At 50.6% G+C, this 1,116,787-nt stretch overlaps 24 protein-coding genes and 1 long non-coding RNA gene across 49 annotated transcripts; 16 read left to right on the top strand and 9 right to left on the bottom strand.

The window, feature by feature from the left end:
• Nucleotides 1-11,067: 11,067 nt before the first annotated feature.
• ITGB3 (integrin subunit beta 3) lies at nucleotides 11,068-37,043 on the bottom strand. The gene is made up of 15 exons (XM_026099464.2): nucleotides 36,755-37,043; nucleotides 31,333-31,418; nucleotides 26,178-26,370; nucleotides 23,692-23,944; nucleotides 22,551-22,713; nucleotides 21,783-21,944; nucleotides 21,307-21,402; nucleotides 20,979-21,068; nucleotides 20,085-20,219; nucleotides 19,216-19,645; nucleotides 16,089-16,311; nucleotides 15,623-15,723; nucleotides 15,321-15,440; nucleotides 13,334-13,500; nucleotides 11,068-12,534 (listed from the first exon to the last, which is right to left on the bottom strand). Exons 1-15 carry the CDS (start codon nucleotides 36,816-36,818, stop codon nucleotides 12,466-12,468), a joined length of 2,352 nt encoding a protein of 783 aa, XP_025955249.2. The 5' UTR covers nucleotides 36,819-37,043; the 3' UTR covers nucleotides 11,068-12,465.
• Nucleotides 37,044-41,068: 4,025 nt separating this feature from the next.
• RPRML (reprimo like) lies at nucleotides 41,069-42,731 on the top strand. The gene has a single exon (XM_026099447.2). The coding sequence runs from the start codon at nucleotides 41,578-41,580 to the stop codon at nucleotides 41,911-41,913; it is 336 nt and encodes a 111-aa protein (XP_025955232.1). The 5' UTR covers nucleotides 41,069-41,577; the 3' UTR covers nucleotides 41,914-42,731.
• Nucleotides 42,732-113,280: 70,549 nt separating this feature from the next.
• CRHR1 (corticotropin releasing hormone receptor 1) lies at nucleotides 113,281-148,011 on the bottom strand. Its single transcript, XM_026099400.2, has 13 exons — nucleotides 147,693-148,011; nucleotides 137,636-137,720; nucleotides 127,521-127,640; nucleotides 125,367-125,452; nucleotides 124,160-124,266; nucleotides 123,645-123,765; nucleotides 123,088-123,241; nucleotides 122,746-122,806; nucleotides 121,821-121,893; nucleotides 120,167-120,252; nucleotides 118,337-118,472; nucleotides 118,079-118,120; nucleotides 113,281-115,776 (listed from the first exon to the last, which is right to left on the bottom strand). The coding sequence occupies exons 1-13, from the start codon at nucleotides 147,738-147,740 to the stop codon at nucleotides 115,636-115,638; spliced, it is 1,260 nt and encodes a 419-aa protein (XP_025955185.1). The 5' UTR covers nucleotides 147,741-148,011; the 3' UTR covers nucleotides 113,281-115,635.
• Nucleotides 148,012-208,272: 60,261 nt separating this feature from the next.
• Nucleotides 208,273-715,999, top strand: ASIC2 (acid sensing ion channel subunit 2). 2 transcript variants are annotated; one of them, XM_026099448.2, is made up of 11 exons: nucleotides 208,273-208,875; nucleotides 664,513-664,663; nucleotides 695,305-695,432; nucleotides 707,952-708,102; nucleotides 708,899-708,955; nucleotides 709,458-709,611; nucleotides 710,008-710,099; nucleotides 712,195-712,274; nucleotides 714,784-714,852; nucleotides 714,961-715,135; nucleotides 715,510-715,999. In XM_026099448.2, the coding sequence occupies exons 1-10, from the start codon at nucleotides 208,312-208,314 to the stop codon at nucleotides 715,060-715,062; spliced, it is 1,548 nt and encodes a 515-aa protein (XP_025955233.1). In that variant the 5' UTR covers nucleotides 208,273-208,311; the 3' UTR covers nucleotides 715,063-715,135; nucleotides 715,510-715,999. The 2 variants fall into 2 exon arrangements, with proteins under 2 accessions (XP_025955233.1, XP_064380579.1); XM_064524509.1 differs by lacking the exon at nucleotides 208,273-208,875 and adding an exon at nucleotides 612,824-613,321.
• LOC135330592 (uncharacterized) lies at nucleotides 604,019-613,206 on the bottom strand. Its single transcript, XR_010392551.1, has 2 exons — nucleotides 613,129-613,206; nucleotides 604,019-609,329 (listed from the first exon to the last, which is right to left on the bottom strand). It is a non-coding gene; the product is annotated as an uncharacterized LOC135330592 (long non-coding RNA).
• An 82,774-nt stretch (nucleotides 716,000-798,773) lies between the features above and the next one.
• On the top strand, nucleotides 798,774-818,868 carry SMARCD2 (SWI/SNF related, matrix associated, actin dependent regulator of chromatin, subfamily d, member 2). 2 transcript variants are annotated; one of them, XM_064524497.1, is made up of 13 exons: nucleotides 798,774-799,062; nucleotides 810,446-810,630; nucleotides 812,905-812,947; nucleotides 813,509-813,631; nucleotides 813,770-813,889; nucleotides 814,083-814,178; nucleotides 814,970-815,071; nucleotides 815,405-815,566; nucleotides 815,937-816,034; nucleotides 816,394-816,529; nucleotides 816,744-816,866; nucleotides 817,058-817,159; nucleotides 817,568-818,868. In XM_064524497.1, the coding sequence occupies exons 1-13, from the start codon at nucleotides 798,892-798,894 to the stop codon at nucleotides 817,619-817,621; spliced, it is 1,515 nt and encodes a 504-aa protein (XP_064380567.1). In that variant the 5' UTR covers nucleotides 798,774-798,891; the 3' UTR covers nucleotides 817,622-818,868. The 2 variants fall into 2 exon arrangements, with proteins under 2 accessions (XP_064380567.1, XP_064380568.1); XM_064524498.1 differs by lacking the exon at nucleotides 798,774-799,062 and adding an exon at nucleotides 808,747-808,767.
• A 121-nt stretch (nucleotides 818,869-818,989) lies between these two features.
• Nucleotides 818,990-823,681, bottom strand: PSMC5 (proteasome 26S subunit, ATPase 5). The gene is made up of 12 exons (XM_026099416.2): nucleotides 823,533-823,681; nucleotides 823,009-823,080; nucleotides 822,428-822,497; nucleotides 821,904-822,001; nucleotides 821,541-821,597; nucleotides 821,153-821,383; nucleotides 820,609-820,735; nucleotides 820,218-820,408; nucleotides 819,997-820,095; nucleotides 819,736-819,846; nucleotides 819,504-819,590; nucleotides 818,990-819,102 (listed from the first exon to the last, which is right to left on the bottom strand). Exons 1-12 carry the CDS (start codon nucleotides 823,569-823,571, stop codon nucleotides 819,049-819,051), a joined length of 1,236 nt encoding a protein of 411 aa, XP_025955201.1. The 5' UTR covers nucleotides 823,572-823,681; the 3' UTR covers nucleotides 818,990-819,048.
• Nucleotides 823,682-823,952: 271 nt separating this feature from the next.
• Nucleotides 823,953-831,790, top strand: FTSJ3 (FtsJ RNA 2'-O-methyltransferase 3). The gene is made up of 22 exons (XM_026099465.2): nucleotides 823,953-824,080; nucleotides 824,392-824,518; nucleotides 824,605-824,710; nucleotides 825,424-825,470; nucleotides 825,697-825,776; nucleotides 826,030-826,129; nucleotides 826,302-826,496; nucleotides 826,590-826,705; nucleotides 827,327-827,431; nucleotides 827,616-827,716; nucleotides 827,797-827,877; nucleotides 827,968-828,114; nucleotides 828,463-828,598; nucleotides 828,707-828,912; nucleotides 829,037-829,160; nucleotides 829,261-829,354; nucleotides 829,566-829,710; nucleotides 829,828-829,904; nucleotides 830,084-830,186; nucleotides 830,332-830,515; nucleotides 830,613-830,707; nucleotides 830,998-831,790. Exons 2-22 carry the CDS (start codon nucleotides 824,452-824,454, stop codon nucleotides 831,185-831,187), a joined length of 2,499 nt encoding a protein of 832 aa, XP_025955250.2. The 5' UTR covers nucleotides 823,953-824,080; nucleotides 824,392-824,451; the 3' UTR covers nucleotides 831,188-831,790.
• A 2,802-nt stretch (nucleotides 831,791-834,592) lies between these two features.
• Nucleotides 834,593-840,113, bottom strand: AGPAT1 (1-acylglycerol-3-phosphate O-acyltransferase 1). Its single transcript, XM_026099455.2, has 6 exons — nucleotides 839,929-840,113; nucleotides 836,721-836,854; nucleotides 836,264-836,439; nucleotides 836,000-836,095; nucleotides 835,681-835,753; nucleotides 834,593-835,487 (listed from the first exon to the last, which is right to left on the bottom strand). The coding sequence occupies exons 1-6, from the start codon at nucleotides 840,111-840,113 to the stop codon at nucleotides 835,348-835,350; spliced, it is 804 nt and encodes a 267-aa protein (XP_025955240.2). The 3' UTR covers nucleotides 834,593-835,347.
• A 3,387-nt stretch (nucleotides 840,114-843,500) lies between these two features.
• Nucleotides 843,501-849,831, bottom strand: PRR29 (proline rich 29). The gene is given in 6 exon segments (XM_026099454.2): nucleotides 843,501-843,936; nucleotides 844,154-844,224; nucleotides 844,366-844,547; nucleotides 846,360-846,493; nucleotides 848,960-849,086; nucleotides 849,754-849,831. Coding segments are annotated over 6 exon segments (624 nt in total). The 3' UTR covers nucleotides 843,501-843,904.
• Nucleotides 849,832-860,785: 10,954 nt separating this feature from the next.
• Nucleotides 860,786-871,211, top strand: LOC112982792 (vasoactive intestinal polypeptide receptor 1-like). The gene is made up of 12 exons (XM_026099440.2): nucleotides 860,786-860,990; nucleotides 864,423-864,530; nucleotides 865,469-865,578; nucleotides 865,853-865,950; nucleotides 866,603-866,735; nucleotides 867,734-867,887; nucleotides 868,865-868,925; nucleotides 869,231-869,297; nucleotides 869,406-869,497; nucleotides 869,844-869,973; nucleotides 870,560-870,601; nucleotides 870,990-871,211. Exons 1-12 carry the CDS (start codon nucleotides 860,786-860,788, stop codon nucleotides 871,080-871,082), a joined length of 1,293 nt encoding a protein of 430 aa, XP_025955225.2. The 3' UTR covers nucleotides 871,083-871,211.
• A 6,141-nt stretch (nucleotides 871,212-877,352) lies between these two features.
• LOC135330590 (sodium channel protein type 4 subunit alpha-like) lies at nucleotides 877,353-890,347 on the top strand. Its single transcript, XM_064524501.1, has 3 exons — nucleotides 877,353-877,469; nucleotides 889,555-889,853; nucleotides 890,216-890,347. The coding sequence occupies exons 2-3, from the start codon at nucleotides 889,590-889,592 to the stop codon at nucleotides 890,345-890,347; spliced, it is 396 nt and encodes a 131-aa protein (XP_064380571.1). The 5' UTR covers nucleotides 877,353-877,469; nucleotides 889,555-889,589.
• Nucleotides 890,348-891,379: 1,032 nt separating this feature from the next.
• On the top strand, nucleotides 891,380-925,376 carry SCN4A (sodium voltage-gated channel alpha subunit 4). 2 transcript variants are annotated; one of them, XM_026099466.2, is made up of 23 exons: nucleotides 891,380-891,463; nucleotides 892,201-892,329; nucleotides 892,490-892,581; nucleotides 894,203-894,481; nucleotides 896,209-896,272; nucleotides 896,588-896,729; nucleotides 897,657-897,869; nucleotides 899,807-899,968; nucleotides 900,239-900,362; nucleotides 901,232-901,470; nucleotides 903,402-903,575; nucleotides 903,890-904,246; nucleotides 907,461-907,889; nucleotides 913,064-913,193; nucleotides 913,515-913,669; nucleotides 914,976-915,149; nucleotides 915,760-915,882; nucleotides 916,189-916,467; nucleotides 917,925-917,978; nucleotides 919,366-919,503; nucleotides 920,550-920,654; nucleotides 921,413-921,683; nucleotides 922,384-925,376. In XM_026099466.2, exons 1-23 carry the CDS (start codon nucleotides 891,384-891,386, stop codon nucleotides 923,574-923,576), a joined length of 5,106 nt encoding a protein of 1,701 aa, XP_025955251.2. In that variant the 5' UTR covers nucleotides 891,380-891,383; the 3' UTR covers nucleotides 923,577-925,376. The 2 variants fall into 2 exon arrangements, with proteins under 2 accessions (XP_025955251.2, XP_064380565.1); XM_064524495.1 differs by lacking the exon at nucleotides 899,807-899,968.
• Nucleotides 925,377-927,651: 2,275 nt separating this feature from the next.
• CD79B (CD79b molecule) lies at nucleotides 927,652-937,367 on the top strand. Of its 2 annotated transcripts, XM_026099425.2 has the most exons (7): nucleotides 927,652-927,945; nucleotides 928,630-928,702; nucleotides 931,746-931,787; nucleotides 933,498-933,812; nucleotides 934,381-934,499; nucleotides 934,738-934,779; nucleotides 935,136-937,367. In XM_026099425.2, exons 2-7 carry the CDS (start codon nucleotides 928,636-928,638, stop codon nucleotides 935,232-935,234), a joined length of 684 nt encoding a protein of 227 aa, XP_025955210.2. In that variant the 5' UTR covers nucleotides 927,652-927,945; nucleotides 928,630-928,635; the 3' UTR covers nucleotides 935,235-937,367. The 2 variants fall into 2 exon arrangements, with proteins under 2 accessions (XP_025955210.2, XP_064380558.1); XM_064524488.1 differs by lacking the exon at nucleotides 927,652-927,945 and having other exon boundaries at nucleotides 928,552-928,702; nucleotides 933,501-933,812.
• Nucleotides 937,368-940,621: 3,254 nt separating this feature from the next.
• Nucleotides 940,622-944,554, top strand: LOC112982791 (somatotropin). The gene is made up of 5 exons (XM_064524500.1): nucleotides 940,622-940,625; nucleotides 941,154-941,317; nucleotides 941,907-942,023; nucleotides 942,423-942,584; nucleotides 944,231-944,554. Exons 1-5 carry the CDS (start codon nucleotides 940,622-940,624, stop codon nucleotides 944,429-944,431), a joined length of 648 nt encoding a protein of 215 aa, XP_064380570.1. The 3' UTR covers nucleotides 944,432-944,554.
• Nucleotides 944,555-944,785: 231 nt separating this feature from the next.
• Nucleotides 944,786-951,736, top strand: RDM1 (RAD52 motif containing 1). The gene is made up of 7 exons (XM_026099424.2): nucleotides 944,786-944,921; nucleotides 945,839-946,018; nucleotides 946,427-946,549; nucleotides 947,073-947,235; nucleotides 947,828-947,926; nucleotides 949,552-949,640; nucleotides 951,036-951,736. The coding sequence occupies exons 1-7, from the start codon at nucleotides 944,835-944,837 to the stop codon at nucleotides 951,138-951,140; spliced, it is 846 nt and encodes a 281-aa protein (XP_025955209.2). The 5' UTR covers nucleotides 944,786-944,834; the 3' UTR covers nucleotides 951,141-951,736.
• A 148-nt stretch (nucleotides 951,737-951,884) lies between these two features.
• Nucleotides 951,885-969,623, top strand: LOC112982790 (leucine-rich repeat-containing protein 37B). 6 transcript variants are annotated; one of them, XM_064524480.1, is made up of 13 exons: nucleotides 951,885-954,188; nucleotides 954,648-954,719; nucleotides 957,517-957,588; nucleotides 958,022-958,102; nucleotides 960,476-960,547; nucleotides 962,381-962,455; nucleotides 963,131-963,249; nucleotides 965,253-966,676; nucleotides 966,783-966,875; nucleotides 967,916-967,980; nucleotides 968,835-968,895; nucleotides 968,997-969,151; nucleotides 969,478-969,623. In XM_064524480.1, the coding sequence occupies exons 1-13, from the start codon at nucleotides 954,091-954,093 to the stop codon at nucleotides 969,515-969,517; spliced, it is 2,427 nt and encodes an 808-aa protein (XP_064380550.1). In that variant the 5' UTR covers nucleotides 951,885-954,090; the 3' UTR covers nucleotides 969,518-969,623. The 6 variants fall into 6 exon arrangements, with proteins under 6 accessions (XP_064380550.1, XP_064380548.1, XP_064380552.1 ...); XM_064524478.1 differs by having other exon boundaries at nucleotides 966,780-966,875; XM_064524482.1 differs by lacking the exons at nucleotides 967,916-967,980; nucleotides 969,478-969,623 and having other exon boundaries at nucleotides 966,780-966,875; nucleotides 968,997-969,121.
• A 745-nt stretch (nucleotides 969,624-970,368) lies between these two features.
• PLEKHM1 (pleckstrin homology and RUN domain containing M1) lies at nucleotides 970,369-997,164 on the top strand. 9 transcript variants are annotated; one of them, XM_064524472.1, is made up of 15 exons: nucleotides 970,369-970,466; nucleotides 971,004-971,119; nucleotides 974,225-974,437; nucleotides 975,834-976,079; nucleotides 977,582-977,670; nucleotides 979,628-979,875; nucleotides 981,548-982,183; nucleotides 983,830-984,277; nucleotides 986,590-986,821; nucleotides 987,354-988,262; nucleotides 990,680-990,825; nucleotides 991,167-991,360; nucleotides 991,896-991,959; nucleotides 992,583-992,740; nucleotides 996,058-997,164. In XM_064524472.1, the coding sequence occupies exons 5-15, from the start codon at nucleotides 977,629-977,631 to the stop codon at nucleotides 996,185-996,187; spliced, it is 3,207 nt and encodes a 1,068-aa protein (XP_064380542.1). In that variant the 5' UTR covers nucleotides 970,369-970,466; nucleotides 971,004-971,119; nucleotides 974,225-974,437; nucleotides 975,834-976,079; nucleotides 977,582-977,628; the 3' UTR covers nucleotides 996,188-997,164. The 9 variants fall into 9 exon arrangements, with proteins under 9 accessions (XP_064380542.1, XP_064380545.1, XP_064380543.1 ...); XM_064524473.1 differs by lacking the exon at nucleotides 971,004-971,119 and adding an exon at nucleotides 971,937-972,102 and having other exon boundaries at nucleotides 970,372-970,466; XM_064524467.1 differs by lacking the exon at nucleotides 971,004-971,119 and having other exon boundaries at nucleotides 970,372-970,466.
• Nucleotides 997,165-998,095: 931 nt separating this feature from the next.
• ARHGAP27 (Rho GTPase activating protein 27) lies at nucleotides 998,096-1,010,149 on the top strand. Of its 3 annotated transcripts, XM_064524485.1 has the most exons (16): nucleotides 998,096-998,226; nucleotides 998,947-999,545; nucleotides 1,003,988-1,004,425; nucleotides 1,004,505-1,004,720; nucleotides 1,004,873-1,004,989; nucleotides 1,005,122-1,005,189; nucleotides 1,005,337-1,005,424; nucleotides 1,006,532-1,006,636; nucleotides 1,007,073-1,007,171; nucleotides 1,007,263-1,007,356; nucleotides 1,007,626-1,007,751; nucleotides 1,007,957-1,008,055; nucleotides 1,008,164-1,008,241; nucleotides 1,008,928-1,009,062; nucleotides 1,009,440-1,009,545; nucleotides 1,009,802-1,010,149. In XM_064524485.1, exons 2-16 carry the CDS (start codon nucleotides 998,967-998,969, stop codon nucleotides 1,009,977-1,009,979), a joined length of 2,526 nt encoding a protein of 841 aa, XP_064380555.1. In that variant the 5' UTR covers nucleotides 998,096-998,226; nucleotides 998,947-998,966; the 3' UTR covers nucleotides 1,009,980-1,010,149. The 3 variants fall into 3 exon arrangements, with proteins under 3 accessions (XP_064380555.1, XP_064380554.1, XP_064380556.1); XM_064524484.1 differs by lacking the exons at nucleotides 998,096-998,226; nucleotides 998,947-999,545 and adding an exon at nucleotides 999,805-1,000,678; XM_064524486.1 differs by lacking the exons at nucleotides 998,096-998,226; nucleotides 998,947-999,545 and adding an exon at nucleotides 1,002,228-1,002,981.
• A 2,439-nt stretch (nucleotides 1,010,150-1,012,588) lies between these two features.
• On the top strand, nucleotides 1,012,589-1,017,235 carry TMEM98 (transmembrane protein 98). The gene is made up of 7 exons (XM_064524465.1): nucleotides 1,012,589-1,012,748; nucleotides 1,015,143-1,015,329; nucleotides 1,015,717-1,015,848; nucleotides 1,016,152-1,016,185; nucleotides 1,016,284-1,016,399; nucleotides 1,016,641-1,016,700; nucleotides 1,016,966-1,017,235. Exons 2-7 carry the CDS (start codon nucleotides 1,015,199-1,015,201, stop codon nucleotides 1,017,171-1,017,173), a joined length of 681 nt encoding a protein of 226 aa, XP_064380535.1. The 5' UTR covers nucleotides 1,012,589-1,012,748; nucleotides 1,015,143-1,015,198; the 3' UTR covers nucleotides 1,017,174-1,017,235.
• Nucleotides 1,017,236-1,017,773: 538 nt separating this feature from the next.
• On the top strand, nucleotides 1,017,774-1,022,590 carry GRN (granulin precursor). Of its 4 annotated transcripts, none has more exons than XM_064524463.1 (12): nucleotides 1,017,774-1,017,933; nucleotides 1,019,170-1,019,323; nucleotides 1,019,401-1,019,504; nucleotides 1,019,612-1,019,711; nucleotides 1,019,809-1,019,915; nucleotides 1,020,024-1,020,153; nucleotides 1,020,240-1,020,337; nucleotides 1,020,531-1,020,755; nucleotides 1,021,243-1,021,467; nucleotides 1,021,719-1,021,943; nucleotides 1,022,040-1,022,288; nucleotides 1,022,372-1,022,590. In XM_064524463.1, exons 2-12 carry the CDS (start codon nucleotides 1,019,191-1,019,193, stop codon nucleotides 1,022,492-1,022,494), a joined length of 1,719 nt encoding a protein of 572 aa, XP_064380533.1. In that variant the 5' UTR covers nucleotides 1,017,774-1,017,933; nucleotides 1,019,170-1,019,190; the 3' UTR covers nucleotides 1,022,495-1,022,590. The 4 variants fall into 4 exon arrangements, with proteins under 4 accessions (XP_064380533.1, XP_064380534.1, XP_064380532.1 ...); XM_064524462.1 differs by having other exon boundaries at nucleotides 1,017,798-1,017,933; nucleotides 1,019,156-1,019,323; nucleotides 1,020,063-1,020,153; XM_064524461.1 differs by having other exon boundaries at nucleotides 1,017,798-1,017,933; nucleotides 1,019,156-1,019,323.
• Nucleotides 1,022,591-1,022,700: 110 nt separating this feature from the next.
• Nucleotides 1,022,701-1,032,493, bottom strand: FAM171A2 (family with sequence similarity 171 member A2). The gene is made up of 9 exons (XM_064524460.1): nucleotides 1,032,299-1,032,493; nucleotides 1,028,824-1,029,051; nucleotides 1,027,262-1,027,354; nucleotides 1,027,010-1,027,168; nucleotides 1,026,739-1,026,915; nucleotides 1,026,526-1,026,642; nucleotides 1,026,200-1,026,326; nucleotides 1,023,906-1,025,414; nucleotides 1,022,701-1,023,025 (listed from the first exon to the last, which is right to left on the bottom strand). Exons 1-9 carry the CDS (start codon nucleotides 1,032,399-1,032,401, stop codon nucleotides 1,022,971-1,022,973), a joined length of 2,568 nt encoding a protein of 855 aa, XP_064380530.1. The 5' UTR covers nucleotides 1,032,402-1,032,493; the 3' UTR covers nucleotides 1,022,701-1,022,970.
• A 2,725-nt stretch (nucleotides 1,032,494-1,035,218) lies between these two features.
• On the bottom strand, nucleotides 1,035,219-1,044,347 carry ITGA2B (integrin subunit alpha 2b). Its single transcript, XM_064524459.1, has 30 exons — nucleotides 1,044,178-1,044,347; nucleotides 1,043,960-1,044,090; nucleotides 1,043,769-1,043,866; nucleotides 1,043,492-1,043,657; nucleotides 1,043,365-1,043,414; nucleotides 1,043,240-1,043,285; nucleotides 1,042,958-1,043,086; nucleotides 1,042,768-1,042,815; nucleotides 1,042,589-1,042,632; nucleotides 1,042,431-1,042,490; nucleotides 1,041,259-1,041,311; nucleotides 1,040,965-1,041,173; nucleotides 1,040,697-1,040,879; nucleotides 1,040,574-1,040,619; nucleotides 1,040,335-1,040,439; nucleotides 1,040,161-1,040,216; nucleotides 1,039,921-1,040,072; nucleotides 1,039,708-1,039,827; nucleotides 1,038,673-1,038,740; nucleotides 1,038,429-1,038,576; nucleotides 1,038,227-1,038,319; nucleotides 1,038,050-1,038,129; nucleotides 1,037,866-1,037,946; nucleotides 1,037,681-1,037,783; nucleotides 1,037,437-1,037,589; nucleotides 1,037,248-1,037,358; nucleotides 1,036,431-1,036,544; nucleotides 1,035,962-1,036,069; nucleotides 1,035,645-1,035,767; nucleotides 1,035,219-1,035,507 (listed from the first exon to the last, which is right to left on the bottom strand). Exons 1-30 carry the CDS (start codon nucleotides 1,044,342-1,044,344, stop codon nucleotides 1,035,412-1,035,414), a joined length of 3,141 nt encoding a protein of 1,046 aa, XP_064380529.1. The 5' UTR covers nucleotides 1,044,345-1,044,347; the 3' UTR covers nucleotides 1,035,219-1,035,411.
• Nucleotides 1,044,348-1,047,036: 2,689 nt separating this feature from the next.
• GPATCH8 (G-patch domain containing 8) lies at nucleotides 1,047,037-1,104,908 on the bottom strand. Of its 3 annotated transcripts, XM_064524458.1 has the most exons (10): nucleotides 1,104,733-1,104,769; nucleotides 1,089,523-1,089,597; nucleotides 1,083,300-1,083,317; nucleotides 1,081,112-1,081,184; nucleotides 1,070,496-1,070,540; nucleotides 1,068,358-1,068,425; nucleotides 1,067,800-1,067,886; nucleotides 1,063,781-1,063,924; nucleotides 1,053,857-1,053,987; nucleotides 1,047,037-1,053,435 (listed from the first exon to the last, which is right to left on the bottom strand). In XM_064524458.1, the coding sequence occupies exons 6-10, from the start codon at nucleotides 1,068,382-1,068,384 to the stop codon at nucleotides 1,049,592-1,049,594; spliced, it is 4,233 nt and encodes a 1,410-aa protein (XP_064380528.1). In that variant the 5' UTR covers nucleotides 1,068,385-1,068,425; nucleotides 1,070,496-1,070,540; nucleotides 1,081,112-1,081,184; nucleotides 1,083,300-1,083,317; nucleotides 1,089,523-1,089,597; nucleotides 1,104,733-1,104,769; the 3' UTR covers nucleotides 1,047,037-1,049,591. The 3 variants fall into 3 exon arrangements, with proteins under 3 accessions (XP_064380528.1, XP_064380527.1, XP_064380526.1); XM_064524457.1 differs by lacking the exon at nucleotides 1,070,496-1,070,540; XM_064524456.1 differs by lacking the exons at nucleotides 1,070,496-1,070,540; nucleotides 1,083,300-1,083,317 and having other exon boundaries at nucleotides 1,104,733-1,104,908.
• Nucleotides 1,104,909-1,113,980: 9,072 nt separating this feature from the next.
• FZD2 (frizzled class receptor 2) lies at nucleotides 1,113,981-1,116,440 on the top strand. Its single transcript, XM_026107912.2, has one exon. It carries the CDS (start codon nucleotides 1,114,607-1,114,609, stop codon nucleotides 1,116,278-1,116,280), a length of 1,674 nt encoding a protein of 557 aa, XP_025963697.2. The 5' UTR covers nucleotides 1,113,981-1,114,606; the 3' UTR covers nucleotides 1,116,281-1,116,440.
• The last annotated feature ends 347 nt before the right edge of the window (nucleotides 1,116,441-1,116,787 follow it).

Genomic DNA, 1,116,787 nt, shown 5'->3' with positions numbered 1-1,116,787 from the left:
GGTGCCCCTGGGAGCTCGGCTGCACAACCCAAGGGCTGTGGTTGTGATACGTGATCACACGTGAATTTTGTTAGCTGTCTGGTTTCGGCATGCTGCGTGGGAGCGCAGGGAAGTGCATGTGGCCATAGCGAGCCCAGCTGTGAGGCGCTGGGAAACACCTTGCAGCTGCCGGTGCATCTCTGACTCCCTGCACAGCTTCATTACCAGGCAGATTTGCGATTTGTTAAATATGCGGCCACAGTTTTCTTCTGAAGGACTCTTGTCTAATCCTGTTTGCTGTCATCTAGCAGCAACTTGCATTACTGAGCTCTAGCTCACCTTCCCCCAGGGGTGGTTTCTGGACTGTCCTCCCTGCCTTCATGCATTCACTCAAATTCACCTTCCCGTGAGCTGCAAGGGGAGAGCGGAGCTCAGCGTCAGTGGAAATAAGACACCAGAGGACAGAGTGGACTAGGTGTCGGTGATGAACCTCATGGCAGCTACTGCACAAGCAAGGGGCTTTCACAAGAGGTTGTTTAGAACTTTCCTCCTTCCAAATGAAGGCAGGATGTAGTCCTTGGCCAGGGTCAGGCACTGGAAAAAGGGAAAGTTGAAAGCAAAAGTGCTGGGACTTGCTTCCATTTACCCTGGTAGGAATCCAGACTGACTTCATTGGGCATGACCCCCCATGACAACTGCTGGAGGTACAAAAATATTGTACTACTCACTGCTGAGACAGGGGAGGAGGATTTTACTACTAGAGAGGAACAATCATTGAGTCCTCACCACCAGCAACTTTCTTCCACATTTACCCCATGTGAGGGGGGGAAATACTGTGTTATTTTAAGGGGATCCATTGTTTCTCATAGCTACTGCTTGCTCATCATGTCCTCATCATCTGACAAACAGCAGGACAGGAACACAGTAGGCTTCTTAATGGTCCCTGTTGATTTCCAGAGATTTCTAGGCTTCTTCCAAGGAAGAGGACCTGAAATACCTACCTCTGCCTGCCACGCGTCCTAAGGCTTCCTGCAGCTCCTTGCTGGTCAGGTGGACCCCCATGGTGCCCAGAATGGAGTTCAGACCCTGGATGCTGACCTTGTCCCCTAGGATAGAGCCCAAGCAATACTTGAATGGAGCAGGTTGTCCCTCTAGCAGCAAGGACTGGCTTCCTGCGGAGTTCCCCGGTCTCAGCAGTGGCAGGGAAAGGGCAGCCAGAGAGATGCTCACCGTCCTCAGAGACACAACTCAGCACCTCCTGCAGCTCCTCTGGGGTTAAGTGGATCCCCATGGTAGCCAGGACAGAGCCCAGATTATCCACAGTGACACTGTCCTCTGTAAGGAGGAAGCTTTGAAAACCTCCTCTCCATGCTGGCAACCAGCGGAGAGAGACTTGGCAAAAAGAGGGTATTAATAATAATAATAACAGAGACTCTTTTGCCTTTCACCTACCCTTTCCATCTCAGGATCTAAAGGTCTGTAGCCACAATAATGCAATGAAACTCCTTCCCCCAAGGCAGGGTGGGATGCTGAGGCCAAAAAAAGATTAAATTCCCTGTCCAAGGCCATTCATCACCCATCACCTCCCTGCACACACAACACTGTGTGTAACATGCTCTAGACACAACCCCCTTCTCCTTTGAGACACTGATGGATGGCATTTATATTGTGCCGAGATGCACCGAGTTCACACTAGGCCACTTGTGCCAAGAAAGCAAAACAAAATTTTAATGCAAGATTAAAGGGAAGGGAGAAATGGAGAGAATTTAACCTCTGCTGAGTGCACAGCATATCTCATCTCAGCAACGGGCCAACTACTCGCTGCAGACACCCAGCAGCCTCCCCGTGCTGCTGTCTGCGGTTGCGAGCTGCAGGGAAGATGCATGAGCAGAGAGCAAGGAGGCAAATACCAGTTCCTACCCGCAGTATGTCCAAAGGCTTCCTGCAGCTCCTCGCTGGATAAGGGTCCCCCCCCGGAGCCCAGGATGGAGTCCAGGTCCTGGATGTCAACCTTGTCTCCTAGGGTAGGGGGGAAGATGGAGCTTGGTTAAGTTTGTTCAAGGAAGGAGAGCCCAAAACATGGACAGAAGCCAGGAGGGAGGCTCTTGGCTGCAGCTTTAAATGCCTCACCTAGACGGGAAAGTTTCTACCATCGGAAACTCTCGTATCCATGGAGGATTTGGGGATTTTAGAGAATCTCACCCCAAAACTGCTTCCCAAACCAGGGCCTTTTTGGCCAGGCAGGCACCTAGGCAATGCACTCTGGCATCCCAGACTAACCCCCGACTCCTTTACAGCCCCGGAGGTTCCATCAATGGCTAAAGCCCTGAGCAACCTGGTCTGATCTCATAGGTGACCCTGCTTTGAGGTTCCTCCCAGCCTGAATTATGCTGTGATTTTGTGTCCCGAGAAGTATCAGCATTTTGGCTTTTTTATTCCAGTTCTTTCTCCTCCTCACCCCCACTTTTTTTCTGCACAACAAATGCTCCAGATCCTGAACAGCCCTGAGGTGCAGATACACCCACCATCCACAGCCACATGCTCCAATTTCTCCTGGAGCCCCTGGTCTGCTATGTGGGTTCCCATCTGGGCTGGATGAGACTTCAGCTCTCCAACATCAGGCTGCTTCCCTAGAATCAATGGAGAGATGTGTTTCATTTTGGAAAATTTCATATGGTTCTGGGTTACAAATGCACCTTAGATTGACGTCTAGCTGTACCAGGAGGAGCTTTGCTCTTTCTTGGATTTATGAACAGCCATCAGTTTGCAAAGGATGTTGGTATGTAAATGCTCTCCACGGAGAGCCCCTATCGCACTCAGGACCATTAATGCAAGAAGGTTTCTTCTTAAGACATAAATGTGATGCCCTTTTGTAAGGTGCAAAGCTGGGCAGAAGGCTAAAGAGCAAAGCTAAAGCCTGCCAGGTTTCTCCACCTTCAGCAATGCTGAAGATGGCAGTGGCTAGCTCTTACGGTTCTGCCATTACCACCACATGTGCAAAGCAGGAGGAAAATGCTCCCAAACCATAAGTTGCCCCAGCTGGCCTCGGGGTGAGAGCTGAGCTGCATGAACCTGGAGCTGAGACTGAGTCCAGGAGCTTCATTTCAAACCAGCCACCAAGGCGGTGCCAGCTGCAGGGTGTCTCTGGGCACTTGGCAGTCCTGCAGAGGACGAGCCCAGTGAGCACCGTTGCCCATGAGTCTCCCCGGGCAGGTTTTCATCGTCACATGTTTAACTTTCCTACGCTGCCAGCCCACGTGGCAGCACAGCAAAGAAATGTCAACATGACCATCAGGCTCCGCAAAGCTCAGCGTGGCCCGGAGGAGTTCACACCGGCTGGGCAGGACCTAGCAGCCCTCGTGAAGGGACAGTCACTGCCAGTATCTTAAGCGACAGACTGCTGCCATACTGACCTGCTCCCCATCTGCCTAAATGCAGGGCTCTGCATAATGTTTTACTGCTTTTCTGCTCCCCTCCTTCCCTCCAGGATGCCTCAGACTTTGCCCAGATGCTCCCTTTCATCACCAATAATTTTGGCCAGCACGTGAAAACCAAACGCAGCTTTAGCAAGAGGTGCCCTGCACGGAGTTCAGCCTACAAGCTCGGGGTGCAAGGATGAAACTGGAAAGGAACCGGTGTCTCCAAGACGCTTTTCTGGGGAGCCCCGCCTGTGCTGGATCAGAGGCAGCCCAGAACGGCGGGGAGCAGCCGAGCAGCGCGTACAGACATCACCATCTAGTGGCCCCGAGCGCCAGCGGCGTTGACACGGCCCGAAACCCGCAGGTTCAGCAGGGTTAGAGTTATTATGCTCTCAAATGGCTTCCCTTGGGGAGCAGCGAGCAGCCGCAACCGCGGTGTCGTCTCCTGCCCCAGGAGCCACCTCCAGCTGCACGCGCTCCTTTACACCTCCCAGCGCATTGACTTGCCCCAATTTTCAGGGGAAAAGAGCCACGCCAGACTGCCGGTTCTCCTGACTGTGGGCCTGATCCTGGCAGCAGCCATGTCCGACGACATTAAGGGCCCAGGAGCTTTGCTGGACGGGGCTTCATCTCATCCTGCAGCCCCACGGGAAATGGCAGAGACCTTCTGCGTTACAGAAGCTTTGTCCATCACATGTACCCGTGCATGGGGACACAGCACTAGGGAGGTGGTACAGAGCAATGCTGTTACTCCTCCTTGCCTCAAAATTAAATTGCTTTAAAACAACGTAAAGATCACTTGGAGGCATTATGCTACCATTAAAAGTTACCAGAAGAAAAGGCTGTAGTAAGGCAGACCCAACGTGAAGACATGACACCAGGCGTCTCAAAACCACCACAACCTCAAAACTCTGGCTCCGAGGGATCGCAGAGATCAATGGTGCTACCCATGGTCACAAACCTCTCACTCACATGCGGTTTCAGAGAGTCTCCCGGTGCTGGTCAAGCTTTTCATAAATTCTTTAAAATTCACCTTCTCGTCTCCTACAGGAAAAGACACAGGTCAGACAGGGCCAAAGAGCCTGGTGGTGACTGGTGGGAGATGGAAAGGTCCTGAGGTGAGTTCAGCCCTCAGTGACCTGGAAAGAGGGAGGCTTGGGGAAAATTAGGCCAGGGGATAACAAGTGTGAGGCCAGCACATCGACGATGCAGCTATTTTCAGGCTGGGCACAGTTCGTGCTGCACCGTGTGGGCAGTGTCACTAACCCAACACCGGAGCGTTGACAAGGGGCAAGGCTGTCCCCCCAGGCCCTAGAGGAACGTGGCTCGTCTGGGTAATTCCCTGAGGTCCTCCTGTGCGGCTCACCGGTGACAGGGACCCTACTGAGCACCTCCCGCAGCTCTTCCTCTGGGAGCACGATGCCCATGTTGACCAGAACTTCTCCCAGCCGAGACACCTCCATTTGGTTGTCCTTGACTTTTCTGATGACTTCTAAGGCTTCCTGCATGGCTGAAAGTGTGCGGAGAAGATACGTGAGTCAAGACCCCTGCAAACAGCGATGCAGGGAGGTGTTTACCCCATCCTTAGGAGATCCTGGCCATACCCAACGTGGAGCTGGGCCTTGCTGCCACCACCGTCTCCTCCTGGAAGCCTCCAAGGGCCGTCTCCACCACCAGAGCCACAATACCCTCCCCAAAAGGCGAATGAAGGTGGGGACGGGCAGAGCATCCCCCAGTTCCTCCCATGACGCACATCTCCAGGGTCCCCCACATCATCGCAGGTACCTTCCCGACAGGTCACACGAGACTGCCCCAGCTACGCGCCACACCGGTACAGCAGCTGGGGCTCATGGCACAGTGGGGGCTGCGAGCGGGACCTGCAGGGTCGGGCTCTCCCCAGGCACACTCACCATCCACAGAAACCTGCTCCAGCCCTTCTTGGATGCCCAGGTGGTTCGCGCAGGCCAGCAGGTCACTCACAGCCAGCTGGTCACTGTCGAAGGCGCTGGTGGCACCGATGGTGTCTTCTGGTGCTGCCAGAGCGGAGAAGGAGCCACACGGAGTCAGAGCATGGGCTCAGCCCCCCTTCGCCACCGGCCGCAGGGCTTTGCAGGAGCGTGCGGACCCGCTGCCAGGCTGGCAACACGTGCACCAGGACACGGACATGCAGCAGGACACGGACATGCACCAGGACACATGACACAGGGAGGATTTTTAAACCATGTCCCAGTCCTGCTACTCACCCGTCCCCACTCACCCAGACGGTCAGACGGATGCTGGGCGCTGCTCAGAGCGGTCATGAAAGCAGCCAGGTTCACCGTCCCGTCTTCTGCACCATCCCAACCAACCCCGGCACAGTGGGAAGGACATGGAGAAAGGGACAGAAAAGCAAACAGATGTTTGAGTCAAACAGTGGCTAGAAAGTGAAATAACGTGCTCTGGAATAGAGCATGAGCTGGCAGAGCGCTGGCTGCACTGATTTTAAATTCACCTTTCTGGACCTTTGAACTGCACGAAATCCTACTTGAACCAGTTACTGAACGGAGCAAAACTGGCTTTAAGCACAGGTTGTCCTAAGCTGGAAACATCTCTATTAGCAGTTGTCATGGGCTTGATTTAGACTAGTCCAGGCTCGTTTAAAGCCAGGTCATAAACCAAGACAACATTTCTGACTTGGCAATATCAGAGCACCCCTGGTCTGCACAAAATGAGGGTCCCCCCATCAATGGGCCCAACTGTGCTGGTGGGAAGGGGGCAGCTCCTGCACCCAGTGGTGCTGCCTCCAGTTTGCACCAGTAGAACCAGTCTGAGACACTGTCACCTCAAAATTAATTGTGCTACGGAGGGACGTTACCCCTCTGCGCAGTTGAACATGGGAGACAAGGACACGTCCCCTCCTGCGGGACCCCAGAGGAGGGCAGGGGCCGTTGCAAGACTCACTTTCTGGAGCCACCTTCTGCAGAGCCTCCTCGAACTCCTGCTCCGTCGGGCGGATGCCCATGCTTTGGAGCATGAAGCGCAGCTTTGCGACCTCGACATTATCTGCTTTGATCCCGTCGATGTGCTCAGAAGTGTCCTGCAAGGCTGCGGAGCCCACAGAGAACATTGAGATGGTTATTGGGTCCCGCTAGCGGGCGTTTATTTATCCACAGCAATGCTTGCAACAGAATTAGATGCTTTTCCAGTGCTGGCACTGGGCTGGATGGAGCATTTTCTGACAAGACACTCTGTGCCGAAGGCCCAGCCTTGGGGATGAAATGGGATGCTAAAGACACCCATATTTTTTGGGTGGTCAGTGAAGTGCCACACAGCAGTCCCGTCTCCATCGCCCACGGCCATGCACAGCTGCCTCTTACCCTCCTTCCCATTGCTGGTCCAGCTGCTGTCGGCCGGCATCTCCCGAGCCCGCGGCCTTGCAGGTCCTGCCGGGGAAAGAGCAGCTCGGTGACAGTGGCACCAAGGCTAAATGGGCCGCGGGGATAACCAGCAGGTGCAAAAATCGTGCTGGACACCACGTCCCCGCTCGCTGCAAGAGGGCCGCGCTCACCCGCATCCTCGCGACGGAGCTCGGACTCGCCCAGTGCCACCACCCAGTCGGAGACGTTCACCTCCCCGCGGGCATTTAGCAGCCCCGCCGGCAGCGTCCCGGGCGGCAGGCGGATGCCCAGGCTGAGCAGAGCGGGCTGCAGGTCCTCGGCGGCGATGGAGCCCTGCTTCATCTTGCCGAAGGCCTCGTAGACGGGCTGGAAAGCTGCAGGCACCAAGAGAGGGAGAGTGGTTCCCGCAAAGCTGCCCAGCCCAGGCAGGGGCTGCTGGCGTGGGCGGCAGCGGAGAACGTCCCGTGGATGTCTTCCCATAAAAAAAAAAAAAACCTCAAGAAAAAACCTCAAGAAAAGAAAAAAAGACCTCAAGAAAAGAAAAGGAAAAACAAAGCATATTTTGCTGTAGCCTCTTTGGGATGAGCCATCTCTGTTCCCCTCGCAGGGCGAGGGAGATTCGTTCCCACGGGGCTGGGAAGGAGCAGCTTGGCTCGGGAGTGGAAAGCCTCGCTTAGCTGAGCTAAGACGGGAGTAAAACTCCGCCGATACCGACTCCCCCGTCCCCGGCTCACCCTCGGAGGCGGCAGCGGTGCTGGTCTGGCTCAGCGCGCCCAGGAAGCCGTGGAAGTCGAGGGTCCCGTGCGCTGCAGGAGGGAGCGGCCGTTGGCACGGGGCCCGGCACGGCAGTGAGTGGCTCCCGGGGCCGGTGCTCACCGTCGACGGGGACGAGCTCGAGGGCCTGCTGCAGCTCCGCACCGCTCGCCGGCAGCCCCAGCGCCCGCAGCACCCGCGGCAGGTCCTCCACGTGGATCTGCCCGTGCTGGATGGCGCGGAAGATGAATTGCGCTCGCGGCAGCCCTGCGGGGATGGCCGAGGGGTTGCGGGGGGCCTCCGAGACCTCTGCCTTGGCCGGGATGTGACGTGCCACCTCCAGACCTGGCTGGGGACCCCAGTCCCTAGCGATGCCCCTCGAGCAGACCCAAAGGTGCATCCTATGCTCCCAGTGCCGGTGGCAGCTGGCTCTTCCCAAACTGGTTTGCAATGGGATGAGCTCACTGGCACCAGGAGTTACCTTCCATCTCCAGCACAGCCTGGTCCTCATCCTCTCCCGCCTTGTCGTACGCGTCCGTATGGAGGTTGCACGAGACTTTCCTCTTCCTACCGAGGGAGCAGATGGACACACCACGAGCGTCAGCACCGAGCACCCGTCCCACCCAACCAGGGGGACCCTGGAGGGCGCTGGCTACCGAACCTGGGTGCCGGCACCGGCTGGTGCCTGTGTTACCTGCCGTGGGGCGCGATGGCCCCCGATGCACCCGGCGCCCCACTGCCGGCCATGTCGGTGGGGCTGGGGCCACCGGGCTGCGGTGCCCGGGGGAGGCTGCCCCCGTCGCAGCCGGCCCGGGAGGTGCGCCGCGGCTGCCGAGCCCGGCCGTAGCTCCCGTCTTTGCTTTTCCCTTTCTTCTTGCCCGCCGGCCACCGTGGCTTCAGGAGCATCTCGATGGACGGGGTGGTCTAGGGCCAGGAGCGTCCACACCATCAAGCTTGGGCCGAGTCCAGGGGAGGGGAGCGGGGGGACGTGGTGCCCCCATCCCCATGAGGGTCTCCAGGAGCCTTCACTGCCCAAATCCATCCGCAGACCAAATCCTCCCCCGTGCTTCCCAGAGGGGATGAAGGTCCCCACGCGCGGCCCCGAGCCTGGTGCATCCCCGGGGTTGTGCATGTCCGAGGGGGTCCAGGCACACGCGGGCCGGCGCTGCCCGCCCTCACCTGCGTCCCTTCCTCCACCTGGGCCACGTTCCTCCTGCACACCATGTGCTGCGCCGGGTACGTCTCGGCCATGAGCGTCAAGCGCCGGGGGACAACCCACCTGCGGCACCGGCGGCCCCGTCACCGCCCGGTGCCTCTCCCTGCCCTCGCTGGAGCCGGGCGGACGCCGGCTTGCCCTGCATTCAAGGAGGAGCCCCCAACCCCTCCCTGCTTACTTGGGGGTCTTGCTGGACGTGGAAGCCCTCCTCGGCGTGGAGGTCCTGCTGGGGGCCGTCACGGCACGGGGACACGAGGACGTCTCCCTGCCCTGCGCCGAGCTGCGCCGCCGCTGCTGCCCGCCTGCCGCGGGGCCATGGGGTTTCGGCAGCGCGCCGGGCTCCATCACCCCCTCGGCTCGTGCCTCCGGCTGCGCCTTGACCCTGCTGGGGACAGGGGGGCACCCGCGTGGCACCCCAGGGCCTTGCACCGAGGCCGGCAAGGGTGCAACGCGGTGCTCTGAGTCGCCCTGCCCCGTGCGTCCTGGCCCCTCGTGCCAGCTGCAAAGCCCCGGGGACGGGGACCCCGATCCCTTCCCGGACCCTCTGGCAGGACGCACGGGCCCCCTGAAGTCAGCACGCTTCCCGCAGAGCCCGGCCCGTGCTTTACGGACGCACACACGCGCTGCTCCGAGACCCGCCTGCCCCTGCCTCAGTTTCCCCATGTGAAAAGTCAGCAACGCTGGCCCTGTTGTCCCCTTCCGTCACCCTCGGGCTGCCGACCCACGGCACCGCGGACACCGGGCAGCACAGACCCGCCGGCGCTGGGGCCACCTTTGCGCTGGGCGCGCGGCCGTCTCACCCTGCAGACGCCGGCTGCCTCGGGTGCCCGTCCTGCCCCGCGCTGGTCCCTGGGGTCCCCGCTCCGCCTGGTTCTGCCCCGTGTCACCGCTTTTTCTGATGTCACAGAGCGCTGAGGAAGGGCCGGTGGCCGCGGGGCATTCCCTGGCGCAGCTCGGGGACGGCGCCGGGTGCCGAGCTGCCCGCAAGCACCGCACTCTGGGGGGGTCCCCCGGGGTCTCCAAGGCACAGGACAGCACAAGGATGGGGACAACAGAGCTCTTGCTCTTCCTCCTCTTCTTCCTCCTCCTGCGTGTTACAGCCCAGCTCTCCCTTGGGCACGTTTTCCTCCCCCTGGGCCAGTCCTGCGTTTGAAACACCACTGCTCAGACCAAACCGAGCTCAGCCAAGCCCAGACTAAGCCTGTGCCCCCGGCGGTGCTGGGGAAATACCAGCGCCGAGCCCCCTCCCCGGCGCAGCTGGGGGCACTGAGGGCTGCCCCAGGTGCCTCCGCTGAACGGCCAACGCACACCGGCTGCGGCCTCGCCGGGGGCCCCGGCCACCCGCGGAGGAAGGCCAAGCCCGCGGCCTTCCCCGTTGGGCGCCGTCTCTGCCCCGTCCGCAGCGCCCGGGCCGGCACCCCCGTGCCGAGGGGCATCGGCCGGCCGGAGAGCGGCCCGTCCCGCTCCGCGCTGCCAGCGCCAGACCAAAGCCCCTGCGAGGGTCTTTTTTCCCTGCCACCTTTTGGGCCCCAAAGCGCTGCTCCGAGAGGTGCCAGCCGTGGCCGCTGGGTGTCCCTGCAGCCCCGCGCGTGGCGGCCTGCGACACGGTGCCCGGTGGGCGCCCGGGCCTGGGTCCCGCTCCCGGGTTCAGCGCCTTCGCTCCGGGGCCAGGCCCTGGCAGTGGCCGCGATGGCCCTGCGGCCGGCTCGGCCCGGCTCCCCTCCTCCGGGGGCTGCTCCAGCGCGCGGAAGGGCTGGCGGGTACCTGGGGGCTGGGGGGGCCAGCTGGGGTTTTCTGAGGTTGCAGGAAAGGGAAGGCAGCTGCCAGGAGAGTGAGCCCGGCTCTGCTCAGTCCCCATCCTGCAGCCCCCTAGGATGAGCTCCTCCATCCCCCTCCTGCCACCCCTCTTGGACCGGCTCCTCCATCCCCATCCTGCAGCCCCCTAGGACCAGCTCCTCCATCCCCATCCTGCAGCCCCCTAGGACCAGCTCCTCCATCCCCATCCTGCAGCCCCCTAGGATGAGCTCCTCCATCCCCCTCCTGCCACCCCCTCTTGGACCAGCTTCTCCATCCCCATCCTGCAGCCCCTAGGACCATCTTCTCCATCCCCATCCTGCCACCCGACTTGGACCAGCTCCTCCATCCCCATCCTGCAGCCCCCTAGGACCAGCTTCTCCATCCCCATCCCTCAACCCCGCTCAGACCAGCATCCTCATCCCCATTCTGCAGCCCCACTTGGACCAGCAACTCCGTCCCCCCATCCCCTCCCCATCCGTAAGGCAGGAGGCTTTGGCACAGCCCGTGAGGATGGACGCAGACACCGTTAGTGGTTTGAGGCTTTTTATTTGGTGCCCTGGGAAGCAGCCGGAGGTGGAACGAGTCACTGCTGCCCTGCTGGATGCCAGGGCGGGCTCTGGAGCACCCCCAGCGCTGGCAATAGGGCTCAGCCCCCACTGCTGCACCAGCTCCCGCAGCCTCTGCCCATGGCCGTCACTCCAGGACACCGGCAGTTCCTGCACTGCTGGAGAAGTCGGGATGCAGAGCAGGGGACACGTGCCCTGCACCAGCTTGGCTCTCCTGGAGGGAGTCCAGGCTCAGGCTGCTTCCAAGCGCAGCAGAGTGTTTGAGAGAAGGGGGAAGAGACCCCCGACAAAACCAGAGCTCGGTCCCCTTGCCCTAGGCCTGAGCCTGGCCAGCGCAGCCCTGGGCATGGTGTGGAGGTAGGCATGGAGGAACAGCCCAGGCAGCTTTTGTGAGGTCTTGGTTGCTATTTGGTGCAACAAATCCACCAGGATCCAGGTACCCAGGGGCTCAGGCAGCAGCACTGCCAGCAGAGCCAAGCTCTGACCAAGGTGGCACCAGGCCCCTTTTTTATTTTCCTGTCATAAAAAAAGCCTGTGGGTGCTGCTCACCAGTGCTGCTCCAGGCAGCAGGACCTGTCCTAAACCAGCCACGTGCTTCCTGGCTTGGGGGAGGTGGACAGCGGGAGCTCAGCGCTGGCTGAGGGCATGTGCCAGGCTGCAGCTGGGACCAGCACAGCTGGTGCTACATGGAGGTGGCTGCTGGTGCAAACTGAGCGCGTGAGGAGGGATTTCGGAAGGTCACTGCAGCGTCAGGGCACTGCTTTTCACTGTCTTGGACCAGTGCAGTGCCAGAAATGTGTTGCTGCAAGAAGCACCGGGCTGCCAGGTTACTCAAGCAGTAACCTCAGCCGGTAAAGCATGGTGATGGCTCCTGCCCCGGGAGGGCCAAGGACCGTCCAGTGCACAAGGGATCCAGCAGATCAATGTGGGGAGTCTCCAGGCAGGCAGAGCTCCTCCAGCACGGGCCACACAGAGCTGCTCGCGGCCTTGGGTTCAAGCGGCCGCTCCTGAAATCCGCTCGGCCCTGATGAGCACCTAACAGAGTTCACAGACTTGGCAGCCAGAGAAAGTCCCCTTTCTCCTTGTTCAGTGCATGGAGGGGCCGCCCGCTTCCGTGGAGTCAGCCCGGAGGTAAAGAAGAGGTTTGCCGTGGAGAGAACATCCCTGCGGTACAGTGGGGTGACGGACAACAGGGTCTTGGAGCCAGTCGAGGGGTTAAGTTACAGACACACTTGCACACCTGTGGACACACTCGCGCAGGGACAACACACGAGCTCTTCTGTAAACCAAACTCCAGAAGGTCCCGCGATCCTCGCTGATCCCACGGCCAGCGCTGGGAAGGGACGGGGCAGGCGTCCTTACATGTTCCCGCGGTAGGTGATGTTAGTGAAGGTCGACGTAGCCTCTTTGTACAAAGGGTTGTTGCCCTGGAGGAAAGAGACATGAGCGTCACCGCTTTGCGCTTGGCAGCGGAGCAGCCTTGCGACGCGGTACGTAGCGTTGGCTCCGCTTTGGGGAAACGGAGGTGCCGTTTCAGCATGGAGTGGTGAATCCGCGGCTCCGCTCAGGGCTTTGGCCCTGGAGCGTGCTGTGCTGTTTAACAGCTCCCCATGAGGTTTCACGGCAGGGAGAGAGCAGGGAAAAGCTGCACCGGAGGAGAGGAGCTGCACCGGGAGCAGGCAAGGAAGCAAACAGGGCTCCTGAAAGAGCCGTGCCACCCCACCTCATCTCTTCCCTTCCCTCTGGCGTGGTGGTGGAGACACGGGAGGAGGCACCGTTGCTGCCACCGCCGCCTTCCTCGTGCGCCGGGTGCCTCAGCCCTTCCAGGCGTCCCGTGGCAGGAGGGACCTTCCGCCTCGCTCACGGGGTGGAAACACTGGTGCGGGCAGTGAGTAAGAGGGTCACACCAGTGCCAAGCGCTCGGGACGCACTGGAGGTGGGGGAAGCATCCAGGACATCTGCTCGTCCCTGTGCACGGCCCCAAGGATGGCAGCAGGCACGGGGAAGGGGTGTCCAGGCTGGCGCTGCCATGCTGAGTCCTGCCCTGTGCTGCACATCAGAGAGGGACGAGGCGAGCTGGTCCCTAACGAATGTCCCCAGGGGACCACGGACAGGGAGCAGGTTCTGTGGCTGGGAGCGCTGGGATCTGAATCTGCTCAGACCTGGTATTAAACTCCTGGCACTGAGGGGCTCCTGCCTGGCCCACGTGACCCCGCTGGCCCTTACCGTGTCCCACTTTGCCCTGGCCTTCTCCTCCTCAAACCTGGCAAACTCCCGACGATCATGGATGGTGATGAGGAGCTTCCAGATGAGCAGGGCAGCGAGGCCGATGAGCAGGATGGCCCCTGTCACCGAGAGCAGGACCACCAGGATATCTGGTCCCTTTGGGCACTCTGTTGGGGCAAGGAGGCGAGGGTTAGATGGGCTCAGCACCCCCAGGGGAATTAAGAGCAGCTCAGGGGCTACCCGATCTCACTGCCTGACCATGGGCACGGAGAGCTCCTCTGGTCTGAGGATGACTTTGTCCTCCACTGTTGGAGGGCAGAAGCCTCCACCCTGGAGCACACCAGTCCCTATAGAAAGGGGACAGGGTGCGTGTGCTGAGCTGCTCAGGCTCCTACCTATAGGGCCCAGACGAGGACATCTGACCAGGGTCTGCACCCAGCTGCCCACCCTAGAGCTGTCTGCTTCTCCCTTGAACCTCGTGCCTGGTGATGGCCCAGGGTTGCTGAGCCAGCAGGAGCCCGTGTCTCTGCGGGTGCTCAGCCTGCGGCTGCAGGCCAGCGGTGCCAGAGATCTCGCCGTGGCGGGGAGATGATGACAGCTCAGGAGACCAAGCTCTTAGCCAGGTGGCAAATCACCCACAAGCAGCCGGGCTGGCCCCCCTCCACCGCCTCCCGCTCGGAGCTGCCAGGCTGCACGTTGACGTAGCGCTCGGCCGATGAGCCAGGAACGGAGACATCTGGCATGGAGACATCTGGCAGGAACCCGGGAACAGCCTGCCCCCGCTTTCCCCCCCCGCACTGGGCACCTCGCACAGCCCCGTGCAACACCCCCCAACCTTGCTGCCTCGTCCCCCTCGCACAGAGGCCAGGGAAGGGGTGGGAGGTGGCGGGCGGCCGTAATTAGAGCTGGCAGCTGCTTTATTGACCCTGCTTTCGAAGGATCTGCAGCCGGCTCAGCTGGAAAGCAGCTCTCTAGGCTGCTGGAGGCCCGGCAGCGCCGGATGCCCCCGGGGCCGCTCTGCGTGGGCGGCAGCCGCATCCCCTCCCGTCGCCGGCTCTGCCCGGCCCCTGCACCCTCCTCCGACGCGAGGGCTGGGTGCATCGCCGGGGAAGAGCGAGGCATTCCTTCCGCATTGCTAACGAAAGCCGGGCCTCTCAGGGCAGCTCAAGAAACTCTGAACCGTGGCGTCGGGAAGGTCGATCTCCCTCCCCGCCAGCAGCTCGGCTTCAACCGGGGGCGAAGCAGCCCCGTGACGCGGTGGGAAACGCGAGACAGAGGCAGGAAATTACGGCCGCGGATGGCGCGGAGCAAGGAACAACGCGGCTCTTTTAACCCCTCTCCAGCCCCGGCTCTCGGCCCCGCTGGGATGGGAGCGGCGCTCCGCTTCCGAAAGCGAGGGGCGCAAAGGGACTCCCAGCCCAGCGGCAGCCCTCGCGGCTCCCCGGGAGGGACGAGAGCAGCTCTGCTCCCCCCGGGAAGAGGGGGCAGGAGGAAGCGGCGGTCCGGACACGGGTCCGGAGAGCCCGGGGGCACGGCACGCGCCGGCTGCCATGGAGCATCGGCTTCCACGGGGCCCTCGGGAGGTGCAAAGGCCCAGCAGCGCCCGAGGCAGCCGGAGGAGGAAGCCGAGCGGGCGGCAGTGCCTTGGGCGGGGGGACGTCTCGAAGCCACGCTGCCAGGTGGATGGATGCCCAGAGGAAGCAGATGTCCGTCCCTCCGGCTCTCCCGAATGGCAACGGGACTGGTTTACGGAAGACGGGGAAGCGGGGAACACCCACACGGGTCCTCGGCACCTCCCGGCCAGACTGCCGCCACCAGCAGCTCCTCTGTACGGACTAAACCCCAAGTGCCTGAGTTTCCTGCTGGCTTTTGGGAGGGAGCAGGATTTTTGGGCTCCCGGAGCGGCTCGCTGGCACCGCCGAAGCCCTGCGTGCCGGAGGGAGGGCCAGGGGACGGGCTCGCGGCAGCCGCTGGGGCACGGGCGTACCTGGCTCCTCTATGACGGAGAGGAAGGATTTCCCGCTGGAGTCCTCGTAGTACTGGAACCTCACCACGCAGTCGTTCTCGTCCTTGTACGTGCAGTTCACGGCGTCTTTGCCATTGTCGCCTGCGGAAGGGGGAGGCTGTCAGAGCCGCCTCGCCAGGCATGGGCGAAGCACACGTGGGGGCAAGGACCTGACCCCAGGCATGGTGGACGCAGCCTCCAATTTCCATGGTTCAGGGCAGGGATTAGTGTCTGGTCCGGCCTGCGGTACGCCCGCCCTGCCAAGTCCCTTGTCCCCCTCTTACCGAGTTCCTGCACTGTCTCGATCTCGTAGCGGCACATGCGGCTGCAGGACTGCTGCTCCACGAGGACGCCCCGCTCAAACTTCTTGCACTCCACACAGTCCCTGAGGAAGAGGAGGGAGGTGCCGTGAGCAGGAGGGAAGCGTCGGGGGCTCCCCATGCTCTCCCTTGGGAGCTGTCACACCTTTCCGTTTGGCATTCCCCGGAGAACCCCGCTCACCCAGGGCACCAGGGATCCTGCAAGTGACAGGGGGGCCACCCAGAACCGCAGACCCCCATTTCTACGCCAAGCCGCCCCGTTGCCATCACTTGCCCTCCCATGGGAGATCTCAGCAAGCCCAGCCTAACCGGGCTGCTGCTGTGGCACAGCTAACGGGCAAAGACCCCACCGCCAGCTCTGGTTCCCGCCGTGTGCTCTGGCCCGGCGTGGCACGTCTCCGGCCTGGTGTGACCCTGTTGCATCACTCACTTTCTGATGGTGCAGGCGTCCGGGCACGTGGGACACTTCTCGCAGGTGTCGCCGTAGGAGCCGGGCTGGGTGCACTCGCACTTGCCGCAGACGCAGGCGCCGTGCCCGCTGCACACCAGCCCGTTGCTGGACATGCAGGTGTCGGTGCGGGTGGTGCAGTTGCAGTAGTCCCCGGTCCAGTCCGAGTCGCACAGGCAGTCCCCGCAGCTGCACTGCCCGTGGCCTGGGGACCACCACGAGGACATCAGCACCTGAGCCCTCGAGGGTCCTCCCAGAGCTCGGGCATGCTCCCTCTGCGCTGGGCTCTGCCTCCTCGCCGCTCCCGCTCCCATCCCTTCGCCTGCCCCGTCCCCCACTCCGTTACACCGCCTCCGCGACACCCTTCTTGTCCCATCCAAATAAGAAACTGTGCCAAGTCTCAGGCCGAGCTGCCTTGGCTCTGGCAGGTCGGTTGGCAGCAACAGCTAGAGATCCCTGATCAGACCCGTCCGAGCTAGTCAAGCTTGGGCTTTTGTCTTCAGTTTCAGATTAAGTTAGGATGATCAGGCAAAACCCAGCAACTGCGGCTCACTTCCCAGCCCTGGACCATCCATGGAAAGCCGACTGCCAGGAAAAGCCCGGGAAGTTCTGTATGCGCTGAGACTGGTTTCATCAAAAAAGCAGAGACAGACAGACAGACACACAGAGCCCTTGCCAGAGCCTGGAGCTATTTGGATTGTGGTTTGATTTTTGACTTGAAAGTTTCCAGCAGAGACAAGACTAACTGGCAGAAACGCCGCAAAGCCAGCACGAGCCAACCCATGCCAAGCCCCAAGCGCACGCTGGGAGCTCTGCTCCCGGCGGGGGCATCGGCCAGACGCCTTGCTCACCCCTGCAGCGGCACCGGCATGAGAAATAAATGCGTAACCTGGTTAATGAGGAACTAGGACTGAGTCACAGGAAAAACAGCGCCGAGCTGGGTGACAGGGCACGGAAATACATGGGCCGAGGAGGAGTGGAGGGAAGCAGCTAAACGTGACGTGATCGATGCTGACGGGTCAGACAGTGCAGAGGGGGCACGGGCAGAGCCGGGCAAGGAGAGACGCGGCTGGGCTTACGCCAAGCCTCGCTTTTGCAGAAGTCGGCTCTGGGGAAGCGTTTACTGTCTCAGCAAAAGCTGTGTTTGCTCTCGCAGCCCTTGGCCTGAGCTGAGGCTGGCCCAGGGACGTGGGCACAGGGCTGTGCCAGAAATAACGAGCTGGTTAATTAGCAGCCCGCTCTGCCCGGGGGCAGCGATCCACCCACACCTCTCCTGGGGCCCAGCCAGACCCCCGCAGAGCTGTTGCACAAGCAGCCCGCGCCGCAGGACCCAGACCGCCGGAGCCAGCGCTGGCCTTGGGTGGCAGGAAGAGGGACAGACACCTGGGCTCCCCGGGGCAGAGGTTGGGCACTGACTGATAGCGGTGAAGAAGAAAAAAAAAGCTATTTCATCACCACCATGCTGTTAAGATAAGGGATCAGTCACAGCAGCGCAGAGACAGGCCGGGGCGGCAGCGTGACCTACGGCTAAAGCTCGCAGTCAGCACCAGGCACGTGCACGTCCTGACGGTTTTTGGCCTCCTGGTCAGGGACAGCGGGGGCTTTTTTGGCCCTCTGTGAGCAGCCACCTCACCTGGGCTCATGGAGGGAGGTTGGGGACTGAGAGCCCCCCTCTCCCCCCGTTGAGGCCAGTCGTTCCTGGGGGTTAAACAAGCCGCTGCACACACCGGGGCAGGCTGGGCAGACAGCTCGGACCCAACGGCTTGCTTTGGCCACACCATCCCACCCATCCCCACTGAGCCGTCGGCAAGCTGGTGGGGAAACAGAACTGGCAAAAACTAACCCAGCTGCAGGGAAAAGAAAAAAAAAAAATTTACACACTGTACTGCTGCTTTCAGGAGCTGAATCAGCTCGGGGCGGGAAGGGAGAGGGCGTCCCGCTTGGCGCCGTCAGCCTCTGAGCTCAGCGGGAGCGTTTTGGAGCGCTCTGCCCTGGGAGGTGACGTGCTGCGAGTTCACGTCCCAGCCCCAGGCGCTCCCGTCCCTCTCCCAGCTTCTGCGAGCCCACGACTCGGCTCCCTGGGCTCGCTGCTCCGAAGTCCTGCTCGTGTGCTCCCCTGCGACGCAGGCAGGGCTCACGGGACGGGGAAAGGGTCCTGGCACATCAGGACACGTGGAACAGCTGCTCCTGGGAGGTGTCTTGCAAGGGGACCCAGGGCGGACCAGACCCTTCCCATTCTTAGTGTAGGAGGAAAGAAAGAGAATCTGGTCCTCTCTCGTATTGAAAACAGCAGGAGCCAAGACTGGAGGCGGGGAGCCCAGTAGCAAATCAAGGAGATGAATATTCTGGAGGGAGGATGCTATCAGGACGATTGCTTCTCCACTACTTTTTCCAACAAAGAGCCTTTAAGAACTGGGTGGAGGAAAAAATTAGCACTTTATCTCCTCCAAAATCCCAACCCTACGCTATCCCTCCCCACCCTTCTCTCCTGCCGCCCCTGGGTTTCCTTTTGCAGAGCATTATCTCAGATTCATCTGGGCCTGTGGAAAGGCTTTGATTCGAGCCTAAGCAGGGGGCGAGGCCTGTTTCTAACCCCAGGAGCCGGTCGCCCGGCTTTGGCTTATAGGCACAGGCAGCGCGGAGGGGAACAAGCTGCCAGAAACAGAGTCATTTCTCCCCACTGCTCCAGATGCTTGGCTGCTCCAGGGAGAGCCAGGGCTGCAGGAAGCTGGTGGTGGGGGCAGCTGCCCTCTGTCTTTGGGGTCCTCTGATGATATTGAGGGGTCCCCAGCCAAAAAAGACCTGCTCAAGCTTGGGTTGGTGTTCCCAGGGTCCTCCTGGAGCAAGTCAAGAGATACCGACACTGCTCAGGGAAAGCTGCCTAGAACAGCCCGTTCATCCCACATCCAAGGGAAAGGGAGGGCAATGCAGCGGCAGAAAGGAGTCACTGCCACGTTCACCCCCAAGGAAACGGGGGAAGCCCCGCAAGATGTGTGGGACAACCCCTAAAATAGCTGGTGCCTCCGTCATTCGTGAGCTTGGGCAGCACAAAATGCCGCAGCCTCTCGAGCTCCCCCGGAGCTGCCTCCCACCGCCGAGCGCCACTCACCCGAGCACATCTGGCCCTTGAAGCGGACGCAGGAGAAGTCGTCGCACTCGCAGTACTTGCCCGTCACCTTGCCGAAGTCGCTGCTGTGGCACACGCACTGCCCGCAGATGCACTCGCCCCGCTGGCTGCAGAGGGGCTGGCCCTCGCGGGGGCTGCAGTTGTCCTGCTGCGAGGGGCTGTACTCCTCCTCGGAGCACTCGCAGTGCGAGCCCAGGCGGCCGGCGTTGCAGCGGCACACGCCGCACTCCAGCGTGCCGTTGCCCTGGCTGCACGAGGGGCTGCCGGCCTCGGCCCGAGCCTCGCAGGAGCAGTTGCAGTTGAAGTTCACCCGCACGGTCAGGCTGTCCTTGAAGCCCACGGGCTTGATGGTGAAGGATTTCTGGGGCTCCTGCGGGCAGCCCCGCACCTTGGCCTCGATGCTGAAGCTCACCTGGGGAGGGGCGTCCGGGCGTCAGCACCCCCAGCGTGGCATCGGGGTACCCGCTCCGGTCTGTGCTCAGCACCGTTGCACCCAGCTGAGCAGACAGGCCAAATCAGCCCAAAACGCAGCCCCGCACCCCGCCTGGCTCCGGCCAGCAGCACACAGAGCTGGAGGACCACGCTCTGCATGCGGCAGACTGCTAATAGCGTTTCCCCCCTTGCATCTGTCTCGGCTGGACCCCTCTCTCTGCTGCAAGGAGCCTGCAAGGTGCTCCGCAGGGCCGTGTCACCGGGAGGTGGAGGGGACGCTGATGGGGAGCAGGCAAGGCCAGGCTCACGGAGGGCATCGCACGAGCTGGCCGTGCCTAGCAGCCCCGTGGGCTGTGCTCCCCTTTCCAAGCAGCTACGTAGAGGTGGAGGGAAACCGAGCATGCCAACGGGAGCCTCACCGTGTCCCCGATCTTGAGCCCCACGCACGACTTGAGTCCGGGGATGACCTCGTCGTTGAGGCAGGTGGCATTGAAGGACAGGGACAGCTCTTCGGGGAGGTCACGCACTTCCAGCTCCACCTTGGAGCGGATTTTCTGCGAGGGGCAAGGAGAAGCGGTGGAGCAGACAGCACGGGTCAGGCAGGGCTTGGCTCCAGCGGGAGGGTGACAGCCAGGACGGGGGCCCTGCAGTACCGCAGCTCTTCCCCGCTACCAGCAGCCAGGACCAGACACCGCAGCACCCGTCACCGCACGCTGGGAAGCGGCAGGCTCTGCGCACCCTCACCGCTGCCTCCGTCCCTCTTCTGCCCGCGCGGTCTCGACGGGGCAGAGGAAAGGACACGGGCAGGAAAGCTCCTCTTCCCACGGCCCCCGAGCAGCCACCACGCTGCAGCAACGCTCCCACGTGCACCAGCGCGAGCGGGAAGGGAGCCAAGCGCCCCGAGGTGTTCTCAGGCCCAGCTGCATCCGGAAAGGCCTTGGAGGACGGGAAGGGACAGAGGTGGCCAGCGCGGTGCTCTCACTTCCCCCGGCCCTCCCTGCACACGCAGGCGGAGGCAGATGCTTCCAGCTGGTCCAGGGAGGCTGCCCAGGGCCAGGGGAGCTGTCAAGTCTGCGTGGGGGGGGTTGCAACGTGATGTCGCGGCTATTTTGGGAGGAAGAGAGCTGACGTGGGGGTCACCACAGTATGCAGCTCTCCTTCAAGCACCCAAGGCAAGGCTCCTTGTATCCTGCAAGCAGGTGCTCTTCTGAAATGCGAAGGCAGCCCCCACGCCCCTCCCCGGCCCCTCGGAGCTGCCTGGGCAGGGCTGGAGCTGCACTGCCCGGGGAGACACGATGGTACTGCACACTCACGCCGTAGGAGTCCACGATGAGCTGCAGGACGTTGCTGGAGTCCCGGGACAAGGTCCCCACAGTCGTGCCTGGGATCAGCTCGCTGTAGTTCTGGTGAGAAAACAGACTGCTTGCAGCAGCTGTGATGTGTGCACCTGGGCCAAGCTGTGCCTGGGCGTGCAAGAGCTTCCCAAGCCAAGCTGGGCTCCTCGCAGAACGTGGGCTTGCCCTCCTCACGCGGCTGCGAGGACGCGGAGCTGCCAGGCAATGCCCGCGACCACCCACGGCCTGCCGGAGCGGCTGCTCCTTGGGACTCCACCAGCCGCCTTGGGAGGGGGGTTTCCATTACCTGGTAGAGGCCGACCACGGTATCGGTCACAGCAAAGATCAAGTTGATGTTCTTCTGTGAGAGTTTCTCCATCATCAGGCCCAGCGAGGGATAGTCCTAGGGAGAGCAGAGAGGCTGTAACCGGGGAACGTGTACCCCGACCTCCCCGATCTCCACCACCCTCCCCCGGCAGGGCAGGTCCGTGTTTCCCATCCCACTGCGATCTTGCGCGGGACTCTGGCCTCCCTAAAGCTGGTGTGTTCGGATCAGGAGGTGCAGTGTCTCGCTGCTCAGAGCCAGGCACTGCTCCTTGTGGGGCAACTCGGAGAGCCTGGACATCCAGGCACCTGCAAGAGTCACACACACACACTTCGCCAGTGCCACGCTCCTGCAAGCTCTCCTGTTTTGTTTCAAAACGAGTAAAACACCCTGATGTGGCTACCTACACCTCCGGCACGGGGAGGTTCCCCCCACCCCACGTGAGGGCCCCGGCTTACCAGCGTGGTGGAGGCCGAGTAGTAGTTATTCTTGTCGATGTGGCACTGGGCGTCGTTGGGCTGCACGATGCCTGCCAACCTCCCGTCCAGCGCGATGTGGGTCTTGGCATCCGTGGTGAAGACCAGCAGATGGGAAGCATCATTTCTCCAGCCGATTTTCTCCTGCAGCAAGGGCACAGGCAGCTCCCAGTCCTGCGGCAGCGTGCGCTGCGGGCAGCCCTGCATGCCAGCACCCCGGCTGCCCCCTTCGCTGCCACCTCAGGTCACAGCCTGGCCCCATGGGCCCCCCAACCTGTGACTACAGAGGGAATCGAAGGCAATTACTCTCCCAGTAAAGGGCTGTGGGGTACATTTGGGCTGGCAAATGAGCTGCTTGTGAAGGTGACAGGAGGTTTTGTGTCCTTGAGTAACTCCCTGGCAAATTAAAAGCTGTCTCCAGCATGAGACACATCAAGGTGTGGGCACGGGAGAAGACTTCCCTTCAGGGCTGGTTACTCTAGGGTTGACATGGGATTGCTGCGTCAGCCTGTGAAGCACCCACTCTGTTCCTCTCCTCCCGGGACCACATCAGGGTCCTGCTCTTCCCTTGCTTTGGCTGTCAGCCTGGAAAAGCCCTTGTTCAACGTTCACCCTGTCTGGTCTTTCAGCCCTGCTGCGGCTCTGGCTTACGGCCCACCGAGACGTTGTCCTGGTAGAGGCAGGGTCAGGTGGTTGATCCATCAGGCCCAGCCCAATTACCCTCTCCCTGCCCTGGCCAGGCGTTCTTACATCGCAGACGGTGGCTTGGATGATGGCATCAAAGCCGCCCTCCGGCGCATCACGGTTCCGTGAGACACGCTGCTTCTGCACCTCCTCGTTGAAGCGGGTCACCTCATCTGTGAGCGCTAGGACGTGTTTGTAGCCGAACATGGGTAGGCAAGTCTCAGCAATCCTGGGGGAGGCGGGGGAAGACAGCAGTCAGGGCCCCGGGCTCAAGTTGCTGGGCATTTCCAGCCCCCACTCCAGCCCTGCAGCCATCTCCCGTCCTACGGTTCTCTCTGGGATGCCTCCTCCCAGTGCAAGCAGCACAGCACCTGCCTATTCTTGTTCACAGCAGGTCCTGGGAATCAGGACATCTACACTGCTGTCAGCTCTTGCTCTGGCCCAGGCCTCAAGCAAACTAACGATGAAGGGAAACTGAGGCATCGGATGAGGGACTGACTCACCCCGAGCTCCATCCATACCCTCTGCAGGCACCCAACCACCCTGACAGCGATGCTGCGCTCACGCCAGCAGCCCCTGCTTCAGCATGATGCCTTGAGGCTCTGGTGTACAAGCTCTGGAGAACCTGGCTGTAGGAGCCTTGCCTCATCCAGCTCCCAGCCTTGTCCTGCTAGGAATTCCAATTCTCATGGCCAGCACAGTGGATATTACGGGATTTTTAGAAGTCCCTTACTGACTCTGAGGCTCAGAGTCTTTCCTGAGGAAGGGTGAAAACTTGTTTGTACCCACAACCTTTCATGATGAATGATACTTCAAAGTTTTAACCGGCTTTTCCTCCCTATGTCAGTCTGTTCCTGTGACTCCAAGGTTTAAGCCCTGCCTGGTCCCAGTAAATCAGGCACCCAACTCCCTGCTGAAATCCATTTCTGCAGAGGAATTTGGACCAAGCTCACACCAGGCCTGGGCAAAGAAAAGACAGAAACAGAACCCAGCAGTCCTACTACATCCTCTTTTGGATGCAAAGGGCCAAATCCTCAGCAGATGTGACCAGCAGTGTTCCACTGCTTCATACCAGCTACGCATGCAGTATCTCTTCATGTGACATAAAGCCCTTTGTCCCAGCCACCGCCCAGTGGTGTCCTATTAACTTCTGGCTCTTACAGACCTCCCCAGCCGTTGATAGCCAATACATCTGGCTGGGACTTACTCATAGCAAGGATTTTTGATGGCTTCTGGAGGTGATATATACATGTAGGGAGAGATGGGCTTGTCTACAAAGGCCCCAAAACCAATGCGTAGGTTGCTGGTTAGCTTGCCCATCTCGCTGGCCAGCTTGGTGCCCAAGTTCTGGATGTTGACTAGATCATCCTTCATGGAGTTGGACAGGTCCATCAGGTAATAGATGTCCACGGGGTAGTCTTCCACCTGGCGTACTTGGACACGAAAGATCTGGGAGTCATCTGTAATGCAACACAGCAGCAGAGTGAGAGATTCTGCCTGGAGAGGAGCAAAGAGGGCTCATCATAGCACTATGGCGCAGCTGAATCTACAGGGTCAACAGGAGCCCAAAGAGATGGTCTAAAGGTGCTGGGAGGAGAACACTGCAGTTAAATAGACATACAAAGGGACAAAAACCCCTACAGCAGGGCGCTTGCAGGGAAGGTATGCTGTGGACCCCTCAGGGATGGCAAGTGTGGCTCAGGGCTCTCTCTTGCTCTCCAACTCATTGTTACTGGATGTGAATAGATCGTTCTGCCCAGAGTTGACACTCCCTGGCTGTCCCACACTAACAAAGTGCACCCAACACGCTGGCTGGCACCAGTGAAACCACCTGCATGTGAGGCAGCAAGTCTTGCCAGGGGACTATCCTGTTGCTTAGGGCTTCTCTGGGCTCCTGAAGCCTCAGAACATCTCTCGGGGCCTCCCATCCCTCCCCTTGTCCCTTCCCACTCCTCTTGGCTCCTCCCAGCCCCTGCTGGGAAATTTTTTGGGAAACCATTTTCCATCGAAACAAAACCCTCCTTAGACAGGACCAACACTTTTCTGGGGAGCAGGCCAGTTTCAATGACTTTTACCCTTTGAAAAAAATGCTGAAAAGACTTAGAGTTGACCTTTTCTTTCTGCTTTTTAAACAAGACAAAGGTTCTTTCTTGCTGTCCTTTGAAACAGCTGCTTTGAAATGTAAGCTAGGGCACAGCTGCAGTCTTCTCAGAAGACCTCAAATTTGGGGATAAAAAGCTTCAGTTGAGCCCTAATTATTACTCCTCCCTCCTCTTCTAAACTCACACATCTGAGATTCTGACTTTCAGGATGGAGAAAGCGTCTTCAGAATCTAGGAGAGACCAAAGAGCTCCATCCCCCATCCAGCTGTCCTAAGGCCAGCTGCATGGCCAGAGTACCACCATGTATCTTCAGGATCTGGACTTATTGCTCAGAAAGCATCTATTTTCCTTGCTGAGCTAAAACCCCAAGGACTCACTGAGGCTGTGGGACATGGGCTGTGACCTGTCCTAGTTATATCCTTCAATATTTTGATTTGCGAGTCCAAGAACATAACTCATGCCAAGCCTTCTTGGTTGGGCAGAGATGGTGTCAAGTCAGGGCTTTTATCTACTGCTTCCCAGGAACAGGTCCTCCGTGTCTCGGTTTCTCTCCAGAGCAATGCATGTACCTGCTTCTTGCCAAACACCTTTTGACCTAAGACAGCAAGGGCTACTTAGAAGCTGTACATCCCCGCTTTGCAGGAAAGGGGATATGCCAGACTGTTGTTTTTCTGACGGGTCAGGACTCCCTGTGGCCAGGCCCAGGGATATGAACAGAGAGCCACATGCTATCAATCACTGAAACCTGGCCCCAAGGTTTTAATGAGCACGCAGAACTGAAATTTGTTCCTGCTGAGACTGGAGGGCACCCAAGGGCCCCACTGGCTACTGAATCATCCCGGGGACAGCATCCAAAGGAGCTACCAGCCACGTCTGGAAACTGTGAGCAAAAGTTCTTGTGAGAGAACAGCTCTGAAGTCCTGAGGAGGAGGAAGAGACTGAATCACGTGTGACAGAGGTTAGTTACATCCTTACTAGGGGCTTGGATACCACACTGATGGAGGCAAAAGGAGACTCACAAGAGATTGTCGTGGCCGTTTCACCTACACCATCCCTAACCTCACTGACTTTCCTCCCTCCAGAGGGGGGTAACGCTTAGGAATTCACACACAGCTGTGCCAGGTTGAACAATTCAAGTTTCTTTGGTCTTCTTGGCCCTTTTACACCACCACCACCAGAGCAGATAACTGTTAACGAGCACGTGTGATGAGTTATGCACTGGGGCAGGGCACGGTGATGGCACTGTTTCCGCTCTGGTCTCCACAAACCGGTTTTACAACCTTGGGCAAGTGACGCCCTTTAGTTTTGCCTCCCGTCTGGTGTCACTTTAAACTCCGTGTTCAAGGAAGTGAGAGGTGGTGGTGGTACAGCGGTGCAGGATTGCAAACAAGCCCTAACAGTTAGTTGGCTCCAGCCTGTATGGCTGAAATGAACCTGGGAAATTATGTTAAAAGGGGACCTGTTGGTAGTCCAGACCTACCAGCCCAGTCTGCAGCTCGTTAGACACGAGCTGACTTTCACTAAAGCTCAAAGAGCCCAAATCTCCTCTTCAAGCAGATCACCTCAACCCCACCAGTGCTGAGGCCCTTACCTGGCCGCAGGTTCAGCTCTATTTCCTGAGGGCTCATCTGGGTGGTGGTGGTGGTCCCCGAGCCCTTGTCGCTGAGAGGTCTGTCCTCCAGGATCTTTACGCTGCTGGTCGGGAACTCGACGTGGTCCCGCCCGCACCCGTTCTGGAGGAGGTTGCTGCGCAGGTCGCAGCGAGGTGATCCCTGGGCCAGGAACTGCGGGAGAGGGGCAGAGTCAGCAGGCAAAGTGGCCAGGAACCAGCCAGCATGATGGTGGGGCAGAGGAGGAGAGGGGCCAGGTTTTCTCCAGAGAGCCGCAGCTGCCTCACGTCTCATGCAAAAAATCAGGATAAGAGGCTGCTTGGGGGCAACGAGGTCTCCCCAGGGGGGAGGAAGCAGACGGGGTATTGTCCAAGCCGCTGCAGAGACTCCTTGTCCTCGGAGCAGGCTTGGGTCCAGCCAGGGTGACCCCCACCCTGCTCCCTGCCTCGTGCACCGGCTGCGTGGAGGGGAGTACGGTAACCCCTGCAAGAAAGGGAGCGATGGATAACTTGTCCCTGACAAATTCCCTCCCGACTCCTAGCAGCAGGAATCTCAGGTGAGGCTTCTGACAAAGGGGAAAGATCACCAGGTCCTATGTGGGGGCTTTGCGTGCCGGACCGTGAGGCAGGACATGAACGCTGGCAGGCTGCGGGTGAGCGGCAAAGCTTGGGACATTTTAGGGCTTTCTAAGCCTCAGGAAAAAAAAAAAGCCAGCATTCCCCTCACTCTTTCTTGACATGCAGTCTTAGGAACCTTGCTGTGAGCAAGGAACAGGCCTGGTAGGGCTGAGCCCATTGCATGAAATGGAGTTTAGTTCCTGTCCGAGAACAGTTCAAGCTTATCTCCAGCTCTCCAGCTTCCTGCCGGATAGAGCCTGATGGGGAAAAGGAGGACCAAAAAAGGAGTGAAAGAGTGAGACAGCAACTGAGCTGCGGGAGAAGCTGTCAAGCGTCCATCAGAGGCAGGAAGCCCAGAGCGTGAAGTCACCGGGAATCTCCAGCCCCTTCCCTCGTTTCCTAGAAAGCCTCCCAGCTCCTTCCCCCTTATCACGGCTCAGGCAGATGGAGCTTGTACCACCCCTGTGCCTGCTCCTGGCGGGTGGCGTTTCTCAAATACGGGAATATTTGACCCGGACGCTGCCAGGATGTGCAGCTGTGCGTCCCAGCTGGGCAACACACATCCTCCGCTCCGACCAAAGCGTTTCTCCAGCCTTCAGCTCCCTTCTCGAACGACAAAGCTCAAATCTTTCTACGCACAAAGCCTCACAGCAGGCAACCCACACAAACCCAAACCCAGCCTTTCCTTGGGCCGGAGGGATGCGACACAACTGGTATGAGCTGGGACCAAGTGGTTCAGCTCCCTGTTTCTGGGGCAGGGAGAAGCAAAATTCCAGTTTTGCAACCTCTCAGCACCCAGGAGAAGGGAGAGATTCTCAGTTTGGGATATCAGCTGCCCTGAGTTCAGGCTGCCTGAGCCCAGGAACTACTTTCCACCTGTTTGCTTAAAACATGCAAAAGTGCAAACAGCATCAGGAGGCCCTTTCTGGCCTACAGCCCTTCTGGAAAGAAGGGGCCTTTATCTGCCTTTTCTCCTCCCTCAGTACAACTGATAGCCAGGAAATACATCAGCAGGCACGTTCCTCCTCTGCGGCCTCCCGTTTGCACCCTACCCGCTTGGACAGCCTGCTGTCAGTCACCAGGACAAGTTGCCTGTCTAAATTAGCTCCCTTGCACCCACCTGCCCACCCCAACTTGCACCACGGGACTCCCTGCCACAGCCTGGGGTTGGGACCAAGGGACTGTGCAAAACCCTTGAGACAGAGGTAGCTCTGGAGCTACATCTATCTGCTACAGCAGAGAGCTGGAAAATATGCCTGGTTTACAACAGACCCCATCATTCACATACATTGCTGTCCCAGGCAGGGAAATCGCTGGAAAGATATCTGGGAGAAAAACCGGCTGAGCAGAAAGGTCTCTCACTGTGGTGCCAGCGTGGTGTGATACCTTCAGGTCCTGGTGGGCTCCCAGAGGACATTTAGCACCTCATAGGATTAGCAGCATCGTTACTGCATGAGACCCAGGGAGGCAGCTCATTAACCCCACCACCACATCCTTCCCTTTTCCCAGAAGGCCTAAACATCGTGATCAGCTCAGGACTCCCAGAAACCTCTTCAGCAAAGTTTGGCTCCAAGATGCCAGGGAAGGACGTGCCATCGATGGGCCATTGGGCTACAGGGCCCTTGCAGATTTCCCCCCCGCCCCTTCTCCACAGCCTCACCAGACCCAAGGATTTGGGGAACCCACCAGCACTGCGACACAGTGAGTTTGCTCACTGCAACGCTCTGTACGGCCCCACGCTCCCATCGGCACAGCCCTGCTTGCCTGGGCAGAGGCACTCCAGGGCAGGGAGGTGGAAGGACACGTGCTCCAACCTCCTCTGCCCAAAGGGATTCTGCAGCCCTCGGCAGAGCTTTCCTGCTCCACTTTCTCTCTGGGCACCTCTGCATCTGCTCGAGCTCACTCCAGCACTGGAAACCCAACGAGTTTACCCCCAGTCACCACCTCTGGACATTGGAAGTGAGGACAGAGTTTGTGCAGGGATGTGGCAAAGCCAGCTGCATCCAAGAGCCCCCTTGGTGCCCACAGCAGTGGGATGCTGCAGGAGTCCTGCATCCCGGGGCATCCCCACTGCCCTCTTGCAAGCAGCCATGCAGGGCCACAGCTTCCCTGCAGGAGAGCTTCTGGGAGGACCTAAAGCACAGAGGCCTCCAAAAATTAAGCTGAAACCTCCAGCTGCTTCACTACATGAAACCCAGGTGAGCCTTGCCTCCACCTTTGCTCTATGGGGACCACAGCAGGTGACATTTTGGCAGGGTAACATGAGATTTTCCAAGATCTCAGCCACCTGAAGTGATTTTAGGGCCACTGCTCAGCTCTAAGGCTTGGCTGACTTTCTAAAAGGAGAAGTGAGTGGATGGGCACATCCATTTGTTGATAAGAGTGGTCAAAGCTTCTGAAAATAAAGAAAATAGAATAATCCCTTGCATCAGCACTTAGTGGGGCCAGTGATCACAGACGACAGCAACTGAATCCTCCTCCCTGGCGCTGTTCAAGCCCAGGGCTGGGCAGGAGCAATCCCTAACCCCTTGCTCAGCAGGGAATTAGCTAGGATGAAGAACAACTACAGTGGGAAAGAAAGGGATACAAATAAGGGCAGTGTCCCTTTAAAAAAAGGGGGGGGTAGGATCAGAGACCTCCCCTACCCTGGGGAAATTAAACAAACCCACAGAAAAAACCCTCACTTTGCTAAATTAAGACAATGCGGTCCAGATGTTGGAGGCAAGAGTTGCTGAGCAGCTTGCAAAGCCTGGTTCTCCGGGGGCCAGTCACTGGCAGCGAGGCGGCTCCCGCACCGCTTGTCACGTCTGTCCATGAGCGTAGCCCTGAGCAGTGCTGAAAATATTTCCTTTTTTGGAAACCTTTGCTGATCCGAGGAGAGGAAAAAAAAGCTACAGCCCCCGCTGCAGCGTCAAGACACCAGCATGGCCTAGGATCGAGGCAGGGAAGGCGCCCGCCTGGCCGGGAAGGCTCTGCTCCTCCCCGCGCAGCGAGGAGAGGCTGAGCAGAGCCCGGCGTCCTCCTGCAAAGTTCAGCTGTTCCTCGCTAGAGAGGAATCCAGTCTCGTGAGGCCAAGCATCCTTACTAACCCCGCACGCCAAGAGCGAGCCACGAAATCCCCCCGTTATCTGATGGGCAGAGCGCGGGGAGGCTTCTCCGGCCAGGCAGGGGAGGCTCTGGCAGAGGCGCAGGTCCAAATCCAGCACACATGTCCCAGCACACACCATCCAGCCCAGCCCAAACTCCCCAGTGCAGCAGGATCTGGCCACACTGGCAGGACCCAGCAGCGTTTTCCAGCATGGACCAGTTCTGCTGGGTCTTTTCTCTCTCCTATGTGGGTCACGGGCACAGCCGCAGCTCGAGGTTGCAGAATTTCAGGTTCGGAGAAGCAAAAAACACTTCTCCTACCTCTACCCCTTGCCAGAAGGGGAAAACCTCCTGGCCGTTTCGACACACCAGCATCACATTTTTAAGGCGATGCCTCACTCAAGCCCTGGAGGGGTTTCTATCACTTCTCCCCTTGCCACCCTCACCTCCCCTTCCTCTCCCCCCCGGGGCTGGTTGCTCACCAGATGCGATCTGCGTCGGGAAACTCCCCCCATATTTTCCCAATCGACAAACGCTACAGGCAGCATTTTTGGAAGGTATCGCGGCAGATTTTTCCAGGGTCTCATCTACCAAGCAAGGGATTTTTAGAGCCACAGCTCAGCTCTAAGGCTGAGATGACTTTCTGGGGAAGGATGAGTGAGCAGAGGGTGGGTAAGTGGTCAAGGCTTCTGAAAATAATGTTTTTTTTTCACATCATCTGTAGTTCAGTAACTAAAACCAGATACTGCCTCTCAGATGTGGGCCTTTGTGAAAGGCTGGCCTTTCCTTTGCCCCCATCCTCCCAGTAAAAGGGGCTTTTTAAACCAACAAATTCCACAGAAACTCTCTTTCTAATCAATATTTTCCTCTTCCTCTCTGCAGGCCCCCCCTTTCCTTTTCCAGCCCTTCCAGGCATTAAATCCCTTTGGGCAGAGCTCTGCAGTGGGCTTTCAAGAAGCCAACCTAAAGGAAAGCAGGCTTTCAAGAGCATGCTTCTAAGGCAAAAAACCCACCTCTTTTTGTATTTTCTTGCATTGTCACCCAGGTGGCACAGCAGGAATTTGGGGGAAAAAAGCAACGCTTTTGAACTCCCAAGGAAAAATAATGAGCCTTTTCCAGCCAGCTCCGTGCAGCTTCCCCTTAAGCCCCCAGATAAGGGGCAGGTTTTCAGGGCAACACAGGGCTCACCAGCCCACGGGACCATGTGTCTCCAGCTGCGACTGGCACCAGATGCAGCCAAGAAATGCATTTAGACACGGTGGGGAAGAGATGCGGAACAGCCTGCATCCTCCCTGCGGGACCGCGAGGCCATAACACAGGCACCAGCACCTGCCCCAGAGCCCGAAGGCTTTTCCCCCTCGCTGCCTCCCTGCTCCAGCTCGGGGACGGGGGCTCAGCCTGCCCCAGGGTCCCCCCCCCCCCCGCCGCTTACCTGCGCAGAGCACCAGGCACACAGGGGGCTCACGGCCAGGCACTGCTTGCAGGAGTTCACCCCCCGCGTGGTGCAGATGTTACCCCCTGCAACAGCAAGACGGAGAGCAGTTAAAACCCACCACACCAACCAGTGCCCACATGTGTGCTGAAATCTCAGTGCTCAGTCACTAGCTTTGAGGGTCAGAGCCTGCAGGAGGCAGAGGCCAAGGTCCTGGGTGCTGCCTCCCTGCCCCTTTTATAACCACCCATTCCCACTCCCCAGAGCCCGGTACCACCTGGGTTTCATCCTGCCCGGGGCTGAGCCTCGTTTCCCACCTGCTCAGCTGCAGCTCCCTTAAGGGGCCGGGGGCTCCAGCACCCCTCAGCCCCCCAGTGACCCCCATCCCTGCAGCCTTGCACCCGTGGGGTACCAAACCCCGCTGCCACCGGCGGATAGGGGACATCTCCGTTCTGCCGGGCTCAGACCGGAGAGGAGACCGACGCACCTGCATCGAGGGCCGGATCCTCAGCTGGTGCAAAGAGATGCACAAGCTCAGACCTCCCCAAATCGGTGCACGCACAGCAATTCGGGCTTGCAGCAATTCGGGCTTGCAGCAATTTGGGCTTGCAACAATTTGGGCTTGCAACAATTTGGGCTTGCAACGTGCCCATTCAGGCAATGCGAACGCAATTCGGGCCTGGCGCCTGGGGCCACGGCAGCGCTGGGGCACGGTATGGCGCTGGTGCTGAGCCCCCGCAGTGCTGCCCAGAGCTCGACCGCTTCTCCCTGCCTGGGGCTGCCGGCACAGCGAGCGCAAGCAGCTCGGGGAAGCCATGGGGTTGCCGAACGGATGGAGGAGCCGAGCACTGCCCGGGCTCATGGGTCTGGGAGGAAGCCATGACCTGTCGGAGCTGCCGGGGCTTTTGGTTTGCCGGCACGGAGCGGTGGGCTCCGGTGTCTCCCCCCTGGGAGGGGGCAGGACGGGGACCCTGCGTCGCCCTGCCCCAGCGGCTTCCCCGCTCCGTGCCCTGCTGCTTGCAGCTCACGGCGGAAAAAGCAGCACTTTCCGCGGCACCGAGAGGAAACGCGCTGCGAAACAGAGAGAGGAAATAGCGAAACAATATTATCAGGTCTTTGGGGTGACCTGTGCCTGGCACAGCACTTTCCCCCGCCCCGGGTCGGGCAGGCGGGGAGGGCGCGCGGCAGCCGGGCGCGAAGACGATGGCCCAGGCCGAAGGGGACAGGCAGCGGCTCCGGCGAGCCTCGCGCTGGAGGGTGCTCGGGGGCTCGGCTCCGGTGCGGAGGGGCCGGTGGTCCACGCCGGGGCTCAGCCACCGCAGCACTTTGGTGCACGGCCCCGGAGCGCTCCGTGCCGGCTCAGCACTGGGGCGCACGTTTTAGTGTTGCATCCCACTGCCCTCATCACCCGCCAAAGAAACACCGAGGAGCCGCGTGCGAGGATGAGCAGGGGACTTCCCTGCATTTAGCACTGCCCAGAAGAGCGGCAGGTTGATCTCCGGTGCTTCCTGCGCCAAGGGCACTTAAAGATGCATTAGCTCCAATATTGCTTCCTCCGGGAGCCGGGGTCGGATAGGCAGGGATGGGAAGGGAAGGACGTGCCGAACGTCTCCAGCAGCAGAGGCGGCGGCGACGCTGGCTCCCGCTTCCCCGTGCCTGTTCTTCCCGTGTCCGTGTGAAATCCCTCCCGGCTTGCCAAACGCCGGCGGGCTGCAGCCCAGCGCCGGGGCGCGTGCCATGGATTTCTGCTCGGCTCGCAGCTGGAAGCGGCTTACGGAGCGGCTCACGCGGGGCAGCTCGGCCCGTTGCAAGCGGCAGGGGAAGCATTAGCGGGGCAGGTGTCCGGGAAGCGGCGAGCGCTGGCAGCTCCGGCGGTCGCGTTAACCCGGGCTGCCAGCGCCGGGGCCGCATGCCCGAAGGCGGGGGACGGCTGGCGGAGCGGCAGGCCTCCGGGGAGCACCGGGCGGGCAGAGGCGGTGACATTCGGGCCTTTCCCGCCCACGACGTGACCCGCGTAGCAGCCCCGTCTGCTCGGACGTGGTCCCGGGGGGGACACGCTTCAATATCCGTCAGCATCGAGCGTTCCTGGCCCCGCGCGGAGCGCAGCCCGGGACGCCTCTTGTGCCAAGTGCCGTGCAAAGAGCATCTGGCCTGGAGCCCGGGCGCTAACAGCATCTGCCGCTCTCCTGTTTCTCGCCGTCTCCGGCAGCTTTGGGGCCTCGGCACCGCAGCTTGCAGGCCTGAGCCACCAGCTCCACGGCCCGCTCGGCGCGGCGAGCGCTCGGGGAAGGGGAGAGAGGTGCCGGGCAGCCGCTGCCCCTTGCCAAGCCCCGTAATTTCTTTCCCGTCTCCCATCCCTGCCCACGACCGCTACGTCCCGCTGCTGACTCGCGGCTTGTGGTCCCCGCTGCTCTTGCTGGGGCAGGACTATGGCACCCCGCATCACCACGAACGCTCCTGGCCCAGGCTGTTATTAACTCCAGTGCAGGGCTTCGGCGGCGTTAGCTCCCGAGGGATGGGTTTCAGCTCGTCGTAGGGTGCTTCGGTCGCCGGGCTCTGCCCCAGCGCCGCGCTGGCTGCAGAAGCGCTGAGCCCCTTGTCACCGCGGGTGCCCGCAGGGACGGCCAGGCTCCCGGTCCTGGGGCAGGGTCACGAGCCCCCTCGCAGGGCCCGCGAACACGAGAGGCACCGCTTCAAATCCCGTCTCTTGCATCTCCTCCCCGTGACTTTAGGCACGTGCCTTACCCGCTGCCTCAGTTTCCCTCCGCACGGGGAGGGGTGCTGGGAGAAACAAGGGCCACGTGGCCGCGGGAGCTCCCTGCAGCGCTGCCCTGTGCTGAGACCTGCCTGGGGAGAGGGCAGGGTCCCCTGGGCCAACAGCTCTGCCCGCGTCGCCGCTGGGATAAACCCCGGAGACCCCCGGCAGCAGCATCAGCCCTGGTCCCCGAGAGACACAACCTGGGCGATTTATAAGCTTGTTCCTGCCAACCAACTCCCAAACTTCCTCCGCTTTGCCTTGTCATGTGCCAAAACCTGAGCTCCAGGGCTAATGAGCCCCAGGAACGTCCCTCTCCTCCAAAGGGCTCATCTGCATTTGGTACAAGTCATCTCCTGCCCGTACAGCACGTCCGCCCCGGGGGTTTCCTCTCCTCTCGCTGCCACCACCAGCCGTGGCGGCTGCTCCAGAGCAACACCAGGTGCCTTCAGGGCTCCCTTTTGCTCCCGTCTCCATCCCGGGCCTTGACCCACCTTCCCTTGGGGATGTAAGTCCCATTTACTGGCTGAACGTGCCATGAACAGTCACCAGAGAGGCTGTCCTGCCCCAGGATGGAGTGGTGCCTTCACCCTGCTCTGCCTGTGGCCCTGCGAGCACCCCAGCACCATCGCCCAGGCTCAGGACCAGGCTGCAAGCAGGTTAATGAGATTCCCGTCCAGCCCCTCTTGGTGCTACGCCAGCTGCGTCGGAGCTGTCCTGATCCCCTTTGGTTTTTCTTTAGGTTACTTGCAAAAACGCCCAGGCCACGGGGCTCCCCGGAGCGCTCAGCACTGCTGGCAGGAGATCCCTAACCCCCGCATTAAGAGATTAGACATAAAATCATAAGACTCCTAAAATAATAATTTCTGTGTTTTCTAGTTCCCATTTTTTTCATTTTTTGGGCTTGTTCTTCCAGCCACAAAAGCTAATAAACCAAAGCACTAAAGCTGCATTTTTTTTTTAGTGCAAAAGCAGCAAGGCTCATAGATCAACCTGATCCCAAGGACTAGGGATTAAAAAAAAGAAAATCTTGGCACATCAAGTACAGTGAGCCTGGAGATAAACTCCGCAGCATGGGAAAGAGCCGCCCATCGCTGGGCCGTGCTGTGGTCCCCGGGGACCGCGGTGCCGAGGGAGGTGAAACGGTGCACCCGAATGCCCCAGACGTCTGCGGCGGAGCATCATTCCTCCCCGCGCCGGGGAAGATTACTCAGGCTCTCAGATCTGTACTCCATTAACCTCCTCCCTGCTCTGTGCACCGCAGAAGCCAGCCACCCACTTTTTTCTTTTTTTTTTTTTGCTGTTTTCTCTGCTAATACGTGCAAGAATGTGCATACAGGAAACTTTATACTGATAAAGATGCACACAAACTATGCTTCCATTTCCCCTGGGCTCTCTGTTTGTCTAAGCAATAAGGACTTGGGTTTTCTTGCTGATCTCCTGCCCATGCCATCCTGGGGCTCTGTCTTTTCCCTGAATCCCTCCTTGTTCTCTGAATCCCAGCATCTTCTTGGAGAGAAGATGCCCCAAACTGAGCTCAGTTGCTGACAGGTACCACCGCACATTACTGTCATGTCGGTGATATTGCCCTAACATTGCTAGTACGTGCCACATGCGCAGAGGTTCACGCAGAAGAGCTGCCATCCCGTCTAACTCCTCTCCTCCGGTCTCAACACACAAACACACACACACAAATTCCTCTGCATCTGACCAGAGAAATCCCTGTCCCACCTTTGCTTACACAGCCCCAAACTGCAGCCCCGGGAACTCAGCTCTTCCTGGGGCTACCTCGTCTCCCATGCTGGCAGCTGACAGATCAGTTGGGCAGCAACTCTAAGGCGCATTTTATTCTTAGGAATTTAGCAAAGTCTGGGATTCTTTAGGGAGAACAATGTTGCCCCCAAATCCCCTCGTCAAGCCTCGAAAACAAAGAGATGTATTTATAAACTGGGAGACGAAAAAACCTGCACCGTTTCGGGATTGCAAGATTTCTTTTCCAGAGTTTTTGAGCATCTGAGAGACACCTGGGTCACTTCTTTAGGTTCCCTTCCACCCCTGAGACACTGGAGATTTTTTTTAAATGCAAGCTCTATTCCTGCTGTAATCGCCCGATGCCAGAAATCAGAGGTTTCAAAGAAAAGCATCAAATTACCAGGAGAAAAATGACGCTGGATAGCAACGCCAGCATCAACACACCCCAAGCCCTTAGAACGACAGGGATACGGTCAGTACCTGCCCCGCAAACTCCCCCAGTGCGGTCGCTGCCTGTTTACTGCGGCGAGAGCCCAAGGCACACCCCACCGCTTCCAGTACAAACCAGCACGCGGAGCCAGACACGGTTTAGCAGAGAATATAAACCTGCCGCACCCAGGGACAGGATACCACGCTGAATCGCAACGTCTCAAACCCACAACAGCTCTGAGGATCCCTCCTGGCCCCAAAGCAGCCGAAGCAAACGGGCTTGAGCGGTGCTCTGTAGCTGGGAAACACGCTGAGGTTTCAGTTTGCCAGCTTCCCCTTTGAGCGATTTTCATGGGAAATCTCGGGCCCTGGGAAAGCATAAACTCCTGGGATTTTGGAAAATAATCGGCAACATAAGCGCTAAACGCCTGACCAGGGCAAATCCGGCTTTAAGCAAGCACCGGCGCTCCGGGCTGGAAAACCTACCCCGGACGGCAGCAGCGCAGAGCACGACCACGGCGATCCCGAGAGCCGGGCAGAGTTTTCCCATCTTCTCCCGCGAGCCCCGAGCGCGGGGGGTTGCTCAGGACGGCCCCAGCGCTGGGGATGGAGAGCAGCTTCGGGGCGGCCGGAGGTTTTGAGCAGCCCAGCAGATGAATCATGAGCTGGGGTGGGTGACACACGTGTGCAGCGGGGCTGGCCGGAGGAAACCACGCTGGCTCGGCGTTCGGTTTTGAGTCAGTGAGTGCCCCCGCCTGTTCTGCCGGCAGCTCCTCAGGCTTTTTCGCTCTCTCAGTGCAGCCAAGGACCTCATAAACCCGGGCAGCGAGTCCAAACACTTGGGATCTATGGCCCTGGCGATGCTGGCAGCTCTTTAGCCTGTGGGTAATTCCCTGATAAATCTTGCTTGCTCACTTTTTTATTAACTCTTGCAAGGAAGGCAACCCGGGTTTTAACCCTGCCAAGTCCGAGCTGCTTCGGAGTTCAAGGAGTGAGGGAGAAAGAGCGTGGCTACGTGTGGATTTGAAAGCGTGGGTTCTCAGCTACCCTCTCCAGAGCACCGGTGGGAATGGGAACAGCTCCACTGAAACTAGAGCCGGGATCTGAGTGAGAGCCAGGGGAGGAACAAAGAATCGGCCTGGCGTCTGAAGTCAGCCGCTCTTCAGGAGTTTGGATTTCAACCCAGACATCCTAAAGGGGAGGGAAATTCAGATTTGGGTCTGACAATTTGGGCCTGATTATCTTCCTGTTCTTCCCCCGTGTCCTCCTAAATTGCTCCCGTACATGCGCACGTGTAGGAAATGAGGTCTGCACGTACAAGCGGCCACTGAAACGCCTAAGCTGCTTTGTGAGCACCCTCCAAAATTCAATCTCGTTTCCCTGCACTACCACGGTCCTACTCAGGGATGGGGAAACTGAGGCACGGGTGTGAGGAGCTCAGTTTCAGATGATGGGCCGTGAGGGAGGCTGTGGGAGGGCTCCCCAGGTCCTTCCAGGGACCCCGGCCCCCAGGAGAAGGCTGAGCTACGCCGCTCCAGCACGGCATGGAGGGAGCTGAACTGCTCCTGGGAGGAAAAACTGGAGCTGCTGCTTGGGCTGATTCAGTCCAGTTCGGTCAAATCACAGCTGGGGGGGTGAAACGGGAGGGCAGGGCTGTTTCCCTGGAGCTCTGGGCTGCTCCTGCTGCCACGCGACCGGGGTTGGGGGCAGCAATGACATAACCCCGGGCTGGGATGATCCTGGAGACCTCACCCGGCCTCTGACGCATGGGAGAGGCCAGCAGTGGAAAATGAGTTTGCGTGGGAGCTGAGCTGGTCAGGCCGTGAGCACGAGACCCGTGGCCTTAACCACAGCCTGACGGTGCAGGAACCTGCAGGGTGATGTTTAAGGTGCTGGGAGAAATGAGAGTAACTGCTCTGATCCTGCTGATGCAGCTCTGGCGGTGTTTGCAAGGCTGAGCTGGAGATGGGGACTCTGCCTCAGGAGCCAGGGACTCTTCTTGGCTTTAAAAGAGGAACTTTGATGCCTCTTTGCTTTCCCCGCTCGGGTCCCGCTTTGCCTGTGGGGTGCTGCTGCCCTGCCGCGGCTGCGTGGGCTCTGCTCCGTGGGGACCAAGCCCCAGGCCATCACGTGCAGGGGAGTCCCATGGGTGCCAGGGGGGGTGGCAGAAGGGGGCTGTGCCCTTGGGAAAGCTGCCCATGGGGTGGTGTCCGGCGGGACAGCCAGGCGAGCCGCAGCTTCCTGCAGCCACATGACTCGGGCACACTAACGTGGTTGTTTTCTGCTTGTGATCCAGCCCCTGTGAGGACAGGTTAAATAGGATTTTGTAAAGGGAGTGCAAAGCAAGGCCATCCGCCCTTGTGCAGTGTCAAAAAAGGGCTGCACCTTGCTTGGGAAATCAAAAACACCCCAAAACTGCTTTGCAGGGGGCTGTAGATCTTGCCCAGCTCTAGTTCCTGCAGCCGTCTCAGACCACAGACCCCGTTAGCCAGTTTTAGGACAAATCTCCCTGCTTTTCCTGCACATCTTCCTTTCCCTGTCTCCAAATGCCACCTGCGTGGCTCTCCGCAGTTCTGCGGGGCTTTCTGCCCATGCGGTAGCTTGTTCCTGCTCCAAAGAGGACCCAGAGCCTGCTGTGTCCTCCTCATCCCTCCCCTGAGGCCAGCATTAGCTGGGAATGTCATGACAGAGCAGTATATCCTAACCCTTGTTTCCAGCATGGAGCAGAAACTAAGAAAAAAAGAGAAAAAGTCACTAGGTGAAGTATTTGGCCCGCCTCGATCCTGCTGGGCTCTCATCCTGCCAGGGTGCAAGGATGGTGCTTGGATATGGCCCGGAGAGTTGGAGAGAAGCTGTGCCTGGGGGAATAAATTGGGAGATGCTCTGGTTTATAAAGCTATCGTGTCATGCAAAGGCTAGGGGCAGGCAAGGGAGTACTGGACAGAGGAGGTGCCCCACGTCCCCGGCTGCCCCACAGCAGCAGGCTGTTAGCCAGGGCCGGAGGAGCGATGGTGCCGTGGGCAGCGCGAATCCGTGCTCAGGTGTGTGGAGAAACAGGCAGGAGAGGCTGAAGCTGAAGCCACCAGAGGGAGCAGAAACTCCTTCAGTCTGGGAGCGTGAGCAGAGAGGAGAGGAGATCCCGCCTGGGCTCTGCACCCCAGCAGTGCACCGGGCATCTGGGATGCTCCGGTTTCCCACAGGGATTTTTTCGGCCATCACGTTAAATATGGGCAGAAGCCCTTATGGGATCAAGGCTTTCGTTTTCCATCCTGCAGTGCTCCTGGCACAAATGCGACCTCACAGTTCAGGCAGCCTTTTGGGGAAATTAGAGCCACAAGCAAAACAAGTGGGAAAAAGCTAGAAGTAAACCCCAAACCGAACAGCTTTTGGGTCCCTAACTGTTACAAAACTGAAGTGGAGAGACAGGTCCAGGCCCCTTGAGAAGAAAGTCCATTGACACCGTGTGCACCAAGCCACCCATCATCCTCTGCTGACCTTCCCCACAGTCCTCCATTCAGCTGCAGTTTATCAGTTCTTTCTTAGGTTGATTAAAATCTCCTTTGAGGGAAGTGCCCTCCAGACATAATTTCTAGGTCCTTTGGGGACACTGTTAGTAGGTGAGTCCAGCAGCCTCTGGGGCAAGCGGTTTCTTCAAAGGAAGCCTTGAATGGGGGGCAATGGGGGAAACGCAATCAGAGAGAGCACATGGGGTGGGTGGTAGGAGCTGGGATGCTGGGAGCCAACGGGATTTTCATGGTCTGAACGATGACATAGGAATGAGGATTGTGGATGGCAAATCCTGCACTGATCTCATGGTCGCTACCGCTAGCCCTCATTTGTGTCTGCAGTGGGGGGATGCAGGATCCTGGTGGACCCAGACCCTCAACCATCCTGGGCGAGACAGCGGCTGAGCAAAGCCGGGACAGCCCAGCCCAGCCCCAGCTCTCTCCAAGGCAAAGGTCCAGGGCAGGCAGGGCAGGGACTGCGCCCGGACATGGCTGGGCACCCTCTGGCTCTCATTCTGCCTCTGGGACCTTACGCAGGCAAGGAGAGGGAAATGGCTGCAAAACTTCCCCTGGGATCGACTTGGTGGGGCTGAGGGGACCCGAGGGAGAAGGCAGGACTGGGATGCTCCAGCCTGGGGCCAGTGGTGATGCTGCTGCAGGACCCAGAGGCGGGACAGGTAAGGGGCACCCAGGGGACACCAGGATGCAGCATCTCAGGGTCCTCTTTGAAGGAATTAAGGGAGCAGGAAAGAGGAGATATCCCCTCTCCTGCCCTGCCCCGGCTCAAAGCGTGGGCAGACGGACGTGGGGAGGAAAGCCCCAGCTAGAGCAGTGAAAGGATGCTAAAAGGGTGTGAGAGAGAGGGACGGATCCAGCTCCCACCCAGAGGGATAGCAGAGGAATTGCTGAGCAGGGCTGGGGGTGGACTGGGCAGGATTAGGCCAGCGCTGCTCAGAGAAAGGAGTGGGTGGCACAGAGCAGCAACCGGCATCGCTGAGAGCAGCACTGACCTGAGGCTCCTGGGAGCGTGCGTGGGGGGGGACAGGGACCTGCCAGCAGTCCAGGGCAAACCTGGACCCTTGCGGGCTGGGGCTGGGAGCAGGTGGAGATGCTGGGAGCAGGGGTGGGTTAGGTGCTGCTCAGCAGGGCCTTAGGGGTCGGCCCCCACTTGGGGGTGGTGCAGGGGTGGGTGAGGGCACCCTTAGGGGGGTGGGTGGGGTGCACGTGTGTGGGGAGGGGGTGGGCAGCCTGGGTGAGCACAGAGGGGGAGGAAGGCGGTCCGGGGGGGAGGCTGGAAGGGGGTGGAGTTGCTGTTTTTCTTTGAACACGGTGAAGACTTTAGCTTGGAACTTGCATTTGTGGAGCTCCCAGCCTGCAGGAATCAGCTCTCCCCTCCTGCGGGAGATTTGCCGCGGGGAAGGCAAATTTGCTGCCCTGCGCTTCAGGGCGGCAGGGTTGGGGAGCACCGAGGGAAGGAGGCATGTGGCCATCTTCGTCTGCCTTCCTCCCCCCGTGCCCCTTTTGCCTTTTCTCTCTCTCTCACTGCTTGTTTGGGGGCTCGTGCTAATGATGCCGGTGCCAGGAGGAATCCGTGAGTGAGCCAGCCCTCGGCTACACAAATTGGTTTCCTACTTGCTCGCAGCCTCGAGGAAGTTTCCCCTCCATCCGAGGCGTCGTGAGAAGAAAGGAGGGGGACTGGAGCCCGCTGGCCCATGGCCCTGACCCCTGGCATGTGAGCGGCGGGCAGGGGCACGGCGGTCTTTCCTCTTGCCTTCCCTGGAGATTTGGGATTGCACGTAGACCATGAACGGGACCTTTTTTAACCAGACTCTCCTAGAGCAGGGAGCTTACCCGAACAGGACCCAGGGCTTGGGGATGCTGATGGCCTGCTGCAACGGGACCGGCTCAGTGCTGGCGACCGACGGGGGCTCCTCTGTCCTCGTGCCTGATGAGAGGAGCCTCTACATCACGCGGGTGGTGCAGATCGCCGTTCTCTGCGTCCTCTCCTTGACTGTGATGTTTGGCATCTTCTTTTTGGGCTGCAACTTGCTCATCAAATCGGAGAGCATGATTAACTTTTTGGTGAAGGACCGAAGACCTTCCAAGGATGTGGGAGCTGCAATCATGGGGCTTTACTGAAGCCGCCGGGCATTTGTAGGCAAGTGAACTGTCTGGACCTGGTGCTGAGCTGTGGATCCCCATGCGCTTGGGGCAGGTGGGGGGACTGGAAAGGAGGGTGGGGGTTCTTTTACTGTGTCTGTGTCCATGGGAAAGCAAACCTTCTGCGCTTCCCAGTGAACAAATTCTGTCGTGGTGAATGGGGAAATCTCCCCAGAGTTGTACGAAGCACAAAAAATGACCAGCCTTGTGTTGCATGCAGCAATGACTTTAAGTTTTGCATGAAACTTGCAGAAACAGTGATAATGTGCAGATTTGGACTCTTTTCTGCTGTTACCTTGGATACCGCTACCTGGGATTTAGGGCTAAAAAGAAAAGGGGGGGGGGGGCGGAGAGGCAACAACTTGCCACAAGAAGAAAACAAAAAATGAAGTAAAGGGAAAGCAAAATGTGTGGCATGGACCACGGCTTTGACCATGGGGCAGGGGAAGGGAAGCGCCGTGTAGATCATACAACAAAGTCTGCATGCTTACGAATGTGTCACTCTGTTTCTATTTCGGACCTCAAGCATGGATCTTCTGGTAGAGTCCTGTAACAGGGAAAGCATGTTCTTACTTATTTTTCTGAGAAATTCTGTTAAATGAACTAGCACTTTCTTCTTTCACACTACACTGAAGGAAGGAAAGAATCCAGTTAAATAAATTTAAAAAAAAGCATGCTTGGTTTTGTATACATTAGCTTTCTTTTCAAGTGCTATATTGTTACAGTCCTTGAGGTTTTTGTAGTTTTTTTGAAAACTAATGAATATTCAGGAAAAAAAAGAACCTGTTTCAAAAGAATTCAGTGTTGTATTCATTTTCTTTGTGTGTGTGTGTGTGTGTGTGTGTGTATATATGTGTGGAGTGCAGGTATTTCAGTCCTAGTTCCAGAGATAAATACAAGCATCGCACCTCCAATGTGAACTTTGATTAAAGATATTTATTTAAAACAGAAAATACCATACCTTTGTGCAGGCAACTATCAGTTTCCACTAGCAAATAAATTAGTCGGGAACTACGTATTTTGGGCTTGTGCTAAATACCTGCACAGTGCTGAAGCGCAGAGCTTCATAAAGATGCAGTGAACGCATCTTGCAAAGCAAGATTTCAGATTCCGAGTTGAAATCTCCAACCCCTCTGATCCTGATGAGCTGTCAAAACTAAATTGCGCGAGAGGAGGAGGGGGAGGACTCCTGACCTTCGTTCTGTGATGGAATTACAGCTCTGCCTGTGGGTGTGAGATAGAAATAATTCGAGTTTTGTTGTGCCAACAATATTCCTGCCGGGTCCACTTCTGTCGTGGGAAAGCATTCTGGATACTGGAGGAGCAGATGATCTGATCTACCTGGCTGCAAATTCGGAAGAACAGCTCTCTGCCTTTCCTAAAGTAGAAACGAGATTAGAGTAGGCTTCATAATTAAGTGTTTACTGAGCATCTTTTTTTCCAAGGTTCCCACAGGATATTGGTAGACTAAGTCTGATGCAGAACAGGATTAGAGCAGTGCTGTCACTGGTTGCTCCCACTAACCTGTTGTCTGTAACCAGTTGAGAGCACAAAGACAAATGGGGCAGCAGGACCAGAATTCGAGATTCAAAGCCCTGAAACTTCCCTTTGGTCCCAGTGAAATGGCTGAAAAGGCAGGGCTCTGATTTTACGTGCAGCTTGTGGCTGCACACACCTGAGTGGAGTTTGCTATTCTGCTGGCAGATGTAAAAGTGGCTTTACCCAGTAGTGCAGGCGGGGATTTTGGACCCTGCTGCTGAAGAAGGGTGTTTTGGTCATTGTCCTCTTTGCCTGTGAGTGGAAACTGCTCCCATTGTGGGGGTGGTCGGTCACTGGCTTGTTCTTGACATCAGGGTGAAATGCAAATAACCCCAATGCATATGATGACCCCAGCTCTGCAAAAACTTAAGACTGTACTTAAATGTATAATTGCACCTTCAGGTCACTGTGGTATCAGAGGACAGCCCAGATGCATTCACCACACTCCCACCCAGCTTCTGCTTTACGCTGGGGTCTGGTTGTTGCCAGTTCATCCAGCCAGTGCCAGGGAGAATTCAGAGATTACAGAAGAAACCTTCCAGTGCTAGAAATGCAAGCAAGGCACAGCAAAAGATGTTAATCGCCCAAAAGGATCAAAATCAGCTTAACTCAGACCTGTAGCATTGCCCTGAGAAAAGGAGCTGGTCGATCACCTCAGCAATCCCTAACTGCTTTGTTCTGCAAGGGGTCATGAGTGCTGGTGTGTGCCAGGGGTAACTGGAAGGGCTCCTATTAGTCCACGTAGGTTAGTCACTGCTGTCGTCCTCTGCAGGCAATGGAGGAAGAGAGGACTTGGACCAGGACGCTGAAGAAGGCTCTGAAGGAGTCTGTCTCTTCCTATTCATCAGCTACCAGGGCAGAAATTGGCCCCACTAAATGCTCTCCTAGCATCTGAATCTCAGCCCTACTGGGCCATTTCAGGCGCAGAGCCCATATAAAGCTGTTCGGCACATCCCTGGTGAAGCAGGCGTGCACCTCAAGCAAGAGCTTTCCTTACCATGTATGGTCCTGCAGCTCAGCATCAGAAACATGACTGTAGGTTTCCACATAGCAACGAACTCACCAAGTATCCTCAGATGCCCCATGCAGAAGTGAGATGTGGGGGTCTTCATCACTTCTGTGCTCTAGAGTCCTCCAGAGGAAAGAAACAAAAGCAACAAGAGTGATGGGGCTCTTACACACATTAGGCACACGCATACATGAGGTAGAGGAGAAACGCAATGCTCCAGAAGGCACGAGATGGGCACTCACTGAGATGGAGTGTAACCAACCGACAGTGGTGACCTGGAGCTTGCTCAGGAGTCAGTTAGGAGAGGGAGGACCTTTGACATGGCAGATTGGAGCAAGAGCCCAACTTTACATTGGCTTATTTATCCTCCAGTCGCAGTGTCTCCTCCCCGGCTATAAAGGCTAAGTGCACATTAGCAGGTGGTGCAGACCAACAGAAGTGGATCTGTAGAGGGAAGCAGGTGAAGGGGCTGGGCTTCTTTCTTGCCTGTAGTGGGTTTAAGGCACTTGCACACTAGTCCTCATCCAGTTAAGTTTCCCAGTAAAAGGCTAACTACCACACTGACAGGAGGAATTTTTTTGGGAAAAGGGGGTCTCTGGAAGCTTGATGCCAGCCCTGAGAGGGCAAGGGGAAACTAGAAGGATGGCAGTAGGGACTGGTATGGCTAGGGATCCGCTTGGGTTAGAGATATGGAGTCTAAAGATGCTCTTGAGGTGAAGTCATGGTTTATCTGCCCTGATTCCTGCCCCATGATGTTATCCACAGAGCAGATGCCAGCACAGACTGTGCCTGGTGCAAGGGAGGGGACTGGGGGCACCACAATACTCCTCCTATCTCAGGGGAAGGGCTGCCATCTCAGACTCCCAAAAGCTTTCTCTGGGAGCTGTCCTGCACCAAGGGGGTAAGTCCTGCAGCCAGAGCCATGAGCTGGTTACCCCAGGGCTTGCATAATGAAAGCAAACAATATTAATGGTTCTTTCTCCTGCCCTTCCCCCCCACCCCCCCAAAGAGCCCTATTTTCTCATCTCACACACACACTCATTTAGTGGTGTGCAAGCTTATTAGCGGGTCCAGTTTCCAAGAAATTTGTAAGCTGTTTTTTCAAAGGATCCCAGTTGTCACTTGTAGCACGTTAGCTCCCAACCTCACTGGGGAGCTAGGAGCTGTACAAGTTTTACTGAGACTGTGCTGGCCATGAAGAACAGCAGAGACACAAGGAGGGAAGGGACGTGCTCAGGGTGATGAGCACATCAGTGGCCGAGTGAAGAACAGAAATTTAATCTAATTTAAACTCATCTAGCAGTGAAAGACAAGATAGCAATGCAGTTGTATTGATTTTGGGGACTGGCTATGCTGGTCTGAGCCACTGGTCTATTTAATCTGCACCCTTTCTCTGAAAACTGTTGTGATTTTAGCCATCAGTAATGTACATGGTCAGTCAAGCAGCCTTACAAATGGGGAACTGTTTCTTGATCCCCACCAGGAGCAATCTGCTCTGGACCTTCAGTGTCCTCCTCCAGCAGGATCTCCTCATCACTGGGCTGCTTCCCCGCTCCCAGGGGCTCTGCTCCAGCTGGGCTTTCTTATTTCTCGACAGACAGCAGGGAAACAGGAGAGGCAGGCAGGTGGGAGAGCCTTCCCCCCTGCCAAGCAGCCTGCCTGCAAAGGGAGACCCTCAACTTCAGTAAGCACATCAGTTTTACAACTGGAGAAATGAAGAGGTGGTTTGATACACCTAAGAAGACCCAGGCATCCTGGACCTACAGTCCTGCAGCAGGGAATGACCCAAACCAAATCTAGGGCAATGAAAGAGTTAAGATGAGACAGATAAACAGATTAGAGGGGAGGGAGGATCCCAACCTGAGCCTGGCACCAGATGTACCGGAGCGCGTGCACCAAACACACACAGTATTTAATAATTCCTGAGAATTGCCATGGTAATGAAGTGCAGAGTCAGGTTGTTATGGTAACAGCCTTTTTTTTAGGCAGGGAGGCATTACCCAGGTTGTAACCTCAATCCAGACTGAACACATTTCTGAGAGTCCAAAAAATAAAAAGTAAAATAAAAAGAAATTAGATAACTAGTGGCTTCCTACCTCTTGTCTGGCTGTTCTGGGCTTGTTCTGTAGGTAGCAGGAGACAGACAGGTTGTTTCAGATGCACAACACCCTACAAAGCCTGGCAAACTGGTGGGATGGATCTCCGAGGTGCGAAGCCAAATGCCGCTGGGGCTGTGGGGCTGGACCCCTCACGTGGGTGGCTCTGGGATGCTGCAGGACAACTCTCTGTCATTGCCTGGTTTGCTGGCATCAGGTGTGTCCCCAGCTGGTCATGGAGAAGGACACATACAGGACTCTGAGTGTCCTGCACAAGAGATGGCCACAAACAAACCCTCTTCCCAGCCTGTGTCCAAAGTGGGGAAGGTCCTAGATGAGTGGGGTCTCCAAGATGAGATAGGCAGTTTGGAGAATGAGGTTCAAGATCTGCTTCCCTAAAGTCACATGGCAGACCCAAAAAGAAAACATGGGTTTTTCCTGAGCTCTGGCAAGGTCTCCAGGCTGCAGTGCTCCCCAAACAGGCAAACCTCAAGCCAGAGGCCAAATCCCTTCCACCCAGCCCACCTCATCAATGGATGGGCAAAAGCCACTTTTTCTCCCCTCCTGAGCTACCCCTCTAGCAGGTGCATCAGGTTTGTCCAGCTGCTCCTCTTACTGAATTTTAATTTAGTGCTGGTTAAATCAGCAGCTTTGTGAGCCCCCACTTCCAATTAGGAAAACTGAGAGAGAGCATGTAGGGGTTCACTTAGCAGAGAGATGGCCTGAAATCTGCAGTGCAATTACTCAGGAACATCACTCCATAAATCCCCACTGCAGCTCAGTGTGGTTTCTCTTGCACTGCCTGTGTGAAAGCCATTAGCCTCCAGATAAAGCTTTTGTAGTCCATTAGCTCTGCCAGAGAGGTACAAGCTGCTGCCATGAGAGTCAGGTACCCAAGGGAGAATGGAGGTCAGACGATGAGAGAATTTAAGAGCCAGCATTGCCTCACAGCTGGGGAGACTCTGCCTACCAGTTTCCCTGTTTAAACAGGGGTCTTCATCTCCAGGTTTCCTCGTCTTCTCAGATAGCTCCAAGCAACCAGCCTTATGGCTGTGACTGCTGACAGCTTTTTGGCTTGGAGTTCCTCAAGATCCCCCCTTCTGCCCTGGCACCATGCTTGAGCCTGCCTGGGATTGCTACCTGGCACAGGGCAAACTCATCCCCCACTGAGGTCTGCACAGCACCTGGCACCAAGAACAAAATCTTGGGCAGAAAGAGCTTTTCACTTCTAAATAAAAGTGGGCAGTCCCTCTTGCTCTTTGCTGAATCAGAAGCGTTACCAGATCATGCAAGCATTTACAGGCCTCAGTCTACAACATGGACCTTACAGCTCCATCTGTACTAGTAAAATAAACAGTTTTTATGGGCACTGGAGCTTGGTTGATGGTACTGTTAAATTGAGAGAATGGTTTTTGGCATGGTTCAGGTCAGTGCCAAATAGCTCTGACCCAGACAGTCCCTGGGCAATGACAAAATTGCAGGCCTAGAAGTGCAGAGTGCATTTGAGAATACTGCTTAGCACTGTGCTGCCTGTGCAGAGTGAGTATCTCATTAGGTTGGATGGGTTTGCAGGGGTTGGATGACAACGTAGATGCCTTTAAAAGATTTTTTGGTTTTCTGAACCCAGCTCACTGTTTTCAAGCATGAATGAGGCTTTGAAATCCCGGTCCTGGAGAATACATCCTTGGAAAAATCGCAAACCCAGGGAAGCACCGAACATCCTCAATATCCCTGACAATTGCCCATCATGGTGTTGGATAAATATTGGGGTTCACATTAGCTTCCCACTGAAATGACTTTGCCAAGCAATTCCTCAGCAGTCTGATCAAGTCTGCACTCCTGTGATTCTACAGACAGGCAATCTGTTGGACTTGTCTGTTACATGAGGACATGATTATGAAAAACTTATTTCAGAGAAAGTCAGAATGTTGTCAACAATTAATGTGGTTTGGCACATCCCCGAAGACGTCACTGTAAAGATGCTGAAAAGTGGTGGAGGCGCTGGCAATGCTCAAAGACATGAGCAAGTATCTAAAGTGACTGTCTCTGATCTGAAAAATGTTGCTCATCAACATATATTTCATTTGTTAAGTATAACAGAAATCTAACTTCAGAGACACCTTTGCAGCTCTCATCCTCCCCAGAAGCTTGTTAGTGTGGAAGATGCTTTCAGATCATTAATTTAAGGCAGGTTAATCAAAAACAAAGCAAAAATCTTCTTAATGACAGATTTTATTACAATAGCGCAAGAAGCTGAGAGGTGACAACTTTGAATGAGGTTTGTTCTTCTGTATTGCCATCTTAGCTTTGGGTCACAGATCACTTTTAAGGTGAATGCAGAGCTTTTGGCATTCTTGTCAATCTACAGTATCCAGCTGGTCAGGAACATGAGTCTTGCATGTGACAGTGCTCTCAGCTGGGGTGCAGTCAGGAACAGCTGCTAAACCAAGCAAGTTTCCTTTTTTTGAGCTAATGAGAACTCTGTGAACAATGCTTCTCAGATGAAAGAGGTTGTCCTGTTCCAGGGACAAACTTTGAAGACACCATCCCTGTAGGTGGTTTTACTCACCTAGCATGGAGCTGTGAGAGAAGAGGACACAGCACCGGAATCTCCTTTCAGATCTGCCTGTCTGTCTTTGTGGGTTCACTGGCCATTTATGATCCACACAGCACCAGTTGCGCTTTGCAGCTACATGTCTTTGGTGAACACTACTTTTGGTTTTGCTTTGAATGACTCCAGGGTGAAGAGAGACCCATCCTGTCTGTGATGTTCCTTTAAAAAAGTGAAACACTACAAGACCAGTTCTCACCTCATTCTGAGAACTTGGCACTTAAATGGAGATGATCAAGGCAATAATCATGATATCATCAACAAACCGCAGGAGAAACATCTTCCTTGCAGCAGTAGGCAACTAGATTGACCTTTCTGGAAAAGGGGCAGGAGCTGCGAAGCTGCAGAGCTCTGCTTCTTCATTAAAGAGACAGTTTTGTCAACCTGCTGTGTCCATGAGTGTTCTGCAGCATGGTACCAAGTGTGGGTGTGGGGATGGACGCATGCACTTGTGCAGAACACTGCACCTTTCAGGAAAATAAAGCATGCATAAAAGCAATCTCAGAGCACTGCTCCCCTTCCACGCCAGCTACCCGGCTGGTGCCAGATGCTGGCTCTCTGCTCTGGCATGGCTCCAGCATTACTGCATGTGGGGTTAAATCCAGAATCATCCTTTCTGGCAGGCCCCACAAGTGTTCACATCCTACAGGTTTCTGTGCAGCTGTGAGTTCTTCCCTCTTGCCTCACTGAGTCCTAGACTGCAGGTTTAATAGAAGAAGACAGCTGAAGAAGCAAGCAAAATGTAATTAGGCTTTAATTAGCTAGGTTCGTTCTTTCAGATAATTGAAAATCGTCCTAATTGGTTGCAATGAATTCTCAGTGCAGCCAGCTAGGCAGCTTGGTGTGTCCTCCTCTGCCAGCTGCCACACACCCCTGCCCAATAATCAGCCTTGAAGCTGAATGCTACCCAGTGACCTCCTGCAATACTCGCCAGGGCCCAGCTTTTCACCACAGAGATGCGAAAACACACAAGCTTCCCAGGCAGCAGCGAGGACTCATATATGCAACAGGGCTCATTCCTCATCCGACATTCACAAACCAGGGAGCTGGTGGGCGACTAAACCCGATACATCCAGGCAGCAGCATACGACAATCCTAGTGTGAAGGAATCTACCACGGGCCATCTGCAGTCTGCCAGGGGATTACAGCTGGCGAGAGCAACATGTTTATTCTCCATTCCCCTCCTCCATGGTTACAGCATGCAGGCAGTTGGCCGGCCTCTGACAGTGGCTGCGTACGGCTAATATTGAGTCAGCTGTGCTGGTTGCTTCTTCTGCCTCTCCTGCTCAGTCCATCTCAGCTGTGGGGTTTCCAGAAGCTCTGTTCCATGATCACAGCTGGCTTGGGCTGACGTAACCCTCTGGGCCAGAAGATAAGAGTTGGCAGCAACACTCCTAGATCTGGCTTACCAATGCTTTCTGGTAGAAAACTGTTAATTTAAAAGCCTCCAGCTCTACTGGAGATCTCTTCTATCTGGACAAAGATGAAGTCTCCACAATGGGCCTGCCTTCGGTTGAATGGAGCAAGACAAAGTGGACCAACCATTCTGGACAAGGAGTTTCAGGAAGTAGGTTGTTCTGCTCAGATAAACACAATTTTTATAATGAGTTCCTTGTGAGGCTCCGCCTCCCTGTGCTATGGAGGAAGGACTTGATATTTGGTATAGATGGCAGCGTTGGTTGGTGCTGTTTGCCCTGCTGGTGAAAATCTGAGCTAATTTGCCCAAATGGTGAAACTCCAAGCACCTCTGCTCACACGTCCTGCAGCAGAAGTTTGCTAGATGCTGGCTGCTAACATGTCTAGCTAGATTACAGGTATCGAAGAGGTAATAACCGTAATTAGAACTTTTGGTAACATTCCTTCTGCATGGAGCAGGCCCAGCCAGGGCTGCAGAGCTGAGATAATCTCTCTTTGGCAGGGATTTCTGCATCTCCAGAGCCCACACCTGAGAGCAGAACTTGCCTCGTGTGTCCAGGTGTCCAGACAGCACACAGGAGGATGTAGAGAGGGAGAGATTGGGAAGAAAGGAGTAGAGCAGTAGCCAAGGATGGTTCAAACAGGCTAGACAGGTAGGGACAAACACAATGCTGCTCCCTTCCTCACAGTGCTGGAAGGATCATGTCTAGCAAAATGCCGGGCTTATTCTGCATCCTTGGCGCAAGGTTCCCTTTTCTCCCACTGCTAGGCAGCGTGCTGTGTGCCAGGTGGCTGCATTTCATTATGGAGTTTATAAAGTGCCTTGGGAAACAAGGCAGGGGGGATGGAAAATTATGCACGTGTTTCACTCAGCACTGACTGTTCATCATCTCATTTTACAGAAATGTAATAATCATTGGGGTGGGCAAGGGGTGCAGAAGGGGATGCTAATCACATTTCTACCATTCTTGAAGTTTGCATCTTTTTCACACTTCCATCTGACCTGGCTGTATCACAAGGGTATTTTGTTTGCTTTTGGGTTAAAATCATTTTCAGCTTCATGTGCTTCCCCCAGTTGAATGGGTCACTCTTTACAAGCAGAAGGAAGGCCGCTCTGCGGTGGCTGTGCGGCCTACAGTTTCAAGTCAAGACTTGACAGCCCATTTTTCCCTTGGTCTGCAAAGCAATTCCAAAACACTCCTCAGCACCGACTGTGTTTCACGGTGGTGCGAGCGGCCCTACCCACAGCCAGCTGCTTGCATCTGAGGGGCTGACTACAAAGCACTCTGCACTAGAGATGAAGTCACCAGTACTGCTGCAAGAACCATGACAGACCTTGGCTCTAGGTAGAACAGCAAAGGCTGACGGGAGACAGAAATTAGTGAGAGCCCTGACTACTTAGGAATTTGCTGCATGCACAATTACTTTAAATTGCTCAGACCTGCTGCCTGCAGGTGTCTTATTCCAGGGCTTTAGGATGACTAATAGTTCCATTATTCTCTGAGATGCATAAACCAGGCAACCCCTTAACAGACAGAAGAGAACAACAACCAGTAACAAAACAGAAAGAAACACAGCTGGCTATTTGGATGCACTGGACCAAAGGCCCTTTTTATAGCACCCTCCTCATGTGCAGGGGGTAATGGGATGGAGAAATTGAAGAACAGCAACCCTAAAGCTCAGTGTCAGCCCTCCCCTCTCTGTTAGGGTGGAAATGCCCAGCTGAGCCTTGGAGTTACAGCCATTTCTGGAGGACGGAATTGTTCATGCTCTAAAGCTGGCAGCTACAGGAGTTTAGAGCATCCCCAGCTCCCTGTACCTTTGCTGACTCTTCACGCCTCCCCACTTCCAGCACATGGAACCAGATCAGAGAACCTGAAAAAAAACATGGTAAACTAATAATAAAATTGGTTTCTATGTTGGTCACTTCATTTTCTGGTTTACCATATGGCCTCCGAGCAACACTGCTGGCAAAACTAATGGGAACAGTGTCCCGCTGCAGGAAAGAGGATGGAAAGGCACCAGTGTCGTTCCTGCAGTGCTACTGAAGCTGTTGCATTCTGAAAGCTCAGTTCCCTGAGCTCCCAAAAACCAGCTTTAAAGGAGTTTTCACAGGCTGGTCTGTTGCCTGATTGGCAGCAGGAGTGCCCTGAATTGGTCAGTGTTGCTTTCACACGTTTGTGCCCCAAACAGCCTCCAGTGAACTGCATTCCTTCAAACAGCCCCCTCTGCAAACAGCATTCCTCTTTGGTTCAGTGTGACTGGCAACCCTTCCCCTCACTGTGCAGGCTGAGATTCAGAGATCACTGTCTCCTGGCCTGCTCCCATTCACGTATCTGACAGCAGCCAGCTTGGATATGAAACTCCCAAGATTCGATTATCTCCCATTTCCCTGCAGAAGTTGCTCCATCACACTGATTTCTGTAGTTTTAGTCCCAGCAATGAGAATTTCTTATTTATCTGCTGGACTGATGGATTTTCTGTTATCACATTCCTTCTCATCTCCTTGTTGGCTTAATTACCTCCAAAATTACATAGCACAGGACACTGGCAGTCTATTTTCTTTTCCTTTCCAGCCTTTCACTGAGACAGGGAATTGATGTCCATGTTTCAGGGTCTCCCATGGTGCAGTGTTGTGTGCTGGAGCTAGCATGGCCAGCCCCACCAACATTTCACCTCACATGGACCATTCCACGGCAGAAGGAGCCCAAAACAGGGGAGCAGAGACACAGTGACCTGTCCTTTGTCAGCAGGAAGACGACACCTCCAGGGACAGTCTGCCTGGAAGACCCCTGAGAAATCTTCCCTATGGCAGATGAAGTCCTGTTTGCCTCACCACTCCCTGAACACTCTGTGTATAATTTATTATATATCTGTTAATCTATTATAATCTACATAACCTAACAAAGGAACTCTGCATTTGTTCCTAGTGAACCACATCATGGGCATTTTCAGCCCATTTCTGTGTTTTACTAAGCTCCTTTCAAACTCTCTACCTGTCTTGAATTACTCACAACACTCCTCCAAGTGCAGGGTGTCCACAAACTTACTACACGTCCTCTCCTCCTCTGTTCAAAGCCGTGGAAGAGTCTTTGTGCAGAGGCCCCTTGTCTTCTGGTAACTTCTCCCTTGCTTTACTTTTCTGGGTGCTAAGAGGCTTGTCTCCGAGACTGCCATCTGCAACAATAATAAAAACTTTGCCCAAAGCATCCTACATGGCACCTGCCACCCACTCCCTTACTCAATGTCAAGTCTTTAGTGTAAATCAGTGCGCTGCAGTGGAGCCAGGAAGTTTTTCTCCCGCTTTGAATTTGGATCACAACTCAGAGACGGGGGGAGTATGTGGCACTGGTTCCCCACCAAATGGTAATTTTGGAACTTGGGAAACAAACAGAAAGATTTTAAGCCCGAATGGAACAAAACTTTGAAATCTTGAGATAGAACTTGGCTTGCTTTGGCTTAGTGCAGCTGCCACATGTCATTTCCATTTCCCAGGGTTTTTTTCCCTTCTTCTAGTCTCCATTTATTGAAATCTGACACCAAAAGTTAGTTTTTTACTGGAAGTGACCCTTGTCACTATGCCTATGTCAATGCATCTAGGCTCCAAATCTCACCCCCCCCCCCTTTTTTTTTTCTTTTACTTCAAATTTGCTCCCTTTGCCCAGTTGGGACAATTTCACTGTGAATCCAGGCTATTCCAAGGAAATGCCTCCATTTAAAAATACTCCCCTAGGTCAACCAATCTGAAGACATTCTTGTTATGGCTTGCTTTACGTGGGTCTCCCACAACTTATTTCCTCCTGAAATCCCAAGCTGAATATAAGAGAATTACCTGTCTTTTTAATCAAGCAGTAATTTCAGCTGGGTAATAAATTGCCTGAGAAATGAATGCGGAAGCTGCTGAAGCCCTCCCACAGAACAGCCTCCAGTTTTGTGCTATTAATGCTCCTTATGAAATGTGTCAAAACTCCGCCAGCCTTCGCTGTGTCTGCTCTGGGGACTCTGTCTCAAGATTAGGAAAATGAGAAGACAGTGGGGGAAGTGTGCCCACAGCAGGATCTGAGGCAAACATCTCCTGGAGATGAGTAAGCTTTAGCATGGCTGCTAGAGCCAAGCTGAACCCAGAGCGCCTGTGGGTCATGCTGCCTTGTGCTGGGGTTGAAACCAACCCTAAGCACCTCATTGCTCCATCTGCAAGCAGCCAGAAACTCGGTGAGCTCCTGAGAGCAGGTTCTGAGAAGGCACATGGCCCCGAAGGCAATGGACCCTCCACTCAAGCAGCCTAAAAATCCCAGCTACCACTCTGGCAGGCAAGGAAAGGCCTCCTAGGATAGTCCCTGGAGCAGTCTGCAGTGCAGTGTCTGGGGGCAGCTCACCCCCTTGCTTCTCAAGAGTCTCAGGCCCATGTATGTTTGCCAAAAAGCAGGGCAGAGGGATCAAAACACCCGACCTTACAACCTCTTGTAAACAGCAGCAGGGAGATAGCTTGTTTCCCACCTTGTCAGCAAGTCAGTGACAATGCTCAGCCTATGGGGACCACCTTTTGTGCGAAGCCCTGTTTAGCTAGTGTAAATCAGTGTCCTGCACTGACTGCACGCCGACTTACACCAGCTGAAGTCACAACCTCATCTTTGCACGAGCTGAAGTGCAGGCAGCTGCCAGAGAAGGTGGTTCCCTCCTCCCATCCCCTCTCATGTTGGTTCCCCATTAATGAGTCAGATCAGGGAGCTGATCTGGCTAAAAATTGTTTTTTTTGTCCTCAGTTCTCCTCTGCTCGGCTCCCTGATCTGGCTCATGGCGAGGATCCATTTGCTGCCAGTGCCATTACAGGAGAGACAGTAGGGACACGGGATTCCTCCATCTGGCAGTAGCCTGTGTTTCCCTGACTGCAGCCTCAGGATCTCAGCCTGGTCTTTGGACCAGTCGGCACTCCATCATGAAGGACCGCTTGCAAGTGAAACAGAGACCCTGCAGCTGTAGACACTTAACATGGAGCAGTAAAGGAGCAGCAAAGGAGCTGCAGCACAATACTGCAGTGACTGAACCTTATCATCCCCAGTGGTGCGGGAAGCACAGGGTGCTGTGTCCCATCCAGCGATGAACCCAGCTGTCCCAACGCTGAACACAGCCCGGCTGCTTGCTGCATGTGACGTATCCCCTTCGTCCTGCTCCTGCTGGATGCTAATGAACCAAAATAACTCCCTGCTCTTCCCAGCCAGCACTGAGCTGGAATCTGTTTGGGAAGGCGACTGCGACACTGTGACAGATGGCCAAGGAAGCAAGTGCTGTTTTTTTATGTCACCTCCGTGTTTCCTCCTCTGCTGTCTCCTGCGCTGGAGGCGGTGTTTGGAGTTGGTGTGTGCTGCCAGAATGCGGCTGGCGCCAGAGCTGAGGAGACAGCAGAAGGCTGGAGCAAGATGCTGGCAGCCTTGCACACACTTCTCCCCCAGCTCTCTGGTGCTTTGTGATCTGCACCGAGGTCTTCTCCTAGGGGAGGGAGTCTGTGCCAAAGAGGTGAGGATGGGCCTTGGGGTGTTTGCTTTTGCAGAGCCACTGAACAGGCCCCCCACGACCCACCTGCACTGACTGCAGGCCCAGTCTGTATTTTCTTTTGCCCTGAAGAGCCAGACAGGGAAAACTAGGCCAGGGTATCCTGCTGCTAGTTGGTGTCTAATACTAGCTCCTCTTCTTACAGATCCAAATCTAACTGCATAAAGACTCAGGGATAATCAAAGCTTTGAAAAAAGCCAGTTTCTGGAAGTCTTTGATCTGCCACTGCCTCTCCTCTGACCTTGCACATGTCAGTTAGTATCTCTGGGCAAGGGACCATGGGCCTTCCCTTCTTGGGCACAAACTTTTTAAAAGGCTGCAGTGTTCAAAGAAGAGGGCTGGGCTAGTGAGAGATGGAGCCCTACTTCCCTGATGTACGCTGGAAATTTAGGAAAACGGTGGAGCTGCCCTGCGGGAAGAGAAGGGGAGCGCAGAAAAGCAGCATCTCCCTGGCAACTGCAAGCGTCTCTCCCTTAGGATGCAGGTACCTTACAGAACAGGAATGGCCCTAGGCAGGCATGTGCCCAAGCTGGGCTGGTGCAGGTGGTTGCTGCTCCACCACAGCAGTCTGTCTCCATGGCAAGAGAGCTGCTCCTACCAGGCTGTTCAGCTGCTGGGATGCCAGCTATTTCTGCAGCCTGCCTGGTGTGGAAGGAGTGACTGACATGCGCTTGGCACAGCACTCATCTTCCTCCTGCTTCTGCCTTGTTGCAATTAGCAGTTCTCCCCTTCTCCTGTCATTTTTCCATTGGGAGATCTCACACTCCTCTGCACTGGCAGTAGGGCAAACACAGGAGTTGGGGTGGACACAGAGATGGACTCACAACAGCTCAGCAACAGTTCTCATGCCCTCTCTGCCAGGGAGGGAAGAAGAGTCTCCCTGAATTTACAGGTCTGGCACTGACTGGTGGGGATCACTGGAGTTTAAGCTAGTCTCTTTCCCTAAGGTAAGCAAACTGAATATAGAAAGGCTAGCAAAAAATTGGTCACACCAAGAAACAGCTATGAACTGAACTCAAGTGTCCCGCCACCATACTGCCACTTCCCTAACCAGACCCTCACTTGTTTCTCAAGAAGTCTGCCTGAGCTGGACAGCCTCCTCTCGGGAGCGGGTAAGACAGTGCAAACAAGCTGAGGCCTAATCAACCTCCCAGTGCCCATCCTGCCCTTAGCTCCTGATCCTCAGCTCACAGAAGACTTGGCCCTCCCAGGATCCTTCCGCTGTGAGCTGCAAGCCTGCCAGGGCTGGGGAGCCCCAAAGGGCTCCTCCGCACAGCAGCTTCCAGCCTCACCAGGCCCTGAGGACCAGGCAGACCATCAGGGATGGGAGAGCAGGAGGCTGCAACTCTGCTTGGGGCTACTGCTGCGCTGCACACTCTGACTTGCTGCCACCTCAAAGCTCTTGGAGGGACAACTCAAGCCCCATCTCAAAAAGTTTAAACAGAGTAAGGCAACAGAGATGGTGGCAGGCAGATATATACGGGAGGGGGTGAGCAGGGCAGATAAAGCAGAAAAGTTCTGTGGAGAAGCACAAGCTAGGGAGATGCAGAAAGAAGAGCTGGAGCAGCCTGCACCCACACATCCAGCCCCAGCCCTTGCCCAAAGCAGAAGCACTGAAATGGAAATGACTTACTATTTAGAGCGCCAGCAGCGCCTTCCAGCTCCCACACAGAGCCAGTCTGGGCACCTCCCTGTCCGCCCCCAGCCAGGCCTATCTGCGCCACAGAGGTCAGGAAAAACAGGGATGTTGCTCGGTGTGAAAATGGTATGGGGAGCAGGCTCAGCTTCCTCATCCTCTCTGGACAGTAGAAAGCCTGTAATGGACAAGAAGAGCAGCATGCTCAGCATTAAACACATTCTGCCCTCCCCATCCCCCTGAGCCCCTCCATAGGCATCCAGGGGCTCAGGATCAAAGCAAGGTGGGAGAAGCATGGGAGAGGGACTGGGCATGGCCACAGTTTCCTCTGACTGGCAGCACAGCCTGGGAGGTATTGCAGATCTCCCTGAAAGGCCCTGGCCATTCTGCTGCAGACCAATGGATGCTATGTGGGAGTGCAGGAGACAGATGTCACAGTTCATGACCCAGCATCTTTATTTACCCATTGGCAGCAGAAAAGAAACTTGATCCCATGCTCCTCCCTGCCATGGCTAAGAGAGACGGTGGGTTTAAGCCCATTTTATAGAGCTCTGGGCTATATAGGTGGGCTTGGCATTTCCTGCTCTTTGCTTTCATCGGGTCTACTCTGAGTACCATTTCTGCAGCACGGATCTCTGATATGGCACTTTGCAGACTGGATTATGAAAGAGTTAACTGTCCCCTGGGAAGGGGCCGAGGCTGGCAGCAAAGCTACTGTGAAGTCAATTAAGCAGAAAGCTTCTTGCTCTGCTCCAGGTCCCTCCCTCTCAGCTCTTTCTCACTAGAAAGTGCAGGAGGATGGAGACAGGGCAAGGCAGGGAGCTAAATTCTAATACTGGCATCTCCTTCCTGGGAAAAGCCTGAGAGCAGCCTCATACAAGTAAATCTGGAAAGACCTAGAGAGAAAGAGATGAAGCTGCAGACCTGGGAAGGGCTTTTTCAGTCAGGTATTTAGTTCCCTGCATGGCCCAGTCCAATAGTCCCCCCCCCCACACTTTTATTCTTCCCTCCCCACACATTCCCCAGCTTTCAGACCAAACCAAATGCCTCATTGCAGCACTTGCGTGGTTCCCTGCCTGCAGACCTGCAGGTTGTTCTCTAATTGGGCTTTCTCAAGCCAGATGGCTGGAGGTCAGAGGCTGGTTAGCAGGCAGTGGGTGCGCTCGGTGGGATAGCCAAAGGGGCTGGCCAGACCGAGCGTGTCAGGGCTCAGAGGCGGGCCGGACAGCGATCCTTTCCACAGCCGCCTCCTGTTTCAGCAGAGCTGGCTCGGTGTTCCCAGTGGGTGACCTCCTGGCTGCCCCAGGAGAGCCAGACCTGCTCATTCCTCCCCTTCCCTCCTGCATGGTGCCCACGTTCATTCAGACACAACAGGCTGCCAGGAGTCAGGCTCAAATAGGATCAGTCAGGTACTTGCCTATTTTCAGTTGCGCTCTCATTGGCTTTTCAGAAAGAGCAGCCTCCTACACGGCTCCCACGCTGCAGCACGGCTCGCTCCACAGAGCTGACCACAAGAGCGCAAGTCTCCGCAGGGAGGAACTGCCAATCACCTGGCCGAGGTCTGCATCCCAAGGGCTGAACCTGCAGCACCCTGCATGGAAGAGAGCAAAGGCAGTCATGCTTTGAAGCAACATAGAGTCTCTCATCCTTGCAGGGTTCTTACATGTTTTCCTGGGGCAGCTGGAGCTGGGTCCTGGTTAGACAATATGGAAATTCAGACAGGGGAGCACTCAGCATCATTTCCACCCAGCCCTGGGCTGCTTCATAACTAAGTCAATTCAGTCATGCAATGTGCCTTGGTTTTCCCATCTATAATGCTGATGATGATCAGCTTCCTTAAAAGTTTGATGTGATATGCATCTGAGGTCTGATCCTGGCTGTTCCTCCACTCCCATCACCTCAGCACTCTCTGGACCTTATCAGACTTCTTTCCCATTTGTACCAGGGCAGCTAAACAAAATAACAGAACCTTTGGGGGAAGGAATACACCCTGCCACTGCCTGTGGCAAAGAAGGGCTGCCTGCTCCCCTCGGAGAGACTCTTGTTGTAAGCCTGCACCAGAAGTCTGTTCAATTGCATTTAGGATAAGGTGCCGCAATTCAGCCACTATCTGCCAGCCAGCAGCTCAGTTAACGTGGGACTCCTTGCAGCAGAGTGAGGGCAGAAAAGGCATCTGATGGTCCATACGTATCTGGATTTCCCACGGGAGAACTTGAGCATATGATGGATGTTGATTTGCCCATCTGCAGGAAACCTGATGCTTTTGGGTTAAAACAGATCTTACCAGGCACACGCAGCCTTGCAGGCACTGTCCTCGGCATGAGTCATCCCAGAAGATACCACACAGTACAGGTGCAGCTCCAATTTAAGATTACTTCTGCCTCTTCTTTCCTTTACTATTTGCTCAGACGGCTGCACCCTGGATTAGACCTGGGGCCTGTAGAACATACTTTGCCACAGCTGGCTCAGGAACACAATGGTTTCAGCCTTTCTCTTCCATGCCAGCGTGGGAAGGAATAGGGGATTAATGTGGTGTCTGTGTTGCAGCTTCTAACAGAGTTAAAAGCAATCAAAGAGCAGAGGTGTGGAACAGCTCCTGTTAGAGGATGGACTACATTAGAAATCTTCAGCCTGGAAGAGAGCTCAGTAACAGGGAAGATATATGACTGAGGCTGGTAAAATCTTCAAATAGTGACCAAGGAGCAAATATTGCTCATTCCTTACTCCCCAAGAACTAGAAAGGCAGAACTTGAAATGAAAAACCAGCAGGTGCAAAAGAAATGTACAGCAGGGCTTTTGCACACTGCACGACTCATTTTTGATTGCAGGAACCAAAACCACCTCCTGGCTCAGGGTGGGGTGTGATGGAGTCAGTGAAGGTTTTGCAGGTCATCATGCCACAAGATGATTCCTAGTCTGCTGGCAGTGAGGGAAGGTGTTTAAACAAAGATGGACCAGTCTAGCTCTGCCCTATTACTCACATTTCTGGAAACAGTTCCCCCAGAGCACTGGTTGCAGGAACCTACCAAGCCAGATGGCCTGTGGTGTGACCCAGAGTGCCTGCTCTTATCCCCTGCATGCCGCTTTGCCCCATAGCCAGGATGAAGAGACAAATCCTGCACGTGCCAGCCTGTTTTGGCTGACGCAGGGCAGGCTCAGTGTTATTTTGGGACAAGATTTCCATGAATAACTCCCCTCATCTGCCAAACCCAAATTAAAATTTGCTTTTTTTTTGTCAAAATTTCCTGCATTAAGATAAACCAGTGATAAATCCAGATTGTGCATTAAACACTGGCCCACGCGGTCTGGGAAACAAAGAGCATGAAGGAACACTGTGATTCAAACTGCTGCTAGCTCATACACATTTGGCATGTCAGCTTTTAGAGGATTTTCTCAGAACAATTCTTTCCGATTTTGTAATGCTCTAGAACATGAGATCGTATTAAAAACCACTACGGTCTGCCACCGTGTGAATCGCAGACCCAGAGACATCCTGGATGTCCCAGAATTGATTCCTTTCCGTGCTCAAAGCAGCAGCATCTAGGTCTGGTTAAGGACTGTGAAAAGCTAAACTGCAAGGTCTGCAGCTCTGCCTGATCCCATGGCAGGACTAAGCTTGACACATGAGCTGAGGCAGTTCACCAGGACGCTGGAAGCAAATGTGTTCTCTGGAGAAGCATCTGCAGTAAGACAGAGTTGCTTAGGCACACAGCTCGCTGGAACAGTAGCCCGAGGGATTCCTGCAGTCCGCACACCAATTTTCTTCCAGCTTTGGGAGAATCCCAATCTACCGAAAAGCACTTGCTTTCTCTAGCCGTAGCTGCAACTTCCTTCAGAGAACTCGAGTGCTTAGGCAGAACATTCCTTGCAAACAATGTCTGTCATTTTATCTGCTGGAGATTTCTCTCTTTTCCTGTTCCCTGAAATCCACTGGCCTCTGAGGATTCCCGGGTGCAGTGGCACTAAACCTTTTTTCTGCTGATGAAAGAAAAGGTCTGCACCCCCACGGAAGTGAAAAGAATGCCTCTCTGGGTGGCTCCCATTGAAGAGTTAAGGTGGGCTCTCTTCCTCCAGCTGTCTGACATGCTCATGACCACATGATGTCCCTGCTCTTCCCCAGGAAAGGAGTCACAAGGCAGATGTGTAGCATGAAACTCCAGAAAGCCCAGTGGCTCACAGGGCTCTCCTATGAGTTGGGAGCACAGTCTTCTCAGTGGGCTCCTCCCAGCCAGAAGGCCAGAAGAGCCGTGCAGCAGAGAGGCAACCAGGGGCAGAGCTCATGCACCATTCTCAAAGAGGCCTTGGTGGAGCTCTGCTCCCTTTTAGATGATTTGCTCTCAATTAGCTTCTCCAAAGTGAAGCCAGTGGCTTCCAGCAAGCGATTTGCCCTCTCAGCTCTGTGTACAAAAGGAGCCTTGCACTATCCCGAGAACAAGCGGAAAGGCAGGATCTGACCCTTTGCACTGAAACATTTCCATCTGAGGTAGCTATAGATGTAGCTGGATTTTTATTAAGATCCATGCTGGACAAACAAAATAGGTCTGAGCTGGGATTTACTTTCCTTTTTGTTCCCAGGCTGTTGCTAGCTGTGTTCAGGCTCCCTTTTGCCCAGAGTTTAAATCCCAGTTTAGTGATACCAGACTTCATCAGGGATGCCCATCTTCTGGAGTTCGATGCACTTCAGGTCAGGTACTTCAAGCTTTTCTCTTGAAAGCTGCGATTGTTAGGGATGATGCCAATCAGAGCAGCTGGGATGTGAACCAAAGCCTCCAAAAGAGCCCGGTTTGTTAACTACGCCAGTTCACATCCGCAGATTACAGCAGCAGGCATGAACCTGCAACACTGGAATCTAACCAATGCGGAGAGCAAGAACAAGGAAAAGGCAGGTATGGGGACTTCTAGTTCCCACTGACACCTGTGCTGTTTTTCACTGTTCCTGGTGTCCAAGCCAGCTTCAGTGTAGCTCAGGCAACCCCTTTACTCGCTGAAGCACTGACAGTGGCTTTCAACGTGAATGGGAGTGCCTGCAAATGAAAGGAGTGAAGGAAAGGTTGTGAGACCATGCAAGGGAGTAAAGAAACCCCTCAGAAGGGATCAGACTCAGACATTTGTGTATGTCATGCACACACTCTAACCCCTGGCAGCTCAGTCTGGAAGGGAGGGCTGACACATCTCCACAGCATTCATTCCCGTTCACCTCTATCCTGTCTATTCTAGGAAAGCTTGCCTTGAATTCATCCACCCAAAGTGTCACACTTCACAGCTCCCTTCCCTTCCCACACAGAGCTCACCCGGCAGCCTGCTTCCTTACTCTGAATTAACACTGCTTCCCTGGAGCCAAGCTGTGTGCAGACAGGCCCTGTCCCAAAGGCAGGCAGGAGCGCCTACTTCCCAATCCCCACACCCACAGGGGAACATGTCAGGCCTAACCCACTGCCCAGTGTTATCTTTGCTTGGTTACACACCAGGATACAGTCAACAACAGTGTATCAGAGCAAGATAACCTGAGCATCATCACTATCAGACTGGCCTCAGACAGCTGTGTCCTGCTTCCCACCGAGGGCAGGAAGGAGGGGTAGCAATAAAAGCTGTATCAGGGCCTTCGCTCCCTCCTGGCCTCTGGCTTCCAAATGGGGCAAGCAGGGACAGACTCTCCCAGGCGTAAGACCAAAGGGTTCAGTGCCCAGGGCCAAACATCGCGAGGGGATCTGGTCCCAGGCAGATCCCAGCCCACCTCTCAGAACCCCTCTGGTGTTAGGCTGTGTGCAAACATCGGTTTTGAGAACAGTGGGTGGCTTGTGGCTCCCTGGAGAGTCCCAACTCATTTCTGGCTCCTTGTTTAAAGATGCCCTTGGTCCCTTGTGGATTATGACCCAGCCCTTCCCACAGTAGAAAACCAATTTTTTCCACTAGATCCCTGTCAGCTCAACAGTTGCAGCACAAAGGTGAGACTCGCTGAACTGCCCCTCTCCAGAGAGATCTCAGGCAACCACAACAATAAGCTGAGAACAAGTTCAGAGCCTCACCTGCTTTTGGGACTCAAGCCAGTGCTCATTAATGAAAGAAATGTACTGATCCAGAACACAGAACCCTGTCCTACCCTGAAAGGACAGATGCAAGTAATCAAATACTTAGCAATGAACATTTCTACTGTGGAATATACAGAATAGAGTTATTCAGGAAACATATCAAGGACTGCTTGGGAGGGCTGGGGGGAACTGATAAAATGTGATGTGGAAATCCAGAGAAAAGGGAAGAGAGTTGGCCATTTGGGGAACACACACAAGGAGAGCCCAACAAGCCAAGAAAAGAAAGTGAACAGACTAGAACAAACTTAATTGGTGAGATTATGACTGCTTCTGTCCCAACCAGCCTCTTGCAGGAGTAGATAGGAATACATGAAAACTCCAAGCTTCATACATGGGATCAGGCAATGCATTTCCTTCTCCCAAAACTTCATTTATACAGAATTCAGATGACCAAGTCCAGCATTTTTATCTGCTCTTAGTGACTGAACTGATGGCAGGGCAGAGGAGGGCCTGCATTTGTAGAAATCCCTGTCATCAAAATGACCAAGCTGAGTGAGATCAAAGACCCATCTGGCCCAGAATCTTGTTTTTGACAGCAGCCACAGGCAGATACCTGAATAACCAAGTAAGTATGCATGACACTTCTCCCAAATATTTTCCCATCTCTCAATTATTTTCAGACTTCCGAAGCTGGATGTGGTTTCATTTAGTAATTCACTGTGGATTTTCCTTCCATGAACATGTCTAGTTTCCTTCTGAACTGATGCAAACTTTTAGCATCCTAACAGCCTGAAAAAGAGCTCCCTGGTCAGCTCTCCTTGCATGCAAAGTGACCCAAAATATAAGTCCACCTGAAAGCCCACTTCAGCTTTGGCCATCAAGAACGGTGCACTCTCACTGTTGTAATTTTAATAAAACACACCGTACTTTGGTGGATGATCTGGGCCAGAGTTTTTGGCAGGTGCTTTGAGGCAGCTGTGATCACTCATTTAAATCTAATTTATTTTTATTTTATAAAGCTTCCTAAGAACACAAAAGACTTCTTTCCCGCATCTCACTGGAATTGTGTGCAGATTGCCATGGCAACCATACGAGAGATTTTGTGGTCCCAAACCCATCTTATTGGTTATTAGATATCTGTGTAATAAATACATATATATAGCTCTGTTTTCCCATCTGTCTGCTCCATCTGCTTATTTCCAAGCGAAATACAACCACTTAGCTCAGGCATGGCTGCCTCCCCTTTCTTGTGGGGAGGGATAAGATAAAGGAAATGGATACACATCTGCTGGTGATCATGGAAGTGGTGAAGGGATGGAAGAGTGCAAGACAGCAGTAGACATGAACCTGACCATCATGCATGGAAAAGTGTACTAACTGCGATGACAACACCTGCAAGGTTAATCCAATTCTTTCTTGCAGCTCAAGCCCCTGCCCATGATGGCTGGATGACCTGCATTGTGGGCTACAACATGCACAGAAAGACTGGAAAAACATCTATCACGCACACAGAGTAAGCCATATGCCTGGTCAGTCTGGTACAGTCAGGGGTACAACCTGGACAGACAGACTCCATGCACATATGCCAGAACATCTACCTGTCCACACCAAAAAACAGTGATGCAGCACAACCCTGGGACCCAGAAGCACTGCCTGGTGGGGATTTGGCAGCGTGCTCCCAAAGACAGGATGGAGATCCTGCCTCCAGAAGAGGCAAGTTTCATCTTACCTGTTTCCTCCTATGTCCCTTTATACCTTCTGTGGAGTGGTGATGTGGTGCTGGTGCTGCCTTCCTGAGGTGTACACAGGGTACCTAGAAAAATTGGGGCTTTGTTTTAGTTAACCCATTTACAATTATCTCTGAGGTGCAAATGGGAACAGAAGCCCAAGGGGACTCTGGCCAACACAAGCCTTATTTGCTCTCGGCCTGGCTGCAGCTTAACCCCAGCAGGCTGGCTTTCCTGCCTAAGGGGCAGGTGGGAAGAAGAGTCAAACTTTACAGCACTGCACAGTGAACAGGAAACTCATCCGGACTTTCAGGACACACCAGACAAGTTGCATCCATTAACAGTCCTTTCCACCTTCCAAAAAGAAAGGGATAAAAGGATCACCACACCCCAAAATACACTGTTCCATGTAATAGGAAGAAAACAGTAGTGAAATCTGTGCTGAACTGACTGTTTCTCCTGACAGTCCGTTGTTCATTTGCCTTAAACTGGAACCTGTGCCAACAGCTATTTGACATCCACCCATAGGAGGGCCTAATTCCTTCTAACAACATGTGCCTTTCCTGCTCACCCCCACAACCTCTGCTGGGAGAAGCATGTATTTCCAGCCTCCCAGCTCCCTTGCATTATTTAAGCTGTCGGTTGTTAATTATAGCGCTGCATTCCAGCTTGATATTTCCTAGGGGTCCAAACCACACTAATAGACACTATAAGCAGCTCCCAACCGAATTCTCTGTGAGCGTAGGCTGGAGATGTGTCTTCATCACCCAGGGCAAGGCATTCCCTATCACTCCGACTGCTCTTGGGAGACTTGAACACCACCTTGCATCATAAGACCTGTATCTGCACTCTTTCCTTAGCTCTTACTCTACTAAACTTTCCCACTCACTGGATGGGAACCACAGCTGTAAGGAACGTTACATTGGTCTCTGGCCTTCTCAGTAGTCTAGACAGGGATAAACATCTCCTTGCCTATCTCCCTGCCAGCTCTGAATCTCTCGGTGAAGGAGGAAAGGGTGGTGGTGGTGGGGTCACACAGCCTCATCTAGCTGGGCATGCCTCAAAGTTAGAGCAGAGAGTAACCCTCCCTGTGGCCTCTGCTGAATCCTGCTTCCAGCTGACCTACAGAGCAAGGCTAGGATGCCTCAGCCCCATCAAACTCCCTATTTCTCCCTGGCTGCAAAAATTCTGCTGCCTTTCTGTTAAGCTTAGCAAATGAAGTTTCTCAGTCACATAACCATGACCACCAAGCTTAGGGGACTTGGTACACCCCTCTCCATGCAGAAGGTGTTGCTAAGCAGTTGCTAAGCAAGTGGTCAAGCCAAGTGAGAATAAGCAAATAAGAAACTGCTGTGATGTCTCTGCTTTCCAGCTTGCAGCAACATCCTCCAGCCAGGCTGCCCCCAGAACAAGCACTGAAGGCTGGTCACCCATTTGCCTCCTGTGACCACAGAAACACCTGCTTCAAAAGCAGAAACAAATGCAGTGACCAAACTGTTTCAATATGCCCAGGGAAACACGGTGGCGGGTGGGGGTGGGGGGAGTAGACAGTAGCATGGGGAAAGGCTTGAGCCATATCCCTCCTGATGCAAGAGCACCTGTTTCACTCAGCTGTGGGTGAAGGGAGATGCCATTTTGTGCAGGTTCATTTCCAGGAGAATCAGATATAACTACTCAAGTGGGCTAGAGGAAACTCCAAACCTAGCTGAAGAGTGCTTCAGAAAGCACCTGCCACTGGGCAGCACCTTCCAGCTACAGTCACTTGAGCTTGTGTCCTGCTAGAGGAGCACCATGAAAGCCAGCATGACCCAGCAGGTCAAACCAAGAGAGGTCTGGCTACATACCCTCTGCCACACTTGACTAGTTGGAAGTGTTTTTCTCAACCCCTACACAGCAAGCACCATAAGAGGGTTCACAGCATGCTTAAAAGGACACAACGCTTATTAAAAAGAAGAAAAAACAAAAACCAGGCAGTAAGTGACAAAGAGGAAATAACAGAGAAAGATGAAAATCAAATTACATTGAGCCGTAAGAGGCTGGTAGCTGAGGACAATCTTTCAGACTAGGAAATTCGGGGCTGCTATTAAGCTCCTAGGTGCTTTGCCACATTTGCATAATAAACCAATGCTAATTATGATTTCATCTTGAATAGGTGCTATTTTAATTGAGACTTCGCCTTTCCTGCTCAGCAGTAATTGGTGACATTACAAAGGAACAGCAGAGCAGGAAGGCTGCTGATGACTCCAGCCTCTCCTTCCTCCAGCCAGGTCGCAGCCCCATAGGAGCCCGACACCAATCCTCTTTTTCTCCTTTCCTCCCTTAACCGGACACAGTGGGGCTTTGTGCAATACAAAGCAAACCACACAGCACTGAAATAATTACCTTCCCCCAGTGGCCACGGCAAAGAAAGCAAGCACCTTCCTGCTCGGAAGGACCGTTGTGCTCAGGGGAAGCGTGCAGGACACTTCCCAACCGCAGAGCTAGCTGGGGACAGAGGAGGGACACGGGCTTCGCTGCTTGCAGATCGGATCCGCAAGCTCGGGGCAACTCCTCCTGCAAACCGGCCGCTCAGACAAACTGCTGCGGCGCTGGCAGAGCTAACGGTGCAGCAACCCCGCTCCGAGCAGCTCCCTGCGGAGCAACCCGCCCTCAGAGCAGCCGCTGCCTCCCTCAAACCGCTGCTCCTGCCCAACGCCTGGCGCCAACGGCCCCAACGGTCGCCGGGTGGGTGGTGGGGGTGCTGCTTATATACCCTCGGTGCGATGCGGCCGAACGGGATTGGCCAGGAGGCCGGGGAGCGGCGCTGGATTGGTCAACACGCAGTCCCGGGCTTCGGTTGTCACGTGGGCCGTGCCCTCACGTGGGGGGGGCTTTGGCGGGGCGGCGAGGGCTGAGGGCGCAGCGTGTCCCCCGGCCGCCCTCAGCGCCCCTCGCAGGCCGCGGGCCTCGGGGCGCCTCCGAGGCGGCGAGCCGTGAGGGAGCTTTGCGAGTGAGGGAGGTGGAAGTTCCTTAGGGATCCTGGAAACACCAGGCGCTGGGTTGAGACACTGGCGGGGACCTGTGTGCGGGGAGGGGGCGGGATGGGTGCCAGGAGCACTCAGCGGGTGAAGTACTTCATGGCTCTGCTGATGGAGATCGGAGCCTGCGGTGGAAATAAGTGGACACATGATCCGGGAATGGGATTCGCAGCCTTGGATAGGGTCCAACCCCCCTCTGTAGCTCGGATCTTTGGCCCCGGTAAAGGAGGTTTTACAAGGGCATTTCTTCAGAGCTGGACTGATTTAGGCTGGCCCGTGGTCTGGCCTGTTGCCTGGATCCCTTCTCCCCCAGCGGATGGAAAGGGAGGGTGTTTGTATGTCCTGTCACTAGTGAAGGAGACTGTACCTCCTACAGTAACTTAGTTCTCTGTGTTAGATGGTCTAATATCCAGCCTAAAGCCCTTAGGCTGCAAATTACGCTGATTTCCTTGCCTTTACTTCAGTGGACATGGACACCCGTTTCTCAACACCACTTCATGGGCTGGTAGCTGTGTCGTACTCCCTGAGCCCCTCAGTTCCTCAGAGGGGTGTTCAGGGCCTTCCAGGTGTCCCTGTTTACTGTCCTCCACCCTCTCTAATGTGTCAAGTCTTCTAAAGCATGATGCTCAAAAGTGGACGCCGTCTCCAGCTGAGGGCTCACGGTCACTGAGCAAAGCACACTGATTATCTCCTCCATCTTGCGTATGATACTCGGTAATTATGTCTCTTCACATGAGGACAAGCAGACCAAGCTGATTGTAGTGGTCTTTTTTGGCTTAAAAAACAAACCATACAGGAACACCATTAAACAGCAGGGTCCTGATGCCAGTGCTGATCCTGAAGCTGAAGGCCTCCAAAGTTCGTCTTCAACACAACAGCATGAGCCACCCCCCTACCCAGCTCCCTTGGGGCTCCCACCTTCTTCTGCACCTAAGCTAATCAAAACGACTATATCCCAAGAGGTTGGCCAAATTTGGCTCTACACGAGGGAGGTTTTATGGGCTGAAGGCTGCTCTGATACGGAACAGCAGGGGTCCGATGGGCTAAGAGCTGCTTCATGTTGGTAAATGCAATCTGTAGGATCTTTGTTATTGATTGTCATGTGAAATTTGCATAAAATTGAATATTTTACAGTTGGAACTGCTTTAATAAAGAGCTGTTAGTGAATAGTCTTACCAGACAACTCTGAAAGGACAGGGATTGATTTGAATTTATGGGTAGGATCTTTAAGGATCAATTGCCAAGAGAGATTTTTATAAGAAGAAGATTTTTAAGGGCTCGGGGGGAATTTGTATCCTAAGCTGACTGCGGTGCAAACATAGTGGATCACATCGCTTCTAATTAGAAAAGCAATCCAAGATTAGAGATATCATTCTGTGAGAGGGCTGTGCCAGATAATATTTCTTTGTCCACTTTTGGAGCTGATTAAACCCCAGACTAAATACAATGGGCATCATATTTCCTAGGACCCTTGAACGGGGGTACTGCTGTGCAGTGGAGAGCTGGATAATCCTGGAGTTGCAGTGAGTTAATATAAGGCTGTTGCCAAGGCATTTATATCTCCATCGGATTTTGCAGTTTTAACTAAAAAGCAAAGAAAGAAACAATCCCAAATGCTCAAAGAGGGGCCTGCTTAAGTCTAAGATTACACAAGCAGGCACGGAAACTGCATATTGTAAACTGAACTTGCAGTTAACTTGAGATAGGAAGTAGAGTATAAACTGTCACAAACAACAGCAGTCATAGTATTTCCCATAATCATTTTGTTTTTTTCATTAAAAAAATCTCTAGTCCAATAGTGTATCAAGTAGTTACAGTGATCAGATATGTTTTAGAAGAAGTGGTTTTATTCAGCAATCCCAGATGAAGTTCTGGAAACACAAGTCAAAAATACGATAACAAAATGGTCAGTAAGTCTGTATAGCTTATTTTACAGGATATAAATAGCAAAAGAAACAGTTCAGGCCTAGTACTAGTACTGTTAAATTCAGCAATGGGCTGTCATCTAAGTGTTTGAGCAGATACATAAATATGCAAGGAGTGAATAAAACAGGAGAAAATAACTTGAAACAGAGGGATTATCGGTACTTAAATAGTAGGAAGAATTGTGATTTAAGTATGTTTATGTGAAAATTTGAGAGGATAATGAGTAATAGAATATTCTAATTAATTTGGGGTGGAGTTATTTCTGAAGACCAAATTAACTCTGTAATGCATGATCGTAAATGATGTGTGTTAATGGTAGAAATCTATACTAGCTGTATCAGAATATGCCCATTAATATTAACTGCTAGTTTAAGTTAAAATAGGTTGTTTGCTTTAAAGAAAATATAGAATCAATGGGTATCAAGTACAAATATGAGATTACAAATTAAATCACAGCAGTATTATTTCAATTTCAATTTCTTGCAACATAGTAGCTTAAGAATATTAGTAAATTTGCTAGAATAAGCGAACAAAAATGCCGTTCATTTCACCCTTAATATAACTGGGAACTCCTACAGAGGGAGATTTTATGTCTTGGATAACTGAAATACATTAGAAGCAATAAGAGATACAGGGAGAAAAAAAGTAGAGCAGGCAGTTAAGCAGGAAAGAGCATAATAAAGCTGCTCCTTTGGATAGGCAGGTAGAAGTAGGGTACTCCATCATGTGTCCAAAATGATGAAGGAATGGGCAAGAGCATCTAGGTCTTTGGGAAGCAGAGGGAGAGAAAGGAGTTGGGAGCAAGGAAGTGAAGAGGAAGAGGTGGAACTGGTTGAGGAATGCCAGGGTGAGAAGACAGACATGGGAGCTGGAGAAAGGATCAACCACAGGCAGAAGAAGGCCCTGTGGAAGATGGGGAGGGAAAGCCTCTAAGGATCTGTGATGGGGAGCTTTGGAGAAGGGGTTTGTGATGTACTCTGTCTCTTGTGGCACCTGGCAGACTTTCAGCGCCGTGTTCACCAGGCATACCCTGCCGCTGGCAGAACGTTTGTTTCAAGGGGCACCAGGAGCAAGCAGCAGCGTAGTCTGAGGAAGAAAGAAAACGAGCACTAAAAAGCCAGAGCTCATCCTCAATAGAGCAAATTCCTCCTTCCTCTCCTACCTCTACCACAACCCCCAGCCTGGCTTGCTAAGGCAGATGGACCCCAGCAGCACAGGGAACCTCACAGGCAAAGGGGACAGTCCCATGGGGCAAACCTTCAGCCCCAGGAGCTTGGAGGTGCTCCCATTTTCCCTCAGAGGTGTCTGCAGGAGGACAGGTGGAGCACAACTCATTGGGGGCAAGTGGGCTTGCTCAGATGTGGATGGACTCAGTGAGGTTTGAAGGCTTTGGAGGGCACGCTTGGAGGCTGTTCCCCTGTTTGTGGCTGCAGGCTGTGTAGCCAGGCCTTCCTCCAGCTCAGGGAGGACTAGAAGGGCAGGAGGAGGTACTTGGGGAGATGCCTGGGTGAAGCTCACCCATTAAGAAGCATTGGCTGCCCCTTCCCCTGCTCCGCCTCTGCCAGGCCCGGGATAGCTCAGCCGGTAGCTCCCAGAAGTGCTGGCTGTGTGGCTGTGGGAGGTGAGGGGCTGGGAGCAGCAATCCCAGCAGTAGCTGTCTTCCCCATGCACAGCGTTAGGAAGAGCAAACTCCAGACGTAGAAGCTCTCATCTCCCTGCCAAGAGGGCATGAATCTGTCCACAGCCTCTCATTCTTTGTGGGGCAGCAAAATACAGTGTTGCCTGTGGGGCTGAAAAGCTCTCAGCTGGCCCCAGGCCATTCCCTAGTTCTGCTGTTTGGTGACAGTCCCTTGCTTGAGCCTGCCAGACTGCAAGAAAGGCCTGAGAAAAGCTGTTTGCAATCCAGTGTAAATCCTTTCTTCTCTTGGGGGTCCTCTGTGCAAAAAGAGAACAGTGAGCTCGTCACCGATGGCTGCAGATACACCAGATACACCGTCCAGCTCTCCTACACCCACCTGCCTTACCTTTGCTTTTCCAGGCAGCACCACATGCTTATCAAAAGCCAGACCTTAGCTTTCCACCTTTAAATCCACCCCATCCTGGGAGAGGGAGGTGGGGGTGAGGGGCCCGTGAGCCAGATGGGGGGGTCTTTCATGCTTCTCAGCCGGCTTGGCCCTACTAGCACAAACGGCAGCCTCAAAGGAGTTTGGGTTGCAATTTGCCTCATTATTGGAGCTGATGTGCCGCCTCCCCAGGACACCTCCTGTGCCCAGGAGAGCCACCTAATGAGGCATCACGTGAGCCCAGTGGTCCTGCTGGCATTGATTGGGGAAGGGAGCTGGGCTTCAAAGGATGTTTCCTTTGTTCCGAGGAAATCTCCCCATGTCATTAAAACCAGCGGGCCTGTGAGTCTCCAGACTGGAGAAAAGCACAGTATGACCGCCGAAGGCAGGGTGGCCCTCCCGAGAAAAATTCACTGCAGGTGGACTCACACTGTTCGACACCGGGGAGGCTTCTGCTGTGCTGGAGAATCACGCTGTGCTTGCAGGAGCAGCTGTGAGCTGCAGCTAGAAGCTATTTACAGTGTCTGGCGGACTTGGCTGCTTGCAGAGGGCACGCTCTCTCCTACCTGGGCACGCTGGCTGCTCTGCACTTTGGGCTCAGCCAGGGGTGGGCAGGGGCAGTGGCAGGTGCCTCCCGAGCCCAAGGCGGACATAGGGATGGAGCAGCTCTCCCTCTGGAGGGGTCTTTCCGTCATGACTCATGTCAGAGAGAGCTGAGGGCGGTGAAACACATGACCTTGGCCCTTCTGTTAGGGCCAGACAGACTTCCTCCCCTAGGAAGTCCCTGGGTGAACAGAGACTTGAATGTTGGTGTCTGCCCAACCATCGGACCACGTACCACCTCCCGAGGGCTGCAGGTAAAGCCTTGCTTCGAACCCCTCGAGACTTCTCAAGTCTGCCGAGGTGAAGCCTGCCGGGCCCGAGGCTGGGTCTGTGCCCTGTCTGTTAGGCAATTACCCATTCCCTGCGGAAAAGAGCAGTCCGGAGTTTTTCATGCACGAATGTATCTCCTACATGGCAGGTTTCCCTTCCTTGTGAGCACCGCACCTCTGTGGTGTTTCCCACTCGCACGCACGTGTACTTACTAAGGACAGGCAGTCTGTGGTCCCCTGGCTCCCTTAGACCCCCAGCAAGGGGTGTCCAGTCCCAGCAAGGGGTGCTCTGGTGCAGGAGGAAGATTTCAGTGATTATCGTGAGCAAGTAGAAATGAAGGGTTACCATGGAAACTGATATGCAAACAAGGGCCCAACTCTGCACTGCTTTATTCGTCTTGTCCTCCCTTGCCCCACTGTGTAGGATCAGTGAAGGCCTTGTTTCGTATCAAGGAGTTAAGGGCAATTAAAAATAAGATCTTCTGCTCTGAATGTGGCTTTGGCTCCTACCCTCACTCACCCAGCTGTCCTTCCCAGATCCCAGCTTTCATTTCACTGGGCTGAGTCTGGATTCAGACAGGTCTGCACGAGAACAAAACAGGCAATGATTTAAGTGCAGAGCCTCCCATCCTCAAGCCAACGTGGCTATTCCAAAATGCACAAAGCCAGGAGGTATTTTGGACTACCCAAGCACTGACAGTGAAAAGGAGGATGAGGGAAGAGGTATGTGTAAGTAAAGGTGCTCGGCAGCCCTGGCAGGGGGGATGAGACAAATGATGACTTGTTCCCAGGGGAGGAAAAACAGCCAGAAGCCAGAATCACCAGTAGAAAAGTCCACCATAATGTAGAAACCCTCACACCTCAGAACTCAGATCTGCCCTTTCCTATACGTTTCCCAAGACTTCCTAGCGTCCATCTCCCATTCATCTCAGAGCAACTCCTCCCTATTCCGCCTTGGAGACCTTCCAGCCCATCTTGGAGAAGGTAACGTCTCTACTTGGCACAACTCTCTGCAAAGCATTTGCTTTGCCTGCTCCTGTGAGTTACTGCTGAAGGGAAGTAACTGAGATGTTCCCATGCTCTCAGCTGTCCCTGTGGCATTGGGAAGTGAGGTTTAGCTTAAAGCACTGTATAAGAATTAAGCCCCTGCAGCATGGTGGTGTTTGATTTTCTGCCCTAATCCTGAATTCAGTGGGGGGATGAAACCTCTGGTGGGCTGAATTCAGGGGCCCAGAGAGAACTTTGCCTTTGTAAGAGTGACTTTGAGATCTCTACAAGTTTTACAAATATAGACCAATTTCACCATATTTTTCATTCTGAGGGGGGAAACATCTCCCCAGATGTAAAACTGAGAGCCTTGATTCTTTTATACTGAAATATTTTGTTTTTCCACTTTGAAATTAATGTTTCTTCTTATCCTATACTTTCTTGTTTTTCATTCTGGCCAATCAAAATTTCCCCTTGCTCTTTCCCATAATCAGAGTTGATCACGTTGTTCTGGTTGGATTTCAGATATTTTGGAGTAAAATTCTTGACCAGAAAATTTTTTTAAAGATAGGAATTACTGAGGGACCTTTGGAAGATGAAGCTTTGGTGCCTTAGTTACTTCTGAAAAGCTTCTCTTAGATGCACACGTATGCACAGAATTGCCCTGATTTCACAGGAGATGCTTTAGGATACAGAAAAACTGAAGTCAAGGTGAATAAGTAAGGCAATATTTGCAAGGTGATTACTCCCAAACATTTCATTTTGCTTAAGTAGCAGTGTGGGCAGATGATTGCAAATGATTGCGTTGCTGCCACTTACTGCGTTACCTCCCCACACCAATAAGCCCTTTGCTGCATCCGGAAACCTGGTCTTTCGCTTAGATCCCAATCCACGAAAGAGCCTAAACACATGCTTATCCTGACACAAACATCCCCAAAGTGCTGAAAATAAAGTCGCTGCTTACAGATTTCAGAATTAAACCTAGAAGAGGAGCATCCTTTTTTTCATGTTCCTGTGAAGCTGCAGCACCAGAAAGGCAGCTGGGCATTAAACTCTGACACATTGCAGAAAATAACCAGAATCTGCAAAATGTAATGAGCTGAAAGAGACTTCTGACTGGCCAGAGAGACGTGTGCTAGACACATCTGCCCATTTGCAGCTTTGTCACTGGCTGGACATCATCTGCTTATCGCCAGGTTATCTGCCCTGCGAAATCTCTATGGCCTGGTTGTTTGAACCCTCCTGGAGAAGACTGGTCCTGCTAGGTCTCTACTGCCAGAGAGGACTGAGTTGGGTATGAGGAGTCCTTCTGCCAGGCCTGTGCTCTGTCCTTGACTGCAGGGGCAAAACAGCCTGGTGCTGGGAGCCAGCTCCCCCCTCACCTTCCCCCATGAACTTGCAGTGCAACCCACACAGCCTGGGATCGGGGACAGCCGTGACTCCTGCCCACAGCCCCCGCTTCAGCCCTGCCAATTACACTTGTCTCAAGATTGTCAGAAGGAATCTGTTCCCTCTGAGCTGGGCTGTGGAGCTGAGCTGGGTGGCAGCTGCTGCTGCCTCCTCATCCTAGCCCATGCCAAGCGGACAATCTCATCACATGTCGCTGGCCTCTCCGGCGTGTATGCGGTCTGCTCAGGGCCAGCGGGTGGGCATCACCTTTGTGTCGTTAGCTTGGTTATGGTTCGGGCTGCAGCCCTGCTGATGGGCAGGTTCATTCAAAAGGGCCTTTTCGTAGCTCTCTTGCCTCAGCTTCCACTCTAAGGCAAGATCAACCGGCCTGCGAAACGGGGGTGTCATGGGGTTGCCTCCCCATGGGTGAGCAGGGATGCTTTTCATCAGCATCCTGCCCTGCTGTCTTTGCAGCCCCTTTTAGGATTTTACGGAGGGGGGAAGCTGAGACTGACTGAGGTGACTGGGCACATCTGGACTCCGAGGGAGAAGGGGAGAGCCCCAGAGCTGCCTGGTGCCCGCACTCGGTCCCTGTGCCTCAGGGAGCTACACACAGCCTTCTACCAGGGACTTTAGATCCAGCCTTGCAGAGCAGCTCTGAGGTGATGGACCCAGAACTGGTCTGCCTGTTCTTCCCTTTAGCTATTTCCTTTAGGTCTCTCCTCTCCCTGTTTCAGAGGACCTGAAAGCCAGCCCTCTCATCACTGTTTTTCCCTTCCCTTCACCTCGCTGATGCCAAAGCTGTGTTTAATCACCTGCTATGGTCCTGTAGAGGATCCCCTCAGTCTGGAGAGGGTCTGAGAAGGAACAGAAGCACCATGGAGCTTTCTAGCAAGCTGATAGCCCTCCTGTCACCTCTTGTACCTCCCACTTGAATATGCTCACACCCCTCTCCCCTAGCCCTAGACTTCACATACACCTGACCCCTTCTCTGCCTCTTCTCCCCCCTCTCCTCAGTGTCCACTGTAGCTCCTAGTATTCCTCTTCATTGACTGGTCATTGTTGAGCCTTCTGGTCTGCAAGCCATTTCTTCCTCCGCTGGGCCTCAGCAAACAGTCGCTAGCCCACGCTTTCTGCTGAAGAAGTTTCTTAGGACCCCATAGTGCTTCTGAGACTCCCAGAGTAAACACAATACCTGGAGCAGAACCGATGCCACTGCACTGAGTGTGCTGCTTTCCCCCCAAGAAGCAGAGCTAGCCCCTTCTCTTACTTGGATCTTGGATCTGGAGCCCATCTCTGCTAAGGCCTGCTAGGAAGCACCCACTCCCTGGACCAGCCTGCTCCGTGCTGGGGCTGCGCCTCTCACACTGCGTTGCTGCCCTCTCCTGGACTTTCCAACAGCCGCTGGGCTCAAAAAAGTTTAAAGATGATAAATCTCTTCTTTGAGGCTACAGAGGTGGGAATCCTTTCCAAAGCACAATGTCCCTCCCATTGCAAAGCCTGGCTCTGAAAACGAAGAGATTTGAGGATGAGTTTTCTCCTTCCTCATCCTGTCTGCTTGACCCCAGCAAATGCTCTGGCTTAAGCTCTCCCCGGGGGCTGTTCTTTCAGGGGTGTATAAAAAAAGTGGTATCAGAAGGGAACTGAGTTGTTCCTTAATGCAAGACTGACTCCCTGCCTGGGGAAAGATGCCTTCCATGACTTACAGAGAAACAGTTGGTTCAACCTGTATGGTGGGTTCCCTCTGTGTAATCCCCAAGTCCCTCTGTGTTTGGTGCTTCCGTGGTTGCAGAGAGATGCAAATAGAAACCAATTTTATAGCAAAAGGAAGTCACATATCTTGGTTGTAGTCAGAGCTATTTGGGAAGGAAAACTGAGAGGTGGAGGAGAAGGGTGTCCCTCTTCTCCATTGCTGGATACTTGAGCCAGTGTGAGGTTGCTTAGGGACACCCACAAAATGGACAGTGGTGGCTGGAGGGATGCTATCCCTCATGCCTGTGCATGTGGGAATCTCAGAAATTATCCTTTGTCTGATACTGTTGGCACAGGAGATGTCTTGTCAGTCACATCAGCAAAATAAGGGATCATTGCAAGGGAGGGAACTTGGTGCATCTGCTCCATTTCAGCCCCCTGAGATGTACTGGCATCCAAGGAGATGGTGGCATTGGCAGTTACAGCATCAGGGCCAGCATGAGGGCTCTGCTTAGAGATCCCAAAGAACTTGGTCACCATCTCCATCATCTTGGTGGTTTCTGTCCTCTTGGAAGCATTTGGAGATGACATCTGTCGCTGTTGATGGGTCCGGTAACAACAGCTGCTACAGAGAGACAGAAGCCCATAGTGAAAAATGGGAGCTGAGTGCTGGGAAGCAGCAGCAGAGCCCAGGAGCTGCCTAGCACCAGCCATCAGGTCCAGGGTTCCCAGGATCATATCTAACAGCTCCCTATATGGCTGCATAAACTATTGCCAAGGGTTATCCCCCCGTTGGTGTGCTGCATTCCTGCTCTGGCATGCCACTTCCTTCTAGTGTCACAGTGTTGGGCTCAGGGTCTCCATCTCCTTTTCCAAGGAGGGTGGCTCCCTATGTGGGGCTGGGGACCAGACACCAACAAACTGCCCTGGGAGTTCCCCATGCTGGGATAAGGAGCCCAAACCCTCCTAGACTCACAGGATGAGGAGAAGGATGATGACTAGTAGTGGTATCACGATGCTGAGAGTCAGGAGTGGGATCCTGCGCATAGTGGAGACAGCTGAGGAGAGAGAAATGGGTGGGGACTTTCTCAGAGAAGTCCCACTGCTACCAACCCTTGAGATAACCCTGGTGCTACTGTTCCCCAGCCCCAGAGCTAGGCAGGGCTGGTGGGGCCAGGGCCTGCATTACACCTGGCACTGAGGTTGTTAGGGCTGAAGGCTAGTCAGGGACACCAAGGTGGAGAGTGATCAGATTCCTCAGCATTGGCCTGGTGTTGAGAACAGAGGGAGCTGTGATCTCTTCAAGGATGGTGATGGAAGAGACAAGAGATACTTGTCTCCAAAGTGACCCCCAAGGGCTCTAGAAGTCACCATAGCCAGCATATGCATAAGATGTGCTTGAGGAAGCTCTTCTGGGGTCCTACTTGGTGCTTACCCTCAGTTCAGAGCCCCTCAATCCCTTCCCTGCCCTGCTCAAATAGCAGATGTTCTGCATACCCTGCTCAGCCTCCTCTTCTTTCACACAGTTCTCCATGGAGCTGCTGCCCGTTGCCCTGGTGATCAGGCCTCCCTTACATGGAGTGCACCATGCCATACCGTAGATCAGGCTGTAGCTTCCAACAGGGCATGGGGAGCACTGGCTGTCCTTAGGAGGGCTGAACATCCCTGGTGGGCATGCGACTGAGGAGAGGACACGTAGAAAGGCCCTTCTGAGCAAAGGCACTGGATGCTTGATAAGAGCGTATCCAACCAAGAGTGAGGGAAATTGAGCCCTGACACTTAAGGGCTCAGAATTACCCATCCACCATATTCCCTGAGCCAGGATGCATGGGGAGGGCAGTGAGCACTGCTGAAGGGACCCAGAAACAGAGCCATGCATGGTTAGGGGAAGAGACAAGCAGGGAGGGAAAGCGGAAGGGGGACAAAAGGGCTCTGGACCCTTGGCTCACTGCAACAGTCAGGACATCTTTGCAGCTGCTTGGTCTGTCCGTAGCCCCCACTGCAGCGTTCGGTCTTCAGGAAGCCGACAAACTTGTTGGTAAAAACGGTGAGGGGGACATCGGCTTCGGTGACGTGGAAGGACTTGTGCTCTTCGAAGAACCTGTTAAAGGCGAGCTGGATCTGGGGAGGGTAGAGCAGGTGATGGTGGGCAGAGGTCAGGAGTGCAATGCCAGGACCCTAGAGGGGAGTTAAGGCTTTGTTGCATGGAAAACGTCCTCCCAGCGCTGTAGCTCTGGGGCCTGTGGAGCGCATCCAGCTCTAGTGTGAAAGGCAGGCACAGGAGTGCAGTGCTCTCACCCGTGCTGGGAGCTGAACCTGGGGAGATGGGCACTGCACACAGCCTGGGTGGGGGGCCCTAGGAAGACTGAGCAGACCCTCAGGCAGACTGTGCTTCTCTTCATGCCGGCGCTGGTGAAGATGCCCGGGCTGCCCACATCCAGGCTGCGAGGAGAGTGCCCCCCGCCCCAGGCAGATGCACGCACAGACACAGACATCCCGTGCCCTGCTCCCTCCTTCTAGAGCATGCTGGCCCTGTGGCTCACCTGCCAGAGGTTTCGCTGGACCGCTTTGTGGTAGCAGTCTGTGACCGTCTCCGGGTCCTGGGAGTTGCAGTGTTCGTCCCAGTGGGGCCCAAACAGGGAGACTGGAGAATGGAGATTGAATAGTGCAGCTCAGGCAGCACCAGCTGCAGCAGGAGATCGGCAGAGCCTCGAACAACTGACAGGCCACATCGGGAAGGACCAACGCCTTGTAAGTGAAGGCGGCAGTGCCAGAGAAGCAGCCAGATCAGACCTTGAGATTTGTGACAGTTATAAAACCTACACTTGGAAAGGGGGAGCAGAATGGAGGAGTCATGGCTCTCCACTGCTGGTTCTAGCCATTTGACACCACTGTCTTCCACAAGTCCCTAATTTCACTACTTCAGCCCTGTGCTGTTGTCTTTCTCCCCCTCTGAGCACAAACCTCAGTGCCTGAGCTCTGCTCACTCCACCCCACTGCCTCTGCCATTCCCTGGGGCCTCTCTGCCATGGTTCTGCTGCCTGCGGCCCTACCTTGTAACTGTACTTGGACGAAGACCTCACGCGAAGGCTCATTCAGCGCGGGGAAGCAGGAGGCCCCTGTGAGCTGGAATCTGCAGTGCTGCTCAGCAGTCAGGTGGCTCAGGCTCTCCTGCAGAAGCCACAGGAACCTCTTTGTCCGCTCTTCCTCACAGAGCTTGCTCTGGAAGAGCAACACGGTCTCCAGGCCTCCAAGCACGTGGTAGCCTGTGGGAGAAAATCCTAAGAGGTGCCTGGTCCTTCCCCTTTGCCAAGGGCAGCAGAGAACTGCCCCATCCAGAGAGCTGAGCGTGGCCCTGCTCCTCCTTTCACCCCGTGGCCTATCCACCCGTTCAGTCCTCATTGGATTGACCCTGCTGCTTGTTAGCATGGAGCCGGACTCACCGAGTACGCTGTAGTGAAATGTTTCGGACACGGGGAGCCCACGTTCCACATAGGAGATGGTGCAGGAGTAGTTCCCGCTGTCAGCTGCTTGGAATTGTTTGAAGAGGAGATGTCCTTGCTCGCTGACTACGAGAAACCTGGAGTCTAGTGCAGGAGACAGGAGGGTTAAGGATGAACTCCAGGAACTGGCTGCCCTGTGCTGAGCTAGCCTGGACCCTGGGGTGGACTGGCCCAGCTCCCATCTCCTCAATCCTCTGGTGAGACTCTACAAGGACTCCAAAAGCTGATCTTCCTCTTCCTTCTCTGAAAAGTCATTAAGGGGTAGGGGGAAGAAGAAATTAAGATCTCTGGCCCCCTCCCCTCTGCCAGAGATTTCCCTGTCTGCCAAAAGAACCATCCAAAAAAATGGAAACTTTCTTAATAAAACCTCTCAGCCCTTGTCAGATCAGAAAATCGGGTAAGTATTATTATTCAGTATTGCCCCATAGTCTCATCTCGTGTTTGTGGTTCAACACCCCTCAACACACACAATCTTTGCGGGCCCCAGGCCCCAGGTACCCCTCACCTGGCCGCACAGGAGGCAGTGCCTGCTGGCAGACCTACTCCTTCCGCGGGTGGATGTTTCTCTCCCTACCCCTCTCTTGCCTTGCAGCTGCAGAGCCCATCGCAGCTGCTTGCATCTAATTGTGCATCCGAGAGGTAAGGAGCCGGCACGGTACCTTCCCTGTCGTGGACCCAGCGGTAGGTGGGATTAGGCACCTCCATCTCTATAGGGCTGCATGGCAGTGAATACAAGCTGCTCTCCGCGTGGATGAAGACGTGACCTAGGCCAGAGACAGAGAGACAAGAGCTGTGCCCATTTCAGGAACTTCAGGGCATTGGGAAAAAACAGGCCTGGAGCTGAGGAGAGGGGAAGGTTTGGGAGCTAGTGGGGCAGGCTGGGATGTCTGGATGGACTCAGCCCCGCTCAGAACCAACCTGTATATGGGCTTAGAGACTAGAGAAATGCCAAGAGCTGTAGGAATGGGCAGCAAGAATTGATGCCATGGTAAGGGGAGCTAGTGGAGACCACAGAGTGCCAGAATAGACCATTTCTGCTTGTGTTGGCTGTGACCAGATTGGGAAGCCACATCCTCTGTCCAGTCCGTTGGCACAGCGGGCAGTAAGGACAGGCTCCCTTCACCAACCCCTAGACACGGGCTGGATGGGGAAACTCCTTAGCTCAGGAAATAGGATAGCCTGGGTCAGGAAGCTGGGCCCTGCAGGGGAGATTAGCAGATCTTTTCTCACCCCCTTGGTGCTCCCAGCTGGAGCTGGTTGGTTGCTGGAGGTCTCTTGCTGGCACCCCGTCTGTTCCGCTCCCTGTGGAGCTGTCCCCAGGAGGAGGAGCTGGCTGTCCTGGAAAGGAAGCAGAGGGGCAGCTCTCAGGTTCGGTGTCAGCAGTATGGGGACAACCTGCTCTAGACAAAATAGCCAAAACAGGGGGTGCTCAAAAACAAAGCCAGAGGGGTGGCACAATAAGGGATTTGTTCTGCCCCTTTGAGGCGACAGAGTGAGCTGGTGAGGGTCTGCCTGGGAAGGATGTTGCTTCTGACCTATCCTCTGCCTTGCCACAGATCTCAGAGCCAAGCTGGGCCATGTTTCCCACCTCTCTTGGCTCTGCCACGTGCCCGATTGCAACAGCTACAGGGTGTGTGGAGTGGCTCATGTCACCGATTCTCCAGCAGCTCAGAGGGTGCCCGCCTCACCCTGGACACCTCGCCAAGGAGGGAGAGTGGCATAAATCAACCTGCATGCTGGTCTTTTACCTGAGCAGCTGCAAAGCACCAAGGTCAGGATGCCCAGGGTCTCCAGCACCCCAGGTCCCCTGAGGTCCAGCCAGATGCGTGGAGCACAGAGCATCCCGCCTCCGCTGCTGCGGTGGGGAGCACCCGGTTACCATGGCAATGAGGAATGTCTTCTGCTTCCTCCTCCTGTCACCTTTGTGATGGTTTACAGGCACTGCAGCCTCACATCTGCCCGCCTCGATCGCACTTGCTCAGCCTGGTCTGTGTGGGAAATGTGGTCCTTCCACTGGGGATCATTGCTGGGTAGGATGTGACACAGCTAGAGACATCCTAGTAGGAGGGACATGAGTTTGCAGGGACATGGTCAAGAGGTGAACAGAGGCAGGGAGGAGGAGATAGGGATGTCACTGATATTGAAGGCTTTCTCAGTGGAAACCCTGCAGGAACAAGAGGCAGGGAAAACCCTGAGAGCCTAGTCTGAGGGTGAATTTGCAACATAACTCAAGAGCAGGAGACCCCAGTGTCTTCGGCTGTGGAGGATATCTAGAATATTGAGCTGTGGAGGATATCTCGAGAATAAGAACATGTTGACAAAAATAGAGAATTGGAGTCTTGAGGGGAAGTCAGGCCCACCAAAAGTCTCAGAGGGAGAAATGACAGAAGCTGCTAGGCAAAGGATGGTGAAATGTGGGTATGTGCCAAGAAGTTTTGGGAGACTGTTTCAAGTTTTTCTGCCAGCTTAGGTGTCTCCAGTAGGAAGTTTGGGTTCAAGCCTGGGACACTTCAGGCAATCTCTTGTTTCAGGTCTGAATCTCATAAAAAGTATATATATATTTTTAAATGGTCCTGTTTGTCCTGGAAATGAGATTTAGGTTCCTGAGTCATTTAGGCATGGGTGACGATTGTTCCCTGAGGACTAAAATTGACCACTTAAAAGATACAGACAGCTGGAAATCAAAGAAGGGGAAGGCTGAAAACTCCTTCACACTTATCACTGGCACCTGGGTTTCTGGAGGGGTATATGTGTGGGGAGTTGTGCTTGGGGGCAAAATATCTACAAAGCATCTTGCTGGCACGTGAAGAAAATGCATACAAGAAAAAACAGCAAGAGTTAAAAAATAAGAGAAATAGGAAAACACCCACCACTTCATTTAAGGTGCAACAGAAATATGGAACACACGACAATTTAAAGACAGTAAAAAAGGATCGATGATTATTTAGGGGGAAAATAATGGCAATGGAAGGCAGCCCTCCCTCCCTCTCCTCCCAGAACAGAGAAACCATGAGAAAACCCCACTGAAAATGCTTAAATATTTCAGTATCATGGTTGTGGGCCTAGGTAGGAATGGAGGTAGTGGCAACATCTACTGAGGGCAGCCTCACGCCGTCCTCCCACCGAGAGCCAAAAGAAAGGGCAGGCTGAGCAAGTGTCTCTGGAGGATGTTCGCTTCCAGACTGTGCCCACAGAGAAAGCTTGGCTGCGATGAATAATGGGATGAATGAATCTTCAGTGTTTCTTTAAAAAGAAAAAATCCCCCTACGCCCCAGATCTCAAGTTTCTCTGACAGTTTTAGCATAAATAAACAATGTCTGGGCTTGAAATCACTTGGGATAAAAACTCATAACTTCTGTGAGCAGCAGAACAAATCAAGGAAAGTTGCCTTTAGATTTACAGTATGGGGCCTCTGTGTTCTCTGATGTCTAATAAAGGTTAGGTCATGACACGGCTATATCTTTTCTCTCTAATCACCTCTTTTCACTAAACTTATAGGAGCTTGGTAGTATCTTTGAGATCTTCACTCTTTGTGAAGTTTAAGTGAAACTGATGTTAAAAAGCGACTGTGAGGAGGGCAGCCAGCCAGTCAGGCCCGCACCTGGAATGACACCATGTATCTCACTTCTTGAGGAAGCCAGGCTAAAAATATATATGATCTGAGACAGGTCTGACATTTCTGAAATTTCCTATTTTTGTATTCATTTTAACTCATCAGCTAATTAAGGGATTTGTTTGTGAGGTCTCAGAAAATGTGCTTAGCAGTCAATGAATGTGTGCTGCAGCTGAAGGAGAAGGGGAACCCTTCTCACATAGCAAAGAGGTTGACTCCCTGCTTCAAATGCAAAATTCAGCTTCAAGCATGAAGCTGCGCCTGGGTCATCCATAATAAAATGCCGTGAATACAGATTCAGTTTCTCACCGTCTTCTAGCATTTGTTATTCATTTGCTTATCTCAGAGAGAACACAACAACTGCTTCAGTGAGTACATGGAAATATCATTCACTGTGTTGTTCTGACTAGAAATTAACCTTTTTCCCTCCCTCCAGAAGGGTGATGCAAGTTACATTTGTGTGCGAACTCCATTTATAAATGAAAATTGATATAGGAGAGTCGCAGTAGTTTCTGCATCCCTCAGTGGCCGAGAGGGAGGGATGCTGGATTTGTGGGCATTTTGTATCAAGTAGGTATCATGTTATTTTTGATTATGCAAACTGCAGCAGTACCCAGTGATGGACAAGCATCCTGTTGTGCTGTGCAGATACAGACTCACCTTCTGTCTCTAGCACTGCTCCCTCTGTCCCTCTCTGGCCCCGCTGGCAGATCTCACAGGATTTCACAGTCAGTATCAGTCTGCTAAAACTGGCATCAGCTCATGAGACCTGGATCCCCAGAAGCTCAGTTAAATCTGGCTGAGGCTGGGGTACATTTAAGTCAAGATTTATGAGACAGAGGCCCCTGAATTTAACCTCAGGTGGAGTCTGCACTCTAAAACCAAAACCCTGAAGCTCCACCACTGCATGGGCACAGGTGGTGCTTATATCTCTGAGCCAATGAACCCAGCACCCACCTCACACCTAATCAAGGCTGGGTGGGATTCAGACAGCTGAGGGAGAAACACCTCAATCTCTCATTTTTTAGGTTGTCTCATTTTTTTAGTACCTTTCCCCTGCATAAAGTTCTGGTGTTGACAGATACCAGCTGCAGCATTTAATGAGAAGGTGCCCAGGTCTCTTGGGGATTCCCCAAAGGGCATCCAGGGAACCTACTGCAGGACCAGGATATGAATCACGACCCCTCTACACTGTGCAGCACAAAGGAAATTTGCCTTTCTGCAGCTCTTGAAGGCCCATGGAAGCCAGAGCTGGATCTCTAGAGGTCGTGAAGCATCCCGGAGAGATCCTTGGTTTGCCACCATCCAGGCCGTGCCAGGCTCTGGGTTCCTGTTGGGCCTGACTCAAGAAGTAGCACTTATTCACCAAACCTTCTACGGCACCTTGCACATGGGGCTCCCGGTCTGAGACCAAGACGTGTAGCAGCTGTGGTTATATGTCCGTCTTCTGCTCCAGGAGCGCTTTCTGCTTGAGAGCGTGATAGTGATTATTGTAGGCAATCAGAAGGCTGAGTTAGCAGTCCTAAAGACAGGTTTGCATTAGCTCCCTGCGAAACTCAGACCCTTGGGAGAGGCAGCGGCGCGTAGCTTCCCCGGGGAGACAGCACAGCTCAGCAACTGTGGTAAACAGCTGATTTCGGAGAAAGGGACTCGGCACTTCAGATCTGATCTGGAGTCAGCTGAACATGGCTCATTAGGAAGGAATTATGCCCTGATCTTTCTTCCTGTGTTAAATAATGTTTGCGTTGATAAATATTCAACATGGGCACCAGAGGAACAAGGCTGGCATATATCTCTTGGCTTGTTTTCCTCCGTGAAGGGTCAAGGGTTGTTGGTAAAGGCAGGAGCTGTATTGATAACACCTCAGAAGTAACCCTGATGATGCCAGGCAGTTTTCAGTGACCTGCAAAAGGCTTTTCAGCATTTGGCAGGTCAGAATCCAGCTCTCCTGTGGGCCGTTTCAGGTAGACATGTGTAATGCAGTGGGAGGAATGGCACAAGCGTAGGATTATGGGAAGAGGAGCCATCTGGAAAGCAGAAAGGACAGTGTGGAAGAGCAGGCTGGGAGATGGAAAGAAGCAGGGCTACTGGCTGCCTATGAAAATGATAATATCTGCAAGGGGGGGTTTCAGTAGTTTTGGGAAGCGGCTGGTTGTGGGGGATAGCAGGCTCAGCCCGAGGGTCCCTGCAAGGGCTCAGTGTCTTCTGATGCAAAGGATGATGATGCCTCACAGACAGGGGACATAGTGACAGGAGGCAAGGGAGAGGAGGGAGTAAAGTAGCACTGGCCTCCTCTGCGAGAGGGAGGCGAAATAGCAGGAGGAAGACAGCAGAGGGTAGCAAATACCTGAATTCCCTTCCTAGCCTCGCAGGAGCAGAGCAGCGCTGGTTTATACCGCAGGCACACGTTTGGTGGTAGAGGCTGGAACAGTTTCACAGCACACGTCTGGGCATATTTTGTTTAAAAATAAAGTAAAGCAGGGAGCAAGGCATTTTGATAAGGTGGAAATGTTCTTACCACAGTATCTTGTTTTGAAAGGCATTTCCTTTAGAAATTTGCCTCTGTGATATCCCCAGTGACCCCATCACCACTAGAGGGAAGGTGAATCAGACTGCCTTGATCGTAATCAGAGCAAAAGGTTTTGAACAAATGAAAGGCGGCTTCACTGTACGAGGATTTTGTGTCCCAAGAACAGCAGCCACACTGCATCTTGGCTGCTATTTGGGCAGATACCCGCTGACTTTTCAGGTCTCAGCTTTGGCCAGCTCTGCTGTTGTGTTGTGCCTACCTCTGCCCCTTCGCCTGGAGGGGGGCCTCAGGATCACAAAGAAGGGTTGGCTTTTTCCTCAGAGATGGAGATCTCCCATTCCCTTGCCCAGGTGTCCTCCAAAGCCTACAGCTAGTCTCACTGGTCCAGAGGGAAAGCAGGATTTCACTGATGCTTATGGAGACAAGTAAAAATCAAAAATGCTGCAGTACTTTGCTCACTGGAAGACCCAAAGTGATCCCCCGTGTCTGAATCCTGCTCACACTCCAGGATCACCCAGGGCCAAGAAATCTGGGGCTACCCCTGTGATTGCTCTGGGCTTCCTGGCTCCTCTGTTGGGATCACGGCCCCAGAGACTGGGGCTAATTATTGGGCAAGCCGTCTCCCTCCTTGCCTGGGAGGTGCAGGTGATACCTTATCCTACGTGTCAGACGAAGTGCTTTGCTTTGCCCTTGAAGCAGCACTGGAGATAGTCCCAGCTACTGGCTTGTGTCATCACATCGAAAAGGATCATTCATCTTCATGAGAGAGCTGTGCTAAGCTGGGCTGTGTGTTTCAGGCCATTCCCAGGCTTCGGCTGTGGAGGGAGTTGTGTTGCTTAGGTGGTGGAGAAGGGCCCAGAGCCCTGGATGCGGGGGAAACGGCTGTAGCAACCGGTCCCAGCATCTGGGGAACCCAGGGCAGAATTAAGGTTGTTCCCTGATCTTCAAAGAAAATCTTTCATTCCTCACTGCATTATTTTTATGATGATTATAGATGACTGTCTTCTGCCAAGTGTAAAGGAATGGAGCTTTCTCACTGAGGCATATTTAGTTCGGTGAAATCAGTTTTCAGGCTCGTATCTTCTGCCAAATGAAGCTCTCACAGAGACACAAGAGCAGATCAGGCTCCAGTATTCACAGGTGGCACTTAATGAGACCTCCACTGGTTACTGCTATGACGAATTCTTGAATGTAGTAAGTGTGTTACCCCATTTGGGAGGAAACCTCTTAGGAGCTGCTAGCGTGACCAGAAGGTTGTGGTTAAATTTTGGCCTGTGTTCCCAGGGTCTGGCACGTCTGGCACATGGAGCACAAGGGAAGGCACAAACCGGAGAGCAGCTAGGAGATGGACTTTGGGCCCACAGGGTCCTGTGAGCTCCATATTCCCTGTTCGGGCTTGAGAATTACCACTCTTCCCTCTCCTAGCACACGAACCCCACAAGCCAAACATGTTCCCTTGCCATTCTGCCCTCCTGGAAAAGTGGCAGCTTGAAACATCACTTGATGCAGGAAAATAACGGTATGCAGGTGATTTCCAGAGTGCATTTTTCTGGCTATTTATTGATTTACACAACACGATTTACGCCCCTCTGTTTTAAGTGTTAACAGTTAGAGTGATTCAGGGATAGAATTGGTACCAGGCACTCAGGAGTATTTTCTCTGAAGTTTTTGCTCTCGGTACTAGCTAATAATGTGGAGCTTTCAGTTCTATTTTAAAGGAGAATACATCTCACTTTCCCCTTGAACGAAGGAGGAGATTTTCCCCTTAGTTGTGTATTTCTGAGTTATTGCACACTACAGCAAATTGTTGGCAAAGTTGCAGTTATGGCTAAATGGTCACTTTATGTCTCTTTTCCAGCTGCTTTATGCCTTTTTTAAGGAAACAATTGCTCTTCTGGGGTGAAAATTTCTCCTCACTTGGTCTCACCCTGGTGTTAAAGTATTCTGGAACATGGGGAGAAAAGTGGTATGAACCCCTCGATGTGTCTGATAGCACCTTTTCCCTGCCAGCTGGTTTTCCCTATGCTGATGGCTGAAGAAGCCACAGTTATTCTAATTTGAGTTGTATTTAGGGGTAATTTAGCCGCTCTCTGAAAGCTAAAGATGAATTGAGACAAAACAAAAGTATAGTGGTTGGCAGACTGGGTGGGATGTTGGATCTGTAGCCTCGGCTGTTTGCTTAGAGCTTGGAAAGATGGTTTAAGTCTGCTCTGCTTGAGACTACCTTGGTGAGCCCAGTCAAGTCCTTTAAGTTTTCTTGCATCTCAGTTCCTCCCCCTGTAAGGTGGGTATAGGAATACCATCCTCTGCCAGAGAGAAGCACCGAACGTTTGCCTAGACTGCGGTACCCTGTGCAGCAATCCCCAGGGGACTTGGAGAGAGGAAGACTTTGGAGGAAGGACCAGGAAACCAGACGGGGTGCAGATGGCTGTGAGCTTGATGCGATTAACTCTCTTAACAGAAAGTGTTAGTTCTAGAAACAGTGTCCTCCCACGTTACCACCCACTAGGCAATGCCCAAAACACTGGGACCATCTAAAGCAGGGGAGTGCTGCAGCCGTCACTGCCACGGGGTAGCACTGGGCTGGCAGCTGTGGTGCAGCACAGGGACGTCGAGTTAGAGGTGGGCAGGAGTCTCGGCAGCAGCAGGGTTTTAGCTCAGGGGTCAAGAATAGTCTTTGCTTTTAGTGAGGGGGAGCAGCTGAGTAGATCTGGAGCAGTCTGACCTCTGTCCATCTCAGCAGTGTTACAGCGAAGCGTTCTTGCTTCTGACACTGAAGGAAGCTGGCACGGAAAGCAAAGAGCACCTTCTTCTCTGCTGCTCACTGCAGATGCATTAGTAAAAAGCTGAGGCTCTAATTTCCTGGATGCTGAGACTCTTCTAGGAAGATTTTTCACATCTGTCAGTGTCCAGCAAGCGCCAGCCTTCCTGCTGCCTACGCCAGGGCAGCTGCTGAAGAGTTTTAGCTGATATAATTATCTGGGAGTGTGCCTTCAATCCTTGAGCTGCTTGGGGAGGGGCTTTGGTTTCATTCTCTGGCTCCTCGCAGGCACGTTGCCAAGCTGTTCTGGGAATCTCGGTATCTCCCTTTCTTCTCCTTCTCTTGTGTTACCCATTCCCTTGATAACAAGGTTTGGATTCCCCTGGTGCCAGGGGAAGGGTGAATCCCAAGTAGTGCCAAACTGCTTCATTCGCCCTCAAATAGTTGGTGCTGGAGCTGGCTGCAGTCACCCTGCAATATCCCTGTCCTGAGTCTAATACTTTCCTGACTGACACCTGCACTTCTACCAGAAAAAAACCGGAGCGAGTGAAATGCAGAGGTGGGGAGGGAGGAAAGATCTGTCTCAGCTGGTGCATGATTGCTCCCTGGAGGGAATTCACTAAGATTTTCTTCAATATAATTGTGAGCATCCCCAGTGATGGAGTTTGTATCTCTTCTATACTCAAGAGACTAATTTCACAGGCTAATACCTTTCCCCGGTGTTCAGCCTGGATCTTCCCATCTCTGTTTTCACACAACCAGCTCTGCCTTGGTGTCTTTGAACTGTGTTCCACCATAAATATTTCTTCTGCTTCCTTGGCACCAATATCCTTAGATATTTGTAGATTGCAATTATCTCCCTGAAGCTGAGTCATCACCAAGCCAGCTGCATCTGCCTTGCTGCAGCTTGCGGTGACTCCCTCCACCTCCTAGATATTTTCACCGCTCTTGGCTTCAAGCTCCCTCCACTGTGTCAACGACTGAAACCAAGATTCTCGTGGTCCCGCAGCAACGCTGCCACGTGTCCGTTTGTTGCCTCCCAAGATGGAGGCATTAAATCGCTCGTGTTTATCGTTGTTCTTTGAGAAGTTCTGGGACCTGCTGGAGTTCCCCCACTGCATAACGGTCCAGTAAGACAATGTAGCAGAAGTAGAAATCACGGAGCATTAGAGCAGCAGACCAACTCCAGGAAATGTTGGAAAACAGCCAATCCTTTCAGCACCTGATTTCAGTGTCCAAAGTGTGTTCATGCTCCAAATTGGGGTGAGAAGTCAGGATTTTTCTCAAACTGGAATAAAAAACTCAAGCCAAGCCAAACAGCTCAGTGACTCATGATGCCTCATTTTGAATTGGACCATTTTTGCCTCTAAATATTTATTTTATTTTACCATTATTAGACTTTAATGTGAAACATCTTTTGAAGCTGAAAACTAGATTTTCACCTCAGGGTAACTGAAACCAAATATTTGAATGTTTTTATAACTTTGCCAAATGTCTCCTCGAGGTAAGAAATTCATGGCAGAGCCATCCACTCCTGTGGAAAGCTTCAATTTAGAGAGAGGAGCATTGCCCAGTGGAAAACCAGGAAATAATAGACTTCCTGAGGAGCCTCTGGGCTGAAGTCAATCACGTCCGTCCTGGCAGGGAAAGCCGGGATGGCAGGCCATTGCTTCTGGGCAATTTGAGAAGGATTTCACTGTGGCTCGGGTGTATGGTCTGTTCTGAGGGGGACATCTTTCAGCAAGGAGTAGCACTGCCCTTAAAGAGACGAAGAGGAAGAGGGGAGGCGTGTGGAACAGTCTCAGCAGGTGATCTGAAACCCTACGTGAGTGCCGTGGTATTTCTCTGGGATTTACTGGCTCTGAGCTCACAGTAGAACTGCTGCTAATTTTCTTTGCTATTTAATTATCGACTTAAGGGATGTTTATTACTGATCCCCAGGAAAGCATAAAGTGCAAGGTGAGTAAGACTTCTGTTTAGAAAAGCCAGATGGGATTGTTCAGTGAGTCAAAGCAAAACAGAGAAGAAAAATGAGCCAAGATACCCAGTCCAGTGCATTCTGGTTTCCAGCCTCTTCCTACTCAAACTTCAAGGCATTTCCGCCAAGCACAATGAATGTGAAAGTTATCTCAGAGGACAGGCTGAGAAGTGGACCTCCAGGTGACAGTGGCAGTGTGGACCTCAGGGCTTTTCTTACATGCTGGGAGATTTGGGACCATGTGAGCACATGGCAGGCTTAAACATAAGAAAAACAGTTGTGTTGCCTTTACTGTGAAGCATGCAGCAGCTTCTCTGTGGCAGAGATTCTTCAGAATCAGGGTATTTCTGTTATATTTTATGGCAAGAGTTTTCAGGTGGCTAACTTCAAGGTTGACAAGATTCAACCCACAGAGATACTCCTAGATGCTAAAGCTTACAAGGGAATCACCGGTTTTTCTGATCGACTTTGTGATGAACGCAGACCAGAGAACGTCAGCTTGTCCCCTGACATAAGCTTGTCGTACATTGCATTAAACCGTCTCTACCAGGACTACTGCTGGTTTTGATTTGACAATAGCAAAAGGTGACGGAACCAGCACTTGTCTGGTCAGCAAGTCCCAATGGCTAACCTCTTGAAGCTCATGCCTAATCGCTAATGTCAGCATGTCTGCCTTATCTTCCAGCCGTTTGATATCTTGCTATGCCTTTCTCTACTGGATGAAAAAGCTTTTCAGAATCTGGTATTTTCACCTTTGAAGATAGTTATCCACTGCATTCAAGTCACCTCTTCATCTTCTGTGACAACTAAATTGTCTAAATGACAATGCCTGGAACCAAAGCACTTATATTCATAACGGTACATACAGATCCATTTCTCTCTAGTACTTGACTAGCTCTTTCAAGGACAATTGCATGACAACAGATTCTTGATGTGCTGGGTCTCGTCTGTAGCTTATTCCACAATGCTGGTTTCATCCTCTTCCTCTGCTGACTCCTCACTGAGTGCTGTGACGTGCATCAGCACAGGCAGAGCTGACAAGGGTAGGGACAGATGGACCCTCTAAGGATTTTCAGGTATTCTGGGCAGTTTAAATGATACCTGTCTGGTAATAAGGTAAAAGCCAGGCAAAACACAGTGTTCTGTGAACTTTGACTGCTTCTGTTGTCAGTAGCTGTTACTGTATTAAGTGTGTGAGAACAGGAATGACCATCACATGGAAACTGGTGGCAGGCCGTCGTTACCCAGTTAGCAATATTGCTTTTGTTGGCTTCTGCAGTTGGCTCCTCTATCTACCCCAGAATGGATTTAAAAGACTCCTATTTTTCCATGAGAGCGAAAAATCCCAGTGGACGACTGCCAGTGCTCCGAGGGGCGAGGTGGGATGGGATTCATCTGGCCCCATGCTGGCATCTGCATAAAACCTGGCGACCTCAAGCTTCTCCAAAGTCAGAGCAAATCCAGTCAATGGAGTGCTCTCATTTCCCCAAGACTTTGCCTCCACCTCAAGTTGCCGCCTCCAATAGGTCAGAGGCATCTCCTCCACCACAGAAGTGCTGGTGTGGACCTGCTGCAAGGGGATCCTGGGGATGTGGGGACACTGCGGTTGCCTTCAGCACTGGCCGCTGTGACTGTCTGGGGCATGGTACGTGCAGGATCTGTGTGGCTCAGAGCCCAAGTCTTCTGAAGGGTAGACAAGGGACCTCTCTGCTTTTCATCTTGCTTGGTAACCTTCAGCATCTGGGTTTGACCATCCTCTGGCAAGATCAATCTTGTATGAGCTGTCCAACATTCCCAGGTCAAACTGGCACATAAAGGCAGTCTGGTTCTGTGATGGGCAGTGAATCCTGCTATTTGGGATTCTGTTTTTCTTGTAGGGAAATGGTCTACCCAGCTGAGATGGGGATATCTCAAGTGTTAAAGAGTCCAGTTTCCTCTGGCAGTGTCAAAAAATGACATGACCTTGAATTCCGTCAGTCACCCTCACTTTGCTTAAAGGACTTTCACCTGCGAAGTCCTCTGTGCTCGCTGGAATGGTCCAAGGACGCCGTGCACACAGCAGAGCTGGCCCTCGGGGTTGAGGAGCAGAAGTAAACCAAGGAGAGCTCAGAACCAGCCGTCTACCAGTGCACCCCTCATTCTGAGTGACATTCCTTCACTTGACATTAACTCTCCAGATGGCTTGAAAGCACTTCCCTGCCCACAGCCGGGGAGTTTTGCAGCACAGCACAGTGAGACATCTCAAATCCCGCTTTTGTTTGTGGAGCTCTCACTCATTTAAATTGTCGCAGCTCGTGAGCACCTGTCAGTCCTGTTGCCGTGGGCTAATGAATGGCAGGTTGGTTGTGAGCAGGGTATTTTTAGCTTTTAGACACCCAGAGGATCCAAGACAGGCAACTGAGCCAGCTTTCAGTGGGATGGGGAGGCAAGCTCGCCTGAAGATATTTTCCTCCGAGAGAACGGTGGCAGAAACAGATTCCCTCCTTGGCGGATTTTCAGCTTATGCTGTTTGCCAAGAAAGTTTAAATAACCTTCAGCTGAAAATTTACACTGAAGATTGCCCCCCGCCCCCCCAACGCTACAATCACTGGGCACGGAGCAGCAGGGCTCCTGGGTTCTCCCGGGCTAGGATCCCGTAGCCAGCCCGTCTCCAATGTCAGTACTGAATACAGAGAAAAAAACATCCTTTAAAATCTTCCTCATACCTGTTGGTTGTGAGAAGATGATCTACCGAGAAACACCACGTGCTCCACAAGGGCTGGTTGAAATTATTTGGCAGAGAGGTCATGGTTGAGTAGGCCGGTGGAAGGGCAGAAGAGCTGCCCAAGCGTGGGACTGCGGGCCATCGTTACGCGGTTGCACTAAGACCCGTACGCAGACTCGTCGGCACTGTTTGTATTTCAAGCTGCTGCTCGCATCTCTTGCCTCCATGGAGCTGAAACTGTGACAAGCTTGAGGGAAAAAAAACAACACAAAACTTTCCTTAAACTTTGTGTTTATTCTTCACTGGGGAATCAACAGAGGCAGAGGAAGAGAGTCCCCATTACCGAAGAAAGCCGCACCTAATCTCAAGTCATTTTCAGTACATTTTTGTAACCACTTCCCGTAAATAATTGAATCATCTTCAATTTAGGAGGCGGGGAAAGGCTATCCCCAGGCAACCTGCTTGTACTGTCAGGATTGCCAATCTGTCGAAAACCTCCTGAATACCCCCTAGGTGATATTAGCGGGGGCGGGGAGGAGGATAGATGTGCATTCATGCTCTTCTGTTGCATAAGACACCTGATCGACAAAAATACCAATTTTGTAACATGATAACAGGAGCGGGGTCTGATTTAAAATCTTGCTTGGAGCTGGGGGAATGACAGGGACGTGGGGAATGACAGGGATGGATGGTCTGGTACCGGTGTCTGGGCGTTGCAAGCCTCTGAGCCACCTCAAACAGGGACATGCTGAGGTGCAGGATCTTTAGCCTTCCTCGTATTGGTGACAATTTCTGACCTCAATCTGAGCTGGTAAGGGGGGGTAATGGGATGGGATTCCTGATTCAATCCAGTCTGGACCAACAGCAATAGAAAATTATTGCTAGCTGGAAATGTCTTCTAACCTGCATGAAATGAGTTTGCTGGAGCTCAGTCCCCTTTCTCTAAGCTTCTGGGCAGTACACAGAGAGCCACTGCAGCACTGAGACTTGCATAGCCCAGGCTGATGGGCAGTGGAGTATCTGGGGTTACCCCAGAGATGCTCAGTGTGCAAGATGTTGTACAAGTGGACCTGGTCCAGAACCACTGAAAATGGTTGAACAAACCATTGGTGAGAGAAAAATCTATCTGCTAACACCAAAGGAGAGAAACGGAAGATCAGAGGGTACAGAGAGCTTATAAATCATCATCATGCGTACGAGTGACCCACCTTAGTGCCACATGCATGGAGATTTCCCAGTCTCGATGGTCCTGATCTCTTAACCCTTCCCTGGGGACACTTCTCCCTTGGGCAGCCTGTGACAGTTCCCTGGGTTTCTCTCTGCCCCGCTCGGTGGCTGCGCAGGATCGTGCCAAACTTTTATTTCTTGCTGCAGCATTTCTAACGAGCGCTGGTTTGCAGATGCTGTGTGTTAGCGGCGGAGGCTTGAAAGCAGCAAGCTGCAAACAGTGGCTCTTTGTGCTGTTTGTGCTTGTGGGTGTTTGGCCACTCATACGAATTGTTCTCCGGTGATGCAGAAGCAGCAAATTCGAGATGAAGGTTTATGATCACAGCATTACTTAGGAGGACTTGATTGCCTCAGCTGATTTGTTACTGAAGAGGTACTATGACTCTGTGTGTGTGTGGTTTTTTTTAATGGAAAGTGATGAATTGAAATGTTCCTGTTAGATGTACACTCCCTTGCTGCATACAACTGCAGAGACCTCTGCAATCAGATGGAAAGGAGAGGAGTGGGAGTGCTCCTCGGCGTGGTATTGATCTGCTGACCTTGACAGTGTTCTTGTATTTAGGAGGTTAGAAGTGTCCATTCTTGACAGGCATCACAAAAATCGCCTTGTTTCACAGCAGATTTTGCTCTGATTTGATAATTGCTCCCTTTGGTAGTTGTAAGTTTTCATGTTTTGTGCCAGTAAGCCAAATGCATAGGACAGGACAGATCCTTAGCTGATGTAAATCAGCCCCGCACTGATGACATCACCTGTGAAACTCTGATTTATTGCAGCTGCAAATCCAGCTTGGCAACTTTAAAGGAGTGCACAGAGCAAAACACACAAAAAATTAATTAAAGGTGAGTGCTGCAGTTTTAACGAGACAGGGCTCTTGCCACTGAACAACCTCCAGACTTTATTGCCCAGGCAGGTAAATAAAACATAGCCTTATGGCATAAAAAGCCCAATCCTGAACAGGGCTCAGCAGCTATGTTGTAAGCAGCTCTGGATCCACAGGAGGGAGTTTCCGTCTAACCGACTGTTAGATGGAGATTGAACGTTCAGCAAGTGCAAGATTTTGGTGATCCCTTGCAGCTTTCTCTCTTGCTAAATCAGAAGGAAGCTATTTGTTTTCAGCAGAGCCTCAAAAGTGGGATTGCAGCTGGATCACAGCATTTCGTCACAGCAAGATTTGGCATTACATGCTGTTACGGCGGTGCTGATAGCAGAACCGGTTACAGAGAGTCGTCACAGGTACATGCTGTAGCACAGACTCTGCGTTAGCCGCTGTGCTGCCCCGCAGTCGGCCCCTTCCCTGCAGCTGCACGTGGGAACAGTCGGAGCCTGGATCCCATCCCCACTCCTGGATTCTGAGCCCTTCTTGGGTGCCTGAGGAAGGAAAGGGGCTCAATTGGTTTCTAGACAGCATTTTAGGCTACAAAATGACTTTCTAAATTATACAGGCTTAAAAATAAGAAAAACACATTCTCTTGCCCCCACAAAGGATCCTGGCGGAGGCTGTTTGCAAGGCAGAGGGATGCTTGTTGCAAGAGAGGCAGGATCGGGGGGAGCTCCCAGATCCCCCTTTGCAGTGGGAGGAGGGATGTCACGGAGGGCACCGGGTGCAAGTCGAGACCTGTGCTGGACCAGACTTGCCACGTAGAGCAGTGCAAAGGGCGGTGGCACAGAGGGCTGAAACTTCTCGGCTGCAGCTGAAAAGCTGTGGCGTGAAACTAATGTGAGAAAAGCTGGGGAGGGCATGGAGGTGATGCACGGCCTGAGATTGATAGCAGAAGCCAGAGCAGGAAAGGCTGGAGGGAGGCATCTCCACGCCAGCCTGGTTTAGTCAACCGGCTGGCACCGGCGGGTATCCCAGCCATTTCCAGTTGGCCCCTCTCAGTTGAAGTGGTGCTACCGGCACCCAGGTACTAGTGAAACAGGTTGCAAGGGAGGAGTATGCATGGGGGTGATCAAGGAGGTCAAAGCTCTTCCCCAGAACGTCAGAGATTGCATCTAGGTGTTTTGTCTGGTTATTTTTATCCTGGCAGCCACCTCAATCCTGCCTTCAGCCCTTCCTGACTACACTAAGGCATTTTCAGGACACTTGTGGGAAGTACCTTCCCAGCCATCTTCTCCCAGGCCATCTCCACTTGCAAGAGATGTTTTAAAGTACCTTTTCCTGGGCACTAACGGGGCCAGAGCAGTCATGAGAGCAGCCTACAAGGACAGCAATAAGGGGAGCAATAAGGGGAGGATGTTTCAGGGTTTACTCACACATGTGTCAGCTGGACCATTGCTCAGCCCCGTCTTGGCCAAGGTGGAGGTGCCTCCTGAGCCGTGGTCATCTCGCGTGGCTGCAATGTTGAAGCAGTGACCCGTCTGGCTGCTGCACCGGGCCTCTTCGAGGGTGGGAGCATTTTGAACCTTTCAGACTGGCACTGCACAGCACTTTCAAACGTTTCTGCTTTTAAAAAGAGTAATTGCGAGTGAAAGCTTTAATTGAAGAGTAAAATGTGATTTTTTTTTTCCTATTTCAGTGAGATGTGGGATGTTTCCAGAGATGCATTTGAACTGTCCCAAACATATCGCTTCTTCCATTGAGTCTGATGACAGTTTGTGTGTGGCCGTTCCCCAGCAGGGAGCTGGGAGGAGAATGAGCGTTAAAAAAACACAGGCAAAACCAGTGAAATCCCCCCTGCGGCACTGCCAGGCTCTGGGGTGCTCCTGTAATGCCTCTCTCATCCCAGGAGGTGTGAAACACGACCCTGGAAAGGCTTAGGACAAGTAGCTGCCAAGACTTGATTATACCTTTCAGGAAATCTCCGCTCTAGCCAGGCTGTTAGCCTGCTGCTGGCTACGATAATGTATTTGCCAGACAAACCATTTTCAGAGGCATCATTTTGAGTGGAACATGTCCAGCAGGCAGTTTCAGGATAATCTGGGACATTTCATTTATTTCCTGCCTTTTTAGAAAGAAAATACATTTTTCTGCCTTGGTTCCTGGTGTCACCCCGTGGTGGCTCCTGAAGTCACCCAGCGCAGAGCATCCTGCGGAGCTGGAGTCTCCGGGAGATGTGGACGGTGCTGCCATGCTCTCCCCGTTCACAGCATCCCTGGAGAAATTCAGGATTAGATCTGGTGCATTTGCTCACTTTGTCTGCAGCATCTGCTGGCTCCCTTGGGCTGGTCGACGCTGTTCCCTCTGAGCTCGCGCACAGCCTGTTAGACGGGATGGAGGAGCTGCTGATTCCGGGCAGTTAGCACAGTGCCTTGCGCTGGGCATCTCACCTTGCTTGCCCAGCACTCGGGCTTAGGCTGACAGAGCAACGCTGGGCAGGAGGACATCTAACCCATCGGCATGAGATGCCAGGTAAAACTGAGATGCCGGGTAAAATGCACCTATGGATACGTGGGTGAATGCACCGTGCCTGGAAACCCACGTGCAGACTGTGCAGAAGAGCGTGGGGTGGTGTGTGGTTTTCCCGGGCTGGCTTAGCAGGGAGGACACGGCTCCTGGACGTTGCACACGGACAGTGGCACCTGATGCAGGCAGCTTTGCTGGGTGCAGATTAGGCAGCTGTGGCTGAAACAAGCCCAAAGCAACAGCAGCAGCAGCAGCACCTCAGAACTGCTGGGAGGGTCACTTGCCCCCTGCTTCCAGCACAGCACGTGGTCTCCGTATGGGCTGGTCTCTGATAATCCAGCCCCGTGCCGAGCTCCAGGGGCCGGAGAGAGGAGGGGGATCCGGATCGTTTCTTCCGACCCCGCACAGCCAGCTTTCCCCCTGTCTGTACGCTGCCGGCGTGATTCACGAGCACCTCCACAGCTCTCCTCCTCCCAGGCTTTGTTGCCGCCACCAAACTATTTTCATGTGTTTTTGACTGATGTCAAATCCAGGCTCAGGATCTTTCTGTTCCTTCTCCTCACCACTTCCAGCAGGAGAAGATTGATCCTCTGTCTGTCTGAGTTATCACCCTGACGGCTGAAGGTCTACTAACGCCAGGAGGGGGTTGCTGCTGTCATCTGCGAGTCTCTACATCGCCGTCGGAGACGCGGCTGCATCGCTTTCATCCGGCTGCCGCGAGCTGGAGCGACTCCAGCTGCCTTGCAGGCAGTTCGGGTTTGGCCCCGGGATTCGGCGGAGGGCTGGGCCGCGGGCTCGGGTCACCACGTCGCGCTCCCGCTCCCGCGGGGCGCACGAAAGCCCTGCTAGTCGGAGGGGAGAGTCCTCTCGCCGTGTAGCCCATCGGCAGCGGCCAAATGCAAATGCAAGGCGAAGAGCAGGACGAGCATACGTCGTGGTTTCCTCGCCTCCAAAATTTGTTGCTTAGGCAGTTTGGGAGACAGAGGGAGCCTCTCTGTGTAACAGCTCTCCGAATTTCTCTTCCATGTGGTTAGCTGGTCTCCCTTCTACTCATGCAACCGTAGCTGTGAAACTCCTTGCTGCAGGCTGTTGCGGAGATCGGGTATGTTCCCGATGCAGGCAGGCTTCCCTAGCGTTGAGACTGCAAAAGTTGGGACATAGCTACTATTAGGTAAGACTGGGCTTAACCTCTGTCAGATCCTTAGTTTTGGCCCCGAGGGGCACAGGTGTCCCTGTTTGCGGTTGAGTACCGGGCTAAGCCGGCACCGCTGCTGACCTCCCCGCTGAGCACACGCGTGCAGGAGGGCCCAGTGCAGTGCTGCCGGGCTGCCACCGTCCCTCCAGCCCTCGAGCAGCGGGCGGGCTGTGCCCATGCAAGTCTTGCATTCTCCTGCTTTCTCACCTTTTCCAAAATCCCTTCTCCGAAAGCAAACTGGGGGGCTGCTAGCTTTCCCCTTCCCAAGGTCTGTCCGCCAGGGATGGCTCTGGGCAACCCTCAGCATCAAGCCCTGCTCGTGACAATATCGCCTGCGTGCCGAAGCTGTGCTCAGTGCTATTCGGATGTGCAACCAACAGCCCCAGCCTGGCAGGATACCTGCTCCTTCGGGCCTTGGATCGGGCAGGCTCAGCCCTACCGGGAGCGAAGCTAAAGGGATGCTCACACAGCCCCGGTGCTCTGCAGCCTCAGCCGAGAGGAGCTCTGCTTTTTTCCGAGTGCCGTTAGTGGTGCTGAGCCGCCTGGCCTGGGGCACAGTCCCTCCTCGCCGTTCTCCGTGTCGGTCCCTCAGCCACAGCTCATCAGGATTCGTTTGCTATCAGACGGCAAAGCGCTCCTGTCGATTAGCCTGCGAGGTAAGAGAACCAGGTAGGAGCTGGGGTAGGCAGAGGTTTAGCAGAGATTAGCTATGTTAACAAAATGCTTAATGCAGCCCCACCGCAAATTCCCTCCGGAGGAGCGAAGGAGCCGGGAGCGCCGGGAGCTGGCTAACGCAGAGCCAATTAACAGGCAATCTGTCGCCCTGGCAGGGCCCCGATCCTGCGTGCGCGCTCCGAGGGACCAGCTCCTGCCTCGCTTGCGGGACCCCTCTGGCAGCTGGAGGGAAGCTTTTGAGCAAAGACACCTCTTGCTTCAGGGCTACTGCACGCTGCAAATGTTGCTTTAGCTAGAGGAGAGTCGAGCCACAGATTAAGCCTTAAGCAGGTTGGACTAACTGTTCCCAGTGCATAAAACGTGGGACTGGAAAAATCCCAGTGCGTCAGAGAAGAAAGCGGCTGCTGGGACTGGCGGGTTCTCCAACCTCAACGCAGCAAATTCCTGCTGACCTGAGGGATGGCGTGGAGAAATGCAGGAGGTTTTCAGGAGCACGTGGCAGATTTTGGAGCTGAGCACTGAGAACTGGAGCCCTTCACATAGGCAGATCCTGCGGCTTTGAAATCAGTTTCCATCGAAATTCCCAGAATATTGGGAAATAAGGCAAGACAGCTGTTTGGAATTGAGCACATTCACACGTGGCTCTTTAAACAGATCTAGTATCTAGGAAGGTATTTTGGAACAATCCTTCCAAAAATGCCTCCGTTCAAGTGTTGGTCTCGGATGCCTCTTCCCGTGGAGCAGGGAATGACTCCGGGCCATTGCACGAGGGTTCAACACCCCACGCTGACTTCAAGCAGCAGCTTACTGCAGCCGTGGAAGAGCTTGAACGGGACAGTACCGGACAAGTATGAATACGGGGCATCACAGGTTGTGCAAAGCATTAGCACAGCTGTGCAACCTTATGCTATGAACTGCTGGGTATTTACTGCCAAAGGATTCCTTGATAACCTTTGGGAATCCCTCATTTCTCTGATTACACATGTAGAATGAATTCCAACTTAATCCCATTTGTTAGCAGCTGGTGGGCTTTTTGTAGCCTCAGTGAAAAACAGCTAAGAGGCCCAAAACAAGGTAGGAGAAGTTATTACTTTAGAGTAGTTAACATATCCAGTGAAGCACACCGGTACCAGAGATATTACGATAGAGGTGAATCAAATCTCTTTGACCTGCTTCTGTCGTGTAAGAGATTGAGCTGGGATGCGTTAGGGCGTCCCAGGGCTCTGCTGACCCTCTGTGCTTTAGGGCTGAGGGTTTCTGATTGTGGTCCTGCTCACTGACCAACAGTTTTCTGTCTCGTTCTGCATTTTTCAAGCCAAGAAACGCCACATTTCTTAGCTTACCTTGGTCCCTGCTCACCTATGGAAGCGGGTGGCTGCCCTGCAGTGCCTTTGCATCCCCGGCGTACTGCTGCGTGAAGGAAGGGAGGAAGCCAACAAAAAAAACCAAGCTGATAATAAACACCGTGTTGTCCCTCTGCAAACAACAGGACAACTGACTGCGGCGGCAATTTCTCTCAGCTGTCAGCGAAGCTGTCACAGTTTCCCTGCTGAACTATTCGTGGGCTGAGTGACAAGGTAATTTCTCTCTCCTCCTCCCTGCTTGCATCCTTGCATCCCAGAGCATCTCCGGCATCCTTGAAATTCAGAGAAGACACAGATGGATATGCATGAACGTACATTTCTGACAGAGAGACGTTCAGCAGCCCCCTGTTTGGGCGCGAGGTGCAAGTTCACGCTCGGTGGTTTGAGCGTGGCACAGCCAGCCGACGCAAGCCGGGAGGGAGCGTTACGGGGCTCTTCCACGGCTCGAAGATGTGTTGCAGCAGCTTCAGGCGGGACGTGTGATCAAACCTGACTGCCAAGACCCTGCTTTTCTTGCAGGTGGAGAGAGTCTGACCCAACGTTGCCACCTGTGCTGGTGAGGACGGTGCCAGGTGCCCGGGGAAGTGGGTGTTGCGGGGGGCAGTGCCTGTGGCCCCTTCCCCAGCCTCCAGCCTGAAGAGCTTTCCACCGGCACGTGCTTCTGGGGAGAAAACCACGCGGCTGAGTAAAAAGGACATGTATGAAGTCTTCAGCACCTTCTCTTGTGAGAGCAAAGCAACGTACCCGCTGTGCGGTGCGGGTGCTCTTACACGGTGTTAGCCTGGTCAAGGGTGCTCGCATCCCCAGGCACCCTGGCACTTGGGACTGAATTAACATCATGCCTTTAATTTAGCAGGTGCACAAGCCCGGCTCCCCCAGGAGCATGCTGCAGAGCAGGAGTGAGCTCGTGGATGCTTGTTGCATGCTAATGAAACTGGAAAACCTGACTATTTTACACGGAGTTAACAGGCTAGCCGGGGAGGCGGGAGGAGCTGGAGAAAATTACGGTTGGTTGCAAACCTAGGAGGAATTTCCATCTGATGCCACCTCCAGCTCTCCACAAGTCTCCTTTCTGGCTCCTTTTCCTATGCAGCGCCTGTCGTCTGCAACCGCCTCTCTGCTTTGCTGATGCCCCTTCTAAGTTTAGATCCCGTCCGCAGGCCTCCCTCTCCTCGCTCTGCTAGTTGCTCTGTTAATCAGCCAGGCATTTCGGAGTGCCACTTGGGGAGGAAAGATGCTTTGCGCAGAAGGCATCTGGCTCAGACAGCAATAAATACTTGGGCGTTTACCTCCAGCCGTGCGCCGATTAATGCTCATGCTGTCTGCAGGATGAAATTACAGCGCGAGGGAGAACCTCCAGGGCCGGCAGCATGCTTTACCTCTGCTCCTCGCTGCCCAACGCACGGAGAGGAGCCCGGGAGCTGTCTGAGCTCGCCGTGACGCGCTGATCTATCTAGCGCTCGGAAAAGCGAGCAGGTCTCGCCGTCCTTTGGCGGGAGCCCAGCTGCTTGTGTTTAGTTGCTGTGGGTCAGCAGCCTGCCTGGCCTCTCGGTTTTCATTTTCTTTGGCTCAGCCGAGGCAACTGCGAGCTTCGTGGCTCCCGGAGCCAAAAGGGTCTCCGTGGGGATGGGGTTCTCTGCGCCGGAGCCATCGCAGGCTTCCTTCCTCCTCCATCCCCAGCTCGAGGGAAATGGGTTGGATGCAGCCTCCTGCCTGCTGGTGCTTCCCAAAAAATTGGATTTTGTAGGAACCGGGTTGGCAGGGGAAGTGAAAAGAAAATAATGCGCTGCAATTTAATAGAAAGAAAGGAGTCGGGGTCACCTTTTAACGCCACCTTTCCAGCATTCAATATTTGCTGCAGACGCCTCTTCCATGGGGAGCGGCGCAGTTAAAAGCAGCCCCTCATATGCTGCTTCCATCAAGAGTTTGCGCACGTGAAGGCTCACCTTGCCTCTGCTTTTCGTTTTGACTAAGTGAGGAGAAAACCTCCCCGGCGCCGAGATACTGCTGTTCAGTCATTAGTTTTCCATTTGAGCGCAATCAGGCTTCTCGGCTCTGCCGTGCCCCGTGGCTTGTGCCGGGCTGCGCGTGCCGAGGCCGCTGCCAGCAGGGCCAGAAACGCAGTTGCAAACCATTTCTTTCTTTCTGGAGGAGAACTGGGGGGGATGGAGGGGATTGGGGGGGGGTGAGGGTGTTTAAATCCCATCCTGGCATCCCTGCTCGGGATTAGGGGATGTTGAATCCACGCAGAGCGCTGAGTTAACGCGGGGGTGACCGACCAGGGAAGGACAAAGCTGGGATAGGGAGGGAAGGGACGTGCCGAGGTAACGCCACAGCTGGCACTGCCATGGCCATGGCGTAGACAGTGGAGATGAATAGGCAGCCCTGCCTCCTGGACCACATCTGTCCCAGATTTGGTTAAAAATCAGATTTTTCTGCTTTGTAAATTTTAACCGAAAACTTACAAAATTAAGATCGGTTTTGAGGTTTTTAAAACGTTCCTCAGAAAGGCTGTCATCCTTTTGGTTCAGGGCCAAAGCATCATAGGTTTTCAGCAACTGAAAGCTGAGCGCTTTGCAAATAAAATAACATTTGGGGTTTTGATCTTCCAGCGGGAAAGGACAAACAAGAAAGAAATGGGGACTTCAGTAAAGAAGAAAATGGTAATCGGTGCCCAAATGCTTATCCAGAAGAAAATACTTTTGACTGAGACCATCTGAGGAGCCCCGACTATTTCTTCCCCTTTGCTGTAGGAAAGAGATGGTGGAGAAAAGCGAGAAACACCATCGACTTGGCCAGGGCAGCAAGGATATTTTATTAATGTACGTGCTACATGAATATTATTGGCCTGCTGACAAAACCCCACTCCTCTGGGTAAGCTAAGCAGCACAGAGGCTTTTTAAGGTGCATCTTTTTGGAAACGGGAGTGACTATTGGTGGGAGTGGGGCGAGCGTATGGAGCAGCGAGTGGTAGGGACAGATACCGAGGACATCAGCCAAACTCCAAAGTCGGCGGTAATAAAAGCTCATACATAAATACAGACGACAGGTATTGATTTTCCTTTGCAAGCTGCGTGGACGAAAATCGCCTCCCTGGCCAGTGAAATGCAGCCCCTTCTTCAGCGCGAGGTCGCAAAGGTTGTAACCAGGAGGGAAAATAAATAACGTTACAAAACAGGGGGGGACATGTCTGGCCTGCCCGGCTCTGCGCTCGTGCCCTGAGCAAAGCCACTTTGCGCCGGGCTGCGGGAGCTGGAAATACAGATTCAGACAAAACTAATTCCCCTTACGAACAGCCCTGGCACAGGCCGGGATGCATCGGGACGCTGGCTGAATTTGTCCAGCTCTTGCAGAAGGCAGGGTGATTTCTTTCTCCTCCTTCAAGCTTGAAATATTTGGCTGTGATATTTTAAAATTATAGGTTGCCTTCTCTCCCAGGATACTGGCTCGGCTGGAAATTTGCTTCCAGAGCAGTCGGTGCCGGGAGGGGGTAAAAGAAATGCTTCCCTTGAACCTCCACTGCCCCACACCCGGAGGTGGCTGCCTTCATGGCTGGTTTAGCCTGTTTTATCTAGGGGAGGGATGTCGGAGATGAAAAATGCTGCCGCAGCGCCCGGCAGCCCATTAGGATTCATCTCACGCTGTGCAATCACGCTCCTGCCGCCGGAGCGGGGCTCCTCGCTGCCTCCGAGTGAGGCAAGAGCCCAGCCGGGGTTTTCCCGCGATTGCTTCGAGACCCCGGGAGCGCGGGCGGCGGGCGATGCCGGAGCACTCTGCCTCGCGGGAAACGCAGTCAGGGCAGGGAGATGCTCTCTCAGCCCCAGCCGTAGAAAGGTCTCAAATAACGATATATGTTTTAAGGCAAACGTGCTGGGCCGTCCCTGCAGAGGTAACTCGTGAGCACCTGCATCGGACGGGCACTGGTGCATGTTTGGCTTTAGGTCTCCAGCTGCGGCTTCGAGGAGTCTCCAGAGCTGACGGGTGGTGGTTTTAAAAACACTTCATTGCAAAAGCAACCACGAGGTCTGAATGCCCAAGTTGCTTGTAGAAGTGGGATTTCAGCCTTTTGCTTACTGCCCAGCATCCCGGGGGCAGAGTTAAGGGTATTTGGAGGCCTGCGGTGTTCTGGCTGGCCAACGACGGTCCCTAACCATGGGACAAACATTCGCCGAGCGACCTGCCTGTCGTTGTAGTGTTACAGGTGGCTAAACAACGTGCAAACTCCTTCAAAACCCTGCGAGGATGACTCACACACTTGAGGCTGCATCCCGAAGGCCGGTGTCCTTGTGCCCAGCTGCTGCTTTGCCTCGGCTGTGCTGCTGCAAAGATCTGCTACCCCGGCAAGTTTATCGCGCTGTCGAGCCGAGAGGCACTAATTACCCTCCAGCGAGAGGGAGAAGGGCACCAAGCCCACGGGGACGGAGCCCGCTTGACCTTCCCGTTCGCTGCGGGTGCAGCGCCGGGCCGTGCTGCTCCCCGGGAAGACGAGATGTTGTCGGGACGGTGCGAAGTTTCCAGCTCCGTTTGCCGGCGCGGCGGCTCGCAGGCTGGGGATTAGCGAGTCTCCGCAAAGCACGGGCAGCGCTGAGTGCGACCGGCTTCGGCAGGGAGCAGCCCCCGGGTGCCCTCGGGGACCGGCGAGGACGTCGGAAATAGGACCGAGGTGCAAAACTCGCTGTTTCACCGCCTGCTCGGCTCCTGAGCCGCCCCTGCTCGGGGATAGGTTTTCCCGGGGGTCTGGGAGCAGCTAATTATATCCCAGGCTCTGAGTTTGCAGGCGGGATATTACCGGGTGTCAACGCGCTTCGGCAAGACGGCCAGCTCTGCCCTGAGCGCTGGTGTCACGTCAGGTAGTTGGCTCCGGTTTGCATCGGTTAGGTGTGCGATTAGTCTCCCGTTAATGCAATTAAGGCTGCGGCGTCGGCTTAGGGACGTAACCGGCACCGAAGGCGGCTGTGGCTCAGCTGCCGAGCGGGAAGCGGCTGCGTGTTTCGGGTCTTTTCCACGCGTGCCAAGAAGGGAAGGGAAGGCTGGTGGTCACATCTCGCATCCAGCTGATGGAGGGGAAGGGATAGGGGGGCGAATTTGGCTTCAGAGGCCAGATCCGACCTGGGGTGGGTGCAAACGGGGCTGGAGGGCAGCAGGGCTAGGAACAGCCCGTTCCTGACCCAGCAGGACGCCTGCGCATGTCATCAGCCCATGCCAAAGCCTGGCTCTGGGTGAGAAGCTCTGACAAAATGCTCCGGCTGCCGTGTGGCACGGACGCGGTTGGCCGTGTGGGATGGCAGGGCTGTGCAAAAAGAAGGTCTGCCCAGGATTAACTCTGTTTTGCAGCAGAAAAAGGGCCACGCGCCGGGCTTGGCAGCCCCCCGGGCGTTCGAGGCGGATGGCCGAGCCGCTGGGGAACGTCGCGGGAGGATCAGCTTCCCAGCCGCCCTCTCCTACATGCATTAAAATCCGTCCCCCTTCTCCAGCCGGCGCTTGTGGGGTTAATACCTGAGCAGCTGCAGCCGAGGAGCAGAGCCCTCGCGCGAGCACAGCGGCTTGGCTTTGGGAAAGCTTCTGACAATCTTGATTAACAGTCTCTTCATCTGTTCACGCCGGCGTTAAGCCATGGGAGCTCTGGGCCGTTGCAGCTCTATAATCAAGAGGGTTTGAAAGAAGCAATTTTCTCCTCTCGCAACCCGGTTAATTCGCATTTAATTGCTACCCATTTTGCATAGATTTTCCTCAATTGCCGTGGCATTGTCTCCTCGCTTCATCCTCTCCAGCGCGACGGCAGTGCTTGACTTGCGTGTTGTTTTGCCAGGCTGGGATTTGTGAGCCTCAGGTTGTGTCCTGGCCTTCACATCTCTCCATGCAATTTAGTCAGAAGATGCCTGAGATGCCGCTTTTATAGGAAAAATCTCTGGGGACTGGACTGTTCTTTGTTCCTTGCTGTCATGCACTGCTTTGGGGAAAAGAAATAGAAAAAAACAGAAAAGCATGGGAATTAAACATAAGTGGGAAGTCTGGGGGGCAGGAAACATGCCTTCCTTTAAAAAAATAAAATACAGAAGGCAACAAACCAGGTATTTCCTCAATTTAGCTTTTAAGCAACAAAACTTTCCTCCCGGGGTCAGAGAGATGGACGGCAGCAGTTTTAGGCAGAGCTGAATTTGAATATCTGGTTTTGACCCAGGTCCAGGTTGGGGTGTGTGTGTTGTGCCGGTGTCTCGGGGGAGCCCTAGCCTGGCTGAGGCACCAGCCGAAACAGCAGAGCCAAAAACCATCTCTGCCGTGCCGGGATGCCGTGGAGGACGGAGCCGGCCCCGGGAATGAGCCACGAGCCCGGGGCTGCAGAACAGGCTCATCACCAGCGCTTGCCGGTCCAACACCTTTTATTTGCCTGGTAGCAATTAGTATATTGCTGCCCAGGAAGAAAATAAGCCCGACTTCATTCCAGGGCCGATAATTGCACTAGGAATATGTAGAAATAACTACTGGGGGTGCAGCAAGCTGGCCTTCCCTGGCGAGTGCCAAGAAGCTGTGCAAGGCTGATGGACCTCTTGGATAACACGGTGTTTGGGAGCTGCTGGCCACCCTGGGTGCACCCCGGAGCCGTGGACTTGCTCTTTGCCGGCCGTCACAGATGACTGCCGAAAAGTGGCCACCGAGGAGGTAGGGGGTTAAATGCATCCCTGCCGCCAAAACAGAGCAGCTAACAAACTTTCGATTTTTCACCGCTGGGGAAAAAAGCACCCAGATTGGATCAATCGCACTGCAAAGCACCTCGTGCTGCACAAAACCAGCGGGCCGGCTCCGAGAAGCGGCTGTGTGTGCTTAAATTCAGAGCGAAACGCTTGTGTCTGATCCCAGCCGGAGGGCAAGATGGACCCGAAACCCTTCAGAAATGCTGGCAGCTGGCTGGTGACAGGGTGTCACCTGGACGCAGCCCCTGCCACCTCCCCGATACCCTGGAGAGCCTGGAAATCCCTGTGGCACCAGCTCAGCGGGGAGCTGGGTATTAGTGGCTGATGCAAGACCACATCCCTTGGAAAGCCCAGGGTGACGGAGCAGCCTCCGGACGCCGGTCTGGAGGGCGTACGGCTGCGGACAGCTTGCCTTCCCCTCTCTGATTAAAAGCTCTGCACGGTGCTTAGTGCATATTTTCATTGCAGGATGAAAACTTGCAACCTCCAAACCTCCTCCTTGCCCTGGAGGTTGTGGCAGGGGCTCCAGGGAGCTGCCCAGGCCCCTCTCCCCTCCCTCAGCATCACCCGGCACGGAGGAAGCAGCCAGGGCCATCCCTGCGCAGAGCGCTGCAGAACAAGCCCTTCTCCCACGGCGCAAGGGGCTGTTTTATCTCCTTATTCAATCTGCAGTCTCTAAGCGCATCTTAATCATATTAATGCATTAAAATATAGCTCCCATTAGCTGCCCAAATCGTTTCCATCAGAATCATAAGCATTTCTATTACCATGGCTTTGGGTTAGTGATGCAGCGCCGGTCAAACTTCAATAAAAACGTAATCATTCTAGCCTGCACTCCGAGGCTTGCCCAAAATATCTCATCTGAATTTCCTTTCTAGACACCACATACGGTCGCAGGGCTTTCTTTCTGACTAGTACTGAGGGCTTAAAGCTGCTCTTGCAGCGGATTGCATTTACACGTGCTGCTCAGGCCTGGCTTTTCCTTGCTCGTGCTCCTGCAGGTTTCTGTCTGACGGCACCCCTGCAAGCGGGAAGGCTGCGGGTGTTGAATCCAGGACTCCCCTTTCTGTCCTGTATCTCAAGGGCTCACAGGTCTCTTCCCAAGCCGTGAGCTGACTGGCAGCTGGTTGGGACTCTCCAACCACCCTGGCTCCCGCAATCCTCCTGCAAAAGGACCTCATCCCGCCTCCGCGCCTCCTGCGACACCCCCAAGCGCGGGACGGTTGCAGCCCTGGAAGGGAAGAGCCTCCTAGTTGCAACACGCTCGGATCATCTGCTCTCCCGAAGGCTGGTTCCATCCCAAGCAAAGCTGAGGTCCCCTCGGAAGCAGAGGTGCTAGTAGTGCCCGACAGCCGGGGACGCTCCCTGGAGACCAAGCCAGCAGCCCCGACCCCTCGCCATCGGAGCTCAGCGAGACGCGGTGCAGAAACCCCGCGGACGTCGCTCGGGCCGAACCTGGGCAGCTTTGTCACAGCCACCATGTGCTGGCAGGGGGGAGAAGCGGGAACCAGTCACCTGCGATTTGCCTCAAAGCCGAAGTTAGGAGGCAGCAAGTGAAGCCGCCAGGTACTAAGAGAGAAGAGGGAGACGTGTCTGCTGCAGGGCACGTTGCTGGGCTGAGCAACCCAGGGCCACGGGGGGATCACTGGCTGGGTCAGGACGGGGTGTCTCCCGCTGTGGCTCTTTGCCCCAGGGCAGAAGGAAGCTCCGGGCTGCCGAGGGGACCATCAAGTCTCCGGTCACACTGACGTCTCTTTTCCAGCTCCTGGAGCAGGCACCAGGCCTGGATAATTGGGGCTGGAAGATGCTCTGCAGCAGATGCGTCTGGCGCGATGGGGCTCGGGAGACGGCCCTGCAGCTGGTTACGCCACGCGGTGCGAATCCGTGCCTCGGTTTCCCCCGCTGCCCAGCCTGCTAGCAGAAGGCTCGGAGGCAGCTCGGAGGAACCAAAAATCCTACTTTCCCACGGAAGCTTGTGCCCAGGAGGAGGAGGAGGGAGCCCTGAGCAGGGGAGCCTGGCCACGGCGCTTGCACCAGCCTGGCCCTGGGAGAAGGGACGCTGCTGAGACGGGAGCAGGGGATGGGGGCTGAAAGGGGCAAAACCATTTCCAAAAAACCTTGAAAATCCCGCAGGGTTTCTCAGCTTGGGCAACGCCACCAAGTCCAGCTAAGTGGGTAGGCTCAGAGCTGGGTAAGCCCAGCAAATAGCCCCGGAGCCACGGGTGAGCTCGTGGCCTGGGGGGGTCTGACCCCTCACTGCTCCCTGAAAATTTCCATTTTTGGGACACCGCGCAATGCAAACCTCTCTACCAGCATTCACCGGTGTTGCAGCCCTGAGGCTCCTCACAGAGCAGCCAGAAAAGCCTTTTCTTGAGTAGCAAACGGATAAGCTCTCCGACGGGATCAGAGGCGGCCCGGCTGGTATCTCGGATCCTTAGATTTCCTCCAAACTGGAAATACACAACCCGCTGAAAATTTCATGAGGGCGGCAGAGAGCTGCCTGTCTCGCCGCCGCTCGCTTTTGAAAGCCATTTAACTGCGACTGCCGTGACAAATGTCAGCGGGAGGCTTGCACCGGGCGGGAGAGCAGCGAGCGAGAGGGCACAGGAATTAAAGGATGAAATATTTATTCGGGGCTTTGGCAGCGCTGGAAAGACAGCGCATCCCAGGCGAGAGGCATCGCGGGGCAAACGGTGCCCAAAGCTGCAAATTAGACAATACGGCTATAAAATGAAATGAGATTTCCTCTCCCTCCCCACCTCCCATGCAGGATCACCAGAGAAGGTGCGAGGAGGGTTAAACAGCCAGGAATGGCCCAGGGCTACTGAAAAAACCTGTAGAAACGTGCTCTCTGATCCAGGCTGAAAGAAGGGGAATAGATACTTCCAGCTTGGCTTTAAATGCAAGCTATAAACCCTCCAACCCTGATGCACAGGTGGGATTCACCTGCGCCCGGCCACCTCGGAGCCAGCTGGCCTCTTCCCAGCTGGTTGCAGCTGCGGGAAATAGGCAGCACCCACAAAATGGGTGATTGCTACAGGTGGACCAACAACAGGTCCTGGCCAGGACCACGGGCTGGAGCCTTTCCCTCCCTCCGGGCTGTGGGTTTGCTCCTTTGCTGGTGCTTGCTCTGCCGGGGAAGGAGAGCTGGGAGGTAAAACCCCCCCTGGGATCCTGCCCCAGATGGCAGGGCTGCGGCCAAGGCGCGATTCCCGGGCTGCAGGCCGCCTCCGGGACGGGCTTCTCATGTTAATTGAATAAATGAGCTAAATTAAATTCCATCAGCCATCTGTGCCTTCCCGCGGTGGCTCGGCGTGGTGCCGGGGCAGCGGCAGGACCTGCTGCCGGCTTTCTCGCTGTCTGGCCCAGGACCCCCCTTAGCCCCTCGAGGGTCCGTCCTCCCCTTCTGGGGCTCTTTCTGGGTCCCGCTTTGCCTCTCTCAGCCCTGAGCCCAGCCTGGACATCGTCGGGAGTGAACGCAGCATTATCTCGAGCAGCTCCCCAAGAGCGCAGGAGACAGCGATTGGCAGGTCATTAATCCTGGAATTACTTGATAACTTTAAATACAATCATGTAATCAGCAGGAACCCGTAATTATTATTTATGTGCATGGTGCTTACCAAATTACAGTGCTCTCCGAGGCTCTGTGCAATGAGCAAATTAATTCTGCGATGGAAGATCTTGACCAGAGAGCGTTGGTGGTGTCTGAATTTCACCAGTTAACATTGATGGGAAAATGAAATTCAGTTTTAATTGGTCCCCCCCAACCCCCAAGCTGGGAAGCACATTATATTTTTTATTCTGTCTCAGCTCAGCTGGTGCGAGAGCGCGTTGGATGCCGCATGGAAAGCTTTAAAGGGCGTTCGGTTTTTCCAGCCTTGGTGGCACTCGCTGCCCGACGTGGGAGACCCCCGTGGGGGCTCATCTCCCCCCCCAACGGCAAGACAAGAAGGTGTTGAGACCTTCGCAGGGAGCCCGGCCCTGCTCTCCAAAAGAAAACCAGGCCTGCAAAGTCCTTGTGGGAGGAATCAAAGTCGTTTTAATCAAAGAAAGCTGAGAACACACACACCTCTCCCTAGCTACAGAAAGCAAAGTCGTGTCGATCTGAGCAGACCTCTGAGAAGGAGAGTGGAAAAACAGCGATGCAAACACGGATGCTTTTGTTTGGGTTTCTTTGTTGGATTTTTAAATTTTCGACTCCCCCCCCCCCCCCCCCCCCAGGTGACTCAGCCTTAGAAAATCCAAACTGAACACACGCTGCATCACTTTTTGGTAACATCTCTTGTAAGTACAACAAAAAAGCTCCCTGGGGCGTTTCCACTTCTCTGTAGCAGCCAGAGCTTGATCCTCTCCTGTTGATGCGCCCAGCAGAGAAATCAAACCGACCCAGGGGGAAACAGAAAAAAGGGAAGATTTTTCAGCTCTTTTTGCTGGGTTTGTACTATTTTGCAAATTACCTTAAAGGAGAATAAAAAAATGGTGTTGCTGCTTTTCCCGTTGCACAGCTCTGGGGCACTTTTTTCTCACCCGCGGATGGTTCTGGGGCAGTTTCTGTGCCAGGGGCTGTCAGTGATGGGTGAACCTGTACAAGGACCAAAACCTGCCCCGCGTGCAGGGCACAGCCCTCGTTCTGGTCGCACGGCAGTACCGAGCCGCTGCTCCGGGCACGTTTTTACAGGCAACGGAGCATTTCTGAGTTTGGCTGCACAACAGACATGCAGGTAGGAAATCTCAGAAAGAAGGTGGGAAATGGGAGGGTTTTGCTTCAAACTATTGAACTTCTTGAACACTTCAATGAAGAAAGTGGAGGTTTTAGTCTGTGCCTCACGTTATAGAAAAAAAAAAGATGATTTTATTCCTTTCTGGCATTTTAACCTGAGGAAGTCAGAGCGGTGCTATTTCGGAGCTGCTTCCAACCTCCCTGGGGCAGGGAATACTGCCGACTTCTTCAGAGTGGGGAAACTGAGGCCCAGGAGCAAGAAGCAGCTTGAAGCCGGGCAGCAGTGACGACAGCCCCGGCCCGTGACCCCGCAGCAGCCTCCCTGGACCGGGGCACCCAGGGACCCTCCAGCTCTGAGGCAGCTGCGGCAAAACTCCCCCGCAATGAGGGTCCAGTTTGCATCCTCCGCCCTGGTGGGACCTTGCTGGGGAGGGAGACCGTGGCTCCTCCAAGGCACTTAACCCCACCCCTGCAAGGGAATTGCTTTTTTGTGCAACGGCTCCGTCCTGTGACTAAGGGCAAGGAACAACTTTGGTGCAGACCCCAGCTTTCAAGGGTAAGAGCAGGGTCCGGCTGGGACCTGCAGCCCTTCTCCCTCCTCCAGCCGTTCCCTGCCCTGCTCCATGACGGAGCAGGAATCGGCCAGCTCTGAGCGATACAAACAGGGTTTCTGCTTCTTTCCAAGCCCACGGTGGAGGGAGGCTGCCCGCCCGCGCTCCTCGCCCCAGCTCTTTCCTTGCAGGAGCAGGAGGCTCAGACACGAACCACGAGCTCGAGGGAGCAGCATGGGGCAGAGAGTGGCTCTGCCCATATCCCTGGGCACCTCCTGGGCGAGGAGTGATGATTAAGCTAAGCTGGGTTTGGACTTGAGAAAATTAATAAACGCACAAGCTTGTTTTTGGCAGAGGAAAGAGGCCCAGGAGAGCCGGGAGGCTTCAGCCCGGTGCAGCCCCGTGTGCTACGCTGGTCACTTCGTGCCCTAAGGGGAAAAATAACCCTTGAGTGTGGGGACCTCAACTTTTTCTCCAGTTGAGGCTCTGCTTTGCATCCTCTGTGCTAAAAGGAGAAATGAAAACAGTCAGATGGGGTTATGGGTACAGGACCCCCATGGGTGTCCCGCTGCCTGGGCAGGAGCAGCCAGCACTGCACGGGCTGCCCAGGGCTGCCAGGGACATGGTGAGGGACAGGGGCACATGGGCGCGAGGAACCCCCGTGGTATAAAAACCCAGCTACGTAAAGCAAAGTCTAGACTCAGCCCAGGGCTCTCTGTTCATTCCTGGTTTTAGGTCACCTGTGCAGCATCCCCAGCGCACGCTGGCTGGCGGGGTGACCGAGCTGTCCCTGCACGCCACGCCAGGGCTAGCGGGGCCAGGCGCCGTGCACCGACTTCCCGAGGGATTGACCCCACAAGCCATCCCGGTGCTGGCTCTGTGTTCCGACCCCCCGGAGCAGTCAGTGAGCCCGCTCCAGGCGAGGAGCTGGGACAAGCCCATGGGAAGCAGCCGTACAACTCAGGGCCATCGTGCCCGGGATGAAGGCCGGTGGGGAGGCTGTGATGGCTGCTAGCGAGGCAGCTGCAACATCTTGGGGCTCCTGCGGCTCCTTTTCCAGCTCCAGCAACAGTCAGGGAGACAAAGAAGCAGTCTTGGCTGTCGCATCCCACGCGGCAGTCCTGGAAAGCTGGACGCAAGCGGCCGTGGGGTTTCCCGTAGCTCTGGCGAGCTCCCCGTCCTCTGCTAGGTGGGAAGGACCCAGCTCCCGCGTCGTGCTCCGCTGCGGGGCGGTGGCCCCGAGGAGACGTGGCTCCCTCGGCCCGGACGGCGGCTGCCCCGCGGCTCACACGGCCGAGGACTGCTTGATGCTGTGGAAGCTGACGCGGGTGGGCGAGGTGGGGATGGACATGGCCCGAGCCACGCGGGCGCGGATGGAGTGCTTGTCCTGCCACCGGTGCCACCGCTTCCGTACGGCTGATCGGACCTGGGGACAGGACACGGGAGGAGGCGTTTAGCAACAGCACGGCTGCCAAGCTGCCTCCTCCGCCCGCAACAGGCCCTGCAGTGATGTTCACTGAGCCTCCGGATGCTGCGAGGGGAAGCAGTAACTGGGATGGTGGCACTGGTTTTCGGGGAGGGGGAATGGGGGACAGGGACTGAGGCACCGAAGTGGCTCACTCGATGTAATAAGTGAAAACTAGTGGGAAGCAAATGCTGCTGTTATAGTGCATTAAGCTATATTGGAGGTCAGATCACACAAATGGTTTGGCCCCTTCCTCCATCAAAACCCCTGGGACTACAGAAAGAGCAGGATGACCTACGTGTGGCAAAGGAGAGCCCAGGACTCCCCACCGGCTCAGGGCACCGTCCCATGGGGACCCAGGCATCCTGCTCCCTGCTCCTCTTCTCTGGTCCCACTTTTCAGGGTCCAGCAACAAAAGGGAGCTCAGATGTTGCTCACGGGCCCCAGCCATCCTTGCCTTCAGCCTTTCAACTAGAAACACCACTAAAACCCTGTTTAGCTTGGGCCTGCAGTCTGGGAAAGGTCCCAGGAGGCCCTGTCAGGTCCTGAGACACCTGGCTTCGTTTGACACGACGCCTGCAAAATCCAGCCCTTGCAGTTCTGCTTCAAAGGGCAAGAGATGAACCTGACTGCCAGTGCCTCCGAGTGTGGAATGGAAAGGAGAGGGAGAGATAAATCTGGCCAGGCACGCACTAAAGAAGAGCAGATATCTCAGACGCTGCATGGGATGCTGGGAGCAGGCTGGAAGGGACGTGAATGACAGCTAGGGATGTTTCATGGCTTTTCTAGTCCATGCTAGTTGCATTTCTTCAACTTTAATTCTGGCCTACGACAGCACAAGTGCTTTGTGCGGCAGGTAAATATCGAAGAAATGCCTTTCCATCGACTGCAATGTGTGATGGCCCCCCAGGAGGTGGGTGCTGGATTGGGGTGGCTGAGACAGCAGGCAGCTCCTAAAAACAGCCAGCTACGGGGGAAATAACTAAGCAGATTTGGGCAAGAAAACACTGACCCTGAAACAGCAGCATTGGGGAGTTCTTAGCACACCTGAGCCCGTTAGGTCACAACACTGCCAGCATCAGATCTGTCTCTTATTGAAGAAAAGCAGTTTGAAATATATAGCAAAGAGGGATCTGTGTCATCTTTGGAGGCTTTAAAGTGCTTTTTACATTGCCTTTCCCTTGGGCTCTGCTTCTACTGATCGTGCTCAGCCACTGAGCCTAATAGCTAGCAAAGGTGTGAGAGCATTTGCAAGGAGGCAGGGGAACAAGCTGCCCAAATGACTGGCCCCAAGGTACAGCATGCCTCCACTCTCACCTCCTTTGCTCTTTTTCTACATGTACTTTGGGTCAGGGCTTGGGAGCTGACCCTATTCCCATGTGCCTGCTACCCATGGGCACACGGGGTTCATGCTAGGGAAGGATTTATACAAAGGACAAAGTGGCCAGGGTAGGGGGACATGGGTGCGTCTCCCAGAGGGACAGTTCTGGGATGTGGGTTTCCCTCCTCCAAACAGAAACTTTCAGGAAGAAACAGAGGGAAACATACTTTCTGTGAGATGTTTCATTTTTGCAGAAATTTCTGCAAAGAGCTGAGCCCCGTTCACTTCATGGGAAAGAGGTAGCAAAAATTCTCCATTTTCTTGGGTTTTGGAGGCTGAGTCTTCTTGTTAAACCAAACCAAGCAACCAAATAAGCCGCAAGAAATAATAAACCTCTGTGAAACAATGTTTAAGAGATAGAGATGGCTTTCCAAATAGTGAAGCCATGGAAGCTGTCAGCTGTGTTTGTTTTGGAAGGGCTTTTCACAGGCAATTCTCACAAAAAGCAAATGAAAGCACAAGGAGCTGCAAAAGCCTCCTAAATTTCCTATGAAAAACAGGAGCCCATTTTCTGCCAGCTCCTACCAGCAGCAGTGTTCATGGTGGGGGGCTCCCCATGGACAAGGGGAGATGGAGATAAAGCTCTGACTTTGATGCTGGAAACACCTTCAGCTGGGGAAACATTTCTCCAAGGCTGAAGAGACCCTGGCTCACCCCAGATGCTAGTCCCTGATGCTGGGCTTGGGTCCCAGCCTCCTTTCTCCACCAGGGGAGTCCAGATGCCACGTGCTCGGGTGCAAGCACCCTCTGAGCCCAGGCACCGGACCCAGTGCAGAGGCAGGAGCCCCTCGAGCTGCCTCCAGCTGAGCTTGTGTCTGCATGCATGGAACCACGTAGATGTGCCTCAAGAGGCTGCCGTGTGTCCCCAGCTCCCGTGCTCACCTCACTGTTCAGGAAGCAGTAGAAGACAGAGACAAAGAAGCCCTGGAAGAGAGAAGAGAGGCAGAGTCACCACCAGCGCAATGGGCTTCGCACCAGCATGGCCACCTTGGAGCAACCCTGGGACTTGGGGAGGTCACTCCTGCTTCCAGGAGGGATGAGGTGGCAGGAGTGGGGCAAGGAAGGGCCTGTTTTCTGGCTGACGCCACATCCCTTGGGGGACTGGGATGGCAACACTACTGCTAATGCCAGGGACCATACCTGGAAAGACTCCAGAAAGGAGTTGAAGTAGATGAAGACGATCCTGGAGATCTCATCCTCACCCGGGTTGACGAAGAACAGCATGTAGGTGATTCCCAGTAAAGGCAGCAGCACCAGAGTGGCCTTGACAGCTTTTCTGAGGAGGAAACAGAGCTGAGCTGCAGCCCCAGCTCTGGGACTGTCCCCATCCCAGGCACGGCTGACTGGTTGGGCTGGTCAAGGCAAGGCAAACCAGTGGCTGGGGAAGGATGGAGTGGAGCTGGGCGCATCTTTGCTGGGAGGGAGCCGATTCCTGATGATGGTTCCTGGATCATGCAAGCTGGAAGCAGCTGTGTGTGTGTGTGTGCAGCACTTCAGAGAGTCCAACCAGCTCTTGCGAGGTAAAATACAGTGGGGTCTGAAGGTGCCTTTGCATTTTGGATCTCATGCTTTGGTTTCTCCATTCAGGAAGGGAGGTGGATAGAGGAGACCTGACCTTGAGCTCTTGTGAAATGACTGCCTGGCTGTTACAGGACTTGATTAAAAAAGAATTAAGGAGGGTAAAATAATTCATAGCCATCAATATGGGTTTATGAAAAACTGATCTCATCTAATTAATTTGATCTCTCTTCTTGATGAGATTACAAGTTTGGTTTGTAAAAGTAATAGTGCTGAGGCAAGAGACTCCTGGAAGGATTTAGGCTTGATATCTCATTCATTTTGATTAGGGAAGAAGAACAATGCAAAGTCAACACTTTTTTCCTTAAAATTCTTGTTAATACACAGATCCCAACCAGAGCTTAGCACAGGGAAAAATCATCTCCCAGTGCTTTGAGGTGGGATCCTACAGGCACCAGTCATGGGGCCCGTGCTGGTCTGTGTCTGTATCGCTGACCTGGAGAAAAGCCGTATTTTCACCAAAACAAACTGGCAGATGGCACAGAGACCTGAGGAGCTGGAAATAATTAGGCCTGAGCTGGCTCTGAAGAGCAGCTCAGAGGCTTGGGCAGCAGCCAGGGCTTGTAACACTGTTGAAAGTCCAGGATCAGTAACTGCCCCCGGACACAGGCTGTTTGGAGGAGCCTCAGAGAGGCTGCTGGAGAGCAGCACCCAGGTCCAGCGAGGAACCAGAGGTCTCAGAGGGGAGATGCAAAGAGCGGGTGGAGAATCCACCTTAAAGGGGGACAGTCGTGACATGCTTAGCTTAACTAAGCTAAGCGGATGACAAAGCTGGGGGACCCTCCACGCCAAATCTGCCTCTCTACCCAATATGCAGCTTAACAGAGACATTCACTGATTCCTGTTTGCAAAACGACCCCAACAGAAGCTCTGCAGAAGACCAAAGCACCTTCCTGTTCTGGGTGCTTCAGAGAGATGCTCTGACCATGCAGCTCCTGAGCTGTCTGCAAAATATTCCCCCAGAGGAAAAGGTTAAACCTTCCTGTCATTTGCTTGTGAGACCACTGCCTTTTCCTCTCAGGTTCACAAGCAGGTGCTTGAGGTGGCATTGATTCATTCTTCCTTCCTTGTTCTTTGCTTTGCTGCCAAGCAGCGATTTAATTCTCACCTCTGTGCCAGGATTTGCAGGTCCTGCTCTGGTGAGCTGATCAGATCCCATCAGGAGAGGCTTTTGCAAAGAGTTCAGCTCCCAATTGCTTCCACCAAAGGCGGATCCAGCTGCTTATGTCCTCTAATGTAAAGCGCTCTCTGGCCACGATTTCCAAACACCCCCAGTTGCAATGGCCAGGTGTCTCCAAGAAGCATTTGAGATGCTTTTAGCTGCCTCTCCCTCCGTGCCCCAGCTCCGAAACCTGCGCGCTGCTAGTCCCCATCTCCTGGCTGTGCTCTTACCTGTACTGGATTGTCTCTGATGTGGTCGAGGCTCGTAGCTTCGTCATGAGGATTCGGACGATGTTGAACAGAAAGATGAAGTTGATCTGGAAGGAAGGGGGAACCCCGTTAGCGTTTGCTGCCTGGATGCTGCCTCTTCCCGTGGCTCCCCTGAGCACCTGCAGCGTTAGCGATCCCTGAAGGGCAGCAGGCCCCTCCGGAGACATCCCCCATCAGACCTCTGCTGCAATTTCAGCTGGCTTACTTTAAACGTCTCCTGAGTGGACTGGGTGGGCTTTGCGCTGGAGCAGATGAGGAGCGCTCGCACTGCGTGCCCTGGCAGAGCTGGCGGGGTTGGGGGGGGGAACAGCCCCAGGGCAGGGCCGGCTGGAGCAGCACTGCCGTCTGCACGGTGCCTTCCTGCCGCCATCCCGAGCGGCAGAGGCAACGGGCTGCACAGCACAGCTGAACTGCTACTTGGAAAAATCTCCTCTTGAACCTGAACTGAGGCTGAGATGAGGCTGGACAGCCGTAAAGGCAAGAAGCAGTTAAATCAGCCCAGAGAGACTCTGCTTCTTGCAGAGGTACCTATTGCCTTCCATGCACCGGGACGGGACATCTGGATTTATTAGTTTTTTAAAATCACTGAAGCAATAGGACTTTGTTCGAGGGACCAGGGACAGCAGAGCAGACAAGGAAAAGGGTGAGACAGAGTGAGAGGCAGAGAAGGGGGTGAGAGAAGAATGGAGGGGGGAAAGAAGGAATAAGAGGCCAAAGGGATTTTGGGAGAGCGGCTGCCAGCGCAGCACGGAGCTGCTGGCCAGGACCTGTGCTTGGCAGCTCTCCTGGCTGCTGCTTGGCTAATGAAGGTGCAGGGAGGCAGCACTGTAAGCCGAGCACCATCGACACAGATTAAAAGCGGCCTGGCTACCTGACGGGCTGGGAAATGAGAAGCAGGTTCCAATTACTCAGAGAGACAGAGGGGATGCTGCCTGGTACCGGTGATTAATACCCCCTTGGCTTTCCTCAGCGCTGGGCAGGGAAGGAAGCAAAGCTGTGGGACCTCTCACACAGCTTTTCCCATGCAAACTCAGGTCAGATCTCTGCCACTGCTGCCAGGACCTGCCACCTCCATCCCCATCTTGCAGCCCCTCCTTGTCCCTCCCAGAAAAGGCAAAGCCCCGGCAAGTTATGCTCTATCTGACCTGTGGTTTATGGATCACTGCTCAGCTGAGGGCCAGGAGCAAAGCAATGGGGAATAGGATTGGGCTCCCTGGGCTGCTGCTGCTTCCCAGCAAAGCACTTGCTCACCTGCACCGGGGTAGAGCTGGGCTGGAGCATCACTTCCCAGCCAGGGCACCAGGGAGGGACTCACCCGGGTACTTGTGGGAGTCTGCAGATGGGATCATCCCCCTCAGAGCAAGGTCTCCAGGCTCTTTCCAGACAGTGGGATGCAGGGCATGCTATTTCTCATCTTGGGGTAGGTGTCCAAATTTGCTCAAGCTTGGCTGAGGGAAGCTGGGCATGCAGGGAAACACTGCTATGATGCGGGAGCATAACCTGCCACAGCAGGGTAACACTAAGGAAAGGGGCAAAACCCTGCTCAGCCACAGTCACATCTCATGTGCAGACAGAAAAGACCCTATTTCGGCCAGCAAGGTATCTTTGCTCTTACCAGAAGCACCAGGATCATGGGGCCTTGGTATATGTAGTCGGTATAAACTCCTGCTCTCTTCCCAAACCAGCACCTGCAAAGCAAGGACAAGTGGTGCTGGGGACAAGCCAGCAGCATGAGAGCTGCTCCCTTCCAGGGCTTTTGTGAGAGCAGGAACTGGAGCAGACCATGCAGGATCCACGCCAGGGCTGATCCTCCTCTCATGCTGGAGAACATTAGGAATAGCACCCTAACACAGTATTAATGAAAACAAGGCACTCAAATGAACTTGCATGCACGTGGGTCTGGGCAGGCACCGTCCCCAGCAAATCCTGCCGGAACTCGTGCAGGTATCTGTGTCCTAAAAGTACTTTTTTTGGATTTTTGCTAAATCGGAGCTGCTCCAGTGTGTGTGTAGCACAGGTTTTTTGAAGTCACTGGGCAAAACTAACACTGAAAAACAAGACAAGCTGCCATTCATCTAAACAGGCTCCTTTTAGCTTCACAATACACATGATGAACTCATCAGGTTCCTGCTAAGTCCTCCATTAGCAAGTCTCTGTGAAAACGGCTCAGGTGGTGGTAGTTTATATCTCTGCTGGTAGATTAAATCCCTGCTCCATTTAACAAACACTTTGTAGGAGTTCTGGCTTAATCTAGCTTTTTCCCCCTAAAATCTCATTTGTCCTTTGAGGAGAAAAAATGCAGGAGCAGGCAGCTGCAACTAGGGCTTGTGCCGCAGAGAGCCTAAAGGTAGAATAAAAGAACGGATGGAAGAATATCGTCTTTTCTCCACCCCTTCTGTGTATCCTGCCTTGTGTCAGCCCTTCCAGGCAGGAACCGAGCCTGCTTCTTGTGTGCTGTGTGTGCAGCTCCTTGCACAACTGATTTCTAGGTAACAGGAATAGAAAAGAGAATGAGAAACAAGAATAGCGGTGGGGCTTACTTCTCGTTGTCGTAGTACAGCTTCCCGATGGCCCAGGCAACGATGATGGGAAAGGGGATACCTGTAAATGAACACAAAGCTGAGCCTTAGGGGTGCAACCCGGTGACCAGGTTATGCCATGATAGGGATTTTCCAGCACAGGGCTCACACGGAGAGAGCCACGGGGTGAGCCGACGTGGCCCTCCAAGTCCCGCGTGTGGACGGCTCCTCCTGCTCCTGGCAGCCCTTTGCAGCGATGCCTGTGCAGGGAGGGCTGGAGGTGGGAGGGGAGGATGAGGACGGGCACCCGCCGTCACTAAAGACTCTGTTGCCCTGTGGATGAAGGGGAGACGCAGTGCTTACACCAGCCAATGCAGATGAACATCCACTTGCGGAGCTTGTCTGTGGAGTAGGTGAGCACGATGGCCGTGTGGAGGTAGCAGCCCTCGCCGAACATCCAGAAAAAGTTGGTGACGTGGAAGTAATTGTAGGCGGCCGTGACCAAGCGGCACCAGACCTGCCGAAGGGGATGGGTGGGTGAGGAGGAGATGTGCAGGGTGAAGAGCAGAGCTGCTCAGGGAGAGAACGAATGGGTGGCCCTCCCCAGAGCATCACTGCTCCCAGGTGGGCCATGTCAAGAAAAGCCCACAGTGTTGTCTTCAGAGGGTCTCTGTTGCTGGTAGGGAGTAAGAGGCAACACTGCCTCTGTGTTAGTGGGGAAACTGAGGCAGCCAGGCACAGACCCCAGCAGAGCAACTGAACCAGGTTTCCCATAAGCATAGGTTGTACTACAGCCACCATGCAGCCCTATTCCAGCTCAAGCTGCTCCTGTGGCCTCATCTATAGGATGCTTGAGCTCCCCCCTACCCAAGCTGACCGGCCCCAGGGTCAAGCCGGCTGCCCAACGGAGCTGCACCTACCACATTGCTCTCGTGCACCTCCGGGTTCATCGTGAGCTGCACCACGAACCACGTGGCATTGCGCAGGATGAAGGCTGTGATCAGGTTCCAGTGGATGATGTTCCTCAGGCACCGGATGCTCCTGCGGAGGGACGAGGGACCATCAGAGCACAGTGTCTGGGAGCCGGCCACGTTTGGGGAACGGGGCTGTTTGTGGAGCTGAATGTCTTTGTAGGGGGGATGCTGGGGCTGTGCCCGTACCCCTGGGGTAGGTGGGCAGGACCAATGCCAGGAGACCATCGGGACCAAGGAGGGCCTCTGTCTCCATAACCCCCAAACAGCAGGAGGAATATAACCCAGAGCTAGGCACAATCCCCCCAGACCAAAGGGCAGCTGGGAAGTGAGAGCCGCAGGGGAGGATATGGCAAAACACAGGGGCTCCAGGTCCCTCCCCAGCCCAAGCGCCTTGGGGTGATCCCTCCAGCCTCCTCCCCTTCTCACGTGGGGGTTGGGTTGCAGCAGGTCGAGGTGCTCACCGCAGGCGCATGAAGAGGACGAAGGCCACGAGCAGGGCCCCCAGCGAGACGCAGTGCCCCAGGTAGTTGATGATGACAGCAATGTGGTAGTGCAGCTTGCTCTTCTTCTGCAGGGGAGGGAAAAGCAATGGGGAAGGGGGTCAGCGCTGGCTCTGGGTACCACCATGCAAACCCACCTCTTCCATCGTGATGTCAGCTCTGAGAGCTGCACTGTGATTTTTAGCGGCCCCACTCAAAAACCACTTGGAGCCCACTGCCCATCTCATGTGGGCCAATTAGGAGATGGCGGAGCAGAAAGGAGAAGCACGAACCAGAGCTGGGCTTGCAAAGGGCTTGTGTCCTACTCATGCCCAGGCAGCTAGCGAGAGGCCCATGGATGCTGCCCCTATAGCAGCCCTGCTCTGTGCAGGGACATCCCTGACCCATGTCTGGGGAAGTCCTGCCTTTAATTCAGCCAAGCTGCCTGGAAACGTGACATTTGATGTCTCAGTTCATTCCACTTTGCCCTGGGGGCAGCTGAGAGACTTGGGTGTATTTGGGCAGAGGGAGCAGGGGATCATGGGAAGGCATGTATGATAATTAAATTAATTGATTGGTCCTGCTGTTAGGCACTCATCCAACCTGCAAATTAGCAATTAACTGAGTGAGAAAACTGTTCCTAGCAAGAGATATCAGCATCTTAAATACCAGAGGTGGCTATTAACTGCAAATGAACAGCCTGTATGTCCTCTCCTCTGCTCTGAGGAGTGGCTTGACTTACTCTGGGTCTTGTAATTCTTGGTCTCCATTCTTTTTTAAATCCCTTTCAGCTTCCTAAACATCTTTATTTCAATGCCATCTGCCAGTAGGCAGGGACAGGGTTTGCACTGAGTGCTTGTGTTGGGAGGGAGCTGGTGAAGCAGAGGATGGGGCTGGGGCTAGAGGGCATGCTTATCCGCATCCAGGGCTATGGGCTCAGGGGACCTCACACTGCAAATCCTCCTGGCTTTTTAACAGGGAAGGAATTGTTTTTTTCCTCCAGGGAGTGAAAATGCAGAGCAGTGAGGGAGGTGCTATATGCTGCATGTGACCCTAAAGACTTGGACAGTGATGCATGCCCAGCCCTGCAGCTCCCTTGAACCATTCCTGGCCTGGACATTGCTGCCTTTCAAACCTGTTTCCTCCCCCTTATCCTCCTGCCACAAGCCCGGCTGAGTCAGCGTCCTACCTCCTCGCTGAGGATCTCCTGGCACTGGGAGTAGTTGACACGCGCTGCCCAGCTCCCGTTGGCGAGGCACTCCCTGTAGCCATTGTCTGCAAGAGAGGATGCACGTTGAAGGGTTAATGGTGTATGGTGCATGGGCTGGACACAGACCTTCAGGGAAAATGAAAAATGCGACCTGATGATCATTAATAATCCAGGGGTCTGACACCAAGCCAGTGGAGTCTTTTTCCTTAAAGCCAACTCAGAGCATGACTTGGTTGCTACTGCAGGACCAAAATCCCCAGCACAGTGTGGGGAGGTGTCATCCCTGCTCTGCAAAGCTCTTGTTTGACAAACAGGAAAGCAAGGGCAGGAGCCTTTTCAGGAAGGCTGCAGGGCCTGGGGAAATGCTTTCAAGCCAAGAGGAGGATCTGCGCCTTGGGATGCTTCCCCACATCTTCCAAAATGCTCACGTTCCCAAAAATTGCCCCACAAAGGTCTGGGAACCCTCCCTGGTGCTTCCAGACCTGGGCTGAACTGCTTTCAGAAAAGCTTCTATGTTGCCTGTGCAATCTGGAAATCAGAGGCAAACACAACCTAAACCTTTCTGTGAATATTTCAGAACCGTCCAAGGCCTTTGTGCTGCTTTTTGGTCTCCAAGCAGCCACAGGTTCAGGCAGATTCACAAGACCAGTCACTGCCTGGAGCTCTTCCCTGTTTGGCTTTTGGGGGGTTTCCCTGAAGTCAATACCCAGATGGGAGAGATTTAAGGACAAGGTCTGCTTCCAAAGGGCAGGGAATGATCCCAAGTTTTTGCCAAAGCAAATGACTCTTTGCAACTCTCCATGGGGACTGACAGCAAATCTGTTTGAATTTCTTAGTCAAGCTGGCAACCATGTAAATGGCCACAGACCAGGTCCAGACTTGGAGTGAGGATAAGCAGGGTTCAGCAGGCTGGAGCCAGAGACCTGGCTTTTCTCCAGAGCACCAGCTCTGGCCCTTAGGAGCCCCAGTGCTCTGAACACTGAGACGTAGCGGGAGAGGCACGAGTCCAAATCGCTTTTTCCCTTCCTCTGCATGGTTTGCTTGAGTGATCATCTGCCATCCAGCGACTGCTATTCCAATGACAGCGTGAAGTTTGCACTTTTCTCCCTGCATTAGTAGCTTTCTCAGCCTCCGGCAAGCTCCGTCTGCCCGGGACAATGAGACACGAGGCTAATTGGGAAGGAGCAGCTGTGACAGGCCCAGAGGAGCTTCCCATTAGCATTAGTACTGGGGGAATGCGAGCGCGTGGGTGACTTTGGGGCTCTGCTATTAACGGAAGAGACCGTGAGCCCCATCAAGGTGATGAGATGGGACAGAGATGGGAACAACTCTTAGGCAGACACAAGTATGGATTAATGCAAAGAGACTCCTACAGTGGCATGAAAGCACCATAAAGCAAAAGCTGTCCGTGTATGATGTGCCAGCGGGGCAAAAAGGTGCAGGACAAACCGTGATGCTTCCTGCAGGAAGCGAGATGTTTCTTTCATAAAAAGCAGCACTTGGTCAGAAACCCAGCCATGTGCTAGGAATGGCTTTGAGGGCTTTCCGAGTGCCTTTGCCTCCCTGGACTTCAACATGTCCTCTGCCACCCAGCCAGGCAGAGCAAGGCAGCTTTCCCTGCAGTGACAACGCAGTCACCGGTGGCAGGCAGGAATGAGCCACAAGCACAAGCTCTTGCAGGACTGGGGCCTAAACTGCAACGGGCTCTGCCATTGGGGACCCCTGATGGGACAAGGTCCTGGTCCTTGCTCAGCTGGCAGTTGCAGCCCTGTGTGTCACCTCCAACAGCAGGGCAAGCATGCTTGTCCTCCCCCATCCCTCAGATAGAGATATCAGCCTTCTCCCCCTTCACTGGGGCTTGCCCAGGAGGACCTGCTTATAAAGGCACTGCTGTGAAATGACCTTGCTTTACACACCAAAGTGCTGGGGGCAAAGGCAGCTCCCAAAGTCTGGATTATGAGGGCTTCTTTTCTGCTTGGTTGTCAGATGACACAGAGCACCCCAAATAGCCCTGTCTCCAGAGACCTGTTGTTGCTCGTGCACCCCTAGCCCCCAATGCACGTGGCTCTTTCTGAACTCCCCTCATCCCTCACCCACCCGCATCCCCATCTCTGCCGATGCTGCTCATCTCACTTGTGGTGTTGTACCGCACGCCGTAGAAATACTCAGGGCAGGGCCGAGCCACCAGCTGTCCCACGGCGCTCCGGGGCCAACACGTGCCAATCAAGTCTACTGAGGCATTGCACTGGGGGCCTGGGGGAGGAGAAAGGCAGAGGGTTAGCAGAGATCTTGGGATCACCTCTGGGCTGTTAAAGGACCCGGGTTTGTCCCGGAAGGGCTGAGGCTGGAGTCCCTGCTGCACTGAGGGGTTGGTGGCTGCTCTTCTCCCAGCAGAGCTTCAAGACAGACACCAAACGGGCTCTGCGCCAACCCTCCCCAAGGGCAGGTTGAGCCAGCCTGGCCCTGCCTAAGACCCTGGTCCTGTCTAAGCACCCAAGAAGCTTGGTCTGGTGCAAATCTGGCACTCTAACTTGGATTCCTGAGCCCGCCTGTGGTCCTGGCTCTGGTCCTCCTGCCCCTGCTGTTCCTTGAGCATGACTTCGTTGTCCAGCTCGGCACCAGCCAGCAATAAGCCAGGCTGTCCTGTTCCCAGGGGTGATGCCAGCCTGGTGCTGGTGGGACGCTTCTCAGGGACCTCTTCCCTTCTGATCCTCTCATACCTCCCCGTTGCAAGGTTTCTTTCCTGACTGTTCATGTTGGTCTCTTCCAGCCTTTGCCAGAAGAAAGCTCTCAGTCTGCTGCTGCTGGAAGAAGGACTTGTGTGCTTTTCCCAGCTATACAAGTGGGCTAACGTGGGCATTAGGTAGGCCAGATTGCAGTCTTTTTTTACATATATTTTGTATAAATTTAGAACAACATGTACCATAGCTAAATATGTCTTAGCTACGTCTCAAAGTGAGGTAGGAAGCACAACAGCTATGTAATATCAACATAATACAGTCATTAAGGGGCTGCAGTCTGAAGACAGATCGGCAGGGGATCTTGGAAGGGGTAGAGTTCAGTGCAAACCCTTTCTGTGTACTGGAGATGTCTGGGCTGCCAGTGCTGAGACAAACATTTCCTAAGGCAAATCACCTCAATTCACAACTCTTCTGGGTGTGAGAACACAGCATTTCCTCTTGACCTGGCCTCTAAGAATGAGCATTAGTTGAAAGCCTTTCCAGAGATCGCCTGTGGATAGAGCTGGCTAAAACCCAGCTAAACAAACAAAAGCAAAATATTGCCTTATTGATATGATGAAGATTTTCACGGGGGGATATTTGTCATCATTGCTGATCTGAAAAATGGCCTCCTTGGTTTGTTGGGAAATTCCTGGAGCAAATTTTCAGTGAAGAGAAAACAAGGTTTTTCTTCAAACGCCCTTGCAAGAAAAACAACTTCCAAGGAGTCCAGCATGTGCGTTGGGGAATTATTCAGAGCGTGGTGAGTGCTACCATCTCCCTCCTATAGCTTATAGTGAGAAACTAATTTTAACAATGACCCTTGCTTTTCGTTTTGCTAATGTGTATGTTGCTGTAGCAACCTTCGCTTTAAGTATTTTGAGGCTATATTTCTTAGAAAACACCATGCATTCAATCACGTGTTGTGTGTATGCCTGCGCTTATCTGTGTCCGTTAGCAATTGTTGAGCCCTTTAGATGTTTTGACCCAAATCTGACACAGAACCAGAGGGTCAGAAAACAAGCTCAGTGTTTAAAATCTTATGGTAATACGTGGCCGAGTAGAGAAGAGAGAACTGGTAATTACTTCCACTAAGGATAAAGTTAAACTGTGAATGCTCTATTAGCCACCTGGGAATCCACTCACACGAGGTGCCACATAAATACCTGGATTAGGAAACACTTCACTTGACCCATGAGACACAGATGTGAGGGAAAACTGGGTCAGTGCAGAGCTGCTGAAAACCTTCACTGTGACCAGCGGGGCTAAGCACAAAGTCCATATTCTCTGGGCTGCCCCACGCCTCCGTTTCCCCACCTGCACCCAAGGGCTGTGCTGCGGCACAGGCGCAGACTGCTCGGTGGGGACAAGCAGGAAGACCAAGCAATTAAAGGTCAGCAGAGCCGGAGACCGGCAGCAATGGTACACTCAACCAGCAGAGAACAAGTGACAGCAACATCACTAATAACCAAACCCGAGATAACTTTGTGGAAATCACGTTGGCAGACAAAGGTGGCAACGTTCTGTTTTACAGCTCCTAAAGGCTGGGTATGATATCTCCACATCACCCCAAGGCACTCGATTTAGTGCTGTGGGCCACGCCGATTAAAGTGCCACGGCCACCCACCAGATTAAAAACAGAGAGGCCAGGTCTCGCAGTCCCGTCGCTGCCAGAGAACCACTGTGGGAAGGGAAGACGGAGCGGGGGACGGGGCAGCAGTGCCACCAGGACCTCGGCCCCCTCCTCATCCCGGGGGTTGAGGTGAGACCCAGGGCTGGAGGCAGCAACGGGGTGAGCAGGCTTTGCCCGGGCACCGCTGGAGACCGATCTGGGGTCTGTCCGACCAATTTCTAATCTGGCGGGTGGCTGTAATGTTTCCCCTGGGCTCACGACTACGAAGAAAAGCCACAGGGCTTGCTGCTCTCTCCAACATGCAGGGAAGGGGGAAGAAAAAAAAAATCAGCTGTTGGGGAAGGGTTAAGTAAAACAGCAGAGGAGAAGAGGGCCATGAGGGCTGTGACATCCCATCTGCCCATCAGGACCGCCTGCTCCAGCTGCTCCCCAGCAGCATGCAGCTTCCAGCATTTAGAGGGCTGTTTAGCATGGAAATGATATGCGTGGATGCTAAATGCATTCATGTCTGCTTCTCAGCCCATCCGTATTTGCGGAGGGATCATTCTCCCAGGTTCTGCAGGCGCCTGCTCTGGCTTTCTCAGCCTCATTTGCTGTACAGACACAGTTATGTTTTTTGTGGCATTACATCCAGAAAGGTCAATGGCTTTCCTTCATGCACCCCATCCGCCAGATCTGGCTCCCTCCCACACAGGGACAGCACATTTGGGGTGGGAGGGAGCTGGTCCTGCTTTGAGACAGGGAGCACAGAACAGAGGAAGTCATTCAATTCCCTTCCCACCCCATTTTCTTCAGTTTTGACTGCTTTAAAGCAATATAAAGTATTTCCTTTACTCTAGAGAAAGGGAACCTGTCCAGGGAATTACACTGACACAACTATAGCGCAATAACTGTATCACAATAACTACAGCAACAGACTGTGTGAGGATACATATTGGGTTTTCTTGTTATCAAGGCAAACTTCCCTCTTGTTTCCACAGGAGAGGCTTCTCCAAGCTGCCTCCACCGCTCATCAAGAGCCATGCAACACGTCCGAGCTAAAGCAACGTGGATGTACAAAGCCTGGCAGGGTACAGCTCACTAGTCCCAGCTAATCTGCCAAAAGGTTTGAGCAAATTTAAAGAGGACCGAGTGTGTTTCTCCTGGGCCAGCACCACCAGACGTGCATCGGCAGTACTCTCCAACTGGGGCCAGGAGGTCTGAAGCTTTTTTTGTGTCATGCCACTGGGATGGTATGAAGAGGACTAAAGCAAAAGTTGCACTAATACAGCTATGCTGGCAAACATATCTGTCTCACACAGATGCAAGGGGCAAGGCTTTGCATGAGCACAGCATCTCAGCACACTGCTGCATCCCCACCGACAGCTGCTCAAACCGTGAAGTATCTCTCCTGGCATGCATTTCAATAGGGGCTAAAAAAGACAATCAAAGTCTGAATCACAGGCTCATTCCCATGGTTGGGAGTGACAGGGTTATTTACCTAAGGCATCTCAGGAGGCTGAGTAACAGCCAAAACACATTAGCTCATATCTCTACCAGGCCTGAGCTCTTACTCAAGTACAATTATCTCCATCCATACCTGATCACCTCTGTGATTGCATTGCTGTTGGTGCACTTCAAGCAGGCTGCAGCAAGGGCCCTTGGCTCCCTGTGGGAGTCACTTCTGGAGCATTTGCATTTGGTAATCAGAGCTTCAGCTCCACATCTAATCAAAATATGCTCCCCACAGCCAGTACCCAGAGGAACAGCTGGAGCTATAAAAGATCATCTCTCTCTCCCTCCTGGGCACCTACTATTGCTCTGGTAGGGCAGAAAGCACCCTTTCACACAGCTCATTGCCCTAGTGAAGGCACCATGGGGTGAGGATGGTCTTATTTAAGGGCTCTGATGCACGGGGGGGGGGGGGGGGGGGGGGGGGGGGTGGCTTATGGGAGTGCAGGTGCAGCAGCTCTGTCCCCAGCTGTGTGGGATCCCCTGCTGTGCTCAGGTGCTAAATGCCTGTGGGTAACAGCCCAAGGTATTAAGGGAAATTGCACTTGGGGAAAATTTATCTTAACAGGGGGCTGAAATTGGGTGGACAAGCTGTTTTGTTTCCCTCTAGAGCTGGACAGCCAGTCTGGCTGAGAGTGGCTGTGGTTGTCTCAGAGTATCTAGATCCTTTCCCACATCCCATCTTCAGTGCAGCTTTGGGTGGTTTTCGATGTTTCTATTGGTCTCTGTAAGTGTCTGGTCCTTAAAAAATCCTCAGATTCTATGTTCCTTGATGAGAAATAATTACACATGCTAATTAAGTGCTCTGTTAGCAAAATGTTTTTGCAATGAATTTGCTATTTGTTGCTATTCACCATCATGGACTGTCTCCTTGGATCTTTGTTGCTATTCTGGAGAAGGATAAATCAGAGACATCAAACCTGTCTTTTGCCATCAGCATTTGATGCATCTGTGCAATGTCATCACTTAAGACTGATCCATGTATGGCTTATGTGCCCCTGGAATATATAACCCTGTGGGTTGGTTTTGTTGTCCTGACACAACACGTCACGTGGTTGGAGTTGTGTTATTGCCAAAGGGAGCAGCCAGTGGCTTATTCCCTGGTGTGGCCTGGGCTTTGCTGGTGGGTGAGTTCACTGCCAGAGATATCCAGGCAGAGACTTTCAGTTCGGCTAAAACTGAGTTTTCCTGAGGTAGCTGGCTATGGTTTAACTGCATCCAGTCCAAAGTGCAGTCTAAGTGCTGTAGCTGCCATTCACACTGAAATGTGCCAGAAGGCTGCTACAGTTTTTCCCACCAGAAAACCTTAAACCATCACCTTCCTCCCTCTTCCAGCTGCAAGAAAGACCTATGAATAGAAGCAAGTTTCTATTGACATCCCTGTTTGCCAGATGATGAACTAAAATGGCTTTATCAATACTTAAAGCCCTATGATTTTGCCATATAGGCAAGTTCAAATTCATCTGTGCCCCAGCACACCCCCGTCTTGCTGTGCCCCCTCGGTGCTGAGTCCCTGCCGGGGTTCGCTGCCCGTCTCTTTACCCCCGCTCAGCTCCTCGCTGGTATTTCTGTGTTGGTGGGAGAGATGCCAGCGAGGCTGAAGGGAAGAGAGACGCTGCTGTTGATAATTTGACCTTTATGAATTTCAATTCCAGTCTCCCCAGGGGAGTCAATGAGTGAATGAAAATGCAGCAGCACAAGAAGGGCCCGCCGGAGTGATGTCAGCGGCTCGGGGAGCTGAGCCGAAGCTGGTGGAAAGGCTCGTGGTCAAACCGTCACGCTGTGTGAAACACGTTTCCGAGACTGCTTGGTAAAGCCCACCCAAAGGAGATGCTGAGACCCTTCACTGTGCTCATATCTTCCTCCACTGAAGCATTTTGTTACAGTCTGCACTGACGCAACTTGCTTGCTTTAAATACAAAAGTACACCCTCCTTCCCCATCAAAACCTCCTCCAGTTAAAAAAAAAAAACAATTCTAACATCACTTTATTGTCATTTTCCTTTGCTTTAGATCAATCTTAGGAGGCCACCCGTGCCGGGGAAATTCACAGCAAACACTGACCCTCGGGTGGGCTGGAGGGGGCAGAGGCAACAAGTGGGGATGCTCTACCACCGCTGTCCCTGGGCAAGGTCCCAGGTCAGTCCTCAAGCTGGACCCATCTCCCAGCACGTTTTGCCAGCAGAGCCTTTTCTGGGCCAAATAGCAATTTCAGTCCTTGCTGGTCTGCCCAGCTGATGAAATGGGAGGAGGCAACAGTTAGGAGGAAGCTGCTTAATCATCCCTTAATTGGCGACTGCTCTCATTAGCATGGCTGTCTCAGTACAAGGGAGGGCCAAAACAGCTCCCCTTTAGGGCTGGCTCTGGTTATGTGACAGCAATAGTCTGTCATGCACATGGGTGGCTTTTTCCTCTCTCTATAGCAGCCCTAATTTTGTTTCCTTCATCCCAGCCACTGCTTTTGGACCTGTATCTGAGCTGGGTGGCCTTGGCTACAGCCGTGAGACCATCGCGAGAAGATGGTCAGGAGCTCGGGAGCACGGAGAGCCCTCCGGTGGCTTCCCAATTGTCCCCTGTGCCTGGAGAGAAGGACCATTCCTTGTCCCTCCGTCTGTTTCGGGGGAAGGAATCAGCAGGACTCCCTCCTCTCTCCTGGGGACACACATGTGATTGAGGACAACAGTTTATTGAGAATAATCACAGGTAAAAAGCAGAACAGCCTAAAGTAGTGAAGAGTGCCAGCCAGGGCTAGTAGTAATTGGGTGCCAATTCCTTGGGCTGATCCAAGCTTGGATGCTATGAAGGGCAAAAGAACCCCATGCATGCTCCGAGCTCACTCCACTTGAGTGGCTTCTGCTGGGCTGCTTGCAAAAGCATCATCTATTAATCAGAAAGAGGCTTTTCCATCTGCTCAGATTTCCCTTTCCTTCCCCAGAAAAGTGCCACGATGGGAAATGGTCGTGCAGCTGCAGTTGGATGCTTTGCCCCAGCAGGCAAAATGACCTTGTCCCTCCCCAAGCAGCTTCCTGGCAGGGCAAGGGGAGAAGCAGCTGCTCCCACATCCCCAGAGAGCATAAATCATCAGCAATACAAATTCACTGTCTTAGGCAGTCTGTAAGCTGGGAGCCCTTGGGACAGGCACTGTTCCACTCTGGACAAGGGATGCTGATCTTTCCTATGTTTCTTTTAAATTAAGCTTAATTAAACCTAATTTATTGGGTTCCAAATGTTTGGTGGTGGTGCAGTTGACCCACTATTGCCAAAGCACCATCCTGACCTCAAGTCCAGCCTGATAGGAATTCTGTCTGGAGGAATAAATATTTAGTGCTACTGAGGACAAGAGCCTTTCTGATGGAGCAGGGCGCCCTGGCTGTGCGCGTGGATGCCCGGATGTCCCAGCACGGGCCGGAATCGGAGGTCCCACCGAGGAGTATTTCTGATACGTACCTGAAATATCAGGTCAGGCCACCAGCCCAGACAGGAAGCCTGGACAAGGCTGAACGCCAAAGGACATAGCCTTGTGTTGGGGACAGTTGGGCGCAGAGGACGACGGGCAAATCTCTGTGGACGAGAGGGCAGCACTGGTGAGCAGTCCTGCCTGGGGCTCAGCTGCTCTGCTTCCACAGAGGAGGGTTAGCATAGGCCTCCGTGCTTGCAGCACCCAGTGAGCGTCACCTTGGGTCTCTCTCCATCACGCTGCTGCAAGCAGAGACCTTACCAGCTCAGTGCATGAGCCATGGGCCGTGCTGGCTCCCTGGTGTGAAGCAGGGCTCCTGCAAAAGGAGCTTTGCACAGACTGCACTCAAATGATGAGGGGACTGGTGATGTGAGAGAGGAAGAGACCCCACGCTGGGTTATTTTTCGAAGGAGGAGTGCTGCGCTCTGCCAAATGGCAGGGCCGCTCGGTGTGCTCAGCTGGTACCTACCGAGATGCTGGCTGGAGGACCGGTGGGCCTCACGTTATTAGCACGTGCCATTTCCCAAGGGTTACGCAGACATTAACAAATTAAGTCTCACAGCCGCACTGCAATTCTCATTAGCGTTATTCTAACAACTCTCCCTTTTAAATAGCCTCAAAACCAAGTTTTCAGTTTTGCCAATGTCCCTCCCTAGGAATCGCTGCCTGAATCAGGCAAGGCTTAAACGGATGTGGACTGACGCTGAACTATACTTACCAAGCAACACACATAAGCCAATTAGTTTCATCTTTGTACCTCTTGCTCTAACCTCCCCAGAGCCAAGGCTGCTTGGAGATGCTCCAGCCTCATCCCAAATTCGTCAGGTTACTCGAGGCTGGCAGGTCAGATGGAGGGTCTCTGAGATGATGCAAATCTGAACCCTGGTGATGTTGTGTTCCCGATGTCCCAGAGTGATGGGAGCTGAGGTGTACCACATTCCCCCTTGGACTGGCATTGGTAAATCCCCACTGACCAAAACCCAACCCTTGCAAATTAACAGCACCCATTGCCTGAGGGCAGCCGTGTTCGCAGGCGCGCATCCATCAGCAAAGCCATGCCACCATCAGAAATCCCCCCTCTCTGCCCTCTCCCCCAGAGCTCAGGAGAGTTTCTCGGGGGTGGCAAAGGCTGTGAGCCAAGCCAGCCTGGCACCGGCTCAGCTGCCACCGGTGCAGCCGAGAAGAGCCTCTGGGAACCGCCTGCTCCCCGCTCCTGTCCATCTACCCCCGGCTCATGCGGGGGGAGGCCCGTGCATCCCGGGAGGGCTGGGCGTTGCTCTCTGCCCTGCTGTGGATCAGGAGCCTGCAAAGCAGAGCACACGTCGCACTGGGGATGGTGAGTAAGGCGATGCCTGGTGCCATTTATCACAGCCTAATGGGGCCAGGGACAAGCAACATCTTGCCGCGCAGAGTAACGAAACCTTCAGGGAGCAAAACAAATGGGGGATGACCAGGCTCCTCGTCTGAACAGTGCCCAGGCCAATGATACGGGGGCATTCCCATGACCAGCCTTCCTCCACCCAGGGCTTTCCACCTCCGGTTTCTGATGATGGTGATGATGCCGATGGTTTCTGGTGTTGCCATGCAATGCTCGGGCTGAGAGCGAGCTTTTTTGGCATTGTCTTGGCAGCCCTCCATCCCCGGGACCGCGTGGCTCCCCCAAGCAGCCTCGGTGGCTGTGGTGGGTCCTGCTGTCTCCGGCCAGGGCTGGAGCGATGGCTCTGAAAACGCAGGTGCCCTCGAGCCGGGCGGACAGGCCTGGGGCTGCCCGTCGCCGGGCTGAGCACCCATCTCCTCCCAGGGCCCACGGCACCCTAGGGGCTCTGCCAGTCGGCAAGGGAGTGAATGAGCTGCCTGCAATCTGTGATTTTTAAGAAAGGAGTTTTTAAAGCTGTTGCTAATGGGAGCTGCGTGGCGGGGAGCCATCCGTCAGCACAGGCCCTCCGAGGCCATCCGTCACCCTGATGGAGTGAGCTGCTCTGATTAGCAGAGACTGGGGCAAGCCGGGCAATTGCTCAGAGGCTGCTCTAGTCTTCATTCAGTTGAGGAAAAACAAATTCTCCAGCATCCCTGCACCGAGGAGGACTTTCCTCCTTGTCCCTGCGAGCTCCTCTCCTCTCCCTCAGCCACCTTCCCCCTCCAAACCTGTCATGAAACCAGACCTGTCGCAGCTGAGGTGACATCTAAATAGCATCTTGAATACAAACCAAAGCCAGTTTTGGCACAAACATGTCTTGAACCTGACCTGGTTGGGTGTAAACCCACGTACAAGTGTCGAATACCAGCAAGCTCCCCACAACCCTGCACGGCCAAGCCAGCCCCCGCCCACCACCACGTCCCCCCAAGCCCCCCATGGCTGGTGATGGGCAGATAAGTGGCAGCTCTCTCCAAACGTGCTCAGCAGCAGCTGGGGTGAAGCTGGGGGATGGAGGGTGGCCGAGCCCTGGGAGCGTCGTGGCTGGTCTCAGGGGCTGGGAAAAGCAGTGACCGAGAGACCCGCAGCCTCCGGCCATCACCGCTGGGAAGGGACACGGTGGAAGGGGGGTGGACGTAGGGGACAGAGGTCCTGGCTTTGCACAGGGAGGTTGGTCCCAAAGACCGTTTTGACTCCTCGCGTCCTGGGCACGGCGCAGAACAGGCAGCACAGGAGCAGGTGGCTGGCAGAGCTCTCCCCCCATCTCCCCCCTCGAGCGCAGCCTGACAGGCATCTATTTTTTGTTATTTTTAGATTTCCCGAGCGTTGCAGCTTTCGCCTGCCTCGACTGTCACCCTGGCACACCCCAACACACAGCACCCCTCAAAAAGGAGCCAGGCAGCCACAGATCAGCCCAGAGGCACCCCCTCACCACCCCCTCCAGCCGGGCCAGGCCGGCCCGTCCCCGCTGGCAGGACCCCCCCGGCACGGCGAGGGACGACGGGGGGACGACGGGGGACAGCAGCGCACTCACCCGTGTGGTTGCTCACGGGAGGCAGGCTCTCGCAGTACTGCTCTTGGATGGAGGCTGCCGCCGGGTCACCCCAGAAGAGAAACGCCTGCACACGGGAGAGAGCAGACCACGGGCAGGGTCACGCGTGCACCACGCAGCTTCCCCGCGCCCCGCTACCGGGACCGATGCTCTCCGCTCTGCTCCCCACCCGCCGGTCCCCTCCTGCCCCGAGCACCCTGCGCCCAGCCCTGCGCGTCCCTGCCTGTCCTCGCAGCTCCTGCTGTTTAGCAGTTTAATCAACACTTTCAGCTTTAGCATCTTTGCATCCCGAGAGCAGGCAGAGGAAACGCGATGAACCTGACACCACGCTTGGATTTTCAATACCTTATTAAAATCACAGCCTCGTAAGCTGTCAAGGGGGAAGATGTTAATATGTATCCTTAAGGAGATCTGATCCGCAGTCAATCGGGTCTGGCTGAAACCTTCTTTCAGAAGGGCTTGTCTATAGGGGAGACACCGAGCAGAGCTCACAGCCCGTCGGTGTGAGCTCCTCCAGAGCAGCTCCTGGATGGCTGCGCAGCTCCTCTGCGACCGAAAGGAATTGACTCTCGCCGTGCAGGGAGCTATTTTGAAACAGCTGCTGCTGAATTATGGTTTCCGGTAGCAATTGCAATAAGTTTTTCAATGCTGGCAAGCCCTGCGTGGAAGGAGCGACCGGCAGGAAAGCTGGAGAAAGCCACGTGGCCTGCAAGTCTCTGCTCAGCCGACTGCGTGGCCTTCACAGGAGCGTGGGGAAACGAAACCCAAGGAAAGCAATTGCAAGTGAAAGGGGGCAGAGGGATGGTGCTGTTAGACCCAAGGCTTGCAAGGGAGGCAGGTGGGGGAAGGAAGGGGTCTGCTGTTTGCATTTTGCCACCAGTTTCAGGGAAACCGCACTTTGCAAAACACACAGGATTCTACCAGAGCAACTACCCACTTTCTCTTCTAGCTGGAAACATCTTTGCAAAAGCCCGTGGCTCAGCAAACCTCTTGGGCTTAGCAGCTCTTTGCATTTACAGGAAGACTTGAGACATCGCACACGACCGAGCACAACCCCTTGCACGGCCAGGCAAGCAGAGCTGCCGCGGCAGGGGCCAGAAGCGCGGTGTGAGCTTCCCACCCGCTGCGTGTGCCGAGGGGGTGGCACTGGGGGTGTGAAAGCAGCAGTGCCAGGAGCAGCACGCTGTCAGGGTGGAGCGGCAACGAGGGTGAGGCGGTGATGTGGGCTCGTCCCTGCTGCCCACGGATGGGTGCTGAGAGTGGATGAGGCCGAAACCCATTTCTCTTGCCCGGGGCTCTGCCCCAGGAGGACGGACCAAGTTGCTTTGAGGAAAGGTCACTGCTCACTGGTTTGAATGGCGCAGCCATGCCCGGGAATACAAACGCTTCCAGTTTCCTTGGGAAAAATCCAACTTGTGCCTGGAGGCAGGAAAAGCTGCCGCCTCCTCTACCTAGGAGAAAGCTCCCGGCTCCCCAGGCTTTCCGGCTAAGATGCCTCTTGTGTTGAGCCAATAAAATGAACAGCTTCCTCCTTCCCCACCAGCCAGGCTAGTCCCCGGTGCCTGATCACCCTTCCCTGGTGCCACTTGCCTTCTAAACCACTCCGAGCAGGGAGGAGATGGTCCTCCCCAAGCCCTTGGGCAGTATAAACACCGGTTCCTCTTATTGGTGCGCATAGCAATCCTCTGGGCCTTACCAAAGCATTAGCAGGATTTATTCAGCCACCGAGACAAGCTTAGCACCCACTTGCTCTTTTCAAAATAACTATTTACTGCCTTGGGAAGCCGGTTTTGACAGCAAGAGAGATGTCAGGCAGACGTATAAATGGAGCTGAGAACAGCTTCCGTGTTGTGACTGCTCCAGATGGCACCCAGGGGATCGAGCAGCAAAGAAACGCTGCTCTGGGTGCGCGTGCTGCACGGGACTTCCCGCCGGGCTGGTCCCACAGAGCCGTGCCGCATCCCGCATGTTTTGTGCCAATGCGCCAGATGAGAGCAGAGACCCGCTAGCCGGGCTCGCAGAAGCGGGAGGAGGATGGGATTTCTAGTGAAGCTGGTGCTGATCAGTGCAGGTGAAGCACAGCCCAAAAGCATGTGCCAGCTGGACCTGCTGGCCCTTTGCAGTGGGCTTTTGGGGCAAAAGGTTTCCTCCCAAGAGGGGCCAAGATGGTTTGCCTACCTGAGCGGGTTTTCAAGCGTTAACTGGATGTGCTTGTCCTAATCACTGCCTGCTCCAGCCTGGCAGAGCCTGTTCTCCTTCCAGACACAGAGAGAGGTCTTGGCACGCAGCAGCAACACAGATCAAGGCAACCACAGCTAGAGAGGGAGTGTGGATGAGTGGAGCCAGTGGCTCTTTGCAGGGTTTGTAAATGAGCTAAAATCACTAAAGAGGAAAAAAAAAAAATCTCCCTCAAGTAAGCAAACAAAAAACGCTAACAGATCCTTTTACTGGGCTCAGCTTTGCCTCATAAAACTACAGTGCAAAGCTACAGCCTTTAAAAATCATCCCTTTCCTCACCCTCACTGAGCAGCCTGACAGCAGCACAGGACAGGGGACCACTCTGCAGCTGCCTCCATGCCTGACCTTGCAGCTTAAATGCCATGGGAGGTGACACGAGCTGCACCTGAGCTTGATGGGGGGGCAAGGGGGGGCAAAAGCCCTGGACAGAGGCAAAGGTTTATTCCCCTCTCGTCTGCATTTTGTCCTTTACAGTTCACTTGAACCTCCCCAAGCTTTGCAGAGAGTACGTGAAAGCCAGCCCTGTCCTTTCACAGCTTTCCCTGCCAGAGACTCGCTGCCCGGGACTGGCGTAAGCTGCCACATGGCACCCAGCAGGTCCCAGCCCTGCCAAGGCTGGAGCGAAGCACGTGCCGATGGGTCTACCACGGCGGTGGGCTGCTTTCCCGGCCAGAGACAGGCCATTTCCCTGTGCCCTCCCAGTCCTGCTTTGACACGCTGTATGCCAAATTATGTCCTGCAGTGAAGGAGACCTCTGCGACCTCTCCCAGACTGCCAAAATCCCAGGGAGTCTCAGCCGAGCGGTCAGCTGTACAGCGAAAGAAAACCGATCTGCTTTTCTAGAAGCAGGCGCTTCCCGCAGGGATCTTTAGCCTCAAGTCTTGCTTCCCTTTGGGAATATGTTTCTGCCGGGAGCTGGACCGGCTGCATGAGGCCCAGCGTTTGCAGCAGCTTCTCCTCCATCCGGATCCAGCAAGTATCTGCCACGGCCATCGCGGCAGAGAGCATCAGCATCCGCCCCCCTCTTGCAGGCAGCGCTAACGTCTCTGTTTTACACTGCCAGAGAGGGACGTTGCAGCAGGAGCTGGTGCCACTGTGTTCACCTTGGACCTCCGAGATCTTCAGCTCCCCAGGCAGCACACATCTTCCTTTGCCCCAGTTTTTCCTCTGGCAGGATCAGCCCCCCTGAGTGATCGTTGCACTACCGAGGAACCAAAATGTGATTTTTCGCCAATATTTTCTGCATGCCACACATGGCAAATGCCAACCACAGTCAGTATCTCACCATCCACCAAGTCAAGATTGTCCCGGAAAGGAAACTGAGGCACTGAATGCCTCTTACCGAGGGTCACTCGGAGGGTGAGGAATAGAGCTGAGATTAGACCGAGATCTCCAGTGTCTCTGGACATTTAGATTTAGCCCAAAGCCCGGCATGTTGCAGCGGAGGACTCTCGCCTGGTCAGCACAAGGGCTGCGCGTGAAGGGCTGCTCACGGCCCCGTTGGGTGTCAGCGTGCCGTGCCGTTGCAGCTCTGGTCTCCCACTTCCATCAGCACCCGCACCGCGAGCTCGGGGGCTGCCGGGGCAATCACGGCTCCCTCGCTCGGAGCACGGTGCACCGGCTCCCTCCCCTGTGTCACGCGAGGCCGGTCGGTCCCGTCCCGCCCCGGCCACCGCTCGTCCAGCCTGCGGTGCCCCAACGGGATGCCACGAACCGCTGGGTTTCTCGTAAACCTTTCCTCTGCCTTGTGCCTCGTCGAGAGCAAGACGGGAGGGGAAAGGGGTGGCTGGTGCCCCCACCCAAGAGAAGTGCGAGGGGCTGAGATGGAGCCAGTGCTCTTCAGCACGGTGAGGCTCAGGCTCTTGCAGGCTCCAGGACAGGGCTGCTGATACGAGTGTGAGCAGCAAACCGATGCACACGCACGCGCGCGCGGTGTCGGCCTCCCTGACCTCCCACTGACCCAGCAGCACAATTCAATTAATAACAATTAGCAATTAATGTTCCCCCGCAGTGCTTTCCTTCTCCAAAGCAATCCACAGATATTAATTAATTAATTACCCTCTAAGGCAGACATCAACCCCCCCTCCCCATACTCCCCAGAGACAGGCTTGGCCCCCGCCTTGGTATTTTATTGCCTCGAACAAGACGTGATCTCCGTGGCAGGGAGGGCTGACAGCTCTGAGCAGTGATAGATGGCTCGTAGCCTAATTAACGATCTAAGATGGGGCTTGGGTTTTCCACTGCCAACAGCCATAATTGGAGAGCAGAGTGATTAGCCGGGTTAAGAAGCGTGATCCAGCGGCTTCGAACAAAGCCGGAGAGGTCGGCGGGATGGAGGGATCGGCTGTGCTGGTGGCTGGGGGTGTTGAGCCCCCTTGGAGGGGGCAGGAGGGAGAAGGGAGGGCCAGAAAAAGCTCAGCTGCGTCTCCGCGCTGTGGAAAGCCATACAGGGGAACTGCCAGGTCCTTGGCCCCTTTTATGCAGTGGTTTTGGTCCATTCCCATTTCTGACTTCTGAATTTGTATCGCATTGGTCCCAGCCTAGGGCAGGGGCTCAGGACACCCTTTGGCAAGCAGCAGAAACCAGCTAGAGTGGCTCAGTCATTCCAGGGAATCCCTCGGGATGGAGACAGCTGGAAGAGGGGCTGCCATACGCTCTGCGCTGCGCTTCGTCCTCCCCAGCTGTCTGCTTGCACTGCTGCTGGAGAGAGGTGCCCAGGTGAGAAGGACCCTTGCTTTGCCACAATATGGCTCTTTTTATGTCCTCTTCTCCTGGTCAGACTCCTGCGGTCTGCAGGAAAAGAGCAAGAAGCTGGAAACACTGGAGGCCTGGTTTCGCATGACTCCAACCTGCTGATGCCTTTTCCCTGCAGCTCCTGAGGACACGTGTCCGTGGTTGCCCACCGCAGGGCAGGCTCAGAAGAGGCAGCACCAAGCCGCCGTGGAGCTGTCCTTGCTGTGGGGACCTTTCTCAGCACTCGCTCCTGTTCCCTGGCCCAGCTGGGCTTGCTGACACCCGGTGACATTGCTTCGCACTTGTACAAAAGTACTTGTGGAGGAAGAAAGACCTCCTGGGACAGTAATGACATACGGGAAGCTGGAGGGCTGAGTACAGAGTCAGTCTGCCCCATCCCTTCTTCCTCACTTGGACTGAGGATCCCTGGGGCATGTAGCTGGGACTGAGCCTACAGTTGGCCATGAGCCTGCGGGAAAAGTCGCCAGACTTTGGGTATTAAACACAGTGAGCTTTAAAGGAGCTAGATGCAAACCTCAGACGGCAGAGCACCATCAGCAGCGCAGCAAGGGAGGGCACAGACTGGCGTGACGAGCCAGCACATCGCAGCCTGCAGCTGGAGGTGGCCTTGCAAAGCTTTACCAAAAGAGCTGACCCCTCCAGTCTGGTTGGCATCAGACACGGTGCCCTTCGCCTGTGCCAGTGTGCCCAATTGCACGTCGTTTGTGACTGGCTCCAACCCCTTGCTCTCGTACTGCTGCCAGCCACCTCTGTGTCCCCTGCCTTTCCTCTGCTCCGGTGTATCCCTTTGCCCCTGTCTCCACTGACTTGTAGGCTGTCTTCTTCAGCCAGTGAGCTTCTTACTGCCTCCACTTCGGCAGCTTTCATAGCTTTAAAAGTCCCCTCCCCAGTCTGAGCAACTAATGAAAATACTAAGGAGCAACCAGCCCAGGAAAGACCCCTTCTACAGCCCCCTCGCCTTAGCCTGGACAGTGACTTGCTTTGTGGTCCCCCGAATTCAAGCCTTCTCCAAGACCCTCAGTTAACTAACAAGCATCTCGTTGTCCCTGCAGTTGCTGGGGAGCATTTTGCACGAAGCCGTGTCGAAAGCCCTACCAGCACCAAGACAAAGCGCAGGCGGGAGATCAAGGCTCAGTGCAAGAATCGCGGGGTGATATTCTGTGGCTGATGTGACTCGGGGGGCAGAGCAGACAGTGATAACAGCTCCATCTGGCATTAAAATCTGTGGATTTATGAATTTACCCATATTAGAGGGCCAGCCCTTGTCACTGTGTAGACAGCATATTTGCTCTGAGTATTTATTCTGTTTGGAGTCTCTCCCTTTTAAATGATGAGCCTGCTGGATGCAGAACCAAACAAAAGAATATCAGTCATGGCTAAATGAATGCCCTGTAAAACCTGATTTATGAGCAATTAAAGGTTTCCTTGGCTTAAGCTCTGGTCTCTCTTGCTTATCATAAATAATTCTGGCTTCATTTATGTATCAAAGGGGGCCTGGATTTTTGGGGACAGCTAAAAAAAGAAGAATGGCATTTGGATACTGGAAGCAAAAACCACAAACAAGGTGGGAAGGGGATACTGCCTGAATCAAAGCAAATCCGATGGAATCTAGATTTGCCAGAGCGAAGGCCACTAAAGAAGAGGTAGAGTGATAGATGCAGTTATAAAGAAAGGACCATTTTTCTAAGGTTGTATTAAACTCTCCTGAAGACCATAAACGTGGGGAACTATGTGCATTCACAGACATTCACATTTTGGGGCTGAAGACTTAGTTTTTTTAGCTGTCTCCCACGGTCCTGTACTTGGCTGCCCCATGTGCCCTCTCTCAACTATCACCTTTTGTAGGCTCATGCTTTGGGCTGTACATCTGCCATTTAATTCACCTATAATTTTCCTCCAGTTTATCTGCATACATAGCTAAGGAAACCTGGGCCACGCTAAAGCACTGGCTGTGTTTGCCGTTGTATTTTCAGGGCAAATAGTGCAGGATTTCAGGGTGGAAGAGGTACTGTGATCTGCAAAAGGCAGGCCAAAAGCCTTTGCCCATTGATTTCTGAATCTTGTTGTTCTGCTTCTTGTTGAGTGACTCACTGATAAAGCAGGGCATCGTCTACAGCGAAGGAGGGTCTCTTTTATTAGCTCAACATACAGTTTGGGGAAAAAAACTCAACAGATGGGCCTCTAGGCGTGTTATCCCGTCTTCAGGAAGAGCCATTTTCTCCTAACTGACAGCTTTCAAGTGTGGAGGAATGGCTCCTGGGCTAAGTTTGTTTAGCGACCCTCTGCTAATGATTTTTTCATTTCTTTTGAGCCTGAAAACTGTTCTCTAACCCCAACCGGCAAAGGCAGAGTGAGATCCAGCCTCTCTAAATCTGGCATCCCGGGGTCGGTGATGGACTCGCACCTCATCTTGAGCTCATCACTCACGACAGACTTCTGGGCCAGGCTGGCAGCAGGCTCTGTGCCGAATTTCCGGGGAGCAGGGCTGTATTTTGGGATGGAGTCAAATGCTCTCTGCAGGCTAGGCTCATTGTATTTCTATACATTCATCCTATGGTGATACGGCAGCTATTCCGGAACAGACTGTGCCATTGCCATTCAGTTCTTCACTGGAGATGTGAAATCACGGGGGTGATCTCATACACCCAGAATTAACTCAGGTTTTTAAGGAAACCTGGGACAGCTAGAGCTCCCCAGGACCAGCACGTCCTGCTGCTGCAGGCTCCGTGTCTCCTGCAGAGATCTGAGCAGGGAAGGGGTGGGGGCCCCGTGTCGTGATTATTGTTGCTGGAGCTGATGGGATGTGGAGGAGGGTGAGGGAGAGGGGAATCCCCCCATCCCCCATCAAACTCGTTTTCATGAGATAATAGGGCTTTTCCAAATGGTTTTATCAGCCCCAGAAATGTCATCAGTCCCTGACAAAACTGCAGGCAAACTGTTTCTTTTTCTCTAATTTGTTTAAATGACTTGTAGGGCGCAAAAAGAGCCTTTTGCAGCATGTTTGGCTGCCTGTCTCTTTGTCTGTCTGTCTGTCCCCCAAGGGATGTCCACCTGGCAAGGCAACAGGGGAGAACCTGTGCTAAACTGGAGCTGACAGCCAGGTGCATCGGAAACACCTTCGTTTTGCCAGCCCAGAGATCCGCAGGCTGCAAAACCTGCCGAAGCAGGACAGATCAGCCCCCGCTGAGCTCGCTCTCAGCACCGGCTTGCTGCAGGTCCCTGCGCTGCCTGGCTGGACGCTGGTTTGGGTCTGCTGGGCTGCAGGGACATGCTCACGTCAGGCTGTAGTTTCGCGGTCACTTTTAGCTGGTGTGGCTGCTAGGAGAGGCTTGGCCTTGCACGGCGTCTGGGGCTGCGCTCCCGACCCCACGCCAGGACCCCCACGATGGCCACATGGGAAAATTGTGGCACTGGGGCTTGGAGGGGCTTGGACTGTGCCAAAAGAGGGGCTGAATTGTGAATGCATATATTTCTCAGGCAAAACAGATTGCACTGGGGTGCTTTTTAGCTTGGGTGTTTCTTTTCAGGGCTGGCCAACGTGGCTGGGGAGTCTCTGGTTCGCCGGGGTGGGCGTTGAGGACCACTGGTGTTACTGGGAGCCCTGTTTCCTCATGGCTGGGGATGGCTGGGGCCTCTTGCAGGACGAAACGCTCGTGGTGGTCAGAGCAAGACTGCCCGCTGCAGACCCTGCCCCTCTTGCACGGGGTTTGTGGCCTTGCCAACGTCCCCACACGTGGGAACGGGCCTGGGGAGAAAAGGTCCTGCTCTCCCTCACCTTTTCTTAAATCAGAGTCAAACAAATCCCACACTGGGGAACACAACCACAAAAGAGCTCTCATAAAACAGAATTAGGGCCGAGCGGTTAAAGAAGAAAGCAGGCTGTTCCAAAGAGGAGCTTTTAAAAGCAACACCAACTTGGCAGCAGGCTTGGCTGGCATGTATTAGCTCTTCGCATCACTTATGTGAGAACTTTCCTGTTCCAAATGTGGAGCTAAATCCTCCTCCCTGGTCTGGCTGCTGGGGGATGCACGGCTCTGAAGCCAGCCCATGGGATACACGCTGCAACTGTGCTAAGGCGGGAGGGCTGACCCGCTGCTTCTTCTGTCCTTCCAGCTCCGCAATTGCAACTGTGCTGTTGAGACAGCGTTTTGCAGAGGGCCAGGCAAATTCTTTTTTACCTTCTTGACACAGAGGTTTAAGCAAAAAAGCTGATTGTTTTGTGTAACTGCATATCCAGTTTTGTTAATGTGATGCTCAGGTTTTCACTGAAAACCCTTTTTTTTTTCCTTGTCATTCCCCCAGGATTTGAGATTTAAACATTCTTTGGGTTGGGAATATTTGCTTTCTCAATGAGCCCTCGGGGAGGAGAAATATTGTTTCTGACAAAGCATTTGCCTTTTGTGCAGAGCTGCAAAATTAGCTGTGGCTACATTTCCTTAGTGAACAATTTAAAGAGGAAAGTCTCGTGCTCAGTGAGGGAAAAAGGAGCAGTTTCTTCAGGAAAACAACCGAAGGGGTAGAATTAGGCTATGCATTTGTGCCGTCCCCATCCATCACACCCCCGGAGCAGCCACCCCCCGCCCCCTCCCAGCACCATAAGGGAAACTGGTGACAGCTGGTGACACTGGAAGGTGCAAGGCAGAGCCGGGCTGCTCTGCAGGGCCGCTTGCCCCAGCTCCTCCAGCGTGCCCAGCCGCCATCCCGGAGCTGGGCTCCCCTGGCCACCGCCAGGGCAGAAGCTGGCCAAGGACCTGCCCCGTCCCTCACCCCCTGCTTCCAGGCTGGAAGTAGCCCCTTTGGAGCGATCCTTTCACTGACACCAGCATCCAATTTTTTTGGGCACCTTGAACTTGCCAAGACCCCGTGCCTCGACTGCAGCAATCCTCCTGGGGGCTCTTGGTGATGGTTTTTCTCATTTTACTTTTCCATTCGTTCAAAGCAATGAAAAAGTCACTCAGGAGAAACCCGGCGGTCCAGGAGGCGAAGGGGTGATGGGGAGGAAGGCAGGAGAGCCCATCCGGGAGAAGAGGGCTTGCAAGCATCTTACCTGCAGGAGGAGGAAGAGGAGAAGGGTAGGACGTATGCTGGGCACCATCCTTAACTCCCGCTATGCCCAGCTCTCCCAGGCATGTTGGGCAGCGGTCCCCACTTCTGCTGGGCTCCTTATGCCGTCTGGGGTAAAATCCTCTGGGCTTTGTGCAAACGAGCTTGTCACCGACACAGACCTGGGCTCCCGGCACTGCGACTCCCACCGCCCCAAGTCCCAGCTGGGCTGCGCGGAGGGAAGCAGGTGCCTTTTGCCCTCCCTCCCCTTTGCTCAGCAACCTGCTCCTGCCTTTTATAATCTTGCTCCGAGCCAGTTGTCCGGGCTTCCCACCTTCCAGCTCCCCGCCTCGGCTGGGGATGGGTTATATCTCTCCTTGCCATCCTCCCACTCCCCCCGTCTTTCCCTCCTCCTCTGCCGCTTCCTCCTCCCCTTTTCCTTCCTCCACAGCCCCGGTCCTTGCAACTCTTTCCCTCTCGCCATCCCCTCCCTCAGCATCTTTTGCAGGCAAAACTTCCCGGCTGCCCAGGGAAGCCTTCTGCTCCCCTTGCCCTGCCAGGGATGCGTCCCCGTGCGGGGTGGGCAAGCCCCTGCCAGCCTGGACCGCGTCTGCCGGCTCTGCCCCTTCGCTTCCCAGCGGGAGACGATTCCTCCGCAAAGGCAGGCGTTCGGCTGCTGCTGCAAGCGCTTTTGCGGAGGCTGTGGACACCTGTGTGTATGCAAAGGGATTTTTGCCTGCAGTTTGCAGGAGGATTTATGTAGTCGCAGATCTTGCTCAAGGCTCTGGCGGGGGGGCTGGGGGAAGGGAAGGCGAGGCTCTGTCCTTGCATTCGAGCATCTCCCTCTGGGCAGGGAGCAGGGGCTCTGGGTGCCTTCTCGCCTCCCCTCGCTCTGCTGGCCCCGGCGGGCCTCCCCTGGGGACGCAGCAGCCCCGTGCCTTGCAGCCCCCCGGCAGGGACGAGCTGCTGCTGCCCCTGCACCCCCCGTCCATCCTTGTGCCTGCAGCATGGACAAGCGTCATCCGCGACCCAGGAGAGCCTGAGCTTCGGAGCTGGAGGAAGCAGACCAGGCTACGACAGGGGAAACTGAGGCACAGAGGAGGTGGGGGGGCTGCTGGGTGGAGAGCAGTTTCCCCAGAAGGGCTCCGGCAATGCGGCAGGAGCAGGAGGGCTTCAGCTGCCCGGGGAGAGGGGCACTGGTTTGGGGCACGTGTCCAGCGGGGACATGTGTCCTGGGGAGGCTGGAGAGCAGCAAGGGATCACACAGGGGAGCCGGCACGAGGCTCCTGGGGTCTCGACTAATTTCTCTCCCACCACCCTAACCGTGAGATGCTCCCGCCGGCTCCAGCGGCGCTCGGGACGTGCCAGCCCGTCTGCGAGCGCGGGACAGGCCTCCCCATGTCCCAGCCGTCGAATCTCTGGGCATGCCCTGTGCTGGGTGAAAGCCGCTCCCTGCACTGGGGCAGAGTTTGGGGCACGCTTTCTGCATCCGACCCGCGGCTCGGGGGGCTGCTGCAAGCGGCCGCTGTGCCAGCCCCAGGGAAAGGCGCCGGGCGCCTACCTGCTCGCGGTGACTCAGCAGCAGGAGAAAAGGACAGTCAGCAAGTTACGGCTTTTTCTTTCCTTGTGGAAATAAGAAGAGTTGAGGTGTGTCCCTGGGAGAATAAAGGGACGACGGGAGATGTCGCCTCGGCATTGACACGGCCCTTCCAGCAGCCTCCTCCAGTCGCGATGCTCCTGCGGGGACCAGAGACATCTCCCCCCTCCTATGTCTAAGTGCCCCACATGCCAGTGGCGAGTGTCTCTCTCCAAACCACGCAGGAGCCAGGGTCGATTCCTGCTCTCTTCCAAGCATCGCTGGCTGACGTGGCTGTACGCGGGATTGCTGGCCTCTGGCTGGACCAGGGCGCGAGCAGCCAGCCCAGGGTTGCACCCAGGTCCTGTGTGGATGGTTCATCCCAGGACCCAAAGGGTAAATGCTCCTGGCCCAGTAATTAAAGGAATAAACAATGCAGACATAAATCTTCCGGCATTAGCTGGATTTAATCAACTGTGTCATTGCTTTGGCAAAGGAATTTGAGAATATGTAAAGCTCTGGTAAATTCAGGAAAGTCGTCGTTTCTTAGGTCTCCAAACATCCCAGCCCTCTGATAAGTGACGGGACAAGACAGGCTCCAGAGCCACCTCTGTATTACCTTGAGCTTCAATCAGCCCAAATTAAAATGCAAAAGTTTCACAAAAAGGCCTCAAGAAAGCTCCCTCACTCCAGAACAGCCTGGAAAGGACAGTGGATAAGAGGCTGAGTTCAAGTCCTCCGGGCAAAGAGGGCTTTGACCTCGTTTTCCCACGCCCCTCTTGAGCAACGGAGGAGTGAGCCGAGGCTGGTCGTGGTGAGAAAAGATGCAAAAGCCTTGGTTTCCCCCCTCCCCAGGCCTTGCAGTTCATCCTCTGGGCAAGATGCACGCAGTGACCATGCTCTTATCGGGTACCAAAACCGTGGGGCGACGGGAGGGAAGCAAAAGTGCACCCAAACTATTTTTAGTCAAGGCAGTGGTTGCCGGGGACATTGAGATAATGCCTTCTCCGTATATCAGGGAAACGACTGCAGTGCTGTTTTAAAGGCCTAATTGAGGGGATTTATAGGAAAATGCAACTTGTCAGATGTGGCAGAGGAAAAATAAAACAGTCCCCTAGACAAGGAAATCAGTCCATTCGTCATGGTTAATCTCAAATTCCTTCGTGCGGCAGAGAGACGAACGTGGGAGAAGGGTATTAGGAATGGGGAAAATGAAGAGAAATATCGGATATCCAGGAAGGAGAGAGAGCAGTGATTTAGCCTGACTTTATCTGCCTTTGGTATATTATTATTTCTTTACATAACTGCACATGGTTTGACAGTTCTGATTCCTAACAGCTCCAGGACGCCGGCTCTTCGGCACGGTGCATGTGACTCACACAACCAGTGCTCCTGGTGTTGTCCCCTTCCTCCCTGCAGCCATCCCTTCACCCCGTGTTCAGTGCGGCTGGAGAACACCAGGGCCCGTTGCTGTGCGTGTCCCTCTCGTGTGACACGGCCAAGGCGGGGGCAATCGGGGCCGCTGCCTGCACGCGCAGGAGCCAAGCGCACGTGTCCTGAATTCCCACGTGGGGCTGGTGCTCTAGCAAAAAAAAAAATCAAAAAAAAAAATCCTGTTTGGACTCTGAGTGTCCAGGACATACAGGCCAGGCTGGTGGAAGTCTAGTGTATAACTTCTTGGTGTGCTTGGCTGCAGAAAACTGCGGCTGAAATCATCAATGTGGGGCTGTGCCTCAGTTTCCCTACTGAGGTGTGGCTCAGATAACTCCAGAAGTGTTCACACTGAGCCTTGGAGGATTTATCTAGTCCATCCTCTTTCCCAAGGCAGGAAGCATGCTGCCTTGACCGGCTGTGATGGATGCCTGCCTACTGGTTCTTAGAGATACTGAGTGGTGGAGAGTCCAGCTAGTCCGGTGCTTCCCTATCCTCACTCCAAGGGATTTTGTGCTAATGCCACTGGTCAGATTTGTGGCAGAATAATTCATCAAGAACTGTTGAGCATTACCACGCTGCCTCTGGCTCAGCCCGTCCCTCAGCCACTGTCCTTGGAAGTTGGACGTGCAATCCGAGGAGCTCTCGCTAAGGATTCCTGTTGCTTTGCTCTTCCCTGAACATCTGTAGTTGACCACTGACCATGACGGTGTGCTGGACTAGATCCACCTGTGAGCTGACCCGGGAGGGCTGCTCTTACATGCTTGCTGGAGGAAGCCTTCATCCTTGGCCGTGCTGCTGTGGCTTGGTTTCTACAACGTGCTCCATGGGGACGAAGCGGCAAAGGGGGGCGATGACCCCCATTCAGTTGCTGACCAGGCTGAGTGCTTCAAGGAGATAAAGCCCCCAGCCAGTTGGAGAGGGGAAGGTGATTCTCTCTGGCATGATGGGTGGAGCAAGGAGCAGGCCAGAGAAGAGGAGCTCATCCGCATCTCATGCATCACACATGAATGTTGTTCTGAGTCAGCAGGGATTTGTCACACATTCATACATCCCAGTTTAATGCTCTGGATAAAAGTCAGACATTGGCACTAGCTTCTGGATGATGCAGGGGCAGGTACCACGTGTTTACATTTATGCATGAGAAGCCGAACTGCGTGTGAGCTGCTCCCTACCCGTTCATGAAGGCTAAACCCAGATCCAGCTTGGGTGGCTGGGCCAGTACTGTGACATGTTGTTAGGGCGCTGAGAACACTAAGTCCCAAAACAGTGTCTGCAAATTAAAAAAAGCAAGCTCAAGGAAGCTGGGAAACCCACAAAGATCTGCAATCTAACTAAACACCTCATTCGATTTCTGAGTGTCTTAAAATAGCCTATCATATTCTTAAAATTTCTTTAGTGAGGAAGTGTCATTTTGAATGGAACAGAAACACAAAAGCTTTTGTTTTACAGCTAATTAAACCTCGAGGAGAATGATAAACTAATCATAGTAGTCATAATTATTATTTTCCCCAATCAAAATGCTTTAGCAAAGTCAATCCAAATCTGCCAAATGTTTCTCCTCATCCCAATTGACATTTCTCATCAAACAAAACTCCATAGTTTGTGGTTGGGAAATGCTCCCCAGCTCTACTCCGGAGACTGATCCCATCAGTTGATGGGATCTCCCTGAAGGTCGCAACAGATGCCTAGTAACAAGGCTTGGTACACCCTTTCTTTGTCCATGAGCACAACCTCATGGACATGGCCACGTCATTGGCAATGAAAATGTCCTACAGAGATCATGGTAAGAATTGCAACTTCCTCAGAAATGGCTTTTGGCAAAAATCCGCCCCCCCCCCCCAACCCCACATTCAGGCCCTTAAATGCCAGTCAAGGGAGGAGAGATTCTGGATGTCTTTCAAATGTGGTTATTTATTCCCCTTACATTTGATGAAATATTAATCTCTTCATCTCCAAAAGGCAATCAAATAAAACCTAGAAGGAATGACGCACAGGGCCTCTATGCAGAGAGCAAAAAGCAGAAAAATAAAAATATGAAAAAAATCCAAACATAAAGGAAAATTCTATAAAAGAGATCTCTGTGGCAGCATGAGGAGCAGAGACGAGATGTCCCCGTGGCCTCGGAGGAAGATGGGCTTGGGAGGTAGCATTAGACCTTGCTGGGAAGGTTACGAGGAGAACTCAGATCAAGGGACATTGCTTAGGCAGGTCTTAGACTTTCCTGTAATGGCTTTTTCTTACAGTCATTTGGTGGGATTTCTTTGAAGGTTTCCCCTTCCTTCTCCTATGCCTTAATTAAATGGCCGGTATGTGCCGAGATGCCAGCCAACTCAGTCCAGAGCGCTTCAGAGATCCGTGAAGGCAGAAGGGTAGATGAGTCGGCGGTGGTGCCGGCTGTTACTGCCTAGCAACCGTGCCGTTTCGCAACGCGGAGACTTTCAGTCTCGCTTGAAAAGAGCTCCTCCAGTAGTCTTTCACTTGGGGATGACTCAGTTCAAAGCTCAAGGCTGATACATGGCCTCTTATTTCCGTCTGCCTTCAGTGTAATGCAACTCGGTAAAAGTGATAACGGATTCCATCATGGAGAACACCTTGAGACAACGCCTAAGTCTTCCAAAGCCATGCTCTGTCTTTCTAAACCCAATGATATCAAGTCTTTTGGAAAATATCCATGGCTATTGTGGATGGTGCTGTTAAAAAATGGTTTGCATGGGCAGCCAAATAAAAGTCTGGCAAAATGTTGTCCAGTTTTGTGTCCTGTCCACCCAGTTTGCGTAATTGGGCATGTTGGTGTATCTTTTCCTCAAAACAACTTTATCGGCAGTCTTCTGACACTTGAGGAGTCCAAAAACTTTCCACCTTCTCTTGTTCTCCAGCCCTAGCCTGTGTACAGATGAGATGGCTACTGAGGAAAGTGGTGGGAAAGCGAGCTTGCTGGCTAGTTGCAGTGATTAAATAATGTAGACACACAAGAAACATCCTCTTTCTACCAAACTTTTTTCTCCAGGCACATGTTAGCTGTGATCCCGTAGCTGCTCTGTTGACACTAGTGCCTTACACCAAGGTGTTGCTGTCGTGATTATTAAGTGACTGTCCCCTCTACAGCTGCACAGAGTCGTTTCCAGAACTGGGGAGTAAATGAACCATTACTGCTAGGCTCTTCGCTGTTGCTTGGACTTATTCTTCACTGTTTCAGTTGGGGAACTATGAGGAAGGCCAGTCATTTACTGGTGACTTCTTTTGGTCAGCTCTCTTGTTTTATATATTAAAGTCCCTTGGTCCATCAGAAGAGGTGATTGATAAGCTTATAATGCTCCATTCCAGAGAGATTAAGGTACCTGGCAGACTCTACTGTGTTTCTCATGCACTTTTTACTCTGCCATTGCTCAACCAGGAGTTTTCCTTCATTAAGACTAATTAACTGCTGAGTAAGAGTCAACCAATGGACTGTGGTTTATTACCGAGGGAGGCAGTCACGAAGCTAGTCAGCAGAAAGAGATCTAGCTTGGAAGGAGGATGCAGTTCCCTCGTTGGCATGTGCTCTTGAGTGTCTTTGTGGTGGGCATCATGTCTGAATGGGAAACTTGTGCGTGGCAGCCTGCTCCTCCCCTTGCACACGCAGAACATTGCTGTGGCAACTGCAGTGTTTGCTTCTGCAGAGCACTTAATAAGAGGGCAGAGCTGCCTTTGGAGCAGTGCATTTCCATTTTCTGGATAAAGGTGAAAAAAACAAAATAAAAAGCAAGAGAAGGGAAGGGAAAGGGAAAGGAAAAGGAAGAGGAAGAGGAAGAGGAAAAGGAAAAAGGAAAAAAGAAGAGGAGAGGAGAGGAGAGGAGAGGAGAGGAGAGAGGAGAATCACAAGCTCTGCTTTTGCCCCTTCCCCAAGTCTCTGCAAAGCAGCAGGTCCCGCTTGCAGTAGGCGCTCTGTTCCTTGCAGCCTGACTCCTGCACCTCCCCTAAGGGCACATTCTGGGCTATTTGAGGGGTGGGACTGGGCCAGCATGTGAAGCTAGATGCATTTTTCACGTCCAGGCTTCTGCAGGGGTAATCTTTGACCTTGGACAACCAGGGGATGCACACTTTTAGACACCCAGGGGCAGGAATGTTGCTCACTAGTGAAAAATCCAGCCTGGATCAGGGTCCGTCTGCTCTGATGCTGGTCTGCAGAAATGTTGAATCTCCCTGATTAACCATGGTCAGCCCCAGACTGTGCAAGGTGAGGCCCAGTCCATGCCCAGGCACTCATGGATGCATTGGCAGGTGTCCACTACAGATCATTCCTCTCTAAGCGTTTTTGCTGCTCTTTCCTGCCTGCTGCTGGGATAACAGCCACTGCGATGCCAGTACCCAAAGCAAGGCTGAGAGAAGTGCAGCTAGCAGCCTCAACATATAATTTGATTCTACAATCAATCCTGTTGCTTGTGTTTTGCCAATTACCTAGAGAAGTGGCTCAGAAACCAGCCGTGATGGCAGTACGGATAACTGCAGTCTTAGATCTGGAGCAGAGAAAGAAAATGGGCAGCAGCTGGAGATGCCTCTTTGTTTGTGCACCAGCATAAGGTGTGTTGGCAGGGCTATTACCTGCGAGCAGATGAAAGCTGCAGTCAGGTCTGCCAAATACAGACAGTCCATAGTCGTGGCTTGGGAGCTTTGTCTGCTTTACAGCAAGGCAATCACATCCACTCCGGGGCAGAGACATGGGTCTCACAGGCCTTTTTCTACTTGGGGTTTTGTTGCTACGCAGGATGACACAAAAAAGCTAAAGTGTCCACGCTTCCACTGACTTGAGCATCTCTTTTTTTTGTGAGCATCTAGATTAAGTAATTTTGCAAGTTTTGGTTCCAGCTTGGCACTTCCATATACTGGTGTACTCAAAGCTACCTCTTGGTGGAAGGTGAGCTCAGCAAGATCACAGGTTATCTTTTGTAAAGAGGAGCCAGAGGACTTCGGGATCAGGCCCAGAGGTTTGCACCCTCTAAACAGCAGCTGCTTAGGTCAGTGGACTGCTCGGACCAACCAATTATCCTAGCTCTGGGGAGCAGAGAGCGGGGTCAGGGTGAACGTGGTGTTGACACCTCGCTTAACAGGAGTCCTGCTGCCTGTCCTGCTCCCTCCAGCTGCCCCCTGCCCCAGGACCACCTGTAGGGTTTGATCCTCTCCCCTCACCCAGGGATGGCATCAGCTGAAGGTGAGAAACCCCAAACTGTATCTGACTTTTTCTCAGGCATGTGAAAGCAGCTGCACTGGTTCAGACTCAGGATCCATCCCGCCGGGGCCCTGGCTCCAGCAGTGGACATGCAAGAGTGACGTCTTGTCTAGCTGCCCAAAACCACCTACATGCTGTGGCGAGGACATCCCAAAGCCAGTATCCACAAACACATTCCCTCCTGGTTGTCACTGCCCGGGGGGAAGCTGGGCTTTTTTAGGTGACTGTGTCTGCAGGGCCACACATCCCTTCCCACCTCCCGAAATACCTTTCCAGGCCTTGGCAAGGGCCTGCTCTGCCTCCCGCTTTGCACCACGCTGAAGGTGGCCCTGGGAGCCCAAATCCCCTCCTGCCAAGCCTTTAAGCAGCTTTCTCTTCATTTTAGCAATGCTTGAAGTTCGTGCGTGCCCTTGGGAGGGGAATGATCATCTCTCGATTCCTGTATCCATCTGGGCTTCCCTATCGGCACAGCAAAGGCGGGTTCCCCTTTAGGAGCTCCCCAGGGCTCCGCTGGCAGCTCAGAGCGACAACTCCCACCTGTCTGACCCAAAGGACAAGGTGCAAACGGGCTGGGTGAGCCCATCCTGGGGGGGACGGGAAGCCTGTGTTCCCTTCTGCCAGGTCTTGGGGCCAAAACGTCCTGCAGAAGGGCTGAGTACAGAGAGGGGAGATGGGTTGTGAAGACCACTACAAGCCCCAATTCTGAGGCAGGAAAGTGCAGCACAGAGGGGCCACAATTTACTAAAGACGATGAAGGGTTTGTAGCTACAAAATCCCTCAGGACACCTGAAGCCACAACGACCATGCTAAAAGCTGTCCCAGCCCCCAGGCATTTTGCAAAGCCTGCTGCAGATTCAAACGGAGCACTGGCTGGGAACAGGAAACATTTGTACATGATGTTTCCTACTTGTGCAGAAATCCGTGCTGCTGGCGTTCCCTCCGGAATAATGGCCTCGTGTGTCAGAGAGTCTGGTAAAAACTATCATTTAGGGGAAAATCCAAGCAGCTGTGGCAGATAGAGAGAGGAAGAAGCAGGGAGGGAATCCTGAGCGTGGCAAGGAGCTGAGGGAACAGCACGTGCCTTTCCTCGCCTGTGCTGTGGTTGGGCTCAGAGCCCCAGGCAGGGCCAGCCACTTTTGGGGCAATTTAGTTTTTATTTTTCGATGGAAATTCAAATCTGTATGCATTCTGCTAAAGGAGTCTTCACTGCATCTTTTGGCCCACCAGCAGCTTGTGTACTACTTTTGGGAGCAAAATGATAAATGGCAAAAATAAAGACATCAGATAGGATGCAAAGGTGTAAAGGCAATAGGCTAAGAAGGAAAGAGAGAAATTCAAGCCTGTGGGTTTCTCACACCCTCCCAGTGACTATGGGAAGGAGATACCTGGGATCATGGTATACAGCTACCTTCGTGACTGCGCTGCCCTTCAAATTGGTGAGAGCTTGGGCATTAAGCCCCTTTGCGGAGCTTGCCTTTCCCTCCCTAGTGCTTAATCTGGCCAGCGAGCCCTGCCATACTCAAGCTAGCTGACCACCTCCAGTGTTCATGCCCCGGGATATGTTCAGGTTTGGACTTGGCCAAATTGGTGGTGGAAGGGGAAAGCTGAGGCTTGCGTGGCTGCAGTGTAGTGTCATGGGGTGTGTAGGGAACAGACGGATATTTACAGCCTGACTTTAAACTACCTGCAAAGACTGAGACTCTGTGAGCAGATGGGAGCCTGGTTCAGCCTCAGCAAGATGCTGTAAGGTCTTGGTGTCCTTAGACATGCAGTAATGAGGACCAAAGGAATGCCTTAGCAAGGTATAATTTTTGAAAGAGCAGGGGACGTGTCCTTCTCCTTGGCCGATATACGTCCAAACGGCTTCCTCCGTGGCTGAGCTTGAGCAGTGCCACGTGCAAGGAGGTCAGAGCTAAATGTGTCGGTGATCTGTCACTGCCTCCAGGCAGAGATCACACATTTATTACGCCATGTGGCCGACCTATGGGGAACACGCATCCTGCACTCTCAGCGGACAGAGCAGAACAGGGGCAGGCAGAGCCGCAGTGATTTATGTCATACCCAGGCTGGAGCGGGCTGCATCCCATCCCTCCCCAGGTGTGCAGGGGTGTGTGTGCGTGTGTGTGTGTGTGTGTGCGTGTGTGTCCCGCCCACGTGCCCGCCTGCCTTCCAGCAATTTCACACGTGCGCATTATAAGCAGCACGTTAGAGGTAACATCCTGCTCTCCGGCAAAGCAATGTAGGTCAAAGTGCTGCTTCTTGGAGGCACTTCCATCCTGTTGACCTGTGGAGTGGAGAGGAGTCACACCCAACAGTGCGAGGCTCATGCTGTGCAGTCGCATTGCTAATCCGTGCAGTCGGATGGAGACCTGCAGGAGACTGGCAGGAGCAGGGAGGGAGAGGTGCTGGAAGCGGAGCAGTCCCACTTGATCTGGGCAGAGATTAAAATTACAGATGTGTCCTGGCAAGGACTGGAGCTGTGCCTGATGGGTGCTGTTTGCCCCAGACTCCCATGCCCATGCACAGGAACGGTGGCTGCTGTGACTTCAGGGGCTGCGCTCAAAGTGCTCCGTCGTGGTGGAGGCTGCCCCAGCGCTTCGGTCACCACCAGTGAGGCTTTGACTTGGGTCTTGTTCTCTGCAGCCTTGACTTGCTTTGCCTCCCTGCACCTCCACATCTCAGTGCTGAGCCCAGGACTGCAGCCTCTCCCTCCGGGGATGTAAGGACAAAGTCCATCACGATTGTAGGTCCTGCCATGCTAGGCACATTTGTCTGTTTAATCCATCACGTTTGCTGCTGGGGGCCTCAGCTTGCCTGGTATTTCCTTAGTTCCTGCCTTTGATATCTGTGATTTCCCAGCGGTTTCCCCTTTGCCTTCCCAGTTTTGTCAGAGCAAACACGGGCAGCTGCTGCCGGCCTGGCAGCACCAAGGCAAATCCCTCAAAGAAGGCCGGAGAGGGCTGGAGGGACGCAGCCCACTGCCATCCCCAGGTGGACACTGGCAATGAAGTCCAGCTCCTAGGAGAGAGGAGCGAAGCAGCCGTAAGGGGAATGCGGGAAGGGAGGAGGGGGAGGCGGAGGAGGGGCTGAAGGAGTGATGGAGGGTGCTGGGAAGGAGAGACGCAGCAACAGCAACAGACTGGCGAGGCTGGTAGAACAGACCGTGGCCAGATGGGAACCTTTGAAAGGAATAAATTAATCAACAGCACAAGTGACTCAGAAGGAGACCCAGTGGGGGAGGAACAAGGAGGGAAGATGCTGCCGAGGGAGACACAGGGCCTGGATCGAAGTGGGCACAAGTCTGGAGCAGGGGAGAAGGACATCAGAGCAGCTTCTGCACAGAAGAAGAGTGGCTGGAAGGGGAAAGAAATGGCATGGCAGAGTCTGCAGCAAACTAGTGTGCTTCGTTATCCTCCAAATGGCACAGGACAACCTGGAGGTCCAAAGGCTTTGGAGGGGAACAGGGAATGAACTGGACCTGGGGCAGGCAGGTGGGTGCAAAGCGTTGACAGTAACCCCTGTGAGTTCGCTCAGACCATCTCCCCGGGTGATTCCCCAGGGCTGGAGCAATCACAGGGCTCAAGCTCTCCCATCCTCCTCCCGTGGCAGCCCAAAGCAGACACCTACGTTTCATCAGACAACTCATGCCTTAAACCCCACTGAACAGATCTCCGCTGTCTTTAAACAACGCTTAGTGGTAGATGCTGCTTGCGGACTCCTACGTTTGGGTGTGCAGAGTATGGGTCTCTGCTTGGGTGGTGCACGCCTACCGGGGAGCCGGGCTGAGTACCTGTGTGGGCAGGAGCCTGCCCTTGGGGCATGGATGGGGACTTCACCTCCCCCATTACGAGAGAGACCTAGTCCGGACTGACCCCATGCAACTTCCTCAGCCCGTGTCTGCTGGGGAGCAGCATCCCTTTGGGAATTGGGGCCCTATTCCCAAGTTTTTCAGCTCTGCAAGCTCACTGCTCAGCTCTGGGACTTTGGGCAAATCACGACTCCCGTTTGTGCTTTCGTTTCCCCTATTGTAAACTAAGATTAAAGTCCGGCTTGCAAAGGATGTTCCAGAGGTGAACCAGAGGGTACAAATGCTTTTAACAGGTTGAATTCTGGAGCAGGATTCCAACGCAATGTGTTTTCGGAAAGTTTACAGGGTCTCACCTCAGGAGATGCGACAAAACAGCTCAGCGCAGCTCCCGGTGACGGCGACGAGGGAGGCGAGGTTTGGCAGCGGCCGTAGCTGCTATTAGACCAGCAGATAAAGCTGGGGAGGGCTGAAGACCTTTCAGGCATGCAGGCCTTTTGCCACGAGCTCCAGCAGCCGTCTTCAAGCTCAGTCCACCGTGAGAAGAGTCGTGCTGAGTTTAAGCAAAGAGGCGTCCCCGAGGGCACGCTGTTGGTGTGGGGCTGAGGGGTGTTGCTGGGGCACTGGGTGACTCTCCGTGGAGGCACCTTCCTGCTCCTTCACGTGGGGCTGTGTCCTGGGGGGGCCGGGGCTGCCGGGGGCCCCGCAGGGACCGGGGCTGGCGTGGGACCGTCACGGCACAGTGTGGAGATGCCACCTAGGGGACACACACACGCAAGACCTCACTTCAGTGCCGTGCCTGCTTGCTCGAGAGCAAACTGCAAAAATCACAGAATGCCCAAAATATGAGGCCCAGAAATAACCTCCTGTTCTCACACGGCCTCCGACCGTGTCCTGGGCTGGCAGGTAAAGCCCGCTGCTGGTCCACGAGGTTTTGATGAATTGTCTGTATTTCAGGCAGCAATGGCACAGGCTGCTGCGATGGGGACACTCTGCTGCATTCGAGGGGTGATGAAGTGCAGGGAGACAGACGAGTGAATAGTCTTCTGGCTGGCTGCTGAGAATGTCTCTGTGCACATCTGTTTTTTTTTTAGCAAGGGAAGAAGAAAAAAATTGCATGAATATAACTAATGCGTGCAGCCATCATGCTTATGCCATGCTGATGTAACAGCATTAATATAATCCTGTGTAAACTGAGGCAATCCAGAACCTGTGTTAACATTTACAAGCTCAAATGGTTGCAGAGGCAAATTGCTTTTTGGTGACAGACGCCAGAAGGTGGAGGTTTGTTCTTGGAGCAAAGTCCATCACTGCAACCAAAAAGGCTCTGTTTTGACTTCTGCCAGGGCATTTGGATGCCCAGCTAAATGCTAATATTGTCAAACTTTTACCTGAATTTAAGCACTGACTGGACCAGAAATAACGTGACAGGCTGCAGTTTCACTTCCAACCTTCAGTGGGCTTTTTTTCCCTGTATCCTCACCCTGTTGTCACTGTTTAGCGCACGTAGTTAGCCAGGGACCAGAAGTGCTTAGCTTAGCTTAGCTTGATGGAGAGAAGCAGCCTGTGCATCTTGTTTGAGACTACTCCTTCTTCCCTGTGATCCCATCAGGTCCTGGGGTTGCTCTGGTCCCTTCCAGCTGCTACGATTTCATGCGAGTCTCTGTGAGTAAGAGCTAGGCTGTGCCTTAGGTTGTTCTCTAACATCAGCTTTTTGGTCCTGCAGTTCCCATCCTGGGATGGGAAGGGAAACCCTGCTGATGAAGATCAGGGTTTGGCAAGGTTTCAATCCCTAAACATGGTGCCTGAAAGCTGAGATCGTCACCAGTCGCTTTTGGCCCTGTTTCCCCATGGTGGGGCGAGTCGAGAGCCTGGATCTCCTCTAAGGCGGCTCCGGCTGCCTCCCCTCTGAGGGTGGGAATACAGCTTCACCCCGAACCCCAGCAGACATCAACGAAACTCAGGCTATTTCTGCTCCTCAGTGCCATCCCTGGTGCTTTCTACTGTGCTTATGTTGCTGTGATGAAGGTGTGCGGAGCTTGAGCAGCAAAAGTAATAGCCGTGGAATGAATCTGTGTGATTAACCTTGTTACTCCAGCCAAAGCTGGATCGGCCCACAGTCAGCTTAACGGCTGCTCTGTGGATATTACCCGGCCGATAGATCTTCCATTTAATCACCGCGCTGTAAGGATGAGGCAGGCTGATCTATGGGCATTTGCCTGCCATTTAACCAGCCCCTCTAATAGTGACTGGGGTTATTTAATGCCAGATCAGTCAGCTGCCGGGAAACACTGTTTGCGTTGTCTTCACTGGGGAAACGGCCTAAGCGCATCCCGGTGTTGGGCCTGGGAGATTTTAAGGCACTGAGCTATTTTGCAAGGCCAGACTGTGCATTTCGACTTTGTCCTTTCTGTTCGTTTCATTTTAACTTTTACATTACTTGGTGGGGGAAGGTGGTCGTCTCACCATGGAGGTCTCCGCACTGGATCCGGTCACCTCAAGCTCCTTTCTTCCCATCCCGAAAGAGACATCTGCCTTAGGTCAGATAAATAAAGCCCTCAGCTCCACTGTGTGCCTTGCGTGCATCTCCTCTAACCTCTGAGGGATCGAGGTAGTGAGCTTGGCTACCCTGGAGACACCAAAAGTTAGGGGAGACTGTTCTCATCCTTCTTGCTGCACCGTGCAGCATGTAGTCGTGCAGTGACACGAAGCTTGCAGGCTGTCCATGAGCCTTTGAGAGCCCCTGGGTTTGAATGCACAAGCATTTTCACACCGGGTACAATTTCAGCACATGGGTCTTTTGTTTTGATCCCGATAGACACAGAAGTAGGAAATGTCAGCGTTTCCCACAGCTGGCGAGACTGCTGGCTGCAGCTCTGAACAGCTGAGACACAGCTGGAGAGGGAATAAAGTCACCAGACTGGGGGGGGAGGAAAGAAACCAACTCAAGGAAAGCAGAAAAGCACCAGGTGAAGGATCAGGCAGGCTGTATTAGGGCCCTGCAAAGCAAGGCAGAGCCATTTTCTGAGCCTGTATAACATGTATAAAAGTTCCCTACAATCTTCCCAGAAAATGAGACATACTTTAGCTGATGGAAGGGAATTATCCAGAGATACCCCGCTAATGTGTTGTGACAAGCTCCCTGCTACAAAGCATTAGGTCTCCACTTAAACGCAGCACCACAGAGAGAGAGCATGAACGAACGAGAGCTTGAGAGAGGTTCCCAGTGCTCAGCTGTGACTTGGAGAAATCTCCAGGACAGAAACAAAAACAACCCCAGTCACTCGCTGCCCGTGGCAAGAGACACAGCCTGGTTGCATCTCTGCTGTGCTGGTAAATACTTTGGATCAGCTGCTTTGAACTGGGGGGTGGTTTTCAAGCTTTGATGCTTCACTGGTATCTGAGGTGAAGGCAAGCGGCCAGCCAGGATCAAACCCTGGTCTTGGTGATGGTGGTGAGTTACAGCATGTTGATGGGCTCTTTGGTATAAACTGGAAGCCAATAATGTTAAGTCAGTTCCTACCAGCAGAAGAGTTGGTCCTAAATAAGTAGAGTAATACGAATTCTCTCCCTGTTCCGATTCTCTCTCTATCTCTGTGCCTGTATATATTTAGGTATGGATGAACTTTTCTCCCCGGCTACACTAATCCAGTGACAGCTGTTCCCAGCGGATGTAAGAACTGGCACCAGCAGGGAAAAAAAAGACTCTCACATTGCACAGTGTGATATGTGAACTGGAAGAAAAATAGGCTTTTGTTCCACTATGATTTGTAGAGTTTTGCTGTTTGTGTTTATGAGCGTTTGAAAGACTATGCTGTGCTCGCAAGGAGCAGTGCTCATAACCAGCAGTTCCTGTGGGCTAATAGAGCAAGGAGTGAGCATCCTTCATCCACCTGGACTGGCTCGCTCACCGGCCGGTTCAGAAGAAATGAAGCCATGTGAAGTGACTCAGAGGGCCCGAGGACCGACTGGGGGAGGCTCCACTCATGACAGGCACAAGCTGCAAGGAGGAGTCCAACCCACTCAAAAAAAGTGCTTTGAAAGCAGAGATGGGCAAGGCTGAGTGTGTCCCCCTCTTGCCCCCCACTACCAGAGCTGCTGGCTCATGGGGTGAGGACAGCATGGGTGCCCACCACCATTTTCAGCATCCAAAGCAGCGGTTGGCATTTCCAAGGACTAGACCTTGTGCAAACCAGCGCACATCACCAAACACCAGACTTTCCACTGATGGCAATGGGGCAGTGTGGGGCTGAGCTTCCCCACACAGGGCTGTGCTTCGAGGAGGGCCAGGGCGGGGAGACTCTTGGAGGCAGCTGCGGTGGAATTTCAGGTAGTGCGGAGACCTCCGCCTGTTTGTGTCAGCCAGACCGGCTGGCAGCACAGCAGCCATTGCGGAGGGAATTGCCCAAGGCAGAGAGCGAATCTAAAGGATCAGCAGGAAAAGACTGAGCAGTGTGAGACAGAGGCAGGCAAAAAGCCTTGGTCCAGCTACAGCGCCCGGGGGAGGCGGATCTGCAAGGAGAGCCCTGCCTGTCTGTAACGCAGGACGAGCTGTGATAACTGCTTTGCTCTGCAGGGAGCTGCCTGGGGGAACCTTTGCTCGGTTAGAAATATTTCTGCACCTAATTGCCTTGACAAAGGAGCAGAGTGCTGGAGGCCCTCCAGGGCTGTGGAGGCTGGTGCCAGGGCACATGAGACGGACCCAGCCACAGGCAGAGCAAATGCCATCATCCTTGTCCTGACTGTGCAGGCTGCCCAGACCTGTTTTTTCTTTTTTTTCTTGCCACTGCTGATATTTTGGTTTGGCCACTGAAACGACAATATACACTGCACACAGCCCCACGTGTAAAGGACTCGACCAGGGGGTTGTGGAGACGTGTGTCCAAGCATCCTATAGACCATTCAACCACTGATTTAAGGAGCTCTGCTGGAGGGACACAAATCTAAGGAGAACATGTGGAAGCCAATGGAGCAGGTTAGTGACCTTGCTCTCATTACAGGAGTGGAAAGCTTTGCTTTTATCAATAGGAAATGGGCACAAACCCAGCGGTCAGGTTTTCTTCTCTCTCAAGTCCTCACCTAGTACCAGTTCACTCACTTCTAGGTGGGGATGAGCTCGTTAAACACTTGGCTACTTAATAAAAAAGTCACTCCTGTAAGAATTTGGCTAAAAACATTAAGATAGGGGAATCATGGAAAAATTTAGGTTGGAAGAGATGTCCAGGTGACTTCTGGGGCACACTGCATCTCATCCTAGGGTTGGAGCCTGAGATAAGCCAGGGGGACCTTCCCTAGGACAGCTCACTCCTCTGCACTGAGGGTAGTGTCTGGGACACCCATGCTCCCCACCTTCTCAGCTCAGATGCAGGTGGGTTTGGGTTCACTGGCTTTGTGCAGAACGTGCTTTTGGGGGACCTGAGCAAGAATGGACCCCCCTTGTCCCTGTGCAAGATCCACCCTTGCCTGAGTCTCCCTATTCCTCCCATTGGAGACAACCTGCAAGGCCTTCGGCTGTGGCTATTTTCTCTATCCAAAGGGTCAATGCTTCTCCAACTGCCCTTGATTTTTTTTTCCCTACACTGTACTTCATCTCCAAAATCTTCAAAATTTGTTTTTAAAATCACTTTGTATCTTTAACCCTCTCTTTGTCGTAGCAGCCTGATCATTTGTCATTCATACTTGGCAAGGATTTAATCTCATTGTCTCTTGACAACTTCCATTTTCACTGATGCAGGGACTGTACTCCTGTGAGGATCACATTTCAGCTTAAAACACATTTCTGAAAAGCTTTTTCAATTTAAGGCAGGTTCCTGGCCTTGTTGCAGTTTAAAAGGTATTTAGATATGAAATAGAAAGGGGTTGTCTGAGGGAGAAGAAGTGCCAAAGGGCTGCAACCATCTAGGGCTGAGTCTTGAAAGACAGGAGCACACCTGTGTTAGGGATGGAAGAAGGAGAAAGGGATGGTGGTGGGGGGGGGATAGAGTGAATGTGAACAAGCAGAGGGGAAGACGGACAAATACAGGAGGGAAAGAGACAGCCATCCCTGAGGCAATCCTCCTCTTCAGTCTCTTGCAGGAGAAGTGCAGATATCTCTCTTCTACAGGAGGGAAGAGACAAACGATAAGGTTGTCCTTCTAGCTGTCACCTGTGTAGCACCTCGAGTACCTTTGGAGAGCCTCAGGGGCTCTAGAGCTCTTCTAGGCGTGCAATAAAACAGCGGATAGGCTCTTCCAAAACCCATGCTATCGCACTGGGGAGGAATCCCGCCACACCAGTGCACCCCCAGCTCCCCTGCCCTTTGCGGTGGACAAGGGCGAAGGCTCTTCTTGGTGGTGGTCTGACTGCAGCAGCCTCATGCCTTCACATAGCCCATGAGCACACAGCCCTGAGCTATCTGGGCCTGCATCCAACCCTGGAGACTCAGCTTTTACCATTTCCCTTGCAGTGACTGCAAACTCACTCAGCTTCCAACTTATTATCCTTTTAAACAGCATCTTCCAAATCAGAGTCAATTGCAACACATCAAGAAGGAATTGAAATGAAAATAACCCTGGACGTGACATTCCTTGGAAGCTGCATGAATTTCTTTGCCCCCACAAAGCCACTAGCCATAATTTGCGCTTCAGAGGGAGGCTCTGATCTCCCATGGTCTAATGACTGTGTGCAGGGGCGCATAGCTAATTGCTGCTTTTGTCTTCTCCACATTTCATGTTCTTTTCCAAAGCAAACTAGGTTTCTAGAGCAGATAGGAGCAGCTGCAAAATAAAAAAAACATAAGGCAATAAATGAAAGTACTAGAGGTAGCCCCAGCACTGTCAAAACCCTACTGGGCTAAAAGTAGGAATTAATTATAAAAGTACACACAAGTGTGTGCGTGTGTATGTGTCAGGCCTGGGCTAGAGGAGAAGGGCATTGTACATTCAAATCCTTGCATCTGGGAATTTGTTTCACCAGAAAAACATGTGGGCTTTAAGCCATGCACACCGAAGGCAAGAAAAAATCTTGGTGACCAAACCCTCAGCCAACACCCATGACCAGTCAGATGGCAGACACTGAACTTGTAAAACATAGGTCTTTTGTGGCATCAGTTTTGAGCCCTTTCTACCCACCCAGGTTGATACCTGCTGACAAGTTCAGTGTAATGTATTGAAATAGTTTTAGCCAAGCTGACCTGTTTGCCCTCCTTGTTTGGGTTTAAGTCCAAACTTGATTTTGTTGATCTCCATATTTCCACTGCCTCTTTCACCATTAGCTTTCCTCTACACATCGGCAAGCCCTCTCTCTGTGTCTCTCCAACGGGCTGTGGTTACCTGCATCTTTTCTCCTTCTTTCTCTTTAAGGCATCTTTCTTCTAAGAGGCTTCCTCTCCCCTAGACAATAGCAGTAAAATGTACTTCTAGGAAGAAAAATCCTATCCTTGCAAAAATCATACCCTTGCAAAAACCCTATGCTTTGCAAAAACCCTACCCTTCCAACCCTAGTTACTCACACCAAACTTTGCCCTTCAGCTTTGTTCTGTTTGCCTTCCCTTTTGCCTAGTCTCTCTTCTAGGAGAGAATTTTTTCAGATAGACCGTTACCCTGGAGATGCTCTGTAAGATGCTCGAGGGTGGCATTGGATAAATAGCATGGTCAGATACAGCTGGAAATTGAAGGTGACTATGAAAACTAGGTACTTTAGAAGACACAGAGGAAAAGGGCTGCTAATTCATCATCACACTTACTGGGGTATTTAGGTCATCTTAAAAAAAACAGCTAGTGGACTAGACATCACATGGTTTTTGAGTGTGTATACAGCTGATCTGCTTCTTGGAAACAGGAAAAAACCCCATCATCTTCCCTTTAAAATCCTTCTCTTTAAGAAAAACATTTTTCCTAACCAAAGACTGTCTTGTAATGGTCTCTGAGCCTTGCTGAAGTCACCTTGTCCTTTGGATTGTGAATCCAGCAGAAAAGGCCATTTCAGGCATCCTGGAACTGCGATCATCGCAGCAAGACAACGCTGAGTTCCCATCATCAGCTTGCCAGTACTTCCAGATTTGTCTCTACTTTCCAAACACCCTGTGTCTGGTTAGAAATGGAAGGGTTGTGATCTGAGGACTGAATTATTTCACCATCTCTTTGTCTCTCCCTCAAGGAGTTTTCATCTCTTCTTGTCCACCCAGATCCCCTGGTAGAGGGTTTCAGCCAAAGTCTCCTGCCAGGACTGCAGGGGCACAGGACTTTTCCAGGCTTCCCCTAATGTCCCCGGTTTTGAGAGCACTTCTCAGCCTAATGTGTGTCTAGGTCAGCTCACCAATACTTCACTCCTTCCCCTGCCTCACTTACTGTGTGTCCCCCACCCCTGGTTACAGCATGTCCCAGCTCCCTGGTTCTCCATCTCAAGGCTGCCATGAAACTTTGCAGAAGCGTAACACTTCTTTCTTTCCCTGACTCTCCTAACTCCTGCTGAACATACCAAGGCTTGCAGATGTTATTTACAGAGTGATAAATGTCCCTTATATGTTCTAGCCAGATCCTTCATAATGATTCTATAGCCTCAGTGAAATCAATACAATTTTCTGCAGCTTTCCAAGCTGAGTGTCACTCAAATACAGGAACGTCCTTTCTTCTGATTCCCCCAAAAGTGTCAGACTAAAATCAGAACTCTGTCTCCTTCCCATGGGAATCTATTAACTCCTAACGTTATCAGCAGCTCTCAGTTAATAATGCTCCTACTTTCTAATTATGTCATATATGCATGGAGGCAAGAGAACGCAAGCACAAAGCTTTTGTTAATGTGACAGAAATATATTGGCTTTCCTCCTTTCTGAAAGTGCTGTGCATGTGTGTTGTGCGTATTGGAGAAAGAATGCACGTGAGTGCCTGATGGAGGATGGGAAAAGAAGCCATCAGCTTTATCAGAGAGATTGTAATTGAAATTAAATTGTATTTGATGTACCATGATTAGCAATTCCAGAGTGAATGTGAGGCAGGCAAAGTGATAGTACCCATGTGAAATGCCTTGTTCAATCACTTCTCAGCACTATTAAAGTCATTTGGAATCATCATTCCTTGCCATTGGCACACACTCTCCCGACCCAGGAAATGTGCACTCGGAAGACGTCGTTCCCGGGCCAAGAAGCCAAGCAGCTGGGAAGCGCCTGGCTCTTTTCCATGAAGAAGCCTGTCTCTTGCTGCACGGCTGGAGCTTTGCCTGACTTGAAGGCCTTGGTTTCTCTGCAAGTGGGTCAAGACCTGCTGAAAGGGTGTCAAAGAGGGACAGGGGAGGAGCGTGCAAAGCATAGATAGCTCCTTTCAGTGGGCTGGGAGTTGAGACGTCAGGGGAGGGACGTGACCGTGACTGATGCCCACTCCTGGTCACAGCGCTGCCAATCCATATTGAGGGACAGGAGACCGGTGGTCAGCTGACAGCCAGGAGGTCAGAAGATCTCCAAGAATGGCTAGCGAGAAGTGGAGCCACAGGTGAAGATATGGCTTAAGCCATAATCTTAGAAGCAGTTATACCCAGCAGGTCCCCTGGGTTGTCTGCGGTCCTGTTAGGTCCTGATGCCACAGCTGTTCCCTTGGTACAGCGTCTAGCTGTTCCTGTTCCTCACTGCCTGTCCTGCATGAGGCTCTCACTTGTGCTGGGACTGCAGTTTCTGGGTCCGCTTAGCAAACTGGAAGGGGGGAACTGATTAAAGTTTGAAGTCTCCATGTTCCCTCATTTTCTTCCGTGTGCTTCTACCAGTGCTCGTGCAGTGAGAGCTGCCCTTGAAGGCACTGCCTTATTGGTTTCCAGGACCAGTGGCAAGTTTCACGGAAGGAATTTGTCCGAATGCAAAGCAAGAGCGTGTCTCTTTATTGGTTTATTTTAAGTTCCTTAGAGGCCAAAGGGTTTTTCACCACACTGAACTCGCAGTAATGCAACACTAAAACAATCATTTTGAATCCTGGGAGAATGAACTTGTAAATAATTCAGGCAGGGAGAAAAATGATTCCAGGATGTTTATGAGATGGATGAAGGGATTTTAATTAGCAGGCAAGATTTCATTTAAACCGTGTGGCACTCTGGAAGGGGGTATATTATCTCCTTTGAGAAGTCTTATGCTATTTCTAGCATGTATCTGATGAACTTGCTTAGGAGTCCTCAGGACTAGGAGAGGTTGCTGGGCAGTTCCCAGTGGGCATCACGCAGCTCTGAGGAAGCGATGTGCCGCAAGGGGCAACGGAGGCTGGTGCTTTTTGGGTGGTCTACGTAGTGGCTGCAGAGATTTCCCACTGCTTGTAAATGCGACTTCCAAAGACATGGAGGGAAATGCCCTCAGCAACAGTGAAGAGTTGAATTGGCTGGAATGAGCTAATAAGCACAACTTTACCTGTTGCATCCCTTAATGAACAGCAAAAGTGATTTTTTTTTTAAAGATTGTAAATACCTGGAAATGGAAGCCCTTCTTGGGCAGGGCTGCCTCAGATGCCTGAGTCATATCATGCTTTCAGCGCTGGGGACTGCATATTCTTTTGCTGCCTTAGGACTTTGAAACACCTCCCTTCTTCCCCGCGCTGTGCCAGCCTCCGTGAGTCATCCCCTCCATGCCATTTACTCAGCACATTCTCCCACTCAGACTGAGTCACTCACAGCCCGTCGGCTGCAATAGTATTCCCCACCAGGACAGCACTTGCTCAGCAGGAGTTAACCTGGTGCATGGATTAATTTTGTATAAACCTGGGAATAACTCAGTGTTTCTGCTAGAAGGAAGCTAAAGGCAGGGGCTCTGCTCCTTCCACTCTATGCAAGTAGAGGCAATTTCTCAGCAGTTTTTGGAGTAGGTGCATATGCCTAAGTCAAGCTCCACATACCCGGACTGTTGCGGCACAGGTCAACAGCCTAATCTGACAATCCCACTTGCCTGGAGAGAAAACCTTTTTCTTTTTATGCAAAAAAGCCTGAGTTTGGATGAAGAGCATGTGCTGAGGACCCTACTTTTCTGCTAGATGAACTCCAGTTCTTGGCTGCTCTAATCGTGGGCTCATTCCCATAGCTATGCCCATGATTTCCAGCCCTACTGCTGTTGTAGAGACTTTTACATGCAGATGGGACTGCAAAGTCACTATTCAATTTTCACATCACTAAGCTCCTGAGTCTGATCGTTTCAGTCAGACAGAGGCTGTCTGCGAGAAAGGCATCCAGCTTTGCTCTGGAAGGAGCAGAAGGATGGCTAGTGGCTTGTTGCATGAATTAGTCATGCTTGCTGTGGAAAAAACCTTGAGCCTCATTTCTGATGCAAAGCTGCTTGGGTTCAGGCTCTCACCACTGATTCTTTCTCCTCTCTATTCAAGAGCCCTGGAGTACCTTGTATTTTCTCTGCAGGGAGACACTTATTCACTGTGATCAAATAACCTCTCAACCTGTTGGATTGGCTTTTTTTCCTTTTCGATCAGCTAACCGGATTGAGCTCTTTAAGTCTCCCACTGTAAGGCATTTTCTCCAGCTCTCCAGTCATGCCTGGCCCCTCCTCTCAATCCCTTCCAGTCTTTCCCCTTCTCTTGCAGACCACCAACCCTGAACGGCCCGTGCAGGCTCACCGAGGCAGGCCCAGGGAAGAACACTTCTTGGCTTTCTTTTTTTGTTGCTATTCACCAGTTCATCGATCTTTGCACCTGCCTTTATTGCCTGTGATTTTATATTTACTTCAAAGGTGATGGTGAAATGGGAGGGAAGCATCTCGGTCTGGTGTCAGTTTGGCAGCACTCCACCAAAAACATCCGCATTCAGAAGCAATTACCCACTGACAGCTCTTTATTCATGTGCAAACCTTGGGGAAGCCCAGGTTTGTCAGGAGAAGTCATATCTTTTCTCAGTCCACTTGAAGAGACAAAGTCATCTTCAGGCTTAGTGCTGGTCTTTTAATCAGTACCAGGCACAGACCTTTCAGAAATCTGAATGTATTGTATCAGGTCAGGTAGTTTTACCAACCATAATTGTGATCTCCTCAGAGACTAAAAGCTTGCTTGACCAGAGATAGCCTTAATCAATCTATGGTGAGACATTTCTAGCCCTTAGTTCCCAATTAACTGACTCTCATCATTAACTTTTCCATTGTTTTGCCCTTGACTGACATCTGTTCAGTTAATGTATTGTCATCTGTGACATCCCGCTTACCCTTTCTGCACAATGCTACATTAACTTCTGGAAGTTCCCCAATAAGGAGAAGGATTTATCACTCATTAGCATTTAATACCAGTATGCTAGAGAGCTCCTTGGCCAGCTCTGTAAGGACTCCTGAACGAAAATTATCTTGCAATATCAATTTGAAATTATCTAAATATAATTTTGTGCCTATTAGACATCACTTAACAGTCTCCTTGTTCACTAACGGATTGAAAAATATTTTATTTCTCTCATGTCATACAAGCATATTTTTCTGCTCCTTTTCAAATACAAAAAATAAATATAGGAGATCTTTTCAAGATTGCCAGCAGGATCTGTTCCTTGGGGTCGTACAGAAGAATGAAGCCTCATCAAAGGATCAGCCTCAAAATAACTAAGTTAGTCTTTTTTGGGGGTGGGGGTGGGGGTGGGGGAATGACCACCATTTTTGTAAGAGAGGAAGCTATTTCTTAAAAGACTTTAAAAGAAAAAACAAAGGCAACCTCTGACTTTTGGTCTGGAACTAACACAATTACACAAAGCACATCAGAGCCCCAAGAGATCATTTATAGCACACAATGTGAGAAACCTAAGCCTCCAGGAAAAACTAAATGAAAAGGAAAAAGGAAACAGGAGCACTGGAGTAACTATGCCAGGAATCACTTATTTCTGCTCAGGGATGTTGCAAATCATAGACACCTGCCAGGTGCACGTGTCCCTTCCTCCCCAGCCAGCAGCCGAATCAGAGAAAGGGATGAGTGTTCCCCATAGCCTGGACCTGCCAAAATAATTCCTGTCACCTAGGCAGTGAGACTTGTTTCTTTCCTGAAACACCTTTCAGCCAGAAAGGCTGTTTGAAACGTGACTCTGAATTTCCCCAGACACCTCGGAGATTTCCTCCCTGCCTCCATCGCTGACTAGACTCAGATTTAAGAGCTAAAGGCACGAGTACAGCTGCAGCTCTTGTAGCCTGGACCTCTGGGTGTCTCTCAGTGGATGTGCTTTGCTGGGAGCTGGCAGAGCCAGGCGAACGGGAACCTGGACTCCAGGAAAAATGTTTACTGGGAAAAACTTATTTTCTCTCATTCCACTGATTGTGCCTTCATAGTTAACAGACCAGAGACTCCCAGAAGAGAGTACAAATATACCTGCTCCCACCCTGTCCTTCTGCAGCCTTTCTCTCCCCTCCTTCCTCTTGCTGACATCCCAGCAAAAAAAGTATATTGTGAAATTTGGTGGCAGGATGGCTCAGGTGTCCAGCTCTGCAAGTTCAGACTGATTTGAGCAAAAAAAGATTTTCCTCTCCCTGTCAACAACCTGCAAATGTAGTCCTGGGAGGCAGAGGGCTCTAGAAATCGTGGGTGATGGGCGCAGGCATGCCTTAACCTCAACCTGAGGAGTCCCCAAGTCTCAAATATTTTTCTGCTAGTGCTGTCTTTCTTGCGAGACTGCTCTGACATATCATACTGCGGCACTGGCTATAGACAATAAAATGAAATCTGCAGTGCTTCCTTCCAAGATTCTTGATGGTCCCATCAAAACCCAATGGGGGATTGTGCTAGAAGCCTGGTTACTGTTTGAAACACAGGGGTCTAGAAGTCATGCTTGCATTTGAGTTTGAAATTTTTACTTTTCTTGGCTCAGAAAATCAAGCAGTAACTTAAAAAACATCCAGATTCGATTATTATTTCTTAAATATTGTGACTTAAATCAGCCTTCCAAATTTGATGGAGAGGGTGGAGAGGGAAAGGCTGAGTATGGATTTCTCAGTTGCGTGTGGAGAGGGGTTCGCCTATGTTCAAGAAAATAGCCATGAGACAAGAAGGCAGGCATTGCATCTTTGCGAGACTCAAAGCTCAGCCAATCCCAGGATGAACTGCATACATACATAATTCTCATCACATATTCCGCAAACAACTTCCACTCCGCTTCCAGACAGCCGCCCACCAGCCATTGAGCAGGATGATGTTGCCAGCATGACAACCACGAAGATGGGCAGCTCGGAAACTGTGGAGTGCAAACAAAAAAGGCAGTCATCCATTCCACTGGTGCCTCAGTCCCTTGGCCTCATCTGAGGCACAGCTGAGTGCGAGGTCAGAGAATCGAACAGAGGTGGCCTGTCCCTGGAAAGCAGGAATACACGACTGGAGCCAGGGCAACTGTTTTCCCATGCCACATTTTGAGATTTAGAGGGTGACCATCCTAGAAATAGAGTATCTGGCAGAAAACGGAAATATTTCAGCAAAACCTCAGACTCTTTTGGTTCAGGAATGCTGCTGTGGTGCCACACAGCTTCAACAGAGGTTGCAAAGAATAGACAGTTTGAGTTCAATTTGTTTGCCTAAACATGGGTGTCTAATGTCATCTAAGATGCTGTAAGCTATCTGAGGTGTCCTTAGGGCTGGCAAATACGACCTAGTACCGGTAGGATTATTACGCCCTTCTGAAGAGACAGCCGGAGGCTGAGGAATTCCCCGTTGCATCTAAAATGGGGCTAGACCTCTCCATTTAGGCAACCGCAATGAGCCCCCATGGCTGACTCGCTCCTTATGCACCACTGACTGCCCTTTCTGCAAGCGAAGCTTGGACACCAGCCACCCATGCTGACACCCATGTAGGCACCTCACTGCAGCCGTCAGGGTGGAATCTCAGCTGAAGGCACACTCTGAAGGAGGCTGACAGAGAGGAAATCACCAGGAGTTTGTAGGAGAAACAACTGGACAAAATCCCACGGCTTGTGTCTGGCAGACAAGACGGGGAGGATGACTCAGCCCTCGCAGCTTTCAAGAGCCTGAGTTTGTGACAGGAGCAAATGCTGCAAAACACAATGGGCTGCAGGTCCTGTTCCTAAGCACACTTCTCATATTTATTCCAGTACGTGGGGGCAAGCCTGGATGCCGCAGAGCTCTCCCACTGAAAGCTGTGCTGCTGAATGTGCCATGAAAGCAAGGGTGGGATTGCACTAGAATAAATAGTATTTCAATAGCAGTTTCTAGTCAGGGCTGTCACAGGTCTTTGCAAGCCTAATTGGGGCAGGGGATACTTCCCTCCACTGATGTATTGTTCAAGCCGTTGGCGGTGGAGGGGATCTGACAGCTGGGGGAGTTGCCATGTGCAAATTAGCAAGGTGTGAATGAGGAAAAATGTTATTCTGGTAGAAATGCACCTGAAATTGAAGTCTGGAGCAAAGGGCTAAGGTACTCTCTGCAAGACGATAATCCAGCTGCTTGGAGCACAGGTAGCGCCTTCATCTGAAGAGCTCCAAACATATGACAAGCATTAATTAACTAACAGCAGCGCTTTGCATGCTCGCAGCACTGGCCAGCATCTCCTTCTGCTGAAGAGAATGGCAAAGCTCCCAGCTCCCAGGCTCAGAGCTGCCCCGTTCTTGTCCGCTTTTGGAAAACCCAGCCTTGAGAATGCATCAGCATGAATCGACATGCATCAGCATGCATCAATATGCATCCCTACGAAGATCAGTGTGTTCCCTCCTGTACGGTGAGGCTAAACAGAAAGACAAGTGGAGTTAAAGCTGCTAAGAGAGCTACTGTAGCGTAACACACAGAGGCACTCCCAGGGATCCAGGGCGTGTGTTTCAGGTTTTGACCCTCTTTGGTGCATTTGTTTTCTCTTTCTGCTTCAGTTTTCCCCACTATAAAAGGAGTGATGACTGGCTTCTCCCGAAATACCTTTGGGACTTCCAGATGAGCCCCCGGCAAATCACCTTTCTGAGCACCTATCAGGTCTCACAAATCAGGGATTGTGGACATGCTGGTCAGAAGTCAAAAGAGGAAACCATCAGTGAGCAGCCAAGTTACAAGCAAATTCCTAGATAACACTCAGGGTTTGCACCTTATCGGGAAGTTCAAAGAGCAGCTGCCACAGCGCCGAGCTCCTGCCTATGGATCTCCTCTGCCTGAGCTGGGCCGGAACCAGCAGCCCTGGACTGTGGGGAGGAAGAGCTTCCTCTGGTTTCCAGGGATTTCCTTGTCCTTAGCGCTATGCAGCCCAGGAGCCTTAATGACCGAGTGACCCGTGGCGTGAGACACCAGCTTGTCCCGGGATGGACGAACAGGAGGCCCTCTCCAAAGCGCTGTGTCCGTCTCCTGGGAGAGCTCGGTGGGCTGCCCTTGTACACGGGCCTCCTGTCAATTCCTGCGACCGGAACAAATTACCCAGGTGCCTGTTGGCAAAAGCACTACGATGGCCTAAGAAATGCCAAGTCTACCAGCTGTAGCTGTGCAGCTGGAATAACCAGGACCCTGAGAGCGAGTAATAAGCAATTAGATAACTAGACTAACAAGCAACACATCTGTAGTCTGTCAAAGGAATAACAGAGGTCTCTGAAAGACACCTGTGCTAGTGCGTGGAGAAGGATGTGGATGCTTGAAAACATCCAAATATAGCTTTTAAAGAAGGCTAGTGAGAATTCAAGGCAAGCCCTATTGCTAGATTATTATATGGACATACGACAGAAGATAACCAGCTTGGTACCATGTCTAAGGGACAGCTTTACTGGGCACATAGGGAAGCTGCTGCTTATGTTCGTGCTGTTGGGTAGTTTATCCTGCCCTGCTGTTGATCAGCTGATGGCAGAGCGGAGTTACATTTACTACTTGCTACCCAGGCCTGGCAGAGAAACCCAAATGATAGACCTGATACTGGGTCCAGGTGTGTGTCTGGCACAGATGGAGCTAGCTGGGAAGAGGTGGGTCAGAGACAGCCTCATCCATGGTCCTCTGTGTGAGCCCAGCTCATCTCATGCCCTTCCAGGGGTAGTGAGAATGTAAGGGGCCCGAAAGGGTGTAGCTGAGCTCCAGTCTTTCCAGCAATGCCGGATAACCCAGGTCTGCAAAACCAGGCTCTAGCACTCGTGTAGTCTGTGACCTTTCCCTTCAGCTAAAGTCAGAAAGAGCCGGAAAGGTCTCCCTTTTCATGTCAGCTCATACGGGTCTCCAGTTTCACATTAGGCCTGTGAGTTTGAGTGCAAGTAAAACTCAATTTGGCTGCTAAATTTTCCTGGGTTTTCCACTGTTGGGGAGAACAAATTGTCTGGCTGACAGAACATCAGTCTTCGGACTGGACCAGGTCTGCCCAGCATCTATCTGTGTCTTGGTTTTGTGAACAAGCTCAGTTCAGCATGGACTGATACATGCATCTTCGGCGTTTGGGATGCCCAGATCCCTGGCTGTGAACCTCAGCAAACTTCCCTAGTTTGTAACAAAACCCAAACCATTTAAATTTTTCCCTGGATTCTATTGCTGTTATTTTCCACTCGCAAACCCCAAACTAAAATCAGAAAAACTTTCGTGCTACCAGTGGCTTTTCAGCATGAATTTAAGCCTGGGCAGCAGATCAGAGGATGTATGTCAGCTCTTGTTTATTGAGCTCCAAGTGAGAGCCCTTCATGTCTTGGAGTGGGCAGAAGAAATAAAACAAGGGCAATAAATATTTGTTCTTTGCCTGCAAAGGAATTTCCCTGTAAGCCTCACCAGTTTCCAAAAATAACCTGACATGTTATTTTCTCCTGTCTCCTATTGATTCTTGAAGCTGTCACTGTGATAGACAGTGGAAAGTGCTCTGCAAACACCCCTCTCAACAGAGAAAGCTTTCAGCTGCCTTTTAATTTTTTGTTTAATTTTTATTTTCATACCTTTACTGTCTTTTGGGTGCCAGGAGTGGGGATCATTTTTTTCAAGCCTGACTAACTCACTGACTGTCTAATTTTCTCATTCTTGTGCATTTCATAATTCCTCACTGATATTACTCTTGATGTAGCTTTCGATCTGAGGATTTGGTATCGGAAGCTAATAAAGGCCTGGTTAAAAATTAATTGTTTTCCTTTGCAAAGAAAATAAATAAATGAATAAGGATTAGCAGCTGTACTAAGAATATGCACAAAATAATAGTGTCTGCCTGAAAGCCTGCCCAGCGAGATAGGTATTATTGTGAGCTGTTTGAGTGATCTGTAGAGATAATTCATCGGATGGATTTGCTCCAAACCTCTGTCTTCACCTAATAAGTGGAGTGTGTTTCCTGTGTATTAGTTAGCCCTCTGAAATTGGCTGAATATATTTATGAACCAATTTCAGTTCAGGCGTCACTGGCAGACTGATTCTTGTTTTTATCTTTTGGTGCTGAAAAGCTGCTTGATGCCTCAGTCTCTGGGTGATAGATGTTACAAAGAGCTTCTGAGATGGCTCCACACCTGGGATGCTTCACTTCACGCCCAGGAGAAATCTCTTCCAGAATGGCAGACTTGTGTAAAAGACAGGAGGAGCAGGGTAAAGAGTAGGAGAGAGGCTGGATGGTAGGGTTTTAGGAACATGATGTGGTGCAAATTTCTTCTCAAAGGCTTGCTCCTATTGGAGTTGACTATGGCTGTTGAGTGGATCTGGATAAACTCGCATGGAAAGCATGAATGAATATCAGAGAGGTCTTGGATGCCCTAGTTAACAGCTCCTATGCCATGTGGACTTGATCCAACATGTGCTACAGAACCAGCTGTCTTTCATTCTGCATACGGTCACAGTCTCAATTTATCAAATTAGCAGCTTTCCTCCTTTTATTAGTAATCAGCCATTTGCCCCCTCTTAACCAGCCGAGTTAAGAAACCCAGGAGGTCGGTTTAACCTGTCTTCACGATTGCACGTGACCAGGTACTGTGGCTCAGCTGATGAGTGGTGACATCCTAATTCAGCCATCACAGTCTTGGCAAGTGGGTCCTCCCCTGTCCCAGTCGGACCCCTTCCCTCCCTGGAGAAGGGCCGACAGCAGGGGACGACTGCTCTGGGAGACGAGGTGGCCTGCAATTTTCCTTTCTACTCCCCACAAAAATATTTGCAACATTGGCCGCTGCCTTGCAGGGACCAAAGCTGTGACAAGCAGGACCGGGGAAGCATCCATTACACAGCAACCACTTCTAGCAAAGAGCGTGAAAAAACCGCAGCAAATGAGCACACCCCTCCGACACGGCGTGTGGCTTTCTGCATGTCACAGCAGAGCTCCTGACAGCTGTGGGGCCCGCGCAGCTGGCAAAGAAATGAAACCTGGGAGGAAGCTTAGCTAGCGCCCGACTCAGCTGCGGAGGGTTTTCTGGATAAAATGGTTTTTTGGTTGGAGAATGATGATTTGTAAGAGTCAAAGTGATCTGGGTAAAAACATAAGAGAAAATGTTCAGCTTCTTTGAAACAAAAAGAAGTTCATCTTACTGAAAGGTGTTGTTAAATTGGCAAGTATAACAATACACGTAAAAGGATTAACTTCAAAGATTAGCTTTGCATGGAAACATTGTGATTGACTCAACCCTTTTTTTTTTTCCTTTGGAGAACTATTTTGGTTTGAAAAAGCTGTGCTGTTCTGATATGAAGAGTTTTCACAGCCTTCCCAGAGAGGTGGGTCTGTTCCTAGAGATGGACTCGCTTGGTTTATGCGAAGGCCTGGTAGTCTTAAGGGCTGCTAGACTAGAGGCTGGCAGGTTTTTCTACTTCTTTCCAGCATGACTGCTGACAGCCATAAATTCCCATCTAGCTCTCAAGCATTGGTGGCTCCTCCATTTCTCTGCCATCAGGAACGAGGGAGGAAATGGCTTATCCCTGTGCTCCTTCAGACCTTCTGCACCTCACATCAACCACAGTACAGGTGGCAGATAAGCAGCCTGTTGAGCAATGGCCAAGCTGGGTAATGACATGAGAGAAAAAATGCAAATAAGACTTCTCTGGAATTTCCCTCCTGTGCGAAATTCCTGTCTTTCAGAGTTTTCTTTTGTTATTGGTTGTGAAAGGGATGTTCTGAGGGACTGAAAAATTAGTGATTTGGGATATGTCAAAATATTTTAACAGTGTTTGATTGACATGAAACATCTCAGCATTGTCAAAATGGAAATGTCTCTTCCCTGTTGATTGCAAGACCATGAAATGCTGCTACACCTCAGCTGGAATGATTAAGAAATAGGAAACAGCTGGTAAACAAAGGAAATGAAAAAAGAAAAATGGCTTATTGCACATGATTTAGAAATCCTATGGAGTATATGGAGGGGGTGCAATGAGGGGCTGAAAGTGTTGCGTCGTTGCAGGAGCCCTTTGGCCAGCTTTACACACGCTGGTCAGGGTGGCCTCCCCATCAGCTGATATCCAACTCATTTTACCTCCCATCATTGTGCAAGATAGGCAAGTTTCAGGAGCAGCGCTTCTGGCCTTTCTGAAGCTCATTTATTTTTTGCAGAGCAAATTGTAGAGCAAATTTGCAAAGCAGGAATTAATGGCGAGACCTTCTGATGAGTTTGGCTGGGTGAGTTTCTTGCAGCAGATACTGCCACGGCATTCAGAAGTGGCTACAAAAAGACTGTAAGGAGACGAGGTGCGAGTGAGTGCCCTCCCTGCTGCCGTGCCCGTCTCTGAGAGTGCCGTTGCCTTCCAGTGTAATAGCCAGCGAATTGCCGTGCAGTGCCGTGGGCAGCGTGGATGTCGTGTCCCGGCTCCAGCCCACGTGCTCAGCCCTGGTCCCAGCCCAGGAGAGAGTCTTGGAGGGTTAGAGGGAAGAACAAGGAAAAATATTTTGCTGCCAGGAGAAGATGCCTATTGCTTGCAAATAAAACCAGGCAGATGGCCTGCTGAATTTCAGTCCTTAATTAAAAGTGCTTTATTCTCTAAGCTAATTATAGAATAATCCCTGCCGTGGGAGGGGCTTCTTTGGCATGGCACGGGTGGTAACGAGCATCTCATTCTGCCTCCTCGTCAGGAGGCTCAGCCCTCCATTCTGCTGCCTTATGAATAAAGATACTCCTGGCTGTTAGCTCTGAAGTAGACCCTGAGGAGGGAAATAAAAGAAAGGAACAAGAGGTTTCAGACAGCCCTGGCACGAAGAAAGAGCACTGAGGTGCAGGGAAGCCAGCCAGCCAGCCAGGTCTGCAGAGCACCGTATTGCTCTGTTGCCTCTCTGTCCGCAGCCTCTGTCGCTGCTGGGTGTCCCGGGGGTCTCCACGCAAGTCTGGACCCCATCCTCCGCTGTGACTATCAGTGGAAGCTCTGCCAAAGCAGATACATTTCTTCCAAGTGTTTTCACTGGGAGAAAAAACTGTCTTTGGACAGTGTTTCACGTGACTAGAAGAGGTTTCAGCCAGTGCTACAAGTCTTCTCTTTTCTTCTGGATTTGTGGTTTAAAATAACTCTAGCCTCATGGCTTTGCCTGAGCCCTGAAGCGCAACCTCACTGCAAGGCCTGGCTGCTCCCTCCGGGAGAGCATTCTAATGCCTGACTTTCATTTCACGAGCACGTAAAGCTCCGAGTGTGCAGCATTGTGGAGAAAAACTCAAAACACAGACATCAAATTAAATCAGAAAGGAAAACTGTGCAAGCTCTACAAGTTTAACAGCTTGAGCAGTGCCGGTGCTATTAGGCAGACCCTGCCCTTGATTCTCGGGGTGGCCTCGCTGTGCCAGCAGTTCTTATCCCAGTGAAATCGCCTTTGCTGATGAAAAGTGCCTCCTATCCCCCAAACTTGTCAAAGGGCACCCATCACTTTGATGGATCTGCTAAGCGGCAAAAGATACGGCAGGCTTTTGCCCTCCTTTCTTGTCTGTCTCCTGCAATCCTTCCTGAATTGAAAAGTAGTGAAGTTCACTCTGTCCCCTCCCATCCCTCGCTGACCCTAATTTTTCTGGATAGCATTTGTGATTTCCCCGGGTCCCTGGATTTATTGTCCTAACTCCAGCCTCGCCTTGCGATTAAAGAAAGAGCAAAGGTTGGCGCCTACGATGAGCTGCTCGACTCCGTGTGAGAGGCTTGGGCTGGCCCTGCCTTATCACGGCAAACCTCGTCTTATCAGGGAGTGTCAGCAGGGGCCCTGTCTTTCAGACAGGGCTTAGAGGGAGAGAAATGCCAGGGAGATAGAGATCAGCACCATTGCCATTCTCTTTCTCCATCAAAACAAACGTGAATGAAAGGGATCTTTTTCAGCCCCTCCGCAGGTTAAGGGAGGTGGGGGTAGAGGGAAAGGATGGAAAAATACTCCGCAGATGAGAAACTTTTCATGCAATTTTTCCTGCCTGCAGATTCTATATATAGGTTTAATTAGAACATGAAAGGCGCCTCAGGATTATGCCGTGAGATTTGTTTCCTTAGCCGTGTAGCTAATGCCCTGTGGTTTCAATAACGCTGCCCTAACTTTGCTAGCCTCCAAGCAAATATCCAGCTATGGAAAGCGCAGAGTTATCCCTCTGCTGTCCTGGGTCAAAGCACCATGTGAGCTCAGGAAAGTAAGAGGCACTGCTTTAAATGCTCTCTAATTATTTCTAGCAAAGGTCACGGAGGAAGTGGCTTGGTGCATGCGAATTGAATTTTTGGGAGAGAGCCCCTTGAAATGAGCTTCTTGCCCTGACACTGGAAAGTTTTGTCTCTTGCTCCCCACAAGCCTTTGAGGTGGAGGCAGATTAACGCTTTCTTGCCTACCTGGCATTTCAGGCCAAACCTGGAAACGGGTGGAAGGTGTTTCCACCAGCCAGATTCATTCTGGCTGCCAGGCTAGCTTGGTTTGCCCATCGTGTCTGCATTAGCTTGGAAAAGGGATTTTGGACTTGGAAAAGGACAGTTGAGAGCTGCTCCTTGGAGGAAAGCTACTCACCATGGATCAAAACACACTGCTCGCAAGATTTTACCGTCCATTTCTGCAGTGCCCTTTTACGAGACACGGACTGGTTTTACACGTCCACCAAGGAGCCCTAAGAGCTGGGTGGCTTGCGTTCCTACCTGAAGCCTCTCCCAATTACTGTCATCAAAACAGGACTTCCGTGGAGAGCGGTTCGGGAGAAAGGCAGAAGGAGCTTCTGGGGCTGCTCCCCGGGTCGGTGGAGATGCACTTAGGAAAGCTTCTTGCTGAGCGGACGAGTGCCGTACCTCACACCCACCTTCCTTCAATTCCCACCGTTTTCTTCTCACACGTTAGCTGAGAAAACTGCTGCAGCGGCTTTTTCTCCCGTCTCCTAGCATCATTATTTTTTTATTGCCATTATTATTGAGGGCAAAACAAGATTTATTTTCCATAAAGCAAGCCATGTTATTGTCAAGACAGATTTCAAGGGCTGGATTAGGAGGTGGCATTACAATACGTTTTGTATGAAAATGAAATATCATGAGCAGTTTCTTGGCAGACCTAATGGCTTTTAGGGCTGTTCTTTGGGAATAGCAATTCCAGGCAGGGACTCTGTGGAGAAAGTACAGTGCGGTGGTCTGAAAGACTAGAATAATGAAAGACTGTATCAGAATGGATATGCACGAGCTGGGAAGATTAATATTTAACGAATGGAGTAAAGTCTGCGCTCCCCTAACCATGGAGTGCCTGGGATGTGCAAAGTGGCTAATTTAAAACTATTTTGTATGGAATTATTCACGCATTAGAAATGGCATCAGTCTCTTGCAGTCCGAGTCACTGAAATGGAATTAAACTCAGTGAAATTTAGTCATCAAAATGTTGGGCATCAGGTCCACCCAAGGCAAAGGCTGTGTGGGAAGGGTGTAGCTTTTATTAAAATACCCAGCAGAGCTAGGAAAGATGAGTTTTGGGTACAGAGCCTTTCTGCAGGGCTCTGATGTGACACAGGACATCACCTCTCTGCCCCAGCCTTGCCTCCCTCATGCCCTCGGATGTGTCCTGAGGCCCTGGATGGAGTGAGAAGTGGCTGAGATTTAGCAGCACATTTAGGGTTGGCAGTGTCAGCGGACAGTAATTCGATATGTCACCACCCCCTGATGAGGATGATTTGTTGGCTTCTCTCCTTGTGAGGAAGAGCCAGCAATGCGTACCAGGGCCACAAAGAGGAGGAAAATCACTTAGAGGGATGAAAACACAGCACAGGGCTACTGGCAGTGGGACAGGCTTCCCTTGAGTGACAGCTCTATCACTGCTGCCGTCATCTTCATTTTTTTAATAGTTTGTCTAGAATGATAAATTTAATAACACTTGTTGATTTGAAGTTTAATGAGACTTTACTTTGGCCTGAGCAAGTGTTTTTTGGACCTCAAATCAGACAATTCTTCTGGCATTTCTTCTAGTCTTTTTCCCAGTGTCTTCTCACAAAAGGAGAATGCTTCAAAGCAAATGTCATTTTAACTGGAAAAATTATTTTTTATTCGGGGGGGAGGATGGCTAAGATTTTGTGCTCTACCATTTTCTCCATCTCGTTTAAAAGGTTTCCGCTCTGTCCCTGTTAGAAAACAGTTTGCTGGAGTTAATGCACCTTCTTGAAAGCCATTGCTCCACCCGAGCCTGTGTTTTGTGCAGAAAGCAAGAGGTAGATGATAACGATTCTTTCTCGCCTCACAATCTATAAATTCAATAAACTCATTGACTTAATGAGAGAAGATAAAAGAAACCAAATTAAAAGTGTTTACAGCTATTCAAATGCTACTTTTACAGCTATTTTCATGCAGCTATTCCAATGCCAAAGAGCATTGCAAGAGAACAGGAGGAGAAAAATATGGAAATAAACCTAAGGGAAAGGCAGGGAATGGAAGGGCAGAACATGTTGAAGATTCATTTTCTTCTTGTGTGCCTGTGTGGTTCCTCGTATAAAGGAGACTCTGTTACCGGCACAAACACTAATGATGATACCAAGTCATTAGGAAGACACGGTGAGTAAACATTGCAGCGAGACACATTGCAGGCAGGAACAAGTCACACCTGCCGACTTCGCTGCGACCTTTGAAGCAAAATGACTTGTGCTAGTAATGAAGGAGGAAAACAAGACGTGCATGCACATGTGTCTATGGCTTCTCGCTGCATTTGCATGGAAGCAGTTAAAGCATTTTATTTTGGTATTTCTGAAACAAAATGAAATCAATTTATTCTTCATCTGAGTAAAGTAGAACAAAAGGTGAGCCTGCAGATGAAGAGAGAATGTTTCACATCAGCTTGAGGAAAATGTTTTAATCAACCCAAGTAAGCAGTTTTCTTTCTTTTTCTTTGTTTTTCGCTTGGAACTTAAGAAGAATTTGACACTGGGCCTGCCCAAAGGGTATTTCTTCTTTCTTCATCTTTTTTCTTTGATCCATTATGTGCACAGCAATTATTGTGAGTACATCCAGAGAAAGCCAGATTAAGTCCCAATTTGAATATTAAACATAATTAAAAGACTTTTCTGCATTGTTCTCTTATCTGCATGCCCATAAATGTCAATGTATTAATGGTTACAGTTTGTCTTAGATGTAGGAAACAGCCCTTCCCTCCCATTCCCTTTTTTAAGCAGTGGGGAAACACAGACAGCACATGATGCCTGCATGACCACGCAAAAAAGTTTCCAAACAGTTCTGCTTCATCCTCAACCAAAAAGACAATCCCTTCTTGCCAACTGATTATTTCTGCTCTTGCATATACTCTTTAAACCAGGCAATGTCATCTAGAGGCAGAAACAGGCATGAGTATATTTTAAAAGTCTTTAGTTTATTAAGCTCCAAGCCAGAAGAAAATTGGAGAATTAATAACTCAGAGTGTGATTAATCGGAATCGTGGGGGGTTTTTTGGATAGCCGGGGCGGCAGGGAAGCAGAAACTCCCTGCTCTCTAATGAAATGAAGAAAAGGTTAAAGTGAGTGTTTGTTCTCTGCCAGGATCTCACATCCTTGCATTTGACCACAGCTTTGGAAAACGCCAACAACCCTCGCCAAGGCTCTCCACCTCCGAGGACTTTTGCTCCCCGTGACTAATTTCCACGGACTTTGGGCATCGTTATTGGGATAACGGCCTTTAGTTCCTTATTTCTTTGGTTTGATTTAAAGCCTGTCTTTGGCTCTGGGCAACTGCATTTCTATTAGCCTATGCACAAAGGGAAACAGCACCACGTGCCAGGTGAACTGTTGCATCTTGATGAATTCATTGGGCAAAGCTGCCTCCAGAAGCTAAATACACACACACACACACACGCACACACGCAGTTTTTAACTCATTCTGTCACCAGCAGCCAGAAAGAACAGTATTAAACACCAAAAGTTAGAGACCAAAAAAAAAAAAAGGAAAAACAGAAAAAAACCATGCAATTTTTCACTCCCTTGGCTGTGGTGACATACAGACCAAAAGATGGTTTAGGGACAAACAAAAACCGATCTCTTTGGGACAATTTGGGGCAAAATATACAAATGGTGGTGTAGAGCAGGCTCAAGAGGATGTGAGTGCAGGTAACCCATGGGTGTACGGGCTCTGCGTGTCGTGCTGGAGTTGCTCATGGAGATAGTTGACCTCTCCCATGGGATCACAGGGCAGCTCCTGTTCACATCACACTCGTGACCATCGACATGAGGTGCCATGCTCATGCTGCCCTGAGCGTGCTGGGTGGCAAGACAAGGGAGAGCCCGTGGTCAAGTGCAGGGAAAAGGGAGGCAGAAGAAGAGCACAGCAATTCCCTGCTTGCTTTTAGTTAAGTCTAGTTGTTAGATGCAGTCCAAAGTCCTGCATTATTTTGGCTGCTCGTAGTTTTAATTCAGGGAGTGAAAGCTTTGTTTTAGAAACACCATGCTCCCCGCCCCCCCCCCCCCCAACAAACCACATTTTCCAGCCTTTCCTCCTAAGAGCAGTCTTTAACTTGCCAGGTACACAGTGGGCAGCTTTCCTCTGCTTTCCAAAGGAGCTTCTTTCTGGTTCATACTGCTTCAGTGTTCCAGCTGAAAATAAGGATTTACAGAAACTAGGATGTGTACCTGAATGGATTGATTTTGTCAAGAGTTTATATGAAAAAGATTGAAGTGGGAATTGAAACCTCTCAATCTGGTTTTATAAAACTCATATGGAGAACTGAAAGGCTGCAGCTGGAACGGACTCAGCTGACCATATCAAAGTGAAGCATTTCAAGCTTTGTCAATACTTGCGACACTTTTCAGAAGGTTCATCTGATGAGAAATGTCAACTTGTCCTCAGTGCTAGAAGGTTATAGGGCATGTTATGGTGCAGAAGGTAATGTTCAGTGGGTCTACACCAGCTCGAGGGGCTGGGAAGAGCCTGAGACCCCCCAAAAAGGCATCACCCAAGCTTTGGGTGAGAAGAGCTGGGATGGCTGATGCTGGATGCTGCATGCCCCACAGCTAAAGGTCTGCCCCAAGATGATGCTGTCTTCCCTTCCCTTTCCTTTCCTTTTCCCCAATTTCTTCTTCATCCATAGTGGGTTCTCCCTCCACCTCCGTATCCATCTACACATGTCCCTGACTCGTTATCTCCAGAAAAGCATGGACAGCCCATTTGTGGATCTGTCGGGAACTGGTTGAGCACAGCCCTCTGAAAACATCCTCAAGGCGAATGAGCCAAAGCCTCGTACTGCCGTTTGAATCCCTTGACCCTTTGCTCCTGCACCTCACAGCAGTGCTGCCCGCTTGCTCCTTCCAGCCTTGGTCCCTCTATCACTGTTAGAGGGAGGCAGAGCAAGGGTGGACACCTCGGCGGAGGTCCAACACGGCCTGGCTGCAAATCAAGGCAGGGTGGAGATGCCCTTCCCATGCTGACGAGCTGTGAGGAGATGGCATGGTGAGACCATGCGCGTAGCACTAGCCTGGCACAGCCCTGCTGCCCTCCTTTCCCACCTGCCAAAGCTTCTCCCTGGGAAGGAGCTTGGTTCTGCAGCGTCTCAGCGCTGCTGTTAGCCTGGCAGCAACAACAAAAGCACCGGGTTAATTAAACACACAAGAACATAATTACAATTAAACCCAAACAAACTGCTGAATCAGAAGAGCAAATTGCCCTGAGACTGGGGGGGGAGGCTGGTTTGCTTTTTTATTTATTTATCATAAGGGCTGATGAGGCACAGAGCGGCCAGGCAAACTCTGCAGCATGAGACATGCCACTGGCAAAAGCGTTTACCCTGCTGAATAAAAGATAAAGGTAAAGCTGGGCGTGGGAACAGCCAGGCTGCTGGAGTCAGTTGAGGTTGGTTTCACTCTAGGGAAATCCCAGGAGTCTGAATTCAGCAAACGTCTTTGCGACTTGGCTGAAAGCCGCCAGGACTGTTTGGAGCTCTTCTCCACTCTCCCCGCTGGGGCCGGCCCCATCAGTGCACCCCGCCGCCGGCTCCCTGCTCCAGCGATGCAAAACCCCGGCGGAGTGGTCTGATGGCCAAAGCCCCCTCTCAGTCCCCCCCAATATCCACCCCGAAGCTGCCTCCCCGGGGCGCGTAGCCACCTCCGACGCACGGGATCTGCAAGGACACGGGATCTGCTCTGCAGTGCGTCCTGTCTTCAAGGAGAGAGGCAGGGACGCGGCACAGCCTGCCTGGAGATGAAACCCGAGGACATCGCTGCCCTGCGCCCAGCCGTCGCAGCTGGGCAGCAATGCTAACGCCAGGACGAGAAAGAGAGAAAGCTTTGGCACCTTCCCGCATCCGCTGGACAATTCCTGCACTACTCGTTTGCAGCAAAGGACCCATTTATTACACTCGCTCTAGGGCTGATTTCTGTCGAGTCGTTTCGGCGTATCCCACTAAGGGCATAAAGTTGAGAGAAGCTGGTGAATTATAAGGTTCCCGTTAGTAGGACTCAGCAAGCAGGCTGCTGTTAATCTTCCCTTCGCTAGTCAGTTTTTGTTCTGCTTGTAATAAATTCCCACACGCTTTGCTGTTGAAACTGCAGCCTTGCTAGTAAAAAAAGGAGAGAAAATCGCTAGATTGCCGTGTGCGGAAATAAAATAAGGGGTTCATGGCCTGGCCTGGCCTATACTTTTGCTTATTGAGGGCTCAGCCCTAGCGTGATCACCTAGTGCTAAATATAAGGCTGCGGTAACTAATGCTGGACCACAACAGATTGGAAAAGCTGTTGGATTCATGCAAGAAATGGGGCGAGTTAACAGTGTACCCGAGGGAAGATGGTTTTGTGCGACCTGTTATAGCAGGTGTGAATGGGCAGCCAGAGACACGATGTGCTGTTGCTTCCAGCTCTGGAGTAATATCTGGCTGGGAATTTGTTGATGAAACTCTTTTCCCCAAATGCCAGCTCAGTGGATTTAAAGCTACTTGTAAGAAAAGGTCAGTTTTGATGAATTACCTATTAATAAAAAAAGCTGGGAAAAAAGAGTTTCTGAGATTATCTGCTTTGATATGATCAAAATAACGATTTCCATTTTGGTTCAAAATTACTTTTAAACCCAGAATTTATATAAAGTGAAAGTTAAAAATATTTGAAAATAATGAAGAGAGAACACATGGTAGCACTCAAATTTCTGCACTTTTACTCAGATTCTTATTTGTGCAAAACATTGGGGTTTAGACTATTCGCTTCCAATGGAAGCAGGATAAAAAGAAAATCAGGGTTTTTTTTCCGCAGCATGAGAAAAATCACTCAAGGGCTTTGCAGACACACGTGTTGCACTGAAGAAAAGGAGGAAGATCTTTTGACAGTGTGAAAAGCTGCAGCTCTGTGAGAATTCAAACCACCTCCATCCCAGTTCCCCAGTGCCTCTGTCCACAAGCTGCTGAGTTTCACTTCAAGTTGCTCAGCAAATCCCTAATCCCAGAGACGATTTCATGGTCGGGGGTTACTTAATGTCTAGGCCTGATTCCTGTTGACAACAAGATAGCTTTATATTTCTTGTCAGGGTTGGAGCATCGAAAAGGGTGCAAATATATATTAACTTCCAGGCAGGAGCTGTGGAAGATTGCCTCTGTGTCACTGCGAATTGCATCTCTGCGCAGGGGAAGCTGGGGCAGGGCTTGTGCTTGATGCTATAATATACGTGGTCCTTCATGGGGAGACCATAAACGCTGTGCGAGAGGTGGAGTTTGCAGAGCGAGGGAATAGCTTTTAGTGGACCGACAGATAGAGTTAGAAAATGGAGAAGCTTTTTGGCACGCCTGCTATTCTTTGGGTCTATAAATGTTATATGGTCCTTTACAGCCACACTAGCAGCTGCATTCCTGGCTGCAAAGCACTGAGGGATACTCCCTGCAGGGATTAAAGTCAAGGGAGGAAAAATGACTGCCAAGCCATAAGCATCCAACAGCGCAGGTAACGAGGCTGTCACCCTCCGGGCAAAGGAGCCGAACTGCATGCAGGGCACTCACCTGGCCTGGGAGATGGTCCTCCCTCCTCCCAGCACGGTTAGCCCAGGAGCAGACCCAGCCTCAAGCTCTCCAACTGCCCGGGACCGGTGGTGTTGCCTGGACGGACTGACAACGCCTCGGACGTGATACAGACCGGGGGAAACCAAACGGAGCTGCCCGCAGGCTCAGTATCTCATGGATCTTGCTTTCATAGAAGCAGCGTCTGAACTGTTTCTATTGGGATCTTGAAAATTCCCACCAGAACTGGTGGAAAAGCAGGTTCTCAACACCGTGGTCTTTCTGTTGCCATGGGGAATACCCAGACCAACAGGTTTTTCCTCCCCTGACCAGTCCCCAAGCAGAGTGTTTGGATGTATTTTTCTGAGGACAGCTCTATTTTTGATGGCTCTGGCCTGAAATTGCTGTTGATTGGTCTGAAAACCACCTGATTTGAAGAAACTAGAGCATGTTCTTTTTGATACAGTTGAACTTTTCTGGAGACAAATAAATTCCTTTTTTGAGCAATTTTACTGTTTAACTTTCTGCAGATGAGAAGTCACAACGAACTAGCCTTGAGTAGGAGTTGAATATGAAAAACAGACTTTTGCAGAGGAAGGAGAGACATGAACTTACTGGCTCAATCATATAAAATTGAGCAAGATAGTAACGTCACTGCTTAGGTGACAGTTGCGTTGCTGTTCCCAAATTTTTCTTCTTTTTCAACTATACTAGCTAGTCTAATAAAAGATGTGACTTTGCTCCCCAGACTTTGCCCACTTGATTATCTACAAATGTCAAATTCTCTATCTTGTCTTGAGTAGACAGAAATTTTAACTGGAACTGCCTTCATCTGCAAATGCAAATCTGTTGGAAATGTTTTATAATAATGTATTGGTTTGGACAATATTGCATGGGGAAAAAGTTGAAAAACATTGTGTAGAATCACTCCTACAAAATGAAAATACTTGCTGTTCTTGTTCCATTTAGATTTTTACACTGTTATATTGATGCTGATATTTTAGATAGATTTTGTAGGATGTACTGAAGTGCTTTTTATATATACTCAGATGTTTAAGAGCACTGGAAGGTTTTTTTTTTAAAGCCAAAACCTTTAGACATTATTAAAACAAAAGATTGCAATATTGCTGAGACAAATGCCAGAAATTTTAACATTCTAGAAATGTAATTTCAATTTAGGATGAAAAGCAAAGGTAGAGATACGAGACTTGCATACTGGAAGACCTGTCTGTTCTGAATGCGACCATGGGAATTGCCCACACCTCTGTTACAAGAGCATTTCTAGTAGATCTATTTGCTGGCCTGCTCAGAAGCAAACATAAGCACTTTTCTTCCATTTCTTCCAAATACCTGCATTCTTCATGCATTTCAACAACTGCTCTTGGGTCATTTGTGTAAAGAGAAAGGAAACAAGATGGGTAAACCCATCAGCTGGGCTGAGATGCTCAAACTCGGACGCTTGTTAATACCCACTCATTGCTCATGAAAGCATCCATTTGATACATGCTCTGGTCTTTTCTGGGCCTTGCCAGGTGACTGTCTCTGGGAACATGGTGACCATGTCCATCCAGGCCCACTGCTGCAGACCAGGAATGACACCAGGGATGAACCCCCCAGTGCCTCCACTTGCTTCTTCCACCACACCTGTGCGGGGCAGCCCACCTGGGCATAGCAGGCCAGGATTAAATGAGGAGCTTTCAAGGAAAAGGAATTGGTTTAGTTATTTTTGCTTTCATTTATGCCATCCCTGGAGGCCTCAGGGCTATGGCTGATGACATAACATAGGATAGAGCTGAGAAGCAGAAAGCTTTTTAACCAAGTTTCGCCATTCACAGAAAAAATAGATGGTAACATCAGGTGACTGTGATGTCTTTGTATGGAAGCATAGGAGAAATTTGGCAAAGTTGACTGTAAAACACTTCTCTGCAGATGAATCATTAATGTTGACATAGAAGGGGACTTTCCTTGGGAACTGAATGTTACCAGAATAAGTCCTACTTCTTCCCCTACCCCATATCACAGCTCTCAGTTGGTGGGTTTTGGCTGAAGGGTAGCAATATTTGATGTTGGGCAGTGGTTCCAGAGAAATGAGCTCACAGTTTACAAGAGAAATTCTCCTTTCATTAACTCCCATCTCTGAAAACTCGACCTGAGCTCCTGGAGTCCAGCTGTTCTCTTCCTCTATGAATCATGAGCAGTGACAGAGGTTCACGGGGTACAGGCTGGCCTCCGTGACAGCGGCAATACCCCTGCGTCTTCAGCAGAGGCTGAATATATGTACCTGGGTCTCCTATAATTGGATTTAGAGCAAACACCAGCACAACAGAGTACCACTAACTAAAGCCAGCCAATTTTTTCCATCTGCAGCTCCATTTTCAGCCCCTTCCCACAGGCAGGTAATGACTCTTTCTATCCAGAAAATCCCAGGCCCCTGCAGCAGCTCAGTGGGAACTCAAAGCAGAGGCACTACGGCTGCTCCAGCAGCCACCACTGCTGTGGAGCCTCGGATGATGAAGAAAACTCCTCTAGATGCAGAGCCAAGCAGCACTGCTCTTCCTGTTCCACCCGAGCTCTGCATTTCATGCTGCCCAGCTACCTGGGCCCGGATACACAGTCTGGAAAGCTGCTGCCAGGCCACTGGTTAGATCTTTGTGCAAAGCCTCTGCAAACTGCAGGAGAAACTGAGCTGAGCAGCCCAGATCCAGCTGTGTGCTTGGCCTCACCAGACTGAGAAACAATCTGTCCAAACAGCCAGTGAGCAGGTCGATTCCTTTCCGCTCAAGGAAGCAGAGTGATCTAATGCTACATTAAGGGCAAAGGCAGCAGCAGCTGGTGTTGCTGGTTTTCGAAGCCACGTGCAATGCCATCTCTGCAATTTATGGATCCACTGCTGCCAAACAGCAGGGGCTGGGACAAGACAGAAGAGCTGAGCAGCACCGTATTCTAGCACACTAAATCATGATCTTAGAAAGTACTTTTTCTAACTGTGTACTCAAACTCAGGGGGGAAAATACTCTCCAAAAGTCAGCTTGAAAGGTGCTGTCTGTTGGGATGAGGAGGAGCAAGCTTCTTCCTGCACTACAGGCACGTGGCACATCATCTCCAGGGCAATGCTTTGCAAAATGAGCTGAGCTCCTGGCCAACTTTCAAACTCATCTCCTTTCCCAGCCCAGCACAGCCAAGCATAGAACTGGTACCTTGTATCTGCTTGGAGAGATAAGATAGCATCCAGACAGGACGAGCAGGGCTTAGCATGGAAGAGCAGAGTGCCATGCTGCACATGAACGCTACGGGGCTGGCAGCAGCCTTCACGTGATGGGCTCACCATTGCGGTGCCCTCTCTGCACGCTCAGCCTGGGCACCATCCCACAGGCTGTATCACTCCCACACCTGGCTGATCCCTGTCAGCTCCTGCTCAGTTACATCCCCACCAGCTATCCTGCCTGCGACTTTGTCACCTGATTTGCCTATCAACACCTTCTCTTTTTCCATTAGCAGCACCTTGCAAAATGCCTGAGCCCAAGGAGCTGGGAGAGGCAGTGTGAGCACCAAGCAGCTCTGAATAAAGGACAGATCCTGCACTACAGCAAAGAGCGAAGAACCCTTCAGACATCAGCAACGCAGCTGCCCGAGTGGGACAGTCGCAGCATCACACGGGCAGGTTTCTCCTCCAGCCTCCCCCAGGGTCCCGGAGGAGATGGGCCGGACCTGACTGTGAAAGATTCATGAATGATCACTTGGCTGGAAAGGCAGAGAGCTAGCGCAGGGAAGGGGGCACAGCAGCCTCAGAAAGGGCACATGATTTGCTGTCTATCACCCAGGCACAAAGCTCTGCAGATGAAGCATTCACCTCTCAAGCAAGGGCAACACTTCTTCCACACCGGGTAGGGTCTGTCTCTCCTTCCCTCTGCAACTCCCTGTCTTCCAGCCCTCTCTGAAGCTGCTCTGCCTGCACGTTTCGCCTATCTGCTGCCTTCTTGCCCTCCTGCAGACAAAGCTTTTCCTTGCTAGAGCGCATATCCTGCTGCAACTAAGGACAAATTATTTCCCTAGAGCCACAGCCCTTAGAAACCAAACAAGAGACCCACATCCACCCTTCCCCAGCCACTAAGAGAAGGAGAAAGGAGTGAGCTGACTCTTTTATGGGCCAGCTGCCCCCCCGCTTCCAGGGAGGGGTTAGGCAATCCGGATCCTGTGATAACCCCTTTCCTCAGCCTGTTTTCTTCATGCCTGTGCCCAGGTGTTGCCAGATGAGCTTTCCACATATGGAGGTCGTTGCTTCAGTTCTCTGCTCCCCAAAAGTGGAGCAGAAGGGTGGTCCTGCCACAGGCTGAGGGGGAGGCTCTGTGCTGCAGTTGCAACGCTTGAGGTTGGGATAGGACCAGTCCCTTTTTCCAGCTAAGGGTGCCAAGCCTCAGCTGCTCCAGGGCAAAGGCTGCCTTTAAATAACACCACTCATAAATCTCCCAGCCGCTCTGCTCTCCCTCTAGGAAGCAGGAAGGAGACTTTGCTCGGAAAGAGCAGGCTGTGAGGGCAGCAGGAGCCATCGCCATGCTGTGCATTTGTGCAGTGCAAATTGGGGTCTTTATTCCTATCTGGTTACTGCAGGACAAGGGAAGCTTCTCTAATAACCACTGAAGTTTACAAAAGGTCCCTTAAGGGAGGGTGGGGGGGAGGCTGCCACTGTGGAGACTGGGGGGAGCTGATGCCTTGCACACCTTGCATTCAGTCCAAATCCCAGTCTAGTGCAGGCTGGTGGCATTAGTGAGCTGGCCACGTCCTCTGCTGGGCCCTGGGCGTTCTGCCGGCGGCAGCCAGAGACGCTGCTTTTTACGTGGAGCTGCTCCGGGATGGCTGGTATATCCTGCCGGTGCTCCCAGGGGAGCGATGGAGCTGGGACGGACGTGGCTGTGAGGGCTCCACAGCAGGGAAGGGCACTGGGTGCCTGCAGGACACAAGGAGGAGGACGGCTGCCAGGCGGGGAGATGATGCCCTCGCTGTTGCAAGGCCGCCTCGCTTCTCTGCACTCTTGGCCAGCAGCTCCAGGCAGCCGGCTCCCCGTGTCCCCCACCACACTGAATTCTGCTTGTCCTCCCTCTCCCCAGCCCAGGCATGAGCTAATTGCGATATCTCTGAGGCTGCCAAACTCTTTGGCCAGCCCAGGGTCAACGCAAGCACCACGGGGCAGCTGGGCTCAGGTGAGACACACAGGACTGGGCTGAGGACCTTGAAGAGCCGCTCACCTGAACTCAGGTCCCAGCTTAGAGAAGTTGCTGGGTGCAGCGGGGCTCTGACTTCTCCATCAATGGGCTTAGGGAGCGTTTCACCGGCTGCACACCCGCTCCCAGCACCTCGGTGGGTTATCCCGCAGCCGGAGGTGTTGTCAGATGGGGAATGTCAAAGCGAAGCTACATTTTAGGAGCTGCATACTTTCAGCTAGAAATGATTATTTCTTAGTGGTTTGTTACTCTGCAGGGGAATGAGTTCATGTTGGCAGGTTTCTTTTGCCTTCTCCCTAGCTGCGCAGTGCTGTTCGCTTTCCGAATGATGCTGGCAAATTTGTCTATAGCAGCAAAGGCCCAGAAAGGACCAAGTTGTCAACTCCTGTCCCCTTCCACACTGGGGGAACTTGCCTCTTGCACACCTCACCTGGGAGTGCTCCGCTAGACACTCTTGAGTCACAGCAGACTGAAAGCTGGTAACCCACATTTCCAGTGCTACTGCGCTGCCCTAAATCTGGGGCAGTGACCTGGAGATGTGCAGATCTGCTGCCCAGTGCTGAGCATCCTACAGAGGACACTCGGTGGCCTTTTCTTTGCATGCACCACCATCTAGTGCGCTGCACTGGAACTTCATGTTTTCCCCTCCGATTTTATTCTGCAGATGCACACTACCATCGGAGCTGGTGGAATAACTGGTACTTAATAAGTTATCCACTCCACGGAGTTGTTTATCCCTCTCAGTTACTGCCAGCAATTTCCCAAACTGGGCGCAATTCTCATCGCCATGAAGAAGATGGGATCACTTGCTGATAGATTCATCTTCTCTATCAGGTGGTTTGCAAAGTGGTCACGGCAGTGGCTCTCAAAGGAAGGTACATTTGCTGGCTTCTGAAGTCGCTGGATGCCAGGGGGTCCCTGGCAGCATGACTCAGTTGGGCCAGAGTAAGAGTGAGCAAGGGAGAGGGAAGGGGAAAATCACTGCCTCTGGGGAGGCTCATGTGCAGCGTGGGCGAACAGCACGCCGAGATGTGGCAAGTGAAGGAGTGAGTTACAGGTGGTGAGGCTATTTCTCAAGAGGGCTGGAAAGAGGTTCTCCAAGCCAGACTCTTCCACTCGGATGAGTCTTCTCCCTCAACGCTTGTTTCCCTATCTGTTTACTATTAAAAGCTCTCTATACTTGTACGATCTAGCTCATTTTTCCTGTGACTTACTAACAAAGGATGCAACACTAGCATGGTAGTGCAGGAGGTCCCTGCTGCTGAGACACCGCTGACTTGTTCTGCCCACAGAGCCCCGTTGCTGGATCAATTGCAGGAAATGAAACTGGAAGGCACAACTGGAGAGGTTCATTAGAGTCAGGCCTGCTTTTCCTTTCCTGAATAGCAGGTGTCCAAGCCGTTGTGTCAATCATGCCACGACTTTAGCTAAGGATCTTCAGAACTAATATCTGCAGGAGCTACTGTCTAAGCTGGAGGGCTTGCCTTTCTTCCCAGTTTGCTGGCACCTTCCCTGAAGTTAGATAGAGGAGGAGGGACATGACTCACACTCACCTGCAGATTAATTAGGTTCATATTTTTGTTTGCCCTGTGATTCAACCTGAAACAATGCTTTTGTGGTGCTTATTTACTGCCCTGGCTTGGATCTGAGAGGTGACTCTAGGGGACAGGTCTCTTCCAATTCTGATTTAAAATGCAAGTGGATTTTCCTGAATAAGAAGATGGAAAGGCCCCCAGCTTGGGAATTTGGGGAGAGCTGCCCACTAAGGCACAGGCTGATGCTGTGGTGCGTGTCCCCATTCCTCCACTTCCCATGGTAGCCCAGGCATGGCAAGGACCTGAGCACCGGGGCAGCAAAGGGCCCTGCGTGTTTGTGTCTGTGGCTAGAGGAAGGCACAGGCAGAGGGATCTGCGCAGGCGTGGGGGGTGTGATCACTCTCCCATGGGGTGTTTGGAGCTGCAAGAGGGTACAGAGTGCTTTTGGGGAGCAAACCACGTGTCAGAGCACGCCAAGCCTGGACACTTGCCTGATGAAACGTCAGTCCTCACCAGCCACTCCTCTGGGGCAGCCCTCCTTCACTGGCTTTTGATCACAATCGAGCAGAAGTTTCAAGGAGTGGAAATAAGATGACATTATTCCAGGGAGAGCTGATTTCATGAAAAATGCATTGTCTTTCCACGGCTTCAGCAAAAATATATTGGTTTCTGCCAGATTTAATTAGAAGCCATCTATTCTCAAAACTTGGGAAGAGCTGGCACGAGAGGGGAGTGAACGCAAAAGGTTTGAGAGACTTCAGGTCTCTTGCAGGGACTGAATTAACTGACTTTAACCCTTTTCTTGCAACTGGAAATAAAGGTATGTTTCCTCCTCCTGAAGATGCATGGGAACACAATCATATAGAAACATTAAAATGTTTATTTTCTTTATGATCTGGGTTCAGGAACAACCACTTTCCTTTGTTTTTATTTCAAAAGCATCATTTTGTCCTAAAACAGAAGATGAACTAAAGCTATTATATTAATAGCATCTATGATTAAAACTACTACCCCAAAACTACTACCCATCTGGCTTCCAAGTGGAGATAAGAGATTGCCAGTTTTTAGCTGATTAGGGGTTCGATGCTAAAGGCTCCCGTCAGCCCTGGAGAGCTGCTTCCTCAGTCCCCTGATTCCTGCTTAACAGGATCTGAGTCCTGGGCCAATTTAGGCCAGTAGCAAACCTCCCTTTACATCCAACCTGACCAAGATCTTGGCCAGACTCTGAGCCACAGCAGTGAAATTAGCAGCAGCTGCTTTGTTGTTCCATTAAAAGTAGATTTGTTGCGGTATTAAAACATGAATAACTGAGAAGCAAAGATAGGGCTTCTTTTCCTCACTCGCTGTTATTAAAACTCTAAATCAGGTTGCCTGCAGAGCCATCTCTATTGCCTTCGTAAATAAAAGCAGGGAATCGGCCTCCTCTGCCTCAGCCCGTGAATACAAGCACTCAGCAATGCTAATAAAGCACCCTGATTTTGCTGAACCTGCAGTTTGCAGCATTATAAGCCTGGGCAGAGGGTTTTGAAGGCTGAGAAGCCCTGGGCTATGCCAGAGCTGTGGCATCTCCTGTGTTGTCTTTTGCAGTCCAGGTCTGGACATATTTTGATTTTCATGCTCATCTGAGCTTTTCTTCCTAGAAATCTCCAAACCGGGATATTGCCCCAGGGTCCTCGTCCCTGAGGCTGACCTGAAGGGAGCGAAGCATCATGTGTTGCAGAGATTTCCATCCAGGCAGAGGACTCTGCCTGGGCTGTGTCCTAGCCTGGAAAGTACCCAGAAACACCCTGGGGAATCAAAGTGATCATGTGAAAGCGATACCAATTTAAGGGCATTTTGAAGATGCTTCTAATCATGTTTTGTCTGACTTGAAACATGCTGGAGGGAGGACAGAAGGCGGCTGTGGGGGAAAGCAGTTCTTAATCTTTTTCTCTTATTATGTTTAGGCTGATCTAATTTTAATTTTTTGTTTCAAAACAACAAAAAAAAAAACAATCCCAATGTTTCATTGTTGTTTGGGCTTTTTTGGGGTGTTGTTAGACAAGATTTAACTTTTCTCTTTTGATTATTCTGGCAGCTCTTTTTTGCCCAGATATCACTCACCAAATTCACTACAAATAATAGCTTTGGCTGACATGAAAATGCTTTTTCACTGCCTGGATAGTTCATCTTAAATGCTGCGCCAAATGATAGCAGTGAGTCATTCCTGTCCCTGCAAATCTGGTAGCAGCCAGCTTCACCAGCCAGGCAAGCAAACCGCACACCCAAAGACACAGGGCTCAGCAGCTTTTCTCTGATGCCATCAACCAGGGAAAAGCGATTTCTCCTTCATCTTCTGGAAGGAACTTTCTCTCCATCCTACAGATACAAGATCAGCAAGGACACCTGACCCAGACAGAGGTTAGAGGAGATTTTGGGGAAGACGGCCATGGTAGAAACTCTTCTCCCTGCCCAGGCTGACTTGCAGTCTCCATCAGCCCAGGGAAACTGTCACCCCGTTGTCCTGCCCAGGTGAGAGAAAATAAAGGGTTCAGTGACGGTTGAAGGTTGGAGGGGACAGTGAGGTGGGATGGCAGTGACTGAGGGAACTTGCCAAGAAAAGGAAAAAAAAAAATCAGGAAAATGGGGCAGATGCCAGAGCACATTAAAATAGCTGCAGACTGAAAAGCATTTGTCTGTAAGGGGACAGTAGGCACAAGAGGAACTGCCAAGGGGTTGTCGGGAGGAAGAGGACGGCTTCATCAGACACATGCAAGAAGAGCTGCTGTGTCCAGATCTTGGCTAAGGATCAGCTGGATTGAAGGGGCAGGATACTTTGATCCATGGATGTGAGTTGAGCAAGGAAGCCCAGTTCTAAGCCCTTTTCCTGGAGTTCCTCAGGAAAGCTGCATGAGGGAGAAATCCCACCCTTATCCCCACCAGCGGGGTCCTTTGATTTGTCTACCCTAAGCAGATCCACAGAGCAACAAGGGAGAACTCTGCCCTATGCAGCTATTACTGTGTCGCTTTGCACTCACTTGAATTATATCCAAAAGGAATGCAGAAGTTTCACGTATTCTCCCCCCCTCAAAAAGGACAAGTATTCAGGAAGAGGCTTGTTCTATCAGTGCAAAAACAGCTCCTCTCTGGAGTGGAAATAATCTTACTGAAAAGTAAATACTATAATCTGGTTTAGTTCCTGTCCCTACTGCTTCTCAGATCATTGAATAAACATTAACTAACCCATCCGGCACCCCCGAGGAGAGGAAAGCGTTAGGTCCATTCGACACGCTGGGGGGTACAAACAAATTAAATGATGTATTTGCACATAGCCAGGGCCTGAGCAGCCCACAGGAGCTGGGAATCCAGCCACCATGCCCCTTGGTGGCAAACTTTGCCTGTTCCTTATCCAGTGCTCCGGCTTATGTAATGACAGGTCTAACAACGTCGTAGGATGCAGCCTTGGCCTAACTCTGTCCCCTAAATACAGTGTTTCTGGGAGGCTTTATAGGATTTCTTCAAGTCAAATCACGTCTCATCAGCTGCATTTCCCCCAGATCCCATTGATGAGGTCTCCACTGAGTTATGGAAATGGAAGTAAACAACCGTAGTCAAATGTAGTTGAAACAGAGTAAAAAAACCTGTGTAAGGTGAGCAATGGAATCAACTGGCCCTGTGTTGCGAGGGATTTTGGCAGCCCTGTGAATCCTCTGCAGTTTTGGCTGACTAAATCTTTTCCCTGTAGGCAGAGCAGAGGATGAACGGAGGAAAGGACTGGCTGCCGAGGCAGAGCGTGCTGTCCCGTGCAGGACCCCGGGGTGCCTGCGCTGCTGGTTAACCCCAGGGCCGGCTTGGGCTCGGGTTCATGCTTCTCCTCCGCTGCACTGGCAGCTAACCTGCCTGCTGGAAGGGCAGAGGCTGAGCACAACTTGTGCCATAACGTTGGCTCAGTTCCCACGTGGGCATCAGTCAGGGCTGAGCACTGCAGCCCAGCCGGCATTGCTGCTGTCACGGCCCAGGCGACGGGGATGGGAAACGATGGGTGTTTTCACCTCCGATCTCTGTCACCTTCTTATTCCAGTGATGGGAAGTCACATCACAGCTGATGGCAGCCTTAGCCCAGCAGAAGATCGCATCTCTGTCCAGTTTGGGGTGGAATGAGGACAAGCTGTGCCAAAACGGGCATCTCGGCGGGTGCTAAGCGGCACCCTTGCTCGTTGCTGTGTGATGGACTTGCTAATCCCACCAGCAGCGGCAGGGCTCTTTCTGCAGCTGTTACGGAGCGGTGAGGATCAGGGGAGCATACCTGCACTGCAACAGCCTCAGGCGCCCTCATTATTTCACTCTAATTAATTCAAGCTGAGATTTGCTCTCAGTACAAACACAAACAAAGCTACCTGCTGGCTTTGCAAAGTCAATTAGGGCTGGGAAATCCTGTTGTGTCCTTGTGGCAGCTCATGAAGTGGGGGCTAGAGTTGGGTTTGGAAGCTGCTTGTTAGAGTGGTGCATCAGGAGTGGAGCCCAGTTCCTCTCTCTCTGCCCAAACTGTCCTGCTTTCAGGTTGGAAATCTCTTAACAGCTAGCTTCTCCCTTAGGATACCAATATCTTCTCTTTTCTTCTGGCAGGAGCATGGTAGTGGCACAGATCTCTCTTTGTCTGACCTGTTCATCATGTCCAAGTTTTGAGTTTCCTGTTAGTAGCACTGCCCTAAGCAAACGTTACAGAGATATAAACCAGCCCCACATCAGGACACCTAAATGTGGATATGTCCATGTGTGCTGGGTCTCAGCTCCCTCTGCAGTCACTGGGGATCTTGTTGAACCAACCAGGAGGGGTGAGAGAGCAAATCAGCTCATCCTAAAGCAGATCCTCCCCAGAGCCTCCGTGGTGCTTGGTTGGAGCTTGGATCCCTGGGCCGCTGGAGACACCCCCATCACATCTCCGTCATGCAAGCAGCACTGCCTGGATGTGGTTATGTGCAGTGTTCATGCTCATGCACCTCAATGGCATTTTTTTCCTGTATAATCTACTGCACGTCCTTCTAATGTGGGTGTACAAACCAGTGGCTTACACCAGGAGTGCATCCCTCACTTGTGGGAGTCGGAAGAAGTGCCTCCCGATGTGCTCGGGTCAAGTGGAAGTGGCACAGAGAGGTCCCCTCCGGTGGAGAGCGGAGGGCTGGCCGTCCCAGCCCACTTCCCAGCTTCGCTCCCTCGGCAGTAGGACAGCAATTACTTTTTAGGTTGTTTTCCTTGTTTCCTGAATGCTGCTGCTTGAGGAAAGACAAGCAGGGTTGCTATAGCAATAAAATGATGGCTCCTTAATTCGCAGGATTCCTTGTCTTAATTATTCCTAGAATCGTAATCCCATGAAAACTACCTTCTTTGGAGAGTTTCAGTTGGGAGCTGCACTGGAACTGAAGTAGAAGTTAAAAAGAAAGAAAAGACGATGAAGACATTTCGAGCAAAAGAATTTGAAAAAAAAGTGTTTCGGTGAGTTTTTTTGGCCTGTTTCGTGTGCCAGCAAGAACAAATGCCTGGTGTTATCCAGAGAGAAGGGCCTGGAATGGTTCCTAAATTTGAAGTATTCATGAATGATTCAAAGTGCTTTTATAGACTTTCTGAGCAATGGGAGTATCAGGCAGAACTAAAGCATATAAGTCAAAATAAAACCATGTAAAGTTTAACAAGGGAACAAGTATAGTTTCAAGGACTAAATTAGCCAGCTATTTAAAAGGGGGCTCACCAGAGGAAAATGTAGTTCTCACATTACATTTTTCATCCCCAAATCTCTAAGCCCAAGGGACCGGATAGAAGTATCATTACTTTCATTTTGTATATAAGCAAATGGAGAGCCGGGAAAACGCTCAGCAAGGCAGTGGCATTATAGCACGTAGCTCTCCGGCCTCTGAAATTCCGGTCCCCTGCTGCGCCGACACGCAAGGGGTGCAGAGCGGGGTGCAGCCGGGTCTGCCGGGGGCACCGGGCAGTCGTGTGAGCTCGGTCCGTGCGCAGAGCAGGGCCCTCACCAGGCAGCACTAATAGGAGCATCTTCAAGCTCCCGCTGGTGCACATGGCCCTGGAGAGAGGGGCCGGTAAATCTAAGTTATTGCAGAGGAGCCGCGAATGTCAGAGTGAGCGGAACAGGCGCCTATTGCTGAAAAACACTGCTGCAAATCCAATATTCCCTTTCGGTAATAAAATCTGTAGCTGTAACTCTGTCGGCCTGCAGACTCAGGCTATTTCAGGCTGTGAGTAATCTCGGTGCCCTGGGGAAGCCGCTGAGCAGTGCCGGCACTCGGCCCTCTCCTCCCGGCTCCGGCTCCCACTGCCGACAAGATTCGGAGGCCGGAGGCTTGGCTTTGCCAGCGCTGAGCTATTAATGTGCATTAGCTTTTCCGCAGGCAGAGGAGGAGGAAGATATCCCAGAGGGTCCTCTTTGCTGCTGGGTGATGCTAGGCACAGCTGGTGGAGCAATCTTCCAAAACAATAGTTCCTCCACCAAAAAAATGCTGCTTTGTCAGCACTGATGCACTCCCTGGGAAAAAGATGTATTTGTGTCAGCACTTTTTTGGGGGGGAGGGTGGGTAGGGATATCAAAATGAAGCATTGCGTTGTCTTCAAACACTTTAATCTAGAGTCTTTCCTAAGTGCAGCCATCTGCATTCTTTGGTTTTCTTTCAAGGAGCCTTTTTTGCCCTCTAATGGCTTTTATTTTATACCTTATTATAAATCCAAGCATAATATTAAATACATTGAAATCCAATAAAAATTTCAATTACATATGTATATATTAAAGAGCCATTTTAATGAGCCAAAGCTACTTTGGAAGGGATCAGATTTAGTATCAGGGGAAACATCAGCAGTCAACATTACCCTCCCATTTGGAAGGAAGACTCATTGAAGTGGCCAAGCTTCCTTTGCTAATGGAGCTATGGGTCCCCGACAGCTTGAGGACTTTGGCAACAAGCAGCTAGGTGGTGAGAGGACCAAAAAAGGCTGGGGTAAGGCTGAGAAGTAGAGCAAGGCCCTTTCTCTCTCTAGAAGAAGTCTCTCCTTTCTCTACCAGATGGGTAGAGAAAGCTCCCTGGCTTTCCTTCCTGATGCCCGTTGTACTTCTCTTTGGTGAAGCCCCCAAAGATGGGGCGAGAGCAGCTTCCCATGAAGCTGTCTCCAGCAGCCATGCGGAAACGAGGATGGAGATCTCCTCACGGAGCTCAGTGTGGATCACGGAGCTGGTCCTGTGCAGCCACAGAAATGAGCTCCCGCCCCAACCTGCAGCTGGGGCAGCAAAGAGGAGCTGCTCTCCCGGACTGCAAGGACCTCCGGGGCTGAGGGGAGGGCTCTGGCCCAGGGCAGTGGTGACCATGTGCTGGACCACGCAGGGCATCAGAGAATTGCTTTTCATTTTTAAAACATCCCATTACTCTGCGTGTAACGCCAGCCCTGCCGCTCCCGGTGCAAACCACCCGTCCAGGACCCGCTTCTGGGGGACAACCCGGGCCAAGGGCTCAGGTGGAGCCGTGGCAGCAGAGGGGCTCACGCAGGCTGGGAGACCCCTCTCTGCCTCCTCCTCTCCCAACCCAAATAAAACCATTTCCCTTGGGTTTTATAGCTGGAAGCCCTCACCCTGAGTATTGTGGCCTGTGCTTCAGACACAAGAGGGCAGGCGCAGGCTGTGCAACGAGAGAGGGATGAGGCTCTGCTCCCTGTGTCCCTCAGCCACCCCTGGCCCTGCTGCTCCCCCCTCCATCCCTGCCTTCTCCACTCTCTACGGGGAAGGAAAAGGGGCTTTTAGGAGGCTCCTGTCTTCTGGCCCTGCCTGGTTCCTCAGCGCGGGGCTGTAGGACCAGCTGTGACAGCGGGGCCAGCTGTGCCTTTCACCGCCGTCCCCTCCAGGTCTCAGGGCCATATCCCGGAGCACCTGGATCCCACCCCTGCCTCCTCCACCTGCCTCACCCCGGCACTCACACCGGCTTTCCAAGCTCCCTCAAGCTACACTGCAAGCTGGTTATCTGGCACTGCTCCCTGCCCTTGTTTCCCAAGGAGAATCGAAGGAAAGGTTCACCAGCACTTCCCTCCGGGATTATGGCGTTGGGTGAATCCCGACAAACTGCCCGGATCGCTAACCAAGCCCATGAGCAGCGGAGAGGAGCCTGGCGAGCCTGCACCGGGGCCGGGGAGCACTGCTGAGTGGGACGCTTTTTCTTGCAGACTATACCCAAAGCACTTCACATAGTTAAATAATAAAAGGCAGCAGATGGTATATGGTATGAATTACAGAAAACAGGATTGTAAAGGCAGCCTGCGTGGTGAATAAATGAAAGCATTAGCGCATCAGGCCAATAACACAGACGGAGGTGGGGGGGGGGGGGGAAGAGACTTGCAGACGGCTTGGTGGCGGGTGGGGAAGTCCATTCTTGCGAGAAAAATGTTGTAGAGGGGGAAATGCTCTCCTCCCTGCCCTGGGGAGACTGTGAGGGCAAGGGGAGACCAGGCAGCCTGGGGAATGGGGGTGCTACGGCCCCTCTGCCCTGAGCTTGTGTAATGCTGGTTCACATGTTGCTTGGGTCTGCTCAGCGCTGCCTTTTCCATCCTTTCTGGAAGGGATGCGATAAAGTGGTCATCCCCTATGGAAAACCACTGCTACCAGCTTATAGGTCCTGAAAGTGCTCGTGAAGCAACCCTGCTCCACAAAGGTCTCCGTACAATGGCACAGGCTCAGACCATGCCGGAGTTAGTGGCGGGGAGGCTGTGCCAGGGCAGAGGACCCTTCTTTGGGTGCTTGCTTAGACTATCGCATCTCCTTGCTTTCTGGAGTACATGCCACAGAAAGATACAGAAGGCGTATAAGGCCTGACCTTCCCAAAGAAGGCTGAATTTGTGCTTAAAAACAGAAGGGGCACAGCCCTGTTTATCCATAAGTGCGCTTGCATCTACATCTTGGCCCTCAGTCATGAGCAGAGGTGCAGGAGGAGGGATCGTCTTTTGCATTTCAAGGTTGTTGGTACGTTCTAGAGGGAGGAAACCAGCTTAGTGTGGCAGCTCCCACCCCCTTTGGACCCTGGCTGTCTGCAAAGGATTGCTGTGGTCTCCGCACAATCCTGAAGACTTCTGTTTATGCAAGGAGGGTTCAGATTTGTGGGCAGTAACCTGGTGCTCTGAAAGACCTACTGGGAAATTCAAATCATCATCACAGTGCAAGCTTTCTGGGTGAGTGCAGCCAAGTCTTTCAGTCTCTTTCTGCCTCAGTTTCCCTAGTGTAAAATGGAGATGATAATGTGCTACGCAGCAGCGCGGGGATGAGCAGCTCAGACCGAGAGACTCTCACATAGGATGCTGTCTGCTGGCAGATGCCACCACCGAGCTTGAGCTTGCCTTCGGCTGCCAGGAGCAAATGCTCTTTCTGAGATAGCAAAAGCAGGAGGTGCCTCATCAATGGTGTGAAAAGGGTGAAAAGCACAGGGAGGGAGGGGAGCAGAGTGACTCACGGCCATGCCAGCTAGTCGGTGGTCCAGGAAAGCCCATCGGAGCAGCTGGCCTTCTGACTGCACACCATCGCCTGTGCTGGCAGGGGAGTCGAGGAGAAACGGGAGCAGAGAACGAACGCAGTTGGCAGACCCGTTCCTGAGGCCACGTACGGCTGCTTCCCGCACCTCCATGGCACGGAGATTTCAGCTCATCTGCTCTGTGAACAGTTCTCACTGGAAGGTGAGGATGGACACGGGGAATCAAGGCACCTCTGTCCTGCTCGTGGCTTTGGGAAGAAATGTGACTTTGTGCAAAGTGCAGAGGCTCTTTCAGGGCCGTAACAACAGCACTTGGGGTTACAAAGTAAAAACTGGGCTCACTTTGCTAATGATGATGATAATCTTTGGGCCTGACCTTGCAGTAACTTAAGGCAGGATTTCCTCAGTGGCTGAGAGCCGCGGTGCGGGGGAGCCGGGCAGCCCACTGCAGACTGTTACAGCCTCTCTCTGTGCTTTGGCCTGCCGGTCCCACCTCATCCAAGCTGCGAAAGTGGCCTGCTGGGTGCTGCATGGCCCCGAGGCCTCCCCTCAGCTGCCCTTGTGCTAAGCGTGCAAAGGCAAAAGCTGCTTTTTCCTTCTAGAGCGGAGCAAAAGCAGGCAGTAGTAATAACACGCACAGAGACAACGCGGAGGGGAGTTACTCCTAGACCCTACTCGAACCCAGACAGCTTGTTGTCTTGGGACTGTATAACGCTGATCCCCGTCTCCTGCAGCTTGCAGTAAGGATGCTGCCAGGTATGGAGACCTCATCAGAGGATTTTGCAGTATCTATTGGACAGGAAACCTTCTGCAATTGCCCCCCCCCGCTCCCCTCCCTCGCCACGAACCTCCCAGCTGAGCTCACGTCTGGGAGCATCTCCCACAAACAAATCCATCACAGCTGCCTTTCAGAGGCAAACAAAACATCTGGATATCCCGCTAGCCCAAAGTCTTTCGAGTCGCCCGCGGGGTGAGCCTGGAGGCTACCAGAGCTGCCGGCCAGAGCCCTCCCCGTGCTCCCGACGTGGCTCGGTTCGCTCCGGACTCCCCGTCCCCGGCATGAGCCGAGGTGTCTCCGGAGAGCGGTCCGGCTCTCCCTGCCCTCCCCGCAGCTTCTCGCCTCTGCCGCGGGGCGCTGGGAAGCCCGGGCGCTCGGCAGGGAGGATCAGCCGCAGCAGATCGATGCGTGACTCACAGCTAGCAGCGTCGCGAGTCCTGAAGTAGAGGGAAGCTCTGGGACCAGGAGAGAAAAGACAGGAGAGATGGTGCAGCCCCTCTGCCCACCCTGCCTCTCCCCTCCGAGTCCTGCCCTCTCTGATCTTGCTGCCTCTGAGCTGCCGCGCGGCAGAGAAGCAGCTTCGTGCTATTGCTTTCTACCCAGCCGGTTGCCTGCTCTGTGCGTGTGTGCATGGAGCTGAGCAGCAATTTTTATTTTCCTCTTTTCTTTTTTTATCCTTTCCCATCCCTCCCCCTTTTCCTCTCTTACTTCTCTTGCATTCTCCTGCTAAATTAGCTGTCCAGCTTTCGCTGAGAGAAGCCCTTGGAAATAACACTGGCAGCACGGGGTGGGTTTTTCTGGTGGTATTTTTTGGAGCCCTGCCCCAAAACAGAGGAGGTCGGAGGGGTAGGAAGGAGGAGAAACGTCTGAATCCAGCCGCTCGCAGCGTCGGAACAAAAGAAGAATCATGCTGTCAGCCTGAAAGCCCCGCTGCTCTGCACTACATCATCTCGGGGAAGCGGCATCCTTGCGCTTTATGCACTAGTTAACAGGCTGCAAGCTGCCTCGACTTGTTTTAAGCTCTCTCTCTCTCAATCTCCTCTCCGTTGGGCGCGTGTGTGTGTGTGCATGTGTGTGTGTGCAGGGGGAGGACTTCATCTCCATTGGCTAAGCTTTCGCTTCCCACCCACATCTCTTCCACATCACCTTGGTGTCTCCCTAAATAAAACCAGCCCTTCTTATCGCGCCGAGGAAATCAAGAGCTAGAGTTTGAATGGATTTTATATAAATATTTACCCCCACGAAGCTACTGCTGAGCTTGTAGGATAAACTCGCAGCAGCTAGCCTAAGACTCGCCTGCTCTCTCCCTCCCCTATAAGGGTTTAATTACTTTCAGGAGGGGAAGGGAGGGGAGGGGAGAGATTTGGACCTCAGTACTTGCTGGAGACTGACCCAAAAAGCCCTGCCAGGATTGAACCAACTATCCCACATGGATCTGAAGGACAGCACCAGCGAGGGCAGCATGGGCAGCCTGCAGCCTTCCAGCATCCAGATTTTTGCCAACACCTCCACGCTCCACGGGATCCGTCACGTCTTCGTCTACGGGCCGGTGACCATTCGGCGCCTGCTCTGGACCTTGGCCTTCGTGGGCTCGCTGGGTCTGCTCCTGGTGGAGAGCTCAGACCGGGTGGCTTTCTACTTCTCCTACCAGCACGTGACCAAAGTGGATGAGGTAGTCGCAAACAGCCTGGTCTTCCCTGCTGTCACCATTTGTAACCTCAACGAGTTTCGCTTCTCCCGGCTCACCACCAACGACCTGTACCACGCTGGAGAGCTCCTGGCTTTGCTTGACGTCAACCTGCAGATCCCCAACCCCCACCTGGCTGACCCGGCTGTCTTAGCCATTCTCCAGGAAAAGGCCAACTTTAAGCAATATAAACCGAAAGTTTTCAACATGCAGGAGTTCCTGGCACGGGTTGGCCATGACCTGAAGGATATGATGCTGTACTGCAAATTCAAAGGCCAGGAGTGTAGCCACGAGGACTTCAAAACTGTGAGTATAAGCAGACATGCTGCTCCTGTTCTCTTCTCCGGGCGTGCAGACAGCGGTGGTGGTGCAGGGCCAAGGCAGCATTTGAGGTCACGGGCAACCTGCACGGGCACGGTGCGATGGGTGAACGGTGTCTGCTAGGCTCTGGCATGGCAGAGGAGGAGGAAGCAGCCTGTTGGGTTGAAGTTTGTTTGCTGGCGTCCTCTACGCGCTGCTCCACGGCCGCGGCCAGGAGCCAGCCCTGCAGCGGGCTCGTCGGCAGGAGCAACCCGCTGCCAGACAGGCCGATGCTTCCGAGGAGGCTGCTCGGTGCCGGACCAGGGTGCCAGACGGGTCCTGCCGACGCGCTGAGTGGAGGAGGGGGTGTGAGGGTCTCTTGCGGTGGTCAGTGAATATTATCCAGCTAAAGAGAGGACTGGAAAGAGGCCAGTGAGAAAGGCAGGTGTTTCGGGGATGTGTTGAGCTCTGTCCATTATGCAGCGGTATTTCCCCGGGTGTTGGTAGCCTTGCTGAAATTGTGGCTTACGATCTAACTGGAAGGGAAATATTTCTGCTTGTTCCTCCCAGTCTGCTGTGCAATGTGGGCAGCAGCTGGGTCCTTTCCTGGTGCTGTGTTACAGTGAGAGCAAAGGAAGAGGAGAAAAGAAATCAGGCTCTGATGTGATCCCAGTCTGTTTTGGGGCTGGCAGGGCGGTGGAGCGAGCCGGTTAGCCGGAGGTCCTGCGGGAAGCAAGCACTGCTCGCAGCACGGATTCTGGGTGACACCCTGACGGCAGCGCGGGCTGGCCTCTGCAGTTTGCCTGGCAAAAAGTATCAGTCTAAAATAAAAATAAAAAGTAGGTTGCCTGGAAGAGTAATGACACGCGCAGACTGCAATACTGGGAGCAGGGTGGCAGCGGGGAGGAGCGGTGGCGTGTCCCCATGGGTGGGAGGTGACAGTGCCGTGCTGGGGAAGGACCGGAGGAGGGGAAGGACCGGAGGGGTCTGCTCTCCCCAGGCGTGTGGTTTGATTCCCGCATCAGCAGAGCTGTCAGTGCGTGCCGGGGTCTGAGCCTGTACTTCGTTCTCAGGCCGTGCTCGCCAGTCCCTTTCCACCGATTCGGCAGGTTGGGGGATTCGGTAACCCAGGAGTCAGTAACGGTGACAGCTTTCCGCCGGGTGTTTCTCTGGGACCGACACTGCTTGTGCTTTTCCCTACTCACTGCTCTGCAAACAGACAGGTGCCGTAGCGGCTTTCGCGATGCTCTAGTTTGTCGTCAGGATTTTTGTCTGTCTCTAGGAGGAGGGAATATTTTGTGTCTCTGCTGCTTCTGGATCTCCCAGCCTATAAGTCCACCTGACTCATGCTACAGAGTCATTGGCACTGCATGGACTGTGCTCTCTGTAAAGGTCGGAGCAGGAACGTTTCTTTTTATGTCTCTGTTACGGTCTGTGCCTGCCTCTGCCACACTATCCATCCTGCCCGTCCAGGCAGACTGCTCCTTCCCTTCTGCTCCTCGGGCAGATCTGAGAAAAGCCTGGGTCACTCAAGTCGTAGAAAGGTATCAAGAAAGACAGTAAGAGAAAAGGTTGCCAAAGAAAAGCCGTGCATGACTAAACCTGGGCAATGGGATAGAACAGGAGACACAGATGCAAGCGTCCAGGGGACAGAAGAGATGGGGGAACAAGGAGAACAGATCCCAGCAGGATGGACGGACCCTCCCCTCACCACAGCAAGGGAGTGGGCAGAGGGGGGAATTCTGCCTGCAGTTTTCTCGGTCTTGTACAGTGCAATAGGTACCAGCCAACAGCAAAAGCCTCAAACCCAGCAAGCAAGCAGCATGTTCAAAACATCTGTGTGACTTAAAAAACAGGTCCTGTTTTCAGCTGAGCTCTTGGCAGCCTCCCTGGGACACGGCGGGGTGTGATCGCCCTGGCCGTGTGGTTGCTGATAGCTGCATTCTGACACAATGACTTTTCCATGGGGGCACTAGTTTCCAGAAAGACAAAACTTTCTCAGGCTGCCTTATAAATCCTTGCTCTGCTAAATCAGGTTGGGGCCAGCTAGGAGAGGATGGGGTGCTATGCGCTGAAAATGCTTGTCCCTGTCAAAGTGCTCCAGTGTTTCAGAAACAAGGCTTGGAGGTTCTTTGCAATGAGCTACGGTGTGTTGGACTGTTTTCAGAAGGGACTTTCTGATCCTTTTTCAGCACTGATATATCTGAAATGCGGTGAAATACTTCAGTCCCTTCCACCAAGCAGCTCCTAGATGATCCAGAACACAGTGGCTTCGTAGCCTTGCTTGCTGTGCCTAACACAGTGATTCAAGGTACATGCAGGTGTTTTGGTCTTACAGACTCCAGGCATTCCCTCAGGTTAGCGAGATCCAGGGAGCAACTCAGCAGTCCTGTTCTCCATCCAGACTTTACCTCTAAGAGACAGCAGGCAGCAAAAAATGTCTGCTTGAAAGCTGAGTAGGTCTTTCCACAGGGAGCATGAGGTAAATGCCTTTGACTTGCCTCCATGCTGAATCAGAGCCTTGAGTTCTGGATGAATTTTGCACTTAAACATCAAGGACTTGTTGCAACTTTGCACACAGACTGCGTGACATCCCGTCACTCTCTCCCACTGCATTGCTAGTTGGCAAAGAGGCGAAGCACCATCACTGAAGTCTGATTTCTTTACCATCCTGTTAGGAAACATGAAGTAAATCTCAGAGCAGTTTTGTAACATGTCATCGTGCTGAAGGACACCAGCTCTCTTTTCATACTCTGCAGATTCAGGCATCTGGGAGCAGAAAAGGCAGGAGCATTGCAGTAGGAAGCTGCATCAAAACACTTAACTCTGCAATGAAATACTACTGAAGAACGTGGTGTAATATTGCCCGCCGGTTAGTTGTCACTCGTGGTGTATGTGTGTGTGTTGTGTGCAGTGTGTCCCCAGCACAGAGCTGTAACAACCTGCACACCGTGTTTGTGCTGCATGGGAAAGTGGGAGCTGCAAGGGCAGTCTGCTGACACACGGGAAAACATGACTTTACCTCCTTCCTCCTCCGCTTCTCCTCTTCTTTTCTCTGTCACTGATTTATTAACAGGATTTGGGCTGTGCTTTCCTTACACACTCTGTTCCTTCCCTTCAGGATAATGTCTCTCCGACAATGGTTACTCATATTACGCTCTGCTTAGAGGAGTAAGTCCCCCCCTGCTTTGCTGCAAAGAGCCATCCAAAGGGAATGGTGAGGACTTAGCGGAGTATGTGCTGATTCCTAAGCTGGCATTGCAATGCATTGAACAGCAGATAAGGTAATGCAAACCTCTGCTGTAGGCAAAGTAACAAACAGCAGATTGGCAGAATACACTTCAGCAAACCCATTCCCTTAGAGTATTTGGAGTAGGGAAGCCTGGTAGCAGCAGCAGCCAAGGAAATCCCCTCCTTTTTTTGTGTGCATTGCTCCTCCCAGGAGGTCTCAGCTGAAAAATGACCTCAGAGATGGCATTTTTCTAGAGGAGCTGTGCTCACGCTGCTCGGGCAGCCTTGTGCCATTAAGGTCTTCCCGTTCTACTGCTGATGTTGAGAATGGCAAAGCTGTGGCTTGTCAGCCCCAGACACACAGCTGTGATTTTGATTTCCCAGTATCTCCATGGATGTGCTGGAGCAAAGCCTCTTTCCTGAGCCTGTTGTCTTGGCTCATGGTCCTTTGCTGGTCCAGCCTGGGATGAACAGAGCAACGGCAAAGGGAGTCTTGCAGGGGATTTCTGTGTGTAGCACAGCAAATGTGTGCAGTAACAGGGCAGACAAGCCTGTCAAAACTCCTTGGCCCCATGGTGCAAAAGGAGGAACGACTAAGTGGATAACCTGAGTGATGGAGACCACGAGCAGCAGGGGCAACGGGATATCTCAGTGCCACCTTGCTGAGGACGTTAGCCCAGCGGCCAAGCCTTGCCGGGTATTTTCAAGAGGATGGCAGCGGGGTGCATTTTGGTGTGTAAGTCCTTTTTTCTGTCATGTCATTTGCTAAAAGGAATGTATAGTGTGTGCTTCCTCACACATCTAATTCATTTCAGCGGTAGCACAATAACTTAGCTTGTGCCTGCTATGCCTTCGTTGCTGGATGTCTATTTTCAGTGGCCATGACAATCTAAGGATACAACTCATTTATTTTCAACACACTTTCTTACTGGTAGACAGTGTCCACATAATGGAGAGCACCTCATGTAAATACATTTATTTTGAGACACAAGTATCTGTCAATCTGTCTTTCCTCATACATTTTTTCCCCGCCTGCTCTCTCTAGTGTGTCCATGAGTGCAGTATTTAGTAAACAGCTGTTGCTTTTTGGTCTGTTTGGTCCATTCTCATCCTCTATTATAGAACTTCCACTTTCCTCAAGAAAAAAACTTTAGAATGGTGGTTCTTTCATTTGGACAAACATTACCTCTTTTTGTATTTTTTCTTTCTATCAATCGTGGCTGTTTTGCAGACTTTGCCTCAGAGTCTGTTACGGATGCCATAACGAGATCTGGGATTTTGTGCTATCTTTCACACAAATAGATGGGTTTTGCCTCTAGAGCAAAGAGCAAATCTTTTGCAGTCTTCAGTTTGCACACACCACTGCATTTTGTTGCACAGGCAAAGAAGGGAGTTTGGGGTTAGACGTTCCCGCTGAAGGTGCCTCAGCTGAGCGTCTAAGGGGATGTGGATTGCACCTGGGTCACAGATGTCTGGTTGATGTATTAACCATGTCCTTGAGAAATGCAGGCCCTTATTCTACCCAAGGTTTGCCTTGACTAAGTTTTTCTGTCTCTCAAATATCTAGCTGTAGAATGATTGGATTTGTATTTCCTTTATTTATTACACAGTAGTAGGATAGTGCTTTAAAATTCACCAAAAATTTTCATGAGAGGATGCCAATTGTGACGAACATCTCTTCATTAAAAAAGCTTCTTGGGTCCAGAAAGGATTTTGGGATTAAAATCAGAAGAAAAGAAGGCCGTAGAACATCAGTGGGATCTTTTTATGGCAAACATAAGTTCAAGTCCTTTAATATTTAAAGCATTTACGCTGGATGAAACAACTCCCACAGGAAAGGCAATTCAGAAATGCGGCAGTCATTTAGTTGGGATGTGGGTGAACCGTGTTTGAGGTATTGGTCTGACTCAAGACCTGAGCAGCACAGTCGTAAACTCTTCCTTGTTTTTCTTTAAAAAGGTCTGTGTTTTTTCCCAGTTTGAGCTGTTTCTTGACTGGGCACACTTCCCTCCCTCACTAGTGGTTTGAAATGGGAAATAATCTAAAGATTTGAGATGCTTCAGAAATGAGCACAGCTGAAGTATCAAATACAGCTGGAGATCGGAGGGTTGCGAGTGCAAAGGGAGATGAGATACAGTGAAGGCTCTGGAGGAGGAAAGTCAAAGCAATTCTCCGTTTAAGAGCCAGCTGTGGGCTCAGCTTTCCCTTGCTTATGGCCTTGGCTTTCACTGCATACCCAGCCACTTAGTTTGAGGGAGAGAAAGAATTGCTCTCGTCTTTTAAGTGATTCCCCTTCACCACAATTATTCATCAGGCTGCTGAAAGAAAGCGCCTCTGCTCCCAGTTCCTACCACACCTGCCAAAGAATTCACACTCAAAATGGCATCCGGAGCTTAAGCAAAATGCAAATGCCAGCCTTGAGACTGGCTAGAGACCGGTGCCCTCAGACGAGGAAGAAAACCTGGGCAAGGAGGATGTCATTAGAGTTGCAAGGACAGAGGATCTGTTTGTGAGGGCTGCAGAGCTTTCATAGACTTTTTTTGGAAATCGCATGGGGATTCCCTATGCGGTGGAAATCCCTCTAAGTCTGGCTTCCTGCACCTCAGCTGTTCTACATGAAAAATGGGGAGAAATTGCCCTTGCCTTTCTCCCAGAGACAGTGAGAACAAAGCCGTTGGAAAGCTGTGAAGAGGCCGGGTTGTGGAAACCATAGAACAAGGATGATAAACATCTTTCAGCTACTGCGTCCTGTTGTCTCCTTAGCCTGTGGCTCTCTGTGACTAACGGAGTTCATCTCACAGGGTCTCCCTGACAACTGGTCTTGGACTGAGGCTTCCTGGGAATAGCTAGCCGTCTGCAGTGGAGGAAGGGTAAAATCAAAGGAAGCATTCAGATGTGCTTGCACTCTTTCTATATGAAGTGGACGTAAATCTAGTCATGCCAGAAACTCTAAGTGAAGGCCAGGAAAGACCAGGAACATACATATGTACATATATATATATGTATATATAAAGGCATGGTTTCCCTATGGAGAGGCCAATAGGAACTACATAGTTTGTCCTGACCTTCTTCCAAACACCTTATGCCAGTCCCTCTTGGAGACTTTGTGACAAATAATAAATAACTTTCCAGATGTTCACGTTCACAGAATCTCTGTGCTTATCTGAGCAAGTGCAGTGGTGCCACATTTGAAAAACACGATGTGACTGCTGCTGTGAAAACATTGTCTGAGTTTACTCTGAATGTTCCTCACAATGACCTGACCATCGTGGTTCAGTTTCCATGACCTCTGTGGAATGCAGTAGTCACAAATCAAAACCAGTGGTCATAAGCTGACACAGGAGAAGTTCTTGCTTGATTAAAGGAAAAAACAGGTCTGATTTCAGTGTTGGCCTGCATGGACCTCCTGAGGTCCCTTCCAGCATGATTTATTCTATGATCCTATAGTAAAAACTGGATGCATTCCTGCTTGCTTCTGTACCCATTTGCTGTTTATTGGGTGTCTCAGTTTTTCATGCTCAACTCACCCTCAGGCTTCACTGAGAGCATCAGGAAAGAGAGGCAATTTTGGAAGGTAGTTACCTTCCCCTCTGTGAGCTTCTATATCCTCGCATATAAGTTAGAGTTCACATTTCTGAAAAGGATTGCCCTAAAAAGCACTGCTGTTGATCACTGTCTCTGCACCAAGCATCTGAGGCGTTCATAGCTCTGATTCCTTAATGAATCTTGTTGTTTCTTTGAGTGAGCCCAGTCTTTTTCCATCTCCTGGTACCATCCCTGTTTGCTTTGGAAGGAGACATCCAAGATTCCCAGAAAAAAACCTCAGATGCAGCATTCAGCTCCTCTTGACTGAGAAAACATGCCTCGCAGCTTCCGAGGAGAGCAGCCGGCTGCACAGCAGCAGGGACAGCGAGGTCGTCTGAGGCATCTAAGGCTGCTCTGGCAGAGCCCGGTGTCTGTGAGCTCTGCATGGCGGGTCCCTCCTACACCTTCGAAAAGTGTTTGTTAAAATAATTTATGCCTGGTGTGCCAGCCAGACTCCGCTTGGCTGCCTCAGCAGAACCAGGCATTATTAGTCCGTCATGGGGGAAGCATGGTCACGGTGCCGGCCTGAGATATGGAAGACCACGGCCTGAATCCTTGATTTACCGGGTTCCTCGGATACCTTTGAGCAATTAGACTCCCTGTCACGTGTCTCTCTGTAGGAAAAGTCCTTTTGGAAAAAGACACCCATGAGAAGCTGCTTCTTGCCTACAAGATTAGCGCAGCTCTGGGAGAGCTGGGTGCGGAGGAGAACGTAGGTGCTCCACTTGCTTCCAGATGCTGGAACACGTGAACTGCGGCTGTATTTGCAGGTTACGAAAGTCAGCAGCAATTTTGCCACCTGCATCTGCTCAGAGGTTAACCGAAAACACCCTCTGAAACCAAGAGCAAATAAAAAAGCCCTCAAATGCTTAAATGTGTATCCTTTATTTAGGGATGAGCATAACTTGAATGTCTTCTAAAAGCTCTTTAGGATTTCCAGACCTGCAAATCTCTGCGGGGAAACTTTTTAACTCTGACCACAGACTCAACAAGCTAAGACTGAAAATGTAGCCAGATGAGGTGGACATGTCTGTCTCCACCTGCCACGGATTAGTCTATGAGACCAGTACCAGGAAGCAAAAGTGCACCTTGGAGGTAAAAAGAGACTGTGAGTCATTTAAACAGATTGACACCAGTACGCTCAGGGCCCATCGAGAGACAATTTCCACCCAACCGTGAATATTTAGAACTGAAGCATATTCCATTATTTGAAGAAAAGCTGAATTGTTTTGATCATTTGTTGTTGTTGTTGTTGCTGAATAAAGGGTTTAGCCTGTGTGTTAAGTCAGGGAGCTGTGAAGTGAAGAAGTGAATGGTAATGGAAAATGTACATACATTTGCTCGCAGTGAAATAGATGAAAGGAAATTTAATCTGTATTCGGTTAGATTTCCAGAGGGGAGCTAGTCACAAAGGGAACCTGGGCTATCCAGGTGTTTTTAAGTACAATACAATTTGCTCAGTTGCTTGCTCCTGTCAGATGAACCAGTTCTTTGCTGACATTTTTTTCTTCCTCTGTTGCACTGGTTCCCAGAGATGGTAATTTGGAAAGAAAATCGGAAGTGACAGAGACCAAGACAAATTCAATCTACTCACCTGGTGCTTCCTTGATCTGAGCCCAAATCAGTTTGACCTGTTCATGAGAAGGTGGTTCCAGGCTTTGCCCAGGCAGGGTGAGCTTCATGACCAGCCCAAGGGCTTTTCTTTCAATCAGTCATGAGTTTGCTCAGATCTCACTTCCAGTGTGAGTTTCTTGGGAAATGGAGTTTGTCCTGAGGGATTCTAAAAGTTCAAAGTTTGTTTTCATTCAATATCTCAGGAAAACATGCTGAAAGTCAAAAATTTTAGTGGGGTGGCATTTTCAATGATGATAAGACTTTGATTTATGAATTAACACAATATAAAAATGGGCATGAAATTAGAAAAGTGATTGCCTTTTCAAAGGTTTTGACATTATTGAAGGAAGAACGTCAAAACAATCCATTTAGACAACTTCTTGTCTCACATTTCACCCAGGTCCTCTTTCCATGCTCTCTGAAATCCTGTGCTCACACAGCGGGGGACAGTCATGCAGGGACTTCACCAGGATTCCTGATCCTCAGCCACATGGCTGAATCCCACGGGAGTAATTCAGATGGTTTGCTCACCTCACTGTCTGAGGGAAGGAGATGAGCATAAATAACCCAAGCAAATGCTCTCTTATGACTTAACTACATGTACTTTTAGGCAGCATAATATTTCCAGGGTCCAAATCTCTGCCAGCATGAAGGGTGACTTACTTCCCCCAGGTCAAGGTGAAAATAATGAGCCGAAGCCCTGGTACAGCACAGAAAGGTGTGTAACTGCCTCCCGTTGAGGAATGCCACTTGACACACGTAATTGCAGTGTGCCATAGGCAGGACAAAAAAGAACTAAATCCATTGAATTGATTGCAGAGAAGAGCTAATGACCAGTGGGAGGAATTAATGTAAGCTTAACCCTTAAGAAGCTAGACTTTCAAGACCACGCTTCACTGCTCCCTGGCACTGAAATGGATGGTCTATAGAGGGACATCCGTTAGAGAGGCTGTGTTCCTTCCACTGCCACCTGCTACTTTGGAAGAGCAGCATGTGTGATCCATCTTTGCCTATGATGCACAAAACAGCAGTGTTAGTCGCACTGTTAACTCCTCCACAGTTTTCCAGCTATTAGAAAGACCTGTGGCAGCTGAACAAGGATATCAGAGAGGGTTCTTTTTTTTTTTTTTCCTGTGAAAATACGAACCAGAAATGTTACTGTGAAGCCTGCGGGGAATTGCCGTTTCGGAGGCTCCCATTTTGTCTGGACATACTGCTTGGGATATGTTCCCCAGAACAGAACATGATCTCCTCTTACACTAATATGTGATGCTGGTTATAGGAATCACATAATTAAACTTCTGCTTTGAAACATCTCAGGTTTGGGGATTCTTCCGTTTTTCAAGACACAAAATCTGCCCACTGTTGTTGCCTCTCAAACAATTTTCCCATCTAAAACAATGTTTATGCAAAAAGGTGGGCCAGTTTTCATAAGTAGCATGACCAGCTAGGGGGTCGATGTCACATGAAGATAAAGAGTCGGTGTGTCCGACGTGAGCCCTATACCTGTTAGCTGACTGCTTCATTTTTCGTACTCCAGCCCTTAATGAATCCCACCACCATCAAACCTTTAATAGATGCTCCAAAAACACTTTAAGTGGCCATTACCTAATGGCAAATTATGATGGAGCATCTCCTGGAATGCGTATGACATCCACACGAATAACAAATGAATTTGTTCCTGTCAAGGCAATGACAACAGATTGCAATTGAATTAGCACAAGTGCTGTTTGCTGCTCTACACTACCTGGAATGAGTCTTTTGCAGGGTGCATGTAATTACAGGAACAAAAACAACATGACAGCAGAGGGATGCTGTCCCTGTGAAGATGGACTAGCATAGACAGCCATTAAGGAAGAGTCGAGGGAGAAAGCGAGTCTCAGGCTGACAAGCCAATCCTATTCCTATTGGATCCCAGCGGAGTCTGCCTGACTAAAGACTTTAATGAGAGCAAGGTCAGGCTATTAGCCCTGATGATTGCATCCTTCCCTGGAAAAAATTCTCTTCTCGTTATCACTTGGTAGTGCAAAAAGATCCTTAGAGGAAATCAGGCCTATGATGTTGTCGTCTTTGTGCATGTGCATCTCTCCAGGGGAAAACAGACTGAGGAGGGAAAGGGTTTTTCTGTGGAGTTTGTGCATGATACTAGAAAACTGCACGATGGTCTTCTTGGTACTGATGCAAAAAGGATTGGAAGTTTCTAAAAAATTACTTCTCTGCTGGCTGTGCTAGTGTTCAAAACCTTGTGTTTCATCTCTGGGTGTGTTGACATGTCGTGTCAGGTTGAGCTGGGGTTGTCAGCTCCCTAATCCCAATCTGTGTGGTGTATCTGGAGGGGTTGTGCACGGCAGGGTTTGAAGTGGCAGGTGAAATGAGGAAAAAAAGGAAAAGGGGAGAGCAATAGGGGAAGAGGGAAGGTGAGACAGAAATGGGAGAAAAATGTGTTTGTGACATGGAAAAGCTGAGCCTCAAGGTTGCCTTAAAGAAAAACAAATTCGCATCAGAAGCAACCATGAGATTTGGAAACATAAACAGATGAGCCTGGAATTGTTCCGAACATTTCCATTGAAAACTTTCCATCAGAAAATGCCATCTGGAAGCAAAAAATTGCTTTCCTAAAGTTACATTGACTGAGATGAGATTTCCCATGAGAAAAATGAAAGCCTTTTGTCTCAAAGCATTTCTATTTTCCGTTAAATTAATTTAAAAAAAAATCTCAGAGCAAAACCAAATGATAAAACCCTGGGATGTCTCATTAAATGGATGTTCTGATTTTCAACTCGTTCTAAATTAAGCAATGGAAAGAGTTACCCAGAGCTGTGGGACTTTCCACCACTTGGAGCCTCTACATGAGGGCTTGTAACTCGTGACTAGTAGGTCAGGTGCATCCCAGGCTCTATTTTACATGGTATTGGGGGGCAAAAGATCACATGAAACTATCAGTAAAGGTGAGCTCTGAGTTATGTGCTTACATGTGGCACATCTCAGATGTCCAAAATGCCTGTGTGGCTTTCTCTGAAGAAGGAAGCATGCTCTGCTTTCAAGCGAGCACACATGTCTATCAAAGGACATCTTTCAGTGCAAGGTGCGTTCTGAAAGACCATCCTCTGAGCTTTCTGGAGATAGTTCATCTTTAGGCTTTTTTCCTGATAATAGAAGGTTTCGGCAATTGCCTTTCATCTATTTCCTTCAAGGACTTTGAAAAGCATTGGCTAATTTTGAGTCAATCTGTAAGAGCCATAGAAGTCTCAAAGACTGAGGTTTCTACAAGTTTCATGAAAACTGGCACCTGAGAGGGACCCAAACTCATGTCCACTGAGGAAAAAGAAGAGATAACACTGATATTACACATTTTGTTTTACAGCGACCAGCTGTCCACCAAACGTGCCCCACTTTCTCCCAAAGCAGCCTGGCAATAACAAGCCAGATTACACTCCCCTGAGAGCACAGACAGCACGATGATGAGAAAGTCAGTATGCAGGGGGGTGTACTACCTGTGGGAAATGGAGAAACAACCCAGAGGTAAATGTATGTGCATGTGGAAGAAGATACATGGCTGTGGATTTAGCTAGTTCTGGCTTATTCTGCTTTTGCCTCATAGGGAGTCCTTAGGGGACCTGGGGCAGAGGGAGAAAACAAAATACCCACATCCTCAGGAAAACCAGCTTCATTAATTCTGCTCTTTCAAGAACAACTGATTCTATTTGCTTCTCATAAATTATGTAAATCATTCATTTTTCTCCCGTGCATTTACAACAATAATCATAGAGGCCAGAGCCTTCAGAGATGAAAGTCACAGCTTCTCGTTCCAGCAACACATAGCGAGATTTAGTGGGTTCATGACGAGTTTTTGCACAAAGCCCTGGATGTGTTACAAAGGCAAAAAAACCCAGCAGCTGCATCCTCGCCGAGCAGGCTCTCCTCTGCTCACTGTGTAGGTAACGAAGCATTCACATGCGTATGTCTACCTATACACACACGACTCAACCTGTTGGGCTATCACTGTAGTTTCTGCTGGGGGTACAGGTACTGCAGGCTGACTTGTTAACCACATGTTGTCCAAGCTCGTGTTGATTTGTTGTAGCATCGCTTTGGAATAGAGTGCTGTATATACAGGTGGACTATAGAGAGGACTTCTTGGGGACCAGAGCCTCATTGCACTGGGTGGTTCATGCAGTACTTGCGTGCACCCCATCCCTTAGAAAGAGGGTGGGAATGCAGAAGAGGGGCTGGGAAAATGGATACATCCTTTTATTTTAAGTTGAGGCCCAAACAGATGGTACGAGTTTGATTCTGCCTTCCTCAACTTGGGGAAAGGGAAGGAAAAATGAGAGTTTAAGCCATTTTAACGCCTTGTGCTGGGCTCTGCAAGCCCAATTAGTGCCTGATCATCCTGGGATGACTTTTTTTACACTTTGCTTCCCATGGCTCTCTGAAAGAAGGGGGAAAAGGCAGACAGCTGCTGAATGGAGCCCCTCAGGCTTGCTCCTGGTGCACCCTCTGCTCCACCTTTCACGCCGGAGGCTGCGAGCAGAAATATTGCTCTCCATCAGCCAGGGATGATCTCTACTCAGAGGATGTCCTCAAGGTGCCCTTTCACTGTGCCGGCAGGACATAAGAAGTAAAAGCAGAGCAGAAGCGTGGGCCCAGGGACTTGTCCCTTGTGGGTGCATCTCTGCGGTCAAACCGGTTCCCTCTTCAGAGCCCTGGTTCCCAGTTTGTTCCTGTTATGTCCATGATAGTTAGCTCTTGGGCTCCCATCTGAAGCGAGCCAGCAGCTAATTTCCCTGGCCGGGAAGCAGAGGCGCTGAGCAGCGGACGTCTCGCACCACGGCACGCGCAGCGCAAGCAGTGTGGCTGAGAGTCGCCCGGCACAGCTCGGTCTGGGGACCAGATCGCTCTCCATGGCACTGATCAGCAAAGACGATGCAAGCATGGCTACGCAAAGCCAGTGGAGGACTGAGAGAGGAGCCAAAAACACATACAGGGATGACTCTGCTTTGTCTCACCAGGGTCCTCTCCCAGCTTAACACTCTCCCTTTCAACTCCAGCTCACGGCTGACCACTTTCCCCCTCCAACAAACTAGCTCAGACCGCGTCCAACAAACTAGCTCAGACCGCGTAATTCCCATGAGCCAGAGCCGGCTTGCGGTGCACTGCAGGACTCGAGATGTATGAGCTGGCTGCAGATTTGTGTTGTGCTCCTCAGGGCACAGGTAGGAAGCATCGCGACAGCCGCCTGCCCATCTGTGAGCCTGCGTAGCATCGCGCCGGTACGCTGTTCGCACGCCTCTGTTTGCATTGGCGATAAAATTTGTCAGCTCCTTGGGGCAAGGACTGTCTCTCTGGTTTGTTTATTATTAAACATTTATTTTTAAAATCGATTAAAAATTAAGTATGGGAGGGGATTCATTTCTATCTGCTTCAGAGAATGATGGGGGTTGTGATTTTGTGCAGAGACGTAAGAATATCCACCATTCTCGTTTGGAAGGTATTAAAACCAGACAGATTTTTCTTCAGATACCTTCACTCAGAAACTGTTTTGATAGCCTTCCTTACTATATTTGCAAGTCAGGTACACAACGGACCTGAGCATCCACAGCTACCCCCAGCTCTGCAAACCCCAGATAGGGACGCTGCTTAGCCTGCAGGCACCTGCAGAAGCTAAGTAAAACGTCTGTCTCCCTTCCATTTTGGAAGGCTGTTAAACGTGGAGCGGTATTTCTAAGCCTTATTCCTCCATTTTATATGCCATTGGCTGTTGGTACAATTAAGTGCAGCGTATTTCCCTCCCATGTTTCAAAATAATCTTACCCCTTGCAAGGCATTAAGAAAAGGTGCAGCCACCTCAGGTAAATTCATGTGGCAAACCATTTCTAGAGATCTAGCAAGGGCAATTTAGTCACCAGGGACAGGGAAATGAGTTGTGCATTTATTTCGTTGTAGATCAGATATGGGCACATTCCCCATTTGCAAAGCAGTCTGGGAACCTGAAGAAGAGATGTCAGTGAACTGTTAAGACCGTTATTGTTAGCCATTTTAGCTTGTATATTCTGGTCCTCCCATGCTTTTTTCTGTCAGGAGGAGAAATACATAGTATGAGTCAGGTATGTTCTCGTAATCACACTTGTCTTTCAACACAGCCTCACCACGCTTTCAAAAAAGCCTCACGCTAAACACAATGAAAACAGAAAACAGCCTCTAAGCTGTTTCGAAGCTAGCTTCTTTGCTAAGAAAACCTTCTGTCTGCCCCTCCTCTAAGCTGGATGCCTAAGAAGATCCATCTCGCTGCAGTATTTCATGGTCCCGCTTGCAATGGTTTCTCCTGGCTTTCCGTTCGGGCACATCCAAGCGTGAGACCTTTTAGCTCTTGGGAGCGCAACCAGGGGCCCCCTCAGGCTACGGCAATGTGATGCGAAGCAAAGATGCTGCCTCTTGTCTCACCAGACTGTAGAGGACTGTGGTGATGTAGTGATGCAGAGGACGATTTTATTGTCGCTGGTATTGTAGCAGTAATGCACCACTGCCCCAGCAAGATGGGTATGATGCTTGCCACTCTGGAGGGAACCCGCATTCCCGGGATTTTCAGCTGGGCTGCTCTGGAGGGGAGCGACTTGCATCCTGCTGCATCAGCAGCTGCATTCCTGAGTTGGGAGACAGTTAGCAGTCCCTTGACGCTGGGTTTTTCTACCTTCCCAGTGCAAGCGGGGAGAGGCAGGGGGAGGAGATGGAGCCTGCTGTGCCCAGGGGTGCCGGGGCCGGCTGTGATCGGGGAAGCTGGTGTCTCTTCTGTTCACTGCAGTTGCTGCAGGAGCCAGATGCAGGCAAAGGACCGCGACAGGAGACGTTCCCTCGGGCCCAGGCTGACATGTTCAGCTCATTTTTCACAAGCAGCAGTGAGCTGGCATATGTGACACACCGGTGAGATGTCATATGTGACACACCGGTGAGATGTCACGTGCCTTTGGTCCTTTGGAACAACTTGCAGCGGGGGTGAGCAGTGTCCTGGTGGCACTGTGAGCTGGGGAGCCTCGCTGCGGGTAGAAGAACTGTGTCAGTCTTCGTGTCAGTCCAAGGAGGAAGAAGATGTGTAAAACAAGACACAGTGTGGCTGTGTCATCATGAAGCTCTTCCTCGAGCTAACATGTTTTCCAGAGATGCACGAACATTACCCCAAGTGCAGCATCACATGGGTGCATCTAAACTGCTCTGGTAACCCAGCCTCTTAGCTTTTCATACTGGTTTATTCTGGGGTCTCTGCAAAATTGTATTGCATAGACGGGCATGGAAGAGTGAGAGGAGAAGCATGCCTAATGGTCTGAGCTGACAACCTCAGGGTGGGGAGGTACAACTTCAGCTGCCTGCTCAGCTTCCCACGTGATCTTCCCCTGGACTGCAAGAAAGTGTTTGAGTTTGAGGGGGTGAGGGACTTTTAACATCTTGAAGGTCGGAGCCTCAGTTGCTGGAAATAACGCTTAGCTCTATTCTTTCTTGATACTTTTCACGCCAGACTGTCATCAAAAAAATACTTCCATGCTGAATTTCACGGGTTTCCTTCTTCCCTAACTAATAGCCTAGAATTATCTTCCTATCTCTTTAAAATTCTGGGATTTAGCAAGTTAAATTACATTTCTTAAAAACGCAAACCCAGCTATGAAACAAATACTCCTCTCCTCTCAGGGATCCATTCCTTCGCCTTGTTATTTTGAGCTCCATCATGGTCATTGCCATGCAGGGGCAACTTTGTGGAAAAGAAGGTTAAGTGCTGAGGTTAAAACAGGTTCAAGCATAATCCAGAGTGCCCTTGGCAAAGACAAAAATGTTTTACTGGGGCTCATTCATCACTGCTTGACTGCTCCAAGCGCTGGAGTGGATCATTATTGTTTTTATACGCCTTTATGAGAGCCGCAAAAGAGCCAAAGGGAAATGTACCACTGTTTTCCTCCCTTAACCTGCATTCAGCAGGGAATAATAATGTTTAAGGCCTCGGAGTGCAGTGTAAAAGTTTTTTTCCCCTCTTCAGAAACCAAATTTGCCTGCACGCGCCCCATGGAGTGGTGCAGGTTCAGCTCCGCAGAGGAGGTTTCTGTTAGCTTGTGCGGTTACGTCTACGACAGCGTTTTGGAGCCTGTGCCAGGGAGCTGTTTTGCTGAACTTGCCTTCACAAAACCGTCTTCAGCCTGTCGGAAGCCTCCAGGCCAGCTGGAGGTAACACCACTGCATGAAGTCAGGGCAAGAAATACAAATGCCTAGAGACAGACACGCAGGGGCCCGAGCACAGAAGCAGCATCCCTCCTCATGCCACCAAAATGCTGTGAAACGTTCTCCACGCTGACTCCAAGAGGAAACGTTTTTCTGTACAGTGAAAAAGGCCAGGACATACGGAGCCATGTCCAGGCTTGGGTCTGCCCCAACAGACAGCTCAGCTTTGTCATCTCAGCAGCTCTTCCCGAGCTCAGTATCCCCTTCCCCGCTCGCCTCCCCTCTCCCCGGCTCAGCGTTTCCTCCCGACTCGGCTGCCCTTGGCTCCAAGGAGCCTCGGCTCCACTTTCGGGTCATTAATCATATCTGTGCCTCCCCAAGCCTTTGGCCTGATGGGATCACAATCCCTGTTTCCACAGCACATATAAATAAAACTCCCTGCCCCCCCGCCACACAAGCTTTGCCTCATTTCAAACCATTTACATTTGCCCAAGGTGGCAGTGAAAAACTGCCAAACCAGGACATTGATGTGGCTTTCTAGAGCAGCACTGGGCACAGAGCAGCATTGATTCCCGGGCTTCAAAGCAGCAGAAAACACTTTTAGAAACCACCACTAAAAGCAATTTAACCAGAACTGGTAAAAGGAGAATTTTGCAAGAACCTGGTCTTTCACAGGGCTGGTGAGATGCAGAGACTGAAGGTGACACAGGTTTGGTCACGAACACATGTCCTCGGACCTGTCTTGTGTCGTACTTCTCCGCACCTGACCAGCCCCATGTTGCCAAATCTCTCCTCTCCTGATCACTCCTGCTAAAACATAGCCCTCCCTGAAGGCTGTATAAACCTGCAACAGGAGCAGTGGACTCCGTGGTGTAGAAAGAGACTGCACAGGTGTGAGATGTAAAAGAAGGAGATTCAGGAGTATCACAGATCTCAAATGTCACTGAACAAAAACCTTCTTGCTGCCACATTCTTGCCTGTTCCTGTTGTTCATGTTGATCCCAGGCGATGCATTCGGTGGCTCCGAGCAGTCCATATTTGAGAAGTTTTGTGGAGACATATAAATTATGAGAATCACAAGGCAGAAGTCCTGACTGTTTTTTTTCTTAAGTGGTTGCTTTAACTTTGTGTACCTTGCCAAGGACCTTTGCCAAGTTATTTCTTGCAGAGATCAGGATATGCTAATGCCATTGGAGAAAGCAGTGGTAAATGCCACTGCAGAACGAACAGCTCCAGTCACGTGTTCAAAAGAAGCTGAATCCAGACTGGAACAGGTACAGAGAGCGACTACGAGGAGGATTAAGGAAAAGTGGAACCTGTTCTAGGAGGGAAGATTATGAGAATTTAGCTTGTTTAAGCTAGCAAAGCAAAGGCTGTGTGAAGGGCTGTGATTATTCTGTGGAAATGCAACCAGGGGATAAGCACTGAGAAGGAAGCGGAGCTATTTAAGCGAAATAATGATGTGGCTTTGGAGCAAATAGGTATAAATTGGTCATAGATAACTTTATGCTGGAAGTTAGAAGTTTTTTTTTTTCCTTAATGCTTGAAGGAATGAAATCCTGAAGTAACTGCTCAGTAGGAATAATGGCAATAAAAAGCCTAGCAAGCTTTAAAATAGGATCATCCCTTGCAGATGGGATTATATGATGTGGCTGCTGGTAACAGAGGAGGCTGCACTCAAGAACCTGTCCAGCTGATGCACACCATAATTTTCCTTTACTGAAGAGCTGGTTTGCATCTATACCCTGATATTTCGGATGCTCTGGAAACCCTGGCCGCCAGCCCGACCTCTTGTGCATTAGGCATGTCCGGTCTGGGTTTGGCAGTGTGGGATACTTGGGAAACCAGGGACACTGCAGCCATGTCCTAGAAGGCTCTTTCCCCTCAGCTCTTGGAGGCACACAGTGCAAATCCTATGTTTCTTGGCCATAGGAGGATTTTAACAGACAACTCATCAGATCAGGAAATATATTTGGTTAATTCAAGCCCTAGCTGTGTCTGAATGGAGCTATTAACATTTAGTCCCTCCTAGTGCAGGTCCATCAGGTGCTAACTCTTGCTGCTCAGCGCCAGAGGAGGATCCCACGTGGAGGCTGAACCAGCTTCTGCGGTTGAAGGTGTTCATGTTGCTGGCAAAGACTACCCAGAATATGAGTGAGACACCTGTACTGCAGAAAATCTCCGTTAAGCCTTGCTCACTTGCATGTTAACGGCACAGCCAAGGGCAGCCCTGAGCACTATTCAATATTTTCACCTTCCAGGGGTGGCAAGAACTTTATGAGGGTTTTGATAACAGCCAGTCTGACTGAAATCAGGACACCAGCTGTGGTGGGATTTTTCTTTATCACTTGTATTGATATAGTATCTATGAGCCCCTGGAATGCTGTTGTACTAGACATGGTACAAATGTGGATCAGAAGAATGGTCTCTGTGCTATATTGCTTAAAAATAATATAATTTTCTGTCTGATTTAAGGGTCTCTGAGCAGCAAGGGAGAGAAGGGGGGGAAGCATCAGCTAGATTGATTCTGACCCATCCAGCTTTCCACTACTCATAATGTAACAGAGATAAAGAATGGAAACCTTGTTTTAAAAGACAATAATACACTGCCTCCACAGAAATGAATTACTTGGTCTTGATTTCATCCACCTGGGAACTCTGATTATTGTCTTGTGAAACAGAGCACCTGGTCTATTATCCCATAAATAAGTGAGAGCAAATGCACTGTGTTTTCATTACAAAGCATGGCTTCCCTGCCGGGCTGCAGAGCAGACTGGAATATACAGCAAAAGAGGGAAGAAATTTGGAAGTTTGCCCTAAGGTTTCCTAGAGAGACAAAGCTGTGGTAACAGATAGAGAATTTCTTGCTCTGCCCACAGGGGTTCCATTCCCAGGGCTAAAAAGTGATTGTTGCTGCTATTAATTAGAGCTGTGTGGAAACATTCACAGGCAAACCTGAAGCCACATCAAACATGCCTGCTCAGGGCTGTGTTACAGCCTTAAATTGCAAACCAGCTTCCTTGAAAGATACACTGAGATGCCTGAAGGGAGAGGGTGGCCTCAGATGACTCAGGTATACACAGAGTTAGGACAAACCAAGGTCCAGATGTGGACTAAACAAGACTCACTTTCTGTTGACTTGGGGGATAATATCTCACAAATCTGGGACTGACATCTTAGCTTCATGCTGAATGTGCAGTTCAACCTCCTCTCTTCTCGATTTCAGTGCCAGCACTGGGATTTTGCTTTGAGTCTGTTTTGCTACAGCAAGTCTCCTTTTGAATCCAGAATGTTGTGCTCAATAGCTCTACTCCAGGCAAGGAAAGCAATGACCTTGCCAACACCACTTTGTGCTACAGTCAGGCCTAGCACCCTGGAAACCCCTTGGTGCTTCGCTAGATTCGCCTAATGCTTCGCTCACCTCCAGTGCGAGACTTTAGAGATCACCTGATATAAAGAAGACTTCACAGACCAGGCCAACGAGATCTCGGTCGGTCCGACTGCAGAAGGAGGGATGCTCTGATTAATCAGTGCAGCCAGGAAGGAGAGAGAGACTAGAAAGTAAAACCAGGCTGGCTGCTTGGTACAGAGTACAAGAATGCTATTTGAAAGGGTGGGGTGGCCTTGCTGGAGCTCACCTGGACACTGAAATCACCTCTCCTGGTCAGCAGTGAAAGGTTCACGCTAGTGAAAATGCAGCAGGACAAAAACATGATGACTCTGCCCTCGCTAACATCTCAGCATCACCGCTGAGATATGTGTCAGACTAGGACGTGACAGAGTTTTCCATCTCTTACTGTTGCGTTCCAGATCATTCGTTTTGACTGTGTGCGTATGTTGTCAATTCACCAGCACCTTTACACAGTCAGTTATAATTCACATTCACTGCTTTTTAATGAACATTTGTTCACTGGAGCATTTTCTAGGGAGTTTGTATGGTGCACAGAGCCTGCCCACATCCCAGCAGCCTCCAATACAATTTAAGGCGAGGAAGCAAACTAGGAAACAAGTATATTAGGTGAGATGCACAGCCTGTGGTGTCAGGAAGAGGGAGTACTCCGAATGGGAGTCTTACAAGAAAGTCCTAGCAGCCACTAGGATTGACCTGTTCTTACCAATAGAGCAGAAAATCCCAGGGAGAAATCATTGCCCAGCTGAATCTCACTTAAAATCCAAACATAATCTCAGCCACCTCTGCCTTGAAGCATTCCACTATATTTTCCCACTGCGAGATTACTGTCCCACAGCCCAGATGGAGAACTGAAGCAAACAGAGGTTTACTGATTGCATGTTGATGAGCAGCCTTGAGACCAGATTCGTTGTCTTTCCAGAGATCAAACCTGGAAATGTGGCCCCCAACATGCCCAGAGGACCTTCAGCAAGCCCTTGGGACAGCCCATGTCATGTTGGCTCCACACGATGCTAACATACCACTGCACACAGGTAAAGAACCAATGCAAAGGCTACCCATGGGTATCCTTTCTACCAGACTTGGAGGTGTTTGGCCTCCCAGTGAAAATCCCAAAAGCCTCAGATCTTCAGGAGGATATTGAGAGACAGAAAGGGTGTAAACAGAACCAGGAATGAACGTGCTACTTCCGAAGATCCAGGACTCATGGACAAATAAAAATGTATCGACTATGTGAATACTTCAGAGATTGCCCAATCTACTTTGCTGATAGGGAGAGCAATGCAAATTCATAATTAGTGTAGATAAACATGTTCGAGTTAATTACTTCTTCCATTTGATGGTTGTGCAAATGATGTGATGACTAATAGAGACTGCTTTCCTTTCTTCTTTGCCAAGAAAGCCAAGGCTACAGCATGGGCTCAGGAAGGACGTGTCAGGAAAGCCAAGGAGCAAACAGAAGAGAAGACTCAAATTTCAAGCAGTTCTGAATCCTTGTGGGCAGGAGCCTTTGACCAATAAACTGGACTCGGATTTCCAAAGCTTCTACTTCCATCCCTTTGCCTTTGTACACAGCTGCTATTTGGACAAAATCAGGTCAGATTTAAAGTAGAGCAAAGTCATCCCAGCGTGCTCCAGGGAGGATGAAATTCATGCCAGTGTGACACTGCTCCATACTTTGGCTTTCAACAGAGTTACTCTCCATTTATTGATCCACGTGACCAGGCAGGGATGAGGGCAGTGCAAGGGAAAAATAGGAGCAGAAGTTCGATGTTGCGAGGTGCTTCCAAAAAAATTGACTTGGAGAAGCATCAGTGGGATCAGAGTCCCAGGCACCTTGTTAGTGGATTTGGGGTCTCAAAGACCTAATTATCCCCTCAGACTTAAATGTCTCATTAAGTAATCCCAAGTTTTTTGGATACTCTGTTAACAATTCACTCTGAATGGTCTTAATAGCATAAAGGCATCCTGGGCACTCCTTGTAGGTCTCACACACCTCATCAGCAGTTTAGGGTTCTGAACAACTCATTAGTATTTTGGGAACCTGAAAGGCCACACTAATGAATTGTGATTTTAGGCACTTGTTTAACAACTGTGAGTTTTGGATTCCCCCTTTTAGCAGCCCCAGGGAGTTTCAAGCCTGCTTTTAGGGAAGCATTTCCATTAACCTGGAGAGAAATCCACATTTTGTCTCCTGTCATTTCCCAGCAGCTGAACGATTCTGCCTCATTTTCCTGGGAGGCGGCAGTCGCAGGCACAGTGGCTGCTGAGCTGCAATTTGCCCTGTTTGCTATGCGCTCTAAAATCTGCATTTAGTTTAACACATTAAGCCAATCTGTTTCCCAAACCCAGCTGCATCTACAAGCCTCCGGGGGACCTTGGCAGCAATGCTGCCTGTCTGATACCACCCGCCTGGCAGCGCTGGAATAGGCAGGCTTTCGAGAAAGGCAGTGAAGAGGAGCAAAGAGGAGGAGGAGGATGTAAAAGCAGATTAGCAGAGCACCTCTGAGTGACTTTCCCTTCTCCCAGAGCTGCCTACCGTTCAATGGAAACACAGAAGAGAACAGAAAAATAGTATTTATTGACTCTCTGAGGAATGCAAGTCTGAGGCGAACTCCGTGTGAGGGACCCATGCATTATTTATGGCTCTACGCTCTGTGCTTTCTCCCACTGGATGAGCAAGTTTTCTTGTTCAGAGATGCTTTCAGCTGACACCCAGGTTTAAACCCAAAGCCTCTCTGCGCTGAGGTGGGACTGTATAGCTGCATTAGCTTAATCTCATCAGGTAACAGCAGCCGTAAGGATGTGTCAGATAGGCTACCCGTGGGATGCGGGCCCGAGATCCCCAGCAAGCCTGTTCCCTGGACCGGGCTGCGCTGTCACGGCCCTTGCCAGCTAGATTAGAGTTCGTACAGCTCTGCTTAGCCAGGCAGCAATTAGCCATTTATTCTCCCTGTCTAGACAGGCCTTGAAAATGGTGCTCTTCTGAGTCAAGATCTTCCAGCTGGGGAGGTCCAACTCAAAGCCTCGCCTGATGTTTCCCCTTGGAAACGCTGCTGCTTTGCGATGGGTCCCTGCCCGCTGGACTGCAGCCCAGTCCGACTTGCTTTTCTCAGCATATCCGGCCCAACTGCTGGTTTTCTGCGCAGTGTCGCAGCCCAGCTTCTTGTACAAGGCAGAAAACGGGGCCGACAGTCAGAGGTGAGGCCCGCTCCACCCGCCCGCGCAGCCCAGCGCCTGGTCCCGCGCTGCCCGCCGGTCTGGGTGCTCCCTCCTGCCGCCAGACAGGGAAAGGCTGAGCATCCTCTGTGCACAGCCGCCCTCACCCACAGCCGCGGCTGACGGGTCCCTGCTGAGGAAGTCTGGACCTCCCTCCCCCTGGTCCCCAGCAAAATAAGTCAGAACAAGTGTATGTAAAAGTAATAACTGCAACATGCATTTCACTGATACGGGCTGGTTTGCATTTTACATCTGTATTATCATAAAATACAAAAATGTGCATATTATAGATCTTGATATTTTGTGTTATATTAGGCTTTATATATTATAATGAATTTTTAATAAATATGATAGTAAATGGATTTATTATGCACATATATAATTAAATGCATATTTAGTGCATGTTATATGTGTTTTGTTATTATCCACTACCATCAATTCAGTACAGTAACCTGTTAAAAATGAAAAGGATTAAAGTGATAAGTTGGAAATGTTTTAGCTATTTAAAATAAAATATTTTTCCGAGAGTAAACAAGCAAGTCAAGGTGATTCATTTAGACTTTTCTCACCAAATGGATTTCATTGAATCACATTGACACTTTGCAGCAAGAAGTTAGAAATGAGATGAAAATGCTTCTCCTGTCAGGCGTTTTCTGGGCCGTGGGCCGTCGAGCAGGCAGTGGCCTCCAGCCCAGGGCCAACGCCGGCTCCAAAGAGCCTGGTGGGCTGCAGGAGCCACCAAAGGGATCTCCACGAGTAGAGAGGTCCTGAACGGCTCCCCACTAGCTCATCGCCACCTGAGCCGCGTGGTGCACAGCAACCTTGAGTGCACGCAGGGGAAAGCCCATGCCAAAAAATACACAAAGGTACACGCAGACCCTGCGGTGTTAGTGACTAAGTCTTTCCTTGTTGGTAGAAACCACTCAGAGTGACAGCGCGGGACAGGAGGAGTTTATCTTGCTTAGCTTCAGGCTCTGGATGTTTGATTTCAGAACAGCTGAGGGATTTTGCTGAACTTTGGAGAGCCAGGGGTAAGTGGAGCAGAAAGAAACTTGAACGAGAGGCAGGCAGCAATCTCGTCTCCCTGAAAAACCTCTGCGAGGCTCATCCAGCCTGGTTCAGCTCTGGCAGAACGCTCTGAAGCAGTTTTGGGTTCAGACGTGGTCACAGACACTGCAGCAGTCAGGGCTGCCCTCTCCAGCTGAACGTGAGAGCCATATGGAGACTCTTGAACAATCTGTTCTGCTGTCCCTTGGTATCTGTGGGGTCGCTGATGATGTCTCTGTTTATTGGGCAAGATGTGGTCCCAGGGGAGACCTAAGGAAAAATTAGCAACAAGGCAAGGAGCTCGAAGTGTTAAGAGACAGCAGATACCTCTTCATGCCGCAGTGGCTTCTAGCAGGAGGAAGAGGAAGGCTGTTTAAGAAACCACAAAGATTTCCCTATCCAAATCACGACAGGTTTGGGCTCAGAAACCCAAGGAGATCTTGCAGACAGCTCCTTCCTGCGATGCAGTAGAAAGGCTCTACAGACCTTTCTAATTTTTTTGGTCCTGGTGCCCATCCTATTGGGCTAGAAACTGTGCCTGGTTCATTGGATAAAGGTGTGGGCTGCAGCTGGGGCTCAGGCCTGCTTGCAGACACCTATGGCCCAGCCGGCAGAACGTAGTGCCCGGAGTTCTCTGCCCCTCCAGGATCCATGCTCTGGGCTCAGAGAACGGGAGATACTGAAGTTTCACAGCCAGCACAGGAGATCGGGCCCTAACTAAGGGAGGAGTGCTGAGAGGGAAGCAAAGCAGGAGGTCTGGGGTGCAAGTTCATGCTCACACAGATGCATCTATGCTGTAATGGCAGTTGAAAGCATTGGTAGCTCTGGTATGTCACCGTCACCTCTCCTTGGCCCTCCCTTTGCACAGAGGAAGGAACATCCTGCATCCTTTCCCTCTTCTTAATTTGCCCTGAGCAGCTCTGAGAGCACAGCATGGGGCTGCAGCAAGATAAGGAGGTTTGAATTTCCTGGTGAGCAGCAGGATGGAACCGTCCATTAAAAGCAAATCCGCGTTGTAAACTGTTCCCTGAGCTGTTAAATGCCAGGATTATTGGGAGAGAAAGAAGCAAAGAGCTGGTTCCACAATGGAAAACTTCCCCTTCTCCTCCCTCACTATGTACCACTTTGCCTGGAAGCAGAAATAAGCTTAAAAAAACCCCTCTCCTGGGAAAATTAATGCCCACATTTCTCAGCATATGTGTGGGAGAAGCAGGCAGTGTCTCTCCCTTCCACCAAGGCACGATGCCTGAAGTGGAAACAAGACTAGGACTCTTGAGATAAAGACCTGGTTGTACTGGATATACTGGTATATATGAGGGGGGCAGGTAGGCCTCAGCGCTCAGTCCAGGCACCTGGAAGGCTTTCCTCGTGAGCCGCTGGTGGCTTCCCAAGCTTTGGCTTTGGAGCTCTTTTACCCTTTCTGCTTTACCCCAGTCCCCTTCCGCAGCCCAGTTTCCCCCCAGGAATGAGAGCCATGGTGGTGCCGGGTGCCTGGGCTGAGGGCAGTGAAAGGCCCACGTGTGGATACCACCGCATCACCCTGTAGAGCGGCAGAGCAGAGCTGAGACGCAGCAGTGAGACCGGGTGTTCAAACTTCTGCTTTAGCTGACACCTGAATTACAGCAGCAAAATGGCAATGCTCCAGCAAAGACTTTTCTCCATTTCAAGAGTAGCAAAATACAAAAAATGAGGTAGATTGGAGCTATCTACTCCTCTGTCAAGAGTTGTTCCCTCAACCTCTTCCTGGCATTACCCATGATACGAGAGACTTGTATCGAAATGATTAGGGAACCTCCAAGGCTCCTCTACTAGAATTTAGTGCTGCTTTTCACCAGGCTGGTGGGGGGAAGTCTGCGAAAGCAGCAGGCTCCATCCCAGGATTGCCAAGTCGTGATGGCCATTTTGTGCATATTACCAAAATCTCACTCTAGCACTGGCTTTGTGAGCAACCTTTGCAAGTCCCTTAAAGTCTGTAGGTCTCAGTTCTTTATGTACAAGAATAGCAATGCCTGTTGTTCTCCAAGGGCAGGTGTTTTCTAGAAAAGATTTTTGGAAGTTTTTTTAGAAGCTGAGATGCTCTCATGACGGTAGCTGGCTAAGCACTGTTAAAGACACATTCTTTTTAGCTCTTGGAAAGTTATATATTAAATAGGCTCTGTCTTAAAAACCTGCATATTAAAAAAATGAAATAACCTACGTTTTGAGTGTGCTTCAGCTAGTATTTTAAAGAGCAATTTGCCATGAGATATAGCATCATATTTCCCAGCTCACAGATGCAAAGACACAGAGAACTGTTTTCCATAAAACAGAAGACAATGCCTGTAAGCTCAACTGTCTTTCAGGTCATATCTCTGTGCAGGAAATAATAGCCTCTTTTTTCCAAAGAGCAGAGTTTTCAGATCCTAACCCCAGATGCATGTGCGTACGGGCTGGACGAGTTTGTTCCTCAACGGAAGGCACTATAGGGAGTGCACAAGGCTTACAAGCCTTTTACGGCCTGGGATCTCTCGTGTTTTAATTAGCTGGGGAGAGATCCTGCATGCAGTTACAAACATACCTGGTGCAAGGAAGAGCCGTGAATGGCAATGCTCTTGAAGGTGCCCAGGCAGAAAGCCCAAGCAGGAACACCCACGAAGGCAAGAGCAATTGCCAAGAACTTCCTTTTTCTTCCACACTAGCACTATTACTCCTGCCCACAGACTGATTCACAAACTTGGGTTCATCTGGTGGTTACTGCGTTTGACGAGGTGTTAGGAAATCCAGGCTCCAACTCTTGGCTCCTCCAGTGACAAGCATTTGTAGAAGCAGACAAGCCATCACGAGAAGCAATTTTTGGCCAGCAAGTCTGAAGCTGCTGCAGGGAAGTGTGTGATTTTAAGCTCACCACCTTAAAGCAGAGGCTCCCCTAAATGAAGAGGCTGTGGTGAAACTGTGAATCCTAATTGTTGTTTTTATTAACACAGGATTGACAGGAATGTGAGTTCTTAGTGGACCACGAGCCTCCCTCCGGCCCCAAGGGAGGATTTCCCTTTTTTATCGGGGGGGGAATTATGACAGAGAAGGGACTTGAGGCTTTGCAAGAGATCTGTGATAGAGCAAACTGTCCCCTGAATCCCAGCCCAAGGGTTTAACCTCAGGGTTTAACCAGCCCCACGTTAGGAGCCACCGCGGGGTACCCGGCCAGAGGAACCGCACAGCCCTGCTCCTTCGTGAAACCCTTGCAGCTCTCCAACTTAGTGCAGAGATAAAGACCTGGTTGTACTGGATATACTGGTATATATGGTATGGGGGGGCAGGTAGGTGTCAGCGCTCAGTCCAGGCACCTGGAAGGCTTTCCTCACGAGCTGCTGGTGGCTTCCTCAGCTTTAGCTTTGGAGCTCTTTTACCCTTTATGCTTTTTTTGCCTCCCAAAGGAATTTACTTTCCTAGGTACATTCATTAGGGCCTTAATGACACCTTGATGAAAAGCAATGTAAATTTGTCCATGTGGCCTTGGGAAGGCATCTCCTGTGAAAACTCATTAGTTTTTCTCTCCCTTCAAGGCTCCCACGCTTTTATTCTTCCCAGATCCACACCAGGCAAGGGTCAGACTTGTGATGGAGAAGAACCACCTTCCCCATCCCTTCTAGGAGACTCTCATCAAGAAAGATGCACTGTAAATAACTCCTGTTTCCACTTGCAGCTGTAGGTTTTATGTTCTGGGCTGAAGAGATAAACTAACTCCCTATCCACAACAGACAGCGTTCGTAGCATTTATTTCCAGTTCTCTCCCCCCACACACCCACCCTGGCATGACAAATAAGAGATTGCAATTCTCTGGGAGGCATGGTTTATGTGAAGCAATGTGTTTTCCTGTCCAAGCAGCTAAATATTATGTAGCGAGGCAGTTGATGCGAGGTTTGGGCAGTATATTCCTTGGCAGACTTGCCACGATTTTCCGATTCACTGAGCTAATATGGGATGATTAAGGCAAGTCTTCCTTACTGGTTACTACTGTATTTTTTTCCCTGCACTGCGTAATCGTTTTCCAATTTACTCTGCACAAATGGGGCTGTTTTCTCCCTTCTCCATTTAGGCCTAAGGTTTAAATTTTGTTTCTTTCGCATGTACCAATGGTGGCCATGTCTCACGGAGAAGGTTCAGGGAGCAGGCCTGCGTGCATGGCTCAGTGATGATCCAGTGCCCTGTTCTTAAAACTGGGAAACTGGACATTACAGCCTCCTTCTGCTGTGAGTTGCAACTGTTTTAAGCCATTTCTGCATTAGAGAACAGACTGTCTGGGAGAGGAGGCTATGCTACAGATGACCCCCAGTGTTTCTGAGTTTGTATTGAGGACCGTTAGCCATGTTCAACTCCCAAGTGATCTGTGTTGCCCAAGCTACACAGCTGTGTGTTTAAAATATACTTGGGTCCCATTGGCACTAAGGCTCTGTAATTGTTCACTGTGTTTCAAAGGGATTTATTGGCATCTTTAGCTCTTCCTGCATCCTCATGCAATCTGTGTTGCGGATATTAGCATTTAACTAGCTAACAACATTGTCTTGACATATTCTGGAAGCTGTCCTGTAGTTAACAAGTCATAATAGGCTTATTTTGTGGTGCAGATACAGTCCTCTACTTGGCCCTGGGAAATTACATTTGCCAGATCCTACAGATGTTGCATAGCAGTCCGTCTCAAAGTACATTGATGCTGGCTCTGCTCTTCATCTGTGTCTTCATGCTATCTGTCTCGTTGGTGGTACTGGTGACACCGACCCAGCATGAACTAGTCACAGTCTTGCTTCTAGTCTCAGCAGGGTGTAAGGGATGCGACAGAAGTGTAAGGACATCAACGAACAGAGAGTCTGTTAATGGTTTTTTGCTTGCGGCAGAGGCAGTGTTAAGGACACAGAAATCACACTGAGCTCCAGAACAGTTAACAGATTTACAGGATTACATTCTGCTTTATTTTGGGGTGAAGCATAGCTACATCATGTAGGGCAATCAGCTACATGGATTCTTCTGTTCTTTATTCACTCTCTAAATTTATTGGAGGATGCAGAGTGCAAGTATCTCAAGGGCAGGCTATATACACACCATAAATTGATATGATAGCATAGCTCTAGATATAAATTCCCTCCTGTACTACAGGAGTGGGTTAATATTCCACATCAGTGATAATGGTAGCTACATAACAACTGAGATAGAGAACACTAATATTACCAATATAGTCCTGATGACTATCACTGAATTTAGAAATCACATTATCCTCTTCATTTGTATTTTACGACTGTGCTCATGTTTATTTTATTTCCACTGTGTGATGAGAGAACACTGGTTAGAAAAGACAGAGGAGAACCAGGCTTATCATTGGCCTGGGAACAAGTGTAGGCCACAACCTGCGATTGAACCAGGATAAGGGCAAAGGTAGAACAAGGTAAAGCATTTCAAATAGGGATGGAAGAATATTAATGCACCTGCACACAGAAGAATTCTGGTCACACATACAAGAAACCATACAAAAAGTGGGTTTCCCTCGACCTTCTTTAGTTTAGAGAAGATAGAATTGAGAGGAGAGGATAAGGCTCTGAATACAGATAAAGAAGCCACTGCAGAGAGGGAAGGGGTGGTAGGTACTCCATAGCTGCAGTGGTAGAAATCATGATGGGAGCAAGGAAGATTCAGACTTGGCATTAGGCAAATTATGGTAATACCTTAATGAAGCACTTCAGTGAGGTATTTCAGACCCCGGGAATAATCTGTCACCAGCAGCCTTTAAGAACAGGTGAGATAAGTGTGCAAGAATGACATTGGCAGAACTGACTCTATCTGGGACACAAAACTGGTCTAAATCTCTTTTGATTCCCTCCCATTATGACTGTGCCAGAAGTGTGAAGTTTCCACCAGGTCCTTGCAATAGCAGGGTTTGAGACTTGACATTCTTCCATTCCTGTGTCACTTCTTTCCTCTGCGGAGTGCAAGAGGAGTGCTCCTACTCAGTATGTCTGAGAACACCCACAATACACTGCCCTAACACTAGCAATAAATTTTTATCAACAGCAATATAACAAGCAGTGAGCAAAGTGACCGTTGACTTTTCCTGGCAGGGATTGTTTGCCAGTGAAATCAATAATTACCAATCCGGCAGTTCCTCTGCACATAGCTGGCTTCTGCTAAAGGACCAAAGACAAACTGGCTAAGGCCACAGTTGACGGGGGGAAGGGGATAATACGTGGGAAAATAAGCACATACATCACTCGAAACTGTGTTCCACCGAAGTTACTGGGATGAACGTACAAGTGGAGGTGAAGCCTGAAGAGCTAGAACAGCTACAAGAGACCTGTTACATGGACGCCTCTGATGCTCACGCACAGCTTGGAAGGGACCCAGTGACCAAGAAGAAGGGAGTAATCCCAGCAGAGGATGAACTTCAGCATGGGCAGAGTGAAGATGGACAAAAGGGGTCAAATTGCAATGGAAGCAGCAAGGTCCCATTTGGGGAGCTCTCGGCAGCGCTCACAAGTCATTCCCGGGCAGAGATGCTCCATCCTGTGTGGGACCTCAGGTGATGGATGGCATCTAACACAGGTCCAGAAGTGACAGTACTCGTGGGACCTTGATCAGGGCCCTGGCAGCTGTCCCATGCAATAAGTGGCCATGACAGCCTCTTATCCAGTGATTTTACTTCAAGGCTTAACTAATACAGAAGCAATTTATCTGCAATTCATTCTGTCCTCGTAAATATAGGTCAGCAGCCCCTGTTATAAACATCAGAGTGGAGACAGGGTCTCCTCACTCAAGGCTTTACATCCAGAGAGAAACCACAACATATCCCTGCTTGTCCCAGGAGAGGCCCTGGGAATTTGGTAGTCATTAATTTTGTTGTAGGCTGTTTCATGTACTTGGCTCTGGGGATGCAAACTGCACCTGTTCATTGAATTTGTAGATGTATCTCCCTGCTAGCCCCCGGATACAATCATAAGTCATTGTTATTTATTAGTGCGCAGCATCTTTCTCCTCTCCAAAGGCATTTCACCAGCTAGACAGACTCTGGCTCTGTAATCACAGCAATTTATGCTAAGAGATGAAAGCTGGGCTGAAGCTGCAGGCACCATGGAGGAAGGCTCAATGCGTGTTCTCCATTTAGAGTTAATCCTCTGCTCTCACCGCAGAGTGCCAGAGGCCTTTAATTGCTGAATATAGTCAGAAGTGATAGCTTGAAAGATGACCCAGGTGGCACCTGGTGAACCAGCACAAATCAGCTACAGCAGCATAACCCAGCCTGGGCTTCATGAGTTTGTGAAATGCATTACCTTCATCTGGTGAAGCTGGAAGGCTACAAACATAAAAGATGGGGTCTACAAAGGACTTTGTATTCCACTGCAAAAAGGAATAGGTTTTCTATGATACAAAATTTGCCCAGCTTCCGCTAGAATAAGGAGAGTGCTGCATTTTACCAGTATCCTGACTGGTGAGCTGGGCAACTCATTCCTATCAGCCTTAAACAACAAGAAGGCAGAGGGAAGAGGAAGGAAAGAAACAACAAACCAGTTGTAGGTTAAAAAAAGGGGGGAGAAAAGTGTTTTCTGTCCTTGATGTTGTGCCATATGAGCTGTATCTTAGCTCTACTGGGATTCAGGAAGGTATGAGATAAAGACAGCAGAAGAAATGAATCTCGGTCAAGACAGGGCTACGATCATTAGGGGAATTTTAACCTAGCCTGAAGCTGTTTACTGCAAACATCTTAAAACATAACCTCCCTGCGACCTTGGAAAAGATTTCTCCCAGTTTGAAAATAAAATTCAGAAGGGGAGAATGGAGAAAATTGATAGAATAATAAGCACTCCAGAGTTTAAACACAGACATTATTGGACCCAGCCTCTGCAAAGCCTTCCCAATCCCTGATGCATGCTCTCCTGAAAAAACTCACATGCTGTTCCAGCTTATTTGCATTTGGGAGAATGGCTAGGTGATTAGGGCACTAGATTAAGCACCAAGGTCTGCAACCCTTGGTATAGGCAAAATGCAACGAAGGCCCACGACTGGGGACTGCTATTACCTGACTGTTTGTAATGCAGAGACACACACCGCACTGCTTGCCAACATCTCAAAGCTAAATATAGAGAAGTTTCTTTCACACTTGGCATACAGGAAGAACCCAAGGCCGAGGACTGAGGACAGTATTAAGTTTCATGGGAAAATCTCTCACATGCTTCCTGTACACGACCAACTAGCGTCACTGACAGAAGCAATGAGCAGAGTCAGCTACTTTGGGGCAGTATGAGGAGCAGAGCTGGCTGAGTGCCTAGGGATACCTTATGCAAGATCCAGCAGGATGAACTGAACCTCAGAGTTGCTCCTGATATGAGCATAAACATTAGGGAGGAAGCACATGGCCTGTGTGCCCCACAGGGAAATAAGCATCTTACCTACCTCTGCCATCCCTTCTGATTCACCTGAGTACCATGAGGCAGCCAAACAAACGAACCATGCCACACAGTTTCAACTGTAATTAAATTTTGAAGCAGGTTCCCTGTAGTATCTTAGGCTGGGGAGCTCTGTGGTAACCACAGCTGGTCTGGCTGGGTGGGCTATAGCTGCCTTGCATTACTGCTGGTGACAATTCATTGAGCGTGCTGTCTGTAGGGTGAGTGCCAGAAGATAATCACTGACCCATGTCACTAGCTATGACCAAATTCCAGGAAAGAACATATTTGTTTTAGGGTAAGTACCTGACAAATCTGCCCACACAGGTATTTTGGGGAGAGCAATGTGATTCACACCTGGCTGTACTGGTTACAGGAAGGGAAGGTGACAAACATGCCATCCTAAAGCTGACTTTTATAACCTATTCCAAGACCAGCTCATTCAGCTGGGTCAAATCACCACTTCCAGCTCTTCGGCCTGTGATCCATCTGGGTTGCCACCAATGTGTTTCCAGGCAACGTGACAGATGGAGCATTATGTTCTTGAGACAAGACTCTGCTTCTTGCAGTGATAGCTACTGACATCTTGACTGCCTTCCCATCTCCTCCATCTCACTGTCCATGGCCATATCAACATCTGGATTACTTGATTCACAGCAGAAAAGGATGCCTCAGGGCTCTGGACATGCTCTGGAGTCTTTCACCCTCCTTGTGACCTCTGCCATATAACAACACATTGGATGGTGTCAGCAGCTCGGCAAGAAGAGCAGCAGGCAACTTCACATCTTCAGAAGCTAATGAGCTATAGAAAAACCACGCATCCCCTTCAGCCTTGTTTCAGCTGGTCACCAACACTGATTGCAGCTGACAATCTGAGAGAGTTCTTACTGCTCTCCCCTCTGCTGTCGTAGGGACCACAAGGACAGGCAGTGGGAACCTTTCAAAGGGTGTGACAACATGTCTTCCTCAGCACTGTGGAAGTAACTACAACAGCCGACTACGTAATCCTCTGCCTCAAAGGTGGTTGGCAGGCTCTACTCTTGAGCTGTGTTGGTATGACCTTCTCACTTAAGTAACACTGTTTTGGATTGCTCTAGATGTGGTACATGCTGTTACAGCTTCACTATCCTGTTGTGTTCATTTGGGGCAAATAATTTATTGGGAATAAGTTTTATCCTCTTTGGTTTTACATTAGAATAGCTCTCTTCTTTCTGCATGTTTGTTGGCAAGAAGTCAGCTCTCCTCAATTTCATTTGTAAGCAGTACGATCATGGTGAAATGCCTATTTACAGCCAGACTTACTCTTTTTCAACAGGTCCATGCAGAGCACCTTTTGCTTCTGGCAGCAACAGCCAAACACCCCCTCAGCAAATGCTAGAGCCAGTAGGCAGTCCATCTCTTCACTTCCTTCTGAAGGTTCAGCTATTCTGCAGCTTGAGGTCCATAAGTGAGGTCCTGACGCCCACTGAGGAGGTGAAAGGCAGAGTGCGTGCGGTAATGTATATCCTAGGAGAAGTTAAGTCTTGATGTGTTTGACATTCTCTCCATGGAGTATCTCAGGGACGCAGTTGCAGTCTGTCCTGTGTTAGCCCAGAGCGCTGTGGTAGTGTCTAAGCATTAATAAGGTCATCCTGAATCTTTTGAATGTTGTTTGACCTGGAGGGAAAGGGGGCGGTGAGGTAGAAGAGATGGAAGGGAAGAATGCTAAAGCTCTTTTGCCACAGGGAAAGGAGATCATGACCCGTTAAGTATGGATATCCCCCAAGCCAGGCAGAATGGGATGTTGGCATGGGAGGAGCAAGGATTATGTCAGTGTCATGTGTTTCCTTTCTCCACAGCTGCCACTGGATGGGAGTAACATGAATCATCAAACACCACAGCTATGTGGTGTGGCCATGCAGGGAGAAGGAGAAGCACTGAACACGATACTTGTCACCATCCAGAGCTTGGACCAGCCATCCCAGGGAGGGATGTCAGTATGGCTATTCCTGCCATAGGCATTGCCCAGGAAGTGCCACCTACTCAGTCATTGCCCATGGGAAGAGGACAAAGGTTCAGGAATGACTGCATGAGAAGGAGAGCACACACAACACTCAATGCCTCGTGGTCTCATCAAGAATCATTTCACAGTGTGTGTTTCAGGGACAGAACTTTAGATCCAAATCTGGATTTCAGACAGCCTTTGGATGTCTTCTTTCCCTATTCCCTGAAACAGATGCCATCTTAGGTTCTTTAAGAAAAGTACAATGCCAAAAGCAAGACCTCCTCCAACTGCTTCCAGAAACTCTGGCCACTGCACAACAGACTTAAATCTTCATTTGAAAGCTTTCTCCAAGGTGTTAGACAGACAGACAAACACACCTCCTCAGCATGACTTTTTCTGGCCCAGGTGGCCACCAAACTGCAAGCACTGAAATACTCCTGAATGCATCCCTCTGTTCCTCATTTCAGTGATTGTAGCAGGACCTCTTGCATGGCTGTTGTGCATGGTGATGATGGGGTCATAGCGTGTGTGCTTCGGTGGCAGTATCCGTAAGAGAAACTGGTTTCCCATAAAACGTCTCCTGTGTCACTCCCAGGTTGTGATATTTGACTGATGGTTGCAGGCATATCTGGTTCTTTTTCAGGTTTTCCCATTCAGACTGTCCTCTTACTCCTGTAGCACTGTTTTCCTGTCGGGGCTGAGCATGTAGCCTGCAGAATTAGCTAGTATAGGTGGCTGAGAATCCTCTTTAAAGATGTTGTAGTGCAATCTGCTTTTCATTTCTGCTCAGATGTCTGCTGTGTATGTTAGAAAGGAGCAATTTAGTTTCCCCTGGTTCAGTACAAAATGGGCTGGAAGCACAGGCTATTTATCTAGGTCTTTTGCAAACAATATTTGCTGTGAATGAACATTAATGATAACTACAGAGGACTTCATAAAAGAGTTCTCTCTCCTGGATGCTGCTTTGTTTCTGCCTACCACATGTAAGCTGCCTTCTCCCCGTGAATGATCAATTGATTCCTGCAGTCTGCTGTCATTTGCAGCATCACTTAGAAGCTGGGAGCACAATGCGTCTTTGGCTGCGTAGGTGTATTTATTACCTGTCCTTCACAGGTCTTTGGGAATGTCCTTCCTCACTCATGGACAGAGACCAGAGTTATCACTTGTTTTCTTTCCTAGCAAGAAAACAAACAAACAAACAATGGCCAAACAAGAACCAAAGGAGGATACATCTTTAATACCAGGGTGGGGCAAAACTGAGGACAGTCATTTCCAGAGCTTCCTAAAATATTAGGTAGTAATCAGGAGCTTGGTTCTGTTGTCCCATGATCATCTGGAAGGATTCTGCTGTAAAGAATTTGTCAATGCGGTATTGGAGGAGACAGTGCAGGCTGTGAAGCTCATCGCAGTCTCTCCTAGAAGATACATATCTCTCAGGCAGCTGGTTGCCTTCTAGAGTTACTTCATATAGATCTAACCAGCCAGGCCAACCTCTGCAAGAACGAGGCCAAGGACGACACTTCCTAGAAGGTGCTGCAGAGGTTTCACATTGCCACAGAAAGGAAGGCATCATCTGAGTACTCTGTGCCTGGCTTTGGAAAAGAAAGATATTATTCTGCTTTACATTCCAATTATTTTACTGATTACATAAAAACCCATATAAAAAGGAATGTCCTGTCATGGAAACAGCTTCTGTGTTTGTTGGACCAGATCTGGGAAGTAACCCAAGGAGCCACAAGCTCTTACTACCAACTCCTGGTTCCACAGTACCCACAGCCAGCACGGTCAGAAGTTCTGAACATCACAAATTGTTATGCTTGGTGGGACTCTGAGCTATCACTCAGTCATTAAAATGCGCTACCCTGATCCCAGTCCTTGGCAATCTTCCCAGTTAAGCAGGTCCGCTGGGTAACAAGGGCCCATTAAGTGGGTTTGCAAGCTGCCATGCTAAACCAGATTTGTTTGGTCCTTGAAACATTGCGCGACTTCCTATGCAATGGCCAGGAGACTTGGAGAGGCACATTAGCAGATGGAGGCAAGCGTTAACATCCTACGGCACCAGCAAATGCGTGCGGATCTCCTCCTGCGTCAGCTTGCCAGTCAGAGACAACACAGCACGGGCAGCCCTGGCAAGACTCTGGGGAAGGGATACAGCACCGCTGTCAGACAAGGGCCATATTAACATTGCATAGCGAAAGCCAGTGCTCCCAGGACTCGCAGGAGATTAGCGTGTGCCAAAGAAGAGAGAAAACCATAAGAGCTATTAGGGCTCTGGAGTTGTCATCCTGCACAGCCTTTGTTGGCAAAGGTCCTCCAGTTCACAAGCAGAGCTGGCTCAGAGTCTTCCAACTCTATTAATTTTTGTCTGTTTTATTGGGGTTTTGGGCTAAACTGAAGTGTGTTGTGGAATATGTTGATTCTGAGAAAAGTCTTGAGGAAATAAATTAAATTTGAGTGGGGATATTCTGTTCTGCCATTATGACAGCAAAACTTTGGTTGTTTTGGTTTAAGATGACTTTTTCCTTTTTTAATCTCCTTTTTATTTGAAAAAAGGCCCTCAGACTCAGAATAAAGTATCTCAAAAAATATTGCATATCAAAGAATTTTTCCTTCTCTCCCCCTCCCTCCTACAGTTAAAAAACCCCCTGCGTTTGGTTTTCCTCTGTTCAAGTTGGAAAAAGAGCAATTGGTCAAAATCTGGGATTTTTGAGAGGGAACTGTAAGTGTCACTCAGTCAAACCAGTGCAATTCCCTGCGAGCCCAGGCAGGAGGTCGGCCCTGCTCGGCCCCTGCTCCTCTTTGCCAGGCAGCTGGAATTCCTTTTGCAGCTGCTCAACGCGCACCTGCGTGGAGCTGAGCAAAGTGATTGCATGGGGGGCTGCTGATTGTGGGGAAAGAGAAGAAAACTTGATCTTCAGAGTGCTAATGAATTGAAAAAATAAAAAAAACCCATCGTTCAGAAATGAGCTGAATACATCTTTTACAATTCTAGCATTTCTTGAATGATTTTCAGTTAATAAAGTGTTCAGTTGAAGGAAGCTTTGAAATGAGACGTCACTTCAAATGAAAAAATCAAAGCCTGTTTTTCTGAAAGTGTCAGACTGACACAAACACTACAAAGACTGAAATGTTTGTGTTGTCATTTTTTTCAAATTAACTACTTGAATTTGCAACATGTATTAGTATCATCAAAACTACTTTTTTTTAACTGGGAAAAAATGATTATGTATCTCCTCCTCTAAACAAACTCAGCTTTATCTCCTATTCATTATACTCTCTCGCCCCTGCCAAAATTCAAACATAACGCAAATGTAGTGTTTAAAAAAAAATCAAAAGGAAGGAACAACTAATATGTGCTGTTTGCTCTGATGAAATGAGACAGTCACTTTGCTAATGAAATAGTTTTATAAGTGAAATTTGCATTTCTTCCTGAGAAAACTCCTCCAAATCGATATTTCACCCAAAGACCCCCTTTTCCACCCCCATTAGTGGTGATGGGTGCCTGGGGTTACAGAGACTGAGACGTGTTTTGCAAAGAAGCATCCTGCATTTGCTTCATCCTATCTTGAAGCAATAAGTTCTGTGATTGGGAAGCAAAAGATCACAGTGCTACAGCAGCGGTATGAAGGAGTGTTCGTGGGAAGCCTTTCTAGCTAGTCTTTCTGCTGCGTGGTTTAGGACAGACACGCAGAGACAGAAAGTGGGACGGCTAGGGTTGCCCACGTGGAAAACTGCGTACTAGGTACAACAGTGAGCAGACGGGATCCCAGACGAGTGGTGTTTGGTGCGACACACTTGGAGCACTGAACCTGCTTGCATTTATAGTTTAAAAAAGAATCAATTTACAGAAATTCTTGAAGGAAGGAGATATTTTTTACGAGGATGTCTCAGCTGAGAGGTTGAGCTGGTGCCAAGCTCAGCTCTTGCTATCTTCAAGGAGAGTGTTTTCCTCTGCAGCCCTGTGAGCCTTCACTGTGGGTCCCATGCAACACTGCAAACATGGAGACAGTAGAAGGACTATTGTAAATGAGTCCCAAAATTAGTGTCCCCAACTCTATGAGCTTCTGCAGAGATGACAGAGACAGCTGACCTCCAGCTCTGCCCTTGCAGCAGGAAAGGGAGTCAAGGTGACTGAGCCAAGCCCAGACAGCCATTTTATGGAAGAAGTATCTCTCCAAGGACTGCATCACACAGGCAGTTTAGATTTCTAACTTTCAGGCATTTAAAATTAAGGTAGAAACACCACCCTTAGCTTCTCTGCTCTCATCTGTTTGCTAGAGATAATGGCAATGTTCTGTCTTCCAGAAACATTGTAAGGATAAATATAGCCTTCAAATACATGAGGCAGAATTGCAAAGAGAAAGGCAACAAAATGTTCTCCTTGTCCATGGGGGATAACACAAGAAATAATGGGCTTAAGTTGCAGGAAGAAAAATTTAAGTTAGACATTAGGAAAAGCTTCCTAGTGGAAAGGAGAATGAAACCCTGTGACAGGTTGCTTGGGAAGTAGAATCTGCATCACTGCAGGTTTTTAGACAACACGTTAGACAAACATCTGAAGTGTTTCTGGGGAGAGCTGAGCTTGCCAGGGGGGATGAGATTGCCTAGATGACCTCAGGGATCCTACTGGCTCTACTCTCACAGCTCTGCAGGAAAGACAGAGGGACTCAGTAACAGGCACCTGGTAATTGCCTTCAACTGAGTCTTGCTTTGAAGTAGCTGAGGATGAAGCTGGCATGCAGGCAGAGCTGAGCCTCTGTACGGTGGGTTTTGTGCTCAGAACAAAGCAGCGAGCTGTGCTTATGATGCTACTGCATCCCACCATCCTCTTCCTATGTCTCTTCCCACTCTTTCACCAAAAAACACAAAAAGGAAGGCATTAGAAATAAGTGGCAGTGCAGAGAAACTGTACATGCTCTTTCATCCCTGCTTTGAAGGCGTTGTGTCAAGAGAAGGAGAATGAGATGGGGGAACCAGGCAAATTCCAGCTGAGGATAAGGCGTAATTTTAACAAGAGACACCCTGGTTGGTAAGAGGTGGATTCTTTGCCACAGGGAATGCTTAATACCTTTTTTTTTTGGAAAGGGTTGGTTAGGTTGACAGGAGAGTGCTGGTTTCGCCTTCTCACAACCCAGCCATGCAGCAGCTTCGAGAGAGACCAGAAGAGATATGGAAATTTCCGCAGGAACGCAGGAGACAGCGTGCACGTGAGACTTCAGCAAGGCTCATGCAAAACCAGTACTTGCAGTCTGGATGTGGAGCAGTTTGTCATTCACTCCCAGTTAATGCTTGCCTGGAAGTCAGTTTTTCAAAGCTATTGAAGTCTGAGTTCCTCTGAATTCACTGGGATTTTGACATTAAATCCCTTCAGAAATACCAGCTGTCTTTGAGAAGCACCACAGCCCAGAGGCCGGGATTGGAGCAGATGTTGGCAATCAGAATGCCCTGTCTGTCCTGCACCAGGGAGATCAGACTGCATCCTGATGGCTCACAGATGCCTTCTGAGCAAGGCTCAGGCAAGTAGGTGCGTGTGGGGGACACCAGTCACCCTTTTCCCCAGCTTCACATGGGGAAGGGGCAAAAATCCAGAGCAGAAAGGTGTTTTTACAGTAGCTCCTTAAGGGCGAGTGGCACAGGAGAGAAGACAGCCAGAGCAGGGAGAGAAAGCGATAACCCTCTATGTTGCAGAGGCTGAAGAGTGAAGGAACACATCCAAAAACATCTAGTAACCTTTCATAGGCAATTTGAGCCCGAGCGAACACACTGAACACACACACGGGATCGATCACAGGGTCCCACATGAGCACCCAGCCATTCCCTCCACCTACAGGCATTATAACACGCACGTTTGCACACCAGCGAGCACCTTCACGTGAGCTTCTGGAGAGCTCAGAGCTGGCTCTGCCAAATTTCAGCATCCGGCCGAAGGTGCTCAGCAGCTAGAGGCAGCTTGTTTGTTTTCAACCTACAGAGATGTTTCCCAGAAATGCTTCCACCTCTGGAGGTACAGAGGAGCTGCTTAGCTCTTCACAACAGAAACCTCCTTTTTGCTTGAAGCAAAACTATAAGGAGGACACTTTTTTTAGGTGTGAGAAATAGGACAGGTCGCCTGGGCCAGGAAGCAGCCCCAAGGAAGCAGACCATGCTCCCTAGTGCCCTACAGGCCAGATATTCCCAATTGCTCTGTCCTGCCGCGGGATCTGTGCTGTTGCCCAACGTGCTGCAATTGCATGGACCAAGTTTATCCTCAACCCCCCTGTGCCCTGAGTCCCATCCATACAGAGAGGGAGATGGCTTTTATGACCAAGAGGTGCTGAGCTGCTCTGGGCGTACACAAGGATGTTTCTGATAGCAGCTGAACAGTCCAGCTCTGAAGGAGTTAAAGGTTTGATACTCAAATCCTGGGCTGCTGTATTTTAATTCTGTTTCCCTCCAGTGGAAAGCTTGTCTCTCAAATCATTTATTGGATATTGAAAGACATTTCTTTTTTCTCGTGAACATGAAAAGATTTGGGAGGTAGGGATTAATCTCACATATAAGTCACAGGTTTGCCACCAAAGCTATCAAGCTAACTTTGTGCACAAAGTGCCTTTCTCAGCATTAGCCCTTGAGCTGGAAAGCAGAACGCGGGAAGCAGTGCCAGCTTTGAGCAAATGCACTAGAAAACTCTCTGAGCCTGATCCCTCTCTTTCTCTTTCCATTGAGAATGGGGAAAAAGAGTGTTGGACTCCCCAGTTTGATGACTTTGGAAAACCTGAAAGAGGAAGGACTGTTTTGGGAAGCGAAACACTTGATATCTCAGGGTTACGGGACTCTGGTCTCTGTTGGATTTCCTTAGTCATCTTGGTGCAATGGGGTTTCTGCCAGCTAAAGAAGAACTCAGAGAACTCAGCGAATTCAGAGATTTAAAAGACTCGGAGTCTTTTAAATGCTTGCCAAAGAAAAGAACGCAAGCGGGTGCCTCCAGGGATGCTGGAAAGGGAAACTGCCTCTGGTCCCATCCCGGGCACCTCTGCACTCTTGTCACCCATTAACCTGCAGCAGAACCAGAGCAGTTTGCAGCCTTTAATGGCTTTAACCCTCTGCTTGCCACCTCCTCTCCATGGCAGCACAGTGTTCACATCCCCGTTTTACAGAAGAGGTAATCAGGCACAAAAGAGCATTGGCTGAGCTTACAGGGCCTTGCTCCCATCCCAGGTCCACTTTTAAGCATCATTAGTCATTGCATGAGCAACGCAACTGCCCTTAGCTGTACTAATTTGCACAGCTATGCCAGTTGCTGTGGCTATTTGTTAAGCCAAGCACTAAGTCTGTAGGGGAGTTAGTCTTCCTTCTGGAGACATCTTAGAGGTAGCAGAGAAACTTTGTGCTCGAAAAGCCAGGACTAAGGAATTATGAGCATGAGACCAAGAGGAAGGAGGGAAAGGTGAGTGCTGACAAGGACCAACAACACAGCCCCCAGCCTGGGGTGTGCATGGCCCCTGCCATGCTTCAGGGCTTGTGGTCAAGACGGTGAGTGGGTCTGGAGCTAAAGGTGACCTTAAGGTCTCTTGGTGCAGCCATAGCCTTGAACTGGCCACTGCCAGGCCAGGCCAGAGCTGCCACAGGAGGACAGCAGTGGCAGGGAGGTGCTGAGCTCCTGCAGCAAATCCAAGCGCCGCTGCTAGTGCTGTGTAAAGCAGAATGGCTTCACCTGTTAAGCGGGGAGTTGTGCCTCACTGAGGCCCAAATATACCAGGAGAGTTTTTAATTAAGAGGTTGCTGAATTGCTAAATATATAGACACTGCCCTGAAGGCTTATGAATTTAACAGGCTGCTTCATCAGCGATCCCCATGTTGATGTAGCATGAGGATATCTTAATGCAGGTGAGGGCTCCCTGCTTCGGAGATCAACGCACAGGGAAACAGAGGCCTCCCTCTCCCAGGGCCAGCATTGAGTCATCGCTTTCCGTGGCGCCTGGCATTTAAAGGACAAAGTAAACACTCCAAGGCCTCGCTCACTGCCTGCCCTGCAGCACGTGAGCTCACTTACACTCCCAGAGTAAAATACCAGCTATTTGAGCTTGGCAGCCTTTCACACTCCGTGTCTTGGAGAGAGTGGTTTATCCCAGTGGTTTGGCTAATAACTGTCAGCACAAATTAGCACTGGACCTGTCAGAGCCAGGAGATAGATAAAGAAAGGGGAGAGACTTCCATCCATTTGGCTCTCCTCCTAGGAGCCAACAGGAGCAACGGTGAATGGAGAAATGAGTAAGGAGAGAAGGAGCAGAGGGGTGTTTTTTCTCTTCCTAAAGCCCCAGTTTCTCTGCTAGCACTCCTTGTTGGAAGGAAGGCAGTGCAGCAAGAGAAGAGCTGGTGAAAAAGGCTGAGCTACTGACCTAGCCCATTTAGCTTAAAACTGCATCATGGAAGCACAATACCCCCAAACTGCTTCCTACCTTTGTACTGCCACAGGGTGCAACAGCCAGGACTTCAGGCTCTGTAAGGTCTCTCTTTCAGCCCTTACCTAGGCTCCATTTCTAGAAGAACTGCCCAGGGCAGCCTCTCAGGTGAGGCCCCTAGGCAGAGAGACAATTTGCCTCTTTTAGGTGTGCTCTCCCAGACAAGCCTGTTGCCTCACTGAACCCTTTAAAGATAAAGCCTAAGCTACAGAGAGCCAGCAAGACCCTTTCATTCCTGAGGGAAGCAGAAGGAAAGAGTTTAATTATCAGCCCAGTCCAACAAAGCAAATACATCTAGGCTAATGAGCATCCCACTGGCAAACACCTTATCTAAGTAGGTGGATATATTACCCTTAATTGAAAAGAAAAGCTATTCACTAGGCAGAAGTTATTTTATTAAGCCTAAGAACTTCCTCCACCTCATTAGGCTGTTGGCTGACTCTCCTAATTTTCACCCAACATTTAGGCTAGGAGGCCCCACAGCCCAGCCTGCCTGACCCAAACCAGCCCCAACACAAAGACCCCATGCCACAGGGTATATAAACCTTGATTAGTCCCAGCTGTGAGGTTTTGTGGCTCTGGTCTAGTGCAAGTGGCTTCTCCTGAAAGGAGCTGGGGCTTGTGTGGCTATGACTGGGCTTGCAAGTATTTAAGTTCTTTAGGGAAATTGCCTGTCATACTTGCCTGGCTTACAGCTGCAAGCATCAGAAGGAAGATGAAATGCCTTAGTGCTGTACCTGATGGTTGCTGGTCATACTAGCATTTAAGAGCAGGTGGGCTGCAGAAGAAATAAAAGCAGGGCTCACTTGCTGTTATCTTCTTTTTCTTACCTTTGGTTGATAGAGAAGGCTTTGCCATCAGCTACACCCATTATTTTCGGTCAGATGCTAAACCCTGCAACAAGTGACAGAAATACAAAATAGCATTTATGAGCCAGGACTAGGAATGATTGCGAGCCCTAACCATAGATTCCCTGACATTTGCATCAAAGTGCTCTGAAGCCCTGATGAATGGCAGAACACAGCTGTACAAAATATGGACTGTGGCAGCCTCTTGCCACAGTCTAATGAGACAAGGCAAGCAAAAGATGAGGATTGATTAGCTGCTGCCAGCCATGTGTTGCAGAAGGAGAATGGAGACGAGGCAAGTTCAAACAAGCTGTGAGGCTCTAATAGGGGTCTGTGATACAGCCAAGAGACCCAGCTGGAAGGCTTAAGTGGATTGCTCTAGCTAATCATTTGGTATCACATGCCTTGCAGCATCCCTCACCTGTCAAGAGGAAGGAATTTAAGCTTAAAGACAGTAGAAAGCATGTTGGTGTTAGCTGTTGAAGTACATAATTTTTAACTCCCTTTTTCCTATGCAGAATACTTAATATTCTTCTTCTCTGAAGGCTGCGTAGAATCAGGAGCTGCCCTAGGGTGAGACAAAGACTAGCAAAGTAATGAGCAACTTCGAAGCTTGTAGGCAAGCTCTCGTACAGCTCCCCTAGAAGTGCTTGGGTCTTTGCCTGGTTGGAAGCATGATAAGCTCCTGAAAATCTGCCTGTGATATTTCTAGGTGGGGATCATACTGTTCTAGGCTATCTTATTTGCCTTGTAGGAGCTGAAAATCTGCCCAGATATAGCCATATTTATTTTGCAAGGTAACTGCTTCCCAGTGATTGCAGAGCCTCTGTAGAGGTATTGTTTATGTATGTGAATGAATATGTACATATGATAATGAGCATGTGCATATGCTAATAGTCTCCATTTAGGAATTAGAGGACTACTTAACATCAACCAGCTGTGGAGCTCCATGTTGCAGTAAATTATTGACATTGCTTTATTCATGAGAAAAACCGTTTCTAGGGGAGCCTGTTAGATCTGCTTTATCATGGCTGTAGCTGCAGCCCATTAAGCAACTTTGTAATCTTGAATCATTCATGGTCTGGGATTCTTCACCTCCCTCTGAAATATTAGCAGTCAACAGAGAAACGTGTCCTTGTCACTCTAGTATGGAGACGTGTGTCGTGTAAGGGGGAAGCTCCGAATTAGGGTTAGTGACTCTTGCTCTGGAGGAGGACAATCCTGGGTGCCAGAGAGTGCTGCTTGAAGGGATGTAAAAAGCTCCCCCAGGGAGTAGTAAGGAATGAATTCCCTGAAAAAGTTCATGGATCGGGGAAACAATAAATGCTAGGTCTGGGAAGCAACTTCAACTGAGTGGGGTGAAACTTGGTGGAGCATCCCAAATAACAAGGAACAGGAATCCTAAGTAGTTTACAATGGACTTGGTCAGTTTGTTTTCCTCCTGGGATCCCACTTCTTCATGCAAATTTTATATCCATATCAATTTTCAGTGGGAAAAGGAAAAATGGGACCTTTTCAGGAGCACCTACCCCTTCTCTGTTCTCTGTTGGGCTCTCTAAATATCCTAAATACCTAGGCACTATGTCCTGGAGCTTGGGAGATGTGCGAGAGGGGGAAAAAGGGAACGACATTTGGTATTGACCCGAGGAAGATGAAGGCAGAAGATGGATGAGCAATAGAGGGGCCAGACAGGCGGGTGCTAAAGGAATCCTTTCTGCTAAAAATTGGCAGATATTCAGCAAGTCTAATCACGTGTGATGGGCTCCTATCTCCTTGGCACTTCAGAGCCAGCAAGTCTGTGCATTCCTGCTATTGATTTTCTGTCTGGCTCCTCAGGGGATGGTGCTCACTGGAGATAAGGGCTTCCCTCCTCCTCCGCGTGTCAAAGCCGACGGGCTCCTTGGGATGCGCGCTGAGCAATGCAGGGCTTTAGCAACCGGAGCAGAAGCAACCCCTGCTCAGAGCTCAGTTAGAGAAAAGAGAATCGGGTGCAAAAGTCTCCCCGTTGGCTGACATCTGGGGATTTTGTTTCTACCAAGAGGTGGAGTAGAGAAGACTAGTCCTGGTCCTGAGCTGTGATATTGCAGGGAGAGCCTGCCCCTGGGTATTGACAGGAGAGGCCTTTGCAAAACTTTATTGAGCTAGCTGGGTTGGGTTTGCAGGTGTTACTATTACATCTTTATAATAATTCACTTTTGGGAAATAAAAAGTCACTTTGATGCAAGAGAAAAAAAATATGGTTTTTGTTTCCAAAGCTTGAAAAAACTATGATTTCTTTGAATCGAAAAAGCCTTCCCCTGTGCATTGGATGCTGCCCTTCCACTGCAAAAAAAGCTAGTTTTTGATGACTTGACATTTTTTAATGGAAAAAAAGTATTGTCAAAAGAATTGCACTGAATTTTACTTCCCTTCAGCGAGTCCTTGTCACTCCCTGTGAGTTTGTTTTACACTTGGCAGGAGAGGGAGTCCCACATGCCCAGAGTGCTGCCCATTAGCCACTCTCGCTCTCCCCTTCCCTTGGCTTTGCCCCGTTGGGGCAGGAAGATTTGCAGGAGCCAGCAAACAAGCTGCTGTTAAGCTGCCTGTCAAACTGTCAGGCGAAATCTCGGAGCAGGCGTCGGCACCAGGAGCCATGTCTGCGGAAAGTGCTCTCTGCCCTGAGCTGTCGGGAGAGCAGGCAAGGGCACTGTTACACACTCCCACCCAGAGCCGCTCGCACCCGGGTGCTTTGGGGTCCTTCCCAGCGCGCCCCGAGGCTTGAATCTGAGCTGTGAGCAGATACTCAAGTCCCTCAGGGAATTTCTTTGGTTTCTGTCGCTGTGTCTAAGCAGAAAATTCCTGCGCTCTGTTCCTTCCAGGATAGCTGGAGGCAAAGACAACATATAATATTTGTGATTAGTGGAAATTGCTTTCTCTTTAATCTTGCACCAGAAAATGCAGGAATGCCTTGGGGAGGTGCATATTAATGACGTGTTAAAGCAATATATAATGGGCCATGCAACAGGTATTCCACATCAGCCCCCCTCCCTGGGCTCCCCTGTGATGCAGCTCATCAGAACTTATTTACAACAGCTTCTTGTCCTATTATGCAAATAGCCTTTTTCCCTGCCATTTGGATATATGCAATGTTCCTGCAGTTCAGGGGGTTGTCAGAAAGCAATAAAGGCTGCTGCACACTGAAAGAGTCAGGGTAAAACATTAGACGAAAGTGCTTTGCTATTAAAATGGAAAGAAAACCTAAGTCATGTTGCTCTTATAGATCCAGTATTCTTCGGATCACGTGACTGAAAGCACATATTGTGTTTAATCCTACTGCTAGCATTACTGGTGTCTATATGCCCTAGGCATGCTAAGAACAACCAGCTTCCAGTCACCCTCCTGAATTTAGCTTTTCTGGATTAGTGATTTGTTTGTGGATGCTTTCCTGGCATACTTCTGCGTATTTGCTAAATAATCTGGACAAACTTTAGCTTTGGCGGTGAGTTATCACTTTGACAGCTGTCTTTGCCAGGGAGAAAAACTGGAAATTTACACTTCAGATTACACAGTTGCCAGCTCTAGTGATTTTATTATGAGTCTTGCAAAACTGAATGTTTTCCTTAAAGCTCCAGCTCTTCTGATGAAACACAGACTTGAGCTCAGATGTCATTACAAAGCGTGGCTCTGGGCTCCAGGTTGTAGAGGAAAGGCTGCAAGTGTAACTGAAAACCCTGAAAAGTCAGAGAGTAAATGAAAGGTATTCATGTTCTTTTATTTATATCTCCTTACTTTAAAGCAAAATCTCATTATTTTGTGGGTAACTAGCTAGCAGTAGGTAGGCAGTTTTCTCCCCCTGCTCCTCTGAGGCTGGTTAATGCCCTTGCTTGAGAGCTGCTTGCCCGTCTGTTCCCTGCCAGGAGCTCGCTGCGGTGCTGACACTGCTTCTCCGAGCAAGAACCTCCCTGCAATGTTTCTGGCTCCTGTTCTCCTAATCTTTAAATGATGCAAAACCTGATGTAAAGTTCTAGAGATCTTGCTCTCTCGGGGTTCTATTTTCACTCTGTCCCAGCAATGTAGAGAGCTCGACAGAACAAACATTTGATGATATAAGATGCAAACACCTGCAAGACAAACTACCCGCGACCTCTGCCAAGCAATCAAGCCCTCTCTAAGTCATCTGTGGTGCTATTTAGAGGAACCATGAGGAGGCTTGTGTGAGAAGATGATGAGGATAAGTAACAATTTGTGCTTTAATGCAGACTAGTAATCACTGGATGTCTTCTGAATGTGCATTGTATGGCAGCCGAGCCAGGCTCCCCTGCCTTGCGCTTCTTTAAGCTGCCTCCCCGTCCCCTCAGAATGAGCTTTTGCAAGCAGGGAAAATGTATAAGTGCTGTGTTTTTGATGTGTCACATCCATCACTGGTTCAATCAGGAGAGATTGTGTAGATGCTGACAAGATGTTTTGTCTGTGAAACTGTTTAGACTGATTTAAAGTGCTGGGGACTTGTGCTTCCAGGATGCACAACTGCCTGGAAACGGTTGTTATGGCAAACATGGGCAGAGAGCGTTTTGTGTCAGAACTAATGAGCGTCAGGAAGCCAGTGGGCTTGCATTGGTTTTCCTTCCCAGTGCCAAATTCAACAGGGTCTGAGCCTGCTGTGGCCTGGGAGAGGTGGCCCATGGGGGATACTGCCTCTCCAGTGGCTGCTCATCCTGGTCCAAGACCCATGCCACAGGCATGGACACGTCTTGTTGGCTTTCATAACGACACAACTCGTTTCCTGGGCCGGACAGCAAAGTCCTTCAGACTGTGCAAAGTTCCTGGATTGAACGACGAGTGAAGATGGAGCTGGCGATGGGTGGCAGGACTGGCTGCAGCATGGCGTCTTCAGCACTTCGGCCAAAATTTATGAAAGTGGCTCCTCTTTTTGACTCCTGGCAAAATAAGTTTCCAGTGCTTGTGTCTTGTGAATTTTGAATTTAGCTGCTGTCTTAACCTGTAGAAAAGCAAGTGCTAAGCTGGAGCAAGGAGGAGCCCCTGATCTGATGGATGAATGAGCATACAGCCCATCCAAAGGGAAAAACTGGTCAGGAGGCAATTAGCTGTTTGAGCCTCTTCCACTGGATGAAGGAGGAGATATTTTTAAAAGCAGCTGGGTTTCCATAGAAACTTCAGCAAGGGTCCTGTAATCATATGGGGGAAGGGTGGTTTCTTTATTCAAACAGCTGCCAAGAAGTTCAAAGCTGAAGGTGATGCAACAACCCCTCTTCTCCACAGCTGAGCTGGGAAGGGGGAGCTACATTTCTCATTTACACTTTTACAGCTGCATTTGCATTGCTGCATTTTTCCTTGGCAGTTTTAGATGGTTTCCCTTGCCCAATTCCCTCCTCAAAAGCAAAGATCTCCCAAATGTGCTGCCCTGCCTGGAGAACTGGAGCCTCTCTGCACATGAGAGTCCAGCACGTGACCTGGGTTGGGGTAGATGGTGCTTCATCTCCAAGGCATCTGCATATTTCTGTGTCTGTAACTGCAGTGAAGTATCAGGTATGTCCCTGGAAAGCAGTGTGAAGAGCGGATGGAAAGCCAGGGCAGGGAAGGGAGTGCGCAGACCATGAGGGAGCATTGACAGTGAAGATGGTATGCAGAGTTGAAGGGTTTTCCTCCATGCAACATGCTTCAGGCAATGTTGTGCCAACACAGTGTCCATGTACTATTTTGTGAGCAGAGGCGAGCTCAGTCTGGCTGTGCCCTGAACTCATGCAAGCCCCCTCTGCCGATCCTCTGAACCGAGCAGTGAGTTAGGGCCAAGAAGTGTCCCATAGCTGCCGGGGCTAAAATTTCCAGGCTTGTTATGGGCAGAAGATCTGCCCCATCCTAGCTGAGAAGCGCTCCTCAGGATGTAAGCATGTCTGTGCAGGATCAGATCTTAGGTCTATCTTGATTGCTGTCTTCCACACTGACGACCAGTCCTTCACTTTGTGCTTTGACCCCTTGATCCTCATGCACTTCTCCCTTTGTCTGCGTGTTGTCATCCATAGTTATCTGCATTCCTCTTGTTACGGTTAGGTTTCACTAGGGGCCGTCGCCAGTGGAGGCAGCACCAGTAAGAAGGCTGGTTTTGGGGGGAAGAGTAAAAGGAGCTTGGTGGGCACAGACTGATGCCCTGGACTATGGCCCTCCTGGCTCCCCAGCTCATACAGACTCGCTGGATCTGTCGCTGGACTATTGCTTAGCTCTAACCAGGAGCGTCTGAGCCTCTCTATTCCCCTCTTGAGCCAGCTTTGGACCCTCAAAATCCTGTGGCAATGAGTGTTGCAACTTGATTATATACTGGGTGAAAGGGTTACCACTGTCTTAAAAATGTCTCTGGGGGCTGTCCCTGGCCCCTTTGACCTTGCATTTAGCAAACAAGTGCCCTGTTCATCTCTGTTTTATAGGTTTTACCATGTTGCTTCTAAGTTTCTCTTCTGATGCTCGTCTCCATGCTCTCCTGAGCGGACGGCAAGCCCCGGGCTTCACTGAGCGTTTCCTTTCTGGTGTTTGCTGTCCCTTGTGCGAGAGAGCATGCTCGCCTTTCATCTCCAGCTCTAAGCCTTTTAAGCCATGATTACCAGAAGAATTTGATGCATACTGCATACGGGAACGTGAATCAAAGCGTTCACTTAGCCAGGCTGAGAGCAGGTAAGGACAGAGAGGGGAGCTCTGTATTTTCCACCAGCTCCAGCTGCACAGAGGTAAGCTGACTGCTAGAAACACCTGGGGGGCTTAATTACCAGAAAGGGAGAGAGATCTGAGGATAGTGCACAGAAAGGGTATGGGTCTTCAACTTTGGCTGCCAAGTGAGGTAGATCCAGATGGTATTTACGGATAATTGCTTTTAGATCTTTGTCCATTGGTGTTATATCCTCCAGGCACTGCATTTTCAAGCTGTCTTTAGCAACTAGATTTGGAAAGAGATTCAATAATCCTGTGATTCCAAGGTTAAGAAAAATCAGAAACCACAACCTAAGTATAAGAGTTGCCAAAACACTCTGGAAACATTCACTTTCAAGGACTTTAACATTTTTTGTGATGCGTTTTATGACATAAATGAAAATATCAGAACATTCCATTTTTGGTAAGCTTGAAGCAGAATATTTCACCCTTACTGAAATATACTATACTGAAATGCTAGCTGCAGTCTTTTCCCCCTGCTACGCTAAATGAAATAACCAAACTGACACACTTCCAAGGAATACTTTGACTTAAAAGAAAAAAAAATAAGCATGGCAAAGGATTTGCTCTTGGTAGCAGTGGGAGAAATACTTGCCTCTCCCCAACCACGGCAATAGTTTGAGGATCACCAGGAGCCATTACACCTCAGTGTTTCTCATCTGTTTAACAGAGGAGATTACCACCAGCTATCCTTGTGCTGTTATAGGCCTCTGCACCTTCACTAGCTCCCTAGAGCTCAAAAATAACAAATGTCTAGTCTGGGTGCCTTTGTCTCCGCTAGCTAACCAACACTTTAAAGACCTCATACTGTTGCTAAATGTGCACATAGTCTCCTTTAAATATGGGTCTGGAAATACATGCTACAGACAAAAGGCAACAGGCGCTTCTGCTCTTCCTTGGCCAGACCACAAGAACAAGGGGACGTTCTGCAGATTAAAGGAGGGCACTTAAAACCCCCACCACAGCTCTATGTATCACTGGGTTCTCAGGCCTTGTGAAGAACAGCTATGTGCTAGCACTGGAGATGAGGTATAGATAGGACTAGAAGAATTTGTCAAGTTTAGGTAATTCCTCAGTTTCTAGAAACACTTTAGCTGAAAATTAGATAGTAAATAACTTGCCTGCAGACAAACCCAGTCGGTGACAGTATGGGAAATTCGTATCTTCTAAAATCAGATGAAGTACTCCCCATGCTTCTTCTGCTTGGGGGCCATAGCTAATAGTGCTGCTTTCCAATCATGCCAGGCAATCATTTCAGGCTCAAGTGGAAAATGTCATCAGCCCTAAAGTCAGCAACACATTTATTGCTTTAAATCTGTTGCAAGCCCAATCCATTCTTGCTATCACTCTTTAGCATCGCTAAGGCAGTATCAGGGCAGGGATGGATAATGCACTTCACTGTGCTTGACCCTAATAACTCAGTTTTCTGCCTTAGTGAAGCACAAGAGCCATATATTGAACAAGTCATTATAGCTAGGCTACCTGTGGTTTGTGAGGCCAGGATTAGATACGCAGAAGTGGAACTGCCCTAGGAAGGTAATATCCATTGGCATTACCTGACTCTTCATGGAACGTAAAGCTGCCTTACACCCAAAATCCTTGCTGGATGTAGAAACAGGTCTTTTTTAAAGATTTCAAATACTTGCCCCATTCAAAGCAGGCCAGAAAACATGGAAATCAACACTGTTCATGAAATTTCTCTTCACTTGGAATGAAGAAACTTTTTGTTTAAATCACTGAAGCATTTAGTTTAAACTAGAATTGCATTTCGGCAATGAAATATAATTACAAACCCAGACCTAGGTGCCCTCAGTGCTGAGGCATGTGAACCAAATCCTTTCTGTTCTTCACAGAAAAGTCATTTTGAGTCCAAAATGAAGTATTTTCATTTAAAAGGAAATGTTGCAAATATTCTGTTTCAGCAGTTCCAGCATCCCCACTTTGTTTTCACCAGCGCTACTTCACGCATGAGAGTAGTTTGAGTTCTGAGCTTAACCGCTTTCTGACCAAGTACTTCATTAAAGTCCTGCACAGTGCTCATAATCGTAAAATGGCTTTACAGGAAAGGTACATTTGCATTGCAGCACATTTCACAGATTTAACACTGGCAGTGGTGAATAAAATGCTTTAAACACTTTTTAACTCTGGGCAAAGAAACGAGTTAAGCTCATTTGTCTCTTTCGCTAGATGAATTTTTCATTCTCTTTTAAGCCCATTGATGTTTGCAAAATGATTTTCTGGCATATGTTCAGTCAATAGAAACTATTGCTGTATTTCACATCGCCACCAAGTAAAGGCTGACATTAGACACAGAGGAGTATGTGCCTATATAGAGAGAAGACAAAAATATCCTTGATTTTTTATCTCATTTGGATATACTTTGGGTATTGGCTTTTTGCGTCTGTCAGCTTCAGAACTGTCAGTGTGGTTAGGAACTGTGGTTGCTAAACTCCACTTGTTACCCCCTCTGGAAAATGCAATTGAGATCACCTTTAGAGATATAATGAAATCATCATTGTCCTATTGAAAAAAAATAAAAACTCAGTTTAAACTCACAGGCACTAATTTATGCAAAACTCGCATCTTGCACAGTTTGAAATCACAGCCTGAGGCACCATGTTCCAGAAAATGTTTGGGCTGACTGGCTTCCTGATACTTTTTAAGATTTCAAAGTTCAGTTTCCACTTTGTAAAAAGGAAAAGAAAAGTGTGCTGGAATGGGGAAGGCATTTCTTTCCTCTCTGTGCATCTCTGTCTGTCCAACAGCATGCTGCCTGAGGTGACCACTGCTTTTTTCCACAAGCCTGGTCTTCTCCTATAAATAGAGCAAGACAGTTATTAGTGCAAGAAAGCTTTTTATTGGCTTGTCCTGCCAAATATTTGGATAAATTAAAGTGAAATATGTTGCTTTAAACAGTCAGGGGCTGAGAAAATGTGGTATTTGCCACTGTGGACTTTGAATGGGGAAGAGAGGGAGGCAAAGGAGATTCTCCTAATGACCAGCTAAACACTGTAAGAGTTGATAAATACGTATCTTTTTTTTTCCTGGCCTGACCCAAAGTGCCATGGAAGTCACTGTGAGTCTCATCACTGATTTCAGAGCCTGTCAGGTTAGGAGGCACAAACTGACATTGCAAAGTCAATGGGGATATATCAACCTGCACCACGAAATACCTGGCTCTATCTTCTTTACTGCTTCAGGATCATGACGCTGTGAAGTGAGCAATTTTTAATTAAAAAGTTTGGAACTCTGCACTTCTATCTCCCTCCTAATTAGTCCCCAGATTAATTTTAAAGCTTATTTCCCTGTTTCTGAAAGTTTTATTCCAGAGATGCCCTACACTCCAGCCAAGGACATCCATATAACATGCTGACTGTAAAGGCTGTTTGGAGAAATATAGCAGGCAGCAAAAAAAACTGAAATGAAATTTTCATTTAAAAAAATTTTCAATAACTCAACTTTACTTCAAATTGTCAGCCTGTAAAGTGATGTTTCAATGTTTATGTGGAGAGTGTTCAGGTGTTTGGGGACATATCTGTAATTAGAATAAGTAAAGCTTGCCATCTGGAGAGAAAATCTGCTTCCTTCTTGATATGGCTGGGGTCACAGGCAGTTCCACATACGCTATCAACAGAGAGTTTTAATCCAGTGTTACCACCTGCTTGGTTATCTGTGTTTATCAATGAATAAGGGTTTAATTTGTGTCCTGGGTATCAAACTCATACAGTTTACATAAGGGGCTTGCTTTTGACAGAGGGAAAAATCATGGTCATTGAAAACAGTACCCAGTGACCTGTTCCAGGCTATCTGTCCCTTGTTGGCTGTCATGGCTTTAGTTGGCCTTGTGATAATTGGTGATTTTCTTAATGCTTTTGTGAAGCAGTGAGAAATACTGCAATATTCCAATAGTGAGTTTTTCGCTGCCTTGGTTGCTAGGGAAAGTTTGAAAACGAGACCCAAGGGTGACCTGAAAGTTCAAGTACCAGCAAACAAATAAGAAAACCCAAAGGTTATTGAACAGTCAAATGTTTAGGGAACATTGCTGGAGGCTTGCTGGGTTTGCTGAGAAACTTGCACTGGGAGGTTGCATATGATTCTGGTCAACAAGAGCTCTCACCAGAACTAATTCACTGAGGGGAAAAACCTATATAGAATGATATATAGTAAGGGGCTTTCACACTCTGGTCTTGCAAGTATTATAGATATTATAATGTGATATCCATCTCCTTGCCAAGTTTCAGGATTTGGCATCATCTCCTGCCATCAATATGCAACTAATGACTCAAGCCATTAAATTATCCCTAGTGCCTTTCCCCGTTGAGTAGGAGGAAAATACTTGAAATTGCGATTTTGTGTGTCTGTCTGAAAGATAGCTTTGAGCTTGGAGACATTAATGTTTCCAATTAAATTACACTTGAAATTTTCTGGGTGAGTTGGTGGATGTTTTCCTTCCCTTTAATTTTGTCCTTAGGGCTGAGGTAAGCTGGTTCCCTGATTATAGTCCTTCTCCTGACCTCACTGCCATGTCCCAGCTCTGACCTGCTCTTGGTGTCTCCAGTGAGTCTCTTATTGGAGATGCTAGTTGGAGATTGCCATGCTTGTGTCTGCAACATGGACACCTGCCCACCAGAGCTGAGATCCCAGAATTACTTGACAAAGACTCAAACACAGCCAGGAAATGGCAAAAGCTCTCAGAAGTTGCCATTCAGCAGAGCGATGTGTTGACAATGCTGTCAGTAGCAAAAATTGCCATATTTTTGTCAGCTGAGTTCTCCAAATGCTTGCCTTGACTTAGGGCTGCATTCTCTCTTGTGTAGGAGAGACGCTTACCTTGCGAATCAGATTATACTGAGTCTCTTGTCTTCCCTTAGTTTTGGACCCAATGATTCACCTTTCAAGTGAGAAGGTTCATCTTGGTGAGACTGAGCTTAGGTCTCTGGCACTGAGATTTCTGATGGTGTTGCATAGTGCATAGTGTGAATATACCTATATGAATGCATATGTGTGAGTCCATCCATGTTCATACATTCACAGCTGCATGAATATTCACAGCAAATGCAGGTTTTCCATCACCATTTATCTAGGCAGGACACTCCTGGATTTTGCTGAAGGTCTCACTGAGTGATCTTTAAGGAGGAATTTGAAGATGCAGCTCAATGGCAGTGCTACTGCTCATTTCTTCCACTTCTGCCATCTGTCTTGAATACTGGTTTATTCATACAATTTTGGGCCTTGGGATATGTTGCATTGCTTCAGACAGCACAGAGTTGGAAGCAAGCACCATTCAGACTCTGTAAAGGTTTAAAAACATTTTTTTACTCAGTGCAACAAGCCAGAATTCAAAACTAATAATACATTTCTCTAATCATAAACTGTATCAACTCTTTCCTTCCAGCAGCAGTATCAAAAGAATAAGTCACCATACCTGCACTTGTGGCACAACTGGTTATCCTTCTGACACCATCTACAAAAGACAAGGAAAAGCTGCTTTAAAGTGGAATTTTCAGAAGATGCTTTAGTTTTAAAAATCACTTCATGAGTGTCTTTCTATCCTGATCTTATGACAGTCTCACCTTTCCGTATCTCTTGTATCTAAATATCACGCTTCATCTGGTCAAAATCATTAGGGTGTTCTTTTTTCTGAAAATAAGCAACGAACCTTTAAGTGTCTGTTCCCTAGTTCTGCACACAGGCTTTTAGAGAACAAGGCAGAAATTCTGAAGAAGAACATTACTTACCTGCTTCCTTCATGTCTTCAGGAATAGCGTTTGTGTTAATGTTGGCATTCCTTTGAAAGCTTCACCGAGAGACTCGTTTTCTTTCTGAGACTGCCTCTAATGTCTTTCTTATGAAGCACCCAAATAGCTAAAGAATAATCCAAATTTCACTGAAGCATTCCAAATAGGCTCTTTTAGAAAAGGAGACAAGGATTTATGGCTGGCGAGTACTTGTTGCAGTGAGCGTGGAGAACTGTGGCTCTAATAACAGTAAGATTTATGGCTTCCAATCCATCAGTGCTGAAGTTGCATGAGCGATTTTGACTGGAATTTTGTCAAGACAATGGAGGCACCTGAAGGTTATGTCTCCATATTCTTGAATAAAAGTTACAACTGGAGGGTTTCGGTTATCATAAAAGATTCCTGAATCATCTGAATCGTCATTAAAAGGAAAAAAATAGCTCTTACAAGGGGATTTATCGGGAGGGAAGGACGGCTGAGGACAGCAAGGCTAGTAGGCCAGAATGAAATCGAAGGGTGTTATCATGCTGCTGCTTGCAGAAAGTTCTCCCTCACATTTCACATTCTTGCAGTGATTGCAAGGAAAGTTGGTGAAAGTGCTGTGGTAGATTGCATGCTTTAATGCTTTGACTGTCACGGTAAGCCTGACGCAGCTACCGTTGGGTGTGACAGCTGACAGCTTCACCCACTACAACTGAGTCTTTTCTCAATTACTGTCATGATCACTTGCAGTGGTTATTAGTAATAAATGTCATGGGTGCTAAAGATCTATGCCGCTGGCTATCTGCTAGTAAATCTATCTAAGTTTTGAGAACTCTGCCTTTGCACAATGACGAGTTTTGTTTCTGAGCCTCCTTGGTCTGTCCAGATTGGACCAGCCCGGTGCTGCGATCAGCTTGGTTATAGCTGAGAACAACAGTGGTTGTTAAAATGTACTGCTTTTTAATATAGTCATTCCTACAATGAACTCGCTCCCTTTTGCCCTCTCTTCCAGTTGTGCCTCTGCCTTTCATGGAACCGTGTAGCCTGCTGAAATGTTGCCTTTCCAACGGGATCTTCAGAGCTGCTCAGGGCTTATGCAATGCAGAGGCTGGTGTATAGAGAAGCTCTCAGATGGAGGATGGAAATGTCTTAGATTAAATGTCTCGATTCCTAGCTATTGCTGTTTAACCACTATATATCCAACAGTTCAAGCCCTTTTCTTCCTCCAAGAAATGGTATGCTCCCCAGGAGAATGACACTGCTGCTAACAGCCATGACTCATGACTTGCATTGAAGTGCAGCTCCTTCCGAGTTCTGGCTGCCTGGGCTAACAGGGGAACCAGCCTTTTTACTTTGTAGAGGCACAATTATGAGACAAAAGACCAACAGGACTGCTGAAAAATGCCTTCAAAATATTGTTGCTTGAATGAATTTTATTTGCATTTTCTTGGCTGAGGTTTTATTTTTTTGCAAAGATCTTTTGCAATATTCTCTTTGCAATGGCCCGACTTTATGGGCTCTCTGTGTGATGCTGCCATTTCTGTTCCCTGTGAACATGCTTGGACAGCAATCAAACCTTATGTGCCACTCTCCTATTATGCAGCTCCCTCATGCTCCATGCATAGGGTTTGGAGAGACTTTTCCTGTGCTGGAAAAAAGCTGTGGCACAAATTTAATGGTTATCTGTTCTGTTTGCCAGTTGGCCAAAAAGCATGAGCGTACCAGATGGCCATAGCACAGGTTAATGTCTCCTGCCCAGCCTGCACTTCATTTGAGGAGGCTGTAACACAAGATCTAGAAGGGCAGGAATGCAGGCTTTACCTCTTGTGCTCATAGAGATAGGTGGTTCCTAATGGTAAGAAAAATAACTAATTTCAAAACCGTTTACAAGCAGGAATCCATGCGCTTTGTCAGGTTCACAAGACCTACTGTCTCTCTTGAGTGCATGCGCCGTTTAATCATGTTAGATCTCTTCTGCAGTTCTGTATTTTGCAGGTCTTCTCCCTTCCTCCTCAAAACAAACCTGTTCATGGCCGGAGGCAAAATCTTCAAAGCTGATGGCTGTTCAGGTTTTGTCTCTTTAATATGTTAACTGTTTGAGTGAGATCTTCACTTTTATCTCGATCAGAAGACACTCCAAGAAGCAAGGCCGGCATGCGCTTCTCAAAAATACCACAGCATACCGCCTTTGCCAGTGTTTTCTGCTTTTGCACCAGCTCAAAGGCACTGGTGTTACTTTAGAAGCAGACTATCCAGTCGTGCTGTTGCCGCCCTGGTTTGATCCTGCCTTGCCTTCACTCACGCAGACCCTTATTTTGTTGAGTATAGGATTCATCTCATCTAGATTCAGACGTGTGTCTGAACTAGTCATTCTGGGCTCCATTTTTACAGTTAATGAGGAGAGAGATGCTCCTAGAGGGCAAGTCATCTGCCCTGTCCTCCATCCGCATCCCAAGAGAGGCATCTGCTGTCCTGCAGGGCTGCCTCCTTCTCTCTGTCAACTAGAAACGTGGCTAGCTCCGGTCTGGATGTTTTTTGCTTGGCTAAGTCAGTGCAGATGAATGCCCCCACCTGTGTAATTAGCCAGAAAGCCCCAAACCCACACATGACACTGAGTAAAGGGGCTAAACCTGTACCAGTGAATTCCCAGAGGTCCAGTTTAAAAGTGCACTACACTCTACTTAAAAGCCTGTAAAGTTATCCTAAATAATTCCTCCTGGCAGTTTGACGGTGCATATTTTGCTGTAATGCTTCTTCTGTGACATTTCGAATGGCCTAGTTTACTACTTTTGCAAATAATAATTTGTCTTAATTTTCTCTTTGAAGTAGAAAGCAAAAGAATAAATGAGTGAAATCTAAACCTGGTACCCTTGCTAGATATTTTACGTCAATAAATTATCTTCATGCATAGCTTAGTATTCCAGCTTTCCACTCCAGTGGCTGAGGGCTCTCTAATGCTTGTTAGAATAGCAGAGATAAGTGATTGCAGTCTGAAGATAGAAAACATTGAATAATGCAAAGATCTTTGGATTTTGTGGTTTTACTCGGCTGGGGGAGAAAATCCTTTGATTCCTTCAGAACCAGAACTAAGAGAAGCTGTCTTTTCAGTTACTAGTATCCACACTTTTGAGCCAAAAGCAGTTTTGAAAAAGTAAATATGTATTACTGCTGAGAGTGCTTTGGTTAGGCTGTGCCAGGGCTGGACCTTTTTGTCCTTTTTCAGTTTAAAAATTCAGGGCAGACTGAAGATTTTTTAAGTTTACCTCATCAGGAAGCCAGGAAGCCTTATCAGAAACACAAAATAGCACTACCGATTGGGCTGATGGACTTTCGAGCTATTCCTACAGACCATGTGCAGGCCAACTCTAAGATGTCCATGAGAAAATCCAGCACGTTCCCACATGTGCACTATACAGTGCTTCGCAAAAGAGCCAACCTTACCGTGCAGGAACGTATTTCTATTTGCAAAACCTTATGTATGTGGAAGCTTACATATAGTTTCCTCTGCAATACAAACTCTATATGCAGGCTGGACTCCCCAAAGTCATCTGCAAGCTTTTCTAGAGAACCCAGAAGAGTTTTCCCTAGGGTAAAGCCTTGCCTGCTGGGTGTGGTAATTTCCAATGCCCAGGAGAAACTGGAGAACAGGTTCTGGGTGTTCTGGTGGCCACAGGGGTGGGTCCAGATTGATTTATTTTACTAGATGGAAACCTGGTTTTAAGAAGTCTTTCCAACCAGCATTACTTCAAAGCAGTATGATATTTCTCAAGAGAAGACCAGAGCTCTAATGAAGTAGAAATGTTCATGGAACATGCCCGACTTCCTTCATTATATTTTCTCCAGACAAAAAAAAATCCCCAAGGCTACAGACTTCTAACAAGACATCAAAAAGTTCTGACTTTTAATGAAATAGTTTTCTGTTTCTGGTGTTTACATTGTTCTCTACAGTCATTCTGATACACTGTAAATCAGATTCTCCAGGGTCCATTTCAGCTCAGCTAGGGCGGGATTCTCCTATTTCCTGATGAAGACTTTTGCTTTTCCATTTGGAGAGTGAGGAATGGGTCTAATTCTGTGACAAAGCTCAAGAATAGCCGAGAATCAGCCCACGACAGGGATTCATAGCATTTTTGGTCATTCTTTCTATAAACTATAAATTTCTATAAATTTCTACTATCACTTTTGATCCAAAACTACCCTTGGACAGAACTGAATTTTGACATGTTTTTGGAGTTTGTGGGTCCCAGTTGCAAGGTTATGGACATCATATCATTTTACTCTTGCATTTCATATTTAATGGAAAACAAATTTTTCAAAACACCAGCTTCAGTTCTCCTTTATGGTGACCATTTTCTGGGTCTCAGAAGGCTCGCTACATATGGCCATCCATGCAAGCCTGCTGTCTCAGCTGTTGCCTCCTGGAAGTGTCATCTTAAATGAAATCTCGATATCTTGCAACCAGCTTCCAGCATCTTACTGACAATCTTGGTACTGAGGACTTGCACCATTTTTCCTTTCTGCTAAGCAGAGATGTGTTCTACATTTCTATAATATTTTATTCCCCTGTCAACACATGAGAAAATAATAATTACACCCTGCTCTGCAGGACCGGGAGTTATAATCAACACCAGAGCAGGATCTGTACATAATTAGAAGCTTGTTTTCTATGCTTTTTTAGAATTTATTGCACAAGAAATTGCCTGTGTCAGCTAGCGTGATTTTAACCAGTAAATCTTTAAGTGACTTATCATTTTCTCCAAAACAGCAAAGACCAAAGATTGCTGGACAAAGTCCACAAATCAATCAGAGGCACTACACTGTTATCCAGAAAGGTTTTGTTTCTCAGCCTAGTTGCAAGGGACTTCTCTGCACCATGCTATCATAAGGTTTAATTTCTCCAACTGCTACTGTAGGGCTCTTCAAGCCCCTGTAGAGTGCTAGGGAAGCATACGAGCCCCATTTTAGGTTGGATAACTGAGGCATGAAGAGGCACTAAAAGGCAGATTTCTCAGAAGGTGATTTGGGAGCCTACTCATAAAAGGGACTTTTAGAAAGTGAACCAAAGAACTCCAGAGAACTTGCATTTCCCAGAGAGACTTGAGCCAGTCTAGAGTTGAGAGCCAAACTTGTAAGATTTTTTTTTCAAATTACTTGACCATAGTTCCAATGTTCCTCTTTCAGTTTGCATGTTTCACAGAGACAGATAGCCTACGTCATCTTCTGAAAGATCTGCCCCTCTGCTTCATTTACCCTGTAGCTCTCACCTAAGCAATGTTCAGATGTCTGCCTGGCACGTGGCATAGGGACATTGGCCATGTCTGGTTGGGCTCCTGCATGCTCTACATCTTCATTCATCTAAAGCCTCAGGAGTGCCATAAATCAGTGCTAGGAGAGGTCCATGTTCTGCAGCTGTAGTTGTGCTGAGGTAGCAAGGACCATTTCTATGCAAGTCATTGCACACAACAGTGGCAGCCTTGGGATCCCCCTAACTACAGAGATTTGTTCCTTCCTAAAGTGGTCAGAGAGGGAAGGATTGGAAGAACCGAGATCAGGGACCCTGTCCTGCTGGTTAAGCAGCTGATGGAAACTGGTGCTTATGTACTTGCAAAGTGAAGAGAAATTTGAACAGGCTCCCCTCTGTGCCCAGGTGTTAAGAAAAGATATGAACCAGGAGTCCTCTGCAGCTGTACCAGCTTCTCCATGTCCATAGTAGAATACTATGAATGACTGTAGGAGTTGTACTCTGCAATGGGGTGGGAAACTTGAAAGGTTTCCCAGGCACTTGCCATCTCTGGTCATGAGAACTGCTCTTGCCCACACAGTGACTCGTGTTGAGTCTTTCATCTAGGCAAGTCTTCAGGAGAAAGACTCTGGCAGCTGGTGGGAAAGGATGATCTTTGAATACAAATGTTGTCCTGGACTGCTTCCCCTCTTGCACTGTGTGATTCCTCAAGACCCTGGCATTGCGAGTTCCTGCTCCAGCTGCCTCATGGCTGTAGCCACAGAAGGGACCAACGGTTTTGTACTCCAACCCCATCCCCTTAAGGTAAACTCATTTGTCCTTTGAGATAGATCTTCTTAATTTGTGAAATCCCTTAATTTGGAGGTAACGACACCAATTTTGAGCAGAAAAATGATTGCTGCAAAATGACATTTGATTCACACGAAAAAGGCTAATCTCACTGTAAAGGAGACTTGAAATTCTGTAACTTCATACCATCTTCTGAATATTTCCGCTACCTCCAAGGAGAAACTTCTTGAAGCTTTGTCCTGAGCCAGCAGGGCAGTTTCTATTGTGTGTTCCTCACTGCACTGTAAAACGTTGGGTGTATGTTTACACTTCCACAATGCATATAGCTGGTGAGTTGAAATAAATGCAACGGAGATCAAATGTTTGGAAGCTTACAGTAGCTAGAGGCAGAAAAGTAGCTGAGGCAAACACTTAATCCCATGCAATTTATTTGCAAACTGATTACATGATGGTGCCTGAGCAGCCTTCTGCTAGCTGGATGCAGTATTACGGCGCTGTGGTATTTTCTGCTTTGGCATGTCATATATTCTCTCATTGACTTTCAGTCTTAAGCTATTGTTAATTTTAAAAGCTCCCTTGTTCACCTCTGAAATAAACTCACAAGCTTTTCAGGCTAAGATAAGTTGGAATCCATGTAAAAGCAATAAACTGCCTTGTAAGGCAGTGTTTTAACCGGTTTCTCTGAATCTTTTTTTTCTAGCAGCATGTTACTCTGCAGCTATGATGCAGGGGATCCAGATCCTCACAGTGCTCCTCGTGTGGCTGGGCTCATTAAATATACACACACATTAAGTTGCCTTGATTGCTGATTTTTCTTCAAGCACCTGACAAGAAGTCTGGATAAGTGTGAGAAAGCAGGGAAAGACCTAAATGCATTATAAACTCCCTGTTTTTCTGAATGCTAGCAATTAGAACTATGGCAGAATACAAATAGTGTCTTAAGGAAAAAAAATCCTGCCAAACTTAAATCTGTCGTGTATTAGGCCCACCGGCATATTGCCATCTGCAGGCTTCTGAATTGCTAAACCTTTGCACCTCAAAGCACAAGGCTCTACAGTCTCTTTTGCCAGAAACACTGACCCTGCTAAGCATACCGGTCAGGCTTGCTGGCCCCCGTTCAGAATGAGAGGGATACATCTCTTGCTGGTATAAACTTCCTCCCGCTCCCTTTCTTGAAAGTGAGAATAAACACCTTTAAATGCTGGCACTTATAAATCAAAATGTCACATCAAAATAAAAATCCTTGTTAAATCAAAATTCTCATTTCATATTGACTGGAAAGTTCCAGCAGGGAAAATGAAAAATGTTGACTTGATTTCATGAGCAAAGCCTTTTTTTCAATTACAAGCAGCAAAACAAGCCATTACGCCTGCAAAACAAAAGCAACAATTTTCTGACCAGCTCTAAGTTAGTAATTTCAAGAGCAATGAATTTACTGGAGAAGAAAACATTACACTGAATCTTCATCAGTCATGGAAAAGCACCATATATGCCAATGAAAGTTTTAGATAATATAACCAAAACTTTACATATATATAATGTTGTAAATATCCTCGCGCAAGCCGATCAAATTCTTTCAGCATCTTTCAATATTCGTTGAGTTAGCCTGCTTAATGACATGGTATACTCTTATTGCAGAAAATAAAGGGAAGGATGGATGTTTCTGCCTGTCTCTAGCTGAAGCAGAAATTACAAAGCAGAGCACAAATTACAGGGTGAGTTTCTATGGCCTATGTTATGCTGAAGATCAGGTTAGACGGTGATGGTAATAGTTCCTTCTGGCCTTAAAAAAATTTCTCTGTGAAAATACAATCAGAGCTTATGGGCCATTGAATCCATGTGCTCGGAAATTATTTTTTTAACAGTATAAATGACATTATCTGCAAGAACAAATAAGCTGCATCTACTGGAGTCAGCAGTCGAGCCTGAAAATGGGAAAAGTATGAGGAGAGAATCCCAACCTGCTTAATTGCCTCACAAATCAAACGTATGAGCAATAACTCCTGTTTAGGGGAAATTCAGACGAGAAATATGATTACTGCTCTCTGCAGGGGAAAGACGGTACTTTGACAAAAAAGAGTGATTTTTTTTCCCCCAAGTTATCTAAATGCCAGGACCTGACTTGCCAGAATTGCTTTAGGAAGGTCAAAGCTTTCTCACAGCTGAGGTTTGCATATGCCAGGGCAGGTAGATTCACCAAGGAGGACCTGAACTGGTGCAACCTCTCTCATGGGACGGCTATGTCCTTTCATGAGCTCTGGGCAAAGCTGACCAAAATATAGGGCTGTTCGTGAGTCATCTCATGGAAATTAAAATATATATGTATAGAATTGTTTTCTCATAAATAAAACTTAAGTTTCTTTCCAGGGAAAGCAACTTCAGATTTATAAATGGGGCAGCTGATGAAACGTTTATGTATCACCCAACACCTCAGTGAAAGGTTTGTGCCTGTGTTTACATGCAGTTCAACTTCTACAATGTCGCGCATGAAGTATCTTCCCCCCAAATATTTTTTCAATAGGAGAAAAAGCAACTTTTGCAATTGAAACCTTTCTAGTGCATTTTGGGGAAAAAAACCTCTGCCTTTTCTTCCAGGTGGCTCTGCCTGTACATCTCATAGGGAACAAGGCTTTGATAACTGCGTAAGTCTCTGACATGTTTTAGCTAAAACTCAAATTCCAGCATGGCCACAGGGCTGTGCTCTAGGTGTGGACGCCCAGTATTTCAGTTCTCCGAGTCCACAGAAGAAATTTCTTATGTTTAAAATGAAGGGAGCCTGGTGCTCACCACACACCTCCCTTGAGGTTTTGCTCAATGTGGATATAATAAGACTCGCATATAACTGGTACCAGCATTCACAGGCAGATCCAGGCACTGGAGTAACACTGGGGACAACATCGTGTCAAGAGGACTGGGCTTCACAGAAAGGATCTTGAAGGGTTAACAGTGGTTCCATGTATCAAAACTACTCAATATAAGATATAAAATATTTGGATGCTTGTGTTTTTGTATGTCTCTACATAGACACTGGGGGTTGGGTTTGGCTGTTCTCTGCTTGTTTCAGAGTCCGTTTGCATCTGTTCAATGCATCCTTATGCGTAAGGTCCCACCATGATGGAAATCCAAACGCTGCACATGCAATAATAGGTCCGCAGCTGCGGCTGGAAGCAGGTGCTGTACAGCTTGCGTGCATGTGCCAGCTCGCAGACCATTTTGCTCTGACTCATGTCTTTTCCCTTTCATTCTGAGCCCCAGTGTTACTTTCCTCCTTCTGGAGAGAGAAAAATCTGTATAGCTGGCAGCAGACGTGTGTCAATAAGCTTGCCCAACGGGCAGGGGAGTCTCTCCATGTGGCTGGGCTCAGCCTGAGCCACAAAGGGGTCTGTCCCTGCAGAAATCCCCAAGTCTGGGCCGGCCTGGCCTCGTCATCAGAGTCGGAGAGCGACTGGAAGAGACTGCCGTGCTCACATTAAAAAGCACAGTGGCTATTTCTGCATCTCAATTTCCTAATCGATGGGTCTGTTCCAGCCAAACAACATGAGCAGAGGTGGAGCGGCAGTGGCTGGGAGGCGGGCGTGGGAGGCTAAAAAGTGATAGATAGCTGCAGAGCGTGAGGGACTGGGGTTAAACTCCCCCAAGGTGGCATGTGATGCAGGGGTTGAGGCTATTTAGATTTTTTCATATTATTATTAGAGGGATTAAGTGGAATTTAATTGCTGCTTTAGCCTTTAGCTGCCCTCAGTGTAGGAGCTGCAGAGCAGACACAGCCAGCACCGACTGCAAAGCTGGTGAACTCCAGCCTTTCACCTCCCCTGTCCTCTCGAAAGCAAACAAACAAACACTCAGTTAATTAACTGCAGACATCCTGCCTATGATGGGCAGTGCTGGGAAACATCACCCAGCAGAGAGAAAAGCCAGTAAAGGAAGAAGGCTGAAAAAGTCAATCCACTAGAATGAATAAACTCCTCCTAGGCAGGAGGATGCAAAATGAATCTGGACCATAAGTTCCTTGTCCATCATCTGCCAGGCACTGATGAGCATGGCAAGCTGGCAGGAATTCCTCCTGCTCTGATTACCCATGTGATGAGGGCTTTCTTGCACTTTTCTATGAAGCTTCTGGTAATGTCTGAATTAGTGGATTCGTGTCAAGGAACAATCCTGGGCAAAGGCACTCAAATATATACCCCATGTTAGATTTAGACTGGTCCCCCACCTGGTTGTAGACCAGTCCCGACGGTGTTTTCTCATACAAATCCCTAGCGCAGTTCAGGGAGCAACTTCCACCTTGCTGCTGAGGGTAAGAGCTTAACTGTACAGATCTGGGCTGTTTCTTGTCATCTGCTGTCAGTGCCATCGCTCCCTGTGGGTGCCATTGCTCCATCTGTGAAATGGAGAAAAGTGTTATGTTCCTCTACAACCTCCCATGAGATCTAGCCATGCGAAGTGTTACATGAGCATTGCTTTCTTGTTCAGGCACAGAAAGGTTGGGGGCCTGTTAGTTCCCTGCTCCTAGGGCTTGAACCATCTGAAAACACAGCCAAAAAAAGCTCTCCTAACAAAATAAATGCATAAAAACTTCTTTGCTCTCTGCTCGAGGGAATTTAGCAGATTTTATGCTTTGGTAAATCTTCTGCATACTCTGATGGATCTGGAATACATGAGAGATGCTGTACTCAACTACAACCTATAGGTTAACATATAGGTTATGCTGGGTTCTTCCCATGGTGGGGGGGAAACACCTCAAGGTGCCTGTGGGCATGAGCTGCCCAGTTAATGTGTAGAGGCAAGATCTCTGACTACGCTTTTTCACTAAGGTCTGGGTATACCAGGCTATATTTTGAGACCTAGAAATGAAATGGCTCTTGAGCCCTATGCCAGATCTGTGTAAGTAAAGCCTGAAGTGGCCAAGGTTTGTCCTTGGCTGCTTTTCTAAAGCTTCTACAATTACATCCTTTCTGCCACTCAAATATGTCAGTTATATACATCCATTCAACCAGACTTTTATGGAATAACCTGATTATCAAAGTTATTATTTTTATTCCCAACTTTGCCTTCATGAAATCAATTTCAAGGCCAGCAGGAGCTGATGAGAAATATCAGCTGCCATTATACCCCTCTGGGCTTATTTTCATGCTGAGACTTCCATGCTGTAATATTATTCAAGGAAAACCCCCAAAAGCACAGAAAAAAAAAGATGCATTTAAGAGTGTGGGGAAATGTAGGAGCTTTGTGCTATAACAGGCTTAGAAACAGACAGTGCAAGAGCCCAGGTACCCGCAGTATCCCACCAGTCCTAGCTTTGCTTAAGCCTCTTCCAAACTTCAAGTCTGTCCTACGGCATTGCCTCAGACACAGCATGAGGGAAGTGCGTCTTGTCTGAGCTGCACTGGTTCTCTCCTCCTAGGAAAGCTCGCAGCTTTCTCTTCCCCTAAGAAACAGAGCCTACAAACCAAGCTACACCCACGGGGATATGTGTCTGACCCCATGGCTTCTAGCATGCACCAGACACCTTGTTCCTCATCTGAAGATGTACAGCCCACACTCATCTTCCACAGCCTTTGACAGGTTTGCAGTTTTGCAACTAGGAGCAAATTAGTTCTCCTGCTGATGCCTAACACAGGCCAGCTTCCAGGGAGATCCCTCTCCCGGAGCTGTGCTGGGCATTGGGGGTTGGCAAGCGGCAGTAAATCTTGCTTGATTTAATTGCACCGGTAGCTCTGATTCTGTTCCCAGCAGGGCGCTGCTGTGCTGAATCAGAAGAGTTTTCCGCAATTATGTGTTAGCTCAGGATAGTATCTGAGGGAGGGTCCCCATTTTTTTGCACCGTCCCAGCACTGAGTTTGCAAATCAGATAGCTTTCTATCTCACAGAAATGGCTCAGGGTAATAAATGTTTATACTCTGTTTCTCTCCAGACCAAGTCTGAGTTGGCCAAACTTTGCCAAGTGTTAATGGAGCTGGAGAGGGTTAAAAGCCAAGGAGTGACTCTGCAGAGAAACACTCACTGCCCTCTGCTCCAGGAGTGATTCCGGCACTCACCAGAGTGTCTCCTGAATAAAGTGCTGTAATTGGGCTGGCGCTGAGTGTGTATCTGTCTGTACATATGTTGGCTGCCTCGTTGTTAGGATAAAGGAGCAAAACATCTCCATACAGCCAGTTCTAACAGACTGCCTTTCAGTTTCTTAAAGCCCTCCCTGTAAAAATATATTATGCTCATTACCACTTTTGAGTCCACTCCAGATCCACTCTCTTAATATTAGCTATAAATATGTTCCAACAGATAATGTCAAAGTAACAGCCACTGTAAGAGGAAGTAAATAAATGAAGGCTAGTGGTTCATGAACACTTCAAAGAAGTTCTGTCTCACATCCCTCGAGTGATTCTGCTGAGGGCTTTCATCACCAGGAAAGACCTGGAAATTGCTGATTGTTCCCTAAGGAGCAATGGAGAAATGACATTGAGCTATGAGCAGCCAGTAAAACATTGCCTGGCTGAAACATATTACTGGCCACAGGCTTTGGAAGGTGGGTCTGGGATTTGCACAAATAGAGAAAAGAACCCAAGACTTTTCTTTCTGCTGGTTGCACCTCTTCTATCTTTATACCAGCAGTTAACCTTTAGCTCAGGCACCTCTGTTTTGCTTGGAGTGATTTCACCCCTTTTCACCATCTTTGCAGAAGATGAATTATTACATCAGTCTTCCTCCAAGAAGGAGCCTCCAGAGTTAGCAGGATGCCTGATTGTTTAGATGGCTCACAGGGGAGTGTGATGTCTTTAGCACTGAAGCTGTAAAAATAACACAAGAAAATATGAAGAGCCTATTGCTCTGGGCCCAGAGTGCAGTGGGGTGCCTAGCTATACACATGATGGGTCTACCAAGGATCTCCCTCTCCTGACAAGGACCTTTGACAGTGGAAATAGTTTAGCCTACAGCTGTCACTATGAAGACTGTAGAGCCCCTGAACTTGGTCTGTTCTGAGGGAACGGAGGAGCAACAGCTTTGCTAGAAAGGGACAATGGTGGCAGGTTGAAGTGAGGACAGATATGATGGAGATCTTATCCTGCTGATAAATGGCCTGCAGTTGAAGCCAGTAACCCCTGAATCAGATGTTTCCTATTGCTGCTTCTGGCAAACAGTCACAGTCACAGTCACAGGGTGGTTGAGGCTGGAAGGGACCTCTGGAGATTATCTAGTCCAACCCCCCTGCACAAGCAGGGTCACCTAGAGCACGTTGCACAGGGTCGCGTCCAGGCAGGTTTTGAATATCTCCAGAGAAGGAGACTCCACAACATCTCAATCTTGTCTTCTGGCGAATGAAGCAACACATTCATTCTGCACTCCCGTATCATGGGATAAAGAAAGCTCAGAGAGAGAGAAACTTCACCCAGGGTTTATCAAGATAAGTCAGTTGTGTTGTGGAGTTCATAAAGAGCTCTGGATAGACTGAAGTAGTTTTGCCAAGGTAGCAATAATCTTTTTCCAAAAGACATGTCAGTGGGCTATTGTAAATGCCATAGGTGAATTGTGGTGCATAAGGTCAAGGGACAATTACTTTCCTCTGTCTGAAATATACTCTGAAAGCCTATTAGTACATCGTGTTTAGTATTATCCTGGCTGAGTTAATTCAGTCCAGCTCTGGCCAAGTGTCACTATATAAACCTCTCTGACATTTTCATTTCCATTTCCAGCAGCCTTTGCTGGCAGCAGACCCTCTGATTCCCCAACGCTCAAGTTTTAAAAGTTTTGGAAGAATCTTTTCTTTGTGCAAAACAATTTCATCTTTCACCTCCCAGAGAAATACATTGTGGCAGGAACATCATTGAAAGAACTGATGCATCCAAGTCTAACTGTGTTTTGGTTGTTTATTCTGTGTCCTCAACTGGCACCTCATCCAGACGGAGACCAAACCAAGCGGGAAAGGAAACTGAGTTGGTAGAGGCCTCTTCTTCTCTGTATCACCTCCAATGATCGGTCACCCACAGTTGTAGGAAGGATCCCTGAATGTCTGTGGGAGCTGCTGTAACAGAGGGGAACGTCTCTCTCTTACAGGTTGACTGTCAGCCTCCACTCCTGTGTCTCATACTGTTGCAGACCACGTTCCTCTGAAATCCAACCCTTTCTCTCCAATCATTACTTCACTACATTTCCCCTCCAAACTATTATGGATGACAAGAGAAGAACACCTATATCAGCTGGTTTTGGCTCCTATCACTGTCCTGTCTTTATCTCCTATACAAGCTCTAGTCTTATCCTCCTTTTACAGTGGGAACTGAGGCACAGAGTGGAATTTATCTCCATTAACCTCAGGCATTTGTGATGCAGATGTCTCCATCTGAGAGGGCTGTCTAGACTCTTTATGCTCTATGGAGAGAGGCAAGCATTTCTTGTTTGCTTCGTCTAACCTATTTTTATACATCTCCCTTGCAATATGACGAATTGTGTCCTGTGAGCGCCTGTTTTTCTCTATTAATTGTAAAAAGAGTCTAGACAACTTGTTCAGATGGAGATGTCAACACTGAAGACATCTACATTTGGACAAAGAGTATCAGTTCGGAGAGTCTAAGGGGTGAGATTCATCTCATCGTGCTTTAGGTGCACAGAATGTGGATGTGAACAGCTGAGCCATGGCATCTAGACTTTTTTTTCCCCTCAAGAGAGAGAACTCATTCTCAGATGTCAGAAATTGAGGATGACTAATTTCTCCTTTGGCTATGAAGAGAGTCAACATGGCTAGCTCAGATGTCAATACATATTTTGCAGATGACTCAGGGCAGGATTTCTGACTTAACTGAAGTGCCTCACACAGTCACAGAGCCATGTCTGAGCCCAGGTCTATGGTCACACACCATTTGTCAGCAGTGGGTCCAGCTCTGCTGTGCTAATGATGGTTTACAAAAAAAAGGTCACCTAAGCCTGATCTCTGTAAACTTGATGACTAACTTTCCCTAGACTTTAGCAATGGTAAGAACAAATCCACTTTTGACTCTGAAGTCCCGCCACAACAGTTTAGCAGCAAATATATCACTTGAACCAGGCAGCCGTATCTGTAGTCTTCTCTAAACATGTGAAACCCATGAAATACAGGAAATTCCATTTGAACTTAAGAAAACACTTCTTCACTGTGAGGGTGGTTGAACACTGGAACAGGTTGTCCAGAGAGGTTGTGGAGTCTTTGTCCTTGGAGATATTCAAAATTCAACCGGACACCGTGCTGGGCTGCCTGCTCTAGCTGACCCTGCTTGAGCAGAGGGGCTGGACCAGCTGTCTGCAGAGGTCCCTTCCAACCCTCTCTATTCCGTGATTTTGCGAATAGCTTAGAAAGAAATAAACCTTCAAGTACTCCGCTGGGGGGAAAACGCTGATACAGAGGGAACTGATGTTAGCTGTTACCATAGCAACAATCTCCATCTGGTAGGAATCTGAAGCAGGCAGTCTGACCCCTGGCAAAAATGTCTGCAGGTTTAATGACTTAAATAACCTAATAATTCTAGACTGTTACGAAAGGGGGTAACATGGTAGCCCAGGCTCAACACCACTTGTAACCATAATGAGTAAAATAAACATGGTCTCCTGTTTCACACACTTAGACTTTGGCAAACTAAGTGATCCGAATGTACATGCGAGATACTGTGTTTGAAAGAAAATGGGCCTGATTTTCCACTTACACCAGATTTATGTTTTTGTAACTCCATGGCGAATTGAGTCAGTATTTCTTGCTAAAAGGAGACAAGGCGGTTTCAGGGACTGGTAATAAAATAATGCCAAGCTGTTATACAGCAATTCTAATCCATAGATTTCAAACCCCATTAATATCACAGAAGGGGAGGGCACAACTCCACTTGCATTGCACCTGATAATTTATTTTAAATCATGTTCTTTTTTTTTTCTTCTTTTATTGTGTGTTTTGGTGTGGCTGAATAATTCTCAATTGATCCCCCGGAGAGTCTGGCTCAGCCTTGTGCTTGTTCCATTGAGAGGCTGTAGGGCTCTTTTGGCTGAAGTCTTATTAAGAACTAATAGGAAAAAAAAGGCTGCAGAGGGCTGCCTGTTTTAATGGTCCTAAAAAGCCCCAAAATTTTTTGATATATTCTAGAGTGCCATCTGTTGTTTTCCTATCTGCAATTAACTTAAAATCATAGAAAGGTTTAGGTTGGAAGGACACTTTGGAGATCTGTCTAATCTTCTGCTAAAAGCAGGACTCAAAGTAGGACATAGGTATATGCAAAAGCTCCTCTTATAGTCACATTCTTGACAAAGGCGGTTCTACCTGAGCCAAAGAGCTCCGCTCTGGGATAGATGTCTGTCTTTGGGAGGATTTCTTCTGTGGCTTCTTTCTGACTGAAGGAGGAGGATAAATGACATTAGAGATTTTTTTTGTTGGGTTGTGCTGGAACATCTTACGGCAGTTTGGCCACCAAAAACTGACTCTTAAGGCCATCTTAGTATTCATGCCTCATTTCCTACTGTTTCATGGGGATAGGGATGCTATCATGCCACCTACTTGTCCTATGGTACAAGCCATTTCATGTGGACCAAGTGAAACCTGGTTCGTTGGCATCTATTTTAGCTTTATGTTATGCCTGTCCCTTTGATATTCTTAGTACATTACAATAACTTTTCTCAGATTCTGGCCTATACTGCCAGAAGCAACACTCCCACCTGCGCTAGCTATCCAGGCTTCCTTTATTGTCCTGGGTTGATTCCCCAAGCTCTCGATAATTCATGGTAAAATAAGCTGAAACACTTATTTGTCTCCACTAACTCTCAACAGAGCCCAGGGTGACCAGCTCAGAAGGAAGGATCTACGTTAACTAACCATCTAATGTCAGCTGAAAGCTCTCTGCATGGGTAACTGTCATGGAAATAGCTTCTTGCAGGATGCTTTTAATCCACCTCAAAGACTTCTGGCTCTGGAGGTGCTAGTGATTATAAGTGCAGTGCATTTGGGGATAGAAAGGGCTGGGGAAATAGGAGGAAAAGAAATAGAGGTGATAGTCAGGCTGCTCTCTAACCTCCTTTCTGTTCTGTAGTTTACAGAAGATGAGAATATGGAAGCACTTCTTAAACTAGGAGCAGTGGCCAGCTGCCTCCCCTTCATTCTTGATTCCTTCACATCAGAGATGCAAAATCTACTCTCTGGAAATTGGCCCTGATGCATTCACCTGCGTTGGTGTGTGACATTCCCCTCACCAATGCATCAGCTCCAACAAGCTGATGCAGTTTATTGTAGTTGGAATATTTCATTTGTTCACTGAAAGTTTACCCTGCCTTTTCATATTATTACAAATCGAGAAGACTTACAGTGAAGGAGGACAACATCACATGTTACATTTTAATCAAAATATTATTTAGCTGACAGAGCCATGCCTTGCCCTCTCCACATACCAAAGGCTCCTTGGAGATTCATCTATTCCCAGAATATTGTTACTGGTTTGTAATAGGAGGGGAGGAGAGAGGTCAGGACATCTAAATGAGCCTTATCAATACGATGATAAATTTAAGGCTGGGGAAGCTTGAAAGTCTATGCAGGGGCCTGCTTTAGCATTTTATACCCTTATAAAAGATAGAACCTGTGTTCACAGAGAGCTGGTAAAAGCCTTTTCAGCTCTTTAGGCAAAAGTCAGCTTTGGATTTGCACAGAAGAAAAAACTCTTCTAGGAAAACAAGGTTGGACAAGAGCCCTGGAAAACTTGGTTTTCTGCCCTTACCGTCAGCAGAGAATCGGAAGAGGTGTTGCTGGCTGAGATCACTTCCACTGGGAAAAACACCATGTCCCACATCCAGCCTTTGCCTCGGCAGCAGCAGTCATCAGAGAGCTGTATGTCTGTGCTGTGCTGTAACACGAAATATGGATATCAGTTATTCTGTATGAAGATCTGGCCACCTCCTCCTTGGGCATAAGTAAAGCAAGAAATGGGGTCCTAGGGACCACTTTGCTGCTCTAGGCAGCTGCCTACTTTGCTAAGCTCAAGTCAGGTACTGCCTTAAAAATGGGCTTTTGGGAATCCTACTGTCTAGGGTATCTTAGTCATACATATGAACTCTGGCCTAAAACTCTCATTCTGATTTTCTCCTCTCATGCTATTTACAGGGTTTTCAATTTTCTGCCACAAATTGGTAGGAAAATTCACAAAGCCTCTTTCACTCATGTAATTCAGAATCTCCAATACAGTTTAATGTTATCTCCAAATTTTCTGTTAGAATTCATATAAAGGAGAACAATCAGATATAAGCTACATATCTTGAAGACCCTGTAATATGAAAAACTCTTTTAAGAGGAGTTTTGGTTATTTTTTTTAAAAAAGACTCAATTTCTGTACAGATTTCATATTTATATAAGAATCAGAAAATTGAGACTTCTTTGCAGCAAGCAAATAGATGACTGTATGGGGATGGATATATACCTAGCTGTAAACTGAAAAGACATAATCTAACTAAAAGCCTGGCTACTTTTCTTGCTTGATTCATAAAGAAAATTCTGTTAATTGAAGTGAGAAACTTCTTTGCATCAGTTCTTTTCACTAAATCTATCCTTGGAAGAAGTACTTGGTCAAAGTGATGAAAGATTCCCACATCTGAATAGCCAGTATTTCAGTAGCTGGGGCTTGAAGTTGGGACAAGGCAGCACCGTGTTCAAAATACTCCACAGTCCAAAGACTATTTTCTCGATGCTTGTGTTCCAGAGCTGGGGTTTGAAAATGAACCTCCCAGCTGAGAGCTCTGATGCCCAGATTATTATTTATTCCAGGATGGATTGGTCTTTTTCTGTTCTAAATGAAACTTTTCAAAAACTTCTAGTGCAAAAATGAAAACAAATGTTTAAACCTCAAATAATTTCAGAAGTAGTCTTTTACAGCCAAGCCAGATTCTTGGGAGTTTGTAATTAATCTTTCCAGTGAGACAGCTGGGTTTCTCACTAGAGACTGGCTTCTGCTTCCTTTGGTGTTTAGATCTGTAAATCTGCCTTCTTTCACACTCTCCATGGATAAACGAGAGGTAGCACAAAGACTGTGCCTTCTGATGGATCTCATTTGGTACTCTGCTGATTGGGTCCTGCCTGCCTCGGTTCCTGGTGAATGAGCCTTCATCCCTGGATGCTGGAGGATGTCAGCTCTGTGATGTCCCTCTCCTGAGTTTCTGCAGTCTCATGGCTCTTGTAACCCTGCTCCTGAAGGGCTGTAGGAGGTGACTTTCTAAATAAGGAACAGTATCCCTTCTCAGCTGGAGACAATGTTCAGTCGCTGACTGTCAGTCCATCCTGCCTAGTGAAAGGCATGCATGCATGTCAGAATAACAAACTATACCAAAAGCAAAGAGATTCTTCTAGATTTGCCATATTACAACATCAGACAAAACATCCTCACGGAATCGAAATGTTGCATGTGTCTTTGAGTTACTGATATCGCTGTGCTCTAACAGGAGTAGAAACACAGTGGACATAACAAAAATTAAATGCATTAGCCAGGCTCCATGGTTACCCAGAAGCAGAAGGGTGCTGATACACTACAGCTATTGCATTCCCAGATGAATAAAGGATGCTCAGATTGAAAATAAAGAGTTTTTTTTAAAGCAATTGTATTTCTGTAATGCCAGAGTGAGCACCTCTCTTTAACCTGGACAGCCAGTAAGTAGTCCTTGTTATTTTGCACACACTGTGCTTTCAGCAAAATTTGAGCTGCTCCATTGCTTATTTAATTAGTTTCTCTCTCCTTCTGTTTTGCATTAAACCACATTGCCTTCAGCAGATCATGTTTTACTCTCAGTAGGTAAAAATATTGAAAAGAAATTACTCCAGATGAAACAGAATTTCCAAACTTCTTTGCAGCTGAGCTTCAGAAATTCGACAACGACCTGTGTCTCACTGGGCTCAGCTCCTTGCCCTGCTCAGGCTCCATCACTGCCTCAGAAGCGCTATTGCTGCCTTCTCCCCTGTCCCAAAGAGCCAGAACAAGCCTAGCACAGCCTCTTAGTTTGGTCTCTTCTTCCTCACTTTTCATACGCTCATGCCTCCGTTGTTGGAACTGCTACTCTGAAAGCAGATTCACATGCTCTTAAGAAATCAGAGGCAAGTGAGAAACAGAGCAAAGGCAAGGGTCAGGTCTTGCAAACACGGAGTAGAGCCTGACTAAAAATCTCCACACCCCTCATCAGCATGATACCATCATCTCTCTGCCATGAACACCAGACACCCTGGGCAGCCAAGGAGGAGAAGGAGACAAACAGCACGTCTTTCTCTTGGCTTTCTGTAGCCAGCTGCCCTCTGTGGTGAACATCCCCATTTTGCCTCAAAATAACCCAGGGAACGAAAGCACCAGGCTGCCCGGTGAGCACAAGCAGCAGAAAGCTTCCCTTGAGGTGGTCTCCTCTGCTTCCAGCTAGTGCAGACTCCTCCTTGCCTCGGTTAGTCATCGCTGCCCACCCGCTGATATTCATACGATCCTTCTTGCTTACTGTCGCGGCCCGAAAGGAGTCGTTCAGGACGACCTCCCTCCCCTTGGGGCCAAACGACCAAGTTCGTGATGCCCTTGGACTGAATTAAGGTGAAACGACACCAGCCAACCGGTTTTAAGATTTATTAACACAAAGATAAGGCATGTGGTCAAATAGGATAATTCAATGGCGAATACTGCAACTAGCTAGACAAAAACAGATCTTACCAACATTCAACAAAAGAGAGGGGGAAAGAGAGAGGGAGAGAGAGAGAGAGAGAGAGAAAGATATCACCACCCGTGGATCCAGCGGCGTCCTGTTGGTCCTCTTCCTTTGGGAGTCTCGGCAGTGGGGGGGGCTCCCGTCTGGTGGTAGGTGGGTCCTCTTCACCCTGGGTGTAAGTTTTGGTGGTGCGCGTGCAGTAATTACAACTCGAGTTGGGTCCGACCCTAGGTTAGCTCGGAATGACACGCGTGCAGTGGTTACAGCTCGACTTGGGTACCTCCAAAGAGGGACCCTGAACAAAGAGATCCCTGGGCAATTATAGCTTTTTCAAATTAAGTTTCCCACCCCCCCACGTGGTAGTTCAGACCAATAGTAATTTTTGAGTCTGGGGTCTCCTGCTCCTTATTGGATCTCATCGTTGTTCCTAGGCAGGCTGTTTCTTTTCTCCCTTATCTTTTCTGTTGCAGTTTCTGCAGACAGGTGTGTCTTCCTTCCTATAGGTGTGTCTTCCTTCCTCGGGTCCCACCATCATCTCTCAAGGTCTTGACAAAGAGGTGGTAACTCCAGCAATTAGCACCGTTTCAGCAGTGCACAGGAATGCAAATTGCTGGTAACGCCCTTATCATTCCCGCCTGCAGCAGCTCTGGGCCCTTTCTCACTGTACTAGGGAGTGCGGCCTAAGGCTTCAGCAAATTTAGCCACTCATGCCAAGCAGGTTTTATAGAAGTTGTGCTAAAAACGGACAATAATTTACAGTCCAGATCCCAAAGTCTCTGCCCGATTGCGGTCTCGTTCAGTGCAGGCTCGGTGTGTTCTGGGTGGTCACAGGGAGACCATCTCGGGGGTCGCAGCAGCCCAGTCCTGTTTCCGCCAGGGACAGATGGCTTGTTCGGGGTTATGGCCTGCCTGCACCCCATGCACCAAGAAATGTTTAAGGCAAAAAATTCATTCATCTGTCCGCCACACTTACAGAACCATTTCTTTCTCTATGGTGAGCCCTGGCAGGGAGTTTCATCCCATTCAGCTGTTAATATTTGATTATGCCTCCAGTGAAGTGAACACTCATTAAGTTAATTTCAGCAACAATATAAACATCAAAGGCCTGAATTAGTTGTAATAGCAGAATGTGATGGGCTGCCATCCATGCTTATTTATTGCTTTCTGCCTCTTCCTAGCGTCGCTGCTGTTGAAGACAGCATGGCTTTGGGTGAACTTTTAGGTGCTGCATTTCAAACCCAGCTTAAAAGTCCTCTTAGACCAGTCATGACTCCTGCAGAAGAGAGCAGAGATTTGCAAGGCCTGGCGTGTGTGTGGGATCTAAATGTCTTGAAATACGTCAACTGTGGAAAACGGATGAATAAATCCCAAAAAAAGAAAATGGGGAAAGGGGATTAGGTCATTTGACCCCAATGATGTGGATAATACAGAATGGAAACACATTCACCACTGGAGTTAAAAAGACTTGCGGACTTCAGGAGGGAGCGAAAGGATGTTGTGGCATAGCAGTTTAGATTTCAGTGCTCCTTATGTCCCTATAGAAGACTGGCAGCTCTCAGCTTTGTACTAATTCAGACAAACAAGGGAAAACCTGGGGTAAACTCAGCTCACCAGGACTCTGACTGGAGGGATTTGAAAAAAGTCAAATCAGCCATGCAGTTTTTCATTAGAACTACCAATTTCCATTAGAATTATCAAATTATTAACATTTTGTTGGGCAGTTCAGATTCAGACTGTTTGCAATTGCAAAATATTGAAATGTGCACTCTAACATTTTAGTTTTTTCTCGCTGCTGTTTCATTTCAATAAGCTAAAAGGCTTTACTTCGACTTTTGTCAAAACGACTTGCATTCCATTAAAATCTTAGTGTTACTATTGATGATGAATACTGCATAGTCATTGTAAGCATTTACAGCATAAGAAGTATTGTGGTATGTAAATGTTGTCATAAAACTTTCCTATCTAAACAAAGTTAGAAATGCTATCAGACCCAAATTTTCTGATGTTATCTAAACAAAATGTTTAGGTAGTTTGCAGCTCTTCCACAGGAAATGAGAAATATTGATGTTTGTTCCAACTTGAGATGAAAACAAGCTGCAAAATATCAATGATCCCTGAAAAAATTATTTGTTTCTGTCCATCCTTGTTATCCTCCCTTAAGTACCAAACTTTTCAATGTTTTTCCATGTGGCTCTGCACCAGGTTTCCCATTTGTTCATTTTGTCTCAATACCTGGTGCTATCCAAAACTGGGCAACTTACTGGTTTCTCAGATTTCCAATAGCACCATCTCTCTTTTAATTTGCGCAGCGGGACATGGGAAGAACTCCTTGCAATTGGCAGGACACAGTTAATTGATTGCCTCATTTAGCTCTTTGAAGACTGGAACAATTGCACAAAGTCTGTGGTTCAAAAACTGATGAGGATTTGGAAGCCAACCAAAGGCTTTGCTTGTGTTGGGCATGACATATAAATGCAAAAACCGCTGTTTTATCTCCTGTAAGCATAATTACCCGGTCAGATGAGCGATTATAGCACTTACAGTATTTGCTGTGGAATTAAAGTAGTTACAGGGCTATGTACTATGCTCTGGTAAATCAAATCAACCTGAAAATGACATCATGTATTATAAACTCAAGAGCAAGAACAGGTGGCTGGGACCTTCATTCACAAAAAATTTCAGTGGAACTGAAGTTCCCAAATGCTTTCCTTGATCATTTCCTTGGTATTCCCTTCTCTTCCTGGATTTCAGTTCATTCTCATTTCTTCCAAGTTGGGCGTTGCTTGATCCAAGGTCAGGAGCTGTGCTTGGCACAGGAGAATGGTGAGAAGCACCCTGTTTGCACAGCAGTGTGGTGCCTCTTGTTGGCAGTCTCGGTCTGATTAGACTTCAGAAATGACGTTTCTGCTCTTTCTGCTATTGCAACTGAGACAAGGCACGTGAGCAAAGGAAGGCATTCACCAGCAAAGCTTGCACTGATAATGTGCTGGACTGTTAAAATGAACAACAAAAAGAAATATAGTCACCTGGGGCTGCCATCCCTGAGCCAGGTTTATCAGATGGACAAAGAAAGATGTAACCATTCACTGCAGCCCTCCTGTCAGGCAAGCTATCCCACCACGTCTCTGTGATCCCAGGGAGGTTGCAGCTCTGCGAGTAGGCACAAACTTCTAATTCTTCCTGCTCATTTCCTATGCTGTGTGCATTCATGTTCAGACACTTGAGCTGGGTAACTACATTTGCTATCCACCTTTGCATTTGTGTTCGGCCCCAGTCAGACTGGTGTCTGTTGCAGCTGCAAACTCCTCGAATCCAAAATGCAATTAAAGAGTGTTAGAGATAAGAGAGAAACTTTTCACTCCTCTTTTCTCTGACAATATAAGGAGCCATTTGTGACCACATTCTCCTTGAATGCTTAGTAGCAGACTTTTTCAGACATTCAAAATGTTGCTAGCCGTTTCAGGTAGCTATTATCACCTTACAGATGAAACTGCTTTCTTTCCCCATTGGTAGGGAATCCATGAGAACTGGCTGAACTGTGGGCTGACAGTGATTAGGGTATGGCTCATGTACTATCAGATTATTTCCATTTTACTTCCATTGACGTTATAAGAAGTCTTTGTAAAATGGTCACGCACTTGTTTCATATCTCCAGCTCATAGAGCACATGTACAGAACAGCATCTTATAATCACTATCTTTACTGTAGACATGCTTTAAATCTTTTATATTAATATGTGATGACTGTTCCATATTCAACATCTCAGAAAATATCTACAAATGCCCAGCTAAACAGGAAAACAATTTTATGAAACAGCATGACACCAGGAAACACACCTTCTGGGTCTTGTTCTTCACTTACTAATTAATCTTCAATTGCTTGATGCCTCAGTTTACCCCTATGAATATTAATGTATTCCTGACAAGGCACTGAAATACTGGCGATGGGGCTTTGCATAGCTAGAACTAATACAGGTATTTTTCTTTGGTGTCTTGCTGGCCAAGATCCTGCAAAGCTGATCGAATCAATGCTTGTTAAAAGTTTTTATTGCAGGAGATGTCAATCTTTTCACAGTTTTTTTCCAAGCATCTGAGTTACACTGAAATAGCTAGATAAAACACAGAAAAGAAGGTTGCAAAGTTTAATGACAGTGGGTAATTTAATGCAAGACCAGGTGTAAATGGAAAGTTTGTCAGTCTAATTAACTAAAACAGGAACCATAAAATGCTCACATGTATTCCTGATTCCTTCTTCCTCCCTCTTTCCTTCCATCAACTATTTAACAGCAGACAGCAGGTAAGAGAGAAGGCACTGTTTGTCTCCACTGCTGTTGCAAAACATGCTCCAGGCTGTTGAATGTGCTCTGAAGTGCTAATGCCGAGCTTGCCTTGTTAAATGGATAAGCCCAGCAAACGGGAAGGGGAAGGATGCCTCCTCCTTGCTTCTCTTGGTCTGGCACTGTTCCCCAGGTGCTGAACAGGGGGGAAGATCGGCCCCTCCTGTTAGTAAGTGTGAACAACTGCTAAGTCAGAGGGATCTCATCAGCACACCCACGCTGGCACTGCCATTCTGGCTGCACAAGAAAAGCAGTTGTCGCCATGGACACCAAAACAGGGAAGATTAATCAGAAAATATCAATAGGGTAAAATGTCAGTGACTGAAAACTAAACCTGCATGTGATCTTTAGTTAAAGGAGAGTGGTGAATCATCTCTTAGTTGTGGTAGGTGAAGTGATCTCTGACTGCAGGGAAGCTTTGCCTTTGGGGAAATCTAAGTGGTAGTTTGCATCTTTTATTATCATTAACTGCAGCGTTACAATATTGGATCAGGATCCCACTGTGCTTACATGCTGGATAAACACAACACAAAGAAGGTGTCAGGTCCTATGAGTTTGCTTTCTGAGTATCAGGCAACCAAGTGGGGATGAAAAGACTGAACTGAGACCAGGACATCTTAGATGCCAGTCTGCTGAGCCCTGACACATTCAACACCAAAGTACATGCACAAAGGCACATCCACAGATCATTTGAGTGGTGTCAAATTTGGTATTGACTTTGTGGTGAAAAGGGAAGGCGGCTGCTTTAGGTCCTGCCTCATCTAGACCGTGGTGGGAGTACTTGATGCAATATACCACTTAGCCCTGCTGTTCACTGGCAGTTAAATCACACTGCAAGATCTTCTGGCCTCTAACCACTGCCATATGACAGCAGTGATCATTATGGTTTAGGGAAGATTCCTAATACAGTCTATTCTCCTGAAAACTAACAAAGACCTTAAAAGTTAGCCCATTTATCATTCCAGAGGGGAATTTACTCATCGGTTTTCAAATCAGAACCTCCTCAAATCCCAGAACTAATCAGACACTGATTTACTGCTTAGTTTTGCTATATAATTTGCAAAAATATATCCACAGGCTTCTGTCTACTGGCAGTGCCTTTACATTCTGTATTTCTCTGAATATATCTGATCACATTAGTCAGAGTATCGAAGTGGTTGTCAAATGGAAAGGACAATTTCAACAGACCCAAGTTTAGTGCTTAGAGGAAATGTAATAGGAGAAAAGGAATGCAAGTAATTCACCAGCTAGTGCAATTTCAGCTTGTATGCATGCGAGGCATAAACTAGTACTTTGCAAACACACTTTAATGCATTTCTGCTTCTCTGAGATAATTTAAATGGTCTTAATTTTTAAAGATCATACATTATCTGTCTCACATCAAGATCTGTCTCTTCAACGATCAAGCAGAATGTCCCAGAACCAGCACGAGATGTGACTGAATGGAGACACAATCTGATAGGTTAAAAGGCCTTATCTTGTCACGAGAGACGGGAACTCCGAGGGGACACTTCAGGGTGAATAAGTCTGCAGGTACTGTCAGATGCTTTCTCAATGTGTCAGATATGAGTGACAGGGAAGGAGCTTATTCTTAAGGTAGCGATTACGTTTTAGTTCTTTTCTCTGATATTTCCTGCTAGAAAATCTCATGAGAGCAACCACGCAGATCGGATTTCTTTTGTCGAGGACAAAAGCAAGATGGGCACTTTTGTGGTAATAGGGCAGTTCCTCTTCAGAAATATATAGGATGAAAATGGACATGCTCACAAAAATTGTGCCTCGATTGAACTTTTTAGGAAAGTAATTGCCTGTTTTCTGATTCCAGATGAGCTCTCCTCTCTGTGTGCCCTCACACTGCTCTGATTGGAAGGTCATATCCAGCCCTTGCATCTCTGTGCAGAGCCTCCTTGAACAGGGTTTCCATCTTCCAGAAAGCCTAGAGGCCAGGGCATGGTCTTGAACTGATGTTCAGAGCTGAGACATGTTCTCAGAGCAAACAATGGCTTACATCGTTGTTTCTCTTCCCACACCTTCTCCCTACCTGCCAGCTGGGGTGATCACTGGGATGAGTAGAGTCATGTGTTGTAATGGAGGTGATTTTAGGCCGCTTTGCCCTGAAAGGACTAAGAAGCCCTTACATACTCGCTCTGCCAACCTTGCTGTAGAGCACTGTCACTCTGAAAAGGGGAGAAATGGGAAGAAAGTAAGTTGGCAGGAGAGTGGGAGGGAACATGAGTCACCAAAATCATTTATCAAGAGCCTGTAAGATAACTGGCCACTTAGAGGCCCAAGGTATGCACTTTGCCAACCTGACAATGTCACAAGACAAAGCAAAGACAAAGCATTTGATTCTCCCTATTAGGCTGTTTCAAGTTGCTGTTGCTCATTATCACATTATGAAGAAAGTGTGGTAGACAGAATGGCTATTTATGGTTAGACAGTTGTGCTAGGATTTCAAGCCATCCTTAACGATGACATTTTGGTAATTTAATTATATTGAAAAAAAGAGTTTTTCTCTTTTTTTGACATTTTCAGACCTCTTCTTCAGATTTAAGATGTATGTATTAAAACAATGGTGGTCATTCTGTCTGCCAGGCAGATTCTGAAAGGACCTTTGAACTGCTTTAAGTATGTTAAAGTATTATTACTGGATGTTATGATGATTATTTTTTAGAAGGACTAAAGTGGTGCATAGAGTTAGTTGCTACTACAATATAATTAATGCAGAATAAATCTGACTATAATCAGGATGTTCTGATTGCAGTCTAGTGGGATTTCAGCCATGAGCTGTACTTGCATGACTTTGCTGACACCATTAGAAGTGAGGAAGCAAGATGGGAATCAAGGATGTTGGAAGGACTCCCATTTAACTAGGCCTCGAGGAGAGGACTACTCAAACCCACGCTGGTCCAGTGCTGCTCACAGGCAGGGATCAAGCATCTGAAGGGACACTGTAGGGCACAGATCTGTGGATTCTGATTCACAGTTCTTGAATTTACACTCAGGGCCAGAATGAATTTTCCAAATCAGCTTTTCCAACACAAAATTCTAAGTGATTATCAGTGTCAGAAATTTTGAAAGGTTAGGTAGAAGGAGCCAGAATATCCTTTACTGCTTCAAAATCTCCATATTGTCTCCTCTATAGTGAAACTAACATTGAAGAGATTGCTTTGGGATATTTTTCACCCTTGTCATCAGTTTTTAACTGCTGCAAAGGAATGAAGGGTCCAAATTATTGGCGAAATTGTTCTGAAAGAGTCTCAGTTTTGACATGAAAAAAGCAACCTAATTAATCAGTGCAATGACAAGAAAAGATATGGTTGAGTTTTCTTAGAAAAAAATATCTGAACAGAAATCCAGACTGTTTATTCAGGCTTTGTCTTCAATAATTTCGCCTCTCTCATCCTAAAAATGTCAGCAGGTTCTCTAATTCTTAGTTCCTGAAGACTTTCAAAGGACGTACCCCCGACAGCCAACACACATTCTGATGAAACACTAACTCTGCTTGCTCATTTACAACAAGTACTCTTGGCAGCTTAATGCGTGTACACATGTTTTCTTGATGCCTTAAACAGCAGGGCTCGAAATGCAGGAGAAATCTAGACTGTTGGCATAGATTTCTTCCTGATGGATAACACAATGGTATTTGAATAATTTTCAATATGAAATATTTTCTAGCAGAATAACATAATTGTTACATCTAACTGTCATGGCAGGTGCACTAACTATACAAACACAGCAGAGTTTGGCTCAGCTTAGCATTTTCATCATCACATATTCAACATGTTCAATTTTTCAACCAAAATCCAGCCAGTGTTGTGATGGAGATGAAGTGGGCAGAAGCTAAGCACTTCTTCCATTTTTCCGAAATTTCATTTAGAGACAGGTACACCACAACTCCCATCTATAATGTTAAGCAAAATGTTGTATGTGATGGTTGGGAGTGAAATGTCCTCGGTTCTTCTCAAGATGGTGATTTAGTGAGTATGGGCAGGTGTTAAGCTCCTCTGAAGGGAGCACCATCACCTGCTGCCTGCCCCATCCATCTCTGGGTAGTCAACCTTCCCACTGCAGGGATGGCTGAGCTGCACATCAAAGTGTTGCTGAACACCTGTAGTTCACAGCCTCCCCTAGCAACATTGGTTTAATTTAATGGGCTATGAAGTGGTGGTCCAGGAGTAGCTCCTCATGCAGTTCTGCTGTTCCAGAAATCCCTGAGAGTGATGCAAGCAGACAGCGTGGAACTGCAATCATAGATTGAGCTTAATTCATCAGTGTTCATGAGCCAGTGTCCTCCCAACCTGCTAACTGAATGCGAATCAGCAAGTTAGCCATTTCCTGTGTTTTCTTCTGAGGTGGCAAGAAAGTCACCAATATCTGTGGCAAAAATTGACAATTTCTTTCACTACTTTTCTGCTGTCTGAAGAAAGGTGTTTTCCTCAGAGACAGAAAGGATACTTCATGTAAAGCTTTCATCAATGACTTCAATTCTTCAGTGATTTTTGTTTAGCGTTTGAAAGAGAAGGACTGCTGTGCTGACAGAGAATTCTTTTCATTGTGGCATCACAGCATAAATGAGATATGACAGAACATCTTCAGGTTGCCTTTGGCATAGTTTTGTGTTAAATGCTGCTTTAAATTGAAGGTTTTCTGCATGGCACTGGCATGACACACCAGGTCTACTCTCCTTTTCTGTGAAGAGAATAGATACTTTTTTCCAGTTTGGGTTGAATTCCCCTCTAGGTGTCTTTTGCCCCATTTTACGTTGAAGTGCTGAGCTTTAGTAAATAGGATTTAGATGATTAGGATCCCTAGGTAGCACGGGCACATTTGAAGCACCTCTGAGGGCCACTAAGGATGGGCAAGAGCTTACTTGTTCTAATGAGGTTCTTATGCTATAGCCTACGCATGTACAGATTTGATATCAGTGCTCAGATGTGTACTCATGCTCCTGGACCAAGGGCCACATATGAGGTGAATGCACATTGTAGTGCCCTCCCAGGCATTTGAAGCTTGCTGGTCATGGGGAGCGCCATGCTGGGGAGGTTAATCATCTCCTGGCCAGTAGTCACGTTTGACTAGCAGGGGAACTATTTGGGGTACCAACACCAGAGAGTACTGAAATGTAGGCCATGTGAGCTATCACTGAAACATGACATGAAACAGCTTTACATGACAGGGTAGAGGTATCCTTAGGACACGTCTGTGTGATGCAGAGCTGAAGTGTGCAGGGATACCTGAGCTGGCTCTGCTGGCTTTGCCGAGGAACCAGGTGTAGTTTGGATCAGCCTGACCTTAATGGCTAAGACAAAGTGGCCATACAGGACACAAACCACACTCTCTGCCTGTCAGTGAGAGTGTATTTTCAGGAGGAAACAGTGAAATATGCTTTGCATTTAAAGATAAGTTAATTAAAAAACACTTTCAAAACAAACATTATTTCTCCGAGTTTGTCATGTCACTCATGCAAGCCATGAGTTCAAAGAAACTCTCATGACATACTCTGCTGCTCAGGGAAACCAAGGAAGACCATGGGGGATTTATTCCAGGCAGGGAATTCAGCCTTTGGGAAAAAAGGGGATACTGGCCCTCCGAACCACACCTTTCACAAGGCAGTGCAAGACAGTACCGAAAACTCTCAGTAATGCTTAATTAATTTTCATGCTTGATAACCTGACATCTATATTTTTTCATGTGTAGCCACTGTGAAATGTATTAGCTGTACAAAAATTACATCATTTAAACAAAGCTTCTGGAGTATAATGCCTTCATTTAAAAACAAAGATGAGCACTGAGGCTAGAGCTAGGAGAAAAATCTGCAACTTCATTGTAATTAACAAAGACAATTACTTTCTTATAATGAAGAAGTTTTTTCTTTAAGTCTTTGGTTTTAATTATGATTAGGCAGCTGTACTTATGCATCTTTTGCAACATACTGAATTGAATTTAAAACTTGAATTTAGAACTAAAGCAGAAACCTTTTATGAATACTTACGTACAAAAATTTGTGAAATCCTTTCAGCAAATAATGACCAAATTAATTTTAATTATCCAGTTATGACTTTTGATGTACAACAGACCCGTAAAGTAAGGCTGAAAATCAAAATTGGTAAGAAAATAAACTGAGCTTCTTTGTGCAGGTGATAGATAGCTTACCTACCATAGTTCTTTGTGATGACAATGCCTTCACCACGTGCCCTGGGAAGCGTGTCTGGTGCCTAGCTGCTGCCTCTATAATATTTTCATCATGCATCACCTAAATGTCCCTTTCCTTATTTTCCTCGGATTGCTCTCTGCTAGGTGCTGACTCTGCAGACAGATTTGTTAACTGTAATTCAAATTATTCATTACAGTTCACATACAGGCAACAAATTAATCCATTAGAATGTGAAAGATCAAAGCATTTCATCCCTTGTTGGATCTTTGAGGGAAAGATGTAATTTAGGTGTCTTTCAGAGCATGAGTAAAAGGTAGCAGAAGCAGCTTATTGAAAATTGGAATTTTTCTCCCATAGGAAGCACCAATATTTTGTCACTTGTTTTTACGCAGAAGAAGAATGAAAATGGAAGACGTCAAAACACTTGCATAAAAAACCCACCTTGCTGGCACTCCCATGCAGAAAACTTTACTTCCTCGTCAGTTTAATCATTTATCAGTGTTTCCTTCTAGAATGGATAGCCTGCACCTTATTCCCTCTTCCTCCTGTCTGGAACTCGTTATCTTCTTGGGCCTGATGCATCCGTCCTTGTACTGCCATGGTGCACTGCGCCTGAAAACAGAAGCAGATGGCACCCACATTGGAATTCAGGTGAGGTATCTGACAGACTCAGGGTTTGCCCAAGTGCCCTGTCTCTAAATGTTCCGCTTCAACTTTCCCAAACAAAAATGAAAAATTCAACATTTTCCTGTAAATATGTTGAAGCATTGAAAATGGAGCAAAGCCACATTTTCTGGCAGCCTCTTTTCTCTTGCAAAGCAAATGCATCTTGACAGACAATCCCCATCCACTTTTAAGTACTGGACTGAAAGCTCTGGAAAGCAAGCCCCTCTGTTTTTAAGCAGAACATTAATGGGCATAGGAGAGGAAAGAATTCCCCCATATCACACCAGGCCCTTCACTGGAGAGAGCCTCCTTATACTCTGGCTGTAACAAGAGTCCCAAGTGGCCCTCAGTAGGGCTGTAGATGCCTGTATTGTAGACATCAACATGTAGTGAGATGGATTTGTCCCCAATCTTTCTTGTCAGGCATGCTCATGAGAGGATGCTGGGTAACACCACTGGGAGGGTAAGGGGGGAAAGCACATGTAGCGGTTAACAGCTTGTGTGAAGACTGATGTACAGCAATCCCTTGACTTCCTATAAAAGGGATGTATTACTGGACCTAAATAATGCAAGAAGAAACTTGTTTATCCTTGAGACCTCAATGAATGTGCACAGGGATCACTCCAGTAACTGCTAGTCTCATGTGCACAGGTAGTTGTAGCAGTAAGTGCCAACAGTAAGGGGTGGCAGGGAGTACCAAGTTGCTGGGGACAAGTCCATGTTGATCAGATCCTTCCGGCAGCCCAGAGAAATGCTATTACATTGGAGTGAAACAAGCCAGGCAGCAGTGTGAGCCATGTTAGCATGGGCAGCTGAAGCTCACAGCTCCAGTAACTGTTGATGTCTACTTGCACGTGAGAAGTAGGAGGGTAGGTAGGAAGTAGCCTTTGACAATATATTAATCTAGTCTGTGGCAAGGTTGATGGTTTAACACTATATGTGACTATAATCTGTCTGTGGCCCAGCAGCTGGTTTGCTCTTTGCTTCCAAACTGACTGCATCTGGCCTCAGAAAACCTTCTGAAAGGCAATAAGCATTTCCTGGAGGATCTGAGAGTTGATGAGTTCGAGTGAGATACTTATTCCTTCTGTTAGCTTTCACTCACTTTAATAAAAGTATAATAATATCACAGCTTTCAATAATACAAGGGACTAATGAAAGCTGCACATGAAAATATCTATCATTGAGGCCTTTTACTGCTACCCACCATAACATCCAAGCTAGTACCTTAGTGAATCGAGAGAGATATCTACTGTTCTACCTTGCGTCATCTACCATTCGTCAAATCTCTTTAGCTCTTTGTCTCCAGCAAAAGACAAATTTCACACTGCCAAGCTGTTCTGGTCCAAGGCCAAGTCACTCTGGCTGAGGGCAGGCAGTGGAAATGACGAAACCCTGAAAGGCTGAAATTGTGAGCTTTAGGAGAAAACAAAATAAAGGAGTACATGAAATAATGACTATCTAAAGAAGTTAGATCTGCCTTTCCTATTTATCCTGTGTGCTACCAGATGGAGCAGGAAGAAACTCCATCCAAAAGATCACTAGGAGATTCAAAAATTAGTTTTAGTCACCTTCTGTCCTGAGGTTTGATGTATTTGAAGGCAAAAAAAAGACAAAACAGAGAAGAACCAACAGAACAAAAAGAATGGATTTCTACCTGACTCTTGAGATGATGCAGATCTACACAGGCAGGGACTGTTATTTTTATAGGGATATTCATTCTTCTACTTTCACTTAAATCCCACTCTGTCTGATCAGTGATACAAAAGCTTCCTGTACACCAGGAGTTTTGTAGTCCATCATTTTAATATGCTCATACACCTACCTCTGAAGCTGCTAATACTAGTGACAGTTATAGAAAATATGGTCAACAAATGGGGTGACAGCTGCTCTTTCTCTTGAAATTAAGCTGTCATCTCCTCACACCTCTACTAATCTCATTGTTCTCTGCTGGCAGCTGATGCCCTGAGGACCACTTGATAAAGATGGTCTCATTGCTCCCTTCCCTACTGAAGGTTTATTGTGTCCCTGTCACTATAATCATGGCGCTGAAGTTGCTGCCAAGATCATCACCTTCCTGAAACCCTTTGGACAGCTCTGCCTTGAATGGTTTCTCCACCAGAAATTCCCAACGATATATATGAACAGTTGGGGAAGCGCATTTCTCTCATGGCCGTCATTCAGACTGTCATTATGACACTGAACCTTCCTGTCAGTTAGTGGCCCTCTCTGGGGTGGAAACTTGCTGTGGTTATTTCTTTGTAGCCGCAACGTGCTGGAAGTGAGAGAGGCTCTGAGAGACAGACTGTTTGTGTGTGTCTAGCTGGACAGCCTCAGCTGGCAGTCTGTCTGTCTCTCCTTTTACTCTCTCTCCATCTGTGAATCTCTATCTCCCAGGAATGCCAATCAACACAGCACCTGGCTGCCAAAGCTCATGTTAGTTAAGAGCAGATAATGTGCCTGCATCAGATCATTGAAGTCTTTGACGTTAAGCTATGGAAATGGCAGGAGGTTCCAAAAAGAAAAGGGAGATCTGTCAAGTGAGTGAGTGGCTGCAGAGTGGGTATGGAAAGGCATTAGTGCTTGTCTTCTGCCATTCAGTCAGACTTGCTTAGCAGGCTTAGGAGCTACAGTCTGTTTTATTCTTTCCTGCACTGTAGTTGTGACAAAGGAACAGCTCACATGTTCTGGCCTTGGCAGTCCCATGTGGATAGATGACTGATAGTAAGCTACTAACTGTCCTACTTACCCTGGTGGTAACTCATTGCCTTTTCCTGCTCTTACTGTCGTGCTTCTTAAATTAAGACTCAGACACCACAGAGCAACATGAATGCCTCTGGGCATATTTTCAGTGGCATCCAAAGTGATTGGCATTCTTGGTCCATGATTTTCTTTCCTCTGGGGATAGGGCCAAGATACTGGGGGCTGAGGAGTGGTGGTAAGGACACTGCATCCTTATGATTCTACCTGTCATCTGTCACCCTCAGAACTACAGTCTGCTTCAAGCTTGAATTGTTCAGCAGCCTGTTTACAGATGCTAGGCTTTCTGGAACAAGTTGCCTGATGCCTTTTAGCCAGGGAGCGTGGCACAGGCACAGAAGAGAAGAGGTTGCCTACCTCTTTGCTCTGGAAAAGCCCACACTTCAAATGCCATAAGGGAATGTACATCTCTGCTTGGCTGACTCGTCTGTCATCCCAGCAAAATGGCTTGACAGCTTGCTGCTAACGCCTGTTTGCAGACACGGTCACTAGATGAAGGCACAGTGGGTATACATTTAAAATGGAGAACTCCCAATTTGCTTGCTTGCTTTTCCCAGCAGAGCCTCTCTGAAGAGGTACTGTGAATTTGTTTTCTTGCCCCTCTGGGTTTATGTGGAAGTTATCTTCTCCTGGGAAAAGAAATGGGAATAATGGGAATAATAAACACATTGATGAGGCAGGCAACTGCAAACCTGCACCTTGGATGATTCAGGGTGATGACTGAGAATTTGACCGCGGAAGAGAGAAAGAACATGAGCTATAGGACAGATATTTATCCCAGTTGCACCAGTGCAAATCTACAGTTGTTCTTTAGGTGCCAAAGGATGTACAATACACTTCTCAGAAAGCAAGTCAAGTGGACTGAAAGCTGCAGCTCTACCAGTGGCTTGATGCTGAGAGCACACAGCCCGTGAGCAATACTGCTTGCAAGCGAGAGAGCAGCAGAGAAGTGCTAGTTCTCTGCATCTTAGCAGGGCTTAGAGGTGAGCGGGGATCCTCAGCACTGCACACAGTAGTAACCAGCAGAAAGCAAAGGTGACACTATCCCCGTGGCACCTTTCAAAATGTGGATGAGGCCTGCTGAAGTGCATTACCTCTAATAAACCAAACATAGCTGCAAACTAACTGGGTTTGTCAAGGCAGACGCTTGATTAGTCTCTGTGTGACATATTGATCATATAATTTCATTAGCCAACTAACCAACTGGGGAGGGGAGAAAGATTAATAAAGTACTGCAGTTTTCTGCCCAAGGGAATGATGATACCATGATAAACCACATCTCTAAGAGATGCTAATTACAGTGTTGCCTCCGGAGAAGGCTACTGCGGGTGGCTTGGCCAGCTTTGTCAGGTGCTTCAAATTAGTCTCTTCTTCCTGGCCTTGTCTCTCATGCCAGTCTTCATCAGATATTTAGTCAGCTCTTCTGCCAAGTGAGAGGTGTAGCTCACACTGTCCAGTTTCCCTATCATCAAGGGCTGCTGGACTGGGAATTGCTGGAGCTAATTTATCTCAATTTTAACTCAGCAGATTGACTTTTCAAAGAATAACCATAGTCTGAGAAGCCCCAGCTTCCCTGCAGGCCCTTTAGCACCTGCTGTTTTAACATGGGATTTAAGAGAATTTCATTTAACTCATGTACTTAGGCTCACTCTGCTTCCCAGTGTGGGGCAGGTGCTGGAATCTCCCTGTGTCTGTTTTTATGCCCTAGCGCATGTATTGGTGAGCATCTATGTTCATGCATGACAAATACAGGATTTCTGCAGTTAGAAAAAGGAGGCACAGAGGGATGTTGTACCTCTGAAAAAAACCTAGAGGAGCAAAAAGAGCAATTAGGAATCTGTAATTTTATCATATCCTTCATGGAGTTTGGCTTATCCAGAGGGAGAAATTTGTGGTGCTGGTGGAGAACACTTAAAGGGGATTTGTGGCTCTCCATCTTTTGTGGCTCTCCCAGAATCTCTGCTGGGATTTCAAACCATCTCCAAAAGGCTTGGCACCAACCAACGGAAATTCTTCTGCTTGAGAAGAAATTACTTGAGGGAGAAAAGAGCAGTCTTGAAAAACCATCTCCTCTTCTTAGAACGGTCATGAGAAGAACCCCTTGTGAGATGGCCACAGAATTACCAAGTGTCTTCTGGGATACTGGAGGCACAGTGCAGCACCCTAACCATCTACTGCCTGCATACAGGGATAGGCACCACAAACCTGAGAACCTAGAGCTGTCTAGCTGAGAGCTAGGCTGAAAGACTGGGTAGATCAAGAGACAAGCCTAACCCTGAGGTGTCAGTTGGGGGTGCTACCAGAAGCTACCCTTGCTCCCACCGGCCTGGCAGCAGGCAATGCTCCCTTCAGCACTTCAAAAGCATCCTCTGACGTATCCACGTAAAGCACAGTAGAGCGATCTGCCACTTGCTGCAGCTTTATCCTTCCCATTTGATCTAGAAGGGCAGCAGTGCCACTCCTGAGGTGTGCACTTACTCACTTTGCACCATAACAATGTAAAGTAATGCTCCAGGATCGTAGCCCCATCCAGCAACGTGTTGGAAGATGGGACCTTACAAGCTAGGTATGGGCCGGAAGGGCAAGGCAAGATGAGTATCTGAGGCTGAGGCAAAGCTGTCTGAAGCCTGCTGGTTGCTGTTGCCAGTGGACACTACAGAGCCATGGTGGCATGAGGGGAAGATACATTCTTTCTAGCGTAACTGCAGGCAGTAGCATAAGGTGGGATGTGGGAGGCCTGGGACTGACAAGTTTCACCCCAGCTCTGAGTAGATGGTGTGGTTTGATGGTTATGATATTCATAATTCCTTCAGGTCTGCATCCTTGAATGCCTGGGGCATACAGCTTCTCCAATCTCTTCTTTGATGTGCACAGTAGGGTGAGGGCTCACTGCTGCTCCTAAGCCACAAGGTGCTCAGATGTGCAAGTGGTGCTGGCTGTACGAGAACACCACTTTCATCCTTTTTGTGGAGAAGCAACTCGGGCAAGGCTATGTTAGTGGCACTTGTGTGAGCCCCCTGTGTTCACTCAGGGCAATATAACTCAGGAAGCATGTAACACTTTCATATATACACCCTGCTCATCTTCAGGGACCTTTCTCATATGACATTCAGAAGCACCTCTTTTGGCATGCCCTTAACAAGAATTAATCTGCTTTGTAGCACTCTTTTACCAAAGCTTCATTAAAGATCATTTTGATCTGTTGTTCTGGTGGAAACGTAGTGCCCATCTAAGAGAGAAATCTTGCTGCAATGCAATTAGTAGAAAATTGCACATGCAATAAGTGCATAACTGAATTTTTTGTTAATATACTTTGCTTGCATTCTTAATTTATTTGCACAAAATGTTTAGCTACATTTTTCTCTCCAAGAACCAGAGCAATGTTGTTCAGAGGCAGTTATTGTCACACTTCTACCAGGAAAACTTAAAAAGTAAAATTTTGAAACTATCTAATTAACTTTCTTTTGCTCTGTAGTTAAAAGGTAGTTAAACCCCTAAGCATTCATTCAACTTTAATGAGGACTGGAAAGTAATTGCATACGTATTTCTGTATAATTATGACTTAATTGCATTACCAGTAGATTTATCTTTTGCTTATTTAGCCAAGCTCAGAAAATAATGTATGAAGAACAAGTTGATCTTTGTTTGGACTGTGTCTAAGAACAACATGATTAGGAACAAAGTACCCTTACACATGAGTCCATATAAGACGTGTAAGTAATAGATTTTTTTTAGAGAGCAGGCAGACTCTTCCTAAAGGCCAATTTTAAGTGCTTGTTATAAACTGTGGAGATGTTAAAACTCTTCAAAGATCAGCACAAATCCAAGACAGAAGTATTTCTAGCATTCACTGTTCTGTTTTTCAAGATCTCAGCCAGCTTTGCAGAAGGATCTTGACACTCCGCTGTCACTTCTAACATCATCCTGGCACCTATGAAGTCAGTTTTGCTGATCCAAGGAAAACTACTTCATGTTTGAGACAGCTGTGAGCTGCTGAAAAACACTATCTTCATACTTCCCTACTCCTGGTTTCACTGTGGTCCCACGTTGCTGTCAAATGCGTGGATGTTCTCTAAGGCCCAGGAAGACATGCTATGTCTTGTTTAACACAGAAGTCCCAAAGTCATGGAGACGGGAATGGTCATGCTGTTAAACTGAGTGTGTAAACCACTATAAGTTTGAGGTGAATAGATGGAGCCCTTTTAGAGTGAGGTTTCTGAGGTCAATAAAAGCTACCATCTGAGACAATAGGGCTGCGTGTATACTAGTAAATTCAAGAGACTCATAGGAATAAGATTGATCGCTTCTAAACTCATGGTACAGTCTCTAGAACAAATTTGTTCAGTGTTAACTGAGGCTTTCTCTTTTGTGCGCCCTTCTGGTAATGATTCTGATATTTCCTAATACTTTTTATTGTATCTCTATCAGCTGCTTGGGAATGTATCTGATTCTAACTTTCAGCAAAGGTTTTTCATGCCAGACATCTATCTTACAGTTTTTTCTTTTCTTTCAGCAAGATCCATACAGTATTTTTCCACCAAGAAACATAGGAAAAATAGGTCGTTTAGGTAATGTTAGAAAATACTGTATGGTGGCCAATGCAAAACGAACTTCTGATGGGGTCACACTTGTCTTGTAAAGTACTCAGACATCACTGGATTACAATTTAGTGCAAATCAGGTACCTTGTACCATTGTACAAAACAATAGAAATATAAATTTCTCAGAATGAAACGGTGATCCAAAATATATATCATTTATGTCAATAAATATGTATATCAATAAACATGTATACTCAATATTCTTTCAGACATACTCTCGGTACAAGTTTCATTCTGGTCAGAAATGATACAGCCACATCTCAGAGATTCAAAATCATTTCTGAATGATCCTCTCATCCTCCACACAGCTTAAGGTACACTTAACTTTTCCAGAAAAGGCTTTCCTTAATCAGAACTTTGTTTCCATTTCCGTTCACTGGGAAATAATAATGAAAAAGGAAAACTGAAAACCTTAGCTGAAATCCACCTTCTATTGCCATGGTTATAGAAAATTCACAGGTTTTCTTTAGAAGAATTATAGGGGAAAACCCGTATGTTTTTCAATAGCTGTCATCACAGAAGAGCAACTCTGCAAAGCATTTAGATGCTGCAAAGCCTTTAGAAGAATAATTATAATTGATTTTAGTGAGACTTGGATGAATCCTTCTTTTGGATCAAGGCCTAAGTATCTGAGCCTTGAGAAAGGGTCACCTCTGAGTTCATTGCAACAGAATCCTGTCTGATACTTTTTGTGAGAGGCATGATACTAAAAAGCCAGAAGTATGTGGGAAGGTCACCTGTTCTCACTGAATATGCCCAGCCTTTGTGGCAGCTGCTCCTGCAGTAAAAGGCTGGAGGGTGGCTGGAGGACCAAGATGACAGGAAGATGAAAGGAATGAGAGCTGAAATTACTCTGAAGTGGCTGGAAAAGAAGAGCTGGAATGAGAGAGGCTGAGGAATTATCAGAGGACAGCCTGCGGATGACAGTGGTGAACACCCCCGAGAAAGACGAGTCATGAATGTGGTTCCTGCTGTGCAAGGTGCTACACAGACCAAGCCCAAGACCACAGTTCTTCCGGTAACGAGGAGGAAGTTGTGGTGGGGATATGATTAAGATGGTTAGTGTCTGCTGGCTGCAATGGGCTTTCCCTGCAAGGGTGGGAATCTGGCCCATAAGCTCTGGTGGATAGAGCTGGACTCATAGAGGAGGTTATTGGCCCTGTTTCTCCAGTCTCCTGCCTTATGTGTTATGCCTCAGTAGAAAATGAGGCAAAGAGGGGGGTCAGGTCTATGCTGATGGGGTTTCACAGCTGCTCTCGTAGTAACCCCCCAAATCAGCCTGGGGGGATCAGCAGTGCTTGTGAGTCACCCCCCGGAGATACCAGGGCTCAGCCTGCACGCAGTGACTATGGAAGGTCACCCGTGGCACTGACCATGCTATTTGAAGACAATGCTGCCACTAGAAATGGAAGTCTGTTCCCTTTGTTCCAAGCCACTCGTTCCCAGATCCAGGTCATCCCCTGGCAATTGGAGCCCTGGCACAGTGCAGGGACAGGCTGCGAACAAACAGCCAGGTTGAAGGAAAGGTCTGGGCCACTTCTTTTGGCAGTAATGCTGTCTCATGCCTACTTCAAGAATCATCAAATGATGGTGTAGCAGGACATTTGCTGGGAGTGGAAGTCACTGGCCTGGCTGAGAACCCCCTTAGAGATGGAGAATGACTGCAGTTAGGGAGAGGAGAGCAGTGACTGATGAAAGGGTAATGAGGCACAACGGAGCTGTTATGAAGTGGTTATTGATCGTGTTTACTCCCCTTTCTTTCCCACCTGATTGCAGCCACATTAGGGCTAAAATCATCGAATCTGGAGAAGAGACACAGCGGTGTGTCTTTAAGTGAACACACAGAGGATGTGCCTGGCCGCTGAGCTCTACAAATGCGTCGTGTGTCCATCCTTGATCAGAGACCTCCTTGCTGCTGCTGAGAATTTCTAGCTTGGGGACAATGATTTTGACTCTTGAGCCTGACTCACTCTACATGTTGACAAGGATTGATCAATATGTAAACACTTCAGCAAGCAGCCTAGCTTCCAGAGCTTCCGCAAACCTCTACGTTGCTGCAAATCCCCTGGGTCTAAGCCATGCTAGCTTGTGCATGTGGGGTGAGTGCTTCAGACTAGCCAGGCAAAGAAAGGACAGTTCTTTTGAACAACAGCAAGAATGAGGCCAGTGTCCTGAAAGATGCAATTGCACTATTTTGTCTGTTAGGAGCTTTAGTTTCCATTTTTGCTGTCTACTTCATGGATAAACACTAGACATTTCCTTTGTAAACAGGATGCCTCTTTAAATGGACAGTGAAATTCAGATTGCCTCTAGTACTGTCTGAATCCCAACCATCGTGGACTTTTTGACATCTGAGTTTTGGATGATTTATTTTATCTGCTCTTACTCACCAGGTGGCTCCTGGGAGTGCTTGAAACCAAACAGATGTCTCCATTTTGAACCACAAAGTTGATTGTTTCCCCTCTATCTCCCAGCACATTCTTGGCCTACAGACTTCACGGAGCATGCCAAGGACTTATACCCACTTCTGTGTGTTTCTACTATTCATTGACACACAACAGTGACCAAATGCTTTTACCAAACGGAAGGGCAAGGCAGGATTTTCAAAAGAAAATGGTCAAAGTGCTATGAATTCAGAAATAAAGGCTTTGCAAATGGTTCTCCAAATTGTCCATTTGATTTTCTTGGGCTGTATCTCTTAAATTGTTGCCTTTCAGGGGGAATCTGTACCTTTGCACTGTTTTTCTCTGTCAGTCTCTCCGTACACACTGGTTTTGCATGACAGACTGCTATGGTAAACTTAGACAAGTGGAGAATTCACTCAGTTCCTTGTTTGGGGCAAGGTGTTCTGCTTTACTGCATCTGCACAGTGGTTGGAGCTTTCAGAGGCAGGGACTAGTGAGGACTAGCAAAGACTAAAACCAAATGGACTCAGGGAAAACACTGTCTGTAATCAGAGAAAGCTGGTGGCTAGTGCCCCCGTCTAAAACTGTTTCTTAAACTGTAAGAATATGACAGGGGACTGTGCTGAAGTATCAGAAATTGTCTTATGCAATGCTTTTGCCTCAGGTAAGAAAGAAGACCCAACTTCACCTGTCAGCTTCCTTCTCATCTCTACTGTAGCTCTGCTCTGCTAGAGATCAAATTGTCAGCTGCAGGCTTGAAGTCTTATCTATCCTCAGTCAATTAAAGCAGGTGACCAAATGTACCCAGCTGCCCCAGCACAGATGCCCTCTGCCCCCAGGTCACTTTGACTGCATTCATTAACTCTCTGCTGACTACAACAGGGAGCAGATTTATACCATCAAAGAAGAGATCTTTTGGTCAAATGCATGACAAAAATGACAAAAAATGACAAAGAGACATTTGGTCAAATGCATGACAAAACCCATTGGCTAGATCTCCAATGGCTACAGAAAGCCTTGGGGAACTAGCCCAGATGTAGAAACCTATGTAGGTTGAATCTGATCCTCTGCACAGTCAGGGGAAGGCAACAGGCAGCTCCAGGATAAAATTCATCCCACCTGTCTTAGAAAATACATCCTGACGACCAAAGGTGCCTATTTCCTTCTCCCACAAAAACTATAAATAAAGGAGAAAAGGATGGGGAGGGGGAGTTGTGCAGATTTTCTTCGGAGAATAAATGTAAAAATCTATTTGCTTTCCAGTTGTCAATCCTTCTCAGCACATTTGTGTGATATTTTCCTACTTTCTTTGCAATACAAAGTTACAAATACTCTTGTAAGTGCAAGCTGAGATTCTCACAGTTGCATGATTCCAAGAGCCGTGGCTGAAAAAAGCCCTCTAAACACCGTAATTCTTATTTAAAAAATTGAACAGTGCTAGAGACATCAACTCAACACAACAGAAATTTGAATACTGATTTGCAAACTATTTATAGAGTGAAAAAAAGAAAGAAATGAGAAAATAAAGCTCAATTTCAAAACCTTTTAAAGAAAGGTGCAATCTGCTCATTGCATTACTCCTGAGGATAATGAGGAAATAAGCTGAAATTGATAAAGAAATTCTCTATAACAAATCATATAACCTGGCTCTCAGAAAGTGAAATTCATCAGTGTGCTGAGAGCCAGCACAAGGCCGATGCATCACAGAGTGTTTGCACTGGGGGGTGTTAGTGGACACACCACTCCTCAGACAGACCTGCAGAAGAGATGAATTTCGCTTACTGATCAAATGACTCCTGCCATGCTCTCTATTCATCTGTGAAAGTTAACAATTTTTTCCAATTATAATTATCAGCCACCTTTTTTTTGTTGATAATGGATACTGAAGTGTGACAGTAGTTATCAGCCCAGCTGAATAGCTGTTCACTCCCAGCTCCCTATAAATATAGAATTTCTGAAATAATCTCTAGCAATGTTGGTTAAAAATTCAAGGGCAGATGAATAATGAATATCAATGGACAATCCTGTATTAAAATTTTATACTAGCAAAGGAAAATGGAAACAAGACGTTTTCCAGGATTCTGCAGAACTATTAGCAAGCACTATTATTTCTCTCTAGAACAGGCTTCCAACACTGAGGTCTTCAGGGATTTTACTGAGCACTGTTAAAAGCACTCAACTGAGAACAGACATATTTGTAGATAAAGGTGCAGAGTGCTTGAGTCAAAGCCATCTTTTTTCTATGAACTTCCTAACTTTGGAAAGTGAAATGAGTCAGTTATTAGAGAATTACAGATTTTAAAGTTAGAAAAGAACATCAGAGGAATTCCTGAATAACACAGGACAGCAAATGCCATTCCATTGCTTCTTTTCTAGGCCAAAGAGCTTTCGGAGAAACATTTAATCTTGATTTCAAGAATTCATACAGTAACAGGCTGTCAGGCAAGAGGGACTGGCTGATACTGACTCTGAAAATCAGGGCTCTATTTTTAACAGGAGTTAATTCAAGGAATTCCTCTGGGCAGTTTTGAACACTCTCGTCTGCTATGTGGGGCCATAGGCATTTTCCCACGGCAGCGTGAATCCCCAGATAACAAATTTAAGCGTATCTGACAATAGGCTTGCCGTCCTTAACAAATTTCTGAGGCTCTTCTTGGAGATCTGTAGATGCAGGTTCATAGGAATCCCCTGGAAGGCTGAACATCTTTACAAACAAAGCCTTAAGCAAACGCATAGCTAAGGGGCATTCTTGCTCATCCCAGGCAGTGAGAGGGAATGAGTCAAATTTTGGGATTAAACATTGTAAAATGCCAGTAGAGCAGTAGTCACTCCAGCTTATTATGCAAAAGCACAAGTTAGGATCATGACGGGAGACAGCTTAATTCCCTTTTCAGTTTCTCTCTGCTGCTGGGCAGAGCAGTGGGAAGTCAGGTATTTCAGTGGCACACTTGGAAAACTGCATTGTTCCATTTGTCCTCTTTTCTCCCCCTTCTTTTTGCCTAAGCAGTTTGATTCCAGCTGCTGCTCAGAGGCGTTAGTACTTCTAGCTGTGGATCCCAAGGAGTCTGAATGTGCCTTAATGGCATTAGCTGTTGTTTAGCACAGTAGATCAAAGGAAAAACAGTGGCTGATTGAGGCTGATTTGAATAATAATACAGAAACCTCCTATTTAGAATAGACAGGCCTATTCATTGTCTTCACTTTGTTAGTCTCCTGGTAGTTGTAGCTGGTTGCAGAGAGTCACACCCAGGTGATCTGGGATGGGATGTAGAGGGTGAGCCTAGCAGTAATTACTGCCAGCACCAGGTCAGCTGGACACAGCTGCTGGTTTTGTTTGGATACAGTATATTTCATTGTTTGCTTGTCCTGTAACACTCCAGCATCCTGGGCATGCTCTCTACACGCTCCGCCCCAGCAATGGCTCTGGTTCATAGATGCCCAGTACAATTCCTGCACATAGATAAGAGGGTCAGGCCCTAAGAGCCTCACTAAGTATTTAATAACTCCATTTAATAAGATGCATGAATCAGGAGAAACTTAACCCTGCTTTCAGTCTAGCCCTTCACTTCCCTTGAAGATTTCTACCTTTGTTGCAAGGACAGTTGATCTGCTTGTGAGACAGGCACTGAACCCCACCCACAATGTTCAGCTCAGTTCTGATGTTATTTTTGTTTAATGTGCCGTACGGTAGTTTAGAAAGAACAGCTATGAAATGGGAGTCAGAATTATGAATGGATTGAATTCCCCGAAAGATGTAAGTAGGTGTCTGGGGGGGATTTGCAAAGGCTCAAGGGACTGGAGCTAGACTCCTACTGCTTTTCAGTAAGAGTTAAATGTTTGTTCCAGTAAAGTATCACTGGTTAAAGCCAGTAAGATTTTTTTTCTTAGAACAGTGTTGGGTTTTTTGAACTTCCTGATGTGGCAAAGTGAAATGCTTCATGGAGAAGGGCATGATTTTGCTGAAGCTGTTCTGTAACCTTGAGCTCCAACAGCACTGGCATGGCTCATTCTCACCTGTTCAGCAGCCTGCCTTTCTGGGGCTGCCCAGTTCTGCAATCCCTTGCATCTTTGCGGCACCATGAACTAGGAATGCAAAAAACAAATAGAGCTCTCAAGAGTCAGAGGAAATCTCAGTATAACTTACAAAAAGACTGTAACAGCACAAGCACCCACTCAACTCAACACTAGGAATTCAGAATTGCTTTGTTTTGTGTCAGGGAATAATAGAGATGTGAGAGACTAACAGTGCCCAGCGCTGAGGAATAGCATCAGCTGGTTATGAGGAAAAACAGGATTCTGGGCCCCATTAACTCGATGACTTCTGCAGCACCCTCTTCATATCAACAGACTGATGCAGAAACCCAATGGGAAAAGAACCTGCTTGAACTCAGCAGCAATTTGTTTTTCTAGCAAAATATTTTCAAGTGACTCTGGCTGCTAAATGAGAAAGATTGGGAAGAGGGGGAGGTGAGGAGAGGAGAGTGAAAAATGAAGTATTTCAGCAGTTACACACATGAAACCAGAGACTGGCTGGATATGCTGCAACACAGTCCAGCTGCCTGACTGTGTAATTAAACTCTAGCCTGTCTGGTTGAAATGCAGGAGGCATTTCTGCAGTGAGGTTAAATTAAGAGTTGGTGATGACAAGCAGACATTATGGAAATGTCAAAATTAGCATGAGCTGAATGAGAGTGCTGGATGGCCCTAGCTGCAGTCCAGAGGCTCAGAAGGAGCAGGGAAGGGAAAGTCTGAGGAAGGGAAGTGGAGTTTTTACTGTGGCTGCTCCTGGCTGCCCTCTGCAGAGCAGTTACTCCACCACATGGACAATTTTTGCCAGAGCTGGTACTTTTTCAAAAGGGGTAACATGAGCAGAGAAAAAATAAAAGCTGGCTCTTCCTCTGAATTGCTCTGTTGAAGAGTCCTCCTCTCCCCATTAACTGATGAGGAGAGCAGCCTCCCCTAAATGAAGGATAGGCTCTGGAGTTAAGAAAAGATGACGGTTTCCATACTCATTTCCAGAGCTCCTGGGTTCCCCTGAAGTATGGAGGCTCCTTCCCGAGGCTCCTTCCTGTTCAGTATCACTGCTTCCTAACCAGCTGTTGATTTATCATTTTCATTTTCACTTTGCCTATATTGTGTTCAAAACAAAATGAACAAAACAACTCACAGGGACTACTGGAATGGGCATGGTATTTTGTTAACTTTAGAGCTGGTCAGGGAATCTTTCCCAAAACTGTGGGTGGTTTTTGTTTGTATAAAATGTAGCTCTGCAGAAACTTTGTGGAAATGCATTCAACAAAACTCTCTGGCTGAGGAAGTGAGGAGTTCTTAGACAAGTGCATAACTTTTCTGCTAGGAGGTTCAGAACTCTTTGGACTTGAGCGTGAGCCCTCAGCATGGCAGGAAAATCTGTAGACAGTTGATACGTTAGGATGGGGAAGAAGGGAAGGAGTTCTTTCACTCTCTCAAAATAGAAATCTTCATTCTGATCCAGCCCCACAATATTTCAGTTAAAGGTCTGGCTTGCTCACAGAAATTGCAATGATTATTTGAAAACAAAGGAATAGATTAAACTGTGTGCAGATGCATATAGCCCCTTAATTCTGCATTGTAGTAATTTGCTTCCTAGCTGATACCAGGGGCATAAGTTTAGGCAAAGGAAGGCAGACTTAAGCCTGTGGGAGACAGAGAATGAGTACGCTTTCAGCGAACACTAGCTCATGCCCCAAACACAAACTGTCTTGCCATTTCTGGGTTCAGCCACCTTTTGTGTTAGGGTGATGGGTAAGATAAGATGCAGGAAGAACACACCTTTTCCACTTGTCAAGAGTAGACATCCGCCTCAACTAATATGAATTCAAGATTGAGGTAGGAAAGGGATAAGCAAGGGATACAGCTAATTTGCCTGATAAAGCACTGAAGAGATGAAAGGGACTCTTTTTCTGTTACTTTCCACCGCTCTCCTCGAATCTGGATTAATATCATTAATTTCTTTACACAGCTATATTTCCTGCATGTGGCTAGAAAAGGAAGTGTAGTTCTCTTCCTCTACGGTTCATTTGGGAGGGGCTGGGAAATTAATTCCTGCATGCTGCAAATTCTAAACCTTGCTGCAGGCTGGGAAGGAAAAAGAAGAGGGAGAGATTAGTCTTCTAGGGAGCCCAGCATGAGGATCTGCCTCTTCATATTATTAGGAAAGTCACCAAGCATTTCTTAATAAGATTTTTTAACAAACTAATCAGCAATATTGGATTTTCAAGGATTTCAGGGGGAATTCTTGCTAATTGAGGAGTTTTTTTCCATTAGCAGCTCTCAGCAGGAGCCTCACACACAGGTGGGAGAGCATCACGTATCTTGTAAAATCAATAGCGCGGCCAATTAAAAAAAACACAATTAGTGTGCCTGACTCAAATTAGAATTGCTAATTCCTAATGGATCCAGATGTCAAGGCTAGGCAAAGATGTAGGAGTCCAGTGTGTTTTAATTCAGTGAAAGGACTGGCATATTCTATGCAGTGACGTGAATTCCCACCTCACTCCCCGCAATAAAGCAGCCCCATGTTCCCTGAAAAAGTCACTCACACTCCCGTATTTCAGAACATTTCAAGCAGATTTAACTACAGCCTAGCTCCCTGCACTGCTGATGCAATTCTCTCCCTCACAGATGAAGGGAACAGTCAAAGTCTTTGTGTGCTCTTGTGTTCTTCCTTAAGCCCTGTAAAATGGTAATTTGTAGCTCAAAAAACAGTCTCCTCAGCTCGGTGGTGTTTGTACCAACTCTCTTAGCTTCAGTGAAGCCATCCTTCCCTCGCCCAAAGCTGTCCTTCGGTATGCAATAGGATCGAACCTGCTCCCTCTGTAGGGGAGGGCTCATGGTCCAGGATTTTCTAAGCAAGCTGCTTAGAGTAAGGGACATCAGGAGATGGTCTGCTGTACTGAACAGAGATACAAGGAGGATACAAAGAGAAATGTTCATTGGCTTTATGCAGTTGTACAAGGACCATGTTTATGCTATGAGTCTCTTGTTTGCCTGACAAATCTTCCTTGCAAAGAAACTCGGCACTGTGAACAAACCATTCAAGCTGTTCCTCAGTTAAAGTGAACGACGTTGTTATTTCTATTACCTCTTACTTGCCTTGGCAAAAAATCCTGGTTACATACGTGGTCACATTTGATTTTATCCATATCACTCACACTTTGAAATGTGGCTCCTGTCTATACCACTAAACTAATGCTACCAGTGCTTTTAGCAAAAGTAGTCTTCTTAAATGTGCAGTTCGTGCCCCTTCTGGGACATTCAGTTGCTCCTCTGAGGATGTAGCACTAGTATTGTGAGGGTTTGATTCTAGGCTGAATGGCTCAGTGCTGATTATGGAGATCTGATCAAGGCACTGGGTTTTCAAGCAGGATTTTGGCTGGTAGCAGGAGAGAAGTGTCACTGCTGTGATCTCACAGTAGGTTGAATTTGCCAGTAATACTGCTAACCCCTGTGGATGGGCTGCAATGAAATATTCATAGAAGTAGAAAAGAGACTATTGTTTTGTGCTGGTCACAGTTCAGGGGCTTGGGCATATCCTGGGACTAGAATAAATAGTACTGCTTGAGATATCTTGATATTTCAGAGGAGGTACGATATCTTTATATTACTTCAGCTTTCATTGTGCTTCCAAACTCTCAGAAACAAAGATCATCCCTCAGTATGGCTCAGTCACAAAATGACTCTATTCAACATTTCTCATTAATTATTGTTGTCAGAGATGCCTGAAAAACACTTTGACAGAATGGTTTTCTGTTAGAAAATGCAGATTCATTTAAATCAAAACATTTCATGGGAACATGTTAGTTTTTTGATAACCATTTGTTAGAGGAAAAATCAGTGCAAATTATTTCAACTTTTCTCGTTGACTTTACAGTATCAGTGTTTTGTTTAGAGTGAAATTATTTCATGTCATCTCCATCATTTGCATAGTTTTGTTTGACTTTCAGCTTGTATACAATTACCGTAACTCTAGATTAATTCAGCAGCAAAATTATTTTGGTTTTGGATTATTTTCACATTAGCAGCACATTCTCAAGAGTCTTCCATCAGCACATGACTCCAGGAGCTGGAGCTTTCTGAAAAAATTGTTCTTGGGAGACTTGATATACAGCTGTAGCCTGAGCCCTGCACCCCAGAAAGCACTGTAAACGCAGCATGTGTACCTCTAACGTCCCCTTTTCTTTCACTAGCGACATTTGATGCCTTAGATTTCCCTGGTTTCCTGCAAGCAGAGGGCTTTTAAGCTGCTGGTCTGGAAATGACAGATAACCCAAAATCAGAGCATGGAGGATGAATGGAGTTAGATATTAGACTTACCCTGCATGAATGCAGGGCGATGTAGCATTAAGGTGTTTTTCAGCTTCTGTGAAATGACAATACTTCTTTTCTCCAGGCAGTCAGAGATGGCACCAGAGCAGCTCTTCTAACAGACATAAGCAAATATATTTCCCTACCAGCATGGGAATCAGAATTGAGAGCTTAGCTGCTGTTTGTTTTCCTAACCCACTTGCTGCATCCTGCTCAGGGTTGCTCTGCTCCCTGTCTGCTTGGGCACTCTCTGAACCTGCCAGCCCAGGCTGCCCTACGACAAGTCCTGGGGATGCTGTGGGCCAGCTGCCTGGGAACTTCTGCTCTGAGAAGTCAATGTGAAGCCTCTGGGAGTTGGGATAGCTCACTAAAGCAGCAGCCCTCTTCCCTGGGACAATGTCCTGAAAATCAGATCCTTCAGTGCTTCTCCAAAAGCCAAGGTCATCCATCACTTGACCTCTATCCCTACTAGGTTCTTTTGATTCTTATTGTACTTCTCAAGTTGTCTTTCAAGTGGCAGCAGCCTGCTGATACCCACACTTCTCCATGCAGGGGCTCTTTCAGATCAAATGACAACCATGCTTCCTAAGACATAGGAGAAGAGATCTTCGTCTTTTTGCCACAGTGCAGCATTCAGATGGTCCCAGGAGGACAAGAACTGCTGGTTAAAACTGTGCTATGAACTCTTCCTTACAAGGTGATTTGAAAGCCCCTACCCAATTAATTCTCCTCCTTCTCATTATAACTTAGGACCATGTGACCAGGCAAATACTATCCATACTACCTACTTAGTTTGATTTCAAGAAGTAAATGGAGAAAGCTTGGGGAGAAATGGGAGTGATGAGTAGGGAAGCAGCTTTCTTCCCAAATCTTTTTCTTTTCTTTAAAAGTACTTATTGAGCTCGTGTCTACTTTGAGGTGGTTTTAAGTAAATAAGTAACCAGGTAATAAAAGGTCTGAATGGTGTCCCTCACTAATGTAATCCTTACTGCTGATGAAGCAGTCTGAGACCGATGCTGCAGTTTGCCTGGCTACTGTTGTCCAGTGCATAATTTTTTAGTTTCCTCTCCCTATTCCTCCACCAACAGAAAGCACCAGACTGACAAGGCTGGGTAATGGGAGTCATCTTCTAATGAGTGGAATAGCTAAGGTGGTGAAAAGCTTGCAGTAAAGTCTTGCTTACTTTAATTTGGCTCTGGAACAAGGGTTCGTGCCTTGTCACACTGATCACATCATCCTTATGCACTGTCTTTTTCTAGAAACGCTTCCTATTTCAAGCTCCCAGGATCAATCTCACTGTACTTAGTGAGCTTCCCTCTGAATTTCTTAGTGAGCTTCCCTCTGAATTTCTCACCGAAAGTGACAGGATTTCACAAAATTCTGTTCTTTTATTCTCCCCCTGTCCCCAGCTGGAGAAAGTCTAGTTGAAGGAACTTTTTCTACCAGCTCACACTTCTCACTCCTTCTTCACTCACCAGGTCAGCAGAATTAAGTGCAGCCTTTTCTCTCTCTCTATGAAGAGCTGCAGAGCCTGCTAATTGCATTTTAAATGATGTTCTGCAATATCCAGCAGTCACTGATGGTGCTCTCAGCTTCCCAGTGTCCTGCCAGATCAGAGGCGTGAGACTGGCTAGGGAGCAAACTTTCAGAGCAGGCCAGAGGCATTTAAAGCTGTGGAATGAGAGGCAGAACGTCAGTTTATCTTCCACAGATACATATGCTCAAAAACCTTTTTTCAGGGAGGGAGGGATCTGCATGCTTTTCAGGAGTATTAATGTGACCAGGCCAGTCCCTTTAGGGAGCTTGGTTCAATCACAGTTCAGGGAGAATATGGTTGCATGCCTTTACTTGGGTCCCCTCTTGGTCCTTTTAGAAGTTCATAGGAAGGTGCCCATAAAAATATCTGTCCTTTGCCCAAATGAACCTGCAGCCTTTCCTTGCCATCTTCATGCTTTGGGGTGCACTGAAAATAGAATAATGGCAAACACAGGGTAGGCTTTGAATTTTGGGTCTGATTATTGTAACCTACCATTGTATGTTTTCTTGGGGCACTACATGGGCACGATATTGCCATCAAATTGCTGTAAAAGTGACCAGGGACCTGTCACCTCATAATGGGCAAATGTCAAAGCAAACTCTAGGGGACAGGTATCCAGGAGGGGACCTTAGGTCTGGCTATCCAAAGGCAGTGTGAATTTGGCTACAGGCCTTCCTCCTTGCAGGCCCAGGAGTGTTCCTAGCACTCTGGTACAGCAAGGCACTATATAACCCCTCCTTCCTTCCCAACCTCATATATACCGCATGTGTTAGACATTGTGGGTGTGAGGAAATGCCCTCTGGATCTGTCTCTCCAAAGCAGCATACATGACTAGCTCGGACTAGACTCCTAGCTTTCAGACAGTTAAAATCAGGCAAGATCAGGGCCAACCTATATCAGCCGTTGGCATCATTATAGCATGTTTCCTTATGATTGTCTGTCTCCCTGTAAAGCGAGGGTAATAGCATTGCATTGCTGCAAGGCTGAAAGAATACACGAAATAAAACAGTGAGCCTCCCAGACCTCGAGGTAACAGCTGTCTGAGTGTTTAAGGCTGATCAAGCAAACATGGCATTGCCTGTGTTTAACATCCTTTCAGTAAGAATCCCAGTAATGCTGTTTTGCTCTGATTTTCGGTTTCTCTCATAGATTCCTGTTTACACAACATATCATTAACTTGTGGACTAATTATTCTTGACCAGATAACAAACTTATATTTTGCTTAAAAGAGACAAAAGAATCTCTTAGTGCAGTTTCTACAGAAAACCATTGAACATTAACCTGTACGTAAGAAAATTCTTCTAATATCCCCCCTACAAAGAATGTTACAGTGGTCTTGGGGCTGTGTCCTTTACCAACACAAGAAATGACCCAGGATTTATGCAGGTGTCTGCTTCTGAATCCGAGCTTATGCTGTGTGCTCCTGGAATACCTGATTAGCTAGAGAGATGGGGTTCAGGCAGCGTATGCACGGGTAACCCATTAGTGTAAGTAGGAGGGAGTTAGTGAGTCATATACACAAATTTATTTTAGGCAATGTTACCCGAGTTATACAGATGTGATGCTGTGCATTACAAAGATTTGATTTCTTTGAATTCAGAGCCTTTGGGGCATTCATCTTTTAAAAGGCTCCTTTGGTGGCATTACATGTTTATTGTAGAGTTCTGACACTTTGGGCTATAGATTGCTATAGACAGATCTATTCTCTCAGTGCCTTTGGGCTTTATGCAAAAGCTGCAAAGGAAACTTTACACTAAATATAGAACCACACTCACTGTTTCAAATTCTTTTCACACACGCTGATTTTCAGCTTTTTGCTAGCTGACTTAATTGCATTCACAAGCTGTCTCCCCTTTTCCCTTCTCAGTAATGTAAAATCCAACACCTGGGTTCTTATGTTATTATTATTATTTTATCACAGCATATAGAAAAGGGATGACAGGAGAGAAACTTCAAAAAGTGCATTGTTCTGTCTATTTTCAAATAGTCAAGAAACACAAACCCATTGATTGAGCTGGGTCAGGGTACAAGAATATTACCTGCCTCTCTTTCTTTTTAAATAGTGAGTAGGTAGGGTGCTAGAAAATGGCTTGAAAACATTTTTTTCTTCCCCACTACAAATGGCTTCTTTGCAGCTCTTATATCAACTCTGAAGAAGCTCAAGGTGTGGGGGATAGCACTTGGTTCTGATACAGATGTGCTTGAATTCAGCATTCATCTCTTTCCTCACAATAGGCATAAATGATAGTACCATTTCTACCTAAAAGCCAAATTTCCTTGATGACACTGGTGACTGCTGGGATAACTGCTACCAGTATATTACTTTAGTTTAGTATTAGCTGTGATCACTCCATTTGGGGGGAAATATAAAATATATAGGAAATATAAAATATAGGAATGATATCGCTGATTCGTCTGTTTCCAAAACTGAACCCAGCAGCTCTGAAATGCCCTGTCCCCTTTCCCTTCTGTACCCTTACTTAGGCCTGGTCCCCTGGTGGGGTGTTACTGATGCGAGGAAGAGCATGGGAGTATGCAGGGAACTCAGACCAGAGTTTGTAGGGAGGAGAATTAAATACTTTAGTTCAGATTCTGAATTCAAAGAATTGATATTCGCTGCAGAATTTGGCGGGCGTAGCTATGTTAGCTAAGAAATGTGGAAATAAAAATCAACTTGCTGACGCCAGCAAAACTCCCAGCATGGATGTTGCTCTACTGGCAACAGACTACTTTTGTCAGATCATATACCAAGTCTACGTGAGGAGAACCTCACAGCGTGGTTATGCCAGAGAGGATCTCTACTGTACTCTAGCCATCTTCTACGTCCCTGGGCTGTCCCGATCTTCGAGCATTTACTACTACTTACAGCCATGAAACGTTTCTCCATGAGTGGCTTATCCAGCTGCAGCACATGGTCTGAGACCACAGAGATTTTGGCCTCTGGTTTCCTTCAAAGCTGTTTGAGTAGCACAAGGCAGCAAGTGCATTGTGAATTTAACCAAATCACCAGATTCATGACAGAGGGCACGACTCTAGTGCTCCATAACTTGGCATTTCTAGGTCGCCGAGTGACTTGTTGGGGTTGTACTTTAGAATAAATGAAAATGCTTCTTCACAGGACATTTTCAGAGACATTGTAGAAGGGCTGAAAAAACCACCTCTCCCAAAGACAGTTCTTCTCACATTGGTGCTATGTATACAGTTTAAGGCTTTTTTTTAGTTCTACTTTTTTGTTCTCCTTTACATAACCCCTCCTTGAAAAAGAGCGAAAAGAAACATAAGATGAAAAAAAATTTAAAGCATAAAAACGGCAAAACACAAAATCAAATATTTCATTTAAAAATGAAGTATCTCAGCTTTTCTGAATTATCTCCATTTGCCAAATTCAATATAAATTCTGAAACTGTCCATTTATCCTAAGCTGCAATTTTTATTATTATTATTCACTCAGCTGCAGCTAGAAGGGCCAGGATTTTGCCAGTATCCTGTGATGCTGGCACATTTCTCCACTTCATCCAGCCAACGCTTAAGCTGGAAGAGCTAGAGAGGGACCAGGTCTCTATGACTGCCAGGAGGGCACTGTGGCAGGTCTGTGGTATCAGGCACCACTTCCTTGTGACACATCAGCCTTCAGTTACCTCCAGCTGTGCTTCAAACTGCGGACTTCGACTAAGGCACTCTCCAAACCAGCTAGAATCTGGCATGTCATGTCATGGTTCATTGCATAACATTGTAACTTAGGTTGGAAAGGACCTCCTGAAGGCACCTCTCTGTTCAAAACAGTTCTACTTAGATCAAGTTGCTCAGGGCCACATCCTGAACACCACCAAGATGGAGATTTCACAGCCTCTCTGGGCAACCTGTTCCAGTATTTAACCACCCTCATGGTATATATAAAAAATAATCCTAGTATTTAATTGGAATTTCACATGTTCAGTAGCAAAAGGAAGGCTAAGGAGAGTGTGGGCCCACTGCTCAGGGGAGAAGGGGACCTAGTGAAAAGTGATAGGGAAAAGGCTGAGGTACCCAATGTCTTCTCTGCCCTAGTTTTCACTGGTAAGTCTTGTCCTCAGGTTTCCCAGGTCCCTAAGCCTCTGAGCAGTTTGTGAGAGTGAAGCAATATCCACAGTAGAGGAAAAAAGTGTTAGGAATCACTTAACCCGTTTGGACATATACATGGGACCAGATGAGATCTGTCTGTGGATGCTAATGAAGCTGGCCAATATCATTGTGAGGCCAATATTAGTACTGACTCAGCATCACCTCTGAAAGGTCATAAGCTTTCTTTGAGCTGCCCTATATAAGGCGTCTCAGATGCCAATGCCATCAGCACCAGGACATACAAGAGAGTGTGCCCTGCAGTCTGGTAAGACCATCGTTGTACAATCTCCAAGCAGCTATACCCAGTCCTGAGCAGAAGGCAAGAGCTACGTCTCAGTCTGCTTTTCTTTGTGTGGTAGCGCCTCCCCCTCCAGCAGCGCCCGGCATCCCGCCCCGGGGAATGGCCGCGTCGAAGTTTGAACTGCCGCCTCAGCGATGGCGCCACTGTTTGAACCAGCACCCTGCTCTAACGGCCGCGCGCCTGTTTGAAGGGCCCCCCTCAACGGCCGCGCCACTGTTTGAATCAGCCCCGCCGCCCCACTCCCAACGGCCGCGCCACTGTTTGAACCGCCCCCCGTAACGGCCGCGCCACTGTTTGAACCGCCCCCCCTAACGGCCGCGCCACTGTTTGAACTTTCCCCCCAATGGCCGCGCGCCCGGTTGAACCGCCCCCCCAACAGCCTGACCCCTGTTTGACCCCCCCCCCACCGGCCGCGCGCCTGTTTGAACCGCTCCCTCAACAGTCGCTCGCGTTTGAATTTCCCCCTCAACGGCCGCGCGCCTGTTTGAGCTGCCGAGCGTTCGCTCGCAGCCCCGCGCCGCGGCGTTCCCTGAGGCACGCCGCCGCCGCAGCAAAGGGAAACCGCGCCCAAGCCCCGCCGCTCCGGGACGAGCCTCCCTCCCCTTCTCCCCCGCCCCTGCCGCCTCTGCCCTCGCGAGGCTACGAGCCCGCCGTGTGCCTTACAGCCGCCCGTCGCTGCTCTCCTCGACGTCTTCGGTGCTGCTTGCTGGTTCCGACTGCGCCACCCCCACAGCGAACAAGTAATGAAAAGAAAAGTTTGCATGCTTAACATCCCTCTATTAAGCTTTTCTCGCTGGGGTTTTTTTTCCACGTTGAATAAAAGTGCAGTTCCAGACTGAAACTGTCCTTAGAGATGTAAAAGGTCTCTCAAAGACCAGCAAGTGCTTCCTCAGCCATTGTAAAATCACTCTGGACAGAAAGCTCCCAGCAGCTTTGACTCACTCCTCTCATCCTTAAAAGAAGATTCCTCATCTAATTGGCATCACCAGAAGGACATTGACCTTTGCTCAGTGTCACCTCACTGCCTCCAAATGTTCTCTTGAACAATTTGATTTGCTTCCTCTCCCTGCTTCACAGATGGACAGAGAGTTCACAGAACTCATTGTGAGTGCCTGATCTGCTTAAACGCTGCATACCCTCAGCAAGTGCCTCAGAGCACGGAATAGAAGCAGGTAGGCAACTCTGCTGCCAGCTATGCAGAGAAGCAGCTGGCTAATGGCAAATGAAGGGGCCATGAGGGAAGGAGACACCAGTGTCTGCAGTACACTGACATCAACCCTTTCACTACAGGTCTTTCCCAGACCTAATAAAAATGGTGTATGAACTTTGGTCGGACTTATTTTCGAATATACTTAATTTATCACTTGTGGCACTATGATCTAAATACTTGTTATCTCATGTTCCCTATGGCTTCTTGTCTCTGCGCATGTGAAGGTCTAAACTTACTAGTTTCTCTGTTTAAACTGGGCTCTGTAACCATGCTGGAGACTCAGTGTTGCAGAAATGTATGGGAAACAGTTTTTTTGTAAATGCCTCAAGGTTGGGGAACAAGCTAGCTAGCAAGAGGGAGCTCGCGCCTTTGTTTTGGCTTGATTATTATTGCTGCACATTACCAAAGACGAATTTCCATGAAGAAAGTCTTTCTTATGTTTCTTACTGCGGTTCTGTTACCACTATTCAGCTGTAGTAATGTATAGCTTCCAGACTGAATGCGAACACATAGAAGACCACAGAAAAAGCCATCTTGTGCTTCCTGAACTGGTACAAAACCACTTGCAGCAAAGAAATGGAAAGCTAGCTTCAGTATCCTCTCTGCAGCCTGCAGTGGAGATGTGCTCTGGATACGCAGAGCTCTGCAGAAAAAATGGCTTCCTCCCACACGCAGTTGTCTGCAGGCTCAAGGCTGGAGTAACTTATTTGGAGCGCTTGGACTATGTTCTCCATGGTGTCTCTTCCAAGAATTGGGTCTTTGGATTCAATGGCCCTAAGAGCTGCCTCTCTTTAACAAGGCAAATTGTATTATGGGCATTTTCCATACTGATTTCTAAAACCCCTGACTCAAACGCAAAGCCCAATCTCCTGTATATATAAAGTGCTCAGCACTGATTTATGAGGGCAGCAATTACTTGACACACTTCTCTGAAAGCTAAATGGAGCAATTACCAGCTCCAGATGAGAGACTGGAGATTACCAGCTCCAGAAAGAACCTCAGGACCAGTTAAAGCTGCAGAATGCAACGTATTTGTACAGTCACTGGCTATTGCTGCAAGGACTGGAAGCTGACACAGGAAGATGGCGGGATTACTGGTTAGTATTCAATGCATGGAGGGAGCAAAAACATAGAGGGAGTGAGGGAGTGAGGGAACAGGCCTTGTTATAGAGCTTCCCTGATGCAAACCTTTCCCCTGTGTATAGTTTGCAAGCGTTGCTGTCCAGGGATTGTTTTTTCCCACTTTACGTATACATCTGGGCATACATCTCGGCACTTGGGAGATTCAGTTAAGGGCTTAAGAAATTGTTAGTCAAAAAGGCAATTATGCTAAGCATTTTTGAGAGCTTTCCAAACAGCACAGCCACTTTGACAAATCCATTCAGACGGTGAAAGTCCATTCAAAGTCTGATAACTTACTTTCTTCCTATAACCAAAACTACTGGTGGAAAGTACCAGATGGACAAGCTAGACAAGCAAGGGGTAGACAGGAGGCTTGTCTAAAGGAGAACAGTCTTGAGATTAAAGCACTGATAGGCTTGGTGATTTGGTTCCAGTGCTAGTTTCTATGACAGGTTTCTGTGTGACCTTTGATAAATCAAGACGAGATCCCAGGTGCCCCAATCCCAAGAGTTAGACATCTCCAAAATGTGACCTGAAAAGTATATATGCTGGTTGTATTTTTTGGATGCTAGCCTCTTAAAACTTTTACGCTGAAGGACTTGAAATATTTAGTTTATGTCTACAGAGATGTATCACATATAACTCTAGTACATGGCTGATTATCTTTGATCTCTCCAAAAACCTCTTCTCATCATGGTCTGGAGTCTGAGACTTCACTGTCGTGACATGAGACTCTGGGAAGGTTTCTGAGGTTACCAAGTTGTTCTGCAGTGCTGCATCTTGTTGTATTTCTCAGCTGATCATATTCTGTGCTTGCCCTTGTGTGTCTGAAGTGGAAAAGATGAGCTGCTGATCCCAAGTAGCTCCTTTAAGACATGCTACTAAGAATGCTGAGTTTGACAGCACCAGTGCAGAGGGAGCTGCCTCTTTTGTCCCTCTGCCAAGATGAAGGGCTTTTTGAGCTCCCACCACTGGCTCAGCCTGGAGAAAGCTTCCTGCTGGTGCAGAGTCAAACTGACACTGCACCTGGATGGCACGGGTTAACTCCACCTCTGGGTTGAGGGGAGCCTGTGCAGTGGAGGAGAAGGAAGGGGACCAAAGGGAGGTGATTTGGGGAAGAAATAAAGGAGATTGACTGGTGTCCATAATGTCTCCAAAATGCAGTATCTGTGGCAGTGTCTCTAACTGGAGGTACTTAACAGTTGGAGAGCAAATAACACTGTGGAAGAGTGGGCTTTTCTGATTACAAAAAGTGAGTTCAGACAGAATGGTTTGTGACTGGCTAGCAAGTACTAAATAGTCCTAATGGCCCAGAATGAGTTTTGGAGAGTATTCTAGACATGAGTGCTAGGTACCTGCTGTTTTTCTAAGCTTTGTTGTCCTTGTGGCCCATGGCAGCCACATGTGCTACTCTGAGGGGCTTCATTATAATTCCAGATAAGCCTTTAAAGAAAACTGACCTTCCTCTGAAAGCAAGCAAGGAAGGGAGCCCCCTCCCCCCCGCCTTGGCTAAATCTCGGTTTGTATTGCATCCCCTTTCATCTGCAGAAATTTCTTAAGCAAGATGATCTCTAATTTGCAATTTTAGAAAAAAAGTAATAATACTGGAACTAATATCTTCTCAGCTCCTTTTTTTTCATTTGAAATAAAATGACAGGAATTAGATTACACATATTCCAAGTCCCAGCTGCAAGGCTTTTTCAATATTTAATTTAGAAATGCTCTCTGTAGGGCTGTGCTACAACAAAGCTCTGAGCTGTCTGTAAGAAGCTGGTCTTAGCTATTTGGAAAAGCACATAAAGGCCAGTTTTCCCAGCTGTCTGTGCTCATTCTGGAGTGCCAGGAGTTTGCTGGATAGGGAAGCGGCAAGGCTGCATTAGAGCCATGGCCACCACACGTCTCAAGGAATGCTCTGCTAGGCAGAAGAGGGACTTCTGCCTTCCACAGGTCTCACTGTGGCTTTCAGCAATCTGAGACCTGTCTATGCTAGGAGATGCAATGAAGGACAAACCCTTCTATTGAAAAAAACCCCATACTCCAAAACCCCAGCACAGATGGAAAGCCAAATGGAAGGGCAACCTCATCCACACAACCCCGCCTTCTTTTTAGGTGATCTTTCTAGCCACCCTAAAGTGTACTGGAGAATAGGCACTATAAGTTATGTTCACTTCAGCTTATGAAGAGAAAACAGCTGAGGGTTGATGTTGTCTTGTACCATTGGTCATGGTTGGGGATTGAGATTTTAATTATCAGCCATACCACAGACTTTGATTTACTTTGGGAAGTCAATTGAAGTAACATTTCCAAAAGTGCATAAATCTCAGTTCCAAGTGATTCAGACTCTCAAAAATACAGTATCTCCAAATTCCTGTTGCTGCTAGTAGAGCGAGAATCCAGACAAAGCTCTCTCAAGTACACTTCGGTGGTGGCTTTTTCCTTTGAGTTTTCAGAGAAGGATAAAATGAACTGAGATTTACTGGGTCTGATTTAATGTTCTAGTGAATAATGTACCCTGTGTGTAGAAATTTTATCTAGGAGGGGCATAACCTGTGAATCTTTAGGACTGCTATGAAGCACCATGCCAAATACATCACATTCTTGCCCTTGGATTTGATGCCTGCTTTGGAAATCACCACTGCTGTAGGCAATGGCTCTCAATCTTGGTAGTCTTTCTTTTTAAAGTTATACTCTGTTTTAAAGAGAAATTCCTCATGTACAGTCTGTCAGCTTGAGTTCTGCAGATTGCTGTAACGAGGCCTGCTAACCTCACCAACTACCATTCTCTGCTTTTACATACTAGTTTCGCAGCAGCTCAATTTTTAGAACTTTCTTTCAGAGCTGTTTTACATGGCATTTGGATAAAACTAATAAACCCCCAAATTCTCATTTTGCCATCTTTCACTTGCTCCTCTACATCACATAAGGTCAGGGGACAGCTGCTTGAATCTCCCAGTGGAGTGCTGCATCCCAGGTCAAGCTAATCTTTCTCTTACACACATTTCAAAACCACTTATCCCTGAAGAGCAAGCCGGTGGTGGAACTGATCTTTCCAAAGCCTTTCTTCTCAGAACAAAGGAAAGCTGTGGGGAGCACAGAGTAATTGAAAAACGGTGCCTGGAGTAGAACCCTTCTCAGAAGGCTTTGTAGGGGACCTGGAATGAAAATGAAGGCAAAAGGTAATTCTTGCCAGTATGAGGAGAAATGTTTTATGCAAAGATTAAATCTCACCCCTCCTGAAATGCCATTTTGAGGAAACTGGTGGTGAGCCCAAAACAGAATAGACCCAGCTCTGTCGTCAGAGTTGGGAAAGCGCTTTGCTAGTGAGAAGTATTTCTTTCTGCTTTGCAGACAGATCATTTTTGCTTCCTTTTCTCATTTCACCTTAATTAATTGTGTTCTAGGGTCCCTACCATTCTGGGTCATAGAGAGGAGAACTGATGTAGCCAGCAAGTTCTTTCTTTACACTGCCTGCTGTAATTATTATGCTAATTATTCATTACCTCTCCTCACCATCAGCCTCCTGCTTCTCTCTAATTACTTTAAAGGCTTGTCCACGCATGCAAGGTATAACACTTAGGCAGTAGCAGCAAAAGTGTGGGTGGTGAAATTTGTTTTCTGTGAGTTCTGGTGTCTTCCTGTGGCTGGGAACACCTGAACCTGTCATCTAGCCTCCCTTTGTAGTCAAAGGAGAGGAGATGTCACTTTCCAGAGCTATTTTGGGTATCTAGACACTCAGAACAGACCTTACTTTAGATGTCTACCTTAGGATGAGATAAGCTGTGCCCAGCAAGAGCTGGGCTCTGTTACGGATGGCTATGTTACGTCCATCTAATCTCAAAGGAGAGAAGTCCTGGCCTCATCATGAGGACAGCTTTATCAGTACAGAAGCCTGTTAAATTGGAGGAGTTGCTATGATGCTGGAATAAGATTTACTGGAGATGCTTTTCTATTGAGATAAATGTTGACAAACAAAGGCTGTTGCTCCCATGCCGTAGACTGTGATCCTAGGGAAATCATGTCTCTTGTGAAGGTAATTAGGATGCCAAAAGAAATTCAGTTTCATAGGTCTGAAATAGGTGTTGGGCCTGGATCCTGCCACCAGGCCTAATCTTTCTAAGTCAATGGCTTGGCTCAAAAGGGGTCTCTGGATATTTATGCATGATCTGTGGGAAGTGTGGCTGAAGCCCCCAAGGGCCCTATTCTTGTAGGCCAAGCCTAGAAGTTTAGCAGCCTCCATAGGCATCTGAGCCACCACAAGAGGAGGACAGAGTCCCACCGATCTGAAGCAGCTGATCACAACAGTCCCAGAGGAGTGGCAAACTCTAGATGTCCCCCATTGTGTTCCTCTCCAAAGCCATCTGTGTTTGCAACCCTTTTAAGGACACGCACTGTAATGAAAGCATATGTGTTTTCATTTGGTAAGACAGCTCGTGGTGAAAATAGATGGGTTGTTAACAAGACAGACAGATGGCAAATTTGCTGCAATATCATGATTACTGTACTTCAAAGAGATAATCAATAATCAGGCAATTAGGTTCGTGTTAAATCAGAAGCAGACTCTGAGACATTTAGGGGGACGCATTTTCAAAGCATCCTTCTGAGATACAGGGATTGAGCTTCTGTGCAGTAAGAGATTTCTGCATGAACCTCCTACAGATCACTTAATATATACCTCTTAATCACAACTGATTGTTCAGATAAGTAGCTGACATGCAATATGTTAACATTTGATGAACTATAACTTTTTTATTATGTTTCAAAGTGGATGACTCAACATTCTCTATTGCTTCTTTCCTCTTCATTTTTTTTCCAGAGGCAGGAGGAGACTTCTTATTCTGTATTTTTAATTTTTAGGGTTCTTTGGGGTAGTTTTGACCAAGATCTGAAATAAGCTAAAATTTCTGACTTTAAGAAATAAATTTTAAAATAGGAAACAAAACTTCTTTGAAAAGAGGTGATCCTATCCTTAATCATAAAACATTGATCTGGTAGTTTTTTATATGTAGATTTCAAATAGTTTAGAAAAAGAGAACATTGCTGGATGTTGCTGGTAATTTTCTGATGTCCCAGCTTCCACTTTAATAAAGTGCATTCATTGAAACCAATATGGTTTCAGTCTAACTTATTAGTTAATTATTGGTTAGTTATTAGTTATTATTATTCTAATAGTCTAATTAACTTCCTTCTCAACTCAGAGAAAAAAATGATGGAGATGGGAGGTTCAAATTGTTAAAATAAGAGTTATTCTTTTTGGTGGCTAGGTTTGCTTTTTCCATTTTGAAGCCAGTGTTTGAATTTATTTTTTTTGCTACATGAAATAATTGAATATGAAATGCATCACTTATAAATTATCAAAATTACATATTTAGACTGAACCAAATCAGTATTTTTTATCTTTTCAGCTGATGAAAATGATCACCTTTTCAACTTTTCATCTATGTCACATGAATGTATACCTAAGTATAAAGCTATCGAGCCCTGCAGAGTCATCTTTTCCTCCAGTGATGGCCAAGCTGGAGGACATATAACTACCACGATAGCACTTAGAAACATTAGTTTATCCGCACTGGAATACTCTCCTGGTGGCCCATCTGACTTTGGTGATAAAAAACCAAGAAAAAGTGTTGATATCTTTCCAGTCAATTTGTATAGGGGAATGCTGCCTTAGGCTCTGGGCTCTTATATGTGTGTGTATATATATATCCATCTATATATATACACATATATAGATACATACGCACTCTTGCTCACACAACTGCATCCAGGTATGTGTTGGAGCAGCCTTTGAGAAACTCGTCTGCGCATACATCCATAGAGACATAACCACAGGAAAGTTTGCACTGGTAGTGCCAAGTTTAGCTGTGCTCTTTTTCCGTCCCTTGGAGCAGAACTTAAATCATGAGCCTAAACTGTGTTTAGGTGCCTTGTAAAGACCATTCAATTTATTATTGGTTTATAAGAGCAAAGATTATTTTATTCTTTTTACACTCCTGTGATTTAACTTGGTATTTCCAAAGTGATTGACTGGTTTATAATTACTTTGTGATGCAGAGCCAGTAAAAATTGATCGCAAGTCTCAAAAATGTTTTTGATGGCATTACTTAATACTGACTTTGGGTTTCTGAGATCAGGCTCAGCTTTACACAATCTAAGCAGGGTCATTATTTTTCTTTACTGGTGCCTTGTAATTAAGGAGAGGGATTGGTAACTACACACAGGGAGTTTATGTGATGGAGGTAGTTAAAATGATTGCTTGGTTTTAAAGGACTGTCCATTTTGCTCCTTATGTGATTGGATAGAGGGAATCACTCACTTTATGTCTTTATATTGTCTTTGCTGAGAAACCAGGATAGAGGATTGGGTTTTTTGCTCACACTGCAAGAAGCCATAGCAGCTTGATAACTTTAAGAACAAACCTAATCTGCAGCACTTTCTATCCTGATTCCACAAGCGCACAAGCCATGAATGAGCAATTTGTATTCATTAGTCTCTTAGGATGGCTTCAGTCCTCTCTTGTGGTTCAAATTCTAGTAAAACTGCAGCCTAGTCAAAAACCAGTTACCTGGGGTTTGCAGCTTCTGCTGTTTAGTCAGGGTAGGGTTCTTAGCTAACAATAAAACCTTACTTGAATCAGAGGAATATGGAAACCTCCTTGCTTGACACAGCCAGATTGTCCTCCTGGGGTACTGCTTAGCACTAGGGAGGAGTTACAGATGGACACAGTCCCACTTCTTTCCAGCTGGATAATGGGTGAGGGTAGTCTTTAAAAGCCTAGATGCAGAAAGAGCAGCTTCAGGGGATGAGAGTAGCTCCATGGTGGTAGGGAGCCTTAAAACCAAAAGTGAAAGTCTTTTACAAGTATAAAGTGATGCAAATACAACATGCGCAACATACCTGGGCTGTATCTGGCCTACTGGTAAGCAGCTAGACCAGGTTGATAAGTGTAGGGAATTAAACAAATATATATTTGGGTATGGAAGACTCTGCTTTATAGAGCCTCGGTGTTGCACTTTGCTTGAATGTTCAGTAGCTCAGGTATCGAGGGCTATGTTCATGTTTGGCTTAGCATCATGGACTGGGACTCACCGATGTTAGTGGAGAGACTGGCACATTGTCACTTCAAGAAAATTACCTGTAAAAATAGTTCACATTCACCATTTCTTTGTCTCCTTTTGGCAGCTTGTGAATGTTTGCAGTAGAGAAATACGATCTTCTGAAAGGGAGTGTGGATTACAAAGGGACTGCTTTAAATGTCTCCCAAAATTAGACTGCAAGTCTATTAAAGAGTTGGAAAAAAAAACCCACAAAAGAAAAAACATCTTGCAGAAATGAAATGTTAAAAGCCTTGGAGATAGCTCTCATTCATGCAAACCAAGGAGAAGAGAGGAGTCAGGACTGTAACATTCATATATTTTACATGTTTGCATTTGAATTTAACTCTATATGGGGAATAAACTTTGATGATGTACTCCTTAGAGTACCAGGCAAAATTATAAGGAGGCCCAGCATGTGCAAGCTAAACCTGGCAAATTTAGATCACAAATAAGGCATGAATGTTCAACAGTGATGTTAATTACCCTTTGGAACAATTCACTAAATCACTAGCGATTTTTAAGTCAAGAATGATTTTTTTTAAAAAAAAAGGTACTCTGCAGTTATATACAAAATAATTTAGGCAAATCCAAATGCCTGAATTATGCACAAAATCATATCTCGTGTTCATTATGAGTTCTTTCTGTCTTAAAGTCTATGACTTGCTTCAACAGAACTTGAAATGTGTTTGCCTGCCAGCTGTTACCTATGAGACTAGTTTGAATTGCTTTCTTTCCTATTGAGATTGGTTAACTATCTATATAAACTGTGTTTTCTATAGACTTTCTTCTGAAAGCCCCTCTTGCAATTTATCATGAGACTTTAGGGACTTTCGTCCATCGAGAAGAAAATGTCCCGTTTGGAAAATCAGGGCATCAGGCTTTTGAACTGTGTCCTGTGAGCAATAACTCTTTCAGGAGGATAACATAGATCACTGCTGGACTTACTTAAACCATGACACTTTAAGTGGACAATTTTGAAACGTCTGTTTCAGTCTGTAGGTACGTCTATACACACAAAATAGTGTTATACCCCAGTTCTGGAATTAGAACAAATGTTCAGGTGTCTGAGTTTTTGACTGAGTAGATACTTTGTATTTTATCTAGCCCTAAATGAACTCTCCTCTCACTTATGGCAGTGCTTCTGGCCACAAAATCTTCCCCTTTTACTTCAGGATGATGGTTTGAATCATGTCAATCTGTATTTTTTTGAACTCAACCAAGGATATTCCCAGAAACTGAACAGAAAGAATCCATAAATCTTTGGCTTGTTAAATGAGTCAGGGAGCAGCTTTTTTAACTAGATTACTTTGTCATCAGAGAGGGTTTCACTCCCTATGAACACATGTTCCAAAATAAGCAGGTTTTTTTTTAGTAAACACTGTGCCATCTTGAACCTGCCATTATTGGAGTTCAGCTTGCACTTGCTTTTATGAAATGCCTAATGCACCAGTCAGAAAATACATTAACCCTCTTACTCCAATTATATACACAGTAGGTGCATTATTGGCAAAGCAAACGGATGGTGAACTTTGCATCCCCAAAGAAGCCTCTCTTCTAGCAAGTACTTCTGAATCTCTTCCATATTCATCATGGATAATGTGCTCTCTCACTGTGAGATGCTTTTAAACAGACTACTCGTAACTCCACAGGCAGACTATATGTTGCTCTTCAGCCTTTAAAAAGCAATTCATAGAGAGACTTATTGTATCACAGCCTTCCCAGGTTCTACATGCCCCATTCCAGCTGCAGCAAAGCTCTGTATTTCAAACTCTGCATAGGACAGCTTGGAAAATTTAGTCAGAATATGCCAAATCATGAATGTGAATCACTTCAGGAAAAGATGCTGATTTTGCTAACAATAATAAATGGCAGTCCTTTTTCATTAACATAAATATACCCTTTTGTGGGACAGATTTTTGCTTTTCACTTGAAATATATTTTGGAGGGAGGAATGCACATGTGCTTGTAAACATGTACGTGCTGAACAGTAAAAGTTTTAATCCAAATATTTTGATATTTTAACTTGAATTTTTGTTCCAAAACTTTTGAGTTTAATTTTTCTAAATCCTCCTAGTTCAAGAGATGCTAAAATGAGAGGAAAATTTACAAGTTTGTTGAAGAAAAAGCACACAAAATCTAAACTTTTCACTTGACCCAAAACATTTTTTTGATTTCTGAAATACTAAAAGGTTTTGCTTTTATTTCATATGGGAACAGTGTTTTTCTGTTGTCAAAATTGCTAGTAATCTAAGACCATTTTCCCCCTCTTCTCCAGTACCTGCATTAGATTGACATCCTCTGCTGTGTAATGCAAAGGTGAAGGCCCTTTCTCTCCTTCGGGTTGTATGAAGGGCTGTGTTTCGGGAAGAACTGTGGGATAATGTCACAGGGATGGAGGAGCCTGGTTGAAACACTCTTGAGTGTTTCATGCAGCTAGAGCTTGCTGAGTGTTTTTTCCCATGTAAAAGCCTATTTTGATAGATGTGGATGAAAAATTCCAACAAGAAAGTATTATATATATATATATATATATATTAATATACGCAAGTTCTGACATTATTTCACTTTTCCAGCATTTATATTGTGTGTTTTTCCTGTTTGTATTATTTTGTATTTCATTGTTTGTCAATAGTAGTTCTTAACAGACGCTGCTATTAATGAATATATAACTATTTAAGAAAGTGTATAATACTTCAGATGTTAGGTGCAGCAGTTACTTAGCACTGATTGAAAATCTCATCTTTTCTACATTCAAATATCTCCTGTTTATACTGTAAAGTGTCAAACTGTTTGATTACACCAAGCTGCAGACATTTTCATCCAGAAAGAGATGAGACATTTCAATCAGTGCTGAATAGCAGCAGCACTTAATGATATGAAAAAAACAGGCTACATGAACTCCTATATGATGCTATATTATCTATGCCAGTGGGAGCGGTGTGCTTCATGAAATAATGGGGAAATAATAAAAATAATATAAACAGGAACATAATCCTATTTTGAAAATGGGGAATATATTTAGAAAGCTGGTATTTTACAGAATTTCTGTTTAATGAGATATTGTGTTTTGAAAATGAGTTGTCAGATGTCAATTTCTGGTGAAATAGGAATTCTGAACTTCAAATGACTCTGTTCAGATTCTTTAGCCTAATTTTTTAAGAAGATGAGGCTTGTGTGTTTGGGCTGCCTCTGCACGTATCTGTCCATTTCTTTCCATCAATGCCTTTTGAATCCATTGGCCAAGTTCTAGTGAATTTGACAGGGTATTAGAGGTCTCAAAGATAATAAAGGTCCTATGAATATTGTGGAAATTAGAAGGCAGATGGAGGCAAGAGATCCCTTAAGTGTTCCGTTCTCATGAGGGAAAAGATTACATGAGGGTATGCTCTTTAATTGCTAAACAGCTCCATGGGTAGGATACACACAAATAGGGAATTGGGCTTAAATTGTTCCTTTGCTTGTGAAGTGCTTTTATGCTGGAAGTTAAGGTATGGGGAAGGATGCAGCTCATCTCACTTTAAATGCTAGCAGCAAGGCATCTACTTCAGAAAGATGTTGTTTTCAGAGTTAGTGGAAATAGGCACTTCTGAAATCCAGCAACAGTTCTTCTGACCTATTTTGGATGTGTAACTAAGGATGTGCTTACAAATTTAAGCTGTAAATGTCCAGGTCTTGGCATGTCCTTATGAAAGGTTTTGGTCCTCTAAAGTCATAAGAGTTTAGGTGCCTCTAAATTAAAACACCCTCCTTGCTTTCAGTTTCAGGATACTTGGTGCAATCTTCCAGCACATTTTAGCAGCAATTGCCCATGGCTCCAAAGCACAGCTTCAAATCCAATGCCCAGCATGGGATTTAGTTATCAGACTCCTACTGATACTAATGAGAAAAAGCATGATATAGCTTAATCCCTTTTTGTTGCCTGGAAAATGCAAAGCCTTGTCCTGCCAGCCTCTTGCTCCTTCAAGGGATTCTCCTCATACTAATTGTCCTATTGACTTTAATAGAACTGCTCATTCAGGGGAGACATTGCATTTCTAGAGACAGCAAGTCTCTCTTCTCAGGTTGCCTAGCAGAACCAGAGGATTTTAAAAGGGTGTGGCCAAAAATATTCTATTGGAGTAGTTTTCTATAAGAGAAAACACCAGTTCCGTGTTTCATAACACAACATTGACTTTAGTTGACTTTTTCTTTGGGAAATCATGAGAACATGTCTTGACTCTATCGTACAGCATCTGCACTCCCTGTACAGGAGGAAACAAACCATGCATCATTTAGAATATTTGCACAAGACCTCTCCTGCACTGGGATGAAAGCAAGCTTGGAAAGCTTTACCTTTCAGGATAGAAATCCCACCTTTCCAGGGGGTTTCCAGGGGGTCAAAACCCCCGTTCCGCCATTCCAGCCATAGCATCCCAGGAGAGAGACGTTGCTGCATGTCCAGCTATGGACAGAGACACTCATACACAGTGTGATACTACAGATCTCCTTCTACTGACACTGAATGTCAAGCTGTAGGTCATGGCATTGGCAAACCTGTAACCACAACAACTCTTCTTTAAATGATGGATAGAGCATACATCCCTCATTTGCAGTTCCTGCAGGATGGAGACATTAGCATGAATTATAACTGACCTTCAGGGTGTCCCCCCCTTCAGGGGAAGGATCTGTATTTTTAAAGTGGAAGCAACAAGCAGCGAGGCAGACGGCTGTTCAGAGCATGTGTAGCTGCAATGTCTGTTCATATCTGAGAATGTGGGAGTGTGTGTATGGGGGGCTGGGCGTATGTGTGTGAAGCTATTTTGCACTTTGCCATGTCACTTCTCAAAAGTGACTTCATGCATTCAACAACTGAAGAAACATCCCCTGCCACAGCAGGGTTTTAGGGGTCATCTCTTGTGAATAGCTTCTGCATCCATGGAGCACAGATGATCGTAATTCGAAGTGACAGGAGCGCCTTCTAGCCCCTGGCACTGTCAGCAAGGCAAAGTGCTCGGAGATGACAAGGCTGCTTCTTCAACAGACTCTGAACTGTCACTCCCCATTTGGCTGAAACCAATGAGGGCTCTGATGAACTGATTTCAGTGAGAACAGATAAATTGCAACTACTGCAAAGGGCAAAATGCAGGTGCAATTTGCATTTGAAAACACCCCTACGGTGTAGGGGGGGATGAGGAAGTCTTGTAAGCCAAGAACAGGTTGGATCTCTGGGTCAGGAGACAGAGCTGATTCACTTGTAGCTGAGGATGATGGTTATCCTACTGGGATGCTGACTGAAAAATCTGCTGGTGAAAGATGCCCAAGAGATTGTTGTGCTCTGTTTCATCTCTGGCTAGGGATAATTTGCAGCCCCAAGGCACACTCTCACCGTAGTGTGCTTGTCAATGGGGGTCAGCAGCTGTAAGCTGGGGCCTCCTGTTTTAGAGCACTAATCGTTCAAGAGTATCCACACTCAAGTGCACGGGGTTCTGAGACTATTTGTCCAGATTCTTCCAGTGTCTGTATGACATGCAAGCACATTTCCAGGTGCAGACCTACCTACACCAACCAGTTTTCCTTCTGGAGAAAAGGGAGATGGGCTAGACGCAGGCATGTAAAAGGGAACATATGCTAGGTACAGGACTATGTAAAGGGGGTCCACTTCATGTCCCTGGATTGTGAAACAGGGAAGATACATCGCTGGAGTGGGAGGTGCAGCTTTGGTATTTTGATTGTAGAATGGGCCCATGTGCTTTGAGCATGGGCAGTATTCTTTCTGGGGGAAAAGGTTGTGTATAAAAGCAAGTTGATGTCCCCAAGCTTGGGTCTGCCTCTGGGAATGCCACCTGAGGATGTGAATTTGTACCAGGACTGGAACATTAACTGCAGGGTTAGATAAATATTCAAGCATCTGTCAGCTGGATAACAAGGAAGGAGAGAAGCCTCTTGGAAATGTAATTTTGATGCACAGATATAAGATGTTGTTTGTTACTGGCTGTTCATCTTCATTCTGACACTTGTAACAATGATGTTTGTATGGAGATCTTGTAAATAAATAGCTTTACTCTAATTTGACATGTGCTAAGGGGGATTTTGAGTGACTAGCCAATGCCTATATAGTCAGTGCAGCTCAGAGTGGGAATCATCTTCCACAGAGTAGATGTCTGCATTTGGTGAGTGACGTTGCAGACAAACCTGTCTGATGAGTCCCACCTTACTGATCAAATGCAAATGTCAATAGCATTCTAACAAAGTATGCTGAATTTTTTTCTTTTGGTATTTTGACTTTTCTACGCCTAGTGTTATGTGAGGTAAAATAACATGTGGCAGGGAAAAGACTCATGAAGAAAAAAGAAAATTTTGTGAGGTTCTTGGGTGGAAGTTCTGCAAAACTCCAGGAAAACCTGCTCTGGGGTCAATCTTCACTTTTTTCAGACAGCTGGAAGTTTTTTGTTTGGCTTGAGAGAATCATCTTCTGTTTTGTGTGCTTGTTCAGTCATAGTGTCTGGCTCCTTGGGAGTCACTCAATACAGAGTTTAATGCAGACTATTCAAACAGAGACAAAAACAACTGCAAAGACCTGTGTGCCGAGACAGTCTGCCCTTGTGTTGCATACCACAGAGGAAGGTGAAGCATACAGCATTAAACCAAAGAGCCTGAAAACTCTCTTGGGTCTAACGATTGCCCAAGATGTCTGGGGGATTTTTGTGTGTTGATTCTTGTAAGAATGTTAACACTTTTAGTTGTCAAGTTTACCTGCCTCACTGGAGAGCTTTGATGAAACTTATTAATTAGTGCTTTGCAAAATGCTTTGAGATTTTCAGATGAAAGGTGCTATAGAAGTCAAAGGGATGTAGCGCATGCATTAGCGGCTGAGAGCTACATGAAGAGTCAGAGAGGGTTGAAAGGAGCCCTGCCAATTAATTTACACTTGAACAGAAGATTTTATTTTTCTGAAAATTAGAAAAACAAAAATCAAAAAGTAAACATTGAAAAGTTCAAGGCCTCCCTCATAAAATGATGCCTTTCTATTTGGTTTTGTGCAGTTTTTCTAATCAGAGCAGAAAGACTTGAAAATTTAGTTATTTTCTGATGCTCAAGAAAACATATAAAATATATGAAATCTCTTAAAATCTCCTTTGCCACCCTGAAAGTCAGGTAAAGAAAAACTATTTTAAGAGCCTGAGGATGTTGAATGATTACCAAAAAAAGAGCTGAAACTAAAGAAATCAGCCATAAAGAGTTGCTACTGGCAGATCTGAGGTGGGGTTGGCATCTGCTGTGGAGGTTGCATGATCGTTTCCCTTTTTAAAACTCTGTGTGCAGCTTTCCTGTGACACGACGGCATCTATGCTGGTGATGAGACTGTGCCAGCCTCATGCATAGAGGGACCCTGTGCCATCTCAGCACCCAGGCACTTAAAGGGACTTTTCCTGCCAAGACATGTCTCAACAGCTGTTGGGCACCAGTTCTGAGAGCAGCGTAACTGCCATGTCCATTCAAGGACCCCAGGAGAAAGAATTACTGATTGCCTCAAGTGCAGAGATGTGAGGAGCAGAGCGCTGGGCATAGACCAACTGGCAAGAGAGAAGAGATGGGAAGAGAGATATTCAGAGCAGAGGCAGGTGAAGAAGTGAAGGGTCCGTAAGCACTTGAACACAGGAATTTGGACTATACAATTAAAAATGTAGACTAGACTAGGGGTAGTTTAGGTAGAGAACTGCTGTCAGTCTATAACAATTGTCCAGAGAGACAGACAACCAATTTGTGCTCAGATCAAAGCACCTCTTGTTGAAACACACAGACTTCACTGTCCTTCACCATCCATAGAGATTTGACTTTAGTCCTTTCTTGCCTGTTGTTTCCCAGTCTTCCAGAGCAAAATCCACAGAGTCTACAAGTATAATACATTGATGTATGTAGGGGAAGGAGGGGAAGAGATGTTAATTTATTTTATTTTTTGACAATTTCCTTTTGAAAACAAAATCTTTTCTGAAGGATCTAAAGCCTCTGGCTAAAGAAACCTCTTGGTTCCACGTAGATTATGCCTTTGGATGCTGAGGGGCTTAGAAAAATAAATTCTATATGTCAGTAAATATTCATCCTGTGAATAAGGAAGGCCTTCTTCAAAAGCTTCTGTACCCACTGGTTCTGCCTACCTTCTAATGCCGAATGATTTGTGGATGTTCTCAAAAATAATTTGGTGTTTTCCATGACAGGAAAAGGAGATAGTCCCAAGGCAGTGATTTCTTGTGGAATTTTCAGCTGAGTGACTTTCTTGAAGCTCCCCTAGCTAAGTCTCTTATTTCTAAGAAAACCACAGCGTAGGAAAGAAGGGTTTTATTATTTGTCTATGCATGAAGCTGTCCTTGGGAGATTTTCAGGACAGACTTGCCCTTTGCCCGCTTCTGTCTTCAGGGCTATTATCAGCTGGAAACCGTAAGATGCTGCTTACTCCAAGTAAGGACTGAGAGAATGGGATGGGTTGCAAAACTAGACAAACATAATTTACATATAAAGAAGCAAATAGATGGGGTAAGATGGGTCATTGCCCGAAATGAAACAATGGAAATATCCTATTTTTTTCTGTGACTCAGAGCAGCAAAAATTCTTGTCTGGAAACTGCAAGTACTTTTATCCTGAATTCAGATACTCAGACTTTCACATCAGTTCATAACCGCACCAGAAGGGCTTTAGCCTGATAATGAAGTTTTGATCTGAGGAGTTACTGACCTTGGCTCCCCTCTGCACAGTGGCCATATGAAAATCTGAGTTACATTCTGCTTCCAGGTATGTCTCATTGAACTAGCTTTCTCCTCTGTTATGTCAGCTCTTGTGTCTGTAGTACAGATAATATTATGCTCACTGACATTTTCCACCTGGTTTCCCAAAAAGGTCTCGAAAGTATCTATCCATCAGTTCTGACCCATAGTCTGATGGTGATCAGTTTTAAAAAACCTAGAATACTCACTCTGAGGCATTCCTGAAGTCTGGGAAGTTAGTGGGAGAGAAAAGGAAAGAGCAGACAGCTCCTGCGGAGGCAGTCCTTCCTGGTTGCTCCCAAAAGAGATTTGAATGTCCTGACAGTCTGTATGTGGAGAATGGTAACTGTTAGTGCACCTCAGCAGGGGGAGAAATAGTTCCCCAAATTAGGGCCAAATTCTGATCTGTATTGTAGGCAGCCACTGAAGATACATGCTATAGATGGTAAGTATTAAAATTCCTGGTTTTCAAAGCATAGTGTCCCGGTCACTTTGAGCAGTACATTTGGCTTTAGACAGCTGTCACCACAGCTTCTGTGGAGTGTTTGTAATCAACTACAGAAATTCCCCAGATTTCCTGCTTTTCATGTGCTACCTCCTAGGAGTTACAGTGCAGTTACAACTCATTTCCTTGTGTGGCAGTGATACCAGCTACCCTACTGCATCCTGTGCTGTGCTGATGTGGGTTCAGTGTATGAGCTGGTTTCATACTTGTATCACCTTCCTGATTTCAACAAACCCTTCTGACTTGCCATTCTGTCAAGAACTATGATACCCTTCTGACTGAATGAGATGTGTTTCATTTCAAATGAGTCTCTATTACCCGCTACCACTCTCTTATTCTTTACTCGTGTTACACCTACAAAACACAAGGTTCCTGCACCCTTCTCTCCCCCTGCACCCTGCCTTTTTCCCAAAATTTTTTTTGTGAGCCCTTTGAGGCAGGAGTAAAGCACACACCATGGGTATAGAGTCCCCATCAGCTCTAGTAATAATTATTAATCATATGTACCTTTGTGATTTACTAACTCTTTTATAGAGGTAGGTAATGCAGCTTGTGTAGGATGTACATACACAAAGTTTCCAAAAATCATCTGAGATCCTGAGTCTTTTATGTCTACTATACTTTAGTGCTGGGAAAAACTACTGAGACATGTAATCCATTTCCTCAAAAATCTCATGCATGCAGCCTTTGACTCTTTAAGGATTTTCTCCTCACATCACCCTTTCTAGAGGGATTTTTTCTGCTGGCCAACTCTTCCTCTACCTGCTATAATGGAGGTAGGGATAGTCCTGGTGCAGAGCTCCTTTGAGCTTTTTCTTTGGTCATTGTGAGTGTTTTGATCCTCCTCAGCCACCTGAAAATGTCCTGTCTTGGAGGGCCAACTCCTGCCCTTCATATGTAGCCTTCAGGTGCTTGTGGACTCTCCCCCTTTGCCATGAGACTGTCTCCATATGTCTCTTTATATTAACCTTAGTCCTAGAGAGCTAGACAGTGAGGCTGACTTAAGCAGTCTTTTGATGGTATGAGCACTCTTAAAAGTGTGAAACAGCTGCTCAGCAGAAGAGACAGTGGATGTTGTGTATGGGAGCCACAACGAAACATGAAATGGCCCCTTAACCCACTTAGCAAACTCCTTACAAACTCCATTTGCAGGTGAAGCAGTCATGAATAGAATAGATCATCTCTGGAGCATGTTAGTATTTTAAAGGTTGCACTAAAACATATAGACAGCTGTGCTTTGGCCAACTTCTGCTCACTTGCTTTAAACTCTGGGCAGTTTCAGGCTATTTCCTGTGCAAGCCCAGCACTGCTGCACCAGAGACAGAACATGTCACAGAGGAGCTATGCAAGTAGATAGGTTAAAGCAGGATTTGCTAACATTGTTTTGATTGATCGAAATTATATGCTGGAGAAATGCTTCATAGAATAGTTAAGGATTGATTTTTTAAATTTAGTTCTTGGTGGAAATAGTTCTCTTCCTTCCTACTTCTGAAATGAAAATCCCGAGGTTTTTTCCCACAGGGATTATTTGAGACATTTTTGATTCAAAAGCAGAAGTCAGAAACTTAACTTTTTGTAAATGTCTTTACATTTTGGCTTTTTAAATGAAGCACCTCTTCTGATTTACTCTTTTCAGTTGAAAATCTGAACTGTTTACATGGGATTTGCATTGAAAGAGGTGACCGGATTATGGTGTGTAACTACCTTCACAGATGCTTAGTCATCAATATTTTCAATTAAAATGTCAGTTATCTTATTTAGTAGCTTCTTCCCCATCTAATATGAATGAGGATTCAGGGAACTAGTGCTTTATGGCTGTGATACTCAGACAGCTAGAAAGCCTGGCAAAACCACAACATCACTCTCAGTCCAGAAGCTTCAGTAACCCTCTGCCTTTGCATTTATTATTGTTAGATCCTGTCTTTTCCCTGTTTTGATGGACAGATTAATAAACCTAATCTGATAAGCCATGTCAGAGTTTGGTCAGGTTTAATACCAGAGTTCATACAGGTTCTGTCACAGGCCGTAATGAACAGAAACAATGCAGACCTCGCTTTTATGTCTGAGCTATACCATCTGTAATAGCACAGCACTTTCTAGCTCCATGTCATAGCACTGACCCAACTTTGATTCAGATAAGAGAATATCTATTTCTTCAGTCCTATAAGTGCTTTCTGTGGCAGCTGGAAAGGTTTCTTCCCAAGCGCAGCCACATCTGGTGTAGTCCTATTTCACATAAGTTCACAGAGCTGAAAATGCTTTGAATATAGGTAGAAAATGCACTGGAAAATGGAGCCTGCAAAGGCAAATGTTTAATGCATTTAAACGCCATTGCAAGTATTGGCCTGACCTGACTTCTTTGGACTTGCAGGACAATTAGGTGAAGCACACTAACACAGTCAAAGCAGTTTCCTGGAGACAAGCAGAAATGAGGGAATGGCTCAGCGAGTCCTAAGCAACCTGAGCACATCATTAGCTCCTGCAGCTTTGTGTACATCTCTGCAAAACCACACTCTGGCTTTTAAAGCACAGCGCTCGTTTCTTTGTGTAGTCCATGATCCTCATAAGGATCTCTGTTAAAAAGCCTTTATACAATTGAGCAGTACTAGAATTTTCAACACCAAAACTCCCTCCCTGTAATCAATAATGTCCCTAAATAAGTCATAAGGTTGAAAAAGAAAAATGATGAGGCTTTTAAAGAATGGTGCATATCAGATTATTTAGCTTCCGTTTTCTGTTGATACTAGGGTTGTTGTCCAGGTGGTGGATCCACTCTCCACATTCACTGATGAGAACTTGTTTCTCTTACAGTGAATTTGTATTAATAAAAAATAGGGTTTTATAGAAAAAAGAAAAAAAGGAAAATATTTGTGGCAAAATTTTGGAATCAAATGAAAATACTGGGAAGAAGGACAGCAATTATATTCCCCAAAGAAAGAAAAAAAGATTTTTCATCTCAATTTCTTAGGAAAGTTGGGGTAAAATTATTTTTGAAAGAAACATAGCATGTCGCTTTCCTTTTTAGAAGCAATGCTTTCAATTTTTAAACTGCAGAATCTGACTAGTATTGAGTGGTGAAAGTGTGAGAAATAACACTTCCAACTACTGTTTAGTGTTTTCCAGCTCAAGGACAGATGCAGACTTGGTGTGAATAAAGAGGGGAGGGAGAAATGAATCCTTCTCCCTTGCCACAGAGAAAGGGAAGGCTTTTCCCCTCACCATTTTCCCCATGGCCTCTTGTCTTGCCATGCAGCTGATACAGTTCATGGTCCTGAGAATGGCCTGCTCTGTGGCTGGAAGAGCGGAAGACAGGGAAGAGAGGGAATGGGGAGAGGAGGCCCCCCCAGCACTGCTGGCAAGTCCACAACTGTCTAAAGAATTGGAAGGCATCCAAGTCTGCGAGATGTTCACTCTTTTCTTTCTGATGCATGTCCAGGTTTTGTCCAGCGAAAACCCAGCCAAAAGTGGTGGCATGAAAGCAGGTGAAAGCAGGTTAAGGAACCACTTGTTACCATTCACTGCTGTGTTCTATCTGGCAAAAAAATGGAAAAAAGGCCAGAAAAATATGGGGGAAGGGTATATTCTTTCTCTGTGCTTTCCTAGTTTGACATTTCAAGTGGGATATTATTTCCCAATGGGAAAATTCAAATGACAATTTCCCTGCAAAAACTCCAGAGGGAAAAAATAATAACATCCTCAATCTTCAACTCAGCAGTAATTCTGGCTACCTGTGTTCCAGGCACAATGTTCTGCTGTTTCCTCAGGGAACTGAATTAATTTTGATAAGCAGTATTTCGACTTTTAATAGAGGTTTCCTTTTTCTTAGCATCTGATTGATATCTTTTATTTTTCTATATTTTTTTTGTTCATTGAACTTCTTAAAGGCTTCCTTGATTTTCACCAGAGCATGTCACATAGAGCCCCTCCTCTTGATCAGATTAAACTTTAAATTGTGATTTGCAGATATAATCAGTGAATTGCACAAGTCCAAAACAAAAGCCTAGGAAAAATTGCAGGTTCTCTTAATAATGAATCATTGCCAAGCATCCAGATGCTGGAAGAAGCAAGTTCTTGCATGAACCAGCTTGTAAATCTTGACATTCACTGTTAACAGCACGTTTTCCTCTGACCATGAATATTCATTGGAAAATGACATTAGCCTCTTACTTCAGTCTGAATGCAAAGGTGTGCATGAATAGAAGCAGGTAAATGAAGATATTTAATTGTCAAGGCAAACTCAACATTACAGAGAAGAGCCACAGTTCAGCATGCATAAATATACTGAAAGTGATCTGGGTGCTGACGAAGGCAATGGCAGGTTGCAGCACTGAAGTGGTTGAGCGAGTTAATTGGAAAGGCTTCTCAGGATGCTATTCCTCCAAAAAAGTCATTTAAATGGATCTGTTTCTTCAAAAAATTTTGGTTTTATTCACACACAAAAAATTTGTTTGGAAAATTCAAGCCTAGCTCTAGTCCTTCCGTACAAGCAGCTTCAATAGTTGCTTGGTGTGTTCAGGCAAAGGGTGGCTCAGTGCTGTCTATGCTGTGGGTTTCGTGGCTATTTAGAGGTACCAACAGCAATCACATACAGCCATGTAATGACAAAGCCCTCCTCCTAAACAGGCAAAACAACAGCACCTGGGATTGAACCCTTGGATGAATTCAGACACTCCGGGAGATAAGATGCTGTGGTAGAAAATGATGTGGGTGAAGTAAAACATTGTCTTATGGACTTGACCCCCTGCTCAACTCACCAGCCAAACCATTACGGTCTGGTACCTCAAACTGTGGGCAGGAATACAGAGGCTCCGCATTTCAGCCTAATTCACCTTGTTTGCACCTGTTTCCCTGTCTTTGCAAAGGAGAGTGCAATGGAAACCTCCTTTGTGTGGTGCTTCAAGATAAAAGTGCCATCTAAAAATGAGATGCTTCTCTTCTTCAAAGGAATAGGCACTTTTCATGTGTGTTTTGTTTGTATTGCAAGACCATTTATCGGCAGAAGGATAGCAGCATTTTTGTTCTCAGTTCTTGGCATCTATCTGGTTAACCTCTGCCCTGAAAGTGAATGCAACTAATATTTTATCCCCTTTCTACAATAAGTTATTTCTTCGGAAGCTGGAGTGTAATGAACTTGCTGTTTATTATAATTAACAAAAAAATCCCTATGCCTTTAAATTAGATCATAAATCTTTCAGTGAAATTCAATACTGCAGTGATCATGTTTTCTTTCTCATAAGAGATTCTTCAGTGATAAGAGACGGGCAACTCCTGCTTCACATAATATGACCCTGAGGACGTTCCCTGTAACACAGTTGGCCTTTTTCTTTGTGGTTTCCTTCTTTTATAATCATCTGAGATACAGCTTTAACACAGCAGTGCTAGCCAGTGAATTATAAAACAACTTATATTACAGGGAAAATTACTTTCTGGTGTTTTAAAATCAGTCCAATTTATATTGCTTGTCTTTTGAGGGGAGTGGGAACTATATGTACAGTGTCTAGCACAGTGCAGTTCTGAGGAAAGCTGGGGAAGTCTTGGTGTTACTGCAATACAAATAGATTTGTCAAGCATCACTGGCTGAACACCAGTCCACTGAAGTCTCCGCATAGCTATGGTTATAGCTCATGCACTTAAGGCACAGCTCTGTGGCTTCTCTTCTCTCTGAGCACATTATCAGACAGATCTGTGGTTCTCCAACTGTTAAATTGGGTGCAGCCTACAGAAAAAGCTGCAAAGCTGCAGTGTAGCATCGGATGAAATCTGGGAGTCTGCACCTACAACATGCTCCCTAGCTCCAGCTGTATATCGTGGGTCTGTGCATCATGTACCGCAGTCAGCGCTTTAGTTGCTCGTTCCTTGTATTCCTGCACTGAGTGGCTGGACCCAAGGAGTCACAAACATTTGAAAATAGGAAACTTGTGAAGGACTAACTATCAGATTGGACTGAAAGTGGGCAGGGGCCAATTAATGCAAGTTGATTTTCCTTGTTCTCTTTCAAGAAGAATTGTGTTCAAATGATTGCAGTCCAAAGTATGATTAAGCAGAAATTCCAAGGTCAAGTCACTATCTTTTCCCCTTAGATTTAAGAAGACAGTTTTACAAAGCAAAGCCTGTCTGGCTCTGTATCCTTTTCATACATTGAACTTACACTGGCGCAAAAAGATGATGGAGAGATGGAAGAAGTCTTATCTTGGGGACAAACTGTTTCTCAGACTGGCCCTTTTAACCATCTAATTTATGTCTGCATCTCAACCAGCAATTTTGTATGCTCCAACGTGCCACAGTCATTTGGGCTTGATTTATTTTGGGGACCGTATCCTACCAATTAAACATCCATTCATTTATGTTTACATCACTTATATATTTATAACATTGTCATATATGAAACCTTGTAACAGTTTCATTAAAACTCTTTAGGGTGACAGTGACCTTATAAATATCTTCATAAAAAACTGTGTCAAAACAGCCCAGCTTCCAAAGTGTCTTGTTTAAACATCCACATTGCCTAGTCTAAACATATCCACTTCTAGCAAATTAACACATTGCGAGGCCTTATTGCTTGTTATCTACTTAGCAAAGAAATGTTGCTTTTCTGCGTAAAAAGAAAACTGTTCTTATTCCCAATTCTGTTATACCACCTGACAGAGTTTCCAAACAGCTGGGTTTTGAAAGGCTAAGTTTCTCCATTTGTCAAAACCCTCCTGCAATCATCATATATCACAGGAAACCATCAGCATGTTCTGTGGCTCCTGAATCTTGACCAGGATGTTGTCAGATAATATCAGAAATTGGATTTACCCTCCCTAATTTTAAATTTCAGCAGTGGAGGTGTCTGCATTTGTTCCACACATCCTGGGTGGCGTCTGTAGTCAGCAGACAGAAATCAGGTTCAATTCATCTCCCCTCAGAAGTGCTCAAGGCAGACATGTAAACTAGATCATACAAACTGCTCTGCAGCATTGCCTGATCCTTTCTGTTACCAATAAATGAGGCTCAGGTGAAGCAGATTGCATTGTATGTCTGCCTTAGGTGTCCAAGTGTGAAATGGAGTTATGATGCTGACTTCTTACAGATCTTTGGGATTTACTGAGAAAATGGTTGAACATTCACACTCTGGCAAGATGTCTTTAACCTGGCAAAGGCTTTCAGCATCTTTTCTTTCCTTTAGCTTTCCAACGCTCCCTCAGTCTCCCTTCCTCACTCCCACCCGCCAAAAATCATTTCCTATTCTTTAATTTGCAAAGAAAGCCAACTACTTCAGGGTAGACTGAAGCTGAGATACTGCCAGCTCATCCAGAAAAAACAAGCGCCCTTGTGATAGGTGAAAAATGAGGCTCCTGAAGATCTGTCTGCAGAGGCAGCTTGTCTTCCCTGAAAAAGAGTTTCCATTGAAACATCAATGAAGGATTGAGCACAGTGGCTCTGCTTCATACTCCCTGTCCTGTCGGGGAAAGATTTAGGAGTTAATATTTGTCATGGTGCTTTTTCTTAGCCTCTTGTTTTAGTACTTTGAAAGATACTGGGTCCTGGTTGAGATAAAAGCTAGTCTTATGGATTGCAGTATTGAAAGAAAAAGCAACAGTGTGAAAAAAACCATACAGCACTAATTCATCCAGAGACCCTTCTGGCTTGTCACCTCTTGTGCACTGGGACCTACGATGGCACCTGTCCATTCCCATGGGTGTGGTGTGGCACTAGGGAAGCGTAGCTCTTGTGCAGCTAGGGAGGATGGTTGTGGCACTAGGGAAGCATAGCTCTTGTGCAGCTAGGGAGGATGGTTGGGAGAACTTCCAACAATACCTTCACCTCCCCTCCTAGCTAATTTGGAGCTCATGGAGACAAAATTCAGACCCCTCAGTGCACAAATACAAAAGATGCCCTCTCCCTTCCCAGAGCTAAATCAGCAGAAGGGGGTTTGGGCTTTTTCTGTACCAACTCCCAAAACTTAAACATTTATAAAAGGCGGTAAACCTTTAGTTCAGATGTTTGCTAAAAACACCTCTCTTCCCCTCTTTTCTCCCACCCCAGTGTGCGACCTGACTGGAAGCGATGGAAAGCTCTTTTCCTGAACCTGCAGACAGCCTGACACAATAGCTCTGAGCAGTCTGAAATACATTCTTTAGCTCAGTGATGAGGAACTGAGACACCTACTCCCAGTCATTTTTATGTCCATTTTTAAGAGCTCAGTTCTCATTTGCGTGTATGACCCTAGAAGCTGAAGCGTTAATAGAAGCACCCTGGAACCACTCATGAATTGTAGTTTTCCAGCGCTGAGCACAATGTGAGGGCCCTGCAGTGGCTCTGGATGCATAGTTGACTCATGCCTTATAAGACAGGAGCAAGCATCAAGAATTCTCAGCAGCTGCTGTTAGAGGAGAGGAGATACAGGATCTTACCAAAAAAAAAAAAAAAAAAAAAGAAAAGCATCTTTTCTTCCTAGTGATTCTTGTGCTGATTTCCTTCCAGGGTAGAACTGGCCTTCTTCCATCCTGGTTCTGTCTGGATTTCAAACCTCCTACATACCACATCTCTACTTCCAGCTATGCTAGATCTGCTCAAGTCTGAGCCAAACCCTTCCACTCAGATTATGGGAACAGTCCAGTTCAGATGCACAGCTAATTTAAACACAAGTGTCACAATGAGAAAAAATATCTCCACATGGAAATGTAGCAGCAAAGTGCTTATAAATGGAAGGATACTGAGTAACATTACGTGAGGATAACTCACCTCCTGCAGGTAGTGCTAGTGTGGGAGGAAAGGGCTAAACTTTCTTTATCTCCACACCTGCAGAGCAGCTCACAGTTCTTCTTCCTTTTCTATGCAATCAGCTGCTCACATACTCCTGGTTCTGATCATTTTTCTCTCTGTAGGGCTCAGCCACTCACTGTCTGAGTATCATTCTCCATTGGTTGGATATCCTTCTGCCTTTCCTTAGTGGCAGCTCTGCCATAGCCCCCTCCCATGATATTTGATAAAATAGTCACTCAAGAATCTGTTTGCAAATGGTTAGTGCCACTTAAAGCTCACAGTAATCATAAATGCCACTAATTAGCTGCAGACCCAAGTTAAATAGTTGATCATTGCCTTTCAGCAAACCAAAGGCACAATTCCAATTAACAATAATAATTCAAAACAAGTGGTTACTGATGGAGTTATTTTGATCTAAACTGCAGTGAAATGAAGCTTCTCTCCAGCAGGGCTTTAGCTTCCTGGTAGAGGCTTTCCTGCAAACATAAAACAAATAATAACAGCTGTTTAAAGAAAAAAAATCAATAGAAGATCATTTGCAGCCCATAAAAGGTTTGCAGATCTGAGCAGGACTTAATAAGGCTTCAATAAACTGTATGTTCACAAGGTGGAGTTTGAAACAACCAGGACTGAGATTTTCAGAATAGTCTGAGGGGACCTAGATTAGAACTAGCTGAATATTTAAAAACACAGAGTGTCTCCTCTCTCTCTCCCCCTGTATTGTATTAATTTTTAGTAGAAATTCCCAACTGAAACATTTTAGCAGAAGAGTTACAGTTTTTGCTTGTTTTATAATATATAGAAGCTTTGGTGCTTACAAGTGTTCTTGGTTTCATTATAAGATAAGATGTTTTCTAGTGACAGAAGGGAGATGGAGATAGGCCAGGAGGGGGTGTAGACACTATTTTCCAACTGGCTGCAATTCTGTTTCACCTCTGCTATTCACATCTAAAGAAGATCCCTTTTGTATGTGCTAGATTGCTTTGAAACCTTATGCAATTCTTCCTTTGTACTTGTCTTAGAAGCAGCTGAGCAAAACTCTGCAGGAGGGATAAGACCAATTTGAGCTTTCCTAAGTTCCTAATTTTCCTGCATTTAGATTTGTGATCTGAATGTTGGATCAGCTGGAGGCACCAGCTTTTCTCACTGCGGCTTTGGTCTATCTGAATACTGCCTACTAAACCATCTCTGGAAATTTGTTAAAGGTGGAGGATTTTTGTCATACTGCAAAAAAAAAACTTTGCTATTTGCAAGAATACACATGCAGAAAAAATTGCACTGTGGCTTATTCTTTGGGACACAGTTGTAACCCTAGAAGGCTTCTAGGATCCAGCAGGTGCAGGAAGTTTTCCTCTTCACTTGGCTGGGGAATTTGTTTGGCTGCAAAAGGTTACAGTTATTGTACTTTAAGTCCTTGACCTTTTGTTTTATGAAGAAGCTGTTTAAGATTTTATAGAGAAGTCACTGAAGCGTGGTAGTTAGAAGAGGATCACAGATTTGAAGGCTATGATGGAGCACTCTATCATTCCCCTATGCCCCCGCAAAATGAAAACTGTAGAATTTCATCTAGCTCCTCTGGAAATGAGTATTGGGCTAAAACATCTCTATTGAAAAGCCTGCCACTCTTCAGCTGGAGACACACAGACCCAGAAATGTATCACTTCCCTTGGTCATTTATTCTGTCCTGTTTGACATGAGTATGGGTCTTCTTTCACCTTTGCATTTGTCTGGCTTTCATCTTGATTAAGTGGATCTTTCCCTTCTAGATAAGACTTCCTCCAGATCCAGTGTTGTGTCTGTGCAAGTGATCTCACATGGCCACCATTTGATCTCTTTTTCATACAGATAACAGACATGACAGACTTAGAGGCTCTGCTTAAGAAATCTCTTTTCCAGCTCTCTGACCTGCCATTTTCCTACTGCCCCTAGTGAAGAGCAGTTTCATGGCTGTTCTTTGCTTGGGGACCTTACAGACTTTGACCTAGTTGGTTGGTGGATCACATCTCAGCCTGGTGTATTGTGTCTTGACGTGTGGGTCCCTTTAGCAAGCAGGAGAAGCCTGGACCCTGGATAGCAAGGGTGAGGTATGGACCTAATGCAGAGGGGAGTGAGGTGGTAAGGTACTGTGTAAGTCCAGTCATACAGCAACTCTCTGAGGCTTGTGCTAGTTCAGTCAAGAACCGAATGGGGGCACCCCTTTCACTGCATTTCACTAGCATTTGTGCTTAGAGCTGTTTTTTATAAAATGAGAGAAACAGGTGAAACCTTGTCATGTTATTAAAAACATTGTTATCAAAAACAATTTTAAAATAGCTTGTCTCTAAAAAAACATGGTTCCAGAGGAACTGAAAGGAAGGGGGGGAAGAAGTAAAGCAGAACTTCACGCTTCCTGGAGGTGCCTGCATTTTTTATGAGTGGATTAGCTGATAAAAAAAATCCTTTTAGTATAGCTCAATATTGCCTGTATCTGTATTACGTCATTTCTCTGTACATATGAAGAGGAGGAAGTCATGAAATGGCAAGAGTTCAAATTGAATTGCTCAGGAACTGTTTGGGTAATAAGTGAAAAAAAAAACCTGGAAAAAAGCTTTTCCATCACTTTTCTAATAAATTATTCACAAACAAATGTTTTCCGCTGTTTGGCTGGTCTTGTAAGGCAGGTATACTGTCTGCTGAGAGGCATTTGCTGTTTCTTATCAAGAGTTACCATTATGTTTCCTGTGAACTGTTCTGGATAGTGAGTTTTGAGGGAAGGCTCATGCATTGTCATGCCCTGATACTCAAAATCCTCTTTAGGATTTTAAACTCAAACTGTACAGCAATATGAGTTTAGTCGATGAGTCAGAAACATGGAAAGTACTAGCATCAGTGGAAGCTATCTGACAAACCTGTGAAATGGGAAAGAGTGGGGAGACAAGGCTGGAAGTTACTTGGAGTGCTACACAGGTCAGCAGTTACAAAATGAGGGCCTATTTATAGTGTAGGTGTGAGCGAGGGATACTGTTGCATTCTGTATTGTGCAGTTAACCAGTATATTGTGTTACAAGAGTGATCTGTCAAAGATCTATCTGCTATCAGCTGGGAGATCAGTCTGTGTGGGTGTTGTGAACAGTATTGCAGCCCTCTTCTACCCCAGCAATGGATGGCAGCAATGCCCAGAGCTGGTCAGCGCAGCAGCTACGCCGTGGATTGTTGCTTTCAGTCTCCAAGTGCAGGCTGCAACAGCATATTCCAATGGATAGAGCATGCCCTGGGATCTGCAGTATATTCCTGCCCTTGCTGCAAGTCACATTGCTGCTCTGGGCCTATGTATTCCTGTCTGCTAAATGAAGATAATGATATTTCACCATAGGCTTTGAGAGGTCTGGATGGAAAGTGCAAATCAAAGCTTTAAGAGTTGAGGTTTGCAGTGAGAGTATCTGAAAGAGACAGAAAAAAAAAGACTTGACGGGCTTTCAGACATGCAGCCCTTGAAGTTTGTGGGGAAAGGTAATATCTTTTATTAGTTCTACTGATATAGCTGGAAGAAAACAAAAAATCCTTGAAGGTTTGTGTACCTGAAAGTTTGTCTGATTTTTTTTTCCCCAGAACTCTGTCAGTTGTTCAAATAAAAGATACTACCTCTCCCTGCAAACCTTGTCTCTCTCATATCCTAAGATCATCACAGCTGCAGCATTGCTATGAGAGCTCAGTATTATGGAGCTGGTGAATGGCACCTTCCTCACCTATGATCTGTGGATGAAAAAACCCACTGTGTCTCCCCATCCACCAGGGTTGCTTGCAGTAACTGAGTGGTGCTTTGTTGGCTGCAGAGTGGTCAGTCCCCCTGTAGAGATAAAATCCATGAGGTGCCAACATCCAGACTTCTCACTTAGACTCCACTGCACCAGGTCCCACTCCGCAGCCACCAGTGAACATCCCTGCAGTGTCCTTGCAACAGGCCAACTAAAATAATGTGTTTTTCTAACAGTGTTGGTAACAATGTGTTTGGACAAGGCCGTGTTTGGCTATTTCTGTCCACTTAGGTGATGCTGTGGTGGCTTTGTGGATTTCAGGCTCATGTACTGAGGACTGCTGCTCTTGGAGCTTTACTCTGGAAGAGTCATCTTGGCACCTCCCAACTATGCAAATCAGGAATGTTTCCAGTAGCTAGTCCTGTCCAGACTCAGCCTGGGATAAGTTTGGATGAATTGGGTGTGTGGCATACCTGACACACCGTTTGGTTCTCAAGCTGTATGAGTTCCCAAAGGCTTTGCAGCATCCCCCAGGGGATATGCTTTTCTTTTTTTCTCAAAATTACAGCTGGGCAGTAGCCTACTTGTCCATATGCTCAAATCTTCTCCAGTGTTCCCAACACCTCTACAGCAAAACATAGTAGAGATGCATTGCAGCAAAAGTTTGGGATAGAAGGTGAAGAACATGGTATGCCACAAATCTGGGCTTTTGCCAGCACAGCAGGACAGGCATTTCACTTCTTGTAAATTAAGTTCCCTTTAGCTAATCCAGAGCTGATAGGACCTTAGTTTAGCATCTCATATGAAGGACATCTCCAGTATCATTGCCTTCTAGAACTGTTTCTGATGTGAGTTGCTAACAACATTCCCTAAAGTGCCAAGTCCCTCAGCACTCCACCTAGAAATGGGTGTCCTATTAGCTCGGCCATCTGAATCAATGGCATATGGTGTCAGTTCGTTTCATGGATGCCATAAAAGCTGATACTGGTGCTATGCTTTCACTCCAGGTGAAACAGCATGAGATGTGTTCCCAAATAAGTTCTTGTAGTGAAATTGCTATATAATGAATATACTGATTAATCTGAAAGCCTATGCTAATGAGACTAGTGCATAGTCATTTGGAATCCCAGAGGGTCTGCCATTCTGCTTCAATATGTACCACTTTAATATTAGGGAAGGAAAGATTTTGCTAGCGGAGGGAAGCATGAATAATGTATTGCTCTGGATAATGGTAAATAGTCATTACATATTCCTCCTTTCCTTTAGATGTACCTTGCATATGTTAAAGGCAATCTCTGTTCAGAGGAAAGGATTATTTTAAACAGGGAAGTGATGCACAATGTCTTGCAAATTACAGTCATGTGAATGTGGCAGATGGTACCATGGAGCCTGACAATTGCCTATGACATCAGATTGGTTTCTCAAGTCAAGAAGGCCAGCTTTTGTCAGACATATCTGGGTTTGCAAGATATAAATAAAATGGGGGAGGCCTATTTGCATCTGAGACGTATACCCATCAGTCTGTGAGTGATGTTCAGTAAAGACCCCCCAGGCCAATTTCTTTAAAAGTGCTGAAGTAACTGTAGGGGGAGAGAGCCTTGGGGAACACATCTGCTATCCCCAGGCAGCTGCAGAGATCTCTGCTCTCCATGGAGCTCAGCTTCACAAGCCATCCGCTTAAAAAAATGTAGTTCTTCCTTAGATTAGTGCTGAACTAAAATGGGGTCAGTTGAGGGACTGAAGGAGAATGCTGAAGGAGTCACCTCCTAGAGCCCAGATATTCCTCGTGGTCAGCTATGACTGTCTGTGAGGTTCGTGTCTGCACTGGCACAACCACTCTCAAGGCAGAGCCAAAAGGAATTTGTCCAAGTCCTAGCAGTGTCACAGCAAGGACGCTGCTGTGTACTGATGATCACACGTGGCTAAGTGGAGGTTGTTCAACAGCCGGTGTGAATGGAGGTTGTTATTAGTTAGGTGTCACTTGAGGATATGCAGATAGGTTTCTGCACTGACAAGCCAAGCAGTAACTGACTGGAAATCTGTCACTGACGGATGTACAGGTTGCTGGAAACTTGTCACTTAAAAAAATCTGTCCCCAATTCTGATTAATGCACAGCTGGAAATCTGTTCCTTAGTCTCTGTGCTTTGGTGTTCAATCTGTAAACAAAGAAATATCTCTCCATGTTTTCTCCTACCTAGTTTGTTAATTGAGTCAAGGAAGTTCTTGCATAACAGCAAAACTCTGTTAGCCACGGTGGTCGGAAGAGCTGTGCTTCCCAAGGAATATCACTTAGCTATGGGACCCACAGCAGGGCTGGGGAACTGTTCGTCCCTCCCCAGAGCAGGTGGGACATCCTGGTTCAGCTGGACAGACAGAGAAGGGAGGAAGGGCCAGAACACCTACAGCAGTGAGCACAGACACATGGCCTATGGAAGAACAAGGACCATGAAACTCAAGGAAGAAAGTTTTAAAACAGCTGTTTCAGAAACCAGCTGTGATTTAACAGCCAATTCCATTGAACCACCCTCAGCGAAGCCCTTGTGGTGGAGGTCTGGGTTACTTCACAGTTGTCATGAATGAGATTTCTTGTTCCTACCACATCTAAACAGCTCCCAGGCCGGCTCCACCTTACGACTGCTCAGAGCACAGGCAGAGGTAGCATGGGACTGTGTATACACTTCTTTGAGATCTCTCATGAGCGACAGCAGGATCTGAGCAGACTGTGCTCTCTGTTATCCCCTGTGGTAACAACGTATCTTTTATTTTATCACTCACGGCTTCTTGAAGAATATCTAAGCTGAACAGTTTTCTGAAAAAAACCCACTGTTTCTTCAAAACTGAGAATTTTCACAAGGAGGGAAAAACAAAAATATTCCAAGCAGGATATTTCACCCTTAGATTTGTCAGACCATTTTCCCATTTAAAATTTAATGTCACTTTAGACTTTCTGTGACACAAAAAGCTTTTGACATGAGCCCCTTTCCCTCCCCTTAAATCTAGAAACATTTCCAAAGGAAAGCATTTTTTATATTAATGATATGGAGAATTTCAAAACAGAGCCCAAAGTTTTGTCCCCAGATAAGAAGCTCAAGATGCCTGTAAGTCCACTCTTTGTCCTAGGTGGTACATGGTGATCTACTTGGACTCCTGTGGGGTATCATTGAAATATATAATTATTCAGCTCCATGGGCCGACAGTGAATCATAACCACAAGGCTGCTGTCACCCCGATCACACCTTATAAACCCTAGATTAGAATAGTGCTTGTGGCATTGTTCATTGCCCTGTCACAGTCACGTACACATGCCTTTGTACTCACTCCCAGACTGACCACGGCAGATCCCTATAACAGCCAACATTCCTGGATGGCTGAGGACACTTGGGCATGAGGTCCAAAGCAAGGGCTGTGACCTGTACTAACCTTATCAGATCTTTCTCTCCTGTCCTACAGTTAATTTAGATGCAGTCTAGGTTCAGCCCTCTCTGTGGAATGTGCTTTGCAGCAAACTGGCTGCCTGGGGTTTGGAAACAGGGCTGTGTGAACAGCCTAGTCCTTCAGTGTGCTCTTCAGATCTGCTGTGAGTTAAAAGTTACAGATCTCTGCCCTTCTTCTCCTGCTGTCTGCTGCGTCCCTTGCCAGAGGTTAGCACATCTTCTGATCTGCCAGCTAGAATTGTTCACTAGCCCAGTTCTATCAAAATGATATGGATTAGCTTAAAACATTGCTAATAGTAGGGTTTTGTTTGTTGAATTTTTTAAACCTATTTTGACAGAACCAGGTTAGACAGCAACTGTACGATCAGTTATGCCAGCTGATGTCAGAGGCTGGTAAGCTAAGAGCTTAGCCTACCTCAGCTGAACCCAGAACAGCATATATGACCACAGCCCACAGAATCTAATATCTGTCTACGTTTATGATGGCTACATGTCCTATTTCAAGCAAATGTGGCATGGAAGTAAATGGATGTGTTAGGGACTAGTTAACATCCTTCTTGAGGAAGGCTGTTGGGGCAATGTGTTTGGCAGGAAAGTGGGTTCATGGAGGAGAGACAGCAATGAATTTAGGCCTGCTTTCCCAGTCTCAGTTCCTTGGTCTGATTCACCAAGTCAACCTGAGATTTGCAATGAAACTTTTCAGGTTCAATGAACCTGTGAAGCTGCATTTCTTCCCATAGTTTTATTGCCAGATTCATTTTATATGTCTTCTCTCCACTCTCCCTTTGCTCAGGTAAGACTGTATTTGGCATCCTTATGAGGTACAAGCAACCTGGCAGGGCTGGAAAGTTGGGACACTAAATAAATAATGTCAACACGATGTTTCTTCTCCCTGCGGAGCTGTTAATAATCATTCCTCTATGAAGCTGTGCCAGATTTGTTTGCCTTGTCCAAACCCAGGCACAGGGAGACCAGCTCCTTTGGCTTGTTTAATCACTTTCATCATCCAGCTGCTGTTCCCAAAGTCTCCGATGCATGGTTTCCAGAGCGCTAAGAATAGAGACAATTTCAAACAGATAAAAAGAGAGAGGAAAAAGGGCCACAGCGGCAAAATTCAGAGCAACAAAGAAGTAAAATCTTTTCTGCTGGCACTAGTCATCTCTCCTTGTAAGATTATTTTGAAGCTAGTGAACCTGAAATTCCTCATTAGAAGCCAGTGGTAGATATTGGAGGTTGTGTTTCTAATATAGATATGAGCAGATCATTCTGACCATGACCTCCCTCTATCCACTTGATACAACATTTACTTCAATTAAAGAGGTAATTAGACTCCTGAGATGAGAAATCCCCGTGGTTCATATCCTGAATTTAGTGCAGGAAAAGTTCTTAACTAAAAAAATGGCAGAACTTGCAGTTATTGCTGGAACCAGACAACACCTAAGGCATAAATACAAGCAAATAATTTTTGTCAAGGAAGTTGTGCTTGCTCTGGAGCACACTGCCGGAGTCCAAACACGTACAGTCCTGGCACGCCAATCAAGACTCTAATAAATGTAGATGATAACTGATAGGGGAAACCGTAGTGGTGGACATAAGAGTGAACGAAGATACTGGGGCTGCAGAGAGGTTGTTATAGCCTCTTCTGGTTCTTTAGCCCAAATGTTGATCCGAACACAACAGCAAAAAAAAAAAAAAAAAAAAAAAAAAAAAAAAAAAAACCCAAACCCAAAACAACCTATCAATAGTAGTTTTTCATCAGAGGCTCCCATTTTTTTGAAATAAAAGTTGTTTGGGAGAGCAACTTTTTCAATAGAAACCATGTCTGAGTCTAATCTTACTGCCTTTGTTATTCTGTTTGATCCCAACAAAATGGATATGATGTATTTCATGTAGCACATTCAAATTAAAATGGAGTTGCGATATGTGCATAAAAGTGCCAACATCATCCACATAAAATGGCTTATGACTCCCAAGTGGAAAAAAACAGCGCATTTTTTTCCTTCTTTAGGAGATACTAGTTTTCCCTTGGGGTCTGAGGTGAAAGTAGGGTTTAAAGGGTTGGTATTTCTTGAAAAGCAGAAACTGGGTTTCTGATGAGTTTAAAGTTGTAGCTTGAGAGGGGAAAGTGTAGGGCTGTCTGTGAAGCCTGGAGAACCTGGTCAGGAGTCAACACAAACTGAGGCTGCTCAGCACGTCTTGGACATAAAATATTTTATATCTCTGAACACTTTAGAAAGGGCTAGTCACTGTCCCTGACCAAAAAGGAAAGGGAGGCAATGGCTTATCCACTATACAGCCCCTTTCAGGCATCTGGAATCCTTGTTGTATCCTGCAGACAGTGCTGCTTTGCACGTACAGCAATTCCAATGGTAAGCAAACAGCGTTCACATTCAGTTCCATGTGAGGACTTAAATTAAAAAAAGAAAAAAAAATACATTTCTTGTCCTGCTGAATTACATAACAGATTTCCAAGAAAAATCTCAGCTACTGCTGAAGTGGGCAACACCGTTCCTAATCCTTCCATTCTTTCAAAAATAAACTGTCCTGTATAGTCTTGCATCTATCACTAAGCCCCGTGACTCCTCACATATGAGACCTCTGGTACAGCTTTCCCTGGGGCTGTCTACTCCTGAACTCCCATCTTGCTGTGGGTAAAGCAGATTATTTTTAAGTGGATCACAGCCCTCCAACACATGCATCATTTGATTTTTTTTTTCTAGTCCACACAGGCAGGAATAAGTGGCTAGGTCATCAACCCCTTGCTGCTCTACATTCAAGCATGGTTGCATTTGTACAATTTCCTCTTGCCGTCAGGTTTTCAACATCAGAAAATGTTGCTTGTTGTCTGTAGGGCTGCTATGACTGTGAGACTCATGTCAGAGACTTTCCAACGCCCTGGCTAATTATGTTGTGTATGCCACCAGAAGGGGAGAGCTCCTTTGGATGCCATCTGCTGATGCAGCTTATGCCTTGGAGCAGAAAAATTGGGTGCCCTAGTAATTATGATCCTAACTCCTGTCACTGCACATGCTCTGCTTATTTCCTGTAAATGGCTGATCCTTTCTGAGTTTACATAAATATGTTGGTTGTTTCCTTCTGCTCTACCCCAGGGCAAGGGATTTTATTCTGCCTCTGGAGGTTTCCCAGGATTTTTTTTTCTGTTGAATCAGGGTCATGTTTCAGATCACAAGGTTTTAGTTTCTGTTGTTTCTGGTTAACAGTATGTTTGTGTTTCCTCTGGCAAACATGGTCTTAAATGGACAGGCTGGAAAGTCTCTGAGCAACTTTGTTAAACAGAATTATGCTTGTACCAAAAGCTACAGGCCATGCTATGCTAGCCAGTTCCCTAGCCCCTCTCTTCTTCCTCCCACTCTCAATGCTAGATGTGGGAGAGGTAGTGGCATGTTCTGGGTCCTCCCTCTTTCACCTGGATGAGGAAAGTATTAGGTGACACATAGCACTCTGTGGTGTGCTCTGCAGCACAGAGAGATCCTGAAGCATCTCTAGGTGGTTCAAGCTGGCTGGAATCACAGTTAGACTCTAGGTCGGGTATTAAAACATGGCCATGGGCAGGCTTTGCTCTCCACTCTTGCTACCCTGGCTCCATAGAGAAGCATCCTCTGGCTCAGCTCAGCAGTCAGTTCCTCCTTTCCTCTCTCTTTCTCTCAGGTTTGGAAGTCCCCAGACACCTCCCATCCTGCCACACTGAGAGCCCTTTCCCCTCTTCTGCTTGGGAGGGCAAGAGGCAGATCTAGACTGCTACTAGTCCCACTGAAATAATGTCCACATTATGCAGTATTGAGAGCTGGCTTTACCACTTTGAGACTGGTGTACACATTGCTAGCAGTCAGCTCCATTGTAACTCTGGCTCAAAATATCCATTCCATGCTTAGAAAGAGCTTGAATTTGTGATATCTGCTGGGAGGAACAGCCTGTAGCATCCTTGGCCTTACTCACGTTCAACATATTCAGACTGCCCGGCACCCACTAATGTGCTGAGTGTCCTCAGGTTCTTCCTTGCTGCTGATACAGTGTGTGTGCAATGTGGGTGTGTGCACTTGTCAGGCAAATATCTTGTATTACTCCTTTAAGACTGAGCTACAATACAAATTGGGTGGAGTTAACCTAAAAAATAACGTACTTCTGAGAGGTGAACTGTACATTGTCACTGTAGCATTGATGTTTCATGGAGAGGGCAACAGGCACTTCCCAAATTATACACACACACACACACACACACACACACACACACACACACACACACACACGCGTATGACAGAGTCCAGAGCTGCAGTATAAACCTCAGGAGGCTGTAAAAGCCAGCATTCAGCTCTGCCTTTTCCTCTTGTAGCAGCAAGAGAGTCCTCAAGGATTGATGATGGCCAACAGTATTAGGTACTAGAGAACCGTCAGTGTTCTGGACAAGGTGTTTATAGTGTGCTTTGACCTGCTCACCAGCACTCTGCCTGCTCATCCATCTCTGCTGGCACTGTCCCCTTCCCAGAGCATTCAGAAACTTCTAATGGCCACTCTTACTTCAGTGATCAATCTTAAGAAGTTTCCTTCCCTCACTTCTGCCCAGCAGTCGTTCTCCATCCTGAAACTCGGTAGAGGTGGCACACAGCTGAGGGGCAGAAACTGTTCATGGAGACCCAGTCTCCCAGGCAAGGAAGAGGCCGCTAAGCCTGCAGTGCTGTGGTTTTCCCTGAAACCTGCCCAGGGAAGGAACAGGCCAGGGAACCAGTTATCAGGTGTTTCCAAAGGAAGAACTGGAATTGTTGCCTCCCTGCAGTCAGCAGGTCACTACTTACCCTCCCTCTTGACGACTTGTTCTTGTTTCCACTATATGCCAAAAAGCATTTTGTTTGAAGAAAAACATGGAATACAGGGCCTGGGGCTTAGCTTTTCACCTCAGCCCTTCAAGACTGAACTTTGGAAGTGAAACTTGTACTTTCATCTGGTTTTGTGCAATTACCTTCCTAATTCCAAGCTGAAACAACCAGCAACTGTAACTCTCCATGATGGAAACCCAAGGAACGGCTGTACTTAAAGTGCAGGCACCACCTCAGTCTACTGGAAATTTAAATGGGATTAATTTGACCATATTATAGCCTTGTATCAAATACCCGTGTCTCAGAATCATAATCACATTACCCCTCCTTAAAATTAATTGTGTGTCAGCTGAGTTGTGGTAGCTATGAATGGTTTTCACCTGCAGCAGATATCAGGTCATACAATACAATTTAATCCCTTTTCATTGCAAATGAAGCCAAATTGCTCCATCTTTCCTTTCTTGTGCTTTAAGAGGAGACACACAGAACTGCTAACACTGCTCGGCAGATGCATGGTCTCTTGCTTAGCAGCTTGGGCTTCTCTTAAGAATTTAAGTGGCCTTGATTTGCTTTATCTTAGTTTGTTTCAGAGAAACTCACAGAATTCAAAAAAATCATTTTGAATAATTGTCATGTGTGTTTTGTTGTAGACAAGCCCATAGTATATTAAATTTGCTTTTCTCTCTACATGCTTTTTTTTCTGCAATGGATCAACAAAAAGCAGTCTCTTTTGAAGGCGGGTAGCAGAACCGATACAGCCTTATTTCAAAGCTGCCTCTAATTTGTTTCCCCAGCTTCGATCCTGACAGCAGTTGGACTTCAGTAGCTATTTACATTTAGCTCCAATAACATAAAATAATGTACTATTAATTGCTAAACTAATGATCCTAGACCCAGCATCTTCATTGGGACCTTGCCCCATTGAGCTGACACTCCTCAGATCATTTTCTCTCTCATTAAAGTAATTAAAGTCAACATTGTTGGAAAGGCCTTCAGGCAATCAAGGACAGAGCTGATACTAATAAGCAAAGCAGCATCCACATTTATGTTTCCTTTGATCTGCAGTTTAATTGCCGGTAAGCCAGGCGCACAGTCTATCAAGATAGGGTTTTCTGTATGTGCATGCAACCTGCTCGAAGGCAAGGCAGCATACAGCTCCAACAGAGCTGTTGCCCTCCAGCCACCATGGTGCTCTGCTCTGGGAAGGCAATTGTGGCTGGCAGTGCAGTGCAGATCTCCCCAGCATCCTGTTTGCTTCTGGACCTTCTTGTTCCTGCAAAACCACAGCCAAGAGCTTCTGAGTGATTTTCTTCACTGTAATGAAGGATTTCATGTTGAAGGAGGGAGAAATATGAGAGGCAGGGGGGACTCTCTTAGTGTGTATTTCTGCTGTGAAGGAATTCAGCATGCTAACTTAGAGTGGCTGATCAAGGGTTGCTTAATGGATGGATGATGGGAAGAGCCTTAGGAGACTTGAATGTCAGTGTAAATTCTGGGGGATCTCACCTGCCTTATCTACATCTCCCCATCTGTGAAGATCATTTCACAAGGGTTTGTTATTAGAGTACAGTTCCACTCTGAAAATGACACCATACAAATGTGCCACATTTGTGGCTGCTTCATTTTTCTATGGCTATTTCCCCCTGGCTAGTTCTCTGAACACGGTCAGCTTGCAAGAAAAACAGCATTCCCCATTAGCTACAAGCACCGGCAGCTCCCTCGAGCAATGGCAGTCTTGCTGGCCTTTCCTTTTCTCACACCCCAAATCCACAGATTCTGCAGCCAGAGAACTGTACTTTTGAATGGCAAAAGACTTTTAACCATCTCTCATCTGCAGCACAGAGATATTTGCTATAGGTGACAATTAAGTCCTGTACTCCATAATAACTAAGTTTTGAACAATAATACTGTTATTGATAATGTCGAATGGCAGTTTCATGGTTTCCACAGTTCAACTGTCTCTCAGTTTCTTTTTACTGTGCATTTCTCAGCTCTTGGTTTGTTGCCTGTTTAGAGCAATGAGCATCACCACCTCCTGGCTCTGCAGCACCTTGCGCAGTAGGAGCCTGTTTCACGAGCATAGGGCAGAGCTCAGGACTCACTGCTGCTGAATGGGGGTTCTCTGCTTTCATCCCCCCTTTGTGCTAGTTCATTACCTGTCTGATGGGTCATTTCAGCCAGCTGAAAACAAGCTTGTTGTTGCTGAGTTAGCAAGCTGAATCTGCTCAGGTAAGGAAGGACTGCAGCAGGCTTGGAGCAGGTTTGAGGTGAGGGGGAGAGGAGAGATCTAGGGGAGAAGGGGAAGCAGTGATTGCTGTTAGGAGCTGTTAGATCAACTCATCCCAAGCTGGTAAAGCTGAAGCTTTAAAAGCATTCAAGCTAAGTACTGCAATGCTGCATTTTCCCCTGCTGCTCTTAGAGACTCTGACTGTTCTGCTGCTTCTGGAGCTCTTCTCTCTTATCTTTTCCGCTGGTTGCTCCGTGCAGAACAGCAGCCATATGCCTCACATTTCGTTTCAATCAGCCCTCGACTGTCGGTTTCCTGCAGCACCGGTAAATGATTGCAACATGCACTGGAGAGATTTAAAAATTAGGTTATGTCTCTCTTTATGCAAAAAGCATTTGACCGACTTCTTGCACACTGTTGCAGAAGTAATACCTGGGACAAAGCCAGAGGAAACTGCGGCATTAAATACACTTGTAAATCATATACGAATCTTGCAAGACTTTTGGCCTACGTTCTCATCGATGGGGACAGACATTTTGAAGCTTGGTATTATATACATGTTTCAGACCTTAGAAAGTGTCTGGACTTTAATGGGAGTATTGTCATTCTGGCTATCTTCAGCTGCTCACCTTCTTTCTGTTGGATCTGAAAGCCCATGAGAAGCTCAGTTAATTATTTCCAATTGTTCTTTGGGGCAGCTGATTAAAAGTGACTGAGGCCACTAATGAAAGCTGACCAGCTTTCCAAACTCCAGATGAAAACCATTTGGTTTTATTCCCTTAGGCTGGAGAGGAAAAATCGGAATTAAAGCTAGGGGAAGCGGGAGGGAGGAACAATTAACAACTTTCTCAAGAGGGGCAATTACAGAAATAAAGCAGCTTTATTTTAGAAAATTGGTTGTGCTTGTGAAATAGTTATCTGAGCAGAGCATAGTGTGGTTCATGATTTTGTGCTGTAAATCAATCTGGTCTGAGGATTTAGAAGGACAGATCATCTTATTGTTCCTGTTACTCTAAAATCAACTACTGCAATAAAAGTGCTGTTCAAGGGCTGTGTTCTCAGTGTATGCTGCCAGCTTAACCTGGAAAAATATAACTGACAGGTCTGCAGTTTCCCAGCAAAGGTCTGATTCAGCTTTACCCAGAACTGATTTCAATTTACACAGAGAAACTCTGCTCCAGACAGTTGATATTTCTTATCAAGGAAGATTACATGTTTGCTGAATAATTCTTTCTGAATCTTCTGCAACGGCCTGAAATCATGTCTCACAGATGAGCTGCGGTCTTCTATCAAACTAGAATGGGATTTCATGGCATATATGATAAGCATCTCCAGACATCCCCAAAACTCTGCTTGTTATCACTTCTACACAGTTGGCTTTTCAGCAGAGATATGGAAAATATACAGCTTCAAATCCTGCATACAGGGTGAAACAGAAAAAATGTTGTGGCCCAACTGGTTTCAGGAATTTCAGGAAACAGAGAGGAAAAACACCTGGGCCTTAAAAGTCTGGTCTGATGTGAAACACCCTCCTAACTCTCTGTGTAAGAGACCAAAACAGCAAACAATGGTGAAAGCAGCATTTAAATGTTATGGCTGCAGAGTACATCAATGACTGTAGGCCAGGTCTTTCCTGTTAAGCCCTGTCACATATATCTCCTATGGATAGCAGGAAAAAAATCTAATATAGACCTAGAGGTGGTGGTGTCCCCCCACCCCGGCTACTTAGCTTATTCTGCCAATACAGGACTGTTCCTAGTACCTTGTTTAGAGAGATATTAAGCACTCTGTTGGATCTTCTCATTAGGAAGTAGAGTTTGTTGCTGGGCAGTTTTCCTGATAGCAGCTGGTATTTTTTTCCTTTCATGTTCTGATTGTTCCATACAATACCTTTTCCATTTTAGGAACATGCCTTTCCGAGACTGTCATAGAGGGAAGGTAACTTGAGTGCTTTTTGTGCAGGATTGAAAGTCAAGATTCCTGTGCTTTCCCTTTGCCATTTGTGTTGCAATGAGAAAATTGCTGAAACACCCTTGTGCTCTGGTTTACAAGCTGAGAGTCACTGGCCCCTGCAGTAATGAACTGTTGTGAATGGGATTGGTGGGTATTTGAGATAGAATTTGTGCTACATGATGACACTTGATTTACACTTCTTCGAGTTTCAGTTACCACTCTGCCAAACACTTTTGGGTTAAAACTCTGTACGTGCCTGCTGCCATCTGAGCTACTTTGAATAGTTTCAGTCATTTCTGAGAATGAGACATGGAGAAAATATATCATGAGGTAGATAGAGAGGAAAGGGCGGCCACAGTGACCTTACTGCTAGCATTTCTCAACTTTTGAGCATGCTGTTTTGGAATATTAATGTTCCTTTAATGTACTGTTTAGTATGGAATTATCCTTGCAGTATACTGAACACTTTGCAGAACACATCAAAAAATCTTCTACGCCTAGACACTTAACAGTGTAATAATAGACACAATGAAGCAGAAAACTTGCCCTGATATCACTAAATGGTCATATATTTTAGGGTTTTGCACAACTTGGGCACTCTTCCCCCTTCTGTGATGATTGTGTTTGAGGGAAGGTGTTTTATTCTGTTTCTTTTTCTGCGATCCAGAAAAAAATGAGTAACAGCTCCACTTCTCTGGGAGTGGAGGTAGAAATTTGAATAAGTGGCAGATTGACAGGTTGTAGGGGGTGTTGTGGGTGACTGCAAGCAATTTATTGACTGAGCAAAGTCAGTATGTCCCTAAAGGGATGATAAATCTTGTTCATTGGAACAGAACCCTATTGTTTATCTACTCAGTGTTACATTCCTTTAAACAAGATGGGAAAAGGGGGATTTCTGCCTTACTGCACAAATTCCCACCAGGGTGTGGCAGGGGAAGAAAATAGAGTGAAGGGTAAACTGTAAGGAACAAGAGGAGAGCTACTGAGCTTCTCATAACTTGTGGTACCCTATTGGGATGAATCACTGCTGTAACTAGAAATGAAAAAATTCTTTTAAATAGTTTATGGTGCCCAGAATGTTGCATTTTGATAAGCAACCTGAAAAAATAAGGCAATAGCAGAGATCATGTCACATATTTGTTTAGATAAGATGTGTTGCTTCTTGGAAAAAGAGCCTGGACAATGGGGGGTTTCATGGCTGAGTAAAAAGCAAAAGGCCAGAGTTGCATTGTACCAAAATTGTGATGGGCTGCCATTTTTCTATCTTACTGGCCTCTGTGGGGTAGTGATGAGTTTGTTCAGGACTTCTTTCAGCCAGTCATAAAATAGCCTTTCTTCTGTGATTATTATAGCAGTGTTGAGCTCTCAACATGGATGTTAGGCTCAATTAATTTGTTAAGTGCTTTGCTCTTTGGAAGAAAACTGAATTTTAAGTATTGCTCTGTTGAATTCCATTTTTCTTTGCAATCCATGCTGAGGGTATCCAGATGTATTTCAGATTGATAGACTCTCGGGGTGCTTCTCACTGTGCTCTTCTGTGTGGATTATTTTTACATCCTCTTAATTCCAGCGCTCCATGTGCCCCTAATACAGAGTATCCACAAAAGCTGCAGAGACTAACAGAGGAGATTTCTTGGGTTAATGCTGGCCTTAATTAAAGTGCCAGTTTCATTCATTTATGCAGATACTCGGAAGCAACAGATTATAGCAGTGGGGGAGGAAGAGGTCAAGCTGTTAGTGAATGTTGTTCAAGAGGCTAGGCTCAAGTCCTTGCTGTGCGACATCTTTTTGTACAACAGTGAACAAGTCACTTATTGGGTTTCTAATCCTCATTATACAGAGGGGAACTCCCCCTCTGTTTGTTCAGATGATGTAATGCTTTAGATAAGTAGCTATATATTTGCTATTACCATGAAATTGGTTCTCTAGTCCTTCCTGACATTGCCCTAACGATATGAACTATTTCTGCTGTTTCCATTGAAGAACTGGAGATTGGGACTGTTACAGAGGCATGCAAAGATGTAGCTGCAATAGTGGTGTAACCATCGTGCTAATGGTCTACTGCATCAGCTCACAACTCCCTCCTGATACTTCACCTGATTTCAGTGATTGAATTATTGGATGTCCGAGCTTGATGCTCCTCCTGTGGACGATGAAGAGAAGTAGCTTCTTAGGAGGGACACTTTGTCTTAACCACCCTAGACACCTCTGGACTGCCTGTTTTTCTTCGTCACCTGCAGATGGAGCCAGTGTAGCTAGCTTAAACTTCAGTGCCTAACAGTTGTCTTTGGGAAAGGAATTTGACCTGTTGTCCCCAGTAAGACTCCTAGGAGGCTCAGGATGGGGCATGACCTGGCTTAGTCCTACAGCCAGCCTCAGAGTTTCAGAAAGACATAGAGGCATCTTATGTTCCTAGATACTTGCTGTTTGTAGGTAGCTGGGAAAAGAAATTAGATGTTCCTCCAGGCCTGTCTGCTCAAGGCTGGACTATTGCATACCCAAGGATGCCATCGCCTGGTTCCACTGCTTTTTCTGCAAGTATTGCATAGTGTGTTTGCTTGGCAAGTCTGATATCCTGCTATGATAGTGGATTTAGTTGGCTGGAAGCTGCCAACAAGCTGTCATCCTCGTGCTAACAGATGTTTCCATTCCTTTAAAACCCATTAGGTAGACAATTGATTGTTTTCTCTCCCCACTGAGGCTCTGTTGGAACTGTATAGTCTCTGGGCAAACTTTCCTGGATGTTTCTTCCAGCAAGTGGGGGTTTGGCAGGAAGGTTTGGCATTACACAGTGTGGGGAGCATCTGAATAGACTTATCTTTTGAGATCAATGACAGTGCTCAGCATCCTTGTACCAGCTGTCCTTGTGCTGTCTACTACCACTTGTGCCCTCTAAGACCTTATCATCGGGCTCGTCTTTGAGGACCTGAATCCCTGCCGCATCATCATCCAGATAGTATGGATGACCTGTATTTCTGTGTGCTTAGTGGGTGGCTCCCTTACATTTGAAATCCCTAACGTCCAGCCGATTCAGATAACCAAATCTAAGTGATAGTGCTTTGCTTTCACGTGTTCTGCCATGCTGGACTTGCTGCCTGAGGAGATTGAGGAATGACAGATCCTAATCAGATGGGGCCTTCATCTTCTTCCCTGGACACAAGTAAGAGAGAAATTCACCCAGCTTCAGATGTCTGAGTTGTTGTCTGGGCATCTCCTTCCATATAAGCTTAGAATCTCTTACTTGCCATGAGATTAGACAGATTAGTTTGTGAGTCATCTGACCCACTGCAGATTTAGCATGAGCTGAACTGCACCTTACAAGTGCCTTTCTCTTCATTGACTAGGGATTGCTGTGGTTGTATAAAATTGAGTTACCTGACATCTTGCATGTTCTCATCCATCCCCAGGAGCCATTTTATAACCGTTCTGCTCACTGCTGAGTGACTCCGCATGCTATCGTTAGAAACAACATGTAGAAAATCTGGTCCTTTGGCACCCTGGTTCTTTCTGCCTTTAAAGAGGTGCAAACAGTGGAAATAAAGAGCAAGAGATGTAGATGTCAGAATTGCAATGCAGTTACTAAATACCAAAATCTAGTCTGGTGTATATTGTTTGTATATAAGTTAAGATGATTCCAGGATCACTGAGTTAAATGGAACAGTGCTGGATGAAGTAGCCCAAAAGGAAGGCACCAGCATTTCTACAACTCCATAGAGAAGTAAAGAATTGTAAGAGCAGGTATTCCACTATCCTGATTTTTTGTGTTGCTTCCTTCACACCATCACAATATATTAAATGGTATTTGTCCTGGGAAGTTTGAATAAATACTCTTTTTGAAATAACAAATACTGTCCCAATAATGGTGATATCCTCAATAGGTTTCTGAGGTGCCCTGGGTAACTGAGGAAAAGATTGTGCCTGAAAGGCAGAACGGGAGGTAGAATACAGAGTGTTTATGGGCGCTGCTGATTCTGTCCTGCAAACACAGCAGAGTGGGCTCAAAGGACCATTTTGTCATGGCTGAAGGAACTGACGGTTTACTTTGTAACTCTCTCTTATTCTTGGCCAGCAGAGTTTGTTTTCACCTTGTGCTCTACTCTGTCATCTGTCTTCTCCACAAACTGCTGACTTTCCTGAGCGTCTGGGAATTGCAGTTGAAAGACGAAGAATGATGGTGTTTTGAAATGTGTCTGAGGACAGACCTAGTAGCTAAGAGTGTGGAACCACTTGAAGATGAGGTTCAGTGCTGGGGTATTGAACCTGTACTGCTGATGTGGGTCTGTGCAGCTTGTTATTTGCTCCATAATGCCCAAGAGTCTTTCCCTGGAGACTAGACTCCTTTTGTGCTGGATGGTGTGCAGACAGAAAGGGAGAAAGAAAATCATGGTCTCTCATAAATTTAACATATGCAGCCTCATTCGAAGACCTATAACTTAAGCAACTCAGCTCGAGCACTGTATGTTGTGAACTGTAAGGAATCCTGTAAAGCTCAAAAATGTGTTGCTCGTAAACTGGCTAATGTGCATCCAGCTCAAGCAATCAGCAGGAGAGCAAACCTGGAAGCCTCACCCAGAAAAGTCTCTCTCTCATTCCCTATGGAAAGATGTGCGATGTAACTCCAGCAGCTAAGTATGGATGATATGTGTTAATAATATGACATTTTCTTTTGCTTAGTGATCTATATATATATCTTGTGCTTGCCGTAGGTCTTTTGAAATGTAATTCCACGTATCCGTACAACCTAGATGAGCAGCTTCTCTTCTAGATGGACATCCTTGTGCTGTGTTTCTCAAGGCGTGTGTTGCTTCTCTTCTCCTACTGCATAACTGAAGCACCAAAAAATGAATAAACTAGTTAAAAAGACACCAGGTTTAACAAAAATTTCATGCTGAGCCTTCTGAAATGCTCTTACTCCCAAAAGCTGTCATGAAGTCTGTGGTCACTTGGAAACATATATATGAGTTACATCCATATGAATCCTAGTAAGCACCTGCCATGCTTTTCACATATTATTTTTACACCGTAGTATTTGGGGTTTTAACTGCGCAGCTGGTGCTAGAGTTACTCTGACGACAAATGTTCAGCAAAAGCAGATGCCTTGTTCAGGACGATTCTGCTTCCTGAAAGACTATTTTTATCTTGGTGGTGGGCAGGGACTTAAGCTGTGGTTTATGAACCATTGAAGCAAACTGGTATCTATTCATCCCTGTCTGGTGTGGAGAGTTCACTTCTGAGGTCAATTCTATTTTTTTCGTGGTATTTTTGCTGCTGGTGGATGCCAGGCAGTTGATTTGTGTGTGCTATGAAAGTGTCAAAATGAACAGAAAATATTTATTATTGTTTTAAGTGCCAAAAATTTACTTGGCTCTAGGAGAAATGAAATGAAGGCAGTGCCTGAGCAGAATTGGTTACTAGGTAATAAACGGAAGAGGAGAGAGCACATTCTAGGAATTCAAACAAGGACTTCTGAGGAGGAGACATAATGTTTCACGCAAAGTGTTTAGGTTCATATTTATGCTGGAAGGGGACAGGGAAGGGTCTATCTCTTATGTTCGTGTAGTTGTCTTTTTATTCGGCAAAAGCAGGACTAGACTAGGAAACTGACTCCTTTGATAGTGCCACTTAGCAGATGGCCCGTTAGCGATATGGCTAGATCTGCCACTGCACGTGCTTCAAATGGATCACACATCTAGGAAATTAATTTCCCATCCTCTGTGCAGGGAGACAGATTCAAGGAGCAGGTCAGTAGGAGCAGGCAAGGATGGGAGACAAAGAACATTTTCCATCATCTATGAGTGGGAGAAAATAGATCTGGGGAACTGCACTGATACTGAAACTAACCTGCCAAGTAAGGACATTTCGAAGAAATGAAAAATAGGTGGTTGGATGCTTCACTAGAAATGACTGATTTCTCCAGCAGGGCCATTTGCTTTCTTTGAAACCTTTGAAGACATTAGGATCGCTGCTTTGAATGTTGATGCTTGCAAAGTGTAACCAGCACATGAAAGCTTTTGGGTACAAGCATTAGATCCAAAGTTGAATGAACAGTTGGACAGGACTGACTAACACCTGCTGTGAAGAGACTGACTTGAAGCAATGAAACCCTGTCACACAAAAAGGATGTAAATCACAGCTGGAAAATGTGCACTGATTTGCTTAGGCTTTGTGGCTGCTTCTGTGTGGCAGATGGCCCTGCAATTTTGGAAGGGGGCTGCCTCATATAGGTAAGTGTGTGTTTTAGGGTGGGCCTCAAATGAGAATGTTGATACTTGCAGAAAAGGATCAGTGGAGCCTCTTGAAACTCTGTATGTCATGAAGTTAACTTCTGAATGAAAATCATGGCCTGCTCTGATCTTTAAATTGTTAAACTTGTGTCTCTGTCACTTGCCCTTTATCTTTGTCATGTCAAGCAGTTTCTTTGACAGTATCATCTTCACATTACCTGCCTACACTGTGTCTATGTTATCTGATATTTGAAGTGAACTTTTGAGATAGTCTGATAGCTATTTTAAGCTAGGAAGCTTCTATGAGAAGCACAGCTGAATATTTTAGTTCAAGTATAAATAAGTCATTGAGTTCTTATTGTAAATATCCTCTCCTACAATGATGTGTAGAGAGTGAGAGATTCAATCCTTTAAACTCTTGGGACTGATAGTTTATGCCTCATCCTAAATTGGCCTTGGCGTATTGAGAGTTTTGGGGGATGGTGGAGCCATGAACATGCTTTCTGAGGCATTTGCTGAAAGTCAGAAGCTTTGTTTCTGAAAAAAGCAAAATTAGGAGTTTGCAGTTGTTTTCTCTGTGTCAAGGGAGCAAGAAAGATAAAAAGAAATCCTTTATTATGATTTCCATCATTTAAAATGAATTCTGAAGGTCTGAAGAGTAGTAAATACTGGAGCTGAAAAAAGTTTATTCTAGTTAAAAATCTTTAAATTAGAAAATCATAATTCACTGAATACAAAACTTAATGGAAGAGGAGGTTAAAGGGTGAGGAAAAAGGAGGTGTTGCCTTTGGGAACTTTTTGTTGGGGGAATGCTGTTTTTAGGTCCAAAAATTAATTGCTACTTGGAACTAAGTCAAGTCAGACCACAGCACCCAAGAAAGCTTTTAACTAAGTCATGAACTGCAAGATTGCTACTGCCAGCAGTGATGGGCCCCATGCACAGCAGCTTTGTGTCCTGGGTCTGGGGTCAGTGGGGTAAAATCAGTCCTGGTGGTTAGGACTGTAGACACCTGATAGACCTGCAGGGATCTAGGACATGCAAGTCCAATATCCAGTTCTAAGTGATCAGAACAGCCACTAGCTTGGGGGACCCTTGGTGTGAGGTGTGTGCTTTATCCTCTGGTTTGGAGTGTGGCGTTTACAAAATACAATTATCTGGCAGAGCAGTAATGTCGAGCAGGAGACCCTGCAATTAACTCCTGGGCAATAAGTGTCTTGCAATTATGTTCCCTAATGCCAGGAGTACTGGTAGCAAGAGGGAGTAGGAGGAAAGTGAGGGCAGCAGAGGCAAAAGCAGTGGAGGGAACTGTCTCTTGAGAAGTTTTTCAAAGGTCTCAGGTTTTTTTGTTTCTCTTGGAACAAAAACCTGTTCTTGGCCCTCATTTTATTTTGTAAAACTTCTTTTATTTTTAGCTGGCAAAAGAAAGCATTCTTGAAAGAGGTACTATCTTGACTTCCCTGGAAGGCAATCTAGCATTAACATTTCACTTTTTAAATAGTCCATATTCAAGGTGAAATCAGATCTTACAGCAGAAGAGGGATGCAGTTGCATAGCAAATGAATATATATGAGCTCACTGTTCTCAGTAGGACTCCTCTCTTTAGGACAAGAATTATTGCACTCCTTTAAAAAAATAAAACTATATTTTAGTCTCTTGAAAGTTTATTGGAAATTTCTTGTAAAGGCTGGAAATTTCCCTGAGTTTGTCAGCCTCCTCTGAGAAAGCCAAAGGCTCTTCAAGACTATCATAGTGATCTAGAATGTAGCAAGAAATGCCAACAAAAAGCAGAGCTCACTTGTTTTGTTGGTGGTATAGCCAGGACCAGAATCTCTTTTAGCTGAGGCACATTGACACCTAAATGCTCTTGAACAGTTTAATCCAGGAGTTAGGTCTTTGAGAAGCAAGCTAGAGGTGGCATTACCCTTAGCCCACTGTCCTGTCCCTTGGCTGATATAGCATCCTTGTGTCAGTGTTTGCAGGAAGGAATATGTACCCACACTTGGCATTTTCAATTCAAAGCCCAGAATTTCACCTTCAGTACACCCTCATCAGCAATTTAAAATGTCAGACTTTTGCGTGGAAGTAGCAAGGTTCAGGAAGGATGAAGTTGGAGGCATTCAGCCTGGCTGTGTCAGTGACTGTTGGAATTGCAGTTGTTTCCCAAGCTGGTCTGTAATCTTACATGTCTACTGCTGACCTCAGCCGTGCTCCTGGTCCTCCTTTTTCTCCTGGCATCATTTGTATTTCACTGACTCCTGACTGACTCACCAGCCAGGTGCAAGAGACCAGCAGTGGAGGAGGATGGGATGAGCTGGTTGGTTTTGTGGAAGTCCTCATCCTTGAGATGAGCTCCTCAGGCAGGTTCTTCTTTTCCCCATCTGCATACTGGGGCTTGAAGCCAGCAGTCTCCTCCTGTAAAGCCACTGGGAATAGAGGGGAGAGGGAGAATCGTATCTTAAACTTAGAGAAGCAGCTCTAGATTCTTTCTGCAGAGCCCACGGGAGCCTCAGTATAAATCAGTCTGTGATGCCAGCTCTTTCCTAGTCAGCACAGGGGAGGGATGGATTCCACCCAAGCTGGTTCCTAGGATCGCTGTGAGAAGGGAGACTGCAGCATGTTTGTCTTGCCTGGAAGTGTTGTGGAGTTAATGTATGGCGTGTGCAGATCTGCTTCCTTCCTGTTAGGGGTGTAGCAAAGCCAGTTCCTTCTACAAAGAGCATCTGAGGTTTGAGAGGGAATTCTAAAGAAGTCAAGGAGCAAAAACACCTGTCCTCCAAAGGGTGAGGATTTCAGCTTCAGGATCACGCTTCACAACCCCCTCGGAAAACTATGCTGTACATGGACCTCACTTCATATAGACTGCCCACATACAGGTTATGCTATAGGTTTCACACAGGTTTCATGCAGGCCCCAAATTCTTAAGTGTTTAAAGAGCTGAGACCAAACAACTTCCAAGTGAGAGCACGCAAATAGCCTGAGAGAGCTTGAGGCAGCAACAGAAGTCTGTTCTCTCAGTACTGCATGCTTATGATTCGGAGTTCCAGGGCTGCCCTTGGTGAGCAGAAAGGTTAATGAGAGGTCATGACTGTCCTTCCTCCCCTGAATTAGTAAAACATTGGAATATTAAGACTGCCTAAGGAAAAACGAACAGTTTGAGCACAGATTCTGCCGCTGTTGTTAGGCAAGGTCCCACAGCAGTGAGGTGTTTGCCTGCCAAAGCTTACAGACAACAGTATGTTCTAACAGTGTAGATGGATCCACAGAGTTATAATCTGCCCTCCCATCTGCCTGTAGACATTTTGTCCCAAGCAGCACTCGTTTTAGCAGATATCCCTGCTGCTTGTTGGATGGTCATCATCTTGGCCCACAAACCAAACCCCTTCAGGGATGAAAATGGCAGGTACAGAGATATTTCTAACCAGCTGGGACTCTAACATAGGATTCTGGGGGCTTGGAGCCCAGACCAGTGGGTTCCCCCCTAGTAATCTCTCCCTAGTTAGGCTTTTATTGGTCTAATGAAACTAAGGGTTCTGCTGCAATTGCCTTCCATTTTCTGATTGTTACGGTCCGTAGCAGCAGCATCTGCCTCATCCAATCTAACAGAGGAAGTATCTGTCCGCTGCAGTGTATTGTGCTTTGAGACTGTTTTGGCCTCTAAGCTGAAGAGAAAATTCCCTGATTATCCATCTGCTCAACCGGAGCGAGAAATGGAAGAGACCCATGGTAATTTTCTTCTCCTGCTGCTGTCAGTTTAGCTGATGTAAGCTTACTTGTTTTGTTCTGCACAGCAAGCCGTTCCAGAAACACGTGCACCTTCTGGTTCGTAAGATGTACTTGGCTTTCTGGGTGCTGTGAACCAGGAAGAAGGGAGTGGGTGATGGTCAAGCTTGCAGCACTTTACTTGTGAGACCCTGACTTCAAGGCATCAGTGTGTTAATGGAACGTAAAACGTAGCTGCAAATCTGCCTCAGAGAGGCGGCTGCCTGCAAGGGGAACATTTAAGAAGAGAGCTTTGCTGAAGGGCGATCTTGACCAATTGCATTGTCTTGCTTTAAAATTTTTGCTTGAAACAACAGCTGGTGTAACAAACACTAGCAACACGGCAATGATGCTCCCAGATCTCGGCCTCCCAGGCGGTTGGTGCAACAGCAAGAGAAGAGCAGCTGAGCGGGGAAGGCTGCAGTGGGGAGATGGGAGGGAAGAGCCGACCGCACTGGATGCTAATTTCAACCTCCAGAGCTGGGCTAATAATAGTCTGGAGTATCAGGATGCAGTCAGACTACCACAGAAACGTCATTAAAATAATATTTAAATGTTTGGATGAAAAGTGAGAACCTTCCACAGAGAGTCGTTGTCAGAAAGCTCACTGTGCAGAACATGAGCCTCTTTTTTTGCATGCAGATTCTCCCCAGTGAGGTGTGGGCTTTCTTGTTTTAGTTTCTGTTTTTTTCCTGAACTTCAGGTTCCTCCAGTCCCTTCTGTAAAAACAGCCCTGAAAAATTCATTACTGAGCAGGACCCTGAACATTTGCTGTTTTTTTTTTTTTTTTCTGGCCTTCTGCTTTTTATTGTTTTAGTCTTGTATTTTTGTTAGAGTGAGGAAATCAAAGACACATAGAAAATAAAGGGTAGAAATGCAGAAAATGTAACTTCCATATTTTGTGGAAATGGTAAAAAATGCCATCAAAACTTTCCTTTTATAAAATGGAGCTGCTTGTCAAAGACTCTTCAAGATGCTTTTAGACATGCTAGTTCTCTGGCAATAAAAATTCCCACACAAATATAGATGATGAGAGGATGAAAAAGAGCTGTGAAACCTATTCTTTTATTCTCACACGTTATTCAATGTGCATTGTTGCTAACATGTCATTCACGATTTCAAAATCAGCAATTTATTCAGTGACTTTAAGCTGTTAACGCTGTGTGTAAATTGTACCTGTTTCTAAATATCTTGGAGAAAGGTACATTAGAATCCCACTTGGGATGCCTTGCACTTCCCATAGCGCCAGGAAACTGTGGAGTCTGAATTTTTATCTTACTTGCAGAACTAGAAAGGAATTGTCTGGGGGAAATGTAGCAGAACTGGCCTTTTCAGTCTGTGGTCCTGGTTGTCTGGAGCAGAAGGCGTGAACCTGTCCTAGGGGAGAGCCAGGTGCAAGGAGGAGGGTAGCGCTGGACCCCCCCACCCTTGGGTCCTGCCCTGAACTTTATAAAAAGGTGTAACTTGGAATAAGCCAAGGGCAGAATTTGGTGGCATCCTGCAGTGTGCCTTGCCCACTGAGTAAGTGGGCAAATCTTGCCTTCTCCCGGACAGCAGCATTCACAGGCATGGCATTTAAATGTTGAGGGGATCTATCTTCCCCCCACCACACAAACTCAGTCATCACACAGTCCCTCTTTCACCCCCCCAGTCCTTTCCCCCTTCTGAGCTGCTTGTGTGACATGCTGGAAAAGCAGTTTATGAAAGCGCTGAACTGACACGGCGCAAGTGAGGGGCAATATAGCAAGTGCACCCTGCCAGAAATCTGATCCGTGTCTTAGGCCAGCTCTCAGACACCACAAGGGGCTCCTGCTTCCACTTCCAGAGACTGCTGGGAAGTCAATAGCTCTGATTCAATTTCCTTTGGCCTTTGATTAAATTCTGAAAGCAGCTTACACCTGCTGTATATTCACCCTGTGTTTTTCATCGCTTCTGGGAGGAATGGTGCCATATATATTAACCTGGCGCTGGTGAAAAGAGACCCAGCCTTAATATTTTGTTCTGTTGGCTAATGAGAAGAAAACAGAGCAAGAACATAAAGCAGGGAAGTCTTCACATGGTTCATGACCCTAGTTCTGCTTTTACAAACCCCATTTGTGGGGGTGGATCTATATGTGGATCTACTTGGTGTTGTATGCTTCCTGGGATCTAGTCATGAGAGCAAGGATATCCATCACAGAGAACTGTGTCTTGGTAGGCAAGAGCTTAATGGCTCAGTGCCAGTCACCAAACTCATGAACCACACCGCTTCCTAGTCGTGGGTACAGGAGACGCTAGGGAGTACCACGTAGTCTCATGCAGAGGAGAAAAAGGACGATTTTGGGTCATAGCCGTGCCTTTCCTCTGTGCTGCGAGTTCAGGGCCCCATGCTATATGAATTCCAGCTCTTAATTGAGAAGTTTAGCAGAAGATGTAATGGTGTAACTAGACGGTATGTTTACATTGGTTAATTGAAAGTACTGTTCCCTGGAGGCTAATTACAGTGCAAGTCATTAAATCACAATTAGGATTTGTTTGAATATCCAAATCATTATGAGTCTCATATGCTATTTCTGGAAAAAGAAATGCAGTGCTTGGGGCTGGCCCCAGCTAGGAACTTACATTTCAATTTTTTTGCAGGAATGAAGAAGCTGATCACCAGAGACCTAGCTTAGCAAATCTATTATTGATGACCTGCTGCAGCTGATACCTAATACTTCTGAGAAAGTTAATTCATTCTCTTGAAGACTCTGCACCTTTCTAAATACCAGGGTGCACTAGTGAAAAATTAGGTTCTTTTCTGTCTGCTGGAATCAGCTGATTCTTTGAAGCATAGTGTTTTATGGAAACCAGACTGTAGAGTGTCCTGATACTATGGCTCATGAATCTTTTCTCCCATACCATGGGCTTTGCCTCATTATTTGATTGTACATTGGAGAGGAAATTCTATCCTCGACTTCATCACAGTGCGATTTAACAGTCTCTTTATTTCTCAGTTACACAGTGGTGTGACATACAAGTGCATTGGAAAAGATGAGTTTGGTTCTTTGGCTCACCTACATTTTGTGGGCCAACATTATATAAAACTCTGTTATCACGGGATAGCTGTGTAGGCCAGTGACCGCTGATACATTCAGCAGCAGGTCACTACTCGTTGTGGGATAGGGCAAGATGAGGTTCCTAAATCTGGACTTCCGGCCCTGCCTTTGGCTATGCCTGCTAAAGCCCATGCATGCAGGTAAAAATCCATGCAGTTTCTATAGCTTGGAGTGAAACAAGAAAGATAGAAAATCTTTAGGGATATGATAGAAATACAGAGGTAAGGCAGAACCACTCAGCAACATTCAGCAACAGTCTCAAGTTATGTCATAATCAAGGCTCAAAGCTTCTGTCAGGTTGGTGTGTGACTAGTTGAGAAAGAAACAGGTATCTGAATGCATGTAATGGCATGTATGTTGTTAGTTGCTGGCTTTTGCTGTGGCATATTGCTTTTGTGGCCTATTTAATCTTTTATTTTATTTTATTTTTTTGGTGCTGAAGGAAGCTCAAAGAGCTCAAAGATACAGCTAGACAGAGTTTCAAGCCTGTTTGTGTTACAGCTAGTGGAGTGCACACAGATATTTCTGAATAGGTGACTGAATAGGTGAACAGGGAGATGTGGGCATCCTTGGGACATGGTGTTCAACTGTTATGCCCGATAGATATTCTGCAACAACTAATGTGAGCGTTTGGGCTCTGCAGACTTCCCTCTTCCAGATTGCATCTCCATGTCAGCTGTAGAGTCAGTCCTCAACTGATATAAACCAATCATTAACTCTGTGGTTCTGCCCAGCATCTAGCACTCAGCTCTTGTGGTTGAGTTTTGTTTTCTAATATCCCTCCTTAATATCAGTAATAGGTATTGTGATAAAGACGTTAAGAAAGAAATCCTCTTCCTTACTAAGACACAAAACCTAAACCAAGCGGGAATATGGCATGGAACAACTACTCTGTGTGATTTCTTTTCCTCTAAAAATAGTTAGTCATCACCTAGGCTTTGTAGTTGTCTTATTTCTTGCTATTTAATGTTCCTGAGCAGATGTGGAGGGAAGGAAAGGGATGCCCCCATCTATAAAAGCCCACTGTTACTAAGCTGAAAAGTTGAAGGGTCAGAGATTTGGGGTTCAGTACGGTTATTGTGAAGGATTCAAATGCCATCTCCTCCCTGTGGTTACACGTGTGCATGGGTACGTGCTGTGCTTCACACGGAGAAGGCAGGTGGGCACGTTACCTACACTGAGCTAAGGCTTGCGAGGCTGGGGAGGAGGCTGAGAGCAAGACCCTGAGAGAGCAACTTGCTAGACAGATAATATGAGCCAAGTAGACAGGCCAAGAAAGGACCCATGAGCAAATCAGCATCTAAGCTGCTACCCCAGCCAGCCTTGCTATCACAATAACAGGAGGGTGATGAACTTCTGGAGTTTTCTAGAAAGGAGAGTTAAAGACTTTGAAGTTTTGGAAGTCTTCTTTGAATTACAACCTTCCTTTCTATTTGTGTTCTCTGCTGACGACTGTAATTCTCTTTTCTTCTCTTCTTGTGAAGGGATAATTTGATGGTTGAGTATAGAAAGCTGCGAGTGACATGCTACAGAGGTAAATAGCAGCAGTGACGTTACTGCAAGCTAATTTTGCAGGAGTTGATGATGCTGTGCTTCAGTTCAGAGAAAGTTTGTTTTGTGTGTGTGTTTTTGTAAGTATAAAGATCTACCAGTCACTCCTGGAAATCTGAGAAACAGTTGAATCTGATTTATTTATGACTGTTTACAAGTGGATTACAAGTCAGATTTAGAATCTTTTCTTCAAAGCACTGCTGTTATTCCTGGTATTGCCTCAATTTCCCTTTTGGACAAGATGAAGAGCTTTCCCTTAGATACTTCCATCCCTTATTGCTCATCAGGAGTCAAAATTCCTGCTACACATCTGCATTAAAGCTTTGGAGAAGGCTTAGTCTGGTCCTGGGGACGGCAACCACCGGCTGTGCAGTACAGTAGGGGTTAGGTGGGTGTTATTCAGGCTCTTGCATGCTGGTGTTGCAGGTAAGTAGCTGAAGGCTACTGAAAGCACTGTTCATGCTTTCAGTGGCAATAGGAAGCAAATCCTTCCCATATACCCACCTGAATTTCTTAGTCAAGCTGAATGTTGAATTGGGATTTGATTTTAATTTTTCCTTAGTACTAACATTACTGTTCAATCAGAGTCATTGCTATTAGGCAGGTAGTTACAAGCCCATCATGTAGAAATGGCATCTAAAATCCGGTTTAATATTAATCTGTGTCAGATTTACAGTGACAGCATGCTTGTCTTACTAAGAAATATTGATGTAATTATTCCCTTGCAAGAATGCAGCGCTGTAGTGAAACAAACAGTTATTTCATTTGGAAGAAAGGAAAGATATAGCAGCTCTGGTAGCCTATGCTATTTTTACAGCTTTTGCTTACACCTGCTGCCCACTGTATTTCACTGACAGAAAGGTGTTCAGGTCTGAGAAAGAAACCTGGAGGAATGAACCATGCTTTTAGGGATATGCTTTCAGTACCAGGACTTTGGGAAATTAATTCACGGATCAGCTCTGAGCAAAAGCAAAAAGCTGAAGTGGAAATTACTGGCAAAAAGGCTCGGAGGGTAAAATAAGACAGAAGATGGAGAGAGGGGAAAACAGGCACTTCCAAAGATGATTATTGGAGCCCTGTGTGCAGGGACATGGACTTGGCTGAGTAACAGGCCTGAAGTCCTTATTTTTGTATAGGAGAATTGGTTCTTGCAAAATGACACGTTGATGTTGGAAACTGTCAATACAGCCAAAAAAAGAAAAACTAAACCAGCTTTGATTTTCCTGTCAGGAAACAATCCAGCAAATCGTATTGTGTTGGTTTCAACATCAGTCTGGACCTGAATTGTCTCAGTAGCGCATGGGAGTTGCAGGGTTTTTGATTATGTGCTTCCTCATTTTTTTATTGCATTTTGGGTAAAACTTCTCTGCCAAAAGCAATCTTTTGAACTACACTGTGATCATGAGATGTCCATGATGCAATTTAGTCACCAGAAAGCATTGTGGTGTAAAATAGGAAGTATAAGTGGTTCCACTGCTGAGTTTGGCAAGGGAAGCGGAAGAGAGGTGCATATCTAAGCCAATATGTACCAGCATCCCCCAACAGAGATTACCATTCTAAGCTTCTCACCGCACCAGGAGTTTTCACGTTTCGGATGTTAAAATACCACCGTTCTTCCCCCAGGAAAGGAATTTTGCTTCTCAGTTTACAGCTGCTTTCATGTTGGTTTGTTTAAGCTTTCCCAGTTCCTGGTAGAATAAACACGACAATGCTGAAATGGTACTGCAATAAGAGAAAACAAGTGAGACTTTTCCTGAGAGCTTCAGGGGGAGGAAGCTGAGACGGGGATGGTTACTGCTGCATAGCCCTAAGGGCAACTGGACTAGAGTAAATATTATCTTCTGTCAGTAGTTTCTAGTCACTGGCATTATCTTTTTGGAGACGTTTCTTTCTTTCTACATAAATTTGAGAATAAATATATACAGAGAAGGCATAGTCAAAACTCTTCAATAAGCACTTCTTTGATAGAAATGAAATGAAGACTTTCATGGAAAATGTTCATGCAAAATGTTTGTTCTCTATTTACACTGGGGTGTGTGAACATCAGTTTTTCTTATCAGGTTTTCAGCCATGCATAGGATACAATGACAAGCCCAGAAGAAAAGGTGGAAAGCACTCCTTATGTTGCTAACTTTCCAGTTTGTATATACAAAATTTGTATTTTCCTTTCTGGCTACAACACTGCACAAGGGAAGCAAGGCTCAAATCTTTCATGATCTCAGTTGATTTTTCCTTTTGTGAGAATTCAGTCTCATATTGTAAGACCCAACTCAATAACTGCAATAGTTTCTGGTGACCTCAGCACGCATTAGGTATATTTTGCCTTCTTAGTTGCATGCCCTTTTTTTTCTTCTCTAAAAAAAACGAAGTTCAAATAGTCTTCATTTACCAAGTGTTCCAGGTTGCCCTGTACTGGAAATTTGGCCTCATCAATGTTTACCACTTCATAGACTGCTGTATTCCCTGCCAAATTAGCAATTATTTGAGATTTTCCTCTGAGTCAGTGATAGAAGTATTGCCTAATGTTTGACAAAGCCAAGGGGAGAGGGAGAGTGGGATGCAAGGGGGAATTAGAAACATCCAGGTTCTTGGCTTCTCACAAAGCCTTAGGCTTCAGCGTTCAGCTGTTAGCCAGTTTTTAAATCATTTGTCTTGTGCAGCATATTGACTTTGTGCTGTTACTGATCAGGAGATCTGTTGTTACCAGTCAACAACCTCTGTAGCAATCCAGGTACCTTACCTTAGCCACGCTTTCCTGCCAGGTTTTTAACCCCAACAAGGAAAAAAATAGAAGCACGTTTGCTTGACAAGACTGAGATCAAAGTCCTGCCTGGTGGTTGAGCAAGGTCTAGGTCAGCTGTGCCTCTGTTTTAGCAGTCAGCCTACCATATGCCCTGGGCAACAGACATGGCCAGCAAACCTGTTGTAGGCCTGTGGTAAACCTTCGTAGGCTTTGGGTCCATTTCTGCTGTCCTTCCCCCAGTTGAAATAGGAGTAGCCTTACTGAAATGCAGAAGAGTAGGAGGCAGGTAGGTAGCTGTGATGAAACTGCTCTCAGGGGAGACCTGGGAAGGCAGAAGACTGTGTTATGGCAGAGGAGCACTGGCAGTTAACCACGCAGGCACTTTCTTTTCCTTTCTTACCCAAAGTCTCCTTCAGCCGTTCTACATCATGGCAGGGCAGTATGTAGCTTAATACTGGGAAGCATTCCCATAGCAAATGTGCCAGATTTGCTGTGTCTGGCTGGTGTCGGTGATGAACTGAGTACGGGGAAGAGGGGTCTCTTCACGCTTACCGTGGAACTTCTCGCATAGGGGAAAATAATGTAGACGTGAAAGAGGCGTTGGGTTGCCAGGCTAGCAGGAAAGCACGGCACTTCCTCAGCCATGCAGATGTGTGTGGCAGCGCTGCTTCCCAGCATGTACGTGGAAGCCGGGTGAGTGGGGAGTCTCTGGGGGCAGCTGTATAAACCCGCTTGTGGGCACACAGGGCACCTCTGCCTTCTTTCTAATTGTGCTGCAAAGCAGAGCTGGGAGTGAGAAACCTGCCTCTTCTCCTCCCTGTGCCATCTGGGTGCATTCCCATGTCTGTCACTGCATAGCCCTGTGATCTGATTAGGGACAGAGCAGGAGGGAAGCTCTGCGCCAGCAGCCCCTCTTGTCTCTTGGCATTGCTTATTATTTCTGGTGTGTCTGTGAGACCGTCATTCTTCCATCAGGGATTTCTTTGGTGATTTGTCTGATAAAAAAATCCATCTCTGCCCTTTGCACAGCCTCCGTGAATTTACATTTCACAACTTAGACTGCAACCACAGTGAGGGTGAATTTGTTTACATGGGACCTAAAAATAAATAAAGAAATCAATTACCATCAGTTGCTTCCCTTTTTGAAGGGGAGGTTAAAAGTAAATGCAGTAAAAGACTCACTAGATACCTAGGTTCAAGACACATTTACAAATCCATATATTTTACAGCTGCACTGAATAGGAAGTACCTTTTTAGAATGCAAGATACTAGTCCCTAGGCTTTTCAGTGACTGACAAGTGGGCTTGTCAAAAAGCACCAGCCCCATTCACTTTACAGAAGTGAGGAAGTTATGACCAGTATTAATGCAATTATTATTCAAGTCATGAATGCAGCTGCCCTTTCTTGTCACAAAAGCATTATTTCCTTGTAAAAGCTCCAATGAGAGTATTCTGGCATCTGCTGAGACCCATCCTGAATATGATTAATTTTCATAATGTTCTGTCTAGTTTATAATAGGACATAGAGCAATCTGAGTCCTGGAGCAGGTAATGTTTCAAAATAAAATAATACAAATTAAATGCAGTGCAGATGTTAGAGCATGTCAAATTATATTTGTATGGCTGCCAGAAGAAGCAGCCATGATAAATGATGGTGGAGTTTAAAGGTGCCCACACATTTGCAGCAGGGGTGTTGCCAGTGATCTTTAAAGCGGGAGGACCAGGAACCAAGGAGCTGCAAATCGTGCAGGTGCTGGCGGCAGAACTGTGGTTGGTGAGGAGTAACGGAGGTTTCCGTCAATGCGGCTCAGGGGCGGGAATAGCCGTCTGCGTGTAGGGAGAGGTATAATCGCTACACTGGCTTGCTCCAGTGACGCTAAGTCAGTATAAGCTCTTTTGTAGGTATGTCTGTAGGCTAAAAGGGTAGTGGTGTAGGTTTCTGATGAGATAAAGGGAACACATAGGGCTTCTGAGTCACTGTTATGAACAGTATAAAATGCTGAGTCTACCTTTGCTTGGCTGTTCTCCATCGGGTAAACTTGAAAGGAGGTTGACTACATTGAAATCTTTCTACGCCACCCCTATCCATTTTGTTTATAAAGAAAATGTACCTTTAAGAGACATAAAGGACAATAAAGGGCTTTAAGAAAAATAAAATTGGGTTAACACTGTGTTGTACTGTCATGCCTTGGAAGAATGCTTCCCACTCTGGTTGTACAATGATTCAGTCAGATGAAAATGTGCTAGTGTGCCAGCTGCCCCACATTGGTTTTGCAATTTTATTTATTTTTGATTTAAGTAGAATGGCTTCTCAAAACCCAGCAGCATCTGCCTACTGGTAACTTCCCCAAAGGATGCCAAAAGAACCCGGGTATTCCTACGCTACCATGAGCTGAGGTCACCCATGGCAAAGGAGAAACATGCTATTGAAGAGGAGAAATACTGCATGGCATTATTCTTGTCTGGCAGTGGCAGACCCACACAGCACTGTCTGTAAGTCTGCTTTAGATTTTGCTAAAAACATAAGATTCTTAGGGAAGCCATAAATATTTCTGGTTTCAGGTTATAGGTCCCAGAATCAGTTCCTGCTGATAGAAGTCTGGTCACAGTTAGCATCTCTAACCTCACCTGTTCCATGGAAGCACAGCATAGATGAGTCCAGCAGAAGTCTTCAGTGACTTTGTTTATTACGCTCAGTGCAGGCACCTGGCTTTTTCTGCATTCTGCAATCACTTGCACTCAAACACACTGAGATACCTGTGTGGTACACAGCGTCCTATTTGGATCCTTGTCCGTTTCTTGGACTTAGCTTTTTTGATACCATTATAGCTTCCAGACTACACACCTGTCTCTTGGGCAACTGCGCTGACCACAAAAAACAGCTTGCTCCCTCCAGAAGGGCAGAAACTGTATGTCCTGACCCCTATGGTGCATGCATAGGAATGAAGCATTACTGTTGCTTTGTGTTCCTATTGATTCCATGAATAAATGATAGGCTCCTTGTAATGACGAAGCGGTAACTGTAGTTTCCTTAAGGGTATAAGTGCCAAGCTAAATATTTAAAGCCCACATAAATAATTGAAGTATCAGCCTCTCTTCAACAAAAGGAGGTTGGGGTTGTAATTTTGTCTCTCCCTGAATGATCTCCTGCCCTTTTGGTGCAGAAAACTCGTCTGGGAACCACAAATTATTTAGAAGGTTTGGCCGCTATATTTACTTTTGTACTAAAACCAGATTTTTGTTACTTCTGCAAGTGTGTCAGCAAAGCATTTTAGCACTTGCCTGACAGACAATAGCAAGGGTTGGGCTGGGCTTGTAACCCAGGGAACATCTTGCTAACGTGCTCATAGCCAAGTCTCTAATGCTCTGCCATTTGGGCTCTTTATTCCTTCACTGATTTCATGACAGACAGTTATCATTGTGAGGAGCAGTGGCACGTTTCTTTGGAAGGAAAGGCAAAATTTTAACAGCTTCAGCATCCCAGATTAATCCATTACCTCCCGTGAGTCAATAGCTTGGCTCCCAATGCTGTTAATGCCAGACACCTTCTGAACAAGGCAGAACAAAGTCTTCGAAACAGGGAAAAGGTCTGCAGGCTCTGGACAAGGTCAGGTCAGTTTATAGGTAGCATTTAGAGGGCTTTTTTCCTGCACTCCAGCATTTTCTGAACTGACACTGGATTCTCCTCATTAGCCGAGCCACAGAAAGCTCTTCTAGAAACTATTTCTATTTTACTTGAGATTTCCTGAGGAGAGGACTTCCCAAGTGGTTTGGCTAAGAAACCACCTACGACTACAGTTGCACTGAAGAATAAATATCCTTATAATGCTACCATTTTGCAGAATGTCGCTGAAGACACCAAGATGTTTGATGTTTTGCTTTAGTGGGCATGCAAAAAGAAAAGCTGTAAGGCTGCTGAGACACCTCCCTAGCAGTTTGTATAAATTCTACATCAGAAACAAGAGAATTTGGACTTTTGGATGAAGAAGTGAAGTAAACCCACAAGGATTTGCTGCAGCAGAGATCAGGTGGTTCTTGCTAACAAAGCACTTGACTTTGTAGGAAATTTCTGTGTGGCTGATTTGTTTGTAGTGTAGACGATAGAGACAGTTTGGCGTCTAGTGTCCTTACAAGGCATTACTGAAGTCCGGCTGCATTTTCACAAATAGGTACTAAATTAATCTTTACAATGATTTCCCCTAGTGATATTTTAATGCGAGTGTAATTTTAACCAATAGAGGAAGATATATGAGAAATACTGTGAAGTACCTAATCCACAGATAGAATTTATTGATGCACGTACAAATTCCCATAGTCTGGGGATAAAAACAGAGTAGTTAGAGACAGGAAAACCATTCTGCTGATAAGAAATCTTTGATACTCATCCTTTAATCTGTTTCTGTCAAGTCAGAGAGAAAAGTTGTGATTATAGGAGCGGCTAAATGTACGGCTGGGAAACTTCCTTTGTGAAAAGTACTGAGGGGTATTTTGAGGCTTTTAACCATGGGAGTGTATAATAGTTCTTGTAGTAGCTGTTATAGGCTTCCTATAGCTCTGATGAAGGAGTGTAAAGAACAGGTGTTTAACCTTCCTATCATCATCTGTATCTTACAGTTTATAGATGTGAAAGCAATCAGGACAAATTAAATCTAAATAAATGTGTGTTGTTATTCAGTCAATACATATTTATATATATATAATTTTATAATTATATGTATTGTTATTCAATGTGTATTGCTATTCAGTCAATTCAACAACAACAATAACAATTGTTATTGTTTTTGTGTGGTAAAGGGCAGAACAGGTAGAAGATGCAATTTATCTTAAATTAGCTAGAAGCAGGTTTAACAGACTTGTTAGAGGAATCAATGGCCATTTATGTGAATGCCTCAAGTTATGAATTGTGCATCTCTGCAGCGGATACACCTCATTGAGCCATCACTTCTATGTGGGGCAGAAGCCTCTCAAACAGGGGTAACGAGGACATTGCTGAAGGCAGTAAGAGGTTCCACCGTCACAGTTCAATTTGCCAGTGAACCCGAGCTGGCGGTGCAAGCCGCTGCTTTGGGCAGAGCCGAGTGGCCATAGGAGAAGCAGCTGCATGATGGAGGGACGCAGACTTGCCAGCGTTCACATACTGAACTGGGCAATCACAGTGCGAAGCCGCAAGCATGGCTTTCAGTTTGGATAGCACAAGCTTGCCCCAGGATCCTTTGTACTGTCAGTGAAACTATGCAGTCCAAGATGAAAACCACGCTGCTATGCCTTCCTTGCTAATACTAGCCGAGGTATCAGGATGGAAGCTAGTCTGTGTTTAGCTAACCTGTACTCATGCTTTCAGCTGCAAAGGGCTTGCCTACAGGTAAAGCCATTCCTTGTAAGCTATTTCGGACCAGCCGTCTGTAGACTTCCTTATTCCAAATACCTTTTTAAAAAGTTTTAATTCAGTTTAAAAGGCATGCTTAACAAACAGAGTTAACGTGAAACAACTCAATGGCAGAGCTAATCTGGGAGAAGGGTTAGCGCTAACATTCAACAGTCCTCTCATTCCCTTCATTCTGCCTCTGATGTAGACAAACCTTAAAAATGGCTTTACCAAGGTCTCTAAATAATAAACTGGTGGGGTTTCCCCATGCAGCCCTGCTCTTCTCAGTTTTACTGCTCTTTCTAATCACCAGAACCTCTTTGTATAAAATCCTCAGGGCTCAGCCCTCAGTAATATCTACCCGATTCAGGAACAACAGGTATAAATTGCACCGCAATAGCTTAGTCAAGCTGTGTGGTCTGCTCTCTTGGGTGAACTGAGGCCTTTGGAAATACATTGCTAATGGTGTGTAATTGCTTTCTGAATTGGTCTTTTGGAGAGAGTAATTGTATTATAGGAGCTACTGAACCTCGCTGCGGGATCTTGCAAAGAAGTGCTAAGCTGATAGATTCCCTTTCATGAAGTACACTCGCCATTCAATAAACGCTGCTGCAAAGTAACCTTGTTAGACAAGGCTAAGTAGCCAACAAGTTGCCAAGGCTACTTTTTAATCTTCCATCACTGCATTATCAGGCACTCCTCCAGAGCTGCGATTTTTGTCTCATGTTGGATTTTAACACTTAATCTCCACCTCTCTCATTTCCGATAAGGCTGGAGTATGTGCAGTCTTCCCACAGACAGCATCTTTTCTAAGGAAAATATGTTTTCTTCATTTGACTTAGTAAAACCCATAATGACAAATGTGACAAATTTCTTCAGTATCATCTTGATCATCTTGATTCTATCTGAAATACAAATCCTCCCCCAAGCAACGCTTCAGCCTAGGAACACAACCAGGAACCCTTGGATAATTAATTTTACTTGTGCAAATTCTGCAGGGCTTGGCTAATTCAGCAGAAATACAGTCCCTTGTTCATGCATGTTCTGGATCAAAGCCTAGAGATTTGCCATTAATGCGCATGGAGCTATGCCCTGCCTGGGAGAGCCACCAGTGAGCCCAGCATGGTTTCAAGATGTACAGCTCCTTCAGAAGTTGTCATTTATTGATTACACGAGTGGTTTTGAGTTTTTCAAAAGAGTTGGGGTAGAATTTGTTTCCAAAACAGATGCATGATATTCCAAGCAGGAGTCATTAGGTGCCGTGCTCCTTTGGTTTTGATTGTCTGCCATTATTTTTTTTATGTTACCTTGATTTGATTATTCCAGCTGATGTGGAGCTGGAGATTCTTTATTGCTCTGATTGCATGATGTTGTGTTTTCTCTTGCTTTAATAAGAGGCTTGCCAGTTTGTTTTTCATGATTCATCTCTGGGTGTCTCGAGGCCTCTTATTTTTGATGAGGATTTCACAGCTTATATTTTCACAGTATTTAGGATGAATGTTTATTAAGCTTATCTCGATCCTTAGGCATCAATTCAGCAATATACCTAAGCATGTGCCTGATCTTTAGCATATGAGTAGTTCCAGTGATTTCAAGGGGATTTACTACACATATCTTTAAAGATAGATATAATCATATGTAATGTGCTGAATTGGGGCCTTTTTGTTCTTTATAGAACAGATTCTGAAATAACAAATTACAGCTTTGGCATTGTCTCAGGAGTGGTTTCATCTTATGTCATTAGAGCTTTGTGAAACTCAGTCATTCAGAAATCATGAGTCTGCTCTCCCCTGCCATTCAAGAGATTGACTGAACAATCAAGAAATATTTTAAAAGATAAAATGTTGGAATCTTTCTTTCTGTTTGCTCGCAGAGGCTTTAAAGTTTGTATTTTTTTTTGAAATCATTAAGTCCAAAAGTTAACTTTTTAAGAATGGAATACAGAAGATTTCATTTAATTTCATATGTCAGGAGCCAGTATGTTAACAAAAACACAGGCTGGGATTCTCAGCAGAGGGAATTTTGTCCGGGTCCCAGTTCCAGAGAAGTTTAGGACTTTTTCAATGAAATCTTGATTTGTCAAAAGTTTAACTTTTCCCAGAAACAGTTCATTTTTAATGAAAGTTTGTCAATAAGGAGAAGTGGTTCCCTCTAAGTAAGGGAGAATGTGTGACTACACATAAGCCGTATTTCAGAAAAAGGTATTGAGTCCAAACTTGCTTAACACTCAGGGTGTTGAAGCTCAGAAGTACTTTTGAGGCAGTTTTCGGTGAGGCAAATAGGATATCCGTAGGGAAACTTTAAATATGGCCAAAACATTACAGTGCCCTTACCTGTGTTTCTGCTTACACATAAACGTGCTTCCCATCCATCTTTGAGATGTAATCAGGCGGGTGACAAATTGTCCTGGAGTTTACTGTACAAGGGACCCATCATTTCACAGCAATAGAGATGTTCTACGTGACTGTAGGTGGAGTGTGGCCGTAAGGACGTCTCGGCCTCCCGAAGCAGACCACCTCAAGTGCATGGTAGCCGTGACAGTGTGACTCACTTTCAAGTTCTTGAGATGCCTGTGGTCTTATAAAACCCTCGCTCTTGCTATACAGATGCTCCAGTGTCTCCTGGCCCTACAACAGAGAAGAAAAATAGCTTTCCCATCCTGCAGGAATTTTGGGAGTTCAAAAATTACCTTGTTCCATATTGGAAGGAACCTGGGTCTTTTAATTTCTTTTAGTGAGAGGTGCAAGATATTTACTGAGGCCAAAATGTGAGGTGTTCTTCTGAGATGCGGAGGCAAACATCCAGGAACAGGGTACTTTAACAACCCGTATGTTGGTTCCTTTATGATGGCCATTTCTCCATCTTGCCTGCTGGAACTAATCCACTCCAAAAAAATAATGATGGAATTTATCTGTGGCACTTCCCTGGCAGCAGTGAATACGCCATTCACGAGGCTACTGAGCTTCCTATAGATTTTTACAGGGAACTCTCAGCCAGATGGTTTTCTACGTGCTTTGAACCTGCTTTTTTTTGCTTCCGTAAGTGCATGTTGAATTTGTTACCATCTTGCGTGATTTGTGAGGGCTGTTGGTATTATTTTTGCTGTAGAGGGAAAAGAAAGGAAGAAATGTAAAATACAAACACAAAGTAATTTATGTGATGGAGCTGTAAAGAAAAAAAACAGAAGAAAAGCTGGTGGCTAAAGAACTGTCAGCTGACTGACACCAGTTGGTTATCCTGTGTGTAGGAGAAACATCCTTATCAGTGTATTGGGTTTAATCCAAATCCCCTTGGCTTTGTCTGTCTGGGGATGAAGTAGTTAGAGCAACCACATGACAATAATAACAATAAAAACGCAATCCAAACAACTCCCAAGACTGTTCAAGAAAGAAAGGGCTGGTGGCTCTAAGCATATTTTAGACGTTGCTGCTGATGGCACACAAAACATGACCTATGAAAGGACTCCAAATATATCTCTTACTGATGCCGCAAACATATCCAAGACATGAATATACAACTAGCATGGTCTTGGTGTCTGGGCTTTGCCAGGGGTCACTTCAATCAGAACAACCCTGATACATCCTTCCCCCTCCACACAGTCCAAAACAAAATAAAGCCTCCCAGGGAAATGTGTGTGAGTGATCAAAAGAGGGCTCCATGATAAGAACTCCATTTAGAGCTAATGAGACAGTAATTGTGGTTTAATTAAACATCGGCTGATTGCTATCCCTGCATATTTACTGGCAGCAATGGCAGCTGCTAAGCTACAGTCTGTGAATTACCAACTGGACCCAGGACTGGCCCAGCTAGCAAAATTCTTTTATTTTATTTCATTTAATTTTGTTTTAATTTTGTTTGGATTTAAGCTAATTAGAAAAAGGTGCTTTTCCAGTGGTCTATACATCTTATCACAGTGTTCTTGTAATTCTGAGCAACACTGAAGTGCTGGGATTTGGGAATACAGAGACCAGTGGGAACTTCCCTACAGAATCAGCTCGAGGTCCCCTGTGTTGTAAAACTGAAATTCAGTTGTGGCTAAGACTGCTCTTGCTGTGGGAAGGCTGTTGGAGAGTTAGACCATTATAGCTCCTTCTATGGACTGGGCATGTTCTTCCCTCAGTTTTCTACTGTTTCTCCATGATAAAGCTTCCCCTTTAATGGCCCTTTGCCATCAGCTGACTGCATGGTGGGGCTGGGCAGGCAGCCTTGTCACAGAGCTCCCTGGTGACAGTGGCTTTAGGAGCCCTGCTGGGCTCGCTCCTCCTCCTGCAGTGGAGGACGTGGATTATTAGCCAGGAGCCACTGTTGCTTGTATCACAACATCCTGGCGTAAAAGCTGACCTGGAGACACTCATGAGCTTTGGGATCATTTGCTGCCCCATCTAGTCTAATGGAAGTCATAAAATTTCCTTGAACCAACTCCTGTTTGAATTAGAGCAGTTTGGCAGAGAAACATCCCATCATTATTTTAAGAAAGATTGTCAGTGATGAAGAATCTACTGCAGCTGATCAGAATCCACTGATAAATTATTTCAGTGAGTAATTATCCTCAGTGTTAACAATGTGGGTCTAATTCCTAGTCTGAATTTGTGTGGCCTCCAGTTCCTGCCCCTGGATCTCATTATCCCTTTTCTAGTAAGCTGAAAATTCCTCTATTATCAAGTCTCTGTTCCCTGTGTGAATTTTGTATTATATAGTATTATATCATATTATACATTATTGTTTATTATTATTAACTGCTGCCTTTGGAGGAGGTTTCTTCCTGCAGTTCTCATTATTCTTCTATTTCTACTACTCTGCAATAACAGCCAAGCAATTTATAGCAATCATTAGACTGAGCTGCATACAACAATTACTAGCCCCTGCGCCCACCAGCGACTAGTACAGTCCACAGTAGGACCTGTCACTGCAAATAGAGAGTATCTAGAGAATTCAAGAGCAGGGGAGGAGGCACATACAGAAAACTGTAACGTTTTCTTTGGAGCTCCCTCCACCCCTCAGGCTTCCCTCAAATTTCAGCACAGTAAGGCAAGTCCTACGTTACTTGCTGGAGGTTGAGGGAAGGAAGCAGTGAGAGGGGTCCTGAGCCCCTTCCTAGGAAGGAGAGAGAATGGGGTGGTTGTTCTTGTGTTACTAAGAGTTGGGTGGGAGTCTCCAGGCTTTTTACTTCCAATACCTTCACATCCTCTTTGTTATGCTGTACCACATCTCTGGTATTTCATTCCTTTCTCATATTCTCTCCGTGCCCTGAAATGCTGTGTCGCGGCCTCTTCCCTGCTGCGTACCTCCCTGTATACACTGCAGTCTGCTCAGAGGTGCATTCACCAGTGTCACTCGGTGCTCAGGAGCCTGTGTTCAGTCCCACCCAAGACCCATGCCTGCCCTGGCACTGCCCTGGCACTTCTCATCTTTGGACAGAGAGCAGAGCCTGGGCTAGAACTGGAAGAGAAAGAGCTTCATAAAAAAAGACACAAGCCCTAGGTAGAAAAAGAGTGAGGGGGAAGCTAGAAATACCTTCAGCACATCATGTCTGTAGGCTAAGGCTGAGGATCTTCTCACAATCATGTTGTTCAGACTGCCCTGTGATGAAGATGCTTTGTGAAGAGTGACAAGTAATTTTGCTAGAGGTTTTCCCCACCTAGAGTTAGAGTCCTTTCACCTTAATGTAGAGTCCTGGTTCACATTTGCCAGGGAGAGCCTGGGTCCACCTAAGGTGCTGTACAGTCTGAGGACTTTCACAGACCTGGCTCCAGGGTAAATTCGTCTCCTCCCCTCTGAGTCTCCCTTACATGTGAAATATCCCTCTATTGAATGAAGCCTTTGCTATTCCCTCTGCTGTTTTTCTGCCTCATTACACACAGACCATCAATTAAGTAACAGTGGCAGTAAGGAGAAGGCAAAATGGCTTGGAAGTAATTGGCCTCTCTTGAATCTTGGTGGAAGAAACCATAATCATCTATAGCAGTAATGCATCTGCCTGTCCGCCATGCATTTCTATTTGCAAGAAATACAAAACTGCACAAAATTCAAGGACTTCTGCATGTCAGGATGAATTTGAGAACAGCTCCTTGTCTGAGGAAAAATGTTGCTAAGTTACAGAGTGTGAAAATTTTGGAACATTGAAATCCATTTCTGGGAAAAAATGAGTTCCGCTTCTTCAAGTCGAGCCAATTTTTGGAGCATAATCAGAGCAAGAGTCTTAGGCACATCAGTGGGTTCTGGGCTGTTTCTTCCCAACTTCTCAGCTGTGCCGGGTCTGAGCAGTGTTGACCATAGTACGACAGTGTTGAGGCATCTTTAATCCCATCTGCTAATATCAGATCATGTTGGTGATAGATGGACAGATTGACTGATTCTTAATGTATTTGCAGTTTTGGCACTGAAAACTTACACTGCAATGGGACGGCTTTAGTCTCTTTCAGCAGAGCGCTGCATTAAGTGAGCTGAGTCTCACCCAGAGTTACTGCATTTGGTGGAGATGGCAGGGAATATTTGTAGTTATTAAAATCTCAGATGCTTCATAAAAAAGTATTTTGTATTTGAAACAAAACATAATGCATGAAAAATCAATTTTTTATCTGTCTAATCAAACAACCTGGAAATAACAGACTCACATGTAGCTAGGCTGCATTTAAACTTACCATGGAGATTAGCTGTTTAGAGTTGTTCCAGTTCAGGCACCACAAGCAGGTCTCTGGGCACTGAACACCTTTTGTGAACATATGTCCCCCTTTCCCCTCCAGCTAGGGGGGAATTTATCACCCTCTGCTACTCTTTGGGGGCTTTTGGCCCCAACCGATGTGCTGATAGTGAGATTCATGTGCAAACGCCCTTATTTGACCCAGACAAAATCATCAGGGCTAAGTGAACAGTTTACATCAGTGATATGGACCGAAAGGTGGGTCTTGGTCATGCTATTAATAGCTACTGTTGCAAAGGACAGAGAAATAAACAGCCGCAAACCTGAGAACATCAGAAGTGATAGATCATCTGCAGCAGACAGGAAAGAAGGGCAGAGACAGACTCAAGAAACAGAGCAGTGATCTGGAGAAAAATGTAAATAGTTTCTGAGTTGTGGGCACTGACAGGAAAAATATAAATGCTTGTAGAGTAGAACAGAAGCTGCTTTGCAGAGGTGTGCAATCAATTATTGGAATGGGTGACTAAGAAGGACTAGTTGAAACTACTTCACTGAAATGGCTTTCTGACAGTGTGCTGGATTTGTGGTTGAGCAGATGCCTTTGAGAAAAAGTGGCTGCTTTCCACAAAAAGTCTTTTCTTTTTCCTATTGAAAACGTGAACACCTGAAAACCAGGCATTTCACATGTGTCTTTTAACACTGGAAATTCTGCCAAGAAAACTCAAGTTTTCTCATGGCAACTCAAGACAAAACATCTTATGTTGTTTTTCTTTTCTTTTCTATTTTCTATGGGGATAATGACCAGTGCCACCACTGACGCGCAGTAAGCGGGACATGGAAGCTATACCTCCTCACAGAGACTGTCTCCATCATGCTAATGAACTGCTAGTTTGAGGAGCAAAAGAAAAGGGTAATTTGTGTAACTAAAACTTCAACCATCACAAAGACAGCCAGCTCAGTTGTTCCCTGTCAAACTGACAAACTCTGCCTGAAGTGTGAGAAACATTAAGGGCTATCTGGAATTTGACAGGGGAGCTCTCCGCAAATAACTGGAAAGCAAATCCAGATAAAAACTCAGCATCCTCTGGGACTGTGAAATCAGTGGAGTGACACAGGTAGGAAGGAAAGGCGAGAATTTTGCAGTGAACAGGTCATAGCTTCTTTCAGGTTGGAAGGGACTTTAGGAGGTCATCTGCTCCATCCTCCTCCTCAAAACAGGTTCAGCACTGAATTAAGACTAGGCTGCTTAGTGATAAGTCCGGTTGGGTCTTGAAAGCCTCTATGATGATGCAACGCAAGTAAGAGAGGTTGTAATCATGTGCAGTGCTGTGGCTACTCCTTTCGAACTGTATGCCTCTTGCAAAGGAATAAATTCTGTATCACTTGGGAGGCGCATTTAGAGGCCTTCAGTATTTCCCTGGAAAACATCGCTTGGCAATCAGCTATTAAAGGCAAGCACTAATACAAATGCTGGCTGTTAAAGCCAGTTCCTTTGCAGTAAAGTTAAGAAGAGATTGACTTTAGATAGGGGTCCAGAGCAGGCTTGTGACTCACAGAATAAAACAGCAAGGGAAGGAGCTATTTAAAAGTGGACTTAGTCTGCCTATGGGTTGACCCTAAGGAGCACAATAAAGCTGGAGAACATTCACAGTATCTTTTCCAACAAAGGAAAATTCCTGCCAAGATTCACAAAGGCTTTCTCAGCTTTTACCTGCCACAATCTGTTTTTTGGCAGTTAAAGTAAATGAATAACAGCTATTTGAGGACTGCAGCCTCCCATCTATGTATAAACAACTTTCTAGACCAGCAGCAAGCTGATAACCAACCTATTGTCACCAGTTGTCAGCCTGGAGCTCTGTAATAGTCAATCAAGGGCTCAGCAGGCTATTATGGAGAGATGGGAACTATTTTAAATACGCTAGTTGTGTCAGTCCCAGCAAAGAGATCTCGAAAGCACTTTCAACTGGACCTAACTACTATTTTCCTTTCATTTCCCTGTGAAGTACAGGAATATAAATGAGCTCTAGTCAATCTGTGCTGGTCTATTGGGACACTATACCCCAAAGTCTGATCAAATTAACTTGAAGCATTTTAGCACACAAGTGTGCTTGGCTCTTGCTCATTATAATTTCATATCGGTTCAAGTGCTGAATCAAAATTCAGCAGACTGAAGCATCAAGAAAGCTAGAGAAGTACCACTGGGTTAACCATTAACCAGCAAAAGCTGGCATCTGCCTCCCAGATTCCCATTCCCTTTTGAGATTCAAATAAGAGCTTTGTGTGAAGGAGAGAAAAGGAAACGGAGCCCAAGTTCCCACAGAGTGTCAGGGGTGTCCAGATCTGCCTCTGAACTTTGCGGGCAGAATATTGATTGAAGGAGGCGGATGTGAAACTGTGACATTGTCCCCAAATTTGTTTTTCTACCACGCACTGGGAAGTCAGAGCAGCACATGGGCTCTGAGTCACAACTATTTGGATTTCCATGATGCCACCAGTTTTTTCAATTTCATTAAATCTTTGGGACAGAGGACTTGTGAACTTTCAGGGCTTGTGGGTGAGGGGCAAAGATCTCCTCCTCCTTGCTAGCCTGTTCTTCACCTCCGTGTTGCTTGGCAGGGTGCTGCAGTCTGTCCCGGGAGACCGCACTCCACCCTGCAGCTCCTGGCGATGCTACTCCTTCCTGTCTCCCAGCTTTCCTGAGACGAAGCCCCCTGCTCCAGCAAACCTCCGTGCTTGACACGTGCAATTTCTGCTCTGCTTCAGCACTTTGCTGGGGAGGGGGAAAGCAGTATCAGCATCTGCTCATAGGGATTCGTTTACGCTTGGACCTTTTACTTTTAGACCTGTGCTGTCACCATGGTATAGGTGTGCTGCCACCGTTAGTATGGACCCGCCCTGTGATGTGTCCTCTAGGAAGGACATTTGCAGTTTTTCTGTCCCAGGCTGGGTGATATGAAAGATAAAAAGCAACGATATGTCAGTTCGGGCACCAGGTTTCTAAATGACTGACAGCTTGGGGAGGAGACGCTGGGTCTGCGCTGAATTACCCTGAGAGAGGGCTTTGAAGTGTAGTTATGCTCCAGGCATTTCATTAAGAAGCTGCCACCCAGATTTATACTCTAACATGGGACTGTGGGGGGAAAGGCCACCAGGCATGTGCAGAGAAGAAGAGGGGCCGTGTCTTAGCCCAGGTTTGAGGGGGTAAAAAAAGTGTGGGGTTTTTTGTTGTTTGCTTTCTTTTTTTAGCTGCTGACAGGTTTGGGATTATAAGCACGTCAGAGGGTGTTTGCCAGCAAGTCCATCCTGTGAGCATCTCTGTTATTCCCAGTCAGATTAGTTCAATTTACATGGCAAAATATTTCTAACTGCCAGCAAGGAAAACTCATCCTGAGATCAGAAAAATAATAATAGTAACTCTTTAGTCCTTATACAGCACTTTGGAGCCTTCAGAGCGCTGAACAAACATTAGCTAATGAATCAAGCTGTGATGCTCCTCCTGCCCCATCTCCAGTAATAAATGCTCCAAGATGAGAAACTTGCTGACACTTTGTGCTGAGGGTGCCTGAGGCAGAGGGCACCATGGCTCCAGAGCTGTGTTGCTTTTATGGTGCTGACGGGGTAAAAGTGGCTCATCAAGTCAGCAGATAGGATCAGGATACATGCAGGGCTCACCCTGTCTAGGCTGGTGTAAACACAGATTAAATGTGCTGGAAGCCGGGGTATTGTAATGGCCACAGTTTCATCCATAGGAAGAAAAACTGCTCGGTGAAGTGCTGATTTCACAGTCCCTTGGCCAAAAACTGCTTACTCAGTGGCTTTGGTGTAAGTAAGGGATAACTGTGAGGGCTTTAAGTGCAACTGCAGATGCATTGCTAACAACCAATAGTAGAATTTGGTCATTTTCTTTGCCATCCTTGTGGTTTTTGCTGGATTCGTGGTAGTTTCCCTGGTGCTGGGGCACTGCAGTACCATCAGCCACTTGCGGCAAAACCTGAAGCTCCTACCTGGCTTTGGAGAGGCACCACCGGTGTAGATGTTGTCATGCTACTTCTGCAGCACTGTCCTTACCTTAAGCACCTCTTACTACCTCTCTGGGTCTCTTCCTAGGAGGGACAGGACAGTCACTTGCAATGCAAAATGGCAGGTACTGAACATCTTCGCTCCTGTAGTCAGGAATAATGATTTTGGGAATAGGATGCTGATTTCAGAGCTTCCCCCAAAACAGAGGCTAACATTTACTTTGAGAACTCCGGGCACAGCCCAGGGGAGAGAGGGAACAGGAATAGCTGAGTTGTAAATCCTTCTTTGAGCTCATTAACTGAAGAGTTTTGTGGCTTGAAGGACACACACTGTATTTACAGCAGCATGATTAAATGCTTGGATAAATCACAGCTATTAAATGGGCGATATCTAGATGCTACTGAAATGAGATAACACATTGTTCTTTTCCTCTGTTCCCTTTTCTTCTTCCTTTCTTTTCCTACCAATCGCTGACGTGTAGAAATAGCAGTGACAGGACAAATCACCGAGTCTCTGACAGCTCTTTGCTACTACTGGAACAGATGAAAAGGGGGCGGGGGGCGGGGGGGACGACACACCATTTATACACTCCAGTCAGGATTTTCAGGCTCTTTCCAGGAATGGTACTTCCCTAGACTGCACTGCAGAGTTTACCTTTGTGGAAAGAAAGCTCATCTGCCTGTGTGTTCATACCGCTCAGCTTAAATGCTCCCATGATGTCTTTTAATATGAACGAATGATGTTGAGAAAAGAGAAATACCGCTTAAGGTAATTATTATAATGTGTTCCCAGGGATTTTGCTGTGGGTTTGTAGCCACATATTATTTGAATTTCTAATTGACACAAGAAAAAGGGGTGAGGGAAATGGAGGAAATTATATTTTTATGGGGGTGGGGTAAGGTAGTTTCCCAGCTGTTTTCCTCAAAGCTAAGAACCAACCCTGTAATTTATAAAGAGCCACGGTGGGAGAGCAGAGACATCCACCACTTCTGTCCAGCTGTTCATATGGCAGCAGTCCAAGCGAACAAGTCTGGACCACAGGAGCCCCAAGCTTGCGCACATAGAAGAAGATTGTACAGAGGAGCTGACCTTCCCAAGGACCTGCATTCTGCACTGAAACCCGTGCTGGTCTCAGATGATGTCCCAAAAGTAGTCGGAGATGTTTCAGCGAAGGGAAACTATTGGATATAGGCCCCATTGCTATAATATCCAAACATCAGAAAATCGTTATAGATCCTCGCAGTCTCCCTCTGACAAGGGGACAGTGACTGAGAGGTTAACTCTGAAATGTGGGTTACACATGAGACTGAGCAATCTGAAACATGACAACGTTTCATTTAGATATTCATGAACTGGGGCTTCTCATTATTTCAGTTCAAAAGACCTTTTCACTCTAGAAATGGTTTCAGTTTAATTAGGAGATAATAAGCTAAAAAGCATTTTTAAGTGAATTCAAAGCTTTTGTTGAACCTGAAAAGGATTTCTTTTTGTTTTCACCATTTGCAAAAACAAACAAAGAATAAAACCAAAATGCTCCTTTTCAGGTTGAGCAGAAACAACAGCTTTCTCTCTCTAACTTTCTCTCTGTCCATCCATTTTTGATATGGCTAATGAACCAAAATTGCCATTATTTGCAGGGCTCCACTCTAATGCACCCTCTTAATCTGTACCTAAGGGGAAGGTCTTTGGAGCTAGACAGAGAGGCTGACTGGATGAAAACCATTCCTGACAACAGAAAGCAGAAGAAGGCAAGGCGGCTGTGGAGCCGAGGCAGGAATAGGGGATGTGTGAGGAAGATCTATGAGCTCGGGGGGTTTCTCTACCCTCCATCCTCCTGCTGACAAGATCGGTCTAGCTCTCCTGTTACAGCAGTATCTGATTCTCTACATTTTGAGCTCTAGCTCTTTCTTTTGCAGGAGCGACCCAGACAGGCAGTAGCCCTGAGGCAGCATGCGGGTTGCAGGAGAGGCATGCCCAGTGCTCTCTGCTGTCTGGCTGCAATTCGATGCTCCCTGGCAGCGTGAAGCACGCTGGCCAAGCTGCCCAAGCAGAGCTGGGGACCCTGCATGTGAGTGCTGAGGTGGGTGAGCAGGCAGAGCACCCGGCGGTCCGGGGGCTGGAGCGCTGGGAGGCTTGGGACAGAGGAACAAACCCACTGCGACCAGGACTTATTACTGCACAGATTTGTAACAGAGCAGAGGGATGAGGGATTTCCCTGAGGGGTTCAGGGGTAAAATCTGAGATGCCTACAGAGTAAAACTGCTGTGGATTTCCCAAACCCTGTAAGTGGAGAAACCCACTATGAGAAAACCTGTCAGGAAACTTATGGTGCCTAAGAATAGAGTCATGTCACTTTTAATGGTCAACATAACCAGTTTTTAGCGGGGCTCACAGTTCGCACAAGCACGTCTGCATTACAAGCCAACTGACATGGATACCAGTTAGTAACGCCAGACATAGGATTTTAGCTCTTTTATGGAAGTTGCATATTTTCAGCTTTGGAGATCTACACCTGAGCTCTTTCTAAGGTAGCCATCCCACAGCCTGTAGCACATTAGCAGTGTGTAGTTCAGTCAACACTGGGCTAACCCTGCTGAGGCTGCAATAGGCAAACCTTTGGAAGTAATTAGCAGGGCCGATCAGAATGCACGTTGAAGTGCAATGTATAGCCAGTGTAAAGCTGCATAAATTTCCTGGGCCGTGCATGTTTCTCTAGTTACAAGGAACTGGTATATTGCCATATGCTAGTTTATAGGTAATGCAAGACTGTTGAAGTATTTCTGCTGCACAGAAACACGGCATGAATCATGCTGCACTTCTCTCTTGGCTCAGACCCACAAACTTCATCAAGCATTCTCTATTGTCACAACACTCTTGGCTGGTTTATTATCCATTTGACTCTCGTTATGACCCCAGAACTTGCTGATCAGTGGAAAAAAATTCACGTTTGATACTGGGTTTTGAGGGGTGGCCATTTCAACCCATTCCATCTGAGCCACGTTCACCGTCAAAACTGTCATTCTCATGACAACCTCAGAATCAACTTGGATAAAATTTCCAGCTGGGAAAAGAGGATGTGTTTGGGAAGGGCTGGCCAAACACTTGTCTTGGGTGTAAATTGTACAAGGAAGATGCTTTTAGAAGTCCAGAAAGAGATACATTATCTTGACAGTTCTTCATCAAAGGAGACTTAGTGAAACAGTAAAGTTTCTGAAGTGTGATAGGAAGCCAGTGCTGCATTGGTTGGCTGGTAAATAAATCTCTCACACGGTGTTCGTTTCCTCAGTAGCCCAGCAAGTTCAAGGTACTCAAAACTTTTACCTCTTGGTAAACAGAAGCAGCAGCCTCCTGCAGAGGGGAACATGTCCCTTGCTCCATCCACTTCATTTTCCCCAGGATCACAGGAGCTGCCTTTATTTAAGCAACAGCCTTCATTCACATCTCCTTGCACTCCACCTGGGTGTCTCTGTGGATGTTGAATTAGAGCGAGTGACAAGAAGCAGCAAGATGAAGAAGCAAAAGGAGACTGGGAGACATATAGTGCACATAAGAGAACCAGAAAAGGTGCTGTGAGGTTTCTTTCTCCTACCATGGAGCAGGGCTAACAGAATTGCACCTCCTAATCTTCTCTTGCACTTGGGAAGCAAACATTGCCAGCCCCTGCACCGTGCAGATCAGCTGTGCTGAAAGAAACCTAAAAATTCAGCTAGCTCCAGTACACTGTGTAATGGTTGTCAGCTTCAGTGAAATCAGGGCCCACTAACACAGCTGCCCATGTCCTCACTGCTCAACAAGCAGCCACTGCAGCCTCTGCAGGAAAGTAGCTCTTTGGCACAGCACTGGAGCATATGGCAAAAACCCCTTTCTGCAGTTGCAATGAGAAAAAGAAGGCTGTTTTCCTTGAGAGATTTAACTTTCTGAGCAATTACTCATTTCAGTGGCTTTACTGCAAAGCTCGTTTCATCTCTGCTCAGGTTTTGGCTGAGAGAAGCTTGAATAATTTAGAGCCAAGAGTTTTGGGGTTATTTCTATTTGATCTCTCATTTTCCTCCTCCTTTCTCTCCTACCCCATGGCAGTCATATATCTTTTAACTCAATGCATCTTCTCTTTTATGAGAGTGATCTTGCTTTCATTGGGAGAAATACTTTGTGTGGAATTCATCTCTTTTAACTGTAGCCACCTGAAAGCAATGGGAGAGAGCAACACCCCCAAGGGGAGGAAACATCACCACTCTTAGGTTTCTATCTTAAGGTAGGATAAAACATCATCTGAAGATACTGTCCTGTCTCCATTTACTGTGGATAGACTCTTGACAACTGGCTTGGATGTGATGCTTTCTAGGTAGCTGTATGTAGCATCCCCTTTCTCAATTTCACAACATTGGTATAGCCTAGTGATTCCCAGAATATGGACATTAACCTGACTGGGTGGGGACGGAGGCAGGGGTAGGTCTCACTTGCTGTTACAGCATGATGGGCTGGAAATTACATCGCTTGGAGTGTTGGGTCTGTTGCTGTCTTTCTAGTCCTTTGAGATGCGAAACTCCTGACTGGCATGAGGAAAGGGAAGGAGGGGTAGAAATATTTTCCCAGGTCTAGTGAGGAGGGCATGCACGTCCAGGCTGAGTCAGGTAGCAACACAACATCAGAAGACGTGTCAGTGATATGTTTTGGTGTCATGTAACTAGAAGAGTGGCACCACTGTGGTGTCAGTAAAGTTGATGGACAAGAAATATATTTGTCCGTCGCTGTTATACAGTATTGATGTTGAACACAAACTGGGAATAAAAACGCTTGATACAGGCAAACAGAGTTGGGTAAGGGAAAATCTCATTGCAGTTTGGACTTATGAACTCATAGGAAAGTGATAATTCGACAACTGTTTTCCTGCAAAATTTAGACCTAGTAAAGCCATGTTTTCCATGGAAAGAAAAGCTCTGTTTCCAAAATTTGGAAACGTTGTCCTCTGGCTTAATTTGACAGTCATCTCAAGCTCAGTTTGCCTTATAAGAATTGTGGTTGGATATCTTAGGCTGCTGTTCCTCTCCAGGAGTCAGGCTCCCTGGCTTCACTGTGCCGTTCCGGAGGATTACGCAGTGCACAGGGACACGTTGGTGTGTAATGCTGTAACAGGGCAGATCAAGAGACAGTAGCCTGTGGTTTTGCTGCTCTAGGTCACAGAGCCTAGATCAGCTAATGACTCTTTCAGGTGGGTCCTTTTAGTTATCAGCACGTTATCAAGAGCTGAGCATGCTACTGAAAAGCTGGTAGCGTGGATGTTCTATGCTAGCCGTGGTTGGGTCTGCTTATGGGAGTTACTGGCAAAGCATTTGCTTTAGCCTGGTGGCAAAGGGCTGTGCTGCTTAGTTCATAGAGTAATGAACTTCATTACTCCAAGCTAGTGTGAGATGAAGGACTTTGGCCTCCAAAACTGGATGAATTGCTTGCTGTGAAGGGTCAGTCATTTTTCCAAAGAGACCATAAGAAGCAAGGACTGAATTGTTCTCTGCAAACATCAGCAAGCAAATGTTCAGCCCAGTTGTCTGTGCACCAGATGTTGGGGATCCGTGCACACATGGAGCTGGGCATGTTCTTTCTGGCTATGCACTGCTGTGCCCTGGCTGCTCAGTCATATTCCAAGAGCAGTTGTATACTAAGGCTGCTGTACATAAAGTCTTAGCTATAAAACACTTTATGCGTGTTTGGGATGAAAGGTGCTAGATAAATGTAAGCCTCATTCCTTGCTTGTTGTGGCCTTGCCACTTCATAAATATAGACTTGTGCAGACAGTTATATCAGAAGACATTGGTTTCAAATACTAGTTCTGAGCTTTTAATCAGACTGTGAGTATAGATATGCGATGGCAAATGATTAAATTACTCCTGCTTATCAGCTGAACCAGAGGAACTGACCCCATAGATTTCACTTTAACCGTAAGCTAAACTGCATTAGCTTGTTCCAGTGATTAATTCATCTTCTTGCTTTTTACATTTTGCAGTTTACATTTCATAGCTTGTTGGATGGTTCACTTTTGCAGCCTCTGGGATCAGAGTCTGTTGCATTTAAATTGGGGACTGATAATGGAAACTCTTTAATTTCAGCTTATTGATGTTTTATCTTCCCCAAACTATTCGCATTTCGCCCCTAAATGTAGAGCTGCAAAAACGGAGTGTCTTTCTGGAATGCAGGTATGTCCATTGCCTTAGGGTATGTCCACATAGACATGCTCACTTGCTTAAGTTCACCCTCACCCTCACATCCTAACTCCCAAATGGAAACATTGCCAGTGTGATGGAGCACCCCATCTCAGCCCAAGTGGATGCCCTATCTCTTGTCTTTTGTCCTTATTGGAACCAGATGAATATATTTTATAAAAAGTTTTTGTTTAGGAAATATAATTTGCAACATTTGCAGTAACACAAGTTTTTACTGCCACTAAAAAGTATAAACAGCTATCATATTTCTTAATACGTCTTACACTCTACTACATTAATTTGACTACTCCTATATGCTTGGCTTAGTATTTAAAACAATGTTTCTCTGACAGTGTGCACTTAGTGCGAGCCATTGGTTATTTCACTACTTGGTATCAATTGGGAAACTTCCTCCGAAGACTCGGGATCTGAAACTTGATGAGAAGGACGTCCTAACTCAAGTGCTTGCTAGCAGGTTCAAGTAAAGCAGTCTGACACTGCTGCAGACCGATGAGTACACCAGGTTTCTGAGTCTGTTTGAAAACAAAATTAAACCACAAATCTATTCTAGGAAAATTCAGGATTATATGCTGCATGCAAATCGACATTCAAAGCCCTTCTGTAGGACAGCGTTCCCTCCATTCTCTTACAGAAGGAAGACTTATTGTATGGTTGGTTTGACCTCTCCATGTCTGTGAGAATGCATATAAAACAATGCTAATTTGCTTGGAAATGATGCATATCAGTATACAAATATTCTTTGATATGGGTATTTCCACTTCAGATTTATCCTTCTGCTTAGGAAGTAAATTGAAATAGCTCCATCCTATAACATGAATAATTTTATTGGCTTTATAAGACCTTGCAAATCACAACCAGTGAACACATTTTATGTCACAACAAGCTGTGTCCCAGTGTTTTTCAGAGCCTGAAAATATATACACGGCTGACTTGGCATGTTTTGACCATAAGTTTTCAGTCTGGAGTACTCAAGCTATCAGCTTTAATAATATGTTCTTTCAGCAAAATGAAAACACTTCAGTTTATCAAAGAATATGCTGATATTTCCCTGTTTGGGGAAGTTTCATTCTATGAAACTTCTAAGTCTTGACTGCTGTTTTCTATTTGAAAATTAATTATTTTAAAGGTCAGAATTTCCCAAGGAATGTGAATGAAAGCATTCAGTGGACTCAAGTCTTTTTGCTCCTTCTGCAAATGAGAGAAATCTGGTAGGAAATATTTGACCCAAAACATTGAAAAGGCTGTCTTGATAACTTGAAAAAAGTTCAATTTCCAGTTAAAAAGTTGTCATGATGCCTTTCTGCAAACATCTCAGTTCTGAGAAATGTTATTTTCTTATGCATAAGCATGTCAACATCTTTCTTATTCATGCTAAGGAAATCCTAGTTCTCCTTCAGATAAGAGAACAGGAAACATATATTTCAGTTCTGACTTTGAGCTTGTTTTAAGCTCCGAAACAGAGCTGGGACTGGATAAGCTTTTAAGTAATCTTGACATGAGAGTGGAAAATGTGAATAAATCTGTTGCCTGGGATAAAACAACCCCATTAAGAGCTCTTCCTGGGTAGTTTTTAATTAAAAGATTAGATTAGAGATTACATTGATATATTGGAGTGCAATTTGCTATAGCATATTTAAACTCATGGCTAGAAGATAACAGGCACTGCACACACAAAAGCCTAAAAACAAGTTGTGAAAAGAAATGTTGCTGTGATGTATAAATCTGTACTACCCAAGGCCGTCCTCGTTGTTTCTGCTCATTCCTGTACGAGTTATTCAGGCAAGAAAGGCAAAGACTGGGCCCAGCATCTCCGTCCTAAGGTCTGGGTGGGCCGAGCTCTGTATCTAGCACCGACAGGTCTTTAGCCTGAAGCATGGCTCTGTGGGACGGATGCACCTACACTGTCAAAGGCTACGTGGGAGCCACCTGCCTGCACTCTGAGTGAATGGGGAGAAGTGGACTGCCTGGGCGCACAGGAGTGCATTCCGGAGCGGGTTCCTACTCCAGGTGCCTCTGCAAGGGAGGGATTCAGGCTGCAAATTAAGATGCCTGAAAGTGGCTACTGACAGGGAAAAGAGCCTCCAGGACATGCTCTGGCACCTTCTCCAGCTTGATCCGGTTCCCTACGATTGTTAACAACGTGCTACATTTGTTTGTGCTACAGCTGTTTGTGTTTTCTGGTCCTTCTAATCAGTTTGAAGGCTGTGCACAGGACCACTATTTCTGGGATTAAAATACAGATTTTTTTTCTATCCAGTGGGCTGAGGACACAAGAAGCTCTTAGGGACCTTTTTGATTTGCATTTTGTAGACATCTAAAGTGAAATGAAATAAATTCCACTCTCTGTTTCTGGGCTTGCTGGCTTCCTCAGCTCAAGGGATGGACTTCTTCCTTAATGGAACATACCAACATGTAATGATCATCAAATAAGCCAAATTGTTCAATCAACAACAAAAGTTGCACTTGAGAAAATGAAATAGAAGAGCTTGCCTTTCTTATTGCTAGTGATATTTTTCTTTTTTTCTTCGAAAGTGTTTCCTTAAACCACAAAAGAAAAGTACTGAATAGGAAATGGAAGCAACACTTACTTGAAATATTTGGGTTAGCTTGAAGAATGAATGTGCGCTCACCTTTCTGTGAACTATGGCAATAAAGTGTGGCACTGCAGCAGGCTGGATTGTACATTGCTCGTGTGGAGTGGCAGCAAGCTTCAGTCCTCAATCTGGCGTTCAGAAATATTCCATTAATGTCACTACCCTAAGGGCTAGAGAGGCCTTCCCCATGTTCCTTCTCAGTTCCTCTCTTATTCTCCCTTACCCGTAAAGGAAAGAGGGGATAGGTGAGGGGAATGGAGGTAAGATCTTTTAGCTCATTTTTAAACATGTAGGAAGGGAAAACAGCAGAAACCTGACTCAAGAACAAGCTCCTAGAACGCACCAGTGGAAATGCTTTGGAACAGAAAGAGGCAGGAACAACTGAGGGGAAGGCTGAATTCTCGCCAGCGGGAGGAAGAACTGCTGAAGTTGAAGAGGGAGGACAGCTGGGGTGAGAATGATCATGATTCTTATGAGGAGAAGGAAGAACAGCAGAATAATGATAGCTTTCAGTAAACTGAGGAGCAGTAGACGAGATCGTATGGAAGGCAAATCCAGGGGGAAGGAAACTAAGGAGAGGGCTAGGATTTTTTTCTTTGATAGCAGGACTATGAGCACAAATCATCCTAATTTAGAGGAAGGATAGGGAATTCAGTAAAAGGCAGCTTGACAAAAATGCAAGCTTTCCATTGATTTCTTGTTTCCTTATTGTTTTTGCAGCAAATGGACAGTAGGTTAGATCAGAAAAGCTGGGCTTTAAAAATAGTCAGTATATGGATGGACACAGTGAGAAGGAGTAGCACTAAATAAGGTACCGGAGGGGAAAGAGATCCCAGGTTAAATTAAGTCATACAGTGAATACTATGAGAGGCCACAGAAAGTGCTGCTCTGGTGCTCAGAGAAGTGGAAAAAACTTTGACAGGTGAACTCAAGACTATCAAAGAGGCCCTCACTAAGATGTTCTCTGTGAGGAAGTGGTTGGTATAGCTCATATTGCAACAAAGTCTTGACCAAGGAGAAAATGGAAGAGAAAGTGTTTAGGTCAAACCAACTGCTGCTGATGAAATTCATCATAGATACCTCAAGACCTGGCTGAAGGAATTTCAGCAGTTAGTGGTGGTGATGAGCAAGGAGTTAACAATTTCAGGAGGGTAAAAACGTGCCAGAAAACTCAAAGGGACCCACATAGCATGCAGTTTGACACCAGTTTTCCTTCAGGTGAAAGCCAGCCTAAGAGCCACCTACCCTGGCCATGCTGAGGGTCTTTCTTTGCTCAGCTGTCCTATTACACTACTTGGCACTGAAATTCTGTCAGTATTTTATTAAAACTGAAATCTTTTCATTGACCCAGTTTACAGCTGCAAGCTGTGTTGCACAAAGGGCTAGAGAACAGCCGTCCGTGGGGGAAGAGGGGCAGCAATGGGCAGTTTGTGGAAGAAAAAGTTAGCTGAACCTTTCTTTTAAGGGGCTTTCTTTTTGAAAGAGGAGACAGGGGATTCAGCTTGACCTCAATATCTGAAAAATACTGAATAAATAACCTTAACTGTTTGTTGAGCATCTGGAAGATAGCAAGAAGATGAGTTGCAGCCAACCTGGATTGGTAAAGCATAAATCATGTCAAATAAATTGAATTTACTCCTAAAAGAGAGAAAAGCCTTTTGGATAGCAGAGAAGCAGATGTCATGGGAGGCAATGTACTTAAGTGCAAGAAATATGACATTTTCATAAGCGTGTTAGAGAAATTTAGTCTGGATAAAACTGCAGTAGGGTAGGCCAAAGGAGGTTGGAAGAGTGGAGTCAGGTTTCATTAGGAATTGTCCAGTGCCCAGTGCTGTCCAATACTTCTATTAACTATCTAAACCATGCCAAAGCAGATGCATTTATTATGTTTGTAGAAAGCTGGGAGGAGCAGTTTATGTGCTTGTATGATCTTCACAAATAGCGCGTTGGGGAATGGTCTCAGCAGAATGCTATTTTACAGCAACTGTCGATAAGCGTATAATAGCCAGCACTCATGAGCTGCACAAATGTAAGGGCATGGGAAGGGGGAATAGCTGACTTCACAGCAGATATTTAGGAAACGGATCTCATGGTTATGGGGGAAACACAAGTAAACCAGGTGAGCCAGGTCATTTTGGGATGTCTGAGCAGGAGTCTTATCTGCCCCCAGCCGGGGCCGGCTTGGAAGAGAACAGTAGGAACGTTCGGATGTCTAGAAACCTCAGCTGATAAGGAAAAGTGGAAAAGGATATGGTTACATAGTGTAAAGAAAGCTCAGGAGAGATGTGTACGCTTCAGGTCTGATTACAGCCGCAGTAATGCCAATTTAGCAAGCAAATATATCAGCTTCACTGCCGTGCCATGCACCAATTTCACTACTTTCTAGCCACCTAATCACGTATCCTGTGCTTAATGGAGATCAAACTGTTCTACGTGGAAAGTTCATTTTCTAACATTTTCTTGCATAGATCACCTTCCTTATTCTACATTCTTTGCATGTAATTTTTTGTGTATATCGTGGCCTAACTAACCTAAAAAGATTTTTATAGCTTCCTTACAGTCTTCAGTGGGAAAAAAAATGCATGCCTATGATGAATAGGAAAACCTGTAATGAGATGAAATTGCAGGAAGATTCAGCTTAAACACTAGTAAAATCTTTCTAATGCTAAAGAGTAGTGATGCACTGAAATGGGTTACTTGATGAATTTTCTCATCATTAAAACAGCAAATTGGTTTTGCCCTTAATGCCTTTCTGCAGAGACAGGCAGCTGGCTTCCAGCTCAGTTTAGTGCAGGCTGTCAGAAGTGGTAAACATACATTGCTCTCTCTACTGGAGACTACTTTCGTTACTTGTTTCCATCCATTTTTGAAAAAGCCATTCAGACTAAGAGGGTCTATTGTTTGTGTAGTGGAACAATTATGCTAATAATAATGTGGAGCTATGCTTTATTTTAATATTAATTTTAGTGACTTGGCTACGACAGCAATTTGAGTGTGTGAATGACTGAAGAAGGGGAAATGTTTATAGAAATACATAAAACTAATGTTATGCATTCCATTTTACAAGTAGCTTGAAATGGGTTTTTAATAAGCATTTAAAATGATGTGTTCATGGCTGTATAGAATGTCATATCTCATCTTAGGAAAAGTGATTTTAAATAGCTCTTGTAATTAACTATTTATTTATTATTATTAAATTATTTACACTGGTATATTATTGGAAGCATTAGGTGGTATTATATCTGAGAGACAGTCCAGCATTCTCATGGTTGTTCTTCATTGTACGCCATGGCTGTGCTGAGACAGACTCTGCTAGAGAGCAGACTGCACGTTCCTTGTGGGGGCAGTTCAGAGCCCACCTTTGCTTCTTGTTAGCATCTGCTGGCTTTGCTTAGGGTGAAATCTGTTGATGGTGGTCTTAGATCCTTGCCAGCCATTCTGGCATCTGTCATGAAACCTTAAGGTGATGGGGTATTATCATTTTATGAGACATAAAAAAGGTGACATTTTCCAAACGTTCCATCAGATTCTGTCTCTGGTGCAAGTCAAAAGTAGGTTTAGACCCATGGAGTAAATTCCTGTCTGAAGATAAGCCTGGAATAAGTCTCAAGAGCTCATTTAATCTATTTGCTCTGAATTAGGATTATCTCTACCTAAACCATTTTGTTCTTAAGCTCCAGTGGCAGCTATTCCACAGCCACTATGAGCAACGTATCTGCTGCTGCCCTATTCTTAGCATTGGATTGAAAGCTGGATTCAGTGTTGAGGCTAAATCGCCGTAGGCCAAACCTTGGCATGTCTTTGCAGAGTCTTGAGAAGGGAGCACCAGAGAGGCGACTAAAACTTTTTCCAAGCTGTATCCTTGCCACTTTGAGATTGAGGGGTTCAGCTCCTGGTGGTAGCTGATAGCAGTGTAGAGTTTGGTGCTTGCTAGAAGGGTCACCAGAACCACAGCCCTTCAGCTTCTGTTGTCCTCTTGTTTTGCCTTTTTTTTTTCTTCTTTTTGGTGAGGTGGGAGGGTTGAGGGCGAAATGGGTGAAAGGTAAACATGCAGGTCTCCTTTGAGAGGAGCATCAGTTAAGGATATGAATTGAGATTTAGGCATTTAGAAGGTCTTAAAAACCAGACTCAATGGTTGTCTGCGTTATCAGGCTGGTGATGGCAGTAGCACCAGTTTCCTGATGACATGCTGCAAACAAATTCCACAGGGACTCCAGACAAGATGAGCTGGAATAGGGGTTTGATTTTCCAGCTCAGTTCCCACTGGGTAGAGGAATGAATTCATTTTGTTTGCATCTCTTTGTGTTTTGTAGTCAGAAAATAAGTACAATAAACAAAAGAGAAGTCCCAGAGCTAGGGCTTTAGAGACACTCTGAAGAGGATGAAAAGCTTCTTGGATAGATAATTTGGACTTCTTGTAATTGCTCACTTTCTTGTGCCTCTTTGCTATGCCTAACATGTGCATTTACTCTGGCTTTTTTTTCCTTTAAAAACTCATACTGGTGCAACACAAACTCCTAATGAACGACGTGTTTTGGAGCTTGAAGGCCCGTTCAGTCTTAGCAAGTCAGAGGGCATGAGCTGAGCCGCACAAATTGTTCCCTGGCCTCCAGGGTCAGATCGGCTGCTGCAGATTGCCACTGCTCCACAAACAGAGCTGTGCTTCCACACCCAACACTGACACGGGAGGGAGAGCAGGCACAGTAAAACTGAGGTAGTCAAGAGACAAATGTACAAGCCAATCTGCTGATTATGCCATGACATCTTGTGTGGGCTGCAGGTTGCCCACTGTGTTCTTGCCATCACCTCCTTACAAGTCCTACTTGACTGGCAAAGAAACCTTTTTAAATTCTGATAGTCACTGTTTCTTCTTGTCTTGAGGCTTTTTAACTAACTTGCACCACCTAGGGTCAGCAAGAGAACTGCAGATTTATATTCCTCTACAATAGATTCTGGAGGAGACAAAAGGAAAGTAGATGCAAGAAACCTGTCTGGAGAAATGCTGGGGACTAAAGGATTGATGTTTAAGGCAGTCATTTGCATCTGGAGATTCAAGGCCAAGTAGCTATAAATGCAGTGGGCAAGCTAGGAACCCGAGTGACAGGTTTAACTGATCACACAGCTATGCCTCTTCTTTGTAATAACTGCACCAGTTACGTGCACGTGTGCAGCATTGGCTGATTTGCCTCTGCAGTTTCTCCTTGTCCTTTAGGCTGTCTAATCCACAGCGTTCCCTTCAAGGCACTGGTCTGCCCACATTAGCAGAGCCATACGCCCTCATGTGCACTCCCAGGCATGGGATGCACAACTGAGCAGCTCCTGCAGAGAGCAGGGTCAGTTTGGGCCCTGATCACTTGTGTGCGCATTATTCCTCTTTTGCTTATGTACTGCAGCAAGAGGCAGGGAAAGAACCTGCAGGTGCTTGGCAAGAAAGCTTGCCAAGGGGTTTGTGGTTTGTGTTTGAATTAGATTTTTTGTGTAATCAGCAGAATATCCAGTTGAAGCATCTCCTGTCATGCTGGCAGGCTGCTTTGATCTGCAGGCAAGGTTGATGGGAACTGATCTAAGCCGAGCTGGCAGAGACCAGGTCTGCACAGTGATATGTCCCGTCCTTCCCCAGTCTGAGCCAGAGGGAGATGGGAGCCAAATGCAGAGAGTGCAGGAAGGTCACAGGATCAGCCTCAGAGGAGAGTGTTCAGACACAGAGTAGGACACGTCGTGTTTCTTATTCTTTTTGTGCCAAGACCTTTGCGGCACTGAGACTGTGGTATCGGTAGAGTACCACAGATCACCACTGCTGTCTCAGTCAGAGCGGCGCCATGTCCTTGGAGAAGGGGTCCAGGGGTCCTGCCATTCCTTTCAGGAGGTCTGGCTGTCTCCTGCAGGTTCCTGGGCACTGTGCTCTGCTCTGGAATTGACACCAGCTTTTCCATAACACACTTGGCATAGCTGATTAAATATCTTTTAAAGCAAGGATTTAGATCTGCATCTTCTTGTAGTGCATGTTGTGACCTGTATTATATTGGATTTCCAGCTCAGGAAGTACTTTAGCATCCCTGAAGTGAAACCTTGCCCACAGAAGTGCTGGAGAGAGCCCCACTGTGGTGAGCTAATAGTCTTTCGGGGGTGGACAGCTTCCCAGGGAGCTGAGGTGAGAGGATGTTCTGCTTCACCATCCGGGCTGAACTCAGTCCTTTCAGCCTCATGGTTTAAACTACAAGAAAAGAGGCTTCTTTTATGAGGGGGTGCACATCCTGCTCTGCGGAGGGATTAAGCAGAAGAAGAAAGCAGGACAGGTGAATTGTGCTTCTCTGCTGACTATGAGAGAGCCTGGGGAGGCTATCTCCAGGATCAGTATCTCCACTCCAGACATCCCAAGTCAGATGAGATGAATCCTAGAGGTTTTACTGCTGTAACTCATTTGGCAACCCATAACTGACTTAGTTATAATGGTCCCGCTTCCTACCACAGACCAATCTTAGGAAAGGTTGTTTCCTATATAGGCATTAAGGACACGTGATGGAACATGCCAGTGACATGTGTCCACTTGCAGAGATGACAGGCCACAGCAGACTGGAATGATGTGCCACTGCTGAGACTTGTGTCATATAGAGGAATGTGCTAGGAGTTTGGATTCTCCAGGGGATGTTCAGTTGCAAAATTCATGACATGTAATTCTCCAGGGAAATGTGCAATTCCAGCCTTGCTTTTCAAGCACTTTGCTAGCGCCTTTTTTTCTAACTAGAAGCGACTTGAACAAGAGCTGTTGGGAGGATCCAGAGAGTTCAAGAGGAGCATCTGAGCACGAGGTAGAACAAGACATGTCTTGAATTTACAACTCTGCAAGTCTGTTCTTTGCTAGAATTAATAGTAGATTTATGTGCGCAGGTGAAGTGCTGTTTACTACAGTGCATGCCATAGACCAGGGTCAGACAGCACCTACCTGCCAGGCAGAATTATTCCATACCAGCTTCCTTAACCTAAAGCCTGACTCGGAGGCTTCTTCACACTAGCCACGTTGTAGTGAACTTGGTCAGGGCTTGTCTCATGGGCCCTCAGCTAGCTCTCAAGTGCCAGCTGTGGCCTGCCTGGCCTCTGGATCCCGAAGGGGTGACGCAGTGGTTCGTGGGCAGTGTGGCTTTATAGCCCTGCGAACTGCAGGCTGAAGGTGAGAAGTTAATGCAGGGAAGGGAGTTGGTATGAGGTGCTGAGAGAGGCCTGATCCAAAAAGGATATTAGAGAGCTGCACTGTGTTCTCGGCTATCGAAAGCCACAGCAGCAGGAAGCATGCTACACGGCTTGAATATTGAGGAAATCTCAAAGTCATTTTTAAAGCCTCCCGTGGGATGGGCTCAGCTTGGAGGCGTCCCTCCTGCTGTCTCTCTATTACAAAAACAAGGCTGCCAGCCTCTTTGGGAAGACTGCTGCAAGGATCCAGCCAGCCGCGCCGGCTGCAGCGCAGCTCGGCATCCCTCACCTGGGTGGTGAGGCTGCCACACGGCCCAGGAGTATCTGAGCGCCTTGCTTGTAAAACGATGGCAGTAGCTAAGCCCCTGGAATAGATCACTTACCTGACTTAGGAGAACAATTAATCTTATGATCTCTGTGAATAGTCAGTTCTCTGTCTTTACTTTTCCTGGGTTAACTGCTTCTTTGAGATAAGAGCAGTGATGCTTTTGTGTATTTTTATGAGATGGATGGATTGGTGGATAGAGAGAGAGAGGAAGGAAAAATGCCCTCAAGAGTCTTTGCTCCCGTCAGCTGCTGAACACGCAGGAGCAGTGACGAATTAAAGAACTCCACAGTTGTTTCTTTTAAAGAATTATGAGCAGTACAAGTCTTGATTCTTTCCTTTCCATCTTGTGTAAATTATTCACTGTATTGGAAAGAAAACCCCTTCACCCAAGTTAATCAGCTCTGATCTAGGAGTTTAATAAGCTCAACAGCACACAGCTATCTTTCGCTCTCTCCCTCTGTGCGTAACTGTTGACAACTGATTAGCATCTGACACGCAGACACTAATCACGGGAGAGGGTTGCACTAATTACTCGGACTGGGAGTTGGACTGTCAGTGCTTTGGAGACCTCAGAGCCCACGAGCAACAACCTGTGAGCTGCTCAGCAGCAGGAAGGAGACATACCGCCAGGGTTGCGTTTTAAGGGTGTTTATCTTTTTCTGTTTTCACTTCTCTCTCTCCTCTCTGCCACCTTTGCACCAAATTGGCCAATTCCAGCTGAATCTGACTGAAGGAGAGAAGCCTAAATGTGATGATGTTCCTGCATCCGTGGAAATCAGTGGTTGACCATGGGGCAGAGACCCTGTATGTACTGTGGCTGTGGGAAACCCGCTCTGTGCTTGTTTGCTGTTAGACAGCATAGACTCTAGACCTTATACTGCACACCAGATAGGGGAGAGAAAGCATCGATCTCAGCTCACTCCTCTTTGATACCAAGCTCAAAGGATCACACAATAGAGGAGACCAGGCTGTGCTGCTTCACAGCCTGGGTATGTATCAGTCCATCTATGGCAAGACTGGAAAAAGCTTCCTCTCAGAGGAAGTTTCCCGGCAGCAGCAGAACAGCCTGTTCCGGGTCTTTGAGCACATTCCAGGGTTGGTGGGTTTTTCTTTTTGGCCCCTTCGTGTCTTTTCACCCTTACATCTTACGAGTTTTTGCTGGGTTTGCACTTTTCCAACAAAACATTTTTCACTCAGAAGTTGAATTTTTCACCCAGTGAGGAAATTCCATTCTCCTTTTAAATTTGCATTTTATGATGAAAAGTGGGAAACATCAGTTCTGCAGGTTTGGAGCTCAAAGCTATCATCTTCCATAAGGAAAAGGGGGGGGGGGGGAAGGAAAAAACAAATGAACCACATCTGACCACCTGTAGTTGTTCCCTGAAGATAACAGAGTCCTTTGGTCAAAGACTGTCCCAGTCTCCGTTATGTTGTCTGGTGAGAACTGATCTCTCAGTTTTGGTAATGGAGAGCCAAGAAAAGCCACAGTAGCCGAGCTCAGAAGAAACTCAGAGGTTCCTCGGTCCTGAACCGCTTCTCTCAGTGGAGTTGTACAGCCCAACAGTTTGTTTTGCACAAAATGACCTATCAAACCTGACAAGCAGCAGTGGCCAGCACCTGTACAGCGTGATGCTTTCCGAGCAGTATTTGCTCTTCCAGCAGCCCTCGGGGGTCCAGTAATTCATCTATTTCTGTGCAATGGGTACATGACCTTTAATACAGAGCAGAAGCAGAGAAAAGCTTTCTGTTTCTGCTAATAGAAATCTCCCTGTGTTGCACAGAGCTCTTTGTCAGGTAACTGATAAAGAACATTGTTTCTAGCTGTGCATCCCCTGTGAGGCTGAAATGCTGGCTCTTTCGTGCAGGAGTCCCTCACATCGCATACCCCTCGTGGGCCTCCGAGTTGGCCGTGTCCACTGTACAAATCCCAGAACAGCAGTCTCTCTGGGAGATGTCACTCTCAAAGGAGCGTGGGCAAAACCCTTTCTGTTTTGGAGAAGCCTCATGTTGCAGCCACTCTACTGCTCTGTAATCTGAGGCATGAAACTGGGGTGGGAGGTCTGTCCTGAGACCCTCCAGACTGGACAATAAAAAACACCGTATTCGTTAGCTAGCAAAATCGGAGCTGACAGCCTTTAATGGATATGCTGGGTCCCTTCCATGAAATGAGTTTAGCTGGTCTCTATTTCCCATTCCACAGTTTTTCACCAGCTTTGCAAGGCTGGTCAAACTTAGAAAGGAGGTGAACAGGTGCTTTGGTCAGGGAGATGCAATCTAGCCTGGCTTAGGGCAGAGACCTCCTGGCCGAGCAGATGATGGCTTTGAGGGGAGCAAGACAGAGGGCAAACTTCTCTTCTGCTTCTCTATGTAGACCAGATTCCTTTCATCAGCAGAAGTCTCCTATTTGTAACTCGTTTCTTCCTTTTTTGTGAATACAGATCTGAATGAAGGTTATTTGCAAAAAAGAAAATTACCGTATTACATGATTCTCCTTAAAACATCCATCCCACAAGGAGTTGCTCATGTTTCGCCAGGTAGAACCGAAACACTAGCCCAAGCAATGGGTTTGGTTTGAAATTATCTTTCTCCTCTCTCCCTTTCCTTTTGGGATGACGAATGGGGAGCAGTGTTTGGAGTCTGAAGACTCTTTCCGAGAAGCTGCCTTACCTGAATTTGAAAGGTGTTGCAGGCTTGGAGGCTGCTAGAGCAGCCAACGTGCCCAGCCTCTCTCCCCACAGCCTGCTGAGTGTGGATGCGCAGCCGAAGAAGGAACTCAGAGCACAGGCGATGCCCCGCGAAAGGAGAATGAAATGTGCCAAGTGCTGTTCAGGGGTGCAAAGCTGTGGAGAGTGCAGGATTGATGCTATGGTGCACTGTGTAGAAGAACACCCCTGAAGTGAGTATAGAGCCCCTGTCACTCATCCTGGATGTGTAGGTGGATTGAGCAGTTCTTTGCAGGCAGAACTGAGGTGGATTATTCATTCACTGGACTGTGGAGTCGCTTCTTTAAGGCTACCATCTGCTTTTCATGCATGGCCTTGTTCCCCGTTCTCTCCTGCAGCGCTGGTGTTTCATTTGGTGTGATGTAGTGAAACGGCGGGGCGGGGGGTGCAACACCTCTGGGGTTCCCGCTGCCAGAGATCTTCCCGTAATCTTTCTGCTCCCCCGTGTTAACAGTTTAGTAATCTGAAGTCTCTCTCTCCATTCCTATTACCTTTTATGATTAGCATTCTGTATCCCCTAAGTGACAGGTTTGATATTTAAAGACAATTTTGCTTAGGTTTCTCTATTTATTTCCCTCGCATACACTTTCAGCCCCATGCATATTTTATGGCTGGCGTGTGAATACTAATCCAGGTTCTCTATGTGGCATTACAGTGAGCAGATCTTCAGCTCTGACGGTTCCACCTTGACTTCTCTTTGCTTTCCTTTCAAGGTTGGGCTGCCTGAAAATATTAATACACTGTTTTGGCCGGGGGGCCTGATTTTTCATTTATATCAAATTCAATCACATTGGAGTCACTTTCCCCTCCCAGTGACTCGACTGCTTCAAAATTGATTCTTGAGTTGGTTGCAATTAGCTTAGGATCAGATCTGGGCAGGAGATTTCCAGCTGTGTCTTTCAACTAGCTGGGGAAGGGAACATTCAGCCCAGACCCCCAGTTTGCCATGGTGTTCCTGCTCCCCCTCCCTGGTACTTTCAAATTAGGAACACTTTCCTGCAAGATTTTCTTTTGGAGAGAAAACACTCAGGCATTTCCGTACTCCTGACCTGACCTAACCCGGATTAGGAAAGTTGGCTCCCTTCTTTTGGGAACTTTTTTGGGGTACATGGTGGCTGCCTGTCTTTCTTCCAGTGAAACAGTTTCTTTATTCCATCATGGATTGAAATAATACATATGATATATAACTATAAGAATTATGTATTAAACATATTTATCCAGCACCCATCCTAGTGGCCCCAGTGCACCTACAGAGGTTTGCGAGTTGGGCGTCCAAGACAATAATCTGAGCAAACTCTGCACTGGTGACTGAACTGCAGCTAGTGATCTCTTGTCCAGTAGGTTACCTGGAGGTAACTGACTGCCATTGGCAATGGGATATTTTTATTCTGCTTGCTTCCCTGAGCGGTCATGTCAAATTCATGTCTACAAAGTGCCCTGATCACTTGCCTGAGAATCCATCTTCCTCTGACTTGATGGTACCTACAAAGCAGAACTGCTTCAAAGCGAAGCCCGAGAATGGCATCCAGGGTGGTCCTTAGGTAATGACTGAATTTAACTGTGGATGAACTGAACTGCATAAGCTTAATTTCCTATTTTCCTGAATTTAGGGGTGCTTAAACCAGGGTGATCACCTTTCAGAGAGGTGGTCTGGCCACTGGTGTTTACCAGTCTCCTGTTTTCTGTTGTTTGCTGGGTTTTGTTTTCTTTGGAGGGGGGGAAATCTTAAAGTTTCTGGTTTGTCCTGCTGTGAGATTGAGTTTTCTGGGAGGATTTTATTTTGATCTTTAACACTTTTTTATTTGATTGAGTACTCTATTTCCGTCCCAGCTCCACTTACTGCTTTTTGCTTGTGAAAAAAGGAGAAAGTGAGGAAAGACTTCCTCATTTATGCAGTCCCTCAAATGTTTAATTTGGATCGCTGCCTTCTGACAGGCAAGGGTGGCAGTCCCAACAATACGGCACTTGAAGTCTTAGACTCCTAGCTGTTAGCTCATTGTCTCTAGTGACCCAGCAATTCCTCTTTTTAGCGGTGTGAAATTCCCCAGGTTGAAAATTCACAGATTTCAGGTGCTGAGCTGGTGGTGTGTACCTCTCAGCATCAAGACAAATTGTTCCCGTGCTAACTTCCAGCTTCGCCTCCTCTGATGCTTTTCTAGCTCTTCTCATTTCTTTCTCACCGAAACTGAGAGTGCAGAGTCTAAACTGCTCTGCTAGCAGCGAACCCAGCTGTGAAACAATAGCACCATCCAGGGGCCATTGGGGCTCATTTCCATTTGTGTCTGCAGCTCTTCTTGTTGGAAATAGTTGGCTCTCTGGCACCTGAGCAGGGCCAGGCCAGGTCCCAGCCTGCCTTTGATTTTGCTTTCAGCAGAGAACTTAAAATGGGGAATTCAGCTCCTCTGCGTTCCTGCCTTTACCTTGATTGGGCTGTGCAGTCAGGAAAAAAACCTCTGTATGACACCTTCCCGGGCGATTTGCTATGATACAGACATCTTCAGTGGTTATTTGTATTTGCTTGGAGAAATGGCTAACATGTCTTTAGACAGCTATTCGTAGTGTTTATACCGAGAGTGGTTCACAGCCTATGTCACCTATTTTATACTAAAGCTGGGTAAATATTCTCCCTCCGCAACTGTTTTTATACATAAAGTGGGGATGTTGGTTAAATTTGTTAGTGTCTTTTTGCCATAGAATAAAAAAATAATTTTCATTTGAACAGTGCACATGTTAAAATTGGTATGTATTTCACTTTATGAGCTTTATATGAACAGTTGGTTGTGTGCCTCATAATCCCACTCTTCTGTGCTCTTGACTCCCTAACTAGACTCATTTCCTGTCCTATACTGTGGCCGGTGACGGTGTGGGGAATTGGGAAATCTCCGGAGGGATATGGGCTGAGTAGGAATGCAGCTGAGTTGCTCTCTCTCTATTTCCTGCTTTTGATGCAGAATTCCTCTCGGAGCTGAGGAATCTCACCAAAGAAAAGCTTTGGTTTCACTAAATCAAAATTTTATGACAAAAAAACATTCATCAAGGAAAAAAACCAAAAAACCTGCTCTGCAACCCATGCAGAAAGGCACTAGTAGAAGTGCAGGTAATGTAGCAGATGTAGATAGTTAAAGCTGACTAATCCACTGCTGTACCGAGATCAAAGCTCAGCTGTATTTTTAGTGGCATGGAGAGAAACAGAGATGCTATCTAGACCTTTGAATATGTCACCAGGTCTCTAGTGGAAAGACTTCTGTTAACTTTGTTAGATACTGGATTAGTGAATAGACAGTCTAATAATACTGATTTATCTTCAGTGTCTGAACGCAGGTGCCTGAGCTGCTACCCAAATATGCAATTATTCATTAAATTAAATTCATTAAATTAACTCCCAAACTTAGAAGTATGTATGCTTGAGAAATAGTAACTGCTGGAAACACCAGTTAAAACTGACTTCTGAATCACATAAAGGAAACAGGCTATAATAGGACAAAAGTTGCAAAGGAAGACACGTCCTTGTGATCAGGTGGGAGTCTTTGAACACATAAGTGAAATAGCAGTTAAAAAATAACAATTTGATATGATGTGTTTGGATTTTTTTTTTAAATGAAGGGTCCCTCATAAGAACTTTCTTGCAACTTTTTGAAGTCCACTGTCTGTACCATGGCTAGAGATGGCATGATGGCATTCCAGACTAGGTAATGCAGGGGTCTAACTGGTCTGGCGATGAAAATGCTGGCATGGAAATGCTTGAGAGCCGAGTGCTGATTCAGGAGCTGTGTGCCTGTCATGTAGAAAGCCATATTAGAATTCAGGCCAGATGTAGCACTTCTTCAGACACTGAATAAATCCCATTCATGTCCAGCGTGCCATGGGTAAGTGTCAGGATGCATCTGAGAAACCATTAGACAGAAATGTTTCCACCTATTAAAGCCCAAGGATGCTCTCAGAAATGTTAAGGTATCACATACTTGTGCCTTGCTTTGATCAGCTCACGTGAACGTTCCTTTTAACAACCTCAGTATTGTAGAGATCCTTTGGGACAGCACATTCACAGATGAGATAGAAGTAGCAATTGCTTGTTCTTCCGAAGTGGTATGTCTATCTCGCTGTTTACACGTCTGCCTGAACACACCTCCATCCTCCCTCTGCACTCTCTAGCCATCTGCCTTACCTATTCCCGTCTCCCTGTTACTCCTGCTTGCCTGCTGCTCTAACATTTCAGCAAGAAAGTCCCTTTAAAAACATGGCGGTGCCCAGCTTTTTAAATACTGTTGAAGATCTGGGGGCTGATTTTTCTCTTTGGCTTCCCTTTTCTGCTGTGCTTAGCAGGGGGGCTTTGCTGTCTGGAGGAGCAAAGCTGCATAGATACCACTTGAACTCCCTCATGTCTAGAAGGGATGCAGGGAGGGGTGGATTGGCCTCTTTGCTCACTTCTGAAATCACAGCCCCAGCAGTGACTTCTCCCATATAGTTTTATTCTTAAAGGAACTGCCTTAACCTGAGCAATGGGCGGCTTGAGGGATGACCAAGTCTCCCATGAGGCACTGAGCAAATCGATATTCAAACATCCAAAGTGAAGTATTTTGGTTTGGGTTGATCTGAAGAGAAAAAGATTGGTGTGAGTTTCTGAGTGGGATATTTGGACTAAAAAGCAAAATCATCTTTGATTCTGCTGAGATTACCTTTGCCATGGCAACATATAAAAAGATTTTGCCTGAAAATTTCTGATCCTATGTAGATCTGAGGAAGGGCCCCTGAGGACATCTTAGTATTGGACTTTGGAAGACAGATTTTTTTCCTAAAGAGAATTTCTGCTCTTCCCAGCACAGCAAGGCCTCTAGTACGCTCATGCAGGCTAGGTGAGTTAAGGTTTAGCAAGAAATTTTTAAAGACCTTGTTAAAAACTGTCTTATAAAACTGTGACTGCTCTTGATTTTTGGATCATCTTAGAGAGGGGTCAGTGATACCCCATAATTTCCCCAGTGGTTACAACTTATCTTCAGACAGCTTTCTCGGTTCTCACCAGAGAAGCGGGTCAGTGTATCACTAGCATACGCTTCACTCTTTGGGACCCCAAACCAGCCAACACAATGCTCACTGACTCTGCTTGGCCTCTATTTCCATATTCATGCGCTTGCCGCCGCATTGGATTGGACTCATGATATCAGATGGGAAAATGGCCACAGGACATCATGCTCCAGTGATGTGGCGCTAGTATGTTTGCAAATAAATTGTATCAGTTTGGAACATGCTGAAAGTTTTGAAGCTTGTAGTAAAATCTCCAACAGTGACTTAAGAGTCTAAACTGCATTTTCAGGATGACTTGGACACTTGAGATTCTCATTTAGTAGCTGCAGGCTTTATGTCTCTGATTCACTTGCCCTGAAGCAATCAGCTGAGGTGTTTTTAAGATTTTCCTTTTTCTTCCACCTCTGAGTCAGAAATTCCTGCTCTCTCCTTATCTTCATTGCAAAACTGGCAGAAATGACATTGCTTTAGCTCGGTCTGAAATGTTTGCGTAAACTCCCTTTGTTCAGCAGTTTAAGCTAACACATTGGGTTGAGAACAGCAAGGCCTGTAGTGCACATACGTATTCCCTGCTGTCAGCTCTGCTGTGGAATGGGAGAGAAAAGACTTAAACGACCACAGCTAGGGCTGCCAGAGCTTATCAGCCAAAGCACGTAGTCACGTCAGAGTCGGACTCCGATCGTCTTTTGTAGGAGACCGTACCCAGCTGGCATGAATGCTCTTGACATCTGAGATCATGAGAACGATGAATGATTCACACTGCTTCTTCGCCCAGGCTGCCAGCCACGGCCTTTTTGTACAGATAATGGAGAACAGTTGTGGTAACAAGTTGGGCAGCTCTTTCTGGGTGGTCTGAACATGAACAAGGCTCCTGGTGTGCAACTCAGAAATCAGATTGATGGTTGCTTTTATAAAGTTCTTAGGGACCTAAAAATGTACTGGATTTTCACAAATTAAGGAAGTGACAGTCAGATGATCTGCTCTAGACTCGCTGGCAGTGCACACGTTTCTCTGGGGAAGTCTTTGGCTCCAACCCATGTGTTTACCAATATAGTGGCTACTTGGTAAGTTCCTAATCTCTCCACTGGGTCTCGAAGCACAGAGAAAGCAAGTGTGGAATTATCTTCTCAGACTAAAATGTGGACAATAAGTAATGATGGATCCGAGTACTCCTTTGCTTCTATCTATTGCCTTTGACATTTCTAGTACATGAAGTCTTGGCAGAGGTTAGCATCTCTCATAGCATGAGATGCTACTATGGGGGAGACACCCTCCCTCCCACACACACCAGCCTCTCTCTTGCCTTTTGCTCAATCTTTGTTTGGATTCCTTTAATCTAAAGTAAAGGTCTCATGAGCCAGGGAATGCATTCTTCCTCTAAAACCAGGAAAAAAAAAGCTTTTCTCCGTCACTTACAGCAAGACATTTTCCAGCATCCTTTTCTTTAACCCCTTCTGCTTCATTTTGTTTTAGTTCTCCAGCCCAGCAGCTGGTAAGAGCTGCCTTGCTCAGAGCTCTGACCACCCAAGGGGAACGTTGTCCTCAGACTGGCAGCTCCTTCACTATCTGGAATTGTTCAGGAAAGGAAATTTTCTCTCACTAGGATTTCTATTATTTTGACATTCATTTTTGTCTGCAAACTGGAGGAAAAGTCAGAATATCAACAATTCTAGTGGCAATAAACATTCAGGAAAATGTTGGTTTGGAAACATCAACCTGAAAAACACTGTCTGTTTTGAGCAAAATAAATGCCTCGTTTCAGAGAAATGTCATTTTTGACAGATTGAAATTTCAAAATGTTGATTCAGAAGCTTTAGTTTAGAGTTTTCTCATGGAAATAACCATTTTGACAATATTCTGTGTTTTGTCAGGTAAACTTGTCACAAGATTTCCATCAGATCTGCTCTTTTCCCGTGTGTCATTCATAACTGTGCAGCCCTCCATGGAAAGCAGCACTCAAACCACCAAGCTGCAAGCTGAGGAAACCCTCTGGACAGGTTCTGGCTCCTCTAGCAGTCCTGGACAGAGCCAGGCTTTTTTTGAAAAGTAGCGATGAAAATTTCAGAAATGTTTTGATTGCTTTTCAAGCTATTGAAAGAACAGAAGATAAATAGAAAATGAACCTTGTTGGTAAAAATAACAGCCAGAAGTTCCAGGTTCTGGCCTTGCATTGATTCCTGCATGAGTTTTAGCTTAGTACTGTTTTTTTGTGCCTCAACTTCCATCTCTGCCTTTAGAATAGGAACGTTACAGTCTCCTGTGTTTATGTTGAAGCTTTTTGAAGATAAGGATTATTCCTCACAGTGTTTTTATACAGTTCCTAAAGTGACAAAATTCCAGACTGCACTGGGAATAAAAGTTGCAATGTTCAATCTTTGGGGTAAAAACCCCTTTGGGACTGCATTTTTCGTGTGATTTACAGTATCAAATACATGCACTCACTTCCAAAATCACTTTCCTCCTCTATTTTGCTTCCAGTCTTTATTTCATTTTTCATTTCATGTATCTGCTTTTCCTGCTGTAAAGCAAGAATAAACCCCAGACTTTTTGAGTTTCCCTCAGTTTCCATTTCCAGACAAAGGTGATGATCTTTGTCTGACCTGAGAGCTTTGCCATTATCACCTTCATCACCACTGTATTTAAATAGAGGTGCAGAAATGTTGAAGTGATTAGCCACCACCTGGTATTTTTCAAGCGTTAATCTTTTGCTGATGTGTTTTACCCAAATCCCCCACTAGATGGTATGAAGGGACTGGACAGAAAATTCACTCTAAATGTGGATAGAAAATTCACTCCAAAAAAGAAAAAAAAAAACAACCATACCCTAAATATCTGAAAAACAGCTAGGGGCCTAAGGATGGCAGAAATAAGTGATATGTGTTGGCCCAGTAGAAGTTAAGACACAGCTCTTGTTGCGTTTGCCGGAGTTGACTCTTGTAGTGTAGAGGGTGGCTGATGGACTCCAGGAGTGCCCAGCCCCAGAGGGTGATCTCAGTGCAAGTGTGAGTTTTACTCTCAGTTTTCTGTCCCTTTCAGAAGAACAAACATCTGCTCTTTAAAGTAAATGCCCTTGGTTGAATTAGGTGCCAGGGCTTCTATGCACCTGACTGGCACTGTGACACATCGCTTGCCCACACCTCCGAGCTCCAGGAAGTAAAAGCTCTTCATTCTGGTTTCCCTCACAGTGAGAACAAAAGGAGCTTGTTTTAATTCCCCATGGAAATGCGTGGGCATTTCTTCACAGCATGATGCCTTCCTCTTTCACATGGATTTCACCTACAAAAGACATCAGGTCAGTTGGGAGGGGTGCAGAAGTTTCCTCTGTTCATTCATCACCCTGGCAGACAAAAACAGTGAGCTAGTGGGCACACACTACTTCTCCAGGCCATCTTAGAAGGCAGCTGTTGAGTATGTAATTGCACAGCTAGCTAATAAGGAAGCTTGTGAAAGAAAAGCAGAATTTGGGTTTCGCTTGTTTGCTAGCAGGCACTCAGGTACAGTGGGAACACTTGGTGCTTTGCTGGGTACCACTATGGGTATGGGAGGTTCATTTGTATTTCTCTTTCAGGCCTCTGGGGAAAAATGAGCGCTCATTTGCCACAAGATCTTCTAGTCATAGATAGCCAGAACTAAGGGAACTGGAAAACAGATCAGCTCCTTTCCTCTGAAGTTACCCAAAGGGGTCCTGCTTCTCTGAGACCCCAGCTATAGAGACTGGAAAATCTCAGTTCTCTTTGTGCCCTTGAGCCTGGAAGGGACCCAGTAAAATAAACTGGGACAAAATCTTGAGGAACAAATGATCAAACTGATTCTTGGCAAAAGCTTTTTTTGGTTTTTTGAACCTGAACGGAAGGCTTCCTCAAAAAAAGAGGAGAAGGAGAAGAAAATTTTCTAAGCTAAACACATTTTGGGCAGATCCAGTGTCACTCAGTGTTTTCTTTGAAACAATTAAGCATTTCCCATCTTTTAAAAACCTTTTTTCTATTGGAAAGAAAAGAGGAAAATAAAGAAAAAGAGGTAGAAAGGTGTGGGACTAGCTCACTCAGCCCCATTTTCTTTGTTTTTACGCTTTATGAAAAGTGGAGAAAGTGGAAATACAACATGGAGGGGGAGACAGAAGGAAAGGAAGTGAAGAAAGGAAAAAGAAAGAACCTTTAAAATGAAGTGTTTAATTGTAAAATACCAAGAGAACAAAAGGAAACATGAAGTGAGATAATTTTATTTCTTTCCACTGAATATGTTCCCAGTGGTAGTCACCAGAGTAGAGATAACATGCTGCTTCACATCTCTTGTGTTAAACAGGCAGTGCGTTCCTGTGCTGAATGCAGTGCCTGATGCTAAGTGTTAACTGCTTGTGAAGACACGAATTTATAAAATCTACTGAGGGCTTTGGCCATCTGCTGATTAAGCTGGTCTGTAGCCGACGGCTCCTTCCGGACTCCTGGCCAGAGACCCAGCTGGCTGTTGCTCTGGAAGATGCCCCAGCAGGCAGATTGTGTCCCACTTACCAGGCAAAAGCCAGCGTGGTGGTCTGCTCCATAACCTCTGTTCTGACTAGGAAGAAGGCCACATATCCTGACACACAGCAGCCCGTCTGCTCAGGGGCATCAGCTACCCTGGTGCCTGGGATTCTGCTCTTCTCTCCACCTCCTCTCGATGACCGAGTTTCTGTGCAGCTATTGAAGCTCTCCGTTGGGATTACCTTGGCCACTGAGGCACTGTCTCAGATCACTAGATCACTAGAGATACAGTGATATCTCTGGAGGCCAGAAAGGTCAGGCACCCTCTGGAGAAGGTATCTTTTCACACAAAGCTGTGTCCAGTTACTGGTACTTCACTATGTTGACTTTGCTACCATGTCCTTAAGGAAGGCTGGAGGCAAAAAGCTACGTTCAGGCACACCTCTTGACCAGGAATGCCTTCTCTCTCATGGAGACTAGACACCCCAGCAAAGTTTGTCTTGCTTTTCCTTTGGGACATTTTGGATGATCTAAAGAAATGTTTCCTGTTTTGTCTTTCCACAGACCAACTATTGAGCTTTCTGCTGAAACTCAGGCACAGGGCTTTCCCTAGGCTGAGCGCTGCATCTGATGGGCTCAGCCTTATGAGAGGAGAAAGGAGGACTGTGGTCCTCCGTCAGCAGAGTCGTGCCCTGTACCAGAACCCTTCTGATCCACAGAAGAGCCATGGAGGAGTTACCATGGACATTAATTTAGGAGCAGTTAAAAATGTCCAAGATCAGGATTCTGATTTCAGCTGCTTTGTGCAGTCTGGACAATTCAGACTGAAGGGCAGCCATATCCAGGTTAACAGACCTGAAGAATATACTGTCAGGACTTTCCTGTGCCTCAGCAGCTTTCCTGAGATCTGGGCATTCTGTAATCTCATTTTACAGGACTGGTAAAGGAGAAAATCAAGTCTACTGACTTTCAATTGCAATTCCCCTTGTCGTTCTCCAAGCCTCCCAAGGCATGTTCCACTGAGCTAAGCTCAAGTGTCAGTGTTTAAAAGCAAAATGAGAGATGTCGTATTAATTAAAAAGGAGGTTGCATGATGGACAGACATGGCACAGAGGTGAATGGCTGTGAAAAGAAATCACTGCACGTGTGACAGCGTGTAGTATGGACGTACGTGGGAATTTTACACTTCAGCAGCAAACCAGCAAGGTGGCAAAAAAGAAACCCCAAACCCACCACACCTCCAAACATATGAATATATATTATTAGTCTCTTCATAATCTGTAAGAGAGAGACAGGCTGTCTCTTTGCTCTGTAAGCATCCATATTAGCTACAGAAAATTAGCGCCTTAACCTAAGAAGGTAAGAAAGGAAGGAATGAGAGTGTGTATGTGTATGGGTGTTAGTGTGTGTGTGTGTGTGTGTGTGTCAAGCAGACAGCATATCTTATTCTGGGTAAGACTGTATGTGTATGAAAAAAGGTTTTCTAGTATAATTTAAATCTGGAGCTATAGTTAGTACCATGATAGAGGTAAGTAATTCAGGATTTTAAGCACGGTTCTCCAACTGAGCTCAGGAACCTGTTTATTTAGACTCAGGGCATTCTTTCGGATACATGTGCCACACGCATAGCCCGCTCCTCGCTGCTGGCAAGCATTGCCGAGGCTGTGGAAGGAACCGATATGGATTAAGACTAACCCGCAGAAAATGAAATGATCATTTGACTTGGATCAGTTCCCAGGTCGCTGCAACCACAGGGCCACCACTGATACGGTGTTGCCAGCAGAGAAGAGCTGTGGGTGTGGGAATGGTCAGGCAGTTGCGAACTTGATTCTTTCCTTCAGCATCAGCATGTTGGCTTCTTCTTGTGACTTGAGGATGCAGAGAATGTGCTTTTGCTAACAGAGCTGGATTGTGGCCTTGATCTGGCATAATTATACATATACGTACATGTATATGTATGTATGTATGTATAGTTTGGTTTGGGAGGGGAGAAGAGAGAGGCAGGAGCATCTGTCTGGTTGCTGTTCATGTGGACACACAGCCTTAGTGTCCCCCTGAGGGGCAGCAGGGCCTCCTCTCTGCCTTGCAAGAGGCATATCCAGTACGTACACTGCAGGGTGCTACATCCTGAACAGCGTTCCCAGCCACCCTTGTCTTCCGGAGGGAGGGTGACAGTCTCATAGTCATTGGCCCACAGGAGAATGTTGCAAGGTTCAGTGGCCTTTTCCAGACAACTCAAGGGAGTGATTCCCCCCACCTAAACCTGAGGATCTGGTCCCAGAGTCTCTTTAGCTCCTCTGTGAGCAAGGAGGAAGCCGCATAGCAGGATGACACCCTGAGTTCCTGCAAGGCCCAGGTCCTCAACAGCTGTAGCATTCAGAACTGGAGAGAGTTTGCTTAAGAAAAGATTCCTGTTTGACTGGACTGTCCAGTCCTCTCAGCCTGAGTATTTGCTGATCCTTTATTCTCAAATAAAATAAAGTGAATGATTGTTTTGCCTAGTCACGGGAGAGCCTTAACTGGAAGACACCAATAAAATACATTGCCTAGTTCTTGTTGCTGCAAGAGAAAAGGCATCTCCCCTCCCCAGGGCTGCCAGCAACATGGATCATCAGGAAGATGCTTACTGGAAAAAATAATCTAATCTAATAGGATTTTTTTTCAGGGATTCATTGCAGGACAGCAGACTGTGCTGTAGCGATTTTCCCCTGTCTTTTGGCTTTTCAGTCTATCTATCTGGGATGCTTTCTCCTTGATCTTTTGTGCAAGCTTATTGTGAAATGAAAAGTCAGAGGAGTAAGCTGGTACCATTTCTCTTGGTACTATGCACAGGGAGGTCACAGAACAAGGATTAGACACATTCCCCGGAGAAGCAGGTAGAATTTAAATAAAGTTTTAATGGCCCTTGACATTCCCTGAGCTTTGAGCTGCTGGTGTAAAAAAAAAGGTGGAGAAAAAAAAAGTGGGAACGAAAAATCCATCTCTGCCTGAGACACCCAGTGCCTCAGTGTATGTGAAATGCTGCAGGGCCACATTATCAAACTCGGAAGACTGACATCAAATAAGTAAAATCCCTATTGGGACGCTTAGTGACATACCTGCCTAAACATGGGTTTTGAGCCTAACTTTCTCCCTTCTCTCTCCACTTCCTCCCCAAAACTAATAGAATTTGTATTATATTATTGTCATTATTGTACCTTCTCTGGAGGACTTGAGTGAATCACAGTTCTTAGCTTGTCCTCGCCGAGGGCCGCTGTACTTACCCTGTTGTTGCATTGAATAAGGACAGATTAAGCATCTAGCAAAGCCCAAAAACTTGGGCAGACTGTCTTGAACTTTCAAAATGCTCTTGTTTCAGTTTAGGGAAGAAATCAACAGACACATTTTTAGTATTTATTTTCTCCACATTAAATTTAATTTCTGTTAGACTTTACTGAACTTAAATTTCATGGAAAAAGTTCAGATCAGTTCTTCAGTGTTGCCAATTACAGTTTTTTTATTATTATCAATCTTATCATATTTATTGAGGGGTTTGTTTTTGGTTTTACAGTCTATGCCTTTTTGCTCCAGGAATCAAAGAGACTCTCCCCTTCCAAGCATGTCTACATGGTTGTGGAGAAAACCTTGGCAACATGAAATACATATCCTCCAAATTGCTGGAAACCAGATTCCAAATGAATGGAGCCTAAAATGTATTATTAAAATTTCCCCAAATCCTCATGATATTTCAGGCAATATCCTGATTGCTGGAGAAGGGCTAGGGACCTGACATATGATCCTGTGTGTGTTTGCTTGATGGTACTGGTTCCTAAATAAACCCATCCGCACCAACCATTTCTAACATAATCATCTAATCTATGTATCTTATTTACCTCTGAAGTATCTGAGTGTGTATTTGCTCCTCAGGATCTAGCCACCAACTGGTAATTGCCCTGTAGAGTCTCAGGAACATGTTTTCTAGCTATATTCTCCTCCAATTTCAAATCCCCAGCTGGGAAAGGAGCTGAAATCAATGAAAAACAATTTGTTGTTCCTGCAGTGGAGCTCTGACAAGTCATATGCTTGGGCAGATGCCTGATGCCAGCTCTGGTAAGACTGTATTTGAAGGCTGCAGAAGAAAATTACATTGTCTGTCATTGTCAGCATTATCAAGAGCAGACACAAAACAAAACACATTTGAGGATGTTAGATAGATAATTCATTGGAGCAGGGAAGCAGGTAGATAAAGCTAGATGCTAGCGCAGAAGAGCCAACATTATACATCATTACTGACATTAACATTACCTTATCTTTATGGTGTTAGACCTATCAGAGAGTCATCAGTTCTTGGGTCCAGGATACAAAATCTGAAGGATTGATTAGATTGGAAAAAAAAAGAAAAAAGAAAATTATATCCGGAAGGAAACTGCTGTGCCAGTTTGATGAATGCTCTGTGGGCATAAGTAGAGAGCTGTTCATGGGCAAATATGTTTGCATGATGTGTACAGGGAAGCAGTGTCAGGAGAAACGTGTGCTAAAAACTTGGGTGGGTCCTGTTGTACGCCACAGCCTGGATCTCTTGGTGATGAGCTGAACTCACAGCACAGGAAGCATCCCCCTTTTGAAGTCTGGACTTCTCTTTGCACAAGGGTGTATGTAGTCCCTCAGGATGCCTGTGATGTTCAAACACACCCCAAGCAGCCCAGGCAGCCTTCAGTGAGAATGGTGGCAGGCAGGGTAACGGGAGTGGGAGGCACGCTGGGGCTTGGCACTGTGAGCATTTTGCTAAGCAAAGAAGCTGGAGGACAAAGGTGCTGGGATTCATCTCATCACTCTTCCCTTGTCTATGATGTAGTTGTCCATGCTAGATTCCCTTCATAGCCACTGGAGAGCAAAGATGATGAGCCACAGGCCACTCAGTCATGACTAAACAGCCACATTTGGTCAGATGAGTCATGTCTGACAGGCACTGACTGTCCTTACTCCATCTCCACTGACAGAAGTGTGCATGTGTGTGTGCGCTTTAAATCCCATGGCAAGGTGCCAAGAATTCTTCATTGATGGAAATGAGATGTGAAGTGACACATAGTCCAGAACGGGGATGACTTGCTTCCCATTTTGAACAGCCATTTAAGCTCTTGAAAAGTGAGAATCTGACAGGTGTTGGTGTTTGTAGTGCAGGTAATAACCAGGAAACAGTAACTGTCTTCCAGTGCAGTCAACACGGATCTAACTGGTGAAGTTATTGGTTTAAGACAGAACAGACAAGTTTAGTTGCATGAATCCGACCTTAGGAATGAAGTGCCGCGTCTATGCTGCCTGGTGCAGCCAACCTTTCTCCTTATATTCCCGCTCAGTAGGACCACTGCCAGCTTCATGCTGGAAACCAGGTATGAGATAAAATTGCACTATAAGGCCTTTTGGGATGGCAGGTGTAGGAGGTCTTGCTCAGCTTTGTGCTAACGTACTTACATGGCCACACAGACGTGCTGGCTTGTACCCAAACGGCTGAGAAGGCAGGCGGACCTGGAGCACGACTGTCCATCAGGGACCGTGCAGATATTCCTTCTAGCCTTCTGACTTCCAGTGTTGGTGCCTGGCAATGACAGGTGACCGATGGATTGCTCCGCTGTGACCAGGAACCAGCAAGACACAAGCAGAATTGTAGTTGGGACACTGTGCAGTTACGTCTTTAATTAAGATAGCGACTTCTTTGTAAAGAAGCAAGGGTTGTAGCTGATCTCCCAGCCTCCAGCTCCACTCTCGCTACCCTTAATTTCAGTTATACTTTCAAAGTAGATGAGCCTGTTATTAACACTTTGGGACAAAAAAACATTTTCTTTCAAAAGCTTTGAGTGAATTTACTGAGCTGCATATTACATCTCAGCATGCTTTCTTTGAGAAAAACAGGCAAGGGTTCATTAGAGCTGGTTGAATTGTCCAGTGACGTAGCTGAGAATATCTGTGTCAATAAAAAACAATGAGTTTGCTTTTTCGCTATGCCCAGAGCCCTGTAACCTGCAAGGATTTGAAACAGTCTCAGGAGATGGGTGTCATCAAATCTAAGGTTGGATGTCTGTGGTGTAGGAGTTCCAGTCTGCACCAATTGTCTGGACTAGTCTGAAAGCCAAAAGAGAAGTAGGCATGTCTTCTTTCTTCTCTTGAGGTCAATATCTAAATGTGTGAAGTCGATTATGTTTTAATGCTGCCTGTCTCTTTAAGAGAGTACAGTAGTTAGTTCCGAAGGGACCATTGGATCTCACTTGAACTGGTTGTAAGAAAATTCCCTAATATTGATTTTTTCACAAGTGGTTTGACTTATTTTTTGTAATTATGTGAATATATATGTAAAATATTTCATACATCTTTAACACAGACTGGTTAAAATATTGTTGAAAGGAGAATGTGTGCCAGTGGGCCTGCATTTAAATTAAGCTTAGGGAACAATAATAGAGGGTCATTTATCTTGGTGAAAAATTGGAAAGAAACACTTAGTCCATTTTATGAGACGAAAACACCATTTCACAAGTGACGTCAAACACTCTGACTGCACTGTGCTGTTCTCATTGTGGAGGAAAACAAAGGCTGGGAGAAGAGCGCTTTGGGCAGTCTGACACATGCACATTTTCTGTGGCTCTCAGATTTCTGCCACGGGCTCAGAGCAAAACTGCCCCAAGATTGTTCTTCTCCGGCAAAGACTGAGAGCAGAATATGCTGGAAGAAAAACAGTTGCAGGCAGAGATCGCAGGCTCCTGGGTAGAGTAAAGGCATGTCGTGAGCTCTTACACCTCTCACTGATCCCCTTGCCAATAAGACTCACAAAGAGTGTTCAACAGCCTTGTTATTACCATCAGTTCTGTTCTCTCCCTCATCATTTCTGGACCACTGAGAGGCTAAAATATTAACCAGGACATTGATGAATTTGAGGCTGAATTCTTTTAATTTGTTCCTGGCTGAGTTCCTACTTGTATCCATAACTCCACTCTAGTTAATTCAGAGAATTTATGGCTTTAGCCCTGTCAGGTGCTTTGAAAAGTCTCTATTGGTTCCTCATTAATGGGACATTTTTCCCCTTTCTGGAACCTATTACCTAAATAGGATTTTTTTAATACGAAAAAAAAATATAAAAGTAGAGCAAAAATTAACAAGCCCCACTGCCTTCTCCTAGCAGCAGCAGCGACGGGTCGGCCCCAGAGAGCTCCAGGCAAAGGCAAGGTGACTAAGGTGGAGCGTGACGCACTCCTGGCACACGTGGTCACGTGGCTCCATGTAACTCAGGGCTGGCAGGGGTCTTTTTAGAGTCATCCTCGCTCTTTCTGACAGCTTGATCGGGTGATCTGAAAAGTCTTTTTTCCTTTAATCTCCATTTTTCTCCTCTGCTCATCTGTCAATGGATTTGACCTTGCAGCTCCTTGTCAGAGGCTCACTGTTGCTGGCCTAGAAAAAGCCTGTGTTTCTGTCTTCTCTGTGTTGAATATGACTCTACATCTTGTTTTATTTTATAACTTAGCATTCATTTATCTATCTGTCTATCTTTCTATCTGTGTCTATCTGTCTATCTGTCTGTGTTTATACTTTTCACTACTAGAGTATCTGAGCGTCTGTCTCGCTCTTACATGCAAGAGAAATAAAATAAACTTTCTTTTTTTACCATTGCCAATCGAGTGTGCTTTGAGGCAGGAGTGCTGTATTATCCTTGTGTTGCAGGATGTGACAAATTCAGGCTGAAGAGCTGAGATCTGAGTGTAACTCAGTTTGGCGAGTGTGGGCAGTGGGCATCTTGCACAAATTCCTGCATTTAGATCATGTGGTTGCTCTTTTTCTTCTGTTGAGTGTCCTACGGTGTTTACGCCCTTTTGGAATGTGGTTTTCCTTCATGTTCAAGGCCCTGAGTGTATGTTTTATTTAGTTTGGTTGGGGGAGATGGATATTCCCTATTTTTTTTCCTCCTAAATATACACCCTTTCTAAGTGTATGGCCTTCTTGGGTACTGAGGACTCAAATGAGCAGCCTGGAGATCAGAATTGTAAACTATGGCCAGGTCGCAATTGCAATTGCAAACTATGGCCAGAGGTGTTTCCTCTCCAGGCAGCATCGTATCGCACTGCAGGCCCCTGTTCGCGGCATGGTCTTGGTTTTACCGGTGAGAAAGAGAGACGTGGACTCACCTGGCAGTGCTTTCTGCTCAGGTGGAAGTCTTCAACGCCTCTGCTCCCCTCCCCTCTTTAATTCTTTCCTCCTCAGTGCTTCGTATTGCTCAATTCAGTTTCCATTTCTCCATTCAATTGTGGGGGAGAATGAAGCAGCATTCGGAAGTATCTTCCTCCTCCTCCTTCTCCCATGGCCCTAAGGAGACCTTGCAGGCACACACACGAGTCCCAGCGGGCTGCCAGGCTCTTCAGAAGTATTTTTATTGATTGAAATGGGGAGTTTTACCAACAAATTCCAAACATCAAATATGCTGTAGAAAACGGTGCTGAGAATCCAGACGCCGCTGCAGTGACAGGGCTGCACCGTGGGCTACGTCACGGGTGGCTCTGCTGCCCTGCCGTCGGGTCACCCGCGCCGCGGGGCGGGCTGCTGTGGGCAGGAGGCACCAAATGACTCCGCTCCAATAACGGGAGCTCCTTCGACAACAGGAGGTGGTTTTCAAAGAAAAGTGGTGACAAAGACGAGCTGGGCTTTGGGCCAACGTTGCTGTGATAAGCGGCTTTCTCCTCCCTGAGTGGGAAGGTAGACGTGTGACAGAAGGGATCCCCGATTCCAGTGTCAGAGGGTGCATATTTGGCCTGGGAGTCCAGCCAGAAGAAGAGAGGAAGCATAACCCCACATCCAGTGCAGCTTCATTGAGGCAACACCTTGCCATTTTCACTAGAAATACTCAATGTTATTGTTTAAATATTTCTTTTATTTTTTTCCAGAGACTATATATCTGTTTTAAGCATTGTTTTTTGGCAGCAAAGGGCAGGAGGAAGAAAAATACAAAAAATGCATGTGGGAAGCAGACGTTTTCTGTAAGCAATTTCTTTAAACACTTCCAAGGAAATATTTCCAGGCACACCCAAAAATAATTGGGGAAAAAACAGAACCGGTTTAAAAACAAAAGCAATTTCCTAGTCTGCGTATATGCATCCTTTATGATACGAATCTAAGGCGATCAGAAAGCACTGCTCTAGATGAGCAGCTTGGGGACTGCTCCTCTTAACATACACTCTGTCCCAAGCGCTCTGCCTCTGCAGCGAGCGGGAAGCTGCGAGCCCCGGCCGCACAGCGTGCCAGCTAAGGCAGCTCTCTCCGCTCAACCTGAGGGTCTGTTTGCTGCACACGAGCGAGTTACCTCTGCAAAAGCTGGTGGAGACAGAGAAAGCAGCAGGAAGGACAAATAGAGAAACACAAATCGGCTTGTCCCTCGGCCTCTCTCCTGGAAAGCTGCCTTTACCCCAATGCAGCAGTGGGAACGAGAGTCATCTGCTAGCAAAGGTTTCTTTAGGGAGACTGCCGAGTGCTCATGGTTACTGATTTGGTCATCACCATGCAAACTCTATTTTGGTTTCCATCAGAAATGCTCACTTTATTCCTGTTTTGTTACTTTATTTATGCCCCTCCTTCTCTCCTCTTAAACTCTTAAAGTGGATCGCGTAAGGATGTGAAAGAATGGAGAGTTTAGCAAGTGGGAAAGCGTCCAATTTTTGGTTCTTTAAAAAGTTTGAAATTGCAATTCCTGTGAATTGAGGGGAAAGGGGAGGGACTCCCTTCCAAATGTCTTGTTGAAAATGCAGCCTTTTCCTCCCAGCTGATTCCAGTTCTGTAAATTGGCGAGATGAGAGAAATCTCTTCTGTCTAAGCGGAAGAATGACAGTGGGTAAAGCGAAGCCCATGGCTCTAATTAGTGCTTCTGTCAAGCCAGAAATCAACTCAATAGCGACTCACAGTTGGACCACACTACCCAGGTCATTTCACAATCAAAGCAATGCTAGTGTCTGAGTGTAATGTGGGGTATATGAGCGTGGCTCCTATGTTGTAACATACTATATGAGCTTCTGTTTTCTTTCTATCTTTTAAGTGCTCTCAGCATCTATGCACCCTCCAAATTCAGTAAAAGATAACCAGAATCGTATGTTGGGAACCTTCAGGGGAAATAGCCCTTATGTGTTTTGATAGCATAAGTTTAAGTGATCATTAAAGAGTAGGAGTTACTATTTGAAATCTATATTCTCACTAACCAGGCCATTCTGCTTCACCCTGGGTGAATTCCACCCCTGAGAAGAACAAGGCTGAAGCATAATTTAAGCTCCACTAAACCCTTGAAAAGTAATTTCACCAATTCTGAGCACATCAATCAAATTTTTTTAAAATGGAGCATAAAACCTAACAAATTGTAACAAGGTTCCCATCAGTATTAATTTCCTATAATATTAAAGCTTGTATTATATATCTCTGCTGATAGTGAGCTCAAGAATATATTGTGAACAAAAATAGAATATAAAATACATACCGAAGTATCAAAATAATAAGAACACTAAAACCTTGCTTTCATAGCTGACAGATGCTCTGAAAGGACACTGATAGCATTATCCCTGTATCAGAGACGGGAGCAGGAAAGCATCAGTGTTTTCCCAAGACCACGCAGAAAGCCGGTGGCTGAGCTGACCCCCTGTTGCAGTCACTGGGCAGTACGGCCTGCGTATAGCACGCGCTTCACTTGGGAGCTGTTGGGACAGTTAACAAGGCAAGTCAGACCTGTGTGGCAAGCTTCCACATATCTCATCAGCGAAAAAGGAAACATGATGATCAGAAGCATCTCTCCATTTTCTCCTTATCTGAAGCCAAGTAGAACTCCAGTGATTTAGAAAAGCAGTTAATTAGCTACTCCATCTTGTTGGAAAAGGGAAGCGTGGTCAGAGCTGTGAATTAATATGCATGAATTTATCAATGTAATCTGGTTGCCTAGAGGATAGGACCCCAAGAGATATCTAAATCTCTGAAAACGTTGTGATAGACATACAGCCCAAATTTTAGGACTTTGAGAATTTCAGACTGTGAGGGCGCTGAATACTAGCTGGTATTGAAGAAGTGCGGGAGGCTTTAGGTGCTCTGCTAGCTGACTTCACTGGCTAGTCCCTGTCTCTGGCTGGTGGAGAGAGACAGCCTCCCTGGACATGGTTTAGAGCTGAAGCCTAGTTCAGGTGCCTCCTTGTCTGAGGCAGCCAGTCTCTCATTAGGGATTCCAGGAGGAATCAGGGAAAATTAACCACTTAAATTACCAATTCAGGTGGTGTGAGCACTGCACCATGATTTCAGAGAGGACAAGTAGTTACAGCTCTCCAGGAGATTAGGGGATTGTTTATGTGTAAGGGTTGTGTGCTTGTGTAGGCTGGAAGACCTGAATTCATCCTAGGCTAGAATTTACCTCCGTGCATATGAGCAGCAGGAGGGACTGAATGAACCTACAGCAGTATCTTTCATACCTTAATTTCTTTCTCTTACTGCTCCATGAGCAGCAGTAATACAACATATGGCTGGAAAGACCAGTCTTTAAAGTCACAAAATTGAATCTGTTCCTCTCAGGCTTATTTTAGAATCCAATTACGATCAAGAAAAGATCTTGAAAGAAAAATAATAATAATAAAAAGTCACTCCAGATATCTAGAGAAGATAAAGCAGGAGCAGCAGCTGAAACAATCCGGGTGGGGAAAAAAAGTTTATCTTGATTTGCCTCATGTGAGGACTTATGGATAGGAATGAAGACATACTTGCAAGAAACAGAAAACTTTTCCTTCTTTGAGATCTAATAATTCTGACAAGTACATTGAAAATATATCAGAGGAGAGGATCTTACTGTCCCCAGATGGAATAAGAATGAAATTAGCAAATGGCACATTAACATATTTCTGATTATATTCCAACCTTCCTGCAAAAGGAAATGTTATGAGGAGTTAATGAATTAATTTGTATAGTTTACAAAATGCCTAATTTTTCCTTGGAGTTAAAGACTACAAAGAACCTCTGCATCTGAGACCAACCCTTTCACAAAAGGATGGAGTCTTTCAGCTTTCTGATTAATCCAAGCCTAAACTTTAGGGTTTTAGTACAGTGTCCTTAAAGTCACCTTGTATGATCTTTAAAGAAAGAGGGAGCTTTTTAATAGGACTTTACAGGAATTGGGTGAGAAGTGGTTTTCACAACCTGAAAAAGTTACATGTTCTACCCCAAGGAATAGCTAATGCCTTATACGACGTGCAGGAAGAACAAGGACAGAGGGGCACTTGCATGGAGAATGGTGTGTACAGCTGGAATGTGCTGCTCTGAGTAGAGGATTTTGGAACAATTCAGAGGATTTTGGAACAACCTCAACACAGGGATGTGCAAATGCCAATAGTCTTTTAGCCAAAGAGCTCCCCAGAGATAGGAGAGACCCTAGTTTGCTTAAATCATCAGAGCAGAAAGCTAAAAGGAAAGCAGAGGTGTTATCTAGACTACGTGATCTGGGCGAGGATTAATGATGCCTGCACCATCCTGGACTGCTGTATTGCTCCCCTTCTAAAAAGCTCATCTGCTCAGGAGGATATTAAGGACAGATTAACACACAACTGCCAGGGACGATCTTGCCCCAGTGTGAACAGTCCAAACTTCACTATTGGCTGTTCAAGGCCCTGTCCTTTTTGTGTTTTGACTAAAATATCCGCATGGGACTTCAGAAAGTTTTCCTGGAAAAACGTCTGTGGACAATTCCGTTTCCTCTTAATGGCTTCTCTAAAAAAGAAGTGTATCCAGAGAAGTACAGACAAAACCTCACAGCAAGAAGTAAAAGAAGTAAAATAGGGGTTTTGTCTGCAAAGACAGTGGAATAATCTTAGAAGGATATCTTCAAATATCCTCCTCAAATATCCTGCATAAAATTTTGGGAAAAGAAAAAAAAATAACCCAAAACTCCTGCCTCACAGAAAGCCAGGCTGAACATGTTGCTGGTGGAAAGCTGCTTGGAAAAGAGACAACTCGTTCACACTGACTTTTATACTTGCTATCTAATAATATACGTAACAAGGCTTAGCTCTGGCTTTGGAAGCCACTTACTGCCATTCCAGATTGCAGGAGATATTCAGATAGTCATTACTAAAACGACCTATCTTTCTAGCTGAGTCTACCCAGACCACACTTCCTCCACCAGCTACACTTAGCCGTATCCAATATTATTACTTTTTCAGGCTTTTGCAGTGCTGAACCTCCAGATGAGTGGAACAGAGAATATGTGACATGTGCTGGATCTGGTACGTGAGAGAAGGTCGCCTTTCCCTTATGCAGTTTGCAGTGTGATATTCTCATTAGCCCTGCTACTTAGAGTCAGACAAAGCCCGAGCAGAATTAAATCACACGTTTTTAAAAGTCAGGCTGATTAACCTAGCTGGAACAAACTAACAAGGTGGATGTAGTTAGTGTGCTCTGAAATTTCTCAATTAGAACTTCATGCACTGAAAAATAAAAATGCATCACAATTAAAGCTTTTCAAGGTAAAAGGTCTTTTTTCTCTTTTGTGAGAGAGAAAAGTAAAAAATATCTAAACTGTTCTCAAAATAAAGTTCAGGTTTTATAGTCAGGAGGACTTTTTGCTTTGACATTTATGTTACGTAAATAGGCAAAAGCTTTTTAGAATGGGCAGAAGTGAAATAAAGTTCTTCAGAATCATTGCTATAAAATTTTTATTTTATATTAGAGTAATATTGGTGTATTTGGGAGGGATATTTTGTAGTTTCCTCTGTTTATCTATGGATTTTCCTGTTTTCCTTTCTTATTTGAAGGATTTTTATTTTCCATTTAATCTTGAATTTTTTTCTGTAATGAAAAAAAATCTCTTAATTTTAACTGACACTTTCCTCATCTTATGTAATTCTTTAAATAAGGACTAGAAGAAACGCTTTAGTCTTTGGCTTCATGGTGTTGGACTGAATGCTGGAGTACTAAATGCATTCACAGCCTGAGTGGAGCAGAAGTTCCCATTAGATGTTGTAGTGACCTTAAAAATCTATAAATCTCTGAAAAATCAAGCAGTTCTGGAGTGTGGCAGCCAACAAGGGTTAACTTGTCCTTTGGACTTTATATATTCATTTTTTATCCATTTTATCAATTGTGCTGTGTAGTAAATTCACTGAATCATTCTAATTACTTATTGATCGTGTTTTGGTGCATTGGAACATCCAAGTCCCGCTGTCATTGCGGGCTCACCTGGCAGTGACAGCATCCATCTGTAATGCACACGCTCTTTATTTGTTCCCTATCTCCGGGCTGTATAGCTGACACCAGGTTGTCGACTGCTCTGCAATGTGATCTAGCTTTGGTTCACGAATAAGGAGGTAGCTCCTGACAAAATCATTAACTTTACTCTACCTGCTTTTTTAGTTTTGCTAGTCCTGAAGGTGCTCCCTCCGTGGATGCAGCCTGGCATAACACAGCTGTATGTAAAGCATAGCTCTGGTCTAGCTGCACATTTAAACCAAACCTCAGTGCTGCCCTCCCTGAAGCCCCTGCTCTGATCTTGATGTGGGCAAAAGAGTCACAAGGCTTTGTCGACTTCGGGCTCAGTGTTGCTTTCCCCTCTGTAGAGAAGTGTTACATCTTTTGATTGTCCCCCATCCAGGCAGTCTGTGACTAGTCCTAGGAAAAACAAAAACAACAAAAAAAAGGACTCCCTTTTAGGAACTGAGAACTGAGAGATCTGGGACACTCACTGATTATTATTTCAAGCCTGAGACGGTAGCAACGCCCCTGCCTGCTTCTTCTCCTCTGCTGGGATGTCTGAGCTGCTCGTCAGTTGGGTCCTGGGTGGGTGTAGATTAGGGCACTGTGTTTTATGGTGAAGTGCCACCTGCACAGTGCCTCTGTTCAGCAGCTGGCTGACAAGCAGTCCAGGCGTGGGGCGCCCCGTAGCCATCTTAGCCTCATCAGTCAGTTTTCTATCCTTTTGGGGTAGCTCCCTGAAGAAGGCTGGAACATCTCTGCCCCAGGCTACAGCTCCCCTAAAAAGGTCATCTTGGGACCCCATGTGGCAGCTAGACCAAAGCTGGTTATGAATCAAAATGAGTGTTTCCTAAGGCCTATTTCTTTTGTTAAAGATCTTGAATTATTCGTACTATGCTAATGAAGTTCATGTAGGTCATCTGAACTGTCTTTCAGTTATTTAATAAATTACTTACTAAGGGGCTGAATTCAAGAAGATATGAGATTATTTAAACATGCTGGCAATTGACTGTTATCCAAGGAAGCAAATATCCTAGGTGGTCAGAAGACATGAGAGGGCTCGGGGGGTCTCTGTGGGGTAGGATGGTGGAGATTCTGGAGAACAGTTATAGGGCAGGAGTGTCTGGGCAAGGATACAGAGGGGTAGGCGTGATAGTCCGTCTCTTGAGCAGGGAAGAGTAAGGACGTTGTGAATGCCTCTGGGCATTCATTGACTTTGGCCTTCTCGGCACTAGGGCTGGTAGAACATGTCAGCTTTCTGTTGGAAAAGTTGTGTTTTTAGAGATGGAGGTGTCAGTGAAAAGTGTGTGAACATGGGTGTTTGGGGGATTTAAGGACTTGTGGCAAAAGATCTTCTGGTAGTGCTAAAACTGATGTATTTTGTGTCAACATTCTCCTATCACTGCCCCGACCAAAAAGATAAATGTCAGCTGCAAACTTGATACTTCTGCAGAAGGGTAGAGACAGGATATTCCTTAATCTGGAGAAGCGTCTGGAAGAACCACTTGTCTCAGTAGTTTCTAGGAAGAGACTCTGCCTTCCCTGGGCTAGGAAAGAGAAAATCAGTGCTGGGGTCTTGGACTAGGTCTGACTCCTAGCTGTGCAGTTAATTCTCGCCGTTTCCTTGATAGTGAGATCATATTTTGACAACAGCGTGGTGTCAGGATGATGTGCAAACCCTGGAGGGACTGTGAGCCAGCCATGGAAGGGATTGTGCTGCAGATACAAATTACAGGAGGTTGGCAAAAGTGCCAAAACAGATTTTAATGGTTATTGGAGGACTCGTGTTAGACTGCTGGCATCTGAATTTCAGCAAGATGTTGAGGATCTGGAGGGAATTCAGAGGAGAACAGCAACATGAGGAAGGTGCAGAAGGAAGTGAATGAGGATTCAAAGCACTCAGTGTGTGCAGTTTGTCTAAAGGATGACTAAGGGGATGGAAAGATGACAAGCTGCAAAGATTTGATGGGTGCTGTCAGGATGGAGCTAGCATGCGAGTTAGGAGGGGGATATGTTATGTGGAAAGCTGCTAGCAGTTGCTGGTAGGCAGGAAGGAGGAAGCTGTCAGCTCCAAAGAAAAACATAGAGTTAAAATAGGGGAGCTAAATGGTTTTAGACCTTTCTAGGAGATAAAATCATTTGAGGACTGTGAGGCTTTTGTGAGAGGTACCGAACAGCCTGGTCATACTGGAGTGAACCCTCGGAGGCCCAGGAGATGGTGCTGCAGGTGGAAAGCCACTACGAGGCCTTCTGAATGTTTTTCTGGAAAGATGCAGAAGTACAGATTTTAAAAGACAAGTTCCTAAAGACAGAATGAGTAGGGCACAATGCACCCGGAGGGTCTCTGGTATGAAGGGTCCAGGGTTCACATGCTTCCCCGTTTGGATGTGCCTCCCTGCAGAAATAGCCTGCCTTTGACTTTCTCAGCATGGTTCAGCTGTTGGACCTAGATGGTGGTGTCCATTCAGCCCTTCCTGCCAGTGCCTCCTCCCTGGTACGAGATGGAAAGACACTGCTCAGCCCAGGCCTGCTGGTGGAGGTTTTCTCCTGTCCTTGTCCTTTGACTGAGTACATGTGCTGCCCCTGTCCACAGCATCCCTGGCTCTTCCCTATAGGATGCCTGGTGCAAGAACTTGGGCATTGAAGAAAAAAGGGGCTGGTTTTGATATCAGATGTCTTTTCTGCTTGGGACAAAGCCAAGTCCTGTAGAAATCTGTTTTGATGATGGAGGAAAGGAGAGGGATATAAAAAGGGAAGAGAGAGACCAGGCAGAAAAACTGAGTCAACATCATGCCAGGAGAGCCAAGCATCTGCCGATTAGGACACTCCCTGAGGGGACTGAAAATCCACATTTAAATCTACCTTGTGCCGGAATCGGATGTCCTGCATATACAATTTCTCAAAAATTTTAATCAGCTCTGGAATGTTCTCTTAATGCTCCTGCACATAAATGATCTGGAGCTGCACATTTTAAAATGTTTGATTTGAATAGCTGTTGTTTAACATCCTCTTTAATTATATTGAATTCTTTCAGTACAATCAAACATTGCTCAGGGCCACTGGAAAGTGAAGTATTTCATTATCCTTGTAGGATATGAATACATCATCCAATTTTTTTCCAAATGCATAACTGAAATATTTATTGACTACTTCTGCTTGCTCTGTGTTGCAAAGCTAATTTTCTGTCCTGTCTAGTACTAGACCTGTTGGAACTGATTCAGTCTGAAATGTTCAGGCTCAAGTCAGTGTGCTCCCAGCAGCAAAACAGAGGTGCTTGCTTTGCAAGCCATGCACTTTCTTCCCTAGAAAGAAAATCTAGTTGGGAAAACCCAAGGATTCCCCTTATGGACATTTTTTGTCATTTTGCTGGAAATCCAACCCCCTAAATTATTTTGAGTTTTGGCTAGTTTAAAAAACAGTTCAAGGAGTTTTATTTTAACAAAAAAAGAATAAAGAAAAATCATAGGCATTAGGGTTAGAAGGGTCCTAGCTTGTGTCTAGGGCGAAAACAGCTCTGCCGGCATCATTGGTGACAGTGCTTGTCTAGCTTCTTCCCCCAAACCTCCAGTGATGGTGATTGCACTGTCTGTGTGTTCATGCAAAGCAGGCAGTTTCTGGGAAAAGAAGAAAAGCACCTTAGATTTTTACTAAAACATTTGGAAAGAAAAGGTTTAAAGGGAAACTTTTAGCTCAGCCTTAACAAGAAGTTTTGTCTTGCAAACAGATACAAGGGATACCGCTTTGAATAGTTCCTGGAATCACTCCTACACTTCTCTTCCTGATGGTATTCCCATCCTGGGAAATGCTGAGCACCTATCGCTCCCATCAGATTGGTGGGAGAACAAAAGAAGAAAGAGTCATTTGTGAGTCTAGACCTTGGCTGTTTGTGTGAGAGTTTTAAGGAACAGATGAGGTACCCTTGTCCTGCCAGTGGGAATCATCTCGGTGTGCATGGAAAATGTTCTGCAAGGCCCGAAGCTCCCATTTGCCTGCAATACAAGAGCTATTTCCACACTTCCCTGCTCTGAAAATCACAAACTGCTTTGTAATGACATTCCTTCCTCCTTGAACAGCTGATTTTTCCACTCGTTGCTTGAACTTGGCCCTTATCCTCCTATTCAGCAGAGGAGAGGAAAAACAAATGCTTCTGTATTTGCTTGCAGCGTCTCTTTGACACTCATTTCACAAGAGCCTGGGAGCTGTCAGAGCCATAATGCACAGCTTCAAATTGACATTTAATTTTTTCTGAAATGGTAATTATACCTGTCGCAGGACGACCGACTGTCTTTACAGTCCCGGACCATGTGGGTTTTGTGTGGCGTGAGGGAGAGGAGGAGAGGGAGAAGGAGATTTACTGCATGACTCCTCAGCTTATTTTAAAGATCTAAATTTACTACACAAGTTACAATGGTACGAAGCAACAATTCTTATCAACAGCAACTTAGTTCAACTAGAATACTTATTTTCCAATTCTAACTGATCTTACCCACGCATTGCCGCAGCGGCCAACATACACTCAGTCCCAGGGCGGTAACTGCGGGAGGGCGTCCCTGTCCCGAGGGGACCTGCAAGCTGGCAGACCTGCCGTCACCCACAAAGAGCCAAAGACGGCCTCCGGGCCAACCTGCTTATAGCCCTTAGGGGAAGGTGGAGGTGGAGTCACGAGGCCAGTTGCAGTTCTCTTCCCGCAATTGCAGAGTTGCAGTCTCTGGCTCTTGGCTGCTGCAGGCTTCAACTCTGCTCCCTCCTTGCTATGACGATCGCACCCACAGTCATGGGCGGCGGGGGCAGGGGGCACTGAGCAACTCGGTGTAGTCGACCCTGCTTGAGCAGTGTAGGTCTGAAATATTTTCCTTTTCTACTGACCTTTCAAACACTTGCCTATCTGGCTCTCCCCATCAGTTGGCTTCCCACAAGGCAGCTGTTCCTCAGTGTCCTGCTCTGCACAAGCTCTTCTGCCATGACTTGTGCAAGAGAGTGTACAGAAAGGGCCATGCAACCCTGAATCTTACTGCATTTTTCTCAAAAATAGCACACATGCAGAAATACCTGCTTTGCCATGCAAGAGTTGAAGTTACCCTAAGTCTTGGGGTGAAATCCATCTTTCCTGACAGAGGTTATTGTATAGGAGTCCAGCCAAATTACAGGGAGGCCTGGGGTCCTCTGCCAGCTTTCCCCAGCACATAGCACAGAACAGCAACTGAGCAACTGTTCCCACTTGGCCGTGGTTAAAAAGTGCCACCCCTCTTTGGACCTGCTCAGTAGCATGCTCTTCCCTCACTTTTCCAGGCTGTGGGGCTGATTCAACTGTGGTGTAGCTATCAAGCAGAGAGGACATGCTACCCTCATTGCGTTAAGAAAATAAGAAGGTGATGGGGACAAACGCAGGTGTTTGAGTGGACAGAGATTTATTTTACGAGCCTCAATCAGAATTTGCACCTCCGCTTTTGTGGAGCTGACACTGTCCTCAGGAAGGCTGGACTACCAGCCAGCCTCCGGCAGTTGTGGACATTTTGAAACATCAAACTCCCTTTTTTTAAATGCTCCCCTATTATTTAATAGCCTTTTACTTTAGGTAATTGTTTCACTTAGGTTGTTTTTAAAGCCTTTTTATGAGAAGTGGATTCCAAAATTAGAAGCAATACTTAGCTAATAACAGTGATTGCTCCAAACCACTAAATGAGAGAGCTAATACAGAGTTAAAAGGCTCTTTGTGTCTGTACCAGGCCATCAGAGTTCATTGCATTTCTCTGGGCACTTCTCCTCCTACCCTCATGACTTGTCTCACCAACAGCCTAATTAATTCAGCTTTCCCAGTGCCAGCTTGGGAACATAAAGGCACTGTCCCTTTTGTCACCATCACTCTGGGCCTGGGTTACCCTTCAGCCCATCCTCCCTGGTCATCCAGACCACAGACCTGTTAACGTGCAGCCTGATTCACATCCGGAATAAACCAACAGCTGCCCCGGGCAGGGAACCACAGCTGTAAGGAGCAGACCAGCTTGAATTTACAGGGCTCCAAAAGTATTAAAAGAAGAATTTAGAGGTATCTCACTGTCTTTTATGGACTGTGCCAGGTGGCTTATGTAGCTGTGAAATTCCTTGCTGCCCACTGTCACTCAGTTTTCACAGACTGGGGTGACTCCAGATGTGTACACAGCTCATTCCTTCCATGAGCTCACCTTGCTGTTGAGCGATGTGTCCGTTGCCCTCAGAGCTGTAAGAAAAGAGTTTGGCCTCCTTTAGCAAAATGCCTTCCACCCAGCAAGGCTTGGTGCAAGACTGTTGTGGTTTATAGGCAGCCACAGCTCAGAGATTAATGTCTGTTGGAAATGACTCATTGCAAAGTGTCCTCTGATCGACTGCAGAGTATGGCTTTTTGCCCAGAGTGAGCGAGTCTGGAAATCAAATGTTTAAGGTTGGGTTTGATAGAAATGGGATGATATGGCACAGTTCCTGCCGGGGCAGCGGAGTGCATGCAGTGACTTGCATGTTCCCATTCAGTCTCAGTCTCATTAAGATGTAAGTACTGTCCAGAGATCTATCAGCCATGGAGAAGCTAGTAGAAGGTACCTGATAAGGTAGAACAGACAAAGTTGTTAACCTGAAGAAGTGGATTGATGTTCTCTACCTGCTAAAGCCTGTCAGAACAGATGGCAGGAGACACAGACATGTCCTGGTTGCAATCTCTAATCAGGCACTGGGAGAAGGGAGACGTCACTGCACAGCACTACTCCGGGATTTCAGTAGCAACAGGCTTGAAGGAGAACGTCTCTGCCTACCTGCTACCCTTGTAACACCTCCATCACTTTAATCTCTTTAATGCTGGTACCCACAACGATGCTGTGAAGCAGAGCAGTGCTGTCAGTCCCACATTACAGCAGGGAAATGAACTACTTGTGTACCTTCAAATCCCTTTTCTCCGTGCTGTGGCTGAATACAGCTCACAGTACAACCATGATACGCTGTGGCACAGAGCAGAGCCAGCAGCTGAAATGGGAGAAGTGGGGAAGCCCCTTATGGGCCACTTTGTGATGGAGAACTCTGCCCTACAGGAAGCCTCTTGCAGGGCGGGAAGCTGAAGGTTGAGGTTACATCCTTAACTAGGTTCTGGCTCACGCTGACATGCCTGCGTCCTGGATAACACTGGCCTGAGGAAGGCTGTGCTCTGCAGGCTGGTATCATTTGCCGTGCAGGGGGCTGGTGCTCCCTCCCTCTCCCAGTGACCATACTGCGAAGGAAACACCATGCTGACGGCAGCACTGATTCCTCTGTTAGTTCAGTGATCTGACCTGTTGCCAAGGACAAGGTATTTTAAAAAGTCATATTGAGAAAATAAAGCAGAAGAGGACCAGTCTTCAAGCAACATTCAGAGCCACCTGTCCTCCCAGAAACTTTAGAGATAGACAGGTTTATTCCACTCTTTTCTCTCCTTACATCTGGGATTTCCAAACTCAGGGCATGATATATTCCTCCTTTGGAACTTGAAGGGCACATAATCACTGTCTTTCAGGCATCTGCCTTCTTGCATCAGCCGAGTGTCTACCTTGTGGGCATCGTGAACATCCTTGCGCGATTTGTCTGCAAAGCGAGCGACAGACATTTTTCTTTCAAGCTCTCTGTGTCGGTGTAAATGTTACCATACAAGTGCATCCAATAACCTCGTCTAACAATTTAGAGCTCCTTGCAGCAAGGTTTACTAACTGTTGGACTTCTAGCCACATGTGATGTTGCCATGACTACTAATTATTAATAATACCCTGCAATGAATGCTAACCACATCTCTGGAGGGAGGGGAGAAAGGTCCTATAGCTTTTTGGTCTGTCTACACTATTTAGCATCAAACCTGAGGTTGTTTGATCAGCCCAAGACATGTAAAGTGCCCCTCTCTGTCCCTTTCAGCCTGCAGTAAAGCTCGCTATATTAAAAGGTCTGTATTATCAGGACCCATCTGGACTGTCTGGACCTGTCTACCTATGGGCAGTAGAGAAAGCTGCAGAAAGAGCAGAAGCAAAGAGCAGGGAAGTGTGGGATGGCTGTCAGGGCACTTGTGTGTTGGTGCCCCTCATGTCTGAGTGAGCTCTGATCTCAGGGCAGGAAGGAGGAGGGCTGGGATGCAGAGCAAAATGGGGCTACCCTTAAACTCCAGGGTTCATCAAGGCCTTCAGAGTACGCAGCCACTAAGGGTTACTTTGGCGGTGTTGATGGATAGCAGATGTGCACTTAACAGCAGGCAGCTGGATTCCACCTCCGCCAGGTAGTGCCTCAATCCAGTGCAATCCCCTGGGGAGAGGGTGGATCTGTTTGGGAGTGTTGCACCTCTTTGTACCCTTTACCCCACTCTCTGGCTTTCTCTTCTAATGGAGGGGGATAAGCCAAGGCCCCAGGATGCTTTCGCTGTTCCTGGTCTTTTCTTTTGATGATGAAGTGGCAGTTCAGTTTGCTCAGTTGTTCCATTCGGACACAAAAGAAGTCTTTACAGAACAAAGATGTTTATTCCTTTTTGAAGTCTCTCTGATGAAGCAAACATACTGGAGAACTGAGAGGGATAATGTTCCTTGCAGTTCTGTCCACATGGACTAGCCAGGAGAATCTGTTCTCTTTGACTTTTAACGTTCAATGCAAGAGTAGAACAAGATGCATTTGGGAGTTGTAAGAAACTAGCGTGGTTCACAGATAAACTATTGTAAAACACTTTGCCAAAGGCTAAAAGGAAACACATTTATTGTGGGTTTAGAACGCTGATCAAACGTGGTCTGTTTAATTGCAGTTCTGACCCATCCTGTCCTTTCTCTCTCTCTCTGCTGAATCGTGATTGCAGCTTCCCTGGCTCAGCGCATCTCAGCCTGTCATGTCACACCAAGCCCATGATGTGACACAGGGGAATAGGAGGTGACAGGGCAGGAACAGCATGATGGGCTGCAAGGCTGGAAACAGAGGTGAAGTGAGCTATTTTAGGATGGGATGCCAGCAATTGGCAGCTGATATAAAACAGACCTGACAGATGAAAGGGCCAAGCTGCTGTTTTCAGCCTTGGCAGAGGAACTCATTGACCTTTAAGATGGTTTGGCACTTCACCCGCTGCTGAGTCAGAAACACCCAGCAGTGAATGGGTTGGTCTCCCTGCCTGCCGAGGAAGGATGCTCTCATGTTTAAGGCATGGTGCGCTGGAGGGATAAGTCAAAGCTTGGCTCTTGCACTGACCTCCAGTAGGACCAGGAGCAAGTTGCTCCAAGCTGGAGTCACCTTAGAACCAGATGCTGAGACGATGTCTAAGACAATCATTTCAGCTTCTGTCTAGCAGACAGAGACAATCGTGCTCAAGGGGTGACACAGCCCATCTCAGGATGGACATTTGAGACATCTGAACTGCTGTCTGGTGTTCCCACATCTCTATATAGACTAAGAAGGGCAGGGGTGGAGGATGACTTACATAGATGTAGACATTTAACAGTTAGGTATCTGAAGTTAGGTGAATCTCACCCTTTCTGTCGCCGCATGTCATCTCCAAATAGGCAAGAATAAACTCTCCTCTCTCAATTTAGCTTGAAAACTCTTTTACACCTGCATGTTTTGTATGATGCTTGTTTGAAACCAAAGTCACAGGGCTGAGCCATGGCTTTCAGATGCATTTTTTACTTCAAAGTAGAACTTATTTTGAATCTCCAAGATTTTGAGTAAACCTCCACTGTTCTGACCCGTCTTTGTACCATCCTGTACTTTTCTCGGAGTCAAACACAGGATCTTGAGATACAATAAACCAGCTCTTTTCCTGCCTTAAGAAGGGGAAATTGCCATGAAGTCAGAGGAAACTATGAGTGGTGAAGCAGGGATTGCATTTAGCTCAGGAAGCTCTTTGAAATGTCCAATGCCCAAGTGATATCAGAGAAAACTGGAATAAAGCAAAGACATACAGGGCCTTTATGACTTGTACTTGGACTAAGATTGCTTTTTAACGCAAGCTACTCAGAACCATGAAGATTTGCCGGGAGACTTTGACAATCTATTTGCCTTCTGGCACGAAACAACGCCTTTGACTGATAGTGGTATTTTCTCCAGAATTATAGTCATAATAAAAGTTCTGCGTATGCTGTTGGGATGAAACAAAACACTGGAATCTGCCTTGGTAAAAGAGATTTTCCCCAGATTGTCAGGTCTTTATCCCATTATTACCACTAACCATAGCAGGTTTGTATTGACCCATTTCTTTTCAGTTGCCATGATAAACAAATCAACAGTCAGGAATCTCCCTTTTCCAGTGTATATTAGCCAGGACAGATGGTCCTATCAAAGCCCCTTTGGACATCCAGTGCCTTTTTTTTTTTTCCTTCTCCATACAGAGTGGCAAGGAAAGGTGAAAGAAACCAGAAATTCAGAATCCAGAATCTGTTTTTAAAGGAATAACTTTCTTTCTCTCTCTGGTCTGAATTCAGTCCTGTTTTGAACTAAGTCATCATAGGAAATTCAGGTAGTTCTCAGAGTTTACTTCCCACTGCCAGTTTAGAATTAACCTTTTACAAAGTGGAGGCCCAAGGTACTTCCCAAATGGAAAACTTTGTGCTTCATCTTAGAGGGGGTAGCTCCAAGCAGTTTTTCCATCCCAGTTCTCAGGAGAGGTCTGTGCTTGGCCCATATGCTATTGCTTGTCAAGTCCAAGTTTGCAGCGTGGACAAACTATTTCCAGCACCTTACCATAAACATAACTTCATTTTAATTTAGCAACATGCCAGAGGAAATTGTTGGTGTGACAAGGCAGGATTTGGGGCTATTTTTATACATTGTGAAAGAGGAAGAAAGAGCATTTACCTCCTGAAGGCTGCCTTGCATCCTATGTGTAGCAGATCTCAGGAGATAACATCCTTCTCTCCGATGATTGCCTCCTAGAACTCATTCTCAATAAAAGCTTTGGTGAATCCCTCCCAAGAGCATGTTCATGCCCTATCTCATGCCTCCCCATCCTAAGTTCCTGTGCACATGTTGCAGTTTAAAAGAGAAGAAGAGTCCCCCGACTAAAGAGAGAGCCATCCAGCAGCTTGCTAGTCCAGGAGGATGACCAGAGGAGAGGACTTGGTTCCAGCATTGCCAGAAATCACCATCATTTGATTGCTGTTCAGTGGGTAGGGGTGTTTCTATCCTGTGCTTGCAACCTGTGCCCAGAGCCACGTGAACTTGGAATCCCTGGCTCCAAGCTAAAGAGTACTTTTTCAGCAGCAGCTGAGGACTACAGAGCTATTAACCTCTGGCGGGAACACGCTGCTCACTGTGAGAGCCCAGCCTGTTTGCTGGCAGGTTACCAAAGCGTTTGCAAAGGACCGAGATGCTGTTTTTCCTCTCAACTTCTGAGAACTTCAGGTGACAGAGACTGCACAGCATGCTGTAAAGAGGGACATCCAATCCGTGAATGAAGAGCAGAAAGAAACTGGTTTACAGGTGTATGTTAAAGCCTCACAGTGCAGCTGTTAAACTGAAGCCTGAGATCTATCATAACAGCAAAGCACACAAGACAGCCCAAGAGACCCCTACAGACTTTTTGCCTGCTAACTCTTACTCACGGATTAGCAGAGTAGTCCAAATGTAGTTTATTGGCTATATATTGTTCCCGTGCCTCTGGTTTTACTAGGAGCTATTACCCTGTTTTCTCTTTGAAAGATGACAGAGAAACATTTCTGCCTCTCCCCTGGGGTTCCACATGGGATGTACCAAGGTTCACATGTATTTAATATGTTTTCTAAAGAGACAGACCTTCCCTTGTGCTTCAGCAAAGATTTGAAATGAGGTAGAGGAGGATTGGGAGTGTAATGTTGGCTAGGTTATTTCTTTGTTATATTGCTGCTGGAGGAGGGTAGACTGCTGTTGTCATCTGCGAGAGGGAAGAGAAAATACTGTAGTGATGCCTCTTCGCCGTCCCAGAGAAATCCCTGCTCTGGCTACAGCATGTAAAAATCTGGGCCAGAGAGTAAAGGCACGGCAGTGCATGTCGGCTCTGAGATCTTTAAATCCTAATTTTGCTTCTTGATTAAATCTTTTAAGGATTGTATAGGTTCGACAGAAGACCAGACTGCTTATTAGCTTGCAATTGTACTAAATGTATCAAGCTAATTTAGTCTTGGCATTCTGCCAGGAACAAGCACGTGATTTGCTTTAGCAAGAACCTAGAATCAGGTTTTTAAAATAAAAATTCAGAATAATCCACTTTAACTGTGGATTTTTTGAAGGAAGTTGGAGAAATTCTTTGTTTCTGATTTGTAGCAAACCAAAAGAATGGGAATCAGACACTATAGGATGCTTCAGTCCCAACTTCGTCCTCCCTTTGTGATCCTAACACAGAGAGCAAATAAGGTGTTAAAAAGGTTTTTTCAACATTTGCATGGGATGTTGAGCTATTTGGTAGGAAAATTGGAAAGAGAGAGAACAGCGAAGCGTTCTTCAGAGGTGCATTGTGAATTTGTTCAGAAAACAGCAGTGCTTATGGCCTGGGCCAGAGCGAGTGGCTTCCCTGCTGCCGGGCTGTCCAAGGGAGCGCGGGTTCTGCCTGCGGCTCAGGACTGCCTTTGCTCAAGTACGGAGGAGCTCAGCTCAGCTCAGGTGCTGTTAGGCTTTTACATATGAACTGCAGAAGGATGGACAGTATCTCATCTGGCATGAAGCCTGGTGATATAAAGCTTCCCTGTCAACATATACACTTCAGAATATTCTGAATGAAATTTCACGGGACCCACATCATGCCTGGGGTTGAGGCCTTGAAGGAAGGGCGGGAAATGATGCAGCATTTCAGGGTGTCCATAGGCTTAAATATTTGCTTCCTGCTCTTACAATGAAGGTGGGTTTTGTGCTGATATATCACAAGTGCCCACGGAAAGCGGAGTACACGCTGCTGTAAACTTGGCAAAAGCTACCTGACAAAGCTGTATCTATATTTTATGGCAGCTCCTTTCTCTTGCCGTGAATATCAGGTTCTGATATCATATAATTCAGGGGTTTGGGGTCCTGTCCGAGGAGCTGACTGAGCAATTCAGCAGGGTTAGAAATCCTGCTGAAAGGAGAGACTTGGGAGCAGCATGAAACTGCCAAGTGGAATCAAAAATGTCACTTCACAGGCTGCAGAGTGAGGGTGGGCAGGACAGCAAAGTGTTTTATGGGAGGCTTCCCTACATCCCCAAATCCTGGGGGATGCCCACAGTGGGAAACAAGCAGGGTGGGCCCAGCATATAGCAGAAGGAGTGAAAGACTCATGTTCTCAGGCCTGGCTCTAGCGATGGAAACTTTTCATGGTTTTTCTTGGTGACCACGGGGTCCAGATGAATTCTGTAGACAGACAGTAGACAGAGAAGTCCTGTTGCTTGCATTGTGTTAAGCTGGAGTGTATGAGGCTTTGGAGAACATGCCTCTAGGAAGAATCCTGCTTTCATTCCCAGCCAAGAGGCTTAATTCCATTTCTAATTTCTCTGATGAGGCAGGACTTCCAGAGCTTGTGCTGTATTGTCAGAATAGAAAAGACTCGTATTCTGAGCCAGAGAAGTGTCACACTCTTCAGTTCCTCCGTTTCCCCTCTGAAGGTGACAATAACCTTTCAGCAACTGAAGTTCTCCTAAGACATATTTTTCAATTTAGCTTTCAGGCAGGGAAGAACAAGTGGGAAGTAACTTTACAGCCAGAGCAGCTCTCCCGACCCCTTTGCACACAGGCATGCTGCAGGTCCCTGCTCTGGAAGTGCGCTGCTTGAAAGCTGTCACCTCGCATGAGCTGTTGCACAGCCTAGAGACCGTTGCCATCTCTGCACCTGGTATTTGGATGATGCCTGTCAAGGGTTAAGGCAAAGGTAGATTATTTCCTCTTTATGCACAAATAAATCCGTTACCATTTTTCCCAGATTATTTTTTTATTTGAACGCCACATGAATAGGAGAAGTGAATTGAATTGGTTCCAGTTTGCAGTGAGAGAGCAATTTCAGTGGATTTAGAAGAGGGAGCAGTGCAGATAATGATCACAGAAAGAGGCTGAAATTAGTCAATAAATAAAGTGCAGGGTCCCATCCTGGCTCTACTTTCATTAGATTAGCTACACTTTGAGACTGTATCTCCTCTGGAGATAGATAGCATGTACACTGCCTGTTTATAGACCGCTTGGAGCACTGCATCCTCATTGCACGGGGAATTTGGCTAGCACAGGTCTGGGAGAGGACGTCCTGGAATAGGTGCTTTGGCTGCATGTAGACTATTTAGGACTTCATTCTAGAAAAAATCATTCTGCTCACAGTGTGGAATGTATTGGAATAATATTAACCACCTTTTGCTGTTGAGGCCAGCAGCTCTGCAAACTGAAGTTATGTCTAATTGATTATTTTTATTCCCATTGTACAGATGGCAATAGTTTGTGGAACAGATAAGTGAGCTCAATTGCTTAAGGTCGTGGTGATTGTGGGGTAGAAACCAGGACAGCCTGAATTCCCCAGGAGGCCCTCTCACTGTGGTACCACCCTCTCTCCCATGCACCTGGCTGCAGGTGGAGGGAAGGCACCAGCGTCTGAGAAGTCTGTTGGCACATTTGTGAATCACCTCAGGACATATCCACCTTCAGGCACAATTAGAGCTGTAGGAAATCAATATTTAATACAGTTCATTTAAAATTCACAGACAGTGGTGTGTTAGGAAAGGAATAGATTAACATTCACTATATGCCAGAATCAGTGTTCTCCAAGATCTTTAACTCCACATCCTCTGGAGATGGCAATTTATTATGTCAAGAATCCGAAGGAGGACGGGAAAGAGGTTGGAACTGGAGTTTTTAAGAATTTTAAATTTTTATTTAATTTACTTAAGGGATATGGTCCTTCTTTTCCTTTTAGCACGTTGTGCCTCAAGGTTTTCAGGTGGAACTGTGGCCATTTCTACATCAGTGTGGTCAGCTTGTCCATCTGAGATGCTGGATGCTCTGATGTGAAAGTCGCATAGCTGCATCAACAAGGTGGAGTGCTCAGGGGACTAGGGCCATACCGCTCCAGGCATTATCAGCTTGCTGTGTTAATGCATACAGATACAGGGCTTCCGTGTGGGAGCTGGCTTGTGTTTGGCCAGCAAAATGAGTGAGCAAAGGGACCTGGGACATGCAGGAGTCTTCTGTGCCAGCCGCTGTTTATGTTTGGTGGAGAGATACAAACACTTCCAGGGCATGTTTAGTTCATCCCAAAGTAGACCTCTAAACTCCCTCAGATTAATTCTGCCTATTTCTTCCTCCTGAGCGTGGAAGGAGCTGAGTGACAACTGCGGACAGAGACATCTGCTCTGTGAACACTGAATGTGGAGTGTGAGGAGCCCTACCAACACGACGGCTCCTCCTCACGCGGAGTTAGAAAGGTTGGATCCCCGACATCCCAGAGATGGAGGAGTGGGAGCTGCGGTGCGTCCAATGTACCTGCAGTGTGACTGGGAGCAGTGCCCAGTGGCAGCTCGTAGAAGACTGAAGCACATTTTGTAGAGGAAATAATGAGACGTGGCTTTATTTTTAGAGCTAGGTGATATTTTTAGATCTATTTCTTTCCCCAGAAGGCTCATATTTAGGTTGAGCAAAGCATTTTAAGAAATACTGTCAACTAAAAAGTCAATAATGGATCATTTACTTAAAAAAATCCCCAACAATGAAATTAAAAAGACTGAAGAAGCTGCAAAATTTTCTGTTGACATTTGCAAAACAAAAAGCTTTGATTTTTCCATTTCTGTTCAAAATATAATCTGCATTTGTAAGAAAAGAAAATATTGAAAAGCTGAAACCCTGAATGAAACATTTCATTTTGGCCCATGTGAAATTGAATGCTTCTCTTTTGTGTTTTTATGATGTTGTTGCTTTTGTTTTTCTATACTGGATTTCTCAGGGACTTGTGAAAATAGCATCCACTGCAAGTTGTGTGTCCCCCCCCCACCCCTCTTGATTTTATGTCTGATTTTCTCAGGCCAGAAAAAAACCCAGCCCAAAACAAAACAGGTCTTCATCTAGCTTTGTTTGTTAAAAAATCTTGACCCAAAAGTTTCTTCAAAATGTGATGCCTCGACAAATTAAACAATCCCTTTACAAGAATAGCTCTTCTCCTTGAAGAAATCCTCCACAAAACAATTAGGGATCGTGCAAACATACTTCCCTTCTTCTGTGCCTCTTTTCTTCTCCACCCACCTCATTCCCCCGGAAGCCTTGTTTCACGTGCAGGCTGTCAGCAAACGCAGATCGTAGTGATTGAGCAGCGTGTTGTACCAACAGCTTGCTCCAGTCTCCACAGAAGCCTTATTATAACAGCAGGAGGGCACAACCTGAAGGTGAGCAACAGGCAAATTATAGCTGTGGGGAGCCATTAGGTGTGAGGTGGAGTGTACCTGCTCATTCCCATGGCAGTGATTACCTCGGAGTTGCCGCCTCCGTATAGTGGGCTCTCTCTGGCGGTGCAGAGCTTAATGGTGTGCTAGAGCCCTGGGGGACTGGGTAGCTACATGCCTTGCTGACTGGTATTGCAGCGCCTTTCCTGAGGTCAGTTATCTTGGATTCCCAGCTCTTTGGCCATGGATGAAAGCAGTTCATCTAGTGCTGTGAGATTTTGGCCTGGTTGTAGAATTCCTAGACAGAAACTATAGCAGTATTTCACAAACGAGAAGGATGAGCTGGAGTTTGTTTCCCATTATGTTAGCAGCTATTTTTCTCCTATTTAGTCTTTTGCAGAACACTGTTGTCTCTCCTGAGAAGACTTGGCCCCATTTCTGTTATCTGTAGATGAATTATTGGAACCGTTTGGACATTTTTGTTCGAACACTGTAGCATTAACAAAGTTGTTTTCAGCACTACCAGTGGTCAAATAACAGCCACTCTTTAGCTCAGCCAAAGCATGTATCCTTTGCTTGCCAAATGTGTTACTGACAAATCTGTTCTTTTGTCATTCCTCCACCTGTGATGGTGGTGGTGATGGAAGGAAACTTTTTAATAAAAACTGTTATGTCACTCTGGTTATTATCACATTGACTTGGCAATGCAAGCAAGTCAGTCTCAGGAAAAGGAAAATAGTCCCACAGTCTTTGAAGCCCAAGTGGTCCAATATACTGACTTCTAAAATCCCAACAAATCAGGCAAGAATTGCAGGAAAATTGCAGGAGTTTAAGGAGTTTAAGGTAAACAGCTTGAAAAAGTGAACTTTCAGAGTTTTGTTGCACAAAACTTCCTGCAGACCAGCCTCTAAATGAAGTTATTCATGGAGGGGCTTGGCTTAGGTAGCGCCTGTCTTTCTCGGGTTATTCCAGTCCGTGTCCTCCTTGGCGAGGAAGATTCTTGCGCTGATATCTTCCAGTGCCTTTCTAGCCCAGACCAGGGTTCATTTTGTACCTCAATAGATTGGAATGACTTACTAGTCTGTGTAGGTTCATGCCTCCATTTCCAGCTTGAGATAGCTCCTTTCTTGCTATGACAACCCATTCGTACCTTGTCCTGAGCTCTGTTTGGCCCCACTCGGGAATACGGAGGGAAAGGAGGTTGGTTGCTGTGTTGTCTGGAAAAGCTTGCCTTCCGTTCTGTGCGGGTTCTCCACGACCACTTTCCCCCTGGAAGGTACAAAGAGGATGTCTGCCAGCCCTCAGGCGCTAGGGGGAAGAGGCAAGACATTCGTTCCTTCCCAGTCGTGCTGTGGTCCTGGGTTGGGGGAGGCTGAAGATGTCTCCAGAGCCGTGGTTCTTAAACCGTAGTCCTCAGATCAGGAGTCTGAGGAATCGTTGTAGGTGCTTCCCAGGACCATGTCACCTGCGGTGTTCACAAACTGAAGTGGGCTGAAAGGGAACCCCAGCAGTCCTGCAATATTACAAGGCCCTCTTCCAGGGACAGCTTGCTGAGGCCTTCCTCATTTAGGCTTTTTTGCTAGTGTTTGTGTAGGGAAATAAATGTCTCTTGTGCTTGCTAACACATGGTCTCTTAAAAAGTTTATGAACTTGGGGCTTACTGAACTCTAGGATTCAGAAACAGTCCAGAAGTGCAGCGTGTGTGTGCTCGGGTGTGGGCATATGCATGGGCAGAAGCAGGCTCTGCAGGCGTAGTGGCACTATCGCTATGGACATCCCACCCTGGCCCACATAATTTCTTCACCCTCTTTTCTCTGTGAGAAGGGGAAAACTTGCAACACACCCACTCTCCCACCTCAAGAAGCTGCTCTATTTGGCAAATCCAGCAGGTGTTGGAGTCAGATCTCTTCTCTCGTGGTTCCTTGATGTGCAGCCAGTCCCTCCGGTGTGCAGCTGCCTATTGCACGTGTCAGGCACACTCAGTTGAGAGACCTGACGAAAGAGGACCCAGGCATTCGGTTACAAAGATGGAGAAAATCCGGGAGCAAAAACCCATGGTTGGCTGGATAGAGGATCCCATTTCCTTCCTTGTCCCATTGCCAAAACAGCCATGCTGCATGGCAGAATGAAGCAAACGTTTTGTTTTATCTTACTTCACCTCCAGGCAGTTGAGAATAAGTTAAAATAAATAAATAAGTAGCCTTTGGGGTGCAGGGTTTTGACCTTGAGTTAATTTGTAATCAGTTAACTCAGGATGGTTAATAACTTATTCGTAAAGGTTAGTTTGAGCACACACACCCCTAACTTTTGTTCAGGCAAGGAACATTTGTGTCTCGATGTAGGGCAGAGAGCATGAATTTATATTCTGTTTTTAATGTACAGGGAGTGACCAGGTTTGCAGATTAATCGGCAATCAATTAACTGGAGGTTAGAAAAAGTCCAAGTAAAAAAAAAAAAAGCCTTTGCTCTGCAGTTTGGCTTCACACTGGCTGGAGAGACAAAACAACGTGTCTGACCAAGACTCAGTGCTGCGAAAGGCCACGCGATGCTGATCGGCCCAGCGCTCTCCAACAGTAACTCAGAGCCTTGGGCTGCTTGGCGAGTGTGCTGCCCGGCTCCAGCACCGCCTGTTAATATTAAACATATTCGGTACAATGAGAAGCTCAGTGAAAAATAAATTCCAATATGGTTTTCATCTTCAAAACTGTAAACCACCTGGGAGCCTGAGTGGCTGAGGAAATAAGCAAAGGTGCACGTGTGCCTTCCCTTTAAAAATTTCTTACTTGGCATTTGCCATATTAAAATGAGTTGCACCAGTGTAGGATTCATCTCATCACCTTCATCAAGTATCCTCAATACTCTCTTCACTGTCAAAACAGAGAGAGAGAGGTCCTTGCAGGGCCCAGCCTGAGGCTTGGAGAGCTAAATCTGTGCCTGTAAATGCATACAGGTGTGTGTATGAATTCTGTGATGCTCCTGCTTTTCCCTATAAATGGGGAAATAGTTCCTAGATGGAGATGGTAGTTTTGTCTGCAAAAACCACTCAGTCTTCTCCCTGGGCAGAAGCTGGGCAATTTGCACTCCCTCGAAGGGGACCGTGTTCCCAGGACACAAACCACATTGTCGAGCAAGGGATGAGAGCCGAAGACGCAGAGTGTCCTGACACTCCGAAACAGCCATCTGAATCCTACTGTCAGCCACGGAGCTCTGCCCCTGCTGCGGTGGACTGAGACAGCTCAGCCCAAACCTGCTCCCTTTGATCAGAACTAGCTTGAAATTTCCTCACAGCAGGGAGAACTTCAATCGGCCTCGGAGAGCCCCTGCTCGGGTTAACCCTCCCTGCCTGTCACCTGGCGCAGAGGCCTCGAAGGAGCCTGCCAGGCTCTGTAGCTAAGGCAGAGCCCCTCAGCTCTCCCTCCTGTGATGCTACAGCATGAACCCAGAAAGCCTTTGTGATGAGACCAAGCACGTCAGCTCGAGTCTTCACCTCTATAGTTCCCTTCCTTTATTTCCTCTTTATTTCCTATACTTCACTCGTAGGTCCTCCAAAGACTGAGTGCACTCCCCACCCCAGTGCCTGACAACAGAAGCTGTTATAGCGTCCCATCTCATCCCTCGGTTAAGGTGGATGTTGAGCAGGACCATGACTCCCCGAGAGTGCTCTAATTCCACGGTCCCTCATTGCATCCTCCACCAGAGCCAGCTCCTTGTTCCAGAAAGACCGAAAGGGAGGCAGGGCCAGCCAAACCATGACACAGCAGCACTGCCAGAGCCTGGCCTGGGTCCCAGCACAGAGTTCAGATCAGGCCCCACAACCGGCTTTGGGAGCAAACTGGGGAACAGCCATACTGATCCTGTAGTGATTTTGTCACCCAGTTCAGAGCATTCCTTACTGTCACCAACAGTTAGCTCACCTGCAGAAACGCCTGACTGCTAAGGACCACATGTCATCGCCAGGATTCAAATATTAAATTCAACACCTTTTTTTAATGCAGAAAACTACTCAGGTGCCTCTAATCTTCTATTTCCAAGTCATGAACTGGATCAATGTACAGCAATTATCTTTAACCTTTAATCTCTGAGTTGGTCTGTCCATAATTTGTTTTCTGTTACATTCCCTTTGGCTACTGCTGGGTGGATTGAGATATGCAAACAGGGGTAGTGTCTAGGTAAGCGAGCCACTAGCACATCTCTACAGTTTTACTCTAAGAATTCAATTCAGTCCCAGTTTAGATTTTTCCCCCCCGGCTCTCAGCGTTCCTGCCTGTTCAAGGTTTGTACCCCCGTGCCGCGCTGCATGGCCCCCGACTAATGGTGATCCAGCTATTGTGGACCAGACTGTGAAATGTTTTGTTTCTTTGCCTGTTCACTTTCTGTTTACCTCAGTTCAGCTGCCTGATCCGGCTCGCAGCACAGCTCGTGACGTATCTAGTGTGGGCTGGGGTGGGGAGTAGCAGTGGGCAAGGCAGGGCTGCCAAATATTGCATGTTGTGAAACTGTCACCTCCAGATCTCACCAGAATTTGGCCACAAGGTGACACAGCTCAGACCAAGAGATGAAGATGCACAACCTTTTCAGCATCTGGCTTCTCTCATGACACTCTTAGCTCAAAGAGGCAAGAGTGATGTTTAGTCCAGCCATTTGCAGCTGAAGAAGATAAGTTGATCTCCGTTAAGACAGTGCAGGGCAGGCCCCAGGGAGGCAGAGGAAGTCCTGAAGGTACAAGACAGACGTTGCACAAAATTCAAGTAGTTAAACATATTTAGACTAGAAAATGAGAAGGAGGCTGTGGAACAGCTACCTGACCAAAGCAGCAGATGCTAAGATATATATATAATTTAGAAATTAATTTTGTTATACTCGTAAATGGTGTTAATGGTTCCGAGGGTGCAGTCGCTCAAATGTCCTTCCTGGTCCTACATGAATTATATTTTGTACTACTCCGCTCAGACAGATGGTCCCTAGAAGAGGTGGTTTAGTTATTAGTTTTTATTGTGCTAGAGTAATGTCGTAGTCTTGAAAACCCTAGGCTCTGAGCCAAGGAGAAATCACACAGGTCTGGACACATCCCACCTAACTTAATGCTTTTGACTGAAGCACCTAAGCGAGAAACCTAGTAAAAATAAGGAGCCAAGAATCACTGTATAATCCAGGGACAGAGGGTGGCTCTCTCTGTCTAGATTGAAATCTCTCTGGAAGGACATCTCACTCCCTGCTGTCTATAGACAGAGCCTACACACCAAATCTAAACGGAGCTCCTAATTTAAACACTTCCGTTAGGTGTCTAATACTCTGTGGGATCAAAACAGCCTTCATCCTTAGGTAGTTTATCCATGTGATGGTGTATTTGCACCCTGTTTTCTGCCAGCACTTCCAGGATAGCTTCAAAGCAGGTGTGACCTACAGCATGTTTAATTCACTCCAGCTCTTGGTCGGCTGACTGGTGTTTAAAGCTGTTCCTGCTTGCCACATAAATGTCTTTATAGTTTTTCAAAGGCGAATGTGCTCAATCTGTTTCTGCAGCCTAATTTACATATGTTTTGCATAGCATGGGTATTTTGCTGTTGGTGTTTTATCCCAGCCCCTCATTACCTGAGCTAATTGCGAGTTGACTGTATTGAGCTTTCTATGCAGAGATGCCAACCCATGAAAATGCCGGGTTGTAGTGCATAGAGAGTGTTTAGAGAAAAGGTCAGCACGAGGCTTTGGAAAATTGCAAGCGCTCAGTCAAAGGCTTGAAAGGAGCCGTAGACGTTGCATAGTTGTTTTTTCCTACCTCAAGGCGGGATAAACTTTGATGAACCATTATGTGTTTATCTAGTCTATGCTTATGCCTCTCATGATGGAAGCTCTAACTATCTCCCCAGGCAATCTACTCCAGTACTTATTGATAAAATTATTTAATGTTTTCCTAACATTTAACCTAATATTTCTAGCTGCAACTTTTTGTCCTGTTCACTGGCCACAGAGCACAGCTTGTTCCTGTCCTCTCTGCAGCAGCTCCCTATGTATTTGTAGACTGTAATTATCTCTGCCCTTCTCTTTTTATTATGCCAAACAATTTCATTCCGTTTTTGTCGTGTAGGCTGGTTTGTAGAGTGCTGATTATTCATGCAATTCTCTTCTGGATCTTTTCCAACTGGTCCACAGCTTTAGCGAGAGGAGTGCCCAGTACCACACCTGCGACTCCAGCTCAAACCTCCTTGGTGCTGATGCAGCGGCAGGACAGACAATGTCTCTCTGCCTTGCTCTCTGCTGGTGCATCCCAGGAGGGTGTTTGCCTTTTGTCCAACAGCATGACACTGCTTGTTTGTGTTCCGCTTGGGATGCACTAAAGCATTCAGACTCTTCTTTGCAGAACTGCTGTTTGACAAGTTTTATCCAGCACATATTTATGCAGTTGATATTCCGGTGTAAGTATAGGTAGTGCCTAGGACGACTTCTTTGAGTGTCATCCTCCATTTTTTTCAGTTTATTTCTCCAGTTTTTCAAAAGCATCTTTCTAGAGTGCCTGTATTCCCCTGAAGATATAAGAACTGCTGTATTACTTCAGACTGAAGATCACTCAGGCCCAGTATCTTGCCTCCAAAGCTGGAAACACAGTTAATGCATCCTTCCATTTTGATGGTTTGTCATTGATAAATATATCTTAAGTATGGGTCTAATCATGTTTTCACCCCTTTATCTTGGATTATTCTACACCATTTTCTATAGCTTGCTTATGAGATTTGGGAAAGCATTTCAAAAATTACTTCTGGGAAAACTTTCTTGTTCAGGCTTTTGCTGTACCAAAGGCGTGATCCCCATGGGTCAAATAATAAGGCAAAATGTCCATATCAGAGTACAACATTTTTTTAACTTCATTGCATACCCAAATTCACTGTTAGTGTAAAATGCTTTGAAGTCAATGGGTTACTTGAGCAGAGAATTTAGAAATAAATGAAGTGAGAAATAGTATTTCATTACTAATTTCCAAAGTGCTTGGGCTGTAACTTTAAAAAGATATAATGATCAGATCAGCCCATGATGCAGAAGTTGAAATGATGCTTCTTTTTCTTTTGGTACTTGTGCTGTATTCCAAATTAATTAAGGTCCAATAAAAAAAGCCATTAATGGGATCACAGAACCTCCTGAAACCAGAATTGGGCATTCCTTTCAAAGTCCCTGGCAATAATTAGCTTTTTACAAATCTGAATCAGTAGAAGAATCCTGAGATATTTTGAAAAGTGAACTTAAATCTGTGGACCTCCAATGCTTTCAGATAGGACCAGTTCAAACTTTTTTTTACGCAAAGTCGCGAAAGAAAAAACAAAAAAAAGGACGGCATCCAGGACATGAATCGTCACAGAGCTAAGTCAGGAGCCCCAGCTTTGTTCAGTAAAGGGCTTCTCTGCCAACAACTGGCTCTTAAAAATGTTGACACTAAGTTAGCCTAACAGAGCAAATGATTTTAAGATGGAAGTATTGGCCTGTTGATCATAGTACCCAAAATGCACAGCCACATTTTGCTGCCAGTGAGCCCTCAGCGGGGTAACATTTGGACTGCTAAAAATTTAAATTGTATTTCAGAGTTAGACCATTTCTTCCTTTAATTCCCTGAAAGACTGATCTTACTATGTTCTGTGCAGTCAGTGAATTTGGGTACTCTGAAGTGGTACATGAGCCACTTCTCCCCCAGAAACCATGGCTTGGGGAAGCTCTGAGGTTTTCTTGGGCTGCAGCTGCTGGAAGTTTGTCCAATATGGACCCTGAACTTTTCGGCCCTTGCAATAAGATCAGAATAAAAGCAAATAATCATTGGTTTGGTCCAGATGTGGAAATCTGGAAGCCTTCTTCTTGTGCCAGACTAGGTGTCAGCCATCTTCTGCATGCTGAGGGCTTTGTCTTCTGAACGCCTGCCTATCGTGGTCTATATGGCAATCAAAATCATGCAGTAGAAATGCTATATGAATGGCCCCTCTGTACGCAAAAAGCAGGGATACTGGTGGTAACAACATTCATTATATAGAGACAAGGCAAATATTTTCTTCAAGGAAGGACCTACTCCCCAGGTCCCTGAGGTTTACAAGAGACAGTCTCCACATCCTCATCACCGGGACAAAGCTCACAGCAGTCGTAGCTACACCAGCTGTTGTGGGAAGTTTTGCTTTTCCAGCTGACTTGCTGTTAAGGATTTGAAGGCTGGGAGGTTATTTTCAACACATTATCCATTATAAAGTAGTACCAGAGGGTCGGAGAGGGGGGCGCATGTAAACAAACAAGTAATTGAAAAGCGGCCCGTGGCCTGGAGCAGCCATTTTTAATTGCTTGTTCAGCTCTGGTTGGTTTAGTGGTTTACTTAGCGGCGGTGGCTGAAGCTAAACACATAAGACGGGGTAGGGAAATCAGAGGAGAGGAACCTTTGCCTGCATCTCAGAACAGCCAGTGGCCTAATTTTAAGGGAGTGCATTTTCATTTCTGTAGTGCCCACAGGCCGTAAGATCAGGGCTTGTTTTTCTAGGAGGTTATGTGCTCGTATCTACCACCGAGCCTCCTCTTTCTCTGAAGCTGCACTTTGCAGCTGCAGAGCAACCCCAAAGCCAGTGTCATTTCCAGACGAATGATGTGGGTGCTCGGCACCTTCTTCCTTCCCTTCCACCACCCGCCAGCATGCTGCTTCTGCAGACATGCCCCGAGGGTTGTGCTTACATGGCTGGTTTGGGGGCTGTGCTCCGAACCAGTTTGGGGAGCTGATTCAGATTTCTAACAACAACTTTTTTTGTCAACAATTACAGCCTTTTCCTTTAGTTGTAGCTACACAAAGTGAAGGAATAAGTGTGGCAGCCCTTCTACAGGAGGGATGGGAAACTGAGATGGAAAACATACTGAACTGATGAGGACAATACCATGATCCTGAGAATTTTTCATAGGAGGGACTTGTTTGGAGTAGGGAGGGATGTGTCTTCAGTAAGGTGCCCTAACAGTGAAGTGGAGTCAGAGGAATGTGATGTTTTCCTCAGGGGTCTGTCCAAAGCTTCGTTACTGGTAATGGTGATACATTCGGAAACATCTGAAAGCAGTCAGAAAATAATTGTCCTCATAAAGAGGAACTGGGTGGGCTCAAGACGCCTTCCTCTCCTGAGACCTCATCTTCCAAGGGCGCAGGTCTGATGCTTTCTGGAGGAGATGGCTGGGTAAAGCAGGGATGAACCTAACTCTATGCAGAGCAGCTGCTTCTCTTTCAAAATGCCCCATATGCAAAATTTCTGATGAAATGTTTGCTTTGGGATATTCCTAAAGTTCAGCTTGATTCTGGATTTTGCTCACAACAGACAGTAAGCGAACTGCTTTCTCTTTTGGTTAGGTATCCTTTCAGGACAAGCACAGTAACTTAATATTTTTCATAGGGTACATATTATTTCAGGGTGATCATGGTGGGGTTCACCTTCATGTGGCCCTAAGCTCCTGCAGGCTGAGCGCACATCATGGCAGCTCTGTGCTCATTCACGGCCACTCGTTGGGCCAGGACAAGATGACCAGAAAGGTGAGTCCTTTGAATAAAGATGCAGCTGAAGTGCATCCACTCCAGCTGGCACAGGAGCAAGGATAGAGCAGGCAGACAACAGAGGGATCATGGAAATGAAGAGACCAAATCCAAAGAGTAATGTTCAGCATAAGAATTAAAAAAAAAAGGAATGCAGCAAAAAGGAAGAAGCCACGACAAGTTTTGCTGGAGGCAGTGTGTTAAATACAGCCCTTGGATTTTCTCATTATTAGAATTGGTAGCTGAGATAAAGACAATCAAATCTCCTGCTTCAGTACGTAAGCTGCTGCAGGCATCTGGGATGAACCCCCTTCTTCCTCTCACATGGCCCCATACAATTAATCAGAAATGTTAGTAACAAGAAAGCAATTTCCAGTAGTTCAGTTCAGGAGACCTGGCTAGTGTTCCTATGCCGTCATTGATCTTGTCTGGCCACTGGCAAGTCAGGAGCTGAGGGATGGCGAGAACCAGTGCTCATTAGTAGTGGGTTAGGATTTGTCTCCTGAGAAGCCTGTCAGACATTGCTGGGCTTTGGAGCAATGGAGAGGCCTGGCATTGCGAGATCCACGTTCTCCTTCTTGCATGGAAAGAAGTATTCACCTGCAGCAGCTGCTCCTCTACAGCTGTGCCCTTATCTTCATGCCTGTAATCAAATTCATTCAAACAAATTAGTTTTAAATTGAAAAAAGGGGGAGGTAAACCCAAGCTGAATAAATTGTATCAGTTTAGCGAAGGGATAATTGCATTCTTCATCTGTCAGGAAGAGCTGACATTGTGATTTACACTCACTAACTCCAGTTCACCCCGTAATGGGCGCAGTGATGTACAGTTCACCATGCTTGGCTTCCTTCTCAGTGGCTCTTTCTCTCACTGTCTGTCTATTCCTCCCCCAAATTATGAATTGTGCCTGATGCGATCATATCATTAGTCCAGAACACAGGCTGGAGACGGCACTTTGCTTCTCATTAGGAGTGAAACTTCAAATTGTTTCCCACTGTTTGCCCTAAGAGATGTCAGGTGATGTTACTGGATTTCTAAAGGAAATTAGTACAATCAGAAGAGCCTGGAAGGCTCCAGGCAAGGGTATCAGTAGGGGAGGGCTTTTCTTCAGCTCCCTAGTTTGAAGGTCACTTGCTGTGATAAATGGCCGTTAGTTATGTCTGTGTGATGTCTGCTCTGGGGAGCCAGCTGGAGAGAGCAGCGGCCCTGTCGTAGTTCCTGATGAGCTGAATCAGAAAGGCAACCCCCCCAGCAGAGGGGACAAGGTGTGGGTGACCCTGGAGAGCAGCCCCCTGTTCCGCCTCTGCTGGCTCCTGCACACCCTGACGGGGCTTGGGAGAGTTTCCAAAGAAATCGCCCTCCGCCGACACAGCACCCTGGGAGCTGTGCTCTGCCAGCGATTACCTCGAGGTGCTGAGGACATGGGGTGCTACTTAGCACACGTTCAGCACCGGGTAAGGCAGAGCATCCTTTAGTCCATGTAAACTCCCCAGGAGTTTGGTTGCAGGGCTCCCGGTTGCCCTCCTGCAGAAAAGAATGAGGCAACATGGAAACGGGCTGGGAGAGGAATTCGTGGACTGACAGGAAGGTATGCAGGAGGAAATTGAGTTCTGCAGAATTTTCCTCAATAGTTGGGTGTATTCATTACAGAAAATCTTCTGAGAGCAATTGTAACTGGCTAATAGAGTTTGAATGAAACTGATAGTCCTGCTATGGAGTGCGTGGGAATAACAGTCTCATTATGTTTCACAGGGCATCCCTTCAATTCGAAGGGTGACACACTGAGTACAGAGGGGTAGAGGAGTCACTGATTGAAGTGAGGCAAGACAGACTAACAGGAGAAACTTTGTGGAGTATAATTGCAAGGAAAATAACTTCACTAGGAGAGCAATTAGGCTGTATGTTAGTCTTCCAGAGAAAAAGCAGGAACTATATCACTCCCGTTTGCACTTGGAGCTCTGGAGAGCAAACTACATCTTGCAGCAGTTGGTACAAGTAACTGCATCTTTCCTGCAATTGCTACAGAGGAGGCAGTGGAGAAAGTCCATTTGGCTGAGAGCCTGGTGGGATGTAGCCCTGATCAGAAGCACATTAATGGAGTTAATTTTCAAAATGCATTTGATTATTACGTTGCCCAGGCAGAGAATCCATCATAGTAATTAAGACAGGGTGTCAAAGGGGGGATGCAGTTGCATGCTTGCCGTGCACATGAGCTAAGGCTAGTTCACTGTGTGGCACTCGTAACAATAACATCGTCCAGGCAAGCAGACTGCGGGTGTTCTTGAGGCTCCTCTTCTTAGGAGGAACCTCCATTCACTGGAGTGATTCTGGTCCCCGAAGGGACAGATGCAGTGTACTGAGGGCCTTAAATGCACCATGAGGCAGAGGGTAGGGGCATGAGCTTCCTAAATGAGGCCTCCTCAGCCTGTTTCTGCTCCTCTACACCCTTCCACAGCACCAAGGTTGGGTTTTGCCTTTTGGAACAGAGATACTCTCTCACAGTGAGAAGCAAAGGCTCTCACTGCTTCTCCTCTCAGTTCTCTGTTTTTGATCCATACCCTTGGCTGAGGTTCAGGCAGCACCAGGCGTGTGGCTGGCACCTGCCCCGCTGCTGGCTCTGACCTGCACATAAATGGCCCTTCTCAGGTGTTGTGTGGCAGAGGGGAGTGTGAGCTGGTGTACCAGGGCCTCTCAGTTAGCCATCTGATGTCCAGACCCCTTGGATCTCCCATCTGCTTTAGCTTAGAGCAGTTGCTAGACTGCTTCACCCTGGACTAGGTCAGAAAACCAAACAGCTCTGACCAGCTTTTTGGCATCTGTCTCCTGAATTTGCTGAACCGAAGGAAAGTCAAGTACAGCAGAGGCTAGTGCATCTTTGGACAGTGGGAAATGGCAGGGCCTCAGTGTATGTGCATGGCCAAGAATAGATTAGCTTTGTCTAACCTGAGCTGACCTTTGATCTCTGGTGCTCCCTGAAGTCTGATGACACTGATAAAACTCCCCGGAGGAACAAAGCCTGTTAACTCCTTCAGCCTCAGAGCGTGAAGTGTCCGTCCTCCTGCTTGTGTCCTCAGTGGCCACACAGCTACTATCTGTCCCATTGCCATATGAATTTTAGTAGTTGCAAACATGCTAGCTAAAACCACAGGGACAAATACAATGTTTTTTAAGAAGGGTTTGGTTTTTTTACAGTGAGAGCAGGCTTTCAGGTAGAGTTACTATCTTTTATGAGATCAAGTGTGGTTGGAAAAAGCAGACAAGCTTTCAGGCACGCTTGCCATTCTTCAGGTCTGAAATAGAAGCAGCAGATTTGAAAGCTAAAGACAAGTTGAGGACGATTGCTCAGAGTTTAATTAGAGATGTATCAGTTAGTTCATCTGTGAAAGAAAAGGTAGGTGGCATGCATGCAGTAGAGCGGATGTTAGGTTTAGAGAGAGATCTGATAACATGCATATCTCCTAGGAGGAACATGGAGGTAGTTAGCTTATAGCCTGTATAACACAGAAAAGTTATCGGGGAGGATTCGTTTGGTACAAATCAGTATTTCTCTTTGATCCACATTTAGTCAGATTTCCCGCTGCTGGTACGGGCTGCAAACACGATTTCCTGTTTTTTCAGATGCTCCTGAGAAAGGGCCACCCCAGTTTCTGCACTGCGTATCACTGGCTCATCCACACACAAGTGTCCTGTTCTATTTCATGTTGCTGCTTTGCAGGAAACAATTTCACCGCTGTCTTCATGCTGTCTTAAATACTGCTGTATCCATGCACAGTTTCACAGCCTCGCCTCTTCGTTTATCAGCTTGCCACTGAAGACAATAACCTTCCCACTGCCTGTGTTTCAGCAGTGCTTATTTTGGGAATATGTACTGCAGAACTGAGCATGAAATGATGGACTGCCTAAAGAAAAGAGTGGCATATCCTTGAACCCTGCAAAATGTTTCATAAGAATTCCCAAATGTTCGGTTCAAGCTACCATGCGATGATTGTTGTTAATATTCCTCAGTAAGAAAAATAGAAACTTATCTAGGTTTTCCATTTCTGATTTTGTGGAAAGTTTGTCTTTTCAGGGGAAGGAAGTATTTTACAAATAAATCATCGAAAATCCAATTTTCAATTTAAACAAAAAAAAGATTCAGTCCGAACCCTTGAGTCAGACCTTCCGGGTCAGCATTCACACATGCTATTGCACTCACGATGCCTAGGTGAAGTGTTTTTCTGGAACACCATGCCCAGGCGTGCACTGCCTTGGATACATTTGCAATCCCTTTCCTCCAAGTTATGAGCCTGAATCCATTGACTCCCATGAGTAATAATGAGGGAAGAACCTCAGGTGCATTTGAAGCAAACTTCTCAAACTTGAATGAGCCCCAGCATTTGCAGGTCATTAGCTATTTGCTTCAGACTAGGCTTTCTTTCTCACTTTTTGCACAAAGCCTCTGAGTTTACTGTGAAAAATCAAAGAATTCTGATGCATTTTTAGCACAATTTATCATTTTGTGCTAAATTAGAAGTGACTCCTAGGTTACTAGTTTCCCTTCTGCCTGGCACATAATGAGAATGGTATGTATTTTGCTAGTGCTTTCTTATTCATCATTTTCTCCCTGCTTTTTAACAAGTTGCCTCACCTTTTGTTCTTTGATTTCTCTTCCATTGCCTCTTCAGCAGATAATCTACCTCCTTGGGAGTTTAGCTCCCTGATGAGTTCTTCTCTGCTTTACCCCTTGTTCTGCCCTGAACCCTACATCTGATTCTGGGTTTATCCCTGGAAACCAAAGTATAACTCCACCAGCTCTTCATCAGGACTGGTTCTGGAGAAAATGGCGCATTATTGGTTCGCATTTTGTACTCATTCTCTCATTACCTTAAGAGCATTTTCCCCCAGCTTGACATCCCTTAACATGTATTTTCAGACCATTTCTGGTATTTAGCTTCATCTCTGATCATAAAGGCTTTTTCTTCTTCTTCTGCCTTTCTTTTTACTTTTTTCCTCTCCAACTTGCACTAAACTATAGCTTCACTGAGAGTCCTCTGGGTCAGGAATCAGCATGCAGCTAACACATGCATCAGTTCCCCACTGAAGGTGTTCAAGAGGAATGCCAGATGTCCACTGCTGCGCTATATTTGAGCTCTTTGGCATTTTGATACTATCACATGGTTCTTGCCCTCCTTATGTGATCCTTCTGTCTTGCGTCTCCCTGTGGAATCAATTCAGCTGCTTGCTCCAGCATCTTCTGGAGTTCTGCCATATAGTGAAAGGATAAAGATTAGGTGCAATCAGATGGGACTGGGTATCCTCATGTCTTTTCACAGTAATAGCACGTTGGGAACATCTGCCATCTTAGTGTACATCTACAGTGTATATTCCAGGTAGACACGATCCATGGAGCCAAACAAAGCTAATACACTCTGCCTCTCTGTCAAGTCTACTAGGTCAAGCCCAGGGCTGTGCCGAGATGACAGCACCAGCGCTGGGTGCAAGTCGGTGAGCTCTAAGAAGTGTGCACTTCTCTCTTGTTTCAGTAAAGGAAGGAGTGGGTGTTCTGGTTAAGCCTAAAGGTGACAGTTAGATCAGGGTAAAATCATTGAGACAGGGGACATGGTGCAGCTTGCTATCAACTCATTGGTTAGTTCATCCAGCCCCTATGGTCATAATATAAATAATACTGATACTGCATGGCTGCAAAAAAATGAGATTCAGGAAGAATTGAGCAGGGCTAGATTACAGACAACAACAAACAAAAATTTGAAGTCTGGCTTGCTTCACATTCAAATTTCAGTCTCTTTCTCTTGACTCCAGCATGTGTTTTAAACAGTCATTATGGGTTGATGATGGTTTGCAATTTTCATTTTCATTTATTTCCCTGAGGAAAGCTGAAACGCCAGCCTGGCATGTGGCTTGCAGTGGGTTGCCTTCTGGATGGTTTTGTGCAAAGTTTTCCAGCTGGGTTCACAAAGACATAGATTTGTTTAAGGTCACCCAATGAAACAGGGACCTTGGTGGTGACAGAGCACAGTGGTCCTTGACTGGAATAACATCACTGCAGTCCTACGAGGCAAAACTTTGCAACACCTTTGGTTACACTGTCAGTCTGCTCAGAACCCAAGAGGTGCATTTACTGGTGACTAAAGGTATATACAGATTAGGTTGCGTTTGCACATATATGGTCATAAATCCTGTCTGAACATGGATTGTCCTTCAAAGAGCAAGAGAAATAGCCTCAGTATCGACTACAGTGGCACTGAACACCCACACTCAGTTGGCTTTGCCATCAGTCATTCAAAATTCTCCCTCTACATGGTTTGATGGACAATAAACGAAATGAAGGGTCCATCTACTTTCAAAGGCTTAAGAGTGAACAGGAATCAGCATGCCAAAGCTTATCAGTGTTTCAAGCCAACACGTAAAGTGCTGCTCGCATGTGGATGCCACAACCCTGAGTGCACCTCCCTGGGATGTGTCCTGAAAATGTTATTACTGGTGCCTATTGCACAAATGCCATCATGTCTCAGCATGGAAGAGGCTCTAGCAAGAAATGGAGATGAAAAAATGCTTAGAGAGTTGGTAGTCGATCTGTTCCAGGTGCCTGCCAATGGCAAGGGGTAGGTGGGCTAGCGCTGGGGAGTCTTACAACAGGGGTTGCCTCACTAGGAGTGAGCAGTAGGACAGGCAGAGTTACAGGAAAGAGCTCTGTAATTCCAGACACCACATGATCAGGACCTGCTGTTCATCTGGTTTGTATCATTCCCTCAGGATCTTCATCATGTCAGTATATCTGGAGGTGAAATCTTTCATCTGGAAATATAAATGACTTGGAAATTTAACAGATATCAGACAGAAAATGAAGGCAAAGAATAAAGAGAAACGCATAGCTCAAGTGTTTTGTTTGTTGAAGTTTGAGGAATGGGAATGATTAAAAGGATCTGCAGATTTGTATTAAATTCATCAGACCATTTCAGTGAGAAGAAAACTTAAAAGTTGAAGCTTTCCATTTCAGCCTTTTATAAACAATATTTTGAGTGTGTGCGGTCCAAGGTGCTCCCATTCAAACATGAGAAAACAAGCAATGAAACAGCAATTTGAAAATCAAATGAAACAATTCATTGCAGACATTTCATTTGACCTGAAAGAAAGGTTTGTTGAAGAGCTTAGCTTCATCCCAAGAAAAAAGAAAAGAAAAATAATTTATGAAAATTTTTGTCCATTTTGGAGGTTTGATCAGTGAACTGAAACATCAGTTATTTATGCAGCTCTAATCACAGAACTACAGACATCTGGCTGCCTCAATCACACTGATTTGCTCTTGTTCACAGGTGATGTTACTCCCTTGTATGGAAGAGTGATCCACTTAAGAGCCTAACGTGTTGAGCAGATGTAGTTAAAATCTTGATGCCAAGTGGAAATAATGAGAACACTCCCAAATGCATTAGCTTCTCCTCTCCCTGAAGTCAGAGGGATCATTTTGACTCATATTTGCTGTTTCTTATTATTGCCCAATTACTGTAATCTCAGCTTAGCTTTTAAAGGTCATCCCCTGCCTTTTCTTCCAGCTCAGAGGCCAGGGACTGAACAAGGTTTATCCATAGGTAATCAAGGCAATGTAATGGTCACTGATTAGAAACTATCTCAGCTCTTTTCCCGTTCAGGTGCTATATGACTTGTGTGAGGCATTACTCTGCTCTCAGCAGTGCCTTAGGATATATTTAGCACAGAATAAAGGCATCCAGATCAGGCTGTAATTGGGTCAATTCAAGAACTAGAGCAAAATTGCCCTCTTTCTTCTCTTTCCTTGGCCCAGCACATCCCTAGCTAAGCGGCAGTCAGTGTAACTCAGTGAAGTGGTAGGAGGCCAGTTGTGTCCCAGTGTAGCACAAGGGGACGGTGGGACGCTCCCCCAGCATGCGTCCCAAGAATCGCAGCTCATGCACCCAGGACCTGGTGTGGTTTGCTAAGCAGGACTGTCTTCCCTCAGCCCCCCCTTTATGCTTTGTCTGTGTGGAGGGTGAGATCCCTCTCGCATCCTTCAAGAGATCTGCTGTGCTTGAGCCCTCCTGGGAAGGAAGGTGGTAGGAGGAAGCCTTTTGTTCTGACAGATCGTTTTGAAGCACTTCGTGTTTGCCATAGCTTTCTGCTGGATCAAGCAGGAGAATTAACAGAAAAACTACAGTAAAGAAATTTGGGGAGTTTTGCACTCTAGCTAGAATGAAACTTATAGCTTAGACAGAGAGTACAAAAAGGAGGGAAACATGGGGAATAAAAGTCAAAAATCCCTGAAGCTGAAGAACAAGCCTTGCAGCTTTAAGGGCTCGAGTCTCTGATAGGGCACAGTGTGTGGGTGTTACCTGACTTCACTCTTGTCCGTGCAGCTGGCAATTTTGAGAAGATTGGCTCCAGTGGAGATGCCATTACAGGCACCCACTCTTTGAAGGATGACTCCTTATTTTGTCCAAGATAAAAGTAAACAATGTGAGTTTACCTTCACTTGCCATTGACCGTAATACCTGTTGCCTACCGAAAGCAAAAGGTGTTGAGGTATTGTCTGATCTGTATTTTGTATTGATATATTTGAGGACATCATCACTGACCCATTAGTTGCCACCTGATGGCTTTTCATTTAGCAGAAAACCAGAAACAAGATATTCTCTGATATATGAATCCCTGGAAACTGATGCTTGAGGTCTGCATATATATAAGGAGACAAATATGGGAAGACAAGTATCTCAGGAGGATTTGGGGGCCAGAGAGCTACCTGTACTTCAAGAGAATACCGCCGAGAGTATGTTTTGTGGGAAAGAACGTTTGCAAACAGCAGGGATTTTGCAAGACAAGCTGCCCCAGTAAGATGAGACTGGTACCTGAGAGAGGGATGTTCCCCAGGGGGGAAGGGAACCTTCTCTCAGCTCCTGCAAGGGGGGTGAGGAGGGCAGAACGAAACAGCTCATTTCTCCTGGTGAAGTCTCGACAGGATTGCAATAACAGCAGCTGGGCCACCAACTCCCAGGGCACATCCCAGCCAGAATTACTAGACTTAGCTCTGCCTGGCAATAATAGTGCTGCCGTCACACCAGAGACCTCCCCTTCTGCGTGACAGCTCAGAGCACCTCGGAGGTGGGTAACTTACTCATTAACCAGACTGCTTTGTCATGACAGTCTGCATCATGTTTGCACTGACTGACAGCTGTTATTTCTGTGTAGGAGAAGGTGATGAGAGGGACTAGGCCTTTTGGAGGTGTAAGGGAGCACTTGGAATCCATCATTTTGTCATCCAGAGACTCCTTTTTTGCTGTCCTGATCAGTCAGAGCTCAGATACTAATGACTGGGACTTGCTCCCCGCTCCTCAGCACCGAGCAAGTGCTGAGCCTTGCGTTATGGAAGGAGGGAGCTTTGCAGAGGAGACTGGGGAAACTTAAGCAGGTTTTTGGAGGACTCTTCCTACCTATCATGGGAGTTACTCAAGGTCTGTCTAGTAGCAGTGTTTTCAGGGTTGGATCTGGATTTCTGGATCCATTACCAGCCACAACACAAACACCCACCACAGCCTTAATTCTGTCCTAGCAGAAATCTTGCCTTTCTGTTAGCCTTTTTCTTCAAACATCCCACATCCACGGGAAGCCAAGATGCCTCCGCTTCTGTCTGTTCGATACTGCTGTGGGAAAGAGAATGCCTAGGAAAGCAGAGAGGAAGAGTTAAGGTTGTTTTGTAGGTTCTGTGTTATTCAGAGTGGTCGAACTACCTTATAAACAGGACTTGGGTAATAACCCAAACCAGAGATTTATGGCAGCTTCATCAGTATAAGGTTGATATGAAAGACATTACATAATATTGAATATACTGTCTGAACAGAAATGATTCGACTAAAATGTTGCATCGTGCGTAGGACTATGCATTTATCTCATAAAAAAAAACAGCAAAGGACCATCATAACTCACAAACCTTGCAAACTCATGGTTGTCACCAGTAAAAGGCTTTGGAACAAGACAGGGAGAAAGAATATCGCTCCGAAATTATTATAGAAATGTGTCTCTTTAAAGGAGTTGAAAATAATATGGGTTCGATTATCTCTGACGGGGCTTAACTGGCCTTTATATCCAGATTCCATTCAAAATGGATAATTTTCCATTTAAAAACATATTTTTCCCCCTAGTGAGTAGGAAATGAAACTAGATGACTTTGTATCCCTAAAAAATGTATTATCCAGATTATCTTTGGGAAGATTTAAAGAAAGAAACCAATCTCTTTGCAGTAGTGAAATTTCAAAGCCTGATAATTTTACTGTGATGCTTTAAAATAAAGAGACAATTTAATTCTTCTGATGTAGCGGTGTTGTTTGGTCCTTGCTTCATCTCAGGTGCTTCTGAAAGATGCTGGAAAATAATAATCGTGTTCCCTTCCAGACACACAAATCAGACTCTCTTCAGCAGTATAATTTTAGATTACACACATTAAAGTTGAGGAAAAATTTCGTATTTCTTCCCTCAGTTTAGCTGTTTGCAGGTGAAGCACTCCCTTAAGCAGCATCTTAGCCACCACTGAGCTTGCAGTTTCTTCCTCCATCGTGTCCTCTGGGTCTGACTTTGGGCCAAAGCATTTCTAGGAGCAAACTGGTTATAAAATACTACAGGAAGGAGGATTTCTCAGCCAGGCAAAGTAAACAAAATCTTCTCTTTCTAATCTGGAATTCCTCAGGGTTAGTAGAAATACCAAGGACAGATCTGCAGATTGATGTTTTCTGCTTACAAAATAGGTCGAATAAGGACAAGACAAGTTTTCCTGCCTCTTCCCTGCCAATGCCCTCCAATCTGAGTCAGTGCAGTGCTTCTGCTGAGGTGAATGAAAGTTCAGCCTTCAAGCCTAGTCGTTCTTTGACTCCCACAGAAAAGCCTAGTCAGCAGAGATAATCAAATTAAAAATAAAAAGGGGGCAAAATTGCAACCGTTTCCATGAAATCTGTATTCCTCTTTGCTTTGTGACTAGCATATATGTATTTTCCATGCTTTGTTATGTATCTGTAGGTTAATATAAAGATACTAACCTTTTTCTATGCTCACAAAGAAAATAGAACCTCTCTGGTGATTTCTGAACCCCTGGGAACCTCCCACACTGATTTTACAAGTGTCCTGGTGACAGGAAGATGGACATGTGTTTACTTCAGGCATCTAGCCGTTATGTTTGGGGAGGAGAGGCACTGCTGCAGAACACGCTAAATGTCCTTTGGAGAGGTGAGATGTTCAGTTAGTTTGGAGTCTTTGGAGTCAGAATGAATTACTGATTTCCATCAAAGCCCAGGGACTGTGAAAAATAGGTGATGAGGTCTGGTGCAACCCTGTGGTCACCCTCAACAAAGATGACCTATCTGCCCATTGCAGGATTCGTGCCCTCCCCTCTGTATGGGCTCCAGGGGCTACTGCTCCTTGCAAAATTATCATTCTTCCTTCCTCAGCTCTAATGTCACATGCGTGACAGCCACCTTTGACCTTTCCGTGCTAATGTTGTTAATAATCAGCTAAGGGTGTCTTTAGATCCTATCTATTTCAAGCCAGAGGGAACAGGGAGAAATCGGCTCCTCTGGACTGTGTGGTGGGAGTAGCACTAGACAGTATTTTACACTCAATTAAAAAAAACATGTTCTTCTTAAGTCAGGGTCAAATTGGCAATGAAACCAGTTGTAGGCAATCCTTGGAGGAGATTTTGGATCAGAGTCATCATGGCTCTATGAGACTCAGTGTAATGAGATTATGATGCCGGATTTGAGACCAGTGACCTTGGAGTCTCATATCTGGATGAGTTCAGATGGATTTTTGCTTAGAGAAGCACCTGTCTAGTGATTCAGAACAGTGAAATAACTTTTCAGTGATTTAATTTTCACCTGCAAAAAAAAAAGAGTTTAGTTCAAGTCTTATTCTTCCCAGGACAGAATAGTGATTTGATTTAGGGCTTTCATGTCCTAATCCTATGTTCTATTCATGCAGCTATTGGAAAAACTTTGAGGGAGAAAATCTTCATATCTCATAGGTCTGCTGTGTCCAAAGTTCCTCCTTCACATTCTGAGAATTTCAGAGTCTCAGCAGTTTATTCAATGTGCCTTCTTTTACAGTTTATAACCAAGCACAATACACTGCAGTCAGAGAATCGCAGTTAAGTTCCAGTTGGAATTTAGTTCACACACAGACTCCAATAAGTAATCCCAAGAAATGAAAAAACTCAGAGCACAGCTGAGGCACAGATCAAGCACAAGTTGTAAAAAAGGTTTTAAAGTGGAAGGCTGTATGAAGAAAAGAGAAGGCTTAACTTCAGGGCTAATGCTTTAAGTTTATAGTGATCTACTTACAACCTTAGATCTATTTTCATAGTGTGGGAGTACAGATGCAAAACTTCCCACTACATATTAGCTGTAGCTTGAGGACACTTTGCATTTATTTGCCTTTGTTTCTGATGTCTTGCAAACAGCTCCTTAGCTAGAGCTGAGTGCTTCCCAGACCTAGGTAGGGACTTCCAGTTTGAGCCACGATCTGGCTCCTGTTTAATGTTCCTTGCCCTCTGAGCACAGTTTGTTCTCTCAGCACTCTCTGAGGGCTTTCTTTTACGAAGGATGGAAGAATGGCCGCTCTGAAACAGTGCTGGAAGCATTATCCCAGGCAAAGTAAATTTTTGAGTGGAAGGCTTTCTCCACACTCTGGGGTCCGTGTTTCTCCTCACTGATGTTGGCACCTCTCTCACTCTGCTTAACTACCAGGGTTTCTGTGACTTCTCCCGGCCTTGGACACCTGGAGACAGAGCTGAAGGTGCATCCCTCCGTGCAGTGCCTCTAAATTGTTCTCTAGCTGAGCTCTAAGGGCTGTTCAGAGGAGGTGGTGCTTCCCAGTGCTCCCTGCCCCATCTGACATGCCAGAAGCAGGTTGTCCGTGAAAGATGGTTATTCTACTTTTTTCCTGAATTGGAAAACTAGTGAGCTGGAAGAATTCTCTGTGGGCAGTTGTCCATATACTTGGGAGCATCTTTGGTTCTCTGCCATGATACTTGTGCTACTTAACAATCTTACACTGTCCCTCCCCCTTCCTCTCTCGTAAGTACCTTTGCTTTACTGCAGACCTTTCAAAGCTGGCTCAGTTGAGGCATCTTCTTTCCAGAACTGCTGTCTTCTAAACTGCTTCCTTAATGTTAAAACTCCCCGCAAGGGTAAAATTATCCATGGAGATTTCCAGCATCTCAGTTAACCACTATGCCATTCAGACAGTTTGCATCGCTAGCATCGCCTTACACAAAATAGCAGCTACTTTGTCTTTAAAATCCATTACGGCATTGGCTGTCACCCAGTGCTAGAGCAACTGAATTACAATTAATAGCATCTCTAGCACAAGGCTTATAATGTCGTGATTGGGCTAATACTTAGCTTTCAAAGTTTCCTCTCCTTTTTTATGGAGAAGTGACTTTTTTTCTTTTCTTTTTAACTGATCGATCCAGATCTGTCAGGTTGATGTATTTGTCCTGTTCCTTTCTAAAAAGTCATCTTCACCAAGGCAGTTAGAAAATGATAGCGATGAGAAGAAACCTGCTAGGCCAGAACTGCTTATACTAAGTTGACCAGTATGATTTCATTGTAGCCTTGACCCTTTCCATCTCTCCGTCTGAATTCACAAGGGTGGGATTCATCTCACTGACTGAGTGTATCTACAGTGTGTCTCCAACTGAGCTAACTGTCCTGAACTCCCTGGTAGTCACGGAATCCAGACAATGGAGAACAGAGCGTGTTCCAGCTGTGTAAGTGTGAGTGTCGTCTTTAGAAAGAGATGAAATGCACCCCAAAATCCAGTGTTATGTGGACCAGGCTATTTCTCTGCGTGTGCTTCTGTTTGACATTTAATCAGATGATCCCTGCCCTCTAATTTGGGTGAGAAGGACTCAGCCTTCATGTATCTGCTGTTGTGCTTCCTTCAGAAACTCTTTGGGACGGAATAGGTGGGTTCAGCCCCAAAACACAACACGTAAACACACATTGGCCACATGTAGGTGTCAAGAAGCACATCTGCTGCCTAAGCTAACGCTGCATCTCAGGAAAACCCGGGGCTCAACTGAGCCAGACACAGCCATCCAGTGCCATTTGAGATCAAGACATCCGCACGAGGCTGTCAGGTGTCACCTGAGACGTAGGGGAGACCTGTGTGGATGTTGGAAGCCAAGAGGAGTGCAGCACATTTCCAATGGCATGATGCTCATGGTCAGCAATTCAGCCAAGCCCCTAGCTTGCATGTAGGCAGTTGGATTTAATCTTGAACTGCAACACACCCTAAATACTCTTTTTATTTTGTGGTTCTTCAGGGCGTGATGCCACAGAATTGTGCTCTGTGTCAGGAACATGTAGGTGGTGCTGCAATACAAGTGATAAATAACAGCAAGCAGCCTTGACTGCCTTCCTGATGTCTGCTTAATTAGTTAGTATTTTACCTGCTGTATCCTGGTTCCCCGTTGTTGGCACTGCAGTCCTGATTGGAGAGGCTGGAGAATTAGTTTCCATCATGCTAAGCAGGATTTTCTTTAGGCCATTTTGGCTTTACATCAAAGAGGGAAAACTGTGAAATGCCAGACATACTCTGCCCAGCTTTGCTCCCAATAGCTGTGGAAGTGGGTGCAAAATAGCCTCTGATGGTCCCTCTCACCATGACGCAACACCCAGCGGCAGCTGTCTGCCCCCTCTGCAGAGCTCACCTTTTTGTTAAACAGGAGTTAAGGGTGTGGATTCTGTGTGTCAATGCAGAGAGCACGGTGAAAACGGGACATCCTCCTCAATGTAGATGCTCTGCCTGTTTCGCAAAAGAAGCAGATCGCTGTAGTCACCAGGAGAGGGTGGGAGCACAGGGGCTGTTTAGTTAGTGCAGAGAGGGCGAAAGGGGAGTGAAGGCTGGATTCTGTCTGTTCTCCAGATGGCTCTATATTGTTACTTGCTGGCAAATTAATTACTTGTGGATGCAAAGTATATAGAATTTGAGGATATTTGAGTGTTCTTTGTGATTTTTTTCCCCCTACCTGTTCTTTCTACATCACAGAGTTGACCCGATGCGGGTTTGGGGTGTTTTTATTTTTTTCATTTTGTTATGGTTTGTTTACTGAAAATGTTCATTCATCATCAGAAAAAAAACAGCTTTATGGCCCCCAAACACCACTTTTCAGCCAAGAAATGGCCTTTCATTTTCAGACAAAACCTCTGCTTGGGAAGAACATACATTTTGTGAACATTTTTTTTTTAGCATAAGAAGCCCCACTTGCACTCAAAAAATCATTTTAATGGAAAGTCTTTGAGCAGTCTCATTGGGAACATCAAGCTTGTTGTGCCTAACCTCCTCTTTGGCTATTTTTTTTTCCAGAGAATCTTTGGAAAGCACCATTTATTGTTCTTACGGCTTAAATGAAAGCACAGTGGAAGCACAGTTCTAGCAGATGCATCCTTTCTCATAAATGTTTGTCAGACACTGGAATATAAATTATTTTCTCTATCTCTCTTCAGAAGCTTTTAGTGACATCATATTTGGAAAACAGGCTGTTAATTCCTACCTAGCTTTCTCCAGTTATTATCTGCCAGGGTCAAGTATAACGTTATTCCCGTTTTATAGATAGGGTTACTGAGAATGGGGGAAATTAAGTGAAAGCCAATGGTAGACATGAGTCATCCCCAGCCCTGGGTCCCGGTCTTACCCCAGTTAACGCCTCCTGCATGCGTGTGACGCGGTGGTCCTCAGGGAAGCTGCCAGCTATGAGGTTATATTTGAATTCTTGGTTAGACCCACAGCCATTTAAAGGATGTAGGCCAGAGAGGATTCAGCTTTCAGCTGGTGAATAAAGATTGTATCTTCAAAATGCAGTCAAGAAAAGAAAGAGGCATTCGGTGAGTGTGGCAGCTTCACAAAAGGACTTTGGAAGTAAGGACACACTTTCTGCTCCCTCCACCCCGGCTGCCCGCCCCATGGTACGCGAACACGCACGCAGTATCGGACAACAGGGCGCAGCTTACCCTGGAATGGGTAAAATGCATCTTTTCAGGCTGCTCTTCCCATGCAGTGCAGCGCAGCTAAGGGAGCCTTTGAAGTGGGATTATACAGTTTATCTTGTTTCCTCTTTGCCTTTTCTTCTCTCTGTGTTCAGGCATTTTTGCTCTTGAAGCCACATTAGAAGGAATTGGGAGGCAGAGCAGGGAGGCCTCTCATCTGGTTTGCATGAGGCTGCTTTACAGTAACACAGCATCAGTCCCATTGTCCACGGAGCAGCTGAAAAGAGGGTTGTTGGTCTAATAAAGGATATTAGCTCTCTCCAGGGGCCTTCCTTTGAAAAGGGAAGACAGATGTAACAAACCAACATAGCCTGAAGGTCAGCTTCAGCTGTCACTATTCCCTTCTCCTGAGAACTCTTTTTCTGCCTGAAGTACCAAAAGGATAGCTTGAGGGCACTGAACACACACACGTTTCTCACTGGTGTTGCCTGCTGTCATCCTCAGTTAAGCAACAAATATTAGGTGGCCCAAAAAATCCCTCCATTTCCACTGCACTAGGAGGTTTGGCCTGTGGGGCGCCAGTGCTCAGCACAGCGCTCAGAAACACGAGCTGGGCGTCAAGTCCGTAAGCGGTCTCAGTCCATAAATGTTGGTGTTTCTTGTGAGCTTCCCGTGGGACAAGCGCAGATTGCCTGGCTGCCCAGATGTACAGCTGCAGGCAGGGATAGAGACACAGCTGGGGTCACCTTCCAGAGCAGGTGGCACCCAGGGTGCCCACCCGCTCACCAGCAGCGGCTGCGATGTTTTGCTGCCAGACGCTCCTGGCCAAGCTGTCCCCGGACTTAGTGCCAGCACTGCAAGCTGTCTGCCAGGCCTTGGGTGAGCAGGAGGTGGACACTTCAAGAAACATGCTGTGCTCACAGCTGCTCCCAAGATCCCTCCTTATGAGCAATATCAATACACCCTCAGCCTCTGGCAGCTAAGGACCAGCTTAAGCTCTCCCATCTACTGTTCCAAGTGCAGTGGATGTTGCTATATATTGAGAAGAAAAATATCACTTAGCAAAAGGAGATCTTCTGCCAGATACAACTTTTCCCTCCAGCTACAGGAAAAATGTCATATGATAAATGGTAATCACACTGTTTAATACTCTGCTGCGAGATGCTGGGATCCTGCAGTGATGAGGAAAGGATAAAGCCTTTCTAGAGCAGCTTGTGCTTCCTTTAGGCATGTGCTGCAAGCAGTTTTGGGACCACCTTGCAGGATATATCTCTTGTGGGGGGTTCTCCAACTGGAGCTTCCAGCTGAAAGCTGCTAGGATGCAGGAGGTCTGGATCTGACGTCCTGCTCTGCCATGGATTTCCATCGGATCTTTAAGTGCACTCCTGACTTTCTCCAGACAGCTCCCCTGTGTCATCAGTCTGACAGGTGAGAGTCCTCAAACCCAGACCTGTGTGTTATCAACACTGCAGATCCCCCCACTCCGGCCTTCATTGCTTCCGCCAGCCCCATGTTGCATGAACTCTCAGGAATGAGTTGACACAGACTTCATTCATTTCCCAGCCTTCCCTCTGCCAGCAGTGCTTCGGGAATCCCTGCGGGAAACCTGGGCTGAAGTTGGAAAAGGGTGTAAAGAAAAGGTTCATCACCTGTCTTCTCTGGCATTTTCTCTCTGTTTCTTGTATTTGCAAGCTGGTAGGCATTCTCCAATCACCCAAGCAATTTAGGATGAGATAAATAGTGCCTTGGCCTTCATTTGACTGCATCGACTCTTTTTCCATTACTCATCAAAAGAGTTATGAAGGATTTTCCCGTCATGCCCATTCTTTGGGCATGTTTGAACTGTACGTTTCCTAAAACAGCCCCTGTGAGCCCATCTGCTTGTCATTTCCAACTCACTGCGGCCCCACACAAGCGTCACGCATCCCTCGGCTTCGGAACGCCATCCTCAGGGATGCGGTTTGCAGGTGGCAGGCTCTGATCGAGTCTGGCTGACTGGCCACGTATTTCCAGGGAATTTGTCAGTCTTCTCATTCCTACAAGCCTCTTCCACAGTGTGCAGGTCACAGCGCTTCATTTCGCCTGCTCCTGTAGCCAGCAACAGGCCAGAAAGGCCCAAGGGACGTGCGCCGACCAGCACACTGACATCTCGGAGCCCGACTGGATGCAGCTGGGGAAAAGCCTGGGGTTGCCCATTCGGTGTGTACCTGAAAATGGGCACGTTGCCCATTTCCGCAGCTGAAAGTTCAAGGCTGCGTCTGCCACGTGTGCCAGCAAGTTTAGCATTCACCAGCCCGCCTTGAGAGTCTTTGCAAAACCCCAAATTACCACATTTGTAACCGAAAAAATCGCTATGTATGAAGCCCTGATCTGGTACATGAGCAACGAGCTAGGCAGAGGAGATAAATAGGCACATTATTACTGCAGCCGGAGACATGCAGTCACTGGCCTCATTACTGCTATTCACACACAGAAAATGAGAGCAATAATATTAAAAAAAACAACAGGTCCCACGGAGGGGTGGGGGAGGCTGGAATTAAACTTGCTACTGTTGAAATGTTCCTGGATGTACTTGGTTCTCGTGCCCTCTTTCTCTCTCCCTCTTCTCCAGCCTAAAATATGTTACTTGACGGGCTGGAACTGTGCAGGGCTTTGAATCTCAGGTGTGGTTATCGCCTCCGGAGCTCACCTCCTGCCTAGAGCAGAAAGTTCCCTTCAGCAGCCGCTTCGCCTGGACTGCATGCAACACGCAGCTTAACGCTTGCAGTTCAGGATCTGGGCGAAAAGTGTTTGGAGATACTGCCCTTCTCAGGAACCGTTAATAGCTGTTAACCTGTGTGTCCTGTGAGTTTGAAAGGCCTCTGGATGTAAAATAGGCGCCTTTATTAAATTGCCTCCATATCTGAGCAATGTGATAAAAAGAGAGAACCAAAACAACCCTCTTTTTCTCCCGCTTCCTCCCAAAGGGCCTGCAAATGAAGATGTCAGCTCATAAATATCCGCAGGAGTGATAACTGCCCAATTCAGAGCTCTCCCGAGCGATTCAGTGATGTTTTCCGGCATGCAGGAAAGGTAATTGTTTGGATGAGAGCTTTTGTTTTTTCCGTGCTGCTGAGACATGTGGCAACCTTGGATAGGATTAAGCGCGACTCAGGTGGCAGAGGAGGTGGCACCTCTTTTAGGTTAAGGCCTGAAAAATGAGCTCCCCGAAATAGCAGGGCAAGAAACGATGCCCATTGCTGGGTGCTTGGAGGAGAGACGCATCTTCTTGCCTGTGTCCCACACCCGCCCAGCGCTGAACTGCCTGGAGCTGTTCATCCGTCTGGTGGCGGCTGTTCAGAAGAGGCTGAGGCTGGCTGCAGCAGGCAGGCAGGCAAGGGAAAATCCCGTTTTCACAGAGACGGGAATGAGGAAGCTGCTAGGGAGGAAGGCTGGGCAGCGACTCAGACACCTCGGGCTTGAGACGTGACTTTCACTCCCAGCCTGGCTGTGCGCTTCCTGGTGGCCTTGTACCCAAGGTCCTTCTGTCCCCTTGTGCCTTGGGTCCCCAGGCATAAAATGATGGTACTGCCAGAGAGAGGCAACCCTTTTGGGGCCACAGCTTTCGAAACTATAGCTAACCTGCTGCAGAGCACCACAGGGAGAAAATTACATCTATCCCTGGCCCAAAGCCTGAAAATACGAGTCAAGCCTTGAGCGTGTAGTGAGGTTTTTCTTTTCAGTGTTATTTTAGGATTTCCTTTGTCTTTTGCTCGCTGCTTTATGGGCCCTGATGTCTCCCCTGGATTATGTTTAAGAACTTTCCTCTGAAACTGCAAGGTTTAGACTTCTTGGTTGTGTAATGCTACGTGAGAATTTCCCAGGCTGAAGGACTGAGGCTTTGGTATTGCTGGAGTCCTCATAAAGGAGTGAGCACCTGCAAAGCTGGCTGGCCCTGCTGAGTTTCCTGCTGTAAATGCATGCCAATATTTCTCATCCTCTTACCTACACCCTTTCACAGGATCCTTTCCGCTTCTGTTCCACTTACATGCAAACGGTACGAGCAGTGTGAAACCCTTCCTGAGGCCTCTGGCCCTGTGTTCTTTGTCAGGGCCATATAAACAGAATGAAAAACGCAAAAATACGAAAATGCAGTGTTCCAGATTTCCAGCTGACGTCCTCCGTCCTCCTCCCCCTGCCCTTGGCTTTGCATCCAGCCCGGAGGTGAGAGGATAAAGCTAAGAAGCTAAGGAGATTTAGCCTGATTCAGGAAAACATGATATTTTATGCCTGCAGTATTGGTGGAAGAGATTATGCTGGGTCATTAGCAAGTCCCGGATTGTTTGATTACCCTAACCAGGCAGTGGAAAGGAAACAAACGGGGAGGAAATTGGCCCACAGGGGCTCTGAGATTGTGCTGGTGATATGTTCCTGGTTTTATTATTTGTGTGTTGTGCTTAGTGGAAGGTTTTAAAGCAGCCAAGTGGGAAACATTGGTTTCAGCAGCAGCACTGGGTCTGGCTGCATTCAGTGCACGTGTCCACCGTGTAAAATGTGGTAATGCCGAGCTAATGGGGGGGTAAGCAGACACGGGAGGAAAAGTTGCTCGTTTCCTTCCCTGCTCCCTCGATAGCTGTAAGCGTCTCTCCCAAGGAGGTGCTACGGACTGTGACAGCTTTCTGCAGTCACACGACGCAGTGCTCCTGGTGATGTCTGAACACCTCCTTTGGCAACCTGCTCTCCACAGCAGCCTCCGGGCTTGTACTCTGCCTCCGTGCTGCCCGGGTTCCTGCCCTGCCCGCCCGGTGCTGCCTCTCTGCTTTGCCTTCCTGGTTGCAGCCCGGGCTTCTCCCCCGCCCAGGCTGCAGCTTTCCGCTGCGCTGGACCAACCTTGGTTGTCCTCTGCACGCAATTGCTTTGCAACATGAGTTCTGGCAGCTCCAAAGATATTCTGGGCTCCGTCCCTGCTCTGTCTTCTGGGTCTGTGATCTGGTTCCCAAGGCAGCTTCTTGCAGGAACTGCTAGGATGAGGTCCAGGATAACATACATGAGGAGAAAGAAACCTTCGATTTTCCATGCCCCATTTTAAGCAGTGGATATGTTTCGATTTTGCTCTAGTGTCTAAGTTGGCAATGCTAATAAATTGTTCACTGGGGCAAGATATCTAACTCTGATGTGCAGGGACCTTGCTCTGACTTTCAGAACAGGGTGACACAGAGGACAAGCATAAAACAGCGGCCCCTCTCTCTCGCCACAGGATTTAATAGCATTTTCTAGTTACACAGTTGTCCAGATCCAGTGTAGCTCCTTTAAAAGCCCCAGTTACCTAAGGAGCAGCCAGCACTTGCTCAGGTATTTTCTAAGTGGATGGAGCCAGTGTAAGCAAATAATTTCAAATTAAGGTTGACAGATGCCAAAATTAAAAAAAGAGACTTTTTAGTCAATATGGATCACTGTAAGTCAGGAGCAATCACATTTTATTGCAATGTCGGGAACAGCAAGCCTTGGGTCTTCCCACTCTAGAAAGAAGAGACAAAGTTAATTTTGATGTGGATGATACCATCACATTGGGTTGTTTTATTGCTAACAAAGAACAATTGAGGAATTTATTCTGCTGATCTACAGTGAGTCCTTTTATCCTTTTGTAAAGGAACTAAGTTTAATCACATCTGGCAGACCTGCTGGGTATAAATGTGTCCCAATATCCCATTACGTTTTTCAATTTACGTGCATTAGCTTTCCCCAGGAAAGTCCTCTGCACTTCTGTCCATTGAATTAAATGACTATTATGAAAACAGAGCAGGACATTCTAGTGATTTGGATGTTTCATTTTACCCTAGGAGGCAATTAGTGCCAGTAAGTCCTGTTACCAATGCCTCCTGCAAATTCATCTCAGAAGTAGAGCACGTAAATGGCCACAAGTGGAGAAGTGGGACAAAAGTTTCATATCCCAGTTCCCCTTCCACTAGACCCACCAGTAAGGAGGAACAGGAGAGCTGTGTCTATGTACAGAAGAGCAAATTCTGTATCTTTAATACTGGAAAACTTAGGTACGGTTACTTCCAAGTGAAGAAGTGACATTAAAAATCAATGCTAGTTTAGTCTGTGTCCTGCAACAGAGACAAATGCTATCCAAAACATACTTTGGAGCTAATGATATTAGTGATGTAAATAATTGAAGCAGAGGGGGAGAGGCAGGCGTTTAAAGGCTCAACAAAAGTAGAGGAAGCACATTATAGATCAGATTGGAAATAAGATGAAGACTTGAGCCCTGTAATCTATATTGATCAAGGCATTTCCAATATGCTCATCAGCAGCAGAGAAAGGCAATGAGGAGAGTGTCATTAATCACACCAGGGCTGTGCCTGAGGGCACAGGCAATCAGCTTCTTGTGCTGCCTAGGCACAGCATTCGTATGCAGAAAGACACACTGCGCGCTAAACAATTTAATAAACAATTATGCATTTATGGGCAGGATCGCAAAGCCTGTGGTTTTAGGTATTAGGATTGAACAGCTGAAGCCTGCAGCTTGGCGAACAGGTCCAGGAAGCCAACATAGAAAGTAACATGCACAGGAAGGAGCTGCAACTGAGGCTCCTGCTCAGGAACAGCTACCGAGCTCCTGATAAGCTGGGACAGGGCAGAGGGAGCTGAAATTACAGTTTGTGTGTCTGCCATGTAAAAGCCAGCCAGATTTCACTTCTACAAGACGAGTTTTTATAATCTTTGTAGCTCTAAATGCAATAGCACACCCAGGGACACGAGTAATAAAGACCTCATTTTCATGTAAATATAGCCAGCAAGAAGAACAGCAATCAGGAGGAAGAAAAATAGAAGGAATAAGTGAATATTTTTCAATGCAATATTGCCCAGAGCTCCCTGCAGGATCTTGATTGGTATTTGGTGTTTGAGAAAGTAAGTAAGAAAAGAAGGAAGGGTGGGTGTACCTGTCGCTTCATCCCCAGGTGTACAAATGCAGGAGATGAAGCACACAGCTGTAAAATGCTATGTCCAAAGAAGCTTGTTTACTGTTCCAGATCCGATCTGCTAATATGGCAAAATATCCTTAGGGGAGGTGTATATGTAGTAAGAGTAGGGTTCTGCCAGAAGTAACTGGTTGGTCAGCAGGATTGTACCCTTACGGAGTGTGATCTCGAGCTATATTCTTGCGCCATGAGCTCCTGTCTTTCCTAAGGCACTTTCTGAAGAGTGTTTTTTGAGTGTGTTTATTGTTTTTTTGTAAAGACTCCTTTAGGGAGCATAAGTTAAGATCGATTTTTAATGTGCTCTAACATCCCTGAGATTTTGCTTTGGAAGTAATGTAAATGAAATCAGCATTAAGCGTCCAGAGGGCAGACCAAAGGTCATCGCCGGCAGTTGAGACGGCGAGACAGCTGAGCTCCTCCACCTTTTACCGAGCAGCAGCGCTGGATGCAGTGCGAGGAGACAGCCACCGGCTGCTTGGCGGAAGAGTTCCTCGTGCACGTGTCCTAGCCAGCCTTCCCTTTTGTATGGGAAACCGGCCGTTCCTGCTGTAATGAAACTGTTGGTGCTCGGGGAGAGAGAGGGAGGTTAGTGAGTGAGAAGAAGGAGGGGAAGGGCAGTTCACAAAGAGCAGCGAGGGAAGATGAGGGGGAGGATGCTGCAGGCTTTGCTCTGGCTGGGGGACAGAGGGGCCAGCCCTCCGTGTGACAATGGCTTTTGTTAGCGACAGTTTCATGCAGACACTGTGGGTTTGAAAACCTGATTCGGAGAGGAGAGCTTTGACAAAAAGCTAGCTTTCCAACAATACCGATTTACTGTAGTTCTTCAATGAATAATGCATTGTCCGTGCAGGCAGCTCTTAAGCTTTGACAGACTAGCACTGTTAGGAAACGTGTCTGTGCAGTTCCAGTAATACCGGAGGCAGTGCAGGTGGGAATTTGAGCCTCCTCTTCTGCTTGCCTACAGACTCTGCTTATTTCTCTCATCTCCTATCCATAGAAGCTTCCCCAGCCTGAAGAAAAGGGCTCCAAGCCATTTCTTTCCCTCATTACCTTCTAAACAGGAGAAGGAATCCAGAGCATCTTCCCTTTTTCCAGATGCTGCCCGACTCCTAGCTGCATGCCCGTCTCATCTGACTGGAAGAAAGCCAGAAAAAATGGCAGAAAACACACGACTATGGCAGAAATGCCAGGTGAGGTTCTTGTCCTCATTTGTGAAGTCTTTTTAGTGCCTTGCAAATTGCTGCAGAAAGCAATTTATACCTTCATCTGTGCTGAAGCTGCATATCAAATCTAAAAGGCAGCGCAAACAGAATTTCCATGCGACTTAATGCAAGTCATCTCCCTCCTTCCCCTCCTGAAAAGTGTGAGTGAATTCTCCTGAAAGTAAGGGAAAGCAAAAAATAACAAATAAAGAGCCTTGGAGAAAGCGTGCAACTTCCTCCAGTCACTGCTCTGCCCACACACCTTAGTCCTTAACCTCAGTAGTTCTTCTTATTTCTGATTTTGTGTACCCTTCCCTTAGCTCCAGCCGGGCACTTGCAGTGTGGGCAGCAGTAACTGTGCTGCGCTTGACTGAGACTCGCTCGGTGCCGCCTTCCCAGAGCCCAGCTCTCCAGGTCTTGCTGGAAACAAGGATACACAGGGAACCACCGAGCCTGGAATTTATTTATTCATTGCCTTCTGCTCCCTGTATCAGCAAAGTGATTTCTTCGAAGGCTGTATAGATTTTCTCCTGTGCTCTGTATTTTGCCTGTACTGAGCTTGAAGGCTTTGGGAAGGAGGGAGAGAGAGAGACTTAGACTTAAAAAAAAAAAAAAAATCTGCTGGAGATATTTGCATAATAATAGATTTGTACTGAAAGACAGACATCCCCATAGGCTTTAGATGGATAAAATCATCTATAAACAAAAGCAGGACAAGAGGGGCAAGTGGGAGGATGGGGGTATAGCAAGAAGTGTCCTGATTTCTTCTGTATCTTCTTTTCTTTGCCACCAACTTCCAGCGAAACTGTTCTCCAGGTTTGTTCAGCCTTTCCCTTCTAAGTGAGATTATCACGTCTGAACTCCTTCCTTTCTTGAAGCAGACTTTCCTGCAAGCCCTTTTCATTGCTACAGCTATTTGCTGTAGCGGGATAATTTCAGGCAGAGGTGTCTGCTTGTTTGTCCAGGGCTCAGAAGGGAGACAGCTGGCTTTAAACCGCCGACTTGTGTCTGTGGCTGCTTTGTCATTGCAAACACATTTGAGAGCTGGGTACATAAACGCAAAGCCCAATCTAATCTGTGCTGGGCTGAGGAAGAAACAATTGACTCTGCGGCGCCTGTTGTAACTGAGGACGGTCTCTCATGTAATCAGGGAGGTGATGCTTGTCGCGGATAACAAGGGCCTGCGGGGAAGGAAATGGGAGTCCGTCCCCAGCTCCAGCTGTGTCTAGCTCCCAAAGTGCCGTCGCTGCCGGAAATCTGCACTGAAGAGTCTTTTCTGCCATCACGCCAGACCCTCAGCAGCACTGAGGACTAGCGTGGTCCGTCGGCCTCGCTTTGCAGGGCCAAGCTGTCCGGTTTTTCTGCTTGGCAGAGAGGTCAGAGGCACTCACCTCCCAGTCCTCCAGACTAAGATGGCCAGTAATTTTTTAAGGGACACATGACAGCACATTCTCAGCCTCAGCTTACAGGATAGGGACCCTCTTGCTATCACTCGTGACTGACAGTGCTGTCCTCACAGCCAAATGACTTGTCATGAGAGACCTGAGGTCTGAAGTCTCTGCTTCCCTTTTCCCCTGTTCTTCCTTCCCCTTTGTTCATCTTCTCCTCCCTTGTTTCTGTCCATCATGTGCCCTTTTCTCCCAAATCTCTGCACATCTATGTGCTGGCTTCTCCTCTCTTGCATCAAGAATAAGTTACTTGTCTCGGCTTTGTAGGCCTGTGGGACCTACCTGGGGATCTCCCTTAGCCCTGCTTATCATCTCTCATTCACTTCGGACTTCAGTACCCTCTGGGCACCAGTCCCCAGTGCCCCGACTCCCTTCCGTCAGGTTTTCAGAGAAGCATGTTTGTGCTGCCTCCCATCTTGTGTTCCTCCTTACACGTTGTAGACAGTCCGCACAGACAAACTCTGTATCCCAAGAGCCTTCCCCAAACCCCTCCTTTCCTAGGACATTTATAAAATAACCTGATGGCAGTTACCTAATCAGCGGAGAGCAGTCACTGCCATGCTGAACGGCGCTGCCTCGTTGCTCTCCATTCTCTCACCTTGCACGGCCGGTGGTGGTCCTTGGGGCAGAGCCTTTTCATCTCCTTGTTGTGCTGTGTTTTGTACAGCACCTGGCGCAACTGGGTTGTAGAGCTTACGATCATGTAAATAAGTAGTAGCTATAATAACTACAACTACAAGGTACAACCTGTTTTTCTGGCTCTTTGGGAGCTCAGAGCCCCACTGCTTTGGGCCTCGTTCTTTGTGAGCGCAGACTGTCTGCAGCACGCTGCTCCAGCGCCCGCTCAGGTATTGATTGCAAGTCTCCTCTCGATTGAATTTCCCTCCAGGCAAATGAATGAATTAGATTCTGTATCAGAATAGTGGAGCCCAGCGGCAAATAGAGCGTATCTGGGCTAAGATCTTCCTGTGTTGTTTTATAGAAAGCAAACAAAACTGTGAATCTTTTATGCTTACTCTAAAAGAAAAGTCCTGGATCGGTTTTGGAAATCGTGGCCTGTATTGTCATTTGTATTTGTACTCTTTTAATTGATGCTGCTGAAACTTATCTTGATTAGTCACAGGAGTGACACAGGTATTAAGAAGGAAAGCTCCTTTCCTGGGGTGTTTATTGTACCATGCCCAAGGCCTGAGGTCATGTTCAAACCCAAAGTTGCCAGTCACATGCTGGGTTTGCACCATGGGCTCACTCTCAAGTTGGGAAACTGAGGCACGAGAGGGTGCAGGGAGGTGCCTCTCTCAAATTTGGGTGCGGATGCTCCATCTTTACCTACATAGCACACACAGATGGGTTTTTTGCACAGCACTTGGCACAAAGGAGTCTGGGCTGGTTTTGCTCCAAATTAAGCGAAAATGGCTAACTGATGTGGCACATCGTGGGGTATGTGTATATGGGATGTGGCTAAATCCTGAGACAACACTTATTTTCAAGATGATCTTGGGCAGAAGGCAGCAAATACAAGGGAGGGAAAAACAGTCTGTGTAACCACACAACAAGTCCTTCCCTTTGCACACATGAGCATTGAACGAGGGACAGGTTAACACAGCAGCACACGCAAGATGCTCCCCACAAGCACAGCAGCCGGCTGCCAGCGTGTGGTTAATGGCTCCCAGGCAGGGGTCATGCAGTTTGGAGCAATTCTTTTCAGCTCCAGCATTTCCTCCAGCAACAAGAGTGGCAACCACAGTGATCCGCAATGCTTTCTTCCCACCCGATACCTGTAAAGTGAACTGAGATGCCTACAGCAGCCACAGCCTCCCAGCTCTACCCACTGGTGCAAGACTAAAGTCTAGGCTGGGCTGGAAGAGAAATTGTGATCCAAATCCTAGTGTTGTTAATGGAGGGCAGGAGATCCTGGGATCCCTCCAACCTCATGCTGTAAAGCCCACAGACAGTGACTCCTTTACACATGCCCATGGTTTATCTTCCATCACAGTGAAGTTTACTTTTTCCCTGCTAGTGAAGACCTTTCAAGAAAAAGCAGAATTTTTTGTGCAGCCTTTTTTTGCTGAAAATATTTCCCCTGAAATCCGGGAGGAAATAAAACTCACCTTTATCACCTGGGCGGAGGTGTAGGCCTCTAGCAACCAAAACTGAACCACCTGCAGTTTGATCTTCAGCTGCAGTTTTTCTGTTATCAGTTGTCAAAAATCTTTCTGTCCACTGAAATGCCAAAAAAGAGCCTTATTCCTAAATAGAGAAGTCTCACAAAGCAATATTGTGAAGACAGGGACTTTGGTGCCACCCCTCTAAATTCGCATCAGCCGTTCAGTGGGTTCCTTCTCAACGTGGACTAAGCTACCAAACACCCTAGAGGGAAACAGGCTCCTTCCCGCTGCTTTTTTGGCTTTTGTAAGCAGCCTGGTAAAGAACTTCAGCTTCATAAAAGGAAAGAAGCTCCAACATGCTAAGGCAGTAGAGCATCTTGTGCTGTTTCAGGCAGGGTGGAAGCGAACTCCCCTGGCTTATCTACTACTTACGGTTCCAGGCAATAACAGGCTCTTGCAGCTAAAGCAAAGCAATATCTTTACAGAAGGCAAATATAACTTCCAGGCTTTGCAGAGGTGAGCACAACCCTCCTGCATTTCCTTTAGGAAACCATAAACTGCAGGAGAGAAGAAAACCCATCAAACCTGGATGTGGTACTAGCAGTGAGACGGCCGGTCCTGGAGCTGCAGGCTTGAGAGGCCAAGGGAGCCCCGGTGGAGGGGTCACTTCACCAGGAGGCAACGAAAGGGAAAATGGAAGATCCTATTGCCAGGGCTCACGTGGCCAGAACTGGAGACAGTTCAGCAGCCTGCCCTGGCCGAGCTGTGACCCACCAAAAGTGCTTCAGGACAAGTGAGAAAAATCCCCCAACCAAGGGCAGCTGCGGGCACTGGAGGCGTGGAAGACCTCCAAAAGAGAAGCGGTCTATAAATGATTAGGACAAATCCTAATACGACTGTATTTCTGTCTGCTAACAGCTAATTATTGCAGCGCTTTGTAGCCAAGGATTTTCCGTGATAGTGACATTGTTTAATGAATCTCCATTTGTTTTCTTGCCATTAATATTTATAGGGCTTTCTATTCTCTGTACGGCTTTCTGCCTTCATAAAGGGACTCTGCTCTCAGAGCCGTTCAGGCTGAATTCTCCCATCTCTGAGGGGTGACATAATCGCCTGGGTGACAGACCTGGGCAGGAACGGGCTGACTGAAAGGGAAAAGAGGAAACAACAGTTGCTGTTCAGGAAGACCTCGTTGTGTTAAGCAATATGCCTCTACCGTTCAAGGCCCCAGGCAATACGGGCAAGGGACGAACTTCAGGTTGTGGCTGTGCGCCTTGTTTCTATTATCAGGGTAAATTGAGCAAAAACTTGGAAACCTGCTGGAAATAATTCTCTCGTGGCTGATGTTTTTCCCCAGCCATTCAGCTGCCTATTCAGGGGACGTGCATACATGTAAATGTCCTACAGAGAGGACATTGCAGCTTGTGAGAGGCCTTGCTTTCTGCAAGGCTGAGGAAATGTCCTGCCTGCCCCTTGCCCGCACCCCAGTTTGGAAGGACTCTGTTCTCCGGACAATACTGCTTGGCATATTCCTCTGGAAAGGCTGCGTCTCCGTAGCAATGCTCTTTGGAAACCACTAACATGCTTTGTGAAAGTGATGTCTCCCAGGCAATGGTCTTTGGAGAGGAGAAGCCCTTGCCTTAGGTGGAACAAGAAGGCCAGAGCATGAAAGCAGGACTGCAGCACTGGCGCTGTGCACTAAAAAACATTATCATAACACTGACTGCCCGGAGAATGACTCCTTATCCATTGCTTAGTCCTGCATGTGCCCTTTGCTTATAGGAGACATCCAGGAGGAAAATCCTGACCTGAATGAAGATAATAACAAAATTTCCACTGGCCTTATTGGAGTTAGGATTCTCCCCAGCGTGAATAGACATAATGATTTTGCTTTCACACCTGAGATGCTTACATGCACACAGGAAGGATGACGCATGGATAGAAAGCACCCTGAGGAAAGGAAATAGTTCCCCAAAAGTTTATAGAAGTGAAAAAGCGTGAGATGCTGGACCATTTCTTTAGTAGGAATGCATGTCCACTGCGATAGAGTTCAAAGCTGAGTTATGTCCCTCACATGGGTGATTCACACGATGGGGGTGATCAGGGGTGGTACAGGCACAGGCTGGACTCACACGGGTAGTTCATTCATCTTCGCATGAGCGTGAGCATCTCTGCTCATGTCTCCTAGCAGACTGGTTGAGGGCACGTGTTTAGCTTTGGTTCTTTGTTTTCTTATTCTTCTATAACACCAAAATCTCTGGGAAACCTCTCTGCAGAGGCACAGATATTTTCACAAAGGGTTTAGTGCTTCTGAAAAGGCAGGTCTCCTGCCGACAACATCGTGTTTCCCAGTGGACCACCTTTGAGTGCTTATTGTCCTTCCTTATTTGTGCTTTGCTTTGCCCTAAAACAAAAATCATACGGAATTTGGCTTGCATGGGACTGTCTAATCTCTGGAGAATCTTTAAATAATTTTCCGGTTTTGAACTGGAAGCAAGATTCAAAAATCTCAATTTCTTTATCATAGGTTCAGGAATGAAAAACTTGAACCAGACAAAACATTGGGTCTTCAAGCTGTTTATTACCATTTGACCTTTAAAAAACATTTGTAGTGTAAACTGAGTTACATTTCTAAGCTAAAAGTTATTCCAAACAAAAAATATTGTTTTTGGTGAAGATGACAAAATGGGCTTTCAACAGGTTTTCAATAATTTTTTTCCCTCCAGCAGGACATTTGTCAAATTGATCCTTTCCCACAGATATTTTGGCTTCAATATATTGGCATTGTCTGGGGAGGAGACCTTTTGCTAAAACAAAATCTGGACCAGGAGTTTTAGGAACAGCCAGGTGTGGCTGATTCATCGGCCAGAATAACAGAAAGGGCAGATGATTGAAGAGCACGGGAGCCTGGCCTCTGCTGTGAATCCTCCATCAGTCTGGGCATGAAGCACTAAGTCACAGCCATTTAAATTTTTACCTCTTATCGATAGGTCACTAAATTTGCGGGCACTGATGTGCGCGAGTGCCATCTGCACACCAGAGCACATTTTCTTCTCGCTCTCCCAGGTTCCATCTGTTGACACTAATGCATTTCTGACATATTTCCTCCTAAACTTCTGTGACTGCAGCTTTATCTATTTATCAGTAATTAATTTTTTATGAAATGTGCATGAGTGGAATCCTAATTTATACTCTAGACCATCCCTCCATCTACTCCCATCCTCCATCTACTGCTCTGCCCTATTAGCTTTGCATGTATCACTCAGGAGCCCCCGGGCTTTGGAGAGGGCCCTCTGTGTTTTCCTTTCCAACAGCGCAGGCATGCTGGAGCGTGGTTCCCGAAGGAGACCCAGCCTTGCAGGGTGGGGGGGTTAGCACTCACAAGCTGTGATTTTCAATAGCCGTCAGACCACTTACTATTGCCACTCTGTCCCAGGGTTTCTCCTGGCACCTTCATAGATAGCAGCAATATCCTTTTGACGGCTTGTCACCCTGACCCAACCAGAGTGAATTCAATGCAGAAATCTGTGGACTTCATGAATCTTCCTCTCCCGTCAAGCCTGGCATTGCTGCTATATGGCTGAAAGCCCCCCAAATGCCCCTGGCATAGGGCTGAAAGGAGTGTAGCACAGGATCTCTGCCCCGGTTTGGCTCCCTGGAGGGAGAAACTGCTGGGACCAGCGGCAAGGAGGCCTGAGGAACCATGAAAGATGGACATCTTGAAAGCACTGCACCAGGAGGACACAGATCTCAGCTCTCTGGGGCGAAGCAGCCTTTACCCCCACTTTGTTGGCACCGCTGTGATGCCCTTGGAGAGGGACTGCCCTGGTTCTGCCGTCTGGAGGCTCTGCTTCTCCTTCGTGCTGCTGGCTGCAGAGTGTCCTGCCTGATACCATGTGAGGAACAGCAAAGGGAGGAGAAACTCACTGGCAGACTTCTAGCTGGGCTTTGTAGACCCAGGAGGCTTGGACAAATCTGCACAGTGAGCCAAGGGAACTGCTGCCTGAACTTCTCCTGTCTAGGCTGGAGAGAGAAATGCACATGGACTTCTTTCTTATGACAGGCAGTCTTTCCTCACATTAGCAGCCCCCAGACCCTGGGTCCTTTCCCTGCTCTTCTCTGAATCCTCTGCACCTCTCCAACCTTCTCCAGAGGCAGGGACAATATCCCAGATGGAGTGATGCTGTCCAGCTAGAGACCACTGTGAGAATTTACATGGCCATTTATTGGGCTGACTTTTCTAAATTTGGAGGGACTTCTGTTTTGTCTGAATCATCTTTAACCTGCCTTTTATCCCTCCTGGTTCTCATCTTTTCAGCCCTCCTGTTTGTGCTTCCTGGTTACATAGTCTCTTCCTGTGTGTGTGTCTGCATGTTGTCACATTAAAGAGTTTCATTTTCTTTTTCTTCTAACGGTGTGTTTGGACTCACCACCTCAGTTGGCTGACCACTCCCATCCATTTGGACGAGACCCAGCTGCTGATCCGTGTTTGTAAGCAGGTCTTTGAGCAGATCGTGGGTTTCTGGTGCGCGGACTGCAGGGAGAGCAAGCTCACTGAGTGAGAAATCCGTGTTGTATCCGACCTCCCCATTCACAGCGAAGATGCGGACAGAAATCCTGCTCTGTAAGCACAGGACCTACCTAGCCAAAGCGGGAGAGCCAGCTCGAGGGTGCGGAACAGCAAACCGCAAGCTGGAAGTGGGGAGGAAGATGGAGGGGAGCGGAGACGAGGCGAGGCACTGATTTATTTGTGAGCTGCAATGAGGGAGCTTCAGGTACAGGCCTGAAAAGTCTGTCTCAAACCTGACAAATGGGATGACAGCCCTTTCAGGCATTTGCTTTATTGCTGCTATTAGTTATTTTAGAAAAAGCATTGTAATCTGCCATTTCCCTCATGCATTATTCAACACGCTTGTTCAATTCCCATTCCATACACACGTATTCACACCCCCAAACACACTTAAGCGTATATATATACACAAATAAATGGACCTCTAGAATGATTTCAGGAGAAGGCAAGGAGCCAGCAAGACCCAGAGGTGTATTGCAGCCCTTTATTTCTACTGTACTTTGCCAATGTTTAGTAATTGAGCAGGTCCATAGTGCAGAGAAGCTGAGGCACAGAGATTTACTTGAGCGTTGTCCCAGTTGTGGAACACAGGAAACACAAGACCAGAGCGATGGTCTGGCTGATGCAGGATGTTAACTCCGAGACTGGGCAGCAGCAGACAATTTGGAGCAAGGGTGCTCACCACGCACCTTCCCAGCCACATCTGGATCACCAGAGCAATGCACCTGACACGTCAGCCATCTTCTCTCCCCTTTCTCCAGGGCTCTGTAGCACACTCCCAGCTTTGTCGTTTGACCAGGAGCACGGTGGTCCTTCTTGCAACGCACACAGCTCCCATCAGGTGATGGGGCACACCTCTGCCACGGGATAAAATCATGTGGGTGTCAGATCGCATGGCAGGAGCTGTGATGTGTCTGTGGCTCTCACGTGAGATGGCAGTGGTGGAGGCACCTGATGGATGTGTGACGGGTTTGGTACCGAGGCCCTTGTGCGCGTCCAGATGACCTGCAGAATTGAGCACTGCTGCTTTCATATCCCACACAGGGATGTGACAAAGGATGCTGCCATCTGCCCCGATGGGCCCTGTCCCGCACTGTTCCACCTTGACAGGAGCCCTGGCTCAGAAATAAATAGAGAGAAAGCAGCCAATGGTAACAGGCAAAAACCTCTCCTCCCTCCAGCTTGGTGGCGTGTGACTGATGTTCTGCTATTCCTGCCAGTGAGGACGGGTCTCCCAGGGGAAAATGGGATCTTGTTCGCTGTGTGATTCCAGAGAGTTGTTTCTGCTGCAAGCAAAAGCAAGGAGATTGGCGATGAGCTGACAGCGTTGACAGCTGAGCTGAAGAGCAGGAGGAGAAGTGAACATCTCTGGAAATGGGAACAGCTAGAGAAATAATCAGAGCTGAGGATAAAAGCTTGGAAATACCTTAGAGGCAATGAAAGATGCAGCAAAGTCAGATTCAGCAGTACAGATCAGCATCTTTCTGCACCAAGACAACACCGTGGCGGAAAGTCACCACGATGGGGAGTGTGTTCTGGGAAGGTGGTCGCAGGTCTGGGCTCCGAGCTCTGGGGCTGTGTACCGAGGGGTGGAAGCAGTTACGTGAAGAGGCTTCATTAGCCAGACTGTGTCACACCGTGTGCAGGAATCCAGCTGGGCAGCCAGGGAGATTTTTTTAGGCAAAGCTGGCCAGAACCAGTCACAGAACAAAGCCAAGCTCTTGAAAGCACTGCAGGTGCTGAGAGATACTTGATCACCATATGGCTGAAGCAGTAAATTGGACCTCAGAAAATACCCTGAGGAGAACAGACCTCTGCCAGCATTAAAGCTCCCCAAGTACATGGAAGGCCACTGGCAGAAGTTGAAACGTCAGCTCTTCGCTCTCTGCAAATACTGGCTGCCAACGGAAAGGCAAGCAGACAGGTAGGCGGGAGCCTGGTTTCTGGTTCTGAAGCACTTAGCGTGCTTAGTAGTTTCCTGCTCAGTCAGGCAGGAAAAGTTGAACTACAAAGTTATGTTAAAAGGCTTTGATGACTACTGCACCCCATGGAAAAGCAGGACATTTCAGAGACCTGCACTGGGACATTTCTTAGCAGAGTTTGTTCTTTGCTGCCTATCTGTCCTTGTCGACAATTACAAGTTTCCCATTCAGGCTAGAAATCATTAGTAGCTGGTGATTTAAAGGAGGTGTTGTCATCGTGATCCCTTCCCATGGCTGAAAAATGACTCGAGTAGCATTTGGAGAAAGGGAGAAGAATCCATCAGAGGAACTTTGTCTCGTCTTCCTTTTCATTTGCTTTCATGAGCCCTGCTGTTCTTGGCAGAGAGAGATGCGTACGGGAGAATGGGGATGCGGAGTAAATGGCAGCCTGTCTGACTAATTGCCCTGTTCGTAATTCACTGCCTTGTGCCAAGTCGCAGCGAGATGAGAAAGAGCTGGGGCGATGCCTGTCCCGGTGAGCCCGCCCCAGCTGCGTGGATCGAGTTTGCAGCCCGCAGCGGCCTGTTGCCGCCTGTTTCCCGTCCCAGCAAGTGGCAGGGGCTTTGGTGAAAAGCTGGCAAGTTTCCCAAATGAAGGGGTAGACCAGATCTACTTCATCCACCATAGGCCTTTTGCAGCGTCTTTGCTGAGCCCCAGGCAACCAAGTGGAGGTGCCAATGTATGGTGCATCCGTTAGCCAAGACCTTGCAGGGGGGTCTGCTAGGAGCTTCACTTACTTGTGTTACGCTGCTGCAGGGTTAAGCACCTCCCATGTGGTCTTTGATATGCCTGTCCCCTTCTCCTCCTCTGGCCGCCGAATCTTGTCAGCGGTCCTCCAGAAAGGGTTGAACAATGTGATAATTGGTCTTGGCCCCACTGTGGATCTTCACCCCTGGCTGGTGAGACATAAGTCCTGGGCTGAGACCACAGCCCTGGACAGTGCTCAGTGAATGTCTGTTACTGAAGGATAAGGGGTGTTTTACAGCTGACGGGGGGCTGCTTCTGTCTCTGGGAAGAGGTGAAGCATGTTGCGCATGACAGACGGTTCAGCTGGTGAGCACAGACAGCACCGTGTGGCTTTCTCCCTGTAGGGCCCTGCCGATTACTGACAGACGCGTTTCAAGGCCTCCTCTGCGCTGTTCCTTGCTGCTCTCCTCTTGTCTCATCCCGACCTGGCGTGCAACCCGACGGGCCCCAGCCCAAGTCCCCTTGCGTGCCGTTCGTCTTCACACAGCCAAGAAGCAAGGCAGCTCGCCCAGGGCTGCAAGAGGTCTCTCTCCGCTCAGTCCCACCTTCCAGCCCCAAACCGTTCCCCATTCCTGCCGTTCCCGTGCCAAAGGCTCCGTGGCTGAGACACTCTGTCCTCTCCGCTTAGATCGTGCCGACCCAGTCCAAAGCAAACTGACCTCCTGTAAATGCAGAGGCTTCCAATCATGCTGAGGATAACGCAAAGTAAAGACTATCTTGTCCCTGGTATCTTTATTTCTGATTTTGATCACCGTTGTGACCCAGGGATGGCTTGACCAGACAGAGAAGCCCCATAAGTAAATATTTATATAGATATATAAAATATATTCATACTTTCTGGTTCACCAGCTAAGATCATAATATTAAAGAAAGTTCATTTCCTCCCAGGATGAAAGTGTATTGCTTTTCTCAGAGAAGCTAGCGAACAAGCAAACAAAACCTGGAGAAAAAGCCTTGCCTCAAATTGGCTGAATTCTTTCTTTTTCTTTAATTACTTTAGCTTAATGTAAGCAAAATTAACCTTGAAGCTTTGCTTGAAAATGAAAAATTGCAGCATTTCAGCTTGAAATCCTGAAACAAAAGATCCTGGCTTTTTCCCCAGGAAAATTCCTGTTTTTCTAAAATATTTCCCTGCAGTCAGCTCAAATATGCGGCTACTTCCAGGCAACCTCAAATTCCACTGGTATTTTTTGGCGAGTAAATTACCCGTCCTCAGAATTTCCCCTAGCTCTGAAGAGCGAACGTGCTTGAACTGAAACACTCGAGAGAAAATCGGGAGCATCACGTGTGATTTATCAGAAACCCGAATGCTGCTGCTGCAGCCTGAAGAGAGCTGTGGCTGCCCGGCAGCATCACCCCTAGACAGCGAGAGGCAAAGGGGTCCTTCGCTCCCTGACCCCTCCAGGCACCAAAATGTTTTCTCCTTCCCTCAAAGTCGAAAGGTGCCGGCAGCTGCCATGCTGGGGAGCCCGTGTGGAGGTGGCCGCGGCAGGAGCGTGTTCGGGAGGGCAGAAGGATGACGTCCACCCCGGGGGGAAGCACGTGGGTTTGTCCTGCGGTAGCGCTCAGCTCAGTGCACTCGCTGTTGTGCACTTACAGGTGTAGCTAACAGTGTCTGCGTGGAGGAGCTTTTTATTGATTAACGCAAACAAGTCAAGGGCAGAAGGAGCACGAAGGGTCACAGCATGCCCCCAAATATATTCCAGGTCAGTGCCTCATCCACAGAAGCACCGACCTGCCCTGCTGGGAAGTAGTTCAGCTGTTTTCAGAGAGCTGCTCTTAGCTCGGTTTCCCATAAAGCGGCATCGAGCCTGTTGCAAGTGAAAGGAAAACTAAGAAGTATCATTAACTAGGGCTTATTTTCTAAAAGGGTCTCCAAAGATAATGAAGCTCTTCAGTTCCCACCAGCTCTGCTCTCCTGACAGCCGTGCCTTAGTTTCCTCGTTCGTTAGGTCAGTAAGGAAAGCTGAATACAGACAGCTGCTGTGGGGGTAATTAGTTAAGGATACAGGAGTGCTCTGAACATCAATTTTACTGCATGATTTATTTATCCAAGTTAACATTCCCAGCACAACGAGAAAAATGATCTGTAAATACCTTTGTGACTTCTGAGCTGCATTTTGCTGGCTACCACTGCAGTATCTTTTAATTCACTTTTGTGCAAACATTGGCACCAATGGAGGTTTTTGGGGTTGGTTTTTGTAGGATGTGACCTGTGCCTTCTCAGGCAAGCTTCATTTAATCATAAAAAGAGATTTATTTTAGCTAGAAATAAAATTAGGTTTAAAAACTTTCAAAATCCCCCTACAAAATAGGAATGAAATTATTGAACTGGAGGTAAGGTCGAAAGCAAAAAGCAGTAACTTTGGCTAAAAGCACTTCGGGAGAATGCTGCAGAATGAATTGCGCTAGCACGTAATGCTCCAGGAAATGCAGTTTGGTTAAACTTTCAAGAAAGCTGACAATCTGAAAGTGTGGAAATAAAATTTAAGACCTCCTACAACCTTATTTCTGCCCTTGCAGATCTGACAGTCTCTAGCCTTTCTGTATTTGTTCCTTTAGTGTAGTCATATTCATATCTCCGTGGATTTTGAAGTCTGGCGAGACCACACAATGAGAAAAATAACAGCAGATGACTATGGAGGCATACTGTCTTATGTGTATAGAGAACTCGTGGTGCCCAGTTCAACAGTTATACTAAAACTGCAATATTTGTTGAACAATACTGGTTTTGAACAAAAAAATTTAGAAAATTTAGCATTTTTTTCATGGATGCTTATTCCCAAGGAACAGGGCTGAATTGCAGACTCCAGAGATGGTTGTGATCTATTTGGCTGGTTCTATTTGTCATTAATTGGAATCGCTGCAAAAATCTGTGCTATCATTTACAGATTGTGGCCTTATAAAGAAAATAATGAAGAAAAAAATCCCAGATAAAACTGAAACAGAAGCGCAGAATATGACATAAGATGCTGCTAATAAGAGCAAAGTCTCATTGTTTGTGCCAAGAAGTGGCACAGCAGAGGCGTGGACATGTATACCGCCTGTGCATATATTAACACATACAACTTTCACCAAACATGAGAGACCTAGACATTTACAGATGGCAGCTTGAATATCAGGAGCTTTTTTGGAATCTTTTACCAGTTTCAAGAAGTTTCTCCACTATTCGCGTGTATCTGGGTTTTGGTGGGGAGTCGTTTCGCCTGTAGCCTGGTGTCCAAAGGAACATGGCTTAGATAACTGTGATACTTGGGTCCTCCTCATTCACTTCGGAGCCCATTGGCCAATTTCTGTAACATTTCACCCTGTGGTTGAGGATTCAAAGCTATTATGATCCTACAAGTTTAAAGGGAAGACTATCCAAGAAGAAGGCCCAGTTCATGCAGTCATGGAGGAAGAAATCTGCTAAGCTTACCTCTAGGTAGACAACATTTTCTGGTGAAGTTTTTCTTGATAGTTGAGTGAAATTTGAGGGAAGTGTCTGCTTGCCTTGCCAGTGCTCATTTGTTCTTCCTGGAACCAAAACCACAGCATTTCTTTTTAAACATGGACCTCCCATCTTTCCATTTTTTTAGGGTTTCATTTCCAATATCGGATTGCGGCCAAAAAATGTTGGTCTTCAATTACCAAGATTTAATTTATTCTCTTTCTGAGCTCTTGGCTTAATCCAGTGCAAGAAGGTACAATAATGAACTCTCTTACGGATGAAAACATGGAGCAATACTTTGCATTTCATTAGCTCCTAAAAGAAAGCTGAGCAAGTTAAACAGAGGCCAGCAATATTTTAATTGGCCTTCCAGAGATTGTCTCCTGCAAAAATATTCCCTCTTAATAACGTTTGTTAAAACATCCTGTAACAGGTTAACTCGCTACTTAAAGCTCTCTGCACAGTATGGTTTCAGCAATGTGTGCACGTAAATAAATCGCAGTGCTCTCCCAGCTTCGCAGCCTTTCAGGTCTCTCTCCCATTGGTGACTGAAAGTGCTCCTTTTGGAAGGCTACCTGCAGGTTTGGGCTGCCCGAGCTCTTGAGAACTGGCAGGAATTAGCATTCATCTCTTTGTCGGAAGGACTGTAGCTGTTTGCTCTATGGCCTTGCTGTCTGTCAGGGAAATTGGTACTGGTTATGCTGGCAAAAGCAAGTCTGGCTCTGGGTAAAATGTATCTGGGAGATTTATGGTACAAGGCGGCATCAGTCACTTCACAGTCTTCACCTTCCTGACGATGCTACAGTCAGTCGCAGGATCAGTCACTAACCCCTCCGCGGGAATAAGCCTTTTTGGCTGTTTTGCTGCAGACGGCCTGGTAGCACACTGCACCTTTGAGCTAATTATCTCACCCTCCGTTAGAGTAATCACTGTCTCAGTCACTTCACAAGCTTCTTGTCTGGGGCTTTGGAGGAGAGCTGGCAGGTTCAGCTGGTGCAAGCAGTGCTGTCGTCAGGGAGGGCAGCGTTGGCCTCTGCTGGAGGACGGAGACCTCCAACTTGGTCACCTGCCTTTCAGCCATGTCCGAATGTTGCAGAAAAGGAGTCTAGTTCCCTGTGTGCATCAAAACTGCGTAATGCAGGAGCAGAGCAATTCCTTCAGGTCCATTTGGACCTGACGGGCACTAAGTTACCAAATGTCCAGCTTTAGCCTGGTGTGTGGAAAGAGCCTCTTTTCTGTCCTCTCCCAAGGACAATGTAGAGAAGGTGGCTCCTTGGTAGGGGACAGCAGAGCTCACTGAGGAACCGCTGCGAGGACTCAGGTGCAGGCTCGCAGCTAAAACTTCTGAGGAATTTCTGCAAAAGGAATTGCTTCTGCAAAATGTCACAGATGTTTTGCTGCCCTCATTCCAGTGATGATGATGAATACAATGTGAATACAATAACCGAGGAGGAAATATCCTTCACCCTTTGGCATACGATTTTCTGAAATATTTTCTTCTTACAAATATTACCTCAGTGTCATATAAGAATTATATAGTGCCCCGTTCATCCATTTTGTTTCGCACCTTACATCTCCCATAATACACCATCACCTCCTGCCTGGTGAAATGGAGGCAGATCATGGGATTCCCTGGTCTTGCCGCATCATGGCAACCTCCACATGGGCAGGAAACCTCCCCACAGTAAAGACTGGGGACACGGGACAGCCAGATTGCAGCTCCCGTAAGGTACTACCACATCTTTCCAAACTGGACCACTCTGGTTTCCAGTGAAATGGCTTTGATTGCTGGCGTTGGACTGTTCTGCAACGAAAAACACTAAACTCTGTTTTCTGGAGAAACTGTCTCCCTCCGCCCCCAATATTTAATCATGAGCCCAATTTTCTGCCAAAAATGATTTCATCAGAAACTATTCAATCAGGGCTGGTAATGCCAGCCGAGTTTCGGTGCCGTCTCTAGCTAGTCCCCTGCTCTTGTCCGTGCTGTGGTGTCGGCAGGTTCTGTTGATGGAGCTCCCCAGAGACCCTGGGGATGCACAGCACTGGGAAACTTCATCGTTTCCAGCTGCGTAAATGTTACTGTGGCCACTTTGTGTCCTCCTCACCAGCTTTTCAGGTTTTCTTTAGCACCGCTGTAATTCGACACAAGAAGAGAGTGACTCCAAGATATTTTACAGGTATCTGGTTTAAGGAGGGCACTTAGGTAAAGTCAACATTTGTAGGGTAGGAGGAGGAGGGATTCTTTGCAGTCCTGTCTGGTCCTGCTTCTGTGATTCCTTCTCTCATGATTTTTGTGATCCCCTGATACTGTAGTAGCAGAGGAGAAGGAAGCCGTCCTTCCTCAGATGCCAGTACTTGTGTTGTCTGCACACCGCAGACTCCCGTGCGTGCGTGAACACATCCCTGTGCCCATCAGCGTGGCTCTCCAGCAGTGGCTTTGGAAACAGAAGTGTGTGACAGGACTATGTAACTGCTACTTAAGAGCTCGGCCCACATTTTAAACTCAGCTGCTTTTTCCCCTGCATTCTCAATCGGCAAGAGCCGGAGATGTTTGGTATTCACCAAAGCGGAGCTCTTCAAGGCCACATGTCAGTTCACTTCCAGACAGATGTTGGGTGCGTTGCTGAAGGCAGCAGGCAGAGAGTGCTTGGACTCGGCAACGAGGGTGGTGTGAGGACGTAACTGGAGTGGGATAGTGCAGAATTTATGTCCCAATAAAGTAACACAAGTCGGGCAGGAGTTAGTGCTCACTGCGGGCCCTTTCACTAGTGGAAGTTTCTGCACAGTGACGGGTCCTGAACTTTCTGCCTCCACCAACATAGGCTCTGGATTAAAGACTCCTCATTCCAGCCCTTTGGACACTGTCAGGAACAATATTTCATCCTTCTTATGAATCATGCAGTGGGATGTCTGCAAACAAATGCTGCCACTGAGATGTCAAAACACTGAAGTATGAAGATTGTGTAATGAGATGTGGCAACACTGATTACCATATTAGAGAAGACTTATAACATGGCAAACTCAATTTCCCAGTCCAGGCAGTACCTTCGCCTCTTGACCTTAGCATGAGAGCATCTTCAGACCCCCTCCAAAAAGTGGGATGTATCTAAAACTGTGTTCCCATGGTATTGGAGCATCGCTCTTGTGATTGAATCCAGAGGTTCCCAACTGTTGCAAAGATCTGTCTGGACACGTGGTACTGCTCCCATTACTTCAAGTCATTAAAAGAAGCTAGAGTAATTTAAGCTGGATTCGTTAAGTCTCAGGGCAAGTCTCCGCTTGTAGAACAAGGCAAGAGTTTGCTGGGAGGGGAGATGGGTCGCCCAAAAGGCTGTGACAGCACATTCTGCACCAAGAAGCTGTTTGAAATATGTAGGTCTTATTCTGTTGTCAGGCTCTCATATGCCATTAATTTACTCTAAGCGAAGTAAATACTGCGAGTGACGTAGTAGCGGGAGAAGCGTTGCTGTGAAATACGGCTGACTCAGTCTGTTGTACTGCAGAAGCACCGATCGAACGGGGGTCCCTGCCGTGGCGGACCCTTTGCAGATGCAGCCCCAGAGAGGTCTCTGCTCCTAGAAACGCGCCAGGAAAATCGTGCTTGATTTCAGCGCAGCAGGGAGGTTCAGCCAGCTCTAATCCCTGCTTTGGTTGTAACCTTACCCCTGCAACCTCACCACCCGACGGCGTGATTTTAACCCAAAATGTAAAAGCCAGGTCTGTCTGTAATGATCTAAGTAACTGAGGGGAGTTGGGTTTTTTTCAACATGTGCTTGGAAGATTTCTTTTCAGCACAACACGCTCCATCACTAGGAAAGGTTTCCCTTTATGATCTACACAGTTCTGTCAAAGAAACAACAGCCTCTGGTCCAAAATATGCCTGTTTCTGGGACTCAAAACACTATTTTTTGTTTGGCATCCAAAGAACCAAGTGTTAATTTTAACGTGTGGAAACGGCAGTTTTCTGAAGCTGTGCGTCAAAAGGCCTTTATTTCTGTTGTTCACAACTCTTTCAGCAGTGGGAAACTTTCAACAAGGGGAGAGTCGTCTTATTTTTAGTTCAGTTTAGATGTTGGTTTTGATGGGTTTTTATGGAGAAATATGTTTCTTAGCTTTTCCTTTAAGACGGTCTGGGCTGTTTATTTTCGCGGGCCCTGACTCTTTACATAACAAGCCTACAACTAGTATGTGATAGAAACGCAATATGCTGCTAAGATCGCTGCTGCTTCCAAGGCAAAATTCACGTTTAATCTATGGTCCAATTCGCTCTGTGACTGGATTTCAAGTTGCAGCAGTGGCTTCTTTGGTGCTTCAGTATGTGGTTAAAAATACTTCCTCAGCTGATGCCCATTTGCAGCCTGGAAATACTGTGAACACATTTCTTTTCTCATTTTGCAAAGGAGCATGTGCCCGGTGTCAGTTTTATGTTTTCCATTTTGCGGCTAATGCTGTGTTTCCCCACGCGCAGGAAGTCAAGAGAATTCCCTGGGTCAAATGGCTTTTATTTGAGTTTGCAAGGACGAGCCAGCAAGGAGGTGCACAAGGAAAGTCTTCATCAGCAGCAAAATACCACGTGGGAAAACCCTCACATAAAATAAGAATTATTGGCATTATATCTAGTGCCTCTGTTCATGGATTAAAATGTGATTTGTAGTCAGAGGGAGAGACAGGCTGGAAGTGGTTGTACGAAGGAGGAGGAATTGGCTTCTGGAGGGGCCAACACATCTCCATCTGCAGAGTGATCCTAGGGAAGGAGCTTCTGCTAAAGCCTTAGGTGAGGGGAATGGGTCTGGCCTGGACTTTTTTCTTCTGCTCAGTGCAGAGTCGCAGCTGGAACCAAGCAGGTACAGCTGAATTTGGACTTTTTTCCATCAAACCTTTCACATGCCTTTGTATCGCCTCTTATTTTGTCTTGGTGACTGGATTGGACTGTGAGTTTTACTCGGCATGTTTCTGTAGCGCATGAAGAAAATGCATTAATGTGTCCTTGAGGAAGGAGATCATTAAAAATTAGGCCACTTTGAAATCCTGGATTTTTGTCTGGTTTTTCTCCTTCCAGCTCAGAAACAATTTTTTCGTTTTCCAGAAACTTTCCCCAGAGTCACATCTCCTTGGAAACTCCTCCAAGAAATGTCCATGGAAAATGCTGGTTGCATAAAATGGGCATTTTCCACTAGCAAAATCATTCAGTGGAAAATTCCTGGCCCATTCTAGATTGTTGGCCTTATCCTGGAAGGATTGTGCTCCATTAGTAAACAGGTTTTTCCACAATGAAGGATATAGACTTCTTAAGGTGAATTTGGCCCTCTCTTGTGATTAAAAAGAAAGAAAGAAAAAAAAGAGCTCTCTGCAGTTGGCTTTGATCACAACATGGGCTCAAACAATACATAGTTCCCAAGGGCAAGAATAGCATAAGACAAGGGGAATTTTCCCCAAGGGTCTTCTGTCCTGTTCACAGGATACACTTTTTTTGCAAGAAATGGAGGTGTGAATGTAACCTTCATCTTCTTCAGTCTAGTTCAGCTGAAGAAAAAAAAGAAAAATTATCATATGCAGTTTGTGTATGCAGACAGTGGTCTTTACCATTAGAGCTGGCTATGGATCACGGAGTTGCTTTCATTTCTGCTGGACAGATGAGAGCGTAGAAGCATTTCCCATCTGGACATTTCCACCTTGCCAGCTCCTCTGCGCTCTAGTGACCAGCTGGTGTGGCCCCGCTCTTCCCGGTGGGACACTGGAGTTTCAAAGACATTCGGTCTTTTCTACGAAAGCTCTTTGAGCTGCAGGACAGCATGGGATAAGGGGCTATTTTGTGACTTTGGGGCACAGGGTCTCCTTGAGGGTCTTCTGGAGGTCCCAGCCCGAGGGCAGGGAGGTTTGAGAGTGCCGGTGGGCTGCCTTGGCTACCCTGGGACCTTCTGTCTCTGCGGTGTCAAGGCACGTGAGGCAGCCGGCATGTCACAGCTCCTCGCTGTTGGGCCGAGGGCTGTCGTTGGCCCATGTGCAAAACCGGGGGGCCGTGGTGCTGCCTGAAACCCCATGCATTAATGGGATTCAGAAGCTCTTTCTTGGTCTTCGTTAGTGGATCAGGGTGCCCCACAACGTCAGGTCTGCTGGATCCCGAGATTCCTCTGCCCGTGTCCTGGGCCTCCCAGCTGGCAGTTGCCTGGCTGCGTGACGGGGGTGTGGGAGAGAGCTAATGCTCCCCGCCGAGACCAGAGCACGGGCTTCTGGGCAGAGACAGCTTGAGAGGACGTCTTGCTCAGCTGTCCCCGCAGATGTGCTCAAAGGCTTTGAAAATCCTTTTTCCTGTTACTGGACCAGATCGAAGTCTTTTCCGTCTTTTCTTTTTTTTAAATGAAAAAGGATTTCAGTAAAAGGCCCACTGTATTTAATGCTCTGTGTTTTCTCTCCATGACACGAGGCGCTGCATGATTATAACTCAGAGAGCCTCCATGGGAGCAGAATTACTCCTGGTTTGCACCATTCCCACTAAACCATGTTATTTATAAACAGCACCCTGGAAAATCGTGCTTGACGACTGCTCGCTAATGAGGAATCCAGATTGCCCCTCGAGCCTTGCGGGGCAGGAACTTCTGCTTTTGCTTATAGCTCCTTAACTACCGCTGCTGGAAGACCCAGGAGTATACGGGAGATTCCCAGTAACTCTGCTAATGAAGAAGGAATGGATGAGCACTCTATATATTTGTTGCCTGATTGCTATAGAAATAATGAATCAGGGAAACACATTGAACAGTCAATTCTCTCTCATTCAGAAAGCAGCACCATTTAATTAAGTCTAAATAGCACTTTGAATGGTGAATTCTGAATCGATTGAGGGCAGAAAACTCCACAGAGCGTTTTGTCAGAAGCTCTGTCTGACTCCCTCGATGCTTGAGCAAATACTAAGAAAAAGAGATCCTTTCAGAAACCTGTTCCCCTCAAGGCAGGAGGCTGTTAGGTTGATTTCCAAAACAGATTTTGCTTCCAGGAGTTAATTGGTCCCCAGCCCTTCCAGAGACATGAATATTTACTGAATCTTGCACCTGAGTCTTTTTCGGTTCGCAGTGGCGTAAATCAGTGGTGACGGCGCTGAAGTCGCTGAGGCCACACTGGGCCAGCGGTCTGGAGCTTGTCTGGCAGTGCGTCTGCATGTGAGCTGCTCAGTCAGGTTAATTCAACCAAATTAATTATTTACACACTGCATGTGTAGAGAAAAGCCGTGGGTTTAGCGCTTTGTTGCATCCAGCAAGCCTTGTTGCAAAGTCCTGAGCACAGTGTGCGTCACGGCCTAATTAAATGTGGTGGGGTGAAGCTAGCAATGGGGACGCAGCATCTCCTCTCGGTCATACCCATCAGTAGCTCTGCTGGGTCAGCTGCATTACACGGTTCCCAAAATTATGAGCAGAGACCGTTTCCTAACCAGCCTCGCCAAAGGCGTTGAACGGTTCCGCCGTTTAGGGAGGCGCAAAGGTGGTTTTCCCGTCCTCCCGGGCGACCGTGCTGTGCGCTGACAAAGCAGCTGCTCTCCGGTCCGGCTGCTGAATGCCAGCGCTGCCCCGTCTGCCTCCCTTCTCACTGCGTACGTTCTCCCCTCCTGGCGTTTCCAAATAGCCCTGGCCGTAGGAGAGCACACGTAAGCCCCGCTTAACACATTTCAGCAAAAATCCCAACGTCAAGAAGTCCTGTGCAAGGGATATATCAGAGTGAGCGTGACGCCCTTCAAAGAGACCCTAATGAGCGAGGAAATGCCCGGTTCCGGTGCGTCCCCTAAGCCCTGCGCCAGCACAGGCTGCCTCCCCGCAGCACTTGCCTGTGTCCTCTTGTGACTTGCTCTCATTTTCCCACCACAGGAGCACAGGGTTTGATGGACACAGCGAAGCAGGGGTCCCAAATGCTGTCACTGTGCCTGAACCCAGTGCAGGCTCGGGAGGGGTTGCAGGTACATTGCGTCCAAGCTTGGGTGCCTTTGGGCTGCTCTGCCCATGGACATTGCACTCGGCATCGCTCTGTGCTAAGGAAGGGCCAAACTCTGGCTATATTTGAGGTTGTAGTGTTCAGCCTTCCACAAGTCCAGGCCACACAACAGAGGAGATCAAAAGTCTCAAGGCTCTTCTGTCCCAGCTGAAGGCATCTAGACCCCCCGGTGTGACCTGGTAACCCTGGACACCCTATAGAGTCAACGGAGACTAATTTGAGGTGCCTAAACCACTGAGCAGGGGAATCACCCATCTGGCCCTAGGACTAAGTCAGCAGGTGCGTGTTGGGACTGAGAGGTTATGTGCATTTTAGTAGGACCCAGACCCACGTGGAGCTGAGTGACCCCAGGAGGAGACAGATGCTTTGGAGGAAGACGTGTGATCCTTGTCTCAGGCAGCCGGGGGCTTTGCTCTCGCTGCATCTCCTAACTCTTTTAATGTCTTCTTACAAAATTTCTTCTGAACTTTTTGCATTTCTCATCTGCCTGTATTTATTTTACAATAATTAGAGAGGTTTTTTTCCTGCTGATCTTTATTTCCTTTTAATTTTGGCCAGAGCAATAGTAACCAACATTACCAAGGGCAATTGATTGAGAGGGAGCTCCTGAGATAGCAATTTCTTTTTTTAATTAGAGCATTCAATAGATCCCATTGGAAGAAGGTCCGTTAATCAGTTTTTAAATGGTGCTGTGGAGAGTTACAGCAAACGCAGACATCTAATACGGATGTTGCTATTTTCAAGGGCAGAGTTTAACTAGATGCAGAAGCAAGTCATGTAGCTGGAGACTGCACAGATGTTTTTTGACTATGATGGGAAGCCATAAAACAAAGAGCAGTTCGAACAGGATCAGATTTTTTTTTTTTAAAGCTTAAAAAGAACAGAAGTGTTTCTAAGACTTTTTTTTCCCTTCACTCCAGGGAAATTAAGTTGCGCATTATGCCACTGACTTATTCATAGCAGAGGAAAATGAATTATTTGAAGTAATACTTTGGGGTGATTCCTCTTTGAAATTCCGGCATCAAATCCTTTTGTCCCTTCTTCTCAGGTGCAGAATCGATAGCAATATTGGGTTTCAATAAACAATGTTCTGTTTGCCATCCACTAATTATGCGGGGTTTGCACACAGTATTCCTTTTCTGCTGCTCAGTCGTTCCGTACCTCGCTACCCCTTCTTTCTGAGTCTAGATCAGTTTTGTGTTTCGTAACAAAAAAATCGCCACGTTATGTTGCAGTTCTTTGTAATGCTCCAAGACACAGTTCAACCACCGCAAGTTGCTTTTTGTGGGATTTAGCAAAAGTCCTAATCCTAAACTTCCTCTGGTAGGTTTAGCGTTAAGGCTATTTCACAACTGGGGAAACTGAGGCACCGAATCCCCCTCACCCCCATTCCTCCAGCAAGCTACTGCTAGAACAAGGACGCCAGATAGATTTAGTGAAGTCTCAAGTTGACACATTACCGTGGAGATCCCTTCGTCTCTCTCTTACCCGTCTGTTGTCTTGGGAGCTCACACAACTCGTGTTTAATGCAAAGCTTTTAAACATGTGGTTCTAATGAATAGCTCATTTTAATGACATATGTCTTCCTGCCTGTGCGAGATGCTGTTTTAAAAGCAAGACGGTGAAGGTGTAGTAGGAGCAACTATTAAAAAAATCATGCATTAGAGCAAGTGTTTTTTCTGGTTCCAAGAAGGGGAAAAAACAAAGAGACAGAGAAAAGACCTTCTAAACTGGCCATTAATTAAGCTTGGGAGAAGCTCGTTAACGACTTAGCAACCCACTTACCAGAGGGCACAGCAGCGATGAGGAACTCCCATCACCATGTAACGAGAGTCAAAGCGGATGGTAAAGTCACACTGAATATTCGTTAGCTGCGACTCCAAGCCATTGCCTAGGATCTAAGGGAAGCGGCAACCTTTCCCAAACAGCGAATGGTCTGGTGCAAAAATGCACAAGGTGTAAGAGGAGATTTTTCCACATTTTTTTGAGATTTCACTTGCAAACATAAGAACTGTCAAATTAGATTAAACCTACGATCTAGATCATTACCAGATCTCAGAGAGGCTACGCTTCATCGACGACAGGCAGATGGGAAATAATCTGTTTTTCACTTTCTTAATCCTTTATAACTGACAACTGATTTGAGCCGTGGAGTATGTGGTTTCCTGTGACTTCTGCTATCTTTTTTTTATCATTAACTGTTACAATTCTGGATATTCTTACTGCCCACGTACAGATCAGGCCCTCTCTGGCTTCATACAAGTCACAGTAAGGATGGTTAGAAGTCATTTCCCAATGAGACATAATAGACTCTTCCCAGGCTCTTGTTTTATTGATGTTACATCCTTTCCTGAAGTGTTGCAGGAAATACATCAAATGTTTTAGGGCTGTTGGGAGTGTTTTGTTTATGCTTTTTAATAGGACTACTTTTTTCCTCGCTGCACGCTAAGCGAGGGTTCCCAGAGCTGGTGCGACTCTGTGGGTCTGGAAAGGAGAGAAAAAATTGGAAGTGATAAATGCTGGGAATTAAAAGTGATCTAAAGTAGCTGTCACATTATAATGCAATTTTCAGGCCCAATATCTCATGTTGTGCTGGATTTGGACATAGATTGCACACGCCATTGGAAAGGGAGTACTCACCCCCGATCCCAGGCACATAAAGCACCGGCTCCGCATGGGGAATGTTTGCAAGATCCAGTAATAAATAATAATAATAGGACCCTAAATATGTCGCTAAGCAGGGCTGAATAATGTCACTCATATACTGCAGACCATTGCTACCGGTGAGTTTCCTCCCAGGAGGGAAGGCAGGATTTTTGTGACATATCCAAGGAAAAACAAAGGAAAGTTGGGCGAAGGCTGCCGGAGGGCTGTCAGGAGCCCGGGAGGGTGGGCAGATGGGAGGGCAGGGTCTGGCGAGGCCGTCGCGAGGTGCCACTTGATTGCACCCTGCCCCAAAAGCCCTGGGTGCAGCGGGAGGGGAGCTGCGTCCTTTTTCACACCAGGCTCAAGCAGTTTTGCATTATTGCTATGGCAACATCTCGGACCAGAAATGAGGCAGCTTGGGCTTTGGAAAAGGAGCCAAACTACAGTCTTTGACCTCAGTATCTCGCCCTACTTGAGATCCTCGCTATACCTGCTTTTTTTCCCAGGGGAAGCTTAGCACCACGGTGTGGTTTGGGCAGGGAAGATTGGCTCCTTGCACAGCTCCCCCCCGATCGCTCAAGCTAATGACCCCTCTGCAGTGCATAATATTTTTTCAATCTGATTTAAGAGGAAATTCTATTGATCGTCGCCTTCTGCCCAGACCTCTCAGTGCAGCGCAGCGACTCGGCGCTGCTTTGCATTCCAGGCAGGCGCGCGCCGCGCCGAGCCAGCAAGGGGGAATTAATTCAGTACAGTTTTGCAAGTGCACTAGGTGAAGCCTGACATGCCTTTCAGCTGGTCAGACACAGTGTGCAGTGTCCTGCGGGTCACCCTCACGGAGGCAAAAAGGGGCTGAGATGACCAAACGTGTGGCAGGGAAAATAAGATAGTTCGTATCAATTATTGACGCATGTTTCGGGTTTTTATTTCCAGAGCTCGTTATCGATCTATTATGGATCTGTTGATAAAGAGTCAGTGAAAAATCCACATAGATGTATTGTTTGCAGATCAGACTATGACTGGCCACATCCCGGAGTTTTTATTCAAGTAAAATTTCCCAGGGGGGTGTGAATCTTGAGACTGTCAGCGGAAGGGACTCGGCGGAGACTAAGTGAGTGGGTAAGGTAGAGAGCCCTCGGTTCAGCCGACAATTTAACCTGTGCTGTCAAGCCAGGAAAATCAATAGGATGATGGCACATGCGGTCGAGGACTTGCTGAATTGGGGCCAGTCCTCTCCGCTCGGTGCCGAGGTGGGTACCAGCACTTTGAATTGCATTAGGGAGCAACTTGAGAGCCGGGGAGGGTTTGAGTGTACCAAGGTGTTACAAAATGCTGGATTTTATCTTTTTTTGTCTCTATGGAAAACAAGCCCCGACACACTCCCCCTCTCCCTGCAAAAATGTGTCCTACGATATTTGCAGCTGAATTTTTATTGAAGCCTAATCCTTTCCAGAAAGCAAAACAAAACAAAACAGGTATGTGTTGGGCTGAAAACTGTTGAAAATGAGATTTTGATGAGCTGTGGAAGTGGAGAGGGCAGTTTTCCAACAGGAAGAAAGTCCCACTCGTTTTGAGGAGGACTAACACATTCTGTTGAAACTTTGTTGTTGTTGCGTTTTTTTTTAATTCCATCAAAACCCCAACCCCCCAAACCTTCTGCAAAGTATCTCTTTCTCCTTACATCATGCTAAAAGAGACTTCTTAAAGGGAGAGCCATGGTCTGCACAGGCTCAGCAGGCCAAGGTAAGGAAGGATTTACCAGCGGGGCGAGGAGCGCTTGGAGCTGGCTGTGCTCCAGGGCTATTACAGCACAGATGTTTGCAGCTGCATTGCTCCTCCATCTGTTTCAGGGGATACGTGATCCCCTTTTTTTTGCAGTAATTCAGCTGGCAGGTGACAAAAACAGGAGCAGAAAGCCAGGACCTGTTCCAGATACAGAGGGAAAATACTTTGCTTGCCTGCTGGGTGCTTTCTCCCAGGCAACACAGACCGCTCAGGGCTTTGCAGGTCTGTCAGCCCCAGGGATGGTGCCTAATTCACAGCCAGTAATTTCTCCGGTAGCTGAAGTTTGCTCTGGACTGTAATTTCTTCCAGTTCATTCCTTCCTTGCGTTTGAGTCATGTTTGTAACTCGGCAGTATTCAAGACCTGAGCTCTGCTGCTGAGCTGTGATTGCTCCGATAAGCCCGAGGTATCATTTCTGACCCGTGCCTGCAAGTGCACATTATCCATTTCCAGAGTGAATATTTGCCTGCAAAAATTCAAAGTGCATCATTTGCACCTGCTGTTTTCCAGCAGAACTGGAAAACTCCCCGAGCCAGGGGTTGCAGGCAGCCGCAGCAAAGAGCAGCTCCGCTTTGGGCAAACCTGCCCCGGCTGCGCAGCCCCAGCAGCCCTTCGACGGCACCTCACCCTCCTTCCCCGGGAGAACGGGGCAAATGCAGCGTCACCGAGCCTCGTTGTACAGATGGGGAAACTGAGGCACGGGGATGTGTCGGAAATCAGGCAGATCCATTGGCGAGCTGGCACTAGGGGCATTTACTAATACTCCCCCAGAGGCAACTTGTAAAATGAGCTTTTCTCGAAAGAAGGCGAGATCCCCGCGCCACCCACCCACACGCGTGTCCTTAGATGACGGCAGCATTTGCGCCGGGTGAGGGAGGGGACAGGCGAGCTCTGCCCCACTGGACGGCGGCGCGAGAGCTGTCGTTTGTCACCGCAGAGCCTCACCCTGCATCCTCGGTGACAAATCATTGCCGCAAGGATAATCGAGCTGCAGAGGCGGGTCGTTTATCATGGCCCTTTGCTAAACAAAGCACTTTTCTCCCTCCTGCCGGGCCCTTGCAAGGTTTTGGGCTGGGGTTTTGGGCTGGGTTTTGGGCTGCCCCTGCCCACGCAGCTGCCCGCCAGAGCCTGAATCACCCAGGGAGGTCGGAGGAAAGAGTGGTAGCTGGGCTTGCAGCATCCTCCCAGGCACCCTCTGCCAGGGGAGAGGGAAGCTCTCCGGCCAGTACGAAGGCACTTGTTGCTTTTTTGCCTCTCCTGAATGCTAAGCCAGGCTCACAGCGCTCACTGAACAGGCGTCCGTCCTCAAGGTCAGCCGGGTGCCTTGTCTCGCTCATGCTTTTGTGCTCAACATGCTGGATTGGAAGTGGCAGCTAAGGGCAGCCTGGCAGGTAGGGAGCTTTAGAAGATGGGCACTCATGTCCCCCGGTGCCCTGCTGATCCTCGTGCAAGATTCAGCGCGTTAAAACGCACATGGCCGAGTTTAATGCCTGCGTCCCGTAAGGATTGGCTTCCCAAGAGTCAGATTCCTGGGATTCACAGCAACTCACTTGCCAAGGGGAAGCCATCAGCTCACCTCGCTTTCAGGCTGGCCAAAGGTTTCGCTTGCAGTTGCAATGAATTCACATGAATCCAGTCACTCACAGCAGCTCAGCTGTAACTCATTAAGGCCCAGTGAGTCGCTTGCTCACAACCCTATACATATATATACTGCTGCAGTGGAGGCCCTGCTTTGGGAAGGGGGGTTTGAGTTCTCCTGCAGCTCTTAGGGTGGCTTTGTAGCCAGAGATGGCTGTGTGCATCAGATACAGAGAGATTTACAGGATAATACGGGTTGGAAGGGATCTGGAGGTCATTTGGTCCTGTTGTTAGTGCAAACTAGGGCTGCTTGGATCATCTCACTCAGGGTCCTGCATTAGGGTCTTTTATGCAGGGCAGCACAATTCAGCGTTGCTCTCGTCAGCCACTGCCTCGCCATGCTAAAGAGAACATTTAGCCTTGAAACAGGAGGCGGAGGGTAGAAAGCAATCCTATGAATTGTTTTCTCTCTTAAATAGAGTGGGGTGAGCTCTCTGAAGCAAAACATTTATTGAATCCTTTCTGCTACTTTCTCTGATCATGGCAAATGACTTCTCCTTTTCACTGACTTGCTCACAAGCTGCTGCTATTTGGAAGAGCGGCTGGTGGGAATGTATTTCAGCCTGTGGATTTGCTCACAACTTCTTTCCGGTGGCTTCTGGGTCTCCCTGTTCATCCATCCACTGCTCCCCCCGTGTGATCGATCTCTGAAGTTGGTACGATGCTGTTTCTCCCCGGTGATTGGCACAGTCCTGTGCGAAGGCTCTGCCGAGCTGAACAGGACAGCTCCTCAGCTAGATAGAAAAATGGTTTTGATTCGTCATGTTTTTCTATATCTAAGTAACTTCCAAATTTAAAGTAGCTGTTTATTTACAAGGAGCTTGTTCACGAAGACACTGGAGACTAGATGAGGTTGAACCCACTCCCCAGATTTTTACGCGAGTTATTTAAATTACTCCTGGTTGGACCCTGAGCCTTGGAGAGGCCCCATCGGCCTGGTGTCCGGGGCACAACGTCAACCCCAAGGATGTTCCCCCTTGGCTCGTTGCGGCGTCTCATCCTGCTTTCAAGTGGGCCTGGGCACCTTCTCTGAAGTCGCGGTTACTGCCTCGTGCTGAAGAGGGGGGTTGCTTTGCAGACAGGCCTTGGAGCTGGGCCAGCCCAGCGCTCCGAGCTCCTGTAATTAGTCAAAATCTGAAGGTGAATTATTTTCTGACAAAAGATGTGGGCAGGCGGGGGTTTTGTAAGGCTCCATTAGTGGAGGCCATTAGGCCCCTGGCAGGGCCGGGCTTCTCAGCTCAGCGGCCCGAGCGTGTGATGGAGAGCAGATCCTAGTATGTATAATTAACGAGCGTTGAATAATTTGACAGATTGGAAACACATTTCGGTGTGTGTTCTGCCAGGGGAGGTGACTGGCGTTTCTGTGCTACCCCTCTGCTAAGAAACCTCCCAAGGAAGATGGCAGCGAGGGGCTGCTGAGGGGCAGCAGGTGACTTGGGGGCCCTCGCGCGACGTGATGCTCGCCTCCACGCTGGCCGCAGCCCGGAGACGGTTGGGGCTGAGCAGGTCGGGTTTAATAACGTCACTCGAGGTTGGCGTGGGGCTGGCAGCCTGCGGTCGTATGCTCGTCGACCCTGCGGGGACCGTGACGGTGGATGGGTGGCGAAGGTTGACTCAGTGCTGCCTCTGGAGCAGAGGAGGCCGGGGCAGAGGGCCTGTCCTTCCCAGCATCCCTCCTCCTCCTCGGTGCCTGTAGCTGGGTTGTGAACATCCTCACGGGCAAACAGTGGTGCTCCAAAGCCATCCACGGCGTGAGAGGGCTGTGGGTTGGGAGAGGAGCCTTCACGAGGCCGGGCCGACTTGGGCTGTGCTGGAGGTGCTGCCCATGACTCCTGTAAGACCTTGGGCACGCGTCTGACCTGCCCCGTGCCTCAGTTTACCCCGCTGGCCGAGCAGCGGTGAGGACACTGTGTGTGCGCTACACCTTCCAGGCTGGATTCCTTACACAGAGGCTAAAACCCACCAAGGCTGCCTTCTCCTCTGCTGGAGCCCTGCTGCTTGCACAGGCTGGGCGTCAGGATTTCAAGCGGAAAGGCTTCCTGGCCCCGCGGAGACTGGGCTGCTTGGCCGTATTTGCAGAAATCCTCTGCCCCAGCTCTTCCACCCTTTTCTGCAAGTCGTTACCATTTCTGTTTAATGGCAAGCTGGAGTTTTCCAGCAAGGCAGAGCCGTCCGGTGCGTGTGTAGCACATGAGCACGGAGCCCGCACTGGGAACGGGGAGGGACAAAGCTGCCCGTTCCCTGATACACAGTTCCCCCCCGCCTGCCCCAAGCAGGGAAGAAGGGAGCCCCCTTATGCACCGGCTCCCAAGGAATACCGCACTTGCATCCCATTTTTGAATCAATCTCATTATCCAGAAACAAAACTGGCTGGAAATTTGCTTTCAAATATTGTTTTCCCCCCTTCAAAAATCTTTGGACAAGATTTCCTCGGGAAGTTGCTTTTGCTAAGACTTCATTGCAAACTCAGTGGGAGCTCAAGAAGAGGAGCGAGTTGTTGGCCTGTTTCTCTCTCGTTCTTCCCTGCGGATACACGGGAGCGATCCGCAGCCTTCGTTTCGGCGCGTCGGTGTGTTGGGCAGAGACCAGCCAGCCCGCGGGGCCTGTAGCCAAGTCCCCCTGCACCTTCTGCCGGTTCTCAACAGTCGTCCTGCCACATCCCTGTAAAGCTAATGGCACAGGCCAGGCAATTAAGACGAAGGCTCTCCGGTCCCTCTTTCCCGTGACGCTCTGTGTCCTCTGATTACGGCAGGTTTCCTAGCTTGTTCCCTTTACGGATTAATCCTTGGAGGCGCTAGGGCAGACCGTTACAGTAATCCTTGGAGAGAGGCGGAATAGCTTATTTTTTGTTTGGGTTTGACTTTCAAATCCAATCATTGCAAAACAAATCCTGGAGAGCTTCATTAGCTGAAACAACAAACTGAATTTCCCTTTCTGCTTGCTTGTTTGTTTGTTTGTTTTCCTTCAACCAACATTTTTAGCCACCATTGATCCAGACGCTGCAGTCCCATGGCGGCTGCTGTTCTTGGGTTGGAGGCAAAGTAGTCAGTATTCATCGAGAGATGCAAGGAAATAAAAAAGAAATGACTTAGTTTTGCTTTCTGTTTTCCCCCGAGCCATTCCTTTTTATCGCACCCATCTTGCCCCGAGCTGGTCCGGGTTCAGAGCAAACCATCTTCCCTTTCCCCGTGTATCGGGACCCTGCAGCCTGGACCCATCCGCCAGCTCGCGTATTCCCCCCGCTCCGGGCTGGCGGCGGTGGGCTGCCTGCCGAAGAACCGCGGGTGATGAACAGGTGGAAATGAGCAGCGCAAGCACCTCCCGCGCCGTGCCGAAACATCGGGGTTGGCTCTGGGGGGAGCTGCAAAGCTCCTCTGTCCGGGAGAGACGTTCTCGAGCTGTCTCCAATGGCAGAAGAGGGGGGAATATGATCAGAGATGAGACCTTGCTGTCTTGCATAGATGTCGCCTTTGGTAGTCAACGTAGGGATCTCACAAGATCTCCGCAGGTGGATGCTCTACTAAACGTTTTTTCCCAACCCCGTCGGAGTGCGGTGGCAGCAAAGAGGGCGGTTCATGCTGCCTCTGTGTGCGATGGAAACATCCTTACTGTCCCTCCATGGCAAGGTCCCTTCGTGGCTGATGGCAGCCTGGCCTGTGGGGTTGCAGGTGGGATTCACCAGACCAGGGGTAGTCACCTGCGTCAAAGTGAGCTTCTGCTACACAAGGGCTGCGTTCATTCCCTGAACCTCTCTAGCTCTTACTCCTTTGCCACTGAGTTTTCAGAAGCTCTGCCACAGTTATTTTTGTTTCTTGTCCTGGCGTGACCTTAGTTAAAATAAAAGGCTGGCTGAGTAGTGCTCGTGCTTCGAAGCATCCCTTTGAATGGGGCTTTTCTTCCTCAGCGCTGACACGATCTCCCCAGAGCGGGAGCTGCGTGCCGGCCAGTCTTCAGCTGGACCCGTACCGTGGCCACGGTTTCACCAACCGGCTCCTGACTTCCCCTAAATCCCACTCTGAGTCTCAGCAGGGCTCTAAGACAGCAGAACCCACGTGCCAAAACCTTGTCCCATGCAAATCCAGCCCTGATCCCTGCCTCGCTGAGAAAAGCCCAAACCGGCTCTCCCCGCTACGGCCGCACGCAGCCACGCGAGTGACGCTGAGGGGCCTTTTCCGTAATGCATCACTCGTGGGGGTTTTCAGGACTTTTTCCCGGCTGCTGTTGGAGACGCGGCTGGTTGCAGCCGTTGCGAGGAGGAAGAGGGACATCAAAACCCTCTGGAATAATCTCTGTAATAGCCATCAGCGAGTCACTTGTTCTCCTGCCTGTGCCCGTGTCTAGCTAGCGAGGCAGCGGGGCCGCTAATGATCCCGCCGCAGCAGGGAGGCGCCCGGAGATGTCTCTCCCTCTCATCACTCGCGCGCGGAGGGTGACAGCAGCGCTGATCTCGCTCCCGATCTCGGCGCGCTGATGAACCCCTCCAGCGCCGAGGGCCCGCGGTGTCTGCGGATGGGCGGCGGTAATTGTGCCGGAGGACAGTGAGCAGTGGAGACGCTCCAGCGCGGGGTCACGTAGGAAATTACAACCCTGGGGTGTTTCTGAATGCTCCTTGCTGCTGAGGAGGAGACCTGTCATCTCATAAAACACCTAAGGTTTCTCAACAAAACAGCACTTTTTTTTGCCTCTGGGTGTTAGTGACTTCTGAGCGAGAAAGAAAAGACGAGAGGTTGCCGACAGCGCTGGCTGTAGGAGGAGGGGGCTGGGGGTGCAGCTCTGAGCGGCGGTTGCAGAACTCGTGGGTTATTTTCCTTGCTCAGCGACAGACCCGCTGCGTTACCTTGCGCGAGGGACTTGTGCTCAGCTCGCTGACAGGCAGAGCATGAGTAGAAAATACCAGGACGGGTGTTCATGACAGGAGGAGAGAGCAATCTCCGCTTCAGCTTATCTGAGCAGCCCGCTTTGCAGAATACCCCGAAGTCCTGTGCTCTCAGGGGTCTACACCTGTAAAGCCCTTTCACTGACTCACAGCTACCCGTGCCCCCCTTAAGGGGTGTCCCGTTCACTTCTGACACACAGGGGCTAGGGACAAAAGGAGAAGAGATGTTTTTACTGCCCGGCTGCCTCCGGAGATCCATCTCTAGCTTCTGCCTGAGCCGTGGCAGAGCAGGACACACTCTGCTACCCAACTCGGGGCCAGTATCTGTGATGGTGACTGCTGCCTCCCCTGTGCTTTACTCATTTTCCAGTGATCTGCACTGGTTTACAGCAAGTTTTCCCCGGAGGCAATCGCTGCTCACGCCCACTTTTAGGGCTAAGATTAGTGAGCGGTGAATACGCGAATGGCACCTCAGTGTTCACGTATCCTGGTCCGCAAGTGTGAGCAGCAAGTAAATTTGGAAGAATCAAAGTGTGCGTTGTTTGGGGCACAACAATTTAAAAAAAAAAGAGTCAAACAGTTGCTTAATTTCTATGCAAGGAATAAATGAATCAGCTCTATTTTCTCCAGTGGCAGAAAAGCAAACGAGAAAGAAGTTTTATCTGTGCACATTGCATTGTTTCAAACCTCAGCTGTTACAAACCAGCAAATATTTGCAGTGGGGAGAAAGACTTGAGAAATTAAATCCGGGTGGGAGGAGGAGGCTGCCGTCGTGGCCTTTTCCTGATGTTAGCAAAGCTTGTCAATCCTTTGTGCTCCAAATGGAAAGCAAGGGAGGCTGCTGCAGGAGGAAAGCAGCCGGGGGAAGCATGACGGCTTGATCCTTTCCTCCGTGCTTTTAAGCTGGGAAGGGGAAATACGAGCTGCAAAAGCAGCTGGCGATGCCCTGCCTGGCCGAGAGGCAGCGAGGGAGCGATATTTGGTTTTAGTGCCCGACTCCCCCCTTGGGATTTAGGTGCTGGACACGGGAGCAGGAATCCCTGGTGTTGAGCAGATCAGGTGGGAAGAGCGGCAAATGGGGGGGGGGGGGGGGCTGTCCCGCCTTTCCACCCCGGTATCCAGCGTCCCTTAAGCAGGAGTCAGCACCTACTGACTACTTAGTGCTTTCTTACCTCAAAAACCCTGGTGTAAGGGGGGCGGCACGAAGGGTTATTGTTCATAACGGAGCCGATGCTTAATGCTCTGCGTTTTCACGTGTGCGCAGGTTTGTCTTGTTCTGTATCTTTAATCAGAGACTATGGTTCCTAACAGCGCATTTTGCCTGGGAAGTAAGTGGGTCAAAGCCTTTGGATGCAACGTGCTCAAATCTTGATTGTCTGTTTAAGGGAAGGCTCCTCAAGCAGGACCCCCCCGCGCTCCCCCCACTGCCAATCCTATTGCCCGGGACAGACCGCGAAGCCAGAGCAACGGCTTGGCCATCGGGGGAGGATGCAGAGACAGCCTGGAGCCTTCAGCCTCTGTCACGGGGGGATGCCCTGAACCCCACAAGACCCAAAGTGCCTTCCCGCAGGTCCCCCGGACCTGCTCAGCTCCTTTGCTCCTGCCAGCAGTGCCCCAGCCCGCGATGCCGTGCGCTGTGGGCCAGGCAGATGACTCCAGCAAACCCTCGCCGAGACTCGGGGGGCCGAGTCAGCCTCCCTGGCGTTGGATCCTCTCCGCTGCTGTGAGAAGGACTTTCCTCTTCTCAGCTTGGGCCTTTTGTCTCCATTTCTAGGCAGCTCTTTTGCTCCGGCTCTCCCTTTTCCTTCTTCGCTTCGTTGCAGCACGGGTATCTGCGTGTCAATAACCAGCTTTCTGCTGTTACAAGTGCAACAGGGATGCTAAGAAGTTCTTGCTCGTTTTGTGTTGCTCGTGTTTCCCATGCCCCAAATCCTGCTCTTGCCTCCAAGTGCCTCTTGCGAAGCACTTTCATTTTAAAGACACAGCGATGTGCCCTGAGCCGTGTCGCTGGGTGCAGCTTCCATCAGCTAACGAGCCTCGCTAGCCCTTCTTGCAGCAGCACCTTTCTGCTCTGTGTTGGCGCAGGAGCAGCGCTGTGACTGTCGGGGTGGCAGAAAGCAAGGAGAGAGGGTCTCCTCCTGCATGCCTGGGGTCCTTCCTGCTCCGACGGGCAAAACGGCCTCTAAAATCCAGCGGTTCGTGGTCAGCTGGTATCTCCTTGCCTTCGCCGTGTCAGGGCAGCTGTTCTTCCGGCGGGAGGCAAGAGGGAGACGCAGGCCTGGAGGGGCAGGAGCAGTTACAGGAGTGTTCAGGGCCGCTGCATGGGAGGAGGCACTCCGTGCATGCAAAGATGGAGGCTAATTAAAATGAATGAGAATTATTTTTATCTCTTTAAACAATTGTGCAATCGTATTTTAATTAAAATAATTTTAAAATGTAATTTTTGCTAATGTATGTGCTCATGCAGTTATCAAAAATAGACAAAGAGACTGTAATGACTTAATTTGTTTTTTTCTGAAAGGCTTTTAGTGGCAATGAATTGAGATATATGTATCTATGTAAAGATTATAGGCATAAAGACAGCATTGAGTTATAGAAAGCTCTATCTGAGTGTAAGGGTTTTTTCCTCCTAGCGTTCAACTAGTTTTTGATGTTGTAAAGATACTCTTGCATGCAAAGCTCTTTGCAGCTCATAGAAATCTTTATTGGAAAATAGTTGGGAGACTTGATACTGCTGTTACTCTTTCCCTGTGGCTTGGGTGGGTGCAGGTGCCTGCAGGAGGTCTGAAGCTTGGGGGGGAGAGAGTAGTTCAGAAAGGATAACTGGAGTGGGGGGAAGGAGCTGGGATCAGTGAGTTATGGAGAATCAACACAGCAGGGAGTCACATTTGCAGCTGGGGAGGGATTACAGATCCCGTGTGTTAAGGTTAAGCAGAAGAGCGAGGGGCACCGTCATGCCGTCACCTGCTCGGTGTCGGGACCCTCCGCCGCAGGGCAGAGACCTGCAGAGGCCGATGGCAGCCAGGGACAAACCTGCTCTTGCCGTGGCTGACAGCGGTGGCTCACGATGCTTTCACAGAACTCGAGAAATATTTGGAAATGTCGTATGACGCAGGGGTAGCTTATCACCAGCAGACATAGTTTGGCACGGTTATTTTGCTCATTACACATTCAATTAAAGCAGCTTGAAGTTATGTTACTTAAATATAAAAGCATTACCCGAGAGAGAAGGATGTTGTTGCCTTTATGAAGATGATTGGATTTAGAAATGCAAAATTATTGTGCCCACGAGGAACGAGAAGTGTAAGCCAGGCCAGAGTTAAGAAGTGCTTCAGGAGGTTTTTAAGCAGCAAATTCCAAAGCCTTGGATTTTTTTTTTCCTCAAAATAACTGAGATTGCAAATTCCCCAAGTTTGGTTGGCTGCAAACTCCGCAGTCTACTAATTTGTTTGTTTATTTGGTGGTGGTGGTTGTTGCAAAAAAAAACCAAAAAAACCCAGAAATATTTCCATTTGATTTTCCTCTCCCCCAAAGGAAACCCTGTCTGAGCCTGAAACAAGATCATTTCTGTAAGTAACGCTGCAGGACTTCAGCCAGTCACACGTGACACTGTGTGTTTGTATCAAACCTAGCGATAATTGCAGTGATGCCTCGTCCCAGGAAGGAAAAAACACTGAAGTTCCTCCCAGCGGCTGATGTTACCATCCACTCTCTGCTCCCGTAAGAAACAACACCGCTCGTCTCCCTTGTGGCACATCTTCCCGGCATGTCCCGGTGTAATCTGCAAAGCCATATGTTGTAATAAAAGGATGGCAAGCAAGCAGAAACAATAAGCAGACGTGATAAATGACAGAGGAGAAGGAGATTTTTTCGGTATTGGGGCTTTCAGACCGAAGCAGGCATTAGCAGAAAGGTTGGGAGCTGATCGGGAGGAAGAAATATTCAGTGTTTAAGAGTTTCAAGGCTAATTCAGGGCTCATTAAGGGGAGAACAGAATTAGCTGTTTACCAGAACCGCTTTCTTCCGTGGTGAAAATACGTGCTTTTCTCAAAAAAACAAGTAGAAAACAGAAACTGTGCATCTGAACATGAAAATGGCTTGGTTTGTTTTTGTTGTATTTATCGCAAAAAAGGGTCGATGCCTTTGGGTTCCTTGGCTCTGCTGGGGGCCCCTGGGCTCCCACCGACAGTCTAGACTAGGACTGAGGCTCCCCCCGCTCAGAAGCGCTTTGCGGGGAGGAGGGTCCCCCTCGGTGCTGCGCTCGCCCCAGGATCCAGTTCCCTCCGTGATACAGAGACGTGCTTTAGTGAAATTTAATCTCTGCAGAGAAATCCTGTTTTGGGTAGTGAAAGCAGGATTACGATATAGATGATGTTCAGGTGTTTTAATATTGCTATAAAATCCTGTTAAAGCCTTATCTCCTGACGTATTTCTGTCTCTCTGGCACACGCACCATGTTCACCCTCGTGCTCCCCCTGGTCCAACGGCAGTGGCGAGCGCAGCTCAGCTGATGGTGATGTTGCTGTGCCCTGTCCCACAGTCCGTGTCAGCGGGACATTTGCAAAAAGACATTCAAACTCAGCCAGCAGGCCAGGCCTCCGACACCAGAGACTTGCTGCTCATCCCCCATCCTAATTTTGCTCAGTCACCAGAGCAAGCAGGACCATTAAGTGCCGCTTGAAGATGCTCAACCTCACAACGAGCAAATCATCAGCACATGGAGTTTTGTGACGTTCCAGTTGCCTCCTAACAGCCACTTTCCCTGCAGGTCTCACTTAAATATCTCCCAAAATGCTCTTCATCCAAATCTACCTTTCTTCTTCCTATAGATAAGTTTCTTTAAACGTGGAAAACAGCCTGGCTAGCAAGGCACCATAAGCTTTGTGCACATCTTCCTGCCTTAAGCCTGACCCCTTTCCAAGAGGATACCCCAGGTTCTAGGCTGGTGCTTGATACAGTCCAGGGACAGATGTGTCTGTATGCTGAACGTCCTTACTGAAAATGCCAAGGGAGTCTGTGGACACAGAGCTGATCTTCCCCAAATTCCCTGAAGGACATGATCTTTCCCAGACCCCCCTGCATGAAATTCCTCCGAGGAGCAGAAACTCAGGCCTGTGCTGCCTGCATGGGAACACCTGGAAGAGCCGGATCCTTTGCAGCATTCCCAGCTCCAAATCCAGCACTTCACCCAGTGGTTTAGAGAAGAAATAGTCCTTTAAACTTTTGAAAGAAGAAAAGAATACAACAGTGCACAGAGACAAGCCCCAAATTCTCCCCTGCTGCTTGCTGTTGAGTATCCCAGCGCCTGCGGGACTCACCGCCCCAGCTCGGGAGATTTACTGATCCCTTCCTCCTCCTGAGAGAGGCAAGAGGTAAATGTCAGATTGCACAGCGGAGGAGAAGGGAAAACACCTTCGGGGAATCACCGGCTGCACCACGATGGGAAAGTTATGAACTTCAGCTGGGAGAAAGAAATCGGGTTTTATCAGACTGCAGCCCTGCAGCAAGAACCACATCACGGGGCACTGCCAGAGCTGCCTGGCCCGGGACATCCCTGAAGCAGTCGGTCCCAGTCGCGTGGTAGTGCTGACACCTCCGAGTGATGCTGTCTCCTACCCTTGCTGTCCCTGCGCTGTGCTGCTGGCAGTGGGGCAGCACCACGCCGTCCTGTTCTCTGCGGCGTAAAGCTGCACTTACTGCTGTGCTTAACTGGCCTCCGGGAGACACGGGTTCAGTCTTTGCTTGGCATTTCTCTGCCTGGAAAATGAATGCCGTGTTCCTGTGTGCCAACAGGGAATGAACAGTCTCATCATAAAATTACAGCTAAATTATTATGTGCCTTTGGCCCAACTGCAATCCTGTGAAGCGTTTTGGTTTCTATGTATTTTCTGACCCAGAAACTTGGCCAGCAAATAACTTCCGAGCAGAGTTAACTTGCAGTATTACTTGAACCATGGAGAGGTAATACTCCACTCATCCTCCTTCCATTGATTAACACCGAGTTCATTAAAAAGAAGTAAAGTGAAAAGACAGGAGCGTGAGTGATCTAGCTTGGGCCAGCAGAATCTGAAAGGCTCCAAAGCCACATGAACCAATTACATTAAATTGCTGTCTCCTGTGTCAGTATAATTTCAGCTCTGGTTCTTCATCACTTTTTTTCTTCGCTGCATCGCTAGATCTGTGGCTGTTGATGAGGTTTGGGAAAGAAGAGATTTTTACTGTTGGAGATGTGACACATGCTGGCAAAAATGAACTCATCAGACACAGTAATGAAATGACTCTGCCTTTAGATCTCCTCTCTGTGGCTCAGCCAGTGACTGCGGTGTGTCTGAGTGAGTTGGCCTGGGATGGGGTTGGAGCAGCGAGAGGTCTGTTGTTTCCCTCTCGAGTCCCACCACCCAGATGGAGTGTCACACCTGAGAGCATCAACAGAGAGGGAAAGGCAAGGGGAGAGGAAGAAGGTGGCGGGGTGGGAATTACTGAGTATTACTACAGTGCTGTTACTTGTATTGCCTCTATAGCTGTGGCAGGTGGGGGCTTTAATTACAGCGTTTAAGGGGAAAAAAAGCCCTCATAGCCACTCATCAAGTAATACATAAAATAAGCAAACTGGCATTGTGCCTGGGAAGTCGTCTGAGTAGGGCAGCACCAGCAAACACAGAGGGAAGGCCAAAATCAAGATCCCTTCTGAAGAAGATGACGACGATACCGATCACCAGCTCTGGCAGTCTGTAGAAAGCAAACAGATGGCCAGTAAGTGAGGAGAGCTGTGAGCCAAGCTCCAGGCTGATCGCACCTCCTGGTTCCTTGTACTGCAGCTGGCCTGAGAGCTGCAGTGGAGAGCAAAATTTGTGAGAAGAGGCTGCGAGAGGCACCGGGACGTCGGTGTGCATATAGCTGGCATGAGTCCCTCCCTCAGCAATTCATCAAGAAGCAGAGCTGTTAATGAAGAGCCCATTTATTTTCATCACAACCGAGTCCTTTCTTCTTGTTCCTGCTGATGAGACATACGTGCTTTACACAGCTCTCCCTGATCTTCCAGAGACTTTTTGGGTAGCACCGGGCAAGGCCAGGGGCTGGCCAGACCTCTGGGGCACATCTCATTCTCTGGACAGAAGCCATTTGCTGCCATTCTGAGAAGAAAGAAAGGACAAAAGAGGAATCAATTTGTCAAAAATCTCTTAATGAGCTGCTGAAGACAGCTCAGCCAAGGTACTGATGACCTCCCAGGTTAATTAATCTGCCATGAAACCTGATGTCTTTTTACATTCTCCCCATCTCCTCCTCCTCCTGCAGCCGAGATCTCCTTTAGTCCGGGTGACTGGCTGTTGACTGTGTGACACCTTCAGGTGCTTTTGTGCCTTCTTCATCCGCTGCTGGCAGGTGATCAGGCAAGGGACGGGAGTGCCAGAAGCCAACCCCTCTCCTGGCTAGCTTCACGCTTCGTTTTTCATTACACCACAATTGCATCTGGCGGGATTGCTGCCTCCCCTCCCAGGAGAGCGGCGTGGGCGATGGCGGCGGGAAGGAGCACACAATGCCCCAGAAAGGAAGGCCGACCCAGAGCTGCAAGTAAGGACTCTGGCAAAGACCTAGAGCTAGCTCAGTGAGCCAGCAGTGTTTCAGCTCCCCATGGAAACTAGGGCCCAAGCACTGAATCTGCAGGTGGATTTTCCCTGCTAAAGGCAGATTTCCCTTTTCTGCTTACCTTTCAAAAAGCAGGCTTGATAGCAAAGAGAGTAGAGCCTTTCAGAGGCAGGCAAGTGCCATGGAGCTGAAGGAGGATGGAGGGACCTCTGGGGCCAGGTAGTGGGTTTTGAGCCTCCCTAGAGGATCCTCCAGTTTAGGTAAACTCCTTAGGAGAGCACCAGTGAACCCTCATCATTTCCAAGCACACTGGGGGGACTTTTTCCACAGGAAGAGGGGAAGGCTGAATTGTCTGAGTGAATCTAGCACCCAAAGAGGTGACACCTCTTTGCCAGGGACACCGACTCTGCTATTTTTAAGCTGCATGTGTGAATGGAAATGGAGAAGAATGTGTACTGCAAATAGGAGCAGAGTTGCACAAACTAGTTGCTGTTGACAATTTATCTAGCAACTTCCTCCTCCGTCTCCTCTGGCACGTTGACTGAAAGCCATCCAGTGCCTGGGAATTTGTTTCTCCTTCATGCCTAGTCGATGTACTTCAGGTTCTGCATAGATATCTTATGCATGATCAGCTCTTTTCTTCCCAACAGGGGAGAAAGAACAAGTTAAATGATCGGAAACAAGATGGATTAATTGTTCAGAGCAGGCGCCACATCCTTTTTTCTCCAGTGACAATCACATTCACAGGTCTTCTGGTAAAAGGACATGGCTGGATGGTCAAAGGAGAGCGGTCCTGCTCCTTGAATGGCAGTGGCATTGCAGGTCCTTTCTGGAATGGTTCACCTGGCTGGGAGCTCGGATCTGCCCTTAGCTGGAATACAGCCCTCTCCCCGCTAATAGCTGAACAGTAAAAAGTGGGCAGGGAGCAAATTTTGGCTCATGTTGTCGTGGCATCAGGTCCCTCAGGGCTTCCCAATCTGAGCCTTTGCTTACCCTGGAGTTGTCCTGCTAGCAGGAGCAGCCCTTCAGAGCACACCCCCCTGTCAGGGCTAATGAGTCCTTGTTACCTCCTTCGTCTAGTAAATGCCATGGGATTTTTTTCCTTCTCTTAATGAGAAGTATTTCATTAAAACTGGCAAGTTTCACCAAATTGCATTAATTTCCATAATTTGCTTACCAGCCAGATAGTCAGGTTTTCTCCTGCGTGATGCTGAACTCTTGCAGTTACATCTAAAAGCTGCTCTATCTCCATTCAAAGTCAGAGCTTGAAAGAACCTTAAAGTTTTGCCCATCTGAAAAAGTGTCAAAACTCAGGCCTGGAGATGGATACTGTGATTGGTTCATTGCTTAAAACAAACAAAAGTCCCTAAAAAAGGTCCTGAGTCATTCTGAAAAATGAATGTTTCCGAAATGTTCCTCCTATGATAATAACATCAGTGACAGCAACAGACATTAAAAACCTACAGATTTTGTTAATTACTCATTATTGCATGCATATGTATTTGTCATTAGCTATAGAAATAACGAATATTAATATTATTGCTATTTTATTCAGATGAAAGGTTGGACATCTGTAGTTATTCATACTTACAGAAGTGATTGTTAGATTATAATTATTGCCATTATTCTATATCAAACAATGCCAAATATTGCGGTTGTTGTAGTGGGGTTTTTTTACACCAAATACTTGTGCATCTGTAGTTCCTCTCATTAATTTATTCTGAATTTTGGGGTTGGCCAGGAGCCTTTCCCAGCCCCTGATGTTAGCAGTGTTTGCTGGAGATTTGCCACCTCCCCAGGTCGAGCCCAGCACAGCCTCTGGGCTGCAGCTCCGGGAGGACCGAGGAGCTGTTTGCCGGGAGGGTCTCCTGGGAGGGTCTCCTGGAGCATCCTCCAGTCCGTCTCCCTGCCACCACCTCCTCACTAGACACACGGTCGGACTAGACAGGGTGCTTGGGGAGGTTTGTGAGGCCACGAAACCATCTTCTGGGCCCTGGAATGCCCAGAGATAACTGGCCCTGCCCTTTTTGCCCCCAATTTATGCCAACCTCGCTCCAGGTTTCGCTGCTACGTAAATTACAGAAATTGCAAAGAAGAATTGCTTCAGCCATCTGGAAGGAGAATTTTCCTTTTTTCCTCTGAAGCCGTGGCATACCAAACCTGTCCAGGACTCTCATCCTGCAGGCTTCATTTAGCAGGGAAATTGTTGTATTTGTGTTTGGGTTTTGAATCACAGCCTAACAGCATGCAGGGCTGTGGGCTTTCCGTTCCATTTTGTTTTATTACCTGAGTGCTAAGCATTTCTCATCTCTGCTCAGGACAAAACATGCTCCTGCCTGAAGAGAGAGAGATTTTAGTTTGTCCCTTTGTCCTCTACGAGCTGAAATACCAATATTTGCTCACTTAAAAAGCAAAGCGAGGTACTGAAGGCTTGAGAGTTTGTAGTACTGAGAGACTAGAACACCCCTTTCTCTGAGCTGCTGTGCAGATCATAGCTGGAGAAGCTCACGTGCGATTGCCTGCAGGAACCTCCTCTACTTTCTCATGTATTGGAGATCCAGAGCCAGACCTGAGCTCTCCTCAGATATCTGTCTTGTGACCTTCTTCTGGGGAGCTTAGTTGTCTCCATCCTTTGGTGATGGAGAGTGGGAGAGCTACTGAAACACAGCGCAGTGGAGGAAGGTAGGAGGAAGGAGGAAGCCCAGGCTGAAGGAACCAAGTTTTGATGTAACCACGTTGCTTTTCTGTCAGTATTACTAAGTCCCGACTCCTCAGTCAGCTCCACCTACCTCGCAGAGCTATTCCCTGGGAGGGTCACAGCAGCCTGGATTCCTTGAAGCACTTTATACTGGAGATCTCCTTAGGTTCACCCCCCTGCTGACTTCTGCTTAGGGAAGCAGAGACCGGAATCACTCATCCAAAAGCCATCTGCAGAGTCTTGCAACCTCCAAGCCTTCAGATATCAGAACTCACGTTCCCAAAAATCTGGAGACTGTCTTTTGAAGCATGTGATTTTTTTTTTAAGGAAAATGTGTCAGATTCTCATTTTTTTAACTCATTTTGTGAGGTTTGAAGCTGGAGTGAAGGTGATATTTTTAAGTTGCTGGTTTTTATCAGCTGCATTGGAAGTTACTGAACTGAAAGCTGAATCTCATCACATGCTTTCGAGTCTTGAAACTTTAATAAAAACACAGCTACTCCACAACTCCCAGTGAAACTAGGGGAGATGATCTCTGACTACATGCATTAACTCAGGCAACCATTTCCTAAATTCTTAACTGTTATGGTTCTGCCTGCTTGAAGTTTCTCTGGATGCCAGGGGCAATTCTATTAAATAATACTGAGATTTCAGTTTTGTTTGTTGGTCATTTAATCTGCTCTTTTATAAGGAATTTAAAGGGCCATTGGTATAAGGACTGTGATACAGTTTTGGAAAGCTGCCATTTTCCGATTTTCAGCACGAGGAATATACCATAAGCTCAGTGTCCTAGTATGCTCCTGCAGACAACTGAAGAGATGCAAAGAGGCAAGGGCAATCATAGGGCTTACAAAAACCTCTTGGGGTGGAATAAAAAGTACATTACAAAGAAAGATGGTATCATCCTAATTTTTCTGTAGGGAAACTGAGGCAAATAGCTTCCCAAGTTTTTTCAGCAAGCTAGCAGCAGAGCTGGGGATGGCAACCAAGAGCCTCAAACTTAATATATTTTGGTGTGCTCATCATTTTTAAATAAAATGCAACTTTCCTCTCTCTATTCTATGGACAGAGACATCCCAGAGTCCCCAAACTCTGTGCAGAAATCTTTGGGAATCAGTCAGAAAGCCTTTGAGCTCCAGAGCTGGGTGCATTCATGCATGCGGTGTTGCTGGAGCATGGCCCATCCAATTTGCATGTGTGGTGCTCGTTCTTGAAACACCTTGTCAAAATAATACTTTGCACTCCCTGAGCTCCTTTCATCTGAGGATTTCAAAGCACTTTGCAGATATCAAAAGCTCCTTACCAGCCCACTCTGTAGCTGTGCATTACTGTACAAAAGGATGAGCACAGCCGAGGAGAAAGTCTTTGCTTTGTCCCCTGCTGAGGCAATGGTCTGGCTTGAACTCCATCCTGTGGTATCTTGCAGCCTGGCCCCTGAGCTCTGCAGGAGCTTCAGGTGGGGGAAACCTTCTCCAGTCTCCCTCTTTTGCCTGTCAGAGAGTGAAGCTGGATCTTGCCTGGGTTTTTTGACTCTCTGTAATAAGCTGAGTAATTTTTGAGACTAGACAAGTTAGTGCATGGACTCTCAATGCCTGGGCTAGACTGAGCGTGGAGTCAGAGGGCAGCATAAGCTGCTGCCTGGAGGGATCTTCAGAGATAGACAGAATAGATTACGGCTCACTGGTAGCAGTACGATGCAGATGATACCATCTTCCTACCATCACTCACTGCTTCCAGCTCAAAAGAAAAGTCAGGGCAGTCTGTGCCTTCGCACAGCTCAGAGGAACCACGTGTGTCTACCACAGTCTTTGCTATTAAAGGCTAGACTTTTCTGCAGACCTTTTGGGGAACGCCTAGGTGATGCTGGCCTGCTTTCAGCCACAGCTGAAGCAGAGGTTCATAGTGTCTCCAGGTTCACTCAGTAGCCAGTGAGGACATGGGTACTTCCATCTCCTCCAAGGTCTGGAGGTCACTCTCTTTCTCTCCACTGGTGATAAAGGGAATCTTGGGTGACAGTGAGCCTTAGACACCTTGCTAAGGTCCCAGATACCAATGCGCTTTTTTACCTGGTAAATTTTGCCTGTGAGTGTTTCCTTAGCTGGTATCTGACCTCTGCACCAGCAGAAGATACCCCTTGCATTTCCCCCGTGGAGCATTTACTAGCCATTGCAATAGCAGCCGACCCATTAGCCTTGCCCATGCCCTGATGTGGCCTCTACAGCTCAGGCCTGGATGATCGTGTGTTGTCCCTGTTCCCCTGGGAGACATCACAGTCAGGCTTGCATGGCTGTTCCTATTGCTTAAAAACTGAGAGGAAAGGAGGACAAGTAAATACCAAGAAAAGAAAGAGAAAAAGAAGATGAAAGATGGCATTTCTCTCTTGAGGCAATGCAAGAAATAAACCAGAGTCCTCCTCTTTTTTTTTTTTTTTTTAATTAACATATTTTTTTCCTTTCATGGCCTAGAAGATGATTTTGTGGCCAAAAAAAGAATGTTTCTTCATTCCTGGCTGACAACTTCTGAAATATGCAGGGGAGCTCTTCGCTTCAGCTCCAGTACTTCGGTGGCTGATGCCTGACTCCAGCACACTGAAGCGCAGACTAAGGCAGACTCCTGTGCTGTGACCCCAAGCATTTTCCCAAAGTGCTTCAGGAAGTTTAACCCAAAAACAAGGCAGGGACAAAGGCAGTGGCAGCTTTAGGGGTGGGCATTTGGGAGGATCGGATTTATCCAGCTCTTAAAACAACAGATGGGAAGTTGTATTTCAAAAAAGAGAGAGATGGTGACCATGCTCTTCTGGAAGTGTCTGAGAGATGGTGGTGGCAAAGAGTCTGTCTGGGCCCAGGTAGGCCAGGAAGGCTTGGGATGCCCCTGACAGGCCAAGCCCCCAGGACAGCTTTTAGGATCACGGTGTTTGTACCTTTTGCTTAGGCTCTCTGCCCAAGCCTCACCTCGACTGTGTCAATAATTCTTCAGGTCTGGTGGTGCAAGACAGACTGTAAGACAAGGGCTGACATAGTGAATTAGGATGCGAAGAGAGTGAGAGGTTATTGAGGGAAAAAGTAATAGGGTCGTGGAAAGAACCTGCTCTGAAGGTGGAAGCTGTTATGCTTCGTACAGCTACTGAAGTGCCTATTTAATTTCTTGACTGTGAATTTAGCTGCCTAAATTTTAGTGCCTCTGTTTCCTTTGTAAACTGGAAATAATGCATGAGCTCTCCTTTGCACCTTGCTTTGGGATGCAGGAGTAAAGATCCCCAGGCGTTGTCCCAAAGTTGAAGGTGAGGAAGAACCCAACGTGATGACTGCTATCGCATTTCTTCCGTGGACTGTGTACCTAATGCCAAGCTGAAACTGCGCTAGAACGTTTGAAATCACCATCTATTTCCTGAAACAGGATCTGCTCAGGGTTGAGCCAACTGGCTAAATCTATATTTTCTGGCAGCCATGGCAGCAAACTCAGAAGTATGGGACTAAATTTATCTCAGCCCTGCAGCCTCCTTTCAAAGAACGAAAGAAAAAAATAAATAAGAAGATGGAATGAAATGAAGGGCCCAAGCATTCCCAAAAGTCATTGCATCTCACATTATGAAATATAGATGACATTTCTGAGTCTAATACCAATATTGATGTTTGCAGAGACATTTGTTCAGTGCTTGAAGTAAATACCTTCACGATCGATATAAATAAATGCAGCTGAATTTTTGTTGTGTGTAGGTTTTATATTCGGAGAAGAATTGGAAATGCCTTTTCTTTTTTATTTTTTTCCTCCTCTTAAAGAGCTTAAGATATTGAATCATGAATGGGCCACATGAGGGGCAGATGACAGATAAGACAAAGGCAGGAACCATTATTTGTGAAGATTTTATTGAACATCATGTGATTTTTTTTTTACTGCAACACCCCACAAATTACTTCTGCAGATCAATACAGTTAAGCTCATAATAGGGAAAATACAGGTTGGGTATTGAGTATTATTTGACTAGCTGCAGTGTAGAAAAAGGAAAAGGTGACGTTCCCTGAGTCAGGCTGAGAAGATCTACCATCTTGTTGCTGTTCAACAAAGCGGTCCCATTCCCACAAACTCTTATCCCTGGGGTATTTGACTCAGCTCCCTTCAGGGGCAGAAAAATAACCTGGTAATAGAAAAGCGAGAGAATAGAGGGAAGGTAGGAGGAGGACTGTCTTTTTCAGAGACAGGCAGATGTTCTGGCTTAACTGTAAGGTGAGACTTTGGTTTAACAGGAAGGTCGCCAGTGGTGCTGCCAGTTCCCGAGGTGGACCTTTGGGGAAATCTGACCTCCTCTCCACAGCAATCAAAATTCCTGGCATTTAGGATGAAGGCTCAGGGCTTTTAGCTGAAAAATCCAAGGCTGAGGCATTAATACTCTGTACTTGTATGGGCTCTAATATGGGGATCCCGACTATGAAGTTCTGCACTTCCACAGCAAAGCTCAGGTGGCACAGTGAGATGCAACCGCTTCCCAGGTGGACTTGCCATGCTTGCAAATGGGTCCAAACGGGAGTTTGGACAGGGAAGGGGAAATAAAACTCCACTTGCTCACACAAACTGGACACTCGGCTTTCCCAAGGGGCTGGCAAAGTAGACCTCATTTTTCAAACTCTAGCATGAAAGAGCCCTTAAAATAAAACTGGGCTTTCTTGCTAAATCGGCAAAAAAACTGAGCCTATTTCTGCTGACTTTGAGATCAGGCATCTAAGAGGTGTGGTTCATGTTTAGATTGCTAAACTCTTTTCTTCAGTTCAGCTTTAAACTTGGATTTAACTTGCCCTGATGGGACAGGACTGAATGAGACCAGACTGCTTCAGCACGGCTCAGTTCATCTAAGTCAGTACATTTATCATCTGTAGTTGTCATGCAGGGAGATTTCTGTGCTGAGGAGCCTTGGAATGAGAAATTGGATCCTGGGTTATTTTATATGCTGTTCTCGTTTGCCAGAAAGCTAGTTTTACATGACCAGCATATCTGTATTAAAGATAATAAAAGGCCATCAGAAACCCAGCAGTCTCTTTTGTGGTCTGGGCTTGGTCTTGCATTTGATTCAGACAGTGCCTTAAGTAGCGCTACCAAGATCAGGGGATTCTGAAGCAGTCACGCCGGGAGATTGAGAGTATGATAAAGCCGAGATGTTTGCATAGTCTATTGTACTTTTTTATTAATGGGAATTTAACGAGCAAAAAAATCTATAATTTTCAGAGACCACAGTAGCCAGGGCTTTCCAGAGAGGGAGGAACGGCATATCCTACCCTGTAGGTTCGTAATGTAAAGATTAATCAAATGCATAATCCTCGCTGTTTCCTTTGTATCGCAGTTGTAACGTCTGAATATTGTTAGTCTTGTAAAAGGGCTTGACTTTGTGCTGGCAGAAGAAAGAGGCTGGGAAGGACTCTTTGATCATAAAAGTCTCCAAACGGTGTATGACTGCTCTGCAACTCCTGGCAGGGGATCCCGAGCACTTTCTTTCTTCTTTCCCTTTTTTTAAAGAGAGCCATTTTCAGGACATCCACTGTGACAGTACTCAACTGACATTCAGTGACAGGCTGCGGGTGAAGTGGGGCTTTGCTAGGCTTTGCTTTCTCCTGGGGCAATCGCTCTCTCTGTGATGTAGTTATAGCATCCCTGTAGCTATAGTAACTAGGGGAATTTATAGGAAGTTGCACGTTTTTGAGGGCTATATCTGTGTTGGTAAAGAACACCGGGCCAGGGAACGCTTTTAGGCACCACAACATGCTTGTTCCCACATCGACGTTGTTGGCATGCGCCCTGGCACAGCACCGTCCCCAGGTCTTAGGCCTTCCTGGCTCTCTTGTTGAGGGTTAGCAAGGGTCAAGCGTCCTTCGCCGTGGGCTGTTTGCATGGGGCCACCTCTTCTGGAGAAGGGGATTTAACAGCATCGATTCAGTAACAAGTTCTTTGGAGTGAGAAGGAGACTTGGTCTGTTCCCACCTGGTGCAGCGGTGGCACCTTAGTGACATCCCATAAAATTAAGTGTCGCAACACAGCAGGCCTTGGTGATATGGCGCCGTGTTTAGCGGTATGAGAACATGTCCTGCCATGCTGAAGGTCTTCCTTACAGGAAGTCGACTCCAGTCTTCTGGCTCTTGGTCCACTTGTGCAATCTGCCACACACGTGTCTGTTTGAGCTTCTCCATGTGCACATAGGCTGCTTAAAGAGGGGAGGTTTCGGTACAGTTTGTGGGGAAGAAACGGGCTTTCTAGGAATGCATTTTTAAGCATCCATGAAATTATTTATAGCTTAAAACTCTGAAATATTATTCATCTCTGAAGGGTATTTGAGTTCAAAATGAGGACAGGTCAAAAAGGAAAAAAAAACACTCTGAAACATTTTTGATGAAAAATCAAGTTTTTTTATGTATTTCTGGAAGAAGGACCTGCTTCTCTTATGGTTTTGAATATTCATCAAAAGCCCTCAAGTCAAAACCCAAATAACTCTTACCAAAAAGACAAAATTCTACAGCGAAAGAAGGGGTAGGAGGGAACATCTTACAAGCAGCTCTGTTCAAAACAGAGGGGTTTTTTTTTTAGCTACTTGATCACAAAAAGGATGTGAAAAAAAATTAAGGACCATAGATTTTTTTATGATCACATAACTCAAGAAGGGCTGATTAAATTCTTCTGAAATTCAGAAAATATCTGAGAAATGTCAAACCTATAAAGGTATTTCTGGCGTGACCGTTTCAAGCAAGTGACAACAAAGGTTTAGAGCAGAAACGCTGTCTCAGTGGTGTGATGTATCAGCACATTGACAAGGCAGGGGAAATATTAAAAGACTGACAGTGATCTGGACAGGCGTATCTCCCTACTTGAGGTGCTAGAAGGAGAAGTAATTTATCTACCTAGAATAAATGGATTTTTAGTTTGGAGGATGGAAGAAAAAGAGAAAATTCCCAACACCCAGTGGAGGAGAAGGCAATTTTCTCCTTTCTCCTGACACAAACCTTCACGCGCACACACCTAATGCAGCCCAAGTCAAGGAGATTTCTTGTTGGTACAAAAGCCGCGCTCGGGAAGCATCATGCTTTGCTTTCCACCGGGCAGAGGCATTCCCCGGCACTGAGCCTGGTCGTCGCCAGATGGACATGCCGGGAACCTGCGCAGCCTTCAAACTGGGGAGGCTGAATGCAAACTGCCTTTCGAGCTCCATCCCGGCGCTGCCCTTCCGCTGCTCTGTCCCTGCGCGTTGCCTGGGACAGTGCTGGTGGGCATCAGCCCCGCTTGCCAAGGGCCATTCAGGTAGCTTGGCAGTCCCTGGAAATGGTTGAATTTACTAGCACAGATATGTAATTAGGGTCTAAGTAATATCAGAGTTTGAATGCACACTTACAGTGCAGCTGTTTATTGGTGAGGAGTGGAGGAAGGGGATGTTACACTTCTCATTGCTCTCTTCCTTTATCTTCCTCTCTTCCTTTAGCCTCTCCCAGCTTCAGCTGACTTCTACTAAGACTTTTTGACCCTGGTCCACTGCAGCCTCTTAGTTTTTCACTGTGATGTACATACTTCATATGCACATGTCACCTCATCTTAAAATAGAAACATGTGTTTGATTAGTCGCTATGAAGGTGCCTTTTTTGTCCTTCTGAACTGTTTCTTCATGTCCTTAAAGCCCAGCCTTGGTGCTACAGTGCTGGAAAGGGGAAAGAGCCGTACATTAATATATGATGCCTTTTGAATCGGTGCAAAGCTGTGGATACTGCTGTCCACAGATTGCTTTTCCCTTCTGCCCCAAGCTCTGTGTGAGTGCACCTTCTGGTTCTCCAGGTCGGCCTCCGCCGTGTTTAGTGCTTTGGCTGAGGTGAAACCCTTAGACAGCACCAGGCTTTGGAAAAACCATCCGCATTTGCTGTAGTCAGGATCAGTCTGCAGAGATGAGGTTTTGGGAGCTCAGCCGCTGGAGGCCACTTACTTTTCAACATTTTGCATCTCCCGGCTGAAATACAGGTTCTGTCTTCTGAATTTCAGCAACGGCCTCTCAGGAGCAGAACACCAGCTTTGCCAGAGACATGTTTTCCGCCTGCCTGTTGCTTTGAACAAAATGCTGCAAACAGCCCAGCGTGTCTGGCCTGCACCAGTACCCTGGGTATCGGTGCAGACCCACCGCCTTGACCCGTGTTAGCTCAGAGCATCACCAGTCATGCTTGCACCTAGGATCCCGGCATGTTCTTCCTATGCTCTTTTGCACAGACACTGGCACAGAAATTGCTCTCTTCTGGGCTGTGAAAAAAGCAAGGTCAGTCTCTTCAAACGGCCATGCTGATGTTGTGAACTGCCAGTTCGTGCTCCTCAGGGATCATTTTTACTTGCTTGGCATTAGGTAGTTACTGAATACAGATGTTCTGCAATCCTGCAAATGCACCAGCCCATTAACTGCAGTAAATACTGACCCCGTAGTGTCTTCTACGACCTTGTTTCTTTGACCCCAGATCAGAAACGGGCATTTTAAAACCACCCTGGTCCTTACTGCAGTTCTGGAGGATGAATATCTTTCCTGTGGCTGTAGTGCCAATAACAGAGCATCCCTGTAGAGTCTAGGCCACAAATGAGAGCTGCCAACACAGATTATTTTTCCAAAAACATGGAGATTTGTGTTGTGCTGACAGGTAGATCTGTCTTTGTCTGTTAACGTCTGGTGAGGAGGGCCAGGATGCTTCTTGCCACTTACTCAAATGGGAAGAGTAAGTGAACATTTATCATTATCAGGGCAATTACCTATCTCTGGAAAGCCATGCTGATCTCTGCATATAAAGGAGTAGTCTTTGAATGGTCCCTGTTGCAGGAATAAAATGGAAATAGAGGAGATTAAGATTGGGATATGTTCCTGTGAGCTGATGTTATGTAAAGGACACTGCTGTGAGGGTGGTGGCTGGTACCTGGCAGTGAGGCAGCAAGAAGGGGCGGCTGCTTTTACTGGAACGAGCCTGGTCTCCAGTTGTAAATGGAGTCACCGGAGCCAGAAAACAACATATACGCTATCTCCAATGCCAGCTGCTGGGCCTTGCCCAGTTGTGGTCATCCAACAGCCTGAGATGGGGGAGAATCCAGAAGCTATGTCCAAACTCTGGACTAACGCACTGACTTAAGAGCAGACAAGTTCACCACCCCCCTGACTCCTGGGGTTGCTACCGAAAGAGAAGTTGTTAGCCGGACGAGAGCTGAGATTTGAGGCATCTGCACCACGCTTTGAAGAGCCCTTGTGTATATGAAAACATCTATCCAGCATAATGAAGCATGGGGTTAGGGCTGAACTTTTTCTCCAGCATGTCCTGGAGCCTGGACCTAAGAAAGCAGGTCTGGATCAGGATCTGCTTAATGGATTGCGTACAGTTTGTGGTGTGTCGCTCCAGGAGGAGATTGGAGACGGCCCCGCTAAGCCTTGTCAGCCAGGCCGGTTTCATGATGCCTGGAAGTCAGGGCAGGATGCAAGATAAAGGGCATGAACATTTGTTGATCAACACAGTCATTAAAATTCATAGGAAATCATGCTTGGGAGGGACCTCCAGCGGTCACTGCCTTGCCGAAGGGAGGAGTATCCAAGTTGCTCCTTCCTGACAGATGCATGTTTAATCCATTCTGAGCAACTCCGGTACTGGCGATGCTACACCTTTGCCAGGTGATTTATTTCAGTATTTAATTGGACTCATCACAAAAAAGTTTTCCCCAATGTCTAACCAAGATCTCCCTTGTTAGAAATTAAGCCCATTGCTCCTTGTCCTACCTCAAAGCTCATTTCTACGGGATGGGCCACAGGGGCTACATAATGTTCGTCAACACAGACCCAGGAAGGGAAGCTTTTTGTGCAATATCTTTTCCTACAGCTCTGTGCTTGTACAGTACTGAACACAACAGGGACTTAATCCTGGCTGATCCTTAGGCGTTCTTGTAATAAACGTGATTAATAACAAGATAACAAATTCCTTGTGTTGTTTTCCTCTGGAAAAAATCAACCAAAGCACAGGAACGAAAAGCTTTTGCTGCTCTAAGAAAATCAGGGTGAAGATCGTGGCTAGTTGTAGGCACAGAGACAGTCACAAACTGACAATATTCAGCAGCTGATTCTTGGGTCCAGAAATTCTGAAATGTCCCCTTTTCTATCAAGAAAAACCTTAGAAAATATCCTAAAGCAGAGGCTGCCCTCGAGCTTGAAAAGAGAAGGGTTGGTTTCTACTTTCTGCAGTTCTCTTAGGAGTATGGAAAACTGAAATCCTAAATTAATGTTTGACTTGTTTTTCTCCCTTTCTTCATGATTCTCATTTGCTTGCCAAGCTGTGGAACACAAAGGGAAATTCATGAATATAAAACTCTCCAAAATTCCGCAGAACACCCAGAAAACAGATAAACACAAATGAGCTCTCTTCCAGCACAACTGGGATCTATATTACCTCCTAAATGCAGTTTTGTCATTCCCATTCTCTGAGCGCTGCACATCTATTTACTCTTCCATTGTAGTCATCCAGTATCTTCTCCCACATGTGCCAATGCATTTTGTTACTTCTGAAAAGAAGGAAATCAAATATTTGCCTGACGTAAATCAGGAAAAAGGAGTGATTTGCAAAGAGCACTTATTTCCAGAAATCGTGAGTTGGGTACTGCAGAATGGAGTGAGCAGTTCCTGAAAGCAGATGTGTCATTTTACTCAAGTAAATAATCCTCGACTCAGATAACCCATCTATTCAGGGAAGATTGTAAAGCATCTAAAAGTATCTTCTATTATAGCCCAGCCACGTCCATCACTGGACCCCAGAGCTGGAGGTGACACAGCTAAATTCTGTCAGTATTTCTTCTTTCTGTGCAAATGAATCCATTAGCTGCTGGGGTGATCCTTTGAGGCCATGGATGGAGAGGAATTGACCTTCCTGGAGCTTGTGGGGTCTTCAGGAGCTGTTCATTGCACGGAATGCCCTAATAATAAAAATTATGGAAAATGAGGTATGTGATGGACTTGACACACTGGGAGCAAAAAGCTGGTGCTGGAGCAGTCGGAAGGAGGTTTGCTGCTGACCTCCACATCTCTGTGATTTTAACCTCCATGAACTTCAGAGAGTGCCAGCAATCCCTTGTCGGTTGAGCCAGAGCCCAGCTATTCTTTCTATCAAAATCATCTAGAAGTAAAAATCTGAAGGGAAGAAGTTCTTTCCAAGCAGAGATCGGCAGAGGCAGGTTTTTACTACTCATCTGAAGTGAATCTCGGTCTCTCCACATTCGTGGCGGTTCGATGACATGGGCTGGAGATGTAGCAGCTCTTTCTGCCCCTGTCTGAAGCGCTGCTCAGCCCCGACCGCAGGAGTGATGCACGCTGTGCTGTATCTGAAGGGGTTGCCAAGGTCTGGACGTGGTTATGCAGGATGTCAGGACAGGTTTGGGTCATTCCTCTTATTCTGAAGGCATTTTCTAGCTCATTAATTATTTAGGAACAATTTTTGCAGAGACCAGGGCTCAAACCAGGCCTGCTCTTCCTGCCCCATCTAGTCGCAGGGTCTCTGTTGACCCCAGGGAAGATCAGCCCCAGGACCAAGGTGGGCCCTGTCCCAGTGTCTTTCTTCTCTGCTGCATGAGCCTGAAACCAGTTTTAGGAGCCAGCGAGGTCTCCCAGCCTGGAGGCCAGGCGCCCTTTGGATTTGTAGGTGCAGCCTGTTCTCCCTGGCCCACGGGAAGGGAGTTCATCATTATTCTTATTTCTGACGGCTTTCCTCCTGGTTTACAGGCACCTGAGGGCAGGATCAGGCCCCGGCTCTGTGCTCTGGAGAGATCCTGCTCTGCGGCTGTGCAGAGGGGCAGAGCCACGCGCTGCTCTCCTGCAGATTAACGGGGCAGCAGCGAATTTCAGACTTTTCTTACTTGCTCACTTTATTCTCTGTCTTTCCCATGTGTTTGGGAGCAGCAGATAGAGGTGGCTGCTGAGGCTGTTAAAATTCAGGACCGAGCAGTGGTGTAGGGAGAGGCAGTCCAGCTCAAACCCTTAGGCCCTTCGAAGGTGCTCTTAAAGTCCTGACGGGGCAGAGAAGAACCTCTCTCAACGCATGCTGGAAAAGGCCAGTTTTACAAAATGAGACAGACCACGAAAATCCCGTCTTTGGGGAGGTTCAGCATTTTGAAGTTCCTTTTGCCCTCATAGCAGGATGGAAGTCAAAAATTTTGAAATATTTCACCCAGGGGAAATTTCATTTTCGAAACATGAGAACCCCCTTCTGGAAATATTTCACTCTGATAATACTGAAGCAGGGTAATTTGAAAAAAAGAAATGTAATATATAAATATTAAATACCTGTAAAATATTTATCACATTCTATATTATTTAAATTCTAGTTATACCCCTCTGTGTTACCATTAAAGCAGTAAAGTAAAGCCAGAGTTGAATCAAACAAGAAACTGGAGATTAAGTACCCCATTTTGACTACAGATTATTTCCATTTCCGAGAGTGACTTGTTCTCATTAGATCTTCCGATTTGGGCAAAAGAGCTTTTTCTGGCAAAATACTGTTTCATTACTCGTCCCTCCTGGGTCGTGGCGGTAGGTGGACATTCCCAGTGCTCCCAGCAAGAGGTCCCAGAGCCGTTAACCCAGGATGGTAGGTTTGTTTCTACAAAACAAACTGTCTAGGGACAAAACAAACCAAACTTTATCTAGAGCCAGAGCACTCTCCTGCACAACTAGCAAAGCCCATAAACACGCAGCCAGGGATCGAGAGACTTCTCCCAACCCACCTGCAAAGTCGCTGGCAGAGAATTAACCTGGCTTTTTGGCTTAGCTGCTGTAACAAAGTTCGCACGGTCCTTTCCAGATTGACTGGGCAGTTTGGCCGAGCGGAGGGAGCATCACTCAAGTTTAGAACCTAAAAAAATATTTAAGATTCTAGATCAGTAACACTACTTCCACTCAGCCTGAGAAAGACATTTACATCCTTTAAAAACAAGTGTTTTGATTGTGTTTTATGTAGAGTACACATAACCAATTGAAATATAATAGCCTCTATGTTACCGAGCTCATTTTTGCACTGCTGCGGCTTATGTCTTTATGTCTTTAGGACATTAAATCATCCCAAGGGTCTCGTGTTTTCTTACATCCTCCAGCACTGTTTTTTTTATGGTAGACTAAGTATCTATATGGGAGATTAAGTTTTACAGTGTGATGCCTCAATGCACTTTTTTGTCGCCGCTGCTTGTTCTGCCGCCTTCGGCTTACACATGGTATCAACTCCAGCTCCTGGGAGCTGCCGACGTTGCTCCAGCTTGTCACGCACCAGCTTCCATCTTCCTAAACATGAGCTTTAGCCACAAATGACCGGGGCATCTGGCAGCACCCTGACATGAAGCACAGCGCCGGGAGAAAAGGGGAAGATAGGGCAGTGTGTAGGATTTTTTATCTATGTAACATTTCTTTACTCATTTAAACACCAGGGCTTTAGAGTTTGCTTCGCAACCGCCTTTCTGCATGGATGTGGTTCATGGACTAGTCGCGGGCTGGAAGTGAAGGCTGTGGCCACCGGGAGCTTTTCGGTGAACTTTCCTTTGTTGTTGTTCTCATCACGGAAAAATGCCAATTTGTCAAACCCAAAAGAGGCATTTTGAAACCTTGCCTGACTTGAAATATGATTTGAGAAAAATGCTGACATAGTCCACACATCTCATTTTTTTAAAATGAAGAGTCTCTGGCTATTGAAGCAGGGGCTTTCTGGTTTGCAATTTTAGTTAACTTTGGTTAATTTAGACTAGAAAAAAAAATTAAGAAGGTGAACCACAGCATTTCCACTGACCCTTGCTGGATTCCTCTCCCCATACACAAACACGGGAGGAGGAATTGTATTGGTTTTATTCAATTCGTGAACACTTTTGCCTCAGCTCCAGACTGGAGTGTTTCAGTATGACGGTATTTTAAGGGGCAAAGCTCAGTTTCCCCTTTAGCTCAAGTTAATGGCACTGCCCTACCCTGAGGCCCGATGTGGGTCCAGCAAAGATCAGGAGATGCTCGGACACCATAATATTGGGGCCAGCTAAGCAAGACAGATTGTTGTGACTTCTCGTGACTGTAATTCTTATGTGTCCATGTGTGATGGGACAACGCTGGGTTCCTATAGAGCAAGGGTATTGCTCGCTGATCCGTTCCCTTTTTATGTCTCTTTGCCTCATTGCCTTTAGCTCTCTAACCACCTTACCAATGAGCTCCTCATTATACAAGTCCCCAAACATATCCCTTAGAAAACAAAACCGAAGCAGAAAACATATTTAGCTCTAATGATGCCCACATTCTCTCTGTGTCTGGATCTATTGCAATTTAATGAGCAGAGTAGCTGCAGCACTGCTGGGAAGATGAGCAGGGCACGCCGCTTCTCCAGCACGCCTGCCCGAACGGGGGGCTCCTGCTAAGCTGAGGCACAAGTGACCTGAAGGAAATACACTGCCATGACATTAAAAGTCAAGCTTGACATTTAACTCGGGAATATTAGGACTTGATTATGGACAAGTGGGAGGTGATGGAGCCTTTGTTAAGGCCTGGAAAAGAGAAACGGGGAGCAGTTTGCCTGCAGCAGATGGGGTGGACTGTGCTGGTGCAGAATCCAGACTGCAGCATAGGGAACTGCAGGTCCAGGTACCGAAGCAGATGTAAAACAGATCAGTTGATGAAACCCTCCAGAAATCTTTCGTTTTGAAGCCATAAGGAAGAGCTGCTGGGGTATCAGTCCTTTCTCTGGCACCTGCTCCAAACCTGGCACGGAAGGATGGATGATGCTGCAGCTCCCAAACAGCTGGGACACTGGCAGCTGCAGCGGCAGGAGGAGGAGATGCCGCTGGGTCGGTGTGGAGAAAGCTGCTGCTGGCAGGCGAGCGGAGAGGAAACAGGCTGCTGCAGCCCGTTGGGATTAAAACCTGGCCTCTTAGGCTGAATCCAGCTTATTCTAAGGCCCTAGTTCCTCTGCCTGCAGGAACTTCTAAGGAAGGAGGAAGGGAGATCAGAAAAAACAAGGCAATGTTCTGCCCAAGCGCCGTCTTACATGGACAGAAGCAGAAAGGTGGTGTCCCTTCTCCCAGAGCCTCAGGATCTGCAGTGCGTCTTCCAGACCCCAACCAGAGCTCAGGGACTGTCACGGTTGTGCACTGGAGGATGTGCTGAGATTTGGCCTGGGCAGGACCTGATGTCCATGAGGGTAGCCCAGCTGCATCATCATTCCCTTCCTCCCTCAACTCTTCCCTCTCTGGGTACTTGCAGCCTTCATATGCCCATGGAAATGACTCTGTTCACACCTTTCCAAATTACTTGTTGCTTAGCTATGCTATATATATTCCACTCTTTTAATGTTTCTTCCTAAGTCGGTCCCACCAGTGCTTTAATTAAGCTTTCCTTCCCCTTTTCTGATCTCGCTCCAGTCTTTCCGGTAACAAGGTGCTTTGAGCTGCTCATAAAAGCCCAGTTTAGTCTCATCACAGCCATTCATGGCAGGGCTAGTACTAGAGCCGGGCAAAAACTCTCCAGCGAAAGATGTATCCTCTTGAAAAATACCACTGCAGCGCAGTCCCAGTTATTTCATTTAATACTGCTGGGGGGGGTTGGCCAAGCCCAAAGCGGGGTGTCGTGAAAGTCCTTTCTGCTTAGCTCCCGGGCTGGGAGTAGAGGGAGCTGCAGGCTGTCGCCGCAGGGCCGGGGATGTCGGGAGCTCGGAGTCCGCCGGCGGGGCTGGCCTGGGACTGCCCGGGCCGGATCTTCCCCCGGAAGGCATTTCGGTGCCGTTCCCAGCCTTTCCCGTTTCTCTCCACCGGGAAGCTGACACGGAGGGTGGCCTCATGGGAGCAGCTGCAAAACCGTGGGAGTTTCTACTTGCGATAAATTTAAAAAAGTAGTATTGGTTTTGGTTCAATTTGGACCAAAATCAACAGAGGGAAAAAAAACCACAGAATTTCTTACAAATTTGCTTTTTAGCCTTCTCCAGCTAGTGTCTCTCTGCTCAGGGACGTGACGGGTTTGTGAATGCTTGCTTCTGCGCTTGCTGCCGTTCCACACTTCTTGAAGGAGCCAAGAAAAAGCTCTGCATAAAAAGTATCTAAAACAAACAGTCTTTTTCAGATATAAATGGCTAAGTGGCAGGCTCTATGCTGACAAACAGCTTTTTCAAATAGATCTTGAACGTCAGTGCTTTTCAGGTACGGACTAACTCGTGGGGAGGCAGCAGGAGGATACCGTTGCCTTTCCATACATCTCCCAAATTAGGACTGTGCCGTGTGTTGTACCTCCAAGGCGACAAGATGCAGTCACAGTCCCCTGTCCTCAGATCGCAGCTGCCTCTGTGCCCACTCCTACACCCTTAAAGCTGTTCTGTGTTTTGATTAAGCCGTCTGCGCCTGGCCGTCCAGCCTGCAGGTATTTCTGAGGGAGGCTGTGTTGCTCATCGGTTCCCCACTGCTTTCACACGTCTCCCGCTGAGAGCATCCAGCAATTTCGAACGTGTTGCTTTGGAGTACGCTCAGCATCACAGACACATTTCGAGCGAGCAGCTCGGCACGGTCCTTCCAAACCCGTACTTCAAATTCGCCAGACTCCCTGGAGTATTTCAGCAGATTTGGGGGGGACCTAGGTCTGATTAACTCCTCTCCTGATCTCTCAAGGCCTTATGTTCAAAAAGAGGTGTAAACAGATGGGAACAGTAAACTCCAGCAGAAAAAGGTCCGAATTTCAGGTTCTGGGCTGCAGCCCCGCGGGGGGAAATGGATTGCAAAGGGGGAGAAGGGAACGGCGAGCGGTGGGAAGGGGCTTGTCCGTCACGAGCCTGTGAAGAGTGTCCCTGCTAGGGACATGCCAGCAGGCACCGGCCCCTGGCAAGAGGGCAAACCGTCCTCCCGGGGTGAAGGACGGAGGGAAGGAAGGTTCCCCTGCTCCCGGGCTGCGGGAAGCCGTGGGAGCCCTGGGACACCGGACGCAGCGTCAGGGCAGAGCAGAGCTGGGGAAGAGCATGTTGCAGAGGCTGATGGTCAGCGGTGGTTTTCTAGCGCTGGCTGGGGACCAGACATTGAGACCCCCAAGTTCCCACCTTCACAACCAGCCAGGGCAGAGCTCCTTGGAAATACGCAGTACTTTCTCCCAGAGAAGCCAAGCACCCAGGGACAACGACGCAATGCTGTTTTCCCAGAATGTAGAGGGGATTATTTAGGAAAGGGTGGGGGGAGACATGGTATTTTTGCAGCCAAAAATACATTCTCCAAAGAAAACACACTGCAATTGCATTAAAATACAAAGAATGTATTTGGTTCCTTTCGGTTTGACCTGAACTGAAACATTTAGTTCCATTAGTCGGAGCATAGCCAGCGTGCTGCAGTGTCGCTCAGGAGCTGGCTTTGGGCTGCTTCTTATTTCCATCCTCAGCTTCCTAAACGAACCCATTTCCCACAAAACCGCAGCCTTCCCTCTGGTCACATTTTGTCCTCTTTTTTGTGCTATCAGGTGAATGTTTCTGTTTCCAAGATATTTTTAAAAAACAAAAATTGAACCCTTTTTCCTTGAAAATTGCAAACTTCTCCTAAAACTGCTTCTGTTTCCAACCAGGGTGTATTTTCGCACATGAACATTCTTGTGGACTGTATGGGGGAGTCATTGCTGGCAGGGAAAATGGCATTTTTTTGTGTTACTCCGATCTGTTCCAACAGCTCCTGGGGAGTTTTTGCTTAAATATTCTCCTTCTAGCACTATCGTTTGCTCTTCTGCAATTAGCTTTACCCACCTCGGCCCTGCTCGGCTGGGCTTTCAGGGAAACGCCTGCGCGTTTCCCTGGGTGGTTTTGGTGGCTGAGGTGAGGTCCTCCGTCCACAGCCCCTGCGCTGGACCACGTGCACCATGCTTCGAAGAGGGAGCTGGTGGAGGCAACTGATTTTTTTGCTGCGCCCAGAGGCATTTCTTCCTCTGAGTAGAAAGAGCACCTTGAGGCTGTAACAGGGCCCCGGGCCATGTTTTTGATGCAGAAGCAGCCTTATAGTCCTCAAGGGCTTTCAGGGCAGGCTAGATACCTACAGGACAAGCCTAAGCTGGCCTGGAAAGACCAAGGCACAGGATCTCACATCCCACAGGCAGGGTGAGGAGCCCCCCGAGAGCTGGACACGTTTGTGTTTAACGGAGATGACCACAGTTCACGGAGAGCCCTGTGCACTGGGCGCTGCAAAGAGCCAGGAGCAGATTTGATCCCTGGTTTTGCAGAGCACCTTGACAGATGCCCGGCCTGGATGGCGTGGGTGGGAGAAACCCAAAAGACAGCAGAGAAGCGCATTGATTTCAAGGTCTGTTAGAAACAGTGAGGGAAAGGAAAGAGAGAATCAATTCCTGATGAATAAATAAAATCCATCAGGAGAGACATCTTATTTCAAAGCTGCTGAGGGCGCTTTGGAGAGAGGCATGCAACATGCTTAAAACCGACCGGGAAGGTCTCAGTGGTGCTGGCACACGTGAAGCAGCAGGTACCAACTTGGAGCAAAGGGATTTTCAGCAGCAATGAAGGAAGCTCTTGCACCCGTGCCCACCCTCCTGCCTGCAAGGCTGAGAAATCCCTAACTACCAAGGAAGTGCAAGAAAATCCCACTGTGGGCAAAACCCCGAGGGTGGGAGGGACGTAGGCCTACGTGAACCCTCTGCAAGCCGGCGACAGGCTGTTGAAACACATGGCTTGGCAAGCCATCCCTCTCCTGCGTGCGCGGCTGCAAGGCTGCCTGCAGCCCCAAGTGCCTTCTGCAGACTCAGCTCGGCTGCCAACTTGTGAATAGTGCTGTCCGAAACCCTTTTTGTGGATAGCCTGGAATTACAGTCCTGTAATCCTCGTATTCCTCTCCCTTGCGTTGCCCTCTTCCCTCTCCGTCCACCCGTGCTCCTCACGGGAGCTGCTCCTCTCCACTAGCAAGCTCCCACCTCATGAGCTCCACTGGAGCCAAAATCTCTCAAGGAGCCCTAGGGAATCTCAGGGTCTTCTCCAGGTGAGGTTGTGGGATCAGGCCATGGTCAGGGAGGCCTTCAGCAAAATCAGACTCCAGGGAGATGGTGAGGCCTGTCATCGAGGGGTGCTTTCACGAGAAAAGGGGAGATTCGGCGAGGGGAGCGGGGTCTGCAGGTGGGGCTGGCCCCAAAGCTGAATTTCTGTTTGGAGGAAGGTTTTGCCTTCGGGAGCAGAATGAAAATGAGCAACGGAAATGAGAAAATGTATATTCGGTTTAAGAAATGTTACGGTCCCCAAAAAATTCATCAGCGCCGATAAATGTTTTGTGAAGCATGTTAAAATGTTATTTAAATAACATTTTCCAGCAGAATATAATGATTATGAAAATTACCCAGAAGGTTTATTCCTTGGGGAGAGAGGAGGAAAGCTGAAAGTGCGGATTCACCTCTGTAGCTTCCTTATATTAGTCCCTTTTGCAGAAGACTGATACAGCTTGGGCCATGAAGGTCACTACAGAAATGCCTGTGGATGTTTAACACGCTAAAAAGTCAGATAAGCGAGAGATGGAAAGGACATAAGAAATGACTAAGGTCATCTCTGTGGTCATGCTGTGCAAATCCTCCTTTTCACAGCTTTTGATCCCAAATCAGAAACATCTTTTCGTATATTTAATTTAAAAATAAATTCCTTTCCACTCATCTCTGAAAAACAAAATCTGTCAGATAAAGCAAAACACACAGACCAATAGTTTCAACAGGACTTATGCGGCTTTCACCATTCATTTGGCAGAGAAGGTGCATTTATAGTGAAGCGAGTGGCAGGAGGAGGCAGGGGGGCAAATACTGTCTGCAGTTATTTGTGAATATCTCCTCCATTTCAAACATGCCTGTTTTATTAATTTTTTTTTTTAATGCAAGAGAATCCTACAGGCAGCAGCCTCCATCACTGCCCAGGGCAACTTCATCAGAGTCAGAGAACAAGTGGAAAAAACAACATATGTATTATTATTAAAATAGTATAATTAATGACTGCACCACCTAAATTTGGTACATTTAACCCACTTTTAGGGAACCTCCTGTGATGCAGCTTCCTGAAAGCATCGCAACCCAGCGTGCCCGGCTCCAACCCTCATCCCAGTGCCCCCATTGCTCGCTTCCAGCCCTGGAAACGGGGCCTTGCAGGTGCTAGCTGCCCACAGGAGCGGGTCCAGCACAAAGCTCGGCATGGGGCAGCAGGCTCGGGGGCTCCGGGCCGCCCCTTCACAAGCTGGCTCCACGCTTTTGAGTCGATTGCAGTGATTGCACCAGGCTGAATGTTAATTACCTCTTGATTCATGTTCCCGAGAGGGGATTTGGCAACAGGCCGTTAGGACAGTTTGCTCAGGGTAAGGTCCTTCTTCTTTTTGTAATGGGGTCAAAATTTGCAGTGCTCCTTCTAATTGATTTCACTTGGGGTCAAAATAGCTGGCAAAGGCATTGGCAGCCTAGCAAGAGGTGGATTAAAGCTGCCCATGTGTCTTACTTGGGCATTTCCGTACTTTCAAATTAGTCTCTCTTCCATTAGAATTTCCTGGGTTACCAGGATGTCTCGTTTTTCTCACTAATTAAAATGATCCCGTAAGAGTGGTTCACCTGCAAGTCCCCGACATGAACCCTTAGCTCAACTCCGAGTGCAGCAGAACAGTTCAGGCAGTAAAATACGAGCCGTCGGTGTGCACTTTGCATCGGCAGCCGCTGAGCTCATCGCGAAGGAGCCCTCGCTCTGGTCTGCGGTCAGCCAAGCTGGAGGAGCACGCCGAAGCCGCTTGCACCCGTGTTGGTGGTGGGTAATGACGTAGCTCAGCCCGACAGCTAGTTACCAGCTGAGCGGCGGTTGCTGACTAGATACCTAACTCCAAGGGTGGTCACACCTCTTACACCAGCCGCCGGACTTAATTGCCTGCGTCGCCTTTTTTCTTTTCCCAGACCAGTGCAGTCTACCGGTATGAGCATCTTTAGCAGAGTAAAAAATGCGCCCGTAACTGGGGAGGATAGAGATTGCACTGATTTAATTCCAGTGGTGGAGTTGAAGCAGCCTGAGCTTCTGGAGGAGACATTAGAGAGAGGACGGAGCTGAGCTCCCCGAGTCGCTCTGCCTGGGTTTGCTCCACTCGTTCACTTGACCATCACTGACGGGCCAGGGCAGGATCATCCTAGGTTTGCTCTGAATGGGTCAGCCTGTCTTTGAGGCATTTCTTCTTCGGCAGCCTGACCTGCTTGTTGAGATTCGGGCAGCCAACGGCCAGCAGCTCCACAAAGCATGTCCATCACTTTACCAGTACTGTCCAGCTTGTCCTTCTGAGGGCTGCTGCCTGCCGGAGGTAGCTTTTCCAGCCATGTATCCTTCCTCAAACAGCAGCAAGGTTTGAATCAAGAATGAACTTACTCCATAGTGTTGTCATTAGATGTTTTCCAGCCAAACAGATGGGTTAGCATGTTCCTCAAGCCAGCTTCGACAGAACCTCTGCTTATTTTTTATATCTAAAGAAGCACTGCAATTAATTCCGTAACCTTCCTTCAAGAGAATTGTAATTGCTGCTGTGGCAACATAACAAAAGTTGCTGTTTTCCACCGGATGCTTCATTAACTTGACCCTAATTGGCCAAGTAAACAAAAACAAATTGCTGCTCAATCATGACTTGGGCTGCATCTCTTAAAGCAACCCAGATAAGCAGACAGGCAGAAAAGAGCTCAGTGCTCAAGCCAGAGGTTGCACACTTAGCGAGGAATCCTGCAGGTTCACAATAATTCTGCCCTTATTAAGAATAATCAACAGTACGCTGTCGCGTCACGACCAGAAACATTAGGCAAACCGTTGCTTATATTAAATGAGAGCTTTTTTTTCCTCTCACCTATTAATGATGATTGGGACTGAATTAACTGGCTTAGCTGCTCATTTTTCATCCTTCCTGCTCTCAGACTTCTCCAGGAACAGAATGGCAGACAGAGGGAAGTGTCTGTGATGTGCACACGCACAAGCCGCTGAAGTCTGCTTGGGATCTCCAGCATGGTGTGAATCCTCCAAAGCCTGCGAAAGGGTGAAGGCAACAGCATCACATTGCATTCAGGGCTACACTAAGGCCTGTAGCTTCTGGACAAACCCAAGGAATATTCTTCCAAGCAGTTGGTTGCCTGATCGTTGGCACAGTCCCCTCATCCATAGGTGGTCATGTGCAAGATGCAAAGGGGAACTGGTTACAGAGGAAAAAAAGAGGGAGACAAGGGAAACCGCTTGTAATTTCTCTGTTGAACTGTGTGTTTACATTTTTTTATTATTTTTTCCCTGCATGAAGGGTCTGATTCATCTTATGTAGCCTTATGTGTCTGTAATGAAGGGACTTAGATCTCAGTTAGTCACCCTTGGCTGCCGTTACAGCAAGTGGGATTTAGGGCGTGAATCATCTGGCCAACTGAAGGCATCTACTTTAGGTGGCGATTAATTGCACCAGGTGCCATTAAGGGTATTGGCTGTATATTGATTTCCATTGACTTTCAAAGAAGCCCAGAGAGCCTGCTCAGAGACACACTGCCACTTCTGCTTCCTCTGAAATTGTCCACTTTTGGAGGAACGAACAAAATTCCCAGTAAGTGAAACAGTCCGGTTTGGACATGCTGTCTCGGTGGGGCTGCACTTTGGGTCTCTTGCTCCTCGTGCCTTGCAGAGTCTCTGCTTGCAGCCAGCCTGCATCTACTGTGGTGAGAGTATCTGCTAATAATTTCATTTCTGTCCTTGGCAGTTTCATCCTTCTTTTTTCCCCCAGATGTCCCAGGGCAATGACAAAAGTCCCATTGACTTCAGCAGTGGCAAGATCTTGCCCTTGACATCAGTAAAAGCTTTCCTGACGGCTGATGACGCTCGCTGGGCATGGGTTAAACTGGTGCATAGCTTTGAAGGCAGCAAATAAAATGTTTACATCTTGGGTCATTAGCTCCTTTCTGGCAGAGAGCATAGCATGAAATTCAAGGGCAATATTTATCAGAGGACAAAAACGGATTGTAGAGGCTGCATTTGTCTACTTTGTTAATTAAAAAGATCCAAACTTCTGAAGTCCCCCGATGCAAATCCCCGCACACATCAGTCAGGCCCCAAATGCTGCAGAGCTGTTACAATCCCGCTTCCCATCAAATCTGCTCTGGCAAGTGCCAGAATCTCGAATTGTAACTGTTACTTTTTTTCTTATTTTTGTTTTGTTTCTAATGCGACTTTAAATGAGCAGAAGCAGTAAAACTACTAAAGTAAAGCTGAGCAGAGCTGGGCTACTTTCCTGAATGCCCCCATTAGCTCCAGAGTCCTGCTTCTTCTTGCACTCTGCCTTCCTCCAGTCTAATTACATTCAAAGCTTTTTCTGCACATAGGCATGAGTTTAACGAAAGGGGAGGTGGGAAAAGTATCCTCTGCCTTGCTGGTTCTGGTAGGAAATGCAATATGATTCTCCCTGAACAGGAGATGATCTTGGATTTGGTTCTGCAGGTGTTCCTAGCAGTATGATACCCCCAAAAAGAGAAGACCCAGCTTTATTTTCCTGTCCATACTGAGATGGGACTGGATTGAGCTGGAATGTAAGATTGGGAGCAGAGAGCTACAACTTCAGGTGCCCAGGGAACGTCACAGTCCAGCACGTCAAGGATTAAGCTGAACACCTGGCATTTTCTAATTGCATTTTTGCATTTGAGGGTATAAATTTCTCCCAGCTCCTCCCTAGGCACCTACATTCTTCAGCATTTCTGACTCTAAATGGTTTGCGCATCTGTGCCAGATTGGCAGCAAGGACTCCCATGGGCTTCGGTGGGCTTGGATCAGGCCCTGTGTGCAGGCCGCGCTGTAGCGAGGAGATGCGTAATGATTTGGAGAGAAATGATGTGTTTATGAGCATCATTTATTCCTGTAGAGCTTGGCCACTGAAGCAGGGCGGATGTCCTGGCCAGGCTTCCCCTGCACAGTAACCTGCTTCATCTCTCTGCGCTGTCAACAGCTGTCTGCGGCTTCCCATCAATTACCCGTTAAAAAAGCCCATTTTGGAGTGGCGATGAAAGCTCGCCATTTCCACAGCACTATTACCAGATCTGGGTTTTAATGGCCCAGAGCCTCTAAATGCATGACATGTGGTTTGTTCCGAGGCATCTCCAGGTCGAGGGAAGGTGGGATGCAAGGGGGAGGAAAGGAAGAGGGGGAGGAGATGGAGGGAGGTTAGGTAATTCCCTCCTCGCTAAGAAACTTTACAGGGAGAGCAAACAGCTTGGGAAGTGCCCGGGCTAAAAGGATTGCGTGTGCCTCTGTTTTTCCAAATACAACAAAGGGAGAAAAAAAGGAAATATCTGGAAGTTTATTTAGCAGGGTTTTGAAAACCCTTGGTAAATCAGACGCTTCTATGTCAGATTGCTGGGATCTAAAATAAATGTTTGGTTTTTATTTCATTCTGCCTCACAGTGCAAGAAGAAAAGGAGAGAAAAATTTAGGATGATCTCCTTGGCCCAGCTATTTTGAGTCAATAGATTGAGTGTGTATAAATTTCAAAATCTCTTTTGATGTAAAAGAGACCCGTCATTTGGGAAAACGGTAAATCCCAGCAATGAAATCTGTAAAAAAAAAAAAAAAAAAAAAAAAAACAACAAAAAAAGAATAAAACCGGCACAAACAAACAAACCAACCCAGCTCATCCCTGGAGTTCAAAACCAATGAATAATCAAAAAGCAAACAAACCTCTGCAAGCAGAGAGGAGCCAGGCAGGCATTAAAAGGCAACTGCCCAGCCCAGGCGTTATCCGGAGAGCTAATCGGCGCTTGGCTGCGGGGCTCGGCGGTGCAACTGGGAACACTAGCTGGGAAATGCAGCACAATTATTAGTGGATACCACTCATCTGCATTTCCCATTTCTGTCCTTGCCGGTAGCCTCTGGGGAAGGGTTTTCATCTGGTTTTGATGAGAGCAAAATTAAAGTAATCATAACAAAACTGTATCTGACTGCATCCGAGCCGGGGGAGAGGAGGAGGCGATGGAGAAGAGCCTCGCGCTGGTGCTCACAGAGCTGCACTGATCGCGTGGCTCTTCTTCGCAGACACCCAGGACGTTGCAAGCTAACAGAAAACAGACGGTTAGGCAGAAATACAGATATTCTCCTTTCACGAAGAGGCAAAAACACATCTGCAGCTTTATTGTAACCCACAAGCCCAGTGACGGAGTCTGAACCAGCAGTTACTCCTGGTTGTCACTGGCGTAAGCAGAGAAGAATCGCGTGTGTAGGTTCAAGAAGTTGGACTGTCCTGTCTCTCGGGATACTTTGTTGTTCCAGAGTCTGACAAGCAGAGAAAATCTGTCAGTCTTGGACAGAAATCATATTTTGGGTAAATCTGTTAAAACATTGTTAAATGCGTCCAAATGATCATAACACATTTTTCCTTATTAGATATTTTTTCCCAGCAAACGGAGCCTGTGATTGCTTTTTGTCTTCGGGATGCCGGCTCTTGAGCAACAAGAGCTTCTTATTCTTTCTCTCGAGTGCTGGTCATAGGCTTTTCCACCTCTCAGTTCTGAAGTGAAAGGTGTTTTGAAATGCTCCACAGTTATTTTTGAGTACCCTGTCCAGGCTTGTTGTGTGGCCTGTCAATGGCAGAAATCGCTGAGGAGATGCACACGTGGAGGCTCTGTGTCTGATCTCACACCACCGGCTGCTGGGGAGTGTTTTTGCTTTGAAACTTAATATACGTGAAAGAGAAATCAGGCTCCTGCTCGCAACGCTCAGGCCGCTGTGCGGACAGTGAATAGCCTTATTTCAGGGTTTAGGGCTACTTCGGATGAGCTAAGAAACACGAGATGCTTCTTCTTGCCAGAGGCAGCCCTTTGGGGTCATTGGGAAGGTGTGTGTAGCTGCTTGAGTGGGTTGGGTTTGCGTCTTCTCCTGTCTCTGCTATTCCTCACCCTCTACTCTAACCACAGAAAGAGGCATTTTGACCCGAGCAATTAAAAAATTGAGAAGAGCTTTAGATGGCAGTCCTTGGTGAGCCATCACCTTACCAACCTCTGATGCACCCAGGGAGCTGTAGGTATTTTTTGCTGAAGTTATTGGGGAAGAGAAGCTGATGGATGCATGGGCAGGAGGACAGAACTTGGTTTCTCCAAGGCCAGATCAAGACCAGTTGTTGTTATGAGTTGTACAGAGAAGAGGCTCTTGAGCATCTTGGTACCTAGAACCAGTCTTCGAAGGTGCATTGTCTAATCCTGGTTTAGGTAGAGCTGATCTGGCGCTCGGGTGACAGCATGGCGTAGGCACTGCTTGATTTTTCTTCTTCATTGAGTCTCATCCGTCCTTGGGGGAGTCAGAGGAGCTCAGCTCTAACATGCAGTAGGGAGAAACGTTTCTGCAGCTGGGAAAGGACTGATTTAGTTCCTTTCCCGTGGACGCCTGCCCACCGGCAGCCCCTGTGCACAAATGCCACACGACAGTTGCTTTCTCCTACTAGGAGAGAAGTGTTCTGCCCGAACTGCTCCTTTGCATGAGCAGAGGTTTAATTTTGAGCCATTAATGCGTGTGATCCGCACTGATGCTGCAGGCAATGTGCTCAAGCTGGATCAAATCCTCTTGCATGTGTCGGAGCTGGGCTGGGGGCGTGCTGCCAGCGCTACCAGCTCCGTGTCCTTCCCCTGCCATCCCTCTCCTCCCTTTCCCCCCGCCGTGCCCAGGCCGGACCTGCCTCCTTCCACACTTCCACTTCAAGAGACAACAGTTCTTTTGCTCAGAGGAGTGAAGCAAACACGAGGTGATTTTTCTCCCATCCCCTGCAGAAAGAACATATTTTCCTCTCTTGCCTCTGGTATCCCCTGAGTGAAGGCTTTGGGGCAGATCTTCAAAGCCATTGCAGAGCCAGAACGTCTTTGAAGGTCTAGTCTTTAAGGTTTGGGAGGAGAGACGTACCCCCAAAACCGTGCAGAGGGCAAAGAAGACCCTTTGCCGGGCCCCCAGCAGACACCAGCGCAGCTGCAAATCTTGTTCCTTTAATCTTCACTGCAGCTGAAGCGGTCGTGCAGCATCGCTTGCATGGGCTTGGGGCAGTGCTGAGCCCTGTCCTGAAGAAATTGTCTCCGTTGTTCATGCAGAGAAATTGGGCTTCAGCGGGTTGGGGGATTTCTTTGTGTTTGAGAGTCTGCAGAGCAAAACGGGGTGCCACATGCTGAAATGTTTACACCGACTTCTGAAACGATCCATGAAAATAGTTCGGTTTTGCTACCGGGAGACCTAAAATACAAGTTGCTTCTACGGCTGCATGATATCAAGCCCTGTCCAGTCCAGGTGCCCTCGTGCCTCCTAGGAGCTGTAACTCAGGGGCTGCATATCTGCCCTCTCCTCTGCGAGCCAGGGTCAGCACTGAACCGCCTCGCCTGTGATTGCCCCACCACAGTCCCTCTCTATTTAAGGGGATCCAGAGCATCACAGCAGTGATTAGCAGCAGAGCAAGATGGTGTCTCCTGAGCTCATAGCTCCTCTTCTAAAGCTTAGCCTGCAGGACAGTCTTCTCACTCTTTCTTTTTTTAACATGGCTTAATTACTCTTCTCTTGTTTTATTTGTGTAATTCTGGCTCTGGGGTTTATCGTGTTTGCATGGAAGCAAGTGGAAGGGCGGTGGGCTAACCTTGCTGCTTAGCAAGGACTTCAGAGAAGTCATTAGAGTTGCAGGAATATGAAAGGACTGGACTTAAAATTTTGCTAGTTGCTTCATTAAAAGCCTTTGTAGTGCATTTTAATAGGCCTAAAAGGCATAATAAAGAGAAAAGAATACTTCAGAAAAGCATTTCTGACCTTGAGATATTTGCAGTACTACTCCTAAGTCTATTAGCTGTGTGAGTTTACTGTAGTGGTGGCCAGTCCTTGGGTTTTTCTGTGAGCCAATATTGATGGGGATGTATTTCTTTCCTGAAGATGTAGCGTGAAATCAGACCCTGGAAGGTACCAGTCTGAGCAAAGACTTGCACAGAGCCTCTGTGACTATCCCAGCTGGCTTTCCAGGGACTCTCTGATCCAGGGGAAACTGCTGGGTGACAAAAGTGGTTTTGTGGCTGCAGCCAGTGACGCTGGGAAGCAGCATAACCTCAAGGGGACAGCAAGCACGGGAGCTGCCTCGCACCACGGCCAGATCCCGTAGAGATGATGTACAGCCGCCGTTGCAAGGCGTGAGCGTCGTGCGGGGCCGCGGGGCTCCTTCTGGAGGTGGCTGCTCCGAGCTGCGCTGCTGGAACCGGGGCGGGGTTGCTTTTGGGGGTCGCTCTGGCTGTACTGCTCGTGCGACCTGAGTGGTATCTATCCTTCCTCGGTCTAAAACAGCAAACAGCTATGCCGGCGATCAGTGTTACCCATGCTGCAGGAGGAATAACAAGCCTCTTTAGACCAAAAGCTTGAGTTAATAAGACAGGTTTCTAAGTGGTTTCAGCTGCCAAACCAGCTGTGGGAGCCCCCCAGTCGTTTGTGTGTGGGTATTTTGCTGGCAGCAGAGAGCACGGTTGCTCTCTGGGGCTCTGTTCATGCCGGCAGCTGCCCTGATTCAGTGAAATCCTTGATCTATTTAAACTGACCACTCTTTGCAGAGGGATCTTCTCATGCTGTTTGGAGACTAGTGAATGTCAAGTTTACAGCTGGTGGTGGAAAGCAGGGGGGACCTGTGTCGCCTGAAGGGTTTTTGCAGGAAACATTGACCTTTCCTTTTTTCTCTGTGTTTGTTTCTCTCTTTTTTCCTGTCTTTTTTGCCCATTGCAACTTTCTTTTTGTATTTGCAATCCAAAATGAAACACTTTCATTGAGGGTTTTTGGCCTCCAGTTATCAAAGCCAGTAGGCTCCAAAGCTTCGCACGCTCTCGGTCGCTTTGCGTGCTGGGATGCAAACTGGGCGAGGGCGACCTGTGTCGTGGCTGCCTGGCAGAAACAGCGCTGAGAGGGGCTGTGGACAGAAAGAGGCTGAGCTGAAGGACATTGATTTGCTACGCTTGCGAGGAAGAAGCCGTGGTCCCCGGACGAAGGGGCTCGTGAAGGTCTGGGCTCGATCTAGAGGTGCAGCCCATCTCTCGTAAGGACGGGCAGCAGCCTCAGGCCCTGGTGCAGCTGCTTTGGGCCCCTCTGCGGCAATGCCTGCGGGCATGGAAAGGGCATCCCTTCGGAGCACGGGAGGAGTCCCATTTAGCTGTCATCCGGGAACGGAGGTGGCTGTGAAAGGTGGCCCTGGACAAAGCAAGCCATTAGGATTAAAAATAAAAGCAAGTTGTTCTTTATTTGCAGCCATGGTGTGATTCACTCAGGGCTACAGTTAACGACAAGGCTAAATGATGGTCATTGTGTGCTTTACGACTGCCAATAATTCCTCTTTTATGCCATTGAAACCATATGGCATGATGGATCATGAAATCATTTTTTATGTGCTTTATATAGTATAAAAGGGCTTTCAAAACCGACTTAATGACAACAAGTCATACTCATTTTCCTTTGGCCGTTTGAGATTATCAGCTAATTAGTATCTTATTCTCATTCAGAACAGCTGCCTATTGTTTTTGGAGGTCTGGGAGCAAACCTGGAGATGTGTTATCAAGCGTGGTCTTTGAAAATGTTGTTTCCTTTAGTGAAATGGCATCAGTACTTATGTCAGTCAGATCTGAGATTTCTGATGAGAAGCAGCAGGCTCTCCCCATGGCTCTCGCACACCCTAGGCACCGTATGGGCCCTCGGGCCCACGGGCGACGTACTGGGAGCAGGATGCATCCCTGGTGTGGGTGCCTGAGGACTTGTCTTCTCTGATCAGCTGGACAAAAGTCAGAATTTCTGTTTTGCTGCAAATAGAGATGTTGTGCCACTGCTCGCTATAGTTATATCTGTTGTATGTATAGTTATACCTTTGAAAAGGTGTCATTTCTGCTGTAAAATGGAGTGAGGAGAGAATCAGGCTGAGGGATATCAATAGTGAGATCCCAACTGGGAGACTCACCAGGCCATCCCTTAGGTGGGAGCTTGCCAGCAGGCTTTTTCTAGTCTAGCTTAGCATGTGCTATGTCTGTGCAGCCATACCCAGGGTTGGCTTTTAGCACACGTTAATCAGTTTTGGAGCTGGTTGGGGCTTTCTGCAAATTCCTTCTTTTTATAAGGCAATTTATACTTTGGCAAAAGCTTTGGATTTTCCATCCTGAAAATCCACATGTGATATTGCGTTGTGAGGCTGCTCTGCATTAAATGGGGACCTTATGAGCCACCATGGTGCAGCGTGGGAGAGGTGGCTGGGTGTCCTGTTCCCCCTGCTCCCCGTGAGGTGCTCTGGACGTGCTGCAGTCCACAGGATTATCCTTCACGGGATAGAAATTTTATCCTTGGATCCATTCCAGTTCCAGGACTTGTTAATCAAAATCTTGCAGCAAGACGGCTGTCAGTCTTTGTCGAGACACGGCCGCAATGAGTCCTGCCGTGCGCGTTTCCAGCAAGCAGCGTTCCTGGCCAAGTCCTGTTGTTGCAGAGGTGATTAAGAATATAGCTGTGCCCGCAGCATCACAGGCATTAGACTCCTTTTCATTTCCCCCCGGGGAGGCTGAGACCACTGGAGACGCAGAGCTGACTTCAGAAAAAAATCCGTCTCTCCAACAAAATATTTATAACAACAGCAACAGCGTGATTTCTGATATGCCCATGAGGAAGGGAAGGAAACGGGCTGCCAGCCGCGGGGAGGAGCAGGACTTTGGTGGCATCAGGAGCCTGCATCTCCGTGGACTTAGCCTGGCTGTGAAAGGGCAAAGGACTGAAGAGCCTGAAGAGTCTGAGCAGCTGTGTGGCAGAAACGGCTCGCTAGCTTCTGTCTGCACTGGATTTGGGAGTGGGGCTGGCCTCTGTGCAGTGCCCGTGGACCGTTCACAATGGGCAGTGGAGGAAGACCAGTTGCTATGAGCATTTTAGAAAGGTCTTTGAATTCTGCACAGGCTAGGCCTAGTCTAAAATGTAGGCTGCAAACCCTGCATCCATCTCCAGCAGAGGCCCCCAGCACAGGGAAAGGGTAAAACCCTTTCCCCGTTGTCCCCTCCTGGCTGTCGGTGGTTTAGGAACCGAGAACCAGCCGATGCTGCAAGCCATCTTCATGAAAGCCCTGGGGGAGCTGGAACTGCTGACGGCTTACAGCCCAAATTCACAAACAGTTTTAATAGAGCCCAAACTATATTTGTTGGAGGCAACTATTCTCCAAAACAAATTTGCCCATCACCGTTTTCGGCCAAATTGGTGTTAGCAAAGCTGTCAGCTAGGCTGTTATCCATCACAGTTGCACCAGCCGAGAAGAATTCTTAAGCACAAATCCACACATGGGGAAAAAGAAAAAACAGAATGTATTTAACATTTATATCTTCTCTTTATTACAGCAAATGCCTTTTATGTCCAATAGATGTAATATATAGCACCAGTCAAACTTCTTGTTTTGAGTAGCATCCCTTATGAACTCAGACCCATTTTTGTTTGGTAAATCATTTGCAAGCTGATCCTGATGGTGTTGTATGGGATTCATAAATCTTAGCTGAATAGCTTCTTTCCAGATAGTAAGCTTTTGCAAGAAACTTCATGTTTACAGATTAGTGGGCTCAATGCAGGAGGAAATTCTCTGACCTGAATTATATGGGAGGCTGTAGAGATGATCCAGTGGTAGCCCAAATACATACTGGTCCACAGTAGCAGTCCTTAATAGGCTTTTAATCAAATGCAGTATGTTTATTTTCAAAGTAGCTCAGTAGCATATAGATGGAAAAACGCTTGATGGTATGGGAGAGATTTTCCTTATGAATTTGCAAAGTTCTTTGATTTTTTAATTGTATTAATGTAAGTTTTCACTGTGAATTCCTGGGCTTCCTAATGCTTGACCATTGAGATAGTGATCTGCTAAGATTTTATCGGTCTCTATGTTTGCGGTTTCTGCTAGATCCAAAGTGAATTTCAGATATATGAAATTTTGCTCACAGAATTTCCTTCCTTTTTTTCCTTTCCTTTTTTCCCCTCTGTAAAACCCGTTAGGATGACTGCTTGGCGGATTATAATGACCTCCACCAGAATGGGCAGCTACAGGGAAGATTAAGTTCCTCAGCCCTGGGGGACCAGTAATGTTCACAGAAACTTCCATTAATGACCAAAAAATGTAACAAAAATCCTAGATAGCAATAGGGAAAGCAGCCAGCCCATACACAGACCATCAAACTGAAAAAGGTATTGAGGTTTGGGACAAAAAATAACAATTCAATTCGTCTTTGTAACTTTATATCCTCTCGGTTGGTATCAAACTTTCGAGGAGCATTACATCCTCCTGTAAGCTTCAGCCTCAAATATTTGGGACAATTTGGATTCATTTTGTGAAAATGAAAGGGCTTTTTTTTTGAAAGGGATCATTCAGAATAGCTGAATTCAGCCTCAGTGATATGGAGACTGCTGATCTACTAAATTGGCTAATGAAATTAAGCTAAATTAATTTAATCAGACTGCCAATTTTCATAAAAACCTAAATAAAATTTTATCTCTGTTTTACAACATGTTAGGTCATACTTAATGTTGAATATAGCTTAATGTTGGCTAGTTTTGTTAAGTCGAAATATGTGATTTACTGATATGCCTGAGAGCTGATTGGGTGAAGGGAGGAAACAGATTCAGTGCTACATCAGATGTGGAGCAGTGGGGTGGGTTGGGTTATATCTAATGTGACCACTTATATGGATCAGACCTTAAAAAGACTTTAAAACCACATATGACCAAAAAACTTCACAAATTTCGGTCTCAATGAAATTGGCTGGAATGGAAAAGCTAATTCTCCATAACTTTTTCAAAAAGAAAAGGCAGGAGGTCTGGAAGCCATCAGGTCCTTAGTTTGATTTCTCGCCAGGGCGTTAGGAAGAGAGAGACCTTTTATAGAACAGATTTGAAATAAAAAAAAAAGCTTTCATTTTTTGAGGATTTGTGATCTGAGTGTTGCTCTCAGGAAAAAGAAAAGAAGCAGAGAAGAGAGATGTATCAAAGGCGAGTGACTCCACGATGGACTGAAGTCAGCTCACAGCAAGTATCTTAGCGGGGTTTCCCATCACATCTCAGACCTGAGACAGAGCGGGGACAGCCCGACTTCGCAGGGCGCTTCCCCGGCCCTCGGCTCCTGTAGCTTTGACTTTGGAGATGAGCACAGGGCTCGAGCAAAGGACTCGGCTTGCAGGGTTGCAAGGAGTCCCTTAATGCCGTGGGAAGCAGCAGCCCGGAGGCAGCTCTCGCTCTTTCCCTTTGCGGCTCTGGATTCAGCGACCTCCTCCCACAGCCCTAAACTAAAGGAAAGGAAATGTCAAATAAATAAATAACTGAAAGAAGGGTCAGTGCTGTGGCAAATATCAAGTGTGTAGCGGCTCGTGTGATGTGATCAGAACACAAGTTGGCTGTGCCGGCGACTGCATAGGCTGAATGCGTGAGAAAGGGACTCCGGGAGGTGTTTTTCAGATCAAATTATAAGAGAACCATTTGGCTTAGGAGATGGGGAACAAGTAGAAGTAAGGGAATAACCAATTTTTTGGTTCACTGCCTCTTCTGGAAAGGAAAGAAGACGTCGTTTCAGGTTGAATGAAGTGTTGCATTTCTCCTGAAAAGAAACATCTCATTTGAGCAGCTGGGAGGTATTTGATATTTCAAACCGAATGTTATTTTGCATCCTGAAATTGAAAAGGGACCAAAGCTTTGTGAGAATGACCAAGAAGCTCCTGGATCTGCGCCCTGGCATGCCGTGTTCCCTCATGGAGGGGATTCCTGATCTCCATCCCCAACCTCACCACTAGCCTGGTGGTTGCACACTCGTTAGGGATGCAGGAGCTTCTGTGGGAGCGAGGACTGCCAGGCTCCGAGTCCTCAGGTGCTCTAACCACTAGGACATAGTGCAGATATTTCCCAGCATGACAAATCAGAGCCTCGTGTGAACATCTGGAGCAGGTCACATGCCCTGCACCGAAGCTTCAAAGACACAAACAGACCTGCAAGCTTTTAAATGAGTTAAACTGGGGCAATATTAATTTGCTCTGAGCATATATTGGGGAATATAGTGTGGTTCCCGTCTCTTTACTTGCCTCAGTTTCCCCAACAGTGCTTCATGCTGATTCTAGCTGCTGGAGAGGTCGTCAAAGGGATGGGGACCTTCATTTATTTGTGCCACATTACAAGCACCATGTCTATCCAGTACGCTCCTGCCGAAGACTGTTTATTAAAAGATGTTGTGACCAATTTACTCAGCTTTTAATTAAACTGTCATGCTGAAACAGAATTGTCTCTTGGGAAGTAAGCACACATTTTATGGTCATTTAATTTTTGCTTAGGATTTTAAAATTTACTTCTGGCATACTTAAAATTATTAACAAGATTCAGGGATTCTTGCCCATTCGTGGCAATTACAAGGAATAAATCATTAAGCTTAATGAGGGTGAGAAGCAAACTGCAAAGTTGGATTTTTCTGTAGGATTTGGTCTTGCCTCTACTAATTTTTTTGTACAAATACACTCAGGCTGGGTCACAGCTGACTGGCATCCATGGGTGCAGGCATGCACATGCGCACACAGTCTCAGCAGCTGCTGAGATGAGGAGGGGGAGAACGGGGTTGTTTACAATGGCAAATTAGAGCAGTTCAGCTTCACAAAATGGCTATTTCATCCAAGCTTGAATCTGCAGTGCTGACAGGCTTCTCAGGTCGTACCTCTCTGGCGCTATCGTATTGGAAGGGCTCGTATCTGCACTTAGGAGAGCAAATGCTAGCGTGTTGGGAATGGCTTCGTTCAGGACTGAAACCAAAGTTACTTCAAAAAACCCAGATTCCCACTGTGCTGAATCTCTTTGTAAGGTTCAGCAAGGCTCTCTTCTTCTTCATTTAATCCTTCTCTTCCTCCCTGATGCCTTATCTTTGCTTTTTCTCCTCCTCCACCTTCTCTCTTTGCTTTCTCCTTTCTGGGAAGCATCCAAGAAACAGGCTGGAAGTTGTCACCTCCAGCAAATGAGCAAAGATCAGATCTGCTTAGCAAGATGCTCTGGGATGCTGCTCTCTGCCATAGCAGCGTGGGCTGGGAGCATCTGGAGATCAGCTTGGCCTAGCGCTGCCGCGTAGGAGGTGGAGCTGATGTTCTGGCCACTGCCACTGTCCCTCACCATGTGTCCTTGGTGGGGGGGCCTCCAGAATACATCTCTGGCAGGTAAAAATGTTCATTTCTGAACATTTATGAATTACAACCTGTGAATTACCTGCAAGTGTCACAGCTGCGGCAGCCACCACAAGGGCTCTGACAGGTAAAAGGTTCCTCCACGGGGATAATTTTGGCATAAGAAAGGCTGAACTCTAGTCAAGCTGTCACCAGAGAAAGAATATGTCTAAGATACAGTGAAAAAGTACTAGATGTGTTCAGGGAGGAGAACAGCAGGACTACATTTTCTTACACGTATTCTATGGTCATTTCACAGCAACCATGTCTTTAAACTCAGGGTTGCCGGTTCCCACTCTTGTTCACCCTCTTCACATCGCTAAAAAGTAGAACAGTTTAATGCCTTTCTTGCGGATGGATTGTGAGATTTGCTTAGCTAATGACTGAAAAGGGCTGTAAGCACTTTTGGTGAAAAACGCAGTCGAAAGGGAAGTACAGTTATTGACATTCTTCTGCTGTGGCCTGCTCCTAATAGTGCTTTAAGATCATTTTGTGTTCTCCCAGTCTCAGTTAGACGCGATTGTTGTGATTGTAATTCCCTTCTAGGTAACACGGATGAGATTCAGATGTTCTGCAACACAAAGGGAGGTGTTATCCGCCCCCCACGTAGTCCTGCTGCTTAGAAGTCTGCTCTGCGTGCCTGAGTTACTTGAGGAGATAACCAGACGAGTCTGCAAATCCAGGCCGTGACTAGCACAGGATTATCTTCTTTGCTTGTTAGGATGAAGTGTCCAGCTCTCAAGTGACCTCAGGTACTCAGAGCTCACGCTCACTCCATGCTCTCAGCCCGGTGCTCAGAGCTCTTCCTCAGCTGGGCACCTCCTGCCTGCAGCTGCCGGACGCCTGCCTCTGCTCGGGAGGGCTCAGCCTCGGGTCCCTCCGCCCTTCCCCACTGCTCTGGGCTGCTGTGCAGAAATAATGTAAAATTTCTGGGGCCAGCGTGCGAAGGGAGCTAGGTTGCACGCTCCCCGGTGCGTGTACGTGCACAGAGTCCTGCGTGCTGGGCCCTGCTCCCAGGACCAGTCACGCTTCCTGAAAAAAGGAGTCCTGGGTTAAATTATACAAGCCATGTAGGGAATGTGGCTGGAAGCCAAGGATCCCTCCTCATCGGCTTCAGAAGTAACAAAATATTTCATCTGATAAGTGACATTTGACATTTCCAAATTGAAATTGTTTTGATACTCTGTTCCACAAAGGAAAATAGAACATTACAATTTCAATTCCCCCTCCCACCATTTGGGACAAAACCCAATACTGAAACATCTAAATTCATCCCAAAACAGAAATCCAGGTGGGCTCACCTCTGATATTAAGAAAGTTTTTTGGTTTTATGTTTCCCATCCATCAAGTGGGGAACAGAGCATGGCCTACGAGTGACTCTGTTGCTGCTGCAGAGGAACAAACCAGCAATTCTTGTGACAAGCACAAGATTAAATCTCTGCGAACGGCAGCACGCGAGAAGTAAGAGTATCCAAAGTGTTCACTTCAGTGACTCTGCCGCAGCAAGAAGTGCCCTGGGCGGCTACATGCGGTCTAGCGATCTCTGTTCCTCCACATGTTACTTGCATTTTGGATACCCTTTAATCAGCGATTTGTGACGAGATCATTTCAGAAATAGGTAGAGTGAGACAGAGTGTAGAGATTAGGAGCAGCACAAACCAGCCATGAAGCCGTCTTCTTGCAGAAAGTCTGGACTGCTTGGAAGGCAGAAAGACCGAAGGAGAAATGCAAGAGGAGAAATCGTCACTTTATATGGGTTCTCAGTAACGGTGGACAAAGGGCTGCACTCATGTATGTAGCTGGGTGTCCCCGGGAGGCAGCAGAGGAAGACCTCTCCGTTCCCTCCAGAAACCCCACATTTTCTATGCAGCCGCAACTGCTTCCCTAAGGAGCTCCACCTTGGGCACTGACTGAGGCAGGGCGTTTGAGGAACTGCTGATGTTCAATCGTACGATAACGAACGTGCACAAGGAGACAACACTGAGCATCTACTGCTGACGTCATGCTGGTGGCTTCTTACTTCTGCATCTTGCAGGTGCATCTTCTGCATCTTATGAGCTGAATGTGCTCGCCGTGCTGGAAGACGTGTGCGCTGTGGGTAGATACTGATGTGGAGCATTGGTGGGAGGGTTGTGTTAGCACTGAGCACTTTGATGTGTTTTGCACTACAGCTGTGCAAAGAGATGTGCTGAAGAGGGTGATGTCCTGCGGTGTGGAGACGGATGAGTGGCATGGGAGGGAATGGGGAGCGACTCTTTGACCTCATCTCGTTCCCGCAGCCAAGTATATCACAAAGTTGTGGCTTTGCTCTGAATTCACACTGTTGAGTTTGGTGATACAGGTGTTTCATGTCAAAAATTGCATTTGTAGCTGGGTCTCTGCATGCAAAATCGACATAGCACGGTCGTGTGGCTAAAATGGCCCTGCTGGTCTTTCACATATAGAGGATAAACACAGCTACAAAATGCTGTTTGCTCATAGCTGCTCTTCAGCAAATTATTGTGCTAAAAGACCGCTGCTGGCTTCAAAGAGCCAGTGATTATAACACCAGCCCTGGCTGTGCAGGTAGCGAAGGGCTGGGGAATGGGCTGGCCAGAAGGATGGGCAAGTTTAGGCAGGCATTCACAGCCACCAGTGGAAATGTTCATTCTTACTGTCTTTTACAGAGCCGGTATTAAGGAAATTACTGCTAATTTCCAGCTGCTGGCTAACAGTTATGCATCCTACCGAGACTTGATATTGCTAGGGCTTGGACAGGCATTCGATGACAAGCGAAGGGGTTGATGAATCCTGGGCACACTCAGAACTAGCCGTCCAAAGGCAAAGAGACAAAACGAAGCCCAGCTGGGCAGGGATGCAGGCAGTAATCGTACAAAGAGCCAAAGAGCTCGCGATGACCCTGCGGGAAAGGGGGATTCGAACCTCCGAGTCAGAAATGGGGTTTGGGACTTTAGTGGTGCAACGGAGCTGGGGGACTCACCTCGCTTAAACTTGGATGCCTAAAGTTGGGAAAACATACAGAGGGAGGCAGCTCCCAAGGGCAGTTGAGCTCACTTCTCTTGAGACGTCTCTTTAGGCTAGGAGGAGGTGGCCTCTGGAAATGCCCGTGGCTCACCGATGACAGTAACGGGAGATGAGTAGTTTCTCCTTTGACAGTTAAACTGAGATGTTTGAAGATAGAGAAGGACAGGCACTGTTATGTTTGGACCTGGCACAACAGACGTGACTATCCCGTGGTGTGTCAGGGCAAGGCCTCCATTGCGGTCCCCCTCCCCGGAGAACAGCACGCTCACCTTTCACAATGCTTAGAGTAGGACAGGTCCAGGATGGTTCATTTCATCAAAAACATGCAAAACCCCCCCCAATTTTGTGATGTGCCATGGTAGCAGCCACACAGCTTCACACTCCGGAGCGTATCTGCATGCAGCCTGGGAACACAAAGATGGTATTGGCTCTTTTGTCTGGAAGGACGTGTGTGTCCAAGGGGTTGGAAAGGGTTTCTAGAATGGATCACTCAGCTGTATTCTCTGAGTTTCCGTCCCCTCTAGGATCTCTTGAAATGCCAGACAGAAGAGCTGCTTTCAGAGCTTTTGAGCATCCAGTGACTTCAGCAACAGACTTTTGCATGCTCTGAACTTGGAAAGATCAAGCTCTAAAATCCCAGATGGGATCTCATAGTGTTGCACCAAGCTGGGCTCCCTCCACCCGGCAGAGAAAGCTCCCAGACTGTGCAGTCGTTGCATAGCAGGGGTGGACAGGAGTTTGGGCTTGAAAACATTTAAAACCAGATGGGAAGAAAGAAGTTGTTAATATATGGAGGAGCACTGGATGGTCTTGTAGGTCTTTTCCATCTGTAAATTTTGGGGTTTTATGATCTGGCAAACTTAGCACCCAAGTTTGCCCCTCACTGGACAGTTTTTTGGGAGTCAGAGCCCTGGGCTGAAGCTCTTTGCTGCCGGATGTGGCTGGGAATCTCCTCTGGTTCTGTGTGTTGGGATGCTCTAGGATCCTTTCCCAATGGTATCAACTGAGAGACAGCATCAAGGCTTCAGAAGGTATCACAGGAAGGACCTTGAGTTTGACTTTATTGCAAAATAGGTGGATTTCAGTATAAACTGAAGCAATACTTAGGTTTGTTCCATGTCCCTAAGCTTATAGACAGCCCCAAGTTCAAAGCAGAAACGGTCTTGTTCTTGAGGGTTTTGAATATGGGCAGCTGGCAGAGAGAGAAGAGAAATGGTAAAACATATGTAGAAACCCAGGTGAAGCCTTCAGTGTAGGCATATTGGAAAGCCAGCGTCAGGACACCATGATGAAGTATCTTTCACAAGCAGTCTGCTCCGGCAAAGCTTAAATCGCGCAGTTCTGAAGTTCATGCTGAGAGACCCCGAGCTTCATTTGTCAGGAAATTTAACACTTCCAAGGGCATTTGACTTGAAAAATGGGAACACTTATTGTGATTCAAGCATGGTGTGACACGGTGGCTGGGTTTTTTTTCCATATGTCTGAGGCATTTCATGCTTTGGAGAAAGCGTGACTTCTACTTTAGAAGAGTTTGCTCATTTCCAGAAAAGCCAGGCTGGATTATTTTGCAGAAGTGACTAGTTACCTGCAGTTTTTCAGGAAGTAGGACATAGTTTCTTTCTTTAAAATCGTTACAGGCAAAATTAAACAAACGATTATTTATTTCTATGTATGTAAGTTACCCTAAAGAACATTTCCAGCTTCTTTTGCAGTATGCAGATGGACAAGGCATCTTGTTTGTCTTTAACTGAGCTATTGACACAAGGAATGACGCCGTTAAATAAGAATTAAGAATGTGCTTCCTACCTTTGAGGAGTCTGAGATAGACTCCCTTTTTTTATAGTCTCATTCACTGCAGTGTTCTCTCTTCAATCCTTTTCCCTGCATCTCAATTTAGATTTTGATGACTCATAAAATTAATCCACTCTCGGTAGCAAATCTCTTCCTTTGCAAGCTTTAACGTGAGGAGCTGTGTTTGCTGATGCCACGTGCCCAGGTTGCTGCCTCAGTCATATAGAAGAACAAATTGGGAGAAGCAGGAACCTATTTGTGGATTTTTCCCTCTTGAAAGACTGTTCCCCGGGGACAATCCTGCCCAGCTGCTCTGCTGCACTTGAGGGTCCTTCTTTTCCCACATTACTTCTCGGTCCCCAACTCCCTCCCTGCCAACAGCTCAGGAGCTTCCTGGCAGTCAGAAGGCCACTGCCAGCGGCTGACCATCATCAGACCTTTGCCAGCTTCAACCTCATTTGCAAGAAGTCTTAATTTCCCCTCCACCAACAGGTGATGAAGAAACATTAAAACAACCCAAAAGTCTGCCTCCAGAGAAACAACTGATCAAACTCTTTAAAACTCTCCCTGAACATGAGATAAAAACATGAAGCAAGGCAGACATCTACAGCTAAAAAACCCACACATTTTTAATAAGAGTTGAAGAGCTCTAAGGAAAGGATTTGATTTTCTCACCCACACCAGAAAAAAGGCGGTAGAGGCTCCTGTACAGGGAGTGTGATAACACCCATTACACTGCAGGCCTGAGAAAGGAAGCTTACTCTCCAAATCCAGATTTACCATTAAAAAGAAAAAAAAGTTGGCTTAAATAATTCCTCTCCATGAAATTCAGTGACAGCTACATCTAAGAACCCTTCAGGAATAACTACGAGAACACTGTTTCTACGTCCACGAGTCTTTCTGAAGAAATTTCTAAATAGGCTGTTTTGGCATTTTTTTAAGGCTGCACGAGTTTCTTGAGGTTGAGGCAGCCTGAACATGAAAGAGCCTTTCTGACCCCGTGCAAGCGAGCAGGAGAGAAGGGAGAAACGCATTCTCATTAAAAATAATATGTCCTTTTTGAAAGTGGTAATTAGACAAGTTACCGGCAGCAGCTAGTGTTGATCATTCGGAGACAAGCGCTTTGTTGCTGGATGGGAATGATTATTGTCAGGTGCTGGGGATGGACTCGCTTGGCAGGTTTTGTTGTTTGCTTTAAATCAGCTCTCAATTTCCAGAGTCTTTTCAAGTGTTGTGTGAGCAGAGGCTTTTATAACATTATTCTCTCTATAGATAGTTGCATAATAAAAAGAGTTTTGCTTTAGATGGAGGCGCATCCGCAAATTTGATTTAACTGGGATTTAATTAGGATTTAGTTTGGCGAAGTTCTGGAGCCAAGGAACATCCTGTCTTACTTTTAGACTTGTTTGCTTTCTTTAATTCATTGTGTTCCGTCCTTCTACGAAACAGTGCTGGGTTTTATTGGGAAGATCTGTTGTAGAGAGTCCCCGGAGACTGACTGCCTTTTTAGCACCAGTTTAGCACCTGAGTCATTTCATTTCCTTCCATGGAGCTCTCTTTGATCCACGCAAGCCGGAACAGAATTAGGCTCCTTTGCAGTGAAACGCTGCGCAAAGGAGGTGGAGCACCCGGAAAGTCCCCGTATGGATATCAGGAGGAGGAGCAGGCTGTCCACTTAGCCGAGCAGCAGCTTCTAGAAGGAGACGTCCTGAACCAAGGTCAGAAATATCCACATACTTTTGTGCCTAACAAAAGCAGCTTTTCCAGTCACCCTGAATTGCCCCGTTACTGTTCATCCGTATCATCTGATTTTCCAAGCCTTGTCCCAGAAAGCTGCTATCTTTTGAAAGAAAAATTAGAATTAAAATTCCTTTGTTGTTCCAACAAAGCTCTCCTTAAGTTGTGTCCTCTGTGGCTTATGCTGTGGTGTTCACCCCGGGTATTTCTGCAGCCTGAAAAGCCTTTCCTCGCTTTGAATGTAGTTAACAGACCGTCGCATGCTCAGATGCAAGACATTAAAGCCCTGACCTGGTTGTAAAAATCGCTGTCTAATCAGTACCTTGTTCCCTAGTAAAACACTTCCTTCGGATGCGAGGTAGCTCATCTCTCTCCTCCGGTGGCATTTGATACGTCCGGCTTTCGGTCTTCCATTACAAGTTGGAGATTTGTTAGAAAGCCCCAAGAAGTGTTTGTGGCTGGTTGACTCTTCTGAGCTAAATTCCTGTCGCACCAGTGCCTGAAATACTGGAGATTGGAGCTGGGGATGCTGGTGGTCCCTCCCAGGACATCACTCCTACGTGGCCCTCACTCTGCTTGGCTCCTCTGAAAAACGTGACCAGCACATCTTCTTCCACTGATCCGGATTAGCTGCTCTCCCGTAATATTCCTTGAAACACGTGCATTTTGTGTAGGTAACGACGATGCAGTAGCCAAAGTCTAGAGGCAGTAATATTTCTTTCGACTAGCCCAAAATAGTAAAGCATATGCAGGGAGAAGAAGCTCTAAATAAACAAAACCACAATCTGCTCTTATAAAAATATATTTGAATAGTGTGTGCACAACAGACTGGGTTCCCCTCCGGGCGTTTCCAGCGTTTCTGAGGGTTCGAGCGGGTAACAGCTCTGAAATGTGGCATATTTGCAGCCCTGCAAAGCAGAGTTGTAGTAATTGCTAACTCTTTAAGTAGGAATATATTGGCATCAGATTATATTTTATATTATTTTTAAACGACAATAGACACAACGACGGTTTCAGCTGTTTTATTTTTAGAAGGGAGGAAATGTTAAAGGAGGTTATTGGGTGAGTGTTGCAGGCACCCAAGGTGTCGGGAATGCGGCAGGTGGAAAATAACCTTTTCTTTGCCTAAAATACAACCAGTCAGGCAATCCCTTGTCTTTCAGGTTCGCATGGTATCAAGCCAGGGCAACCGAAATGATGAGAATTAACCTGCGGAAGGGCCCTGCGGTAATACTGTTTGAAATATCAGTGAGGCTCCTTGTAAACCCGTACGTGCAGTCCGAGGAACCACAAATAAATGTTGATTAATCGCAAAAAGCCAGAGCGATGGAGTCTCCTGCTTAAGGGACATGTTTGCTTGTGACTAGATTACAATACTAATTTTTTAATAAGTATGCAAAGCGTGCATGCGGCAAGGAGGGAGAGGAGAGCTAATTCACAGAGCTGTAACTAGGGATAATGCAATAACGTTAAGAAAAGGCGCGTCGACACCACCAGGGAGAATTGCCTGACAGTGAGCTATATTTCCTGAAATTAATTTCTCGCAGGAAACTGTTGCAACTCCATTACTTGAGTTGCCGAGAAGGAGCCAAGGCCAAGCGCAACGGCGCTGTGTTGGAAACAGTTTTGCGCTCGCAGCAGAGGGGGCCGATGCCCTGACAGGTAGTGCCCACGGGGGGATTTGACATTTCTCTCTTCATCGGGAATTGCTGATGCACCAAATACACAGCTTCTGCTTTCTTTTCTAGTGGAAATATATTGGTTGCAGTAAAAAAAGTCCTCAAGTCCCCTATGCAATTTTGAGAGGAAATCTCAGCTCAGGAATTTTTGCTGTGGTTGAAGCAGGGTTCAATGCACTGCGCCATCTCGGTTGGGGTAAGAGGTTGCATTTAGGGTTTTCAGGTACCACCACCAGTCCACTACCATAGACAAGCTCTGTCTTGTCTCGTAGACAAGCAGACAAGCTCTGAACCCTGTAGATGCCACTTAAAATGTTCCCTTTCCCCTTTAAACCAAAGCCCATGAAGTCCAGGTGTTCAGGACAGCGTGTAGGACGCTCTCATCTTCTTCTTTGATGAAGCTCTTTCAGCCCTGTCTGTCTAAACATGTTAATACTGCGGAGCCTGATGAAAGTTTATCATCTCAATAAATGATATTCCCAGTATAGCCGAGTGTGCGCTGCTCTGGGGGATGATGTTCTGCTATGAAACGATTGCTAATGCAATCAGAGCCTCCTTCCATTAGCGTCACTGGGAGAAGCGTTCCCGTGCGGTGACCGTCTCCTGGCTGGGTGGGCTGGCTTGTTGGGCTGCCTCGGAGGCTGGTTACGTGCGACCACTGCGTGCCGAGAAATCACAGGGACGGACCCCGACACTCAACAGAGCTGTCTGCTCGAGTGCCTCCTCCCTCCAGGCCTCTGTTACTGCGAGGAGGGAGACGAGTCTTACTGGCAGGCGTGAAAGGAGAAAGAAGAAAGAAAAGAAAGTGCCTGATGAAGAGGGAAGGCAGCATGGTCAGCCAGCACCGGGCGCTCTCCTCGGGTCCGGCTTGCCTCCCTGGGGATTTTAGCTCCAGGGTCTTCTCTTAGACAGACTGAGTGTAGATGGGCTGCATAAAAAATACATAACAAGAAGAGGGTTTGGAAATAGGCTTCCTGTTTAATACAAGTTGAAGTTACTGTTAAGATAAAGGAATGAATGTGAAGAAATCGTTCTTCCATGGCAGAGATTTGGTTCTTTTTCTTATTCCCTTGCTGCTTATCATAGTGAAAAGCTACTTTGGGCATTAACATGCTTTGAACCCTCCTACAAGACCAGGTGAGGAGAGAGGTCAGGGAAGGAACGTCAGAAATACATGGTGGAAATTATAAGAATTTTAGTCCCCCCTCCAAGAGTATTGCAAGACATTAACTCATTGAGGTGCTTTGTGGAGGTGTGAAGATAATCCATGGCTGAGTTTTCACTAATCTGCCCCAGGATCTGCCCTTGGAGGTCTGGTCTGTCAGGAAGGCCCCGGGGCCACCAGAAATCCGCGGGATGCTTTGGTGAAGTTTTCTGAGATCTTTCCAGCCTCCGCCAAGGATGTCAATGACGGCATCAATCGTGAACCTTGCGGAGTGCACAGCACATTGCCCTGCTCTGCGGGCCCGTTTGCCGAGAGGCAGCACGTCGAAGTCCAGCTGTGGGTTTCGACAGGCACCACAACCCATGTGAAAAAAAATAGAGCTGTTCCTGCCTCTGCCGCTTACCTCCTCCTGGTGTCCTGCAGAGCAGAGAGGAGGGGATCACACCCAAAGCGTGTGGTTTCCCAGAGAGCAACCTTCACGGGACTGAAACCATGGCGAGGACGGAGCCTGAACCCAACTTTTCCACTTCTAGGCAAACCCTGAGCCTCTAAACTAGCTATTTTTGCTGGTTCTTTCCTTTCTGTCCCTTTATTTCCTGGCCTTGATTATTTCCTCGGGTGGGAATTTCCAGCAGAAGTGAGGTGCAGGCTTCAATTCCAAAGAGAGCAGCCTGGTTATGTGCAAGGAAGAGGACTGGCCCCTCAATCCCGGCTCAAATGACACAAATGCCAGCAGAGAAGGAGCAAAAGCAGCTCAGAGCCCAGGAAACCTGGTCGCAGGAGATGCCGGGAAGGGTGCCAGGCAGAGGAGGACAGGGAGGGTGTTCACGGGGAAGGCACCGGCAGGACAGATGGTGCAAAGCTGAGAGCAGGAAGCGTGGAGGAGGGAAAGGACCATATGGGAGAAGTGGGTGAGTAGAGGGGGGGGAAGAAAAGCGACATTGTTTTCAGTTCTTTTTAGCTGCCCAGAAGCTATAACATGCGTGTGGTGTTGCCTGTCCCCACGATTTTATTGTTTCTTAGCGCTGGATTGTATCGTGGCGTGTTGGCTTCTTCTTGAAACTCCCAGTTCCTGGAGTCCTGTGAGTAGGTGGACGTTTCAGAAAATCAAATCCAGAAAGTTTCTAGTAACCTGCTACGAGTTTAGCATGTCCCCTATTTACTAGAGAGTTGGGCAATCTCCAGCTGAATGTTTTCCAGCCGGAAAGTATCATTTTGTGGAAACTTCAAGCTTTTGAATCCCTGGAGACGGGAGGGGACGATGGCTTCCCAGCCTTGGCACTTCCCCTCTTTCGGGTTCCTGCTTTTTGAAATAGGAACATAAAGGTCAGCTTTTCCTACCAACTGCTGCCTGGACACATGACATCTCTGTATACCCTTTTTACTTCCTATTTTTCCGGAATGGCTAATCAATCTGCGGATTAGAGGGATTACCCCGGCCTGTCTCCTCTGATCGGAGGACTTGCGAAATTCAATGAAAAGGAAAGAAAGTCATTTAAAGAAGTGTTTAATCACTTAGTGCTGAATGATGACTTGATTTGAGCACAGATTAATTATAGGACTTCATCTTTCTTCTGGTCTAGGTTATCTCTTGCTTCATACGTGCGCAGGACCTTCTACAACCAGGAGGTCTTAGAGGTCTTAGGCCATGAGTGGGCTCCAATATGCTATAAAAATGCCTCACCTGTCACTATTAAAAGCGATGAGACTGTGTTGGAGGCAAAGCTTCCAGCTTCAACAGCAGCATCCGCCTTCTGCAAGGAAAATCTTGGATCATGTTTTCTGCCAAGCAGGCTGGAAACAACAGCAGAAATACTTTTTTTTCACTGCCACTAAGTTCACAGCGACTTTTCTTACGACTTGAGGCCTGTGCGCAGCAGTAAGCAATCCCGCGTGCTGATTCTGCGCTCCTCCGAGATGCTCCGTAGAAATCCGGATTTGTGTGTGTAAAGGGAAGATCATTCACACGCAATATATAGGAAACTAGGGATTTTCCCATTTTAGCTGGCAAACTGGCCAGTAAGCTTGTTTAAGGGTTGTCCTTAAAATCCCCAAATGCTCATACAGTTCCTATCTGTTCTTAGGAGTCATTCGTATTTTCAATTATCCGCTTGGAAATATTTGCATGCTGCAGGCACCGGTAGTAAGCACAGTAAGGAAAGCACTATAAAGAATAGAAATAAAAGAATAAAAGAACAAAGGAATGAAAATACGGTTGTAGAGTCCAGTATCACGTGTTGCGGCCGTGCACGGGAGATGGATCCAGGCACCTCGTCCTGCTGCCGCAGAGGCGCCTTTTCCCCATCCACAGACTTTTGCCGTTGCAAAAGGGACTTTGCTGCCACATGGGCTCTGGCTGCGTTTTCGGCATTTCGAGGAGCGACTGCTGTATCTGCCAAGGTGCTTTTGTACCAGCTGAGCCCTCCATCTTCCCAGCAGAGCTCTCCTAGGCTTTTGCTTGATATTTTTTTTTCCCATGGAGACCAGAACAGGGCTATGGGTTTGCTGGAGCACGTGTTTAAGCGTGTTGCTGTCGGAGGCTGCGGGATGCAGGGAAAGTCGGGTCCCCGACGGCCGAGCCGCCACTCTCCTTGCATATCGCTGCTCCCAGCGGGATCCCGCTGCCGCTGGGATTGCTCCCCTGGTGCCGCCAGCTCCTCGGAGGAGGCTCCCGGCTGCCTCGGGGGGGTCTGGGTGGGGTTTCCGGATGCTGTGACGGGGAAGAGCAGGCTCCACGAGTCCTTCCCGAGACGGCTGCACACGACACGAGCCCCTGCAACAGGCGGGGACAAGCGGTGACAAACCGAGCGGAGCGAGGGGACAGGCGGTGTTACCAGCGCCGTATCAGCAGACAGAGCCCTCCGGGGCTGTGGGGTTGTACCAAAAAGGCGGCTTTGGGTGCGGACTGACTCTACCTGAAAAGTTCCTCGGGCCCCGTTGGGGCTGATTTGATGCGACTCGATGCCTCCGGTTGCCTTACCCGCTCTCAGCAGCATTTCTTTTTCTCTGGAAAAATCCTTTCCGTAGCGGCTGCATCCCAAGCATCCCCTCGGAAATGCCGCTAGCCCCAGCTTAAACCCAGGCGGAGTCCGGAGGAGCGGAGGTGTAAGAGAGGTCCCGGAGGGCGGATGATCGCTTCGCTCAGCTCGCGGCCACCCCGGCGGCATGGGCAGTGCGTGACGTGCGTCTGCCCACGCTGCGGCCGGCTCCGTATTTGAAATCGAGTCTCATGATGCTCGAGTAATTTTCTTTTTTTAAATCAGTTCTGGGAAAATGTTTCAAAGAAAGGAAAAATCAATGGGAAGAGCAAAGTCCCCCCCAAAAGGCACCTTCAGCTCCGTAATGCAGACAGCTGTGAAACGCACTTAAGTTTTTATGGTTGCTCTTGTATTTTTTTTTCCAGAGCTTATTCTGTGTCCAAAGGGCAGCATGACTGTCACACTGTCCTCGCTCTTGTGGAAACCGATGTTTTATTCTTTGACCTTGCAGCTGGTTTTCCTTCGGCTGCAGCGAAGGCGGCTCAGGCGCAGAAGGTACATAGCCTGCGATAAAATGTGACGTTAGGAATAGGAAGAAAACAGGAGCTTTTCTGGAAATGTGTTGCAAAAATGTGATTTGAAGGACTTGTGGCAAAATAGCCCCATCGGAAGTGTTACAGGTGGATGCTAAAATAATTCCTTCGAAACAGTGCCATGGCTGGACAGCGGGTGCCCGTTTGCCGTCTGCGGACCAGGCTGCCCGACTACGCGGCTTCCCCGTGGCACATCCGCCCTCTCCGCTTGGCTCCGTCACGCTGGGGGCCGTGACTCAGTTTCCCCAACTGCCGAGGAATATTGCTGTTAGGCAGAACCGATAAAGTGAGCGTTAACACACGAGTGTGAACTTAAAGGCTCTCTTAGGGGGAAGCGTGCTGTTTCGCTAGCAAGGCTTCGGTGCTGTAAAGACTTTCTTGACTGCGGATGAGTTTTATCCTAATAGTTACGCTCGCAAAGCAAACAAAACGCTGATTTTTTGACTGACTAAAATCCAAAGGTGTTTGAGTCTTGTCTCGATGTATACAAAGCCAAATATGCTTCCCTTGGGATACAAGTGCCAAGCTGTGGCTGTAAAGAATAAATGACAGGTTTTATTCATTGTAATGCTGGCGGAGCATGCCGAGGAGGGGGGAAGTCCCCCCTTGGGACAGAGCGAGAGATAGGGAACAAGTTACACGAAAGCACTTGCGGGGTTGGACTCCTGCCCGCTGAGCGGTCTGCAGAGGCTGAGCAGTTTGACCGCCGGTCGCTGAACCGGCTCTTCCTTCTGGCCTCCGATAGCTGCATCGAAGTGGGAGGGAGGAAGAGAGCATCGCTGTATACATCACGTATACATATATATATACATATAGCCAGATGTGCCCCAGCTTAGAGAGAGGATAAACAGGTTTAAGTTGCTTGGTCTTTGCTGCCGTGCAGCCCATCTGCATCCGCAGTGGCAGGAGGTGGAGGAGGAACACGGCTCCTGCACCACAAGAGCGAAAAGATGCCAGTGTCTAACAGAGCAGCGCTTTCGGCCCCTTGCAAAAAATAGGTTTCTCATACTTGGTTTAAGATTATTTCCCGGCGTTGTCTTTTCCCTGCAAGAAGAGAGCAAAGGACCCCCACGTAACGCCAAGCCCATCATTACCGAATACAAAATCAAGCTCGAACGTCGGGCATGTGATGCTTGCAGCGTTGCTGCCATTTATTTTTTTAACCCCCAAAGTAGCCGAGTCTGCCGTGCGCCGCTGCCGGTGCGTGTGCGTTTGTGTCACGTGCGGTGCAGGCAAGGTTTAGCGCTGATGAGAAACAAAGAATTCCTGCGACAGCAAACAGCAGCAAGCGAGGCCCAATTAGGTGTCCGGCTGTTCGCGGGAAACAGATTCTGTTTGCTTTGTACTGAGCAGAGAGAGGAGCCTTTGCCCTGTCTGTGTAACAGCGACATGGAAGGCAATCTGCTGCTGGGATGGGAAGAGCTGTGCCATAATGTGCCGTTATCCAGGAACGTCACCGTTCAGCTGTAAAGTTATCCATAATAAAGTGCATCCCGATTCATCATTGTCCCTTATATTCAAATGTTATTATTATTGTTGTTACAAGGATGAAGGCTTCGTTCGTTATCATGCTGGCAGAAGGTTTCCCTTCATGTCTCAGCAAAGCGTTGAGTCCTAGAAAATTCTTGGTGTTTTCCATGGGGAGACTGAATTTCCACCTCTCACCTCCCCATCAGATGGGACACAGCCCGGGACATCGGGCGACGCGGCACGAAGAAGTTGTGCTGCGGGTTTTCAGGAGGCTGGATTCTCCCAAGTGATGGTAGATGGGTGGCGGGGCAGGAGCGCGGGGCGGTGGGGCGATCGAGCTTATTCTGCTGCGAGCGGAGAAGTTGCAAGCAGGGGTGGAAGAGAGGTCCTGCTGGGCCAAGGATTCAGCCACAGGGTAGGCACTGCCGTCGGGACTGGACCCAAGACCGCTCTGGTTTGGTTCGGTACCTCCAGCAAGCAGAGTCGCCCAGCGCCTGCAGAGTGGGCTGGCAGCGTGGCTGAGAAAGAGAAAGGAAAGAAAATAAGGAACAAAGCAGTTTCAGGAGAGCCCTTTTCAGGCCGAGCTGTGGTGCAGATGGAGGAAAACACAAAAACGCGGTGTTAAAGATGAGAGGCTGTCATAGGAGCAGAATGAGACCCCGGTGCACCAGGAGGAGCTGAGCCTGCGACAAAGAGGGGCTGGAGAGGTTGGCTGCAAGGCCGTCTGCAGCTGCAATGTCTCTAGGAAGATTCGGAATAAACAGTTTGCTTGTTTTTAAAGCAGGGAGTCCTTCGTGTTACAACCCAGACAACAGTATAGGGAACGAACCTGAGCTCTTTATCTATGACATAAAATGACTTTCCCATATTGACAAGACAGGAATTCAGACTAAGAGAAAAACAGCAATCAATCAGCCATAGCAATGGGCGATGGAGAGGAGCGGCTGAGAGAAGCCAAAATAATTACTCGGGAATGAGGAAGAAGCCTGTGATACCGAGGGGCGAGAGGGAGGAATTCGCTCTGCTCCTTGCTGGAGTGAGACCTGGGGAAAGCAAAGGGGCTGCGATGTTGCCACTTGCCTTGGGACTCTCTAGCAAATGAAGGAAGAAGAAATGCAGTGGTTTAGATAAATGAGTCATGCCACCAGCAGTGGTAGAGAGAAGTTCAGGGTCTTGTGATGGGACTTGGTGCATGGCCCACTTTGCAGACGTGCTGGCAGGCAGCATCTGGAGTTTGTAACGAGCCGTCTGGTTTTGGGAGGATGGAGAAGCTGGGCAATATTCTCCATAAATGTCCGTTTTACCAAAACCCAGAAATCTTGAAATGTTCCTCTTGAGAAATAGGGCTTTCACGACCTTGAAAGGCCAGCTTTTCTTCTGGGGAAAATGCTGTTCTCATAATGCAGATTTTGCCAATGCGATGTTCATTACTGAAAGCGAACCAAATTTAAGTGATTTGAAACCGAACTTTTCAAACTGCTCATTTTGCAGCACTCAGAAAAAGAATATCTTTTACTCAGAAAAAGAATACCTTATGCCCTCCATTTTTTCCAATGGAATTGGGAAGAGAGAGGCTGGAGCAAGATGAGGTGGAAGAGTGAAATGTCGTATCATCTTCATCTTTCTCTTGATTTCCCTTCCCTGCACCGTAATGAATGAAAAAATGAGCAATGAGATGACAACCTCCCTAGCTGTTTCACAGTCCAACCCCACGGCCCCATCCCATGGTCCCTGCCCTGCCAGGACCTTCAACCATCCCAAATCAATCCAAGACAAGAGCTTGAATATGACCTAGACTAGCCGGATGGAGCAAGGTTGTTAAACCTCGGAGTCCTCAGGAAAGGGGCCAAGAGACTAGGCAGAAGCTTCAGTCTTGGAGTCCTGGAGAAGGGGACTTGCCACCTTCAAATAAGCAAGAACAGAGCATGGTCTCATCCCACCCAAACAGCTGGTGGAGAACAATTACAGCGCGATTGTAGCTGTGTCTTCTAGCTTGGAGGTAGTTCAAAACAAGACTAGCGAGTCCTTTTCCCACTCACGATTTGTCCATAATGCGCATGTCGAGGACCAGAGTTTGCTGGAGCAGAAACGAATGCTCCGGAACGGAGAGTGGAGAGCCACTTGTGAAGTGAAACGCTTGTAATTACCGTATGCAAATTACCCAAACTTCAGGTTGCACTGGATGCACATGCGTCGCCTGGTTAATTTGGAAACAGTTCAGTAGTTAAAAGTGAACTATCGGGTTCTCATTATGCAATTAGGATTTTAGTGAAAGAATCATTAATCTGAGATGCAATTAGTCGGGCTGCTGTCGCACAGGGTTCAAAAGCGATTTTGTTGGGTGGTGACTTTGCTGTTCACATAGCGTTGGGTGAGATACCTCTGGATGCTTTGATAGGATCTTCTTGTTTTGGGCTTACATAGACTCAATTTAGAGTGATACAAACACAAAGAATGAGGATTTGGTTCATTTTAAACTGTCAGCTGCTCTCTTACATCTGAATTTTCCATTTCTTCTAATCTCTGCTATTTGTCCTGTGGGGTAGATTTATATCTAGTGCTTAGGAACAAAGGCTGGTGTAATGGCACTCAGATATCACAGTAACGAGGGAAACGTTATTACTAAGAAACACGCAACCAGGCAGGTCTCTTGAATTCATTTACCAACTCCACCAGCAGCTCTTTGCATGACCTTGAACACGACCAGCGTGAGTATGCTCTTGGTGTCACAGGGTTTGGGGAAGGATTGAGGAGTTCAGCACTATATAAAGGGCACTTTCTAACCCAAATCCTGAGTTACAGAGCTAAGAGAGATCATAAGAAGCTGTGTGTTATCTTCATTTTTAGAGTGTTGTTGGAGTAAATCATTCATCTCAGGTCCTTCAGGAGTCCTTTTGGTGGGACTGAAACTGCACAAAATCTCTGTGTCTCACTCTAAGGCCTTTCCTGCAAGAGGAGGATGAGGCTGCCCGTTACTTCTGTCCCAGCTTAGTCCACAAATAGCTCTTGTGCTGGCTCTCTGCCCGGGGTAGATTTCACTTACTTTGCTCACAGGTAAAACAGACACTTTAATACGTCCCAAGTCTATAGGGGAAAAGGTGATTTAAGAACATAAGAGAAAAGTTCCTTAAGAGCTAATGACTTCCCGTGGGTGAGATGTTTTGGCAAAGTCTTTCTGTCTGATGAAAAACAGGGATTCAGCAGCAGCAAACTGTTCCATAGAATAGTTTTAGCCTTGCAGAATTGCATATGGCATGCACATAAAACATTAGAAAAAGCCAAAATGTAGCAAATCAGAACACTCTTTGGTTAGAAAGCTCTTTAAGTTGTATTTACACAGTGATTTAAGAAAATGCTTTGCTTCAAAATGGAACATTTTGTATGAGGGCAGACTAAATGTTCTGCTTAACCCAAAGTTTATTTTTTCCAACTTTCTGATTGACCAAAAAATTTCAAGGATTTGAATTTCAAGTTGACCTAAAGCAATTTTTTTGTTTGTTTGTTTATTTGTTTGTTTGAAATTGCCAGCGAAGCAAAAAATCAATTATTTACACTGCTCTACCTAGAATGTACTTACCCAAAGTGTGCGATAAACAATTTGCTTGACTGGCTACTGCTGGGGAATGTAAAAGCCTGCTATGAAGGGCAGATGGTGTGAATCTTGCCGGTGAGGTTGCAGAAGCTACCAGCCTCAGTTGTTCAGGAGGAGACCTCATCTGGAAGTCGTGATCCCTCTAGTTGTGATCCTGTCATTGCTTGTGGTTTTCCAGCCAAATACAAATAAGCATAGTAAGTCAGATTAAGTCACAACTGGAATAAAGTAGGTGCATCACAAACCTGGATCCTGTCTCCGACAGTGGCCTTTAGAGGATGCTTCAGGGGAGTGTGTGAGTATAGGGCAGGTGTGCAAAAATGCTAATGTACATATGCATATACATCTCAAAGAGTTTTTGAAACAGAGTTTGTGGAAGTCAGTGCAAAGTAAAATAGACTGGTTCTGATCACCTTCAGCAGTGGTTTAATTAATCTCCTTGATTCTCTACTGACACACATCAGGAACACGCACATCCCATCCAGCAGCACACGTGGTTTCTTCTAACTGAGAATAGTAAAAAGCAACCTAGGGCAATAATCTCTTATATTGTCTCAGTTCAGTATTCCAGAACACGTATGTATGCCCTTATTCCCTGTTAGCAGCGGTTATATCTACACAGATAATTAATGTTCTGTGACAAATAGAAAGTATCCTACCGCACCTTGGGTGGAGGTGTCTCCCCCAGCTAGGGAGCTGAGATGCATCTCAAGAAGGTCGCTCTTCCCATTCAGGCAAAGTCCAGGGGGGATACCTGCAGCCTGAAAGCCCAACAAGTCCTCTTTGCTTTCCTAATCTGCGTTTGTATGTGATTAGCTCATCACTTACAAGCACTTTAGGGGTTATCAACATGGTGGATATAAGCAGGAAGAGGAGAAAATTCAGGATTCTAGGCAGAAAAACACGTTTCACCAAAATAAACAGAGATCTGAGATCTCTGCAGCCTCACAGCTGATATGAGCTTTGTTTTACAACACCATGTCCCCAAGGCGGTTTTGACTCAACTCTCAGGCACACAGTTCATATTTTTGATTTCCCCTTTGCCAAAAGAGCTTGAAAAATGTGGGTTTCTGTGAGGTTGGGCACATCTGCAGCTGTGATGTTTTATGCTGTATGGACAGCTAAAACTTGAAGGGAGGGGATCCTTCTCCTGAACTTCAGTCACCTGAAATGTCAGCGGGTGATGGCAGCTGAGCAGTTAAGCTGACAAAGTGACCCTCCAAAGGGACTTTCACACCCCGCTTCCCATGTGGCTATTTTGGGATGGGTTGACTCACGCTTTGAAGGTGCCAGTCTGCAGAGAGAGCTGGTGCCCGGGCTGAGAGTTGCACAGCTGAGGTTTGGTGGGCGAACCCCAGGCAGGACCTCTGGCTTCGCCGAAAGACTGCCCAGGTCAGTGCGGTTCCCCAGGCACATCGCATCGCAAATGGGTGGCTGTCCTGCTTAGCAGCCCCCAGCTGCAGCATCCTGCATCCATCCCACGTCGCCGCTGTCTGCAGGCAAGAAAGGGCTCTGCCCAAAGGGACAAACTTGTTACGGCTGGACTTAACAAGCCTTTCACTGGCGGTCCTGGACCATCCCTTGGAACAATCTCACATACTTCCATTACCAGCAGCTGCAGCTGGGCCTTGAAGAGATGTTATTTCATGTCATATTATTTCAATAGCACCTTGGAGCTACAACGAGATTGAAATTGCCTTTATGTTTCCTCCCCAAATGTCAGGCACCTCACTGTGTCCACATGGCACGGCTGTGACCTCCCGGCTCAGCGCTCTCCAGGGAAGGCAGATGTGATTTAAAGGTCAGCTCAAGAGCACGATTGCTGGGTAGCGACCACAATGTGAAAGCTATTTCGGCAGTGGGATGGGGAATTAATTACCGGCCTCGTGAAGCCGCCTGGTGCGTCAGCATCATCTCCAGGAGAGCAGGGGTCTTTTTCAACTTACGAAGCTGCAGAGTGAAGGGACAATAGTGGAACGGGCAAGACCCCTCTCCTCCGAGATGCCTGCTAAGCAGGCAGTGAGCCTGTACACAGGCACAAGCAGACACAGCACTCAGCACCCCGTTCCCAAGCGGGGTCACTGAGTACCCTCGTGGGCTGCCCACAAGCTTCCTGCCGGGAAGCGAGTGCGTGCTGCCGCTCCGGAGACCGCTGTAGTACAGGCATCGGCTTTAATAATATCCAACAACACAGGATGGAAACAGCCCCCGGATCTCTTGCTTTTTTCTTTTCTTCTGAGTTAAGCTGCTGGCCCTCTGGACTGTGCGGTGAGGTCTGCAAATGTGACCCGTGTGCATCCTCCAAGGCCCAGAAGCCAAATGAAGAAGAATTGAATGTTTGTGTATACATATATATATATATGCACATCTGATGATAGCATTACCATGTCTGGCCAGTATCATTACTGAGCGGGGAGAGGAAAGGGAGCTGACTCACGATCTTCTAACTCTTGTGTTTGGCTTTACCATGTCTGGATCATCCGCAATTGCTTATGGGAGGTTTTTTATCATGTTCTAATTGAGCATTCCTTGCCTCATTATTAAACAATTTTCTCATTTCGTGCTCCTTCCAAACTATCCATCTATCGATAATGTTCCCCAGTTTTCCCTGGAGATGCTCTGCTCTTTGCAAATGGCAGTTTTGCTCTTGCTCTTTCAAATCAATGTCATTTTTGCTTTGCAAGTGCCCTTATTTGCTTTTATTGCAGCACCCCTCCCTCTCCCCCTTGCAGTCCAGGAGCGCCACTCACGCTATACCCAGCGGAGAGACTACGTGTGTCACCAACTGGTGGAAATTAAAACTGAGGGTTTCTCACTTGCTGAGGCCAATACGGAATTGCCTATTGCCACCTCTTGGTAGGAGTAAAGAATGGCAAGTCAGTCCCGTCCCCTCAGAGAAGATAAAAGGGGTGATTTGGAGAAAGCCAATGCATGTGATTTTCTATTTCCCTCCACGCTGTGGGGTGGCGGTGGGGCAGCAATGGCACCTAGCAGTGCATTTCGAGGTATCGCTGTCCTTGGGATTGCAAACAGGTCCATACTGTTGGTTTCCGAAGGTCTCCAGTGCTGTAAGCAGGGGCATGTACCAACTGTCCTAGTGTTGGTGTTCGCCGTCACGCTGTCCCACTGCATCCCGAAAGCACCTGGCCGGTCCTCTGCGTCCCTGGCAGTGCTTGGAGCCTGATCTGTCGTTATAAGAAACCGCTGGGAGACTCAGTTGCCTCCCCCATGTGCGAATAGCAGGTAGCTGACGTGCTGGTGCAGCACTTGCCTGATGCTGCGCCAAATCACTTTACTGAGTTGGAGAAACCTCTCCACGTGGGCTTCCTCGGCACCGTTTTCCTAAAGACGTTAAGTTGTGTCAAGGGACCTAGTGCACAGGGTGAGTCTTTAGTTGCAACTCATCAACCTAAATAAATTCACCTTTCTGCGGAAGCTGCCAAAGAACTGAGCTAACCCTTTCCCACAAACACCCCACGTGAGTATCTGTGGATGAATAAATCATGAACTGTGAAAGAAAGAGCCATGTGTGTAGATGTGCATGAGTGAGGGGGAATGAGTGGAGAAGCAAACTCCTTCCTTGTGGCACTCGTTGCACTTTACTCGTGGGGCCAAGTGTGCAGAAATGAAGGAAGAGGGGTGAAGATTCACATCTTGCACACTTTGATGCTGATGGTGCAGTGATACCTTCAGTTTTCAGCCTACGGGGGATAGTGCCTGACAGTATATGGTAACTCTCATATTTGTTTTACCTCCTTTTCTCCCTTTAAGCTTCAAACGTCTGCCTTAAGACACCAGAGGTTTTATCTACAGCTGCATCTGGAGGTTTCTATCAGGAGATTTAGAGATGATCTCTTCACCTGCATGCAGAATCAGGGTTTCCTCTGGTTGCTCATGACTACCAGTAGCCAAATCCTCCCCAACTCTCTCTCCACCTGCTTCAAGGGCTGCATCTAGCTTCTATGTCCAGTGCCCCATGGATCCTGGCAACCCAGTTGCTCTTGAGTTTTGGGATTTCACCAGTGTCACAGATTTCTGTGGTTTGGCATGACTGTAAAAGAGCAGCGTATCAGACTTGCAGAAGTTTCTCTGCAAAAAAGTTGGGGAGGTGTGTCTATCTTTGAAAATCACAGTCCCCCCAGTCTGCGTCAGATCAGCCAAATGCTGTTCCTGGTGGCTTGTCCCGAATTCGATTAAAGGGAGTCTTAGCTAAGACATTTCAAACTAGGTATTTCAGGCTCAATAAATTGACTTCTCTTCTGACCAACTCTATTCTCAGCTCAGGGCTGGAAACACAGAGCAGTGGCGGGAGAAAGCTCTGGGGATACAGCAGCATTTAACAACTGCACAGTTCTGCCTAGAAACGCGCGCAGAGGTATATTTGCAAGAGAAACTAGCTGAACACATCACAGACTTCTTGCATGAATTTAACAGCAACTATGCGTTCCTCGTAAAGAGTTTTGGGGCTATTAAAAGACATTTGTTAGAATAGCTGGTGAATGTAAACCCCAAGCAGACCCTAGGCCAGACAAAGCAAATGCATTTGAAAAGATAAATGAACATTTGCGGAAAATTCGTTGCCTTCTTCTCCCCACGCTGGTGATGGTAACGTTCTTGTTCTGTCTCTCAGGACACACAGAAACACACACGTATCTACAGCTGATTTTATTTAAGGAGACATAGAGCAGTTTATTTTGGGTTATACAGAGCGCGAAACAGCAGCAATCTCCCAAGCCTGATTTTACAAATATAATGGGCTTCTCAAGGACTCTGTTTTCTGAACCTTTGTTCCCACTCCCTCGTGTTGGGGGGTTGTGTGTAAGTGTTCCCTTCGCATCAGAGCCATGATCCCCTCTTTATGCATTATTCATTTGCCCACCGTGCTGGTTGCGATTCTTAGCGAGCTCTTTAATTGTCATGGCTCAGCAATAAATGATCCAATGGTGTCTGCTAGCGGCTCCCTTCCTCCTTGTCCCCGCTCCCGGGCAGTGTTGGTGCCCTCTCTGCAGCTGCTCTTTGAGGATGGGTTGGAAGTTGCAGTTCCTTTCGGATGAGAGAGAGACTCAAGGGCAAAGAGCAGTTCTTCCAGTGAGTCTAGTGGAGATTTTTTTCTCCCGTATCGTTCCTGGGAGGGTTCATGCTCCTTAACCGGCTGGGCAGGATGCAGTAGCTCTCGTGTAGGTGTTTGATGCGATTTTGGATGTCCAGGGGACATTTCAGGTGCCCTCCTGGCCTCCAGCAGCTGTAGGTCCTGTGGCTGATCTGTCAGTCCCATTGCTTCCCTGGGATGCCCGAGGGCACACCAAACATCCCTAGATACCGTATCTGGGCAACTGAAGCCCACCCTGACTGTTTACAGCCCCCCCCAACACACCCCCATGCAAAACCACAGCTGCTGCTGCAAGGACGGAGCTCAGCCTAGCTGAGAAAAAACAGCGATTATTATTTCTTTCCTGAGCCTTTGCAGACCCTGTCCGGATGTGGAAACATGCAGATGCAATGACAGAATATCAATTCTTGCTTCCGGAGGGGAATGAAAAGAGAGAAAAGAAAAACCTTCTGAGGATGAAACCATCTCTGTGGAATTCCAGCTACAAGATCTACTAAGTGCTTATGATGGCCCTCTGACCTGGTGCTGTTCATCTCAGCAACGGCTCGATAATACCTCGCTGTGTTTTTTGGGAGCTGCCTTTCTGCACTCAGCTGACAAATCCCGGCTTCCGACTCTCCCCCTGCCCTGGCCACCTGGGTTAACCCTCGGGCATTTTACAGGGATACGTGACAGCACGAGGGCCAGCCCATGCCAGAAATGATGGGGGACATTCTCCAAGAGCCGTTCTGCCAGAGCAGATGCTATGATGTGGTGCAAGATATTAATGGTGCGTTTTTAATTCAGATGAGCAACGCTGTCACCACCAAAGGATCTCACTGCGGTGAAGTTCATTAGCAGCAGACAGCTAGATAATAACCGTTCCCTCCACGAGCGGTGAGAAACGTCACTTTGATGAAGACATGTAACCATGGGCACCGTGGGCCTAGGTCTGCAGCTCTGCTGTGCTCTCAGCGGTGTAGCTCCGCTGACTTCAGTGGAGCTCCCCTGACTCATTGGTTTTAAACGAGACCCAAATCAGTCCCTGCGCAAATCGTTAATGAGTCATACCAGAGCAGGGGAACCCAGACTGAGAGCATCAGGAAAGAAACGGGTAAGCTGCAATACGAAGCATCACCTCTCCCTGCCTTCAGCCCTTGCACCTCCAGCCAAGAGAGCAACCACCTCCTGCAGCCCAGGAAGGCCACCGTTCCCGTGCATCCGCCCGGGCATCATGCCCCAGGCTCGCACACCGAGGACAAGATACAAAAATGGAGCCAAGTCCTGAATTCAGGGTGGTATTTACTAGAAATCCCTTTGCTGCCGGCTTTCCTCCAAGCTGATACTCATCAGAGTCGTTTGCTTGCTGTCTGAACAACGGACAGCACAGTGGTTTAGCGCCCCACACGATTGCTAACTACACGCGGTGGCAAATTGTCCGCCACCTCCTCAGTCCACTTCCCATCTGAAACCATCCGCTGCAGGTTCCTGCCTCCTCAGAGCCCTTGGTCTCCCATCCCATCCCAGTCCCCTCTCTGGAGATGCCACAAGCCCTCGGGGAAGATCCAGCCCTGAACCATTTGGGCATCCAGGAGGGCAGGGTCACTCCCGGGAAGGGGGGAAACAATGTAATTTGTCCACCATTCCCATTCTGAAAGGGTTTTAATCCACCACACAGCAGTAGCATCTAACCTACAAGAGGGCAACCCCTACAAGAGGTGTATTTTTGCCCTGCCCACCCCATGATGTCTATGTGCCTGAGGGGGAGAGAAGTGCTGATAGAGATCAATGGCAGGAGATCAGCAGGGGAAAAAGCTGGTTTCTGTCCCAAAGGCCTTGTGGCATCTCCCTACGGTGAGGGCCAGCAGCTGGGATTTCCACCTCAGAGGAACATTGACTAAAAGCTGCTCCTCATTTAGCCCGGGTAGGGCTGCGGCCGCAATATGCATCTCTAATATATAGCACACAATTACAAATACTGACACTCTTCCTTGCTGGCTTGATCGTTCACAGTTATCATCAACCGTTTCTTGGGAGACCTTAGTCCCTTCTCTTGGTCCAGGTGTGACTGGGAAACCTTAAACCTCATTAATCTTCTCCTGACAGAGCTCCTCCAAGGAACTTCTCAAAGAGACACTGAGCAGCGCTGGCACAGACATTGCTGCTGCAGATATATTGTCAGGGCCGTGCAGCCAGCCCTTCCCTTACAAAGCAGTTTATGTTAAATATTACAGGTAAATGAAAATCCCATTAAAGATCTGACATGTATTGAACGAATCAAATGCATTCCGTTTCTTTGCACAACTTAGAGAGGGAGGACTGACCTTCCCCTGACTTCTTCTTTCTTGGCGATATGCTGAATGTTTATGAAGTACTTAAATATTGTATTTACAAGGAGATACATCTCCCCGTGATCCCTCCGTTTGTGCCTTGAATTCTGTTTTTAATTATGAGAGCTATTTTTAGCCAAAGGCTCATGGCCTGGTGGATTCCCATTATAGACATGAGCTGTGGAAGGCCCTCATTTCAGGCTGTCTTGAAATGAGGACGTCCAATATGCTGTCAGCAGTGCTCCTTAATTAGCACAGCATGATGTAGACTTATTTATTCTTGCTTGCTTTAGAATAGTATCCAGAGACACGGACTGAGTCAAATGCACCCCCGCACTCCACACCACAACACGGAGAGGCACACAAACACGTACAGAGTGCTTTTAGTGGCTAACAAATAAACACGGGTAAGAGTGAGAATAAAGAGAAAGGACTAAAATGGGGTATAAAATGGCTTTTGGGGGACAATTAGGTACCTGCGCTCCAAACCATGACCCTGAAATCCCGCGCTCAGTTGCCACGTAACCTCACCACAAGTCTTAATGCAAAGTTCCCGGGACCTGCACTGGCACCCAGCGTTGATGGAGGGTTTCTCCAGCCCCGTCACGGAGAAGACAGCGTCCTTACCCACCGCGCGCGGACCCGGAGGACCTGCGGCAGTCAGCCAAGGTTCCCTGGGGCACAGCTCCCCAGTGACATTTCATCTGCTCTACTGATTAGCACTGAAATGAAGTTTTAGCCCAGAGGAAATTTTCTGGAAAGAAACACGAAGGTGGAGGCGTCTTAGAGATGCCGGAGGAAGAAGCTCATGTCAAACAGGAGCCTGAACTTTTCAGGCTTTCTATCCGTCTCGGTCTATTCTTAGTCCTCTCCCCTGCTCATCAGCCTCTCTCCTTTACTCCATCAGGACAATTTCGCAAGCTGGCCTACTTTTTTTTATTATTTACCCTTTATTTCTTTTTAAGAATCCCAAATCACAACACCGTGGAAGTATCTTTTGACGCGAGTGGAGGCTCGGGGACGGGAGGCTCATTGAGAGCTTCCTGAGGGATGTTTGAGCTAGCACTAAGTGCCGTGAATGTTCTTCAGCCTGTATTTATGCCGCAGCGTTAACAGGGGGGTTGACTTGCATTCAGCACACCTTGGCAGCCAGGGACAGGGGGTTTTATGGGCTGCTCTCCGAGTGTTTATTAACCCTCCAGCGCTGCCGCAGCCTGCCTTCGCTGGGGTCCCCGCGTAGGGCTTTGCCTCCGTGGAGGTGGCCTCTTAGCTAGGACTCCTGCACCATCAGCGAGGGGTCCATCCCCTGCCCAGCACAGCACAAGGTATCATGTTTATTCTTCGTACTTTTTATTATGTGTTGCCACAACCCCCTGTTTCTTTGAAATGCGGTAGTCGGATTCCAGCAGGCTCTGCCCAGGGCCAGGATCGCTGCCGTTATAACCGGACGGCTGCGCAGAGCGAGTCCGTCCCCGCAGAGAGGCTGCAGGAGTATTTCTAACAGCGGAGCTTTGCATCCAGCTCTCTCGCGTCCCCCTGCAACCTGCCCAGGTCAACGGCCCTTCTGGGGGGGATGCTGAGAAATTATTGACGGCAGCAAGCCCGCTAAGGCCCCGGAGATACAGGGGCATGACAAGGGCTTCAAGGGGTAGGAGAAGAATATTGTAGATGATGCATATGTTGTTTCCTTTGAGATATTTCTATATCTTAGGAAAACTCAGGAGGAGACACAATTGCCCTCTGAATTTGTTGCTGGGGCCTCTTCATAATAAAACATTCACTGGAGCCAGAAGAGATTTAAACGGGGAAGTATTTGGACTTTAAAATGTGCTGCAATAGCGTTGCTGCAGCTCAGTTCTTGGGCTCCCAGCGCAGCGAGCTCTGCAGAGCTGAACCCGTCCCGAGCGCTGGCTCTCGCTCACTCCGAGGTGCTGCCACGAGCCGGTGAAGGTGCTCGAGGTGCCCCGCACCCGGCCCCATCCTGCCCCGTTAACCGAAGCGGCAGGCGAGCGAGAGCAGCAGCCGCAGGAGATGCACGTGCCGCGGCAGGATAAATAAATACATTCGCAGAAGAACAGAACAGGATTAATTTTATTTTGAAGATTTGGCAACAAACAAACAAAAAATCCATAGTGATCTTAGAAAACATTTATTTTAAGCCCATACTCGCCCCAATCCTTTCTTATTCCTGCTTAGCCTACAAATAAGTCGATATTATTTAAACCTTGAGCATCCCATGGTCATATATATTATAAATCAGTGCTGCTTCACTGTCTTGTATTTTCCTCTTTCTTTAGCTGGCTTGGCTAGCAGTTATTTTCTGTCTGATCCTCACTGTACACTACTGCAGAAAGGACTTTTCTAAGTGTTCACACAGCGTCTAGCGCCGCGGTGTCCTGTCCCAGCACCAGGGCTCCTCGGGCTTTCTGCAGGACCTCCGAGCTCTTCAGCTCAAGCACTGGCTGTTATTACGTATTTTAGTAGTATCCAGCAAAACGCTTGGGGCACAGTCCAGGTGCATAAATACGGGCCATAACATGAGGGAGAGCATAACTCGTCAAAATTTATCCTACGGAATCGTGTTGTCACAGCAAATCTGGATGCGCTATAGCAGAAGGCTCTTGCAGGACCTTACTGATGTCATCAGCCTTTTCAGCCAAGACGTATTGCAGTGCTTCATTGCAAGCGGGCTGAAACACCTGGAGGTGACCCGAAGCAAGGCTCGAGCTCTGCAAAAACGCAGCATTACATCCAGCTCACGGACAATCCCCCCAAAATTACGGGAAGTGATTTCATGGCAGCCTCAACATCCTGTTTGGATCAAAAAGGAACAGTTTGCTCCAGGTTTGAGCATCAAATATCTTTTACATGGCATTTGGAAATTAAAGGCCAAAATACTTTGTCCTAAAAATGTTTAAATATCATTTGGGATATATGCAATTATCAATATACATTGACGTCTGGCCGGGAGACCACGGCAATCGGCTCCCATGGAGCCAGCTACCTTGAAGAGGCCTCAGTTAAAGTGCCTCAGCTCTGGGGAGGGTTTAAGGATTTTTTTTTTTTTATTTGAGAAAAACAAGTGACTGACTTGAATTCAGTAAATATCTTGGTGCCACTGATTCATTGTTTTTACCAAAAAACTTTCAAAGTTTTTTACCCAGTTGTAATATAACATAATAGTTGTAATAATACAGTTTAAGCCGTCCATGTTATCAAAACCAAGCATTCCTATAAATCCTTCATCTAGAAATACTGGCATTTCTAAAATACGTGCTTATTATTTTTTGAGAAATACCACTCATTTTTATGTCAGTTTTGAACGTCGGGAACATCTGAAATAATGGCATTGCCCTTCAAACAGTTCCTCTGACTTCTAGCTCTCTCCAAAGCAAAGCTGGATCACCAGGAGAACGTTTCACCACTCCAGTTCCTCTTTCCACCTGCTCTTTCAGGAAGTTATTCCATATATCGGGAAGCACCTTGCTTAGCACCAAACGGCCATGGTGTGGCACTTGGCTGAGAATCTGCCCTGCGTTGTCTCACACCATCGATGCCCCGTTCCCACCGTCTGCAGTTCATACAGAGAAAATCAGAAAGCGAGGAAGCAGAGCAGATCTTCCCGTTCATCCCAGTGAGCTGTGGATCTAGCTGGCAGAACCATAAATAACTATGGCGCTGAGCTTGCAGTCCCCCTCTGAACGTTTTTAAGTGTGACCTCTGTGTGACTTTAATAATAATAATAGATATTTTAATGCTTTTTTCTTCTAAAGAGTTTTGCAAAAGCTTCCACTGGTCCAGGGAAGCAAAGGCCAAGAGGCGTGAAACAATTCGCCTTGGTCACCTGAGTAGGAATACAAGTGTTTCTTACTTGAGCCTGGTAAATATTGTCTCCCATATGGTATAAATCCATTTGGGAAAGATTTTCTTTTCCCATTAGCTCCTCAAGGCCAGCAGGATGCAGAGGTCACTGGAGCTTGTGCATCGCTAACGCCACAACAAAGTGAGATGGGGATTTGTCAAAGGTGTTTAATCTATTAAACGGGGTTTAATATCTGCCTCCTTAGATCCGTCATCTGAAAGCCTTGCATCAAAATACTTACGGTATCTGAAAATGAAAGAAGTGAGTGTGGTCCCCACCCTGACCAAGGCAGCAGACATGAACACAGCTCTTTCCTCATGTTTAATCTCGAAACCTGGAAGCACAGATGAGCAGTCGTCTTTCCTGCAGCATCGCTTTGCAGGGCAGAGCTGCTCTTCCAACAGGACTGCTCCTGGCACATTACCAACAAGCCTAAAAACATGTGATTAGGAAAAAAATCACCGTTAAATTAGTATGGACTACCTTATAATTAATTTAAGATTAATGGGAACAACTCAGTTAAGATTCTTTAATGATAATTACCAAGCAAATTACAATAAAAGAGAAGGGAGCAACTAAAAGTAATTATAGTGTACATACATCCTGATCCCGCACCACCTAGCAAAATAACCCGTGTGTATTGAGATAACTACACTGCCTTTGACGTGTGTGTAGCAGCACAAACAGCGGGGTATTAACAACCGCGAGGCTCTTCTAGCATCATTACTGGAGTCACGTGGCCCCTGCATCTGATTTTGATTACTATTTGTAGTGTTAAATATAAATGCGGCTGTGGTACATGTGCAACGCAAAGCTGCGAAAAAAGAATTTCACGCCAGCTGCAAAGGCAAATGCTCTGAGCGTAGGGAGTGAAAGATAGGCTTTGGCTCTGCTCGCTTCATTCATCGTTTGCGTTCTTCACCTCTCACGTGCACAGTGATACTGTCTTTAATTTCACGATTTCACACCACTTTCAATAGGGCTCCTGCCCATACCGTGAAGGATGGACAGAGCTCAAGTGAAGAGCACGTATTCACTGCTTCCATTCTGCCGTTATGTTTAATAAGGTTCTCAGAGCTTACGTGCTTACTATGACTTAAAGAAGAGCAAGTTATTGATTTCTTCGGAGGCTTTTCTACAGTGCTCACCATGGTTGGGTCAAGCATTTTGCAAAAGGGAGGCAATGTTGTGCAATGCAATGATATCCTTGTCCTCACCATGGATAGTGGGAGAAGGAGGTCCTGAGCGACCCAGGGCAATCTGAACTAACTCTTGATTTTTGGATGGCTCTGCATGATATTGTGTGATGGATATTCCCTCTCCCCTGCGGTTGTCCCAGCCACCTCGTTTCTCTCGTCTCTCTTTAGACCATTTTCCCATCCGGACTCTCTTTGGTTAGATGTGCGGGCAGCAGCACCCAGCGCAGAGGTCCCCGTCCTCCAGGAGGATCTTGAGCTCCTGCTCCAACACAAAATAATAGCTTAAAGGTTGAGCTCACAGTCTCACCTTTTGGCTGGACAACAACCTGACTGATGGTTTCCTTGGCTTGCCAGATCTCCCAGTGCCCCGCGGGAGGAGATGCGTCACCCTTTCCCCTCCCGCAGCGTGGTCCCCCCCGGCCACGGGGTGCCCGGGAAGGGCCGGGTGGCTCGGGCCAGCCGCCGCGGCGGGGAGGGCTGCGCCGAGGGCGAGCGGCACTGAGTCACTCCTGCTTGGCTCCTCCCGAGATGTCACCAGCTGACAAAGCGTCAAATTGGATTCGGATCTGCAAATTACAGCTTGCGGTGCAGCCGAGCAGAGCTCCGCTGCTGTGACAGATGAGTGAGGGGCTGATGTTACCCTGCAGGTCATTCGTTAGGAAAGGAGGCTTTTTCCCCTGTGGGTTTTTTTTTCTCTCCTATATATTTTGTTGTAATGTTGCAGATCTTTGATTCATTGACTCAGACCACCTGAACTACAGACAACAGCGAGTGTTGCATTTTAAATAGGCAAACAGAGCTGTTTTAAGAGTGGCCTCTTTTGAGAGGTTAATATTATAAATGCGTCTTAAATGTCTAGTGCATAATCAAATGCCATAAAAATGGAAATATTATGAGTATTGAAACCCAGAGAACAAAAATCTTTGCTCATTGCTCTTGCTACCGAGGAATTCAGCTGTGAATATGAGCTGCAAACTTGCCTGGAGACATATTCCTGGAAATATCATTACAGAGTGAGCAATGAATGGGTCATGCCAGGAGTTTTTCCCCATTCTAGAGCCTCTGGCTCTCAGTCACGGACCCCGTAGGATTTTACAATGAAAAGTTGCAAGTGTTGCAGGGTTTCTCCTGGGTGCACACTGCTGCCTTCTTTCCAAGTCCCTGTAGGCAGCCCCTGATATCTGCTTCCCTTTCCGTTCCCTTTCCGTTCAGTCCACGTGGGGAAGGGGTTGGGTATTGCTGACTACACCCATACGGAGGAGAGCTGTAGCTTGGATAATTGAGACTCAGGCTGATGGACTGCTCCCGCAGTGTTGCTTTTTGATCCCCGGCGAAGCATGGTTACGCCTGCTGCTTGCTCTCCTGCGCTAATAGAGAAACCCGAGTGACGGACTGAGTGTTGACGCAGGCGGCTCCGGCGCAAGCAAGGCGGCAGGGCCAGCAGGTGCAAGCCCTGGGCTCCTTCTTGCGACATCCCCGGATGGATGGAAGAACTATGGAAATAAATGGAAAAAAGTATGGAGGTGGTGTTGAGCATGGCCAGAGGTCTTCCAGCCTCTGCTAGAAGGGATGTGCGGTCCCGGCAGAGCAGCCCCAAATGCACCCGCAAAGCATGGACATCTGCCCCGCATTGATGCACCCTCCTCAACCCTGCTGAGATACCAGGTGACACCTCCACCGACACCTCACGTGGCACCAGCACTTTAAAGGCAAGAGATGACTTAGGTATTGTAAAAACATTCCTGGAACAGAGGATTTGGTGCAGTAAGCCAGCTCAGTCAGCAGTGCGACACCAGGACCTGCCAACTGAGGACATTTGGATTATGCTTTTTCACTAGGAGTGTCATTCATCTAGCTAAAGTGGCTCACCGCGAAGGGCTGAAGCTGACGAGTAACCCACCCCAAAGACAGCTGGTGTGGAGAGAAGAGAGCCGGCGAAAGAGCTTTCAGTCATTTCGATACCCCATTTGCCATTTCCTGGGTAGAAACTTTCAGTCTGAAGTGACTTTTTTTTTTAATGAACCCAGTGACTACTTGGAAGGGGAGGGAAGAAACAAAAGTTAAATTTCAAAGCTGAAACAATGTGCCAACGTTATCAAAACGTGGCGTTTGGACTGGGACTGAGTTTCAGTCTAACCTAGTTAGCTGCTTTCTGCGTTCCCGGTTTTATTAAGCCGCTGGCTTGGGCGAACCTCAGCAGATGCTGGGTGCTCTGGGACAGGCGTGTTTGCCGGGAAAGGCACTGGCGGAGGGAGGCGCAGGGAGGGAAGGCTTGGAAAAATAACAAATAACCGGGAGGCAGCCTGAAGTTTTAACGAAGACAAGTCAATCTTGACTTATTGTTATCATCCCCTAATAGTTTACACTGTATTATTCCCTAATTACGCGGTGAATCATGCTGATGGGTTACATGTTTGCACCTTCGATGAGTTACTCCCGCGCCTTCGCTCGAGAGCGTCATTGCTCCTGCTGGCAGTGCCGCTGCCCGGGTGGCCGTGTCCTGCTGTCACTTCGCTCCGGAGGAACACGGACACACTTACTGACTTCTTTTAGCAACGGTTTCTCACCTCTGTAAATAATTCCTTATGAGTTATGCTCCGACTGGCTGGTGCTTATCGTGCAACCCTGTGAATAATAGAGGGGGGAGTAAATCCTTATTTGAATAGAAGTCAAGGAAATATTTAATTCAGCCCCCGTGTGCTAAATTAAACACGCCTCTACCGAACTGTCTGGGAGACTGAGCAGAGGTGGCTTCGTCATTGTCTTTCTGTAGGCCATGGACTTCTTTTACTGTGGCAACGCAGGCTCTGCCGGCGCCGTTCCCAGCGTTTGGCTCTCGGAGTCCGTCACGTCCTGCCGTGACAGGGCTGAAATAAAGGGCCGTTTCTCTCAGCTACTATAAAAGCCCTGGTCACGCTGATGAAACATGCGGTCCCCCAAGGAACTCCTCTTTCTGAGCCTGGCCCTCGCTTCTGGCGGTGGCATCTGTCTCGCTTTCCAGCCAAAATGGGTTTTGCCGCACTGGGCAGAAGCTATGTGCACGCTGTTGACTGCACTTAGCTTCGTATTTTTATTGCAACTGCTACATTTCAGCTAGAATTCCCTATTTATGCTTTGCCAAATGCTAAGAAACGCTGGTCTGCTACCCTCAGATGGAGCCGACCTGCTCGGGCTCCTAAGATGTGTGATGGCCTTGGACACAGATGCAGAAAGCTCAGTTCTGCCCACGTCCCTATGGCTCATGCTCCTATGTGTCCCCTGCGTCCCTCTGCCCGTGCTGGCTCGGTGCCTGGGGAAGCTGATAAAAGTCAGATATTCGGGGCATGGGTAGCATCTCGGCTTGGACACCGAGAGCCCCGAGTGCACAGTGGGGGCTCTGCCTGCTGGCCAAAGCCGTCATTTGGCCTCAACTCCCTTGACCTTCTCACCATGATGCCGTTGGGTTAATACCGTGCTCCTGGCTTCCTTCGCCAAGCCATCGGTGGTACACGCCTGGCCTGGGCGGTCCCCACTTTCCCAGCAGGACCAGCACCAGGATGCTCAACCTTCCTAGCTACTCTTTCAACTCGCGCTCTGTGGTTTGGTCTTGAAACCTTGCCGTCGAGCTCTGTGAGCTCCCAGGCCGGGCAGGACATCCTCCCTAGCACTTCAGAGGAGTCTGATCGCCTCCCACTCAATCCCAGTGCCCAGACTGGCTAGTATTTATTTGACAGCACCGCCTCGTCTAAAATTGTGCAAGTCTCAGTCTGCAGCCAGGTTTGTTAAGGGTGTTATTAGCCGAAAAATCAGCGCATGGTGTGAAGGGGCTCACTTTCCAGCAAGACAAAATATTGTGGTATTTGATCTCCCCGTTTTATTTCCCGGTAACGGAGCTGTCTCTCTTTCCGCTGCAGATCGGGAAGTCCCAGTCTAGCCCGTGCCAGTCATGTTGCTCAGCAGGGGTTTCTCGCTGAGAGCAGCAGGCATGCAAATGCAATACACTTCTATAAAAGCGTGCGTTTTAGGAGATTAACATCTATTTATTTGAAATGTTGAGACTAGGAGGTTCTGGGGGAGATAATGATTATTTATGACCACGTGCCACGCCTTCTTCAAATACTGACAGCTCCAGCGAAACACATGGAAAACATCAGGCAAACTAAAAAAATGACAGAGCCTGAAAGCGGAAGAAATCTTGGATTCGGATCCATCCCTTTTCCAACTCCCATCTCTGTGGAGGGCCAGGAAACGGTGGTACCTTGTCCCTGGTCGCTACCTGGGCAATGCGAGATGAGATAACGCAATGGACACCCGTGGTCACACGAAGGTGGTCACACCTCACAACCCTGGGCTCCAAAATGCCACCGAATTGCTGAGGGACACCACATGGTCCTGGGGTGCCTCGCACTGTGCTGAGCTGTTGGTTACTATCTGCCTTTTAATAGGGTGAACCCTGATACCAGTGAAGCAAAAGGGAGTTTCACCACTGGATGTGCATCCAGGGGATGGGGTGGGTGGGGACCAGCGCCTCGGCCCCGCTCTGCTCACCCCGCGTCCCAGCAGCTGGAGGTGCCTGCTCCCACCTCGGCTGCGTTTCTCCTCTCCCACCATCCAGCACGGTGGGAAGTGGCGCTTGGGAAACTACATCTCCTGTTTGAAAGTTGCCGTCTTCACATTCATCCCTCAAAAATGATTAAAAATAAATCTCGGCTGCCGCAGTTGTCTTCTGAGCACGCTCTCACCCATTTCAGCATGGGTATAATGCTCCTGAATTCAGCAGATCTCTGCCTTAACGATAGGTATATCTCAGCTCGTAATCAGGCCCGTGCTGTTTTCTTAACAAACAGTGAAATTTGCTCAGACTATCACCCTTAAGGCGACTACCGTTTGTAAGACAACCAAGAGACGATAATTATAAAAGCAAGCACAGCGTGTGTACACAAACCCTCACGCTCACGAAGCTTTGATGAATCTGGGGCAGATAAACCGCTGCCTGGATATAGAAGCCCAGAGTTATTCTGGTAGCTGATTCAGTCCCTTTTAAGAGGCATGAAGCTGTTACTCATGATAGTAGCTCCGGGCCATGTGCTCGTCTGACTTTTCACCGCCGAAGCTCGTGGGGGTGCGTCAGGGTTGCAGCAGCAGAACTGAGAAAGTTGGTCCAAACCTGCGGGAGATGGGAAGCTCCTAGGTCACGCTGAAGCCATGTCCCATTGCTCTAGGCGTGTATTACCTTTACGACCTCTTTTATACTAGCAGAGAAATATAAAGGGACTTGTGTGAGGAGATCCAGCCCTATCAGGCTGGCTTAACATTAGCAGCATCATTTACGTGCTGCTGCATCCTCAAGCCTGAGCGGATGCAAACCCGCGACAATTCGGGGGACGGGCTCCCTGGCTGCCACCAGCCTGGGCGAGACGCTGGCTGCTCCCGGCACCCGTCACGCTGGGAAGTCGGGGTGAACATGGGCTTTGCTCGGAAGAGCGATTTCTGGACGCTCACCCTGGTGCTTTCGGTGCTGCAACAGCCCTGAGCTCTGCCTCGTGCACCCTTGTGCACCACTCCTCCGGCTGCCGGCAAACCCAGTACACCGGGAAGCTGCACTGGGCTGCACTGGGCGGTTGCTCTGGATGCTGGCGGGGTTATAAGCAGCCAACAGGCAGCCGATTCTTAACGTTTTCAAGAAATTCATTATTATGTCTTTATATAATGGCAGCTGAGCTTACCAATCTATATAACGCTTATAATCTATATAACGCCTCTGGTCCCGTACGTGCCGGCCGTGGAGGATTCCTGCTGCTTCCAGGCTCTTATGTCACCTCATTGCATTAATTATTGTTGATTATTTGAGTCATTGAGACGAGACCTGGTAGCTGTGGCTGGGTATTAGGATAGCCACAGAGTGAGATTCTCCACTAGCGCCGAGCGGGTCCCCGCGCGCAGTCCACAGCCCGGAGAGATTGTCAGGCGCGTAACGCGAGAGTACGAGGGTAGCTGTATTAAATCAGACCGTGAGTCCGTCCTCTCCAATATCCTGTCTCGGACAATAACATGCCTAAAGAAGAGGATAAGAATGAGGAGAGCATGTAACGATGTTTCCCCCAAATGCTCTGCTCACCTCCATCAGTCTGTGGTCAGGGACTACCTAAGCACGACCTATCTAAGGTGGCTTCTCTGCTTTAATAGCCCTCAGCCGAGTCTTCACTGTGTGGTGCAGAGCAGTGTGTTTTTCTGCTTGTTTAGACCTTACCTGCTAGTTTTAGTGGATTTTTCCGGGTTTGCCCTCCGGAGAGCGCTGCGGGTGCCAGAGGGGACGCGTCTGCCGAGCACCTCCGTGCTGCTGGAGGGGCTGGAGAGGCACCTGGGAGCCCGGCCGCAGGCAGGTTCGTGAGTGCCGGGGAGCCCGGGCTCATTCTTCCAGGCGCAGGATGCCAATTTTCCCAGTAATTTGGCTTCGAGATCAATATTTTGCGTGCTTCCTTCTTTTTCTAAAGCCAGCATCAGGTGTTTCTCATTATCACAGAGAAGCACCGCATTACTTCATCCAGAAGAGCGGAAAAAAAAAAAAACCCAAATTGGAAATACTGATTATTTGTCTTGTGCAATTATTCTGGGAACAATTCGCTAGGGACTTATTACATACTGTGATGCTGATGCACATGGGGGAAAAAAAAATCCTATTGTCGCGAAAATCGCCCATCGTCAGGATCACATTCAGGATTTTTTAGTGTCCCCATGAAAATGTTTCATCTCAGTCCCTTTGCAGCCATCTTAGAGATGTGATAAAGCTAATATGTCATATCTCCAGTGGCTAAGTGAGGAATGGGGGAGTATTCGGCTCCTAATGTTCAGGAGTAGCAGTAAGGAAAATTAAGTTCTGCTTTTTTTCCTATTCTGCGGAAGGACTGAGAGGCCTTTTTGGAGAGCTATGTGCAACTGGGCAGATTTGCAGCCCTTGCTTGAACCCCCCCTCGACTGCCATCACCTTCCGTTGCACCAAGAAACCGATGTTGGCCAGGGTGGGAAGGAGACGGGGACACGTTCGATCCCCAGGTTTTAGAGCCGCGCTCGCTGGTGCAAGAGAAGCCGCTTCCCGCTAGCGCTTTGTTTACGAGATTAACGGCAAAATTAAAACAGCTCCCGCGACGTGGGAGAGATTTCGTGGAGACGGGAAGGAGGAAGGGACCGGGCAGGCCAGGAGCGGAGGGGACGGCTTGAAAAGCCACGAGCAGACGAGCTCTGCGCTTTGCTTTCGGAAGCGCTCGGTACGTTGCCAATAAACCTGTCTTAATTTTCCGCAGAGGCTTTATACCTCGGGTTGGGTCGTTCCCCATGAAAAGCATCCCGGAGACAAAAGGTCTTAATGGGGGAAAAGCATCGGCATGGCATCTCGAAACGCTCAAAAAAGGGTGGAGAACGTTTCGTCGAGGGAAATAATTCTGGCAGCTTCTTGGGGTGTGAAGGCAGAGCCAGTCCGTACCCCCTCTCGGAGGAGGCGAGGAGCTTTCTCCTGTGCTTTCCTTCCTTTTTGGCTTCTCCCGTCGAAGGGCTCCCTTTGTTTTGGTCGCAGCACCCGGGAGCCCCCGAAAGCCGCCGTCGGCACAGTAACGACACACCGGCGGGATCTGCCGGATGCAAACTGCCGGCACTTTGCAGAGCGTGCCGGCGCAGCCCCCTCGGTGATGCTTCCCTCTCCCTCTGATCTGCCAGTGGCAGTTAAAGCCTCTTAAGGGTGCTGGGCCAAATCCTGTTCCCCATTTCCCCCCCCGGAAAAAGTGCAGAGACTCCTCCGAAGTTTGGGGGAAGTTTCACTGCTGACAGCGCGAGCAGCATCCGGCCTTAAGTGTTCAAAGTTTCCCATTCTTCTTCCTCCTTTTTTTTTTTTTAAATCAATGTCATTTTAAAATTACATAACTGCAAAAAAGCATCAGGAAAAAGAAAAACTTAGGGATGGTGCTTCTATTTTATCAAACCTTTTCTCCATTAGTCTTCCCACACAACTGCTGTCACCCATTAGCCTGCCAGAGTGATGCTCCGGGGATGCTTTCCGCGCGGCAGCTCCGCAGGTAGCTCTTCCCTGACCCCCCGGCAGCTCCGCTCTGTCCTGCCGGGGAAACCTGGAGATAGGCTCTACCCGTGCCAGAGAGCAGGAATATTAGCGGAGACCGTCTTTTCGCGTTGATCCAGTCCTGGCCAGAGCCAAGAAGAAGGGAAGAAGCCCGGTGGGGCCCGATGCTCTCCTGCGGGAGCTGCTGCCCTCGGGAAAGCGGTGCAGAGGCCCCTGAATTCACCGTTGCGGCCAAAACTTGGGCTCGCCTACATGAATTCACGCCAAAATACATGGTGATATTCCCACCGAGTTTGCAAGGAACTGAATCAGGCTGGTAACTTTTGGGCTGTCCCGATTTTCCCTTTGAAATAGTTTTGATGGGAATTCAAGTTTCTGACCAAGTGAGGGATTCTCTTTGGCTTTTCAGAAGGGGGTAGTCGTCCCAGGGAAACGTCACCGGAAAGCCCCCGGTATCTGAGAACAGCTATACGTGTCTCCTGACGTGCGGTGATGTGCACCCGGGGAGCTAGAGGCTGTTTTGCGGGCGCCTTCGCTCTGCCACGCTGCGAGGTGGACACCCACCAGGGTTAGGTCACCGCTGAACGTGCTGGAGAATTGCCCTCTTCTGCTTCCCGGGGCAGTTTCTGCTAGACGGGCAGTTTCTAGAATAACGGCGTTTATTGATTTCGTCCAATGTGACCTCTGAGCTTGGCTGTAGCTCCCCGGTGTGTACGAACGTGGGTGCTGGTGTGTATGAGACCCACACGGTGCACCACGGAGACCTGGTCCATGCATGTTCCCCTGTGCAGCTAAGTATTTCCAGTAGCAAATGGAGTTTGCAACAGGATGGTTTCACTGGTGACTCTTGGGTCAGATCCGGCTTGTGGGACCGCTTCAAGGCAGCTCAGTCCTTAAAATTCATGGCCAGATCCACTGTGGGGGGGTCCCCAGTTTGTCCCAGCTAGTTAAAAATCTGCTTTACGGCAGGGGACCCTCATGTAGCAAATAAGGCAGCCTCCGAACGTGGCCCTGGTGCTGCAGGATTAAAGCCTGCTTTTACATCATGCAAGAGGCGAACATCCCCTTTTATCCTCACGTGCTACGTGTGGAGGCTGTGCTGGTGTTCAAAGTGTTTGAAAAATTGCTTTTCCTCCCTGATGCTCTGAAGAGAAGGGCTGGGACACCCTCCGTGCCTTCGCTTGCTTTCGAAATCACAGCAACAGGTTTAAGAGGAGAAAGGGCTGTTTCCCACCTGGCTCCCAGAAGGCTCTTCAAATACCTCGGAAAGACAGAGAATAAACATTAACTTAAGAAATTGCTCCCTTAACTTGATTTAGAAGAAAAGCTCCCCAGGAGAGAGATCATTTTCAGCCCCCGTCAGCATCTAAAGACAGCAGCCGTCCTGTGTATTTGCTCGGTCCCGTGAATTTAACCCATGGCAAAAGGGTTCAGCAAAGGCGGGAGGGTGGAATTGCAAGGCGAAGACTAAGCGGTGTCTCGGGGAAGACTGAGGCCCACGTGGGCCAGCTCTCCTGGCTGCTCCTTGCCTGGCCCAAACCACCGAGATGGTTCAGAGGTGGTAGGATTTCTCGCCAAAAAGGAGAAAATACTGAATTTTCTTCTTGGGCCTCCTTAAGACACGCTGGGGGAATTTCTCCAGCGATACCGATCGATACGGGCTGTCCCGTGCTACATGACTCATTCACCGAGGGCAACAAAAAAGGCGCTTGCTGATGGCAGGAGGCTGTAAGAGCTTCGCTTTTGGATTTGCTCCAGTGAACTCACGTTGGAATTAGTTAAGAAATCCAGAAGCATTTTCATTTCCCTCTTGTTTCATCCCCCCTCCTCTTTTCTCCAGCGGCAAAATGGAGAGCGGAGAAAAGAAAAGCGCGAGCGTGTTGGAAGGATGCCAGCCGAGAAGTTTAAAATAGCTGAAAAGCACTCGTCTTTTCTACCTGCAGAACAAAATACGTAGCCACAGCCACACACACACACGTATGTATGTATGTGTAATTACTCTTTTAATGAAAGTAAGTTAATGCTCGTGTAAGGAGATGCCAAGGATGACCATGCCGCGGTGATTTGAGGCCGCAGGATGGCAGCCAGTTCTCCCACCCCAGCTCCTAAAGTCTTTCACATGAATCCTTTGCAGCCTCCTGTGACCCTAGGAAAAAAAAACCACTTTTATTTGCTTTTTACACACAGCGAGTGCTGGTGTTATCCCCCCAAACAGCAGCATCTCTACTCGCTTGGGCATTTGCTTGATTTCTCTTGGGTTTCTTCAGGCACACAAGAGGCACGGAAAATTGGGTATCAAAAGTTTCTGTATTTTTGGGCCTGAAAGCCGAGTTATAAAATGCAACCAGTTTTACTACTCTACTGACAGCATAATACACGCAGCGGATTAAGAAATAGGTTACTGACACCATATTTACGTGCCTTCGATATTTTATTCTGGCTCAAGTGTTTCACTTGCCCGTGTTACAGTCGCGTTCAGCCCCCAAACGCTCCGGACCCGGAAAATCCCTGTAACACCTCTAGCGCACAGCGGTACCCGGCAGGATCGCGCGCTGCCAGCTGATTCGGAAAACATCACAGTTGCTTTGAGAATTTGCCTTCGAGGCAAAAACAAAACCGAAGCAAACAGAAAACCACCTTGGAACGAAGTCACACGCGGGTCCCCAAATCCCCGCCGCTGTCCCGATGGCAGCGGCTGCGGTACGCGGCACCGGCTCGGCGGCAGCAGCGCCGGCATCGGCTCGGAGGCGGCAGCTTCCATGGAAACCCGTAGTTCCAGGCGCTTTCGGCTTTCTCATAACCTGGTGGCTCGGGCAAACCTGCTCCTGAGGTTTGCAGGGCAACGGGACACGCTGGATTTGGGGAGAATTGGGGTTTTTTCTCAGCTTGCTGGTCCCACTGACGGTGTGGAGGGAAAAGAGCTTGGGGCTGAGCTTTCACCCTCTTCCCTCCCCTGTGAGCTGAATTAGGCAAAAATAACATAAAGGTTCAGGTGGGACAAAGCGTCGTGATTTACTTTTCAGGGGGTTGCAAAGCTTTTATTTAATCCTCTTTGTCTGAACCTGAGTTGATGCTTGAAGTGGAAATGGAGTTTCAAAAAACGGCAACACTTTGGGTTAAAAAAGATGAAGAATATATATCTTTTCTTTATTTTGGGGGGCAAGCAAGTTACGTCTTGGGGAAGGAGGGCAGGATTCAGCTGAAATTATTCACCCAGCTTCTCCCATGTAGTTTCGTTTCCCTCCAAACTGTATTTTCCAACGGAAGTAGCAAACTGCCCCCCCAAAGGATAATTTAAAGCAGCGACTCGTTGACTAATAAGCAATTTTTATTGACTCCAGCCCTATGATTCCTTCCGTGCGTTAAGCCCAATAGCCTCCACTTTGCCAAACTACCCCAACGAGCTAATGAAAACACTTTAACGAAGGAGCTGGAAGCAAGCAAGCGGGCAGAGACCAGCGTCGCGCTGCGGTGCGTTTGTACAGCCCGGCGCGACGAGCATCCCGGGCGCTGCCGAAGCCACGGCGATCCCGGGCCGTCTCTGCCGTGACGTAGCGCCGGTGTCGGAGGAGGAAACGTTCGAGGACTTTTATAGCCAGGCAGCTTTTATTTCCTTGGGTTTGTGTCAATGTATCATGGGGATAACAACCCTACACCACCCTGCGGCGACGTGTTTGTCATCCCGGGACTGAGCCCACGGGGGAAAAAAAGAAATCAGAGCTGTGGACAAGCTGAGGGCCCCAAATCACATTTTTCCCCCCAATTTCACAGCGGTCCCGGGGCCAGAAGCGGGATTTCTGGGCCGGCTGCACATTGGCGGCTCCATAACCGCACGAAAAGAAACTCTCCGAGAGAGGACGGAGCAAACCGGGCGGCAACGGCTCCATCTATTGGGTGAAAATCCGCAACGGCGAAAAACCCGCACGGAAAATGAATTCCGAGCAAAAATATCAGCGGGGATTCGAGGCAGTTAGTGCCGCTTACAGCTGAACTGGCCGCAGTTACGCGAGCGCTCCTCGGTGCTGTTCTAGCTCAAAAGCAAGGCAGCAGCCGGCTGCTGTTCGGCGCTGGGAGCCGAGCGGGTTTCGTGCCGGGGGTGCTGCGAGTTACCGCCGGCTCCGCTGTTGGGGAAGGGGCTTCGCGGGGGCCTGGCGCCGGCCCCGGGCCTCGGTGGGAAGCGGGGTCGGGGGGGGGGGGGGGGAGAGCGGCGGCGCCGAGCAGCCCCCCCCCCCCGGCCGCCTCCCCCCGCCTCCCGCGCGCGGCCGCCGCCGCCACCTGCCCCTCGCGGCGCTTCCTCCGCCCCCTCCTCCTCCTCCTCCTCCTCCTCCTCCTCCTCCCCGGCCGCGGACGGGGCGCGCCCGGCGCGGGGCTCTGCCGGCGGCAGCATGAGCGCGGCGCGGCGCTGAGCGGCGGCGGCGCGGGCGGGCGGAGGGGTGGGGGGGGATGGCGGCGCGGCGCGGCGCCATGTGAAGCGGCGGCCCCGCGCAGGCGGGAGGCTCGGCCGGGGCGCGGCGGGCGGGCGGGCGGCTATGCCGCGCTGCCGGGGCCGCTGCCCGGCGCGGGGCGCGGCGGCCGGGGGCGGCTCCCCCCGCGGCGCGGGGCTGGGGCTGGGGCTGGGGCTGGGGCCGGGGCCGGGGCCGGGGCGGGCGGCAGGCGGCGGCATGGCGCGGCGCGGCGCGCGCTGAGCGGCGGCGGCGGCGGCGGGGAGCGCCCATGGCGCGGGGGCGCCGGGCGCCGGCGCTGCGCACGCGGCTGCACGGGCTGCGGCACATGTGCTCGCGGCGGGCGGCGCCGCCGCGGCGGGCGCTGTGGGCGCTCGCCTTCTGCGCGGCGCTGGGGCTGCTGCTGTCCTGGTCCTCCAACCGCCTGCTGCACTGGCTCGCCTTCCCCTCGCACACGCAGGTGCGCACCGAGTGGAGCCGCCAGCTGCCCTTCCCCGCCGTCACCCTCTGCAACAACAACCCGCTGCGCTTCCCCCGCCTCTCCAAGGGCGACCTCTACTACGCGGGCCACTGGCTGGGGCTGCTGCTGCCCAACCGCACGGCGCGGCCGCTGCTCACCGAGCTGCTGCGCGGCGACGAGGCGCGGCTGCGCTGGTTCGCCAAGCTCGCCGACTTCCGCCTCTTCCTGCCGCCGCGCCACTACGAGGGCATCAGCGCCGCCTTCATGGACCGCCTGGGCCACCAGCTGGAGGACATGCTGCTCTCCTGCAAGTACCGCGGCGAGCTCTGCGGGCCGCACAACTTCTCCGCGGTGAGTCGGTGCGCGCAGCGCCCCGGGAGCGGAGCGGGCGGTTGCTGGGGGCTGGCTGCGGCGATGGGCGGAGGATGCTGCCACGGGCCGCTCGCCTCGCTCCCTTCCTTTTAGTAAAAAAAGCCCAACCGAAACACGCAGCCTGCAGCCCCGTTGGCTCTTTCCTGGGATATTTTCCCTGTTGCGCCTCTACTTTTTTCCTCCTCCAGCTGCAAAGCAAAGTTTCCTCCCGTGAGCTCCGCCTGCAGCTGCAGCCTCATAACTCGCTCTGCTGCGGCCCGTTTGGGTGCTGGGAGCTGCCCCCCCACCCCCAGCCGCCCCCCCCCGTGCCCGGGGTGGCCAGCGCGTCCTTAGCTCGGTGCCCGCTCCTCCGCCGCCCGGTTTGTCCCCCCGGGTCGCCCCCCGCGGGGCGGTGCAGCGCGGTTCGGGTTGCAAGTGATGATGCTCCTGATCGGAGCCCCCTTCTAGAAAGCACCCGGCCCCCCTCGGCGAGTGCCGATGCTCCGCGCCGGTCGGGAGTTTATCGGGGGGCTCTGCCGCGGAGACAAGCCGCTAAACTTAGGGCCCTGTTTTGCAAAAATTTCTTTAATTACAAAAAAAATATTCCTGTGGTCGCTTTGGGACTGTTTGCAAGCTACGGTGCTCTGAGAGGAGACGGCGAATTGCAGCGACTAACGCGAGCGCACAGTGCTCTCTCCGAATGCCCCTTCCGTGCGGCATCGCTAGCGGATGGGTATTTATTGTGCTGGAATATTCGGCTGCTCAAATCTCTACCGATGCCGGAGAGGGAGAGACGCGCGCGGTGATCAAACGCTGCTGCTGCTGCTGCCGGTGCCTGTAGGGAGCGAGAACTAGTTTGAGCTGTTGCTGCTCCGCGCTCGGGAGAGGAGCCGAATTCCCCGTTCGGTGCCGCCGGAGACGCGTGCCGAAAAGCCGAAGCGGGATCTGTCACGGCAGCCTGCCCGGCTGCTGGGTTGTGAGGAGGAGCGGGGAGAACATCCCGGGGGGATTCAGGCGAGCAGCCTGGGACCGTTCGCTTGGCGTATGCTGCTGCAGAGATGGGCAGAAGTGGTACATTTAGGGAAAAAAAAAAAAAAGATGTTACTGAGAAAGGCGCTTTTTAGCAGTGGGGTGGCGAAAGGAGAGGAGGCAGGAGGGGTTTTCTGGGAGCGTATCCGCTCGCTGGCCTGGGAGCGGGAGGGCGGCCGGGGCACTCGCCGGGGCACGTGAACCATCCGTGTGATGAGTTTCCTGGGTGTTTTCCGCCGCGGGGGCTCGTGGCTCCTCTGCGCGCCCCGGCCTGGCTCCGAAGGGGAAACCGCGGCGTAGCTCTGCCTCTTCCCCCCGTCCTGAGCGGGCTGCAGCCCTTCGCCGCGGTCCCGGCTCCAGGTACCGAATTCGGGGCTCGGACCCTGCTGCGAGGCTCGAGGGCGCGAAGGCGGAGCGTGGCGCTTGGAAGGATCCCTCCGGGTCTGGGCTGCTTGCGGCACCTGCTTCTCCTCCCGAAACGAGAGGAAACGGCACCAGGGAGGAGGGAGAAAAATCGCGTGGTTTGAACCGGGCACAGAAGCGAAGTGGGTGGAGGAAAAAAAACCCTCAAATGTAAACTGAATGAATAAAAGTGTAAACAGCGTTTTGCAGTTCTTATACCTGCTCGGATGCCTTAAAGACCATTGGGGTTTTCTGTGTCAAAATGAAAGAATGAGGTGATGGGAAAGGTGATATCTTCTGTTGGATAAAAAACCAGAAGACCAAAACAGAGATGTTTCTGAGCAAACAAGCCCTTCTTTATGTCTGAAACGGAAGAAAGGGCTCTGTGTCTTTTTTTTTTTCCTCCCAACTCTGTTAGTTCATCTCGTAGAAGAGATTATTTTTCCTTTCCACCCTGCTTTCCTTAAGCCCTCGGTCTGTCGTTGCTGTCGAACTTCTGTAACGTGAAAAAGCAAAGGGCTCCTCGAAAATACAGGGTAGTTGAGGCGCGTTTGCGTTACTCGTGCGTGACGATTTTACGTTATCCCCTCGCCTCGAGAGGATGCTTGTCTCGAGTCAGAGGCTTAAAGGGAAGCGGCTCTTCAGCAGCCGGTGTCCTTCAGAAACTTCTTCCCATTTCTATTACAAAACTGTCAGCAAGGGGCAGTTTTAGCGATTAAAGAGGGAATTTGCTTTCCCATGTGCTGGCGGCCCTGTCTGTCTGTAACTGAATATCAGGATTAAGTGGACAATTGTTTTGTTCTGCATCGCTTCAATTCTGGGTTTGATTTAGTTCACAAAACCCTCTTTGTTTCTGAAATATTTATCTTGGTTGACCTGTCCTGTGCTTTTTGATTGATTTTTTTTTCTTTCTTTCTTTCTTTTTTTTTATGAGGAAGTTATTAATGTACCCTGCAGGTCGGGGATTTACGAGCTAATTACCTCATGCTGATTTAAGAACTTCCCAAATAAAGCTTGTCATCTCACCTGCACCTCTGCCTAGGAAATAGGAGCTTGCAACCTGCCCTTTGCAAGGGGAAGGCACGTGGGGTGCATGGAAAGACGGAGGGTTTTATTCACTTTCCCGATTGCTCTGCTGCGAAACGGCCCGAGTGGAAGACTGTGATTTATGGGACTGCTTTGAAGGCTTTACAGTCAATAGCCGTTAGTGTTTTTATTTGGTCACTGTTCATTTTGCACCGTTTTCATCCATTCCTGGAGTTAGGGGCCTTATGGGATAGGGAGTGGATAGAGAGCTTGGGTGCTGCTTTGTGGTAGAATATATATATATTTTTTAATGTTCTTCTATGCCCAAATAGCGCTGGGACGTGGGTCTTTTTCTTGCTGTCCCCACCACCTAAGCTGCCGTGTCTGCCCTGCAGCTGCCACCCAGACTGAGCTAACGAGCTGTTCCCAGCGCTGGGTTCACGGTGGGTTTCGGCCCGGCTGCAGCCGGGAAGCGGCGTGCCTCCGGCTCGGAGTGACGTGGGCTTCGAGTGGCTGCGAGAGCCCTATTTAGCACCACCATAACTAATTGCACAGCAATTTCGGCGTGTGTGTGTGGTTTCTGTTTTGTTGGGGGATTTTGCTCGCTCTGCTACAAACTGGTTTATCCAATCCCTTTTTAGACCGCTCTTCCGTTTGTTTTTATTTATTGTTATTTTTTTTTTCCTTAGCGCCAGTTCCAAACATAGCTTAAGTCTGGCTTGCTGTTGCTATTAGTTCTGGAAGGAAAGCGGGTTGCATTTAATTACGCTGATGTGGGGCTGAAGCGTTAAATATGCTCCTGATTTGTACAACTGCCACTTAAAGGAACTACGAGTGGAGCCAGTTGGATTCAGTCTCGCTCGTTAAAACAGCAGTGCCAAGTCCGTGCTCTCCTCACCAGACTGCAGTGGCATTAAGTAATATTACTCATTTTTGCGTTAGCTAGCAGCAAAGGATCCAAGGAGAAACGAGGACTGAGCTGTGCTCGGTGCCCTCTGAGTGCAGAAGACGTTGCTTGCCGTGAAAGATGGCTCCAAAAAGAAGTCTGGGGGCTGCAGCCTCTGCTTGGGTCAGCTGGTCCCCGCGTTAGGGCCAAGGATCTCGTGTTGGATGTTCCTGCTTTCGTGCTGACTCGGTCGCTGAGCTGAGGCTCGTGACCGTAGAAAGTGGAGGGGAACAAAAACTGAGATGAACTTGGCGGCTGGACGCACTGGGAAACGGGACGTGGTTTTGGTGCCAGTGCCTGCAAGGGAAGGAGCAGGTGAACCCGTGCTCCTGGGAGCACTTGGCTTCTTCCACCCCCTGTCCTGCGGCCTGGGAGGTTGCCACCACGTTTCTGGATCCTGGCGGGATGTGAGATGGGCGCTGAGCTGCTCAATAGTCCTTCCAGAGCGGGATTCTTCTGGAGGGTTTGAGAGCCCTGGAAGAGGTCCATGGAGCAAGGAGACACGGCAGTGGTCCTGGGCTTGTTCCCTTGCCCTCCTTTTAGTTGGCCACACAGATTTTATTTGGCACGCTTTTTATCATCACAGGCGTTTTGATCTAGGAGCCTGAAGTGGGAGGTGGCACCTCAGCCCCTTCTATTATTATTTTTTTCCATCAGATAGCCTAATTTATCTTGTGCCATGGGAGCGATGGACCGCATCAGGAGCACACCAGCTGACAAATGTCGCTGTAGGGCCTCGGTTTGATCTGTCAGGGCTTCTTGCCTTGACACTGAGCGGAGCGATGGCGAGATGTTAGCTGAGAAAGGGGGAGAGGCAGGGAGCAGATGGAGGCGGAGGGAATTAAAATAATCGGCACATCAGCGCGGGGAGCAATTGTCCGGAGGCCGCCGGAGCGAGCGGGGCTTGGCGCGACAGTGGCTGGAATTGGTGCTGAGGGGTTCCTGTTTCCCTGGCTATTTATGGTCTTTGGAGTTGAAATTAGCCCTGTGATGTTCTGATCTTCATCAGCGTGGCTGTCTGCCAAAACGCTGCGTGCTTCTTGGCATGTGGCAAGGAGAAGGTGTACATTTTGTTTCGGAAAGGGCTGGCCCTCCTTCTTGGCCCTGTCTTTCAAGGGGATGTGAATTAGCTCCTCCCGTCTCCTGGGTGATTTAGAGTTTGGTTTTTCTTCTCCTTGCCTTTTTCTTTTGTCTTTTTGTCTTTTCAAACCAGGTTTGCTCTTGGGATTTTTCACAACCTCAAAAATGTTTCGTTTTGGTGTCATCTTCTTGACCTTTTACGTTCTACTCAAGCGTAGGCCCTAAAACCAAAGCAGAACTCTTGGGTCGTTTCCCATGGCGCGTCTCAATTTCCACTGGAAAGTGCCATTCCTTTCCAAATGGTTCTCTTGGACCATTTTTGGCCCGTTCTTCCTTGAACGTATTTTAGCTAGAGATGTTCCTGGTGCTTTTCAAAGCAGTGCAAAACAGAAATGAGGAAGATAATATGCAATTGCAATGAAACTGTGTTTTCCACCTTCTTTGGAGCAGCACCTTGCGAGGAAAAAAAATATTGATGAATCGAGGGGAGTCTGCAGGATAACAGCAATAAGAGAGGTCGTGGGGATTGATTCATGAGGAGGGACCAAAGGAGCCGTGCGAGGTGGCCGAGCTAAGGATGCCTGTGATAACGGGCTGTGCTTCTTTGGCGTTGTAGCCTCTAATGAGGATTTGTCTGGGCTGGAGCAGAGCAAATTCGCGCTGGGTGGAAGAAGAAATTCCAGAGTGAAAGCAGGAGAGAAACTTGCCTAATTGGTCTTCAACTGGAGACAGGCTATCAAGAACGTGCTGTGGGGAGCAATCCTTTACTGTCTTGAGGAGCATCAATTTGGCCCAGTAAGGCTTCTCCGAGTCATGTACCTATTTTTCTTTCTTTCTTTTTCTTTTTTTTTTTTTATTTGAAAAACGACATTGGGTTTTAAAGGCTGGCATAAAACTGCTTTGAGGAATGTGCCTCGCTGCTGGGTCAGCACGAACGTCTCTGGACTCCATCAATACGTCATGGCAGGCAAGGCCAGAGCGAAATTTTTCAAGCTGATTCAGAGATGGGCCGTCGGGGCTCTTGCTCTGCCCTATTAATTTATAAAATGTGATGCATCTTCCTCCTTTTTCTGGTTTTGCAGCCCCTTGGTCTTTATTTCAGGGTGGCGCCGCACAACAAGAACTTGCCGTGGAGACTCCCTGAAGACCGAATGCCTTTGCAGCGTGGCAGGCTGCCCTTGAGCTGCTTTGCCTTTGGGCTTGGCCAGAAACCCTCCTCGCTCTTTGCCCAGTTTTGGTTTGGCCTTAGCCCTCTGCAAGGGAAGCCACCCAGGTGCAAGCACCAAGCAAGCTTTTGGGCACGGATAGGCTTAACTTAACCTGGGCAAATATTTGGGGCGAAACTATGGGGAAAATTATTTCAAGCACTTGGAAAAATCCGTTCAGTTGGGAAGTGCTTCTACCCTGTCTCTTCATCTAAGATTTTTTTTCTCATTGCCACCAAGTTTTGTCCAAGTTTCTCCCAGTTTATGGTCCTGTTGTCTCTGAGTGGGAGCAGAGGACCAAAGCCCTTGGCTTGCTTAGGGATGGATGCGCAGGCATGCTGTTTGGAGGGAGGAAGGCATCTCCATCATCATGGAGAGAGAAGGCATCAGCCTGCAGAAACAGGGGAGGCATTTGGGGAGGTCCATCTTGTGCGGTTTTTCATTTTTTCCTAGATACTTTTTTTTCTGTTTGTGCCGAAGCCATCAGTCAGGGAAAAAAAAGTAACTGTTAGTCGCCTGCTAAATATGTAATCATCAGCATAGGTTTGTTTTGGTCATATAATAGATTCCAGATAATTACTTGCCACCCTACAGCAGGGTAGATATAATTAGGGACATAATTACCGCTACCTACCACTCAGGGATTCTGCGGCAGCTTAATTAATATTTGCGAGTTGCTTCAAGATCCTCCAACCATCTACTAATACGTACTGAATGCAAAGAATAATAATTACTATTTTGTTATCGAGGTGCCCAGGCAAAACGGCGCGGGGAAGTTTAATACGGTGCAAAGCCAGGCTTTTGGCAGGATGGGAAGAGGCTTTGCAGCCTCCCCGGTGGGGTCCAAATTCCTCCAGAAACGGTTGCTTTTCCGGCAGGACGGCTGAAATCGGAGCTTTTTCTTTCGCTTTTGCAAAGGTCCCACCTGCGGGCTTGCTGTCACCTCACCTGGCATGGCAGGAAACTGCTCAAGTCTTTTTTTATCATCGCCCCGAGCACTGTGATTTCATGCAGTGGGAGCAGGTATTTGTGCTTTGTTTTGGATCATTCCACCCCCCCCCGCCCTAATTTTGCAATTTACTCCCCAAATAAAACAAACTCGGGCAACACAGCCGCCCTGACGCCCTTGAGCTTTAAATATTTTAATAACCAAGTGTGAACATAAATTAAGAGCTAGAGATGCTGCTGCTCTTAGGACCACACTCACTCACGTACTGATTTTCGCTCAGTATATTAAATCAAGAAGAATGGCCTGTTATAATATAATTAGCGGTGATTCACAAGCAGGAATTACTGTTGCTAGTGTGGGGGGAAAGTTGCCTAATACGATTGGAAAGGATGGAAACCTTTGTGTTTTGGGTTTGGTTTTTTTTTCTTCCTCCTGTTTGCCTTTCAAAAATGTTTCGACAGCTGGAGTGGAAGAAACCCTGCAAGAGGGAATTGGTTAGGTATTTTGTAATAAATTTGTGTAATGATTAAGAGTGGGCTCATTGCGGGCATGTAAATCTTCGTGTGCTCCCAGCGTATGTTCCCGACAAAAATAAATAACCTCATCCTGTGGCTTTATTAGACTTAATGCATCAGCGCTTCGCAGCCTGCTCTCGCAGGAGGACCCCGATCCGTCTGGGCACTGGGCAGGAGCGAAGGCAGGAGCTGCCTGACCTCAGAGCCGTGCTCCTTTCGCTGCAAACCGCTCCAAAAGCCGTGGAGATTTGTGATACATGTGGTTTTTTTGCAAGCGGCTGGAGAAACGGGGAGGCTCCGAGCAACCTCTCTCTCTGTCCCGAGGGTTTTTTGGGGATGTATCCGTGTGAAATGCTTCCGCCTGTGCCAGGTTGTGGTTTATTTTCGTGGTCCCTTCGATGACTTGCTGCGCAGGGCTGTGGACCCCAGGCTTTTGCCTGTGTTTCCCGGGGAGGATGCTGCAGGTTGCATGGCTTGAAAACTTTTTCTGCGTGTGCGAGAGAGGAAAAGCCCCCTCGCTCTCACCCTGTCCCTTAACCGGGTGGCAGGAGGAGAAGCTGCTATTTCAGCCTCTGCCCACGAGGAAATGCAGTGACTGAAATATCCGGGAAATACAAAAGCACCCACGAAATACCAAAATACCCAGGAAAGCGGGTCCGAAATCACTGCAACAGAAATTGCAAAATTACAAGGTGAATTAAAATGCAAAACGTGGCTTTGCCTTCCAACGTATTTCAGTTGAGCAACCAGGCGAGGGAGGAAAGTTAGGCTGAAGCGAGCAATGTATGCAAAGCTGTCTGCTGGTTTTTCTCCCAAAAACAACTTACTTCTTTATCTTTGCAAGCTTTGCCACCTTTTCCCTGCCCTTGAAAGTGCTTGCGACTTGCTGGCTCATTCCCGTGCGTTGCACGTAGCTCCGGTTTCCCTTAACCGTCCCTCCGTCCGGGTTCGTGAGCCTCCGGCGGTGGCTGGAAGCATTGGGCTTCGCTGCAGCCTGCCCAGCCCTCCGCCGTGCTCCTGTCCCCTGCTCGGACGCCCCTTTTGCCCGCCGCACTGGGGACGCAGGGATGTCCCCGACCTTTTGATGCGCTGATGGCCTCTTGCTGCGCAGGGGTGGCTGGAGGCCAATTCGGTGTCACGATTTCCGCTTGCTACTACCTCATTAAATAATTAAAGTGCAGGCTCCGGATGTTAGACGTGATCTTCCTGATGCGGAAACCACGCGTTTCCATGACACTGGAGGGCAAAGGCTTTTCCATGGCTTTATTGCCAGGCAAATGGAGTGAGAAGAGAGACAGGATGGAGGGATGCTCCCACATTGGCAGGTTTTTCCTGCCCTCCTGAGCCCTGTGTTGCTCTCTGGACCGGGATCCTGGCTGCTCCCCAGCTGCCTTGGGGCTCCCGAGTTGCGATACGAGGCTGGGTGCTCTGCGCCGCTCCGGGTGACTTTCCTTGTTCCTCCCTGTCCTTCCCAGGATCTCCCTGCTGCCCATCCACATTTGCCGTCGTCCCGTTCCCATGGCTGTCCCCAGGTGTCAGCTGCCTGGTGGCTTGTGGGCGTCCAGCCGTGCTGCTTCTCGATGGTGGGAATCCAACCCATGTTGCTCTTCTGGCCCTGCAGCGTTTTCAGTGTAATATTGAACTCCATCCTTCTTTGGCTGAGTGCCAACACACGTTAAAAGTCGTCTGCCTCTGATTTTCCAGGTGATGGGCAGTTCACCATGGGCCAAGATGACCTGCTCAGATGTTTCGCTGCTGCAGTCAGTGCTTTACTCCTTGTGTGGCATCACCTACCTTCCCTTTCCAGTCAACATTTTAAATTTTTTTGCATTAAATGAAAGTAGCTTTGGCTTATACCATTCTGGAGGTGGTGTTGAACTGGGGCTCGGGGCTCCAGGTTTGCACTTGGGGACCTCATGCAAGTCACTTGGGTGCTGCTGTTTGCTGCGAGCAAGTTAGAGGTGACGGCAATGCCTTGTGCTGCAGGAGTATTGCATGTGCTTCGATATGTCCAAGGCTCTTGTACATCAAAGGAATTGGAAATAGCTATAAAACGATGTTCTTGGCTGGGTAGGGAGGCACGATAAATTCATTAGCGTCCCGTGACAGGGTAACTTGCTGCTTGGACAGGTTTCATCTCAACCCTAGGCATTTCTCGGCGTTGGCTGCGGGGGATTTATAGCTGCGGGGTGTGCGAGTACTGCTCCAGATTTTGCACGCTACACGTTTTTGTTCACATAAATACCCTTTCAAAAGACCTTTTGCTCAGGAAGCTCTACAGTTGGACTTTGCAGGAGGGAGTGTTTCTTTTTACCGAGTTTAAATGGCCCAATCTAACAAGAATTTGGTCCAGTGCCCTGCCACTCCCACTGATTTCAGCCATCGTTATCGGCTAATGAGTTGTAGCAGAGGCGATATGAAATTATGAAATTATAGGTCCCTTCCCCCTCCTACACCTCCTGCTTCCCAAAGTTGAGGAGGTTCAATTTAGAGTGACTTAGAAATTTGAGATCTGCCACCTCTTGGGAAATGCATAATAATACACACGCGGGAACAGCGTAGATCAACATAAATTGCAGATTTTGCAGCTTTACGTTACGCAGGCTGACGGTGCACTACGTTACGGGATAACACACCGCGTAGTAGCAGGCGGCCGTTGCTTGCAGTGCTGCAGATCGTCACGGGAGAGGGTGTTGCTGCCCGTGCAGATGCGCTGGCTGGTTTAGCAGGCTCTTCCCTGAGCTGTGAGATTGCAGGGGAATTTTATCCAAAGCTTCAGGAAAGATGTACATAGGAGCAACAACCTAAAGAAGGTCCTTGGCCTCAGCGGTAGCAGGACCAGATGCAAGGTAACAGGACAGTTGCGGTGGGGCAGGTCAGACTTAAGTTCATTGGTCACAGTAATTTCTCAAAGAGGTCTAATCTGAGCATATATGCATGTATATGTGTATTATCTATCTATATAGTGTATTCGTCCCTGAGCACCTGGGGAGGAGACATGTCGGAGGGGCTTGGTGGAGCTGGTCCAGGAAGGGCGCAGAGAAACCCTCTCGGCTGGATGCTTTCACCTTCGACGCAAACTAGGAGCTGCTTGAAGTTTAGCCATAGTTAGTAAAAGAAAAATAGTCGGGAAACACAGATTCACGTTAGTCGGGGTTAAACTATAGTTCCCTGCACCGGGATGGCTGAGATGAACGTGGTGGCTGGATGGAACAAAAGCCCTGGGTCCTTTTACGATGGCTATAAATATCGCTAAAGGATGTGGACAGCTAAAGAGAATGAAGTTAGAGGCTTCAGGGCTGGAGATGAGAAACGCAGGAGTCGGGAGGAAATGTTTTATCCTTTTTTCGCATCCGAATAGGATTGGCTGCGGCACCGTTTCCTTGCCTCGCTCCCGCGCGTCGGGTACGGGCTGCTGGGGAAGCGGCATGCGCGCCAACCCGCTCTGATCCGTCGTGACAGCTCTGCCGGTGCTCGCAACATCTGGAGACGTTTGCAGCCGGTCAGAGCAGGAAGAAGAAAGGCAGAAAGATGCCAGGCGTTAAGGGAAGAGCTTGAAGTTTGGGGTAGGTGGGATTTTCACCTGAGGAGAGGTGGGCGGTGGGATTTTTGCTATCCAAACGTTCAAAATAGCATGCGACAGGCTCCTCTCTGCATCCCTGAGCCTGGTTGACTCATCGGCCTGCCTTTTTTTTTAATTTGCGCTGTGCGTTTGGGATCTTCCTCGTTCGCTCGCTCTCCTGCTTCGGGTGGGTAGAACATCTCGGCGGTGGCTGCGCCGCGCCGGCGGGAAGGTGCTGGCGGGATGCGCCCGAGTCCTCTCGCTGCTGCGTCTGCTCCCGAAGCAAACGATGGAGGGGAGCCTCGGAAAAGGGAAAGGAGGGCTGTGCGGCCCTGTACGGAGTCGTAGTTGTGAATATATATGGGGGAAATGGAAAAGGACCTGCTGTTTCAGAGAGGAAATTAAGGCTGACGTTGAAAGTAAGGAAAAAAGAGGCCCCTACAGAAGTCTTTCATCCCATCCTAAAATAAGGGATAGGATAAGGGGAGTTGGGGGCCTTCAACTTCTGAAGGAGGACTGGGGCTTTTTTCTTTTTGGCATGTATCTCTACATTGGTGATACCTAAAACATCCTGATCACCCTTTCTTGCACTGCACATGCCGGAGCAAAGCATGGTTTAATGAAAGGGTCTTCAAGATGAATGTAAGCCCCTTGAAGCAGTGCATGGCCTTTGGGCTCTTCCACTGCTGATGGCGTTTGCCAGCCCCTGTCTAGCAGTTGGAGGGCTGCGGTTTTATACCCCGCTTTTGGCCTCCTGGAGGTGTCGGAGCTGAAGCTCAGCTTTTATCTCTGGGGACATATCGCGGGATTTCTTTTCCCTGGGGATGTGCAGGTGGATGTCCACCTCCATGAGCTTCTGGCCCTGGGACCTGCAGGGTTTTTAGGGGAGGATCTCACCTCTTGCAGAAGACCCCACCATGTCCTCGTAAACCCAGCGTGTGAAATGCTTCGATTTGTCTACGTGGAGCAAACCGAGCTGTATTGTAACCCATCCAGGCCAGCTCTGTCCCAATTTCTGTGTGCCACTGAGCCACCACTGACCCCAAATCTGGCCTTTTCGTGCCTCTGGGGTGGAGCAGAAATGAATAAATCAGAAATCCCCATGGAGCAACTCTGGAGAAACCAGCTTTCCCGAGCAGGAATAAGATGGTGCAGTATCATTTCTTACAGTCAGGTACGAAAGCCCCTGAGAAGCATTGCATTACGTTTTGTTTTCATTTTGCAGAGCGGTTTTGCTCCGTTGGGCTGCTGGCCTGCTCCGAGGACTGCTGGCTTCTGGTCTTGAAGTACAGCGCTGAGAGGGGCGGCCGGGTCCTCACCTCCGCCAGCCACCGATTTTTTTCCTGTGCGAATGATCACAGTCGTTTCGCACCTCTGTGCTGGCGGGAGGGCGGGTTGGACGGGCTCAAGCAGCATGTTTCGAGCTCTGACGATGAAAAAGCGACAAGTGCAGAGGGGTCTGAGATGCCTCAAACGAAGCTGTTTCCCAGCAACTAAACAGGCGCGAGAAAAAACACGGAGGAAATCCTTCGGGCCTGACAGCCGGCTGGTTTTGGACGGGGTTCGGGAGACATCAGCAGTCGTTAGCGTTAGCCTGGCACGCGCTGCCTTTTCATCTTGGTCTCCCCGGGGTTCGCAAAGGCGATGCCCTTTTTGATGTTGCATGTCAATGCGTGCCCATAAGCTCGTTTGCTTTCTTATCTTCTAAGTATAATGAGCAGTGGCAACTAAATAACGAAAGGAAGAAAAGTTGATAGAAAATAAGGTTAAAGCTCGTGGTGATGGAAACGTGCTGTACGGCTTTTTGGAAACAGAATCGGTTGTTTTGGAGCAGCAGGCTGCGATGGGCCGGGCCGGTGCTCGGGTTAGCTTACGTCCTGCCTTTGCGGTTGTCTGGTAGCATCCCAGGCCTGCCAAATCCTAGTTAAGCAAATGCTGTAAAAACTGCATGGTTACGGGAAGACTCATAAACTTTGCAAAACAGTTTGTTCGTGATGTGATAAAGCAGGTGAATGTTTGTCCGCTTGTGAGCTTAATGACACATCAGGGAAAACTTCAGGGTCTCACCCTTGATAGAGCCGGCGGTGGGGACTGCAGGCAGCTGGTGAACTCTCCCTGCGTTTGACAAGGACTTGAGCCCAGGCTTGGGGTAATTGGGGTAAAAAACTGCTTATACCTTCCCCAAATGCGGATAGACCAGGCCCTTGGTAGGACCAGGCTGTGCTTGCTTGGGTGGTATCTCGCGTATCTTCAGCTTCTCTGCTGTTGCCTTGTCGTTGTCCGTGGCAAAGGCGGGGGGTGTTTGCCGGTTGACTGTACGCAGGTAGGACCACCGATGGCCGGTATGGCATTGAGTTGGTGTGCAGGGGTCAATGTGCGGAGGTATTTTATCATTGGAGCCGCTGAACTCCACTTTGTGTCACTTCTACGGGTGAAACACCATCGCTGTTTCCTGGTAACTAGGAATGAGCAACATACCTGCAAATAGCAAAGACTGAATCAGGGAGTTTGCAAAAAGAGAGAGATACGTGTCAAACACTAGCTCGTGTCACACAGTTTCTCTGTTTTCTGGGAAAGCTAAAAACAGAGGAACTGGACTTGACCCTAGCTTGGACAGCATGGATCCACAGCAGCATCCTTGCATCCAGACCCCCCGACTCCTTGGTCTTGTGCTGAAGTGTCACCTTGCCAGCATCTGCTTTTCTCTCCCTCGTTACCTTTTCTCCCAAGACAGGTTGTGTGTTTATTGCACACAGTTGGGCTCCGATCATTCATCTTGGCTCTCCCTCGGAGTGTGATGGCTGGAAACACTTTCAGAACTGACAAAGTTCTCATGAACTTTGAGGAGGGAACATTTATGCCCTGGTGAAAGGGTTTTTTGCCGTTGATGTAGGTATTCTTGTTGCAGTTTAATTAGATTAGGACTCGGGGTTTGGTGGCCAGCTGTTCGCTTTGCAGCCAGGCAAAAAAAATCCAGCATTATACTCCTGCTGCTTTCTTCTTGTAATGAGCTTGTTAGCAATTAGTTGCTATTGGAACCGGCTTCCATGGTGTGGAATGGTAATGTAATGTGCTCAGCATCTGAAAAGTCTTTTTTTAATGTGAACTGGGTGTAGAGGGGCTGCAATAAGTGGTTTAAAGCCCCCGCTTTGGCAGGACTCAGCAGTGCAAGTGGTTCTGCTTCATGATGGTTTCCTTGCCCATTTGTGGATAGTTTAGCTGAGTATTTTCTTTGGTTGTTCTGGTTTTTAACTCTTCCAGCCTGGAAATTTTCTCTTCTCTCCTGGTTTCTCTTCTCTCCCTGGTTGGGGAATCCATCAGAGAACTTAAGTCTCTCTTAAGTCTTTTTTTCTACCCCATCTGTACTCTGACCAGCAAGAACGCTTGGATGCAGAGCACTAGCCCGTGGAGGACGGGATGTGCAGAGACTTCAGGTGCCCCTTTGGGCTGGCAGAGATGAGGATGCTTTTTGGGGTGCAGGACGTTTGTACAGCATGGGGCTTTTCCCAGTCATTCCTGGTGGGAGTTGCAGTCCTGCAGGACCGGTGCGTCATTAAGCATAAATATTCCCATTCCCAGGGACTGACAGGAGGCAGCCAGGGGAAGACTGCCGCTCGGGAGTGCTCCTGGCTGCTGGCCCCATGCGTCCCTCCCTGGCTCCTGGGGTGTCCGGGTGGCAAGCAGCAGAGGGGGGAATCGGCGCATCTCGTTCCACCCTCGGGCTCAGCTGAGGCCGTTTCAGGCCTCAGCTGTGCCTTGCAGAGCCCCCAGCAACGCGCTCTGCTGCAGATCTCTCCGGTACGTCAAATTTGCACCCTTACCGCTCAGCTAAGACCCAGTTTCCTCCTGCACAGAGCTGGGCATCTGCATTGAAATAACCTGTTACTGGACCAAGCTGCAAGTTTCCAACCTGAGCCGTTCAGCCCTGGGAGCCTATCTAAAAATGGTAACTCTTACTTAAAAAAATAAAGAAGAAAGAGTGGCTAAGGGACTAATGGCTTTGCACACTTTCTGTCCTGCTCTCCCTCTCTCACGTTTCATTCTCCTTCCGTTCCAAAAATGACCAAATTGCAGCAACTCAGATCTTCCAAACAAATTCCAGTCTTTGGAAAGGACCACAAATAGTAAAAAAAAAATGGCTTTTAGGAATGTCCTAAGGAAAGAACAAATGGAGAAATAAATGCTTTAATTTAGCCTTCCCTAGCGTGGCTCACCTTCTCCAGATGCGCCTGGAGAGATGCGCGAGGATCTGGGGGCTGCGTGGAGGAGCTGGCGAAGGATGCGAGGGCGGTTCGCTCCGTAGGGATGCGGCGTCGGGAGGACCAGAACCGCAGCATCCAGGTGCCGTCCTGAACTTACTCTGGGGGCCAAAGATGTGCCAGAGAACGCTGTAAAATTGCCAAGGGAATGGGAATAAGCCTGGTTAGGGGTAGCGTCAGCTGCAGCTCTTCTTGCACAGCTGATGGGACAGTGGGATCTCGCGGTTTGCTACCGACACATGTCGGAAAAATTCCCGGCAGGGCGTTTCAGTTACCTGGCCGACCGGCGGGGTTCGGAGGGAGCCTGGGGCTTCGCAGATGCCGGACTTGTTCGCGTCCCACTTCACCACCGCCGCTTGCGGAGGGGGATTGCTGTTGTCCTCCCCGTCTCGTGTGACTATCAGATGTAGGGAGTTAATAAGCGTTAAATGAAGCCAAGCGCTCGTGTTGACAGCCACAGCTGCATGCGAAGCAGAGCTTGCTCCTTTGCTTATTTGTTTAGCAACGAGGCAGCTATTTGCTTAGCAGGATTAAGCTGCCCAAGCTCTTTCAGTCTCAGCAATCGGGAGCTTTTGCGGGCAGTTCGCTTTCGGGAGACATTTTGCTCTTGCCACACGTAGAGAAGTTGGGCGCCAGGACCAGGACGTGTTTTGCCGTGGGCTGCACCCGCGGGCTGATGCCTCGTCGAAGAGCGAAGTGCTGCTCGGTGCCGATGCCGCGCGCGTAGGTACAGCTGGCTGACCCCGAGGGAAATTGTTTTCGGCTAAAAGCAATTTTGCAGGCGTCTGGTTGAGCTGCCGCGTCCCCGAGCAACCTGAGATTTAGCCTGGTGCCATCAGCCGGTCTCACCTTTCGAGTTGGTTCCCTAAGTAGTATAAGGTCAGTCTCTATTCCCCTATTAATGCAAAGCCACGCGACTTTTTGTACCCATTTATAAATAGCGACGTTATTTCCATCTTTTGCAAAGCCAGGGTGCAAGGGATCGACCTGTAGCGGACTGAGCTTTGCCTGTGCCTTAGTTTTATGCCACTTTGACGTGGATTTACGGCAGTGCCAAGCCGCTCTGCAAGCTGCGAGTCTCGATTTGTCTGGGAAGGCGAAGGATGCTCTGCCCCAAGGCGCCCGTGAACCAGCGCTTCCTCGGCATTCCCAGTAACCATCCATTTAATAAACTGGGAAGCCAGAGAAGAGGGGTCGGAGCCGTCTCCGGCAGCCGCTTGCCAGGACTTGGCCATTCTCCTTCTCATTTCAGAGGCAGAAAAGCTGAATATTTCAGTGGCAACTTGTCTTTCTCAACAGAGAGGGGTTTTTTTTTTTTTAGCTCGTTTTTATTAAATACCTCATGTGGAAAAAAATTCAACTTTCTGCTGGAAGGACTCGGACTTCATTACTCGCCTGACAAAAGAGGCAGATCTTCTAGAAAGCCGATGAAACCGGAGGGGCAGGAAAGGTGATGTTTTCTACAGGAGAGAGGAAAAAAAACCTGCAATTGGGTCCGGGGACAGATGAGTGCGTGCGTGAGCGTGCAGCCAGCTCCAGGAGCTTCAGCCGACGAGCAGACGCTGGGATGCCCCCGACCCCCCTCCCCAGCTCCTGAAAGGGTTTCTTTTACTTTCCTTAACTTCTTTTGGCCACCGATAAGTGAAAAATAATAATAAAGACTGCCTTTTCCGTTATCAGTCCCCACGGGGGCCTGAAAATCTCAAATAAGTGACTGCTGTACCATAGGCGGCAGTTCCCAAACCTGCTGTTTTAATGCCAAGAGCTGCGGGGATGGAGACGACTATTCCTCCAGGGTTTTTGCTGTTTTATCGCTTTATGGGCTAGTCCCAGTTTTATGTCACCTATCTTCAAGCTTTGGTTTAGGCGGTCAGGGCTGGATTTTCTAAAGGTTTTAAAATTTTCTTTCTCTCTCTTTTTTTTCCTTTTCTTTCAGCCTGTTCAGCGAGTTAATTCAAACCCGCCAGGCGGATGCTGGAGGAGGTTGCAAATCTGCCTCCCTGTACCAAACATGCACTGGAATATTAGGGGGGAATTAATTCCCGGCATTGCTGGCTCCCTTGGAGCAGCGTTTCCGTTTCCCGGCATCGCTGTTGGAGTGCAGAGGCACTTTCGGTGCCTGGAGCAGCAGCGAAGGAGCCCCAGGCTTTTGGGTGCGGGAAAACGAGGGACCTAAGTCCCGCGGGCTGAAGGTTCAGGTGATTGGCATTTGCGCAGAGGGAACGTGACGGGGAAGGAGCGGAGCGAAGAAAAGGATGGCTTAAGTGCAGGGAGACCTTGTGACTGTGTTAAACGTATCACTGGGGCATGGAAATGGGAAGTTTGGGGGGTTAATTGGCTTTTTCCCCATGGAAATGGCAGGAATCGTTTAATGTTCTGCAGATGTTCTTCCCCCGGTGGCATCGGCGCCTTGCGGTGAGACTCGACCCCGGCATTTTTTAACACAGGAGGAGAAAATTATGCTGCCCTGAGCTTTATGGACTTTCAGTAAAGTTGTAATTCCCTACTTAATTATGCTGAATAACCTTAAAAGACAGCTTTGTGTTTCGTGTTTAAGGAACGTTGTCACCGTGTGAAGGATGAAACTCCGCTGGCGTAGTGCAGCTTTTTCAGACCATTTCTGTGAGTTAGGATATACTTATTAATTTGCTATCGTATCACATAATGATGAGTGCATGGAGCACAGTCCGAAAGCAGAGACGTGGCTAAGTGATCGAATTAATCATGGCTTTCCCGCCCAGCCTCTTTAACGATGGTTTACCAACGCGGCTTCGTCCACCTTAAGATGTTCAATAACGTATTTATTTAGAGGCAGCTTTCGGGCGGAGATCTCTCGAGCGAGACGATGGGGCTGCACGGAGCATGTCGCAGAATAGCTATGCTAATGCAGCTCGTTAGCATTCATAATTTCAGTTTTATATCGCTACCAGAGATAATGAAGTTACAGTCAAAGCTGCTAAGTACTGTTCAGAAGATGTGCCATTAAAGCTATGCTTAAACCAAAATAACACTCTCGAGCATTTAAGGGGGTCGAGATCACAACTGAGGCTCCATTAACCATCCCAGCAGCACCCTCAGCACGGATTATTTAGCTCATCCGTGCATCGGCAAAAATAGTCGCTTTGCCATAGAAGGCAGCTTTATGGTGTGGTGTAAGAGCGGGTACTGAGACATCCTCCCTTAGTCTTGTGATGTTTAGTCGGTTGCAAATTATTACTTGCGATTAATTAGCAACAGAGGAAAGCGGAGCTTGCACGGCTTTGCCGCGGTCCACGTTGCGGCGGCGTGTCTGAGCCGTGCCTGGCTTCGCCGCTCTTGCACGGACACGTTTCCGAACTCGGGGCTGCTTTCCTGGCTCACATGCATCTGCTCTTCAAGGACTTGAGTGTTTTGCAGCAGCCCAGTGTGCTTTTGTGGCAAAGAAGTCGTCTTTTTCTTCTTTTTCTTCTTTTTTTTTAATTACAACTCGGGCTATTTGGGGGGATGGAAAAAAGGACTGCTCCATTCTTGAACAAGAGATATGAAAATGCCCCGGGACTGAGGTTTTGCACTCATTGAATGCTGCAATCGGCTGCTTCCTAATTTTGCAGGATGCTGGTTATTAGCTCTTGCACTTCTCGGCATAGGTCGCTGCAATGCTGTTGGTGGTTGAAACATTTTGGCATTTTTTTTCGATGCCGAAGAGCAGGAGCTGTCCTTCCCTGCCGTGTTTTATTATTTACCTTTGGGACCCATCCTATGAAATATCCAGCAGCCGCCTGGACTGGGCATGTGACGGACTCGGATGGACCTGGGGTGAAATCACAAATATTCGGCATCTCGGCAAAAGCCGTCGGCATCTTACAGGGCTTCACGCTGCAAGAGCATTTCAGACCTTGACAGCTAATATCAGCGTTGCCAGCTCTGAGGACGTTCAAAGTTTTAATTAAAGTTGCAGCCATCAGACACAAGTGATATGGTGCAAATTATCACTTTAAAAAAAAAAAAAGAGGGGAAAAAAAAAGAAATATGCAATTTCCTGGCAAATGTAGGCTCCGATACACCCCAAATGCTGAAGTGTGTTTCACACTGATGCTTGGGCTCTCAGCCTAACTTGCTTAGGCTTTAAATTAATTCATCTTCATAACATTTTGAGGGGAAAGGCAGAGTAAATGGCTTAGACCCCGCTTCAGCTTCCAGCGGCTTTGCTATAAGACCTCCCGGCACAAAGAGATTCGCCGCCAAAATACCGCCAGGTTTGGTGCGTTGTGTTTTATGGTCGTGTTTGCAAGGAGAACAGCGAGCGAAGGCACAGTGTTGCATTTCAGAGTATAAAATCAATAAGCAGAGGAGGCTGTGGAACCAATTAATTCACTTCTAAGTCTGTGCATGCATGTGTGCATAGAGGGAGATATATATATATATGTATGTGATATCTTTCTGTGCGTCTGGGCTTTTCTTAGATATGTATGGTCACAGGTTTGGGGGAGAAGGATGAAGTATGTGCTGGGAAAAGGGGAAGCAACTTTTCTCCCCTCCTTCAAGGTGTGGGAGCCTGGGTGAAAAGCGAAATGTTGTTACGATTAAAGAAAGCGGGAGTTGGAGCTGCTCGGGCAGAGGTGTTGCTTGTGCTTGCAGGAGTTATACGAGGTTTTGCTGCAGAAATTACCATAATGTGCCAGAATAAGGAAATGGTGTCCTATATGGTGTAGGCTCAGACTGATCTCCCTCCAAACCACCGGCACCCTTTTAAAGGCAGCACATCTTAAATAATTCACATCTTTATAACGGCCTTTCCGCGGTGAGACGTGTGGTGGTGGATGGCCACCAAAGCCCAAAGTATTAACGCGGTGCAAACCATTAGGGCACAAAACCCACAAAACCCGTCCAAGTGTGTTATTTACTTCCATCTGTAGGAGGATTTCTAGTTTCACTTGGCAAAAAAGAAACACTTTGGTCTCGGGGATTTTTACTACGCTCTCGTGTTACCGGAGTTGGAGCTTATTCATAAATGTCACTAGCAGGATATATATATTTCAGATGAAACGCAAAACGGCCAAGGCAGGTATGGTCTCGGATACAAAAAAGACCCTTGCAGGGCCATGTGAGCAATACGACAACACAAACCGTCATATACTCATTAAAAGAGGCGCTGAATTAGCTTTTTCTAAATAGTAAATTATAATGCCAGGAAACTCTGGAGGGGAGATTTGTCCTGCAGGTCTTGGTTTGCAGAGCTATGGGACATGGCAACTGTTTAGATATGTTAGTGACCGCAGGATTTTCGTATAGAAATGGCGTTATTTGATATATTTTGTGCCTGGGACTCCCTCGAGGAGGGCAGAGAAAGTCTTTGGGAGGTGAATGCCACAGCCCGGCCCTTCTCAGCATACGATGCAGCTGCACTAAGATCCAAAGTGCAAATCCTGTTTTGTTTTAATCTTAATTAGATCCGCAGGATGCGACAGCATTCTCCATCTTCGGCCTCTGATGTTGTTGGGTGCGCGTGTTCTGTCATTGCCCTTTCCAAAAAAGGGGAATTTTCTAATCCAGCTGCTCCAGGCCCTCCTACAGCCTTAAATCATCCCCAGTAGTTTAAATGCACCTTTTAGAGAGCTAAGCCATGGGTTTGCTCTTCTCCTTGCAAGTGTCCAGAGCAGCCAAAGCCAGGGACACACAGGTTTTGTCGAGGCTCCAAGACATTCATCCAACATCCATCTTGCACCTCCATCCAGTTTGCTTGCATTTTCCCCAAAAGAGCTGGGGAAAAAAGTCCTGCCTTCTTATGGCTGTCTGGTGCATCATGTTTGTCCCCTGCTCAGCCCTTGAGCACGTTGGAGGTTCCCCACCAAGCACCCGCCAAGCCTGCCCAGATGGGCTGGTTTAGTTTGGCCTTGGCCACCGTCTTTGTCTGAGGGAGCTTTTGCTTGCGTAGAGCCTTACCAAGAAAAACCATCCATTTGTTGCTCTTCTAAGTCACCACCTCTTTGAATTTTGCCCCCAAAACGGGGATGTGAAGGTAGCCTGGCCTTGCAGTTGGAGTGTGGATTTGGAAAGAAAAAGACCTGTTTGGAGACTTCATGATTTCAAACCCCGGATTCATAAATGGTGGGAGGTCCTGAACCGGCCCTGTAGGACCGTCGTGCGTGAGGTGCAATCCTTGCTTTGCAGCCGGAGATCTGGTCCTGCAAGGGGAGGCTCAGCCATCTCCAAAGGGGGAACCTCGTAAGAGCAGCGATGGTTTTCCTCCCGCTTTTATGTGCCTTGTCGACGGTTATTGCCGAACTTCATTGCCAGGCAGGACAGGTCTTCGCAGGCTTGTGTGAGATTTGAGCTGGATCATAAATCAGATAAAGAGAGCTCCAGGGAGGATGAGGAAGAAGTTCACCTTCGCTTGGATTTTCTTTACCTCTTTAAAAAAATATTAGTTCAGTGCCAGGTTGCACAGTTCTTGGTGCTTTATAGCAGTCACGGAACAAAGCAAAATAAGGCTCGTACACACCGCTTTTTTTTCCCCCTCATTCAAAATCCTTAATAAAGTCTTAAGGTTTCTTTTAAGGCTCCCTGACCTCTGGTTGGGAACGGCTTATTTCTTGACCGCGTCTTGCTTCAGTTCCTCCTTTCAAAGGAACTGAAAACGCTTGCTCTGAATTAATGTTTCCAGGCTTCTCCTTGCACCTCTCTTTAAAATCTAGCTTCCAGAAAGTGAATTAAATTGCAAAGGAACTAGCGAGAGGAGCTGGAGTCCAAGACCTGCAGAGCAAATGCGATGCATGCTTGGTTTCGACAACCATCTTAACGCGTTAGCGACGCGAAGTTAACGGCCGCTGTCCCTCGAGGTGCTGTCTGGACCGCAGTGTTGCAGCGGGAGTGATGTTGCCGCCGTCCCACCACCACTTTCTTGAGGCAGGAGCTGGTCCCTAGGGACACTTGTGGCTTTTTTTTTCCTCGTGCCATACCCAGCACAGCGTGTTTTCTGCGTACAATCAAAACACGTTGCTTCGTGCTCTTCCAAATCCTGACTCAACCCGAGCGGCAAAGCACGAGCAAAGAGAGACCGGAGGCGACAGGTCCGTAAGTGCTGCCACGTCTCTGTTTGCAGCCCCGGCTGTTGCTCTGCTCTTGAGCGTTCCCGTTGCCGTTAAATGCTAACTCAATCTCTGCATTTGATGATTCAGAGATCTCCCAAAGCGGGGACGCTCAGCTGCAGAGATAGCCCAGGTTAGCTTTTTGGTACTTGTGTGCAGAGATTGTCACCTTTTGTCCCCTAATGTTGTGCCATCACTCTTGATGCAGAAGTATATATTTTTTTTCCTTTGCTTTTCCTCCACTAACCCCCTGCACAGCGCAGAGTTACCGCTACCCCTGCCAGGGAAAGGCCTGGCAAAGTGGGAGAAACTTGGCTGCGGGGCCAGTGTCCTTCCCCTGCTTGAGGAGGGAGTTTGGCAGGAGCAGAGGCCATGGAAAGGAAAGTGGTACCTGAAACCCCGGAGGGCACCAGAGAAGTGTAAGTCTCCTTACCAGGGAGAAGAGTGGCCTTTATCTCTGGTGCTACCATGTGTCGTGGTAGCTTCCTAGGAGACCTTTCTCATCTTGGAGGTGTTGGTTTGAAATTGGAAACAGTTCTTCAATAAGCTCTGATATTCTCCTGTTCATTCTGATGGGTACTGGTACCATAATAAGCCATAATGCTCATTCATCACCTAAGTAAACTGCTAATTAAATCAGCCTTTGATTACGGATCCAGGTCCATGGTTAGGAAGCTGTAGTGCTGAGATCTTCTGAGCGGCTGTGGGTTGACCAAGCTCCTTGTAGTGGCCGTTCAGCCTCTGTCAACACGTTTCCATTGCACACGAAGCCTTCTCCAGACATCAGTGCCCAGAGAGAGTGTTTAGACAAATGTCCTTGTGAAGCAGAGTTGAAGATGCTTTCAACTCTAATGGTGCCTTGGGTCGAAATTCCCATCAAAGTGGAAATCTGCAGACTGTGCTCGTGAAGTAGAAGGACAAGTAGCCCTTGATTTCTCTGACCTTCTCCCTTTGCGTAACGCTATCCATCTGGTCTAGCCTGGAGACAAATGCTTTGTCCAGAGTAGAAGTGGGAATCGGCATTCGAGGATTTGGGTTTATTGTCATTACATGGAATTCAGCTTTCCGACAGCAGGAAAATCAGGGTGTTTATCAGGAGGTGCAAGAGTTATCTCAGAGGTGGGGGATATTTTTTCTCTGATGCCTGGCACACCTGGTCCTGTTGTAGGCCAGTCCATGAGGAGGGTGAAGGATGCATGGAAGTATTCGAGTAAGCGTGGATATTCTTCTCCTAGTTTAAATAATAATAATTAAAAAATTGTTTTTAGCAGGGAAGTAAGCAGATATAATATTAAACACGGGAAGGAAGCAGGTTTGTGGCATAAAAAGGTCATTTTTAGCCTCTTTGCAGGGCAGGACCACACTTTAATGAGAGGCGGGCGCCCCGATGCCTGAGGAATGGATGCCATCTGCAGACACGTAATTAGATGATTAAAGGAGAGCGTGCACAGGGTGGTCTGTCACTCCAGGAGGAAGCGGTCACGGAGATACACGGGCTGCTATTTGGAAAGAGCGTTTGGTTGCTGGCTTCAAGGTGGGGGTGTCTAGACCTGAGAAGACACTCCAAGACGTTGACCTTCTTCCAGTGCCGTGAGTGTTACCGTGACGCCTTAGGTGGCCGATCTTGCTAATGAGCTGCTCTGATGGAGGCGAGAAAAGCGGGTCTCCAAGGCCACAATTCCCCGGAGATGCGGATTGTTAATGCAAAGCCCTCTAACCTGGATGCCTGGAGATATTTAATGAAACTCCTGTGCATTGCTTTTGCTGTTTGTCAGTCTGACTTGGGGGCAAATCAGAGGAGATGGTGGGGAGCGCTGGGACGCAGTGACCTTTTGGTTTAAAGAAAAAGCAAAGAATTAAACCATGCAATGCCCTTGGAGTAAAGGATGGAAGGAACAGGTCAGTCCTTGAGGGATGATGGCTAGCAAAGGGTGTTTTACCAGGAGAAATCCCAGCTAAAAACTCAGACCAGGACAAATCAAGCCCGTGAAGCACCGACCATCTGGGAACACCCGGTGCTTTTGGACTGTGCCGGCAGTGCAAAGGGTATTATCTTATATCTGGGTTGGGGTCCTGGGTGTTGCATGGCGAGTGCCTGGTCTGAGGGCGCAGAGGGAGGCAGTGATTAGGTGGAGGGTCTCCCGCGGGCGATCTCTGCCTGGGGGTTTGGGAGGTTTTGGGGTCAAAACCTCCCTGCAGATCCGGGGAGTCTGCATTTAGCAAAGTGAAGCCCTCAAAATACACCTCAGTAATGAAGGGGCTGGGTGTCTGAATAATACTTACTTTTCTAATGGATTTTAAAGAGCTAAATTTAAAGTAGCCTGGGAAGCAGAGACCTCAAGGCACTGGAGCAGGGTTTATAAATACCTTCGAGGGAACGGTGGGAATGAAGGGAGGGGATTATTAATGGTCTCAGCAGGACAGAGAGCAACGGCCAGAGTTGAAGCATGGCTAGATATTATGATATTAGATGTTATGAATATGTTTTTAATTGCCTGAGTAATTAGGCAGCGGGAGATTTCCCTGAGAGAGGAGGATTACGGCAGCGCTGAGGCAGCGGCTGACGAACATGTCAGAAATGATGGAAATGAGATCCTGGGAGAGGAGGAGGAGGAAGATGATTGCATGGCGAGACTTCCCTGTGCCGACAGCAGCCGTGCATGGGGCTGCGTTTTGGTGGGCTGGACCCTCGTTTTGCTCAAGCCATTTTTAAACCCTGTGCCAGCTTTGCTGGCACCAGCAGGAAAAGCCGGATTTGCAAGGAGCGAGCTGATGCCGGCAGCTCTCCGCTGCTCCTGAAAGCCGGCAGCATCCTGTGCAGTCCGGGCGTAGGCACGTGTTGGGGCTTGGATGCACAGTGCCGAAGCGGAAGACTTGGGGTGATCTGATGGGATTTTTTTAGGCCATCGTTGCCTTGGGAGGTAGTTTGGCTTCAAGAAGAAATTTGAGGAGCTTTTTCTGTCCAGGTATCCAGGAGGTTTAGCAGGAATTGAACTCGGTAGCTGAAAGCCTGATTGACTCTTGGTCTTGGGTATAAACAGCAGCGCGAACCACTACGTGTTGGATGGATGTTGGATGTATTTTAGCAGTGTGTATCAGCAACCGCCCCGTAGGTCCCTCTCTGCTCACATATGCTGGTCTAAACCCCCAAACGAAAGCAAATCCCAGTAAAAACTCACTGCTTCTTCCCAATCTTGCTGCCAGACCCAGCTATGAAACCGGGATGCGGGAAAGCACCATGTCCCATAAGGACTAGGGAGGTCCTGCTCCTCTCAAGGGTGGAAAAAGCAGAGGAAAACTGGTCCAGCCTTATTCCTGAGCACTCTCCTTACCCACTCGCGTCGGAGGTTGCTGCCAGCTTGGTGTGTTGCTTTGGTTTTTTTTGTTTTCTATTTTTCCCCCCAAACCCCAAATGCATCTTTCTTTACTTACTCATGCAAAAATCTGCTGGCTTTTCCCACACCTCCTCACCTCGTCGCGCTCGCCGGCCGTTAATGGTCAAGCGAGCAGCTAAGCTGCTGCTCTCTGCCTCCCGCCGCGCTGGCCCATGTCCGCTCAGGGTGACCTCCCGCATCTGTCTGTGCAGCCAATTTGCTCTCCAATTTATGGTCTGGTGTCCTTGGCTCCGGGGGACCATGAGCAAAGAGAACGTGTGCCTGTTAGAGACAGCCCATAACCCCGTCTTCGTCCTCGTTAATATATCTCGTTGCAGAGATGGTTATAGCCCTGCCTGCCACGAGCTGGTAATAAAAAGCCGTCTGCCCTCCGGTAAACAGCCCTTCCGTGTCTGCAATTCAGCCGTTCCGGCTTTTTTTGATGTAGCAATGGGTATTGCATTTGGATGAGTTTACCTGCAGGTTGGCCGCATTCAGTCGTGCCTCTGTCCATGCCTTGGGCGAAGAAGGGCGCGTAGAAAAGCGTGTGTGCCGAAGCCTCTGTCGGTCCGCTATGATGGTACTTCTGCCTCTTGAGGTTTGCGTGGCGGTTTTTTGGGTCAGCATGTTTCCCTGCTGGAAAAAGCTTTTAAAGCATATAATTTTTCCCCCCCTCGGTGGTTTTGAGGTCCTGCAAGCAGAGCAGCCGCGGCGGCTCTCCGGAGAGGCTGGGGCTCGGCGCAGGCGTCTCCCACCACGCGTTGCCTCTCCGGCTGCGCGTCTCAACGCAGAGCAACGTGTCTGCTTGCTGCTTGGCCGCTTTCCCTGCTTGAGCTGCAGATTAAATGCAGAAATGTTGCAGACTGATGTGTGGTGCTGCCCCGATTCGAGGAGGAGACCTCCAACGTGTGCCTGGACCTATTTGCGTGTATATGGATGGCCGCTTTCAGCAGAAGTTTGCAGCCACTTTTGACAACTCCAGATAATAATAATAAGTGTTGCTTTTGCACCGTTCTCCTTCCCATCCATGCGGCAATTGCACGCTCTATTACGATTTCAGTGTTTGAGTTTATGCTGCAGGTGGAAAATTACGTTAGGATTCAGAGAGGCTCATTAAAGCTCATTAAATCTGCGACACGTTTCTGCCAAATTGGAGCCTTTGACCTGGCGTAGTTAAAATTCAAAGCCGAGCGCGGCCGCTGCGGGGCTGGAAGGGATTGCTCGCTCGGGGGTTAATGCACTTTATCAATCCGCTTTAAATTCCCTTCGCCGTGCCGCCGGCTGGGGCCGCGCGCTTGTACCGACAAGGCTGACACGTCTGTGCCGAGTCTCACGATAAAGCAGAAGCGTCTCTTTGAAAGGCGGTTTGGGGAGCTTGGCTTACCTGACTCTGTCTTACAATCTCCTTAAGGCCTAACTCCTCCATCCCTGGTAAAGTCGTGATCTGGGTAAGCTCCGTCACTTCTCCTTGAGGGTATTTTCCATTCAATTTTGGCTATAGGGAACTAGAGCACTTCTTTATCGTTCGTGCTGCCCTAGCACCTACGCAGCCTTTTGCTTCGTGGCGGCTCCGATGCAAAGGGTTAAACAGCGGCTGCACCGTGCAGTCGCTCCTGCTGCTGAGAGCCTACGTGACTGTAGAAACCGGTGCTTATAGCTGGTTTATTTTTAGCATAAATCAAAAAGGGCTTTGGGATTAGGAGCCGTGTCCGGCGTGCGCCTAGACCGCAGCAGATGGATGCCTGAGTTTCAGCGCGGGAGCAACGGGCGTCCGCGTGCGGTGGGGAACGCGTATCGCCGCCTGCGAGCCGCTGCTTTGGAAGTGTTTCACGGCAAGTACGTCTATTAAACATCACAGCATTGCCTGACACTTTGGGTAGAAACATCTCGGCTCAGGAGTGGGGAGAAGCATGGGAACTGGTCATCTTGGTCATTAATCAAAGGCTGGACCAGAAGGATCAATTAATCACTCACGTAGCAGCATGGGCTGAGAGGGCTTCGTGCACCGAAATCCCTTTTGGAGTATGGTTGCTTTCCAGGCACGGTGTTTCCTTGCACGGGGGATAAATTCCTGGGGCTCTGCAAGCAAAAGCCACTTCTCCGCTGCTTCTGTGCCTGGTATCGCGTCCGCAGGGCTTGCGTGGCCGCGATTTGCAAAATTGCTTCCTGAGTAAATAACGATCGACACATGCAGGAGGCCGGGGAGCCGCTGTGGCTCTGTTTTCGAGTTAGCTTGATTGCATTTAATGCGTGGGCAGACGCTGCTCGGGATGAGCGCATGGATTTGAAACACGAGCAACAGGTTAGGCAGCAGGTGACTCATTCCAAGCACTTGCTAAAACCAAGTCGGCAGAGAAGCGATACTCAGCGGGAGCCTGGAAAAGAGATGCTCGCTGCCGCCGCGGAGGACCCGCTGCTGCGGCACTGCCCCTCGGCTCCGCCGGGCCCCATCCGTGGCGGCGAGCTGGGATTCGGCCCCATGGCCAGAGGTGCAGAGCATCACCACGTACCGAAGGCATCGCCCCGGCAGGAGCTGCAAAAGCCTTGCGGTTCCTCAGGCAGGTTTTTAATGTCCGAGGGGGATTTTTAGTTTTTGCATGAAATCCGGCAAAATCTAAGAGCGGAGAGGGGCTCCTGGGGCATTGGCTGCGTTCGGGGCAAGAACATCTGAGCTGCTACCCTTCCTGGTTAGCAAAGCACGTTAGACCACTGTGGGCACAATTTGGCTTATCCTAAAATGCCCATGGAAGGGAACGAGTGACTTGTGTCCTTGAAACATCTCTTGTATCCAGCACACTGAGTATTAAGTGAGATTAATTGCATTCTTGGTGTCTTAAATCCCGTCGGTCCTTGGGACATGTAGAGCACCTAGAAACCCTTCCCAGGTGGGTCTACCACGTTTTTCTTTCTGTTAGCGTTGGTTTTTGCATAAGCAGAGTCATTTCACATTTGATGTGCCAGGGTTCGAAACCCTGCGCCAGCCGGGGGAGGCAGCGGCTTTCTCCGAGCGGGCAAATTTCTTTCGTTAGGGTTATTAAAAGGCTGCCTAGACCTGGAGGTGCTTAAACATCCATCTGCTTTCCTCCAAAGCCACTGACCTGGAGCTAAGAGAGACCAGGTAGCTGTTGCCCCTGGTGAGCTCATGGAAGCCATCCGAGCTCATAAATGTCCTGAAATGATAGGAACTTAATAGCTCCATAAACCAGCGACCCGGCGAAGATGTCCCGTGCAGGGAGGTGGAGCTGCAGGTACCGCAGCTGCAGTCCTTTGGCAGCCAGAGCTACTCAGCAGTAAATATTTGAGCTATTAAAAAGAAATCTTCAATAAAACTTGCTGGGTGGAAAGTCTCTTAAGTAGCATCTGTATTTTAATATCTTTTTTCTTTCCTTACCCACCTGGTTGATGATAAAATGGGGAAGCCGAGGCTCGTGCAATCTTAATTGGGGAATAGAGAGTCTCCCGGGATATGCGTAGCGTTGAAAATCTTGCTTTTCTCCCTTTCCGGTCTGATAAACGCGTCGGCAATGTTGTCCTCATTACTTTGTGTGGAGGGGTGGGGAAAAAAAAATAAAATAAAATGCCGACTCCAAGCACGGAGCCAATTAGGTAAGGTTTGGGGATGTTCATGGGGAAGGAGCTTTCCAAGGGGCCTTGCTCCCCAGCGCGGTGGGAGATGGGATTTGCTGAGGTCCCAAACCAGAGCTTTGCCATCGTGGAAGGGGGTCCCACAGGGCTAGAGGCCGTTTTGGCATCCCCTGTCCTCGAGGCCTTGCAAATCTTCATCTCCTGGACCAGTAAATAAGCAGAAATGTTTTGTTTCAGTCCCTAAATGCTCACATTGGTCATTCCTAGGCTGCGATCCGCGGTGCCTCGTGCCTCCGAGAAAGCAATGAGTATCGCAGTGGCTAAGTTGCTGCGCTTGGTTCTGCCAATAAGCTGGCAACTGCGGAAAAATTTGGGTGAAACGCTGCTGGGGATTTATTAAGAAAATCTGATTTTATGATATTTGGTCATTTGCAAGCAAACAGCTTCCTGGGGTGCTTCAGGAATTACAGGCAGCAGCGTTGCAGATGAAGATTTTGGATGTTTTATCACTGCTTATTGGGAACGCGAAAGGTACCGGGGTCATGCAACAATATTTAAGGCATAACTTTAATAAATCAGGGCGGTCTCAATAGCAAGGCGCTGAATTGTCCATCTCCAGCATCCCCATGGCAGCACCACTTCGGGATGTCAGCTGTGCGCTGGACGTGGTACCATAGGTGTTGTAAGGATGCGGCCAAAAAATAAAGTCTTTGCCCCAAAGAGGCTTTGGTCTAACAACAAGGCTGATGCATCTGTTTAGCTTTTTGCTTGTTTTAAGGAGATACGTTGAGCATCGCTGTTGGCATGTGTCAGCCCTCAGTGGTGATGGATTCCTCCCTATTAAAGAAAAATCCATTACGTATTTTTTTCTGCGATAGGGAAAAATCCCAGAGATCGTTATGTCTTTTCAAGTAACTAAGTGGTGGGTCGGGAGGAGAGACGCAAATTAACTCAATTGCCTTTTGGTAGAAACGCTGCAGCGTGCACTCAGCCTTGTTAGGAGACGACAGAGCTCACATGGGCGAGAGCTCCCTTAGCTCACCCAGCAACTAATTCCCAAATGGTCGTTTTGGCTGGTTTTTATCTTGCAGCTGGTTAAAAATCACCCACGCAAAAGCAAATTTGGAGTCTGGGTGCTCGCTGGGGAAGGAGACCTGGAAAAGAAGCTGCGAGCGCCCCTTGGCCTCCGTTCTCTTGTCGCGTGGCGGAATATATTCTCCTCTTACAGCACGGCGTTGTTTATCAGGGGTGACGCAACAGTGCGTGGAATCGATTGCAGGACTTGGCAGAAGATAAAAGTGCAGTATTTTACACCTTCTCTGCTTGCTGGAAGTCCCCATGAGGTTTGCACAAAGGAAAAAAGATCAAAAGCAGAGATTTCTCCGACTGGAGTGTCCGTCAATCAGGTCCCTCCTGCCAAGGGGCTCTGTCTGCTCCAGGTGTCTTCCAAGCAGCTCGCCCGGTTTCTCTCAAACTTTTGAAGCTTCAAGCGAGGTAGATTGAGAAAATAACTGCTCAAAAGGCGTTCCTGGGAAATAAAAGTTGGTAAGATTGTGCATTTTAAAAAACAAGGATGCAGAAAACATTGCTTTTATGGCATATCACAATTTTTTGCATGCCCTGTCTCCTGCTCCCGTCTGTTTCTGCGCCGTAGAGGCCAACGTCTGATGTCCCCTTTGCTGACATCCCCTTTGCTCTGCCAGCGTTAACGGTTGTTGTCTGGTTTATTCCCTCAAAGTTAAAGCCCTGGCGGTTGTTCTCTGCTTTTACGTAGTTTGTACTTTATTGCACTGTGACAGAAACTGGGAGTCCGACTGCTTCTGAGCTAAGGTCTCTATACTGCAGCCTGTAGTTATCCTTCATTTTTTATTTCCCGTTCTTCAGTTAAAAGCAGGAGTTTTGTTTAAAAAAAAAAGTGGAGAAGCAAACATAATTTGAGGTCTGTGCTGTGTGTTAATTTAAACTGCATGCTTAATTTCCAAGCACAGGCTGGTTTGGCTGCTTAGTTGAGATGGGTCTGAAGTTGATGCGCGTCATGTCTGTAACGTATGGACTTGCCCTGGGTGGCACTGCAGATACCGTTGCTTTGGACGATGTCCAACCGAACAAAAGTTTGGTTTGGGTGTTTGAGCCTTTCTGCTGCCGTGGCTGGATGCTTTCCTTGCTGCGCCTGTCTCCCGCGGTGCCCAGACCTCTTTTCTCGCAAGGCTCTTTGGGTTGAAACCCAGTAGCATCCCATTTTGGCACATCCTACATCACTTAGCATCGGGACCATCTTTCGAATCGGCCTTAGCATCTCTCCAGTCGGAGAAGTCTTAACCAAACCCATCCTAGGCCCTGTCAAACCCTGCGCATCGACAGCGCTGCTCTGAGGATAACGCTGAGACGGGGCACTGGCCTTCAGGAGAGAAACGTGCGTTTCAGGTTCCTGCTTTCTTTTCTACCTCAGCCCTTTTGTGGATTTGGCCCCAGTTTGTCCCAGCCTGCGTCCGAATGGAAAGATTGGTTGGATTTGTTTAGTTCTGCTTGGTTTCCAGTTCAGGCTTGGCTGCCTGGGGTCAGCCGGTCGCCTCTGCAATTTGTAATTTGCTTCTGCTTCAGGTCTGTTATTACGTTAACAACAATACGCTTTCAAGCTGTCAGCCCCTGCTTTGCTGATAATAAAATACGCTGCGAAGAACGCAGCCTTGCTGGGCGGCCGAGTCGCCCAGGAGCAAAGGGAAATAACCCAGTGCAATGACTAACCAAATTATAAGGTGTGGAGGGAATAATGACCCGAGTTATTACATCGCTGTACAGAAGCTTTTAGTATTTCAGACAGCTACATCTGTCTAACCTAACACAGCTTTGCTTTTAATTTATTAATAATTACTAGTCCCAGAAGATGGCAGTTTGTAGCGACTCGGGACATTCCCTCGCTGGTTGAATAGTCGCAGGAGTTCCCATTTTGCTTTCATCTCCAATAGTCCGACTTTCCCAAGTTGCTTCTGGTTCATGCTATTGCTGATGAGCTAAACGTGCTCCCTTCTGTGATGTGTTTGCTGGGAGCTGCTGCTCTCCCTCCTCGGTGGCTTTTTGGACCTTTTTGGTGAATGGCTCCCATAACTACGTGTTGTGCTTGAAACATAGCTGTGCCTGTGTCGGATACAGGACACTTTATCTCCCGAAGGCACCTAACTGGCTAAACCTCTTCTCAGAGGGAGCAAGGTTGACCAAGACCCATAAAGCCATTATTAAGCTGTTGAGATACCATGAAAACCCGTGGGACCGAGGAGCACGTACATCTGGAAGCACCTTGGGTTAGGGGTTTTGACTAGCTCCTCCAATGAGTCCCCATCACCTTGCTGCTGCACAAGGACCATGGTGATGGGCTCTGTGCACTGAGCAAGCAGGAGATCCCATGCCGTCTCGAGGACTCGTGTGCCTGGAACATTAGCTTTCGATGGCCGGCTGATGAGCTGCTTTCTCTGCTGCCTCCGCCACCATCATAGAGCCATGGTTTTGGTAAGATGGTGGTTAAGCCCAGCCTTGGACCATGGGCCTCTAGTGGTACGTGCTCTGCAGACACAGTGCAAGGGGATAGTCCCTGCCCTGAGGAGTTTGCAATCAGCTCATGGAGGAGCATCAGTCTTCTAGCAGGGTCAGCTTGATTCTTTAGTCGTTGCAGGCATAGACTGAAGCTTGGAGAAAGAGGTCACCCTCGATGGGGATGAAGGTGAAAGCGGGGCATGAATGGCAGGTGATAAGGGCTCAGCGAAAACACAAGACAGGGTCTTCCAGGATGAGTTGCCTTTAAGTCTCTGCCTCTGAATAGCTGACTTGGTTGGGAATATTTCTCCGTAAAAGTCCCAGACAGAGCGTGCAGGGCTCCCCGGGATCTGGCAATGCTTTTAAGAAGCCACTGGGGAGCCAGCAAAGTGCAGAGCGGTTCCAGCTGTGCTCTGCCTCATTTTCTGCATTTCGTATTTCATTCCTGAGGACGGCGGCAGCGAGACCGGGTCTGCTCGCCCGAGGCCGAGGGACTGCTCCACGCAGCTGGAGGGTAGCAAATTTGGGGTGGAAAAAAAAGGAAAACTGACTGCATTATAAATACATAACCCCGATACAGCTGTCACATACTTCCCCGTTGCTCGTGCTCCTTCGGCGTGAAGTGTTAGGTGGAAACTTCAGTGGGATGTAAGGAGACTCCGCAGATGGCTGGGAATATGGAGTTACAACAACAAACGGGTTTGGAAGGATTAAAGAGACGTTGTTGGAGGGATAATTTGAAGCAGTGAGAAAACCTGCATCTCTCCTGTCCCAAAGCACCAGAGACGGCATTTGGGGCTGGAGGGCTCCTGGGTTTAGCCAGTCTGGCAATGCTCAATTTATTTTTCTCTTCTTGGGTCTTTTGGGAAAGCCTGCATGCCTGCAACACTTGCTTGGGCTTCCTTAGGCAATGATGGGATGTCGGATTTTAAGAATTTCCTGTTGTTTACCCAGAGCTCGCTCTCCATCGATGCAGCTTCATTAACCACCCTGGCATTTTTGCACCTTGCCAGCTCTTTACCTTTGGGGCCACCACTTAAAACATGACTGTCAGGCCCATTTTTGCTGCAAAGAGGGTTTTCTGCAGCAGCTGAACGTTGCTCCCTGCTTCGCCTCCCCCCGCAAGCGGCAGGTTTCCATCCCCACGTGCCGGCCTCCGCAGGATACAGCCCCCGGCTCTGCGCTTTTCCCGTGCAGGGATTGTACGGCTCAGTCCAAGATCCTCCTTTTAGGTAGCCTAGGTGCAAAAATACCTCATTAGCCTGGTAAAGGTATTTATGAAATATTCTTCCCTATTATTCCTAAATAGGCCTGCGTGCGTTTAGGAGGGATATCACACGGAATAAAAAATGCATCAAATAAATTCCCTGAAATGGAGAGAAGGAAATCTGGATTCAGTGAGCTGCTCGCTGTTCAGATAGAGCGCTAAGGATCTGGGCCTTTCTGTAGTTAGAGTCAATTTAATTACAAAATAAAGCCTTTAGATTTCTGAACAGCTGGTCAGAAATATTTTTTAGAGGGGAATTTTGTTCCTGATTCCTGTGGACTTACTCCTGCAAAGTTAACTGTAAAATAAGACTGGGGAAAGTTGTTAAAGGCGTTGTGATACCTGTAATTTCAAGGATTGACTGTAGCACACGTTTTGAGAGTTCAGGGTATTTGCTGGGGGTTTTTTTGTTTGTTTTTTAAATTCTATGTATTTTCTCCTTGCGAAACTTTTCTCTGGTGCTTTTGCTGGTCATGAAGGCATGAGCCGATGCAGGATCCGGGACGTCGCTGGGTTTTGATGCAACGTTGGCGTCGCGCCGCTGCTGTTTTCCCTGCTTGAAAGGATCCGAGCACCGTTTCCGTGTAGCTCCTCTGCGAGCTTGTAGCACCAGATGAGAAAAACCTGGAATTACGCGCGCGTGCGCTATTTGGAGACAACCGCTTTGCATCCCTCCTTTGAGGCATTTGATGAAGTTAATGGCTGGTAAGTTTGGAACAAATAAAAAGTAATAATCTTCCAGGCCGTCTGTAGTCGGCCTCCAAAGTTCACTGCCACGAGAGGTGACTGCGTAGTTTTAAGAAGAGCTGGATTAATTTTGCAGGCGATAGCGTTTATGGTTCAGTAAGGCCATACCATTTACTGCGGAAAATCAACTTGCAGGCGTACGGGGTGGCGTGAGCAGATCGCTGCCGGAGTTGGGAGATGCCTTTCCCTTCCCTCTCTGTTTGACAGACTGGTCTCTTGCTCGTGGCAGGGTGCCGGAGCGGATGAACCCGGGGTCTGATCTGCCCTAGCAAATCTGTTCTTCCTCCGCTCTGGTGAGGGGACAGTTTGTGCCTGTGGCACTGGTGGACAGTGATGGGGAAGGTCTCCTGCATCTCCTAGATGTTATGGTGATACGTGGGGCTCAAATGGGGACTCAGCAGAGCTAAAAGCTCCAGCTGAAGAATTGGGTCCTTTGCAAGTAGGGATGAAGCCTGGCACCGTGCACGGCTTTCAGTGCTGATTTTATTGCATGCGGTGGGGAGCAGTGTTTGACAGAGAGCATGAGCCTGGTTTCCCGGGAGAGCCTGCCTCCATGGAGCGTGCAAACGCCGATGCTGGTGCAGACCCATGTGCTCCGGGGCAGCAGCACGTGTTTGAGGAGGGTGTGCCTGGCTTTCTCAAATTGATTCCTCTGTGGAGTAATTAATTCCTGCAAACAAGGAGCATAGAGCACGGTGGGAGCTGTCATCAGCTGGAGGAGTCTTACCCAAAGGATTTGTCTGCAGAAGTTTGCGGCATATCCTAAGAGCCTCTGCTAAAAAGCCCACAGGTGTGTAGATACCAAACTGCGCTGTTTGGTTGGGGTCTGGGTAATTTACTGGTGCAGTTACCTGCTATTTGGGTTGGTTTGCCACGAGGATTCAGCGCTTAGTGCTGGAAGGGCCTTTGCAGAGCCCAACATCTCCCTCTTGGCCAAGGCGGCTCCTGCAGAGCTACTTGAATAAAGCCCCCAGCTTTGCCTTGAACCTGGATGAGGCAGCGCCCTTCAGCAGTGGTTGGCAACTTCTGGTGGATATATACACTCGGCAAGCTAATTAAAAGGATATTCTGCTATTTTAAAACTGCGCTGTATATACTGAGCAAAGTCATTTCCTTTCCTGGGTTATGAATACCTGCTGAGGTTATTTCGAGCCAGTTCCCTTCCTCCTGATTATTCTGGTTGCTTCTCTGCTCCCCTCAACTAGACCCATAAAAATGAACCAGGTTGGCTTCGTTTCTATTTATACTCAATTCCAGATTGCTGCTGTTGCAATTTTTGGATTCCAGGCGTTGCGGCGGGCTGTCAGTCAGCTGAAAAATCATGTTTTCCCCGGCATTTTGAGTAGTCCTCCATCTACCTGTGCATCCCTCTCTTTGCACACTTTCCCAGCTGGTGGCTTTTGTAAGCGCATGGGACCTGTTGCGTCTGAAGGCCATTTGCAGAAGTCGGTCGCGATGGCCATCCACAGCAAGCGGATGGTCTCGCTGCCTGTCTGCCACGCTGTGTTTTTGCGCTGGAGCGATTGCTGGGCTTCGCACTGGCAGCGGGTGCTCGGGAGGTTGCTGGTGGTTGCTCCAAGCCGTCGGGGTGGTCAGGTCTTTGGTGCCTCCAAAGTGGGTGAGTTTGGAGCCGTGTGGCTGCTGTGCTTCCTTGCAGGGATAGCTCAGCGTCCTGGGACTCGTCCCTAAAGCACCTCAAATGCAAGATGCAGGCATGAATTAACTTCCAAGAAGCCTTCATACTTGCCACAGAGCAAATCCCATGTGTATCTGCATCTGCTTTGGACCAGGAGCCTGGAAGCACAGGGTGGGGGAAAAAAAACCCAACCAAAATAAAAATAACCCAGATTGAGTGGGATCTGAGAGCTTTGAGTTCCCAGCTCTGGCACGGATGAGAAACTTCATGTTTCTTGTGCCTTGATTTCCTCATCCCCTGATGCCCTTGATTATTTACAAGTGACTCAGAGATCTCTGGCTCTGAGATGCTCCAGATAGCAAAGTGCTGTTGTTTATCAGGCAAAAGTTTAATTGCACTTTTCCTTATCTCCCATGACTTGGAATGTCATAACTGGAATAGTTTTTTTTCTTTTTTTTCCTTTTTTTTTAAAAAGGCCTAGCTTTTAAATGTGAAAGGTCTTTCCATCAACCATCTCCGAAATAGCTCTGAAAATGAAGCAGAAGCAAAGTACAGGATAAAAAAAGAAATCCTTAGGGAAATGTTCATAGCATTGATCTCGGACATTTTGCTCGGTGGGGAAGCGGAGCCGGCCTGGCCTCTCCCCGTCCAATGTGTAAGAGGAAAAAATTTACAGACATCCTTTTCTTTCCATGATGTCCCGCTTTGCCCTTAAAACAAAGAAAGAAAAGCATCTATAGTGGGATCTTCTGGCTGTTCTCCTTGACTGGTCTCCATCGCCTTTTGACCACGTTTTGCTATCTTTCTGCCATGCTAGCTCTGTAAATACGCTTGGCTGATGTCAATACCAGGCAGAGAAAAGAGGTGTCTTGTTTTTCCTATTTGATAGCTGAGAGTAACCTCGGTGCGGTGCTTCTTTAGGCAGTCAGGACAGATGAGCTGTGTAAGCTGCTGTACCAAAGCACAATATATATGTTAATCCAGCAGTATTTGAAAATCTTCATGCCGCTCTTGGCACTCGCTGGTGCGAGGGTGTATATTAACTGGCGAAAATGAAGCCCCGGGGAAGATCACCGCGTCCCGCTGCAGAGGATGAGGCGCGTTTGAGGGGGGCTTTCCAGCGCCACGCAGGCTGGCGTCACCGGGGTGGTGGGAGCTGGGGGGTTTCTCCAAGCAGAGCGACGAAAACCGCCTGGGCTGGCCGGGCTGCTTGCAAGCAGCCAGCCCGAGGGGTGCCGTCTCCTCGGGAAGGGGCAGATGGACGCGGCTGCAACCCAGGAGACCTCCCTCGGCCATGCTCGTGCAGGCAGGTGCTTGCATGGCCGAACCGAGGGGTATTTTTTATGGAATAACCAGGGAGGAGCTGGGAAGTCCTTGGGAGAACTGAGCTTCGCCATCCGGGAAGCCCATATTTCGGTTCCCCCATGCAGGGACATCTCGTAGCGTGGGAAACTGCATTTCCCATGAAGAGCTTGGAGCCTGTTTCAAGCCTGAAACATGCTATAGAAATGCAAAGGAGGAGCTGGTGACCTCCCAACCCTTTTGGTAGCCGGTGGCCATAAATAGAGTCTGCAGAGGCCTCCGTCATAGATATCTCAAAGTTGGTTTGAAGATGGATGCGTGGCATGCCGCCATCTCCCTCGTGTCCTGTTGCGCAGGATACTTGCTGTAATGAAGCCATTTCTCTTTCTCTTGCCTTGCCAAGATGCACTGCTTTTCACGCTTGCTTTTACCACCGAGATTGGGCCTGTTGCTATAGTTCACTTGAAATACTGCGCTTACCCAGGAATAAATAAGTGGAATAAAGCATTCAGGATAAAAATACTGCCTTTGAGCTAATGGGAGTTTGTCTGGATTTCATTCATCCTCAGCAATTAGCCCAGCCCTGATGGAGGGGTGCAGGCGTGGGAAGATGCTCGTGCCTGGCCAGGGGCTTCATCTCTCTTTTGCCCAAAATACCACGTGGCTGCTGCCCAGTTGAGGGATGTGTATGGCAAATAGTGTGCTCACAACCTCTCCTACTTTTTGGTAGTGACAATTCAGTTCCAGTTGTTTTCCTAGGATTTTTGTATGTGATGTTGTTTGATTTTTTTTTTCCATGTGTTTATCTCCATGCTTGTAGTAAGTCATTAAAGAAGAGGTGTCCAAGTGAGAACCCCTAAGATGGACCAGCATTCCCACTATGACATCCAAATTCACCAATTCAGCTTCTTGTTGAGGTTAGCCCTACCCTGGTTTTTTTGGAAAGTCAGGGGAAAGAAGTTGTGCAAAGCTAATTTAGAAATATCCATCAGGGAATAGAGCACCCAAGCACTAAAGCAGCAGCCAAGCTTGTAACTGCACCATGAGCTTCTGTACCTGCCCCTGCAAATTGTGAAGGATCTGGAAATGCCCCAAATTAATGAGAACCCCACTTTTTTTTTTTCTTTTTTTTCTTTTATCCTCCTTTCTCTCTAGCACATGCCAGCTTGTTGGGAGAGCCGGGATTTCAATGCACGCTTCCAAATCCGTAGGTTGGGCAGTCGCTCGGAGCGTGGTTTAACAAGGTACTAACAGCACACGTACGTGCAGCTGAAAGCAGCAGCCCTCCGCTGCGGGGCCGAACGGCCCGCTGCGTTTCTGGAGCAGGACTGGGTCGCTTGGTGCTGTGGCTGTGCAAATAATAAATAACAGCTATAAAGTCTCTTGCTGAATCGGCTACTTCAGCGGCAGTTTAAATTAAAGGGCTAAATGAGGTTAATCCCTTAGCCACAGGATGCTCGCGGAGTGGCTGTGCTGGCTTGACTGCGGAGGTTATGGATCAGGGACCTGGGTGAGGTTTGAGGACACAGAATGCAAAATAATTTTGTAACTGTATTTTTTTTTTAATTTTCCCTTGAAAATAATCCTGTATTTGCTTGCTGAGCCTAGCTCTGCAGTGAGCAGCAGAGCTTGGCCGTTACTGCTTGCCGGCTCATGTTGGTGTATGTTTTCTATAGTCCAAATCTGATTTGGTCCCAAATAGGAAGCTATAAAGAATGATTTATATTAACCCAGTGCGAGTCGACTGGCTTTGCTGAGAGCAACATCTTCACCCCAGCGATGCTGTGGCTGGAGATGCTGCTGTGAGCTCCCGTCAGCAGAAGTGCAGAGCCGCCAAGCTCGGCTGCAGCCCATGCTGGGCTCAGTATTGAATCCCATATTTTCCTCAAGTGTAGTTCTGCTCAAAAAAGTGACTGTAAAAATGCCATCGTAATGGTCCCTGTTTACAGCCACTCAGTGGTTTCTAGATCGAACCTGCTCCATCGACAAGCATTAAGGGCGTTTTGGTTTGGTGTTTTTTTTTCCTTCCCATTTACTCTGGAATTGGAAAGTTGGATTTTTTGTGTCCTCGGCAGTAATAATAATATAAAAACGTGGTTGGATCCCTGGGTGACTGTTCTGTGTCTGAAACGTGGGCCAGAAAGCGATGCTGTCACTGTCCCCCTGCTGCGCTGGCTCTGCCAAGCTAAAAGGAGGAAAAATAGCAAAAAGAGTTGGCTTCCTTTTGGCAGTCGACTGAGCAAGCTGGGCTATGGTTGCTAGCTCTCTTCTGGCAGTAAATTTTGCTTTAAATTTCACATATGGGATGGTTTTTTTACCTCACCATAGGAAAGGAGCTGTATAGAGCTGCTCCTCCCTTCCCCTGGTTGCAGAAGGAGCCTCAGGAGCTGCGTTTGGGTCCACGTTTTATATTAGAGGCCCAAACTTAAGTGAGATGAAATCCACTTTAGCTCTTCTTATTTTCCCTGCGGTAAGGAGACCGCTCGTTTTGGAGCTGTCGCTGGGAATAATTTAGCGCCGGCTGGGGACAGACGTGCTGGCGTCTTACCGTTGGTAGCACTCCTTCATCTGCAGGATCTGTGGATGATGAAACGCTGGATGCGTGTAACGCATGGTTCAGGCGTGTGAAGAACACCAGTCTCTGCAGGCGGTGCATCCACTTGCGGATCTTCTGCACTGAAACGCGCAGAATAGCTAAATGTGATTAAGAGCTGAAATTCCATCGCGGGGCCTGAGAGATAAAGTGCCATTGCTGGTGGATTATTTTATGTGACAGATGGGCCTGAGAAATTTCTAAGGTGGCTTCAGCACATGCTTTCAGATGATGGATTTGTTAGTAGGAAGCTATTCAGATTTTGGATGCTTTTGTTCTGAGCCTGTCTGGCGAGAAGCAAATCTAATTTTTTTTTTTTACATGTTTTCAATTCCCGCTCTTCTGATATTATCAACTCCTTTAAGGTGTGTAGAAGATGTGATGGGTTTCTCGTATGGTCTGTGGGGCAGAGGGCAGCTGGAGCGCTCCAGCGGTGTTTGGGGAGACAGGAGCCAGCAGATTTGGTGCGAATGAAAGCTGAGGAGCATTTTCTGCTTGAAGGGCAGCAATTCTGAGCGCTCTGGAGTTTTGCAGGCTGTTTTAGTCTTGCCGAGTAGGCTGCTGGGGACGAGCTGGGGGAGAAGGTTGTAGGGCAGCTGAGCGGAGCTGTGGGAATATAGCATGGGTCAATCAGCTAATGGCTGATTGCATTAACAGCCCTGTTGCCGTTGTTTCTTCGCGTTTTAGCGTATGTCTGCGCGGTGGGAAGTGGAGATGCAAAGAAGGACTGGGTGGGACATGCTGCGTCCCCAGCAGACGGTCAGAGCACCTCGCGGGCTTGAATGCAGGTGTCCTCACATGCTCCCATGGAGTAAGACACTGCCAATATCCCTATTTTACTTATCTGTAGACTGTGTTTTCCCAAAGGAGGTGAGGCACATCAGGGCTGCCTGTGCTGCCCTTTCTGTCCTCAAGACTGGAGTCAACACCATGCAGACATCAAGAGCACGAGTGATGGGGAACAGCTAAGTTTGCTCCAGGGTGCTTGGGCCGTTCCTCACCGGAGAGCGCTGGGGCATCGCTGGGAGGTCTCCGCGCTGCCAGCGGGTCCATGGGAAAGCGCACGGTGCTCACAGCTGCTCCAGAGTCTGCTCTTCCCAACGATGTAGTCCTCGCAACAGCCAAAAAGAGCGTTTCTGCTGACTTTGAGCATCTCTAACGAAAGTGCTCTGAAGTGCGTTATGGAAGCATCTTTCTCAATTGACTCTAGAGCGAACTTGAGAGCCTAAATGCCGGTGCTCTGAATTATGGCTTAATTACGTGCCTGATGCCAGCTAAAACCTGCCATGCAAATCACTCTGTGCACGACATGTGGGAAATAAAACCGTCGCCTGACCACACGGTCTCGGCCATGATGGTCCCTGACTTCACACCGAGCCCTGTGCCGGTTGGGGATAGGGTTTGCATTTCTCCTGCCCAAAATACTTCATTTCAAGCACAAGTTGTGAACGCTCTGGGCTGCAAGCGGTAAAAGCCTCCCGGGATTTTAAGCCTTGCTGGAAACAGAGAAACACTGTTTTCAGTGCGATGGTTAGTACTTATCTTTTCTGCGTAAGGATGAGGGAGTAGTTGCTGTTTTTCCTTTGGAAAAGGCATGAGTTGAAGTTTTCTCCCAGTGGGAGTATTTGGAGCTGTTTGTCCTTTTCGTGCGGCTGGCACTTCTCTTCTGCGCCGGCTCTGCAGAAACACCGGGCTTTCTAGGCGAGGAATAGCCTAAAAAGCTCCAGACGGGAGGCAACAGTTAGTAGCAAATAATGCTGGCGTCCGCTGGGAGGGAACCGTCATGCTGATTCTCAGTATCTCATGAGGGTTGCTGGAGGGGTTGAAGGCCACGATCTGGCAATCTCAAGCCACACTCACCTATGATGAGCACTGAGCAGCTCATAACTGTGTCAGCATCTCTGCTTTGGCCTTGGGGTGTTGCTTGATGGTTTAAAGGTGCTTGGGAGGTCTGGAGATGGGCAAATCGCATTTTCTGGAGAACTCATTCTGGTATATGATGTCCTTCTGCAGCTGGAGGGGTTTGGGCTTCATGCTGACATCGCAAATCAAAACATTTTGTCCACTCTCTCTGCTAAGATTGCTTAGTGCTCGTGTTATTGCCATCGCTGGATGAGTGCTGGAGGGCTCCGTGAGATCCTGCTGGATGCTCTCCTGGTGTTTTTGGCAGAGCCCATGCAGCAATACTGCTTGTAATAAAGTGCAGCTCATTCTCGGAGCTGCAGCTGCTTCTGGGCTGGAGACCTAGCTGCGCTGCTGCTTGGTAGGGAATTTAGCAAGGGTAATGAAGAACAGTTCGTTAGATAATTCGAGGGGGATAGTTTAGGAGAACAGATTGTAATTATGATCCGTATGAATCCTGGCCTTCAAGCCATGCGCTGGCACCTGCCGAAAGGCTCCTGCTGCTGCTCTGCTCAGCGCTTGTCTGAAGGTGGATCTGGGTGGAGGCAGCAGCGTTGCGGAGATGTTGGTCCTCCAAGGAGGAGTGCGACACGCCGAGTCACCAGCCCTTCCCCTCTTCCACACCATCTGCTCTTTCCTTAGGGCGCGTTCCAGATTTTGCATGTAGTCTGGCAGTATCGCTGTCCCAGCCTGGCGTGTCTTGGGCCACTGACCTCGTTTCACCCTCGTACAGGCTGTGTAGCTGCAGACGGAGCAAACGCTGAGCGATATATGGAGCTGGTGAACGGTGTCACAGTTGTGCCGGGGCATTGATTTTCACGAGCTGAGAAGGCTTTTGTAAGAAGGAAATACAGCCTTTTGGAGACAGCCGAAATCTCACGGTAGATGACGTTCTGCGGTGGGTTACTGGAGGAGCAGTCAATGCTACTCTGCAACCCAAATCTTGGGAAACTCAATTTAAAAGATATTTGCAGAATTTGTGTTCATGTGGAAGATGAGCCTCTGTGGGAACATGTAAATATTGTTCCTTACTACCAATCTGGTGGGATGGAGCGCCTGTCACAGCATTCTGCCATCGGTTTGTTATGGGTGGAAGTAATTAATGCTTGATGGAGATCAGAGAGAGGGCAGCAGTTTCCTCAGTTTATGGGCCAATATAATTCTCAAATGTTTGGAGCCTCACCATTATAGTTTATTCATTTGCTGCCAGAATATTAGTGCTATATTTCTTTTTAAATATCCACTCAACCAGTGCTAAATTGCAATGATAGCTGTGGAGGTGATTTATGCCAGCTATAAGGACCCTCCATAAGTACTCACCACTCAAACAAATGCTTGCACCAATATGCTGTTACAGGGAGTGGCTGATTGCACAAATATAAAGGAGACGGCAATGTCCCTTAGCGAATTAAATGCACTACCCTTTCCTGCATCTCTGTGCTGCTAGTGTTTAACTGTTCTCAAAGGCTGGAATATAGGGGTATGAATTTTCATGCACTGACCACGTTTAATGCCATCCTGTAAATTAAGTAAGTTACAAATACAGCTGGTCCTGCCGAGTGGCAAGACAACTGGTTTTGAAGGCAGAGTCATGTCTTGGGCGTGCTATATATTATGTAGCAGCTTATCTGCAATGGTAGGCTATTACATTTGGCACACTGGCCGCTCCTAGTTTATAGAAGAAATAGTACTAAAGCCAGCATAGGACTGTCTTAGCCTCGGGCAGAATCTTAGGCCCTCGATGAGTTCTTCTTTAAAAACAACAAACTTGTGTAAAACCAGAGATGACATCCCTGCTCTTCCTGAACTGTTTTTTGGCAACCGTGCCCGGAGGGGTGCGGGCAGACATTGAACTGATTGCGTCGAAACATCTCTCTGTCTTGCCTTGCGGAGTTGCTTGACATGCCCCACCGGGATATTTCGGTCTCGGAGGCCGAAAGGAAAACCCTCGCCTTGTAAACATGTCTCTGACAACCTTTATGGCTCTGCTTTCCACAGCTCCAGCCCCGTCGCTCTTCTCCGTTTGAGATTAAACCTGACAACGTGAAGGATGGGTAATATTTTGCTTGTCTGACTTGCTTGTGTGCCAGCTTTCCGATAATACAAAACAAGCACAGATTTAAAGAGCAACCCATGGCGACTCTTTGAAGGGAAGAAGATACCAAAATATGCTGTCTGGATGCATTTTGCCTCCTGGGTTATGCTGATTCTTGCCTTGCTTTATGGTCTCTTGAGGTGGCCAGCCAAATCATCTTTTGAATCCTGAGGTCTGCGGTTCTTCATATTCCCCTGGTGTTTTTGTCTCAGATGTGTCAGCCTCCCCCGTGAATACCTGAGTGGGGAGTTTGTATTCCAAAAAGCCACTGGCAGTCTTCTCCCGTGGCTGCCTCACAAGGGCACTCCAAAAGCTGGCTAGGCTTGTGTCTCCCCTGCCCTGCTGGTCTCCTGGCACCCTCAGGACCTCCCCAAACATGTCACTGTTGGTCACTGAGCCCCAGCTCTAGGACATGACTCTAAGATCCTGTTTTACAGCATGGCTCTCTAGGTAGCTGAGATGTTACTGCCTTGCCTCCTCTACCCGTGCCCCGATGCTGTGCCCTGCTGTGGGTGCTGTGCTCACTGCGTGCGTGTGGTTGGGTACCGCAAAGCATCTCCCCAGAAGCAACCACTGCTGCTCGGGCAAGTTCCCTGCATGCTGGGAGCTGGCACCAGCCAAGCGCAGAGGAGCCCAAACTGCCCACGAGGACCTTTGGGGCCACTGTCCAGGAGGACACTGGGCTAGAAGCGCATCCAGGTTGGGAAAGTGGCCAGAGTCCGACAAAGCAGGAGTTTCAGGCACAAATTTGCCCTTTAGCTTTGGTACCCAATCTGCTAGGTGTCAGGAATCCCAACATTTTTCCCATGTGTTACATCGGGAATGGTGCTGCCTCTTGGCTTTGTGCATCGCTCTCGAGGAATGGGCTGGGGCAGGTGTCGGTGTGGGATGTTGCACCACCTTTGTGGCTTTGGCCTGTTGTCTGGAGTGACGTTTGTGTACTGTGGGGAGGTGAAAAACACTCAGTCCTTTTGCTTTTTAATAGGGTACTTGGCCGGTTTTATCTCTTTCACCTGTCAGCCTCTCCATCTATCTACCAAGTATTTGCTCTCTCTTCTTGTAGTATTGGAGACCCTCCACGCAGATGAAGTCCCTAATGTAATTTTTTTGCCTTTCCAATTTTCTAAGGAAAAATCTTGTCTCTGCCTGGGATAAGGATTTGGTTTCCTTCTGCTTTTAAAACTGGGAGGGAGATGAAATCCTTTCTGCCAGTTAGGTTTGAGCTCTCTTCTTTCCAAGCTGTCACTGCTGTCTTGTTCTCCTTTGGAAAGCGATCCACTTGGGATTTGATGCTTCAGAAACCTGTTTATTACAGGTATGAGTTGTGATTCACTATTTGCAGCTATCATTTCATTTTAGATGATGTACTGCTCCCTCCTGCTAGCGTGTGAACAAATGGACCGTCATGATGCACTTGTATCGAGCCAACTGGACTGTGCTGTTCCTAGCACCTCGAGTGAAATAATGACATGGCTCGATGCCACTGCCTGCTCAGCGGGTGCCACGGAGAGAGCTGGGAACTACAAGCTACAGGAATATATTGTGTGTGCATGAGAAGCTCAGAAACAGGGTCGTCTTTCCTCCTGATCAGATCCTTTCTTGTCGCCTCACGTGGGTTCCTGCGCAACCCCATCTCCATCCTAGTGATATCCTCCCCAGAGCCTCTCAGTGTCTTGCTTTCAGCTGTAACGCATCTTTTTGGGAAAGCCTTAAAGAGAGGATTAAGTCTACAGATGGTTATCAGAGCTAACTGGAAAATGAGCCCGATTCCCACTTGGATAAATGTTGATTAAAATGGGGGGAGGAGGAGAATCATTGAAGTTCTTCATGGAAAATGTCCACTTTCTGATGACCTGTTGAAGATTAGAATACATTGGTTAGGACATTTGGGGTGTATCACATCTAGCTCAGATGCTTCATGTTCCTGTTCTCCTGGGCTGGTTGAACTGCTGAACTGTGTGACATTCCCCGTTATACCTCATGGTGTCCTTATAAAGAGAAGGGTCTTCAGCACCGTGGGGCCCTTGGTTGCGATGGGCCATAGGAGATAGAGTTTGGGTCACAGAGAGGAGAATGGCCTATGTAGAAATGAAATGACCCTGAAATTCTGCGGAAAAAATCTCCAAGTGGAGATGCTTCTACTTTTAGATGCTTGGTTTCCTCTCTCTGCTTTCCCATTCCCCTGCCTCTATCCCTGAAAAAACTGAAGAAGCAAGCATTTTTGGAGGAAAAAGGAAAAAAAAAAAGATGGAAGACCAGTTTTGCAGCAAAAACAATGTTCTTGCCAAAAGCGTTCCGCCATCCACCAGCTCCACTCATGCACTTCGTCTCCAAGCTGTTGGAGAATGGTTTGAAGGTGGGTAATACCGTGTTTTTCCCAAGGATCTGTGCTGTCAGAGGGAGGTGAACTGATCTCTGTTCCCAGCGCCAAGTGGATTTTGCTGTTTTTTGGAAAGTGTCTTTCTCATCCGGCTCTGTAAAGTTCCTTTGTTTTCCTTTCCGCTCTGTTGTCCGTGACGCTGTTGGAAGCATGATGAGATACATGTCTCTAAGCCTTTGCATCCCGATGAGATACATGTCTCTAAGCCTTTGCATCCCTCAATTGTGGAGAAAATGATTGTGAAGGATGCTAATTTGTTTGCTTTTCAGTGGTTAGCACCTTAATCAAACAAACAGTGTCTTGCCTTGTCAGTGAGCTCTAGTCTGCATCTTTGTCTCGATTTTTCGAAAAGTAATTTACAGACTTCAATTACTTGTTTTCACCATCATTTTGCTCCATATCAAAAGCATAATTTATCAGCAGATACCCTTGCCCTGTGTATGCTGACTCTAAACAGTGAAATACCTTCTCTTCCATTATTCCAGTCAGGCTCAGCCACATTTTGAAAATCAGGCTTTTTTTTTTTTTTTGGACTGTTGGTTTGAGGCGCAGCAGGATATACATCTGTCGCTCTGAGCTTTTGAAGGTGCTGTCTTCTGCTTCGTGCATCAAGTGTGTTTGAGACGCCCGTTACTCTGCTTTCTAATTTCACGGGATACATGTTTTTTCCTTTAGGCACTAAAGCAGGGATCATTGTGTCATTCAAATACTGTTTCTCAAGTTTAAAAACATGTTCGCCTTTGCGCTTAAACATGGATTTTCAGATGAGCTGTCAAAAGTAACTAGTGATCCATCAGAGAGAAAAATTGGGAAATTGTATAGGTTATTCTCAAGGTAGATGTTTCTATTTTTTTTTCCTGGTTTGTGCTGAACCCTATTTGTATTTCAAGTCAAAAGATTAAGAACAACAAAAAGTGCTGCTTTCCCCTAAAACAAATGCACTGAGGTTAAATCATTGTGTTTTGCCTTGCATTTACTGTCTCGGTTGTACCATGGCAGTTGATAAATACTGGTGTTTCGCTTTCCGAAAAGCTGTATTTTTTCATCCTAATAATTTGATAATGGTCCAAATCCTTCCGAATCCGTGTCACGTTATCACAGAACCACAAAGAGCTGGGTAGGAGGAGAGAGAATCCACTGAATCCTGTTTTTTTGTTTCATGTATTTGTGATTCCTTTCTGCCTGGGAACAGGGCTAAGCCTTGCAGAAGATTGCCCGAAGGCATCCCCGGTTGCCGCTCGAGCGCTAACGCTGCTCTGTCGTCCGTGGCTTAGCGCTGCCTTCCCAAAGAGTCCCTGTTAGCAACCTTGTCCTGTAGGGAAAGCCTCTCATTTCTCCATCTTCACTTTATCCTCTTTGGTTTTCACTTCTCCGTGGTTTCCCACTTAGCCCTGGTGATGCTCTTATGGAGCGAGATGCCGGATGTGAGCAGCGGGAACGGGCAGCGTGCGGCTGCGTCGCGTTCCCTGCGGATGCATCTACAGGAGCGTTTTGATTGGATCAGGAGTGTGCTCTTGAAGTGAATCTCCCAGCTGGCCCCAGTTACCGTGCTTTGGTTTGCTTTGAGGAGCAGGTTTGGAGCACGTGGACTGGATTCCTTGGGGATGAAACTTAGCTGGAAGATGTGCTCCAGCCCAAGTATGCACCCAGTCCGTGGGAGCAGGCTAGAGCTGGTCCAAAGCAATAAAAAGCCCTGAAATATGTCTAGTGTCAGGTCCTCATCACCAGCTGTTTTGCTCTATAGGTCTTCTTCTGGTCCATGCGGTTTGCTGATATAGGCATTCCCTGTTTTATCCCCTGTTTGGTCTCTTGAGCTGGACTCTTTCCTGCTGCTTTTGCATGCTGGTTCTTTGCCAAGCTACTAAGCCTTGTGGTGACCCTACCTGAAAATTTCCACACTGTTTGCTAGCTCTTGATGCTTCAGCAGGTTCCTCATTAGGACAAGAGTTTATGTTCTCCATATCATGATCATGGTCCTGGTGCAGTATTTGGCTGTACAAAGTCACAGGTGTAACCGCCTGATTTGCAAGGGTGATGCACACCAAGAGCCTTAGTGAGGACTGGTACTTGATGATGGCCCTGAAGAGCAGCAGAAAATAGCTGGGCTTCTTTGGAAAAGTCTCCTTGGAGAGTTCTTGGAGAGATGTAGGTAATGCTTCCAAGCGCCTGGATTTAAGCTGCATCTCAGGTTGTCCCCTGGGCTCACCATTGCCCAGGAACAGATAGGGGACTGGGAGGCAGTTGTGTTTTGTCCGTACGTAATTCGGCACATGCTGGACTGTGGGTCGCTGTGGAGGTTTCTCATCTTCTTGTGCTGTGCAAGAGAAACGTCTGCCGAGGCCACGTGTGGGCAGGGCGGGCTCCTGCCCGTTGCCGGCAGCCTTCCATGGACCTTGGTGGCTGCTTGCTGAGGGGGGAGTGGAGGAGGTGGAGGAAGGTCCCTTCCTTTTCAGTTCACTATGTGGTTGATTTTTCTGGGATGAGAGGTCCCAGAAATGCTGTTTAAGTGGGCCCCAGGCCCCTGTCGTTTTACATCTTGTTTGATGGACAAACATACCCTTAACTGGAGCTTTTACACTCTGAAATTTTACAGCTGCAAAGGGCAACATAAAAAGCCCTATAAAATTGCCTGGATTTATTTGGCTAAAGACTAGCCTGAGTGCATCAGCAGCTTATTCAGCATTTACAGTGTGCTGTTGCTTTAGATATAAGCTTGCTTGTTTTCCCATGATTTTCACTAATGCAGGTTTTCTTCTTGCTGTATTTTAAACTACCCTAATTAGAAAGTTTTTACTTCTGCCTTCAAAGCGTATCTGGCTAAACCTATCTGTGGGCACTGGCTGCTAACACAGGCTTACTGTCGTTCAGATTATCTTTCCAGCTTGAATGGTTTAATAGGTCAGTCGAGTATTAAAAAGGGATTTTCACTTGGATAAAATCTTTTTAAAAGGGCATATTTTTTTCCTGCAAGCGCTTCATATTCTCTGTATCTCTTTTGCTCCAATTGGAGCTTTTAACTTGAATGTGATTTTATGTCCCGGCTTAGTTTTTCCACCTGCTTTCCTGATGCTGTGATTATAAGGCCTGTGTCAATATTTGATGGGAATAAATTGCCGATGACTCCGGCTTTTGGTTGGCTTTATGAATCATCGTGGGGTCGTATGAGCTCAGCAACCGCGTTAGCTCATACGAGGTGTTAGATGGGGCTGCGGCCAGCGTGCAGCTTGTTGGGCGCTCTCTGCTCTGGATATTCATTAGCGGTGTTTGCAGAGTGCTTGCTGCTTGGCAAACGGACTTTGCAAAACTGTGAGACGGTGGAGCGAGCAGAAGACTCTTTTGCTCCCTGTTTCACACCGACGCTTGTCAGTGGTCATAAAGTTGGGGCATTTCTATGTGGCTTGGAGCCTAAACCTGCAGCCGGCCAAATTCCCGTCAACACGGCACTGCCAAATCTCAGCGTTTTAAGCCTGCTGGAGTTAGTGAGCTGTTTCAGAGCCCCGACTGCTGTCCCGTGTGATCCTCTGAGCATTTCAGCTTTCTTTTTTTAGTCCCTATTACTCTGGGGAAAAGATCTTAAAAATTTGTATATCTGATGGTCTGAGTGCACGGCATAGGAGGGAGCTGGGCTTTTTAGTCTGGGGGTTTTTCAGATGCTCTTGCAATTTGGGGAAAGACTGAAAGCAGGAATTGTCAATGCTCGAGACCATCAATCCCCCCAACATCAAAGATGCCACATCTCTGCCACCCCACCAAGAGTCCCCCCCACTTTGAAACCCATGCAAGCCCTGCTTTGCAGAGCTGTCATTGCCCTGGCAGCTCCCATCTAGGCTTTTTCCAGAGTTTCTTTCAGGAGAGGAGCCAAAACAAGATTAAAGAAAGAGCAGAAGTGATTGAGGAAGTCTTTCCTCATTTACTGAGGCATTTTTAAATCATATTTATTTTCCAGGGGAGTGGTAGCATGAGGAGCAAACGGGATATTGCATTTCGGTGTTGGGGGGAGTGCAGGCATCATGCACGTTGCTCTCTTTGGATGGAAAGCAGCAGACATGAGCAATGCGCACAGGTCGTGGAGCTCCGTGCCGTCAAAATGACTCCTTGGTGGGCATCCAGTTGGATGGTGCCTCGCTGTCAAGGAAGCTCTTTCCTTTCTGGATCTGCTCATCTTCCAGAGCTTTTTATACTACTGAAGGGGCTTATTTCTGACTCGTAAGGGGGCTTGCAAGGGCCATCGGGAAGTGGCACGGAGAGGCACAGATTTCCCTGCCAGCAGGACGCGGGACAGCTGGCAGCGCGATTTGTCTTGGCGTAAGCGTCGGCTTTGGCATGGGCGGTTGCGTTTTTCTGGGACTAGGGAGGAATATTCCCCCTCTAACCCTGCAGGCAGGAGCACACAGCGGGGCTGGACCAAGGATCCTGGCATGAAACTGGGGAATTGCGTTACGTGTCGGCACAAGCTCACGCACTTGCGTGTATGTGCATTTCTCGGAGAGCTCACATGATGTGAATCAGGCGAACTGCTGCTGAAGACATTTATTGGCTGCTCTAAAACAGCTTTGCCTTCCTCCTAGCATCCCTTATTTTCTATAAGGAGACCACAATACGCTAAATTACTAAACTGGGTTAGATTTGTCTTCTGATGTGCCCTCCGAGCTGCAGCCCGGGGCCGTTTTTCGGCGCTCTGCCTGCGTCCAGGTGGGAAGACGTGTGTGTTATATGGCACTTTCTCTTTTCTCTCCTCTCAGGTGTTTACAAAATATGGGAAATGCTACATGTTTAACTCAGGAGAAGAAGGACGGCCTCTTCTTACCACAGTTAAGGGTGGGACAGGCAATGGACTGGAAATCATGCTAGACATACAACAGGACGAATATTTGCCAATATGGGGAGAAACAGGTAAGACCTTCTCTTTCCTCCTGCAAATGTGCGTGAACCATTTTTTTTGGAAGGATGGTATGGGCCCTTCTCCCTTTCACATGGTCCCAATCCCCAGCTTTGCCTTTCAGCCCATGTCTAAATCTCATAGTTCTTGAAAGCTGCAAGAGGACCCTGATCAGTAGAGAAACAAGTTGCTTTTCCAAATTAATTGAACTCCTCCAACTTAAGGGTTGGAGTTGGACAATTAGCTGAAAGTTCCCTTCCCCTTGGTTGCTCCCCAGCTGGTTTGTGCATCCAGCGTCCGTGCTGGTGCCCTGCCTTGGGGTCGGTGCTCCTTTTGGGGATGGCTGAAGTGTTTCTGCACCTGCCAGTCTGCCCTGCTCCTCCCCGGGAGCCTCGTGTCCCAGCACAGCCCAGCGCAACTTGGATCTGCTCCTCGGTGTCCACACCTGACAGCGGGGACCAGCATTTCCCTGAACCGCTGCGGATCCGTGAATGCTGATTTTGGGCATATCGGCACCAAAGAGGTGTCCCCTCTTTGGGGACACCAGATAGGAGGCCCATGCCCTGTCCTGGAGCTAGGGTGGCTGCTCACAGGAGACAAGTGGTGTGGTGTTCGCTTCGGATGCTCCAGCCATTCCCTCTTCCCTAGAAGGGTGTCCCTGGGAGGTTGCGTTCAAGATGGGCATCCGGCTTACGTGGGTGTTTTCCTCCTCCTTGCTGAAATTTTTGAAACGTTCACTGCCCTAATTTCCATCTTTGCTCGGGTTAACGCTGCCTGGCCTGCCCGTACGGTCCTCGGGCTCTGCTTGTGGCATCGTAACGTCGGGGCTGGACGGCATCCGTCCCCGGACAAACTTGGCCAGTTCAGGCATCTCCTGCAGTGCCAACGGGCTGGACTTGAGCCCTTCTGTCCTGGTGCGACAGGAGGAAGGTACCGTTCGGCAAGACTGTGGCTGTGCGCTGCATGCCGTGGCTGCAGTTTTTGCAAGCCTGCATTTACGTTTTAAACAAAACATGCCAAGAAAAAGTTGGAAAAGTTGCCTCCGCTGCACCTCCGGAGAAGGACAGCCGCTCTGTTTCCCCGGCAGTTGAAGCAAGGCAGAGCATTGCGTTGGGACCTTTTCCAGATGAGGTTATCTGTGTTTATTTTTAGATGTTGGGAAAGGTAGAAGAGCAAAATATCGTTCAGGCGTTTGCGCCCTGTTTGCCCTGGCCCCCTGCACGAATTCAAGCCCCCGTTCAAACTCCTGTTCGACAGCGAAGAGGACAGTTGGTTGCGTTCGTTCAAAACTTAAAATTTATTTACGTGCTTTTTGATTGTTATTATTTAAATGCATTCCCACAGTCCCATCAGTCATTTAAAATCGCACAGGCTTTTACAGCAAAAGCCTTTGCCTTACTGTTTTTAGGGAATACACAAAGGCAGGCTGATGGGGCCGGCTGAGGGGGAGGAGATGGTGGTTTTAGCTAATTGTTTTTGACTCCTCGCATTTGTCTAAAGCCTTGTCCTTTCAAAGGCAAAACAGCCGCTCACACAAAAGAGAGTGGGAAGATGAAGTGCAGCTTCCACCTCTGATGTTTTATCATTTAGTGCCTTGGAGGAGCCCCTGGGTGCAGGAAAAAGCTTTATTAACCACCTCGGGACAGAGCGGTTTTGGATCCCGCGAGGTTTCCAGTGGGGAGACGGCCCCTGTGTCACAACTTGTGCTGTTCTCGCAGTCGGGTTGCTTTTCCTAGCTAGCTTTTGCAGGCGCTTTAGGAGGACCCTCTCCAGAAATGTTGCCTGTAGAGCTTTGCTTTTCTATTCCGGCAGCACCAGGAAAGGTGGCTCAGTCTCAGCTGGGTAAAACAGACTCGTTACACAGGAGGCAAAAAAAAGAGAGAAAAGGCAGGAGAGAAGCAAGTGGGGAAATAAGGTGGGAGAACGAAAGATGAGGGAGGAGGCTGGGCCGTCCGCTGGAGCTCGCTCTTCTCTGCCGGGTATCTCTGGAGAGACTCGGCAAAAGTCCTGAAGACCTGCTGTAGCCCTCGCACGTCCGTGTGGTGGGAGGTCTTCCGGGCTGCCTGTGCCGTGGCGTTTGGTGGGATCACATCCAGGTGCTCTTTTCAGGCAAGTTTCTAGTCCCGTGGGTTGCAGAGATGCGTGATAACATCTGGCTGTGGTTGTGGGCTTGGAAACCCACAAAGGGGGAAAAAGGGGGGGGAAAAACCCCGCAAGTGCTTTTTTGTTGTTATTACTATTGTGGCATTTTAGGGTTTTTTGAGGCCAAACTTGATTTTTGATCACACTTGGAAGGGGGCAATAAGCTCCTTTGAGTTTCTAATGCCCTCCAAGGTGTTCTGCTCCCCCCGTGACCACCACTGTTAATCTCGCAGAAATGTATCTTAAATTTGTACGGTTTGTATGCGCCTCTCTCCATCTCTCTGAAGACATCTTTTCTGAAGCATGCAGAAGCTCTCTGATGTTCTGGGAACTGGGCTGATGTTGCATGGGCAGGATCGAGATAGCAAACGAGGTCTCTACCTTACCATGAAATCTGGTAGGAGTCAAGGGAAAGCTGTAAGTTGGACCTTTGGTTTGGTTACAGGTCGTGGAGGGAGCTCCTGGACTTGTTGTGAGTGAATTTGGCTTGTGTTTACAGCTCCAGACAGAACTGGAAGCTCTTTGAAGCTGCTAAAACATGAATCTTTGCCTATCAGCAAGAGACTTTTTTGTCCTCTGCACTTGTACAGCACCTTGTACAAGCTGTCTTCAATGTTTTTTGGTCCCTCTGGACACTACTGGAATAAAAATATTAACTGTAGTGGTTAATAGTTGCTGTTCCTATGGAAACACTTAACTTAGCTCTTAGCAGGTAAGTGAAGGAGTTGATGATTTCCAAATATTTGCATAATAATGTAAATGTGTTTGGAATTAAATCTCCTGAGCCGCTACCACTGCGACTGTACAAAAGGTTTGGCTCCAAGACTTTGCGTACGCGCAGCTCTTAGGAGTGAACCTCAGCCCTCGCTATGGAGAGGGAGGGATGGGAGCGGACGCGGTGAGAGCTTTCGTACTGCAGGGCCAAGGCAGCGTGCGAGGACGGGCAGCGTGATGGCCCCGCCATGGGGGCACCTCTGGGATGGAAAGGTTTCGGGGTTCCTCTCCAGGGTTTGGGGCTGTCCCTGCCAGGATAGGCATCACGGGAATGCTGAGGCAGGGTTTTTCCTTGCCAGATCGGTCTGTGCTCAACTGAAAAGCTCCTGGCTTCAGAGGGGCTTTAATTTTTTTCCAGTTAACATCTCCGTTATAACCTGAACGGTCCCATTCTCTCCTTGTGTTTCACCCCTCGGATAGTTCTGCGGGCTGGTTTTGTTGCTCCCTCTCCCCCATAGCGGTCCTGCAAGGCGGCAGTTGCTCTCTTAGTCTCCCCGCATAAGCCAGTCCCTCCAGCCCCATAATCACTTATTCTGCTTTTCCTTAGCCTTTTTCTGGGTTTTCCTGATAAACACCTGGAATGAAATGTAGGGAGGCAGAGGTGCGCTGTACGGAGACTGCTGCCCCCTCGCCCTCTTAGGCGATGGCTTCTGCAGGCCCTTCGGGCCCCGGTGCGCTGCCCCACCATCCAAGCAGTGACCGGCCAGGCGGACTCCAGCTGGGGCGGCACACGTGGCCTTTCCCTCTGCGCCTGGTATGGCTTGAGGGCCACCAAGCCCAACGTCCTCCCTCCTCCTCTTCCCAGATGCCGGGACAGATGGGACCATCAGTGCTCTTTAAGACTGTCCCCTCCTGTCCCCCTGCGCTGGAAAACCAAGCGATTCGGTCAAAGTCCTACTACTTAACCTCACAGAGGCTTTGCTTTCAGCTCCAGATTCGGAGGTGCCGTCAAAGCGCGGTCTCCTCTGCAGCCCCTCATGCAACTAGCTGGCACGTGGACTCCAGAGCTTCGTGCTGCTGCTGGCTCCCTGCCTCGGGATCTCCGCTTTCTGTTTTAAACTCCGCTTTGCAATTCAAATCGGCAAGGCGAAGAAAGGGAAGTGTTGGTTCCTATCTTGGGATGGGGCTGCTCGCGGAGCTGACGCCACCGTGTCGTGCTGGCATACGCTCTGTAATACAAAAAGCGATTTAATTGTTAGCGACTCAGCAAACAAAATGAAGTGTATTGTCATTCTAAAAGGACCTTTACTGAGCACCCATTAATATCTTGGGAAGCTGAAATATCATGTCTAACAAGTTGCTTGTACTAGGAAAGTACACCTTTCGCTTGGCTGTGTGCATATGCAAGCCCGTTATTTGAACATGTTAAATTTATGTGCGGTCTAATTTTGGAAGAGCAAGCATACACCGACTGCTTTCATCTTGGTTTTCCAGTGCAAAGAAAGGGTATTTTGACTGTGTGCGAATGTCACAGTATGAGGCAGCGTTGCTGTCTTTGGACGTGCAAAAATATTGTGTCGGGGCTGTCAAAATCATGAGGTGCATTTAAAAAGAAAAAAACACGGTGAAGAGAAAAAGAGCTGGCATTCCTTGTCTTCTTAGTTTTTCACCTCTAATATCTGTATTTTATAGCATTTTGCATTAACCATGAGGGTACTAGAAATGGAAGAACAAGGAGAAAATAACCTGCGACTCTCAGGTATTCACATCGCCCTCATGGTTTGCAGAGAGCCTTAAATATTCCAAGATTCATGATATCCCCACGGAAATCATGATGCAATCAAAAAAGTTAGCAATCCTGCGTGAAGGTAGACAGGCAAGATTGAAAATTTTATCCGGGGCGGGGGGGGGGGGGGAACTCTTTGCAGTAACCAAGGGGCAAACTACGATCTCTGAGCAACGTAGGTGGAAGTCGCAGCTGGTGGTACATATGGCGCAGAGTCCCCAAAATCGCACGGTTTCCCAGCGTTGTCTTACAAGATGAGAAGACGGGATGCGGACGCTGTTTGTTTTATTGCGCTTTGCAGCGAAAGTGGCAGAAATGTAATCAAATATAGTAAAAGAATCTAATTTGTAGCAGTGACTATTTGATTGGAAAGGGAATCCACTTCTGGTTAATCTGCCTGGAGTGGCCCAAGGTGTTATATATTGACCTAATGTACCGACGCAGTAAATTGGAAATCGCTCAGGCCGCAGTGCTGTAAATAAGAAAGACAATCAGAGCGTTCTGTGTTTGTGTTTCAGGAATCGTTTGATAAAGATGAACATTTCATACCAATTAATCAAGCAACATGTTGAATAAAAAAAAGAAAAGGGATGAGAAATACGCTATAAAATTGCGCTAAAAAGAAGCACGTAATATCTAAAGCTTGAGGCTTCAATCCACTTAGGAGACTATCACATAGTATTATGGGCTGCTACTATATAACTTGACAAAAAGCAAGAGCTGTGAGCACGGCTTCTGATCTCGGTCACAGGGAGAAAAGAGCTAAACCTATTTCCTTGCATGTCGGGCCCATCCAAGGCCATGATACATCTTTTGCTTCCCAGTAGGGTCTCTTAATGTCATTCTGGACCTTGGGTGCTTAGTTGCCAACTCCTGAAATCAAATGGTGGCCGCATCCTTCTAGGAGCACCGCAGGGCAAAACCAGAGGAGCAGACTGGTGTGACCTCCCGTGGGTGCCTAGAGGAAGACGCTTTCCTGAGGGCTGTGTTTTGTGAAAGGGAAGACGAAGCTCCTGGTGCATGGAGAGGAGGGGGGCTGGTGATTTTGGGACCCAACCTCGGTGGCGACTGCCGCGTGAGCCCACAGCTTTGGGAACTCACTGTCCAAACGGTGTTGGCGAGGTAACTGTGGTGCATCTACGCCAGAGGTGCAGATGATTTCAGTGGCATCAAGTTTCTGCACTGCTGCTTTTCTTCTTAATTAAAGCCGCCTTAATTGAGCTGATGTCTTTTGCTTTCCAAATTGAATTCAGATAAATTGAATTAGCATGCCTTTAATATGGAATTGTGGCCTTCTCGCAGGCGCTGATGCTTTAGAAGTTGGTTCTGACTCATTTCTGCTGCTTGCCGTTCTGAGAAGGGCCGTTCTGGTCCTGCTTGCATCTCCGAAGAAGAGAAAAGATCAAGGTGGTGCCATCCCCGCTGCAACAAGCAGCAATTCGCAGCCAGCTCTGACTGCTGGCTGCATTTCCGTGGGGACGAGCTCATGGTGGGACTCCTGCAAGGAGGGTCCTACAGGTCTGCAGAGCACCACAGCAATGCAGACATGAGCCTTGCTACTTAGCGGCATGCACAGCTTTGGCTAGCTCGTATTTTAGAGGAGAATACGTTGTGAGCGCCGGTGGGTTTTTTCTGGTGAAGAGTGGGAGAAGGTTAGCAGGGCTGTGTTGTGTGATCTTCTGCCTGCTCTGGCTTTTATGGTCTGGAGCTGGGATAGTTTCCTAATGGGGAGCATCTCCAGCACCTACCAGATGTTAGTGGTGCATCTCCAGCACCTACCAGATGTTTGGGGTGCTCCGGGCATCGGTACAAGGGATTCGCAGCACAGCTGTCTCCATACACTCCTTGCAACCAAGGCTCCTGGCTCAAGCCTGGGCTGCTTTCCTCGCCGCTCCTAAGCCCTGATAACTTCTGGGATCCTGCAGCTGGACCTCTGCGGAGAGGCCGTGGAGGGGGCCGGGGCAACCCTGGGCAGCGGTGCGTGGCCGGCAGCAGCTGCTACCAGCCCCAAAAAGTCATGTCGTCCAAATTTCCTCATCCTGGTATAAACCCGGTGCGTTTCCATGGTTTCTTTCCTTTCCCTACCCCCCGGGATTTTGTGCCAGGCAAAACAGATCTAAGCAGCACCTCTGTGCTGCAGAGATGTATCCGCGGAGCACTGTTGCTGCCGCGCTGCAACACCTTTTTGCAAAGTTTTTTTTAAAGGGCAAGTTGATGATTCAGCTCAGGGTTCGCCATCCCCCCCTTCTCCACGGCCTCCCAAACCGGGGCACTCGCAGCCTCTGCATGTGGCGCAGGAGCAAGCGCCAGCTCTCCCGGAGCACTCGCTTCGCCAGCTGCGGAGAGGCACAAAGCAGTCACTGTAATTTACTCCTGCATATTAATATAATTAGCAACTGCTCTTCATAAATTCAGGCATCCTCGCGTACCAGAGATGCCAATTCAAGCATGTGGCGGCTGCCAGCGCGGCGCCGGGGGCGGAGGTGGGTTGTCTTCTCCCAGGTCGTGGCTGCAAACCTGCAGGGCCCGGTCGCAGCCGGCGGGGCTGCTTCGGATTTCCACCATGGAAAACGTCTTCAGGCTTTGAACTCCCAGGTATTTTCAGTTGGGGAGGGATGCACAGGAGGAAATGGCAACGGTTGGTGCAACTGTTTAGTTCACGGCTGATGCCACGTGGAGGGGAATAACCTTAACCCACGTTGAGCCCATCTGGAAATAGGAAATAGGTAGGAAATGTCCTGGCAGCAGAAGCAGCGATTAGCAGCAGCAGATATGAAAAGGGGTTTTCATTGACAGCAGCTCTGCTGGGATCTGGATAGCCAATGTACCGTGAGCATGGTAAAAAGCACAAACGGTGAAGAGCGAAGCATTAGTCACTTCTCATAATAGCAGAATTAGAAAACACTGATAAATATTGTCAAGCAGCAGGTTCGCAACCGGTGATGCAAATTTTATTGCGCACCTCTGACGTGAGGTGTTTGGGAAGCCAGAAATACTAAATGGCTTTAAAAAGCAATTAGCCAAATGAGTGGAAGGAACAGTAATGAAGATCCTGTTAAGGATCTTTACATGACTTGCAGCCCAAGAAACCCCTGAGCAGCAGATTGCCCAAAGCTCGCAGGGTGTTCGTGTTTCTCCTGCATCCTGATCTGTCCCACAGCCCCCAGCAGGCAAGCAGGGCTGGCGGGGGCAGTCCTGGGGTTGCACGGGGGTGTCCAGGACACGTGTAGAGGCAGAAGATGACCCTGCGATGCTACAGCGCTTCCTAAAAGTCTGGCTGGTTAGTGCATGTTGCAGAGCCTCGCCGAGCTTTTGCAATTTCCTTTCCGTTGCAGGGATGCTGCGAGCGGTTGTCTCCTCCGTGCAGCCGCGGCTGCCTCAGGGCATCCGTTCTGCAGGTGAAACTTTGTGTTTCCTTGGAAGGATTGGTTCTCAATTTAATTTGGCTATCAATTTAATTTGACTATCAAGAAAAGAAAGGAAAGCTGCATATAAGAGTAACTTGCTTTTTTCCAGCACTTTTCAGCCCGAGGCGTTTTCACTAGCTGATTAACAAACCAGGTATGTATGTGTAGCACTTCAGCCCGGGCAGATGACACGCTGCTCCCTCTGCAAGGAGGAAAGACAGAAAGATGTTTAAAATTCACAGTACAAACACACGATGGCTTAGGATGTGGAGGGAACGATATTGAATTCGTCTGGGAGCTGCAGGAGGGATTTAGGGAGCCAGAGCGTGATGGCCTTGCCTGGAATTGAACCAGGACGCTTGGGTTAACACCCACCGTTGTGCCCCCAAAAAAGTATCCCGGGATCTCGAATGAGCCCAGCCAGTCAGAACCGATTTTCTATCTCATCCGAAACGCGTCCCCTCAGCAGCGCGGCTTTCGCTATCACCACACGGGCTGGGAGGTGCAAGGATAACTTCTACGTCGGCTTTGCAACGTGCGTGCTGTCTCTCCTGGGTTGTAACGCGGGGTCCGTGGTGCACATATGGTCTCCCCCTGGAAATGCAGCGTGTGCCCTTGCACCGGGGCTGTAGTATGGTGCTGACTCTAAACTGTCAGAAAATGTGAGAAGAATTTATATTAGACAGGGCAGATGCAAGAGTTTTCCAGCACCGAGCGGTGTGGCCCATAGTGCTTTTTCACGCTGCGCTTGCACGGTTTGGTTCAACTTTTCCTCCTCCTCCTCCTTGGCTTCAATTTAGCTTTTGCTTTTAATAGTGCTTCGGAAAGCTATTGTGGATGAGATGGAAAAAATAAACCCTTGCCTGGCAAACCTGCAGTTGGTTTTTTGCCCGTCTCGAGTTCTTGTGAGCGAGACTGAAACCGTGGCTGTAGGTTTGCATTTCTCGGTTACCTTCTGCAAAGCTGTTTGAAGTTGCCTGCTGGCTTAGAGGTGCTGTAGCAAGACGTGCCCGCCTTGGCACTGCAGCTTTATTGGTGGTGCAGGGGATGTGGTAACCTGCTAGTTCTTTCTAATAAGCAGATTTTGTGCATGAGCCTTGTCTGCTCCTGAACCTCTGCTGGGCAGCGCAGACGAGATTCAGCAGTGGACGTGCGCGTATGCAGTGGTGATTTGGTGATGCAGCAGCGTTGGTGCTCGGTGGGGGAATTCGCTCCCGGGGTCCAGGCTGGTATGACTCTTTGCAGGGCTGTGCTTGAAGCTACAGTGCATCGATCCTGGCTTAAAAAAAAAAAAAAAAAATGATTTCACTCCCATTCCCTGATCTAGGGATCAGGGTCTGCTCGTCTTGCAATGTTCTGCGTCTGGCAAGGAGCATCTGCAATCCAGGAGAAGAAAGCTGCTGGAGTGAGTGTGTGTGTGAGTGTGTGTGTGTGTGTGTGTGTGTGCGCGAGGTCTCGCTTGCCCTCTGTGCCCTGGCGAGAGGCCTCGTTTTAGCAGGTGGAGGCAAACGCAGGCTGCAGCTTGCTCCTTCCTCTCCGATCTGCTGCTGCGTTTTATGGCTATCGGGGATTTTAAGTCTTGCAAGAGCGTAGAGCCCAGGAAAGGCACAAAATCGAAATCCGAATAAAGGACAACAGCCGCGAATGGGCTCGCAGGTCATAAACCTGATACTCCTCCGTCACTGAGAGAGCGAGAGCCTCCTCTACCAGTCGCTTACGAGACTGCGAGATTGACTGGCTTTAAAGATTTGTCGAGAGCCCAGCAGCACGGCTCTGTGCCAGTAATGCTTTGGAAAAAGATCTGCAGTAAGTGCCCACAAAAGCGATGAAGGAGATGGAACTGGGAAGCTTCTCGTATCCTAGGTTAGACGGTGATTTGTTGGGTGACGCCAAACCCAACCTCAGAGAGTCAAATTATCCTTCCTGCTTTACATTTCTTTTTTGCTAAATGAAGTAGGGCCTCCCATGCATTCGTCTATTCTTGCTAAACATAAGCCTTTTTTGGTTAAATTCCACTGTAGAACAACGTGTGCTGAACCTCAATCAGTTCTGCAAGGATAACATTTTCTTTTAAATGATGCTAAGGTTTTGCATTACTAATTACATAGTTTTTGCAACGCTTAGCCAAGGCAATCAAAAAGCACCTGAGAAGCCCATGAGACAGGCTTGACTCACCTTTTTGGAGAGCTTAAACATTCAAAGAGATAAATATTAACTTTAAAGTAAGTGGCCTTGAGCAGAAATAAACAACACAGAGTGGTACGGGCCAGAAGGACCCACTGCTTTTGCATTCGAAGCTCGCTCAGGTCCGATCTCGGATCGGCTCGTCAAGAGGCAGCTTGACCTTTCGGAGGCTGCTCGGTGTCACCGAAAGGGAAGCATCCAACGTGCTGCGTTGCGCCACGTCTCGGACCTTTTCCTAACGAGAGCAAGAATTCATTCAGTTAGGCGAGTGTCCCGGGGAGAAAAGGTCAGCGTTATTTCCATCTTCCACAAGCGCCCGACAACCAGCACGTCCGCCAAATCAGACTGCTGCTAAGGATTAATTACCATTGCCTGAGCGCTCGTCGGTGGTGCCCGAGCAGGAGAGGCAGCTCGGAGGTGAGGCAGGGTTTTGAGTCCAGGCAGCATCATTAACGTTGTCACGTAACTGATAAATCCCAGGTTGGGGTCGATTGCTCTCTGGGGCCTCTCCACGTTATTGTGGTGCTGGAAAGAGCAAGTGCAGCCGTTGAAAAAGACGGTTTTGGTGTTACAAAGAGGCAGGTGTTGCTATTTCTGGACATGGAGCAAATTGTCCAAGGCTGATCCAGGCTCCGTTTGCCCCAAGGATTGATGTTGGCCCTTTGATGCGGCTCGTGGAATAAGGGCAAAGTACGGGAAGGATTTGGGGGAGGAGAAATTTCAACTAGGTATTAAAATCAGATTGTTTGGTTTTACTCAAGGGAGGGGAGGTGTTTATTTGTAGTCAGTCTCGGGGCTTTTAGATTTCTGATCTGAAAAAGAGAGATGCTTAGTGCAAATATTTCCCGCGACACCCAGAATTAAAAAAAAACCAGCAGTGAGAGAGCAAAGATGTGCCCCTCTGCACCGTGTCCTATATGCACCATCCTATATGGACACATACGTGCAGATGTGGTTGGAAATGCTGCTGCTATTTCTGTGCAACAACACAGGTGTCTCCTGCTCGGAAAGAGGAGAAGGTGTGTGAGCCACCGCGAGAGCAAGGGTTTATTCTCCTTAGGGCTGGCATCAGCAGGCGCCGTAAGATGTCCCCAGTCGCACAGTGTTGTTAAGCTGTGGGCTGTAAATACATATCGGTGACTTAATGAGAAAATCCTTTAAGGGATGTAGACACTTCAAAACCTTTTCCAAAAAAAAAAAAAAAAAAAAGTCAGGAAACATTCCTTTAGAGCAGAACTTAAGGAATAAAACCCAGAAGCCGGCTTTGGGAAATCTGGTAAAGCAGAGATAAGGTACCTAAAATCAGCAGACACATGTTACAAAGCGGTGCAGCGCAGCGTTAAAATCAAATACGCGTTTCATGCTGCATCTTCCATTTGAGTCTTTGTGTCCGGCACGTGGAGTGAAGTGTCCTTAGCAGAGACACGAGCGCCCAAAATAACGAGCATCCGCGAGGGAGGGAGGAAAAGCCAGGCGCTTTCGGCTGGTGCCCGGGTGGCTCCGATGGAGGCGGCGAGGTTTGGGGGCTGCTGGAGGACAGGCTCAGCCTTTGCTGTCCCCAGAGTTGGGAAGTTGCCTGCAAACATCCTTTTTTCTTTTTCTTTTTTTTTTTTTTTGAGCACTGAAAGTGTCACGTCAGCAACTCTGTGGCGAGGTTTCGGGAGCCTCTTTGGCCGCACCGGTTTTACAGGAGGCTAATCCAGATCAGTGTTGCCCCCTCTCTGGTCTTGATCGTTCCCCAAGTCTCTTCATTTCCCTCCTGGAAAGCGAAGAGCTCCGTGCATACTAATCGATCTCAGCGAGGCACCAGGAGAATTTGTGGCTACGGCTTTGAAGATAAAAGCATCTTGCAAGTGCTAATTAAGTTTAGTTTTATTAATCTTTGGTGCAAGGATCATCGTTTTGCTCCGAGTTTGCCCAACCCATAGCGACATGGACTCCGGTTGGTATTTGAGACCTCCCAGGCACTTCTAAAGGCAAGTTATGAACTGTAATAGTCACCGAGCAGCGTACGGCCGTGCTGAGGATCAGGTAGTGAGAGATGCTCTGGAAGCGTTTCGCTTGAGTTCAGCCAGAAAGCAGAGCCCGACAGTCTGTTCTTAAGACAACTCCTTGCTTTGGCCACCTGGGAAGGAGCTTAATATGTCTTTCCTGAGACGCACGGTACTTACGTTGCATGAGCAAAAGCAAAGAGCCCCGTGGGAACAGTCCTGGCACCAGTTCCCTGCCCCGTGCCCAGGCACCGTGTAGGAGAACACACCATGTCTCTAGCTGAGGGTCCCCTGGTGCTTTTGGTGGCAGCTCCTTGCTTTGTCTCACAGTTTCAGCATCTGGCAGCATCACCAGATTTTCAAAGTCCTTTCAGTTACTGCTCTCTTCTTGCTCGTTCTGTAGATAAAATAGCTGATGGTCCTTGCTTAGCGTCTCTGTCTAAGAACACAGCTGTCTCTCATTTTACTGTACCTTACTGCAAAAACAGAGTGCTCTAAGGAATCACAGATGGCAAAGTGCTTGTAGAGCACACTCCTTGGATTAGCTGCAAAGCAGTCAAAGACTATCTCAGCAGAAGTGAAGAGTGGAAGAAAAAAGGAGTCTGATTAATTATTCCGCTTTTATGGAGGTTAAAAGGAGGGCATGAAAGAGTCGAAGCTCATCTCTCATCAGACTGGAATACGTGTGTTTCAGCCTCTGTATTTACTAGAATTTGTAATAGCCAAATGTGTGGAGGGAAGATGAAAAGGAGGAGAAAAGCTTAGGTGTTGCAGAGTCTCTGTTGCTTCTGCTCACTCTCTCTGAGGCTCTTTGCTGCCTGAGCTCCATCCTTTGCAATAACACGGTCCTAGGTGCCTGCTGCACTGTGAAGTCTTCTCCAGTGAGGACTTACCCACAGCAGGATTGGGCTGTAGGACTTGAGATGGTTGAAATGTGGAAAGACTCAAAACTTTCTGGTGTAGAGAGGACAAAAGGGAGACTTGGTAGTAGTCGTCAGCTATGGACGAGACTAAGCCAGGGAGAAAGGGAGCAACGAGCCATGAGCCTGGAAAGGCAGAAGTTAGAGGGGGACATGAGACTGCACAGTCTTGTTCTTCCCAGTGGGTCCCAGTCCCCCAAGTTTCTGTAGGAAGAAGTGACGCAGGGTTGAACGTCTAAAGCAACAGCCAAGCAGCAGGGTGAAAAGCCAACAAGGGAAGAAACTTGCTCTGTTTAACTGTTGAGCAGGTGATCTTCAGCAAAGCAGATTTGGGAACAGCTCTGCATTCCCGCTGCTGGCTAGGACCAACGTGTGGAGTTGTCCGGGTGCTGTTTCTCCTGGTCTGGGAGAAATATCTTGGGTCTGAGAAATATCTTGGGTGCGTCCAGCTGCCCTGCAGACCTGCCTGGTAGTTTTGAAGCAATGCTTGCAGTGACTGTATAACGATGCTTCAAAGTTTTGGGACGGCCTCCTTTTCGCCCAGCACTGCTCTAATTTAAATTGACTCCTTGAAACGCTGTCAACATGCCAAAATCAAAACAGCCGTAGCAGAAAAGGGGCTCATTCCTTTTCCAGCACTGAACTTTACTGCTAATTATGGGCATGCACATCACATCGGTCTCCTTTTAAATCTCCGGAGTGGGACTAATCAAGGAGGTGGTGTTGGCCTTCGCCAGCTGACCGTGAGGCACCACCAAGGCACAGGTGTTGAGGTTGCTTTCCTTCCCAAACATTGCCCTGCGAGGCACCACTGACTCCTCTTCCCCAGCACTCCCCTTGCTGTCCGTTCCCATCCCATCCTGGGTTTTGGAGCGTGGCAGCGGCTGGAGCACCGTGATTTTGTGGAGAGCTTCGGCTGCCATTAAAAAACAGCAGCTCTTGTGAAGATGAAATGTATGGACTGATTGAGGGTGGTCCTAAAGGCCGACAAGGCAAAAGATGAAGGAAAGTAGCATCTGCAAGGAAGGAAGGATTTCACTTTCTTAATATTGGAAGTCCACCTCATTATTTCTGACCATGTAGAACTGGCCGTACCGAAGTTTGGAAGGGTCTGTTTTGGAATAAGGCTTTTGATGGGCTGGATGACTTTCCTCATCAGTGGACAAGGCCGTGTAGATGGGCAGTGTGTGACGTGCAGAAGCATTGCTCCGTGGGACCCGAGCATTTAGTGGGTATCTAGCGTTGCCTCCACCATCACTGCTGTATGCTTTGCTACCAAGCACGCTGAGAAACTGGGGAGCTTCAGGAAGGAGGACCGGGTGTATGTTTTGTTTTATTGTTTGCATTATTTTTGCTGTTATTATTACGTCCCCTACTACTGTTTAAGGGGAAGCTTATGAAGATTAGAGAGAGAAATGCCATCTGCAGCGTTTGGCTAAGTGACAAGATACACAACATAACGCAACTCAAATATTTTGCAGAGCGTGAAGAGCAGAGAAGGGAAGCGACCGCCCGCGTTGGGGGTAGTGCAGGTGCCACAGTCGGGAGGAGGAAGCTGAGGCTGAGCATTAGGAGCAACTTGCTGGCAGATGGTTCGGGTTGTGGATTAGGTGCAGCTCGGGAGTGGACATAAATTGCTGGCAGTGCGTTTGCAGATGTCCCAAGGGGACCAATCCTACATTGGCTATGCCTATGGATTATGCAGGTGGAGATCATCTAACTCCTCTCTTGAGCGTCTCCAAGCCACTGCCCAGCTGTAAAAAGAGTGGTAAGGACCAAGCAGGACTTTTTCACTGTCCCCCAACTTGTCTATCTCTCAAAATACATATATATGGCAGCATAAATCCAGGAACGCTAATGAACGGTCCTGCATAGATCCTGAATGTGTCCTAGGCAGGTCGAGGCAGATGTCCTGCTCCTCATGGGGAAAAGCCAAGGACAGCAAAGCGTTCACCCAGGAGCCTGGAGGAAAAGGTCTCTGAGCCAACTTCATCTTTGCTTGCAGTCCGGTCACCTTTGGGCCAGAACAGGAGATCGCCACTATGGAGCTTGCTAGCACATGTTCTTCAAAGTTTGCTTCCAGGTGAGAAACGCGCTTTCCGCCAAGTCCGAGCACCTCGGTGTTGCACTCTTCTTTTTGTCTGCAAGGTAGCTGGTTCCGACACCAAGCAAAACAGTTCAACAAATAAATTAAGTAGCTGGGTTTAAATATATGCAAACATTTCATTAGAAGCTCCTAAAAGGAATGTTTCAGCCATATGTGACCCCAGTCATTTTTTAAACTGTTGGTTAGTAAAGCATGCCTGGCAACTTTTGGTTCCATCTCAGGACAGTCTTATCCCCAGTTTTGTATTCCTGGAATTTCCTACAGTGTAAAAAATTCTGTTTACTCAAGTCTAATTCAAGGATAAAGCTAAAACATTGGCTTCTTCAGCTCCACAGCACGAGGAAGGTTGGAGCCAATTCTGCTGCTGTTGAAAAATGGCAAAAATCCTGTTTATTTCATAGATACCCTGATGTAGTAGTGTTTCTTGTGCTCCAAGCCCTTATCTGATCATGTTCCCATGAGAAAAATTGACACAAATTTTAATGTTTTACAGCAGTTTGTTATAGTCATGTCCCAGGAGCCAGGAACAATTTATCTTCGGTGTCTCATCGCAATGCCCTTCAGTGCAGATATTTATTTCTATAACCACAGTAATGGCCTCTCTGGGTTATTTATATGGAAGTTATATGGGCTTTCATAAATATTTCATTAGTAAAAACAATAATTAAGGGTTATTACTGAGATAGAAATTAGTGTTAAGCTAATGAAAGCTGCAAACTCATAAAAGCAGGAGTGCTGAGATTCCTGGCTCCCCTGGCGCTTGGCTCCGCGCTGCACCGTCAAAGCCAAGGGAGCTGGGCCGTGGGCTCGGACAGGAGGGGAGCAAAGATTTGGGGGTGCGTGGCCATCTCCTTCCCGGGCCCTGCGCAAGGAGCCCACGGGAGCCCAGGGTGCCGTTCCCGCACCGCCGGCCCTTTTGCAGGCATGGGAAAGCAGCCAGGGATGCTGCAGGAGCAGAGCCCTCCCAGCACTAGCGCCCGATGAAAGAAAAGATTGTTGCTAGAAACAAAACCAGCCGAAGGTTACCATAGCAGCACCAGCTCGGCTTTCCTCTCCCTTTCGCGACCCGGCATCACAGATGGTGCTGCCGCAGAAGCAACGGGCGCTCCTTGGCTCCCCGGGAGCGTAGGGCTGAAGATCAGCATCTGCTTGTGCTGCGGGGGACCCCGGCACCTCTCAGGGTTGTTGCAAAGCAGGACGGTGGTTTTGCTGCTCGTGGGATGCTAACCGTTCTCACGGGCTCGTGGCTGAAGGAGCTGGCTCTGCTTTCCAGTTCAGTCTCAGCTTGGAGTTGGTTTTGTAGTGCATTAAGCGTTGGTGTGGGGCAGGTCTTTCAGGGCCAGGTGAGATCTGGGAAATGCAAGAGGTGGCTTTTCTGTCTTCATAACTGCGACGGTCTGTTCCACCTCCCAGCTCCCTGCCAAGTGGATTTTGCTTTTTTGGTGGAAAAATGGGGTGCAGAAAGGGAGGGAGCACACACATTGCGTATGGAGATGGTAGGGGAGCCTAACCACCAGCCCATGCTGCCTTCTCCTTAACTGCTGAAACTCCCCAACACCGGGAGCGGAGAAGCTGCCTGGGATCCTTGGGAGCTGCTGGAGCACGTCTCCGTAGGGTCAGTCGTCTCACCTGGGGTGGGAGGGTAGGTGGGTGAGACGAGTCATCTGGTAGGGATGTTTCTTTCCATTCCCTGTGGAGAGTGCCTGCATGACTTAGACAAGCTAGCTGATATCGGACGGTCAAAGTTGAAGGAGATGCATCCCATCCTTGGGCAGCAGCTGAGATCTGCGTTGAGCCTGCAAGCTGCTGAATGCACAGGAGGTCACCGATGCGGCTGTTGCGGCATGAGGTCGGATGGGAAGCTTTGTGTGCCTGGCTGTGCAGCGACCACTCGGAAGTGTTTTCCTGGCAGTGAGATATTTTCAGTGTCATGACAGCAAAGGTCCCTGCTGGGGAGAAAGGAGGCAGCCATGTTTTTAATGCCCACAGCATGGTTTTGTGCTTGTGACCCATCTGTCTGATCTCCAGCGGAGCTGATGGGTCTTCTTAATCCAAATACTGACAGCACCTTGCTGGCGTTTGGCTCCGCGGAGAAGCATGGGCTGGTGGTGCAGCTCTGCTGCGCGCAAGAGTCAGCTATGGATCTGCAGCATCTGTGGGGGCCGGACATTTACAGCGATGTGTCCTCCCTTCTGCCGTCTCCTTCCCTACTGACCAGCAGAGACCTGTCCTGACGTTCACCCTCTCACGGTACCTCTTTATGGCTTCCCAGCAGTCGTGATGGCTGAGGGTGACTGTTCATTTCTGTCCAATTCCTTGGCTCATCAGAGCTGATTGAAGCCTGTTGTCACTTACTGCAGCCCCACCTACCTCCCACACCTCCGATGCCTTTTCTCTTCCATCCTCTACTGCACCTGTGATGTGGAAAGTGGCCACATTTTACCCTTTCCATTAAAGGAAGGGAAAACAAAATCCAAAGCAGTTAGCAACGCCTATCAGCATTATCCATGGAGGGCCGATCAGTGGTGCTTCTCTCCTGCGGTCAGATGGCACATGTCCCGCTCGTGCATGCTCTGCACGCGTGACCGCAGTCCGACCATCCGGGGCGGTCGTTGGAGACGTGCGTGCTAGTGGCACGCTGCGTGCGGGGCGACTTCACGGGCACGTTGCAGTGACTTTCCCAAGCCTTTTAATATAGGTCGTTTTGTCTTGGGATGCTCTGAGGAGGACAGATGTCCAGGATAAAAAGCAATCTGCCTCCTGGCAGGGGGCACGACACAGAAGCTCTCCAGACTTGCGGAGGAGTCTTGTGGCACACGTGAAGAGCATCGGGCGTGACGCTGTCGTCTCCTCTGTGCTGAACGACAGGTTGGCTGAGCTGAGCTGCGGCAATCACAGCTTGGCAGCCCAGTTGTTATTAAATCTCTAGCAGAACTGGTGCAAGCCACCAGGAGACCTGGGACGGGAAGAAGCTGGCCTGTCCACGACTGCCAAGCTCTGTTGGCTCCAGACCTTTTGATTTGCAGATGAAGCTTGCATTCTGGGTTTTTGTTTGCAAATGCTTTCATTTAGAAAGCTCTGCTCCCTTCTGGTGTTTACCTTTGATGCGTTTCAAGAGAGGATTCATATCCTTGCTTGGCCTTCATCTCGCCAGCCTGCACACCCCCAGGTGTGTGGGATCCTCCCCAATAATGGGCTCCCCACTCCTCTGCCTGTCCCAGGAGTTTTTGCTGGCTCTTTTCCCAGCCTCGCTTGATCAGGCTCTGGTGACCAGAACTGACTGTGGCATTTCAGTTGAGGTTCACCACCAAGATGCTCTTGGAAAGGAAATCAGAGTCGAGACAAAGCTGGCTGGGAGGCCCCTTGCTCGCCAGCATCATCTCTCCGCTCTGCGTTCGTTCGTGCATGAGAACGTGGGTTCGGGCAAGGAGCGAGGCGGCGAGTCTCAGACATTGGGAGTGGGAGTCATCTCACCCATCCAAAAGAGAAGTGTGTCACCTGAGCGAGCCAGGCACCCCTCTAAGGATGGGATGGAGAATCACCATCTCTCACCACGGACTGTGATGGGACACTGGTGACCAGCAGAGATTAGATGGTTAACTGAGATGGCTAAAATTCGGGGAGCTGAGCCCTCTGCGGGCTTGCAAAATCCACCTCATCTCGAGGCTCCTGGCAGCTCTCAGCGTTGGGTTGGACTCTGCCCAGCTGTTAAACTTCACCCTCTGCTCTGTCTCTCGTGCTGACGTTCCCTCAACACACCCTGCAAAACCCCGAAAGCAACCTTTGACTTCGGAGCGTGATGTGTCCTTTCAAATCTTCAGGTTAGCGCCGATTGATTTTTCTTTTCTTCCCCTCTGGCAAAATTCAATGCAGCGTTGTAGGCCGCCGTCCTTCTCCTTCCGCGGCGGAGCCACGCTGCATGCAATTTTCACAGGTTATTTTTAACAGAGTAAAATATTAGACTGCCTGCTGCCATAGGAGATCTGTCTGTGCTGCGCTGACCTTCCCGGGGGCGGCGAACTGCAACACAATGCAAATATTTTTATATATAGCATCCTCCATATGCGGCGTTGCAGGGCTACGGGAAGGGAGAGGGCTGGCGACTGGATGAGCCTCGGCGAAGGATATAAGAAATAAAGTAAGTACCCGGTATGAACATACTCTGCTTCTGCTCTGCAGGCCCACAGACTTTTCTTTTTTCTTCTCCTTAAGATCTAAAATCCTTTTGGCTGCAAGGGCTGGGAATTATTAGAATTTTCTAAGGAGACATCGATCAGCGTTGTCGAAACTTAGGGATGAGTTTCATTGAGGTTAGAGTTTCTGGCTGGAAGAGCAAAACCCTAAATCACTCAAAAACACCCCGTATGTCATTTGCTGAAGCATTTGTTTAGGTGCGAGACCAGGGTTTAAATCCTCACCACCCTCAGTTGGGGGGGGGGGGGGGGAGAGGGGTCCTTTTTTGGTTTATTTTTTTGTTTAGGAAAGCCATCTGATGATTTTGGGTTTCTTTTGGTCTGTAACGGGCAACGCTTTGAAATAGCCAAGAAATCTATGAGCAGGGGAAGCATTTCCCTCACTGATGTCATTAAAATATTTGTTTGCTTGGGGTTTTTTCACTCTGAGTGATAGACTGACTCGCTCACGGCTTTGTGTAATTATAAAATGTGCCTGACGTGCATCCTTTTGCCATTCAAATAAGTGTTTACTTAGTTGGTGCATTCACTGAAGTGCTTGAAAATTGCGTTGCTCAAAACACTGCCATTTATCGGCAATGCAAACTAAATAGATTTAAACGTGGATGTCAGTGCGTTTGGGGCGTGCAGTGGAGTCAGGCTTTCACACAACTGCGATCCCCGGGAGAATCTTCCAGCCTGACACCCATAGCCTGAAATGTCCCGGCCCCAGCAGCGCTTTCATTTAATTGCAATTCCAGGGTTTTCCGCTGGCTCCCGGCACGCTGAGTTGGAGCAGCTTTGCCTCCAACGAAAAAATGCTTCTCAGGGAAAGGAGGGAAAAGAATGATTGGAATTAGCCCCGGAGCCGGGACCTGGCAGTCGAGTCCTTGTGGGAAGTTCCTCGCTTTGGGTTCAAGCAGCTTTTCCCAGGGCCAGGGCAAAGCGGAGTTGCAAGACGTTATTAGTCCAATGGACTGGAAGAAGAGGATGGGCTGGTGCCGAGGATGCTCTGCCCTGAGGGACAGCATCATCCTGGCCGAATAAAGGCTGCTGCCTCCACGCTCGGCCCCCAAAAGTCCCGGTTTCCCCAGCTGGGGCCGAGCTGGAGGGTCGCGGCCAACGGCGCGTGCACGGGGCCGGCCGGCAGCTCGTCCATCTGCCGCAAAACGGCAGCGGCAGTCGGGAAGCCGCTTCCATCTGGCTCCTCCAGGCACCAAAATTAGCAGCGGGTCTTGTGCCGTTTAATATTTCAAGACGTTTTGCGGCAAGGCTTCTGCGAGGAGCTGCTTCGGTGCCTTTAAAACGGGTCTCTTCTTATTCTCCCCCCCAACGCCGGCGGTGGGAGCAGCTTGCTGAAGCACAAGGCAGCAGATGGGAGGCCCCGCGGGCCGGCACCCCGGCTCTGGAAGCGGGCAGCAGCGCGGGAGCTGCCGGGGATATTTATCCCCTCCTCGCTTCGTGTTGCTGGCAGCAGCATCCCTCAGCTCTCGCCCCAAAGCAGCCGCCTTGCCAAGAGCGATGTCGGGGCAGATACGAGGCCGGCTCGGGCTTTTTTTGCTCTCCTCCCTCCTGCCATCGCTGTTCCCTGCAACGCTGCGGTGTAAGGTGCAATTTTTCCTCGCTCACCAAACCACGGTCGGACAAAGCACCATAACCTGGCAGGACCGAACCTCCCTGCCCTGAGGTGAACCCTCCCATAAAGCAGGTTTTGTGCTTCTCTGCTCGGTTAAAGCTTGCAAACTTAATAGAGAAGCAAGGAACTGAAGCGTTCATTGCTGGTTGCTCACCGTCCAGCAAGACCGGTGGCCCGTCTCTCGTCTCAGCTTGGAGAGACCTGCAGGTTTCTTTTGCCCCGTATATTATGTAATAGGCTTTTTAATAATATACGTGGAGACATATGGCCCCTCCGATTTAGTATGCAACTGCAATATGCTTAACTAAAAATAGCCGCAATGCTTAATGTAGTTTGTTACAACACCTTCTGTTACTGGGTGAGTAATGAATCATGGCTGCGTTTTCGAGAGAGCTCGTAAGGGACCGAGCGGAAAAAATCTGAGCCTTGGGCTCGCCTTGTGTTAGCAGTGAGAGCTGGATCCGACCAGGGTCCCAAATAGTCCCATATCCGACCACTTCCAGGGCTAATATTAATTAACCAAGTAGAAGATACCCAAATAAATGTTTAGTGGGTAATCAAGTAATAAATTGTCAGTAGGAAAGCTTCTTCCGAATCCCAGGTAGGTGTATTTGCTTGCTAATATCCTGGAGTGCTGGCTCGCGTCCTGGAGTTTATATCCCATCTAAGTTCTTAGTTAAATTTTGAAATGTAAGTTCCCAAGTTAAATTTAAGGAATTGCCCCTCGCTGGCGGCACGGATGCGGCAAAGGTGGGACGAAACCCCAAGGTTTGCCCGGCCCCTTGGCCGAAGCCACGTGCCCACCCGGCGAGAGCGGCTTTGAAGCCAGCTCTGCGAGACGTGGCCTCCTGCGTCCCTTCGTCCTCGCCAGAAGGATCCAGCCGTTCCCGTTACTATGCTCGTTTGTGCCGATGGAGACAATTCGCTATAGTTATTGCACAACCCAGTATCTGCAGGAGCAATATTCTCCTTTTTTTCATTTGTTTCCCCTTGAGGTGCGAACTGGTTCTCCAGCGCGACCGAGAGATGCCAAGGGAGAAAACGGGAGCGTTTGGGGAGGGCACAGTGCCACCGAGCTTGCGATCCCTGTCCCCAGCACCCGCGTGAACCAGAAGGCCGGCAGGGTTTTATGCATGGTGAAGCACCGCGGCGTTTCGGCCGGCTCCGGGGTTGCACGGGCAGTGCTCGACTGCGGGGTTTTGGGGCTACGGGGAGGATAGGGAGGACATGAGCCATCAGGGCCCTCATGTGCCATCAAGTCTGCACCCTTGCACAAATCTCAGTTTCAGACTCTCTCTCGATTTTTTGGTGCCGCAGGTAGAAGACTCTTTTCCTTGCTTTCTTCTTTCCTGCCTGTTATTTTTTTGCGTCTCATGAGCTCTTTGTGAAAAGTCCCTTCCCTGTTTCTTGTTGAAGGGAAGAGAAACAACAAACAAGAAATGTCATTTTGTGGTGACGCTTCCCTAGAGCACAGAAGCTCTTCCTCCCCCTTCTCAAAGCAGTCGAGACTGGAAACCAACCCTCAATGCTTCTGTCACAGCCTTGAGATCCAGGTTGTCTGCACCTTTCAGATACAAGATGAGTTTTTTGAAAGTATTCTTTTCCCCAAAAAAGAGGGGAAAAAATCTCTGAAATACTCCATCTGGGTCCCAACAGATAAAGCAGAAGGATTGATTTACCTCTGTAGCTAACACTGCTCTCTCTCTTGCCTTTAATGCAAGCAGGCAGCCTTTAATGCTGGTAGCTCTTTCAGATACAGAGCTTTTGGCTTTGTTTTCTCAGAATAGGTCTTTAACCTTGCACACAAAGTACCCGCGACTTGCTGTAATGGACTTTGTTGCACGATGCTTCTGTACAGCTCTTTAAATGCTCTCGGTGTTCATCAAAGCGAGGTTTGCCAGTAGCCCTGAGACTGTTAGAGATAACGTGGGCAGCAGCAGGAACCGAACTCACCCGGTCATCGGTGCTGGTTCCTGCCCAGCTCTGGTCCCACCTTGTAGGTGAGGTTCGAGGAGCGCTGTGCAGCAGGACCATGACGCTCCTGCTGCTTGAGGGACCTGGTGGGCTGCAGGTTTTCAGAAGAGTTTTGAGCAGCGAAATTTGATTTCATAGTGAAGGGTTTACAGGGAGAGGTCAGTTATCCCTGTCAGTTCCTTAGCTCTGGAAAGGGAACACCTGAATTCCCAGCTGGGTCCCAGTATATTTATCTGATCGTGTTGCAGATACCTTAGTTACTTATGGAGATCTAAGATAGTTGCCTAGGTTCAGTGGATGGTTAGTGGAGAGGAGGGGAAACACCTTGATCGTGACTCATCCCGTTGTAGACATCTCCCTAGGATGTGATGACTCACTCTGGTGCTGCCTACCTCTCCGCTGGTGACAGGAGAAGGCTCGACAACAAGCTTCACCTTTAAGAGATGTGACCGTTCAGCGCTAGGGACCTCCGTTGTGACTTGCCCAGCGCGTGCAGCGGTGGCAGTATTAGCAGCAGCGAGTTGGGACGGCAGGACCATCCACTACATGTGTCATCACAGCATCTACCCCTTCCTGGCATGGCGTAGACTGGCAGTCCAGAGTCCGTTCCTCAACAAGCTCCAAACGTTGCATACGAGAGAGGAGGTGGGTCAATGTAATGTGAGAGAAGAGCCCTGGAGGTGATGTCCTGCTTTCTGTCCTCACAGCTGAAGGGGTCAAGGTTGAGGGACCCCATCCTTAAGAATAAATTGCTGGGTGGTCTCCAACAGGCACCAGCTCTAGGCTTTCCATTCTCCAAACCCCAGCCGAAATGTTAAAACTACTTCCCAGGAAGCAGTCGGTTAGGTTTTCCCCTCTGCTTTGATGGAGGCCTCATCTTTTGGCTCTCTAGAGACTTTTTTCTATTTTCCAGCATCAACTTATTCCCATCCAGCTGCTCCTCTGCCCGTGTACCAGCACTGGCCCTCACTGTGCTGCTCCTCGTGTTTAGCCCATAGCGCAGTAGGCAGCAGCTGGACCCCTCCATAGCATGGCCAGGCGAATCAGCCCACGCTCTTCCAGGTGCTTGCTAGAAGATGGGCTCTCCATTCTTCTGGTCCTCGTAGCCCAGGCTCTTCTGCAGCTCCTGCAAGTTTATTTGTCCATCTTGAGTGCGGGGACAGAGCTGATGACACTCTGCAAACCTCACCAGCCCTGCTGGAAATCTCGCGCTTGCTGCATCCAAGGAGTCAGCATGGTTTTTCTCGGCAGCTGCTAGAGCTGGTGTTAGGACATCGAATTTTTGTTCTGGCGGAAATAAGTCTTCCATGAATTCTCCCCAGACAGCAGCCAAAGCAAAGCCTGGAGCGGAAGAATAAACAGGACAAATTTTTAGATACTGTTTTTGTGGGGAAGTTGTGTTGACTCATTTGTCTATCAAACTGATGTTATCAAACCACCGTGAACCCTGCTGCGAATACCCTTATTTCAGCTTCACTTAGTCCTGTTACCAGGCAACTTTAACTGAAGCAAAATACAGCGCTTTCACAGAAATGAGAGCGTGCACATGGGACTGGAAGTGGTTTGACTGTAGTAAAATTAGTTTCATTTTTACTTACGAATTTTTGCTGTTCAACTATGCTGGTACTACTTTTCTACGGTTATGTTTCCATGGCAATTTCTTTTTTTTTTTCATCCATAAATTTTTGCCTAGGAAGAATGTGAGAGCATTGCGCGTTTGTCCAAGCTTTCTGAACGTACGTAGTCTGGTTCAAGCAGTGACTCAGACCTCCCTGAGTCCAAGGCACATCAGCTGGGTGGCTAGGGATCCAGTCTGCCCCACCTATGCAACAAGCCCGATGTGCTCAGCAAGTGCCGAGCTTGCTGCGTGGACCCTCTCAGAGGATCTGGTATTATCGAAACGGGTGGTACTAACAAGCAGTAGAGACCGTTCCCCCACAGCGTGGAGGGATCCTGCTGATGTTGCAGCTTGCCAGGGATGGGGAGACATGTGAAGATATTGAGCAGGAGATCCCACGAAGCCTAGAGATGAACCGTAGCACCTCAGAGCCTCTTCTGGGCATGCTGTGGGAAATGTCACGCTGTTCCTGGGGACCTTCCTACCCTGAGGAAGAAACTGGGGTTGCAAAGTGCCACTGCAGCACAACACTCCTCGCTGACATGACGGAATGAAACAAGTCCTCTTCAATAGGGACAAAAAGGACCGTCACGCTTGAGGGTCACCGTGAGGGTACTCTTCCTATGTGATACCCATCTTCGTGCTTTGGTAAGACACTACGGCGTTGAACGGCGCTTACGCAGAAGAGGCATGGGCGAATCTTTCAGCCCGCTGTGAGTTAAGTCCTAACATTGCTCCCATTTTATGGCTAAGGAGACTGAGGCAGCAGACAGAGGACTGTCAGAGGAGAAACCAAGACTCCCAACTCTATGCTTGCTTCTGCAGAGCACAGGAGAAGGCTTATTACCCAGAGTAAACCTTCAGGCCACCTTCTAATACAGTCACGATGAGAGGCAACAGCAAAAATACCACGTATTTTGCTCGGATTGAACTGCAGGGGCTTTGCTTTGTTTTTTCTCTGATAGAAGCGTCTTCCTCTGAGACGGCAGAACTGGATGTGACTGTTCTGGCTATAAACGACCCATGACTCGGGCTGCAAATATCTTGAGTTCCCAATAAATTAGTGCCAACTACAGCTTCAGATGTTAATTGCCAGGGAAAAGTGGATTGGTTTGGACATCATAAGGCAGGGGAAGGAGGGTAGCTACATGCCTTTGGCAGCATTTCTTATTTTAATTGCGGCTCCTTGCGTATTCACGGGAATGAACCTCGTAGCCCGCACCCGAGCGTACAGTCAGCTGGAACTTTATTAAGATTTTCTAGCGATGCTCCAAGCGGAAAGCACTGCTGAAGCCATGAGAAGCAGCACCAGAAATAGAAAGCTGTGTGGTTTGCTACATGTAATGCTCTGCAACCAGCTTGAAGCACTTGCTGAATTAATCCCCTATTTAATTAATGCTACTGTAATCCCTCAGATAAAAGAGCAGCTCAGGATTTGTTCAGAAATGCTGTCGTGTGCACAGTAATGTATATTAATGTATTTAAAAAATGCAGTCATCAAGAGTTTTCCCTCCCTTCCCAGCCTGGGCCACAATAAGAAATGATTTTAAAAGCACTGTTCTCTAAAAAGTGGGGTTAGAGATTGAAAGAGAAATGAATGAAGGTCTGTGACTAGACTTCCCAAAACGATGAAATCGGTTTGAAAACCATGCGACACCAACCGAAAACCCAAATAGAATTTCTTTTGAAAGGTTTTCTGGCTTCTGAGTCTGTGGTTCCCTGGTCGAAGTTTTTTTAGGTTTTTTTCCCCCCCTTAATTGACAATTGCAAGAAACAAGCTTAAAGAAATGGCCATGAAAGCTTAATCTGGCACTTAGTGACGTGCCTCCAGGAACCAGCGCTCCAAGGAGACATTCGATAGGATGCTAAAACTGCAGCAACCATCAAAACGATTGCGGGAACGCGTCTGCTCGTGTAACAGGGCTGTTGCACCCTGTGTCGCACCTCTCCTGTCTCTGGGTGACAACCTCCTAGGCCCGGGGCCACCCAAAATGCCAGAGAGCCTGCGAGGTTTTGCTCTGCTCGGGGACATTCATTGTAGGAAGCTAAACTCCTACCACGGACAGTCAAATGCTGCTGGAGGCTGGCAACCAGAATGCTGGGACCCTCTTTTTATTATGTTTGCAGCAAATATTTAGGATACACTAATGCTTCTCAGTTACCAATGTGGAGCTTGGAAACATTTAAGATGCAGTTAAGGAGGAGTGGTCCAGACCTGTTCTGTCGAAGGGTTTTGTAGTTGGGAGTTTCACTTTTCCATCCTAATGCAAACTAGTAAATTTGTAACGAAAGAATTTTTAGAAGTGACAGTTTTTCAAAGGCGTTTTCGTACTTACAGTTTCCTATTCTCATGTGTTCCTTGCTGGAAGAACAATGAACGCTCGCTAGCTTTTGGCAGCATTTCTAAAGATGCTGCGGATTTTGTTATTCTTGTTATTATTGATTATGAAAATTAATAACTTTGTTTTTTAAAAGCAGGGGTTCATTTCCACAGTATGGAAAATCCATTCGCCTACCCATCCTTGATTACTCGCGGTTACATGCCAGGACTTTCTATTTCAGATGACCAGCCCTGTCCCTTTTATGTCCCTTGCAGATACTCGCAAATCACGTTTCTGGATGCACAGCGATACACACACACACAACACACAAATATGCAAAGCGCTTTGTGGGAAATACATGGAATTAGCTCAGAGATGGAAAGAGCTGGGGAATTGCAGTGCGAGGTCGGTGCAGCAATAGGCAGAATAATTTCGGACTAAAAATGCTTCAACAAAACAGTTCCCGTTTTCCAACAAGTTAGGCTAAATACAAGCTTTCTGCTCAAACTTGCAAGGTAATTACTGAAGGAAGCATATGGTGACTACTCTGAAGTGTTGGAAGGGGATCAACACTAGGCAAAGCTATGGAGTCGTTTAGCATTGGTGCAAGTGGGTGTTATGTGGAAGTAACAGGATAGGACTTGGCGTTGGAGAAGCGGTAGGTGGTCTCTTGGGAGAGGTGCTGAACCGAGCCGTTCGGCATGCATCAGCGTGCCATGGAGGCAGCTGCGGGGTGTCCACAGAGCTGCCGAGGGCGGGTGCACGGGGCTAAATGTGCCGGCAGGTGCCAGGGTGCTGCCGCGGGCTGGTGCAGCACCTGTTCTGGGTGCCAGTGAGGTTGGATGGGGACGCGAAGCTGGTGGCAGCGCTTTGTTTCTGCAGGTTGCATGAGGAAGCTGGCTTTGCCTCCAGCATTAAAATATTTGGGGGGCCAGCGTGGGAGAACTGTTGGCGGGAAGATGACCCTCAAATGAGACACAATGAGGTGCTCAAATGAGGTGGGCCAATGCTGATCTTGAACAGACAGCAAGAGATGTCATATCGACGTCTTTCTGCCATCTCTTGGGAGGAGAGGAGCCAAACTATTGCCGAGCAAGACAAAGGCCTGCAAAGTCTTTGTTGTGGTGGGCTCTGGAGAGTCCTTATAATGCGGTTGTGTTCCTCACAGTGACAGGAGGGTGGTGAGGAGTGATCCAGGTTGCCATCGTTGGGTTTGAGCAGAAGCAGAGCCTGGCTGCCCTCACCAAGGATGGTCTTGGTCAAGGCCGACCTCGCTCCGGGAGGCTTTACTGAAACACCCCGTCCATGGGGGCTGTCAGCCCAGTCTGGTCTTCTGCTCCTGCTCACACAAATCTGGCATGGAAAGACCAGGAGAAAAGCCAAATGAAACCCTCTCTGCGCCACTGGTGCGCCAGTGTGGGATTCAGAGGAGATCCCTGTGCGTGCTGCATCAGCTACGTGACACCGCTTGTGATAGTAATACAGCTGTGCCATAATCATGGCCTTATGTAGATACCAAAAGTCCTTCTGTCAGGATGATGAACAAATATGTGATTGTGTATGTGGAGCGTACGTGCCGATGCACAGCGTCGACAGATTAGTGCTGCCCCAAAGACATCAATCAACGTGAGTCTGTATTCAAGAGCTGAGCTTTGCAGATCGATACGTCTCTGACTAGTTGAAAGTCCAGCTCCAGACAGTTGGAGCTCAGCCTCTGCCAAGCACGGAGAGGTGGCCGCCCCCCTGGGAGTTAGCCGAATTATTCAAAGCCCGGTGAGGTAACTGTTTTAATAAATCCTCTTTAGCTCCAAGTTGTTTTCTCTGCCGTAGATAGAAAAGCCTAGCTTTCAAAGGTTAAATATTAATAGCCTGCTCCAGCTGCTCTTTCTGTAAAGGCTGCAGAGATAAAATGCCTGAGATCCGGAGATGCAGCCACTAGATGTGTCGCTTCAGTCCCAGAGCCTGAAGTTTCAAGTAGAAAGAACATCAAGAAGATGATGTAAAGCCGCCTCACTGTCAGAGCGGTGTTTTTTAATGCTGTTTGCTTCTGAAACCTGAATGAAATGTATGTTTTGGTTTGTGTTTGGAGGGGAGGGTTTGTTTGTGCCTCTGGGCAGGGATCTCCAGAAATCTCTGCTCCAACCACTTTGGTCCAGGGCTACACCAGCCTCAAAGTGAGGCGAGGAAATTCAGTCTCAGCTGTAAAAGAGAGAGATTTCTGCACTGCAAATGGTCTTGTTTAGCCTAACGAATCCGTACCTGAGCCCATTCCCCCCAGTACGGTCTCTAGCTACATTTGCCTTGGAGGCACCAAGTTGGCAGGGCGTAGGAAAATCCTTGTGGGAAGAGAAGGCTGAACTCATTGAGTCAACAGAGTTGCATCCTCCTGGGCAACGGGCGCCTGAGATCTGTGAATCTCACATTATCCAATATCACTTTATCCTTTCTTCGTGCTTCCATCCTGCCCATATCAAGCCTGTGGTCTGTTGTCTTCTGCTGATGTTGTCCCCTGCTGCACGTCTTCTGTGCAGCACCGGGCGTAATGGGGCTCTGCTCCGTGGCGGTGATTCCTAGCTGCTAGGTTTCCCCTGGGAAAGATACTTCAGATTGAATAAGGTACAGCTAAAAATGGAAATGCATAATAAAATGGTGGAAAAATAGGAAGAATTAGTAAGTAAAGAAAGTGAAGCGTGGCAGATCTTTAAACACAAGTTCTTTAGATGCATAGGTGGCATTTGCAGACCATAGGCATGGGTTCATATTAGTAGATATACTCTGTTTCTATACCAAACTATGCATAGTTAACAACTTTAACCTTCCTTTGCAAATCAGTCTCCCCTCCCTTAATCCCATATGCTTCTTCTAGTTTGTTTGTAAGTGAGACAGTAGCAGCAATGCTAAAGAGAGAAAGGTTATGTACCCTATTGCATGAAGATGCTGATGTGCTAGATGAGCCCCAAGTGCTCTTCTCGCACACTTGGGTCTGTTTTACATGCTATTAATTCTGCCTTCAGAAAGTCTCTTGTAAGTTAGTTTTAGCCTCTAGTGGAAGAAGGCAGCTGACCTCGATCTACTTTATATTCAGCACAAACTCACAAGGTGGAAACGAGCGGCTATCAGCCGAAGTGAGGAAAGTTGTAACTTGATGATGTGTCTAAGCCCATAAACTCCAAAGTGCCTTTGGGCAACTTGGAACAACTCAGGCTAATAAGTACATGGGCGCCTATGAAGCATTACACACTTTTTTTCTTTACCAGATATCCTGCTTTTTCTCACCAGTGCCTCAGGCTTAGTTAGATGGGACTGCAGGGAGCAGGCTCCGGGTGCAACCGTCCTTTGGGTGTTGGAGACTTTACTGATACTAGGAATTTCTCTCTTTGGGGGAAGGAGGAGTTGAGGTTTTTAATAAAATGCATTTAAGATTCTGTAGCTAAAAAAAAAATCTATCAGCTAGAAAATAGATATCGCCTCCTGTTTGCTCTATCTTGGAGCTTGGTCTGGAGACAGACCAAGCCGAGTTGCAAATCTTGGCGTTAAATAGCGGGATATGGGGAGAGAAGGGCAAATGTCCCCTTGCTGTCAAATGCGATCCCGCCTGCAGCCAGGCTCTGACACGAGCGGCCCCATCCCGCGGCCGCCCTCTCGTCCTTCTGGTCAGCTAACCTGCTGTCTCCTTCTTCCAGAGGAGACGACGTTCGAGGCTGGAGTCAAAGTTCAGATCCACAGCCAGTCTGAGCCACCGTTCGTCCAAGAGCTTGGCTTTGGCGTGGCCCCTGGTTTCCAGACCTTTGTCGCCACCCAAGAGCAAAGGGTAAGTGCCTGATTTCATTTTCCTACCCAAAGCCCTCTAATGGGTCAATATGTGAGGTCACTTCTATGGAAGGAAGCCCCTTGAGAGGTGTTTCATGATTAACAGCTGTTTTCAGCCCAGACACCCTTTGCTTCAAATTGCTCCTCCAGTTGGCTAGCTTGGCTTGGACGAGGACAGGTTTTACGGTGTTGCTTCCCTCACATTGCCCAGAATTGTCACAGCTTTGGCCGCGGAAGGGTGTTCATCCCTGGTAATTACCCTGGCTTGCTCTGTTATTGCTACGGTTCAGCTATGGCAGTCGCAAAATGTGTTGGGTACCTTCCAACGCCCTGCAAAAGGATGCTTTTTGCCAAAAGGATCCCACATGCAAGGGATAAAAGGAGTTCAGAGGAGAACATTTCATTAGGTAAATGAGCTTGAATCCTTACAGGTAACACAGAAATACTTACATTATTTATTATAACCAGGGATGGGAAGCTCGTTGCTCCTCATACAACACTCTCCCTGCATCCCGACAGTGACATGTCGTCACGGATGGCTGTGATGAGACGTAGCATTGTTAGACCCAGATCCTTGCTCAGAGTTTGGAAAGCTGGCCAGCAGAATAAATCCCTTTCTCAGTTTGGTCCCAACGCTGGCGTTTTTAGCCTTCCTGCTTCATTGTGTCTCTCATTTTCCTTTGTGCTCCTGCATTCGCCTTCAGATGAGACATGAATCAGATTCGGGAAACACAACAGGAGCTGTTTGAGGGTTTGCTCTGATTGAACCTCAGTGGGGAATCAGAGCCGCGGTACTTGTATTTCAGCTTAGAAGAGCAATTCACCACCAAATGTATCCTGAAGCCAAGGCATCTCTCCATGGACACTGGTACCAAAATGCACCTGAAGATGCTGTATTTCAGTGAGCCTGGGTGCAGATCCTCTCTCCTCCGTGAGGACGCACGCGTGCATAGGCATGCAGGAGAGAATAAATGGTGTGGGTTCCCTGTAGGCGAGTGCCAGGTGGAGGCTTCTCAATTAAAGCCAAGAAAGGGTTTTTGTGTTGTCAGTCTGTATCTTGTGGGAAGCCCGGTGGGTTACAGAAAATGAGCAGCTTTATCGGAGCGCAGAGCACTTGTTTTGAGCATAACGCCTTGGTAACAGGGAAGGTGGAGGACTCTTCAGGGGCCGAGGCAACAGCTGCTGAAGTACAGAGCAGCTGCTCTCTCCTCGACACATCATCCTCCAGCCAAGCCTCAGCCTTGTATGGGTTTGGACTCCTTAGACACGCTGACTCCTCCTAAAGCATGCTGAGCCCAGCTTACTGCCCGGGTAGAGCTTGCTGGATGGTCATCAGAGGTGAGGTTGAGACGGGAGGATATTTGCTTCCCGTGTGTCCGAGTGGACTGGGCTCTCTCTGCCTTGAATGTGCCACCGCTGAAGCTGGAGGTGAGACCCCCCTCGTGCCCGTGGGCAGCGATTCAGCCATCTCAGCTCCATGCTGGACCGCTGCCATCAGGGAAGGGCTTGATGCTTGGAAAGGCGATGGACCAGGCATTGCCGTAGGGCGTCCAAGGTGCATGCTGCCGGCAAGAAAGCCACGTTGTCCAGGTGGTTGCCCATGGATTCAGGAGACCTGTGTCAAGGTGGCTTCTCTGCCCCAGGCTCAGCCAGTGGAGAAAGCAGCTAAGTTAAACTTCAGTCCTGACCATTGGGGAGAAGTTAATGTTCATTTGTCCTTCAGCGGCTCTTGGGCCTTTCTCTGCCCTTCCCTACCATACAATTGCATATGGAGGGCTGCAGGGCTGCATTTCCCGAGAGGGGCATGGGAATATCCACATAAGCCAACTCATTAGGGAAATAAGAGAAGCGATAATTTAATTGTTCAGAATTATCCCAAGTCTTGGAAACCAGCCAGTCGTGGGTATTTTTTGTAACCTGTGCCTGTTTGCTCGACACAAATCCTTCCACGTGTCCCCAGCATGTTCCCTTCTCCCAGCAGCTGCCTTGTGCTACTCTGGAGGAATCGGCAGTATCTGGTATTACTTATGTAGGAAATACTGCGAGATAAAGAATCTGGACAGAAAAATGATTAATTAGCACCAGAATTGTTGGCAGTGATTACTGTACTTTGAATCCCTTGTCTGTCCCATCTTGTGTTTGGGTATCTCTGATGCATGTTGGCACCGAGGGTGAAGCTACCGTTCAGCCAAGCAGCAAAGAGCAGGGTGGGCTGGAGATGACTCATGGGGTCCAAGCCGGCGGCTGGCAGCTTGCAGACGTCGTCCCATTTTACAGGGCGGCAAAGCGACGTGCCAAAGGGCGTAGAGGAACTCGGTGGTGGAGCAGAGCATCCTGCGTCAGGGGCCTTGCCGGGACCGGTTACGCTAAGAACGGCGGTGCAGCTCTGGCTCTTCCATCCCCAGCCTGCACATCTGCTTGAGCAAAACCCTCTCCCATTCCGAAACTTTTAAGACGGCTGCTGGAAATCTTCCCCTCGTGCTTCACATCCCATCGCCAGCATTAGCTGTTTTGTTATTTCTATTTAAAAAAAAATAAAGGAATTTTGCAAGGGATCCTATTAAGAAGAAAAGTAGCGGAGAGAGGGGAAACCACATTCCTCTGCCAAATCCCTCCTTCTGGGGAGGGAAGATGGATAGAAGATGATAAGGAAAATAGGTATTTTGGGGAGTCTCTTGGCTTGAAAGTGTTTTTTATTCCCCATATACCACAGCGCAGGGCTGGGGCTATGCAAGGGCGGGAGGTCCCCCTTTGATCTGAACCTAAAGACACTGAGTTGTTTTTCATTTAGAGCCAACCTGGCCTAAAGAAATTGTCCTTTTATCATGTTCTAATTGACTCTGTCCACCCCAAAACGGTGGCACCATTGGTGGGTTTTGCACTGCTTCACTGGAGGACCAAGAAATGTGCACCCGTGCTCAGAGAAGAGAGGACCTGTTTCCACTGTTGTGGGCACCGTAATGCTGGGCCTCGCCCACCTTCTCAAACCCCAAAAGGATATTTATTTGTGGCTGGGTTAGAAGGTTGTTGCTCTATTTCTGGCCCGGTTGCTGCCCCCTGCGGCCTCAGGCAAATCTATCCCTTCGCCCCCCCGTCCCTGAGAGGATGATCTCATTAAATGTCACTTTAAAATTAGCCACCGGGCTGGTAGCTGGGAGTGCAGACGGGAAGGAGCCCTTGAGGTTGGGATCCACCCACTCCATCAGAGGTCAGGGTGGGTTCCTGCTAATTAATTTGCTTCCCCACTTCGTTTTACGTGCAAATTAATGCTTCCACCTGGTCGCACCAATGGGGACCTGGTCCCTTCTCTCTGGTGGCACCTTCTTGCCTTGCTGCTGCCTGCAGGGATTTTCCTCTTGCATCTGCTCAGACCAGCCCCTCTCCATGGCTGGGACGATCCTGCTCCTACGGCGGCTTTGGCGACCTGGGGGAATTTGTCCGTCTGTCGCTGTGTTCCCGTTGGTCTGCAGCAAGCCGCCCACCTCCGGAGGTGCATCCCGGGGCTCCCGCCGGCATCTGGAAATCAAGCCCCTCTTCTCCTCCTGCAGAGCCCAAACCCTGCCTCCAGCTCTCCGATCTCTCCGCCAGCGTGACACTTTTAGGAAATGTTTGTCGGCTTGGTGATGTTAATGCCGTAACGGTGTTGTGCTTGCTCACCATGCAGCCACGGCAGTAAAACGCACCGATGCGGCGGCACCGCGGCGCAAAAACAACTTTGCCAGCAGATCCGTTGCGCTTGCTGAATCGGTGAAAGCAACCCTGCAAAGACGATCCAAGCTGGACGTTTTCTCCATAAAATACATCTGTACAGTTATATAGGGCAATTTTTTTTTTGCTGCAGACACCTGGCTGAAACAGCTGCTTTCTGTCCAAAATTGCTTAAAATAAAGAGACTCCGTCTCCTTGCTTGGAGTTTGAGAGGAGCTGGAGCGGAGCTGACTTGCTAAGCCTGCAGAAGTAACTTAGGCTTTGATAGAGGTAGCGCAGAAAAAGGTGTGCAATGGACCATTGCAATTAGAAAAAGGGTGTTTAGGTGCAGGATGATGAAAACCATCTTCTCTGGCTGCTTTTGTGTAAACCATGACGGTGGCCTTGTCTGCAACGCGGCGCTCTTCCTCTAGAAGAAACCAGAGTGGTCTCAGAGAGAGGAGAGAAAACTGTCTCGGGCCCGGAAAAGTGGGACTGGGAATATCGATGCCGTTAAGGGAGAGGAACATGGAGACGTCCGATGGCCTGGAACCGCTCGCATCGACGGACAGGAGCGGAGAGTGCTCCTTCCCCGGCTCAGTTGCTCCTCGTTCCGCCGCGAGCGCAGCGCGTTAGGGAAGATGAAACGCGCACTAAAACAGCAATCTCTGCCAACGTGACAATAAAAATTTAAGAGGTTTCAATTAAGCAACAGGTTCAAAGACAGAGCAATATTGTTTAATAGGGCTCTAGCGCGCCTCGGAGACTCATCCCCTCGTAACGTTTGCACGGGACAGAGAGCATCAGCTACCAAAAACGGCAGTATCACGATCTGTAATTACACGTGAGCTGCGAGAGCAGGTCTTGGGGTGGCAGCGATAACTCTCAGGCCTCTGTTTTTGAGCCACCGTGCAGGCAGTTGCGTTTGAAAAGGTCACCCGTCACAATTCAGTAGCATTTTGCAAAGTTTCCTAATGCCGACAACGTCTTCTACCCACAATATCGCACCTCCTCCCAGAAAAACACGAGCGCTGCGATTTCTTTCCGTTTCCCTCAATCCCACACGCTCTCCCGGTTGATTCTCCCCCCTATATTTCGTTGGACTCTAAATTAATTAAACTACTGGGTGAAGCAAATTGGCAGGCGGCCGGGGCCAGCCTGAGCGACAGCTTCGGCTCGGCGCGCAGGGAGGGCTCGGAGCCGGAGGACGCGCACGCGGGAGGGATCGCAGCACTGCTTTCGGAGGGCACCAGCGGGGTTTCGCTTGGAAAACTGCGTTTGGCGCGAATCAGCCCCTTTGCAAAAAGATGCACGGCAGTCGAAAGAAAATGGGTTTGAAGGGAAGCAATGGAAAGGATGCATCCGAACGAGCAGAGATTGAAAAACACGGACTCATTTAGTTTAAAAAAGAGGCCAGAAAGAGAGAGCATCTCTGGTGTATATGCAGTAATGGTTTGGGTGCTCCTGTTAACCCCTCGCAATATTGCAAGGGAAAGAGGGTTTTTAAACAGACTGAAAGCTGGTCGCTGAGGACGGGAAAGCGGGTTTTTTTCTTCCCATGGCAAAGACCTGGCCTGCGCTATTGCTGCGTGAAGGTATCGCAAAGGCCAGGAGCTTCGTAGGGTGCAACGTCCGCCGCGCACCCCCCAATTGGGTCACGCACCTAAGATTTTGGCCAACATATTCAAGCAACATGAGGGCAATGCCTTTGCATGCCCAGACATGCTGCTTTTCCAGTGACCACTCAAACTGGGTGCACTGGGACTATGGGCACTGCAGCTTTGCTGGGGTGCGGGAAGGGTTAAGCGCGCGCCGGTAAAGACAGCTCTTCCGACACTTCCTTGAAGGGAGCAAATGGGAAGGAACAGATGGATTTACACCGAGAACAGCCCTGCCCATGAAGGGAGACAGTAAATAGAGAAATTCCAGCATCATTAACTGGGAGATGGCGACAACAAGGGCTGCAAGCTGTGTGTGCCTGGAGGTTTTAAGTATTTTTACAAGTGCTGAAGCCGGCTGGAAGTGCAATGCTATTAAGCCAGTGCTCTGCGATGTCTCATTAAGGAGCAGAGATTTCTGGTTGTTGTTTCATTTGGAGCAAATGCGAATCCACTCCATCTAGACTTTGCCGTGTTCAAGCGTGGGGCTTTGGACATCCCTCCTTGCAGCCTGAAGTTTGGTCACGTCATGTGCGGCAGGTGGGTCCTTCCCGGATCCACACGTACATGTGTCTCGTCCCATGGAGAAGGCAGGTATGGCCAGAAACCAGCTTTTGTCCTGGTGCCACGGTTCACCCTAGGTCAGTGCATCCCTCTTCCTCCGCGAAAAATTCCTCCTGGCGAGGTGGAGGATTTGCCGGGATCCTGCACGGACCCCACGGCAGAGCCAGGAGCAGGCGAGTCCCGGACCTGATGCTTTGCAGAGACGGCGCTGGGGAAAACACCAATCTGCTCTGGATAAAAACACCGTCTTCGATCCAGCCAGAGCCTGGAGATACCCGGCGATGGCTGGATGCTGCAGGACGAGCCTGGGGAGCGGGGTAGGAGCCAGACGCAGTGTGGTGCCCAGGTGGCTTTTTTAACTCTGCCAAAACTCTTCTCCATGCTGGAAATGCCACCAGTCCGCATCTTCCCTGCTGCAGAAGATTAAACGCGTAGATAAAACGGAGATAGGCATTTAAAAAAAAGACCTCTGCAGCTCAGGACACATGTTTGCAGTTAGCAGGAGGCCTGGTGCCAAGAGCAGAGCACGAATGGCAGCTGCTTAAGCCAGGAAAGAGGGATGCTGCGGGGATCAGGTAGTGTCAAAACACAGAGCAGGGCCGCTGTCCCCGTCTGCAACCCGTTCCCACCACGCGGGGCTTCGTCGCAGTGCCTGGGCTGTGCGTCCCGCATTTCTGTAAAGCCATCCTCTCTCCCGTTGTATTTCGGGAAAGCAAATCCGTCATGCGTTTATGGAGATGGGTCAGTTTGTTCCTTCCCTTTCCGAGCCTGCCAGTTTGTAACTGATTGGCTCCCTCCTTTGTAGCGGAGACTGGGCGAATTTAAAAAGCATTTAATTCATTAATTAAGCATTAATGTTTGTGAGCGGGCGAGGAGGCGAGTTTGTCAACCTCAATTAGACGCCAAAGTCGCGTTTCTGTGAGCAGGAGAGGCCGCCGTGCCAAGGAAGGTTGCACGTGGGCAGCCCTAGGAGAGCTGCCACGGCGGCCGAGCAAAATTACGGATCAGCGTTACTTTTCCGGGCGAACCATCAGGAGCCCCTGGATGAAGCGGTTTTGTGCCTGTTGCCTTCTCCCTCCTGGCCGCGCTTGTGCCACCGCCAGCGTGTGGTTTCGCTCCGGCCATCGGTGCAGAGCATCACCCCGTCGCGCTGCGGAGCTGGATGAGCGGAGGCATCCGCAGGTCCTGCAGCATCCTTCGCCTGTCCTGCTGCCTCCACACCGGAGCCCTTCGGGGCTAAAATCAGCATCGTCCGGAGGAGGCAAAGCAATTCCCTGGAGAGGACAAGCCGGCTGCGCTGTTGCGCGCTGTTCAAGGGGCTCCGAGGAAAAGAAATCACATGCAATTAGCTTCTCTCCCACTCACTGCGTTTCTGTGCCTGCAAGCCGCAGGATCGCTCCGTCGCCCGAGTTGCTATTTACTGGCCAGCCGGGCAGTGCCGGCTCCGTAACGTGCTCTTGGAGGCGACGCGAAGGGCCCGCGAGCTTTGCAGGCGGGATTTCCAGTGCCACTAGCTAAATGGTTTCACTCGAGCAGCTCCTCGGGGAGGTATGGCTGGAATATAAGGGCCTTGCTTGAGGTTGCATTTCCCGGTAGAAAAGCACCCATGCTGGCTAGGAGGGGATGAAGAGGGCTTCAGGGTGCTGTCGCCCACCTGCTTGGAGCATCTCTTTCCATGCCAGATGGACTATTTGAAGGCTACAAGCCAAGCCAGCCCAGGGACTGGATCTTCTCCCCTTTGAAGGGTGACGGGGAGCATTTCAGCGATGCGCCCGGTCAGGTGGAGATGCAGCAGTGCTGGCAATCCTGCGTTTGCATCTCCGGGGTTGGAAGCGACGCTGTTGTGGCTCCAAGCACAGGCTGTAACAGCTTGGCTGCCTTCCGAGATAATTGGAAAATAAAAGGTTGAGACGGGAGCTGACAACATCAGAGACTTGGCACGTCGGCACCGCTCACCAAAGCTGCCCGGGGGAGGTGGCAGGAGCTCTCCTGGCACTGTCACGCCGGGCTTTGGGGATGCCACAGCCCGTTTTCCCCCAACCCACATCCAAATTATCAGGGGAGGGTGCAGCAAGATTTATGAAATGCAGCTCCCGATTTCTGCACGGAGCCCGGTCTCCGGAGATGTGCCTCCTCCCGCCGCTCTTCGGAGAGGACCCACAGCTGTGTCTGGTGGCTGAGCAGGCGGGAATTTGCTTCTGATTACAAATTACATAGCACTAGGGACGCGGCGTGCCTTTGAAGCTATAATTACAGTGGAGGCTCCAGGTAACAGCCCTTGATGAGCCCCTCGGAGAGAGAGGAGTTCATCGACGTGCTCAGGGGAGGCAGAGTCTAGCAGCCTGCAAGCCCGGGAGGATTTGTCTGTACGATCTTGCCTGTAAGAAAAAAAAAAAGTACAGATTTGCCTGTAAAACTTCCTCATGAATCGGCCCTTGCAGCAGCATTTCCACCGAAAAAATGATGGGCAGAGAAGCGCACAGCTTCCCAGGACCTCCGTGCAGCGTCAGCTCCCCCGGCGTGCGAGATGCTTTCCCTGTGGCCTTGGCATTTCTGAACTTTGTCCAGCCCAAAAGATGGATGGCAAGTAGCCTCTGCCCAAAAGTACGTGCAGGAAATATCTGCCTTGTGTTGCAAATTGTAAGAGCAAGGTATCGAGATAAAACAAGGAAGGAAGAGCATCGAAGGGACCGTGTTGTCCGTGTGGGGGCTGTCCCGGTGCTTGCCTTGGTTTGCCGGTGTTCCCGGTCCGGCAGGGCTGGAGGAAAGCTGGCTCCTCGCCGCGAGATGGGCCGTGGCTCCGTTGATCGAGGAGGGTTTAATTAAGCATTTAGGCCCTGCATCTCCTGCGGACGCTGTGCCAGCGCACAAGCACCGTGGCTCAAATCCAGCATTGGCCAAATGAAAAGTATTTAAGCCAACTATCTGATTGTGGCTCCCATCATTCTCTGATCCCGTCACCTACGTTCGGAATAAAATTTAAAGGGCTTAAAAGATTTGTACGGAGTTGCGCTCAGAAGAGGGCTGATTCCATCGGAGACGACGGTTATTTATTCTCCTTTATCATACAATGTGCAACATATGGGCCCCTTTCTCCGCTGCGGATGACTAAATGATGGCATCTGGTGCTCTGTTATGTTGCAAGTGTAAAGCAAATGAGAAAAGATCCCCTTCAAACGGCACTTTGCCAGTGCCGCAAAGACGTACTTGATGCTTTCATTCAAAGGTGCTGCTTTGCTGACTCCCAAAACCATCCTGTTTAGAGCCGGCTCCGTTTCTTGGAGGTCGCGGAATCGCTGGGAATTGCTTTTTTTTCTTTTTTAATCCCTCAGCTGTTTCGCTGCAGATGGGATCCTTCCTTCGCCGTCTGCGTCTTTGCACCTGCTGGGGAAGGCGCCTGCATTTCCGATCGTCACCGCAGAGCGTGGGGACGGCGTGGTGGCCCCAAGTGGCCAAACAGCTCTTAAAACCCCCCACTTTGGGGTTAAAAGCAGCCAGAGCAGCAACACACGTTAGGCAGAGTTTAGGAGCTCCCTGTTCAACACGCCGGAGTTTGCAGCTCTCGGCGAATGGCCCGGGGCACCCAAGGGAGATGCTAGATCGGGGCGGGTGGAGCAGCCTGGGCAGATCCATCCAGGCACGTGCAGGATCCTGTTTCTTGCACGTGTCCCGATCCAGAGCAGACCACTCAGACCTGCCTGTTGTTGAACATTGCTGGAAGGTTTTCTGCCTCATCAACACTCATTTTCCCAGCATGTGACTGGATATGAGCCCATGTCCCTGTGGAAGAGCGCTGTGAGCTCTTACAGCCCTGTTCAAGCTCTTACCTAGTCCCTCTGGGAGGGATTTTTGGCCAGTGAATGCTTGCAGAAGCAGAGGAAGGGAGCTGGCTATTTTCTGCTTTTCAGGATGATGGGGAAAGCCAGATAACCAAGGGGAGGTTCACCATTGCATTGAGACCCCCCCCCCATCATGTTTGACTACACAGGAGCTGAGCCTTTCTAGGGGATATCCTTGGGCTTGTGCAAGGAAAGGCCTTGACCTATCTTCTTGTCATGGCAAGGATGGCTCAGCTAGAGGGTTGGCTGTCCTGGTCCATGGCCAGCGACGGGTCGTTCCTTGAAGTCCTCACCCCAGGGAGACCAGCCAGGATGCAGAGAGCTGCAAGAGAGTGGCTGAGGCCAGATCCTGACCCTGTGGGAGACCCTATGTGGCATCAGTTGGCTTGGGTGGGAGAGGGCTTGCTGCCCTCACCTTCGAATCGACCTACACTCACCTCCAGATCGGTTCCTGGAAGGCTCTGGAGCACTTTGGAAAGGCTCGAGGCGTTTTGGTTGTAGCTGACGGCGTGAAGTCGGCTTGCGATGCCTCGCACCTCTCCGGCAGCCAGCAGGCCCTGCCCGCCCGCCTCGTAAAACCTGCATCAGGCTGTTGGGGAAGGAAGCGCTGGGGAACCAGTCCGTTATCGGCAGCTGCAGTAAGCAAACTGCGGGAATAAGCCAGGTGCCTCTGGATTAGGTGCCTGGGAATTGTTCCTAGTGAACCACAAAGAGAAGGAGTTATTTTGGCTTGGCTGCGAGGTAGTAGGAGTTGACAGCTCATCTAACCCTTCCACGGCAGGTCCACCTTCACTAGTGCTTGGCAGTTGCAGTTGGATATGCTTCCTGTCCTCGCTGTAAGACAAGTTCTTGCCAACATCACATCTTCATCTTGCTGGCTGCAATATAAGTCCGTTATGGGTTCCTAGCTACCGAATGATTCATAAGTGAAAGCCAAAGGGAGTTTCCCCAGCGCTCCAGCCTTGCACGCTGATGCACAAGGGTGAGCATCTCTTCACAGGGTGCTTCGAAGAGCCTGGGGACATGCTCACACCAGAAATCTGGAGCAGAGCTCTCCGAATCCCTCCTGTCGCAGGCATTTTGTCGTAATTACGCCAGGTCCATGCCTGAAGGTTTCGTGGGGTGGTTACTCATTCAACACTGGGTGCAACGTGCCTCCACTTTTGGGTTGTCTCTTTTCTCCTCCCTTTCCCGCACGGCTCCAAAAGAGACCCAGACAGCCCAGAAGAAGCACAGCAGAGCCTAGCTGTTAGGTCCTAGGCTTGCAGTCCGTCACCATATGTTTACATATTTATTTTAGAGTGAGATTAATGTTAGCACATTTTTAAAGGAATGTTTTTGTTCCGCCAACCTGCTTTGCCGGCGAGAAACGTTCTGTGTTTGGAGCAAAGCACAGCAAATTGGACGCAGCTTTAAAACATTACGGAGGAGGGGTTAGGGGAATGAGACACAGTGCTATTTTCTGCTCGCTAGCAAAGAGTATTGCAGAGCATTTAACAAAGATAAAGAGAAACGGGAAAGGCTGCCAGGCTGCAGACAGAAGGGGAACAGGTAGTTTTGGCTGGGAGGGGCCAGAGAGCAACTGTTTTTCCTCCGGGATATCCTGGGCTCTGAATGAGAAGGTTTCTGTGGTTGACTGTGGAGTTCTGCTTTTCTCATCTTTGTGTTTGTGCTCCGAGGTGTTAAATAAAGTGGTAATAGCAGCAGAAGGGTTTGCATTGCATTAGCACTGAGCACACCAGGTTATGAGCCAGGACTATGCGCGCTGGTGTGCAGGCACAGGAGAGGAAAATAGATCTTCATCATCGTCGGATGCCAGGAGGGCAGATAACCTCTATCGGCTCCGATTGCCGCTCCGGGGGCTGCTCCTGAGCGCTGGTGCCGGGAAGAGGACACGACTGAGTCGTCTCCCTCCTCCGAGCCTGCAGGGAGCTCGTGCTCTGCAGACCTGCACCAGCTCCCACCATAGCACCCATCTGAGCCAACCCATCCCTCCGTGGGGAAGGCAGAGGGTTGGAGGCTCCTTAGTGCATCAGGTCCTCAGGAGCTTCCCTTTCCTTGGCATTTTTGCCTTTTGTAGCAAGCGCTTGTTACTGACCCATTCTTGATCCTTTCCATTTGCCTCCCGAGGCCCTGGCCTTGTTGCTCACAGGGCTCTGAAGGTTTTAATCTGGTGCATTCGTTACCGCTGAGTAAAGTGCCTGAGGAAGGGAACAGTGCGAACGTGGCAGCTTCGCTCATGCTGTCACCCCTATCTGCTCGCTTAAGGCCACTGGTGCTTTCTGCCTGGAGATCAGAACAAGCCTGAGACGGGAGCCATCGACACACCGGTGCCGACGAGCCCGTGCTCGCGCTCGCCAAAGCCAGAGGCAATTTGCAGGAGCAGGATTTTACTGACGGGGCTAGGAGGACCTGAAAGTGCAGCTGCAGAGCTGCATCCTTGGAAGAGAAAGGACAGGTTTGGGAAGCCCTGCATCGTGTCCTCTGCTAGTTGTTGCATGAAAATGCCAGGTCTTCTCCGCAGTGATGCGGGAGTCAGCTCCGATGTCCCCGTCCGGACGAGCAGAGCCATCCACACGCTGTGGCTGGGCAGACTGGGTCAGACTGGGAAGGAAGGGAAGGGTGACCAAGGTGGTTTTCAGCTTCAGTGATGATTCAGTGCCTGGATCAACTTGTGTTTGAGTTACCGAGGTGCAAAAAGCCTGGCTCCTCGCTGCCCGGACCGGCCGGTCCCTGGCATCCCCTAACGCGCTGCTCTTGCCTCTCTTGCAGCTGACGTACCTGCCTCCGCCGTGGGGTGAATGTCGCTCGTCGGATATGGGCTTAGACTTCTTTCCCGTTTACAGTATCACGGCTTGCAGGATCGACTGCGAGACCCGGTATATCGTGGAGAACTGCAACTGCAAAATGGTTCACATGCCAGGTCAGTGCACGAGGAGGGCAGGGGCCCCCTTCCTCCACCCCAGCATGGGTCATTAGGGGATGACGAGCTGGTTTGGGGGCTACGTTGAGGTAGGGGATTTCTAGCAGAATAATTGTTCTCCATTAGCAACTTCATGGCTGACTTCATGGCAGGGTACAAGTACTTGCTCAGGGTGGTTAAACCCAGTTCCAGAGTACAGCAAGACAGATGTGGGATAAATTGCGTTCACTCCTGAATAAGGGTGCACGCAGGCAGCTTGCAAGCGTAGCTATTTCAGCGTGATTTTCAAATTAAGCACACCCGGGTAGGCTCCAAGGCAGGACAGCAGCCAGCTGGGCAGAGGCTGCAAGAGCCCTGATGCTTTTTGGCAGCAAGACGCTGAGCCCCGGGGCCTCTTCCTTGCACTCGCCGGGGCTGGGTTTCTGCAGCGATGCGTGCATGCCGGCCTGCAGCCCCTCAGATCCCACGGGAGAGGGTGAGGAGAGACCAGGGATGGAAGGAGCTGGGAATAACTCCACTTCCTTCCTATAAGGGGGGACAATACTTTATAACCTTAGCAAAGTGCTGTGAAATAGCATCCAGGGACTGCGCCTTGCCCAGCACCAGGTAGAAGGACGAGTCCGAGCTGGAGAGGAGCAGCAGGATTAACCTAGTGCTGCACGTCCCACGTGCTCCCTGACCTTGGCTCCAGCTTTGCGAGGGGGCTGCTTTCTTTAGGTGACCGCAGAGAGCCCGATTGTCCCTTGCAGTGACCTGGTGGCTGGTCCCCACTGATGGATGTTCCCTTTCTGTGCAGGGGATGCTCCTTTCTGTACTCCGGAGCAGTATAAGGAGTGCGCAGAGCCTGCGCTTGGTGAGTACCAGATGTGCCATGACAGTGGGTACCACGGGTGTCCCGTGCTGGTGGGACTTCCAGCAACCTGCCTTCTCCTGGCCAGCAGGACTGGGTTAATCCAGAGCAGCTGCAGCTCAGGGGTGGGTTTTGCTGAGACTCTGGGTCTGGGCTTGTCCCAGGTCTGGCTTTAGGAGACTTGCAGGTCTCAGTGCTGATTGCGGGATCAGAAGCATGTGAGGAAGGAGTGGGACATTACTAGCATGGGACTATCTACAGTCACTGCGTGTCCCACCAGCCAATGACGGTATCAGAGTCCAGTCACCAGCAAAGGGCCTCCCTCCAACCTGCTAGAAACAGCCGTGCAGTAAAGACAGATTATTCAACTGGGACTGGCTTTCCTTCAGCTCTTTGCTTTCATGATTTGACTGCTTGGCCCTTCTCTGGACAGCGGGACCTCTATTTCCTCCTCTGCTGTTCGTTTGAGTGACTCCATAAGATCTAACTCTGTTACCTTCTCCAGGTTTGCTTGCCGAAAAGGACAGCAATTACTGTATCTGCAGGACCCCCTGTAACCTAACCAGGTACAACAAAGAGCTCTCCATGGTCAAGATCCCCAGCAAGACTTCAGCCAAGTACCTGGAGAAGAAGTTCAACAAGTCAGAAAAATATATCTCGTGAGTGTCACAGAAAACAGATCTCCTTTACTTTATGGGAGGGAAGGTGTCTCTAAAGCACCGTTGGCCTTAGCAGCAGCGGTTGTTCCATGTTAAGCATCCTTTGGGCACATGCTGATATCTAAAATGTGAGACCCAGTGCTTGGTGCCTGAGCAGAGATCCTGGGGAGAAGTTGTCCAGCTTGGGGTACGGTGGTGGCTGCCAGGCTCCTAACGGTACCTTCTGGCCTTGGTCTCCAGGAGACCCAAATGTCTGTGGGTTGCTGAGGCCTCCACAAAGAGAGCAGTCAGGAGAGGGCGAGGAATAAAAGCCAACAAGTCCCATTTCTTTCCTTTCCCAAAGCACACAAGGCTGCTGGCAGCTGAGGGGCTGATGCTGTTGTCCTCTTTCTACAGAGAGAATATTCTTGTGCTGGACATATTTTTTGAAGCACTCAACTATGAGACGATTGAGCAGAAGAAAGCCTATGAAGTGGCAGCCTTACTTGGTAAGGAGAGACTGGGTATCCAGCCGTCACCTCTCACGTGCTTCAAATCCATCTTCCTTTCCAGTGAGGACAGCCAGGACCTGAGCTCTTAGCCGCAGGTTGGGGTGAAGCTATGTGGGTGCTCGCAACAGATTTGGGTGCTTGGGACTCATAGGGTTGGGAGAACAGAGGTGTTCGGTCAGGAGAAGCGTGCATGTTGTCTGCACGCACTCAGCCTTGCAATCCGTGCTGTGCGCCGTCCCAGCACGGTGAAGGAGAGCAACGGGTGGGAGACAAATATCCACTGTCAGGTACCTGCATCCTCGTGTTTGCAGCTGTAACGCTCCGTGCGTTAACCCATTAAAGCCATTAAACCCAAAAAAACCATTAACCACCATAAAAGTGGATCAGCGTTGTTGCTAACAGCCGGCCGACAGCAAATGCAATTAGTGGGGAGCGTGGGTGGCTGCCTCTCACCCTCCTCCCGGCCCCTCGAGATGAGGCTGTTGAGATGCCGCCCGAGAAGGTCCTGCCTCCGCCTCTCCCATCCTGACCGTAAGGACCAGACCGTGGCCCCTGTTCTTACCTCCGTGGTAACTTCTGCCCTGCCAGGAGGACAAGGGAGCAGGATGTCGCATGCACGTGTGCTTTGCCCTGGGAGCCTGTCCCTGGGGTGAGGAGGCAGCTCAGCATCCGCAAAAGCGGGGATGGATAACCTAGAATAAGACTACAATATGTACAAAATTATATATAGAATTATATACAGAATTATATACAGAAGCTACTGAACTGCTTGGGTCTTTCTGACATGTCTGGCAAGGACCTAGGTGAGTTTCCGGAGCATCCTCAGATCTGCAAACCGAGGATGCTGTGTTAGGAAAAACAGCGAGCTCCGTGGCAAGAGCATAACCCGAAATGAGGGATGCAGCATCCCCGAACTGCCCTTGGCAGTGGGATGGGGTCTCCTTTCCTCTTCAAGGTCTTCAGCCCTGTAGGAAACCAACGGTCCCTTGCGGGAGGGGGAGCTGAGCCCCGCTCTGCAGGCAGCTCTGCAGTCGCTCCGGTGAAAGCTTGCCGTAATTTGTTTTTAAAAAAAATCTCTCTTGTCATCGCAAGGCCCTCTGGGCTCTTTTCCACCTGCAAAGTGGCGTTTGAGCAGCTATGCTGTCGCTGGAGCAATGCGGTCCCTTCCCCAAATCCCAAGACGTGGCACCCGGAGGGAAGATGGCAGCACGTTTGGGGCTGCAGTTTCGGGAGCGAGAGGTGCCGGCTTGGCCCTGTCCTCTCTCCGACCAGTGTCGGACACGGGGACCTCCCAGGCCACTCGGATGCCTTATTTAAGCAGCCGGGAAAGGGTGGCCCTGTGTGCAGGCACCGCGTCCCACCCCACATGATGCTCGCCGTGGGCTCGTCCCCATCTCCAGATGTTCATCCCATGTCATGGGTGGTTGTGGCTGTTCAGCAGGATTTGGGGGCTCTGTCACCCTCTGATCATCCCTCTCCAGTTCCTCTCGTTGGCAGCCCTGGGCTTTTCCTAGGCTCCATGGGACTTTACCTCATTCTTCCATGGCATCTTCTTCCTTCCCCCACCTTCTCTCCTTCCCTGTTTGCGAAGGGTTTGGGGGACCGTGACAGATGGCTTCCTCTGATGCCAGCGCGCACATTACAGCGCTGTTGCATCCTCATTAGGCTTCCCCACGAAGGCCTCGTTAGCAGGAGCAATGGCTATCGATCCGCCCGGCGCTGGCAGCATCGTCCCCGCTGGGACCCGCGTTGCAGGGCACGCAGCCAGGCCTGACGCTGTAGCATGCATTGGTGGCCGGGGACATCCTCCCCAGGACGCTTGTCACACCGTTGGAGCCGTCAGGGTTTGCCCTTGCCGTGCCCGCGATGTCTGTAGGTGACTCCTTTGCATTTCGCTGCTCTTTGGGGACAGCGAGCGCTGCTGCGCCCAGGGAAGCTGGACCACGGTGGATGGACGCACGCAAGAGCGTGGCTGAGCCGTCACCTTCGGTCCAGGCTCCCCAGCACGGGGCAGGCCAGTCTGGTGCTGAGGCTCCAAGAAATACGTGGTCTCCTTTTCCAGGCTCTGTTTTCATCCTGTTCTCTTTCCTAGGTGACATTGGAGGCCAGATGGGACTATTTATCGGTGCTAGTATCCTCACTATACTAGAGCTCTTCGATTATATATATGAGGTAAGACCGTCTCGCTTCTCCTTCTCGTTCCTCGCCTGGAGCGTGTGCTCACAAGACTTGATCCCGTGCTGCTGCACCGTCCGCACCCGGCTACTCGTAGGCAGCCACGCGCCATTGCCATCTTTTCATAAAAATGCCTTTAAATAACCTGGGCGTCCCAGTCGGCCCGTCGGGCTGCAAAAGCAGCTCTGCTTGTGCCGGAGGGTGGAAAAACGCAACCCAGACCCAGGTAGTGTCCGTGACTGTTATCTGCTGTCTGCAGCTCTGCCAGAAGCCTGGGAGCAAGGTGCTTCCTAGGAAGTGCAAAGACCGGATTGAGCGCGGTCCTGTAGCACCGCTGTGGCTTGCGGCAGCTGCTCCAGGGAAAAGGGCAAGCTCCCGTTAACGGGAAGTGTTGCAATAACCTGTCCGGGGGGGACGTTGCTTTCCAGCAGCCCTCCTGTCTGGTGACGAGAGCTCCTGCCTTGCAGCAGCAGAGTTATGACCCTGGTTTATTTTTATCCCCTTTTGCCTAAGGAATGTTTCAAGCCAGGTGCACAGCCCAGCATCGCCCGGGTGGTTTTAGCTGGGCTGCGGTGCCGAAATATTCCTGGGTGAGCCCGGGTGGGATGCGCTGTCAGAGCCGGTTAGCTCGCCCATGGCTTTCTGCTGGCACAGGCCATGCTGCCACGTGCCCCGGTGTCTGCTCCCTTCAGCGTCACGCCGAGAGCCAGGCTGGGGCCTCCTGCGACCGAGCTGCATGCACGGTCTGCAAACAGCAGCATCTTCCTCGTGCCTGCAGCCTTCCTCCCGCCGCGGCCACCCCCGGAAGCACTGTAGCTGGCTCGAGCTGCGGGATTTCAGTGATGCAAGTGCCCCGAACGGACTTGTCCCTTGCCTTTGTCCCTTGGCACCTCCTAATTCTCACCAGCATCCCAGGATTTTAATGGGGGCTCCAGCACCCAAATACACAATGTCTTGGGCATCCTTGGTCCAAGGTCCCATAGCCCTGTCCAAGCCCCTTTTCCCAAGAGGACTCAAGCAAAGCCCATCTCCCCCTGCCCTGTGCCGCGCGGTGTTATGACAGTCCAACGCACTGCCGTATGTCGTTTTGCTTACTGAACAAAAGTCGTTTTAGTGGTTTCAATAAACCATTTTTCTGTACTGTAGTCAGGGTTAGCTCGTAGCCGTTGCATCGGCGCGTGTCTGAGCAGCTGAACCGGGTGGGTGCAGAAGGACTCGCAGCGCCAAACGCCCTGGAGCATTTTAAAAACCTCTTAAATGTTGTGAAAATCGGGCTGATGGTTTTATGTTGTAAGACAGTCGCTCTCCGTCGCAGTCCCTTCTGGGCAGCTATTAACACTTGGTGGCATTATTCTGCAATAAAATATATTGAAGATTACAAGCATAAAGCTAATAATGGCTCCAGAGTGCAAACAAAACCTGTTCTTTGGTTTATAGCCCGGTCTGGATGCATACAATATTTCATTAAAATCGACTGTTCTGGGCTTTCTTTGGGTTCTTTCATAAGACATTAATAAGAAATCTCCCCAAGTTTGGATTGTTTTTTCCCCCCTCTCTTTTGTTTGACATCTGCTTACAGAACTTGGCAAGTAGTTTTTCTAGTGCCTGGGTTTTTTTTCTCTTTTTGGGGATTCTGGGTTTTTTTTCTTCTTTTTGGGATATCTTAAGAGCAGTCCCTGTCTCCTTGGAAAGGCTCCATCCAGCTGTGCACGAGGCTGAGGGCATCCGCAAGGACACCTGGAAACCTGTGTTTAACCTGCTTTGGGGAGGGAGGGAAGGAGAAAACTATCTTAAAACGGTGCCTGTGCTGCACAGTTGGTCCAATCTGCCCTGGGGGTTGTTGGAGGGTGGCTTCAATTTGCATAAAATGTGTGGCATTTTCAACCAAAGCACTTGCAGAGTTGCTGAGGCTGCCAGCAAACAGATATCTCAGGTCTTTGCTGGCGGTCTGGCCAAAGTCGAACGACACGCTGATCCTAGAGGTGATTTTTTTTTTCATAATTCCCTCAAAGGAGGCTTCGTTTGGTCCCGTCCCAGCACAGAATTGCGCTCTGGGACCGCTCGCCCGTGGCCGGTCCCGTATCCCTGGCAGGCATTTCCACTTCCCTTACCGGCATCAATATTGCTTCCTTAGGAACTGACCCAGTTACTAAAGTTTTCAGCTCGCTGCTTTTTTTTTTTCCTCCAGTAGAAGGTCTGAAGAAAAACACTCTCACTTTTCAACATTTCCAGGATTTCCCTTGAAAATGGAATATGTTTTTCGGCAGCAGCAGCTGCCAAGGCAGTAACGTGGCTTTGAAGGGAGACGCTGCTCATCCAGCTGACATTTTTCAATATACCCAAAAATATATTTTTAAAAAATTGAGGGGGAGAGGGGGGTTTTTTTTCGTTTTTCCCTGCGGGGAGATGAGTTTTGACACGCTCCGTGCCTTGCCGGGGGCCTCGTAGGCAGGGAAATGTGCCCGGCTGCTCCCGCCCAGCTTCACCAAACCTCCCTCTCTTGCAGCTGATCAAGGAGAAATTGTTAGACCTACTGGGCAAGGAGGAAGAGGAGGGGAGCCATGATGAAAACGTGGTAAGGAGCAACATGGGGAGCAGGTCCGGAGAACTTCCCAGCATCCTGGAGGGGCAGGGAGCAGCGAGGGGCCCCGCGCTAACCCTGTGGCCCGCTCTCGCTCCGCAGAGCACTTGCGACCCCATGCCAAACCATTCGGAAACCATCAGCCACACTGTGAACGTGCCGCTGCAGGCCACCCTGGGAGCGCTGGAGGAGATCGCCTGCTGACACCGGCCGCCAGCTCCACAGTGCCAACACCTAAGGAAGGGAAACTGCACGGGAAAGCAGGGACCGAGCTCAGGTTTGCAACGGGGGAAAAAAAAATAAAATAAAAAAAAAAGGAAGAAAACCGCTATGCATTTAAAAAAATAAATATATATATATTTATATATATATATAATACATATTATATATACTCTGCCAAAATCAGAGAGGCGCCTTGGACTTGACTTGTGTTGTCCTTTCCTGTTGGGGGGGGGGGGTTGTCTTCAAGACGTGAAGGCAGCAGCTCATTTTCGAACTGTGCGAAACAAAGAAAACCAACAAACCAGAAAAGAAAAAGAAAAAAAACCCCACCATTTCATATACTGCCAAATGTATAAAGCACTTGCATGCCAGTTCTTTTTATGGCAATATATTCCTATCTGTCTTTATAAGCTCTGTTCCTCTTTACAGTCTCTGATTTTCACTACCGAGAAGGAATTCGCGGGCCCAGCCATCCCCTGAAATCACCATTACTAACGTCGTAGGCTGAATTAGAATAAAGAAACAAACAAAGTCGCAGCTCTCGGATTCTTCTTCCGTTCTTGTCCTTCGTGTCCGTCTGTGATGACTCGTAAGCTCGGCCGGGCCCCGCCAGGCCGGCTCGCCGCAGAGCTTCGCGGCCCCAAAGGTGAGCATCCCTGGACAGCGCGGGCGGTCCCCGCCGGGCCGGAGCGGGTCCCCTCGGTGGCTCCACGCCGCGGCGGCAGTGTCGTGCTCCTCCGTCTGTAACGCAGCTTGTGTAGTCCGTCGTCAGCGGGGAGGGCCGGGGTGGGCACGGGGCGGTGGGCTTTTTTATTTCTTTTTTTTTCTTTTTTCTTCTTTTTTTTAATTTTCCTCCGTTAATTTATTCTGTGCTTTCTCCTCGTTCTCATGACTGATATTAAAGCTGGTCTTGTGGAAATGGCCGGGCTGTGTCATTTCTGCCGTGCCCCATCCCCAGACCTGGTCCCCTCGGCCGGGTGATGGGCAGGCGCCGAGACGAGCCGTCCCGGGGCCGATCCTCACCCCTCACCGCCCGTATTTCTTTCACCGTCCTCCTCGCACGCCCTGGTGTCCCACCAGCACGCTCGGCGTTGACACCAGCCCCTCCTCGGCAAGGTCCCCATCTTCTCCGTGATGGCCCCTGGGCTCAGCATGTTGCTTCTGCTCTTCAGGCGCCCGCTGAAGTTGGGCTGGCTCCGCTTTTGCGCGTTGTGGCCACCCGTTGAAGTCTCACTTTTGAGGCACCAGGAGCATCAAGGGAGCTGGGTGCCTTGTCGAAGTGATGTGGTTTTACCCCAATAAAGAGAGAAAGCCAGTTTCATGAAGCTCCAAACCCTGCTGTTTTCTTAGCCGGGAGAAATGGGAGTAGGCTCTGTGTGTGTGTGTGTGTGTGTGTGTGTGTGTGTGTGTATATACACGTGTGTGCGTGCACGCTGGTGGCTTGGCACCTCTCTTAGCTCATGGGCACCCCAATGGCCAGTGACCGCCGACAGTGTGGTGGCTATGGCCACCTGCAGCAGGGAGAGCCACGGCTGGGCTGCGAAAAGCCATTTCCTCGGCGGTGCTGGTAGAGCCCCAACTCCCAACCAGCCACGAGAAGCGGAAATCAGCCTGGATTTGCCCGCAGGAGATGCTGAAGGCTGGGATAGATGGAGGTTTGGATCTGAAGGTGGAGGCTGATGAGTGGCTGAGGGAGCACCCAAGCTGAAGTCTATCCCTCTACCTTGGAGAAGATGCAAATCCGTCCTCAGAGCTGGGCTTGGTTCTTGCACTGGCTTTTGCAGCACAGAAATGCCTTTCTTCAGCTCAAGTCCTGCTCCTGGCCAGAGCATGGTGCGTGGGCAGGTCCTGGGGACAGGTAGCGTGGCTGGGGAGGGCACCTGCGCCAAAGGGCAGGGGCGATATGAAACGAGTGGGGTTTAGGAGAGCATTGCTGGTCTGCAGTGTCCAGAAAGCCGTGTGGATCCCCTCCTGTACCCCCAGCCGCACCAGCTTTCTGCTGGGGTGCACATAGATTGCAGGTGGAGTAGCTCCTTCCAGTCCATCACTTGGTCTGGATTAGACGCTACCCCCAGTGTAATGTCAGGAGAGCGACTGGCCAAGGGCGCTCAGCGTGGGTCTAACTCCTGGTCCATCTAAGTCAACAAGAGCTTTCTTGTACTTGGACAAAAGTCCAAGCTGCAGCAGGGCACAGTCCCCCATGGCAGCAGGCCTCACCTTATCCAACCCGCTCAGGGCAAGGGACTCAAGGTGAGGAACTGAGCAGGACACTTGGGGCAAATAGCCCCATCAACACCACCAAAATACAGCTCCAGGATCATGCTGTCCCAGCTCTGTGGGACCAGTGTGTTTCCCACTGTGAAAGGCCTTCCCCTCATCCCTCCCCCATCCCTCCCAATCCCAGGCAAAAGCAGGGATTTGCTCCATCTCCAGCATGCCTACCCAGACCAGGAGCCACAGTGTGAGTCTGGATCTCAACCAGCTTTGTGGCACCTGAGCGTGCCGCTTTGCAGAGGAGAGCAGACATCGCTTGCTTTAGCCAGCTCTGAGCAGAGCCTTTCTCCCTTGAACAGTAAAACCAGTAAAATTCCCAACAAAGTGCCTGGCTCATGGGCTTGAACACCCGAAACACCTTCACCAAGCAGGAAGGTGAGCACAGTCCCTTCAGACATCAGAGAGCAGCAGACAGGTTTCGGTCTGATCCCCTCCAGGCTGCCAGACAGGTACTTGGAGGACATGCACTCAGATGTGAGCCCTCCGAAGGGTTAAGGGCAACAGTGACTCCGAGAGTCACTTCCATGTGTATAAATTTTCCCACTTGGCAATTTATTAACTGTCTGTGAAGAGTTTTTGGTAAAGAGTCATTGGAAGTCTTTGCTGAAGCGGCCACTTGATGAGCTGGGACACAACGGGGTGCCCAGAGGTGCTCTGAAGAGTTTTGCTAATACCAGCTATGGAGGAAAAAAGATCACTTGAGCAGGCAAACTGGCCCGGGGGCAGCATCACTGATTGCTCCTGGAGAGCGTGGCCTCGAAGGGACTTGCTGAAGAGCTCGTTTTGTGTTACCAGCTTTCATTATCACCTTGGACCTTGACTCGGGCCACATGTTCAACACACGTGGGAGGCCCAACAGCCAGCAGCTGGTAACAAGCACACATCAACAGCCTGGCTGTAACGCTGTGCAGCCAGCAAGCTCCATCTCCCGTTGCCAGCGGCCTGTGCCAGCTGGTGCCCTGTGGTCACCTTCTGGACTGGTGGAGGGAATTTGTGCCAGACCTGGCTCCAGGGGCCTCACTGCAGCATCTCCGGGCTCTCAGCAGTGCCCCTTGCGCTGAGCGAGCCAGCGGCTGGGCTCCTTGTGCAAGCTGGTCTTTCTGTCCCTTATGCTCACTAAGGGCTGGGTTTGAGTCCAAGCAGGAACTCGGGACTTCATAGGCTCCAGCCCCCAAATGCACAGGGAAGTCACGTGGGTATCCAGAGGGGATGGGGGGAGAGGGCTGAGACACTGTGGCAACATCAGTCCCTAGCAGATGAGCTGGTACCACTTGATCGCGAGCCCTGGAGGAGCTTCCACTGGGCCTGGCAGTATTTAGACACCTCAGCGCCTGGGCTACTTCACTAAATCCCTGGGGCAGTCCTTTACTAAAACATGTCTAAGTATAAAGCCTGTATCTCCACCCCAAAAAACCCACATAGGTGCCTGAGGGATCGCCACCAAACACTACATTGCCTAGACACGGCTCAGACAACAACAGCAACTTGGTGGGTAGGTTGAAGGACCTCACGCTGAGAGCAAGCCAACCCAGAAACCAGGAGCACCAGAGGCTTGCAAAGCTCATAGCTGCCTTTTGTGCCATCCTGGGGGCACAACCCCTCCAGGCATGGAGGAGGAAAGCAAGGCAACCCCCCCCCCCCCCCCCCCGCCCTTTAGCGGTCTGCCTCATGTCCTCTGGAGCTCTTCTGGCCTGGCTGTTTGAGCTGGAGGGCAGCAGATGGGAAGAAGCTGAACAAGCCTTTTAGCCATGACTTCTTCCATCCCTTCTGGGAAAGCCCATAAGTGGCCAAGGTGGGTCATGCTGGGGCACTTGCACTGGGTTTAGCAGCTTTAACGCTGGTGAGGTCATGCTTGCCCAGAAGTTCTCCCCCGTTCCCACCACTGCCCCCACGATGGGATCTGCCCCGGGCCAAGGCTGAGGTTTCTCCACCAGTGATGCCGATGGGCCCAACTGCAGCCGTGCATCCACAGCAGCCTCTACACGGCACCGCCCCGGACCTGGCAGGTTTTGGCCCTCTGCTTCCCCGCAGGAGCCCAGCTGCACGCTGACCAGCTCCCAGCAAACTTTTGGCTGGAAGGTTCCCAGCGTGCCCACCGGGCCAGGAGACATGACGCTGATTGGAGCTGTCTGCTAGGCTCTCAGACAGGCTCTTAGCACTGGCACTGATTCAAGAGCCCTCTTAGCATTCGCTGCCTGCCCTCTCCTGCCTCGAGAGCCTGTAATTGGGGAGAGGAGGTGGTGGTGGAGGAAGGGAGAGCTGGAGGAGCTGAAACGCAGCAAGCCTGGGCTGCAGTGATGCTGCCTGCGTCAGTGCCAGCCCCATGGAGCCAGCGGGGAGGACGGCTTTCTGGCCCAAAGCAGGCAGGGTCATCCTCACCACTGACTTTCTGTGTGCTAAAATTTGGCTGATGCATCTACTGCTGAGGGCAGAGCTCGTGACCTGGACACCTGGGATTTGAAGGCAACACCAGTAACTCAGCGTCCACCTCTGCCCGCTGTGTGTTTGCAGTGCGGGTGCCAAAAGTCAACGAGCATGGTCTTGTCTTAGTAGGCTCAATATAGCATATATAATCTGAGACTTGCACTGGGCTAGGACAGGGCATATTCCTCCAGACCGCGATCGTCCCACCGCTGACCTTCCTCCCGCGCAAAGGCAAGCCTCCTTCAGGCAGCTGCTGCTGGATTGCAGCGGGCTCAAAGAAGGGCTGCAAGGGCAGCCCGGAGCCTTGGCAAGCTGCCTTCTCCTGAAAGGAAAGTTCAAGTCATTTAGTCTAACAAAGGAAGGTGAAGAGGTGGCTCCATGGGCGTACAAATTCCTCTGTGGAGAAATTCCTAATAAAGGTCTTTTTAATCTGGCAGACAAAGACAGAGCAGAGGGTCACAGCGGGGGTGGGAGCAAGATGCATTCAGATGAGAAGAGCCTGCCTGGGGCCATGAGGGGTCCCTCAGTCCCTGAAGTCTTTAAATCAAGCTAGGGCATCTTTTTTTTAACACATGAGCTCCCAGTGCAGGCCGCCATGCCCAGGCAGCACTCTCCGGCCTGGGTTATGGAGAAGGCCTTGTCAGATGGTATTAAAGGGCTTAGAAATGGAAAATGGTGTGCAGGAATGAGCACCCTTGCTCCAAATCACCTGTGAGCCCTCCAGCACTGCTCACTGCATCCAATATTTTGGAAGTTCCCAGGACCGAGTCTGCACGGCAGCCTGTACCCAGCCCGGCTCACCATCTTTGCACCAAGTACGCACAGTCCTGGGGTTGCTGGCATTCCTTGCCAGGCTCCATGCACCAGCTGAGTGAAGCTGGAGCCATCCCCATGGGAGTGGGCACAGGCTCCAAAACTTGGTGTTTGAGCCTGCTAGTGCCTGACTTCATCCTGTCCCCTAAAAAGCCAGATTTGCACCTAATTCTCCACCATTAGCTGCTCACAACCCTTTTTCTTACCCCAGGAATTCACCGCCAGAGCCTGGCCAGATCCCTGCCTGGGAGTCACTCCTCTGCTCCCAGCTATTTCTGCGTTTGATGTCTTTGACTTTCAGGCTCTGAGGGTTAGTTTAAAAACTGTCTATATTTCAATTGCTTATCGCAGTGAAAGTGGCGTGATCTCTAAGACTGGCAGGGAACAAATAATTACCACTGGGTACAAACTGTTTTGCTGTCAAGGCTCTAGCGTGGCAATTGATTAGAGGCGACGCACGTTGTGTCGGCGCCCGTTGTCTTATCTATCACCTGCGAAGCCAAATTCATACGCGACGAAAGGGAACATTGTGCCACGTCCTGGGGATGGTGGCTGAGGACATGCCTGTCTGCTCTCTACACTGATATAACCGCTAATAAAAAGCTCAGCCTTTACGGGCCGTCGTGCTTGGCGGACTCTCAATGGCAGCAGGCAGAGCGGCATCGCGCACGGGTGCTGGGCTGAGTTTGGAGCCTGGTCCTGCCAAGGGCGAGGTAAGTGATGCACTTCACCCCGCTGTGCTCTTTGGGACCGTTAACCTGTGATCCAAGCAGCTGCAACGCCGTGGCCCTTTCCAAAATGAGCAGCTGTCTCTGGATGATGACACAGGAGCCAAAAGGCTTGGACATGGCCCTCGAAATGTAATCTCTTCGGCTGCACAAGGGAGAAATCGGCTTTATCTCCTAGCTTAAAATGGCAGCGTGAGCACTGGCATCATGCTGGAAATAGTCTGTGCCCTGGCTTCGCTCTGCCTGGGTCCGCCGGGCATCTCGGGCAGCACCTGTCACTGATGCCCTTAGTTATCTGTTCAGGTCAGTTTTTCCCTGCTTTGCTCCTAGGAGAAGGCCCTGCTTGAGTGCCCAGTTCCCTGGACACCCATCATGCAGGGAGATTAGCAAGCGGCTTCGTTCCTCTGGCCTCTCCTCAGCAGGCAGCAGAGATTTACGTCCTGCTGCTTCGCTGCTTGTGCCCCCAGGCGACAAATCTTCCCTCGCCGCTTCCAGCACCGCCGCGCTGGTGGGCGCTGCAGAGCCAAAGTCTGGGAGAAAAGCCCCATCCCAGCGCTTCATCTTCCACGTGCTTAGAGAAACTCTGTAACTCTGCTCTGCTCTCATCCAGCATTGTCTCGTGTCTTAAAGCTGCCGGGCACCCGCAGCATGCTCACCAGGGAGACCCTCCCTTGGTCCCCTCGCTGTCTGCGCTCTGGCTCTCAGGGTGCTGCAGACCAGAGTTATGAAACTTCTTGCACAAAAAAAAAAAAACCTTGTTGCTTTCCCCTTTCAAGATGTCAAAAATAAGCGAGGCACAGCTTCCTCGTTTTGTGAAATGTGTTTTGTTTCACGGTTGCTGGAAGAAAGGGGAAAAAAAAAATACCCACCTTTAAAGATGTTGGCTTTGGGTTGAAGCCAAGCATAGCAAGTTGTATTTCTTAAGGAAAAATGATTATTTCTGCTCATGAGGGATGCCTGCAGAGAGCACAGCCCCGGCTGGAGCATGGTGTAAAATAAGGTCCTGTGCAAGAAGGGTCGCTTGGCTCCAGCAAAGAGCAGCTGAGCCAGCGCATGCACCAGTCTGCCACACACGTGAGCACGTCATCACGAATCACTGCAGCCACAGCTTGGTGTTGCTTAGGACCAAGATCACCCAGCCCTGGCCAGCAAGCAGGGCCACCTCACCAGGTGTTCCCGGGCACCTCCTGGGTGTGAGGATACTACGAGAGCTAGAAGTGCTGCACAGGAGCTGTTGCAGGCAGCCCAGCTTAGCTGCGGACACCTCAGCTTTTGGAAGTGCCTCTAGTGCGTGCAAAACTTTGCAGGGATCAAAATTCAGCCTGACGGTCAGTAGGTCCATCCACCTCAGAGGGCTGGGACAGAGCCTGGCCTGATGCTCTCACCCTCATCCTGATGCTCTCACCCTCATCCCTGATCCTGACATCCCAGTTACTGAGTATTCAGACCCTGGGGTGCAGAAGCTCATGAAGTGGGAGAAACTTCATGAGAAGGTGCAGCATCCCATGAGGACTTAAAAACTTCTGTGCCTTGGGATGCTGCACCACCTCATGACACCTCCCGGGAGCAGCTCTCACAAGGCGAGAGGAGCCCATCAGCTTCCTCTCGGCTGTGCAGGATGGTGCTACACATCACGGGACACGCGGCTGCCTGCCTGGCCCGTTACCCTGTCTTGGCACCGCTTTACGCGAGGGAAGTGTTGCCATGTCACCTGGCTCTTCCCAATTGTGCTGAGCCAGGATTTTTCCCCAGCTATTCACCAGCCGGGTTTTTTCATGCTCTCCATGCCCTGAGCGATACCCAGCAGCAAGCCTCCCAGTAATTGTGCTATTGCCTTAAACAGTCACGAGACTTTTCCTTAAAAGACATATATATTGGGTGGAGTTTGTTGTTGTTTTCTTTTCCTGTGCCTCCCACCTCCAGAGTGAGGAAGGTGACATTCATTTCACAGTTTCAAATGCTCAGGAGGAAGCCTGGAAACGTGCAAAGAAAACTGCTATTCTCACGCAAATCCTCTGCTTCCACCCACCCGCCCGCCCGGCGAGGAGCTGGTGAAACGCAGGATATGCTCACAGGAGCTGGCAACACGGTGTCACCACTTCGAAAGCCCAGAGGGGCTTCCCCAGCGCATGGCACACCGGAGGATTTTCCTAGACCCAGTAACCAGACCCCTGTCTCACTCATCTAGCTCTAATCCTAGCCCCCACCAACAATTGCAAGCAGATACGGCAGTCGCAGATGTGCTGTGGCTGGATGGAGTCATGAGAAAGCCAGGAACTGTAGCTGTGCCATTTTTTTCAGGATGCAATAGAAAATCGTGAGTTTAACATTGTCTCTGGAGGAAACACAGCTTGTGAGCTCTCATTGTCAGCCCATTTGTCTGTTCGTCCATCACCCCCAAGCAGCTTTCACACCCACGAGCCCATTCCAAGGAAATTGGGCTGAGGGCTCTCAGAAATACTCCAGGACCTGCACATTGAGCAGAAGAAGGGAGACCAAGCTGGTGGCTCTGCTGGGATCAAGGCTGGCACTGCTCAAGCAGCAGCGAGGCTGACAGGGAGTGCCAAGGCCGAGGGACCAGGCACGTGGCACCGAAGTGTGTGCTGCCTTTCCCTGGAAAGGTTGTCCTAGGAGACGGAGGATGCGGCTGCATTGCTGGAGGCGAAGGGGACTGGAGGGAATAAGGGGCATGAAGCCATAAGAAATCAGGCTTCTTTCATGCCGTTGCTCAAGGAGCAATGATTTTCATCCAAGCTGTGGATTTTGTCAGCTGGGGAGAGCAGCTCTGCAAAACTCCACAGTACGGTGCCCTTACCGAAGGGCTGGGATTTTTGGAGCATTGCTACAGCAGCAGCTGATTACACCTTTTCCTTTCCTGATTGACTTTAACTGGCTCAGAAGAGTAACAAGGAAATGAAGTGACATTCAAGCATACCCGCTCCAGCCCTCCTTTGACCAGGACGTTGGGAATCGCTTCATTGCCTGGTTCAGAGACCGAGTGGCAGCTCTGTCAGTTCTCCAACGGTGGGAGAGAGCAGCAAACTTTTCTAAAAACAACTCAATGAACCAGCCAAGGATTCAACCACGTCCCTGGAAAAGCGACCTGCAGCCCCAGTGGGGAGGGTGGGGTGAAGGGAGACTGAACTCCAGTGCAATGTCCCATCACCACAATGGGGCTGCCAGTCCCTTTCTCAGGGAAAAAAAACAGCGACTCAAACATCAAGAAAAGCAGTGAGGATTGCTTGAGGTTTCAGGAAAAAGAAAAGAAAGCCAACATGCTGAGCAAGCTCAGAAAACAGCTATGTTCAAGTGTGAGAGGATCTGCCAAGCAGAAGAGGCAGCTCTAAGCACTCGATAAATTATTTGCTGCAAATTATCCCTGCCTTGGCTTCAAGCACATTTCAAACAAAGGAGAAAGAAATGTGAAAACATGACACGATGCATCCCCACTACCCTATTACTGCCTACCTACGGTTAGGATGTATCTGCAGAGCACACAACGTTTCGTATCCAGTCTGTTGATCCGTCTAAAGAACGGGAGCAGATTTGATGGCTGTTCTGCAGCTCCTTTTCCGTTTCTGGAAAATAAGGTCATTCTCCTCTGTGTGCACTTCCCACTCTGCTGGGGTAAGATCATTCTGCAGATTTCTATTTCAGGTGGCTGCATCTTTTTTGGCAATTACATCCACTCCCTGAAAACTAACTTTCCTGATTATTTATTAATATTTGCTACACCATAGAAATCCTCTGATGCGAAAGTCTGTGGGTACCAGCTTCCTGCTATCTGGACCTGGTAAAATGTTTTCTGAGTTTTCAATCTAAACAACATGGGGATTTAGAAACCTTTTCTGGCTCCGCTTCTTCCAGAGCTTCTTCCAAGAGCACATTTTTTTATTGAATCATCTCATCCATTGGATGTTTCATGGAAGAGCAGAGACTGCAGCTTTCTGAGGGTCACAAGTGTCTGGAGGATACAGGGATATGGAAATTTAGACCAGAACCAAGCTCCTTGAAGTCCACCCTACAATGGAGCAAAGTGTTTTTGTTTTTTTCTTTTTTCTCCTCAAAAAATGGGTTAAAAGGAAGAGGGAGTTTTGTGTGTGATGAAGTCAAGCCGCCTGCATCTTCTTGGCCTGCTTAATGTCAACAAGCTGAGATGGCCCCACGCTGCGCTACCGGGAGCTGCTACATGGCAGGCTGGATTTGGTGTCTCCTGCCTCCTTCCTGGTGGGATCGTCCTCTTTGCCGTTGACCACTGGGCTGGCCATGGGCAGAGGAGCTACTCTTGGGCAAACCAGATGCTGTGGCTACAAGCAGACACACAAGAGGAATCGCGAGTGCTTTAGGTGAAGACGGTGGCATTCCTGGGCCACAACATAGAGCCTGAGATGGGAGCGCGTGGTTGGGAGGGCCAACAGAGGCAGCACCATCTCAGCTCTGAGCTGCCCCACGCTGCCTCCCATTTCGGAGCCGTCTTTCCAGCGTTCGGAGCTGAACTGTGGCCTCCAGTCTCTCCGAAGCAGCGTGGTCAGGGAGGGTCTGTCCCAGCTCTGCTTTCTTGGCCGTTTCATAGCTCGGTGACTTTGCGAGGTCACAGATGAAAACTGGCAGAGCTGTTTCTCAGAGCAGGCAGATGTGCTGCTCTCTTCCTGCACGTGAATGTGTCTGGGGGAATCACAGCAGCTCATGAAGCTCCCGCCTCTGCTGGTTGCAGACACGGTGACTGCTGTAGCTGTTACTGGCTAAAGCTTTGCATTGATCAACATTTATCTGCCAGTGGGGTTTCGGGGGAAGGAATCTTCTGGGCCAAGTCTGGTCTCAAGTCTATAGCAGCATCAGCCAGGTTTTGCAGCATGAAATCGGGGTCAATCTTGTGGCACGGTTCTACCACCCTTTGGGTGGATTTCAGCTCAATGGGGGTCTTCTGCCGCCTTTTGGAGGACATGTCCTATGCCCAGCTTCCTCCCCACCCTTTCTGGGCCATATGTCCCATCTCCGCAATTCCCCTTGCAGGGAGGTAGTGTCCCCACCCTGGGGGCACCTGGACAACACATGCACAAGTTTAAAATATTACATAAAATATTAAAAAAGAAGTACTGAGATTTGATAAAAGTCTGCATAAATGCCTGGGGCTCTCAGAGGCCTAAAGTCAATGGCCTAAAGTCAGAGGTAGGATCATATATAAAAATAGCAAGGAGCAGCATTTTCAGTGCACAGATAGACACCTAATGCTAGTAAATAACACATTCCCAAGGCCACCAGGATGAGGTGTCACTGGCCCCTGGTGGAAATACCCACAGGGTAAAACATGCAAAGGATGAAATGTCTCAGAAGTCACAGAGATGAACACAAGAAAGTGGCTAAAAATAGAAATCTTGAATTAGCCTTAGCCAAAGCGCACAGGGAGAACTGGGATGTTCATGCCAGAGATCAAGAGCTGAAGCTGCGGAGGAGGAGGCCACTTTGCCAAGAGCAGCATTAAAAGCTCGTGAGGCTTCATCAGCAAACTGGTGGAAGATGGATAGACCCTCCGGGCCATGTGGTTAGAGTCATTACACCTATAAATTGTTTTAAATGCTCATGAAGTCAAAGGCTCCTGTATTTACAAGGTAACAGCGGCTGGAAGTTGCTCAGGTTCCAGCTGGAGTCCCTGGTGCTCGGAAGGTGCAGGGCATGGGAGCAGCAGCCCCACTGCGGTCTGAGGACAAACCCCCCCTACTTTGGGGGAAAAAAATAATTGCAACTCCAGCTCTGGCCTCTGCCAAGGGCTTTTGTTTGAAAATGGAAGCTTTTTGGGGGGTGAGGGGAAGCAAATGTAGCGAAAAGAGAAAACGGCTTGCTCCTCTCACCAGCCGAAAATGGACACTTGGCTTTTAAATCAGCAAACAGCAAAACAGTTTTCCAGCCAAAATTTTCAAACACAAAAGGTTCAACTTTTGAAGGAGAATAAAGACACTTCCATGCACTGAGTTAAAAAAAAAAATTGTTTGATTTTGATGGGAGTTTGTCCCCCTCTCCCCACCCCCCCAGCCTCCCAGCCGTTGCAGTCAGGCAAAGCCTCGTAGGCACGAAACATAATAAAATCATTCTGGCAGGTTTCTTGCTTCCTTCAGAGAAAGATTTCTGCCAAAAACCCAGTCCAGTTATCTCTGAAGTGAGGAGAGGCCCAGTCCCTGTCTTACGGATGCTCACAACCTGATTTTCAGAGGACTGTGTGCTAGGCGGTGGCACGTTTCCCACCAGCCTGAGTCAGTCCAGCATCTGGTGGTGTTTGGGGGTTTTTCCCAGGAAAAGGGAGACGTTCCTCCAGCAGTGCTTCTCCAGGTCCTTCTGGCAAGGGCCAGGCAGCAAAAAGATAACTCAGGGCTTTGGGAAAACTTGCATGGTCACAGCCCTGCTGGCCAGGGCTCGGTGCACGTCCATGGGTCCCAACAGAGCCCGCACGACGGGTGTCCCTGTGCTGTCCTCCACGGGGAGCCTTGGCTGCAGAGCACCAGGCACCTTCCCAAAATATCCCCGGATTTGACCACTGAGTCCACCTCCTGACGAGGGTCCTATTGCAGGGGAAGATGATGCCTCCATCCTTCCCGTCAAGGATGCTGTGCCCTAGGTGGAAATATCTCAGGCACTTGCAGCGACACAGAGGCTGAGCAGCAGCAAGACCCTCATGTCCCAAGCCCAGTTCCCCCATCACCAGCACCACTGTTTGAGCCAGACGCACAGGACTGTCTGTCCTTGATGCCACAGTGGCCACCACGTTGGCCTCACTCCACGCTGTGAGGAGCTCCCTGCCTCCCTCCTGCCCTACCGCTGCCCTCTGGGACGTGCTGACAGCCCCAGGCTGCCCAGGCCCTCTCTGACCACTGGCTCACTCGGCATATCCAGCCCAAACGCCGTGAGGACTCCTGCATCCCAAGACCTCAACAAGCAGGTCTCACCAGTTGCGGTCTAAGACCTTCCAGTCTCCAACTGCCAAAGCCTTTGGCCAGCCACCACCAAAGCTAAAGGGCTTTACAGGAATGACAGTGCTAGAAGAATTATGAAAATAGGGACCAAGCTGAGATGAGAAACCCTCGTTAGTCTCGTGATGGGAGAAAGGGTGCAGAGAGCGGTCGATAAGAATAAAACGAGATGGAGATGCAGCAGCTGCCCCAGCTGGGGCAATCCAAGCTTGCGCCCTTGGCAGACACCAGAAGATCCTGTCCTAGACGCAAGGCTAGAAGAGCGACGCTTCATTAGGCCAGCTGCTCACACAGCAGCTAGCTTTCACAAAGCAAGCAAAGACCTTTCTTCCCGGTTTACAAAGGCAGAAACAAAGGTAAGAACTTAGAGTCTGCAGGTAGCCTCAGTGCTAGCTGGGAGGAATTTATCATTGAAAGACACCCAGGGACTGGAATCGATGGAACAAGCGCTCTGTTGGTATGAATTCAAAAACAAAAGTATCTTTCTACTCGGTTGTATCGCAAGGCCAGGCTGACCGGGCTTATAAATGTTTGACGAGCAGCAGCGTTGAAGGCAGCACAGGGGTATTGGGGTCCTGCACGCCTGCAAGGCAGTTGGAGCGCGGCCCACGGAGGAACGGGGCTGTGGGAGATGAAAGCGGGTTTGAAGTGCGCAGACGGCGTAGCTACGGCTCAGACAACATTTCTCGTGTCTTTCGAGCAAGGAAGGATGGTGGGGGAGTGGGTGTGCAATTTATCCCATGTCGTCGGTAACTTCTCTTTAGCTTGTGAAAAATAAGTCCGATTCTTTTTAAGAATTGCCAGAAATGGAGTTTATCAGAGAATTTGCACTAGAGCAGATTTTCCTCGTGTCTGTAAGCCAGACGTGGCCCCTTCCAAGGCTGCTTCAGCCAGAGGATTGCTTTTTGCATAGCTGATGCAGAAGCCAAACAAAAACTTATAAAAAGCCCTTAAGTTCAGGTGGCCCAAAACACATTTCTTTTTCATGGATCCTTCAGCCTTTTCCCTCTTCCTTTTGAAATCAACAGACTGGAGACTGAAGGGAGAAGAGTACTGAATTTGGAAATGTCAGAATAAATAATACTCTTTTTGTGTCTGCTTTTTCAAAAATTCCCCTTTCCTTGGCCAGTGCCATTCACTGAGTTAATCCTACAGTCAGAAAGCTTCTTTCTTTCACCTCTCCCAGATATACTTTTCAGGCAAACATTTATTTTTCTTATCTGGACCGAAATGCCTCCTAGACCATGCTTGGGGGAGTCCTTTGTGGTATCCAGAAGTGCCTGGCAGTGAATCCAAGGTACCTCCTGGCCACCTCTGTCTCCTGCCCAACATCTGTCCTTTCCCCGCAGGATCCGGACAAATAACCACAGGTCTCAGCATGCTTCATCCTCATATCCGAGACCTGCGTCCTGTGATGCCCTGCCCCAGGTGAGGCTGCTGGAGCTGAGCCACTCGGGATTGCAAGGTAGCACGAATAAGGTATTGACGGGATCCCCCAGCTGCTCCATTCCCTTCCGTCCCAAGAGAGCACTGAGACTCACTAAGAGGCACTTAATGCAGCCTACGAGGCTGCCCAAGGCAACCAGAGGTGATCGCCCAAGGCTGTCAACAGACCTAATTACTACACGTGGCCTCTGGAGTTCATCGGTGTGCTGGAACGAGAGACTCCTTGAAGTATGCCGCGTCCCCGCAATGCAGTAAGTGGCCCACCAGAAAGCCTCTGAGGTGCAGATCTGGTTGTGTCAGCAGCACGGTCCTGCAGCAAGATATTTGCATGTCGGCAGGTCTGACGGGTCTCAGGTTTGAGCCTGGGTAACCATGCACAGAGCTCGGAAGGTCTCAGCAGAAGCAACAAGCCAAGTCCTGTTCTTCTGCCTGTCTCACCCCCCCAGAGTACTTGCCCAGCTGCTGCCTGCGGGCTCAGAAGACAGTGTCCCCACGCCCTAGATGACCAGTGCTCAGCAAACTAGCTGGACCTGGGTGCAGGAGGACATAGCCCGCACTTCTGAGGCTAAACCCTGCTCTGCAGAATGAATATTTTTGCTCCGACCCTTCCCACCCATCCTGCACAGACAGGAGTTAAATGAGCCCAGGAAGGCTGTCCTCCATGGTGGCACTCCTCAGCCAGCCTCCCAGAACCCCGGGAGCAGAGAACACAGAAACAAGAGGGAGAAACCTGGATGAGCTCTGCCACCTTCCTGGCACCCCCAGCACATCTCACGCGTACAGACCCTTCTGGTCTCCTCACCAGTGCATCTCCCAGAGGGACCCTTCCTCCTCCTTCAGCCAGCTCATCTGGTAACACGCAACCTTCACGAAGACCTCCGCAGCATTAAGGCAAAATAACACCCTCTCGGGATGGAGCACGTGACCGAGATGTGCTGTTAGGCTGATGTAATTGATATCAAAGCAGAGAAGGTCACTGTTGTGGGTTTGATAGGAGAACACGACAAAACTGTTACAGCTACCAACCTTCCCTTTAAAGCTGACAAGTCTTGAAAAATTAAAAAGCACATGCGTGCACATGTGTGCATCACAGCTTTCCCTCTGGCTTTTGTGTGTGAGTGAGAGATCAGAATAGTAGGAGTGATGACACCTTTGTCTTGACTGCTTTGCAGGGTGCCAAAATGCCAGCTCTTAGCACCCAGCGCTGCTTTCACCCCACGTTTGAAGGAAAACGCATCCGAGCACAAGGGGACAACTCTCCTCCCATGCTCTGACTCGTAATTCCCTATTGATTTTCTCTTCTGTGACTCCAGCAGGCTCTGCAATGTTTTCTAGGTATTTTTGAGCAAAGTGGGTTCAGCTTTGGAGTCTCTCTTCCAAGGTCGTAAAATTTGTGGTGTTTGTTGTTCTGTAGTGGATGGGGAGCACCATAAATCACAGCTTTTCCATCCTGTTATATGTCCTTAGGGACATTCAGACTAGTTGAGTTCAATAAAACTAAAACAACCTGGTTGATTCAGCATGTTTTAAGCACCGACTACAAACCTCAGTTCCATTAAAAAAAGCCTCTTTGAAATGAAACATTTCCCTTGGAGGTTGGTAAGACCAACCAACCCAACTGCTCTCCCCCCTTTTTTTTATGGTTGCAAAGTCCATCTTTCTCAAGATGTACCCATTCACACTGAACATTTTCTTTTCAGCAAAGAAGCATTTTCCAGCTGCACCACCAAAACAAATTTGGAGATAGCTTTATCTAGCTCCTGCCAATAGCCAGCTTTCTACGTGCTCCAATTTCTTCTCTCAGTTAGCACTGCTGTTTAAACAGCCCCCCAAAAAAATAAAAGCGATTTTCCACGAGACATAAATTCTCTCTGTATCTTGTAGACTCTACAGAAATGCTGAAGTTTTCCTCCTGTTCATTTTAATTGTTGAAACTTATTTCTTATATGGTTTTCCTTGTAAAAAGCTTTAATTTACTTTGATCCTGATCGCACCCATCTAGTCAAATTCAGCTCCTCTCTCATCTTTTTAATATCCTCCTCTTGTTGCCTTCTCTCCTTCTGCTGTGATATCATCAAAGAGCTTTTTCTTTGTTCCCGTCAAGCTCACTCTTCCTCTCGGCATGTCTCTTTTATTAATTTGTGCTTCCAGAGGTCTCTTCATTCCTCTATCTGGAAGTATTAACTTTAAAATTCACAAGCATAGCACTTAGTGTGCAGGCTCACAGCAGACTGCTGTCTTCCCAGGAGCCTGCGATGCTAAATGTCTATGTTTTCTCTGGCGATGTTGTTTTATGTGTTTTAATTGCTGCCTGAGACATGAGGCACTGAAATTTGGGGGATTATACAATAGAGAGCCAAAGAGAGCACTGGGGTGATTGCCTAGACGAGGGAGAAGAGCCTTGCCAAGGACTCCCACCTCTGGGGCATGCTAGCTGTTGGTCCAGACCTTTTAACTCACTAGCTGGTGAGATTTATCACTCACCTATTCACAGTTCCAACTACCGTATTTCAATCATGGTTTAAATACAGCAGAAAAGAAAAGAAAAGGGAAAAAAACTGTTTCAAAGCTTTTTCTGAGCAGCTCTGTGCTTGTCCTTATCAAAGTCCCCTGAGGGCTAAAGGAACAGCCATGCATCTTGAGGAGCAGATGTCCTCCCACACACTTCAGCTCCGTCCCAGTGGTTTTGGAGGCTCCAAGGAGGGCAATCCATCACGGCTGTACTCCCATGCCCACTGCTTTCTGCAGAATAAACCCATCCCGGAGCTCTTAAATCTTGTGTTCTGTACATGGCTTCAGTCCTGTCATCTTCCAGAGGCAAGTTTCGAGGCTCTACATTTTCGGTGCTGAAGTCCCACCTCGATGCCATTTGAGGGAGAAGCTCCAAGGGGAGCAGTGGAGCAGCTGAACAAGGCATCTGCCCTCAGCTGTCCCCGGAGGAGCCCAGCTCCCCTCTCCCCACCAGCTCTAGAGAGAGGCCCCAGAGAGCCACGTCTTCGTGCCTTCCTGACTCACACGAAAGGCCAAGAGCAACGCGGAGGAAACTCCCACCCCGTTCAGTCACACTGTATCAGAGCATAGAATTGAACCAGGTCTCTACCGTGGGTCTCTACCGTGGGCCCTCTCCACGTGCCTTGGACCTCTCCACCACCCTCCCTCCTGGTTCTCCATACCTTCTGGCTGTGTTCTTCATCTGATCTGAGTGCTTGCATCACACAAACCCTTAAGGCCCAAACGAATCAAGATCTAGATGGTTTTCCAGCATGGGGATGGACTCCTCTGCAAGGAAACAGGAGAAGGGGCATGACGCATGCATTCACACACAGCAGTGGCCATGGCCAGACTAGCTGTGAGCAAAGCCTGCTCCCACCAAGGTCTGGTCCATGCCCAAGCAGCTAGCTCAGCAAATTAGTGTTTTCTGGTGCATATATTAATGTGAGCAGCACCTGTCTGCAAGGTCAGTGGGGACAACACCATGCACGTGGCATTTCAGGGCAAAGTCACGCCAGCAAGGAGCAGGAGGGCAGTGCGTGGGCACGGGGTTATGTCTGGTGGTTTATGCTTGCACAGATGGCGAGTAAGTAGCATGCAGGGAGCTGGCATATGCCAGGATCCATCCAGGTCATCTCACCCGTGTTCAGAGAAAACTCTGCCAGGTCCTGACACTGAGCTGGCTCGTGTGTCACTGCAGTGCAGCATGAGCAGTTTATACCACCAGCTCCCTCCAGGTTGAATTTGCTAATGATGCACGGCCACGTTCCTACCATAAAGTGCTGTTATTGGCATGTTAATGTAGCAGGCAGCAGTTCCAACACATGCTACACCCCATAACCATGGTGTTTACTTGCACATTAAACAAATAGATGGATATCAGGAATTCGAAATGGCCATTTGTCCCATCAACACTTACCCATTTCCACACCCTTCTTCCCTGAGGACAGCCTCTAATTGCTCCCTGAATGATCCCAGTGTTCTCCTTTTCACAGCCTTGCCTCCCGGGCCCGCAGAGGCACTAATTATGGAGGCGATAAGTGCATCCTCATATTTGATCAGATGGTTTTAATTTGTGTTCATAGACCCTAGTATCACCGTGAAGTATTTCCTAGGCTGTTTATATTTTGAGGGGTCTGTTAATAGTATTGATGGCGATTGCAGCTAGCTGAATCTGGTGCTTTTCACCTATGGCCTCAGCACTGTCTGAGCAGAGATGGGACTTTCCAAAAAGCAGAATGGAGGAGATTCAACTCACCTAATTCTTGTTGTCTGGAAATGCAGCCTCTAGTCTGAGAGTCATCTAGGCATTTACCATAAGCGGAAGGAAAGGCATCTCCAAAGAGAATTCATCCCCTGCCCCACGAGAGGGAGGTCTGAAATGAGAATAACCTCACTCTGAATGTTTTGATTCTTGTTCCAAGATCTAGGAATAGCTCTGCGAAGATAAAGTCTTTACTGTGCTCACATTTTCTCAGTTCATGGCCACGTGCATATAACTTGCTAAGCACTAGCAAGCAACCAATTGGCAGTATCTAAAATAAATGCATGTAATGACCATGTCCTTACTTTTCAGAGGGAAACCAAAGACGATATGTGCATTATACAAGCAAAGATTGTATATGGCTCTATAACCAATAAAGATGAAAAAAAGATCAAGCTGAAGCCAGATAAATTCAGAGTAATAACGCATATGTCTTTCCAACAAGGTGTTTGATTAACTATAGGACTCGCTGACTATTGGAAGTGCTGCAACCTTCACCACTTGTGCTCCATAAACTAGGCAGGATGATGTCTCTGAAAGGCCTGGTCTGAAAATGAAATTATTGGTTTGTACCAGGTGTAATTTTTGCTGGAAATTTCTTGGCTTGCCCTGAAGATAAAAATTTTAAATTCTCCACATTTCTGAACCACCTCCCAGAACCAAATGGAAGCGAGAGAGAACGTTACAGCAAGAGCCATCGTTTCACACCTGACCTGCTCTAACCTGGGCAGAGCTCAGCACACGGCATTTAGCCAGGTACTTGTCTGTTCAGGGCTCAGCTGTGGCCGATGCAAGTATTTCTGCCAAAGTTTGCAAAGCGCGGAGGTAATTCCACCTTCTGCAGTCATGGTTGAGTGTGAACCATCTTGCCAAAGAAGAGGTCCTGGCATTTCACCCCACCGTGACTGTCTAGCAGGGCCAATTAACAACAATGCCAGTAAAACCAGGAGGACAGTTGAGCATAAGCATTTTGTCCAAATGGCAACAAATGCCAAGCACGCAGATGAGCCTATTCAGTGAGCCATTTCATCCTCGTCCCAGCTGAGCTCATCGTAAAGTCGCAGTGCCTGGATTGGATCTGTCTGTAAGCAGAGGGATCCAGGTAGATGTTTCCAGGAGGTCTCAATAAAGAGCATAGGTCAGAGTTTCCACCCTTCCAGCAGTCAGAAGAAATGGGAAATGTGCAGAGGGACTGGCAGATCTGCTCCAAACACCTCTTGCCTATGTGAAATTTTGGCAAAACAGTGAATGTTCATTGTCAGTGAATGAATGTGGACTTGGAAACCAGACAGTGCTGGGAGGCAGCTGTCTCTTCTTCTGGCCTCTTGTGACAACCTGAGAGCTGCTCTGATGGGACCCCAGCTTTGGTAGCCACATCACCGGGGCAGTAGGTGAGCTCAGGAAACCGAGGGGTGGTGGGGTATCTCTAGCGAGGCCATGGGCAGCCTAGGCTGGGACTGCAAACATCATTCTGTGACCCCCACACCCCCCAGCACGGAGGACAGTGTCACTGCCTCCCACTTCACGGTCCTGACCCTGGCTTCACCCTGACAAAAGGGGCACCCTTGGTGCTGTGACTCTGATGATAAGGGCACTGCTGGGTCATAAAGATGACACACTCACCAAGCAGCAAGCCACTCCATCCGAAATGAGAGTCCCTCTATCAAAGCGAAGGATGGAGCATGGACTCTCATCCTTCAGTGCTGCTTTAATCACAAGTTCCTGCAGCCCCATCTGCACAGGCTTACAGAGCCTGGCCCTTCTGCGTGAATAGTTTCCTTCAACAGATCAGATGAGTCAGTGTCAGGGTTTTTGGGGGCTTTTTATCCTCTGAACATTATGAATGAGGGAACAGGAGAAGTTGTGTGGGAGAGAGGGGAACAGCAACAAGCACTTTGGCTCCGGGGCTGTCCCAGCTGTATCACTGATAAGTTATCATTGATTAACTACACAAACTCGATGCTCTCCTTTTCAAACAAGGTGCAGCTTGTCCAATTTCCACTCAGAAAGAAGCTATTTCAGAAAGCGACAGGCTTTGCTCATAAATTCAACATGAACCTTGCATTTGCAAATTCCTCCTTTTTTCCAGTTTGCAACAGGCAGTTCAGATGCAGTCACAGTTTTGGAGAATAAGAGAGCTCAGCTTTGCATTGTGCTGCTTGGTCTCCAGGCCAGAGCACAGCCCCCGTAGTTATAGTACAGCCAACATAGCCCTGACCGCCTGTAGCAGCTGTTTTGCCTCTTGAACAGTTGCCTCAGAGGGAAGAAAATCTATCCAGCAAATATTCTTGGAGTCCCTTGCTGTGTCCCAGCTGTAGAGTAAGTCAGCAGTGTATTCCCAGTGTTCCCACTGGGAGAGGCATCACTGTCATCCCCACTTCATGGGCACTCGCTCAGGGTCACCCAACCACAAAGACCAGAGCTGGAGAGAAACCAGTCTCCCCTACACAAGCTTCATTTCCACCACGCACCAAGCTCCTCTATCCCATCGCATGAAGAAAGGACCAACATGTTCTCTCTCCCAGCAATCACAATCAGGAAAGCACATTTCCACGTCCATTCGACATCAGCCTCCCTCTAGAGATGGCCACCAAGGTGACCAATTGGAAGCAATTACACTGATGTTTTTAGCAGAAAGACTGCCCTTGTTATATGTTAGGTAGGACAGAAAAAGCCAAAGCTCAGTTCCAGCCCTATGGGAACTGCTTGTTACAATGCTTCTCCCATGGTTTGGTGGTTTCTGAAAGTTTTAGTCCCTTCTCCTCCCTACAGCTGTTGGTGGCAATCCATGAGCTCAGAGCGTTTCTGGAGAACTGCAGTCATTGTTATTTTTTGGCTGAATCTCCATGCATGAATATTAATATGTTTGATGTTTGACTTGAGGTTTACAGTATCAGAAGCTTCTATTTTTCCTGTCCTCCTCTGTGTGTTTTCCTGCCTCTGCACTGGTGTTCCAGATATAGAAACATTTGTGAGCTTCCTTAAAAAAATAGCACTGACACTCTGCAGGGTTCCTGCCCTTCCTCAAGCCAAGAAAAGTGAGTTGCCACCAGCACACTAAGAGCACAGACTGCGTCGGCTGTGGCCCAGACAGGGACATCATCATTGCATTTATCCAGGAAACAAGTGAAGGGGATTTAGCATATAGAGGATCAGTCTAACCTCATCTGCAGCCCACTAATCCATCAGTCTCTAAGGAACGGTAGCATCGAAGCAGCAGTGTCTGGAAGATTGCTATGCCATGTCCGTACGTTCCCTTTGGCGAAGCTCAGGGCTAAGAGATGACAGTGTGTCCTGCAGGCAGTGGTGGAGGACAGGGAAAATGATCTCTCCCAGGGGACTGCCTTGGGGACTTCCTGACTGCAGGATGCATTTTTTTCTTTTGGCCTTCACAAGCCCTCAAAGCACATCGGTATCCTCATTTTTTTCTGACTCCTTCTGGAGCCTGGCCCTGCTTTTGGCCTCCACAGCTTCCCGGGGCAGTGAGCAAACCCCCAGGTTCACTCTGTGGCTGCTGAAGAACTGCTTTTTCTTTTCAGTCACTTTAAATGTTTTTCTCTGTCTCTCCCTCCAGTCGTCCAGAGACCTCGGCAGCTGCAGCTCGACACCGTTTCACCCAAACGTGGTCAAGATGCTTGGGGCCTGCTGAACCCTCCAAGATCCAGCTGGTGCCTCCTGGGGCCGGGTGCTTCCCTGGCTCTGACGGTGCCGTGTGTGCCAGCAAAGCGACACCCAGCCACGGCCATTGCCACTGTCCCACGAGAGGCCCTGCAGTGGGACAGGCTCATCTTCTGTTTGCTCAAAGCAAAGACGACAGGAGACTGTTTGGCCTGTGCTCCCGGGTGCAACTGCAGCAGCGTCTCCGAGGGAAGGGCAGGGACACGCTCCTTTGAAGGAGGAGACGCTTTGGCAGACATCTGAATTGGATGCAGAGCAACTCATCTCTTCTTCCCTCTGTGTGTTAAGTCTCTTCTTCTCAGTCCAGCTGCAACCCCAGCTGGGTCCCCTGGAGAGCCATGTCCTTCCTCGGAGACTTCCAGTGCCGGTGGCTACGGTCACCCCAGGGACTAGGCGAGAAGTGGAGAAAGAGCAGCAGATTCAGAGAAGCTCTCCAGAAGCAGAGGGAGAGCCAGTGTTCACGGTCCCCGTGTGCAGCATGTGCATCCGATCCCATCAGCCCCGCCACGGCACGGCGCTTGGCTCCCAGCCCTTGGCAGAGCGGGTCAATCCGATGTGGCAGCGTCCCTGGAAACTGCCAGCCTGTTTGTCAAGCGTAACGTTTGATATGCTTGGACGTGATCGGTTCACGCCGTGTGGCTGGCAGAGAGCCCGTCGCGAGGCAGGAACCCATGCCAGTTGAAGTGAGGGACACAGAGCATATTGCGCCAAGGAAAGATTCGTTACAAGATCTGAACTGACCAAATTAATAAACCAAGCCTGAGAGATGGATGCGGTGGGTGGAGGCGGGGTCTGCTCAGCTCCATTCGCGCTACCAGCCGCGGAGAGGCCCCAGGGACCCCACGGGGCAGATGGGAACGGGCCAGGCTGCATCCCTGGGGGGCTGCACTTTTCAGCTGCAGACGCCAGCTTCTCCTTTGCTCCTCTTCTCTCATGGCCTACAGAAGCAGAACAGCTTTCATGAAACATGGGCTCCACAGCAGGGAAAAGCCGAAGTGGCCATGGGGAAGGGTGCATCTCCCACTGCCCAGGAGAAAGGGAGTGAGGGTGGGGGAGCACTCAGAAATTGGGGCAGCAAGACCTGCATGAATACCAAGACAGGAAGATCTCTTCTTTGGCCCGTAGCTCTTCTCTTTTGCCTGTCTCTCTAGACCACGTCTTTGCAGAGGAGGGCTGGGACTTGACAGATGTGGGTTGCTGCAGTGCTGTCACAGTCTGCTGAGGACACTGGTCACCTGAAGGCCCCTGTGTACATTGGTGAGGCTCCCTTGTTGGTCACTGGATGGATTTTGGTCATTGGTGTTATTAATGGCAGTGCCGTAATGCCTGAACGCCCAGCTGGGAAGCTCCCGGTCCCCTTATACAAGGATGGAGCTGCTCAGTGAGGTCGAGAAGCCCAGCATGGTGAAGAGATTGAGCAAACAGGGCATAAGGAGCCAAAAGGAGTGCACGGCATGTCCCAGAGAAAGTGGGAAAGCGTGTGACCATGTACCAACGCTCACCAGTGCACACCAGTGCCTCCTCTGCCTGGGGCATCCCATGGAGGCTCTGCAGATGCTGAGGTGGGGCCTGGCACATACGGAGAGGGGCACTGAGACAGCCTGGGGACCAATGCTAGCGCTGCTCTAGGTATTTCCCTCGCCTGGTCTCTTGTGGAGCTTCAAGGCAGGATCTGACTGTGGCTTTGCTGTTTACTGGGCTCCCCAGAGCTGGTGTAAGGATCTCAGCCCTGGGGCTGGCTGGAGAAATGAGGCATTAAGCACAGGGAATTGCTTGAGTGTAAATACCCTTGTATTACATCCCCGAGCTATTTCCAGCACAGCGAATGAAGAGGTTGCTGGGGAGTGTAATGGAGTGGCTCCGAACAGCACCTGCAGCTCTCCCAGCTGGGAAACGGCTTGGAGGGTTCAGGCTTTTGATTCCAGCCCAGGAGAAACACTGAGGCTGGCCTGTCAAACGCTAAATCGTTGCACTCAGGCCCAGGAGTATCCTGGGCTGTGTTTTCCTCCATGCATCCCTCAGCAGGGTCTGCCGTCCTACAAGAATATCTCCTTCACACACAAGGTACTTGGTGGCTGGCATGGGCAAGGAGAGTGGTGTCAGACCAGAAGGGAGACCAGCAGATATAGAAGACGACCATGGCAATCTGGTCTCAAACTTCTTTGCACCACCCTGCTCTGATCCCCTTTCTTTAGCCCTGCTCTCAGCTGAATACCTGTGGCTGTTACCCTCTCCCTGCAGTTTCTCCCACGCCCCTGCATCCACCCTGTACCCACTTCTGAGCCCCCGAGGGCTGTGGGACGTCACCTGAAGCGGGATGCCTACAGCTGCCCATGGTACCTGTGCAGAGGCTGCACCTCTGCCCTGTCCATAGCTCCATCGGGTACCTAGACCTTCACCATCCCATCTTTGGTGTATCCAAACACTGGGCTTATTCACTTCTGGCTGGCTGTCAGGTCCCTGTTGAGCTGCCTACAGCAACCCCCAGCTCCCCCTGCCCCCACCAAGCAGCTACTTTTAATTTACACCCTGATAACCCATGAGTGTAATTAAACATATTCCTTCCAACAAGCATTATTTCTATTTGACAAGCATGAATTTCATTTTCCGTCGCCTCTCCCATCCACCTGTCTTGGCAAGGCATTTCCAAAGCTCCCTGGAGCCTTTTTTGGGCATGACTCATCTAAATAAGTCATATTAGCTACAGTTTGCCACCTTCCTGCTCACCCCCCTCCAGCTCATTAATAAACAAGGTGCTGTGCTGCCAGCAGGAAAAAAAAATGGGATTCAAAGGCAACCGCTGACCTCGGTAAGCAGAAATGGTGCCAAGTTCTCCTTGCAGACTCGAGGGAAGGAACAACACAGCCCGTTTCGGCGGTAAAACAGCGAAGCGTGGTTGGTGTAGCCACCCGAAGCTCGGAGACACAACGTGCCACGGGCCGTGGTGTTGCCTTGGTTGCAAATGCAGCAGCAGAGCTATGAGTCAGCCCTGTTCTTGGTACAATCATGTTCATTTGCAAAAATAAAAACAAAAGAGCAGCCCCAAGCCCCTGTGAGCGTGTGTTAGAGTAGAGACCAAGCGGGACGGGAGCAGGACCCTGGGAGAAGGGCAGGGCTGGGGGAAACCTCCAGATGTTGCCGACAGAGATTTGTCCGTCTGTGGAGATGAAAATCTCACCCCAGCAGGGACTGGATGAACCCTAAACCCACCTCTAAGCACCAGCAGCTCAGAGGGGGAGAGAAGCTGTTACAGCCAGGTAGGATCCAGAAGAAACTGTCCTTCTAAAATATGTGTGTTTGCCGAGTACAGGATCCAGCATTTCAATTATGTATAACAAAATAAGATGTAATAGTTGTATTTACAAGCAGCAGTTTGTCATGTGGGCTGCAAATTAAATATTTAAAAGCAAAGCAAGCACCTTTTGGCCTGGATAGGATTCCTGGCCCTCCCTCTCACAAGCAGGTTTGCAAACACCATGCCTGGACCTGGAAAAAACATCTTAAAACCCAGAATGGGCTCCCAGTTTGTAGCTAAAATGCACACGAAATATTATTTTCCGTCTGTGCTTGATGGCTTACAGCAGGTCATCTGCACACAGGGCTGCAAAGCAGCTGTAGGGCTGCTGGGGACAAGGTCCAAGAGGAAAATTTTTGCAAGGACCCGGAGAAAAAGGGGAGGAGGAAAAGGCACCACTCGAGGATGGTCCAGAGCCCAGGACAGGGTCTGCCAAACTCAGCCCCAAAGAGAGACAGAGAGCCACGAAAGACAGAGATTAGGAACCAGGAGCGGGGAAAGGCTCCTTTTCCCGGTGCTACCAGCACCCACCTGAGGTTTGACACATTGAAAAGCTACCGGTGCACTCGGCGCAGCTGCCTGCAGGCATGAACGCGCCAGGCCTGCTCATTCCCAGTGGGAAGGTGCTTTGCACACAGAGCTCTAAAATGCATAAACAGGAATAAGCAGCACATTAGGGAAGATGAATCTTGTCCAGGCCAACATGATCCATCTCCCGGAGTGTGCTCCGTATGAAATTTCATTAGCTTCCGGAGGGGAGTCGCACTGTTTAAAATAATTGATAATTATCCCAAGTGATGCATGGGTTAGCGGGGTTGAATGATTGTTCCCCTCCATGCCAGTAACTTCATCATCTACCCTGCTTTAAGACTCACTTTTATGCTACCATCCTTTTTACAGGAGCCTTTTTGGAGAGTAATTCGGTCTTTTATGGATACTATTCAGCATGAATTACAGTGGTATTGCACCCCAGCCTCCATTATAGATGAGATCTATTCTCCAAGGCTTGCCTAACTATCCCACAGAGAAGGGAAGACCATAAATCTACTGCAAAATTCATTTGTCACCTGTCGCTTGCCCTGGGCAAGTCCAGGCCCAGGTGCCCTCCCTGATGTTTTTCAGGGAGACGGACACACTGAAAGGGCTATAAGGCTGTGAATCCCTCCGTGCATTGACTTCCCAACGAAACGGTAGGTTTAGCCCTTGTGTCCTATCCAGAGAGTCCCAGGGCCCCAGCTCTGGCACTTGGCACCAGATATGAATTTTGCCCTGTCCCAAATGCAATTCTTCATTTGTGGTTTTTTTCTCTCCTCCACCATGAGAGAAGACAGCAACTCCCAGCTCAGCTCTGCTGTACAGACTGGGAGACTGTGGGGCCTCACTTTACCCCACGCTCTGCTGCATTTGGGGACAGCTCTCAGAGGGATATGCTGCAAGGCAAAGCTGGGAAAAAGAAAAAACTGAGACCAGATCTGTAGGTCAGATGTAGCAATTGGTTTGGGGAGCCCCCAAGCCCTCAGAAAGGTGGCTCAGCTCCTCTTCAGTTCTGCTAGCTCCTCCACAAGCCCTGCTATTCATATCTGCCCCGAACGTCAACCTAGGACCAGTGACTTGAGATCATTTGATAAAACTAGGCAAATAATTTGCATCATTGAGATCACCGGAGGGAGCTTCTCAGCTTGGATTTGTCTGCTCTTGTCACAGTCCTGCCAATGCAAAGTTAAATGCATAAATTAAATCCAGCTCAGTCCTTCTTCTCCTGAGCCCCAGTGCAAATAGAATAAATCAGTTTCATTTAGGAGATCAAACCAGGCATCACTCACAGATGGTTTTAAAAATAAACTCCTTCACAGCATGCATTAAAAAAACAACAAGCAATTTATCTTCCCCATCACTCTTCAATTTGTTTCTTGTGAGCCGAACTGCCAGGGATGAGGGATGCCACGTTTCTAGCAGCCCCTCTGCTGCGTCTCACGCGCCCGCTGAATCCCCTCTGATGCAGCGGCACCAGTGCGGGGAAGGTCATCTGTGCTGCACGACGGTGTCTAGACATCAGGACAAGCCCTTTCAGGAGGAAGGGGAAGGGAAATGCCACCAACGTGTCCCCGCTGCCTGCAGACCCCCTCCTGGCCTGCTCAGCCCCACCACCCCCCAGGAAGAAGAGCCCTGCTGCCCCTCTTGCGAAACGGGGACACGGTGCTGGGCACAAGCCCATGGACCAAATGAAGAGCAATAACGGGACAAAACCTGCATGTGAACCCAGCTGTGAACCTGTCCCGCGTGTTGTCCACTGCAACGGGGAGCCCCGGGCAGGGACCTGAGCACCGGGCGCTCCCCACTGCTCCACTGAGGTCGGCTCCGCGTGAAGCAAGGACTTTCTGATTCGTTTTTAATGACACTGTTTACTGCTAGTGAAATCTCCCGGAGCCAAAAACTTGTCTTTCCTAATAATAAACAAGCAAATAACAATAAGAAGGAAAAGGAAGCACATTTTTAAGCCATCAGGGTTCGCTTTGATTGATCCTGGTAATAAACCCCAGCAAAAAGAAGTTGTTAAGCTGAAACGGAGGTTGTAGATCTCCATCAATAATTTAAGCAGGGAAACAGGAAATTTAATGTGCTGCATTTTAATGCACTGCGTTTTCCCATACAAAAGCCCCACCAAATTCTGAGGGCTGTAAATGCAGAGACAAGGCTGGAAAATGCAGAAAGGCTGGAGTAAAGCCTTCCTTGAGGCTGGAGAGCCTGGAAATTGGTAAGAGGCTGAGTCACGCGACATATGGTGCCGCACATGGAGAACGCAAAACAGCTCAGCATCCAGGCCCGTATATTGGGACAGGCCAGGGCTCGAGGCCGAAGGCTTTTTTTGTGCAGGAGAATTCACCAGCTGAAACCAGCCTGGCAGCATCTGGGGGCTGAGGCAGCTGCTCCATCCTTCTTGTCTCCATTTTTTTCTCCCTTTTTTTCCAAGTCACGGAGCAGGGACTTTGTTCCCACCACCAACCCTGTCCCTTTCCCGTGCTTTATCCGGCCCGTGCACAACCGAGATGACGGAGCAGTGATGAAGAGCAAACCGTGATGCAAGAGCCTGGGGCACGGGACTGAGGCTGCGCAGACCTCAGGCCCATCCTGGCACATGGAGGTCTGCTAGGAGGAAGAGCCAGGGGAAGAAGGCTGCCTGGGGTCTTTCACACAACATGACCTCACTTAATAAATAGGGGAGGCAGAGCCACGCTCGACAACCTCAGGGAAAGAGGCAGGATGAGAGCTTAATCCTTTAAAGGCAGGCTGGGTAACAGGGAAGCCAATAAACTGTGCCAGTAACACTCCATCAGGCTGATTCTTATTTAAAATAGCAAATGGAAGACGCTTCTTCTACTGTAGGATTTAAAGGCAATAAGGCGTGACTAATACCCCCTCGCCGAGCTCCAGCGACAGCACTTCGCCAGCCATGCAGATTGGAGATGCTCTAAGTGGCTCTCGAATTTTTTTCCCTGAAGAAAGTGTTTCACACGCTTGGAAAAGAGACGTGCCCAGCCTCGCTGAGGCAGAGGGTCATCTTGCTCACGCAGGCAAAAATCATCCCCACATTAGTGGTCCAGGGGACTTGCAGCATGGGACTAACATGGAGATCCCACCTTTCTGCTTCCCGTGCTGTTGGCTGCAGAGCTCACTACCTCCAGGGTTTTGCATCTCGTGTGGCTTGTTGCAATTTTCCTGTTGCAATTTTCCAAGCACCGATCCCTGAGAGCGCTCGCGTATTTGCTGCTGCAGAGCATGTGTGTGAACGTGCTGGGCTTCAGCCGCCCTCCGCAGACCCTTTTGAAGGAGCCCCAGGGCTGGTGCAATCCATCAGGATGGATTCGCCATGGATCCATCAGCCTTCTGGCATGTCACAGAGTCTTTGAGGCAGTTTCTGGCTGCCCATCAGAGCGCTACTCCGGGACGTGCCCATGCACACGAGTCCCCAGGCCAGCCAAGGACGTGCTGAGCATCACCGGCAGAGCAGAAATCCCAGCCCAGACACCATCCCAGAGGCCCAGGCGGGCCCTGTGCCACCTGCTTTTTTGTCCTCTTGTCTCCCTGTCCCTCTGCAAGACTGCAGCTCAGGGTACCTGCCTCCCCAAAAATCATTTTATAAGCTGTTTTGATCAAATCTCTGAACTCCTCAGAGAGTGGCTGGTCCCTCCTTGCTGAGAGTGCTGACAGCAAGCAACGCTCACATCAGCAAGAACAGGAGACGAAGGGAGATAGAGAAACGTCCTGCCTTGTCTGCTGCTTCCCATAACACGCCGCAGGCTTCCAGCAAGCATCCCCGGGAGCGGGAGCATGCAATTAATGTGCCTCCCCAGAGCAGCGGGGAAGCACGGGCTGCAAGGCACGCTCAGCCATCAGCGCGCACAGCCAGCCCGGCGTCTTCATCACCTGCTCCCGCGAGCCGCCACGCCGGAGCTGAAAATCAGCGCCGCTGTAAAACCCGCGGGGTTCTCTGAGCTATCTAACAGATCTAATGTACAATGGGACGGTTGTCGCTTGATTGATTTCACCGCCTTCACTTCTTGCAAACAGCCTAGAGAGAAAAAAGAAAAAGGAAGTGATATTTCCCCAAGTGATTCTGTGTTTGGAATTAGCCGGCACCGACTCTCAGGCGCTCACAAGCACATCACCGCAAACGTCCAACGTGCCAAGATGCCCGGGACGGGTTTCCCGAGGGTCACGCTGACACCCAGGGCTGAGTTTGTAGTTGCAGAGGGCAGAGAGGCTGCTTTTACTGAAAGGTGCCGTGGAGCTTTGGGAATTTGCCCCTTATTCAGTTGGTGCATTGCCTCTGTGCTGTATACGCGGGGTCACAGTATCCCTCTCTCCTGCTCTCCATCCTTGTACTCCTCCATCAGCCCCTTGTCTCCGTGCCTCAGGCCAGTGAGGGCTGAGCTCCCACACACGGGTACCTTCTTCTTATGGGTCCAGATGGTTTTTTTTTGGTTTACAGACAGTTTGGCAAAAGAGTTAAATAAATGCGACACTTGCACCCTTCAGACCCTCCCAGCACACAGCTATCTTAGAGCCCCGGGTGCTGTGCGCTGTCCCCAGTGTGAGAGGCTTCAGAGCCTCTCCTCCTGCTCCAAGAGGCCCAGGCCAGGTGGCCCAGGACTGCCTCCATCCCTACAATTGACTCATTGCCCCTCTCCCTCTCTCAAGCTTGCTCCCGTTTGCAAGCTGCCAAGATCCTAGGAACATCCCCTCCCTGCTCCCATCACATTAGGGGCCAGGGTGAACATGGAGAAGATGTTAAAGGAGGAAGAGCTTAAACTGGTGGCAACCACCGTGCCAGGATCTGGGCATTGCCAGGAGGAGCAGCATGCCCTCGACCAGGGCTTTGTAGCCCCACATCGCTGCAAGCTGGAGACACCACACTCTCCATACCAACCCTGGGGTCACACTGCTTCCTACCAGCTCTGGAAGAGCTCATTTAATTGCATTGCCAAGCCCTGGGCCTAGAGGAGAGACACATGGTGTCCAGTCTGCCCTTCCTCCCTATTCCCAGCCTAGACAGGGCTTGAAAGCCTTACGATGCCATCGCTGGGGCAGGGGACAATGTGTGGCGATGTCAGTGTCCCTGCTCTGGAGCCGTGCTGGGAGCCCATCACACAGCAAGCTGGAATCCAGAACCACGCTGCTTTCCAGGAACAGCTGTGCTGCTGTCACTGGCATGAATTATGGCTAATGATAAGTTATGCTTATTAAGTATGTCAATAATTCACCCTCTTACAGACAGGAAGGACATGTTTTATCCCTGGCTCAGCTGCTGCCTCAAGTCCAATAAAATGGGGACTAAGTCAGCCGAAGGCAGCGTGATCCCCGAGCCAGGCTGCGGAGCAGATTGGCCCCACGGTGCAAAGTGTGCAGACACTCGGACCGGGTGGCTGGGGAGGAGAAAAAGCATCGTTGTGGCAGCTCGAGCACCAGGGGCTCGATACAGATGTGCCACAGCGTGGCACAAGCGAGACAGATGCTGAGCATCTCCATGAGGATGCAGCAGTCCCAGGAGGTGCCATCCACCGGGAGCATGCCAGCTGAAATGGGCAGGTCCGTGCCCTCCGGTGTGGAGGTGCTGAGCCCCCCCAGCTCGGCCATGCCAGCACCACTGCAGCGTCCTGCAGGTCTGCACGGAGCCCGTGCCGTGGCCAGCCAGAGTCCGTCTCTAACTCACAGGCTGGACACGCCTGGTATGCAAATCCATCCCAAAAACCAGCTTGGGAAGTGGGGGAAGCCAGGCTAACAAGTCCAACGCAAGCCAGGCACTCTTATCCTCCTCTCACTTCCCTCGTTCACAAGCTTTTATTTTCTTTGATTGCAGGGTTTTTGCTGGAATTTTGCCACTGACAATTTTTTTCATTCAAAAACCAGAGGGTTTGATTACATGCAAATTTTGGCCCAAAACATCTGCTTTTTTTCTCTGACACATTTGAACACTCAGAGAAAAAAAAATCCCATTTCTCCTTCTAGGCCTTTGTGTAGAAAGTGCCCTTTCCTTCCATTTTTTTGAAGGATTCATTCTGAAATGGCAACACTTCCCTTGACCAAATCTTCTGTCCCTTCAAGGCTGGTTTAGCATCACTTTTCCTCCCAGCTGAAGGGAGTGAAGGACTCCCCTTTCAACACATACACAAATGCTTCTCATATTTTTCAGAACCCAGAAATGCATTTTCTACTAACTGAAGACCAAAAGGATGGGGCTGGAGGGGAATAAAAGGAAACATTTCATCTCCACTTTCTTGTCTTTTAAAAGTAAATTCCTCCCAGGAAAAACGTCACAGCTATTTGCAGAGATGTTTGATGGCAGCAGCTATCTCCTTCTCCAGCCCTGTTCCATTTTGTAGCTGCAATTTTTTGAACCATTTCCTTCTTTTTCATGGGCAAGATGGAGAGGGAAAGTTCTTTTTGATCTGGAAATGAAAGAAACCTCCCTTTCTTAAATTTTTTTTTTTTGCACTTTTCTGCATAGTTGATTTTGCAAAGCACGAGAAGCCCGTTCTTGCACACATCCTCTAATTTTCCTTCTTTTCCAAGTTCTCCACCCTGCTATGCTGCTATTGCCCTGTTTGTGATGGGAGACCAACTAGCGTCTTGCCGATAGCCACATACCTCTTGTTGGTGTGAATCCAGCCCTTCTTAGACTCCAGCAAAACCAGCAATATTCAAGTGCTGCAACAACCAGCATTGCAAATTTTAGTTGGGAGCAGTCTCAATGCAAATAGGAGAAGGCAGCTCCCATTTTTCCTGCAGATTGGATGGGACTGGGAGCATCGGGAAAGCCCCAGTGAGACTGATTTAGAGACCCCAGGTTGCATGGCTGCTCCTTGCTACCTCGCAGGTCAATAAGAACAATCTACACCCAGCACGATTACAAGTCATTAACATCAGATTGATTCTCCGAGGCTTTATGCTTTTTTAATGAAATGCTTTTAAAGGTTTATTGAAGTCTCGTTGGGTCGGCCTTCGTTTTGGAAATAATCGTCTGCAGTGAAAACTTTGCAGTTAATACACTTTGCAAACAGGACTTGCCAACCCTCTGGCCCAGAGACAGAGCAGCAGAGAAGTGCAGGGGGAGCAAAGCTGGGCAGAAATCAGCCGTGAGGAGCATCCCTTGAGCTGGGCTCCTCAATTGCTCCAGCAGATGAACCTGGGGCAGGGAAATGAGCTTTGCTAGGGCCAGTGGGGATGACTCGTAAGCAGGGGATTGAGGCCACGTATTTCTGAACCAGCCGCCTCAGTCCCAGCACCTTCCTTGCACCACCTGCAGCCCCAGGGAGTGGGGCAGAGCCTCGTGCTTGGGGAGGACCCCAAAATCGCCCATGCAGGAGGAAGCATGGGCAGCAGCACAGTCTGACCGCACATCCCATGGCCCTGTGATTTCCACCGGCGCTTTCTGGCTTCGGCGTGCACAGCCCACTCCTGGCCCTGGTACTCGGCTCCTGGCACTGCTGGGCTGGGCTGCCTGCAGTCTCGCTGCCTGCCGTTCACACCCGAGCCGTTGTGGGGGCTTTCTTGGCAAGCAGGAAGAGCGTAAGACCTGGCAGATAATAACGGGTGGGACATAATTGATTTTACAAGGGAAACAGAATTTCCAGAACATCCACGCAACAACAGAGATTCAAGGGTAGTAATTGGGAGGAAGGTACAGTCATGACTCACGGCATTATCAAATCACGAGCAAACACATTCCCAGCACTCAAACACAGCCCATATGCCAGGCTCCGAAACCAGCTAGATCTGCATTCATTTCCAAATACCAAATCCACAGTGTTTTATTTACTAGGGACAGCTGGGTGAAGCTACCCAGAAACGCTCCGTAACAGGGAAATTTCAATGCTTAGAAAGCACAAACCTGTTGTAGATTGGTGTTAATACACATTCTGGCCTCAGAGGGGAAATGTGGCCTGGAAACAATTCTGTTACTGCTACTATTAGTATTATCCTTGGAGCGGCTGGATGCGCCTGGGTGCCAGGTGCTGGCAGACACATTGCAAACAGCAGCCTGTGTCTCCAGATAGTTTTCACTTCAGAATTGGGGCCCTGAGAAATGGAGACATCAAAGTTTGCAGGCAGGCAAACCCACTGGTGTAGACCCACTGGTGTAGCCTGAGAAAACGGGCAGGCTCTCGGGCACATTCCTGATATCCATCCTGACCGCAGCAGAACTGCACTGAGAAATGAACAGATTTACCTCCCTGGGAATAAAATCTGTCTCCATACGGAAAAATATCACTGCTCACTGTATAAATCCATGCTGAGTTCATATCTTGAATGCTGAGTGTGCCGTGGGTCATCCATCTCAGAATATAGCAGAACTGGAAAAGGTTTGGAGCACGTAACAGGACTAAAAGCTCGGTGATCTTCCAGAAGAGGAATGGCTGAGTAGGCAAACACAGTTCAAAATGAAAAAAAAAGTTACTGAAGAGGGGCTATGGATGCATCAAATCCTGAATGACATAGGAGAAGGGAGCAGAAAATCACTGTTTTCCGTCTCTTCCAAGGCAATTTTATGACAAGGATGTGAACTAACAAAAACCAACCAGAGCAGTGGTTGGAGAGTGCAAACAAACAGAGCTGGTTTTCACACCATGCCTGTGTGGTGGTTTCACACCTTGCTGCAGGACGTGGAGCCTCAGAAAGTGACTGACACATCCAAGAAACCTCTTAAGAGTGATCAAATATAAAAGAGATGAGGTCTCTCCCAGAAAGCAACTGCACTGCAAAGTGATGGAGGCTGGGAAAGCATCCTGAGGCAGCATCACAAATCACTGTCCAATTCTCACACACTTCCCAAGAGGTTCTCCAGCCCACGCTGGTCTGGACATCTCATGGACCATGGAGGTCAGGCCATTCCTTGTTACATCCCAAGCCCCTTGCCCCATCCACCTGCCCACGTGTCCTTCCTGCCAGCATCACTCAGTTAATAGCACATGGTCAAAGGGAGACCTTGGGGAAGGGATGCTCTGATGGACCCAAAGTCCTGGACCTTGGTGCAAATTTTTTTTCAGCTTCTCTATAACACGGGTAAGAGCAGGGCTGGCGTCCCCTCACCCACCCAAGGGTGAAAATGAAGCACACAGCAAGGGAACAGGGAATAACATGGGTATGCAGGACGTGAATGTGCGAAATAATGATTTAGCCCTAAACTCATTAGGTTTTCTCTGCCGCCCCATTGAACAGAGGCAACAACGGTTATTACCTGCACAAGATCATCACAGAAGAGCAATCGTGCAGCTTGAAATGGATAAAATCCCAAGTCATTATATTAGCAAATTATCTGTTTGGGTCTGTTTCCTATTGACAGTATTAAGCCTATTCTCATTAATATTTCACTCTTCAGGGAAATTAAACTTTAATGAAAGTATGGCACTTACAATACCGGCCAGATAATTCAAAAGGGAAAATAACAGCAAGACCGTGGCTGTCTGAATTATCCCTTGTAAATAAGTCATCTAGGAAGTGGAGCCCTTTTTTGCCGGAAAATAGTTCACAAGCCCAGACCCAGCTTCTGGGAAGAGACATGTTGCCTAGGGCATTTGCTGAGTATCTGCCCCAGCTCTGCTGTGTATGGTGATGCTATGGCCTTGGACAGGAGAATATGGGAAAATAAATGGTTCCCCACAGTTCAGAGCTCCAGGTCTGGCTCTCCAGGGCTGTCTCCCGTTATTCAGGCTGGCCAAGCTCCCAGGTAGTCCCTGCGGCACATTGCCCCGAGTGCATTTGGACAGAAGTCCCTTGCCGGGCAGCCTAGAAGGGAGTGGGGAGAGTCACTGCAGACTCAGATGTGAGAGACCCAAGTGTTTAGCTGGGCCAGGCCACCTGAAGTGCATCTGGCTCTTGCCTGGGAAGCCGTGGGAAAAAGCCACCGATGCACCTGGGTGAAGCTAGTCTTGGCACTGCTCCTCACCAAGCAGTAGGCAAAAATCTCTCCTTGGCACTTCAGAGGTCTCCAACATGTAAAGCCTCAGGCATGTGTACTGCTTCCTCCATCCATCCCCTCCCCAGTTTCTCACCCAGCAGATAGAGGGTCAGCGGCAGACAGCCAGGACGCATGCGAGGCAGCAGAGCCGCGAGAGACCTGCTCTTGCCGGTGCCATCGCAAGCACAAACACATCCCTGCCGCCGCAAAAGGCAGCGTGCGCTTGGAGAAAGCAGGTCCAGGAGCAAACAAGTGATTTCTGCACCAAATCTATATGGGTCTCCATGACAGTGATGTATGGTGCAACACATCACGTATGAAGCCTCATTCAGAGTCCAAATTAATCTTGTGTGGTTCCCAGCTGCCTTCATCCCAGCTTCCTCCATTGCCTTTGGAGCCCAGCACTTTGGAAACGTAGTTACTGCTAAACATTAAAAGAATATTTTTCTCTGTCTCCACTTGACATTTCATTTTTGCGAAGACAAAGTAACTATCACTGTAACTTAGCGGGGAGCAGCAGCTGCAAAATGGCAACGCTCTCCTCTCTGCTCCAGACTGTGTTTGCTGGCGCTGCGGCTGCTGATGAGAGAAAATTAATTAACTTCTTGGACTGCTTCCTAGGCACCCAACGTCACCAGCTAGAGAAGCCTTCTTGCAAGGAGGGCGTCCAGGGAGCCCAGCTTTGCCCTTCACCTCTCTCCAGTCACCTCTCTCCCAGCAGCAATGACCTCCAAGCAGCCTGACCCACTGCCCGGCTCTCCATACTGGCTAGAGGATTCCCCCTCGTTTATCATTACTGCTTTTTAGCTCCCGGTCCCTGCACGTTAGGTGCTGCTAGACCGAGCCCAGAGACCAGCCTTTGCGCGGCACAGATGAAAGCAGCCTCACACTGAAGGAGCATCATGACTGCTGCAACATTAAACAAATATCATTAGCAAAGCCTGGCCCAAACCCAGCTTTGCCCCGGGCCACACAGGGCTCCAACCACCTTCTCGGCTTTTGAGCTGCAAGGGAGCAGCCTTCAAGTCACACCATGCAGGTAGGAAAAAGAGGTCCCAGCAGCACATTGCCCAAAACTGCAGTTCTCCCAAGCATGGGAATATTCACTGCCCACGGCAGAAAACCGCAGCGGACAAACCAAAGGCTCCTTCACTTCTCGACCGGCTTCTGCTCCAGCCTTCACCAAGCACAAAAAAAACCCCGCAAGTCTGCTTCAAAGGAAGGATTGGCTGCTCCGTGCAAGGCAGAGGAAAATAATTTAATTTTAGCTCCAGTTAAGCAGGAAGGAGCAGATCACGGCAAGAGCCTGCCGACAAAAGAACTTCTCTGGGCTCAGCATCTAAGAGCATTTTCCAAAGAGATCTGTCCCGCAGCATGAAAACCAGTTCACTTGTTCCAATACGCCATAGTCAGAACGGGCCGCTGGGAAGAGTCTCCCACCCCAGCCCTTCAGATGTGTCTGTCAGTGCTTTTCCTTTGTGCTAGTGGGATGATTGTTCCCACTAGGCTCTTGCATTTCCCTCTCGGCCACTGAGAGTATTTAACAGGAGCCAAGTGCCCTGGAAAATCCAGTGCTGTACAGAGGGAGTGATGGAGATGGCAAAGCCCCATCAGCTCCCCCAGCCCCAGTGACTTCTGCTGAACCCCAACAGAAAGAATTTTTTCTTGGCTCTTGGAATTCTTTTTTTTTTAATATAAAAAGCCAATTCCTTAAAATCAAATTTCTTGCAAAGACAGAAATCTCAGTTTGGAAAAGGGTGCTGATAGGGAGCTGCAAAAGCTAGAGAAAAACCTCCAGAATAGCTGCTAGCCCTGTGGTTGCAGCCCTCAGCTGGAAAAGGAAGGTCCAAAATCTTCTTCCAATGATTTTTCATCTTTATGAGGACAGCTACAAAGAGACACTGCCAAAGAGGCAACAAAGTAAAGAAAACTTTGCAAGAAACACTCATTTTCCCCAGTGTGGAGCAGTATATTACATGGGTTTCCAGAAGGCTGGCAGGATCAGCACCATCTTTTCCACCCCTCCAACCTCATCACCCATTTAGTCACCTCCATCACTAGCAAATTTTCACCTAAGTCATTTAAAGACAGAGCAGAAAGCTGGCTCAGCCGAGGCCCTGAGGCCCTGAGCTATTCAGCAGCTATTTAGGCATCTAACCAGGAGCCAAATGCCTCCCAGGTCTGAGCACTCAGCACTTAATCATCTGCCCTCGAGTCCACAGGAAACTCAACCCCAAATGTGGATTTAAGCATCTGTCAGAATTTTTTCTGGTCACTGAATAAACCTTTCACCTCATCCAATTAGCAATTACATCCTTAAAGAAAAAAAGGGGGAGGGGGGGGAAAGAAGAAAAGAAAGAAACCTTGAAGTGTAGCTTTCTTTTAAAGTCAGCCAAAGAGGGTTTTCCCTTCTCTTATTTGGATTAGTAAATAAGCATCCTGCACCCCACAGGTGTTAGTATGGTATTCAGAATAATCCAGAGTGATTTACCCGTCAAAAGCTGCATGCCTCAAAATTAGGCTGGTTTGAAATCGCTTGGGCTTGGCGGTCAGCATCTCCGGGTAGAAGAGGCTATTTGCTTTCTGAAGACATTTTTAGCTGAGTAAATGGATGGCGGCTGCCTTGCAACGTGCAATTTCAGATCATTAGCTGCAGATGTACACACTGAGATCAGGCTGATATAGTATCAGAGGCAGTGTTTGGGGTCAATGGGAAATTGGGGAAAAGCTGGCCAAATTGCAAAAATTGGGCTCCTTTTCTCGGGGAAAATTGTGGGGAAAATTCTCCTCATTCTTCTGTAATGAGTATTGCACATTACCCAGCTATTTTGCAGCTGCTGAACAGGGCCTGAGAGTTAGCTTGGAGGAAACCTGAAGCACTCCTCTTCTTCTCATCCTCCCCCTCACTTATTCTTAAATTGCCTCAACTCTACATCTTTTCTCATTGAGACAGCTGAGCCTGGAAGAAACAAAGTCCTCCAAGCAGTGAAGCTACATGCCACTCCCCCTTCACCTTGCCATTTTCTAATTGCATGGGAATAAAAGCAGGGTGGTTTGGAGAAATTTGTGAGCCTTTATTAAATCTGCGAGATCTTTAGCGGCATTCAGAGCTTCCCAGCGCCTGCTGCTCGTGGCTACTTTCTGCCTCGCGCTTGTGCTCCTCTCCCCTTCCTCGCTGCCTGCGGCTATCCGGACCGCGCTGGCAGGGATCCCGGGCGCAGGGATGTGAGCGGCAGTTGGCTGATGCGGTGCCAGCTGATAAGGATCAGAAATGCACTGTAAAACTCTCCAGTTCAGTAAAACTTGTTGCAAGCTGACACCGGCTGCTCCGGTGCTACCCATCGCCCTGCTCTTGCAGCTCGGTGGTACTCAGGTGACACACTGAGCTCAGCCCCATCTTAGTGATCCAAGGATATAACTTCAATTTAAATGGCCTGTGCTCACATCCTTAAAAGACTTCAGGTACCATCACTATTAGATAGGTACCCAGCACTTTTTGATTCAGCTGTCTGGCCTCTAAATATTAGCAAGATCTACTCCCTCACGAGCCTGCGTTCGTGCCTAGTTTGGCCGTGGGAAGTATCACTTGGGAGCGCCGGCATGGGGAGAGCTGCCAGCCCTTAATTTTTCAGGGAGGCGAGAAACGCCAGAAACCTTTGCTTTCATTAATCTGCAATACTGTGCTGGGCCCCAAATCAAGCAGTTTATTTTTCTGTTCTCAGTTTTGCCGTTATTCTCCCAGACCGAGACCAACTTTCACACGTACAAACTATGGCTTGGGGGAGAAGAGAGTTTGAAAAGTTTTGGTATAAAAGTGTGTGAAGTAAATCAAAAATAACCCCCCCAAAAATGCTGCCAGCTCTGCCTGGAAATCCAGTACGCCAGTGGATGCAGACATCCCTCCCTCTAGTGACTAAATCCTGGATCTACAACCCCCTCCAACCTGCTTTGGGATTAGACACGCTTCCTTCCAAAGCTGAATATAAAGACTTGACATCCCCGCCATGGCCAAGGTGTCATAGCCCAGGGGATAAACGAGGCTGAGGAAGCCCCCGACACGCTGGCCAGTGGCTGCTTGGCCGAGCTGGGTGAGGCACGGCAGGTTTCCCACCTGGGAAAGTGGTGGGGATGCCATGGAAATGCGCAGCGAGGGCTCCCCCACTTCTCCTGCAGGCTGACATTTTCAAGCTGAGATACCTAGCATGCTAAAATTGCTCATGTACCAGCCCTGCTTTTATCCTCAGATTTATTTTATTCTATTTTTTTTTAGAGGGGGACACGACCGTGCTGCAACACTACCCTGTTGCACACGGGGAGCTCTGGAGATGCCACCACAGCCCATGCAAATGCAGTGCAGTGCTTGGTGTGCTTCCCAGGGTCCCTCATGATGCTAAGGGTGGGTAGATAGGAGGTAGGAGGTCCAAGTTTGGAGGTCCCTGAAGGCCAAGAGTGCATTTGCGGCTCAGGGTAACCAGGCTATCAATGTCCTCCTGGGCACAGCTGTGATGGTACAACAGGACCAAGGCACCCACATACTTTCCAGAGCCCCGAGCAGGCTCCGTTCCCACCAGCATCTCTCATGACAAAGGTTTATTTGCTGGAGGGTCTCAGCTCCAGCCCATGCCCAGCCCAGCATCCTGCTTGGGGACACATCAGCCATGAGATGAGCCCTGATGGACATGGGGATGGACATCAGCCTCGTGAGGAGAGCTCTGCCCCCTATGACCACAATGGGACATGAAGCAGGACAATGCAAGGAAGAGTCCAAATATCGGGGTCATAGACTCATTTGACAGTCAAGGATGATTTAATTACAGGCTGCGATGCCTAGCCCTTGACAGCATGGTTAATAGCTTCCTGCTATGGGGATTTGCTATCCACACACCTGTTTGCCAGCAGTACGCATGATGGATGGGCCACATTACAGGAAGCTCTTCAGCCCTCCCAGAGCCTGAGGACAGAAATAGCATGCAAACCCGCAGGTGAGCTGCGGAGCAAAGGCATGCCCCGAGGACAGGGAACAGAATAAAATAGCCAGCAAACCAGCTGCCACGCAGACGAGTGGTGCCAAGGTGGCACTGAGCTCTACTCTGGTAGGAGACAAACCCAAAAAGCACCATTTAGTGTCCATAACCTGACCCATGTGCTGGTCTGAGCACAGAAGAGGCAGATCTTGGAGAACAGCCCTGCAGTGGCCCAGCTCTCCCAAGAGGCAGAGCAGCTCCAATCCCTGGAGCCACAGCATGGGTTTTGCCCTTGCCCCCAGCCCTGCTCACCTGTGTCCCCATTCTCTTGCCAGAAGAGAGGGGGATTTGGGGCTTTTGCTAGCCAGCTATTTGAGGTGGGCTGAAGTATGTCTTTATCTTGATCTGCAGTACTGCAGGGAAGGTGCTGCTCTTTGAGAGACCACAACTCATCACACTAATGCAGGACTTGGCCTTCTGCAAGGAGCTGACAATCTATGGTCCCAGGCCGGACCTTCAGAGCACTGGCTCCTGGTCCCAGTCCTCAGCCCCATCACCTGCAGCTCAAGAGAAGACCATGTGCCTTCGCCATAGACCCTTCATTAGGAAAGCTTCAGTCATACAGCAAAGACATTTGGGACATGCAACTAAGCCTTTGCCTAATGCTCCTCTCCTCACACCTCCGTGCTCCTCCTGGAGTCCAAGCAGAGCTGGAGATTTGGCAGGGAAATAAATGCCAGTGCCCCACACTACAAACAGACCCAGGCATCAGCAGCAAGGCTGCTCGATCTGAGCTACGAGCCTCCAAGGAAAGGGCCGGGGAGGAAAGTGCTGATACCAGTGTTGTCAGCAGCACAGCAATTGCTGCCATCACATGCTGACCTTTGAGAAATGCCAGCCTGGTCTTGGCAAAGCTCTGCCTTCATTATTCATTAGGCACAAGCCCAGCTGCAAAGCAAGGCTTCCTCAGACAGCCCTTCCGTGCAATAAAAGTAAACAGGTTTAACATATCACACCCCATCTCTGCAGACATTCATCTCAGACTTGCAGCACAGAGCTGCTTTGGGCACTGCCATAGGGCTCACCACGAATGTTGAGCTGAATGCTAATCCAGAGCTTGCTTTAAAATAAGCTGCAGCATCTGAAGGTGCTGGTAGCTTGCTGGCCCTTAGAGTTCAGCTGTGTTGCACTGCCTTAGCTCCATGGGTTTTTGACAAAAAAAGGTGCTCTCAGAGCCTGCCCACCCCACAGTGCTGTCAGTGCCACCTGAGGAAGGAAGAAAACAGCAGGGCTGTTTGATGCCCTCTGAAAAGCTCTGTGCTCACTGCTTGCTGGCCCTGTCACGGCTCTGCAAACATCATGGCAGGGTTTGGTGGAAGGCTGCAAAACAGGACATGAAGGAGCTATTTCCACACTTGGAGCCCCTCCAAAAGCCATGCAAATCTATGCTGTAGCAAAGGAGAACACTGGATGGTGTGCAGTAAAATACATGAAGCAGAAGGGACAGTCTACAGCTGAACCTGATTTCTCATCTCCAGCTCAGGACTAATATTCCAGGTCACTGCTGAGTCAGGGAGAGGAAAAATGAGTGCTGCAGCCTACAAAGGGTGAGGATAGGGCCACAAATCCTCTGTCTGCTATAACAAAGAGATTTGGTCCTGCAGACAGCACCAGGAAAATATATCTCCCTAAATCTTTTAATCTGCTTAGCTCTCCCTCCCAATCCTCTGTAGGTGAGGCACCCTGAGCCTGACATCAAAGCAAAATTGAATTGCAACGCTGTCCCAGCAGCTTGGGAACTCAGCCCCTCGGGCAGGCTCTGCCTAACCCCCAGGAGAGGTGGGACACACAGCCAGGACAGAGGGCTGCTGTCCTGAAACTTTGCTCCCCACTTGCCCAGGGACAGCAGGCAATTTCCCAAACCTGTGGGAGATGTGGGAGACTTGTCAGCAGCTGGGACACCTCCAAGCTCTCTGGAGTTAAAGCTCCTGATAGCTCAGTTAGCTTTGCCATGCAGGGGCCAAGGCAGCTCATCAGCTTCAGCTATCAGAGGATGGCATAGGTTACTTGCCAGGATCACTGCCAGCCCCTTTTGGAAATCCTAGGCAAGACATTTCATGGTCCAAATTTCACAAAAGTGCTGAACAGAAATTGCACACTGAAAACTTTCACCAGCAAAAGGGTGTTTTGATCCAGAGACATGTTTTACGCCAAAAGGTTTCTTGCTCCCCATGGGAGTTATTGACCTTTGTTGTAAGATATGTAACCACAAGATGAGCCTTCAGTGAAAGGACTTTGGGTAGGAAATACCACCACCAGGCCTCATGGATGCTGTAGTCCTGTTGTCTTCCCTGTGTCTTCATCCACAGTGAGGTTGTGAATGCTATTGAAATCCTGGGAAAGGCAGCACACAGTAACGGCTCCCCAGCAGCATCCACCACCCAGGGAGTCCACACCCTCACTCCAACAGGCACAGCAGAGCTCCTACAGCACTAACCTTGCTCATTTTGCCTGAAATAAAAAAAGCAAACTCAAAGTTCATTGAAAAATCATTTTTTCCCCATTCCTGCTCACCAACCAAACTCAGATTACAGAAAGGGAAGTAAAATTGATCGGTCCACAACTCTCAAGGAACTCCAAGTACAAATGAGGCCATCACAGGAGCTTTCACACGAGTGCCTCTACCTGAACTGAGTGAAAGCTGGAGCAGTAACTCACACTTGTGCTGTTGTGTGGGTGTCAACTGTGCACATCCACCGTTGCTGCAAAGCAAACTGCTTCGGGAGAGAAAACTCCCTCTACCTGTGTGAAGAGATTGCATGTCTGGTTTTATTCAACAGAGACTGAACTGTTTCAACTACCTCTTCTGTTAGTGCCATTAGACACCAGTTCTTAAAGGCAATTTTGTGTAGTGAAGGATTCTGCCCTGGCCAAGAAGTAACAGATTTTTGCCAGTGTTGCAGCTTGAGGAGCTGGGAAGCAATCTGGCTGAAGATGGGATACCTAATCCCATCATGCCATGCCTCTCTGGTAAGTGGAAGAATAGTTGTGGACTCTTCCTTTGGGCAAACATCATGCTCAAGATGCTTCTTGAGCATGAGACTGATTTTATTATTGGTCAAATTAAGGATGAATAAGCAAATTTCAATATAACTCAAGTCCCACCTTTGTCTGCCCTGTTCGCCATGACCACGGCCAGCTGAAGCTCCCTACAGAGACAAGTGGTGACCTCAAAACACTGGGCAAACACACACTGAAACAGGGCTCTTCAAATACCAGGTTTCCAAAGACAAGAATTTTCAAATGCTCAGCACAGACTCTGAAACCAATTTACTAAAAGAGCACCCAGCATGGGGATGTCCAGCCTTGAGAGGCTTGCTAGTTCCTGATGCCTAAACTGTCCCCCACCTAGATGCCCCAAAGAAATTCTCACCAGGGAATCAAATGCCTTTCCAGGGGTTAGATCAGACCTCATGGAAATGTCACCGTGTGGATATGCATACAAAGACAGCAAAAGAGGGAAGAGCAGGTCCACACACCTGCAGTCCCAGCATGTTTGTCCCAACTTGATGTCCAAGAAGGGCTCCAGAAGATTTCTGTCTGGGAACTAACCTCTAGTGAAAGAAATCAGCCTTGATATCTGGAATTGTTCTCACCAATGGGCTGAGCTGTCCCCAGAGGCAAAGGCAGACAAGCATTTCCAAATCATCATCTAAAATTACACAGATCAAAGCAGAGGAGACTCTTGCAAGGGAGAACGTTGTATGGGCTGGAGGGATAAGCTAGGTGGATAAACTTGAAATATTTTTCATCTCTGAACCCTGTAATTCAGTAACTGCCCAGGAAGCCTTTTCTGATGGTGACAGTGTCCTCACTCAGTGGGAGCAGCTATTACCTTCTCAGCCCTCCTCTATTATTGCACTTGGTGTAGCTAATTAGTCATGTTCTGTGGGGAAGAACTGGTCAATATTTTAGTTTTCTATGGCCAACTTGACACTGACAAGACAATTTTATGACTCCGGCAAGATTTCCGCCTGCCTTGGGAGGAATTTGCTGGCGGAGTGGAGCTCTCCATTTGCCATCTGTGGGAGGGGAGGAGGGCCAGACTCGTACAGTCGGAAACACTTTCATCCATTAAACATGAGTGAGGCTTATTAAACCCTTCAAACATGAGGGAGGACCACACAGGAGGAAAAACACTAGTGCCAACCAAGAGAGCATCAGGGAGGAGAGGGGCATCATCAGCTGGCCTCCATTACCTACCAGAGCTGGTGCGACAGCCCTGCAGACCTCCCAGGACCAAGAAGCCCTCTCAAGCTTTGCTTAGGGGTCCTGCCAGGCCATGGTGCAGACATGGGGCCAGGACACGCTGCAGTCACCCTCTCTCCAGCAGACAGGTCACATCTGGGGTGCTGGGTCCCTCCTAGCCAGGGATACTCAGCAGCCAGCCGCCTCGGCTCCTGCCTTTGGCCCTGCTGCTAGAGCCATCCCACCCCTCCTAACCCCCAGAGAGCATCACAGCCTTCACAACCACCTATATTATATCAGTAATGTTAGTGTTAACCTTACCACTCCCATTAGACTGCTCGCTGATGAAGGTTTGTTACAGACAGTAATCACCTCAAAACAATGCCATACAGGCTTAAATGATGATTAACATCAATTATTTAAGAAAGTCTAATGGGCCAGGAAGTTTAAATATGAAGTTGTTATCCATGACTATTGCTGGTTATAAAAATGTTTATGCTTTTTTTGTATCATATTAGCGCCTGTATGGCAATGCCCTAAAAGTAGAATATCAGCATTTGGAAATGCCATTTAACAGAAGATCTAAGGCCAAGGGGATTGGGACTGCCATGATGAGCAGCTCGAAGGAGGCTGCTGTACTAAAGGACATCTCAAATGCCCTTGTGCTTCCAAAGAGGGTTTGTGTGCAGGCAGCTCAGCCTGGAAAAGAGAAAACAAAAGCAGAAAGGAAAAATCACAAAAGCCACTCCACCTCTGATTTTATGAGAATTTTTGCAGCAGCTGAGGTTTCCCTTCAAGCTTCGTCTCCTGGATTTATGTGAATGTGAGAACTGAGCTGTTTTTTCAGTGACATTGTGGCATTTGGGAACCCACTGTACTGGCTGGCACTCACACTGGCCCAGAACAAGGCATGCAGGGAACATGACAGAAGCATCTAAAATAGCTGAATTCGTCCTGTCAAGACCTGAATATGGTCCAAGCATGGTGGAAGGGTACTGAGCCTGCCCAGGTGGGCTGCACCATGTGCAACCACGAGCTCCGGTCCCCAAAAGCTTGGAGACACCTTCACCAGGCTGGGTATGATGGATGGCAATGCACTGAGCTGCCCCAGCATGCAGGGCTGCTGCTCTCCTGGTTATTTCATCAGGAGGTTGTTGGGGGCTGGCAAGCCCCTGTTTGCAAGGCTCCAGGGTAAGATACTGCACATGCATTCAGGAGCCAGAGCTCTGGCAAATAAGTATTTTAGGGAGCTCCAAGACACAAGCAGGGACATACTCCCAGGAAACCTCTGTGAAGCAAGCCTCTTACTCCAGCCAGCACAGATGGACTGACTTTTCCTGCTACTATGAGAGTCAGACATCCTCCTTCCCCAGAACTAATGACTGAGCACAATTAAAATAAGCTAGAGCCATCCTTTCTTTCCACATGACTGGAATACAAAGCACTAAAATATTGTTTAGGCTTGGATTTTTTTTTTCTTTTCCCAGAGTGAAACTTATTGCTTAGAATTTTTAAATGGACTCATCTCTTCTGCAAGAGTGTTTGCTCATGCCTCTCTACCACCAAGCAGTTGTCATAATGATCTCACATTTATGTGCCATGTCACACCCAAGTGGGTCCAAAGACCCTTTACAAATCTCCATGCCATCCCACCTGCAAGCCCTCCTGCCCAGCACTGAAATACAGCCAGAGGAACAAATAAGGGAGGAAAAATGACATATAGGCACTTCTCAAATAGACACAAGTAGCAGCTTCTGCTGCTTGAATCTGATTGAAGACAGAGCATTTTGTTTCCCACATGAAGGGGTATGAATCTCCTGTCCCCAAACAGTCCGATAATACAAGAGGCAAAATGACTCCGCATTCGAAGGGGCAGAGCAACCTAATATCAGATTAACTTTATCACCCAGCAACAGTGGCAGACTGCATTAGCATGCCCCGGCACTTGTTTGCTGGGATGGAGGAAGCTATGTCACTCAAAACAGCTTGGGAGCTAATGCATTAGCATACAGTAACTGCACTGGCAGAATGACTAACACCACACAAGACGCAATTTGCCTCAATTGCACAGCAATCCAGCACGAACCGCAAGTGAATGGCATTTGCCCCAAGGGCCACAGGGCCTCCCTCTGCCCAGAGGGTCCCATCAGGTCACTCAGGCTCCACACATTGCGCTGAGAGTTCAAAACCTGATGTTCCCACAGGGCTGGAAATCAATGGCTCTTGTTTCAAAAAGAAATGTAATTAACTCAGTATGTTAATGAAGTCCTCTCTGCTGGCCTGGGAAATCTGTGATGTGGACTCTGAGCCAGAACAGCTGATGCTGCAAAGAGCTAATGAGCAACAAGAGTGCCCTGTGCCCTCCGGGAGGGAGGAGGTGCCATTCCCAGGGCTAAACCCCACTAAAATCTACCAGTTCTCATGAAGTTTTAAAACCCTGCAAGTTTCCACCCAGATGCACTGCCAAGCTTTGCTACAATATACAGAGGAAGGCAGTAAATGAAATAAAATGCTCTGCAGAGTTTATTTGTTATTGCTTTTCCCATAAAACACAGCTTAAGCTTCATTTTACCTATATTCTTGCTTAATTTAAGCCTCATCTTCAGCTCTGATCTGCCTAACAACCTGAACAACACTTTTTACACTTATATTTTTACTGCCTTAAACACTGCTCTCACCCTTGCTCATTTAATGCCAGTAAAGATGCTGGAGAAGCATCTTCAGACAAAACTTTCCACTGAAGTTGATTTGAATCAACCAGAAACTGCAGGCAATTCTGCAGAAGAAACAAACCCCAGCAAGCACTGCTCACCCACACCCTACCTCTGCTGGAGCCTGCACAGGGCAAGGTTTAACCAAAAACTCACTGACAACACTGCTGCGTAACCTGTTCATGACAGACACAGCCCAGTGTGGTCCCAAACACCAGCTAGACACTTGCAGCAGGGCCTGGCTGTGCCAAGTGCAGGAAAAGTGAAAAAACAAGCCCTGAGTCACAGTAGTCACATCTTCAGCATCTTCTTGCTGCACACATCAAGGGAAGATGGGGGATTTTGGCTCTGCATGGCAGTGACCTGGTTCCCAGGCTGCAACATGCACCACACACCCATCTCCAACCCATCGGATGCCGATAGCCTTCGCCCGGACTCCCTGCTCTTCCTCCATATGGCCACTTATATTCCCTGCAAGTTGGCTCAGCCTTGTGCTTCTGGCAAGGCTGCCTCTCCCACCAGCATCTCTGCTAATGATTTTACAGGTGTACCAATATCAGCAGAGAGCAGCTAGCAAACAGCCCTAATTACTGTACAGATGCCACATCCCACCTGGGGACAGCTACAAAAAAATCACAGCAGCAGCCAAAGCCAAGCTGGGCAGGAAAGGCACAGCCACTGCTCCCTGCAAAAGGCAAATCTGCAAGAGCAGGATGCCACAGCTGGGGCTGGGTTTCTTCCCAAAACCAGGCAGCCAGCATGCAGTGCTCCAAGGAAACATGCTCTTTGTTGTGGAAGGCAAACAACAGGAAAAAGTGCACACAGCAACAGCAGGATTTTGCTAGGCAGTTTCTCAGTGAGCACACAGTTAAATTTAAAAGCAAGTTTTCCTGCCTGTTGTGTTCATGAAACCAAACCTAGCAATACCCAGAGCATCAGATCCAAACCTCTGCCTGTCAGCACCAGGATCCTGCGAGGATGCAATGCAGCTGAAGGCTGCTCACTCAGCATCCTTGGGCAAGCCTGGGAGTCCCTCGGGGAAAGCCTGGGATGTCCTGGGAGGAAAAACATCTCTGCATGGACAGTGCAAAGACTGAGCCCATGTGCTCTGGCTTTTCTGGAGGACAGAAAGTTTTTGAGGTCTTTAGAGAACTGCAGTCACAGAGGAATAGCTCCCTGCGGGCTTCGGAGGCTCCGATCTGGGGACCTCCTTCCTTTGCCCGTGCACTGTGTTCATCGGAGACCTCACATGCAAAAGCCAGAAGTGGACACTCCTTCCACACCCTTGTTGTCTGCTGCCTGCCCTGAGCCTGGCACAGCTCCCATCACCAACATCTTTTCCTGATCAGAAATCCCATCCTTTCCAAGACTCTCCCCCAGGGCACCTGATCTCCTCCTGCTTCCCCACAGGGAGCCTGGCAAGGTCATTTGGTGCCACCTCTGTCTCCCACCCAAGCAGCAATTGTCACCCAGCTTGTAACTCCCCTCCCTACACAACAGCCCCCCTCAATACTCCACTCTTCAAGCTGCACACCCATACCAAGACTGGCTCTATGGTTTTATTGCTTTTCACCCCTCCTCCTTGCAAACTTCAGCTTTAAATTCATCCAAGCAACACCCTAAAGCAGAGATGCTGTGCCAGTTCTTATTGTTATCTGCAGCATTTCATTGCTTTATGACAATATGAAGAAAACTTCTCATCTAATTTGCAGCTATGCTGGTATCCTGCTGCAGAGCCAGCTCTGCCTGCAGCATCTACCCCCTGCCTTGGATTAATTTTCTTGTGTTTATTGACAAATATACCTATTTCATTTGCTTTGTATCACTCTCCCATCTGTTGTTTGATGGGGACCTGCAGGTTAAGTGCTCAGAGCTCTGTACTCGCACATGGAAAGAGATGCACCTCCGTGGGAGCGAGAAACAGCACGATGCTGCGCCGGCACGATGCTGTGCCAGCACATCTGGGCCCGTGTCCTTCACCACAGTGCTCAGAAACCCTCCTCCAGCTCTTGAAGAATTGCTTCAGGAGAGCATCAGGACTACGCTCCCCTGCCCAGGCAGGGCCACACACCTGAGCTGCAAACCAGCATTAAATATTCCCTTGCTGCCTTGCCAACAACTTGGAGAAGCATCTAAACCCCTTGGGAAATGCTTCCTTCTGTGGAGGCCTATTAGTGGGGGGGAGGTGTCATCCCTGGGTGGCAGCAGAGCAATGCCCATTCCTGGGACATGTTTCTGCACTTTTCTATTATCTTTTAAAATAATTGGGAAGTTCAGCTAGAAGTTCCCCCACCCTATGTGGTCTTTTTCTACTCAGAAAGTCAAGGTTTGCTGCAGAAAGCCAATTTTTCAGGAAAAATAAGTTCATCAGAAGTTTCACACAGCCCTGACACAGTATCTTGTTGGCTTTCTCTACCACAAGCACTCAGTTAACCCAGTCCTGCCCAAGCCATATGCAACCTGGCCTCCATCCTGCTTCCAAGCAGGTACAGCACAACTCGGAGCCCAGAACAGCAGTAGGAGGACACCCCCCACCACCACCCCAGTTTTCCAACCCAGCCATAGTTAGGATGGAAAATTTTGTGCAAAAATTTCAACCAGTTCTATCCCCCAGCGCCTTCTGCAAACATCTGTGCAATAAAGTCATCTGAAGGTGTGCAGTGATGACCAGAAATGATGGATGGTCACCAGCTGCTAATGCATTTCTGTGTATCCATCTCTTTGGCAGAGGCAGCTATCAGTGCTGGATGCCCCAGCAGCCCTCAGGGATGGGCACAGACAGGAACAGACTCTCCAAAATTTGATGATATGACTGATGATAACAGGTTGCTGCATATAACACTATCTTTAAAAAATTATTTAGCATCCTGTTGCATTAGAAACCTGGATTTTCTGGGCCATCTTTTATATGCTGTCCACATAGCAAAATATTGGATTTTCATGAAGTCAGCATCCTGCAGTGAAAGAACATCCTAAATTTCAAGGTTTGAGCTCAAAGGCCTAGAAATGAAGCACATCAGTGAGCTGACCTTGCTGGAAACATGTACATTATTTGGATAGTCTCACAAAAGTCACAAAGGTGCTACAGCTGAATCCAAGGTTCAGGGTAAATTTATTGCCTACCCAATCCTTACCATATAAAGGGAAGTGCCTGGATTTACTTTTCAGTTATGATATGTCACATAAAGACCCAAATTCTGAGTTTTTAGTAGTCTGGAACTTTCCAATTTTCCAGTGAAATATCAAAGAGTTACTTCCTAGCGGGGCGGGGGGGGGGGGGGGAGGAGGGGGAAAAATGGGGTTTCCATTAAGAAATCTGCAGTGAAAGTTCTGCCTGCTTTAACAGGCAAACAATTAACATGAGTTTCAACTGAAACCCCATGTCCAGACAAATTCCTCCTTTCCCTTTATGGGAAGATTCACAGTAATTTCAACCATTAGGTGAAAACAACAAATTCAACACCTGAATTTTTTTTCCCCTACCTTGAAGAACTCAGAACAAGTTCCTTTCATAAAACTTCTATTCTTATCCCTCTATTTTCCTTCCTTTTATATCCAAGGGAGGAAAAAAGTATTTCTAATTATTTCTATTGTCGCCAAACAAGACATTCAGTCTATGCATTTGTTTGACTATTTCTTTTTCATCAAGCTAACCCCAGGAGCTGGAAAAGCTACCGACGATCTGCCTTGGGTTCAGTAAATTTGTTCAAGACAAAAGGCAGATTATCATAAAAATATATATTTTTGAGAATCATTTTGAGACTTGGAGCAATCCATGCAGAGATACTCAGAGAAACTCAAACCAAACAGCTTTTTAATAAGCTGCTGTTTAGTCTTTATCAACAGAAGAAGAAAAAAGTCACTGTTTCAGTTGAGGGTCCTACAAAACAGGGCTACATTTGCACTCTAACTGCCTCCACTGCTAATCCATAACGAGCAGTAACGAGGCAGGAGGGACAGGGCTGGGGAAGCAAAGATGCAACTCCTGGAAACAAGTCTGCAGGTCCCTTTGGACACTCCACAGCTGCTTAAATGCTGCTTTCCCACTCTGCAGAGTGCTTGAAGACCCAAAGAGATGCCTCCAATACCTGCTACAAAGCAAATTCTTCCAGGAAATACAGCAATTTCTACATACTCTTCAGTGCATGCTCCATTTGAGGCCATTGTGTGTTTTCTGCAAAGAGAAATAAAACCAAGGAGCAAAGGGCAGAGTGTGCTCATGGGATGCAGCCAAATCCTGAGAAATGTTTTACCAGGTCTCTCTTGCAATCAATCTCGCTTAACCAAGTTCAAGTCAGACATACAGCATGCTGGAGAACTTATTGAGAGCAGTAACATTAAGTGACCAAGAGAATTGGTGCAGCTGCAAATAAATCCCCCATCCACCCAGAGAAAGGGTTTGCAGGGCAGTCCAAGTGATGGATGAACCCCAGGGGCACCAGAGGGCAAATAAAATGATTGCTATGTCACTAAAAAAGTTTTACTTACAGTGGAGGAGAATGGAGTGAAGGAGAAACATGAGTGGTTTGTAAGAGATTTAAAACTAAGTCAGTCCTGCAAATACAGATTTTTAAAAACTCTATATTAAAGACCAGTATGCCTCAAGATGTAGCAATAAAGAAAAAAAAGCCAACCTTCAAACAGTTGCTAGGTGAAATGATTATGGTGCCAGAAAAAGCAACGTGCATATGCCAAGGGCTAAAAATCCCAGAAAGACGTATAAAAGCCTCCAAGAAATACCCCAAACATCAGAGCTGGGCAGGCTCACCAGCAGGGAGCTTATGAGCTGAAAGTCAGCAGAGTTTCATTCATCCATACTCAGCTGTGGATTCAGACCAGGTCTGCTGGGCAGTTATAGCCCCTTGCTCTGGAGAGCAAACTTGGAGCAGAGGCTTGGACAACAACCCCCCCCAAATCACACAGCCTGCTCCACCATCCAGGCACCCACCTGCAATATCGGCCAGGTAGGGGCCAAGCTGACATGGCTCTCCTGGTTCACGGGGTGGCAGGAGATGTGCTGCCTTTCCTCTGCTGAGCCACTTTGCAGAAAGCACATACATCTCCACTTGAGCAGAGCTTCCTCACTCTGGGCACTCATGCACCACCTCCCTCCACAGCCACACATGGCAAACCAAGGAGAACCACTTCAAAAAATAATAATAATAATAACAAAAATGCCTACAGAGATCACTCAGCAAAGCCCCAAAGACCAGCACCACTAAACAGACCTCTAACCAGCCCAAAGCTTGTATACCCTTTGGGGAGTGACCAAAAAGGATGGGGTGGGAGCCAGGATAACAAGAAACACATGGGGTTGATCACTGATCAATGTTGGTCCTGACACAGCTGGAGAGCATCCCCCTGCTCAAGACCACGCAGCCCAAAAGCAGTGGGAAAGTTTAATACAAATCTCTGGCTAAACCAAGGCTGCTTCCAAAATCAGGCCTCTCGGAAGATGTTGCATCTCCTGACAGAGAGAGACTTCTGAAACAAAACTGAAAAGTTTCTGTTCTGCCCAAAATAATTAATTCTTTTCAGCAAAGGAAATATAAACAAACACATTTTAATTGAGATTCAACTGGAGTATTTTTTCCCAGCTATTTTGATTAGAAAAACTATTGTTCTTGCAGAACAATGAAATAGTTTATGGATCCCAGCCTTGTCGAGCCAGCAAGGGGGAACAGCAGCACTAAAAGAGCAAGGGGGGGGCAGGGAACAGAAATAAATGTGTGGAAGGATGCAAGCAGGGAAAGCAGAAGACAACGCAGCAGACAGCATGAAGTCAGCAGGTGCCCAGCATTCAGATGAATGCTCAGAAACTCTCGTAAAACCAAGCACTGAAGGCAAAAAGCCAACAGTGTTCAGGCTAAGAGCAGAAAAGGCTTCTTTGAGTAGAGTGGAAGGGCTTTTTCTCAATGGCATTATGGAAACTGCAGAGATTGCATGACTGAAAGACACCCTGATGGCTCAGACACGGTCTGTCCGCTGCCACTGACTGCCCAGGAGTCATAAGAAGCATGCAGAAAAATGGTAGGAGGATGCACATGGACATGCAAGGACCAAGGGGAAAGGGAATGTGAGAGTTTGTGACAGCACAGAGAAGCAAAAAAGCGGTTTTAGCCCTATGCCCAAGGCAGGCAGGTCTCCTCTTGGCTGCATTCAACCTTGTCAACCAGACAGCTTAGGTTGGACAGCTGGGCACCTGCCTTCTGGGGGAACCTAACTTTGTCCCCCAAGGAGCTTCTGAAGGGAGAACGGCTGGTTCCATTCAAGGACTAGAAAGTCCAAGATGTTGGATTTCCCATCGATGACAAAAGTCAGCTCCACCAGGGAAAGAGATGCACAAACATATTTCAGGGCACAGGTGAGAGGAAAACCTGGTGAATGGAGCATAAGGCTTTCTTGAAGGTGCCTGAGAGCCTGGCAGAGATGAGCAAAGCGAAAACAAACAGGCAGGTCAAAAATAATTCACAGAAATATCCCATTGCTGATGCGGAGAGCCAGTGGCCTGTCACTGATGAGGAATAACCTAAGTACATGTGTCAACGCAGGGACTGCTGTCCATCCCCAAGAACTGGAGCAACAAGGTGGATATATCATGATCTGTTAAAGCAACCTCAAGAATAAGGTAAGGACTGGGTTCGTTGCAGATTTTTTTTAATTAGCAATGTTTTATTTATGCTCTGAAGCCTTTTGGGAAGCGCAAAAGGGACTCAGCTCCCCTGCATGGGGCGTATGATAGGCTGGGTTTCCTGACGGTGCGGCAGTGCTGGATAGGGGAGAAGAAGGGAGTATGGGACAGAGTGGGCCACCACTGCTCAGGCTAGGGAATAAATCGTGCTGCCTTATTTCTGTGTATTTTCGGTTCTTACCAACAGGTCGACCTTGAAATTGATCTCCGTCACCAGGAAGCCAGTGCGCAGCAGGCAAAGGCAAAATCCTTCACAACTAAATATGCAACAGTCACATAACACATGCTGCAGCAGAGATGTTGGGGGCTGCTCCTGACTCACACTGCTGCATTAAAGCTTGATCCCAGCATTTTTTGTGTCTGTCCAGGACCCCGTTGCTGCATTACAGCAGACAAAACTCTTGGACCCATTTTTGAGAGAGTAACAGCTTATATCCTTATCCCTGTGGTATGGCCACCCGACCACCCCAGCAGCACCTCGCTTGCCCTCCCCAGCCTACCCTGCACATCGCCAGCCCGGCAGTTTTGCTCTCCAAGCCTGTGCTCCCAGGCGGAAAGCTGCACGGACAGCCTGGCAGACCAGGCTCACCTACATCCTAGGACCAAGCGTGAGACCCTCATCCCACACAGAGATGCTCAGCCTTATGTGCTCCCTCACTCCCTCCTGCTTCGGGGAGTTTGGGAGTGAGAAGTGGAGGCAGCTCTGTTCATCTCCACAGATAACTCTGGGGAACAGAAGTGCTGCTGCCCGGCTACGTTGCTTGCTGGATATCAGTTGATCATGAGCCGGGTTCATTTACTCCTTTATCAAATGATTTATCAAGTGACGAGTGGACGGTTCAGACAAACCAAATGGATTTCATTAGCATGGCACTAGTGATTTGGAGCTTCAATAGAAAGAAGGGAGTACTGGAAAATACAAGCAGCAAGTTCTTCACAAAGCTCCCATCCTTCTTGCCTGCAGGCGGACAAAGCAGAGTGGATAATGCGTCTGACTTTACCACGAAGGTCTGTGTTTTGAGGCTCTCATCTTTAAGAGAGCTGATACCAGGCAAAAAGACTTGAAATTTTGGTTAATTCCTTTATTTTCCAGAGCCTCTTGTTCTCAGGAGGCTTTAAAGGATGTAGTAGAGACAAGCTGTCTTTACCTCTGGAGTTTCCAAAAAAGTCTGGGAATGGGCCCAGCGCAGATACTGGGACATACATTCAAACAGATGTTCCTGGTGGGCCCTGGGACAACCCTGCTTAGATATTCCTATGTACAGAGTGAAAAGCCAGAAGGAGGTAACAGATGCAGCCTCAGATTGAGGAAAATACTGCAACACGGCCAGGCACCCAGGGTGAATGTCACAGTCCTTTGCTGAAAGAGGTGGGAAGTACCCGAGCCAAACTGTAACTGGAGACACGGGCTATGCTCCTGGACCCAGCTTTCCTGGAGATCTCCTTGGCCTTATTTTGCTGTTGGCATGGCAAGCCAAAAGCCTTAGTGAACTTTTTTGTTTTCAGGTGAACCTTGACTTTAGTTTATCTGAAAGGTCAGGGCATAATCAAGCTGGGAAGCCAAGACTTGGTAGTACAGAGATGTTAAATGGATTGGCAAAGCCCAGGTTCATAAAACCACTGTAATAATTACGTCCTTAAACAGCCACTTGGACGCATATTCTAAGTGTAGGTGGATCCATCCCATTGAGATCCCCAAGGAGAAGGGAAAAGGGAACTTGGCAGGGAAGTTTCTCATTTATACTTCTGCTTCCTCAGGCCCTCTCCTTTCACAGAAGATGCCAAACTCTTGGCTCTGTGATGAAGAATTACACTAGGGCATTTGAACAAGTCACTTAGTTATTTAAGAAATTATTTTAAAACAGAGCAAATCAAGCTGGGAGAGAGCGGGTCAGTGAATTAACCAAACAGTGGGTGAGCAATGCCCAGGAAACTATCACTTTGGGTAAAGCATCTCCAGGAAAGGTCCTGGTTTAGACTGGAAGAGCCCTCACCCCGGAGAGTGAGAGAGGGGCAGAAATGTTTGCAGGCTGGGGAGTGTTGGCTGGCCCAGGTGTGAACATATGGGGTTGGGAAGCTGCTCCAAAGGGGATCAGACAGACACTTAAGAGAGATCAGAGCTGCTAGGCAGCAGATGGAAAGTGATATGGGTTTGGGAATTGCAGGATTAAAGGCCAGCTTGGAGCCGGAGCGCTCTGTGTGATGCTCCTGTACCTGCTATCTCTGGGGAGAGTGAGTCCTTCTCCTCTCCACTCATCCTTAATCCCCCATGTGTCACTGCTTCTGCTCAGCCTGCCTCCCTCAAACCTCTGAGATCCTCCACCCAGTCATCCGGAACAGTATTTAATTGCAAAAAGTCAAGAAAAGGCTGTCTTAAAAACTTCCATCATATTTAATAACTGTCAGCTGCAAGTTGGTCTCTCCAGACACTTTCTCTTCCTTAGCCAAGGTGAATAGCAAAGAGTATTCCCAGAGCTATTAAATTAATGCCTCAGCAGCAGGAACAACATCACTTCTATGGCCAGGAACAAGGAGAAAATCACTGTAAAGTTCACAATGTCAGTGGTAGAGTGAGAGCTGCCAAGAGCCAAGACTTTCCAAGCAGTGAGGGCATGGGTGGAAGCCAGTGATGATTTGGTGGCTCAGCACAAGAGGATTTAGAAAGGCAGAAGGAAGAGAGGATGGACTATGGCACGTTCCCAGTGTCTGCACCCTCCTGCACCGTGCAGCACTTCACACTCCGCAACCTGCCCTCCAGGCACCCCTGTGACCACAGACATCTCCAAGAGGTCACCAGGCTCCCCAAAGCTTTTCTTTGGCCAGCTTAGCTCCCCTGAAATACAGAAAGCTAAAACAGGTCAGGTGCCTTGGCCCTAAAAGAGAGTCTAGACATCACTATGTTGAGCCCGCAAATCAGCATTGCAGGGACCTCAAGGTAGGTGAGATGAACCCCCTCTCTAGTGTGCAGGGCTGGCCTGCGTAGGGAAAGTAGGACCAAATGTGTGTGTGTATGCACATGCTTGTGTGCGAGTGCGTTTTTGTGTGTGTGCACGTGCACAGGGAGAGAGGTTTCTTATTAGTACTCTACTTGCTGCGAACGTCTTTAAACCACAGCACAGAGGAACACGGCTGTGCAGCCTCTCAGCAGCCTGATGCCCTCGCACTGTTCATGGTGCCTTCCCGCCCCTGCCGCAATGATGCTTGCAACAGCTCACAGCCTTCTCTTTATCTCGAGCAGCAGAGACAGGAGAGGGCACGGTCCTGCCCCGCTCCCAGCAGGCTCTGACTGATGTTTCAGCTGTCCTTTTCTGCAGGGCACGGGTTCCCCCCAGTGAGGTTAGGACACTGCTAAGCGAGAGGAGGAGAGCAGCTGGCTTCTTTGTACTGACATACCCTCCGCTGACTTCCCCATCGCTCCCATCCCGAGCCTCACGGCAGGGATGGAGAGATAATATTGATGCACTCATCCTCCCCTTCGCCTGGCTCCCTTGGCAGGGAGCTTTATAGCTTTAAAGGGCATCGGCTAAAATAGTGTGAAGGACAGGAAAGATGCATTTTCTCAGAATCTCGACCGATCGCAAATGATGAATGTAGAGAAATTAATGCTCAAACCCCCTCTGTCTCCCCAGCTTGAAGACTGGATCCCCTCCGGCTTGGAAGGCTGAGCTGGTCCCTGCTTCGTTCAGCACATGCGTGTGTAGGGCCATTTCATAGATTTGCTCCCATTCTTCCCCCCTGGTTTACAAATAACTGCTGGAGCTAATGACAATTAGCTCTAGAGTGAAGCTTGTTGCATCCTGATATTCACCATGGGATTCCCTCCAAGCCCTTGTCTTACTAGTGAAAACCATGGTCTTCCTCCCAGCCCCAGCTCGTGTCTTGCCCTGAATTGCACCTCAGGACAGAGAAGAGGGGAGAAGGAAGAGAAAACCAACCTTAACCTGCTGCAACAAGGATCATTCCCCTCAGGAACCCTTTGAAGGACAGCCACAATCCTGAGCTGTGCAGACTGAGGACAAATTCTGCTCTCATAGAATTTATTCTTGGCTTTATAGGAGTAGCCTTGTGTTTTAATAAATCCAAAGTTTCATTGTTTTCTGTTGTCTTCCAGAAGAAATTGTCATTTCTCGGTTATGACCTAAACAGCTAGCCTTCTATGGTAAAGGTCAGTTAATTTTTATTATTCTTATTCTCCATTCCAGCGAGTATCTTCACATCCCCATATGAGGCATGAATTTCTCAAACGATCTGACTCTGGTCCCAGAGTCAGTTGCATTATTATGCATCTTTATCAAATCAGGTTCATTGTGGATGGGAACTGAGACAGTCACTGGGGAGTTTTCATGAAATTAACCATTTCTGCCAAGAAATTAAATCAGTTTTGCTGCATAAACTGAGTCCTGAGGTTAGACTTCTCCAGCTGAATCTGTACAAATCTGCCAGCCCTTATGACAGCTGTTTGCAGGCCTTCAGGGAATTTTTGTTTGTTTAATACCTTTCAAGCCCAAACGATCCCAAAGCACTGCGCAAACTCTTTTCCTTAGACGGTGTCCCAAAGCAGGACTAGCTGCTCTGAACCGCTGTCTGAGCGGCCCTGAGGCACCCTGCGACCAGAGGATGCTCCTCCACACCCAGCGGCAACCCAGCGGTGCCCTTCAGCTTACGGTACCGCCACGGCTGCGCTTCCAGGCGCAGGTGGGTGTTTCCTCAGCGTGAATACGTGAGCTGTGATGTCTTGGCTCCAGCTGTGGCCAGATGTGCCACTCTGGCTGATGCTACTCGAGAGTCAAAGGTTATGGTCCTCACCCGCTGCCTGATCCAATGGCAGATCCTGCTCTAAACAAAAGCTCTGCTAGATAACGTACTAAAATTTCCTTGTTATGTTCCTGAGGACAGAGATGTCCACCCCCAAAGGACATGTGTGAAGCCAGCAGAAGGTGGACCTGTGGTCCCCTCTCTGCAAAGGTCTGCTGTGAGCAGCTGACAATGTCTCAGTGTGCGTATAAGTGATGCCCAAATCACTGCAGGGTTGTGTCTCTGGGAACCGCTGTACGTTTCATTTTTTGGATTAACTTCATCCAGACGTTCAGCAAAGTTGCAGTAATCATGATGGATATCAGTGAAATTCTGGAAGGAAACACTTCATAAATCAAGACAATTTAAAAAACATTAGCATTCAAAGCATGTAAAACACTGATTTTACACCACAGTACATTTTTTTGGTTGTTTGTTTGCATGCACCCTGAAGACAACAGCTATGCACCAAAGACATTAATTTTCATTACAAAGCTCCAGGCAGCAAATCAATCTTACCTGGGTTATGTTCGGCTACAAAACAGAACAGCAGTGCAAGATCTAGCTGCCTGCATGGCCAGGTGTCGCGGACCTGCCCGTCCTTCTGCCATCACATCACCAAGTCCCTCACCATAAATACTTTTCTCCCCTCACAGATCTGTGATGGATGCGAGTATCTCGTGACCTGCTTCATAATCATTTATTCTGCAAACACTTGCTCTCAGCTACCAGGTGGTAAAACTCATTTTTTCTAAAAATCTTTTCCCTCCTCGGTACAGCACTGGTTGCTAGTGAAAATCCAAGCACGCAAGGTAAGTCTGCTTCTTTCTGGGGAGCATGAGAGTTTCTAGCTTTGCCTGGGGAGCAATGCGCTGGAAAAGCCTCTGATTTTTGCATCTCTTGCTGTGTAAGCCTGAGAGAGCAGAGAGTCACTGCACACTTTTGGGAAGGATGTGAGAAACAGTGAGGTCCCAGTGCTGAGTCGCTATTTGTGTTCAGTTCAGAGGCTAATCAGGTAGGGCTGTCCTTTCCCTTAGCCTAGGGTTTGACCCTGTGAAAAGCACAGCTAATAATGTCCTCAGGTAAATCAAAAATAAACCAATTAATAAATCCGAAAGCGTAAGGAGCAAATGCAAAGGTGAGCCGAAGAGTTTTTAGGCATGATGGTGAGGTTCCTAGTGACGGACAGAGAGCGTGAGATACTGGACGAGGAAGGGAAGGCAACATCTCCATGAAGCTGCACCAAAACCTTGTGATTTTTGCCTCATTTCCAGGGCATCTGCTGCTTTTGTGAGAGCCTGGTGATGACAAGAGGAGAGTAGTGACCTGCTTTGGGAAGTCTAATAGTAGTCATTCTTTTTGTGTGGCTAAGGAGAAGTAACTCCCCGAATGTCTGGCCTGGCCCTGGAGTCAGACCCCTCCTTCCCGTGCAGCTTTTCAGAGCGGTAACACCAGTTTCATGAAACAAGGCTGTTTCTTGCAACCTTAGTTGCCAGGATCTGGTCATTTCATGGGAACATCAGCACTCATTTTTATTTTAAGTAAGCTCCCAGCCTTCCTGGACTCAAAGGAAAAACTTGAAACACGGCTCAAAGGCTTAGATCTAAAGAATAAATAAAAGGGACTTGACATTCCCTTTTAAAACCTCGTGCTTTTCAAGTATATGTCCCGTCTGGGGGGTTGTAGCTCCCATTCTCTGCATGCATGGGACTGGCTGCCAACTCAGAGACCATGGGTGCGGAGCAGCCGCTGGGGAGCCAAGGCAGAGGTGGTGGCACAGCCCGTGGCGGACAGATGCTGCCATCAAAGAGTCACACTAGTCCGTGAGCACCATCGCAAGTGCCCTCGCAAAAGGAATTCAGTGACTGCCTTTTCATTCCTGAGAATTAAACATTTTTCAAAGGTGTCCCAGCTTGCAGCCCTAATAATAAAGCAAAAACACGAAAACCCCAGGAAAAGCCTCCCCATGCAGCATGCAAAGATCTCATTCCCTGTCAAACCCATCTGTCTTTTTAAGGTAAGCAATGCAAAAGAACACAAATCTATTGAACGTGGGGAAGCGCCACTCCAGGTGATCAAATGCATTTCCTAGCCAGGAACAAAGCAAATCGTACTAAACAAGGCAAGTGCAGATGGCAGCCTTCTAATGAAGCTGACTCGCCTAGGATAAAATAGCCAGGGCACATCAAGGCCTGAAACTTTCATCAGCACCAAGTTCGCAAACCAGCAGCATCATGGGATAGTTGCTGAGCTAATGACGGGGCAGCAAAAGGGAAGGTTGCTTTTGCCATGCTCTGAAACCCTCATCTCCGCGGAGAGGCCCGGCGTGCGAACAGCAAAGCAGGCAGCCCCAGCTGGAGCCAGGTTTTGGAGCGTGAAGGCTTGACCATGCTCTCGGGGAAGATGATGGCAGCAGTCCCCTTCACAAAGCTTCAACAGACTCTAGAAGAGCAGCTGTGCATGGCGACGAGATCTTCTGCAGGGCTTTTGCTGCTATTGAAATATCCTCAAAGCATCACAGTGCTGAAAGATGCTGCTCTTGCCCCCAATGTGCCTGGTGTAGGTTTGATCGCTAGTCCCCATCCCCTGCCCCCTTCACAGTCCCCTGGGGGTACAATACGTAGCAGGGTCGGGGTGCTTCGATACAGCTGGGAAGACCAGTGCTCCTAGGGAGCATGGCAGGAGATTTGGGGATCCAACCTACACCATCTCATCGAGAAGGACCTCCTCCCAGATCCTCCCAACTTAAATACACAGTCTCACCACCAAGGGCCCTGGTTTTTGCCTTCCCCAATGCAAGCAATCTGAGACGGTCTCTAAGCAGGGGAGAGCAGGCACACACAACTAATGATTTATTCCATCAACGTTCAAACCGATTACCAAGGAGAAAAAAAATCAGAGCTAGGATTATGGGCTTAATAAGTGCGAGTGCTTATTGCACTCTCTCTTATTCTCTTTGTAACTGTCACGCTGGTAGACCTATTACAGAGTTACACCAATATTAGCATTACAGCATTATCCCCATCACTACCATCAGTCCCAGTGGCTGTATTAAGTACAAATCTCTCTTGCTGACGGTGCTTGGCCATGTGCTGATCTCCGATTGTACCAAACTGCCCATGCATGGGGCGAGGGAGAGATAAATCTGCTGCCAACCAGGTGATGCATCCTCATTAATGTTCACCAGGATCTTCCCCATCTCACAGCTGATGATGCTTGAGGAAGAGGAGAAACTCCAGAGACCTGCAGCAGGTCCTGGAGCTGCCACGCTCTGCTGTCAAGTTCACCAGACACGCAAACCTCTGCTGGGCTGCAATATGGTGCTTGCATTTCTAGCCCGCTTGTGACTCTCCCAGGGACAGGACCCACATTTTAAGCCTCCTCGTCGTGCATAAGGGTGGCCGATGACGGAGTTGCTCTGATGGCTCTGCCTCCTCGCAGTGGGCTCAAGCATGGCCGAAAGACAGAACCGAGTGCTGCGGCGGGGCTCTGCCAGCAGCTCCCCCCTTGCCCTCAGTCCAGCCCCAGCTCGGTCCCCACTCCAGCATCGCCGTGACCAGCACCCTTCTTCCACACAACCAACGCTGCACCCGCAGGCACATCATAGCAGGGTGCTCGGGACCCGCCGGCGGGTCAAAGGCGCAGCTACCACCACGTGGTACAGCCAGGCTCACCAAGAGGGCCTCGGCACCTCGACGAAGACACAGCTGCTGCTGGGCTGCAGCGCGCCCATCCCCTCCCATCAGCAGGGTCCTGTGGTGATCTTGCTCCTTCTGTGACAGTATTTGAGTCCCTGCCAGTTTGCATGACATTTTCTAGTGGATTGCACTTGGCCCAGTTGAATGCTTTACTAAAAATAAAGATATATGAAAGTCTACTGCCTTTGTTTCACCCTCTAATTTGGCAATTCTATCAAAAATGTAATTAAGTTTGTCTAGCATGATTTGTTCTTAATAAACCCGAGCTGCTCATTACTCCTGATTCTGCTATCCTCTTGGTGTTTACCGTTATTAATATTTGCCCAGCTAATTTTCTGGGATTTGAAATGAGGTTCACATAAACTTGTACATATTACCTAATTAATAAACAATACTAATGCAGAAGTAAAAGCACATGATCAATACGCAGCACTCAAACGCTGTTAGAGAATTAATCCTGGCAGCTCGCTCCCACGTCAGCACGTGTCAGCTCCCCAGCAGAGCCACACAGATGCAGGCAGGGAGGCTCAGGCGTGATGCTCAAGCCGAGGGGAAGAAGGGATGAAAAGCCTCTGGATCTAAGAACTGCTTTCATGCATCAGACCAAATCCCCCATCTCCTCAGTCCCTGGCAGCAGCTGTTGCTTGGGGAAGAAGATGAGAGAGATGAGGCCCAAGCAACCCTCCTCCTGGCTCCATCTGGCCACGTTTGGGCTGTCAATGGTTGGGGATCTTATGGCTGATGGCCACCACGGGACCTGTCCTCCAGATTGTCCTCCTCGAGACGGCACTTCTAGCTGGGACCACTGAGCAACACCGGCCCCGCCAGCTACTGCTCTTCTCTCTGCGGTTGCTGCTAGATTAAAGTGCCGTTCAATGCAGATATTTCCCCTGTGAAGGTAATTAAACACCACAATCAAATCATTTCTGATCCTCCCTTCCTAAAGCACCAATGGCCCAAATGTTCCAAACCAAACACTCCCCAAAATCCTCGCAAAGCAAGTCCGCAGCCTCCTTCCCCAGCACTCCTGGCTTCTGGAGCGGGTGCCAGAGGACTCTGCTCTGCACTCTCCTCCTAGCAGGCACTTCGTGCCATTCCCCACTCTGCTGCATTTAAAGGTGCATTTATAGCACAAAGTAGATGTTTACAATTTATAATGGTGTTCCAATTATGGGCTGGGAAAGCGCCTGGAATTGAGCCTGTCTCCATTATTTATGGGCAGTGTAATCCTAACCCAATAGATACCTCTCACGGAGAAAGCTAACATTTTTCACTGCAGCACTGAAAGCAATACTTCATGCTAATAGAGTATGTTATCCGAGGGAAATAAGCCTGAACGGCCAGCTCACCGGCTCCCCAGATAAGAGCATCTTAAAGCACAGGGATCCAGAGGTCTTGATCACCAAAGCAACAGGCTGCTAAAAATGAAGAGCTGCTTTGGGGTTATACCATCCCAAACACGCTGGGAGGGGGAGGAGGAGGAGGAGGAGCAGGGTTGTCCACCTTTCGCTGGGTGCAGGGAGGGACATTCCCACCCTTCCCATGCTAATAGCGTCTCTCCTCTTCTCTTCTGCTTCACGGGGCTCCGTTGAGTGTCTGCGATTGGAGATCGTGCCTCCTTGACCCCCCACGTACGCAGACCTGCTACCTGTTTCTCCAGGCAGAGCTCATCCTTATGCAACAGCACAGCCAGCAGAGACGAGGGATGCTCAGACCAGCTAAACTAGGCCTGGAGGGACTGGTCACCCTGTCCTACCTACTCCACACAGCGGTCAGCCCTGCTGAGCTTCCTTCCACAAAGAAATTGCGTTTTGCTGCTCACCCCTCCTTTCAAAACCTGGCTTCCTAGTCCTTGTTCTTCCTTTAGCTGACTCCCCCCCCAAAACCTTCACCCTCTTCCCCCAAACATGTGTGCTAGGCTGTGAGAAGAGCAGCGCTAATGGGGCAGTCATCTTCGACCCTCTTCATGACCTTGATTTTTCATGACAAACTGCATACTTAATTAATTAAAGGAAAGAAAATCCTCCGTTCCTTCTAAAAGGCCATTATTTTAATTTTGGCAGGTAATTACAGGAGAAGAAATGATATATCTTCCTGAACACTGTTTGTATTTAGCAGATACATTAATTATGGATGCTTCAAAGCTGACGCTGGATGTAACCGAAGATATGTCAGTGGATGAAGGAGTGCTCAGGACTGCCTTGAGCATGACTTCCTGATGAGTAGCCCCATCCCTGGCTTTCCTTCCACACCATAGGAAGCACCACACTCTGCTGAAGCTCCATAGTGTGAGGTAGGAATTGAAATGGCTAAATAAAATTGGCTGGGGAAACTCATAACAGCACGACACTTGGCCTCTGGAGCTCATCGCCATCATATATCATCTGCCGGTGTTCGAAAAGGGATCAGTTTTATATGGATAATAGGAAAATCCAGAGTTATATCAAATAAAAGAAATAAAGGACCAAGATGTCCTATGAACAGTGGAAATAAGAGAGCCTGGTTTCTCATGCGCCAGTGTGCTCAGTCCCTTAAATTTGCATCCCACAGCAATTTCAGCTCTTTCCCATGTCCTCTAGGGACAGAGGAGGTCGTTTTGTTGGTTGGCCAACCAGCTACTTCCAAACACACTGTCTGATGCCAAGTGCTGCCCTCCCTCCTCTTGGGCAGGGCATTACTCTGTGTCCCTCCTCTCTATTCAGCCAACAATTTCTATGAAAGCTCTAAGAACTCCATTAACCCTCAGACCACTCTGCAAGTTTGCTGGAGCTAGACAAGGAGAAGTCACAGGTCACACAGCAGCTTGGCAGTGCAAAGGCAAGGAGGGCACCTGTGGGCCAGGCACCCGCTGCTGTCCCAGGCCGCACCAGCACCGAGGGCACAGCATCCTCTGGCAGCATGTGGGATGGGTCTGTCGTTGCTTCCTCTGAATCCATTACTCACCTCTCCCAAGATCTCCCAAGGCAACAAGCCGTAGGATATTCCTGGGCAAGGAGACTCTGCGCTTCTCCTGATAAAACTGTTCCACCTCAGATAAAATAATAAATATTCCTGGAGCCTGAGAGCAAGCAAGTGCTTGAATTCCCATCCTAGGTATCCAAGGCTTAGTGGGGAGCTCAGGGTTCCCCTTGCTCCCCACTGAACATCTAGCGGTGTGCAGGTAGGAGACACCACTGTCTGAGTGCCCCCGCGTCCCGAGGGTTGCTGAAAGGTTGGCCTGCCAGCAAGGGTGTTGTTTTTTTAAGCTGTTGTGGCTGAGTTTTCAGTTGCTTATCACATCGCCTGCTGCAGCTCTGGAAGGTGATTCACTTCAGCAGATGATAAACCCAGGTCACAATAAGCGCCAGAGCCAGCCAGGAGAGTGCTTTAGTTCAGTGCTATCATGGAAACAGCAGCTTCGACGAGCCCAGGTTGCCCTTACTTCTGGTCACCATCCAAACCAGCCACTAATGCTCAGCTAACGTGTGGGTATGCAGACAGGCCCAGCCGTACACCGACAGTCATTATTTGAGGGGGTCCAATTAAAGAGTCATTAGCCCAAGGCACAAAAGCCATCTGCATCCCTCCGACCAGGAGCTCCATGCACAGATGTTGCGTCAGTGGTGGGCAGGACGTGGTGCAAGTTGCTAGCTGCTGCGGCGAGACCCATCTGGGACGCAGCTGAGAAAGCGAGGGGACGCAAAGGCTCTCGCTCCACCAGAAACGCAGACGGCTCGGAAAGCATCCTTGCACATCACCACTCAGAAAAATAGCAGAGATCAAATTCTTTCCCCTTGGTTTCTATTTCAGCTTTGCAATCATCAGCCGCAGGAGATAGACTCGTTCCCCCTGCAGGTTGCTCCTGTTTAATCCTAACCTTGAGGAGCACCTCCTTGCCAGGGCAGCCCGGTGAAGGATCGATCGCACTCCACTCCCGGTGAGTAGGAAAGCCAGTCCAGCGCCCGGGGCTGGCGGAGCCCTGCAAGGAGGTGCAGCAGGACAGAGCAGCAGATGGCAAAGCCATGCCGCGGGGCCTGTGATGGTAGCAGCGGGACGCAGGGGACAGCCTCCCGGAGAAGCGGTCAAGCCGAGTGGTTGCCAGGGAGATGATACCCTCCCATCCTGCTCTCGCTCCTGATCTTTCAGCTTTAAATGATTTCCTGCATGGCTCTATGAATAAGCAAAGTCATTTAGTGCATCTGTAAGTGTCATTAGCAGGGTAATTTGCACACGCTGTAGTTGTAGCTATCATTAAGAGGCCAATTTGCAAAGACCAGCAATAAGTCAATTAGAGTTGACATGATATTAAAACCAGTGCCCATCTGCAGAGGGGAGCCGACAGGAAGGTGAGACCTCTGATGGTGGCTACCTCCTGCTTTTTCCACTTTATCCTGCAGCTCCCCAATAAAGTCCAGGTTCAGCAGAAGCCATTTAGTTTTCTCCCAGCTACCCAAGCTGGCAACAGCTCCAGTAATTAGACAGTGCTAGACCAAAGCTTGCGATGGGGCCCTGGGTGCTCCAGCGAGGTGTTGGCATAGGGAAAAAGGACTCGGCAGTGTCCGATTTCCATAGACTTGCTGAGCGAGGCTCAGCTGGGGGGATCTGGTGGAGCGGGTGCAGACAGGAGCCATGGGCATGCTGCCAGAGCACAGCTATGCTCGCATTTGCCCCAGCTGTACCTTAGCAGAGGATTTGTCTCATGCTGGAAAAGGCTGTATTCAGCCAAGAGAGTAGCCAGCTTTTGCAGGCTGACATCACATTTGGGTGCAGATCCAGGCAAATCTGAGCTGATAAAAGGCACAACATGACACCGTAACTCGGTGCTTACACCCCTGGGAGACCCTTTCTCCGAGGTCTCCTATCAGACCCTCTGCAGACTCACGCAGCTGCCCTGGTATCCAATTGCCCTAGTGTTTTTCTTCAGTTGTGAGTGCGAGATTCTTGCTTTACTAGAAATCAGAGCTCCAGATCAGAGGACCTTGCCCCAGACTGAAGGCTGCTGCACTCCAGCCCCAGCCCGGCCTCCCCACCTCGCATGCACACGTGCTCCGGCTGAGCGCTCTTGCGCTGGGGCACTGTCACGTTTCCATGCTTTTCTTGCCAATGGGCAGATACAGCATCAAGACACCACAGCAGGCCCCAGAAGGCTGGGCTAGAGCCAGGCTCTCGCTTTAAACACAACCCCTGTCAATGAATAACCTACACAGTGAGGAAGGCTCTGTAGCCCTGCTGTCAGGTACACGCAGCTCTTTTGCATTTGACTTCTCCTCAGCCCCGAAGGAAAGTGCATCCAAATGCCACTGCAAACTGCTGCACAGTCTTTACACTTGCCCAGGAGGAACATGTTGCAGCCCAACCTGGGGACGTCTTCAAGGACCCCCAAGGAGATGTCCTGCTGCCCTCACCGCTATGAACATCCAAACGGACGTGCTGCCAAAGCAAGCGTCCCTGGACGCGTGCACCAAGCAGTAATCATGCTGGAGTCACCTTACTGTTCTTTGAACAGGCTTGGAAAGAAGCAGAGAATAAATCCAGACTAATAAAACTCTTAATCACTTGTTATTGTCAAACAGAGGGAGACGAGACAAGGACCTAAGAGCTATCAAAGGCCGAACGGGCAGAGCCAGCCAAGAGACTGGGCTCGGGGTCTGCTATGGGGCTCGGCAGGACTCTGCTCCCCTTTTCAAGCAAGCAGAGGACAAGCAGAAATATCGGTGCTCTCCAGGCCATGAAGAAAAGGCCACAGGCCAGACCATGCAGGAGTGGACAGATGGAGATCCCAGCCCTGAAGCACTGGAAGAGGGCAGGAGGCTCACAGCTGTGAACGAGCGAGGCCAGGGACTTCTCAGGCCGTGTCCACCCCACGCGGTGCAGCATGAGGCAAGAGTTCTCCAAGCAGCTACCTCAGCCGTTTCGGCTGATTGGGAGGATCTTTGCGAGGACGGAGGCCTGATAGGGGCCAACTGCCACAAACTGCATCCAGCAAAGCAGTGAGGAGAGCAGCCTTTGGTGAAGGGTGGAGACGGGCAACCAAGGATGGCAGTCCCTGCCCTGGACCAGGACGTTTGTCTGAGGTCTGGGTCACCGCACCAGGCCTGTGAGATTTTCAGGGGCTCTTTGGTACCTACTTCATTTTGAGGCTCGAGCCTTTTGTCCCGCTGCCTCCCGCCACCATGAGTACCACAGGGACGAAGTGCTCCTCTACTGCGTGGGGACGTTACAAGGATAAGTGTGTTAAAGACTGCGAGTTGGCAAGACATATTACTATGGTAACGAGACTACCACATACCTGAGACAGACCAGGAGGATAAGGCTCAATAAAAAAAAGAGCAGAGAGGTGCAGAAAAATGGGATTCTTATTCTAACCTTTGCCAGCTGGGAACAGGAGCTGCTCTGTCGCCTGAAGTGATGAGCTGAGAGAGGCAGAGAGGAGATAAAGCAGATGAGAAGATGGAAGAGGCAGATCAGCTCTGCTGTGACCCTCCTCTCTGCTCCGGAGAGGCTGACGGACACTGGACAACCCGCACCCCGGCTCCACCAGAAATCAGCCGGAAAGCCAGCAAGATGCTTCCCATGGTTTTGAAGGCTCCTATTCCCTACATTAGTCTTTGCTCCTTCTGCCATGGGTTTGTAGATGCATTGATGCTACCTTCTGTGTAGCACAGGCCATTTCATCACCCCCAGTCACCCAATAACTCGCATGGGAATGAAGCATTTCTCCAAAAAGCATCCAGGCTCTGTGGGAGGACCCACCTCTTCGCTGAGGTGTTTTCTCTTGCAGTTAATCACCCTGTCTGGGTAAAGCACAAGCATAATTTCTCACCTGAACCAGCCTGGCTTCCCTGTCAGCCACCACTTCTTGTGCCTTTCTCCCCTGGATAAAACAGTCCTTTAGCAGCTTTTTCCTCCCTCTAGAGATGCTCACACTGGAATGAAGTCACCTCACAGTCTTCCTTTTGAGGAGATGGAAAGTGTGAACTCTCTTTTCCCACCAGACATATTCTCCTACTCACCCACCATTTCAGAAAAGGATGTGGAAGGATCTGATCTGCATCCTTCCCAGTGTGTGATGCTTAATAGATACGTTTTATCCTACTCACCTGCACAAAATTCCTCACACAGGTGCTTCAGGGCTTACAGAGGGGACATTTCTATCATTTAGCAGTCAAAAGTTTTTAAATCCCGTAAAAACATGCCATTCATAGTGGTCTGCAGAAGGAGAACACTGTCAGCAACTTCTGTAACAATAGACACAGAAGCATCTTCCAAGTGTCTCTTTTATGTGGTCTTGCCCATAACCACAGCAGAGAGATAAAGTTCTGTAATTTATTTCCACTAATACAGTCAGTCAGCAATTGACGTTTTTATGAGGGTGAATATGTCTGTGGGATGTCCTAATATTTATAGGACAGTAAATCTGATTTATATGGAATAGTCAGTGTCATTATTGATAAAGGCCCAGTGTTTCCAGGAGAGCTAATATGATTTGCGTTGATTAGATTAATATCAATTAAGCACTCCCAGGTTTGCAGAGCGCAGTCTCTTGGTGGTTTCCACCTTCTCCAACCTGAGCAAGCAAGCGTGCTGTTTGTTTTGCAGGCAGAGTAGGTGTTTGACTCAAACAAACAAGAACAACAAGGGACTTTGTTTCTTTTTTTCTGCCTGCGCTGATGCAAAACCCGAAGGCTTATTCCCCTGAGCCCAGCCCAGCAGCCAGTTCAGGCTGACATCCCTGTTCCCAAGTCCATTTTGGGGTTGGGATGTATCTTCACCAGGAAGGATACTCTCCCACGTTCATTTTCACGGTCCTTTGCTGTCCCTGAGGACAGCCTGGCCGCATCCGTGCCGATTCCCCGGGACCCAGGCCTGGCACCTGGAGGGCATCTCAAGGCAGTTAGTGACCCTCAAAAAGCTTCTTGGGGGACAGTGCTCCCCCAGGAGCAGGGGGGGGAGTGACCCTCCTTTACTGCTGCCCTGCTGCAACGAGCTGCTTGCAAGGCTGCAAAATCCTGGCTTTGCTGAGCATCTCGGGAAGCGGTGGCATCCCTGGCACAGCCCAAGCCCTGGAAACGCGGCTCCACTAGCGCAAGAGCAATGCGGCTCGCAGACGGCAGGGCCAGACGTGCCAGGAGACATCAGAGCCTGGTTGCTTCTGGGCCAGGGCTGACCCAGGCTGCTCTCGCCCCGCACTCCCCAGTCTCGCATAAGGAAATGTAATTTAGTGTAAGGTGCATGTTATGGACGTGCATCTTCCGGATGTGTCTGCTCATCGTCAGCGTGCAGCAGCCCAGCGGGAAGGTGTAGCAGGGACCATACGGCTACAGCAACTCTCCACAAACCACCTGATCGCAGTGGTGTTTCAGTGCCCTCTTGTGCCCAACCTGAGAGGGTTTGTGGAGCTGCTGAGCCTGGGGAGATGCTGTTGTGCAGGGCTGTGTCTCCCTGCTTAGCGCCCTGGAGGCAGAAGGTCCCTAGTCCAGAGGCCAGGGGATGCTTTTCCCACATCTGGCAAAGAAACAGCACATCTTCAAGACCTTCAAGGGAGACTTCATCCTTGCACAGTCCTTAGGCATTAGCTGGGAATACGCTGCTCTGGCTGCTTCGGATATGTCCTTGAAGCTGATGTGCGGCCAGGCCTTGTCCCATTGCAATTGCTGTCACCTGTTTCACGCACCCCAGCATTGGTAAGGACAGTGGCAATGGTAGTCTTTAGACAGCGGGGACAAGGTTTTCCACCTTGATCAAATCCCTCAGCATGATAGCATGATCCCGACCTAATGCCTGAAAACGATAAAGGGATAAAAATGCACAAAAACTAGGGCTTATTGTTTTCAAATACCAGGTGCCTTGAACTGAAAGTGTAGCCACCCATAGCTGGGAAGGAAGGGGTGTCTTGGAACCATTTCCCATAAAAACAGGATACTCCATGCCAGCCTGTTCCTGCTGGAGAGAAGCCTTGGAGGATGTGATGGGGCTGGAAACAACCCTGAGATCTGCTGTGAAACCCGGCTCACCTGCCCACGAGGGCACAGGTTCCCAGCCTGGCATATCTAGGATTTTCTGCATTAACAGGCTGTCTTAAGCTGATACTCCCACATCAGCCAGATCCCTGCCGGTGTTCCCTTCCCCCAGGAGATGTCTTGGCTGAGACGTGCTGAACAACAAGGGATTTGTCCAGCTCTGACCTGGCGGAACCAAATGCCACGCAACCCACGCGCTTTCTGAGCCCAGCCTTGCAGCATGACTCCCCGGGATGGGGGGGACCAAGATGAGCCTTCCTCAGCCTCAGACAGTGCAACCCATCCCAAGCCCATCACATAACCTTTTTGTGGAGGATGGAGTTTGACAGGCTCCAGAGTCAGCCTGAAAGCTTACATCCAGCAAACGATAACTGTATGGTGAGATGACAAACTCAATCTCATTACAGCTCAAAGAAGGTTAAACACGAGCCGTCTTCCCAGCAGCGGTTTAACTCCTCCTGACAGGGAAGCCTTCCCTGCATAGGTAAATAATTTAAAACCTGGTTCTCTGGCTGACGATAACTCAAAGTCTAATCATGTGTGTTATTTGAGTTGTCAGGCAGAACTGCGTCACAAGCTGGACCAAGATGGGCACAGGAGAGGAGCTGGGACAGGCTGGGGCAGACTTTTGTCTACAAACCCCCATAGTTAGATGAAGACTTTTCATCAGCCAACCAGGGAATCACATAAAAGCAGAGATTTTCCTTCCAAAATAAGAAACACAACTCCTCGAGTGAAGGGATTTACATCCTCTGAGCATGGCATCTGCTTCCCTCAGGGCTTCTTCACAGCAGAAATCAGCTCAGGACTCAAAGGGGAGACCCCTGAGGAGATGTTGAGGGGCACCATGAAGCCCATGGTCTTATTCGTTATGAGGGAAAATTGCCCCTACCAATGTCATGCTCCAGCAAGGGAATACCAGGGTGGTTCAGGGATTCATGGGCTCAGGCTACAGCTACTCTGGAAGCCACAGGGCAATGACTGCCGATAGCCATAGCTCGAGGATGCACCGTGGGGCAGATGTGCCCATCAGGAGTAGCTCCCCTCCGCTCAGAAACTCCTGGAAACCATGAAGGCCATCAGGGAAGACTTGGAGCAAGGCACTTCCAGCTCACATGCACCCATCTGCAAGATGCAACATGGGCACGGACAGCAGCATGGTGGGATGAAGCATTGCACGTTTGTGTCTGGGGCAGTGTGGTCCCACTCCTGGTCAGAGACAGGTTCTCTCCTTCCTTGTGGCTCGTTCTTGCACATACCGTGATGCAGGGGGAGATATTGAATCCAGCCCACATTGTGTGGTCATGTTTTCTGGCATTTTTATTACAGATGTGACCTTTTGCAATGAATTCCCTGTGCACCACCCAAAAAGCACAGATCTGCCCAGAAACCGTTACTGCAAGACTTTCTGCTCCCTGTGCAAATATCCCTTCTGTTTGCAACTTCCCTGGACTGGCAAATGGGGAAAGGGCTGGCAAAATATCCATGCTGCCAAATGATCCATGCAAGCTGGGAAATTCTGCAGCCACAATCTCAAATTCTTTCATGTGACAGAAGCCTGGCAACAGTCGGAGGAGGAGAAAAGCAATGCAAATGAGGAGCCACCTTTAGCTGGAAACTTGTTCTTTCATTTGTTCTGGCTCTCCCGAGTCTCTGTCTCCTGTGTGCTCTGCACTAATTAGCTCGGAAAAAGGATTTAGTTGTTGTCATTCTTCCTCCACCCGCATCGCCCTGCTTCTGCTTTGGTCCCAGGAGCTCGTATTGAGAAGGCTGTGAGCCCACCATGCTCTCTCTGCTTCCCAGATTTCCCTGGAAGTCATTGACTCTGCTTCTGATTGGATGAGGCAGAGGATTTTTAATGCCACAGGAAAGCAAATGACCTGAAAGCAATGTCTGAAGGCAGGTCTCCCCCGGGAGCACGTTTTGCCACTCCATCCTAGCAAAGGTCCCCTTCACCCTTTGCTCATAGAGCTGTTCCAGCTCCTCTCCCTGGCCAAATGGAGGGAGCTTGAATGATGACACCTAGGTCAGGACTTCAGAGACAACTGTACCAGCCAGGCTACAGCTAGGGTACAGCTAGGCTACAGCTAGGCTACAGCTAGGGTACAGCTACGGTACCTCTCAGCCAGGAGACCTGCACCAGCAGGAGACTGTAGAACAGACGAGGCCAAAGGGAAGATTCAAAGCGGCCTTTGCAGGGCATCCTGAAGGCAGCAGCTCCTCATGGGCTGGGCAGAAATCATCTCTTGTGTTGATGAGTAGGTGCCAACTTAGTGTTCAAATATCTGGGCTGGGTGAGCTAAAAAAATGGGGAGAAAATGACCTCTTGGTTTGTATGGCTCCTTTTCTTCCTCACCAAGCTAACTCAGCTTCCCCCTTTGCAGGGGAGAAAAGGGGTCAGCTGTGTCTAGAAACACCAACCCACACCGCCGCACCATGTCTCACGGGATCACTTTTACGCTTTCCTTTGAGGGACACTCATGCAAGATGCAGCCCTTTCCAGTCCATCCAGACCATTCAGCTCTGGGAGTTTCTGTGAGCCTGCCCCATTCCCAGGCCTTTGTCACCAGGTTCTCAAGGAGGTGGAGGCACAACCCACCACCCATCTTCCCTGTTCGGGATATACCTCCCGGTGCTTCCTGGGGGAGGGGAGAAGCTGTGGGGACAGGAAAAGGAGAAGGTCTAATGAACAGTGATGACTTCAGCAGTAACACATCAAGCTCTCTGCTGCTAAGCGTCCCTATCACCCAAGCTTTTGCACCCACCATGAACAAGAGCCACCCCCATTCTGATACCCCAAATAACTTGCTCTACCTTGGGCCTTCAAGGAAGGAGGCCAGGAAAGGAGGGATTGAAACACAGGAGGAGGGAGAATGAGGAACCCCAGGGCAGATCAGCTTGCAAGGGAAGCCAAGGGAGAAGCTTGGGGGAGAGCAGGCAGAGGGCTAAAGCAGGAGCAGGCCCACAGCTTGCACCAGACACAGCACTTCTGTCCCCCAATAAATAAAACACGGCAAGGGTAGAACTTGCAAAATTTGGATTTTGCAGAGCCATTGGTGGTTTGCCTGGGCCTTTTTTAAGGAGCACGGCTTTTTTAAGAGACTTCTGCAGCAGTCTCGGCCCTGGGGCTCTCTGCCTTTCCTTGAAACAATCGAGGCCACTCACTAAACGATATTTTTTCCGGTTGCCTTCATCTGACACCCATGGCTGTCTCTCTGGGTGATCTTTCTGTCTTCCAGGAGTATTACTGTGATAAGCTAAGTATCCCCTTTCCATCCCCAAAGTATAAATTGGCCACTGGCATGGATTTACAATTTCTATGTTAATTGCATCTGCCTCAAGGGACTGCGCTGACCTCCAGAAAGGGAGGTTTAATTGGAAAATATGCGAAAGATGCTCCTGACTTTGTGTCCAAAGAGGAGGTTCCCTGCGGTCTGTGCAAACAGTCGAGAACAGGCAGCCTTTTCAGAGATGCACCAAACCTCACCTATGCTGAGAAACGTGATCTCACTAATTAGGCATCAGCCTGTGCCACATAATAGCAAAAGAAGCCGGTATAATTACGCTTATTCCTAGCTGACAAAAAGAAAGTCCCTTAATCCAGATCCTGCCAGCTTTAATGATCTAGGCTAATGATCTGGCACCTGGCAGGACGCTGCAAAAGTTCAACATTTTAAGAGGAACTCCAACAAAGTAATTGCTGGGGTTTCCACACCTCTGACAATGCCGCAGGAGGAGATCAAAACCCAGCATCTGAGTAACTGGAGAAAGATGTCCCTGCGCACGGATCCGGTGTGGTACTGGGAGGGCTGAGACCTGCTCGTGGATGACTGTGTCTGCCCAAAACTGGGGTTTCTTGGAGCCACGGCCGTGGCTGCTGGAGCACCAGCACCTGCTGTTCCCCTGCGGATGAGCACAAACGGAGAGGTGGTGTTAAAGCTGCACGAGCAGCCTGAACCTGCAGGCACGGGGCAGCAGAGCTGGGTCCCTGCACCCTTCCCATGAGTCCCGCAAATGCAGCAGGACAGCAAGGCCTGATCTACCAGCACGATCAAGAGCTTCCCTGTACGTCACGAAGCACAGGATGGGAAGGACCTCCCTGGTCATGGGAAGCTGGGGACCTACAATCTCGTGGATCTTTAGTTTCCAACAAGGCTTAGGGGACGGCCAGTCGCTGCAAGTGTATCCTCCCTCTGTCACTGCCCTTCTCCCACGCTGCCTTAGCATCTTAGGACCCTCTGAGGGTCTCCGGCAGAAAGAGGATGTGATGTCCTGGCTGCCAGCCATGCTCTGTCCACGAGCCCTGGGGATTTCCATGTTCTCAAAGTAAGACAACAGGAACAAAAACTGAGCTAGGAACGCAGTGAGGCCCTAAGCCTCACAGTCTTTGCCTCCTTTCCTGAAAGCCCATCACTTCTGCAGGGGCCCTGCAGCATCACAGCAGGATATCTTGTACCTAATGACTGCATTGCAGAGCATACATGCAGGCAAATTGAATTGTTGTTGTGCTGGCATTTCTTCATCTTAAGCCTTATGTTTATCTACCTTATTTCCAGAGGGGTTTTTTCTCTCTTTATTTGATTTTAGTAGCACCTCTTTCATTTCAGCAAAGAAAAAAGAAGTGACAGCTCTCTATTTCAGATTGCTTTCTTATCTGTAAGTAGAAAAGGCAGCTCTGTACCCTGCAGAATGCCTTTCCTTTGAGAAAGGAAACAAGTCTCCAGCTTTGCCCAGCATGAAACAAGGCAGGAAAATCAACTCAGCAATTGCGCTGATCAGCTGCAGAGCCACGCAGGTCCTTGGGAATCAACACCTCTTGCCATCATCGCTTCCAACCTTCTGAGCTGAGAAGCCACCAGGAATGAGACTGAGACTAAGTCCCACCGAGGACCTTGTGAGAGAGGAAACAGCCACCACAAAGCCGAAAGGAGCCTTCCCTGACCTATTTACATGTAGGAAGTCTGCTCTGGAAGGTCTTCAGTGACATCTGCAATGCATTCGGAGAGGCTTCACCATTGCCTTCAGCCAGGTTTCGCCTGTGCCCGGTGTCCAAGGCACTCCGGTCCAGGTGCTGGAGAAGAAGGTCGGCATCACTTTCTCTGCCCACCCTGGTGCATTCACCGAATGGCTTGGGGCTACATTGAATGGGAGCCCGAATTTGCTCCAAAGTCCTAGAAACATCCCCAGAGCTGGTGGCAGACTTGCTGAGATTGCAGACAGCAACCAAGCCTGGGACATCCTGTACCTTCTCCCTCACCTCGGATGGCTGGAGATGGCACCTTGCTGAGCCTTGCACCTGCCTCCCCAGCTCCACCGCTTCCTCCCTATGAAGTTCAGCTTCACTTGTAGACAAGAAACCAGATTTCTGCTTCCCTTTCTCTAGCTCCTGGGGCTCTCCCTCACATGGAGGTTAACGATCCCAGCCCAGAGACTGACTTATCATGTGAGTAACTCCTGGACACCGAGAACAATCCCCAAGCACTGCTTGACTTTACGTGTCACCACTGATAAACTCTCTTGCCTGCCTTGCTGGAGAACAAGGTTCATTTCTAAGAGCTAATGTGGTTTATGTCGATCAGTATTTCAGCCTTTCATAGGATTTCATTAAGGGTTATTAGTGGCTGTGTAATCACCACCGGAGCAGGGTTTCATGTTCTGGTTAATGAAGTGTCAGTCCCTCTGAAGAGAAGATACATATTTTAATAATGTTTTAGATCTGCGGTGGAAGCAGGCACAGCCAGGCAGGGAGAGGAGAGCAAGGCCTGGCCGGGGCGGGCGTTTCGTGCCCCTGCACCAAGCACACGCGAGAGCGCGGAGGAGGACAGCCCCAATTCCCGCAGGAACAGGCGAGCAGGGAGGAGCGCGATGCCTGAACGGATCTGCCAGCCCCCAGCAGGGAACATGAACATCTGCCCAGTGAAGTCATGTCATCCTGGTTCACTGTTACTGCAGCTTTAGCCCCCAGGACCCCCGCAAAAAACACGTGATGCAATCCAGAGGTTTCCTGAGGGATGGAGAGAGGAGCACAGCTCCCGACAAGCAGCGCAGGAGCCCTGCAGGGCAGCTGGGACCCACGCGGTCACCTCCACCATCTGCCCAGCTCTGGGCAAGCTCTTTGCAAACCCTGCGACCCAAGTGGCTTTTGAGGTAGGGAGAAAAAACATCACTTTTTAATCCTCCTATCCCAGCCATCCCAGAGCAAGGGCCCTACTTTTTCTGCTTTCAGCTCAAACCGGCCTCTCTACGAAGGGTGGGAAGCGTGTTCAGCCGTCCCCATGAGTGCCATCCTCGGCCTGCAGAAAGGCCCCGTTTCTGGCCCAGGCTCCAGCTAACTGCTAGTATGGACATGGCCAAAGATACTACAGTTTTTCACATTTCACAGCAAGGGACGGTTGAGCAGAGCAATGGAGAGAAGCTGAGGGATAATCAGGGCCTTGAAAGCTCTTTTCCCCTTGGAAAGCCTCAGTCCTGCTCTTCTTGCAGATGCTGAGGAGCAGGGTCCCATCTGGACCCGAGCGCTTCCCCGCTCCTGGCAGCACCCTGGGGAGCAGAGCTGGGTCTCGGCAGCTTCGGCGGGACCCCCATCCTCCACGCGTGATGGGTTGAGCAGCGGTTGGGCGATAACCTCGTACAGATGAGGAAGGAAACGCAGCTTCGGTTTTCTTGGGAGGTGGCAGCCCGGTGCCTCTGGGGACGAGCTGCACCTCCGGACATCAACCGCCTCCGTGATCGGGCACGGGGGTCCGCAGCTGAGGCTGAGTCAAGAGGTGGGGACACGATTTAACACAAAAACGTGCCTTTTTGATGCTTTGTGAAAGGACACCATCTAGCACCCACGGAGCGAGGCTCCAAGGGGACACCGGAGTCGGCGGTACCTTCAGGAGCCCTTTTGGGATCCGCCGGCCTCCGGGGAGGAACGACCCCGCTCCCGGCGCCTGTGCTAGCCCCTCGGACCATCCTGTGCATCCCCCAGCACCACGGGCTGAGTAATAACCCATAAATAAACCCAGGCGTGCCAGCCCTGCTCCTGCATCCGCGCAGAAGGATGCTGCAGGCAGCACCGAGGCACAGGGCAGGCTGGGCTGCTCCTACCCTTGGTGTGATGTCCCTGCGGTGGGACACGGGTCAGCGCACGAGCAAACAGCTCTCGCTTGAGTACCGAGGGGCTCCTAGGTGCAAGAAGATAAAAAGTCTCCTTCCCACCCTGTCTCTGGGGTGACCTGGCCATCACCTTCCCCTCATGCCATGGCCCTTTGCCACCTCTTGCTCCCAAAAGCTAAACGAAGCCGGCAAGAGCACTCAGGGCTCTTGCAGGGGTCCGGCACCCCCCGGGCGCTCTGCTCTCCAATTGGTCCCAGTGTGGGAGCCAGACTGGTCAAACTGGGCACCCGCAGAGCTTTTAGGGGCAGGTCACTGGGAGACAAGGCTGAGCACTCAGACCCTGCACGGGCAAAAAGCGGTGGTGGCACGAGGGGACACAGCTGCCTGGCGAGAGGGCTTGATGCACGCAGAGCCCTGGGTGGTGGAAAGGGAGCAGGGAGGGTGAAGACAAAAAAAGAGGATGGAAAAAAGAGGGGGAGCGAGACAGGAAGGAGGAAAAGAGCAGGATTAGCTGCAGCCGAGGCTCTCGGAGCCGGAGCTGGGAGGACAGAGAGGACGAGAGGGACCGAGCCAAGCCCAAAGGGGTGACAAGCCTCGTCCCCCCGGGGCCGAGCCGTGGATGCTCAGGGGTGCAGGGGCCGAGGGGCCGCCGGGCGGGACAGCACCCCAAGAGGGAAAACCCCAGGCACCCGCCGGCTCCACGCCGCCGTCCCGACGAGGCGCCTCTTCCCGCGCGGTCCGAGTCCCGCTGCCTGCCGGAGCAGGAACACCTCTTGCAGGGAGGAAGGGCAGAGCGGAGACCTGCGGCACAGCCCTGCTCCGCCGGCCTTTACCTCCGCCGCCGGGGCTCTGCGGGGGCCTCCGGCACCGCCGCACTCCCCCTTCTTGCTCCTGCTCCTTCACCAGCTCCCGCAGCGTTTTCTCCGCCTGGCTCCGGCCGACGGTTTGCGGGACGGCCTTGAGCTGCTTCCAGAAATCGGGCAGCGCCGGGCCCTGGCTCCGGGCGGTCGGTGCCGGACCCTGCGGCGGCTCTGGCTGCCCCCGGGGAGGCTCCGCGTCGACGTCTGCAAAGCGAAGCCGGCGGCGAAGAGCTTTCCGCCAGCGCCGCGTGCATCTCCGGGCGGGAGGCCAGAGGTGCCCTGCACGGCACCAGGGTGGGAGCATGGAAAACACGAGGATACAGGGAACGGGAAACCACAGGCAGGGTGAAGAGGGAGCCTGGAGCACCGCGCCGGCGGCCACGCACCCTCTGCCACCCCAGACCCACCCCGGCACACGCGGCGGGGGCCGTCCTGCTCCCGGGGTCTCCCGAAAAGGGTTTTCCAGCAGACGGACGCGGGCTAATAACCGAGGCCACGGCTTTTCCCTCCTCGTCGACTTACCGCGCGGCAAGCTCCGGCGCCTGGGGGGCTCCGCGAAGGCAGGCAGCCGAGGCCAGCCGATGGCAATCTCTTCCGCTAGCAGAAAGCAGCAGGAATTAGAAATCAGACGGAAGGACATGCGATAGCTGCAAACGCTTCTCCTCCCGCCCCCCAACGAACCGAAGCGGAAAGGCAAAACCTCCGCGGGAGCCAGCGGTGCAACGCAAGGTCAGGCTGCCGTCGCCGGACGGAGCGGCGCAAAAAAGCCCGTCTTGGCAAACAGAGACAGCCCGGGATGAACGCTGGGTCCCGGCGGGATGGAGAGGTTCCCGTCGACAGACAAGTTTGGGCTCCACGGCCCCCGCGACGGCGCGGGCTGGCACGCGCTCCCTGCGTTTCGGCGCCCGGGGCGGGACCTATAGCCGCAGCCCTGCGGCAGGTCCCCAGCGAGAACCGCTGGCACCGTCCGGACGCGCGGACGGAGGCACGGAGAGCCTTACCCAGGGAAAGCACCGACTTGTAGCTGTCCCGCAGCGCGTCCATGGGGCCGCGTGGGGCCGCGGGGCCGCTCGGGGCCTCCCGCACCTGCGAGCGGAGCGGCCGCTGTTCACACCCGGGTGTCCCAGCGCGTCCTGCTCCAGCACTCACCTCGCGCTGGCTCCCACCTCTATCCCTCGCCCCACGCTGGCGCCGTCCCTTGCCCCAAACTGGCTCCCAGCTCCATCCCTCACCCCACGCTGGCTCCATCCCTCATCCCAAGCCACCTCCGTCCCTTGCCCCATGCCAGCTCCTGGCTCCATCCCTCGCCCCAAGCCACCTCCATCCCTCGCCCCATGCCGCCTCCATCCCTCATCCCACGCTGCCTCCATCCCTCACCCCACACTGCCTCCATCCCTCATCCCAAGCCACCTCTGTCCCTCGCCCCATGCCGCCTCCATCCCTCATCCCACACTGCCTCCATCCCTCATCCCAAGCCACCTCTGTCCCTCGCCCCATGCCATCTCCTTGCCCCATGCTGCCTCCATCCCTCGCCCCACACCAGCTCCATCCCTCGCCCCACACCGGCTCCCAGCTCCATCCCTCGCCCCACACCAGCTCCATTCCTCGCCCCACACCAGCTCCATCCCTCACCCCACACCAGCTCCATCCCTCGCCCCACACCAGCTCCATCCCTCGCCCCACACCGGCTCCCAGCTCCATCCCTCGCCCCACACCAGCTCCATTCCTCGCCCCACACCAGCTCCCAGCTCCATCCCTCGCCCCACACCAGCTCCATCCCTCGCCCCACACCGGCTCCATCCCTCACCCCACGCCGGCTCCCAGCTCCATCCCTCACCCCACACCGGCTCCCAGCTCCATCCCTCGCCCCACACCAGCTCCATCTCTCGCCCCACACCAGCTCCATCCCTCGCCCCACGCCGGCTCCCAGCTCCATCCCTCGCTCTACACCGGCCCGGCCCCACGGCCCGTCGCAGCCCCCCGGGGCGGCCCGGCAGGGCCCGGCTGGCAGCGGGCAAGGGCCGGACCTCGCGGCCGCCCGGACCCCGCGGCCTCCCCGGCGGGCGCCGGGCGGAGCGAGCGGCGGCGGCGGCGGCGCTGCACCGGGGCCCTCTAGCGGCCGCGCCGCCCCTCGCGGCCCCCCCGCAACCATCGCGGCCCCCCCGCCCCGCGCCCCGCCGCCCGCCTGCGCGCGCACACGGCTGCCCACGCAAGTGCACAGGCCTCCGCACACCTGTGCGCGTGCCCGCGTGGGCCCAGGTGCATGTGCGGCGCGTGTGCGCACACGCAGAGCTATGCACACGCCTGTCCACGCATGTAGATGCGTAGACACGCATGCACACACGCATGCACACACATGTGCGCACGCACGCATGCAGATGTGCACGCACATATGTGTGCACGCACATGCACACACGCATGCGGACACATATGTATGTGTACACACGCTTAGGCAGACACGTGCACACAGGCACGTGCACACACACGTGCACATGCACACACATGCACACACACACCCACGCACACATACATGCACACGCATGTGCACACATGCACCCACGCACATGCACACATGCACACACGTGTGCACACATGCACACACACATGCACACACGTATGCACACACGCACACGCACATACATGCACACACGTGCACACATGCACACACACATGCACACACGCACATGCACACATGCACACACGTGTGCACACATGCATACACACACATATATGCATATATACACACACATATACACACACATACATGCACACACGTGCACACATGCACACACGTGTGCACACACACACATGCACACACGTGTGCACACACGCACACACACACGTGCATGCACACACGTGTGCACACACGCACACGCACACACACACACGCATGCACACACGTGTGCACACATGCACACGCATGCCCACACACACATACACACATGTGAGCACACACGCACACACACACATGCACACACACGTGCACACACACACATGCACAGACGTGTGCACACACGCACACACACACGTGCATGCACACACGTGTGCACACACGCACACGCACACACACACACACACACACACATGCACACACACACATGCACACACGCATGCCCACACACACATGCACACACGTGAGCACACACGCACACGCACACACGTGTGCACGCACACACAGACACCCACGCGCGCGCACACAGGCGCGGGGTGGGGGGGACGCTGCGGCCACGTGCGGCGCGGGCGGGGGAGGCGGGGGCGGAGCGTCGCGGCAGGGGGGCGGGGCCCGGCAGGGGGCGGGGCGTCGCGGCAGGGTGGGCGGGGCCCGGCGGCGCCGCGCGGTGACTCCCGGCCCTGGGCGCCGCCGCCGCCGCTTCCGAGTAAACAGCGCGGGCGGGGGGCCGCGAGGCGCCCGCCATGGCCGGACGCGGCGCCTTCCCGCTCAGCCCGCTGCCCCCCGCCGCCGCCGCCGCCCCGCCGCCGCCGGGGCCCGCGCCCGGCATCCTGCGCGGCCCCAGCCCGGCCCCGGCCGCCGCCGCCGCCGCCCCGGGCTACCGCCCCATGGGGCCGGCGGCCGCGCAGTACCAGGTGAGGCCCGGGCCGCGCGGGGGGGGCGGGCGGGCTCCGCGCGGGGGCGCCGGGGGGGGCGGCTCCGCGCGGGGGGGGCGCTGGGCCCACGCGGGACGGGGCCCGGCCCTGGACACGAGTGGGTGCCGGCGGGGCCCCACGCGGGACGGGCCAGCTGCGGACATGGCGGGTGCTGGGTCGCCCCTGCGGGGGCAGGATGTGGCCCGGCGCCCTGGGTGGTGCTGGCCGGGCCCCACTCGGGACGGGCCCCCCGCGCACCCGTGGGTGCTGGCGGGGCCCCACTCGGGACAGGGCGCCGTGGGGCTGCCCAGCACCGGTGGGCCGCGGCCGCCCCGTCCCTCCCGGCGTCTCAGTTTCGGCTCCTGGGCGCAGGCCCCGGGCAGCCGGGTCCCGGTCCCCCCGCCACGACGCCGAGGTCCCGCTCGGCGGTGGGTGCGTGGGGGGCGCCCGGGGCGCCGCTTCCCTCCCCGCTGCCGGCACCGGCTGGCGGGACGCCTGGTCCTGCCCCAAGCTGGGAGAAGGCGGAGATCCTGCCCAGGACGCACCTAGCTGCCGTCCGCCATCTGTCCCGCTGCTCTCGTGGGACCCAGGGTCTGCGCTCAAATTGTCTCGAATGCGGCTCAAATCCCTTCCCAATAACCCCAGAGTGGCCGGTGCCTCCTGGAAGGGAGGTGGGGAGAGGCCGGAGGGTGAACTTCTGCTTGACAGCACGGCCCGACCCGTGCTCGCTGGGGCTCGATGGCTTTGTTCGGCGCTGGGTCCGGAAGGGTCCGGCGAGCAGCTCCGAAGGTGCCGCGTTCGCAGCTCGCTGCCCTTCGGTAAAGGCAGGAAGAGTTGTTTTTTTGGTTTCTTTTCTTTTTTTTTTTTTTAGTCTTTTGGGGAATGTGTGCATGGGGACAAATGAAACATGCTGCAGGAATGTACTTGCATCCAACCGTGCTCTTATATGTTCCAGATCCCCTCTGCTTTCCCAGTGGAGACTCGCACGGGGATTGAATGTGCTTTTTAGCAGCCTCTCAGCTGCACCATCCCTTGCGGGAGCCACTTCTGACCAGGGGAAAGGAGTCAGTTGGCAAAGCGGCCGCTCTGCGTACGGCCTTGGCAGTTAGGATGGAGGAAATGTGACCAGCGCGCTAGGGCAGCGTTTCCTGGTTTTTGAGGCCCTTTAAATAAATATAGTTAGGAGCAAATGCCCAGGGAGAGGTCGGTGTCTTTTGCTGTTGCAGATGAGGTAACCGAGGCACGATACGACCCGTTTTCAAATAGTAATCATTTTGGAAAGAAATGAAGGCAGCTGCTGCCAAACCTCTCTCTGTGAGTTTCCAGAAAATGCTCTGAGATTTTTATCTCCTAGCACAACTCTGCTCCAAACCCCTACTTCTTAAGATGGCAGCTCTGTCAGCACAGGTAATATTACGAGTTCCCAATTAAATCCTAGATCATGTTATTTTCCTACAACCTTTCAGCAGGTAGGAGGTCTCCGTGCACTCAGTATAGTGGGCCCAGCTCCTTTAGAGTGGCTGCGTGCTCCATCTTTTCTTGTTCTTCACGGTTTCTAACCGCTTAAAAGTCCCCGTAGAAGCTGCTAGCAGCTGAGTGTTTGGCAGCGTTGCCGTGCAAATCCCGTCCGTTGTAGCAGCACGGAGTGATAGTCCGGGTCTGCCGTAAACACCCAGCAGGAACCGATGTGCGTAACCCCGTATCTGGGCTGCCGTGAGACCCAGGGAGCGCGGGCTGTTCGTCTGCCGGGCTGAGAAGAAACAGTTTTGGAGCAGAGGAGGCACGAGCCACTCCAAGCAGCGGTCGTGTGTCCAACTGCAGCTTTGCAACCACTGCTCATTGCATAGAGCCCCCTTGAAGCATATTTACATGCACCTTTTGCGAATTTAGGGGTAACCATTTAAAGTAGCAGATGCCTATTTTCAAGAGGAAGCTGAAGGGGTGACGAGGCGATGGGAGAGCAGAGCAGATGCTTGTTAATGTTGGGGGAAAGAATGGAGACCTGCAGGTGCTTGAAAGTGGATCTGATCAGTGAGCAGCCAAAGCCAGTGAAACTGTGCTCTTCTCTGCCTGAATATGTTTTATGAAGAGTATATTTCAACTGACACTCAAGTTTCCGCTTCTCCCTGCATGCGCAGCTTGCCTCTTAGTTGGCTCTCGCGCACGTGGTGATTATTTTGAAGAGGCTCGGCTTCTTATTTAAAGCGATTTTCTTCCAGACGTCCTTTGGAAATGGAGGAGCCCGCTTGCGCAACAGATTCTCAGTCTCTGCTGATCACCACCTCCGCCTTATTTGCATGAATTAAAACTTAAGGGAGATTAAAAAAAATCAAACCAAGGGAATTTCCAACTTGTAAACCTCATTAATACAAAATGAGGAAACAACCTGAGTAGCTTTCAAACGCGGAAGAGCCCCGAAGTGCAAATCGAGACGACATATCCAAGGCCAATCTGAGCATTAACCAAGGGTTGCAACTGTAACTTGATTCAAAGGCCTCTCGGGCCCGGAGAGATCTTGCTCGTTTACCCTGACCTTCCACGCAGCAGGCTGCAAAACCCAGCCTGGGAGCTGGGTGCCTGGCTCGAGCAGCCAGGAGTTGCTCCCGTTTCGGGTAAATAGGCTACCATATGCTTTCCTTCCACCCGTGCTGGCCGTAACGCTGCGATCGAAGCAGGTGTTTGGAGCGTGCGGCTGGCGTAGGGCGAGACACCGAGCATATGTCACTGAACCGCGGTATTTGGTAAACCGAAGTCGCAGGAAGGGAGGACGCAGCAGGTCTGTGGGGCTGTTGGAGCTCCGCGATGGCAGCAGGCGTTTGGGAGCGGTATCTGGCTGGCGATCTGCTCGCGGAGCTGCCTTGGCGTGGGAGGGGTGAGCGGCTATAATCAATACGATCTGTTCTTTGTTTTGCAATGTTCAGGCCGTGCAAGGCAGCCCCTCCTCTCGCGCGTGGCCACCCCAGCCATACCCGCAGAAATTCTCGGCGGGGAGGCGACTCAGGCCCCGTTTGCTCTATTATGCCCTGCTTTAATGAAGAGCTTAATTCATTATTTGGGCACTAGAGGACACAACAGCCCTCAATGACTCTCATCTATGCCAGTGGGTGCTTAGGGGCTTTTTAATCAGTGGATTATTAAGCATATGTTAATCCTTGGACATCCTTGCGTCTGCTGGTTATTCCCTAGCAGCTCGAGCAGGGAATTCAAGCCGGCAACTCCCTTTGGCACCACGGCGGAGTCCCGGTCGTCTGTCACGTGCTGGTAGCAGATCCCCAGGGCCTGGTGGTAGCTGATACTGCCGGAGCAGCCAGACGCCGCGCCTGCGGCAGAAAGGAGAGGGCTTTTTCAGCAGGATGATCAGGGAACGGATGGTCAGCTGAGCTTCGGCAGGGCACTTGGCAGCGTGTCTGCGTGCAGAGCCCTGGTCTCTGTCCCCGCGCAGCCTGCCAGCTCGCCTGTTCACGTGGGTGCCTGGGGGACCTGCACAGAGGTCACTGCTGAAGGGTTTGGCTGGAGCGTGGTTCGGGGCAGCAGCTGCCTGGAGACTGGGGAGCGTACGGCTTCCACGTAAAGCAGGCTTCTGCCTCAACTGGAAACCGAATCCAGTTCGCTCCCCTAGCAGGGAATGATGAGTGCCGGGGAGCAAAAAGGCAGGAGAGTGGAGATAGGTGCCCAGGGAGGTTTCAGAAGGAGATGAAGTTCAAATGTCATGCAGAGAGTGAAGACAAGGTCCTGAAGGGATGGCAGCAAGGGAGTAGCTACGGTCCAAGGAGCTCATGAGCAGAGGAAACTTGCCTCCAGCCCTTCTTGCTTGCCAGGTGGATGTGCGGCTGCAGAGGCTGAGTCCTGGGATGGAGCCCTGCCCTCAGCATCCTGTGGCACAGGCAGTTCGTGCTGGCCAGGGTAAAATCACTGTCTTCTGTTTATTAGGTTGCTAGTTAAGGGATTAGGAGACTTTTCCCTAGTTAACACGTGGATACTGTGGTAGGGAACGAGCTTGATTCTGCAGCCCGGCAGCTGTCGGTTCCTCTTTAACTCGGGGCCTGCGGTGGAGCATGGGCTCTGTATGAACTGGTGCTCTGGCCTTGAAGTTATCCCGCGCTGATGCTTTGCTGGCACAGCTAGGTGGCAAGAAGCAGTGTTAGTTTAGTGCCCTATTAGAAGGGGTTTCTTTGACATTTGCTGACAAGAATCTTACTTCCGTGGCACTGAAGGGCTGTTGCAATCCAAACAACTGCTAACTAAATAACTTCCGAGGAACCGGGAGGTTGCAGTCGCTTTGATTCCTTCTGTACAAAGCTCTGGACCTGTACCAGCAAGGCAGAGCCTATCTTGGAGCTTGCAGTCGGATGTGACGGTGTATGTGTATCTGCTAGCTATGCAAGAAGCCCACTTGGAGAAGGGATTGCCTGTGGATTATCCCTGTGGTTTGGTAGAGGCAGTAGGAAAAAAACAGGTCCCTCTAAGTCGTGCAGTCATGGCTCTGTGATATACACGCTGAAAAGGCAGTGTGAAAGAAAGTGGAAAGAAAGTTTCTTTGAGAAATCAGTGCAGGCAGTCTGGAGGTGAGGAGTGGGTGGAGGGGAACATGCTCGTCCCTGATACGGAGCCACGCTGTGAAGGCTGAAAAATGGGGTGGCCTGCAAGCATTGGAGTGTGTGCAGTACAGCCCAGGAGAGGAGGAGAAAGTGGTGTTTCTGCTCTTTGAGCAATTCTGAGAAAGGTTTGGGGTGGCTCAACGCAGGCTTGGGGAGAAGGGCCTGGGCTGGAGCTGCAACAGCAGTCTCTTGCCTGGCTGCGTGGGCGTGATGCTGCTTGGCCGTGATGCTGCTTGGCCTGTGAAACCCCACCCTTCCCAGGGGAGATGGTTTCCAAGGCAGGTTTCATCTGAGAGACTCAACATCGGAGATAAATTAAGCGATGATACAAAGCAGATAAATACTATCCTCTTGGGGCAGGAGAGAGGAAGGCAGAGACAGAACCCAGGGCACCCCTTGTTCCTGCTGAGGCAAAGTGACAGTGAAGTTCTGCTGGGTAGGAAACACCTCCAGATCTTGCCACTGAAGACCTCCGCTCTCAGGATCTTCTCAGGAGCTCTCTCCTGATTTCCCTCCCTTACTGGGAGTCGAACAAGGCTGTTCCCTCGACAGCTCAGCACTGCCGCAGTGCCAAACGCAGTGTCCTGTGCTGGGGACGTAATTCTGATCTTGCCATGTGTTCCTAGCCATACCTCCAGGCTGTGTTACTGAGGCCACCAGAGCTTCTCTCTCAAGTGACACCCTTGTTCCTGCTTGCTCTACCACCCCTGCTAGGGTTTGATTCCAGTGACCTTTCCTTTCTCCTGCCGGATGCCTTCTTCTCTCCTCAGACTTGCTCTTTTGTTTTTTGGCTCCTGCTCCCTGTCTTGCCTCCTGCCAGCAGGACGTCCCAAAAAGCTGTCCCTGTCCTTGTCTGTGGTGTTTTTCAGGGAGAGCAGGTTATCACGGCACAGCAGCACGTCAGTGCTAGGTGGAAGTCCCAGACTCGAACCAGAGCATCAGTTTTGTAAGCTTGCCAAGCCCTTGTGGTGTGGAAGCTGCTGAGAAAACCTGACTAGAAATGGCCTTTCCTCTGCTGACCTTGAGCGTTGTGGTGCATAAACCCACTGCGCTTGTACTGTGTCTCCCGTTTGCTCTGTGAGGCCTCTCTGTAGCAGAGGGCAGCAAAACTGTTGCTTCGGCCGTGGCACAAGCATCACTGTGCTGCTGCTTCAGCTCGTGTTGAGGCAGCCAGAAGCTCTGCCCTGTAACATCTGTGGCTTCAGATGTGAAGCCACAGACAGGCAGGTTTGTCTAGACCCAAGTATCAGCTGGTGCTTGATACGCTGCCAGCGCGGGTCTTAAACCTGCTCAGTTTCTTTGCCCTTCTCCTTTTAATTTACTGCTTCCTTGTGCTCAGTTTTGAGTTGAGAAGTAATCCGACTTCTGAAGCTACTTCTGTATCAAAATACTGCTGATCCTCCAAGCATAACAAGTCACGTTCCTGCAGCAGCCCGCGTGCAGCTCCGGGCCTGCTGGGAGCAAGGTGCTGTGCAAGGGCTTGCAGCACACGGCAGCATCTCAATAACAATAGTACCTTCCGGCTGAAGACCTCGGTCTGCGTCGTCAGCACTAACCCAGGCGCTTCTGGCATCCTCCCAAGGTGGATTTGCTCACAGATAAGAGCTGAGGAGCGGAGGGGAAGCGCGGTTTCAGGCGTGTGCTCTGGGCGCTTGGTTTGTCCGAGCCGTGTGGCATGCCGGGTTGAGCGGGTGGCTTCGGATAGTCCAGCTTTCCTTGAGATCAGCCTGGAGTCGAGCTAAAACCCTGTTTGAACAGGGTCTGTGTGTCGTAATGGGAGGTGCCGCTGCTCGGGCTTGCGGGGTTTCTGAAGGGACTTGCAGGAAGAGCCTTCATCTGGCGCCTGTCCAGGCTTCGCTTCCAAAGCCTCCGGCGAGGATGCATGTGGGCTTTCACTCCTTAAATGTTAGTATGTACAAAGTTTGATCACGCCTTTCTGGACAGAACAAAATGGGATGTGTGTCAGGAAAACCCCATTCAGTTTTTTTTATGAGCCCTTCTCAAGGCTCGGTTTGGGGAGTTTGCAGGAAGCTGCCGTAACTGCAGCCTCCCCAATACAGAAATATGGGGCAGAGCAAGGGCTGTGCTCGGATCCGTGCTGCAAATGCTACAGAGCAGGATTGGAGCTCTGGGGCAGCAGCTTAGCTGTGCTTCAGCCCTCTTGCAAGCGTGCATCCTTCACACCGTGACCCTCAGGGACACAAACTCTGCTCGTGTTCCTTGTGAGGAGCTAGGGCAGAGGCACGGCGGGATGAGCTTTTGTTTCCGATGCAGATGGTCCTCGTCTTTGCACTGTGCCTGGGAAGAGCCTTTCCCGTCGTTGGGGAGCTGCAGGAAGGAGCTGTGGTCTTGGAACAGAGATGAAGACTGCCTCTTGAGTTGCTTTCTGAATTGCTGTTCTTCGCTCTCTAGCCAGGCTTCTTCTTGCAGATCCATCCTTTGATTTCTTGCTCCCCCCTTTGTTTTCCTCTTTCTTTTTTCTTTTTTGTCCCTGTTGCTACCAGCATCTGATCTCTGGCCTGCCCTTCCTTAAGAAGGGGCTTTTGGCAAGTGTGCAGGCTTCTGTCATGCGAGCAAATGTCCATCACGAAGCTTTCCAAACTCGCATTAGATCCAATTGAGGCTGACTCTAAACAGAGCTCCCCAAATGCAAAAGGCCTGTGCATTGACCTGGGATGAACCACTAAACTGCAGCCAGCCCTATTCGTTCTTTCAGCTTTGGCAGGGAACAGAAACAAGCTGCTTTCTGTCCCGTTTCCAAATGGCTCTCCTCGTTCTCTGCGGGGAAGTCTGGACAGGATCCAGCTTGTTCCTTGGAACAGAGCTTGCGAGATTTGCCCTTTGTTCGCCCCACTGGCAGGAGCAGCACGAGGGGGTCGAGGCGGTGGGGCAGAGAGGGAGGCCGAGGCAGCGTCTGGAAGGGCTCGGACAGCCGCGCTGCTGGAGGGGAACGGGTGGAAGGAGTACCCCGGCTGAGCCCAAGGAGCGTTATTTTATTAGCCAGGAAGAATCTGAGGAAGGTCATCTTGGTTTGAACTGGTTTAATAAAATTTCCTGAATTTAAGCCTCTTGCATCTTGCTCTTTCCAGGGCTTCCGAAGGGTGCTGGAGGCATGCTTCACCCCGCTGGGCTGTAATGCTGCTTAGTGGCTTAGCCAGAGATTTAGGGCTGCACTGTTTGAGCTCGGTGTCGGGAGCTTGCAACCTTCAGGCAGAGGGTGAGGTGGCTGGTGGTCAGTTATCAGCCCCAGACAGGGATGTGGTTGCTGGCTGAACCTAATGCAAAAGCTGCCCTGCTTTGCTGCGCGACTTCTCCATTAGCTCTTTCCAAATCTTGAGGATAAACAGAGAAAATCTACACGGAGGATTCTGCCTTTCCTTTTTTACTCATCAAAAGGATCAAATGCGTGTCCTTGATGGGCTGTAGCTCTCCATCCAAACAGCTTAACCATGGCTGATGATTCTCAGTCATTTGTGCAAGTTATGTTAAAACCAAGCATAAAAGACGCATTCATCCCTGTGCTGATATTTCTCCCACCGACAGAAGGTCTCTTTTTGGAAGCAAATAAATCTTATGGCCAGATGGACTCGCAGAAGACTTTGAACAAGAGGTTGTCACTTGTGAGCTTTCAAAGACCTTCTGAATTGACTTCAGATGGCCTCAAAATCTCTCATTTCGGGGAGAGATTCAGAAATCCGACCAATGAAGCAGCACAGCAAGCTAGGAGGGACTCTCAGGGCCTGGTTTTTAGAGCGATGAGAACTGTAGGGGCTGGGGGTTAGGAGCTGGTAATCGCCCCAGCAAAAGCCAAGTGATGTGGCCCAGATGGCTGCAGACAGCATCCCCCATCCACGTGCTCGGGTAGGGGGGTTGCAAGCAGCCTCCCTCGAGTTAGAGGTCGAGAGCACGCGTGGCCTCAGACCGGTTTCCCCGTGACGCTGCTCTTTAGTCTCCTGCAAGTGCTGGCAGCATTTGAGAAACTCCCGGGGGGCAGGTGTTTCCTAGAAAGCAGCTTGTCTCCTCGGGGGCTCCCTGGGATGCAGAGCTGTAGGGCACTGCAAAGCGACCAAGTGCAGCTGTGGCCTTATGCAGCTTTTCTTGGGCTTTCCCATATTTTTTTGCTTTGCTAATTAAAAGCTTCACAGCCTGTTCTCAGGGCTTATCTGTTCTCCAGAAGCCCTCGCGGGCTGAGGCCGTTAGCGTGGCTGCTGGAGCACAGTCCTCCCGCTGCTGCGCTGGCTCGACACAGCGTTCATCCCGCTGCCGCTTTGTTTTTGTGTCGCGACGGTGCAGATCTCAGGGCTGCCTCTCCCGATAGGTCTGCCTTTGAGGGTGTCTTGACAACAGACAAACCCTGAGGAACTGGGTTCTTGCCTTGCGATCTTGGCAGAAGAGGTGATACTGGCCGCGGTCAGCCCTTGGCAATGCTTGTGCAGTCCTGCTTGTCACGGGGCGTTGCACAAATGTGGCTGATCAAAAAGAGAGAAACATCTGGGGGCTGTTAGGGAGAAAATAAGCTCTTGCCTTGGAGCTCTCTGCTTTTCTGCCCTTGGCAGGCAGTGGGAGGGGGTGATGCTAAAGTCTTGCACATGTGCCGGACGGGGAAAGGGCTCTGCCAGGTGAGGTGTTTTATGGACACTGGGGACGCGCAGCAGAAGCAGATGGCCGCCTCCAGCTTCCTTCACCCTCGCTGCTGCGTCGCGAGGGGCGATCGCCGTGCCAGCGCTCGCCCCGTCCCGAGGCAGATTAGCGAGCCGAGGATCTGAAGGTGCTGCTTCAGAGCAACACCGAGCAAAGGTGAAAACAACATGTGGTCGTGTAAGCGGTCCCGTCCGCCTGCTCTGCGTGCGTATTTTTGAACTTCCACATGCAGCCCTAATTCCGGCACTTCCTGGCCCGTTGGTGCTCCACTTTCCAGCTGCGATCTGCTTTCGGATGGAGAGGTTGGGACGTTTGCAGGCTCTGCCGTTGAAGTTGGCGTTTCCTGAGATACCCGGGCTTTGTTAGCCAGCGAGAGAACCTTTCCCTTGTTGCCCAGCAACTCGTACACAGTCCACCCCGCCAGTCTGTTTGCCTTTACTGGTTCTTCTGCTCTACCGGAGAGGAGGTGAGTGGGTTTTAGCTCCGGCTGCCGTCCAATAAGCCCACCTTTGGCTGCCTGTGCCTGGAAAAGCTGCGGGGGCCGGTCTGCCGGAGGCGATTTCGCACCCCAGCCCTCCCGAGACCCGCTGCCAGGGCAGCGCGGCGGGGAGGTTGCCCTGCTGCTGGCCTGGAGCAGGCTGCTTTCAGGGCAGCTGCCAGCCGGACGCGTTTGCCAGCTCCCACCCATCACGAGCGGGGTTTAATGCTCGTGGGATTAATGCTCGTATGCAAATAAACTCGTCGGCCCGCGGCCGAGCTCTCCTCGCTGGGTTCCCCGCTGCTTTGGGAGAGCGAGGCAGCTTCGTTCGATCTTCTCCGCAGAGCGGCCGTGCCCCAGCTTCTCCGCAGGGAGCGAAGGCGGGAGGGGAGCAGCGAAGGTTGTCTTGGCATGTCGAGGAGCCTGTGGCAGCGGAGAAATGTTGTTCTGCTGGCTCGGTGGCTTTCCCGGCCTCACCAGCTCCTTGGCGGTGGGGAGCACCCGGATCAGAGGATCCCAGAAGGCAGTTGGCTTAAACCGCTGCTGAAGCGTGCTGGAGCACATGGGGTGGGTGGTCATTCACGGGGTGCTTTGACTGTTTGTCCAGCACCCGAGGGCGGTGTGCAACGTAGACCTGGTAGCAGCAGCAGTGTAGACTTGCAGGTGCCAGCCTGCAAAAGCACCCTGCTCCAGGGGATGCGGAGGGACTCCGAATGCTTCCCTGGCTCGACACCCTTTGCAGAAGGCATTACATTTCGGGTTGTGGCCTTGCGAGTGCCTTTCTGGGCCCCTGGGTGGGGAAGGACTGCTGGAGAGCTGGGGTGAGCTCTTGCCTCCATCAGGCCTGGTCTGACCCCGTTTCCTGTGCCCGAGGAGGGCTGTGTCCTGCTCAGCTTCCTTCCTGCGCGCTGGCCTCGTGCACAGTGCTTTTAGGAAGTGGGCTTATCCCGATCCCTCCCCATGTGTCACATCTACCAACAGTGGCATTTTCCGGAGAGGAACCCACCGCACAATGCGCACTGGTGCTGGCACCCCATGCCAGCAGCACTTAGCCCTGGCAGCCCTCGGTGTCCCCAGGGTGGTGGCTTTGCAGACGTTGGCCCTGGTGATGGGCCCCTCCGGGTCTGGCGTCTCTTACTGCGTGGGGAGGAGCACAACGATGGTGTGGGGCCCGTGCACAGATCTTGTCCTGCTCCCGGGGAAGCGAGCGCTGGTGGGCAGGGCTTCTCCTGTGCCGGCGGCCTCCCTCCGCGTCCGTTGGTGGGGGGGTAGAGGCCCTGTGGTCGATGCTTCTGCTCTTCTCGGTTCTGCTTTCCTGTAGCCCTTTCGAGCGTGCTGAAGGCCACAGCTCACCAAGCAACGGCTCCTCGTGTCCTTTCCTCTTCCCTCCCACTGAGTCATCCCTTCCTCTGCCTTTCACCCGCGCCTCAGGGAACAGGGATACGGCAGTAATGCTAGGGGATGGGGTCCTTGGAAATCTTCTGGAGGAAAAAAGGTGCCAGCAGGGCTCGGCAAGGTCTGGGGAGCTGCATTTCCTCCGTGTGACACCTGCTCCGTGCTGATCTAGCAACCGCTGGTGTGATCCCTTGCAAAGGGGCTACAGCCGGGGACGAGCCCCCTGGCAGGGCAGTGCTTAACGTGCGCGTTTTCTCTCTCCCGCTGCTAGCGCCCCGGGATGCCACCGGGAAGCCGGATGCCCATAGCAGGGCTGCAGGTGGGACCCCCGGGAGCTCCCCCCTACGGAGCCGCCTCTCCGATGAGACCCGGCCTGCCGCAGTCCATGATGGATCCCTTCAGGAAGCGCCTGCTTGCTCCTCAGTCGCAGCCGCCCCTGGCCAGCCAGAGGAGAGGGTAAGGAGTCGGGGTCCTCCTGCGCTGGGGGCAGGCAGAGCACCCGCAGCAGGGTGGCGGGGGGTTAATGTGCTGGGTCTGGCTGCTGCCTCCTACTTGCACTTCTACCGCAGACACCCTCAGCTTCCTCTGCCTCCCTGCCCGTCCGTGCAGGGGAGAGCTGCCCGTGAGAGGGGCGGCAGGGAGCACAGCTTGCCTGCAAACCAGCCCCCCCCAGCCCCACCGGCAGGTAGGAAGCCTGCCAAAGCCTGGCACTGGGACGCGATAGCGGTGGGTGGAGATGGGGACAGAGATCACTTGGCCAGCCGCTTCCCTGCTCTCTGATCTCCACGCCAGTACCCGAAAAGCCCCGGCACGTGTGTTTGCAGTTGCCAGAGGCTGCAGCACGGGCTCGTTGGGGTCTTTCCCCTTCGCACGAGGGGTTGTGCTGCATCCTGGCTCTGGCAAGCACAGATGTAGGCGGCAGCAGGTTCCCTCCCCTTGCAGGAGGCAACTGGAGGTGCAGAGTGTGTCTCTGCTCCCAGGCAGTGTCAACAGGCTGCAGGGGGGCCTGAGGGTGACAGGTTGCAGAGACACTCCCTGAAGCTGCGGTCTCGGTATGACTGTTCGTTTGGGCTGGTCTCCGTGAGCTGTGGGGCTCTGCCAGCAATTCCTCACTTGTTTACAATTCTGCTAAGCCCTTTGGTCTGTTCCTGTTTCCAAGAGGGCTTCTTGATGACTTGAGGCTGTTTCTCAGGGCAGGATCTCATGGTCCTAGTGGATATTCAGGTCCTGTTCCCTGCCCTGGCTGTGCGATGGGGCTGGCTGCTGATGGGTCTGTTGACTTTGCTAATTTGGGCAAAGTGGCTTCCTGATCCCTTTGCCGAGCTCTGTGCTTGGAGAGCTACTGCCTGTGCCCCTGGGGGGAAAGCAGTGGCTGCACATCCGTTTGGTGCTCCAGAGCAAATTGGGGATTAAGGAAAAGGGGTAGTTCACCACCAAATAAGGATATAAGCAGCCAGATAAGGCTGCAGCTCCGTTCCTGTGAGCAGGCCACAGGTCCGTGTGGGATCAGGCGTGCCTCAAGTGTGGAGCTGCACGGCCGGGTGCAGGGCTTGTGCTGCCTCATTCCCGTTGAGGAGATCAGGACCTGCCAGCTCTTAATGGGGTGGTCAAACCACACAGGACAGAAACATTTAATGGGATGCCCAGCTCATGTGGTGTAAGAGCTCAAAGAGGCACAGTGACCCCATGCTTAGCTAGGCCTGGCCTACCAATGCGTGCTCCTGCTTGAGCAGCTGTGGGAGGCAGGGACTCTGTGGTACCCAGGAAGAGAGGAGAGCCCAGGGTGTTGGGACCAGGCGCTGTGGTCAGACAGGGTACTACAAGCTTGGAAGAAGCTAAAATGGCTCTGAGCAAGCGTGCAGCTCTGTAGTGGCTGTGGAAGCCCCCTCCATTACCTCTCACCTGTGATGTTTTTAGCCCCATTATGGCAAGGATAGTCTGTATTTCAGCTATTTGGTTTCTTAATGAGCTCCTGGAACTGGAGGTGTTTTTTGAGCTTTAGTTTGTAGCTTTGGGAGAATGTGATGGCCAATTCCAGAATGGGAATAAGAGAGTATTGTACTACAAATAGATCAGAGCTGGAGCTTGCCTAAAGTGGCAGCTTTGGCTTGTACCCTCTTCTGCTTGCTTCTGTCCTGCTGCGCTTTCAGCAAGTGGCAGCCACGCAGTGAATTGGGCCTGGGGACTGGATTTCCTTCCCTGGTGGTATACTCTAGAGGTCCAACACCTTCCTTTCTAAAGATATGTCTTGGCTTGCCCACAGGGCTATAATCCTTTCTTTATTTGCTTTCCAGCACTGACCCAAGCTCTTGTGCTCTAGATGCTTTTACGGCCGTTCTTTGTTCTCCTTCTGCAACTCCAGAGCGCCTGTCATGTGGGGCAGCTCTGAAAGGGGACTTGTTCCCTCAAATCACTCTGTGCCCTGCAGCAAAAGCCTTAATGCCTGGCTCAGATTGAGACATCTGCATGGCACACAGCTGGCATTGCCAGTGTGACTCCCTTCCCTAGAGCCTGGCACCATCCATGGCGTGGACGGAGCCAGAGGTACTGCCGGGCTCCTGGCATATAAGCAGGGTTTGGTGGTGCCCCCCAAGACCCGCTGCTGCCCGAACCTGGGCCGTGCAGCAGCTTCCCACTTGGCAGACAGCAAGGCCCACAGTGTCCCATGTGCAGAGGACTTCAGTGGCTTGTTTGGTTGTTTTTTTTCCACTCTCTCCATGCTTCTTGCAGGGTGAAAAGGAGGAAGATGGCTGACAAGGTCCTACCGCAGAGGGTGAGTGCTGCTTTGGTGCTGACAGGCTGGGTAGCAGCGTGGGGAAGGAACTGAGCTGCTGGGAGAAGATGGTGCATCTGTGCTGCCTTCCCAGGGCAGCAGGAGAGACGAGATCCCTGTTTGAGCAGGGTCTCACTGGGTTTCGTCCTGCCTGCCAGGCTTTTCTGCTCGGTCCCAAACTGACCTGGAAGTCAGCCCTCTGCGGGGGGACCTGGGGTGGCAGGAGAGGTTCAGAGTGTGCACAAGTTGGACAACCAGGACTCTGGGTAAACAAGGATCAGCAGTGCCTTGGAGTGGAGACCCCAGGTAGCTCCTGAGCCTCTCTCCTGGGGCCTTTGGGTCCCTCTTCACAACCTAGATAGACTACTGGATGCAATGGCAGGCTCCAACCTGTGCTCCACAGTGCAGCTCCCTGGTTTGGGGAAAGCTTTGCAGAGCTTTAGTCTTTGTTTGAAAGGAAAAATTATGCTGCTTGGTTACTCCTTGGGCTGTTGGCTTTGCCTGGGGGTGATGCAGGTGGTGATCTCAGCACATGAGAGACTGATCATCTCCATTTGACAGATCCGGGAGCTGGTCCCAGAATCCCAGGCTTACATGGACCTCCTCGCCTTTGAGCGCAAACTGGACCAAACCATCGCTCGGAAGAGGATGGAGATTCAGGAGGCCATTAAGAAACCGCTGACGGTGTGTGGCAGCCCCGGCTGGTTGGGAGGGCTAGTAGCTGTGGGGAGGGGGAAAGTGAGGGCCCCTGCAAGGTGGGTGCTGCTCTGAGTGCCCACCCCCTCACTCCAAGCATCCCCTTTTTGTTTTTCTGTTCCACAGCAAAAGCGGAAGCTGAGGATTTACATCTCTAATACCTTCACCCCGGCCAAAGAAGAAGGGGAGGGTGGTGAGCGTGTGGCCTCCTGGGAGCTACGCGTGGAGGGCAAATTGCTGGAGGATGTAAGGATGTGGGCAGGGATCGGGGCTAGAGGCTGCTGGCTGGTTGTGGCAGGGAGGCTCTGCTGGTTTTGTGAGAGCCTGTCCAGGATTGATGGGGCCCTCTGAGCTCCCCAGGTGCTGGAGGCAGCGCTCTGGGCTGGGGCCCTCCGTGGCTGGCAGTGTCAGGCCAAGCCTCTCGCGCTCTGTTTTGCAGCCAAGCAAGCAGAAGAGGAAGTTCTCTTCCTTTTTCAAGAGCCTTGTCATCGAGCTGGACAAAGAGCTGTATGGGCCGGACAACCATCTGGTGGAGGTAAGATGCCCCCAGGGGGGCTGCAGGAGGCTTTCAGCTGTGCTGCAGGGCTGGCTGCGCACCCAGGGCAGGATGAGGAGAGCCTTCGGCCCCAGCAGGCGAAGGGAGATCGATGGGTGCTGCTGCTTGCCCTGTGGGTGCTTGGCTCTTGCGCTCGTGTCCCAGCGCGAGAGGGGACCAAGCAAGGCTGGCACGGTGCTGTGGGTGGAGACAGGCAGGGATGTGGTGCTGTGTGCGCAGAGGAGCGGTGCTGGGTCTTCCCCAGGGACCGGGCTGCTGCGCTTTCCAGGCTCAAGTTTACGGCTGCGTTTTCCTCCGTGGCGCTGGCCAGCGGCCCAGGCCCAGCGTGGCCGGCCCTCCCCCCTTACCTGGATGTCTCCCAGCAGCAACTGCAGCAAGCTGGTCCCCCCGCCCCGCGGCTGCTCGGCTCTTAACCCCGTCCTGCCTGGGGCTGCAGCTGGGCGGGGATGCTCGGGGGATGAGCAAAGGGACAAGTGAGGCTGCAGGTGGCAGGGAGGACGTGGCCCTGAGGGGGCACCAAGAGGTGTCCGTCGGACCGGGGCCGCATGGGCTCCCCGGGTGGGCTCGTGGCCAAAGCCTGGGTCGGACTCCCGGGGACTGCCTGCATGAGCAAGGGGTGGGATCCAGGCTGTCTGCATCTGGTAGACCCCTCTGCAGAGCCCAGACACCGGCTCTGTTGGCTCCTGACTGCAGACCCCAGAGCCTGTTAGCGGGTGTCTCCGGCATTTTGTGGTCCCGGAGCTGAGCGCTGTCCCCCTGGTCTCTCGTAGTGGCACCGGCTGCCCACAACGCAGGAGACTGATGGCTTCCAAGTGAAGCGTCCTGGCGACGTCAACGTGAAATGCACGCTGCTGCTCATGCTGGATCACCAGGTGGGAGCCCCAGGGCCACGTGGGTGCTGGTTGTGCCCTGCTGTCCTTCCTCCAGCACGGCTCATCTCGATGGGGTGGACAGGAGGGCGCAAACCCAGGCCTGGGCTGGGGCAGAGCCTTGTCTGCAGCTGTCGGGGTGCCGTGGGGTTGTGTGCTGTGGTGCAGAGATGCAGAGTGGGGTGGGAAAGGAGCACAGAGGGGCTCCAGGCAGGGATCTCACATCCTGCAGGCAAAAGGGACCCCCATGTCTGAAACAAGGGCTGTGTGAGGCACCGTGCCTGCAGGAGGGGTCCCAGACTTCCTTAATCCTAATGGGCCCATGTGTCCCTGCAGCCACCACAGTACAAACTGGACCCTCGCCTGGCTCGCCTGCTTGGGGTGCACACCCAGACCCGTGCCAGCATCATGCAAGCGCTCTGGCTCTACATCAAGCACAACAAGCTGCAGGACAGTCACGAGAAGGAGTATATCAACTGCAACCGCTACTTCCGCCAGGTCAGCCCGCATCTGTCCTCCATGTGTGCTCTTGGCCGCGTGCCTGCTGCGGGGCTCTGCGGCCTCAGCGCAGCCCTCGCCCTGCTGCAGCAGCATGGTTTCCCTAAGTCGCTGCTGGGAGGAGAGCACCCTTCCCACTCCTAGCAAGGCCAGCAGCAAAAGCATCTTTCCTGGCTTGAAATGGGCATCCCAGACCACCCAGTCTCTGTCCCTGATTTATGTCCCCCTCCCTGGGCTCTGGCTTGCATCCGTGAGCTTGCCATGCATAAACCAGGATCGGATGAGTTCTCCCTCTCCTGCCTGGCCCTTTCCCAGCGGGTTGAAGGAGCCCCTGGCATGGGCAGCTAACGCTCTGCTGTGTCCCCTCCAGATCTTTAACTGTGTCCGCATGCGCTTCTCTGAGATCCCCATGAAGCTGGCAGGGCTCCTGCAGCACCCAGATCCCATCATCATCAACCACACCATCAGGTAGGGCAGCGGGCTGTGCTGGGCAATGTTCCTGGGGGTTGGTGGGCTCGGTCACCGCAGGGTGGGCTGCCCCATGCAGTGGCACTGGGACGAGAGAGTTCCCCCTGGGAGGTGCAGGAGCGGAGGGCAGTACCCACACGTCGTATGAGGCCTCAAGCCCAAAGCAGCGTCAAGTGCAAGTAATTCGGGAGAGGAAGAATTGGTCAGACAAGTTGAGAGGCTTCTTGGGGCAGTCAGGTGGGGCTGGGGTGGTAGTGGGGTACTTGTACTGCTGTTGGGGGGGAGGAGGGGTATATTCACTTCTACAGGAGGGTGGAGGCTGGGGAAGTCCCCCCGCCTAACGCCCTGTCTTCTCCCAGTGTGGACCCCAACGACCAGAAGAAAACGGCCTGCTACGACATCGATGTGGAGGTGGATGATCCCCTGAAAGCTCAGATGAGCAACTTCCTGGCTTCCACCACCAACCAGCAGGAGATTGCCTCCCTGGATGCCAAGGTGCAGGGACACCCATGAGGTGCCAGCCCTGCCTGGGAGCCAGGCGCAGGCAGGGCAGGCAGCAGGGCTGGGACTCCTGGGGTTAGACTGGGCTCAGTGCTGCAGGGAGCCTGGGAGGTGCTCAGTGCCAGCTCTGTTTTGGGGGACTTTGCACAACTCTAGCTACTGCTCAGCCACCCCCCCAGCCTCCTCTCACCTCCTGTCATCTCCCTAGATCCACGAGACCATCGAATCCATCAACCAGCTGAAGACGCAGCGTGATTTCATGCTGAGCTTCAGCAACAACCCACAGGACTTCATCCAGGAATGGATCAAATCCCAGAGGAGGGACCTTAAGGTAAAACCCTGGGGCTGGGCAGGAGAGGAGCAGGGCACATGAGGAGAGCTGCCTGACCCCACCTGCAAGGGCAGCGCTAGGCTCTAGCAGTGCCTGGGAGATGCAGCCGACCCGGCCCTGTGGCAGGGCAAGGGGCTGGGAAGGGAGCCAGGCCCCGGTGCTCTCCACATCGCACCTTGTGCTTTGCTCAGATCATAACGGACGTCATCGGGAACCCCGAGGAGGAGAGACGAGCTGAGTTCTACCAGCAGCCCTGGGCGCAAGAGGCTGTGGGGAGACACATCTTCGCCAAGGTGGGCTCCTTGCCGCGTGGTAGGGTGCGGGCACTTGCCTGCCTTGCCCCGTTGTCCCTTGCACACCAGTCCTGGCCTCCTCCCCTCTGCCCTCAAAGTTCCTCCAAGGGGGAACTTGAAGCTTCCTGCTGTCTCCATTCATTTGGGATGGAAAAACTCAGCTGGAGAAAAAGGGTGGGAGTATGACAAGGGGAGGTTGTGCATGAGGAGATAAAGTGCTATGGTGTGGCCCTGAAAGGTGCTGCTGGGATAGCAGCTGGGGGCAGAAAAGGGGCCAGGTCAGTGAACAGGGGCAAGAACTACTTGCATGGAAGGTCCTGATCCCCTGGGAGTGATAAGGGCAGCTGGTGGCAGGGGTCAGCCCCGAGTCCCTCTCCCTGCCTGACCGCCCCACTCCTCTCCCCCCAGGTTCAGCAGCGCCGGCAGGAACTGGAACAAGTGCTCGGGATCCGCCTCACCTAAGGGGCTGGCGGGGGCTCAGGAGCTTCCCTCTCCTCTCCCTGCTGCCTGAGCCTGATGGTACTTCTTACTGGAATCAAATACAGCACTTGCACAAAGCCTACGTGCCTGTAGGGAGTCGGAGCCACTAGCAACCCCTGGGCTCCCCTTGGCCAGGAAGCTCTAGCCAAAGGCAGAGTAGTGGAGGGTCCCCTGGTTTCCCCCCCCCCCCCCCCAAGTCCTGCTCCAGCCCTTCTGTTGCGTTAATACATTCTGCTTTTGCATCATGCTGCTTGCCTCTCCCCAAGCATTGAATGCAGCCCCTCTGCAAGCGCGTTGTCCTGCTTGCTCCCCTCCTCTCCCTGCCTCTGGCCAAAGCCCTCCTGGAGTTGCTGCCCAGCAGGGAAAGCTGCCTGTGCCGGAGGGGGAGGCAGTGCCTGCCCTGCCCACCCTCCCTGGCCCAGCCTCTCCCAGCCACCGCAAGGGCAGGCCTAGCCCTGCCGCTCTTCAACCAAAGTTTGTCCATTCCAAACGCCAGCCCTGCTGGTGCCCAATGTTTTGCACTATTTTTGTGAACAGGTTTTATAAAAAGGAAGCTTTTTGTACAGTGGGTTTGTATTTGATTAATATATTGAGTTCCTCTTACTGCACTCATTGCCTCAATCTATGCAGTGGATTCATGGTGTTCTCAAGGGCTGGCTTGGCCCAAGCTGTTCTTTTTATACGTAACCAAGTTTTTAGTCTTGAGTTTTTGACAATCAGTTGATTACTCCACCCCCTGCTGTTTTGCATACGTAGTGACTTGTCTTGTGATCGATACGAGGTATTTGGGGCAGAGGGGTAGCTCTGCCCCCAGGAGACTGCGGGCAAGGGGGTCAGCTTGGCCATAAGCCGAGGGTCAGAGTACGCTGGGGATTTGAGAACTGGAGATGCTGGAGTTTGGGGCTGGGGAGAGGGGGGCAGCTGCAGCGCTGGGGTTGAGAACAGTGCCAGCACCGGCCGGACCTGCTGAAGTGCCTTACCCACTCGAGCCTCTGCTGCCCCTTGCCCGCAAACTCCTCGTAGCATCGGCCTTGCCAGCTCCCGTGCTGCAGCTGGTGCAGCGGCTGCGTGCAGGAGCAGGCCTGTCTCCTCCACACAGTCGCAGGCAGAAGGGGGGGGGGGGGGCGTTTACATATTCACAGGGTGTATGGCTCAGGGGTGCCTGCTCTGCCTCTTGTGTAACCATTTTGTCTATTTTGGATATTTTCTAATAAAAACAGTTAGCAGCAGCTGGTTGTGTGTCTGCTAGAGGTCTCTTGGGTAGTAGCACAAGCTTCCCCTTTGCAGCCCCCAACTGCCCCACTGAGAGCCATCCCTGCTCTTCCCTTTGCCCCAAATCAGCACCCAGGCCTGGCTGCAGCAGCGCTTTATTAGACAACACAAAACAAGGAGCAGCCCCAGCCTCACCGTTACTTCCACAGCTTCTTGATGGACATGTTCTTCTCACTGTCCTTCTGCATCACCTGGGGCAGGGAGGAGAAGGTTGGCTCCCGGCACACAGGCCCAATCTGTCCCTGACCAAGCACCCACCTAGAGGGTGCCACTAACCCCCGGAGCTGCAGGGTCAGCACTACAGCCACCATCTCCAGCTACCCCTATGGTCTGTGGTCACCACAGCCCAGGGGAGAAGTCTCCACCACCTTCCCCACCCTCTTTGAGTCTGCTTGCAGCTTAACCATATAGACAGTAGCATTCCAGTGCCCAGACACAACCCCTTCAGCCTCTCATTGGTTCTCCAGAGGTGGCTAAAGGGCAAAGCAAGCTGAGCAGATGCTGCCACAGGACAGCTTGGGCCCCCCGACAGCTCCTTGCCCCAAGAGGAACCACCCAGCAGCTCCCCTCACCTCCCCACCACGGCACTTACCTTGGCAACAGCCATTTCAAAGTCTTCTTGTGTCACATGCACCCGCCTCTCCCTCAGCGCATACATGCCAGCTTCTGTGCACACCCCCTGCAAGGGAACAGAGATATCACCCTTCGCTCTTCTTCATCAGCCCCACAGCCAGAACCCCAGCAAGGGCCAGCAGGGCACAGACTGGCTGCCAAGCCCCCACCCAGCCCCCCTGCTGCCGCTTGTCTTGCGGTGCCTGGCTCACCTTCACCTCCGCACCCGACGCTCCTGGCATCAGTTCCGCAATCTTTCGCAGGTTGATGCCTCGCGTGAGGTTCATTTTCCGGGAATGGATCTTGAGGATGTCTAAACGGGCCTGTAAGGACAGCAGCGGTGAGGCAAGGGTTGAAGCCCCCAGAATAAGCACAGAAATTGCTCCCAGACAGGAACGAGGACCCCATTTCCCCCCCAGGGAGAGGGTCAGGATGACAGAGACATAGGATCTGCCCTACAGCATCCCTCCTACCTCCTCATTGGGAGGGGGGAACTCAATCTTCCTGTCAATGCGGCCAGGGCGCAGCAGAGCCGAGTCCAGAATGTCAATCCGGTTGGTGGCCATGATCACCTGCACCAGGAAAGCAGCAGCTGTCACCACTCTGGGCCCCTCACTGCCACCATGGGACCAGCAGGACACTGTCCCTTTCCCCAGGCAGCTCAGGGCCAAACCAGGGACAACAGCCCTCATACCTTGATATTCTTGGTGGCTTCAAAGCCATCGAGCTGGTTGAGGAGCTCCAACATAGTGCGCTGCACCTCGCTGTCCCCGCCAGAGCCACCCTCCAAGCGGGAGGAGCCAATCGAGTCAATCTCATCCATGAAGATGATGGATGGGGCATGTTCCCGGGCCATCACAAAGAGCTCCCGCACCATGCGGGCACCTGTGGGGAGCAGAGAGGGTTGAGCCCTGGCACTGTGCAGAGTCTGGTGCACCCACGGTGTCTGTGTGTGCCCAGGACACCATGCAAGAAGCATTCAGCCCCTGTCAGCCAGGCTGGAGGCCATGCAGTGCCACCAGAGCCCTCCCTGGGGCTCAGGCTGACGTTGATGCACGCAGCAGCCTGCCCTCGCACGCTTTTACCTTCGCCAATGAACTTCTGCACCAGCTCGGAGCCTGAGACACGGATGAAGGTACAATCAGTGTGGTGGGCCACAGCCCTGGCCAGCAGCGTCTTGCCTGTACCAGGAGGTCCGTAGAGCAGCACACCCTGCAACGGCCACATGGTCACCTCAGCACTGCTGCCAGGCAGGGCCTCAATACCCGCCTCTGTCAGCACCCAGACAGCAAAGCCCCCTCTCCCCTGCCCTCCGGGTAGAGCCACAGATGGGGAGAGCAAATGCCCTCACCAGGACAGCAGCACCCACTGTCCCACACCCCTTCCCTCCTTCAGGAAGTGGGACCCAGCACCCGAGAAGCTACGAGACCCCAGACCTACCTCTCCCTCCCACTAGCCCTAACAAGCTCTGGCAGGGAGCAGGCGATGCCCAGCAACCCCGGCCAGCGAGGGGCAGGACCGCATCGCAGTGCCACCGCGGCGGCAACCACAGGAGCACCCCAGGGTGCTCATCTCCTTGTAGCAGCCAACAGCCTCTACTCATGCCAGGCTCATACGGACAGCACTTACCTTGGGCTGGGCAATTCCCAGGGCCTCAAAGAGCTCCGGGTGTTTGACTGGCAGCTCGATCACTTCCTTGATCTCCTTTATCTGCTTGTCCAAACCCCCAATCATCTCGTAAGTGGAATCTGGGACCTTTTCCACCATCATCAGGGATACAAGAGGGTCCACTTTGTTGGGCAGGATCTTGTGCAGCGTGTAGCTGTCGTTGCGCAGGGCCACACGGCAGTTTGGGGTCACCTACACCGAGACCAGAGGGGAGCTCAGCGCCTGGCCCGGACACGGCCCTTCCGAGCCGCCCCAGGCTGAGGAACGCAGCAAGCAGCGCCAGGCTGCCCCGAAGGGAGCCATCACCTTCCCGTCCCACCCACGGCCCCCAGGACATCCCCACACTCACATCGTTAATGTCGATGTTCTTGTCAACATCCACCACGAACTTCCCTTCCGGGTGTACCTGGAACATGGCAGTTGCCACCAGAAGTTATTTCTCTATCTGAAAAGTCACCAATCGTGCCTAATATCCATACTGGATGCCCTGCAGCCCCTCCTGCCCCTGGGAACCCCTGAGCCAGGTGCTTCCCACCCGCTTGGGGAAAGTTTGGGCCCAGGAGAGCTGCTACAAGGTGCTCCCCTAGAGAAACAGCTCTCACTTCACGTTTCGTCCTTGTTACATCCCTCCCAGAACTTGTGCTCTCACATCTGCCCCCCACCCATCACCTCGTGCTGGGAATGGCCCAGCCTGCTCACCCCAGCTCTGTACCTTGACGAGTACTTTCTTCTTGTCCATGGCTCTCACCACCTCCCCCACGTAGGAGCCCTGCTCCTGCAGCAACTGCAGCTCCTCGCGCAGCAGGCGCACTGCGAAGAGGGAGGGACACATCAGCACCGCCATTCTGCCCAGCCACAGGCATCAGCTCCCGGCGCAGCAAGAGGACACCCTGCCCCTGACGGAGGTGGCGAACACACCGCACACAGCCCTTCTGGGACATTTTGGGGGACCAGTGCAGACTCCTGCTTAGAAGGGGCCTCAGTTGGAACCAAGGCTGCCCATGTTACCTTAACTACAATAGCAAAGAAAAAACAAAACTAAAAAACTAAGAAGCAAAATGCCTAGAAGATTAATGAAACTCAGAGCAAATCTCCCCATCTGGCAGCAGCTGGACCCTCCCAACAACAGCACTAGCCATGCTGGCCCACAGCTGGGTCATGAGCCACCAGCCCAGCAGCTAGGAGCAGCCACATCACTGCAGGAGATCAGGTTGAGAAAGATGAGAAGAGCTGTACCTTTGGCATTCAACTCATTTCTCTGCGCTTGCAAACGCCGCAGGTTTTGGCTCTTCTCATTCACAATGAGCTATTTAAAAAAAAAAAAAAGAAAAGTTTAGCCAAGACTCCAGCATCCCATACAGCATTCAAACCAACTGCACGCCAAGTGCATGCAACAGCCACCAGCTGAGCTGCAGCAGAACAGGGGGGAGCAGCTTTCAACCTGGGACAGGCACCTAGCACAGCACAGCCTTTCCAAACAGGACACAACCAGCCAGGCTCCATTAGCAAGGATTAGGCAATATCTCATACGCACGCAGCAGCGATGACACCGGGTAGGACAGAGACACATCTTGTACACCCATATCACCCTAAGGCTGGACTGACAGCCCTGCCTGTAGACACCACCCTGAGAAGCGCCTGCTTCTTGCACCCCGGAACAGGGCACCGCAGCAGAGAAAGCACTACAAAGCGCTGCAGATGGTCTTAGATAGAGGACAGGCCTGGAGACGGAGGTATGCACCCTTGGCTGGAACTACAGCGATGCCCTCCCAGAGCAGGCCAGGTGGGTGCCACCTGCACAGCTGGAAATGGCTCACCTGCAGCTCCTCGATCTTGGACAGATAATACTGCCGGAGCCCCGTGCCGCCTTTCCCATCATCCATCTCCATCTGTAAGAGAACGGGACTCAGCAAAACGGGACCCGGCCCTGCTGGCCTCCCGGTTCCGCCAGGGCCCCGCAAGCCACCTCTACCCCCGGGTCAGGCCCCGAGCAGCCCTCGGGCCCCCGTTTCTCCTGGCAGCTCCTACCTCCTCAAGACCGTCCCGCGCGTCGGACACCGGTTCCCTCACGCACCTCCCCGGGCTTGTCTGCGCCAGCCGCCGGATCTCCATCCCCTCCCGTCCGCCCCGGACCCTTGGACCCTTCCTCTCCCCCCACCCCCTTCGCTGCCCCAGGCCCCGGGCGGCCCCCACCCTCCGCGTCAAGGCTCAGGCGAGACCCGCCGAGTCACGGCGCCCACCAGGCCCAGGCCTCGGCCCGCTCTCAGCACGGCAGAGCGCCGCGGCCCGGGCACGCCGCGGCCGCCGACAGCCCCTGAACCCGACCCGGCTCCAGCCCCACCTGCTCCGGCCCGTCCACCGCCATCTTCTCCGCCGGCATCGGGACACCGGCACCGCCGCTGCCTGCACTAAAGATGGCTGCAGCAACCCTTCCGCTGCCCGGGGCTGCCCGCCCCCGGCGCGAGGAGCGCGTTGACGTCACTTCCTCCCTTCCACAGCAGCACCGTAACAAACAAACATAGTCCAACTCCCGAAGGATGTGAGGGCGCATGCGCACTAGAGCGCCAGTGGGGTGCGAGCGCGCGTGTGCGGAAATGGCCCCCTCAGGCCCCCCCCCGCCTTTTGTCGCCATCTTGGTAAGGTCAAATGTTCTTTCTCCGCGTCACGAAACACTGGCGGGCTGTGAGTAGGCTGAAAAGGTGCTTCATAGAAGATTTGTTCCTTTTTCTCCCTTTCTCCGCGTGTGGCGGCCCGCCTTGCCGCCCTCACCGGGGATTTAGTACTGAGACCACACTCCCAAGATGGTGGCGAAGGGCGACCGGAAGCGGAAGCTAGGCTCCTCGCGGGTGGCAGCCCGAGGCGGCGGGGCGCGCACGCGGGAGCGCGGCGGTGAGCGGAGCCGGGGCGCGGCGGGGGCCCGGGTGGGCCCGGGCGGCGAAGGGGGGGACGGGGCAGGCCGCGGGGGCACTGGGGCGGCAAAGGGACCCCAAGGCTGGGGTAGGTCGGCAAGGCCCGGGACCCTGGACGGCACCGGGGCGGGGTAGGCCCTGTGGGGGGGGCACCGGCGCCGGGCTGGGCCGGGCTGGGGGGACACTGGGCTGGGGTAGGCCAGGGCCGGCGGACACCGGGGTGGTGGGTAGACACCGGGTCGGCTCTCCCGGCCCTGCTGCCCGGAGCTCACCCCGTTGGCCTCCCCGCAGGTCCGTGTACAGAGCTGACTGCACCCCCCCGCCCCACCGGGATCCCGGCCCGACGCCACCATGGGCAAGAAGAGCAAAGTGGGCAAGAGCCGGCGGGACAAGTTCTACCACCTGGCCAAGGAGACGGGTAAGCGGGGCCCGCGCACTGCCAGCAGGATAGGGGGAAGCCCCTGACCCCCGGTAACCTGTAACCCCTCGCTCTTTCTCCCACAGGCTTTCGCTCCCGCTCCTCCTTCAAACTTCTGCAGCTCAATAGGAAGTTCCAGTTCCTGCAGAAGGCCCGGGCACTGCTGGACCTATGTGCAGCCCCTGGTGGGTGGTGAGTGTCACCGGGGCCCCGAACCATGGCCCAGGGTCTCCAGCTGCCCCGCGCCAGGTCTGGCTGCCCCATAGTCCTCCCTCCCAGAGGTGCCTGGGTGGGCCAGACCAGCCAGAGCACAGAGGAACGCACTCGCTTGGCTCCCGTTTGGAAGGTGGTCTGCACAAGCAGCAGCCATAGTTCTCTTTGCTCCACCAGCCCCAGATACCCTGTTACTTTAGGGAAATTGATGAGAAATATGGTTGTTTTTTGCTGAAGCTGTTAAAATGCCTCCTGCTGCTGAGGGGTCTGAGCCATAAGCTTACAGGTATCTGCTTGCAGGAGACTCAGTGTCTGTGCTGTGTGTAAGTGATGCAAGCTGAAGTGCTCCGTTAGCGATCATTTCATTGGTGTGTGTTAGTCCAGTAGCCCCAAACCTTTGTGACTCTCCTACACAGCAAGATGGGGCTATCCAGGTTTTTCTTTCTGGGTATCTAACCTGTTCCTGACTCAAGGGCGCCTGTGAAAAAGGCTTTCACAGATGAGGTAGGAGCCTAGTGGTTTGGGTGGCTGGGACCTTGCAGTGAACTGGCTTTAATGTTTTCTGCCTTGGCAGCTCATCTTGTTCCCTGTCACAGTTCTCAAGGCAGATCCCAAGCCTCAGGCAGCACAATTCAATGGTGGGGGATCTCATGGGATCCTGCCGTAGCTTTGATCCTCTTTGCTCTTTGCAGGTTACAGGTGGCTTCAAAATTCATGCCCGTTTCCAGCTTGATCATTGGTGAGTGGTGGGACCCTGCACTGAGCTGGAGCAGGGGTGGGCAAGGATGTCCTGGGGGAGACTGGGGGCAGGGACCTCCACTGCAGTCCTTGGCTGTGACCAAGGGATGGGGTGCTTTGAGGGCCCTGGTACATGGAGGGAGTGAGCTGCAAATCCAGACTGGGACAGGCTGGAACCCAGGTTGAGGGGGAGAAATTGCAGTATTGACATCTCTTCCTTATACCAGGAGTGGATTTGGTCCCTATCAAACCTATTCCCAATGTGGTGACGCTGCAGGAGGACATCACTACTGACAAGTGTCGCCAGGTAAAAACCTTCCTGCCGCCCCACCAAGTGTCATGTGTCGGTTTGGGACTCAGCAGGTCTGTCTGGGCTGGGGGGTCACCCCACCTGTTTAGTCAGGGCTCGTTTCGGGGTAAGACCAGAGCAGGGGGCTAAACTGAGCGTCTGGGGTGGCAGGCAGGTGGAAACGTGGGGTCTTGGGGACTGGGGATGCCGCCTGCCGGCTCGTGCAGAGTGACAAGTGTTAGCAGGACTAACGTGTGCTTCTGGCCCTCAGGCCTTGCGCAAGGAGCTGCAGACCTGGAAGGTGGACGTGGTGCTGAATGACGGAGCACCCAACGTGGGGGCCAGCTGGGTGCACGATGCTTACTCCCAAGGTAGGGTCCTCGCAGGGCTGGTGCGTGACCGGGGGCAGTTGCAGGGGGTTTCAAGGGCAGGTCTGTTCCCTGCCACAGCAGGGCACGGTGGATGGTGGCACGTGTTGTGGGTCAGGGAGCCAGGTGATGGGGAGGTGACAACTCTGTTGACTGCTGCTTTCTCCCACTTCAGCCAACCTGACTCTGATGGCTCTAAAACTGGCCTGCGAATTCCTCTGCAAAGGCGGCTGGTTCATCACCAAGGTTTTTCGCTCCCGGGACTACCAGCCTCTCCTCTGGATCTTCCAGCAGTTCTTCCGCAAGGTCCAGGCCACCAAGCCCCAAGCCTCCCGCAGTGAGTCCGCTGAGATCTTCGTGGTGTGCCAGGGTGAGTGGCCAGGGGGACTTGCAGCTGTTGGCAGCTTGGGGCACTGGGACAGGGCAGGGAGAAACTTGCTGATATCTGATTCCCACATCACAGGTTATCAGGCTCCAGATAAAATTGACAGCAAGTTCTTTGACCCAAAATATGCCTTCAAGGAGGTGGAGGTTCAGACCAAGTCTGTGAGCGAGCTGCTCAGCAAGAAGAAGCCAAAGGTACGGGGATGGTGCGCTCCTGGGGTGGACTAAGTGTTCCTTAGGATGTTGGGCAGCTGGCTGACTTGCTTTGCTGGGCAGCAAAGTCAAGCACACATGAAAGGGACTAGGGATGGTGGGTAAAGATACATAATCAGGAAAGCTGTCCAGGAAAACGAGAGACCCCAGGGTACCAGGGATTGGAAGAGCTGATAATGGAGAGGTTCACAGCCGTTGAAGACGGTAATGATGGAGCTGTGAACAAGCAATGAGGCTGGGGGGGGGATAGATCAGTACTGCATTTTCCCTGCAACAGTTGGCCATGGGGTTTATGTCTCTATGAGATGTCTTTGGGGCACAGGACACCAATGGCTATGTCAAACAGCTTCAACTTGGAGTGGAGCTTCACAAGCCTTTATCACCATCTCCTTTCTGTATCTGAGGTTAGGTTGAGGCTGGAGGAGACATCGTAAAGCTGGGCCTGTTACTCAGGAGGTTGTAGGGGCTGATAACCTGCTCTTGTCCCTGTGTCACTTGGGCATGTTTAGGTGGATGCTGCAGCTAGACACAAATTATGTGAAAGGGTTTGACTTTTGGGGGTTGCTGAGGCTGCCTGGCTCATAAGGCTCCCTTCTCCTATAGGCAGAAGGCTACGCAGATGGTGACACGACCCTGTACCGCCGCTTCACCCTGATGGACTTCCTCAAGGCTCCCAACCCCGTGGACTTCCTCTCCAAGGCTAATGAGGTGAATGTCCGAGGCTAGAGGAACCTTGGTGGCCCCAGAGCCTGGTCCTCAGGAGCACGGAGCAGTGAAAGAGGACAGCCAGCTGCCCCAGTGGTGGCTCCCAGCCCTGCTCCTGCGGAGGGAGGGGAGGCAGGGCAGGGGCTGGGGCTTGGGAGTGGCAGCCTTTTTTCTCTGCTGCATCCAGATCACGCTAGGAGATGGCGAGCTGGAGAACCACAGTGCCACCACGGAGGAGCTGCGTCAGTGCTGCAAGGACATCCGCGTGCTGGGACGCAAGGAGCTCAGGTACTGGGGAGACTGGGACTGGGACAGGGTGTCACGCTGGGCCTAGGCGGGTGTCTCAGATTGGCTGCCTCCCTGCACAGAGCCCTGCTGAACTGGAGGACGAAGCTGCGACGTTTCCTGGCCAAAAAGCTGAAAGAGCAGGCCAAGGAGCTGGATATCAGGTAGGAGAAACCAGGGCTGCCCCAAGGCACCGATGTGGTTGGTTGGGGCTGCCACCAGAAGAGACACTCTGAGCTGCTTCTTTTTGGCAGTCTGAGCTCTGGTGAAGAGGAGGAAGGCCAGGAGGAGGAGAAGAAGACGTCACTAAGAGCCACGGCTGATGAGGTGGCAAAAGAAGAGGAGGAGGTAGAGCTGGCATTGGCGGAGATGAAGGCCAAGGAGCTGGCAGAGTTAAAGAGGTGAAAATTGTTCAGACGAGGAGAACCAGGGGAACATTGTGCTGGCATAGACTAGCAGGGCTCCAGGTGTGGGGATGGGGTGGTAATGCCAGGTCCTGTCCCCTGCGGAGAGGAGGTGGTGGCTGTGAGTCTGGGGTCTTTGGGGATATCTGCTCCTCCAGGCAGATGAAGCAGCTGTTCCCAGGTGTCGTGGGCTCTCTTTGCCCCAAGGTTGGGGACCTCTCACAGTGGGATGATGGTGCTCTTGAGCCCTTTGGTCCTGGGAAGTCTGGCAGCAACATGGCAGTAGATTGGCCCCCCACATATCAGTGTCTCAATGTAGCCTCATTTCTTCGCCTTCTCCTCCAGGAAGAAGAAGAAGATCCTGAAAGAGCAGCGGAAGCAGCGAGAGCGCGTGGAGTTGAAGATGGACCTCCCTGGTGTCTCCATCGCCGACGAGGGTGACACCAGCATGTTCTCCCTCCAGACTATCCACAAGACCCAGGTATGTGGACAGTGGGAAGGTTCCCAGAGCCACTGGTGAGACTGGGATGTTGGCAGGCAGGTAGGAGATGGACTTTTGCTCATCACCACTGTTTCACTCATATTGCAGCTGCTGAATGAGATGGCCCGGGGGGACATGGCATCAGCAGACGCCCTCCTGGAGATGGGGCCTGGGGACGATGACATTTGTCTCTCGGATCGGGATGAAGCGGATGATATATCCCTGGCCAGCGATCTAGACCCAGAGGAGCTGGTTGAGATAGAGGCACGTCAGCGCCAGCTGGAGCGGGAAAGGCGAGAACAGGGTGCAAAGAGGTGAGAGCCGTGAGAGGCCGTCCTGGGGTGGGGGGTTCCCTTTGGAGCAGCTCTGCGGACTGGGGGAAGGGCAGGCACACTCTGTCCTGGCTGTGGGCACTGATCCTGCTGCTGTCGGTCACAGGGTGACCTTCAAGGAGGAGGAGGAAGAAGAGGAGGCAGAGGAGGAAGAAGAAAATCCCCTTCTGGTGCCTTTGGAGGAGAAGTCAGTGCTGGAGGAACGGCAGACTAGTCTGTGGTTTGGGAAGGTGAGTCTCTGCGGCCCGGAACTGATGGGACAGCCTCAGCCTCAACATCTCCTCCCCAGCTCTGCCCTCTGTCCCCCGACATACTGTCCCCCATTCACAGGATGCCTTCGCTGGCATCGAGGATGATGCAGATGAGGATCTGGAACTGGGACAGTCGCAGATGCTGGCTGAGAGACAGCGGGAGTCTCGGACAGGTCGGTGTGGGCGCTGCGTTGCTGGGGGACCTCTGTAGGGAGCTGGTGTGGAGCTGGAGATCTCTGGAGATCCTTCCCAGCCTATAGCATTGTACAGTTAATGAGCCTGCATTAATGTAGCATTAATGAGCCGTGTTTCTGGAGAAAGGGGTTAAGTTCTGGAGTGGGGTCTGCCTCCACCCTCTCTCACCCGCTGGCTCCTGTTCTGTAGACAAGGTGAAGGGGAAAGGACAGAAGAAGGTTCCTCAGGAGGGAGCCGTGACCAAGCCCGAGACCGCAGCAGACACGAGACCAGACGCTGGTGAAGCGCAGGATGAGGAGAGCAGTGACGATGACAGCAGCAGTGATGAGGAGAGGTGAGGGGTGGAGAGGGGCAGTTTGGATGCTTTATCCTGCTCTATAGCCCAGGAGAGGGGGAACGCGGGGACCCCAGCAAGCACCCACCCCCGTCCTGACAGCTCTCCTCCCCATAGGCCACCAACACCGGTGGGGAAGAAGCGAGCCCGGGACGAGTCAGGTGGCTTTGAAGTGGTGCCCATTGAGGACCCAGGTGAGTGGGGCTACAGTCTGGGCCCATATGTGCCAGGTGACACCACAAGTCCCTCTTTGGGGACAGGAAGCAAGGGCAGGCCCTGTGTGTCTGGCCTGGGAAGGAGAGGGGCTGCTGGCCCTCTGGGTCTGAGGCTGCTTGCAGACAGGACAGGCTTTAATCCATCTGTGTTGCCGCAGTGAGGAGAGCCCGTGTCCTGGACGCAGAGGGCCTGGCGCTCGGCTCAGTCATCGCCACCTCTAAAAAGGCTAAACGGGACCTGATTGACGACTCCTTCAACAGGTATTTGCAGCTGTGGTTGCTGGAGGGGAAGTAGCATGTGGTCCCCTGACAGGACAGGCAGCGGGGGAGGCAGATGTATTGGTGTGGGGCAGGGAGCTTGCTGGGACCCTGTGCCCCACTCACAGCCTATCCGTTTGTCCCCCAGATACTCCTTCAATGAGGATGAGGGGGAACTGCCCGAGTGGTTCACAGAGGAGGAGAAGCAGCACCGGCGCAAGCAGATACCCCTAGACCGGCAGACAGTGGAGGAGTATCGGCAGCGCTGGCGCCAAATCAATGCCCGTCCCATCAAGAAGGTGGCGGAGGCCAAGGCCCGCAAGAAGCGGCGGGTGAGTGGAGCTGTGGTCCTGGACTCCATCCCCCCCCCATCCCAGGTGCTCTTCCCCCACCAATTTCCTTTGCCTCTGACCTTTGCTCTCCCTGCAGATGCTGAAGAAGATGGAGCAGATGAAGAAGAAAGCAGAGGCCGTGGTGAGCACAGTGGATATCTCGGAGCGGGAGAAAGTGGCCCAGCTGCGGCGGTGAGTGGTGAAGCCGGGATCTGGATGCTTTGGGTTGCACTGGGCGGGATCTGGGCATAGGCTGGGAGCTGGGAAAATGGAGGGAGAAGGACAACACAGCAGGAGAGCAAGCGAGAGCTGGGAGGAGCTGGGCACTTGTCCTGGGGAGCCCCAGCTGCCCTGTGGAGCCTGGGACCCAGCATTGGCCTTTGGATATGTGCTGATGCCAAGCTCCTAGAGTGATCCTGCTGTGTCTGGGCTCCTGGCTGGGCTGGAGTTTCGGCTCTCATTTGTCCCCTTCTTCCTTGCAGCATCTACAAGAAGGCTGGGCTGGGCAAGGAGAAACGGCAGGTCACCTACTTGGTGGCCAAGAAGGGCGTGGGACCCCGGGTGCGCCGTCCCCCTGGGGTCAAGGGCCAGTTCAAGGTTGTTGACAGCCGTCTGAAGAAGGATGTGAGGGCTCAGAAACGCAAAGACCAGAAGAAAAAGCGCCGTAAATGATGTGGGACGGACTCTGTCCCTCATGAGAGACTTGACTAGGCGGTGCTGGGCAGGGCTGGCTCCTGCCCTCCCTCCACCAGACACGGATCGGACTGCAGCTTCAGGAGCAGCCTGCCCTTCTCTCTGGGGATGGGGCAGTGAGTTAGCAACGCGCTCCCGTTCCTCAGTGCCTTGACTTGACGTTGCCTCCTGCCCTTGGTAGCGCCAACAGGCAGCGAGGGTTAATTTGACCTCAGCTCTGTAGCATTGACCCCCTTCAAGCGCTCGCTGGCTGGCAGCATCTCCTGGTCCCCGCGGTCGTGCTGGCTCTGCAGCTTGGTCACGTTGCTGGAAGAATCTTGGGCTGCAGAGAGAGAGAGAGAGCACCCACGCCAGCCCTCGCTGTCCCAGGAGGGGTCATGGCTGAGCAGATCGCTCCTGGGGCCATATTTATCACCCAAGTCCTGGTGACAGGCAGGTCCCCAGAGCCACTCCGTACACCCAGCCCTGTATGGGGCTGTTGGTGCCGAGCTCTGAGGCAGATAGGTGTCAGTCCCCATGGTCTGCTCTGCACAGAACTGCTCCTCATTTGCAACATAATTAAACCCTGGTCTGAGGATGCCACAGGATGTGTCTTGGCGTCAGCTGCAGAGGGAGCCTGAGGGTGAGGTATAATCACAGCCAGCTGCCTCAGCCCTCTGGGCTGCAAATGGTGGGGAAATGTCCCCATGCTCCAGCCCTGCTACCCGGCCTCCCCTGGTGGGCTAAGGTCCTGGTCCCATCCCCATCCTGTCATCTCACCTGGTCCAGGTAAAGTGTCACCTGGTCCCTCTGCACCTCCACCCTCTTCACCAGTTTCTGCTTCTTCAGGTGGGGGCACAGGGAGCAAACAACTCAGTCCGTGGAGGGGCTACTGGATCCTGGGGGCTTCCCACAGCCAGGGGCACGCATCCCCCATGGGTTGCCCTCTGCCTTGGCAAGGGTTCCTCCATGCTTGGAGGGAAGAGCAAGCACCCAGCAAGGTGGGGTGGATAGGGGGGTGCTTGCAGCAGCCTGCCTTGGCCCTGGAGAAGCGCTGGGAGAGGATACCCAAGACAGCCAGGGGCTCTTACCTCCATCATGGAGCCCTTGCTGGGGTTGTAGCTGGATGGTAGCTTGGCCTCGATGACAGCCACGTTGGCGGCAGGATGCTCCCTGGTGTAGCTGCAACGGCAGAGCCCCAGATTGGGGACAGCGTTGGGGTTTGCCTTCCTGCGTCCCAAGCCTGCAGGGACCATGCGCCCTCCAGCTGCTCCCACACCCCTGCCAGCGCTGGGGTCCCCTGGCCTCCCTGTACGCTGTCACTGGGCAAAGGGGCTTTGGGGACACATCCCTGGTGCACTCCTTGGGCTCCATCTCCACACACAGGTCCTAGGTGCCTGTGCTCGGAGGAGGAGGCAGAGTCACCTGGGGGGACACAGGAGGGTTGGAGACAGAGAGCTGGGGCAGTGCAGGGATTGGGGCCGTACCCACCTGCACCACGTACTGCCCGGGCAGCTCGTGCAGGGCCGCTTGCTGCAGCACCACCTGGTTGCTGTTCTCCAGGAGGAACTCCTGGGTGGTGCCCATCACTGACTTCACCGTCACCACCAAGTCCCTGTCACCACTGTACGTCAGGGCGGCATATTTGGCCAGGGCAATTCAAAACTTCACTGGAAAGAGCAAGCACAGGCACAGGAGTGAGCACTAGGGCTCCCAGGACCCAAATCTGGGGATCCCATCCTAAGAGCCTATTAGCTCTTCCAGCAGTTCCTGTTCCCTCACCTGTTTGTCCAGGCTTGTAGACAGCCTTGTCTGTTTGTACCAAAGTCACCAGCTCCAAGGCTTTCACCAAGACTTTTCTGCACTCGGAGACCTTCAGAGAACCTCCCTGGATTAAGATGTGCAGGTGTGCAACTTCCTCCTCCCCGGGAGACAGGGCAGAAATCTGCCCCCAGGAAAACAACGGAAATCGGTCGTTACGGCTGGTGCTGGTGAGTCATCATACCTGCTCCACATCGTCACAACCCCATTGCCCTGTGCAGGCACCAGGATCCAGTGCACATGAAAAGATGATGCCAATATACAGCTCACAAGGCCTTTTTGTATGTGTTACATGTTCCTCCACTCTTCAGCTCTAGGGCAACTGTTGCCTGCTCAGGGCAGGCTCTATGTTCCCTCCCAGGTCCCCTGGCCTGGATCTGGTGCTGGATAGGAGATGGACACGCAGCACCACAGGGCTCAGCATCCCTTCCTGAGGTCCTAAGCCCTACCATAGGGTTGTGGCTCATGTTGGAGAGCTGAGGCCAGTTCAGGTGAAGGATCTTCATCTGCTTCTCCTTCAGGGTGATGCTGCTATTGCTGTGGCTGGTCACTAGCTGGAGGGTCACTCGGACAGACTCATTCGTGTCCATGAGGTGAACATACAGGTAGTAGAGCACAGAGGGAAACAGCACCACATAGCACCTGGGGAGGGGCTGCTTCTTTAGTGGAGGAGTGCAGGGGGTGTTGCTGACACCATCCTGGACCAAGCTCTGCAGAGGGTTTCCATTCTGCTCCTCACGAGCCCAAAGACGTAGGCCAGCTGTGCCAGAGTGCAGAGGTCTCCTGAGCTGGAGGATGCCTCCGGGCACTGGAGGGCCCTGCTCACCGTGGAGTCCTAGCATGGGACAGGGAACACCAAGCACAGTCCTCGTCAGGGGCCAGCCCAGAGGACAGCTGGGACATGACCACAACTAAGGGCCCCCAGTGGCCCAAACCTGGGCTTCCTCTGCCCTAGAGGGGCCCCAGTAAAGCCCCAGGAGGAGGTGAACCCTGCCTGCTGCACTCCTGGCACTGAGGGTACCCAAACATCACCCTTCCCTCTGCCCTGCTGTCACCCCAGGGCAACTGTGGCAAGAAGGGAAAGGGGCCAGAAAGTCCCCAAAGACCTGCCTGGCTGCAGGGAATAGGCCAGGGCAGATCAGGGGCTCGGAGAAGCTCTGCAGGGCTGGTAGCTGCAGGTGAAAAGGACGGCTCTGGTTGTGCCAGGGTCCAGATGTCACAGGGAGGTGCAAGTCCCTCCTGCTTCAGCTGGGCATTAGCCAGACACCACTCCCCCTCTGAGGTTTCTAGGCCTTATTAAGGCTCCTCTTCTGCAGTTACTGCTTGTCCCCAAGGCAGGGAGAGGACAGTGCCTCAGGGGTGGGCTAGGGCTCCTGTCTTGAGGGTAAACCTGGCCCCACCGGTGTCACTCTCACCCCACCATATGTTCTTCACACCACCCCTGCCCATGTCTTCAGCAGAAGCTCTGAGTCCGTAGGGATGTGCTGCGTGCTTTGACCTGGGGACCCAGCACAGCAGTAGGGAAAGGATCCCCCTCCCCACCCATCCCTCAGGACCCCAGGCTCAGGCAGGACGCCATGCACATGCCAGCACGTAGGGACTGTTTATTCTTATGCCCTTGTCTTGTAGCTCAGCGTGGAGAAAGCTTTGTACAAATGGCAATATTGCCTTTATCTCCTGTCCTCCTCCAGGTCTTACACTGAGTTCTGGACCCTGCTCTGCTTGAGCAGCATTGCCAGGAGGACTGTGGCTTGCAGGTTCCTCTGGAGGAAGCAACCCAGGCCCAGGAGGCCGAAAGAGGACCCCTACTCCAAGTTACACTGACAGGCATGGTAAATGGTGTGTTGGATCCCCAAGGCTGGACAACGACTGGCGGCCTGTGCTGTAGCAGCTGCATAATCCTCCAGCTAAGCCGGAGGTGTGGGCTCTGCAGGGCTGTGATCTCAGGTGTGTCCAGGGTAGGTGGCTTTTGCCGGGTTTTTGCGTCCCTGGTGCAGTGTCTGTAACCAGTGGTGTGTCCCTGCAGTAGCACGTGGCATTGAAGGGGCTGGTGTGCTTCAAGGGGGTCACGGTGTCCTCGCTGCAGCAAGGAGAGGGTCCAAGCCGGCCTACCTAGCACATCTGTCCCCTTGCCTGGTGTGCAGATGGGAGCCATCCTGTTGGGCAGAGGAGCCAGATTGACCTTGCTACCCCAGGCCACTACAGGCACCAGGCTTGGGGGGACATAGCACTGTCCAAGGGACAGTGTGTCCTGGTTGTGTCCTCCTCGTGCTGTGGGCTGCCTGTGTCCTTGACAGCATTGGCCCAGCACTGCATGGGAGAGGAGCCTCCTCGGAGTGCTAGTGCCCACAGTCATTTGCAGACATCTCAGAGAGGGCATCAGCCATGGCCTTGCGGACGGTCTCTGTCAGATCGGGGACATCCTTTGGGCTCAGACCCTGGGTTTCTATCCTGGGGAGGATTCGGATGGTGCATGTCCCTGGAGAGAGAAGGGAAAGGCCAGGGAGGCTGTTAACCAAGCCCACCAGGACCCAGGTCTCCCCACCAGCATCCTCAGCCGCTGGCTGCCTCCCCACAACTCGTGTCTCAGAAAGACACCTCCAGTCCCTGTCTACTCCATCCATGCTGCCATTTCTGCCCTCAGACAATGGTGCTCTTGGTCCCCCACTTACCAGGGATGAATTTCTTCTCCTTGGAGCTGAAGAAGTTCCGGTATGGGGAGATCACGACGGGTATAATGGGAACCTGCAGGAGATGGAGGGTCAGGTGCATCTTCCATACGGACCCCCTTTCTCCTTAGGTAACACCTGTGGGACTACAGCTCCCACCATGCCCCAGGCTTCAGCAGGGCTCTGTCACCTCCCTGGGCTCTGCTTAGTGGTGTGCCCATCCCAGGGCACTACAGACCCCAAAGACTCTAATCTCCTATATACCCCCACCCCAGGGTGCATGCCCACCCCACCCCGGGATGGGGCGGAAAGACGGCCTTACCTGAGCCTGCACGGCCAAGTGGAAGGCCCCACGCTTGAAGGGCAGCATGGATTTGTCCTGGTTCCTGGTGCCTTCAGGGAAAATCCACACCTGGAGCTGCACGGTACAGGGAGAGAGAGGGATGTGGACCCCAGCCAGCATCGCCTGCCCTTCCCCTGGGACCAGAGTACCCTGGGACACAGTATGTCCCTCTTCCCTCCCCAGGCTCCCACTGCATCATTGTGTTTGCTCCTCAACTCCCCCATTGCTGCTGGTCCCCCTTACATTTTCATGCCGCATGGTCCTGGCAGTCTGGCTGATGACATTGATAGCATCTTCTGTTTTCTGGCGATTGAGGAAGATCATGCCACAGAGCCAGCAGGCCCACCCCACGGTGCCCAGGTACAGAAGCTCCTTCTTGGCAATGGGCACACAGCGGTCGGGCATGATCTCCACCATCCCTGCAGGACGGACAGGAGAGGCAAGGATCAGTCCCTGCTTGGCGGTCTCTGGGATCATCCAGCCTGGAGACACTTTCCATTCTCCCACCCCACGCTCTGCAGCATGCCCACAGTCCTGAGCTCCTGTCCCACCAGCTTTTCTGCTCCATGCCTACTGCACTGCCCTGTCCAAATCCCGGTGCTGGCCTAGCTGGGACTCCCCAGAGAGAGCCTGGCCTGCTCCTGCAGCACCCCAAAGGCGAGCCATGCCGTGACGAGTCCCGCCTCTCCCATGCACATACCCATAAGGTCAAGGGAAGCTTGGTGATTGCAGACGATCACGTAGGGCTCCTTGGTGTTCAGATGCTCAGATCCCCACACCTGCATCTTGATGCCAAAGAAGCGTTTGAGGGGCAGGATAACAGCACGCAGGATCCTAGGGCAGAAGAACATATGTGGGGAGCAGATTGACGCAGAAGGGGCCCACTTGACCTTTTGCAGCCTTCATAATCACACAGGCAGCAAGGTATGATATGGGCTGGGCGGGATCTGCGTAAATAGTGTGTCCTCGGGTGGGCCTACGGTCATTCACAGTCTCAGCTGTGCTGTGCGGTGCTTTGCTTTTCTAAGCACATTTCTAGCCTGCACAGCTCAGAGCTAACCTGGTAACCATGAGTAAGGTGATACCAGCCCCTGTCTCAGCAGCAGAAAGTGGAGCTGCTGACAAGGCAGAAGAGCAGCCAGCACAAGTTGGTGGGACGATGAAGGAGAGATGAAGAGGGGGAAATAACAGGTCCGACATCTAGGGAAGATGGAAAAGCAAGAACAGAAGGGATGGGATGTGTGTGTCTGCAGCCGAAGTGAAAATCATTGCATCCCAATGCAGGCAACTACATCCAGCCAGGTGAACCTCACCCCAGGCTCTGCTAACTGCCCAGCTAGATCCCTGTGTGCTGGGAGGGGAACTGAGACGCCTGCTCAGGAGGAGGAACCTTCGCTGCAGCTGCCTAAAACCAGGGGATCTGGATCACAGACAAGATGTGCTGAGCTGTAGATAAGTGGATGCGGAAGGCAGGAGTGCAGAGGAACAACCTTACAAGAGACAGGTCTATAAGGCTGTGGATTATCACTGCTTAAAAGAGGTGGGACAGTCCCTGGAGAGCAGCCAGAGCAAAGTGTGCTGCCACAGGCACCAAGCTTCATGTTACAGCTGGAGGTGGAAGAGGCTCCTGATGAAAGTAGGGAGGGAAAAAGTTACTCATCTTTTTTCAATAGAGCAAATGACGAAGGATAGCTTCACTGAGCCTGTGGAGAGGGGTCATCCTAGATTAGCCCTGTTCCCAGTAGAGGTGGCTGAAGACTCAACAAATGTGCTTGCAAACAGGAGTTTTGAGGGTAATCTGCAGGGAGATACCCATAGACACTTCTAAGATGTTGTTCCCAGCTGTGAAACTGGGAAATAACCTTCTGGTGTGACTGACACAAAGCCAGCTCTGGGAGAAGGCGGGAGAAACTCATGCAACACCATGCCTTATGCAAAGAAGCACTGGAGAGGAAAGGAGATAAGCGAGGAGGTGGCAAAGGGAAGAGGAGCACTGGGGTGAGGCAAGGAAAAGGACTGCACTTACATAATCAAAATCAAAGCCAGCCAAGTGACAGCACCAGCTCTGCCTGGAGCTCTGCCAAGGCCAGAGAGGGACAACTGCAATGTCTGCACGAGGGCTGTCAGACAAGAGCTTTGGACCAAGACAGGCCATAGTGCAAGAGCCGTATCAGGACTGTGCTGGAAGGGATCAGGAGCAGAGGTTTTTCCATCTGCACTGATGGTAAGGGAACAAGGAGGATTTGAGTCACCATTCGGGGCGGGGGTGGACAGGAAGGGTGACGTGAGGATGGCAGTGCTGAAGGATAACGCTGAATATGAGAATACTGAGAGGAATGGGAGGAGGATGGAGCAAGGGGATTGCAGCACCCATGGTAGAGGCAAAACTTGCAACACTTGGTGTTGAAATGGTTGAAATGGGACACTGACTTGCAGCATAGAGAGCATCAGCACAAGGGACCAGACATCCAGCAGTAAATGTTCCAAGGGAGTCTGGCAGCACGTGCAGGGGACAGAGCTGATAGCGAGACCTCAGCACCAGGTAGGGATGAGAAGTTTGGGAGGAGAAAGTAGAGGTAGGCACAGAGGGAGAAGGAAGTGAAGGAAACGCATGATGGTTAGAGGGAGCTACGCTGTGTCAGAGGACCTCTTGGGAGATGTGGGCTCAGAGATTCCAGGGATACAATGGCTGGGGAGAAGCAAAATACAATGAAAATACAATGTGGCAGTGCTCCACATCCAGGACTAATGACAGGAACTTGCTCCAAGCCGAAGGCTTTGTGATTTGGAGGCTGAGGAGGAGGAGATGGAGCAGGGCATGCTGCTCCAGAGGAGGATGGCTGTGAGGTGTCAGCGGTACAAGCTAAGGCAGCTGTGACTCAAGGCTGTGCCACGCAGGGTATTTCCGCTAAGCCAGAAATGTTCATGCCAGGACTCAGAGCACCGTTGGATGCCACGCACAGCGTGTGTGTGTGTGCACATGGCTTGTCTGCAGAGAAGGGATAAGGGAGAGATGGCTACACAGTAGGACAGATAACATCAAATCTTTGAACATACTCCTGCTGAGGGCCCAAAATCCATCAGCACAAATACATGGTGGATCGAGTTTGGCAAATATCACAGGCTCAGATATCTCTCACTCTGACATAATTATATCTCTTTTGGTGTGCTATCATGCTCAGAAATCCAGTAACAAGATTGCAAAACCTTTGAAAGCATCTACACCTTCCTTCTGTGTTACAGTGATATTATCTCCACCATCCCCACGCCCTGGGAGTGCAGCTGACAGCTGTCTGCTGCAGAGCGACACCAGAACAAGACTCACCAGAACACAGCTGCACCATGCCCAGGAGATGGTGACACTGAGAAATCCCAAAGTCCCTCTGCTAAAGCGCAGTCCCCAAAGCTCCCACTGAGATGTGGCTGCATTGCCAGGGGGATGGAAATGTGTGTACATGTGCTAAGGATCAACTTGCTAATGATTATAACCATCACCTTGCCAACTCTGCCCATCTGCCACCCAACTGATGACCCCAACTTTGCTGTGACCAAGAGTAATACATATTACACTATCTCATGCTCCAAAGATCAGCTAGTCTGGACACAGCTGGCCACCTCCTTCATAGAGTTAACACTCCCTCGTCACACCACGGCCAGCACCTCTTCGCCACACCAAAAGAAGCAGATGCAACCTTCATGACCATGCAGACATGACCACAGCCCTCACTGAAGCTCTAGAGCTGAACAGTGGCCTCACCACATGGACATGACACATGTTCTTGGCCATAACATGGATATAAGTATGCCCAGGGCAGGAAAGAGCATGTGTCCACAAGACAGTGCGAACTCCAACGCAGCTACGCCCCAGATATCCCTGCAATGGAAACACAACCCCAGGCTGTACTCACTTCATGTTCTCCACGCTACGTCCCCGAAGAGCAATTAAGGGGGAGAGGATGGTTGCCAAGGCTAAAATCCAGCAGTTAAAGAAGGCCATCTTGCAGAAGTACTGGACAGTGGCACTGTACCAGTAAAGCAACAGGGCTGCGAAGGGAAGGAAGAGCAGCAGCCCTTGGAGCAGGATCACCTCCATTGTGCCGCTGGGGCAGGAGGATGCTGGGGAGCTCAGCCAAGGTCCCCAGGAGCACGGCAATTTGAGCATGAGGGTGTTCAGCACCGTGGCAGATGAATCAGGTGTATCAGCACGTAGGCGTACGTATCAGCATAGGGCTGGTCCAGGGGAAGGACCTGTGTGTCTCTCGCTCTGTACAAAGGCTCAAGGATGGACTGGCTCGGGCTGGGGGCAGGCACATCGGCCAAAGTGGGCGGTGGAGAGTGGAGGTGAAACGCAGGAGATCCTGGGTCCCCCAGAAAGTCAGTGCCAAGAAATGCCCTGCTGGGTGATTAAAAGCCATTCCAGTGCTTCGAGCTGATACAGCCAGCTCTCTTGTCCAGAGAAGTGCCTGTGCGTCCCCTCTGCTCTGCCCCAACCTTGGGGACACAGAGCAGTGAGTACAGACAGGTCCTGGGCAGGCATGGGGGGTGCCAGGAGTTCAGGACCTGGTGCCCTCAGCCACCTGGCTCTGACTTCCAGCCTCTCCTGCTACGCTGGCAGTTGACACCTTGGGGACATGCAGGATCCCTCTTTCTATGCTGGTTAATGTCCCCAGTATGAGCAGTGTGTGTGTGGGGGGGGGTGTCCGAAGCAGGCTGTACTATGATGTGTCATGTCAGCCCCCGGTCTGCCCCAGGGCCCAGATGCAGCTCCTGGACACTGGACTCTGGGACACCCCCGCCACTATCTGCTCCTGCCAAGAGGGAGCATCCCTGAGGCCGGGTCCAGAGTCTGTCCTGCAACAGCCCCAGGGCAGCAGGCACCTCTGGGCTCCTCTCGTGGCCACAGGGATCCCCAGCCCAGGAAAAAGGGGGAGCCCAGCAGGGCAGCACAGAGGGAGCTGGCTCTGGTCCGTGACCATCACTCTGGTGCAATTTGTTGCAGCACCTAGTTGGCATTTTAACTAATCTCCAACCCTCCCCCTGCAGATTATTGGATTATTGGTGAATATCTTCCTGCTGCTCTCCTCCCAAGTGCACAGCAGACACACGGTGCTGGTGCTCACCACCTCGTTGCTCCCTCACTGGGGCTGCGGGAGCCCCTCTGCCCTTTCCCTGCCAGATCTCGTCCTCTTTGGCAGCCAGGGGTTGCACTGCATTACGTGTTTGCGTAGGTGTAATCAGCACACACAGGGCTGTAATTAACCTCTCTTCCTGCTCTAATGCTTTTACACTGGGCACACGGGATTCAAGCCAGTTCTGGGTCATTCTGCGGAAGTTTGGAAGCTGGGGCCTTACATTTAAAAAGCTGTTTGTCATTGCAGAGATACCTGGCCTGGCCTGCCAGCAGTCAGCTCAGCCACCCGCAGCATCACCCAGCTGGGAGGATCACAGCCCCCCTGCACGGGTCCCCAAGCCCTACCTGGGGACATCCAGGTGCTGCTGCCCAAACCAAACAGTTCCTCTCTGGCCCTTCAGGCAGAAGCCTGCAATCAGAGCACTTTCTTCCTGCCTTCCCATAACAACCCTGGCAGGGCTCTGGGGCAGATGCTCCCTGCCACTCTGCCCAGCGGCAGTCTGCTGTACTGCTTGGGTCAAGACTTCAACTCTTTTCTCCAGCAGACCCGACCCTTGTGTGATGCGTCCTGCCATTAGTAAAACCTCTTTGCATCTCCCGCGTGCTCCATTCCCTTCCATGAGCATGGCTGCCTTTTCCTCCCACACGTACTCCATGTCTCTGCTAATGTGGGTGCAAGGAGACGCCTTTGTGCTTCTGACTGTGTCCTTCCTGGTGCCGATGCTCTCCACACGGCCAGCCGCAGAGTGCTCCAGTTCAACCACCATGACCCAGAGAGGGCTTCATGTTTTGCTTCCGCTATGGGTGTTGCAATCCACATCCTTTCATCCTCCCTCCATTCCTCTTGTTATCCTCACGTTCAAGCTGAGATTGGCTCACCCTGAGGCCACCCTTCCTGTCCACCTCATCCCCAGGTGACTCCACTCCTCCTCCTTCCCTTTCCGTCTATATGGAAACAGAAACCTTTGTGCATTGACCTGATTTTCCACGAGATTCAGCTCAGCTTTGCTTTTAGGTGGTCTCCTTCACTTCTGCTCTTTCTGCTCTGCGCAGCTCCCAGGCTGCTGGCCTGTCTGCCCTGCTCCGCAGGCTCTCAGGGTGCTCTCAGCTGGGTGGGATGTGCCTTCATGCTGCAGCCCTACACAGCTGCTTTGCTCCGCACCAGGGATGGTCCCAGCAGCTTCTCTGCCAGCTTCCATGGGAGCCAGGCTGAGACTCGCTTCAGGGGAAGATCTGTCTGTGCCAGAGCACAGCTCAGGCCTGGGGGGGATGAGCCGTCCTCCCCATACGGACCGCAGAAGAGAGTCAGGACAGCCCTTGTGCTGGCTGAGAGTGGGAGGAGGGAATGTAGGGCACAACTGCTTGGGCATCATCTGCTTTCTGCATGTTCTGAGCCCCAGACTACCACCAGCCCTGAAGTTTTTGGCCAGGAGCTCTGCTTTTGAGGCAATGCCTCCCTACAACCATGCTGTAGTCTTGCCAGCAGCACCCCTTTCCAGGCCCTGGGACATTCCTCTAGCAGGGGGCAGAGAGCTGGGCAGGAGCCAACCAGCACTGGTGGCCATGGTGGGGTCAGAGTGGGGCTGTTGCCCCGTTCCTGGAGCTGCAGAGCCTGGGGGCAGCTTCCAGCATCTAGGCAACATCCAAATGGCATCTGTCCCCACTCACCCTTGTTGCCTTTTTGCACAGAGGGGACACTGACAGGAGGGCACGGGGGAGATTCTGCTCAGGGTAACACAAAGCAGTGACAAATCAATGAAATTTGCTGTGGCCTCACTTTAGGGATCCCCTTTCCTGCTGAACACCATGGGAGAGGAGGGGGACTGCATGCCTTGGAAAGCTCCATGATCACCCTGCTGCATCCCCTTCCAGGTGGCTGCCTTGACTCACATCTCCTCCGGGAGGGATCCACAGGCCAGGTCCCACCAACCACCCTGCGCCAACAAATTCCCCCTGGGCTCCACGGGGCTGCAGAGTCCAGCCCTCCTTGTGCAGTGCTCAGCCTGGGCGCTGAGCCGGTGCAGGTAGCAGCATCCTGCTCCGCTTCTCAGGACTGGCCTTCAGCAGCCCAGCTCCCCATATTGCCCCCGCATCCACGCGGGGCACCAGTTCTGCCCAGGCTTGCGAGGCTCACAGCCTCCCTTCCTCCCCGCTGCGGTGGGCTAGGAGGGAGCTCTGCACTCAGGCACAAAGCCAGCAGTCTGGGTAATTACAGATGTTTAATTAGTGACAGCAGGGAGCTTTCTTAACAAAGCAAATGAATTACAGGCAATGTGCTGCGTTAAGGTCTGAAGGGACTAACAGAGACCAAGGCCACCTGGGTCGGTACGGTCCCCCTGGGGTGTCTGCATCTCCCAAGGGGGCCCAGCACAGCCCACACTGAGCCCGTCCTGCAGAGTCTCATGGCTTGGCCACAGCACAGACACGCTGTTCAGGCAGGACTGGGATGTCACCGCCATCCTGCTGGGGAGGGGCTGGCTGTTCCGCTCTGGAGAGCCACAGCAGGGACCTGGACATGGAGTCAAGGCCTGTCCCGTTCTGGGCTCATGCAGTCACCCAGGTTCAGCGACAGGCTCCAGACGGCTGAGGCTGGTGCCTTTTGGTGGGCACGTTCACTTCCTCCCCATGAGTCACCCCAGGCAGTGGGTGGGTGTCATGGGGCAGCGCCCTCAGGACCTGCTTCTGCTGCGGTGGGATCTTCTGGGGTCAGGGCCTGGGACATCCAGGAGAAACCATCTTGGGAGGCCCAGAGCTCACAGCCTGCCCTGCACCAAGTCGTAGTACTCTGCAAAGAGAAAGGGGACCTGGAAGCCGGGCATCGAGAGCAGCCCTGTCCTAGCAACGCCAGCAGCCAGCAAGAAGCCGGGATGGAGGGATGGAGGGAGCAGGGAGGGCTCAGACCTCAGCTGGGAGCTGGAGGACACGCTGAGGGGTTTATGCAGAAGGGCAAGAGAGACCATGGAGGGGAGAGCGAGCTCTCCACGGGGTGAGCGTGTCCTCACCTGAGGCTGGCGGGACGTTGGCTCCCACGGTTCCTGTCGCGCTGGGGGGTGGCGGGGGCGGCACCGCACTGCTGGAGAGGATCAAGGACAGGCGTGAGTGCTGGCCCAACATTGCTCCCAGATTGGGCTAGAGGTCCCGCTCTGCTGGGCACTGTACAGATAAACGCAGAGCCCTGCGCCAGCTGGCACAAAGCGACACCCTTGTTACTCACACCTCCCCGTCCTCGGCTGCTGAGCCTGCGCCCAGGTAGCGTACGGCAGCTGGCCCCCGGGCCTGCGCTGGTGCTGGGACCGGCCAGGCCGGGACAGGAGCGGGACTGGGGTAGGGGACATAGTGATGGTGGAACACCACGACTTCTCCTTCCTCATCAGTCTGCCAAGGCGCCGCAGTCATCTGCAGGAAGAAACAAAAAGCAGAGTAGTGCTCGGCCCCTTTTGACTGCCCGGCTGTCTTGGGCGTGCACATGCTCTGCTCTCCAAAGCACCAGCAAAAGGGCTCCCACGGAGCCGCGCTTGGCTGCGACGCTGCCGGCAGGGCAGGGGCTCTCCCAGGGCCTGGCTGGGTGGGCTCTGTCCCCCACAAAGCCTCACAGCAGGCAAACACTGAGGCTGTAGTCAGTTCTGAGCTGGCTCTGAATGGGACATCAGCAGCGTCCCGGGGGCACCAGCAGCCATGCGGGAACCCGGCTCGTGGGGAGCCAGCACTGCTGAAACATCTCCCCGTTCTCCCAGGGGACACTTCAGCCCTGCAAAGGGGACCTCTGCATGCTGCTCCCATTTGTTGTGACCATGCTGGTGCCACGGGGCTGTTTTGGAAAGCTTTTAGATCGAGCCAATTCAGCAACCCTGCTCCAAGCATGGCTGCAAGGACACGCTGGAGTAAGGGTGGGAGCGCGTGGCACCGAGGGCACCACCAAAACTGGGAGGCCGCGTCAGGAGCCACTCAGCTCCTCCACTCTTTGGAGGAGCCACGCCGAGTGGTGGCAAGCAGGGCCTGGTCTCCACTGGTGCAGCGAAGGGGTGGGCACTGGGCAGGGAGCAAGCCTGAAGATGCCAGCTGGCAGCTAGCAAGGCAGCTGCACATGTCTCGCCTCCGCCAAGAAAGCAGCAGTAGTTTCCCCCCATGGAGATGAAATGTTTAATCTGATTTTGTTTCAGGATGAACTTTTAAATGAAAGCCTTTGCAGAGCCATTCTGCTTAATGAATTGCACTCAGCCTCACTGCTCAGCAGCTCTAGCCCGGCTTTGCACCCTGCCCATGCCACGATGAGTGTGGAGGGACCAGGATCGCTCTGCAGCCAGGACAACGTCACGCGGGGATAGATGGCCAAAGAAACACCAGCCCACGCGGGGCAGCCCTGGGGATTGCTCAGAGCAAGCTGGGACTGGTCCTGGCAGTCAGGGAGGGGGACAGTGGGGAGACAGGGATGGTGAGCCACGTGGCCCCTGGGAGTGGGCAGTGGAGACAGCTTTTAGCAGCTGTTTCTGCCCAAACAGACTAAATCACCTCCAAGCAGCCTGGAAACGGTCTATGCCGGCAGAGCTGGGGGTCGAACCAGCAATTCTGCATGAGACGAAGATCACCCAAACCTCAAGAGGCTGCAAGCCAGGGCCTGAGCTGGGCTGTGACGGGTGAACGGCTGCAGTCAGAGGGGTGTCACACCGTGCCGGGAAGGGACACGGGTGTCCTGCTCTCCTGAGCAATGCTGGAAAGGGCCCTTTGCCCAGCAAGGGCCTGTGTCAGTGTCTTCCAACCCTGCAGCCATGATGGACTGCGAAGGCAGGAGTGCAGGGGCAGAAGTGAGAAGCAGGAACACGGCTTGGAAGAAAGCCCTGGCTGAAGGGCTGCACAGCCATCAGCTCAGGAAGGAGAGGGGAAGACCTGGGGCCACATCCCGAGCCAGGTAGGAACGTGCGGTGAGATGGACTGCAGAGAGAGTAAATGAGATGGACCAGCTCTGTGGTTCTGCCTGATGTGTAGGAGAGCTGGATAACCACCCCAAAACAAGGTGCCTGCCCTAGCCCTGACGATGCGCAGCAAAGCCATGCCATTAGGGCATGTCCACCCTGCCAAGCCAAAGCCAAGACATCCTGCTTTAGATGCAGCAAAGTCACCAGGGAAGGACACAATCCTGGGAGAGCCTCGGTGGGGAATGCATGTTCACCTCGTGCCCCCAGCATTATCCAGCCTCCCTCGCACTCTTACCTGGGCAGTGGATGGAGATGGCCCAAACCCGAAGGACGTCAGTGCTGACATAGCCAGGCTGTTCATCACCACCTGGTGCATTTGGGAGTTCTGAATCATCATCAGCTCGATTAAATCTGCCAGCGAGTAAGGGGCTCTGCGTCAGAGAGAGGGGAGAGGAGAGCAAGCACACGAGAGACGCAGCCAGGGGACGACCACAGCAGAGCAGAGGTGCCTGCGGTGCTGCAACGGGGTGGCAGAGGCTTGTCCCTGTGCCCCAGCAATGGGAGCTGAGCCAGAGGCTCCCAACCCCAATTTGGAAGGCTCAGATGGCATTTTAAGATTATTTTGCCTAGCTAATGCTTTAAAATACATATATTTCAGCCTTTTTTTTTATTTTAAGTGAGATTAAACCTCTGGTCTGGCTTGCTGAAGGCTGGTTACAAAAGGTGATTAGTGGTGCTGGAGGCATTAGGCTCTCCGCCCATTTGGAGAATTGCTCTGGTTCTGGCAGCTCTGAACAATTTGGCAAGTCTCTTAATTAGCTCCAGGCAGACTAGAGCTGGTGTCCGTTGGGTGGCACCAAGAGGGAGCAGCCGAGCAGGAGCCGTCCCCTGCCCAGCAGCACGCGTGGGGCAAGGCGCAGCACGGGGCAGCATGGCAGGCTCGGCCATGCACCGCACGGAGGGTCCAGCCCGGGCTGGGAAAGCTCAGAAATCCCCCGCTCCGGCAGGACCTGAGGCCGGGCCGTGGTGGGCTGATCCCACCTGCAGTCCTGGGAGCAAGCACCTAAGGACCTCAGTCTGCGTGAGGAGCAGGCTGGGGATGCCCTGTCCCTCATCCACAGCTTGAGGAGCTCTGAGCACTCTGTGTCCTTTGCTCAGATGAGCAGCAGGCTCGCACGTACAAGTTAGCATCTAAATCCCCTCGTCTGGAAGTTCAAGGCCTTCCCAGGCCTGTGGTGCGGCTGCTGGGAGGAGACCGGCTGCAAGGAAAGCTCAAAGCCAAAGGGGAATTGCTTTAACGTATCCCCATTTACTGATGGCTGAAAGTTTCTCTACAAGTGTCTGCAAACCTGCTGGAGGGACTTTGTCCGAGGTCTTCTGCAGCACACTGTCATGTTTGTGCGTGAGACCTGCGAGCATTCATTACCAGGAGTCCTGGGAAAAGGAGGTCTCAGCATCCCTGTGCCCTTCGAGCAGCAGCTGGATCCCAACACACTCACACGACCACAAAGACAGTCTCCCAAAATGTCCATGAGGCAACCCATCCCTCCAGCGAAGAGCATTACAGCACATCCTGGGAGGTAGCTTCAGCATGGAGACCAAGCAATGAGGAGGGAACAGGCCTGGAGCCAGGCATTGATCCGGGAGGAGAAAACATGCCAGGATCTGGCTGCTTCTTAATGGATCCCATCCATCCTGCAGGAGCCCTCCGTGAAAAGCCAGTAAGCCATCACGTTGCGAGCAGCCAGTCCCTTCTGCAGGCCTTTGAGGGGCTGCGCTGGGCTCTTGCAGGCACATCACATACCAACATCTCCCCATCCACAAAGGATGAAGCAGAATCGCTTCGTTCAGCCCCAGATTGGAGCTTCTTGAGCCCATAACTGAGAGCCGAAGCAGGCTGCTCTCTGCTCTGGGGCAGCAGAGCTTTGCTACAGGTCCCACAGCACCCGCCAAGAGCACACGGTCATTGGGCTCACCTGGGCTTCACCCCATGGTGTGTCCCAGGGACCGCAAGACCTCCCGGCTCTTCTCTCTACTCCTTTGCTTCCTCTTGGGCCAGCTTTTTGGATGTTGGACTGGATGAGGTTGGGAGAAGCCCTTGGAGAGAGTCCTTCTTTGTTCCTGCTTGCCAGGTCACACAGGCTCTGGAGCTGGCACGTGTCTCCTCCAGTCACACCTAGCATGCCCCAGGAGCCTCTATCTCCCTGGCCTCCAACGGTAAGTTTTAGGGAAGCTCCCTACACCCACATGAAATTGGGTTTCAAAGGCCAGAGACAGGTAGACTTCGAAGAACAGCCAAAGCTGTTGCCCAGGAACATCCTGGTGTGACCAAAGTCAACCCAAACTTCAAGCATGGCAGAGCCACCAGAAATAGTTTCTTGTAGGGCCAAAGAGCCACCAAAGCACAGAGCAGCCGGCCCTGCCGAGACTGCGGAGTGCAGAGCATGGGTGCCAAAGCCCTGCCAGCTCTACACGACACCAGCGTTACACACACCCCCATGCCAACACACACGGGGCAACCTCCGGCCCTGGGGGAAAGAGGGGAGCCTGAGGAAAGAGCAAGCAGTGAGTCAGCTTTCGCCCACGCACCACGTCTCCCAGCCCTCGTCTCTCATCCTGACGCATGGGGCCAGTGGGTATGTTAATGGTTTCATCTTCTCCCCTGCTCCGCATGACGGGTATGCTCTCGGGCAGGGAACGGCGCAACGACGCCCTTCCAAATGCTCAGATTTTCATATTTTGACATTGCAAAATGGTTTGGAGACAAAACTTGCTTTTTAGAGCAGCATTACTTAACTCATCCTAGTAAGGCTGGAAAAAGAAGAGGCTAACGTTGAGGCGGTTTCAACACTGGCATGGCAGGGTGGAAGGGCCACAATATCTACCATCACGCACCTCCCCGGATGTGCTGGGGTCTGGTGGGCCGAGCCAGGGAAGCGACGGTCCCGGGAAGCTGCTGGAGGATCGTCAGCGACTGCTGGGGAACCTGCAGAGCCCCACGGGGAGAGCGGACATGTCAGTGCTGAAATGCAGGAGGGGAAGGAAAATCCTGGGGATCTCCCACTCTGGTCTTAATTTAACCTCGTTTCCCTCAGCCGAGGCAGGGAGGGGTGTCAGGACAACGCTGAGGAGCTAAAGTGCATTTAGGGTGCTCCTCTCTTTTGGGTGGTCCCACAGCTAGTGTGGGAGCCAGGGCTGGACCCAGCCTGCACAGGGTGGAGAGGGGAGAGGAGACGAGATCAGGGAGGGGAGCAACGCTGAGCCCGGGCGGGGAACGCAGATAAGGGTCTTGGAGAAGGGGATGGCCTGAGCTGACCCCTGTTTTTTCGGGGGTGCAGCTCTACAAGCCTGGACCCCTGAATGGAGACCTGGGGAAGCCAGCTTGTCCCCATGCCTGGAGACATGTCCCCTTGCAGAGTGTCCTTCAAGACGTGCCTGTGGCTCCTGGCAGACAGGGAGCAGGGGGGCATTTTGCAAGCAGCCCTGTCAGAGACTGGCCTTGCCGCTCCAGACCCCCGGTGCCCACCCCAAAACCCCAGCCCCAGCTTCTCTCCTCTCCCACCCTTCTGCCCTGCCCTGTCCAGCCCCAGTCTGTCCCCCCCATGCAGGGTCCACTCTGCACCACAGGACCCTCCCATCCCTGACTGTCCCATAAATCCAGGAGACACAGCTGCATCTCCAGGACTTACCACATGTGGGACAACGTAGGTCCCTGCTGGGGCCTCCCCCCAGGTCCCGTCGGGGTCCCCTGCTTCCCCCACGTCCATGGCTCGGGCAGGCAATGGGCAGCCAGGGATGAGGAAAGCTGCAGACAGGAGCAGGACTCGTTGCTATAGCTGCTGGGCCTAAACAAACCCTCCCCAGAGGTTTGGCCGGTGGAAGAGGAGCGTCCTCGAGCTGTTCTTCCCCACAGTATGTGCCCAGCACTGCTGCACTCCTCTCAGCACAGCCAGCGCTGTGACCCACAGGCAGGGGTGGCTCGTGCCCCCTGGACGGTGTTCCTGAGTCTGGAGGGCGCTGGGGGCTCAGCACCCAGGGGACTGGTCCCAGCAGCCTCTCACTACTTCGGGCTTGATCGCCAGAGACGATCCTGCCTTTAATAGCTTGATAGACCTTTTCTTTCCTGAATGCACCTAGTTATTGTGAACCCAGATAAATTTTTGGCAGCTGCCAAACACTGGGGCAATAAGATGCACAGTTTAAGGGACGTTCCCTCTCGTCGGCTGTGAATCCACTGCCAGATCATCTCACTGGATGCTCCCTGTGTGGGGTGAGGCAGTGGAAATCCTGCCCCGTCCACGCTCTCCCTGCTGCCCACGGGCAGGAAAACAAGGAAGCGGGAGTCTAGCGAGACACCTTTTCCACTCCCCGAAGCTCAGAGCTGCAGAAAGGCGTAAGCCTGCCTGCTAGACCCCTCGTCCTGCCCATCCACGTGTTGCTGATGTCCAGCTCAGAAGGGGGTCACGATGCTGCAGAACTGCTGCCGGCGAGCAGAGCAGCTCCGAAATGCCTCACTCGCTCCTCGCAACGGTGCCTTTATGAAGCTTTTGCTTGAGAATTACGGAAAGGCCCTTTCGAGAACCAGGGGGGGACAGGAGGCAGCTGCAAGGCACCAACATGTCCCTGCAGATATGAGCCGTGTCACACGCATGTCGGGGTGCCTCCAGGCCATCACAGCAAAGCCAGGCCAGGCACCTTCGTGGGGAACATTGGCAGACAAGCTGGGGTGGCCAGCTGCAGCGAGAGCCCAGGATAACTTCATATGTCAGGCGCTCCCAAGGCTCAGCAGTGTCTGCCATCGGGCAGAAGTCCCCTGCCAGCACACCACGGATTCATGGTTTCCCAAATGGAGAGAAAACATCCTCCCACCCCATGGGATGTCCCGTTGCGGTTAGCAAGATGTAACGTGCAGTTAGCAAGACATAACGTACTACGATTGCGATGGGCCATGCACCTCCGGGCTCTCCTGCAACACCCAGCACGGATGGGGACGGTCCTGAGCCCTGCTGTGTGTGACCTGGGACCTGGTCCCAGGGGCAGCGGGGTGCCCGCGGGCCTGTGCTAGGGTCACCTCAGCCCGGACCATTTCCCCAGGGTGAGTAAAGGCCAGCAGCCATTTCTCTCATGAAAACCCCGGCCTCCACCAGCGCAAGCAGTTCAGCGTGTGCATGACTTGATTGCACCAGTCTGGCTTCTGCCTGTTATTTTCTGCTGAATTCCTCCCACTCTGACAATAGCTCAGCGCTGGCAGGGGACCCGAAATGACCCACGAGCGAGACCGGTGGCAGCGGCTCAGCACGGCCCGGTGCCAGCGCCGGGGGACCTCCCAGGGCAGAGCCCCGGCGGTGTCGCCTCTGCCGTCCCCACGCCCCGCACAGCTGCCTGGTGCCCAAGGCCGTGCTGGGGCAGTGTCTGAGCTCTCAAAACTAGTGTTTATTTTGTACTGGAAAGAAAATAAGTCCCTTCCAACATGCTCACAAAGCGAATCGTGTCCAGCAGGCTGTGTTCAGACAGAAAAAAGCTCACATTTTCCATTTATCTCCCTCTGGCCAGAGAGCTTTGGACTTCCAAACTCATCTCAGTGAAACGCTGCTGCTGAGACCAATATTTCTGCACAAAATCTTTGTGCCCCAGCAAACTCACTGCAATGAAACACCACTTTGTCCCAAACGAGCCCAACCTCCTGCTGTCCTCTCTCCCTCCACGGGCACTCGGGTATCTTTCCTCCACATTTATTAGCTGCATCGCCCCAGTCTGTCTCTGTGATTTTTTCCATCAATATTAAATCCAAAATGAGATGGCTCTTGCTTCTGCCATCAGCCACGTCCCCTAGCGCAGATCTGGGAGCATTTCCCAAGAGCCCAGACTGGAGCTAGCCCTGCTTACCCGGCAGAAGCAGATCTCTCCAAAAACTCCTGTCCTGCACCAAAACAGGACTGCAGACACCTCCAGATGCCCCATGAGGAATGCATGCTCCAAAGTCGGCTGCCTTCGCCCCAGCCATTGGCTCTAGTTCGGCTGTTTTCTACTTGATTAGATTTCACTCTGTATTCCTAATTTCTCCAGGCCCCTCTGGATTATTTCTCTGTTTTTTGTTAGAACTCCCAAATTCACATTATTTACACATTTCATTACCATGCTGATTACCCTCTGTTTCTGGCAGAGCCTAGCTGGCTTCAGACAAAGCCCGGGTACCAGCTTTGCTGATGCTAATACCGCTCCAGTCTGTAAGAAGGATTCAATTGCCAAGGTGAAGGACATGAGGGGAAGAAGGGAGATTCGGGGGTGTTTAGCGCAAGTCGACGTAAAGGCAGGGAGTCAGCTCTGACCTGCAAGCGCTGCAATAACCACAGTGGGAAAAAGCAAGCGTCGCCCCAGGCAGGCCGTAAAACAAGAAATCAGCTTCAGGGAAATGACTGCGGTTTGGATAGGGGCTTTTTTGCCCTGTGCTCAAACCAAACCAAGCGCACGCCAAGCCGAAGGGCATTAGTGCAAGCCACAAGCCATGTGCATCGCGGCAGCGTTGCAGGACAGGGCAGAGGCTGCCAGCATGTCCCCTGGCATGTCTTCTACACAGAGAGAGGGGAAGGCCAGACATGGGCACCAGGCTCCCGTCCGCAAACACCAGCCCAGCTCTCGATCTTCCTTACAGCAGGGCATCATCCAATTCGGGATGCAGCTACCAGGGCTGGGGCAGTTACCATCCAGGCCTCCTCCAGCAGGGAGCATTTGTGGGCCATGCGGAGCGAGCAGCAAGCCAGGCAGGAGTTACCGTGGGGTGATGGATGGCGCGTGCTGAGCGCCCGAACAAGTGTCCCAGGGACACCTTTTGTAGGAAGAAACGACTCACTGGCTGGAGGTACAACTTCTTTGCTCCAGGGAGATGGGGGTGAGGACCACCATCAAGTGACTCACCTGCACAGGGGGAGAGGCGACAGCCGAGGACCAGTTTATATTCCTCATTTTGGTGTGCTTGGTGACGGCGTGTGCTGTCCATGCTTAGCACACCATGGAACAAGGCCTCAGGAGGGATCAGAGGATTGTAAGGTTATGGTGGGGATTGTCCCTGCTGTCCCCAGTAAGAGCCGCCTTGCTTAACTCTACATCCAGATGGAGATTTGTTCCAAAAGAAACCCTGAACACCCGAGCTAAGGATGATCAGATGCTAATTTTAACAGCATCCCTCACTTTGGCAGCTCCTGAGCCCCTCTCTTAGTATAAGTCTGGGACTTCTTATTCTGGAAACCCTAACTCGAATCTTTATGCTAAACCCGGATGGACACAAAGGCCAGGATCTCAGCCATATCCCCTGGTTAAACAGGCTGAGGGTGAGCTCTACCCACCACTGAGCTTTGGGCCATGGTCAGGACCAAGGCAGCAGCCCCATCTGAAACAGGACCCGTCTCCTGGGGCTTCCAAGGAGGTCTCCTTGTCCTCTAGGCCCAGCCGGGGAGGGGGGACAGGCGTCCTCTCCTATCAGCTTGTGGGTGCCTGAGCCCAGTGAAGCGGAGGCTGGTCGTGACGTCCTATCCTTGGCCTGGCCAGACTTCTCCAAACCCTCACCCAACAGGAGAGTTGATGGAGGGGGAAGCTCATGTCACAGGGACACCAGGTTGCAGGCAGGTTTGACCACTTTGTGGAAGCACCAGAAGAAACACCGGAGTGGAGCGTATCTGGGTGACTCATACTGGTGCCTAGGGCATGACGGAGAGCAGTCAAACTGGGAGCACCGAGGATGGCAGCGGACGACCTGCACTCTGATGTGGCCTGGCACAGATGACTCACACAGCTGCCTGCTGATGACTGGAAGAGCGCAACAAGGGTACGGCATGTCCCTTGTGCCCTCCCTCTTCCCAGGAGACAAACTGGAGCCAGACAGGTGCCCAAAATGAAGAAACGCAGACAGCAGGCAGCAACCTTGCCTAAGACTCGTGGAAGCTGAAGTAAGCAAGACTGAGGCAATAGATCCCCCTAAAACCACTGCTGGCTCCTAGGAGGTATAAAAAAAAAAGTCCAAGAACCATTTTGTCATTGCTTATCAAGACAAACTCAGGCTACGAAGCAAGGACTCAGCAGCTGCTGTCCCCTGTCCTCTGTGACATGAAGCCGGTCCTCAGCACACACCTCCATGCGTATGGGAGCGCGAGTGGGTGGAAGTGTCTCACTTTGAAAGTCGATGAAAATGAAGCCACCTTCCCCTTCCAGGAGGTCTCACAGGGAGTTTTGAGGTCCCGGTGCAGAGGAGAGGCAGCTGGTCGCAGCCCAGCACCTGAAATACCCATAGGATGAACGCGGTCCCAACACAGGGACCCTGCTCGTGGCCTTAATGCAACCCCAGGGGACCGTCACCTGGTGTGACAGGGGCAGCATGGGCTGGCATCTCCGCAGGAGCCTGAAGATTCGCTTTTGGCTGAAGCCCCTCTCCCAGGACGGGCGCGTGGAGAGATTGGTTTCAAGCGCTGGGGACACTGGGCTGCTTTGGTGGCTGCTCCAAGGTGTGACGGAGGCGCTCGGAGGAAACACAATTACTCCACTCAGTAATTTCCAGCACTCAGAAAATGAATATTTGTCACTCGCAAAAGATAACTGCGAGTGACTTCATTCGCTTTGGAAACAACTGAGTCATTTGTAATTGCTGGAATGTGCTACCCGAAATCCCAGTGCTGCTGTTTGATTAATGGGAGTGCCCGTGGCTCCAGGCCAGCCTCCTGGGAGCTTTCCCGGGGCTTTAGCACGGACACGATGCCCTACAAGAGCTGGGAGCGCTGCCATCCCCGCCACCCATGGCCATCCTGGGGACCGGCGTCCCCTCGCAGCTGCAGGATGCCACCCACACGCTTCCACCCCGGCGCCCTGTCCGCACTGCTCTGCGCCCTGGGCACGTGCGGCAGCAAGCTGGTGGCGGATACGCCAATTGCCCAGTTCCAGGAGGGGAAGTCAAGCTGCTGCTGACTGTCCCAGGTCATCCTCGCTGGAGGAAGGACAGGATCGAGTCCAGAAGGCGGAGGTGCTTGGGCACCGCATGGGGGTCCCCGTGCCACATCCCCTGCGGGAAGGGTGCTGCTGGGAGAAGGATGCTGCCCAACCGCCAGCAATGCTCTGCTCGCGTTTCGCAAGCCTGGCAAACCACATCTGGCCTTTTGCATCACGGGGACCAGACCAGCCACATTCGAAATTGGCTATTTCCCGCCAGCTTGGGACCCGACTATCCGGTGAGCTTGCCACCAGATGGCACCAAATAAACCCGCCTTGCAGGGAGACCTTGGTAGATGGGGCCACTGGGCCACCGCGACCATGGAGTCACCATGAGCATGGAGCCAGACCCCGTAACCATTAGCCATGCTCCTCTGCCATCCACATCTGCTGGGAGCAGCCCAGACCTGCCCACACTGCAAAGCCTCTGGCCCCACGGCACAACCCACCCACGCAGCAGAGCCCTGGGCTCAGCCACCACCCAGGGCTATTTGCATTAGATACGGTTTTATTTGGTTTTAGCAGTATCTAATAAGGCACCCTGCCGCTTCGTGGTTTTGGACTGTTGGAAAATTAAATGATTAAGATTGGGTGTTTGCACTCTAGTGGAAACCATCAGGCAGTAATGAGTTTGGCCAGGTCTCAGAGCTGTTTTGTGTCAACATAACCGCAGGTTCAGCTTTTGCCAGCCTGGGCATAGGAGACCAGTGTCAGTCACTTGTGATAACATCAAACAGGTTGTATTTAATATTAAAGAGCCAGTTCCTTCCCTGTGTTTTTAGGAGTGTTTAATTTACCCGATAATTTTGACTGAGGTCTTTCAACAGCAAAGTAATAGCGATGGTTCATTCGTCCACTTCAGACCTCATTATGAGAAGCTGCAAAAGGAACAGATAATATGATTTGCTGCCTCGTTAAGAAGAGGTAATGATGTAGAAGTACTAAAATTATCGACATAAAATGCTAATGAAGCGTGGAAGTCAGCTCTGGGAGACGGCCAAGGTTATGGCTGCCCGGGGCTCCGGCGCGAGGGGCTGCTGGTGTCCAGCCTCCCACACCAGCTGCACCAAGCCCGGCACCAGTTTCGGCACAGCCGAATTGCTCAGCTAAAACCCTCCACCTCACTCATTTAGCAAAACCACCCGCGTTACAAAGCTTGTTTATGCCTCAAGGGGGGCCGGCAGGCCCCACAGGGCACCCGCTGGGGCCACTCTTTGGGGCAGGTGCCCTCCCAGCGTGTTTCTGGCATCTCTGCAGGTGGATTCACCTCTGCAGGCTTTGGTGCAGCTGCAGCACGTGCTCAACACCTCCACTTTCACACCAGCTGCAAATAACGTTCCCCACCTGTTTCCCCTCCTCCCACAGCATATATAGGTGCAGAACAGCCTTCTCTGCCTGTTGGCAAGGGCCCTTGGGTGCTTTTCAGTCCCTGCCTTCACCAGTGCCTGCAGTTGTCCTGGTGAGTAGGGTTTTGTGTGGTCTGTGGCTGCAAGGCTGGGTCTTTAATCCAAACAGATTATCACAGCTGCTTTCCCTGGGCTCCTGGGTTTCTTCCTCTTCCCAAGGAGTTTTGCTCCCTGCTTCTGCCCTTCCTGCTTCATTGCAAAGAGCCTTTTTATTAAAATAGTGTGGTTTGGGTTGAAATTCCCCTTGCTAAAGGGGCTGGTGCTTTATAGCATGGAGGTTGAGAAACATATGGAGAAGACCCCAGATGAGGATCTTGAGGGCCATAACCAGTCCTGAGGGCAGCCCCTGACCTGGGCATCTGCTGGGAGGGTTACCGTGACAGGTATTTGGGGTTGAAGGGAGGTATGTGTGTTTGCAGCCATCGCAAACCCTGCATGGGTGCCCCTGCTCCCTGGGGTCACCAGCCTCCCCTGCTCGGGGGCTTGGAGTGACTGTTGTGCTCTGGCTTTGCCTAGTGCCTGGAGTCCTGGAAGTACTAAACCACGGCAAACATGAGCTCATCTGTGACTTAAAATCTCTGCTGCATGCTGCTGGGTTTCCATGCAGCTGTCTGGTGTGCTGGACACCCTGTATGAGGCCTCTGGGCAGGGTGGGAAGGAGTTAAGGTTTTTGGACAGAGCTGCATGCTGCCAGCCAAGCACCTGATTTCCAGCCTGGACCCCTCTGGGTGGAGGGTGTGTTTTGTCACCCACATGAAGAGGACCTGGAGCCTCCCTGTCCAAACAGGGGATGCAGAAAGTGAGCAGGCAGGATGGAGCTGGCAATGGAGATGGAGCATGCTGGCCACCACACAAGGGGCTCCTGTGTAGGCAGGGCTTGGAGAAGCATCACTGCATCCACCCTGTCTGCATGGATGTGTGTGTGCCCATGTGTGTGCATGGCCCTGGCACTGCAGCCTTTGGGCTTTTTATCTCTAGGACGTGCGTGGAGCTGGCTGGGAAGCAGCGTGACCCTCAGCATGGCCCCTGCATCCCATCCTTGCTGGTCTGGCTGCACCCCCCACTTCCCAAAGCCTCTGGCCGGAAGGTTTCCAGCTCAGCAGTATCCACGGAGCAGGTGAGGCCCCCTCCATGCCCACCTGTGGGCCCAGGTGGGGCACCCCAGCACCCCGACAGGAGCAGATAAGGGGGTGCCAGGGTCCCAGCAGGGGCTGGGTGGGCAGTGCCAGGCCGGGGTGTCCACCCCGTGCTGCTCAGCACATCCAGCCTCCTGCATGGGGAGGGGGAGCGGAGGGTGGAGCCTGCCACGCTACCAGCTCCAGGAGCTATGACATCCAGGCTCTCCGAGAGACGGAGCCCATCGGCACTGGGCAGGGACTGGGAGGCAGAGAGAAGAGCACAGGTAGCCACAGCTGGTGGGTGCAGGTTGGGGCTGCCCAGGTGGGACCCAAGCACCCACCACAGAAAGGACCTGGAGGGACTCAGCGCTGGTGATGTGGGGTTAGAGGGTGCTGGGTGCAGAGGGGCCATCTCCAAGAGCTGGGGTCCTGGTGTGGCCCCCTGCACACAGAGCCATGGAGGAGGAGCTGGGCTGTCCCCAGTCCCTTGGGTGCTGAGCCAGGGCACCCTGTGGATGGGGTGGCACAGGGTCTGCTCTGGCCATGGGACCCCCACAGCAGTCCCCTGGCGCCTGCAAGCTGCTGGTCCTGCTGCTCGTGCTCCTGGCGCATCGGGTAAGTGTCCTCGGGACCCTGGCACGGGGCAGCAGCGTGCACCCCGGGGAGGGAGGGGTGGTGGGGAAGAGGCTGGATGCTGACAGCCACTTCAGGCTCTGGCCAGCCCCGGGGAGCAAAGCAGCTGTGGGCAGACCCCACTGCGGGTTATGTCTTGCCCAGCATGTGCCTGTCCTCATCCCTCTGGCTCCCCTGCCCCTTCCCACCTGGGCTGCAAGAGTGATGGCAGCCTGCACCCCTGAAAGCTGCTCATGCTGCCTGCTCTCACCCTGGGTGCTTTTGCAGGAGCTTCTTGAGGAGGATTTGCTGAAATTGGGAGCTCGGGCAAGCCAGGCAGGGAGGTGTGCAGTGCAGGGACCTGCGGTGTTCCCAGCAGCTTGCAGGGAGCCAGCCGGGGTGACCCCATTGCTTGGGGGCTCAAGAGGCAGCTCTTGTGCCAGACAGCGTGGGAGGCCGTGCCAAGGAGACACCCCAGGGAGGGCTGGCACTGAGCCCGTGCTCTAGACCTGGGTGACACTGGAGGGGACCAAATTGTTTTGCTCCCTGAGCAATGTGTGACAGGTCTGACAGCTGCTCTGTGCGAATTGGTGCTGAAGTTGTCAGATTGCTTCAGTGCTGAGTGCTGGTGGGGGGTAGATGGATCAGGTGTGTAAGTGTTTCTGCTGTGCTTCCCAGCAAAGCCTTCAGGATTTCTCCTGGTGATACTTTGCTCTGTGAGTTCCCAATCTAGCATAGTGGCTTTAAATAATGGAAAGGAAAAGAAATGAGAAGTAAAGGGAGAGAGAAAGGGGAAGGAAAAAAGAAAATAGGAAAAAGTAGGAAAAGAAAGACAAAATATTTCATTTGAGGTTGAGGGCAGGTTTCTTCCCAGCTCCCCAGGGGTGCTGGGAGCAACTCTGGCACCTGAGCAGCTCCTGGGCAGTTCCCATCCCGCAGCCTCTTGCTGTCTGTGGAGCATCAGACCCAGCAATGCCATAATTGAGGGCTGGGGCTGGAGCCCCCCTCACTCGCATTTTCTCCCTGGTGTGCCCTGATGCTGCAGCACAGAGGGGTGCTCCCAGCCCTGCTTCCCCCAAGGGCAGGTGCTGCATGGGTGCCCCTGCCTTGTGTGCAGCTGAGAGCCAGCTGCTCCCTGCAGAGAACAGTGTGCCCTGTTAATTAGTGAGCAATTAACAGCAGCTGAACCCTCCTCTTATACAGGCTGGGAAGTCCCATCTCCTGTGTTGGGGCAGGGGGCTGGAGCAAGCACTGGTGGCATTTATTCAGGGGCAGCAGCAACCCTGGTCCCGTGGGCTTTATAATGAGTGGTGGAATTAACCTCCATCACAGATGGGGAAACTGAGGCACAGCGAGGGGAGCTGGCTGCCTGGAGGCAGGCTCGGACGAGAGTACAGTGCATCCAGCTATTAGGCTGCATGTCTGTAAATGGACACCAGCAGCTTCAGAGCTAAAAGGGGCTGCGGTGCCTGTGCCCCATCTGGGCACTGCATGAGTGACAGCAGCCCTGCCTGCTTTCTTGGGGCTGTATGCAGCAGCTGCCACCAAACTCTGTTTTCCAGGCTGGGAATTGCCTTGCAAAAGGCTTTTTTAGCAGGAAAAGGAAATGAAATTTCCCAGGGAAGGTGAAGGGATTCCATGTAGGCAGGACAGGACTTGGCAAAAGGATGCTTTACAGTCCCAGATTTCCTTCTAGTCCTTGGGCCCATTTGCCTACCATCCTCACCTCTCTTTCTCCAGCTAGATGTACCCTTCCATCTCAGTCTGGCCACCTAAAACCATCCATAGCCCATTGAACTGCCTGTGTCCTGGCCCCAAAATGACTAGCTGTGTCCCCAAGGCAAGTCTGCAGCAGCCCAGTTTGCTGGCCAGTGGGGCTGTGAGTGCAGAAATGCCCCTTAAGTGCTGCTGTATCCCCACCTGGGCAGGCAAAATCCATGGACTTGCCTCAGGTCAGCCTTAATCTTGCAGAGTTCCAATTCTCCAGGTGCAAATAGATGGGGGCAAACCCCAAACCTCAGCTCTGAGGAGGCCCCAGGGTGTTTGGCTCCATTGCCCCAACGCTGCATCGCCAGCCCTTTCGGGAGCTGCAGAGCTGGAGCATGCTCCAGCACCTCGTTACCTTGGCTTGTAAAGCTTTAATGCGGTTGGAGTGCCCATTTTGAGGCATCTCTCCAGAGGGCCATGGAAAAGGAGAAGGGTGAACTCCGACAGCTGTTGCAGATGGCTCTGCTTAAAACAGACTGGTCTGAAGATGAGCAAAACCTACTGCAGGAACAGCCCTGCCCCGGCTGGCAAGGCTTAGACATGCCCAAATAGGTGGTTTTTATCTCTGATTATGTGGTTCCCCTCACTCTGGCTTTGAATGTGCTCTAATCTGCCCTGCTGATGGGGCTGGGGCCCTATGTCTTGAAAGCTCAGCTCCTCTGTATGGAGCTTGCATCTTGGCAGAGCAGTGCCCTTAAGTGTAACATGCTTTGGGAGGGAATTAGAAATAACTGCTCTGGTTCTTTATGGTGTTTACAAGGCAAGCAGTAAAAAGTGAAGGGAAATGTCAGGGCCCAAAAGCATGGCTGCATAGACAGGCTCTCCTGGGGCTGGCTGCAGCAGAAATGGTGAATATTGGCTGGTATCCTGCATGGTCAGGGCTTTTAGTGTCCTGTGTCCTGCTGTCTCTCCATTCCCTCCCCCAGGTGCGAGCAACACATCCCGACTGCTCCATCGTTCTCTATTTCCAAGAGCAAGAGGCTGAATGTCTGCAGATTATCAGGAGTGAAAGCCAAACGCTGGCCTCCCCAGAGCGCCCTGGGCAGCAAGGTGAGAGCTGCTGGCTGTGTGCAGGGCGTTATCTCAGAAGTGCAGCTGGGGAATGGCAAGAGCTTGCAACACTCTTCAGGAAAAAATCTTTGTTGGGAGGGATCGCAGCATGCACAGCGAATGGTTAAAAAAGCCGCTATTTCCAGGGAACCGGAGAGCAGTGCAGAGGCAAAGGCTGGGTGTGGTGTGCTTGGAGAGCCCCAAAATCTGAGCCTGCAGGGGAGAGGGAGGCTGGGACCGCAGTGAGGGATCTGGGTGGGCTGAGAGGTGCAAATGGACACAGGCAAGTCCACCAGGCTCTACCACGGCTTCCCTTGGTGGAACCAGAGCAGAGCCAGTGTGGGGGGTCTCCATGTGTCCCTCTGTCCAGTGCATGCCAGGACATGGTACGCACATGATCCATGCTCGCAACCCTCCACTGTGCACCAAGCCCTGCCTGTCAGTGCCTCAAGCCATGCAGTACCTGTCACTGCTTGATACTTGCCTTCCTAATTCAGTTAGTTTTAATGCAAAACATGTTTTGAGCAGCTTGATTTTTATGTATCTGGCACTTTTAAACTGATTAATTGAAAAAGTTTTAAAGTGCTGCTTTTGTACATTTTTTAATTGCATTTCAATTTCCATCTAAATGAAGCTTGGTTCAAATTCCAGGTAAAAATTATCACCTAGTGAATAAGACATGCATCAGTCAACAGGTTTCATTTAATACAAATGTAAAAAAGGATCTCAGTAAGGGCATGTAAAGGTGCCTAATTGCTTAAGTAATTGTGCAAAGATGTAACATATCATCCTGCTTAGCAGAGAAAAGCCAAGCTGACTGAAAAAGGTTCACTCTGCAGCCCATACAGTGCCAGCCAGGGGAAGGAATCTCACTTTAGGAAAATAACCAAGAAGCATGAAGGCATAATTAAAATGAGTATTTGATCCCAGGTTTTCTGTTTGCCATCTCTTTAATCATGCTTGAAATCAGTCTTTGTTGCCCACCTGGTCTGGCTTTACCCCTTTCCCCTTGCTTGCCAGTGTGGGAAGAGTCCAGCCCAGAGACTGGCATGAAGTGGTGATGATGGAGCAGGCTGTGGGCAATTCCCACCTCCTGTGTGCCCACAGTGACTGGGGACAAACTGACTCAGGTGACCAAGAGATAGTGACAATATAGTGTGAGGGAGCAGCACAGGGACCTCAGGCTTTGGCATCATGCTAAGTAACCCACAGAGGGGGTCAAACCTGGTTAGACAAAATGTTTGCTGTTGCTTTTGTAGCGCTTTCAGTTCAAAGTCTGCTCCTGTGCCTGAAAAGCTCTCAGGGTTGGCAGGGTTTACTGCTCTGAAACAGTTGGAAAGAAATAACTTGCATTCCTGGTGAACCCATGGGTGAGGCTCAATGCTCAGTTTTAGAGGTCTCCAGATACTAGTTAGAGCAGCAAGAAAAAGGGACCCAGCCCTGGCAGGTCTGTGTGTAACGAATCAGTAGAAATGCTGAGCAGGAGCTCCTCATCAGAGTTCACTTTGGGGGAAAAAAGTTTCTGCCATGTCAAGAAAACCGTCGCAAGGATAATGTTGGTCTTGTGGAAATCTCAGTCTTCCACTGGGAACATTCAAATGAAATGGGCTGTTCTGGGTCAATCCAAACCAAACATCTTTGGCTGCTGGGCTATAAACTGGCATGATTTGCTTTGGCTCTAGGGCATTTCTAGGGTAGATCTTTGGGATGACATGAAAGCTTCCCATCCCTAGCAGCACTTGCTTTCCATGCTGGAAGGGCTTGTTCATACAGTGGGAGTGATCCACTTAGCTCTCATACAGACAGATCTAGCACATCCAGATGTTTATCAACCCCCAAGAAGTGAACTGCCCTCAGCAACTGTTTCAGTCCAGTAGTTGTATTCATTTTGCCAGCCCTCCAAAGCAGAAATTAAGATGTACCTTGGCTTTATAATGACAGCCCTGCAAATCCCTCCAAGCCTGGCCAAGATACCCACAGTCAGCTTTGCCGCAACCAGAGAAAACTAATTAGACTTGTCTGCTTCCACATTCCCTGAGTGGGAATAAATGTGACTCCAGGTTAATAATGTGTATCTGCAAGGTTAATAATGTGCATGTGCAGGGAAGAGCTGTCCTGCAAGTGTGATGTCTGTGTCCCATCCCGGTGTGCTGCACCGCTAATTCTGCAAGGCCCCGTGCCTGCTTGGCCGTGCTTGTTGCCAAGGCAATTGGAGAGCTGTTTAAACAAACTTAGTGCTAGGTGGAGAAGCAAAATATGTTTAAGCTAACTGCTCTCTGGCAAGCATTAGGGTATTCTCCTTTCCTCCTCCTGAGGGATGGAGAGATGTCCTGGCAGGCAGTGCAGAGCCTCCTTGGCTTCTCAGTCCCGCAGGGCAGGTTCCTGCTCAGCTCTACTTTCTGCTTGCAGCTCAGCAAGGGACAGGTTTTGATTTCTGCTCTTCAGCTAAGCTGTCTGCTTCTTCTTTGTTCTCTCCATCCTCCTCTCTCTTGCCCTGCTTGGGTACCTCATATGCCCTAGCGTCATTTGTTTGTGCTTTGAGGAAGGAGGGTCTTTGACTCTATAGCAACAGTGCAGGGCCCCTCTCTGAGGGGATCCTGGGATAAAAGTGAGGCTGCTGACTTTCCCTAATACCCTCCAAATCCACCCCTATTACTTTCCTATTAGCCAGACACAATTGGCTCCCACAGTAGGCTCGGGAGGACAGTATGCCCTCCCTGAAATAGAAATTCAGCATGAAAAATATCATTATTTTAGATGCCACTGACCAGCCTGAAAGTTATTGGAACAGGTTGCCCAGAGAGGCTGTGGAGTCTTCATCCTTGAAGGTATTCAAAAGCTATTTGGATAGACTCCTGGGCAGTGTGCTCTAGGTGACCCTGCTTGAGCAGGGGGTTGGTCAAGAAGATCTCCAGAGGCCCCTTCCAACCTCAACCATTCTGCAAGTCCCAGTGCTTCCTGCACCCATGTACCCTAGGATCCCTTCACAGGAGCTCTAGGTCTGACGTAGCCCCAGGAAATGCCAGACTCTTGCTTGCCATGGGGCTAAAAGGAGAGCTCAGAGCCCCAAGGAGGCAATTCTCAGAACTGGAGCCAGGATGCTCCTAATTCCTGACAGGGTACGGCATGGCCTTGTAGATCGAATGACGACTCGCTGGTCTCTGCTCTCCCGTTACAGCCACGCAGCACGTCCGGGCTGGGCAGCCGCTGACGTGCCTGCTTCGGGCTGTCCCTTGGGACCAGGTGCTGTGGAGCTCAAGTGTTTTCTTCCCCTCGCTGCTCCCTGCCAAAGGGTTTGTCCCCATTTCCCACTGGGGATCTCTGCCCTGGGGGTGTTTCCTGGGGAAGCCCAGGTGGCTGTCTCCCAGCAAGGGGTTCCTCCCCAGTGCCATGCCCATTCCCAGCAGCACTAACTGGTCCATCTGTCCCCAGGCTGCCTGACGGAGTGGGATGGAGTGAGCTGCTGGTCAGCTGTGCCTGTCGGCCAGTCCCAGGTCGTCGCCTGCCCCGACATCCGCCATGTCTTCAAGAAGTCCAAAGGTGCGACACTGGTGCCAGCTCTGAATCGGGATGGTACCGTGACCGGGGGTGCTCCTGGGACCAAGGGATGGAGCTGCTCTGCACCCATCTCTTCCTGCCCAGGAGCCTTGTATCAGCCCTCCAGGTGCCCAGCCCTGTGGGGCAGCCCCACGGCAACTGCCCTGTCCTACAGCTTGATGTGTAACACAGTTGGAGCAGGGGATGGGTGAAAGCAGAAACGTGGGATGCTGCCACCCTGAGAGAGTCCCCAAGTGCCCTCCTCCCTGAGGGAGCTGGGGACAGTGTGGGCAGAGCACTGGGGTCCTCATTTTCCAGCTAGGTGACACCAGGCCAGGCCCTTTGCTGCTTGGTGCCTACTTTTTCCCCATCCACAGACCAGGCAAATGCTCCTGACCTGCTCAGCGCTGCTCCAAGCTGCACTGATGAAAACCACTGCAAGTGATCTTTATTACTTCAAGGCGACGGTTGAGCACTTCTTTGTGCGGGTATAATTGAAAAGTGTTGGTAAAATGCTTGCTTTAGGGCAGAACAGCTAAGGAGAGGCTTGCTGAAGTGCTCACAGGATGAAAAAGCCCCATTTACTTTTAATTCCCTCCACAGGGGGGGCCTACGTTGGTCTTCATGTACTGTCCCTGCCCTGTCCTGGTGTTTCTGGTTACAACACTGGACAGCAGAGATGAGATCTTGTTTCCACGCTGCCCATGCTGAGCTGCTCTGATGGGGTGTCTTTCTCAGCAGCCAGGCCTTTTGGGCAGTGTGCTGGTTTCAAAGGTGCTGGTGGGATTTAACCACCAACCTGGAGAGCAGGCGGCTGGTGTAGGTGGTGGCACTGGGCTGGACACGCTGGGGATGCTCCCACCAAGGCTGGGGAGCTGGTGTGGGACCATTATGCAGGGTGATCCCTGCAGCTCTTAGGAGGTCCCTTCTTGCTGCTGCAGCTCTGATCCGAAGGAACTGCACGGAGTCGGGATGGAGCTTTCCCAGCCCCCCCTACCACAACGCCTGTGAGCTGGAGGTCATCAGCAGCAGTAATGACACAGAGGCCAAGGCAAGTGTGGGGCCCCAGCGTTCCCTGGGGCTGCCGGCATCACCCTCCCCTTGGGTGGGGGGACCTGTGCTGTAGGACAATGCAACGTGGAAAGGCTGTCCAGGGTATCTCCCTGGCCTTGTCCTTGTTTATGGGTTTCTCTGTGGGAACTGAGTTAGTTTAGGTGGTCACACAAGCGGGCAGCACCTGGCCCCCTCCCCTGCCCACCACACCAGCACCTCCAAGGACTCCATGCTGCCCTGATCCCTCACTCGGCCGGTGATTTCCCTTCCAGAAAGGCTACTTTGTCACCATGAAGGCGCTTTACACCTGCGGCTACTCCATGTCCCTGGCAGCCCTGTTCCTGGCCATCGGTATCTTCTCGTGCTTCAGGTAGGGCTTGGCACTGGCCGCTCTGTGAGCTTGTCCGTGCCAAAGCATGATGCGGATAAAAATGCAACTTTGTCCTTCTGACAGACTGACTTTGAACCCTCAGCTTCCCCTTTCAAGCCTTGTTGTTGCAGACCTTGGTGTGCTGCAAGGAGGATGCTCTCTGGAAATGGCTGCTGGGATGTTCCCCAGCACACCTCGACCCAGGCTGGCAGTCGCTAGCACGGCAAAAACTCTTCCTTTGGGGAGTTCAGAGCTGCAAAACCTTCTGTAGGGCTTTGCTCCCCACCACCACCAAGGCACAGCCCACCAGGCTGAGGTGCAAGCAAGGGAAGAAGCTCCCAGCTGCTGTGCCAGGGGCAGGAGGGACCTGGGAATCAGAGCTTGGACCTGCTTCCTCCCCCCTCACTTTTACATGAATTGCAGTGTCACTTGGGTCACGGTAAGGCCATCTGCCCTGACAGATCTGCCTAGACATCTTGGTCAAGCCTGACATTCAGAAGTGATGGTCCAGATATATCCTAGCAGGAGTGTGAGAGTTCATAGAGCATCCTTGGTGCAGACCAGTGCTCAGTGCCTGTGTTATTTGCAAGGAAAAGGCTTCTCTGCTTTTTCTCCTCCTCGCTGGACATGGCATGTCTCTTCCTCACCCTAGGAAGCTGCATTGCACCAGGAACTCCATCCACATCCACTTCTTCACCTCCTTCATCCTGCGTGCGGCTGCCGTGTTCATCAAAGACTCTGTCCTCTTCTCAGACGAGTCCATCGACCACTGCACAATGTCCACGGTAAGTTGCTTGGCCCCAGCCCGGACATGATGCAGGAGCAGGTGCCACATGTGCTGACGTCTGGGGATCTGGCTGCATCTACAGCCTGTAAAGACGAGGGAAACAGTGAGGAAGAAAGGCTGGCTTGGGTGGACTTCAGGAGAGTCACAACAGTGTTTCTGCTTGGGTCCTAACGACGTACAGAGAACATCCTCTGCCCTCAGAGCTCTCCCTGGTCTCAGATACAGACTTCCAGTGGGACTACAGGTTTGCACAGCCCCAGCAGCACAGCATGTACAAGCAAACAGGCAGGCCTTGCACCTCCTAGTGCACAGGTTTGGGGTTGTAAATAGAAACAAAATCCTCTACACACAGCCCAGTTACAACAACTGTGGACATGAACAGTAACAAGCCCAGGGTGGGTTTCTAGAGGACCTACGATAAGAGCAGCACAGGCCTGGCCCTGCGGTCATGGGCCCGTGTTGCGTGTTCTCTGCACAGGGAGAGCAGAGAGTGCTGCATGTGCTGTGTGGGATCAGTCCAGCTGCCCTGGGGCACACAGGACTTTCTGGAGATGAGCAGCAAGCCCTAAGCTGGAGGGAGACCCTGGAGGGTGAGATGGGAGGGTGGAGGGCTGCAGGCAGTGAGAGATGTAAGGGGTTGAGAGGTCTCATGATGTCCCTGCATTGAGAGGGCATTGCAGGTCTTCTCAAGCGCTCCATCACCTCAGATGGTCCTGGAGGAGGCAGATGTGTTTGATTCCTCAGCCATGAGAGCAAATCACAATCTCCAGCTTCTCGGTCTGTCCTGCAGCTCCACAGTCCTGAGCTAAACTGTGCCCGGAGCTGGAGGAGAGGTGGTCTGAGGTGCAGAGGAGTATGCTGCCAGAGGAGGGAAGGCAGCTGGGGCACCCAAAGGAATAGCAGGGACAGGGATGCTGGGCACCCCCTGCTCTCTGCAGGACCAGGTCCACCTGGCAGCCAGTGCCACCGAGCCTTTCCCCTCCCTGTCCTCGCTAGATGAACTGCAAAGCAGCCATCGCCTTCTTCCAGTACTCAGTCCTGGCCAACTTCTACTGGCTGCTGGTGGAGGGGATGTACCTGCAGACCCTGCTGCTGCTCACCTTCACCTCCGACAAGAGGTACATCTGGTGGTACATCCTCGTCGGCTGGGGTGAGTGCGGTGCCCACCTGGCACATCAACATCTCCAGCGAGGTCCTGTTCACACATCCTCCTCGCCTTCTCCCTGCTGAGGCTGGGGGAGTCACAGCATTGCCTGGGCTCGCTGCTCTGAGACCCCCCTGGCCAGTGGGCCCCAACAAGATGTCCCTAGTATCCACTCTCGGCATGTCGCCTTGTCTCTCTCCCCTCACTGCCTGGTGCTTGGTGGGGTCCCGCCAGCCCCAGCCCACGAGGCTGCTCTGGCACTGGGTGGTCTGCCCTGGTCCTTCCCCTCTCGGGAAGCAGGTGCTGGGGGAGACGTGAGCCCTCCCCGCTAGGGCCAAGCGTGAAGGAGGCAACGCTGAGCAGACCGATCTGAAATGTCAGCCTTGCTTCACAGGCGGGGGCTGCTGCGGGCTTGCTCTCTGTTCCTCCCAGCACTTCCGTACTGACACTTGAATCACAAATTGCTGTAGAAAACAGCTATTGAGCTCGAGAGGTTTGGGTGAAGGAGAATGCCACTTAGAGATGCGGCGGAGGCCAGAGATGGAGGTCACTGGAAAATCACTGAAAGGGGAAAATGTTTGTTAATGCCAACAAACTTAATGAAAGAACCCTCGGAGCATCTGCTGCCAACCTATCCCTGATGTGGTCAGGATGGGATGGAGACAAATCTATCCCACTTCCCTGGCCTCATCCACCTGGGGCTGCAAATGCCCCTGCAGGGAGCCCAGGTTAGAGGTAAGGGGCAGCAGGGACAGCAGAGGGGTTGTCTGGTGGTGACACAGCGGTAGGTGCATCACCATTAGTGGACATTGTCCCCTTCTAAAAGCTGGAGAAGCAGGGAGAGGCTGCACCTTCCTGTCACCTCCAGGAGCCCAGCCTGATGCCAGGCACAGGTAGAAGGGGCAGGGGATGGAGGGGAGCCATGGCAGCTCCCCCAGACCCACAGGGTGACTCCACATCCCACGCTGGTCCTGTCCTTGCAGGTGTCCCCATGGTGACAGTGTGTGTGTGGGTCATCACCAGACTGCGGTACGACAACCACGGGTAAGAGATGCCACCCCTCTTCTTGCTCCAGGCCAGCTTGGCCACATGTACCAGGGGACAAACCTCCTCTATGGAAAACCAGGCAGGGGTTGGCCCTGGTGCCCCGAGGGAAGAACTAGAACAGCACTTAATTTTAATGCTATTTCTATTTTCTGGTGGTGCCCAAAGATTCTCGTTACGGTGGGGAGCCTTTGTGAGTGGTGCTGTGCAAATGGGGCAGCAGGCTGGGGTGGCTGGAGGGGCAAGACCTGTGCTGAAGGTGTGCGAGCGGGCAGCAGAGCCCTGCTGCTTCTCTTCTCCCATAGGTGCTGGGATGACTACAGTAGCCTGTACTGGTGGGTGATCAAGGCTCCCATCCTCCTGGCCATATTTGTGAGTATATTGCCAGAGCATCCTGGTGCTAGAGCGTGATGGTCCCACATGGACATGAGGACCCAGCCAGGGGATTGCTGCAGAGCCTGAGACAGTTTCCCACACCAGGTGAATTTCCTCATCTTCCTCAATGTCACCAGGATGTTAGCGCAGAAGATCCGGTCTCCAGACATCAGCAAAAACTACAAGCAGCAGTACATGTAAGGGATAGCTTGGGGAAGGTTGGGGGTTCCCCTGCCCCTCTGGTTTGGGGGGGACCCAGGGCACAGAGGAGAGCTGCCAAGGAACCTCTGAGACCTGCCTTTGAGGGAAACCCCTCTCTTGGTTGACATCTACATTTTGGGAAGGTCTTGGCTCTCAGAGGGTATTTCTGTGCCCAGGGACACCCTGAGTAGTGCAAAGTGCAGCTTCCCTGAGGGGTGGGGGGTGTCTCATGCTCTGCTTTCCCAAGATGTTGCCGCAGGGTGGCCTTGCAGGGGATGTTCCATCAGGGCAGCAGATGACCACCTGCACCTAGGCCCCTGCTCATGCCCAAATCCTCTCCAGGAGGCTCACGAAGTCCACGCTGCTCCTCATCCCTCTCTTCGGAGTGCACTACGTGGTGTTTGCGCTCTTCCCCGAACACGTCGGTGTGAACGCACGGCTGTACTTCGAGCTGGTTCTCGGCTCCTACCAGGTGCTAACGGGGGAAGGCAGGGGCAGGTCCCTAGAGCCTGTTTCCTTGGGCTTCTCCTTCAAATCTTCTCCCAGGGCCAATCCAGAGCTCCTTCGCTGTAGTTCAATCTACCCCTTTGGCAGCTTCTTTCTCCTTCATCAAGCTGTCCTGAGCCTGGAGCTTAGCCCCCCTGTCACGCTGGGAAGCAGACCTTGACTTTGCCATGTGGGCTGAAAAATCCCCACATACCTATCCCACCCCATCCTGAGATCATGCCAGACACCCCGGGATGTGTCACAGGGGCTGGGCCCCATGTTTGTGCAGGAGAGGGCTGTGTCCCGGGAAGACCTTGGCCACTAGAGACCAAGCACAAGGACTGCTGTCCAGCAAACAGATTGCACCAGTCCTATCCTAGTCCTGCACGTGGGGCTGATAACCTGGCGGAAGAGGTCACGGAAGCTGGTCCCAGGCCTCTCCATCTTCAAGCTCTGAGCTGGACCCTAGAGGCAGCTCTGCTCTGGGAGGATGCTAAGCTCAGGGCAATGGATGTGCATGGAGAGATCAACCACTTTCCTCGGGTGAAGCTTGTCCTTTCTGTGCATTTCAGGGCTTCCTGGTGGCTCTGCTGTATTGTTTCCTCAACGGGGAGGTGAGTGACCCCCCATAGCATGCACAGCATCTGCCTACCAGCCATCGACAGCCATGCACGTGTGCAGGCACGCGTGTGTGCACAGATGGGCATCACGTGCATGCAGCCACGCACGTGTGCAAACACCTGGCCACACAAATATGCACACGTGTGCATGTTCGCACGTGTGTTTGGTGTGCACAAGCTGCCTTTTGACCCCACAAATGCCAGGATTTACAAGCAGGAGCACGTGGTCATGCAAACACAGCGCTGTGGGGTGCACGTGCACACCATGCACTGCCATCCCTGGGGTCCCTTTCTTTTTGCACCCCAAACCTCATGCCCCCTTTGTGGGGCTCTGGCTGGCACCGTGCCCCTGGGTGCCAGCGCTGCTCTGGTGCCGGTCCAGGTCCAGGCCGAGATCAAGAGGAACTGGGGCAAGTGGCAGTCGTCCATGGAAAGCAACGTCTTCAACCTGGTGACACAAGATTTCACGGCATGATGAAGGCAGTTGGTAGGAAATCCCTCTCCAGGAACCGTGGCGGTGCAGCTCCATGGCTACAATCCTGCAACCAGAAACACAATAAAAGGGATTTTCTGCTTCCTGGGTCTCCTGTCTTCAGCGACTGGTGTGAACAGTGACTGGGAAAGTCTCTAGCTACTTGTGTGCTGGCTGTTCTTGTGGCTCCTTGCTAATACATGATTATATCTTACCTGCCCAAAGCAGTCTTAGCAGTTTGGTCAGTGTTTTAGGCAAACCCAAGAATACGTCTCTGTCTTTTCTGCCCTGGGACAGGCTAGGAAGCACAAATACCATTTCATGAAGGATCAGATGCGGGTTTGGCATTTTTCATTTTGCACTAGAATGAAAGCTGAAGCATCCCCAATCCTAGAGAGATTTACTGATGGATGTTTTTTCCCCTCCTTCTTTAGTTCATGAAATTGCTTCCCTTATGGGAGGATGCCTAAACACAGCTCCCAGCAGCCTTTTTAGGGGTGGGAGAAGCAAAATCAAAGACAGATGACAAATGACAGCTCCCTAGAAGCCTCTGATTGCCTGATGACTCAGATCCTCCCCTGCTCCCAAAACGTTTCCCTTTCCCTTGTGCCTGTTGCTTCAGCCATTCCTGGGTGCCGGGGAGGACAGGGCACCCTCTGGGCCCTGCCATCAGTTCAGGGATGACAACTTGTTTGTCTAGAACCAGCAAGGTTTTGGTGAATAAAATCTTGTTCAGAAATGCAGCATTGCTTTTCGTGGTCTGATTTGCAGTGCAAACACCTGCCCAGGTAGCTTGGTACCAGGCTAGCGGGAGGGCAGAAACCCTGCCGATACCTGTAATGCCTGGAAATGCCTGCAGGGAAGCAATATCTGTTTTTGCTTTGCCTGGAGAAGTGGCCAGGGCTTGGGCATGGATCAGTGAGCAGAGAGGAGCAGCAGGGCAGGAGGAAGCGAGGAGAGCGAGGCGGATGCAGCCCGTGGTGGCCCAGGGATGCCGGGTCTGCTCTTGCTCCTTCTCCAAGCAGAGATCACCAGCACATCATGGCCTCTTTTCACACCCTCCCTTGTCCCATCCACAGAGCATGGGAAGCCCGATCCCAGGAGCAGGGGATGGCTGAAAGCCCCGCTGGCACCAAAACCTGCGGGGTCCCTGTTTGCTCCCCCAGGAGCATCCTTGCTGCTCCCTGGGCAGATCCTGCCTTGGCCACCATTTTTGCCAGGAGCAAGTGAGCCCTTGAATGCCCTTCTGCAAACTTCCTGGTCTCTCCTCTGCGCCAAGCCGTGTCTTCCCGAGACCTGAGCCATTTGATATCAGCAGAGCTTCTCAAACTTCCTGCGTTTTAATTTCTTCGTGTAGCCACATGTCCTTCCTTAAATAAAACCCATCCATTGGCCACTTTCCAGACTGCAGGATCTCCAGAGATCTCTGCCTGGTCTCGGGGAGAGATAGGCATTGAGATGTTAACACAGAGCCCCAGGCTTGATTTGAGGTGAGATGGAAGATGCTCCACTAAACAACCCCCAGGCTAGCAACACCCTGCTTCACTGGACAAGAAAACTCCGGAGGGCTAGAGCAGCTGTCGAGCAAACGCCTGTCTGCAGCCGGGACAAGGTCGCAGGTGAATAACCATCCCTCTCCATCATTAGTGAGGAAGATGCAGCTGCTGCAGGACTCCTTGGCAGGGATGAGGCAGACAGCGACAGCAGATTGCACCAGGACAGGGGACACTTAGCAGCAATGTCACAGTTGCCATAACGCTTTGAAAGACACCATGTTTTACATGTATTTTCGGCTGCAAATGGCCATTTCTTGGTGATAAGCCTGTGCCCCGAATGCCCTGCTGCTGATGGCTGGGCACCGGCCCCGCAGCCTCTCGGCACGCAGCGGAGCCGGCTGAGCGCACCGCAGACGCGGAGGGGCTGACGTGCCCCTGCTCCGCACCCTCCCAGCCTGCGAGCACAGTTTGCACGGCCCCGCGAGGCACCCGCTCCCGGGGGTCACTTGTCCTCCCCGCGCAGGGGTGTCCCGGGGCAGGGGGGTGTTTTGCCTGGGGCCTGTGGGTGGCACTGCGGCCCCGCCGTGCTGCCGCGGGCGCTGACATCGTGTCCAGCGTGTCAGCCCTGGGACGAGCCATGTGCCCGCACGGCACCCCCGGACGCAGGCTCAGCCGGCGCGGAGGGAGAGCCAGGACCACAGCTCGGACACCCTAGGGTGCCCCACTGTGGCACCCACACCGAGGGTGCAGAGCGGCTCTCCGGTGCCGGCGTCCTCGCCGTCTCCATCCTCCTCGCACCAATTGGCTCCAGGATGTGCCCTGTGCCAACCCGGGGCTCCACAGCTTGGGGGGTTCATCCTGCTGCAGCAAATGCCCCCATCCCCATGCCCCAGCTCGATGTCAGTGCAAGAGGAGACCTCCTCAGATGGACACCCAAGAAGGGTCCCACGGGCCGTGCCAAGTGTTGCCCTTATCCCGCCCGTCACCCCGACGGCACTTCTGCCGCTGGTTGTTTCATCTGCCATCTCCCACCCTCACTTGTCCCCAGGGCTCTGGCTCCCCCCGTTTCCCCAGGGATCAATGTTTCCAGGTGGGCTGAGGCCTGACGTCACCACAGAGCCCAGCAGCGAAAGGGGATGCCGGGGGAAAGAGGATGAAAAATTGTGCGCTGTGTGAGCCTGCACTATGGGTGCCTTGAGTTAGGGCAGCACCCATGTCCCGTGGTTTCCACCCTTTCACGCTTCATTTCAGGTTTGCTCTGGGCTATATTCAAAGCGAAAAGACAAACGCAGCTCGTAGAGGCTTCCCGGGAGTGACAAAACCTCAGCCATCACAGCAGCTTTGCTCTGGAGGGCCTGGGTTCGGGGCTGGTCTCCTCCCAGGGCAGCTGCCAGGACCCACCGAACATCCCCTGAATTCCCTGCTCAGGCCAAAAGAGCAAGTGGAAATTCCCCGTAGCCACAGAGGGAGGGTGTCCTGCTCCCTGCCCTCTGCGGCGGCTGCAACCACCCAGCACCAGACTCCAGCAGCCCTGGGTCAGGCCTGGGCTCTGAGTCTGCAGAAGAGCCCCGGGGCCAGTTTTCAGCTGAAGGAAGCCAGGTTAGGCTTCTCACCGCACACCTCCGCCTCCAGCATCTCCCAGCGTAAAGCCGCCCCTCCAGCCCATGCCGTCCTACCTCTCCCCCGAGAACTAAACCCGGCTCCCTTGGGCTGCTGCGTTGGCACAGCCCTGAACAAAAAGGACAATTACGGAGTGAAAAGCACAACAGGGACAAGTTACCCGTTCCCTGGGCGTTGATTTGCCTGCTTGGCCCTGTTTCCGAACCCGGGTCATGGATTGCACGGGATGCCGGCGTGCGGGAGCACAACGAGACCCGAAGGACCAGCGGCTGGAGGCGAGGAACCGGCAAGATTGCCATGGGAACGGGCCAGCGAGGGCTGCCAGGATGGGGAAGGTGTGGGCAGAGCGAGGAGACCCTTCAGGGCTAATACTGCCTGTGAGAAACCCCCGGCCAGCGCAGGAACGTCACTATGGGGTGTTTTGGGAGGGAGAGGGCTGGCTGAAGCGTTGCACAGAGCCGGTGGTGCTGGAAAGGTGATGAGGCCCCTCCGGGAGAGATGTCCTTAAAATACTAGTTTGAGCGTGGGGAAGGGGTCAACTGGCTGAGTCCCGATGTGGGTCACGGCAGCCAAGGGGAGCAAGAGCTGGATTCTTGCTTGGGGAATGTGATTCAGCCCTTCAGTCTTAGGCTGATCCGGGGAGACCTGGGCATGGAAATGCCGTCTGCTTGGTGGGAAGGTGGGTGCAAGGAGGGCTCAGCTGAGGCGCAAAGCACGGCTGCAGGGTGCTTGGGGGTTCAGCCTTACTTGGCACCTGCCTGATGCTCTTGGTGCATGAGTAAAGGTGCTGCTGATGCAAAACTAGGCAGGGGAGGAGGGCAGGCACGGGGGAAAATAAAGCCAGGCAGGGAAAACGGGCTGAGATGCAGCAGCCTGAAGAGGTAGGATGCTCCTCGATCGCCTGCCTCACTCGCAGGCTAGAGGAGGAGCCGAGGCCGTCCCGGAGACAGTGCTAGGTGCTGCACAATCCCAATAACGCTCCCAAAAAGCCACCAGCCAGAGGCAGCCCAGCGCAGGGGACAATGCTGGCAGCGGGGCTGGCAGCAGGCTCCCCCCCGCCCTTGCAGTTGTCTCGCCTCCCTTTCCAGCCGCGTGTCACTTCCCCGCACACCGCAAGAGATACATGGGGAGACGTCGGCCGGGGTCCCTCTGCACCGCCCCGTGCCCGGTTTGGTGCCAAACCGAGTCAGAAGCCACCTCAACATCTGCCGTGGCCTCTTCCCCGGCCGTGGCCGTGCCGGGTGGCCGTGTCCTTGCTGGGGTTCGGTGCATGCCCAGGGGTGCCGGTGCCCACCCAGCGTGCATGCCCCGTCCCGGGCGATGCGGCCACGGGGCTGCAGGCGCAGCCGGCCCCTTGATTGGCGCCGCGGGGGACGAATGCCACAGCTGAGACGGGCCGAGGCTACCTGAAGGACCCCGCATGTCCTCAGGTTTCACTCATGACCATCTGACAGCCGCAGCAGCTGCTCTGCCAACAGGCACTCGCGGAGCCAAAGGAGCCGAAGGAGAGGGAAATTCCGGCCCCGCAAGGTCTTGCCTTGGGATTTAGCCCTTTGCACCAAAAAGTAAGTAACCGATTGGGCTCTGGGTCGATGCCAGGCCACCGAGCGGTGTCTCCGGGCTCCCGAGTGTTTCCGAGTTTCTCTTTCTCGTGGGTGCAGCCGAGGACGGTGCAAACCAAGCGCCCCACTTGCCCTGGGCTCTGCCGCCCGCGCACTCCCACTCGGCTGGAGGTGGACGGGAACAGTAAAGCCCCGGAGGTCAGTTGTCGGAGCTGGCACTCGGCGGGGTGGCGGTTTGTGCTTTCGGCAGCCCGACGTCCCTCCGGCACGCTGGCTGGGGTCTGGAAAACAGCTCAGGACGGGGGAGAAGGTCCCCGCGACGAGGCAGCGCGACGTGGGGAGAGCAGGGCACGGGGACGCGGGGATCGTCCCCGGCCAGCAGCCCTCGGACCTCCGGTGGCCACGAACCGGCCGCCGGGACGAGAGGGGAGGCTGGGGGCTGTGACGGGGCGCACGTTTCTGACCCACCTTCCCAGACGGAGCGACGGAGCCGCAAGCGCCGCTTAAAAGTCACAAGTCGCCTTTCTCCTGGCTTCGCCTCCTGGAGATCTAAATATAAACCCCGGCCTGGCCAAGCCAAGCTTGCAGGAAAGGTCCGTGTGGTGCTCCGCAGTGTCTCCTTTCGGGAAGGCGCCTTTCCCCGGCAAGCCTGGGGGAGTGCGAAGGGCCCCCGGCCGGGAGGTGGGGAAGAGCGAGGACCCCTGTGCCAACGGGAAACGGTGGTGACGGAGGGGACTCCGTGGTGCGATGCCGTCGTCTCCCTCCTCTGCGCTCGGAGGCGGAGGGCTCCGGGATGCACCCGCACCGCCATGGGTGCCAGGGAGCCCGGGAAGAGGCGAATGGGGGATTGAGGGGTCGGATCTCTCCGTAAGCAGCTAGAAACAGGCAATGCCAGGGTGGGATTCAGCTCGCCATCCGGGTCCCGAATCCGCCAGCTGCGTGCAGCCAGGGTGGGGGTCTCTGCCCCCGGAGGGTGCACGGGGCTGTACAAAGCGGCCGTCACTCATTGCAAGCGCAGCACCGCTGTGCACAAGGCTCAGGTAGCCGTTTCACCTCCCCATGGCTGTTATTGGGTTTGAATGGAGGGAATCAGCCGCCCTGGTCCCCCCGTCGCTCCCAGTACCATCCATCCCTCTCCTCCAGGCCCTGCATCCCTGCTCTCTTGCTCCCTGGTGCTGCTGCTGGGCAGCGGAGAAAGGCCTGCGGGTAAAGGCAGGTTTATGCACTACCCGCACTGATGCTGGGGGGAGAAGTCAGCCTGGGAAAGCGGTGAGCAGAGACACTGCAGATGGGCAACGCTTGCACAGAGCCCCGGGGATGGCTGGCTGCCCCGACCAGCCCTCTCCCTCGCTCGGTTGTACAAGGAGCAGGAGGAGCATGCACGTATGTATGTGACGGACAGATGCTGCGAGTGTTGGAGCTGCCCCCTCTAGTCCTTGCTAGAAAGACGCTTGACGTAAGAACGGTTAGCGGGAAAAGGGCATATTTAGGGGAACTGGTCAAAGAACACAGTGTCCTGCATCGACTCAGCTGGGCTAATATTTGAAGAGCGTTTTCTGGTGTCGGTGCTCTGGCGTATTCAGACCAGAGGGTCCCTCGAGCGTCGCTGGGGGCGAAGGGGCCTCGTGGAGTCGCTCCAGCTCAGCTCAGAGGAACCTTGCTGGACCTGGGGATAGGACGGCTCTCGTAGCTGTGACACAGAGCGGTGCCAGGTAAATACAAGCCGTTTAGCATCACTTTTGCATTCAGCAGGCTACACGAAGCACTAGTGAAGTCATCTCTACTGAGGGCAGGAAGGGGGAGAACACGGTAAAGGCTTTTGGGAGTTACTGGGGGAGAGGAATAAAGCCAGAACATCCCAGCTATAGACCCAGCGGAGCCAGGAAGGGATTTCAGGCCTCCCTGCCTGTCTGTCTGTCCAGCTGCCTCCCCCCTAGTTATTTATATAGCCCATATGGACGTATCATTTCAGAGTCTCCTTTATCCCGCTGGATGGACAGATCAGATCCTAACAGGATCCCTGGGGGGATGGAGGGCAGGAGCCGTGGTGCGGGGCCGCGCTCAGCCTGGAGGCAGCCCTGGCCGCGGGCGGCTCGTCGGGACTGCCGTGCATTGGAGCGGCGCGGTCGCGGCGGGCACGGTGCGGGGAGCCGCCGAGGCTTTCCCGGCTGCGGAGATACAAAGCGGAGCACCCAGGCTGGCAGGGGGTAGCGGAGTGCGGGGCTGCAAAGGGCGAGCGGGTCCCTGCTGCCTTCAGGGGCGCGGGGAGAGCATCGTCCAGCCCGGGGACGCTGCGGGGACCCCGAGCACGTGCGGCCTGAGCATCAAGTCTGTGACCTGCTTCCAGCTCGGCTATTCGGTGACACCTCTGGGAGCCCAATTTGGGTGCCGGGGGGGTCTGCATGTCCCCTGCCGTCCCTCGGAGGTGGCTCTACCTCCAGGCAAGCGTTTCTGCACCGCCGGCGTTCGGGGGATTCAGAGGACGCCGTAGAGGGGAGGGCCGGGGACACGCAGCAGACTGCTAGGGACACTGGTGCTGGCCGTCCCGCGCTGCCTTCCCTTCCCCCACGCCGTCCCCTCGCCGCCCCGCTCAGATCTTTTTAAACCCCTGACATCAGAGAAGGCTGGCAGGGCCGCGAGGGAGGAGCGGGCAGCATTAGATGACACCCGAGTGCAGCCAGTGGGCAGTGGGAGAGCGCAGGGTCTCCGCTTTAACCCTTCGCCGCCCGCCTCGACGTCTGCCGCCGCAGGAACCACCCAAATAAATCCGTGCAGGCCCCCGCCGCACGTCCCCTTTCCCTCCATCCCCTCGCAGCAGGTCCGTCGGGAACGCGTGCTAGAAGCAGCCCACGGACGGAGGGATATTCGCCCGCTTGCATCCTCCCAGCTCCGGGCAGGAGGGGGTTAGTGCGAGTTGCTGCAGGATGTTGCAACCTCCTATTTCCATCTGCGGCCCAGGAGAGTATCCGAGGACTTCACAACTTGCGGCGTATGTGTACATCACCCCCACTCCCGAGCACACCAAGGTACCCTTGGCGTGACTGCGGCCAAAAAGGCAGCACTAAAGTGCCCGTGTTCAACTGGGTTCGAGTCAATATGATCGACAAATTGTATAAAACGAATTTCGGTGTGGCTCGTGGTCTGAGTTACAGGAGTGCAGGTGCAGATTTAGGGGATTTAAGGGATTTAGGCACTCGCGGTGCTATGGCTCAGCGCGTTGTTACCATGCACTTGTGTGTAACCATGAGCAAGTCTTCACACGGCCTGAGGCCATCAGGAAAACAGAGAGGCACTGCCGCCAACGTATTTTCTTCCAGCTTGGGATGAATTAGGAGAAATCAACCCCCCCAGGCTATTTCGAATAAACAGGCGGATGCCGTAGCTTTTTCGGGTTAGAGGTTTATTCGCGGCACCCCGTGCAGCTGTACTGGTGGGGAGAGGAAGGGCAGAGCGGGGGCTCGGCTGTGGTTATGGGGGATGTCGGAGCCCCCTCGACACGCTCAGCATCGTCCCCTCCTGCCCAGCGGCTGCGTGGGGCTGAGCCCCGCCGCCTTGGGCACCAAGGTCTTCCTCCACCCCCCAGCCTGTTCTGCAGAAGGGGAAAGAAGGAGCCTGAAACTGCAGGGATACGGGAAAGAAATTGCCCAAATGCTGCCAGTTTTACCATGCACGCTTCAGCTTTCCTGCCTTCCCTGGCCCAAGGCACATGTTTGAGAGACAGCAAGGGTTTCGGTGCAAACACGTAGGGGTCCAGCCAGATGAAGGTCCATTCAGGAGCTGCCCATAATGGCAATTTATTTTATCCAGTGAAGTAAGCTGAGCCACAGGCATTTTGGGGTCCGAGGGGCTGTTCCTGAATACGCGTGAGGTTTCCGTGCAGGGGCTGCAGCTGCTTTAACTGCGGTCAGGAAGGTGAGAGATGCTCGGTGATAAGGATCTGGCTCTTCAGCGATGACACAGGCTCAGCCACATCTGCAAGGAGTTGGGGCTAAGGAGCATCATCCTGTTTCGCACACGTGTAGCACCTAGCGTGGCTGGGGCCAGGCGCCCGGCTGGAGGTGCTGCCATGATGCAAATACATGCTGTTAAATGGAGCGATTTATTAGATCCTTCTCATCCTAAGAAATTCCTCAAGCCCTGCCACTGCTGTAGGTTCGCAGCAGTCCTTGTCCCAAAGTGATGAGGCAGGGAGGCGATTTGGCCCTGCCAGGATGGGGGCTGCAGCGTTTGTGCGAAGCTGCAGCACTCCTCTTGAGGGAGCATCTGATGGGCAAAAAGCAGAGGAGCAGCATCACCCCCATAACCTGCAGTGAACTCATTCAGCAAAGAGCTTATCGTGTGCATAAAATCCAGCACGCGCTTATGCATCTTTGCATCCTTTTCCACGCGTCAAGGCCAGCAATGCTGTAACTCTTTAACATGCAGTGAGTGACCCTGTGCTGTCTGCACTGACCTGGGGGACCGTGACGACACCTGAGGAGCAGGAACTTGCTGCAGCATCTCCATCCCTCTATTCTGGCTCGGGAAAGGCATCTGCTGGCTCGGGCACAGAGCCGTCCCGGTCCAGCATTGTTTCCCAAGGGCAGCTTTCACCAGAGCAGCCCTTTCGCTCGGCATCGGGCAAACGCCGGCTGCATAGTTTCGCTCAGCTCCCCGGGATGATGGATGCTGCTTGGAAGCATCTTGCATTCCCGTCAATGCCGATTGCCGAGGCCAGGCGTCAGGCGTAGAGTCAAAACACTCCGAGAGGAGGATCAAAATCACTGTGGTGATAGGAATCGGCACTGGGTGCCACGTTGCTAATGGGAGCAACCAGCACTTGCTTGCCTTGGCGAGGAAGGGGCTGGTGTTTGAGCCCTATGGCCCACAGGGACTTCCCATCTGAGCTCTTAAAAATCACGGGAAAGCACAGGCTAATGATAGCAAAAGAGGAATTATTTTTTTCTCTTGTCCTCTGTGGCTTCAGAGCCCACCACAAAATTCAGAAACTGTCTGAAAGCGAAGTGAAAAAACGGTTGGAGTTATTCTCTTTTTATTTTTTAACATGTGTTATTTTCTCTTCATTAAAACTTAGCACCAGCTCTTTAAAAGAGAGCAGCATAAAATGCAGGGAGTAGCTTTTCTTAGTGTACATAGCTTTCAGCAAGGACGGTCACAGTACCGGGCATGGAGGTGACCTAACCAGTGATAGATGTAGGAGATGCTTTGGCTTTTGATTTCTCTCATGGGGTAAGAAAAAAACCTCTCCCAGCTTAACAGAGCTATTTGATGGGCTCAGAAATACAGTGGTGCTGGAGATGCAGTGTCTCACAGCAGACTCAGAAGAGGCATTTGTTTGCAGAAGAAAAACTTGAAAACTTTACACATCCTTCCAGATAGTTTCTGTGATGCAGTTACAGCAGAGCATTAAGGGTCCACAACACATCTGGGTATAGTAAACATCAGACGCTCACATAGCACATTCTCATGTTACAGAAAGGGACATAAACTTGTTTATAAAATGGCTAATTTTGTCTGGCATGCCTGAACTGTGTTTATCCTCGTTGCTAATAGAAACTCATATAATCTTGAAAATGTTACTGCAGCTCCAGTCTCCGCTCTTTACTCCATTCAATTGCAAATTTGAAGTCTTGAAACAAGCCTGTCCACCCTCTGTGCTCTCTGCTGGGAGGGAAAACATTTCTCATTAGACTTCTTCCAATTTTCCCACCTTTTTTTCCAATCTTTGGGAAAACATAGTGGGAAATACACACATCACAGGAATTTTTCAAGCTGTTACATCACTAGGACCATGCCTGAAGGGAAAAAAGGAGGAGGCTTGCTCCTCATACACGGCACCTCTGCACACATGATGCTTAGCAGAGAGGATTTGTTAATCCTTGCGCTGGGTTTGGATTGAATACACATGTTCCCCTGGGATCTAAATATTTCATTTCTCAGGCAAGGACACGAAAGGGATGTTGGAAAATCATTTTCTGCAAGTTGCAGGCAGTGACGGTACCAAAGCTGTGTCCCGTAACCCCACGTGCCTCTTCTCATGGTCCTGCAGTGCCCAAAGCCTGGGAACACCAGCTGCCTGCTTGGGTGCGGCATGATTTGGACAGGCTCTACCCATCCGCCGTTTTGTGCGACGAGCCGCTCGGAGAACTGCAAGCTGCCCTTGTCCCATGCAAGGAAACACAGGCAGTGGGTATCTGAGCCCGTGCGATTTTTTTTTTTTAAACCTGCGTCCCAGATTTAACACACATTGGGCTGGAGAGGGGAACTGCTGCCTTCGTGGGGCCTGAGCACGCTGCGGGGCTGCGAGAGCGAGACTTGTGGCCTGGCCCTGGCATCGGAGGGGGTGAGAGCAGACGCGGGGGGGTCCCTTCTAGCTGGGCGTGAAAGCTGCTGCCGGGATCAGCAGCGCAATATCCTGGGGGATGATGGAGGCACATGCAGCAAGTGTGACAGGTCTCAGCTGCTTTAGAGCCCGCACTGCGTGTGACGTGCCTGGCACACATCGCAGTCGCTCCATGAGCTTGGTAGCACTGTTTTGGCTGCCCACAGCAGCTGTTGACCAGGATTTGTGTGCAGCCCAGCAGAGCTATTGCTTTGGCCCATCCCTCACTCCTGATGTGGCTGGGCCAGGACTGTTTCCTGCACCTTGCTGGTCAATAGCCTCCGATCTCAAGCACTCGGTGAATGCAAGTTCCTTCCTCGCACGGCCTGTTTCTAGCTGTGTTTGAAATTCATGGGACCAAGAACTGAGAACTGAGCTGTGACTCATCCCCAGACCCTGTGGTCCCAGCTGGTCCTCGTTGCATCAACCTGCCCAGCCCTCAGCGTCCTTGTGGGGATAAATCAGTGAGGGAGGGAGCACTTGGGAGCTTGTGGGTAGGAGGTCTTGCTTGCAGCCAGTCTCCAGGTGCTGTTCTGTTTGGAAATGATGTGCCCTAGGGAGGCCCTGGGATGCTTGTAGTAAGGAGAGGAAGTTTGGTGAGTGTGGGTGCAGCAGGGCAGGTCTGCTGTGGGTTTTTTTGTGTGTGTGCGCTGTGGTGGGTTTTGGTTGTGTGCACAGCTGGTTTGGGGTTTCTATCTCTTCAGGCTCTTGGGTGCTGCCCAGTCTCCCTGGTGTTGACTTGTTGCTGAGGAGCAGCAGCTACAAGGGCTTGGGCCAGGTCAGAGCTGCAGCTCTCCTGGAGCTGGCTGCTCTCTAGCTTTGGTGCAGGAGTTCCCCACTTCCATGCTAACCCCTGCTGAAGGGAGTCCTCCCTGTGCTATGCACAGCTGTAAGTATTCACCTGTAGCTTTGCTGGGCCTGGCTTTGCTGTCTCTTGGTGAGTAAAGCTGATCTATGTTTGCTGATGGCTCTTTGGGTTGTTCTGTCCTTGAACTTGTGTCCCTGTTGGCATCTTCTGGGCTCTCTGCAGACTGTCTCTTATGGTGCTCTTGAAGTGACAGGTTTGGGCAGGATGGCTTCCAAGCAGTCACAGACAGGGCTCTGTCACCCTTCTGTCTTGGTTGGGTGGTACCAGTTATGCAGCATCTCTAGCAGTTGTTAACCCCCTCCTGTTTCTTCCAGAGGCTGATTCCTTTGCATGGTGCCAGAATAGCAAAAATATTGGAGGAAACTGAACTTCTATCAAGGCAAAGACTGTGTGCTTGTCCCCCTGCAAAAGCAGGGAGCTGCTCCCAGTTGCCTGCTGGTACTTGGTGATGCGGAGCTGGGGTGGGGGGAGATGCTCCTCTGTGGCTTGCGGTGCAGAGGACGTGGGCAGCTTATTCAAAAGCAATGGCTCAAGTGTGTGTCACATAATAAAGAGGTGTTAACCAGCTTAGCTGGAAGTCCAAAATTTGAGAAAGCAGCTCATAAATGGTAGAGATCAGAGCTTTGTAGAGGCATTTAAAGTCCTCAGTTTCTTCCTTGCTGCACAAGCTGACAGGGTGAGAGTGTCCCTTAAGAGACTATAGGAAATAAAGTAGCTCTAAGGGCTGTTGTGTGGCCAAGCATGGGAGTGTGAAGGGCTGAGCGTGTGCATAGCTGTTCACTCGTGGGTATTCTTGTTGCTGCAGCTGCAGGAGCACTGTAGCTGCCGTTGCTGAGGCTTTGGGGTCCCATTTGACTTAAAAATCCAACACTGAGAAAGGAAAATAATGAAGTGCTGATTCAAATCTCTGCTTCTTCAGTTGCTGAAGAGGCAGAAATTCATCCCTGAGAGATTTGCACTAGTCAGTTGTTGAAAGGCAATTTTGTTTCCAAACGTAGTTTCATGTAAACAACGTTTTCCCTAGGAAAAGAAAATCCTGTTGAGTTGCCTAATGGAGAGCTGACTCCTCTCTGATCCCAGCAGCTCCACACTTCAGGCACTCGAGACAAAGTTTTGGCACTTGTGGTTGCTCTTTGGACAAGCCAGTAAGTAGGCAGTTGTAGACCATGCCGTAGGGAATTGGAGGAACGTGCTCCCTGCCATGAAAGTGCTGGACTGGAGCTGCTGCTGCTCCTGAGACTGTTGCACTGGCAGAGCAGAGCTGGGGCTGAGCAGTGGGGGAATTGCTGAGGGTGATTAGCAGCTGGGGCTGACCCTGCTGCTGCACCTGAACTGCTCTCACCTATTGCAGGTGCAAAGAGTTTGATCTGTTGTTTATAGCAGCTGCTTTCATGCCAGGGTCCCCTGGGGGGATGCTAGTCCTGGGGCAAGCCAGGTTTGCTTGGGAGAGTGGTGGGACCCTGCTGGTATAAGCACTGGGTTTGCTGGGGAGAAGCAGAGTGCAGGCACCAAGCTGAGCCTTGCTGAGCCCGCACTTGGCATCAGGAGCTTTCTGCTTCGAAGTGGCGGTGCCTGACCAGAGATGCTGACGGCTCCAGGGCTGCAGCGTGCAGAAGCTGAGGGTCCTGGCCACCAGCTCGAGACCCTCACGTTGCTGCCTGGTACCTCTGGGGAGCTGCAGAGGAGGCTGAGTGGGACCAGACACTGGAAAAGTCCTCTAGCATCTCCCCTCCCTGCGATTCCCAGTGCTGCCAGGGACTGCTCTGTCAGCAGCTGGGGCAGCCCGGATGGGCGCAGTGCAGGTGATGGATTTAGCCAGGCGAGCGGAAGAGGAGGTGTGGGATGAGGGGCTGGCCGGCGTCGCTCGCCCGTGCTCCCTCCTGTGCTTGCTCCCACCGCGGGAGGAATGAGCAGAGTCATGGGGCTGCTGAAATCCGACTCCTCCCGTGATAGCCGGCGGCAGCTGGAGCCACAGCCACCTCCGCAGGCTGCTCTGCCAGGGACCACGGGCTGGTTGGAGCAAGTGTGAGTAGAGCATGGGGCCTCTCCGGGTGTTGGGGGCAGTGACAGCCCAAGGCTTCTGGAGGAGACATGGACCGTGCAGCACCCAGGGAGCCAAAAGCCTGAGAGCACTGTGCAACCGAAGGAGCTGCAGCCCTGCTGAGTGCTGGTGTCTCCTGTAATGGTGGCCCTCCCCAACAGCTCTGCAAAACCCTATTTGCAGGGAAATGGGGGTCTGCTGTGTGCTTGGGGGACTGGTGATCGTAGGAAGCTCCTTGGGGCCCCTCAGCACCATGAGAGGGGGCTGGTCCATCCCCCCCATGGGTCTTGCCTGAGTGAGTATCAAGCATGTCTCCATGGGACTGGTGATGGCCATGTGCCTTCAGCTTGAGTGTTGAGGCTGCTGGCATTGGTGGAAAGGAAGGCCAAGGACAGGCTTCCAGAGCTGGTCAGAGCATGAAATGGGTGTAAATCAGGAATAATGCTGGTGCCATGTAGAGGAGAGGCTCTGCATCCAAAGGGCCAGGCATCAAACTTCCCATGGTGGGTCAGACTGAAAAGAAGCAAGTGTAGGGGCTGAGCACTGCAATAAGGATGGTCCCTGCCTGAGAGGTTACACCAAAGGATGGGACTTATCCCCCACCACGTCTAGCAGAAGTGGGGCCTAAGTGGTGTGCAATGCCTCCTGCCACGGTGGAGACTGCCAGCTCTTGGGGTTCTGGTAGAGCCTAAGGAAAAATCCACTTTGCACGCTGAGATTTGATTCAGTGATAGTGGGGGAGCGTGGTGGGTTTTTTAATGCAGTTATCCAGCACTGTTTGAAATCAATACCTCCCTTTGCCATTGCTTTTATCTTTGAGCTTTATAATTGCCATAGGAACCACGTGTCAATACTGGTTGTGTACTGAGAGTCGGTTCCCACTGGGGCTATAAATGTCCAGTTCTGTTAATTACAAATGGCTGAAGGTTTCCAAACCTTGGCTTTAAACATGGTGGGTTTTGAAGTTGAGGGTTATGAGAAGCAGTTGAGAAGTTTTTTGCGGGCAGATGTAAAGCAGCAGTGTATACTGAGGCATCTGAACTGCTGTTGCTGCTTGCAGGGCCCAGTGTTCATCTTGGGGAAGGCAATTCTTAATGTCAAAATTGGAACAAGAAACTTTTTCCACCCTGCCTCCCCCCAAGAGTGCTATTTTTCAGAATGCTAATTTTAGAGAACTTTAAGATTCCAGGTGAAACCACATGTTAAAATAGCAGAATTCCAAAAAAAGGGGGGGGGGGGTAATTTAGTCTTAGGCAACTCTGCAAACAATGAAACAGGATCACTGCAACTCTACAAAGTGGGTGTGGCAGACAGATGAGTGAACTTTTGCCTTAAATATTTCCTGGTACATAAGGTGCAAGCAAACCATAACCCCAACAAGCCATCTGTTCCTGGCGGGAACAGGACTGAGCTGCTGCGACCCCCAAAATGGTCTCCCTGTGACCACCCGGGACACACTGCGCCTGCGCTGAACCAGACCACGATCGGGCAGAGACTTTGGGACCTGGACTATAAATTACTGCTGCTTAGCACAACTTCTATAAAGCTTGCTTAGCATGAGCAGCTAAATTTGCTGAAGCCTTAGGCTGCACTCCCTAGTTCAGTGAGAAAGGGCCCCAGGGCTGGTGCAGGCAGGAAAGACAAGGGGGTTACCATGGGATTGAGCAAGATGATGATATATTGAGTGTCTTTGAGCAATTTCTCTCCCCTTGGTCTTGCAGCTCTACTATTACCTTAGTAATAGCCACTTTTCAAGTCATTTTAAGAGTTAGGAGTCTAAATATCATTATTTCTTAATGGTCCTTGAGGATCTAAGTCCTTTAGGGCTCTGGCTCAAGCTTGGCTTCCTAAATGTCTGCTGGGGCTGCTGCTCTGCAGCTGTGTTGCCATCTCCCTGCCAAAGGCATGTTTCTTTCCTGGGGAATCTCTAAAAAGGAGCCAGCCCTGGTTCACTGCTGTCACGTGGACACAAGGCAATTCTCTGTCCAGCCCATACCCACCTCCTTGTGACCACCAATATCTGCCCATCCTTGGCACTGGTCCTTGGCAACCTGGTCTCTGCTGATGCCAGGGAGGATCCAGGACCAGGAACACTTTCATGGATACTTTCACCCAAAAATCTGCCACTTGGTTCTAAAATTTAAAAGTTGGGTGGCTTTTTCCAGTTCTAATGAAAGCTTTGAAAGACTCTTTCCAAATCTGATGGCCCAGATGCTGGACTTTGAGGTATCTGGGGGAGAAATGGCTACAATCACTTTGAGAACAGCCCCATTTGCAAAGGCCCTTCTCTCCTTGGGTGATGACTTGGGGTTCTGCTCATAGCCCTGTTCCTGCACAACTAGGATCTGGAATTAGGATTGGAGCAACTGGATCACAGCATGGCATCATTGTGTGATGATAGGATGGTGGTATCCAGACCCTACCAAGGAAGAAAACCTTGCCAGGACACCCTCAGACCTTCCACAGAGAGAAAGCTGAGAGATGGAAGGGGAAAAATTTGATTAACAGAGATTCCTAGCTAGAAACTGAATTCCCTGGTCCTCTTGGTTTCTAAGAGCATCCTGCACTTGCAGTGCATGAAATGGAAGTGACTTGGATGCTGAGGACTTGCCACAGCCTCTGCATGGCAAGGCAGCAGGCAGGAGCCTGAATTAGTGACATGGTGGTAACATAGGGGAATAAATATTTTGTGGCCCTTTGACAAAATGTCTTGGTTCCTCTCTGTTTCCCAAGAAGATGTGATGGCCATGGGGAAATTGCAGAAGGTCCTCAATTGCTATTGCATGCTGGAGCTGTTTTTCTTCAGGGACCAGAGTGATAGCACTGGGGGGTTTCTCACTCCTATCTTCACCCTGTGCCTTAGGCTTAGGATTGCATCTTTAAGGCTATCTCTTTGCTTTCAGCTTCCTACTGCTGTAGTTGAACTACTTCATGAAAAAGTGTTTCCTTTTGCCCTTTCTAGCATTTTTTTCTGAGGTCTACAGCCAGGCATCTCCAGCTCCTCGGGCCCTGAGGGGCAGCCAGTTCCCATGCTGCTGCAACACCATCAGTGAGGTCAGCCTGATCCCAGGAGTGGACCTGACCCTTGGGGGAAGGGTTCACTGCTGAAACAAGCTGGTGTTTGAATCAGACAGGAAGGCAAAGCTGAGTTGAGATGCCACAAAGCAAGGACCTTTCTGGTCTCTAGGGAACCTCTGACAGGCACTTCAGCCTTGCTTGTGGGCATGCCAGCTTGTTCCTCTCCATGCCATTGCTTGGCTCTTCCCTGCGTTGCTGTCTCCCAGCCCTGTTTGTTATTTGCTTTGTGACTGGAGCCACCATCATCTCTCTCAAATGGCCCATCCTATTCAGGTCTGGAGAGTTGTTCTTATCTTAAGGTTAGAAAGTACCAGCACTGCTGGTGACTTGTTTCTTGGCCTGACATAAGACTTTAACCCCTTCCTCTGCCTCTGAGGAGGGTGAGCAGAGCCATCAGTCACACTGCAAGGTACTCATGTTCCTTATGGATGGGAATGGTGCCCTGGCCCCCAGGATGTGGTGTGCAATACCCTGGAAAAGCCATAAAAAGCCCCAGCAGGGCACGGTACCACAGATCAAAAGGGGACCTGTCTATATAAATAGTTTGTCATCTCCCTAGCTGCAGTGGCATGTGGAGATGTTTGCTCTCTTCCAAAATGCTCTTAGTCCTATCCCCCCCTGCACACCTACCAGACAGATGAGGTAGGAGTGTGATACACATTGGGGAGTGCAGTGTGGAAATGTCCTTGCTTCTTGTCTGGAGAGCACCTTGCCTGTGGCAGGACCTTGTCCTGACTCTACTGCAACGCCATCGAGAAGCAGAGCTCCCTGCACTGGGACCACGCAGCACAGGTTTGCTGGTGCTGCTGTCTGGTTTGGACTGTTAACATACAGACTAGCAGGACAGTTAATGTGCTTTGCCAGCAGAAGAGGGGGTTTTCCCCCTAACCAAGATGACGGGCAGTGTAATGCCTTCTTCCTTTTGCGCTGAGCAGTACCTGTTGCCTGCACATATGAAGGCAGCTAAGGATGCACTGCGGCGTGTCGCACAAAGGGGGACAGCCGGATCCGTGCCACGGATGAAGGTGTTTGGTTTTGTTGGACAGCTCTATCTAGATTGTCAAGCTGCTCTTATGAAGACACCCAGCTGGTACCAGAGACCCCAGCTGCTCGGCTCATGCTGTGCCCTGGAAAAAGTCCGATACAGCGGTGCTTTCTGATCGGAGGCTGAATGAGGGTCTGGGAAGGGAAGCAGCGGACAGGGTCCCCCGTCAGCATGTGATCCATCTCCCTAGAGGAATAGGAATGCCACTTGCAAATCCAATATTTCCGGAGCTGGTTGCTGAAATAAAGCTGCTAGTAAAAGCGTGCTGAGTTTCTGCCATCACCTGGGTTCAGGTCCTGGGTTTTTAATTAACAGTAACAGCATATTGTGCAAATGGCCCTGCGTTTTCCCCTTTGCCGCCTGAGCTTCCCTCTCCCCAGCAGGCTGGGTGCAGGTGTCCTGAGAGCAGAATGAGAACATGGCTGGCCTGCCACACGTCCCAGGCCCCGAGCACCTCCGCCCCTTCACGCCCGAGTCCCTGGCTGCCATCGAGCAGCGCATTGCCGAGGCAGAGGCGCTCAAGATAAAGCGGCAGCGCGTGGAGCTGCCTGAGGAAGAGGAGCTCAAGCCCAGCGGTGACCTGGAAGCTGGGAAGAACCTGCCCCTCATCTACGGTGATCCCCCCTTGGAGCTCGTTGGGATACCTCTGGAGGACTTGGACCCTTTCTACAAGGATAAGAAGGTAAGCGGCAGAGCTTACGGTAGATGTGAGTGTCCCCCAAAAAGACTGAAGCACAGACCCTCTCCCCTTCCCCCCGTCCTGGGGTCTCACCTGAGCCCTTCTTGCTGGGCCAGCTTTCACCACGGCCCCGAGTTGCGCTGGTGGCTTCTCCTCTGAACCAGGGCTGTCTGTGGTGGGGCCTGGCCACACGGATCCTGGCCGTGAACTTGGCCTCCTGAAAGCTCATCATCTGCAGAAAGCCCCAAGTCTTTTGAAATACAAAATGCGTGTAGAGGAGTCAGCTCTAAGTGCAGCGCTTAATTGGTGAGTGTTTTCGTGGTGTGCAGCAGAGCTAGCAAACCTGCCTCTGCTTTTCTCCACAGACGTTTATAGTCCTCAATAAAGGCAAGTCCATCTTCCGGTTCTCGGCAACGCCTGCCCTCTACCTGCTGGGACCCTTCAACCCCGTCCGGAGAGGAGCCATCAAAGTGCTTATACATTCATATCCTTGCTGAGAAGAGCAGCTGCCTCCCCTGAGATGCTGCTCCGTTGCCAAGTCAAACCCCGACGCGCCAACTGTAAATATGGCTGGGAAAGGAATGAGAGAGTTGTTTGCTGGTGGTGTGGGAGGGAAATCTTCTGGGCCAGCCCCAGGCATGGCCAGGACCTACTGCCCAGCCACCCCCGTGCTTCTGTCCCTTCCCAAGGAGCAGGTGCCCAAAGTGCCTGGTGGCTTTGGGCACCATGGTGCCAGCTGGCCCATGGCACTGAGCAGCTTAGCCTGAGCTTCAGTTTGGTCAGAGCGGGGAGGACGTAAAGGGGGTCAGGCTTTCCAGGAGAAGTCCAAGGTCCCAGATCTGTAGACCCTTAGAAAGGAAGGAAGGTGTTTACAGAACAGGAGATCCTGTCCCGGGTGGGCGCAGGGTGACCTGGGGAGCACAAAGGATGCTTTGGCAGAGGAGCCAGGACATCACGGTATGGGGAAGGAAGCGACGTAAGCAGTTCTGAGGCTTTTAGGGTAAGTCAGGCAGAGGTGAGAAGCCAGGAAAGATTCCAGGAGCAAAAAGAGGGGTAGGGTGGGTGGGAGGTGACCCAACAGAGCTGCAAGCAGCAGCGGAGGTTTGGGGGCTGGGAGGTTGGAGGCAGGAGGAAAGAGAAGAGGCGATTACGGCAGAGAGTGTCCTGTCGAGAGTGGTGGGAGCTGTGTTCTGGGATGATGGAGAAGGAGCACAGCGTTCAAAAGGGAGGCTGATCCAGCACTGTGGAGATGGGGAAGGGAGATGAAAGGGAAGGCAAAGCCCTGAACAACATTGTAGGAGCAGGGGGACTAAGGGGAGAGTGTAAGCGTGGGACCTAGCCAGGAGACACCCACAGGAGGAGCAAGCTGGGGCACCAGAACAAGGTGGGAGCCAGGACAAGAGTGATGTAGCCCTCTGCCCTGTTCCAGGAGGAGCAGGGTTCTCAGCTTCACACCCTCACGTGCCCTTCAGGAGGTAGAACCAATGCTACAACCACAGCATTTCTCCTTGACCAGGTTTTAAATTATTCAGCATGTTCATCATGATCACAATTTTAACCAACTGTGTGTTTATGACGCTGAGCAACCCCCCGGCGTGGTCCAAGAACGTGGAGTAAGTTCCCTCTATCCCACAACGTCCCCTCTCCGCAGGGGAACATCCCAGCTTGGGTCCTCCTCAGGCGGTGGAGAGACAGGACCGAGGCCGAGGTAGAAGCGTTGGGATCCAGGCACTCTTGGGAGGAGGAAAGGTTATTTGGAGATGCTGGTGGCCCTTGTGATCTCAGAAGGGACATCTGCACCCTGCTTCAGGCTTTGCAAAGAGCGGGGGTGTTGTGGAGCCACCACAAGACCGATGGGGTCCAAAGACCCCCTGTGACAGGAGACTGCTGCAGAGCAGGTTGGGCTGGGTCAGCGGTGATGGTTTGGGAGGCTGGGCAGATCCACCCCTTCAGGGAGCATGGGCAGCCCACCACAGCTGGGAGGAGGAAAATGCAGAGCTTTCTGCTGTGGTCCTGTGCAGCTGGGCCTCCATGGGGTTTTACGGAGAAGGTGGCACTGTTGGGATGACAGCATGGCCCAGAGGTTGCAGAATAGCCCTACCAAAGGGGTGACAACTTAAGATGTCTCGACTTCCCTCACGAGCTGAGCTTAGCTGAAAACCTCCCCATGATGGCAAAGCACCTCGGGAATCCAGCGAGCTGCTAAGCTCGCTCCCCAAGACGGCCGTGCGGTCACTGGCCACAGGCTGGGGCTGACAAAGCCTCGTGGCACCCAGATTTTGTCCTGAGCTGACCCTTGGACCCAGACAAGCATCCTATCTTCCTCTTTGAGTCACCGCTCCCATTTTAGATACACCTTCACTGGGATATACACCTTCGAGTCCCTCATCAAGATACTGTCAAGAGGCTTCTGCATTGACAGCTTTACATTCCTGCGTGACCCGTGGAATTGGCTGGACTTCATGGTCATCTCCATGGCGTGAGTTGATTGGGAGAGCAGGAGGCCAGGCTGCCAAGCTCTGGCTTTGCCACCTTGCCTAAAAAAAGGGGACCTGGGGGAGGATGGCTGGAAAACGGGCAGGCAGGGACATGGGCAGCGCCTCTGCCCACCTGATGCCCCCTCGTCTCCTGTCCCACAGCTACATCACAGAGTTTGTGGACCTGGGCAACATCTCAGCTCTCAGGACGTTCCGTGTCCTCCGTGCCCTGAAAACTATCACAGTAATTCCAGGTAGGAGTCACAGAAAGGGTCTCTCTTCCAAGTTTTCCCTTTCCTTGAGCTCAGGTTTTTCTGTGGTCAAAGCAATTCTTGTTTTTTCTTTTGACAATTCTAAGAAAAAAAAGTATTTGATAACTTTAAAGCATTTTTCAGCTAATCCAGCTTTTGGGTCAGATCCAGCTGATTTTACACCTTTAAATTAGCTGTGACTGGGGAATGCCTCTGACAAGCTGGACTTGGTGTTTTTAGGGCTTCTCAGAGAAGCCTCAGGTGCGTTTGCTCTAACATCAGGTTTTGTGGCTTAATTAACATGATCCTAATACACTTTGCTTAGCCTGTGGAGCCCTGAATTTTGTTTTGTCCCCGCTCCTGACTGCTCTGACACCAAGGTTTAGGAATTCAGTGGGTATTGGTGCAAGTGCAAAGTGATAAGTGTTTAACATCACCCCATTTTGATACCGTTTCACTCAAGCTTATAGAAATGAGAGGCTAGACCCCTGAACAGGCACGAAATTAGACCACAGGCAATAGATTATTGTGGTGAATACATTCTAGTTCATTTTGTGCCCCTTCAGCTTCCAAATCTTTAGGGTTTGGGGGTTTTTTGCCTTGACCAAACGGGCTAAAAATTGCATTTAGAAAAAAAGTAAGCTTCTTAATCATTGAACTCTTATTTCTGGAATGATGTCCACCCAAGAGGCTATGCAGAAATAGCTATTGCAAAAATAAGCTGTTTTAGAATGGCTGTCCTAAGCACTTTCCCAACATAGACAAGCCCTTGGGGAATAGGGTTTTACCTAAATAGTTGGGGGGAAAAAAACCTGGCATGATGACAGGGCTAAAAATCATGCATATTTGGAGAAGTGTCTCTGTGTGAGAAAGTGCTGTGCTCAGAGCTACTTTAAAATCAATGTCCGAATGTCCCGACTTCACCCATCATTCGTTTGGACGTGAGGCGACAGTAATAAAAACTCCACATCAAAGGCCCGTTGAGGATTTGCGTGCCAGCCTCCTCCCTGCCGTTGTCTGCGGCAGGAAACTACTGCGCTGGGTGAGAGAAAGACTTAATCCCGGAGCTTAATGCAAACTGTCACTCCCGTCACCTTCGCTCAGAAGGGATTAGGCCAGGCTGGAGGGGCCAGCTGGGCTCCTGACCGCTTGCTGGAGAGCAGCACGTGGGGGTTTTGGAGCAGGGGAGCTTTTCTGCAGCCGGAGCTCAGAGAGCAGCGTTCAGCCTCTTCTAGTTGGGCTGACAAGTAACTTCTGTGTGCCACAGCAAAGCACCTGGTCCTGGGGATTCGAGCCAAAAAGGCAGAGTTCAGCAAAAATGTAAAACCAAAAGGAATTGAAACTGCCAGGTTAAAATAATCCGACCTGTGAAGCCCAGATTATGTGTGGGCTGGGGAGGTTTGGGTAGCATTTGTCCAAGGGAGCCTGTCTTCGGAGAAGGATTTATCTTGCCCTGCAAAGTGTGGGGACAGACAGAGGGGCAACCAGAGGCCAACACGGGGCAGAGCGCGGGGTCTGGGCCCATGGGGCGGATATGGGGGTGTTCTCTAGCACCACGTGGCTCTCCCGGGTCCAGCCACCTTTCGTGACGTACATAGCTCGGTAACGACGCCTTCTCCCCCAGGGCTGAAAACAATTGTTGGGGCACTGATCCAGTCGGTGAAGAAGCTCTCGGACGTCATGATCCTCACGGTCTTCTGCCTGAGCGTGTTTGCCCTAATTGGCCTCCAGCTGTTCATGGGGAACCTCCGGAACAAGTGTGTGCGATGGCCGCCCCCCCTCAACGACACTCTGCCGGGGGACTTCGTGGAGCTGGGCAATGACACGTGGGCCAACGCAACGCTCTACGGCAACCTCACCGCCAACAGCACCTTTGATTTCGAGGCCTACCTCAACGATGAAGGTAAACGCTTACAGCTCCCCCTCTCCATTGCCTGATTACCGTGGTTTGCTCTTCAGTTTACCCTGTCCTTTCTCCGTGTCTAACCAAGATGATTTGCTCCTGCAGACCTTTCTGCCAAGGTGCTTCAACAGTACTCGAGCTTTGCAGGGAGATGTGGCCAGTGGGTGAAACGGGGGTTGTGCATGCTCACAGGATGGACAGATGGGATTAAATATCCCTTGTCAGGGAAAATTGAGTTCCCTGAGTGTGCTGAACTCTTCCAGAAAGGTTTCGTTGTGCAGGTGTGCAGGGCCGTATGGAGGATACCTGTGTGCTAGGCTGTGCTGAATGCTGAAAATGGACATTATGCTAGAAAATAAATCATTTGGGAAAGCCCACATAGGGTTGCAGATCAAAGGCAGAAACTTTGCCTGCAGCAAGATGTGCTCCAGGGGTGTTCTCCAAATGCTGTCACCCTCAGAGGCTTTGGCAGCCCTGACGTGTTTCTGCAGCAAGCCGAAGTGCTGCTAGGCAGCCTTGGGCGACTGATTTCTGCTTGCAGAGCTACGTAGCGGCGGGCTGGGCTCTGCATGGATGTTTCACATCTTGTTTAGGGCACTCAGCAGAACTCAGAAGAAGGTCAGGTTACGGCTTAGCTGCTTTACCCGACTGTATAAGTAGCTCTGAGATTAATTACAGGAAGGTTTCTTTGCAGGGGTGCAAATTCAACTTGTAGGATGTAATGAATGCAGTGCAAATAGCAACAGCATGTTGTGGCCATGTGTTCAAGTTGGCAGATCTTTGGGCCAGGCCAATGCATATTGCTTGGAGTTTCATAAGTAGGACAACTCTTCGATGATCCCATGTAGGTTAAACAACAGCTGGGTGGCAGGAAGGCAGGCACAGCCTGGGATGCTCCAAGGAGCTCCAGAAACCCCTGTGAAACATGTGGCTCCTGAAGATGTTGAACTAGGTGATGCCCAAAGGGGGGTTGAGCTGCCCGCTGCGTTCTCCTGGGGATGGGTGTCTCCAGGTACTGATCCACATGTCCCTGGGGGCTGGTGCCCCACAATGACACTTCTTGGCACCTCCCATGGCTCTGGATCAGTTGTCATCTGTCCTTGAGCTGTAAAGATGAGCTTTAAGGACTTCTGGTCTTGCCTTTGTGAGTGGTTTTTTCCTCAGGAAGGGGCTGGATGGATGGGAGCAGCAAGAGAAAGGCAATGGCCACGGAGCAGTAGTAGGGTGTTTTCCCAAGCTTTTGGGGGACCCCTGCAGCTTCCATGCACCCAGTGCCCACTGGAAATGCCCCGCTATTTTGTATGCTTTCTCAGCAAAACATGTTGGCCCTCATTTATATGAGAGAGCAGAAATCCCAGCAGCTGGTCACCCGAGCCCACCTCACTGGCATTTCCCTGTGCCTTCATTCGCTTCCATGAATGTTTGTGCTGGTAACGGATCACACGTTAATACATCTTCCCAGGAGGCCTGACCCGGGCCACGTGGCCATTTCCACAGCTCTTTGTGGGCTTGGGAGCCATCCAGTTGGGTAGGTGAAACAAAGCCATGAGATCTAGCTGAGCTGGTGCCAAGCAGTGCAGTCCAAACAGCAAAGTCAGCAGAGAGGAGACAGCACTGTGAACCCAAAGCTGGGATTTGGGAGAATATGCTTGACAGTGAGGAGCTGCCAAGAATTTGGAAATCGATGCCTGCAATTTTCATGTCTTGCTCTTTTCCCAACTGCAAAGCAAATTTCTACTTTCTGGAGGGAGCGCTCGACGCCCTGCTCTGCGGTAACAGCAGTGATGCTGGGTGAGTGGAGCTTGTGCTGGCGGATGAGTTTTCCTGAGGTTTTCCCGGGAGGGGGAAGGCAGCTGGTGCAACCTGCGGGACCACTCGCACTTAGCAAAGCTCAGGACTGGGTCTGGGAATGGGCGGTGGGAACCCAGAGGGCGGTGGGCTCTGGGCGTGAACGGTCAGGGCATCCCAGTTGTTGGGAGTTTCTGGTAAAACATCTCACTGTCTCTGGGGGTGAAGCATTTTCCTGGGGCTGCTCTCAGGGCTGTTGGGGTGCAGATGGGGCAAAAACACAGACTCATGCCTGTGCCCTCCCGGCTCTTTTGGCAGGAAGTGCCCCGAAGGGTACGAGTGCATTAAAACAGGGAGGAACCCAAACTATGGCTACACCAGTTACGACACCTTCAGCTGGGCTTTCCTTTCTCTCTTCCGCCTCATGACACAGGACTTCTGGGAGAACCTCTTCCAGCTGGTAGGCATGCTCCTTCCCGGGGCCAGGGATCCCCAGGGCGGCTGCATCGCTTCCTGACGTATTAGATGTCCCTCATAGCTGTGCAGGGGTCTGAGGATCAACTGCTGTTTTATTTTTGCACAAATGCTCTTAAAGTTTGAAGGCAGCTCCTGGCCTAGGATAGGCAGAAAGTACCTATTGTCCCTTGACTGGAACCATGTGTGACTTTCTCCTGTGATTTATGGATGAAACCAGGACGGGGAGTGGTGGGGACACAGTCCTGTGCATCTCCCCAGCCTGCGCAATTTTTTTTTTCAAGGGCAAAGCCTGGGTATGCTTCAGTGGTGCTGTCAATTGTACCATGTAAATTGGGAAATTACAGCAGTATATAGTACTGGCTTGAGCTAAGGCAGGTCTCCCCTAAAAGGGGAAAACAAGACATCTGTCTCATGGATTGAGTCAGCCACTAGATAGAAGTCACAGACATCGTGAAATCCTGGCCGTCTTCTAGCCAGATGAATGCCATTCCTGAGTCTAGGGACTAGTTAGCTAAAAGGTAACTAAGAAAAACGAGTCTGCCAGAAGGCTGAAATCAGTTCTCTGGGTTCCACGTGACCTTTGGAAAGTGATTGTGCCCAGATCCAGGGTTAGCAAAGGACTGCCTCTTCTGCCTCCCATTACAGCAGTGCGAGCCTGTAATGGAATATCAGCCCCCACCCAACTCAAAGATTTGCCTTGGATTAACAGTTAACACGGAGCAGAGGGGCTGGGTTTGCTGAGATTTTTGGCCTCTTTAACACCATTCCCAGCAGAATGCCATGGACTACAGAATGAGCAATTAGGCCAGAGCTTTTGTTGCAAGAGTCACCGAGGGGGGGTAGCACTGAGAGAGCGAACAAGCCAGGGTGGCATCACGGCATTATATCCTGCACCGCCTCCTTTCCACAGACGCTGCGTGCAGCTGGGAAAACGTACATGATCTTCTTTGTAGTGGTTATATTTCTTGGTTCCTTCTACCTCATCAACCTCATCCTTGCGGTGGTGGCTATGGCCTATGCAGAACAAAATGATGCTACAATGCTGGAAGCACAGCAGCAAGAGGAGGAATTTCAGCAGCTCATGGAACAGCTGAAAAAACAACAGGAGGAGCAAGAGAAACAGGTTGGTGGGATTCATGGAGTCCACAGTGAAGCCTCTGGCTTAGGAATAGGTGGGGAAAAAAGCAGAGGCAGTGACAAGTGTGGTGTCATCTCTATTTCTGTAAAACCCAAGAATAAGCCCTGCTTGCTCCATAATAAGAAAAGATAAGAGTGAGGTGAGTAACTATTTTTTGAGTCACCAGCTGAATCCAAAAGTTGAGACATTAAAGGCTGAAAAGATTTAATTTCCTCAACTCCTCTCCAAAGACCAACACAGGGAGCACCAAGAGGTGGTGATGGGTATAGTGCAGATAAGTATTACTCAGGAAAAGGAAAGAACATAAGCAACAACACATAAAAAAATCACAGAATTAGTAATACATCTTTGTGCAGCACATCAAGAGCAGAGAGCCTGCACAGACAGATTACAATCAGGGTGAAAAGGAGCACTTAAGTTAGGGCAGTTGCAGCAAAGCTAAATGAATTAGCAAGCCATTTGTCTCTGGCCACCACTGGCGATGGAAGAGAGGACTCAAGAGACCCGGGGAGGTCCCAGAGTCCTTGCACTCATTCAGAGCACAGGCACAACTCTCGGCTGTGCTTGCCAGGGTCTGGCTTCACTGCTCTCCTCCAGCACATGCCTGATACTGTAGATAGTTTGCACTGATATTTCACACAGTTGGCATCAGAATGGGCAGTCTCTGAAACTGCTTGATTTTCATCCATTTGCTCCATTGCAATCCTGGGGTATTATCTTAGGCTCTTTCCAGTCCTTGGGATTCTCTCCTTAGCACAATGAACCCATAAAAATATGGTAAAAACTCCTCTAATGTCTGATGCTGCTGCCTGGCCACTTTTAATATGCTCTATTCATCATTTTGGCCTATGCCAGCAACATTCCCAGGAGACATCCCTGCAAAACTAATTGTTAGTCTGGGCAAAAGACCAGTTTCCTCACTTACAGAGATGCAAAATAGTGGTTTCCTCTCTCTGCAACCTCTATCTCTCATTGCTTATCTGTGTCCAGCCACAACATCCTCCAAGGAAGTGGCTTTTGCTCTTATCTGGCCATTGCTGTTTGTAGGATGGGTCTGAGCAGGTCCTGCCTGAGGGATGGGGACTCCGGGCCTGGGCATCAATCTGGTGCCTTTTGTTCCCTGAACGAATTAACCAGCGAGTTGCCCAGAGGCTTTTTTAAGGGGTTATTCTTATTTATTGTTGCTTATGGAACTGGAGAAGACCCAGAGAGAATAGGGCTGAGGGCATGGGCAAAGCAGCTACGAGAAACAGGCACACAAGTCTATTTAATATCCAGTGACTGAGTAAGAAAACCCCATTTTATGTGAACCGTGCAAAGCCCCAAACGCTCCCCAGGCAGGAGATCAGGAGAGGTTCCCGCTCCACTGCAGCACCATTAGCACTTGCAAAGCCAAGCATGATTGCAGTCAGGGTCATACGAAAAGTGATACTTTGATTTTAAAATCAAAGATAAAATGTTTCCAATGATATTAAATAAGAGGCTCTTCTAATATTTTTAAAAAATAATACCCTATATTGAAGGTTCTCTCCTGTTAAAGATTAAAACTTCCTGCAAAACAAATTAGAGATTTATTTTACAGTTCTATCCTTCACCCTGACCAAATCTGAATAGATCTAATGTTGCTGCTATGCAGAGTTTTGTACCGTAGGGTGTGCAAGTGAAAAGGAATGACTCGAAAATTCACCCTCGTTGTTCAGCCGCTGGCAGTAGCTGCTCCTCCCCGCTGCTTGTGCCAGTCCCTGATTGCCTCTGAGCTCGTCCTTAGCCAGATCCTGCAGCAGCATTGCAGGGCCTGACTTCGGTGTCACAGAGTCCTGTCTGGAGAGGCTACGAGGTCAATTCAGTCCCTGCTTAACTATTGCGGGAAGGTCCCGGTGTAGTGCGGACATTTGGGTGACGGCGATGTGGTTTTGGTGCAGTTGCAGGACAGGCGGTTCAGCGGCAGTTCCCTGCGCAGCAGCACGGCGGTGAAGAACAGCAACTCTGACCAAGGTCTGAATAGCGACCAGGGCAAGGCCAAAGACTGCAATGGGCAAGTGGTCCCCAAGGTCATGCTGGAGCGATCCGCTACGGTGATTGATGTATGTGCTTGGCTCCGTGTCATTGCCTTCCCTTGAGTGTGCCCACCCTGATGTACCCTGGCAGAGGGACAGGCTGCCGTGACTCAAACTGCCACAACCCAGCACAGTCCCCCCAAAGCAGTCAGAGGTGCCTTGCAGCCCACCTGTACTTCCCACATTACACCCCGTATCTCTGAGCCACGACCCCCTCCTCTTTTTGTCTGTTGTATTTTTAAGTACATTAGTCTCCAGCGTTCTGTGTTCATCCACTGTGGCCTCCTCTCCTTCTAGTTCAATCCTGCCAATGAAGCAGAGAAATCAGACCACAACCACCTCCCCATGGACAGCCAAGATGGGCCAGACCTCGAGAAAAGAGTGGGAAGCACAGTCAGTGTCATCCCCAATGCTGTGGAAGGTACGTTCTCCCTCAACCCAAGTGAGGGCCATTTCAGCCCAGCTGGGCTCAAGGTGCTCAGCACATGCTGGTGATACAGGCTGTCCCAAATCTCCCGCCTGGTGCTGGGGGTTGGCCCCAGGGTCTCTGTATGGGATCAGCGTGCTGCAGTGCTGCTCAAGCAGGGCTTTTTGTCCCGGCTCGCTAGGACGAAGCCTGGAGGCATCACTACGATATTTCATTCAAATGAATGGGATTGCAGTGGACTGCAGTGGTCTCCAGACTCAACTGCGAGCTGCCCAGAAGGCCTCTCGAGCTGTCTTAACTTAAGGAAAATGTACCATAGACTCAGCAATAACTGGCTTTCCAGCCCCAAATACTGTCTTTATAAGAAAGCCAGAGAGTGACTTCTCAGAGCAAGATCTTTTTAAGTAAAACAGCACAATACTGTCATTGTCTGAGGGGCTTTTTCCAGGGATTAAATCACGTCTCCACACTGCAGGGATTTACCCTGCCCTCCTGGGAAAAGGGGTACAAAGCCTCAGGCAGATCCCACACCAGAATGGTTCCCTTGGGCCATCCCCACGATCTCAGCTTGGCAAGGACACCTCAAACCCTGCCCTGGTGCTGAGAGCAGAACTGGGGCCTCTGTTCCCTGGCTGATCTGCTTTCCCACTCCTCTTTGGTTTGGAGGGTCAGGTTCACAGGGCCACTGTGCTCCAGGCACAAGCAGGGTTCCCCATTCAACCCCCATATAAAATTCATAGATGGTCCAAAGCTGGATCAGGACCTCAGAAGAGGTCCCTTCTGATGGGTTCAGGTGCTTCTCCCGCCTTGGGAGGACAGGAGATGCCTGGACATGATGTCATTTTTTTCCTTCCTGCCCGCAGAGCTGGAGGAAGCTCACCAGAAGTGCCCACCTTGGTGGTACAAATTTGCCCACACGTTCCTGGTCTGGAATTGCTGCCCTTTGTGGCTGAAGCTGAAAGGGTTTGTCAAGCTGGTGGTGATGGACCCCTTCGTGGACCTGGGCATCACCATCTGCATCGTGCTCAATACGCTCTTCATGGCCATGGAGCACTACCCCATGACGGAGGAGTTTGAGAATGTGCTGAGCGTGGGGAACCTGGTAGGCAGCTACATGCGTCCTGTCCTTCGCCATCTGCAGCCATGTGATCCATCCAGGGGACAGATCCCCTGTGGTGCCCATGTGTCATCTGAGCGGCACTCCTGCATGCCTGGAAAGCCTCTTCCTGGCTGCTGAGAAAGTGCTCGGGGGGTTGGTCACAGCATCCCTCCAACAAGATGGGTTTCAGGATGGCTGAGATCGAGAGAGCAGCGGAGGTGATGTGGGTGATGGGATCAATCATCCATTCCTCCCTTTCTGCTGCAGCTTCTGGGCAGATGCCCATTTCCCCTGGTGTGTCCCAGTATTGCTAATACGTGGCACGGCCTTGCAGAGCTTTCCTGAGCCAGCCTGGGGTCAGGCCTGAGCCGTTGCCAGCCCTGGCTGATGGCATGGTGTGCTTGCAATGCTGGCAGTGTCCTTGCAGTGTTGGATGGTCACATGGCAGAACAGGGGCTAATTCTCAGTAACCTCCAGCATTCAGAAGCTGGAAACATCTAGGTCCCCACTGAGTAGCAGTCACCAGTGCCAGCAGCATCAAAAACGAAAAACAAACAAACAAAAAAAAATCAGGGCTTTTCCCATTCCTGGGTTAAATCACTGTAAATCTGGGCTGTTCTGATTTTGTGGGCAAATTTAGCAGCCTGCTCTGGCTGCTCCTCTTTGGTTCTCATGGTAAATGGCTCTCAGCTGGATGCCGTCTGGTAGTGGGACAAGTCTGCGAGGCCTGGAAGAGCAGCCTGGAGGCCGGGGTAGCGGAGGGAAAGGTCTCCATCGGAGGCTGAGCTTGCTGCCTGCTCTCCTCCCACCTTGCCCTGCCTTCTGTCTGCTGCCAGCACCTGCCGAGGCCTCTCTATGCGCAGGCACTCGAGTGACACGTGCTGGGGCCCAAGCCATGGGTAGGCAGGGTGACGCTCAGCACATAGCTGCTTTGTATCTGGTTTCATTCAGGAAATACAAGGGGATTAATCAGCTATTGCTCAAAGAACAGTCATGCTGCAAAAATGGCTCTGGCTCTTCCTCTGGGCCAGCGGCATTCTCTGGCTGCATCTAAACCCCAGAGCCCAGCAGAGCAGAGCCAGCGGGGCTGGGGGAACTGGAGAGGGGGGTTGCTGGGAAGGGCTAGATTGGGCCAGGAGCAGGAAAGACATCTCTCCTGCTCTTCTTGAGCCTTGTCATGATCTCTCCCCACTCACCTATGAGGCCCAAGAAGGCCCCACCAGCCACTGCCCAGCTCCGAAAATCAGTGAAGAGAGCAGGGACTGAGGTGCCGATCAGCTGGCAGGAGGGGGCTGGCACGCAAAGGGCCATGTTGGGGACCAACCCCCTGTTACCCCCGCACCGCAGCCTTCCTTCAGCCTTTCCTCTCTGCTAGGTGAAGGCAGGGACCTGCACGAACCTGCGCGATCTGCCCCAAGTGCAAAACTTGTCGGCCCCCCTCTGCAAATGCTGTGCCGTGCAATTGCACTGAGGATGCTAATTGTCACTTAGCTGATCCCACTCCAGAGTAATGTGATAATGCACAGTGTCATTGTAGTCCCAGGAAAATAGTAATGTGTAAAAGCTGGATCAGCTTTCGCAACACAGGGCTCGGGGCAGTGCCAGGGCCCTGTGAGCAGGGGCAGCCCAGTAGCAGCCCAGTTCCCAATGCTGGGAATCCCCTGTGATTCAGCAGTCATTTGAAGGGGTTGCTTTGCCAGTGAGACTTCTTTCCCCCTGCCAGCATGCACCTCTGCCAAGTCTTTTCTGAAGCGATTGGTGACCGATACTCCCAACCCGGCCTTGCAAGCGATGCCGGGCTCTCGGCTCCAGGCAGGGCTGCAGCTGCATGGCGCAGGAGGTGCTTTGGGAGTACTCCAAAAATGCAAGCTGCCACCCACCCTGAGGCTCAGCGCTTGCTTTCATGAAGACTGATGGGGTACTGTTTCCCGCAGGTCTTTACAGGGATCTTCACAGCGGAGATGGTCCTGAAACTCATTGCGCTGGACCCCTATGAGTACTTCCAGCAGGGCTGGAACATCTTTGACAGCATCATCGTCACACTGAGCCTGGTGGAGCTGGGCCTGGCGAATGTGCAGGGGCTCTCCGTGCTCCGCTCTTTCCGCCTGGTAGGTGTCGTGGGGCCGAGCTGCACGTGAGGGTTGTAGAGGTGGTCACCCCTAGAGTGGAGAACAGCTCTTTCAAGTTCCCTGGCTTGGCAGTCACCAGCTTTCCCTAGGTTAAAAGATAATGCCACTGGTCAAGGTAGATGTTTAGGAGCATCGGGGTTGTGTGCCCTTCTCCGAGCAGTGGAGTGTTTAGTTTCTTCTGTCCTAACACACCAGCCCTACGAACATCTCGTCCCAGCCTCGCAGCCCTGCTGACACCTTGTGGCAGTGAAAGCCACAGGCAGCTCAATGTCTCGTCTCCGTCCTCCTTGCAGCTGAGGGTTTTCAAGCTTGCCAAGTCCTGGCCCACCCTGAACATGCTCATCAAGATCATCGGCAACTCGGTGGGTGCCCTGGGGAACCTCACGCTGGTGCTGGCCATCATCGTCTTCATCTTTGCCGTGGTGGGGATGCAGCTCTTCGGGAAGAGCTACATGGAGTGCGTGTGCAAGATCTCCTCCGACTGCACGCTGCCGCGCTGGCACATGAACGACTTCTTCCACTCCTTCCTCATCGTCTTCCGCATCCTCTGTGGGGAGTGGATCGAGACCATGTGGGACTGCATGGAGGTGGCTGGCCAGACCATGTGCCTCATTGTCTTCATGATGGTCATGGTCATCGGGAACCTCGTGGTGAGTCTCGGAGCCTGGGACAGCACCCGATGAAATGGGGGGCAAAGGCGGAGTGTGTCGCAGGGGCAGATATCTCCACCTTCAGCCCCTGCCTCTCTCTCCATGCTGTCTAGCTTAGGTCATCTACAGGGCTAGTCCCATAGGCTGAACCTTGTGGGAGCCATATAGGAGCAGAGCCAAAGGGCTAGACTTCCCTCCTGTATACCTGGTGGCCAGCGTGGGGATGCACTGTGTGCTCAGGTCTTCATAATCTAGGATAAGATGCAGCTTCTGCCTGAGGAACCTTATGCTGAAACCAGATGAGGAGTGAAAGGAGAAACTGAGGCACAAGAGGTTTGATGATGGACTTCAGGGAGATGTGGGAGTAACTTTGGGACAACGGGGAGCTCATCTTAAAACTGCCCTTTCCTCTCCACGTGGCTTTTCATGCTCTCCCGTGATGAGAGATGGAGGCACTGTTGTTTCTCTCACACCCTCAGCCTAACCCAGGGCCCACCTTTCCTCCCAGGTGCTTTCTGGAGCAGACCTTCCCCTGGAAGGAAGCTGCAGACCCCCATTATCCCCAGTCCTCGCCCTGCCAAGCCACTCTGCCTCTCTCAAGTTGGTCCAGGTGACTTCGCCAGGATGCATTACCCCTCCGCAGGTCCTTCCCCTCCTGTCCTGCAAGCCCCGTGCCATGGCAAACCCCAGCTGCGGTGGTCCTGTCCCCTGCCCGTTGGCCTCCTCGTCCTCTTGCCCTGAACCCCTGTTTACCTCCCCTCCAACCTGAGCCACTTGCTGCCCTGTGCCGCTGCCCGCGCTGCGTACGCAGGCCTGCGAGTTCCAGGCAAGCGTGAAATCCTTTCTAAACTTGGTAACCTGCTCAACTGATGGCTTTGAAGCTTGTTTTCCAGGCTGCGTGGGCCCGGCTCTCCCTCCTTAAGGAGCAGGGCAGGGGAGGGAACCGCCACGGCTTGCCGAATGGCTCCTATTACTTGCTAGGGTTGTGTAAGCCCGTTGGAATTTGCTTTGAAAAACTATCCGCCAAGGGAGCTGCTGGCATCTCCCTCCGCACGCCGGATGGCTGCTCCATCCCCAGGCCGGCGTGGCTCTTCAGCGGAGCAGGGGCAGCCAAGGGGTAAAACCCGGGCTGCCCCGTGGCTCACGTCAGGGTCCCCATTAGAGGACAAAGCTGGGATTTGGGTACTGTTCCTTGCCTAGAGCTGCTCCCACAGCTCATCCCACACACATGAAGCTTCAAACCAACCGTGACCTGAAGCAAAGAGCAGCCACCTCTACGGCTGCCTATCGCCCAGCGGCTAGCGGTGGCCACAGGGCCAGCACTGCCGTGTCTGCCTCGATCCAAAACCCCTCTGGGGCTCAGCTTTCAGCATCAGTTTCTAATGGTACCTTTAAAGGGATCCTATTTGTTTGAATCACGATGCAAAATCAGGCTGAAAATCACCTGCAAGCAGCAGAAGCATCTCCAGGATGGAGACAGCACAGGAGCTCAGGGACTGGGAAACTCAGCCAGGGCTCCCAGTCTCACCAGAAGGTCCCTGGAGACCTTCCCAGTTCTGGAGCAAGTTTTTGGAGGGGGATGATCTATCCAGACCCCAAGGGACTCTCCCGGAGGAGACGCAGGCAGCAGGATGCCTCATTTCTCAGCTGACGGGAGCAGAGGCAGCTCTCCCAGGGTTGGGGAGGTTCAGACAGCCCAGAGATTGAACCCCAGTTTTCTGGGCAAGTTTTGCAGCTCCCGCTGTGCTCTGTGCTGCTGCAAGGGGATAATTTAAAGCCCAATTCAGAGCTAGCTCTGCCTTCTTCATCCCCTCTGCCAAGGTCCCCTTCTGCATCTCAGGTACTTCCATTTCCTGGAGCATGTCCCAGACAGTCTCCTGCGTATCCTGGCTGCAGGGAGGTGTGTATTTCTCCCCCACTTCCCGTCCATTGGGATAAGGTGGTGGCCAGTCGTCCTTTACTGTTAATGACACTTTGAGCATTTCCTTTGGAGTTATTAAGGGAAGAGGGAGGAAGTCAGTCGGGTGACAAGGTAATGGACTTCTGTCCAAAAAGCCAGTGCCAACAGAAACTATTAGCTGTAATTGGTACTTAACGTAAGTATTAAACTGATGGGATACTAGGGATTTATTTAAAGATGCGATTTAAGTCATATGGTATGAGCCATGTGAAAACAGCAGTGACCTTGAATAGCAGCTAATTCCCTTCTCAGATACATGGCTGGCACAGAAAGGCACAAACATCAACAGCTGTGGGCTTGGCCCAACGGCCGGCTTTGCACAGCAAGTGCATTTCTCAGATCTGCTTCGCCAATGCTCCCGCACCGTGGAGAGAGCCTATCCCGCTCCCCTTCCCATTAGCTGCCCTGGAGTCTGGGTTTTTTGCATACAGCAGGTTGGCCCATGCCAAACATTAATGCTGAGGCTGCGGTTTGGCCCAGTGATGTTTTGGGCACTGAGGAAAGACGAGCAGAGAACCTGTGGTCAGAACAATATAGTGCGTTGAGTCTGCATCCCCTGAGCTGGCTTGCGTTGAGATGAAATTCTGCTTTCCGTGGAGCAGAGTGGTCTATGGCAGAAGAGGGATGAGGTTACGGCTGTGGCGTAGGCTGCTTCATGGCTCCAAGGTGTTGGAGACCCTCAGGAGCTTGTTGGGTGTCCAAGCTACTGGAGCTAGGAAAGTGGATAGGAGGACAAAAAGCTGGAGGTGCCTCCCCGGGAAGAGAAGAAGCTGAGCTGTGTCCCCAGGAGCAGCGGGGAGAAGTGCCGTAGGCTTGGGGAGTCCCATCTGGGGACCAGCCAGGCCAAGAGCACAAAGAAAGTGAAGGGAGGGACATGCTAAGGGACACACAGGGGAGATTGTTTGGGGAAGGCCACAGTGCAGACTGGCATGGGCGACGCTCACAAATGGACTGGCAGGTTCCCACCAGCCCCAAGTGGACTGGGGTGGCCCTGAGGGAATCACAGCCCAGGAAGGAGCAAGGAGCTGGACATGCGGCCCACATCCTCCAGGAGATGGGGTCAGTGTCTCTGTGTGCCCTGGGGGAGCAAACCTCCACGTGGTCTCCAAAGCTGGGTGGAGGGAAGAGAGTCCCCCCCAAGTGCTCAGCAAAGGGATCTTCTCCACGGCCAGCGCTGAGCCTCTGCTGCTCCAGCCTGTGGGGACCTTGTTGGTGCTGGACTTCAGCACTGGTGTTTGCTTTTGTCCCCTCCAGGTCCTGAACCTGTTCTTAGCTTTGCTGCTGAGCTCCTTCAGTGCCGATAGCCTGGCAGCTTCTGATGATGATGGAGAGATGAACAATTTGCAGATTGCTATTGGCAGAATCACCAGGGGCATCGACTTTGTAAAGAGCTCTGTCCTCATGCTACTCCGCAGGCTGTGGAAGGGGAAGAAGGGCCCAGAGGAAGAGCAAGAAGAGAGCAAGATGGACGACTCTGTGCTAAACCACGTGGACACCAGCCAGGATCCCAAGTCGGAGTACATGGACGGAGTCGCTGTGAAAGAGCATTTGTTCATGGATGAACTGGATCACATGAATTTCATTAACAACCCCAACCTGACCGTCCACGTCCCCATTGCCTCAGAGGAGTCTGACCTCTATGAGGAAGAGACGAGCACCCAGTCTGACACTGAAGATGCCAAGGTGAGAAACGAGCCGTGGCAGGGTGACAGGTGAAACCATGTTTCAGCACAAAACCTGGGGCTGACCCCCTACTGTGGTTTGGTCTGCCTGTACCTCCGGTCACACAGTACTTCCCACAGAAAGATGCTGGTTTTAGTTGCTCTTAGCTTTTCCAAAATGCAATGTTTGGTGTGTGGCATGGGCTGAACTTGGGAGTTTTAGTAAAAAATAACCTGCTATTTCCCAGCATGAGCTGGAGGGTAGAGCCGTGGTGGGGATCCAAGTTGGAGTTTGGGGTGTTTTGGATCAGGCCACAGGGTTATTGCTGATGTCAGGGGAAACCGCTGCAACCGCAGGGTTGGTGCAAGGGTCAAAGCACCCCAATTTGGGGTTAGAGATGTTAGAGAGGAATTGGATACCAGTAAAGTCGGGAAATCTGCTGATGGCACTAACATTGGATCCACTGCTAATGCCTCAGAAAGCATCTTTTGGTGGGGGGATATGAAACCAGATGGAGCTTAGCACGAGCGAATATGAAGCGATGCATTTTGGATCCAAAGCTGACGAGACAGCTGATGCCAGCACTGCTACATCAAGGCGCAGAGGGGACTGTCAAGGCTCATGGGACGGAGGCAACCGCCTTCGTGCTCCAAGACGATGACAGGGAGGCATGAGACAAGAAACCCAGGAAGATCTGAGCAGGCACAAAAATGAGCCTGATGGTCTGATGGGAAATTACCGCTTGGAACGAGGTTGCACCAAGGACTTGAGGAAATGCAGGGCAGCGGGGACACCGCAGAGAAGCAATGGAATCCGTTGGGAAAGGGAGAGGTTTTTATAAGAGTAGGGGAGCAGCTTTGGTCTGGGGGCTTATCATGACTGTCGCTGGCAAACCTGTCTGCCCAGAGGCTGAGGAGCCTTTGGGAAGCTCTGCCTCGGTCCTATCCAGGGCTTGAGGCTGTCTGCTAGGGCAGAAGGGAGTTACCCGGAATAGGTGCAGTTTGGGTGAGATGTGGGTCTTGGATGAGCTGCTGGTGCCTGGCACCGCTTCCTCACTGCTGAATCCAGCTGCATTTCAGCCCCTCTGTTTCCCTGCTCCACCTGTGCTGTTACAGCCTCTCCAAAGTGCAGTTTGCTCAGGGCAGCCTCTATTTTACAGCTGCTGTTGAGTGACTGGCTGAGATTAGGCAGGGAGCCTGGACGGGGCTGGAAAATGAACGCGGACTCTCAAAATCAAAGGCAGTTGCTGGGTTGTTCCCGCTAATGTTGCCAGCCAGGAAGTCTGAGAGTTGGCCCCACATGTTCATCCCCCCGTTCCTCCTGGTGCAAGTCCAGTTTGGTTGCACACACCCTTCAGACCGTGCCGTACCGCAGCTGGATGTGCTGCATGCAGGCAATGCTAATGCCAACGCAGCGATATCGGGGGATACGTCCAGTCTGGCTTGCAGGGACCCCCAGGCCTCGGTCTCTCACCCGCTAACACCACGATGTCCTCGCCACAGCAATGTCCTTTGCGACCTGGCTCCTGGGGGGACACGATGCTGTGCGGCTATCGGACTTCTCCCAGTGCCGGCACCAGCGCCGGCGTCGTCGGGCTCTGCTCAGCTGGCACCTGGTGGCACCCGCTCCAACACCCGGCACCCGGCTGAGATCCCGCAAGAGCGGGTTTCGAAAGCTGGTCCTGGATGTTCGGGGCATGCAGTGGGCAAACCGCCACTCTTGGGACCTCCTTGCACCCAATACGAGCTCATGCTATCGGCTGCAGTGGTTTTGGCAGCTCAAATCCGTCGGACGAGGTGCAATCCAGGGAGCTGCGCTACCAAGCAGGCCCCTGCCTGAAGGGGCAGGACAGGCGGGCACCGGGCTGGGGGGTTATCACACGAAATGACTGCCCCGTAATTAGAAATTAGGCAGCCAGTGGTGAAAGCTATGATGAGCTGAGCCTCAGGGAAGATTTCTGCGAGCTCCATGTTTTCACATGCCGTGGATTAGCTCCAGATGGAGCCAAAGCCCGGCACACTGCCTCGAGCTGGGGACACAGGGCTCTGGTGGTGACGGCAAACGCTGGGGCAGGGTGTCTCTGAACCAGCTGCTCTGGAAATGCTGATAAATGCTCACCTCCTTCCAGAGAGGCTCCTTTTTAAGGAAAAATATCTTTCCAAAGATATTTTTCAGAGTGTAACCACAGCAGCAGAAAAGACAGGACTGTGGCAGCACAACTGCCCTCCTCAAGCATCTTTGTCTCTTATGGTTGATTCATTTTTTTGCATCGCTGAGCAGCGAGGAGGTGACAGAGCAGTAATGTTGGTGTGCTTGAGTTGAGCAAAGAGTTGGTGCTGCGGCTCAGGACTCTTCCTCTGTGTGTCAGACTACCAAGAGCTCTGCCCTGGGCGTTTTGTGCCGCAGCATCCTGAGCTGCCCTGGCATCTCCTGGGAGGGGATGGCTCAGACCCTCATGCCCTGTGCAGGATAACGTCTCCCCTATGATGCTCTGGAGACCAGCACTGGTGCACTGAGGGCATGTTGGCGAGCGCTGCATGTTATGGGGGACCACGGGTGAGTGTGGGCACGTGGCGCCTGGACGCCTGTCTTCAGCTGGTGCTGCTAAGCATGGATAAAGCCATGGATCAGGGTTTTGGTGGGAATGCCCAGCCAGGCTGGAGCTCTCGTGCCAGGTGTGTGATGGAAATTGCCTTGGAAACCTGCTGGTCTCGGGCACATGCAGAGCTCCTGAGTTACATGAGCCTTCAAAGGGCCTCTTGGGCACCTCTCTCCTGAACCTCTGCTTTTGGGCTGTTTCGCCCCTGTCTTTGCAAGCTTTGTCCTGGAGGCAGATGGTCTCTGTGTGTCCTTCCTTGGGGTCACAGCTAGTTTGGCTCTATGCCTAGGCCTCCTAATCCCCGTGCTGCTCCTCTCTCCCCCCGCTGCAGCATGGCCCCGCCATGGTCCTACTGCTCCTACAAAGCCACCAGTTCGTGCCACCATGGCAGCAGTGACCTGCTCCTTAAGGCAGGACTGCCCACGGCATGCAGGGCCCCTTAAAGCAGTGTCTTCTCCTAATGATGTGATCATGATCCCTGTGGCTGCAGGCAATGACGGTGCTTCAAAATACCCCAGCCTCACCCGAGCGTCTGCCCTGAGCCAGGCTTCCTGGAGGACCAAGCAGCTCCAGGGCCATCTCCTTTATGCACTACTGAATGCACTAGCAGCCTTGGGGGAGGACTATCTCCTTTCTGTGGAAGCCAGTGCCATCCCGCATGGCCCTCAATATGAGATCCTCATCCCGGTACACTTCTCCCTATTTGCTCTCAGGTAGGATGGCAAGGTATGGGGAGCTGCTCCCTCCCCACAGGTGGTAGAAGGTCTTCTCTGAAAGCCAGAAAAGGGTGGGAAAAAATCCCAGAGGCTTGCCAAGGTTTCGCTTGTTATCAGCCCCCGAGGGCCCGCTGAGTGGTGCCTGGGAAGGCAGCCAAACGCAGCCGCGGCGTGAGGTGGAGCAGGCGAGAGCTATTTGGGATGCAGGTTTTGAACTTGGGTGAACCTCAGTCCAAAAGCTCTTCAGAGCAAGCCGAGCCAGGAGCATTTGAGATAAGTGCCAGGGTGGGAGCCTGGATTTCTGCAGGTCTAATTATACCGAAGGGGGTTGTCAGAAAGTTTGTCATGTGGGGGACGCAGGGAGGAGGAGGAGGAGGAGGTATGAAAGCAGCCTGAAATAATGGTAAAACTGGATGGGAGATGGATTCACCGTGTTGGGAGGAAAGGTGGGGTCAGGGGACCTCTTCGTCTTCTGGACTGCGCCAAAAGACGACTCCTGTGCAAGCTCCCATACCAACGGTCCTCCGAGGTTTCCAGACCCAGCAGACCAAACAGCCTTGCTCTGGCCCTCTTCCAAGAGAGCGCTTTGGTGTCTGCTTTGGCAGCCGCGTTTTCGGAGGAAAAGGGGAAGGCAACTGTGCTCAGAGCAGCCTCCAGGCGAGGGATTTGCACGGCTGGGCGGTGCGGGAGGGCTCCTGAATGCCCCCAGCGGGCTCCCTCGCTGCATCCCAACGTCACGTCAGCACCCGGGTGGATGAACCTGTCATCCTCCCATAAAACGCCAGCAGTGCTTGATATCTGATATCTCCTCATCATCCTTTTTTCATAACTGGGGCTTGTAAAGCCACTAACGGTGGCTGGTGGGAGCTGGGAGCTCGCTGCTTTTGCAAACCTCGCCCAGTACGTGCGTGGCAGGCCGCGTCTGCGCTGATATCTGCCTGCACGCCGGGACCCCGGCAAGGTTTTAGAAATGCTCTCACGCGTATGACCCTGGAGTTGGGGGGAAAACTTGAGTTTTGTGGAAACTGAGTCAAAAATGCCTCAGGTTTTGTCTTCTGTGGTAGCAAAGGAGAGCTCAGATTTGTTGTAAAAATGCATATCAAACCTGAAAATAAAGCTGGAAATCGGACATCGCCCTCCACCCTTTCTGCTGAAAAGCATCCCGTTCCCCTGACCATTTTCTAGTCTGCTGAGACACGTCCAGGGCTGGTTTCAGGACGTCACCGTTAGTCATGAAACAGAGCTTGGGGCCAACCCCTGCCATTTCCTAGCAAGGGAGAGCTCTCTCTGCATGGGCGGCCCAGGCGCGGGGTGTGACGGTGCCTGTCTGCGCCCAGCACCTGGGGACACGCTCTGAGAGACCTGCCGCGCTGCCACCCCGGCTGCTTCCGCAGGAAGGGAGTTGGGTTTCTGTTCTGCCAGCTTTCTGGTAATTGCTCATCACAGTGCGCAGGAAACCAAGGTGTGTTTTAGCCCTGGGAGGAAAGGGCTGACTTTGCACTGGCCAGAGTGTGGGGCCTTGATTGGAGCCAGCCAAAGGATAAGATAAAATGGGAACAATGCTGCTGTGTGATTGCTTCCAGGACAGAAGGTTCATCAGATCTGTTCCTCCAACCTGGAAGGTCCTGAGGTGGCCCCACGTGGGGTTCAGCCCCATGGAAAGAAAGAGGGTGCAAAGCTCCCGCCTAGGAGCAGTCCTGTGTCCACAAAGGAGAAAAGTCTGTCCCCTTCTTTGGCTCCCCTGGAGCATCCCCGGTGCCCGGTGCCTCTGGGGGCAGAGGGAGCCAGAGGATGGATGGATGGATGGAGGCACCAGCACACCGAGTGTCACGGCTGCTGCCCGGCCTGCCCTGAGGCTTCCCGTTCCCTGCCCTTTACAGAATCCCCTGTCAAGCGACAACACGTCGTCACTGTGCAGCACCGTGGACTACAAGCCCCCGCTGCCGGTGGAGGAGGAGGCGGCAGAAGAGGCCGAGGACAGCAACGAGCCCGAGGAGTGCTTCACGGAAGGTAAGGGGCCAAGCAGAGCCGGGGGAGCCGGCAGAGATTGGGGGTGGACGTGGGAAAGCCACTGCGAGCTGCCAGGCCAACCACCTGCAGTGTGACAGCACCCAGGGTCACCCAGCCCAATCTCCGAATCCTCCTGCAGCCGCTTGGGTGAGGGAGATGGTCCCCATGGGGTCCCCTCCTGCAGGCGCTTCCCCCAGCCCAGCAGGATCCTGCTCCAGCCTCTTCCCGGGGAGGGAATTAAAATAGCAATAAAAGCACGGATAGTTTCTCATTTGCGGAAGTGCTCTGGCATGGAGGTAATGCACGGCTCCCTGTCCCCAGCCTGCGTGAAGAGGTGTCCCTGCCTCTACGTCGACATCACCTCTGAGAAAGGGAAGATATGGTGGAACCTCCGGAAAACCTGCTTCGTGATCGTAGAGCACGACTGGTTTGAGACCTTCATCGTCTTCATGATCCTCCTCAGCAGCGGGGCGCTGGTAGGTCCCACTTTTCGCCCTGCCCCTTCGTCCTGTAGCAGCTCCCTGACTTGGTGGGAGCCCAGGAGCACCGGGCCTGGCAGCAGCTCCGGAGGCTCCGCACTTCGCCTGGTTGCCCCCCGTGAGAAGTGGGGCTTGCAGGGAACGTGTCTTGTGCTGCCCCAGAAGGCACAGAAGACACATTTTCAGATTCATTGCAACTGTTGCTACCTACCTTTTTGTTTGATTGGCAGCAAAATAATACAGCTTCAGGCAGAGGTTTCAGGGTTAACACCCCATTTTGTTCAGGTCTGCCAAACGTGCAGGATTGCAACAGGATCCTTGACCTCCGAGAGCCCTGGCCCTGTACAGTTAAAGCCGCCTCTCCCCAGGCTCCACCAGCAAGTGTCAATCGCTCTGGTCTGTGGGCTCGAGGGAACGAAATTCCCTGCAGCCTCTTTTCCCCCCTCTTAATCTCGCATGAGAACTAGCTGTACAATCTATTCAGTTTTATGAGGATGGGTCATCGTTTTGCCACCTCTGTAACTGGCTGTCAGGAGGTGCTTTACAAATGGTTCACTATTATTATTGTGCTGTTCAGCGCTTTCAGCCGCTGCCCGCTGTGCCCTCTCCACGCCTGGGTGTTTGTTCACACTGACCTCATTAAAAAGTGGTGTAGGAGACTATCGGCCCTCTCTGAGTGTTAGGGCTGGATATAGCTCAGCTGGATCTGTAAATCCACAGAGCTAATGGAGAGACCAGCTTCTCTGCGAGTTTGGGGGTAAACAGAGGGAAGAAGGATATGGGGCCAAATTCCAGTTTTCAGACATACTTTACGATGTATCTGATCCGCATCAAGGTCTGAAATGCGGTTTGGAGATGTCCGAGGTTGTAGCTAGCATCACTTAGCTAAAACAACTGTGCAACAGCTGGTTGCTGTGCTAGTACCTCTGCTCACTAACTTTGTGCTGCGTGGACATATCAGTGGTCCAAACTGCTAAGGGTATTTTCAAGGCTACCTGGGCATCTAAAGGTGCAGGTAGGTGTCCAGGCTTTTGACTTGTGCTCGGGCTGATGGGAATTAGATACAGCTGGATATTTGCTTCAGTGCAGCTTTACCTCGAATGCTGCTCAACAGATTCAACAGGAGATTGAAAATGAGAGTTAGATCCTGTGTTGATCACGTAAATGTCGCCTGTAGTTAGGTTCTCAACCATTCAAGCTGCCCAGCAAAACCGGGAAGATGCAGACGTGGATGTGGCCACACTGAGCCGTGCAGCAAGTCTAACGGAAGAAAGACTGTCACGTAGCTCCACTCCCTTTCCAGGCTTTTGAAGACATCCACATTGAACAGCGGCGGGTGATACGCACCATCCTGGAGTACGCTGATAAGGTCTTCTCCTACATCTTTGTCATGGAGATGTTGCTCAAGTGGGTGGCCTACGGCTTCAAGGTGTACTTCACCAATGCGTGGTGCTGGCTTGATTTCCTCATAGTTGATGTGAGTGTTTGTTAAGCACGTCCAGAGTCCTAGTTAGCCAGGGGACGGGGAAGACAGCGATAGGGTCTGCAGCAGTCTATCGCAAATCTATACTTGTATTTTAAAGGGCATTGGAGTGGCTGTGCAACAAGGGCTTTAGACACTCGTTTAGAGTAACGACGCTCCATGGGAAAGGGCCATACCTTTCCCTGGCTGCAAATTCCCTTTCCATGTTGGACATCCATGTCAAGAACAAGCCCACAATGCTGCTCTTCTAGGCCCTGCAGAGGTGTGAACTGACAAAGGGTTTCCCAAGTGCTCCATGGCACAGCAAGCCGTTCAGCCCATGCACTGCTTCTGTGTCCCATGTCACCTCCACCCTCGCACCCAAAAGGCAGGGACCTTCTTGCGCAGACTAGGAGCACAGTGGCCAAGTGGCCTGGTTGCCGGGGACCCAAGTCTCAGGGCCAGTTGCCCTTGTTCCAAGACAACACCATAACCACAGGCCTCAGGGATGTGCTGCAGAAAAGAGAAGCACAGCAGAGCAGGTAGGAGGTGCAGGGATGTGGTTCAGTTCCTTCTCATTGTTTCCAGCTGAGATACTGCTAATTCCTCGGGCTGCTCCCCCCAGGTTTCCATTATCAGCCTGACAGCGAACTGGATGGGATACTCCGAGCTGGGAGCCATCAAGTCGCTGCGGACACTGAGGGCTCTGAGACCGCTGCGAGCCCTGTCCAGATTTGAAGGCATGAGGGTAGGTGCCTCCCCCACGTGCTGCTGGGTCTGACATGGCCGTGAAACTGAGCACTATGCAGCAGAGCTGGTGCCTTGCTGATCCCTACATCAGGGATTGATCCCAGTTGGGTTTCACTGGCCTCCAGACTAGTGGGATTGACACTAAAATACCCTTGGCCCAGTTTGAGCCCACTTGGTGCTGCATGGCTGGAGAAGATTGGGGCAGTGGGATGTGAGTGTCCACCCTGATGTGCTCTCACATGCTAGTCTGGTTCCCTAGCCACATCCTCCATGGTAACCCCCTTGATCTTTGCTCTCCTTGCAGGTGGTGGTGAACGCCTTGCTGGGTGCCATCCCCTCCATCATGAACGTCCTGCTGGTCTGCCTCATCTTCTGGCTGATATTCAGCATCATGGGGGTAAACCTCTTCGCAGGGAAGTATTACCGGTGCATCAACGTCACCACAGGCGAGCTCTTTGACATCAGCGTGGTGAACAACAAAAGCGACTGCATGGCCCTTCTCTACACCAACGAGGTCAGATGGGTCAACGTCAAGGTCAACTTTGACAACGTTGGCTTGGGATATCTGTCCTTGCTACAGGTGGTACGTACAGAAAGCAGCTGCTGTCCCTCCAAGCAACACATCCTCCTGCCATGGCAGCATGAATAGCCATCAGGGCTAAGGCGAGATGCTCCCCCATATCCAGAGTGGGTCTTCTGGGCTGGGCTGCCTCTTGATGCCAAAATTGGTATTTAGCACAGACTGACAAAGGCCTTGGAGGAGTTGAGGAGGAAAGAGATAAGGTAGAAGATGAGGTGGAAAGGGTAAGCATCACCAAGGAACTGCTGCAGATGAATGTAGGTAGCTCCAAGCCTGTAGCTGCGTTAACAGTCCTCTGCACAGCACAGGACACAGGAAGGAGCAGAAGAGTTCAAAGGGAAGAAGTTTAAAGTGCTGCTATTTGAAAAAGGGATACACCATAAACAGGGGAGTCAGAGCCACGAAAGGCCTCTCAGCTTCCTAAAAACCAGAGTCTCCCATTCCCATTTTGCAACCTAATAGTTTTCCTGCAGGGAGGTGGGTTTTTCGTTTCCTGTCTCTTCCCACCCCCCTGTTTGAAAAATTGGGTGTGATGTAGTAGTAGGCTGCAAAAGTTTTGCATAAGGAAAATGATGACTGGAAAAATAGGTGTGTGTGCCCATTGCAGTGCAGTGGGCGAATGCAGGCGGGCAGAGCCGGCTCAGGGCAGCACTTCCACTGAACACAGCACAGCTGAGCAAGGCAAGCAGAAGGGGAACTGCTCACCACAGTTTTAATAAAAAAAATATAGGTGTAGGCCCTGTTATTGGCTGGTCTGGGGTTAGTCCCTTCAGATCCAGGGGAACTGGTGGTTGTTGCAGAATAGAGCATGACTTGAAGTGATTAACCAGCTATAAATTCAGCTTCCTCTTCAGCTTTGTTGTTCCATCAAATTCAGGAAACAAGATGTTCAGGCCTTTTGTTTAACAAATCAGCAGCAAGAGGCTGTAAAAGATGTAATGTGCCCCCTCCCCACCAGGATCGGGACCCATCAAATAACAGAGGCAGCAATAAAGAAGTCAGTGTTGCGCAGAGGGGGCCCAGGTCTAGTGAGCGGGAGGGAGGCAGTCGTCTCCTGGCCCAGCTCTGCTGTTAGGAAAATGCACCTTGTTTGGGGGAATAAAAAGTCTATTTGTTCTTTTGCCAGCCTGTTTTGCACTGGCATTTCTGCAAATGGCTGGTAATGTCAGTCACAGAATGGAGCACGTGTATACACACGTGTGAATGTGTGTGCACAGGTGTAAAGCCTCCGTATTTCTGTATCAGGGCATTTTTCTTGCAAATTCAGCCCATGGTCTCTCTCGTGCCCGTGTACAGCACCCTTTGCATGGGGAGGCTGCCCACAGTGCGGCAGTAAGGCCAGGCTCAGCAGGTGTGCTCAGAGCTAAACCACCGGCAGCACCAAGCCCGTGACGCGCACCTAATGTCCTCCACAGCCCTGAATGCTTCATAATGACTCTTCTTCTCTGCTGTCCCTGCAGGCGACCTTCAAAGGCTGGATGGACATCATGTATGCAGCCGTGGACTCACGTGAGGTAAGGGGATAAACAGGAATCACTTGCAAGCGGCACCTAATGTCACTCCTCTGACTGGCTCGGTTCCCCCTGGCAGGCTGGGAGCAGAGGCCTGGGGCCGAGAAGCAGCTCCGTGCAGGTTCAGCACAGGCTGGTTACGGACCCCTTGTCCGGAGCATCCCCTCTCATTCTGCCTGCCTGCATCCCACCCATGATCAGCTCAGGGCTTTGGCTAGATTGTGGGCAAAGAGTGGGGAAAGGAGGAGCAGTCCCCAATATGTTCCACCCACTGAGCTGCAAAGCCTCAAAAAGGGCGGTCCGTTGTGCCTCTTTGGGGGCGTCCTGCCACCCATGTCACTGTCACCCTCAGCCGCCATCCCAGCGGCACCCTCTGCCCTGACACCTGGCTCCAGCTCAGGCTGACCTTGCTCCTCTTGGCTTCAGCTTCGTGGCCCAAAATCCCCGCTCTGCCGCTGCATCTCTGCACCCGAGGGCTTGCTCTTTGCCCTGCTGCGGGCGATGCCTTCCACGCGCCCTTTCCACTCGGAGAGCTTATCCAGGCCAGGAGAAAGTGCCTGGCTTGCCCTGAGCAGCAAAGTGGCTTCCAGGAGGATGTTCCAGGGAGAAAAAAGGTGGGGAGGGTGATGGGAAAGGTATTTGGAGGAGTCTTATGCGGATGCTGTTTCTAACGCGATCCCTGCCGCGATGTGTTCCCAGAGCCGCCTGCACGTGTGCACACACGGACACGAGCCAGTTCGGCAGGAAGAACGTCCCAGCGTTTGCTGACGAAACAAAGCAAACTTGTCCGTGTCCTGCTCGGGGGCGTCAGCCACGCACCACGTAGGCCTGAATGTAATGTTTTCATGGCCTTTTTTTAGCTTCAGAAACAGCAGCTCTGCTCGCCCCAGCTGCAGCTGCCAGCGCTCTGCTGGTAGCGGAGGAGCCGTTTCCAGCTCCTTGTGAAAACGGCTTAGGAAGCCGGGTGTGACACCTTGAGATGTCTTAACTCAAATATGGAGCAGAACTAAATCCCTTGAGATGAGTGTTTTCTGAGGTTACCAGGCTGTGCCACCCATGGGTGGTGGTGTGGTACGAATTAAACTGTTTTTCTTCTTCCCCTCTTGGCTGTATTTCAGCCTTGCCAAGAGCATCTTTTCTTTCCCAGTAGCACATGCTTTGGAAGCAGGGTCCAGCCATCCCTGTCCCCTTGCCCCAGCTGGTGTCCCACAGATGGCCCTTGCTCCCGCAGGGCCTGCTCAGCCCGCACAGCGCTTGCCAAAGCGTTTGGGGCACCCACCTCCCGGCTCTGTCCAGACCTGGTGACCCTTGTCCAGGGGCTTGGGGACACGCTTCTCAGACAGGGATGATCTCATGGTCTTGTCTCCTGTTTCCCATCTCACTTGGTCAGATTGAAGAGCAGCCAATGTATGAGATCAACCTCTATATGTACATCTACTTCGTCATCTTCATCATCTTTGGCGCTTTCTTCACTTTGAACCTCTTCATTGGTGTCATCATTGACAACTTCAATCAGCAGAAGAAAAAGATAAGTATTTCCTGGGCCCTGGCTCCCACAGCTCCTGCTGCCTTTCAGGGCGCTGGTCCGGGACAGAGGGATACAGCTCGCTAGGATGAGGTAATGGGATGAGAAGGTCCAAGGCCACGTCGTCTGGGTCCAGACAGACCCCGGGGTCTCTCTGCAGTCTGCGCCCTGAGTCGTTGCATCGATATGTGGCTTCCCACAGAGTGAACGAGTCAGGGCAGCTGGACAGATAGCACACAGGGCTCGTGTCCTGGCTGTTACAGAGGCAGAGGAACAGCGTGTGTGCAGGGGCGGAAGCGAGAGGGGCCCTCTTTTCTCTTGTCTGTGCCACAGCAGTGGTGGCTGCTTGCCGCTGCTGCTGCTCTCTGCCAAAGCGCCCTGGGAAAGTCCGATGGGCAGAGCCAGGGTCTGTGGAGGTGCGTGGTGTGGGAGCAGACTGACTGGCTGGCCCCATGTTCACTGAGGGCTTGAGGTCACTTCCCACTCCCAGGATGCTCCCAGAGGAGAGCTTTATTTTCTTTTTTTCCCCATTCCCCCTCAGGACTTTCTCATGATTTTTCTATGCATTGGAGAGAGACTGAACTTCTGCTTTTAAGCGAGCAGCACAGGATTAATACGCCTTGATTGCGGGAGGGGGAAGTAGGTGGACAGTGGGTGACCTTGAACGGAGCAATCTTTGGGCAGAGCAAGCTCTGAACCCTGCTGAGATGCTGCCTCACTCCCGGTGGGAGCCAGGGTGGGACTTGGCAGTGCAGACAAGCCAGAAGCTGGGGCAAACCCTATGCAGGACATGGGATGCCACAGATGCAGTCAGCAGGCACTGCCATGGGGCTGCACCTCACCTCTGCAGGAGGAAACCACAGTGCAGTGCTCTGGTTCGCACCCGTGGGGTGCTGTGAGCCAGGGGAAGGGAGGCAGAAAAGGGCAAGTGGGGAGAAAGGAGGCTTCACTAAATCAGCCCTGCTAGCAAGCTTGGTAGGAGCACGGCTGGAGATGCTTGGTAGGAAGAGGTGAGTTCCCAAGACTAACAGTGGCAATTCCTTTTATACCTTGGAGGGAAAGACATCTTCATGACAGAAGAGCAGAAGAAATATTATAATGCCATGAAGAAGCTCGGCTCCAAAAAACCCCAGAAGCCCATCCCCAGGCCCTCGGTATGTTGGGTTAATCACCCTTGAGTGCTGCAGGGAGGGAGCACTTTAAGCTACCAACTGTCCCAAGGCACATGAGAAGGGTCAAGGGAAGGGCATTTGCCTGTGCAAGGAGCCAAATCCTGGCTCCCCATCCCTACTCTTCAGACAGGACCTTGCTAAGAGCTGGGGCTTCAGAAGAGGCCAGTGCATCAGGCAGCCTCCTTTGGATCTGCTCTTCAGCCCTGGGTCTGCTAGCAGGGGCAAGTGGGGTATCCCTTTTGCAAGGATTGGCATGCGAGATTTTCTCCTAGCTTTGCTCTCATCTCCTCTCTCAAAGGGAGTTAGACTCAGGGAAATGTTGGCTTTAAACACTCCTAGAAGAGAAACTGTTCCAGATAACGCGTACACAACTGTGACTTGGGCTTGGTTTTAATAGCCCAGCTCAAATGAGGCTTTTTCCCATGCATTTATTTTTGCCCTGACGCATTAGCTGTGAATATACTTACAAAGCAAATGGACCTTGAGCCCATACCTCTTGGCTATGTTGTTACAGCACCTGAGCCAGCTGGACTCCATGCTGGGCATCCTCCTTCCATAGCCAGGGCTCACAGTGCCTGGGTCCGTGACACCTGTGCCCTGGCCGCAACCCTGACAGTTCCTGCACTCTCTTAAACATGGTTCCTTCTTCTCTTTCTGTTGTGTCTTTGTTTTGTGTGTCTGTCACGTGTTCCCACCTCACCCCTGGTTCTCCAACATCACCCGCGTGGCCCTTACGACAGAACAAATTTCAAGGCATGGTGTTTGACTTTGTTACCAAGCAAGTGTTTGACATAACCATCATGATCCTGATTTGTCTTAACATGATAACTATGATGGTCGAAACAGACGATCAAAGTGAACTCAAAACAGATGTCCTCTACAAGGTTAACCTGGTCTTCATCGTCATCTTCACTGGGGAATGTGTGCTCAAAATGTTTGCCTTGCGCTACTACTATTTCACTATCGGTTGGAACATCTTTGACTTCGTGGTGGTCATCCTCTCCATTGTAGGTAAGCCCTGTTGGCTCCACCAGCCCAGTTCCCATTCCCCAGGGGCCCCACTGGCTAGCAAAGAGTAGAAGAAGTCTGGCTGATCCCCTGTGACTAAGCCATCACCCACCACCCCCTTAAGGGCACCCTCTGAGCAGGGCCAAGCTGACAGGACCCCCAGGACAAGACGGATGCAAGGCCACCCTGTGACACTTGGGCAGGATGAGGGGCTGGGGACATGTCCTACTTTCCCTGGGCACGGGGCTCCCCTCATCTCCCACATTGCCGGGCTGTGCTGCTGAAAGAGGGCAGCTGATGTTTGACCTTCAGGTGCGTGCTCAGCGGCATTTTTGGATGTGCTCCTTTCACCACCGGAGGAGCAAGGAGAGCTGTGTGCTGCTCAGGCTGGCCTTATCCCCACCGCATCCACTGGCAGACAGGGCAGTGCTCTCCTGGTGTGATCGATGGTCAAACCAATCCTTCTCCCTGTGAACTGCTGACTAGCAGACACTCTGCAACCCCGTGGGGGTGGCAGTCTGGTTCTAGCGTCCCAGTGCAGGACACAGGGAGCCCTGGGGTTTGCTCAGCACCATTTCCTCACCTCTGTCTTCACTTCAACATTTGGCACCGGCAGTGGTCAGAGACAGGGAATAGCTGCACCTTGCCTGCCTTTGTCAGCTGCAGAGCAAGGCAAACTCACCACTTCTTAATGCTTTGACAGGTATCGTGCTCTCGGACATCATAGAGAAATATTTTGTATCACCCACCCTCTTCAGGGTCATCAGGCTGGCGAGGATTGGCCGTGTCCTCCGGCTGATTCGAGGGGCGAAAGGCATCCGGACTCTCTTGTTCGCTCTGATGATGTCCCTGCCCGCCCTGTTCAACATTGGCCTCTTGCTTTTCCTTGTGATGTTCATCTACTCCATCTTCGGGATGTCCAACTTCGCCTATGTAAAGAAGGAGGCAGGGATTGACGACATCTTCAACTTCGAAACTTTAGGGAACAGCATCATCTGCCTGTTCCAGATCACCACATCAGCCGGATGGGATGGTCTCCTTAGCCCGATCCTGAACAGTGGCCCCCCCGACTGTGACCCAGACCTGGAAAACCCTGGCAGTTCAGTAAAAGGGGACTGTGGCAATCCCTCCATGGGCATCTTCTTTTTCTGCAGCTACATCATCATTTCCTTTCTTATCGTGGTGAACATGTATATCGCCATCATCCTGGAGAACTTCAACGTGGCCACAGAGGAAAGCAGCGAGCCCCTCTGTGAAGATGATTTTGAAATGTTCTATGAAATTTGGGAGAAGTTTGACCCAGATGCTACCCAGTTCATTGCGTACAGCACCTTGTCTGACTTTGTAGACACCTTACAGGAGCCGCTCAGAATTCCCAAGCCAAACAAGATCAAACTAATCACCATGGATCTACCGATGGTTGCTGGGGACAAAATCCACTGTCTGGATATCCTCTTTGCCCTGACTAAGGAAGTGCTGGGAGACTCGGGAGAGATGGATGCCTTGAAGGACACCATGGAGGAGAAGTTTATGGCTGCAAACCCTTCTAAGGTTTCCTATGAACCCATCACTACCACTCTGAAAAGGAAACACGAGGAAGTGTGTGCCACAAAAATCCAAAGAGCTTTCCGGAGGTACCTCCTGAGGCGCTCGGTGAAGCAGGCCTCCTACATGTACAGGCACAGCAAAGATGAGGATGCCCTGAAAGAGGAAGCGCCTGAGAAAGAAGGCCTGATTGCAACCAAAATGAATGAGATGTATGGGAACAGCGGGACAGACGCAGAGACAGCCCCTGCCTTTAGTCTCGCACCTGTTCCAGGCTCAGAGACTCAACATGCTCCTGGTGAAGCAAAGAAACGGGAGAAGGAACGTGTTGTGAAAGAGTCGCTGGTATAACAGAAAGCGTTTTCCAGCTCTCATCATCAAGAAGCCTGAAAAGACTCCATTTGTGTGTCTCCTTCAAGAACTCTTCCGTATCCAGATCAATAGATCTTAGATATTGAGCTGATTTCAGATATTTCAAGTATACACCTTCACTTTTGAAGCAGGATCTCTTAATGATCCTGTTTCTTATAGTTCACTGCACTTGCGAAGAATTTAATATTTTTCTTATGAGATTTAAATGTGAAATCTGTCTATTGCTGGTGAAAGAGAAATATTTTAGTTTTGAAATGATCTAGTCGTGGTAACTATATTTTTCAGACATTAATGAATGACTGTCCTTTTATTTAAAGTAATTATTTATTAATATTATTTCACATTTAAGAAAGTTTTCTGCATATTATTCTTCCAGAGTGCATCCAGGTAGCCAGTGAAAGATGAGCCAAATGAGATAATATTAAGAATAATTACAGAAATGACAAGGTTTTGTGAACAAAAATCTCCAATGTCTTAAAGTAGCACTTTTCTTTTGAATATTTGAATAAGCTTTAAGGATTTTTGTTATATACAAAGAAAGTGCAATTATGTCTTAAAGATTTGTTTGCATAGCCAAAACAAAGCATCTGCAGATATGTTCTCAGGGTTGAATATGAGTTTTTAAAGGTCTCTGAATACGCATTGAAATCGTAAACCATTCAGATCTCTACGGTACAAATGCAAGCTGTATTTATATTCATGCTTCTCTTCTGTTTTCCCGTTTCATCTAGATTATACAGCAGGAAAGCAGTGGGCAAAAATAGTGCTTGGAGAGCATCCTCCAAGAGTTCCCAGTCCCCGTAGCAAAACTGCCTCTAGCGTTTCTTCGAGCCCCATAACAAGCAGAAATCTCCTGTTGAAGCACTCCTGGCTACTGTTAGTTGACAGGATGCATCCCCGGGGATCGGCGCAAGCCTTTAAACAACATTTTGTAGCGAGCTGCTTCGACAGGTACCCTTAAATCCCATCTGCCGCCGAGAGTCGGGATCCTTGCCCAAAGCAACAGGGCTCCCGAGGAGGGGGGTTGTACTGAGCCGCGTCTTGCTCCACGTTGCCTTGCTCAGAGCGGTGTTGTCCGAGGCCACGTCGCATCGTAAAGTCTGGTCTGAGTCGCAGCGGCGTTGGTTTTGGCACATCTGGCACATCTGGGAGTGCAGGGGTGGGGAGGGCGCGCGCGGTTCTGGAGACGTCGCTGTGCGGGGTGGCACGTGCTGAGGTGTCTGCAGAGCTGGGGCCACGGGCAAAGCCCGGGGGCTTGGGGCTGGCCGGCTGCAGGCAGACCCTTGTCGGGAAAGGTCCGGGCAGAGAAGAGTGTGCCGGAGGAAGGGTTTTATCCACCATTTATATGGGTGGCCAAAAGGAAAGTAAATTGGGAAAACAGGGAGATGGCCCAGAGTTCAGACAAGTTTCATTTCTGGACCATCATCTTTCTTAAAAGGGGAAAAACACTTGAGATCAAAAGAAACATGAACCAAAAAACTTTTTCCGGTTAAAACAAGGGCTACTTTTTGAAGCCAGTGGGTCTGTCGTTTCTTTTCTTGGGCAGATTTTGGCTCCAAGCTGTTAGGATGTCTCATGTTCGTGTTGGCCAGGAGCGGTGCTAAGCTTGTTTGAGTCCGTATGCTTTCGGCCAGGCAGCAGGGTCGTTCTGCTCGTCGTGTAATGCTGTGTTGCGCTTTCATTTCGATGTGCGTAGGGTGACGCTCCCTGGAATAGGAGCCTGAGCTATTTACTGTGTGACTTGATGCTTTAAATTGTGTTTACACGGGAAGCATCCATGGCACAGTGGTTTCCAGCCTGGACTGTGGTTAACAACCAATGCTGCTTGTACATACGTGTTGTCGGTGATGGAAAAAAAATGCCAAAGAGCAGAATTCATTTGAGCTAAAGCCATTTTTCTTTGTACATTTCTTAAAATAAATGACTATAAATGATCTATTATTACATTACTGAATGTGTTGGTATGTGTTAGAGGAAGAAATGTTTTTGCTACCCCTGGGAAGGCCAAGCCTGTGGGAAAGCACCTACCCCCTGCTAAAGGTCCCTTCCCTTTGCTCCAAGCCAGGGCAGGGGAGCTGCTGTGAGCTGCCTTGTCTGGAAATCTGCCGTCCTCAGCGGGACCCACAGCAGAGCTGCAAGGTTGGGGAGAAGCTGGGATAGCCCATCTTCCAGGAGAGACCCCGGGGCTGAAAGCTCCCCCAGCACCTTCAGCCCAACCAGAGCCTCTGTGCTGCTGGCGAATGTCTCCTACGAGGTCCGCGGGCTCCTACGAGGTCCACGGGCTCCTCGGGGTCCCTCACCGACCTGCAGCAAGGAGCCTCGATGTCTCCAGAGGCTGCAGGAGATGCTAGGGCAGGTTCAGCCACGGAGGAAGAGGGCTGGGTCCGAGCGGCCACGCAGGAGCCCTTCAGAGCTGGAAGGAGAAGGCAGCAAAGGGCGTTTCTGTGTCAAGGGGAGGCCAGAGCCACCTCCAGCACCCACCTGCATCCCAGAGGACCACAGCAGGGCCCCGCTGCTGTGTTTTCTCTCTCCCTGGAACAGCGTGTCCCGGGGCTTCATGTAATTCAAGTTGAGAGTATCGCTGCTCCGGAGCAGCGGTGTGCTGGGGAAGGAGGTGGCACGACCCTGCGTCCTCCTGCAGCTGCGGAAAGGACAGCGGTGAAACCCAAGCCCTGATGAATAGGGATGGGCTGGCAAGGACACAGCTGCCTGGCAGCTGGCTGCTCCATCTCCGAGCGGCCGTCTCTCCCCGCACTGCGCTGCGGGAACGGGGAGCTACCGGGTGCTGCCGGCTGCAACGTGGCCCCAGCAATAACCCCAAGGGAAGAGGTGTGGGGACATGGGGACGCTGCCCACTGGACCCTCCCCACGAGATCATCGTGTTTCCCGAATACTCCATGCTGGGTAAGAGACGGGCTTGCACAGGGGCCTCTGAGGGGAAAACAGGACCATCTTGCCAGACCTCCTAAACGGGGTCTGCACCCGTTAGCAGGTGCTAAGGAGCCGGCAGGCAGAGCGGGATAGATTTGTCTGCTTTAGTGTGTGCCATGCTCCCAGCTTTACCCCACAAGGCTCCACAGGGCTTTCCAGGGTGTCTCCAGCCCTGTGCTGGTTCCTGGCTTGTTATTTCTGAGCTATATCATCAGAGGGTCAGCAGGAGAGCCACAAGCCGTTGAGGGACCCCATCGGGCTGCCCTTCCAGTGCAGGCCTGCAAAGATACCTGCAGGGCAGCAGACAGCAATCTCCGTCTTGCCCATCTCAGGTGAAGCTGGATCCAACCCCAGGGGTTCCTAAAATCCCTGCTGGGCATCCCCCACCACTTCAGCCTTGCCAAGAGGCCGTGGCCAAGCCACACCAGGCTGGGCTGGTGACACAGGCAGCCCACGCTGGCTTTTCCTCAGCAAGGTCGGGGGTGCTAGGAGCATCAGGGACTCAGCAGCGCAGTCCCCGGGGGCAGAGGAGGCCCATGTCCAAGCTATCTTCACTGTCCAGCAACGGCCAACTCCATCGCTAGCAGGGCAGAGCCCAAAGCACGCACAGGGATGCATCTCCAGGCTGTGGTTACACCTCCTGACTGCCGCGTAGCTGCACCGCGTGGTTGTCCACGCTCACCGTGTTGTGCCGCTGTACAGCACCTTGCACAGAACGACCTGCCCAAGACCAGGACGCGAGCTGGCTGCATGTAAATACAGACGCCTGCTCCACCGGGAAGAGCCACCGCTCCCATCTCTGCTCTTTCTCTCCTGAGGCCACTTTTGCTCCGGGAACCTCTATTTCAGGTCCTTCTTGCTTCACATCCCCTTTCAGACAAGGTGAGACTCGCACCACAGCCGCCGGGTACTCAGAGCCTGCAAAAAAAAATCTGCAGAAGGTTGAAGGTTTGGGGAGGCCCCAAGCAAAGAAACCTGGGCTCTGGGGACCATCGTGGCTGGCAAAAGTACCCAAAGGTGTTTTTCTCACATGGAGTTACAGTTCGGTGCTCGCAAACAGGCTGTGAAGTGCAGGGGGAGGTGTGCTGTGGCACGGCTTGCAGAGAAACCGTATTTCTGTGTCAGCGTGGAAGGGGACACAGCGCAGCTCTGAGCGCCCCTTTGTGCTTCCACAGGTGGTGGCCGTCTCCAAAGGACCCAAGGAGAAAGGTCTCCGTGACAGCAAAACGGCATGTGCAGAGGGACCAGGCACGGCTGGCATCCAGGGAGGTAAGACTCGCATTTTGACCATCTCTCATCTTGTCTGGTTTTCACCCAGCAAGACCCTTCTTGGACTGGCACTGCCGGGACGCTCCAGGACACGGTGAGCTGTAGCACGGGACGCAAGACGGGGCACCAAGCTCTGCTGCAGCCCACGGTGAGCAAAGAGCAGGCAAAGTCCTGCCCCACGTGCCCTCTCCCTACCCAAACCATGCCCAGCTCTTGCTGCGCTTCACGCACTGCTGGGGCTCTGACAACTGGGCCAGCGTCACCCCCTGCTCGCTGGCCAAAGAGCCGAGCGTTTCTCATCGCCTGCAACGGACACCCCATGGTCCAGCCCTGCCTTGCCGGGGGGGGCAACGTTCTCTGCCCCACACTGGGAGGTGGCAATGCCAGAAGTAGCACCCAGGTCCCCTGGCACTGCCCTGTCCTCAGCGGCCCCCTCTAACGCGGCGGGGGCAGCGGGCTCTGCATCGCTGAGGGTTTAGCAGCCAGGCTCGTCTCCGAGTCGCAGGCACAAACCGTGGTCACCCGCAGCAGCCTTCGCCGGACAACGCTGCCACGATGAGCGCGGCCCGGAGACGCGAGGCCGCACATCTTCGCGCGCCGCTGCCAAGCCCCGGAGGCAGTGGCACGCGCAAGCTCGGCCCACCCCAGCGTCTGCGCTGCATTCAAAACCGGGCCCCGGGGAAAGTCCCGCTGAGCCCGATTTACATGAGCAGGAAAGGGGCCGTCTTGCAAAGCGGCAGCTTTGCCATTTTTAGTCGCGGAGGCCAGGCTGGTGGGGGCAGCCGCTGTGTTTTGCAGAACTGGGGACTGGATGTTTCCCTGCCCTTTGCAGTGAAATATGGCTGCTGTTTTGAAGAGGCTCTGGGTGCTCCAGGCGAACCTCTGGCTGATAGCCCTGGTTACAGGTAGGCATCAAATCTGGGCTTTGTGTTTAGAGAGGGTCTAGGAGCTGCAAAAGCAAGGAAACATGCACCAAGGGGATCGGCCAGCGTGTGTCTGGGCCTGGTTTAGTGCAATAGGAGACTTCATTCAGGACTGGCCTTAAATGAATTATTTTCAAGCTTTGCAGTCCCCACTCTGTCCTGCTTTTTGCACAAAAAAAGCCTCAGGCTCAGCAGAGCCCAGCAAGCCAGGGGTGGCCCACATAGGCCGGGTCTGAAGCATGGCTCAGGCTTAGGGGAGTGTGCCGTGCCGTTCCCCTTGGTGTGAGGGAGGTGGAAAGTGTCACGGGACGCAGCAGTGTCACCCGGACAACACGGGAGACCTCCCAGCAGAGCTGCGTGCCGGGCTGGTCACGGCCGGCCGGCCAGTGCGGGAGCTGGAGATCCCAGTACTGAACTGGTGTGGGGCTTCATGGCTGTGGATACAGGTGGAAGAAAAAAGGATTTTACCATTTGTTGCTCTCTGAGGCCCGAGGATGGGCGTGAGATGGAGCTGGCCGGGGCCGGCACATTGCTGGGGCCGGGGCTGAACCGCGTCCCGTTGCTCACCGGGGTTCAGCGCCCGGGAGCCGCGGAGACGTGGGAGCGGAGAGGCTTTCGGGGCGCTTTGGGAGCACCGAGGCAGGGCAGCCGAGCGCCCTGAGCAGCGCCTGCCCCAGCCCGGCTCGTCAGCTGAGACGGGGACGGCTGTGACGTTCGCACACCCACGGGGCAGCTGGGCCCGAACCGCGGGGGAAGCTGGTCCTGGGGTGACGAAGGTGCCCAAGGCCGGTTACGCAGGCGAAGCACCAGTTCCCTGTGCAGCCCCGTGGAGAAACAGCGGTTTAAACCCACGTCCCAGCTCGTGTCCCAGCTCCTGTCGCTTTGCTTCCGTGCCCTGATCCGAGGTCCTGGTCCTGGCTCGCTGGAGCCGCTGGCTCACGGGGTTATGTCACAGGTCTCGCCGTGCTGGACCTGCCCCTGCGGCCTGCGCTGGGGGCTTCGAGGGAGGCCGGGGCAAGCTCAGGACTTCTGCTGCTGGCCGGTGTCTAGCTCTTGCGGTTGCAATGGGAAGTTTGGCTCTGGGGGGCTGCAAGGTGAGAAACCAGCCTAGTAGTTCATTTAGGAACACCAGCAAAACCCAGAGGGCAAATCCTGCCGTGCTGATCCGCGCTAGCCCTGCGCCAGGATGAAGTGCATCTCTGCATCTCGGAAAAAGTGAAATAAAGCTGGAGAGATGCGCAAGGACGGGAGAGTTCGTCTGCAGAGAGGCAGATGCTGGAGGAGATGGACAGGGCCTGGAAAGCAGAGCGGCCCGGTCCTGGGAGAGGCTCTGGGGCAGCGAGGGGAGTCCGTGGCTGAGCCAGGACATCCCCGTGGGCTGCCGTTTGGGGTAGGGAGATCTGCACCAGGGTCCCAGGGCTCTGAGCAAAGCTTGGGCTTGGCAACCGAACAACAGCTTCTTCTGGGGACTTGTGCAGAAGCCCCAACACGCTGGGATGTGGCGTAGCCCCCACCTCGGTGCCAGAGCCCCCCGCGGCGGGGTTCAGCTGGTGTTCGTCAAACGGACAGGGCTGGGCACTGAAGCGGTGCAGTAAACAGAGCTGGTGCTTCCGGCCCAGCTGCAGCGGGAGGAAACGAGGCGCCCAAACCACGGGGCACAGGAGCTGCAGCCGGGGCCCCGCGCAGCCTGCGAGGGGCCGGTGAGCCGGGGGCTCTCGGTGCTCGCCCCGGTTGCTGCACTGCGCTGCAGGACCAAGTCCCACGTGGGCACCCAGCCCTTGCCCCGTGGGAGCAGGTCCCCGAGGTGAAAAGCCCTCCTGGGCATCAAGCCACCAAAATCCCAGGGAAGCCCCAGCAGGGAAAGTGTTTCTTGTTCGTTCAGATGAGAAAATGGAGACTAAATAAAGAGGCCTGGCCTGCGTCCAAAAGGGGCAGGTGACCTCCAGGTGGGCCCAGATGGGCTGAGATCTCCCTCCCTTTGGCCATGGAAGACTGCAGTTGAGGTGCTGCCTCTTCCCAGGGGCTTTAAACCTGCCGCCCGCATGATAAGGCAGCCCAGTTTTATATCAGCCCCACTGCACAGCAAGTAAATATTCACATGGAGAGCTTGTGGGTGACTCTCTGGCTGAGGGGTTGGAGCATGCGCTTGCAAGTGGGGGACTAGGACTCCTGCTCCAGAGGATGCTGAAGTCTTTTCTTTTTCCATGCAATGGGAATGGGCGCAGGAACTGGCCATCCATGTCCTCACTCAGAGGGGGAAATGTCCAAGTCACCAAACTACAGACAGTTTCATACCTCAGCCTCCTCTCTGACCCAGGAAATACTCCGTGATGTTGTGATGGAGCCCCAGAGTCTGCCTAGACCCTTTCTGCAAGGTTTAATTGGAACATCGGCCAGAAAGCAGCCCTGTTCGGTTAGAAAAAATTCAGGAGCTGGGATGGAGAGAGAAGGGTTTGTACCCAAATCACACTGCGCTGTGTCCTTGCTGGTAGGCCCTCTCCTCTGCGGGGTGGCTCAGGTTGGGATGCTCCCCAGGAAGGTTCGACCTTGCTCCTTCCAGACACAGCAAGCAGTCAACCCCGTGCCATGCTGCCCCAGCACTGTCCATCATGCATGAGACGTGGAGACTTGCTTCTCCTAGGTCAGCACCCAAAATAGTCTGGTCCCTCGGAGGTGGGGTTTGGCTTGTTCTTGCAAGAGAAGGCAGCCAAGCCATCGAGCTGCAGCTTCCCAGGCTTTGGGGAACAAGGGACAGAGGCCCCAAACCCCCAGCTGGGTGGAGGATGAGGGTGAGGAAGGATGGAAGAGCATTGAGGCTGAGTCCTGACACTGCTGTGCGTTTGGTTGGGGGTTTCGAAGCTGCTCCTGAGTTGTGCTGGGTTTCATAGAGATGGAGCCTGTGTTCAGAGCCTATGTTGGCTACAAAGGGCCCACAGCGCACACCATCCCATGTGGGACATCCTGCACAAGCTCACTCTGCATGAGCTCGTGACTGCTATTTCAGGCCTCTTTTCCTGTCTTGCAGGTGGGATCTCAGCAGCCGAAAACAGCACCGGGAACAACACAAGTGAGTAACATCTCGGGTCCCTCAGGCTCTTCCCTATGCATGTCCCCAGGGCCCCTTCCCATCCCCGCTGGCTGCACCACAAAGGCACCGGTCCCCTGCAGAGCTAGAGACATCCCCATCACCATGGCTCTTCCCCAGTATCTCACAAAGCTTGGATGTGCCGAGCCATGGGACCAGCAGCAACTCAGGGACTTCTCCTATCCCACCTCTGCTCAGACATGTCACACAGGGACCATCAGGAGCCATGACGTCTTGTCAGACTGTGTCACGGCCCTGACCATAAACCACGTGCCTAATTCTTCCACCTACTTCATGCTAAAATTGTTGGCAGAGTGTTTACCCCAAGCATTGTGTTAACTGGGCAAACCTTTAAAACTGTGCTTGACTATGCTGGGGAGAATCCCAGGCTGTGATCTCCTTGGCGGTATTTCCCCAGCCCTGTGTCTAGCTCTCCTTCTGCAAAGCAGGATCAGTTTTGGCTTCCCCAAGAACCCAAATAATTTTCCTTCGTGCCTGCAGAAGGGTTGCAATCGATTCATGCACACGCAGTTTGTGCCATTCCCATCTTCAAGGCATTAATCACGAATTCTGCAAACCAAGTTCAGCTCTGGGAGCAAAATAAGCAAAATACAGGCAAAAGCACAAAATACAGCAAAAATACCAACTATAACACAATACAAAAATGTGCTAGTGATGAGGAGAAAAGCCAGCTGAAGACGCAGATCTGTGTTTGCAAAGGCTTCATAGTGTGTATCAGCTCCCATAACTCCATGACAGGCGGCACTTTTGGACCTAAGCTGGGACTAACAAGATAAACTGAACTCCATGGGGTTTTGCTTCTAATGCTTTTAAATGCTTGGGCTCTGGGGCCTGGTTCATGTCCTACAAGGTGGCAGGAGAGTTATTAGCAGAGGCTTTTGCATGAAGCGGTAAGCTGCTTACGGCTGCTGATTTAGAGAGCTGATCTCAACCGTACAGAACACATCCATTTTATCACTCATGTTTTAATTATGGAAACCAAAAATAATGCAAGAAAATCAAGTCTGGCAGCTAAATTAGCAGCTGGAATGAAGTTGTGTTTTAGAGGAAAGCCCCAATTATGATGAATGTATAAAGGCAACTACCAATTTTGAGCATGTGCAAGTGACTATTAAAGGCCACAGAACTGTGTCTGGAAACCAAGATGTCATCTGTGAAGGGATCCTGAGTAAATAGCAAATTAATACATTTCTTTATCACTTTAGGAGGGCAGCTGCTAATTGTACATAGGCAGGAGTGGGAGCAGCCAAAAAATATCCCAGGTTGGGAGCGGGCAAAATATATCCCAGGGAAGCCATTTCCACAGAAAATCGGAGTTTCCGCCAAGGAATATTTTCACAAAAAGTCTCTGATAGCCACTGCAAATGCTGCTGCTTCATCGAAACAAAGCCAAACACTCCAAAGAAGCATAATCCATTAAAATGGAAAGCTCTTGAGTCGGAGGATGCTGGGGGTGTCTCGTGGGAGCTGTGGTTTCTCCATTTCCCTGGTGGAGCCACGTCCTCCCTGGGGTGCCGGGACCCCACACTCAAGCGCCCAGCCCGGTGTTTGCTGGCATTAATCGCAAGAGAAGAGCAAGTTCTTCTCTTCCCAGGTCACGTTGGTTGAGGGGTGCCCCAGGGAGGGCCGTGCTTGGGTGGGGAGCGAGCTGCGAGCACCCTTCTCCCCCAGCAGGCACGGCGTGCCCCAAGTCCCGCCAGCACCCACGCTACGTGGCGGCCAAGAGGAACATGCCCGTCCACTTCATCTGCTACTCCCCCGAGCCTCAGCACATGCAGTGGTACAAGATGGTGGAGGGCAACAACCACCTCTACGAGCTGGATGGCATCACCTCCCGCTTCAGCGTAGAGCGGAAAGACAACTTCATCAACTTGACCATCTTCAGGATAACCTACGAGGACAACGGCATCTACGTGTGCGACAGTAAAAACCTCACGGAGGAGAACAAGCAGGCGCATGCGTGCGGGACCGAGCTCAGAGTCGTGGGTGAGTGAGAGCACCCCATATGCCCTGCTGACCTCCGCACGTCCTCCAACCCCTGCACACCGCAGGAGATGCTCTTTCTCCACATGCACCTCTCACTTTTCCCACTCCACATGAGCACCATGTCATGCCCATGTGCATCTACCTCTCCCCGATGCCTGTGAGATTCCTTTGGATACACATTTGGATGCCCCACGGCACTACAGTCGCTTCTTTGCCTGCTGCCAGCCAAGCAAGCAGCCAGATAACCCCCCTGCTTTGCCATGGCTCCTCTGTGCCACATAAACACACCCCAGGGACCGCATTTTCCTGATAAATGACATTCTGCTCCTCCTGGTCAATGATGGGTCCTGCCCAGGACGTCTCATCCTGGTGCTAGTCCCTGATGCCAGTCCCAGCAGGTTTCTGCAGTTCTCGGGTCTCTCCTGAGGGTGAGGACATGTTGCCAAGCTCCTCCCAGCTCTGCCAACACATCTGCCCTGGCACAAACCCATGGCCATGGCGAGCTCGTCCCCTTTTCCCGGGAGCCTGGCACTGAGATGGGACTCAGGACTTCTCCCTGTGCTCCTAGGTCACAGCAACATCCAGCAGGTCCAGAGCAGAAATACCCTGAAAGACGCTATCATCATCATCCAGTCCATCCTGTTGGTCATCTTCATCAGCGTCCCCATGCTCCTCTTCCTAGATAAAGTGAGTGACAGTACCTCCAGCAGTGGGGGTGTCCCCAGCTATTTCACTGCCGCCTTCCTAGTGGTGTCCCCCACAAGCCTGGTACCTGGCCAAGGCAGTGAGGACATCACTAGGGATGGGGATGGGGAGGGACTGGTTTTTGGGACATTGCACAGGATCCCCTGTGCCCATGACATAACCTGCACCAGCAGTTATGTGGGTGATGGTGACACCCAGCCTGTGACTCTCCTCTCTACAGGGTGAAGGCAAGGAGAGCCCCGAGGAGGATCACACCTATGAGGTAATACTGAATTAATTATAGAAATACCTCTATTATATCAGCTTGATCATTGAAACAGCCTACTGTGTCCTCGTGGGTGTCTGCTAGGTACCACGAGCCCTTGCAGGGTGTAGCAGGGCATCTTCCTCCCCAGTGTCTGTTGCACATCAGCCTTGAAGAGCTTCTCGTAAAAACAAGCCAAGCTCTAAGCACTTGCAGCCTTCTGTCTCCATCTTTTCCCCTCTCAGAGGCTGCCCTGATCTCCAGGGAGATCGTCTGGAGATAGGCGTCTGCTCACGAGTATGGGAGGGGGGATGTGCAGCAGCCGGTGCCACGCTCCCCCATCATGTTTCTCAGCCTCATTTCTCTTGCCACAGGGCCTGGAAGTGGAACAGATGGCCACCTACGAGGACATTACTCCTTTCCGGGATGTGAAGGCGAAATGGATGGTTGGGGAGCATCCAGGCGAGGAGTGAGGGGCCCAGCACCCACCACCACACAGGCACCCGTGGCACCGCTCCCCACTGCGCCCACCGTCAACCTGCTGGCCCCCGAGGGGACAGGACCCCAGCTCCTGCTGTCACAGGCGGTCACAGCCACCTCGATCCTGGGCTGGGATCATGGACTGAGTCACCGGCACGCAGCATGCCATCTCTGGTAGCCTTGCACAGAGCTTGAGCCCTGCTGCCCTTCAGTGCTTGCTTTGCCACATCCGCAGCCACATCTGGACCATGCCCACTAAGACTGTCCTGCCCCAGGTGTTGCTTTTACTACCCCGCTGCTTATTCCCTAATGTATGTGTAGAAATTAGTAGCCAATTGCAGTCCCCCAGTAGCAAACAGCCCCAAAACCTCAGCCAGCCTCACACCAACACGCTGAGCTCATGTGTGTTTAACGCAACAAGTGTACCAGAGTGGGCAGTGGGTTTCTTCCAGCCCCAGTGTCCCCAAGAAGGAGACACAGGGGCCAGGCATGATATCTCCTTGTGCTGCATGGACCCTCCCGAGCTGCAAGACCCCACTGCAGCCCCCCGCACTCCCGGCAGAGGAGCCGAGGTGAGCAGCACCCCGTGGGCTGGCACAGTGGGTGTCAGCAGAAGTAGCTACCTGTCAAGCCCCAGATGTGTCCAGCAGGCCAAGCTGGTGGTTGTCTTAGATCGAGGATCCTCCAGAAGTGCCTTTTTCTATCCAAGGACGATAGGAAAGGCTGGGAGACAGCTCTGGCCTGGAGGTTCTTGTGCAGGGCTTGTGCCTCTCCAGACAAGAGCTGGCCTGTGTCACAAGGACGTCGTCCTTGGCAAGGGCCGTGTGTGACCTCAGAACCTATGGAAAGGACATAAAGTGTGGGACACAAATGTCCAACTGCTTTTTGAAGTCCTAATAAAGGTAACAGGTAAATTCACGTCCTTCTTCCTCCTGCTCTAGGGGTCCCAGCTCCATCCTGCTGTGCCCAGTCCTGGTGTGTCCCATAACCCTGGTGTCGGTGTCAGTGGGATGCCCTGGGCCCTGGTACCAGGAATAAGGAGCAATAAGAGCAACTTGTTCCCTGGGAGAGAAGCTGCATGTGTTTTGGATGCACTTGACTAGGAAAAAAAAAAGTCACCTCCGGGGATAAATTAGACATGACATTAAGCAGCTCTGAGTGAACAGCTCGGACTGCGTGCGTGTGTCCCTTGTTATGGGACGGATCCTGGCCTGAATGTGTAGTTTTCCTTGATTTACCTGACCCACTTGAAAAGCCGTATGGCTTGCACGGTGAAACTACCTGCTTTCTGAGAGCAATGGGTAATCCTGCCCCCGCAGAGCCCAGGGCCTACGGGCTATAACTACGTTTGGGGCCCCAAAGAGAAGCAGACAGGACTGCTCCACTTTCTGAAAAAGCCAGCAGAAAAGTGAGGGTGCAAACAGGGCTTTTCAGCAGGGAACAGGGTGGTTCTTGTTTACTGCTAGCCACCTTAATAGAAATGGGAACTCAATCTAAACAGCACAAAAACAGCATTTTAAAGGTGATTTTTATTAGTAAAATAAAACTATCCTAAATTAGTTACATACATATGTACATAAATGTTACTGAAACATGTTTTACTTATAAAATTGATTAATTAAAGAAAGAAGTATTCACAGGGGGAGAAGTGAACTGGCTGTTCCTGGTTTCCACATTTGCCAAGATTTTAGAACTAGCAGAGCTCATCCCATCATGCCTTGTTTGCATTTAGGAAGTGGAAGAGGAAGGCAACTTTTCCGGCCTTCCCAATTCCCAACTGCTTTCTCAGCTTTGTATAAACAACTGACTGAACTGACTTAACTAATAACTGAATAATATGAAATAAGGAGAATCTGCTGTTTGCACCTGGAGAGGAAGCCACTGATGTCAAAAGCTGTTTCGGCAACCCCAGTTCCGCTCTGTTGCTCAGCTACCTACTCGGCCCAGGGCCTTGGCTTCCTTTAAAACGCCAGAAACAAATATTTCTGTACTATTAGGGTTTTTTTTTTTTAATTTTAGGTTAGTTTCTAGTGAGGCTAGAGTCAGGGTTTGTTGTAATTTTATATTGATGTAGGCTTGTATTTAAAATGCACTTAATGTAAATAAATATATTTCAGTACGTACAATCCAGGCTCCATGTTAACTGGTTTGTGTCCCCAACATCAGCAGGATGTTTAGGCAGACAGCTGTTTTCAAGCCCCACTGGGATGTGGTCCTGGATCTACCATTTCCAAGTCCGTTTGATGGAGCTGGTCCCTTTCCTTGCCATGGAACCATGAGGATGCTCTGAGCAATTCCAGCTCCAGTAAACAAAACCACCAGTTCAACCTGAAAAGGAGTATTTACCTCAGGATTCGGTGAGCTAGCGGAGGTGGTTAACCTCTGCCTACAACCTGGGTCAACCACATCGTTGCCCACCGAATTGCTCAGCCTGGCCTGCAGGCCAGCAGCTGGCACCCGGGTCAGGATTCACTGGAGCTCCAGCTCACCCAGCAGCTTCCAACTTCCCCAGCACAGTGCTAGGAAGGTCCCTCCCACCCACTCACCCCAGGCTGGGTGGTCAGGAGGACCCAGAAAGTATATGCGCCTGCAAGGATGGCTGTTTCACCTGTTCTGATGTTCCTGGTGATGCTCAAGACAAGGTAGGTGGATGGGGGACCACCCTGCAGAGAATTCTGGGTTTTTGTTTCTCTTTCAAAAGAGAAAAGGAAATTGGAAATGACAGAGTGCAATGGTGCTTTATGAGACACTACTCTGGGTCACAAATGTGGGTACTTGAAAGCTAGAAAAAGGCCAAATCGATGTTTGAGAGATACTTATGCAACTGTAATTCTGTTAGTTGCATGTCTTCATCCAGTGCAGAATTTCACAGTCACACACTACCTTCTCCACAAAGCTTCTGCCTCTTTTAATGCCCAGAAGTGATGTAAACAGGGACAAACCAGGTCTCAGGGACACCACACAGTCTGGAACCTCCTGGCATCTCCGTGCTTGACTGCAACATAAAAAGTGTTGGTTTATCACCATGCTTTTACTAACAGAACTGGGGAGGCACCAGGACACCGAGTGATGGACAAGGACTTAGCGGTGAGACGCTGTATGAATCTAGTTGCAGTGGTGGAGCATCATCATTAACCAGGGAGCAGAGCCTATGCTGGGCTGGGGTGCCTGCTGCTCTGCTCATCTCTGACCAATATTGACATAATATTTAAACACGATCTGGAGTGGAAAAACACCCCCAGATGTTGCTGGCTATTGGGTGACCGGATACCTGATAGCAGCAGGACCCACTGTTCTCTCCTCTCTAGGGACTGACATTTACGCTGTGACACCACCATGGCTCCAGCAAGCAAACACCAAGGGGCTTCTCGGAACAGACCGCGCTCTCCCGGGCATGTTTATTAACCAGCTCTCGCACCCTCTGCTCCAGCCGCTCCGGGGATGATGCTGCCTCATGGAAACCGGAGCCACTCCAGGGGGGCAGGCCAAACCTGGGCTGGGGTCACCAAGTTTACTGCCCGTTACAGGTGGACTGTTCCTGAGAAGGGCCATGGACAAAGGGCCAGAGCAGGGTGGCCTGCAGAAATTGCCCTTGGGGGCAGTGAAATCCTTTAAGCTTCCGTGGAGTTGGCCATCCAGGTCCTGCTTCATTCTGCTCAAAAGCCAGGATAGATATGCTGTGATCTCTGCTCTTCCCCACCTCCTCTGCACCCTCGATCCACACCAGCCCTCTGCTTAATCCACAGATACTTCACATTTGTATCTCACACAAAGAGCAGGAGGTGGTTCACAACCAGGTCTTTTTCAGAGCTTTGCCCAGCTGAAGATGAGAGAAACCTCCCGCAGCTCTCGGATCTGCATTTGCAATGGGCAGGTTGGTACCCAAAGAAGTACATCGGTACGAGAGCTCTTCGTCAAATCTATGCTAGATTAAACAGCTCACTCAAGCGATTTCATTCTGTCTGTGTTTGGAAATAGCCACTCTCTCTGTTTTACATTTCACGTTCTCCCAAAGTAGAGCTTTGCAAATGACTTTCTCAGTTCAATGCTTAAGCAGTCATATCGGGAAAATTACATTTCTCCTCAGGTGCTTTCAATTCCTTATGTAAATAAACTAATACATTGACTGAAGATGTGAATCAAACCGTTACCTCAAAGGATAAAAAGTGTTCTTTTCAAAAAAAAAATCAACTTCTTCAAAATTTCCTTTTTCCACCACAACTATTTGCTGAATTTGTGAAATTTTGGTAGCATGAAAGAAGTTACATGGCAGACAAATTATTCACCTTGCAACATCCATCCAGCTCTATCCTCAGTAACAATAAACGGAAAAAAAATCCCACTTGCTTTATGTCAGAAGTCTCCCAAACTGACCAGTTTAGTCCTGTTAACTGTGGGTCAGAGCCTGCCTGGAGCAGGCAGGAAATCAGGTGGGTTTTCGATCCACTGTGGGAAATTCCACTGTGTAAAAGAGCTGATCTGATTTGGGTTGGGTCTTCCAACGATGATAAGACCTTTATTTGCAATAAACAGCGGAATATGGAGAAATCATTCAGCACTAATTTTATCCCTTGGCAAACATCCTCCCCAACCTTTACATCTATGTATAAATGACTACAATTAGGTAGCACCATTGCGAACACACGTGCATTTATGCATGGAGAAGATATAGAGAGGTTGTTGTGATCATGAACACATATATACATTTTAAACAGACCCCCTACTATATAAGGGGTGGCTCGACAGTTACCGTTACCAGCCCTAGATGAAAGGAGGAAACATTCACTTTCAAGCAACACCTGAGCAACTCACCAGACGGAAATGGCTCCAGGTATTTTTCTTTATTTCAATTTTAAAGGATTGCCAGTGCTGCTGCATGCCTGGGGTGGTGGGAGATACTGTACACATGGGGTGGTGCTGTGGTGGGCCATATACACTCAGTGACAGCCCTAAATTAAAATGTGGTAACTTATAAATCAGTGAAATGGATTATAACTCCCTACAGTGTGACTTTAAATGAACTGATGTAGATAATCATTAGCCAAAACTCATCAAGGCTCAAGAAAGGCTCGTGAACATGAAGAGCAAGGGAAGCTGCAGTTATAGTAGTTACTACTAACAAAAATTCTGGCAGGGATATTAAAACTTACATTGAAGGCTTAAGCCAGGGATCAGGATGATGTCTAACGCAGAAGTCCTACATGCCCCAGCGTATTCCTCCACTGAAAGGTATTTGGCTGAGATTATCTTTGTGGTCTCAGTAAGCATAGATGGACACGTGCATGAGTTAAATGCCATGGATTAAAACCTTAGGGCTTGACATAGACCGCCAAATCCTACAGGTGTGACCATCAGAGAACAAAAGTACATTAGTCACAGCATGGGTAAGGAAATCGGCTCTTGTCCCAGTGGAGGCAGGCAGCAGGTTTCACATGGCAGCAGCATGATGTAAAACAAGGCTAAAGTGAGCTATTCCCAGTCCCTCACCTCCCTGGGATGTTACCTTGTACCGACTGTCCTCTGCTGGCTCTCACACTGATGAGTGCACTGCGCTCTGCTCACGAGGCCAAGGCCTAAAGAAAACATGATGACCATGTTAGGGAAAAATGGCAGGGATGAGCTCTAGTTTTCAAGGAACAACGATGACTTCAGCCAGAAAAATAGTGCTTATAACACTGGGAGCAGTACGAGACTTGAAGGCATGTCTAGCGAGAGGGGATGGGTTTTCATTTGATTAGGGGAGCTACAGAGCTAAGTTCACTTACAGAGACAAACAAGATGTTCAGTGAGGTGAGCCCTCAGCCAGCAAGGACAGAAGAGGCTGAGTAGAAATTCACAGGTGCCACCGACTCCTCAGCACAGTCTAAAGGACTAAAGGACTGCTAACACCTTTCTGCTTCTCTTCGCTGTAGGGTCGTGGTTTTCTCCTCTCTTCATCGCTGTGATCACACTGGGATTGCAGTGGCCAAAGGAAGCTGCAACCTTCCCGGCCATGCCCCTTTCCAACCTGTTTGCCAACGCTGTGCTCAGGGCTCAGCACCTTCACCTCCTGGCTGCCGAGACGTACAAAGAGTTCGTAAGTGTTGCGGTATCGGGGCGTCTCCTCCTCGTTAGCTTGGTGGCTTGGGGACTCTGCCATGGCTGTGTCAACCCAGAGCCAGTATAAATTCCTAGAAACAAAGACATTTTTAACCATTGATGTCTTCTCTGTCAGCTCAGGGTGAGGAGAGAGGACCTTAGTAAGGCAGGACAGGTTATGGCAGACCTCTTTGCAAGACTTCCCTGAGTTGGCCACCTATGGCCCTCACCAATTCTGAGTGTTTAAAACTATCCAATCTCTGCTATTACCAACAGCACACACGAGCTGTCTGCTTTGGTGAGAGCTGTCCATGGGGGTCTTCTACTCCCAGGGAGAACCCAGTCTGAATATTTTGTGCATTTACATTAGCACTTTTTCTTAACGAGAGGATGACTAGTCCCAGTAACTCTTGAGCCAACTGTGAACTCCTGCTTCCCATCTGACAGTCCAGCACAGAGATACTTTTTATTTCATATTTCTTTCTTGCAAAGAGTAACTGTTCAGAACAGCCTGAGAAAAGGATCTATGCTCTCCTGCCAGTACACAAGCAACAAGAGATCTGAGTGTATTTGGGATGTCCCCACAGGAACGCACCTATATTCCGGAGGACCAGAGACACGCCAACAAAAATTCCCAGTCGGCATTTTGTTACTCAGAAACCATTCCTGCTCCCACAGGGAAGGATGATGCCCAGCAGAAATCAGTAAGTTCTCTCCCCCAGGCAAGCACAGATCTATTTTAAGAGCCCAACTGTGTTTCAATATGGGAACAGAGGGTTACCATCTGTAAGGTTTAACATCTCCAGCACTTCTTGAGGTACTGTTCTTCCTCTCCCATTTCACTGTGCACATCCTGCATGCAGAAAGAAAGACTCTTTCGGGTTAGGCTATAAATCATATCCCATACCAAGGAGGAGAAAAAAGTACTTTTGGCACAGGACAGATTTCTGGGTGGTACTCCTCAGCTCACAGATTTATATCTGCCAAAGCTGCGGAAGCAGTGACATCTCTGGGTCACCTTTGGGCTGTTTCAGAGGGATCAGGACACCCGGGTAACTCCACAACTCACCTGCACAGCTTTGAGCACTTTTTTTTCATTTCAGGACATGGAGCTTCTTCGGTTTTCACTGGTTCTTATCCAGTCCTGGTTGACCCCGGTGCAGTACTTAAGCAAGGTGTTCACAAACAATCTGGTTTTTGGCACCTCAGACAGAGTCTATGAAAAACTGAAGGACCTAGAAGAAGGGATCCAAGCTCTGATGAGGGTAAGTTGCAGCATGTGTCATGATTATAGAATACCAGAAATCTCCTGGACACAAGCCACGGAGCTTTCAGAGCCTTCCACAGGATCCAAAGACCACGACAAACCTCCCCACTTCCACTCTAAAGACCAGTGGCATCCCTTCGACTTTGTTTTTTTTTAACATAATCATTTCTCAGCACTCCATTGCACACACTTCTTCACTGGGGAGTATAAGAAAACATATAACAGATGTTAATAACACTGCTATAACCACTCAGATAACAGCACAGACTGGGAAGATCACAACAGTGTAGACCCAAAATCTTTCCAAATCTAGCACCAAAGAATACTCAATTGGTTAAATCTACTATACAAATAGTAATGCAAGAACATTTGCTACAGCACCACACAAAATACTTTCAAAGGAAGTAAATGATGCAAGGTTCTGCAACACGACTTTAAGGGCTAATGACATTTTATAGAAACCTTTGAAGTCTGCGTACAGGTGGAAACCCACACTCTGATGTCTCTCTCTTAAATGAGATTTACAGTACAGAGCATCTTGACAGGCAAGAGGTGGAGAATGATCTTCAGAAAGGTCACTCAATTTCTTTTTTGTCTTTTTAAATGAAACTGTTTATTGCCTATCAGGATCCCCTGTCAGATGAGTTCACTCTGTAAGTCAGTCTTTCTGCCAGCACCACAATGTAGCTAGAGCTCTGAGATCTAGATCTGTGAGAAATGAGTCTGGACACTTATTTACATCTTCAATCATCTAAGCAATGTTGAAAGCCAAGCCCTGAGAGTAAAAAGAGATCTTCTGTCCTGGCGCTTCAGCTGGAGAAAGCAGGTATAGGTACCAGTTCCATTCCCAGATTTTGGTCTCCATTTGATATGTGTTAGGACATTGGAAAGTGGTATACAGAAGCTAAACAAATAATCACATTGCATCCATTTAAGCCACTGTTTGCTCACCAGCTGGAGCAGCAAATCGAACTTTTTTGGTTAAGTAAAGTGGGGCAGGAGGGGTGGCAGACTGCAGATCTCTGAGCTCCAGATGCACAAAGCCTGGGTCTGGGTTAGAGCTTTGTTCACTGGGAAAGCGGGAGAAAAGGCAGAATTATTTGCTCGGTTCCCCATCTCCTCAGCTAGGGTTGCTATGGAAAAACATCACGAATCTCCACATTTTTGAAGACCCCACAAGACACAGCCTTCCCTTCCTGCAGCATTTGGTGCAGCTCGCTTCTTGCTGATGGTTTCAGATGCATGAAATTGTGTTTGTGTAACATCATCCCTGCACAACTGCTCTTCTTTTAAACACATAGACTGGAAAGTACTTTGACATACAAGGTCATAAGAGAAAAAAACAACTTCCTTTAAAGCTAGGTGGGAAAAGGGACTTGAAACTTCCCTGAAAACGGTGAAGAGTGGCTGACTTTGAACAGAGTCACAGTGTGTAAGAAAACCGCGGAGGGGTGCGGGAGCGGGCTGGAGGGGAAGCGCGACGCGAGGGAACGTCCCGGCGTCGCAGGAGGAGCCCCAGCACCTTCGATGACAGTCGGCCCCGGGCCACCTGCTCCCCTTCCACCTCCGTCTCCCTCCCGCCTCCCCAGCCCGCTCCGCTCAGCCTCGTCCTTCCTCCCCGCTAACGCCGGTGCCTCCTTGCAGGAGCTGGACGACCGGAGCCCTCGCGGGCCGCCGCTCCTCAAATCCACCTACGACAAATTCGACATCCACCTGCGCAACGAGGACGCCCTGCTGAAGAACTACGGCCTGCTGTCCTGCTTCAAGAAGGACCTGCACAAGGTGGAGACCTACCTGAAGGTGATGAAGTGCCGGCGCTTCGGCGAGAGCAACTGCACCATCTGAGGGGGCGGAGGGGGCCCCCAACCCCGGCCCCCGTCTGCTGCGGAGGAAGAGCCGGGGCCGCTCTCCGGCCCCCCCAGGGACCCCCCGCGCCTTGTACAGGGGGGTCGCTTTGGCCTGAGGAGAATAAACCCGCTACCCGCTGAAGCTGTGCGTGTCTCGCTGCCTCCCGGGGAGCCCCCCACACCCCGCTGCGGCCGGCATGGCCCCCCCGGGGCGAGGGGGGGCAGGGGAGGGCGATCTGGGGGCGCCGTCCACATACACCCCGCCCCGGGGCGCCGCGGGGCTCAGGGCCGCCGGGGCGGGGCGGTGCCGGGGGCCGGGGCGGGGCGGGCCCAGGCCGGGGGCCGGGGCGGGCCGAGGGGCCGGGCCGGGCCGGAGCCGCCTTCCCCGCTCGGGGCCGGCCATGGCGGAGGTGGTGGAGTTCCGGGTGCCGGCGGGGAGCGCCCAGACGCTGCTGGTCTGGGGGCTGGAGCCGGCGCCGGGCCTGGAGGTGAGGCGAGGCCCGGCCGCGGCCCCCGGCGGTCCCCGGGGCCGAGGAGCGGGGCCCGGCCGCCCCTGGGGCCGTGCGGGGCCGGGGCCGGGGCCGGGGCCTAGTCCCAGTCCCCGTCCCCGTCCCCGTCCCCCCGGTCCCCCCGGTCCCCCAGGCCCCCCAGGCCTGAGGCCCCGGTTCCTCCTCGCTTGCACAGGCCTTTTTTCCCATCGCCTTCCCCATGCGCTAATAATGTTCTTTTTATTTTTATTGTTATTATTATTTTACGGTTTTATTGTTTCGTTGGGCCCAGTGTGTCCCCGCGGGGTGGCTGCTGGCCCCCATCCTGCTCTGGGACACGGCTGGTTTCGCGGTGCCGGCACCATCCCCAGTGGCATCCTCGGCTTCCCGGCCTCGCGAAACGCTCCGATGCCGATTGAGGAAATAGGGAAACGCCACCGGCGTTTGTGAAGCTACGAGGAAATGGGCAAAATGTGGAAGAGCGGAAATAAAATCCTGTTAGTCTATCTGCAAAATACAGTGCTAGTGCTGTAGCGAAGCTTTGACAGGACAGCACACACATGCGAAGCAGAGAGTGAGAGGCGGTCTGGGATGAGGATAACTCAGGGGACAGAAAATCCCTGTCTTTCCTCCCAGTTTGGAGACTGGATAATATTGGGAATGAGATATTGGCAGGGTAAGGGGTCTGGCCAGTTTGGGAAGAAAAGATGTTATCTGCTAGATACTCATGTTATCTTCAGTCTTACTGATTATTCCAGGGATTACTGCTGTTAGGTAGCAAGAACAGCGCTAAAACAGTCCTCGTTTTCTAGGTAATTAGGTCTTGGGAGAAGTCCCGTCTCTGTGGCTGTTGCTCAGGCTCTGGAGCGGCAGCAGGTGTTCCTCAAAACACCTGTGTTTCTCTTGCTTTTCCTCAGCATTCCCTGTTTTCAGCGTTTTCCAAATTCGGGCCGCTCTACTCAGTGCGAGCGCACAGAAACGCTGCTGTGGCAGGGCCTGGGTATTACGCCGTCGTTAAGTTTTATTCGTCTGGAGATGCCAGCCGAGCCCAGCGTGCGTGCAACGGGCAGAGACTGTTTCAGAAATCTCCCTTGAAGGTAAGCAGAATGGCCCCGTGCGTGAAACTTCCAGGACTTGGCATCCTACCCTGCAGCAACAGGGTGAAATGTTTGTTGACCTCCTCAATGGCAGTCCCTGTGCTTTTCATGAAAGTTTGCTATTTTTTTGCTGGGTGCTACCATCATACCCTGTGACATCCCCCGATGCTGGGAATAGTAGCATCCAGGTAGCATTTAAGAAGTCATGTGGCAGCATCTTTCTGCTGGAATCGTTTGCGCAAAGCAGGGTCCGTTCTTGGGTTACAGATATTTGACATGTCAGAAACACCCATGCGGTTAGTGAACACGTTCGCTATGAACTTCTCTCCCAGAGCCACCAATGGTGTGTCTGCAGTGGGAACCCTGGAAGCAAAGCCTGGATAACCAGGGCTCTTCTTTCCTCCACAGGTTTGTGTTTGCACCAAGCAGAAAGCGTTTCAGCAGCAAGTTCTTGCTCTCAACAGCAACAAGTGCCAGGAACTGGCTAACCACTACCTTGGCTTTAACGGCTGGTCCAGTCGCATCATCACAGTAAGGGGCCCTTTATGTTCATCAGTTGTTCCTCCCTTTCCTCATCCCATATTCTGAATTGGAGCGGTTGATGGAACAAACAGAATTATCCTCAAATCGTTGTCCTTAATGAAGACAGCCACAGGAGCTGCATTTTGGACCACAAATGAGGATGTTCTGAAAGGCTGGGGAGAGAAGATTGCTGTGGGCAAGGGCACTGGCTGGGTTTCTGTTTATACAAATGGGGGGATCTGGTTTTCATGCGGCTATGTTTAAAGCAGTGCCAGAACTTGACAATAGTCTTCATGTGCTGAAAGTGTCTGAGATGACTAAGATTACAGGCTTGATTGACAGAGGATGGGGACCCTGGGGTATTTCTGAATTAGAGTCAAAACAGTGAACATCCCTGCTCTGGCTCTGCAGTATGCTACTGGCCTGGAGTCGTGCACTGTGCAGAGAAGGCCTGGGCTGTGCAGGGGTGGGCCTAGGTGGTCATTACATCCCCTTCCTATTTAATTGTAATTATTTTGTGGTCTTCCGACAGCTGCAGAATGTTTCTGGCTTTGAGGATGAGAATGAGGAGCTGGGAAAGACGTTACAGAAGCGATCCCTTAAATATCTGTGCGCCGTAGAAGTAACGATGCCCAACCATGGGGTACGCACCAGGGGAGTTGGCCTCGGCGAGGCAGACATAGAAGATGGTGAAGGTACGTTTTTGCTGCAGCTGAAAGTCTCTGCCGGCAGTTGTCAGTCCCTGGTCATTCTTGCATTTGCACAGTTTGTGAATCTGAGGTAGTGTCTGAGTTTAGCTGGAGACAAGAATCTGCGGGGACCTTGTGAGCCGCTGTGCTTTACAGCAAGGAATCCTCTTCCCTCCCTGCTTCATACCGCTGTTGCTTTCTTACCCTCTATTCCTCTCTCTCTCTTACCTGTAGGATTACTCATTCCCCATTGCAGCCACTTCTGAGGTGAGCATGCTGTGCGATTCCTAAGAGATCCTGTGCCTGTGGCACAGCCCAGATGCCTGCTGGGATCTCCACTGCCTGGTGCCTTGGGCAGGGTCCTGACATAGGGCTGAGGATGTGCTCCTTTGCCTGGGTTGGTACACAGAGCCCTTGTGAGCGTGCTGCCATGCTGCCAATTACTTGCAAAACATAAGCAGCTTTCTTATCAGATCCATAATGCTGTGTTTGGTTCCCAGAGGAATTTCAGTTATGTTTTGTAGTACAAGGCAGCTTGTGTGCTTTCATATGCAGAGTGTCGTCCTAACATCAATAACCCGCGGCTCCTTGGGTTTAGATCCTCTTGAGTTTGTCACAGCCACGAGAAGAGTTCAGAAACTTGCAGCTGGGAAAGCTTTGTCCAGCGCTTTTCAGAAGATACTCCTCGTGGTTTTAGGTAAGGCTTATTTTTGTATTAAACAAGGTGTTTTAAAGGGTCTTTTAAAAAGGATGTTAAAAAGGGTGTTTGGGCTGATGACATTATAACTTTCATGAAAATGAATGTGAACTCTTTCCCAGAATCGTGCTTAGGATTCAGTGGGGTTTTGGGGGTCTCCACCAGAATTAAACTTGTGTGGTGGTATGCAGTGATTTAACCGAGTGGTCCTGTCACATGAGCTGTGTGAGTGAAAGGAAACACCTATTAGAAAGCTGATTTTTTTTTTCTTTTTCTTTTTTTTTTTTTTTTGGTTGATAAAGAAACCATTGAAACTGGCTTTAAAAAATGCAGAAGCCTAAAGTTCTCCTCCTGGCAGGGAGAGCGTATTAGCATATGTGCACATGCCAAATAAGGATGTGAACACGTTCTAGTTCCAGGGGTAACATTAACAGAACTGCAGCATGTTGCATGTTCCTATCTGATTCCTGGCCAGGTGGCTGCTGTCAAAGGTCCATGCCTCGCTGTGGTATGCAGCGTTGTGTCTTTGGGGCTACTGTCGCTGCAGTTTGTAACTATAGAAACTGGCTCTGTGCCTACCTAGAAACAGCCCTATCTGCTTTCTGTGGATTCTGGGTGTTGTGCTCTCTGAGCTCTTAGGTGACTCCTATCTGTGTAGTATCTGAGTACTTCAGTCTTTTATGCATTTATCTCATCAAGATGTAACCTCATGTGGTCAGGTCAGTGCTGCTATCCTTAATTTACACAGAGGAGACCTGCCCAGTAAATACCACTTCATGCCCAGTCACTGATACAGCAAAGCATCTGAGCAGGAACTTATTCTGTTGAATCCAGCAGGATTTAAATACCTGCTAGATTCTTCTCGTGGGTTCTTTAAGGTGTCCTTTAGAAAGGTGAATCTCTGGACTCGGACGTTTTGCAGTGCTTCCTGCCTTCTGGCCCATCGCATAACAGAGACCAGCAGTTATCATGCTGCTTCTTCTCCATCTATTGCTGCTTTCTCACTTCAGTTTCCTCTCCATTTAGTAAGAGCCTTTTGATTTTCTGCAGAGAAGACAGGCACGTAGGCCTGAGAAAAAGGCAGCTCTGCCGATTCACAGCATGCTATTTAAGCTGTACGATGCAGTAACTACCACTTTTCTCCTCCATGCTTCATAATTAACATCACAAATCCTTGAGTTCCTTCCTTCCTGAGCACTTTCAGAACCGTAACAGTGGTTACTCCAAGTGGTACAGCCCAGTCCTGCTTCTGCTGGAGCTTGCTTGACAGTAGAAGCAAGATCAGCCCCTCTGTTTCTGTGTCCAGCCATGACCAGTAGGATCACGAGCTCTGTCCACACCCACAGTAACGCTGCACTACATAAACAACTATGGAAAATTTAATATTTCACAGTAAAATGGTTATATTATGTAAGAGGACAAATAAGGTAGAACCCAATGGTCTGCTATGGGACAATAAAATGCCCTATTCCATCTACAATCATTCAGAACAACAAGCTGCCCCCTCTGAATGCAGTTATGAAGTAGATTCATCCTGTTCAGTCAGATCCCAAGAAGAGGTTTAGGGTATGTTTATTGTTATTACACACAGTTGTGTCTCAGTGTTTATTCTGTGTTTGTTTCAGACAATGGTAAAGTGGCTGTGGAGTACAACTCCACCCAAGAGGAGCCCACAGACTCTTTAACAGAAGAGGAACTGAAGGGGCTTATTCAGGTAAACCCAGTGGGTATTTAGCTTTGCATGGTAGCTGTGTTGTACATCTAGAGATGAGAGAGATGGTTGTTACTATTACAGCCTCCGACATTCTCTTTTTGTGCAATGACCTAAACCTGCAGTCAAGAAAGTAATCACATCTTGGAATTACATAGCACGCTAAGGTTTAAAAGTCTTAATCTCTTGGGCCTCTTTGTGCAGAATTGTGTGTATATTTTAAATAGCACAGGAAAATGAGCAGTTGGATGATGTGGGCTGACAAGTCTTACACATGACAGTGTCCAGGCCTGCTTTTTCATATAATCTGTAAGAGTGAAAATCCCGTAAAGTCACAGTAAGCTAAAGTAAATGATTTTTAATAATTCTTAAATGAAACTCCCCATCCAGAAATGAATTTCATAAATCTATTCTTACCCGAGAGGGAATGATTCTTAAAAGGCTGTGTGAAATCCCTGCAGGTAATTGTGGGATCTGTTAGCATGCAAAGAACAAAAATATCCAGGTACAATACTAAAACTTTTATCACCATGCTCAATGAGATGGAGTTCTGAATGCTAGCCTTTGTACACAGCAAGTCCTGCGCAGGGGATTTCATCTTGCTTAGTTTCAAAGCACTTATTTACCAGGGAAGGTCACTGATCTTTTGAAAGCAAGCATCAGTCTCACATGATGTGTCAGCACCACACAGTACAGTGCCCAGCTCCTCCCGCCACTTGCATTAAGGAAATGTCTAATGAACCTTATGACACATTACCCCATTTGATGACATTGAGTCACCTGGTATCTGTGGACAGAATTATCTTCCTTTCTTCCTGCAGAGTAACAGTAAAATATGAGGTATTTTTTTTGTGTGAAGTAACTAATATCCATCAGAAATATCAGTTGGGAGGAAGAAATTTTTGCTGTTTTGTTCTCTCTGTGCATTTTCTTCTCCACCGCCCCTTTTATCTAACTTTATTTAAACCCACGGAGAAGTGACTTAACATTTAATGGCCAGTAGAGAAGTGTGCAGCAAAGTCAGGCAGAAAGCCTGCAGCATCTCAAACCTCTGTTTAACAAGAGTCATCCCTCACTTCCCCTGCAGTCTCTCTTCCCTAGTGATGGTACGTGGGAGTTGATTCAGTGTTGTCTCCGCAAGGCACGTACCAGCCTGGTGCGGCTAGCTAACAGATAGGAATTAGGAACGACTTGCTTGGGAGGATAACTGCTGGGTGTCCTTTTGGTTCATTGCCTTGTGATTTTGGTCAGTCATTCTGAAATAGAAATGTTCCCGAGTTTGTAGGATTCCATGGGGCCATCTCTTGTACATGGTAAAAATGCATTTTGTTTCCAAGTGCAGAAAGAAGTTAAAATACATGGTAGAGAAACAAATTCACTCTTGATTTCTCTTCTCAGGTCAATGAATTGTCCTTGGAACAGTTTGACTGCGAAGAAGAAGAAGTTTTGTCTGATTTCAGTTTTGATGATAAGCTCCCTCAACGGGAGGTGCTGTCTAATTAGGGCAGCCTGATCTTTAGATATTTTCCAAAAGTGCTGCGGTACCTGACTGAGAATGAAAGTCTAAAGCTGTGAAATGACGTGTGCCTCATATCCAACACTTTCTTTTTCTCCAAATACATAACAGTGAAAGAAATGGGCAACAAACCTAGTGTTACTAAAATTAAGCCCAAAAATGTATGCTGGTTTTGGAGAAGAAAGTGTTTTCCTGTCAACTTATCCAGGTCAGCTATATATGGAAATCAGTTTAGCTGTATGATTATTATTTAGACAGCATACCAGATGTGCATAGCACTTAAAAATAAAACAAACGGGCCCTTCCTGGAAGAACTACAGTGCAGGTTAGAACTGATCTGCAAAAGAGCACCAGAGACGGGTAGAAATAGCTGTCTTACCAGCAGGAGTAGCTGTAGGACTTACACATGTGCACACAGGCACAGAAAAATTGATTTCTCTAGGTGAAATTTCTTCTAAAACAGTATGTCTAAGTCCTGTGTTGATCTATTGAACCAAGTAGCTGGGACATTATCGTGATGTAAAGCAAAGGTTCTCTTTAAAGCTGTGAACATATGTTTTTCATTAAATTAAGTAAAATCATATTTTGTAGCTGTTCCTGTGATAAATGAACCTTGGAGGCAGGATTTCATTGGGAAGGTACATCAAGGTCCGCAAATCAAAGGTGCGTGTTGGGGAAGGTAATTATCGTTTTGGTGAGACACCCCTGCTCAGCTTTCCTTTTATCTCTGTGGTTGGAAGAAGGTGGCTGAGACGAGAGAACTCAGGGAAGAGCCGTGTGGGTGATTGGAGATCTGGAGTGCAAACCTTGAAATGAGAGACAGCAGGAGTGTGGCGTATGTAATTTAACAAAAAGAGGAAGGGGGTGACGTGATGCAGGACCCAAGAGCAGCTCTGCAAGGAGAAGACACCTGATGCTCGACAAGCTTTTTAACCCGGAAGGCACAAAGGTGAAAACAAGATCGAGCAGCTGGTAGGCGAAGTCAGAAGAATTCAAATGGGAAGTAAGATGCAGTGTTTTACAGGTGGAAATAATTAAGCACTGGAACAGCCCCTCACGGGATGTGGTGAATCCTCTGACGTGGCACGCTCCGAGAACTCCGTCCTGTTCATAAAATGAAACACTGTGGCTTGGCTACAAATTACCAAGCTGCCTCTTTGCTGTTATTCGTGTTGGAAATACCGGTGGCTGGCGTGAAATTAAAGCCCCGTTGCTCCCCGCTGCCTGTCCGCGTCCAGGCACCGGTGATACTTTGTCTTTGGAGCGAGGAGCTGGCAGAAGCCCTGCTGCTTGGGTGGGAGCAGGCCACCTCCGCTCAGTGTCCCATTCCCAGGGCAGCTGGGCTTTCCCGGAGCGGCGGAGTCAGGGCACCCTTCTTGACGGCGGATATGCATGGAAATCGGTCTTGGCCTGTTAATTTTCAGGGGTGGTAAAGAGGGGGAAAAAAGCATGATCTGAAGGACTGGCAAGGGAGAGGCGAGGCCTACCTGCGGCCTCCGGGCCTGCGGCCTCGGGCGCCCGGTTGCCTGGCAACGCCGCACCAGCTCTGCTCGCGCCATGGGCCTCGCCCAGTCCCGCCACCCCCTCGTCCTCCTGGCGCTGCTGGCGGCCGCCCCGGCGATGGTGGCAGTGACCCCTTCCCCGGCGTGGCCCGGTGCTGCCTGCCCGGTGCCCTGCCGCTGCCGCAGGCGGCTGCTCGACTGCAGCCACGCCGCCCTCACCGGCGTCCCCCGGGCAGCCCGCAGCCTGGCCCTCTCCGTCCTGTGAGTACCGTCCGCGGCGATGGGGGTTTGGCCTGCTCTGGGGACCGGCCCCGGTGACCAGCCATCCCCGACTCCCGGCCTTAACCCACCTCCCTGCACGGGAAGAAGGCAGAGGAAAATGGCTGCTGTGCCGTTTCTGGAGAGCGGGAGGCCACAACGTGCTGCCGGGAGAGTGTCATCTGCGTCCTTCCCTCACCCGGGTCGTGGTGGCCTGAACCCCCCTTCCCTGGGGGGAGTTTCTCGCCCAAATTGCAGCATTTCCAGGCCCGAATTGGCGCGCGTGGAGCAGGGTTGCACCGGTGGGTGCTGGTGTTGGCGTGGGCTGATGTGTGCTGCACCTGGAGGCACATGTTTGTCTCCGCAGCCTGGAAATGGAGGCCGAGGCAGGTAGCACAGATGGAGATGGCTCCGTTCGGTCCGGTGAACCCATCTTTCACGTTTCTGCTTCAAGGTGCAGCTGCCTGCTCGCCGCAGGCAGCTGGAGCTGACAGCGAGCAGGCCCTCGGGAAGGCAGATTGCTTTATTTACCTCTCCACGCAGTTGCTTAACCTTCTCTTTAGACATCCAGGTTTGACATGCGGTTCTAAGCGACATGCCTGTGGCATCTGCGCCAGTCCCCCCATCCCTCTTCCCCTCCTCGGCTTTTTATTCCTAGCGAGCTCTGCCTGCTAAACAGACCTCACGCAGGACGGCAAGTGCTCCCGGTCCTGTGAGCCACTCGCCAAAACCCACGTAGCCACAGGACTCGCCGCAGACACCCAAGAGCCCGGGGGGAGAGGACGCCCGGGAGTGATTCACCGGCAGGAGCTGTCGGTGGTTTCCGAGGGCTCACGCTGCACCACAGTGGGGCTGAAGCTGGGCTAGCTGTGCTGTCGCACATCTAGGCGAATTTTGCTCTACCTTAACAGCCAAATTTGCAGGGAAACAGGTCTTTCTGAGCATGCCATTCGAGATCTAACCCTCCAGGACCTCTCTGTTTCCCTAGGAAGCAGTGAGATTTGTGGAATGGAAAAGAGGACTTTGTATACAACACTGCAAATGCTTGATTAAAATCCCTGGGTATTATGCTATGGGGAATGAGCAGCTCTGGCACCAAGAAATATCAGGCATGGGGAGTATATTTTGCAAGTAGTCTTTTTGCAGAGCTTTTATATATAGCACACTAACAACAATTATGATGTGCCAATCCTTTCTTTGCAGAGATTTCACTGGCAACACTATTTCTTCCATTGATGCACCAGTATGGAGGGAATACCTGTGGGCTGAGTACTTGTAAGTATTCCCTAGCATTTGAAATGTTGGGAGTTCAGATATTTTCCATCCATCTAGTCTGGTTTTTGAGCCAAGGATATGAAGAACACTAGCATCCACATAAACCGTTTCCATTTGAATTCAAACCCGAGATGCTCGGCAAGGAGGGGCACAAATTCCCTGTGCTTCCTGGGACAGCAAGAGATGCCATGAGCTGTGCCCCCCTTGAAAAAGGCTAGTGGTTTCGATCCTACGGGGCCATTCCTATGCCTGTTTAATCAATGATGAAGCTACAGTTAGCTTCAGTGATACAGGAACAAGTGCCTAGTGCTCAGATGGGTGGTATAGGTCCCTGTGGTGACTCAGGGAAACAAAGAGGCATTTTAGTAAAGCTGTTGCAGAATATATTCCTCTGAAAACCCTGTTCCCTCCTGTAGAGCAGCTGGTGTAGCAGTAAGTGCCGGGTTTGTCTCATTCCAGAGTTCTCCAAGACAATGCTCTGAAGACAGTGGGGAGGCGTTCGCTGGAGGGTTTGCCCCTGCTGAAGCACCTGTACGTACCATTTCTGTCCCCTGCCTTGAGGGCAGAGGAAGGCTCAGACCAGCCTGTTGCCATGTGGCATGTGCTGGGAGGAGCACAGTATCAGCCCTCCCTTTGGGCTCCTGCTGTTCTACCCACCCTCATAAATATGCCTTATTCTTCCCCTGTTTCAGGCAACGTTAACGGCAAAAGAGGGGTATTTTGGTGCTGTTTCTGCTGCAACAGGGCAGTGGGAGGATCCCTGTGGAGACAACATGGTGCACGCTGGGTGACTTGCAGTCAACCCCACATTAACAGTGCCTTCCCACAGGCTAGAGCCTGTTCATCTGAGGACAAAGCCTTTAGTGTTTGCAGTCATCTATAGCAAGGCAAAACCCTCACATGTCATGTTTCTGCTAGGGTCTGAGCAGAAAGACCTCTGTTGCAGTGAAGACAGGGCCCCACATTGGTGACCATTTTGGGGACAGTCTCTCTGGTGGTTTATTATCTTTCTGAAATTCTCCTGGCAGCCAAAGAGTAATAGAGGAGCCTGCACTGTCCCTTCCACTGCCAAAATCCCTGACAGATTGAGACTGGGAGGTCTTTTCTCCAACCTCCTGTTCAGAGCAGGGCTAACTTCAAAGCTAGGTTGTTCAGGGCCATATCCGGTTGAATTCCTGCACTTCTTCGAGGAAAAACAAACGTGCATCCGTGCCCACACAATGTTACATGAGATTGCAGCAAGTCCTCTGTCTCTTAACACAGTTTGCAAGGAAGCAGAGGAGCATTCAGGTTTTGTTTTATCCTTGAAGCTTAGTTTTTTACATATCTTGGGTTTTCCTGCGCAGTAAAAGACTGCGGCACAAAGGAAAAGAACAGCAAAATCTTGTCCTATTCTGTCTTCTGCTCAGCTGTTGTCACACTGTCTTTTCTCATCTCCAGACTATTGAGAAAAGACTAAGGGGCAAAAATAAATCATCCCATGAAAGCTCAAGACGTTAGTGCTCAGAGCCCGGATTACCTGAGTCTTACTAGATGTGTGCGTGCACTCTTTTAACAGCAGAAACCTCACATCAGAGGGAAAAAAATTGCTCATGTGAAAAAGAAAATCGACAGCAAAGGAAGCCCTGGTTGGAGCTGACTCACAAGTGTCATGTTTTGGGCCCAGCTCCTTAGGCTGTAATAACAGCAGAGTAGCTGAACGTTTTGGAGCTGAACATTTCAGAGTAGCCGAAATGAGGACACAAAGACATATTGTTTCCCTACGAATCCCTCTGTTGCTCATACCTGTAGATCATTGCAGGTATCTCAGCTCCGCCACTACTTGTATTTGCAGTGTCATTTATTGCGTGTGGCCCTTACATGCTTGCATTTTTCCCCAAAAAGGGAATTTTTGTGGTTTTTAGTACTCACTTTGGCTTGGAGGGAGTCAAGTCCAGGGCAGTCTTCGCCTTTTTGGAACAGCTCCTGCAGTAAGCTAGCCCCAGAGCTGCGTCTAGGTTTTCTCTCAGTGCTGGGGAGTCAGTGCCAGTGCTGAGGCCCATTGCCCACACTGGCTCCCCTCTCCCCGTGTCTGTTTAGCAGATAGAAGTGCTCTACGTCTTAGAAAACAAGGATCCAGGAACTGAAAAGCAGAGAGCATGTTCTGCGGGATGTGGTTTATAGGCTAAATGAGTCAAGTTCAGAACAAACAGGCTTACAGACCCATTCTTCTTCCACAGGACTGAAAGCTGAACTTCTCCAAAGCACGCCTAAGCTTGCACGTGCAAAGACGTTCCTCCCACCTGCCTCCTTGCCCAACCGCCTGGCTCTCACAGGAGCTGCCTCCCTGGGAGGTCCAAATCCTGCAGGCCAGAGCTGCAGCGGCTTCCTGAACGCTCTCTCTCCTGTAGGGATGCCAGCTCCTACCAAAGAAGCCTAGTGCATTCATCTCGTCTAATTTTAGATGCCTAATGATTGCCTAGGATTAAGCTAATTGTTCAGACTGTCTTTATTCTCCATGGAAAGGAACAGGCACTTCCCATTCACCCAAATGATCTTAGGAACCTCTCTAGGAGGGGATGAATCACTCTCCAGAAATACTTCTCCCTCACTGTTGACTGCAGAACAAGCCCAGGCAGCTAATTCAGGCTGAGACAATGAACCTTTTGATTTCTAAAGGGAGGCCAGGTGAATCCCACAGTGGCTGAGTCTTTACACATATCTCACAGCAGAGCTGTGCGGGAAAGTGGAGTTTAGGTTACCCCTGCCGTCCTTTATTGTGCCGCTTCCAAACTTTCATGTTCTTGATTTTTTGCATCCTTAATAGTGTCCCTTTAACCTAAATTTTTCACAAAATATTGTGTAGAAGGGAGGGATAAAGAGAAAAATAATCGTTTTTATCACACGTGGAGTTACCAACCTGTCCCTGAGCCCTGCAGCTAGATGTGTTGTTCAGGCTGACTTCAGCAAGCAAAGCACAGATGGTACCAAGGGAAAGGAGTCTGCATCTCTGTGGCACATCCAGAGGGCCACACATCGCTGTGGTCCATCCAGGTGCTTCCTCAGCTGCTGAACTGTGCCTCTCTAGAGGAGTCTTTCTGTTCCCATAGAGGCAAATCAAGCCCTAAAATAATTCTGCTGGGATCAGAGCTAGAAAAACATCACGGAGGTGAAAGCCACCTCCAGTCACGAGGGTTATCACAGGTTATTCGCCAGTGGAAGCTAATATCAAATATAAACACTGCATGAAATCAGAGCCGTATAACATATGTACTGTCAGTGTCAAAGCAAGGGAAAGTAAACATGACAGTGCAAATGCAATTAACATTTTGTGTTCTAATTTTAACAGAGATTTATCCTGCAATAAAATCCTGTCGATTGAGGAGCATGCTTTTGAGCCACTTCCTTTTTTGCAGCTTATGTGAGTTATAAAAATGTCTTTCTAATGTATTTACAGAAGTCTCTTTGCATTTATAACCCCTTTTGTGCTAGAAAATGTTTCTGTTATTTTTAGAACAGTGACTAAATTTCTACTGCTAAAAGACTGAGACAGAGCTAAAGAGACCAGTGCAGATGGCTGGGTGACCCACAACAGGATGAGAAATAGCATGGTTGTCCAAATGCAGCCATAATAGAAGCCATTTCTTGAAGGTTTACTATATCCTGGAACAGAAATAGATTAAGCACATGTGTGCTTCATTTCCTTTCCCTGACAGGTTAAACAAATGAGAAAGTGGCAGAGTTTCCTCCCTATTCTACCTTGGATTTGCATATTTCCTACAAATCAATATTGCTCAGCACCAGCTTCCTCTAGGACAGACCGGATTCATTTCTGCAACCTTCTCTTTCCCCAGAAACCTTGGTGGGAACCTCATCACGCAGATCCGGAATGGCACATTCCAGGCCTGGCATGGGATGCAGTTTTTACAGAAGCTGTAAGTGTGACAAGGTCTAAAGGTAGATCGGAGTGTGAATCCGCAGTGACCCTGGGTAAAGCAGACCAGCGGGTGTCCAGAGCCAGGAGATGAGTAAGGGGCTGGCCACCAAATGCCTGCAGCCTCTGCTGATCATGAGCCCCTCAGCACAGGGGCCTGCTGCATTTGGAGGCTTTGTTAAGGGTGGTGGAATTCATTGCATCAGTGCCCAGCAGGGCTTTCAGCTGCCTCCAGTTTGCAGACCCCTTAAACTCTTTAAAAGGAGGTGCAAAACCCTCTGTAAAGAACTGAATCCTACTTTAGATCTCATCTAGGGACTGCCAGGAGCCTGCAGGGAGGGGAGGCAGGGGTAGGATTTGGCAAGGAGGGTGAGAGAGAGCAGGAGGCTGAGGTATCTTAGGTGGGTGGGCTGCTTCAAAATACTCTGAAAAAAAAAAAACGACACAAAACTGTTTCCACCCGGACAGAGGCTTTTGCAGAAGGTATTTGTTTTCCTCAGAATTTTCACCTTTTCAACAGAAGCTTCCGACCCCCAAAAAAACCCTGTTTGGCAAAAGCCAAAAAAGTCATCATTTGCAGCAAAATTGGGCCAAAATTTTCACTTTGCGTATTTGCATTTAAAAGGCAAAATGGCTTAAAATTATCCACAAAACAGAAACTTTGTTCTTTTGGACACTAGTTTCTAAGAAAACATGGCCTAGTCCACATGTGCTTCAACAAAGAAGCTCTTCCAAGGAAAGGATGACTGTTTCTGTCTGGATCTGAAGCAAGTGAGAAGCCAGGGCATTGTGCCCACCAAGGGTTCATACATATAAGGAAAAGCCCACAGGCTCCTTACTCGCCTGAGAACTCCAATAATTCTCTTATGATACACCAAATAAGCTGGGAGAAGAAGGGATGGATAGCAGTTCTCTTAAGGCTTGGCCGCAGCTTTGCCTGGCTGGGTGCAGTAACAGAGTAAAAGTTTATGGACACTGGAAATGTAAGAAAATACGGAAAGTTCAGAGTCCAAAATAACATCAAAGTCCTGGTCAAGGGAAGCAAAGGGAAGGTGTGAGCTGAGGAGGAAAGAAAGCAATGTTGTATTTTCCAAAAGAAGCACTTCTGGGCTTTTGCTCTTTTAGCTGGAGATAATCAGAACCTGATGTATTTCGTGAATCAGCCCATCAGCATCTGTTCCTGCCTCTAGCCTTCATCCCAGAGCCTTCCTCACATGCGTAGCACTGAGCCAAATTTTTATCTTCAGGCTGAAATTTCCTATGTTTGTTCTCCACTTGAAAGGAAATTCTTTGGGGAGGTTTGAGTAAAAATTGTTCAGCCAAATCCACATCTGCCATCCATAAAAGTGGGCTGGATTCTTATCAACAGTGCAACCTCTTTACACCACTCACATAGGATAGAGGAGCCTGGAGAGGGGATTTCAGTGTAATTCCACATCAGATTCAACACACACAACTCTCTTTGGGCCTCTCTGATATTCAAAGGCTACAAATTTGAAGTCTGGCAAGGAGAAAACCCCTTGATCGCAGAAGTGCTTTACAATGATCTAGTGGAAATGTGCTTTGATTTAGTTGTGTTTATACGGTTCAGGAACCGCTGGGGTTTTTACTCTACAGTAAGTATATTAACCATCTCCCATTTCTCCAGCGCCTGCTGCACAGGGTCAGTTGATCTTGGCTTTCCAGGCATCTGGATCTGTGTACATAAGAGGACGTACATGGACAGGCCCCACATAGGTGCCCCTACCCATGCCACTCGTGTCCTCCCCAGGACGTGACTCATGCCAGCACAGTCCCCTGGTGTCCATCTGGCTTGCTGCTTCCTCATTCCCATGTCTTGCAGCGGTAGCCGCTGCCACCCTGCACCGAGCTCACCCACCTCCTCGTGCAAAGCCTTGGCTCCGTGTCGCAGGGAAGACAAGCAATGCGGCGGGGGGACGCTGCAAAGCAAGGGGGGGACATGACCCCTCCTGGCAGCGTGGGGACGGAGACCATCCCTCCTTCCCTCCTGGTCCACCTTTCTTCTTCACCTTCCTTGTCCCAAAAGGAAGTCCTGTGGGGACATGACCCTCAGGCCTGGCTGGACTTTGGGTTGTTACTTCTCCCAGAATGCAGCAATTATGACCCAAGTTCCAGCCAAAATTGAGGCTGAGGCTTTTACAACTATGGGCTACCACTGGGCTCCAGAGTCTCTCACTGGGCGCCAAAACCTGTGGTCTGACTGTTAGAAACTCTTCACTTTTCATTGCTCTCACTAACCTCAGCATCACTTTCGTTCTTAAGCAAAAACACCAGGGGAAAATGTTACGAAAAAGAAAGTCAAAGGCAGGGCCCTTCCTTTCACCCAGTCACAGTGGCCTGTTGTTTTTTTCAGGATCCTAAGCCATAACCCCCTGTCCGTTATCGATGACACATCGTTCTTTGGCCTGCCTTCGGTCAAATACTTGTGAGTATTGACTTGTCTTTACTGGTTTAATGGGGCCCTGACCCCATTGCCCTGCGTCGGGGATGGTTTCAGCATCCCACGGCTCTTGCTCATGTCCGCCTGACTGCCCAGGCAGGGAGACATCAGCGCTTTCTGCAGAGGTCCTTTCTGCTGCAGCCAGGCTATCGCACAGATCCCCTTTTGTTTCTGCTCAGTGCATTTCCTCTTTGCACGGATCTTATCTGGGCAGGTTGCTGAGCGCTGGCATTGTGACAGCTCTGTATTTTCCCTACGTGGTTGTGCCATGAACACTCTCAGTTCAGTGGCTGCTGGGCAAATCAGGGGTTTTATCATTTGGCTCTGAGGGAGAACTCAAAAAGCCCTACCCTGACCTCACACAGTGAGCGAGGCCTTTGGGCAGTCCATCCGTACACCCAAAATGCACTGAAGTCTCTCTGCTGTGACATTTGAAAGATTAGTCTTGTCATGCCTCCATCTCCATCCCTGGACACTGGAGTTACATCATGGGGACCAAGCACGGGAACCGGTCAGTCAGCCGTGGTCCCACAGGGAGGCTGTGGCAGGGCAGAGAACTGAACACAGGCCACAGCGGGATTCGATCTCCAGGTCCCCATCCACCACATGCCATTCTGTGCTAGAAATAACCTATTTTCAGGGCTTTTTTCATTGCTGTAATCATCTGCAGGAAACTTTGAGCTGTGGGGTCTTCTCCACTCTCATTAGCCTTTTAAAAATATACTCCATTCATATGTCCATCTGCATCTCTTCCTGTCAGAGATATTTCCACTCCCAGCTACTTCCCAGTAGACCCCGTGCCCCTGCCTGAGGAGTGTGTATTTTTATCTATGGGGTGAAAAAAACCTGCTTTGTTCTTCAGGGGAATTTCTAAGTTTATTTTCCACATGAATGTGCTCACGTGTTCTTCATGGTTTACGCCGGTTTGCTGATTCAAAGACTCTACAGTCAGGCAAAATATCTTCCTGGGCTGGACAGACCCTCTGATGGAGATGGAGGGGGCCAGGCCCGTTTGACTGCTCAGGAACAGACCACTGCTTCTTCAGCAGGAGCAGAGCAGGGCTCACCATGGTCTGGCTCTGCCTCCAGCTTCCTCCTCGTATTCAGTTTGCATTTCTGTCTCCTCTGAGCATCATTTATTACCCAGATCTGAATGAGGAGACAACACCAGAGGAGGTCAGGATCCTCCCTAATGGTGGCTTTAGGACTGATCCTCCCTCCGATGGGGCAGCTATTTCCCATTAACGAAAGAATAACGTGTGTAACACCAAAAACCTCCCTGTACATCCTGGGGCTGATAAAACATATGCATATGAGTCTGGATGTGCACAAGACCTCTCTAAGAGACTGGTCTTTTGGAAAAGAATTGAAATACTTAAATTGCAATCCTGGCTCTACTATAATTGATGGCAAGATGAGCACTGATGGCTATGAGACCACCATTTCATCCCTAATCTCGCCTTTCAAGGCCACGTGGATTCACCTTCTTGGACAAGAAGTGTCTCCCTTTGAGCAAGGGTGAGGGCTGGGGCTGTGTTCATGGCAGAGCTAGAAAAGGGGTTTTGAGCTGGGGAATCTCTTCTGTTCACATTGGCCTCCCACGAGATCTGCAAGCTCCCTATTTCCTTTAGACCCTGCGGTTAGGAACAGATACAAGGCGAGAGGCAAAAGGGTTTTGAATTACTGATGTGACTGATTAGGCAGAGGTGGATCCCTCTGTGAATGACACCACAGTCATCAGGGATCTGGGCTTGTTTTCAGAGCAGAGTTCCAGTAATGTGGCCTGAAAAATTAATTTGATTTTGCAAATCCTTTCAGAGACCTGGGTGCAACACAAGTGACTCTGCAGACGTTTCACACTCTCCTCCTGACAACAGTCCACTTGGAAACGCTGTGAGTATGCGGGGACTTGGTCCCAGGTGCCTACAAATCACAATTGCTGAAACAAGGGGTCTGCATGGGAAACAAATCAGCTTGCTACAATGTCAAAATAACCCCAGTAAGCCCAAGTTTTGCCCACCTGGAGCTGTTCATTTTTCCCTAGTATCCATCAGCATATTACAAATGTCTGTTCAAGGCCCCTGAGCGACAGCGCTGAGCAATGGGGTCTCAGGTCCATGACTGGGCTCTTAGGCATAATTACAGCTCAGACAATACAAATCATAAAAAGAAAATGCTATTTAGTTTTGATATCCCCAAACTCACCTGCTAAGAAACAGAATTTCACCATTTATGTGATGTGTTCCAGGTTTTCAAAGGGAAGTCTTAAATCAAGTGAGGGTGTGCTTTTCTGTTTCAAATTGCCTTTGGGGATTGGCTCTATTTTTGAAAGTAAAATCAACATTTTGATGCCACTGGAGAAAACTCTTTTCTATTTGAAACTTCTCTTAGAAATCTGGAGCACATTTTTGTCCATCAGAATTTTCACTGTGGGGAAAATAAATTTTCCAGAGCTGTAGAAGATATCCAAGCACAACTGGAATGCATTATCTCTGTGTGTTACCTGAGTTGGACCCACAGACGTGGATTGAGATGCTGGGGTTTTGTCCAGTAACCTCTTGTCTTTAGCAAACTCCCCAGCGATCTGGCCTGCTGCCTCTGTCAGAAGAAAGACACTATTGAAACCCTGTGCAAGACCATCAAGTTACGCTGCGAGAATTTATGCACCACCGATGCTCCCCAGTGCGGTAGGTTTGCTGTCGCTGGAAGACACTGTCAGCGTAGATTTCTGAAATTTGCCCGGTTTCCTCTATCTGTGAAAGATGCTAGAGGACGGATCTTGTGAGGCTTCCCAGCCAAAGCTGGCAGCCCCAATGGCATCAGTCCAGGCTGGTGACTCCCGACCGGTCCCAGGGATGCCAAATCCGGGCAGACTCAGCACTGCTCGCTGAGCACAGATAGAGAAACTTCATCCAGGCAAGGCTTGTAAATCAGCCCAAAGGCCAGTGCAGGCAGTTCAGTTGAGACCTGGGAGGCCTCTGACTGTGCTCCCTGAGCCACAGGCATCAACCACATGACTTGGAAAAAACAAGGGTTGAAAAGTTACTAGCGATTACACATATCTTTTGTGTCAAATACTATCTTGAGAAGAAATAGCTTGCTGAGCTAAACAAACACAAGAGCTTCCAATGCACACAACGCATCTAGCCAAGTAAATCATGTGTGCCCAGTACCATTCCCAGGCGCTGGAAGGCAACATCTGCTCATAAACCCTTCGAATTTTCCCTGACATCCTTCTGACCCTTTCCAGTGGCACCGTACCTTGGCCAGTCACAGCTCAGCAGTGAGAGCAATCCCAAATACAGCACGGACACAGCCAAAGGGTCCTGTAATGCTCCTAGTGTGCCAGCAATGTGGCCTGTGCTGAGCTGCACCTCAAACTTGCCATGCACACTGGAAACCCTGAGACCCGTAACCACACACAGATGGCCCTAGGCAGGCTCTGGAGAGACCTCCTCTAATGTGTGGTGTACTGGAGGATGCCTGGAAAATATGGGCTCCAAAACTTGTCTGGTCTCTCTGCCAATCTGCTCCCCATGTGTAGAAGGGAGGACAGTAACTCCGACCTCCTTCGTAGGCCACTAGACAAACACCAGACAATATTATTCTCTTGCTAGTCTGTGCAGCATGAGTGGTGCGCTGTCCTGCTCGATCTTTGCACAGGGTAGATATCATCCTATTCAAACCGGAGGCAAGGTAGGCTTCTGCAAATAGAGCAACATTTCAAAGGTCCCCAAGTAACTCATTTTCAAGCTGGATATGGACAAGTGAGTCTAACTTCATTGTAAGTCTAGGGAAAACACGTTCCTAAGCCACTTACAACCACATCATCAAAGATATTTTGGTGTCTAATTTCCTATCATTTTAATAGCGGAAGAAGCCTGAATACCTTTGTAATCTGTAAATATTCTTGAACATGTCACCCTGCCTCCGACATTAGCCTATCTGCAAAGCAGGATTAGAGATAAGGCTGTGTTTGCAGCCTTGGTGTAGGACTCTTGAATACTACTTATTCTAACTCTGCAGACTCAGCATGTTCCCTTCACATACCAGGGCAAGAGCTCTCCTGGGCTATTTGCATCGCCCTGGGTCAAATGTCCACTTTTTCCACTTCTCCTAGGCTTCAGTGAGGGGAGCTATATCTATCAGCAGAGAATCAGCACTTTTTTATCAGGTGCTTGCTCTGACTGCAGCCCCACCACTGCTTTTGGGAGCCGGACAACACCACAGAGGCTTTTTGACATGAAATATCTCAGGTTTTATTAACGGCAGGGAGAAGGGCTAGTTGGAACAACTGAGAAGGGACAAGCACTTTCTCTTTAGGTATTCTGCTTTCCAGGCTCACTCCTACTTTTAAGCTTTATGGCATTTTTAGCAGCTCAACACTGACTCGTATTAAGCTGCGGAAAATTCTCCCACAGAAAACCCCTGTCCCCAGGATGTTTCACACTGATTTGAACAGAGCCCTGGGAGAGACCAGAAAAAACATGTATCTGTTCTGCCCTGGTGAGATAATCTGATTGATTTAAGAAGACTTTTCCCCTCTGTAATGCATCCACCGTTTGGTTCACACACTGCCTTGTCTAAAAGAGGAGCGCCTGCTGTTTAGGGTAAATCTTTGACCCTGCACTTTGGCAGAAAGTTTCTTGTGATGTGGGAGTCGCTGATCTGCTCTCTTGGTGTTTAACAGCTCACACAGATTCTCTAGCAAAGATGCAAGCAGAGATAATGAAAGTGTTACAGTCCAGAAAACTGAACACCACCATGGTGTTAAACCTCAAGCCCAAGGAACCTTCGCTTGGAGGCCATGAAACCATAACGCTTGCAGTGAACCTAACAAGCACTGATGCTGATCTCAGTAAGCCAAATGATCACAATTCCAGAAGAAATTCCCATTTCCCTCAGCACCTATCTGGGCAGGAAGGTAAGAGCAACAAGGAATTGATGCTGATGCTGCACAGCATTCAGCACATGGGCTGGACCAGTGAAAGCGATATGAAGAAACTCTATTTCCTAGCAAAAGTGCTAGTGGCTGAGCTTGAGAAGAAGCTGCACAAGGCTAAAAACGTCACAACTGTGAAGAACATCATCTCTCTCCCACCGATGCTTGCTATGCACAGGCGCGAGGTGCACGGGACCCCAGCAGTGGAACGAGAGAGGACCACAGCTGCTACAGGTTGGGTCCAAAAGCAGCATGACTTAGGTTTGCACCACGCACCATTAAGCCTGTGGGAAGCAGCTGAGAGGTTAAATCCCACTGACACTGTCTTCAGACATCACAAAATGTCCATGCCTTCTTCAAAGCATTCCCTTTTGTACTCCCCAGCAGAGGCCTCTCATTTGTCCAGGTCTTTTAAGATTCAGAATTACCCTGGTACTATGGAACAGGCTGAAGAAACTCATGAGATGGAGGATGTAGAGGATGGAAAGAAAGCACCACCTCCAAGCCATAGCTACGTTTGGACCTACAAAAAGCATGGTCAGCAAGAGAGCCCATGTCTGAGTAAAAGTAATCGGCTTTTCTACAGGACAGACCAAGAAGAGAATCCAGAGGAAGAGCCCACACCAATAAAAAGTAAACCAGAGCAGAGACTAAACACTGCAGGACACTTTTTCTATAACCTATTGGTTAACAGCAGCCACCGCGTGGCAAGGAGTGTGCCAGAGGACACGTCTAAAGACGAGGCTTCCTCTCCAGGTGGGCACTCACTGGGCATCCATCAAACTGACCAAACAGACTGGAAGCAGCAAAAGGAAGAAGGGTCTGATTTCCTCAATGAACCAAGTAGCTCGGAGAGCCCAGCCACTGCGCCGGTTCAAGGAGACCTGTTTGAAACCAAGCTCAAATACCACCTGCGCTTGCTCGTCCCGGACAGAGCCCTGCGGACGTTCATCGCCCACATGGCGCGAGCCCTGCGGACGGACTGCAGCCTGCCCGCGGTCCAGCCGGCCTGCGCAAAGATGGTCTCCAAGACAGGGCTGCTCATGAAGGTACTCAGCGAGAGGCAGGATCGCCGGGGAGCCTCTGCTCTCGCGGGCCGGTGTTTCTTGGGAGGGAGCGTTCCTAACGGCACGGCCCAGCCCAGGGCAGCAGGCAGGAAGCTCGCAGAGAAGGTAGGACAAACACTGGATATTGCTGGATACGGTCCTTCCGGGCAATGGGGCGTGGAAGGAATAACGGTCTCTCCCTTCCTGAATTTTCCTTCTTCTGTCCCAGAAGAAACCGGAGTATGCCTACAGCAGCAGTCTTCTGGTGGCGGTATCGGTGGCTGCCGTCGTCGTGCTCCTTCTCACGGGGATTTGCGTTATCGAGGTAAGCGGATAACTCACTTGACAGACAGCTGTCAGTCAAGGCTTGTAGCTCGAGCGCACGGGGCGGAGTGGTGCCTCCCTGCGTCGTTTGAGAGACCCACGGTGTCAACGGGGATGTCTACGGACGTGCCGGATAGCTCATTTTTTCCCAGCCTTTGGAGCTTGCCGTGGCACGCACACCACGCAGCTCAGCACGGCTTCGGGCCCTGCCGTGGGGGCTCTTCCCGGCATCTGTCACGAGCTCTCCGGAGCTCACCTAATCAGGCTGTCACAGCTCTCCTACCTGCTTCCCAGGTGAGGGTGAGCTTCTCTGAAGGTGCTGTGGTGCTCTGTCATCGCAGCATCTCCCATCAGCCTGTCCATGAGTTTTTTGCTGCAATTCCTGCCGTACGTCACCACGGGCCTTACGGGATCACCGTTTCCAGGCTCTTCTCCTTTCCCTCTTCTGCTCTCCTGCCCGTGGCGAGTGCTTTCAGCCATACAGCGATTCCCCCACTACCTTCATGCTTGCCAAAACCAAGTTTTTCTGCAAAGTAACAAACGTTGGAGGGCTTCTCTGGCCACCTAGCAGCTCTGGGGCTGGGGAAATCTCTCAAAAGCAAGTTCCTGACCTCTTCAGCAAGGTGCAACGGCTCAGCGTGGGTCAGAGCACGGCCAGAGCCAGGCAGAGGAGAGGACACAGCCTCATTTGGTGCCTTTCTTGCAGAAAGCTTTTGTTTCTTTAAAAGCCTGCCTACATGTTTAGGATCAGCTTTAAACAGGAGGAGAGTACCCCGCAAAGCACTGCCCCGATAAGAAAGGCAGACATAAACATTTCTGAGATTAGGAGAGCTCTGGGAGTTCAGGTCATTTCTGAGGCAGGGAAAGCTGGGAGCTGAGAAGGGAGGATGGGCTCTTTCTAAAAATTTTGCTTCTGGCACAGACTGTCACATGTATATAACACCCTTGGTTTAAGGCACAACCTTTTGGCCTCCCTCATTTTGCAGAGTATGACGAGAAAATCCTGATGTTACGAGTCTCTCTCTCTCTCTCCTTGACCAGGTTTGCTCCCAAAAACCTAAAGCCGCTTCCCAAGCCCAAACCACCAGTAAATCACGACCGAGATGGTAATTACTCCCTCCGCCGTCCCACTGCTGTGCCACAAACAGTCTTTGCTCTGAACAGCACCTAATCCTGGAGCCCCTCAAGCACTCAGGCGCTGGCTGCAGAGGAGTCACTAGTCACCAGAGTGGATGTGTTTATGTAGCTTTTTAACAGACCCAGAAAAGGGACCCCCAACGCGTGAGTAATCAGCACTGCTGTAAGCTCAGATCCAGCCAGTGCCTCCGCAGACCCCCCGGCAACGTTTCTCCTTGCGATGCAACCGAGCCGGGGACGCTAAACCCGGCTGCGGCAGATGCGTTGGCCCTGGGCTCCCACGTGGTGCCACATCCCACCTCTCTGCCCTGGTGCTGGGCACGACCCTCCTCTGATGTACGTCGTGACAGCTCTGCCCCAATTCTCCCGGCCCCGTTCCCCAGAGGGGCTCTTTAAGAGCTCGCTCCTCTCCTCTCGGGATGCTCTCTCATTTCCAGGTTGAACTAGAAGTAATTCCCAGGCACCTTAGCAAACCCCATCCCTTCACTTAAAGGACTCTTCTTTAAGGGGAGGTTCATCTTCATTAGGGTCCGATGAAACTACCCCAAGCAGGTCGAGCTTTCCGCCCCGGCAGGGCACTGACACCCGTCCCTGGCCAAACCCTTCTGCAAACGGAGCAGGAAAGGTGAATTCTGGAGAAAAGGCTTTCTCCTCCTCCTTCCTTTATTCCTAACCCACTAAATCCAGATGTTTCACAGCATTTGCCTGACCATAAACGCTGCCGTACTGAGTAGGGGGACGCCAGCAGGGCAGGGTGGGGGTGATCTCCTTCGCAGTCATTGCCACCACCAGCTTCCTTTCGTTTTATCACTCTTTCCTCAAGGTTCTTCCAGAAATTCCTGCCAGACAGATGGAGCAAGAACACACCTGACCTTCCAAAGGAGGTAACGGCAGCGGGAATGGGGGATGCGCGCCCCTCTGCCCCCTCGCCGCGCTCCCGGCTATTCCCCATCTCCGAAACCTTCCCTTGCACGGTGCTTCCCAGGGCTCTCGTGCATCAGAGCTGAGCAAAAACAAACCGCTGTGGCTTAGAGACATGTACCAGCCCCTGGATTCCCAGCATAAAAAGTCCATGGCTCAGAAGCTGTATGACGAAGAGTCCTCGGAGGAGGAAGAGATTTTCAACAAGGCCGAGCTGAAGTAAGTGGCACGGTGACGGCGCCTGTGTTCGTCTTTCAGCTCTCGTTCCGGTGTAGGAACTGCCAGCGTTTTCCCTTGCTGTTGTCACCAAAAAAAGCTGCAATCGCATCGAAATGCAATTGCCCAGAGCAGTTGCTGCAGTTGCTGACGCCTCCACCTTGTCACCCGTGTCCACCCTGAGAGCGGGAGCGACGGTCCCTGTCCGTGGAGGAGGGTGCTACGGGAGGCCGGGGGTGCTGGGTGCACAGCCTCGGGGTGCTCTTCACCCTCCCTCCATCCCCGGGGAGGGAAGCCCGGCTTGACGGCTGCTCTTTCCCTCTCTTTAGGAAGCAAGCGGAGCTGCCGGGACGGGAGGCGCTGAACTGACGCGGCGTTTGGGGCTACGCGGCACCTCGGGAGCTGGACAAAGTCGTGATAGACGCCAGGGAACGGCTTCAGAATTTACTATTAAAATTAGCAGGTTTTTCGCTGAGCGTGAGCGTCCCGTGAGCGAATGGAAGCATGCACGGCATGCGTGTGTGTGTGTGTCAGGGGCTGTGCACACGCATGCACACACGCGTGTTGTGGCTACAGGAGGGACCACGGAGACGAGGATCCTGCTGGAAGCGTGGGAATGAGTCGCTTGGGCCCCTCGGCGTGCCGGGATGCGCCATGCGTGCGTGTGTGTGCACAGGGCAGTGCTGTGCATGCGTGTGTGCTTCGGTGAGCGTGTATGTGTGCATGCATGTTTGCACACCCGTGTGTGCTTGTGCGTGTGCCAGCTTGGGCTTGTGTGGCTGTGCACGTGGGCACGCTTGTCTGCACGTGCGTGTGTGGCTGCCTCCGCACGTGCGTGCATCTGCCCCACGTGTGCATGTAGCTGCCACGTGTGTGCAAGCGTGCACGGATGCACGTGCGTGCACGTGTGCATCAGTGTGCAGCACTGTGTCTGCCACGTGTGTGCAAGCGTGCACGGATGCATGTGCGTGCACGTGTGCAGCACTGTGTGCCTGCCCTGTGTGTGCACGCGCGTGTGGATGCCTGGGTGTGCCCGAGTGTGCGTGGGGCGATGCACGGGGGTGCCTGTGTGCCGAGGTGCGTGCACGTGCCCCTGTCTGCGTGCATGCCTGCACGTGCCTCTGTGCACGCCCTGGGTGTGCAAACGCGTGTGCCCGCGCCTGTGCGCACGCGCGCTCGCGCTTCCCAGCGCTCCGCCCCCGCCCCGAGGGGGCGTGGCCCCGCAGCCCCGCCCCCCCGACGTGCTGGCGTCACGGGGGCGGGGGGGGGCGGCACTTCCGGGTTGCCCAGCTGGAAGCGGGGGGGGGCCGCGGAGCCGGTGAGTGGGGGGGGTAAAAGCAGAGGGGCAGGAGGGAGTTAGGGGGTGCAGAGGGGGCGGGGGATTTGGGGGGGCAGGGGGCGGGCTGGGGGGGGTGCAGGAGGTGGGGTGGCGGAGCAGGGGGCTGGGGGGGGCGGTGGGTGCAGCCCCCCCTTGGGGTGCAGGATGGCGGGGGCGGGTTGGGGGAGCGGAGGGGGATGCATTAGGTGTAGGACGGTGGTGGTTTGGGGGTGCAGATGGGGCGCAGGGGGGTGGAGATGCATTGAGGGGGGTGTGTGTGTATGGGGGGGGGCAGCCCCTGCTCTCCCCACATCCCTGGCTGCTGCCCTTTCCCCGAATCCCCTCCCAGCAGCTCCCCTCGCCCGGCCCGCAGCCCCCCCGGCTGCAAGGAGCCGCGGCAGCCGGCTCGTCCGGATCCCCGCTCGGGACGTGCCGGGCGCTGGGCAGAGGTGCCCCATGGCCGGTTTTCTGCGGTGGCCCTGTGTCGCGCCCGTCACAGCCTCGCTGCTTTTTCTAAGCTGCTCTTTCTCCTCGCAGGCTGGTGGGTTAAAACAGCAGCGTGAGCATAACACAGCGCTAAAACTCGCACGCTCCCATCAGTCGCTCTGATGGTGTATTAAAATCCCTCTTGCAGAAGAGAATTCGGCCTAGAGGTAAACATAAACATGGGGGTGGAAAATCTACCGCGTCTCGCGGTTGTTTCCTAATTGCTTCTGTGGTTAAAAATGCCCCTTCTCATCGCTGCTTTACTCCCTGGCAAATCTTACCCTGTTTTTGCCCGCTGAAGAATTCACCAGCCTCAGAAACCTCCTCTGTGGGGACAGACTTGGACTGAGGCACCTCTTCTGCGTGGTTAATCCTTTTGCTCTGAGGTCTGGAAATCCCTCCCTTGTGGATCTTCCTGATGTCTGCAAATTGGAAGTGTCTTTCTAAGAAGTCTGGCTGTTGGAGCTGGGCTGGCTCCCTGCTAAGGCCTCACCAGTCCTGCACAGAGGGGCAGCACCACCTTTTCTGAAAGCCTTGGTAATCCCTCTTTTCTCCTCGTAGTGCTGCCTCAGTGGTTTGTGTTTATTGCTGGGGGCCTTTTTGAGATCCCTTCCAGAGTGATTGCTGTCTGTTCTCGAGTGTCCCTCCTTGCGGTTATGTTCTGGCAGTACAACCTGGCACTTGGAGGATTTTGACCCCCGTTATTTCATGCACGTGTTTCAGTGCGCATTTCCACCCGGAGATGTGACGGCTCTGTGGCCTTTCCCTCTATGAACCATGAACTGCTGCCTCTCCCAGGGCTGAGATAGGGCGAAGTGTCTTGTTCATTGGTGACTTTTGCTTCCAGTGGCATCTTTCTGGCAAACTGCGGTGATGGAAATCCATATGCTAAGCCCGATCTTTGCTCTCAAGGCAAAGCTGGAGGCAGAAGTGTCAGCTGTCATGGGTTACTTCTCTTTTGTCCATAACCGTTTCCTCCCGCAGAGGATGTCACACGTCTTTGAAATGTGGAATAGGAGGTTATGCTGGAGCTTTCCAGCCTCCCCTTCTTCTCTGGACGCAGAGGCCAGGGAAGAGCCAGCTGGGTCAACAGGGCGAGGAGGAGAGGAGATCTCCCTGGGGTGTGCAGCCGTCCTTTGAGCTGAGTCTGGTGAGGGTCAGAGCGACAGGAGCTTCAGGGTGCTCGGGTGCTTCATGTCCTCTTCCCTGCGTCCCTACGGGAGCTGCCCAAAGCTATGATCTGCTTTTCCAGAAGGCCCTAAGAGCAGGGCGAGAAGCCCCCTACAATGAGGTTGTCTTCTCCGCCCGGCCAGCAGCAACAAAAGGGCCTGGAAGCCTCCCTGATGCTTGGTTTGCCACGTCAGGGTTGTGCCGTAGTTGCAGTCACTCGGAGCTGACGCCAGCCCTGGGAGACACGGTCCTGCCTTTGCCGTGAGCTGGCTGCGATCTGTGCAGTGGGGCAGCGAACTGCATCAGGAACTCGGTGCTCTGACAAGTAACCTCTGCTGGCGCCTGGGCTGGGAACAGCGAGATTTGAGCGCGTGCTGCTGCGTTGGGTTGGAGAAAGCGGTGGGCTTCGAGATGCTGCCCCAGACTGTGCACCTGCAAGGAAAACAAGCAGGGCCCCGTCCTGGGGGCCCCCCACACCACGCTGCCCCGTTCCTGCTCTCGGAGCTGCCTGTGGTCATCACGCTTTCTGATTCAGTGTTGTATTTTCAAGGCTGGCATGATCTTCCAGCCACATGAGTGTCACATGCATAGAGAGCTTTTACTGCCACATGCCCACACCATGGATCAGATGCTCCTTTCCATGGGGTCCCTTAGATCGTTGCATATATCTGCTTATATCTTGTTGCAGCAGAAAACCCTGACACCCCAAACCTCTCAGCAAGGCTCATCCCAAAAGGCTTTACAGTGATTAGAGATGCCGTAGCCTGTGCAGGGATGCTCTCCGCCTGCCAAGCCAGTCCCAGGAGGACCCAGCACGTACAGATAGCCAACCTTTATATAGCTTCTCTGATTAATAGTGTATTATGTCCTTTATAAATGACATTGTTCCATTTAAAATGAGCTGTTGTCAATGAGCTGGGCAGTTCTTGTGTCGAGCGGAAAATGCAGTTTAAAGAGCCAGTCGCTTGTTGTTAACTTGCTTTCCAACAGTGTAATACCTTATTTCCCCGGTCGCAGTTTGTGAACGCCCTGCTGTATCAGGTGGCCAGAGAAACTTCAGTCCTAGTAACCAGAAATGACCCAAAATCTAGAGTGCAAATATAGGAATGTCTTGCTGCAACATGTAGGGGGTTTCACAACTTTTCTCAGCCTTGCGTGGTTCATCTGTTAACTCCCCTGCAGTGAAAGCTCCCTCCTTCCCTATAGCTGTGGCAAACTGCAGCCTCTTAGAGGGCCATATAGCAACCTGAAAGAAATTCTGCTCTTTGAGTGTCCGAGCAATGTGGTCTTGCAATTGAAGGCCCGGCTGGGAGTTTAGCCTCTGCTTTGCCTCTCGGGGCTGCCCTGTGCTGGGTCCACAGTCCCCGGGGGAGATTTCGGGGAGGCCTGGGTGCTCCTGCGCAGCCCGCTCGGTGTGGGCGAGCTGCGGGAGATCAGGCCCGTTGCAGAGGCAGAAATTGGCAGTTAACTGTCATGAGACTGTCTGTGCAGCAAGGGGATGGTCTGGCTTCATCCGTTAGCTGGCGTTTTGGTATCTTAGAGCCTGTGTTAGTGCAGAGGGAATCGCACTTCGCGTTGCGTGAATAGCTCTGGGCTGATGGTTCGCTCCTGTCTGCAAGCAGATCGAGTCGGACCTGCATCGCTGGCAGACCCGAGGGTCTTTCCTCGGCCGTGAGCTGGGGCTGTCCTGTAACCGCTGCCCCATCCACCAAGGCCTCCCCCTTCCTATGGGAAACTTGGCAAACCTTGCTGAACTGTTTTCCAGGGGGGTTTTCCTGCAGCTAGCTGCTCCAATGGCTGTGGCTTGGCCAGCTTTTCTGTTTTGGGGTAGCTCTGCCAGGGGTTGGCTTGTGTTTTCAGCTGGCTGGGTGTGCAGGGGTTCCTAGCAGAAAGCAAAAGCTTTCCCGGTGGTAAAAATGGCTCCATAGGAGGAGAAGGCTGTATTGACACAGGTATTTGGACCGACTGTCCTGTAAAAGCCTTAATTTGCTCCAGGTGGAGGGTGACTGGCCTAAGGCTCGTGCTTGGAAAATGACTGGCTCCATCTCCAGGCCTTGAGTCACCAGTTAACGCCATCGTTGGCTGTTGTTTTCCATTCACAGAGTGTGAGCAGTGACCTGTCATTTATTTATAACTTGGAAAACATCTCTTGTCGGGAGATCGAAGAGCCAGGCTTCAGGACTGAGCGGAGCAGGTCTTAGCCTCTTCTCGGATAGACTTGCTTTTGACAAGCAATTCCCGAAGACCTGGCTGGTTTGTAGCATTCTGGAAAATAAACAGCTCTGCTATTACACCAGAGATCGCCCTCTTGCTCGGTAGGTGAACCACCCAAGCTTGCTTTCTGTTTTATTTCTTTCCATTTTATTTTGTTCATCTTATCTGAGCTGTTTTGGTCTGGCTGCGCAGCCTTCGCAGTGATGATCACTGGGAAATGGTGTGGGGTTTCTGCTGTAGATGTGTTTGTCTCTGCATTCGCGCATCTGTCCTGTGTCTCGGTGTTTTGAGAGCAAAAGCAACGGTGGTGGCTTTCCAGGGAGAGGTTAGAAGTCCTTCTGTGCCCGCCTGTTGCTTTTAGAGCCGGCTAGCAGAGCACTGCTGTCTGCCCCGCTGCCAGGGCTGCTGATACGATTTCTCTGTGCTTTGCTGAAGACTAGTGTTACATGCAGTCCGCCTCCGAGCTGCTGATGTGGCATGTTCGTTGTGCTTGTTGTGCAGGAAAATGCTGTCCCAACACAGGCGGTGAAATCACAGCACTGGGAGAAACTGGTTGGGCTGGTCGGGATGGGGGCGTAGAGTCCCTCCGAGTTGCTCATGGTGAAGGCGGCCCTTGTCCTCCTCTGTGTCTCACCTCCTGGATGCTGGAGGAGGTGCAGGTAAAGGAGCTCATGTTTTTGGAGAATGCCTCCGCTGGGGTCTGTGCTACACAGGCCAAGACGGTCCCAGGTCGGGAAGGACTGACTGTCCTGCCTCTGGACCACCGGAGAGCTTCAGAGCGGCGCCTGCCCTGGGAGTCTCTCCCAAACTCCTTTGACCTCAAAGCCTACCTGGCTGGAGAGGATTGCTGCCAATATGGTCGGGAAGTACATCAGCTCCCACCAGCCATAGCATGGGGTGTTGTAGACCAGCACAACCTGGTCCCCAGGTCCACAAACTGTGCGGCTCACGGTCGGCGATGGGGATGAGCAGAGTCATGCTGCTGATGAATAAATGCCAAACCTGCTGGCAAGTTCCCAGCCCCCTGCTTGCTTACTAAATCCTGAAAAGCAGGGAAGGTCTTCGCAAAAACTGTGCCGTCACCCACTCCCCTTCCACAGCTGCCACGGCAGAGGCTGGCTGGGGACACCGTGGTGGCCGATGCCAAGAACAAGGATGGCATGTGCAGTCCTGGAGCTGAAACACGGGCTTCTTCGCTGTGGCATCAGAAATGTCTTCCTGTGCCCAAAGGTTGCGTCTCCCACGCAGAGCAGGGTGGCAGGGGCTGTTGCACCTTGAATTTGTGTTGGGTGATGTGACCAGTTTGTAGGGTGTAAATGGGAGGTGATGGGTCTGGTGGCATGTGGAGTAGAGCCCGCATAGCCCCGTGGAGCTGGACGCTGGTTGGATCTCTGATACGTTACTGCAGCGTAGGGCAGAGAGGGGGGTGGCTCTCTCCGATCCTCATCTACTGCTGCTGTCACTGAGGTGTCCTTTTGTCACCCTCTCTGCTTGCAGAAACCCCTGGCAGCGACTTGAGCATCTGAGCCAGAGGTTACTGTTCCTGTAATCACTGCGTCCCCTCGTTTCTATGTTGCAATCGAAAGAGAGGAAATCTTATGACAAGTAGTGGCGAAAACAGTTTCCTTTTGTATGAAATTGTGAGCTTTGAACGTGCTGAGGATCAACCCCGAGTTTGTCCCTGAAGAGCTCTTGACCTGCCTGAGGCTGCTGCGAGCAGGAGCGGCTGCCTGCGCCGTCCAGGTCGGTGTGGGGTGTGCGTGGGCTGCTCTGAATTTGGGCTGCTCTGGATCTGGACCGTCTTTGCCTTCGTGACCGGCGTTTGCCGTGCAAGTGCTCGTCCGCAAACTGAGCTTCTGTCCTGGGTCTGACAGCTCCCGATGCGGAGAGAGGGGCAGGTTGAGGCTGTCGGCTTAGTTCTGCTTGGGGAAAGCTGCAGGATTTTTCTGTTGGCTAGGAAGTAAAATCTGAAGTATTGATGCTGTACCAACCTTTCTTTCTGCCTGGGCGTACAGTGGGACCATACTGCTGAGCTCTGTCCTCCTCTGTTTCAATGGCAACGCAGTAGCAAATGCTTCCAACTCGGGGGAATAAACTAGCTCTCTGATCTCTGGAGTCTTTTGAAAGCTTCAGAGCAGTAACTGGTGCTGGAGTCGGTCTCAAATTCTTTTAACCTCCAGCGCATGTTGCGTCCGAGTCGGGATGCAGCCCTGGGACGGGTGCCTTGCTGGCAGCTGGGCACCCTTGTTCAGAGTCTCCAGGTATATCTAGATTTTGGCAGACGGCTCCCAAGAACTGGAGTAGGAGGCTGAAATTCAGGAGCTAAAGGTCCCTTGTTCTCTGTTAACACCCTCCTGTTACAGATAAATCCAGCAAGGCTGCCACTGTGTGCTTGGACTTTACCAGGGTTTCCTGTAGTGGGAGGGCGCTGATTTTTCTCTTCTGCAAGAAACGGCTGCAACAGAGCAGCCCTGTTGTCCGTGCTCCCAGGAGAGGGGAGATTCTGGACGGTCAAACATCAGCCTCTGAATGGAGCAATTGAAAACCTTACGGAAAACCTTTAACGCTCTCGATGCCCTTCCTTCCTGGGTTCCCGACGCGCGAGGGCTGGGACAGCTCTCTGCCAGGGGCAAGCATCCAGGTGGCTCTTGGGGTGGTCCCTCTCGGCTGGGTTTGGCAGCAGCATCGGAGTACCCGGGTGGGGGGGTTGCTGTCACCTCAACCTGAGATCCTTCACTTTGTGCCACTGCGGCAGCAACGTCATGCACACGTTTCGGTCCCGTCATTCAAGCCCTCTTGCTAAATGCATGTGTTTTGATGTCGGTGCTCTGTGACCGGCGCCTTGTCGTTGTGGGCGCTGTAGAAACCGAAGAGCAACAGTCCCTGACCCTGCACGTCTCTCTGCTGGCTTGACCAGCCCTCAGCTCGGCGTCTCACCAGGGTTTGGGCTGCCTGTGGGCAGCCTGCAAGGGTTAATTATTCCCTCTTGGTCTCATACTGTCGGCCACGCTCTGTTTTGTCTGAAACTCCACTACTGTTTGCGAAGCATCGTGCTTTTCAATGTGGTCTTGGGTGGGTCCCGACTTGAACTTGGCAGTAATCTGGCCGTGAGCACTTTGAAACGATCTAGGGCTGTGATCTATGCCTCTTGCGTGACTCCGGATGCCCTTTGCATGGCAGGTGAATTGTACGTAAACCAAAAAGGTGTTCAGAGCTCAAACATGCTCCTCCTCCTTGTCCTGAAGGTGACATGTGAACGCAGCGCCCGGAGCGGGGAGCAGCAGGAGCTGAGATGCATTCCAGCCACGCGGAGGACCCCAAGGAAGTCATACAGGTGAGCCAGACCCCGCGACTCTCTCCGACCAACTCAGGTTATTCACGGTCCGACTCCAGTTACTGGCAGGGAACAAACGTGGGATGTGGTAGAACATGTCCATGCTGTGAGATTGCATTGGGATAGTTTATACGGGCTCAGGGTGGCTTGTGCTTTCTGGCAAAGAGCATCCTTGGATAGTTTGTCTAGTGTGGGCAGTTGCTCAAGTGAGAGTATATAGACTAGAAGGGGGTGGCCATGAGTTAAATCACACCAGACTCTACCTCGGGCTGTGCCCCTGATGGCAAGATCCAGCGTGGGGAAGGGAAAGCGCTGAGCGTTACACCTGGGCAGAGGAGCCTTGCTCCTGAAGGGTGCTTTGTACGTTCTTTTCCTGCCCAGGTTCTGGAGTCTAAGCACGTTTAATGAACGAGCTTCAAACACGGTGGTTGAGACTGCCTGTTTAGTTCATCCTACAGCAGAATTACTCATGCACTACAGATAAAACCATTTGCACTCTTTAATCCTGCTGGCCCGCGGTTGCTGCTCGCAGGCGGGTTGCTCGTGCTAGCAGATCTGCAGGACAGCTGTAAAGCAGCCCCTGCTGCAAGGGGTGTCAGCACTTGGGTGTCCCAGGCAGGGATAAAGCGTGTGTTCCCCTGGCTGTTACCCCTGAACCAGAGCTGCTGTGAATCTTATTTAGATGCATTTCACTTGCTGAAAAAAAAAATTGGGCTGGAAATCTACTATGGGCTGTCTGCAGCCAAGAAAAGTAGATTGGTGGAGAGGAGAAATCATTTCAGAAAGTGTTTCTGAGCATCAAGAGCATCTGCATAGCTCACACACGAGACATGGCCAGAGAGGAGTACGCAGGCACTGTCATAACACGGACCATAAGCAAAAAGGGTGGGGTATGGCCTCCTGCTGATGCTGGTCCTTTAACACCCCATCTGAAAACCCAGCTTGAATCAAAACCTCCCCCGCCCCGTTCGTTATTCAGTCAGAACGACTTGGTGCCTTTCAGCAAAAATTTTCAATGCCGCGTGATTGATGCTGAAGCATGGAGTGTTTGATACGGTCCCTGCTGAATTTGCAGTGTTTGCCAAATGTCTGGTGGGAAGTTCAGCTTTCGTTTTAAATAGTGTTGATTGAGACATCTGGGCTGAGCTGCAATAAAAAATCTTCTCTGCCAGGATAAAACAGTTAAATTCACTGAATTTACTTCTTTTTGACTCTGGTGTAAGAAAGAGGGAAGCAAAGCTGTTGGAATGTAGAATTTCCATGTTACTGCTTCAAAGCCTGCAAACGCTCCCGGAGGGGAGCCGCTAACACCACAAGCCAGCCTTTCAAAACCATCTGCTGCGGTGCTTTTTGGGGGGCCTGTCCCCGCAGTGCCCTCTGGTTAATTGGCACAGACAGGCTGCTGAGAGCACGAGGAAGATCAATCCATTTGTCTTCTGCTAACAGAACGCATTAGCGTTGTCGCGTGTTGCTTTGGTTGATCTGCATGAGTTCAAATTGCATCACAGTCTTTACAAAGGATGACCTCATTAGTGTTTCTCATTTATCACACATGCTTACCTAATCCATTTGTTTCCCCTGAGCAAGTGCCTGGAAAGAACTGATTTCTTTTTCTCCCCACCCTCGTAAGCAATTTGATGTATATAGAGGAAGCGCTGCACACTCTAAAAGCAACCCTGTAAACCCAGTGGGCCCTGAAACATGAGCTAAAGGAAGCATTATTTGCATAAATTGCTCATTAAAAAAAGCCAAGTGAGCTGTGATGCCAAGAGCATGAGTCCCCAGCTTGACCGGCTCAAATACAGTGCTCTCTAATAGCCACTGTGAAGTACATGGATGAAGCAAGAATTGCATGGTACTTCTCTCTGGATGAGCCTTGCAGTTTGGAGCCCATGTTGTATGCAGTCTTTCCTAATCTTTATCTTTATAACGCAAGCACTTTCCTCTTGTCTCGCAGCTGATCAAGAAGCAACTGGTGAATTCCATCAAGGCATTGCAGAAGCAATATGTGACCTCAGATGCTATTGTAACCAGCGACGATGGGAACGCCAACACCCTCTGCAGCGCCCTGGAGGCTGTCTTCGTGCACGGGCTGAAGGCGAAGCATATAAAGGCAGAGGCTGGGGGAAAAGGGAAGAAGGCAGGGGGCCGGGAGCCTCTTCCGCAGCCCGTCTTCTGGGGCCTGCTGAAGAGCATCACGCATCGGTGAGTGACTGTCCCAGCTGAGAGGCGTTTGCACACGCAGGCTTCCTGCCCTCCTTTAGGCACCGAGAGGTGCAAGAAGCCACGAAATTCAGGGAATGACAAACAGAAAGATGGCTAGATGGAAAGGTCTGCCGTTACCGCTCCCCATACCTCCCAACCAAAAGCTGGAGGGACCAGATAGTCCTGCAGGGTGTCTTGGTGGACAGGGGGCTCGGGCTGCCCAGGACGAGTGGGAGACATACGCAGGAGAGCAAAAAGCCCCTGTGATACCGAGCGGTGGTGTGAGGCTGGGTGTCAGGCACCCAGTGGTATCAGCACTGCTTCTCTACGCATGTGCATGGGATGGAGAGCTAGAGCACTGGGAATGAAACCATGCTGTGCCTGCTCAGGGCTCCTTTCTTATTTATTTTTGGGTGCCAGAGCCTTTCCTGGGACATCATATCCCTAGTGGAACCCGGGGCAGAGTGACTGCACTGGTACAGAGCAGTGGTGGGTTACAGGGATGCAAAGTGCAGGGTCTGGTCTCTGTTCTGCTGTTTATCTGCTGGGGACGACTCACCTCCATTTCTCCATGCATGAAACAGGAAAAACAACACTGACCTTATCTGTGAACTTGGTGGGGTTCTTGTGTGTATAACTATCGTTATTTGCTGGCTTTTTTGAACCACTCCCTGCGCAGAATTTTTTCCACACCAAATACCAGCTGACAAGCAAATGGGTTTGAAAGCCTTGTCCAAATCCAACTCCACCAGCAACTCCTGAATTATGAAAGAGTGGATGAAAATAACTGCTTGACATGCTATAGGGGATATTTTTGTTCTCTTTCAAAATTTTCTTCATTTTGATAGACAGATTAAAAAACTTTCAAAACTTTTACTCTAATTTTTGTAATGGCTGCAGCGTCAACTACTGAGACATGAGCTGGGGCCAGAGATGTTAGCAAGTGTGTATTAGGTTTTGGGGGAAAGTACTTGAAATCAGTGGGTTGAGACTAGTCGAGGGCTTAACCTGACCCAAACCTTGTGATTGTTTTTGGCTCCTTGGCAAGTTTTGCTGTGTTTCAGCTGATTGGAAATTTGAAGCTAGGATTCAGATGTATCACTGCCAACGAGTATCCAGCTGGTCTGTGCCCCACTGCAGCACAGAGACGATGGGAATTGCCCCCATCCACCCTTCCTTGGGCTGGGACAAGCAGTGCATGGGAGATGTCTCCAGCCAGAGAGAGGAGCAGTGCACAGAGGCACTCCTGGGGATGGCTGGGGTCACAGCTAAAATAGTCATGTTTGGGACATTCAGGAGTTCATTGTTCTCCATAGGAAACCACATTTTCCATGAAGGAGAGATTTTGCAAAGTCTATTTTGACCCAACTCTTAAACTCCCCGTAGCAGAACAGTTTGGACAGTTCCTCTTTTTGAAGGGACATGCAGGTCCACGGTGGTAAAGGACCACGGTGAGCAGCCACACCGTGCAAACCAAAGAGCGTCAGGTGGGCAGGATTTCAGGTGCTCCTCCTCACACCCATGCCCTGTCTTCTGGCTGCCTCGACACTCAGGTTGCACAGCCCATGGTCTTTCATAACCTGTGCTCTGATGGAGGATCTGGCCCTTCGCTACACCGTGGTGATTTGGAAGCAGTTGCTCACGTTCTCTTCTGTTGTTTTTCCTTCCCCAGCAATATTGTTTCAGAGCTGGAACAATTAATTTTTATCAATACGGACGTTGGCCGCTGCCGGGCCTGGCTGAGGCTGGCCTTGAACGATGGCCTCGTGGAGTGCTACTTGAAGTTGCTGCTCCGGGAGAGATCCCGGCTGCCTGAATATTACCAGTCAACCGCTCTGCTCTTAGACACCGAAGAGTGCGAGTTTCTCCTTAGCTACTTGCAGGGCTTAACGTCCTTGACCTTTGAGCTGTCTTATAAATCGGCAGTTTTGAATGAGTGGACTATCACCCCTCTGTCCCTCTCTGGACTATGTCCTGTTTCGGAGCTGCTGGAGCCCCTGACGTCCTCCACATCCGAACCCCGGAGAAAGGCATCGCTGGGTTCGATCTCGCAGTCTTCGGGCTCGGACGAGATTGAAATTCAACCCTCCATTCTACCCATTGGCAAGAGCAGCAACAAAATCAAGCTTACGTCGTCCTCTCTGAGCCTGAACACGACGAGCTCTTCCCAGCTGTCCTCCAGCCTCGGCTCCGACAGCATCCTGCAGGCTCACTGCACCCGGAGTCCCGAGAGGAGCGAGGAGCCGCTCTCGTGCGACTCCGACCTGGGGACGGCCACTGCCGAGGACTTGGACAGGTCGCTGCAAGAGTGAGTCTTTTCCCAAACCTGCTCTTTACAGTGAGTTTTATCCCTCTCCTGGGCTTCTATTTATTTTCCTTCTATAAACAGGAAAGTTTTCTCCCTGTTTATTTCCAATAAGCTGTTTTGCCTCCCGAAAAGAGTCTGAAAGGTAAAAAGAAGAAATGCTTGACATGTCTTGCTAGTGCCAAAGAAGAAGAGCGCCTGACAGCTGAAGTGTGTGTCTGTCTTCCCTGCCAGGGGACACACATCAGAAAAATGCTACTCCCTTGTTTCAGGAATGTAGCAGCTCCCTGGTATATGCTTGAGGCTGTTCTGAGGCTTTCTGAGGGGGGGGAAATGGGTTTTGTCATAGAAAAGAGTTATAATTTGCAGCTTCTGCAGATAATTCAAGGGAAGGGGGTTGTTAGTTTGTCGTCCCCGTGATTTATTTCTGCAAAACACTCAGCCTGCGAGGACAAAGATTTCCAGTGGGTTATATAAGCCCTGAGTAATCAGAAAGTAAATGTTTTGCCTATCACCTTAAAAATGAAGGATGTGCTGGCTAACCTGGCTCTGAATGAGTCTGGCCTTGGGGTGCTGTTTGGCAAATGCACCCTTCCCAATTTAGGTTTTAGAGAGGGCTGCAAACCCAGGAACAAAGTTAGGACTGCTGTATCTTTCTTTATTTGCTGAGGAAAGGCCACCTTTAACTGCAGTTTGCTTTGGAGATGCTGTGGAGCAATACAGGGCCAGAGCCGAGCAAGTGCTTTTTCAGTTTGCTACAAAAAAGACTTTGTTTTACATTGATTTAAAACAGTGAACACACTGAAATTCCCACAAAAGGAAAAACTCTCTGTTTCCAGCTGACCAGGGTATCGAGTGACTTTGAAACCTTTTTCTTTCTGGCTATTTTATGCTTGTTTAAAAAACAGAGGCAAATTTTGAAACAAAAACAGCATTTTGAGTGGAAAGGTTGAATTGAAATTTGAGACTTTCAAGTGAAGTATTGCCTTTTCTGTAAATATTTTTTGACCAAAAGCATTATCAGCATCAGCCCAAATTCTTTAGGAGTTTTGGAGCATTTGAAACTGCAGTTTTTGGCAAGGTGATTATTTGTCCAGCTCTTTCCCCCTGGTTTAGACCAGAGCTGCAGTCTGTCCTCCCTCACCGATAACAACATTGTTCCCTACTTTCAGGATTTTGTATCTTACGATAATCCCGAAGGGAACCTTCCTTGATTTGATTAAATTCACGATGGAAAGACTTTGTTTTGAATTTTAATCTGGGCTGGTTTAATTTGACCTAGTCGACAGCAAAGTAGGGGCATGGGAACAGCATCTTGTTTGGCCAGACTCCACTAATAATTGCACGTTACGGTTACAAAAACATTTGAAATTTGGCACGTGGTCCGTACGGGATACGTGTTGAGGGATTGTGTGCTGGTTTGGAGCTGTGGGGGGTATTCAGAGCTGTCCCTCAGTTAGTAGTAATGGATCAGAAGCAAGTTAAAGTACACTCATGTGTGTAGTTAGGAAATCCCTGATTTGAGGGAAGGATTCTTTCCTGCTGTAGTGTCCACTGGTGCTTTAGAGGGGACAAATGACTGTTGTCAGGGCCCCTGACGTTCTGGTTAATGTAGCTGTGTTCAATCTGATCGCTGTTTCTCTTTTAAGGGTGTTGTCCGAATTCAGCAAAGCCCAGCAGAGCCTTGAGCCCGCGGAGGGACGGCTCATCCCTAGCGTGCTGGGGTCCTCCCCGCTGCAGCCCACCTGCCCCCCCACCGCATCGAAGGCCACCCCGGCACCGTCAGACGTCGCACCGGAGAGCTCTGCCCGCTCCGAACCGCCTCCTGACGCGGATGGTCCACGCGCTGCTCCCGCGGGTGATGCAGTGAACACCAGCAAGGTGACTGATCCTCCCTCTGATGGGGCCACAAACCCGGCCCAGCCTGAGCCAGGCACGCCACAGGCCGGCAACACGGCTAGTGCTTCATCCAAGCAGCCCGGCAGCATGAACGGAGAAGATAAAGGTGGCACCAGGAAGATCAGCAGCAGCGAGGAAAGCCAGGCAGTCCGCAGCCCTGCAGCAGAATTCCTCCTTTGCCCAGCAGCAAGCTGCCCGGTAGGTCATATAGCTCATTTGCTGTGTTCTTAAATGTCCTTGTTTTTATGTTTGCTGACTAGAAGATCCAAATAAAAAGGAAGATAAAGCTGGTGGCTGTTTCTGAGTAGACTCTGGGTTCTCTGACCACTCTTCTGTGTTGCCTGTAGTCTCCCATCAAGCATTTTGGTGCAAATGGTGCATAGGTATCAGAATCGCTACAGAGTAGTGATGAAAAGTGCTCTGTGCTCCATATGCACCTTCTTGGACCCTGGGAGTTTTGTCCGTGCAGCCAGCCTGGGAGAAATTAGGTCTGAGTAAATGTTCCCTGGCAAAAGAAATATCAAAATTTTTGAAGCTCCCTGTGACAGATCATTTCTTGCCCAGTCCTCAGCACAAGCAGCTGCACTGGGAGGTTTTCTGTTTTATTAATGATATCTGAAGGGTGATGAGCTCTTGCACAAATCTGACTTTAGGCTCTGTGTAAGCTGACAGAACAGCCAAAGAGTGGAGTTTCACGTAGGCTGGGGCCGAGGGACTTTTCTTAGTTAACAATCCAGATGAGAGGAGGTAAAAACATTGTCTGGACAGGAAAAAAATAGCAATTTTTCAGCGAGGAAAATTCCCAAGACACATTTGGTCCCAAAGCAGGATGGCATTCACTGGTGCTTAGGTTAGCCTGAACAGCAATGAATTTCACCTATTGTTGCCTGCAAAGGGGGTGATCCACTTGCATTTGCTTTCAGGAAACTCTTTGAACAGCCCTGTCCTGTGTCTAACTCTGGCTTGTGCCTGACTCATCTTTCCACCCTAGTGAGTTTAGCACATACTTCATACCCCCCTCAACGGTTTCTCTGTTTGGTCCTTACTTCTTTTGGCTCTCTCCCAGTTATCCTGTTTCCGCTGCTTCCTCGTGGAGTTGGGCCAGTTTGACTAATCTATGTATAACATACGGTGTCAACAGGAAATTCCCTCCTGCTTTCGCATGACTCATGGAGCGACCTGCATTCCTGATCCGAGAGTAAACAGAGTCTTCCTATACTTTGGGAATCGCACTTCTCACTGGAGGGTGGCAATGACGATCCTGCTGTGATTTAGTTCGTAGTCACGATAAAAGGCCCTTTGAAAGCACGAGAGGAAAATCGAGTGGTCGCCCCGGTGGGGCACAGCCCTGGAAGGGTTGCTCCACGCCTAGAGCGGCTGCTGCATTTTGCGGGAGCCCTGAACTCGGTCATGTTTTGCTCCTGCTGTTTCTTTGGGGAGCCTATCCCAGAACCTCAGTCTATTCTTCTTGCCAGCCAAACTCCCAGATAAACTACAACCATGTGTTCTTTTAGCTTAAAGAGTTTTCTTCTCCCTGTGGGTCCTTCTGAAATGCTGAAACAAAGGTTTGCTTTGCCTTCTCTGCCTCATTTCTTTTTTTCCTGATCTAATCAGGACTGGTGTTTGTAGCATCCACTTGTCGAACATAGATTTTTGCTCCCCATTTCATCCTAGGCATCCTTCTCTGTACTTTCCCCAGTCTGTATTCTTCCTGGAATATGGATTATACCACTGCTCCAGGTGAGCTTGTACCAGTGCCTTCTACAGCAGTGCTAATATTTCACCGTATCTCCATTGGAAATACTGACTGGATCAAAGATCTTGCACATGATACCCATTATTGCAAGGAATGTGCTCCTTTTTCTGAGCCCCTCTGTGATTTTAGTGAGAAGGAACCACTCAATATGTATTTTTGGACTTAAAGTCCCACCAGTTCTTTGCAGTGTACCAGATGAGTGCGTTTGGCCCTGCAGTGACAGCTAAAGGGCACTCTAAATTGCACCTGACTATATTTCAGCTAAAGCCCATGGTCAGAAAGCGATTTGCCTGGAGAGGAGAAGCAGGCAGTGACTTGACTTGGCACAGTGTTATGCAGCTTTTTTCCTTGGAGCTCTGCAGGGCTCAGTGAGGGCTTGGCAAATTTTGCCAGCTGCAAACATGGTCTCTTCAAGGGTTTCTTTATCAGAGAAATCAGTGTCTGTGTAGCCGTGATCAGCGTGGGGAAGGTGGTTGGAATGATGATGAAGACCTCCCAGCATGGTGCAGTTCAATGCGTCACCCAAGTGAGGACATCCTGTGGTCAGCCTTACAGAGCTGTGATTAGCTAAACAGCCTTTTAGGTCACTGAAATGTGATTTGCTCTCTAACTATGTGCAGCCTATTACAGATGCGCCTGAGTGGCGAAAATTGGTATGCTTTGATTTGGGGTTTGTTCCCATGGAGGGGTCGCTGTGGACACGCGTGTTTGAGGAGTAAGGGCCTGGGCTTGATAATGGGTTTCTTCTTGGCAGAAAAGAAAGAGCTGGATCTCGGAAGATGATTTCTACAGGCCCTCTCCAGGAGGGAGCACAACCGACATCAATGGCTTTGTGCCGGATGGGGAAGAAGAGGGTCTGACCACAGGGCTGATCAGTGCTCTTGATTTGGAAAGGCTGTCCGTGCCTTCCTCGGATACCGGGAAGCCCAAACTGTCGCCAGAACGAGAGCAAAAGGGCTTCAGCGTTGTGCATCGCAGGCAGATGGGTATGTGTTCCCCTGCTAAGCCAGTGTCCCATCTCCTGCTGTAATTGTACGTCTTCTCTGGGCAGTGCTCAAGGGTTGGGGTGGGTGTTTCAAGTTATTACCTGTTTGTGAAGCAGCTATTTGCTGTTGCTGAGCTGATGGCATCATTAAAAGCTCCAGTAGTGGCAGATTGCTTTGGGCTCTCAGCATTACTGAGCCTAGGTTAGCTTTGGTGGAAAACATTTTAAAGGGAGGGGAGATGCACTGGGTGCCTCTCTTCCTCGTGGCACTGTCCACCTTGTGGGACAGGTTTCTTTTATGCCATCCCTCCCATTCTCAGACTTGAGACAAAATGCATGTGGGCAGATTGTGGAGACACAGGAAGCAGATCCTTTGAACTCCTGCCCCATCCCATCCTCCACCAGGATCAGCTCTCTCAGCAGCTGTGATGCCTCTGGCTGTCGTGTGTGTGCATGTGTGAGCTGCTTGTTGGCTTTTCTCTCTCCACTTGATTTCCCCTTTGGTTATACTGAGACCTCTGCTCTTCCCAAAGGTCTTTCCAATCCTTTCCGAGGGCTCCTGAAACTGGGCAGCCTGGAGCGGAGGGGAGCCATGGGCATATGGAAGGAGTTCTCCTGCGAGCTGTCACCGCTGGAGTTCAGGCTCTTCCTGGACCACGAGGACCGTATCTGTGTCGAGAGCTATTCCCTGCTGCGGTGCGAGTCGCTAGCGCTGACGCACACTGATGGCCGTTTCGAGCTGGTTTTCTTGGGGAAAAAGCTGTACCTGCGAGCTCCTTCTCGAGATGAGGCCGAGGACTGGTTAGACAGGATCCGCGAGGCATTGCACAAGTGCCGGCCTCAGCTGGAGGAAGAGGAGTGGGAGACGCTAGAGTATCCAGAAGACGGCGGTGAAAGCCAGCCTGTACCCAGCGACTCAGCTGCTCTTCTCCAGTACAACGACATGCCTGGGAATAGCTTTGACTGGACTTCAGCTCACAAACCAGAACTGGATGCAATAAAAGAATCTGTTCTTTATGTGGATGTAGATAAAACATGGGTCCCTTTTATTTTTTCCTTGTCATTAGAAACTTTAAAGTGCTTTAAAGTAAGGAACAGTGACAAAATTTTAAGTAACAGTTATGGTATAGAGACAATCCAGGATATCCTTCCAGACACGAGCCTTGGGGGACCTGCATTTTTCAAGGTCATAACGTCTAAAGCTGTCCTGAAGCTGCAAGCTGAGAATGCAGAAGAGGCAGCGTCGTGGAGGGAGTTGGTCCGAAGTGTGCTCACATCCTATCTGGAGACGGCGGAGGAGGCGCTGACCCTGGGTGGCAGTTTGGATGGGAACTCTCAGGTCGTCCTGAAAAACACTGTGAAGGAAAACAGCTTCTTGTTACAATACCTGGTGGCCATCCCCATGGAGAAGGGCCTGGACTCCCAGAGCTTCATCTGTGCAGGTATATGTTGGCTTGTTCAAATACAAGAAGCCCAGCTCAGCCTCGGAGATTACTGTTGCACTCATTAAGGTTGACGAGGTTACCTGAATGTTAAGGAGATGCTCGGAGTCCCTCAGCCACCCCAATGCAGGGCAGCTGCTGGTTTCCTCATCCAAAGCTCCTCACTTGGGCTTCATCTCCCAGCTCATCTCTCCAGCCAAGCTGCTGGGCAGGAGGGAGGCAGCAGTTTGCAGGCCCGGGAGTCGGGAGCTGCCGTCGTGGAATTTCAGGCTCTTGCACTAAAAGCCTTTGCTGGGCAGGGGAATATCCTGTGCACAGCAGGGCTGAATCCCCCACCCCCTGCCCTCCACTCCAGAACAGCTTCCAAGGTCAAACTGGACTGCTACTGGCATCCTGTTTAAGAGGCTCATGGTATAGACAGTCAGAAGTCTTGGCTTTAAGGCAACCTTAGATGGACCTGATGTAGCTGAGAGGCCCATGACCCTCTTGCTGGGCGTTTTGTGGCCATGATCTGTGGGTAAATGCAGTCAAGGGCAAATGCAAGTCACGAGGGAAGAACTGTTCTTCCAGTCATGGGTGTGACAAGCTGATTCTGTGAAATGTTCACTTCCACTAATGCCTCTCAGCACATTGGGGTAATTAATAGGGTATAACAGGGTTGGCTTAATAGGGTAACACTCAGTGACCTCTGTGGGAGCTATAATTTGTTCATTACCTTGATAAGTTAGTTAAACTTCAGATTTCTCCTGCTCCAATTATGCTTCTTGTACCCTCCAGGTTTTCCAGCAGTTCTTCTAAATTTCTCTTTCTTGTACTTGCCATTCATTTGGTTTTGGTTTTGGTCTCTTCTTTTGCCTTCAGCTCCCTCCAGGCTCTGTCCTGCATTTTCCGCCTACCAATAGATGGAAGCAGCAAGCTGCAAAGACAGATTTCACTTCCCAGTTGCTTTGTGAAGGTTTCATTAGGTTCCTGTCTGCCCTTTGCTCTTGGTCTGCTGCAGCTTTTATTTCCCTTTCAGGCTAGCTGGGAAACTGCAGATCCGAGCCGGCCAGCACGGGGCAGGTCTGCAGCGTCCGACGGCGTGCAGCCCTCGCTCTGCTTCGCGCTCGCCCCGAGCCAAGCACGGTCGCGGCCCCTCGCTCATGCTTCCCTTTCCCAGTCTGACACCTAAGCGTGGTGCTTCCTTTTTGGCACGGGAGTGGTTTCCTTATATGTCGAGGCATGACAAACTAGAAGAAATAGGGTTTTTTTTAAAAAAAAAAAAAGGCGATTCGGATAGCAGCACCTGAGCTCTGTAGGTTTTGCTAATGCACTCCAGCTGCCCCAAAGTGCGAACGACTGCAAGACAAAATCTTCAGTGAGGGTATCAGTAGCCCTAGCTCTTCACGGGGCAGACACAGCCTGAGACTGCAGCAGTCAGAGGTCAGAGATTCACTTGCTCTGTCAGTTATTTTAGAGAAGTGAAGCCATTAAAAATAGCACAAAGAGTTTTCATGTCTTCGTGACTCCAGATTAGATGCGTTCACTTTTTAAGTAAGAATAAAAGCCTTGCAGATTTCCCCTGAGATCTGAGACTCGAGCTGGGTTCCTTTGGGGTTACACATCGGTCTATAATAAAGGCTTCTTTTGCTTAATTCATCCCGACCTCATCACTTGCAGATGAGGATCCTGGATGTGTGTTTGGTACCCTGCAGCAGCAATGTGAAAGAGAAGTGAAGGCTGAGTGAAAGCAAAATAGGGCGAACAAAGTTTCTGGCAGAGATGATGGAGCAGGCAGGTAGGCTTTAGGTTCTCTGCCAAACCACTGTGGTGTTTCCACAGCTTACTTTCGGTAAAGAAAAGTTTAAACTGAACCATTTGATGGATAAATATGTGACGGATTCAGGATGAGACTCCCTTTTCATGGAGAATATGCAAGGTGGCTCCCGTAGGGCCGTCGTGGTCTACGTCACGGCCCCTCGCAGGTGGGGAAGGGGCCGGGGAGCTCTCACTGAATGCGCTGGTGTTGGTGTGCTTTTGTACCTCTCTGTTGCTCCAGGCAGAGCCTGGGGCTTACAGCAGAGGTTTGGGGGCCCCAGCTGTAGCAGTAAGTGCACTGTGGTGGGAGACCGTGGGTGAGACCTGTCTGATTTTGACTGGTAAACACTGCCTTTAACTGCGAAAAGGTGCTTGAGGGAATGTGTTCCCATATCTCCAGTATCCCCTCTTTTCCTCTTCCACTGCACAGCGTGGGAAAAATTAGAGCATTTGCCAAGCGTAGGCTCTTGCTTTAGCTGATCTTCAAACCTTTCAAAAGTTTTCTCACCCTGTTCCCTCCCCACCAAGGCTTTGGTGTCTCCCCTGTCCTGGCAGCAATGGAAACGGGCTTTTAGGGCAGCACAGGTCCCCTCTCACCATCTCATCTCTGCTCCCTCAAGGCTGCTCCAGGCAGATCGGCTTCTCCTTCGTGAAGCCCAAGCTCTGCGCGTTCTCCGGCCTCTACTACTGCGACAGCTGCCACCAGGATGATGAGACGGTGATTCCCTCGCGCCTCATCCACAACTGGGATCTGATGAAACGAGGGGTAAGTCCAGGTTGAGTCTGCGCAGGGAGCAGGGAGAGGGTCCTGCTTCTGCCTGGAGCGCTGCATGGATGACACAGCCCTGAGGAGGGTGGTTGGGGTGGGAACAAGCTGCCCAAGAAATGGAGAGCGTCTGGTAAAGCTGAGGGGCAAACTCACCCCACATTCACGGGCTGGACCGTAGGGTTATAGCCTAGACCTCCCGGAGGTCCCTCTGAATGTCTTCACTCTCAGTGGAGGTGTCCTTCTCCCCTGTGCTTCCCTCTCAAGGCTTCTTGGCTGCCAGGCAGCGCTGCAAAGCCCTCCCGCGTGCACCGCATGGGTGGCCTCTCTCTCCGCTGTAGGTTTGCCGGCAAGCTCTCAAGTTCCTGACCCAGATCCGTAACCAGCCGCTGATCAACCTGAAGCTGGTGAATGAGAGCCTGTACGACCACGTGGAGAGGATGAGCCGAATCTGCCGGAGCAGAGAGCAGCTGAAGCTGCTCGGAGATTATCTCATCATGTGTCGCAGTGGGGCCCTAAAGGAGCTGAGCAAGCGGTGAGGTCCATCTCCGTCACGGGGGGGTTAAGCCTGAATCCCTTCTCCCTACTTTGCCGTTACTTTGTCATTGCTGCTGCTCTATGTTTGGGAAAGTTGAAGTACCCAGAGGGCCAGCCAGCACCCCTGACTGTGTCCCGGTCCTTGGGACTGTTCCTCATTGCTTACCCTTTGATGGGGGATCGGTGCTGTCAGGGTGTGGATTTGTTTTTGAGCTCTGTGTCATCTGTTGTAAGGAGTTATCCATCTGTTTGCTGGCTCGGCACACTGAGATGTGACTAAGGAAACACCTTCCTGAACCAAGGAGGCCTCTAGCTGGACAGGAAACACCTGGGAAAATAGATATGCTTTTTTTCCCTTTGAAACGCGCTCAAACTGTTTTCAATGACAGGATTTGGGATCCGTTGCATGATGTAAAATCAGGTTTGCAGTAACTTTCTTCAGAGGCCACATCATCTCGGCTCCTTCCTACTTTGAGGTTGTTGAAGATATAGCGGAAATTATCTAATGTGTTCTTTTCGGTGCTTGTTTGAAGGCTTGATCACAGGAACTACCTCTTGGAGTGTCCCCACAAATACAGCGTCACTGATTTGAGGCAGGTGAGAGCTTTGCATTGTTGTAGTGTTTCACTGATAAAACATCCTAGTTTCTGTATGTGGAAACAATGTGTAGAGCAGCACAGAACGCAGCATTTTTTAAGCTTACGTAGAAGAATTCAGCCAACTTAGTTGTCATCTCTCTTCTTTTTGCATTGCTCTTTCTTATTACATGCACTCTGCAAACTTGCACATCTGCTTAAAGGCTAAAATAACTGGCACAGGCCTGTATTCATTGAGAACAATGGAGATCACACAAGCTAACTTGTTTGACCTCTCTTTAAGACAGTATGGCCCCTATCTTGTTTCCATATAATCTTTTATCCATTGCAAATAATTTTGAGGGTGGTAATACGGGGCTCTGCAGCAGCTGAATTTCACATCCACTGCGAAGCCAGAAGCCCTGGTCCCGGCAGATAGTAGGTGCCACTGTGGAGTCTCTTTGGTGTCCCATGGAGACACTAAACCCCAAGGCAGACACATGAGGTTTGGGGTTGCTTTTGGACGTGAGCTTCATCTTCACATGGCAGCATGAAACATGGATGTTGCCCATGTGAGAAGCAGCAGAGTGCCAAACCGGACGGACGTGGGCTTGTGCTAACATCTGATGTGTCCCTGTTCCATAGATAGCCGATGGGGTATTTGAGACATTCCTGCAGTCTTTGATCCAGTTTGCTTCCCATCACGTCTACAACTGTGACCTGTGCACCCAGAGAGGCTTTATCTGTCAGATCTGTAACCGGAGCGACATCATTTTTCCCTTTGAGTTTGACACAACCATCAGGTGAGTGACATTTCCATCACATCTCACTGTTGTGAGACTGCTCAAGGTTATTTTTTAGGTGATGGCCTCATGTTTGGCCTGTGACTGGCTTTTCCCAGGCATCTGAATTGTCCACTTAGTCCCTCTCAGAGACTCAGAGTTGGGCGCTCTGCTTTCTAGGCCAGCATCTGCGTGTGCTCACAGGGTGGCCTGTCCTCGCTGGCCACGGAACAGAGCTGGTCGTGTGCCCGTTGACGTTTCCTCTTCTCTGAGAGCTTTGAGGCCAAGGCCTGACCACGTTCTCACAATCATCAGGTGCCTTCAGTGACTCAGAGCTTATTTGAACCAAAAAAGGCATGTTTCAGGCAAGAGGAGGGGCAAGCCTAGCAAAGCTGAGATATGCCCAAGTGGATGGTGGAAGTGGGGAGGGCAGAGAGGCTTTGCAGACTGAATAGCAGCGTCTGTACTGCGTAGATTTACACAGCGTCTTGCTGTCGGCAGGCAAAAGGCTCGCTGTGTGCTGGGTCCCAGGGCAGGAGCTGCCCAACGCCTCTCCTGTTTTAATTCAGCCTGGCTTGCCATGCACTTCCAGGGGCTGCGGGAGGGAAAGAAAAACAGCAGCGAGACCATTCAAATGCCGCTTTAAAAACGAGCAATCTGCCCTCTCAGCGGGGGCTGTATTTAGTGCCGGTTCCTGGCACGGGAAAGACACGGAGAGGGAGATCGGAGATAAATGGTGGGGGGGTGGCAGCCTTGGGGGGATGCAGGGGAGAGACTGGGACTATTCCTTGCTGGAGAGGAGAGATGCTGGCCGCAGAGGAGACAGCTAAAGGAGCCGGGCAGGGACTTATGCAAATCTGAAAGGGAATAATGTGCTTTCATCTGTCTTTTTCTACCTGTGGAGCTCACTGCTGCTGGATAGCACGAGGTTCAGCAGCTGAGCAGATTTTGAACTAGGATATCCATGTCAGAACACATGTGTTTATTCCTGCAGATACAGTTTTGTGTTTTCTAAAGAAATCTGTATCAAATCCTTCCTGCTTGGCCCAAGGCATAGCCACCATAGGTGGAGAGAGATTCATGTCTTTCAGGTTAATCAGTGATGGTGCGTTCAGAATTGATTATAAACCTTTTCCTGCCTTAGACACTTAACTGGCTGTTGGTCCTCATGGTTTTTGCTTTGACCTGGCGATTCCTAAAACCAAGCAGTGATATCCAAAGGCTACAGAAAGTATGTGCAGGACCAGGGTCAAGGGGTGCCTCATGCATTTTTTGGTTGCAAATATTTCCCGGCTGGCTGAACAGGATTGCTCATTATCACTGCTTGCTGCAGGGACAGCATCGTTCCTGTTATAGATGACAACATCCCCCAGGGAGCGGTTTTCCCTGGAAAAAGAGCCCACGGGCCCTGGGAAGAGCGTGTTGCTCCACACAGGCATGCGAGGTTGAGCTTTGCTGGCAGCAGGGTGGAGGGCTCACGTCCTGTTAGCCGGGGCTCTGCAGCTGACCTTTTTTCTCGTGGAGGAGGCTGAGCTGGGTTTCGTAGCAGGAAAGCAGCTCGAATACGGCCTTGCCAAACTAAACCCAGCTTCCTGCCCCGCTGCTGCGTGTGACAGCCAGCTGCTTGGGTCACACTATAACTCAGTGGAGGATGCGTCTGAAACACCTCCTAACAATAACCCGGCCGGGCAAGTGACGTTTTCATTTTCACATCAGCGGCGACCGCTTCCTGAGACCATTGCACCGCAGGTGGAGGCAGGAGTCGCTTCCTTTTGGCAGCAGCTCGCTCAGAAACACACAGGGCAAAAGCTTAATTTTGCTGAAGGCAAAACTCTGTGCGGCAGCGGCGGCAGAGGGGCTGCAATCGCACCCGTCTCTCCCCCTCCGCAGCGGCTGGGAGGAGCTGAGCGGCGCTGGTAATTCACAGAAACTGCCTGAAACATGTTCCGCTGGGAAAATGAACGGTGCCGGGCAGCACCTCCTTGTCCATCTGTATCCTTACATGTAGCCATTCCCATGTGCTGCGTAACAGCAGCTTTGCACCCGCCTCTCAGGAGCAGGATTTGACCCAGGATCTTTCAGGCTGGAATAGCACTGTTGTATTTTGGTCGTCTCTCACCTTGCTGTGTTTCTTCACTCCCTCCACATTCCCCCTCTGCCCTGAGCACCCAGGCGGACCGCTCTCTTTGGAAAAGGGAGCTGAAGTCTCCTGTCTTTTGCATCAAATTCAGCACCGACCTGACAGCATTAAACGAGACACATGCGCACAAGACGTTTGCACTTCACAGTTCGGGGCGTTTAAAAATCTAGCTAACCCTGTGGCATGTGGCCCGGCAGCATTTTGCTGCAGCTCGCAAGGTGAAAGGGGGGGGGCTCGCAGCTGGAAAGAGGAGAGTGAGCTCAGCAGTTGTAGCGCTGCCTTTTCTTCTGTTTACTCAAGATAAGTAGTGAACGCCCCTCGCAAAGATGGGTGTCTCCGCTGAGGCGGCCCAGCGCAAGGTATAATTTGTGGCTGTTTACATTCCTGCTGCGTCGCAGCCCTGAGTCAGCCAGGAAGGTCCCACGGGAGCGCTCGCGAGGCCTCCCCGCTGCCGGCTGGCTCGCCCAGCTGCCCCAACTTGGCGCAAAAAGGCAAAACTTTCCCCGGCGGCTGGTTCCTCCTCTGCCCATCCCCAGGGCAAAAGCAGCTGTTTCCTGCATCTCTGATGTTCCCGAGTGATGTCTCAAGCCGTCTTGCGCCGGCAAGCGCAGGGAGCATCTTCGCCCTTACCCGTTCGGCTTGCCCGGCTGCAGCCCGTCCGCGCCGGTGCCGAGAGCTGGGCTCTCTCGGCGGCTTTAAAATCGCCCCGCACCCTCCCCGGGTTTCGTGACTCAGCCCGAAACGTTTTCACTCAGTCTCGTACTGCTTGAAAGCCCTTTTCTCCCCGCCTCCCCTGCGCTGAAAGCAAGGTGCAAAGCTCGCTGCTTGCTTAATATCTCGCTCTTTCATCTGCAAAAAGCCGACACCGTGGTGGCAGCTGACTGCAAGCAGCCGATGCTCGGTGGGGCGGGTTGTTCCTTGCTGGCTTGCTGCTGTTTTTATGCTGTGCTTGCTGGAGGTAGATCCTTTGCTCAATTTGGTACTGCTGCTTGCTGGAAAAGTTTATCTATTTGTTTCCTACATAACTAGTGGCTGACTCTTGCTGTTGGCCCATCTGGGTGTTGGCAGTGCTCTTTTCTCAATGGGGACTTCGGGGAAATAGAGACAAGGAAGTATCCCTAGATCTGGTTTGGTAGAAGTGCTTTGGTCTTTGCTCCGGTGTTGCCAACAGGGTGGGGTTTTGCCTCGTTTCTTGTAGGTGCAGCCACTGCAAAACCGTCTTCCACCGGGACTGCCAGGCCAGCGTGAAGTCCTGCCCCCGCTGCGAGCGCCGGCAGAGGTACCAGCGAAAACTGGCGGCGGATGTCGGCGCGGAGCCAAATCTATAGTGTGCAGGGAGCGACCTGAACACTGCCCTTTGCTTCTCTGCGAGCTGGAGTAGCGCAAGGAGAAACGGGGTTGCGTGCCTACAGGCCTTGGAGGTGTAGAAAGTAGATTCCCACCGCCGGGAACGGCTCCTGCGCGGCCGTTTCCCAGGGCTGGAGGATGGGAGTGGTCAGTGCTGGGTGATGCATGAAGGCATGGGTGCTCCCGCGGCACGGAGAGGGATATCTCCCCTCCCGGGGCTGAGCAAGGAGGGGGCTGGAAAGGTCCAACCAGGAGGAGAAAGACCAGCGACTCACAAAGTAACATTCCCCCTACTCACACAAACCTGGTGCTGCTCTGGGCTGGTCCGATTTTCCTTCCTGGTGACGACATCCGTTCTCTTTGGCCTCATCTCAAAGGCGCTTTGCCTCGCGATGGAAACGCAGTGAGTTTCCAGGGTGTAAATATGCAAGATATCAAATCAAGGGTGTTGGATAACTGACGTTGATTAAAGCTCTAGTTTTTTAGGATATTCGGTACTGAAAACCAGTATTTTTTTATGTGGGATTTTGCACAAAACTCGCTTGCCCGCTTGGGGAAAACCAACCACGGCCGCACCGCAGATCCAGCAGCACGGGGTTTGGGAAGGGGCGCCGAAATGAAACTTGTGCCTTCAGCAATGTGGACACCGGGGGCCGCTTGAATCACGACTTCCAGGCCCCGCGCCGAGTGGGCGGTGTGAGCCGCGAGCCAGGGAGGCCGCAGCAGTCGGTCCGGTCCGGCCGCCGGGGGAGGAGAGCATCCCGCCCGCCTGCCTCGGGCTCTTTCGCTTTGAGAATCCACCGGACAGCGTGGTCTTTCATGAAGAGAGGAAAGAAAGGAGCCGGTCTGCTCCTCCCTGGCTGCTGATTTTTAACTCTTGGCCAATTGTGAGGCCAGAAACAAATTTTATTTTCCTTTCACCCTGATACAAAAATGATTAAAGTTTATTTAACAACGAGCACAGCTGTCTTCTGGGTTTGCTTCTCCACAGCAGGCGACACGAGGTTTCCAGACTCATTTCGTACAGGCTGCGTTGGCATCAAGGGCTCCCCGGTTTTCCCGGGCTCCCTTGGGTGCAGCTGAAGGTGCAGGTTGTCTGCTCTCGCTTCTGCTTTCTCCACCAGCTGTCCACGAATTGGGCAACCAGACTTTAAACCCCAGCTTGCCCCGTCTCTGAATATGAGGGACGCCTTCCCCATGCGTGGGGTGGCCTCCATGGGGCTGGTGACGGAGGGGGACGGGGTTCACGTCACCCAGCAGCGCGGGAAGCGGCCGGGAGCCCCGCAGCTCCTCTCCGAGGGCGCCGAAGCCGGCGGCCGGCCTGCGGCGCAGGATTCGGGTCCCACCTCCGGGCCCGGCCCTTCCTGCGGCAGGAACCTCTCCGAGGAATCGTTTCCTCCCGCTGCGGCCCGATCGCCTGGCGCTGCTGCGAAAGAGAAACCCCCCCAGGATCGAGGGGGACGCGGCCGTGCCCCCACGTTGTCCCAGGGCTGCAGTTGCTCTCCCTCGGCCGGCGGCCGCCGTGGACCCGCTTGGGCCCAGCAGCGACGCTTCCCTCCCGCGTCCCCCACCCCGAGCCGCGGCCGGAGGTGGGAAGCGACTTCCTCCTCCGAAGCAGCCCCTTCCCTCGCTCCCGTTCCTTCCTGGGGCCGCCGCCGGCCTCCGGGAGAGGAAATAGGCCGGGCCACCGGGCCCGTCCGCCCCGCCGAGCCCTTCAGTCGCGGGAGCCGTGGGCGGCGATGCCAGGCGCCCTGCCGTCCGTGCCCGCCGAGGCCGAGCGGCCGCCGGGGCGGCGGGAAGCGGGCCGCCGGGCACCGCCGTGTTGAGGCTCGGCCCCGATCCACCGGCTCGCCCGGCAGCGCGGAAGCCGCCGCGGAGCCGTGAAGCGCTCCACAGGAAACCGGCGGCGGCAGCCCGGCAGGCGAGTCGAGACCGGCACTGCCAGCCCGGCGCAGGCACAGGCAGGCTGCGGCGGCTCCGCGGGCCCGGGCCGGCCTCGCCGCCGCGGGGGGCTCTGAGGGTAAGTGCCGTGCCGGGGGGGGGGTCGGTGAGGCCGGTGGGTGCGGAGGCTGCGGGGCGGCTGCCTGCGGAGCCGGGGCACCGTCGCGGCGACGGCACCGTGCCGGGGGCTCCGGCAGGGCCGTTTTGGGCGAGACGAGTGTGGGGTTGGTGAGCGGCTTTGATGGGGGGGGGAACGCGGCTGGACGGCGTCACCGGGCCCCACGTGCGCCCCGCGGGGCCTCACAGCACCGGGGCTGGATCCTGCTCGTGCCGAGGCGGGGGGTGACGGCTGCTGCCGCGACACCCGGCAGGACATCGAGGGCCCCGGGGCCTCCCGCTTGCCCCAAGCCCTGGGGGGGTGGGGGGGCCATGCCGGGCTTGGGAGGCTGCCGAGACCCCCCCAGCCCCGCTCCCTCCCCACATCCGCCTCCCCGCTGAGCTGCCAAACCACCGCCCGGCTCCGCTCCACCGACGGTTTCCGGCGGGGCCGCGGCACGGCTGGGAGTGGGGCCTTTGTGAAGCCCCCCCAGCTCCTGCCGGCTCCCCCCAGCCTGGGGCTGCGGCTCCCATGCGGCCCCCGTCCTGGGGGGGGGGCACCCCCTCCCGCCTCAGTTTCCCCCGGAGGCGCCTCTGGGTTTGCTGCTAGCCCTGGGGGGGTCCGGCGGGTCGGGCCGGGCGGGATGAGCAGGGTCGCCCAGGCGGGATTTAGCAGCCCCCTTCCCAGCGCCGTGTCTTCCAGGCGGAGGGCGCGGGACCGCCATGGAGCCGTCGGGCCCGCCGGAGGCCGTGTACGTGCTGGTGGAGTACGGCTTCGAGTACCGCACCAAGGACGGCACGCTGGTCTCCATCAAGCCCAACGAGCGCTACGTGCTGCTGAAGCGCACCAACGACCACTGGTGGCACGTCAAGCGGAGCGAGGACGCCCGGCCCTTCTACATCCCGGCCCAGTACGTCAAGGAGCTGCCCCCCATGGCCGCCCCGGCGCCCCTCTACGAGCCGCCCGCCGGCGCCGGCCCCCAGCAGCCCTACGAGTACCGGTTCCTCCGCGCCGCCCAGGACGCTCTGCCCCCCGGCGCGGCGCCCAGCAGAGACTCGCCGCCGGCGCTGAGCTCCTTCGGGGCGGCCCGGCCCCCGCCGCGGGCCGGCGGTCCCCCGGCGCTGAGCTGCAGCCCCGCCGAGCCTGCGCAGGGCCTGGACGAGCCGGCGCGGGGCCCTGCCGGAGGGGACCCCCCGAACCGCCCGCGGGCGCTGGGCAAGAGCCGCTCCGAAACCCTCTACGCCGCCGGCGAGGACGCGGAGACGGTGAGGAGGCGGCCGGGCTGCGGCCGGGCGGCTCAGGTACGGTAATGTCCCCGGTGCCTCCCGCCTCAGGTGGCCGCAGCGGGGGCGGGCAGGACGCCGGGGTCCCGCGGCCGCTACGTACCCCCCGCGCAGCCCGGCCACGGGCCCCGCCGGCGCCGCCGGGGCTTTGCCCGCCTTCCCGCCCAGCTGGCCCCACGGGGCAAACCTGATCTTCAGGAAACGCCTGCCGCCTTCCCCCGGCCGAACCCCCAGCCCGGCCGGGGCGTTAACGGTGCAGGTTTGCGTGCGGTTACGCTGGCAGCCGGGGAGAAATCCCCCCCCGCCGGGCAGTGACCCCGAGCGCTGCTAGGAATCGGCCTCCCCCGAGGCCGTGCCTCAGTTTCCCCGACCTTCGGTGGCCTCCGCGAGGGTCAATGCCCGCGGGCGCCGCAAGCCGTCCCCCGGCTCCTCGTCCAGCTGCGCAGCGGCCGTTTGCGTCCTCGGCAAACGCTTTCAATTCTCATTTTGTCTTAAAAAAAAGAGGAAAAGGCTCGAGCGGTCCCCGGGCAGGCCAAGGCTTGTCCCGGCTGCCCCGGGAGCGAGGCGATGCTGGCCGAGCCGGACACCGTGTCTGCGGGTTCACTCTGTACCCGGGGCTGGTTGAGCATTGCCACCAAAATAACAGGAGCTGGGGCTTGCATGGAAAACCGGAGCTCCGGGATGGGATGAGGGTTTGCCCGGGCGTTTGGCAGCCGGGGCGGCGGCGAGCTCTTCACTGCGTCCCATCCTTCGCGGCTCGAAGCGGGGGGTTTGTCAAGCCTGGTTTTGTGCCAGCCACACTGGGAAATGCCGATACGGGCGGCTGGTTTGCCCGAAGCGATACCGCGGCAAGCGAGAACCTCGCGCGGGGCTGGGCTCTGCCAGGCGGGTGCCTCCAGCCGATGTCACCCGCGTGCGCCCGCGGTGCCCCCTCGCTGGCCGCGGCGCGGAGCAGGGTGCTTTTGGGCAGCGGCGGAGGCAGAAAGGGGTTAAAAGCGAGTTGCACCAACTCCTCCCCTCGCCCGCGGGGCGGGTGGCTCACCTGTCCCCGGGCACCCAGCACCGCAGGGTGGGAGCCGGGTGCATCCCAGCGAGACGGGTGGGCCGCCCCGAGCCCCCGGCACCCCGAGGCCGCCGCTCACCCCACGGCAGTAAGTAGCACCGGGCCTTTCCCGGTCGCGGCGGCAGCTCCTGGGCCGCCCCGGGGCGGGGAGGACGTGGGTGTTGCTCCCTGCTCCCAGCTGCACCCGCGGGTGGAGCGGGTGCCCCACAGCCCCTCTCCTCGGCCGAGCCCGTGGGACCCCGGGGTGCCGTGTCCCCCTCAGCCCCCCGGGATGGGTGATCCCCCCGCCGGGACGGAGCAGGTTGCACAGCCATTTTATGGCCTTGAAGTCCAGCAGCTTTGGGGAGAGCTCAGCAGCAGGAAGCGTGGGACCGGCGTGGCGGCACCCGGCGCCAGCTCGCGCTTCCCATTTCGAGCTTCGCTTCTGGCTACAGCCTCAGCACGAGAGCAAAAAAAAAAAAAATGCAGCCCCCAAAAAAGCAGGGAGATAGGAAATGCAGCAAGACGCCATCTGAAAAGCCCGGGCACCTGCTCCGTGCCCACCCGGCCCGGGAGGTCCGTGCACCCGAGCATCCCGCGCCCGCCTTGGCGTGTGGCCCCGCGGCCAGTCGCCGTTTCGGGGTGGCCGGGGCTCGGTGGTGGAAGCCGCAGCCTCCCCCGGGCTCTCGGGAAGAGGCTTCTTACGGCCACCACTGGTGACCTCGGGAGGGGACTTTGTTTCCGGATGGGGAGCACGGCTGCACGGATCCCGCAAAGGAGCTGGCAAGGCACGTGCCGGGCAGGGTGGGGATCCCACTTGGATCCTTCCCGGAAAACGGAGGCACTGAGGTGTCATCAGGTGCCCCCCCCCGGCCAGCAGCCCTGGCCCGGCCCTTCGGGATGGCTTTTTCAGCCTCAAGCGAAGCAGAGGGCATTTGTGTGCCCACAGCACCGACGGGAACTCAGGTGTCCGGCGCTTCCCTTTCTGCTTTCCCGGCCAGGGGGCCCTCGGGGAGGCCGGGGGGGGGGCCATCACTGTGGCCCCACTTTCTCAGTGACTTGAGTATTGGCCAAGGAAGAGGAGGCTTGGTCACACCTCCTGCAGCAGGCAGCAATTTTATACCCTATTTATTACTTTATGGTGCCATCGAAGCCGGTCTCTCCCGCGAGCCGAGCTGCCGCCCCGGCCGCGGCGCGGGAACGGCTGCGGGGAGGGATCGGAGCCGCCGAGGGTGGAAGCAGCGTGCACGGAGGAGCTGTGGGCTTCCCCCGGGGCTGCTTCCAGCTCCGCAGGAGACTTTTCCGTGCCGTCACCACCGGGAGCAGAGCAGGGATGCGTTTCGTGAGCCGCCTTGGTCGGAGCGGGACAGGGAGGGCTGATGCCCTGCTCCTCTCCGGGAAGCCGCAGGGCTGGGAAGGGGCTCGCTGCCCCGTGCTGCGGCAAAGCCGGAGCTCGTGCCGGCAGGTTCGGTTGCCCTTTGCCGGTGCTGCCAGGGCTTCCCGGCCGCTACCACTGCCTTGCCGGTGCCCTTTGCGGGCGAGACCCCCCAAACCGATCCCGTCTGCTGGGCCGCGTTCTTCCCCGCGGTGAGGATGCTTCGGCCGCGCTTGCCTGCTCCCCAGCCAGTGCTGCTGGATCCCATGGGGCACTCGGAGCGATCCACCCCATCCACAGGCTTCAGCGGCCCGGGGCTGTTGTGAATCCCGGCTTCCGCTTGCTCTCCAGCGCTCGGCACCCTGCAAGAGGCCCTCAAGGGATGGTGATTCTCATTAAAGGAGGATTTAACGCCCGTGCAAATCCCTCAGGCTGGAAGCCCAGGCGTTGGGCAGGCCTTGGCCCATCTCCTCCAGCCAAAGAGGCTTTTCTTGTCCTCGCCCGAGCCTCTCGCACCGGCTGGTGCTCCGGGCATCCGTGGGCTTTCCCACTGGCCTGCAAGGAGCAACGTGGCCATGCATCCCCATGCTGTCCTGCATGAAAACACCTTTCTTTTTGGAAGCATCCTGGATGGGTGGTTAGCACCAGCCGCATCCCTGGGCATGGCATCTCCCAGGGATATTTGCTGCTCCCCGGAGCAATGCCCGCTGCATCGCCGCTGCCGGCGGGACTTTGCGGTCCCGACTGCAGCCGGCGGGTGGCAAGATGGTGTAAAACTGTCAACAAGCAACTCCGTGCGCATCGCTCGAAACTTGGGTCTCCAAGGCAACTCTTCCGCCCCAAAAACCCCAACAGGAAGCGCGCGAAGCGCTCCGGCCCAGAGCGGGGCAGGTTCTCGTTTCTGCCGCGCGGCGCCTGGCACCGGAGCCTCGCCGCGGCCCCGGTGCGCGTCCCGGCCCGCCAAGATGGGCGACCGGGCATCCGGCGTGCTGCACCGCTCCAAGAGCAGGGTCTCCCGGCTGCTTAATTTGGGCAAGGTAGGGATGCGGGGGGGGGGGGGGGGGTTTGGGGGAGCATCTCGGCGGCCGCCCCGGAGACGGGCTGCGGCGGTGCAGTGGGGTGCGGGGAGACACCGGGGCTCCTTCCCCAATTTCTCCCAGGGGGGTTTTGGAGGAAGCCGAGGGCAGGTCGTTCCCAGGGGCCGCTGGCAGCACCCGCCAGGCCCAGAGCCGCCCGTCCCCAAGCAGCTCGAGGAGAAGCGAGCGCATTTCGGCTTGCGGTTTCCCACAGGGAAAGGGAAACGGCCGAAGATGCAACCGGTGCAAGGAAGGGGAGGTGCGGGGGGAGCCGCGTTCGCAGCGAGGCGGCAGGACCCGGGCAGCGGAGCAGGGTCCCGTATCCCCCCCCCGGCTGGCTGCCACCGCAAAGGTCCCCCCCATCGCTGTCCCTCGCGTCTCGGGGACAAGGGCAGCATCTCGCCCTGGCACTCCCAAGGTGCCCAAGGGTCCTGGGGCATCACAGCCGGCACCGCCGGGGTCACGGGGAGCCGGGCAGGACGGGCGAAACTTTGTCCCCGCTGCAGTAAAAGCCGGGGAGAGCAAAGGGTAACAGGCACCGCGGCAGCGCGGCTTTGGTGACGTTCCTGCTCGGGGCAGTTTCAGGCCCTGGGAACGCTCCCGCCCCGTGCGGGGCCGCGGGCCTGTGGCCAGGGCAAGCCCTGCGGCGGGGAGGAGCCCGGCAAGGAAGCAAGGCAGAAAGGGGAGCAAAAACATCAAGCGCCGGAGCAAAAACACGGTGGAGGGGAAAGCCGAGGCTGCCGGAGAGCACAGGGCCGTGCTCCCCGGTGCAGACGTCCCCGTCCCCCGCGCGGCCCTTGTCATCGGCCCGTTTTGGCTGCCGGGGAGCGAGGCAGCGGTGCCGGCGGGCTCTCAGGGCCGCCTAGAAATAGGCATCTATTTTGGGATGCGGCGAGGAGGCCGTCAGCCTCTCCGGGAGGCAACACGGCCCCCCCTGACGCAGCCTCCCCCCCCCCATCGCCCGCAGGTGCGCAAGGAGCCGGCGAGGCCGCCCGGCCCCGTGTACCTCAACATCCAGGAGCTGCGGGAAGAAGCGGCGGCCGCCGGCTTGGCCCCGCCGGGCCGGGAGGAGCCCCGCGGCTCCCCGGCCGCTTGGGAAACCCACACGGACACGGACAGTGGACACTTGTTTTATTACAACCCGCTCACTGGCGAGACCACGTGGGATTGCCCCTTTGAGGAGGCAGAAGAAGGAGTGAGTCCGGCCGCCTCTCCCGCCTCCTCTCTCACCCACAGCCCTGCGGCAGCCGAGTGGGGCCAGTACATGGACGAAGCCAGCGGACAGGCTTTTTTCTATAATTCGGTAACAGGTGAGACGTCGTGGGACCCCCCGTATACGGGCGACGGCGGCAGCTGCCCGGACATGCGCCCGGGGGCTGCGCGGCACGGCTCCGCCGGGCAGCGGGTGAGCAGCATGGCGGCACGCGGCGGTGGCGGCCCGGGGCCCGCCGCGGGCGCCGCCTTCACCCGCCTCCCCTCCGCAGCCGCCCACGCCGGAGACGGACTATCCCGACCTGTCTCCCGACGAGCTGGAGGGCTACCCGGAGGAGGACTACTCGCCCGTGGGCTCCTACGAGGCGGGCGCCTCGCCGTATCTGCCCTCGAGGCGCTCCGGGGAGCTGGGCTCGCCGCCGGGCTGGTACGGGCCCGGCCACGCTGAGGGAGCCATCTTCTACCCCGAGTACTACACCGCGGACACGGTACGGGCCCACGAGCGGCCTTCGGGGCGTTGGGGGCAAACGGCCCCCGTGGAGGGGGAGGCAAGGGCTGCCCGGGCCTCGGCGCCCGCCGGCTCGCGGCCTTCCTCCGCGAGCGGCCCTCCCTCCTCCTGCCCACGCGCCGCCCTCCGCAGGTGCCGGCGCCGGGCCGCCATGACAGGGCCAGCAGCAGCTCCAGCCAGGACAGCGGGCTCTTCGCCGCCTGGCCCAACAGCACGCCGCCGGCGGTGCCGGGGCACAAGGAGGAGAAGGTGAGCCGCCGCCATGGGACACGCTGAGCCCGTCGGGGCTTCCCGGGGGATGGCGAGGGCGAGCGGGGGGGGTGGCACCTCCGCGAGCCGGCGAGGGAGGCCTTTAAACGCCGCCGGCTTTTTGCCTTCCAGTTCAAAAGCCTGGAGAAGGCCGGCGTGCTCAACCGCACCAAAACGGTGGACAGAGGGAAGCGGTTACGGTAAGCTGCCCCCGAAACGCGCACCGCGGCGGGGCCACGGCGTCCAAGCACGCGTGCAGGGGACGGGGAGCACCGGAGGGGACGTGGGGCGGGACAGGGGCCTCCGCAGCGAGGCGGCGTGCTGACCCTCCCGCGGCTCGTCCCCAGGAAAAACTGGAGCTCGTCCTGGACCGTCCTGGAAGGAGGGATCCTGACCTTCTTCAAGGACTCGAAGCACTCGTCCGCCGGCGCCTTGGTGAGCGGCCCGTGGGGCTGGAGCGCGGCGGTGGCCCGGGACGGGGACGCGGTGGCAAAGGCGATGCCCCAAGGCCGTGCGGCTCCCGGCGTGATTGCATCCACGCTCCCCCCGCTCACGCGCGCTGCCGCTGCACCAGGCCAGGCCAGGTCGCCAGGACTAGTTTCACGTTAGGCCGAGCAAGCTGAGCGCCTTGGGCTCAGCAGCAAAGGAAGCATGGCAAAACCCAGCCCCCCCCCCCCAACCCCCAGCCCAAATGGGGCCCCAGCGAGCGGGGCCCGAATGCAGAAGCTGGCTGCGGCGCCCGGCACCCTTGCACCGACACCGTCTTGCAACACCCTGCGGTGGAGGCTGCAACGGGAAGAGAAAGAGGCCAGCCCGAAACCCTCGGCGGGGAGAGACGCTGCCGTCCCCATAGCGGGATGTGTATGCACGACATGGGGGGGGCTCTGCCCGCGGGTCCCCAGCCCCTTCCAGCAAACTGCTCCAATGCGTGACGGGTGCATGGAGGGGAAGGAGCCTGGCCCAAGCGCTGATGCCCTTTCCTGGCCCCCGAAAGGCCGGGATACAGGGAAAGCCAAGCGTTTTGGATGTCCCGTTCCTGCTAAAACCCCGCGGGTAGGTCTCCCTCGTGGACATCCACTCCACAACCGGCAAAGATGGGGCAGCATTTCGCTTAGCCCTCCCCTCCTGATGTCAGCGCTGCTCCTGCATTCGGCTGCAGGGAGATCGGGGTGCCGCGGGAGGGGACGGACCCGCCGGGGGAGATTTGCTGCTCGTAAAGGCCGCATTTGGAGTGGAGGAAAATAGAAATGGGCACCACGGAGGTGCTGGGCTCAGGATTGAACGCGCGGGCTCGCTTCCGTAGTTTTTGTTGTCCCGAGGTGGTGTCCGGGCTGGCCTCAGCGCCCGGCCCCTGCTCGCTGCTCCCCGGCTGGGGGCCGCGGCAGCCGCACCAGCAATGCCCAGCGCCCCGAGCATCCGGGCCGGGCGTCCGGGTGTTTTACCCCGGCCTTGGCTGCGGGTGATCCCAAAGCGTTCCTCGTGGCCCCCCCCATGCCCTCTGGCCAGGCTCCGCTGGTGCCATCGTCCCCTTGGTCCCCGCAGAGACACCCTGCCACCCTGACCACGCCGGAGCACACGGTGGAGCTGCGAGGAGCCACCGTCGCCTGGGCCGGCAAGGACAAATCCAGCAAGAAAAACGTCCTGGAGGTGGGTTTTCTGGGGGCGGTGGGTCGTTTATGAGGAAATCAGAGTGGCAGGCGCAGGCTTTGCAATACCAGGCAGTCCCATCCCCGCAGCAGCTGAGGCCGGATTAAAGAAGGCAGCTGGGGTCATTAGTGCAATGAGTTGTGCACCGTTCTCAGCCACAGCCTGGCCCCTGCCTCCCCTGAGGGCAGGGCTAGGAGAGATGGTGAAGGTAGGGCAGGGGAGACGGCCAAATGCAGATAGGGTCCGGCAGACCCCCAGCGTGGAGTTGGCTCACGTTGGGGTGGAGGACGTTCCCTGGGGGATGTGGCCATGTCATCGTCAGAGCACGGCCCAGCTCCAGCTCCCTCGCGCTGTGTCTGGGGCCGTGGGGACCACGGAGGCGGGGGACAGCGCAGTGCAGTGCCCCTGCTCTGACAACCGCCTGCTGCTCTCGTAGCTGAAGACGCGGGAGGGCTCGGAGTTCCTCATCCAGCACGACTCGGAGCAGATCATCGTCACGTGGCAGAAGGCCATCGTGGACAGCATCGGGCGGCTGGTGAGCAGGCGCCCGCGCCGTGCCCAGCCCCTTCCCCGGGACCTCCCGTACTCGCGATGGGCACCCACAGCTCACCCTGCCCCTTTCCTAGGGCGCAGACTTCCCTCTGGAAGACGACGTGGAAAATGGGGCCGAATTTGGGTCCAGGGAGAAACTGGGAGCCGGCGAGGAGAAGAGGACTGCAGGTGAGCGAGCGGCTCCTCCGTCCCAGGAGCAAAGCTTTCGGGGCCATGGCGTGGTGGGTCTGCAGGGACAGCCAGACACGTGGGTGGCCCCGGCAGAGCAGGACACGTCCCTTGCAAGGACAGGGGGACGGCAGAGGCCTTGTGCCCACCCCACGTCCGGGCAAGTGGCGACATTCCCAGCATCCTTGCTGCCCCCAAGCCAGCTCCCAGCCCCGTTCCCGCTCTGGTCCCTTTTGGGGGTATCCTCACCTCTTCCTCATCTCCGCCAGCATCCGGGCAGGCAATGGGCAGCGCCGGCAGCGAGAGCGACTCCAGCAAAGTGCGCAACAAGCTGCGCAAGTTCCTGCAGAGACGGCCCACGCTGCAGTCGCTGCGGGAGCGTGGCTACATCAAAGGTAAGGCGCCCGGCCGGGCTCGTGGGATGCACCAGCGGCCGAGCCGGCCCTCGCTAGCACATCTGGCAGGGCTGCCTCTCTGCCCGGCGCATCGCAGGCGTATTCCCGCTGGAACGGGAGTTCCTCCCCTCGAAACTTGTCTCCCGACATCCTTTCAGCTCCATCACGTGCGCTCAAACCTCCCCCATGTGTTTTTTTTTTGCAGATCAGGTGTTCGGCTGCTCCTTGCAAGTGCTGTGCGAACGGGAGCGGAGCACGGTGCCCCGCTTTGTCCAGCAGTGCATCCAGACGGTGGAGAGGAGAGGTAGCGTCGCGCCCGGGGGGCTCGGGGGCGGGCAGAGCCCGGGGGGGGGGGGGGCAACCCTGCACCAGGCTGCGCCTAACCGGGCGTTTTTCTTCCACCCTCTGGCAGGTTTGGACATAGACGGGCTGTACCGAGTCAGCGGCAACCTGGCGACGATCCAGAAACTACGCTACAAAGTGGACCACGGTAGGGCTGGGGGTGGCTTGGTTTCTCTTCCCCCCCGCCTTGCCATCAGATATCTCCCACCGGTTCTTCTCATCTCCGTACGGAGAGCCAAGCTCTGAGGATGCTGGCAGCGCTTTGCAGCTTGCCTGGCATCTCTCCCCAGGGCCGAAAAAATCACAGCTGGAAAAATCCGCAGTGGAAATAAGATGCACGTGTAAAGCTGAGGGTCTCTGAGGTCCTCACACATGAGGGGCTCCAGCTTGGAGGGGTGAAATGTCCCTTGTGCTCAGCCAGAGAGGAAAGGACGGGAGCTCCATGGATAGGGAGATCCTCTCCCAGGCCCAGGGCTCTGGGAAATCCCTGCAATCCCCAGCTTGTCCAGGCCTGGTCTTGTTAAAGTGAGCTGGGTCCCAGCGGGGAGCTGCTAAGCAGCTCTCCCCAGATAAGAGGGGATTTGGGGGGTGGACGCAGAGCTTGCTCCAGCAGAGCTTGGCTTGCTTCGCCTCTTGGTTTTGCACGGGAGCACGGACCCACGCAGCTCCCTGGAGCGGTGAAAGAGCCAAGGGTGGCAGGAGCAGCCCCGAGGTGTGCCGGTCCTCCATGTGGGCTCAGATAATGAATGGGGACCTGGGGGACATCCGTCCAGCTCGGCTGGGCTGCACCGGCGTGCACCGGGACCCGCCTGAGATGCTGTCCCATCCCCGCAGATGAACACCTCGACCTGGATGATGGGCGGTGGGAGGACATCCACGTCATCACCGGGGCCCTGAAGCTGTTCTTCCGCGAGCTGCCGGAGCCGCTCTTCCCCTTCGCCCACTTCGACAAGTTCATCGCTGCCATCAGTAAGGCCGGGAGATGGGTCCAACCCTGGCGCCGATGCTCCTCTGCCTCTTCCCATCACTTTTCACCCCCAAAAACCGCTTCTCTCAGACTACGCAGGCTTGGAGCTGCAGGGTGGCTCCATGGGGACGGTTCCCTCCCCGAGACCACCCCAGGGTCCATGTTGGACAAGGCTGGAGGGAAGGGACATCCCTGGGACCTAGGAGGGGTTCCCCACCGTGCTGATGGGCTCAGCAGTGCTGTGGGAGCCATGCCATGGGGATCTGCCCCGCTCTGTCCCTGTCCCCTTCTCCATGGTCAGGCAGGCCCCAGACGAGGGTCCCGGCTCTGCGGGACAGATCCAGCACCCCAGCATGTCCTGTTTGTCCTTCCCTTGCAGAGATGCAGGACCCGATGCGGCGGGGCCGCTGCGTCCGCGACCTGGTGTATTCCCTGCCGCCCGCCAACCACGACACCATGGAAGTCCTCTTCCGGCACCTCTGCAGGTGACACCCGTTGTGGGCCCCAGGGACCCTGCTCCTGCCCAGCCAGCCATAGTGGGGTCCAAAACGCGGGTGGCAGCCATAAGCCACCTGGTCCCCATGAGCCATCCAGGGTGGCAGCAAAGGGGAGCGAGCAGAGGGTCCTGGAGCCAAACTGGCAGGAATTCGGGGCCAGCTCATGGGTTGGGGTCATGTCTGGTGGCCAACCGAGGGCAGCGAGTGTGTTGATGGCACTGTGACGCCGTCCTTCTCCCCGCAGGGTGATCGAGTACAAGGAGGAGAACCGCATGTCGGTGCAGAGCGTCGCCATCGTGTTCGGCCCCACGCTGCTGCGGCCGGCGAGCGAGGAGGGCAACATGGCCATGCACATGGTCTTCCAGAACCAGATAGTGGAGCACATCTTGAACCAATACAGCTACATCTTCCCGGACAGCTAAGCCCGGCAGCATGGGGACGTGCGGGGACAAGCGCAGCAGCAGCGACATGAAGGAGCAGAATCGCAAGGGAAGGACTCTCGGTGCTGCACGTCGAACGCTGGCCTGTCCTTGGACTATGGACCATGGCGGTGGTGACCGTTGGCTCAATAAACGGGCAGTGCTGGAGCGCAGTGACCTGGCCAACTCCATGCCGTCGGCTGCCCGAGCCACGCAAAGCCAAGACGCGGTTCGAGGGGCGGGCGCCGGAGCCGGCGGCACGCGGATCGGCCATCGCCGGCCTCCACTGCTCGTCCCCGCTGGCGCTGGTGGTCTCAGGGAATCGACTCCAGCGGACCGAATGGCTCCTGCCGTGGAAGCCGAGCTCCTGGGGCGCGTGGGGATGGGGAGGGTCCCCGCGCTGCGATCACAGCCCCCCGAGGCCATTCCCCCCCACTGGGATGAGCCCCGCAGGGACGGGACCCCCCGACACAGCCCTGAGCCCCCTCCGGGCACGGCTGAAGGCCACGGAGAGGAGCACGTCTCACCGCCATGCTCTTCCCAGCTCCGATCTTCTGTGGTCCCCGTTTTTCCTTTCCTTGCCCACCATAGCATTTTAATTTTCCTGCCCCTCTCACATCGCCGTTGTCCCCTCATGTCCCCCTCCACTGTGATGCTTTGCCAGGGGGGCTGCAGGTCCGTGTCCCACGTGTGGCTGGTGGCACCGTGCCACTCTGCAAGCTGCTACGTCCGATGGCGGGTCCGGCAGGCGGGACAGGTGCAAGGATCCATGGCGCGTGAGGTCCCTCCAACATCGGAAATGTCCCTCCGGGGGCTCCTGGGACGCAGCAGGGGGGCAGGGAGCTGGGCAGCCCCCTGTATGGGGCAAAAAGGGGCCACGTTGTCCAGCAGGGGATCGTCCCCAGGCCCGGGGGACGCCGGGCTGCTCCTGCATCTGGAGCCGGCATCCAGCAGGACCCCGCTGTCATTTTTGCGGAATAAAGAGCACATTTGGGGGCACGGACGGGGCGTTTGCTTGCGCGCCCAGCGCCGGAGCCAGGCCAGGACCATCCTGCTCCGTCGTCGGAGCGGATCTGCTGCGCATCGCTTTAATCCTGGCTGCAAAGGGCTGGGAGCGCGGGATGCTTTGGGAGCGCGGGATGCTTTGGGCGCTTCTGTTCCCAAAGCTGTTTCACTGCTCTCACCGGGGGGGGGGAGGGGGGTGGATCACAGCTGCCTGCTGGGGCGCACTTTGGGGCATGATGGAGATGGTTTTGGACACAACGGGGACAGACAGACCACAAAAGGGACAGTAGGGGACACAAGAGCAACGGTTCAGGACACACCGAGGTGCCTTGGGATACAAGGGGGACGTTGCAAGGATGCTTAGGCACACGGCGGGGACACACTGGGACATGGCGGGGACACACTGGAACATGACGACGATGCCTTGGGACGTGACAGGGACAGTTTGGGCACAGGGGTGATGCTCTGGGGCATGAGGGGGACAGCTGAGCATACGACAGGGTGGTTTGGGACTCGGCAGGGACACTTTGGGACACTTCAGGATGCAGCGGGGACACTTTGGGACATGAGGGGATGCTCTGCAGGGACACTCTGGGACACAAGAGGCTGCTTTGGGTCACAGCGGGGACATGAGGGGATGCAGCGGGGAATATCTGGGGACATGGGGTGCTTTGGGGCACAGCAGGGACACCAGGGGACACTTTGGGAGGTCACGGGATACTTTGGGACACCCTGAAGGTGCCGTGACACACGAGGGGCACTTTTGGACACAAGGGGACGCTTTGGGACAGGAGGGGACTCCTGGAGACACAACGAAAGCACTTGGGGCCACAGAGGGGACACTTTGGGCCACAAGAGAACACTCTGGGATGCAGTGGGGACACTTTGGGACACAAGGGGATGCTTAGGGACACAAGGGACTATTTGGGATGCAACAAAGACACTTTGGGACACAAGGGGGACACTTTGGGATGCTGTGGGGACACTTTGGGCCACGACAAGGACACTTTGGGATGCAGCAAGGACACTTTGGGACACAAGTGGATGCTTTGGGACACCAAGGCACTATTTTGGGACTTAGCGGGGACACTTTGGGACACAAGGGGAACACTTTGGGACACTTTGGGACACTTTGGGATGCAGTGGGGACACTTTGGGACACAAGGGAATTCTTTGGGACACGAGTGGACTATTTGGGACGTGACGAAGACACTTTGGGACACAAGGGGGGGCACTTTGGGATGCAGCGGGGACACTTTGGGACACTTTGGGATGCTTTGGGACACCAGGGCACTATTTGGGACTCAGCGGGGACACTTTGGGACACCAGGGGATGCTTTGGGACACCAGGGGACTATTTGGGATGCAACGAAGACATTTTGGGACACAAGAGGGACACTTTGGGATGCGGTGGGGACACTTTGGGATGCTTTGGGACACCAGGGGACGCTTTGGGACGTGGCGGGGACACTTTGGGCCACGACGAGGCCACTTCGGGCCCCCTTGGGACCCAGCGGGGACCCTCGGGGACGCCCCGGGGCGCTGCGGCGGGCAGGGCAGGGCCGGGCCCGGGGCGGGCGGCGGCGGCGGCGGCGGGCGGTGCCGGGGCCCCTCGGGGCGGCGCCGCGGCCCCCGGGAGCGGGCGGGCCCGGCGCAGCCCCAGCCCCAGCCCCGGCCCCGGCCCCGGCCCCGGCTCGGCCCCGCGCGGCGCCGGCGCCCCCCGCCCCGGCCTCCATCTTGTGCGCGGCCGCCGCGGCGCCGCTCCAGGTGCGGCGGGACGGGACGGGACGGGACGGGACGGGACGGGACGGGACGGGACGGGGGGGGCGAGCGGGCACCGGGACGGCGGGGCCGCCCCCGCCTCGGGCCTCCGCCGCCGCCGCCGGGAGGGAGGGAGGGAGGCAGGGAGGGAGGGAGGGGGCTGTGGCGGCAGTGCCCCCGGCCCGGCCTGGCTGCGCGCCCGCTTCCCGGCACCGGGCGGGGCGGGACGGGGCGGGGGGGGGGGGCACCGGACGGGGCCGGGCGGGACCCCGGAGCGGTTCCTCCCCCCCGGGGCTGTGCGGGACCCCTGGACCGATTCCCCCCCCCCCCCGGAGGCCGTGCGAGACCCCCGGAGCGACCCCCCCCCCCGGGGCCGTGTGGGACCCCCGAGCGATTTCCCCCCCCCCCGGGACCCCCGGACCGATTCCCCCCCCCGGGGCTGTGCGGGACCCCGGAGCGACCCCCCCCCCGGACTGATTCCCCCCAGGGACCATGTCAGACCCCCGGAGCCATCGATCCCCCCCCCCAGAAGCCATGCAGGCCCCCGGGGGAGCCCCAGCAGCCCCCCCCCTCGCCCCCCCCTCATCCCTATGGCACAACGGGAGCGATTCCCCCCAGCAGGGCCAGGCTGGGGGGGGGCACGAACCTCCCCCCCCGCCGGTGCTCGGCGCTGCACAGGCAGGAGCCGCCCCCAACGCAGCCGGGGGGGGGGGGAGCCTGGCCGCCCCCAGCGCCTGCCTGCCGGCGCGGGCACCAAGGGGTTACGGATCGGCTTTAGCAGCCCAAATCCTCCCTGGATTTTGGGGGGGTGAGGGGGGGGGCAGGTATTAGGGCACTAATCCCAGTGGGAACGGCGGTGGGGAGGAGGTGAGCGTCCCACGCGGGACCCCGTGATGGGGTGACCCCCGCCATGAGGGCTGCCCCCCCCCCAAAAGAAAAACCACCCCCCAAAAAGCGGGGGGAGCGGGCGGGCGGGCGGTGAGTCACGGTGTAAAGGTCGGGAGCCGGCCGTGTTTGCCCGGCTGCGGAAGTGGCGCCGGCCCCGGCGGTGACAGGTAGGGAGGGCGGCCCCCCCCCGGCCCCATGGAGCTGGGGGGCCGCGGCGGTGGGGCAGCCCCGCGCGGGAGCTGGGGACGCGGGGGGCACAGTGCTGCGTGTCCCCAGGGCCGGGGGGTCCCGGCAGCCCCGTAGAGGCTGGGGCTGGGCAGCCCTGCAGCTGGGGGACGGGGGGGCGCTGAGGGGGCCCGCAGCCCCCTATAAACCGGCCTCGCGGCATCCCTTCACCCCGTATAGACCGGGCTCGCGGCATCCGTGTAGCCCCATATAGGCCAGGCTTGCGGCATCCCCACAACCCCCTGTAGACCAGGCTCACGGCATCCCTTCACCCCGTATAGACCAGGCTCGCAGCATCCGTGTAGCCCCATATAGGCCAGGCTTGCGGCATCCCCACAACCCCCTGTAGACCAGGCTCGCGGCATCCAAGTAGCCCCATATGGACCAGGCTCGCAGCATCCGTGTAGCCCCGTATAGACCAGGCTTATGGCATCCCCACAACCCCCTGTAGACCAGGCTCGCGGCATCCCCACAACCCTGTATAGACCAACCCCTTGGCATCCCTGTAGCCCCATATGGACCAGGCTTGTGGCATCCTCGCAACCTCATATAGACCGGGCTCTCAGTATCCCTGTAGCCCCATATAGACCGGGCTCTCAGCATCCTCACAACCCTGTATAGACCAGGCTTGCGACAACCCCGTAAAGATCAGGCTCTCGGCATCCCCGCAACCCCATATAGACCAGGCTCTCAGCATCCCTGTAGCCCCATATAGACCGGGCTTGTGGCATCCTCACAACCCTGTATAGACCAGGCTCTCGGCATCCCCACAACCCCCTATAGGCTGGGCTCTAGGTGTCCCCGCAGCCCCATATAGACTTGGCTCCACACGTCCCCGCAGCGCCATATAGACCTGGCTCCAGGTGTCCCCACAACCCCATATAGACCTGGCTCCAGGTGTCCCCACAACCCCATATAGACCTGGCTCCAGATGTCCTCGCAGCCCCATATAGACCTGGCTCCAGGTGTCCCCACAGCCCCCTATGGCCTGGGCACCGGGCATCCCCGCAGCCCCACGGCACTGTGGCCCAGCTAGCTTGAGTGCGATTCCCACGCCCTCCCCACGCGCCCTTGTCACCACGGGCACGGGCTGGGGACAGTCCCGCCCCCCCCCCATGTCCCCCCCACTTTTTCAGGGAGGGGAAACCACCAGCTGGGTTTTGCACAAGAGTTTTGGAAGAAGGAGCACGGGGGGGCCGGGGCGGCAACGCGGCCCTCGTGAAAGGGCTTCCCGGCCGGCTCGGCACCGCGTCCTCCTTCGCCGCCCGACGTCTCCGTCCCTCGCAGACACCGCGTTCCCGGGGGTGCCGCCATGGAGCCGCGCACCTGAAGGACCCGGCGCGATGGAAACGGTCGTCATCGTGGCCATCGGCGTGCTGGCCACCATCTTCCTGGCCTCCTTCGTGGCGCTGGTGGTGGTCTGCCGGCAACGCTACTGCCGGCCCAAGGACCTGCTGCAGCACTACGACACCAAGTGAGTGACGCCGCGAGGTCCGGGGGCTCCGTCCGAAGGGATCCCGCGTGGCCCTGCTCAACCGGGCTTGTCCCCGCGACGGGGTGGGCACGTGGTGGCGGGTGCCCCAAGCCCTTGGGCTCGGCAGGGTGCTGCCGGGTGTCCGCACCGAGGTGTCTCCTCCGAGCTGAGGGGTCCTGGGGGCTGGAAAGACCTTGGAGACCTCGAGCAAGGATGGCGAGGTGTCACCAGTGGGTGCCCTGAGTGCCCCCACTCCCCTGTCGTGGTGGCCCAACATCTCCAGCACGTGCCCCACGGTGGCTGCACCCCCTTGGCGTCGCTCAGCCCCCAACGTCTGCCCGCGTGGGGCGGCGGCGGGTGCTGAGGCGGCACCATGCCCCGCTGCAGGCCCATCGTGGACCTCATCGGGGCCATGGAGACGCAGTCGGAGCCCTCCGAGCTGGAGCTGGACGACGTGGTGATCACCAACCCCCACATCGAGGCCATCCTGGAGAACGAGGACTGGATCGAAGACGCCTCGTAAGCTCGGCCCCGCTCGGGGCACCCCAATTTTGGGGTCCTGAGGTCCAGGCCAGCTCTGCTGGTGCCCTCCTATGCCCTGCTCCACTTTGCTCCTTGGTTTGGTGCAAAATCCCCAAATTTTGGAGTCTCCTCTTGGGACAAATCAGTTCCCTGGAAACCAGGATCCGGGTAGAAACGCCCTTGGGGCTGGTTCGGAGATGGCCAAGGAGCCACCAGCATCTCCGCTGGGATGGGGCTGGGGAGGGGACCACGTGGTGGGGTGAAGATGCCCAAACTCACACCCTCTTCCACCTCCCGCAGGGGCCTGGTTTCGCACTGCATCGCCATCCTGAAGGTGAGTCGGGCCGGCGCACGGCGCTGAGCGGGTGCTGGGCGCCCTGGGGGGGCCACCCCGGCCCGGCCCACCTCCCGCCACCGCCTCTCCCCCCGCAGATCTGCCACACGCTCACCGAGAAGCTGGTGGCCATGACCATGGGCTCGGGGGCCCGCGTCAAGTCGCCCGCCAGCCTCGGCGACATCATCGTGGTGGCCAAGCGCATCAGCCCCAGGTGCGGCGGGATGCTGGGGGGGGCTGCGCCGGGGCGGGGGGACAGACGGACAGGGGAAGCCATGAGCGCATTGGGTGGGGGGCAATGGGTGCCCACCTCCTCTTGGCAGGGCGCTGGACCCCTCTGATGATGCTCCCGTGAACGGGGGGGCCACACTGGTTCGTGGAGACCTTCCAGGGGTCCCTTGGGTGCTGAGCACCCCATGCTGACCCCCCCCCGCCATGTCTCCCTCCCGTCGCAGGGTGGACGACGTGGTGAGATCCATGTACCCGCCGCTGGATCCCAAACTGCTGGATGCCCGGTAAGGTGCCACCAGGGGGGGTCCCCGGGTGTCCCTCAGCGGGGACAGTGGGGAGCTTGGGGGGGACGGCGGGGGGTCCGAAAAGTCACTGGGGGGGGGAGCCGTGCCCTGCTTTCGCTCCAGCCCCGAATCACACGCTGCTGGTGGGGAAACTGAGGCACGGCCTGGGTGAGGATGCAGCCACCCCCCGGGGTGTCCAACTTCGCCCCCCCAAAAAAATGCCTGAAGTGTCACCGGCGGGTGACGCCGCCGCTCGGCCCCGCAGGACCACGGCGCTGCTGCTCTCCGTGAGCCACCTGGTGCTGGTGACCCGCAGCGCCTGCCACCAGAGCAGTGCCATGGACTGGATCGACCGCTCGCTGTCGGCGGCCGAGGAGCACGTCGCGGCGCTGCGGGAGGCGGCACTGGCCGCCGAGCCCGAGCGGGCGCTGCCGGGCGCCGAGGGCTTCCTGCAGGAGCAGTCGGCCATCTGAGGGCCGCCGCCGCCACGGCCTCCCCCCCCGTGCCCCCCGCAATAAACGGCTCCCGGAGCGCGGCCGGCTCCCGCGTGTCCGTCTCTGCGTGGGGACGGCCAGGCCGCTCTGCGGGCCCCACTTCTGCTTTCGTGCGGCCGGGCGCTTCCGTCCCCGCTCGGGCCGGCAGGAAGGGGCGGCCGGGCCTGGAAAGACGGGAAAAGTGGCCATCCGTCCCTCGGCGCCCCGGAGCGCGGCCGGCCGCCTCGGCACGGGGGGGTGCGGGGGGGCCCTGCTTGGATCAGCTCTCCGGGCTGCAGGTCCTGCTAAATCTGCCCTGGCCCCAGGGCCGGCTGGGGGGGGGTCGGGGGGGCTTTGGGGGCTCCTCGCAGAGCAGCTGCACCGTGACGAGCCGGCGGCGCCCTGCGGACACCCCCGCCCGCCCGGCGCCGCATGAGGCCGGGCAAACTCATCGCACTGCCCTCCGGGGGGGGGGCGCGGTCATGTGACCGCGCGTCACATGACCTGGGGAGGGGCGGCGTGCGGGCTAAGGGCGAGGGGGCCGCGCTGCCCCGCGCTGCCCGCCCCTCCGTGCGGCGGCGGCCAATGGGAGCGAGGCAGGCCGGGCAGGCGGGCCAATGGGGGGGCAGGGGGCGGGGCTTGCGGCTGGCCGTCGCCGCGACCCTCGGTGCGGTGCCGGTGCGGAGCGGCGGGTGCAGCGCCGAGCACCGGGGCCGGGGGCAGCGCCGAGCACTGCACCGAGAGACAGCGCCGTGCACCAGTATGGCGGGGCACCAGGCATGGGGGTACCGGGCACGGGGGGCTCCAGCTGGGCGTAGGGGCAGCTCGGGGAGCCGGGGCACTGGGAGGTGCTGGGGGGCACTGGGCAGTGGGGGGCGTGGGGCACTGGGGGCAGTGGGAGGTGCTGGGGGCCCTGGGCATGGGGGGGGGGGCACTGGGAGGTGCTGAGCTTTGTGGGGTGCGGGGCTCTGGCGGTCACTGGGAGGTACTAGGGGCACTGGGAGGTGCTGGGGGCACTGGGCTTTGGGGGGCGTGGGGCACTGGGAGCTCCAGGGGACACTGGGGGGTGCTGGGGGCTCTGGGCTTTAGGTGGCGTGGGGCACTGGGAGCTCCTGGGGTTACTGGGAGGTGCGGGGGGCCCTGGACTTTGGGGGGTGCAGGGCACTGGGGGGCACTGGGAGGTGCTGGGGACACTGGGAGGTGCTGGGGGCCCTGGGCTTTGGGAGGTGTGGGGCTCTGGGGGGCACTGGGAGGTGCTGGGAGCACTGGGAGGTACTGGGGGTACTGGGCTTTGGGGTGGCATGGGGCTCTGGGTCCCGAGCTCAGCGCTGCCTCAGTTTCCCCACTGAGCCCCAGGCGGGTTTGGGTGACCCCTTCCCCGGGGGGGGGCCTGGACCCCTCTGCAGAGCGCCCGTGCGGGGGGGGGGGTCCCTCCAGCAGCCCTGCACCCCTCCCCTGCGCCGGAGGGAAACCGAGGCACGGCCAAGGCACCTGCCCCGCGTCCCCCGGCGGGTCTGAACTCGCTCACGGAGGGGAAATCCCCCCCCCCCCCCGCCCCGCCCCGTCCCCCCCCCGGCTTGGCCCTCCCCAGCTGCGCGAAAGAGGAACCGCTGCCTCGTGGGCGCAGCACCCCCCCCCCCCGGTGCCGTGCCTCAGTTTCCCACCGTGGCAGGGGCACTGCAGCACGTGGGGGGGCGGAAAGGTGGCGGGGGGGGGGGGGCCAGGCCGCACGTGGGAAGGGAAGTGAAAGTGGCCGGGGGGGGGGGCGGCGTTGGGTGCGGGGTGCCTCTTGCCGCCCGGGCCGCTGCGGGTGCCGCTGCGGGTGCCACCACGGGCGCCGGCTCTCCGCGGCGCGATGTTATCGGGCGGCTGCGGTCGGGGGTGGCGTGTGGGGCGGCATGGGGGGGCTTTCCCCCCCCCCCCCCCCGGCAAAAAGGGAAGCGAGAGGTGACGCCGGCCCCGGGCCCGGCGGGGAAACTGAGGCGCGCGGGCGCAGGGCTCCTCCGCTGCCACCGCCATGTGGACCTTCGCGCCGCTCTGGCTGGCTCTGGCCGCGGCCGTGGCCTCGCCGCCGTGTCCCGCCGGGCGCCCGTGTCCCCTGGCTCCGGTGAGGGCGGCGCCGGACGGCAAAGCCTACTTGGCCCCCCCAGGTAACCGGGGCTCCCCCAGCACCCCCACCTAAGGGTGCTGGGCGGCAGCACCCTCACCCCCCCCTCGCCCTCCGCAGCGCTCGGTGCCGTCCAGTGCCCCGACGGCGAGTCCGAGTGTCCCGACAACTCCACGTGCTGCGTGATGCCCGCCGGCGCCTGGGGGTGCTGCCCCATGCCCGAGGTACGGGGGGGGGGGGCGGGGGGGCGGCTCCGGATCAGGCCCTGGCTGAAGGGTGCCAGGAGGCCACTGCTGCAACGAGTTGCACGGGTCTCGTTCCCCCCCCCCAGGCCTCGTGCTGCGCGGACAAGCTGCACTGCTGCCCCCGTGCCACCATCTGCGACCTGGCCCGCGGGCGCTGCCTGACGCCCAGCCGCCGCCCCGCGCCGGGTAGGACCCGTCCCCGTCCCCGTCCCCCTGCCCGGCGCCCTCGGGTGCGGGGTGGCCCCGGCGGGGCGCTCGGTGACGCCGTGTCCCCTCCCCGCAGTGGCGCTGGGCCGGGTGCTCTGCCCCGACGGCCGCTCGGCGTGTCCGGACGGTGCGACCTGCTGCCAGCTGCCCTCGGCCCAGTACGGCTGCTGCCCGCTGCAAAACGTGAGCGCGGGCACCCTGGGGTGGGCACCGCCCCCCCCCCCCACCCCCCCCCGCGCGGGGCCGCCCGGCGGGACGGGCACCCATGGGTGCTGGGCTCTCCCCGCGCAGGCCGTGTGCTGCGGTGATGGGCTGCACTGCTGCCCGCAGGGCACCGCCTGCGACCTGGAGCGCGCCAAGTGCACGTCGGCCCGCGGCCCCCCCCGGCCCCTCGCCCGCCTGCCCGTCGCCCTCGCCGCAGGTAACGGCCCCCCCATTCCCCCCCCCCCCCCCCGTGCCCTCCGGAGCTGGGGGGGGGGCTGGCGCTGCCCGTCCGTCTGTCCCCAGTTGGTGACGTCAGGTGCGACGACGAGACGAGCTGCCCCGACGGGAACACGTGCTGCCGCCTGGGCTCGGGCAAATGGGGCTGCTGCCCCCTGGAGCAGGTCTGTGGCTGAGGGGGGGGACATGGGGGGGGGGTCTGGCAAGCTGGGGGGGGTCCATGGGAGTAGTGGCTGTTCCAGGGAATTGGGGGCAGAGACCAAGGAGGGGTTGGGGCAGTGGGGCAGCAAGAGCTTGGGGCTCAGCTGGGCACCCGTGGGGCTCAGGACCCTGTTTTTTTTTGTGCCCCCCCCCCAGGCCGTGTGCTGCCCCGACCACGTGCACTGCTGCCCCCAGGGCTACACGTGCGACCCCGAGGGGGGCAGCTGCCTGCAGGGGGGGGGCCGCGTGCCCTGGCGCGAGAAGAGGCCGGCGCTGGCGCGGGGCCGCGACGTCAGGTGCGACGACGAGACGAGCTGCCCCGACGGGAACACGTGCTGCCGCCTGGGCTCGGGCAAATGGGGCTGCTGCCCCCTGGAGCAGGTCCGGGGGGGGGGGGATTTGGGGGGGTCCTGCCCGCCGGGTGGGGGGCAGCGGCTGGGAGGTCCCTGCCCATGGCCATAACCTCGGTCCCAGGGGGTGGGACTGAGCCTAGGGGGGAGCAGAGGGCCCTGGGCTGAGCCCCACGGGGAGGGTGGTGGCACCCCGGGATGTCCCCAAGGGCAGGGCCACGTTTAGAGGGACCTCGATAGGTGCTTAAAAGGGTCTGGGGACCCTCAAGATGTCCATCAGGTCCTGCCCCCCAAGAGAGGGGCCCCTGCCCCTCACCCCCTGTCGCCCCCCACCCTGCACCCCCAGGGATGGAGCCAGACCCCGGGTGGGGGTGCCCGGTGCAGGGACAGGGATGGACCAACATGGGGCAGATGGGACACAGTGACGCGGTTCGTCCCGTGACGACGCAACGTGCGATGGAGGCGGGGGGGGGGGCCCGTGCTCAGGACCCTTTTTTTTTTTTTTTGTGCCCCCCCAGGCCGTGTGCTGCCCCGACCACGTGCACTGCTGCCCCCAGGGCTACACGTGCGACCCCGAGGGGGGCAGCTGCCTGCAGGGGGGGGGCCGCGTGCCCTGGCGCGAGAAGAGGCCGGCGCTGGCGCGGGGCCGCGACGTCAGGTGCGACGACGAGACGAGCTGCCCCGACGGGAACACGTGCTGCCGCCTGGGCTCGGGCGAATGGGGCTGCTGCCCCCTGGAGCAGGTCCGGGGGGGGCTTGGGGGGGTCCCAGGGTGGTGGGTGGGCTGCGCCACGGGTGAGGCTGGTGCATTAGAGCGATGGGGGTGGTGGGGGCCCACAGAGCCCGGCTGGCATCGCTGGGGGGGGGGGTGGCGGGGACAGGCAGTGCTGGCAGGGGGACGGTCCCCTGCTCGGGTGCCCGCTGCGGCCGGGGGGCACCGCTGCCCCGCGGGTGGCCCGTGCCCGGCTTGTCACCCCCCCCTCGCCGTCCCCAGGCCGTGTGCTGCTCCGACGGCTTCCACTGCTGCCCCCAGGGCTACACGTGCGACCCGGCGCAGGGCACCTGCCACAAGGCGCCGGTGACGGTGCCCTGGGCCACCAAGGTGCCCGCCGCCCGCCGGGGCCACGCCGTGCAGTGCAACGCCACGGCGAGCTGCGCCGACGGGCAGACCTGCTGCCGGAGCCTCAGCGGCGACTGGGCCTGCTGCCAGCTGCCCAGCGTGAGCAGGGTGCTGGGGGGGGAGGCCGGGGGGGGGGGGGTCCGGCAGCACCCCTGGGTGCCAAGGCTGAGCCGGTGGCCGCTCCGTCCCCGGCAGGCCGTGTGCTGCAAGGACCGCCAGCACTGCTGCCCCCGGGGCTACACCTGCGACGTGGCGCGGCAGAGCTGCGAGAAGCGCCGGGCGCCGGGGGTCCCCGCCACCTCCCCGGCGCCTCTGCTTGGCGCCGGTGCCACCGCCACCGCCACCGCCACCGCCGTGCCCTGCGATGCCACCCGCTCCTGCGACGCCGGCCAGCGCTGCTGCCCGGGCCCCGACGGCTCCTGGGGCTGCTGCCCCTACGCGCAGGTCAGTGCCGGGGGCGGGGGGACATGGGACAAGGGGGTGCCCCCCCACCCAAAATCCTCACGTCTCCCTTTATCTCCCCGCAGGGCTCCTGCTGCCCCGGCGGGCAGCACTGCTGCCCCCCCGGGTACCGCTGTGCCTCGGGCTCCTGCACCCAGCGCCGGCCCCCCCGCTGGGACCTGGCCCTCCCCCGCCGGGTGCTGCTGTGACGTTCCCCGGGTCGGGGACAGCCGCTGGCCTTGCACCCCCCGACGGGGGGGATCCCCCCTGGGGGGGCCACCGTGCCAATAAAAGATTTCTAGGAACGTCCCTGTGCCTCGTCGCAGCCCCGGGGTCACGTTGCCCCCCCCAGGAAGGGGAAACTGAGGCAGGAGGATTTCCCCCCCCCCCAAAGGAAGCAGAGGCGGAGGCGGCGTTGCGTCGACGGGTTTTTTTATATATTAATACCATTCTAACGAACAAGCAGGGACGGGAGGGCAGCCCTGGGCTGGAGCGGGCACCGGCTCCCGGGCTGGGCCCAGCCGGGGGGGGGGCCGGCGGTGCCCCCCGAGGGGCCCTGCTCCCCCCCCCCGGTACATGCACGGCCCCGGCTTTCCCTTCTTCTTTTCTGGCCACGTATAAAACTTTTAGAAACACGATTAAAATCCAAAGCAACCCCGGGGAGGAGGCTCGGCGGGGGGGGCTCCTACGCCAGCTTGGAGGCGCCGCTGGCGCGGGGGGCACTGCCGGCCCCCCCGGCCCTGCAGGGACAGAAGCACGGGGACTGGCCTCAGTCCTTGGTGTCCCCCCCCCCCCAACAAGGTGGCACAAGGTGGGGGGGGGGCATGCACTAGTCACCCGCTTGGCACCATGCAGGTCCTGTGGGTTCCCCCCCTCCCCGGGGGGGGTCTCTGTCCCCAAATGCCACCCCCCCCTTCCGCACACAAACACACCCAGCAAAGTCACAGCAACAAAAAGACACTGACGGCAAAGTCACGGCGGGGGGGGTGGCCCTGGGCACCCCCAGCCTGGCACCCCTCCTGGCACCCCAGGGCCGTGCCAGTGAGGGGCAGGAAGGCACTTGGGGGGGGGGACATGGGGCAGCAGGTGCCCATGCAGCAGGTCCCGCTGGTGGGGACACCCAGCAGGTCCTAGCCCCAGTGCTGGGGGAGGGGGGGGACAGGCCACCTGGCACTTGTCCCTTGGGCACGTCCCCTAGTAAGGGGGCAGAGGGGACTAGAGCTGGCCTGGGGACACTGTTGGCCCTGGTGGGGGATGTCCCAGGGGCCTCTGGGGGACAGGGCAGGAGGGTGGTCCCAGGCTGGCCTCCATCCCCACGTCCCCACCACCATCTTAGGGTCCTGCAGACCCTCCCAACCATCTGCCCTCCCTCCCCCAGCGCCGGAGAGGGGCTGGCTGCCCTTCCTGGCTCCGTGGGGAGGGTGGTCCCAGGTTGGCCTCCATCCCCACGTCCCCACCACCATCTTAGGGTCCTGCAGACCCTCCCAACCATATCCCCTCCCTCCCCCAGCACTGGAGAGGGGCTGGCTGCCCTCGCTGGCTCCGTGACCGGGGACAGCCGGAGGGACAAGGGGGGGGACAGGACGGGGCGGGGGGGGGGAACGGGGCCCTGCCGCTTACTTCATATTGAAGACCATGAGCGGTCGCTCCTCCCGCTTCTGCCAGGGGCTTTTGCGGTCGCCCGGCTCGTCCCCGCCCTCGCCCGGCTCCGTCATGTCGTCCTCGGGGCTGGTCATGGAGTCCCGGCGGGGCTCGCTGGCGCTGCTGCGGGAGCTGTCGCCGCGGGCCCGCCCCCGCCGCGGCCCCGCGCCCCCCCGGGGGCCCTCGGCGGCCTCGTCCAGCAGCGGCGTCAGCGAGTTGTCCTCGGGCGAGGCGCCGGCCGTGCGGCTCTCGCTGCTGCTGCGCTCGGCCTCGTCGGGCGCCTTGCCGGGGGCCGCCGGGCGCTGCTCCTCCTTGGTGGGCCGCCGCCGGGCCTTGGGCTCGCCGTCGCCCTCGCGGGCCTTGTCGCCGCCCTGCAGGTCGATGTAGGAGTGGCGCACCTGCGACGAGCGCCCGTCCAGCGAGACGAACCAGGCGCGCGGGTGCGGCTTCACGCCCAGCTCCAGCAGCTTCTTCTCCGTCAGCGCCTGCAGCTCGCCGTTGAGCTGCGCCATGGTGGACTCGTTGAAGAGCACGGGGATGGTGACGGAGCCGCTGACCGAGGCGCCGTGCGGCCCCCAGCCTTTGCCCTCCCCGTCCTCGCCCGCCGCGTAGGCCTGCGGCGGCAGCTGGAAGGGCTGCGGCAGCAGCGGGCGCTGCTGCTGCTCCGCCGGCCCGAACGCGTGGGCCGGGCCTTGGCCCGGCGGCCCCTCCAGCTCCGGCGGCCCCTCGGGCGGCCCCGGCTGCTCGCCGGCGCCGTAGTCGGCCGCCAGGCGCATGTAGTGCGCCGGGATGACCAGGGTGGGCATGACGTTCCTGTAGACGTCCTCCTTGACGTGGTCGATGGAGCCGCAGAAGATGAGCTGCCCGGGCTGGCTCAGCGAGGTGGGACGCGCCAGGTGGTCCACCGACTGCGAGAGCAGGAATTCGGGCGCCTTGGCCTCCGCCTTGGGCCCCCCGTAGTGCTCGAAGGGGGGCGGCAGCGGCGGCGGCGAGGGCGGCTCTTGCAGGTAGGCGCCCTCGGGCCGGGGGTGCTTGCGGGGGGCCGGGGCGCCCCGGTCCTCCACGCGCTGGTGCGAGTAGCTCCGCTTGTACTCGTCCAGCAGAGCCGGCTCGGCCGGCCCCGGGCCGTCCATGGAGCGGGCGGCCTTGAGGCCGAAGGCCTCGCCCGGGCGCCCGTAGTCCTCCTTGGCGGCGCCGCGGTGGCTCAGGGTGTCCGTGGGCGTCTTGGGGACGCCGCGCAGCTTGGGGGCCGAGACCTGCTTGAAGAACTCCTCGCGGGAGCTCTCGAACTCGCGGGAGGCCGAGAAGGCCGACTTGAGGATGGGGGTGTGCACGTCCGTGTCGCCGCCGGACGACGCCGTCTCCAGGTGGCTGGCGCAGATGAGGTTGAGCTGCGACATGGAGGTGGCCTGGTCCTTCTTGGAGGCGTCCAGGGTCCCCGAGACCTGCAGCTTGCGGTGCTGCTGCCGTGGCTTCAGGCACCTCCTCCTGGGTGGGGGGGGACAGGGCAGGGTCACCCCAGGCTGGGTGCCACCTCTGGCCCGGCCCCATGTCCCCCTGCAAGCCCTGAGACTCGGGATGCCACGGTGGCACTGGGAGAGGGTGCCAGGCGGGCAATAGCCCCCACAGCCAGCAATAGGGTGCCTGGGGGTGCCAGGTGGGCAATAGCCCCCCATAGCTGGTGATAGGGTGCCCGGGGGTGCCAGGTGGGCAATAGCCCCCCATAGCTGGTGATAGGGTGCCCAGGGGGTGCCAGGCGGGCAATAGCCCCCATAGCTGGTGAGAGGGTGCCTGGGGAGGTGCCAGGTGGGCAATAGCCCCCCATAGCTGGTGATAGGGTGCCCAGGGGTGCCAGGTGGGCAATAGCCCCCCATAGCTGGTGATAGGGTGCCCGGGGTGCCAGGCGGGCAATAGCCCCCATAGCTGGTGAGAGGGTGCCTGGGGAGGTGCCAGGCGGGCAATAGCCCCCACAGCTAGTTATAGGGTGCCTGGGGGTGCTAGGTGGGCAATAGCCCCCACAGCCAGCAGTAGGGTGCCCGGGGTGCCAGGTGGGCAATAGCCCCCCATAGCTGGTGATAGGGTGCCTGGGGGTGCCAGGCGGGCAATAGCCCCCATAGCTAGTTATAGGGTGCCTGGGGGTGCCAGGCGGGCAATAGCCCCCACAGCTAGTTATAGGGCGCCTGGGGGTGCCAGGCGGGCAATAGCCCCCACAGCTAGTTATAGGGCGCCCGGGGGTGCCAGGCGGGCTCCGGGCGGGCGGGCAGGGTGCTCACCTGCAGTAGTAGATGAGGAGGCAGAGCAGGATGAGGACGAGCAGGGCCAGCGCGCCCAGGATGGTGAGCAGGAAGATGGTGTGGTAGGTGCTGATGTCCTTCATGCCCGCAGCCATCGCCACCAGCCCTGGGGTGGGGGGACCAGGTCAGACCCCCCCTCCCCAGGGAAAGCAGCACCCATGGGGCACATCACCCCCCCACCCTGGGACTGCGCTCACCAGCACCCAGTGACCTCGTCCCACCCTGGGGTGCTGCACCCAGCTCCCATCCCCTCAGGGCGCCCAGCCCTGGGGGCAGAGGGGTGGGGGCACCCCGAGCCGCCCTACCTGTGTTAGGAGAAGGCAGAGCCGCCGCCCAGTAGCCCAGCTGGGGGGAGACGAAGGTCCAGTACAGCTGCCGGCCCTCCTTCCGGATCAGTCCCGTCCCGTTGCGGACCCACAAGCCTGGAGAGAGGCAGCCGCCATCGCCACGTGGCTCCCACCCCTTCGCCGGCGGCGGGCTGAGACCGCCCCCAAACTCATCACACGCATGACGCTCACCGCTCTTGCCGTCGAAGCGCCAGGCCGGCACGCTGGTGGCCACCATGGGGCTGCTGTCGGGGGGCAGCGGGATGGACAGATGGACGGGGCCGGAGAGCTGCACTTCGGTGCCGTTGCCCGTGAAGAGGTGCACGCTGACGGCCGCCACGGGCGCCAGCTCCAGCCAGCTGCCGTTGCCTGCGGGGACACCCCCGCGGGTGAGCGCGGCGGCCGTCCCCCCCCCGTCCCCCCGCCAAAACCACCCCCCCGGGGCCACCCAGCCCCGCCGTACCGCTGCCGTTGTGCTCGGCGCCCAGGAAGCAGGGGAAGCCCCGCATGTCGCGGGGGGCGGTGGCGGCGGTCAGCGAGGCGGCGAGCTGGCTGTACGTGGAGCTGCGGGGCAGGCGGGCCGCCTTGCGCTGGAACTGCACCCACGGCTGGCCCCGGGCTCCTGCGGGCGACAGCGGCGCGGGGGGGGCAGCACCCGACCCGGGGCGGGTGCCGGCACCCCCCCTCTGCCCCCGCGCCCCTGCGTGCGCCTCACCTGGGGACCCCAGCAGGATTTGCACCAGGTCCTCGTAGAGGATGAGGGTGGCGGGGCGCTCGGGGAGCAGGTAGAGGCTGACGGAGGCGTACACTGCGGGGGGAGAGACGCCGTGGGGTGCCACCCCCCCCCCCAAAATCCCCCCCCACACCGGCCACCGCTGTGCCAGGAGACGGCGAGGAGGAAGAGGAGGAGGAAGGTTCGGTCCTCATGGGCATGGGGGCACCCACTGGGGACTTTGGGGTGCCCAGGACCCCTCCTGCGTGCCACCAAGTCTTTGTGCCCCCCCCCCCAATATCACCGATGCTCCCTGAGCCCGGTGCACCCTGCACGCCCCCACCCCGTCCTTGCAGGACCCCCCCTCGCACACCCACGTGTCCCCAGTGCCAGCGCCGCCGCCCCGAGCAAGGTCACCAGCATCGACCCTGCCCCACGCGTCCCCCCCCCACTGCTGCCACCGCTGCCGCGGGCATCCGAAGGCTGGCACTGAGCCCAGGGTGCCCCCCCCCCCGGCCCCCCAGTGCGATGGAGGGGGGGTCAGGGCCAAGCGGGACATGGCTGTGCCCCCCCATCCCCAGCGCCACCTGATCCCTCGGTGCCACCCCCCAAAAAGCAGGTTCCCCCCCCCCAAATCAGCCTCAAGGCAGCACCACTCTATGAGACAGCCCCCAAAAGGCCCTCGGACCCCCCCAGTAAGGGCTCGGGGAACCCAGTAAGAGACTGGAACCCCCCCAGTAAGGGAGGAAGCGGGGGCCCATGATGGGATTGGGACCCCCCCATAAGGGATTGAGGACCCCAGTGAGGGCTTGGGGCTCCCATAAGGGCTCCGAGCCCCCCAGGAAAGGACATGGTCTCCAGTAAGGGCCGTGCAAAGAATTGGGACCCCCCCCCCCGGAAGGGAGCTGTTCCCCCAGTAAGGAACTGGGGGACCCCCTTAAAGGCTCCGAGCTCCCCAGTAAGGGCTTGGGGTCCCCCAGTAAAGGCTTAGGGCCCCTGTAAGGGACTGGAAACCCCCCAAAGGGCTCAGACACCCCCCCCCCCCAGTAAGGGAGCAGGGTCCCCCAGAAACAGCTCGAGGCCCCTGAAGGGACTGGGGGGGTCCCCCATAAGGGATCTGGTCTCCCAGTAAGGGACTATGCCACCCCCCCAGTAAGGGACTGGGGACACCCATAAGGGCTCAGAGCCCCCCCAGTAAGGGCTTGGTCCCCCCAGTAAGAGCTTAAGGCCTCTGGAGTGACTGGGGGGTCCCCCATAAGGGATCTGGTCTCCCAGTAACGGATCACCCCCCCCCCCAGTAAGGGACTGGGAACCCCCATAACGGCTCAGAGCCCCCCCCCCAGTAAGGGAGCAGGGTCCCCCAGTAAGAGCTTGAGGCCCCTGGAGGGACTGGGGTGTCCCCCGTAAGGGATCTGGTCTCCCAGTAAGGGATTACCCCTCCCAGTAAGGGACTGGAGACCCCCATAAGGGCTCAGAGCCCCCCCCCCAGTAAGGGAGCAGGGTCCCCCGGTAAAGGCCCATGGGAAAGGAGGGGGGTCCAGGCCTCGGGGTCCCCGGGCACTCACGTGGCAGCTTGTTGACGCGCCAGGGCACGGAGGCGGTGACGTAGCCGCGGCGGGCGGCGGTGACGAGGACCCAGGTGCCCAGGCGGTAGGCGACGGGCAGGACGCCCGCGCCCTCATGGTCGGTGGTGCCGGCGGCCAGCGAGCTGCGGTTGCCGAAAACCTCGACGGCGGCCTGGGCCAGCGGGGCCAAGGCGCCGCTCTCGTACACCTGCACCTTGAGCAGCACCTCTGCGGGCACCGAGGGCACGGCGTCGGGGCGGGCACGGGGCGCCGGACCCCCCCACGCGCCGCCACGCGCCCGCTGCCAGGGCCTGGCTGCACCGCGGGGACCCACCATGGGACCCCCAGAAACAGGGTGCCCGCAGCACCCCGGGCGAAGGTGGGCACCGTCCCAGCGGGCTGGTGGGCATCGTCCCCGTGCGATGCCTAGCACCAGCCCTGCAGACCATGGGCACCATCCTAGCAGATCACGGGCATCAGCTCAGCGGGGTGGTGGGCACCATGCCAGCACATCACGGACACCATCCCAGTGGGATCGTGGACACTGTCCCAGTGGGGTGGTGCACATCATCCCAGGGGTGGTGGGCACCATCCCAGCACGTGATGGGCACCATCCCAGTGGTATCACAGGCACCATCCCAGCGGGATGGTGGGCATCGTCCCCGTGCGATGCCTAGCACCAGCCCTGCAGACCATGGGCACCATCCTAGCAGAGCATGGGCATCATCTCCATGCGGTGGTGGGCACCATCCCAGCAGCTCATGGGCACCATCCCAGTGGGGTGGTGCACATCATCCCAGCATCATCCCAGCAGCTCATGGGCACCATTCCGGCAGGTCATGGGCACTGCCACAGCAGGGTGGTGGGCACCATCCTGGCAGGATAGTGGGCACCATCCTGGCAGGGTGACATGCGCCATCACAACAGGGTGGCGGGCACTATCGCAGCAAGGTGCTGAGCGTGTCCCGGCAGGATGGTGGACACCATCCCTCTGGGTCACGGGCACCATCCCGGCAGGGTGGCGGGCACCCTCCTGGCAGGTCACGGGCACTGTCCCAGCAGGGTGGTGGCAATGTCCCAGCAGGGTGGCGGGCACCGTCCCAGCAGGGTGGCAGGAACTGTCACAACGGGTCATGGGCACTGTCCCGGTGGGAGGGCGGTATTGCACCCCGACACCTCGCCCCAGGGTGCCGTGCCCACACCTATGGGTGCTCCCAGCCGTGCCCCACGCCGGGGGGGCACCAGCATCCCTCCCCAAAACCCCGGCGAGGATGAGGAGCACGAGGCCGGTATAACCCCCCGCCTCGGGGTGCCAACCGCAAGCCGGCGCGCCGCACGAGCCACCCCCACATGTGTCACGAGTTGGGGGCGGTCTCCACCTCTCCCCCCAATGGCGGCGGGGGACGGGGTGGGCACGGCCGGCGGGGCCCCAGCACCCCGCTGTCCCCCCCCCCCCGACACCCCGGCCGCGGCCTGCGCATGAGCCCGCAGCCCTTGGCAGCCGGCCCGGCGGCTCGGGCGCTGTCGCCCGGGCAACGACCTCGTTCATCCCGCCGGGCCCGCCGGCGGTTTCGGGGCCCCGGCGTGGACCCCCCCCCCGAAAGCAGCATCGGGGGATGCCGGGCTCCGTCCTGCCCTCTCTCCCCACGCTGCTCCCACCGCCGCGGCGCCCCGGGGCCCAGCCGGGCGCCCAGCGCCAGGACGCCTGGGCCCTTCGCCCGGCCTCGCCCAGCGCCCAAGCTTGCAGCACCCGCCAGCAGCGCTGGGACCCCCCCCCCCAAAATCCCATTCCCCCCCCCCGCCACCACCTTGGGGTGGGGCACCCCAAAGCGCCCCCCCCACTCGGGCCCAGACGTTGCCCAGATGTTGCGGGCAGCGGAATTCCCTGCAGCTGCTGCGAGCGCGGTGCTGGGGTGGATCCGGCTGGGGGGGGCTGCTGGGGCCCCCCCACATACCGGGAACAGCCGGCGTGGGCCGGGCAGGAATGTCCCCGCGTGCTGGGCGCCCGCAGCTGCCGGGGGACAGCTGGCACCGCCTGCCACCCCCATTATCGCCCCCCCCGCCATGTCCCCAGGCCCCCAGCCCGGACGGGGCACCCCGACACTGCGGGGGGGACGGCCACCGCCTCACCGTGCCCGGGGGCCTCCCAGTATAACCCCACGCGCCGTCGCCCATGGGTGGCACCCGGCAGCTCTGCCCCGGCCCGGGTGTCCTGGCACCCGGGGAAATGGGGGGGGGACACAGCCACACCGCAGCACCCAGCGCCAAGCGAGGGTGGCGTCACCGCGCCAGGCAGCCCGAGACGCCCCAGGGACCCCGCCACGTCCCACGGGTGGCACCGGGACGGCCGCAGGTGACGCCACACAAAGGAGAGACCGGAGCAGGGGTTGGGGGTGGCAGGGCCCAGCGCCCTCCGGCGCGGGCAGGATAGGGCCCAGGTGCTGGGCTCCCCGCGCTGCTGGCAGAGCGGCACTGCCGCGGCGGGGCTGGGGGCACCGGGGAGCCACCGGGACCCCAGGTTGGCACGCTGTCCCCCCCCAGGACTGCCCTGCCTGCCCGCAGCGGGCAGAGGTGCCAGCTGCAGGGCGGATCCAGCACCCGAGACCACCACCCAGCACCTCTGCATGTCCTAGGCATCGCCAGAACCCCCACCCAGCACCCGAGACCACCACCCAGCACCTCTGCATGTCCTAGGCATCGCCAGGACCCCCACCCAGCACCCGAGACCACCACCCAGCACCCCTGCATGTCCTAGGCATCGCCAGGACCCCCACCCAGCACCCAAGACCACCGCCCAGCACCTCTGCATGTCCTAGGCATCGCCCAGGACCCCCACCCAGCACCCGAGACCACCACCCAGCACCTCTGCATGTCCTAGGCACTGCTCGAGACCCCCACCCAGCACCCACCCAGCACCCCTGCATGCCCTAGGCATTGCATGGGACCCCCACCCACCACCCCTGCACGCCCTGGGCACCGCCTGGGACCCCCACCCAGCACCAGGGTGGGATGCAGGCACGGGGGGGGGGTGCCCACAGGGCAGGGCAGGGGGCTGCAAACGGAGGGACAGGGCCTGCGGACGGGAGCAGACGGACAGAGAGGGGCCCCGGGGCGGAGGGATGGACAGACAGACGGGGCGGCGGGGGGGGGGGGGCAGACGGAGGGAGGGGGCGCGGCGGGGGGGGGGGCACCGACGAGAGCGGGGTGCAACCAGCCAGACGGCTGCCTGGGCGGGTGGGGGGGGGGGGCGCGGAGGGGAGAGGGGGGCGCAGCCGGAGGGATGCTGCGGGGCGGGGGGGGCGGCTGCGAGGGAGGCGGCGGAGGGAGGGCGAGGGCCCCGCACGGCCGGAGCGGGGCAGCGGGCAGGGAGGGGGGCGGAGGAGGGGGCGCGGGCAGCCCCCCCGCCCCCCCCATCCCCGGCCCCGCCGCCCCCCCCCCGGCCCGGCCGCGCCGCGCACACAAAGGCCGCACTCACCGTGGGCGCCGGGCTCCGCCGCCGCCGCGCCCCGCGCCCGCCGCCCGCCCGCGCCCAGCAGCAGCAGCGGCAGCAGCAGCGGCAGGAGGCGGCGGGCCCGCATGGTCGCTGCGCGCCGCTACCCCGCCATGCCCGGCCCGCCCGGCCCGGCCCGGCCCGGCCCGCGCCGCCCCGCCCCGCCCCGCGCCGCCGCCGCCGCCCGCGGAGCCCGGGCTCCACCTGCCGGAGCCGGCGGGCATGGCCGCGCCGCCCGCCCGCCCCGCCGCCGCCGCCCCGGCACCCGCAGCCCCGCTCCGGTACCGGCACCGGCACCCAGGCACTGCCCCCCTGCACCGGCACCGGCATCCTGGCATTGAACCCCCGGCACCTGCGTCCCGGCACCGGTACCCAGGCCCTGACCCCCCCCCGCACCGACACCGGCACCCAGGCACTGACCCCCCGCACCGGCACCCGCATCCTGGCACCGGCACCCGCATCCCGGCACCGGTACCCAGGCCCTGACCCCCCCGCACCGACACCCAGGCACTGACCCCCTGCACCGGCACCCAGGCACTGACCCCCTGCACCGGCACCCACATCCCAGCACCGGCACCCGCATCTCGGCACCGGTACCCAGGCCCTGACCCCCCCCCCCCCCCGCACCGACACCGGCACCCAGGCACTGACCCCCTGCACCGGCACCCACATCCCGGCACCGGCACCCAGTCATTGAACCCCCGGCACCCACATCCCGGCACCGGCACCCGCATCCCGGCACCGGTACCCAGGCACCGACCCCCCGCACCAGCACCCGCATCCCAGCACTGACCCCCTGCACCGGCACCCACATCCCGGCACCGGCACCCGCATCCCGGTACCCAGGCCCTGACCCCCCGCACCGGCACCTGCATCCCGGCACTGACCCCCCACACCGGCACCCGCATCCTGGCACCGGCACCCGCATCCCGGCACCGGTACCCAGGCACTGACCCCCTGCACCGGCACCCACATCCCGGCACCGGCACCCGCATCCCGGCACCGGTACCCAGACACCGACCCCCCGCACCGGCACCCACATCCTGGCATTGAACCCCCGGCACCCGCATCCCGGCACCGGTACCCAGGCATTGAACCCCCGGCACCCGCATCCCGGCACCGGTACCCAGACACCGACCCCCCGCACCGGCACCCGCATCCCAGCACTGACCCCCCGCACCGGCACCCACATCCCGGCACCGGCACCCAGTCATTGAACCCCTGGCACTCACATCCCGGCACCGGCACCCGCATCCCGGCACTGGCACCCAGGCACCAACCCCCCGCACCAGCACCGGCACCCAGGCACTGCCCCCCTGCACCGGCACCCACATCCCAGCACCGGCACCCGCATCCCAGCACCAGTACCCAGGCACTGACCCCCCGCACCGGCACCCACATCCCAGCACTGACCCCCCGCACCGGCACCCGCATCCTGGCATTGAACCCCCGGCACCCGCATCCCAGCACCAGCACCCAGGCCCTGACCCTCCGGCATCCGCATCCCAGCACCAGCGCCCGCATCCAGACCCTGACCCCGGCACCAGCACCGGCACCCACATCCCAGCACCAGCACCCAGGCATTGAACCCCCGGCACCCGCAGCCCAACACCGGCACCCACATCCCGGCACCCACATTGAGACCCTGACCCCCTGCACTGGCACCAGCATCCACGTCCTGGCCCTGACCCTTTGGCACCTGCATCCCAGCACCCGCATCCCGGCAGCAGCACCCAGGCCCTGACCCTCCAGCATCAGCACCCACATCCTGGCACCGGCACCCAGGCATTGCACCCCCGGCACCCGCATCCTGGCACCCACATCCCAGCACTGGCACCCAGGCACTGACCCCCAACACCAGCACCAGCATCCCGGCCCCAGCACCCAGGTCCTGACCCACTGGCACCCACAGCCCAGCCCCAACACCCGCAGCCTGGCACCCACATCCCAGCACCCACAGCCCTGCACTGGCACCCAGGCCCTGACCCCCCACATCGGCACTGGCACCCAGGCATTGAACCCCCAGCACCCGCATCCTGGCACCAGCACCCACATCCCAGCACCAGCACCCAGGCCCTGACACTCCGGCACCCCCATCCCAGCACCCGCATCCTGGCACCAACACCAGCACCCAGGCCCTGACCCTCCGGCACCCGCATCCCAGCACCGGGGCACTGGCATCCCAGCCCTGACGCTCCGGCACCGGGACCTGCATCCTGGCACCAGCACCCCGATACTGACCCCCAGCACCACACTGGCACCCCAGTACTGACCCCCGGCACTGCACCAGCACCCCGGTACTGACCCCCAGCACCACACCAGCATCCCAGCACCAGTATCCCGGAGCGACTCGGGCACCCCAGTATCAATCCCGGTTACCAGCACTCCGGCAAATCCTCTCCCAGCACCCAGTCCCAGCACTGGTACTGCACTGGCACCCCAGTACCGACACCCCTGTCCTGGGACCCCAGCACCAGCCCCCGGCACTGACCCCCAGCACCGGCGCAGCATCAGCCCCCCAGTATGGACCGTCTGGCACCAGCACCAGCACCCCGGCACCGACCCCAGCACCAACACCGGGCCCCAGCACCCACTTACTGACCCCCCAGTCCCAACCTCCCTCTCCCATGTTGAGGGGCCGAATCCCCCCGGGCTGACCCCCCCAGGACCCCAGTACCAAACCCAGTGTGCACCCAGCCCGCCCCAGCACTCATTTCCCCATGCCCTGGCACCCATCCTGGTACCAACCCCCCCCGGGTGCCGTCGACACCCGTCACCCCAGGACCAACACCACCAACCTTCAGCACCCTGAACGTGTCACATCCCCTGTGGGACCCCCCGTGGCATGGGTGCCCGTCCCCCCACCCCCCCCCGGGGGGGGATACACCACGGTGCCAGGCAGCAGTTTATTCTCCAGGAGGCAGCAGTGGGGGGGCATCGGGGTGGGGGCAGCATGGCACCCAAGGGTGTCGGGGGCATCGGGGTGGGGGGCTCAGGCAGTGCGTGCGATGGGAGCAGGGCCACGGTGTCCCCTGCCACCGGGTCGCGTGGGCTTGCAGTGGGGCCAGGCAGGGGTGCGTGGGGGCGTGTGCCCCCCACTAGCCCTGGGCACCCCCGGGCTCCTGCACCTGGCCCAGCGTCAGCTCCTGCTTGTCCTCCTCCGTGGGCGGCCGGGTCCTCTTGAAAAAGCCCATCTGGAAGAGGGACACGGTGACACCTCGGCCACAGGGGACCTCCCGGATGTGTCCTCCCGGATGGGCCACATCCATGCCCTGTCTCTGCCCCCCCCGCCCCCCGGTGCCCGGCAGCACCCCGCTCCTGACGCACTCACCTTCCACATGATGAAGATGAAGATGGCGAGGAGCAGGAGCCCCGCCAGGACGCCCAGCACCACCCACCACACCGGCACCTCCTTCTCGGTGCTGGGGCTCACGCGCACCACCTCCGTGACGGCCTGCGCAGGGACAGGGTGGGTGCCCGCCGGGGTGGCCCGGACACCCCCGGGTGCCCCCCGCCAGCCCAGCTACCGTGACCATCCCCAGTCACCATGAACATGGCCCCGCACCCCAAGCTGGAGCCCAGCCCGGCTAGGCGGGTGCCACCCCTGAGGTGGGTGCCAGCCTCCTCGGGCCCCCGTGCCCACCCTACCGTGGCCTCTCCGGCGGGCAGCACGCGGGGCTGGATGTGGTAGGGCATGCCGGAGACGTTGAACCAGGCCCGGGACTGGATGAGGAACTGCTTCAGGAGATGCTCGCGCTGGGCACAGAGACGTGGACTGGCATGAGGGGTGCTGGCACCTGCAGCCCCGCACCCAGCGTCCCCATGGGTGCCCTTTGAGGAGCCCGGACACTTGGGTCTCCAGCTCTGCAATGGCCTTGAGACCTTGGCCGGGCAAATCCCCCTGGGCACCAAAGCCACCCGTGGGCTCCTGCCATGGTGGCCCCAGCTGCTTGGTGTCACCCTTCAGTGACCACCGTGCCAGGAGGGCACCCCTCGCGCAGGCACCAGGTCACTGTGGGCAGGGAGGGCACGTGGCACGGGCTCCATGTGGCACCTGCTCCACGGGGACGCTGTTGGTGACCCCTCCGGGCCCTGGCAGGCGTGGGGGGCACGGTACCTTGTGCAAGGTGTCCATCCAGAGCAGGGCATGGACGGTCACCAGCGCCCGCTGGTCCTTGGACAGGCTCTGCACCTCGCACACGATGCTCACGCACGGCTCGGCGCTGCAGTTCTGCCGGGGCACGGCGGGACCGTCACCCTCCCTGGGGCACCCGGGCACGGCGGGCCCATCACCCACCCCGGGGCACCCGCTTCGGTCCCATGATGCACCCAAGAGCATGGGCAAGTCCAGCGGGGCCCAGAGCGGTGCACCCACAGCAAACGCACCCCGGGCAGTGCCCAACGTGGCTCAGCACCCCCTGGGTCTGCCCTTCCCACCCCGTTGGGTGCTCCCCAGCCTATTGGGTGCTTCCCACCCCGTTGGGTGCTCCCTGCCCCATTGGGTGCTCCCCACCCCGTTGGGTGCTCCCCAGCCTATTGGGTGCTTCCCACCCCGTTGGGTGCTCCCTGCCCCATTGGGTGCTCCCCACCCCGTTGGGTGCTCCCCAGCCTATTGGGTGCTTCCCACCCCATTGGGTGCTCCCTGCCCCATTGGGTGCTCCCCACCCCGTTGGGTGCTCCCCAGCTCATTGGATGCTTCCCACCCCATTGGGTGCTCCCTGCCCCATTGGGTGCTCCCCAGCCCATCGGTTCCTTCCACCCCGTTGGGTGCTTCCCACCCATGGTGCCCGCTGCTCGCCCAGGGCATCCTCCGACTCACGCCACCTCCAGCTCGGTGCACCCACAGCCCAGGAGGGTGCTGCAAGACCTCACCCAGCACCCACGGCACAGGGTCACCCGCTCCCCACGCGGCGCTGAGCACGCCGCCCGCTCACCACGTGGATGGGCTCCCCGGGGGCACCCGGGGGCTGCTCTGGCACCGCCCTGCGCTCCCGCTGGTGGCTGGCGTTGCGGGCCGAGGCGCCCGTGGGCCGAGGTATCTCCAGCTGCGAGGAGAAGCAGAGGCGGCCTCGGGTCCCCGCCAGCGAGCGCCCGGCGGGTCCCCCCCGCCGCCACCCACCTACCTGCTTCGAGTTGAGGCCGGGTGGCTCGGTGCAGTTCATGCCGCCCTCGGTGCCCAGCTCCAGCAGGTAGAGCAGGAGGCTGCCCTGGAGGCGGCTGGGCACGGCGAGGCGCAGGGTGACACCGCTCACTGTGCCGGGACCCTTGTTGTGGAGCTGTGGGACAAGGGCGAGGTGGCACGGGGACAGCGGGCACCGGGAAAGGGGGGGGACGGACAGACGGACGGAGGCGGGTGCCAGGCGGTACCTGGTAGACGTGTTCCACCTTGAGGCCGTGGTCCTCCAGGCGCCGGCTGCCCTCCACCGGCTGCCAGGCCGGTGGCAGCACCGCGGTGACGGGCAGCGAGGTCCTGGGTGGCAGAGAGGGGCTCAGCGGCGGGCTGCTGCGCCCGCCCCACTGCGCCCACCGCCCCCACCGCCCCCACCGCTCACCCCCGCAGCTCCATGGCCGCCTGGGCCTCCACGGGCACCCTCACCACCACCACGGCACTGTTGGGGCTGTGGCTGTTCTTGCTGCCGGAGCGGAGGGCGAGAGGCGGGTGAGGGCGGCCGGGGTGGCACCGAGCCCCCCCCGGCACCGCGGGCACCCCCCCCGGCACCGCGGGCACCGCGTCACCTCCGCAGCTGGAGCTGGAAGGCGATGGAGTCGCCCGCGTCCTCCAGGCCGGATACGCTCAGCTCCATGTCCACGGTGATCTGCAGGGCGGCAGCGGTGGGTCCGGCCCCAGCAGGACCGACGCCAGGGTGAGGGGCACGGCCGCCCGGGGTGGGGGTGGGGGTGGGGGGGCCTTACGCGGGTGCCGGCCTTCATGGGGTTGCCCAGCTCGCAGAGCACCACGTGGCTGCCGTTCTCCTTGCGCGGGTTGCAGCTGAGCTTCTCCTGCCCCTGCGGCGGCACGGCGGTGGCACGAGGCCTGGCGCCCATACGGACCCCCCCCTTGCAGGGGCACCCAAGGGTGCCGAGGGGGTCTGACCCCCCCACCCCGGGCCCCCACCTGGATGTCACTGATGGCTTTCTGGTAGTGGGCGCCGGGGGGCAGCTGCACCCGCAGCTCGGCCTCGAAGGCGCCTTCGCCGGCGTTGCTGGCCTCGGCGCGCAGGCGCAGCGCGTTGTCCGCCCCGATGAGCAGGCGTGTGTCCGGCCTGGGGACGCGTGGCCCGTGCCGTCAGCGCCCGCCGCTGTGCCCCGTCCCCGTCCCCCCCCCCGGTGGCACCGTGCCACCCGCCCCGGCGGCTCACGTGTGGGCGGCGAGGCGCAGGTCGGGTTCGCAGACGTTGTCCTCGCCGCAGTCCAGCACGATGCGGGTCTGGGCCGGGCGAGAGGCGGGGGGGAAGCGGCGGGGGGCGGCGGGGGGGGGTGCTGGGGGGGGCGATGGGGATGGCGGGGGGGGGCCCCATCCCGGGGGCCATGGGGGACCGTGGGGCAGGTGGGGGGGGTCCATCCCGGGGGCGATGGGAACAGTGGGGCAAGCGGGAGGTCGTCCAGGGGGGCGATGGGGATAGTTGAGTGGGCAGGGGGGGTCTGTCTGGGGGCCATGGGGACAGTGGGGCTGGAAGGGGGGGGGGTCTGTCTGGGGGCCATGGGGACAGCGGGGCAGATGGGGGGAGTCCATCCCATGGGGCAATGGGAACAGTGGGGCGGGTGGGGGGGTCTACGTGGGGCGGATGGGGTTGGGGGGGGCCGTCTGAGGGGGATGGGGATGGGGGGGGCTGGTGGGGGGGATCTCTCCGGGGGGCCATAGAGACGGCAGGGCAAGTGGGGGGTCCATCCGGGGGTGACGGAGATGTCAGGGCAGTGGGGGTCTGTCCCAGGGGGGTGATGGGGACAGCAGGGCAGTGGGGGGGTCTGTCTGATGGCAATGGGGATGGGGGGGCAGGGGGCGGGGGTCCATCTGTGGGGGCAATGGAGATGGCAGGGGGGGCGGCATGTCCTGGGGGGCTATGGGGACAGCAGGGCGGGCAGGGGGGGTCCATCTGGCGGGGGTGGGGATGTGGGGCAGTGGGGGGGGTCCATCCAGGGACAATGGGGACAGTGGGGCGGGTGGGGGGGGCCATCTGGGGGGCCATGGGGATGGCAGGGCCGGTGGGGGGGGGGTCCACCCGGGGCGGGGGGGATCAGGGATACCAGGGTGGGCAGGGGGGGGCACGTCCCCAAGAGGCAGCAGCCCTCACACCACCAAGGGGACTTGCCCCCCCCCCCCAAACCCCCACGCACGGGGTGGGGGGGGGGGCCCTGCTGTCCCCAACCCCGGGCGGCCGGCGCGGGGGCCCCACCTGCTCCTGCACCAGCGTGTCGCCGTAGAGCACCAGCCCCAGCTCGTCACCCGCCGGCGCCAGCGCCAGCCCCAGGCTCACGGCGATGGGGCTCAGCTTGTCCTTGAACTCGGCCTCGGCCTAGGGGCGCCCATGAGGCCTGCGCCGCCGACACCCCCGCGGGCACCGGCCGCCATCGCCCGGCCGGACCCCCCCGCGCCCCCCGCTCCGTACCCGCAGGTAGGCGGTGAGGTGGTGGCAGAGCGGCGGCGTCCCCGGGACCAGCGCCAGCTCCTCGTGCCAGGACGCCTGGCCGCCGGGCAGCAGGAAGACCCTCCGGGCCAGCTTCTGCTTCAGGCGGTCCAGCTGCAGGTCGGCCAGCAGCTCTGGGCGGGGGGGACGGGCACGGTGGCACCGGGCAGGTGGCCGGCAAGATGGCCGCCACGGAGGGGGACGGGACGCTTGGGCACTCACGGACGCTGCTGGGGACGTGCTGGCCCGAGACGCTGACGCACAGCGAGACGGAGAAGCTGCGGGGAGGACGGGGCCCATGGGTGCTCGGGGGGCCGCCGTGGCCGCCGCCGTGCCCCCCGCCGCCATCGTGCCCCCCGCCGCCATCATGCCCCCCGCCGCCGCCGTGGCGCTCACCAGCTGAGGCGGGCGCCGGAGCCGGGCGCCACGCACGCCTGCTCCTCGGCGTTCAGCCCGTCGGGCACGGTGAGCCGCGCGCGGACCACCACCACGGGCTGGGCCCTGCGGGCGCCGCGCGAGAGGGCAGAGCTCAGGCGCCGTCCGTCCGTCCATCCGTCCGTCCGTCCCCACGGCGCGGCCTCCGTCGGGCCGCCACCCCCTCCGAGGTGACGGCGGCCCGGACGGCGGCGACTCACCGGTACACGGCCACCTTGGCGGCCCCGAACGCCCCGACCAGCAGATCTGCGGGACGAGCGCGGGGCTGGCACCGGTGGCACCACGCGCCCCTGCCCGCGCCGGCGCCCAGCCCGCCGCCCTACCCGGGTAGCCGTTGCCATCCAGGTCGGAGGCGCCGCGCAGGGCGAAGCCGAAGGCGGCCGGCCCGGCGAAGGGGCTCTCGAGGCGCTGCGACGGCGTCTCCGCCAGCCCCTCGCTCTGCCCTCGGAAGACGAAGACGCGCCCGCTGCCGGCGGCGCCGCCGAACGGGGCGCCCACGGCCACGTCTGGAGGCAGAACGGAGGGCATGAGTGTGGCAGGGGGCTCGGTTTCGCCACGGCTCGCCGTGGGTGGGAGCCGCGCCGGGGTTACCGGTGTAGCCGTCCATGTCCAGGTCGCCGAGGCTGGCGATGGCGGAGCCGAAGCGGCCGTAGGCGTCGGGGCCCGTCAGCGCCTGCCAGGGCCGTCCGTAGGGCCGGGGCCCGCGCCGCAGGTACAGGTAGACGCGGCCCACCTCGCGCCGCTCGCCCTCGGCGCGCTGCTCCAGGAACAGCGGGGCCCCCACCAGCACGTCGTCCCGCCTGGCACCCAGTGGGTGGGCGTCAGGCGGGTGCCACCAGCACCCTACCCGGGGAGGGGGGGACACAGCACGGCGCCGGGCCTCACCCGTCCCCGTCGACGTCTGCCACGGCCACCGTGTGCCCGAAGTACGATGCCACCTGGAGAAGGTGCCCGGGGTGAGGGGTGGCACTGGGGTGGCCGTGGGGCAGGGAGCGATGGGGCCCGGCGTGGGGCTAGGGGCCGGCCCAGCGGTGGGTGGCCCTGTGGGGTGCCATGGGGTGATGGGGAGCAGAGGGTGCAGCAGGGCCCCATGGGGTGATGGGGAAAAGTGGGGCAGGGTGCCGGGGGCAGTGGGGTGCTGTGGGGCACCCTGGGGAGATGGGGGGCAGCAGGGTGCAGCGGGGTGATGAGGCAATGGGGGGAGTTGCAATGGGCACCGGAGGGGTGCAGTGGGGCACTATGGGGCAATAGGGGCACTGGGCACTATGGGGCACTGGGTGGCAGTGGGACCAGCGCTGGGGGTGATGGGGGCAGTGAGATTGGTGCTATGGGGTAATGGGGCACTGGGACAGGGTGCAGCGTGGCAGGGTGCTGCAGGGTGACAGTGCAGTGGGACAGGGTGCAATGGGTGCCGTGGGGCAGGACACGGCAAGGTAGGATGCTGCAGGATGACGGTGCGGTGGGACAGGGTGCAATGGGTGCAGCGGGGCAGGGCGCAGCGGGGCAAGGTGCTGCAGGGTGATGGTGCAGTGGGAGAGGGTGCAGTGGGTGCAGTGGGGCAGGGCGCAGTGGGGCAGGGCGCAGTGGGGCAGGGTGCTGCAGGGTGACAATACAGTGGGACAGGGTGTAATGGGTGCAGTGGGGCAAGATGCTACAGGGTGACAGTGCGGTGGGACAGGGTGCAGTGGGTGCAGTGGGGCAGGGTGCAGTGGGGCAGGGTGCTGCAGGGTGACAATACAGTGGGACAGGGTGCAATGGGTGCAGTGGGACAAGATGCTACAGGGTGACAGTGTGGTGGGACAGGGTGCAATGGGTGCAGTGGGGCAGGGTGCTGCAGGGTGAAAATACAGTGGGACAGGGTGCAATGGGTGCCGTGGGGCAGGACACAGCAAGGTAGGGTGCTGCAGGGTGACGGTGTGGTGGGGCAGGGTGCAGTGGGGCAGGATGCTGCAGGGTGACAGTGCGGTGGGACAGGGTGCAATGGGTGCAGTGGGGCAGGGTGCATGGGGCAGGCTGCGGCGGGGGGCCGGCGCCGTGGGGCAGGGCGCCGCGGGTACCTGCTCGCTGGCGATGCCCTGCAGCCGCCGCAGGGTCGACCCGACGCTGAAGATCTCCACCTGCCCGGAGCAGCGTCAGGGCCCTCGCGGTCACCCGGCGCCACCAGCCCCAGCGACCCTGGTGCCCGCGGCCGCGCCGGGCGCTCAGCACCGCTCACCTCGCCCCTGGTGTTGCTCTTGTTGGGCACCCCCACCACGTACTCTGCGGGGCAGCAGCACCGTGAGCGGCCCTGCAGCACCCGCCGCCCGAGGCTGGGTGGCCCCGGCGGCGGCGGACGGTGCTCCGGGTGCCACGGCCCCCCCCGAGCCCCCACAACCGCCCCGCGCCCGGCCCTACCTGTGGTGTCAGGATCGTCATCGAACTCGCCCACGGCCACCGAGTACCCTGCGGGGAGACGGGTGCTGGTTAAGCCCTGCGGTGTGGGGGGGTGCTCGGCACCCACAGCGGGGTGCAGGACGCCTGGGCCCTTCCGCAGCGCCGCTGGCTTTGGGGCCCTGCCTCGGTTTCCCCGGGCGCCGCCGCTCACCCCGGTACCCGTCGTCGTAGTCGAGGGACATCGGCTGCTCCGTGGGGCGCCCGGGGCTCTCCGGCCACAGCAGCGAGGTGCCGCGGTAGCGGCTCAGGATGGCATCCACGCTCACCGAGTACAGGAGGCCTGCGGGGAGAGCGGGGGGGGGGACACGGCGCCGGTGCCAGCGCCGCCATGCCAGGCCGGCTCGCCCGGGGACGGGGACACGGCCCGGTGGCCGGCGAAGGACGAGCTAGAGGACGGGGAGGGACAAGGGGGACCCGGCCAGGCAGCGCTCACCCGCGAAGTAGTACCCGCCGGGGGCACCCAGCACCAGCGTGCCGTCCTGCGGGAAGGGCCGGCGTCAGCGCCCGCCGGGTGGGCACCCGCGCGTCCCCGTCCCCGTCCCCGTCCCCCGGACTCACGGGGCCGGCGGCGGCGCTGAAGCCCAGCTCGCAGTAGCGCTTGTCGTAGGCTGCGGGGGCAACGTCAGCGGGGGCCCAGGCGGGCAGCGCCCCACCGCCGCCGCCGCCGCCGCCGCCCCGCGCTCACCGTACTGGCTCTTGCGGTAGGTGTCGGCCATGACGGCGTCGCGGCAGGGCGCGTAGCGGGCGAAGCGCCGCAGCCCCGCGTCGCCCACGAAGCAGGCGCCCGTCGGCGTCCGGAAGGCCTCCAGGTGCCCGGCGAGGGCGTTCCAGTGCTGCAGCGGGGCGCAGGCCTGGCGGCACCGGCCGCCTCAGCCCACTGCACCGAGCAGGCCGCGGGCGTCCCCGACGCCGGGGGGGGGGGACGCTCTGCCACCCCCCCCCCCCATCCCCAGGGCACCCACCACCAATTTGCCGTCCCGGCTGGTCACCGACGCTCCCAGCCACTGGTGCGACTTGTAGGTGCGGAGCTCCAGCTGCGCCGTGGTCTCCGTCTCGTCCCCTAGGACGGGGGCGAGGGGCGGCGTGTCAGGCTGGGGGGGGGCACGACATGGCCGCCCCCTCCCTCCGGAGCCCCCCCTCCCCCAAAACGCACCCTCGGTGTCGATGGGGACGAGGCGACACGGCGTCTCGCCGAGGGGCCAGTTGCAGAGGAAGACGGCGCCGGGCTCGGCCAAGCCGGGCTGCGAGGTGCTGGCGCGGGGTGCCCCCACCACCACGCTCGTCCTGGGGGGGTGAAAAGCATGGGCGGGGGGGTCAGCGCCGGCCGCCACGCTGTCCCCCCCACCCCGGGGGGGCATCGCGGCTCCTCACCTGCCCTCGGCCACGTGGAAATCCAGGGCGAAGCCGAAGTAGCTGCCCGGGGGCCCCTCGTACACGGCGGGCCGGTCGCGGAGCAGGTCCAGGCCCGGGGCCGAGCGCGGCGCCAGCAGCAGCGCCAAGGCCTGGAGCAGGGCAGGAGCCGCCCGGGCACCCGCCATCGCCACCCCGGCTGGCGCCCGAATGCGCCCCGGCGCTTCCCGGCTTTATCTGGAGGGAGGCAGCCGGCGCCGGGGGCCACAGGAAGGGATTCCGCCCCCCCCCCCCCCCCCCGCAACTGGCTCTGCTGGGGACCTGAACGGGGGACCTGTCACGGGGACCCGGGTGGCACCGTCCCCAGGGCACACGCCGCGGTGGGGAAGGGGTTGGCGGTGCCCGGGGTGCCAGGGTGTTCTGGGGGTGGTGAAGTGGTGCCCAGGGCCCCCCCGGGGGTACACGGCAAGGGACAGGGACCCTTCACCACCAGGGCTGCCTATCTGCATGGCCCAGGCAGCTGTGGCCGGGCCCGGCGGAAACGCAGTGGGGGACATGGCAATGGCCCCCCCGCCTCTCGCCCAGGGCCCCCGTCACTCGGCCAGACAGAGGAAGAGGGAGCAGCTCTTGCACCCACCATCGAGCTCTCGCCCCCCAGCCTCGGGCACGGCGGGCGAATCGCCACCTTCTCCATGCCTGGGACGCCCCTGCCCCAACACCCGGCCAGGGGAAAGAGGAAAAAGAAAAATGCTAGGGGGGAAAAAAAGAGTGGAAAAAAGAGAGGAGAAGGGGGCCAAGCAAAGCGGCAAGGGCTGAAGCCGGGAGCTTGCTGTGCCGCAGGAACTCGGTGCTGCCCGGCCTCCTGGCAGAGGGGAGATGCCCGTTAGCTGCCAGCGGCTCCTCGTGCAGGGAGACAGATTGGAGCCGGCCCTCGACACAGAAATAGGATTTTTCCTCCTTTTAATCCACTCAGGAGAAATAGGATCAGTCGCAGACACACAGGTTGCTGGTGTGAAGCGCTCCCGCCCGGCTGAAGCCTGCCCGAGCGCAGCACGGCGCTGGCACAGCAGCCTCGGCCCCAGACGCCGCTGATCCACCATCACGGGGCCCGGGCGGCTCAGCGAGCCGGGGAAAGGGCTCCGAGCCCGGCGGGCTTCGCTGGCAAACGTCGGCTCCCGGGGAGGGGATGGACGTGGTGGAGGGGTCCCGCGGAGGGGAGCGGCAGGCAGCTCACACCCCAAGCCCAGCTCAAACACAAGGTCTGCACCTGCCCCTTAGAGCAGCTGGAAGACGGCTCGAGCCTTTTGGCTGCTATTTAATAGCTGCAATTTGAAACGGGCAGGACGGGTCCAAAGCCGTGGCCACGAGGGAGGCTTTTAAAACGCCAAGGCTAGCCGATAAGCTGGCTCAAAAGAGCAGGAACCTCGTAGCTGTGGAGCAGAAGAGCCGCGAGCCTGGCGCAGACAGCTCTGCTACGCTCTTGGACCGGCTTCGGTCTCCCCCTGCCAAAGGGCGGCCAAGACCCCGGGCTCAACAGCAGGCTGGAAACCCCGGCAGATGTTTCTCTTCCACCCAGCCTTCGAGCATCAGACCCTCCCCTCCCGCCACCCCCTCCCAGCACAAGGCGGGGGCTACACGCGCTGCGGTTGGGAAATAGTTAGGCTGGGCGCGGAGAACAGGGTTTTACGCTAAGCAGCAGCTGCTTCTCATACTGATGTCTCTGCACCGCCTGGCTCTGGTAAGCATCCAAACCCCAATGAAGTCTGCCCAAAACTGCTCCTAGGCAACTAGAATTCTCTCCCCCGTCAACTTGCTTCATTTCCTGCTTCTTGCAACACTTTGGCACTGTCACTCATTCAACCAACAAGTTCCAGGGTCGACCAAAAGAGACACTCGGGTGAAGGCAGCTGTAGACCCTCCACCCGGCACCATTTAGGGCTTTGAACAGCAGCAGCAAGGGCAGCACTCCCACTTTTTCCCAATGCTTTTAACCAAATCGAGACCTTTAGCTAAGCAGAGACTGCTGCTCCGCAGTACGAGCACTGGTCTCTCATCTGACGTTAATTCAGGCTTGTAAAGACAGGGTGTAACCACTGAAGCAGCAAGGCATGGGGACGGAGAGGCACCCTGGCAGTTCCAGATGACAGAGCCAGGCAAGCACAGGCAGCAACAAGCAAGAAGTTGCTCCACTGATGGCTTTTGTAGATGACCGTGGGCAGATCCAGCGGCAGCGGTTCTGTCTGCTTCACCCTTCTGCTGGAGGTTAGTGTCCTCGCAGCAGAAGCCAGGGCATGGCCCATCACCCTGTCCCCTCGTAGTACAGGTCATAAATTAGCAATAAGGTTGATGGAAAGATTGCAAGAAGGGCTGCAAGACCCCGTATCACATATTGCCACAGCTGGCAGAGTGTCACGCATGCTCTCCCACTTTTCCCTACCCCTCTGCTACTGGCCACTCTCAGAGAAGGTCCCTGAGGTGGGTGGACCTTTGGTCTGGCCTGCAACGCAGTGGCCAGCAACAGCCGAGACACATGTGCTTGCTCCACCTTTTCTTGCTTGATCTCACCTTCAGTAGCAGCTTTGGTTTGTCACGCCGGGAGAAAGGCTTGCAGTACCCAGTGTACCGAGGGCTTTGGTCCAAAATAATGTCCTTCCAGTCAGTATCAGTAGTTCTTAAAACACAAAAAAAATTAAGGGCACTCTCCAGTTCAGTACGTTCTGATCAAAGTGCTCCAACCAAAACTAGATTTAATTAGATGGGAAGATAAACAGAGCAATCTAATATTGTTGTTTGGGGAGGAGGGGGAAGAAGGCACCGTACCACACCCTGAGCAGAGGCAGCAGCTCCAAATCATCTCATCCCTTTGGAAAGAACCACACGTTTTTCCACAAATCATTGGTTTATTAGAAAGGTTTTTTTTCCCTCATTTTACAGCATATATATATATTTATATATATATCTTATGTGACAAAGTTAAATACAGTCTGTTTATGCTTGTTAAGTAATGATAGGTTAATTATTTTTAGCACTATTCTGGAAGTTGAAAAACCCCTGACTGCGCTGTGAAGGGTGCCAGAACACGCATATTGAATCTAGAAGCTAATGAAGCTCAGCATTGAAACATTAATACTGTATTCTGTTAATTATTTACAGAGAAATTGAGTCCCTTTTTTGACCGTTGTGATTCAGTCCAACCTGTTCAAATGCAAAGTTTCTTGTTTAAATAATGAGGAAGCTCAGCGTTTTCAATCATTTGGATCTCTCCCCCCGGATCTCAGGTGCGCGCTTCTGCGGAGGATGGAGAAAGGGAACGCTACACAGACCCGCCGTCGCGGCACGTGCTCTGCGTCTCCCCGCCGCCCGCCCCGGCCTGGTTTGACGGGATGGGAGCGGATCTGCCGCCTGCTCTGAAACTAGGCCACGCCACGCAACCGCAAGGGCACTGCTAGGAAGTGAAACCGGTTCACGGACATGCCCCAAACTGCACTAACCCAAGGAGACTGGGAACCTGAAATGTCCAGGTCACGCGGGACGGGAGCTCTCGGTGCCGATGTGCTGGGAAGAGCTCGTCACCTTGGAGAAACCTTCCAGGGTTAGTGTTATCCAAAACAAGTGAGTGATGCAAGAAAGAACCGAGAAATCCCTTATGAAACCTCACGGACAGGAATAGCCACGATGAATCGGGCATAAACCAAAACATCTCCCTACACAGAAGACAGCAAATGGTTAAGTTAAAAGGTTCCTTCATCCCTGGAACAGAGTGATGAGCTGAGTACCTGGGCTGACACCTGCCAATCACCGTTTTGAACCCAGGGGAAGGAAAAAAAGAAGAAAAAAAGAAAAAGAAAGAAAAGACAGGTGTTTTATACTCTGTGGGAGACAACCCAAATTCCTCACGCTCCTGAGACTGCCTCCAGTGTCAATTCCTATAAAGTAGCTGCTTAGTAAAGACCACGAGCATGCAATATGCCTATGTTGCTTCCATTTGTACACCGTTTTACAAAGCCAGCAGCCATCACCTCCCAATGTGATGCCGTTCATTAGCTGTTAGAGTCACCGGTGTCATCCATGCACCTCACGTATTCCAAGTCTCACATTTTTCTTCCGCAAAATGCTAAATGAAGATTTTTCTTTTTTACATTGTATAGTACATAAAAACTTCAAAAATACATGAGCTTGATAAAATATACATGCTTAGTCATTTTGCATCTACCTGAAACTATAAAGTTTAACCTTTACAAGTGTCTTATTTCACCTACAGCGAACATATTTACACAAAAGCCACCAGAACAAGTACCACTAAAAGAACTGGCTGTAAAAAATATTATTGCAGTATACTACAAATGTAACCTTTTTATATGAGCTACAAAAAGCAGCATCTTTGTTTACAGAGTTCAGTGCAATTCTTTACATTAAAAAAATCCTATAAATTAATAGGGAAACCATCAGTATTACAGAGGAAAGAATACACTTTACATATTCTGGTTACTCTCCCCAGTCCTCTGTATTGCTTCAATTCCTAAAGGGATTTTTCCTCTCTTTCTCATCTGAGTGCCTCCTTCACAACACCTCGATAGATGGAAGTCAGAGTGACTTTTTCCTCAGAAGAAGAGTGGTCAAAGCCTAGATTGAAATCACAAACTACCAATCTGAGAACCTCTCTCCAGTCCACGATATACGAAAGGCGTCAAGGTGCAGTCCCCACACAGGAGGAGAACGTTAATGCAGGATGGAGAAGGGTCAGAGGGCTGAACACACATGTAGCTCTTTTGTTCACTTCGGCTTTAAAATGAGATCTTACTCTCACCTTTGCTGCTTATATTAAGGGGGGGCGGGGGGAAAAAAACCTAAGTATACAGCATTAGGGTGCTGAGAGATCTCCCTGCAGCGCCTGAAAACTGGTACTGGCCCAGACAAAACAGTGGCAATGCCCTTCCGTCAGTCTCCTTGCCAGGATCCACAGCTGTCAGTTACTGAATGTTTTATCACTGATTACAAGCGGGATTCAATCATGCTGACTATTTTAATTAGATGACCTCATTAAAAGGATTTTAGAGACCTATTAGTGAGTATGAAATATCATTTATCATATACAAGGCAGCAGAAGGAAGATCATTAAGTGTAAGAATCTAGGGGAAAAGAAAGCCTTTCAAAGTGTCTCATTTGCCTACACGTGAGATGATTCGGCTACGATACAGTGCTGCTACGTACACGGAGGTGTTGGGAAACACGAGACAATCCCTGATAGTGGATGGACACAACACTCAAACCGACCTGCCGCCTGCCTGCTGCCCAGCCCTCGAGCCATACCTGGCTTCTTTGGCTGCTAAAGACTGAAAGGAAATTCTCAGGCCTCACCTGCCAGCTGGATCACCTTCAACCCCTTCCCAAAATGCAAAATATTCTCCTTCCTCCAAGGTTACTTCATTTGTCCTTCATGTGCCGTGACTCGGTGGATGCTGCAAGTCCTGACCTGAGAAAATGGGGTGCAGCAAAGGGTGAAGATGTAATGCTGTAGCGGCCGCAGCAGCAGCAGGTCTCGGGGCAAGGAGGGTTGGATAAAGAGCATGTGGAACCGGATGAAAAGTGAAGGGGCCCGGATGGATAGCTGACGCCGGAATGATGTGGATGGGGTGGCTGGCTAGAAACGTAGCAGGATGCCCTGGAATAATCGAGTGGGTCAAGTGGGATAATGAGATAGGTGTCAAGTGGGGCTGGGGTATGTGATGAACCTGAGCGAGAGGCTGGGGATGGGGGTGGGGGTGAATCCCAATGGCTGCGGCAGCCGCAGCGGCGTGGTGCTGCAGAATGGCGTGCTGCACAGTGGTGATGGAGGTCGCGGACGCGGCTGCCGGCTGCTGAATGTGGATGGGCTGCAGGGCAGGCGCTGCCGGAGCCAGGGCCGCGGAGGCAGGAAAGGCCTTGACCTGCTTTGCTAGAAGTTGCTGCTGAATGTGCTGCTGAGCAGCTTGCTGGAGCTTACTATATTTCTCCATTTCTTCAGGCGTAAAAGTGATCGGCTGGCTCTCAAGCGGCGCTAGGGATGAGTCTTCTCCTTCTCGATCTCCTTCGATGCTCGGCTCCCCACTCTGAGGCACGTAGCCAGGAAAGTGCTCAACATCTGGAACTAAGGGCATCATACTGGTTTCCACAGGGACAGGCTGGTTGCCCCCATCCATAGGTTCTAATGCATCGCCATCGCTTGGATCTGAGAGAAAGTTGTGTGGCATCACCAGATCTCCAGAACTAAAGCACTCGGGGAGTGCTGGTGCTTCAAGGGGAATGGACGGCATTTCCTCAGCAGATTCCTCATGTTTCTGCTCATCCAAAGGTTTGTCCTGAATTACCATCACCACTTCTTCCAAGAGAGACTGGCTGCCCAACTGAGTCTCCTCAATACCTTGGGAAACATCCTCAGAATCCGATAGCTCTTGTTCCTCGCCCCTCTCTAAGCCAGAGTCTTCGTATCTTTTTGCGTTGGGTTTTCGAATGGTAGGTAGTTTCCCAATTAAGGGGAGAACTGGTTTGTTGCCTAAGGAAGGAGGCAGTTTGGGGCCAAAGTACCCCTGTGGAGGATCTTTGAGCTTTATGCCCACCTTGTTTGCCCCTGCCAGCATTTCATCAGTGACACACGGCTTCTTCTCAACCTTCCTGGACTGAACCTTTTCTAGGAGAAGTTTTGCAGTAACCGAGTTTCTCTCTTCTGGACTGCAGTCACTTTCTGAGGCCCTCCCCGTGCCAGAACTGCTGCTGTTTTGGGAGAGAGAGCCAGATCCTTTCAGATCCTCTCCTTTGCCATCCTCCTTCTTCAGAGATCCTTCATTTCGGCCTGTTCTGAAGTAGTGAGGAGACTGCGAACGATAGATTTTCGATCTGATGAAGTCTCTTCTCCCAGACCTCCTCTCTTCAGGACTCTCGTGGCCTCGAGAGCCCTTTCGGGAAAGAGATCTCTGCGAGTGGCTTCTTGTACTACGGCTGCGATCTCTGCTATAGCTGCGACTCCGTTTCCAGCTGCGACCAGTTACACTCCGGCTTCTCCTCTTGCTTCGACTGCGGCTGCAACTGCTGCTTCGTGTTCTGCCCCGACTTCTTGTTCTTGACCTTCCTCGAGGGTGGGTTCGGCTCCTGCTTCGACTTCTTGACCTGCTCCTACTCGAGCTGTAATCATCTTCAGAAGAGGAGTACTTGCGCCGCTTTGATCTGTGATTTGAGCTGTTGTAGTCAGAGTCGTCCTCCGAGTCATGGGACCTCTTTGAATGGCACCTTGACCGGTCACTGTAATCGCTATAGCTATCATCCGAGTAACTTCTCCGACGGCTGTACCTGCTGTGGTCCGAAGAAGCGTCAGAACTGGTCGAATACGACCTTTGAGATGAATGCCTCCGCCCCGATCTCGAACGGCTTCTGGAGTGGTCACTGCCAGAGTCGTAGTCGTCGCTGTACTGCGACAGAGATTTCTGCCGGCAGTGCTTCCTGTGGGAGCCCTCGTCGCTGTCGTAGTCCCCGCTGCTCTGTCGGCTCCTGTGGCTGGACCTGCCAAGGGAAGGAGCAGAACACCGTCTCCTCGAGGCAGACGGTAACTGCTGCAGGTCAGCCTTGTGTTTTTTGCCGCCGTGCTCCTGGCAGGAGTTACCGCTATCCTCTTTCTTACCACTGCTTCCCTCTTCAGCAGACAGTGACTTCCGCTGGGACTCCTGAGAGCACCGCTTTTTCTTCTGGAAATGGCCACAGTCTTCAGACAGTTCAGTTTTTAGTGCCCGCTCAGATTCAGTAGAAAGACAGGATTTGCCCTTTCTGTGTTTGTGTTTTTTCCGTTTCTTGGGTTTCTCTTCCCCCGGGTCAGCTTTTCGGCTCTTCTCTTCAGTTTCCTCCTTGTGTTTACGTTTGTGTTTGCTGGACTTTTTGTGCTTCTTTTTCTTCTTGTGTTTATGGGATTTCCCAGATTTACTCTTACTGGTTACATTTTTACTACTGTCATCTCCCTCTACTTTACTAATGCTTGCCAAACTGGACTCCTGCTTGTTTTGGGAGCCACAGGTAGACAGAGATTTGTTTTCCATTTTTACAGCAGAACTGTTAGCTATGCTTTCCGCCTCCTTGGATTTGCTTATGTCACTAGATTCTGTAGCCTGTATATTTTCTTTACAAAGACCTCCTGGATCCTTAGATTTCTCCGCCCCTTTAGCTTTAGCATCTTTGTTGCGAGACAGCTTGAAATCAAAATACAAGGGGTTACAACTGTAGGAAACAGACGGTTCTGCTTTGGTAAATATGAGAAGTTCTGAAGGCCACTGCAGAGTAGTGCTCTCATCTTTACTCAAAACTGGAAAAAAGGGTCCTGTTGGATGCTTTGGTCCTTCAGTGACATCTTTACAGCTTGGGACAGGCTGAGGGATTTCTTTAGTAGTGTCTGGCTCTGGGAGGTTGCTTTCCATAAGATGCTTGCTCTCCTGGACATTTGCATTTTCTGGGACTTCTTTTAGTTCTGGTTTGCTCTGCTGAGCTGTAATTTCAGTAGTACTCTGCTCCTTCTGCTGCACTGTGCTCTCAGCAGTCTTTTCTGTGTGCTTGCCTGGCTTGGGTTTTGGAGAATTACCCTTTTTGATTTCATGTGCAGTTTTTTTGTTCACATTTTCAGCTTCCATTTGTTCTGTAGACTTCATGAAAAGCAGGAATTGAAAATTAGGCTTTACTTTACAGTGGGCTGGGGGAATATAATGATAATATTCTGGTTCAACTGCCATTGGTCCATCTTCCCGTCTCATCTTTTTTAGTTTAGACAACGTAGTGGCTAAAGACCCACCATCTTTGTCGTGCTGGTCATCTTCCTCCGCCTTGCCATCAGAACTATTCGTGCTCTCGCCCTCACCAGATTTCTGCAGACTCCCTGCATCCGACCCTCGTTCATCAGCTTTTGTTCCATCTGCAGAACTTGACTCCTCCACGTGGTCCTTGAAAACAGAAGCTATGGTCTCAAGCTTTACTGGAGTCTTCTTGGCAAACGAAAATGACACACCTATCTTCTGCAGTGGAGTTCCCAAAGTATTCTTAATGCCAAAGCTGATTGCTTGTGCTGTCTGGATGGGCATGTGGCCTGGCATAACAGTGCCGCCAACTTGTCCAGTGTTTAGGAAACCTCTGTCCATGGTCATCTCTGTAGCTTGGCCAGAAGTTGTCTGGATGAAAGAACTGCTGTTGGCTGCAGAATCATCATCATCCCCAGCTTCTTCATCCACAGCCACCGTGGTGGTTCTGAACATGGGTCCGCTTCCAGGAGCACTATATGAACAAGTTAAAATAGAGCATATAGCTGACTATCATTTGTATATCTCTGCAGTTGGTTTCATGCAGAATCTAAAACAACGTTGTACCCATTTCCAATACTCTTGTATCCAGAAATAGATATATTAAAATAGTATTATATACTCATGTAAAACAGTATTAAATAATGAAAGAAACTGGCTATTGCTGGATAAAGAATTTGGGGATGTTCTGGACTACCGATGCTCTGGACTACCGACTTAGAGCATTCACTCCTATTAAAAATAGAGCAATAGGCTAAACTCAAGTGCAAAGCTTTTCCCTCAAAACTTGGCTCAGGATTACAGAAGCGAGAAGGCCACTGCTGCAAAGGGCCCCAGTCCCAAGCAGGACTCCTGCACACGTACTCCAAGGGCGCTCGGGGATCACCCCTACTCACCACTCAGGCTGCCTTCTCTGCTCAGCCAGTTCATGCAGACGCCGGAGGGCTTTCTCCTGCTTCCTTTCATCTTTACGTGATCTTGAAGAGACATTGCGAGCAAATTCCCTTTGCTTAAGATCTTTCAACCTCTGAGGCAAAAGAGAACAGGAACAGATTAGACAAAAGTGGCTAGCGATAAGCGCGCTGAAGTGTCTCTCTGCTGCAGCACTGGAAAGTATGTTGTAAAATGCCCCCTACCCCACCCCCATCCCATAAAAATTTATTGAGCTAGGATAGAGAACAGTATCTTAGCTCAACAAACCAGAGAGCACACTGCCATCCTCCCAGGAGCTAAATGAAAAGACAACCGTTGACCACTTTTAGCTAGGACTTCAGGTCTGTGTATGCATTTCTAATCAATTTGACTGGTTTTCTTTAGCTTGTTCGATAAAGCTGATTTCAAAGCAAAAAGCAAGTTCTGCAAGGAAAAAAAGGCAACACAACTGCTTACTCTGCTGCTCTTGCAGGGGACAAATGTACTGGATACACAGCGCAGGACAGAAGTCTTAATAGCATGGGCCAAAGAACAGAAAGGGATTAGCTGGTGCAAAAGAGTTACCCAGGTGTTGTATCTTACAAAAGCAATGTACAAGTTACATTGGAGAAAGTGCCAAAAACCCCTGTGCAAATGGTACAGCAAATAAATAACAGGACACACACCACGAACAGTTGCTTGTTTTCCTGACGGCAGTTTTGAGACAGTCTGGAATGAGACAAGATTCACTAGAGTGCAGTGGGGTCTTTGGGGGTTTACCACTTTGGGGGGCAGAAACACTAGATCCCCCAGGAATCTCATCACATGAGGAAGCAAATCTAAACTCAAGAATTTTCAAACACAAAGTCACTGAGAGAATATAAATATCCAATTTAATAGGAAGTGAACCTCAAATTTTTTGGATGATTTTTGAAAATCCTTGTCTTAAAGCATTAGGAAAAGAGGCTGTTTTTCCTTTGATTACATGCAAAAACTCACAAGCCGTTTTTAGAGCGCTATACAGAAGTTTAAGAACAGAAAACAGCAAAGACAGACCTAAACCATCAAAAGGGATTGAAATAACTTTTTTTTTTTTTTCTTCTCCCTCCCTTTTCTGGCGCATAATTTGAAACCCTTTCAAAAGGCCCAATTCTCAGAAAGCATCGTGTATCCACTTTGTGAAAAAGTTTCACGTCTTTAAACGTTTCACGAAGGGCCTGAAAGACTAAAGGTACTCAAAGCAGTAGTCACTTCAGAAAAACCCTAAAATAAAATGTATGAATCATTGCAAAATTCTTAGTAACCCCTCTGGCCAACTCTGCCTCTTTAATGGAGCAGCGTCACAGACGCTTAGACACAAAACGGTTGATTTGAAAACTAACCCAAAGATCAAATTAGAGGAAAGAATTTGCCCAATGTAAAGAGAACATTGCTTTGTGAAAAAGAGGAAGACTTGACACGACAGAGGATGTGCTTACCTAATCATTATTTACTAAACGTGGTTGAGCTTTACCAAAATCAGAGGGGAGGACACACACACACGGAAGAAAAAAAAATACAGCTACAGACACTAGTAGAAAGAAACTCACTCTTATGATCTGGACTCCAAAATTAGAAGGATTTGCTTTCAATACATCAGCTGAAAACGTCACATCACAAAGAAAAAAAGAAAGTAAAAATATAACAAGAGTGGAAGAGAGGAAAAAAATAAAAAGCAAGCATTACTACACAAGTTCTCAGCATGTCTGCAAGCTATTCTATGGAGGAGGAGCTGGGCCATCGACGCTACGGGGCTGAGTTTCGGGGAGCCTGGGGGAGAAGGAAGACGGACACGTACACGCACACGCACAGACACGGCAATGATCCCACCTGGAGCAACACAGCTACTTTCACCAGCACAAGTAAAGGGCTCAAGGGTTTTGTGGTGCATGTTCAGTGTTGAATAGTGAATTTCTTTCTAAAGGAAGAGAAATGGCCTGAGCAATGGTATCGTGCCGATTAAATCACGCCAATTTAAATGACATCTAAAATGCTACAGGAAGCTAAAGTCACCAACAGCTGACAAAACTATTTAACTGGGGTTTGACGCCAAGTCTCTAGGTCACTCATCCATTTGGGAAAAAATATGGTCCAGCCGTTTACAACGGAAAGGAATTGTGACCTCTAAAGGGGAAGGTGCAATGCTGAGCTCAGAAACCCCCTTCCATCCTCCAGACCTGGCTTGAAACATATCCCCATGAAATAAAAACAGGCTCTCTGAAGTCAGTTGATAATGATGCAGCTGCCCACAATACAACCCTGTCTTCACTGCAACATAAAAAGCTTTAGTCAAAACGGGATACTGTCCCCATTTCTGTAAACACTGACCCTTGTGAGCCTCTGCTCCCCCAAACTTCCCACCCTCTTACTGTGCAACACTTAAATCAGAAGTGATAAAGCAAGTGGCACTGTCGAGATGCATTACAACTCCAAAATACGCAACGTGTGGCAACAACTAGCTAAACTAACTGATATCTGCATGTTTTAGGACAACAGCAACTAACCACATTTTCAAGAGTGCTGAGAACTTGTTACTCCCCAACTTGGGGGGAAAGAAAAGGATCTGATTTTACAAAGCTGACTTTACCAAGGAAGAAGAGATCTCAAGGCAGAGTACCCCGAAGAGCCTGCTGCTGTAAGGATGTCTGTCCGTGGTCTGGCAACTATTTTCGCTCGGTGGGACGGTCTATGCCACTCTCAAGTGCCCAAGATGCTCGTTTACAGTACGCTCTTGAGCAACATGAGCTGTGAGCACTAAAAGGTTATGAGCAGACTCCTGCAAACAGCAGTATGCGGCCACTGAGTGTATCCAGGAGGCAATGATGCAAATCTGAATTTCTTTTGCAGCACGGGAGCTAGAAGGAAGGATGGTCTTGCCGGGTAAGTGCCATCTCTCTTTGGGATTGTGCCAAATAAGATGCAAAATAAGGAACATAATGTAGCTCAGCATCTTTGACTGACCTAAAATGATGCATCCATCACGAGAAACGATTTCTCGAGCAAAAATAAAATTTACAAGTAGCCGAAACTCCAACCTGGCTGAACTGCATTACGGTGCAGACAAGTAATCCCGGGAAGGAGGGAACACAAGAGCGGATTGACAGCCTGTAAAAACAAACTGCTGCAGGAAGAGATCCAAAAGTCTGCCCTCGCAGGCAGCTGATTAGCACAGAGCCTTTAAAATGGCCAGAAGTTTTCCAAATACCCTGTCACAGTAACCCTTACTGGACTAATTGTTCCAAGCGCAGAACAGAAACCAGCACGTTATCCACGAAAGGAACAGTGGATAATCAGTCAACTACAACTATCCCTACCGTCGTTCCCCAAACATAACCGGAGCGAAGCAATTAAAAGCGCTAAGGACATTTTTACAGTAGTAAAAGGAGTACATTAAAACGATGAAATGCTTTTCAGCATACTCTGGTTCTCCGCTTTCTCAGAAAGCTATTTGAACTAAATCAATATTTAAGCTAGGCTTACACTGAAGAAATTTCCATCAAGCATTCATTATTGTAATCCATCAAGATCTCTAAATTACTTTTTTGGACTGCACCGTACGTATGGGTGTCTGCACAGGCTGAACAGCCACAGGAGATGAGTGACACAGCTGCCCCTTTCCCCCACCAATGCAGTGCAGAAACAGGCTCTGCTTGAGGAAGAGGAATAAGGATTTTATACTTTGGGATCATGCTCAATCATGGTCCAGGCGCCTCTCCCCACTAACTAAGGAAAAGGAGCCCTGGGAATCAGTCTCCCTGGCGTGAAGCCAGCCTTAAGTCTTCCCACTGCACTCAGCAATACTGTAATTTCTTTAACAGAATTGGGACCACCAACCTGTTACGGACTTTATCAAACATGTTACTCCATGCCGCTACAGGACTGAAAAATTAGAGAGATTTCTCCCCGACAAGCAGCGTGCTTTCTGAGAAAGCACAACGCTTTTCAACACGTTTACAGAGACTGCAGAATGAGTTAGCACAAAGCCAGGAAATATTTTACTGCTTTATTGCTTCACTTGTAAGAATGGTTGTAAGTCCAACAACTGATTACTAGGGGCACAGAAATCACTAGGCACTAAAATAACGTTTGTCCAACTTTTCTGCACTCTCAAAGCAGTCAGAAGAGCAATACTTCAACATCTCAATCATCTTCAGGTTGGTATTGCTTTTTGTTAATAGCTGCCACCCACCACAGCTTGTAACATGCAGTATTTTAGGTTTTGAGCCTTGTTTCTAACAAAATTAGTAACAAGTCCTTGCAAACGCAGTCAGGCTCTTGCAGAAGAGCTTTTCGACAAAACCTGCAGCTATCTTAGTAACCCAGCACAGAGAGAGCTACAGCAATGGATTATCTTCTGATCGCTGCATAGCTCAGGAGGGGCAAAACTGGCATGCAAAACCATTAACTTGCAACTCTCCTCAAAATGGCTTAAACAGCCTGCACTCCTGCATCATTTAAAAGCTCCAGAGATAGTTCAGAAACTGTTGTAAAAAGAAAGGAGTAAAAACTGAGTGCACGGCGTGGCTATCCTTGCATGAGATTTTGCTTGCGAGATCGTATCGAGGTAAGGCTTCTCCAATCCCAAATTAAAGCACGCCGCTTTTCAGGTTCACAACCAACAGCAAATGGATTTTCTGAATTCAAGTTGACAAAGCCGTGCAATTTCACTCAGCTGACGCCCATTTAAGAGCCTTTCTATGCCTAAAATTGCAGAGCAGGAAGAGATCAAGTTATCCTCAGAAAAGATAAGAAAAAGCACTCCAGTTCTCATAAATCGCTACACATGAAGCTCTGAGACTTCCACGGCAAACCTCATCTTCTGGAGAGGGATACACTGTGTTCAGGTGCAGCAAGATTTCTGCATGGGCTTGAAACACAAGGCAGCTCATGTGACAGCTCAATCCCACTATAGAGCCTGCTCCTCCCCGACTATTGTTCTCCGGTCTCTCTGCCAATTCCTATTAAATAAAATTATAATGCATTTTTCATTATATGCCAGCGGATTCTGGCTTTCTGAACTTTTCACGTATACTTGATCCTTCACCACACAAGCTCCTGGGAGTGAACCACATCATTAGCTAATACGAGCTCAAAGGATGGCAACCTTTGCTTTATAATTTTATATACGTGATAATGCAAGTCCTGCTTATTTTCAGAAATTAGTATTTTTTGCACTACCATAAAAGAATTGAAAAGAGCAGAGGGGAAACAGCATGCAACTGCAGTTTTATTTCCTCTTCTTCCCCGACATCTCATTTTCAACCTATGAAAATATACTACAAGGAAATAAAACACGGATAAACCAACGACACAAATCTGTTCATTCGTCAGGAAGCTAATAGTGCTTGTGATCACAATGTAAAGTGATTTACTTTATTTATTTACTTTACCCTGCACACTGAAGACTCTTATTTCACTGAACACTTTCCACGTATGTACAGAGTAAGTACTCTTTCCCATGTGTGTTTGCACTGCACAAACAAGCAGTTAAACTGCTAAAACTGGGTTAAGAAAAATCCTCCCTGCTTGTTTTTTATGGGAAGCTATTTCTGTATTAGAAAAGTCTCTGATATAAAACAGTATCTCTCTAAAATACTTGGTGAAGTCTTCTACATTCAAGTTCTGCTTGAAAATGCAAGTTTTTTGGAAAGCAGAAGTACACTTCTCCCCAAACTAGAAAGTTCAGGTTTTGGTTTTAGAGAACTCAATCACAGCAGCGACTGTGTTTGTAATTTTATTGTGCTTTAACAGATTCCTCCCCCTCAGCATTAGAAGCAAGGATCAGGATAATTAGGGCATGAAGAGAGTAGCGTATATATAGCTTCACATCTTAGTTTCACCCCCCCCCCAAGACTTTTTAATGGAAATATATTCCCTTTGTCTTTTTATAAAGAGAAGCCAAGTAACGCAGAATTAATTATCTACATCTCCAAAATGCCACACATTCAGAAAAAAAAGGAAAGCTACATAAAAGACTACATTTTAATACCGGTTAGAGCTCTCACAGCTTGGCAAAGGTTCACGCGGGAACATGTTCTTTGCGGCGAATTCAAAGGTGACTGTGTTTATTCTGTAGGGTCAGTGACTTGGGAAACAGCTCTACCTCTCTTTGGGCATGCTAGTAGTGAACAGATGACTGTGGCAAAAACCACGTGAGAAGTTAAAAAAGAGGGGGAAAAAAGGAAGAGAGGAGACCCTAAATGCTACATTATTTAAATGTAAGAGTTCCAAGCTTAGCGGAGCTTCCTAAAATTGCTAAGCAACACGTGATACAGATGATGGTTCTCTGATGTTCATTCCTACCGCTCACAAACTTGGTACAACCCCAGAAAAGGTGACCCGCGTTCATTTTTCATGCAAGTCTAACGTGAAATATTTTATCTTGAAGTCAAAATTCAAAGAAATTAAGGGCCGAATCCGATGCAATACCGCAAAGACTCATTTCCACTAAATCCACCAAATTCAAAGACTGCGGGAGCTCTCAAACATCCAGACATCACATAATGCAGAGCTACAGGAATGAATACACTAGTACCATCGGTCCCATGTTCAGCATCCAAGTTCCCTGATAACTGCAGCAGCAGTTTCTACATCTGCCTTATCACATTTAACCTGTTAATTAGAAGCAGTCAGGACTGTGCACTTTCAGAGGTGGGGGCCCTTCATAAAGCTGCCCTTTAGCTCTAGTTGCCAGGCTCAAGAGCTCACAGCTAAAACAAACACCCATTAAAAGTATCAGTGCAGTAAAGTAGCTTTCCAGGGTACTAAAGAAAGTTATTAGGCCTATGGCAACAGCCCTTTTCATTTGCTCACTGAATGAACTTTCGGAGAACTGGGTTTATTTTTCCCTTGCAGTGCCATCTGTATGAAAACAAGTTGATTTTAGTTCTCTAACCTTCCCCTTGGAGAGCCTGAGATAAAGCTAGTGTTTTTAAGGACATCTGTATTTCTCATTTCAAGGATTAACCTTATTTAAAAAAAACCTAGAAAACAACATTGCACACCTCCAACAATGTTTAAAATACAGGAACTTAAACAGCCCAATGGTTTGTGCTAATAAGATTATTTTCCCAGTTAAGGTAATCTAAAGATACTGCCTGTTGCATAGAATCTCAGTGTTGAGGTTAATGGTGATGTCAGATAACTCGGTTATATCCAAACGCTGTGAAACCCGTGTAGCCAGGACATAATAAAACCTCCCCTTTAATTGTTTGGTGTCGACAAGGTGGTGGTGGGTCCAAAATTTATCCAGTAGGGATCAATACACTTACCTATTGCCCCTGTTTCGCAATAATCCTGAGTTCCTTCCTGGAATACAAGACAGTGTCTTTATAACTTGGGAGCAGAAAGGGAGTTGGGGATGGAATGCTATTTACAGGGAGAGTCTAACGTCCACTGAGCCACGGAAGGAACAAGGCAAAGCTTCACTCTTGTGGCTATGTGTAGCCAAAAACACTCCAAAGCAAAAAATGACGCTGCAGAAATCTGCTCAACAAGCTAAGAAAAAGACAAACCTGAAACATTGCTGCCTCAAGAAATTGTCCCAAGAATACATCTGCTATGTTTTGTCATATATACCAGATTGGTTTGCTATAGTTATCTAGGATGCAAGAAGTTTTATTGACACTTAGCATTTTAGTTTAGGAAAAAAAATCATTAAGTCACATATACCTTACATATAGTCTGCAAGTGCATTAGATAATCTCCTCCCTGCGTTCAGAAGATCCCTTGTCTGCAATAGGATTTTTTTTTCCTTGCAGGAATTGGACAAAAAAATAATCTCAGTTCCAGAATGTCTTCTCTCATCCACTTTACTTTTTCTTTAGAAATTGCTAATCATGAATACTGAAATACCCAGTTGCTTAACAAAACTGTTCAGCACTGGAAGAAAGAAAATAAAAAGGACCAAAGGAAGTCTTTTTCTATTACAGTTAAGTCTTTTTGGAATGTTACAAAGCACTAAGTCAGTCTTATTACCCTATTTAAAGAAAACAATTATGTTTGCCTTTATGTAACTGTGCTTTCTTGCCCAAAGATGCAAAATGTAAAACAACACGCAACATGTTTTCAAGGGCACGGTGGTTATTTTAAAAACTACCTCATACTTCAGAATAGACTGTCAGAAATGAGCCCATCTTGAGTGGTAATGAATAACAGAAGTGAGATAATGTTACATATGCAAATTTACTTGGTTATTTCTCAGTAGTTTCAAGTTCACTACTAACACTGAGCCAACAGGGTGACACACATTTCATACTACATCAAGCTGGACAAGCAATTTTTTTCCTAAGCAAACCATGACTGCCTTGGTGTATAAATTCCTGGGCAGCTTGAAATTATTGCTGGACAATTTATCAAGAAATTTGAAGGCTCTTTTTCTCCAACACCTGCCTGAAGTCGCTGCAACGGATGCAAATTATCCGAGAGTATCAGTTCCTTCAGAAATGCCCAGCAGTATCAACAAACCCCAAAATTCTTTCTACTAATGAGAAAATTAAGCCACAACGTATTCCTGAGACATTTTTCTTTCTCGTCACTCTTCTTGTAACCCCAACGATGACTGCTTTTATACCGGTAAGGCGGTGGATACTTTCCACAGGTTTGTTTCTCCCTCCATAGCATCTCTAGATGCTAGAAAAACTGCCAATTTAGTGAACCTCCTACCAGTCTCCCTATTAACCACCCAACAGTTTTAAACAGGACTTGTCATAATCACATGGTATTGCCACATTGCAAGAACGTGCCATAAGCAGGTCCTTCCACCTCCTAAATAGATGCACATAATCGCACTCGAGTTTCAACCAAGTAGATGGAAAACTTCAGATGAAGTACACTGCTATCCGGTATCACGACTGTGCCACCAGCTCTGTCAAAACAGCCTGTTTTCCCAATACAAAGCAAATCAATCAGTTTCTGCTCTTAAGTCTACTAAACCGCAATTCACAGTACTCAAACGGTCCTGTCACAAGATCTCACATTAACACTTCCTTAGTGAATTTCTTTGAAGTACCACATTCTATACTTAATACACAAAAAAAATTCATATACTGTAATGCCATATTCGTGTTTTTAAAGCTGTTGCTTCACTGCTATTTTGCGAGATTCAGAACTCTACAGCACATCCTCCAGATATCCACATAAGTTATCAATATTTTAATGACTGTATTATTACAATTTATCATTAAGAAGATCAGAAAATCTCCTCTGGGCAATGTCCTCTCTAGATGAGCACAATGCAGCTATTTGTTGTACGTTTGCATCTCATTTAGCAGCTTCAAACATTCACACAGATTAGGCTGAGGCATGAACTTTTATTATTAACTGTGCAGTATGAAGCGTTACGTAGCCACTACAGAACATCCCAATCTTTGGGACCAAAGCCAATTCCACATAAATTCTGAATCCATCCTCTCATGAGGGTTACAGTATTTGGAAACTGCTCTTCTTTTTGTCATTCTTTTGATGTAGCCTGTTATTTCCTAGTCTGTTTTCAGTAACTTGACAGAATACAGACTAAAGTATCAAAATGTGCACACACAGCACATCGCTGGCCTCCAAAGTTGCACTGCTTTAAAGCCTGATACAAACTGGGAACTATCCCGACCCGTGGGTCATCATCTTAGTTTAACAGCAGCCCATTCCTGCTCATGGGTAGTTCAAAACCAAGCTGCTTAATGCCAACCCTGATTCTTTTTTTTTTAGATGAATATTCTGCTGCGGGCATAAAAATCTTAACCAACAACATCAAAAACCTATTCCTGGGGCTATAAGGAAAATAAACACACTAGGGCAGTTCAAAGTATTAACCACAAACAAGACCACTGCAATGAATACAAAACTGATGAACTGTGCTGTCAACAATTGTTTACCTGCTTGTGAGCGTGATCGTAAGAGTTTATGTGGTTGTCAAACTCTTGGTGCTTTTGATACTGCTTGTCACAGAGTTCACAGTAGAAGTTTGCTCTGAGGTCTTCCAAAGCCTTGGCAATCGCCTTTTCTTTATCAACATAATCCTGCAAAATTAACAAAAACACACTTCAGTTAAACTTTCTGCAAAACAATCTGGAAGATGAGCTACTTCTTTAAGGAAAGCGGTCTTTAAGAGGACCTTAGGGTACACAGATCACTAAAGTATTTTCACTTAGCAGGCTAGTCTTTACAAATTAAAAGGCACGAAAAACACTTCTGCAGCACTATCAGCCTAGTCCCACTTCAATTTCCTGACATTAAAAATAAAGGGGGGAAAAAAGCTAGTATCGACAGTAGTCGGTCAGTCCTCTTCCGGGCTGCAAGGAAAGTGCCTGCTGCATTGTCTGAGATAATAAAAGAGGCTGAAATCCTCAAGCTAACACATAAACTGGCAGTTGCCTGCTCATGTAAGATGAAGAACAAATTGCGCATGGGAGCAGAAAGATCACTGCTCTTGGAAGAGAATCTTAAAACTTTAAACGCTGATGCTTCCTCCATTTTGAGTGCTAACAGATGTCTGCTTGATCTCAGCTTGTCTGTAATTCAATAAGGATGAACAGAGACACACAGTCGGGAAAGCAGAGTTTGGAAACCACTGAGCCTAACTCACTCCGGTGTGACTTTACGGTAATTTTTTCAGCCAGTGATATTTTCCCAGGAGCAATGCTGTCCATTAAGTGGAGTTCAAGCCCAGTGATCACATGGGGAACATACAGGTAGTTGCCATTTAACAAAAAGAGGGGAGGATCTCTGCTTCATGGTTGTACAGACAGTATCTTAGATAACGCAACTTCTGTACAGGTACAGAACTAAACCTCCGAGCAAAGGGGAGGCAGCTGCATTAGTAATGGTCACGTCCTACCCTCTTCTGCTATAAAGTGCCAACTTTTGGATTGGCAGCATCAAAAAGCTCTGAGTGTTGCATGCTCAACATTTCCCTCTCCGTATGGAAATCACAGTCCCTCAAAATGCAGTGGGAGCTCAAAGTGTCCCTGCTGCTCTAGTTGGTGCCTCCTGGCAACGGGACGCAGCTGGACGGAGACTTCGGACAACCCGCTCACTGGTTAGCCAGTGCTGGGCCGATCCGAAACGCAGCTCAGGCTGAAAGACACACAAATCACGGGGCTAATCTCTATTTGGGTTGTTTCGATTACACTCCTATTGGCAAAACTAACAAAACATCACCACCCGCCAGAAAAAACGCTGGAGAAGGTTTACTTTAATAAAATGGAAGCACTTGTGTTGATGCATATTAACAAAAAAAGTTACAAATGCCATATTGTAAAGCACGCTGTACTTACAGTGGCATAGCAGCATAGCTATTCAGCATATCCACTTTCAACTGGCATAAAGGTCAATTATATAAGACAAAAATAGCATGATGTTTAAGAAAAAGCACATGAGAGTTTAAGGGTTTCAGTCTCCAAAACAAGCTTCCTATGGGAAATTTCCTTGCATTAGCAAGGGGAGCTAGCAAACAAAAAAAAACAAAGTTTCTAAAAATAGTACTAAGATTTTGTTCAAGGGAATATGGTCTTTCTCACAGTTATCATGTCAAAATTATGTTAAAATAATATCGCTGAGCATGTCTTCTATACTGCAAGATGTATTTCCAAAATTTCAACACCCAGGGGAAAAAAAATCCTAAAAATCTACTGCTAAAAGTTGATTTTTGTTTTTTTGTTTTTTTTTTTAATAATTTAAAGCACTACTCAACTTCTAAATAAAAATCTATTTCAAGCTCCTGCTTTCATGTGTCTATTACCCAAGGCCCTTGTTTAAAAAAAATGGTATCTGCAGGCTGGGGCCTGAAGCAGGTCTCCGCGAAGACAGGAAAGGAAAACAGAACAGCACGAGAGTCACGGGACAACGATGTTTAAAGCTCTTCTGAAGCCACGAACATGCTTCCTGCACAACATGCAATTTCTTCAGAAAGCATCCTGTGGCTAAACAATGAAAACGGGGCTACCGGAGTTATCAGAGTCTATACAAAAGCAGGGAATTAGACAACATCTCTTGCTTCTTTTGTGTTGCAACGTTATCTAAAATTCCTTTGAGACTCGCTGAATGGCTAATCACGATGCAGCCACAGTTGGCAATTACATAATGGACTCCCGCAGAGCAATGAAAAAAATTATGCTTGGAGAGATTGTCACAGATTAATACGGAAATGCAAAAGCCTAACGATAAAGCATGCTAATAAAAATAAATGTGAGTTGTGAGAAACTGCTACTGCTCCACAGAGTTGCTGGGAGAACGTGCGCTGAATACTGGGAGGAGAACAAAACCGTCACAAAGCAAAGCACATTCGATTGCACTTGAAAAGACAATTGCAAAAAACTAAGAACTGTACCATAAAAATTGCATTGCAGACTCGAGACAAAACATCATTACGCGCAATTCACACAAGAGCTCCTACCAGCCACTTGCAAATGAAATAATAATTTGCACTCTGCAGCTGCCGCTGTCTGAAAATCCCTAGCATCACAGAGAGGGGCATACTGCAGAAAGAGATCCTAGCTTTCGGTCACATGCTGCTTTCCACCGGCTAATGTCACAACTAAAACCTCCTCCTTTGTAATGTGTGAACAGTGTGCCGCCCAGCGTGACTTTAAAAATGACAAAAAGAAGAAACATCTTTGAGGAGAACGTGCACCTGGGCATAGAGGAACTGTTTGCCACAATCTGCATGAGCCCATTTAAGAGCACGCTTTACTTCAAAGCGTGCCAGAAGATATCATTAACTCCATTCAGCTCCACAATTAATAATTGGTTTTAAAAGCAATTACAGTGGCTCTTATTTTAAAACGAACAAGTATACCAGCAATTCCCTTAACTTGCTTGGTAAGGTCTCAACTTAGCAAAGAAAAAAATCTCAGGAAAGGAAGATAGAAATTTTTGTAGTTGGATAAACTGCCTGCAGCATTAACTGTTCAACCAGTGAAAAGGCATTTTAGATCTGCCATGGTTATGTTTAATTTTAATGGAATGGAAACTACCTTTCTATTATTCCTCAGAGAATTACAATTTATGCAAAATTGACACTTTATTCTAGTATCTACTGCTCTTCTTCAACCCCAGTACTTCTCAAATCCCACGGAAATTGGATAAGCAAGCTTTCCTAAGACTTGATGTACTTTTTAGGCTGGTAAGCAGAGGAATGGATTAAAGGACTAGGGAAGACCACGTTTCCCCAGAGTGCAAAGTGGAAACTCTGTTACTGCTAATCCAAATATGTTTCCACATGTCACGCTCAGTGCCAACATGATGGCCCATTCTTATCATTAAACAGGTGACAACAGTCTTTGGCTTACAAAAAACCCCACAGGCTTTTAAAATCCTGTGGGAATGCAAAATGCATATTTTTTAATGCTGCCTGAGAAACTCTCCTGAAGACACACAGCCCATTAATCTCTCAAAACTGGAGCCATATCCCACCTTTTTAAAGAAAAATAGGATTTTGGTAATGATACAACAATGCATTTTTTTTTCCACTGTTTCCTCAGTAACAGCAGCGGATCTACTCCACTTCCAGCTGATAACTGGCCATCTTATATCTGCGCATGCAGATTTTGCACCGACAACGTGGCAGGTTCACTAGGAAAACTTGGCAGCCCCGAGTCTAGGGAAGGAAATCTTCTGCCCACCCTAGAACTGCTCTGTCCAGAACAGCAGAAAAGCCTTGATGCCATCCTGCAGCTCTTTAGGAGCTAAAGAAACACCAAGGTTTTAATTCCCAGAAGTGGATAACCAGCTTGTTAAAATCTAAGTAATCTCAGCAAAAAGAAGACAAGAACAAGAAGAGTTAATGCCTGCTGCCATTAACCACAGCCTAATGACAAGAGATCTGTCCTATCAGGATAAATCCTCTCCCGTTCAGCCCACAGGAACTTTGATATTAATGCACCCATTTCAGTACCTTGTACTTCTGCCTCAGCTCCTCCGTGTCTTCTTTCTCCACCTCCAGTACACGCCTCCGCTCAGTGGCATCTTCGGCATAGTCGAGCTTTTTCAGAAAAGAAGAGATGCAGTTTGCCCCATAAATACTTTGCGCTACCGAGACTGCCAGAACGCGTAATTTAAAAGGTGAGGTTTGAAACCGAATCGCTGCATATCGTACTTCGCTCTCCTTGTTTTGTCATCCCACAGTGAAACCCACACGTAAAGCATTTCCTTAATCCTCCCAAGCTGGTGGCTCCCAACAGGCCCATCCGCTGCCAGCAGCAGCCTTAGCTTTAGGGAGATGAAACCCTCAAAGCCAAGGAATTTAGGATAGCATCCAGACCTCACAACTTAGGTAACCAGGGGTAAACAGAATATGTATTTTGCAGAGAAATGTTTTCTGATCATGTAGATTTAAGAGCTAGGCTTTCTTCATCTTCGTTGCACGTGTTCCCGCTTTTCAATGTCTTCCCTGTAAACTCCAAGACCCACAAAATAAATGACGGGGTGCAGCGCTGAAGGCAAACGAGCTTACCTCCATCTCCATCCGCCCCATGCCCATGACATCGTACTTGACGACGATAGGGATGGGATCCGTTCTCCCTGTAACAGGAACACACAAAGGCGGTCAGAGGCCGGCCCACTGCCACAACTCGCTTTACACATTGGGTTTGGGTGGTTAGAGATCTTGCCTTGGAGTGCAGAGACCAGAAAGCTACAGTGAACCAAACACAAGCCATTCTCACAGCTTACATCCAAACCTGCTTCTCAACTCCAAACCAGTTAAAGCTAAAACGCACCTTTAGTGCTGATAAATGGCATTCTTTGAACATTAACTGATTATATAAAACGTACTTGTGGTTAATGTTCAACCATGACAAGTCCTAGTGTGGGACATTAACAGGACTTGAGAGAGGAACCTTCTCAGTGCTTCCACATCAGGCAATATATACCTCTGATCTCCTGACACTGGGGGGGGGGAAAAACCTATTCAATATATTTTATTGCACGACCACACTAATAATTAATTGCGACTTTCTTGTATAAAAACGTGGAAGCCTCCTTCCCACCAAATTTTGCACCTTCCCAAGAGAAAGGAAAACTACTCGAGTGGCACGTAAGCCAAACGTCTCTCCTCCAAAAGCAGCACCCGTTCCAGGACGGGTGGTGAATCTCCACCTGCTTCCCCAGGCTCCTGCGGAGAGATGCTCCAGCACTTGCCGTGTCATCTGTAAGCTGTGAAAAGGACTAGTTGCGAAGAAAATTGACTTTGAACTAATCAAACTATGCTGGAGATTTTTTTTTTTTAAACATATCTTTAATCCACTCATAACCAGCCAAACAAAGCAAAATGGGGCAGACAAGCACTTTACTACCACAGCTTTTTTTAATTTTTTTTTTTAATTATTATTTTACATCACAACTCGCGCTGTTTGTTGTGATGTAAGCCCACTGAAAAAGTACTTACCTTATCCGGTGCATACCTTGAGTGAAAAAACAGAATGTTTACTTCCCTTATTATTGCTCTTGGTTTGGTGTAAACAACTGTTTTGTTATACACACATACACATATATTATACCTTTGGGCTAAAAGATCTGCGGGTTTTATCATGCCAAAAATATTACAATGCAATCCACATGCACAAAAGGCTGCAGGTCTTTAAAACTGCCTCAGAAAACCTGGGTGTATATATACATAGATATCAGCTTTCTGTACTCCAATATTAACTTTCTCTAGCTCCTGCAAAGAAATAACAATCCATGGATCTCAAACTCCAGAGACCTCAACGGGAACCTACTTCAGACTTGCGTCTTTATAGTTCTCCGAACTACAGAACAGAGGCACCTATTTCTCTTTCAGAAACAAGTCCATTTAATTAAATAGTTGGTTCATATTTTTGCTCTCATGCCCACAAATTTACTGACAGGCATATTTACCAAGTCCAAAACTATTGGTCGAGCTGCTCCAAAATAATATTTGGAAGCAAGCTTTCATTTGGGTATTTTAACAGCATTTTCCATTTGAAAAATGTTTCTCTTACGCCCAATGGTATAATAAAGTAAGCAGTGACTGCAATTTTTAGCAAAAGGACCAAATTAAAGACAGGTTATAAAAATGACTTCCTAAGTGCAATATCACTTTCATAACGTCTCAGCCAGGGATTTACTGGTTAAGCGGCAAACCGAATGCAATCATTGGCAGCAAGTGCCAACAATTATTTTTTTTTTCCCGAGCTTTTTTGGTTTATTTTGGTTTTTTTTTGGTTTCTCCAGCAATTGAGATCTTTCGATGCAGCCTCATTGCCCTGGTAAACCCCTGCATCCAAACGGTGCATCAGTACTTTTGCCTTCTAAGGCAGTCAAAGTTTTCAAAATCTATTTGTAAAATGCAGTAGCAAGTGCTAGTGCCCATCGTGTTGGGGAAAATCAAGTTTGGACAGTATTAGAAATTTATGTTTCAATTGATTTTGGCAATTCTAACACAAACAGAAACATCCCTTCTTAGCAATACCCTTTAATGAACAAGGATCAGACAAGTGTGCATAAAGAAAGGAAAGGAAAGGAAAATGAAAGACCAAGCAGAAGGATGATGGCTACAACAGAGAAAGTAAGCCTAACATATTGGTGCACTGATGACAAAAGGAGTAATTCAGTCTGAAAATAAAAAATTACCACTGCTAAGTTTACCATCACCACAACAAGTCCAGGATCATAACGCTGTAAAAAAGAAACACCATTTGTTAGGCAGAAACCATTAGGGGCAGAAAATAGGCCGTTTGTAGTAGGCAGGTAGGATGGGTTAAAAAAATCACCACCACCATAGGAGGCTTCTTCCTCACCCCTCCACCCCATCACCGTGCTCTGCCCTGTGGAATCGGGGAGCGGGGAAATTTGGAGCAGTTGCTATTTGCTTTCAGAGCTGCTTTCGCAACCTGAGATCTGCCAGGTGTTGGAAGAGGTCTAGCTCCTGGTGGCAACCCAAATTTAAAAGATGCACTTTGGCACGTTTAGGCAGGCAGTTTAAAAAAAGAAAAACGCAAAACAAACAAAGAAAAACCCCAAAACCAAATCAGGATCTTTGTAAATGCAAGCATTTTGGGTCAAAACGAGCTGTGTTTGCCGGAAAGAGGAGGACGTTCAATACTACAAGCAATGCCTTTGTTTTAAACTTAACTATTATTTCATTAGGCATGAAATAATACGGCAGCCGGCCAAAGAGGCTGCCCAGCGTGACAGCCAGTCACCCAGTGCCAGGTTCGAGCGCTTGCAGCACGTAACGCAGCCGTGACAGCCTCCACCAGTGAAATAAGGGCTCTGCCCAGCTGCCCAGGGGAAGCCCAACCTGCAGTTGGGCGAAAATATCGGGTGGGCATCGGTTCTGAGCCCTCGGGGTCTGGAGAGCCTTGTTTCACGTCCAGGAAAGCCACTCGGGCTGACCGAAAGAAATGCAGTAGTTGTTTGCAAAGAGCCACCTCTAACCCCGTTGACCGCAAAGCAGGCATCTGGGAAAGATGGAGAATAACCAACGGGAAAAAATGGGACTTAAGTTAAGCTCTTCTTTTGAAGAGCTTCAAGAAAACTTACTCCAAAGCTACTGTGCATTACAACGTGATCTTTACGGGCTTTACCAGCACCTAAAGGTGGTTCTCGGAAGTTGCGGACTCCCCAGTTTAGCGTCCCTGCTGCCCCTTTTCAGGCACATCGACATACTTTCAAGGGGGAAAGCCGAGTTTTCATGAAAGGGCACGAAAAAATCCAACGTTTCAGCCGTCTCTAAGGTTGCAAGTGCTGCCACACAGACAACTAACCTTCTCCCTCCCTAAGGCAAGTCATGCAGAAATTGCATCCGTACCCTTTCCCCTGCATGCCAAAAAACACCCTAGAAACTTCACGTCCTTCCTGAAGCAGCCTGCAAACTCCTTCCTTTACAGGCTGCTCACATTACACCGGCTACACACCCTAAACCGCAGAGAGGGTTCATTAATAAATTGTTTCCGCAGAAGGGGAACACCCCCTGTAGAAGGGACAAAGCACGAACCTTAGGCTGGATGGGAAAAGCCAACAGCCTACCCGAGAGTTGCACCTTGGAAAAAACAATCGCTTAAATCGCATTTGCAATTATTTAATTGAAGGGAAGAAAAAAAAAAAAATTCCAAAACTGGCAGATAACTTGCTTTGCTTCCCTCTCCCCGTTTTTCCAAGAAAGGGCAGAATTTCTCCGCCAGCTTGTGAAAAATTGCTTGTCCCCTAATCTGGCAGCGCAGCTATGCTCTCGCACCGGCCCCGCGCCTGCTCGGCGATCTGCAAGCGGCAGGGAGGAAGCGGAGTGCAGGATGCGCCTCGCTGAACCGCAGCAGAGGCGGGCTTCTCCGAACTTCATTTATTTTTAATTGCGCCAAGATATTGCGTACGAGCAAATATCAGCAGAGGTGTCTTTGCCAGCAGCGTTATAATTTAATGAATCTTGGGAAAGCGATTAACGCTCATGCTTCAGGACTTTAAAACAGAGTACGAGGTACCGCGTTGGGCTCTGCTCTGAGGATTAGTATTTCACGGTTGCCAGCTGCAGGGTGCTTGCTCCTTGGCCGGACGCGGTAGGTAGATGATGCTCTGCTCTTTGAAACAGGACACGGCACCAGATGGACCTGCCATCTGAGCCAGGCTAGAAGCGTTGGCATTGTCAATACCAGTGCAAATTTTATCTTTTTTAAAGCAGTCGAAATAGAAAACAGTCTTCAGCAGCAGCGACAGGGATTTACAGATTCAGAATTCCTCCCTCCAGCAATACCATGCATTACAGCAGAAATAAGACATTACTGAAGGTCTCTATAAAAAAAGATATAAAGAACAGGATGCTTCAGCTGAACAAAAAGTATATCCCACAAATTATGCATTCATAATTCAATGAACTATGTTTTCGTATATTATGCATATGCATAGTATACATGCATCAGAGATACCAGAACAGCCTTAATCCTTTTCTATCTTGACAACTATTAAAATCTTCATCCCAGGTATACGCTTTGTGGCGAACAATTCTAGAGGACTGAAAGATATCGCACTCATCTGAGGAGAATTCCTTGAAATAAGCATCTTCCAAGAATATAAACAGGACACGAGCACACTGAGCACAGGATTTCTCCTTATTTGCTACCATTATACTACAACGAGAAACAAAGCTATGGATAAGAGAGAACTTTCCAGGAGATTTTAATTGCTCTTGGAAAGACATGACTGCAGAGACCAGAAACAAAGCAGCCCTGGGAAGTTTCAGGATCACATCCTTCGATTTGCTCCAATTCAGACAGGTCAGTTTGTTTAGTTACCTATGGCACAAACCCCACCGCGGGCTGTGGAAGGCGAACTGGTGTCTGGAGTCAGACCAATACCTACAGCAACAAACCCACAGAGGTGGGATGTGACCACCATCCAGCTACACCTCTGTGAAGATCTGAAATAGTAGAGAGTCTTCTTGGTTGCAGATGAGTTTCAATTTCAAAGATTAGGATTTTGGAAGAAGTCTCCTGGGTCTATTTAATCTCTACTTAGCCAAAGAGCTGTCACTTAGGAAATTCTAATTGCTCGTTCAGAACACAAAAAGGGGAGGGATGAGGAAATCCAATCATTTTTACTAGCGAGCAAGCCCTGACGTGTGACACTGCTGCAAGAAGCAAATTCCAAAAAAACCCCAAAAAACAAAAAAACAAAACAAGGGCAACCTTTTATCTTGGTCTACTCTGGGAATAAAGATTTGTTTGCTCCTCACGTTACTTCAGATTTTTGAAAAGGGTCACAGACAATCACGAGATTCCCACCAGGTCTGAAACATCTACTGCCTTCAGTGACAGCCATCAAGTCCCAGGAGGGAGCAACTGTTTTTCAAATATGCAAAAGCTGCGCTGAGAACTTAACTCCTATTAAACAGCAGAGAATCGACAGGAGAAAGGCAAGCTACAAAAACGAGATCACGACAAACTTCAAACATGAGCTCAAAGTTTCTTAGACACCCAAGCCAAGGGGGAGACACATTCAGAAAGCCAAGCTTCACCGACTCCAGAGCTCACCTAACTTCTTTAGAGAAAGGCATGTAGAAGAGTCTGGGTCAACAAAACATCCCGAGTTTCCCAACCTACATGATGATGGGTACTAAAGAATAACCTGGAAAATGTTACAGCAAGGACATAAATCTTGGTTGACCTAGAATAGAAACTCAAGATAGAAGACACTGTCTTACTTCATCTCTATGGCAGTGAGAACATCAGTGCTCTCCACTTGCTGAGGACTAGTACAGAGCGCCAACTGAACTGAGACTACACTGCAAGATGGGGACAGGTTGCGCGTGGCCATGACTGCTTGCTTCTCACACACACATCCTTCACGGTTTTAATAAAACTGCTCAGACAGCATATCACCGTGAAGGGCAATAAGGCCTCATGCTAAGCCTAAGAAGGACATCTCTACATCACAATAAACTTACGTTACCGAAAGCGTAATGATTTCATTGACTACACGCATTCAAGTAAGCCACAAACTTATAACCCACCACTGAAGGAAGGGTCTTGCACATCTGAAACCAAACAAGGGGACAACAGCTCACTCGGAGGAGACTCAGACTTGAGGCATTAAATAGAACCTTCCTTTAGCCCTGCGGTCTTGTGTATTTTGACATGGTAATGAAGATTGGTATGACGATAGGAGACTTTCAAAGCCACATTACCCTGTTTCTTAAACACTAACTAAACACGAAACTGCTTATTTGTATTAAAAACTACTGCAATGATTTATGTTGCAAAAACAAGTGTGGAAATGTTAGCCTATGCCAAAATTCAGGTTCCCCGTGAGGACACATTAAGATACAAGAAGATAAGATCGTGTTCACATTATTTTTTTGTCAGCAGACTGCCAAATTATTCAACGCAATGAATAAAGGCACTGTAACATTTTTATCTTTCTCTTCCATGTTTTGTTGCATTTATTGCAAAGCTTCGAAACCCAGAAATAAGCACAAAATTCCTCATTTCCTCATGGCATTTTTCTCGGGTCCACATTGTTCTACAGTCTCATAAACATCTCACAAACATCTACTCTGTTTCCTACATGAGATCAGAGGATTTAACAAACAGAAAAATGTATGAATACATTAGCCTGAAGCCATTGGGTGAAGTGGCGACAGAGCCAGGTTTCAAGACCTCCAGCATTCAAAGCCTGAGCTCACTTCTCCAAACTGCAGCTGCCAAGCAATGACATTTGCCACTGATCTCCACTGCTTAAGCGGTCAAAACTGTGCTTACTGCTTCCCACATGTCTTAAAAAAAAAAAAAACCCAGGCATCCAGGAAGCGTATGCATCACCAGTGGCCACCTGACAAAGTTTTGGAATAGTGACTCTTTCTGAGCTTGACCTCATGACTGAAAATCATCACAGAGGTTGCCAGAGAATGGGTCTTTCTTGCCTTACCCACAAGATCATTTCCTCACCTGCAGGCCCTTCTTCTTCGCTGCACATCTTTCAGGGTTTCTTTAAACATTCTTTGCTTTCGCTCTACACATACTAAATAAGAGGGAAAATAAGAGCTCGTCTGAGCAGATTTAGTAAGGAACGTGCCAAATAAGAACTGCATCGTAGTAATAAACTGAGGGGGGGGGGGGGAAGAGTGATGATTATATTTATCATCACAGAATTTGCAAGTCATAGAGCAGAAATCCATTTGTGCTTCTTTTCTTGGCATGGTTTTCATTTTAGACTAAAATGTAATTGGGAGGGATCTGAATTCTAGCATTTTCTAATCAATTTGATCCGCCAGACTTTGCAATGTATTTTAATAGAACTTGTAAGACAATTTATGGGCTCATGAAAGGATAAAAAGAAAATTGAGTTCTGTTATGCACACTTATAACTGCTACCGCCTATGTGTCACCAGCACAACTTATACAATGAGCTTCCAGCACACCTTGACCAACAGGAACACCATTCTCTCGGCCATGGTTAAAGGCTTTTTTTCCTCTCTCCTTTTTTTCAGCCCAGTTGGAAGACAGCAAGCACCAAGGAAGGGGCTCACAGATTTCCATGGCACTCCTGAGAGCTCCCACACAGCGTGTCATCCTCAGACACCAAACTCGCCTCTGACTGCAGGCAGATGCCTCTGCTGCAAGCAGCCTGCCTGCTCCTCTGCAGTGAAACATTAGTATCGCTGCTCTCCAGGAAGATCCAACTAGCCTTTCGGAATATTCATGCTGAAAAGTTGCCAAAAGCTTGCTAAAAATACAAGCAAGGAAAAGCAAAATTGTTACTACATGATAACAAGCCCTGACCAGGGATCAGGGGACAGAAGACGCTTCCTTCAGACTGAAGGCTACAGATAAAGTTACTGCTACTTCTACAAACCTCTCCAGAAGGGATCTCCCTTTTGAAGGCATCGCTACCCCTTTTCTGTTATCCAAAAAACTGACATAACCCAAGTACTAAAGCAACACCCCACAAAGTGTTGCCAGCCCACCTTTAAATTTAAGCGTCACACTGAATAACATTTTCATCCCAGCAATAATCAAGCGATGAAAGGGCTGCCCTAGTCCTCTAAAGACGAGTGAGAAGCAGACATACGTAAGGTTTCAAGACCCCCTTCCAATTCTACATCAACAACCCTATAGTATCCAAGTTACTTGATTTGACAATGTAAATACTTAGAGTAGCTATGCTGAGACAAAAATATAGGTTAATGTGATGAACCATAAGAACTGATCAATCTGTACTTTTCAAACCACCTGTATTTTCAGCAATTGGTTTCCTTCAGAGCTTCCCACCCTCTCTCATTTCACAGCCCCTGCTACAATAGGGAAAGCAGCAGGATAACCAGGAGAACGGGAGGACGACTGCGGCCAATGACTTGCTAATATCAGAAATGAGGCCATTAAATATCCTTTAAAGTCCGTCTACTTGCTCCTAGCTGCCAGGCTACTTGTATGGGATATTCTGCACCGCGTGCCCACCCTACAGTCCTGACCTCATCCCCCCGATAGCCATCTAACTCTTTGTACGTGACTCGTCAAATGAGTTACATGACTGATTCGAGAGAGCCAATTTAAAGTATCAGCCAGTTTGAAATGCTAGGTCATTTCATTGTGTGCCCTAAATTTTATCCTCTTATCTGAAAGCATTCAAATAAACTCCTAAATCGCTTTTGTCTTGCTCAAGGATAGCTTTCATCTATCCTGCTTAATTTTCCCATACACAGTTAAATTAAAGCTACTAATTTTCTGCTGGCAGTTATCCCTCCTAAAATATTACCACCTCGAATTAAACACACAAGGACCAAGAGAGAAAACAGTTTTTAGCACAAAAAAATGGCTATTTTTTGGTAAGACTTGTGGACAAATTGGAACCCTTGGGAAAATGCAAAGAGAAGCTTATAAAAATATATTTTCAGAAGTATGATTAACATTTTACTACTTCTGCATGTCAGTCTTTCAATGCTTTTTATGATAATAATACAGCAACTTAGTCTGAAATACTTATTTCAAGACAAAGCATTAGAATATTTTAACTCAGGATTTTACTCAGCCCTCTGGTTCCCCTTCTGAGCCTTGCATAACTTTTCTGGTTTATTCACAATTCTCGATCTCTTTTAGCACAGGACCCCACGTGAAGGTCAGACAGTGCTTTTAGCATATTCCACCCACACTTTTTGCTAATCTGATTTTTTTCCATTAGATCATAGATCTCTAGATTATCAGTTACACCTGCCCTGCCCTGCCCCCCCCCCCCAAAAAAGGGGAAATGGTCTACAGTTACCATTTTCTTGTTTGTTAAAACAGAACCATCACGTAATCTTTATAAAGAAACGGTTCACAAAGCCGTGCTTTCCAGATAAAAAGCGATTCCAGTCAGCTGGCAAACCTCTGTTCTGCTTTTTCACATTCACTGGCCATTAGCAAGTTAAAATATCCATTTCCAAAGAGGCTACAAATCGCTTGTGGGTAAAAAAAAAAAAAAAAAAAAAAAAATGGGGAAACCATAAGGAGAAGAGGTGAGCAGAGGAATGACTCTGCTGAATTCATTATGAGCTTCTCTGAGCCAATATTCCAGCAGTGTCACGGTCAGAGATGACAGCACTATCCATGCCTAATATTCCATTCAATACATATCTAAAATAAAAAATAAACATGCAGACATGTTACAGTTAGAATATAGCTTCTCTTACGGCAGCTACATCAATAAGGACGTGGATTACTTGCTTTCTTATCCGAGTGGTTCTGCTTTTGTGCCAGCATCACAAAGACACCTGCTGGGATGGTTAACAAGGGCCACTGCCTCGTGGTGCAGCTCTGTTCTGCTTCCGAAATTTTGCAGAGAATGAGCTAATCAGCTGGGTATCGTCGTGCTGCAACAATAACAATTTTTACCACTAGCTACTGGCAAGTGTGAATTTTAGTAGATTCCAGCTACCATCCAGAGAAACAATAAAGCACCCGCACTGCCGGATTATATCTGCGGCGGCTAGTTAACGTGAAGGAAGCCATTTCAACAGCAGTCACAGAGCATAAAGATCTTGGTGGAACAACAACATAATGGCATTACTAAAAAAAATATGACCGGCAAATACAACATAGCATAACTTTTACATTCACTGAAACTAAAGAGGAAGCCCCACTTCAGATGAACAGCCAGAGTTAAAAGCTACATAACAATGAAAAAGCACACGGAACCGACCAGATTTGTATTTAATCAAAGCCAACTACATGGAAAAAAGCTCAATGGAATCTCAGTTCAATATGTAGAAACCAAATTTCGTGTGCTGCAAAGGCCTTCTTGCAGCCAAATACAGGAGGTAATATAACATATCCACAGCAAAAGATTACTTCAAGTGGTCCTACTTCTGCTATATCACTTAACCACAGGCTGTTAAAGATATTAGGCCCTAACACAGGACTAAGCAAGCAGTTAACAACACAGATGCTATGCATTTTCTATTCTTAAGTCTCCTTACAAACCTCTCTTGGACCTCTTTGCAGAAGAGGGGAAGAACTTTCTGTTCTCTTCCACCCTCAATGCACAAGTGACTCTACTCTCCAGACACCTCAAATAAGATTAAAATTAGATGCGAATGTTTCCTTCCTGGCAGTTCATATTTAGACTTTGGGATGATCTAAGATTCATGTAAAAAGGTCACTGGCTAAGGAATTAAGCACTCCCAAAATGATCATCATCAATGCCACAGGCGACACGCACAGGCTCTAGCTGCTCACGACTACCAGGCAGCGCCCTCGACATCTTACTTGTCAAGCAGAACCGGGCCAGCAGCACTTCCCTGCTTCCTCCCCTTCCCTCTTCCTCCTCACCAGCTCTGCCAGAGAGGCTGTTTACCTACCAGGCAGTGCAATGCTTTCCTTCAGGAAGATGAAAGGTGCTAGACGGTTTCCGCATACCCTGCAAAGCCTACGTTAGAGAAGTTTCAGCACCTACTAGGGTTAAACTAGACAGGCTGTTTTTATTCCTGCATTTCTATTAACACATAGGAGTCATAGGAAAACCCTCACAGCCTGGGCCCACAATTTGTCTGTAACTTCATGTCAGTTCAAATCATCACAGCTTCAAAAATACATGAGCAAAAGATATGGTACAGATTCAATACTTCAAAACGCATGACGGGAAAATCCAAATCTAGACACATGTAGAAATGCAAGTGCTTCAACCACCCTGCGGAGAGCCTTGGTCCTCTAGTCCTCAGGACACAACGACACCATTCTCTTTGCCCCAAACTCAACATTATATACAGTCATCTGCTGTCCATCATGTTATATAAGTGCCTGGAACAGCACACTGCCCCTAAGGGCTATATTCTCCACTTCGGCTGGGGTTGCGAGAGGGCTTTAGCTTCTTCCAAGTCTCCATGTTTCCACATTTGTGATGCACAGAGCAACATGGGGCACCCAAAAGAGAAAACAGACCAAGTTACACATCCAGTGAATGCCATTCCAAAGCAGAAGCCCAAGAGGTGACAACTACAACCATCTCCTGAGCTTTGGCACCAGCACGGGGCACAAGAGGACTGTAAGAACGCCATGCATTAACAGGAGAATTTAAAAAGAAACCGTGTTAGAGGAAGCGAGAAGCGTTTTAACCACCAATGCAGTCCTGCCTGCAAAGTTAGAGTGCCTTAGTTCAAGAGATTAATATGCATTGCCAGAGTTCAAAGAACTCATTACCTCTCCAACAGTCCTCCACAGCAAAGAAATACTCATGTCTCTAATGGGGTCACTGTAGGGGCATGGAAGTCCAATTACAAGCTCCCGGGTCTTCAGACTACGGGTATGGGAACACGAGTGAGTCACTCTGAGGAGGTCAGGGTGCTTTTGAATTTCAAGCACTTCACAAGGTCCCTCCAGAAAACGCCCAAGCACGCGGTCTCATGCCTGCAGCAAATACTGAGTAACTTACTGCTCGCATGTCGCAGGCGGAGACAGTACACGCAGGCAGCGAATATGAAGTATCGCCTTGGGTTTTTCCCCTCAAGATAACGTGGTTGTGTGCCTCTACCCTAACGAGGACCTCTGCAGAACAGGTACCGCTGGCCAGGTAAATGGCTACAGCCAGTCCCACCACCGCCCACACGAAAGAGGTGTTATTTGCTCAGTGTGAATCAGGGATCTCCAGCGTCACGGGAAGAATTCAGACTCGAGACAGAACGAGTACTAAGTGCATTGGCTCAACTAGCACTACAGAGTCCCAAGGAGATATGCTAAATCCATAGCAGATAGATGGCTGAGTAACCGAAATAAGTCAAACCCTTGAATGCCCTCTGGAGAAACTAGAAATGAGCCTCTCCCATCCATGTGAACCTCTGCCACCACTTTCAGCCTTCAGTGGGCCCTTTTACTCGCCTTCTAATGGCTTCTGACACCACCGTGAAACATGCACACAGATCGTTATCACTAGTTTGCATTTTTAATTCTTTTTAATATCAAAGCATCCAGCCAGCGGAATATCATTGGAGTTTTAGAAGCTGCACAACTACCTGTTAGTAAGTAGGCAGTTAATTTGCCTCCCTCCAAAAAGGCCAAACACGGTGATTCTTACACATACACAACACACACGAGCCATTGTCTAACCTGTACCAATAAGTGAGGCAGCAGCTTCCACTTGCAAATTGCTAAACATGAAACTCAACAGTGCATTTGTTTGGATATATTAATAATGGAAAGAAAATCTAATCTAGAAACAAAAAGCAGAAATAATTTTATTACAGACTGAAGCTGGTGTGGAACATTTTAGACATAAGCTACTGAACTTACCCTGCAGTGACTTTCCCAATCCCTGGCCCAGCTTCCACCCATGTTTCTGGAGTAAGCGGTGTCCAATATTATCCTGACAGACAGAACAGAGAAAACAAACCAAAAATATTCCAATAATATATTCTTCCCTTCCCACTGACATTTAAACATGTGATGAGCAAGAGATTTTCTACATATATATGCATGCAAAAAAAATGCTACTGAAAAGGCAATATATGCCCAATAAAAGGGAAAGACAAATGTCAAAAATTGCTGGCTAGAATTTTTCCAGGGGGACAGGGTATCAGGGAGGGTCACTTTCTGATGGTGTGCTGGGCAACTTTTGTGCATCACGTTTAAAACAAAATAAAATAAAAATAAAAAAGCAATGTGGGAGAAAATAAAGTGTACCAATAAAAATTGACAGTAAAAAGCATAAAATCAAGCTATTTATACAATTGTATCCATCACCTAGACAGCACCACTTAAGATTTTTTTTGTAAAGAAAATCTACAATGTGTTTAGTCATTTTGTTTGTGTGTCAGGCTTTTATAATACTGAGTAAGTTGTAAGTGCAAGACTGCCCCACCACTAGAAACCAAAACACAATCATAGCAAAATCCAGGCTAGACTTGATTGGGTTTTTTTTTTATATATGTATATATATATAAACTAGCATGCAGCCAATATTAAACTGAAAAAACAGTGAGGTTAGTAAAACAAAAAAAAATGAAATCAATTAAATAAAATGAGCTCAAGCACAGACTGGGTGATGCATTTCACATGTAAACTAACAAAAATACTAAGATGTTAGAATGAAACAGGCCTAGCAATAAGTTAACAGCAAGGAACCATTAGTGCATGTAGGGGAAAACAATAAGCATAATGTCTCATCTTCCTAAAGAAAAAAAGCTATTTCAGAATAAGTTAAGTGGAAAAGTACTGATGCAGCAATTAAGTGTCAGCTTTTGAACAGTGCTAAACAGGGCTTTGAGTGGAGTTCAGTATGGTTTTAAGATCTCTTCCCCCCAAAAAAGAAGAAGCAGGAGTGCTGGTGGCACCCCGTAGCCATCTGAAAGCTGACCGATTATCCCCTGTGGATCCATTTAATATTTTACTAGCAGCAATCAGAACAATTCTGTCAACTCCTCAAAGAAGGTCTCTCAGTTACAAACGTGCTCACCACCTAATCACAAGAAAAAAATATATATATATATGTGTGCATCCATTGGTTGTTGTCATTATGCAACTCAAGTCAGGATATCACAGAAATATCCCAAATTATAACAGGCTGCAAATCCACAACATTCAGTGGTACATGGTATCTTTAAAAAAAAAAAAAAACAGAACAAAACAAAAAACCCAGAACAGCTGGGAATGCTGCAGGTTTTTGTAATTAAATCATCATGTAGCCAACACAAATCAGAATAGCAGTGGGTTTTTTTCACTCACTCCACATCGAAGAAAATGACCACACAGTTTGCAAAACCTTAGTGAATCGACTTGAAAGACACAATCTTTCCCCAAGATATTGGCTGCATGGATACATTTTTCCTCAAAAAGACTCTATTCGGTATAAATTTACTTTTGTTACTGATACGCTAGTAAAGCGATACATTTCGTCTCACTGTATTTTGCAAGGCAACAGTGTGTATCTTTCCCACACTACTGGCTCTCCCCCAAGACATAGGTAAGGCTACATGGAAAAAAAAAATGAAACGAGAAGTAAGGAAATGTCTGGTTATAAAAGCTTAAATCGGTATATGCAATGAAAGGAAAATGAACAGATATGGATTCCAGTCACAGACATCATGGAAAAGATCATAGGTTTCGAAGCTTAGGAGAACTTACCTGCAAACATATCTGCTGCAGACCGTTTATGTAACGGTCAAAGCAACTGCATATTCCTTCATGCAAAATGGGCCTGAAGTTCACAGATTTTGCGGATAAATGCATCAATTGTTCTACCATTAGCATTTTAACTGTATCTGACAAAGGATTATTGAACCAGATTTTAAAAGCTGATGCTGACAAAAATGGCTGCATTTTCAAAAAAGGACAAGAAGTACTTTACAATCTTTCGCTAAGTGGAGATGAGACATTGTGCTGACTGTGTTGTGTTATGAATGCACTAAAATAAACAGACAGATGAAGCAGTATGCTATTTCCAAAAGCAGTGCAAGTGGAGTGAAAGCATTTCCATACGAACCTGGCTTTAAAAACTGGGCTGTCAAAAGAACAGTTAAATGTAACACAAAGTAAGAAACTGTCCAATCACTAATGGTAGTTTTTCTTTTGCTTTGTTTTCAATTCACTGCTTGCAAGTAATGTATTTATTAAAGAAGAGTGAAAGCATAAAATAAATTCAACAAGTCAAGACCAGCTGGGAGATTCAAGAGCGGTGTGTTGTGACTGACACAGTGAAGGGGTAAACAAATGTTAAAGGGAGAAAAGAAAAATTTAGAAGGGTTATACACATTAGCACCACTTTTACAAAACCACTCAAGAGGATGGTCGCAAGCTGGTTAACATAAATCGGAAATACGCCTAAATATCATCGTGTCTCAGTTCCAGGAAGGGGGCATTTTCCCCCCCGATCTCTTCCATTTGTTCACATAAGCAGTGAAACTATTTCCTAATTAAAGAAAATACTAAACTGGAATGAAGTATCTTCTGCTTCAATTAATAGGGAGAACAGCTCTGAGAGTTTAATAGCAAAATTCTAGATGGGACCCAGTCATTAGTCTGCTCATAAGGATTTCTAGCCACGTTCTACCTTTCTTCCTCCATTTCAGATCATTACCGCAGACATCTCGCACAGGAAGACTGGCAGGAATGCTCTTTAGCTTAAATGTTACCTTAAAAATTAAATTAGGTAAGGCCAGAATTGCTAGGCTCACACGTGAGGACTGTTCTGCAAAGCCATTAAACCCTGGTGGCGTGTCGAGTAACTGGGGATATTAGGCAGGACCAAAATTTGACAGAGGGCAGCAAGTGTTGCAGCAGCTGGTAGCTTTTTTCTTAATTGCTTTTTTTCCCCCCTCTCCTCTCCCAAGTGAAAGCTCCCTATGACTGTGGGCTCTTCTCTTTCACAAGGGAAAAAATAAATAAATAAGTCTCTCTTTACACCCATCTTCCTGCTGATGTCAAGAACCGTCATTCCTTTTGACTAAGTTACCCTCACATTGTAATAATTTTCCTGCGGGAGAGTTGCAGTGATTTATAAAAACGCCAAGAGCCCAGGAAGGAAATCATCCATTTCTCAGAGGAGAAAAGACACTGCTCTCCCAATTTTCTCATACCAGCATTTTAGAGCTCTCTGAGTTACAACCACGATAAAAATTACTGAGGCAGCCTCGACAAGCCTCAAAAGGGGGTCGAGGGAGCAAGTGGGCTCTCACTTGCAGCCAAAATTACTGAGCAGAAGCAGCCAGTTAGCACTGCTGGTGTGTGCATGTCTTGTGCAACCAATTATGGACACGATGCTAAAAGAACAGATTGGGGAACGCTTAGTTGTAAACAGAGAGGCTTGACAGGCTCTTGATGGGACAATTTACACTTCTCTGTGTTATTCTCATCAACTTGGTAATAGAAATGACCGCCTCTGTTCAACCATTTCAGATGGGGAACTTGAGACTGCAGATCAAGTGGGACTTTTTTAAAGAGTATAAAAAACATAAAGGCCTAAACTTCACTGAAATTTTAAAGGGAGTTGGCTAAATTATCTTTGAAAGCCTGTGACCTGCTCCAAACAGTTCAAGCCAGCTTCCCCAGTTGCCAATCCTGTGACCTGAGAAGATGCCCTTGGTTACTTGCCACGGGTATCAGTGATTCCCGATCACGATAACCCTGGTATGAATTTCTGACCAAGGTCCTGGCTATAGAAGAGAGATGCACACAATGGAAAGATGTGTACAAAAACTCAAACGTTTTGATGACGTATGGGGAATATAACCCACGGTGATTTCAATGGGTGGATCGAGCTGCGTCACAAATAAGCCGGAGAGAGTTTTGCCTAATACCGGTTTTCCACCGGATCCCCATGCCTCCCCACGCATTGCGTCCACGTTGTTAATCTTTCAGCATAGGCAAAAACCATACGTCTCTTGAGTGGGTTGTAAGCTGTGCTGACTGTGTATGGAGGAATCTATAAGCAAGGACTGGATGCTACTGGGTGAACCCATGCAAACAAGAGGTTGAAAAGATTCCCAAAACAAAACCTATAGCTCACTACAGATGACACAATGAAGACTAGAGAGAAAAGCCAAATAGTAATGCTACACCATTCAGCTTCAAGAAGCACATTATTTATAGCGCTGTCCACATATGGCTACTGCTAAATGTCAAATCAGCAGCCTTATCAAATTACACTTTGGAACTGGTGGAGTCCACAGATCTGTACAGATATACAGTGCGACAAAACCCAACTTCAGCTCATACGTAAAGCCTACAATAGCCTGCGATCTTCAAACAGCTAGCGACTGAAGCCTGAACCCTTGTGAAGTTAAAGGACCTTCTTATGTAACTGAACAGAATTAGAGAGAGGAAAAAAGGACGTTTGTTAGTTATGACGAGGACAAACTAACAAGCTCCAGAATAAGTGGATGATTCGCAGTCTCGCCTCCAACCTGCACCGATGACAGCTTGGTTTGACTCCCTGACACTCTGCGTATTGTCTGCAGGGGGAAAAAGGGCCGTTTTCTTGTGCGGACTCTAAGGGTGTATCACTGTCTCCTACTTGAGCTGTACTGCCGGGACAAAGAAAACCATCAATTCACAGCAACGAGGTTCAGTAAAGCAGTAGGAATGAAGACTTAATGCAAGGCAAATCTGGGTTCTATTGAAGCTGCAATACTTTGTGACTTTCCATACAAATACCTGAATTCGGTGCACTTAAGATATTTCAAAACGAACACATGCAGCTTCTTCAATAAAAAATAATAATAAAAAATAATTTTAAAAAAGAGTTAAGTGCTCTGATTTTCAAGGACACCAAACACCAGTAGTTCTACTGACTTCAACAGCCAGTATGAGCGCAACATCTTTCAAACCAGAACAAAAAAAAAGAATTGTTACTTGGGGAGGGAGGGAAGAAAAAGAAAAAAAAAACAAATCGGTATTTGCAGCGATGAGGAGTGCATTGGTATAAAATGCTTTCTTCAATTTAGTAACGAAGAATAGCTGGCTTCTCATTGAGGGTACGTTCATCTACTAGCTCGTGTCAGCTCTGTTCTCCGTAAATGTGCTTTGGTTATAGTCGCATGTTCCAGTCCAGACATCTTTAGCCTAAACGAGCTATACCAAGCGGGATTCCCACAGACACAGAGTACTAGTATGCTAATTGAGGACACATTTCAACATTGTAATGATCTGTAGACTCCCAAACCTATTTTTCCAGCCACCTTTGAGTTGCATGCTGTAGCAGTACAGTCAGCACCTCTCAACAGGTAATGCTGCAGAGATGGATCTAACTTCAGCGGTGATTGTCACGTGTATACTCCAAGCAAAACCCTTTGCCCTTTGGGATTTCCAAATACGAGCTGCTGTTGGCTTTTAAAAGAGCTTTCAGGTTACTCAGAAGTGAAAAGCTACAAGCAGCACACGTACGAGAATATACTTAATCCACTCTTGAGTCTGTAGAGTAACCAAACTGTAAACTGGAAAGTGCTTTGATCTGCTATTGTTAAAAACAACCTTCCTGGTACAGAGAAAGACATTTGTCATCTGAACTGTTTCCATTATGTGAAAACCAAGGCTCTTACTCATTACTATGAGCTGATTCCTCTCTAAAGGTCAGATGAGTTGCTAAGAGAGAACCAAATAAGGATTATAAAACAACTTGCGACTAAATGTTAATATTGCAAATATTTACATGTGTGGTATTTGCAAATTCTGTACTTGTCCTTACTCCTTCCCTCTCAACTTCAGTTCAAGGATGTCATTCATTTCAGGGTGGGCCAACAACATAAAGGGTATTAAGCCAGAAAAAGCAGCATGAACACCCCTCTCGAGAGTATGAGAGAAATCTTACAGGAGAGGTACACCAAACTGACAAAAAAAGCCACTCTCTTAAATGCTCATAATTTGCCAATTTTTTTAAAAAATGCACATTTCATTAATAGCATGGGAACAAAATCATTATCACTAGCCAGGAAATTTGGCAAGTTATTTACACTTCCCAAGTGCAGATTTTCTTTCAAAAATCAACAACATACTTAACGAAGAAACATGAAAATTAGTGCTAAAACTGAGCGGTCCGTTTGCGACTGCCTCATCTGAAAGCAGGCTTGTTCACGAGAGGAGTCCAAAAGCGTCGCTGTGCAGCATTCCACAGCCTTTAAATTCTGGGACCAGCATGCGAAGCCAATTCAAGCATGCTCCAACACACAGCACAGTTGATTTGACAATGCAAAAAACCCCGCATATAATCAGTTCTGTGGCTCTTTCCAAGAGTTTAATGTCCCAGGCTAGGGGTTTTGTACCTCAAATGCTTGCTTCTGTTATTACAGACAAAGGAAAAGTGAAAAAAAATGGGTTTTAAACCAAGAACAACTTGAGATTTTAGCTCTTTTTCCTCCCAAAGGGGTAAGGCATTCTCTTATCCTCTCCATCAAATGGTTTTCAAGCTCTAACCTCAAGGCTGAACTGCACATTTTCATATTAAAACCTACAATAAAGTTGTAAAGATTGATAACATCACTATATTTGGATTATGATACATGAACGAATAAAATACTAAAACTATAATTTAATTTAAAATTTCTGCTGCAGCTCAACATTAATCAAACCGCAACAAAATAATACATTTGCAGACGATCCAAGCAGCACTGTGGGTCTAGGGGGGCCGCTGTTGGGTCCAACGTATTCTTCCACATTTTATATAATTCTGTATGCATCACTTCCTTCAGAAAACCAAAAAGATTCAGTCTCCTAAAGTAACACTCATCTACGACCACTTTAACTCCTCTGTTTGGGAAAAGCCTTTTAGAAATCAAATAGTCTAATCTGTAGGTAATACTTGAATTATTTTGTGAATGCTAGTTTCCAACGTGGCACAGAGTAGGATACCAACAAGTATTTCTCATTATATTTACAGAAGGAAACAGGCTTGGCATTTTAATTAAAACTCCGTATCACAGTGTAAGATTGAAGTATTCAGGAGAACATTGAATACAAATTCCCATCTCTGCAGCATTATCTCATGCGTCATCAATTACTGCCATGCCTAAATCTAGCATCATGCCAGCACATTAAGACAGTAGGTACTATATGCAGTGTTCACTGGACCAGAAGAACAGAAATAAGAAGGGGGAAAGGAAACCCTAGAGAAGAAATTAAAAAAGGCAGACCGTGCAATACAAACCAGATCATGGCTGCTTAGCTAATATGGGCCAACTGCTGCGGAAGAAAAATGTCGAACACCCCAAGTTGTGTAAATTTTTTGTAAACATCTAAACACGCACACAAACACACACAACACCAACCTACACATGAATGAAAATATATATTGATCTTTTGCTAACACTAAGTTTCTAAGTGCACACTAATGTGAGGAAACTTAACGGAGAACTTAAATTACTGTAGAGAAAAGAAATATTTGAGAAGTACTAGCTTAACAAATATCTAGTCTTAATCAGAACACCACTAAGTGACCCTTTACTGTTTGCTACCAGTTTTATTGCTATTGTATTGAAACTGCAAATGAATATTAACACTGAAAAGCTAAAGCTAAGTGCCAACCTCGTAGGTGAAGTTTAGGCAGAACAAGTTATTGTGCTTAAAACTAGCAAAAGATGCTTTGCAGAGAGAAAAATTAAAAAGCTCCAAAAAGCTTAAAAAAAGATAAAGCTAAACAAAACTTATTTTTCCCCATCTTACAGCTTCATTCTCCATGCCGAATTCAAAGTAAAACAGTATTTTAAAGAAATTCAGAGCAGAGTTTGAGATTCTAGGGGAATGACTGCTATGCTAATGCTATAATACATCAGTGCATCCCTATTGCCAGATATCATTCTAACATGTTTAACACTCCAGTAATTATCCAAAAATATCAACTAAAAAGGAGCAAAATACATTTTACTACACTATTCCATTAGGTTCATACAAGAATTAAACTGATTCTTAAACAAAAAGTATGAAAACTTAACAAAATAAATTCTATAAGTGAATGTATTATTTTAATTAATTTCTGAAATACCAAGCTTAAATTTCAGTTACCTACAATTTTAGTAGAACTACTTAAAGAGCAAGTCCCCAGCCCACTTAACATTAAAGTAGGGCATGCAGTTACACTACAAAAAAAAAAATTAACCCCATACCACCATTTTCAAAGAGGTGCCTGCTCCTATCAATTGACTGCATTCACATCAAGTACCATCCGATCACGACCTAATTTTTGGTGGATTGATGATGATGATAAATATGGATCTTACCGATTCTATAGGCTTGTCTAGAGACGCTTGCTCGATCTCCAAGTGCCCTTCTTCATACTGATCAAAGTGATTTCCCTGTAAAAGAAGGGAAATTACTGTTATCTCTCTTATCTCTATTATCGCTGTGGGAGACAAAACATTTTCAAAAGTCTAGTTTCAAGATTTAGGAGGCTTGTAAACATGTGCGAGCTTGTATATATTTAGCTAGCAAAACAAATGAACTAATTAAATACAGACTCAGTTCAGTAAATAGGATGAAAGAACAAAAAATAATAATAATAATTTTGAAACCTAGCTATGCTAATCCAATGAGCACCATAAACTGTGGAAGTCAGTAAAACAACAAGCATTCAGGATGTCAACGCTCTTTAAAAGAAAAGTCTATGAAAACACTAAACAGTCACCAGTAGAGGCCAAAACCACACAGGGCAGAAATCAGAAGGAACCGACTCCTCCACCGCCATGAAGTTTTGGGTTGTTTGGTTTTTTTTTTTTAAGACGTGTAGAGCTTTTCTTGCATCAGGAAGTCCAAATTGCTTCAGGCATACGTGTAATTTCACACACCTCATGTCAACAAAAACCCACAATGGTACCAGAAGAAACTTCTCCCCGTGCCCACAGCACTTGTTCGTGGTCTGAAGCGCCCCGCTCCTTGGATTTATACAGCTGCAGAGGGAAAAGTCAGTGGAACCGATCCACTAACACACAGCAGGACAGAGGAACATCCTTGAGGAAAGACAGAAGGACCGAGAGATGCCCAGGGAAGTGCACTAAAACACGAAGATGCTCACACAGCAAAGAAAACGCTACACAGGACCATCAAGCCAGGCGCCTAGCTTCCCTACGCTCCAGCAGCAACCCCACAAAACTTCTGTGAGCCTAGAGATTGGCCGCATGCAACATGCTACATATTAATCTAAATCCTGCTGGAAAATGAAGCAGGATTGCTATTACGGTGTACTGTAATTCACCCAGGAATAACCATGCTTTGCATATCAAACAGTCCCTTGTTTTAGAAATATTTAGAATTTATTACCATCCAGCATCATATTGTAAATAAATAATAAAAAGCAGTACATACTTTGTCTCGCAAACCAAGCATATGATTTTCAATAAGGTACCTACTCACATTAAAAAAAATACTTACAAGCCAAGTACTGCTTATGTGTGAAGATACAAACAAAAGTTATATACTGCTATTAAAAAAAAATTTCTCTAGCTCTCCCTTAAGTATCATACATGCTTCTAAATGTCCCTACACCACGTAAGCTCTGTAATACGCACAAATGACAGTAATTGGAACAGAGATTAAGTTCCAAGCAACTTTCCTCAAGCATCCGCTACGGCAAAATTCAATCTTTCCTTGCGAGCACCAAACACCTGGCAATTTTTGTTTGCATCCCAGCCGCGCAGTTACTCCGAGAACACCTCCACCACGGCCAAGAGAAGCACATTGTCTCTCTCCGCCTTTCTACCAGCACCACTTTTTTTCTTGTGCAAGAACCTTAACGAAAGCCAGCATGAAAGCAAGCAAGTTATAACTGTGACGGACCGCCTGCTGCAATTTTACAAGCCAGACACCAGGCTCCAAAAATTCTCTGGAAGGAGCGGCCACATCCAGCGACGCGAACGTGCAAGAGAGCATCTTGACAAAAAACCTGTTGCCGAGAGAACGTGCTTTGATACACGCGCCCTAACTGCCAGCCGATGCACCGCTTGCAGTCCGCAACGATCATTCACCCAGTCTAGGCTCCGTTTTCAGCAGGCATCTTTTCCCACGACCCCTCAAAAGCCGAGTCGGGATTTATTCTGGCGGCAGGAACCCACTCCCATCTGCATGTTTTTTTGGATGGCCCTCAGGGAGCAAGCTGAACGCAAGCTTACTGTACGTGCATGCAACAGCTGAGTTGCTTAACCAACTTGGTGATTTCGGGAGACATCAGACGTAACGTGAACGTGCAGATCGTACATGTGTTGGAGTCAGTGAGCCCAGCTGCGCAGCAGGGGAAAACAACATAAAAGGAAAGCTGTCTCAATGGAAAGAAGTACGTGGCCCGGCCTCCCAAAGAGCAGTGCCCAACACAACAAAAGCAGTCAAGAGTGCACACGCTGTTGATGAATTTGTACTGTTGCCTGCTAGCAAAAACGCACCAGTGAAACTGTAGTATAGATACGGTCTCATGTATAAAAACAAAATCCACAAGCTTCAAAGCAGTAGCATCTCACTAACATTTAGATGAAACACATGAAACTCTCAGCAAAAAAAAGTAGACATATTTTTTTTCCAATTTCACAATGTGATTTGCTGCCTACGGATAGCTCTGAATATGCCAGCTAAATTACCTGGAGCTGGCAAAATATTTCTGCCTACTCACCGTCTCCTTCTGCACGCTGCCTGCCAAGCCATTTAAAATTGTTGCTACAAAGGCCAGGGTCAACTCCATTTTGAAGGAATACCTTGCCGATTTGAAGCTTTACAACTCAATTTTTCTGTGCTTAAAAACACCTCCTCCCAGACGCTATGCAGAAGACTGAACACATTGTCAAATGCACTACAAAAAAATAGCACAGAAAGCTATTTTCTCCCTCTTTTAGCAATCCCACTATTATCTACTTTATGCACTCTGACTGTGGGGTTTTTGTTACGGGTGATGGGAGCGGGAATGGGTTGCTTCCCAGCCCAAGTAACAGCAATACTAATATCACAGCTTTCAAAACAGGCAGGGTGCTTGCCATCATCTTGAACCACCGCGTATGCAAACACCCTCCGAGCACACTGAAACGAGCCCTCGTGGGATTCGGACAAATGTTCTCTGTACGAGGAAGCTGACTGCTAGGGGCTTGGCAATATAAAGGCATCAGAATGACCAAGTGTCTACACTGAACGGAAATCAACACACATCACGGGGCTATTCCTTATTTATCAACACCTAAATGATGAAACAAACATTTTCCTTACACCGTGAAGCATCCCACCCTGAAAAAAGGCACAACAAAAATTTAACTGTCACAGTCAGGTGAAATTTATGAACATGTTCATTTTAAAGGTGCCTATGAGGATAGAGAAAAATGGTTCTTGCTTCTAGGGACATTATAAATAGCTTGCTAAAGTGGTGTTAAGTTGTCTGCCACCTTGGAAATTACAGGCCTTTTGGAGCCGGGATTCTGGGGGACAGGAGGCAGCACAGTTTGTCCCTTTGCTTCCTCAGCCCTGGAGCTTGCTAAATAACAAGCTGGGGGGGGGGGGGGGGAATTCAATCTGTTTTTCTTGTTTTCCAATCCTTCAACCTGGCATGTCAAATTGATACATTTTGTATTTGTTTTGCTGTATCTTAAGACAATGAATCAGAAGGAGACAAAATCCTTTAACATTTAAATCTAACAATTAATTAAACCCTAACCACTGAATCTGTTGAGCATAAACTGCGTTTCTGGCAAACGTGAACCTTAAGCACAGACGCCGCTTCCATATGAATTTGATCTGTATCTTCCGCAGACGTGAGTGATGTTTCCCTCTTTAGAGGACACCTTCAAGTGGAGAGAATAATTCAATCACTACAAAATGGATACCAGATCATAAAATAAAAGCTGCATAAGAAGTATCAGTGATATTCAACACAAAGCAACCGAAGCCTAGCCCCAAACTTCCTCTCTCTGCATGGCTATTCTAGAGATATGGTAAAATCCTGACCCCGTTAGCTAATGACAAGGTTCCCACCTGCACCAGCCAAGAAGGATTTCAGCGCTCAATAAAACGCCCTACTCCCTCCCATCCTCTGCTCCTCCATTTTAAAACTGCTTGTATCAGACTGCCTAACTTCTACTGTGTAAAACAAGATCTGCTACCCTGCTTAAATTACTGTCTTACAAACGCTCTACTCCATCCTAAAATAGCAAATAAGATGAGAGGCTTTCACTTAAGTATCATTTATTGCTGTTTGTATCACACTGTGCTGCAGCAAACGCTCCAACGCTAGGTGCTTCACCTATAAGCATATTGAATTTCAATAAATTTTACTACTCAGACAAGAAGCAAGGACAAGCCTTTAATGTCTAAACACTTACCCACCACGCATACCATTTAGTTTCCTTGTTGGATTTCATCTCTAGAAGGCAATATGCTTGTGTGCTATGATTTTTCTTGTTACTATCATCCATACTCTGGCTCACTAGACATTTTGATTACTCACAGTCACATGTCCTCGCCTTTCTCCTCCACTTTCCCATTGCTTGATCTTTGCATAAAGCTCTTGGCCAAACTAAGTCTTGGAGCCTTCATGCACTTCACTGCTGAGTTACGAATCTGGCATTCGAAAATCAACTCTAACAAAAGCTGTCTCCATGCAGGATTTGAGACCCTCATGCTCCCTTATTCGGATTGTAAATACTTTAGCCCTTTGGTTCAACAAATGCTGTTTTGTCCAAGATTAAACATAGTAGAGTCATTGCATTCTCGGAAATAATTCAAATAAAATAGCTGAGGGAAAAGGTTGCCAGTAAATGGCTCTCAGTCAATACACATGAAATGAATCTGATTTAAGCCCATTTATCAGTGTAAGTTTAATGATCTTACATGTATCACAAAATAAATTGTCCCCACCGAGACAGCTGGACTACTGCACAAATGAGCTACGTGAGGCACCCTTTCATGAAGGTGGGCAAAGACATAGCACGTAAGGGGACACAGATACTACCAGGAAGAAAAACCCTTTTAAAAGCATCTTGACAGCAACACAGCAGAAGAAAATTATGCTCTGCTCCTTCCCACCCGCTCCCCGTAGTATATATCCAAAACCAGACCCGACTTCTGAGCACTGGATTTTCTAAGTCACCTGCAGCCTTCTCAACTCAATGAGCAAAGAGCGATGAGTCACTTCATCGACTGCTTCAAGGCTATTACACTTCCTTGGATATTCATTACGGGACTGCACTTTGCAATCGGTCCAAACAGAAAGGATGTTAAGACGTCAGCTTACAGAATGCTTCCCATATAGTGCCCATTCCTGATGAGAATTAGCGGTTTCTTTAACGACCAGCCATAAGTTATCCATATATTACTTCAGCAAGTGTGGTGGTCTAAGTTCAAGTAGCTATGCCAAACCTTTAAACAAAGTCCTCACTTCTCCAAAGGAGGAAACTACAACAAAAAGGTAGTATAACAGGATGTGAAACCTACAGTTCTCTTCCAAAACCACCTTACTCAGCTCTCCCTTCAGCTGCTGCTCAACAAGAGAGCTGTTATTTGAGCATTATTATTAACATGAAAGATCCAAGTTACAAGAAGTAACAGAAGTCAGATACAGAAAGCCTTAAACTCCCAAAATGTAAAGTCAAAGTGCCAAATTCAGATTTTTTTACCCAGCTTACAATCATTTAAACAAGCCCATTCCCCATTTTTGAAAACTCTGAAGGCATTACGTTGTAAAATAGCAGCTGAGACACTAGGAACGTCTATAAAGAGAAATTAGCACCCACAAAAAAGGTCATTTTTCTAGTGCAGATAGAGCTACAGCTGACTGTGTTTGATATAAATTACAGAGTATTTTGCACCACCCTCCAGTTTTTAAGAAAAGTTTTGTTTTAAAGGAGAGCTCGAACAGTTAGGAGACCTTTAAAAAGACAAGGCTATACAATTTCCATTGACTTTTTCCAAAGACGGCTAAATCGTTCTTACCGGAACTCTTGCAAGCACTCCACATCTAGGATACTTTTATGAACTTTGCTAGTCCAGCATCAATGGTGTCACCAGAAACACAGGCACGGGCACCACTTTGAAAGGACTTGACCGAACGCCAGAGATTCTTGCCTAAGCCAAAGTCTTAACTAGGAATTACATGCAGAAAAATCACAATCAGCATTAATCTCATTTTTGTGCTACATTTTATTTCTAATTCTCTTTTTAAAAATCTGTTCAGCTTGGTCAGCTTTTATTAGGCCTGTCAGTTCTGCACAACGCCAAGCTCAACTTACCACCTCTCATCACACCCTATGGAGGTGAGACGTACCACTGAGTGCAGCTATAGAGTTACACTGAGACGCAACGGGAGAAGAGACCGACCCTGGGCAAAAATCAAATACGAAAAGGTAAAAGTGACAGAGAGAAAGGCCTGTTAGTGCTACCCTATATTTTCCTTATTTGTGGGGCTCTATCAACTATATAACGGGCTAACCTCTCCAGGAAATTTCAGCCAACACAGACAGGAGAGGGAAAGTGTTAAAAACAAGCCAAGATCACCATAACTAATCAACTGTTTATTACACACAGTCAACTCTTCATGGTTTTATAATTCCTCTGTGAGATTCATATCGCCATACCTACACTGACTACAGCTATCTCGGACAATAATTTATACCAGCTGTATAAGCAAAGCAGGACCTGATGATTCTGTGAGATGGAAGATCTCCAAAAAGCTAACTGATGTAGACAACTGTGTTGATGCTTAGAAATCTGTCCAGAGAAACTGAAAACAACTCTGGAAAAATGCAGCTTAGACACGTTACTTGAGTATTTATCATGTGCCAGAACAAGTTACACTTTTAAGATCAATATGGACCCATGGAGATGATCCCATCCACTCACTCTCCTGCTTGCACTGGGAGGTTTCTTGGGTACTTTTAGAAGTCACATGGTTTCTGAAAACTACAGGAAAAACAATACAAAAGCAACTTTGAGATTCTGCTGGTACCTGGAAACTCTCTGTTAATGGGTCCCAGAAGAAAGCCATTAACCTCTTTTTCCTTTTGTCTCCTGATGGACTGTAATGACCCACAAAATTTAAGTTATCCTTTTCTAGCAACACAGAAGGAAAGCATTCAAAAATAGCTAGTGTTTTCATAGCCTTCAGCATATTATAAATTGCTTTCCCAGTCCCTTTCCTGTAAATAAGCAATACGAGTGCATAAGAGCTGACAATGTACGCCTTAACACCCTCAGAAATAGCTTAATATTTGCAGTCAACTTCTCCTGAAAGCTGCAGCAAACCTCATTTTAGGCAAACACACACGTCGCAATTATTTTTGAGAGTACTTAAAATGGAAATCCTCTCAAGTCAATACAACAAAAGCAATCACTTAAGATTTGGAATTGAATTTAAATGAGCAGCTTTTTAAAGAAGCACCTTGTAATTACACGTTGAGATGCTGATGGCACCTTTAATTTACCACACTAAAAATCAATTTTGACGCCAGAATTCTAACTGTTAAATCCAAAAAACACTAGAAGAACCCCCACCAGCACACATGCAAAACTACTAATAGATCAAGAGCTTTTTAAACTGGAAAAATGTGCATACAAATACCTAGTTAGAGCTGCTCAGTTAAACACATGTTCTATAGTTCAGAGATAAACAGCTTGCTCAAAAGGACTGTAAGCCAGAGGCAGGTCCCTGCTTCACTATGTTCTGCATAGTTTGGCATCAAACGAGATGAATTTAACGTCTTTTGGATTTTTTCTCCCTTACCAACGCCAGCTCTAAATCCGTGCCAGGACACAAGGGATGCTGTTCTTCAACTCTTCCAGCAGCTGTACTGGAGGGCAGTAGCACTGGTCTAACCTATCCAACTCTCTTAGTCATTTCTTAACATATCCTGATGCAGAAGAGTCTAGAGCTTACAGTACCCATGACTAACAGGGACTTTGAAGGCAGGAGAAAAAAAAAAAAGTGTTGTGGTGGGGTAAGGTACTAGTCATTTAACATCTATTTTTTCCCCACCAAAATTTCTGAGGATCAGTCTTCAGAAAGCTGGACTGCAACCTTCCAGCGCTGCATGGTGAAAGCGCTCTATATACCCTGGGCTCTCTTAGACCACAATTTCCCAGGCTACCAAACCTCTTCTTGAAACAGATAATGCATGGAAAACAGCAGTAGGCAGAGAACCTGGGCAAGCAAACACCTTGAAAGATTAAAAGCATTAATAGGAGGGTTTCTTTTTTAAATAGTTTCTTTGACTCAGTAAAGGATTGCTTTTAAACCAGAACATCACAGAAAGCCTCACTAAGGAGCACATCAGCTGGACTCGACAGGCATTCCACGTGGCGCGGTACCATTCAACATTTTTAATCGATGGGCAGCGGGGAAACAGAATAACTGATGACTGGATTTGCAGATCACAAAGTCTGGTGAACAGTAAGTAACAATGAGGACGACGTGTTTGCACAGAGCAATCTGACCTGCATAACAGTGACCTGAACCTGCTAAAACAAAGTACGTTTAACAGAGCCGTACACAAACATACCAACAGAATCGGGCTGCACCTGAGAAGGCAGGGACTGAAGAGAAATCTAAGTCAATTAAGACGCCTCCATGCAATGCTGTGGCAAAAAGGCTAGAGACATGGCCCAAGGATGTGTAATGGAGGAACAGCTAATAAGAATAAAGTAGTGAGAAAGAAGCTTTTCTCTGCATATGGTACAGATGGGACCTAATTCTAGACGTTCTAAAAAAGTCTTCTAGTCACATTTTGAAGATGTAGAAAAATTTAGGAAAGCAATAGCGATGCATAAGGGCTGGAAAAATGCCTTAAAATGGCAGAATTCAGGGATCAGGCTGTTCAAGTTCTCAAAAAGAACCTAAGAGTAAGGCATAAATATTATATATGCCTTCACATAAAGAAGAGTCAGGGCACTAATGGGTTCTTTAGCGTAGTAGAGAAGGATGCAACAAGAAGCAATACTAAAGCTGAAAACAGAAAAATCTACACAGAAAAGGAAGGAACGTATACTTTCCAGTCGACAAACCACTAGATCAGCCTATAAAGGAAAATGCAAGTTCACCATCACCTGCTGTCTTCGAGAGAAAGAGATACTGTAGTCAAGCATTAGCTACTGGATTTGAAACAGGGTTAAATGACTGAAATCGAGATGTGTGTGATATCTAGGTATTCAGAGTAGACACCCTAATATTAACTTCCAGCTTTAAAACTGTGAACCACTAAGATCTCAGCTGAATTAGTTGCTCAGAGAGCTGTTCAAAGGTAGAAAGCACCAAGAGTTATTACTGGTTTAAAACCATACCATAGAAAAAGGAACGGCAACTGAGGAAATCTTGTCAAGAACTCCAAAAATGCTTTTGGATCAGATGAACTCCTCAAGCTCTACAACCCTATGCAGTGGCTGATAGGAGAGCTACTTACGAGGGTTTGTTTTTTTTTTTTTTTTGTTTTGGAGGGGGCTGCAGGAAGAGGTGACTTAGAAGAAGCCAAGATAATTCACACACGGTTTGTGGGCCAGTAGCATTGAGAAAGTTTTTCCTTTCCTATTTAGTTATCCATGGCAAGAAGGAACATCACCACACAAGAGAAGACAACAGAAGCAACATTAAAAAACAGCAGGGAAAGGTACAACCAACACAAAAAAGAAGCAGCAGGTCTATATAAAATTAATTTACAGCACAAGTTCCTAAACTTCACACTGAATTTTAAATTTTCCCAGGATCTTCTAAAAATGGAACCAATACTATTTTGTCTACTTTTCATACATTTTCCCCTGATTTTCTCCTCTTCTCCTTGCTAGTCTAAGTAGGCAAAGATCAGTCGCAGTTCTGATGTTCTGCTTTGCTCAGTTGAGAAGTCAGAAAGTCTTGTAAAGGAAGAGAGCAGCGTTCTTCTTTTTGTGGCCACATCAAAAAAAAAAATCTAACCCTAATCTAATGACAAATGAAGCTCTCCAAACTGCTACTAAAGATCTCCAAATGCTACTAAATTTTAGAAAATTCTGAGATTAATTCTTTAATAAGAAGACAGGCTATGGAGAAGGGCTGCCTCCTTGACTGCTCTCAGTTACATCTCAGAATTTGTCTAGAGCAAATTTATGCACAGGCATCTGCTACCAGTTAGAAGCTCAGGACATCACATTTTGGAATTACTGTAATCCTATTTTCCCCCCGCCACTGCCCCACATTAAGTTTTTCTCCTCCCAATTAGTAAAAAGGCAGACAAAAGAAAGTGACCCTATTTATTTTCCTGAAGCTCAGAGAGAAGCTATCAACTGACTTTGTCACATAATCCATGAGCAGTCATGGCCTATTCAAGGATATAAAAAAATCAAACGTGCTTGCCTTAGCCAGCACATAATGAAAAAAAGTTCAAGCGACTGACAACACAGACTCATTAAAAAGGCAGAATTTAAAACTCCACGCTACCGGCCCAGATGTCCGGTAAGCTGGACCGCATAAGCTGCTTGGGAACAAAACTTATCCGTGCTTCTTGTATTCCCGACATTCTGCCAATTTAAAAAAAAAAAAAAAAAAGCAAAAGTAAAAGTAATATCCACATGCCATCAACCTTTGACTGCACTTGCTGGAAGTGCAAGAGCCATTAGTAGAGCAAAGACCAACTAATAGCAGCAATGTGCTCCTTTAGCTCTTAGAATACGTCTGGAAAAAAAACCCTATCTCCTTGGCATAAGCAAGAATATGAGAACTGAGGTGCAGACTGTCCACATTTCAAACAATCTTAGAAAATAAGGCATTTCTCTCAGCAAAAATGTTATTCTATTATACAGACTATATAAACTCTTCTAAAAAAAAAAGAGACAGAGCAGTTTGTTTTCCGTCTGGCTAATGATACAAGTAAGCGCAATGTATGTAGGAAGAGGAAATTATTGTACACATATACACATATGGCTTGTGATATTTCTGCTTCAACAATGGAAAGGAGAAAGATAAAGAAACATAACATTTTCTCAACATCTGCGCGTAACTCAGAGCTCCACTGGATTTCAGTGAACCAGAGACATCTGTAGTATTTATTCTTTGGATTAAGTACCATTTATCAAAAGAAAAAAAAATGTATTGCAATTACACAAAATAACACTTTAAAAAACAGATTTACTTATTGCAGTCCTATGTATTTACATGGTGCTCAGTAATACTTTTAAAATACTCTGTTAGCATTTTCAACAGGTATTGTTCATAATTACTTCGAGTTACAACGGTTCACAAGTTTGTCTCTGCCGAGGGGAAGACAATCAATCAAGGAGACTGTAGAAGCAGACAAGTGACAGACATCCCTGCGGCAGAACAGTCGCATGATCTTTTAATCAAAGGACTAAGCTTGTCAATGACCCAATCGAATACAACCCTTCATGTAAAGGGAAGGGGAAAAATCAGGGGATTTGTTGGGATAAACCATCCAGCACGCTTAACTTACCATATCGGAGCCTAAAGAAAGGAAAGAAAAGAAAGATCAGTAATGTCCTCCTTTCTTCAGTAGCTAATTTCATTGCTTAAAGTCTCCCAAACAGAAGTTGCTGTGATGTCCTGGTCAGGGAAAGACCAAATCTTATCAGACAGAGCAAAGCTAAATGCATTTCACTGGAGCTGCCCTAAAGCTCAGCACCTGCAAAACAGAGTCAAAAAAACAGGTGCTTTCCCTTGAGTTCTTCCAAGCTTTGGGAATATGAAGCAACCAAGGCAGAGGGCCTACGCCCTTTGTGCAGCTTCTAAAGCTGCACGGCACTACTAAAGCAAGACTTTTCTGCAAGCCAATCCTATCAAAAAAAAAAAAAAAAAAAGGGAGAAAAAAATTATACATTATTGTAGTGATAACCTCTGATTGTATTTCTTGCTCCTTTGGGAGTTTATACTTTTATACTCTCCTTAACTTTGAGGTTCCTTTCACCCTGCCATAAAGGACTTGGGAATATTTTCAGAGAATACATAATCTTTCTCCTCCCCTTCCGTACCATGATCTTTATTCTGAAGGATGTCTGACCTCCTTATCCTTATACCAGCTACTCTCTTCCACCGAATCTTCATTCCTTCCATCACCTTCTCTCTACCTACCACATCATTTCAGCTGCTGTAATTCAGACATCCCCCCCCTATAATTTCACCAGTTCTGAGCTGACCCCCCCCCTTCAACAATCCTGCTCCCTGTCATCATTCTTATATGTACTTCAGACCACTAATACCTTGTTTCCCTGCTGTTTTAGGCCCTTTCCTTCCTGAACTGATTTCCCTCCAATGCTGTACATTTCCATTTTTCTCTTCCCCCTAATCTCATTTAGCTCCCTTTAGCTAAGCACGCAGGAGAGAATAGCAATCTGCAGTGCTCTCACCTTTAATCCACTTCTGTCGAGCGTATCAGAAACCCAGAAACCTGAATATCACCTCTGTTGACTCTGCACTGCTAACCTCATCTCTCCCCTGCCCACGTTAGCACTCAGCTCGCACTCGCTCTCGCCAAATTAATCCTCTCAAAGCCAGTTTCTTTCAAGAAAGAGGGCTGATAACATTTGGAAGAGAAAAACTAGAGTCCTCTTTAATTACTCTCTTCCTTTAGCCACTTCACTAATTCCAAGGCATTTGCCTTTCTTCCAAACAGCTGAAAGCTTCCTTTGACCCATGCACTTTATTACTGACCTTTTGTTTCTCTTCCTCTCAGGGGACTGTACACATCCTTTCACTTCAAGGCATCGCAAGCAGAGCACCTAAGAACTAAACCTAAGAGTCTCCTCTGTGGCCTTCCTCACACTGTCAGCCTCCCCCCTCCATGCTACATCAATCCCTATTTCAACCGGTGTAATTTTAGGGCACAAGCCCCTCTTTGTCATGCCTGCTTAGGTCTCAACAGAGTAGCAATAACAACACAGGGTCAAATTCATAGTCATGCTCCGTCAAATCACAGAAATGTCATATGCTGAAACTTAAAGAGTTACAACTGCTCTATATCGTGTGGAAAAAAAGCATTCTTAACGCTGCTAGAAACAGTCCTACAAATGGAGCCTACATTAAAATTTATGACTTCACACTAAGTCAGAGAAAGAATTTTATTTTTGCTGTAGTTTTAAGACCGGTATTGTATACAGACCATCAAAAACAGCGTGCTACAGGCAGATCTATTTTTACCTGTGCTTAGCCACAATGTAACTTCCACAGTGGACCTGCAAATAAACACTCCAAATAGCAAACTATTTCCTTTAGTCCACACCAGTGTTATACCTCAAGTAAGACCTCAGTCTAGATATGGAGGGGAAAAAAAAGACAAAAATAGTCTCTGAAAGTAATTTTGATGAGTAGCTAAAAGGAAAACAAAAAAGATCAGAAAAGCTGTCCTCCACCAATATACTTCAGGAAAATTATTAGAATAACTAACTGTCGGGGATCATTGTACCGATGGCCAAGGTCACAATGAATTTGTGGGAGATCAGGCAAGTCACTCCAGCCTGCTTTCTCCCACGATCAGCTCTTTTATAGCTCATCATTTTTATACGTTCAGTCTTCTGCAAGCTTTAACCGACTCCGAATTGTTCTGAATTCAGTTTCTTCCCAGAGGACTGATTCCCCTTTTCCCTTGAAGGAAGCTTTAACACACAAAATAAAATGTCTTCTTGTTTGCAAATTTTGAGGGAGAAAACAACGGAGAAGTTACACTATTATAAAAATAATCCCTACCTATTTACTTTTTAAGACAGCCTAAGGGCCTGACAATGAAAGCATGACATTTGGCATGCATATAGTCCTAATTAAAAATAGTGCCTTTTCTTAAAGCGAGAGGAAAACAGGGTTGTGACTGGGTTATTGTTTCCGAGCATGCTCGGCAGCTTTTAAGATTTCAGCATCGGGTAATGGAGCGCTGTTTCCTTTCTGACATCACTACACATTCTCCCTGCATGACCAGATCAACGCAATGAAACAGTAACAGGTTTTGCTGCTACACTTGCTTTTTGTGAAGCAGGTTGCCCCGCAAACGTACCAAATCAAAGGACAACGAGAAAAACACACACGTGAAGAAGCTGTGGAATATACAATTATAGAGCCTAGCTGTTTCTTGGCTATATCCTGCAATATTCTAGTTGTTTCAGCTTCCCATCCTCCCCCCTCCAAAGTCAAAGTAGAAATGTATTTTCAAACTGCAGATTTGGCCCATTCCACTTCCTGAAACAAGAACTTCAAAGCCTGATCAGACCATTTCAATACTAACCATGAGGCATTTCTTCACTTAATGAAATAAACTATGCGAGCCATCCCCTGCGTTTAGGGCAACACTGGGAAGCCATACTTACAATCCACAGATAAGGTAAATAGTGACGGTAACCACGTTGATACACAGTTTCCCACATGCTTCTAATATAGTTTAATACTCACTTACAAAATCCGCATCCACTAAAACATCCAGAAGGAACAACGCAAACAAGTTACTACTGGATGTCCCGTTTCAAGGCTGTATCTTAATGCTACGCTAAGTGCAATTATGCAAGCTTCATAATCATAAAAAAAAACAAGAAAACAAAACAAAAACCACTATCGACTCCTTGGATGAAAGGTACGAGTTTATGTGAAAAACACTATTGTGACTTTGGAGCCTTGAAAGAAGAATGGCCACATGAGAAATAATCAATAGCTGTTCTCTGGCTGTGTTTATCCTCACTCCCTTTGTTTTTCCTTCTAACCTCAAGACTCTCTCAGGCTGAAGTCAGAAAACAAAATGTCATTGTTTAAGCTTAACGAGTCAACATTAATTTTACAGCTGTTTATTTAAATCCACTTTAAAACACCAGCACGGGCGTTAATGATGTAGAAATACTAATGTTTTATTATTTTTAAAAAAGAAAAACCACGAGGAGGAAAATACATTTTCCACAAAGAATAAGGGACGTTAGCACATGCTGAAGACAGCTGGAGAAACGGCGGAGGTTTCTTCGAACGGTATTTACGGCGCTGTTTGGGGAAAGCGCGCTGCGAGGAAGCAGGAAACAATTCAAAAGCAGGTGAGAAGAGCGGCGAGGCAGGAGCCCGCGCAGCATCCCGCCGGGGGCCCTGCTCCCTCAGCGCCTCCGTGGACATAACCGGGGGAAAAGCCCCGCTCTCTGCTTCGGGGGGGGGGGGGGGGGGGGGGGAACGACACAGCGGGGCGAGCCGGCCCTGGGGGACGGGGAGCCCCGGCGCGGCCCCTCCGCCGCCGCGGCCGCCCTGCCCGGAGCAGCCGGCGGGGGAAGCCCCCCCCGGGCCCCGCGGCCCCTTCCCGCGGGTCACCTTGACAGCCCGCAGCGCCCGGCCCGGCCCGCGGCCCGGCACCGCGCTCGCGCCTTTGTGTCGTTACCCGCCGCCGCGGAGCGCCGCGCCCGCGCACAAAGCCCCGGCGGGGGGCGGCCGCGGCCCGCCCCGGGCCCGGCCTGAGGGGCCGCCGCAGCCTGAGGGGCCGCCGCGGCGCGGGGTGGGGGCGCGGGGTGGGGGGGGCCCGGCGGCCGCCGCGCGGCCCGGGCGTTACCTGGAAGTCCCTGTCCTCGTTGAAGCGGGAGAACCTGTCCGCCATTTTGCTCCTCCGCCGCCGCCGCCTCGCTCGGCCCGGCCCGGCCCGGCCTGGCTCCGCGTCTCCGGCCGCCTCCCCTCAGCGCCGCGGCAGCGCGCCCGCCCCGCCCCCCGCCGCGCGCCCCGCCCCGCCCCGCCCCGCCCCCGCCGCGCGCATGCGCGCTGCCAGCGTGCGGGCCGCGGTCACGTGCACACACCCCTCCCTCGGGCCCGCCCTCGCGGGGCTCCGGCGGGCGGAGCGGGCGCGGCGGCTGGGGGAGACCCCCCCCCCCTTTCCGCAAAGCAGGGGGGCCGCGCTGGAAGGAAGGCGCTTGTTGCTAGGGGCTGGGCGGTCCCAGGCAGGCGGCTCCCGGGGGAACGGCGGCGCGAATCACGCGCGGGCCGCGCCGCACCGCAGGGCCTCGGCGCCGGCAGCGGCCCTCTGCGCCCCGGTGTGGCCCGGAGCGCGCACTGCGCATGTGCGGCGCGCCCCGGCGACGAGCGAGGACCGGCGGTCGCCGGGCAGAGCTGCCGCTCTGCGCATGCGCGCAGCCGGATCTCACCCCGGGAAACACAGGAGGGCGCGAGCCCTGCTTCAGCCTTCCCGCCCTCGCGACACGAACCAATGGGACTGCCCCAACCTCCTGAGTGATGTCAATAAGAACCAATGGGGCGGCGGGCTTGCCACCGCCCCCCGGCGTGGACAGCGGGTGCTGCCGCCTGGCGGCTCCGCGCATGCGCACTGTCCCCTCGGGGGGGGGGGGGGGGCATGGGCGGGAGGGCTCAGGCGTCCGGGCCGTGGGCATGGCGGGGGCGGGGGTGTAGGGCGCTGCTGCAGCAGGTTGCCGAGGAGTTGTGCCCGGGGTGTCGGGGCCGCCCAGCACCCCCTGTGCGGTGGGGACAGGCCCCCGGCCCCAACCAGCATGGAGGCCCGGGGCCAGGCCTGAGGGGGGCCATGGTGTTGGGGGCCATGTTGTGGCCATGGCCCTGCTCCTGCCCCAGCAGCGGGCCCCGGGGCCTTTCCCCACCCCGTGTCTCACAGCAGCCCGCAGGGTTTTGAGAGCAGGGGCTGGGGCAGATGGGGCCCGTCCTCTCCATTCACCGCCTCAGCTGTTGCCAGCTGTCTCGGAGCGTGGCGCCGCGCGGTGCTGTCCTTCTGCAGCCCCCGACAGCAGGAAAATCAGATTCCATCTGTCTCTCCATTCCTCCCGCTTCCTCCTCTCACCAGAAGTCTTGCCGCCCAGATCCTGCTTGCATGCTGCCCTCTGCCGCCTCGTCAAGGAAGGGCGGACAGAGAGGTGTTCAGGAGCAGGCTGCCTTCGAAACTGGGGTCCGGCCCTTCGGAAAAAGACCCTTCTGAAGTCTGGTCACCAGGCTGTGCCTCCGTGTGCGGCACGTTATCTGTCTACGATGCTAATGGCTCTCGTGATGAGCCCTGCACCGTTTCCCGCAGGACCTCACAGAGGCTGAAGTTGTGCCTGCGTGGCCAGGTCCAAAGCGCTTTATGCTATGCGGTGTGCTTTTAACAGGCCTGACTTGATCTATTACTGCAGTGTGCCGATCCAGACTGTGCTGCCAGAGCTCCATCCCGGAGCTCCATCAAGTGTCTCCTGCCTCTGACAGCGGAGGTAGCGCTTGCTAGGAAGGATGCTGTCCTCATCCCGCCCTGCCTCCAGCAGTCCCACAGAGACACCCCCTCCAAGAGCTCCCCCTAATCCCGGCTCTCCCTCCATCACCCAGAGCTGCAATTAGAATTAAATTCACCTTGCTAAAGCTCTGGCCTTTCTGTGCTTTTCTCCGGCCCCTCCAAACACCTCAACCCCGGGGGCTTCCCAGCTCATGCTGAATGAGCAGATCTGCATCAGGGCAGAGCCAGGGCCCCTTCCCGGAGCAGCCGCGTGGCTAATCCCCTTTCCCGCAGCCGCTCGCTGCTCCCTGTTCCTGCCACAGCAGCAGCACGTGGCAGGGGACGTGTGTGAACAGATGGTGCCGCGAAACTGCTTCTCGTCATCCTAGTAGGCAAGGATTTTTGGAGAGGAGCCTCAAGGCAGCTCTCTTTCTCCATCTCCCTCTGGGTGGGGAGTTGTGCTCTGTGCCAGCAACGCTCCCAGATGAACAGAAGCGGCCTCTGTGCTCATGTGCCCTCTGCACACCTGAATTTATCCCACCGCGCCGGGAGGGAAAGGCTCAGAGAGGCCCTGCCGTTAGCGAGGGGCAGCTGAGAGCCCGGGCAGAGCAGCAGCCCCGAGGGACGGCGGGGGAGATTGCGGCAGCGGCGCTCGTGCTGCCACGAGCCTCGTGGCTTGGGCGAGGGGCAGCTGCTGGTGCGGAGCTGCCAGGTCCCTGCTGATGTCCCCTAAACCGAGGCACGGAGGGGAGCAGGATCGCAGGAGGGGCAGGACTCGGGCTGCGGCCACTCGCCGGGGTCCCAAGGAGCAGGATGGTGCTGAGCAGCGGGGTCCCGGGTGGGCACCCAGGGGCCCTGGGCCCAGCGCCGGGGCTGTGCCCACGAGAGGGAGCTCCTGCTCCACCCAGGGCTGCCCGGTGGGCTGCGAGCCCCCCAGCGCCGCTGGGCCCCCCACCCGCGTGCTGGGACCCCCACCCTGCTCCCGGTGCTGGGGCTGGCGCGGAAGGGACCAGGCAAAACAGCAGCCCGCTTTTGGGGTCAGGGACGTGCCAGGCCGCGGGTGCCGGGGCACCCACAATTCGGGGCTCAGCGTGTGCAGCATGGGGGGGGCCCAGGGCTCTGGGGCTGGAGGTCAGTGGGCAGCAGGCAGCGTTCAAGGAGGGGGGGCGGGAACCAGGCACCCCCAAAGCAAAGACCCAGCTCCTGGGGTCCCGTCATCCAGGCTCTGCTCCGACAGCCGGCATTGCTGCCAGATCCCGGGCCGGCCATGAACAAGCCCCATTTTCCGGGCCCCTCCCAGTGCCAGAGCCCAGGACACGTGGCGGGGGCACGGCTGCAGCTCGCGGGGGGCACCCGGAGCCCCCCAGGCTGGTGGACGGGCTCCGGCGAGGCTTGGGGGGCTCAGCCATGACATGGCCAAGCCCATCGTTAGCCGCACAGCGAGATGCCGTTTCCCAACCCGAGCTGGAGCCATTTCAAGCCGGGCAGGATGAATCCCGGGGCAGGGAGCGATGGTGCCCGCAGCAGGGAGCTGCACGGTGGTGTCAGGGTGCTCTGGGGACATCGCAGCCTCCCCCGTGCCTCAGTTTCCCCCATGGGTGCCACAAGGCCCCCTTGCTCGCCCAGGCGGGGCTCGGGCTTGCTCTGCCCGGGGTGCTGGAGGGCAAGGGGTGCTCCTGTGCCCCCGTTGGGCATGGGGACAGCTTGGTGGCCCTGTTGGGCATGGGGACAGCTCAGTGGCCCCATCAGGCATGGCTCGGTGCCCCCGTTGGGCATGGGGACAGCTTGGTGCCCCCGTCAGGCAGGGCTCGGTGGCCCTGTTGGGCAGTGGGACAGCTTGGTGGCCCCGTCAGGCATGGCTCGGTGCCCCCATTGGGCTTGGGGACAGCTTGGTGGCCCCGTCAGGCAGGGCTCAGTGCCCCCGTTGAGCATGGGGACAGCGTGGCGCCCCTGTCAGACACAGCTTGCTGCCCTGTTGGGCATGGGGACAGCTTGGTGGCCCCATTGGGCACAGCTCAGTGTCCCCTTCGGGTATGGGGACAGCTTGGTGCCTCCGTTGGACACATCTTGGTGCCCCATCAGGCATGGGGACATCTCAGAGTCCCCACCGGGCACAGCTCCATGTCCCTGCTGGGCACAGGGACAGCTCGCGTCCCTCGCTGGGCACAGCTACGTGTCCCCACCAGCTATGGAGATGGCTCCGTGTCCCCGTTGGGCACAGGGATGGCTCAGTGTCCCCACCTGGCACAGCTCCATGTCACCATTGTGCATAGGCCAGCTCGGTGCCCCCACTGGGCACAGCTCCATGCCCCCATCGGACATGGGGGTGTCCCCGAGGTGGCCATGGGATGCCGGGGGGGGCCAGAAACCACAGTCCCAATGCAGGGACTCGACCTGTGCTGGCGTGGCAGGGGACAGGGGACCCTGCGGGCCACCAATTGCCGGTGGCATGGGCCCGGGGGTCCCTGCGGTTGTGTGCCCCCCTGCTGCGCCCCAGTGCCCCTGGGGAAGAGCTTCACGGCCCCCCCGGGTACCCACCAAGCAGCCCTGCTGGCGGGGGGGGAACATGTAGTCCATGGCCCCCCCCGGACACCGGTAAAAATAGCCACTGGCGCTGTCACCTCCCGTCACGTTGCCACCACCGAATGGCTCCATGCCTAAAGAAAGGGGAAACTTCCGGGCGGGGGGGGGGGGGGGGGGGGCACGGCGGGCTTTCGGCAGCTCCTGCCAACCCCCCCCCAGCCTCGGCCCCCTCCGCTCGCCCGGGCAAAAATTGTCACCGCTCGCCCCCGCCGCTGCCGGGCGGCTCTAAAAATACCCGCGGGGACAGCTGCGGGGTGGCGGGGGGCAATGCCACGGGGGGGGGGACACGAAGGGCCGAGGCTGCGCCGAGGCTGCCACCGGGCCGGGCGGCCGTTTGGGGGCCGCGCGCGTCGCCGTGTCCCCCCCCCGGCGGGACCGCCGACCCTCCCCGCGGCCCCTAATCCATCTGGCGCAGCGGGAGATGCCTAAGCTGCCTTTTGAAGGCGGCGGGGCCGCGCGAGCCGCCGGCGCTCTCAATGGCGGCCGCTGGCAGGGGACGTGTCCGACAAGCGCGGGGATCCCCCCCCCGCCGGCAAGGTCAAGGTGTGCTTAAGCCAACCCCCCCCCCCCCGGGGTGGCCCGGTTCCCCCCCCCGCCCCGCAGCAGCCAGGCGGGCTGCGGCCTCCCCATTGCAGCCCGGTGCTTGTGGGTGGCCCCCCCCGGTGCGCCCCATGGCAGACCCCACGGCTCAGCCCGGCTCGTGGCTCCCGCCGTGGCTCGCCCCACTGTGCACCCCATAGCTCACCCCATGGCTCCCCCCCCCGTGCACCCCATAGCTCACGCCATGGCTTGCCCCATAGTGCACCCCATAGCTCACCCCACAGGGCACCCCACCGTGCGCCCCATAGCTCACCCCATTGCTCGCCCCACGGTGCACCCCATAGCTCACCCCATGGCTGGCCCCATGGCTTGCCCCACCGTGCACCCCATAGCTCACCCTGCAGGGTACCTCATAGCTCACCCCATGGCTGGCCCCATGGCTCGCCCCACTGTGCACCCCATAGCTCACCCTGCAGGGCACCCCACTGTGCACCCCATAGCTCACCCCATTGCTCGCCCCACCATGCACCCCATAGCTCACCCTGCAGGGCACCCCATAGCTCACCCCATGGCTGGCCCCATGGCTCGCCCCACTGTGCACCCCACAGCTCACCTTGCAGGGCACCCCACAGTGCACCCCATAGCTCACCCCATGGCTTGCCCTGTAATGCACCCCATAGCTCACCCTGCAGGGCACCCCGCAGTGCACCCCATAGCTCACCCCACAGCTCATCTGCAGGGCACCCCATAGCTTACTCCACGACTCGCCCCACCATGCACCCCATAGCTCACCCTGCAGTGCGCCCCATAGCTCACCCCATGGCTACCTCGCACTGCTCACCCCATAGCTCACTCCACAGGTCACCCCACAGGTCCCCTATGGCTCACCCCACAGTGCACCCCATAGTGCACCCCATAGCTCACCCCACAGCTCACCCTGCAGTGCACCCCATAGCTCACCCCACAGCTCACCCTTCAATGCACCCTCCAGTGCACCCCATAGCTCACCCCATAACGCACCCCATAGCTCACACTGCAGTGCACCCCATAGTGCACCCCATAGCTCACCCCATGGCTCATCCTGTAATGTACCCCACAGCTCACCTGCAGTGCACCCCATAGCTCACCCCACAGCTCACCCCACCATGCACCCCATAGCTCACCCTGCAGTGCACCCCATAGCTCATCCCGTGGTGACCTTGCACTGCTCACCCCATAGCTCACTCCACAGCTCACCCCACAGGTCCCCTGTGGCTCACCCTACAGTGCACCCCATAGAACACCCCATAGCTCACCCCACAGCTCACCCTGCAGTGCACCCCATGGTGCACCCCATAGTTCACCCCACAGCTCACCCCATAATGCACCCCCATAATGCACCCCATAGCTCACCCTACAGTGCACCCCACAGTGCACCCCATAGCTCACCCCACAGCTCACCCCGTAATGCACCCCACGGTGCACCCCATAGCTCACCCCACGGTTCACCCTGTAATGCACCCCACAGCTCACCCCAAGGCTTGCCCCAGTGCACCCCACACCTCACCCCACACCTTCCCCCCATGACTCATCCCACAGCCCACCCAGCTCACAGACCCCCTCACCCAGGGAGCCATTGCAGCCCACTACACCAGTATAGACCAGTACGGACCAGGCCAGAGCGGACAGCAGGCACTGGTGGGTGACCTCCCTAACCCACAGGAGCGGGTCCTTCCCCGCGGCGCTTGCAGGCGCCCGGCCCGGACGCGAAGCAGCACAGCCGCACGCAGGTGTGTGCACGCACACGCATGTGCATGTGCACGCGTGTGCATGCGTGTGCAAGCACAGGCCCGCTCCCACGCCGGGGGCCCCCCGCGTCCCCGCTGGTTCCCATGGTGACGGACCCCCATCCTCCGCTGGCACCTTGAGCGCGCGGCGAGCCAGGGCTTTTGTGGCTGGTTTTAATTAGAGGCTCTTAAGTGTGAAACAAAGACGAGGGCAGAGGCTGGGGGGGCCCCTCCTCGGAGAGCCCAGCCCAGGGGCCGGGGGTCCCCCCGGGGTCCCCGTCCCACCCGGCTGGCCCCCGTCACGGGACCCCCCCGCCGTGCCACCCCACGGGTGGGCGCAGGCCTCCTCGCGTCCCGGGCGAGAGGCTCGGAGAGGGGCCGGAGCTGCCATTTCTGCCCCGGCGGGGCCGTGGGCACCCCGGGGTGCTGAGGGCCGCGCGCTCGGTGCCTGGGTGCCCGCCAGTGTCTCCCGGCGGGACGGCGGGTGCCGTCTCCCGGAACAGCACGGGGTCCCTGTTCCTCCCAGGGAGGTCCCGTCTGCCCAGGACTGTCCCCAACCCCCAGCAGGGGACTTTGGGGGGGGGGGACAGGACCCTTTTCCCCCCCCCCCCCCCCCAGCAGATCCAGCCGGGAGCCTGGCCAGGGGGACGAAGGGGAATGAAGGGATTTTCGGGCCACCCCGCGTGTCCCGGCGGGGGGAAGCCCACGAGCGGGCAGGACCCCCCCCCAGGGCTGTTTGGAGGTGCCCCCCAAGCCCCCCCCAACCCCAGGGGTCCTTCCTGGCAAGTCGGCTCCGGGTTAGCCGGCTTTCGGCACCCCCGGCAGGGCTCAGCACCGTGTCCCCATGTGTCCCCAGCGCTCCTGGGGACCCCCCCGTGCCGAGCCACCAGCGCCCAGGAGGAGGGGAAGCACGGGGACAGCCCCAGCCGCCCCTAACGGCATGGCCCCCCCGGCGACCCGCGCCCTGCCCCACATGGGGCCGCGGCCGGCCCCAAAGCCAGGCGCCAGCGGCAGCCCAAAGGGGGGATTTGGGAAGGGAAAATCCACGTGGCTGCTCCGGCCCCGTCCCGGCTGGCGGCAGCCCTTCCCCCAGCGCGGCCGGGGAGGTCACCGGCGCGGGGAGGGGGGACGCCGGGTTTAACACAAGCCAGACCCCCTTCCCGGCGCTGCCCGTGGGGCCGTGGAGAGGAGCCGACCCCCGGCACGCGCCTGGCCTGCGAACCGGGCCGGGGCGGCCGGGAGGGGGGACGACACATGGCCGCGGCCTCCCGGCGCGCCCGGAGGAGCCGCCGCCGGCGGGAGGAAGGCGCTGGCCGGGATCCGGCCTCGACTCCGGCCCACGCACCCGGGGCCCTGCCAGGCCCTTCGCGAGCAGCCTCCCCGGGCCGGGCCGCCGGCGGCGAGCGCCTGGGCGGCCGCCAAGCGCCGTCCCCCCTCCCACCGGCACGGCCCCGCTGCCCCAGGGCTGCACGCAGGCCTGCGGGCCCCAAAATGGAGGACTGGGCCGCGGGCGGGGTGGGGGCCGGCAGCATCCCCGCCGTGCCCCGACATGGTGGCAGCGGGCGAGGGCCGAGCGGCCTTCTCCGGCCCCGTGGCACAGCCCTCCCGGCCGGCCTCGTCCTCCGCACCCCGGCGCGGCCGGACGCCTCCAACCCCCCCCTCCCCGCCGCCGCCACCGGGGCCGAGGCGGGCGGCGGAGGAGCCTCGCGTCCCCCACGGCTTTGATTTGTGGAGCCCCCCCGCCCTTCCCCCTCCGCCAGGAGCCGCGCAATGGTTTCAATTACGCTCTGAAAAGCAGTGGGGCCCTCTTTTCAAGCCAGCCCGGGTTTCTCTTACTCACAACAAAAGCTTAAGTTACAGGAAAGAGAGAGAAAGGGAGGGAGGAAGGGAGAGAGAGAAAGAGGGAGGAAAGACGAAAAATAAAAAAGCCCCTTCTCGAGAGAAAGGAGGCGGCGAGCGGCGCGAGGACGGGACCCCCGGGCTCCCCCCGGCCCGTCGCCACACGGGGAGGCCCGGCCGGCCCGGGGCCGCGGCGGGGGTGGACGGGGCAGCCGTCCCGGGGGGCGAAGCCGCCGCTCGGCCCGGGCAGGCGTCCCGGAGCGGGTGGGTGCCCTTCGGGGCCGCGGGGACGCCCCGTGTGTTCGGGGACGGAGGGCCGGTGCCGCACGCCGCCTCGCTGGGGAGCGGGACGGGGCGGCGAGGCGCCGCTCGGGTGGCGGAGGGCCGCGGGGACACGTCCCGCCTCGGGGCCCGGCGACAGCGAGGAGCCCCCGCTGCTGCCGGTGCCGGAGGGCACGAACGACCCCAGCGGCACGTCGGGGGGGGGGGCAGACGGGGGTCCCAGCCCGGGGGAGGGGGGGGCTGCCCCGCGCCCGGGCCTGCTCCCGGTGGGGGCACGTTGCCCGCCGGGGAAAAGTTGGCGGAGGCGGGATGGCGGAAGGCGGGGGGCACACGTACGGCCCCCCCCATCCCCAAGGAGGCCGCACCGGCCCGGCGGCCCCCTCCCCCCCGGTCACCGACGGCCCCTTGTCCGTGGTGCGGGGGGGGGGGGTCTCTCCGCCGCCCGGTGCAGCGGGGAGGGGCGGCGGGGGGGCTCGAACCCGCGGCGCTGGGCGGAGGCGGGCGCCAGGGGGGCGGGGCGGCGGCGCCGTTTGAATCTGATTGGCGGGGCGGCGGGCGGGGGCGGGGCGGCGGCGCCGGGCCGGGGGGGCGGGGGCCGCCCCGCTCGCTCCGCGCCGCTCCGCCCGGCGGGGCCCCGGCGCTGCCCCGCACAAAGGCGGCGGGAGCGTCCGGCGCGGCCGCTCCGCTCCGCTGCCCGCTCCGCCGCCGGGCTCCGGTCACGCCGTCCGCGCCGGGCACCCTGCAACCGGCCGCCGGGCACGGGACGAGCCGCAGCCCGGCACCGGGAGCGGCGCCACGGAGTACCGGGAGCGCCAGAACCGGGCGCCGGGCACCGCGCACGGGGAGCCGGACAGCGGGAGCCGCCCGCAGAGGAGCCGGGCACCGGGCGCGCTCGAGCCAGGCACCGGGAGCTGCGCGGCGGGCGCGGTAGATCGCGGCACCGGCAGCCGGCCGGGCCGGCAGCGAGCACCGGGCGCGCTCGAGCCAGGCACCGGGAGCCGTGCGGCGGCCACCGGGTACGGGGCATGCTAGATCCGGCCAGCGGGAGCCATCCAGCCGGGCAGCGGGCGCGCTAATCCGGGCACCGGGAGCCGGACGGCGGGCACCGGGAGCCGGACAGCGGGTACCGGGCACGCGCTAGCCGGGAGGCGTCGCGCCGGGAGATCCAGGCACCGGGAGGCGGGCGCGGGAGCTCGGGCCGCCGGGAGCCGGGCACCATGCGCCCCTCGGGCCTGCTGCACCGCCTGGCCTGGCTGCTGCTGGGGCTGAGCGCGCCGGCGCCGGGCCGGGGCCAGCTGCACGGCGAGAAGGGCATCTCCATCCCGGACCACGGCTTCTGCCAGCCCATCTCCATCCCGCTCTGCACCGACATCGCCTACAACCAGACCATCATGCCCAACCTGCTGGGCCACACCAACCAGGAGGACGCGGGGCTGGAGGTGCACCAGTTCTACCCGCTGGTCAAGGTGCAGTGCTCGCTGGAGCTCAAGTTCTTCCTCTGCTCCATGTACGCGCCGGTGTGCACGGTGCTGGAGCAGGCCATCCCGCCGTGCCGCTCCATCTGCGAGCGGGCCCGCCAGGGCTGCGAGGCCCTCATGAACAAATTTGGCTTCCAGTGGCCCGAGCGGCTCCGCTGCGAGAACTTCCCCCGGCACGGCGCCGAGCAGATCTGCGTGGGCCAGAACCACTCCGAGGACGGCGGCTCGCCGGCGCTGCTCACCAGCGCCACGCCGCTGGCCGGCCAGGGCACCCCCGGCGCCCCCCGCTACGCCACCCTCGACCACCCCTTCCACTGCCCGCGGGCGCTCAAGGTGCCCAGCTACCTCAACTACAAGTTCCTGGGCGAGAAGGACTGCGCGGCGCCCTGCGAGCCCACCCGCCCCGACGGCCACATGTTCTTCAACGAGGACGAGATCCGCTTCGCCCGCATCTGGATCCTCATCTGGTCCGTGCTGTGTTGCGCCTCCACCTTCTTCACCGTCACCACCTACCTGGTGGACATGCAGCGCTTCCGCTACCCCGAGCGGCCCATCATCTTCCTCTCGGGGTGCTACACCATGGTGTCGGTGGCCTACATCGCCGGCTTCGTGCTGGAGGAGAGGGTGGTCTGCAACGAGCGCTTCCAGGAGGACGGGTACCGCACGGTGGTGCAGGGCACCAAGAAGGAGGGCTGCACCATCCTCTTCATGATGCTCTACTTCTTCAGCATGGCCAGCTCGATCTGGTGGGTCATCCTCTCCCTCACCTGGTTCCTGGCCGCCGGCATGAAGTGGGGCCACGAGGCCATCGAGGCCAACTCGCAGTACTTCCACCTGGCCGCCTGGGCCGTGCCGGCCGTCAAAACCATCACCATCCTGGCCATGGGGCAGATCGACGGGGACCTGCTGAGCGGCGTCTGCTTCGTGGGGCTCAACAACATCGACCCGCTGCGGGGCTTCGTGCTGGCCCCGCTCTTCGTCTACCTCTTCATCGGCACCTCCTTCCTGCTGGCCGGCTTCGTGTCCCTCTTCCGCATCCGCACCATCATGAAGCACGGCGGCACCAAGACGGAGAAGCTGGAGCGCCTCATGGTGCGCATCGGCGTCTTCAGCGTCCTCTACACCGTCCCCGCCACCATCGTCATCGCCTGCTACTTCTACGAGCAGGCTTTCCGCGAGCACTGGGAGCGCAGCTGGATCAGCCAGCACTGCAAGAGCCTGGCCATCCCCTGCCCGCTGCAGTTCACGCCGCGCATGACCCCGGACTTCACCGTCTACATGATCAAGTATCTCATGACTCTCATCGTGGGCATCACCTCGGGCTTCTGGATATGGTCGGGCAAAACGCTCCACTCGTGGAGGAAGTTCTACACGCGGCTCACCAACAGCAAGCAGGGCGAGACGACGGTGTGAGCCGCCCCGCGGCCTGGGCGCTCGCGGCTTTTCCTTCTGGGGGTGGACGACTTCTTTTTATTTTATTTTATTTTTTAAGGTTTATTAACGTCTAAGGGGTGTCTCTCTCTCTCTTTTATTTTATTTTATTTTTTTTTTGTAATTAAACCTGTAAATAGCATTTGTAAATTTAATTATATATTTCTATTTAAAACAAAACCGAACAAAAAGAGGAAAAAAAAAAAAAACGACAAGAAAAAAAAAAAGCCGAGAGCACGAAGAGGCCGGACTGGGAGAGGCGTCTCTTCTTCCCTCTCTCCCTTCTTTTCGCTACGAAGGGCTGGGTTTTTTCTTTCTTTTCCCTTTTTTTTTCCTCCCCCCTCCCCTCTCGCTGACTTGGCAGCGGTGCCGCTCGCCGTGGAGCCATAGAGACGGAGCCGCTGTTTGTGTTGGCCGGGGGGGACCGCTCGCAGCCCAACTTCCATAAAAGCCGGATCTGTGAGCGCTCTCCCCCGACGCGGAGAGCCG

This window comes from Dromaius novaehollandiae, chromosome 22, assembly GCF_036370855.1.
Source record: "Dromaius novaehollandiae isolate bDroNov1 chromosome 22, bDroNov1.hap1, whole genome shotgun sequence".
Lineage (NCBI taxonomy): Eukaryota > Metazoa > Chordata > Aves > Casuariiformes > Dromaiidae > Dromaius > Dromaius novaehollandiae.
The sequence above is the reverse complement of the archived record's forward strand: the minus strand, read 5'-3'. Positions and strand labels throughout refer to the sequence as shown.

Coding starts and splice junctions, on each gene's coding strand:
- ITGB3 (XM_026099464.2), bottom strand. CDS start 36,818: ATGGGAAAACTCTGCCCGGCTCTCGGGATCGCCGTGGTCGTGCTCTGC. Junction 15,724..16,088: donor GACGCCTGCACCATCAGAAA/GTGAGTGATGCA, acceptor CCTCTTCCTCAG/GGACTGTGTGGAGTGCAAGA. Junction 15,441..15,622: donor CGAGACAGTGCAGGAACTCG/GTAAGAGGGGGA, acceptor CCCCTTCCGCAG/GCGACAATGGCAAAGACGCC.
- RPRML (XM_026099447.2), top strand. CDS start 41,578: ATGAACGGGACCTTTTTTAACCAGACTCTCCTAGAGCAGGGAGCTTAC.
- CRHR1 (XM_026099400.2), bottom strand. CDS start 147,740: ATGGTGCCCAGCATACGTCCTACCCTTCTCCTCTTCCTCCTCCTGCAG. Junction 127,641..137,635: donor TCCCGTGAGCAACCACACGG/GTGAGTGCGCTG, acceptor CTCCTCCCCCAG/GCCCCCAGTGCAATGCCTCA. Junction 125,453..127,520: donor CGTGCGGTACAACACCACAA/GTGAGATGAGCA, acceptor CCTCTCTTGCAG/ACAATGGCTACAGGGAGTGC.
- ASIC2 (XM_026099448.2), top strand. CDS start 208,312: ATGGATCTGAAGGACAGCACCAGCGAGGGCAGCATGGGCAGCCTGCAG. Junction 208,876..664,512: donor GCCACGAGGACTTCAAAACT/GTGAGTATAAGC, acceptor CTCTCCTCTCAG/GTGTTTACAAAATATGGGAA. Junction 708,956..709,457: donor GTGCGCAGAGCCTGCGCTTG/GTGAGTACCAGA, acceptor TACCTTCTCCAG/GTTTGCTTGCCGAAAAGGAC.
- SMARCD2 (XM_064524497.1), top strand. CDS start 798,892: ATGGCCGGACGCGGCGCCTTCCCGCTCAGCCCGCTGCCCCCCGCCGCC. Junction 812,948..813,508: donor ACAAGGTCCTACCGCAGAGG/GTGAGTGCTGCT, acceptor TCCATTTGACAG/ATCCGGGAGCTGGTCCCAGA. Junction 816,530..816,743: donor TTGCCTCCCTGGATGCCAAG/GTGCAGGGACAC, acceptor TCATCTCCCTAG/ATCCACGAGACCATCGAATC.
- PSMC5 (XM_026099416.2), bottom strand. CDS start 823,571: ATGCCGGCGGAGAAGATGGCGGTGGACGGGCCGGAGCAG. Junction 819,847..819,996: donor TCCCCCCTCCCAATGAGGAG/GTAGGAGGGATG, acceptor CTGTCCTTACAG/GCCCGTTTAGACATCCTCAA. Junction 819,591..819,735: donor CGTCGGGTGCGGAGGTGAAG/GTGAGCCAGGCA, acceptor GTTCCCTTGCAG/GGGGTGTGCACAGAAGCTGG.
- FTSJ3 (XM_026099465.2), top strand. CDS start 824,452: ATGGGCAAGAAGAGCAAAGTGGGCAAGAGCCGGCGGGACAAGTTCTAC. Junction 827,878..827,967: donor GCCAAGGAGCTGGATATCAG/GTAGGAGAAACC, acceptor TCTTTTTGGCAG/TCTGAGCTCTGGTGAAGAGG. Junction 829,355..829,565: donor ACAGCGGGAGTCTCGGACAG/GTCGGTGTGGGC, acceptor CCTGTTCTGTAG/ACAAGGTGAAGGGGAAAGGA.
- AGPAT1 (XM_026099455.2), bottom strand. CDS start 840,113: ATGGAGGTGATCCTGCTCCAAGGGCTGCTGCTCTTCCTTCCCTTCGCA. Junction 836,855..839,928: donor CGTAGCGTGGAGAACATGAA/GTGAGTACAGCC, acceptor CTTCTGCCCTAG/GATCCTGCGTGCTGTTATCC. Junction 835,488..835,680: donor GGAGAAGAAATTCATCCCTG/GTAAGTGGGGGA, acceptor TTCTCTCTCCAG/GGACATGCACCATCCGAATC.
- LOC112982792 (XM_026099440.2), top strand. CDS start 860,786: ATGGTGAATATTGGCTGGTATCCTGCATGGTCAGGGCTTTTAGTGTCC. Junction 866,736..867,733: donor ACCACTGCACAATGTCCACG/GTAAGTTGCTTG, acceptor TGTCCTCGCTAG/ATGAACTGCAAAGCAGCCAT. Junction 869,298..869,405: donor CCATCCTCCTGGCCATATTT/GTGAGTATATTG, acceptor TTCCCACACCAG/GTGAATTTCCTCATCTTCCT.
- LOC135330590 (XM_064524501.1), top strand. CDS start 889,590: ATGGCTGGCCTGCCACACGTCCCAGGCCCCGAGCACCTCCGCCCCTTC. Junction 889,854..890,215: donor CTTTCTACAAGGATAAGAAG/GTAAGCGGCAGA, acceptor TTTTCTCCACAG/ACGTTTATAGTCCTCAATAA.
- SCN4A (XM_026099466.2), top strand. CDS start 891,384: ATGTTCATCATGATCACAATTTTAACCAACTGTGTGTTTATGACGCTG. Junction 896,273..896,587: donor GGTAACAGCAGTGATGCTGG/GTGAGTGGAGCT, acceptor CTCTTTTGGCAG/GAAGTGCCCCGAAGGGTACG. Junction 913,194..913,514: donor CGAGGAGTGCTTCACGGAAG/GTAAGGGGCCAA, acceptor CCCTGTCCCCAG/CCTGCGTGAAGAGGTGTCCC.
- CD79B (XM_026099425.2), top strand. CDS start 928,636: ATGGCTGCTGTTTTGAAGAGGCTCTGGGTGCTCCAGGCGAACCTCTGG. Junction 931,788..933,497: donor CAGCACCGGGAACAACACAA/GTGAGTAACATC, acceptor CTTCTCCCCCAG/CAGGCACGGCGTGCCCCAAG. Junction 934,780..935,135: donor AGGAGGATCACACCTATGAG/GTAATACTGAAT, acceptor CTCTTGCCACAG/GGCCTGGAAGTGGAACAGAT.
- LOC112982791 (XM_064524500.1), top strand. Junction 941,318..941,906: donor CCGAGACGTACAAAGAGTTC/GTAAGTGTTGCG, acceptor ATGTCCCCACAG/GAACGCACCTATATTCCGGA. Junction 942,024..942,422: donor ATGATGCCCAGCAGAAATCA/GTAAGTTCTCTC, acceptor TTTTCATTTCAG/GACATGGAGCTTCTTCGGTT.
- RDM1 (XM_026099424.2), top strand. CDS start 944,835: ATGGCGGAGGTGGTGGAGTTCCGGGTGCCGGCGGGGAGCGCCCAGACG. Junction 944,922..945,838: donor AGCCGGCGCCGGGCCTGGAG/GTGAGGCGAGGC, acceptor GCTTTTCCTCAG/CATTCCCTGTTTTCAGCGTT. Junction 947,927..949,551: donor GATACTCCTCGTGGTTTTAG/GTAAGGCTTATT, acceptor TGTTTGTTTCAG/ACAATGGTAAAGTGGCTGTG.
- LOC112982790 (XM_064524477.1), top strand. CDS start 954,091: ATGATGTGCCAATCCTTTCTTTGCAGAGATTTCACTGGCAACACTATT. Junction 954,720..957,516: donor TTGCCCCTGCTGAAGCACCT/GTACGTACCATT, acceptor TAATTTTAACAG/AGATTTATCCTGCAATAAAA. Junction 957,589..958,021: donor CTTCCTTTTTTGCAGCTTAT/GTGAGTTATAAA, acceptor CTCTTTCCCCAG/AAACCTTGGTGGGAACCTCA.
- PLEKHM1 (XM_064524475.1), top strand. CDS start 977,629: ATGCATTCCAGCCACGCGGAGGACCCCAAGGAAGTCATACAG. Junction 990,826..991,166: donor GGGATCTGATGAAACGAGGG/GTAAGTCCAGGT, acceptor TCTCCGCTGTAG/GTTTGCCGGCAAGCTCTCAA. Junction 992,741..996,057: donor GAGTTTGACACAACCATCAG/GTGAGTGACATT, acceptor CGTTTCTTGTAG/GTGCAGCCACTGCAAAACCG.
- ARHGAP27 (XM_064524484.1), top strand. CDS start 999,923: ATGCCCGCGGGCGCCGCAAGCCGTCCCCCGGCTCCTCGTCCAGCTGCG. Junction 1,000,679..1,003,987: donor CCGCCGCTCACCCCACGGCA/GTAAGTAGCACC, acceptor CATCGCCCGCAG/GTGCGCAAGGAGCCGGCGAG. Junction 1,004,721..1,004,872: donor AGTACTACACCGCGGACACG/GTACGGGCCCAC, acceptor CGCCCTCCGCAG/GTGCCGGCGCCGGGCCGCCA.
- TMEM98 (XM_064524465.1), top strand. CDS start 1,015,199: ATGGAAACGGTCGTCATCGTGGCCATCGGCGTGCTGGCCACCATCTTC. Junction 1,015,330..1,015,716: donor CTGCAGCACTACGACACCAA/GTGAGTGACGCC, acceptor GCCCCGCTGCAG/GCCCATCGTGGACCTCATCG. Junction 1,016,400..1,016,640: donor GCCAAGCGCATCAGCCCCAG/GTGCGGCGGGAT, acceptor CTCCCGTCGCAG/GGTGGACGACGTGGTGAGAT.
- GRN (XM_064524463.1), top strand. CDS start 1,019,191: ATGTGGACCTTCGCGCCGCTCTGGCTGGCTCTGGCCGCGGCCGTGGCC. Junction 1,019,505..1,019,611: donor GGTGCTGCCCCATGCCCGAG/GTACGGGGGGGG, acceptor CCCCCCCCCCAG/GCCTCGTGCTGCGCGGACAA. Junction 1,020,154..1,020,239: donor GCCCGTCGCCCTCGCCGCAG/GTAACGGCCCCC, acceptor GTCTGTCCCCAG/TTGGTGACGTCAGGTGCGAC.
- FAM171A2 (XM_064524460.1), bottom strand. CDS start 1,032,401: ATGCGGGCCCGCCGCCTCCTGCCGCTGCTGCTGCCGCTGCTGCTGCTG. Junction 1,025,415..1,026,199: donor CTCCTCATCTACTACTGCAG/GTGAGCACCCTG, acceptor CCCCCCACCCAG/GAGGAGGTGCCTGAAGCCAC. Junction 1,023,026..1,023,905: donor CTCATGGTCTTCAATATGAA/GTAAGCGGCAGG, acceptor CTGTCCCTGCAG/GGCCGGGGGGGCCGGCAGTG.
- ITGA2B (XM_064524459.1), bottom strand. CDS start 1,044,344: ATGGCGGGTGCCCGGGCGGCTCCTGCCCTGCTCCAGGCCTTGGCGCTG. Junction 1,043,087..1,043,239: donor CGGCGGGTACTACTTCGCGG/GTGAGCGCTGCC, acceptor CTCTCCCCGCAG/GCCTCCTGTACTCGGTGAGC. Junction 1,040,620..1,040,696: donor GGATGGCAACGGCTACCCGG/GTAGGGCGGCGG, acceptor CTCGTCCCGCAG/ATCTGCTGGTCGGGGCGTTC.
- GPATCH8 (XM_064524456.1), bottom strand. CDS start 1,104,777: ATGGCGGACAGGTTCTCCCGCTTCAACGAGGACAGGGACTTCCAG. Junction 1,081,185..1,089,522: donor TAGACAAGCCTATAGAATCG/GTAAGATCCATA, acceptor TCTGTCTGTCAG/GATAATATTGGACACCGCTT. Junction 1,053,436..1,053,856: donor CAGAGAAGGCAGCCTGAGTG/GTGAGTAGGGGT, acceptor TTGTTCATATAG/TGCTCCTGGAAGCGGACCCA.
- FZD2 (XM_026107912.2), top strand. CDS start 1,114,607: ATGCGCCCCTCGGGCCTGCTGCACCGCCTGGCCTGGCTGCTGCTGGGG.